Source organism: Phascolarctos cinereus, unplaced genomic scaffold, assembly GCF_003287225.1.
Source record: "Phascolarctos cinereus isolate Bilbo 61053 unplaced genomic scaffold, phaCin_HiC Scaffold_4;HRSCAF=312, whole genome shotgun sequence".
Lineage (NCBI taxonomy): Eukaryota > Metazoa > Chordata > Mammalia > Diprotodontia > Phascolarctidae > Phascolarctos > Phascolarctos cinereus.
This window is the reverse complement of record NW_027555847.1, coordinates 229,030,607-230,184,039: the sequence shown is the minus strand read 5'-3', so window position 1 is coordinate 230,184,039 and position 1,153,433 is coordinate 229,030,607. Positions and strand designations below refer to the sequence as shown.

The 1,153,433-nt window shown below is 39.9% G+C and overlaps 9 protein-coding genes, 2 long non-coding RNA genes and 4 pseudogenes across 19 annotated transcripts in view; 10 read left to right on the top strand and 5 right to left on the bottom strand.

The window, feature by feature from the left end:
• The window catches only part of PCSK5 (proprotein convertase subtilisin/kexin type 5), a 619,005-nt gene extending 607,146 nt beyond the window's left edge, over window positions 1-11,859 (top strand). The window contains 3 exon segments of the mRNA XM_021008523.2: window positions 2,210-2,310; window positions 3,917-4,103; window positions 8,561-11,859. Coding sequence (XP_020864182.1) covers window positions 2,210-2,310; window positions 3,917-4,103; window positions 8,561-8,970 — 698 coding nt within the window. The 3' untranslated portion in view covers window positions 8,971-11,859.
• Window positions 11,860-69,655: 57,796 nt separating this feature from the next.
• On the bottom strand, window positions 69,656-76,691 carry LOC110223166 (riboflavin kinase). Its single transcript, XM_021008524.2, is given in 5 exon segments — window positions 69,656-71,088; window positions 71,885-71,987; window positions 72,997-73,148; window positions 76,097-76,274; window positions 76,276-76,691. Coding segments are annotated over 5 exon segments (864 nt in total). The 5' UTR covers window positions 76,576-76,691; the 3' UTR covers window positions 69,656-70,957.
• A 429-nt stretch (window positions 76,692-77,120) lies between these two features.
• Window positions 77,121-88,972, top strand: LOC110223167 (uncharacterized). The gene is made up of 2 exons (XR_013486055.1): window positions 77,121-83,031; window positions 87,507-88,972. It is a non-coding gene; the product is annotated as an uncharacterized LOC110223167 (long non-coding RNA).
• A 20,056-nt stretch (window positions 88,973-109,028) lies between these two features.
• Window positions 109,029-109,993, top strand: LOC110223209 (replication factor C subunit 5 pseudogene; annotated as a pseudogene).
• Window positions 109,994-129,306: 19,313 nt separating this feature from the next.
• LOC144456658 (uncharacterized) lies at window positions 129,307-139,643 on the bottom strand. 3 transcript variants are annotated; one of them, XR_013485669.1, is made up of 6 exons: window positions 139,537-139,643; window positions 133,777-133,886; window positions 133,425-133,497; window positions 133,166-133,293; window positions 131,977-132,044; window positions 129,307-129,521 (listed from the first exon to the last, which is right to left on the bottom strand). It is a non-coding gene; the product is annotated as an uncharacterized LOC144456658 (long non-coding RNA). The 3 variants fall into 3 exon arrangements; XR_013485670.1 differs by lacking the exon at window positions 129,307-129,521 and adding an exon at window positions 131,131-131,287; XR_013485671.1 differs by lacking the exon at window positions 133,777-133,886.
• Window positions 130,661-130,753, top strand: LOC144457256 (U6 spliceosomal RNA; annotated as a pseudogene).
• A 55,472-nt stretch (window positions 139,644-195,115) lies between the features above and the next one.
• GABBR2 (gamma-aminobutyric acid type B receptor subunit 2) lies at window positions 195,116-1,017,880 on the top strand. Its single transcript, XM_021008593.2, has 19 exons — window positions 195,116-196,853; window positions 426,244-426,381; window positions 622,872-623,042; window positions 705,777-705,878; window positions 716,335-716,400; window positions 730,673-730,873; window positions 744,331-744,567; window positions 803,821-803,881; window positions 836,230-836,310; window positions 839,661-839,811; window positions 842,303-842,435; window positions 873,195-873,302; window positions 897,432-897,554; window positions 985,479-985,589; window positions 993,690-993,914; window positions 1,007,122-1,007,304; window positions 1,008,232-1,008,361; window positions 1,010,368-1,010,485; window positions 1,014,884-1,017,880. The coding sequence occupies exons 1-19, from the start codon at window positions 196,515-196,517 to the stop codon at window positions 1,015,047-1,015,049; spliced, it is 2,844 nt and encodes a 947-aa protein (XP_020864252.1). The 5' UTR covers window positions 195,116-196,514; the 3' UTR covers window positions 1,015,050-1,017,880.
• LOC110223213 (small nuclear ribonucleoprotein G pseudogene) lies at window positions 913,198-913,392 on the top strand (annotated as a pseudogene).
• A 44,696-nt stretch (window positions 1,017,881-1,062,576) lies between the features above and the next one.
• FUS (FUS RNA binding protein) lies at window positions 1,062,577-1,072,989 on the bottom strand. Its single transcript, XM_021008420.2, is given in 17 exon segments — window positions 1,062,577-1,062,779; window positions 1,063,103-1,063,250; window positions 1,063,360-1,063,374; window positions 1,063,377-1,063,459; window positions 1,063,761-1,063,884; window positions 1,064,251-1,064,352; window positions 1,064,640-1,064,769; window positions 1,064,898-1,065,001; window positions 1,065,483-1,065,515; window positions 1,066,972-1,067,006; window positions 1,068,727-1,068,964; window positions 1,069,237-1,069,381; window positions 1,069,384-1,069,420; window positions 1,069,547-1,069,691; window positions 1,070,483-1,070,637; window positions 1,070,724-1,070,748; window positions 1,072,882-1,072,989. Coding segments are annotated over 17 exon segments (1,572 nt in total). The 5' UTR covers window positions 1,072,895-1,072,989; the 3' UTR covers window positions 1,062,577-1,062,739.
• A 17,985-nt stretch (window positions 1,072,990-1,090,974) lies between these two features.
• On the top strand, window positions 1,090,975-1,092,692 carry LYRM7 (LYR motif containing 7). Of its 2 annotated transcripts, none has more exons than XM_021008588.2 (2): window positions 1,090,975-1,091,167; window positions 1,091,769-1,092,692. In XM_021008588.2, the coding sequence occupies exon 2, from the start codon at window positions 1,091,915-1,091,917 to the stop codon at window positions 1,092,227-1,092,229; it is 315 nt and encodes a 104-aa protein (XP_020864247.1). In that variant the 5' UTR covers window positions 1,090,975-1,091,167; window positions 1,091,769-1,091,914; the 3' UTR covers window positions 1,092,230-1,092,692. The 2 variants fall into 2 exon arrangements, with proteins under 2 accessions (XP_020864247.1, XP_020864248.1); XM_021008589.2 differs by lacking the exon at window positions 1,090,975-1,091,167 and adding an exon at window positions 1,091,224-1,091,578.
• A 10,557-nt stretch (window positions 1,092,693-1,103,249) lies between these two features.
• LOC110223159 (replication termination factor 2 pseudogene) lies at window positions 1,103,250-1,104,251 on the top strand (annotated as a pseudogene).
• Window positions 1,104,252-1,114,977: 10,726 nt separating this feature from the next.
• PRSS36 (serine protease 36) lies at window positions 1,114,978-1,124,512 on the top strand. The gene is made up of 14 exons (XM_078151741.1): window positions 1,114,978-1,114,987; window positions 1,116,550-1,116,712; window positions 1,117,346-1,117,626; window positions 1,118,777-1,118,943; window positions 1,120,102-1,120,339; window positions 1,120,443-1,120,572; window positions 1,120,798-1,121,036; window positions 1,121,152-1,121,312; window positions 1,121,483-1,121,711; window positions 1,122,439-1,122,580; window positions 1,122,734-1,122,809; window positions 1,122,972-1,123,233; window positions 1,123,539-1,123,663; window positions 1,123,945-1,124,512. The coding sequence occupies exons 1-14, from the start codon at window positions 1,114,978-1,114,980 to the stop codon at window positions 1,124,224-1,124,226; spliced, it is 2,505 nt and encodes an 834-aa protein (XP_078007867.1). The 3' UTR covers window positions 1,124,227-1,124,512.
• Window positions 1,124,513-1,126,137: 1,625 nt separating this feature from the next.
• Window positions 1,126,138-1,129,890, top strand: PRSS8 (serine protease 8). 2 transcript variants are annotated; one of them, XM_021008462.2, is made up of 6 exons: window positions 1,126,138-1,126,387; window positions 1,126,653-1,126,670; window positions 1,127,124-1,127,289; window positions 1,127,464-1,127,735; window positions 1,127,852-1,128,018; window positions 1,128,507-1,129,890. In XM_021008462.2, exons 1-6 carry the CDS (start codon window positions 1,126,300-1,126,302, stop codon window positions 1,128,816-1,128,818), a joined length of 1,023 nt encoding a protein of 340 aa, XP_020864121.1. In that variant the 5' UTR covers window positions 1,126,138-1,126,299; the 3' UTR covers window positions 1,128,819-1,129,890. The 2 variants fall into 2 exon arrangements, with proteins under 2 accessions (XP_020864121.1, XP_020864122.1); XM_021008463.2 differs by lacking the exon at window positions 1,126,653-1,126,670.
• Window positions 1,129,891-1,129,982: 92 nt separating this feature from the next.
• KAT8 (lysine acetyltransferase 8) lies at window positions 1,129,983-1,140,996 on the bottom strand. Its single transcript, XM_021008457.2, is given in 12 exon segments — window positions 1,129,983-1,130,208; window positions 1,130,928-1,131,082; window positions 1,131,340-1,131,490; window positions 1,131,588-1,131,681; window positions 1,131,773-1,131,913; window positions 1,132,440-1,132,529; window positions 1,133,274-1,133,438; window positions 1,133,617-1,133,670; window positions 1,134,878-1,135,041; window positions 1,135,044-1,135,052; window positions 1,135,195-1,135,269; window positions 1,138,366-1,140,996. Coding segments are annotated over 12 exon segments (1,365 nt in total). The 5' UTR covers window positions 1,138,568-1,140,996; the 3' UTR covers window positions 1,129,983-1,130,143.
• A 96-nt stretch (window positions 1,140,997-1,141,092) lies between these two features.
• BCKDK (branched chain keto acid dehydrogenase kinase) lies at window positions 1,141,093-1,145,735 on the bottom strand. Of its 5 annotated transcripts, none has more exons than XM_021008459.2 (13): window positions 1,145,581-1,145,735; window positions 1,145,017-1,145,246; window positions 1,144,588-1,144,928; window positions 1,144,416-1,144,484; window positions 1,144,179-1,144,289; window positions 1,143,560-1,143,607; window positions 1,143,282-1,143,401; window positions 1,143,063-1,143,161; window positions 1,142,787-1,142,860; window positions 1,142,564-1,142,692; window positions 1,142,389-1,142,478; window positions 1,141,906-1,142,064; window positions 1,141,093-1,141,800 (listed from the first exon to the last, which is right to left on the bottom strand). In XM_021008459.2, exons 3-13 carry the CDS (start codon window positions 1,144,774-1,144,776, stop codon window positions 1,141,656-1,141,658), a joined length of 1,233 nt encoding a protein of 410 aa, XP_020864118.1. In that variant the 5' UTR covers window positions 1,144,777-1,144,928; window positions 1,145,017-1,145,246; window positions 1,145,581-1,145,735; the 3' UTR covers window positions 1,141,093-1,141,655. The 5 variants fall into 5 exon arrangements, with proteins under 5 accessions (XP_020864118.1, XP_020864117.1, XP_078009083.1 ...); XM_021008458.2 differs by having other exon boundaries at window positions 1,145,060-1,145,246; XM_078152957.1 differs by having other exon boundaries at window positions 1,145,125-1,145,246.
• Window positions 1,145,736-1,153,433: the final 7,698 nt, after the last annotated feature.

Sequence of the window (1,153,433 nt, the reverse complement as noted above, 5' to 3'; positions counted from 1 at the left end):
TTGCTTTTTTTTTTTTTTTGGTTTTGTTTTTTGTTTTTAGGCAATTGGGGTTAAGTGACTTGCCCAGGGTCACACACAGCTAGTAAGTGTGTCAAGTGTTTGGTCTGAGGCCAGATTTGAACTCAGGTACTCCTGACTTCAGGGCCGGTACTCTACCCACTGCGCCACCTAGCTGCCCCTGAGGCTTTCCTTAAACACTTCCTATGAGAAGGAACCCACTTGTCCCATTTTTGAAAAGCTCTAATGGACAGGAAGGATTTCCTGACATCAAGTCTAGATTTTTCCTCTCACTGCTCCTAGTTTCACTTAATGGAGCCAAACAGAACAGACCTAATCCCTCTTCCATGTAATTACCCTTGAAATACTTTTCAAATAGCAGGTACCGCTCCTTAATTCTTCTCTTCTCCAGGCTGAGCATGAAGGGACTGTGCCCAAAAACCTTTTGGCAAGTCGGCCATTTGAAACACAGCACAGAAACAATGCTACGAGCTATGGTTAGGTTCCCAGGCGAGTCTACAAAAGTCTATTTAACACACAATAAATAAGACTAACAGTACTATTTTACCTGCATCAGACCATGCGTGATTGCACTGTGACTATGAGAAAAGGCATTTCGAGTTCTAAAGGCAAGAAGTCCAGAGCATACTCCCCCCAGCATTTCTGGCAGTGATTTCTCACATCAAAGGAAGAGGTGGGGTGTTCTGTTTCAGAAGGGCAGAGTAGACACACCCAGAGAACAATAACTCCATGTACTTGTTTCAGTCCTTTGATAGTTCAAAGATCCATGATTTGATCTATCTCTCCACTAGGTATTTGATCTACACTTCAGTGGGTAATCTCTCCACTGATTTAGATCTATGTCTCTCCATAACATCGTATGTACTTAAATGAATGAGTAGCCATGAATTCTGTAACCAAAAAAAGCTGCCTATTCAAAAAAAAAAAAGGCACCTTCATACATTATCACAGATTCACAGACATAGAGCAGGAAAGGACCTCAGAGATCATCTGATCAAAACCCTTTGTTTTACAGAGTAAGAAACTGAGGCCCAGAGATTAAGACCTGCCCAACATCACACAAGTAGTGGCAAAGGAAACCTCTGAACTCAGGTCTTCTGTGTCAATATCCAGGGCTCTTTTCAAAAATTGTAACAGTCTTAATAAAAGAGCCAAAGAATAAGAAATCCAAAAGGGGCCAGTGTCTTCATTTTCAGTAAGAGCAAACTAAGGCCCAGAGAAATGAAGTAATTTGTCCAAAGTGGAAGAAGGAATTAATGACAGAGCTAAGACTAGAACTCAGATGTACTGTCACCCAATATGATAATCTCCAGATGACAACTGTCTACATGTATGTTAAAGAAGGCACAGTTTGAAAAAAAAAAGAATTCTTTTTTTAAATTTTTATTTTAAATTCTTTTTGTGATTTGGACTGATCCACTTCTGGAGTTTATTGATTACTAACTAGGAATTCTTTAGGTAAATGACTCTCCATGTATTCTAAATTGGGGGGAGGGGAGGACACTGGTTTTCATTGTTGTGTTGGGGTAAGGACAGTACATGGGAACTCCAGATCCACAACCATTTGCAGGGAAATAAGAAGCCTGTTAGGTGAGTAAAGGCTACTTGCTTCTAATATTGCCATTTGGTTCATTATAACATCTCCTTTCCTAACATCAGGCTCAATATCAAATAGATGCCAGGGTTGGGGGAAGGAGAAGTGTCCTTATTTCCATTACGGATACGGATACACACACACACACACACACACACACACACACACTTATTTATTTAAAAAATTTCCCCTTTAACTATAATCTAATAATCTTGGGTCCCCAAAGCCTGAATTTCCCATTTTGGTGGTCTATATGGATTGCCTTTATTTCTACTTTATTTCTTTATTTTACTTTGGGTGATGTAGACACAGACTTTATGTTCTATGTCCTCATTCTGCTTCTCCATTATACTCAATTTAACTTGACCCAGTACCTCAAAGATTACTAGATTTGGAGTCAGAGAACCTGTGTAACCTTGAACACTTAACTTCTCTGGTTCTGTTTCTTCTACAAAATAAAGGAATTGGACAAGATGATCTCAGAGGTCCTATCCTGCTCTATATTCTATGATTTTCAAAGTCCGATGGATTTTTTTATAACCAAAGACACGAATGGATATATTGACAAGCAAGTCTTTTTTTTTTCTTTTCTTTTAGGAAAGGGACCCTTGAACTGCTTATCCTGCATGTGGAGCTACCATCTCTTAGGAGGAATCTGCAGCTCAGATTGTCTTACAGGAGAATACAGAGTAGGCGAGGTATTTCACATTCTGAGTTGTTTGGCTTTTTCCATACTTTTTGTAGTAAGATGCAAGAGACCCTGCAGGGGCAGCTAGGTGGCACAATGGATGGAGCACCAGCCCCAGAGTCAGGAGGACACGAGTTCAAATTTGGCCTCAGACACTTACTAGCTGTGTGACCCTGGGCAAGTCGTTTAATCCTGATTGCCTCCAAAAAGAGAGAGACCTTGCTAAGTCCTACGCCATAGTATTTTGAACTGTGCTATGATTTCATTACTTTGGGAAATTTTCAGAAAGGAAACTCCCTTTACCCATGCTGATCAGGACCTTGTCTGGGGCAATGAGAGTTTAAGTAACTTGCACAAGATCACGTAGACAGTGTGTGTCAGAGCAGGGCTGGGGAATCTGAGGCCTGGAGGCCACATGTGGCCTTCTAGGTCCTTGAGTGCAGCCTTTTGCCTGAGCCCAAGTTTTACAGAACAAATCTTTTTATTAAGGGAATTTGTTCTGCAAAGTTTGGATTCAGTCAAAGGGTTGCACTCAAGGACCTAGAAGGCCATATGTGTCCTCCAGGCCACAGGTTCTCCACCCCTGTGTCAGAGGAGGGACTTTAACCCACCCCTTCCCAACTCCAAGGCTATCTCTCTCTTCATTTCACTGCCCTATCTCAGAAGAAAGTTAAGGAAATGATTGCATTGGAACCAGAAGAGTGGGTTGTGATGGTAACACTGTCAGGGTCCCTTGTTCTCTGAATGAACGGGTCCCATAATCTCTGATCAAGACAATGCCTAACAGACAGGGAAAGGCTTGGGAAATATTGTCAAGGACAATACTGCAACCACTGTAGACCTTGTGACACAAATTTATAAGCACCCCAAACCTGCAATGTCTATCTCTGTGTGTAACACCTCGAACAGCTCTCAGCATGGCCTGACTTCTCCAGGAGCACACACGATAAAGAAAGACACAGAAATGCATGAAAAAGCCATCTAGGAATAACAGACAATTCCCCCCTGATCTGCCAGAGTTTGTTGGGTCTCCCTCTCTGTTTCCTTCCATGGAAGATTTTTCTGAAACATCAGATTAATGAAAACATAGCCAAAATTTCTGGTTCTCCTAGGTTTTATCTGCTGCTTGAAGAAAACAGAGACTAGTAAAATGGAAACAAACTTGAATTGGAAGCAACCATAGAGTGAGTGAGAGAGAAGTGATGATGTCATTTTCTGGGCTATTGTATACATGGCTACCTTCTTGTCCCTTGCCTTGCCAAGATGCTTTGACTTTGTAGTTGTGATAACAGAGCCCAGTACTGCTCCTTAAATTTTGTCATGAGCTGTGATAGAATTACTGAATTATCAGGGGACTCAGGCTCTACCATTCACCATCTGGCACCCTATGTGACCTCAGACAAGTCAGTTAACCTCTTTGGTTAACTTTGAACATGAAGAATTGTATTATTTGATCATCCAGGGCCCTTCCCAGCTCCAACCTTATATGATTTTACAAACTAACAAGTCCAAGTCCTCCATGAAGGGTCCTTCAGTGAATTCCTCCCCACTCCCCATCCCTGGCCTCATGCATTAAAAAAAAAAAAAAAAATGAATTTCTTGGTGGTTATTTTCAGGGAGAAGATTTTGAATGTGATAAATGCCATGAGAGCTGTACTGAGTGCAAGGGCCCAGGCCCTCAAAACTGCACCATGTGCCCAGCTAATATGATGCTGTATGAAGAGGATGGTCGCTGCATTCCCTGCTGCAGCAGCTCAAATTTTACAGATGTTCAGGATTGCTGTGACTGCCAAGAGACCACAGGTGAGTATAAGAAAGCACACAATATGAGTAGGTATAGAAAAGTCCGATGGTCAGGATGAGGAGGGATGGATAGGGAAGAGATAATAATGATTTTCTTGATTAAAGACTTCATTTTATGTTTCTTTTTTTCCTCCCTTTGTTCTCTTCAGGGGATGATGTCAACATAGTCTTAATGTTGGGGTGTTGTTGTTTAATCATTTTCACTCATGTCTGACTCGTCATGACTCTTTCTGGAGTTTTTTTTAGCAAAGATACTGGAGTGGTTTGCCATTTCCTTCTCCAGCTCATTTTGCAGAGGAGGAAACTGAGGCAAACAGGATTAAGTGACTTGCCTAGGGTCATACAGCTAGTAAGTGTCTGAGGCAGGATTTAAACTCAGGTCTTCCTGACTCCAGAGCCAGTGCTCTATCTACTGAGCCACCTAGCAGCCTTTGTTGACGTAGGGCTACATGATGAGAAACCCTGCTCCTCAGCACTTACCCCTTCCTCCCCACCCCACCCCCATTCCTCATATTTGGTATGGCCTACATTGCCCTGACCAATATTGTTTCTTAATAACACGTTTAATAGAAAAACCAAATTCATAATGTCACAAATCTACTGTGAAATCAATTTACTGATTGCCTAGGGTGTTGTTCCTATGTAATAAATTGAGTTGTTTTACCTGGTCATGTGTTTAATGGAACTAATTAATGATGTCAATGGATGATGTCAAGAGCAGCCCAGGGGGAAAAGGCTAACCTTGAAGTCAGAAAGACTTGTGTGGTTGACTGTGTGGCCCTGGGCAGGTCACCTAACTTCTCAGTACCTTCCAGCAACTCAGACCATAGATTAGGGGGAAACTGCAGATCTTTATCTGCACAGAAAATTTCAGCACTGTGAATTCCTTCCACTCTTGAAATCACAGATCCATTTGTGGTTTGTTTGTTATATATGCCTGTATATACTTTAAAAGCCTCCAAACCCACAACCAATCCACCAGGACCAGTCTTTAATCTTTGACAATGACCATATCAACTAAACATTCGGGAAGGCCTCAAGTGGCATTTCTCCTACCAATAGCAAAGGTATCCTTGCCAACCATCACCCTACTTGGGCTTCTGGTATACCCACGGTGAGTGGAATAGTCTTTGCAGATGTTTTTGTACACTTTTTTGTTTTGACCACGGGGTGCCATCCCACCTGCCTCCGTAATCAGGCCAGGGTTGGATAAGCAGACAATTTTTAAGGCACCTTTTCTAGCCCATTCCTCACACCAGGAGGCCATCGCACAACCAAATCCTTGTTAAATTTGTGCCATTGGAACATAAGGACAATTTAAGGCGAGGCTCATATTAATTTTCCTCTCATGTACAAAACAGTCTCTCTCTTATGCCCATATCTTTGCACAGACTGCCTCAGTGTCTGGAATGAATCCCCTCCCCGGGGTACCTTCATTCAGAGCATAGCTCATGTGTCACTTCTTATGGTGGGGGCAGTGAGGGGAGGAGAGGTTCCTGACTCCCTCAATTATCAGTGCTCTCTCTCACTCAAAATTGTATTTATACTTTCTTTTTTATTTGTGAAGTCTCTAATCCTTTCAGTGTTCCAGGCTGAGGAGGTGCTGACCTACGGTCAACAAAGGGAGTTTCCTCCTATGGCAGTGAAATCACAGTTTTGTCCCTTTTCCTATCTCTTCTCATCCCTATCCCTATCTCTTGCATTTGCTTCGGTCTTATCTTGAATTCTTGCCCCACCCCCACCCCAAAGAACAAGGTAATCCCTAAGAGGGTTTGGAATGCTTTTGTTTTGTGTTTGCTTGGAATGGTACTTTGTTTTTGTTTTGTATCTCCAGAACTTAATATAAAACCTTACTCACTGAGAGGGCTTAATAAAAATTTGTTGAATTGAATGGGATGCAAGAACTTCTACCAGTCTTGTCAACAATGCCCACAGGCAGTTGCAAACACTAATCATTTCTTCTCCTCTTTTCACTTCTCCAACTCCCTACCAAATACCCTACCTCCCACCCCTAACAACAGATGGTTTCCTCAGCTCCTCATGCACCTGGAGACCTGACTGCCCTTATATCTCTGGTGTGTCCATTAAGAATAATTGCCCTTATGATATCAATGCCCCTGAGGAACCAGGGACTATGGACTTTTATTGCCATATGTCAGTGAACACATGCCAGATAAGATCTCGGCTTTTATTACTAGCATCATGCAGAACTTCAGCAAGCTTTGTGGGACTACTCTATGGGATCCTAACGAATTTCTATTAACCACTAGTACCTACTTCACCAAGACTCTCAGCCCTGATACAGTGCACTTTGGGATAAATTTCAAGGAAATCTGTGGCAACCTCATCTTCATTTCTAAGGTTAGGGTAGTCCCCTAAGATAAATGGACTAACAAAGGATTTTAAAAAAATCATTAAAGCACGTGGGAAGCCCACATCTCTGAGGCTTTAAGAGTGATGAAAAATAATGACCAGATGCTCCTTGGCATCACAGAAACTAACAGTAGGTCATGACTGACACAGTCAATACAAAGCTACTGCTGCTGAAAAATATGATGATTATTATTGTAAGGAGACAATGGGAGGTAGCTGTATCGTAGCAGTTTTGTATTTTGAAGGCTGAGATTTAAGTCCTGGCCTGAAAGAGCTAGACCTCCAAAAACCAAATGAGTTAAATGTGTAACACACTTTGCAAACCTACAATCTTTTTAAAATAATCAGATCTTAGCAGCTGCACTAAGAGGAGAAGGGGCAGAGGAGGTTTGGCTAGAAAACAGTTGATGTGAAAAAATATTTTTAATTTAAATTTTCTTGGTTTTTTTTTTTTGCTAGGCAATGGGGTTAAGTGACTTGCCCAGAGTCACACAGCTCATAAGTGTTATGTGTCTTAGACCGGATTTGAACTCAGGTCCTCCTGAATCCAGGGCCGGTGCTCTATCCACTGCACCACCTAGCTGCCCCTTACATTTTCTTAAGTACCTACTAAGTGTTAGGCACCTCTAGTTGGGGCAGCTAGATGGCTCAGTGAATAGAGCACCAGGCATGGAGTTAGGAAGACCTGAGTTCAAATCCACTTATACAAGTCACTTAACCCTTATTTGCCTAGGAGGTAGCTAGATAGCTCAGAGAAAAGAACACTGGGCCTAGAGTAAAGAAGTCCTGAGTTCAAATCTAGTCTCAGACATACTAGCTGTGTGACCCTGGGCATGTTGCTTAACCTCGGTTTGCTTTAGTTCACTGCAGAAGGAAATGTAAAACCACTCCGGCATCTTTGACAAGAAACTCCCATGGACATTGAGGTCCATGGGGTCACAAAAAGTCACACACAACCGAACAACAAATGCATCAGGCGCTGTACCAAGTGCTTTACAAATATTATCTTATTTGATCCTTCCAATAACCCTGGGATGTAAATGCTATTAGTATCCCCATTTTACAGATGAGGAAACTGAGGCAGATTAGGGTTAAACTTGTCCAGGGGCACACCATTAAGTGGCTGAGGTCAAATTTGAACTCAGATCTTCCTGACTCCAAGTCCAGGGCTCTATATACTGTACCACATAGCTTCAGGTGTATTAGGTAACTTCAAGCTCACTATATCAGCTGAATGACCTAACAGCCAGAAACCACCTTAGATATTAAGCAGCATTATCAAAATTATAAATGAGTTTGTTTTTTTTAAAATCATCATAATTTCCCCAAATATCCCTCCCTCTCTCCTTCCCAGAGAATAATTCTTTTCTCTATCATATATCAATCCACTTCACTTAGGTGACTATCCCCATTTTAGGAATAAAGATGAGGTCCCCACAAATCACCTGACAAGGGACTCCAAATTACAACCTCCTAGTTTATAGAAAAACAAAGATTTTTCTTTTCTTATCTCCTATTCTTCCCTTAGTTAACGTGTGGGAGTTTTCATTCATCTAAGAATGAGGAATAAGGAAATAATCCTTTGTTGATTGACTAGCCCTTCATTTCTGAAAATTATGGAACAGATAGCAGAAACAAAATTTTTAAATATAACTCTTATCCCCACCCCGAGTCATGATTTGAGTCTTTCTTACTTGAGTAGAAAGTGAAAGAAGACTAGATTGTGGATGGCTTTTATAGGCCAAGAAAGCAAGGGTTGGGAACATGAATAGATTTTTCCAATATTTCCCATGGGGGAAGGAGAATTTGAGATGATACAGGGGACCATTTGTAAGTCATTTGGAGTTGACCCCAAATGATATAGGGTATCAGGAGGATCCTTGAGGCCCCCTTTTGTGGGAAACCCTTGTCCAGATATATAAAATTCAATTCTTTAGGCATCCAGAGGTGTTTCCTCCATGGGAACTAGAGTAACATTTAGTGCTTCTAGCATTTGGAATACAATTTCCAAACAGCTAACCTCCAAAGCTTATTCTCCCCCCTTTCTTCCTTTCTTGCTTTCTTTTGATTCTATCATCTTCTAGAGGAGTGCAGCTTTCGACATGGTGTGATTATGCCCAAGACTGAGAAGTCAAAGAGGACAGGTCTGCTCATCACTTCCTCCATCATGCTGATCCTCCTCTTTGGGGTCACAATCTATGTTTGGAAGAGGTCCCGGGCCAAATCCCAAAAGGCTCAAAAGGCTGGATATGAGAAACTGTCATACCAAAACAAGACTTCCTCTTCCTATAAAAGCAGCTATCGAGAGAGCACCAACTTCCAAGAGGACCAAGTTATTGAATACAGAGACCGGGACTATGATGAAGATGAAGATGATGACATTGTCTACATGAGTCAAGATGGCACAGTCTATCGGAAATTTAAGTATGGTCTGCTGAATGATGATGATGAAGATGAGTTGGAATATGATGATGAGAGCTACTCATTTAAGTAAATTCAAATATATTGATAGGATTACTTTTCTACTCCTAAGTATTAACTTTGGGGAGTATTTTATTGCTGGCAACCCCAGCTCAGGCTTTGTGGACATCCTTAAACATTTTTTCTATTCTTTTGGGTATTTAAGCTCAGGTATCACTCCAAATTCATTCAGAATCCAAGAGAAAGGCAAAGATGAATAGGTCTTTTCCCTAGGCATTATATCAAAGCACCACTACCCTCACTTCAGTTAACAGCCCAGAGTGAAAATACATGTTTTCCACTAGTTGCAAGAGATCAAACATTCCCTACAGGCCTCCCATTTCCACACTACACAAAGGAGTTGGGAGTGGCTCCTGGGACTTTCTAAAACTTCCTGGGGTACTCTTAATTTTTTTCATGACTTTTTTTAACTGTTTATTTTTAGTTTTGTCCATAAGTCAAACTGTGAGAATTAACAAGAAAGTCACCCCTTCTTCTTATCACAGACTTCTAAACTCTCTCTCTCTCTCTTTCACACACACACAGGCTGGCATTTGGCACATGCTACAATGGAGTAGATCTGCTACAGAAGTTGTCAGCTATTGCCTATATTCTTACAAGATTTAGAGAAAGTGTCAGGGGAGAAGAATGGACGGTTTCCTAGGCTTAATAGCTCTTTGAAATGCTATAGGCTGACAATATTGTTTAGGGACCAAAGGACTACAAATGGAAGTGTGGGGAGGCAGGCAGTAATAAGAACAGGCAGAAGAAAACTCTGAGATTGCCAAAGAGCACATCTGTCTCTTATTGGTGTGGTTGTTTTCTCCAAGAGCCCAAGACTATCCATTCTGCAGATTCAGTTAAAAACATCGAGAAATAAAGATAATTGGCAATGCCAACCCCCAAGCAGATGTGATTTAAAAAAAAAAAAGATATCCTCTCTCCTTAAAACAGCTTTAGCTACAAAATCAGGGAGGCTTTTCAAAACAGGTTTTAGATCTGCTGATTTGATAGAGCATTTGGGAAAAGAGTCTAAGGCTAAGGGAAAGAGCCAGCATTTTGGCTTCTTAGAGTACAAATTATCTCCTCTCTGTCTCTGTCTCTGTCTCTCTTTCTGTCTCTGTCTATCTGTCTGTCTGCCTCTCTCTCAACACTTTCTTGAAAGACTTTTGTTTCTATAGCATTCCACACTTATGTAAAATATATTTGAGCCCAAGCTTTAGAATTCTCTGAAAAAGGAGGGGGGGAGGCTTTCCTGAAATAAACAATGACATGAGAAGAACCCTTACTATACAAAATAATGAAAGCAAAGCCCTTTTTATTTGTTGGCTTGTTTTGGAAAGAGTCTCCTGCCAAACTAGAAGTCTACACAGAGAGCTTGAGTGGGAATAACTCTCAGCTTCAACAATGTCAATAGTGATCATATTAAGCCTTCCCATCAAATTGTTCCCCTAAGAAAAACTACATCTCAAACATGGTGGCCAGAACTAAATGGTGCTGAAGTTAAAAAAAAAATCCTAGAGGTAGAGGCAGGGATAAGAATATCAGGAAGTAGATGAACCAGTTTTGGGTAAACTGCAAGTCATGTACAGTGGGGTGGAGGTAGAGGAAGAAGGAAATAGTGTGTAGTAAAAACATGCCTCTGCATGGGTTTTTTCTTCACCCTTGTGACTTTTTTAAAAAAAAATCAGTATTTTTGTAATACTTGAATTATCTTCCTTTAAAGCAAGCATCTTTTTAATGAAAAGTGTAACCACCTACATTCATGCTAAAGAATTCTTTCTTGGAACTCCTGTGTCCCCTTAATAAAACCCTCTTTTAAAAAGCTAACTTTAAAGCCTGTATTAGAGGTTTTGCTCTTTTTTGGTGTTATAGATCCCTTTGGCAGCTCAGTGAAACCTATGAGCCCCTTTTCAGAATAATATTTTTAAGTGAATAAAATAAAATACATAGGATTACAAAGGAAGTCAATTATATTAAAATACAGTTATCAAAAATTTTTTACAAAACAAGTTTGTGGACCCTCAGCTAAAACCACCACACACACACACACACACACACACACACACACACACACACACATACACACTATGCAGTATGGAATCATGCATCAACTAAAATTGTCTCCACTATTGGGGGGAGGAGGGTCGAGCATCGCACTTGCAATTTCCTATGTATAAGGAATTCAAATGAGCAAATTCCCTCCAGGAGTGTAGATCAACACCTACTCCGCAGCTTTCATTCTTAGACAAGTTACCTGTGGCATTATGAGATTAAGCAACTTTCCCAGGGTCACACAGCCAGTATATGGCATAGGCAAGTCTTGAACAAAGGTTTTCCTGATGTCAAAGCAGCTCTCTATCTTTTGTGCCACATTGCCTCTTCAACTACAACAATCTTTTTTAAATTGCGTTGCTTCTTTTCCAATCCAATATTTAAATATAATTGTGTAAACAAATCAGTCACCTTGCCAGGGTGGACTACTCCCCATTTATTAAAGACTCCTCTCAGATTGTACAACATTGTTGATATCGCTGGTGTAATGTCTCTTGTTCTTACTGTTTTCAAAGCATTTTTAGGGACCCCAACACTCCTCTAGGGCACCTAGAAGTTGTTTCCCACTTGGAAAGGACTGGTGTTTATGATACATTGTGTAAAGTTAAGAAGGTCCTTGAATTCTGAGGGAGAACCCTCTGTTGCTGTAACTTATAATGAGAACTTGCATTTATTGTTAAAATTTAATGTCTCTCTTCCTTGTCAGAAATGTCACATTATGTTTCAGGTTGCTTTGCAACAATGTGCAAACAAGTGCTTAATAGATAAAAACATGTTGGGGGAAAATAAACTTTTTTGTTTTGTTTTGTTTTCTGTTTGCAAAAGCCTTGGTAATTTTCTGAAGAATCAGTGAGTGCTGGGAATACACCAAGAAACTGGATAATATGTTGAGATGTTCAAGATAATGAACATAAATGTGACGTTAGAAAGGAAATAAATGCTGAACGACAAAGGGACTTTGCTCTGCATTTGGAGATGCAATCGGTTGACCCAGAAGCATTTACTGAGTACCTACTATGTTCCTAGCTCTCTCTAAATTATGAATAAGGATAGGTTACATGAGAAATATAAGGCATGATGCCCATGATAGTGAATCTTTTGGTTTATTTGGACAGGCAAAACTTATAGGCACATGGTAATTACTGAATAACACAAGACAGCAGCATGATGTAATGACTAGAGGACTGGCCTTGGAATCAGGACATTCTGGGTTCAAGTTTTGCCTCTAACACATACTAGCTCTGTGACTAGGGACAAATTCTCCCAGTGCCACAGACAGCTTTCTAAGGCTATATACTAAAGATAAGGAGCCAATCTGCATCACTACCAAGAGTTTCCACACCAGGGAGGTACTTAATGGATGAAATCATAGATTAGGACCAAAAAAAGTTCAAATTAGACACTGTAGATTGAGTCATTAAATTGTATAGTTGTGACTAGGCATTTTAGGAAGGGAAAAAGCAAAAGTGACCAGGTTAGGGAAGGAAGGCTTGTAATAGAAACATAGATTTAGAGGTGGATGAACCTGGCAATCTTACAAATACAGAAATTGAGGCTGAAAGAGGTGAAATGCCTTGCCAAGGATTTTACAGATACTGTGCCAGTGGCAGAAGCAGGATATGAGCTCAATTCCTCATTGGATGTGCTACTAGAAAGAAGGCTGGCTTTGGAGTCAGAGGACCTGGGTTCAAATTCTACTTCTGCCACACACTTAACTATCTGACTTGGGATATGTCATTCCCCCCCCCCCATTTCCTGATCTATAAAATGAGGGTTTTTTCCAGACACAAATCTATAGTCACATCCCAGATCCATTATATCACAGTGCCTCTCAATGTTGCATCATGAAGACATGGGACCTGAGACAGGATTTAAAGGATGGGTATGATTTGGGAAGAAAAAGAAGGGTGGGCAAGCAGGTACTAGGTGATAACTAGAGAGAATCACGTTGATTGGGAAAATGCTGGCCCTGCCTATCTTGTGACAGAAGAATAAATTTCATCCCAAAGTGGATGGGAATAATTGCTGTAATCTTACAATATTCAATGATAACCTTCCTCCTTAACAGTAGGATGGGGGGAGGGGGTAGCTAGGTGGTGCAGTGAATAGAGCACCAGCCCCGGAGTCAGGAGGACCTGAGTTCAAATCTGGCCTCAGGCACTTGATACTTACTAGCTGTGTGACCCTAGGCAAGTCACTTAGCCACAGTTGCCTCACCAAAAAAAAAAAAGGTAGTCACACTGTTGGTGAAGCAGTGAGATTATCCAACCATGCCAGGATACAGTTATCCCTTCTATAGTGTGACTTTCCCCATCACAGTTTCGATATATTATGGGTTGGCATAAGAAATTAAATGGGAATTTGGGAGGAGTTTTGTGGAAGCCAAAGACAACATATGAAGGCTAGCAGACAACACAGAAAATGTTTAGAAATGCAAAAATGTATTTATATATATATATATATATATATGTATATATATAATATTGTATAATATCAACATATTTTATCTTTTAATGCCATAATAATTCAGAATTCTTCTCTGGTACTAAAAGAGGACCAAGAAATTTTATGTGCCTTTTCCGGATCACAGGGGTACCACACCCCTAACCCCCATGATGTGGAAGGGAAAGAGAATCAGATAAGGGGTAGACTATGAGGTGGCCTTAATTATCAATCTAAGAAGTTTGAACTTTGTCCTATAAGCATTAGGAAGCCATTGGAAGATTTAGAGTAGGGTAATGACATGTAAAAAGGTAGTATATGAAGATGAATCTGTCATGAATATGTTGAATGGATCAGAGGTCAAAGAAACCAGAAAGGAGAGTATTACAATATCGTGGCATGAAGTGGAAAGATCCTGGGTTAGGATGGGGACAAAAGGGATGGACAGAAAGAGACGGATATGAAAGACAGGCAAAAGAAGATTCAGAGGATCTGGTGAGTAGGAAAAAGTAATCGATCATGACTATAAAGTTTTGAGCTATGGTAACTATGGAAGAATGGAGAAACAGAGAAAGCTAGAGAAATGGCTGGTATGGGGAGAAAGATAACTAAACACGTTAAGTCTGCAATGACATTGGGCTATTGAGGTGGAGAAGACCAGTGGGAAGTTAGAGTCGTGGGACTGAAGCACGGTGTGCTAGTCAGGTTTGGGAATTTTAAGTAATGTAGACAAAACCTTACATTTAGTTTCTCTAACTATAGAGTATAGTTATAATGTAAGAATTGATTTTTAATTGTTTGTTGATATATTTTGTTTTCCTATCATGTTCATTTCTGTCTATATCCTTCTTCCTCTCCTATCCAGTGATCCATCCCTTATAACAAATATTTTTTTAAAGAGAAGAATAGTTTAGAAAAAACCAACACTTCAAACAAGTCTGAAAGTACATGCAATATTCCACACCCATAGTCCTCCACATTTGCAAAGAAGGGTGCTGAGTACATTTTCCCTATTCTCCTCATACACTGAGCTTCTTGGTCATTATAATCACACAGAATCCAGATTGTTTGTCACTGTTGTTGTTATTTCCATTTACATCATTACGCAAATTTATATATTCATGCAAAGAGGGAAAAAGGTTTTTGCTCTTCTCATCAATGATATCTCCATATACCTGCTTTGGCCTGATGCAGGGAAGCAAAGTCCCAGACATAAGTACTGTAGCTGAATCCCAGGAAACCAGCTTGGTGCAAGCAGCCAGATGGCTCAGCATGTTCCGTGGTAATTAGAGAGGGCTATTGCATTTTCTGCCAGGGCAGAGCTAGGATTCTCTCTCTCTCTCTCTCTCTCTCTCTCTCTCTCTCTCTCTCTCTCTCTCTCTGTGTGCGTGTGTGTGTGTGTGTGTGTGTGTGTGTGTGTGTGTGTGTGTTTTCAATGAATGCATCTGTTCTAGGGTAAACAGATACAGCTAAGGAGAATTCTCATGGAAATTCATCAGTATCTCTGTCTCCATAAGCATGGATCATCTCTGGCTAAAAAGGCCCTGCTCTAAGTGGCCCACCTCACACAAGTTACAGGTCCAGACTGAAAACAGATTTGGGAATAATTTAGAGACAAATCATCATTTTACAGTATGTGAACACAGTCCAATTCGATTAGGTTATAAGTTCCACGTGATGATAAAATATGAATGTGGGAGATTTGCTAAATTAAGAGAGAAAAAAAATTAACTCCAACCTAATCTTGGATCTAAGATTTCAAATGAAATGAGTATGATGGTGCTAGTGTTTAGAATACTTTCTGGTGGAAAATTAAGAAAGGCATCATCCATGGTGATTAATAAATGAAAAAATGGCAACCACAGATCAGCAAGCTTAGGAAAGAACTGGCAGAACACTTCCAAAGTTGACCTAAAAAAGGAAATAGTTAAGGCAATCATTAGCCAGGCTCAAGATTAAGAGGGTCAGAGTCTGGCTTACTGTCAACCATGTCTAATATTAATTGCCACCACATGTTCCCAAACATAACAGGAATGAGTTCAAGGAATGGGGCAGAAGACCTTCAGGCTTAGGAGAAAGGATTATGGTTTACCACTTTTTTCCTCCTCCCCTCTCTCCTCCCCCTCTCCTCTTCTCTTCCCTTCTTTCCTCTTTTTGTAAGATTGGAAATCCCTATCTTACCCCAGGCTGGAAATCCAGCACCTACTCACAGGTCAATTCCAAAGCCCAAAAACTTTAACACGCTTCATTTTTTTTTTCAATGTGGACTAATTTATCCCTCCTTGGGCAGCATAGTGGCTGCCCAAGTGGCTGCCCATTCCTGGGGGTTTACCTTGTTGGTATCAGACTTGGTGCAGACAACCAATCACCTCTAGCTCTACTATAATTAAGACCTCCCATACCCGTGATTCACCAGCAACAGGGAGTGCCTGTTTGACAAATGTGTGCCACTGCTTTACCATTTTTTAAGCTGGCTTCTCAGAAAATAATAGTTACTCCTTAATCACAAATTAGATGTTTTTAAAAGTGTAAGAGCAGGAGGACAAATATGGGATAGCCGATGATACTGGGCTTGGAGTAAGTAAAGACCTGAGTTTAAATCCCACCTTTGACACTTACTAGCTATTTAACTATAGTCTCCTCTTAACCTTTCTGAGACTCAATTTCTCTTCTTTAAATTGGGGATACTGTAGTACCTATTCCATAGAACTCTTTTAAGGATGGAATTAAATAATATTCATTAAGTACTTTGCAAAATTTTTATATATATATATATATAGATAGATAGATACATATATATGTATATATGGCAGTTATTATTATAACTGCTTAGACTATATGTGTGTGTGTGTATTCCACAAATGTGGGCAGCGTGATCCATAGCTCCCATACAAGCACTCAAGGTAACAAATGCATGTGAGATACAAGAGAGCCTTTATCTCACCCCATCAAAAATGCAGAATATACAGAAGACTCACAGGATCCCACAAACAACTAAAGGAAAGACATGACATGATGCCTAATAGCTCATAAAACACAATTCTTCCTCCTCAGTGAGCTCCACTTTCGCACAGAGCCTATGTAGGTTCCCCCTCCCATTCTAAGTTAGTATAATCCTATAGTTTGGAATTCTGCCAGAAACAAATACATTTTGCAGCTGCTAGACTGACAGTATACTCCAACACTCCAGTTAGTTCATTTTTCATCCTATAGATACACCCCACCCCCACCCTGAGGCCTTGGACCCCATCTAGAAGGGAAACATACTTGAAACTTCTAGATAGGCAAACTATTCTTCTAGGATCTGAATCCTCCAAATATGTAAGGGGGAAAGGGGTCTCAATCCCTTGCTCTTCTGGGTCCTTCCTCTAATCCCTTGATGTTTTCTCTTCTCTCTCTCTCTCTCTCTCTCTTCTCTCTCTCTCTCTCTCTCTCTCTCAGAAGCACACTGCTAAAGAAATGTCACCTCTCTAGAAAGAAAGACTGAGCTCCAAACTCTCAGACTTGGAGTAATTTGTGAGGCAATTAACAGGGCTGGTGATGCACACATCTTCTTCTCTGCTAGAACCCTAGATTTTGGGATCATACTGCCAAGGAAATTTCACTCTTCTAACTAGAAGGTAAGGGTTCAGGAACTCTTCCTCTTAAGCTACCTGGGAGGTCATTAGTAGTTCTTGGGGGAAGAAGGGTAAGTATTTAGAAGGGATAGTAGTTCTGTGAAACTCAAGGATTGGGGGTAAGCTCTTTTAGTTTGATTTCCTAAATATATGAGGTTTCCCAAATACTAAGGTGTGATTTGTTTTAACTTGAACACAGGGGTCAGTTTCAATCAAATTACCTGTTGGGTCATCTCATACTCCAATGAAATGTAAGATACCTGAATATATGAACTCTAAATGAATGTTAACGTTATTGTGGCAATAACCTGCTGGAGAATGGTTAAGAAGAGTTACAATTTTAATGAGAAATTCAAACAAATTTTGGCCCTTTTGTTCTTTGTGAGCTCATGACCAGTGGTGAAGAAGAATGAACCATTTGGCTGTGAGAATGTTTCCAGATTCCAGAAAGACCACAAAAAGTAGAGTCATATCTATGAGAAAGACCTAAAGTTAGCCATGAATGATCCAGACTCTTGTCCGTCCTTTACATTTCTCTCTACTTCGCCATATCAATTCATTATGATTCTCAAAGATCTCAAACTATAGATCTGAGAGCAAAAATAACATGCAACACCTTACTTCCTTCACCAATCACTGTTCTAGAACCTCTGGTAAGAAATATTCTAATACACATCAGAAATCAGGTATTTCCTGTACCAAAGGGGAAAGCTGGGAAGTCATTTTAAAGAGCAGTTACCCGTCCCTTATTCCCCCAACCACCTCCCTACACACACATATATCCATTGATCTGATGCGGATTTGGAAATTTGTAGCATCCTCCATCTCCAGCCCTTCTGAGGCCTTGATCAGCTCTAAAGAATATCTGTCAATAAATCTCCTTTAGATACATGGCTTATGAATGGTCTTTCTCCTTTTCCTTGTCTTAGAATCCATGCTGCTTTACCTTAAAATTACTCAGTTGGAGAGGCATTGTCACCAAATATAGGAATTAAAATGGGTAGGAGAACTTGATCAATTCTCTCCTTCATTTTAAGAGGAAACAACATTCTGTGGACCTTGAGAGACAGTATTAATTCACCTGCCCCCTCACATATCAGGTGACACATAAGGCCAAGAGATGGGAAGGCATTTTCCCAAGGACACACAGAAAATAAGTAGCAAAGTATGACAACTTGCATCCATAATAATAATAATAATAGCTAATATATATGTACATATATAAATCACATATGTATATGTATGTATATAATTTGATCCTTATAATAACCTTGTGAATTATATGATATTATGATCTCCAGTTTTGCCGATAAGAAAACTGAGACTGAGAGAGGCAGAATTCAAACTCAGGTCTTCCTGACTTCAAGTCCTGTACTCTATCCACTATAACACCTGTTTTTGTTGTTATTTTAGTCATTTTTCATACATGTCCAACTCTTCATGACCCCACTTGAGGTTTTCTTCGCAAAGATACAGGAGCAGTTTGTCATTTCCTTCTCCAGCTCATTTTAAAAGATGAAGAAACTAAGACAATCAGGGTTAAATGACTTGTCCAGGGTCACATAGCTTAGGAAGTGTCTGAGGATTTGAACTCAGGTCTTCCTGACTCTAGGCTCCCACACTCTATCCACTGTGCAATGACATGTTGCCATTCTACACCTAAAAGGCATAAAGACTAAAGCTCTGTCTGTAAAACTCCAAACAATTTTGGAGGAAATCTATCCAGTCTTTTTAGCTTCTGATCCAAACAGTATCAGTCAAGGTTGAGACGCTTTCTCCTTTGCCTTCCAAAGAACACACAAAATCTGGGTGAATATCTCTTCTGTATTTCCCAAATGCAAACCAAACAAACCAAGACTTACATCTGTAGGGCAAGGACCAACACTACAATTTCACCCTCTCTGAACGATGTAACTTCAACCAAATCCTTGTCATCCTGGGTTGGGATGGTCTCATCAAGTACAATACCAGAATCTGTACTTTTCAGTGAATCTTTGACCTTTAACAATGACTTTGAGCTCCTAGGGCTGAGTCAGGGCCTCATATAGCCCAATTGTTCTGGGTATGTGGGTGGAAACAGAAAAGAAAGGAACATGCATTTGTTAAGGACCTATACTATTTTCCAGAAACTATGCTAATCCCTTGACAAATGTTATCTCTTCTGATATTCACAACAACCCAAGGCTCTGGCAAGAAGGGTTAGGGTCAGATACCAATCTGGATAGTGTGTTTCTCTATACTTGGGAAACATCAGTCTTCAAGTCTTTGGGAATAGCCTGAAGAAGTGGGGAGCTGTCTTTAAATATTTAAAAGTCTATCTTTTGGAAGAGGAATTATACTAGGTTTGCCTGGCTCCTGAGACAGAACTAGAAACAGAGGCTAGAAGCTGCACAAAAGATAAATTTAGGCTTGTTATAAGGAAAAACTTCCCCAAAGTTAGAGTTGTCTAAAAATGAAATGAGCTGCCTTGGGAGGTTGTAAATTTTCCACCACTTGAGTCCACCTGGAGGAAATATTCCCTAAAGAAGGCTGAGGTCTTCCAATGACAGTATTTGTGTATAATTGTTCTGATTACATTGAGCTCTGGAGCAATGCAAAATCTCCTAAATGAGATCCATATTCATTCAAATGAATTCAACAAAATGACTATAAAACATCTATCATACAGGATATCCAACGAACAATCCATTGCATGGATCCAGCAATACATGGATCTAAGACCACAAGAGAGAGGAGAAAGCAGATTGGATTATCTTTTAAAAATTATCAGTCCTTCCAATGATCCAAAGCCACTCCTGAAAAAAAAAAAGCTTTACCTTTTCTAAGGTCAATATTCTTCTGATGATGCTATATGGTTGGAAAAGTGATTGAAAAGCGATGTGGTATGGTTGGAAACATAACAAATGGTCAGCCTGAATTCCACACCAGGTCCTAATATAATGTTTAAGAAAAAAAAAAACAACAGTAACAACTTCTAACCCACTGAGTACAGCATCAAAGAAGGATTTTCCTTTTTCTTTCTTGGAGGCAATTGGGGTTAAGTGACTTCGCCAGGGTCACACAGCTATTAAGTATCTGAGGTCACATTTGAACTCAGGTCCTCCTGACTCCAGGGCTGGTGCTTTATCCACTGTACCCTCTTGCTGCACCACTGAAGAAGGATTTATTGAAGAATATGGACAATAAACACATAGGGTGAAAAGTAATGCACAGTTTGCAATCTGTATCATTGGAGGGAGTAGTCATGTTATATAAGATACTGGAACCATTGAAGTATTGAAATATTTAAACAACAAAAATAGTAATCAGCTAGAAAATATCAAAGTATCAAAATTGAGGGGCATATAAGAGACAATTGGAAAATGCATGGGGGCATAAATAGGCTGCTACATGTTGTGAATGATTCACATATCAGAAATAGCAGAAAAGATTCCAACAAAATTGAGAATATAAAACAAATGGACAAATATCATGAAAAAAATGTAAAATATCCAGATTGGCAAAGCAGAAAATGGAACATTGAAATAAATCAGTCTCACAAGGAGAAATGAAACAGGCCATTACTGAGGTGACGCATAAAAATGCATTGAGATCAGACAACTTCGTAAGGGAATTCCAGCAACCATTAAAGAATAAATAATCCCCACTTTATATAAAATATATATTTTAAAATGTATTAGTATACTATCCTACCTAATTCTTTCTGTGAGGCAAATATCACTCTGATATCCAAACCTGGAATAATAAGCCTAAGAAAAAGTGATCCAATAGCCAATATGATTCGTGATCACCAAAATATAAAGCAAAATATTGGCAAATAGAATATGACAATATATACAAAGTTATTCATTGCAATCCAATAGGATTTATACCCATAATGAAAATTCACTATCAGGAAAACAATTGTATAAGAAATGATCAATAAGAGAAATTATACAAAGTATAGCTTTTTGTTAATAGGTATAGTAAAACTCTGGTAAAATACGTTTATCTGTGCTCAAAACAATAAACCTGTGATTTAACTTATATAAGGGACTTCTAGTATGGAAAACTCCCTCCACTGATGCAGATGGGCAATTCCTCTGTAATTAATAATTTTAAACATTTCTTGGGGGCACTGACAGGTTAAGGAATCTTAACGCAAGGTCACAGGGCTAATATGTGTCATAGTCAGAACTCAGACATAGGTTACTACTATACTGGCAATCTAGATATTACACCCTGATTTCATAGGTCTACAGACTAAATAAATAAACAATAGAGTAAAAACTATTGGAGTAGAACAAATTTTCCTCAACATATTAAGAAGTATTTATTTGAAAGCAAGAGCTAACATTATATGTAGTGGTGAAATATTTAAGTCTTTCTCACTAACAAGTATAAAGCACTTCCAAATTCACCATTGATATTTGACACAATTTTAGAAATGATAGTTATAACAATTCCAGAAAAAGAAATTAAAGGGCTAATCTAAGGCAAAGGAATTTAAAATATTTTTTTATTTGCAGATACTGTGATGATAATACTCAAGATCTTCAATAATGACAACAAAAATAAATAAAGATCAATAAACACTTCAGTACAATCGTAGGATAAGAAAGAAAAAAGCTCACCAAAATCCCCATCATGTCAATAATCCATTAACAAAAGGCAGAAGAAACTGATGGAGATAAATGCAATTTACAATAATGATGAAATGTATGAAGTACTTGGGCATTAGCATACAAAGACGTGTATTGAACATCTATGAATAGAACTAAAAGCTAAACAGAAATACAGGAGTGAAACAATGGCAAAGACAGCCAGTTTGTCAACCACCTTTTTATTAAGTATCTACTATGTGTTATGAACTGTGCTAAGCCCAGAGGATAGAAAAAAAGACAGGGGCAACCTTGGAGTCAGGAGGACCTGAGCTCAAATTTGGCCTCAGACACTTGACACTTACTAGCTGTGTGACCCTGGGCAAGTCACTTAACCCCGATTGCCTCACCAAAAAAAAGAAAAAGAAAAGAAAGAAAGGCAAAAGACAGAACCTGCTCTTGAAGAGCTCACAACTCAATGGAGGAGACAACAAACAAATATATTCAAAATAAGGCATAGAAAGGATAAATTGGAGATGCTCAGTGGAGGGAAGGCAATAGAATTAAGAGGGTTTGGGAAAGGCTTCCTATGGGAGGCAACTTTCTAGGCGTGGGGGACAGCCAGTGAAAAGGCCATGAGCTAGGGAGACGGAGTGCTTTGTCCAAGGAATGAGGCCAATGTCACTGGATCCAATAAGGATGGGGTGGAATAAAGTGTAAGAAGACTAGAAGGGTAAGAGGGGGGCAGGTGAAGGACTTTGACTGCTAAACAAAGGATTTTATACTTGATCCTGGAGGTGGTAGGGACTGATTGGAGTGTACTGAATGTGAATAGGGAACATGGTCAAACCTGCACTTTAGGAAAATGACTTGGACAGCTAAATGGAGGATGGGCTGGAGAGGAGGGAGACTTGTGGTAGGTCTATTGCAATATTCCAGGTATAAGGTGGTAAGAGCCTGCACCAGGGGGGTAGCAATGTCAGAAGAGAGCAATAGATTGGGGTAAGAGAGAATAAGGAAGTCATGGATGACATCTATGGCCTAGGCAACTAAGAGGATGGTGGTGCCTCTGACAGCAACGAAGACGTTCGTTCAAAGAACAAAGAGGGCTTGCAGGGGGGAAATATAATGAGTTCAGTTTTGGATATGCCAAATTTAAAATGCCTATGAAACATCTAGTTTGAGATGTCAAAGAGGCGCTCCAGGGGGCAGCTAGGTGGCACAGTGGATAGAGCACCGGCCCTGGAGTCAGGAGGACCTGACTTCAAATCTGGCCTCAGACACATAACACTTACTAGCTGTGTGACCCTGGGCAAGTCACTTAACCCCATTGCCTAACCAAAAAAAAAAAAAAACCAAAGGGGCACTCTGAGATGCATAACTGGCTCAGGAGAGAGATTAGGGCTGGATATATAGATCTGGGCCAGCAACATGGCTCAGTGGATTGAATGCCAGGCCTGAAATCAAGAAGACTCATTTTCCTGAGTTCAAATCTGGACTCAGACACTTACTAGCTTTGTGACCCTGGGCAAGTCACTTAACCCTGTTTGCCTCAGTTTCCTCGTCTGTCAAAGGAGCTGGAGAAGGAAATGGCAAACCGCTCCAATATCTTTGTCAAGAAAACACCAAATGGAGTCATGAAGAGTCGGACAGGGGTAAAACAACTAAAAAACAACAACATATAGATTTGAGAATTATTAACATAGATCATTGAAACCATGGGAGCTGATGGGATCACTTAGTGCAATAGAATAGGGAGAGAAGAAAAGAGGGCCCAGACAGAGCCCTGGGGCAATGAGAGGAGAGTAACCCATAGAGTAAAGATGGCAATATCTTCCAAGTTTCTAATGGATTTAATACTATTGCAATTATAATATTGATGTGCTATTTCATAGAATTCATGATGAAAAAAGAATAAACATACAACAATATGGGGGTTGATTTTTTTTAGTTTTGTTTTTTTTTTTTATTGATTTTCTTAAGGAAGAAAAAGGGGGACTTGTACTGCCAGATCTCATCTTATACTACAAAGTGGTTAAGTACTAAAACTCTCTGGTATTGGATTTAAAATATAAAAAAGATGAATGAAATAGAATCAATAATCTCAAATTAGAACCAAAGTTAAACATTGGACTATCTTTTGATGAATACAAGTTGATACAATAGTAGAGAAGTGAATCATTGTTTAATAAAAGCCATTAGAAATTGGAAAGCAGTGGTGTAGCCTAAAAATGGAATTAGAGCAATGCTTCATACCATACTATCATATATTCCAAATGAATGAATTAGTTAAATGTTAAAATTATGTCATAAAAATAAGAAAATGGAATTTGCTGTAAAGATTTTCCCAATTCTTTATTTCCTTTTTAATCTCAGCTTTATTAGATTTATTTTTGCAAAAACTTTTAAATTTCACATAATTAAAATTATCTAGTTATCTTCTCTGATCCTCTCTATCCCTTGTTGGGTCATGAACTTTTCTTCTATCCATAGATTTAATAGGTAATTTTTCCATGTTTCCCTGTTTGTTTATGACATTACTTTTTTCTATCTAATTTAAATACCCATCTGGAGCTTATTTTGGCATAAGGTAGAAGTTGCTGGTTTAAATCTAATTTCTTTCATACCGTTGTTCAATTTTCCCAGCAGTTTTTTTTTGTTTTGTTTTTGTTTTTTACCAAATAGCAAATTTTTAGTTCAACAGTGGCATTTCTATGTTGAAGGTCTCATATCCAAGATATATAAGGAACTGATTCAAATTTATAATAACAAGATACATTCTCCAATTGACAAATGGTCTAATGATGTGAACAGGAAGTTTAGAAAGAAAGAAACCTAGATTTATATATAGCCATATTGGGGGGGAGGGTGGATGCTTCAAATTACTACTAATTAAAGAAATGCAAATTAAAGCAAATCTCAGATTCTACTTCACACTCATCAGTTTGACAAAAATGAAAAAAAGGGACATTTCAAATGTTGTGAAAAATAGGCTTGTTGATGCACTGTTGGTGGCTATGTGAATGGATACAACCATTTTTGGAAAGCAATTTAGAGTTAAACACAAAAAAATTACTAAACAGAAGCATGCCCTTTTACCCAGTTATTCCACTGCTAGGTCTATACCTAAAAAAGATCAAAGAAACAAGAAAAGGTCTTAAGGGCTCTCTGTGTTATTTAAATGTGTGTGTGTGTGTGTGTGTGTGTGTGTGTGTGTGTGTGTGTTTATTTATTTATTTATTCATAGTAGCTCTTTATATGATAGTTTAAAAAAACCCACCTGAAAACCAATGGATGTCCATGAGGAATGGCTGAATATGTAATGGTACAGGAACATGACAGAATAACATTGTGCTGTAAGAACTGAGGAAGTAATGGCTCCACAGAAATAGAAAAACTTATTTGAACTGCTTCAGAGTGAAGTAAGCAGACCCAGAAAAAAATTTTACATTATAACATCAATATCACAATTTTAAAGACTTTTATAAAATTGATGAAGAACTAAATGAACAGAACCAGGAGAAAAACGTATATAATAACAACACTATGAAGACAAACAACTTTGAAGGCTGCAAGAACTATGATCAATTCTATTCATTATTTTAGAAGACTAATGATGAAACATAATACCTATCTCCTGACAGACAGATGATGGATTTAGGGTGCAGAATATGACATCTTTTCTTGAAGAAAGCCAAAGAGTAAACTTGCTTTGCTTCACTATGCATATTGTTACCAGGAATGTCTTTCTTTCCTTCCTTCCTTCCTTCCTTCCTTCCTTTTCTTTCTTTTTTTTTTAATAAGGTAGGAATAGGGAGGAGATAACAACAGATTTTTGTTAAGATAATAAAATACAATGCCTCTTTCATTAAATTATTGGAAAAAACATAGGTTTTTAGAACGTGTCTAGAAAACAAGTACAATGCCAGAATGTGGCATGGCAATAAAATACCATCTTGGATTAATGAAAGCAAGGTTAATATTCAATTTGTTATTTACATTTTCTTCCTTCTTGTTCCAAGAGAAATATAGGCACGACATGCTTGCTTGAAAATTGCTCTATTTTTTCAGTGCGCATAACCTGACCTCTCACCTTTTGTTTTCCTTACCTCGCACCACCTGTGTTGGACTTTGGAACCAAAGGCTCAGGAATTTCCAGTTTTCAGAGAAAACTAAAACTTTATTAAAGTCAAGATGAGGTTTTTAAACCTCTTGTTCTAACTAAACACAAAATCAAATAGTCATGCCTATTCTTTGCTTTCGCTTGAATATGATATGACCATCTTAAGGGGTCTGGTAGTATTGTTTCATGGTCATAAACTTGGCACCTCATTCCTTGCACTGGCTGACTCAGCTCCTTTTTATCGGTAGATGAGATCTTTGCTCTCTTCCCCATTTCTCTATTATGAGTCACCTAAGCAATCTTTTTTCATGAAAAGTGCTGTGACAATTTGAGGTATACTAGTATAGTTAGAGATAGAGAAATAGCAACAAGGAAACTGAAACACAAAAAATATATCCTGTTCTATACCCCACTATCAATGAAGACAACTAACTTGATTTACAATTATTTAGGTTTAAGTTGATGAATTTCAATGCACAAAATGCTATAACTCTTTAAGTCTCTATCAGAAATTATTATTTGCCTCTTAATTCCTATTCAATTTTCCTCTTTTGTGGACAGAGTTAACATGTATTCTTTTCTTCTGGTTCTGCTTTTTCATTTCAAATCATTTCATTTGCTTTATGTTTCTCATACTTGTCCATCCCGATGGTATTAAAATATTCATTAACATCTTGTATCCCCAGTATAGGAAACTCCTATTGTACAATCTCCTTCCACCAATGCAGATCAGTAGCTTAACTGTAAATAAGTAAAAAAAAAAAAACCTAGAATTTATATAGTACTTCAGGGTTTGCCAAGCATTTGACAAATATTACATCATTTTATCCTTATAACCCTGAGAATTAGATGTGATTTTTATTCCCATTTTACAGTTGAGGAAACTGAGGCAGATAGCAGTGAAGTGACTTGCCCAGGATCACATAGCACATATGTATCTGGAAGCCAGACTTAATGTCAGGTCTCACTAACTCTAGGTCAAGTGCTCTAACCACTGAGCCACTTAACTGGTGTCAAAGTAAATTGTACAGAGTTGAAAACTGAGAGGCCTAGTGATTTGCCAATGTTCCTAAGCTAGCATATATTATATGCAAACTTAAAGCCAGGTCTTCCCAATTCTAAGGCTAGTACTCTATCCACCACACCATGCTGCCTCTCATGTAAGACATTCACAAAATCATTCACCTATTTTTGGATACAAGTTACTTCAAATAGTTTGGGGTTTTTTTCCATTGTAAATAATGTTGCTATAAAAATCTTTGAACAGATAGCAATCTTTTTTGGTTGTTTTTGATAACACTTTCGAGGTATATCCCCAACAATAAAATTATTAGGTCAAAATGTGTGATTTTTGTGTAGTTTTTCCTGTGTATTTTAATATTGCATTCTAAAAAGAAAAAAGCAATTACACTAATTCGCGATTCCACACTCTCTTGAATCTCTCTGTCTCTGTTGCTCTCTGTGTCTCTGGTGATATTATCTTATTCTCATTCTTTTTTTCTGACTGTCTTCTCCATCATCTTCACTGACTTCTCCTTCTTCCACCAGATAGTTTCCTCTTTTTTATAGGCTACATTCATTCACAATTCAGGCTGTCTTACATCTATTGATTGCCAAATCCATGTCTCTTACCTTAAATTGTCACACACAAAAAAAAATTCACCATTACGAATTTTGTTGGATTAAGTCCCTCCCACATGAGCTTCCCTTCACAAATTTTCTTTTTGTTACTGACACTGTAGTCATTCCCCAAGGCTCTGAACCAGGGGTGGGGGAACCTGTAGCCTGTGGCCTCAAATCCAGATTCAAAGGGCTGCACTTATGGCCCTAGAGGGCCACATATGGCCTTGAGACTGAAGGTTTCCCACCCTGCAAACCATATAGTTGTAACTGGGGTGGTTAAGGAGGTTGGATAAATCCTTGAAGGTTCTGAGAACACATCCAAGTCTGGAATACTTTTATCATTTCTGGACTGGTGTTTTTATCTTGTTTAAATACTTTGTGATCATCAATATAAATGGGTAATTCTCAAAGGAAGAAATGCAAGCTATTGACAAATTTTTAAAATACTTCAAATTAGGGGCAGTGAGGTGGCACAGTGGATAGAGGACCGGCACTGGATTCAGGAGGACCGGAGTTCAAATCCAGCCTCAGACACATAACACTTACTAGCTGTGTGACCCTGGGCAAGTCACTTAACCCCATTGTCTAACCTAAATAAATAAATAAATAAATTTTAAAAGAATAAAATAAAGTACTTCAAATTATCAATAATAACAGAAATGAAAATCAAAACAACTCTGAGATTTTATTTCAAATCACAATGGCCAAGATAACAAAAAGGAAAAGGAAAACAGCCCCACTAATGAACTATTGATGGAGCAGTGAACAGTTTCAGCTATTCTAGAAAACAATTTGGAATAATGTCCCCAAAGTCAACAAACTATGCATATTGACCTAGCTAGCTTACTGATCTAGCTGATGACCAAAAGACATCAAAGAAAGAGGAAAAAGATCCAGATTTACACAAACATTTGTAGGGGGTTTTTTTGGTAGGGTCAAAAAAATAGAAACTAAAGGAGTACACATCAACTAGAGAATTGCTGAACTAATTATGATATAGTCATATTAATTACTATATTAATATCATGCAATATTGCAACTAAATACGATATAGTCATATTAATTACTATATTAATATAATGTAATATTGCAACTAATTATGATATCATCATATTGATTACTGTATTAATATAATACAATATTGCATCATAGAAAATGACAGAAAAATGGTTTCAGAGAAGGGAATACTAACATCAGTGAGATCACAGATCCATTTCTGCATATCATTCCTACCACTGATGGGGTGTGGCCCAAGCCGAGGTCTTCGCCCCTTGTCCCAAAGGGAACCTGAATCCCGTTTGTCTACAGGCCCTAGCCCCTCATCTCCCTTTGAAAGCCTTAGCTTACCTTTTAATCTTATTCAGATGCACCTTTGCCCCTCTCCCTAAAAGAATCTGGCTCCCTTTTGCCTATGGGCCCCAGAACCATTTTGTCAAATGGTTCCTTATGGACTCCCCTTATCTCCCTTTGGAAGCCTTAGCCTCCACCTTTTGGCCTTACTCTGAGGCCTTCTAGCTCCCTCCATTACAGGTCCCATAAAACACTTAAACTACTCCCCTTATCTCCCTTTGACTGAAGCCTTCCTGTTCCCTCCATTAGCTATTCCCATTGTCTATTCAATCTCTCAGACCTCCCCAATTAGAATTCTTACCTAGATCCACCCTGGCCCCCATTCAGATGCTGAGAACCTCATGCTCAAAAGGCTGAGACTTTCTCATACCCACTGGTCCCCATGGGTGTTACTAACCTTCAGCTAATACACTGAGAATCTCTCATGCCCCAAAGGCTGAGCTTTTCTCATGCCTGCTGGTCATTATGGGTGTCACCTGGCCTATGTGATTTGTCACTAATAAACTTTTACTCTGGCTGAAGAAGATTTGAGTTGAATTCATTCAGACAGGGCCCAGTATCGCAATTTTGGGGTGTCCTCCAGCAGCACCTCAAAAGTGCTAGGACCTCTTCATATGATTCCCTGACCAGGAAATAACTGCTAAATCTTAAACTCTTCTTTAGCCACAACTGGTAAGCCTCCCCCTCCCTAATTCCTCTGTTGTCTTGTGGCTGGGAGGGGGATTTCCAAGTACGGTAGCTAGGCTTGGCTTGGAAGGGTTTTCGGGCCTGATATCTCAGGTCCCTGTAGGTCAGACAGCTACGAGGCTGTCTCAAACTCCACCTGATACTCTCAGGCTATGGTTCAGTTCCTCTGCTTGAGCAGTTGGACCTGGGTATATCTTCCTTAGCATAGAGGACGGACTCCCTATCAGGAAGTATAGGTCCAAACCTCTCAGTTTTCTCCACACTAGGGAATTGGGAAACTGTTGGATATTTTTTCTTCTTTTTTTTTTTAATTTTTTCCTTTCCCCTAAGCCCACAATGGGTCAATCTTCAATTCCCAAGAATTCACCTTTGGGCTGTCTTTTATAAAATTGGAAAAATTTTTGCTTCTGTAAAGGACTTAAAAGGAAAAGGCTGGTGCATTCACAACACCATTTGGCCTCAGTATCACCTGGAAAATTGCGAGGCATGGCCCCTTTTTGGGACATTATATGTAAAGACCCTCGCAGAGTTAGAAAAATACTATCACAGAGAAAGAAAATGGGTGGAGATTTCTTACTTAATGGCTTTTGCTGAGCTTTCTAGAGATCCCATTCTCAGAAAGGATTATAAGATGCTCGTAGCTAGAGCCACCCCACTAGCAGAGAGTGGGGATCAAATGGACCTTTTGGATGATCCTCTTCTTATGCCTCCCAGAGTTATGACACCCTCCTCTTCCCAACCTCCATTGGCACCACCTCCCCAACACTTATCTCCACCCCATTCTCCTCCGGCCTCTCTGGCTGTTCCCTATTCCCCCCAGACCCCTCCTTCTGCTCCCCATCCTTCCCCAACCCTTCCTTCTTCTCCCCATTCTCCCCAGACCCCTCCTTCTGCTCCCTATTCTCCCTTGACCCCTCCTGCATTTCCCTATTCTCCCCCCCCTTTCCCATGCCACCACCTCCTTGCCCATCCTCTCTTTCCCTTGGTTTTCCTTCCCTTTTCCTCTGGCTCCTGCATTTCTCCCACAAGCTCCTGCTCTACAGGCTGCTCCTACTCAGGCCTTAAGCAAGGGTCTCACCCTAGCCTCCACTTCCGAAGAGACCCTACCTCAAGCTCCGGATGAGGTTCTCAACTCAGTGCCTCCTCCCCAGACCTCTACTTCCAACGGGACCCCTCCTCAGGCTCCAGACAAGGGTCTCACCTTGGTGTCTTCTCCCCTGATCCCTCCCCCTCCTCCGGTGCCAGGTAATCTTTCCCCTTGTCATTGGATTCCTCGGCCTTGCCAGTTCAGCTGGCACTTTCTAGCCCCTCACTCACAAGAAGTGGGACTTCCTACCTCCCTCCCCTGCAAGCCCCTGCTCCTGCAGGGCCTTCAGGGCTTTTTCCTTTAAGGGAAGTACCTTCCTCTCCTAATGGGATACTTAGGGGGCATGTTCCATTCTCCATTTCAGACCTCACCCAGATTAAGGAAAGACTGGGTCGATACTCTGAAGATCCCACTAAATTTACTGAGGGTGTCAGGGATGTGTCCCTACAATTCCAACTTTCTTGGGATGAATTGCATGTCCTCTTCTCCACTTGTTGTACCACTGAGGAGAGAAGAGAATCTGGGAACAAGCCCAAACCTTTGGGGATCGTTTTGCTAGCGATGACCCCACAAAATACCCCCCAGGAACAGCTGCTGTTCCTGCTAGTGATCCGGGGTGGGATAATCAGAAGAGTGAGGATAGGGGAAAGAGGCACTACATGATACTTTGCCTGCTAGAAGGCCTGAAAAAAGCATTTCAAAAGGAAGTAAACTTTGAAAAGATTAAGAGAATTACTCAGGGAGAAAAGGAAAACCTGCTCTTTTCCAAGATAGGCTAGTAGAAGCCATTAAGAAGTATACGAATTTGCACCCTGACTCTACAGGAGGGGCGGCAATCCTTAGCATGTATTTCATTAACCCGTCTGCCCCAGATATTACGAGGAAACTACAGAAACTGGCAATGGGACCCCAAACTCCTCAGGCCCAGTTATTAGAGATTGCCTTTGGAGTCTTTAACAACAGGGACCTAGTTGAAGCAGAGGAGAAAGAACTCAGGCAGAGGGCTAGAGACAAAGAACATGCTCGATTCCTGGCTGCTTCCATGGTCAGGAAAAGACCCAAGGGTGTTCCTGGCAACTTGGGCAGTGGGAAAACGTGCTTTTGATGCTACTGGGGGGTCACTGGTCCAAGGAGTGCCCCTCCGTGGCACCCCCGTGGAGGAAGCCCCCAAGATGGACACCTCTAGGACCTTGCCCAAGATGTGACCAGGAGGGACATTGGAAGAAGGATTGTCTCTGAGGTAGGAGAAGTGGTGGAGCAGCTCCCCAGTACCCTGTCCTCCAGTCTTCTCAAGACTGGGGAGGACAGGGGAGCCTGGGTGCAGGCAACACTCCCACTTTCTCCGTCTCTCTCGCCAAGCCCTGGGCAAAAATCGAAGCTGAAGGTAAGGTTACCCACTTTATCATGGCTATGTTCTTTGCTTTAACCAATTACTCTGGTCCTGTTCGCCCCCTGACTCATCTGGTCATGGGCATATGAAAGGTAACTGAGGGATGTCTCCAGACATACCCCTCCCCCTGCCTATTTGAGAATCTGTTGTTTAAACACTCCTTCCTTATGCTCTCCTCGTGCCCTGCCCCTCGTTGGGAAGGGACCTAATGGTGAAGTTTGGGAGCCAATTTTCTCTAGTTAAGCTTCCCATCTCCCTTTTCCCTCTGTGTGCCAGACCTCCCCATGTCTCCCCTGGAAGTGTGGGAGACAATTTGGGATACCTTTGCCGCCCCAGGCCTTGTTCACCTCTGAGACCCTAAAGTATTTTCCTATCACTGTACTTGTAGCCCCACCCAAGAGGCTTCTTTGTCCTCTGCCTCAGGAGTGCTTAATTTCTTGGGAACTCAAGGCTATAGGGTCTCTGAACAAAGTCCAGATAGCATCCCAGTCTGTAAAGTTTCTGGGCCAGGAACTCCCTGTACCAGCCACTAAGAAACAATTTTGAACTTTTACCTGCACTACCTATAAAATACCACTAGTGACAAGAATTTTGGGGAAAAGGTGAAACTAAGTGCCAACACATGGCAAGACTCCAGAACTTCTGACTTGGACACCCAATGTTTGGCACTCTACAAGGACTTTGGGGTGTGCACCCTTGGATTTTTAGCACCGCCCTTCTCCATTTTCAATGCCAAACAGCCCACAGTCTCTAACTTAAGGGCAAAACATGGATTTTGGGGAAATGTCCTCTGGTCTCTTGAAAAGGGAGCACACTATCTTATGCCCTGGTATAATTTACAACATGAACATATTCTCTCTAACCTTACAGAGACTATTCACCAGTTGGTGAAAGTGACAGTTTATGGTCTCTGGGAAATTCAGAAATCTCTGGATTCCTTAGCAAAAGCAATTCTAGACAACAGAACAGCCCTAAACTACTTGCTTGCCTCTAGTGGGGGTGTATGTGCTTTAGCAAACATATCTTGTTGCATGTACAACACCTTTGGGCAGGTAGAGCTCTGTACTGAACATATTTTAGAAAAGGTTAATTGGATACAAGAAATTCACAATAACCTCAGTACTTCAAAATCATATTTTTCATGGGAGTCCTGGCTTCTTTCTATACTGGCCCCTATTCTCATTCCACTGCTGATCATACTTCTCTTGTGTTTGTTTGGTCCACGTTTACTAAATATTCTTGCCAGATTCCTTTCTTCTAGGGTTGGAGCCATCAACTTCCAGATGACTGCTTAGGCTGTGTACCAACCCCAGGACTCTAGCTCGCTGAACCTGGCATCAACCCAGTTTTGAAGTTTGACCCCTCGATCGGGACCCAGAGAGGCAGGGGCAGCTCTACGCCCCTTGCCAGCAGGAAGCAGTTTCAGAAGCAGAGACCTTTGCCCCTTTCACCAAAAGAATTTGGTTCCAATTTGTTTAAGGGGGGAATGATGGGGTGTGGCCCAAGCTGAGGTCTTCGCCCCTTGCCCCAAAGGGAATCTGACTCCCATTTGTCTACAGGCCCCAGCCCCTCATCTCCCTTTGAAAGCCTTAGCTTACCTTTTAATCTTATTCAGATGCACCTTTGCCCCTCCCCCTAAAAGAATCTGGCTCCCTTTTGTCTATGGGCACCAGAAAGCCCTTACTCGTGTCTCAAATGGTTCCTTATGGACTCCCCTTATCTCCCTTTGGAAGCCTTAGCCTCCACCTTTTGGCCTTACTCAGATGCCTTCCAGCTCCCTCCATTACAGGTCCCATAAAACACTTACACTACTCCCCTTATCTCCCTTTGACTGATGCCTTCCCGTTCCCTACATTAGCTATTCCCATTGTCTATTCAATCTCTCAGACCTTCCCAATTAGAATTCTTACCTAGATCCACCCTGGCCCCATTCAGATGCTGAGAACCTCATGCCCCAAAGGCTGAGCTTTTCTCATGCCCACTGGTCCTTATGGGTGTCACCTGGCCTATCACTAATAAACTTTTCCTGTGGCTGAAAAAGATTTGAGTTGAATTCATTCAGGCAGGGCCCAGTATCACGATCTTGGGGTGTCCCCCAGCAGCACCCCAAAAGTCCTAGACCTCTTCACCACCACTACTAGAGGCCCTTCAGCTCAGCACAAAAAGCTACTACCCATAAGCACTGACAAGGCTTTCCTTTTCTCCCCTCACTGGTAGTAAATATTCTCTCTGCACCTGCGTGATCAACTGGATTGTCTCCTTTGATTGCTCAGCTGGGTGTATGCAATGAAACCAGATGCTGCTTTTTGAGAAAGTGTCATAATAATAATAATAATAATAATAATAATAATAATAATAATAGATTTCCCTGAAATAGTGAAGAGAAAATGACAGCTGATTTTACTTGAGTGAAGAAAAATCTCTAGTTTCAGGGAATGGGCTAGATGTTTAGTACCACATAAACTTATACAATATTAGCTCTCAAAAGTGAAATCTTGTTCTAAATCACTAATGACTAGAGAAATGCACATTAAAACAACTCTGAGGTATCACCTCCTATCAGATTGACTAACAGAACAGAAAAGGGAAATGACAAATATTGGAAGGTTTGTGGGAAAATTGGGACATTAATGCACTGTTGGTGGAATTGTGAATGGGTTCAACCATTCTGGAGAGCAATTTAGAACTATGCCCAAAGGGCTATACCCTTTGACCCACCAATACCACTACTAAGTCTGCATCCCAAAGAGATCATAAAAAAGAGAAAAGAACCCACATGTACAAATCCAGCCTCAGGCCAAACACTTGATACTTACTAGCTGTGTGACCATGGGTAAGTCCCTTAACCCCAATTGCCTAAAAATAAAAGAATAAAAATTAAAAGAGATGTAAAATAAGTACACACTAGTTTGGAGAGGCACTAGGGCCTCAAATAGGTGGTAGTGTTTAAAGCTAAAGGAAATCTGGCTTCAGACCTTATCATTCCACCAAAACTGCTTGCTCTGACTAAAGTTACTGGTGACCTCTTTGCCTTTTCTCAATGCTTCTTGATCTCTCTGCAGTCTTTGACACTATTTATCACCCCTTTTTATTTTAAACTCTCTTCTCTCTGGGCTTTAGGGACATCACTCTCTCCCCTCCTACCTATCTGACCACTCCTCCTCTGTCTTCTCTTCTAGGTCCTCCTCCAGATTATGTCCTCTAGCCATAGGTAGCCCTCAAGATTCTGTCCTGAGTTCTCTTCTCTTTTCCCTCTATACTACTTCATTTGGTGATTTTATCAACTTCCATGCATTTAGGAACAGCTAGGTGGTGCAGTGGATACAGCATCAGTCCTAGAGTCAGGAAGACCTGAGTTCAAAAGGGACTTCAGACACTTAGTAGCTGTGTGACCCTGAGCAAGTCACTTAACCCTGTTTGCCTCAGTTTCCTCATCTGTAAAATAAGCTGGGGAAGGACAGGGCAAACTATTCCCATATTCTTGCCAAGAAAACCCTAAATGGGGTCACAAAGCGTCAGACACAGCTGAAAAGGACTAAACAACAATGGATTTAATTACCCTCTCTATGCTGATGATTCTTAAATCTACCTTTCCTGCCCCAATCTCTCTGCTCACTTCTAATTACCTTTCAGACATCAAACTCAACATGTCCAAAACAGGACTCATTATCTCTCCCCCTAAGCCCTCCCCTACTCCTGCCTTCTGTACAGCATCCCTCAGCTTTGCAATATAGGGGTCATCTTGGACTCCTCACACTCTCCCAATCTTTTGCCAAGGAATGTCAATTTTACCTTTGCAACATCTCTCGAATACGCCCCCTTTTCTCCTCTGACACTGTCACCACTCTACTGTACATCCTCATCACCTCACACCTGGATTATTCCCATAGCCTTCTGGTGAGTCTGCCTGCCCCAAGTTTCTCTTCATTCTAATCCATCCTCTATTCAGCCACTAAAGTAATTTTTCTAAAGCACAGGCCTGATCATGTCTTCCCTTACTCAACAAATTCCAGGAGTTTCATATTGCCTCCAGGAACAATGCTCTGTTTGACATCCAAAGCCCTTCATAACCTACCTTTCCAGTCTTCTCGTACCTTATTCCTCACTGTGCACTCTTTGATCCAATGACATTGGTATCCTGGCTGTTCCATGAATAAGACAATCCATCTCTCACGTCTGGGCATTTTCTCTGGCTGTCCCTGACACCTGAAATACTATCTCTCCTCTACTCCAATGACTGATTTCTCCTTGGCTTCCTTTAAGTCTCAATTAAAATCCCACCTTCTACAGAAAACCTTACCCAATTTCTCTTAATTCTTGTGCTTCCCTATTTATCCTGTATATAGATGTCTTTGTATATATTTGTTTGAATGCTATTTATTGTAAGCTCCTTGAGAGAAAACTATCTTTTGTCTCTTTTTGTATCCCCAGTGTTTAATACAGTACATGTAGGCATTGAATAAATATTTATTAAATGAATGAACGGTTCTAAGAGGTGTGACCACATTTCAGATTTACCCCAATAGCTTGGGCCAGGAAATTGACATAGGAGCTAGAATGTTGTGTGTAAGGAAAAGCAAGAAGCCCATTTTGGTTGGATCATAGATTTAGAGTTGGAAGGGACCTTAGTCTCAAAGTCTAGACCAGCCATTAACTCTCATCTCCTCATTTTACAAGTGAGGAATTAAGGCTAAAAGAGAGTGGGTTGCCTAAAGCCACACAGCTAGTGTCCAAAGGAGCTGAACAAAGTCAGGTCTTCCTAAATTCAAGTAAAATACAGTTATGCCTTCCACATCTCAGGAGTTAGGGGCACTGGGCTCCATGATCTGGAAAATCTGTGTAAAATGTTTTGGCTCTGGCAGAGCCAAGATGATGGAGAGAAAGCAATGACTTGCTTGAGCTCTCCCCCAAACTCCTCCAAATACCTGCAAAAAAATGGCTCTGAACAAATTCTAAAACAGCAGAATCCACAAAAAAGACAGAGTGAAGCAAATTTCCAGCCCGAGACAACCTGAATTGTTGATCAGAAAGGTATATCGGACTGAGCTGGGAGAGGAGAGTAGTTTAGTGTGGGCGCGCAGGCTGCAGTGACCTGGAACAGGCCTCAGAGGACTGAATAGCGGGCAGCTCTGGTGGTTTCCAGACTTCGCAACCCGATGAACGCCAAATACAGCTTAGCAGATCAGTGGGAAACGTCTGTTTCCTCAGTGAGAGAGAGAAGCTAGATCCCAGCCGCAAGTCCTGAATGGGGCCCAAGATGGGCTGCCTTCTGAGCTTCTGGCCCATAGACTGAGGGGGAATCGAGTGACTGATCAGAGGGGAATTGCAGGAATCTCTTTGCCAGTGCTGAGGCAGGAATCTCTTGCTTTGCCTGTGCTTGGATCTGGGTCACAGTTCTGGGTGGCGGTCCTGGAGGGAGGAGGAGGAGAGCTGGCATGGTGGAGCTTGTAGTGGCTGTAGAGAGGCAATTCTCACAGTTACAAGACAGAAAAGACTGCTTGTGATCACTCATAGACCAGAGCACAGGCCAGGAAAGGAGTAAACACCTGGCCCCTTATCATACCACCTTGGAAGAACTGAAAATTTACAGGTCCCTACAAGTATCTCTGAAAACAGCTGCACAAACCCCTGAAGCTTGGGACAGTACATTCTCCACATTGGAAGCAGACTCTTACCTTAACAAAGAGTTTAAAATTCAAGTAATTGGCCAGGATCACGAGCAAACCTGCAAAAAGATTCAGACTGTATTATCTTACTTGGGTGACAAAGAAGATCAAAACATACAACCAGAAGAAGACAACAAAGTCAAAGTTCCTACATCCAAAGCCTCCAAGAAAAATATGAATCAGTCCCAGGCCTTGGAAGAGCTCAAAAGGGATTTTGAGAAGCAAGTAAGAGAAGTAGAGGAAAAACTGGGAAGAGAAATGAGAGTGATGCAAGAAAATCATGAAAAACAAGTCAACAGCTTGCTAAAGGAGACCCAAAAAAATACTGAAGAAAATAACACCTTAAAAAATAGCCTAACCCAAATGGCAAAAGAGGTCCAAAAAGCCAATGAGGAGAAGAATGCCCTAAAAAAAAATTGGCCAAATGGAAAAGGAAGTCCAAAAGATTACTGAAGAAAATACTTCCTTAAAAATTAGAATAGAGCAATTGGAAGCTAGTGACTTTATGAGAAATCAAGACACTGTAAAACAAATCCAAAAGAATGAAAAATTAGAAAACAATGTGAAATATCTCATTGGAAAAACAACTGACCTGGAAAATAGATCCAGGAGAGAGAATTTAAAAATTATTGGACTATCTGAAAGCCATGATCAAAAAAAGAGCCTAGACATCATCTTTCAAGAAATTATCAAGGAAAACTGCCCTGATATTAGAACCAGGGCAAAATAGAAATTGAAAGAATCCACAGATCTCTCCTGAAAGAGATCCCCAAAGGAAAACTCCTAGGAATACTGTAGCCAAATTCCAGAGTTCCCAGGTCAAGGAGAAAATATTACAAGCTGCCAGAAAGAAACAATTCAAGTACTGTGGAAACACAATCAGGATAACACAAGATTTAGCAGCTTCTACATTAAAGGACCACAGGGCATGGAATATAATATTCCAGAGGGCAAAGGAGATAGGATTACAACCAAGAATCACCTACCCAGCAAAACTGAGTATAATCCTTCAGGGGAAAAAATGGTCATTCAGTGAAATAGAGGACTTTCAAGCATTCTTGATGAAATGACCAGAGCTGAATAGAAAATTTGACTTTCAAATAAGACTCAAGTGGAACATGAAGAGGTAAACAGGAAAGAGAAATCAGAGACTTATTAAGGTTGAACTGTTTACATTCCTGCATGGAAAGATGATATTTATAACTCATGAGACCTTTGTCAGTATTAGGGTAGTTGGAGGAAAAAATTATATGTATGTATATAGATAGATAGATAGATAGATAGATAGATAGATAGATAGATAGATAGAGGGCACAGGGTGAGTTGAAGATTAAGGGGTCATATCTGGAGAATAAAATTAAGGGATGAGAGAGGATTATACTCAGAGAAGAAGAAAGGGAGAGGTAGAACGGGGTAAATTATCTCACAAAAAAAACAGGGAAAAAAAGGTTCTTACAGTGAAGGGGAAACGGGGGAAGGTGAGAGGGAATGAGTGAACCTTTTTCTCATAAGATTTGGCTTAAGGAGGGAATAACATACACACTCAATTGGGTATGGAAATCTGTCTTAACCTACAGGAAAATAGGGAGAGAAGGGGACGAGAGAGCAGAGGGATGATAGAGAGGAGGGCAGAATGGGAAAGGGGGTAATCAGAAGCAAATACTTCTGAGGAGGGACAGGGTCAAAAAAAGAATAGAATAAAGGGGGCAGGATAGGATTAAGGGAAATAGAGTTAGTTTTTCACAACATGTCTACTATGGAAGTGTTTTGCATAACTGCACATGTATGACCTATATTGAGTTGCTTGCCTTTTCAATGAGGGTGGGTGAGGAGGGAGGAAAGGAGAAAATTTGGAAGCCAAAGTTTTAAAAACACATGTTTAAAAAATAAAATAGTGAAACGTGTTGGCCCTCCCTTCATGCCAGAGAAAAAGTCTGAATTATTGTGATATTTAAAGATAAAGTATGTTGCTGTTGTCAACCTCCAGAGTTCTAAGAAAGACAAACAGAATTAGGCTATATGCATATTAATTTCTCTCAAAGCAGGTGGGCATGCATTTATGGGAGGTACAGTTGGAACTGAACTCATGTTGGGGTTAGACTGCACAGATTATAAAGCCGTGAAGCAAGAAAGACCTCCTGACTCAAGATGTCTGTCCAAGATTTCAGTTTCCAATAAACCATGAAGTACCCCTGACTCAGGATGTCTGTGCAATCTTAATCTGGGCTTGTAGTTATTGATGGAGCCCAAGGATTTTGGATTCACTTAGAGAGCATCGCAAAGGATTATTGACATGTCAGTCCAGAAGGGCTCAAATCATCCTTTCAATTAGCTGGTCCAGGTTTTTGGCCTTCTTCAGGTGATGAGGGGCTCAAGTAGGTCTCACAATATTAAATAATACTATACATATATTTTATGCATTTCTGAGTTTTCTAAACTTTTTCTCTGTCATCTGCTGGTCTTCACATGTCTTCTGAAGCTTCCACCAAACTCCCAAAAATTCCCATTTAATTTCTTAGGCCAACCCATGATATATCAAAACCATAATCAAAACTCCACAATGGGGAAAGTTAGCATGTGTAAGGGATAACTGTGCTCTAATCCACCACACCATGCAGTTTCTCAAAACAATTAGTGGAGGCAGATATTGATCCTTCAATTTGCCCATCTTTTCCAGCATTCTACCAACTTCATTAATCCCCCATGATGGCTTGTGGAGTGCTTACAGAGAAGTAATGTATAATAACCTTTGAAAGGTAGGATGGAGTCAGTTTGTAAATTGTTAAATGCCTAACACTCTTAGGCCCATTCCTCAGAGACAGAGTAGAAGAGGAAGCAGGGGAAGGAGGGTCCTTCCACACTTCTGGAAACAGCAATTAAGAGTTGCTGCAGAAAAAGGGCTGTGGAAAAGAGCATAGCCAAAAAGACTAATAGGCTGAGCCTCACCAATTTTAAAGATACAGATAGCCATTCAAAGGAGGTTGCCCCTACCCACATGGCAGAGAACTCAGGCCTGAACTGGGCATGCTCAGACCAACCCAGGTTACATATGCGTTTAAAAACATTATCCTGAGGAGGGGTCCACAGGCTTTACTAGACTTCCAAAGGGCTACATGACACACATACAAAAAGTTAAGACTCCTGGGCTAGAGCCTGTGCTCTCTCCTCTGTACCATTCCTCTCTTTGTATTTAATCCTAGAGGTAATAGGGAGCCACTAGGGTTTACTGAGCAGGGTAACCACAGGGTCTGACCCATAATTTAGGACTGTCAGTTTGACCGATGTAAGGAGGAGGGATTAAAGAGAAAAAAGACTTAACAACAGAAACTACAACAATCCAAACAAACAAAAAACCCACCAAAACAAAACTAAAACCCCGCATAAGTATAATGACCAGTCTTGACCCTAGAGAAGAGGAAAAGATATGGACTTGCTTTTGTTGAAGAGGTGGGGGACTATGGGTATAGAATGTTGTATATACTATCAGATGTTGTTATGATGGTGGTTGGTTTTGCTTATAACTGATTTTCTTTGTTACAGGGGAAGGCTCACTTGGTGGGAGAGAGTGGGAGAAGGGGAGGTAAAGGTGGAGCATAGCCAGAAATGACTGCATGTAAAATGAAAACAAAACAAAACAAAACTGACACTCAATAAAAGTTTTATCCAAAAGTTCATTAAAAGCACTATTAATTTCCTGGAAATGGAGACTGTCCTGGAAAATCTAGTCCATATGTTTGTCACACATACTCTATGGAAACTGGAAGGAGCCAGAAAAATTGCTCCAGCCAAATATCTGGGTTTAGTTTCCCTAAATACCAACTCATAACAATGTGGGGAATCTGTCAATGAATCAATGGTATCAGCAGATCCAGCACTCCTTTCCACCCCCCAAAACATAGCAATTCAAAGAAAAAACCTAGATTCCTAAAGATCTAATGGTGTGGAGCTGTTAATGTTAATACTCTGTCATGAAAGTCTAATTGAGCATAAAAGATGTGGTTTTTCCCAAGTACAAATAGGACGGTGGAAAGCAAATCGGCAGTTAACTTTTTTTTCTTTTCTTTTTTTCCTGGAGGTGTGATTTGCCCAGGGTCACACAGCTAGTAAGCATCTCAGACCAGATTTGAACTCAGGTCCTCCTGACTCCAGGGCCAGTGCTCTATCCACTGTGCCATCCTAGCTGCCTCACGATTTCACTGCAACTTTAACATAATCAGGCTTCATGTTTTTTCGAAGGATGTGGAGGAGATTTTTAAGTGTCCTCCCGTCAGTCTCAGTTTTCCAGATTCTAGTTCCTTTACATTAATGAACCATGTCCATTTCAGCACAGGAAGCACTGTGAGGTGATGAAAAGAACACTGGACTTAGAAGACCTGGGTTCAGACACTGACTTACTTATTCTGTGTGACCTTGGGTAAACCCCTTCCCCTCTTTGGGACTCAGTTTCCCCATCTGTAAAATGAAGGAATTGGACTAGGTGGCTTTGAAGGACCTTTCCAGGGCTAGATCTATGATCCTGGGAAACTGAGTAGCCCAGAAAGAAAGAGGAAAGGATTTGTCCAACTATCCAGTCAGAATATTACAGAGTAAGGATAACCCTAAACGCCCTCAGAGTGACTCCAAATCCATTTCAAATGTGCCAGCTTGTCCTCATGGCTTCCAATAACCTTTCAATGGTGCCAAGGCAACACGAAAAGGAAAAGCAGATAGAGTTTGTTGGACTGTGCCTTTGGGAGCCATTGGGTTCCTTGACTATGGTGGAAATGGCTGAAAATGTGACTACCAAATCCACCCAGCTAAAGAACTATTTACTAGTGAACTGAACTGTCACAGAATGAGCTTCCTTCAAATCCAAAGCTAGAGTAGCTTTGCTTGCTGCAGAAAAGCTGCAATATAGTCTCATAGCTCTAGAGATGGAAGAGACCTTCGAAGATATCTAATGTAGAGAGGTTAAACAATTTACACAAGGTCACACATATTGGAAGTATCAGAGGTGAGATTTGAACCCTAGTTTTCTGACTTTAGAGAAAGAGTTCTTAAATTGGAATTGCAAAGCAGTCCATGAATATGGATAGGTTAAGAAAAATACACACACACACACAACACACACACACACACACACACATATATATACATATATATACATATATATGTATATACATATATATGTCTATACATGTATATACATATATATGTATATATATGTGTATATATGTATATATATATATACACATATATATATATACACACACACATATACACATACACATATACACATACACATATACACACACACATATACACACACACATACTGTAGACCCCTCTCCAAACCATTTTGAACCTCAACACCTAACAAAGGCCTAAAGCCTGGATTGGCTAATCAGGAGAGACATTTCGGGCCACTCTGGGCTTAATTTACCATAATGATTTGTGTGCCCTGGACATGCATTGCGTTACTCTCTGAGTGAACCCAGAATGCCCCTTTCTGCGTCATTAGCTGCTGCTGACCAAAAGCGTTTTTCTGTTTATGCCCACTAAGACACCTTGACCCGGATGCTACCTTAAATAGTGGGACTTTTCTTATCTTAGTATTTTATGGACATATGCTATGTTATGTCATGTTAATGGTAAAAGAAACAGATATTCTGGATCTATAATTTCAGTCGACACTTAGACACTCTCCTGTCTTATTGTATTTACAATATATTCACTTAAGAAATTCCTTTCTCATATCATGGTTAAACATTTGGAGACCATAATTTTGGCTGAGATAGGCATCCTGAGCCAGGAAAGGAGGAAGGGATGAGAGGTAATTGCTCTGAACATATAAAAATACTCTTTGTCCATCTTTGAGTTCACTGTCTCATGATGAGCTCCCATACATGTCTCTATATGCATGTTTCACAAGCTTTGATAGAAATAAACACTCATATTCAAAATAATGTTATTTGTCCTTCTAAGAACAAACTTAGTAATGGTTGACAATACACGTATATATGCATATGTGTATATACACACATACATCTTTATTTCAACAGAGTGCTAGGCTTAGAGTCAGGATGATTTAAGTTCAAATCTGGCCTTACACACTTACTAGCTATGTGACCCTGGACAAATCTGTCTGCCTGCCTCAGTTTCCTCAACTGAAAAATGGGGATCTACCTCACAGGATTGTTGGCAGGATCAAATGAGATGATGTTTGTAAAGTGCTTAGCACAATACTCGGCATGCAGCATGTGCTTAATAAACGCTTCTTCTTGTTGTTGAGTCATATCCAACTCTTCATGACCACATTTGGGGTTTTCTTGGCAAAGATAATGGAGTGGTTTGCCATTTTTTTCTCCAGCTCATTTTACAGATGAGGAACTGAGGTTAAACAAGGTTAAGGGACTTGCCTGGGGTCACACAGCTAGTAAGTGTCAGAGGCCAAATTTGAACTCAGGAGGATGAGTCTTCCTGACTTCAAGCCCAGGACTCTATCCAGTGCACCATCTACCTGCCAAATGTTTATTCTATTCCCTTCAATACAATTGGTTTCCTTGGTAATCCCATGTATTATATTTTATGTGTAACCCACCATCCTCACTCCACTTCCTAAAGGCCTAGTAAATTAGATTTTACCCTTCCCCTAGGGTTCTCCAGTACCCTTAAAAAGATTGGGGTGGGGGGAGGGCAGTGTTCTCTTCTAGGCCCCACTAATGAAGTTCCTCCACTGCTCCCCCAGTTCCATTTAGCCCCTAACTGTCAAATTAGCTTTTATGCTAAAATATTTACTTCCAAAGGTATAATCGCAAATATACAAAATTACTCTCCTGATACCTGGCAGGCATAATCCTCTTCTCCCCCGTCACCACCTCAGTCTTGGGGAAGGGAAGAGGATTAGGTTTATGGGATAGCTCAGATCCAAGTCCAACCCCTGCTCAAATTCCAGGGGCTCAGATTCCAGGCGCTCCAGCTTCTCAGGCTTTAGCATCATCCCTCCTGCAACCTTGGTGCCAAGGCCATTGCAGCTTGAACTCTGTGAAGATCATCTCCAGTACCTGAAGCTGAGGACAAACTTTACAAAACAGAAATAAACACTCTTAGGCCCATTCCTCAGAGACAGAGTAGAAGAGGAAGCAGGGGAAGGAGGGTCCTTCCACACTTCTGGAAACAGCAATTAAGAGTTGCTGCAGAAAAAGGGCTGTGGAAAAGAGCATAGCCAAAAAGACTAATAGGCTGAGCCTCACCAATTTTAAAGATACAGATAGCCATTCAAAGGAGGTTGCCCCTACCCACATGGCAGAGAACTCAGGCCTGAACTGGGCATGCTCAGACCAACCCAGGTTACATATGCGTTTAAAAACATTATCCTGAGGAGGGGTCCACAGGCTTTACTAGACTTCCAAAGGGCTACATGACACACATACAAAAAGTTAAGACTCCTGGGCTAGAGCCTGTGCTCTCTCCTCTGTACCATTCCTCTCTTGAAGTTCCCTCTTACTGCTGAAGAGATAAGAGGAAAGCCAATTCATCATAATACAGTTCATTGAGTTTGGGTGTGGAAAAATATAGTTTATGATTCTTCCATAGAAACTGTTGAGCTTCTGCAGCAGTTCAATATTGACCTTGATGCTATGGGGATCTGTGTACAGAGTCGGTGCTAGAATTTTCCATGTTCTTATGGCTACAAATAAATCTCTTTCTATGAGAAAAAAAATAACATTCTCTCTATAGTTATTTGTCTGAAGGTTAGCTTTGAAAACTGATGTATAGAACTCTAGAGGAGTGAGTAAAAATGCAAAAACACTGGGTCTGCCTAACCAATCCAGACTGGTCTTGCCACTCAAGAGGCCAATCCCACTATAGATGGGCACAGGAGCTATGATCTGTTCCATGTCTCATCTGAGCTGGTTCACCCAGACAGCCCTCCTTAGGTCGCCTGGTAACCCCCTCCCAGCCCACATACCCTCGCAGGCTCACCATATTGCTGCCAAACTTAGTGGCATTGGCAGTACCCAATAGGACTTCCTTAACTAGAACAGCAGCTCAGGACTCCTGAGCTCAAGGGATCCACCAGCCTCAGTCAAGTATTACAGGTATGTGTCACCATGCCTGATTTATGCTTTTCAAATGAAAACTCATTCATTCATCCAATTTTAGTGCTTTAAGGACTGAATTACAGGATTGCTTTATGCTGAGTCCCAGAAACAAACAAACATGGAATCCTGAAGCTAGAAAGTTTTTCCGGTTCAACCTAGTAGATTGTAATCTCCTTAAGGACAAGGATTATTTTTGTCTTCCTTTTATATCTCCAATATCAATCAGTCAGTAAACATTTTTAAGTGCCTACTATATGGTGGAAACAGTTTCAAGTGCTAGGGATACAAATTTTTAAAAAAAAAGACAATCCCTGCCCTCAAGAAACTTACAATCCAGCAGGGGAATACAACACACAAAAGGAAGGTGAAAGGGGTGGGGAGGGATAGAGAAGGGAAGTATGATGTATATGTCTAGGAGTACAGGCAGTGAGAAATGAACAGGTGGTCAGTCTGGGCACCCTTATTAAATGGAGGTTCTGAGAGGAGCTCTCGACCTTCTAATGAAGAACACTGATGAGGTGTGAGTTCCAAGGCTGATGTGATTTTCTAGGATGAAGAGGTTCCTGTGCTTGATGATACTCCAGCGGAGTATAGCTGGTGGAACATTAGTGCTGTGCTTTAAATTCGGTAGGTGTTTAATAAATGTTTATTGAATTGCTTTGACCTGATTCTGTGTTTCAACATAACACCCTTCTACAATATTCCCAAAGCTCTACCTGTGTACCTTTGTGGCACTGTTGTCTATCTTTCCCATATCATGGTGATTTTTTTTTTAACTCTGAGTAAGCCATAGGAGAGCTAGGTGGTTCAGTGGATAGGACAACTGGGCCTGGAGTCAGGAAGATCTGAGTTCAAATTCAGCCTTAGCTGTGTGACCCTGGGCAAGTCACTTAACTCCTCTTTGCCTCAGTTCCTCATCATAAAAAGGGGATACATTAGAGAAAGAAATATCAAGCCACTCCTGTATCTCTGCCAAGAAAAAGACAAAGTCCATGGGATCACATCAGGTTGGACATGAATGAACAATGAAAACAACAAAGCAAGTCATACCATGTCTCCTTCCTTATCTAATTTTCTATTTACAGCCTTTGCTTCATCCTGATTCCCTTGAGCTTCCAAGGTAAAGACCTTGACTCTCAATCGTTTCCCCATTTGACGGCCTGGTTCAGGAAATGCTTGATACAGACATTGATAACTCAACTCTTCTTACAGCTATCTATTGCTATACGGGCGGCTTAGGGCGTGGGACAATTATTGCTATGTGGAATAATATCCAGTTCCTAGGACTCCAATGTGCTTGTAATTTAGTGGTGGGGAAAGGGAAAGAGGAATAGTTCACCTGGGGTGTGACCACTAGAAGAGAAAGTAGTCTACTACTATTATTATATTATATATTATAATAAGCTATTATTATATAGCTTATTATTTTAACAAATTCTTCTTGCTATCATGGTGTGAGCTCAGTTATTTCTATGCTGCCTTTGGGGGAGGGGGTTCAGGGCTCAGTGGCAATGCCCAAGTAATGACATCTTTGTTCCATCTGTTTGATGCTTGATGAAACTAGACTTGTAGTCAACTCAGCAAACTCTATAATTATGCAAAGTTTCAGGCTTTATAACTCTAACTGTTCTTATAGCTACTCATCTATCAAAAAAAATTTAAGATCCAACCTTTCAGGTTGAATCTATATACCCATCCATTCAGAAGTCAAATGAACCTAAGTGATTAATACACTCTTTTCATATATAATGCTTGAGGGAATCTGCTTTCCTTAATTAACTTAAGTGTCACTAATGAAGAAGATTCATCACTGCCTTGAAATCTAATAAGCATTTCCACTGGGCTCATGAAAATGTGTTCCCTCATTAAAAGCAAAGATGGAGATTAAAGAGAGGGGTAATTGTATTTAAACATTGGGTTTGGCAAAATAAAGCCTTCCTCTTTAGAAGCTGAGTCAAAATTTAAGAGGTTGAAATTGCTCCTCTTGGGTCAATAGCCAGGCTTAATTTGTCCCTTACAAACCAACCATTCTTCTAGTCACTTCACCACGCTGGAAATTCCCCTTTGGACTTGCTTTACCATATCATCTCCAGCAGTCTGGACTTTTGTCTTGCCACTGGACTCGACTCTGAAAGAGAGAGAGACTGACTTTAAGCAACTCCGCCTCACTTCAATCCAATTTATGTGCAAGTCAAAAGACATCACCCGTACCATTTTACTATTTTCACCTACCTCAAAGTCCTGTGGCAACAAGCAAGTGACCAGGAAGCAGGTACAGATATACTGGAAGCTGTAGTCACAACCCTTCACACAGGTGGCCCAGGCCACAGGGTCGTCTTCTCACTGGACTGAAGCAGCAGTGGGATTTGGCAGCCCCTTGCGTGTCTGAAAGGCCTCTTTTTTGGGAGGAGGGAGGCTAAGAATCACTTAATAGTAATCTTTGGAAATGTCCTTTTTTAAAATGAGACAAACATAGTCTTTTTAAAAAACATTTTTTAAAAGTTTTGAGTAACAAATTCGATCCTTCCTTCCTTCCTTCCTTCAATCCCCTCTCCCTCACTGAGATGGTAAGTAATCCCATATAGGTTAGATAGGTGCAATCATGTAAAACATTTCTATATTAGTGATTTTGTACAAGAAGACTTGAATAAGAAAAGAATGGAAAAAAAGTGAAAAATAGCATTTCAGTCTGTATTCAAACAATAATCAGTTCTTTCTCTGGAGGAGAATAGCATGCTTCATCATGAGTCCTTTATGTTTGTCTTGGATCATTATATTACTGAGAATAGCTAAGTCATTCACAATTCTTCATTGCACAGTATCACTGTTACCATGTACATTGTTCCCCTGGTTCTGCTCACTTCACTTTGCAACAGTTCATGTAAGTCTTTCTAGGTTTTTCTGAAATTTTCTTGCTTGTCACAATAATATTCCATCACAATCATATACCATGGCTTGTTTAGCCATTCCCCAGATGATGGGTATCTTTTTGATTTCCAATTCTTAGCCACCACAAAAAAAAAGCTGCCATAAATATTTTTGTACATATAGGTATTTTTCTCTTTTTTTGGATGTCTTTGGGATATAGACCCAGCAGTGGTATTGGTGGGTATGCACAGTTTTATAGCCCTTTGGATATAGTTTCAAATTTTGAGCAGACTTTTTAAAGGACCACACTGCTCACCTCCTGGTGTGAGGAAGGGGCTAGAAAAGGTGCCCTAAAAATTGCCTGCTTTGCCAGTTCTGGCCTGCTTACTGAGGCAAGCAGGGATCCCCACCCTGAGATCAAAACACAAAAAAGGTACAAATACTTTTGCAAAGATAATTCCACTCATCATCAATACATGGAATGTGCACAAGCTTATGTACAACATGAAATCCAGTAGACCTGAAAAGCAAACAGCTCTCATTGAGAGAGAACTCAGCAAGGTATTGCATCCAAATAGCAGCCCTGAGTGAAACACGGTTGACAAATGACAGCCAACTTGGCAAAGTTGGAGCTGGACACACATTCTTTCTGGAGTGGTTGGGGTGATGAAGAACACTGTGAAGCTGGCATAGGTTTTGCCATCAAAACTAATATTGTCAACTAGCTCATATGCCTCCCAAAAGGAGCGAACAGCAGGTTCACCACAATGTGACTGCCACTTGAAGGAAAGCACCATGCCACCATCACCAGTTCATCTGCTCCCACCATGAAGAGCCCTGATGAGGTCAAAGAAAAAAATTTATGAAAACCTGGACATCCTCATCATCAATGTGCCTAAAGAGGACAAGCTCCTAATTCTGGGCGACTTTAATACCACAGCAGGCACAGACTATCAGACATGGCAGGGAGTCCTTGGAAGGAATGGAGTCAGCAACTACTGTTACTTAATACCGAAGACTTGTGTGTCTTATGATTTTCTCATCACCCACACTGTTTTCTGTTTACCTAAATGCAATAAAACTTCATGGATTCAATCTCGCAGCAAACATAGGTATTTAATGGACTATGTCACCATAAGGAAAAGAGACAGACAGAATATGAGAGTGACAAAGATGATGTGTGGCACAGAGTGCTGGACTGACCACACACAGACTTAAACTCTCTAAGCTAAGCATTTGCATTCAACAGAAGCAGCAGCCCCAAGGCAAGATTACTACCAGGAGACTTGATGCCAACAGACAAGAATGCTTCTCTGTGTCTGAACAGTTTGTTGCCAACTTGGAAGAAAAGCTGAGCCAACACACAGTTGGCAACAGTGGAGCAGAAAAGGAGTTGGCCACTTTCAGAGATTTGGTGTACAGCATTGCATTTACTCACCTGGGCCAAAACACTTGCAAACATCAAGAATGGTTTGGCAAAAATTATGGGGAAATTCAGAAGCTGCTAAATGAAAAAAGAGAATTCCACAGGGTTTACCAGCAGGATAGTTCAGTGTTTATTCCCGCCAAAAGTAAAGTGCAAATGAAGCTTAGAGAGATGTAGGATTCTTGGCTCAGTAAGAAGGCAGACAAAAGTCAGTTTTATGCTGATGGTAACAATCCAAAATGCTTTTATGAAGCTATTTATGGGACAAAAACCTATGATGCATCTCAACTACTCAGTGCTGATGGAGCCACATTGATTAATGATAAGGACATGACCCTGGAGAGGTGGGCTGAATACTTCCATAGTGTTCTCAACAGACCATCATCAATTAATGCTAAAGCCACTAACCTATGTTGAAGTCAATCCCTCTCCAGCCAAACTTCCAACTGAAGAAGAGGTTTTGAATGCCATTAGGTGGCAAAGCACTTGGTGCTGATTCTATTCCAGCTGAGATTTACAGGGCAGAGGGTCCACTGCTCATACAAAAGCTTACAGAAATTTTGGGATTATATGGCAAAAGGAGGTCAAGGAGTTCAAGGATGCCTCCATTGTCCATCTCTACAAAGGAAAGGGAAATAAATTATCCTGTGACAATTACAGAAGGGGTCTCTCTCTTAGGCATTGCTGGCAAGATTCTTGCCACAGTTCTCCTTCATGGGCTGATTCTTCACCTGGAAGATGTTCATCTACCCAAGAACCAGTGTGGCTTCAGACAGGGCTGAGTAGTGGTTGATATGTTGTTTGCTGAGCAGAACAGAGGTCTGTAGACAACATTTGTTGATCTGACCAAGGCCTTTGATACTGTCGGTCATAAAGGCTTGTGGAAAATTATGGCAAAATTTGGTCGCCTGGAAAAGTTTATCAATATTGTATGTCAGTTTCTTGACAGCATGTTTGCATGGGTTCTGGATAATGGACAATGCTCTTACACTTTCCCAGTCATCAATGGAGTGAAGCAAAGGTGTGTGCTTACTCCCATGCTTTTCAGCATGATGTTTTCAGCAGTGTTGTCAGATGCCTTCAATTAGGACAAAAATGGCATCAACGTCAGCTACCCCACTGAAGGTAAGTTATTCAACTTGAAAAGGCTACCAGCCAAGGCCAGAGGGGAGGGAGAGTTGGTGTATGACTTTTTGTTTGCAGATGATTGTGCACTTTCAATGTAGGCCCTAAGGCTGAGATACGGCAAAGTATGGATTGATTTTCTGCTGCTGGTGCTAATTTTAGCCTAACAATTAATACCAAGAAAGCACAGGTTCTCTACCAGTCATCACCGCACCATCTACATGGAACCATCACTTACAACAAATGGAGAAATTTTGAATACTGTGGATAAGTTCACTTACCTTGGCATCTCCACTTCACATGTTCATACGGACTATTTGTGTCCAACCTGTGGTAGGGTCTTCCAAGCCCGTATTGATCTGATCAGCCAGTCAGACACATTATTCCTTGACCCCAACGTAGTGATGTCATTTTGGTCCTCCTTGAGCACAAAGGACAGCGATCGACCAAACAATCATATCAATATCCTTTTTGAAATACCTCCCTCCAAACTAAATACAGTCTGACCCAGGTGAAGTCTACTCGGGGCAGAGGAAAAAAGAGTGTGTCATCTCTATTGTATTGGACTTGTACTAATGGAAATTGATATCACATTTACGTTGTTGTTGTTGTTGTTATCGTATCACAGTATTGGCTGATATTGAGCCAACCTAAGGTCTATTTCAAATGACCTGGCCTGGTGGATAAACCACCAGCCTTGGAGTCAGGAAGACCTGAGTTCAACTCTGGCCTCAGACACTTGACACTCACTAGCTGTGTGACCCTGGGCAAGTCACTTAACCCAATTGCCTTGCCCCCCCCAAAAAAAAAGTATCGAATGATCTGCCATGATTCCATCAGAGTTCTAATGATAACAGATAGCACTTATACAACACTTCTACAGATGTTATCTTTCTTCCTCCTCCCCTCATTAGAATGTGAGCTTCTTTTGTTCTAGTTACTTTCCCCCCCACTTAATAGTATTTTATTTTTTCCAATTATATGTAAAGATTGTTTTCAACATTCACTTTTATAAGATTTTGAGTTCCAAATTTTTTTGTCCCTCCCTCCCTTCCTCCCCAAGACAGCAAATAATCAGATATAGGCTTTACATGTACAATCATATTAAACATATTTCCACATTAGTCATGTTGTGAAAGAAGAATCAGAACAGAAAGGGAAAACCACAAGAAAGAAAAAAAAAAGGGAGAGAAAATAATATGCTTTGATCTGCATTCAGACTCTGTAGTTCTTTCTCTGGATGTGGATAGCGTTTTCCATCATGAGTCTTTTGGAGTTGTCTTAGATCCATGCATTGCTGAGAAAAGCCAAGTCCATCAAAGTTGGTCATCACACAATGTTGCTATTACTGTGCACAACGCTTCTCCTGGCTCTGCTTACCTCACCCAGCATGGGTTCATGTAAGTTTTTCCAGGTTTTTCTGAAATTTGCCTACTCATCATTTCTTATGGAACAATAGTATTCCTTTGCATTGATCTACCACGACTGGTTCAGTCATTCTCTAATTGATGGGCATTTCTTCAGGTAGAATGTGAGTTTATTGAGAGCAAAGATTGTTTAACTTTTCTATTTGTATCCCCAGTGCTTAGCACATAGTAAGCACTTAATGTTTTATCCATTCATTCACTTTCAAGCTTGCAAAGCTCTTTATAAATACTCTCTCATGTTATTTTCGTAACAATACTGGTGCTATTATTATTATTCCCATTTTCCAGATGAGGAAACTGAGGCAGACAGCCATTTAGTGACTTTTCCAGGGTCACACAGCTAGTCAGGCTAGATTTGAACTCTGGTCTTCCTGACTCCACTCTTTTCACTTTACCACCTACTGCTTAGCTATAGCTAGTTATTTTTTCACCTAGGACAAGTGCCACAAATTTTGCCTGGGGCAAATACCATGAAAGATGCCCTCACTGGGGATAAGAGGCAGATATCAGCTCATGGTGAGACACAGACACTCTGGAATACCATAAGGCTGCTGGGGAGGCTGTCTCAGGAAAAGGAAATAGAATACTTGGTAAGTTTCCTACTTCACTTAGTTATTCTTGATAACTAGATGCTAAAGAGGCTGCCAGCATGGTGGATAGAGAGTTGACCTGTCAATCATGAAAATCGAAGTTCAAAACTCATCTCTGTCACACAATGACTGTGTGAGCCTGGACAACTCACTTAACTATTTATTGTCCCAGGCAACTTTTAAGCAAAGGCGTAGATCTTCATTGGCAGAGAAAGGCCCTTGCTGGGGTATTCTTACATCAAATAAATTATGGGTGATTGATATAGATGTAGAAATGTAATATACATACACACACATATCTACATCTATATCAACCACCTAAAGTTTATATATTAGATTTCTTGAGGCCAAGTATGAAGAAACAACTCACCTTAATGCATGTGCACATGCTCATACACACACATACACACAAATACATATAATATGATATATAGTATGAAGAAACAATTCATCTTAGTATACACGACATATAATACAATATGATATATGTTATGAAGAAACAACTCAGCATACATGCACATGTATAAATATAACATATATTATATATATCTATATATTACAATATATAGATATGTACATACATAATATGTATTGTGTGTGTGTGCATGTGTGTGTATATGTGGGTGTGTTTGCTAAGGTGAGTTGTTTCTTCATATTTGTAAGTCTAATTACTAGTACATGTGAGTATAAACAAATCGATAGCAAATAATAAATAAAGAAACATAATTTAATTTTAAAAGGTAGAAGTTTTTAGGAAAGAAGCTAAAAGAGGGCTTGAGTTAACCCACATCAAAATTCTCGTATTCTAAAGGTAGTTGTGCACAACTGGAAGGGACTTTCCCACTGTTAATTATTTCCTATTTATCTTGTATATGGGTTGTTTGCATATACTTATCTGCTTGTGATCTGCCCATTAGATTGTGAGCTCCTTGAGGGCAGACACGGTCCTAAACTCTCTAGAGTTTAGACACTACTACAGTATCTGGCACATAATAAGTGCTAAATAAATGTTTATTGATTGACTGACCTTAGAGCTAGTCAGCTAATTCCACCATGGAATTGGAAATTTTACAGATAAGACCCTAGAATGAGGAAACTACTTGCCCAGGGTCAAAGGGAGTGGCTCTTCATCAAACAGAAGAGGTAGTGTAAAATCTCTTAGCCTCACAGACTGTTAGAGCTGGAAGAGCCTTTAGAACTATTTCATCCAAATCTTCATTTTTCGTAAGTCCAGAACCTCTGTCTATCCCCTAGTCTCAGAAGGATAATGAGCAGATAAGCTGAAAGGGAGGATCCTCTGGGAAGATCCCTCCTCAAGTGCACTTTGTTCTCAAGTTCATGAACCACCCAGGGAGGGAAGGCTAACACCTTCCTTCTTGGGTGGGGTGGTACCTCCACTCATGCTTTCCTCTCGTGTAATTAAGTTCGGCTGCTGGGCACTAAGGCTCTAGCTTGGGAGGTTGGGGGTCGGGGGAGGTAGGCTGGGTCTAGAGCTGGGCCTCTCCCTATATTTGGTCATCCTTCAATTCTCCCCAGTATTCCTGTGGGGCAGATCCCTTACTGCTCCTGCACTTATCCCTTTCCTTATCAGCCTATGACCAAATTATGTCTAGAAACAGATCCACCCCAACATGGAGCTAGGTCTGGGTCTTATCCCTTACAGGAGTACAGATGCTATGGGTACCCTCTAAATTTCTTTCCGAGACAATTTCCTTGCACAGAGCAAAGCCTGGTCACTCTATCCAGCTCTATCTCCCAATCATACAGGGAGATTTTTTTTTTAATCCCAAAGTGTAGGACATGACATTTATGATTAAAGCATCATAAAGATCTGAGATGAGAGCTAGAAAGAACCTCAAAGGTAATCTAGTCCAACCCTTTCATCTTACAGATGAGAACACTGGACCCATTTGTTGTTTGGTCATATAGGTTCAGTTGTATTAGGCTCTTCATGATCCCATTTGGGGTTTTCTCGGCAAAGATACTGGAGTGGTTTGCCATTTCCTTCTCCACCTCATTTTATAGATGAGGAAACTGAGGCAAGCGAGGTTAAGTGACAAGTCGCCCAAGGTCACACAGCTAGTGTCTGAGGCAGAATTTGCTGTCAGATCTTCCTGAGTCCATGCCCAGCACTCTATCCACTGTACCACCTAGCTGCCTTCATTTATTCCTATTAAGTTTTGTCTTATTAGATTTAGTCCCATTGCCCTAGCCTAATGAGAGCCTTCCTATCATCCAAATTATTACTCCTAGCTCCCCAAGCCCTGGAGGGAAAGATTCTAGTTTCCCAGAAGATAAACCAAGTGGAAAAAGATTCAAGTTATTGCCTTGGGGTTAGGAGGAAGTTGGGTTAGGAGGAAGATCAATACATCATCTTGTCTCAACGCTCCTTATACCAATTTTATCCAGATAGCTTCACTCCTGGCCCCCATCTCTGTGGTGGCTGCCTCCCTCCAAGCTTCCTTCTCCCAATTCCACACATTTCTTCATGTTCTCTGCTTCTCCAGATCCATATTTCTCTTTTGTCTCAAAAGGAGCTGTTATTTTTCAAGTCCGACCTCTACCTGAACTGACTTTTAACAATGACCAGGATGGCATTATTTATCCTATCACTTGTTAGTATTATTCATTCAAAGAACCTGTTGGTACCTGTAACTCAGATCATCTGGTATGGCTACATCTTCACAACTGTTACACTTTTCATTATTTGACTCTTTGTTATTAAGTCATGGGCTTTCAAGGGGGATGGTTAAGTGACAGTGAATAGAGAGTGGGACTTGGAGTGAGGAAGACCTAGGTTCTAATTCTGATTCAGACATTTACTAACTGTGTAACATGGAATATCTCTCAACTGTAATTCCTTATCTGCAAAATGGGGATCATAGTAGCATCTACCTCACAGGATTTTTGTGAGGCTCAAATGAGATAATATATGTAAAAAGCTTTGTAAATCTTAAAGATCCAGATTAATGCTAACTATTAGGGACTATTGACTCAAAAGAATATAAGTGGGGAAACGAGCAGCTCCAGGATGACCAGGATCCTCTAAAAGTAAAGGATCAGAATTTTCCTCCCTACCAAAGAACTATTATCTGTCTTCATTTCCATAGACACTAGAAGGTATTTTGGGAGAAGACAATTCCCCAAATGTGTTTCTTAGTTTGAAATGGGAATGAAGATGAGTGACCTTGGAACAACATTCTATCTCTACATGGTATAGAGGAAAAATGGATGGATTTAGGGTGAGAAAACCTGGATTTTAATGCCAGTTCTGCTACTAATTACCATGTATAACTGTGGGCAACCTGTTTAGCTTCTCTGGGCATCCTATTTGTCATTTGTAAAATGATTTAGCTGGATTCAATGCTTTCTGAGGTTCTTACCAGCTCTAAACATACAATCCTAGAATCCCAAAAGAAAGAATAAAAATGAGAAGATATGGCCTAAAATTGAGGCATTTCCAATCTGGCCTACTTAAAAGAAACTATTGATACTTAAAATAAGCACTGGATAAAAGAACAGATATAGACAGAGACTGTCCCCAGTTTATGTATGTATGTATTGTGGCAAGTGAAAGATGAAATGACTGAGAAAATATTGCTTCCAAAAATATTGATTTATTAAAGAATGCATGCAAATTGCATAACAAATCAGGACCAGGCCTTCCTCAGTTTTGTCACTGCATCCTGATTACATTTTTTATTCATTAAAAACAATTAATCAAATAAAACTGATTAATCAAAAGAAAAACAATTAGCCAGAATACAAAATTGGGTAATCTGATTTCTAACCAGAGGAAAGATTAGGGACTTTCCAAGTTGGGAGGGGGAGAGCAAACAGGTGAAATTCCCTGAAGTCAGGAAAAGAGATGCCCCACCCTCTCCAAGTGTCTGTGTTCAATCAAAGGAACATAGAAACAATAACTGATTAACCATTATGGGTTAGTTTTCAGATAAGACATGCATTGCTTGAGATGTCTAATTGTGTGAAAATTTCTTGCATTAATCTTTGGATCTGACCAGGTTTCTAATCAGCATAACCTAGGTCCTTAGTTAAGGGACTCTAAGCAGCAGATAGAGGTGGCCCAGCCTCCCAGCCATGCAGGGCTAGGTTTAAACAATGCAATAAAGCTTTCTCACAATTCCCACAATTGAATAAAGTTTTTTTTTTCACAAGACAGAAATTGGATTGGAACCATAATTGAATAGAAATGGATCTGAGTTAGCTCCAGAATTGAGTCACAAGATGGAGTCAGCGTGGTTCACTGAATTCCCACTATACTTGCTGTTCTAATCCCCTTAGTATGCACACACACACACACACACACACACACACACACACACACACACACACACACACACACTAATAGCCATAACAAGGAGACCAGAGACCAAAGAAACAACCTCCTCAGTTTATACCATTTTTTTCTTTATCAGAGGTAATGTTATTGCCCACTTGAAAATGTAGCTCTGCCGTATTGGAGTTGAATGTGAGGCTGATTTCCAGAATGCCAAGTAGTTATTGCTAATAAATTAATAATGTTCACAAACTATTTCTTCTTTTCACTGATTTGATGTTTATAGCTGGGGCTAAAATAAGGGTAAGGGAGCTGCAGCTGTGCTTAAGTACTGAATCAGTCTGATGAACCAGCTAAACAAGGTTCTGGAAATCACCTCACAGGAAACACTTATAGTTACAAGGCTAGAGGTATTTAATGAAGAATATAGCAAATCAAGAGGAAATCAGAAACCTGGCATTCCAGTCCTACTGATCCTGAAGTAGCAAACTCATTAATCATAATCATCTTCAGATCTTAACTTACTGTACTCTGAAGTGTAGTTCAAAGTGCATTGACTTCAGATGTATGTCATATTGTACAAACACTATCCTATGTGGAGCTGACCTCCTTTTTATTGCTCTTATCCCTGGGGCAAGAAGTGTTCTCAAAGGCAGTATCATTATTCATGACAGTGGTGATTAGTCAGTCTCCAGAAAGCTCCTTTCCTGAGTTACATGTTCCTTTGGTGACTATAATAGGCTTGTGTCTGGCACTTGTAGGTGAGCAGAATGGGTTCCTTCCCCACTTTGTTCTGGTGGCTGTACAGGTGTGTAAACCATTTAATTAAACTTGCTGTCATGAATTAATAGGATATGAGCTCTGTCAATCAGGAAGAGTTTATTTTGTCATTGTTCAATTTTTTTTTCAGTCACATCTGAATTTGTGATCCCATTTGGGTTTTGTTTGGCAAAGATACTGGTTCACCATTTCCTTCTCCACCTCTTTTTATAGATGGGGAAACTGAGGCAAACAAGGTTAAGTGACTTGCGCAGGGTCACACTGCAAGTGTCTGAGGCCAGATTTGAACTCATGAAGATGAGTCTTCCTGACTCCAGGTCCAGCACTATATCCACTCCGCCCCCTAGCTGCCCCAAGTATTTATTAAGTGCCTACTATTTTCCTGGTACTCTGCTAAGGACTGAGGATACAAAGAAAGGCAAAAGACAGGCCCTGCCCTTAAGCAGCTTATAATCTTTTTTTTTCTTTTTGGCTAGGCAATGGGGGTAAGTGACTTGCCCAGGTTCACACAGCTAGTAAGTGTTATGTGTCTGAGGCCAGATTTGAACTCAGGTCCTCCTGAATCCAGGGCTAGTGCTCTATCCACTGCACCACCTAGGTGCCCCAGAGCTTATGATCTAATGGGGGAAACAACACGCACACAACTAAGTACAAACAAACTAAATATAACATAAATAGGAAATAATCAACAGAGAGAAGGCACTAGAATTAGGAAGAACTAGCAAAGGCTTCTTGTACAAGATGGAATTTTGGCTGGGACGTGAAGGAAGCCAGAGAAGTCAGGAGGGAGAAATGAGGGAGGGTGTTCCAGACATAGGAGACAGCCAGAGAAATTCCTGGAGTCAGGAGATATAGTGTCCTGTTCATGGAACAGCCAGAAAGTCAGTGTCAGGACCAAAGAGTTTGGGGGGAGGGGTGGTATGTGTGTGTGTGTGTGTGTGTGTGTGTGTGTGTGTGTGTGTGTGTGGTAAGGAGGTAGCTAGGTTATAAATGGCTTTGAACACCAACCAGAGAATTTTGTTGTTATTCCTGGAGGTGATGGGGAGCCACTGAAGGTTATTCAGTGAGGGTGGGAGGGGGAGTGACATGCTCTAAGAGAGAAGCAATGTCTATCATATGACCCGTCAACAAAAACAGGGCTTCACTGGCTACTTCATTACTGGGCGTGGGTGCTGATAAATCCGTGCCCAGCTTGTTACATGATTTATTTCTTCTAATATGACCCATCTTGAAAGGAGAGTAATGAGAACTGGGGCAGGGCCCACTGGGAGTAGTTCCTGTTTGCCTTCTCTAGGTAGATTGAGGGTAAATGCTAAGGAAGATTAATTCCTGAGACAGACAAACATAAACATAAAAACAAAGCTTAAGAAAAGCAGCCTATACCTACCACCTAGAAGACAGAGTCAGTCCAGGGTTTTAATTTTTCACAAGCCAACAGTACAATTACTGACCACTCTAGGGGCAAAACACCAGATAGTTCGGAAACACCAAATGCTTATTATGCAAGCAGAATTCTTTCAGTAAACCGGTGATGCCCGAATTGTCAAATGAATCATAGGATTCGTGAAGTTTCACAATTACCTCTATGGCCATGCAGCCAATAGGCTTTGGGACCCTCTGATTGCTTTGGGACCCTTTACTAAAGTGAATCCTGCACCATCTGTTATATCTCCATGAATGCAATGCTGGAGACTTTTGGTTCATGCTTATGGCTATAAGTCTGTTTCCAAGGCTAGATGAGCAATGTTTTGACTGCCAATAACTTGATCCATCTGCCACCATGCCTCGTTGTGTCATTTAAACAGTGTAATACCAGAAGGAGGACAGCTTAGCAAATATCACCTTGGATGGAGAATGTTCATTTTCAAAAGATTTCAAAATTTCAAAAAATAAAAAATAAAAAAACCATAGGTCTTTGGTTTATGTGAGAAAGCCAAATGATCATCATTTTATTATCTGCTGACCATAATTAATAAAACTGATTAGTAATTACCCAGAAAAAAAGATTATACACAACAGATAGATCATGAAAATATATAAAATTCATTGTGTGCCCCTGTCCTCCAGGAATAGAGATGTTGAGATTTCTACGGAATACTTTGGAAAAGTCTCATTTTCCTGAGTTTTTCATTCAAAATTCAAGAGAGCTTTCATAAGCCTTAGCAAGTGAAATCATTATCATAATAAGAGCTAGCATTTATATGACATTTTAAAGTTTGCAAAATACTTCGCACAGGTTGTATTATATGGGTTGTACAACAACCCTGTGAGGTAGGTGCTACTATTAGCCTATTCTGGATAAGGAAACTGAGACCCAGAGAAGTTAAGTGACTTGTCCAGGGTCACACCGCTAGTGCCTGAGGCAGGATTCGAACTCAAGTCTTCCTGGTCCAACACTTTATATACTTTGCTGCCTAGCTGCCTCTGAAAGTCATTTCTATTTTAGTTAGTTCTCATTAGCTCCATGGTATAGTCTGTTGTATCTGCGTGTACTTCATCTGAGAGGCCTTTCTGTCTTGGTTTCACATGTCTTCTTTGCTTCAGTATCCACTGGCTCTTGGATATATCTGTTTTCATGGAAGGTCCTCGCTTGGGCTATCATATCCAACAATTATTTAGTTTCCTTCAGCCATCTTCCATTACCTGTTCATGCATGCCCTCACCTGTTCTTGACCTCATTGGCCCACTCAGAGAAAGTTCTGAGTTAACAGCCAAGATCTAAGAGCTTTTATACCTTCTCAAGAGTAATCAAGGTATTTATTTCTGGTTAAGCATACACATGTAACATGTTGTATGTCAGAACAGAACTGCTTATCTTAAGAAAGCAAGCTCAAAGATCCTCCAGTAGTGTAAGCGAGAAAGGATGGAATACATAGTAATCTCGAAGATCCTCATATGAGAAATATTGACAAGTCAACCCCAAGCCTGTGAAGATTTCCCTGGTTGGAATGGGGGCTTGAGAACAATTTGTTCCAATGGCTATGATGGCAGCTGAAACAGGAGCTATGGAGTGCTTAGATCTTGGTCAGACATCGAAGGTGCCAAGGTCATCCTTCATCATAGCCAGTCTTCCTGACTGTTTTGTCACAGGACATCAATGACTATGGAAGAGAGTGAGGCTGGTGACTTTGTGAAACTCTGCCTCACTTAAATCCAATTCATGTGAAAGTTAAGACATGACATCGTTGGTCCTCTTCTAAAATGGACCAACAACAACAGACAAATGGCTTCAGTTTCTAGGTGTTATAGTCTTAGAACAAACTCTTTGGGGTTCTTATTTATCACTCTCTACTTCTCTACTAACAAATAACAACTGGAGGCCTTAGTTTTCTAAGCTTCCATGGTGCATTTTTTAAAAGCTTGACATGATCGTAGAACTTAGGGCTGGAAGGTAACTCAAGAGTTTATCCCGGATCACACAGTTAGTAAGAGTCTAAGGTGGGATTTGAACCCAAGGTTTCCTGACTCCAAGTCCACTGCCTTATTCACTACTTTCTGCTGCTTCTCACAACAGCCTTTTGGGAACTAAAGTATTAGAGTCCAAATATTATGATTCCATTGTCATTGGTGATAAAAATAGATTGCTATAGAAACATTGACAAATTTGTTTCACTTAACATCTAGTTGCTGTCTTTCTGCTGATTTCATCCATGAATATTCTTGGGATCATGTAGCTCAAGCTTTCTACAGACTTATTTTTGTTGATTTCTGCAGTTTTATCATGTGATTTTATTACTAAATCTTCAGTAATCCTTCCCTGTAGTTTTTTGTTTGTTTGTTTTAACAAATGAGTTTGCATTCTAGAGTAGTATTGCTCTTGCTTGCCAGGACTCTCAGTTGGCAGGGAGACCAATTATTTGTTTTTTTCCAGGCTCTTTTGGCCTTTTAATTTTAGTATCTACTTGCCATGGGTTAAGCTTTTCTAGGAAATCATGATAACTAAGATCAGTTTCATTTTCCATTTTTCAGCGTTGACAGCTCATTTGAATATATCAGGTTGAAAGTATTGACACTGTGGTACTTTCATTTGCTGTCCACTCTCCCACACAGAGGAACATTCCTTGCAACAAAGATTAAACAAGGGGAGGGGGGGGACTCCAAGTCTGACAGTGTGCATCGTGTTTCATCCAACTTGTTTCACATTTCTGCAAAAGGAAGGAAAAACATGTTCTCTCCTCTTTTAACACAGCGAAATCAACATGTATCAACCCAACATTCAGAGGGTTTTTTGGGGAAGGGTACTGATTTTTTGTTTGTTTCCATTTACATTGTTACAGTCAGCTTGCATGTAATTTTCCTCTTTCCTTTTACTTCAACTTTGTATCAGTTCATTAAAGTCTTTCCCTCGGTCAATAAACGTTTATTAAGGGCCGCTATACGCCCGGCACTGTGCTAAGCTTAGTTGTTCCATTCTTCTTGGTATTGTTCACATTCATCACATTTTAAGGCTCGGTAATATTCCATTCCATTCATTCATTACATAAATTCCACTATACATACCACAGTTTATTTAGCTAGCCCCCAGCCAGTGGGTGTGTACTTGTTTTTTAATTTCTTTGCTGCTACAAAAAATACTACTATAAATATTTGGCTGCATAAGGGTTCATCTTTCTTCAATCCTCCTGGAAGTGGGATCTGTGGAAGGAAGGATAGATATACGCACACTTTCTTTGCATAATTACAAATTGCTTTTCAGAATATTTTAATTCAATCACACCTCCATCAACTGTTCCCACCTTCTAATAACTTTCCCAGTCTGCTGGAGGTGACATGAAACCTCAAAGTTGGTTTGATATGCATTTGCTTCAAATTCTTTTCTTAAAATGTTTCCTGTAGGTTACTAGCCAAAGATTGCCAAAAAATGATGTGACAGAGGGTAGCACTACTCTCATATTGCAGCTGAGACCCAAAGGGTTAATAAGTTTCTCACCCAACATAACACATCGAGTGAGTAACAGAGGAAGAATTAAAACCCAGCTCTCTTTCGGCTTACTCCAATGTGCTCTCCACTTCTGATGTTATATGGTCTTATACTCTGCCTCAGGGAAAATTTCTTGATTATATGCCTGGAGTAAAACCCCCGTAAAGAATTCTACACTGATTCCATTCTACACTGATTTGTTGATCTAAACCATGAATTCAATATTGGATCATACATTTTTGTAGTTCAGTCCTGTCCAACTCTTCATGACCCTATTTGAGGTTTCCTTGGCAACGATAATACAATATTTTGCCATTTCTCTAGCTCATTTTACAAATGAGGAAACTGAGACAAATAGGGTTAAGTGATTTGCCTAGGGTCACACAGCTACTGAGTGTCTGAGGCCTCATTTGAACTCAGGTCCTCCCTGACGCCAGGCTTGGCACTCTATCCACTGTACCACCCAGTTCTTAACCTTCCCTGGGCTATTCCTTTACTATTACTGCAATCAGATCCATTTCTCACTCCAATCTCTCTGCTCCAGGCATTTTCACAGGCTATTCCCCAAGTCTGCAATGTTCTTCCTCCTCATTTCCACCTCCCGGATTCCTTCAAGTCTCAATTCCATTAAAATCTTACCTACTACAGAAAGTCTTTCCTAAACTTTCTTAATTCTGGTGTCTTCCATGTTGATTATTTCCTATTTATCCTGTATGTAGCTTGTTTATATATAGTTTACATATTGCCTCCCCCGTTAGACTATAAATTTTTCTGAGGCAGGCGTTGCCTTTTTTAAAAATTTCCTGTATTTATGCTGGCACATAATAGCTGCTAACTGTTTATTGACTGAGATTCCATCCATCTATGAGGTTGCTTTAAAATGGCTGGAAAAGTTGTTTTGTATTTGGAAGGTCTCTCTGTTAGTTTTTTTCCTATTTATCCTATACATAACTTCTTTGTATATATTTGTTTTCATGTTGTCTCCCTAATTAGATTGTGGGCTCCTCAGGGGCAGGGGCTGTCTTTTGCTTCTTTTTGTATCCCTAGCACTTGACACAGTGTCTGACACATAGTAGGCACTTAATAAATGTGTATTGATTGACTGACTGACTAAAAAAGAAAAGGCTGTAAAAATGACCGATTCTACTACACCAAATGAAGATTAGAAGCAGCCAGTTGACCAAGGTTAATGCCTTTTAAAGTGGCAGTTTCTTTAATTTTCAAAAAGAACGGTGCCAGAGCGTCAAACATTAGCCTCTTTTTTCCCCTTTTTCTTTTTGACCATTAAGATTAGTATGTTTGAATGTTGTGGTGAATTTTTCTTTTCCTTTTTTTAAAAATTAATTTATTTTGATTTATCAATAATCACTTCCATAAGCTTTTGAGTTTTAACTTTTTCTCCCCCTCCTTCCCCGCCTCCTTCCCCAAGATAGCGAGCAATCTGATATAGGCTATACATATACATTCTTATTAAACATATTTTCACACTAATGTTGTAAGGAAGAATTAGAACCACATAGGAGGAGCCACAAGAGAAAAGAAAACAAAACAAAACAGAAGGAAAAAAATAGCAAATGGTGTATTTTGATCTGCATTCAAACTCCATAGTTCTTTCTTTGGGTGTGGATAGCATTTTCCATCATGAAACTCATGATGTCTTAGACCCTTGCATTGCTGAGAAGGACTAAGTCTATCAATGTTAGTCATCACACAATGTGGCTGTTACAAGTGGCCTCAGACACTTGACATTTACTAGCTGTGGGACCTGGGCAAGTCACTTCACCCCACTGCCTGGAAAAAAAAATCATTACTAAATATATTCTCCAATGTTACATATGAGTATGTTCTTTGGCTTCAATTGACTTAAAAAAACATGGATTGTGCTTTGGTCCAAGGTTTCCTGGAATTGCAAATACAGAACAATGAATTTTTGCAGCAATTAGAATAAATAGGTCAGAAACTTTCCTCACATCTAAAATACTTTAGAGGTGGATAGGAGCGAGAGGTTAAGGAGATTCTTGCCAAGATTTGGGAGAAAAACTGACATGATATTCCCAGAGTAAAATTATGTATGTATACACACCTATGTGTGTGTGTGAGCCCCATTAATTGCTAAGTGTGGCTTATATAAATGTAGAGTGGTAAAGGGTTTCTTGTTGTTTGAGGATACATTGAGCTCAAAACTTCCCAAATACAAATTCATATCTAAACTTGCCCTTAATACAGTTACATTTAAATTCCAGGGCCCCCAGCATTATTTTCCAAAGTAGGGCCCTTTCAATCCATTACCCATCACCTGAGACCTGTCAACCTCCTGAATATTAGTCAATAAACTGTCCCTTCCCTTAACCATGACTGCATTATGAGATGCTTGAATTCTTAAGACCTTAACTGGTTGGTAGTTTCGATTTTCCATGGCAAGACTCACGAAGAGAGAAGTTGGACAGTAGAAGGTGTCTAAAGGGGTGAGGTTTTCAGATTTAATTCCCATATGGTACCAATAGCTTTCATTCAAAGGCAATGAGGTTACAACTATTGCATATCAGCCTCATTGCCTTGTCTCTCCCTAGTAATCTGAATTACTTGGTGTACACCAGTCCCCAAATCTCCCTGTCCTCAGATGTCTGAGTCTCTTTTTCTTAATGATGTACCAAGCAGTGCTATGGAAAGAGCTTCTGGGCTTAAACATTTGCAGTGATATGTACTTGTTGAGAAACCTTAAGCAAATTATTTAAATTTTTGATCATCTTCTATATAGAGGGAACATTTGTACTACTTGTCTCACAGGGTTGTTGGCAAGGTTCAGATGTTTGAATCCACAAAACACTGCAAGTGAACAATTATTTTTGTCTATAAAGTTTTAAGGAAGCTGGGTGGCACAGTAGTGGATAGAGCACCAGGACTAGAGTCAGAAAGACTTGAGCTCAAATTTAGCCTCAGATACACTTACTAGCTGTGCGACTCAGTGCAAGTCACGTCACCCTGTTTGCCTCAAATTCCTCATTTGTAAGATGAGCTACAGAAGAAAGTGGTAAACCACTCCAGCATTTTGTCAAGAAAACCCCAAACAGGGTCACAGAGAATCAGACACAACTGAAATGACCTAACAACAAAAAAGTTTTAATGACCTTTCTTTTATCTATGTCTGATCTAATTATTGTCCAACAAAGCATTTACAATTAACTTTTGATTCAACCTTTCAGATTATTACTGATAGTAAAGCTAAAACTTCTCCACCTTCCATCTGTCCTTGATAGGTTGATAAGTTTCTGGTGGTTGGCACAACGTGTAAGACATTGAACTGGAGAATCCTGAATATTCCTGCATTTATTTCATGGTAGTTTGTGTCATTTTGAGGTGCCCACCTCAATAGACACCCAAATCAATGAAACAAGTAGCATATGTTCTATTCCAGGCATTGTGGCAAGACTTGGGGATACATAGACTGAAAACAAAACAAAACAAAAACAAACAAAAAAATAAAACAACTCCATGGCCTTTCAAGAAGACAACATTCTATTGCTGAAACATCTTCAAATATTTATAATGAAAGAAAAGTCACTTCAGAATGGTTTAAGAACTTCAGTATGAAACTAAAAGTCATTTGAGTCACATGACAACACAAATGCTTTTGGGTAATTTGTGTCGGAGTCAAAACTTTTGTTCACAAAAATAGGTGTCATCTAGATAGTACCTAGAGACCCTTTTAGGTGGAGCATATAAAACAATCTCCTATCTGTTCTTTCCCAGTGCTCCAAATCACGCTTGCTAGCTCTATGCAAATGACTTAACTGTTCTTTACCTGTTTCCCTACCTATAAGAGGAGGAAGACAAGACTGGAATGGACTTTTAAGGTCCTTTCCAAGTCTAATTTTATGATCCTTTAAGCTTCTAGGCCTGGAAATTTCCCTTTTCACCCCCTTGCAGGTTGAAATCCTTTAATTTTCAAGACCCAATTAAGACACCACTGCCTTCCCTCGGATCAATCCTTTGCATTTATCTCCTTCATATTTGGCTATCTGTGTATACACTTTCTCTCCCAACTAAACTGTCAAACCCAAGAAATCAAAGGCTGTCATATGTATTCCATTCAATAAGAATTTAAGTGCCCACTGCATCCTAGGCCCTGGGTTATGTGCTAGATATAACAAAAAATTTTAACAACCCAATGCTCTGATAAAATTTAAAATTCTATAGGGGGAAATAGCCTCATCAGATAGATACAAAGTAACAAAATAAAAGATGAATACAAAGTAACATTCTAGTTGTACTCAGAGACTCAAAAAAGGCCTCTTGCAAGAGGTGGAACTTGAGATGACCCTTGGTGAAAGCCAAGGATTCTAAGATACAAAAGGGGGAGAATTTCAGGTACAGGGCAGTCTGAAAAGCCTGAAGATGGGAAATGAATCATGTAGAGAGCATTAAGTAGGCTGGAGCAGAATATTCAAGGGGCAATAAGTTATAATCAACCCAGATAGTCAGAAACTATAGTATGAAGAGCTTTAAAGGCCAAATAGGAGTTTGTGGTTTACCTTAAACATGGTAGCTGAAACTTCTTGAGCAGGAAAGCAATATGGCCAGAACTTTGAATGGAGCTCTATGGAGGATGGATTGGAGAATCTAGATGATGAATGGACCAGAGACTATTCCAATAGAAAGGTAAAAGGGTTTAAAATAAGGTGGTTTGGGCTTGAGTAGAAAAGAGCAAAAAATCTATACCACGTGCTCAGCTTACTCCCTGGCACACAATGAGCATTTAATAAATGCCCAAAGGGCTATAAAACCACACACCCTTTGACACAGCAGTATCACTTCTAAGGTCTATATCCCCAAAGACATCATAGAAAAAAAGGGAGAACCCACATGTACAAAAATACTTATAGCAGCTTTTTGTGGTGGCCTAAGAATTGGAAATTGAGGGGATGCCCATCAATTGGGGAATGGCTGAACAAGTTGTGGTATATAAATGTAATGGCATACTATTGTAGTATATGAAATGATGAGCAGGCAGACCAGAAAAACGTGGAAAGACTTGTATGGTCTGATACCGAGTGAAGTGAGCAGAACCAGTCCACAGTAACAGCCAACATTGTGCTAGGATCAACTTTGACAGACTTAGCTCCTCTCAGACAGGCAACTCCAAAAGACTTATGATGGAAAATACTATCCACATCCAGAGAAAGACCTTTGGAATCTGAATGTAGATGAAACCATACTTCTTGCTCTTTTCTTTTGTTGCTTTGTTTAGTTTCTTCCTTCTTGTGGTTCTTCCCATTAGTTCTAATTCTTATTTACATCATGACTAATGTGAAAACATTAAGAATGGATAAGTAAAGTCTATGTCAGATTGCATGTTGTCTTGCTTTAAAACTCTTAGGTTAGCAAATGTTGAAAACTAAGAATTATAAAAAGAAAGTTTCACCCTGAAACTTTCACAACCCTAAAACACAAGAGCACCCATCTGACAGGAAAGATTCTAGAACATATCAAAATTTTAAGAGGCAGTTCCAAGTTGATGAAGCTACATGTGAAAGTCCTTTTTTTCTGAAACTATGGTAAAGCCATACTCATTTCCTCTAACATCTGCTAGTGCCTCAATCCTAAACTAGCTGGCTGCCAAAGATACTTTGCAATGTCTTAAAATTAGGTAGGTTTCAATTGAAGGAAAAACCACAATGAATACAAATAGCAGAGGCTAAAAACTTCAAATTAAGTCAGCAGGGGAAAAAGGACAGCAACATTGAATCAAGATTCATTTTAATTTCTGAAGATACTGATATTAATAATCCATTTTAATTATACCATCCCGATACAAGTAACATTTCTTGTACCATATTAAATTGTCAATGTTTTATAACTAATCCCTAGTTAAGGTGAAACATCAAAAACAGTAAACATCCAATCATCAAAAACTAACGGCCGACACCTAACAAAATGCTAGTCACTAGTAAAATACAAAAAAGCTTTCAGAGTTCACAAATGTTATTTAACAGCAATATAAGTGATTCAAGTAGAATGCTGTTTTAAAGTTATTCCAACAACAAGCATGGGTGCATGTTGTACTTTGTAATTGTTTGCTTTGAATCTTTACTTTGTAAAATCACTAACATTTTATCACTAGACAATTATGGGGTTGCTGATTAAATTGGCATTTAAATATTAAAACAGGGAAAATAAAAGCAATAATCCCATATACTGCTTCGTCAAAATAAGTCCTTAATTTAAGTGAGTCATCCACTCATCCTCCACTAGTTTTTGCATTTTTAAAAGAGTAGTTTTCCTTAAGGGTTATCATTGTTTATAAGCCTGAACTTTTGTTTTCCTTAACATTCTTAGAATGTCTACTCCTGAACATTTTGATCTTTAAGGCACTACACAATGAAGTTCCCTTTAAAACAAATTAACAGAAGTGATTTAGGGATGGCTAAGATCTTTTAAATTCTCTTTTCTACTTTGGTTTATAAAGTAGTGGTAATTTGCTATTTAAGGGCCTAAAGCAAATTACATTCAAGTACATTTTCCTAAAAATCCAATGTTTGTAATAGTAATAGTAATTCTTTAAAAAAAAAAAAAGGAATCATGTCAAAAAATTCAGGTGTTTATTTAGAAAGTAGAAAAGTACATGGGATTCAAGGGGGAAGATTTAAAGAAAATTTTAACCTACAAACCTCCCAAATCCTTTTTCAAGTTACAAGTATTAGTAAGATGGGCATTAACATTGTAATTATACAATTACAGCAGAGCTTACACATGCTTAACATACATAATTACATTTAAAATAAGTTAAATAACTTTAAAAATATGTTCTATAATTTAATTGGCCTTTAAATGTTTTCCCTTTGGGAAACATCAGCTGAACTTAGGCTTTTTCTATCCAAGTGGTTAATTCTGAGTATTCCCCCCCCCTCCGCCCCCCCTTTAATGAGTTACTTTAAAAACTAGAGTTGTTGCAATGTTCAAAAGTTGTTTTTCTGAAGTGGAATCCAATAATCTTTGCATATCTATTATTGTTCAGAGTTAATGGTAGTGCAGGGAAAGGACTGGATACTTCACTATAAATATAAACTGGAAATATTATGAAGAGAAAGAAATCAAAGTTTAAGGAATAAAAGAAGGTTCAAATAATTTTGAATACAAACAATACCATCTATAATGAAACAGAAAAACATGGAAATTTGAGAGCTATAGTTCTGAACTATTTAAAATTCAAAAACCCTTAGAATTCAGGGCATGAAAATAAATATAAAATGGAAAACAGTGCAACAATGACCCTAATCAGAAACTTCCTTTTAATAAATAATCCCAAATAAAATGAAGTTTCACAAAATCTCATCTTTAACAAAATATATTACGCTACACATGTCAAAACACAAATTCTACCGTTTCTTCCTTTTAGGGCATTAGACTGCCAAAGCTTCACACAATGCACATTTTATTTCTCCATGGCATCCAGGTCTAACAGCAGTTAGTTGGAAGTGAGAAGTATTACAGAGAATCTGTAGCCACTAGAATGACCTCTAGTCTCATCTGCAGTAAATGACTTAGAGCTAAACCAGTCAGTTTTTACTTATAAACATATATTTCCATCATAAAAAAAACCTTAAGATCCTGTTATGCTCTCTGCTTTTACTGTAGTGTGTTTCATGAAGCTTTTGTATAGTTCAACATTAAAAAAATCTTGATTTTTAAAAGAATCTTTTTGGTACTGCTACATGATGGGTTTAATGTAACATTAAGCATAAAATGGCAACTACTTTGTATTGTATAAACTAATTCACAACTATCGGAAAAATTCTTAATCTAAGCAAATACAAGGCTGCAGCAATGATAAAGAGTACTGGAATACAAGGGAAAAAATAAACAAGTAAATAAAATGACTTTTGATCAGTGGCCATTCATTATTTTGCTTTCTGGCATATGGAAGAAATTATCTTCTTTGAGTTTCAAATGTTCTGGTAAATCCAGCTGTCGCTTAGCTTCTTCAATATCATCCTGAATTGCTGAAATAAGGGCATCTGTGAGGGCAGGAGATAAAAAGAATGTAAGCCATATACTTTGAAACAATCTGTATAAATTCACCACAGAATGAAAAATTTATGAAGAAACGATCATGATTTTGTTATAAATTTACATTCCTTGATTTGTCAGTAAGATTTAATTTACTTTAAAAACAAATTTGAGATGAGATTACCCTTGATCCTACTGCCACCACCAACACAAGCCCTAATCACATTATCCTTGTATTAATGAATATATCTTTCATATAGTGAAAAAAGATTCAGGAAGCATCTGGAATCAGGACCTGGGGCTTTAGTTCCAACTTTGCCACTTACTAGTAACATGAACTTGGGAAAATCATTTAACCTCTAAAAGGCTGTTTTCTCATCTATAAAATGGGGACAATACTTACAAATGTTAGTTTTGTGTACTACTATAGTTGTCTTCTAACTGTTCTCCTAAGTCTTGATTCATATTGTGTAGAATATATATATATATATATATATATATATATATATATATATAAAATGGCCATTTTTCTTCTTCAGAATCAACTGTGGCTCACGTGCAAATGCAAGTAGCCACTGGAGTAGGTCTTTTGTTGTGTAATTAAATGATGTAAAATAACCATGTTATATGGTTATTCTCTTGATGTACCAAATATTGTTAAAGTATTAACTAATAGGCATCAAATTGTCTCTAACTTGTTATTTTATAAAAAGAAATCTAAGAGTAAGATCTTATTACTTCATTCTTATGAAGGAATTCCTCTTAAGAGGAATAAAATGAAATTAATATTTAAGAAAAACTTACCAATTGAACTAAAGTTTCTCTCTGGTCTGATGTAGCCAGTGATGACTATACTAAGGATTTCCCCATAGAAGTCCTCTTTGAAGGTATGTATAATGTGAGTTTCCTATAAAGTAAAAATATTAGAGATCATTAATCCTAAAAGGGCAATAGAATCTGTACTTTGTGAACATAATTTAAATTGATTAAAATTTGAGTCTCTTCCTCCCACTCCATAACACTAAAAAAAAATAAAAGAAAACCCTAGAAATAAGTTATGTATAGTTAAAAAAAAAACCTGCTTTGGCAACGTCCAAAAATTGTCTCATTCTGTACCACAAGTTCCTAACTTCTTTGTTAGGAGATTGTAGGTATACTTTAACACTGGTCCCATGAAATGATGTTAGGCATTTGCACTGATCAGTTCTTAAGCCTTCCAAAGTTGTTTGGTTTTACATTCTTATGGTACAAAATATTATGGTATAAATATTCCACTGCATTCCCTTACTAAAATTTGTTCAACCATTTCCCTAACTTACAGGCACCCTCTTAAATTTCTAATTTTTTTTACTACTACAAAAAAGCAATCTTTGATTTCTTTGGGGTATCGATTTAGAAGCAGTATTACTGGGTCATACGCACAGAATTTAATTTAGGGGGCACAGTTCCAAACTGCTTTCCAGAAGGGCTGTACCAATTCACAGCTCTACCAAAATCAATGTGTCTTCCTGCAGCCCCTCCAGTACACCATTTTCCTCTTTTGTCAACTTTACCAATCTGATGAGTGCAAAGTAAAGCTCCAGTTACAATAATTTGAATCTAATTAATGGTGACTTGGAGTATTTTTTTGATGCAAGCTATCGATAGCTTGAATTTCATTCTTTAAAAACTGAAAAGTATCTCTGCCTATGAACCCTATAATAAATGTCTTCTGGGGGAAAATGAAAAATACTTAAATTTCCCTCCCAAGCCTTCTATATTATTCTCAGTAAAATACTTATTTCCTTAACAATATTAGAAACATGAAACCTTAGGAAAATATTAGATGAATAAGGAAACTGGCTTTCCTCCTTTTTTTTATGCAAACAAGATATTCAGAAATATACAGTGTAATAAAATGAAAATAAAATCCTTACCACAGATTTTTTAGTATTCTTGTAGTATGGGTTCCATCCTATGCTTAAAACCATCTTATGGACATCTCCATTTCCAACAGAGGCCCAACCATAGTAAATTCCGGTAGAGAAATCACATGGAAGATTATCTACTACTTGCTCTGGAAAGTTAGCTGAAAAATAAAACCATGATTTGAATGTTAATTTGGGAAGAGTTCTACATTAAATATTCATACCAGCCTTGCAAATACAAAGAAAAAGACAGACAACCAATATTGATGTGATTGCACAGTGCCTGGCACATAGTAGGCACTGTCAATGCTCATTCCCTCCCCTCTTCCTTCCTTTAGATTGTTAATTATCACAGATAGATGCCAAGTAATTCCTACAAACAGGTCAGAGGCAGACTGTTTCTGTTATTAGAGGGATCAACAGAACAGGTCCACTCTACTACCTGTTTTTGAAAAGCCCTTATGTCTTTCCACACACAAAAGCAGCAGTGCTCAGTACTTTTCCATTTCTCTTTGGCCCTGGCAAAGATGTGCTGGTCTTCCCCAGCCATGAATTTACTTCTTTTAGAAATACAACTTCCAAGTTATCTGACTTATCATTGCTAGTAGATCTTAAAGCAGGCATTAGGGAATTTCTAGAAAAGGAGTTAGATCCCCTTCCAAATCATTGCTAGCCCTCCCCCACTTCCAGATCTCAGGGCTCCTCCTAACTTGATGTGTCAGTTATCCAAACTTGAGTTGGTGGGTATTCAACCTCACCCCCCAGTTACATTAACAATCTAAAATAGGTCCTCTTAGCTCTATTCTACTACATTCTTTAGCATAATCTTTCAAAGAAGGCTAACTTTCATTTATAATATTATTGCTATGACACTAACTACAATGCTCTCTTTCATTAGAGCTGTGTTTTCAGGAACTAATCAATAAGAGAATTTGAGCTATCAGGATTTTAAGACTATTCCACCAATCAAGATTTCAAGCTGTCACAGAAAGTTTACATTCCACTATAACAATGTTGCTACAGACAAAACAGCTCTTCCTTCTTCCAATTATCCTTAGTTCCCCCCAAATTCTGTTCCAACTCAAGTCAATTTTCTATGGCCAACCTGGTGTTGAACTTCTGTCCAACCTTAGAGAAGCCAAGGGTCAATTTTACAACATGATGAATATAAGTTACTTGATAGCCAGGCCTTTTTATTTTTACTTTGTATACCCAGTATCTCAAACACCCTTAATAAATATTTAATAAGAAAGGACTTCAGTGGACTGCAAAGATTAGCATTAAAATTAAGTTAATCATGGGAGAGTCATGCATGAAAGATTTAGAAGCATTTTTGGTTGTTAAAGTCGTAGCTGAATGTACCACGTGTAATGAATTCCTCCAATAATAAATTATTGTCTAATTGTAGAAGTTTTGATATTTAAAAATGAGTTTCAGTTTGTTTTGACTATTCTCTATGACTTCTCCTTTGTATATCAAGCTAAAAACTACTAAAAATTCTATGAAGCTTACTGTGCTGAAGAAATTACTTTCACTAGTGTTTTTTCCTTGTTTCATAAATATTAATGAACAAGACATGTTCCTGTATTAACTGGATCTCTAGTTATTAATGTTTATATTCATAGTAAATGTGTTGTTTCATTTGATGTGAAAGAAGAAATAAATCTTACATTATAGATTTAGGTACTCTACTTCAAAAGTTACATTTACTAAGCCTACAGCTTCACAGCTAGCAGTAATGCAATCTAGTGATTTAAAGTTAGATGACTTTTAAATTACTCTATTAAGCAGGCCAAAGGTGATTTCTGGTAAACCATGGAAGTTCTGCGAGTTCTTATTAATCCTCAAGCTTAGTGTAACTAAATCAGCTCTTTTACAGACCTGAATTTCTTGCAGTTGTGGATGTAAAAGCTGTAGGGTAAACTGGCAGAGTAGGTGACCTACCAAGAGAGTAATCTTCCCATTTATTGCTCCTCTGGCTCACTTTCCTTGAGAAATAGAAAAATCTAAGGGTAGAACATTCCATGTTTCAAGTCTGAAGACTTGGGTTCACACAGTGCCACAACTTATTAACTGTGTAACCATGGCCAAATCACCTAACTTCTTAAGTTTCCTCATCAGTAAAATGGGAATAAATTTCCTTCCTCACTGGGTTGTTATGAGAATCTAAGGAAACAACATACTTGAAGTGCTCTGAAGATCTTCAAGTGCTCTATCAAGGCCAGGTATTATTCCTGCTCCTGTCTACTTAAAGTTGACCATAATATAAAATTTAAATATTTAAAATGGTAAGTTATAATTACTCAATATTTTTGAATGGTCTCAATGACATACTACTAAGTCAATGGTCCTTAACATAATGCGATTTTGAAAAACCAGACCCACAATCCAAGACAACAAGCAAAAACTGGCTAATTTTAAGATGACCTCGGGGCCAACGAGATTTTCCAACTACGGCTCACCAAGGTGAAGCTAATCTTCACCCTACAAGTGTGCAAGGTGTTTGTGAAGGTGTGTGGGTGTGGGAGGGTGGGGAAGTTACAAAGACCAAAGATTATCTCACTTGTAGAGATATTTGTTTAGAGGCCAGCCCAACCCGTTCATCAGATCCATTACCACCGAACGTAAAGGGTAACGGGGTAAAGACCCCCCAAAAGCCTGGCAGAAAGTAACAGCAGCGTGCTTGCCTCCCACAGGCAGGGCCGGGCTTTAACTTACCCGCCCTGGCAAGCACGGGCTAGTCTCGGTCAGTTTCTAACGCCCTTCCTCCGGGAAAGCGCCCGGTTTCCGTGACGCTCCGGTCAATGAGTCAGGTCAAGCCAGGGCCACGGCTGGGGGCGGGGGGGAGGCGGGTACAGCCCCCGGACCTTAAAACCCCCGACGGCTCGGAAAGACCTAGCTCCGACCGCCGATTCCTGATGCTCTAGGGCTCAGGTTCCCTGTTAGAGTGACAGGATGAGGCGGAGACGAGAGGAGGGTTCGGGCCAGTCAGTCCTTGATCCCACAAACCGGCCGGTCGGGGCCGTGAGGGATGCGCGCGCAGGGGGAGGCTCGCTCGGTGGCGGGGGGATTCCTAACCGTCTCGCCGCCCCCCATCCCAAGCGCTTACCTGTGGGGATGCCGAGCTGCTTGGAGCCGCGTCCGAAGCCCCTCACCACTTTACCCCGGCAGAAATAAGGCAGGTGTTTCATCCTGCCGCCGGCTCCGGGCTCGGGAGACGGCCCGGGCGAAGAGTCCGGAGGAGCCGCCGTGGAACTCAGGGCAACGGTCCCCCCGGGCCAGCCGGGAGCTGGGGGGAGGGGGGAAGGAGGAGGGGGAGGGCGGGAGAACCCTGAGGGCGCGAGGCGGGAGGGCGAGCAGGGGCGCGTGCGCGGCGCGAGCCCCGCCGCCAGCGGCCCCCACCCGAACGCCGCAGGACAAGGGCGCGCGACAGAACCTCCGCACGCCACTGACCCAACAGAAGCCGCAATAGCTCACCGAAGCCGGCTGAAGCGGAAATCTATGAGGGAGGAGGGCGGAGAAGAAACGGAGGGCGGGGAGGGGAGGGAGGAAGAGCGGGAAGGCGCGTTCCCATTGGGCAGCCCGCATGGCTGCCGGTTTCTCCAGGCGGGTCTCCGCTCGCTTTTTTTTCTTTACATAATGCTCTCCTCCGCCTCCCCTCCGCCTTCTTTTCTAATGGACTAGCCCAGCCGGGGCTCGGCGCATGCGCAAAGGCCCGTCCTCGCGCCCCTGCGGGTCAGAACCAGAACGAGAAGTAGCTGGTTCTAGAACCGTCGTCCTTGATTTCGTATATGTTCGCTGTTGATTATGAGGGCTGGATATTCAAATTCAGGCTTTGGAAAAACTGGTCCAAATGGTCAGTTCACCCAGCATGGCCTCCAGATGCGGCTGCTCTCCCTGCAGTGTTGGCCTAGCCTCACTTATTTCTGTGGCGATCGTGCCCATTGACCGGAGCTGATCCCACGTGCGAACACCAGGAAGTCCTTTCAGCACCCCCTCACCCTCCGCGGCTCTAGGGTCTGGCCGAAGGGTCACTAGAAGTCAGCCAGCCCATCGGTACAACTTCATATCACTCCAGGCAGAGCAGAGGCTGGCGCAGGTAGTGTCACGTGGGGGCAGAAAATTGTATTTGAACTGGAGCTGGTCCAATTTTTGGAAAATATGTGAGGTTTGAGTTAGAGCAGGCAGGCATTTGTAGGGCTCCCAAAATGGATCCAAAATAGAAAAGCAAACATTGGTAAAGAGCATTGTGGTAGATGTCAGAGTAGATTAAAAAGAAAAAGTTTAGCCAACAAGCAGTCACTAGCATGAACAAATTCACGGGCTAGTGGAGGGAAACATAATCCCAAATGAGAGATAGGTACCAGAATCTGAGATTAGTGCATTAGAGAACTACTCGCAGTACCCTATGAATCGACTCACCTCGTGCACTGAAAACAGCACAACAAAAGGGAACAACTAGAGAGAACAAAGGCAAAGATGCTTGAGCATGAATGAAGTGTGCCAGATATTAAGGGTATAGGATGCCTAGAGTAAAGTAATTTGAGATAAGACTGGAAAAGTAGGATCATGCCAGGTTATTGGGAGGGGGAGAGGGGAAGGGCTTAAATACCATGCAGAGGAGTTTAAATTATACACCAGAGCCACTAGAAATTATTTTGTTAGTAATTTGGTTGGCTGAAAAAGGTAAAGGTGCGAAAGAATTGAATTGTTAGGTTATTACCGTGTGGTCCAGGTGAGTGATACAATGAGAACAGTGTATTGGGGGAGTAGCAGTAGGAATAGAAAGAAGATCATGGATTTGAGAGATATTGTAGAGAGAAATTAAAAGGTAGAGAAATGTAGAAGTAAGGTAATTTATATAAAAATGTAGAGGTAATAGTCAGAGATAACCCAAGGCTAAAATTATGGGAGACCAGTAAACAGTGGTGCCCCAGATAGAAATTCTGAAGTCAAGAGCTGGAGAGAGGAAAACATGAACCCAGTTTTAACATTGAATTTCAGTTGCCAGTAGGGATACCCAGATAGAAGTGAGGTCAAGGCTGGAGAATAACAGATTTGGGAATCATCTGCATAGACAGTGGTTGAAGCTGTGTTTGCCAAGGGAAAAATGTTTTAAGAAAAGTGGGAGAGATTCAAGCCGATCTTTGAGGGAGCACCCTGATGCAAAATTTTTCGTGGTGCTTGCTGCTGTTTGTCCTTCGTTCTTGAAGAGCACCAGGACACCAGGAAGGTGATGCCATGACATGCAAGTGAATTGGATTTAAGTGAGGGAAGGCTGTGCAAAGTCACCAGCCTCAGTTTCTCCTCCAGAGCCATTTGGGTCCAGTGGCCAGATATCGATCAGGATAACTGGAGATGGCCCAAGATGCAGTGGAGAATGTTGGTCCTTTTGAGCTAATGTCTTTAACAGGTCTCAGTTTCTGGTCCTTACTAGCCACTGCATGAATAACTCAGCAAGGGCTACAAACAGGTAGGTACACTGCAGTTTATCTACTCAAAGACTATGACACTCTAGATGATGTTTATATGTGTCTTAAAATTCCACATCTATGTACTCTCTCATCCTGAGCTGTGTGACCCAGGGTTTGGGTAAGATAAGGTAAGGCCCATTTTTATTAAGTCATGTCCAACTGTTTTTGACCCCATGAACCATAGCATGCCATGCCCTTGTATTCCCCAAGGGCAGGCTAACAAAGCAGTTTTGGGAAAGATCTGATAAGTCAAGGGTGAATTTAAAAGATAGTTTCTTTTTCTTTCTTTTATTTTTGTTATTCTCAGAACATTTGCATTTTTAATTTTATTACATAGTTTCTTTTTAAAATTAATTTATTTTGATTTATCAACAATCAATTCCATAGGCTTTTGAGTTTTCTCCCTCTCCCCAAGACTGGCTCCCAATCTGATATAAGCTATACATATACATTCCTATTAAACATATTTTCACATTAGTGATATTGTAAGTAAGAATTAGAACCAATAGGAGTAACCACCAGAAAGAGGAAACAAAACACAAGAGAAGAAAAATAAATAGCAAGTAGTATGCTTCTATCTGCATTTAAACTCCATAGTTCTTTCTTTGGATGTGTATGGTATTTTCCATCGTGAGGCCTGTGGAGATGTCTTAAATCCTTGTATTGCTGAGAAGGGTTAAGTCTACCAATATTAGTACCTAACTGATTTTGTTATTTCCTTCTAGAGCCAAATCTGATAAGAGTAAGGTTCAAACAATGCTCATCTCCCTCTCTTCTTTCCCTCTGCTGTAATTGGTTTTTGTGCTTTTTACTATAATGTAATTTACTCTTGTCTGCCTCTTCCTTTCCTTTTCTTTCTGTACAATTTTCTTAATTGGATCAGATTAATCCACTTACTTGGATCCATTTAACCCACTTGATTAGATTTTTTTTTAATCATTACATCAAAGTCAACTTATACCTACCCCCTTTATATATACCCTTTAACATGGTATAATAACTATACCGTTCTCGAGGGTTAGAAGTGTCATCTTCCTTTGTAGGGATATAAACAGTTTACCCTTATTAATAACATGTTTTTTCTCTTTCTGTCCCATTAACATTATTATATCTCTCTTGAGTCTTGTATTTAAAGATCAAATTTTCTGTTGAGTTGTGGTCTTTTTATCAGGAAGGTTTGGAAGTCCCCAATTTTGTTGAATATCCATTTCCTCCCCTGAAAGATTGTCCTCATTTTAGCTGGGTTAAAAGATGCATTTTCAAAGAAGAAAAAGGGTGCTTAAACTATTACGATAGCCTATAGCATAGCTATTCACACCAGACCAAAGAAAACTGTCTCTCCTTTATCAGTCAATTAACATTTAGTTGGCTCCTACTTAGTACTTTGTTGGGAGAAAGAAAAGTAGGTGAGTTTCTAGAAATTCAATTTACATTTTTAATTGTATGTGTTTAGAATACAAAAGAAAAATAGAATTCAAACTGTTCAGTAGTTTGAATAGAATTGTTCAAAATCCTAGTGGGTTGTTTTTTGTTGTTGTTGTTGTTTTGGTAGATATAAAGTGATTGGGGGAATATCTGAGACATTCAGTATATTTATATAATAAGAGCAAATTTAGCATGGAATGGGGTTAGTTTCTCCCAAAAATCTACTTTTCAACAATTCTCCCTTTGGCCCTGGATTAAAATTTTTTAAATCACTGGGCCTTCTAAAGATTCACAGTACTAGAAGACAGTTATTTGTACAGACCATGATCAGTTTGACCAGGAATAGGAAAAAAATAAATGAAGAAGTCTGAATAAAACTTCTTAACACGATTGGGGGGGCCATAATCATTTCCAAAACTCATAGCCATCTTATACAACTTTCAGACCTATTGATTTAAACATTTGTAACTATTTGGCAAAATTATCCACATTCAGAGGAAGGGAACCCAGACCTCGAGAGTAGGCTCTTAAAGACACCTAAGGTGCACCCAGTCACAAGTTGAGATGTAATAGAACAATTTTACAAGGAATTAACACAGAGAACTTGAATTTAAACTTTGATTTGTGTTCCAAATCTGACACTGAGGTACTTTTCCATTAGAGTCAGGGTTCAGTAACAAATAATAGACAATAAACATAACTATATTTAGAAAGACCAAAAAAACCCCCCAAAAAACCAGGGAACAGGAATATATCTTAATGTCCATTAGGCTTCTTGATCCATTATCTTGGGATTTAGTTTTCTACTATGTGAAATGATCTGCTTCCTTGAAACATTTTCCCTTGGAATTTTTCTTTCAAAGGGATCTGTCCTAGACTGTGGTCTACAAGTTGTCTGGCTTGGTCTACTTATACTCAAAAGACATACATATCTGAATCAACATTTTGGGTCTGAAAGTATCAAGTGTCAGTTATCAACAGTACCTGAATTGAGCTTTCCAGATTTTGTAAAAGAACTACGCAGGAAAAATGAGCATGATTTTTCGGGGGAGGAGATGGATATTCAACAAAATAGGGGACTTCTAAACCTTCCTGAAAAAAAGACCAGAGCTCAATGGAAAATTTGATCTTCAAATACAATACTCAAGAGAGACATAAAAAAGGTAAATGGGACAGAAAGAAACAACAACATGTTATTAATAAGGGCAAACTGTTTACATCCCTACAAGGGAAGATGACACTTGTAACTCTTGAGAACTGTATTGTTATTACACCACGTTAAAGGGGTATACATAGAGGGGGGTGGGTATAAATTGACTTTGATAAAAAAAAATCTTATCAAGTGGGTTAAATGGATCCAAGTAAGTGGATTAATCTGATCTAACTAAGAAAATGTACTGAGAGAAAGGGAAAGGAGGAGATAGACAAAGGTAAATTACTGTATAGGAAAAGGCACAAACACCTATTACAGTAGAGGGAAAGAAGGGAGGGAGATGAGCATTGTTTGAACCTTACTCTCGGATTTGAAAGGGAATAACATAATCAGGTATAGAAATCTAACTTGCCATACACTCAGTAGGAGGGAAAAGGGAAAGAAAAGGGAGGGGGCCGATAGAAGGGAAGCGGGACTGAGGGAGGCAGTGGTCAAAAGCAAAACACTAGTGAGGAGGGAAAGGGAGAAAGGAGAAAGAAATGCATAAGGGGGGGGAATAAGATGGAGAAAAAGACAGTAATAACTGTGAATATGAATAACATGAACTCTCCCCTAAAACTGAAGCAGGTAGCAGAATGGATTAAAAACCATAATCCTGCAATGTGGTGTTTACAGGAAACACATTTGAAACAGACCTATAGATCTTATCAAAAGAGATAAGGAAGGAAAGTACATCCTGCTAAAAGACACCATAGGCAAGGATGTTACTACACATATATGCATCAAATGGTATAGCATCCAAATTCTTAAAGAAGAAGTTCAGGAAGTTACAGGAAGAAATAGCAAAACTATACTAGTGGAGGATCTCAACCTTCCCCTCTCTGAACTAGATAAATCTAACCACAAAATAAACAAGAAGTTAAGGAGGTGAATAGAATAGTAGAAAAGTTAGGTATGATAGACCTCTGGAGAAAATTGAATGGCAATAGAAAGGAATACGCTTTTTTCTTGGCAGTACATGGTACGTACACAAGAACTGACCATGTACTAGGGCATAAAAACCACACAATCCAGTGCAGAGAGGCAGAAATATCAAATGCATCCTTTTCAGATCATGATGCAATAAAAATTATATGTAATAAAGGGCCATGGAAAGATGGACTAAAAAATAATTGAAAACTGAATAATCCCTAAAAAATGAATAGGTCAAACAACAAATCATAGAAACAATAACTTCATTCAAGAGAATGACAGTAATGAGACAACATACCAAAACTTATGGGAAGCAGCAAAAGCAGTTCTTGGGAGAAGTTTTATATCTCTAAATGCTTACGTGAATAAAATAGAAAAAGAGGAGATCAATTGTTAGGGATCTGTAAGGATGTAGAGGGCCACAGACAGTTCACGAGATCTCACTGAAGGGCTGAGGCCCCTCTCGGGTGCTCTTCTGTGTGCAAATTGCCTGGTTCGGTGCTCCATCCTATGCATCTCTAACTTCCCTAGTTGCTCATTAGTCATTAACAGTGTATTTGTGATTGGTAGTAGGTAAGTGCACGGACTGTGCGCATACTGTCCTTGAGCACAGCACGTCATTGTAACTCATGAAAAAGTGCCTGTTATTTTACTATATAAGTAAGTGCTTTGCTAAAAATAAAGAGTTGCTGCCATCCTTTCTCCTGCCTCATCAATGTGTGCTCAGAGTGAAAGATCAAGCTGGTCTTGATTCTTCAGGTGATTGGGAAACCCTAGGTCCTAGGTAGGCTCTGTAGCCAAGTGAAAAGGTCGCGACAAACTGGCGCCCAACATGGGGCATGCACTGCTGCCATCAAGCTGCATTGAACATACGGAGAGTGAGACAGCTGCAGGAAATAGTCGGGATGCGTCTGGACCAAGAAGACGCGACACCCACATCAAGACACCGAGGTCTGTTGGAGCCAGGCAGCCTCTTAGAAAGAGGTCTCCGACTCGTATCCCATTGCAAGATATGGAGTGGTAAGAGAATTTCTTATCATGGGGCAAAATCTAGGTAAACTCTCAGATAAGGAACAGAATGTTCGGGTAATATATAAAGTGATTAAGGAACAGGGGCGCTTGGTAACTCCTAAGAAAATAAGAGAGTTTGTAGACATTATTGATATAACATCTCCATGGCTTCCAAGGGAAGGGAGTTTTGACTTAGAACAATGGAAGATAGTGGGGGAACAATGGACAGAATTTTGTAATAGCAAAGGCCCAAAATCAGTTCCTCTGGGTACTTTCACTATCTGTAATCTTATAAAAATGGGCTTGCAAGCAGATACACAGGGTGAGAAGAGAAAATTCCCTGCCTGTACTCAAACAACTTCCTTGTTGTGCTCACCTAACAATAGTAGAGCAGGCTCTCCTGAGGGAGAGAGCAGACCTAAGACTTATAGGTTATATCCTGACTTAGCTGAATTAAAAATGGAACAGGCAGAGGAATGGCCAGAACCCCTTCCCCCATGGGATGATATTAGCTGCACAAAAAATGAGGAAGTTTTGGGAGCCGTGGGAAAAGAGGAAGCTCCCCCAGTGAGGCATGAGGGAGTTGGTCAGCAGGATAGAAAAAAGGAAGAAAGAAATTCAAGTTTGGCTAGACAGTCATCTAGGGTCAAACATTGTCCTTACAATTAGAACTATCTCCTCTGCAAAAGGCAATTCAGACAAGTAAAGGAGAGGATTTAAAGGAGTTGGGATCCTTACAATTTTATCCAGTTATTGAGGAAAATGATCCAAACAACCCTGGTCAGGTGAGAAGGAGACATGAACCTTTGGATTTGAGTTTGATTAAGGATTTAAAAAAATCTTGCACTCTGGCTATACTTCAGCTTATACACTGTTAAACCTGGAGAGCATTTCATATAGTATATTGACACCTAATGATTGGAAAGCTATTGCAAGGGCTGTGTTAGCACCAGGAGAAGCAGTTTTTCGGCTGGCAGAATTCTCTGAACAATGTAGACAGATGGCACTCCGGATTGCTCCTGGTCAAGCACAGACTATGTCTAAAGTATGTTTTAATTGTGGGAAACAGGGACACTTTAAAAGGGTGTGTTGCTCAAGAGTACAAAAACCACGACAGGGATTTGACCATCCCAATACCCCTTGTCCGAGATGTGGTAAATCAGGTCATTGGGCTTCAGAATGCAGAAATCAGGGAAACAGGAGCAGGGGGCCTCCCTCACGGCCCCCCGAGACAGCAACAGTGGGGAATGATGAGTACGGAAAACAACCCAGAAGATCAGGGAACAAATCAGGGAACAGAATGAAGAAACAAGTATGCTGCCTTGTTAGCCATGAGACCCCCTCCTTCATAGATATAATTATCATCAGAAGTGCTGGCAATTATAAGTTGCCTGCTCATTCCTGTTGTGAAGTACCAATATTTCCTACACCTTTTATAAAACCAGGCCCATTTGCTTTAATCATTTCCCCACCAACTACAATGTATACACAATTCCACACACAGTGGTTTTCGATGACATATTAAAACATGTGCCTATTGTTAACACCAATGATGAGGACGCATTTATAGAAGAAGGCCAATGGGTTGCACAGGGTATAATTTTTCATAGTCACATTGGACAGTCCATGGCAACCCCCTACAACAGGTAATACTGAGGCATTATTTATAACCACTATTTCTCAGGAACGGCCTATGTGCACCATATTCCTTAATGGCTTACCTTTTACAGGGTTGTTAGATACAGGTGCAGATAAAACAGTTATCCCACAACGTTGTTGGCCACCCCATTGGCAGAAACAACTTGCCTATCAACAATTAACAAGTATAGGAGGAAGACAAGAAACAGAAATTTCTTCTCTACCCATCCACTGGGATAAAGAAGATAAGTCAGGGATTATATATCCTTATATAGTCAGTGGTTTGCCTGTTATTCATTGGGGAAGAGATGTATTAACTCAATTAGGTGTGACATTAGCAACAAATTTATAGCCAAGGCTACTGTTGAGGCAGAGTGCACCCCAATAGCACCAATAAAAATGAAATGGAAATCAAATGATCCTATATGGGTGGAACAGTGGCCTCTTAGTAAAGAAAAAATCTCTGCCTTACAAGAAATAGTACAACAACAGTTAAGTAAGGGACATATTGAAGAAAGTACAAGTCCTTGGAATTCTCCGGTTATTTGTTATTAACAAAAAATCAGGCAAATGGAGAATGTTAACAGATTTAAGAAAAGTAAATGACACTTTACAGCCTATAGGAGCTTTACAACCAGGTCTTCCATCACCTAATATGATTCCTAGAGGCTGGCCCTTATGGGTTATTGATATTGCAGATTGTTTTTATTCAATTCCATTACATGAACAAGACAAAGAGAGGTTTGCATTTTCTATTCCTAGTGTAAATGTGCAAGAACCTTATATGAGATATCAATGGAAAGTCCTCCCTCAGGGTATGAAAAATAGTCCCACTATGTGTCAATATTATGTAGCTAAAGTGTTACAGCCAATAAGACAGCAGTTTCCTCAAGCACTTTGCATATATTACATGGATGACATTTTATGTGCTCATCCTAATCCTGAAGTGTTAGAAAAAATTTTACAAAAGACACAAGATGTGTTGCAAAGTCATGGGCTTCTGATAGCTCCAGAAAAGGTTCAGAAATATCCTCCATATCAATATTTAGGTCACCAGATACTTCAAGAAGAAATAGTCCTACATCCTCCAGCAATAGACCTAAAAAAATTGAAAACACTTAATGATTTTCAGAAAATTATAGGAGATATACAGTGGCTTTGATCACAGATTGGCATTCCAAATTATAAATTGATACCCTTGTATGATTGCCTTAAAGGTGATCCTCAATTAGATTCACCCTGGATACTGACCCCTGAGGCGAAGCAAACGTTGTTGTATATTCAGGAACAAGTAGTTGGAGCACACACAAACAGAATTGATAGGCATGAAAGTATGGAGGCGTCTATATTTAATACCCCAAATTCTCCAACAGCAGTGATACATCAAAAAAACAGAAGCTTTTGGAATGGGTATATTTACCATCTCAGCCAAAAAACACTTTAAGTAATTATATGGCTTTGATAGGGGACTTAATACATAAAATTGACAACAGTTGTTTAACGTTATGTGGCACACATCCAGAAGTCGTGTACCTTCCATTTTCTCAACAAATAATTGAAATGGCAATACAAACAATGCCTAACTGGCAAATGAATATCAATTTGAAAACCCCTTAAATATCATGCAATCTTTGAGAACTGGCCTTGGATAAAACCCATGCATACATCAGGTGAACTTGTACCTGGGATCAATGTTTTTACTGATGCCATGAAAATGAGCAAGGCCTCCATCTGGTGCCCTAAAAGAAAGGAATTACATGTGATCAAAACACCTTTTATCTCCACACAACAGAATGAATTATATGCTGTCTATTGTGCATTTAAAAAATATGAGGAGCCAATGAATATCATCACAGATAGTAAATATGTACAAGGAATCCTAAAACACCTAGAGACTGCAATAATAAAAAATACTGGTAATAATATCTGTCAGTTGCTTCATGATATAGAACATTATATACAGAATAGAACAGAAAAATTTTATGTTTTGCATGTTCAGTCCCACACACTTGCTCCAGGACCAATTTTTGAAGGTAATGATTTTGTTGATAAATCTTAAACAATGAATGTGTAAATAGCAAGGAATTGTCATAATAAATTACATTTATCTGCTAGGTCTTTAAGAACTTTATATGGCATAATAAAATCCCAAGCACGTGAAATTGTTAAGCGATGTGCTACTCGTGTGCCTTTTCAGCCCCCTTTCCGTGTTGATGTACATAACCCCAAGGGACTTACACCTAATGCCTTATGGCAAATGGATGTTACTCATTATTCTCCCTTTGGAAGACAAAAGTATGTTCATGTTCCTATTGATACTTATTCAGGCTTTATTTTTGCTACTGCTCAAGCAGGTGAGGCTATTCGCAATGTTATTAATCATTTGCTTCATTGTTTTTCCTTCACTGGCCCACCTCAATGCTTAAAGACTGATAATGGTCCTGCATATATTTCACAGGGTTTTAAAAAGTTTTGTACTGAGTTCTCTTTTAGTCACACTCCTGGCCTTCCCTATAATCCTCGTGGTCAGGCCATAGTTGAGCGTGCCAATCATACCTTGAAAATGGTGCTCCAAAAACAAAAAGGGGGAGCTAATGGATCCCCGTGGCATCAATTAAACACTGCACTCTACATTATAAATTACTTAAAATTCGAGTGTTGCAACCTCTCTCCTGCAATGAAATATCTGGCAGGAAATGACAACAGTAATAGTGAAACCACTAAATCAAACAGATTCCTTTTTCCTGAACACAATATAAAAGTCATGTGGAGATACGTTGATGGTGCCTGGCAGGGCCCAGGGCAGGTACTAACCTGGGAACAAGGGTTTGTTCTTATTTCCACAGGTGATGGAGAACTTTGGGTTAGAATGAAGGATGTCCGCATTATCCATTCAGAAGGGACAAGGCAAGCAGAAGAGAAAACACAGGCCGACCAGGAATAAAAGGAGTTGAAAGAATAAGAAGAAGGCACTACAAGAACTTTTAACCAAACTCTGACTCTTGTTGTTGTCGTCAGCAGTGGTACAGAACACAGCAGCAGCAGAGACAGGAAATACAACAAGATGGGCTTTTGTGACAAAACTGCCATGGCCAAGACTAGTTACATGGGAAGAGACAATACCTGATGTTATTTTACAAGGGGAATGCATCTGCAGGATTGGGGAAGGAATTTAATTTTACACCTCAAAAGAATGGGTCAATTACAGTAAAGTTTAAGTTTCAAAGATTGGTATGAGTCACGTTCTGATCATATTTTTGGAATAATAGACCAAAGAAATCAATTAGCAATTGTTAGGAAGAGGAGATGTATTTCATGTGTAGCATTAGGAATTGTATCGCTTATAGCTATCATAACTGCTTCTGTATCTTTATCTCAATCTGTATCTATTGCAAGAAATGAAATGGTTCAAGCTGATTTTATGAATCAATTAAATTGCAATGTATCAAAGGGTTTTCAAGCACAAAATAGGATGGACAAAGAATTTTACCATATACTTGAGGGAATGAAGGAAACCATTATTGAAATAGGTACCGAATTGGATATTTTAGAATATAGAACACATTTGAAATGTGATTATAGGTATGAATTCATTTGTCTTACCAATGTTAAATACAATGACTCGCAATGGGACTGGCAGAGAATATGTAGACATCTGAATGGGCTATTTGGGAATTCTACTGTTGCGTTGAATATTGATGATTTATATAAAATTGCTGATGATATTGCGAGGGCAGCTGATGAAGATTTGATGCCAGATAAGACTGCCTAACATATACTTGATTGGATAGATAACATCCATGACCCTTTTAGTAACCTTGGACTTTGGCTTATATCTTTATTAAATAGTCTTCTTTGTTGCCATTATGTTTGATATTGCTGGCCATGCTGTGTTTTGAGCCGTGTTTGCTCAGGTGCATAGCTAATCAGATAAAGGACTTTGGGACTGAGCTTCATGTGCTCTGTCTCCGGCAAAAACAAAAAGGGGGAATTGTTAGGGATCTGTAAGGATGTAGAGGGCCACAGACAGTTCACGAGATCTCACTGAAGGGCTGAGGCCCCTCTCGTATGCTCTTCTGTGTGCAAATTGCCTGGTTCGGTGCTCCATCTTATGCATCTCTAACTTCCCTAGTTACTCATTAGTCATTAACAGTATATTTGTGATTGGTAGTAGGTAAGTGCACGGACTGTGCGCGTACTGTCCTTGAGCACAGCACGGGCTATACGTCATTGTAACTCATGAAAAAGTGCCTGTTATTTTACTATATAAGTAAGTGCTTTGCTAAAAATAAACAGAGTTGCTGCCATCCTTTCTCCTGCCTCATCAATGTGTGCTCGAAGTGAAAGATCAAGCTGGTCTTGATTCTTCAGGTGATTGGGAAACCCTAGGTCCTAGGTAGGCTCTGTAGCCAAGTGAAAAGGTCACGACAATGAATGAATTGGGCATACAACTGAAAAAAAAACTAGAAAAAGAACAAATTAAAAATCCTCAATTAAACACTGGTAGGAATACTGAAAACCAAAGGAGAAATTAAGAAGATTGAAATTAAGAAATCTATTAAACTAATAATACTAAGAGCTGGTTTTATGAAAAAAAACCAATAAAATAGATAAACTTTTGGTTAATTTTAAAAAAAAAAGAAGAAAACCAAATTACCAGTATCAAAAATGTAAAGGGTGAATCCACTACCAAGGAAGAGGAAATTAAAACAATAATTAGGGGCTATTTTGCCCAACTGTATGCCAATAAATTTGACAATCTTAGTAAAATGGATGAATATTTACAAAAATATAAATTGCCCAGATCAACAGGAGAGGAAGTAAAATACTTAAATAATTCCATCTCAGAAAAAGAAATTGAACAAGTTATTGATGAACTCTGTAGGAAAAAATCTCCAGAGCCAGATGGATTCACAAGTGAATAGTATCAAACATTTAAAAAACAATTAATTCCAGTACTATATAGACTAGTTGGGAAGGAGTCTTACCAAATACTTTTTATGATACAAATATGGTGCTGATACATACACAAACCGGGAAGAGTCAAAACAGAGAAAAATTACAACCAATTTCCCTAATGAATATAGGTGCAAAAATTTTAAATAAAATATTAGCAAATAGATTACAGCAACTTATCACAAGAATAGTGTACTATGACCAGGTAGGATTTATACCAGGAATGCAGGGCTGGTTCAATATTAGGAAAACTATCAGCATAATTGATCATAACAACAAAACTAACAGAATCCACATGATCATCTCAATAAATGCAGAAAAAGCTTTTGACAAAATATAACACCCATTCCTACTAAAACACTAGAGAGCATAGGAATAAACGGAGTCTTCCTTAAAATAATAAGTAGCATCTACCTAAAACTTTCAGCAAGCATCATATGTAATGGGACAAGCTAGAAGCATAGCTTTAGCAATAAGAGAAGAAAAATAAATTGAAGGTATTAGAATAGGCAAAGAAGAAACAAAGATTTTTCAGAAGTATTTGTTCCAGTAGATTGAATTTTCAAGTTCCAAGCCACTTGTGGAGGTTTCCTAGGTAATGTTTAAACTTGCTAGTAGAAAGACTTAGAAAATCTGTTCACGATGGCCTTCCAGTGAATAGTTCATGTAGTGAAAACCAGTAGAAATCTTAAAAACAACAGGGCTATAGAAAGAACATCAAATCAAACTACCTGTAATATATTTGGAGATTTGAAGAATTTCAGTTTTCACATAAGATTTGTCCTTTCTGCCTTACCTTGGGGTCGGTTGTTTGTCCTTCGTTCTTGAAGAGGATCATGATATCATGACTTTCAAGTGAATTGGATTTAAGTGAGGGAAGGTTGTGCAAGGTCACCAGCCTCAGTTTCTCCTCTAGAGCCGTCTGGGTCCAATGGCCAGATACAAATCAGGATGACTCGAGATGGCCCTGGTTGCAGTGGGAGACTTTGCCTTTTTTTCACTTTAGGACGTATACATTGCAAGGACAATAATGCCATCTCTAAGCTAGAGGAAGTGTCTTAAAAAGTTGTAATTCAAAAGTTTCTTTACAATTGATTAAAGCATTTCTATATATGGAGCCTCAATCCAACTTGAGATTTTCTAAACAACTTAAACCATATCCAAAAACTACATGAATTTAGGCATTTGTATTGCTAAATATCTGTGGGTATTCAAATGGGCCCAAAAGAGAATACTTTGCTCCACCTTTTTCAGTCATGTTCTTTATTCCTCCAGGATCAAATTTAAAATATCTCATTTAGGATCATCATTTTTACTTAGCTTTTTGTTTTCACTGACACAATTTTTAAGGCTACTAAAAGAATTACAGTTATCAGGAATCTATGAAGTGTGTTCATTTACTTAATGAAAAACATTTGTTAGTCAATCACATCTATAAGCAGTCAAATCTTACTGTTTTTCTCATTATTTAATTGTAATTTTAATTATATTTATTTAATTCATTTTTCTTGTTTTTATTACATCTTATCATTATTATGTCCCCCATTTTGAGGATGTCTTTTATCTTCATGCCATTCAGAAAGATATGATACTATATGGATGTAATCTTATACATGAATACATAACTAATTAAACCAGTAAACAAGGAGATGCCAAGTCTAATCTAATTTTCTGTTGTTGCCTAGATTAGGAAGTTGAAATAAATAATATAAATTCAGAACAATAAAAATCAAAGCAATAGGGTCTTATATACTTGATCTCATCATAGTAACTTGCTGGTTGTAGCAATAAGATTCACTTATAAAACCTTCAAAATTCTTCTGCCATGGTCAGAGAAATGTGCTATGAGAGGAAAATGAGAGACATGGTTGTAAAAATATTAAGACTATAGAGACTGACCTATAGTAGGTATACTAAGAGAAAACTCCATTAGCTCTGTTTGATTTCAGGTATAAAACACAGATACTTTGTCTGAGATGGCCACTGATACAAAAGAGTTCCACATTATTTACAAGGTGTCAGCCAGGCTCAGAATCAACCAGGTGGGAAACTTTCCTGTTCAGAAAGGAAATAATATAGTAGGGAAACTGAGCTAAAACTTCCATCATTTTACTCTTTAAAAAAAAAAAACAACATCCTGATATAAAAATCAATTAAGTAGCTGGGTAGTACAGTGGATAGAGTACCTGGCCTGGTGTCAAGAAAACTTTTCTTCCTGAGTTCAAATCTGGCCTCAAACACTAGTTGCATGACCCTAGGCAGGTCACTTAACCCTTTTTACCTCAGTTTTCTCATCTGTGATATGAGTTAGAGAAGGAAATGACAAACCACTCCAGAATCTTTGCCAAGAAAACCCAAAATGGGGTCACAAAGTTACATGTGACTTAAAGCTACTGAATAACAAAAACAATGAACAAAAAACAAATTCACATTCTGGTGTTTGAATTAATGTGTGAGAACAAAACAAAACAAAAATGGCTACTATTGTAAATTAACCCTTAAAACAGAAAATCTTTTAAACTAGATTCTATCAATACCAAGTTTGCCCAAAGATGTGACTCAATATATATTATTCCAGGTGCAATTTCATAATTTTCATGATCAGAACTCAGACAATTCATATAAATCACCTCTGTATTATAAGCAGACTTAAAATGATCTCCCATTGGCTCTGAGTATGTTGAGAGACTGGCTTAATACTTTTTTTTCCCTTTTTTAAGGCAATTGAGGTTAAGTGCCTTGCCCCGGGTCACACAGCTAGTAAGTGTCAAGTGTTTGGTCTGAGGCCAGACTTGAACTCAGGTCCTCCTGACTTCTGGGCTGATACTCTATCCACTGAGCCATCTAGCTGTCCCTGGCTTAGTACTTCTACAATTATCTCTAATCTAGTGGTAGAATTCACAAAATACTGTTTACTTAAACTTTCTAAATAGTTCTCTCCCACCCCACTCCCATCTGGCAGGGACTCAGACAATAAGACTTCCCAAGGTAACAAATTTACTTTGGCAAACCAAAGCATGCGCAATTAAATATAAAAGACAGATTTTAACCAGTAGAGCACTCTGCAAAAGTCTCCAAAGAGTAGTAGTTCAAAGTTATAAAATAATAGGGTATATTACACAATGGTCTTCTAAAATTATCATCCAAAGAATTAGCATAATGCTGATATAAAATGATATAGATTCAAAGCATAGATCCAAAATAAAATTTATTGCTAGTCAGATAACATCAATCCAGTTGAATGCATTTCATAATTTACATGGATAAAAATTTACCAATTTTGAATTCCTACTACTTGTATTCAGAGATAGTATAGAGAAATTAAAATCAAAACTAACCTTTGGAGGAGGGAAGAAGCATGTCAAAACTTGACAAACTTTTGGGAATGGAAATTTCACCCTCCTATTATCTAAATGAGATCTAAAATTACCTTAAACTTTTCTGTATTTCTACTAAAACCTAGGATTTATTTTGGCCTGTACTATATATTTTGATAGCAGACAAAAATGAGAACTTCCTGTTGTCTCAGTTTGGATGAAAATCACTATTCTGTATTCTTTCCTTGACCAAAATTGAAAATTTCAAGGCATACAGTCATTTTCTCATCTTAATTTCTTGCAAATTCATAGCCTGTTCTACTTCGTATCAGCTTTTGGTGCTTTTGTTTCCTTAGAGCCACATTTTTGCCTTCCTTCTGCCTCTCCATAACAACAAATATTTATTGAGCTGCTATTTGTAAAGTATTGTTCCAGTCACTTAAATGATATAAAGGTAGTGTAAAACAGTCTCAAGCCACAGAATTACATTCTAATTTGAGAGAGATGGTGTACCTAGATAATAAATATTTCATTGCACAGATAAGTAATATAAGGCATCATACAATTAAACGGTAAAATGAATGAAAAAGCATGAAATACTTACTATGTACAAAGCACAATAGTAATACTAATTATATACTGTCTTTTATAAGAGTTCAGTAAAGAAGGAAATCAATGTGAGCTAAGGAGGAAGGATAGGCTCCATGAAGGAAGTAGGACTTAAACCAGATATCAAAGGATACCTCTGTTTTTAGAAAAAGAATACTCCTTTTATGTTCAGGGGAGAATATTCATGGAAGAGAATAAAGTGTGATCAAAGGTAGCAGAGGTAGAAATGAGTACAACATGGAGTGAGATATTTTTCTAGCCCAGGAGAACTTAGGAGGTTGGAAGAAGTCTATAACACTTGGGGTAAAGACTAGGGCAGAGTGTGATGGCAAAATCAGCTATGAACCTTGAAGGCCGTGGTGGCTATAGCAGCAGCAGCAGTAATAGCCCCAGAAGCTCTCACTACGATAGTAAAGGGATTAGACAACTAGCCAGAAAGATATTACAGGAGACTCCTGTGTGGGCACTGGGTGCTGGATAGGGTGTTGTTTGACAACTCCATTACCCAGTGCCTAATTCTGGGTCTCAGGTCCAGGGTAGAGGGAATTACAGTCACAAGGGGGGAGGGCTGTGGTTGTAATTGCAGGGTAGAGAGAGAGGAGGGGTCCTAGTTATTGATAGCAATTCCATGGTGGAAAGTGAAGCACTAGTGCTTGTGGTGGCAAGGGAGCAGGAGACCTTCCTAGGTAAATATTTGAACACAGACCAGGAAAGCAGTGACCACACCTCACCCCACATCATATCGCCTTGCAAGGACTGAAAACTTACAGACCTCAAGAATTAGCTATGAAAACAACAGGGCAAACATAAGGGAAAATGAGGAGGATAGATCCTCCCCAGACCCCTGATGTAACCGCCTCATGACCTGACATAAAGATAAATTGGAGTTAATATGCTTGGCCAGAGGTACCATGGAGACGAAACAATAAGAAACAAACTATGTTACCCAGGAAAGCAATTCACCTCGAGGAATATTTTTGTTGAAAAAAGCATGTAACTGTCTAAGGAACTGATCACTCCTTGGAGACTTACACAACAAACCAGTATCTGGGGCTCTGATCAAGCTCCAACCTTTGTTAAAGATGTGTGCATGTCCTAGACCTGAGCGCTCACCAAGGATATGTACACAAAACAAAATATTAAGATTGTTTTTCCCTGGTTTACATGGATATAAAAGGGGTCATTTGGAAGGGAATTTTTGGAGTTCTTTGATTGATGTCAGAGAGAAGATGCCAAGTCTCTGTTGATCAGAGGTGGATCATGTGCACGGCTTCTGATGTGAGTCGGAGAGGGACGCTGCCCCGTTGCCTCCCTGACTAGACTTCTGACCGTTCTTCACTCTCCCCGGTCCAGTAGGTACGAGCTTGCCTGGTTAATGAGTGTGTGTCCTTTCTTTTCTTATTCCCCCCTTTCTTTATTTTGATGATTATTATATTGAATGTTATTCTCATCTTTATTTGTGTATGTGTTTTGCCTTAATCATTATTAATCATTGTAAAATAAACGTGATAATTTGTTAAGTTTACACTGAGTACATGTCATTATATCTTGAGATCCAAACCTAAAGTGAAATTACTGCAAAGTCTAATCCTTTTGTCCTTTCAATTACATCGAAAAAACCGGAAGCTTGGGACAGTGCCACCTCCACCCCCCCCAGGACTTGAGCAGAGTCCAACTCTAACATAAAATTCAAAGTCAAGAAATAGGCTGAAAAATGAGGAAACAACCAAAAAAGAACCTGATCATAAAAAGCTACTATGGTGACAGGGAAGCTCAAAAAATAAACGCAGAAGAAAACATCCACAAGAAAAACCTGAAAGAAAAATGCATATTGGACACAAGCCCAACAAGAATTCCTAGAAGAGCTATAGAAAGAGAGCAAAAATTATTTTAAAATTCAAATGAGTAGTAGAGGAAAAGATGGGGAAAGAAATGAGAGTAATGCAAGAAAACTGTGAAAAGAGAATTAATAGCCTGGTTAAAAAAAAGGCACAAAAATATTGAAGAAAATAACTCCTTAAAAAGCAAGATTGAACAAACAGGAAAATAGGTACTAACCTTCATTGAAGAAAATAGTTCCTTAAAATTAGAACTAGCCAAGTTCTGGAAGCTAATGATTTCATAAGACATCAAGAAACAATAAAATGTTTTTTTAAAAAAATAGAAAAAAAAATAGAAGAAAATATGAAATATCTCATTGGAAAATCAGTTGGTTTCCATTTGAAAATTAACTGGAAAATATATTGAGGAGAAATAACTTAATTATTGACAACCAGGGTAGCTAGGTGGCACAGTGGATAGAGCACTGGCCCTGGATTCAGAAGGACCTGAGTTCAAATTCGGCCTCAGACACATAACACTCACTAGCTGTGTGACTCTGGGCAAGTCACTTAATGCCAATTGCCTTGCCAAAGAAACAAAAACAAAAAACTATTGACCACCAAAATGATTTTTAAAAAAGAGCCTGGACATGATATTTCAAGAAATTATAAAGGAAAACTGTCTGGTTATTTTAGAACCAGAGGACAAAATAGAAATTGAAAGAATCTACTGATCACCTCCTGAAAGAGATCTCAAAAAGAAAACTCTCAGAAATATTCTAGCCATATTCCAAAGCTCCCAAGTCAAGGAGAAAATACTAGAAGTAGCCAGAAAGAAAATATTCAAATACCATGGGGCCACAGTTAGGATCACACATGATTTAGTGTCTACCATTATAAAGGAGAAGAGGGCTTAGAATAATATGATATTCAAGAAAGCAAAGAAGCTAGGATTACAACCAAGAATAACATACCCAGCAAAACTGAGTATATTCCTTCAGGGGAAAAAAATGGACATCCAGTGAAACAGGTTTTCAAGCATTCCTGAAGAAAAGGTAAGAACATAGTGGTAATATTTGGGAATGCTATTTTCTTGAATGGTCTGAGAAGGGGAGAAGGAGGGTGCGGTAATAACACATAATGGGAGCCAATAATAGTTTAAGACAAAAATACAGAAAACATATGAAAATGTCTACAAGCAAAGCCTTAAAGAGAAATGCACATTGGACACAAGTCCAACAAGAATTCCTAGAATTACTATAGAAAAAGGGTTGCTTTTTTTTTGAGAGCAAAAAAATGATTTTAAAAATAAAATGAGTAGTAGAGGAAACACTGGGAAGAGAAAGGGGAGTGTGTGGTAATAGCATATAATGAAAGTCAATGGGAACAAAAAACAGCAATGAGAAACAGTTTGAGATTTTTTTTCCACCAGTGTTTCCTTTCCTGTCCCCAACCAATTCATTTGAATAAGCCCCTTCCCTTTGATAATGATTCTCATTAAACTAAGCAAATCTCTCTCCCAAACAAAACAGAGTTGTCAGAAAGGTAATTTACACAGAGAGGCAGTTAGGGAGTGACCACAGCTTAAATTTTTATTTTACCTCTTTTTAAGTGATTTGTTTCTAACAAAAACTTTAATTGAGAAATAATCTTGAATATTAGAAATTACAAATCCAGGTTTAATTGAATTCCAAATTAATGTCAGTAGACTATGTTCAACTTATATCTGGGGAACTGTCTGGCTTCTCAGCCACCAAACAGACTTGTAAGTGCTAACTCATGGAAAAGAGAAAAGTTTGTGTGAATCAGGGACCAATCAATTAAAGGATTTTATTAGAAAATCTAATTGGATACGTGGGAGTTTTACAAATTAAAGTGACAGTAGAAATCAATTTAGAAATAACTTTTGAATTGGCATGTGTTTAAATTTAGAAATTTTGCTGTAATTTCTGTGTAATAATAGGTCATATATTTACATTTTTGAGAACTGCTTCGCTTCTTGCACATGCACAAAAGGGGCAGCTAGGCAGTGCAGTGGATAGAGCATTGGGCTTGGACTCAGGAAGACTCATCTTCATGAGTTCAAATCTGGCCTCACACTTACTAGCTGTGTGACCCTAGCCCAACTCATTTAACCCTGTTTGCCTCAGTTCCTCCTCCATAGAATGATCTAGAAAAGGAAATGGCAAACCTCTCCAGTATTTTTGCCAAGAAAACCCAAATGGAGTCACAAAGAGTTGGACACAATTGAAAAATGACTGAACAAAAAACACACTCAAAAAGGAAGAAACTTACTTAAGAAAGCAACTTGAAATGTGCATGATATATATATTTAGAAAAATGCTTTGTGATACTTCTGTGAGTGATATACTAGAACTTAATTAGAATAGGCCCAGTTTTTGTAAGCTGTTGCTAAGAACCTCTTAGTGGGATTTTGGTGCCACCATCTTTTAGGGCATAACAGAATTGCAACTAATTGGCCGTAAGTTGATAGTCAATTGCACCTTGAGAGTAAAAGTAAAAAATAAGTCTTTAGTTTTGTTTAAAAACAATATGTGCTAAAATTATAAAAGTGTTTATAGAATACTTAACATCAGGCCTTGCCCGTATTATCGTGTCAAGTACTACATAAATGTTGGCTATTGTGACATTCAGTACTCCATTCACTGTATTAACTCTTTGTGGAAACTCTCAGGGACTTAAGATGGGGCATGCTATGACAGCATCAGATCAACCTCAACAGAGTTTTTGCCTGGGCCAAAAATCAGCCCTCCACCTAGAATAATTCTAATAGTAATGACATATAATACTTGGCCCAGCATGCCTTGAGTTAACCTAATAATAACAGTTATGGAATTAAATTGGTAAATATGTATTTCTTAGTACTGTAAATGTAAAGATTAATTACATGCAAAAATCTCTTCATTGTTTTATCTAGTAAGATGTGTGAGTCTTGCTATTTGACATGGTTCTAAGTTTGTTTCAGTTGTGTTGGTGACATGTTATAAGTTCTGTAATGCTCAAACTTGAGGGCTGCAAGATATCTTTCAAGTTCACTCTTCCTATCATTGGGAAACAGAATTCGCCAAATATTGGATTGTTCACCCTCTAGTATTTGGGGTTTTAAGCACGAGGTATCAGAAAAGTTATCACAGGGGTAACTGGCTTGTGGTGGCCAAGGGTTCATAGTGTATAATTTTCTATGTAAGGTAATTTGGAAATTCATTCAACTGAATTGAGGTCACCTGACTGGTAATGGGTTTTGTTTAAAGTTTCAAATCTATCATGTATAAAAGCTGTGCAGCTCTGTGAAAGAATTTGTGCATTCCTCCACTTAGAAAACTGAATCCCCATTGTAAACATTCCTTATTGGGGGGAAGGGGGGGGATAAGCAGGAATTTGTTTACATCTCTAACCAACTTAGTCTTAACAGACTAGTCTTAGAAATATGTTTTTGCTTTAAAGGGTTAATAACTTTATTAAATTCTAATAGCTGCCCTTTCTTGTCAGATTGAATTTTAAGCTGTACTTGAGAAAGGGGAATATTAGAAGAAAAAGAATGTTATGCAAAAATCTTTCATGTAACTTTTTTGAAGACCTGATAGCTTTTTTATTTGCAACAACTTGACAGTGTTGATAACAATTGTATCCAATCCCACTGTGATTAGTGAGACTTTGCTATTTAAGGTAAACTTTTGGACCTGAATTTTCTTTTTGAGCTTCATTTTCAGGTTTGTTGTGTTCTTGAGCTAGTGTTTCACCACTTCATTAATATTATTTTGTTTCATTGCCCAGTTTACAAGCTTTGGTAACCTGTGTTCTGCTTTTAGCTTTTGTATATCTTTTTTTTTTTTTTTGGTGAGGCAATCAGGATTAAGTGACTTGCCCAGGGTCACACAGCTAGTAAGTATCAAATGTCTGAGGTCACATTTGAACTCAGGTCCTCCTGACTCCAAGGCTGGATCTCTATCCACAGCGCCACCTAGCTGTTTGTATGTCTACTTTTTAAATGTTACCTTACTTATGTCACTATTAATGATATTTTTAGGCAAACTGCATTTTCATGCCAAGTTTGACTTACATCAGATCCAACCTTAATGAGATACCTTCTATCTTTATTTTTTTCCTTTCTCTCCGAAAGATAATTAAATACCTCTAAGTGTTCCCCAATACTGAAATACTTGTTAGCAGTCCTGGTAGTATGCATACCTGCTCAAAAAAATTCTGAAGATTACTATTTCTAATGAAAATATAAGAAGATGCTGCTAAGAGTGTATTGCACATTTAATTAAATCAAGATGGCTAATGAGATTAACTTTCACCATTGCTGTATGCACCAATGCCAAATGATTTAAAAGTCATCAAGACATTTCCATCAGTCTAGCAATGCTGTGTGGCTATTTGGGGCCATTAAAATTGCCCAACCTACAAAAAAACCCACTGGAGCAGAGCTCTGAACCAATGGCACTTTATTAAAGGGTATCCATGGTCTCCTCTAATGAAGTGGACCTCAGATCTTCCTTACAATCTGAAATGTCCCCTTCTTCCAGGGCCTTATTTTTATAGGGTTTGATACCAGATTTGATACTTGGACATTCTGAAGAGGCTATACAAAGTACAGAATCCCATTGGTTGATAAATCTTGCTTTGTGGGCCAAAAAATGATGCATCAGCTAGAAATGGTATGTCAGCAGGAGGGTCTCAGGTTGGGTGAAGCATGGGGCATCTCCACTGACTAAGTGGTCATAAGATGGTCACTTGCTCATATTGGACAAGAGAGAATGATCTGGAGGTACAAGAATAAGTTAGGAGACTTTCCATGTCATTGAGTTATCTCTGCCATACTGGGCTTGGTCACCATGACAAGGAAAAATGGGTGGAGGGCCTCTAGCAAGTGAACTTACAATGTGCAGCTCGCAACTCTGGGGCCTAATATATATAAGTTGTTATAACCACCTCTATGGAATCATATCAAATGGATTAATAGTGATTGGAATAGAGTAGGGGTCCAAATGAATTATTTCTCACAATTGTTGCTGACAGTGTGGATCAGTAAGTTCTTTATTGAGTGCCTTGTAATAATTTAAAATCAGGCACAGGTAGGTCCTGTGTTAGACAGTAGGATTCAAAAAGTCATCTGTTCCTTTTGAGAATTTAGTTGTAGATTTACCACCCTGAGGATTTATATTCATATTCATATATGTGTGTGTGTATGTGTGTGTGTGTGTGTGTGTATAATGTATATATATAGAGAGAGAGAGCTACATATATATATATTAGTATATATATAGCCAGAGAAAGAGAGAGTGAAAGAGAGAGCAGGAGCATTGCTATCATTGTCACATAGATGTTTAACAATGTTGCCAAATCATTCAAACATTTTTATGGAAGAAGCTGCTCTGAGAACCTGGCTATTCCAGAAGGCCTAGGAGGGAAGATTTCCAGAAGACCAGATGACTGCAGTAGATATTCTCAGAAACCAGACAGCTGCATGAGACATGATGGATTGATGAAATGGACAGCAGGAGTGGGTTACCTTTTCCTTTCACTTCCCCATGTGCCCTTGTTCTTTGTAAGGCCTACTTGCCTTCTTGAAGGTGACTGCTCCCACTGGCTCCTGTCAATGCATTGGTCACCTCAGTGCATACCTTGGTCAGCACCAGAATTCATCTTGACCAAGAGAGGGGAATGTTGAATGCAGCTGACCTTGTCTGATCCCAGGGCTGCTAACTGCCTGAGGGCAATCAAAACCAGAACTCCCCATCCCTCTTCTCTGTGGATTTTCAGTTGTTATGCAAAACAACTTACCTAACAGCTTCTCCAGGCTGTACCTCCCGTGCCCTGTTGAAATGTATTTAACTTTGCCCATCTCTGCCCCTCTTGAGCACTCCTGCACCCTGATGCTGTATGGTGGCCCTGAATTGCAATTCCCTTGCCTAAATTAAAAGACCCTAATTTTTACTATTTAGGCAGTCTTCTGTATTTTAGGTCGACAGTTACGTCTGCCCCTTAGAGGATAGGGTGTGTCTCCTGCCCTGTGTTTAAGCCCCTACCCCTAATAACTCTGCTACCCACCCCTATACCGTTAGGTGTCAGTGATTAACTTCCTAGTTCCATTTAACCACAGCACCAATTAGCTGTTAGAAAAAGATAACTTACTTTGTAGAAATACCCAAAAAACAAAAGCACAAAGTTTACCCCCTATATTTTGGCACAGTTTCTTCTAAATAAACCCAATTTCCAGAACAGGGAAAGAACATATACCAACTTAAAGAACAGTGGTCCTGGAGAGGGGAAGAATAGGTAGAAATCTAAAATACCATGGTTGTGAATCATGTGCACGGGAAACATATGTGGCCGAGGCAATTAACTATTCCAGCAGATAAATGCTGGATGTAGTCAGTAAGTTAGGTGGAGGGGCTAGGTGGTGCAGTGGATAGAGTGCCAGGCCCAGAGTCAGGAAGACCTGAGTTCAAATTCAGCTTCAAATACTGTTTGAAAATGGGCAAGTCAGTTGACTGTAATCTGCCTCAGTTTCTTCATCTGTAAAATGGCAAGGGCTTCGAAGACTGTTGCTCCAGTATCTGCACCTTGATTTTCATAATACCAAGAAAATGTTATAAATCACAAGTCAGAAGCTCACAGAGCTGAAACCAAGAAAGAGAGTATTGCTTCCTTGTACATACTTTGCCCTGGTTTGGGAGAATAGGGAGAATATTAATTTGTTGCTCCATAGACTTTCATTTGGGCCATACATAATAATGCAGTATGAATGAAGAAAAAGGTCTCCATGTTCATCTTTGACAGGCAATCATGAATGGGTGTTCCCAATACAGTAGTAATGTTATTAATCTACTCTCAAATATTACAGATGAGGCACCTCAAATCAGTGTGTTAGACCCAAATAGTCTTGTTTAAGTGCTTTTCAGTGAGAAGTGATGGTTATTTAAGCATTTTTCTATAAAAAAAAGAAATTACCTTTGAAATTGTTGTTTCATTGTACAAGTTCCACTGCCATCCACAAGGTGGTGCAATACCACTTATTTCTAGAACACCAGACTTCACTTTCAGAAGGAAGAACAGATTTTGTAATTACAAAAATGGATAATCACTTACGCTGATGATGATCTCAAGTGTCTCTAGTTCTGGAAAAGATAATAGGAAGAAGTCACTGAAATAAAATGACTGGGGAGAAAATAAGGTTTCTCAGAATGGTGGACTTTACAGGGAACAGATATTTATTTCTCCATTTAAATTATACATCAAAATAAAACTCTCCAGAATAATAATGGACAACTTTGCATTCTCCACAACTTCCATAGCATTGTAAATAAAACTATTTTGCTAAATATATTAACCCAAGGGACCAACTTATCAGTCCTTGGGATGATTACAAAGGGCTGGAAGTAACTTATATGAGAGGCATAGAAAACTAGAGCTGTTTACAGAATATGGTAGAAATCAGCAGAATTACAGTTCATTGCCACTAGCTCTGAAATGACAGCCTACATTCAATGCAGGCAGCTGGAGACTCAACTTCCTGAACTACTGAAGTATTCCATGGACTTAACTAGGGAAAAAAAATGCATGGCAACAAGCAGGGCATTGACTCAGTTCTGAGCTAGCTTAAACCCCTCCTCCCCAACCCCCAATTAGGAGAAAAGCCACCAAAGGACAGCTAGAGGGAAAAATACTGGTAATGTCTTCCTGACATAATCTTGTTCAAGGAACCTCAAGGTGATCCATAGGATGGGGAAAAAACTTGTGACGTATGAGATATAACGTCTTTATCTTTGAGAGATTCTGCAGAATCTGAGGATGAATGGCAGTTCACATGATGGGATAAGGCTTTCTGAAGCAATCCATGGGCCAATAGTCTTCCTCAGACCTGTATGCAAAATTATTTCCTCTTTTTTCCATTTAACGACTAGGAACAATGTTAAATGTATGAATTCTTGTTCTTAGGATCTAAATACTATTAATTGCCTAATTAGGCATTATATAAGACTATGAATTTACCAGGGAGAAGTATTTGGGAGAAAAAGTATCCTTAAAACTTAGAAATTTTACATATATATATATTTGCATATATGTATGTTTGTAATTTCTTAATGAACTCCTTTAATGAATAAATTATGAATATAAATGACTCATTATAAATGTATGTGTGTGTATACACACACACACACACACACACACACACACATACAAGTATATGTGATTCTTTCATTGAAGGTGTCTTCTGATGCCTCAATGTAGTTGAAGTTACTTTAGGTTTTAAAAGATTATGCCAGTGAAATAAAAACCTGATGGGGTCTATCAAGCTGTAAAGACTTCTACTGCAGCACAGAACCAGACTGTATGTCTATCAACCAAAGAGTAGTCTAGGTAAGTTCAGGAAGGTTCATTACCATACAGTTGGCCACAGGCAACAAATTTTCTGGTCTGCAGCAACACAGGAAACCTTAAGGAATGGTGTACATTGGTCTGATGAAATCATAGATCTTTGAAGTCTGCAATTTGAATTCACTTAAGAAGATGTATTCACCACAAAATTAAACTTCTTTATTCATATTTAAGTTATTTTCATAAAGTTTAGATAGGACAATCAACTGGCTAATGGGGATAGAGGGTGATGTGTGTATGGTGTACAAGTAAAGAGATTCCTTCTCAGGGACTGCTTTTTGATATAAGTCCTGACTCCTTCCAGGACTGATTCTCAAGTCTGGGACCTCAGCCTTTTAAGGACAATCAAGGAAGGTGCCAGCTTTCCAAGTCAATCGAGGAAAATTCCTTAAGACTTTATAATAGGATAAGAGGGCATTTTCAATCAGCTGTTCTTCTATTCCTGTTATAGAGAACTCCTTCACTCTTTATAAAAATATACACTAAGTTTTAACACACCTCAAAATTTGTCCCTTTATTCCTGTGACATATTCTGGGTGTCCTGAGCTAAGGAGTTGTTTGGAGACCAACTCCCTTGAACTTATAATTTGCCTTCAAAATTTCTGACTGGGTATAGTTTCCCTATTTTATTTTATTTTTTTATTTTATTGCATTAAATCACTACTAAAGCATGATTTTATTACCTTCTTAATCTATTATTCAAAATAAGTCATACAACTTATAAAGTATTCTGATCAATTATCTTTGTTTTCAAAACATGTTTTTTTATGAATGAAACATTTATTAAGCACTTACTGCATGTACAGCACTGTGGTAAAATCTGGCGATATAAATAGGAAAGTAATACAGTCCCTGCTCTCATGGACCCCACATTCTAATTGAGGGAACTAACACATATGGCAGCTTTCAGCAGCAAGACAGAAGGAAAAGTCCATTGATTCTTATTAAAACAGATGTTCTTGCTTCTTCTTTAATGCCAGTTTGACTGGTAAATTCATGTCAGTTTTTTTTTATATTGAAACATTAATGTTGCCAAGAACTGAGGGCAAGAACTTTCAGGATCTTCACTAGCTCTGGATGTGGTACCTGCAGGAGCAGTTAGCAGGATGCAGCTCCACAAGAATTGCTTCCCAGGATGATAACTGAGGCCTAAACCAAGTAAATTTTTAAGGAAATAGGTTTGTGTGTGTGTGTGTGTGTGTGTGTGTGTGTGTGTGTGTGTGTGTATGTGTGTGTGAGAATAGTGAAGATGTTTTAGGATTATGGAAGTAGACATTCTCCAAGACATGACACACCACCCTGATCTGTGTTAGAATAAAAGTAAAACATAAAAATAACCCCATGCAAGGTCTTCTTCCCCTGTATCCCTCTCAAAAAAAGCACAAGATAATGACACATTTCTGTAAGGGCAGTGGAATAATTTCCTCATTGTTTCACCTGTGGATGTACTCCTCTAGAGCAGAAGATCAGGTTAGAACAGCTCCATTAGGTGGGTCAGGGTATCAGGGTTCCATACTCTGACTATAAGGAAACTCACTAAGAAAAGTTTGGGATCCTGAAGCTCTGGAAATGGAATCATAGTGGCTTAGCTTACATCTGGCTATATATACCTAAAGGAGTATAGTCTCTAGTCTAGGAAAAAGGGAGAAGTAGCCAGCTTCACAGAAAAGTGAAATACCACTCATGACACTCAGCTTAATAAAAGCCTGACCTAACATGATGAGTCAAAGATGAAAGGGAGGGATTCAAAGCCTAAAGCAGAGGTGGGGAACCTGTGGACTCAAGGTCACATGTGGCCTCATAAATCCTTAGGTGCAGCCTTTTGAATTAGTCCAAGTTTAACAGAACAAATACTTTTATTAAGAGGATTTGTTCTGTGAAGTTTGGATTCAGTCAAAGAATGGTCCTTGAGGATCTAGAGGGCCACATGTGGCCTCCGGCCCACCTCTGGGCTAGAGTAATTGAGACCTCCTCCTTGAAGGTCTTCTAGCAGAGGCTAAATGATTATACTTGGTGAATATATCATAATGGGGATGTCTTCTGTGTTTGGATGAGACTAGATGACCATGGAAGGCCTTTCATCTCAAATTCCATGATTTTAATTCTGCGAAGCCTCCAGGAGGGTGAAGTGATTAATGAACAGAAGTCATGCAGGAAGCCTTAAACTCATATTTCTTTGTTATTGGAGGCCACATAGGGAAAACTTTCGTATCTAGGAAACCAAGGAGCAAGGACAGGGTTACTGCAAAGTCATGGCTAGAATACAGGGTGAAGGAGGTGGCTTTAAGTTCATTGTAAGCTAGAAGCTTAGGAGAATGCATTTGGGGGGGCGGTGTGGAATGGAGCAAAGGAAAGGTGCCTGTCATAAGCCCAGTTTTTGATATCTTAAGGTTGGGAGGAAGCAACTTCCACAAAGATACCTTATGATTTTGCCAATCCAAATTCATCAGCTAGAAACCTAGAATTTAATCTATCTCAAATCTAGCCTGGTTAATATTGTATTGATTGACTTCACTGTATGACTGAGGGCAAGACCTAGGGGAAAAAAAAAGGATGGAGTCAATCAGATAGTGGAGTATTTAAGAAAGTGTAAGACTTATTTCCTAATAGAACATATGTGAAAAATTTAAGTCTTGGTTAACTTTGTAGCATCTTTGGTGTGACTGTAACCCCTGTGGGTCTTAGTAAGAAAATTCAATTCAATTCAATACAAGTAAGTGTCAAGCAACTGTTATGTGCCAGGTAATAAGGATACAAAGAAAAAAATGAAATTGTACCTGCCCTTCAAGAGAAAAGTGTGTTCAGAAAAGTGTGGGCAGGTTTATACACACACACACGTATATATGTGCCTACTACTCATGTGTATAATATACCTATGTGTATATACACATACTATATACATATGTGTGTACACATGTAACATAAAGAGTAAATATGAAGTAATTTGTATAAGGGAGCAATAATAACTTGAGGATGAAGAAAGATCTCCCATATGAAGTGGTAGTTGAGTTCTGCTTTGAAGGAATTTAGGGTTTCTAAGATGTAAAGGAGAGGGGATAGAGGAAAACCTATGCAAAGACAGAAATGGAATATGGAATTTTGTGTATGGGGAATGCCCAAGCAGACTTGGAATCACCAGGCTGCAATGTGGAGTGACTGAGGGGAATAAAGTTAGATCAGCCTGAAAGGAAATGTTGAAGCCAGATTGTAAAGGACCTTAAATGCTAGATGAGGAATTGTTATTTTATCCAAAGGAAATAGGGAGCCACTGAGCAAAGGAAATGACATCATAAAATCTGTATTTTTAGAATGTCAGTTTGGAAGCTGAGTGGAAGATGGATTGGTGAGGGGAAGGAAAGTAGTCCGGAAGACCAATTAGGAGGCTATAATGTAGACCAGGAAAGAGCTAATTAGTGTCCTTGAACTAGGGTAGTGGCTGTGTGAGTGGAAACAAGACAAATACCAAAGATATCATGAAATATCTTTGAACTGACAGGACTTAACAACTGATTGGATGTAGGGAAATCAGGAAAGTAAAAAAGGTTATAAGCCTGGGTATCTAGAAGGATGATGAAGGCCTACATAGAAAAAGGGAAGTTTAGAGGAAGGATAGGTTTTGAAAGAAAGATAATGAGTTCTGTTATGAACACTCTGAGTTTAAAGTGTTTATAATATATGCAGAGTGCCAGTAACACAGGCTTAGGGAGGAAAGATGACTGGATGTATCAGTTTAGGGATCATCTACCAAAAAGCAATATATGAATCCATGAGAGCTAAGATCACTTCAATCAGGGGTTCTTACTCTGGGGTCTATAGGCAAAGGATGGATTTCTGTCTATGGGCAGATTTCAAGTAATCAATAAATTCAGATAGGGAAAAAAGTTACAGCTTTATTTTTTATTAAATTCTAACTGAAATTTCTCATTTCCTTCAAGCATGATTTTTAAGAGAAAATTATTATGCTGAGGAGTCCTTTGGTTTTACTATACTGTTATAGAGGTCCATGACACACACAAAAAGGTAAAGTACCCATGGCAAGATAGAGAAAAGAAGGGACAGAACAGAAACCTATGTACACCTAAATATAATAGATGAGACATGATTGATGATCCAGCAAAGGAGACTGAGAAGGAATAGTTAGTGTCAGGAAAGCCCAGGCAAGAGAGAATGTCCAGGGAAGATAAAGTAGACAACAGTACTAAAAGATTCAGAGAAGTCAAGAAGAATAAAGACTCATAAAAATAGCATTGGATTTAGCAGGTTTGGTTATTGGTAACCTTGGAGACAATAGTTTCAGTTGAGTTGTGGGGTCAGAAGTAATATTTCAAGACTTCAAAAAATAAAGGAAAATATTTCAATGACTACAATAATACTCTCTGCCCCCACAATGATAGAGTGAATAAAATATTATTTATTAAGAGCCAATATATTCTGATACATCTTAGAAATTAAACTCTTATCAAAGAAACTTGCTACAAAGATTTTCCCCCATTCACCTGCTTCTCTAATAATTTTAGCTAAATTGCTTTGATTTGTACAAAAATTTAAAATTTTATCGAATCAAAATTCTCTGTTTTGCCCTCTCTGAGTCTCTCTGTCCCTTATGTCACAATTTCTTCCCTTTACCATAGACTCTGCCAGGATTATTTCAATCACTTCCAGAGAGATGGTTGGGAAAGGGGCAGCTTGCCCTACCCTCACCCTGGCCTCCATGCAAGTGTGAGTATATGGCATCTAAGGTGCATGTCCTGTCTAGGCAAGACTTAGCCTGAGTTTAAGATGCCTATTTGTGTGTATTTGTCTTTACTGATCTTAGACAAATTTGTATCTATCTCAAGATAGACATGTTCAGAAGTGACCTTTTACATTCACGAGATCCAAAAGTCCTTCACTGAACTGAGCTGAATGGTAGTATGGGAGGAGACCCAAGAATAGCCACCAGCAAGAGGACTGGCCCAGTTCTGGATATTTTGCCATCACTCACGTAGAGAGTTGTGTGGTCAATGCAGAATCCAGGTGAAGTGTAAAATGCCTTACGGGCATTTCTGCAGGCTGCTTTATGTTCAGCCTCTCAGTCACTTATAACTGTAGCTCTAAGTTAGCTTACTGAATTTTGTTTTAAATTTGTTTTCTGGATACAGCACGCGCAAGCAATGGCGGGAACCGAGAGGCAGCGTTTCAGTCCCTTCTGTGCTGCAGTCCTGTGTCCGTCCGCTCTGGGTCAGCACCACCGTGGAGGCCCTGACACCATCCAAAAATTTATCAGTGAAGATCAACTGCCACATCTGCTTCTTTATGGCCCTCCCAGGACAGGAAAGATGTCCACCATCCTGGCCTGTGCCAAACAATCCTACAAAGACAAAGAGTTCAACTCTATGGTCCTGGAGCTCAATGTTTCTGATGACCGAGGAATAGATACTATACAGGATCAATCCTGAACCTTGCCAGCACAAGGACAATATTTAAGAAAGGTTTTAAACTTGTGATATTGAATGAGGCAGATGCCATGACCCAGGATGCTCGGAATGATTGAGAAATTCACAGAGAATACCAGGTTTTGCCTCCTCTGTAATTATCTGTCAAAGATCATCCACGCCCTGCAGTCTTGACGTACAAGGTTCCAATTTGGCCCCTTGACTCCTAAGCTGATGGTTCCCCACCTAAAGCACGTCATACAAGAAAAGAATGTTGACATAAGGGAAGATGGAATGACAGCACTTGTCACCCTTCCCTGTGGTGATATGCGAAGGGCCCTGAACATTTTGCAGAGCACCAACATGGCCTTTGGGAAGGTAACCGAGGAGATAGTGTACACCTGCACAGGACACCCGCTGAAGTCTGACATCGCCAACATTCTTGACTGGATGCTGAACCAGGACTTCACCACCATGTACAGGAATATCATGGAACTGAATATCCTGAAGGGTTTGGCATTGCATGATATTCTGACAGAGATACACTTGTTTGTACATCGAGTTACTTTCCACCTCCAGTTTGAATACATTTGCTGATCAAAATGGCAGACGTTGAACACAGATTGCTGTTGGCACAAGTGAGAAGAAGTGAGAAGACTCAGCTAAGTTCCCTCATCTCTGCTTTTCAAGTCACCAGAGATTTAATGTAGCAGAAGCCTGAGCAAAACAATTTCCAAGCCCCCAGCAATGACTAGAAAACAAAAGACTTCTAAGTCTGGGCCTCTTGGAAGAAAGCAGTGGCCCCAGAGCTGGAAATGGACCAGAAGTCCTGGAAATGTTGACTTTTTCCATTTGAGTAATAAGGAACTCAAAGGACACTTGGGTGTTCTGTTTGCTGCACTGTTTGGGGTGCGAATGTAAAAGTCTATTTCATGACCTGACTATAGTATACCCAACTTAGTTAAGGTCTTTTTGCCCTCCAGGGCTCTGATTGATGGAGAGGAGTCCTTAAGTGTGCCCCATCTGGAGCTGTCCCAGAGAATAATGTTTCTATCTCAAGTGTAATCTGTGATAACATCTTTACTCATTGTTACTGGGTTTATGGTTGAAAATAAGTTTTGTGATTTTCTAAAAAAAATTGTTTTCTGTCAAACGTGAGCTTATGAATGTTCTGTGTTTAGCTTTCCTTTTGTGCATAGCAAGTAAATACTGTCTCATAACTGATTCATATTATATATTGAGTAACTTTCTATTCTTTCTTTTTGAGAAACTCTAGACATGAACCATCACCTAAGTGTTAAGTAAATTTCCCCCAATGTTGGGGTGGAAATTTAATTAGCCAAAGAGTATGAGAAAAGGGAACCTAAACCTTGCCTTTGGATGCCACTCTCCCCAGGACCGAACCTGTTCCAAATTACATGTGTGGGTGCATAGCAAAAGAGCCTTCTTAGTAAGGAGAGTAGCATAATAGCCCAGCCACTTTGGGCTTGCTATCACAATGTCAAAAGGGGGAAGAAGATGAATAAGCATAATATTCCCTGTGCCTCCAGCAAATATTAATATTATAAACCTTCAGCAAGATTAGAACTATTCATCCTAGCCTCAGGGGCACCCTCTTGCTGACCCTATCCTACCTCTATGAATATTTGTTTTAGAATATCCCATTTTTCCTACAGTGGTCATTTGTGCAACTTATTGCATCTAAATCTTTGGTAGTAATAAAAATTTACAAACTGAATTATGACATAGTAAGTATTGGTCCATTTGGTTACCTAGTGAGTGTCTTTTGATTGCTGTATGGATTGTTACATAGTCAATAACATTTCTGAAGTCTGAGTCCATCACCATACTCTCCACACTATTATGACCACTCTGCCTCCCACATGTTAACATTGGCTTAAAGCAAACTTTAATGAGTAACAGCATCTTCACTGTGAAAGAAATGACTGCTTATAACAAAAAGATTGCAGAATCTTATTTGACTTCATCCACATCTGCTCTATGAAAAAAGATATATTGATTTTCTTTTATGATTTGCCTTACTAATGCCTCTATGCCAAATAATTCTAAAGATGAAATAACTTGGAGCATACTTGACTAAAATTCAAAAAGATACTTCATGCTTTGAAAATGAAATCAAAGTTAGTTTGGCCAAAGAGACCTTACATTGCACCTCCCCCATCCCTTCTTTCTGCTTTGATGGAACCATAAGAACCTTCTGCAACTTCCCTCCGGGGAAACCCCCTTAGACTTGCCCATTATTAAAGGGACATGGACATAAATTTGTGTACCTGACAGCAAGATCAGCATTACCACCTGGAAGAGAAACCAATGCCTAATGCCACTCTGCTTACTCAATCTGTGCTACCTTCAGGAGAGATGCTTCCTTTCTCCCAATCAGGGTGCTCAATTTACTGCACTGCATTAATGTGACACTGATCCTATGGTTCTGAGAGAGGCATCAGGAATTTGTCAGATACCCTAGAGTGCCCTCTATTTATATGTTGTCTTCCCTGATTGAATGCAAACCCCTTGAAGCAGGGATTTTTCATTGTTGTCTTTGTATCCCTACCACCTAGCATAGTTGTTGGTACATAGGTGCCTAATAAATGCTTGTTGGTTGATTGACATTTTAGATAAAGTGTTACTATTTAATGAATTCCAATGAATGGTCTGTCTATAATTCTTTGAGCCTGAATTGAAACCATAAGACAATAGATTCAGAGCTGGAAGGACCTTAGAGAATAACTAGTCCAACTCCCTCATTTTAAAGTTGAGGAAAAAAGTTAAGCAATATACTGGGGTCGTATACTAATAAATATCACCTGCAGGGTTGGAATGCAAGTGTTTCTGATTGAAGACTGAACACTCTATTATGCCAGTCTGCTTCTCTGGTAGAGAAGACTCCTATAAAGGATGAAGGATACTATTGTGATGGTGATACATTTTTAAGAATAGCTAGCTAGTATTTATATAGTGCTTTAAGATTTACAAAGTATTTTACAAATATTAACTTATTCTTGAAACAATCCTGGGAAGTAGGTGCTATTATTATTCTTATTTTACAGGTGAGGAAACTGAGGCAGATAGTGGTTAAGTATACTGAGACACACAGCTAATAAGTATCTGAAGCTAGATTAGAACTCAGGTCTTCTTGATTCCAGGTTTATACTGCATCACTTAGCTGTCAGAGAGAACCTGGAAGGGAACTCAGAGATGATTCCTTTCCATGTTGTGCAACATACTCAGAAACTCGGGGTCAACATTTTTTAACTGAAGAAAAAGTTTGGTATTATGAAACTTCTCCAAAGCAAAGAATTTCATATACGTGGCATAAGGTAAAAATATGGAAAGATGTAAGGGGATGGAAGCAAGGTTGCAGCACGTTACTAACAATACCTCATTTTCCAGAAGTAGCATAAAAGGTGTCAAGCCTGAGGATGACTTCTGAAGGCCAATAATATAGCATAAGGGGTGTGTGAGTGTTTAGGGAGGACTAGTACCTCTGGTGTGCAGGCTTGCCGAGCCCTTTTCAGGTCTGCTCATCCACCCAACTCTCACCCGTGGCTCCAAGAAGCTGTAGCACATATGCAGCAGCCACATCCTGGTAAAACCGTCTTGGTAGATGATCTAAACCAGGTTGAGGGTAACCAACAGGCCTCAAACCTGGTGGTGAGTTAGGGGAATGTCTACCCCAAGGATCTCCCCGCGTTGAAAGGGCAGATAAGAACAATTTGTTCCAAAGCCCACCAAGGTGGCTGAAGCAGGTGCTGTGGAGCTTGGTTAGAACTTGGTCAGACATTGAAGAAGCCAAGGTCATCCACTGCATCCCAGGCCATCATCCATCATATTGTTTTACCACTAGACTTTACTCTGGAAGAGTGAGGCTAACAACTTCGTGCAATTCTGCCTCACTTAAATCCAATCCACTCACAAGTCAAGACATTACCCCATGATGTTATAGGTCTTCTCTGAAAGCAAAGGATGAACAACAACAGCATTGTGGCATAAACATCCTTTTCCCAACATTCTGTGACCACTGACCCCTGTAGTCAGTGTGGCACCCATGTAAACTGAGAAGAATAGGGAAGGTCTCCAAAGATTCTCTTCAGAGCAGTCACTGGTGACACTGATTTATCACCGCCTTAACCTTGTAATATATTTTGGACCTAAGGCTTCAAAAAAGCTACAAGTTCAGTAGCATATATGAGATTTCCCCCCCAGAGAGCCAGGATTTATGGTATCTGTTGGGGATAGTATTTCTGCAAGGAACAAAAGCCTGGAAATTTTCAGCTGATTTTGTTGCCAGCATAGCCCAGAATAGTTGGGTTGTGATGTGGTATCAGACACAGAGAAGTACATGGAGTTTTTGAGGGATAAATAGAGAGAGAAATGTCAATCAGGACTGCTACAGAAGGCAGGACTATCTGTGTACTATAAAACTGTAAGGGTTCTTTCTGCCTCTCTTCTGTGTCCTGGCCCTATGAGGCCAGAAGTTCAGTACACACCAGAGAAGAGAAATTGCTCAACTCCTGCCCTGCTGAACCAGAGCAATACATAGATGACCTGGGGAAACATACAGATGGCAGTTCTAGTTTTCTAGCACAGGGAGTCTTTATTTAAAAAAAAAAATTTGTTGGTATCTTTTGTCCTTATATCACCAAAATTTTCCCGTATATCCCTTCCTCCTCCAAGAGAGTCATTCCATGTAACAAAGTTTTTTTTTTTAGGAGGAAGAAGGAAAAATCAGTTCCACTGATTAAAACATTAAAAAAAAAACCTGAAAATAAAACCAATGTTCCATATTCATAAACTCCCCCTCCCCCCTGAAAAGGATTAGAGGAACATGACTTCTCATGGCTCTTCTTTGGGGCCATGTTTGTTTGTCATTTTAGCACATAAGATCAACTTTTTTGTATCACGGAACCTGTTGGCAGTCTGGTTAAGCCTAAGAACCCTTTTTTTCAGAATAATGATTTAAATGCATATGGTACAATTGTTGTGTTTTTGTTATTGAATCATTTTAGTGGTATCTGACTCTTCGTGACTCCATTTTGGGGAGTTTTCTTGTCAAAGATACTAGAATGGTTTGCCATTTTCTTCTCCAGCTCATTTTACAAATGAATAACTGGGGCAACCAGGGTGAAGTGACTTGCCCAGGGTCTCACAGCTAGTAAGTATCTGAGGCCAGATTAGAACTCCTGAAGATGAGCCTTCCTGATTCCAGGCCCAGTGCTCTATACACTGTGCTACCTAAATGCTCTGTATAGTAACATACATAGGATTAAAGGGGAAACCAATTATTCTGAAATGACATTACCAAAATATTAGAAAAAGAAGTTCAGATACCCTCGGTTAAGAACTCCTGTATCTAACATGTTCGAAAACAGCATTGGAGCATTGGAGCAGCTCAACTCCTAGTCCAGACCTTAACCACTGCTAGAGAGACTATGAAAATCCCTTGAGTGACCAGTTACCTGCTTCCCTAGCAAGCATCATGAATGACACATCAAACATATCCCATTTCATTTTGTCCATGATGGCAGGGAATGAGAGCTTTCAGTTTGGGGGGCTGAAAGGAGAAGACATGGACTCCAACCTGAGGGAAGAGGTTGGTTTGAGATTTAGACCTGGTATATGTGTGGAACATAGCATGTTGTGATTCAAGTGACTGTTCCTTTGATATTTACCATTATCCATTAATCTTATTAAACAATTAGTTTAATCATTAACATTGGGGTATGAGCTAATGAAATAACATTCTGGATGTGGAAGGAATGAGTGGCCTATAGTTGTTGAGGGATATCACTGACAGGCACTCCTAGAGCTGAGGATATGAACCAAGGGTTAAGGTACTAGATGATTGACCTCCACCTCTCCCGCAGTCCCTCCAAGCTCAACCTGATAAAGCATTAGACAGGGAAAGATGTAATAGATGTATAGGGAAAGCCTCCTAGGTAACCAGATTTCCTGGCACTGCATTGCTTTGCTCCATCAGATTCTCACTGGGTTCTCTTGCAGTTAATGTTAAGAACTCTAGCTTAGAGAAAATGCAATGTTCATAATCAGTCTGGAAGGTTAAATTTTTCCTCTGTGCTAAAAAATAAAAAGATATCTCTGTGCTAGTGATCATTGTCTGGCATGGTGTTGTGAAAGCCATCCTTCAAGTGTTTTTGTAATGAAATTGGGATAGGTTAACAAGTGAGTGAAGTAGAATGTGAATGTGAGAAAAGAGAAAGAGAATGGACCTTTAAATGCATATAGAGTTTGTGGATAAGCAGAGTAGAATATTATGCAAATGAATGCAAGGTGAGGCAGCTAGGTGGTACAGTGAATAGAGCACTGGCTCTGGAGTCAGGAGGACCTGAGTTCAAATTTGGCCTCAGACACATACCATTCACTAGCCGTGTGACTCTGGGAAGTTACTTAACCTCAATTGCCTTAACCATCCCCCCCCCAAAAAAAAATGAACGTAAGGAAGGGAGGGCATCTAAGTGCATCCTAGGAGCTGATTCTGTGTTCGGAATCAGTGAGTTGTGTTTGGGGACAGTAGGTTCTAGAGCAGGCAAAGACAGATGGCCCCTGCTGCTAAGCTTTCCCTGAGGCTCCAGGCATTAAGATTTGTTCTTCAGTTTCCTCTTTATCCATGGCCCTAAGGAAACACTCTCTTAAAATTAGGGGAAAGATGTATATTTTTTTCCTCTAGGCCTCCCTTCCCAGCCTCTAATTGGCCTTCACCCTTGTGGAAGTTTCTTCTTGAACTACCAGACCAGATAGATAGGTAGATAAAGCATTTTTCAAGAGCTTATTATGTGCCAAGTACTATGTTAAGTGCTGGGGACACAAATAAAAGCAAATAAAGACTTGCCCTCAAAAAGCTTACATTCTACTGGGGAAAAGTTAACACTTAAAGGAAAGCTGGGAAGTGAGGGGGCATACGTGAGTATCACCGATAGGAGAACCATTGTAGCTAAAGCACCTATCATAGCATTTCCACTATGGAAGCATGCTTTGGGAAACTGAGGCCTCTGACTTGCCTCTCCTTTTACATTTTTATGTCCCTGCTCTCTTCCTAAGATGCCCTTCTGCGTTCTCATCTGTGCCTCATTGACAATGATGAATAAGATGATCAAGGGTGCCATACTGGATTCACGGGCCAGAGTGATTCAATAGCAATCTGACATCTCTCACTGAATCTTAATTGGTTGTTCCAGTGGCTCTGTGTGGTCTTCACAGGCCCAAACTCACAACCTTTTTTTAGCCCCTGTGTGATTCAGCTGAATGGTCATGTCATCTAAAGCCACCCAATCCCCAGGTAGAGGATAATCTGCTAAGTGGTCATTTAAAGAAAGTTCATATTCATACACACACACACACACACACACACACACACACACACACACACACACATATATCTGTACACTTACTTCCAGTCCATGGAAGTTCTGACTGGGCAGAATGCATTTATGTTAGGCTATCAAAGTCTGTCCTCCATGTTAGAATCCAGCATGGTAGTTGCCACATCTTGCTTGCACCAATATTTTTTCCAGATGGTTAGAGACCATGCCTTAAATTTCTGAGAGCTCCACAGCAAAGGGATAGGTGGTAGAATGCCTGTATTAATGAGTAAGATAAAGGCCAAGATGGTACACATACCAGATTTGCAGATAACACATAGCTGAGAATGATGGCTATCTCCTTGGAGGAGTCTAGATCCAAATAGATCTTGACAGGTCAGAATGTTGGAGTGAATCAAATAATGTGAAATTTAATAGGGATAGATGTAATTATTCCTGGGATCAAAGAGTCAACCTCTCATGGAGGAGTTGTATCTAAATTGCAATACATGTGAAAGAAGAGAGCTGTAGTGGACTGAAAGCCCACTTTGAGTCAACAGTGTTATTTGGTAACCAAAAAACTAGCATTCTCTTAGGCTCCATTTAGGGAAGCAGTGTCCATAATGAGGGAAGTGATTGGTGCTATTTTTCTCTTTCCCAGACAGACTATATCTGTAGCATTATATTTAGTCCTGAGTGCTTCATTTTAAGGACATTAGTAAGATGGCAAGCATCCATAGGAAGGTGATCAGTACAGTGAAGGGCTTTGAGATTATGACATATGAGAATCAGTTAAAAGAATTGGGGATCTTTAGTCTGAAAATGAGAAGACTTAGGGAGGATATGAGAGCTGTCTTCAAATATTTCAAAGGCTGTCAAATGGGATTAAACTTGTTTTGCTTGGCTTTAGAGGGCAGAAATAAGGGTAAGGGTAGAAGGCACAGTGAGATTTTTGCTTGATACAAGAAAAAAATTTTCTAACAGCTATCTAAAAGCAGTACAGGCTGCCTCAAGATGTGATGAGTTTTCTCTCACTAGAGTGTTTAAGCAAAGGCCAACAGCCATTGGTTGCATATGTTATAAAGTGGACTTTTTTTTCCAGAACCAAGTTGGACCATATAACTTTTGAGTTCCCTTTCACTTCTGAGGTTCTGTAATTCTATGATTCCCTTAGAGAATTCTCTAATCTTCCTGCAATGGGAACTACTCGTGCTGGACCTGTTGAAAAAGATCATATCTGGGTCGTATGTGTTAGCTCTCAGCGGCCCCTGTGTAAGGCCCAGGTGGAGAAATAACAGCAAGCCTAGACAGCAACAACATCACCAGAGCTGAGGGTGCTGATGCGGTTGCCATGGTCACTTGTATGGGTTGCTTCTGCTATGTCAGAAACTGAGTGATCATCCCTGGCAGTTCCTGCAACTGTTCACTTAATCTATGGATGACCTCTATTAGACCTTCTAAGATTATGGAGGGAGGGGGGCAAATTCCATGTATTCTGTCATGAGAATCACACAAGGTGGGAAAGCAAAGAGGAGTTCTAATCTGCTCTTGTAAAGGAAGTATGCAGGGTAATTAGATAATAGATTCAGGTACATTTTTATATAAGCAAAAAACATATAATCTTTAAAATAAAGGGTTTGAATTTTGCAAAGCAAGAAATGGTGAATGGCTAATCCATAATAGGTTATCCAAAGTGAGCAATTACACTTTTCACTCATTAAATTGACAAAGGTGCTTAATAACAAATTTCAATATTGGCAAGATAATAAAGAAGCAGGCCCACTATCTTACTGCTGATGGAGCTATCGATTGGTGCAATCTTTTTGGAAACACAGAATGGCAGCGTATAATGGTAGCTACAAAACTATTCGTCTCTTTTCACTGAATGATCCTACTCCTAACTCTATATTTTAAATATGTCCCCAACAAAGAATGATAGCAGCAAAATCTAGAATATAGAAAAGAAAGCATTCAGAAGAGATAAGAAAGCAAATGGAAAGTTTTGTTACTTGCACTATGCTACTGAGGCAGCATGACCTAGTGAATTGAGAGTCAACCTTTTTTTTTTTTTTGGTGAGGCAATCAGGATTAAGTGACTTGTCCAGGGGTCACACAGCTAGTAAGTGAGGCTGGATCTGAACTCAGCTCCTCCTGACTCCAAGGCCAGAGCTGTACCCACTGTACCACCTGGCTGCCCTGAGAATCAACCTTAAAACCAGGAGGACCTTAGTTCATAAACTACCTCTGACATGCATTGGCTGTTTGATCCTGGACAAGTGACATGCTCTCACAGGTCTAGTCAAATTTCCATGACAATATGTTGAGGAGAAGGTAGAAGAAAGTTTTCTATTCCAATGAAAACAAAAGTCCAGACCCTATCCCTACTATGTTGCTAAAGTAAATATAAAGTCAAAAAATAAAGTGACTGAAATAAATGATTTCATGGTTAGTTTTCTTTTACTCTTGTTTGTGTATGTGAAGGTTCATTTTTATTGATAATACATGTAGAATAATTGTTTTTAATAAGTGAGTCAAAATGTGCTCATTCAGTTTGTGGTAAACATGACTCATTCAACCATCATAACAAATAGAGAAATACAAATAGTCTGCCCACAGCTTGAACGAATAAGGAAAAAATGGCACTTTTCCAGTTTTTTCACACCTGCTCCAAACCATTCATCCTAGTCTGCTTCTGGAAGACCACTGATCAAATTACCAAGACACTGAAAGGTATAGTCATCCATTATTCAAAATGTTTTCCAAATTTAGGAAAGACATAATTTGTTTTAAGTAGTAATTATTTTCTAGTCACAAAATATTTCCTGTGGCATATTGCACCAAATCATTTCCAGCCTCAACTAATATTTCAGAGGTTGTCTGACCAGTGCAAAGGGCAACGATACCATCATCTTCCTGGTGCTTTTCTTCATGTAGCCTAACATCCCATTAGCTTTGTTGACTTCCACGTCCCACCACTGACATGTACTGAGCTTGTATTCCACTAAACTGATACCTCCCAGGTCTTTGTCTCGTGAATTCTTGTCTAGTCACGTCTACCTTTGTCTTATACTTGTATAGTTGAGCACTTGAATCCAAATGCAGAATTTCACATTTACTCACAGTAAATTTTATCATATTGGAATTGAATTCTTCTCAGCTGTGGAGGTCTCCATAGCTTGATAGGAAAAGACTCTGAGCGTTTTCACTGGCTTTCTCTCTTTTTGGAACATTCTGCCACCTCATCTCTGCTTCCTGGCTAAAGTCCCACTTCCTGCAAAAAGCCTTTCCCCTTCCTCCTTAATCTTAGTGCCTTCACTCTGAGGCTATCCCAATTTATCCTATATATGTTTTGTATGTACATAATTGCTTGCGTGACCGTGAACTCCTTGACAGCAGGGATTGTTTTGGTTTCTGTTTATTTATTTTATCTTTCTTTGGACCTGTGGTGCTTCACACAGTGCATGGCACATAGTAGGCACTTAATGCTAGTTGACTGACCTTAGAAATTATCAATTCCAGACCCTTCATTTTACAAATGATCAACTGAGTCTCAGAGAAACTGAATGATTTGGCCAGGATCACACAGCTAATCTCTCCTAAGACAGGACTCAAACCAAAGTATACCTGACTCCAAATCCAGTGTACTATTCATTATACCACCCTACCATCTTCTGGGATCCTGATTTTGTCATTGAACATCAGCTATACCTCCCAGTTTTGTACCACTCACAAATTAAATAGGTGTTCCATCTCATCCTTCATCCAAGGAAATTATTGATTAAAATGTTGAATAAAAGCTGAAGGAATGGCACATTTCATGCCAACTCAGCCTAAGAGCAAGGGATTGGCACAAACGAAAAAGGTTGACTCCAAGATAAGATTTAAATGAGTTGCAAAGGAGCTCTCTAACAAAAAGTTTGTATATAAAATTAGGGTTAGAATAAAATGACAAGAAAAAAATTAGGGATTTATGCAAGATATTGATTTGTAATCTTTTTCCAAATTTATTTCCAAATTGCTCCATGAATATCATGCTGTATGTTACATAGCATTTAGGCATATCTGTTTAATAAAGAACTATTATTTTCTGAATAAGGACTGAAAGCACCTTGGGAATAGCTGAATAAATTGTGATACATGAACATAATGGAATATGGTTTCACCGTGGAGAATGATGAACGTGAGGAATTCAGGGAAATGTTGAAAAGATTTGTGTGAACTGATGAGAACAGAACCAAGAGAACAATAGAGACAACGTCTATAATATGTAATAGAATACAGTGTTAAAAGATGATAGAATTTAGATTATGTGTAATGATAGATATCGGTTAAGGTGACTAATGTTGGAACATACCTCCTTCATCTTCCTTAGAGATATGGTAGACCACAGGTATGCAATGTTACATGCTTTGTCAGCCATAGACACTGTATTAGATGATTTGCTTTGAGATGCTGTTGTTTCAGTTGTTGTTGTTATAAAGGTGGGTATTTTGGAGGGGATGGTTGAGAAGTAATTGAGGTGCAAAAACTATCAACTTGAATTAATACTTCAGTGGATCTGGGGCTCCTCTCTCCAGCAACACAGGTCACAATCCAGCCATGCTTGCTCATCCATTGTGATCCTTTGTGACTTTTGTCCATGTCCTCCCACAAACCCTTTTGGGGGTGGGGCGTGGTACTCAATGTGCTGAGAGCCTTTCTCTAGCTTCTTGGCATTGCATGGAAAGTGATGGAGCATGTGGACAGTCTACCATTCTTGATCTTGCTAAATTTATTTTTCTGGTCACACATCTCTAATGCATCAATAACATATTTTTAAAAAAACAAGTAGAGAAAGACTTTATCTCTATCAGGAAAAAAAAGAAACATATCTCTGGCATCAACCTTACTGTTAGGGCCAAGTGACAATAACCAAACTTACCACAACTAGATAAAAATGGATAATGATTGGACAAAAGAAAAAAGAACTGCCTCAGGATTGATGGTGCAAAACGTAAGTTTCACTGTGATAGCAAAAGTCATAGGGATTCTGCAGTTTTATCGTGAAGACAATATTCTCCAGGGCAGAAGCACCTTTGCCCTCAGAACCCTCATAGCACTTTGTTTAAATCTCTTTAATGCATTTATCATGTAACACTGTGCGTTCAAATTATCCATATCAATTCCACATCACTGGGGTTAGGGGTGTGGAGCCCCCATGATCTGGAAAATCCATATAAAAAGTTTTGGCCCTCCTATCATACCAGAGAAGAAGCCCAAATTATTATGGTATTAAAAGATAAAATGTGTCAATATTATACAAAACTATGCTTATGTTTTATGCATTTCTGAGTTTCTAAACTTTTTCTGTATTGTCTTATAGCCTTTGTGTGTTGTCTGCAGCTTCTGCAAAACCCTCCCAAAATTCCCATCTAACTTTCTTTTTTGGTGATGCAATTGGGCTTGAGTGACTTGCCCAGAGTCACACAGCTAGTGAGTGTTATGTATCTGAAACCGGATTTGAACTCAGGTCCTCCTGACTCCAGGGCCAGTGCTCTATCCACTGTGCCACCTAGCTGCTCTCCCATCTAACTTCTTATGCTAATCTGTGATATATCAAAACCTCAACGGGGAAAGTCTGGATGTAGAAGGGAAAACTGTATAAGACTTACCTACTTACAGAGTGTGAGTTCTATGAGGTCAGTGACTGTGTCTTATCTTAATTTTGCACTTCCCCCAGTACCCAGCATAGTATTCTGTACACACAACAGCAGACTCTTGATAAACATCTGTTGTTGTTACAGGAGGTTCTATAAATAAACACTAGCTGGGTGACCACAAGCAAGTACCTTAACTTACCTGAATTTCAGTTTCTTAATTATAAAATTAAGATAATAATATTCCCATTGCCTTGCAGGTTTGTTGTGAAAAAAGTGTTTTGCAAACCTTAAGCCATGTGCTATTTGGTCATTTCAGCCATGTCCAGCTCTTTGTGAACCCATTTGGAAGTTTCTTGGCAAAGATACTAGAGTAGTTTGTAATTTCCTTCTCCACCTCAGTTTCACAGATGAAGAAACTGAGGCAAACAGGATTGCCCAGGGTCATATAGCTAGTAAGTATCCGAGACCAAATCTGAACCCAGGTCTTCCTGACTCCAGGCCCAGTGCCATATCCATTGCAGAACCTAGTTGCCCATAAGCCCTGTAGAAATGTGTTATTATCAGTTGTTAATATTATTATTAGGCTGTTTCATGAACTGATGCCTCTGCAAACACTTCTATGAGGTAGTCTTCACCATCCTCACAGGATGCTGCTCTGTCTTCAACATCTTAACCTTGACTTCTCAGTCACGCTTTCCTACTCTTATCTCTTCTCCCACTTCCTAAGGACCTTGAACCTACTCTGTGGCTAATCTGAGATCTCCAGTCACTCAATCACTCCCATTTTATCTAGTCATTGTAAAATTGATGGCTGGTTACAATGAACTCTCTACTCAACCTGACCCTCTTTTTAGTCCCATTAATGCTGTTCTTAGATTCTTTGGTGACTTTGGCCATGCCTGTGGAGCTAATCCCCAACCCTGAGTCATACTCACATTTTGCTTTCTCCATGACCTATGCAGCTCAAGAGCAAAAGCCACATCTTATTTCATCTTTGTATCCCCAGCATCTACTAGAGCACCTTACATAAAATAAAGGTTTGTCAAATTGGATTTTTTGCTCTTAGATGACAAAGCACAGCTGGAAGACCATGTCAACTATTACAAATTCATTGTTTTCCAATAATTTTTTTAGTCACTTCTTCACTGATGACAAATGCCATCACTTTCTGCTTCAGTGAAAACATTTAGGACTTCCAGTGCTAGAATCTATTTTTAGTCTATTCCCTACCACATCATATTTGATTTATGAATATGCTTTATCCTTTCCTCCAGTGTCAAATTAATTCCAGCACGTGTGACTTTGATCTCATTCCTTTCCTGACTTTGAGGTACTCTGCTCCTATACTGTACATCTCTCTCAGTATCTTCATCCTTGTCCTCTCTACAATTATCTTCTGCTCTGAATTCTCGTGTACTTGGGTCTCTTCTTCCTCAGCTCCCAACACCCAGTTCTTCCTCACACCCAAAATTCAAACCACCGAAAAACTTTACTACACGTTGTTCTATTTCTTTACTTCCCTTCTTTGTACAAACCTCTTGAATTGTGGATGAGGGTGGATGATATGTATTTTCTATCTCAATTTCCTCTCTTCTGTAATTCATTTCTGCAATCCTGACAACACTTAGCTCTTGGAAGTCACCAATGACTATTGCCCTATCTAATAGGTTTTTTTTTCTCCCCCATTCTTGCATGTGACTTTTACGTGGTCTGAGCTTTATGCATCTCCTTTTTATCATGCTACCATTATAGCAGATGAAGACCACAAAGGACTGAAGCAGATGGGTTGTACAGTAGACTGCTGGTCTTAAGTCAAGAAGATCTGAGTTCAAGTCCTCTCTTCAACACTGATTAGTTGTGTAGTGCTGGGCAAATCACAATTTCTCAGTCTCTATTTCCTTATCTGTGAAATGGGAACAATAATAGCACCTACAACAGGGTTGTTGTGAGGATTTAATGAGATAATATTTGTAAAGTGCTTTGCAAACCTTAAAGTGCTATATGGATACTTGCTATTTTTATTTTGTGTTTTTCTTTGTTTAATGGATTACAGTTGCTTAAGAATTCATCATCAATTATCCATTCTATTGGTAAGACTCTCTACACTCACCTAGACTGGTCTTAGGCAGATATAGTTTATCAAAAGAAACTACTAGAGATTGTGTGCCTTTGAAAACACAGGGTCACATCTGCACCTCAGTGAAATATTGGAGTAGTACTTTTTAATCAGTATAGAATTACAAAATATAGCAATAGAAAAACATGTCTTTTAGCACCTATTCCTGAATGAATGAAACTTCATCCCTGATTCTCGTCAAAGTTGCCCCTTTGAGATTTATTCCCCTGAAATGTGGAGAGCATTGCAGAGTCCTGCTGTAGCTAGATCACAGATTAATCATTTTCTGTGCCACACCCAGATCTCTGCTTCTAATTAATAAGTCTCTGAAGCCCCTTTACAGCTTGGTAATAGGCTTTTCACCTCCATCCATGGAAACTCAAGAGCTCTCCAGGATGCTTGGGCTCCTGAATCTAACCATTAGAGCTATACACACCTTCCGCTCTGGATCCCCTCAAACATTTCCATATGGTCCCAGACCCTTATTGGGGGTCTTTTAAATCTCTGTCTAGATCCAAGACAAGTACAAAGGACTCATGAAGGAAAATGCTATCTATATCCGGATAGGGAACTGATGGACTCTGAGTGCAGATTGAAGCATTTTTTTTCACTTGATTTATTTTTTTCTCATGTTTTTTTTTAATCTGTTTCTTCTTTCACAAGTGTGACTAATATGGAAATATTTTTTGCGTGATAGTACATACGTAAACTATATCAAACTGCCTGCCATGTTCAGAAGAGGGGAGGGAAGGGAGAACAATTTGTAACTCAAAATTTTGTAAAAATGAGTGCTAAAATTTTTTTTCACATGTAACAACTGGGGAAAAATACTAATTAAAAATAAAATAAACCTTTATCTATCCAAGTTTCTATCTCTCTCATGACCCAATCACCCTGAGCCAGGCACACAATTCCATGGAAAGTGAAGTCCCATGAACTTAAATCAGGTCAATTATTGAAGCCAAGAGCCTCAGAGGAAATGTAATCTTCTTTCTATCACATATGACTCTGACATAAAAGTATATGAAGGATTCTCATGCAGAATTTGACTAGATTTATTCTTCTTCACTCCAGGAGACAGAACTAGGCCTGATGAGTAGAAGTTGAAGAGTAGTTTCTGTTGGGTAAGAGTCAAAATTTGATGCCTTCTTAAGACCCATCCAAATCTTAAATTCTGTAATTCTGTAAAAACAGGGATGTGAGCAGATATGCAACCATATTTGCTTAGTAATCTGACCAAGTTTTAGGGCAAAAAGTATTGTAGGATCCTACAGTTGGTTTTTGTTTGTTTGTTTGTTTTTGTGTGTGTACCACATCTCACAGGGAATTCTTTGCAACTAGAAAACATCATGATTGTAGTGACTGTGGAGATGTAGGAGTGTTGTGATAGCTATCTTTTAGGAATTTGGAGGAGTTATTTTATACTGCCCTAGAGTGTGGAGCCACCCATCGTGGCTGCTAACCTATCTTTGCCAAGTGCCAGAAAGTCAAGTGGAGCTGTTGCCTCAGACCTCCTCCAGTGTCTCATCAATTTCTTTTCCCTCGTGAGAGAGGAGGCAAGAACAACGTCCCCCTTTCCCTCCAATCTAATGCTTTTCTTATTCCACTATCCACCTCTTCATGAAAAAAAACTAGTTCTCAATTACACCCCAATCTGTAGGTCCAGTCCCTCTTTCCCAAATCACAATGACATTCCCTCCCTATTTACATTCTACAAGGGGCAGACATGACCACTTGTGTTACTTGAATGAGCAAGTCACCAACTTTCAGTAAGATGGAGGACCACTAGGCCTTACTATCTGGCCCCATGCTGTGCCCTCCAGATCCCCAGAAATTTCCATTTTCCTTGCCAATGTTAAGTCTGCTTCTCATGTGCTCTTCCTGGTCACCACAGGTAGAGGCCTAGACAGCATTTCCAGAAGACTAAGAAGTATGATCCCCAAAACTGACTGTTGTTTATGGTCAGCAGTGGGTATAGCGTGGGAAAACTCAGGAGTCCAACTAATCCTAGAGTCGATAGCCACTCTCTCGCATGGCAGGCAGAGAGCCTTAGTCCCCATTACAGTTCTCCAGCCTTTTGCTTTTCAGTCCTGACAGGAAATCTTCAAGGGTAAAGGAAAGGGAAATGGGGGAACTCTAAGAAACTTTATGCCTGAGTCCAGATTCTACAAATCCACCAGTGTCTCATCAATTTCTTTTCCCTTGTGAGAGAGGAGGGAAGAACAATCCAAATTACCCTTTCATTCTCTTTTAATAATCATTATCATCACCCCTCAGCCCAGGGGAAAAATAATAATTCAACTAGATAATATGACATTGTGTGTGCATTAGTTACATTTGGTTTCTAGGGCCCTTTACTGTCTTCATTACCTTCCTCTGCTCACAGACTAGTGTATCTGTCACCTAAAATATGTCCCTAAGAGTCTCTGCTTCCTCCTTTTCTATACTCCCTCTTCAAATGATTTAGTATCCATTTTCAGTGTGTTTTCTGAATCATTCTGTTATTCTTGGGCCTTTGAGAATTTTCCAATTTTTCATTAGCATAGATAGTACTGCTGTGAATGTTTTTTTTTTTAAATAAATTACTTTTCTTTTTCTTCTAGTGTATTTCCTTAAGACTTCAATCCCCAAAATACAATGTCTAGGTCAAAGGATATGGGTAATTTTATAGGAGGAAAGAAAGTGGAAGGGAATAAGTATTTACATATTGCCCACTGCTAGCCAGGAACCATTACAAATATTACCTCATCTAATCTTCACAACCCTGTGAGGTAGGGGCTGTTATTGTCCCCATTTTATACCGTGCCACCCAGCTGCCTCATATATAAAGGCCCTTATTACAAATTAAACTATGTTGAGCAAAAATACAATGCTACTAGGATTGTGCCATCAAATGTGCCTATTTTGACACAGCACCACCAACATTATGTCCTATCATTTATTTTAAAATAAGTGCAAGCTTTAATATGCATAAAATAATATTTTATCATATTAATCTGCATTGTAAAATTGTTAGTAAATTTGTATTTTTTCATGAAATACTTTATTATCTTTGTGTATAAAGTGGATGCTTACCTCTTTTGGCTACTTACTGAGTAGAAATCAGGCATTGACCTCATATGTTTAACATCAGTTCTTTATTTTAGATATTACACTTTTATCAGTTATGTTTGTTAAAGTTTTTTTCCTGTTCTATTGCTTCCCTTGTGATTTTTAAAATTATATTTTGAGGCATAAAAGTTTGTCTTTTATGTGTTTGAATACAATCAACTTGCTTTTGATGATATCCTCCATTTCTTCAATAGCCAAGAGTTTATCTCTGCTCCACAGCTAGGATGAAAATATTATTGAAGTGCAGGCATATACTGCAAACTTTGAAGCAAATTTAACTGAGGTGTTTTTGAATTTAGATTAGAAGTAGTTTTGTGTCAACTTAAACCAAAAGTGCCTAGACAGATTTAAAGCAAAAACCATAGTAGTTCGAACCATAATACATATTGAACAGTGTAAGACTAGATGAATTGTTTGCCTACTCCAAAATAAGTGATTTATATGATTTTACTTTGAGATTCATAAGATGTTATTTTGTACAACCAGGTGACATAAACATGACTTTTTCTTCTTTTGCGAGGAGAAGAAAAAGATTGAGATCAGGATTGTGGTCTACATACCTACTGCTATGTGGTGATTTCTAATGGTATAGCCTCCAGTGTCTTGGCTGTATCATGGCCTCTAGTTTGAATGTAATTGCTCAAATAAATGGAGCTAGCTTGAAGTTAGAAATCATACTTTCAGATGGACATGTGAACATCTTATTGGGAACTTTGGTACCTTAGCTACCAATGCATATACACGGATATACATACATACATGCATACATAGGTAGATCATCTGTCTGTCTGTCTCGGCATGATGCAGTGGAAAGAGGGCTGGATTTGGTGTTATAGAAGCCACGTTCAAATCCTGGCTCTGACTCTTCTTATTTGTGTGATCTTGGGCAAATCACTTTGTTGACCTATTTCGCCTTCTATGAAGTGAAAGGTTTGGTCCAAGGGTGGGGAACCTGCAGCCTCGAGGCCACATGTGGCCATCTAGGTCTTTGACTGAATCCAAGTTTTACAGAACAAATCCTTTTATTAAGGGGATTTGTTCTATGAAGTTTGGATTCAGTTAAGGGCCTAGAGGGCCACATGCAGCCTCAAGGCTGCAGGTTCCCCACCCCTGGTTTGGTCTCACAAGGTCTCTTGCAGTTCTAAATCAATGATGATGATGATGATGATGATGATGTATGGTTCCATTCAGGAAGATTCATCTTTGTGAGTTCAAATCTTGCCTCAGACACTTACTAGTTGTGTGAGCCTCGGCAAGTCATTTAACCCTGTTTGTCTTAGTTTCCTCATTTGTAAAATCAGCTGGAGGAAGAAATGGCAAAACACTCCAGTATCTTTGTCAAGAAAACCCCAAATGGGCTCATAAAGAGTAGGGCAGGATTGAAAAGACTGAACAGCAACAAAAGTGTGTATGTGTGTGTGTGAAAGCAAAAGAATTCTACCTCTAACATATATATATTCCATTTACCCTCAAAACTCCTGTTATGGTTTCCCCCTTTATGATCTCCACGTTTAAAATTCCCTTCATCTCTTAAATGTTCAACTCTGGTGCCACCTTTAAACCTTTCCTGAATCCCTTAGCTAAAAGTTCTCTTGCCTTCTTCACATTTCTTGTAGCACTTTGGATCTCTGAATTTGCCCGCGTCATTAACTTTTATTGTCGTCAGTCACATACACATCTTATGCCCCTTATTCGATTATAATCTCACCCCCATTCCCTACTCCTATTGTTTCTAGTTGCCTTCACCAAAAATTTCATCCCCACTTACCTCTAAGTAGAGTCATGGGGCTAAATGTTTAACATTTGTGTCCATAACACACTTTTAAGTTTAAGCTGCATTATTATTATTATTTTCTCCATCACTTTCTTAAGAATAAACAATCAACGAAACAATAAACCAAACCCCAATTTGTAGTGTTTGCTGATTTCCCATATATTAACATTGACACTGAACATATGACAATTGGCTTTCTTGAACTTGTCGAAGCTGGCTTCAGGGCACCTCTGCCTCTAGCCTTCTCCATCTTATTGCTCTTGTACCCCAGGCCTTCTATGGTGCCCTGGAGAAATTCTATTCAATTGTGCCCAAACTTCCAAATCCTATTCACCACAGGCTGGGCAATATCTTCCACCTTCCTAATATTAATAGGAGAAAAGATAGTTAATAATCATTAATCTTAAGTTTCATATCAGAATCATATCTTGGGGAAAGAGGAGTGTGGAAGGGGAGAAGGGAAGACCTGGAGAGGAGAAAGGGGAACCTTCCTGAAATCTACATTAGTATCTGTTCTTCCTCAGCACAGTGAAAGAATAGATTCACCCTCTATGGGAACTGAACAGTGAGGTGGTCACCGTTTTTGTGTTTGTCCTAATAGCTGGACCACTGCTTGAGAACACTGCTTGTAAATGTTCTACAAACACTGCCCTGATCACATCACATCACTCCTGTACTCAAAAACTGTCAGTGGCTCATGATGGCTGGCCAAATAAAATGTGAAGTCCCTAGCCTGAGGCTCAGAGTCCACCAGTCTGGCTCTGATCTATCTCCCAGTCATCAACATTCTAGTCAGATGGGACTATTGCTCGTGTCTTCATGTCCTGCCTTCTCCTATCTCTTTGTCTCTGTTCATACTGTCTTTCCACATGTGTCTTTCCACCTCCCCTCTCTCGCTGTTGTCCTCACATTAAAAAACCCCAATTTTATTAAATGTTCAACTCTGGTGCCACCCCCTCCATGAAGCCTCTGCTGATATCCTCTGCTGAAAGTTCTCTTGCCCTCTTTAAATTCCTCATAGCATTTCCTGTTTTTAGCCTATATCATCATCTGTTTTGAATTGTAGTTATGCTTATACATTTCTTATACCCTCAATATTTAATTGAAACTACTTTGGGAGCAGAGGCTGTCATATTTTATGCCTAGAAAACTGCTCTTCAGTTAAGTCAATAAACATTTATTAGACACCTGCTATGTGCTAAGCACTGTGCTAAGTGCTGAGGGTACTACTGTTGTTCAGTCGTTTTTTCAGTCATGCCCAATTCTTTGTGACCCCATTTGGGGTTTCCTTGGCAGAGGTTCTGGAGTGGTTAGTCATTTCTTTCTCCAGCTCATTTTACAGATGAGGAAACTGAGGCAAACAGGGTTAAGTGACTTATCCAGGGTCACACAAGCTAGTAAGTGCCTGAGGCTAGATTTGAACTCAGGAAGATGTTTTCTTGATGCCAGGCCTGGTACTGTGCCATCTAGCTGCTCCTGCTGGAAATGCAAACAGAGGCACTTGCTTCAGCAGCACATATACGAAAATTGGAACGATACAGAGAAGATTAGCACGGCCCCTGACACACAAATTTATGAAGCATTCCATCTTTTTCAATGAAGGTGGGTGGGGAGGGAGGAAGGGAGAGGATTTGGAGCCCAAAATTTTAAAAACAAATGTTAAAAATTGTTTTTACATGCAACTGTGACATAAGATACAGGCAGTGGGGTATAGAAATCTATCCTGCCCTCAGGAAAATAGAAAGGGATAAGAAAAGGGGGGGGTGATAGAAGGGAGGGAAGATTGGGGGAAGAGATGTTCAGAATGCATGCCGTATTGGGGCAGGGGGAAGGGAGAGATGGGGAGAAAATTTGGAATTCAAAATCTTGTGCAAGTGAATGTTGAAAACTAAAAATAAATAAATACATTTTAAAAAAAGAAATACAAACATAGGCAAAAGACAGTCTGTTCTCAAGAAGCTTGTAGTTTAATCCAGATTTGTTTAATTGAATCGAATGTTTGAATCTCACTGTGTTTTAGGTCTTCTGGTCCCAGTTTGTGATGCTACTTCAAATCCTGCCTCAAATGCATGCCAGTTATTTTACACTGGGCAAGTGACTTACTCTCTCTCAGCCTCAGTTTCCTAATCTGTAAAATGAGGATAAATAAGAGTGCCTTCCTCAGGGTTGTTGTGGAGATCAAATGAAATACTACATGCAAATGCTTTGTAAAACTCAAAATGATATAGTAATAATGATATTATTATTATTACATAATTGCTATAGAAATACAAATAAATATAAACACTTATATGTACAAACATATTATTAACAGAAGCAGTCGTACAGGATCCAGTCTGTGAGCTGAGTAATCCTTTGTTGTTCCTCCTTGTTATAAAAAGAACTCACTCTCTTCTCGTACTGGGCTGAGTCCCATACACCTGACCCTCCAGCCTTTCTGCAGAGTTGCTCTGGAGTCAGGCTATCCCACAGAGGTATTTGGCACACTGTTGTGTCCATCCCATGCTGTGTGACTTGCATGCTTTTTGTTCCATTGAGGACCAGCATTCTAATGTGTAGATCACTGCAGGCAACATTTTGGATTTTACCCGTATCAGTCAACATTGTACCTGTGTAGGTGAAACTAATTCAAACAGTTCTGCAACATCTGATCTATTCTAATTCCATGCTCTTTATTATCTTGTTGATGCCAGTGCCCAAGATACATATATTCCATCACCTCTGTGGTGCTCTCCCAAGCCATACATGTCTGCTGTACCTTTTGGGTACCATTCATTTTGCAACTTCTTTTCCTCCCCTTTTAAAATCAACAATTACCTTGAAATCAACCTGCTCAAGTACTTTCTATAGTTGCTACAGCTTTTCTTCAAGCCCTGGGACCATATCTGCAAACAGGTCACAAGCAACAGAGGAAAGTAAATTCAAGAGGGGTTCTAAAGAGAAATGGGATATTTAATTATGTCTGTACTATTTGAGTGAAACTATTCAATGACTAAAGAAATAGTCTATGAAAAAGGCAGTAGATCATGTACAAGGTCAGGGGAGAGGAGAGGGGGAATCAGATATGGACCTATCCTACAAGTCCTTGTAATCTGTATTCATTTTTGTTTTAAATAGAAACTCTGATATCTTCCATGGAGGGAACTCCCACTGAGGAGACTGCCTCCAAAGATGTAGATCAGCACCTGGTCTGCAAATTAGAGGTCATAGCCTACTAAATTATGAATAGCTATGGACAAGGACTATGTTATATGATTCAGAGATGAATCCCCCATGGTGCCTTTTACATAGCAGGCAACTGAATAAATATTTAGTGAATGAATAAATGATTCTTTGTTCACTGTGTGGGAGCCAAAGGCAGGGATAAGAAAACTGGCATGAGAAAGAGGAGAAAGAAATAACAACAAAAAAAATTTCTAAAAAGTTTGTGGGTTTGTGGTTTATGTATTATTCTTTAATTTAAAAGGGTCTTGCTATACATTCTCAATAAATATCAGACAGCTAGGTGGTATAGTCAGTGGATAGAGCATTGGGCCTTGAGTTAGGAAGACCTGAATTCAAATTCAGCCTCAGACACTTACTAACCACATGACCTTGAACAAGTCACTTAACCTCTTTTGCCTATTTTCCTTTTAATCAAAACTTTCCTTTTTTGACTCCCTTGGAGGACCATTTTGAAACTAAAAAAAAAAACCCAACAACACACAATTGCTAAAAATCAAGCGTTGGCACAGAAGCAAATATATCAAAACACATTGATTCACACAAATAAGATCCCTGATCTCATCTCCCTCATTCTTAAAAATACTTGTTTCTCCAATACTTTTCTGTCTATTCTCTAGATCTACTTGCTCTCTGTGGCCCCACCCAAATTCTTCTTTCCTTCTCTTCCCCAAGGACTATTTTTTTCTTTTTCTTTTTTTCCCTACAGTGATATCCTATGGGTATCTGGAGTAAAGCAAATAGTTTTATATATGTATTAGGATAAATGGTAGTTATCTCTTACCAAAGCAATGATATTCCCTGTTATACTTTAAATGGCACTTTCTGGATAAGACTCCTTGAACCTCTTGTTTCATTCATTCAAATGAACATTTATTAGCTTTTTATTCCATGCAAGATATTTTGCTAGTCCTGTGGGGAATAGAAAGATAAACAAATCATGCTCGTTGCCCTCATGGAACATAAGTCTAAAAAGGATGATAAAAATATAGCTAACTTTAAATGCAACATGATAAAATTCATGAAAGGTATAAACAACATACCATGTGATTCTAAGAGTGATCCATTCCAGCTGGGAGAATCAGGCAAGGCTTCCTAGAAAAGGTGGCATCTAAGCTGGGTAGGATAGTTGGAAAATGAATGAGTGGAGAGGTTCCAGGTAGAAGAGCAGAAAGAAGGCAGTAGGAAAACAATGATATCTCTTCATTTTGACTGAAGAAGCAGAGAATTTTAGAGGGCCCTACTTGGATTTCTAATGCCGTAAAACTCATCTGTCATGAAACCAGTAATAAAAACACCATTTACATTTGCAAAGAAACTCATAGATTGAACGTCATCACCTAGAAGAACAAAGCCGCATAGCCTGCCTGCTAGTAGAACAAATAAGATTCATACTCCTCCTGTTTGTGGATTCCTCATTTTATGCAGTCACAATTAAGTTAGACTCAAATAGATTCTTTCATTGTAGAGGTCACAGTCTTCCTTTCTGGTTCATTGTTTACACTCTGAAAGAAAGTGTAGGCAAAGAATGAAACAAACAAAAAAAAGAGTAATAAGGTTTGACCTCCTTCTTAGATGAACAAGTCTTAATCTTTTTTTTTGTTTTGTTTTGTCGGAAGTGGGGTAAATGTGCCTGGTGGAGAAAGACTAAGAATTGAGTTTATGCTTTCTGTAGTCACTAAAGTAAAAAATAATTTTGTTAGTTTAAGGGTATTACTTCAAACACAATACTGAAATATACACCACTAATGGCCCTGTTATATTTCACTCACTTCTTAATATCGGAGGGCTAACAGTTTGTATTTTTAGAGAGCTCTCTAATTTGCAAGGCACTTTCCTTACAAAAACCCTTGGAAGTAGGTTGAACAAATGTTATCTCCATTTTATTGATGGAGGAACTAAGATTCAGAGTTGAAACGACTTGCTCTATATCATATGGGTACTTAACAGCAGAGCCAGAGCTCAAATCTAGGTCCTAATTCCAAGGGTAATAGTAGTTCTAATTTCTATTAAGCATTACAAACTGCCTATCTCACAACAAGAAGTGGCCCTTCTCCTCCTCAATGTCAACCCCTCTATTTTTTGTTCTTCATCCCACACCTTTCTGCCTCCTTTTGTTCATCCCTTCTGTCTTATTTTCAGTCTCTCACTATCGACTGGCTTCCCCCTCTCCCCCCCCATGCCTATAAACATGCCCAGCTCTTCTTCATTTTATGAAACCAACTCTTCTTCATTTTGTGTTCACTTGACCTTATCATCCCTTCAACCTTCATCCTGTTGTCTTCTCTCTTTTCTTCCTTTCATAGCCAAATTGCTAGAAAAAAGCTGTCTCTCCTCTTTCTGTCCTGTTGTTCACTTCTTAATGCCTTTTCATCTGGTTTCCAATGTCATCAGTTGATTGAAACTGCTCTCTCCAAGGTCATCTCTTAATTGCCAAATCCGAAGGCCTTTTTTCAGTCTTCAACCTTCTTGACCTTCCTGAAGTATTTGACACTGTCGACCACCCCTCCTTTTGGATACTTTTTTTTCCCTCAGGGTTTTCATGACACTAATCTCTCCTGGTTCCCCTTCTCTTTATCTGAGTCTCCTTTGATGGAATATTATCGTTATCTTCCCCCTTGTGTTCAGGTATTCCTCAGTGCTCTGGCCTGGGCCTCATCTCCTCACACTTTCTCGGTGGTCTCATCAGCTCGCATAGGTTCAATGATCTTGTCTATGCAGATGACCCCCAGATCTTTAGCCATCGTTTCTCACTTGAGCCCTGCTTCTCCATCAACTACCAATTAGGCATTTCCAATTACATGTCTTAGAAACAACTAAAACCCAACACGTCCAAAGCACAATTCATTACCCCTAACTCCTCATTCTTGTTGAAGATACCACCATCTTTGCAATCACCCAGGGTCATTAGCATAATCCATGACACCTTGGCTGTCTCTCACTCCCCATATCCAATCCACAACCACTTCTACCTCACTACCCAAACCCACTAATTTGTCAGGGCTTGTTGGTTCTACCTCGACAAGATCTTTCACATTTATCTCCATTTCTACACCCACAGAGTCATCACTCTGATACAGGACCCTTTTCATCTCTCACTTAGATTGTTGCAGTCACCTCTTAAGTGGTCTCTCTGTCTCTAGTTTCTCCCCTTAGACGCCAAAAATGATACTTCTAAAGAACAGATCTCGACTATCTCACTCTCTTGCTCAAAAATCTCTAGTGGCTCCCTGTTGCCTTTAACATAAAACACAAACACTTCTGTTTGGCATTTAAAGCCCTTCACAATCTGCCTTAAGCCTACCTTTCTGGCTCTGCGTGAAATCTCTACAAAGAGGGAAGGACTTCCAGACCTGGGGATACAAGTTAAACCTCGTCACACATATTTCTTACACGTGTACCTCACTACCATTATGATCTAAGTTTACGCCTATGCCCCCCATGGATGTATTTGTGGGAAGGAGTCAACTAGGTTCTTAGGAGGTTTTGTATTGACTGTCTTCACCATGTTATCTGAAAGTAGTAGTAGTAGTTGTAATTGTAGTAGTAGAAGTAGCAGCAGCAGAAGTCATAATAGTAGTAGCAGCAGTAGCAGAAATAGTAGCAGTAGTAGTAGTAGTAGCAGTAGCAGAAATAGTAGCAGAAGTAGTAATAGTAGTAGCAGCAGTAGTAGCAGAAGTAGTAGTAGTAGTAGCAGAAGTAGTAGCAGCAGTAGCAGAAATAGTAGCAGAAGTAGTAGTAGTAGAAGCAGTAGCAGAAGTAGTAGTAGCAGTAGTAGCAGTAGTAGTAGAAGTAGTAGTAGTAGTAGTAGTAGTAGTAGTAGTAGTAGTAGTAGTAGCAGAAGTAGTAGTAGTAGTAGTAGTAGTAGTAGTGGTGGTGGTAGTAGTAGTAGTAGTAGTAGTAGCAGTAGCAGCAGTAGTAGTAGCAGTAGTAGCAGTAGTAGTAGTAGTAGTAGTAGTAGTAGCAGAAGTAGTAGTAGTAGTAGTAGCAGAAGTAGTAGTAGTAGTAGCAGAAGTAGTAGTAGTAGCATCAGCAGCAGTAGCAGTAGTAGCTGCCCTCTGGAAATCCAACAAGCAAGTCCAGACATCATGCTCGTGATGTCATTGGTCCTCTTCAAGAGCAAAGGACAAGCAACAGCCCTTCCAGGCTTAACCTTCCAGAAAACATGAGATATCTCTGAGGCTCAAATCAAATGCAGGCGCCTATCTTGATCTCTCCATTTGCTAATGCTTTACTCAAGAAATTACTTTGTATATAATCAGTCAATAATCAATCAACATTTATTAAGTGCCTACTATGTGCCAGGCCCTGTGCTAAGTGATGGGGATATAAAAGGAGGGAAAAGTTCTCAAGGAGCTTACAATCTAATGGGGGAGAAATCATGCCAACAGATATATACAAAGTGAGTGTTATATAGGATAAAAGGAAAGAGTTAAAAGAAGGAAGGCTTCTTATAGAAGGTGGGATTTTAGTAGGGACTTAAAAGAAGCCAAAGAGGTCAGTAGTCAGAGGGAGAGGGAGAGCATGCCAAGCATGAGGGGCAACCAGAGAAAATGCCAGGAGAGGGAGTGTCTTCTTTGAGGAACAGTCAGGAGGTCAGTGTCACAGGATCAAAGAGTATGTGTGGAAGTGTAAGTTGACAGAAGATTAAAAAGATAGGAAGGGACTAGGCTACAAAGAGCTTTGAAGGCCAAACTGAGCATTTTGTATTTGATCCTGGAAGCAAGAGGAAGCCACTAAGTAGGGGGTGACATGGTTGGGCCTGTGCTTTAGGAAAATCACTTTGGTGACTTAATGGAGAATGGATTGCAATGAGGAGAGAGTCAAGTCATGCAGACCCATCCGAAGGTTATTGCAATAACCCAGGCATGAGGTGTTGGGGACCTGCCCTAGACTGGTGATAGTGTCAGAGGAGAGAAGAAGACTTATTCGAGAGATGTTGAGAAGATGAAATGGACAGGCCTTGGCAACAGCTTGGATTTGACAAATATCCACTATGAAGATATCAGAGACAGTGAGGAATTCAGGATGACTCCTAGATTGGGAGCTGAGAGACTGGGAAGATGGTGTTGCCCTCTACAATAACCGGGAGATAGGAAGGGGGAGGATATAGGGGGAAAGATAATGAGTTCTGTTTTGGACATATTGAGTTTAAGATGTCTAGTTCAAGATGTCTGAAAGGCAGCTAGAGATGACAGATTGGAGATCAGCAGAGATATGGGGGCAGGAAAGGTAGATTTGAGTATCATTAGCATAGAAATTATAATCAAACCCATGGGAACTGATGAGATCACCAAGTGAAGTAGCATAGAGAAGAGAAGAGGCTTAGGACAGAGCCCTGAGGGACAAATACCTACAGTAAAAGTGCTGGATGAAGATCCAGCTAAGGAGACTGAGAAAGGGTGATGAGAAAAGTAGGAGGAGCACCAGGATAGAGTGGTGTCCCAAAAACCTAGAGAGAAGAGAGTATCGAGGAAGAGAGAGGGATAAACAGTGTCAAAGTTCTGCAGAGAGGTCCAGGAGATGGAGGATCCAGAAAAGGCCACTGGATTTGGCAACTAAGATCATTGATAATTTGGGAGAGAGCAATTTCCATGGAATGATAAGGTCGGAAGTCAGATTATAAGGAGTTGGGAAGAGAGTGAGAGGAGAGAGAATGGGGGCACTTATTGCCTTTTCTGATGGCCTTTTTTTTTTTTTGGTGAGGCACTGGGGGTTAAGTGACTTGCCCAGGGTCACACAGCTAGTAAGTATCGAAGGCCAGATTTGAACTCAGGTCCTCCTGACTCCAGGGCCGGTGCTCTCTCTGCTGTGCCACCTAGCTGTCCCCTCTGATGGCCTTTTTGAGGAGTTTAGCTACACAGGGCAGAAGATATATAGAGTGATAGCAAGGATGGAAGGATAAAGTGAGAGTTTTTTCAGGATAGGGGAGATGTGGGCATGTTTGTAGGCAGTAGGAAATGAGACAGTAGACAGGGAGAGATTGAAAATAAATGAAAGGATGGGAATGATAGGAGTGGGAAAATGGAGGGGGGAGGGGAATCTGTTGGAAGAGAAGGGATGGAATGGGACCCCTTGAGCAGGTACAGGGGTTAGCCTCAGTGAGGAGTAAGGCCCACTTCATCATGTGAAACAGGGCTTAAGGAGGAGATAGTGGCAGGTGGCACCTGAATGAGAGGAGGTGAGGAAGAGGGGAGAAGAGGGAGCTCTCAGTGAATGGCCTCAATTTTTTCCCTGTAAAACAGGAGACAAGTGTTTTCTATTGTTGTTTTCTATTAAGAGAATAAATAAAAACTCCTTTAGGGTACAGACTGCTTCCTACTTGGGTCTTTCTATCCCCAGTGCCTAGTGTAGTGTCTGGTACATTGTAGGCTCCTAATAAATGTTCATCAACTGAACAAACAACTCTTTGAGGCACCCAACATAAATAGCGTTTGCCTTTGCTTACAGATGTGAGGATCCAAATGCACTGACTTATCCAAGGTCAAACAACTCAGGGCAGAGCTGGGACTGCAACCTCAGAACCCCTGATACCAAATCCATCATTTCAACTACTATACCATACTCAGGGGCTAGTGCCTATTTCCCCTTACTGTAGTTGAAAGCCACAGAATCAGAACTATCCCATCATCAGTTTCTTCTCTGAGATTCTAAAACGATCTGATTTCTTCACTTCTCTGAACCTTTACTGAGTCTCTTCTATGAGATAATAATAATAATAATACTTATGTAGTATTATAAGTTTTGGAAAGTACTTTACAAAGTACTTTACAATTTTATCCTTACAAAAACTCTAGGAGGCAAGGGAAGGGATATTATTATTCCCATTTATAGATGGGTAAACTGAGCCTGGGAGAGGTTAAATGACTTGCCCAGGATCACAGAGCAATCTGAGGCAGGATTAGAATTCAGGCCTTTCTGACTCTGACAGTCTGTCCACTGGGCTACCTAGCTGCCTCTCTGCCTTTATAAATTAGTCTAGAGGTCAAAGCATGCCTCTACTGTTGATCGCCATGCTCCTAAAGGCAAATCTGATAAATGACTCTGAAGCTTTGTTTAAAAAAATCTACACATATTTTTATGTAGAAACTACATAAAACACAAAACAAACCATTTAACCATTATGAGCAAAACCAGTTTCTTCACAGGGCATACATCATCTATTCTCCACATTTTCTGAACTTTCAGAGTGGCATTAGGTCTTGGGGAGTGCAATGGAGGCTGGTCAGTTGTAGCAGGTGTGTATGCACTGTCTATGTGGAACAGCTAATTGGAGCCTCTCATTGTCCATCACCATGGAAACCAGTGCTAGGAGCAGAAACAGGCAGGAAACACCATCTGGTTTTAAAAACACACACACACACACACACACACCCCTTCCCATATTGAACTTACTTTTATAAGCGACAGAATTAACATCATCTATTCTCAGTGCACCAGCCCAAAATAATCTGTGGAGAATTTCTTTGATTTTTCTTAGTCACTTCAGGCACCATCCATCAGTTATCACTTCCAGTTTGCAAGGAAAAATATGTTTAATCTAAATTAATAAACTGAAGTCTTTTCATCATAAAAACAATTTTCAGACAAAAAGTACATTATATTTTACTCAGGCCGGACAGATACACACAGGGCTGTACTGGAGCCAGCTCAGACAGGCTCTCAAGAAATGATTGTTAAATTTTCAATGGAAGGATTTACACCTCAGAAATCAGCACATATTACAAATCAGTCCTTGATTTATGTTTTGTTGACTGTCTATTCTTAAGAAAATCACAGAGAAAATGTTAATAATGCAGATTAAACTTTTTTTGGGGGGGCAGCAGTCAGGGATTACACAGCTAATAAGTATCTAAGGCCAGATTTGAACTCAGGGCCTCCTGACTCCAGGGCTAGTGCTCTATTCACTGCACCTGCATCCAGCTGCCCCTAATGCAGATTAAACTTAAAAGTTTTCCCCAAAAGAGATGATTATAAACCTTTACTAGCACACCTTTGGGTACATTACATGTGGATGGAGGCAGGGGCCCTAGATACTGGTACAAAGAATGAAGATACCTTGTAGTACAACTCAGTCTTACCAGAAGTCATAGGACTGAACGTGATATTATCATGTGAATAAGGTCACTATAGTCATTCACTCATTGAGTCAACAAATATTTGAATGACTACCATAGGAGTGTGTAGTGCGTGGGCAGCATGCGCTGGCATATTCCTGGCCCCATCTCTATGTGAGCTGATAGTGCTTACTACATGTGGGATGATGGAGACCATAAAGTACCCCTCACATACACACACACACACACACACACACACACACACACACACACACATACATACCTATAGGAGGTAACAGATAATACCAATGTAATGTATGTTATCGCCATGTGAGAAGTAATATTCCTTATAATAATATATTATTATATATTTATTTTATGTATCATTATATATAACATACTATTATATAATATACTATTATATAATATATTATCATGTATTACATATTTATAAATAATAATAATAATCCCTTATCATAAAGAATAAAAAAGAGTTGAAAATGAATCAATGTCAACCTCAGGGGGGGTATTGTAGGTCTGACTCAGCCGCCTAGTGCTTCAGGTTCAGAATTAGAAGGAAATGAGACATCCATATCATCTAACAATTTCCATTTACATAGCCATGAGAAGGAAAGGATATTCAGCAAAGATACAGCACTGATTCAGTCTGGCCCAGCTTCTATGGCTCTTTGTTGCCCAGGCTGTTCTACCAGTTAGAAGATTAAAGAAGGAGCTCCTGATCCCCCATGCACCACTTTTGTATTTAGGCCATCAGGAAACTACACCAAGTATTCAAGCCTTAGTCCTCCTAGCAATTAATTGATCATCAAGGACAGCTTCAATATTTTTTTTGTTTGTTTTTAGCCTCAACATTTTAAAAGAAAAAACTAGTCTACACAGTACTCCTACACAAAAGATTTTTTTTTATGGAGTTCCATAAGACTTTGTTTTTGGCTCTCTTCTGTTAGACATTTTAATCAATAACCTGATGAAGGCAAGGATGCTATGTTTATCAAATTTGTGGAAAAAAATCTGGGAGGAATATCTAACACACTGAATGACAAAATCATGATTCAAAAAAACTCTCAGCAAGCTGAAATGATGGACTAAACCCAAGAAGATGAAATTTAATAGGGATAAACAGAAAACCCTACACTTACTTTTTTTTTAATCAGCTGCACAGATACATGATGGAAAAGAGGAGCCCTGACAACAGTTCCTCGAAAAAGATCTGAAAGTTTTAGTGAGCTGCAAGTTCAGTGAGAGTCAACACTGACATGGCAGGCAGAACAGCTAATGCAATCCTAAACCACATTAAGAAAAGCAAACGGTACCCAGGACGAGGTAGGTGATAGTCCCTCTGTGCTTTGTTCTGTCCAGACCAGATTTGAAATATCATGTTCACTTCCAGGACACTGATAAGCCAAGACACCTGGAGAGGAAAACCCAGTTGGTGACCAAAATAATACCATTCAAATGTCAGAGGAAAGAAAATCAGAATGCTTAGAAAAGAAAAGAGTTTAGGGCAGCGTGATGGACTTTTTTGAAGACCTGTCATATGGATAAAATATTAATCTTACTTGGTCTAAAAACACATTGGAGAAATGGCTAGTAGTTGAAGATAGGCTTCTTAGGAGGAAAAAAGAAAACTTCCCAACCATCAGAACTTTCTAAAAGTTAGAATAGGAACTAGTAACTTCCCTTATTGCTGGATGTCTTTGAGAAGAGGCTGGATAAGCACTTTTCAGAGAAGCTATGAAGGTTGGATTAGATGACCTGTGAGATCTCTTTCAATTCTGAAATTTTATAATTCTATGTGATATTTGTTGAATTGATTTTAAATTCTCATTCTTGTTCATCTCTTCAGTGCAGCCATCATGTCTCTGCTGATGACTCATCAATTTTTAATTCCATTATCAACTTTTCTTCTAAGGTCCAGCACAGCACTTCCAAGTCTCTCCTTGAAACCCCCAGTCAATGCCTCAAACTTGCATGTAAAAAACTGAACTCATCATCTTCCTTCCAAATCACCTCTTCTTCCTAATTTCCTTCTTAAATGTTGCCACCAATCTCCAGGTTACTAGGATTGAAACCTCAAAACAACCTTTGATTTTCCCTTTCTGTCTTGTTTTTCACTATTTGTTCCTAAATTGTGTCATTTCTATCTCTTCAGTCTTTTTTATAACCTCCCCCCTCTCACTACTTCTATTTTGATTTACGTCCTACTGTCTCTTAAAAAAAAGTTTTAGTGATGTATTTTGGTAAACATCATTCTCACTCCATGAGAGATTGTTTATAACAAAGTAAAACAATTAAGCAAATCTAACAACACAGTGGCCTCATATGATATCCCCCCCAACAATTGGTCTCCCTGAATCTATCCCCCTCTTCTCTTATACATTGATATATTGTTCTAAGATAATCAATATCAGAGACCCAGAGACATACGTATACATCCAAGTCAAGACAATAGCTATTATCCTACTAAGCTCCTACTATGTACCAGTCATTGTGATAAGCACTGGGGATACAAGGAAAGGCAAAACAACAGTCCCTGCTCTGAAGCTTCTCTTTCTTTTCCTAGGTTATAGACAGAATTGTACCAATCAGATATTCCTTTCTGCCATGGCTTTGTAATCCCAGTCCCCAGAATGCTGATATGTCTCTCTATGGATTGGTACAGGACTCAGTGCTCACAGCCTCACTAGAGCTAACTAGCTCCATAGGCAGAAGTCATCTGCCTTGAAAGGCCTGGCCAAGACCTCAGTACCCATAACCTAACACAGAACTGACTCTCAGGTCACCCATTTGGAGACTCTTTCTTTCTTATACTAACTCTCAAGTATTAATTGCCCACCTAGCATACACTGAATAAGTAATCCACATCCTCCATTACGTCTCTCACACGCCATTCTCCTTCAGTCAGTTAATAACTGCTCCTCACTCTATCACAAACGTAACAAAGGGGTAGTTTTCACTACCTACATGACTAATGATCAGGAGAATATCTTGGTGCTCTCTTACAGCGTGAGTGGGAATAAAATGACTCTGAACAGCTGGGTAAATGTTGAGTCTTGCCTACACAGCTGTTTTGTCTTCCCCTGGAATTCTCAACCACAAACCACATACAGCTCACAGACGCTTAGGATTTAGAGTTAGGAGGAATATTTGAGATTAACCAGTCTAATGATTATATTTTATAGATGAGTCAATGCCCAGCTCCACTCAGCCCCATATCCCCTCATCTTGTCCACAGCACTAGCATGAAAGACTTCATCAAATGCTTTGTTCAAATACAGGTTGTGTCAATGGCATTCCCCTGATCTACCTATCAAAAAATCAAATGAGGTTAGTATGTTATGACCTATTTTTGATAAAGCAATGCTATGTTTTAATGATCATGACTTCCCTTTCTAAATGATTACTAACTATTCTTCTAACAATACATTCTAGAATTTTACTATGAATAGAAATCACACTGACTCATCTAAATTTTTTAGGTCTCTACTCTTTCCCATTTTTTTTATTAATTTATTTTGATTTATCAACAATTACTTCCATAAGCTTTTGAGTTTTAAATTTTCTCCCCCTCCCTCCCCCCCTTCCTCCTCAAGATGGTGCACAATCTGATATAGGCTATACATATACATTCCTATTAAACATATTTTCACATTAGTGATGATGTGAGTAAGAATTAGAACCAATAGGAGGAACTACCTGAAAGAGGAAACAAAACACAACAGAAAAAAAAATAGCAAATAGTATGCTTCGATCTGCATTCAAACTCCAAAGTTCTTTCTTTGAATGTGGATAGCATTTTCCATCATGAGGCCTTTGAAGATGTCTCAGATCCTTGTATTGCTGAGAAGGGTTAAGTCTATCAATATTAGTCATCCTTCAATGTGGCTGTTACTGGTTCTGCTCACTTCACTCAGCCTCAGTCCATACAAGTCTTTCCAGGTTTTTCTGAAGTCTGCCTGCTCATCATTTCTTATAGCACAATAGTATTCCATTACATTCATATACCACAACTTGCTCAGGCATTCCTCAGTTGATGGGTATTCTCTCAATTTCCAGTTCTTTGCCACCACAAAAAGAGCTGCTATAAATATTTTTGTACACGTGGGTCCTTTTCTCATTTGTATGATCTCATTGGGATACAGCCCTAGAAGTGCTATTGCTGGATCAAAGGGTATGCACATTTTCTATAGCCCTTTGGGTATAGTTCCAAATTGCTCTCCAAAATGGTTGGATCATTTCACAACTCCACCAACAATGCAGTAGTGTTCCAATTTTCCCACATCTTCTCCAACATTTATCATTTTCCTGTTTTGTCATTTGGCCAATCTGATAGGTGTGATGTGGTACCTCAGAGTTGTTTTGATTTGTATTTCTCTAATCAAGAGTGATTTGGAGCATTTTTTCATATGACTAGAGATGGCTTTAATTTCTTCATCTGAGAACTGTCTGTTCATATCCTTTGACCATTTATCAATTGGGGAATGACTTGTATTCTTATAAATTTGACTTAATTCTCTATATATTTTAGAAATGAGGCCCTTATCAGAGAGACTGGTTGTAAAAATTCTTTCCCAATTTTCTACTTTCCTTCTAATCTTGGTTGCATTGGCTTTGTTGTGCAAAAACTTTTCAATTTAATGTAATCAAAGTTATCCATTTTGCATTTCGTAATGTTCTCTCCTATTTGGTCATGAATTCTTCTCTTCTCCATAAATCTGATAGGTAAACTTCCTTGCTCTCCCAGTTTGCTTACAGTATCAGCCTTTATATCTAAATCATGAACCCATTTTGACTTTATTTTGGTATATGGTGTGAGATTTTGGTCTATGCCTAGTTTCTGCCATACTCTTTTCCAGTTTTCCCAGCAGTTTTTTTCAAATAGTGAGTTCTTCTCCACTACTCTTTTCAATTTTTTTAAAAAAATAGAATAATCATCTTCAGTACTGTAGCATCTCCCCAGCCCACTGTGGTTTTTCTTTCTTTTTTTTTGTTGTTATTATTGTTGTTGTTTTTTGGTGAGACAGGGTTAAGTGACTTTCCCAGGGTCACACAGCTAGTAAGTGTCAAGTATCTGAGGCTAGATTTGAACTCAGGTCTTCCTGACTTCAAGGTTGGAGCTCTATCCACTGTGCCACCTTGCTGCCCCACCCCCTGTGGTTTTTCAAGGATTGTTCACAATAGTTAAGCAATCACATTTACTTATTCTTTCAGCCTTAGTGACTTGAATTCACTGAAGGCAGCTAGGTGCTCTCTCATCATCACTTTATCTACAACTCCTCGTTAGCCATTCTTGTAATAACCAGCCTGCCTTCCTTCCTTCCTGCCTTCCTTCTTTCCTTCCTTCCTTCCTTCCTTCCTTCCTTCCTTCCTTCCTTCCTTCCTTCCTTCCTGCCTTCCTTCCTTCCTTCCTTCCTTCCTTCCTTCCTTCCTTCCTTCCTTCCTTCCTGCCTTCCTGCCTTCCTTCCTTCCTTCCTTCCTTTCTTCCTTCCTTCCTTCCTTCCTGCCTTCCTTCCTTCCTTCCTTCCTTCCTTCCTTCCTTCCTTCCTTCCTTCCTTCCTTCCTTCCTTCCTTCCTTCCTCACCACCCAGTCTGGAAGTTCAGGGGCTACTTAGGGGCCCAATAATCCAACTACTTTCCAAGGCTTTACCATATTGATGCCAAACGTAGTGTGGATCCCCAATCAGCTTAGCCCACTGCAGCTCAGAAATCCTGCACTCAAGAGATCCACACCAGTCTCAGCAATCCTGGCAGCTGGATTACAGGCATGTGCTACTATTCCTGGATATCTCTCCCATTTTCCAAGAACATTCTCACCTCCTCCCCACTTCCCATGATCGTCACACAGTTGACCTAAAGCAGCAATCCTATCCCTTCTTTTTCCTTCCTTGTGTTTTCAAAATTTTATTCTTGAAAGCTTCCCATTCCTTTTACAATGAGTTAGTAACATGAGTCTTGGATCATAGGATACTTACCCACCTTTTCTCTGAGCTTTGGGAAAATAGCTGTACTAAAATCTGGAGTAGGAATAAAACCACGCCAGGGTTCCTCTCCATCTCTCACATGGGTTTGGAGGTGGAGGGATGAATGCCTTCTAGGGTTCCCATCATTTCTACTTCAGCAAAAAGTTAGGGCAGAATAAAGTCCAGAGAGCATTAACACCTCCATCTTTTGACAAAGGAAATCATAATTAAAGTAAGTGAGGAACTTCTCAGTGACTCTACTTTTACTAGAGAAAGAGCTCTATCAGAGGTCTGCATGCTGAGATCCCTGATCACCGGCCCCTCTGCTGGGTCTGCATCATTTCCCACACGCCTCGATTCTTGCCTCCTTCCAACTGTGTATTCTCTAGCCTGCTCCCATGACAGTATTGCTTATATTCTTCCTTCCATTGATTCTCACCCAAATATTCTCTAGTATAATTTCCCAAGCCAGGTCCTAGCCTTCTTCATATGAACCTTACATCTTAATTATGACTGAATTAATTACCGTGCAGCGTATTACTACACTGTTTATATCGTTATCGCCTATCATAAGTTTGATTCCACCAAGCACAAATAATAACAATGACTTTGAATAGTTACCTTCTTGTGTTAAGGTATCTAATTCACCTTCCCTATTACTCATTTTGTACATTTTTGTAAAGATATGCATAATAGTTTTACCACTGGATTTTGCCTGCTATGAATTACTGATCCTCCCTGCTGAATCTTATTCCTTTGTTGGACCTGTTTTTCTCAGTTACTTGGGAGATACATGTTTAGCACAGTGTCTGCCACATAGTAGGCACTTAAATGCTTGTTGACTGTCTGTTGGCAGTTTTTTTCCCCCATGCCTTCTACTTTCAGTTTAAAAGCCTTTAGATAAGATTTGCAAGATTCAAATTAAACTTTTTTTTTTAAAACCATCTTTCATTAGGTGACCTACATGTCTGGCCAAAAGCCCAGCACTCTTTTATCTTAAGCTATGACCCAGAAATCCATATTACATTCTCAGATACCATCTTTTTAACCAGCTGCTCATTTCCCCAAACTTCATTTCTTTTGTGGAGTACCTTTGGCATTAGTGATAAAAACACCACCCATGTGTCTAAGCTCTCCATTTTCTTAAGTAGGACATCATAATTCCCAGCAATGCTTTTTAGGTTTATTTTTGGCTATAAATATCATTTATCTCCACATGAACCACCAGAAGTGGATAGTAATTGTCAGGTTTGACCAGCCTTGGAAAAGTCTCTGTCATGTCCCAGATTCTCATCCTGAAAAGATAGAATACCTCCCCATTGACACTAGTCACATCGGGTTCACATGTGCTTACCTCAATCCTTCTCAGCAGCCAAATACTTCTGGTTAAATCCTCTTCCTCTGACAACTACTGAATAATCTCTCTCTTGGGGATACGTGTGAATCCATACCACTCTAAATCAGGGCTTCTTCAAACTGTTTCTACTCATGACCCCTTTTCAGATTCGGCAGTGTGACAGTGTTTGTTGGTGTTGTGTGTCCTGAGAGCATGCACAGTGTTAAGTGTGCATGTTTTGTGTTTAGAACCAAGGCTACAATGAAGTTACTTGATGGAACATGGGCCAGTGCTGCCAGAAAGACTTCAGATTCATTATGCATTTGATGTTTAATTAATTTTTGGTCATTGCACATTCATAAACCTTTTAATGTTGCCAAATTTTTCAAGACCCTGTATGGGGTGGCAACCCACAGTTTTAAACCCACTGCTCTTAATAAACCCATTTTCCATTCATTCTAAAATTCCTACAGTTTGGGTTCATTGCATGGGGTAATTTGTATGATAAGTGCACCTTAACCAACTAGAGTCCCTGTTCCAGACATACTAGGACTTCTAAAATCATATAAAGGACAAGGAACATACATTTTAAAAGCAAAGCATTTAATCAAGGAAAAATTGATTAGCAAACAAATAAACAATTTTAACACCTTTCTCAACAATTAAAATCTAATCACCCAACTCCCAATGAATAGGACCAAAATGAAAGTATCTGTGAATGATATCTTCCAAAGACTTCATCTATGTGAATAAATCTCTTTGGGTGGTCAGATTGGAGGAAGAAGAGTAAATCATTCTGCATCTCCTTTTGGTTTGGTCTTGGTACCTGGCCAGAAAGCTTGGTAATCGCTTGGTCCTCCCACATGGAGTCAAGCTTCTTGGTTCCCTTTCTCTTTCTACTCCGAAACCATAACATAGTGAGAGAAGGCTATAGGAGATTGTCCTCCTGGATGAGGAAAGGGAAGTGCTGCCTGAGGAGCTCAGCCAACCCTGCTAACCTGACATCTCATACTTGTCAAAGAAGGATGTAGAGATTTAGAGGAAAAACAATTTCCTCTTGCATTGTATGAACTGATTTTTATTCTTAAGTATTAAAAAAAACTGGACACCATTCAAATACACTTTTATAAAAAGAAGAAAACAGTGCTGAGTGTATTTGTTTGCTATTTTCCAGACCAAAGGTTAGAAGAATGAGATTTTTGTAAATACTCACTTTAAGAGTTATACATGAACAAACTACTTTACCTACAAGGAATTTGTGAGAATAAGTGATATAGAGGTATCCCTTCCACCTCATGGGGACAAAGGATGCAGCACCCTTGTCATCTGGAAAATCTATATAAAATTGTTTCTTTCTCCCTTCATACCAGAGAAGAAGTCTGAATTTTTTTTCTTTTTCATTTATGGGGTGTTTACAGTACCTTGCTGTAAAATTTGGGTTGATATTATATAATTTTATATATATATATATACACACACAATGCTATACATATATTTTATGCATTTCTGAGTTTCTCAACTTTTTCTGTGTTGTCTACTGGGCTTCATGTGTTATCTGCAGCTTCTGCAAAACTCCCCCAAAATTCCCATTTATTTTCTTTTTTTTTTTTTGGCTAGGCAATGGGGTTAAGTGACTTGCCCAGGGTCACACAGCTAGTGTTATGTGTCTGAGGTCCAATTTGAACTCAGGTCCTCCTGACTCCAGGGCCAGTGCTCTAGCCACTGCACCACCTAGCTGCCCCTCCCATTTAATTTCTTGTGCCAACCTGTGATATATCAAAACCACAATGGGGAGAACCTCAGTGTGAAAGGGTTAGCTGTAATGGGTGTGAAATGCTTTGGATTTCAGAAGTATAAGCCTGCTTATACTCATATACCTGCCTCTCCATTGTTCTATGAGTGAGACATTTTAAATTTTTACAGAAATTGTTTTAAAAAATCATTTGAAAGTTTAATGATTTAAATATATTTTACATTTATTTCAACAAGATGGGGCACCTTGTCATTATGCATTGCATGTACAACGGTTTCTGAATGATACTTTCTCATATCTACGGATTGGTAGATCCTTCTGTTTGGTCATCTCAGTTCACTAATCTATCTCCATTCGATTTTTTTTTTTTGGTGAGGTCACATTGAAATTGTCATGTATACATCAAAAACTTGTTCTTTGGTTGACCTTAAAGCTGGAATCACAAATGCAATCCTTTCAGTCGCTAGCAGCAGCTGATGAAAGTTTTTATAAAGGTCAAGAATCAGCTAGAGAAAAATAGAGCACAAGATGGCTTTATGTTAAATTTTAATTAGAAACATGCCAATATTTACAAATTTTAAACAATTTAACTTGTCAGATATTTTTGTGTACGTTTTTAGTATTCATGCTTCTAAAGTTATTTTTACAATTATTTTCTATTCAATTTTATTTCTTCAATTGCAAATTCTCTCCTCCCTGCTATCCCTTCCCTTACCCATTAAGAAAGCAAGAGAAACGTTACACAAGAGATATCCATTACACATATGAAGTTATACAAAACATATTTCCACAATAGCCATGTTCTGGGGGGGAAAAAAAGAAAAAGAGAGAGAAAATACTTGTTTCAACCTACACTTTAAGTTAATCAGTTCTATATCTGGAAGTGGATAGTATTTTTTATCGTGAATCCGTTGAAACTGAGGTAGATCATTTTGTTAATCAGAGCTGCTAAGTCTTTCAGGGTTATCTTTACAATATTGCTGTTGCTGTATAAATTGTTCTGATTCTGCTCACTTTATATTGCATCAGTTCATATAAGTCTTCCCAGGTTCTTCTGAAACCATCCCTTTCATCATTTCTTATAGCACAATTCACATTCATATGTCATCACTTGCTGATCTAAAATTATTAAAGCTTGAAACCAAACTAAGATTTTTGGGACATTGTGTCTATATAGATATACACATTGATATCTATATATAGATATGTATGTATATCTATATAGCTATACAGTGTATTGGTGGGTGAACATTTTATGTTGTCCATCTAACTGCATATTCTAATCTGGACAGTGGGCATTACTTTTCTTTTGCTTTTTCCTGTGGGGATGGTTTTTGAAGACTTCTAGGTTTCATCCAGGAAGTACTGCAGCATTCTGATATTTGATGTTATCCACCTAATGTCAGTTACAAACAGGAGCATTTGAAGGACGTCACCATCTCTAGGGAAGATCTCTTCGGTCTGAACTTGGACTCTGCACTGAGTACCTTTGGCAGACATATGTCTCCCTGTTTTATTCCTTACCTGGTATTGTTGATCAAAGGGCTGTTGAGCACAGTTATCTCTGTTGTTATCTTGTAAGAGATTTTGCCCTTGATTATCCCTATACAAATCAACTACTGGCTTTAATATGTGCATGTAAATTTTTGAAAAATTAAAAGAATAGGCTACAACACAACCCTCCCCTGCTCAGTAACCCATGATCAGTTACATCAGGTTGCTTTGTTTTAGCTCCCCACACCCAACAATTCTACTTGGTCTTTGTGGGAGGTGGGGGAGGGGGAGGAGGTGTTGGGAACTCATTAGAACTGCTGAGTTCTTAGACAGCACCATTAAAGCCTTGCTCCAGGAGGCTTTCTTAGCTTCCTCCTCTTTCTTCCCCATCACCTAACCTGATGACAAAATCCTCTGGGCCCAGGTGAGAGATCATGGGATTTCAGTTGCGGGAACCTCAAGCCAGCATCATGGAAAATGCAATTGGATGGAGAAAATGCGAAGTGGTATTGTCCTGTTAAAATGCAGGGTGGTGCAAGTGGAAAGAAGACTGTCTCAAACAAATCCTTCCTTTCAGGCTTTTCACTCATGTGACCTCACTTAACCTCTTTGATCATCTGTTTCTTCATCTGTAAAATGAAGGAGTTGGTCTCAGTGGCCTTTGAGGTCTAGGTCTGCAATCATACCAATAAATACTCACTATAGATCACTGTAAAATTGTCCTTGCCCTCCATACTTCCTAGAAGCGAGATCCTTCACTCCTCATTGTTCTTGTCACTGGCTTGTGGTCTTCCATGGCCAATTGATCATGCCTCTTCAATGGAGGTTCCCCGGAAAGGCCCTATATTAGTGGGCTTCCCTACCCTTTCTTGTTTGTGATAGGACTCTTACTTTGCTTCCATTGATTCATAATTAGTAGAGTCCTGACAAATCTTTAGGGCAATTAGAAGCTACCCTCAGTTATTGTCTCTGAGGACTGAAATAGAAATCCAGCTCTAGACAATTATCACTTCTTTCTTTCTCTCTCTCCTTTCCACTGCACTGCTGATCATGCTTCTCCTGCTTGATCTCATATCACCACTTCACTGTACTGATTTCTTCTAGGAGCATTTAATATACATAAGTTCTGGGCAGAACCCTAGTGGTATAGCCTTTAATAATGCTTTCCTGTCCTACTTCTGCGTGTGTGTGTGTGTGTGTGTGTGTGTGTGTGTGTGTGTGTGTGACTTCTCCTAGCCAGGATTTGGAACCCCTGTTCAGGAGAGTCCTCTTATGTCCTGTATCTCTGTAATAGTGGGATTCCTCTCTGGGATCTCATTGTTCCAGTATATTTAGGAAGCTGGAAAGAATCCAAGACTGATTTGAAGGTGGTCATGACACAGAAGGTTCTTGTCAGTGATGAAAATTAACCAAGGGTTTGTTTTCAATTCAATTTGTGCCTAGGAATTGTAATTCTGAGGTCCCAGTTCAATGGAGTCCCTCTTGCCAATCTGCATTTGGGCTATGAAGTACCCACTAGCACTTATCCATCTAACATAATTCTCCAGGATTCATTCTATATTCTCTGGACTTTACCATTCCATAGAGAATTCTTCATGAACTCGCTCAACCCATAGAGTCCATAAACTGAAAGTGTCCTCTCCTAGCCTCTCCCTCTGGCTGGTTCCTCCCAGAACCTCCATTTTAAGGAGGATGCCCAGGCCACCTACATCTTCATTCCTTTCCAATATGTACTCCTGACCTACTAGACTTTCTTTACCATGGTCCCAGACATGTCCTTTCATCTCTCTGCTTCCTCCCTAACCCCACCTCAGCTTCCATTTATGTGTTGTCTTCCCTATTTGAATGTAAGGTCCTTGATGTCTGGGACTGTCTTTCTGCTTGTATCTGTATTTCCACCACTTAGCACAGTGCCTGCCTGGTACACACTGAGCACTTATAAATGCTTGTAACAACATACCAAAGACTACAAAAGATGATCTAGAAAAAAGTGAAGAATTATTGCTAAATTGTGAGAGAAATGGGCCTTTGGAAGAAAGAAAATGGGAACTTTGTGGGTATAAATGGGAAATTTCTTTTAAAGAAGTTGGGCAAATACTGGGAGGGAGAAATCATTCTGATACCTGCTCTATGACACAGTTGAGAGGAGAAATGATAGAAAGATGACCATAGCTAGCTTCGTGTATGGGGAGGAAAACCTAGAGAAACTTACCTGGGCACATGGAAGGGTTTGGGTCAAGGAAGCTGTAGAAAGGGGTTGGTAGAGATTATGCATCCATCATTCGAAAGGGATAGTGTCCAGAAGAATTACAGGTTGTTTCTGTTTTTGTTTGGCGGCTGGGGCTGCATCTTCTGTTGCGGACTAGCTAGCAGAGGGTAGCCCAAGGGCCACTACGGCTGTTGTGTGTGTTCATGCGCACATGTGTGTGAATTTCCCAAGAGCCAAGTCTGTACTTTGTTTATACCTCAGTATTATAGTACAGAATGGGTTTGGTTGCAGTTGGGTCCTTCATCCACCACTAGAGGGAGTATGTGGTTTGTTGGAGCTTCTCTGTAGCTTAAATTGGGTGAAATGACTTCATGCCGTTCTTAATCATTTCTGTAAACTTGAGAGTTGCTTTCAAAAAGCAGTGCTTGTAACAGACATTGCAATACAATGAAGTTTTATATTAACAAACATGAATTGAAATGGTAAGCTCATGTTTTAAAATTTTAAAATATTATAAATTGGAGTTGAAGATTAGATCATATCAAATCTTTCCATAGCACTAAACTCTTTTATTACGCACTATGGGGACACAGACTTGAACTGTAGAGATTGCACAGGTCTTGATGGCCCTAATTCCTGGACAAAATGTCAAGCAGATTATGTAGTGGGTGTTTATAAAGCAATTTGATGGTTACAAAGTGCTCCACAAACACACGCTCGTTCCACTTCAAAAACAGCTGGCACTTGCAAAAGTGTTTTACAGAAATTATTTCATATTTCATTTTAACAACTCAGAGTAGAAGGTACTATTATTATTTCCATTTTGCAGATGAAGAAATCGAGGCAAGCAGAGGTCTTGCCCAGAGTCACACAGCTAGTATCTGAGGCAGAATTTGAATATAATCTTTCTGACATCAGGTCCACCATTCTAACCATTGCACCACCTGGCTTGCAATCCTCAAGACACTCTTGTGAGGTAGGTAATATAGGTGTTATCCCTATTTCACTGATGAGAAAACTGAGCCTGATAGAGATTAAGCAATTTACTAGCACATAGCTAATGTCAGAAGCTAGTTTCAAATCCAGATCTCTCCAGAATCCCTGTCCAGGGTTCCCTTCCTCCACTACAATAGGCTGCTAGGAATGGTACAGGAGACTAATTCCATAACAAAGCACCTGGTAACTAATATACATCTACAGGCTACCGGAGAGTTTCAAAGGGCTTGGATTCCTCTCTGCCTCCCTCCCCTGTCTCCAAACACACCTTTCAACCCTGCTCCTTGCTAAGTTCACTAGTGTTCTGTCTGTAACACACGGTTTCCTTACCTCCTTTCCCTTTCATTCTTTCCCACACAGAACAAAGTGAGAAAAGAAATTTCTGCGGCTACTCTTGAAAAGATAAAATAGGTTTTCTTGTTGTTGCCCCTGCCGCAAAGCGAGTCCTGCAGCTAGGTGCCAGCACAGTGAGGAGACAACTATCTCCTGCACAGACCAGAGAGTCCTCGTCCCTGGGGTCTTCCAGCTTTTCCCTTGGGCAGAAATTAAGTCTCAGAAGTAGATAGCCAGCTTTGCTTCAGACAAGAGATTTGGTTTCCTAGCACCCACTGGGGCTTGGCACTTTATGAACTGGGGAAAGGGAGCAACTGTTGCTAGAGCTACCAAATGACTTTGCAGAGGACATTCTGCAAATGCCTCCTCTTTCTCTGAAGCCATTAATATATTCTCTCATTAAATAGCTACATTATATGAAGAAGTGCATCTCTGCCTATCCTCAGTTCTTACTGTTAAACTGTTTAAATGTTGTTCTTCAGTCATTTCAATTGTGTCCTACTCTTCATGACCCCATTCAGGTTTTCTTGGCAAAGATGCTAGAGCTATGTGCCATTTCCTTCTCCAGCTCATTTTACAGATGAGGAAACTGAGGCAAACAGGGTGAAGTGAGTTTCCTCTTCCTTTGATCTCTCTGGGGTATAGGTATAGTTGTGGGATTGCTGCTTAAAGGATATGCACAGTTTGGTAACTTGGGAGTCATATTTCCAAATTTTTTCCAGAATGGTCATATCAATTCATAGTTCCAGTTCATAATATGTCAATATGCCTAGTTTCCCACAATCCTGCCAACATTTGTCATTTTGCTTTTTTTCTAACTTTTCCAGTCTGAGTATGAGGTGAACCTCAGAGTTGCTTTAATTTGCATTTCTTTCATTATTAGTGATTTAGAGCATTTTCCTTATGGCCATAGAGAGCATAGGTTTCTTCCCCTGGAAACTGCTTCTTTTTATCCTTGAGCCATTTGTCACTTGGGGAATGGTTCTTATTCTTATAAATTTAAATGAATTTCTTATATGTCATGGAAATGAGATCTTTATCAGAGAAACTGCAAAGAACTTTCTCTCAGTTAAGTATTTTCTAATTTTAGCTGCACTGGATTTGCTTATGCAAAAAAAGTCTAAATTTTATTTGTCCATCTTACCTTTTTGTGATCCCCCCTACCCTTTATTTGATTGTGAACTCTTCCTGTATCCATATATGTGAAAGGTAATTTCTTCCTTCCTTTTTAAATTTGTTTATGATATGAGCTTTCATATCTAGGTTATATCTCCATTTGGAGCTTAAATTGGTATATAGTTGTGAGATGTTATTCTAAATCTAATTTCTGCTGGATGAAACTTACTTCTGACACTTGCTGTGTAACTATGGGCAAGCACCTTTTGAGTTTTAGTTCTCATCTGTAAAATGGAGTAATAGCATTTAGATTGTTTGAGGGTAGAATGGGATAATGTCATTAAAGTATTTTGTAACCCTCAATTCAGAGGTGTCACATAAATACCCCATGGGCTACATGTGACTCACAGCACTCCTAAGTTCAACAAACCAGATTAAAATGTAATTGGGACATATATAACAGAATAAATAAAAATATAATAAAATATAGGTAATATATTTCAAAACTAAGTCAATATGTAGCCCACAGGACTTTCATGTAAGAATTATTGGTCCCATTTCTATTTGAATTTGAAACTAGTACTTTAAATTATTTATAAACACCAGCTATCTAATGTTTGACAGCACCTTGCCTAGAAAATCAGGGGTGTCAGGGGTCGTGGTGTTACTGTCATTCAGAAATGTGGCTCTTGTAGTTACAGGATGATAGATTTTAGAGTAGGAACTGTTCTTAGAAGTCATGTAGTCCCAGAGAGGCTAAATGACTTGCCTAAGGTCACAAAAGTCATGAGTGACAGAGTTCAAACCGAAGTCCTCTGCCACCATTGCCAGTGACCTTTCCATCGTACTAATAGATGGGTGCTTATGGAAAGATGCTGATTTAACAGCTTTCTACCTTATAGAGGGATTGAACCTATGGTCATTTTAAAAGCCTAAAATAAGATTCTATTGCTGAGCTCATTTTGGTGAAATAATTTTTTAAATGAAATTGCAATGTCTTTGTCTCCTCAGCACTAGCACAGTGCCTGTACATGGTAGGTGCTTAATAAATGCTTATTGATAGATGGATTGACTTCAGCAGCATCTAACCCATCCTGAAAAGGAATTCCTCTATGAAATCCTCAACATTTGCTCATCCAACTTCTGCTTGGAGACTTTCAATGGGGCAGGAGGGAGGGAAACCGCTAGCTGCTACAGCAGTCTGTATCTTTTTTGAACAGGTTTGTCATCCTCCAGTTGAAAAGAGCTCAGTTACTCTCCAGCTGTAGAGAGTATAGTACCACTCAGTCATGTACATAGCCTCCTTAAATGGAATCTAAATTTACCTCTCTGCAGCTCCCACCCATTATTTCTAGTTCTGCCCTTCAGAATAAAAAAAAAATGAATTAACCAACCGACTAACAAACATTTATTAAACATCCACTGTGTGCCAGGTACCATGCTAGGTACTGGGTATACAAAGACAAAAAATGGAAAAGTTCTTTGTATCAAGGAACTTAGATCCTGTTGTGGTAGACACATGATAGACCTGTAATTGCAAACAGCAATTATATTTCCTCTAAATCTCTTCTCCAGATTAAACATCCCCAGTTCCTTCTATCGTTCAGCAAATAGTATGTTCACTAGTCCCCTCACTATTCTGATTGTCTTCTTATGTAACCCAAGATGTCAAATTCTCTGCCAAAATATAGTTCCTAAAACCAAATACAAAGTATAGATACAATATGGGACTTGCCATGGAGGGCTTAATCCTGGCAGCACGTACATTGGAAAGTTTCTGATGATATTCTAGAGGAGAAGGAATACATCTTCCATCATCTGCCTAGAAATGACAACAGAAGAGTTCAGGCTCTGAAGAAGTCATAGGGAAGAGGCCTTTGCTGATCCTAAGCTAAGAATCATTGTCCTAGCTGAAAGAGCTTTGTAGTATTATGAGCTGAATTATAGCTCAGTAACACTCCAGCTGAAGAGAGTACAGCACCACCTAGCCAAACCAGGGGATAAAGGTGAGAAATACTACAGCTGGCCATTGAAGAGTGAGCCCAGGAAGACAGAGAATTGAGTTGTCCAGTAGAGAATCATCATCCTGAGAAGAGCCCAGAAGCCAAGCAATCTGCCCCAAAATGAGTGTGAGTAAAGTGAAGGGCATTGAAGCAATTAAAACACACACACACACACACACACACACACACACACACCAGAGCAACTGACAAATCTAAAACACCCAAAGCAACCAAGATAAAAGAAACAAAGTAAGATAACCTAAGAGGTATCCTCAAATGGATAAATAACACATTTAGATAATTCAAGCAAGAATGACTCCTGACCAGGGAATCCTGGGGAAATGGATGAGTTTGAATAACCTCTTCCCTTCCCATTCTTGACCCTTTAGTTCAATTTTACAGTATCCTCCACTTTTGAAGGAGGTAGCTAGGTGGCACAGTGGATAGAGTAATGGACTTGGAATCAGGAAGATGCATCTTCCTGAGTTCAAGTCCAGCCTCAGACATTTACTAGCTTGTGACCCTGGGCAAGTCACTTAACCTTGTTTGCCTCAGTTTCCTCATCTGTAAAATGAGCTGGAGAAGGAAATAGCAAACTACTCTAGTATCTCTGCCAAGAAAATCCCAAATTGAGTCAGACACAACTGAAATGTCCCAACAAGAGCTACTTTTGAAGCCTTTGCTTTCTCGTCCTATCTTCTATGCTTTGCCAAACCCCAACCTGGATTATTCCTACCATCTGTGTCTTCCATTCCTACTCATGTGTGGCTGAACAGTCCTGGAGGAAGTTATATAACTCTGTTGACTCAGTCCATTACAAATTTATTTTACATGATCTCAACTGGGCCCCTCACTGCAGCACTGAGATGCTTTTATTCCTCCCTAATTGATCTTCTTTCTAACCTACCACAGCAGCTGTGCCAAACCTCTTTTCTCCTCAAGCCTCATGCTGCACTTCCTACTCTCATCCTCTCAGTCGAAGACATTCCCTCATACTTTACTGAGAAAATCAGAGTCATTAACAACAATCTCTCTCTTCTCACCTTATCTTCCACACATAACCCCTTGACATCATCCCTCACTATCGCCTCCTTTACTCCAGTCTTTGCTAAAGTGGCGGCCTTTCTTGTCAAGGGCAACCTATATGTTCCCTTGATCCTGTCCCCTCTCATATTCTCCAGCAGATGGCCCCACTATCATTCCCTCTCAATATCTTCAATATCTCCCTATCAGTTCCTTTCCTGCTTCCTGAAAACATGCATGTGTCTCTCCTATCTTTAAGAAAACTCTCACTCAAACCTGCTTGCATCCCTACTGGCTATCATCCTGTATCTCTTTTCCCAGTCTCAGCTAAGCTCCTTGAGAAAGCTGTCTGGACTAGGTGTTCTTATTCTTCTCTTCCACTATTCTGGTATCTTATTCAATTGAAACTGCTCTCTCTAAAATCATCAATGATCTCATAATTGCTCAGTCTCATGGATTCTCCCCCCCCCCCCCCCCGTCATCATCTTTTTGACCTCTCTGAAGTAGGTGATATCATTGACCGCCTTCTCCTCCTGGATGGTTGCTCCTCTTTGGGTTTCATGATGCTGTCTTCTCCTGTTTTCTTACATGCCTGACTACTCCTTCTCAGTCTCCTTTACCTGATAATTATCTATACCCTTCCCCAAGGCTTTGTCTTGGACTCCTCTTTTCTTCCTAAACTCTCACTTGGTGACCTCATCAGCTTTAGTAAGTTCAACTACCATTTCTATGCAGATGAGTCCCAGATCTATATCTGGCTTTAGTCTCTCTCTCTCTCTCTCTCTCTCTCTCTCTCTCTCTCTCTCTCTCTCTCTCTTCTCTCTCTCTCTCTCTCTCTCCTCTCTCTCTCTCTTCTCTCCTCTCTCCCCTCCCTCCCTCCCTCCTCCCTCTCTCTCTCTCTCTCTCTCTCTCTCTCCTCTCTCTCTCTCTCCCTCCCTCCCTCTCTCTCTCTCTCTCTCTCTCTCTCTCTCTCTCTCTCTCTCTCTCTCTCATGCCAATCTATCCATGCTTATTAAATATTTTGAAATGTATACTCCATGAGCATATCAGATTCAGAAGACATAAAAACAAAACTCATTATTTTCTTTGCACACATACACCCCAAATCCATCCTTCTTCTGAATTTCCCTATTTCTTTGTAAGGTACCACCATCCTTCCTATCAGCCAGATGCACAACCTTAGCTTCATTTTTGACTTTTCATTCTACTCATCCTATATATCCAATTAATTATCAAACTTTATAATTTTTACCTCCACAAAATCTCACACATATTCTTGTCTTTACTCACACAGCCATCATCCTAATTTAGATCCTTATCAACTCTTGCCTGGACTTTTACAACAGCTCCTAATTGATCTCCTTGCCTCAAGTCTCTCGATATGTCAATCCATCCATCCTCCACACCACTGAGAAGTGACTTCTCAAAGTGTGAATTTGGTCATATTATTCCCCTGCACACGTCCCCTGTTAATAAACTTTCTATTACTTCTATGATCAAATATAAACTCTCTTTGGCAACTAAAGCTCTTTATAACCTGGCCACATTCTGCCTTTCCAGTCCTCTTATACATTACTTCCCTCCACACACACTATAATCCAGTGAACCTAGCCTTCTAGCTGTCCTATCATACACCTCATACTGTATCTTGCGTATGCACAGCAAATGTCCCCTATGCTTTGACTAGATTCCTTCATCATCCTTACATCTTAGGATTCCTAGTCTCCTTTAAGACTCATTTCAAGCATGAGACTTTTCCTGATCTTCCCCAATTATTTGTACCTTCTCCCATAAGGCTACTATGAATGTTTTACATATGTTCTGCATATACCTATATATTTGCATGTTGTTTTCCCCATTAAAATGTAAGTTCACTTTGTCCTTTTTTCCACTACCAAATATAGCTCCTGACATGCAGTAGATGCTTAATAAATGCTTGTTTATTAAGTGAAAGACAACCTAGGTCATACATCTTCCTTCATCACCCTCAAAATAATAAAAGCACTCCCAAAATGCAGCAAAATCATTAAGGACAAGCAGAGGAAAATCCAAGCAGTCTTATGTTGGAGAGAAAGGAAAGGAAAAGTTATTAAAGAATGTAGAGCCTAGGAGAGACGATTATGGAAGAGGGAATGTCTCATAAATGAAGGCAGTCTGATTTGAGTTTATTTTTGGAGGCTGGGGAGGTGATAAGTTGCTTTTTACTCCCCACCATTTAGTAACAAATGCTCTAGAAGTATATTGTTATGTGGCAGATCTGCCAACACATGAGAAAAATGAGAAAAAACAACACAACTCACATATGCTAGCAAAAGTATTGAAGCAAATACATACAGTTGACTGGGTCTTGGGTAATGATCAAGAAGCATAACACACTTGCTAAGACATTTTTGGCAGAGAGATGTAGCCTTGTTTAGGCATACAGATTAGTTCTAACACAAGGCATCTGAAACTGCAGAAATACCAGCATCTGAAGATTTGGCTTAGAATGTGGCAACAGTATTGGGGGGGAGAGGGGAATAAGTGTAATATTTACTTTCCCTTTATATAGGAAAAATGCCTCATTTCTGATATATGTTGATGATACCTCACTAGGTTCCCTACTTCTCAGGAGTTCTGGGGCAATGATCGTCTAAAATGGGGGTAGTCAGTTATAGAGTTGGAATACTTGATCTTTATTTTTACTCAAGCCCTTGGCTGGGGCTGTCCCAGACCCAAATCTTTTATATTCTCCAATCTGAGGTGCCTATAAAGGACTTTTTTTTATTTCCCAGGGTAGACATACATATTTTCTTTTGAAGGGAATGACTTCAAATAGCTTACAAACATAGAAGGCAGCTTTTGGTGTATTAGCAAAAAATTATCAATACCTATATGTGTGGGTAAGATATGTTTCATAAAGCATTTCTAACTTGACCTGAAATTCTCCTTTACAAAACGGGGCTCTTCGTGTAATTATAAGAGACAATAATTATGATTGATAGTCTTTTTTTTTATAAAGTAAAAATTTAAGCATAGCTGTTTAGGGTTTCTCTTTTTCTACCCTGACTTCTGAAATTGGAAAAGAAGATTAGCAGGTAAAAAGAATTATAAGTTCTTCTCTAGGTTTACTGGGGAGGGGAAGTGTAGACATAAAAGGGGACAGGTAGGTGGCACTGAGGATAGAGCACTAGCCCAGTAGTCAGGAGGACCTGCGTTCAAATGTGACCTCAGACATTTACTAGCTGTGTGACCTTGGTTAAGTAGCAACCCCAATTGGAAGAGGAAGAAGAAGAAGAAGAAGAAGAAGAAGAAGAAGAAGAAGAAGAAGAAGAAGAAGAAGAGAAGAAGAAGAAGAAGAAGTAGAAGAAGAAGAAGAAGAAGAAGAAGAAGAAGAAGAAGAAGAAGAAGAAGAGGAAGAAGAGGAAGAAGGAAAAAGAAGAAGATTGCAATCTAAGAAACAAAAAGGAAGATCCAAATACATGGAGGTAGAGATGTAATGTCATGTAGGGGAAGTACTTAATAGGTCAATTTGACAAGAATGGTAAGTATGCTAAGAGAAACAATATAAAAAAGTCTGGAATCCTTTAAGTGCTAAACTAAGGATTTTGTGTTTTAACCTAGAGGCAATAGACAAGAGATTTTTGACTATGCATGGGGAGGGGGTGGCAGGGATAATGCAGTTGGGTCTGGGCTTTAAGAATATCAATTGGGCACCATAGAGGATGGACTGGAATTGGGGAGAGACTGGAGGAAGGGTGATTAATCGGGAATCTGTTATAATAGTCCCGGTGAGAAATGATGTTACTTAGCCAAGGTTACTCAGCAAACCTGCTCTAGGCTGTGTGAGTAAAGAAGGGAAGGATATAATTGACTTGACTTGGTAATTGATTAGTTACAGGGAATGAAGGAAAGAGGAGTCAAAAATGGCTCTAAGGTTGCAAAGCTGAGTGGCAGGAAGGATGGTGGTGATTTCAACAGGAATAGTAAGGTTTGGGAGAGATGTGTGCTTGGGGGAAAATATAATGAGTTCTATTTTGGAAATAGGCACCTACTGATCTGGAAGGGACATTACAGAGGCCATTTAAGTCTAGAAGTATCACATTCTCCACAGGTAAGCAGCTTACAAAAGTCCTCAGAGGGGTCCAAAATGTAAATGGGAAATTAGTAACAAAATAAATAAAAACACAACATACATAATGTTAATTTTTGGCTTTCTGAGGTCAACATTGGGCTTGCAGAATCTGTTTCTATTTTGTTTGACACCACGGAAGCTAAGTGACTTGTTCAAGGTCACAGAGGCAGTCATTTTCAGAGGTGACATTTGAACTCAGGAGCCTTTGCTTTTTCCACCATACTGCATTGTTTCTGCTACATGATGGCATAATGACATTTGAAATGCCAGTGGGACCCCCAAATGGATATGTCCAGGAAGCAGCTGATGTTACGAGGCTGCAGTTAATGAGAGAGATTAGGGTGGTCTCCAGCTCTGGGATTTATCTATACAATGGTGATAATTGAGCCCAAAGATGATGGATGTTGAGATCACCAAGGAAGAAAGTGTAAAGGCAGTGAAAGCATCCCTGTCCTAGCCCTGGATTGGACCTTCCGCTCTTCCTGAAGTTATAATCAGATCCAGCAGATGGAAGCCCAGTACTGCTCATTGAGAATCTGCAGACAAGGTAAGTGCTTTGTAAACCATGAGGCATCATATACTGTAAATGTGAATGATCACTGTTAGCATCAGTATCATCATCATCCAGAGACCACCCAGAACATGAGGATCAACTGCCCCACTGCCTAAGCATGAGCCCTGGGCCTATGGAGCTGTTAGAAGACGAGAAGAAGCGGCAGCGGCCCTGCTTGTCCCAGAATGTGTAAACAGTGTCTCCAGGGGGAAAGCACCATTTTCATTATTCTTGAGAGATGACATGGTGACAGATGCCCCCTTTGGGGTCACTACATATTGATCAACCTGGTTTCAGAAGAGGCAACTGTATCCCACCCACCTTGACTGGTGGCTCAGTGAGAGGAAATTTGAATTCTAGCTAAAAGACTCTCAAGAGGTCACAGAAACAAAGAATTTAAGACCAAAAAAATAACCTTAGAGATCATTCACTCTGGCCCTTTCAAAATAATTTGCCTAAGGTCACATACACAGTAGCAAAGACAGCTGGAACTTAGGTTTCTATCCAGTACTCTTTTTAAATTTGTGGTATTATTTATCCCTCCTATTTTTTTTTTGAGACAGTCAAGGTTAAGTGACTTGCCCAGGGTCACACAACTAGTAAATTTCTGAGTCTGGATTTGAATTCAGGTCCTTCTGACTCCAAGGCCAGTGCTCTATCCACCATATCACCTAGCTGCCCCTTATTTATCCCTTCAAATGACAATCATGGTATTATGTGTATATACATATATATATATATACAATACACATATATACACACACACACACACAGATATATAGATACACAAACACACAGACATACACACACACTATATATGTGTGTGTGTGTATACATATACATGTATATATGTATATATATATATATATATGTGTGTGTGTATATATATATATATATGCACACACACACATACATATACATATATGCCCATGTGGCTGAGAGGGAAAGAAACATGAGAGAAACAAATACAACAGAGATGAAACACCATAAAAAGCTTATAGGGACTGAAGACCTGGGAGAGGTGGAAAACCAAATGAGCAATGCATTACATTTAATTCAATTCCGCATTTGTTGAGCAGTTACTATGTGAAAGGCACTGTGTTAGGTACCAAAGAATAGAAACAGCCCCTTCCCTCAAGGAGCTTATATTCTATAGGGAGGATGCAACATGTATACAGATACATAAATAAAAAATAATTTCAGGAAGAAGAGATCTCTAGTGCATGTGACCTACATATCAGAGGCCTATACTAGAGAGGTCGAGAATGGAAAAATGGAAAAAGAACCAATATGAAACATATAATAGATGTGTGCTATAGCCAACACTGCAGGAAAGCAAGAGAATCAGTATGTAGTGTACCTGACAGACAGAATCAGCAGAATATCACAGCTGGCAGGTACCTTAGAGACCATCTAGTACAAGTAAACATCCAGCTTTTGCTTAAAGACCTCCAGTGAAGAGGGAGCCCACTCCCACCCAAAGCAGTCCATTCCCCTTTTGGATAGTTTAGATCATTGGGAAGCTCTTTCTTTACCAAGAGGCTAAATCTTCCTTTTTCAGCTTGTACCTATTGCTCTCAGCTGTGCCTTTCGGGGACAAGCAAAACAAATCAAATCCCTCTTCCTCATCACAGCCATTGGAATACTTGAAGACAGCAGGAGACCCAACTCAGTCAGATCATACCTAAGGCATTTAAAAAGGAAATTGAAAGGAGGAAAACAAATAAAGGGAAAATGGAGAAGATATGTCAAGGTTTCTAAGACAAACTCTTTTCTCTACCAGTGACAAGTGGGGCCTATGCTTTTGTTCTTTGGTCTCATAAGCTCTGTCGTGGAAATAGAAATAGAACTAAAGAAACCAGAAAGCAGCAATAGCTGGATCATACCAGGTATACTTAGAGGTGGTTCACGCTGGAGGTGGCACAGTTATTTCAGATGCTCAAAGATAAATGCCCGTAAGGGATCTCGAATGCTCAAAGTACCTGAGAGAATGTGAAATGCCTGAGAACAATCATAAGCATTATAATTACTGAAAAAGGCAATCAAGAAAATATTAATAGCTATTGTCCCCATACTTACTTTCTTATCTCTAGAAAAAAATTTTTTTTTTTTTGCAATTGGGGTTAAGTGACTTGCCCAAGGTCACACAGTGACGGTCTGAGGCCGGATTTGAACTCAGGTCCTCCTGACTTCAGGGCCAGTGCTCTATCCACTGCACCACCTAGCTGCCCCCTAGAAAATTTTTGAGAAGAATAATCTCCACATGTATGTTGGACAGCCTTAATGAAGGCAAGAGAAGAGAACAGGCAGACTTCTGAAAAGAGCATTCTATAGCTGAGCAGTGGCATAATTGGCTGAAAAGTATAAAGAACACAAGATGCAGTTCTTTGCAGTCACTGAAGGCTGCTAATATTTTCTTCAATTAACGTCTGTGGCATATATCACGCCTTTATTTCTGTCCTTGACCTCCTTAGGGCATGTGCTTAGCAATAAGGCCTGTGGGTCAAAGAATACAAACCATTTAGTTTTTTTTGCCCCACATAATTTGCGGATGACATTTCAAGCTTGGGAACACTCCAGAGTCTCCTAAATGAGAGCCATAATCACTCAAGAGAGATTGGTCTAATTATCTACGCAGGGGGAAAGACAAACAAACAAACAAGAGGATAGAAAATATCTATTGCCTAGATTGTGATCCGCAGTCAGCAGGATATCATGCGGAAGTGGTTCATCAGGACGCACATTGTGGGCAGCCTCTGCAAATGGACAGATAGCAGAATCAGAGGAAGGGAGTGGGCTGCATTGCATTTTGTGATCCTACAGCTCTCCTTAAGCAGGGGAGTCTTCTGATGATGCTACGTGGTTGTAGATCATAGAATACCACGAAACACAAAGAGTCAGACTTGGAGGCGACCTAAAACTCCATGGAAAGGCACATGGAAGCTGTAAATGGGTTGTGGCATCCGATGAAGAACTTCGTGCCCAAAATGCCATAAAAAGATAACATCGGGGTTATGTTCAACTAGAAAAGGAGGTGGGTGATATAAGTGAGAATGTGGCACCTACGTGATATCAAGTGGTAACCTAGAAGCATGATCACGCTCAGAAGAAGGTTTTACTGAGATGCTGAAGAAAACAAAAATAATGAACTTCTCGTAGTTGGTCCCTCCATGGGTCTTTTCCATGTGTACTGCTATTTCCTAAATTACTGGATATGTATTTATGTATTTCGTGGTCATGAAGGTCTTCCTCACTATAGCAGGAGCACCATCACCACCACCATCGCCAACATCACCACCACCACCACCACCACTGCTACTACTACTATAACTACTACAACTACAATTACTATCACTACTGCTGCTACTGCTACTACTACTACTACAACTACAACAACTACTACTACTACTACTATTACTACTGCTGCTGCTACTACTACTAGTACAACTACAACAACAACTACTACTACTACTACTATTACTACTACCACCATCTACTAAGCCAAAGTAGGCTGGAGTAGTTTTTTTTTTCCTAAAGAAGCAATGAAACTGTATTTGAGACTTAATTGAGCCAAGAGAATAAGGCTTGAACCATTGACATAGTTTTCTAGTCACCCAAGAAAAGTCAGGGCTCCTCAGACTGGATGTCATTTCCTTTCAAGTCAATACACCCTTCTGATTCATTGTGGCAAATACAGTGATGAAAATAGCTGTGTTCACCTCGACCAATGTTGCATCCTTGATAAACATTCTTTCACTGATAGTTTTAAGTAAACTTATTTGTCTTAAACATTAGATGCTCTTTGAGTATCTTCTTTCATTTCAGTCCTGGGCCTGAACCTCCAGACTGGCCCAAGTCAGGCCTGGCTCAGAACACCTGTGTTCTTCTAGCCTTACGTGCTAGTCCATTACTCTTCACATGCTTCCATCCCATAGGTTTCTTTGAACATCTCAAACATCTCACTTACAAATTTGTTTAATTTTACATCAGTTATGGTTGAAAACTTTTGCTGTCAATAATGGTCACTTATTTTTACACTTATAAAAATAAACAGACACTTGTATTCAGCACAACTGCTAGCAATAGATGGGCAGTTAACCTTGGAAATAACTACTGCTGCAAATTGAAATGTGTTACATGTCCCAGCTACGAATTCTGCTCTCTCTCTCTCTCTCTCTCTCTCTCTCTCTCTCTCTCTCTCTCTCTTTTTAGGCACTTGGGGTTAAGTGACTTGCCCAAGGTCACACAGCTAGTAAGTGTCAAGTGTTTGATCTCAGGTGGGGTTTGAACACAGGTCCTCCTGACTCCAGGGCCAGTGCTCTATCCACTGCACCACCTAGCTGCCCCTTGCTCCTCTATTTCCACAAGAAAGTCAGTTTCACTCTTGGATGTTTATTGAGCTGATATGGTATATGAACTATACAAATATGCCAACAGAAAATACTACATAGTAATTGCACCTGCAAAGTGATGAGGCCATCGGTATGAATTGTGTTATTTCCCGAGTTTACTCAACAGTTTCTTAATGTAATGTGGCAGTAGGGTTGGGCAGTGCCTTATGATTTGATTAGTTACCCAATAGCAAGAATAAGATGAAGGTGGTGAAGTCTGGAGTACAGTAGGTGAAGGAACATGACTTCAAATGTGTGGCCAATAAATATTACTCTGCTCTCTAGGGATGATTTAAAAACACATTTACATGGCACTTGAAGGCTTGTTGTTCAGCTGTTGTCAGTTGTGTCCAACTCTTTGTGACTTCATTTGGAATTGTTTTTTGTTTTGGTTTTTGGTAGAGATGCAGGAGTGGTTCGCCATTTCCTTCTCCAGCTCATTTTACACATGAGGAAACTGAGGCAAGCAGAATTAAATAACTGGCTAGTAAGTGTCAGAGGCTGGATTCAAACTCAGGAAGATGAGTCTTCCTGACTGGCACTGGCACTCTATCCATTGTGCCACCTAATTGAAGGTAGATAGTTTTCTTTTTTTCGAAATCCTAAGAGACAGATGATTCAAGTATTATTCTCATTTTACACTTGAGAAAACTGAGGTCCAGCGATTTGCCTAAGAATATGCAGCTAGTAAATGATAGACCTGGAACTTTAACTCAGGCCATTTGACTACAAGTCAAAAGCACTGATTCCAGTAAAAGATACATTATTATTCACCAAACTCCACAAACTACTTGGCCTGAAGAAACATATACCCATCCTAGGAACCCAAGATTGTCCCAAAAGTATTTATGTGGCTGAGATAGGAGATGGTGAAGAAGTTGGAAGTCCCCAGTCTCATCCAGAATTGGGGTCTTTTGTCATTCAGTTACTGCCACCACATAGAAATCCCCAAGAGGGCACTATTCCCCCTTTTTCAAAGGTAGCTCTGAAACCCCCGCCCCGCCCCTCACCATCCTCCACCCTCTACTCCTGCTGAGTTTCCTTTCGTTATTCAAGACATATGCAATATCCTTTTATTCTGAGACCAGAAAAGTAGCCGATGAGAAGTAAAATATACATATATATGTATATGTGTATGTACAAAATATGCATTTATTATATACATTATACTGAGGATATGTATATATTATATGTATGTGTATGTGCATGTACATATTTTGAACTGAAATGATGAATTTCAATAAGATATCTGTGTTTACAAACTTGCAGTCCAGGGTAGGTAGTTAGCATAGTCCATGGAGGCTCATGGAACTGGCAGCTAGAAGTCATAGGGAATAGAGCTTTGTTTAGACTTGGAGTCATGAAGAACTGAGTTTGAATACAGCCTCATATACGTATTAGCTATGTACCTCTGGGCAAGACACTTAACTGCTCTATGTCTCAGTTTCCTCATCCATAAAATGGGGATAGTAATAGCCCCTAGCTCCCAGGGTTGTTGCGAGGATAAAATGAAATAATGTTTGTCAAGTGCTTTGCAAACCTTAAGTCAGCACATAAATGCTAGCTATTACTATTGTTAACTGACTGTTTCAGTTTTCTGACTCAGAATTGTACTTGTGCATCTATCTGTCCATGCACATGTAGTACATCCATCCATACACACAGGTAAATGTATAATTATGGGTATATGCATATGCACATATATAATGGAGGTTGGCCCATGAAAGCCTATGAGCATGAGCAGAGTTAATGAAAAGAGATTTCCCTGCCCCAACGTCTTTCAGTTCTCACTCCTACATCCACCTCTTACATGAGACTCCCTCCGTTCTCAGAGACACAGGATGGCTTAACTGCTTCCCCTCCTTCAGGACCAATCCAGACCCGAGTTTATGGAAATATGTGGCTATATGGACTTCAAAATGGATCATCAGCCTTACTGCTGAAGGATTTAATTCAATCCATGTGCTCATAGGCTCATCCAATTTAGAACTGGATTGAACACTGGATAGAACCTTAGAGATCATCTAATATGAGTCATCTAGTTGCAGATGAAGAAACTGAGGCCCCAAGAAGTCCAATGACTTCCTCAGGGTAATAATGGTGATAAGCAACAGAGTCAAAATTCAAAACCTAGGTCTTCTGATTTCAAATTCTGTGTTCATTCTACTCTGTATACATACCACCTCCTTTCAAGTCAATGAATATTTACTGAACACCAACTGTATGCAAAGCACTCCACTAGGCAGGGGAAGATATGAATTTGGCTAAAAGCTAGCAGCATTTTTTTAGTATCCTCTTGTGGACAAATATTATTAGCCTTTATACGTTCAAAATAACTTTTAAAGGCATTCTCTGACAGCACAGTATTTAAGATGTAGGGATTTTTAAAAATATAGAAATAAGAATATACCCCAAAGGAAAATTCACTGCACAGTCCCTCCTGTTTCCAAACAACTTCATTTTGTTTAATTTTTCATGAAACCTCAAATACTTCCAATTCACTTCTAATATAAACAACTCTTCTCATCTCTTTGTCTTAAGCACCACCTCTCACACAAAGCCTTTCTCTATCTCTCCAGTCTTCAATGTTCTCTCCCTCTTGAAACTTCTTGGAATTATGTAATCCAATCCAATCAACACTTATTAAATACTTACTAGGTGCCAGGCACTGTGCTAAGTGTTGGGGATACAATTAATAAAAAGAAAGACAGGTCCCTACCATCATGGTGCTTACAATCTAATGGGGGAGGGGGAAACCACACACAAAAAGAGGTGGGAAAGCAGTGTGTGTGTGGGGGGGGAGACCAAAGGGTACCTGGCACAGGGGCATCTTCCGTGGAGTTGAAAAACCCAGGCAAGGCAGCAGACACATAGTAGGCTAGGAACCAATGTCCAGTTTCTGCCCTCTCTAAAGGAAGGCATTGGGAGGAGTCTGGTACTCCGTCCTCCAGGCCTCCGATCAGAGGGAGACGAGGCTGAGGGAGGTGATGTGAGTTAAGGCTAGAGTCAGTAGATGATGAGGTTAGAAGTGATGAGCTGAACCTGGTAGGGACATCTTGTTCCATGGAGTTGAAAAAAAAAAAACTACCAGGAAGGGCAGGAGATGCATGATGGCATATTTTGCATAAACTTTACATTTACTTATCTGTGTCCATGCTGTGTTACCCCAATGCTCCTTGAGGGCAAAGGCCTATTTAATATTTGTATTTTAGCCCTATCACCTAGCACAAGACTAGGGTATCATTTTGTTGTGCAGTCATGTCAACTACATCCAGGTCTTTGTGACTCCATTTGGGGTTTTCTTGGTAAAGATTCTGGAGTGGTTTGCCATTTACTTCTCCAGCTCATTTTACGTATGAGGAAACTGAGGTAAACAGGGTTCAGTGACTTGCCTGGGGTCACACAGTTGGTAGTCTGAGGCCAGATTGGAACTCAAGAAGATGAATCTTCCTGAGTCCAGGCCCAGCATGCTATCCACTGCATCACCTAGCTGCCCCTGACACAGTTCCTTTTCTAATATCTCTGCCTCCATTTTTCTTGCCCTGACTCACAAAGGTTTGAGAACCATAACAGAGACCTTTCCCCTTTATCCCATTTCATGACACCTCTTTCCTTCAGAATGTGGGGGATGCAACAGATTTGTTCCTGAGACATTGTTGTATTCATTGGCCCTCAATTCCTCTCTTCAGGTGCATCCACCCACAAGTGAGTTGAGGTCAAAAGGTACAAGTTGCTTGTATGCCTTTTCTGTCCCCATAACAGGGGGTATCAGTGAATGACAATTTGACCTTCTGCTTCCTCATAACAGGGACATACATGTGTCCTTGGTTCTTATCTTTCTCTGCCTTCCCCAGGCTCCTGACTCTATATACATTCATCTCTGTTTTTGTCCTTGCCTGGCTGTATGAGACATTTCCATGTCCGTCACTCACAAAATCTACTACCCAGCTTTCTTGACTGTTAATTTGACCTTATGGTATCTGTGAGTTCTCAGTTTTGTTTCTTTCCCACAAAAACAAATAAGTTGTTTGCACAAAGGGGTCCTGCCCCTCCTGGACTGGGTCAGAGGCAGGAGGGTTTGGAGGAGAATCTAATTGACTTTTTATAGCATGGTTCAACCCCAGGAGGTATAAGGAAAGGCTAAGGGTGAGTTAGGGAAGGGGTGCGAATCTACTGACAATACCAGAGGGATGGAAATAAGAGGCCTTTCAGGACACAGAGCCAAGATCAGGAAATGACAGGGATAAACCAATGTCCTTAGGTGAGAACAAGACTTGTGCATGAGGCCATGAAGGCATCTGTTTACATAACCATAAACAACATAAAGAAGGGTTTAGGATAAATCCAGGTCCTGGTGTGAAGGAAGTTGGGCTGAATAAAATCAAAGAGATTTTAGGGACTATTGAATTCAGCAGCATTTATTAATATGCTTTCCTCAACTTTTGGTTCCCCAATATGCCCTTAAGAGCTGTCTAGTCTGAATATAGGCTCTGGAGGAAAAGATTATTATATAGCAGTCACTTATTTATTCGAGGACCATGAGAAATGATAACTCAGTGGAGTGCTTCTTGCTAGGTCTTGGGCTGTAATTCAATTCAATTTAATTTAGTTCAATTCAATTCAATGAGAGAATCAAAATTGAAATGATGTCCACAAGCTATACAGTTGGGCCAAAATCAACAAGTAGAAATTTAATGGCGATAGCTGTAAAAGCCTGCATTTAGACTCAAAAAGTCAATTGCACAAAAATAAAAAAAGATGGGAAAGACATGCCATCCTAACTTGTCATATGAAAATAACTGGGGACTTTAAGTGACCACAAACTTAAAAGGAACTCTCATAATTCTTGAAAAAAAAATAATGCTATCTTAGGCTATACTGATGAAAGTATGACAGCCAGATTCCAGAAAGTAATCTTAAGTGTACTCTAGTCTAGTCTGAACACAACTTACAGCACTGTGTATACTCTGACTGTAATTTAACTTTGTTACCATTTGCAGAGACCTAATATTGCCTTTCCACCAACAGTGTAGGTCACACCCATCCATGCCTGCCCCTCCTGTGACCATTTTCTGCACCCTCCCATCTCCACACGCTTGGAGTCTTCCTCATGCTCTTTTGGTAATGTCAGTATACGCCTGGAGCATGTAAGCTGAACACCTTCTTGACACATAGGTCCATCATCTTTTTTAATTATGAGTTTGGGGTGTTTTGTTTTTTTGGATGGCACCTTTACACCACTTTTCCTGGGTTATCCCTTTTTTGGAGTGCATTTCATCCTGCTCATGTGCATCTCTCCAGTTCCCTTTCAGTGATCCTCAATGTTCTGTTATTCCCAAGTGCTCAACTAAGCCCAATGGGTGAAAGTTAGATGGAGGCAGACAGTGAGGGCTGGAAAGAGCTTTGGGTTTAGAATCAGAAGATGAGAGTTTGAGTCTTAACCCTAACACTCACACCCGCTTGGCTTGGGGAATGTCACTGACCCTCTCCTAGTACCAATTTCTGCATATATAAAATGGAAAAAATAATACCTACATTAAACTACTTCAAATGGCAGTTGTGAGAAAAAGTGATTTCATCAATCATAAAGTGCTGTAGAAATGTGACCTCTTCATATATGGAAGAACCTGTCAGCTGAAGTAGAATGAACAGAATTACAAAGGAGTGATTTCCCTGGTCACTGCAAGTTCTTGAAGCGATGATGATCAATACTGAGCAAGTACTGTGGTATAATGAGACTCAAAGTCAGAAAGATTTGAGTTCAAATCCTGCCACTGTCACTGGCTGTATGACTTGGGCAAGTCATTTGACCTCCCTCTGCCTCAGTTTCCTCATTTGTAAAGAGGGGAATGATAGCACTTATTTTACAGGATTGTTGTAAATCAATGAGATATCATATGTAAAGTGCTTTGCAAACTTAAAGTGCTATGTAAACACTGACAATTATTGTTATGAGTATATACCCCAACAAAATCAGCAGCAAAAAGAAAGATATTTGTACCAAATGAAAAACTGGAAACAAAGTGTATAACTGATAATTGAGGAATGACTGTGAATGTAATGGAACATCATTGTACTATAAGAAAAAATAAATATGAAGTATTCAGACAAATAAGGAACTATTTATGAAATGAGGTTGCCTTTAGCAAGCAGAACCAGAAGAATGGCATATGCAATGACTACAGTACTAAGTAAAAAAAGCAGTAAAAGGCACCCAAACTCAGACTAATTGCAGTGACTGAACTTGACCCTTGAGAACAGATGATGAATCATACTTCCCTCCATTTAGTCAAGAGGTAGGGGACTACATTAGCAGAATTCTGTTCATACCGTCAAGCATGGTCATTTTGTCAGTCAATTTTGCTTAGCTGGTTTTCTTTGTTGCAAGGAAGGATAAATTGGAAGGTAAACTGGCATAAAATAACAAAAGACATCAATACAACTTTTTAAAAGGATGGTATGGATGACCATTTGTCAAAGGTATTACAAAAGGCATTCCTGTATTGGGTGGAAGATTAAACTAGGTCATGTCTAACGTCCTTTTCAGCTCTAAGATTCTAAGATCCTTTTTCTCTGCTAATTTCCTTCAGACTCTAGGCCTTAGGGCCTGAGCTTATTTCCACGACTGTTCTAACCAACTCAATTAACACATCTAGTTACCTATTTCTAATATTCAATAATCATTCATTCATTTCAAGGAAATGTTTTAGTCTTCCAAATGGTTACATGCAAGGCACTGGGCTAGGTGTAAGCTTTAGATAATTCCACTTCATGGATGATTCTTCAAACCTCCCCTGTAGCAGGGTCATTATCACACAACTAGAACTTGCCTTTTGTCATCTGCTTGGGGGTATTTTTAGGGCATGAATCATTATGGCTACTTAAGAACTATTGCCCATGGGTCTCGACACCTATTATTGGCCACATGTTGTCTAGCCATAGTAATGGCTCTCCAAATAGATGTCAAATACATTTAACCCAAATGGGAAACAAAATGCATTAAATAATCTTTGTTGTTCCAGAGAGGAGAATTAGGATCAATAGGTGAAAGTTCCAGTGAGGTAGAAGTCAGTTCAATAAAAAGAAGAATTTGTTGACAATTAAATCTATCTAGAAATGAAATCAGCTGCTTTGTAATATTGCAAATTATCCATCATTAACCAGAGGTGGAATGACTACTTATTGTGTATAGAAATAATATATCCATATGGCAGGTAGGTTAAATGAGATGAACTCTCAGGTTCATTCCAATCTTCAGACTATATTATTCTAAGATAGGTAGTATATGAGAAGACCCCAGGGAGAAGCCTAGTGGCATACCATGGACAGATGAAGATTTCTGAGGCATACATACATACACTTAAATATATATATATATATATATATATATATATATATGCATATGTATATATACATATATATATATGCATATGTATATATACATACACACACACATATATATATGCATATATCTCAAATGCAGCTTTAAATCATGTCAATTTCAATTATACATTGTGTCAAAAATGCCATTTTATGCCTGACTTTGAGTGGGTACACAGGAACCTTTGCTGAACCTGTGATCATGCCAGTTTGGAGAAGAAATGTGGCATATTAGAAAGAACACTGGACTTGGATCAAGAAAATATGACTTTTCCCAGCTCTGGGCAAGGACTTGGGATCTTACGTGAAATGAAATTCCTGAAGGCCAGTGTGTTTTTTTTCTTTTTGTTTTCTATGCTAATCCCTTGCTGTCTCCTCACCTTGACTTTACTCACCTTCCATTTCCACCAGAAACTTGGACATTACCCCTTAGTTTCCTGGTTCTGAGAGGTGAGATTTCCGTTTATTTAGCTAGAGTCCAGACCTCCATGCCACTTCTTGCACTCTGGTCCTCACCCATTCCTTTTCTAGCACGTCTTATACATCATCTTCCCCATCAGGATGCTTTGGTACAGGAACCTTCTTGTTTCCTGTGTTTGCATGCAAAAGCCCTTAGTATAGTTCCTGGCCCTATGGAAGTACTTAATAAATACTATCACTCTATCAATGCTCTGTCACTGGCAAGAACCTGAAACCAGTTCTCATCATGGTTAGCACTTTGTGGGCCAACCTTGGAAAGGAGCAGAAGCGCCATTCCACTTGTCTGCCTCCTCTTGGACCCTGATACCTTTAGCCCATGGTGCCTCAAAATCTGCTGCCCCCTCACATCATCTTCTGCAAGTAATTACACTCCCTTCCTTTAGTTAAATTCCATCCTTTCCTCATGGCATGGGAGGGGAGAGAGGTAGACAGAGCGAGCAGGGTGCCATGGGTAGAAGAGGATAATATTTTCACTAGTTCACTCACAGGGTCTTTACAAACCTCAAAATGCTACACAAATATGAGCTATTCTTATTATCCAAGATAGAGGCATTGGAGCCAGGAGCAGACACTGTTAAAGGACTTAAATTAGCACTTAAGTTACAGTTTCTAGTTTTTATGACCAATCAGGAGAAGATGGCTTTTATAATGGAAGGTCCTGCCCTGGAATGGGCAGCGATTTAAAGCAGGGCTCCTGGGCATTTGGGGCCCACATTGTTGGCAAGGTGCATCTAATGCCATCCTGAAGCCCCAACAAGATGTGTAAGTATTGTAGGCTTAAACTTATGAATTTTATTCTGGGTCTGGAGTAAGATGAAAATATCACACATATTTTTATGTGAGCATAGAAGCAGGGCATTCAATGCCTGGATATTTGGCCATTTCATCTGATATGACGATCCAGCCAATTATCTAGAGAGATGGACCGGAAATACCATGCTGACCCATTGTGGGAAAGCCCTGAGTTTGTATCAACCTGTGGAGAAAAGGCTGAAGGCTATAAAAGATAACCTTTAGGAAGGCAGTAGATGCCAGGCACTAGGCAAGAAGTATAAAGCTGGAGGCATCAGTCTCCAAGAATCTGGCCATCCTGGGCTAGCCAGGACAAATGCTGCTGATTCTGAGATCCCTGGCTTAGTGATATAGGAATCAAGAAACCAGAGGGCCTTCCAGTGGTAGACAGAGAAGTACCTATGGCTATGATAGAAACTGTTTCCCTGGTTCCACTTGAAGGAGTGTTTGCCTAGGGCCAGGACAAACCACATTAGCCAAAGGCCTGATTGAATGATAGGTATAGAAAATAGACTTCAAAGACTTGGGGAGAGAGCAGAAGGTAAGCAAGAAGATGCATGGGGTCTCTAGAGACATAGTGGACAAAATGCTGGTCTGCCTTTGAATCTTGACTCAGACACTGTGTGATCTTAAGCATAGCACTTAACCTCTGAGAGCATCGGTTTCCTCAAATCAAGTCAACGAGCATTTGTTAATCTGCTATGTGCCAGGCACTTGTGCTCAGTGCTGGGGAAACAAAGAAAGGCAAAATTTGTCATTGTCCTCTAAGGGGAGGGGAGAAAGGGAGAGAGAAAGAATAGCACCACCCTCATAGGATTGTTGTAGGGATTAAATGAGATAATTGACACATAGTGCTCTATGAATGTCAACTCTGATTATTATCTTCTTGGAGAAGCTTGGCTGTGAAAAGCAGTGGGATTAGCATTATTGAAGAGCTAGGAAATTTCATCTTCTGTGGCCAGAGGGAAGGAGGAGAGTGTGGGTGATAAAGCTGAGAATTTTGGAGGTTCGGAGGAAGGAGCTCCCTTTGGACAGCCTCAATCTTCTCGGGAAGTAGGAGGCTAAGCCATCTGCTCTATGTGTGGAGGAGTGGGGTGTGGCTGGGTGTTGAATGAGAGAGAAAAAGGTCCAGAACAGTTGCTGTGGGGACTGAGACAGGGAACTGATAAAAGTAGGAAGAGAATGATTGCTTAGCAGCAGAGAGGACAGAGCTGAGGTTGGGTACCATAAGTCTGTAGCAAGTAGAACAATTCATTTCCATGATTTTGCCCAGCGATAACAACAGCAAGATGCAAGAACCTTTCTTTGGGTTGGAATGTAAGGGTTATTCAAGGGTGCAATGAACAGTTCAGGAACAGTGAGAGGTCAGGGAAATGAGACTGTTCAACATCAAGTGTCAGATACTGGGGTCAGGGATGGGTTTTAATGGACACGAAGACAGGGAAAAGAAGATGGATTGGGGGAACGGGGGAGAACAAGGACCAGAAACTATATGAAAGTAAAGTGCAGCTTTTGTGTTAGGGATGGAAAAGAACAGATGAGAAAATAAATAGATGTGTTTATGGCCAGATGTGGATTTTGGAGAGTTAGGAACTTGGAAATGGTGAACCTCGTCTAAGGTGTGACTGTGTTGGAGGATGGATGCAACAGGGTGGAGAAGGAGGTCACTGGAGGCAAGACGAATGAGGAATAATGTACCCAGGAGGTTAAAAGGATCATCAACATGAGTAGTGAAATCTACGATGACATTAGAAGGATGTAGCAGCTAGGAGTCACAGTAGACAGAGTGCTAGACCTGGAGCCAAGAAGAGCTGAGTTCACTTATAGGAAGACCTCAAAGACTTACTGTTCGTGTGACCAAGTCACTTAATCTCTGACTGCCTCAGTTTTCTCACCTGTAAAATGGGGATAATAGCACCTAACTCCCATGTTTGATGTGAGAATAAAATGAGATAATATTTGTAAAGTTATTATGAATATCAAAGCACTAAATACTAGCTTTTTAAAATATAGGTGGAAAGAAAGTATAAGATGCTATGAAAGTGTAGGATGTTATGGGAAAGTAAGGTGCTGAAATCAGTCAGAAATTTGGGAGCATCTTGTTATTTGGTAGGTGGTACCAACAAGTGGGGGGAGAGTGCAGAAAATAGGCTTACATAGCCTTTTGGTATAGTGGTTAGAGAGCTACCCTTGGAGCCAGAAAGATTTAGGTTTAAGCCCTACCTCTACCACAAACTGGTTGTGTGACCCTAGGCAAGTCATTTAACTTCTTAATGCTCCAGGAAATGAAGACTGTAAAATGCACTGAAGCTGTGGATCTGCATTAGTAGAGGGAAATTTTGTCATCTAGGGAATTCTCTATGCCAGTGAAATCATAAGTCCAGGCTGTATCCCTATTCCTGTTTTATGGATTTCAAATACAGAAAGGTTGTGGAGGAAATGATGGAGGGAGGCTCCAGCAGTAAGAAGGAAACAAGGGGTATACCAGCTGCTCCTCTTGACCCTGTGGATTGGAGGGAGTGGTAGAAGAAGCAGCCTCCAATGGAGAGAGCTGCAATGGATAGATAGTGTCAAGAGATCCAGTTTTCGGTTAAAGCAATGAAATAGGAGAAGTTTTCATTGAAAAGATTGAGGACATAGGGGGAATTTTTTTCAAGGAAAGAGTAGATATTACGAAGATCTAGAACTTGAGAGATTAGAATAAATCTGGGGGGAAATAGAAATGTTCAGAATATGGATGAGTCTTCAAGACAAAGTGTTATGGGCATGCAGGTGGCCTCCAAGGTTATGAGATGGGATGGCCAGGATCAGGTAACCAGTAAGACAGGCAATAGATCACATTTATCTTTGGGCAATATAGGAAAAAGATCATTGAGTTGGCAGAACTTAAGTAATAGATGAACTTGAAGAGATAGCATGCCTCATAGCTTTAAATGAAAATGGAATAGTGGCATTTTGGAATGTGCTGGCATGTAATCTCACCCATGACTATATTTCTATATCTGCTGACGGTGACTGTGAGTCATATGATTTATCAATAGATGCAGGAAAGGTTTCTCCAAAAAATACAGGCTCTGTATGTATATATCAACACTCACATATTATTTGGGAGGCATGATTTCATTGGTATATGAGACACTTCTGCCAACAGAGTTCCACATCTGCTCTGTAGCTAAAGGGTCACCTGGGGCACTGAGAGGTTGTACCATTGGATCACAGTTCAGGAGCTAGAAGAGACCTTAATGGTCATACAGTCTAATCCCCCTCAGATGAAGAACTGAGGCCCAGAAAGGTTGGGCTACTTGTCCAAGGTTATACAGGTATTAAATGGCAGGGCTAGGATTCCCTTGGCATACAAATGAAGCCTTCCTGCTATAGCACTCTCGTGCAGCCAGTGTACTATGAGGGTCAGAGGCCTTCATTTATAGGTAGAGAGATAGACAGACAGAACATAAAACCCAGCTGCTGGGCCTAAGAAACTAAGATGCTATACACGTTCCATTAAGGGGCACATTTGCTCTGGACCCATGCATGGGCAACTAGGTGGCACAGTGGATAGAGGGCCAGGCCTGGAGTCAGAAAGACTCCTTTTCCTGAGTTCAAATCCAGTCTCAGATACTAACTGTGTGACTCAGGGCAAGTTACTTAACCCTGTTTGCCTCAGTTTTCTCATCTGTAAAAATGAGCTAGAGAAGGAAATGGCAGACCATTCTAGCACATTTGCCAAGAAAACCCCAAATGAGGTCACCAAGAGTCAGACGTGACTAAAAAATGACTAAATAGCAACATGTACATGGACTTAATATGGCCCAGTTCTGGAGGAGCATGTCCTTTAATGTAAGGGGTTTGACTCCCTTTTCTTACTGTGTGTGGTTTTTTGTCTCCCCTACTGAAGGACCATTGGGAAAAAAATTGCTTAAGGTTTAAGTTTTGATGCATATCTACAGCCCCAAAGAGGCAGAGGAGTAGATAGGTACTCAGTGTCCAGTATGAATCGGCACTATGTTTTTTCTACATACAAATGAAACATTCACAAGCACACAGTAACAGGATTCAGTAACTTGACTTAGAAACAATAGTTATATGTTCCCAGGAGGTTGATATTTAAACTTCATCAGAACATAAAGCAAATCTTCAGGACTACTGAATATTTGGTATTAAGTCAGTGGTTGTCTTCTCCAAGGCAGAAATTTCTCTTGCAACCAACCATTCTGCTCCACCTGATGGACCCAGGACTTCTTGAACTCTCAGGGTTTCCTCCAAGCTTGGACATGTCCATCTCAAGATTTATTCTTAAGTCTCCTATATTCAGGCAAAGAAACATGAAGGGAAGGGGGAGCCACCGCTCTGGGGTGCAGTATCAGGCTTTTTTCTAGGCCAGACATATGTTAGCTGCTGTGTCCTCACGGTTTGCTAGTTCTGTTAGGGTGGAGGGAATTGTTGCCCTTCCCAGCATCCATTCATGGGAAGTCTAGAAAGACTTAACAGCCACAAAGAAGTTAAAGGAAAAAGAGAACCAGGGGGAAAAGTAACTCCTTGTTTAAAAAAGTCTAATGAGTCCTTAACTCTTCCTGCTCAGTAATCAATAAAGGGATTGCTTCATCATTTCAAGGCACCAAATTCCCTCAATTCTAAGTCTTTACATGGCCTGCAACAAGGAGTTTCATTCTCCCCTAAATGCCCAAGCACTGAGCTGGAACATGCAGTTGGCTGGATCAGGAAGGCCAGTTTTGCACGTGCCTCTCATCAACCCTGCATTACATACGTTTCAAGGCTGATAAGGCCACATACTCTACCATCCCTTGCTCAAGTGAGTCTCAAAGAATTGCCCGCTCTTTGGGTTATAAAAGCAAGGAGAAATAGTTTCCAGGTTCTTTCAAGTGATTTCTTTAACGAGACACAGCCCACAGCAGTTCTCTCTTGGACTTCCAGTGAGGTAAGGGGAGCTTTCATTCCCTCCTCCTTTCTCTCCCCAGTAGAATGACAATTGTGCACATGTTGGCAAAAACATGGCTTGCCTAAGCTATAGCACCTGAAGGATTTTTCTTTCATATATTAAAATATGTATTTAAGATCAAGACATAATATTATATTGGATGGAGAAACTTTAGAAATATTTCCACTAAAAATAAGTATAAAGCAGAGTTATCTACTGTCAGCACTTCTAATCTACAGTTTTGGAAATATTAGCTATAAATTGGGAAAAATAAAATATTAAAAATAAAATAAAGAAGTTGGATTAAATGGGAAAAAAGAAATATCCATAGCAGTACTTGAATACTCAAAGGGTCTGTGGTTTCATTGAAGTGGGTGTAATCTACTCATGCAGATTGCAACTCCTTTGTAATTTTGCAAAGAGTCTTTGAATATTGCTGTGGCCTAAAATTTTATCACCTTGTGATAAAGTCTCTCCAACCTAGCTAGGCTTGCCCTTGGATGAGAGGCATACAGGCCATAACTGAGTCCACGCATGAACCTTTCCAACGTTGGGATCTACCAGGGCTTCTGCTCCACTGGCATAGTTTACAGGAATCCAGGGATCTCACTATACCAAAATGAGGTACTAGAATAGGATGTTATAGGAATAGAATTGAATAGAAGGAATTATAGCAATGTCACAAATACAAATTGAAGGCATAAACAGTGACAAATAAGTTAAAATACCTCTATTTGCAGATGAGATGATCACGTATTTAGGAAATTCGAGAGACTCAACAAAAATGGTAGTTAAGGTAATAAATGCCTTTAGCAAGGTTTATTTATATTTTTATCACCAACAGAAATCAAGAAAAATGGATAGAAAAATAACATTTATGTTAACAACAAAATGTATCATATATTTGGACCTATACCTACCAAAACACAAATGAGACCTAAATATAACCAACTTTCAAATGATTTCGATAGAATAAAGAAAAACTGAACAACTGGAAGAATAATTGACTGAACAATTATTAGAAAAATAATACCTACATACAACTAAGTCAAGGTAAAAATGTCAACACTTCCAAAATTAATTTATAGATTCAATATAATAGCAATGAACATACCAATGAGTTAATAAAATAAAGTAATGAATTTTATATGGAAAAAAACAAAAAGCAAGAATATCAAGGGGAACTATGAAAAAATAGTGATGACAGGAGACTTACTCTTCCAAATCTCAAAATACACGATAGATTGGCAATTATTGATATTCTGTATTGGATAAAAAAGGAAAAATAGAGCAATAGAACAGGATAGGACCTAGAAATAGAGCCAAATGTATATGAGAGATTAGTGTTTGATAAACTTCAGTTTACAGAACATTGGAGGAAGAAGTTAAGAAAAACTGGGAAAACTGGAAAGCAGTATGGCAAAAAGTATATAATTTCAGATTCCTTATGCCATATGCTTTAATAATTTCCAATTGGATCCATGATTAATTTTTTTTATTTAAAAATTTGGAGGAAACCATGTTATCTTTTTCTCGATGTGGAGAGGAGGAACACCTTTCTCACAAAATTTAGGTATAATTTTTGAATCTTAGACTTCATTGGGAACTACCACATGAGGAAACTCTTCTTATCTATAGAAGTCATCACTTTCTCTTTAATTAACAATCTTAGAGAATTACCTAGAAAGCCCTGAGAGGGTAAGTGCCCAAGGTCATTCATAGCCAGGGTATGACCAAGGTGGGACTGGAACCTAGGTCTTCCTAATTTCAAGGCTAGTTCTTTATCCATTATGCCATACTTCCTCTTAGTATACAAAAATAAAAGTAGCTTTCACACTAAACAACATTGTATCCAAACTAAAGGGAAAAGAAACAGATTGGAGGGGAAAAAAATTGTGGTAATTATAGTTGAGAAAAAACTGACATCCAGAATCCTTATTACCTACTCCTCAATGAATAAATGGTCAAAAGATATGAACAGACAATTCTCAAAGAAGAAAACTTGAATTGTTAGTAATCATTTGAAAAATGTTGCAGTTCTCTCATTATTTGAGAAATTAGAACAAAATAACTTTGAAGTACCATCTCACACCCATAAAATTGCCAAAAGTTGTTTAAAGTAATGGAATTCATTGTTGGTGAGTCTTAGAGAAAGGAGATATGTTGATACGTTGTTAGTGGAACTGTAAAATATTGGATTTAAAAAAACAATCTGGCAATAATTAATAAATGTTGTGAAAGTAATCATACTCTGGCACTGACCCCACTATTAGAACTATATCCTAAGGCTGTCATTAGAAATGGGGAAAAAGAACTATCTCCACAAAAATATTCACAGCTACTTCATTCCCAGCTCAATTCATTCTCCTGACTTCTTAACTTCTATGCCAGCAGCCTTTCCATCTAGAAGAAGTCTCCACCCTGGGCTCTGTTCTTTTTTATTGGTGTCTCCTTCTCCCAGAATTCCATTTCAGGAGAAGCACTAGAAATTCTCACTTCCTTCATCGTTCTACTGACTCTCCAAACTTCTTCTCTACCTCATCAACAGCCCCATGGGTATCTCCACAAAACATTTTTTAAGCTGTGTTTCATATATTATCTTCCCCCATTAGAATGTAAGCTCCTTGAGGACAGGGATTGTCTTGTTTGCTCTTGTTTGTATCTCTAGGCATAGCATAGTGCCTGGTGATTACACTGTTAACTCATTATAATTGTAAAGTTGTGAAACTCCACCATAAGATCATTTGGCCATTCATGTATTTATAACATTTTCAAAATTAGTTCTATACCTTATAGCTCCCTATAATGTCATTTCACCTAACATTGGATTTTCATGGAATCAATTAACAACTTTAGGCAGGGTACTCTGATAAATGATGAGAATATCATGGTGATAGGATGTCAAAATCTTTTTTTTTTTTGGTGAGGCACTTGGAGTTAAATGACAAAATCTTTTTTAAGGAGAAAAAAGACCTGCCACATTTCTTCCCCTCCTCCTTGCATGAGCTTGGGCCCTACCTCAGGTAAGATATGGTTTAAGAAGGGGCTACCAAAAGACATCCCTGACACACTCTCACTTTGAACTGCTAGTATGCCTGAAATTCTCATTGTTCAAGATGTTCCTTGGGAGGGTCAATTTGCACTCGTGTTATGGTGCCCACTGAGAGGATGGAATTCAGAACAGTAGATTTTAATTAGGGAAGTATGGAGGGATAAATATTTAACAAATGCTCCATCTATCTATCTATCTATCTATCTATCTATCTATCTATCTATCTATCTATCTATCTACCTATCTATCTATCTATGTGTTTGTCTTTCTGTGTCTGTCTCTCATCTCTCTGTTCATCCATCTGTCTTTACCTGCAATCGCAAATATTTAGGAATAATCAAAAAGTCCAATGATTGAAGAAAGGCTGTATAAATTGTGGTGTATCAATGTAATGGAACAATCCTCTTGCACTCAAAATGACAAATATGAAGAATAGAAAGAAATATGAGGGAACATGTAAAGCAAAGCAGGGCAAAGAAAGCAAGATTAGAATAATATACATGCTTACTAGGACCATAAAATTACAGCACTAAAGCCTGAGAGTACATAGATGGAAAAGGGATCAGAAAGGTACACAGAGCAAAGAAGATGTTATTGCTATTATTTTCAGTTTATGTGCATTTTTCTTTCATCAAAATGTTGATAGTTTGGGGTTTATACTTTTATTTATGATTTTATTTCCAAGTTTTTGATGAGGTTGTTATGAAGCTTATAATAAAAGCTATGTGGTGGAAGATATTTCTTCAAAGACAGAGATGGCAACCTGTGTATTACTTAGCAAATAAGTCCTAGAGAGTTTCCTGAGGGGATACAGGCTGCTGAACTATGTCTTTGTCCACTTTGCCCAACAGTTTTTATTGAATTCTTTTCCCCAATGTTTTGAAATTTGGGATTTATCAAACATGCATCGGGCATGATGGACATAGGATCATGGATTTAGAGCCAGGAGGCAACTGACTCAGATGAGAAAGCAGAGACAGAAAGGTTAGTGACTTGCCCAGGGTCACAATGCTTAATAAGTATCTGAGGCAAGATGTAAACTCAGATCTTCCTGCCTTTAAGCCCAGCATCCTATGCACTGTACTACTTGAGCAGAGTGGAGTATCTATGATGATCTTAGAAGAGACTGATCTCAGAACTGCTTCATAGTTACACCAAACTTTCACTGAGTGGTCCATGTTTCAGAAACACTTGGGGATCAGGGGAGCCCTGAGATAAAGGCTGCTCCATATGTTTTTTAGGTAGGTAATGGGAAGATCATAGTGAGGGAAAGGATTGTCTGTTTGCTTTTCCACCCTTGACATCAGAGGCAGAGAAACTTCAATCAGCTATGAAACAGAACATTTCTAGCTTTGAAGTTTCCAAGTATAGAAGTATTCCAGGCATGTGTACATGGGCAGTGGGGTGGTAGGATAGATGTTTTAAGGAAAGGGCAGGGCAAAAGAGAAAGGGTACCAGACAAGAGGAGGGGGAATGGCTAGGACTTAAAAGTTCATTGTCTGGAATGTAGTCATTGCTTAACAAATGCTTTTTTGATTGATTGTTTAATAAAGAAAGATAAGGATAGAAAAAAAACCCCTGTATATTCTACCAGACTAAAACACTGGATCTATGCATAAGAAACTTTATCTTGTCTGAAAAATTGATTAGAAAGGATAGAAAGTGGAGTCAGACATAGTCCATTACTCAGCCTATATTCAAAGCCTCTCTTGATTGGTTTGTTGTTCAGTTGTGTCCAACTCTTCGTGACCCTGTGGACCGTAGCATGACAGGCTCTTCTGTCATCCACTATCTTATGAAGCTTGTCCAAGGTCGTGTTCATTGCTTTTCTTGGCAAAGACACTAAAGTGGTTTGCATTTCCTTCTCCAGTGGATTACTAGAGTGGATCACTACTACCATCTTGGGCAACCCTGAACACCATAGCTTATAGTTTCACTGAGCTATGTAAGCTACTCTACCATGACAAGGCAATGATCCGGGAGGGGTCTCTAGACTGGTAGGACCTGTCTAAGCTTGTACTTTGCTGCCTTAGTCTTGAAGACCCCAGAATCATCTCCACACAAGAACAAGCATCAGAATAGCACTTTGTTTTAATCAGTCAGTCAACAGGGTTTCTTAAATACGCTATGCTAGGTGTTGGAGATAGAAATACAGAGAATGAAATAACTTCTACTCTCAGGGAGCTAACATTCTATTAGAAGAATGAATGAAAAAGGCGGTTATTAAATTCTTACCATATGTCATGCATTAAGATAAATTCTAGGGATGTAAATAAAAACAAATTAGCTATTGTCATTTAAAAAGTATATATCTGTAACATGTAGGTATATCTATGTAAAAAGAGAATAAACACAAACAGATATGAAGTAGTTAAATACATGGCAGTTTAAAAGACAGAATATTAGTAGATGTCTGGACTATGATTTCATTAGTATCAGCAATTAACCAATGAAGAAACTGCATCCACCAATGCAGATCTGTAGTTTATAGTCTTAGAGAGTTGAACTGAGCAAGGAAACTAAGCTAGTCTTTCTCAGAGGTGGGACTTGAAGCCAAATCTTCCTAACTTCAAAGCTGGCTCTTTGTGCAACATGCTAGACCCTCTCTCATGAGCTAAAGTGGAGAAAAAGGGTGGATGCAGACCTAACTTTCCCATTAAGTTGTGATCTGTCTACATTTATGCAGAAATATTGAAACATGCCAAATAACACCTATTTTGTAAGATCTCAGAGTTTTTACTCATATCTTTAGATTTAACAGCTCTAATCTAAGGTTCTCCATAATGCTAGTGCCTTCCCTGAGATTATCTCCAATTTATCATATATATATATATATATATGTATATATATATATATACACATATATATATATATACACACACGCACACACACATACACACATATGTATGTATGTGTATATCTCTGTCTATGTATATATCTATATATTTTGTTTGTATGTATTTACACATTGTCTCCCCTATTAGATTGTGAGCTCCTTGAAGGTAGGAATTGTTTTTGCCCTTCTTCTTATCCTGAGTGGTTAAAACAGGGCATGGTACATAGCAGGTACTTGAACGCTTGTCCACTTGACTAATCTTCAACTGTTTCGTATCATCAACAAAATAGTTAATATTTGTATTGTCCTCAGTCTCTCAAATGTAGGTGTTGAGCCTGAGGCAAGGGAGGTTAAATGCTCAGTTTTCCTACCTCTAGTTTCCTCCTACAGCTATATTGTCTTTTACTAGGGTCCCTTCAATGCAGAAGAATCACTGCAAGCTACATGATGTTCTGTTTCTATCCAACATCATGTGAGTAAAGATTATTTTTTTTTATTTTTAGGAACTGCAACTTAAGATATTGATGAAATTCAAATCATTATTTGGGAAAGACCATGAGGTTATTTGGGCATATTTATGTATATGATAAAGCTCATTGGATTAACGTGAGTCACATAAGTACCAAGGGCCACCCTTGAATAGATGGCTACGTGTGTGTATATATGTATATGTATGTATGTATACATGTATACACACATATGTGTAGATATGTGTATGTGTGTGTGTTTTTAGGGAAGCTTGAAAGGCTCCTTGTTCCCAAATAACTCTCCAATAGCTGTTGAAAGGCCTAAGATTCGTTTAGAGATTCATTACTTTTTTCTTAAAAGTTTAACATCTTTCAATAAAGCTAGGACAAGGTATCTGTGTGCCTCTAGACAAAATTTGAAGGAAAAAACCCCAACAAATTCAGTGCCTTCACTGTATTAAGATAAATACCTACACGCCATGAAGACTAGAATTTTTCACCAATATGGGATCCTGGGCATTTATAAGAAGCCTTTTTTTAAAGTGATCCCTGTTGTGCCTTCCTATGCTCTTCTGCCTAAGGCACTCTGTACAATTACCCACCTTGTCTACCACTAGTTCCAGATCTGTCTTTCAAAGTCAATACCCCTAGGAGTAAGGGATATTAATGAGGAAAAGGAAAAGTGATTGAAAAAGTAGGTGGGCTGATCAAATGGCAATATAAAAGGATGATGGGTTAATGGAGAACAAGTGTGCTCCACTGGTTCCTGTGAAAAATAAAAAGAGAGCTATAGAAGGACAATCTTGAATAGTCAGTAAAAAAAATCACATTTAATTTCTTATGCCAACTGGAGATATATCAAAACCACAATGGGGAAAGTCTAGTTGTGGAAGGGATGACTGTACCCACATTGATAAATCACAGATCCATTGAAGCACTCCCAGAATAATAACAACAATATTAATAGCCAGCATTTATAAAGCACTTCAGGATGTGCAGAGCACTTCATGTATTTTAACCTCATTTGACTCTCATGATAACCCTATGAAATAGGTGCTATTATTATCCCCATTTTGCAGATGAGCAAACTGAGACAATTTAAGTGACTTGACCAGGATCCCACATCTAGTAAGTATCTAAAGCAGAATTAGAAGCCATGTCTTTTTTTTTTAATTTTTAGACAATTGGGGTTAAGTGACTTGCCCAGGGTCACACAGCTAGTAAGTGTCAAGTATTTGGTCTGAGGCCAGATTTGAACTCAGGTCCTACCTAACTTCAGGCCCGGTGCTGTAACCACTGCACCACCTCGCTGCCCCCAATCCATGGATTCTTAATTCCTACTCCAGCACTATTAGTCTTGTTGGATTATAAACCTGAAAATGTTAAAAGTTTGAAGGAACTTTGAGATCATCTACCCCAAACTTTATTTTTAAATGTAAATGAGAACACTTAAGCCCAGAAAATGGAAATGTTTTACACAAAGTCACACAGCTGAGCATGGAACCTAGGTCTCTAGATCCAAGTGCTTTTTCCACTATACCAGAGAAGAGTTCTGCTGGAGGCAGCTTGAACTGGCTTCCAAGAGTTGATTGTTAAATTCTCAACATAAGCATTTACACCTCAAAAATTGGCAAAATGCTACAAGTTAGGGATTGATTTATTATTTTGTTGATTGTTTGGAGTTAAGAAAGTAATGGAGAAAATCTTAACAATGCAGATCAAAATAAATAAAAATAAAGAATAATAAAATAAAATATGCCCTGCATAATCCCCTACATGCTCCCCTCCCACAGCCAGTTGTTAACATTTAGCAATAAAGCACTGCCAGACTGCCTCCTAGTTGACAAGTGAAAATGAAAAGCTTTTGGTATGGGACAGGGACAGGATAGGCTGGGGACACAGATTCAGGGAAATATGCTGAAAGAACAGATGGGAGGGTGATAAAGACAAATTTCGTTTAGTTTACTATTTTACCTGAAGCTCTGTGTTTACAATTTCATTTTGCGTAAGGGTGTGATATTCAGACAATGAAATAATGGGATCCTGTGGGAGCTTTACTTAAAGTAAAGTGGTTTTCACAGAATGTTTTGATTGAGGTCCTGGGCCAGTTTGTTTATCTAACATCCCTCCTCCATCCCACTTTGGGTTCTCATTGATATGATGAACCCTTCTAAAATTCCCCTGTTACAAGTGACCATAATTCTAATGACACTATTTAGATAGCCAATTTCCCCCCACTCCGCTCCACAAGCAAAACATATACTTGCCATCAATTGGTGGGTTCAGCCTAGTATAATGTATAGGGCAAAGGATGTGGGGTCAGAAAGACCTGGGTTCAAATCTTTCCTCAGACATTTCCCAGCTATGTCATAAACAAGTCATTTAGCATTACTGTGCCTTCATTTTCTCCACTGTAAAATGAGGAAATTGGACTGAATGGCCTCAGAAGATCTTTACATGTCCAAATCTATGATCCTGTATGACCTTGCTACCTCCCCCTATCCTCCCTTTCCCAATAGTCCCTCCTTTTCTAGCCTTATCCCTCCCTACTTATCCAATTAAAATCTATTGTTCTACATCCCATCCTCTCAGTAAGCACTATAACATGAGTATGAATTGACCCTCCCAAGGAACATCTTTAACAATGAGAATTTAAGGTACACCAGCAACTCAAAGTGGGAGCTGTGTCAGAGATGCCTTTTGGTAGCTCCCTTCCTAAACCATATCCTGTCTGAGGCAGGGCCCAAGCTCACTCAAGGAGGAGGGGGGGAAATATAGCAGGGTTTTTTTTTTCTCCTTAGAAGGGATTTTGACAATCTATCACCATGATATTCTGATCATTTATCAGAGTACCTTACCTAAAATTGTTAATTGATTCCATGAAAATCCAATGTTAGGTGAAATGACATTATAGGGAACTATTAGGTATAGAACTAATTTTGAAAATGTTATAAACAGATGAATGGCCAAATGATCTTATGGTAGAGTTTCACAACTTTGCAGTTATAATGAGTAATTACCATGTCCCTTGGGCTCAAAACCTAGGAGTTATTCTGGATTCCTTACTATCTCTCACTTCAATATTCAATCTGTTGCCAGTCTGCTGATATTACCTTTGCAATATCTTCACAATATTCCCCTAATCTCATCTGACACGGCCACCACTCCTACCTTCCTTCCTTTTCCCTCCTTCCTTCTTTCCTTCCATCCATTCTTGCTCACAGTCTTCTTCTCTAACCCCATCAACTGTCAGGAAGGAAGGAAGAAGAAGGAAGGAAGGAGGAAGGGAGGAAGGGACGGAGAGAGAAAAGGAGAGAAGGGAGAGAGGGAGGAAGGTGTCAGACACTGTTCTAAGTGCTTGGGATATAAAACAAGGAAGATAGTCTTTACCCCCTAGGAGTTTAAATTATAATGGAGAAAGACAAGACTTGAAGGGGAGATAGAGGTGAAAAGTGATGTGGGGAGGGTATAAGTGGCTTGAACACGTCTGAGAATTGTGTAACCGGCCAAGGACTGGGCTAGCCAATGTGAAAGTTTGCCATTCAGAGCCCAGAATTTCAGGTTTGGGAGTACTTTGTCTTGAACTATGCATTAAATCCTATAGCATTAATTTACCATGAGTTGATGCCTTGCCTCCCTTAACTAGTCAATATATGACGTTTTGATATTATAACAATGTCCATATATTATTCATCTTTGTATCCTCCCCAGTCTTTAGTACAAGGCTTTGCACAGAGCAGGAACTTAATACATATTGGTTAATATACTGTACTAGGGAACCTATACTCATCATGATGTTCTTAGTATTTTTTTTCGGAGGCAATCAGGGTTAAATGACTTGCCAAGGGTCGCACAGCTAGTAAGTGCCTAAGGGTAGATTTGAACTCCAGGTCAATTCTCTATCCACTGCACCACTTACTTGCCCCTCTTGTATTTTTTTTTAATAATGGTTATAGATACCTCACTTCTATGTCAAACTCACTATACCCAAAATGCCTTCCCCTTAGAGTGGCTTCTACTTTTGAATTTTTTTTCCTTTCTGTTAATGGCACCATCCTTCCAGACACCAGGCTCAAAGCGCTGAAGTCAGAAAATCAAGGAGTATCAAGGTTGGATTCATCCTTGACTCTTCCCTCTCCCTAGTGTCTTACATTCATCCAGTCACCGAGTCTTATTGACTCCGTCTTCACAATGTTTCTTGCATTCATACAATTTTGTACACAAATAATTTGTGCACATGTGCATCCACCATCCTAAACAAGAGGTCCTTATTATCATCCTCTCACTTCCTTACCTTTCCCATACAGGGAACACCAACATTTTGTGAGATAGGACTAGTGAACAGAGTATAACAATGGGAGGTCATGCTTTCTTTAAAAAGAACAGATTTGACAGATAAGGAAGGACAGTAGCATTTTTTTTTGTCAAATAAATAAATACCATGAAAACTCTAAAAGCCTGAATAGGGAGCACGATGGGAAGAAAGCACATGGGTGAGGATAAAACAAAGAAGAAATAACTGACAATATGTTAGGAAAGTACCTCAAACCAGAGTGGTGGCATGTTGTAGAGAGCTAGACTCGAAGTCAGGAAGACCTGGATTTCTCCTGGGACTCATACTGTCAGTGTGACTTTGGGCAAGTCACTTAACCTCTTAGGGCTCTAGGCTAAGAAATAAGAATCTAAGCTACAGAAAAGTTGCCAGCCAGCCTGTGCTGATAGAGGAAGGAAGGAGTAAGGAAGGAAACAAGCATTTATTAAGTGCTCTCTATGTGTTAGGCACCGAAGATATAAATCCAAACAACAACAACAACAAAATAGCTCCTATCCACAGGTTTACATTATAATTGAGCAAGATGATATGGGGGCAGGGAATTAAGCATGATAGTTTTGAAATCCAGAGAAAATCAAGATCAATTCTACAAGAGAAATCAAGGCAGGCTTGGTGTCACTCCACAAAATGGAGGCTCAAGGAGAAGCCCACCACTAGGAAAGGTGAAGGGCCTTGTGGAAGAATATTCTATGCTGAGTAGGCCAAGGAGAAGGGAGGGGCTGCTATGTTGTCCCAGGGTGAAGAGGCCCCAGGGCCAGCAGTGGGGAACCTGAGGCCTGAAGGGAAGTTCAAGGATGGGCAGAGCAATACAGTGGGCATTGTTTTAAAGTGCAGAGAAAATCAGGAACGTACCAGGATGGGAAGCTGCTCACCTAGAAAGTACCTTATACCAATGAAATCACAGGTCCCTATCCCTATTCTACAAATCATCTGGTCAGATGGAGGGATATGTATGACAAGTTGCTTATATAGATCATAAAACTAGACAGCCAACAATTGTGAAGAGGTATTTAAGTTGTTCATCTATATAGTGTAAGTCTTCTTTCTTTCTTTCTTTTTTTTTGCTTTAGGTGAGGCAATTGGGGTTAAGTGACTTGCCCAGGGTCACACAGGTAGTAAGTGTTGAGTGTCTGAGGCTGGATTTGAACTCAGGTCCTCCTGACTCCAAGGCTGGAGCTCTATCTAACTGCCCCTCTTTTGCCTTTCTTTGTGGTCACATGACTTGGCACAGTTCCTGCACATAGTGGACACTTTAATGCTTATTGGCTTGACTTTTTGATAATATTCTCAACCCGCTCTCATTCCCTCGAAACCAAGGTTCTAGACTAATTTCCCTGGAGCACTTCTGGGTTAACAACACTTCTCAACTCAAAATCTTCTAATGATTCCCCACAATCTCCTAAATCAACTCCAAATTCCTCTGCCTGCCATTCAAGGCTACATATCAAAATCATGTCTTTCTAGGCTTGCACGTCACTACAATCCAGATGATTCCCAATTCTCCAAACATTTCCTGTGTTCCAGCCTCTCTACATTTGTTCATGCTGTTCCTTTAACCCAGAGTGCTGCATTTCCATCTCCACTTTCAAAACACTGCCTGTCTTTCAGGTTCTATTTTAAATATTACCCTATTTGATTGACCCCCTAGTTTCTACTCCCCACCAACAATCGGATGTAGAAGCATAGGATATAGAACAGGAAGGTACCTTAGAGAAAACCTTGTCCAACCTCCCCATATTTTAGATGAGGAAACTGAGGCTAGAAAACAGAATCCCATCCCTCAAATGTGAACCCACATCGTCTTGAAATTCTTTGCTCATTCCACCCTACAACCTCCCTGATAGCCCCTAGAAATGTGGTTATACATTTCTTATGCCGCTTAACCATATAATCTGTCTTGTATTTTATTTCTCTACTTGTCTGATCTCTTCTTGGAAGCAGATTTTGTGTTTTGTCTATCTTTGCTAAGGCCCTTTCCTAGGTCTTAGCACATTGCTGGGTACAGAGTAGGTGCTTAATAAATGTTTTAATTCATTGGTCAGTTTACACACTATATATTCATAAGGCTGTTCGCTTGTAATGTATGTGTACTTCAACGAATCTGTGACCTCAGTGATGTGATTCCAGTGATGCAGCTGGAGATGGATGCCTATCCTGTGAAATTCTTATCCATGAAAAAGCATAAAGGATGGTACCAGAAAGACACACACACAATTGGAAAAAACAGGCCAGTGGCATAGAGAGACCAAGGGATAACTGATGGAAAGCCCTTGCGTTTTGTTTGCAAACCAGACAATTTTAAGAGATCTAGAAGTAGGACCTCCAGCATATTGGGTGGGGCTTTTGTGAAGTATTTCCAGTAGGACCTGGAAGATAATCTCATAGAGTTATGTTTTCATAGTATGTATATATTCTATATAGGTATATATATAAAGAGAGCAAGCCTGGCGTTGTAGATAGAGTTTAGGATATGATTCATAAAGACCTGGGTTCAAATACTGCCTCTGACACTAACTGTATAAGCAAATCATTTAAGCTCTCTGAATCTCAGTTTTCACGTTTGTAAACTGTTGTGAGGATGAAATTAGATAATGTAGGTAAAGTGCTTTGCAAACCTGAAAGAACTATATAAATGGCATGTATTCTTATATGAAGGGGGAAATGAGTTCACATGAACGTATTTGGATGAGACAGTTTCACAAGCCAAATAGGGTGGGAGAGTTTTATATAAAGGGCTCTGGATGCCTGAATCAGAGAAGCCTTTGGGGGTACCGTCTGTTCATGTGGGAAGAACTGGGTGCATGCAATGTCTGGAGCGTGTGAATACAGGTACCAACCTTAAGCTTCCATAACTTAAACTGACCAGTTCATGGGGAAAAAATATTCTTCGTTAGATGGTGATGCCATAAGATTTTGTCTAGAGATGGGAAAAGAAGCTCTGAGGTACTCTAGTTTCTGGCTGGCCGAGAGGGAAACCTCTCCCTCTGCATAACATAGATTTCTTCCAGCAAATGCAGTAAGTGTTGAGAAGAATGAGAGGAGGCTTAGGTAGAATGTGGAACTCACACCTATTAGGGATTTTAAATGCTTGCCTGATAAAACCGACTTGTAATTCCGTATCTGAAGGAGACAGTGAATCCACAGACCCCCCGGAACAATGCAGATGCCACAGGAAACACTTTGGTATGGCATCTGCTGCTGCCATTTGAGTGTGCCAGGGCCGCTTCTCTTCCTTGCTAACACACACACACACACACACACACACACACACACACACACACACACACACACACACTCACACTCACACAGAGGCTCCCCCTTCCCCGTAGGTTGATGGATTTGCCCAAACCCCGGCTCCTGACACTTCTACCCGATAACCTGCTCAGCATCTGATAGCCCACAAGCGACGTGCAAGCGCCGGTTACTAGCAGTAACCGTCAGCCACGTCTCTAATGAAGAAGCCCCAGCCGCATCCTCCGTGGGGCTGAGCCGAGCGCGGGGAGCGGAGGAGGCGCTAGGGCTCAGCCACCTCCTCCACGCGGGGAGCCAGCCAGCCGAGCGCTCCCGAACCAGCCTTCTTGCGAGGCGGGCTCTCCCGCGGGGAGGCCTCGAGCTTCCTCCGGCTTCTTCGGCTTCGGGGGAATGCGGCACTCACTTCTCCCCCTAGGTTGGGAGGAGAAGCCTCCGAGGCAGCAGAAGCAGAGACAGAGGGAGCGCGGGAGCCTCCCCCACCCCCAGGACACACACCCTGTCTCTGGGGGCAGGATTTTCTGACCAGATTTTCCTGTACCTAAATTTCGGGGGTGATTTTAATTCTCTTCCTTCCCTCCCTCCCCCCACCCCGTGCCCGTAGCTCCTTCCTCGGGCCTGGGGCTCCATCATGCAGCCTTTCTGCTGCTGGAGCTGAAGGAAGAGAAGGTTGAATTCAGGGAAGAGGACTGACTGCTCGCGCCTGCAGCGGGTCCGGCTCGGGTGGCTGCGGCTGCCCGGTGAAGGTAGCAACAACTGCAGCAGCAGCAGCAGCAGCAGCAGCAGCAGCAGCAGCAGCAGCAGCAAACAGCAGCAGCAGCAGCAACCGCGCTAACACACCACAGCCTCAGCGCCTGAGAAAGGGCACCCGAAGGGGCCGGTCCTCCGTAGCTCTGTTCCGTCCCTTATTCCTGGGAATGATTGATCTGTTGCTGTTGCTGTTGTGAGTGGTGGCGGCGGCAGAGAGGGTGACAGCAGCTGGCACAGCTGGGAGGCGGCAGGCGCCATTGCCAGGACGACTGTCGGGGGTGCCACGGGCTGGCGGGAGGGGGAAGGAAGCCCTTTACGCGTCCGACGGAGAACTCGGTTGGAAGAGGAGGCGGAGGTTCAGCTAGCGCAGGTGCTGCCGCCTGCCCCACGCTGGGCCCCGGGCCATGCGGCCGGAGTGAGAAGGTGCTTGTGGCCCCAGCGCCCCCAGCAGCCTAGTAGCCTGGGCAGGTTGAACTGGAGTCTCTCCAGCGTCGGCGGCATGGCTTCTAGCGGGGGCTCGGGCCGGAGTAGGTTCAGCCCCGTAGCCACTGCGGCCAGCCAGGCTGCGCCGGGACTGCGACTCGCCCCTATGCTGCCCTTGCTGCTCCTGCTGTTGCCAGCTTCTGGAGGGTCGCGGGCCTTCCCCCGGGGGTCTGCGGGGCCGCCGCTCAACAGTCCACCCCTGTCCATCATGGGTTTGATGCCACTCACGGACAATGTGGCAAAGGGCAGCATCGGTCGAGGGGTACTGCCTGCCGTGGAGCTGGCGATCCAACAGATCCGCAACGAGTCCCTCTTGTACCCCTACTTCTTAGACCTTCGGCTCTACGACACTGAGGTGAGTGCGACGGCTCTTACCCCTCAACCCCCCACCAAGCCCAGCCTTCCCCTCCCTCTCAGTTCTGCAATCCTTCCTTTGGTCCCGCTGCCCCCACCCCCTCAACCCCCCGGGCCTTCGGGCTGGTTCCCCCATTTAGCCTGGCCGCGCCGTGTGCTTACTGTTCAGAAGGGAATTGTAGGGAGCCGGGTTTTCACTGTGGACAGGGGCTCAAGGGGCAGCAGTTCTCTTGAGGTGCCCCGTGGCGTCGGCCTTGCAGTAAGAACTGGGCCAGAGGGCTTAGGAATGGGTAGAAGTGGGGACTTGCGGGGGGAGGCTTGAAGCAGCACCTTACCGAGGCAAAGGGAAGTGAAAGGATGAGGAAGAAGGGAAAAAGGAAAAGTGGGGACAAAGAAGAGAGGAAAGGGGGGACAAAGAGGAGAAATAGATGTCTTAGGAGTCACTGGGCTATAAAGATGGAGAGGAAAGAGCCCGCTGTCCTGCCCTGTGTATGCACGGAAAGGTCAGGGACTTGGCTTCTAGGGAGGAATTTAGATCTGTGTGTCCAGAGACAGGTGTGTTCCTGACATCAATTTTCAGACGTTGATTTTAAATGGAAGTTTTTTCCCCCCTCTGTTTTTGGTGGGGGAGGTCTATGTATGTGTTTCTGGCTCATTCCTACGTTGCATTCAGCAGTCCCATCCCCAAGTGCAGTTCGTACGGATTTAGCAGTAGAGGGAGGTTGGAGTTTTGTTTCTCTCCAGGGAGCCTACAACGCCAAGGGGGAGAGTCCACATGCAGCCCTTGAGTAACTCAGTTGTAACTGTAGAAGGAAGTGAAAAGGCAGCGGATGCCATCCATTTCATCGATCGTTTTCCCTCCAGAGAGAAGGGAGGGAGGGGCAGGTGCCCTTGCTAAGGGGGAATGGTAAAGACTGGGGGGCGGGGAGGGGGGAGAATGAGGTTGGATCTATCCTTCTCATCCAGGGTTTTGTGGCAGGTTGTGGGTTTTCTTGCAGAGTACACAAACAGGTCGCCTTGTCCTTTTCCTTCTAGTGTGTACCATGTGCTGTTTCCAAATGCGGGCATTTGGACTGAGTGTGGAAGGCTCGTGGAGCCTAGAAAAATTCCTCTCTTCTTCCTCTTTCGGAAGACTCCCTCAGGGTTACTGACCATGTGGGCAGAATCGACAGAGCTCTGCCTGTCCCACCAAGCGACGTCAGGTCAGGTCACACAAAAATCCCGCCAGTTTCACATGCCTCGGGTGACGGTCGAGAGACAAAAATATGTTTTACCGCGCATAGTAGGCCTGGTCCAAGCCTACCTGTCACCAGACTCCTTTCTTAGAAGGCTGTTGTGGTTATAAAAGTGTCTTGTGGAATGATCTGAGTTTAGTGCGAATTTCAGTGTGTTTGCAAAAGAAAGCCCTGGCAAGGGCTGCAACCGCGACCTGAAGGTGGCAGTAATTTCTAGAGAAAGACAAGATTTTTCGATAAACATTTCCACAGCAACCTTGGTGAAACTATTGAAAACCGTCACTTATCATTTGTCGTTAAAGAATCCTTTACAATTCTTTTCATTTTCCTCTCTAGCCTGTTTCTATGTAACCTCCAATTTAGATAGAAACTGATAGAAGCAGGAAAAAAAAAGGAAGCACTGGACAGTCTCCAATTCCCAGCTGCCCCATTTTATTTACAGAAACACAGTGATTTATTTCTATATGGATGTTAATATTACTAAAAGATATATTTTCTATTATTTACTATACTGTGTTTATACTTCAACATTTCCTCCAAAGATGTATTAATTAATGACCAAGAAGAAGATTAAAATAAAATAATATAAAAATAGTAAGAAAACATCATTGGGGCAGTTCCCAATGGTGTAGGTTTGTGTGCTGCATATTGAAAGCCAATGCAGAAACTGTCTTCCTGGAAGAGACATCATCTGCCCAAAGAAGATTAATACCAGTAGTGTATGAAATGGCCATAAAGAGAGCTAGAAGTATTTTTTTCCCAAAAGGAGCACTCTTGAAAATATGTAATTTATATTATGACTTCCACCAATCTTTTTTTTCTAGTTTAAACTGATGTCACTAGTTTAAACTGAGAGCTAGTGATTGTCTACTGACAAAACTCTATATTGATAGCACATATGCTTAAACAGGGCTTACCTTACATACATCATAACCAAATATGAATTGAGCTATTCAGTTTTCCATATTATTTTTTAAAATCATAGGATTAGAAGACTCATACTTTAAGATATTTATTTAAGGTCCCTTCTCTGCAGTAGCAGAATGCAAACACTTAAGGTATTGGTACTTTAGTACTTAGCTATGGGGTGAACCATTTTTATTTCTAAAGTGTGTCTCAAAAACCCAAGAATCAAATATTACTTGCTTCTGGTGGGGGTGGGGTATAGAAATGCAAGATGGTGAATTTCTATTTGATGTAGTGGTCACAACCTAATTTTAAAAATTGGTTACTTACTTTTCTTCTTGATATGATTCAGTGAAGATTATGTGAGTTTTTTTGTGGGTTTTCTTTTTGTCCAGAAAATGAACTTTGGCTAATAAATGTGAACTCAATAGCAGTAGCAATAGGAGAGGATTGATGATATAATTTAATAAAAAATTTTTTAAATCTTGATTTCTTCAAAGCAAACAGACAAGCTCTTATTCACAAGCAAAGCAAAGTGAAGAGTTATTCAAATAATTCATTGCAAAAAATTGCTTTTGAGGAAAAAATCATGGAGATTTAGGCCTGTTTTATTCAGATCAGCTGTCTGCATTGATTAATGTTGCTGGATCCTTCTTTATGCATTGGATGGATTGAGTGTTCAGACTTTGGCAAATTGTACTGAGGGATTCTGCCCTGCCATGGTCCATTTAATTCTGGCATATAGACCTGCCCTCCATCTACACTGCCCCAAATGAAACCGTAAATGAAATGAATTTTCTTCTCATTCCATGAGCCTCTTGATTCTACATATCCGTTTACTGCACTCATTACCCCCACCCCATTTAGTGTAAGTTTACAGTGACTCAGGTGACATGGTACAGAGGCAAGAACACTAGATATGGACCTGGGTTCAAATTCTAGCTCTGTTATTTGCTGCTAGTGTGACTTTGGGCACCTCACTTAACCTCTCTTCAGTCTCAGTTTCCCCATCTATAAAATGAGTGATTTCTTAGTTCCCTTTTAGCTCTAAATCCATAATCCTCTAATTCTATGAGATTTAGCAATGGCTTAGTTAAGTTGACCAATGTAGACAACCAATCTCAAAAATACAGTAGAAAGAATTATTTTGGGGGCGGAAATTATGACAGTCTGAATAATGAGAGGTGGCTTGAATTAATGGAAAGAGCGCTCATGGATCTGGATTAGAATCTCCTTCCACCCTCCCTTTTTCTTTTACAAACTAGATGTATGATTTTGAGCAATTGGCTTCATGTCTCTTGCCCTCAGTTTCCTTGTCTATAAAATTGGTGGGGGTGGCTCACTAAGGGTGCTTTGAGCACTAACATTGTGAATCTGGATTATTGTCAAATCTCTACTTTGCTGAATCTGTGTATCCAAAGTGAAGTGAAGAGTCAAGGGAATTATCTGGATAATTAAAGAAAAAGTGGAACGACCCAGTTTTATTTCATCCCAAGTGTTTTTGGCCTGAATGAGCTGAATCATCATTATCTCTTTTCCAATGTACTTTGTGTTTTTAGGTCCGGACTGATAGATCATAGAAGCATTACTTCTTCTCTGTAAGCTCACCCTCTGTGAGCTTACATCATAAGCAACATCAAAATATAAGGGTGGAATTGGTGCGTGTGATATGAATGGGCTCCAAATGCTACATCCAATGCTGACCAGGCTGCAGGTCAGCAGCATAGTACAGGGCAAAGAGTGCTAGACTGTATGATTTAGATGCCGAGCAGGAAATAGAGAAATAGCCTGGAGTCAGGAAGCTGAGTTCAAATCCAGCCTCAGACACTTACTAGCTGTGTGACCCTGGGTAAATCACTTAACTGTTGTCTACCTCAGTTTCCTTAACTGTAATATGGTTATAGTAATAGGACCTACCTCCAAGAGTTGTGAGGATCAAATGACATGTTTGTAAAGTGCCTGGCATATAGTAAGCACTTAATAAATGCTTGTTTTCTTCTTCCCTTCCTTTCTTCCTAGGCTCTAGTGCTCATTCTGCCATTCACTATCAATGTGACCTTGGGCCAGTTACCTAAAAGCAGAAGTCTCAGTATGCTTCTCTGTAAAAGGGGGATAACATTTCTTGCTTTATTTCTATCATAAGGGCTGTTGGGAAGAGCTTGGTAGACTTCAACATATTGTATGTAGTAAAGGGACTTCCTAGTATTATTATTAGTAGGGAATACTTTTACAACAGAAGGCAGATCCCAACTGCACTACATTGCAAGATAGGTTGGAATGGCCACAAAACTGGACAAAGCAACACAAAAGATAAGAATGGCTCCAAAACACAAGCAGAAAGACTTTCAAGATAAGTGTATCACCAGGACTATGATATTTGAAGAAACAGCCTCATTATAATCAATAGGGGAGCTACATAGGAAACAACTTCAAGGCATTATCTCTCTGCAGTACTGGACTGGGGGAGGGTGTAATGAGACCTGGATGTTGACTACCAATGCGATGTATGAAGTGTGACAAAATCCTTCAAGTTTACACTTTGTTAACACAGGACCTTCTTCTCTAAGTTACATTGTAAATTCTCTTTTGCTAAGTTGTAAAAGGTATGAATCGTATGTTCCTGTCCGTATATGTGTATTCCTGTATTTTGCTTTTTTAGGCTATTGGTGTTGAGAACTGGAGTGAAAATTCCTTCTACTGATGTGAATTGACATCTCATCTTTAACTTACAGTCCAGGAAAGTTGCCTAGGGCATTGTGGGATTAAGTGATTCTTCTATGCTTATGGAGCTAGCCTGTGTCAAAAGCACCTGTCTGTCTTCCTGAGCACCTGGCATCCATCACACCCATTTGCTGCCCTTCCTCTATATGTTTTACATATCAACAAACAATGCATATTGGGGAACTACTCAAAAGCCAAACTTAGGCCACTGCATCACTTTTTTCAACTTTGAAGCCCAAATTGACCCCTAAATGAATAGATACCTCACCAAATGCAGACAGTCATTCACCTTCTTTTGACCTTGTCACTAGTGTGTACCTGTATCCTTTCTAGCAATGAACAAGTATATATCAATCATCAGTTCAAGTTCAGGGAGGTGATTTGATGATTTCTTAGGTATTTTTAATGTCTTTAAAGTTTGATATCCTACCATGTATTGCCTTTTTTTTCTTTAAAAAATTGTATTGATTTTACATCAATGATTGGTGTTTACATCACCAAAATAACTTTTCCACTCTCCTCCCATAGGAACATCCCTTGTAAGAATGAGAGAGACAGACAGATACACACACACACACACACACACACACACACACACACAGAGGGAGAGAGAGAGAGAGAGAGGAGAGAGAGAGAGAGAGAGAGGAGAGAGAGAGAGAGAGAGAGAGAGAGAAGAGAGAGGAGAAAGTTCAAATAAACTAATCTATCAACTAAATCTGCCATTCTATGTAATTTCAGTGCTTTCCTTCTGTTGATTATTACCTATTTATCCTACATGTAGCTTGCTATATATATATATATATATATATATATATATGTATATATATATGTATATGTATACATATACATATACATACACACATATTTTTTGCATTTGTCTCTCTCATTAGATTGTAAGCTCCTTGAGATAAGGGACCATCTTTTGCCTGTTTTTTGTTTCCCTGGTGCTTAGCACTGTGTCTGCCAAACAGTAGGTACTTAATAAATGTTTATTGAATGCATGAATGAATGTAGTGTTCTATAGCCATAGTCTACCTCTGCAAAGAAGGGAAGGAAATGTGTTCTAATATTTCTTCTTTGGAACCAAACTTGATCATTGTGATTTCACAGCATTCAGTATCTATTGTTCTGTTGTTTCCACTTACATTGGTATAGTCATTATAAATATTGCTTTCCTATTTCTGCTTATTTCACTTTGCATCAGTTCATAGAAGTCTTCCCTTTCTTCCCAGTATTCGTTATATTCATTGTTTTGTATAGTTCAGCAATGTTCCATTGTATTCTTGCATCACAGTTTGCTTAATCATTCCCCATTTCACCGGCATCTGTTGACTATGAAAAGTGCTGCTACAAATATTTTGGTGTATTTATTAGGCCTTCCTTCTTATCATTAACCTCCTTCAAAGAGTACAGCTATTTTATTCACCCTCTTAGCATAATTCTGAATTGATTCCCAGAACCTCTGGAGTAATTGACAGCTCTGTATTAATGTTCCTGTCTTTGCATAACCTCCTGAACACTATTTCCATCTTCTGTCATCTTTGCCAGTTTACCATTATGAGCCATAAAACTACACCTTATTTCTTATCTTCCTCAGCTCATGAGATAATTGAAAATAAATTCTTTCAAAATTCAAAACTGTTCATTTTGTCTCTTTTTCTTTTATAGTCAGCCTATTAGCAAACATATTTTAAGGGGGGGGAATGCTATAAATGTTTCTAGTATGTCCATTTACACACATATGCATATGTATTAAATGTTAATATCTATCAAGTAAAAATATTTCCAAGTTTTAAGAGAAATAGAGAGTCAGTACTAAAGAGGGGACCTGGCTTTGCAGGTCATGGAAGGCCAATGGTGTGGACCAGGCCCAGGGAGGAAGGGCACTGTTCTGACTCCATGAATTCCCACAGTGCCCTAGGCAACTTTCTCAGACTGTAAGCTAAAGATGAGGTGTCAATTCGCATCAGTAGAAGGAATTTTCACTCCAGGACTTCTCAACTCCAATTACCTAAAAAGACAAAATACAGAAATACACACATATGGCATATACAGGAATACACGATTTGATGTGGTCCAGTGTATTGAAAATGAACTTCGGAACTAGGGAGACCTGGCTAGGTCAAATATTAGCTGTTATGGCCTTAAGCAAATCACTTGACTTCTTGGTTCCTCTGGCATCTCTCTTAAGATTATAAGAAGCAGAGAAAGTGACAATCAGCATCGGTAGAGGAAATTTTCTCACTGAGAGCTTCCTATATCAATGAAATTACATGTATACATATATGTATACACATGTACATATGCATCCATATATATGTACACACATGTAAAACATAGAGATAGGGACTAGAATTGTGATTTCATTGGTTAGATAGAATTCGCAGACTGAGAAATTCCCTCTACCAATTGAGGTTGGCACCTTCTCTGCAATTTATGGTATTAGGGGACAGGCAGTATGGTATAATGGATAGAGAGCAGATTTTGAATACAAGACATTCTGAGTTCAAAACCTACCTTGAACAAATCCTGGCTGTGTGACCTTGGGCAAGTCACCACCTCTAACTAATCTAGGCAATGTTATGTATACATTTGAGTAATTCATACACATGTGAGCAATACAAACATATACACCCTATTGATCTGAATATCAGTCTCATCTCCCTCCCCCATCTTAATTGTATTAAACTCAAATATAGCCCATAATTAGGGATAGAGATTGGACTGGACCGTGATTTCATTGATATAGAGAATTCCCAGATGATGAAATTGCCTCTAACAATGTAGGTCAGCACCTTCTCTGTGGCACCTAGTTTTAAAGAGTAGCCTCCAGATTTAGAGGTTGAGTAGCTTCACCATGATCACACAGAATAGTATGGGTCAGAGACACAGCTTGAACTCAGATCTCCCTAATTTCAAGGCCAAATTTCTATCTATTATGCCTAAAATTTTTGTTTTTAGAGTGTGTGTCTATGTATATATATGTACATACATGCATATGTATGTATACACACATATATGATGTTTCCTTTCAAAGGAATCTCATTTTAGGAGTATGACATATTTAGGAGTGGCCCAAAGTCAAGCCAATATGGTACATGAATATAATCATCACGTCTGCTTCCTCCCTCCTATATTACCTTCTGGTAAAATACAGTGTGCCTATTTTACACTTTTACCTATGCACCAAAGTGCCAGTTTTGTGTAATACTCCCACCCTTGACCAGCTGCTTTGAGAGTGAGCAGGTTGCTCAGGCTTCCAATCCCAGTCCAATGTTGGCCTCTTTGCTGAAACCTTCAGCATGCTCACGTCAAGAGAACATTCTTTTGTCTGCAGCAGGAGGCTTTATTTCCCTAAAAAATGACCTGTGGAGCCACCGTCTCCTTCCCCAGAGGTCACTAAGCTGCTCAGAGAAGACCAGTGTTGAAGAGAACATGGGTGCCCATCACATCAAAGAAGGATGAACCTAGGCTGCTTTTCCTTGGTTTCTACTTCAGTGATGGATGATGTATAACATGGAGAGCAAAATGACTAAGCCCCATCTGTTTGGGCTGTTTATGAACATCTTATTCTTAGTGTGTGTTTTTCTGAAATCCCATTGATTTCCTCTTGGCATAAATCTAACTGGCATTATCTTTAAAGAGACAAGTAAAAATATTCCCAAGTTTTAAGAGAAAATGGAGAGTCAGTACTCGAGAGGGCACCTGGCTTAGCAGGTCATAGAAGGCCAGTGGTGTTGGCCAGGGCCAGGGCCAGGGCCAGGGAGGATGGGCACTGTTCAGAGAGGTGGGCTTCTGGATCCATGAGCCCTTTTGCCTCTATCCATCTGTTCAATTCATTTCCTCTTCTCCCACTTAAACAAAGATGCAGGATGCTAAGTGATGCAGGATGACCTGGTGCTAGGAAAGTAGGTGAGGCTTGGATCCTCATTTATGGAGTTTTTACAAATTTACAGGCTTTATTGGTCATTGAATGAAGAAAGGAACCTTACCTCTTTTTCCTCCATGAATAGAACAGGGACACTGCAGTGCTTTAATGAGCATGCTCCACATACAAGGGTAGACATTTCCAGGAAAGCCCTGTCTGCTAAAGGTCACATGATTCTATCAGGCTCAGCAAAAACCCATTTTTAAAAAAGAGGGCTCATTTTAAAGAAGTTATACCCTCTCTACAGGCATCCAGCCTACCATGATTACCAGATTCTTACACTTGGTTCAGGTGAATCCCAAGTTTGAGATGCCTAGAGCAGAATCTTAATTGCCTTTGAGTATGAACTTTTGATTCCATTGGTATAAGGAACCCCAAGTGAGTTAATTCCCTGAACCAATTCAGATTATCAGCTGCTCTATTGTACTCTTGGAGAGAAGCCTCAGACACTTAGAGTTTAAGTGACTTGCTCAGGGCCATAGATTCAGTATGGGTCAGAGATGGGACTTGAACTCATATGTTTTGGGTTAGCTCTCAAAATCCATTATGTCGTATTTCCTTTATCTGATTTAGAAACTTTGAGGAAGGTAATATTATCTGGAATAATTGAACAAACAATTCCACAGATATTCGTTAGGTAGTATAACTCCTTTAACTCTTTTTTTTTTTTTTTTGGTGATGGCAGGGTGGTGTTTGGAGTCTGAATGTGTGGGTTTCTGGGAGATGTAGTTCTGGACCAACAGCCATTTTCTTCTCTCCTTTGAGGTTCTGAGACCATTATGGGCTTTAGGCTGAGTGTGGCTGTGGGAGCATAAGCTATGAGATGAAATTCCACCACACTGGGAGTTTCAGACTGAGACAGTGGCAGTGGGAAAGGCAGTCAGCCATAGCAGCAGCAGCAGTTGTGGTGATAGCACATTTCAAGAGAGTATGGAAATTGAATGGTAGCTAGAGCAGGCACACAGAGACTAGGGAGCTGACTATGGGGCTACTGCCTGAGCCCTGGACACAGCAGCCTGTGGAGCCACTGCCAGAACCCTGGGTGCTGCAGCTGTCTTTGCTTTCAGTGTCCAGAATTGGATGGTGGTTACTGAAATTCCGTTTGGGAGAATAAGCACCACGCTGTGAAGGATAGTCTACCCCTTTCTTCCCCTTCTCTCTTCCCCAGGTAGGGCAGAAGCTAATTCTAAAGCTCATTCTACTTTCTAAAAGTTACTTTTTGAATTTCTGCTTAAGTAGTTTGAATTTCTTTTTCTGGCTAGACAGATCCTATCTATCTAACTGCAGTTGATGTGTGTTGCCTTATTTGCAAACGGGTGGACTGCAGTAAGGAGAAACTGTTTGATCATTGGTGTACAGAGGTAGAGAAAGGACTAGGATTTAAGCCATGGTCTGAAAGTGCCAGGCTTTCTTCCGGCTGGGGGCTGAGTCAAACTGAGAGAGAAAAAGTGATTCTTATATAAGGTTTCGATTTATTAGTAATTTTTAAAAATAAACTTCACAAAAGGCAGAAGTGAACTGGATCCTTGTTTTTCTTTCCTTTGCCTAGGCTAAAAATGAATCAAAGTGCCATTTTTCCTGTTGGGGTCAAGGCTAAGATACTGGAACGTGCACCTCATTTACTTCTTTCCTGATTCCTCCTGCCCAAGGATATGCACAGAAAACTTTTCATGGGCATGGAGTCAAGAGTGGTGACTAGGGAGTGGGTGGCAGGTGGGAGGAGAAAAGATATAGCTGGACATAGCTGGCAATGACCTCATTCCAAAGGTAGGGACCAGAGGAAGGAGTGAGTATTCTTTCCCTTTTGGTTCACCTCCTACCTCAAACCTATATCCACATAGATACAAAGAAGCTATAATGGGCATTTGGGATACAAAGACCAAGGCAAAACATTTTCTGTCCTCAATGAGCCCACATTCTACTAGAGGCCTGCAAGATAAGTATAACAAGCAGAGAGATAAGTATAACACAAAGTAGGGAGTGAAAGGGGCAGATGGAGAGATCAAATGAAGTACTTTAGGAATATTTGAAGGACAGAATCTTAATACCTGGTGGGGAAGGGAAACTTCAGAGTAAGGTGCATGAGTCTTGAAGAAAAGTAGGGAATCTGAAAAGCAGAGATGAAGGAGTGCTTTCCAGACATAGGAGAATATCATCTCAGCATTCAGCAAGTGTGTGGTTATTGTGCTCCAGTGTGTCCTCATTTCAGTGACTTAGAAGCTTGGAAGGGAATTTGGGTCATTTAGTTTGGCCTCCTACCTGAAGCATGAATCCTTTGCATCACATTTTGGACAAGTGGCCATCTATCCTCCACTTGGAAATTTTCAGGGAAGAAGAATTCATTTATGCCATCAGGCCATCCTTTCTGTTTTGTACGACAGTTTTAATTGTTAGAAATTTCCTCCTTGTATTGAGCCAAAATCTGCCTTCCTGGAACTTCTGCTTATTGGTTCTAGACCTGCTACTGAAGCCACACAGAACAATCTGAGCCTAAAATAGGATGCCTGCATTATCAATTTCTTTACTACACCTGCTTTATTACTAACCTCCTCATCACAGTACTTCTTCTCCCCACCCCCCTCCAAGTTCCAGCTGTGCTCCCTGACTCAGCTCCTCGTCCACCCCCAAACTCCAGCAATAGAAAAAACATTTTCAGAAAAATTTATCCCTGAATGTGTACTCCCTCCATTAAAGAAGAAGGAAGGAAGGAAGACTGGGCAAGGGGTGGGGTGGAGAGAAAAGGATTAAACCAATATCGTATAGACTTTCTTTTGGGGAAAAAATGGAAAGCAAAGAATGAATCCAAGATTTCAGATGCAATTCAAAGGAATAGGAAATGTTGGGAGTTAATAGTCTAAAAATGACCACAGTGATGCAGACAGAGACAGAAGTATTGAACAAATATATTAGTTGACTAAATCTATACATTTTGTGCTAGCCCGAGGGAAGCTGGATGGTAAGTTATGAAGGCTCATGAATCACAAATTACCTTGCAATTGTTTTGCTCTTCTCTAGGCACTTATTTTGTTCGTGTGTGTGAAATACAATTTCAGTAACTTCATGTGTTTTTATTAGGGTGATACTTACAGTCTTAGTATGATCCCATCCAAGTCTCTTTATAAGTCGCCCATAGAGGAGCTGTCCAAGGTTCTGGAGGCTTTCCTCTTGTTATTTTTTAATTTTAAGGACATAATTTAGGGAATTGTAAAGCCATCTAGTCCAATGCCTCTATTTTTACAAATTATCTATAATAATTCTTGGATTACTTCAAATTTTAAAAGTTGCAGTTTTTAAAAACCTGTTTGTGATATTGTACATACTAAAATGAATAGTGTTGGGAGATGTACCAGATAACATTTTTTTAACTTTCAAAGAAAAATTGTGAAACTTTGAGTTATACACACTTTTCACTCAAATGCAGGAGGCATCCAACAACACAGCTCATCTGTGTCAAAAGCCAACACCAACTGATTCTTCCAGAGGGCTGAATCAAATGTGGTGTCATTTGTACATATAATATTAAATAATTGCTGCACTGCATTCACTATCATTTGGAGAGAATTTATCATGCTACTCTTGCTTTTGTTTACTTTAATTTGAACTTTTTTCTTATTGAAAAAAACAAATATCTTTATGTAAGAGTTATACTAAAAAAAATCCAGTAATTTTGACCACTGCTTTATATCCCCCTCCTTTCCAAGACAGTTTCATGTGCTCTCTAGGTGCATGACACATTGTTTAGAAAACTCTTCTATAATGTATCACATGACTGCCTTTTGTAGACATGGGTTCTAGTTTCAGCTTCTTTACCTCTTAGCTGTGTGATAGTGTACAAATCACTTAAGTTCTCTGATGCAGAGTTCGCTTGTTTATAAAAATGGGTGCAATAATATTTGCATTGATTATCTCCTAAAATGTGGAAAGATTTTGATTTACAGTAAGGAAAGAATACCTTAACTAATATTTATGTAGCACCCTAAAGTTTGCAGAGCTCTTCACATATGTTAACTCCTCATCCTTACAACAGCCTTTTAAGGGTAGGAATTATTATTTTCCCCATTTTACAGATATGGGGACTCAGGATCAGAGAAGTGATTTGTACCTTGATACAGAGTTGAGAGGTATCTGAGGTAGGATTCAAATTCAGGGTTTCCTGATCCAAGTCCTACATCTTCTCTACTGTCTGAGGGCCATCTCCAGTTGTTCTGATCTATATCTTGCCACTGGATACAGATGGCTCTGGAGGAGACAGTGAGGCTGGTGACTTTTCACAGTGCTCCCTCACTTAAATCCAATTCACTTGCAAGTCATGATATAACCTTCCTGATGTCATGGTTCTCTTCAAGAATGAAAGACAAACAATGAATGACCTAGCTGCCTATATTCCAGAAATTCTGAAGTATTGAATACTTGTACTGTGAAGCTCAAACAATTATTGTGAATAAAATGCTTTATAAGCTGAATGGTGCTATAAACATGTGAGCTTATCCTTCTGGGTGCATTCCCTGTGCTGAATTAGATATTCTTTCCAACAGCCTATGCCCTCCTTTCTCTTAATCAACATTCTTTATCTTAAGTCCTTATGTTGTTCTGTTGGCCTTCTTGATGTTCTTCACATATAAGATTTCATTTCCTATTTCTGTACCTTTGCTCAGGCAATGTCCTATACCTGTGATGTCCTCCCTCCAAACCTCCACTTCTTAGAATCTCTAGTTTCCTTGAAGGCTTAAGCCAAGCATCAACCAAAAGAGCATTTTTCCTAACCCCTTTGACCCTGGCTGACTGTTAGACCTTGGTTGGCTCTACTCTGTTGATACTCACTTGGACATTATTGGTTTCTTGCACAAGCTTTTATAGTCTCAGTAATAATCCACATTTTTATAGTTCTTTAAGGTTTACAAAGCATGTTTCTCACAATAATTCTATTAAGTGGCTTAGCAGAAAGCACTGCATCTAGAATCAGAGGAACTGGATTCAAATTCCTGCCCTGCCACTTAGTAAGCATGTTCCTTTAGACAAGTCATTCACCTCTTTGTACCTCCCTTTATCATCTGTAAAATTAGAGGTTTTTCCTAGATTAATTCTAGAGTCCTTCCTAACTCTAACATTCTGTGATCTAGTCAGGAATACCAAAATGTTTTTACTCCAAGTCCAAGGACATTTTTGCTGCACAAGTTGAAGAAAACTGTATAAAAAGGGGGGGAGGGGTTTGAGTTGGTTCCCCTGGTGCTAAGCACACTGTGCTTAGAGATAGATTTGATGTTGAACCTTCTTTAAAACTGATACAGTCTGATGGGGGAAATGATGCATACACGGATAACCATGATTTTAGGGTGAATGTGATCAGTGCAGAAGAGAGATTCAGACAGGGTTATTGGTAATTTGAGGAGGGAGAAACCACTTTCAACCAGAAGTTAGGGGTGGACGTGAAAAGAGTATAGGAAGAGTTAGCATATGAGATGAACCTTGAAGAAAAAGAAAGTCTTCAAAGAGACAGAGATCAGGAGGAGTACATTCTACCCATGGAAGGCAGTGAAAAAAACCCACAGAAATGGAGAAGTGCAGGATGAGAATGGAGAATAGTCTAGTTTGACTTGAATCTTAAAACATGTAAAGGGAGTATCATTTAAGAGTAATAAAATTTATAAAACACTTACTATTTGCCAGGCACCATGCTAAGTGTTGGGGTTACAAAGAAAGGCAAACAGTCCCTGACCTCAAGCAACTAACATATTAATGAGGGAGATAATATGTAAATAACTAGATATATAAAAAATACATACAGGGAAGATTAGAGGTAATCTCAGATGGTTAGACACTAGCATTTGGGCGACTACCAAGGAACTCTTGTAGAAAAGCTAAAGATAGGTAGATTCTAGTCAGATTATAAAGGACATTAAAGTTCAGGACCAGAAATTCGTACTAGATTTAGTAGGTAGTGAGGAACTTTTGGAGGGTTTTTAGTATAGGACTGAAGTGATGAGTTTTATGTTCATAAGATTACTCAGGCAGCAGAGTGGAGGTTGGATTGGAAACGGAAAGAATAAAGTTAGAAAAGTCCATTAGGAGGCTATGGATGTAGTATAAGGTGAGAATAGATGAAGACTAACCTAAAGTAGTTGTTACTGGAAGGGAAAAAAAGGACAGATGCAAGAGATATTGCTGATGTAGATTTATAATGCTTGGTGACTAGTTGGATGTGTTTGGATGTGTTAGATGATAGGAAAGAAAAGTCAAAGATAATCTTAAAATTTCAAGGCTTAGTGATTTGGAGGGTGGTGATTCCATTAACAGAAATGGAGAAATATGCAGAAGGAATAGGCTTTGGGGGGAAGGTTAGTTCAATTTGGGACATAGTAAGCTTGAGGTGCTTCAGGAGGAGATATCCAGCAGGCAGTTGGAGATGTAGAACTATAGCTCTATATATGAGGTTGGATGTAAAAATAAAGATTTGAGAATCATAAGCATGGAAGTGATAATTAAAGCTATGATAAGAGAAGCAATCCCCCAAGGGAGAGAACACTGAGAGAGAAGAGAGGAAGTCCATGTCAATCAGTTAATCACAAAATCATGAGGGACACCCAGACTTAGGGTGAGGAGCAGTGCTGTGCAACAGAGGGAAACAACACTGGACTTAGGCTCAGAGGATCTGGGTTCAAATTCTGGTATTACTCCCTGACAACCCATATCACCCTGAGCAGGTAACTTAACCTCTCTGGCTCTTTGTTTCCTCAACTATAAAACTAAGGAATTGGACAATATCAAGGTTTCTTAGGGTTTTTTTTCAGACTCTTTTAGCAGCCTTGTGAAATATGGACCCAGGAAACACATTATTTAGAATTAGAAAGGAAACTACTTCTATTGAAATGGTGCTTAATTTGATTTGACTTGACTCAAAATATTAAGAAAACAGGTTGATAGGCCTGACTAGATGATGTCTAAGAAAACCCCTATCTCTAAATCCTAAAATCCTCCTGTAAGGGAGGGAAATGGGAAGAGGCTGAGGAAGCCACAAAGGAGCTATGAGACCCAAAAGACAGCAATGCTACAGAAGTCAAGAAAGGAAAAGGAATGTCATGAGTGTTTCATACTATGGAGACAAGCAGGATGAAGACAGAAGGGGAGAAAACCCTGTTATCTTTCAATGAAAAAAGAGATCTTCAGTAACCTTGTAAAGATCTGCTCATGTAGAGTGGAAGGTATGAAAGCCAGGTTGCAAGGGATGAGGAATGAGTAAGTGATGAGGTAGTAAAGGCAGTGATTATAGATAATTCATCCTAGAAGTCCTAGAAGAATAAAAAGGAGGAGAGAGTTAGGAGGTTAGTAGGGTTAAGGGATGTTTTATGTTTGTTTTGGGGATAGGAAGGCTTGATTGTAATCATAGACAGGGAGGGAGCCTGTAAAGAGGTAGAGAATAAAGATGAGAGAGAAGGAATGATCAGTGCAACAGGGTCCTGGAGGAGACAGGAGAGAATGGGGATAAAACAATAATGAGAAAATAAGAGGACACCTACCTGTCTTCAGGACTTCATGTTACTGGATCCAGATGAATTACATTCCAGGGTAGCAACTTACTGAAAGATATGACTGCTGATATGTCATTGGTGATATTTGAATTATCTTGGGAAACCAGAGAAGTACCACAGAGCTGATGTCTCCATTTTTATAAGAAAAAAAGATGGGAATTTTCATTCTATAGATCAGTGAATGACCTTAACTTCCTTTCCTGGCCAAAAAATATAGCATATATTTTTAAAGGGATGGTTTGTGAGCATTTAGAAAGGGAAGTGGTGATCATTTAGAGTCAGTATGGCTTCATCAAAAACAGATGATACCAGAGTTACCTTCCTTCTTTCTTAGGATAGATCATAGGAATACCATAGACAGACTATACTTAAATCTTAGTGATTTGACAGTCTTTATGGAACAGATACAGAAAGGGAAATTTTAGGGTTTAAGATAGAGATAGAGCAGTTTGGAAACGCTATCCTCATGGAAGCTGGGCAAAGGAACTATGAGAACAGAATGTTAGAAGGGCCATCGATGTCATAGAGATGCATAAAGCATAGGTTGGGTTTGCTGGACTTGGAGACAGGGGTCCTGGGTTCAGATCCTGCCTCAGTCACTAACCAAATGAGTTAACTTGAACAATCACCTAGTCTCTTTGGGACTCAGTTTCCTTAACTGTAAAATGAATGGCTTGGACTAGATGATCTCAAAATCTGCTTCCATCTTTAAAGCTCTCTTATGATCAGCCCTATGTTCTATGATTTCCTGTCATCATTGTAGACATCGAACAACAAAGGAAGGGCTGGAGAATTGTATATAAAATAAAAGTAAACAGGCTCTGAGTGAACCCAAGGGGTTCTTTTCAGAACAAACAGCTTGTGTTTTAGTGCGTGAGTTTTATGGACACCTATTATGGTTGCTCCAAGCGCTTTTGCATTCTTTCTGACTCTTGCAGCTGTGTTCTGAATGGCTTATATTGTCCAATAAGTATTTAAGTGATTTGTTTAGTACTTGAAATTATATACATACTTTTTAGTCTGGACTTATTATTTTCATTGTTGTAGGGAATTCTCAGTGTGGAAACTTCTGCCAACAAATGTAGATTAATGACTCTTCTGTAACCTCAAGTCTCAAGCAGTTGCCCTGAAAGGTTTAATGACTTGTCAACAGTCAGTCACATAGATGAGCAGTTAGGTGGCACAGTGGATAGAGTGCTGGGCCTGGAGTCAGGAAGATCTGAGTTCAAATCCAGCGTCAGACACTTGTGTAACTCTGTCTCAGTTTCCTCATCTTTAAATGAGCTGAAGAAAGAAATGGCAAACCTCCTCGATATCTTTGCCAAGAAAACCCCAAATAGGGTCACAAAGAGTCAGACACAACTGAAAATGACTGAATGACAAGAAAAATCACACAGCTAGTATGTGTCAGCAGAATCTGAAGCCAGGTCTTCTGGATTCTAAGACTGAGAGTCTATTCACTACACTACATTGCCTGTGGTGGATAAAAGGCATTAGGAAAAGGATTCAGCTGTCCTGATCAGTGGCCACCCTTAACAGTAGCTAGCTGGCTGGAAGATTTCTCTCTCTGCTGCTTGGCCTAGCTTTATTCAAACGTTTTCCAAACTCATTTGGCAACAAAACTCTTTGGGACCTGGCACGTGTTGCTGGAAAACATAAGTGCGGGTCTGGCAGGGTCTGGATGTATGGAATACTTCTGGGATAAAAGGGCAGTCAGGGGAATGTTGGAACAAAATAGAGGAAATTAAGCCTATTTCCATACTGAAAAAAATGCTGCCTATGTTGGTCTGAATATAGACTTCAATGTTTTCCCAATTCTGTCTTGCATGAGACACAAATGTGGCTTATAAACTGTTATTTTTCCAGGGTATATCTGTATACTCCAGATGTGGCCTGATCAGCACAAAATGAAGAGGGCCCAGAGTTAGGACAAAAACCTTCTGGCAGCTATTTTAATTTTCACTATCTCTCCCTCTTTCCTGATCAGCATTTAATCTAGATGGGAAAAAATATATGTGTACATATGGGCTATATCATATACATACACATTCTGTAGAGGAAAACAACAAAAACACATGTAAAATGTATACTACACATATGTCTATATGCATAACTACATATAGACTTACACATGTATACCTGTGTATACATGTGGATATACATTAGATATGTGTATATATACACTTATATGTATGTTTTTGTCTTCCTTTATATAATATACATATAATAAATACCATATATATATATATATATATATCCCATATAGATTATATGTGTTATATGTGTGTGGATGTAGTTGTTGTCTTCCTCTATAGAATGTAAGCTTCTTGAGGGCAAGGATTATGTCATTTCTGTTTGCGTTCCCAATTATTCTCAAGCCTATCACAATGCTTAGTGCATAGTAGATGTTTAACAAATGCTTGCTGATTGGCAGGATGGATTTTACTAAATTAAATATCTATTTACTATGTTGCATTTGTATCCTCAGTACCTATCCCAGAACCAGGCAAATAGAGGTAATTTAATTAATGTTTGACCATTGATTGGTTGTGATGTAATAGAGTGATCACTTGGACGCAGAAAACTGGGCACCATATGTAAATTTCAAGCCTAGAAGATAAGTAAAGGTACGACCAGGTCAAACTGTTGTTCCAGGTTAACTTTTTCCCTACAATATACAGTAACAAAAATAATTCCATGGCCCATAGTAACAAAAATGTAGGTGCTGAAGGGATAGAGTTGAACTCTATTTTCCCAACTCTTGGTTACTCTAATAGCAACTGCCATCTCTCTTCTCTCTTCTAGATCTGATAGGATCAGAACCCCCACTTTATTCCCACCTAAACCTAAGCAGGGGGCAGCTAGATGGTGCGGTGGATAGAGCGCCAGGCCCGAAGTCAGGAAGACTCATCTTCTTCAGTTCAAATCCAGACTCAGACATTTCCTAGCTGTGTGACCCGGGGCAAGTCACTTAACCCCATTTGCCTCAGTTTCCTCATCTGTAAAATGAGCTGGAGAAGGAAATGGCAAACCACTCCAGTATCTTTGCCAAGAAAATCCCAAATGGGGTTACGGAGAGTCAGACACGACTCAACAACAACAACAAACCTAAGCAGCAAACACATTTAATCTAGGATGATGAAAGGAGTAGGTGTGATCCTTCCTTCTTTCTCCTCTCCAGATAAAACCATTTCTTTTCACTTGCTGATTCATGCAGACACCAGCCATTAGTGCTGTCACTTCCTGAAAGTGTAATGTCTAGCAAAGTATTTCTAACAGAATGCTCCTTCGGCAAAGATGTGGGTGCCCTTTGGAGTGTTTGGATAGTGGCATTTGATTCTTTGATAAGGAGGAAGGAAACAAGTATTTATTAAGTACCTACTATGTGCCAGGGACTATACTTTGCAAATATTGCCTCATTTGGTCCTCACAATGTCCCTGGGAGATAGGTTGTATTATTATTATTATTGTTGTTGTTATTATTATTATTATTATTATCATTACACACATATTTATATGTGTATTTGTTGTTTTCCTCTTTAGAATGTATGTACATGTATATTATATTCCATAAATGCATATATAGATATTTTTCCATATAGATTAAATACTGATCAAGAAGAAGGGAAAGAAAGAGTGAAAGTTAGGAAAATTAACTGCCAGAAGGTTTTTTTCCCCCCTGACAGGGCACTCTTTGTTTTGCCCTGGTCAGACCACATCTGGAGTATTCGGAGATACAATGGAAAAATAACACAGTTTATAAGCCTCATTTGTGCTTGGATTCACCTGTGACACTTATTCCCTGTGTGATCTTGGGCAAATGACTTAACCTTTCTGAGTCTCAGGTTCCCCATCTGTATAATGAGGTAGGGTAGAGTAGATGTACCTCCTAAGTTCCTAGGTCTTAATTTATGATCCTGTGATCAAATGTTGGATTAATTGGATGAAACAATAGGGCTTCCTCACCTAACTTGTTAACATCTCATGCAGATAAATAGGAAGTGAAATAAGCAGCCTCCCATTTCCTGACTCCTCTTTCAGGGCAACTCTATTGTTTGGTCCTGAGCCAGACAGTCAGTAGCTGGTGACCATAAAGCATCTAACTCAGACCCCTCTTCCGTAACACTCAGAGGTATGGCCCACAAGGCAGACTGTCTCTTTTTCTTATACCTTTAATTTATGGCTCTCCCCATGCGATATAACTTCCTTTAAATTCCATTTATTTATCTGTGTGTGTGTGTGTGTGTGTGTGTGTGTGTGTGTGTGTGTGTCTGTGTGTGTGGTGTGTATGTGTGTTGTATCCTCCACTAGAGTGTAAGCTCTTTCAGGGAAGGGACTGTGACATTTTTGTCTTTTCACCCCTAACATTTGAGGCAATCAATGCCTTGCATATAGCGGGTGTCAAATAGGTGCTTGTTAAATTATATGGGAGTAACGTAATTGAGTTTGTTTTCTTACTTGTAAAATAAGAATAACAATGAACCACTTTTCTTACAGGGTTGTCATAGGGAAGGTGCTTTGTAAACTTTAAACGTACTATATAAATTAAAATTTTCCTTTATTCATCGATGTCCTGCTTACTTCCAAAAGGCTTTCCAATGGGATGAAAATTCAACACCATGCAAAACCAGATCATTAAGGGAAAAAAGCAAAGCAAAGTTCATCTTCAGGAGAACACAAGAAATAAAAGCTATCAGGTTCTTGAGATGAGTTAAATGTTAGAACTGGGCACCGAATTTGGCTCTAAGCTTCCTGGCAGCTAAGGCAAAAAGGAAAACGTGCTGGCTTACTCAGTTTTTACTTTCTAACAAAAGAAAGCAGAGAAATTTCTCTGAGACAGTCCTCCCCCCCCACCCCAGAATGAAACTTAGATAGAGATTTAGTAGTTGAGTCCTTTGGATAAAGGACATCCTGTGATGTTGGATTATTGCAAAAGATACAGATGCTATTCAGATATGATTCCTGAATATTCTCTCTGTTATGACTGAGGGCACAACTTAAGTCATAACTTTTTTTTTTTAGGCAGTTGGGGTTAAGTGACTTGTCCAGGGTCACACAGCTAGTAAGTGTCAAGTGTTTGGTCTGAGGCCAGATTTGAACTCAGGTCCTCCAAGGCAGGAGCTCCACTGTGCCACCTAGCTGCCCCTCAGACCATCTATTTTAAGGAAAACTGAAGGCCACCCATATTGTCTGTCATTCCATTTTCCTCCTGACTCTACATCATACTTCTTAAGGGTACCTGCTTCCAGTACATACTTTTTTCCCTTGCTTTTATGTGTTGTCTTCCTTCATTATAATTTAAGCACTGTGAGGGCAGGGATTATCTTTCTTCCTGTTTGTATTTGTATGCCCCGAGTTTAGCACAGTGTCTGGCACATAGTAAATGCTTAATAAATGCTTCTTGACTTGACTGAATTCTCTAGCAAGTAGCGTCCATCAGTCACAGTGAAGGCTGTGTGCTTTCCTTGACAGACTCTTAGTTTAAGAGCAGTACTTGTATGCTTGTCCAGAGTAAAAGTCCAAACCATTCCAGTCTAGGCACAGAGAGCAGGTGTGCCTGCAGGGAGAACCAATATTGTAACAACCAATCTCCTCATTAAGAGGTCTTGATTCTTTCCAAGGTTTTGAACGAGGATTTGCTTGATACCATATTGTTTTGTAACATGTTAGTAATAATTGACATCTATATAAGGTTATGTTCATTTTCTCACTCCTCCCAATAAGCCTGTAAGGGAAGTGTTCTAGGTAGCTTGGAGTAGGTGAAGAAAACATGGGGTTTGGAATCAGAGGACCTGGGTTTCAGTCCTTCCTCTGCTACTCACCACTTGTATGTCCTTGGGCAAGTCATTTAACTTTGCTAAGCCTGTTTCCTTATTTACAAAAGGGGAATTGGAATAGATGACCTTAAAGATTTGAGCTCCTAATTTATGGTGTCTATTTTATAAATAAGGAAACTGAGTCTCAGAGAGGTTAAATGATTCATATATGGACACATAACTAGTAAATGACAGGAGAATTGAGAGTTTCAGAGAATTTAGAGCTGGAAGTGACCTTAAGAGTCATCTACTCCTACCCTCAATAGGGCAATGAATATTTTGGGGGGGGAGTAGGGAGACAACCAGGGTTAAATGACTTGCCCAAGGTCAGATAGCTAGTAAATGTCTGAAGCTTGATTTGAATTCAGGTCCTTCTGATTCCAGGATTGTTGCCGTATTCACTGTGCCACCTAGCTGCCCCTAAGGCAATGAATTTTATTCAAACCCAGTACTTCCTTGTTTCCAAGTCTCCTCCCCTCCCATGCCATACTTTTTGTTTCTATCTCTGTCTCTGTGTCTGTGTGTTTGTATACATTGTACATCATACATGCATGCATCTATACTCATATATTTATACATGGGAGAGAGAGAGAGAGAGAGAGAGAGAGAGAGAGAGAGAGAGAGAGAGACAGAGAGAGACAGAGAGAGACAGAGAGAGACAGAGAGAGAGAGAGAAGGTTAAAGGGTAATAGAACCATTCTGGTTGTAGAGTTCCTTAGCAGTAGTAAGACAATGTTCTAGAGGGCTTAATTCCGGGTTAGGTTCTGCTTTGAGCAACTTCTTAAAATCTTAACTTTGATGAGTGTATCCTGGCTGAAGGCCCTCCAGGTGGGAACTCCCTCCACCAATACATATCACAATGTAGATCTCAAACTACTCTGTGATTTAGTAGATAAGTCCTAGGGGATTCTGAGGCTCAATCAATCAATAAACATTTATTAAGCAACTATTTTGTAGAAGGCACCCTGCTAAGTATTAAGAGGTACTTAGTACTAGAGAGAAAAGATAGTCCTTGCCCTCAAGGTGCTTACAGTCTAAAAGATAAATTTTCACATTTGCTCAGTCCCACAGCCAATAAGTAGCAGAGACAGGATTTGAATGCTGTTTGTTTTTGTTTTTGTTTTTGTTTTTAACTCTACACCCAGCACTCCATCCACCATAGTACGCTGCCTCTATTAGGGGGAAAATTCTACACTGAGAAATATTTCTCCCATGACACTTTGGCCCTTTGATTCTGGGCTAAGCCTGTGCATTCAGAAGGAATATTTGAATACAGAAGTCTCCTTACTCTATGACCAACATTGTTTTTACTACACCATGTGGAAAAGACAACCCAGGCTTCCAAAACAGGGTTAGTACAGGTATTACTAGCTGACTGCCTGTTTCATGCAAGAACCTAAGCATGGCCACTAGGAAAATGGCTTCTGGAAGGGCCCGCCAAGAGGAGTTAGTTGGAAAACATGGCCAAGAAGTTGAATGGGTTGACATGTTGAATGAGGCTTTTTAAGATGCATCTTTCACATGATGGGGAACATAATAATCTTTGCTAATTCATTAGACAGCTAGGTGGTGGTAGATAGAGTGCCGGGCCTGGAGTCAGGAAGACTCCTCTTCCTGAGTTCAAATCCAGTCTCAGACACTTCCTAGCTGTGTGACCCTGGGCGAGTCACTTCACCCTGTTTGCTGCAGTTTCCTCATCTGTAAAATGAGCTGGAGAAGGAAATGGCAAACCACTTCAGTATCATTGCCAAGAAAACTCCAAATGGGGCCACAAAGAGTCAGACACAATGGAACAACAACATGGCTTTAATATACTCCTTTACCTCTAAGATGCTTAACAAACCCTTGTTAATTGATTGATGATTGAGCTTCAGGAAACAATTGCCTCATCTTGAAAACTAAAAATAAATTTAAAAAAAGAAGAAAACAATTGCCTCACAAAGGATGCTGTATACAACTTTTTTCGTGTGTGCTCTCCTGTGACCTCACCACCGGTGCAAATAATGTGCACGTTAAACTGAACTTGGATGCAGTTGTAGCTTTCCCAGTGAATTGCACCTTTAAAAAAACACCCCTAGGGTGACAGAGGTCCCAAAGTTGCTTTCTCAGGAACAGAGTTCAGAAAATTTTCTGTTCCTCATTCAGTTTTCTCTGCAATAATCTGCTTACAAAAGACCATGTATTTAAATGTTCACTTCACTCTGGCTTTGAAATGGAGGATAATGGCAACCCAAGCAGATCATCCCCCCAGTCTGGTGCAGGCATTCACACTCATTACTCATAGTGCTTGCCTGCCATCCACATCCCTTCAGCTGGAGTTAATTACAAGACAGTCTACTCCTTGATCTCTTCCTTTATCCTTCAGTCTGATGGACAGGGAGCTTAGCTGCAGTTACATATTTCCCAGCCAGACTGCTTATTAACATTATGGCCCCAAGAAAGTTACTTAACTCCATCTGGGTCTCAGTTTCTTGATTTTTTTTTTCACTTCAGTAACTAGCTAACAGGTCTATTTTAAGACCATGCATAGATATTCTCAATCATATCATTAACACAGAGGAGGATAGTAGCCTTAAAACACAGGTCTGTGTCACTCTCCTGTTTTAAAGCCTTGAGTGGTCCCCCATTGTGTCTAGGATAAAATACAAATTCCTCAGCTAAGACCCTCCACAATATGGCACCATCATGCCTTCAGAACCTTATTTCATATGACTCCCCTGCACTTTGTGTTTGAGCTGAACTGAGCTGCTGCCTCTTTCCTGAACTTCTTCATCTGTCTCCCATCTCTGTCTATGCCCTTCTCCATGTGGAATGTACTTCTTCCTCCTCTCCAATTCTTAGTGCTGAACTTTTTTCAAGGTTTAGCTCAGAAGTCAATTTCTCCATGCAAGCTTCCCCGGTTATCCTCCCTCCTCCAGTTAGTGCTCTCCCCCTCCTCAAATTACATTTTATTTACTTATCTGTGTCTACAGAATTCTAGGATCAAAGGGAAAAGATCTTAGAAACCATTTAGGGACACTTCTCTTATTTTACAGATGAGGAAACTGAGGCCAAGAGAGGTGAAGTGGCATGCCCAAGATTAAACAGAGGGTAAATGACCAAGTCAAGATTTGAACCTGACTCTCAGACAACAAAGCTTTCTAATAGACCATGCCCATCCTCACCTTGACCCTCAGTAGGATGTAAACTCCTCAAGGAGTTTTGTTTCTATATTCCCAGTGCCTACCATAGTTTCTTGAACAATATAAGATCTTAGCAAATGTTCATTGAGTTGATTTGTTTGTAAGGAGACATGCATCTCATTTATCCATTTAGTAGAACAAAATTGTTTAAATATAAATGTTTGTATGCCAAGAGTATTAGAAAGAGTTAAAATACCTGAGTTGGAGTGCTGTGTTTTCCATTTCCTAGCTGTGTGGACATGGGCACATCATTTCCCCATTCCAAGCCTCAGTTTCCTCAATATAAAATGAGAGTGTTGGACTGCATGACCTATCAGATCACTTTTAAGTCTAGTTCTAAGCAGAGCTGAGACATGGCTTTGTTTGACAGTATTTACAATTGAGATTGAATCTGTCCCAGGACCAGTTGTGCCAACTCTGATTTCAGCAGCAGTATTATGATAGGGCATCCAAAGAGACATTAATGGCCTCGATCTATATTGATGCTGTTCAATTTGGCCACAGGCCGTTTCCCTCTATTGAGTTAAAGCTTGATTAGGTCAAAGACTCCTGCAAAAATCTTAAGTTATTAACTGATGAGATGGACAGACTTGCAGAAATCAGCAGCAGGATGCATCGTCATGCCCGAAACCTTCCTGTTCCTCATGAAAGATATTGGTTTGGAAAACCAAGGCCTGGATTTTGTAAGAGAACAGAGCTAGCATGGGTATTTGCTAATGGCTAGTCTTTTTAAAGAAAAGGTTTGCAAAGGGCTTTACGTATACTGTCCTATTTGATCTTGATAACAACCCTGGGAGGTGGGTGCAATTATTATCTTCATTTTGCAGATGAGAAGACAGACTGAGAAAAGTTATGTGACTTGCCCAGGGCCATATAGCTGCTAAATATCTGAGGCAGGATTTGAACTTGGGTCTTCCTGACTCCAATTCTCACACTTTATTCATTTTTTTCACTATCTAGCTGCCTATTGCAGGAATGTTTGGCAGGCTACAGGGAAAGTCCTGTAATTTATGGAGAAGGACAAGTTCCCCTTGTAAAGGTGGTGTAGGCCAATGCTATCAAACTCAAACAGAAATAGGAGCCACTCATCCATACTTAAGGATTCCTGAGAGCTGCATGTTGACTTAGTTTTAAAATATAGGTTTATGTATTTTTAATTCATTTCATTAAATATTTCCCTATTACATTCTAATCTGGCTCTGTCCCCTCTGTGATGTTATGGGTCAGGGACATGTTTGGCCCTCGTATAGGCAGGGGGTGTAGGCCACCCTTTTTATTCTGGTCTGGGTCATATTTTGTGTCCTTTCTGACGGAATTATAGCTGGAGATCTAATTAGGGTGGATGGTTTGGCAAGCTTTGGGGTCTATCAAGAAGAGCAGGTTCTAAATCATTCTTGCAGCAAGACATCTTCTCCTGGGACTTTTCAAATAAAAATCTAAATGATAATTGGCTCACTTTGAGTGGTCAGAGTTACTGGTTGGCTTTTCTAAGGTCCCCAAGCTTCAAGAAGCTTGAGAGGCAGGATGGCCAAGTATAAGGAACCCCAGGTTTTAATATAAGACACCTGGGTTGTAGTCTTCTATAACTAGATGAATGATGTTGGCTTAGTCACTTCACTGAGAGGTTAAGTTACAATAGTTACACAGCTAATAGTATCAGAAGCTGCACTGGAACCCAGATCTTCTGATTCCTAGTCTAGGGTTCTTTCTAGCACTCCATATTTCAGGTTCAATCAGTTGGTCAACAAACATTTATTAAGCACTTATTATGTGCTGGGCACTCTGTTAAACACTGGGGATATAAAGAAATGCCCAAACAGTCCTTGTGTTCAAGGACCTCACGTGCTCATAGGTGTGACAACATGTAAATAACCAGGTATACCCAAGACAGATATAGATTATAGATAGAAGGAAAGACTCAAGGTCAAAGATAAAGATGAATTTGTTGACTAGGCCTAAGGTATATCTGTTATTACGTTCTCCCAATGAACTGAGCATAGAGTAGGGTCTGGAGATTGGATCTTGCTTGTAGGAGGCCACCATTTTTCAAACAGGAATCAATCTGGAAGGATATCTGGTTTTGGAGTAGCATATAAGAGTGAGGTTGAGCAGAGGACAAGAGGAAGGGTCAGTGTAGCCTACTGGCAGGATACTGGACTTGAGGTTAGGAAGACCTGGTTTCAATTCCCACCTTTAATATTCACAAGTTTTGTGACCCTGGGTAAAGCCAACTAACAGACTCTCTATGCTTGTGTCCTTGGCTGAACAATGACATAGTTGGACATGATGAACTCTGAGGCCCATTCCAGCTCTAAATTTATGGTCCTTGAGGGAGCCAGAGAGTCTCCCAAGAGTAGGAGATTCTCAAGGACAGTTGAAGGCCACAGGATGGAGAAACCAAAGACCATCTAAAGACCAGTGTGAGCTAAAGTACCACATCAAAATAATTAGAACAGAGAGAATGGGTCAAGAGTAAGTGAGAAGTGTGCTATAAGAAATGATGAACTGGTTGATTTTAGAAAAACATGGAAAGACGCATGAAATAATGAAAAGTGAAATGAGCACTCCCAAGAGAACATTGTACATAGTAACAGAAATATTGTCCTATAATTCAACAATTCATCTGGAATATCACAAATCCACTTCTAGAGAAAGAACTAATAAACAGAAGTGTATTGTGTTGTTGTGTTTGTTGTGTGTGTGTGTATTTAATTGTAACCTTCTCTAGGGCAAGGAGGAAAGGGAGGGAGAAAAAAATAAAAAGTACACAGCAGAGAACAAAAGAAAACTTAGAAGCACAGAAAAAAGCAGGGTAGCTTTGAAAACAATGTGTAGTGTTTATTACATAGGTTTTTTTTAAGTAAACAGTCTCAAATGGAAATTTATAGTTTTATATTGAATCCTCTCTTTATATAATGCTATGTACAAAGCAATGTTCTTTTGTTTCTCTTTTTGTATTTAAGTTCAAAATGAATTTAAAAAAAAAAAAGAGTAAGTGAGAAAGAGCTTCCTAAAGGCAAAGGTCTTGAATTCTCTCAGAAAAGGTCTGAGATAGGAGCATCAGAAATTCAAGAGGAAATTATTACAGAAAAATCTTCTTTATCAATGAATTGTTTGAAATTTCACCGTTTTTTAAAAAATAAATAAATAAATTTACCCCTTCAGAAAACAAGGATTTATTATATAATAGTTCTGAGTTTTGTTTTATATTGTTTTTTCTCATTAGCTGTAAAGCCATTTAGTAACCTAGAAACAAGAAAATTTGTGCATGTCACAAAGGTAACTCTGGCTTTAAAATAAAATCCTCTGGCTCTATAAGTCCACCTCATAGCAAGGAACTGAGATCAGGGCCAGTAAGTTGAAGAGTGCTCATCGTAGGGAATTATAAGAAAGGGACATTTGTCACGATGGCTGGCATGTATCAGTCACTTAATAGGTACTTTTTTTTTTGATTGATTGATTGGCCATGTTAAGCTGTGAACCCAGAGATGACCCCCAGAATGCCACAGCTCAAAGATACCTTAAAGATCTTGTAGTCCAGCCTGTTCCATTTTACAGAGAAGGAAACTGGGACCAAGAAAGATGAAGCAACTTATCCAGGGTCATACCTTAAGTGCTAGAGGAAGGAACTGAGGAATAGGTATGTTTTAATAATATTTTATTTTTCCAATTACATCTAAAGACAAATTTTGATATTCATTTTAAAAAATGAGTTTCAAATTTTCTCCCTACCCTCCTTCCTCCCTGAGTTGGCAAGCAATTTGATATAGATTATATATGTGCAATCATGTAAAACATTCCCATATTAGTCATGTTGTGAAAGAAAAAACAGAACAAAAGGGAAAAACACACACACTACAAAAGAGTGAAAATAATATGCTTTAATCTACATTCAGACTTTATCAGTTCTTTCTCTGGATGGAGCACATATTTTTGTGGCTTTAAAACCAGTCCTCCAGAAAGTTCTAGAAGGGTTGAGGCATTTAAAGCGTTGCCAGACCAAAGGATTTGTGGTTGCTCTCAAGGCAGCACCATTTCACAAAAAGTAGTATATAACTATACCCTACATTTGGCAGACAGCCATGCTGTTGTGGGCCTTAGGACAGACTTCATCTATCTAGGTCCCATTAGACGTTGCACCTCTGCATTCTGAAACCCACCAGGCTCTTCTCTCATAGCCTGGTCAACTCCCACCTAGGCAAGGCTACCCCCTTGGCCTTCCATTTGCCATAACAAAATGTGGTATTTTTACTCTGATATGTACTACCCGTGTAATCTTGGGCTGGTTTGTTTCACTCTCTGGGTTTCAGATTCATCTTCAAAAGGAGAGGATTGTTATTTCTAAAGTTCCTTCCAGCTGCAAATTTTATGACACGATCTTTAAGTACTTTAGGGGGTTAGGGGAGGAGTATGGACCTGTGATTTCGTCCACATAGAGAACTACTGATATGGAAATTCCTACAAGTCACATAGAGTTGACAATGAAAGTCACCTCTCTAGAGAAGAAGAATATTAGAATTAATCTTTAAAAAAATGTTGCCAAAGAAAGACCCTTGGCAGGAGTAAGGAAGGAGACTTACTTAGGAAGAAAAGAAAGAAACAAACATTTATTAAGCAACTTATTGTGTGCTAAGCACTTTATAAATGTTACCTCATTTAATCCTCAAAACAACTCTGGGAGGTAGGTACTATTACTATCCTTATTTTACAGTTGAGGAAACTGAGGCAGACAGAGGTTAAATGACTTGCCCAGGATCACACAGCTAGTGAGTGTCTGAGGTTGGATTTGAGCTCAGGTCTTTCTGACTCCAGGCCTAGCACTCTGTCCATTGTACCGCCTAGCTTCCTCTAGATTAAAGGGTCATTTCTAAAAATACTTTGCCACAGAACACCTTGGTACTTGAAATATAATGATGGTGGTTTTACACTTTTTAAAAAATTTAAATATTTTTAAAAATTCTTCTTTGTATTGTCACTGTTGTCGTTTGTCTTTCATTTTCCAAGAAGACCAATGACATCATGAGGTTGATGTCTTGACTTAGGGGTGAGTTGGATTTAAGTGAGACAGAGTTGTGAAAAGTTTTCAGTTTTCTCATTCTCTCTTCCAGAGTTGTGGAAGCCCAGTGGCAAGACAAAAGTCAAGACTGACTGGCGATGGCCCCAGTGCAGTGGATGATAACCTAAATCAGAGTTGTTTCCTGGGCCTTGGTTTGTCTGAGGCAACATCCATTCAATGACTGAGGGCTAGGCAAGAATTGAGACAAAAGATGGTCTACTTGACCATCACAAAAATATCTATCTGGGATGGGGAAGGCCTTCAAAGTTTCTTGTCAGAACAGAAAATAGTTGCTATTTTCTCTTATTCTAACATAAACAGCATCGCTTCATCATCCTCCCAGTCATTCAGGTTCATACCCCAGAGACATCCTTGACTCTTCCCTCCCTCCTCCCCCCACATATCATCAGTTGCTAAATCTTCTGATTCTACCTCCCCAATATCTCCAAAATCCATTCTATTCTCCCACTCACTCAGCCAGTGACACATAACATAAATAATGAGCTTTGTATAGAAGGATGTTTTTGTTTTTATGATTGATGGCTACATAATAAAGAAGAACACATGGAAACCTAGGGAATCTGGGGATAGCCTAGGGGTCTCAGAATAAAATCAAGGGGGGAAATTTGGGGTTAAAATAGAGGAAATTAAGTCTATTTTGATGCTCTGTAAAATTATTACACATAAGAAGTGTTTTTGATAACTGAATAATTCATCTTTAATATTTTAAAGGAAAAAATATCACTAGTCAGAACCTCCTATTCACATCACAGGCAACACCAGGATTCTATGAAATACAATTTGGGAAATACTGGTCTAATTCAATTCAGTCCAATTAAATAGAAATTTATCAAACTCCTACTATGAGAGGAAGCCAAAAAAGCCCCTGCCCTCATGGAACATACAATTGACTGGGAATATAATATAAGCACTAGGAAAACTGAGGAGGGAAGGAGCTTTAACAACTAGAGGAGGGACCTATTGGAGGTGGCACCTGAACCTGAGTCTTGGAAGAAGACAAGAATTCTTAGAATCAGGGAATGCATTCCAGGCTTGGCAAGAACCCAGAGGCAGGAGATGGAATGAGTTCAGGGATCATTTAGTCATCTAGCCTGTCAGAGTGTAGGGTCCATAAAGGGCATGAGGCTAAAATGAGGCTGGAAAGGCATATGAAAGAAAAATGCCAGGTGAAGAACTTTTAATTTTGTTTTAAAGACGATGGGGAACCAAGCTTGGTTTCTGAGCAGAGGAGTGATATGGTCTCTATGGTGCCTTGCAAAGGTCATCTGGGCATCTGTGTGGAGGATAGATTGTGGAGAGGGGAGACTGGAAGCAAGGAGACCCACTATGACAAGTCTCTTGGGTAGGTAAAAGGTGATAAGGTTCCGAGCTAAGGTGCTGGCTGAATGAGTGGGAGAATAGAACGGATTTTGAAGATATTGGGGAGGTAGAATTAGAAGATTTAGCAACTGATGATGTGTGGGGGGAGGAGGGAGGGAAGAGTCAAGGATGTCTCTGGGGTATGAACCTGAATGACTGGGAGGATGATGAAGCGATGCTGTTCTCAAATGAAATAGGGAAGTTTGGAGGAGGGATAGATTTTTTGGGGAAAGATAATGAATTTTCCTTTGGATATATTGGTTTTGAGATGCCTAGAGGCCCCCCAGAAAGTGATATCCAGCAGGTTTAAGTGGAAGAGTAAAATGATTTGTAATTAGCATTTGAATCATTAGCATGTAAATGGTTTTTCTAAAGTGCTTGTTTCCATTTTTTGCAACATCTTTCATTCTTCTTGTAATTTTGTTTAGAATTTATGCTTTGTTTCAACATAAATAGACTACAATCCAGTACCTATCTGAATTATATCACATGTGGAGGACACTTAAATGCCTCAGAAGATAAATGTTATATAAATCAAATGTAGTTCAGCAGCATTACTTTTTTTTTTTAAAGCAGAGGGACAACTCTATCAAGCACATAAGGAAATCTATGATGGAAGAAATGTGCAAAAATGGACAAAAATCACCTTGGATGATTTGTCTTGGAAAGGTTGTGATCTCTTCTAGCTGGGAGAGTAGCCATCCAGAGGAGAGTGCAGGGCCATTGCATTTGATCAAGCTTGGCTAGAGAATGAGGTGTTGCATTTATTTGGATTGCATGATCGCCTGAGGGTTTAACCTGTGTGGGCGTAGCTCTGATTCTGTCACTGTTTGCTTTCTGTTGTCTGAAGTCCAAAGATTTTGTCCTGCTTCTTCTTGACTTGCCTCTAACCTACCTTTTCAACCTCATTTAAAACTTTTCTTCTCCACCTACTTTGTACTCCTGCCAAATTCAACTCTTTCCTATCCCCAACACAGTCTATACTTTTTGACCTCTGTACTTTGGTTACACATTCCCAAACCATCACCCCTGCCTATTGAAATCCTATCTAAGCTTAAAAATCCAGCTACATGAAGCCTTCCAGGATGCATATCAGATAGAAATAATCTCTCCCTAGATTTTGCAACTTACAAACATATTTGTATTAATCATATTCTGATTTGTTATTTAATATTTAAGCAGTAAAATTATTAATAATATAAATTATGCAAATAGAATCAATATATGATACATAATTTAACAAAACAAATAACATCAATAAAATATAATATTCAATATATAAAGATAATATTTATTATCTTCCCAACTATTCTTTGTATACAATTAGTGCTTCACAAATACATATTTATTGAGTTGAACTATGCTCCATGAAGACAGTGGCTACATCTTCTTAGTAAAGAACACTGGATCCTGCATATGGGTACATATGGAGGTAGATGGAGGTACAGTGGATACAGCTGGAGTCAGGAGGATCTGAGTTCAAAGTTAGCCTCAGGGGGCAGCTAGGTGGTACAGTGGATCGAGCACTGTCCTGGACTCAGAAGGACCTGAGTTCAAATCCAGAATCAGATCAGACACTTGGCACTTACTAGCTGTGTAACTCTGGACAAGTCACTTAACCCCAATTGCCTCGCTAAAAAAATAAAAATAAAAAAAATTAATAAAAAAAAATTTAGCCTCAGACACTTACTCTCTGCCTCAGTTTCCTCATCTGTAAAATGAGGATAATTAATAGTACTTTCCTCCTAGGGCTGCTGTTAAGATAGAATGAGATAATAATTGTAAGGCACTTGTCACATACAAAGTGTTTTATAAATGTTAATTATTATTATTATTGTGACTATTATTCCCTTTCCCCTCGTGAGGACTAAACAAGATAGTAAAGTAAAAAGTACAATGTACTTAGTACAAAAAGGGTACGTAGTACTTTGTAAAATATACTTAGTACAATGCCTGGCACATAGTAGGTGTTGTATAAATGCTTATTATTTTCCCTTAATAAGTATTTGAGGAATTGAATTGAATTATGCTACATGTGATTTTATAGTGAAAATGTCTCTCCATAGGATAGACAGATTTATCTCTGGAACTCTTTCATGGGTATTTGGCTTTATTGGTTTATCTCTCAAGTATCTAATTTTAGAAATGCATCATTTTACCAACCTTGAATCTTCAATCTAGTAACCATATCATTGACCACACTGTCAACACACTTTGAAAGACATCTTATTAAGATGCAAAATGAAAGCTGTCTCTGATTACTTTACTGAGATTGTCAGTCTTGAGATCTAAGTCAGACAGGAGAAAGACACAGAAAGAAATGTGAACAGAAAAACATAGGTTAGAGTTTGGGTTTTAGACACAGAGTGAAAAATATGGGGCATGAAGTTTGGTTTGGGAAACTGGGAAGGAAATTTCTAGGACCCCAAATGACTAGATGGATCCATATCACAGTACAATGAAGGTATGATTGTTGATCCCAGAGCAGGAACTCTCTTTGTTCTTTGCTTTAGTTTTAAGCAATCTCCTTGGAGTGGAAAGATAAAAGCCATGAGTGTTGTTCTCCGGAAAAGAAGCCAGGATTCTTCATTTTCTGGAGATTACGGGAGAAGCTTAGTTAGTTAGTCAGTTAGTCTGTCAGTAAGCAAACAAGCATTTACCAAAGTACTTACTATGTCCCAGGCACCATGCTAAGCATGAGGGATACAAAGACAAAGATACATAGTCCTTGACTCAAAAGAGCTCACATTTTAATGGGAGTGGGGACAGAAACATTTAAATAACTAGGTACATACAAGATTGTTGTTCATCCTTCATTTTCTAAGAGAGCCGATGACACCACTGGACAGTCTTGACTTGCTCCTGAATTGGATTTAAGTGAGGCAGAGTTGCACAAAGTCGTCAGCCTCACTCTCCCAGAGAGAGACTCGGGAAGGGCATACTTTGGACAGTGCGATTGAATTGGCAAGATGGCTTCCTGCGATTCAGAGATTCCATCTGAGTCCGGTGGCAAGACACAAGGGATGCAGTGGAGGTCCTTCTGGAGTACCTTCTATGTCTGACCAAACTCTAAACGCTCCACAGCTCCTGCTTTAGCTGCCTTCATGGCCATTGGAACAAATTGTTCTCATTTGTCCATTTCACCAGAGGACGTATTCACATGCTTGGGTGGACATCCCCCTTACTCACTCATTCATTTGAGGCCCGTCAGCTACCCTCAACCTGGTTTGGCCTATCTGCCCAGACGGTTTTACCAGAGTATGGCAGTCTCACATGCTACAGCTTCTCGAAGCCATAGGTAAGGAGAGTCAGGTGAAAGGTGGACACCAAAGGTGGGTGAGCAGCCATGAAAAGGGCCCAGCAATCCCTCACACCAGAGGTGCTGGTCCTCCCTGAACATCCCATACCCCACAGAGTAGATGGAAGATGATCTGAGACAGAAAACAATAGAAGTGAAAGGGACTGAGAAAGGTCCCCCCGCAAAAGGAGTTTAAAGGAAGCCAGGAGGCAGAGGTGAGGACAGAAAGCTTTCCAATCATGGAAGAAAGCCAGTAGAAAGGGACAGAGAAGGGATATGGAGTCTTATGAATGACCAACAATAGGTGGATCTGTACGTAACTGGATTATCAAAGTATGTAGAAGGTAGTAAAGGAAAAAGACTGGCAAGGTAGGAAGGGGTCAAGTTGGGATGGGTTTTAATTGTCAAGCAGAACATTTTATATTGAATCCTAGAAGGAGTAGGAAGCCACTGGAATTTACTGAGTTGAGCAGTGACAGGGTGACAACTGTGAGCACAATCCCTTTCTGGCAATTGTGTGGAAGATGATTGAAGTGGGGAGAGGTGAGGCAGGGGACTGCTAGAAGGTTACTGCAAAAGGCCAGCTGTAAGAAGATGAAGGCCTTCTACCTTCTACCACTAGGGTTGTGGTGATATGAATAGGGGGAAAGGGAGACAGAAAAGAGATAAGAAAAGGGGAGATAGAAAAGAGGAGTTTTTTTGTAGATTCTCTGGGGCATTTTCATAGTTTTAGCAGTAACCTCCTCTTAGGGTTTATATTACTGACAAGAGAGGCAGCCAGGTCATCTGGGGCTCAAGATAACAAAGGAAGTAGAATGCAAATAGATCAGAGCCTTCTATATCAATCAGCCATTGATAATGGAGACTGGCTGTCATGGCGGAGAGAGAAAGCAAGATGATAGGCATGTAGCTGGCTGAGAACAGTCATGCACGTAGCACAGTGATATCATAGGACCGTAGAGCTAGAAGATAACTAAGAGTTCATCTAACCCAACCCTTAGATGGAGCACTGAGGCCCTGACAGGTTAAGTAATTTGCCCACGTTACAAAGGTAGTAGAATAGCAGAGCCAGATTTGAGTCTCCAAATCCAGCACTATTCTGTTCTTCAGCCACTGGCCCAACTTGGAATAGCTAGCCTAGGTCTGTGTTTTCCAGCATCGGGGATATCTCCAGTGCTGACGCGTGGTGGTGGTTATGTGATTCTACAGCAAGGATTTTTATGTAGGACCTTGGGCCTTGAAAAATTAAATCACTATAATGTCTGGAACCATTTCCTCAATTGATCCTTTGTGTGAAGCAGTGTGTCTCACTCTTGATCAGAGCCTCAAGGACAATCAGAAGGGAGACATCATGCCCTTGTGTTGCTGGGGAGAGAAGAGACCCTAGGATAAAAGAGTCCCATGTTTACAGCTTGTCTGCTAAATATCTAGTATAGCTAATTGATACCTGGTCTCATTCCAGCTTCTTTATGGTGTTTCCATGGGAACAAACTAAACCAGTGTAAAGGCATCAGGGAGGGCATACTTTGGACAGTGCAATTTAATTGGCAAGATGGCTTCCTGTGATTCAAAAAGCAGAATCTCTCTAGTTACTGTTGACCTTGACCATGGAGGGGGCACAGCACCCCCACCCCCACCTAACAAATTATGATGTGTCATAAGCCTGGCAGAATAAACTGAAATTGCAAAGGAGAAAGAAGCATAAAGGATAATCTTTATCTAACACCTGCTTTTTCTGATCTTAAGAAGCCAGAGTGTACAGAAAGAACTGGATTGTAAAGGAACCAGTGAGAACATGACCTTTCACATAGATCATACATCTAGAACAGAAGGGACGTGTGGAGGCCAACAAGTCAAATCAACAGCCATTTATTAAGCACCTACTATGGGCGGGGCACAGTGCTAAGCATCAAATCTAATCCCCTTCATTTTACAGGTGAGTCTGAGAGGTCCAGAATGGGTAAGTAAATGACCTTTTATAAACATTTGTATATTTTGTATTTTAGTAAAAGCTTGAGGTATGTAAAATTTCTTTCCTCTGTGGCATTCTTTGTAAGTGGGTAGGTTTCCCTACCAGGAACAGCTCCCTCACCAGTAAGTCTGGATGCCTACTGTTTTTGAAAACTAATGTGGCCTGTGGCTGGCTAGAAGCACTTCTAGCTCTTTGGAAGGTGATTGCTTACAGGTTTCTTTCTCTTTCCAAACAGAGATCTCTATTTTCAGAGATGTGTGTGTGGGAGATCAGGAGGGGGAGAGGGGAGTGCCTAGAGGTGAGATGTATTGGGAATGTATTGAACTTGTAGCTCAGGGTCATAGATTCTAGGATTTTTTTTTTTTGTGAGGCAATTGGGGTTAAGTGACTTGCCTATGGTTATGCGGCTAGTAAGTATCATGTGTCAGAGGCCGAATTTGAACTCAGGTCCTCCCGACTCCAGGGCCAGCGCTCTATCCATTGCACCACCTAGCTGCCCTAATTCTAGGCTCTTGAGACTTATATTCATTCATCTAGAATGAGAAGTCCTTAGTCTGTGCCCCATCCTCTTGGGATGTATGCAGAATATAGATTTTGAAGATTTCTGTATTAGAATTATAGAATTGGAAAGAACTTCAGAAGACATCCCTTTTTTGTTTTTGCTTCTTTGGAGAGGCATTTGGGGTTAAGTGACTTGCTCAGGGTCACACAGCTAGTAAGTGTCAAGTATCTGGTCTGAGACGGATTTGAACTCAGGTCCCCCTGACTCCAGAGCCAGTACTCTATCCACTGTGCCACCTACCTGCCGCCTTCAGAAGACATTGCATGCAGGCTTTTACCTAACCAAGCATCCCTTCCTAAAATGAACCTGACAAGCGGTCCTCTAACTTTTGCTTGATCTATGCTCCAAAGAAATCAAAGAAAGAGAAAAATTATATAGATGCAAAAAATATATTTATAGCAATCCTTTTCAAGTAGCAAAAATTGGAAACTCGGGGGCTGTCCTCCTCTTGTGGAATGACTAAAAAATTGTGGCATATGGATATAATGGAATATTATTGTGCCATAAGAAATGGTAAAATGGACAATTTTAGAGGAAACTGGGAAGATCTTTATGAACTGATACAAAACAAAGTGAGCAGAACTAGGAGAACAATTTATACAATGATAATGTTGTAGAGAAAAAAGCCAAAAGCCAAAGGCATTCAGAACAATGCAATGATTACAAAATGAAGATTCAAACATGCCACTGGCAATTCTAATATAAAGGTGATAAATTTAAAATCCACAAAGAGGCATACATTTTCAGACATAGTTAACAGAGGAAAAAAAATTTTTTTGCCTATGTATGTGTATGTGTGTGTGTGTGTGTGTGTGTGTAAAAGGACTTGTTTTGGCGTTTTTGAAAATTGTTTAATGTAGGGGAATAATGGAAGAGAGATTAATTTAAAAAACTTGTTACTTGAAAATTAATAAAATTTGAAAGGGGAAAAAAAATCTAGCTTTTGCTTGAAGACTTCTGAGAACTCATTATTGTACCCAATTCTCCCACCAGGGAATCCATACCATTTTTATTCAATATAAAGGCACAAAAATTTTTCATACACATATTTTGGGTGTGTTTTTTTCCAACAATCACAGATTCATGCCTTTGGTTAGCAATCACTTATTAATTGCTTATTATGTGCCCGGCACCATGATAAGCATTGGAGATACAAAGAAAAAGTAAAAACAGTACCTGCCCTTAAGGAGGTTGCCTTCTAATTGGGGAAATAACATTTACATAAATCAGAGCATAAAAGCTACAGAGTGGATGGAAGGTAGCCTTACAGGGGGATGTACTAATTGTTGGTGAGACAAGGAGAGGCTTGCTATAGTAGATTAGGCTTGAATTAAGTCTTAAAGCAAGCCAGGACTTCTAAGAGGCAGAGGTGAGGATGGAGAATATTCCAGGAATGGGGAACTTCCAATGCAAAGGCACAGAGATGGGGGGCATCCTGTGTGAGGAACTGCAAATAATTCATCATGGCTGGACCATAGAGTTTATATAAGAGAGTAACACATAAGAAATCTGAAAAGATAAAATAGGGCAGATTGTGAAATGCACAAATGTATGTGGCACACAGTATTCACTCAACACATGCTTTTAAATTCATTTGTTCAAATGTTAAATAGAGGTCATATTATAGGGAGCCATTGGAATTCACTGAGTTGGGGTGGGGGAGAGGAGGCAATGGACCTAGCCTTTAGAAAACTGTATGGATGATAGATTGGAATGGGGAGAGAATTGAGGCAGGAGGTTCCATTAGGAGATCTTCTATAGTTGAGGTGAGAAGTGATGAGGACCTGAATGAGGGTGTTAGCAATGAGAATGGAATGAATGGAAACTATGCAAGAGAGGTAGTGGAGAAAGAAATGACAAGATCATGGCTGATTGGATATGTGTGGTGGTTAATATAAGATTATTAATTATATATGTATTTATTATTATATATGATATTGTCATATATTATATATACATATATACTTAATACATTATTAATTAAAATTATTAATACTGCAATCCTAATTTTGAAAGTTGGTTTCTTTTCCAAAAGAAAATCAAATAGAAAAGCCTTGATCTGCTCCTCAAGATTGATGATTGAAACTTGTGGAAGATGAGAATAAATAGAACAGATAAATCCAAGTGAGAGGCAGCATGGTACAGAGAATAGAGACCTGGCCTTGAAGTGAGAAAGCCTTGGATTCAAGCCCTGCCACTCACGTGGTCTGTGTGTGTAACCTTGGCTAGGCCTTTCCACTTCTCAGTACTCCAGGCAGCTCTCTAAAATCCTTAGGTCGAAGGAGTGCCACCTGGCACTGATAAAGGCAATGTCTCCACTTAGGAGTACCCTATACCAATGAAATCACAGGCCTAATGCCTACCCTCTAAATTCAAGTTACAGGATTACGGCATGAGTTTGAGAATACTCTAATTTAAAACACACTGATGATACATTTCTAGAAGTTATTTTTGGTAGACTGTCATATTTGCTTTTGAACTAAACATTTCCCAAAGTAAGGATTGTGTATCTCAACTCTGTGCATTTTTAGATAAACATGTCTTTTTTCCCACCTCTCTCCATTTTAAGGAGAAACTGTCATTTCTTGGGGTACAGTCTATCAAAACAGGCCACTATCTCTGTCAGCATCAAGGATTCCTGAGTTTGCCAAACCAGCACTGAAGAAAACCAGCAAAGAGTCTCATTTGGAGATGTCAAAGGTCCCTAGAAGACCGTGAGCAGTCTTCATCACTGTTGGTCAATATCTTGTCTCTGGGTGGCTGAGGAGTTCAGGGACTGGTCTGAGGGGTTAGATTGTAAAGGGTGGGGGTTAGCAAGACTAATTTGACTTTTTTCTGAATGTGGCTCTAAGGCTCCCCTTGCCTTTGTCATCAAGGAAATATGTCTCAGGAAGAAATAAAATTCTTTCATATTTTCTATATTCTAGTTAATCTTGAACCTGAAGGCAGGAGTGGCCTCTAGTTTTGTCTTTGTATCACAAACACTTAGCACAATGCCTTGCACATAACAGGAACTTTGTTGTTCAGTTAAATTCACTCAGATTTTACATGACACTTCAAGGCTTACAAAATACTTCCCTTGCAACAACCTCGTGAGGTAGCTAGTGCCAGTATTGTTGCCCCCATTTTACATATGAGGAGACTGAGGCTCAAAGACGTAAGTAAATAGACTCACCTTTGGGCACATAGCAATTAGGTGCTTAGAGTCAAGATCTGGCTCTCATCTCCCCTTACTCCAAGGCCAGTGCTTTTTTCCCCCCCTACCTCGCCTCTCCTAAATCACAGCGTATTCATGAGCTGGCAAGAGGTCTGTGACAAAATTTGGCAAGATTTGTTCCATAGCCCCTGGGGAGCTGGTAGCTGCTGTCGCAAGCTCCAAAGTCAGTGTGCTTCACAGAGAGCAGAGTTAGCAGTTCTGCATTGTTGGGGTCCAAAATTCTTCTGCTATAGGGGAGCTCCTCTATCAAAGCCCCAAGCTGGTGTGTTATTCCCCCTGTGACTAGACTGGAAGCTGGCGAGACAGATGGGCCATCCAACAATAGGGTGCTAATCTTAGTCTTCTCCATATATCCAAGTGTGACTACTCTCTGTCCCTAGGACATATCCAGAAATTTCTTTTCGAGTTTTGTTTTGTCTCATGCTGTTCTCTAACCTTAGAATGTCCTCTCTCCTCCCTCTGTTTATCTACTCATTTTTCTAAAGCCTAATTCAAAGTTCACCTCCTCTGTGGTGCCTCCCCCACTGCCTGTTGATAATGACCTGTGTCCTCCAACCTCACAAACATTTTTTTGGGGGAAGGACAGACCTCTGTTGTGCACTTATTTTGTATTACTGTATGCTGCACTTATCTCTGAATGTGTTATACTTGTAAGCTCTGAAAGGTCAGGGACCATATGTATCATCTACATTTTACATTTCTCCACAATGCTAAACATTTTCGCATGGTAAATGTTTGTTGAATTGATGTGTATTTGCTTGTTGAGGTCCTAGACTGAAAGCTGTAGAGAAACTACAATTACTTTGTGAATCACTATATTACCAACTCAGCTTAGACTGGAGATTAACAAGGCAATTTACAGAACTTCACAGTTTATCTGCCATCATAATTATTGTGGGGCTTCTTCAGTGCCCACTGAAGACATTTTCTGTTGCTTCATGGGTTTTTCTGCAGTCTGAAGGCTGAGAACCAACCACTAAGAAGGATCCTTTGCTCACTCCCCTCTCCAGAAAGAAGCACAGAACTCCTCTAGATCATCAGTGTCTTATAATGGATGGAGTGCTAGGCTTGGACTCAGAAAGACCTGAGTTGAAATGCAGCCTCAGACACTTCCTATCTGTGTGACTCTGGGCAAGTCACTTCATCTCTCTGAGCCTCACTTTCCTCATCTGTAAAATGGAGAAAGTAACAGCCCCTACCTCCTAGGGTTGTTGTGATCAGATAGCCTACGTAAAGCTCTTAGCAAGTGTTAAAGTGCTCTATGCTCTATAAGGGTTAGTTATGATTATTGTTCTTCATAAGACTCAAATGAACCAATAATACACATAAGGTATTAATAAAAATGTCAGTTTTATTATTCTTGCCATTCCTTACTGTGACAGGTGGTTCAGAAACCTGTTCAGATTCTCCTTTCTGGTGATTTCTCTCTTTCTTGCCTCCCACCAGATTACCCCCATCTCACAGGTGGTTAGGAACCCACCACTGTTTCCTTCTTACCAGGTGTTTGTTGCTTTCTTTCCCTCCCAACTGTAATAGACTTCTAAAAAGGAAGTCAGAATTAGCCTCAGGTGGAAATGATGAGTTGTGTTTTCTTAGGCTAAATCACCCATTTCTAGCTTTACAGAGAATTATTCTATATGGGAGTACTTTGGTCTCAATCCATAAATAAAAATGGCTTTTTTTGGATGTTTATCAAGCACCCAGTCTACATAGAGTATGGCACTAGATGCCAAAAGACTTAGCAAGAATGCAATAAATATGATTTCTGTTCTCAGAGCTTTATCTTCCTGACCATTGGCCCAGCTCCCTAGGACTTCATTTTCTTTCTTTTTTTATTTATTGTGTTATCACCCTTTATTAGAAAGTGAGTTCCTTGACAGCAGGGTCTATTACTTTTCCATTTGTATCATAGCTGTGTTTTCATAAAGGTAAGCACTCAAGTGCTTTGTTATTCATTCGTTCATTGTGAAACATTTGTTGTTGTTCAGTTGCGTCCAGCTCTTTGTGACACCATTTGGAGTTTTCTTGGAGTAGTTTTCCATTTCCTTCTCCAACTCATTTTACAGATGAGGAAACTGAGGCCAATAGGGTTGTGACTTGCCCACGCTCACGTGGCTAGCAAGTGTCTGAGGACAGATTTGAACTCAGGAAGATGAATCTCCTTGACTCCAGGGCCGGCACTCTATTCACTGTGCCACCTTGCTGCCCCTGTGAAGCATTACAAAATTACGAAAGCAGGGTCTTGGTAGCTTCTTGTGCTCTGACTTTTCTTATTACACTGTGTGAGTGGCATGAAGATAGCTGCATCAGTGCCAAGGTTTTTACTTGTCTAGAAGTATTGGGCTGGAATTATGTGCCCCATAGAAAAATGGTCACTAGGTAATACACAACTTAATTTTCTGGGAAGTTTCATAAATTCACAATCTCATTAATGAGTATATAACTGACAATTCGTTGTAGTCTTTAGAGTTGGCCTCAGAGCTGGGAAGATGTGGGTTCAAGTCCTCCCCATGATGCATATTATCAATATGATTGCAAATTGTTTCATTTCCTATTGCCCCATGAAACTCTAAAGCTGTAAGGTGTCGAGATGGTACTGATCTTCATTAGAATTGATAATTTCCTCGTATTAATGAAGAAGTCTGTTATTGGGAGTTCGCCCTACTAACCCAGCAAACCAAAACACTAGTCGTCTTGTTTAGTCATATCTGAGTCTCCATGACCCCATTTGGGGTTTTCTTGGCAAAGGTACTAGAGTGGTTTGCCATTTCCTTCTCCAGCTCATTTTACAGATAAGGAAACTGAGGCAAAAAGGGTGAAGTGACTTGCCCAGGGTCACACAGCTAAATGAGGTCACATTTGAACTTAGGTGTTCCTGACTCCGGGCCTGGCACTCTATTCACTGAGCCACCTAGCTGCCCAGTCTTATTGGTGAGCACCTGACATTTGTCAGTTGTCCACTTTGCAATTTAAAACCCCTTCCGAGAATTCTGTCTTAGCTGTCTTTCTTCTCAATCTTTGGCTAATTTATTCCCTTATCTTATTTGCTTTCTGGTTTATCTTGTCCTGTTCTATCTCTGCCATGGGCCCTCACTCCATTGCCTGGTTTGTGACTCCTGCTGTTTTGTTAGCAAGTGTTTTTTGTACTTATTTACCAGTGAAAGTGATGAGAGGCAGCATGGTATATTGAGGAGAGGGCTGGCTTGAGTTTTCTTGCCTCTGACCCATCCTGGCAGTGTGACTCTTGGTAAGTCTTAGTCCAGGGTGCAGCCTCGAAGCCACATGTGGCCCTCTAGGTCCTCAAGTGTGGCCCTAAAGGGCCACATGTGGCTTTGAGACCAGAGGTTCCCCAAATTACAGAGAAAGGTACAGGATTCCATTGGTAGCATGAAATGAGAGTTCCAGTGTCTATCTTTAAACATGATTTGGAGCAGTTAGCACAGTGGATGGAACACTGGGTCTGGAGTCAGAAAGACCTAAGATTAAATCCAGCTTCATATACTTACTAGCTGTGTACCCTGGACAAGTCACTTAACCTCTGTTTGCCTCCATTTTCTCAACTATAAAATGGGGATAATAATAGAATCTAACTCAGGGTTGTTGTGAGGGTCAAATGAGATAATATTTATAGAGCGTTTGGAACAGTACTTGGAATACAGGAGGGCTACATAAATGTTAATGATGATGGTGATAATGAAGATGATGATGATGATAATGAGAAGGATCCTCGTGCCTTGAGCTGTTGTCAGTCAACATTTATTAAGTGCTTAGTATGTACCAGACACTATAGTAAGTTGTCATTAAAAAAAAGGCAAAAATCATCCCTTCTCTAAAGTTTGAGCATTTATTCACAAGACTTTGATAATTATTTACTTTACTCTGACTAAGTTCTAACTCCATCACTCTGTGAATTTTTTTTCTCAGAAATCTGACCTTTGTCTTTGTAGATCAAAACCTTGGACTTTGAACTCTCTGAGTCTATATACAACTTCAGAATATTCTGGACCTATTGACTACGCTCATCGCCTGACCCTGGACCTAGTTCAGCACAACAGTCCACATACCCATCTTTTATTAAACTACTATCATGCCCAGTGCAGATACAACTAGAAATAAAAATGAAGAGATTAGGCAGTCTCTTTTGCTTAACTGGCAGCTAGATGTAGGATTGACTTTATGGAATAGCTATACTTCACAAAGTTGGCTATACAAAGAATTTCTTTAAATTGAATAACTTTTCCCCATGGACTTCCACTATAAAATTGGAAGTGCTTTCTTAAAATATAATCCTTAAATTATAAACTGTGTGTCATTTTCTATCTTTTTATCCTGAGTGCCAAACACAGTACTTTGCACATAAGAAGAGCTTAACCAATTTTTGTTGATGAATTGAATTGGAAAAGATGTTGGCTAACCAGCATAAGATGAATCACATCATAGGTTTGCAACAAAAAGTTTAAAATTGTATCTTTAAAGGGAAAAATGACTATTTTTCAGAGAAAATACTGATAATATTTTTAATCACAACTTGCAACTATAATACAACTATAGCCAGGAGAGACCTCCCCTTTCCCCATATCACACAGCCTTTAAGGGAAGTGGGGAGAGGGGGTACCTCTAAGGGAGCCATTAGAGAGGCATCGTGGCATAATGCATAATGTGTTGAACTTGGTTGGAGGCTAGAACACCTGGGTACCAATTCAATTTCTGACACCTAGATGAGGTCACCTAACCCCTCAAAGTCTTCATTTTCTTATCTCCAAAATGAGGCTAATAATATCTATAATAGCTGCATCACAGGGTTGTTACTAGAGGATGGGGGGGAGATTATTTTTTTCTGAACCTCAGTTTTATGGTTCATGAAGTGGGGTAATAAAAAGGGCCCTACATGGGACTCCTGTGAGAATCAAGTAAGGTAATGTATGTGGGATGCTTTGTAAACTTTGAAGCTCTATGTAAATGTCATGTATATTTATTATGTCGCTGTTTTAAGATGTCTGTCTGCTCCATTTTCTAATATTGAATACCTATCCTAAGACCTAAAACAGGGCTCTGCTCAGAATAGGTATTTAATAAATGATTGATGAATTGAATGGACTTAGTCGAGATCATATAGCAATAAGGAGGAGGTAGGACTCAAATTCAAGTCTTCTTGCTTTTCTAACGCTCTTCCATTTAACCCTACATTACCTCTGAAATTGATCTGCTCGTATTTCCCCCCAGTGCTTGGGCTTTGACATCCTTGTGCCTCTCTTTATGCTATATCTGCCCCCTGGAATGTCCCTTCTCTTCCTCCCTCCTTTCTCCCTTCCCATTCGAATCTCACACATCTTTTAAGGACAAACTCAATCCCTTCCTCCTCTATGAAGGTTCATCTGACTATTCCATCTCTCTCTCTCTGTCTCTCTACTTTTCTTTGTATCTTTGTCTCTCTGTCTCTGTCTCTCTTCTGAATCCATCACACTCACTGTCAACGGTCCTGGATAGTATACATACTACACTGTGACTTATCTTGTATGGTTATCTATTGTACTGCCATCTAATTCTTCTACTGTCACATAACTTTTCCAGTGTTTGTGCCTTGTCTTCCCATCTTGACTGTAAATTCCTTGAAAACAAAGATCATAGGATATATCTCTTTGTAGCCACAGTATCTATTACAGGTGATGTAGGACTTTGTACATTGACCATTAATAGTGGCTGATGGGTTGATTCTGACCTTGACTGCAATTCAAGTCGGGTTTTGCATCCCAAATATGGATATGGTTCCTTCTCTCATCCTGTTGCCTCATCATAACTATGCCCTAGTGGTGGTCTGCCAAGACTCCTTCCTGGGTTCCATCTGCTATTCATGGGATATAGCCTTGTGTCTTGATAAATGGATGTGGATCGAATAGATTTAAGTATTATGATTGAAAGCACTGGATTTGGAGTCAGGAAGGACCCAAGATCAATTCCTACCCTAGACATTTATAAGCCGAATGACCATGTGCAAATTCATTAACCTTTCAGCCTATTTCCTCCTCTATAAAATGGAGTAATACTGTCTTTAGTGTCTATCACACGGGACTACTGTGAGGATAAAATAAGATTGTATATGTAAGAAACAATGAAAACTTTAAAATGCTGTATATATGTAAGCTATGATGATGATGACGGTGGTAATATATGTGCCACAACCCTATGATGTGTGCTCTCATGGAGGAAGCTATCACATACAGTAATTAACAGCTAAATAAAAACCTCACATCTCAAAGTCTAATTACAGCCTCTTCCTTCTCCAATCCATTCTACATGCTGCTGACAATTTGTTCAAAACACAGATCTGGACTCACAGGCGTGCTGAAGCCAGCTCCCCCTGGCTCGTGAGAGTCATTTGATAAATTTTTGTTGTGAAATGGGCAAATACTGAAAATCTGGGTTAGATTTTTAAAATTTTGCTTATTGTTTAGACTTAAGTGATGAAGAAAATGTTAATAATACAGATTAAACATTAAAGTGTGTCCTATTATTTAGATAGAAAAATACAAATATATAGATATAGATATAGATATAGATATAGATATAGATATAGATATTTTGAAGAGCTGATTGTTAACATTTCCCTGCATACTGCTGGATCAGATCATGTAATTCTCTTACTCAAAAATCTTCATTGGCTACCTATTGCCTCTAGGATGTGAAATCCTCAGCCTGGCACTTCAGTGCTTCCATGATATGGCTGCCACCCTGATCTCCAGCCCTTTTTCTCATTATTTTCTTTTACCCATTCTCTATTACAATTAAACTGTCCTTTTTTTTTTTTTTTGCTATTCCCAGTACATGACAATGTATCTTCCACTTGGAAGTTGGCCAAGGTTATTTCCTTCTTATTGTCCTCCTCTTTCAAATCATAGCTCAGGCAGTACCTACTACATGAGGCCTTTTCTGATCTACATTGGTTCTTCTTTTCCACTGAAATTAGTTTGTTATTAACTTCTCTGTATATGTGTGATTTTCCTCCAATAGAATGGAAGTTCCTTGAGGGAAGGGACTGTATTGTTGTTTTTCGGGTCTTCATCCCTAGGACAGTACGTGAACACAGTAGGTGCCTAATTCATGTCTGTTGAATTTAATTGAATCATGGGCCACTTCCAGCAGTGTCTCTGGGTTTCTATCTCCCATGCAACATTATGTCTTGGCTATAGATGAGAAGATACCTTGCAAGGGAATGTGCAGATCTCTTGTTTCCTTGTCAATTTCCCTAGGAGGGTCAATCTCCCAATAATGCACACTCTTACCAAAACTTCTGGGCTGGTGTTGGAATCTGGCCCATTTTACTGCAGTTACAGAGTTGGGTATCTCAGGAAAAGATAGGATGAGAGATCCAGGTGGTATCTTTTCATAATAGAGCAGAATGATAATGCTGCAGGGTTCTAGAATTTCTGTTTCGAATATGCTCCCTTTCCACTCCTATGGTTCTGCTGCACTCATCTTCTTGTGCTTGCATTAGGAGTTTTGATTTGTCAAAGTTGACTAATAAGCATATCTTTACTTTGAAAAACATCTTCATAATAAGTTAAATCTCATTATGATATGAACTATATTATTTTTCCTTTAAGTCTTCTTCCTTATTTCACTTAACAAGGAACATACAGCAAACTTGAATGGCCTTCTTTCTCCTTTTGGAGGACAAATGTATAGTGATTTCAGATCATATTACTGAAATAAATGTGCATTCATTGTTTTTTGTTAATATCATTATTTCAGAAGTTCATCTATCTTTGGGCCTTATCTATAGTCAATACTACAGGAAGGTTACACTTAGAGGCTCATTGAATTATTTTGAAATACAATCTTTATGACAAATCTGGCCCTTGGCATTTGGAAAGCATGGCTCCAAGCGTTCTTTGAACTAGTGGGTATGAGATTATGGGCATGAGCCTTTATGGATTGTTAATGAGAAAGCTTTGTCAAAAGTTTGGGGGTGGGGAAACCCATGAAATCCAACTCCTCACTTAAGCTATTTGAGAGACCATAAATGTGGTAAGTCATTTCATTCAGCAGCCCAGATGAGTTTAGTATCATATTTGCATCTTAGGGAACTGAATGACAACGCCATCGACATTTAAATTGTGGGCACAAAATACTTGTCAAACACTAATTGCAGCCTTCTCCAACTCCTGTATTACTAACCTCATTATTAAAACAACTGTCTGAATGGCAACAGTAGAGAAACAGTCTATTCACTAAAGTACTTCATGAAAAGGTACAATTGTGATTATGAGACATTTGGATTTGTGAGCTGTTTGCAGCTTTTAAAGAAAAATGTTTGGCCTGATCTAAGAGACTCATTGGTGAGTGCTTGGCAACAGCATAGGATAGCCAGCTCCCATATTTTTATACTTGACACTTTTTTCTAGGCAACAAGAAAGCCACACTGAGGCACTGAAGGCAGTACTCCAAATGACGTTGGTTGAGGGGGAAGGGGGCACATCTTTGAATGTATATGATTTGGGGTTGATTGTTTGGTGCAGATAGCCATGGCAAGAGGAGAGTCAGGAAAGACAAAGAGCTGTAGGGTTGGCTTCCTTGGGGAAGGCCTTATGAGAAGGAGGGACTTGAGCAGAGCCTTGGAAGATGATTAAGGTGTGAAGAAACAGGGAAAGGGACATTGAAGGATTTGCTGGAGGCAGCTAGATGGTGTAGTGGATAGAATCCTAGATCTGGACTCAGGAAAACCTTTGTTGGAGTCCCATCTCAGATACTTAACAGCTGTGTGACCTTGGGCAAGTCATTTAACCACTCTCAACCTTAGTTTCCTGATCTGAGACAGCTAGGTGGAAGATGAGTAAGAGTATTGGGCTTGGAGTCAAGAAGACTTGAGTTCAAATCTTGCCTTAGGCATTTACCAGCTGGGTGGCCCTGTGTCCAGTAAGACATCTTAAACTCAGTATGTCCCAAACAGAACTCATTATCTTTCTCCCTAAACTCTTCCCACCTCTTACCTTCCCTGTTACTGTAGAGGGCAACACCATCCTCGAAGTCCCTCCGCTTACAAAATAGGAGTCATCCTGAACTCCCCAACATATCTCACTCTCCCTGTGCCCTGCTCCATAACAAATCTATTGTTATGCCTGCAGATTTCACCTCTGCAACATCCCTTGAATAGGTCCCCCTTCCCTCCTCTGATACTGCCACCACTCTAGTACAGGCCCTCATCATCTCATACTTGGATCATTTCGATAGCCTGATGTAGATCTGCTTGCCCCAAGTCTCTCTCCACTCTAATACATTCTCCATTCAACCACTAAACTGATTTTCCTAAAACTGGCCAGATCACATCTTTCCCTACCCAATCAACTCCATTTGGCTTCCTGTTGCCTCCAGGAACAAATACAAAATGCTCTGTTTGGCATTCAAAGCCTTTTATAACCTATCCCCTTTTCCTACCTTTCCAGTCCAATTCATGCCCAAATTAAGACATCGCCCTCATGATGTCATTGGTTCTCTTCAAGAACAAAGGATGAATAATAGTCTTCTTACACCTTCTCCCCAGCACATGTGTTTTTGATCCAGTGACTGGATCAACAGCCTCTTGACTGTTCCATGAACAAGAACCTGTCTCCATTCTGAGCATTCTCTCTGGTTGTCCCATATACCTGGAATGTTCTCCCTCTACTGCTCTGACTCCTGACCTCCCTGGCTTCCTTTAAGTCCCCACTAAAATCCCACCTTCTGCAGGAAGCCTCCAACCCCTCAATTCCAGTGCTTTCCTTCTTTTAATCACTTTCTGTTTATCCTGTTCATAGCTTGCTTTTGTTCATAGCTTGCTTTATATATCTATTTGTTTGCATGTTGTCTTCCCAATTAGATTGTAAGCTCTTTGAGGGCAGGAACTGTCTTTTGCCTCTTTTTATATCCTCAGTGCTTAGCACAGTACCTGGCACATAGTAGGTACTTAATGTTTATTGAATTGAATTTAAAAAAAAATGACAGCATTAGACAACATGGCCTCTAATGTTCCCTCAGCTCTAAATCTATAATGTATGAGATAGTCTTCTTTCAGAATTCCCCAATTTTCTTCAAAATGAACCTCAAACGCTTGCTGCCTCTTACCAGAGGCCAATCCTGATTTCTCCATTTTCTGGTGCCATCCACCTGGAAATTCCTTTGTATGTACATACTTTTTTATATTTTGCATTTACTTTTCAGTGTATATAGTATTTCTCTCTCCCCATCGCCAATAGAACAAAAGTTACTTAAGGCAAGAAATTGTTTCATTTTTGTCTTTGTTTTTCTAGTACCTTCTGGTTTTATTTAGAGCAAGAATGCCAACATTCACAAGATTCAGTTTTGTTGGTCATTGAAAAAAGATCTCACATGTAGGTACCAACAATCAAATGAAATTTATTGATGGTTTAAATGATGATTCTTAGCTCCCTCTACCTTATTCCCTGCCATCACTCTATATACATAAGGGGGACCGCACAGGCCTGAAGGGCAGGTTTTTTTCATTTTTCTTTGATTTATGTGTTGCCATGGCCAAACACACACACACACACACACACACACACACACACACATATATACATATATATATATCTATATATATATCTATATATATAAACATATATGTATGTATATATATCTCATAACCAGGTGGCCATGATCTTGATGATTACTCACTGATTAGACTATCCTCAGAAAATAGATTTGGTCTACTGCCAAGACCATACTCAGACAATTTCAAGACTAGTAGATCCTCCCAGAGGGCAATTAGGGTTAGTCTTCACACCACAGTGAAGTAGCAGAATAGGACTTGGTGAAGGACTTTGAATTATTTTGTTTTTGACATACTTGGTTTAAAAAAAAAACAGAAGAAAGAAAGAAAGTACAACTAATGGAAGGATGTCTTATAGGTGTTCTTTAGAGCCACAAAAAAAGAAATTGGCAGAGTGGACTTCATCCCATGTCTGAAGGTAGGAAGAAATGATATTTCATGGAATATTTGGTCATCATGTATTGCAATACCATTGACAAATAGTACTGATAAGTAATAGAAGTAGCTAGGTAGTATAGAGGATAGAGTACTGGACCTGGAGTCAGCAAGGCCAAAGTTCAAATCCTACCTCAGATATTTACTAACTGTATAACCATGGGCAAGTCATTTAACTGCTGTCTGCCTTAGTTTACTCATCTGTAAAGTGGGGATGATAATAACACCTCTTCCTAGAGTTGTGAGGACAAAATGTGATATTTGTAAAGCATTTTACAAACCTTGGAGCACTATATAAATGCTATTATTATTGTTATTAAGTATAGGGGAAAGGAAAAGGAAAGGAGTAAGCATTTATATAGCCCATACTATGTGCCAGGTATTGTGCTAAGTGTTATTGTTTGTTTTTAACAAATTTAAATCTCATTTCATTCTCTGAAAATCTCTGCAAGGTAAGTACTATTATCCTCATTTGAGGAAAATTATTATTATCTTCACTGAGGAAACTGACACAAACAGAAGTTGTGACTTGCCCCTGGTCACAGAATTAGTATCTGAGGCCAGAACTCAAGTCTTCCTGACCCAAGACCAGTACTCTATCAGCTGTTCCACCAGCTGCCTCTGTATATACAAAAAGATTACCATGAAAATAATCATAGCTTATGCACCAACATCAGTTGCTGAGGATGAAAAGATAGAGAAAGAAGAGCATCTAAATTAAATCAACATTCATTCTGATACCTGATGATTTCAATGCTAGGGGAGGAAAAAATAAGGGAAAAATATATGGGAATGCATGGTTCAGGAAGAAGGTATGAGAAAGGCCAAAGATTTGTAGATTAAACAGCAGCCTCATGTCTTTCATATCATGATCACTTTCTTTGAGAAAAGAATTGGCAGATACTGAACCTAGTGAACACCAAATAACACCATAAAGTGCAAAATAGATTATATTTTAACAGACAGGAAAAGACTTGTTATTGATGTGGGAGTTATCCCTGAGGCAGCTGTCTGTGTACAGTCAGACTATTGACTTGTCAGAGTTAAGATCAGAATTATTTTTTAAACCAAGAAGCAAGAATTATAATGAGAAAAAGATACGATGCACAATTGAAACAACTTAACTCTAAACTATTTAAACAAGTAATTGAGAATTAAAAATGGGAAATGGAAAATAGAAATGACATTGACTGTGACTATAACTTCATCCAGAAGTTTAGTCAGCGTACATTAATTGCCACAGCAATAAGACAAAAAGAGCCTAAAAATGGGTTAGCCAATAAACATCTGCCTTAAATGGTTGTAAAAATCTCATAAGTGGAGTATGATTATGAGCAGTATATTGTTTAATAAGATAGAGATAAGCAATGGAGGGTAAAACTAGTTTAAAGACAAGCTTGGTAAGATATCTAACTAATCAAAGTCATCTCAAGGGCATTGAAGGATAAAAAAATGTAAAGAGAACTATAAACAGAAGAAAAGGAAATGATTTGTGAAAAAAAAACACTCTAAAAATCTTTTTACTGTAAAAGGATGGTGACGCCATCACATTTGGACCTTTACATCATGGTCTTAGATGTACTTATAGAGGAGAGAAAAATGACACTAAAGAGAGCGAAAGATGGGAAAAACAGCTGGATTGATCCAAGTAAATATTCAGGAATTTTGTACTGATGGCACTACAACTGTACTTGTGTTGAAGGCTCAACACACAAGATAACTGAAGAAGGGGGAGATACCAAAGTCATGAAAAAAAATCTCGTACCTAACTAATATCACAAAATGATGACCAAAAGAATGTCAATAACTTTCAATCCATGTGCCTACTCTTCCTTCTATATAAAAATCCTGAAGGGAATCTTCTATACATGAATAGAGGGTATCAGTAATGAAGGAACTGGAAGGGAACAAGCAGGTTTTCACATGAATATATATTCAACAGTGGACCATATCATTATCATTTCATAGTTAACTGAAAGATATAAAGATTATGAAATCTCATTGGGCTTGTAGTGGTACAAACCTGTAGACTCTGCTAGTGGGGAGTTCTGAGCTAGAGTAGGGCTAAAACTGATCAGGTGTCCAAACTAAGAAGAAATAGTGGGATGGTTATGTGGCCAGGGTGAAGAATGATAGATGCATAGCCAGAGGGCTCCATTGGTCTTATCACAATGTTAGAAGAAAGCAAGTATGCTAGGTGGACCCTCTGTGATAAACTTATGGGAAGACGTGAATAGGAGTGTGTAAGATGGGCATGCATAGATAGGTTGCCATCTGCTATATTGGAAGGAACTTTTAAATAGATGAGATCACAGATCTATTTTTGTATTTGAGTATCCCCAGCGCCTGGCCTATAGTATACATGTTAAAATGCTTACTAAATGGCATGTCTCCATTCACCTGAGAAGACCTGTCTTCTCTGCAATATTTGGGAAATAGTGAGAGGTACGATTCGATAGAGAAGGGTCAGATTGTGGGGGCCGTGAAAGCCAACAGGTCTATAGATTTTGACTTTAGTCTATCCCCATCTCATAGCACAATAGATACCTGCCCAAATAAATACCTGCCCAAAGAGGCAGTCTCTGTTACTGATTGATATTGGGTAAGGATCATGGAGGTTTGAAGAATGACTGGTGAACTTTGAAGCAAAATAACTAATTTAAAAAACACATGCAGCTACCGTTTTCCTAATTGCAATTATCTCTTACACATCCTAGCAGAGTGTGGGGGCTATCATAAACAGCAGAATGTATATATGCAGAAGTCAGAAGACAAATAGTAGGTGAGTAGAGGTACAAAAGTCCCACTGTAAACTTCCTAAAAGATCTGAAATTTCAAGGAAACAGCAAATTCTGGAATGGTTTTGTTCTATTAAATGAGAATAATATCTATGACAAGATGTTTTTGACTCCTATGAGCCAGAATTTAAACCATGCTAGGCATCTGGAATCTTCCTTGCCGCAGAGAAGAATACACCTCCACTTAGCAAATAATTTTGCAAGGAAAAGACTGCCATTTTGCTGAGTCAACAACAGGATTCAATTTCAGTTTCAAAGCAGCTCCAAGTCCTCCCACATCCTCCCAAGCAGAATTAGAGCAAGGCATCTGTTGGTACTGATGAAGGTCTGACATTATTTTTGAAGAAGTCATAAAAATAGATGGTGCTTTGAACCTGTTGTACTCTTACCCATTTTGTTAGAAGCAGCAGTGAGGGCAATAACAAGTTGTCTTTTGCACTGGAACCAAGGTCTACCAATATGATAAAGTCAGAAGTAAAGTGTGAGACCCTTACCCAGACTCCTTGGTAAAAGCAGGATGGTGTTGTTAAGATCTAGCCTTAACAACGATTCCATACTGCCCACCTTTAATAGAATAATCATCTTATTGAAGAAAGGTGGATTCTCCAGACTATAGGCTAGTGGTCAATAGTAGACTAGTCAATAACTTTGATTCCTGGCAAAATTCTAGATCATATTATTAAGGGGATGGTTTGTGAGAACTTAGGAAGGGAAGTGGCTCTCTAAGAACCAATATGGCTTCATCAAGATCAAGTTATTCCAGTTTAATATCATTTTTTTTTACAGAATTGCTAAACCTGCAAATTGAAGAAATAGCCCCAGTATGTGGGGGAAACAATCACATAAATGCATTGCTGGTGGCACTTGGATTAGTTCTGCCATTTTGGGGAAAAAAAACACTTTGGGATTGTATAAGAAGAGCTACCAAATAGTTTGCATGCTCTGATACAACAAAGGGATTATCTACAGGAAGAAAAGTCCTATCAGATAGGTTCTATCTGTTTGAAAATATTCATAGCAGCATTATATGTAACAACAATCAACTAGAAAATACACTTTTAACCCAACAAATGAGAGATGGCTACACAAGTTTATGAATATTCTAGATTATTGTACTGTAAAGAATGATAAATATGAGGGATTCAAAGAAACCTGAGAAGATGTGTGAAGTCAGCAAAGTTGTTGAAGGTCCCTGAATCCAAGTCATATGAAAATTGGTTGAAGGAACTACGGATGTTTAATCTGGAGAAGGAAAAACTCAGGAAGTGGGGCATGATAGTTGTCTGCAAGCATTTGGAGACCTGTCATGTGGAAGAGGGATTAGATTTATTCTGTGTGGCTCCAGAGGGCTGTGGGTGGAAGTTGCAAAGAGACAAATTTAGGCTTGATGTCAGGAAAAACTTTCCAACAACGAAAGCTATCCAATATGTATTGGGCTGCTTCAGGATATGATGTGTCTGAGAAGAGCTTAGAAGAGCACTAGTCAGAAATGTTTTAGACAGGACTCCTTTTGGACATGGGTTAGAATAGATGGCTACCGAGATCCCTTCTACGTCTCAAATTCAGTGAATCAGTAAAGTGATATAAAATAAAGCAAGCTGAGGCAAAGAACAACTTACCCATTAACTACAACTGTTAATCAACCAGCATTTATCAAGTACCTACTGTGTGTACTACTATATAAATGAAGACAACATTAAAAAGCCATAGAGCATAGATCAAAAACAAGGGGCAACATTGGGACTAACTTGCTAAAATTCGAACACTTCCCTTTCCTTTATCTTTAGAAAGTGGTAAATTATAGAATGTAAGATTGCTTCCAATATTCTCTTATGCTGTTTCGTTTGATTGAATATTCTTTTTGTGGCAGCTTATATAATTAGGTTTAACTACAAAGTAAAAAAAAAAAGAATATAAATTATATATTTATATGTATAGTATAAACTTGTATAAGTTATAAAAGTATATCTACGTATATATGTGTGTATATAATATACATAAAATTACACACATGCACACATATATGTGTGCGCATGTGTGTATGTGTATGTGTGTGTGCGTGTGTGTGTGTGTGTATCAATGACCGTCCCAAAATTTTATACCTAGGAAATAACACAGTGTTCCAGAGGGAGTCAGACCAGGGTAAAATGTTATTGTTATTTAGTAATTTCAAGTCACATCCTACTCTTTGTGACCCCATTTGGGGTTTTCTTGACAAAGATATTTGAGTATTTGCCATTTCCTTCTCCAGCTCATTTTATAGATGAAGAAACTGAGGCAAACAGGATTAAGTGACTTGCCCAGGGTCACACAGCTAGAAAGTGTCTGAGGTCAGATTTGAACTCAGGAAGATGAGTCTTCCTGACTTCAAGTCTGGATTGTATTAATACAAAGGGGACCTTGTATTCTGTGAACTATTAAGGTATATCACTTTTCTGTGTTGATTACATATGAGAGATCAGCACATGTCTTACTCAACAAATTAATCATCCATGACAGTTATCTGTCCAACTCTATACATAAGTATCCTACAGTTGAACCTATGTACTCCAATGTCCTGTCATCAGCTAAAACTCAATTTACCCTCTTACCTCTACACTAGCTTCTCCTTTTGACTCTCTTATTTTAGTCATGCCATCATTCTCTTAAACTTCTCTGGGCTTCAGTTTTCTCATCTGTAAAATGAAGGACTGGGAGTAGATGACCTCTAAGGCCCCCTCCAGGCCTAAAATTCTATGACTCTCATCACCCAAAATGAAACCTCATAGGCATTTTTGTGTTCTTCCTTCTCCCCTTTCCTAATTCAGCCAGTCAACAAGTCCCTTCAACTTTTACTCTCCAAAGAGGTGTCGTGGATAGAAAACTGTCCTTGGAGCCAAGATGATCTGGGTTTATGACATCTCTGACCCACACTGGCTTTGTGACCCTGAGTCACAAAGAGTTACTTAACCTCTTAGTGCCCCAGGCAAAACCTTTAAGACTGTGAGTCACAGAGAGAGTGCATTGGTAGACTGAGTTTCCTCACTGAGTTCACAGTACCAGTGAAATCACAGATCTAGTCCCCAGAAAAGTATCTCCAACATCATTTCTTCTTTTTGCTTCCCACCAAACAGGTGGAAAGAATATTCATCTCCTCACATGGAAAAAAAAATATGAGACCAGGAGTTAAGAGGCATGAGTTCTAGTTCTATTTCTGCTACTAAATTGCTGTGACCTTAGGAAAGCCAACTTCTCTGTTCTCAGTTTTCTTATCTGTAAAATAGAGACATTGGGCTAGGTAATCACTAGGGCTTCTTGTAGCTCTGAAATGCTGATTTTACATCCGGAGTTTGGGAGTGGCCACTTAACTGTTCTCCCCCTCCTTCATCCCACACACTGTTGTCATAGTACCCATCCTAAATATAATTTTCTGAAGTTATTGTCCTACTTAGAACCCATCAACGTGTCCCCATTGACCAACAGAGAATCAACAGCTTAGCCTTACACTTACGTGCCCTCATAATTTACCCTCACTTATCTCTTCGGTTATATCTCCCTTCACTTGGACATACTGTTCATGTTTGTGTGTAAGCAGACCAGCCAGACTGATCTACATGTTGTTGTTGTTCAATTGTTCAGTTGAGTCTGACTCTATGTGACCCCGTGAACTTTGTTCATAGTGTTTTCTTGGCAAAGATGCTGGAGTGATTTGCCATTTCCTTCTCCAGTGTCCCCATTTTACAGATAAGGAACTGAGGCAAATAGGGACTTGTCCAGTTAGTGTCTCAAGCTGGCTTTGAACTCAGATCTTCCTGACTTCAGGCCTGGTGCTCCATCTACTGTATCACCTAGCTGCTTAAGACTGATCTACATGCTCTCTCCCAAATGCACAGTATTTTTTCTTTTTTTTTTTTTGGCACCTTTGCTCACATCATTCTTCTCTCCCAGAATGACCTCCTCTTTGCCTATCCAACTCTTTCAAATTCTTTTTCTACCCCTTTCCTCCAATACCATGTCTTCTCCATTTATGAAGTTTTTTGGGCAATAACATTCTCTTTCTCTCATGAACTCACAACAAAATGAAACTCATTATTTCCCTCCAAACCCAATTCTCCAAATATAGATATGTTTGTAACCTCCAAACGTAGCTATGGAGGGTACCACTATCCTTCTAGTCGTCCAAGTTTGCAACCTTGGTTTCATTGTTGATTTTTCCCTTTCCCTTATCCTATTATGTTCACCTGGTTGCCAAGTATTTGTGATTCTACCTCCACGTATCTCACATCTTTCTTTCCACTCACATGACCAGCACTTTGGTCCAAACTCTCATCGGCTCTCACACAGACTATTATAATAGCCTCTTAATCAGACTCCCAGATCCCAGTCTTCACCATTCGCAATCCATCTTCCACATGGCTGCCAAAGAAATCAAATGAATTAACAGATGTAAAGCACTTTGCAAATCTTAAATTGCTATATACATAAATGCTTAATATTGTTATTATTACTATTTATTATTATTACTAGAACATAAGTCTGAGCATGCCACTTCCTCTGCTCAAGACCCTTTAGTGGCTCCCAATTGCCTCTAGGATACATAGTACACTTCTCCATTTGGAATTTTATAGTCATCTTCAGACCATTTTTCCAGATTTGTTTTATGTTATTCTCCTTCATGCAGAGAATCTCAGAATTTTAAGGTTGGAAAAGACCTTAGCAACCATCTCGTCTACCCATACATAAAAAGGAATTTCCACTATACTGTACCTGACCAAGTAGTCATCTTCTCTCTTCTTGAAGGCTTTCCATTAGGAAGAACCACCATCTCCTGGGCTAGCCTATTCAGCTTTTGAATAACTCTTATTATTAGAAAGTTATTTTTGATATTGAGCCTAAAAGTTGCCTCTTGGTAAATTCTACCCTTTGTTCTTGTTTCTACCCTTTGGTTCCAGACAGAGCAAGTCCTATCCATCTTCCACATGACTGCCCTTAAAATGTTTGAGCATAGATATCATGTTCGCCCAAGTCTTCACTTCTGAAGGCTAAGCGTCTGCATTTCTGTCCAGTGCTCTTTATGTCGTGAGGGCTCGAGGCCCTCCACCCTCCTGAATGCTTTCATGTGGATGACCTTCAGCTTATCAATGTCCTTCTTAAGCTGTGGCACCTGGAATTGGACACAGCATTCCCAATGTAGTTTGACCAGGGAAGAGTACAGAGGATATCACCTTTTCCCTCCTGGAAGCTTTTCCTATTTCGGCAAAGTCCAAAGTTGAATCAGCTTTTTGGATGGCCACATCACACTGCTGACTGAGTCTACAGTGCAGCCCACCAAAACACCCAGATGGTTTTCAGGCAAAGTGTTGTTCATTATGATAGCACAATCTGATTTCTTACAAGATGAATATGTTTGTGTCATAGAATGTTGAATTTTCTGGTGTTAAAAATATATGCATTCACCAAAACAAACAAACAAACAAACAAACAAACCCAGTATTTAAAGTTGTTCACTAATACTGTCTTCTACCTCGTGTGGCCTAGGTAGTTACCTGCTTTGACTGTCTCTAATCCTGACTGTCTCTTGCTTCCTTTATCAAGAGAGAATAGGGAGGACCAGGAGAGGAAGAGAAAGAGACAGGGGGAGAGAGAAAGAGAAGGAAAGGAAAAATGAGTAGAGGAAGAGAGAGGGAGAGGAAAGGTGGATACAGGGAGAGGAGGAGAGGACAGAGAAAGAGGGGAAAAAAGAGGGAGAGAGATAATGGGAGGGGAGAAAATAAGAGGGCAGGTGGATAGAGAGAGAAGAGGGGAGAGGAAAAGGAAAAGGGAAGAGAGGGAGAGAGAAGGAAAAGAGAGAGGAAAAGGAAAGATAGAGGGAGGAGGGGAATAGAAGGAGAGGAGAGAAAGGAAAAAGAGGGGGGGAGGGAAGGGTATAGAGGAAGAAGAAGGGAGAGGGGAAGAAGAAGAGAAAGGAAGAATACAGGGAAAGAGAGGAGAGAAAGGGAAGGACATAGAAGGAGAGGGAGAGAGAGTAGGTAGAGGGAAAAGGAAAGAGAGGGAGAGGCAGAGAAGATAGAGGAAGAGTTAGTAGAGAAAGGAAGACAGAAGGAGAAGGAGGAGGGATAGAAAGAGAGGAGGAGAGAGGAGGGAGAGAAAAGAAGAGGAAGGGGGATAGGGAAGGAGAATAGAGAAAGAGGGAGAGAGGGGGAAGATAGAAGGAAGAGAAGAACAAAAGGGAGGGTGGATAGAAGGGAAAGAGGAAGACGAGAGAGGAAGAAAGAGGACAATAGAGAGAGGGAGGATAGAAGGAGAGAAAGAAAGGGGAGAGACAGGAAGGAAATGGGGACAGAGAGGAAAGGGAAAGTGAGAAGGAAAGGGGCTAGAGGAAAATGGAGGGAGAGAGAGGGAAGGGGGGAGAGGAGAAGAGAGAAAGGAGGGGACAGCTAGGTGGTGCAGTGGGTAGAGCACCGGCCCTGAAGTCAGGAGGACCTGAGTTCAAATCTGGCCTCAGACCAAACACTTGACACTTACTAGCTGTGTGACCCTGGGCAAGTCACTTAACCCCAATTGCCTTAAAAAAAAAAGGAAGAGAGAGGAGGGAAGAGAGGGGAAGGGAACAAGAGAAAAGGGGGGAAGAGAGAGGGAGGGAGGAGAATGACAGGAAAAGAGACATGATGTGGGGGTAGATCATCACATAGTATGAATTGGTTAGCCAGCAAATTCCTCTCTTTCAGTATCTAGGATCTTTCCCTCAACTGTTCTGATGTGGATGTGTCTTGTTCTGGACCAACCCATTCAGGATTAGAACAAGAGAGACGTGTCTTGCTTTCGAGTCTCTGGAGGAATGAGAACTTTGGTAGAGTTCCTGCTACTGTGTGTCTGTGGATAACAGGAAAGAACTGGGCAACTGGCTTGGGTTGGTCCAAGTTCTAGGGGTGACCACGGGCAAATAAGGATCTGCCCTCAAAATAGGTTTTGGTCTGAGAGGATGGCTCTGAAGTTCTCCTGCCTCATCTTCCAAGGGATGATGTATGTCTAGGAGAAAAAGCTCACATCTCTAAAGAAGGAGAGACCCTCAAGGGCTGGCCTCTGGACAGACCCTAAGAGCTTTTATACCTAACCTTGGGAGATCCTGGAGGTAGAGACTGTCTTATTTATCTTTGTAGTTTCTTCTCTACATTATTAAATATTTAAAATAAAATTGCAACAAAAATGCCATTATCAAAATTGTTTTTTAATTCCTTTGAATCAGTGTACCTTTCACATATTTTTGTAAACATCTCTTTGTTCAATCCATTTATTTTTAAATTAAACATAGATTTCAGGATGGAAGGTTTAGAGGTGGAAGGGACTTCAGAGGTCATCCAGTGTAACCTCAGCCTCCATTTTGTAGATGATTGAACTGAGGTCCTGAGAGGTTAGGTGCCCAAGGTCACATAGGGGACAAATGACAGTACTGGAATTCAAACCCAGCCATCCTTGAGATTCAGTCCTCTTTCCACTACACTGCAAGGTGAACTGAGCTAAGATATCATTGATAAATTGCACATAATTTCTTTGGCACTGGAAATGTCACTCTTGCCAAAAAGTCTTTCTTACCATTTTCCAAGAAAAGTGACGTGTGGAATAATTATTTTTAGATAAAAAATAATATTGGTGTCATAATTTCAATATATGTAAACCTGCTAAGATTGCGTGAGTTTTTTTAATCAGCTCTGAGACTGGTGACATATAAATTTAAATGTCGAAATATCTGCCCACTTCTTCCTCAGACTCCTATCTCTTTTTTTTTAACCTTTTCTTCATTTAGTAATAGAGTAAAATTGTGCTGCTCTTAGGCAACATGATAAAGCAGCCACAGTTTTTTGGATTTGGTACCTCTCCTGCCATATTGCCCCATTTCTGTTTTATACTCAACTTTGTCTTTCTCTTTCCCTCCCCATTCCCCCATATACATCCATTCTGTCAAACAGAGCCCATCAACCCTCAGCTACATTGTGCAGTAGGCAGAGGTTACCTTTGTCATCTCTCTCTTTTACAGACAATATTGTCATCCAAAGCAGCCATTACAAATGGTAAAAATTGGGGCAACAAGAGCCCCAAATGGGGCAGTGGGGTCTTTGGGGAAAGATACCACTTCAGACCATGGTGACAATTGCCTAGGCTTGCCTATCAAAAACACAACCCATTGGCTTTGTTTTTATGGGGGGAAGACCCAGTGTCAGTACCTAACACACAGTAGGGGCTTAATAAATGCTTCTGATGGGAAGCTTTATGTATGGGGGCCGGAAGGGATTGTAGTTAATGTAATTTGTTTGATATGATTTGGAGTTTATGGCGTAAAAGAAAAACATAATTCTGACTTTAAGAAGCAGACTGTTCATTCATTTTGAGGCAGACAGGAATACCTACAGCAAGGGAGAGAGATGAAAATGGATCAGCCTGAGATTGAATTTATCCAAACTGGGGAGTGGAAAGAGCTGGCGCAGGAGAAGGAGGTTTATCCAAGGTAAACAACGAATTTAGCGAGAAAAACACACATACCCAGAGCAGCCAAGATTAGACTAAAAGCAGAAAACTGACAGGATAATAATTATAACTCACATTTCTCTGGTACTTATTAGGTTTGCCAAATGCATTCCTCCAACAACTGTGAGGCAGGAAAATAATCCTTACCTCCATTCTACACATGAAAACTGAGGGTCCACAGTGTCAGAGTTGAGCTGAATGCCAAGATTCTAACTAATACCAGTGGTCTTGCTGAGGATATGTCTGGGACTTTTGAAGGACTAAAATGGACTAAAATCAACAGAGAAAATCAAGTCATCTAGTAAGCATCATATAGACCTATTTTTGCTGAATTGATGGGCAGAAGGCTCATGGTCTTTTCTAGCTTACAAAAGAAGATAGTCTGATGCTGGGTTGCCCAAAGGAGATAGTCTAGAAATAAAAAATTGGAGAGCTGAGAACTGAACCCTGGGTAATAACCTAATTAACTGAGCTGGAAGACAGGCTATCAGTGGATCATAGGATCATAGATTTAAAACTAGAAGGGATCTCAGAAGCCATTGAGTCCACCCTTTGCATTTTACATATCAGAAAACTAAGGCACAGAGAGGGTTGTGACTTGCTCAGAGTCACATGCTTGATAAATGTCTGAGGAAGAATTTGAACTCAGGTCTTACTGATACCGAATCCAACATTCTATGCACTATTCCACAATGCCCTTGCAATAGAGATAGAAGAGGAGACGTAGGGGAGGGAATAATGGAAACTGAGAAATGAGAGAATTTCAGGAAGGAAGAAGTAGTTTGCAATATCAAATGCTATAGAAAGAATTAAGCAAAAAATGTTCAATTTGGTAATTGATAAATTTTAGAGTTTTGTTTCATTATATTATTGGGATGGGAAGAAATCGTTTTGCTGGGAATGAGAGAGAGAGAGAGAGAGAGAGAGAGAGAGAGAGAGAGCAGAGAGAGACAGAGAGAGAGAGAGAGAGAGAGAGAGAGAGAGAGAGTGAAGCAGGCACAGGGGTTGTAGACTTATTAAAAAATTTATATGTTGAAGTGATTCAGGCTAGTTAGATTGGGCCCTTTCCCCTAGAAGGGGCAAAGAGCAGCAAAACGGCTAATGTGTCAATTTGTGTAGCCCCTTGCATCAAAGGAATTCTACCAATTCCCGTGTCTATCCTCATCTGGCCTATTCATGATTGGCATATTCCAAGGCAGCTGCTTATTCTAGACCAATGTATTTGTAAATGCCTTGGTTCCCTTTGTCAGAGAGAATTTTCTGAGCTGTGGTTACATGTGAAGATTCATTTCCTAGGACCAGAGCAAGACTGGGACTCAAGGGTGATGGCAAGGAGGAAGCACATCACCTTGTATCCTTTCTGAGTAAGAGTCCCACAGGTGATATATCTATTCTATATCTAGACATAGTAGTTAGATTAGAGGTGCATGTAATTCTTTCAGTTTCTGGAAGACCATAGCCAAAGTAATTCAATAAGAGAGGATAGAAATAAGATAATAAACAGATGGTGAAGCGGGGGTTATTATTATTATTATTATTATTATTATTATAAATAAAGAGGACCATTGTTGGGTATTGCCAGATTGTTCTACAGAAAGGTTGTACTAATTTGCAATGCCATCAATAATGTATGTGTGTACTTAATTTTTCATAGTCTTGTCAAGTTAAATCACTTTTTTTAAAAACCTAATTGATACATGTGAGCAGGTATCTGGTAATTGTTTTAATCTGTGACTTGCGAACATCAAAACTTTGGGAAGAAAAAATTACATCATGGTGTTTGGTGGTGAAGTGATTTTTGACTCTTGAATTCTCCTCATAACTAATGTCAAGGAGGTAATCACATATTTCACCAATGTCTAGGGGCTGGCTGTGTAATAAAGCCTCATTAACTGAACTGCACCAATTAGGAATCTGTGTTAATTCCAGGCTGGGCTGAAATTTCCTTTGTACTCTTTGAGGAGAGAAAATTAATAGAACAAACAAAATTGCAAGGGAAATGCTTAACTTTTGGATTTGGTACCTCTCCTGCCATATTGCAGGGGGAAGAAATTGTTTTCTAGCACTTCAGATGTAAATGATCAGCACAATAATTACTGGCCAATCGTTTGTGTACAATAGAACCTCACCCGCAGAGATCTTATTTGGCCACAGTGGGTTAATCTAGGTACAGCATGCTTCAGAATAACCAAACTGGATTTCTTTTCAAATGTTTCATAATTAACAGAGACCTCCACAATTAGTTCAACTTTGGTCTGGCTTTATTTTTTTTTTAAGTTCAACCTTCATGTTAAATAGTATTATTTTGGGTAGTTGGGTACAGTTGTAACTCGTTCTTAGTAAGTGGTAAATTAGATTCTGTTGAAAATCTTTGATTTGCCTCCTTTCTCTCACATCAGATATAAAACATTTGCATTGTGCAAAGCCTAGCTATGGCTGCTTCATTTGCTCTATTCATAGTTATCAGATCCCCCCCCAAGCCCCTTCAGATTTGTCAGCAGGGTGTTAATATCTGTGTTTAGCAGTGGTAATTGGGATTTTCATCATGAGGTCCACTTATACAGTTTGGCTGCTCAGCAACTCTGGCCAGTCTGAAACCTGCTAAATAGTTCATATAGTGCCTGGCACCAAGGTGTGGTTTTACTGAAGATACACCTGGGTTTTGTATATTGTCACTAATAGAAATAACCATTGCTACCCATGTTTTTTCAGTGGCATGTCTTTTATCAATGTGTCAGGACAAAGACTGAAAGACAGTTGCAAAAAAGAGTGAAGGAGACATCTAATACACAGCACTGACTTAGGTTTGCTGTGACTTTTTGTAACAGCTGGGATGTGCACAAAGGAGAGGTGCAAGGTTATCACCATTTCAAAATACATTTTATTTTATTTTTCATTTTTAGGCAATTGGGGTTAAGTGACTTGCTCAGGGTCACACAGCTAGTAAGTGTCAAGTGTTTGGTCTGAGGTCGGATTTGAACTCAGGTCCTCCTGACTTCAGGGTGGGTGCTCTATCCACTGCGCCACCTAGCTGACCCTCAAAATACATTTTAAAAGTGCATGTGTGGGACTGGAGTCAAAATGAAAATTCAACATTGTACATTCTAATTTATATAGCATCTTCTTCTGTAGAGTTCAAGGTGCTACTCAGAGAATCACTGTTACCTGGTGTTGGGTAACAATTTTCTAAAACATACTAATAGTCAATTGGTTGCTTAGGTGTAGGACTGGTTGGGACCCACAGATTTCAACAGATACAACTTGAGGTCTTAAAATTTGTTTTTGTTGTTGCTTTTTGGTGAGGCAGTTGGGGTTAAGTGACTTGCCCAGGGTCACACAGCTAGTAAATGTCAAGTGTCTGAGGCCGAATTTGAACTCTGGTCCTCCTGACTCCAAGGTCAGAGCTCTATCTATTGCACCACCTAACTGCCCCAAGGTCTTAAAATTTCTAAAAGTTACTGTAACAATGATAGGTAAGGGCACCATCGGACTGTGGGTTTCTCAAGGGTAGAGACTGTCTTTTGCCTTTCTTTGTATTCCCAGCACTTAGCACAGTGCCTGGCATATAGTAGGCACTTAATAAATGCTTTTTGATTAACTGGTCAAAGAGTCAGTCTGGGATACTTTAGTGGATAGAGAGCCTACCTCAGATTCAGGGAGTCCTGAGGTTTAAATTCACGCTTTGACATGTCCTGGCTATGACCCAATCACTCAGCCTGTCAGAACCCAAGGCAACTCAGTAAGACTTCTCCTGTACATGCAGCAGAACAGGGACTAGAAGAGGAAATTTCTTTATTAGAAATTACTTAACACCATTTATGTCATATTTCTGGACTGAAAAAAAAAGAGGACACTAGACTTGGAAGGGAGGAGGACTTGTCAGGATAAAAAGAAGGAAGGAAGGAAGGAAGGAAGGAAGGAAGGAAGGAAGGAAGGAAGGAAGGAAGGAAGGAAAGAAGGAAGAGAGGAAGGAAAGAAGGAAGAGAGGGAGAGAGGGAGGGAAGGAGGAAAGAAGAAAGGCAAGGAAGGAGGGAGAAAGGGAGGGAGGGAAGAAGGCAGGAAGGAAGGAAAGGAGGGAGGGAAGGAAGGAAGAAGAGAGGAAAGGAAGGAAAAGCCAATGATAAAGCACTTGCAATGTATATTATATGTATATAAGCATATACATATATATGCCATGTATATATACTTTTTAAAGCTTGCAAAGCATTTTACATGTGTCATCTTCTTTGACCTCACAACAACCTTGTAAGGGTGAATAGTATAGGTGTTATTATCATTGTTTACATTTACAGAGGAAGGCAGTGAAGTCTGGAGATGTTAAGTGACCTGTTCTGCTTTTACATGGCTAGTCTGGGTTTGAAGGCAGTGAAGTCTGGAGATGTTAAGTGACCTGTTCTGCTTTTACATGGCTAGTCTGGGTTTGAAATGGGATTTTAACACTAGGTCAATCAATCAATCAACACATATAAAGTGTTTGTTATATACCAAGGGGATCCAAAGGGGAAAAAAAAAAGAAACTCTTTTTTTAAAATGGAATAGCTCCTGCTTTTAAGGAGCTTAGTTAGTGTCTGTTAGTCTTTCTATTATACTATGGACCTAAATGGCACAGTGGATAGATCACTGAACCTGGAGTCAAGAAGACCTATGTTCAAGTCCAGCCTCAGTCACTTACTAGCTATGTGATCTTGGGTAAGTCACTTAACCTCTGTCTGCCACAGTTATCTCAAATGAAAAATGGGGATAGTGATAACACCTACATCCCAGGCTTGTTGAAGATAAAATAAGATATTTATAATGTGCAATAAATACTTGTTTCCTTCCATGCTGTCATTTGTAGAGTCACGTAATTATAGTGAGGGCAACAGGTAATACTACACTGTAGCCCTGGCCCAGATAAAGGAACAATAAGTCCTAATTGGGGGAATCTTACAAGAAAGATTTATGGAAGGATATGGACCCAAAAAATATAGGATGAGAAAAAATGGAGGAATGGTTTCCCATACCTGTGGAGGGAGTAACCATGCCAGTGAGATCATGGATCTGTCAAGGCAAAAGTGTTGATCTGTTTCACGTTGCTACCCATTTCCTCTACCTTTCAGCTCTCAGCTTGGCAGATTCAGAAACTCAATTCCATCTGTTCACCTAGGGGTGATGAGGCTCTGAGGGACTGATCCACATGACAGAAACACTAAAAATTATTTTGTTAATTAGAGTGCTGATTTATGCATAGACAATAGAAGATGCATCAAACCTGAGAATTGGGACCAGTCATCTACCCAACTCTGATCCCCAGTGGGAAGGACAAACGTAGGAGACCATATTAAAGACTGGAAGGTTGTTTGGTGAATTTGGAACCTGTAGACACACTAAGATATTTTCAGTGTTGAAGTAAGTAGGGATATTTAGTTGAGGGAAGAGAAGATTTAAAGGGGGCATCATTTCTGCCTCCAAATATTTGAAGGGCTGTCATATGGAAGAGGTATTAGAATGATTCTTATCAAATAATTTAACAAGGTTAAGTGGCTTGCCCACTACCTACTTATTATCTTTCCTCTCCCTCAATGATTTGTCCGCTTTTTCTTCCAGTTTTATATATATGTCCTTGACAATGCATTTAAAGTCACTTTTTAATGACAAGTTGATAATAATCCTGAAGCCTATTTTAGTCATGTGTTTTTTCATTGCCTTTTGGGTCATTCTGAGATTGGTTCTTCTGAGATTGTCAAATCCTACAATTCATAGGGTCACTAGGAGAATGTTGGACATCATAACAGTGTGGTAATCCTATCACCTGAAATAGCATCATTCCATATACTCTGTCCTTTTCAGACCGCACATAGAGTGTTCTCTTCAGTTCCTGATGCCACACTAGATAAGAATCAATGGTTTTAAAATGAGAAGAACATAAAATTCCAATCACATATGCACATTAAACAATTTGTGTTAGGAAAACATTAGGGGATAGTGTACAGGGAACTGGCCTTACAGCTAGGAAGACTGGTTATGTAGTCCAGGGCAAGTCACACCACACCTTCTTAATGCTCTAGACAACTAAGGTGCTGACTTGTATTGGTAGGGCTTTCTTCACCACTTACTTCCCTATTCCAATGAAATCATAGATTCAGTCACTATCTCTTTCCCCAGCCAGATGCCACACTGGATAAAAAGAAATGATTTAAAAGTGAAAAAAAACATTTTAAAAGTTCCAATCAGTTATACTCACTTTTTAAAATTAAAGAATCTGCAAAAATGCAATGCTTTCTGTTGTTAGCTTTCTGTTAATGTGGCAAGATATGGTGAAGCTTAAAGATGATATGTAATAGGGATTATAGTTTGGCTTACATCACATTTAAAGCAATATATTCTTCTAAACTCTTTGGGAAAGTTTTATCAATAGGTCACAACAGAACTCAGACAATATTCAGGACCCAGTTTTGGCAAAGACTCCTCTATGTATTATTTAGAAGGATTAGAGAGGACTGTTTCACCCAAAGGGAATCTGCATTTACAGATTCTAGAGTATTGCATTAGGCATCAAAGAAGTCCTTGGTTCCAATTTTCAAACTATGGATAACATGCTTATTAACAGCAGCATATAGCAAGGAGAGATAACCAGCCTGTTCAATTCTCATCCTAACTGGAACAGGCTATTTGATTTTATTTAAACATACTCCCACACATAGCATGTTTCACATCCATAATTAAAATAGTTGCAAATTCAGAATCTTAATTATATGTGGTTGTCTTATCCAAATTACTATGTATGTTTGTGGTAACTTTGTAACCTTTAAAATACGATATAAAAGTGAGTTATCATTATCATTATAGGAGAAAATCTAGATGAACTAATATTGTCAATTCAGCTCAATGAAACAGTATAAGTAAATTTCCATTGCTTTTGATGATGCTTGTTCTCCAAACATTCCCATACTACCTCTAATTGATTGGTTAAATTGGAGATATTTCATTTCCCTATAACTTTCCAGAATCTCAGAACTTGATAGGACTCTAGAGACTCTGTAGTCCCAAATATATTTAAATAGGATTTTCCTCCACAGGATTTCTCACAAGTAGCCATCCAGCCTTAGTTGAAGACCTGCAATATGCAGAAGTCTACTACTTCCACTTCTAATTTTATAAATTCTTAACCTTTAGAAAGATTTTTCCCACCTACTATTGAACAAAAATTATCTTCTCTATAATTTTCACCTGCTACTTCTAGGTCTGCCATCTAGTGTCAAGTAAACCAGATTTAGACCCTCTTCCTCATGACAGCCATCCACAAGCTTGAAGGACATCTCATGTCCACCCTGGGTCTTCTTTTCTCTAGGCTAAACACCTCTAGTTCCTTCAGTTATTGTTCATATAAAATGAACTCAAGGCCTTTCACCTTCCACTGGACACTGTCTCATCCAGCCAATGTCCTTCCTAAAACATGGCACCCAGAACTGAGCACTATTCTCTCTTTTTTTTTTTTTGGTGAGTCAATTGGGGTTAAGTGAGTTGCCCAGAGTCACACACAGCTAGTGAGTGTTATGTGTCTGAGGTCAAATTTGAACTCAGGTCCTCCTGACTCTAGGGCTGGTGCTCTATCCACTGTGCCACCTAGCTGCCCCCCCCTATTCTTCTTTAAAAGTAGAGTGGAGAGAGTTAAGCAAGGCAGAATAGAGGCAACATTCTAAAATAGCTATAAACTTAGCCTAGAAAATATCAAGATAATTGTTTTTATGCAAATATACACTGTTTATTTGCAAAGGGTGAAGAATATTTAAGGGTTGTGCTCACAATATGAGTATACTGTTGATACGAAAAAAATGATTAAATTGAGTCTTCCTGACTTATATTTTAAATCAATTTGACTTAAATGGAATCTACTTGTGACTGTCCTGCCCTCACTGACAGATAAATTAGGAGCAATGAAATTGATCTGACATCGTAGGCATACCACTTGTCATTTTATAATGAATGTATTGGAACATTAACTTCTTTGGGGGTGGCATGTTTGTTGTTGATAGCTATGAATAAAAATCATGTGACCCATTTAGAATAGTCTAATTTGAATCATTTGGGTCTTCTTTTAAAGGAACAAGCCCATAGTTTAGCTAAAACCTCAGAGACACTTACATGTTTAACAGAAAGGAGGGAATGTGCTCTTTAACTCTGACAATTTGGTACTAACATTGACAAATACAATTGTGTTTGTCCAGAGTTTTTGTCACTGAACACTGACCTTATTTACATTATAGTCACAGTATATATTGGGTTTTTTTTTTTACTTTCTTCACTCTGTATCACTTTATATGTATCTGCTGTATTTTACCATCTCCCCATGTTTTTATGGATTCCTCACATTTGTCATTCCTTATGATGCAGTAATATTCCATTACATTCTTATTTGTTTAGCCATTCCCCAATAATTGTACAGTCGGTTTCTAACCTTTTGTCATAAAAACACTACATTATGAATGTTTCTGTATATGTGGGTCTTTTCTTGCTGTTGATAATACTACTGTTGGTTATTAGTCCCCCGTAGAGGAATCTCTGGATCAAAAGACATGAATAATTTAGAACTTGTCTTCCATGATTCCAAATTATTTCTTCCTAAATGGTTACAAAAATTCACAACTCCACCAACAGTGTTAGCATGTCTGTCTTCCCACAGTCCCTCCAACAATGATTTTTCCTGTATTTTATGATCTTTGCTAAATCATTGGGTTGATTATTGTGATATCTCATGGTTGTTTTAATTTTAATTTCTCTGATCATTAGTGATTTTGAACATACAGTTTTGAACAGCTAGTTATTGATCATTTGTATTTCTTCTTTTGAAAACTAGTTGTTCTTCAACTATGCTATGGAATTATGCTCAATAGGCCATAAAACTGCACATACCCTTTGACTCAGCAATACCATTACTAGGTCCATATGCCAAAGACATCAAAGAAAAAGGAGAAAAGACAGATATGTACAAAAAACATTTTAGCAGCTTTTTTTGTGGTAGCAAAGAATTGGAAACTGAGGAGATGTTTATAAATTGGGGAATGGCTGTGGGGAATGGCTGTCAAAGTTGATGTATGAGGTTGTGATGTAATATTATTGTGTTATGAGAAATGACAAGCAAAAAAAAGTAAAGAAAACTTGGTAAGAACTGTGAACTGATGCAGAGTGAAGTGAGAAGAACCAGGAAATCATTGTACACAGTAACAGCAATACTGTAACAATGATTAACTGTGAAAGGCTTAGCTACTCTGATCGATACAATGATTTGAGACAATTCCAAAGGACTTAGGACAAAAAATGCTATCCCTCCAGAGAGAGAACTGATGAACTCTGAGTACAAATTGAGGTATACAATTTTTTCATTTTATTTTTCTTGCTTTTCTTTTTTTGGTTACATGGCTAATATGGAAATATGTTTTGCATGATTTCACATGCATAACTGATATATTTCTTGTCCTCTCAATGGAAAGGCTGAAGGTGGAAGGGAAAGAGATAATTTGGAACTCAAAATTTTTAAAAAATTTATAAATTAAATAATAATTTAAAAAACCCATTTGTTCTTGTCCTTTGACCACTGATTTGTTAGAAAATTACTCTTAATTTTATAAATAATTGCTCAAAGATCTTGGAATGAAGACTTTAATCAGAGATAGGCAATACAATTTTAAGAAATCTGATTCCATATTTAGATTCTAGCTGCATTTATTGTATTTGTGAAAAATATTGTTTTATATAATCAAGATTATTTATCTTGTCTTTTATGAGCTTTTTTATACTGTATCTAATTATGAATTTTCCCCTTCTCCATAGTTGTGAAAGATATAACTCCCTATTCTCTTAATTTTTTATAGTGTTTATATATATATATATATATGATATATATATATATATAATTTTTATGGGCATTTTATATTTTGATCAGAAGTTCTTAATCTTTTTGGGTGTCAAGGACCCCTTTGGCAGTTTGGTGAAGCTTATGGACCCCTTCTCAGAATAATGTTTATGAATACGTAAGATAAAGTACAAAGAAAACTAAACATTAGTGAAAATAAATATGTAATTTTCCCCATCCAAATTTATGGACCCCCTAAAATTTATCCGTGGTCCCCAGGTTATGAAACCTTTATTTCGATAATTTATCTATTTGGAATTTATTATGGTATAGGATGTAGGAAGCAGACTTCAAATTATTTTTCAAGAGATTGCTTTCTATTTCCCCTAACAACTCTTGTCAGGTAGTGAGGAAAAAAGATATTATAGACCATCTTGTCCTAGTTCTTCAGTTTATAGATTACAAAGCTGAGGTCCAGATTGGGGAAGACACTTGGCCAACCATTCACAACTAGCCAATGGCAGAGCTAGAATTAGATCCTAGGTTCCCCAGTTCCCAAGCCCTGGGCCCCTTCCACTGCACAACATGGCCCCCTCAGTGAAAAAAAAATGAGTTTCAATATTTTTGTCATTATTACAGGAACTTTAAAAATGTATTTAACTTAAAAGCAAAAGATCTGAATTGGGACCTCATTACCCTACTTTATTTCTGCTCAGAGCAATTAACCTAATGCTCTCATTTGTGTGTGGGAGGAGGATAAAAAGCAGGGTAACACGTGTGAAGAACTAGGTGGCACATGTACATCAATCCAAAAAGGATGTAAAGATTCTAGTAAGGTTGATGCTGAGCTGCCTAAAGCATCTCCTGGCTTGTTATGTATCAAAGAAGGGAGATGACAGAAAAAGGGGGCTGATTTGCCCCACTCCAAATAGTTCTTGACTGTGATTTGAGTACTCTCATTAAAAGGAAGTATAAGGAAAGACCATTTGCCAAGCACTTGAAATCGAGCTCCCATTGGTTAGGAAGAATATTCATTTCCTCTTTTTCCAGGACCTCTGATTAAATGGAGAAGGTGTCGGTAGAGAATCCAATTATTGACAAAATTTCATTTGAGGCAGCTAGCGGGTACATCAGATAGAGTGCTGGACTCACAGTTATGAAGACTTGAGGTCATATTCCATCTCACATTTTCTGGCTGTATGACTCTGAGCAAGTCACTTAACTGCTCTCTGCGCCTCAGCTGCTTCAGCTATAAAATAAGGATCATAATAACACCTACCTTACAGAGTTGTGTTTTGAAGATTGTGATAACATTCATAACTTTGCAAACCTTAAAACTCAAGGAATATGCTAGCCACATATGTGGTGTTTGGGGAGAGAATATAGCTAAGGTCATGAAAGACTAAAATATATAAAGGGAAGCAATGGACTCCTCTTTTCTGGGAGATTAGTAAAGCAAACAATGGTGGTTAGGGATAGGTATATGTTTGGGGGTGGTGTGTGGTAGGGGAGCATTGACAAGAGCAAATTTGATCCATTTCTGGAAGTAGGAAGTGTATTAGCTGACCTTTTGAGAGTTCTAGCCAAAATTATCAGAGAGAAAGAAACTAGAAATGACTGACAGTTAGCAAAAGTGGAAGAAAAGGTTTGGTCAAAGAGAAAAGTCAATATAAGTAATAAACCATAAGTGATATTTTAATTAGCTTGCTTTAGGTTCATGTGGCACTGCAATGAGCAGTTTAGTTTTAGTAAGCAGAACTGACTTTAATGTGTGGAATATTGTAATTAGAAACTTCTTATATTGTGTTCAAATCTTTTTTTTTTCCTTTCATCTTTTTAGTAAGTGTCCCTTCTGTGTGGGACAGAGACCACTTACTCAAAATTAAAAACAAAGACTTAGATACCTTGAAAGTAGAAAGGAGTTTATTGCTTTCTCATGAGAAAGGGTCCTGCTCCTAGTTGCCATTTCGGGCCAGGAGAGTACAGTTCCTTACAGAAGTAAAAGCTTATTTATACCCTAACTCAAGCTCCTCCTCCCTAACCCCCTTCCCCTTATCCCATTGGCTGGGCTTTGAGGGGGTACAGTCTATTCTTGGAGACACAAGTTTGCCCAGAGACAAGAAAAGGCAGGAAGCTTTTCAAGGGCAAGCAGTTCAGGTTGGGGGCAGGGCTATTCTTTCTGCTAAGTACTTAAAAACAGGGTCTGAGTGGGGGTGGGTTTTGAAAGCAACAATCAAGAACTATTAACAAAAACCATTGACCCTCTGAGGAGGCTTCACTTCTGAAAGAGTATCTCTCACAATTCCCCCTCTCATTTCTTACAATTTGAAACCTCCTCACACCCACTAAATCTTAATAACCATCAGGGTGGTCTCAGACTGGCACCCAACCTTGACTCTTCAGAACCATCAGCTTGATTTCTCCTTTCTCTTCTGTCTTAACGAAGGGGGACAAGGAGCCTTGCATACAGGGTACACACACTGGGAGTAGGATAATAACAATTTCCCTCAAATTTTACAATCTAAGAGTTTTAGAAATACAATACAATTTAGAAACAGTAATAACTTTTGTAATACGAACAATAAACTTTAAATAACATCAATTGCATTTCCATATTATCACATATAGAAATTATCACTCTTATGGTACCTTTAACACTTGGCAGTCTTGGTACCTTTAACAATTACATATTCCGCATTTTAACATATGCATCCTTCTCTATACTTAAGAAATCGAATCTTTTACATATGAAAGATTCAAACACTGATTTTACTCTTACTTAGGCCATGAGATGACTACAAATTCAGATCAAAACAGCAAGATCTCACATACTTCTTTTACTGACCACTTGCTCTAATCAGAGAAATCTACTATGAAAGAAAAAGGCAGGGACATGTGACATGCCAAATATGACAAGATAGAAAATCCTTAGCTCTGTTTGAATTCAGATAAGAGTCACAGTTCTCCAATCATGCAGTATCAATTCCATATCAGAGCCAGACTCAGGAATAGTCAGGTGGGAAGCATTCCTTCTCAAAGGAACACAATGGGGAAACTGAGCCAGGAGGATCCCATCCTAGATTGAGGCTAAGATTGGTCTCATGGCTTTTTCCCAGATGCACACCTCCACATACAGGATCACATTCCCTCTGGGCATTTCTTTCAGATATTGATTTAATGCATACAACTATACCCAAATTCAAACTCAAAACAAAATTAGTTATAGTCCCAAGAGCCTTTTACCTTAAACAGCAAATTTCACTAATAATTATGGCTTAAAGCCAGATACAGTTAATTTTACTCCCATGGAGTTGCAATAATCAATAAAAATTTACCAGGACTCCCATCTCAAATTTAAGCTTATCCTGGTGTAAAAGCCAATCATTAGAAACTTGCATTGTTTAGGAACTGCAAGTTCTTTCCTCAGGGCAGATGTACTCTGCTTTGTCTGTTCCTTCTTACTTTCCTCTACCCTGGCCACATACACTTTTTGGGCTGTTTCCAGCAACTCATCTAAAGGCCTGTTCTGCCAATTCTCCAACTTTTGCAACTTTTTATTAGTATCTGGTCAGGAGTTAGTTACAAAATATACTCTCAATAAACTTTATGCAGTGGAATCCTCAAGTTCTAACCCTGCAAACTTCTTCATGTTCTCCTTCAGCCTGTCTAAAAAGGCAGAGAGAGTTTCCTCTTTTTCCTGTTTGATCCCCATCACCTTATTCACATTCTGGCTTTTAGGGATGGCATTTCTAATGCCCTGTAATTTCCTCATGCCCTTTCTATGGGCCAGGTTGTTACGGTCCCAATTCAGGTCTACGAGGGGGAACTTCTCTTCTCCCCTCAGTTCTCCTTGTGCTATCGGGAGGCCAGCATCCCAGGCCTTCATCGCCACCCTTTGAATCTGATCTTATTCCTCCCCTGTGAATAAGATATCTAATATCGCTACCATTTTCTCCCCAAATATACAAATTAGGTCCTAAAAACTGATCAGTAACCCCCGAGGGGTCCTCAATTAGATTCTTCATATCCTTCTTAAAATTCCTAATCTCTGAACTTTTGAGGGGAGCATTCATATACCCAATTCCTCCTTGAGCTAAAGGAATCTCTTTTAATGGGAACTCCCTGTTGGTGCTAGAAATAGGTAGTGGAAAGTTCTCTTGGTCTTTGAGTAACTGCTTTCGTTCTCAAGGGAGAGGGGCTTGCAGTGCTTCAGCTTCCCTCAGATCAATCAGGTCCTCCCAGGGAGGAGCTAATCTTGGTGTCCTTGCCTGCCGACCCCCATATCCCAAGGAGGACTGTTTTGAATGGGCAGTTACTCCTTTTCACACAGAAATCAATTAACAATTCTGGGTTTTAACATTGAAACAGTAACTTCAAATAACTTAGCTAACAATTTTAGACTTCATAAGTGAAAGCCAGATAATCCCCACTAAAGCTTCCCTTTAAACATAGACAAAACTTGGAAGTTCTCATTTCTTAAATTAAAAGGAAATGTTACAAAACAGGACCATATAGAATGCCCCAACAGCCCTGATTCATTCCTTTTTCTCTTTTCTCTGAAGGCACAATTAATTTAACAACATTCTAGATTATAAGAGAGATTGCCCTTCCAGCAACATAATTAATACAATTGCTTACCAGATTACATCATATAATAAAATTCAGAAATATGTAAGCAGTATATTAAAAACTTAAAACAGCCAATAAAAATCTTTCTTTCTGAACTCTTTCACCAGGTCCAGTCTCCTGGGGCCACTCCCATCCCTATCTATGCTAGGGGAGATCTGGATGGGAGGGGAAAAGGCCAGGGGTCACAGGGAGGTAAGACAATGGAGGGGAGATTGGGTGTAGCCACAAGGAAAGGCCAATTGATGGATTATAGGCTCAGGTGAACGATTTGGCCATGTGGGAAAGTCCAGGGTTTTTCCTTTCTGGGGCCCAGATCCTAATCCTCTTCATTCCCCCCTCAAACAAATGGGACCCAAATTCTTTTGGAGTAAGGGGCTAAGGTCTCTGCAAACTGTTTTAGCTATAACCACTTCTTTAATTACAGGTAAAGGTCGAGATACCTGCTTTTCTAAATAGCAGTTATATGAAAAAAATTATAAGACAGGGTTAGCAGGGCTGACTGGTTTTACACAATTTTTCCACTGTCCTTCAGTTTCTTTCAGTTTAGTTTAATAACATAACAATACAAAAGTTTACTAATTTGAAACAATACTAGATATTTAAAACTTGAAACAGACACATTACTGATCAGGTAGCTCCAATTCTGTCAACTGTGTTTCCAATTGATCACATCTAATTAAGGAACTAATAATAATAGTTAACATTTTTAGTGTCTGCCCTCTGCTAGGCATTATATTAGGCACCTTCCAATCGTAACAAATTTCAGATCCATACATTTTCCCAATTTATCTTAGTGCCAAACAGTGTAACAGCGCATTTCATTTAAAATATTACCAGAATGAATTAAATTACCTTTTGGTTGTGTTCTGGTACACAAAAACTTTTCTCTTTCATGTGAGGCAGAAAAGATTAGGTGCTACTCAATCTGCCTTTCTTTTTCATCTGAGGGGAAAAAGGTCCCCCTTTTCTTTTTCTTTCTTTCCCTCCACATTCAAAACTTGGCCACAGTTAGAATGGAGAGAGAGAGAGAGAGAGAGAGAGAGAAGAGAGAGAGAGAGGGAGGGAGAGAGAGACAGACAGACAGACAGACAGACAGAGAGACAGAGAGACAGAGAGAGATTTTTTCCAAAAGTTTCCAAATCTTTTACTCTCATAAACTTTCCTGCCTTCCTTCTACCTACTTATCCCTCTGATGGACTTTGATTAAAATTACTTTCCAGTACACACACAGAAACAGACACAAATACAAAACAAACATACAACAAATTTCTGTAAACTTTCCTCAAATCATATTTAATCATTTCCTTTTTTTATCTTTCTCTGTATACTTTGGCAAAGTCCAGTTAGTTATCGTCCAGAACATCAGGAAAGGAACTATGTTGCTGACCACCCACTTTTGGACATCCCCATGGCTCACCAGTTTTTGCCCGTTAAGGCTCACGGTATCCTGCCATGAGGTGGAGGCTCACTAGTTCTTGTCTTCTTTCGAGAACTCACTGATCTTGCCCCTTTACGGGAGGGGAGGCTGGCTAGATCTTGCTGAGGGCTCACTAGTTCTTGCTTTCTGTAGAAAGCTCATCGATCTTGCCTTCTTGCCTCACTAAGCTCAGCCTTGTTTCCCTTCCCGGGTCACCCAGAGACTCACTAGTTCTTGTCCTCTTTACGGGGGCTCACCGATCTTGTCTTACCTGGGTCTGTGTGCACAAACTTACGTGACCGATTCAAATTCTTCAAATTCTTCAGCGGGTGGTGGTTGTTGTGTCCTTTCCTAGGTTTCTGCTTTCAGGTATCTGTCTTTCTTCGGGTCCATTCCTTAAAAGTGAAAGGAAACTAACTCCCAAACCATTCCTTGGACTGCCAGCAAGTGGCCCGCGGGTGCCTGTCCTAAGACTGTCTGGGAGGCCCTTCTCAGATAAGGAAGGAAATCCCGGAGAGCCCCCAACTGTGTGGGACAGAGACCACTTACTCAAAAATAAAAATAAAGACTTAGATACCTTGAAAGTAGAAAGGAGTTTATTGCTCTCATGAGAAAAGGTACCGCTCCTAGTCGCCGGGAGAGTACGAGTTCCTTGCAGACGTAAAGGCTTATTTATACCCTAACTTGAGCTCCTCCTCCCTAACCCCCTACCCCTTATCCCACTGGCTGGGCTTTGAGGGGGTACAGTCTATTCTTGGAGACACAAGTTTGCCCAGAGACAAGAAAAGGCAGGAAGCTTTTCAAGGGCAAGCAGGTCAGGGTGGGGGCAGGTCTATTCTTTCTGCTAAGTACTTAAAAACAGGGTCTGGGGGGGAGGGTTTTGAAAGCAACAATCAAGAACTATTAACAAGAACCATTGACCCCCTGAGGAGGCTTCATCTCTCACACTTCCAACTTCAAAGATTCTATGGTTCTGTTAATAGCGTCTATGAATCCATTGTTAACAGTCTGCCTTTCTTGTTGATTGGCCTAGGACCCATATCAGTTCATGATATCATTATCATTGTTGCTATTGTTGTATTAACATTTTATTTTTACCAGGCATCACCTTACATGTTTCTCCCCCCAATAATGACCACGGTTGTTTTGGAACTCGTAGTTTTGGCCATTTTCTTTGTTTGGCAATCTGGAAAAGATGTTAGGGTGGACTCCCCCCCCCCCACGCCCTAAGAAATCCTCTTTACACCCACCTTCATGGAGTAATGTACCAGCTCATAAAACTTTCATTAATATCTTCAGTCTGAGAATCTAAAAATGTTATAAACCACTTGTTGAGTGGATAGGGTAAGCAGCTTGCAGCAAATTCCCCTAGGAAGCAGACCTCTCCCTTCAGGAACCTGTAATTGCAGAAACACCCATTCTGTAAAGAAAATTGCTTTTTGTTAGGCTCTACTTCATTCTTAAAATTCTCTTTCAATGCCCTCTTCTCAGTGTTTGTGAAATAATCATGGATTCCTCCAAACCATTGACCTACTTACTCTAGAATTCATTTTGTGGCTATTTGCTTAGGGATTGGTTTGTTTTTCTATTCTTACCTTGCCCCTGTGTGCTACTGGCAGGTTTCAAGTGGCCCCCTAAGGCCTCCTCAGCACTAAGGACCTCCTCAGGGAAACCAGCTTCACAGTAAGCTCTAGAGCCTACAAAGTTATTAACCTTAAGAAAGCAAATTGTGGGGACTGAAGACCCATCTAATGACACCTGTGCTCTCTGAAGAGATATCGTATCATGAACTGTGAATATGCTATTCAGAGAGTAAAAGAATCCCACTCTTCCAATATTTTCTCATGAAGTAAACTATAAGATTAGTCTTTAGAATTGGAAGGGTCCATAGGGACCGGGTAATCTAACCACTTCATTTTACAAATGAGGAAACTGAGATCCAGAAAAGTTTAGTGACTTATCCAAAGTCACATAGGTATTAAGTGGCAGAGCCAAGATTTGAACTCATGTAAAACCTAATCCTAAATTCAACATTTCTTCTCCTACATCATTCTGACAATCACCATTTCCATTGGGCACTCTCTCCAGAGAGATTTCACTTGGGATTTAATATTTGGTATCCCCAGACTTGTTCAGCACATAGTTCTCAAGTCATAGGAGACTAATTACTAAGATCTTGTCATAGGCAGTCATGGACTTACAGGGTTTGGGGAGACCTTAGAGATGGCCTAATCCTACTGCCTCAATTTATAAAGGGAACTAAGGACCAGAGAGGAGGAGACATTTGCCCCAGGGTCACAGGGTGGGTTATCTCCTAAACATGAGCTTATAGGGAGGAAGGCAATGAAGAGAGAATTTTACTAAATAACAACAAAAAAGTGGTTCTTGAGCTCCTACTCCCATTATCAAATGAGCCAAATATTTTGTTTTCCTTCCCCGAAATAGATCCTAGATCTAGGACAATTAGATATACAGATAGGTTAGTTAGGAGACTATTGTAGCAGTTCAGTCCAGCAAGGGTTAAACCACCCAGACTTCAGAAAAGCAGGTGGGAAAATCTCAGAACATGCTTGTGGACAAGAAATGTGGACTTGATGAAAGTAAAATTAGGTGGATTTGGAAACGGATTAAACAGCCAGACCCAAAGACTGGTGATTGATGTTAACTTAGAAAGAAGTCTTTTAATGGAATGTCACAGGGCTCTGTCTTTGGCCACGTTCTATTCAATAATTTTATCATTGAATTGGATTAAGACACAGATGACATACTTATCAAATTTATGAATAATAAGAAGCTGAGAGGTATGAATTACATTCTAGATGATAGAATTTGCTACCAAAAAAAAGATCTCAATAGGCTAGAGCAATGGTTACTGAATAAAATATTCTTTAAACTAGATCTGTGATTTTATTAATGTAGGGTACTCCTAGTGAGGAAACTCCCTCTGCCAGTGCAGGTGTTGGCATCTTCTCTGCAATGCAGAGAGTCTTAGAGAGTTGCCAGAGGCACTAGAGTTAAGTGACTGATTTAGATCACCTAAGCAATTAAGTATCAGAGGCAAGACTTTAGTTCAAGTCTTCCTGATTCATAGAGTGGCTTTCTATCCTCTATGCCACATGACTCTCAGGATGACATTTCATAGAAATAAATGCAAACTACTTTTGGATTAGAAAAATCAACTTCCCAAGTGCACGATAAGGGAAACCTATTTAGATTGTGGTTCCTATTTGGGAATTACAGAGCACTTTAAGATCTATACAAATCCATGGTACAAATCCCTTGAAGCTCCGAAAGGGAATGCAATCTTAGGCCTCATTAATAAAAGGAAAGTATCCAAGGAAAGGAAAGTGGTAATTCCACCATTGTTTTGTGGTTTGTCCTTCATTCTTGAGAAGGACCATGACATTAGGAAGGTGATGACTTGCAAGTGAATTGGATTTAAGTGAGAGAAGGCTGTGCAAAGTCACCAGCCTCTCTTTCTTCTCCAGAGCCATCTGGGTCCAGTCACCAGATATAGATCAGGACAACTGATCATACTTTGCCTATGTTAGACCACATGTGGCATATTGTGTTCAGTTCTGGGGATTGCATTATAGGAAGGACATTGGCCTACTGGAGGATTAAAACAAATGCCCATAACTGCTTTGGACAATTCTTCCTTCAATTCTCTCTGCTTTAGTGTCCTTAATTATAAATGAAAGAGTTAAATTTGTTTGTCTTTAAGGTTGTTTTCATTGTTCGTGAATGTAAGAAATAAATATCAGAGGGTATAGGAAAGTGCTTGACTCTAGTAATTTTTTAGACTCATATCTCATTTTCTTAAGTTCCAAATTATATAGGATCATGTGAAAATATTCCTAAAACTAATTTCTATTACTTTCAATCTTGAAATTTATCCCCTTCCACAAAACCTAACCTATTTCTTTCTCTTTGTATTTAGGGGCAAGACATTTTTAAAAAGTGTTTTTCATTCTGTGAAATTCAATAGAGATAAATATAGAATCTAACTTCCCAAGTATAGGAGGTGGGAGGTGTGGCCCAATAGCACGTTGTCTGAAAAAAATTGGGTATTTATTTTTTTAATGGACTTCAAATTTAGTATGGATGAACCATGGGGTATTGCAGTCAAAAAAAACCAGATGTGATTTTGGGCTGCATTAAAAGAGACCTAATAGGTAATAAGAGGGTAGGTAGGTGGCACAATGAATACAGCACTGCACCTGAAATCAGGAAGACTCATCTTCCTGTGACCCTAGGAAAGTCACTTAACCCTGTTTGCCTCAGTTTCCTCATCTGTAAAATGAGCTGGAGAAGAAAATGGTGAAGCACTCCAGCACCTTTGCCAAAAATCCCACGTGGAGAAAATGGCAAACCACTGCAGTCAGTATCTTTGCCTTGGCAAAAAACCCTAAATTAGATCCTGAAGAGTCAGACATGACTGAAAAAAAATGACTGAACAACAGCCAAAAAAAGTAATAAGGAAGAGATGGTCCTGTTGTACTCTACCCTGGTCAGATCATTACTGGAGTATCACACTATAGGTGTTGCAAGTGCCATGTTTTAGAAAGGGCTTTGAGAAGCTAGAGGGCCATGGGATGTTGAAATCCATGTGGTTTCTAGCTCATGCCATAAGAGAATTAGTTGAAGGAACTTGGCATGTTTAACCTGGAGAGAGAAAGACTACGAAGAGATCTGATAGACATCTTCAAGTATTTGAAAGTCTGTCTGTGGAGGAGGGTTTAGACTTTTTCTTTATGACCCCTTGGAAGGTGGATCTAGGAGCAACACATAGAAGTTTCAGAGGCAAATTAGAGCTAGGTGTTAGGGAAAACTTGACAGTTAGAGCTGCTCATAGTTGGTTCTGTTTCTTTGGGAAGTCATGAGTTCTTTCTCACTGGAAGTTTTCAAGGGGAGACTAAATGACTACATCTCAGATGCAGTAAGACAATTCTTATTCATGTTCAATTTATTATTCAGTATAATAACAGCTAGAATTTATATAGTACTTTATGGTTTACAAATACTATATAATTTGATCCTCCCAACAACCCTCCAAGGTGGCTGCCATTATTATCTTCATTTTACAAATGAGGGAACTGAGGCAGACCGAGGTTAAGTGATTGCCTGGATGGCGCAGTGGATAGCATGCTGGGCCTGGAGTCAAAATCTAGCCTCAGACACTTTACTAGCTGTGTGACCCTGGGGAAATCACTTAACCCTTTTTAACTCAGTTTCCTCATTATAAAATGACCTGGGGATGGATATGGCAAACCACTCCAGTATCTTTGCCAAGAAAACCCCTAATGGGGTCACAAAGAGTCAGATGCAACTAAAATGACTGAGCAACAATAAAAGGTTGCATAGCTAGGAAGCATCTGAGACTAGATTTGAACTAAGGTTTTTCTGACTCCAAGTCCAGAGCTCCATATACCGTGTCCCTCAACTGCCAGCTATTTAGAAAAAATAATCTCTGAGGTCCTTTTCAGCTCTGGATTTAAGGATTCTCAGAATAGGGCTTTGACCCTCATGTTAAGGAAGGTATCACTAAACCGGAAATGTGACATCCTCTACTTATTCTACATATGTGTTATGTTTCTTCACTTAACTTGTGTCCCCATCTTTAGGATTATCTTCTACCTTCTATTTGGTAATGGTGGTCTTCATCTCTTTTCAGCTTGCCCTCCTAGCCTTGGTGGGGTTGTGGTAAAGGGGGAGTAGGAGAGTGTGGAAAGAGAATTTAACCTATGATTGTATTAGTTTAGGCCAGGGAATCTCTTTGTGGAAACTCTTACCAATACAGATCTGAAATTTGTCTGCAATTTATACTGTTATGGAGTTGCCCGGAGGCACTGAGATGTTAAATGATTTGCCTGTGATCTCAGAGCTAGTATGTATTCAAGACAGGACTTACATGCAGGTCTTCCTGACTCCAAGGGCAGCACTATATCCACTATGCCTTGCTACCTCTCAAAGATAAGCACTTATCTACTAATCAGCAAATCCATACCCTTGTTTCAGTCCTCGTGCTCCCTGACCCCTCTAAAGCATTTGCCATAATTGATTGCCCCTTATACTGCTACTTTTTTCCCTCCGTCAGGATCAGAGATACCACATTCTCCTGATTACCCTCCGACCCTTCTAACCACTCCATGTCTTTCTCCTTTGAGGCCACATAGGGTGAATATGTTTTCCCAAGGTACAGTCCTTGGTCCTTTATCTTTTCTTTATATACTCTCTCCCTTGGAAGTCATTTACTTCCAAGCTGTTAGCTATAACCTCTATGTGGACCTTTTTATTTTTTGCTTTATCTATCTATCTATCTATCTATCTATCTATCTATCTATCTATCTATTTGTTTATTTACTCATTCATTCATTCATTCATCTGTTTGTTTGTTTATTTATTTATTTTTAGGCAATTGGGGTTAAGTGACTTGCCCAGGGTCACACAGCTAATGTCAAGTGCTCGGTCTGAGATTTGAACTCAGGTCCTCCTGACTTCAGGGCTAGTGCTCTATCCACTGTGCCACATAGCTGCCCCTATAACCTCTATGTGGATAACTTCCAAATTTTATATCTTCAGCCTCATCTTCTCTCTTTAGTTCTAGATCCACAGGTCCAACTGCTTACCTCTCCATCTCAAACTCAAAATATCAAAAAGTTAACTCATTATCTTTCTTTCCAAAAGCAGCCCCTCTTTGGAGAAGCAGTGTCACATAGTAGACAGAACTGGCAGGATTCAGAAAGATTAGGGTTCCAGTCTTGCCTCTAATGCATACTAGCTATGTGACTCTGAACAAACCACTCAGTCTTGTTTTTTCCCCCCCGACTTAATAGTATTTTATTTTTTCCAATTACATGTAAAGATAGTTTTCAGCATTCACTTTTATAAGATATTGAGTTACAAATTTTTTCTCCCTCCCTCCCTTCCTTCCCCCTCCCTAAGACAGCAAGCAATGTGATATAGATTATACATGTACAATCATGTTAAACGTATTTCCACATTAGTCATGTTGTGAAAAAAGAATCAGAACAAAAGGTAAACACCACGCAAAAGAAAAAACAACAAAAAAAAAAGTGATCACATTCAGACCCCATAGTTCTTTCTCTGGATGTGGATAGCATTTTCCATCATGAGTCTTTTGGAATTGTCTTTGTATTGCTGAGAAGAGCTAAATCTGTCAAAGTTGGTCATCACACAGTGTTGCTGTTATGGTGTACAGTGTTTTCCTGGTTCTGCTCACTTCACTCAACATCAGTTCATGTAAGTCTTTCCAGATTTTTATGAAATCTGCCTGCTCATCATTTCTTATAGAACAATAGTATTCCATTACATTCATGTGCCACAATTTGTTCAGCCATTCCCCAATTGATAAGCATCCCCTCAATTTCCAATTCTTTGCCAACACAAAAAGAGCCACTATAAATATTTTTGTCCATGTGGGTCATTTTCCCTTTTTAATGATCTCTTTGGGAAACAGACCTAGCTGTAGTATTGCTGGATCAAAGGGTATGCACAGTTTTATAGCCCTTTGGGCATAGTTTCAAATTGCTCTCCAGAATAGTTGGATCAGTTCACAACTCCACCAACAATGCATTAGTGTTCCAATTTTCCCACATTCTCTCCAACATTTATCATTTTCCTTTTTTGTCATGTTAGCCAATCTGATAGGTGTGAGGAAACCATTTGATCTTGTAGCGAGGTAGGCAAGTCTCTAAGACTATAAACTACAAACAAGAGGCCAGTCTGCATTGGTAGAGGGAATTTCTTCACCTGGGAGTTTCTTGTACTAATGAGATTATTGGTCCAATCCTTAGCCCTACCCTATTTCTGTCAGTTGCGGTGCTATTCACTTGGTTTGCTGTGTTTAAAACCTTAAATGTTTAAAATTTGATGTTTAGAACATAATTGTATGACTCTTCTGTCACTACTGCTATCTAACCATTTGCTAAATTCTATAGATTACAATTTAAAAGTGTTTCTCACACCAATTTCCTTCTTTCCATTCCCACTGCCACTACTCTAATACAGCTAATAGTCTACCATTAGAAAATATTCCTAAGGTATTCCCAATTCAAATCTCTCCCCTCCCAATCCATCCTTCATTTTGTTGCAAGAGTAATTGTCCTTATGCAAAGATTTGGTCCTGGTGCTACTCTGCTCTGAACTCTTTGATGAGTCCCTCTTACTACTAGGGAAAGTTTTGGTTCTTTTCTCTGATGTCAAGGCCATCCATATCTAGAACCAACCTAATTTTCCATTCTGATCTCATACTATTCCACCCCAGCCAAACTGGGCTACCCTCTACTTCTGGAACATGTTTAGTACTTATTTGCCCTTTTGTCTATGTTGATGAAATTTTTCCTTATACTGAGCTTATCTTTTCTTTTTTGCAATTTCCATTTACTGCTCCTAGACCTAGCCTCTAGAGCCAAGTAGAATGATGTGACAGATGTTCAAATACTTGTAGAAAGCTATTATCCCCCTCCCATTATGCAAGTCATTCATTCATTCATTCATTCAGCCATTCATTCAAACAAGTAAACACAAGGCCTTTGGGTCAGGTATCCTGAGGGATGCTAAGAAGGCTAAGAAATAGCCCCATGCCCTTATGGTATTGACAGTCTAGAAGGTCAGATAAAACACATACATATATTATGCTAGTGCAAGGTTGAATGTGAGAAATACTACATGGGAGGTACAAAGTACTGGTTTTGAACACGCTTATATTGTGTCATTTGGCAAATGGCATGGAAAACTTAAAAAAAACACCAAAAAAGATGTACCTTTCATGCTTAATGAGTGACCGTCAAGCAATGTCAAGTATGTGCTCCAGAGTACGTGTGCCTTTTATGAGAGACTTCATCAATGTTCATCAATGTCAGGAGTCTGGAGCGCTGCTGGCGAGCACAAGGTGCTCCTGGGAACTGCAGAAATCACTCTCTAGTCAGTTGTACTGGTGTTGCTGTTGGGATGCTCGTTGTTTTTTAATTTTTAATTAATTTATTTTGAATTATTAACAATCACTTCCATAAGCTTTTGGGTTTTAAATTTTTCTCCCCCTCCTTCCTCACCTCCCTCTCTAAGATGGCGCACAATCTGATATAGGCTATACATATATATTCCTATTAAACGTATTTTCACATTAGTGATGTTGTAGGTAAGAATTAGAACCAATAGGAGGAACCACCAGAAAGAGGAAACAAAACTCAACAGAAGAAAAAAATAGCAAATGGTATGCTTCGATCTGCATTCAAACTCCATAGTTCTTTCTTTGGATGTGGATAGCATTTTTCATCATGAGGCCTTTGGAGATGTCTTAGATCCTTGTATTGCTGGGAAGGGTTAAGTTTATCAATATTAGTCATCACACAACATGGCTGTTACTGTGTTCAACGTTCTCCTGGTTCTGCTCATTTCACTCAACATCAGACCATGGGATGCTGGTTTGTGAGTGCTTTGGAAGAGGTGAAGACTGACTGTCCTCCAGTGGTACAGAGTGGGTACAGTAGAGTATGTTATTTTGGTCTGAGTAGATTTTGGCAGGTAGTGTTAGTGGAGTTCAGGTTAGAAAGAAATTAGTGGAGGCTATGTGATATGGGACTTGGTCTTCTTTTCCATTTCTGCTATCATTGTGATACACACACATGCATATGTGTGTGTTATATATAATAAACACATAGAAGTATGTCTGTGTATGCACATATACATACATACATTGTATATGCATGTTAGGGGATAGTGTTTACATAGGTTAAAGCATATGTGTAGTGTTGCTCTAGCATCAACACAGTGTGCATCAGAATTGAGGAAGCAAAGGAAATGGAAACTGTGGCCAGATCCAGTCTAATAATGCTCTTATTTGAATTGTACCACCTGAGCTTGCTTTTGGCTCCTGTCCCCAGAGAAGGATGCTACTGAGCTTACATGACAATTATTCTCTGGCTACCTTCTCATTAGTCACTTTGTTACCCACTCAGTCAGTCAATCAGCATTTATTAAGCCCATTCCATCTGTTAGCACTATGCTGACTGAGCCCAGACCATAGACCATCCTTTGGAGATTTTAATTCTATAAAATGAGGTTGGTAAGAGTACCTGTTTCACAGGGCTGTTGTGAGAATCAAAAGAGATAATAATAATTATAAACCTTAAATTACTATAGAAATGTTAGTTGTCATTTTGTAATCATCATTATTGTCTTACATCATTGCTGAGATCTCCAGAATTTCTGCCCTGGGTCCCCACTGTCCTTACTGGTGACTACCTTACCAGGCCTATTATTTCAGGTAGGCCATGCTTTACTTCACTCTCAACCCACAGTTATCTTTTCACCAACTGTCATGCTGTCAAATTCATACCGTTGTGCTCCCCTGACCCTGCCTGCCATTCACCCTTCCCCTCTCCTGTTCTGGAACCATGGTCAAATCAACTCTGCCACTACTTCAGGACTGGCATGTCAATCTGCTCTTTTATGGCCCCATTCACCATCTCTGTAACTTTGGGGACTAAGGAGCCCCTCCCTAGCCACCATTTGTCTTTATGCATCTTGTCTCCTCCTATTAAGATATAAGCCTCTTGAGGACAAGAGCTGTTTCTGCTTTTATATTTATATCCCCAATGTTTAGTATAGGGCTCAGCACAAGGTAGTAATACTTAATAAATGCTTTTTTGGCTTATTCATTCATTATTGTAAGTATATTGGACACCATATTTGGTTACTTGAGTAAGCCTGTAATTCAGGGGAACTATTGATCTGGATTCTGAATAACTAGTTTTCGTGCAACACTAGCAAGTACTGCCATTTTTACTTGTGTGACCTCAGAAGAGTTGCATAGCCTTTCTGTGGCTCAGTTTCTTCAGCTATTGGAGATAATGATACCTTTAATATTGTCATGTCACCAGCATTGTCCTGAAACTAAAGTGAAACACTATATGTAAATCACTTGACAAAATTTTAAAACTCTCTAAGTTGTGGTTTTTGTCATTGTTAGGATGAGATTGCTCAAAGCCAAGAAACTACTGGCAACAAAATAATTTTAAGAAAGCTTCTGAGAGTTTAATTAGAACATTTATTGAACATGAACAGTGATGAACTCATTCATCCCTACAGGATTTTTTTCATTGTGTTTTCTGGTTCCCTTTATATATAATTCCCACCCATTCTTAATGAGAACCCAGCCAAAAAACCCCCCAAACTGGATTTGGTTTGAACTAAAGACACGAAACAATGATAGACAATCTTGCTCTGAAAGGAACCCCAGGTTCTATGGAAGAAGGCAGCTCTGATGTCTCAGAGAACAAAGATAAGGTGGCCTGACAGCTTCTGAATAGCAGAGGGATATTCAGACAGAGCTAGTAAATTGACTCAAACGTTCCAAAAATTTTTCTAAAACATAAATAGTTCCTTCACATATGAACAAAATCTTTACAAACACATGGGAAAACAAATTTTGTTTAAACAAAAGCTTCTAACTTTCACTTCATTGGACATTTCCAATGGGGTAACTCATAGGCTTCTCAAATTCCACGCTGCCCAAAGAGAACTCATTCATTATCTCTCCTCCCTCTCAACCCACCTCATTTTCAGATTGGATGGGATCACATCAAGCATTTAAATGCATACTGAGTGCCAAGCAATGTGCTAAGTGTTGGAAATACAAATACAAGCAAAAAGAAAGATAGTCCTTGTCCTCAAAGGGCTCACATCCCAACAGAGTAAGATAACATATAAAAAGGAGCAGAAAAGCAAATAGGACGGAGAGTAGGGGAGAAGAAACTTGTGCTGTGGCAAAGTGGAAATGTCTAGAGAGTCTGATCTGGGGTAGAAAAGCCTTTCAAACTTCAGTGTTTCTGTGAAAGGTACTACTCCCATCCAAGGTCCTGCAGCACTGGGGTCATCTTCAACTTGTCACTCATTTTTATTCTACACATCCTATCAGTTGCCAGATTTTGTGATTGTTACCATCACGTCTCTCACGCTTGTCCTCTTCTGTCTATTCACAGGGCTATCACCCATATCATCTTTTACCTGGACTACTGCATGCCTTCCTAATTGGTCTCCCTGCCTCGTGTCTCCCCTCTTCAACACATCCTCTACATAGTTTCCTAAAGTAATCTTCTTAAAGTGCAGTGTTGACCATGTCATTTCTCTACTCAGTATACTTTAGGGGTTCCCTCATATCTGTTGCGTTAACGATAAACTCCTCTGGCATTCAGATCTCTTCAAAACTTGCCTCCAACCTACTTTTGTAGCGTAATTTTAATTGTTCCCCTGCACATATTTTCTATGTTCAGTCAAAATGATCTTCTTATTGTTCCTGCCATGCAGCATTCCATTCCCTTCCTGTGTATGGACCTTTGTACCAGCTGTTCCCCATGCATGGAATACATGCCCTCCTTACTGCCTCCTCTTAAAATTCCCAATTTCCTTCAAACTCAACTCACGTACTTCAACATGAAGCTTTTCCTGATCCCAATGTCCTCCTCCCACTTCACCCTCCAGTGGCCAGTGCTTTCCCCCACCAAAATTACCATGTCTTTACTTTTTATATCTTTTATATGTGTTTCTCTATGTACATGGTATTTTTCTTGGTAGAATACAAGCTCCTTGAAGGCAGAGATTATATCATTTTTGTTTTTGTATAATTAGCACCTCTCACAGGGTCTGGTACAGAGTAGGTACTTAAATGCTTTTGATTAATTTTTTTTTGCTTTTGAATGGTTATGATGGTCTTTTATTTGTTGTATTGATTGAAGAAATCTTGATGCTCCCTATTCTTAATTCAAAAAGTGGAAGAGCTAGATGTCTCTCTCTCTCTCTCTCTCTCTCTCTCTCTCTCTCTCTCTCTCTCTCTCTCTCTCTCTCTCTCTCTCTCTTTCTCTCTCCCCCTCTCTCCTTTCTCCTCTCTCTTTCGCTCTTTCTCTCTCCTCTTTGTCTTCCTGTCTCTGTCTCTCTGTCTCTCCTTTTCTTCCCTCCCTCCCTCCTCTCAAGAATCTAAATGGCGTCTCTTCTTTATTTTTGTGCATCCATCCATTGATCTTTTCTCCCTGTGGATCGGTGGCCATTCATGGGGAGAAAGGTTTTCTACTCTTTATATAAGTTTTATAAAAGGAAATCCCAGTTTAGCTTAGTTTTCAGAAAGAAATGAAAAATTGAACCAAGGATGTTAGGACATAATCCTTTTCTTTTGAGTAAAGTGCTAGTTGATCTTATTTGAGAAGATATTTTTGGATATGTGAAAAGTAGGACATGTCAAAATAGAGTATAGTAAAAAGAACTGAACTTGGGGTCAAATGACTTGGAAGACCTGGAGTTAAGTTCTGGCTTTGTCATTGACTGCTGTATGACCCTAGGCCTCAGATTCCCCCTCTGCACAATGAAAAGGTTGGACTGGTTGACCTCTATGGTCCTTTCCAGCTCTATCATTCTAGGATTTTTGTGTTCAATAGAATGAGGAGAAGTTGAAGAGGGAGACCAGAAATTCCTGTGTACTAACCATAACATTTAGTGGCCCAGGGGATTTGTTCACAGGTGATGAGCTTATGGACAATTCCTACAAGTCAATCCGGGTTGTTTTAAACTTAAATAGCAGTGTAATGGGCATTGTTGTGACAATTTCAGTGTCAGAATTTAAAGTCTGGATCCAGTCATGTGGCCTGCCTCAAATTAGCCAGAAGATTTCAGTCTGGTTGCTGAATTACAGAACCGATCATGTCTTTCCATTGCTAGTTGAATGCATACATAATTAATTTTTATAAAGTCTAGGAACTGGATAAGAAGTCGCTGAAATTTGATATGCTGTCTGAAATTAAGTAAGATTTTAATTTAGATGCTAATATCATAGGAAGTCTTGAGTTTTATGGCAGCAGCTCAGACCAGTACCTGGTTAAGGGACAAGGTGTTCCTAGTCTTATTTTGGGAGCAGTGAGTAAAGGAAAATTTATAGATTTGTTCTCCAGGAACTAAAAGGCAGTCAGGCACAATGGATAGGAGCAGCTAGGTGGCACAGTGGATAGAATGCCAGGCCTGGAGTCAAAAAGACTTCATGAGTTCATATCCGGCCTTAGACACTTACTGGCACTGTGATCCTGGGCAAGTCACTTAATTCTGATTGCCTCAGTTTCTTCATCTGTAAAATGAGCTGGAGAAGGAAATGGCAAGCCACTCCAATATCTTTGCCAAGAAAACCCCAAATGTGGTCATGAAGAGTCGGATATGTGTGCAATGACTGAACAAAATGGTGGTTAGGGAACAGACCTTACAGATAGTAAGGCTTTAGTTTAAATCCTTCCTCTGACACATACTGGCTATAAGACTGTGGATGGGCAATTGCTCAATTTCTTAGTGTCATAAGCAACTAAGACTATTGATTACAGAAAAGGTGGTGACCTGCATTGGTGGAGGAAGTTTCCTCATCTAGGATTTCCCTATACTAATAAAATCACAGGTCTAGTCCCAATCCTATTCCTCAGAAAACAAGAGTGACCAACTCTTATTAAATTCTATTATAGTTAAAAATAGATATATCTTATCCAAATCTCAGTTTGTGGAAAGAAATGTATCTTGCTCATTTTGTACTCTGCACACAGTAAGTGCTTAATAAATGCTGAATTTAATTAATTACAACTGAAATAACACAACTTCGGACAAATTAGGAGGAAGGGGAGGCAGCCTGAATGGATGTGTCCAATTTTAGTTTTTACGTTTTTCAAGCATTTTTGAAACCAAATGCTGGGAAAACACTATGTAAACTGTCAGGCGTGATGTAAATGTAAGCTATTATTGTTATTACTATTATAATTTCAGGCCTCATACTTGTCAAATTGAAATTTTTTAATGCACATATGAGTTTATATTTTTCTCTATTAAAAGTCATTTATTAGATTTGGCACAATGGTATAGCTTCTCAAGACCCTCATGGATCCCCAGTGTCATACAGGGTGTTGTCTGTCACTTCCAGAACTTTATGTCATCTTGCAAATTTTATCCCGGTTCCATCTACACCTTTATCCAAATCGCTGATGAAAATCTTGGGACAGATCCCTGAGATCCACCTCCAGTCTTTTCCATGTCAGTACTTCAAACATCTGTGATTTTTAGCAATGTGAGGGATGGTCCACATAGCAGCCTCTCCAGGCGCTGGTGGATTGTTTCATGGAGACAGCTAGGTAGTACTATGGATAAAGCCCTGGACCTTGACTTGGGAAAATCTGAGTTGAAATCTAGACTCAGACACTTACTTAGCCTTGTAAGCCTTGGCAAGTAACTTAACAACTCTGTCTGCCTCAGTTTACTTATCTGTGAAATGGGATAGTGATAACACTGGCCAGGGTTATTGTGAAGATAAAATGAGATATCTGTAAAAAATGCTTTCACACACTTTTAAATACTATATAAATGTTAGCTATTATTATTAATGAATCTCTGTGACCAAAGGAGGGGAAGGGAATAAGTATTTGTTCAGCTCCTACTAGTTTCGGGTACTGTGCTAAGCACTTTACAAGTATTATCTCATTTGATCTTCACAACAGCCCTGGAAGGTAGGTGCTATTATTATTCCCATTTTAGAGTTGAGAAAACTGAGGCAGACAGTGGTTAATTGACTCACCCAGGGTCACAAATCTATCTGAGGTCAGATTTAGACTCAGGTCTTCTTGATTCCAGGTCCAGTGCTCTATTGTTGACCAACTGAACTGCTTCTAGCTGCTTCCTGGTGGTGGAATCTGATGATGAATGAGCCTCTCTGAACTTGGACTCATCTTTGGAGGGATAAATGGCCTGGTATCAGGTCATAGGCTCTTTCCTATGAAAGGATAGACCCTGCCACAGCTTGAGCTTTTGCTGGCATAGCTTTTGATTACCCAAGGTCGATTCTCTACCAAAATGAAGCATCAGAGGAGAATTTTAGTGCAAAGCTATGGTTGGTAGTAGTAGGATTGGTACTGAAAGAAATACCCTTGGAGTTTCTATTTCAGGGACATTATCAAAGGATTTCCTATTGGAAGTTCTACATTGTCGTGGTTAAAGAAGAAGTCAATTGAAAATCACATATCATTAACAATACTATTTCCATGCGATCAGTGTGCTTAATTCTTTGAAAACCATTTGCGCTGGCTGTCTTCTCTGCCTGGACTGCTTTCCCTCCTAACCTCTACCTTGTAGCAATGCTGAAGCTTCCTTTAAACCTCAGCTCAAATGCCACTGCCTGCAGGAGACCTTTTCCGGTATCTTTAGCTGCTCATTCTTTCTCTTCCAATGCCACTTTCAACTGTTGATTGATTTATGTTTGTGTTGTCTACTCCATTAGAACATAAACTCTTTTTTTTTTACATACCCATTAAACATATTTTCACATTAGTGAGGTTGTAAGTAAAAATTAAAACCAATAGGAGGAACCATCAGAAAGATGAAACAAAACTCAACTGAAGGTAAAAATAAGTGAGAGCGATTCGACTTCCATAGTTCTTTCTTTGGATGTGGACAGCATTTTCCATCCCGAGGCCTCTGGAGATGTCTTAGATCCTCGTAATGCTGAGAAGGGCTCAGTTTAACATTCTTAGTAATTGCATAATGTGGCTGCTATTGTATACAAAATCCTCTTGGTTCTGCTCACTTCACTCAGCATCAGACCATATAAGTCTTCCCAGGCTTTTCTGAAGTCAGCCTGTTCATCATTTCTTATAGAACAATAGTATTCCATTACATTCATATACCACAACTTGCTCAGCCATTCCCCAATTGATGGGCATCCTCTCAATTTCCAATTCTTTGCCACCACAAAAAGAGCTGCTTTGAATATTTTTGTACATGTGGGTCCTTTTCCCATTTGTATGATCTCTTTGGGATATAGCCCTAGAAGTGCTATTGCTGGATCAAAGGGTATGCACATTTTTGTGGTCCTTTGGGCATAGTTCCAAATTGTTCTCCAAAATGGTTGGATCATTTCACAACTCCACCAACAATGTATTAGCGTTCCAATTTTCCCACATCCTCTCCAACATTTATCATTTTCCTGTTTTGTCATGTTGGCCAATCTGATAGGTGTGATGTGGTACCTCAGAGTTGTTTTGATTTTCATTTCTCTAATCAATAATGATTTAGAGCATTTTTTCATATGACTATAGATGGCTTTAATTTCTTCATCTGAGAACTGCCTGTTCATATCCTTTGACCATTTATCAATTGGGGAATTGCTTGTATAGAACATAAACTCTTGGAAGGTAGGAATGTTTGTTTGTTTGCTTTTTGCTTTTTCTTTGTGCTCCCAATAATTAGCACATTTTCTTGAATATTTTGTTACTGTTGTTATTCAGTTGTGAAGTCCTGTCCAACTCTTTGTGAGCCCATGGACCATAGCAAGCCAGGCCCTTCAATACTGTCCATGGGGTTTTCTTGGCAGAGACCTTGCATATAGTAAGTGCTTAATGAAAATTTTTTTGATTATTAGATTGAAGTATTCTTAACCTGTCCATCCCGTCGTATTTATGTGTTTTGGTTTTCTGAACCAAATCTTTTTTCTTTGTTTTATGCAAAAGTAAACCCTCCTTCTCCCACCTGAATTGTCTCAGATTCTGGATTAGTAGGAATCCAAATTACTGAGCTCAATCCAGTGCATTCCTGTCAAAGATACAATTCTTCCAAGTTAAAACTTGTTTTGTGACAGTTCAGACCAGACACTTTTTTTTTTGAGTTGCGTACTTAAATATATTTGCAGCAATTTTTGTTTTACATAATTATGAAACTGACTGATTCATTAGTCTTTAGGTTAAAAAGGCAAAATGGCAAAGTGTAGCCCTCTGTAGGTTTGTTCAAAAGTCAAGAATGGTAGAGCGCTAGGCTTTCTTGTTCTCCTCCAACTTTTCCACCAGAATGATAGTTTTCTATGAATTCTCTTGTGTATTTATCTTCTTGGGGGAAAGTATGTGCTTTTCTCAACACTGAAAGGGAGGAAAAAAGAGTTATCCCAAGTAATCATTCAATTTCTAAGAGAGAGCTCAATATTTCCATAATGCTGAGGACAGCAGTTATGCTGTGCTTCTACAACTGCAGTAGGTTTAGAAATTTGGTGTTGTACATGGTCAATGGCTAAGCAGGATAGCCTATTTTGAATATCTGGTGGTTGGGAATTCAGTTTGTAGATTTTACAGGGCCTTTTCTTCTCTTTTTCTTCTCCCTGAGTGCCAGCCTTTTGGTCATTTCACTGGCCATTAGGTCCTCAACCAAGAGAAGAAAAGGAAATTGAAGGAGATGGAGTGGAAACAAGGCAATTTTACTTTGATTAGTGTAGTCTCTGTGTAGCACACAGGCTCTAAGCTCACTCTCCCAACTCTAACTCACACTGGCAGGCTGGGTCATCAGAGGTGGACTGAATATTTCTCTCTTCAGGGTTCTAGAGGTAACCCTGGGGGGTTAAGGGCTTCTTTATGAAAAAAAATTATATTCTCAACTTAATATGATAATATAACATTTCCATACACACAGTGTAAAACAAAAAGAAGATTCTACATCAAAATATGATTCCCCATTTCATACCGCTTACTTTTAAAAATATGCAGGTTACTTTCAAAACTGTCCTTTTTATCTGTGCTTCCTTCTGAACTTCCTTGGTACCTTCAATGCATTTTAAAAATGTTTCAAAAATGACCCTCCTTTTAAAAATTTTTTTTAGCACTGCTATTGCTACTTTCTCCTCCTACCATTAGGACTGGAAGAAAGAAGGGGGATAAAACCTTGCAATAAATATGCATAGTCAAGTTAAATTTAATCCATATAGTGACCCATGTCCAAAATTGAATGTCTCTTTCTGTACCATGTGTCCATTACTTCTCTGTCAAGAGATAGATAGCATGCATCATCATAGGCTCTCTGGAGACATGGCTAGTTATTGAACTGCTTTGAGTTCTTAGAATTAGAAATAAAAACAAACTGTAAATAAACACTGTAAATAAAAACAGCAATAAAAATTGTTGTTTTTATTTACTGAGTTTTTGTCCTTATATAAATTATTCTCCTGATTCTGTTCATTTCACTCTATATCCATTCATACTACCCACCATGCTCTGAAATCATCTTTCATCATTTCTTGTGGTAAAATAATAATCCATTTCATTTATGTACCACCATTTTTGCCCACCCATTACCAAACTGTCTAAAAGAAAATCCGAGACACTGGGAATATTTCTCTAATTCAGTTGCTTGTGAGCTTCCACTGGTATGCTTTCCCAAATGACTGTCAATTGATATCAATTAGCTAGCAAGACTTAAATAGCTCTTAGGGGGTATTTATTAAGGTAGTATAATAAGAACAGTTGGTCCAAAGCATCCCCCTTCCAAATTGGGAGCACGATCTCCCACAAGTGCAGACAGAGTGAAGGAGAAAATGGGCTTAAAACTTTGTACACACGTGGCAAAGAGGTAACTCATTGTTCCTGGTTGCTGGAAGCCGTTTTCTGCTTTTGTGCCGTAGCCATGAAGTTCTGCTTAGGCACGGCACAGCTTTCTGCCTTGTTCCTTGGGGGACTCTGAAGCCATCTTTCTACGGTTTGTCTAGTTTGTGCTTAGCTTCTGATGCTGACAGTGCTTCATAAGCTATTGCTTCTTTCCCCCCCCTTTTTGCTAGGTAATTGGGGTTAAGTGACTTGCCCAGGGTCACACAGCTGGCAAGTGTCAAGTGTCTGAGGCCACATTTGAACTCAGGCCCTTCTGACTCCGGAGCTAGTGCTCTATCCACTGTACCACCTAGCTGCCCCAATAAGCTATTGTTCTAGGGACACTTCTAGGACACTGATGGGAAATCCAAATTTCCCAACCTTTTGAAGTTTACAAGATCATCCTGTGGTTAACGGGTGGAAGGACAAAGCCTTTTCTTCCCTCCTTCCCCTTACTCCCATTAAACTGCTGACTTTCTGTGGCTTGGGTGTGCAGCTCTCTCTTCTAGGCTGGCCAGCCATTTGAATGCACTAGCTCACTATTTTATACACACACCTCAGGGTGGGACTGAATCTCCTTAACCAGCCCCAGTGCATTTTTTTGTGCAGCATCATTTCATTTTATTTTATTCACTGGCTTTCACTCCTTCCAAATTGATCAAAGACTTTTCAACAAGTTTAACAAATTTGATTGATAGAATAATAATAATAGCTATCATAATAGATTACATTTATAGAAGGCTTTTTAGGTTTGCAAAATATTTTACAAATATCTCATTTTATTCTTTCAACAACCCTGAGAGGTTAACATTATTATCCCCATTTTGTTGCGTTCAGTTGTTTCAGTCATGTCCAACTCTTCATGTTCCCCTTTGGGGTTTTCTTGGCAAAGACACTGGAGTAGTCTGCCATTTCTTTCTCCTGCTCATTTTACGGATGAGAAAATTGAGGCAGACACTAGTTAAGTGACTTGCCCAGGATCACAGCTGGTAAATGCCTGAGATAGGCTTTGAACTCAGGTCTTCCTGACCTGGCATCCAGCACAGTGAATAGAGTGCCTTAGGAGTAACAGCATAGTCTTAGTTATCTTAAATAGTATGGGGAGATTGATCCTTGATGTCAGGTGGTTTTTTTTAAGTCTTTGTGCCTAGGACACTGAAGTGAGTATGAGGGTTGCCACCACAAAGATGCAGATTATTTTCTGAATCTACTTGGGCTTTGACAAAAATTCTCACACCTTTTCTGGAAAAGAATGAACTTTACCTCCATATGACTTCTCACCGCTCTAGTCCCCAACATAGCCTCTCTCTGGTGGCCAAAAGCAAAGAAAAAGAGGCGGGGGGGGGGGAGCCTTCCCTGCTTCAGAACTTGCATCAAATCTCATCATGGCAGGTATTCTTTACCAAGGGTCTATGAATGTGGCTTTCAAATATGTGTGTGGATAGATAGATAGATAGATAGATAGATAGATAGATAGATAGATAGATACAGATAGATAGATGTAATATATATAGATAGCTATTATTTAAATGTAATTATTTTCCTTTGCAAGCTTATATATTTTATTTTATGCATTTAAAAACATTTTGAGAAAGGTTCCATAGGCTTCATCAGACTGCCAAAGAGGTCTATGATACAAAAAAAAAAAAAGAATTAGGAACTCTTGTGTTATCAAATGAGATAATATTTGTAAAGTGCTTATCAGAATGCCTGGCATGTAGTAGGTACTTCATAAATGCTTATTCCATTTCCAATATGGTCTCCTTGCAATCAGGAAAAGGATTGTTATACTGCTATCCTATCTATTCCTATTAATGTCTAGTATACATTATATTACCTAAGCTTGTTTACTAAACTGCCATAGTAGGTCACATAGCAGTTTCAACCTAGGTTGTCCTTATTAATTGCGCAACATCCTATTTTTTTCTCTTGAGCATTTTAAAAACATAATTGAATGAAAGAGACATTTTTTTCGATAGTTATGTAGTGGTTTTCTCAAGTGAGATGTTGGGGGGTGGTTAATTTGTAGATTTTAATTATCCTTGACTTCCATTATCTATGCTAGATAATGAAAACTTAGGGGATAGCAATTAGAGCTTTGATTTCATTGGTATATGGAATTCTAGGGTGAGGAAACTGTCTACCAATGCAAGTTGGCAATGAAAAGTTACCGGATATGATATATATATTGTGTGCCTATAAAGTAATGAGAAAATTTCCGCAAGCTTCATAAATCAGTTTTACTGCAACCATCCATGACTCTACATGTGATTTTACTTTTTTCTTTCACTAGTAACACTTGACTCATTGGTACCCCTGCCAGCCTCAAACAATTGATAGAACAATTCATAGTAGTGGTGATACCTCCTCAGGGCAAAGAGCCAGGTTCTATAAACTGAGGAGGTGAGAGATTTGTCTCAAGTAGGCCAGGGGATCAGCCAGACGTTGGAGGAATAAATATTGCAAAGGCCAGAGCATCAAAATCTCATCTTGAGATGAGATTGCTCTGGGCAAGAGATAACAGACAAAAGAATAATTTTAAGCAAGCTTTGAAAAGTTTAATGAGGACGCGCACAAAACTAAAAATAGTGATGAAATCGTTCAACCTTATAGTAGTTTTTTAAATTAAGTTTTCTAGTTCCCTTTGTATATGATTTCCATTTATCTTCAACTAGATCCCAAAACAATTGGATTTATTTTGAGGGAGGCTCAAAGCCTGAAGCCTAAGAGGAAGATAGCCTCAGAGGCTAGATATGGAATTCTTTTTTTTTAAAAGTCATTTGGGGTTAAGTGACTTGCCCAGGGTCACACAGCTAGTAAGTGTCAAGTGTTTGGTCTGAGGCCAGATTTAAACTTGTCCTTCTGACTTCAGGGCTGCTGCTGTATCCACTGCACCACCTAGCTGCCCCTAGATATGGAATTTTTAACTGGAGCTAGAGTTGGGGACATCTCCTGATCTATGGCTAGAAAGTCTTAAGGGAGGCATGAGGAAAGATGAAACCGGGGGTATTGTCATGCACTAGACCCCAACCCTCAGGACTGATGCTGGTGAAGCAGGCTCTGAAAAACTGATGCAATAATAGCTTGGCCAGACCAAATCTATCTCATGGAGTGCTGGAGAAAAATTAACACCTGAAGAAGGTACTTGACAGAGGGGAATCAGTCAGTGGTAAGGGCGTAGCGGGGGGGGGGGGGGGGTTAAGAGGTATTGGGGGGGTGGGGAGAAGACCTAACTCCTTATAAGGAGGTTGGAATACAGGACCCAGTTTAAAGGACCAAACTGAAAAGCACTATCAGCCTACAGTCTTGTAAACTTGCAATTCAGTTTGTTAAAGTATTGTCCCTCACCTGTCACCACTGTGTTCTTTGTAATATCCTAGTAAATCCCTTAATACCTAATGGGCTGCTCTAATGTCCAAGGAATCGACAAATACAAAGGCTACAAAAATCTAAAGGAAGACTCAAGTGAAGTGATGTGTTACAAAGAAAGTAGAATCAGTACAATATCCAAATTGTAACACCAAGATGATGTACACACACATACAAAAGACTTACATTTATATAACTTTATATTAAGGTTTACAAAGTGCTTTACATACATGATCATGTTTGTTCTAGAGGTGAAACAGAAGAAAATCAGATGACTATTTTTATCTTGTTAAAATTTGAATACATATTTATTTTTAAAACAAGTTGAGAAGCAGCCTCATGGAGAGGTAGCCTCTGAGGCCTAGAAGAGTTCAAGTTCTCTTCTGACACGTATTGCTTGTGTGATCCTGGGCAAGTCACTTAACATCTCAGTGTTCTAGGCTACTCTCAAAGACTACTAATGGCTGAGAAGTTGCCAAACTGCATGGATAAAAGCTCTTTTTACCAGGAACCCCCAACACCAATAAAATTACAAGTCTGGTCCCTGCCTTTTTAATAGGCTGTAAATAATTGGGGGTTTATGACTTTATGCATGATCACCTTTTAAAAATTTTGCCTATTCATTCAGATGTTTATTTGTGCTGATGATTATTTAATCTGTTTTTTAAAAATTAAAAGAAAGATAGAGATTAGCTGACTTGCCCAGGCTACTATCACAACTAGTATCTGAAACTGGATTTGAATTTAGGTTTTCTTGATTCCTGGTTCAATGCTGTATTCACTGTCCCACATAGCTGCCCCTATGCAAAAGAGGGAGAGGATACTAATAAACATTAAACTGTTATTTCACACTTTTCTCATTGAGTAATGGTATAGATAGCATGTGCTTTAAATTTGCAGATCAAATTTGCATAGATGTCATGCTCATGAAATTTGAAGATGATAGTAAAGCTGGGAGGGATGGCTAACACACTAGATGGAAGGGTTAGGACTAGGGATAAATGGAAAATCTGACACGAGTTCAAAAAGTCAATTTCACAAGCACAGAATGGGGAAAAGCATGGTTAGGCAGCAGGTTATTTGAAAAGAATCTGAGGATTTTAATTGAATACAAGCTCGCTATGAGTCTACTGACTCATTTTATTATTTATGGGGCAGCCTCAGCTTCATTAAGAGAGGCATGCCTTCACTGTCGTTGCCGTTAGGGAGACAACATTGGCACACCATTGCTGTCCATTACCCCATGGTAGGCCATGGGCCTCAACAATATAGAAAAAGTGGTCTTGAATGTGATGAAGTTGTCATATTTCTATGACCATGGGCACTTGACTGAGAACACCAGATTTGTGGGAGATGTGATCTAGAGGGTTATGTGGGTTTGCCTCTTGTGAGAGGTCATGGAATTGCTAATTTCAGGATAATCAAACTCTAGAGATCATTTAAAAGGGGCTTGGGGAAGGGTGAGAACTCACAGCTGGGCTAAGGGGAAGAGAGAAGAGCTCAACAATTTTCTGGCTGTCATAAGGAAGGCTGCTACCAAGAAGGACTAACCCTCCATATCCCCTCCCAGCCTTATAAAGAACTGACAAATGGGGAAAAACTTAACAATTAGAGCTATCCAAAAGTAGAATGAGCTGCCCTGGGGAGCTGGTGGGACCTCCTTTATGGGAGGTCTTCAAGCAAAGGCTGGATAACTGCTTACCATACTACCTGGTACATAGTAGGCACTTTATAAATGTTTATTGAATTGAATTGACTTGCTTATCAGGAGTGTTAGTTAGAGTGGAGCTTCCTTTTTAGGAAAGGATTGGATTAGATGGCTATTTAGATCCCTTCCAACTCTAAAATCCTGTGGTTCTATGGGAGATCTGGCAAGACTTATTGTAGAAGGTGGTACTTGAGTTGCGCTTTAAGGTATGCTAGCAATTCTCTGAGGTGGAGGTGAAGACAGTACTCATTCCAAACATAAGGCACTATTTATATAAAGGCATGGAGGTCAGAGGTGAAATGTAGCAGGCCACTGCAACAGAGTATGTCAAAGGTAGTAATAGGAAATAATACTGGAAAGGTAGGTAGGAGCCATGTTGAGTGTGGCTTTTGATGGTATGGTAGAGTAGAGGCAATAGGGATCTACCGAAAATTTTTGGTCTGTGGAGTCGCGAAGAGTTGGATGTGACAATGAAGATTTTGGAGTAAGAGACTGACATGATCAACTCTTTGAAGATTTTTGAGTAGGGTGAGATATGTTTTAACAATATAAAATTGACAGATGTGTGGAGGTTGATTTGGAAAGGAGAGGTAAGCAGAGGGTCCATCCCAATTAGGTGGCTTTTGTAATACTCCAGGCAAAAGGTATTTGAGGGACTAAAATAGAGTAGAAACCATGCGAGTATATCAAAGGAACTATATATAAAAGATATTTTGGAAGTAGGATAGAAAAATTATACAATGGATTAGAATGAGGGTTGAAAAAGGATGGGTCAAAGGTGACTACAAGTATGTAAACTGAATGAGGTACCTCAATAGAAATGGGGAAGCTGAAAAGTGGGGACAAGAAGAGCAATCAGCATGGGGTGGGGTGGATAATATAGTGAGGTGGAAAATGATGAGATATCAGCCCTGGGCCCTCTCCTTAAATAGAGGCTGTGGGAGGAGCACTAGAGTGGACAATCCCCACCATCTCCAATCAGAGGGAGGAAAGAGAGTAGTGAAGACATGTGTTTCAGAACAGATGTCATTTTGCAGGTAGATGAGTTTCTGGAGATGATGAAATCTAAATGAGCAACCAGGTGAAAAATGAAGCCCAGAGAGATTGTGACTTGCCCAAGGAAACATATATAAAAAGTATCTGAGGTGGGATTTGAACCCTGATTCTAAGTCCAAAATTCTATCCACTATGAAGGTGAATCTGGGGGAAATATGAGTCCTGCTCAGAATTGAAATAGCATTTTTGTATACAGCATGCCCTTTCTTTCTTATTTATCCCTTATTTACAAACAGGTACTTTCTATCCTTTAGCCAAAGTTACCCCAGCCCCTCCCTAAAAATGACCTACCTAACAACAACTCTTAGATACAAAGATTTCTACAAACTGTGCCCCCCTCCCCGCCTTTTGAGACTACATCTCTTTGTCTCACCCAGGCTGGAAATGTAGGCACTACTCATGGTCCCAATCCTGCTATTGATTGGCAAAGAAACTTTGACTTGCTTCATTTCCTCTGTGGATTCATTTGCTCTTCCCTAGGCAGCCTGATTCTCCCCATATCCTGGGCCTCACCATTTTGGTACTGAACCTAGTATGAACACAGCTTAGCCCACTACAGCTCAGAACTCCTGAACTAAAGTAATCCACCTGCTTCAGCCTCCTAAGTATCAGGATTACAGGCATGTGCCACCATCCTCAGCTATAAACTATCTTCTAAATTATTTTAAAGTCTTCCATTGATGCTTCATTTCATGGAGATGACCCCAGATTGTCTAAGGCCAAAATAGGAGAGAATAGGTGCTAATAGGTCACACCAAGCTGAAAAAGGCTTCAAGTAAAGGCCTGGTGGTAAGTTGGATGGCTGCTCTTGGAAGACCAGCCAAGTCTAAATTTGGAAAGGCTCATCACTACATTGGCTGCAAAATGATGACATTTTCCAAGTTACAGCAACTCTCAAAGACCATGTATTAAGTCAGTGACCTTATGATTTGCACCAGTGAAGGAATGCCCACACACATAAAACTACAGATCCTTGAAATATAAAGTCATAGAGAAAAAATGGGCCTTAAAGACCACATCTTTTAGATAAGGACACTGAGCGAAGGTCTTAACAGGCTAGAATAAGTCACAGAATTTAATTGAATGAAGGAGGAGAGGGGAGGCAGATGTAAAATCCTATACTTGGGTTAAAAAAAATCAACTACACAATTATATGTGGAGGATACATGGTTAGACAACATTGCATGAAAATGAACTGAGGATCTTTCTAAGTCAATATGCATCAGCAGTGAGATTTAGCCAGAAAAGCCAATGTTATCTTAGGCTGAATTAAAAAATTAAGAGGCATAATATGAGAAAAATTATAAATCTTCTGAACTCTGCCTTAGGCAAAAAACATGTGATGTTGTTCTAGGTACATTTTAGGAAGGACATTGATCAGCTAAGTTCATAAGAGAGTAGCTAGGGTTATGAAGAGAATTAAAAACCATGCCCTGGGAAGATCAGCTGGAAAAAAAAAACTGGGCATCTGTAGTCTGACAGCATAATAATTGTCTTCAAGTTTTTGACAATCTGTTGTGAAGGAGGATTATATTTGTTCCATTTGGGCCTAGAGGTTAAGATCAGAAGTAGTAGGTAGAAGCTGTAGGGAGATATATTCTAGCTCAATATTTAATATTTAGAGCTGTGCAAAATTGTTAGTTTGTGCTCAGCATGGAATAGTGGGTAGGAAACTGGTCTTGGAGCCAAAATGACCTGGGTTCAAATATCGCCTCAGATACTTACTGTGATGTTGGGCAAGTTACTTGATTTCTTTGTGCCTCAGTTTTGTCACATAAAATAAGAGGGTTGGTTTCAATGAAGATCTCTTCTATGCTTAAATCTATGATTACTAGATCCTAAATCACTAACAGTCTTCAAATGGAGCCTGGATGACCAAGGACGTCATCCAGAGAGTTAGTCTTTACGGGGCAATGGTCTAGGAAATCTCTGAAGTCCCTCCTACTTCTGATATTGGGGTGAAGAAAGATAGAAACAGAGAAGAGAGAGACAGAGGCAGAGAGAAATAACAGACGGAGGAGGGAGACAGAGGGAGAGGAAGGAGAGAGAGTGGGGTGAAAAGAGGGACGAGAGAGAGAGACAGATGGAAGGAGAGGCGAGAGCCAGAGAGAGGGAGACAAAGAGGGGGAGAGAGACAGACAGAGGAAGGGGGAGAGACAGACAGGGAGACAGAAAGAGAGGGGAGAGAAACAGAGGAAGGGGGAGAGGCAGGGTGAAGACAAAGACAATGAGAGATGGGGACAGAAGAGAGAGAGACTGAAAAAAATACAGCAGTTAAGCTAATTGATAGATTTCTGTTTCCAGCCATTTTCCTGCTTACTTAGTGTTCCAAGCCCCTGAGCACCCAGGCCAGTGTGTAGTAACCTAGGTAATAAATAACTCCTGGAGTGTGCCAGAGAGAGAACAGCTTCCAAGACTGCAGACAGGAAGCCTTCCAATTGTAGCTTAAGACAGATAACAATGGATAAAAAGAAAGGGACAATTCAATGAGATTTATCAGTAAATTGCAACTTGTCTGATAACGAAATAACAGTCTAGGAAATAGTGTTAAAGCCCATAGGGTACTCTGTGTTCAGGTTTTTAGTTATTTTCAGTCCTGTCCAAAAGCATATTTCTGGTATCTTATTCTACCTGTAATAGAGACCCGATTTCTAATAAAATGTTCAGTTTTTGACAGGGTGAACCTCTGGAGTTTCTTCTGTTCCATCCTAAAAGTACTTGACTTGCATGTGTTTGCACCCCAGCAAGATAACAGCACCTCCTAAAGATAACTGGTCTAAATTGCAGGCAGAAAGAAAAATCCCTAAAGTCTTAACAAGGTTCCAAGGTTCAGGCCCTGAAGAGTCTTCACATTTAGAAAACAGCAAACACTATCCCCACCTTTTTTTTTTAAAATACTTTTGGTTCCTGAGCCTTCACTACTTTAAAATAGATGTGCAGTCAAAGTCCTGAAAGATGCCTCATTTCATAGGGGTCATAGACAAATGATTGAAACTTCATTTGTTAATTTTGGAAGAAAATTAAATGAGGTTTTAAAAGAAAAAAAAACTTGCATAGTTGCTTGAACTCTATGTATCTCTTAGATTGTGAGCTCCTCTGGGGCAGGTGTTGTCCTTTGTCTTTCTCTGTATCGCAGCACTGGGCACACAGTGCCTGGGACGTAGTAGTTGCTTAATAAATGTCATTGACTGATTGACTGAATATTTTAAATCAAATTTAGACAATGTTTTTGAATGGAGTTGCTTGGCAGGGCACAGGCAGGTTGTCACACATTATAAACCAGGAATTATCCATGGGAAGTATGGGCAGGAATGTTATTTTAAAAAGTATTATCAAAAAAGAAGATGGGCTGACCCTATGGTGAGAGTAGGTAATAGCTAGTGGGCAGCTCGTATGTTCCATGAGTATACTTGCGATGTCAAGAGAATGTGTACATTAAATAGTGAACTTATGGGGTATAACTGATGGGAGTCACCCAAGATGGGCAGGCATGGATGATGTGCGATTTGAATTATTGAAAGGATCACAGATCCATGGAATATTTGAGGGGTTTTTTTGTGATTTAATTGATTTAATGGCAAAGAGATTAGATTTTAATGATGATGAGATGAAAGTTAAATCATGTTGCAAGGCAGTGGTGGTTAAAAGCTAAAAATAAATACTCTAAGAGTTCAGAGTGGGGTAGAAGGAATGGGAAGAGGGTGGCCAAAGAGAGCAGACTTTATGGAAGATGTGGGCTGTGAGCTGGTTCATGAAGAATAGGTTGTGTAAGTGGGATAGGTAGAAAGAAGGAGGAAAAGCAGATTCCCAGAATGTGTGTGTGGTGGGGTTGGTAACAATAGAAGGAAAAGGTGGGAGTCAAGAATATTTGCTGTATAGCACTCTCAATGATGATCTCAGAGAAGAGGTGGGAGTGTTGGTCTTAGAGATTAGGTGACCTGGGTTCAAATTCTTCCTGAGACACTAATGAGGTATGTGGATATGTGCCTGAAGACTTGGATAAACCCAGTTCTCTCCTACTTTTCTCCGCTATCACCACCTTCCCTTCCCTCCCCTCAGCCTCCAACACACACATACACCTTAGGCAGGCCTGGCAAGGTGTAGACATTGCTGACAGCCTTGGGAAATTTGAATAATGCCACCTAGTTACTTGAGAGATTCAGCTATAATTAAGAGAGATAATTAGGAAGAAATTGGGGGTGCTTTGTCAGCTCCTGAGCAAATAGAACATTCTCTCAGGTGGAAATGCCTCTTCCCCTCCCCCACCCCATAGTATGTGGTAAGGATAAGTCTATCAAGATGTGTGGAAACCATATCTGAATCTGGGAATTGCTGACAAGGGCCCTTTTGAAGTTGGAATAAGAGGGATCTTGCTGTCTATGCAAGCTTTTAGGGTGAGTTGCCTGAGCTCAGCAGGAATGGTGGCAAATCTAATATTCTCATTGAAGTCAGGTGGTATTAGAAGCAGCAGGGTGACACAATAAATACAGTATTGGGTCTGGAGTCAGGAACATCTGGATTCAAATACTGCCTCAGGCACTTATTAGGTGCTGTGTGACCATAGATAAATCACGTAACCTCTGGCCTGCCTTAGTTTCCTCTTTTGTGAAGTGGGATAAAATAATTAAAATAATAGCATCTACCCCACAGTGTGGCTCAAATGAGATAACATATGTAAAGTGCTTTGTAAACCTTAAAGTGCTACATAAATGCTAGCTATTGCTATTGCTATTAATTATTATTGTCCTGGTACTGTATAACTAGAACAGAGATACAGAAAGAGCTAAGGTTCCTGGTAGACAAGAGAAACTCTGGCAGGGCTTCCCCAGGTAAGTGAAGACTGTGTCCGATGACAGAAAAAGTGTGGCAGAGTCTTAGCCGTATCTGGCTTAGATGACACAAGTAGGTAGTCTTCATATTTGTAACTAGATGACTTTTAAGGTCTTTTCTAGCTATAGACATTGGTGAGACTTTCCCCTCCTTCTCTCTCCCATAATTAAGGGTTTTTGTGCCTGAAGGCATAATTAACCCAGTCCTCTCCTCCTTTTCTCTGCTTTAGCCACCTTCCCCTCTTCCCAGCCCTCCAACACACACATACACCTTAAGCAGGCTTGGCAAGTTGTAGACATTACTGACAGCCTTGGGAAATTTGAATAATGCCACCGAATTACTTGAGAAATTCATCTATAATTAAAGAGGGATAATGAGGGAGAAATTGGGGGTGCTTTGTCAGCTCCTGAACAAATAGAATGTTCTCTCAGGTGGAAGTGCCTCTTCCCCTTCCCCACTTCCCACCCTACAATGTGTCATAAGGATAAGGCTATCAAGATGTCAAGATATCAAGAAAGGAAGATGATGGGAAGGCTAGGGGGGATTAGTGAAAGAGAGGGAACTGGAGACCCCTGATGGATGCTAGGAGAAATTGCAGGAAGAGCTTGGCTGAGATCTGTTCCTGTTTGCCTCACTTATGGGGGAGCAGTGAGGACCTGCAACATTTGGGACTGTGAGCCACTGCAAATTTCCAATATATTTTTGACAGTTGGTTGCTTATTCAATGACTTCTGTTTGGCTTCCAAGAATTCTACTTTGTGTCCTGTTTTGCCCCTTTAGTCTGCCAATGTAGTGTTCCATTTTCTTTAATACCATGAACTGTATGTTCATGAAGGGAGAATCAGTTTCAGTAGACTGAACGGATACCATAAATACATTCCCCCAGATTTTCTGGGTAAGGGCTAGATGCAGTGAGGAATTCCCCCAAGGTGAACTCAGACTCTTTGTTTTATGAGTTTTATGATTTGAGGGTTCCTGAGATTCTGACCTTCTACTCCAAAAAATTCTCTCCCTCCATTCTACCGTTACCTTCTAACACTCCATGCCCCTTCCCACAAATATACGCACGTACATGTATGTACACATTCATACACAAGATTCACAGGAAAAGGACAGGAATAGACTCAGCAGGTCCAGAGAAAACATAGGGGAGGCTTCTGGTATCAACAATAACTTTCCATACATTTTCTTCCCCTAGAACTAAGAAACCTGCTTGTCAAATTTGAATTAGTACAATGAAATGGATTGAGGGCCTGCTTTAATTGGGTTGCAGGTTCTGAGCTCACAGCAAATAACAAAACCTCTTAAGAGTGTTTAGCTCTCTAGGGAGGATCTGAAACAGACCTAGAAGAATTCTCTGATGTAGGGTAGTCCACTGCGGTAGAGCTGCGGGGCAAGAGAAGACCCTCACCAGGTTACTGACATGTGGCCGCAACTCTGCTTTTATTACTTCAGGTGCTCAGAATGGATGCCTTCATAGCACCTGGCCTGTTTCTTTTGAACACTACCTTGAGCTCTTTTTTTCTTTCATCTTCCTCCAGCCTTTCTTGACCTCCAGGCTTTTTGGAACTTGTCTTCAGAGTTGTTGACACTCTTGTATCCAGTATCCAAATGATACATGACAGGTGATTTCTTTTTAAAAACATAAATGGATGAGCACAGTCAAATAATTGTAGAGAGGGGAAAGGAGAGCAGAAGAGCAGAGGGGCAGGGAGGAGCAGCAGTGTTTCTATGAGATGTTCCTTTAGCATAATCCGGCTGACATCCATCCCTGGGCAGTCATAGCGCTTGTCAAATAAATTACAGGCAAAGCCCTGCCTCACAATTAATTCATTTTAAAAATAGTTTTTACTTGCTTTGCTTCAGAGAAAGTATACATCAAATGTCAAAAATATGAAACTTATCATCCATTTTAATACTTTCTGTAGTATGTTCATATAATCTTCCCTCGTCCCTCCAGGAAGAAATGATTCTTCCCTCTAGTGAATTATTCCAAAGCTGAGACAGCCATAATAGCAAAGTAGAAAAACTGCTGGACTTGGAGTCATGAAGAGCTGATCTAGAATTCATCTTCTGACACTTCCTAGTTGTGTGACTATGAGCAAATCACTTAAACTCTCTGAGCCTCCATTTCCCCAAATGTAGAATGGGATTGATAGTACCTGTGGTATCTACCTCTTGTGTTCCAAAAGAGAAATGGAATAAAGGATGCCATCAAAGAAGTATATGAGTGAAAAAGAGAAGATGGGCTGGTCATGAGGCAAGAACAAGGGAAAAATCACTGCATAGCTCATATGCTCCATTGGTTTCTTTGTGGTATCTAGAGAAAGTAAGAAAAACCTGAAGCATGTTGGGTGAGCATCCTGTAATAAACTCTGGGGTGGTCACAGGACTAACAGGCATGAATAGGTTATGCATGGTGATATACAAATCAACGAGATCACCATTCCATTTAAGTACTTGAGGGTGAAATGTGAGAAATATATGTGCTTTGCAAACTTTTAAGAGCAATAAAAATTTTGTCTGCTTTGTGCCTCTCATGAATACTCACATTCTCTCTTGCATTGCAGTTATTTGTATCCATCTTATCTCTCCTACTAGACTATAAGGCGCTTGAGAGCAGGGATCTTATCTTAATAATTTTTTATCTCCAGTACCTAACCTGGGTGGTTAGGAAATTGGATATTGAGGACCTATTTTTCTTGCTATTTTTCTTTCCTGGAACATGGCTAATGCAGAAATCATTCCTTGAATCACCAATTGTTCCTTGAATCAAATTGGATATTGAGGTTTACCAGTAGGAATTTGATAGGCCACATGAAGTAGTAAAAAGAGCCCTGCATTTGGATCTAGAATATAGAAACAGAAAGATGAAAGGGACCTTTGAGGCCGTGGATTCCAACCCCCTTCTTTACAGATCAGGAATCTGAGGCCTGAAGAGGTTAAGCGATTTGTCCACAGTAACACGACTGGTAAATGTCCGAAGTGAGATTTTAACTCACATCTTCCTGATTCCTAGTGGACTGTCCTATCCACCTGTGGGACCTTGGCCAGATCCCCATGTCACAGTTGGCTATACTTCTTCCTCCATATCTCAGCATCCTTCTAGGCTCAGATTGGGTTGTTCTTCTATGAAGTTTTCCTGATTTACCTTCAGCTGAGATTCTCTTCCTCCTCAAATTCTCCTGGACACTTTATCTGGATCTCTACTTTGCCTCCATGACTATTTACCTTATTTTTGCACACGTCATATACCCCTGGTCCCACCTTTCCTTATAATAGAATGCAAACAAGTCTTTTAGAGACTTGGACTGTCATTTTTTTTCCCCTTTATATTTCTAGCATCTAGAACTATAGCTTTCACATACTAGGTCCTTAAGAAATATTTATGAACTGCATTAAATATGCAGTGTGGGTTTGACCTTCCTAGATCTGCAAGCCTTTGGCTGAACACTATTTAGTCACCCATTCCCACTTATTCAAGGAGCCCATTCATTCTCTCTCTGCATGCCCAGCCACGTAAATGTACCTCCTCTTCCTCTTGGAAAAGACCGTCAACCCCTCTTCAGGATTCTAGGAACAGAACTGCTTAGGTGGCATATCTTGGATCAGGAATAAGTTTCTTTAGGCAAATATGAGGCTTTGGAGCAACATCAGAATGATCTCTGGAACCCAGATAGAAAAATACAGTGGTGTCTTGGAACATTAGAAGGGACTTACATCACTTTCCAAAATACATCTTACTGACTCTTTCTAGGTAATGTTCCATCTTTTGTTTTCAGCTGTGACATATGTGACAGTCATATAACAGAAAGTTTAATGTTTCCAATACTGTGGAACATTAATGTTGGAATGGAACATAAGATGACTATTTTCATTTTATAGATGAGGAAATCAAGGTAAAGAAAGATGAAATAATATGGCTAATCTCACCACTGATTAGTGATAAAGCCAAGACTTTCGCCCAATCCAGGTTGTTGATTTCCAGGCCACGGTTCTTTACAATCAATTATGCTGCATCTGGGAGCCATGAGAATTTTATGGGCACTGTAGAATCTACTTATAATAGTCTATGGCTATGTTAATGGCCTTCAGATGTCATAATTGTCTTTTTTTAAGTTTTTATCTTTGCCCACTCTACTAAATTCCTCCTGTGATTCCTCATTGAGGTATGGATATGGCCCTGGGTTCTTGAAGGAGATACCAGCGGAGTACAAGTACTTATAGGTCCCATCATGGTTAAAATAAAAGTAAAAGATCAAAATAAACACCAATTTTGAAGAAAAGATGAAGAAAAGTAAACCCAACAATAGTAGGAAGTACAAGTTCATTTGCAAAACTCTAAGGAAGAATATCCTTAGGCCCAAAGCAGTTAGGTGCAGGTTTTCTGGGTGGGGGATGGGGTGCCCAGGGCTAAGTGGTGGTAGAACTTTGTGTGTGTGTATGTGTGCGTGTATAATATATATACACACACATATATTTATGTATGTATGTATGTATGTATATACATATACCTATATATATATATATATATACATATACCTATATATATATATATATATATATATACACATATACATATATATATATATATATATATACAGACATTTATGAAATCTAGGCTGGCCAGTCAAAAATATTTACAGCTACTCTTTTTGTAGTGGCAAAGAATTAGAAACCGAAGGCATGCCCATTAATTAGGGAATGAATAAACAAATTATGGTATGGGAATCTGGTCAAATATTATTGTGCTATAGGAAATGATGAATGAGATAGTTTCAGAAAAACCTGGGAAGACTTATATGAACTGATGTAAAGTGAAGTGAGCAGAACCAAAAGTGTAATCTACATAGTAATATCATAAAGAAAATCAACTGTGAAAAACTTGTAAGTCTGATTAATGATCCACCATAGCTCCAAAAGACTCAAAATGAAAAATTTTATCTGCTTCCAGATAAAGAACTGATGGATTCTGGGTATAGAATGAAGCACATTTTTTACCTTTATTTTTCTTGCTATTTTTCTTTTCTGAAACATGGCTAATGCAGAAATGCATGACTTTGTATGTGTAATGGGTATCATATTTTTTGCCTTCTCAATCAGTGGAGGTGGAAGGAAAGAGAGAATTTGGAACCAATAACCAGTAAATAAATAGAAAAATACTTTTTAAAAAATAAAAGAAACCTAGGCTAAAGGAAATACCATATCTTAAAGTCACTGTAAAGTCATTTGTAAAGTCACTTGATTCTCAAGATAACTCAAAAATGGCAAGATTCAAAAGAATGGAAACATCCTGAGCTGTGCTTTTTACCAAAAAAAAACCACGTTGCTTGTGAAAGCATCAGCAAAAGTCCTTGCCTACTAACTTAAGCTTCCTTTGTCAACTCTACACAATCTTCATTAGAGTACTCTATGCATGTTCCATGAATATTACCAATGAAAAGTGATAAGAAAACAGGTTTTTATTGATGATTTTCTACAACAGACTATAACTTCATAGACAGTCAACTTTCCAAGATGTGTAATAAGTGTCAGATACCATTGTGTTTATTTTTTATTGATTTGGGGGGAACCCCAAAACTTTTGACTCTATAAAACAAAATGAAGGGTTAAAAGTTCTCCTCTGACGAGATAGCTTTCATGTGCATATCAAAAGCATGCAAGACTCCAAATGCAACTAAAGAGATGACTTTATTCAATGATCCAATGAATATAAACATTGAGGGAGATGTGAACTCACCTAAGTTATTCACCCACGTCATGGAAGATGTTCTGTGCAAAGTTCTCCAAATGCTCGTTCTCACAAGTGGCTTTGTACCATTCTTCCCTAAGCCTCCTCAGTGAAAGCAAAAGCAATGCAAAAACAGAGTAGCATAATCATCCACCTTGAATAAATGAAGTAAATGAAATGTGTGTGTTGCTCAGACCATGACATAAAGCTGGAAAGGAAGCAAAGAGTCTTAGTTTTCTGACAAGTCCATCAAGGAAAAGCACCATAGGTTTCTTAGACTGATACTGCCCATGGACAATAAGCTGGGCCCAGAAGAGAGAAAAAAGTAGAGAGCTGGCTGAGTCACATTTGGAAAACTTCACAGCTCTTTTAATGATCACAATCTGCTGGCTGTTGTAAGAGAATATCTTTTTAGCTTCCATATTCTCCTAGTGATGCTATATGACTGAAAATAATCAGAATAACAGCTAGCATGTACATAGCACTTTAAGGTTGGCAAAACACTTTACATATGGGATCTAATTTGATCCTCACAACAACTCTGTAGGTTGCTATTAGTATCCCCATTTTAGAGATGAGAAAACTGAAGCAGGCAGGAGTTAAGTGACTTGCCCCAGATCACACAGCTGGAAAGTGTCTGAGGCTAGATTTGAACTCTGGGTCCAGCAATCTATCCATTGCAACCCTAAATGCCTTGAAAATCATAGAATACCGTGCTTTTAGAAGAATATCAATAGCAAAAAAAACCCAACAACAACAACAACCAAAAATCAATGGAAGGATGGTTTGTGGGTTTAAGTAGGTTGTGGCACATTGCAAACAATTACTGGTATAGGAGATTTGGAGCAAAATATGTTATTGAGGACATGTGGAAGTAGAAAAGAAGATAGGCGGGTTAAGGACCAAGACTGAAATTAATGTCCAGTCTGTGTAGTGAACTGGTCCTCCTAACATACTGTGAGAAGGCCTTTGGTGTGCTCTATGGAGGATCTATGGAGAGTCACAGAAGAGTAGCACAGGATGAAGAGTCATTGCATGAGGGGAATGTGGTGATATTTGGCAGTGAAGAGAGTAACCACTTTGAATAGAATTGTGGGTTTACCAAAATTTTCCTCTAACCCTCCCTAGGGGTTATCATTTTACAGATACTTGAAAAGATCTGATTCCATCAGAATGGATCCTCCTTCTGCCGATACCAATCACAATCCTTCACACATTTGGTTTCATGAGTAACTATAGTTAGAAGCATTTATCACTGGGGGCCAGGTTTGTGATCATAGGTTTGTAGATTTAGAACTAGAAGGGAATTTGGAGTCTACCACCCTTATTTTACAGGTAAGATGACCAAAGCAAAGAGAGGTTAACGTTTTTTGCCTAGAGTCACACACATGTATCTGAGAAGGTATTTGAACCCAAGTCTTCCTAACTCCTAGTCCAGGGCCCCATCTACCATACCATGCTGCTCTCCAGCTAGATAGGTCCTTGGAAGCCAATTATACAATTTGTCTTCAGACTTCAATGAAATCTTCTTCAATGCAATAGGCTGGATCAGAACTTGTTCACCTGTGGCAGAATACAGGGTCACCTTAGTGCCATGGTAAGGAAAACTTTAGGGGAGACCAAAGAAATGGCAAAAAAAAGCAGTAAAAGCATTTATCTTGACAGATTGTAGGTGACGAAAGTAAACAGGTGGGAGAGACATAAGGAACTGTGCGGAATGATAAAAAAACCAAGTGTCAGCAGCTGGCACCATTCCATGATTCACACTTCTGAAAATGACCTGAATGGGTAAGAAGAGGCCTGGGAAGCTGAGAAAAGTCCTGGGATTAGAGTCTATTGCTCCTATTTGTGTTAAGCCGGTCCTCTGTGATTATTGTTACGCTAATTCCACCCAGATCTCACACTTCTTAGATCTTTCTCACACACATATATTTTGAATAATTATCTTTAGTGTACAGAAATAGCAGTAATCACATTTGGTAATGCTTATCTCTAAAGTGAGGGGTTAGACCACTGACCTTTAAGGAACTTCTTTTTGGCTCTCAATAATCTTCTAAGCTCTAGGTCCCTCTCAGCTTTAACAACATTCTACGATTCTTAACTTGCTCTTTGTTTATAGATTATAGAAAATGGTAGTACCCACTTATTCTAACCACTCTAAGCCCATGCCTTAGGAATCCATAGGGGTGAGCAGGTGCCTGGCTGCTGGGATTATTTCAATCATTGACTAATGCTTAGACTTTAACAGAGGAGGCAGTTGGTACCAAATGATGGTAGAGAGCTGCATGTTCAATTTGTGACTATTCAATTGACCCATAATTTTCTGTGACTTTGCTATTTGTAGCATTTTCTTTTTTTTCCTTTTTTTTTTTTGCATAAATTTTTGGTGTCTAATTTGTCCTTCCAGGAGTATGTTGGTAAATGTTTAACAGTCAGCTCTCTGAAAAAGAAAAGTACCCACAACACACTTTTAAATTTAATCGGCATTATTAACATTTTCTCCATCACTCTTCCTAAGTCTAGACAATCAACAAAATGATCAATGAAGCCTGAATTCGTAGCACTTACTGATTTCTGAGGTATAAATGCTCACACTGAAAATTTAACAATTGGCTGTCAAGAGCCGATTTGAGCTGGTTTCAGCACACTCCTGTGTCCATCCCATCATTAATGATTAAATTCTGGTGGTGGCCTCTGGCTTGATTTTTTTTGATCAATTTTTAATCAGTGTTCTCTAGCATCTTTGTTTCAACCCCACTATCCATCCCCCTACCCTCCTTTCCTTTCCACTCCTATTCAGAGAGAGGACTTCCCTTTCTAATCTGCCTCCCACACCAGTGTGCATTTTGTTACACCACCCACCCTTTGTTTAAGATCTCTATCTTGTTACAAAGGCAGTATTTGGAAGATGACGATAATTTAGGTTTTCTCTCCCACAATCTGACCAAAATATATCAATTTTCATTTGATATAGGATGTATTCTGTGGCATGGTGCTTTCACTGCAGGTAGTCAAAGCTCACGTCCTTTCTGCAAGATAGAGTGTGATAGTGAATATGGTGGAGTCAGGACAGGAACAGCACTCACTGGAGTGCCCTACGTGGGTAATAGGGCTTACTGAAATTACTGACTGGTTGCTTTAAACTCTGTTGTCTAGGGGTGCCTTGTGGTAGGGGCTTATGTTTTGTGGAGGTGTACTCTCTGCCTAAGAATGTTTCTGCTTACAAACTAGTACCTAAGAAACCATCGCTTTGAATAAAAGCAGGCCATGAATAATTTGTAGTAAGCTGGCTGTTCAAGACTCCCATCATTTGGAGGTACTTAGTTTTCCAGCCTTATCTCGTATTACTCACCTTATTGTACCCTTATCTTCAGTCAAACTAGAGATAGTATCTCTCTTGTACATTCCTTGTGCTTTCTCTCCTCTATGACTTTGCTTATATAAAGTGAACTGCTCTGGAAAGTCCCTGGTCAATTTGATGAGCTCCAGAATCAACCTAGAGCACATGGTATGTTCATCTGAGGGGCATCTGCCCACAGAAGCAGCCATGCCCACTAGCATACAGCTTAGAAAAGACATACCACACATGTGTATGTACACACAAATACTCCTTTGACGGGTGCTACTTCCAAAATGAATAGATAGACTTATATTAGAGGAGACGTCTTGTTCTGTGGCCTGTAAAAGTTTGCTAACCATTCTCCATCCCATCCCAGCAGCAGGTCATGATGACTTGCAATGTATATACATGGCAGAGTTGCATGTGCTTCCATTTTGGAGCTAGAGGGATGTCTTGGCATCAGGGGGGTCCTCTCATTTGTGGTAGCTGGTTCAGAAGACCAAGGGTTTTGGAGAATAAATCTTTTAGTAAGAGAAAATACTTCTGATATAGTAATCTCTCAGAGAAAGAAATGGCTAGTCAATGTAATTCTTGTGTAGCATTATCCTACTTGAAGAGCAAAGCCAGTGAGTCATAGTGCAGGTTAGGTGAGAAGGAGATCATTTGTTTTGCAGCCCCCAAAATATGTTTGCTTCCCCCATTAATTTCATCTTATACTTATAATAAGAGTAGGGGGGGAAACAGGTGATCTGGTTGCTTGCTGCCTCCTCACTTAAAACATTCCCTATGGCTAAAATATCCTCCTGTCACCTTCTCTGTCTTTTGATTTCCTACTCCTTCTGTAAAGCCTAGCTCATACACTAACTCCTCCAGGATGCCTTCCTAGATGCCTCTAGTCAATAATGACCTTTTTTCTTTCTATACCTCATATAATAGGTTTAGGGAGGGGAAGCACAGGATCTAATACTGATTATTTTAGTCTAGGGCAGTAAGTGGACATGTTAATGATGATGGTGATAGAGGAGGAGGAGAAAGAGGAGGAGGCAGGAAAAGAAGAGGTGGTCAGGTAACCATAAAGGCAAAGCCAATTACTATAATATGACTACGGGAGTTTGCTTCAGTTTGCTTGCTGTCAAATAAGCATAGAGAGGATGGATAGAGGTGAGAGAGAAAGAGACAGAGAGACATAGAGATAGAGACACAGATGTAGAGAAGAAACAAAGAAAGACAAAGACAGAGATATAAAAAGCAGGACAGAAAGAGCATCAAGATTGCTGGGATCAGAGAGTATGGACATGTCCTTAAGAAGGGAAGGGGAGACAGGAGCCTGATTTCAGGAGATAGCTCAAGAGAACAAATAGAGCAGTCTTCCTTGCTGGAAGTAAGCTGACCAAAGAGAAAACCTCTTTAAATCTATGGCTAGTAGATCTCACAACCCATGAGAAGATGCTTAACTGGGAGCATTACAAGACAGAAATATCTGCCTTAAGTCTTAGACACCTATACATAAATCAGAGAGTTGGGGAAGCAGATTTTAGAAAACAGAGAAACCACCGACCTTGTCACACCAAATTCATTGCAGAGAGATCTTGATCTCTTATCAAGGATAAACCTGGCAGGGAGTCAGAAAGGAAAAAGAAACAAAGAAGAGGGAAGCCTAATTTCAGTTGACAAAATTTACTCAAGACCACTGTAAACTAGTAATCACACTCCCCAAAACCCATATATTGTGTCTCCAAAGTCTTAGTGCAGTGCTAAATTTGGTTCCTTGTTATTCTCAAATAAACTCTAAAAACCTAAGATAGGCCTTGTGATATTTTTAGGGAGCAGAGTCAGGAAAAAGAAAATATGTTTATGTTCTCACTCACAACTTAACCTGGCTGGTGGGGCACCTAGGAAACAAAGAGAGGTGTTAACAATGAGAAAAATCAGTAATGACTTCACAGGAGCCAAACCCTAATTATCTGGGGTTTACTTGTAGGTGAAAAGAGGTGGACCTCCTTGGGATGTGCAAATTCTCAGGTCCCAAAGAACTGTAGAATTTCAGAGCTAGAAGGGACCTTGGGTACCATCCTATATGATGGGTGTGTGTGTGGGAAGCTTTGGAGTCTGAGGAGTTGAGTTCAACTGTGACTTGATACAGGTATGACTTTGGACAAGTCACTTAACCCCTTTGAGAGTCATTTTCACATGCCTCTAAAATGAATGGGTTGAATTAGATGATGCTTTTGGTACCTTGTTGCTCTAAATCTGTGTTACCAGTACAAAGCACCTTCATTTTTATAGAGAAAGAAAGTAAAACTCTGACAAGGAAATCATAGATAAGAGAACCACACAGACCAAAAGTTGGAAGGGACCTAAAAGGCCATAAATTAGATAGATTGAGTGACTTGCCCAAGGTCACACAGATAGTAAGTGATCTTTAATGCACATCTCATTTGAACCTTTCGGTAAGAGCTGGTGGTTATTATTAGAGGCAGGAGTTGTTTTGTTTTGTTCTGATTTCAGTTTAATTTCATTTTTGCTTACAAATTCTCTCCCTCCTCTTTTCCTATCCATTGACAAAGCAAGAAAAGTAAAGTCCATTACAAATCCATATAGTCAGGCAAAACATATTTCTGCCTTAGCCATGTTCCCCCCCAAAAAAAAGAAAGAAAGGAAATATGCTTCAATTTGCACTCTGAGTTTATTAGTTCTCTATCTGGAAGTGGATATCAAGTTTTATCATAAGTCCCTTTCCATTATAGTCGGTCGTTATGTTGATCAGAGTTACTAAGTCTTTCTATTATTATTATTATTATAAATATCAATTAACATAATAATAAATTTATATTAATATAATAATTATCTTTATAATAGTGATGCTACTGCAAAATTTTTTCCCTACTTCTTCTCACTTCACTTTACATCTGTTCGTACAAGTCTTCTCAAGTTTTTCTGAAACCATTCCCCCCATCATTTCAGATAGGAAAATAGAATTCTATTACATGTATTATAACTTGTTCAGCCATTCCCCAGTTGATGGGAATCTCCTTAGTTTCTAATTCTTTGCCACCACAAAAAGAGCTGCTATAAATATGTTTTTGTTTATATGCATCATTTTCTTCTTTTGATCTCTTTGAGATAGAGGCTTGAAAACAGCATCACTGACTGAAAGGGTATGTACAGTTTGATAGCTCTTTGGGCATAGTTCTAGATTGCTTTTCAGAATAGTTTGACTAATTCACAGCTCCAGCAACAGTGAATTAGTGTACCTATTTTCTCACATTCCCTCCAGAACTTGTCATTTTCCTCTCTTTTTGTCAATTTAGTCAATCTGATGGCTGTGAGGTGGTACCTCAGAGTTGTTTTAATGTGCATTTCTCTAATGATTCATGGTTTGGAGCATTTTTCTATATGGCTATTAATATGTTTACTTTCTTCCTCTGAAAACTGTCTATTCATGCCATTTGAACATTTATCAATTGGGGAATGGCTCTTATTCTTGTAAATTTGACTCAGTTCCTTACATATTTTAGAAATAAGATCTTTATTAAAGAAGAACGCATAAAAATTCCCCCCCTCAGTTTTCTGCATTTTTTCTAATTTTAGCTACATTGGTTTTGTTTGTGTAAAACCTTTTTAATGTTATATTATTATCCATTTTATTTTCTGCGAATTTCTCTATCTCTTGATGGTCGTGAACTCTTTCCCATTCATAAATCTAACAAATAATTTATTCTATGTTCCACTAATTTACAGATGACACCATCCTTTATGTGTAACTCATGTACCCATTTTGAGCTTGTCTTGGTATATGCTTGGTCTACACCTAGTTTCTGCCAGACTACCCTGCAGTTTTCCCAACAGTTTTTGTCAAATAGCAAGTTCTTGCCCCACAACATGGGATTTTGCGGTTTATTAGACACTAGGTTACTGTGCTCATTTACCTCTGTATATTGTGTACTTACTCTGTTCCATGGATCAATTTCTCTGTTTCTTACCCAGTACAATATTGTTTTGATACAGCTTTGTAGTATAATTTAAATCTGGTACTGCTAGTTCCCCTACTTTCCCTTTTTTCCCCATTGTTTCCTAGAGACAGGATTTGAATCCAGAGCCAATATTTGTTCCACTGTATCACATTGCCTGCTTGAAGTGATACAGGCTGCAGAGTTTGGATTCAGACTCACATACCCTGACTTTAAATCCAATTTTAGATACCCCATACCATGACTGTCACAGACTAAAATCTATTAAGATTTTCTAATTCCTTTACCAACCAAATTTTTATTTTTTCTTTTACCTTCTGAAAAAACATTCAATTGATTTAGCATCTATTTTCTTTCTCTTCCACCTCACCCAAGATTTAAAAGAAAACAGACAAAAACCCTTGTGAGAAATATGCACAGTAAAGCAGAACAAATTCACATATTGACTAAAAATGAATGTTTCCTTCTGCATCTTGAGTCCATCCCCTCTCTGGCAGGAAGTGGAGAGCATATTTCATCATCTATCCTCTGGAATCATTCTTGGTCATTACATTAGTTAGAGTTCTTAAGTCTGTTAGAGTGGAACTAGTTTTGACCTCTTTCAGGTACACAAAGAAGACAATTCTCATCATTGTACCTCCTCATAGACCACCAAGGTCCATGGTGCTATTCAAAGTGTGTTCTGAAGCTGATACAATCCTTTCCTTCAAGGAATTGCTTGCTGAGATGTCATAAAATGAGTATCTTCAGCCAACCTGAGGAAGAAACTAATCAATAAACCTCATGCTTGAAAATATCTGGGGATTAACATTTTCCTGAGGTCACAGAAGAGGACTAGCCTTGAGAACTAGGAAGACAGAGGCAAAAATGACGTAAAGCCTGCCTCTCAGTTACAGGTGCCATGTTGTCGGTCTGGCCATGCTGGAACAGAATGTGATAAGTCAAAGAGGACCTCCAAGATAGGTGACTTAGCTGCACAGGACAGCTAAGATCCCAAAGACTTCACCTCTCAGCAGTCAGTGGTTCAGAATTTGTCAGAGTATCAGGGAATAACTTAGGTCACATACTGGAAACCAGCCTAAGTAAGGTGATGAAGCAATGACCAGAGCCACCATGCTGGCATAATGGGAGGCAGAGAGCAAGTCAGAGAAACAAGCCCAGACGAGGGTGCCAGGGGAAGCAGGACCGCAGAACTAGAAAATGGGCCAGTGGTCAGAGCCAGATGGTTAAACATAGAAGAACATCCAGAGAGAGCCAAACTGACACACATCACAGAATGACAGTGATCTGTGTTGGTGAGCATCTTTGTTGGCCAGAATTAGCTGTCAGTACTGCCCAAACTTAGCCCTGTATTTTTTTTTGACTAATTTTTTTTTCAGTTAACATTCTCTCTTCACACCCCCTCCCATTGGGAAAAACAGAAAGAAAATCCTGTAGCAAATATGCAGAGTCAAGCAAAACAAATTCCAGCATTGGCCGTGTCCATAATATATGCACACATTATATAATGCATATATATATATATATATATATATACACACATTATATAATGCATATATATATATATATATACACACATACACACATACATATATACATATGCCATATATATATATACATAATATATACATATATATATATACATAATATATACATACACCTAGCAAGTCAAGACATCACCCTACTGATGTCATTGTTCCTGTCTGAGAATGAAGGACAAACACAATATGTGTGCATGTGTATATATATATATATATATATATATATATATATATATATATATATATATATATATACATATATATATATATATATATATGCACACATACATGCATATATACATATGTATGTGTACATTTATACACACACACACACACACACACACACATATATATATATATGTATATACAAGCTTTTGCTGCATCCTGAGTGCATCACTTCTGTGTCATAAGGTGCTTTCCCTTAACCTTTTAAGGGGCTGGATGATCCACTGTTCTTGAGACCCGGAACAAACTCATCCTGCCTCAAACACAAACATATCGAAAGTATGATCTGGTTGACCAAATTCCCTGGTTTGTGGTCTCTCTACCATGTTATTTCTCCTGAGCTGATCCTAACCTAAACACAGGCTAAAAAGAGACTTTATTTATGAAGTTCATTATGTGCGTGTTTTATCAGCGACCCTGTCAAGCTTGCATAGAACTTTAGAGAACATATGTGTTTTTTGGACCTATTTGGATCTGTTTTTGGATCTATTCGTAAGATGTCAGAGCAGGAAGGGACTTTGGAAATCATCTGATCTAGGAGCTCTTAATCTTTTTTTATGATATGTACTCTGCCATTAGGGTACATTAGCCTACAGATCCCTTCTCAGGATAATGTTTTTTAAATAATTGAAGGAAGTGCTGAATTTCTCTTAAAGTTAGCAAAAATAAAGACATGACTTTTTTCCCATTTGAGTTCACAGGCCCTCTGAAATCTTTCTACAGACCCTGATCCTAGATTGAGAACCTCTATTTTAGTCCAACTCCCTCGTTTTACAGATGAGAACCAGAGTCATGAAGTGTCTGACACAGAGTTGGTACTTAATAAATGCTTGTTGATTGACAGATTTTATAGAGCTAGCAGGAAGCCAATCCAGGATTTCAATTTGGTTCTTCTAACCCTCCAATTCTATATTTATCATTATTTTTTAAAAAAGCTTTATTGATACTTTTGGTGTCAGTATTTTTTCCACCTTACCATATAAAGATGTATGGTTCCGTGAAGTTACAAACTGGGCATCATAAAAGAGAAGAAGACTTTGAGTCAGAAGGTCTTGGTTCAAGTCTCAGCTCAGATCTTGGCCAACCATGTGCTGGAATGTGAGTAAATCCCTTAACCCTCCTCTGACCATGGTTTCTTCACCTGTAAAGTGAGACTAATAACCAACAAACATTCATTAATCACCTACAACGTCCTAGGCACTGTACTACATGCCGGTTATACAAAGGCACAAATGATACAGTCCCTGCCTTCAGGCAGCTTGCATTCTGTATGGGATAATACTAACATTACGTAGTGTCGTCATGAAAATGTTTTGCAAACTATAAAATGCTATAGAAATGGGAGCTATTATAATTGTGATTATTATAGCTTGCCATTTTCTCTGAGTGAGGACACACTCAGAAGCCATATACCAGCAGGTTATTTTATCCCCTTTAGCCTTTTTCTGAAATGAGGTCTTCCTGATAGGGAACCCAGTTGCCTTTCATGGTATGGTAGACCTCAGGGTGAAGAAGGGGAAGGGCAGGAACAAGAGGTTCATCAGTAGGTGAATCTAGAAGTCAAGTCAACAAGCATTTGTTAAGAATCTAGTATATAGCAGGCACTGTGTTAGATCAGAGAACTGCCAGAACTTAACTCATGTCCTTAGGCAAAAAAGAAACTAGTCCCTTGTGCCAGCAAAGAATCTGATCATAAGTCAACAAACAACGTGAGGAAGGTTTAAACTGAATACAGACCCAGGTATGAAGTTGTAGGTCATAGGGCTCATGCAATCCTAGAGTGAGAGCTGGGAGGTACCTTACAAGGCTTCTAGTCCAACCTCCTCCTTTAAAGAGTGGATAAGGAAACAGAGAGCCAAAGAGGTTGGGTGATGTGCCCCAGGTCCCACAGCTAGCAAATGGAAGATCTTGGATTAGAACCCAGGTTCTCTGACTCCAAACCCAGTACACATTCCAGTACAGCATCATATTAGAAGGAAGATGCAGAAAAGCAGGAACCGGTGTCTGCAGGACTGTCTGAGCTTGGCAGCTTTGGGCACTATGCTTTTCTGACCTCAGAGGATAGTAATGTCCTTCTATAGCTGCCCTCTATCCTCTTCCCCATATGCACCCCAACAAAGCAGCAACTGCTGTGCAGAAACCTTATCAAGAGTTACTGATGTGCCCTTTTTTGTATGATTCAACCTTGAGGCTTAAATCCGGAGGAAAGGATGCCCCACCAACTTCTAACAGCCTGCCTTGCCTCTTTTCTATTGACTTTGTTCCTAAGATCACAGACCTAAGTTTGGAAATGGTTCAGTAGATAGAGCACAGATTTGGAACCAGGAAGACTCATCTTCCTGAGTTCAAATCCAGCCTCAGACACTTACTAGCAGTGTGACCTTGGGCAAGTGACTTAATTCTGATTGCCTCAGTTTCCTCATCTGTAAAATGACTTGGAGAAGGCAATGGCAAACCGCTCTAGAGTCTTTGCAAAATGAGGTCATTAAGAGTTGGCAACTGAAAATGACTGAATAGTGAGTAATAGAGTCCAAGTTTCTAAGCCCTACATTTTGCAGATAAAGAAAGTGAATCCAGAGAGGGGCAAATACCTTTGAGCTCAGGTGCTCTGATTCCAAATCTGGTCTCCTTGCAACAATACAGGGTTGCAGAAGTCATCCCCTCAGTTGCTTTTGGCAGGAAGCAAGGACACATCAGTGGTCAGCCATGTGTTGTGTGTGCCACGTTTGGAGTTTTAAGTACAGTTCTATATTTCACCTCTCTGCAATGCAGTTAACCATTGTAAGCCCTAAAATTTCTTATTGTTTTCTTCAGTTTCTAAGGCAATTTAAAATAAATTACTTCAAATTTTTCAAAACTCTATTTTTATCCCTTCAAGTGTATCTCTTTTGGGGAAGAGAGAATGCATTGTTCATGAATGAGGGAGCTGAGCTAAATCAGAGGTTCTTCGTCTGGAGTCTGCAGAGTCATTAACTGACTTTACGCAGTCTGTAAACTTGAATGGCAAGAAATTATATTTTTATTTTCACTAACTTTAGGTTCTCTTTGCAATCCCATGTATATTTATTTTATGCATTTAAAACTAATATTCTCAGAAGGGGTCTAAAGGTTTCACCAAGGGGTCCATGACACAAAAAAAGGTTAATTCTCTGGTCTATGTGATGTTAAAGGTTTCTTCCAGATCTAAAAGCATATAGTGCTACGAATATGTGAGAGAAGGTGTCAGAGGGAGCTTAGGAACATTGCACTTGGATGTGCCAGGAGAAAATCGTTCCCATTTCTATAGCATCCTACAAAGCATTTTTCTCTTATGAACCTTAGGAGGGAGGTTATTATACCCAGGAAAAATCTTGGGAAAGTAAAATGATTTACTTGGTGTCACACAACTAGTCAACTATCACCAAGGTAGAGTATTTGGAAAAAAGATGTAGTTGCATTATTATCATTTGAAAGGTGGTGAAATACAGTTCTAATGCCATAGGATCATAGATTTCAAGCCAGGAGGATCCTTACAAGTGATTGAGTCCAGCCCCCTCAGGATGATATAGCTAATGAATATCTGAGATGAATTCAAAGGCAGGTCTTCTTGACTTCAAGTCCAGCATTCTATTGACCAGTATGACATATCCCAGACAATTGGGGTCTGAGACACACTCCCTCACTGTAGCTGACCTTTGTTTAACACTGCAGGTATAATCCTGTTAGGATGCCTAATGCCATTGTAAAGAATGTCAGTCGTATAGAACTAGACTTTAGTAGTACCAAATCCTCCAGGAGGGCCATAGAAATAAATGTTTTGTTAATCTGTCCGCCAGTGTCCAAATAACAAATGAGTTATTTGACAATCTGACCCCCGACCAGCATGACAGAAAGGTGGGCATCAAAAACTTGACTGGTTGCACATGAAGCATAATGAGTGGAAGGGAGCGGTTTACCATTCTTTTCTCTTGTCACCAAGTAACAATTCTCTCTCAACTAAGTCCTTTCTCTACTCAGAACTCTTAAGCGGGAGTGGGGAGGGAAGATAAGATGGGGAGCTCAAACAGCTCACAAAAAGTTCCAAAATGGAAGACCCGCAAGCATTATGTATGTATGTGTTTGTAGAGAGACAATGTAATACAATGGAAAGAGTCATTGATTTGGGCTTGAATCCTGTCTCACCATTCCATTTATGACTTTGGGTAAATGATTTAACTTTTCTATGTGTCAGTTTTCCCATATGAATATGAAAGGTTGGACTAGATTACCTCTAAGATCCCTCTTGGCTCTAAATCTATGACCCCATGCCAGTTTGTAATTGTATGAAAGACAACTCCCTCCTTTCCCCATTGGATTCAAGGCATTACTTTTCACTTGCCAATACACTACAGAAAAGCTAGGAATCAACTCTATTGTCTCCCTGGGTCCTATAGAATTATCATGTCCAGCAAAGTAGTCTTTTAAATAGTGTTTTACTGCAAGAAAGTGGTCATATTAGACATTTATATGGCACTTTAGAGTCTACAAAGTATATTATGAAAACAAAAAAGCATAATAAACCAAAGCCAAATACTGTGTAATTATAATGATCAATCTTAGCTCCAGAGAAGAGATGAGGAAATACACCTCCCTCTTTTCATTGTGTGTATATGGGGGTGGGAAGCAGAGCTATGCATGTGGAATGTTGCTGTGTTTATTGGTATTATTTAATGGCTCCTTGTCGTTGTTGTTAAAAGGGAAGGGGAGAATTAAGGAGAAAGGTGTTGAGAGTGGGAAGAGGGGGGTATTTCAGGAAATTATGGTAATATAAAAGTAAAAGTCATTGATGAAACTTTAAGAAAATACATCATATATATATATGCACACATATTTTACCTTATTTGATAGCAGCCAAGTATTATCAACCATATTTTACATATAAGGAAAATGAGGCTTATAGATTGATTACCTAATGTCATAGGGTTATGTAATAAATAGCAAAATTCTTTACAATAGCAAAGAAAGAAAGGAAGGAAGGAAGGAAGGAAACAGTGAAGGAAGAAAGAGAGAAAGAAAGAGAGAGAGAGAGAAAGGAAAGAAAGAAAGAAAGAAAAGAGAGAGAGAGAAGAGAGAGAGAGAGAGAGAAAGAGAGAAAGAAAGAAAGAAAGAAAGAAAGAAAGAAAGAAAGAAAGAAAGAAAGAAAGAAAGAAAGAAAGAAAGAAAGAAAGGAAGAAAGAAAGCTGGAAATAAGCTGAGTACCTGCCAACTGGGTAAATGGCTGAACCAATTGTGATGTTGTGGAATGTAGTGAAATGCTGTTTTGCATATGAGGAATTTAGAGAAACAAGGGAAGACTTCCAAGAACTGATATAGAGCAAGGAGAATAAAACCAAGAAAACAATATAAGAAGGGAGGAAACAAGCATTTATTAAGCACCCACTATATGTCAGGCACTGTGCTAAATGCATTACAAATATCTCATTTGAGTCTCAGAACATTTTACCCTGAGGAAATTGAGGCAGACAGAGATTTAGTGATTTGCCCAGGGTCACATAGGTGACTGAGTGGCTGAGGCAGAATTTGAACTTGGGTCTTCCTGACTCTAGGCCCAGCACTCTATCTGCTGCACCACCTAGCTGCCTCCATATGTACCACAATTATAGTGACACATGCTATAAAAATACAAACAATTCAGGTTAATTGAAATGATCGACATTGACTCTCAAGAAGAGAGAAGAAAATATATTTCCCTTCTGTTCTTGGTAGTGGATCTATTAGTACTGAATGATGCATGTAATATCAGGTGCTTTTTACTTTGGGTTTTGCTTGAATTTTTCTTTGTTATAAGGGAGGATTCTGGGGAATGAGGGGGTGCTATAGATTATGCAGCAATTCCCAGGGTACCTTCCACTTTTCATATCAGAAATGGAGAAAGTATGTCCACCCTTCAAAGCTTAAGCCCAAGAGTTGTATGGTACAGAAACTTCAGCCAGGGGTACAATGAGGTGTGGTTGGCAGGGAGATAAAATCATTCCTCAGGCCAGAAGCTTCCAAATGAACAGCTCCATTAGTCTGAAATGCAAGCTTTTGGCTTCACAGATTTTGGGGTATCCACAGATGGCTACTTGTTAACCTTGATCTATATTTCTATTTCCTGTCTACTGCCTAATGGCTAGGCAACCAGGAATGCCTATAATTCTGGTTTTCTTCCCCATCCTCCCCCCCAACTTTGTTTATAACCTATCTTATTTCCTTTGAGTGACCTTGATTCAGCCCTAACTTGGGGACTTTGAAGTCACATGCTTTAAAGGCTATGGGCGGCAGCAGGAGAAAATTAGCCCAAATGATTAATGAGTCCTTGTTTAATATGGCATAGAAGAGATTCTTTTTCAAGTAAAGGCACTAGACCAATACTAAGATGGACACGGAGGTCCCTTCCAATTCTAAAATATTTTGTTCATTTAGAAACATTTTCTAGGCTGCTATCTGTTTAGTATGTCTACAAAATTTTCTTAATTTTAATATTTTGTTGATTATGAGGAGCCAGAGTGGAAGCCACATTTTATAATCTTAAAATATTGTAGTTAGTTTTTTTTGGTATTTTATTTCTTTAAAAATTATTTATGAATTTTTGATAAAATATCCATAAGGCATTGATTTTAAGATGCCTAAGTGTAGTGTTGGTGATCTATATTCTAGATAAAGTTACCACATTTCCTTCGGAGGATCTCAACAGGGTAATAACCACTGCCATATTACTAGAGGAGCCAGAGATTTTTGCCAAGCACAATCCATCTCTTCTTTTAGAAGATGAAAATCATAACCAAAAAGATGGCTGCTTTTAGACTCTCTTTTTTTTTCTCCTCTAGCCATGATTTGGAAAAGCCTTCCAAAATGTACCTTTTTTATAGCACCATGTGGGGCAGCTCCTAAACAGAAGGTCCCCCAGTTGGGTTCCCACTGCCATTTTTCTTGGGCACATTTTTGCTGCTCAGGAAAGATTTTTCCTTTTGTCCCACATTGTTTTCAGGACCTTTCCCCCTTCTTTCTGTCTAGATATCCCTCACTTAAATTTTCATTTGCACCTCGGCAATCAGCAAGTGCTAGAAATCAGGGCTTGATTTATTGTTTTCTTGATTGACTAGACTTAAGAAAGTGATGGAGAAAATGTTAATGCAGGTTAAACTGAAAAATGTGTCATGCATTTACAGGGCTTGTTGTTAAATATTTGCCAGCATATCCCTGCCCTATACCGTTAGAAATCATAGAGCACAGCCTTTGGAAGAGGCCTTAGGAGTCATTAAGTTTAGCCCTCTGATTTTATAGGTGAGAAAAATCAAGACGCAGAGAGATTAAGTGACTTACCCAGACCAGTAGAGGGAGTGCCCACCTCTACGAAATCCCTGATCTGTTAACGTGCTAAAGAATAACGTTGAATGTTAAAGCTACTAGACAGCCACGTGCATATTACTTTGTACATATTCAGTAATTGCTTATCAATGTTTACATCGTCTTCTTCCAGTGTAGCTATAAACTCTCAGAGGGCAGGAACTACTTTCATTTTTGTCTTTATACTCCAAGCACTTGGCACACAGTAGGCATTTAATTAAAAAAAAACTTGTTGAATTGAAGATAAAAATCATTTATTCTGCGAACTCAGATTAGTTGTGAAATCATTTTTATATTTCAGTGATGAGGAATCTTTGGGTTCTCCTCCCTCTTAAACTGGGTACCACCAACCCATCAAAAGCATCAATTCAGAGCCATATACAAATAACAACCATATTTGGATCTGGTTATCTAAAGAGTCACAAACAGGAGGGATTAATATGTTGTAATAGGTATGACTATTAAGGACATGTTAAAAAAAACTAAATATATCCAATAATCCACAGGCAACGTATCTCTCTGTGTACTATCATATGTAGCTTTTCTCTTGGTTAGCAGATTTCAATTTGGGGGGGAAAAATTCACTGTCTCTGGTATATCCTTTTAAAAGATTCCCATACTGGTTGGGCATTCTCATCCACTCCCTTCTGTTTTCATCAGTGATGTCAGAGTGGAAAATAATGAGAGGACACTGTCTATAATGGACTCATTTGCCAGGCTGTGGCAGCTGTTTGGGGGCACATTTGAAATGATGTCAAGTTCAAATACATCTAAGAAACCAGGGAGCAAGGTAAGCCAAGTAGGTACACGTGAGCCCAGCCAGAAACAGCACTTTCTGTGGGTGGCAAAAATTCTATCTTCCATCACGCTCTTAGGATAAGACATTGAACAGAACACACCATTAAATTAGAGATGCTATTGTTTTGTTCAAACCACAGCTTATTGTCTACATAATTAAATACACAGACAATACACCAACCTCTGTTATTATCAAACAATACTCACAAAGCATAGATTTGAAGTACTCAAGACCAGCCATTATGAGGAGCTCCACCTTTCCTATTAGACCACTTAGAGTAGCTATTTAGAAGAGAGGTAAGGCTCTTTGTAAGGTAAAAGAGTCTAGTCCCTAAAGAAACACAGTGAATTACCTTCCAAGGGCTTACCACATTCTTCTAACGGATATTACTTCCTGGAATTGCTGGGCAGTGGTCCAACACCTGTCCACTATGTTCCAGAAGGCTTTAGAGACTCCAGAACTCCCATAGACAATAAGAACCAGGGTAGGCCTAAGAAACTTGTAGCCACATTAGAGAATTCTCTCAGAATCTTGTGCCACTTTTGAATAAAGGGAATTCCAGGGAAGCCAGAGGCAGTTTTAGACCTCCTTGAGGAAATTTTGAGGGATTATTAGAAGCAGAATGAGGAAGACTGGGCCTCTGTGCATGCGATCCAGGGCACATGGGATGCCCCTTTGGGCTTATTGTGTGTGTTTATAGGTGTGGAAAAAGCGGGTCTGGGATGCCCAAGAGTCTCGGTTAGTTTGGAGTAACTGCAATGGTTAGGACCCTTCTTCCAGTAGAGATCTCACTGATTGCTCTTACTCTGAATCTATAGCAGTTCCTATAGTCCCTGCCTGAATTCTTAGATTCTTCTTATAGCCTGCTTCTGTTAACTAGTCTACCTATATCCACTGATAGTTCCCCAAAATTGATTAATATGTCCAGTATATGCCCTAAAATTTCTCTTTGAAAATCTCATTTTTATTCCCACCTTTTCTGCCATCTTTATTTTCAAATATATCCTTTACTCCTCAGAAAGCTATCCTTATAACAAACATTTCCAGAAGAAAGAAAAAAAGAGTTGAGGACAAACAATCTATGTTAATGTTGCCAGACATTATAAGCAGTATTCCACATTCATAGTCTACAAAACCTCTGAAAAGAAGAGAGGAACATTTTCTCAGCTTTTCTATTGAATCAAGCCAGTCTATTCTGATTTATTTTGTTGTTCTTTTTATTTACATTGTTGTACTTGTACATTCAGTTTTCCAGGTTCTACTTACTTTACTCTGTTCAGATAAGTCTTCTCATGCTTCTTGGAATTCTTTATTCCTTTGCTAAAAACTTGGTTATGAAAATGCTTTTGGCTACAACTTTATCCATAGGAGACATGGAATGTGATAGATTTATTCAGCTTAGGGCAATGATGTGCCCTACTGTGCATATACTGGCAATAAAAGAATGGCTTATAGGTCAGAAATTTTACTTTGCGTTGTTATAGCATATTATTTATGGAGTTCCCACAAAGTGGAGTCTTAATTCCTAAAAAGTCTTCAGGATTCTACCACTGGTTTCAACTTGGGTTTAGAGTTACCAAATGCCCATCCATTACTGAAAACCCTTCTAAAATTTGGGGGAGGGGCTATATCAGGCTCAACACAAATAAAACAAAACTTCCCATGACTTCACACTTTCACTGCTCTTCAGGACACCCAACATCAACCTTTGTTCCAGGGAATTCCTCTCGAATGGTCTTATTTCTCTCCCTTTTTCTTAGTCCTGTATTTGATTTCTTTAGCACTCTACTACCATCTGCCTCTACTTTCTTGAAGTTTATAAACTGAAGAAAATGTTTTCTATTAACAACTTATGCTTAGTAATGGGCAACACTATATTACAGAGGTGACCCTATGGCTCCAAGTTTCTGCCAAGGTGACATGAGGTCCCACCAAACCGGAAAGGCTTTGAGTATTATTTTATAATAATAGATGGCATTTATTTAGTGGCTTAAGGTTCACAGATCACTTTAAACATGTTATCTCAGTTGAGTCTCATAATAGCCTGGGAGGTAGGTACTATTATTATTCCCGTTTTATAGATGAGGAAATGTAGGCTAAGAAGGGTAAAGTGATGTAACCATGAACACATAGCCAGCAAGTGTCTGAGGTGAGATTCAAACTCATGTCTTTCTTGACTCCAAGTCTAGCACTCTATCCACTATGCCATTTGTCCAAGTCTTTTGTCCAAGGATGAACCTAGATAAATTCAAAGATATTCATCACTAGAAGGCCGGCCTCCAAATAATGAATTTGGGTTCTATAACAACTGCTAAAAATATTTACTTGGACACAGAGGGGTCTTGTTTTTTGGTAGAACCATCCAGACTAAGGACATAAGATACATTTTGAAACCATAAAGCAAGGGGATGCAAGGATAGCAGTGATCATTGAAATTGACAGGTTATACAACTTTGCATAATTACCCATTAAATTCAGTTTGCAACCTTTCCCCTCCCCCCATCAAATATTTATCAGCATTCTGCTCACTACTCACAAGGTTGCATACTCTATTCATGCTTCAAACTTCCCTACGTCTGTTTTGATGGCACTAGCATTGTTCCAAGTTCAGAATCTGAGTGGAAGAAGTGCCAACACCCATCAAATCACAGTTGTTGACAAATGAAACCATACTCATGTCTCTCTGTGAGTTCCTTAAGGGAAGGGATCATACCTTATTTCTTTCTGTCTCCTCATGCCTGGCGCAGTATCCTAGGCACAGTAGATACTTAATACATATTCGATGAAAGAATGAATGAAAGGTATATGAGTAATAACAGAGTGTTCAAATACAAATGTTTTCAGTCATGCAATGATAGGAACATAAAGGTAAAAACACACAAATCAGCAGAAAGTTAAGATTCTTTGGGGCATATTCACACACCCACATTTCAAGTCATGTGTCTACAGGTAGTCATTTAACAGCACTTTATAAGCATGCATTAAAGAGAATGTTCATTGTGGGCGAGTTTTGAAGGTTGTTTAAATGCAAGTAACTCCACAACAACACACAGCTATAGTTTAGGCGTCATTTAAAACTTCAAAACTGTGAATATAAATTGACACTACTCTTCAAGGAAATTCTTTCAACACTACTGAAATACAGATATTTCAAAGGAATCAGCCCATTAAAGGAATTGCCAAGTAAAAATCTTGCATTTTGAGGGCAAGGAAGTCATAGTAGATTCATGGATGAGCTGGAAGGGGCCTCAAAGGCCATCTGGTTCAACTACCTACCTCATTTTACAGATGAGGAAGCTGAGGCCAAGGTCACCCAGTAACAGAAGCATAATTTTAACTCAGTTCCTTTGACTCCAGAACTTGTTCTCTTTCCACTGTACCAAGTTGCTTAAATCAAAAGTGCCTAGATCAGAAACCTTTATTTCATTAAAAGAGATTTTTCTGTAATTAACATAGATACAGCAGATACTGTTGAACTTCTACCTGCTTTGCCCACATCCCCTGCACAAACTGTCCTCCCTTTTGGAATAACTTACACTGTTGGGACTAATGACCTCCAATTAGGAGATTTTCCTCAGCCTATCACCCTATTCGAGAGCTTTTTTATCCAATTTATGCTCCCACGGGCTGCTAGTTGCTATGCAGTCTAATCCTTTCCTCTGGTGCACAAATCTTGGCGCCCTTTCATCATTGGTTCTTCCTGTGGGATGCCAAAAGTCCCTTTCATTGGCACATAGTCTCCACATCCTGATGACTGGTACAGCATTAGGGTAGAGCAATCCACGGTGCTCAGTGTTTTCCCTTGAGCTTACCTTGCTACTAATAGCACAACACAGTTATTATTTATTTCTTCCAATGCTTCAGGAATACTTCCAATCTACAGTTCATTATTAAATACCTACTGCTATTATATTAGTACTATGCCTAGTATTGTAGGGAATACAACAATGTGGTCCCTGCCCTGTAGGCCAGGAATCCCCACAGGCTTGAGATCATTGGCTTAGGGCAGAAAAGGACAGCTGGCAGTGGAGTCTGTAGTCAGAGCTATGGGGAAGATATCCGTCTATAATGCTGCAGGAAAGAAGCATGACCAGAAGCTAAATTTTGCTCTCTGGGGATGCATTTTCAGAAATAATCATTCAGCTGAATTGCAAAGATTTATGCTGATGTGTGCATGGGCAAGCTTGCTTGTGCTTGTGCATGCATGCACGCATGCGTATGTGTGTGTGTGTATGTGTATATAAAAAGTCACCAAAGCTATCTTCTAGTCTTTAGCTCTGGATGTATTTCTTTTTTATCTCTAATTTGCATTTATTTTATTTGCTTTGTTTTTTATATTTATTTTTAGTTTTCAACATTCACTTCCATAAGCTTTTGAGTTTTACATTGTCCCTCCCTCCCTTCCTCTGTAAGATTGCATGCAATATGATATAGGCTCTATGTATACATTCCTATTAAACATATTTTCACCTTAATCATGCTGTAAAGAAGAATTGGAACCTATAGGAGGAACCACAAGAAAAAAGAAACAAAAGAAAACAGAAGAAAAAAAAGAGCAAATAGTATGCTTTGATCTGCATTCAAACTCCATAGTTCTTTCTCTGGGTGTGGATAGATTTTTCATCATGAGATTTTTGGAGATGTCTTAGATCCTTGTATTGCTGAGAAGAGCTAAGTTTATCAGAGTTAGTCATTGCACAAACATGGCTGTTACTGTGTATAATGTTCTGGTTCTGCTCATTTCACTCAGCATCAGTCCATGCAAGTCTTTCTGGATATATTTCTTACTATTTCTTGAGATGTCTTTCTGATTGTAGTTATTCTAGGACCCTGACCAGAAACTAAAACTAGTCATGGCTACTTTGTATATGCTTTATATTTATTTAAATGTGTTCCTGCTGTTTCCCTTTAATAGATTATAAACTCCTTGAGAATAGGGATTATCTTTGTTTTGAGTTCACAGCAACTAGCACAGTTCTAAATACATAGCAGTCACTTAAATATTTGTTATGTGGAATTGAACTGAACTGTGACTGACTTAAGAATCACTTCTACAACATCCCACTAGGTATCTTTCTTCTTGGTTGATGCTAGAGCTAAAAATCATACTTTCCCCTGGCTAAATGTTATCATTTGATATGACCACAAGGGACAGCTAGGTGATAGAGTGGATAGAGTGCCAGGCTTGGAGTTAGGAAGACACATCTTTCTGAGTTCAAAACTGGCCTCCAACACTTACTAGCTTTGTGATCCTGGGCAAGTCCCTTAACTCTGTTTGCCTCATTCTCTCATTTGTAAAATGATCTGTAGAAGGAAATGGCAAACCGCTACATCATCTTGCCAAAAAAATAAACAAACAAACCCAAATGGGGTCACGAAGAGTTGGACACAACTGAACAGTAATGACAACATGGCCACAAGTGAATATTTATTAGTGTAACATCTCATTTCAGTAAAGAATAATGGATAGAAGGCCAGCTTTCCTTTCAGAAAGACTTAGTTTTAATTCTGTCTCTGAAGCATAGGAGCTGTGTGACTCTGGAAAAGTCATTTTACCATTTGGTGTCCCAGACAACTTTCTAATACTCTGAATTATAGATGAGTCGGATACTTTTAATATTTTTACTTTTCTACTTTTAACTATAAAATTTTTATGTACTAATATACAGTCAATCTTTGTAAAGATACCATGAACCACTCAGAAAAAAGGTGTATTCTTTTCTATTTCCATTCAATTCTCTCCAGATAGCTATCACATGTAGCTTATCTAAAATTCTATTTACTTTCTTAATTTTTTTCTTATTTATTTTTTTGGTTAGGTTTATCTGGTTCTGAAAGGGGAAGATCAAAGTCCCCTACTATTGTAGTACTATTATCTTTCTCCACCTGTAATTCATTTAGCTTTTCTTTTAAAAATTTAGATGCTATAGTATTTGGTGCATATCACTTCAGTATTGATATTGTTTCATTGTCTATGAGTTGGTCTGCAACAGATGGGGGTGAAAAGGGAGATTTTCTGCCCTAGGAATTCCTTATTTTAATAAATTCACAGGTCTAGATTAAAAAAAACCTACCTCACTTATCCAGAAATGGTTTAAGAATAATGTGTTAATGAAATTTAAATATTTAAAGGATCTATGATTTCATCAATGAGTAATGGGTTTTCCCTCCCACAACATAGATCAGATATTCTTCCTGCTCTATGGTTATTGAAGCCTTTCTGTGATTTGGTAGATGGTCTTTGAGAGTTGCTGTGACCAAAAATAACACCCCATCGCCCTGCAGTACTGCTGGTGATTGAACTTCTCCAAACTTAACTTGGCCAGTTGTGGACAACTATACACTGTGTCTTGGATCAGGTCTTCAGTCTTGGTTGGACCTGACAGAGTTTCAACTCCACTGGCACAGTCTTTGAGAATTCAAGGTCATCTTAATGCTATATTAATAACAATTTATTTCCATAGCATTTTATGGTTCACAAAGCTCTTTGCTCACAAAAACCCTGCAAGATAGGTCATATGAGTATTCATATGTCCATGTTACAGATGAGGAAACTGAAGCTAAGAGAAATTACTGATTTGTCCATGACCACATAGCTGATAAATTACAAGTCACAGGACCCAGGATTTCTATTCTAACACTATAATTCTGTGACTTGAACTATCTAAAACATAGTCTTCATCTCTCTAATCTACAGTTTCTAATCTGGACAATGAGATTTTATGGTAACAGTGGCCAACAGCCCATCTTGATAGTCTTCTGGAAAAGTGGTGAATGGCAGTGCAGAGGAAATGGGGATTGTAATGACCTATGTCACTTCCTGCACCCACTTCTCTCCTATATTCACAATTGGGGTTACTTACCCCCCACATTTGAAGATTCACCTTAATCCCAGGCTCTGACACCATTCTAGCACCTGGGAGGGGGAACATAAGGACCTTTGTGTCATTGCTCAGGACTGAACTTTAAGTCACCTTTACTTAGGATTCCTCCCTGACCTTTTGGGTTTTTCTCTTCTTTCTTCTAAACCTCCTTCTTTGGGATTCTACAAACTGTTATCATGAAGAGCCCCCAAAACTCTGGCACAGGCATTTAGGGGAGAATAGGAGAGGGCTCAACTGGTATTAACAAGGATGCATCCATCACTGACATTCACCATAGCATCATAACCTCCCAAGTAGTTTACAGCATAGCCCACTACCCAAGAAGCAGCATGAAGAAACAGGAAACAAATAGGCAAAGTATGTCAGATAGCTACACTTCCTTAGGCTACATTGCTTTGCCACCTAAATATCTCGCCTGGCTATCCTTTCTATATAGACAATTGTCAGCTCTACAGCATGAGAGTCAGCTTCAAAATACTAGCCCAGAAATTTGGGTATGCTTAGCTTTTAGAAGCTGGTTACAGGCAGTCTCAGAGGGAAAGAGAGACTGACTGGTACCTTCATCAGGGTTTTTGGCAGCAGCTCTAGCTTTCCTGATTTGGGGGATAGTATCCCGTTGGGATCCCCAGTGGAATCCCTTTCTTTTTAACAGTACCTAGCATTTACATGACTTTTTAAGGTTTACAAAGTGCTTTATATAATTTATTGCTTTTGATTCCCCACTCCCACCTCCAACCCCACAAAAAAAAACCCCTGTGAGGTAAGTTCTTTGTTTGTTTATTTGTTTTTGTTTGATTTATTTTGGGGGTGGGAAGCAACTGGGATTAAATGACTTGCCCAGGATCACACAGCTAATAAATATTTGAGGGAGAATTTGAACTTAGGTCCTCCTGACTCCAGGGAAATTGCTCTATCCACTACACCACCTAGCTGTCCCTGAGGTTATTATTATTATTATTATTATTGTTATTATTATTATTATTATCATCATCATTCACACTTAATAGATAAGAAAACTGAGACTAAGACCAATTAAATGACTTGCTCAGGGTCACATAGCTTGAAAATGTCTGAGGAAGCATTTGAACTAAAGTCTGTCTGACCCCATTCACTTTGTCATCTACCTGCCTCTTGTTCCTCTCAGTGTTTTTTCTTTTTTTTTTTTTTGGCAAGGCAATTGGGGTTAAGTGACTTCTCCAGGGTCACACAGCTAGTGAGTATCATGTGTCTGAGGCCACATTTGAACTCAGATCCTCCTGACTCCAGGGCTGGTGCTCTATCCACTGCGCCGCCTAGCTGTCTTCTCCCCCCCTCCCCAGTTTTTTACTTCCTACCTAGTACACTATTTTCTCTATAAATGAGATTCATTCTTGTCCTTTAGTCCTCCAGGGGAATACTGTAGTCTTGCCTCTGCTTCCCATTTCCCATGGCAAGGTTGTCCCAGTGCTATGTTCTGCTCCTCTGCTTAGGCGCCTCCTTTTGCCACTACGGTTCCTCCTTTGTTGTCCTCTGACTTTCTGGACTTCTTATTCTTATAAGCTTTAGGGGGCCTTCTTGGATCACATGCCTTGTCTTCATAGGTCTGCTTTAGGTTCTGTCTCCCAAGCATCTTTAGGCTGGCTTGGTCCCACTAGTGATGAATCCTTGGCTCAGAAAAAAGCAGCTTGGTACTAATTTCAATAGGACCTTCTACAGACGTCTTGCCTCTTGTTTAAAAGCAATGCTGGCCTTTACTGTCCACGAGGCATTTTGCTCCTTGAGTAGAGTAATTGCAGCAATGTCAGCCGAAATGAACTTGACTTTGAGTGGTAGCTCATGATTGGCTTAAAAGCAGGCTGAAATTAAACAAGATGTTTGAGCAGGGACTTTTAATAACATAGAATTGGAATGTAGGAGGACAAAATTGTTCAATGTCACTAGTAAAGTAAATAGTGATTTTGTATGAAGTGATTATGTATTATCTTCTGAGAATAATCTCTGATAAATTTTAGTGTGACATTTTTGTGTGTAAAAGCAGCAGGATAAACTGCAAAGTTTTTGATTAAGCACTTTGGGTTGTAGAGATTTACCCAAAAAATATGAGACTCCATTAGCTGTAACTCCCAAATACCAGAGGATTCTGCTTCTGCCTATAGAAAGATAAATAGCAACAAGCAAAGATCTACCTTACTTTTCTAATGCAGAGCTTTACTGGGGACACTCTGCATATGCTGGGTCTTTTATCTGGGGATCATATCTGCTCTATGTTCCTAATAGCGCCTTCTGGCCTGGCAGAAGCCAATAACTATTAATTAGCAATAGTAATTTTTTAATATCACACTCATGCACAATTATTGATTTCTTCTGCTTTGTTGAAGTTCTTATACGGAATCTTTTATCCTGATCCAGTAAGACAAGCAATGGAAAGAGCAAATCACTTTGGCACCTAATCATACTGGGATCATTGGATCGCAGATAGAGGGAAAAAATCACCTAGTCCAATTACCTCATTTTACAGATGAGAAAACTGAGACCCAAGTGACTTGCTCAAGGTTTCATAGGTAAATGGCAAAGCCCAGATTTGGACCCATGTCCTCTGATTAAAAATCTGGTACTGTTCTTCCTTGTTTTTGTTTGTTTGTTTGTTTTGTTTTTGTTCTTGTTTTGCTATTGTGTATCTCCATGGTCAGTAGCAAAAGATTATGAGGAAAGTCCCCAGAATATTAAGTGGATCCCCTATGACAGATGTGCAGGAAGATGGAGATAAAAGCTGTACATGATTAGTAGGCATGGATGGGTTGCAATTTGCATTTTTAAAGGAATACTCACATTTATGATATCACAGACCTGTTTCATTATTATAGTAGATTTTGTGTTCTTTGAAGGTAGGAGCATATATGCCTTATACTACTCTTTTTGTACTGTAGCACAGTGCTAGGCACAGAGTAGGTAATGAAAAAATACTTGAATGCTGAACTGAATGCCTTCTTCTACCCCATGCCTTTGAATGGGTGGTACCCATTGATAATTCCCTTTACATCAACGACAGTGTAAGTGTATATAAACCTATTAGCAACAATACTAGTACTTCATCAGGTTGTTGTGGAGGGAAAGCTTTGTAAACCTTAAAGTCTTAAAAAAAATTCAAACATTTATTATTATTTAATGAGCACCTATTGTGTGCTTAGTACTGTAATGGAGGACATGAGGGATAGGAGAGAAATAAAATATATGAACCTCGTCTTCAAGGGGATCACACTCCAGTTAGGTAAAGTGTCCACATAAAGGAGATTCCTCAGTTGTCTAAAAATCCACCCAGGCTGTTTTCTTGAAAAATGCAAAATGCCAAGGGGCATTGCATCAACCAAACAATAGGCAATAACTAAAATAGAATTAGGATGTTGTTTTTGAATGTTCTAGTAGGAAAACACATTAGAAGTAGGGAACTAGAGTTTTATTATATGTCTTCCTAAGTGCCAGTCTACTAATGATCCTTGGAGCTCTCAGTAAATGTCTATTATAATTAAAGATGAGTGTTTTAAGATTATTGTGTTGCCATCCCAGAAAGGCTGTGATTCAAGTAAAAGTAACCAGGTTCATACCTTGTACCTTTAAGGATCTTGTTCTACACTTTGAGAGAATGAGCACTGATCCCAAACTTAGAATAATTAATTAGAATTATTTCTTCTCCTTTCCAAGAGTTCATTAAAGACCTGAGATCACTAATACTAGCTAAGGAGAAAACCAATTGAAATATTAATTATGATACACCTAGCAGTAAACTACTCTCTAAAAAGTTGTTAGAAATATTAAGTTCCTCTCCTTCTCAAGTGAACTGGAAACATTTGAAGCAATAAGGACTAGGTAAGATCTACCAAATCTCATTATAGTGAACTTCATGGGACAGTCACCCAAATATTTTTTTATAATGGCTCCATTACTAGGAATAATATTTCCAGCCTACAGAGACTCTCTGTATCTCTGAAACTGGTTTAACATTTAACAAGTGAAGAGAAATACTTGGATATAGTAGGCAAGAGAGGAAGAGGACATTTATGCAGCCTAAAATCTGTCCTTTGCCTGGTCCAAACTCCTTGATACTTGGGTATGTTTCTTAATTTGTTTTAGAAAATGATTTGGGAGAGTTCTTTTGTTTGAGTTTGGGTTTTTTTGGCAGTTTCAAATGCATGAAGTGAGGAGGGATTCCGGGAGTTAAAGGGCAATTTGGCAAACAACAGCATTAAAAAAAAAAATACCTAAGAGCTTAGGTACTGCTCAGTGCCCTCTTCTCACAGTTTTAAATTTCACAGTGAATTAATTAGCTGGGGAATTATTTAGCAGCACACACTTAGGTTTTTGTTTTTTCCTCACTTCAGAGTTTGGGGGTGGCTAATAAAAGCAGCATTTGTTGCAAGCTGGTCATGTATTGAGAGCTAGGAGCTGCAGAAGGAATGAATGAATGACTGGAGGGGGAAGCATTTATTAAGCACTTACTGTGCACAAAATACTGTGCTAAGTGCTGGATAATAGAAAGACAATTTCTGCTCTCAAGGAGCCCACATTCTTTTTTTTTTTAGGCATTTGGGGTTAAGTGACTTGCCCAGGGTCACACAGCTAGTAAGTATGTCAAGTGTTTGGTCTGAGGCCGAATTTGAACTCAGGTACTCCTGACTTCAGGGCCAGTGCTCTATCCACTACACCACCTAGCTGCCCCTGAGCCTACATTCTAATAGGGGATGATAACACCTATGAGAGGTTTCAGCTACAAGTCAAATGGAAAGGCCCCATGGTCCTTAAGGTGCAAAGCAGGTGGATGATAATACATCTTTTTAAAAACTTTTTTTTTAAATTTGATTTTATTTTACTTGCAGTTCCAAATTCTCTCCCACCTCCTCTCTCTTTCCCCATCCACTGAGAAGGCAAAAAAAAAAATCCATTGCAAATGTGTATAGAAATGCAAAACAAATTTCCCATTAGCCATGTTCCAAGAAAGAAAAAGAAAGAGGGAAATTTGCTTCAGTCTGAACTCTGAGTCCATCAATTCTTTTCTGGAGGTAGATAGCGTGTTTCATTGTGAGTCCTCTGAAATTGTGGTGAGTCATAATACATCTTCTTTATGGTCATTTCTATGCATAAAATCAGTATGAACTGCCACATTGCTGTACTGGCCTCTGCCAGACATAAAAAGAGCCAGGAAAAGGACTTCAGCACATGGGATAGCTCCCCTGCAGAAGATTTATGGCAAGATACGGGCAAGAATAGCACAGAGTAGGATTTCATGGATGGGACAGGATTTGTACAAATAGCAATTACCACAACCAGTGAATCCCTCAGATGGATCTGTGATCTCATCTACATAGATTTTTCCTTCTAATGATGCAGGTTACAAACCCTATGGGACCCATCTATGTCCTCTCCTGAGTTTACCAAAGAGAGTCTGCCCAGTGTGCTAAGGACCTTTGTTGATTTCTTTTGAAATTATGAATCTAGCAGTGGAGCCCACAAGTAGTCCAGTGATTACCTTTCTTCCTCTTTTCACCTAACAACCAGTCCATTTTCTTCTTTAACATATATTTCAGAGGGTTTGGGGCTGGAAAGGGGCCTCTGAAACCATCTGGTCCAACGCCTTCATTTTATAGATAAGGAAATAGAGACCCAGGGATGTTAAGTCATTTAACCAAGGTCACACAGGTATGAGCCTCATAGACCCTACTTCTTTGTGGTTCTTTATATGTTATGTGTTATAACCTACCCCTCACTACTACATGACCAATACTATGCTTAAGTATTGAATTAAAATTTCAGACCAGATTTTAAAATTGTAGCAAATTTTTGCTAAAATGAATCCATTACCAGAAACCTCCTTTCTACTATGCATGAATTGGAGATGACATAGCTAGCACTAAATCCTTCTAGAATAACTACATATATAGATGTAAATATAAACATATAACTATATACACATATACACACATATATATTATATATGCACATACATACACACATATATTATCTATATATACATATATGTATATATGTGTGTGTGTTGTGTGAACATAATATGAAAAGAGGTACTTTGGAACCTAGTAGAAGAAAAGGGGGTGATTGTCCCAACCCAAATATCACCCTTTTCTTTATACTTTGTGTTTTATTTTGGAGACTCAAGGGGGATATTTTTGGTAGGCATGCTGTAGAATGCTTGAGGTAGAAGGGAGAGGTAACATCAGAATTTGACTGGTCTTTGAATAGAATTTCTCCTACAAATCTTAGGGTTAGCAGTAATACATCCTTAATCTGGCATCCTGCAACTTGTCTCAACCTGTCTTGCTGAGGCTATGTGGCTCAGTGGAGGGAATACTGGAACTTAGAATTAGGAAGCCTGGATTCAAGTCCCTGACCTGCAATTGGCTAGATGTATGACTTTGGGCAAGTTACTTCATTTCTGACTTTACCTGCCTGAGAGGGTTTCTGCAAGGAATGAAACATTATAGCATACTTCAAATATGAGCTATTAATAATGTCTTTGCAACTTTATCTTCTTTCTCCAAACACAAGCCTTCCACTTCAGTTAAACTCTTTTACTTACAATATACATTATACTTTCCCACCTCCATACTTTTTCTCATGGTGTCCTACCTTCATAGATATCTAATCCTTTCCTCTTTGGATCCCACACTTAACCATTCCTCCTGGTATCATCCTTATTCAGACCTTCATCTGCCTCATGGCAACAGCCTCCTAATTGGTCTTCTTGACTCCATTCTCCCTTCTATCTCTCTTGCATAACAACACCAGACCAAAATTCCTAAATCATTGATTTCATCCCATAATTTCTCTCTTCAGACCCCCCTATAACTTTCCTAGTAATAAAGTCCAAACATCTCATCATTTCATTCAAAGCCATTCAAGGCCCTCCCTCTCTAATCTCATGCATCTCTGTTCTCCAATATGAAAGCTATAGCCAAACCAGTTTCTTACTTTTCCTGAAATACACCATGCTTATTCCAGATTTTGCTCATGTTGGCACCAGTATCTGGAATGATTTTCCCTTTCTCTTCTGCCTATTTAAATCCTACTGATCCAGTGATACTGGTCTCCTTGCTGTTCCTCATACACAACATCTCCATCTCCCAACCCCTACTCCCAATGTTTTCATTGGCTGTCCTCTATGCCTAGAATATTCTCTCTTATCTTCTTCTCCTAGCTTCCCTGTCTTCCTTCAAGTTGCAGCTGCACACAGTCCCACCTTTCGGAAGAAGCCCTTCCAAGTCCTACTTAGTCTTTGTGTCTTCCTTTCTAAAAGAATACTTCTCCCAGTTGATTCTGTGTATAACTTATTTGTACATAGTTGTTTGCATGTTGTCTCCTCCTTTAGACTGTGAGTTCTTGAGAGAAAGGACTGTTTTTATTTCTTTCTCATTAATTCAGCACTTAGGATAGTGCCTGGCAAATAGCAGGCACTTAATAAATGCCATTTGGCTGACTGACTATCCTCAGGGTTCAACCAAAGTCTTCCCTCCTCCGTGAAGCCCTCTCTGAGAACTCTAGCTCATGTTGATCTATTTTTTCTCTGATGATGTAAAGTGATTAGGATTTTAAATTGGAAGGGACAGTTTAGACTTAAGGAAACAGAGGCCCAGGGAAGTTGAGTGATTTGCCCAAAATAACCTCAATAGTGTCAGAACTGGGATTTGAACTTAGCTCTTCTTACTCCAGATCGAGTATTCTTTTAATGATAACACACTGCCTATCGTGATGGTTTTCTCTTACAGTATTTGTTTATATAACTTACTTTTAAATTTAATCACTTTCTGCTGTAAGTGGAAGTCTTCCCAGTTAGATTGGAAGTTTTTGGTGAACAGCACAGGATATTAGCTTGTTTCGTGCCTTTCTCAGCACCCTGAATATATAGTAGCTGTTAACATTTTGGAATCAATGAATGAAAGGGGAACACACAGGCCGCCTGAGCCTGATGGGACCCTAGGGCCAGATTTTAGTAGGAGAGGATATGAAAGCTAATTGCTGCTGGATGACAAAACAATGGACGTGTAGGGATAGCTAACTTATTCCTCACTCTGGCTTCCTGTCTTTTACTCCCTGCAGAGCAGTCCTTAACTAGGTGCTTTTATTAACAGAGGATGAGTAGCCAACAGACAAAGGTTAGAGAGAGTTTTTGTTCTACTGCATACATCACTGCAAACAATTTATGATAATAGGATCAGAGCATAGTGAGAACTACAGAAGTCCTTAGAACATAGAAAAACGTCCATACCCTTTGACTCATGATCCCAGTGCTAGAAATATATGGCAGAAAGGTCAAAGAAAAAAAGGCCCCCTGTAAACCAAAATATTTCTGGTAGCACTTTTTGTAGTAGCAAAGAACTAGAAAATAAGTAGATTTCCAGTAACTGGGGAATGGCTAAAGAAATCATGGTACATGAATGTCACAAAATATTACTAAGCCATAAGAAATAATGAATGTGAAGAACACAGAGATGAGTGATACAGAATGAAGTAAGCAGAACCAGGAAAACAATATATACAATGACCAAATAATGTAAATGACAAAAAATGAAAATGAATTATGTAATTATAATTATCTTTTAGAAAGTGTTTATTAAGCACCTATTATGCCAATCATTGTGCTAAGCACTTAACAAATTTTGTCTCATTTGATGCTCACAACAACTCAGGGAGGTAGGTGCTATTGTGATACCCAATTTACAAATGAGGAAACTGAGGCAGAGAGAGGTTAGGGGATTTCCAAAAAGTCACATAGCTAGTAAGTGTTTGAGCCTGGATTTGAATTCAGGTCTTCCTGATACCAAACCCATCTCTGTATACAATGAACCACCTCACAGCTTTAATAATGATCAAGCCTGACCCCAAATAAGAGGAGAAAATGTATCTTTTCCCTTTTTTTGCAGAAGTGAAGGACTATGGGTGTGTAACAGACTCAGTTGATGACTTGATAAGGTTTGATTCTCTGGAACAGGAAGTAGGCAAGATGTAATGGGAAATGTAAGTGATGAAAAACAAAAGATAATATTTTTTAAAAGTGGCAGAGTATCTGTTCTAAAGGTGCTCACAGTATAAAAGAGGGGGTAATGCCATGTAGATATAGGTGTGACACAAGGTAAAATCTGATAGGGGCAAAGGAGAGTTATTAATAAAAATTTTAAATATAAATTTTGTATTTAAATATTATTTATATTTAATTTAATTTGTATTTAAATATAATTTATTTCTGTTTAATTTTAATTTAATTTATATTTGAATATAACTGACACTTAACAATATTGGAGGAGAAAAGTACATAGAACATATCATGTCAATGTAGACTGTCAGATCTGGAAGGGAGCTTAAAGACCTTTTAATCAGTTTTGCAAATGAGAAAACTGAGGACCAGAAAGGGTGAGTAACATGTAACTTTTTATTTTAATTGAGAACTTAATAAACATGAACATTTACAAACACAAAATTTTTTTTAAAAAAGGATTATATGTGAAACTATGAATCTCAATTATGTATAGCTTTCATAGAACCAGGTAACCATGAAGCTGGGACTACAGCTCCAGTCTTCTTATTTAGAGTCTAGATTTTTTTTCCATTAAATCATAACACCTTTATTGTGGGCCACTGCAGAGATAAAGAAATAATTTTGTTATGAAAAAACCTTCATTGTGACAGTATGTGATACAATAGGATGTTACCCGTTTGGGCATTCTTGCTTACCAAAAATTCACTTCAGTCATAAGCATTTATTAATCACCTAGTATGTGCCAGGCACTGTGCTAAATGCTAGAGACCCAAATAGATATCTCTAGTTTATATCTGGAGTGAAAGAGCCTAGGTTTGTATCCCAGCTCTACTACTTACTGTCTATGTAACCTTAGGTAGGTCACTTAACTTGTCTGGGCCTCAGTTTCCTCATATCAAATGGAGGAGTTTGATGAGATCATCTCTGAGGACTCTCATCTCTGAGGACTCTTTCAGCTTCAAATCCTGGGATCCTGTTTTTATATCATCTAGTGACTGGGAAAAGAGAGTCAACACAGGGATGTTCAGTCACATTTTGAGCTGGAACAACCAAGATTTATTCATTTTGGAGACAGATGGTTTCAGAAAAACCTCGGAACACTTAGATGAACTGATACAAAGTGACATGAACAGAACCAGGAGAACATTGTACACAGTTAACAACCATATCGTAAGGATGATCAACTATGAATGAATTAGCTCTTCTCAACAATACAATAACCCAAGATGATTCCAAATGATTTCTGATAAAAAATGCTATCCCTCTCCAGAAAAAGAACTGATATTGTCTGAGTGCAGATTGAAGCATACTTTTTTCACTTTCATTTTCTTGCCTTTTTTTTGCAACACGGCTAATATGGAAATATGTCATTCAAGCTTTCACATGCATAAATGATATCACATTTCTTGCTTTCTCAATGGGTGGGGAAGGGAGGAAGAGAGTTTAGATCCCCAATTTTTTTAAAGTTAATGTTAAAGAAATATTTTAAAAATGAAAAAAAATCCATTCAAAAGTTCAATTTTCATTAAACAAAAGTGCTGCACAGTTTAGTTTTTAGTGCAAAACAAACTTTTGGGCATAACTCCTCAATTAGATTTCCTGTCCATGGTGTCTGCTAAATGACAGAATATCCTGAAATAATTTAGTTAGAGTACTTTTAGCACGGGCCAGTGATAGGAGCACTGATTCTGGGGCTCAAAGATTGCAGGTTCCAATCCAGGTTCTGTCATTTACGCCTTGAGCATCCCTGGGTAAATCACTTAACCTTCCCATCATCAGAAAATAAACATTTAAGAGCCTACTAAATGCACCAGGCACTGTATGAAGTGCTGGGGATACAAAAAGAGGCAAAAGACAGTTGCTGCCCTCAAGGAGCTTACAATCTAATGGGGGGGCAATAAGGAGTTTCCTTCCCTAAAATGAAGAGGTTGAACTATATGGTCTCTGAGGTTCTTTCTAGTCCTAGCTTTGTGATCCTAGGGGATAGAGTGCTGGACTTGGAATCAGGAAGGACCTTAGTTCAGATCTGGCCTCCGATCCTGACTAGCTGTTTGACCCTGGGCCAGTTAATAAGTTCTCTCAGTTTCTTCATCTGTAAAATGGGGATAATAATTGCAGCTACTTCATGGGTTTCTTGTGAGGATCAAATGAGATTTTATGTGTATATATACATATATATATATACATATATATATATATAATATATAATATATAATATATAATATATACATAGATAGATAGGTAGATAGATATAACATTCTCCCAATCTCAAAACACTATATCAATGCTGCTGTTGTCATTATTAATATTATATAAAGACCCTTCTTGGCAAGCAACCCTTTCTGAGCTTCTCCATCAGGCCTCTTCAGCACTACAGGTACAGAGGATTTTGAAAGGCCAAGAAAAGCAGAGGCAGAGTGAGGGGAGTCCATGACATAAGAATAATTTCAGGCCCCAAAGTTCTGAGCACACAAATTCAGCTCCCTGTGATAGATGAATATTTCTCTCTTATATCTAATCTCTTATATCTAATAACTCATTATCAGGACCAAGGTTTTTCCTCTTTTCCACTTCTTCATCCAGAAACCTATCAGTGTGGGAGATTTCTCTTAGAGATTTACCCAGGGCAAGATCTAATCAGACAGTAAAAGAAATTCTGAGCTTGGGTTAATGAGTATATTTCTGCTCATTGTATTTGCTCAAACAGGTGCTGGGAAAATTTTGATTCTCCCTATTATCAAGACAGGTGATACAGAAATTGATGTCTCTTTGACCAAGATTTGAGTGACGTAAGTCACAAACCACAAGGTAACCCACTTCCCATTTGATTAACCAATGAGAGTTGAATAGGCACCCCTTGGGAACATCTCTTTGAAGGGCATATAAACTGTGACCTTGCCACCATTAGGGGTTTCTGTTCTAAGAGAGAGGGCCAAATGACCATCCTTTATTAATAACCTTCTGGCCCTATTAATAAGATTATTAAACTACCAAGAAATTATGTCTCTAGAATCTTTTTAAACATCACAACCCTTAGCAGCATGATGATTCCATGCTTGCTTCTCACATAGTTGAACTGTCCATGTCTTGCTCCACCTCTAGTTCCTTGATAACATTTCCTGAATTTTCCTTGTCAGATACCATTCACTCAAGCCCCTGATTTTCCCCCTGACAAATTTCCTTGGTATTCACTTGACCTCCGGTCAGAGCCCTACCTCATCACAAACTGCCAGTGCCCTATGAGCAGCCCCAGGGCCCTGCACTTGCTGGGCTGATTCAAGAACTGATTGAAAAAAAGCTTTTCATACTACCTTCAGGGTGTGAGGCTTTGGAAAAGTTGATAGAAGCATTGTACTATCAAAACCAATTTTTCCATATTCCAAATGTGTGCACTATAGAAAGTCACTGATTTTAGAGACAATTTCTCTAGTCCCTGATGCTTCACTAACCTATGCCACATGGTAGCTAGGGGTAGTGCACATTTTTCAAGGGAACAATTACAAAGGCTCATCAAATTCTTACTTGCATAGGGGCGTCCAGAGTTATCACACCAGCTGAGCCATTGTCCAAGAGACAAGATAACTAGGCAGCAGAACCAAATTGATAAGGAAGAAGGCAGGATTTCTGGTCAGACTGGAAAAGTGAAAATGAGTTATCAGTCAATACATTTCTCAATAAACTTTGTGCCAGGCACTGTTCCATGTCTTAGAGATACAAACAGAGGCAAAAGACAGCCCCTGCCTTCAAGGAGCTTTCAGTCTAATGGAGGTGACAAGGTGCAAACAAATACATACAAAGCAAGCTACATACAAGATAAATAGGAAATAATTACCAGACAGAAGACACTAGAATTAATTGGGGTTGGGCAAGGCTTTCAGTAAAAGATACAATTTTAGTTGAGACTTAAAAGAAGCCAGGGAGGTCAGTAGTCAGAGCAGAAGAGGGAGAGTGTTCCAGGCATGGGGAACAGCCACATAAAATGCCCAGAGTCTAGAGATGGAGTGTCTTGTCTGTGGAACAGCCAGGTCAGTGTCACTGGATCAAAGAGCACATGTTGGAGAGTAAGGTGTAAGAAAACTGGAAAGGCAGAAAGGGGCTACATTATGAAGGGCTTTGAATGCCAAATAGTATTTTGTATTTGTTACGGAGGAAATAGCGAGCCACTGGAGTTTATTGAATAAGGGTGATGTGGTTGGACTGCATTTTAGGGAAAATCACTTTACTGGATAAATAGAGAGCTGATAGAGTGGGGAAGAGACTTGAAGCAGATTGACCAGGTCGATTGTTGCAGTATGGTGCAATATAGCACCGAATCCTTAACTCTTCTTGCTCTGTCTAAGCCAGGCTAAGGCTCACACATGGCATCTGCACCCACATTGGTAGGTTATAGTGGTTTACCAGATGGAGTTGGTAACCTTGCCACAATTCATTATCAAGATCAGAGAGGTAATCCTGGTGTGGGGCATCTATACACAACTCATAACTGCAGCATCTGAGACCTTTCATGTGTACTTCCCACTTTAAATAAATAACCCAGGAGGACATCATCAACTCTTTAAACATGGAACGCATACTAACAGAAGGCAAAGTAATAGTAATCATAACATAAACCTGGGTCCTAGTATCCCGCAAATGTACAAAGTTTCCGTGGAAAAGGATTACAGGAACCTAGCAATGAGGCACATGAGTAGGAAAAACCATGTGCTTGGGCCAGCTCCGGACTGCAAGCTTTGATATCTTTGCTCTCTTTAGGGAACCGTCTACACCATCTGTCACTTGCTGGATGACACTACTCTTCTGGACTTCTCCACACTTTTGCTAGATGAAGCTGCTTTCCTGCTACTGTTGGACCACTGATGATGAATTAAGCTCTTTTAGCAAATAGCAGCTATAAGTTTGGGAACCACAGAGCTTCCCAGGTCTCTTCCTTTGGCAAGGCTCTGAGGCAGAATTACAGTCTTTCAGCAGAAGCCAGTACCCTTGCTTCTGGGATCTGCAAAGCCATTCAGGTCTCCTTGCTGGCCTGGAGAGCTTTTTCTCTGTCAAGTCACAGGGCAGTGAAGGGCAATATAGGCAGGCCTCCAAGAAGTTTCCCCTCTGTCAAGCTGTTGTTGACAGAGTTGTTGGAAAGCAAGATGGCTTTGTCCATGTCGACTTTCAAATAGCAGAGGATTCTGCTTTCTCTGCTCCCCTCCTAGCATCATTGTTTTCCTCCAATCAGATAAACTCCCCACATCAACTGCAGAGCCCATTATTTTATAGAGCGGATTCATGATCCAAACCTGAGTTAGACAAGTCCACCTCAGAGGACCATTCCAACTCTGATATTCCATGACTCTGTGAGGTAAATGAATACAAAGCACTAAACAAGTCATACATTTCCAAAAAGGAGAGAGGGAATTTTCTTATTTGATCATACTCATTGTATGTTATTATTTAAAGGTATCGAATAATTGCTCCTCTTTTTATGTAAGGCTGTGTAGTGAGGTGGAAAGAGAAACAAATGTGGAGTCACAGGACAGAATTTGAATCCTAGTTTTGCCCTTCACTGCCTATATGACCTAGATCAAGTCAATTAGCCTCTTTGGCCCTCAGTTTCTTCTTTTGTAAAATGAGGATGTTGGACTCAATGAATTCTAAGACCTAAATCCTGTGACCTCATTACTTGTAGGGCATGTTGTATGAGAGATTCTTGCTCATGTAAGGGTTAGACCGGATAAAATCTGAGTTCCTTCCAACTCTGATGTTCCATACCTCAGTGAGCAGGTCTGGGTTTCATTTGGTTCTTGCAATCTATTTGCCTCTGAAGGCTCTTCTTTACAGAGGGAGTACTGGTTTAAGAGGAGCTCAACTAGGTACCCCCCACCCTGGACTGTGCTTTCTGGGATGTGGTTCAATTGAGTTAACAGAAGGCTTCCTGCAGTGGTGGGAGGGCAGGAGAGATGGGCAAGACACAGAGATTTTTTGGTTATATGGAAAGGGTAGTGCAAAATCATCATATGAGCAAGCAGCAATTGGTGACCATGGATACAGACAATCCTTGGAACTGAAAGGGCCAGGCTGTAGCAGTGTTTGAAGTTAAAGCCAAGGTTAGTAGCCAGGATTGCCAGTTGCAGACCAGAATGGGTCCAAGGCAGTAGCGATGACTGAAGAGGAGCTTGGGTCAAAACCAAGACGGGAGTCAAGTCCAAGATGGCTAGTGAGAAGCAGAGTCTGCAGTCCAGGAATCAGATGCTCATTCCTGGGTAAGCGACAGGATACTGAACTAGATAAAGAAAATTCCAATTTGTCAAACTTCCCAGTCTCTGGGCATGTGAAAGTTCTTAAGCTCAGCTGTGCTTGGGTCCTGTCCTCCAACTTCTCCTGAATTCCCTTCACTTGGGCAGCTCCTATTGCTACTGCCCTCATTAATTTCCATAGCAACTGTAGAAATCTATGTTGCTCTGAACATCAACTATGCTATTGACACTATCACCAGATTAGTTAAGAATTCTGTTAATGAGAATGTTAATAAAGCTGGCACACTTTCAATTTAGAGAATAGAGACAGTGTGCAGGCAGGCATAATGAATGCTAGTACAAAAATATCCCGATACATAACAGAATCTGCAAAAAATGCCCAATATCGAAAATTGAAGTCAAGTAATGGAAAGGATATGTTTGAACATGCTTTTAGACTAAATCATATTTCTTTGAATGTTTGTATAGGATATTCACTATGCATGAAAAGATTGTGCGACATATTTGCATCATAACTAAAAATAGATGTCTACCAAGTTACGTGACATTGCTTATGAGTTTTGAATATGGTAACTATAAATATGGCAGATATGGTAAAAGCAGTTTTATATTTTTCACATACAAATTGCTGTGCCCATTTCAAAGAGGAGAATGTAAAGAAGCTGTTTTTTGATGTGAAAACTCTTCATGGTTGTCATGGAGATATGAAGGATTAGGAAAAAATGTGGAAAAATTCAACGGGACAATGTCCCTCATTAATGAACTGCCTGTGCCTTTTAATGTTGTTATTGTTGTGTTTTCATTATGTTCACTGGATTAGTGCTTTGTTTATATTTTTAAATTGAAAAATTCCCTCCACCATTTCCCTTCTCAAAAAATTTTCAATGGTTTCCTTTTGTCTATTGAGTAAAGTTCAATCTCCTTAGCCTTTCAATTGAGGACCTCCACTGTTGGACTTCTGTCTATATTCCTACTCTGACACCATCCCTCCCCAGCCCCATCTTGAGTTTTACACTATAGTTAAACCATATGAGACTACTTATTGTGACTTAAACAAGCCCTGTTCTTTTGTATCTCTATGCCTTTGCTGTGTCAACCATTTCTTAGTTCTGTAATGTACTACTTCCCCAAGTCTACCTTATGAAAGCCAGCCCATCCTTTGAGGAAAACTTAAAATTTGCCTTGTTCATGTAGAATTTCTGGATCCTCTGTTCTTTCCTCTCCACCTTTCCCCCAAAGCTTGAAATATCTCTCCTTTTGTTGTCATAACATTTATGTTTATATCACCTTTGTGCCCTTACTACATTCCATTTTGTATCATATTTGTTTGTGGAAGTGTCTTCTCTCCCCATCCATATTCTAAGTTCCTTAAGGTCAACAAGGGCTATGTCTTAACCATCTTAATATTCCTCTCAGCAGCTAGCACATTTCCTCATACCTGATAAAAGTCTAACCAAGCAATACAGACATTTTAAAAAATGAATGAGTGGTGAATACAATGTCCATGATAAATGTTAGTAAGAAACCAGCATCATGGCAATTGCCATTATGGTGATAGTGGTGGGCAAATCTTGGGTAGGTGTTCAGTTATCTCAGAATTGGTATATAATAATAGCTAGCATTTATAAAACACTTTCAGGTTTGCAAAGTGCTTTACAAGTATTATCTCATTTTTATATTATTTGGAATCACATTTCAAATACATTTTGCTTAGATTTGAATTATTCAGCATGGCACAATGGAAGGTTGGACTTTAAGTCAGAGTACCTGGGTTTACTGGGCAGTTAAGTGGTACAGTGGATGGAGTGCCAACCCTAGAGCCAGGAAGACTCATCTTCTGGATTCAAATCTGGCCTTAGACATTTATTAACTGTGACCCTGATCAAGTCATTTCACCCTGTTTGCTTGAGTTTCCTTAGCTGTAAAATGAGCTGGAGAAGGAAATGGCAAATCACTCCAGTATCTTTGCCAAGAAAACCCCAAATGGGGTCATGAAGAGTCAGACATGACTGAAACAACTAAACAATAACAACAATAACATCTGGGTTTAAATCCTGGCTCCTACTACTCTAGAAGGTCGGGGCACTCATATATCTCTCTGGCTGTCCAAAGTCTCCTGATATAATCTAGTATGTTTTCATAGAATCATGAAACCATTGATGTAGAACTAGAAGTGATCTTAGAGACTGTCAACTCTAACCCCATTATTCATAGATGAGGAAGCTTAGGTCTACACAGCCTGTAAGTGTCTGAGGTAGAATTTGAACCTAGGTCTCCTGACTTGAGGTCTAAAGTTCTATCTGTCTATTGTACTCCACGCTTCTTCCTTCCTTCCAGGTCAGATCCTCAGAGCAATAAGAAGCATTCAATAAAATATTGGCAGATGATTTGGTTAAAGTTAGGTAGTGTGGTATAGTTGAAAGGTTGTTGGATTTGGATCCAGAGGCCCTGAGTTTGAATCCTGACTCTGCTACATCTTTCTGCTGTGATTGTGGGCAAGTACTTGGATTTCTCTAGGATTCAGCTTCCTTATTGGTAAAAATGAAGTGCTTGGAATGAATAATCCTGAAAGTGCCTTTCAGCTGTGGGTATATGCTCTTGTAAACTTGAGACCCCTAATTTAGGGAGTCCCTACTGAAAGGCTTTTCACAACAGAAGATTTTTAATTTGGACCAATTTTTTCAGAAGACAATAAAATAAATAATCTATACTCTATTAGCATTAATATGGGATGTCAACGAACCATGTAAATCCACCCCCTACAGTTGCAGAATGAGTTTGTATATGTGTGTGTGTATATCTATATCTATCTATCTATCTATCTATCTATCTATCTATCTATCTATCTATATGTGTGTGTGTATTCATATTTCTATAAGTCTTAATATTGATTTGAGTAAAAGGAGAAGTGATTGGAATATCACCTTTTTTTAAAAAAAAGAGAGAGGGAGGTAGGAATCTATTCCCTCTTCTGTCCCTCTCTTGTATAAAGATGTGAGATTGAGGGTTGAGATATGGGTTTTTTTTGGGAGGGGAGGGGAGAGACAATATTTCTGATTCCTCTCAAATTGATAAGTTTAACTTATCTGTTCCATTCACTGGAAACAGCACAAGTGCCTTTCTTGAATGGCAGACACTGTTTTCCAAGTAATTCTGTTAACTTCAGAATCTTTGAGAGGGCTTACATATTTTATTCTATTGTTATACAAGCAATAGGATGAGGGCTGTACTGATAGCCATGAAATATTAAGAATCTGAGGAAGATCTCCAGTGTAGAAGGGAGATCCTAGGTGAAGAACTGATGGAGTGAACTGGAGAGTCTTCTCAATTCTACTTCCACAACATTTCTCAGAGCTGTGATTTCTCTCCACATGCCTGATTTGTTCTGATTCATGTCCTCATCACCTCTTGCCTTGGATCACTGTCATTGGCTCCTAATTGGTCTCTTTGCCTCAAGTTTCTCTCATCTCCTGTTCATCTTCAATACAGTTGGCAATGATTTTCCTAAAGCACAGATGTGACCATGGCATGCCTGTGCTCACAAATCTCTACTGAGGCCCTCTTTCCTCTAGGTTAAAATATAATTGCTTCTCTTTGTCATTTAAATCTCTTAACAGTCTGATTCCAATCTTCTTTTTGAGACTTATACATATAACTCCCTTTTACACAGTTTACATTTCAGACAAAATGACCAACCTGCTATTCCTCAGACATGATATTCAGTTTTCTCTCCCATGCCTTTGCATAGATTATGCCCATTCCTGGAATACATTCCTACTTTGCCTCTTCAAATGCACCCTTAGAATCCATAATTTCCTTAAAGGCACAGGTTAGACATCAGATCATGTTCTAATCATTTCAGCTTCTGTAACCTCCATGGCCTCCAAATTGCACTGTATTTATTTTCTATAGTTTTCATATTTACTTGTGTGTATTTTTGTGTTTCATCTGTATTTTATTTTGTGTTTCATCTGTATTTTATTTTGTGTAATTTTTGTTGTGTATTTATTTTGTGTTTTATTAAATTATTGAATCATTACATTTTTTGTACATCAGGAATGAGCAAGCTATAGTAATATGTCTCAAATGTAAGTTTATTTTATTTTATTATAATTCTTTTTTATGCAATTGTGGTTAAGTGACTTGCCCAAGGTCACACAGTTAGTAAGTGTCAAGTGTTTGGTCTGAGGCTGGACTTGAAATCAGGTCCCCCTGACTTCAGGGTCGGTGCTCTATCTACTGCGTCACCTAGCTGCCCCTATTTTATTATTATTTTTAAAGATTAGATCTCCCTATATCAGCCTAATTTACCCATGGGCCAAATCCTACTTCTGATTGGCGTGGAAGCTTTGACCTACTTACTCTGTTTCCAACCTGGACCAATTCACCCTTCCTTAGGCAAGTGGCAGCCTCCTACACCTAGGGGTTCATCATATTGTTGCTGAATTTCATGTGGACACCTTATCAATTTCACCCGCTGCAACTCAAACCTCCAAACTCAAGAGACCCACCAGCCTCAGTTTTCCCATTATCAAGAATTACAGGCATGTGCCACAGCTCCTAGCTCAAATGTAAGATTGACGTGGATTTCTGTCTTCTGGGGAACAGCTTATTTTTAGTGCCTTCTTTATTTGTAGCTTCCTCTTGTTGACTTTTAATCTAGGTATGTTCCTGCTCTGATCCATTTATTTGAGTAGAAGCTTAGAAACGAGAAGCATATTGATCTGCTTTCTCAAGGTTTTTGAGCTAGAAGTAGCTGAAAATATACTTCTTTATTAAAAGGTAGAAGTTCAAAAGTATTCAAAATGCTTTATCAGCATTATTGCATTTGCATAGCCTTTGTCAGCATGTCTGAATTTCTACTAATTTTAATTTTTTTTTTTTTGGTGAGGCAATTGAAGTTAAGCGACTTGCCCAGAGTCACACAGCTAGGGAATGTTAGGTGTCTGAGGCTGGATTTGAACTCAGGTCCTCCTGACTCCAGGGCCAATGCTCTATCCACTGTACCATCTAGCTACCCCTAATCTTAATGTGTTGTGGCAGAATTATCTGTCTGACCTTAGCAGTGAGGTGTGCTCTACTGAGTGGAAAGTGACTAAGAGTCCTCTCTGAGGCCACACCTTCTATAAATGTGGACATGCTGTAAGACGGTATTTGAATTTAAACAGCTAACCCACATTTTTCTCCTTTTTTCCCCTTAGCAAAATGGTAAAGCCATTTGCCTTCTACTGTCTGGAAGACTATCTGCTTTGCGAGTTTTTCTGAGGGAAGTTGGTGAAACAGTGTGTTCTTTTATGTGCTTGATAACTAAAGAACACAAGGCAGTGCAGTGACCAGCATACAAGAACCTACCATAAAGGGATACATTGGAAGAATAGGTGCTGAGCATGTCAAACTATCATTTACTTGTTAAAAAAGTATCTGGAATATCAGGGTAAAGGGGAACCTCAGAGGCTACCCAGTCCACCCCACATCTGAATGTGGACTTTGTCTGCAATATCTCTGCCTCCTTGTAAAGGTCTTGAATAATAAGGAAATTACTACTTCCCAAGGTAGTCCTTTTTACTTTGGGGCAACCCTAAATTTGCACTTAGTTTAAAACTGACTATCTGTAACTTCCACCCAGTGCTTCCATTCCAGCATCCAGGAGTCAAATAGAGCAAATCTAATCCTTCTTTTCATGTTATAGCCCTTCATATACTTGCAGACAGCAAGCAATCCACCCTAGATCTTTTCTCCAGGTGAAACATCCACAGTTGGTTCATTATATTTTCATGTGGCACAGTCTTCAATCTTCTCACCATCCTACTTACACTTCTTTGGATGGACCCCTGTGCAGCCAAGCTGTTCCTGTATCCTGACCATGGTCACACATGGAGCATGTACCAGCAAACAATGGGGGAATCTTCCCATTTGCCCTCCTTCTTCCCCCTAAGGATACAGAATACAGATACAGAAAAAGGAAAAGTGTTATGCTGTCCCTGGCACCACCACCTGAGGATAAGGGCCCATGGAAATGCTCCCCCAGTGCTCCCAGGCCACGTTCTTTCCATGGTTCTGATATGATATCTATGGATGGATGGAACAACCATGGTCCACTCATATGGTCTTCGTGTTAGAAAAGGACATAAACTTTGCAATAACAGAAGACAGACGTGTTGGAAAATGTAACCAATGTAAAAAAACTCGTATTCTGCAGAAGGGAAAGAAAAGTCACAGTATTTATAAATGCTGACTGATGGTTCAGGAATTATAAAGCATGGGAGATCATAATGGATAAAGAGCCACATCTTGCTAAAAGATATGTATCAGATGACCTAAACTTTGAGATGCTACTGAAAAAAAAACCAAAGATATTCTTCAATAGACAGTAATAGTTAAATATCTTCAAGTAACCAGAAGTATAAGAAATACTGAACATTCTAAGGATATCTTCTGCGTTCAACTGCAAAACTACTTGAAGATTCCAAAGGAATTTCTTCAGTAATCACTGTCTGAATCAGATAGTATCTCATATTTTAGTCAGACATTCCTTAAGAAATGGACCAGATAAAATCAACTGTTTTTGAAAATATGCACATATTTTTGCTTACAAGTACACAAAAAAAGTAAAACGAAAAACACTATCAAGAAACAGGAAGAATGGTGTCATCAGCCATTTCTCATGAACACAATTCTCTTGGATCCAAGATGCAAAGGGAAAGAAATAAGTAATAGACCTGGTGCTGCATTGAACCAGGTCATAGAGCTAAGAAGACTTGGCACTGGGTGTTGGAACAGTTCTTTTGATTATGCAGAACAAACACAAAGAAACTTTAGCAGTCTGGCCCAGAAAGGCAGTCTGGGAAGCAACCAGTCACATGCCTTCTGGAAATGATCACACAAAATCAAGAAATAAACTATGATGTGACAGTACAAAGAAATTTGTCTCAATCTAAGCAAATCTTCAGTTTTCAGACATTCATGCTAAGAATAAAAATAAAGCGTCATTAAAAGCAGAAATTGCTGATAGTGACAGCTGACAAAGTGAAACTGCTCAAAGTTCTATTGGCAAAAGTTGCATCCAACAATGGAGTTTAGGGTTTTCCCCTCCTTTTTATCTGTTCTTTCCCTATAAATGAACCCTTTTATGTATGTTTGATACTGGGGGGAGGGTAAAGGAGGACACTGAGTCCAGAAAATATAATAGCTTTGTTTTATTATCATATTGGAATTTTCTATTCAAGATTTTGCCTGCGTCTCATAGACTGGCACCAGCTGGTAGATGCTCAGTGCCTTAAAATTCAATGACTTGTAACAAAAAGTAAAAGCATTTAAAAGTGACTTCAGTTCCTGTTTTTGTTGTTATTGTCTGAGTGTTCTGACTGGCTGGTCACATATATGAAAAGCCAAACTTTTTGCCAAGAAAGCTAAAAAATGCAAAGGAAAAATGGAACTTTAGAACATTGCTACATGAAACATGCAGCTTCAGTTCAATTCAGCAAACGTATATTAAGCATCTACTATATTCAAGTCCTACTTTAAACAATTAAGACAGTAACTTCTCTTACCTTCATCTAACAACAACAACAAAACAGTTAAAACCTAAAAGTTTGGTGCGTTGAGCCATCAGCTGGCCAGGAAATTCTATCAAGATCAGCACATTGACTAATGGTTTTGGATTAATGGATTAACGTAATTTCTCTTTCATAATTGTCTTGTGTTTTTGCCTTTTTGTGATTACAAGTTTTCTCTTCTCAGTTTGATCAGGTCACTTGTGAGTGAGTAAATGAATGGTGAATGACAAGGCATTAAGTGCTTACTCTGTGCTAGGGATGCAAAGACAAGTCCTTCACCTCAAGGAGCTTATATTCTAATGGGACCAGACAACATATAAAAAGGAGCTTAAAGGAAAGGGGTCAGGCTAAGAGCTAGAGCTGGCAGTTGGGAAGTGATATGGCATCTGGTGCCAAGAAGATGAGATGAAGAATTATCTGGAGTCGGAGGCCAGGATAGTTTCTGAGGCAGAGTCCAAGGCTCCAGTGGGACAGGAATGAGGAGGAAGATGACAATGGGTAGGGTGTAATTGGCATGATTTGAAAAGGTGGCTGGGAAATATTCATGGAGAGTTCCCATAGCAACTAGCAAAGGCAGGCACAAGAAATATTTGTTTATTTGGCCCTTGGCAATGTGACTTAGTAGGAAGAGGACTGGATTTGGAATCAAAAGATCAGGGTTTGAGTATCAATTCTCTCACTAGCCATGTGACTGTAGGAAAGTGACCCTACTTCTCTGAGAAGTTAGTGAAGGTTATACAAGACCTACCTTACAGAGTTATTGTGAGGAAAGTGCCATGTAAATCTTAAAAATCAGGTTTGATTATGTTATTTTATTCCTTTGCTTAAAAAGCTCCAGTGGCTCTATTTCTTCATTAATAAAATTGGGATAATAATAGTACCTCCTTCCCAACGTTGTGAAGATAAAAATGAGACAATATTTTTAAGTGCTTTGCAAACCTTAAAGCATTTTATAAATGCTATTATATTTATATTATTATTATTAACTAACAATTATTATTAACTTTTATTATTATCATCATTCACTTACTCTATATTTTCCTTTCCTCTCCTTTCTTATCTTATCCCATCCTTTCTTATCCTCTGATCTTATCCTTTTTTATCCTATCCTATCATTCTGTCTTATCAGTCCACCCCCTCTAGTGATGTTGAGACCACCTAACAATCCTCCTGAACTGTGTAAAAAATTAACATCAGCTGGAAAGCAGGACAACAATTCACCAAATGTGAAGCTAACTTTAATGCACAGTTGCCAGTTGATCAGTGCAGCCGACAACATGGGCACTTTCTCAGCTGACATGCTCTAGACAATAGAGATAGCTCACTTTCCAAGTCAGTTGTGATTTTTAAAATGTAAACTATAAACATTAATTCAATTTTTGAAAGTAACCTATGCTACTATAATTATTAGATGTTATTATCACCATTTGTATGTTATTGAAAATCAATTTCATTATTTATAATTGTATTGTAAATATATATTATAGATATAATTATATTTGATTAAGAGCAACATTTAAGGAAATATTACATAAATGCCTTAGGTCTCTTCCCATTAATAGTCAGCTCAGTAATCTCTACCTAATGTAACTCTGGTTTTTCTTCTCAGGACTAAATGATGATGATGATGATGATGATGATGATAGCAGACATTTATATAACGCTCTAAAGTTTGCAAAGCACTTCATCTCACTTGACTTTCACAGCAGACTTTTAGAATTAGGTAGCATATTATCATCCTCATTTTACAGACATGGAAACTGAGCCAGTAACCTCCAGTAACCTCAAAGAGGTTAAGTGTCTTGACCATAGTCACAGATCTATGAAGTATAAGAAGAGGGATTTGAATTCAAGAATTTCTGAATTTACCTTGAACTTTAGGGACAAAAGCCAGTTTGGGCAGATACACAAGTTCCTACTTCAACTTTGGCATTTCAGAGCTTCAAGTTAGCTTGGTATCAAAAGCTATTATATGCAGGTCCCTCCCCCCCACCAAGATTTGCAGAAGTTTGATTATACCCCATTAAGAGAAAAGGTATTAAGTTGAAGTCTTAGCTCTTCTAATTAGCTTTTTTTGCTAACTACACAGTCACCTTCTTTTTGCCTGAAGGAGAAATGAAATCTCTTTTTAAAGAAGAAGAAGATTATTATACCATATTGTACACAACAATATCATGAATCCCCAGTGATGGATTTTTTTTTCCTGACTAGAAGCTTACTTTACTGACCTCCTCAAAGTTCCCTGCTCCCATCAGAAAGGAGGAAATTATCATCTGTTTCTTCACTAACCTCTGCAAACCCTACTTCTTTCTAAAAGGGTCATGTCATTTCCCAAAAATACTTTAAAACACGTTTATACAGAGTGCTCCAAAGGACTTAGCACAGTGTTAAGCTTTCATAGAACACGACAAGATTTGCTATTGTTTTTTAAATGGAAATGTGTGTACCCTGGCAAGATGTGTCCCTTAAGAAGACAAACGAGTAAGAATGAATAGACAAAAAATCCTGATGAAGAGTTAGAGGGAAGGTATTATGATCCTTTGAGATTAATTTAATCCTAATGTAAATAGACCCCAAAGCATAGTGGATAGAGTTCTTCTAAAAGTCAGCTAGGTGGCACAGTGGATAGAGCATGGGACCTGGAGTCAAGAAGACCTGAGTTCAAATCCAGCCTCAGACACTAACTGTGTGACTCTGGCCAAGTTAATTAACCTCTCAGCTCTCTTGGGTAACTCTCTGTAAGATTGTAAGTTGCAGAGAAGGTACTGACTTGAATTGGTAGGGGCAGTGTCCTCATCTGGGAGTTTCCCATATCAATGAAATTACAGGTCCAGTTGCTGCCCCTAAATGTAAATAGTAAGCTTAGTTGCTTGTAGAGGCAGAGTGCGATAGTGAATAAGGACTTTGCCTGAGAGCCAGAAAGACCTGGGTTAAAATACTGCCTCTGTCATTTTTTACTTGTTTTTTTCCCTCTAATTACATGTTAAAACAATTTTTGAACATTTTTTTAAGTTTTGAGTTCCAAATTCTATCCCTCCCTTTCTCCTTCCCTCTTCTCCTTCCCTGAGATGGTAAGCAATCAGATATAGTTATACGTGGGCAGACATGGAAAATCTTTCCATATTAGTCATTTTGTACAAGAAGGTCTGTATTCAAACAATATCAGTTCTTTCTGTGGAGGTTGATAGTATTGTCTTGGATTATTGTATTGCTGAGAATAGCTAAGTCATTCACAATTCTTCATCAAACAACACTGCTGACAACATTCTCTTGGTTCTGCACAGTTCCCTTTACATCAGTTCACATAAGTCTTTCCAGGTTTTTCTGAAATCATCCTGCTTATCATTTCTTATAGCACAATAATATTCCATTACAATTACATACCACAGCTTCTTTAGCCATTCCCCAATTGAAGGGCATCCCTTTGATTTCCAATTCTTAGCTATCACAAAAGAGCTGCTATAAATATTTTTGTACAAATAGGTTCTTTCCCTCCTTTTTTATGTCTTTGGGATACAGACCTAACAGTGGTATTGTTAGATCAAAGAGTAAGCACAATTTCATAGCCCTTTGCGGATAGTTACAAAATTGCTCTCCAGAATGGTTGGATCAGTTCACAGATCCACCAACAATGCATTAGCGTCCCAGTTTTTCAACATCTCCTCCAACATCCATCTGCCTCTGTCCTTTAATAGCTCAGTGTTCCCTGTCAAATCTCTAAGACTGTTAATTGTAGAGAAGGTGCTCCTATGCATTGATAGAGGCACCTCTTTATCAAGAACTTCCCATATCAATGAAACCGCAGATCTGGCCCCCCAAAATAAAAATAAAAAGTCATTGTGTTGTTTTTCAGGGGCCTGTTTCCTTCCTAGGTCCTGGGGCTTTGTGGAATCCTGGTAACTCTTGGTATCATCCCTTCTGTACCAACTGCTTCTTTCCTCCTGCTGTGCCCCAGCTTGGAGCTTGGCACTAGCTCCTTCCAGCTCCCTGGCTTGTCACCCAAGCTCCCTCCCTGGCCCTGGCCCTCTCTCTGCCTGCTGTGGCTTCAAACCAACCAAGCAGCCTATAATGACCCTAACACCTCCCTCCTTCCTCCACAGCTGGCATTAACTCCTGATGTGTAGAAGTAGGATGTGACAATATACAGGGTTGTTTTTCCCTCCTCCACACAGATAAGCATGCCCATATTGGTGATGGAGCTGTTGTCTAGCCTGACAACATAATTCCATGAAATATCTGTCTGAAACCATCTAGTCTGTTTGAGTGAGGGAAGGTTTCCAGCTGAAATTGTTTATGAGTGGCTAGCCACAGTGGTTTGTCCACCAGGTCTGGGTGCTTGCCTATGATAAATAAACAACATATGCTAATCTTTCTCAGGCTGTGGTTGATGATTGGTCACATGTACTAATAAATAAAGTGTTGGGGGGGGTTCCCTAAAGGAAGAACTGAGCAGGTATTAAAAAAAAGTATAGTTTTCAAAATCCAGTCTCAAAAAAAAAGATTTGATTAGCAGCACTTTTAGAACAGTTCTGAAGGTCCCTTGAAATTGTGGTAGTCTGTATTTTAAGTATTGTCTTTAAAAAAAAAATTGGTTCATAGGTAACCGATCTCTCTGTAAAGTCAGAGAGAAGGGTCCAGAGGTGTGAAGCTGGTGTAAGTAAGGGCAGACAGCCAAGCACACATGAGTTTTAGGGGTATTGGCCAGCCTGTTGAGAAAGGGATACGGCATGGACTTATGATTTTATAGGAAACTCTTAAATGAACAAACTACCTGTGGGGATAGGAATAAAGACTGTACCCATGGTTTCATTGACACAAGAAACTCCTGGATGAAGAAATTCCCTCTACTGTCCATTTAAAATTGAGACTGAACTCCTATTTCAATGTTCCATATTTTTTTGTAAACACTGAAGCTAGGAAACAGAAGAATGTGCTTGGAATTCATTAACACTTTTGGATTAGGCCTGTTTTCCTTGTGTAGACATGACTTTGGATTGCTTTGTTTTGCCAGGCCTTAAAATGGGCAGGATATGGTATCTCAGATCTAGTGCCTTTTAGGGGGAGGGGAGTGTTAAGAAGAGGGTACAGAGCAATGTGGCCATCTGGGATGGAAGCAAGAGGCATATGGCCATTTAAAAACGATTCAATTTCATACTTTTCTTATTCTTATTTGAAGAAGATAGATAGACTTGAACTTCTCTTTCTCTTCTGGAAAGTATGGCTCTATTCTATCAAAAGGTCACTTCAGTAGAATTCATTAGGTAGATCGTGTGTGTGTGTGTGTGTGTGTGTGTGTGTGTGTGTGTGTGTATGTGTGTTCTAGAGAATCCCCAGGGACTATCTAAGAAATAGGGTTCTGATCTAATCCAATAGGCATTTATCAGGTACCTACTAAATATAAGATGCTATATTTTGCCTATATTGCATAGGCAAAGGTGCTAGTATACAGAGGCAAAATAAAAAAATAGTCCTGGCCCTTGAGGAGCTTACATTTTACTGAGGAGATGAAAAAAGAAGATAACTTTATATGGGATAATTTAAGAAGAAATGAGGCTATCAAGAACTAGGAGAGCGGGCACTCAGGAAGTTTTTTTTTTTCTGTAGGAAGTGGCATATGAGCTAAGCTTGGAAGAAAGCCAGAGATCCAAAGAAATGAACAGGTCAGGAAGACTGTTCATTCTCAACAAGGAAGGATAGCTTGGGAAATGTCCCAGTGGTGGGAGATGGATGGCCAAATGTGGGGCAGGTTGGCATATTTGTCTGGAACAGAGTGAATCAAGAGAAATAATGTGAAATAAGCCTGGGAAGATAGATTGGAGTCAGACTGTGAAGGACTTGCAGTAGCAAGGTGAGGTATTCATATTTTATCCTAGAGGCATTAGGAAAATGAAGGTCCTTGGAGTTAGAAAGGTTATGATCAGACTTGTGGTTTTGGAAGATTGTTTTGGAATACGTTGGAAACTGGAAGTCAGGAATCCAATTAGGAAAGCTGTTGTAACAGTCCAGACAAGGGTCAATGGCAGCCTGAATTAGGGTGACAGCTGTGTTAGTGGAGAGGGGACAGATGTGAGATGTTATGGAAACAGAATTGACAGAGGAGAATTTGCAGCTGATTGGATAGGGGAAGGAAGGTATTAAGGAAGAGGGAAAAATGGAGGAATACTCTGTGGTTATGAACCTGGGTGACTAGACATATGGTAATGTCCTCAAAAGAAACAGGCAAACTTAGTGAAGGGTACATTTAGGAGAGAAGATAACAAGTTCTGTTTTGGACATTGCAAGTTTGAGAGCCCTATTTAGTTGGAGATGTCTAAGAGAGAAAAGAAGAGAAAAAAAGGAAAAGAGAGAAGGAAAAAAGAAGAGAGGGAAAAAGAGAAAAGAGGAGAGGACCCAGGATAGGACAACCATGGATGGAAGGCAGGATATAGATGAAGGTTCAGCAAAAATAGACTTAGAATGAGCAGTAATATACGTAGGAAAAGCAGGAGAGAAATACCTGGAATGGAAAGGGTATCCAAAACGAGGGGGTAGCCAACCATGCAGAAATTTTTAGAAAAATCAGAAAGATGAAAATTGATAAGGGGCCTGGATTCAGCAGGTAAGGGTTCAACGATAACCAGAGTCCTTTTTCAGATGAGTGGTATGGACAGAATCCAGATTGTAAGAGGATGAAGTGTAAGTGGGAGGACAGGAAGTGGAGAATACAAATATAAATTGTTGTTGGTTTTTTTTTTAAGAGCATGGCTCTGAAAAGGAGAAGAGATATAGACCAATAACTTAAAGTACGATGGAGTCAAATGAAAACTGAGTACCACTTTTTGCCAAACACTGACCTCGACGGTAGGAGTTTGCCACATAAGAAGGAGAACACAACCAAGTCATTTCCCTTATGACATGGTTAATGTATTCATGCTTGGATTTTTCCCGTGCCCAAACTTTCCATGTTCTTTCCATGTTCCTACATTACATTACAAGAAATGTAAAGTTAAAACCCTGAATGACTGACTTTGTTTACATTTTTTATTTGCTCGTCCTTTTATTCCCAATTCCTTGACATGGTGTGATATAAAGTAGGCATAAAATGTATTATAATTATTATTGATGACTCTGAAACTTCAACCCCAAATATCAGAGTTCACCTTCCTAATTTTAATTTTGAAAAAACAACCTTCCAATAAAGTGTTATCTTTCTCATTGTTATATGCTCTTCTTGCTATCCTATCCTATCCTATCCTCCCCTTCCCTATCATTCCACCCCATCCTATCCTATACGATCCCATCCTATCTGTGATCCAATCCAGGTAGCTGGTGCAATAGATAGAATGTTAAACTTGGAGTCGGGAAGCCGAGTTCATATCCAGCATCTGACCCCTCCTAGCTCTCTGTGCCTCAGTTTACTCCTCTGTAAGGATCAAATGAGATAATATTAGCATGCTGTATATAGTATAAATTAGTATATAGTATATACATAATTATTAGCTATTTTTGTTGTTCAGTCATGTTCAACTCTTCACAACCCCATGGACCATTGTTATATTGATACTGTCCATTAGGTTCTCTTGGCAAAGATGCTGGAGTGGTTTGCCATTTCCTTCTCCAGTGGATTGAGGAAAATAGAGGTTAAGGGTCACTTGCACAGGGTCACACAGCTAGTAAGCGTCTGAGGCTGGATTTGAATGCTGGCCTTCCTGACACCAGGCCCAGTGCTTTATCCACTGAGCCACCTAGCTCCCTTGTGCTATTATATAAAAAAGCACTTTGCAAAACTTAAAGTGATATCTAAATGTTAGCTGTTTATTATTAGTGGAGATATTAGCTGAGTGAAACACATTATAACCCTGGGCATATACTCTTGAGATTATTACTGGTTTACTAAAAGTGGCTACTTCAAAAAAAAAATTCAAACTGACCAGATAATCAAACTGATTATTATCTGTGAACAAATGTAGATTGTAGGCCATATGAAGGCAAGTTCTTATCTAAATTTTGCATTAGCACCTAGCAGGCAGTACAGTGTTCTGCATAGAGTGGTAGGTATCTGATAAATGCCCATCCGATTGTATGTGGAAGAACAAGCTTTAAATCCATCTAAGATATTTTTCCTACAATACAATGAGCTCCATACTTATTTTTCCATTCTCTGTCCCCTTTGCCAACACCAAGCCCAGTGGAAATGATAATGTCTACACCCTAATGACAATGAGGCCTCCCCATCTGGCTTGCAGCTAAAAACTCTCATCTGCATCATCTCTCCTTGTTGTCTCTCCTTGAGAGCAAGAACTGTCTTGCTTTTCTATTTATATCTCTATCACTTAGCATAGTGCTTCGCGCATAGCAAATACCTAATAATGCTTTTTCTCTCATTCATTCATTCATTCATTCATCTGGGTCTATGAAGGTAGTGTCAGTCACAGGTCAGGCTACCAAGAGGTGAAAGTTAAATTAAATCTCAAAGCCCCACCAATCTATCCGCAGCCAGTCTGCTTCTGCCTACACACAATTGCTCTGATGAGTATTGGAACAATTATCTTCCTTAAAAATGATCTGGCCTTCTGACTCAGACCAGAAATAACCTGGAAGATTGAAAGAAATGGAGGTTTATGATTTCTGATTCATGTCGGTGAGGCCCTTCACAGACAGGGCAAGCTGAAGGCACTTGAGTTCCAACTGAATTGGTTGATCCATGTAGCCACAGCCTGAGAGACCATCTGTTCCCAGAAGGCAGGGGCCGTTCCCGTCCACCTCACTCCACATAGTCCTTCACACAGGTTCCTATATAAATAGAGCTTTAAAAAAAATACTGAAGATGACAATAGCAAGTAAGCCAATTTTTAGTGGTCATTGCAGTTTACCTTAAAATTGTGTGTGTGTGTGTGTGGTGTGTGTGTGTATGTACTTATGTATTTGGGGCAGCCACAGTAGACAGAGTTCCATGACTGGAATCAGAAAGACTCATCTTCCTCGGTTCAAATCCAGTCTCAGACACTTACTAGTTGTGTGACTTCCTCCTGTTTGCCTCAGTTTCCTCATCTGTAAGATGAGCTAGAGAAGGAAAAGGTGAACCACTCCAGTATCTTTGCCAAGAAAACCCCAAATGGGGTCACAAAGAGATGGACAGGACTGAAAGGACAACAACATGCTTACATGTGTGTGTATATGTGTATTAACCTTAAAAGCCATTGACAAAAGAGTTAATTTTTTAAAAAGAGAATAAGAAGTAAAATGTTTTCCATTTCATAACTGAAGTAACTCCTGCAAAGCCTCTAGCGAGGCAGTATGAGGTCTGAAACCATAAAACATGCTGGTGTCTCAATGGAGGCCCACAGGGGAAGTTTATCGCTTTCCATTCTAACCTCTGTAAGACTCAATTCAGCAGCCATTTATCAAGCTTCCACTGTGTTCTGGGCACTGTGCTAGGCACTGGGGTAGAAAGTTCCTTACAATAACTTAGAATAGCAGTTATATAGCACTGAAAGTTCTGCATAAGCGCTTCATGTATGTTATCTCATCGGATCCTCACAACAACCCAGGGAGGCAGGTGCTATTATTACCTCCCTTTTACCAAGAAGGAAATGGAGGCCAAGAGGAATGAAATGGCCTGCCTAGAGTCACAGAGTTAAGTAAGCAACTGAATCAGGATTTGAACTCAGGTGTTCCTGATTCCAAGTCCAGCACTCTATCCACAAGGCCACCTGTCTTATAATCCAGTGGGGGAGGAGAGTACAAGCTCAGAAATATCTATTATAATCAGTTAGGGGACACTTTTTAGGTACCTACTATGTCCTAGGCATTGAAGATACAGGGACAAAAGAAGGGGCAACGTGCACACACACACACACACATGAAGGGGCAATGTGTACACACACACACATATGAAGGGGCAACGTGCGCACACACACACGCATATGAAGGGGCAATGTGTACACACACACATATATGAAGGGGCAACGTGCACACACACATATATGAAGGGGCAATGTGCACACACACACACATGAAGGGGCAACGTGCACACACACACACATATGAAGGGGCAATGTGTACACACACACACATATGAAGGGGCAATGTGTACACACACACACATATATGAAGGGGCAGCGTGCACACACACACATATGAAGGGGCAATGTGTACACACACACACACACATGAAGGGGCAATGTGTACACACACACACATGAAGGGGCAACATGCACACACACATATGAAGGGGCAACGTGCACACACACACATATGAAGGGGCAATGTGTACACACACACACACATGAAGGGGCAACGTGCGCACACACACACATATGAAGGGGCAATGTGTACACACACACACATGAAGGGGCAACTTGCACACACACACACATATATGAAGGGGTAATGTGCGCACACACACATGAAGGGGCAATGTGTACACACACACACATGAAGGGGCAACGTGCGCACACACACATATATGAAGAGGCAATGTGCACACACACACATATGAAGGGGCAATGTGTACACACACACACACACATATATGAAGGGGCAACGTGCACACACACACACATATATGAAGGGGCAATGTGTACACACACACACATGAAGGGGCAATGTGTACACACACACATATGAAGGGGCAATGTGTACACACACACACATATATGTGAAGGGGCAACATGTACACACACACACACACACACATATACATATACTAGATGATGGGCTAGGAGGAGTCACTAGTAGCTGGGAGGATCAGAAATAGTATCTTGGAAGAAGTGGTATTTGAACTGAACTTTAAAGGTAACCAGCGTTTCTAAAATTCTCCAGTTCTTCTGTTGCTCTTGTTCAGCCATTTCTGACCCTTCCTGACCCCATTTGGGGTTTTCTTGGCAAAGGTATTGGAGTGGTTTGCCATTTCCTCCTCCAGCTCATTTTGTAGATGAGGAAACTGAGGCAAACAGGGTGAAGTGACTTGCCCAGGGTCACACAGCTGGTAAGCATCTGAGGCCTGATTTGATCTCAGGTCTTCCTGACTCCAAGTCTGGTGCTTTATCCACTGTGCTACCTAGCTGCCCCTCTCCGGTCCTGGACAACAATTAATTTGCTCATTTTAAAGTTTTCTGCCCTAGAGCTCAGACCAGTTGATTGGTGACTGAATCTGTGCAAACTTAACCTTCTTTATTAGGCTGGCCTTCACCCCTAGACTATGCTTCAGTTTTATAATCCGTTCAGCCATCTACCAGGTCATCTCACTACCTGCCTCTCCCTCTCATCCACTACCCCAGAACAAAACACCCTCCCTGGTCACTATTTCTCTTCCCCTATTAGAATGTAAGTTCCTTGAGTGCAGGAAATGTCTCTTTTTAAATATTTGAATCCCTAGAACTTACCACAGAGCCTAGCACATAGTAAGCACTTAAGAAATGCTTTTTCAGAGACTGGAGGGGCGGAGACAAGATGGCAGAGTGAAAGCAGTGACTTGTCTCCCCCAAACCCCTCCAAATACTCATAAAAAATGGCTCTAAACAAATTCTGAAGCAGCAGAACCCACAAAGAGACAGAGTGAAACAAATTTCCAGCCCAAGACAATCTGGAAGATTGATCAGAAAGGTATATTGCGCTGGGCTGGGTGTGCAGCGCAGCGCGCAGGCTCGCAGTGAACCTGGAGCAGGCCTCAGAGGACTGAATCGCGGGCAGCTGTGGCGGTTTCCAGACTCCTCAATCCACAAATGCCAAAGACAACTTAGAAGGTCAGTGGGAAAAGTCTGTTTCTGTTGGTGCTGAGAGAGGAAGGTGGAGTTTCAGCTCCATTCCCCAAGAGTGTGGCCCTGGGGGGGAAGGGGCAGCTGCTTCCTGAGCTTCTGGCCCACAGACTGAGGGGGAATCCAGTGGCTGATCAGAGAGGGATTGCAGGGATCTCTTTGCCAGTGCTGAGGCAGGAATCTCTTGCTTTGCCCGTGTTTGGATCTGGGCCACAGTTCTGGGCAGCGGTGCTGGGGTGAGGGAGAGTGCTGGAATGGTGGAGCTTGTAGTGGCTGTGGAGAGGAACCCCTCCTCACAGTTACAGGACAGAAAGGAATACTTGTGGTCACAGGCCAGGAAAGGAGTAAACACCTCTCCCCTTATCATACCACCTTGGAAGAACTGAAAATTTACAGGTCCCTACAAGTATCTCTGAAAACAGCTATACAAACCCCTGAAGCTTGGGACAGTACATTCTCACATTGGAAGCAGACTCTTACCTTAACAAAGAGTTTAAAACTCAAGTAATTGGCTGGGATCATGAGCAAGCAGCGCAAAAAGAGTCAGACTATATTATCTTACTTTGGTGAAAAAGAAGATCAAAATATACAACCAGAAGAAGACAACAAAGTCAAAGCTCCTACATCCAAAGCCTCCAAGAAAAATATGAATCAGTCCCAGGCCTTGGAAGAGCTCAAAAGGGATTTTGAGAAGCAAGTAAGGGAAGTAGAGGAAAAACTGGGAAGAGAAATGAGAGTGATGCAAGAAAATCATGAAAAACAAGTCAACAGCTTGCTAAAGGAGACCCAAAAAAATACTGAAGAAAATAACACCTTAAAAAATAGCCTAACCCAAATGGCAAAAGAGGTCCAAAAAGCCAATGAGGAGAAAAATGCCCTAAAAAGAAAAATTGGCCAAATGGAAAAGGAAGTCCAAAAGATTACTGAAGAAAATACTTCCTTAAAAATTAGAATAGAGCAATTGGAAGACAGTGACTTTATGAGAAATCAAGACACTGTAAAACAAATCCAAAAGAATGAAAAATTAGAAAACAATGTGAAATATCTCATTGGAAAAACAACTGACCTGGAAAATAGATCCAGGAGAGAGAATTTAAAAATTATTGGACTATCTGAAAGCCATGATCAAAAAAAGAGCCTAGACATCATCTTTCAAGAAATTATCAAGGAAAACTGCCCTGATATATTAGAACCAGAGGGCAAAATAGAAATTGAAAGAATCCACAGATCTCCTCCTGAAAGAGATCCCCAAAGGAAAACTCCTAGGAATATTATAGCCAAATTCCAGAGTTCCCAGGTCAAGGAGAAAATATTACAAGCTGCCAGAAGGAAACAATTCAAGTACTGTGGAAACACAATCAGGATAACACAAGATTTAGCAGCTTCTACATTAAAGGACCACAGGGCATGGAATATAATATTCCGGAGGGCAAAGGAGATAGGATTACAACCAAGAATCACCTACCCAGCAAAACTGAGTATAATCCTTCAGGGGAAAAATGGTCATTCAGTGAAATAGAGGACTTTCAAGCATTCCTGATGAAAAGACCAGAGCTGAATAGAAAATTTGACTTTCAAATACAGGACTCAAGTGGAACATGAAGAGGTAAACAGGAAAGAGAAATCATAAGAGACTTATTAAGATTGAACTGTTTACATTCCTGCATGGAAAGATGATATTTATAACTCATGAGACCTTTGTCAGTATTAGGGTAGTTGGAGGAAAAAAATTATATGTATGTATATATATAGATAGATAGATAGAGGGCACAGGGTGAGTTGAAGATTAGGAGTCATATCTGGAGAATAAAATTAAGGGATGAGAGAGGATGATACTTGGAGAAGAAGAAAGGGAGAGGTAGAATGGGGTAAATTATCTCACAAAAGAAAAACAGAAAAGAAAAGCTCTTACAGTGGAGGGGAAAGGGGAAGGTGAGAGGGAATGAATGAATCTTATTCTCGTAGGATTTGGCTTAAGGAGGGAATAACATACACATTCACTTGGGTATGGAAATCTGTCTTACCCTATGGGAAAATAGGGGGAGAAGGGGAGAAGAGAGCAGGGGGATGACAGAGAAGAGAGCAGATTGGGAAAGGGGGCAATCAGAAGCAAGTACTTCTGAGGAGGGACAGGGTCAAAAGAAAGAATAGAATAAATGGGAGGGCAGGATAGGATTAAGGGAAATAGAGTTAGTTTTTCACAACTGGTCTACTATGGAAGTGTTTTGCATAACTGCACATGTATAACCTATATTGAGTTGTTTGCCTTTTCAATGAGGGTGGGTGGGGAGGGAGGAAGAGAAAAAAATTTGAAACCTAAAGTTTTAAAAACATATGTTTAAAAAAAAATGTTTTCACATGCTACTGGGAAATAAGAAATACAGGAGATGGGGTGTAGAAGTCTATCCTGCTCTACAGGAAAATAGAAGGGGAAGGGGATAAGAGAAGGGGGGAGAGATAGAAGAGAGGACAAACGAGGGGAAGCGGTATTCAGAATGCATGCCATCTTGGGGTGGGGGTAGGGGGGATATGGAGCAAAAATTTGGAACTCAAAAACTTGTGTAAGTGAATGTTGAAAACTAAAAATAAATAAATTTGTGTTTAAAAGAGGCTTTTTCATTCATCTTTTCTTTGCTTCATTCATTCTTTTAGTCATTCAAGAGTCAAGGATAAAGAGGCAGAACATTTCAGGCTGACCTTCAGCAGAGCCTGAGCAAAAGCACCAGTGAGGACATGGATGCATGTGTGCGAGGAACAGAAAAGAGGGCCAGTTTGGCTCTACCAACCAGTGTATGAAGGGGAGTAAAGAGGAGCAATTCTGCAAACATTTGTGGAGCACTTCCTATTGTTCCAAATACCATTGCAAGGGCCAGGGACACAAAGGCATAAATAAAGCAGAACTTACTCTGAGAACTTTCTATTTTACAGGGCAAAAAGGGATGAGAGAACAAGATGTTCTAAAAATGACTCTATGTGTGAGAGAGACAGAGAAGGAGAGACAGAGGAGAGAGAGAAGAAAGAGGAGAGGAAGGAGAGAGAAAGAGGAGAGAAGAGAGAGAGTGAGAGAGAAGAAGAAAGAATGAGAAAGAAGAGAGAAAAGAGAGTGAAAGAGAGAGAAAGAGAAGAGGAAAGGGAGAGAGAGAATGATAGAGAGACAGAAATAGGAGAGAGGAGAGAGAAAGAAAGAAGAGAGAATGAGAGAAAGAGAAGAGAGGGAATGAAAAAAAAGAAATGAGGAGAGAGAGAGAATTTATTAAGCACTTTCTATATTATTAGGCCTTGTGCTATTTGCTCCACAAATCCAAGCAAAACAGGTCTCTGCCCTGAAGAAGCTTCCATTGTAATAGATGGAAGACAACACGTGAAGGGATGCTAGGAAAGGGGAGTGGAGGGGGAAGTAGTTGGCATGGGTTAAAGATGGTTGGGGAGTGAGGTGGAGCATTAGATCCTCTTTAAAAAGCTCACTTGTGAGAGCCCAGGGTGGATTCAAGAGCAGAGTACAAGTTTCTAATGGTTAGTAAGAGGAAAGAAACCAAGGCATCAGATAAGTCTGTAAGTGCTTGAATGCTTATTGACCTGACTTAAATTGATAGGGACTGAACCTGTCATTTCATTGGCATAGGGACCTCGAAGGTGAGGAAACTACCTCTTACAGTGCATAGCAACATCATCTCTTCCCCTTATATAGAAAGCAGCCTGGAGCACAGAGAAGTTAAATGACTTGACCAGGATCACACAGCCAGCTTGTGTCAAAGGTGAAACTTGAACCCAGGTCTTCCCAGTATCAAAGTATCTATCCATTAGGCTATGCTCATCACTGCCATAAAAATAACCATCATTTTTATCATTATTCCTTCAAAGTATCTTGACAGATTTTTGTATTATATGAAATCAGTTTTCAAATAATTCTTCAAGATCTGTGAAGGATCTTGTTAAACTTAAAAAGCAAAACCAAGAATAAGTGTTCCATTTTCCAAGGAAAGTGCATGTAAATTTCCTAAAAACCAGATCTGGAATAAGCTATTCTTTCTATCATACTTGGAGTGTTTCTTAAGTGTTCAATTTGCAGTGAAAAGATAATCTGTCTGTATCTTCAGCTTTGTTGCAGATACAATATATAAATTGAGGGGAAGACACTTTGAGAACAGATATTTATAAAAATGGAAAGCTTTGATGGGTCCTTAGGAAAGTATAGGGCTCACTTGATCTACCCACACATACCTCATATTTACAACAAAGGAAACTGAGTCTTAGAGAGGGGAAGTAACTTATTCATGGTTATGTAACAAGTTAGTTGCAGAATTAAAACCCAGACCTCTAGATTTCTGGTGTGGCTTTTTACCACTCTAGTATGCCATGTTCTCTGCTCAACCTGCTGATTTAATATAGCGAATCATCATTGTGATTAAGGCCTTACTTACAATGAAAACACAGACCTACTCATGTACCATCCTTCTCCACCCCAAGCTTTGTGCTATTGTAGCTTACATGGACATCCTTCACAGGTCTTAATAATTATATCTTGTGTGGACATGATTTATTATATAGGGTCTACATAATGGACTTGATATAATATATGTGGTCTATGTTATATAGATCCTACATTTGGGGTCTATATAGTATTCTAGACCCTATATGTAGATTCTGTATAGTAGACTTTATATCATATTAAATAGGATTGATATAAATCTATGGATATTTATGGTCATCTAGTCTATTGCCTTTATTTTACAGTAAACCAGGACCACAGAAACAAACTAACTTGTCCGAAGTCACATGGGCAATAGTCCGCAGAACCTAGATTCAAATCTTCATCCTTTAGGTCTACTGCATTAATTATTCTCAGTCAATCTTTACATTTATTACATGTTGTTGTTCAGTCATTTCAGTTGTGTCCAACTCTTCGTAACCCCATTTGGGGTTTTCTTGTCAGAGATGCTGGAGTGGTTTGCCATTTCCTTCTCCAGCTCATTTTACAGGTGAGGAAACTGAGGTAAATATGGTTAAGTGACTTGCCCACAGTCATACAGCTAGTTAAGTGTCTGAGGCCAGATTTGAACTCTGAAAGATGAGTCTTCGTGACTCCAGGCCTGGCGCTTTATCCATTGCCAAAACCAAGCCAGTTATTTACCATGTATTATACCCTCCATTTACCCTCTGTCCATGATGAAGCAAACAGCTGTCTATAGATATGCGAATGACTTGGATGTTCTGATAGTCTGTGTAATCCATCTGTGCCCTCTACCAGAATCTAGATCTCTTTTCCTTCCTTTCCCAAGGCCAATTAATGACTGGGGAGGAATTAGATTAGATAGTAAAGTCTCACTGATTAAGAGAAATGGTATGTGAAGGCCAGGCTGATTTTTTGAAAAGTCCAAATTATGTAATATTTTGAAAACAGTGCATTTCATTACTTTGGAGTGTAGCAGATGACTTCACCTACTTTACTAAGAAGATATTAATATTAAATGCTTCCTAATCTAGACACTTCCTTCTCTCTATTCTTCAAAACCATTCTTATGCCTCATCATTAATCTTTGTCCTTTACACTGATCCAAAGTTGAGGTGACCTTACCAGCTACAAATGGTAGTTACTTATGAAGTTCCTCCACCTGTGCCTTTACAGTCTCTTCTGTGACCTTGCTCTGTCAATCATCCCCTCCCTTTTATACATCTTCAGTCATTCCCTTTTGCCTGCAAATATTTTCAAATCTCCCTTATTGCTTCTCTTCACCTTTGCAGTCTCTCAATGATATGAACATTCTAGCATTCTAGAGTTCTGGACTTGGAGCCAGGAACACTTGAGTTCAATCCTGCTTCAAAAACTTACTGGCTGTGTGACCATGGGCAATCTGTACCGGTCAGTCTTTTCCTGTATAAAATGAGGAGATTGGACTTGATTGCCTCTAAAATCCCTCCTAGGGCAGCTGGGTGACATGCTGGACAGAGTGCCAGGACTGCAGTCAGGAAAACTCATCTTCTTGAGTTCAAATCTGACCTCAGACACTTACTAGCTGTGTGACCCTGGGCGAGTCACTTAATCTGGTTTGCCTTAGGTTCCTCATCTGTAAAATGAGCTGGAGAAGGAAATGGCAAACCACTCCAGTATCTCTGCCAAGAAAACCCTAAATGGGATCACGGAGAGTCAGACATGACTCAATGACTGAAAAACAACAACAAAATATCTCCTGGCTCTAAATCTATGATATTATCATCCTCCCCTTTGGTGCTAAACTTCTAGGGGGAAAATACTGTTTTCTCTATTTTCTCACTCCCTAATACCTTGAAATTTGGCTTTTGCACTCACCACTTCAATGAAGTAGTTTTCTTCTTTCTTCAAAGTTGCTAATGACCTCATTATCACGAAATCCATAGAGTTTTTTTCAGTCTTTATCCTATTTTTCTAGTCTGTAACAGGTGATACTGTGAATTCTCCTTTCTCCTTGACAGTCTCTCCTCATGATGCTCTTCCATTAATCCCATGGGTCACTTCCACCTTTGACTGCTTACTCTCTCTCCTTTGCTGCCTTCTTGTCCACAGACTGCTCTTTCAATGTCAGTTTCCTACAAAGTTTTGTTCTCAGTTCTCTTTTCCCTCCAGTCTCTCCTTTGGTGAGCTCATCTGGTGTCACTGTATCAATGAACAATTCCATGCAGATGACTCTTTAACTCTAGATCTCCACCTTCAACCTTTCTCCAGAGTCTCAGGCCCTTATTTCCAGCATTTAAATTTTATTTAAATTTTCAGCTCCAAATTTTCTGTCTTCTTCCACCCATTCCCCAGACTACAGAGAAGGCAAGTAATAAGATACCCGTTATACAAATGGTTATGTAAAAAAATGGTTTGTATTAGCCATATTCCAGTGGGGGGGGGCCAAGAAAAATAAAGGAAAGTAAAAATATGCTTCAAAACCTGCATCACTTTTTTCCATCTATTGGATATCTCCATCTAGATGTTCCTCCAGCACTTCAAGCTAGACCTATCTAAAATAGACTTCATGATCTTTTCTCCCAAATCCGCCCACTTTCCTCATTTCCCTGTTTCTGTGGATAGCCCTATCATCATCTCAGTACAAATCACCTGGCCCTCAAACCTGAGAGACATATTTGATTCTTGCCACTCCCTCTTCCTTCCTAAATTAGATGAGTTCCTAACTCTTATTGATTCTACCACAATATTTTTTAACATGTGTCTCCTCCCACTGTTGTTATAACTTCTTTATTATTCCTGCCAGGGTGTATAGGGTGTTCAGGAGGACCTGCACCTCTGGTGTGTGGGCTTGCTGAGCCCTTTTCAGAGCCCCTATCCACCTTTGGTGCCCACCTGTCACCCAACTCTCACCTGTGGCTCCAAGAGACTGCAGCATGTGCAGGAGCTACACCCAGGTTAAACCATCTTGTCAGACGGGCTAAACCAGGTTGAGGGTAGCCAGTGGGCCTCAAACCCATGGGTGAGGTAGGGGGATGTCTACTCCAAGCATGTGAAGACTTCCCCTGGGGGAGTGGGTGGATGAGAAAGATTTGTTCCAATAGCCACAAAAGGAGCTGAAGCATCTGTTGTAGAGTGCTTAGAGCTTGGTCAGGCATTGAAGACACCAAAGTCATCCTGCCTTTTGCCTTGCCTCTGGGCTCCGATGACTCTGGAAGAGAGATTGAGACTGATGGCTTTGTGCAACTCTACTTCACTTACATCCAAATCTCTTGCAAGTCAAGACATCGCCCCATGATGTCATTGGTTCTCTTCAAAAACAAAGGAAAAACAACAACTATTCCTGCCTCCACTCCTTCCGTGTCCAAATCCATCCTTCAAATGACTGACCATGTAATGCATGGATCTTTCCTCAAAAACCTTCAGAAGTGGCTCTCCTTTACCTACTGAATATGATGTAAACTTACCATCTGAACATTCAAGGCTTCCACAACGTATCTTTCCAAGTTTATTATATATTCTTCCCTTTCATGTACTGTACTTTCAAGTCAAACTAAAATATCTGCCATTTTCAATTCTCATTTCTCATCATGTTTTTTTCTTGTTTCTATACCATTGGTATTTTTTTCATGTTGTCTTCCATACCTAGAACAAACTCTCCCATAGTTGCTTATTGAAATTCCTCCCTTCCATTAAAGCTCATCTCAGGCATGACATCCTGCACGAAACCCCCTGAGCTTTGAGAGACACAATATGGTAGAATAGAGAGTATTGAAATTAGAATCAGGGCAGATCAGTATACAAATCCTTCCTTTGACACTTACTAGTTCTGTGACATCGGGCAAATCTCATACCCTATTGGAGTCAGTTTTTTCTTCTGTAAAATAGAGCTAATAGCACCTATAGCATTTATCACGGAGCATTGTTGTAAGAATCAAATAAGGCAAGGGTGTGCTGGAGCCAGCTTTTATGGACCCCAAAGAGCCAACTGTTAAATTTGCAGTGTGAGCAATTACATCTCAGAAATCAGCAAATGCTACGAATCAGGGTTTGATTTATTTTTTCTTAATTGTCTAGACCTAAGAAAGTAGTGGACAAAATATTAATAATGCAGATTAAACTTAAAATGTACTTTGGGGTTTTTGGGGGGGAGGAGCTGATTGTTAAACATTTATCAGCACACCTCTGACATGAACTGATATGTGTATGTATGTGCATGTAACAAAAGTCTTAAAGCAGTTTTAAGCTATCAAAGCTTTAAACTGCACTAAAACTGAAGGGATGCTATGAGTGTGAGTGAATGTACACACAGCACTAAGTAAATGTAAACTATCATTATGATTATTATTATTATCATCCCTTCAACAGAAAGTGATTTGTCCCTCAAGTTTTCAGAGCACTTTGCAGAACTTAACATTTTGTACTTTTTATTTTGAGATTTGTCATGAAATCCACAGATCATCTTTCCATTAGATTATAAGATCATCGAGAACAGGGTCCTTGTCTTATTTAATTTTTGTATTCACAGTGCCTATCACAGGGCGTTTAGCAAATGTTTGTTGAAGTAAGTGGAATTGTACATAATGAAAAAATTAGAATTCATAATAGGTGTGTACATTATGACACAATGAAACATAAGATTTAATTGCTGGAACCAAATTTTGAAGGCATAACAGAATTGAATGGCCAAACACTCCTGCTATAGCAATAATGGCTTACATTAATAGTAACGGACAATAGCTACAGAATTAATCAGAACACTCCAGTAGTGGAAATGATTTGGTTGTTAACATGACCAGAGTAACTGGAGCATGGCACCATTGATCCAGTTATCTCAACCCTCTTAGTGTCTATTAGCTAATTTATGAGCTTGGAATTCTGTTTCAGATACCTTTACAGCATTTGAATGAGCTGAAATGATTTTTTGTATGGCAGCCAAACATACCCAAAAATGATATATGAAGGTTGCTGACCAGGCAACTTAAGCTTTCTAGAACATGACTAAGAACCTTGAAAGTAGTTAAAAAAATTAAAAATAAAAAGCTTCTGAGCCACCAGAAAAGCTGTCACAGTGACCATGGATGTACTAAAATGCATGAATTTTACTCATAGAAGAATTCCTTAGATTCTGATTCAGAGTATATTTACTCTTATTTTACGTCTTGTTCTAATTAGTATGGTTATTCAGCTTCCCAGCCCTAGCCTATTATCCATAAATTGGAAGACAGTCAGGAAGAAGGAAATGAAATAGGCTGAGAGGAAATGATAGTTAATAGTGAAGGAGGAAAGAAGAAAAACTATATAAAACAATACTTTTAATAATCCAATGCCACTATGGGTATTCCTTCCAGTGATACAGATAACAACCAATTTAAGCAGAGGAAAATTCTGGAAAAGTTTAGCAATCTGAAAGCATTCAGTGTAGGGATGAATATCCTTATTCACCTCCACAGACCATGGTGCTGCCCTTATATCATTACACAGAACAGCAATTGATGCTAATAACAATCAAGCTAATAGCAATCAATAAACAATTTTATTAAGAAAGAGTTATCGGGGCAACTAGGTGGCGCAGTGGATAGAGCACCAGCCCTGGATTCAGGAGGACCTGAGTTAAAAATCCAGCCTTCAGACATATAACACTTACTAGCTGTTTGACCCTGGGCAAGTCACTTAATCCCATTGCCCCCCCCCAAAAAAAAAGAAAAGAAAAAAAGAATGAGTTATCAAGAAAAGGTTAAGTGAGATTTTCTTTATGGTATTTACTAAGGCAACTCTATAAGACATTTTCAAAGGCATTTGAACAAAAAGTATGCAAGAAATTATTTTTTTTAACAGTTTGAGGCCTAAAGGAAAGTAAATTTCAGTTACTGGGGAAAATTCACTTATGAAGAACATCTACTTCCCAAGTGATTTTCAGATAAAAGACGTGTTGCTCTAAATGTTTCAATATCCCTAACTGGAAACTCAGCTTAGCAGTTAGCACACAAAATAAAAGTAAATCTTCCATTTCAAAAAATAAAACTGTTCTCACAGGAATTCTGTTACAAAGGAAATGTTGGATCTCAAGTCAGATGGCCTAGGTTCGAGTCCTGACTCTTTTTCTATTTTTGTCACCTCAGGGGAGTCACTTCATCTTTCTGGGCCTTGGTTTCCTCGGCTGCAAAGCGAGGGAGGTAGACTAGATGGCCTCTGAAATCTAGGTCTTCCAGGCCTAAATCTGTGATCCTATTGATTATTGCTGGATTCTTGTTTATTTTGGGCAGCGAGGGGATACAGGGGTTAGAGCAACAGGCCTGGAGTCAGGAAGATCGGCCTGAGTTCAAATCCTGCCTCAGATACCTCCTAGATGTGTGGGACCTTGAGCAAGCCTCAATATTCTCATCTGTGAAATGGGGATCACAATAGCGCCTTTCTCCCAGAGTCGTTCTGAGGATCGAATGAGATACTAATAGCACAGTGCCTGGCACATAGTAAGTACTAGATAAATGTTAGTTATCACCATCATCAATTATTATTACTTACATACGAAAAAAGGAAGAAAGTGGCTTTTTCATCTTGAAGAATGGGACTCACTTCTCTGTGCTCCTCTCTTTCATCTTCTAGCATCTGCTTTTCCTCACTCCTAAGTCACGTAGTACTCAGACTGCCCGTAGTAGTCGTTTTCTACCATAGTTTGCCATCCTTGGGATCCCTTCCTCTCCATATGATGTATGTAAAATTTTATAGTTAATGGTGCTTTTTTTTACTTATTTGAGCCTTACTATAACCTTGGGAATCAAAGAGAGTATCTTTACCCTTGTTTTACAGATGAGGAAACTGAGGCTCAAACCAGTTTTAAATGATTTGTCCAAGATCACTCAACTATTAAGTGAGAGAGCCAAGCCTTTTCATATCAAATTCAATGATGAAAAATTGCATCTTCTTAACATCCTCCACATTCCTATTCTTTCCCAGCTAAATCCAACCCCTCCTTTGCACGAAATGTTCCATTTAATTTAGCAAACATTTATTAGATGCCTATTGTGTACACGAGACTCTGTGTCAGGTCATGTAGATACAAGGTCAAAAATAAACAATGCCTGCCTTCAGGATGCTTACATTCTATTTGGGAAGTTATACACAAGTACACAAGTAAAAAAAAAACTAATAATTTCTTTTTTTAATTATATATTTTTTCAATCAACAAAAATCTGTCTTCTCTCCTTCCTCCCACCCTGACCCCCCCACTTGAGAATGAAAGAAAAACAAAACTCCTGTTACAAACACGTATAGGCAAGCAAAACAAATTTTTGCATTGGCACAAAGTAATTTCAAGAGGGATTCAGTGCTAGCAGTTGGGTCATCAGGAAAGCCTTGATGGAAGAAGGTGGTACCTAAGGTGCAATTTGAAGGAAGCTAGGGATTCTTTGAGGTAGAGCTGACAAAAGAGTTCATTCCAATATGGTCGGGAAGGAGGGATGGGGCTTATACAAAGGCATGCTGGGGAGAAATGGGCTATTGTATGTGAGGAACAGCTAGCAGGCCAATCTGACTGGAATGTGGAGTGTATAAAGGAGGGTAATATAAAGCATAATTGGAAAGGTAGGTAGATAGAAGCTAAAATGTGGGTATGCATTGGGAGATTTTAAATGCTAGGCTGAAGAATTTATTCTTATCCTATAGGAAGGCACTAGGCTATAGTCAGTACCATCCTATAGAGAGCATTTTTGAGTAAAGGGGTAATGTGGTCAATTTTGTGTTCCAGCAATATCAGTTTGGCAGCTTCACAGAAAAATGGATTGCAGATGGGAGAAACTGGAGAACTGATCTCAGCTAGGTGTTAGGAGGAAAGAGTCTAATTAAACTAATGTGTATTAAGTTTTGAATGACAGCCTGGATTACAGTTACTCTCTTGTGTTTTTGAAATTTTATAAAGGACATTTGTTAAACCAAAGTAATGAATCTTTAATGGTGAATTTTAAACAGTGTGGAATATTTGCTGTCACTTCATCACTTCAGTTTTATGGTTTTAATTTCCAAAACTGATCTGTTCATTTCTCAAAAACAAATTTTGAAAAATTCCAAAGATCCAACGTTCAAGTTGTTCCTGCAGAGATGAAAATGGTGAAGGACTCTTCAGTTCTGGGCTTCAGTTTGGGACGATGCAGCCAAATGAATGAAAATGAACAAACAATTAGGCTATGCTGCCATTACGTAATCATTATAACCAAATGGTCTAAAACAGTAACTTTAAAGCCACAGCAAATGTGAGATAAAAATGAAAATGCTTTCTGCCTTTCTCATGTTAAAGCAGCTAAACTTAAGAATAACCAATCAGGCAGATAATTCTTTTATAGAAATATGAGAAAGGGGGTCAGCTAGGTGGTGCAATGGATAGCACACTTGTCCTGAAGTCAGGAGGACCTGAGTTCAAATCTGGCCTCAGACCAAACACTTGACACTTACTAGCTGTGTGATCCTGGGCCGGTCACTTAACCCCAAATTGCCTTAAAAAAAAAAAGAAATATGAGAGAGGGTGAGCTGGATGTCTAAGGTACAGTTTAGTACCCTTCTCACTAACGTTTAACTTATCAACTCATCCTGAGTCTTCATTGAAAGTCAAAAGCTGTTGTTGGAGCTTTGTCCATACTTTCTAGTCTTGTTTTTATGTCAAAGACCCTAGATTTAGGGTGGGAAGAGACCTTGGAGGACATCTCGTACAGTCCCTTCCTGTCAGAGATAAGGAAACTGAGTCTCAGTGGAGTTAAGTGACCAGCTCAGGGTCACACATTTAATACAGGCATGATCTGAATTCAGATCTTCCTGGCTCAAGTATAGCCTTCTCTCTATTGTTACATGATGCTTCCTCTGTTTATTTCTCAGTAGTTATTTCTCCATCATTTAGAAGGCATTTATTCTGAACCTACTTATGAACCTAGGGGTAGCTAGGTGGTGCAGTGGATAAATCACCTGGCTTGGAATCAGGAAGACTCATCTTCCTGAATTCAAATCTGGCCTCAGATACTTACAAATTGTGTGACCCAGAGCAAGTCACTTCACCCTGTTTGACTCAGTTTCTTCATCTGTAAAATGAGCTGGAGAAGGAAATGGCAAACCACTCCAGTGTCTTTGCCCAGAAAACTCCAGATAGGGTCATGAAGAGTCAGATACAACTGAAACGTTTGAACAACACACAGCAACTTATGAACCCAACAGTGCGGGAGGCCTTGTCAGTCATTTTTCAGCAGTGAATATTCTTTGTGAGCCCATCTGGTGTTTTCTGGGCAAAGATACTGTAGTGGTTTGCCGTTTCCTTCTCCAACAATGAGTTGTAAAATGATTACAGATGAGGAAACTGAGGCAAACACTGTTACATGACTTACCCAGGGTCACATAGCTAGTGTCTGAGGCTGGATTTGAACTCATGAAGATGAGCCTTCCTGATTCCAAGCCCAGTGCTCTATCCATTAGCTGTCCCCAGGAGACCCTGTAGGGAATATTATGGTCCCCTCCCTCCAGAAGTTCACAATCTAATCATGAAACAAAGTTGGTACAAAATGAAACAAAAGTGATTAATGTAAGATAACATGTGATGAAGTGCTTTCTTGTATGTTTAACAGTAGTGGTTCTATGGAGCATGAGTGGGGATAGACCTGAGGTCTGTCCACTTCTGGGAACATATATTACAGGGCATAGGTTCAGAGGGTTGATCATGGCAGTGAAGAGAGAGATCCCTAACAAGGGAAACAGTCCCAAACAATCTCTTGGACAGCTTGGGGCTATCGATGACTGAGCCACATAAATTCCCCAGGTTGTTGGAGCCCACTAAAATGAAGTCTGGAGTTTGTACTTCCCCATTCCTAATCACCTAGAAAGATGCAGGCCACCCTCTTTGACTACTGTACCCTACTATTTCTCAGTTTTCCTTTCTTTCTAACAGAAGTGGAACCATGCACCATCAGCAGTATCTCCAGAGTTCTGTTCTCGTTATTCTATTGTGTTTGGATATCTGTCTGTTTGTTGAGCAGCACATATAGGCCATTTGACATCTTTTTCCTGAACTTGAGATAAAAAGACTACAGTTAACTAATGGAACCACGATGCCGATTTGCCCTGGCAACCCTGCTAAGCAACTGCCTTCAACTCATAAAATGCCTCAAATGCTGAGTTTGAAGTTACAAAACCCGAGCTCAGAACAAAACACAGAAAACGGTGAAGAGATTTAGATTTTCTTTAACAGAATTTTTTTTTAAAAAGGTTTGCAGTAGATTTCGTTACCCAGTGTGACAAAGGGAAATGAATAATTCCAGGCAGTATGGAGAATGGCAGTATGGAGGCAGGGCTTGCCGGCACCCCTCACGGTCACACAGCATTGGTCACCACCTGCTCCCTCCCATACATTAGGACAGCCCTGTTGGCAAGGATGCTTTCACACACTGCATGGAAACTTCCAGGCTCACCAGCCTGAACCAAACAAATGAGTCTGTCTTGGGGATAGCAAAGGCCTAAACGCTGAATCAGCCTCCTTGTTGATAGGAATGTAAAACATATGGATTAATTTTAACTTTTTTTTTTCATCATGTGTGAAAAGTTTTCAACTTTTTGTTGTTGTTGTCTTTACTCCAAAGCAGATTAGCAATAGTCAAACCAGGTTCAACGAATGAGACAGGTTTGCGAACTTGGCTAATTAGCTAGGGCCTATTAGCACTCTGAAGAAAAAATGATGGCCAGTCCCCCTGGCATAATAAAACTAGTCATATTCTGATCATTAGTCGCTGACTTGGTTGTTTAGAATAAGAACAGATTTTTCCAGGTAAGACAATGTTATGCATGGTGGTTAGGTTTACATGTGAGAAGAAGTAATGAGGGGCACTGTTTTAGAATCTTAGAATCCTGTTGAAAGGGAACTTAGACATCATGGAATCCTAGATCATACTATGCTTTAGAGAGCGTTGGGCACTGTCATTTCACAGATCAGGAAACTGAATCCCAGAAAGGGGATTGCTTGGAGCCATCCTACTAGTAAGTGATGAAGCTAAAATTGGAACTGAAGTCTTCTTGACTCCGTGTCCAGATCCAAGATAGAATCATCTGATAAAACCCTTACCTCGAGCGTGAATTTGAATTTGAAGTCAATTGACTTAGGTTCAAATTCAGGCTGCATATAATTCTCTGAAAAGAGTACTGAATTTGGAGGCAGGAAGACCTAGGTTCAAATCCCACCTTCTATACTCACTAACTGTGTGACCCGGGGCAAATCACTTAACCTCTCAGTGTCTTGGATAAATCTCTAAGAGTATAATTTACATATGAATTCCTGATATGTGTTGATGGAGTGAATTTCCAAACTAGAGCATCCCTACATGAACAAAATCACAGGTCTGGAAAATACCTATGGTACTTTTCTCATAGGGTAATTGTGAGGCTCAAACAAAATAATGTCAGTAAACCATTTTGTAATCCTTAATGTCAGTTTTTATTAGGCAAATCAATTAATTTCGTTAGGCCTCAATTCCCTCACCTTAAAAATGAAGGAAATGGATTAATTGATCATTTCTAGCCTTTAACAAGTAATCATGTAACTTTTGCTTGGAAATCTCTGGTGACAGGAAACTCACTACTTTCTTTGACACTTTTGAAAAGTTCTAAATGATAGGACGTTTTCCCTAATATTGGAGAGAATAAGATATAAACTTAATCCAAAATCTGCTTCCCTATGATTCCCATCCATCGCTCCTAGCTCCTAGTGCCTTTCACATCCGCAAAGGTAGTCATCATGCCTGCCCGTGACTTTTTCCTCCAGGTTGAATATCCGTATTCCCTTCAACTAATTCAGCAGCATGTTTTGAGGGATAATGCAACCAGAAGATCTGTTCACCCAGTAGATCACTCAAACAAAGCAATCCCCTTGTCCTCATGAGTCTCTTTTGCAATGACAGCAAAGCTAAATAACTTGGATTCCAGACGTTAGGTGGTAGAATTAAAAGGACCTTAGACACCATCTGGTCCAAATTTTTAAATCATATTTTCCCAATTAACAAGCATTAATTTTCTCTCCCACTTCTCCCTCCCCCTGGAAAAAAAATAAAAAACAAAGCCTTTATAACAAATACACATAGTCAGGCAAAACAAATTCCCACATTGGCTAGGTCCAAACATGTGTGACTCATAAGGCGTCTTTAGTATAGCAGCCTGGCATGAAAAGTATCAGGGGAAGGGGAAAGGACACAGTCCACATCTTACACTCTCTCCAATCAGAATCACAACAGTTCCCTTGCCCCCCTTTTTTAATTTTTTGGACCACACCCTGTTATTCCATTAGTATGGGGAATGCCTGGTGAGGAAATACTTCCTACCACAGCAGATAGGCATCTGGGTGCATTGAAAAATTAAATGATTAGCACAGGGTCATATAGCCAGTTGTGTCAGAGTGGAACTTGAAATCAAGTCTTCCTAACTCTGAAGTCAGTCTGTACTGCCCCTCTGAGAGCTTCATGAACACCCCCTCTACCTGAGGAAGTGAAGACATGATCTTCTGTAGTCTCCGGGTCACAGTTCACACTGAGAGACTAGGGAATTGTCAGGCGGTTGGGATGCTGTGAGATTGGCAGCTGGGGAGGGTGTGCAGGGATTGTGCTTCACAGCATCAAGGGAGAATTTCCTCCACAGTTCTCATCACTGTGGGAACAGCTAAAGAGGGCAACACTCAATTGTGTGGGCATTTCCATGAAGATATTTACAGTGTCAGGGAAGAATGAAGGCTAATGCTATATAAACAACTTGATCGATGCAGAAAGCATCAGAGTTATAGCGCTCACCAACTCATAAATTTAGAGCTAGAAGAAACCGTTGAGGCCAGCCCTTCATTTTACAGAAGGGGAAACTGAGGCCTAGAGAGGTGAAGTGAATTCTCCAAAGTTATTCTGACAGTAAATGGCAAAGTCCTCTGACTCCAATTCTTATGTCCTTTGTGCTATGCCATCTGCTTCTCAACGCCTAGTAAGAATCAGTGAATGTAAAGAGAGGAGTGTGTGAAAGTGTGTGTGATTGTGTGTGTGTGACATTGTATATAATTTTTTGTGTGTGATTGTATGTGAGATTGTGTGTGCATGTAAATCGTATGTGGTTTTGTGTATGTGTATGTAAGGGTGTGGGATTTTACGTATATGTGTGTGATTGTGTGTGTGGTTGTATGTTTGTGAGATTGTGTGTGGTTGTATGACATTTTGTATGATTGTGTGTATGTGAGATTGTGTGTGGTTGTGTGACTTTCTGTATGCATGTGATTGTGTATATATGTGAAATTGTGTGATTATGATTTTGAATGTATATAATTTTGCATATGTGAGATTGTGTGTGATTTTGTGCATATACGTGGGATTATATATGTGAAGTTGTATGATTTTTGTGTACATGTGTGATTGTGTGTGGTTGTGTGACTGTGTGTGATTATGTGTATGTGACATTGTGATTATGTGTATAAGATTGTATTTTGTGTATACGTGTGGTTGTGTATGTGATTGTGCATACATGAGATTGTGGTTATATGATATTATGTGTATGCAATTGTGCATATGCGAAATGGTGTATGGTTGTGTGATTGTATGATTTTTGTGTGTGGTTGTGTTTATGTGAGATTGTGTATGGTTGTGTGTGATTTTGCATGTGATCATGTGTATGTGAGATTGTGTGTATAACATTGTGTGTATATGAGATTGTGATTTTGTGTATAGTAGGTATGTGAGATTGTGTGTGGTTGTATAATAGCTTGTGTGTGAGATTCGGTGTGAGTGTATGTGTGTGTGTGTAGGGGAGGAAGGGTGTTGGTGTTGGTGTCATTTTCTCTTTCATGTTGCTCTGGCGCTCCCACTCTGTGTGTACTCATGGGAAAGAAAGAGATGATCAAGCTGTGAAATGAGATGCGAGTCTAATATCTCCTATCTGAGTTGAACCAACTGAAATCACTCTTGATTTACTTGTCCTCCCCAGTCCTGCCTGAATTACAATCCAGAGCACACAAAAAGCATTTCACTATGTCTGTCTTACTCCAATACCTTGTGGTGTCAGAGGTGACCCTGGATCCTCCAAGGTTATGCCAATAGAGCACAAGTCCTACAAAGCTGGAAAGACTTCTAGAAGGAGCCTAGTTCTTTGAGGGCCCAAATAAGAAGCTCATTCCCAAGATGCTGATCACCAGTAATGATGGTTTGGCCACAGTTATTCAAGACCATCCATTAAGGCATTTCTCTTGGAGCAGGGAGTCTCTGCTCCAGTGACATTTCTTTTGAAGGACTTAGGAGAAACATTTGAAAGCACATACACAAAACAACACTTATGTAACATTTTTAGGGTCCAGATTTGTGATTTCATTAGCACAGGGCAGAGGAGTTAGGCAGAGGTGTCAAACTCATGGCTCACATAATTACGAAAACTCCCAAATGCCTCCTGAGCCAGATTAAAATGCAATTGGAAAATGTTTAACAAAATAAATAAAAATACAGTACGACACAGATAATGTTAATTTGTGATTTTCTAAGTCAATAGGGATCCATTTTTATTTGAGTTGGGCACCACTGATGCTGGGAATTAAAAGGGAGGACTTGCCTACTAAGGCACATTGATAACTCATCCTGCAATCTGCAGTCTTAAAGATTTTCCTGGAACAATAAGAAGTTAAGTGATTTGGTCAGGCTGTCACAGCTAGTGTGCATCAGAAGGGTGTGAACCCAAGTCTTCTCAGCTTTAGAGGGCAGTTAGATGGCTTAGTGGATAGAGCACTGGGCCTAGAGTCACAAAGACCTGAGTTCAAATCCAACCTCAGACACTTGCTAGCTGTGTAACCCTGGGCAAATCACTTAACCCTGTTTGCCTCAGTTTCTTCACCTGTAAAATGAGCTGGAGAAGGAAATGGCAAACCGCCCAGGATCTTTGCTAAGAAAACCCCAAATGGGGCCATGAAGAATTGGACCTGACAGAACAACAACTTTTTCCTTAACTCTTGATCGACTCTTTACCCATGATATCCCATTGCCTTTCTCCATGATGTAAATATAAATAGAATAGGGCCAAATGAGGAAACTCCCTCCACCTGACAGATTACGACCTTCTCTGAAGTCTTAGATGGCTTCCATTCTGCTTCTATAAATATACACATATAAATAGGTAATCTCATTAATTGCTTTCCATGGTTTTGGGATTTCTGCAGCTTTTGTACATTGCAATATGCCCTAAAGAAGAGGTTAAGGATCCCTTACACAGAGTGGCTCTCCTTGTGTATCCCCTTTTGTATCTCCTCATCTACACAACTTTTTCCTGTGCTTATAGGCTTTAAGGACAGTGACTAGGCCTGTTATTTCATTAGTATAGGGAACTCCCAGGTGAGGGGACTCATATTATCTCTGTAATTTGCAGTTTTAGAGAGTTGCCTAGATCACTGAGGAGTAAAGTGACTTAGCTAGGGCCACACAGCCACTGTATGTCAGGGGTGGGACTTGAACCCGGGTCATCCTCCCTTTGAGTCTGGTTCTCTATCCATGATACCATGCCGACTCCTCTAGTCTACAGACTGCCTTTTAAGATTCTGATTTTAGGGGCAGATAGATAACACAGTGGGTAGAGCACCAGCCCTGGAGTCAGGAAGACCTGAGTTCAAAATCCAGCCTCAGACACTTGACCCTTACTAGCTGTGTGACCCTGGGAAAGTCACTTAACCCTGATTGCCTTGCAAAAAAAAAAAATTCTGATTTTGTGTTTTCCTTTGACAACAAAGTGTTAAAAGGATGGCGGATAGTCTAAGAAATTACTTTGAATGTAGAGATAGTTTACTCTGCGAAAACAACTTGCATTTGTGCAGGTGGCTTGGCCTAGGGAAGAGTCTTGCAGTGAGCGTCAGAAGATGTGGACTTCAACACTTACTAGATGTGAAACCTTGAGCAACTCATGTTAGTCCTATGAGCTTGTTTGCTTAGGTATCTAGTAGTGATGATAATGATCGTTGTACCTACCTTGCAGAATTGTCTCAAGAAAAATCAGTTGTGTTCTATAAAGCACTCTAGATATGTAACCTATTTTTATGATTGTAGCATAACCTTTCCTACCTGGAGGAAACAAGCATTGGTTGTGGACAGGTTCTGCTGATTCCAGCTGTTTAGTTGTGCAGAATTGTTACAGCCATTAGGAGCAAGGTAATAAATGACTTACTCCTTTAAAGCTGAGCCATACAGATCTTTCCTTTAACACAGCAGCCTTTGAATTGTGTCAGGAGAGATTGCTCTTACAGGGATTGATTTCACATACTAGAAGCCTCTGTCCACAAAATGAGTTCTTTGGGGACATATGTGACATAATGAACCATTTGTCCACAGCCTCTCCAGCAGGTTGCTGAAGTGCTGGGTTTCTATGAGATGGTATCCTATGCTGTGGGATGACTAACTCAAAGTCTAACATAAACATTCAGGGATACGCTGATGCAGTAGAAAGCCCACTGGCCTGGGAGTCTTGAGACTTGGGTTTATTGCATGAGGCATCAAGGCATAGTGATCTGATTTCTGTACTTGGAATCAGGAAAACAAGTTTAAATCCTGCCTTTGACACCAAATAGCTACATGACTATCGGCAAGTCATTTAATCTTTCTGTACTTCACTTTCCTCATCTGTAAAATGGGCATCAATAACATCAGTCAGCAAGCCTTTATTAATATGCCAGGTACTGTTCTAAGTGCTAGAGATATAAATTTAAAAGAGAGACAATTTTTCCTGAAAGATCTTAAATTTTGGTGGGGAAATAAATGGTTTGATTTTTGGTGGGGCTTTTTTGGTTACACTTGAGTTCCAAGCTGTTTCCCTCCCTCCCTCCCAACCCTGCACTAGAGAAGGCCAATTGTTGACTTAGATATGTGAAACTATACAATACATAGTTCCATATATCAGTTCTTTCTCTGGAGGTAGATAGCATCTTCTTTCAAAGGTCCTTTGTAGTTGATTTGAATCTTCATGTAACTCAGAATTGTTTTGTCATTCACATTTACTCTTTGAAAATGTTGCTGTTACTCTATACAATGTTCTCTTGGTTCTGCTGATTTCACTCTTCATTATTTCATGCAGTTTTCCCACATTTTCCTAAAATCAACCTGCTCATCATTTCTTACAGCACAGTAGTATTCCATCACAATCATATACCTACCACAACTTAGTCAGCCATTCCCCTATTGTTGGGTATCTCCTTGATTTCCAGTTCTTTGCCACCACAAAGAGAAGTACTATAAATATTTTAGAACATATAAGTTCTTTTCCTTTTCCCCTGATCATCTTGGGTAGTAGTGGTATTGCTGGTTCAAAGGGTATACACAGTTTTGTAACTATTTGGACGTAATTCCAAATTGCTCTCCAAAATGGTTGGATCAGTTTACAGTTCCACCAACAGTGTATTAGTGTCCCAATTTTTCCACATCCCCTGTATTAGTCATTTTTTCCTTCTGTCATTTTAAATAATCTGATAGGTATGAGATGGTATCTCAAAATTGTTTTAATTTGCATTTCTCTAATCAATAATGATTTAGAGCATTTTTTCATATGGCTATATATAGCTTTGATTTCTTCCTCCAAGAACTGCCTCTTTATGTCCTTTGACCATTTATCAATTGGACAATGACTCATATTCATATAAATTTGACAAAGTTCTCTATATATTTGAGATATGAGGCCTTTATCCAAGAAATTGTCTATAAGATTTTCCTCCCAGTTTTCTGCTTTCCTTCTAATATTGCCTACATTGTTTTTATTTGTCTAAAAGCTTTTTAGTTTAATGTAATCAAAATTATCCATTTTATGGCTCGTAGTACTCTCTATCTCTCATTCATAAATTCTTCTCCTATCCATGAATCTGATAGGTAATGTGTTCCATGGTCTTCTAATTTGCTTATGATATCCTTAATGTCTAGGTCATGCATCCATTTTGACCTTATCTTGATAAATGGTATAAGATATATTGGCCTATACCTAGTTTCTGCCAAAGTGCTTTCCAGTTTTCCCAATAATTTTTACCAAACAGTGAAATCTTATCTTGAAAGTTTAAATCTTTATATTTATCAAACATAAGGTTGCTATAATCATTTACTACTGTGTATTGCATATCTGGCAACTAGGTGATACAGTGGATAGAGCACTGGGCTTGAAATCAGAAAGACTCACCCTCATGAGTTCAAAATCTACCTCAGACATTTAGCTGTGTGACCCTGGGCAAGTCATTTAACCCTGTTTGTCTCTATTTCCTCATTGTAAAATGATCTGGAGAAGGAAATGGCAAACTACTCCAGTATTTTTGCTGAGAAAACCCCAGATGCAGTAATGAAAAGTAAAATACTACTGAAAAACAACTGAACAACAACTTTGCATATCTGCTCCATTCCACTGATCCCCCATTCTATTTCTTAGCCAGTACCACATAGTTTTAATAATTACCATCTTATAATACAGTTTAAGAGCTGGACTTCTAGACCTCCTTCCTTTACATTTCCTTCATCAGTTCCTTTGATATTCTTGACCTTTTGTTCTTCCAAGTGAATTTTGTTATTATTTTTTCTAGCTCAATAAAATAATTTTTTGGTAATTTAATTGGGATAGCACTGGATACATAGATTAATTTAGGTAGAATTGTCATTTTTATTATATTGGCTCAGCCCATCCATAAGCAATTTATATTTCTCCAATTATTTACATATGACTTGATTTATATAAAAAGTGTTTTATAATTATGTTCACATAGTTCCTGGGTTTGTCTTGGCAGGTGTATTCCCAGGTATTTTATATTGTTTGTGATTATTTCAAATGCACTATCTCTTACTATCTATTCTTGCAGGACTTTGTTGGTGATATATAGAAATGTAGACGATTTATGTGGGTTCATTTTTATATCCTGCTACTTTGCTAAAATTATTGTTTTAACTGGCTTTTTAGTTGAAGCTCTAGGATTTTCTAAGTATAACATCATATCATCTGCAAAAAGAAATAGTTTTATTACCTCATTGCCCATTGTGATTCCTTCAGTCTCTTTTTCTTCTCTTATTGCCATTGCTAAGCATTTCTAATACATTGGTGACAATGGCATCCTGGTTTCACTCCTGATCTTATTGGGAAGGCTTCCAGCTTATCCCTGTAACAGATAATCCTTGTGATGGTTTTAGGTTTATACATCTTATCATTTTAAGGAAAAATCAATTTATACCTGTGCTTCCAAGTGTTTTTTCATAGGAATGAGTACAGTATTTTGTCAAAAGCTTTTTCTGCATCTATTGATAAAATCGTGTGGGTTTTTGTTACTGTTGTTATTGATATAATCAGTTATGCTAACAGTGTTCCTCATATTGAACCAGCCCTGCATTCCTGGTAAAAATCCCACTTGGTCACAATGTATAAACTTTGTGATATATTGTTGTAGTCTCCTAGCTAGTATTTTATTTAGGATTTTTGCATCAATATTCACTAGTGAAAATGATCTATAGGTTTTTTTTCTCTGTTTTTGTACTTCCTGGTTAAGGTATCAGCACCATATGTGTTTTATAAAAGGAGTTTGGTAAGATTCCCTCACTGCCTATTATTCCTATTAGAATTAATTGATCTTTAAATGTTTGATAGAATTCACTTATAAATCCATCTGCTACTGATGCTTTTTTCTTGGGAAGCTCATTTATGGCCTGTTCAATTTCTTTTTCTAAAATAGGTTTATTTAGGTATTCTATTTCCTCTTCTGTTAATCTGGGCAGTTTGTGTTTTTATAAGTATTCTTCCATTTCACTTAAATTATTAATTTTGTTAGCATAAAATTGGGCAAAGTAACTCCTAGTAATTGCTTTAATTTCATCTTCATCAGTGATGTATTCACCCTTTTCATTTTTGATACTAGTGATTTGGTTTTCTTTTTTTTAATCATATTAACAAATGGTTTATCTATTTTATTACTTTTTTTCAAAAAGCCAACTCCTAGTTTTATTTATTAATTCAATAGTTTTCTTACATTCAGTTTTATTAATCTCACCTTTAATTTTCAGGATTTCCTATCCTGTGTTTAATTGGGGATTTTTAATTTGTTCTTTTTCTAGGTTTTTTTTTAATTGCATAACCCAATTCATTGATCTGCTCTTTCTCTATTTTACTGCTGTAAGCATTTAGAGATATAATTTTTCCTCTGAATACTGGTAGTAATGCAGTCAGATTTATGCTTTAGGGATATCAATTTGGCAGTTGTGTGAAGGGTGTATTGGACAGGGAATTGACTGGATGCAGCGAAACCAGTTAGGAGGCTAGAGATACAGGAGAGAAAGATGTGAGAGGCACTGGAATAGAAATTACAGTTGAAATCATAGTTCATCATCATAAATGTGGTTATACCAATGAAAGCTATACTAAAGAAGATGTATTACCCTTTGCTTTGTCTCTGCATTCTATGGACCACTGGGCCTTTCCATCTGACTTGCAGCTATATGTGCTGTCTCCACCTGTTAGAATGCAAGCTCCCTGAGAGCCAGAAATGCTTTGGTCTTCTTTTCCTATCCACAAGTACTTAGTATAGAGCTTTGCACATTTAATAAATTCATTCACTCATTCACTCATTCATTCGTTCATTCATGGGATCTGATTCGATCACTAGGAGAGTCATTGATAGAAAATGGGAGGGAGTATGGGACAGACCCTTGTGCCATATTGACATATAAGGAGCAGGACATGAACAATGATCTCAAGGAGACCAAGAGGGATCTGCCAAATAGGTGGTAGAAGAACCATGACAGAGTGGTAGGTGTCGCAAGATCTTGAGGAGGAAGCAGTGGTCAACTGCCACTGCAAAGGTTGTGAAAAATGAGGATTGAGAGAAGGCCATTGGATTTAGCAATATTATTAAAAATTCATTGGTGATCTTCGAGAGAGCAGTTTCAGTCATGTGGTAGGTACTGGGCCTTTCAAAAAGAAAGGCAAATAGCCCTGCAGCGGGACTTTATTGGTATTTTTCCAAAACGAGCTCCTTGAGAACAGAAACTGTTTCCATTCTCTATTTGTCTCTCCAGTCAGCATTTAGCACTGAATAAACATTAGTAATGATGATTTATAAATTGTTTTTCATTCATTCAATTAGGTGGCACAGCAGATAGAGTCAGAAAGACCTGAGTTCCAATCCAGCCTCAGACACTTAGAAGCTATGTGACCTTTGGCCAAAAAATCATTTAACCTCTCTTTGCCTTAGTTTCCTCAGCTGTAAAATGTTCCTCTTTCATATAATCATCATTCATTGATTCAAATCATGACACTGTGTTAGGGGCTGGAGATATAAAGCCAAAAATGAAAATAATTCTTGCCCTTGAGAAGCATATATTCTATTGGAGTGGGTGGATGAAGAGGGGATACAATATATACATAGAAAAATACAAAGTAATTTTAGGAAGACACATCAGAAGAAATCTGTGGTTAGCCCTCCACAAGTGCTCCTTGACCATATATGTTCCCTACAAATGTGTCCTTTCTACATGTGTTTTCTTGCCATATATTTTCCTACATTTGTGCTTCCCATGTGTAATCCCTGTGCCTTTTTACCACCCCCACCACCATCAGTCCCTAATGTCTTTGCTTTGAATTAATTGTGTCTTCTGGCTAACTAGTAAAAATAATCCTACTATTTGGATCTTGGGTGTGAGGCCACAAAGTTGAAGTTCAGGTAGTTTTGTAGGGGTCCTTTGTGTGAGAGGAAAGTAGTCTCAGTGCCATTATGTACAAGGAGAGTACCTTGTAGATTGCAATTCTCTATATAATTGTCAGCTATTATGATTATTATTACACAAGGTCATTCAGTAAGTTAGAGGCAGAAATGGGACTAGAACCAAGGACTCCCAATGCCCTTTACTGTTCCCCATCGTCCAATCAGGCTTCAAATGACAATGAAAGGAAATAAGGTCAAGTGAATATGAGTCAATGAAGAGGGAAAATCAATAAGGTGGAAACAACGTACGAGTGAATGAGAAGAAAAACGTACCCTGAATTAGGAAATTGTACTCATGAGCACTCTACAAATGTCCTTGGACACCCAAAGATAGCTCCCTCTCCCCTCATCCAACTGGACCCTCCTCTGATTGTAACCACCTTTATGAACTCTATAGCTATCCTTAGCCAGGATTCATTATCATTCCAAGCTCTAAGATCAAACCCACTCTCCATGTCTATGATAAATATATGGGACAGACAGAGATGCATATTAACATTTAAAAAATTGCTTGCTTTGACATTCTTGGGATAGAAATACTTCTATTCCAGGTAAAATCCGTGTATGTACAAAACCCCAAGAACTAATTTTCTACTCTATTATCCATGTCAAATCTCACAAAGCTCCCTAGAAACTCTGAGAGATACTCTAGACATTGAGTCTGAATATTTACAAACTTTGCTGTCTAGTGGAAAAAGCACTGAATTCTAAGTCAGAAGAACAGAATTTAAAGCTTGGACCTGGTGTCTGGCAGCAATGGGATTCTGGGCTCATCATAGTCTCTCTGACCCTCAGTCTCCTTCTCTGTAAAATGAAAATAATGATACCTACACAACCTAGCTCACAGAGTTATTTCAAGGGTCAAATGAATTAGTGTGTGTGTGGTAGGGGAGTTGCATTATCAAGTTTTATGTAATGTTATATAGAGTTATATAAAAATGAATTGGGGTTTTTTTCTAAGCTAACAAAAATCTCTTTTTGAATTTAATAAAATAATAGTTGATGGGTCTGAGTATCCCAAAGGTATTTATTATGACCCAGGTATACACTTATCTGTACGCAGAGACACTAGCTAAGATTTTACATCAGCATCTCATACGCTGGGAAGAAATGAAGGCTAGGAGCTAGATAAAAACTTTAGGCCCCATACTCAGTTTGCTGGACCACTGTCTCATAAAGTTATAGGTCATTACTGGCAGAAACCTAAGAGACCACCTAATCTAGCCCCTTCATTTTGTAGATAAGGACACTATAATCCAGCACTGAAGTATGATATCCAATGTAACAGTACAGCTATAAAAATAATAACTGCCATTTGTATAGTGCCTTAAGTTTTGCAAAACAGTGTGTATATGTTATGTCATTTAAACCTCATTGCAGACAATTAGACTTCTCCTTACCAGGAGCAGAGCTTCCAGAGTGGGGTATCTTGCCATCCATCTGCCACTGCTACTGCCCATCATTACAAGAATCAGAGACCTTGCCCCCATCCTCACCCCAAAGGAGTTAGCTTTAGAGTTGGCCCTGGAGCAGAGTTGCCCTGCCTGTGGATCTGAGGGAGGGGAAATCAACCATGCCTCAGAACTGTATAATTGACCAAGTCCCATACTGGATCCCTGTTTGGCCATGCAGCATTCAACCACTTCCCAGGACTTGGCCAGCATGCCATCTGTTCTGACACCCCCTTCACTGCTACCCTTTTCCAACCCCTTTTTAGGGGTGGAAGTCGCCCCACGAGGGAATAATGGTAGGAATTATTATTATACCCTAGTGGGAATAATGATCAAATTAATGTCGCCATTGCTACAGGGAAGGGTCTGATAAGATGCCCTAGGCATCTGCCTACAGTGCCTGTGATTCAGTCATAGGCTGCCTAGGCAGAGTTCTCTTCCCATTCCTATATACCCATCCATCTATGTAAGCCAATGTCTATTTCCCACTCTGCCCTCCTCTTCCACTGTGCCCTCTGAAGCCCCTGTCCTGTTGTTAATAAATTGCCCTTCAGATTCAACCGCTTCCTCTCATGTCATTCTGTCTGCTTAAAATTAGGAAACCAGGTTCCCTCCCAGAGGACACTTCATTAGTAGCCATCCTGTTCAGTACTGCGTGTGTTTTCTCACATTCCCACACATTGGATCAGGAGGAGGAAGAGTAGGCAAGGCAAGCCTTTTGCTCCTCACTGCCATTCCCAGGCCTTCCATGTGCCTCCATCACTCAAAAATTTCTCCTTTTTTAAATTCACCGTATCTAGCCACAAATAGCTAATCAAGATGCTGATGGTCCCCAGGTCATTGGCCCTCCTTCAGAGAGTTCAGCATAGCACTCAGCACAAACTTCCTCTCTACTCAAATCCCAGTTATTTCTCTTGGGATCTTCCACTTACGTGCTCATGTCCCTCCAAATACCCTTGTTTTTCAGGGCCTGACCCTCTTCAAATCTCTGCACTTGCTCTTGAATTCTGCTTCAGCTCCACACAGGTGCAGTTATATGCTTGAGATCATGACCACCCCAAAATGTTCCTTCTCCACAATCCAAAACTCTGACATATCTCTGACCATAACCGTTGCCCATCCTGCATCCCTCCCTGTACCTTATTCTTCCAAACCTATTCTCCCACCACACTGCCTTCTCTTGTCCTTCCAACCCCCTCCACGCTTTCCCAGGCCATCATTCTTGCTCTGGGTCTGACTTGCTTCCCTTTAAATCTCCACCCTTTGGTTAAAGAGTTTAAGACTCTATACTATCTTCTACCCTTGAATCCCTTGTCCTATCACCTCTCATCCCTATCTAAGCCAAAACTGTCAGATTATTTCTACCATCTATCTTCATAATCTCGCTAACTGGGTCCACTACAAACTTATCATTCAATTTTTTAAATTTAATTTTAATTTTTTTCTCAATTATATATAAGCAAAAATTTTTTACATTTATTTTTATGAGATTGAGTGCCATATTCTTTCTTTTTCTCCTTCCTGTCCCCCCTCCTTGAGAAGACGAGCAATTTGATATAGACTTTATATGTTCAGTCATGCAAAAGATTTCCATATTAACCATGTTGCAAGAGAAATTGCAAAGCAAAACAAGCCCCCAAATAATAAGAAAGCTAAAAGAAAGTTTCAATTTTCATCCAGATTCCATCAGTTCTTTCTTTGGAGGTGGATAGCATTTTTTCATTCCAAGTCCTTCAGAATAATATTCTATAATATATGATATATATTATATGTAATAATATATTATATATCTACTATGCAATATATGATATATAATATCTAATGTATAGATATTATAGATATATAATATCTATATCTCTTACTTCTCCTCTGCATTTGCTTCCTATCCTATCTGTCCTCTCATACTCCTCCTCTACCTTCCCAGGGCCTCCTACGTCTCCAGTCAAAGGCCAGCAAATAACACAGATGCAAAAACAGATGCAGACACAGGTGGAAACAGCAGTATGGAGTTTATTTGGTCCCCTCATCTGGAGGCCAAGCAGGGAGTTAAGCTGGGCTTTCAAGCTTCATTTGTTTCACAGCCAAAAATGCAAAGGAGTCTATAGGCTTCCAGCTTTGTTCTTCAAGGATAAATGGGCCCTTATCTCCTGGATCCCCTTCCATCACCACCTGTCCCTTCCTTCTGACACCATTACAGTCTCCGGTTGCTGGGTTGCTTTATCTCTTGTCCTCTTGGAGTTTGATAGTTGGGCTCTGGCCCTCCCCCATCTCCATTCATCTTTACCCAACTAGGCTCTGAATTATGGTTGAAACTAAATGTCCCTAAAAAAATAAGTATTACCCACATGTACAAAAATATTCATAGCAGCTCTTTTTATGGTGGCAAAGAACTGGAAATTGAGAGGATGCCCATCAATTGGGGAATGGCTGAGCAAGTTGTGGTATATGAATGTAATGGAATACTATTGTGCTATAAGAAATGATGAGCGGGGGGAGCAGCTAGGTGGCGCAGTGGATAGAGCACCGGCCCTGAAGTCAGCAGTACCTGAGTTCAAATCTGGTCTCAGACCAAGCCCTTGACACTTACTAGCTGTGTGACCTTGGGCAAGTCACTTAACCCCAAATGCCTCAAAAAAAAAAATGATGAGCAGGCTGACTTCAGAAAAACCTAAAAAGACTTGTATGGACTGAGGCTGAGTGAAGTGAGCAGAACCAAGAGAACATTGTACACAATCACAGCCCAATTGTGCCATGACTAATATGGATAAACTTAATCCTTCCCATCAATACAAGAATCTAAGACATCTCCAAAGGCCTCGTGATGAAAAATGCTATCCACATCCAAAGAAAGAACTATGGAATTTGAATGCAGATCAAAGTATATTATTTGCTATTTTTTTTCTCTTCTGTTGAGTTTTGTTTCCTCTTTCTGGTGGTTCCTCCTATTGGTTCTAATTCTTACTTACAACATCACTAATGTGAAAATATGTTTAATAGGAATGTATATGTATAGCCTATATCAGATTTTGTGCCATCTTGGGGAGGGAGGTGGGGAGGAAGGGGGAGAAAAATTTTAAACTCAAAAGCATGTGGAAGTGATTGTTGATAAATCAAAATAAATTAATAAAAAATAAGTATTACTGTATTTTTTACATCACTTTATTCCTGAATATATCCTTCCCTCCCTCCCCGGTGAGCCATGCCTCATAACAAAATTAAAAAGGAAAGAAGAAAAGCAGTTCACAAAACTAACCAACGTATTGGCCAAATGCAAGAGAATATACATGAGGCAGAAATTTCCTGTTTAATACAAGCTATGCTCACATCCAACACTAACACAAATGTGACCCACTGGAACTTCCCAAGGAGGAAGGTAGAGCTTTTCTCTGCTTCTTGCTGATGATTTGAAGAGATCCCTGGATTCTGTACTCATCAACTTTATACAAAAAAGGAAAGTATTTGGAAGTAAATGCTGATAACTTTCCTATGAAAGTAGAAAATGACTCTGGTGGAAGGAACATGGACTTTGGAGTCAGAGGACCCAGATTCAAATCCCACCACAGACCCTTAGTACCTATATATGACCATGTGCAAGTCACTTTACTTCCCTGGGCCTCAGTTTCTGAATTTGAAAAACAAGGGAGTTAGATAGATCATCTCTGAGGTTCCTTCCAAATCTAAATTTATCATCCAATGATTGCAGAGGTGCTTTAAAGTTTATAAATAACTTTCCTTAGCAATTGAGAGCTTTGCTAGGAAAGTAACTAAAATGTCTACCCTCGCTATCCATCTCCAGAGAAAGAACTGATGGGGTATGAATGAAGATTGAAGCATACTTTTACTTTATTTTATTTTTCTTGGGGTTTTTTTGTCTGTGTTTTCTTTCACAACATGACTACCATGGAAATAGGTTTTTCTTTTTTTAAAATTAATTAATTTATTTTTAGTTTTTAACATTCACTTTTATAAGATTTTGATTTCTAACTTTTCCCCCTCTCCCTCCCTTCTCCCCTCCCCAAGATGGCATGCAATCTGATATAGGCTCTACATGTACCATCATATTAAATATAGGGAATATATTTTTCATGACTGCACATGTATAACCTATGTCAAATTGCTTGCCTTCTCAATGAGGAGGGAGAGGAGAGAAGGAGGAAGAGGATTTGGAACTCCAAAAATTTTAAAAACAAATGTTAAAAATTGTTTTTACACATAACTGGGGGAAAATAAAATGTCAAATTTTAAAAAAGAATATAAAAATAAAATGCCCATCCTCTTTAACCCCAAAATCCCACTGCTAGGATACCCTAAGGAGGCCAGTGGTTTTTTGAAAAAAAGGTCCCACATACAATAAAATATTTATAGAAATCTTTTTTTTTTTGTAGTACCATACAACTTGAAGCTTTGTAGATGGCCATTGATTAGGGAATGTCTATACGAACTGGGGTACATAAAAGTAATGCCATATTAATTAGCACATTATTAAAAACAATGACTATTACAAACACAGACAAGCATGGAAAGACTTGTATAATCTGATGCAAAGTGAGCTGAAATAGGAAAACAGTATCCATAACCACTGCAACAATATAAATGCAAATAAGAACAAAACATAATTGAAATCCAGGAAATCTAGAGATGTTTCTATAGGAGATGGTACATGAATTGAGCCTGAGGGAAATTAGGAATGCTAGGAGGATAAAATGTTGAGGGGTGTTTATTTCAGATAACTAGATCTACATGGAGGGAGGGAGAGGGAAAGGGAGGAAGGGAGAGAGAAAGAGATAGATAGATAGATAGATAGATAGATAGATAGATAGATAGATAGATAGATAGATAGACAGACAGACAGACAGACAGACAGACAGACAGACAGACAGACAGATAGATAGATAGATAGATAGATAGATAGATAGATAGATAGATAGACAGATAGATGGATGGATGGATGGATGGATGGATGGATGGATAGATAGATAGATAGATAGATGATAAAGAATGTATTAAGTACTACATGCTAGACATTGTGCTAAGTGCTATAGAAGCAAACGATCTCTACCCTGAAGGAGCTTACATTCTAACGTGGGAAGAAAACCAATTAAATGAATTGGAAAGGGGGCAGAAAGGTACTGCCATTGAGGTAGTGTGGCAGATGAGAAGAAAGAGGAAAACTCCAGAGAGTCCAGGCATAAGTGAGGAGAAGCAAGGCTACAATCCTTTTTCAAAAGACCATCCTAGAGAGAGAATCACCAATTGGAAGTGGAGGGCCCAAGGTAGGGGAGGGGGGTGTTTCTCAGAGTGGCAATATGTCAAGCCAGGAGAAGGAAGATTTGAGAGAGAATCCAAGGATGCAGCCTGTATAAAATGATAGCCTGTATAAAGCCCCAGAGTGGTAAGTTAATTTGTCTCTCCTACCCTCCGCAAGGCATTGCCATTTCCTCTTCCTATTTCTGGTCCCCCTTTTCCTGTGTCTTGTCTTCTGTCCTTACTACAATTGTTGGCTTCCATTTTCTGTCAGTTCGCTTAGATGGGAGCAAGGCCAAGATTGAGGTCAAACACAGCCTTAGGATCAAACCTGAGACAAATACCAGTAATGAGGTCAAGAAGTTTAAATATGTATTTTATTTCATGCATTTAAAAACATTATTCTGAGAAGCGGTCTGTAGGGTTCACCAGACTGCCAGAGGGGTCTGTGACACCAAAAGGTTAACAAATCCTGCAATAGGCAGGCTGTCATGTTGCTATTGCTGTCCATGCTGCTCAGAATAGAGAGTCATACCTAAACGTGACCTCCCCAGGAAGGGGAAGTATATGGGTGAACAGCCACAATGTGCACAAGCCAGGAAGATAGAGACTGTTGGTACAAGCCCAATCCTGCTGGCTGTGTCATTGGACCATTGGTAGTAGACTGGTCAGAAGGTCTATCTAAGGGTGACATCTGTTTCTAGCTATTTAGAACATCTCCTAAGAGATGTCTGAACTGTGTGACTGGGCTAGTCAAAGTTCTTCCATCTCTACAATGAAGAGATTGCACCAAATGATTCTGGATGTCTCTTGTTCATTCGAAACCCATGAGTCCATGATCTCCAGAAGGCTTGGTTCTCAAAATCCAAATCACTGTGATTTGGACACATTTGCAAACCCTCCACCTCCTGCAACAACCACCACCAACACAGACACGTCAGAGGAAAATAGAGACGACTGGAAATGTCTCTATCCTGTAGACACAGCTTGAGTGAATTTCAGTTCAGTAGGAATCTCAAGTTAAAAAAAAAGAAATCCATGAGTAAGAACTGACAGCCTGTAATATTTTTACAGCAATAATGAAGAGAGCATCAACCCTGAAGAAAGCTATACCATGTCATATTTTAGTTTTGTGACACTGAATTTTTTTTTAATGTTGTACCTGCCCATTTACTGAGGAACACTGGCATGATTTGTCATTCTTGACAACTAATTAAGAAGCACAATTTGTGTCTACAAATCTTCCCAAAACATTGTGTAAATTGTATAATTGATTTTAACAGTGCAACCCAGAGATTTATACAGATCATTCCATCATTTTTGAATAATATAATCTGGGGTCATCTAAGAATATAGAATAATAAATAGCTAGGAGATGTAAGAAAGGCAATTTTTTTTTTTGCATTTTCAGGAAAGACTTTTTGAGACAGATCATCTCTTCAACACCCCAGGGGGCAGGATGTTAAAAGCAACACTATATGATAGGACAGAGCTGGAAATATAACGACATTTATTTCAGTTCAGATGAACTGACTTGTTCATTTAGTAATTCACCACTTTTTAAGGCCTACTAGGTGCAAAACACTCTGTGAGACACTGGGGAGAAAAATAAAGATGAGACATGGTCCCAGCCTTCGTGGAACTGAGAAGATAACTATTTGGGGGCCATCTCCAGTTGCTCTGATCTATATCTTGCCACTTGACCCAGATGACTCTGGAAGAGAAAGTGAGGCTGGTGACTTTGGACAGCTCTTCCTCACTTAAATCCAATTCACTTGCATACAGGACCTGGTGTCATGGTCCTCTTCAAGAACAAACAATCTTTGAGTAGTATGAGCTGCCCCACTGGGAACTCAACTGGTCAGTTCCTGTTGGGCAATTACAGGTCCTTCCATCCTTCTTTCCTCCTCCTCCTCTTCCTCTCCCTCCTTCTCTTCCTCTCTTTTCTTCTCTCCTCTCTTCCTTTTCTTCTCTCCAATAAGCTATAATACCCTGACCTGCAGGTGGTCTGCCCAAAGGAATGTAAATTTTGATCACTAAAAACTTGGAAGAATAAGGACTATGCCTTAAACCTTTATCACTCTAGCTCTTATTGATTGGCCCTGGTCCAAGCTTCATGGGGTCATTGTTTGGGAGTGAATGTAAATAGCAATTGTTTCTCTTTGGGCCAGAAACCCTGAGGTCTTCGCTTCCCAGATTGATATTTATTTATTTTTTTTTGACTAGGTAAAAGAGGCCATTCTTTGCCTCATTTCTTACCTAGCCTTAATCACTGAATGGGCATTGCCTCAGTCAAACTGAAACCTAGGAAAGACCTTAGCTTAAAAAGGCCAAGGTCTCCCACTACATCCTGGGCCATCTCCAGTTATCCTAATCCATATCTGGCCACTGGACCCAGATGGCTCTGGAGGAGAAAGTGAGGCTGGTGCCTTTGCACAGCCCTCCCTCACTTAAATCCAATTCACTTGTAAGTCATGGCATCACCTTCCTGTTGTCATGGTCCTCTTCGAGAATGGACAAACAACAATATAACTATCTAAATCTTTATACATACGTATAGACAGAGAATAAGAATTTTTCCCTCTTCCTCTATAACACAATACTTTGTCTCTTCAATTATTTTAGCTTAATCTACTTCCAGGCAACCCTGTTCCCACCAGCTGTCTTCCTCTCACCCTAACCTGCCTCCACCCCTCCCATTTATTATCTCTTTCCTTAGTCTTGGGGTTTAGCTTTACATATTTTTTCCTTTTCCTTTCTTTGTATTATCTAGTATTTTAATTCTTCCTCTTTTTTCCCCTCTCAATTAATTAGCCACGCAAAATCCTCTTTCCTTCCCTAACCTTGAAACTTGATGTTAGTTTTTAATATTTCATTTTCTGTGCCTTTTTCTTTAAAAAAAAAAGGATTTCTTTCCCTCATTCTCTTCATTATTCATCTTCTCTTTCTTTTAGAATTTCCCTTAAAATTTAATTCTTATTCTATGAATTCTGACCCTTCTACCTCTTTAGTCTTTCTTTAGTCTCTGAATTAAAGCTTCTAAGGTAGCTATTTGGGTTTCCCTCTTTTAAACAGTTTCTTTGTTATTGCCTTTTGTGGCTCCCCTTTTCTGTTGTTTCTGCCTATGATAAAAAGGATATTAGCCCCATGGCATGAATTTACCCTTGTCTCTGATTGCGCAGATAATTATTATAGTATTTATATTACATATTATATCATGCATAAATATTTTATATTTTGCCTTCCTCATCTGTGTTTTGTCCCCATTTAGCATGAAATCTCTTCCCTGGCTTTATGCCTTCCCACTCTTCATGGTATTATCAGTTGCCCCCAGGAGTTCTGATTCTCTAAGCACAAAAATCCTGAAGATTATACCCATTGTAAGGTTCCCCATATTCCATTATGGAACATCTCTCTTCCCCCACGGGAACCTGTATCTTCTTTGTATCTCCAGTGCTTAGTACAGTGTCCAGCACACAGTAAGTGCTTAACAAATGCTGGTTGGCTGATATACAATGCCAGACAACAACTAGAATGCAATACACACACATATATATATATATGTGCCTATAATAAAGGCATAGAGGAGGTACATATGGCTTGGAAGGGTCAGAGGAAGGAAAGACTATTTCCACCTGGTGGAAATAAGGGAATAAGGGATATTTTCATGGAAGAGATGGCATTTGAACTGGATCTTGAATGTTGGAGAGGATTTCAAAAGGCAAAGAGGGAGACAGGAGTGTGTGTGTTTTCAGGAATTCAAAGTACAATAAATTAAATCATGAAATTAGGAAACACAGTTCTGTTCAAGGGATGAAAAACTGCCTAAGCTTAGTATATACGGAAGGAAATACATGAGACAAGGTTGCAAAGGCAGGAAGGGCCTTGAACATCAGACTAAAGAGTTTAGATCAGATCTGTACATAAAGAATATAGATCTGGCAGAAGTGTGAAAAAAACGGTTAGAAAGGAGAGACAAGAAGCAGTGGAAAAAGCACTTGATTTGAAATCTCATCAGCCCCTCACAGTGACCCTGTGAAGCAGAAGTTATTATGATGTCCATTTTATCGATGAGGTTCATAAACTTTAAGATACTTACCCAGGGTCCCACAGTTAGCTTCTTGGGCAGAATTTGAACCCACATCATCCTAGATTCCATGTCCAGCATTTTATCCACTATGCTACATTGGCTCTTAACTTATTAAATGCCCTTCATAAAATGTGGCACTTGGAACTGAATCCAGTAGTGCTGATGGGTTCTACAACCGGACTATTCTCTCCCTAGTCCTGCACATATTTTTGGCAACCATGCCATACTGTTTACTCATATTGTATTTGTGTTCCACTAAAACTCCAAACGTGCTATTTTTTCAGCTGTGTTTCCATCATCTTGAACTTGTGGCATTGATTTTTTTTACGTGAAGTGAAAAACTTAGCATTTATCCATATTCATTTTCATCTTAGTTAGATTTTGCTCCATGTGCTAGCCTGTCAAGATCTTTTTTGGATCCTGACCATCATTCAATGTGTTAGCTATGCCTCCTAGCTTTGTATTATCTGCAGATTTAATAAGGAAACCATCTATGTCTTTATCCAATTCATTAATTAAAATGTAAAACAGCACAAGGCCAAGCAGAGCTCCCTGGGGTACTCAGCCAGAGAACTTACACATCCATACAGAGAGACCAGAATATTTGACAAGGAGGGATTAAATGTGTAACGGAGGACTTAAGAGAAGAGAAAAAGAAAATTTAAAAGTAGAAGAGGAAAGACACAGGCCAAATAAGAAAGGAGAGTGTCCCTGCTTTGACTGTTGCTATGATAAAAAAATTTCATTGCCCTAGTACCAATGTGGGAGTGAGCCTCTCTGACCTGGCCTACTTTGATTTTAGAAAGCCTTTCAGTTGAGTCATTGTTTTTCAGTCGTGTTTAACTCTTCATGACCCCATTTAAGGGTTTCTTGGCCAAAATACTGGAGGGATTTGCCATTTCCTTCTCCAGCTCATTTGACAGATGAGGAAACTGAGGCAAACAGTGAAGAAGCCCAGGGTCACACAGCTAGTAAGTGTCTGAGGCCAGATTTGGACTGAGAAAGATGAGTCTTCCTGATTCCAAGCCTGGCACACTATCCTCCATGCCATCTAGCTGCCCTTTCAGTTGAGTAGAACCTGCCAATGCTTGTGTTACAATAGCACAGCCTTTGAAAATTTAGGGTCATCTCCTTGCTCTATTGACTTATTCAACCTGGTCTGAAGTGCAATGAGCTCTCTCCATTTACCTCTGAACACCCTTTTGTCAAATAAGTAGCTCAGGTCTGTGATTCCTCAATTGTTTTTCTATTTCCCTGATCTGTTTTGATAATGGAGAATTAAGGTCTCCTACAATCAATTCATTTCTATCTTTTTTCTTTGTGTAGTGTTCATAGCTTTTCTTTTATGTATTTAATTGCTATGTTATTTGGGACTTGTCAATTTGATGCTGTTATGCTTGAACAGTTTATTGTGCCTTTTAGCATTATTTAATGTTCTTGCTTATTTATCTCAATGTCTTTTGGTTTAAGCTTTGCTTTATCTGATGCCGTAATTGAAACTTCTGTCTTTTTTTTTTATTAGCCCTTGTGTGATCAATCTTACGCTCTCAATAAATATTTACTAAGCAGGTACAGTGACAGAGCAAGGTACTGGTTCAGTCATTTTCAGTTGTATCTGACTCTGTGTTACCTTATTTGGGGTTTTCTTGGCAAAGATAATAAAGTAGTTTGTCATTTCCTTCTCCAGATCATTTTACAGATAAGGAAACTGAGGCAAACACGGTTAAGTGACTTGCCTAGGGTCACCCAGCTAGTAAATGTTTGAGGCCAGATTTGAACTCAGGAAAATGAGTCTTCCTGACTCCAGGCCCTACATATGTTCTATACACTAAATCACCTAGCTACTCACAGCAAGGTGCTGGTAAAAATACACATGTAATTAAGACTTTGCTCCCTACCTTCATGAAATCTACAGTCAAACATGGAAATAAGTCACATACATAGATTAATTATAGTCTTATAGGATAAGGGCAAAATTAGGAAAGTATAAAATAAAATGTTAACCAGAGATCTAAGAGGAGGTCAGGCTAGATTTCATGGAAAAGGTTGAATCTGAGTTGGGTATTAAAGGCAAGGTAGAAATTTTGCAGGCAAAGATCAAGGAGGAAGAAGGTTTTAAGTAGAGAACACTCTATGTGCAAAGGGAGGTGGGAGGAGAGAGCAAGGTAGGGAGGGGTAGGTAAAGGTTAAGTCCAATTAGCAAGAGCATTGAGTTGGTGGAAGCACTATATTAGTTTTAACTTATCAGCATTTTAGACTCTAAATGTCTTTTTAATAGCCTATATATGATTTGTGTTTGATTTTTTTATCTAATTCACTGCATTCTCCCTCCCCGTATTACATGGAATTTGGCTGGTTGACAATTAGTGTTATAATCGTTAGATGTCTCATCTCCCCTGTCACTCTTTATTATCATTTTTTCTCCTTGATAAGGTTTATTTTTATTCTTTTTGCTGAGGGGTTTGGGTATTGTTGGGCTTTGTTTGTCCTTTTTGAACAGAAGGGAATGTAACCTTTCTTCTATTTATTATATGACTATTCTTTTGATTGTCCTGATGGCTCCCTATTGCTGACTCTCTATTCCTGGTTTTAGTCTACCTAAACAAACTACATTTTTCTACTCTATTCTTGATAACTACATAAATTTGAATGAATTTAGAACCTTCTCCCCATTTACTGGGAATTGAAGCAGTGGTTGGAGGTTTAGCCACTTCTCCACTCCCATTTTATCTATGACTGTAGTCTTTTTTTGGGGGGAGGTGGCCATGATTTCATCAATGAAAGAAGATCCTTGTGAGAAAACACCCTCTACTTGCAGACTGGCAACTGTGCTGCACCTTCATGCTCTGAGAAAGTTGTCTGTGACAGATACTGAGAGGTTAACTGAATGGTTCAGAGTGAATATACATTACTATATGTCCCTTGTGGGACATGAGCCAATGTTGTCTTGACTCCCAGACCAACTCTTCAGAAACCAAACCTTGCTGCCTCTCTTTTTCTTTGTGACTATATGAATCATCCTTTTTATACTCTTTTCCTCTTTTTCCTGATTCCTTTTTATTTTTGACCTTTATGTCTTAACATTATACCACCCTGAACAGTGTATTGGATCATGCTTTAGTAAATTAGCAGCTTCTCTTTTAGTAACCTATCTTCAACATTTTTATCAGTGACTTAAATGAAAATATAGAATGCACACATTTAAAATTTGGAACAGATATATAACATGTTAGTCAATGGAAGGGGAGCCCTAAGGGATATTGATAGGCTGAGAAGAAGAGCCAAATTGAATAGTCCACTTTATTTTATTTTAAGATCTGAGTAGAGAGTTGGGGACAGAGTCAGGAACATTGCAGTTCAAATGTGGCTTCAGATGTTAGCTGTATGACTCTGGGCAAATCACGTAACCTCTCAGCCTCAGTTTCTTCATCTGTAAAATGGCGATAGTAATAGCACCTACTTCACAGGATTGTTGTGAGATATTCAAGTGTGATATTAATAATAATGATGATGATGATGATGATGATGATGATAGCTAGCATTTATATGATGTTTTATGGGTTGCAAAGAGCTTTATATATGTTAACTCATTTGATCACATATAGAAAATTATTTACAAGCCTTAAAATGCTATGTGAATAAATGCTATTATAAGAATTAAACAAACATATAAAGATTTTTTTCCCCTTAACCTCTTATTCCTTTAAAGAACACATGTTGCTCCAGTTCTTAATTGGAGTTAATTTTTCCAGTGTGGGCTTTTGATGACGAATGCCTTAAGGGGGTATTAATTGCTCTAGCTTGTTCTTTTGCCTCATAAAAGAATGATCCAGTCTGTGGGATAACTGGCTTTGGATCCAAAGCCTTTTATTTCAGTTTTATGTTCTCCTTTTAGCCATTATTTCTGATATGTTGATGAGATCTTACCCCAGCAGAACTTTTTTTTGACATAGCAGTTTTCCTTCCCTTTTTTGCTGCTTGATAGAACTTTATCTTTGAAGTTTAGGAACTTGACAGTTAAGAGCCTTGGGCATTTTTTGCTTTGGGGAGTTTTACTAGAGGGTACTCATTCAGTGAATTCTCTTCATTTGGCTGGCTCCTTTTCTGTTCCAAATCATGTTCTCAAATCATTCTCTGAATTCTATCCATAGGTGGCTTTCCTCTCACTTTCCTTTAGAATGTCCATTATTTCCAGGTTAAATCATCTTGTTCTCTTTCCTAAGTTATTCAGGCTGACTTACTTTGCTGCTTTCTATTTGTTTCAATTCCATGTAACCTCAAATTGTTATTTCAGTCTCTCTTCCTTGTTATCAACTGTACCATATATTAACAGTTTATACTTATCTTAATACCTCCAGTGATGCTTGTAGGTCTTCAGCACATATGTCAGATTATCAGTTTCTTCCTTTATCTCCTTTTTTTTTTTAAAAAAGAACATGTTTATTTTAAAGAAAGCATTAACCATTTTATCCTCTTGCTTGAAATTTCTCAAGTTCTTCTGCACTTTATCCATGGTCTTATTGCTTGATTATTCTCTAATATTCCAGAACTTTTTTATTGTGCCAGGATTACTTTTATTCAAATTGTTCATTGTTTTTCAGCTTCATTTCAATTTGCCTTGTCATTATTAGTGTTACTTTGCTGTAGTACCTATTGTACTTTCCAAGTTATCTATACTTATAGTTGATGGGTTGGTATTTAACACGTGGTCTTGCTCACTCTTCCACCATCCCAAAAGTCAATGAAAATCCTTTCACTCACTCACACACACACACACACACACACACACACACACACACACACACACACACACAGAGTTTCCTAAAATATTTTTGGCCATTTGTTCTACCTTTTAATCTATACCTTATTATAAAATTGAAGTAACCTTGAGCTTTCAACATCCATGCCAATAGATCACAAGTTCTTTCATCATCACTATCATCGTCATCATCACCACCATCATCATCATCGTCTTTCCAAGATGTCTGTTCTTGTATTTACAGGGTCAATATTCATGCAATGATCTTGCTCACTCTTCCATTGTCCCAAAAGTTAACCAAAATCCACTTATTTAACCTTATTATTGCTGTTTGCAGTGGAAACCTTTATAAAACCAAGAGGGTGGACCAAAGCCAGTAATTTATCAAACTTAGCTGATAAAATGATTAAGGAAAGTATGTTGTGTGATGGAAAGAACATCTGATTTGGTAGTCAGAAGACATTAATTCCAGTCAGTTATCTGCTATTTATTTTCATGCAATCTTGTATAAGATGCAATAAACTTTTATGGGCCTCATTTTTCTTAGCTGCTTAAAAAAAAGGGTTGCACTAGATCAAGGGTTCTTAATCTGATATTCATGTGCTTGGTTTTTTAATATTTTTTAATAGTTGAATTTCAACATAGTCATTTCCTTTGTAACCCTATGCATTTTATTTTATGTATTTAAAACCATTATTCTGAGAAGGTCACCAGATTTCCAGAGGGATCCATCACACACACACACACACACACACACACACACACACACACAAAAGAACCCTTATATTAGATGATCTTTAAAGTCCCTTCTTATTCTAATATTTCGTGATTCTATTATTCCATGACATCGTTTCACACATGAGTAATAATAGATAACATTGAGAGACAGGGTGGTAAGACTGAAAGAGTATTAGATTTGGAGTTCAGAGATGTGGCTTCATATCCCAGCTCCAACATATATATTGTGACATTGGGCAAATCACTTTTTCTCTCTGAGTCTCACTACCTAAAGGGAATCTACTTACATTGGGACTTTATGCAGAATATCCTTCAGGACATTAGTAAGCATCTTTCTGAGTAATCAGTTGCTGAATGGAGTTAAGTCTGTGAATGCAGTTATTAAATATTGTATGATCTTAAAATATGCCCAAGATTCCTTGCTGGTGGAAGCCTTTCAGGCTGGTCTACTGGGTCAAGTGCTTTTTGTTCTCAACCAACAATAATCACAGTGGGATCTTGTAATCACTCTACCTTCAGTCAATTGCCTGACCATAAAGGTGTGATCTTCCATAGAAAATCCTTTGTTAAAATCTGTTCCCTTCTCATATATCAAGATTTTATCCTTGATACATGAACAGAACATTCTCATATCAATGTTATAAAGCTGAAGAAGTAGGTATATGTGTCAATAAATATTGACATACTCTTGATTGCTTTTTTGGGTTAGTAAAGCCACCCATGACTCTTTCCATTCTTTGAATATCTTTCTTTCTTTGAGCTATATCAGAAAATGATTGTTCAGTTCTTTCAGAATTATGTCAACATTTTCTCACTGTGGATTTTGCTTGTGCTGATTGTACGCACTGAACAATAAAGTAGACAAATTCTTTTGTTTGCTTCTCCAAGAAGAACCTTTCATTTAGTTGTACCTTCCTCTTGCTGTGATAAATGTTTCATTACTTTATCATTGTATTCTCAGCAGTTAGCATAGGGCCTGGCACAAAATAAGAGCTAATAAATGTTTGCTGATTGATCAATCATTTTCTGGCTTTGTTTATTACAAGAAAATGAGATGCTAATGTGATTATATATATATGTATATATATATATATGTATATATATATACATATATATATATAAAATTTTATTTTTCCCCAATTACGTGTTAAAACAATTTTCAAAACATTTTTAAAGTTTTGAGTTTCAAATTCTATCCCTACCTTGTTCCCTCTCCCTCCTCCTTGAGACAGTAAGCAATTTGACATAGTTTATACATATGTGGTTATATAAAACATTTCCATATTAGTCATTTTGTACAAGACTCAAAGAAAGAAAGAAAGGAAAGGAAAGGAAGGAAGGAATGAAAGGAAGGAAGGAAGGAAGTGAAAAATAGCATGCTTTAGTCTATATTCAGATAGTATCACTTCTTTCTCTGGAGACAGAGAGCATGTTTCATCATTAATCCTTTGGGATCATTGTATTGCCAAGAATAGCTAAGTCATTCCTATGTGCTTTTACTGTGCACAATATTCCCCTGGTTCTGTTCACTTCACTTTGCATCATTTCATGTAAGTGTTTCCAAGTTTTTCTGAAATCATCCTTTTTGTCATTCCTTATAGCATAATAATATTCCATCACAATCACATACCTATCTGGTTCATTCTGACAAATGATGTTTCAATTCACTTTTGTACTTTTACAACACAGCCAGATCTCAGTGCAAGTAACGAATCCCCTGAAGTCATCTCATGTATTGGAATTTACACTATCTGAAGTTTAATTATATAAATATTAAATTAATTTAAATTAATTAGATAATAGTTAATAAATCAAATTAATTAAAATTAAATAAATACATAATGTAAGGATTCCAACCCAATGTAAATGTACAGTACAAATTTGAATAATGTGGCTGCTTCAAGGCATTTGCCAGTCTCACTAACTGGGACCTAGGTATACCAACCAGTATTAATCTTTGAGATGCTTTCGGTGATTCTTAGCAACCTCATTCTCTTTTTCCTGCCACTCTGTCATTGGTACTGCAGAAGCAAAAGGGAGTTCTCCAGGGCTAGTGGCCATAGAAACATTTTTTCTTTGTTTCCACTATTACTGTAACCAGAGAATTAATTTCTTAGTGGCCAACCCATGTATATTTTTGGACAGCAGATTCCAATTTGCTATAGGAGCCATCCTTAATACTTTATAGAATTAGGCAAAATGAGAACAAAAATCATGTGAAAGAATATGACTTCAGTACATTAGAGATCTTTGATTTCTTGTATGTATGTATATAGGCAGCTAGGGAGCACATTGGATTGAGTGCCCAGCTTCAGATCAGGAAGATTCATCTTCCTAAGTTCAAATCCGGCCCTAGACACTTACTAACTGCATGATCCTAGGTAAGTCACTTAACCCTGTTTGCCTCAGCTTCTTCATCTGTAAAATGAACTGGGGAAGGAAATGGCAAAGCACTTCAGTATCTTTGCCAAGAAAACCTTAAATGGTGTCATAAAGAGTTGAACATGACTGAAAAATGATTGAACAACAACAACAAATGTGTGTGTGTGTGTGTGTGTGTGTGTGTGTGTGTGTGTACACTTTGCATTACTGCAGATCACAATCTGTTTACAACATAGGAATTTTTAAGATTTCAAAAGCCAAAAAGTTTCATCATTCTTTGGCCTCTGTGGTGATGAGCTCCTTATGGTAGCCTGGTCCTTGGATGACAGCAGACAATTCGTATTTAAAGCCTTTCCAGGCTAATATGAGTTGAAAGAACTTGTGATCTACTGGCAAGGGCATTGAGAGCTCAATGTAACCCTCAGATTACAGTGAAGAATCAAACTAAGAGGTAGGAGAACAAATGGTCAAAAATATCATAGGAAGCTACTGGAGTGTTTATATAAAAAGAAGGAAGGAGATTTATACAGTCAGATCCTGTTATTCTAGAAATCAGTGATTATTAAAACTATCAGATATAGAATAAAAAAATTGATAAATAGTTCAGTAAAATATATTTTCTAATCGTTATTCAGAACCAAATGTATACAGTAGACTAGTATTTGTGAAACCCAAGGTCATAAAAATCTGGAGAAAGAATTCATTATTCAAGAAAAATCATTACAATAATTGGATAGCAGTTTGACTACGAATGGGAGTAGATGTCACCTCACTCCATGCAGCACAATAAACATCAAGGAGAACAATTATCTAACCACAAAAGACACATCATTTTTTTTAAACCTGATAATGAAGTATTGTATCTTTCACTTGGCTACTGTGGAAAGGGGAAATTTTCTGAACCATCCACAACTTAGAATGTATTATAAGAGACATAATAGAGGAATTTGATTATATGAAAATAAAAGTTTTTGTACAACAGAAATCAATATATATATAAAGTAAGAATAAAAGACAGACTAGGGGGAAGAACTTTGCAAAAATAATTTCTGACTTAAGTATGGTATCCCAAATCATAAAGAAATGATTCAAATTAGTAAGTGTAAGAGCTGTCTTCTAGTCCGTAAGTAATTAAAGTATGTGAACAGGGAGTTCTCAAAAGAAGAACCACAACTAAGAATGGTGAAATGAAAAAATTATAGAAATGCAAATTAAGTCAACTTCAAAAGAATATTTTATATGCATCAAATTTGGCAAAGATCAGAAAAATCAACACTAGTGTAACTACCAAAGCACAAGTATTCTAACAAATGAAGCTCTCGTAGGCTTACAGATCTAGAGCTTAAAGGCATGTCTAAGGCCACCTAGAACAACGTCATCATTTTACAGCTAAAGAAACTGAGACCCAGAGAAGGGAAGTGATTGGTCCAAGGTCACACTGATATTAAGCGGCAGAGATAAGTTTTGAACCCAGATCCTGACACCAAGTCTAACAAGCATTCTGTCTGTTGTACCACATTGTCTTTTCTGTAAGTTGGTTTGATCTTTTTGGAAAGGAATTTAGATTTAGACACATTACCAAAAAAAAAAAAGGTTCATATCCTTTGAGCTAGTTACTTGCTCCTAGAATTATACCCTAAGGTTGTTTTTAACAATCATTAAAAACAATCTGCATAAAGATACTCCTAGAAGCAACGGTTATAATAACAAAATACTAGATACAAGTTGTATGTACATTGATGGGAGGAGGGCTAAATGAATGACCATATGTAAATATATATTATATAACTTCCTTCAGCCTCAGTTCCTCAGTGGTAAAATGAGAAGGAGGTGAGAGAGTGGGATAGATAGCGACTGAGCATCTTCTAGCTCTAGATCTTATTACATACTACGAGCCTATGTACATAAAAACAAGAGTAACAATAATAAAGCCACATTACATATACAGATAAGAAGTTCATAAGGGGGTGATCAGACAAGATATTTTGTTGCCTATCATACTTCCTATCTTAAATTTAACAATTTGAATTTAACATTGGGGGGGGGGATTGTCCCAGGATTTGTTTTTTATGTTGTTTTCATTTTTACCTTATTTGTCTGATTAAATATTTATGCATGTTGATGGAAGCTGAAATAAATTTTATTTTGGAAAAAAAAGCAAAAGAAAAAAATAGAGTGAAAATACTAGTTTAATATTAAAATAATTTTTATTCCAGAATCCTTTTAATTTTTAACTTGTTCAGTTGTCTGACTCTTCATGTCTTCTTAGCAAAGATACACTGGAATAATTCGCCATTTCCTTCTCCAGGTCATTTTACAGGTGAGGAAACTGAAGCAAACAGGGTTGAATAACTTGCCCAAGGTCACATTGAACTCAGGAAGATAAGACTTTCTGACTTTATGCTTGACACTCTATTCACTGCATCATCTAGCTGATCTTACTTTTTATTAATTTTTATGTCGTCTGGTTCTGTTCCCTATCATATATAAAAGGGTTACATAGTATTTTTAAAAAATTTCTATTTAGGCCTGGTTTTCAAAATGTCATGGTCATCTCCTGATATGCTTCAGTATGAAACCTCCCTTTCTAGCAAAGGCAGTGGTGCAGTACGTAGAATGGCACACCTGAAGTCAGGAAGACTTGAGTTCAAATCCTACCTCTAACTGGGAAGACAACTTACCCAGAGAGTTTTCAGCTATAAGTCACATGTTCTGGCCTCTTTCAATGAGAAAATTGAGGCTATCCATTGCGACTTCCTTCCCTCCTTTTCCCTATTCCATATCTCAAAACTCTTCCCAACCTCTCCTCCCTTACTTCTGTCTCTGAGGAAGTGGTGAGCCTTCTTCCGGTCAATGTTAACTTGGCTCTCCTTGCTGTTTTCCTCCTGATTCCTCCAGCAACTTGCCCCCTCAATCATTCATTCCCAGTCTTTCTCACCTCTTTGCATCAAAATTTCCTTATCTATAAAATGAAGAGTTGGATGACCTAATCCTTAAATCACTTCTACTTCTAAAACTGAGCTATGCTCCAGCTAAGCTTCATGGGTACAGAGGTCATTTATTATCAAAACCTTATGCCCAACACAGGGCTGTGCGTAAAGTAGGGACCTAATTAATATACCTTCAACTGAAAACCAACTAGCAGATGGTAGCAGATATTTAGTTTTTAGTTGCTCTAGAGTTATTTTGATTAGTAGAGTCATTTGTTTAAAGATTTATTCAGTATATTCTTATGACTTTAACACAGTTGTTATGAGGATCAAACAAGATAAGGTATGCAAAGTAAGCCTTTAAAAAGTGTTATATAAATGTCAGCCATTATTATCAGCATGAATACTATTGAACTATAAGGGAGATTTTTAAAATAAACTAGGGAAAAATTCAAGTGGCATTTCTTATTTTTTTCTGCCAAAATAACGGTGAATCAAACACTTCCTGGTGCCTGACAATAAAAATGTAGCAGAACTTGATTCTCTGCCTAGAAAAAAGACAAGATTACGTTTTGTCTGGAGGTATAATGCTGATTATTTAAAAATCGGGATCATCATTTGGCCTCTACCAGAAGAGAGTTTGCCAAGACCATAGTGTGTCACTGTTAGAGCTGTTTTGTAGAACAAAAGCTTGAGGCTGTCTTGACATTTAAAGACAAAACATTCAGAATCTGAAATAAACCAATCAACTTATTCAAATGAATTATTCTCACATTGAAATGCCAAAAGAATTCTTTTTAAAATGTATTTATCAGTTGAAAATTCACTTGCGAAGGCTTCAAATTCAATTGCCTTTGAAACTGTAGCCAGCAAGAAGCCATTGTCCCTATCATATGAATCAAGGCAAAGTAACTGGTTGGTGTCTGGCCCTGCTCTAAGTTTGTCAGTTCCCTCCAAGAACAGAAGAATTAAAGTGAGAAAGAAAAATGGTCATACTGATTATCTTTATGTAATCTTTTGTCATACAAAATTTACATAACATGTCACTATAATGATTTCATGTAGGTAATACATATATAATATGTTATAGATCTGTAATTTTCTTTGGGGTTTATACCTGTGATTTTGTCAGTGTGGAAGCTCTGGAATGGGAATTCCTTCCAATGATGCTGATCACCTACTTTTCTCTAATTTGTAGTCTTGGAGAGGGGTCTGGGAGCCCTGAGAGGTTAAGAGTCACTCCCATAACTAGTATGTGTCAGAAGCAGGACATAAACCTAGCTCATCTTCTCCAAAGCCAAGCTATCCACTATGCTATGTGTCTATACATACATGTGTATATGTGTAATGTATGTATACACACATATGTATATATATATGTGTGTATATATGTATGTATGTATGTATATGTGTGTATATATATATATATATATATATATAAATTGTTGTCGTTGTTGTTGTGGAGTCATTCAGTACTGTCTGACTCTTCATGACCCATGGACCATAGCACATCAATACTGTCCAGGGGGTTTTCTTGGCAAGGATACTGCAGAGCTTTATTGTTTCCTTCTCCAATGGATTAAGGCAATCAGAGGTTAAATGACTTGCCTCAGTCCACATAGCGAGTAAGTGTCTGAAGCTGGATTTCAGTTCAGGTCTTCCTGACTCCGGGCCCAGTACTCTATCCACTAAGCCATCTAGCTGCCAAATATGTGTGTGTGCATACACATCTGTGTATATATATGTACATACATATGTACATACATGTATGCACAAACACATATACATACACACATATATACAAGAATTATGTATATTATGTATGTATGTATGTAATACTGTATATGTTATATATTTTTATATGTGTATATACACACATAAATGGATAGATAGATCATATATCAATATAAATCTAGAGCAATTAATATATCCACTTAGGCACTGGACAAAGATTTAGAGTATTGACAATCTATGTGCATATATGCGTAAAACAAAATAATTTCTTAATGTGTCTATATTACTTCAACTCAATTCAGTGAGAATGCTTGTTACGTCAGAAATTATTCAGGAAGGTAAAGGGAATAGAAGGACAAAAATAAAAATCTCTTGCCATCAAGAAGTTCTTATTCTAAGTGCTTCAGTATATAAAAGAATAAGTAAATACAAGGTAATTCCTAACATACAAATGATGTTTCACCTGTTTTTTGAAGATATATATCATATACCTAGAGAGGTAGGGTAGCATAGCGGATATAGTGGAAGGATCGGTGTCAAGAAGACTTGAGTTCAAGTCTTACCTTGGCATCTACTAACTTTGTGACTGTGGGCCAATCACGTAGCCTCTCAATGCCCCAAGTACCTCTCTGAGACTCTGAGTTAGAGAGGAGATGCTGATCTACATTAATCAAGTGAATTTCCATATCAAGGACTTAGATCCATTACGCTGTGAGATTCTTAAGGGCAGGAACTATCTTTTGCCTTTCTCTGTATTCTCCATGCTTAGCCCTATACCTGGCACATAGTAGCTACTTAATAAATGCTTTATTGACTGACCAGCTGACTCCCCCCACACTAATGAAATCACAGTTCCAGGTCAGGGATAAATAGACTTTATCTATATCCGTATCTTATGGATGTAGATACACATTTTATATGTATGTGTATATGTGTGTGTTTGTGTGTGTGTGCGATGTATTTCGCAGCAATTCTAACAGTCAGTAGGAAAGTTGTAAGCCCAGGGGAGGGGGTGGAGAGAAAAGGGGATTGGAAGAGAGAGAAGATTGCTATTTTGCAGCCAAGGAAGTTTGTCTTGCGATAGACTGCGTATGGAGAGATAATCATGTGGCCAAATAAAGATTTATTCATGTGGGTAGTTGACACAGGATGACAAGGCTGTAGCAGGGCTCTAGTCTGCCTGAGGGTCTCAGGGTTGTCTAAGGGGCACAAACTGAATTCTGCTTTGCCTTTGCTTGGCTTTCCAAACTGTGCAGGTTTAGGGGCAATGCTTAGCTTTTGGGGAGGGGGGAAGGGGGATGATTAGCATCAATATTAATGTGGCTGACTCTTATTAATATTGTACTATCTCAAGGCAATTTACGGGAATTGTCCTAAGCCACAGATTAGAAAACAAGCTGAAACCAATTCATGGAATTTTATTAAAGGTAATTCAATAAAATCCAATCCAATCTATTGGACTCAGGAACAGAGTTAAAGACTTAGCTTCTTCTGTCACATTTAGCTGTATGATAACAAGGATGGAGACTTTTTACTCTTAAGGGCCACGACCTACAAAGGAGAAAGAATAGGTAAAGCTCATTCCCCTTGTCCCACAATGGAATCTTACAGAAAGCAGTCAATAAGGGAAAAGTGATGGGCTTGACCTCATGAGAGACCTGAATTTGAATCCTGCCTCTGACACTTACTTACTCTGTAACCACAGATGAATTATTTAGCCTTAGTCCCTATTTTCTTATCTGCAAAATGGTTATGATCACAACCTGTCTTACAAGGTTCAAGAGATAGTGTGTGTTTGTGCTTTCTAATGGAGATGCATGTTAGCTGTTATTATGTAATCCATCCATCTTCTTACTCTGATTCATGAATTCCCCCTACAAGATCACTGACAATCAATCATCCAGCTTCTCTTGAATACTTGAGTGATAAGGAACTCATTACCTGAAAAGGCAGCCTCCAAAAGGCTTGAAAGAAATCGGGGAGGTTAAATTTATCCATTTTAAAAATTAAGAATAGAAAACACAAAACTTTATTCCATGATGTAATACTCTTATATTTATATATGTACTTCATTTATATGTGTGCTTCATCTATGCTCAGTTAAGGGAGGGGTAGGGGAAAGAAAGGCAGGGAAGGAAGAAAACAAGCATTAATTAAGCACCTGCTATGTGCCTGAGCACCGTCCTAAACACTTTGTAAATATTATCTCATTCGATGGTCACAGTAACCCTGGGAGGCAGATGCTATTATTATCCTCATTTTATAGCTGGGGAAACTGAGGCAGACAAAAGTTAAGTGACTTGTTTTAAATGCCAAACAGGAGAGAGTTTTAGTTGATCCTAAAGGTAAAGGGGAGCACTAGAGTTAATTGGATGGGAGGGACAGTGACGTGGTCAGACCTGCCCTTTAGGAAATCATTTTGGCAAGTGCAAGCTAGGGGTGGCGCAGTGGAGCACCAGCCCTGCCATCAGAAGGACCTGAGTTGAAATCTGGCCTCAGCCACTTACTAACTGTGGATCCTGGGCAAGCCATTTAACTCAGTTTCTTTGCCAAGAAAAATCCAGCAGCAAGAGATAGAGAAATTCCATTTAAAATAACTGTAGACAAGGTAAAATATTTGGGAGACTACCTGCCATTACAAACTCAGGAGCTATATGAACACAATTACAAAACAGTTATCACACAAAGAAAAGTCAGATCTAAACTCACCCTGTTTGCCTCAGTTTCCTCATCTGTAAAAGAGCTAGAGAAGGAAATGGCAAACAACTCTAGAATCTTTGCCAAGAAAACCACAAATAGGGTCAAGAAGAGTTGGACATGACTAATCGACTAAATGACAACAGTAACATTGGCAGCTGCAATCCACTAATGTGTTGGAGTGGGGAGAGATTTGAGACAGAAAAATTGGAAGGCTGATGCAATAGTCCAATATGAATGGCAGCTTATGCAAAAGCACAAGATATGGGAGAAGGAATGTTATGTAAAAGGTGCAGCAATTTGGCCAATTCAAATACATTATGGAATGCATAGATGGGATTAATGTGAAATATGCCCAGAAAAACAGGCCTCTTTCTTATTCTACAGGCAATCATAAGCCATAGGAACTTCTTGAGCAGTGGAGCAATATGGTCAGAGCCATGCACTAGGAACATCAAGGTAGCCTTTTGGAGGATGCATTGGAGAAGTGAGGAACTAGAGACGAGGAAAAAAATTAGGAGGCTTTTATAAGTCAGATGATGGGAACCTAGCTTGGGGGTGGTATTGACATGAGTAGAAAGAAGGGGATGGATGAGAGAGATAGAGTATCTATTGTCCGTATCAGAAAGCTCAACCAATCCTCTTCCTTGCCTTCCCTTCACATTCACATGCATTTTCCTCCACTGAGGCTAGGGTTTGCAAAGTCCAGATTTAAACAAATTGGACATAATATATCACAGTGTAAGAAGCAGCTCAGATTGTATCACATAGCACCAATCAGATCAATTAAGTACTGACCTCTTGGGGCACCCTACCTTTGAGCCACATCAGGCTGTCAGAAGACTCTATCCATCCCATCTTCTCCAGCAAATTGTCTCCTTTATCATTTCCATTCTCTCACTTCTCTTTAATCTCTTTCTGTCTACTGGCTGCTTCCATACTGCTTAGCAACATGGTTGTCTCCCCCAAAACCCCTCACTTGAACCATCCATCCCCATTAGCTATCATCCCATATCTGTCCTCCCTTTTGTGGTTAAACTCCTTGAAAAGGCTATGATAGATGTTTCACTTTCTTTCCTCTCGCTCCAAGTCTATGTTTCAACTTCATTAATCCACTGAAATGACTCTGTTCAAAATTGCCAATAATCTTTTAATTGCTAAATCTAGTGATCTTTTCTAATCCTCAATCCTACCTGTCTGCAGCCTTTGACACTGTTAATCACCCTCTTCTCCTTGATACTCTCTTCTCTTTAGGTTACAGTGATACTACTATATTCTGGTTCTGCTCTTATCTATTTGACGTTTTCTTCTCAGTCTCCTTTGCTAGATCTTTATCACATCTAATAATGTCAGGCATCCCCCCTTGGGCTCTGTCCTGGGGTCTTTTCTCTTCTCCCTTTATGTTGTTTCACTGAGTGATCTTGGATTCAATTATAAGCTCTATGCTGATGACCCAACTTCTCTCCTAACCTCTAGACTCACATCTTCAACTGTCTATTGGACATCTCAAATTGTTTCGTCCCAGAGATATCTTAAACTCAATATGTCCAAAACTTAACTATCTTTCCCCAAAATTCTTTTCTCTTGCTAAGTTTCCCATTACTGTCAGGGACACACCATCTTCCCAATCACTCAGTGTCAAAACCTTGGTGTCACCCTTGATTCTCTCCTACAGCCCCCCTCCGCCGCCATATACAATCTGCTGTCAAGTCCTGTCAATTTTACCTTCATAACATCTCTGGTGTATGCCCCCTTCTCTCCTCCGGTATTGAAATACATCACATGGTACAGGTTCTCATCTCCTCATGCCTGGACTACTATAATAGCCTTCTGGTTGGTCTCTCTCTCTCTCTCTCTCTCTCAAGGCTTTTCCCAGTCCAGTCTATTGATCTTCTGAATATACAAACCTGACTATATTACCCCCCTATTAAATAGTAGTTGTCTATTACTCCAAGGATCAAATATAAAACACTCTACCTTTCATCACCTAGCCCTCTCCTTCCTTTCTGGTCTTCATTCATTTCACTCCCTCTCATGGGCGCTACAGTCCAGTGACAATGGCTTTCTTGCTATTCTTTGAAAAGGATATTCCATCCCTGGACTATGAATTTTCACTGGCTGTCCCTTCATTACTGGAATACTCTCCCTCTTCCTGAATTCCCTGTCTTTCTTTAAGGCATAGCTAAAATCTCAACTTCTACAAGAAGCCTCCCTGATCCACCCAAACACTAATGCCTTCTCTCTGTTGATTATCTCCAATTGATATCATATATATCTTGTTTGAATGGATTTGCATGTTGTCTCCCCAATAGACCTTCTTTCTGTTCCTTGAGAGCTGAAACTGTCTTTTGCTGTCTTTGTATCCCCATAATTTAGCACAGTTTCTGGTACATAGTAGGCACTTAATAAATGCATATTGATTAACTGACCCCCAAATCACATACAACCCCTATGTCCATGTGAATATGTACTTGGAGTGATAAGTCTCTGTGAAGAGAAATAAAGATTTAGACAATGATAGTACAAAGGATTATTAACTGAAGAAAAATTAGCCATTTGAATTGGAGACAACTGGTAGGTCACTTAAATGTCATTAAGTATATCTAGTCTTTTTTATGATTTTATCTTTTTGTGTATATGGCTTGTCTCCCTAAAGAGATTTATGGGTAGAAACTTGCCCATTCCTCTTTGCATTCCTAGCAGTTAACATAGTGATAGTAATTTTAATACTTAACAAATATTGAAAGATGAAGGAGGAGGAAGAGTGACCCTCCACTGACCCATGCCTCTTGGTGGCATGGAGGTAACTCCAGATACCCAAAAGTTATGTTAACAAAGTCTAGGCTATGATAGTCTTACCAAATTGGAAAGGTTTCGAGCATGTGTTGTGTATCTGAAATGTAGCTAAGTGCACAAAGGCTTATATACCAGAGGGTTACCCACCAGGGGTATTTATTTAGTTACTCCAATTTATTAATATTGTCTACAAAGTCTTTCTAAGTCCTTGACATGTTGGAAAATATTCTCCTCTTCATTCTCTTCCTTGTCCTTTCCAAAAATGCTCTTTTTAAAATGCAGATAATTCCTGGGAGGGGCAAACTATTAATTCTCTAGTATCTTGATATGAGTGAGTTTGTCATATACCCTTATTCAGGGTATACGAGAGAAACAGAATGTTCTATGGAGCATTGAGGTTATGGGACAGAGAGAATGCTTAAATTGAGTGAGGTAGCCAGTGGCTAAAAGAGAACTAAGGAAATCAAAGACAAAACTTAACTAATTGACATTTTACATCAGTACTGCATACCTTCACCAAAACTGAAGGTTTGGTAAGCGGTTCTATTTTCATAAGCAAAATCCAGCCAAATGGAAAAAAATAATTTGTGTTTAAATGTATTCTTGGTAGTGGCCAGGAGAATTGCTTTTAATTCTAATTTCTATCTCTCTTTTTCTCTCTTTCTCCTGCCTTCTCCAGTGTGATAATGCAAAAGGGCTAAAAGCATTCTACGATGCAATAAAATACGGGCCTAATCACCTCATGGTATTTGGAGGAGTCTGCCCCTCAGTCACATCCATCATTGCTGAATCTCTCAAAGGATGGAATCTGGTACAGGTAAGAAAGGTATAAATACAGCACCTGTTACTGGTTGAATGAAAATTCTTTTTAAAAAATTCAAGCAAATGATAAATACATCTTTAAAAGTAAGTTTGGTTGGTTTAATTTTTTTTTAACTCAGTGGCATATTCTGATTCAAATATGAATGACTCAGATTTTCTCCCACAAATACACACTTTTGTTTTAAGTTATGGGCTTGGAGAGGAACACAAGCTCTTTTGGACCCCTGTGGTACCAGTGTTATTGTTGTTTGCAAGTTCAGTTCATGAAATGTGGTTGTTTGTTATCTGCTGTCTGGCAGGCAGGGAACAGACAGCATTAAGGTTATAACCTTTTGTCACATCATTGGGAAATTGGAGATTCAGGTGCCAGCGTTAGAAGTCAAGCAGGACCAAGAGGACCAGGAGGCAAAACTTTTGGAAATAAATGTTCTTCTAAAGCAGGGAGCAGGGAGAAAGAAAAAAAAGAGGAGTGCAGAGAGCTACAGAAAAAAAAAAGGGCAGAGCTGAAGGAAAGCTCTGACTAGGAGTTCTGGAATCTGGGGCAGGCACGCCTTGAGTGTGGGGACAGAGAGGTCCTGGGCGAAGGAGGACCTTATCTGGGATGTGGGAAAGCTCTAGGCTCTCATCTTTCATGTAGAAGCCTTCGTCTTCATTGCTGTCACAGGAGACTTTCATGCAAACCACTCACTTTTGGGGTGAAGTTGCAAGAAGGAAGGTGCAGCCCATCCACCACCTAAGTGGGCCTCTGTGCCTCACAGTGCAGCCAATGATTCCTAAATCCAAGATGAAATGGCAGGGACAGGGAGAGGGAAGTAGCAGAAAAAGCATCAGTGGTCTCCTTTGAGCTCAGAGGAGGGCAAAAACATGAAACGGATACACCAGCAGGCCACAGGATCTCCCAGACGTCATGTTATAGTTATAGGCTGGCCGTGGCTTGGGCCAAAGGAGATCTACCAGAGAAGGAAGACCAGGCCACTATAGCTCGACACCCTAGATCAAAGCCCCGAATTGCCTTCTTCTAATTATAGCTCTGATCTAAAAGCACATTGACGTGTTAGCACACTAATAGCAAGAAGATTCCGGTGTGCATGCATAAATCTAGAGTCAAGAAAAAGTGGCATCCTTTGAAAGATCTCATGCCACAATCAGCAAGGGAAGTTAGAGGGAAAAAAAAAAACACCTGGAGGAGAGGGAGAAGAGGGAGCTGTGCAAGGGAGTAGCATAAATGGTGGTTTGACTGAAGAAAAGAGCAGAATGCCAAAGACAGGGCCTTGTCTAATACCACAAAGAGGGAAAAGAGGGAAAAGAATTAAAGAAAGGGAAAGAAGTATCAGTCAGAAAAAAGAAAGAAAACCAGGAGAGTCCATGGGGTCCATGGGTAGATTTCAGGGGAAGGGGCTCCATGAACTTGGATGGTAAAAAATTACATCTTTGTTTTCACTAACTTCAAATTGGAATTTAAGATGTCTTTTAATTATTTAAAAACATTATTCTGAGAATGGGTTCATGACATAAAAGGGTTAAGAACCTCTGGTGTAGACCATGCATTTGAGAGGTTTCTCATATCACTGAATTATAGATTCTCCAAAGTGTAAGGTATCTCATGTATCTATCTCCTCTTGGCAACATCCCTGACAGGAAGTCATCCATCTTCCATCTGAAGATCTCCAGTGATGGTAAATCCACTCTCTCCTGAGGCAGCCTTTTCCATCTTGGACAACTGCACTTTTTTTTAAGAGTCTGTTCCTTTCATTGTACCTAAATCTGCTTCTTGTACCTTCCACTGTTATTCCTAATCCCATTCCATGGGAACCTCCAAAACAAATTTAATTCCTTTTCTATCTGATAGCCCTTGAGGCATTTAGCTTTTATGACCCCCTCCCTAATTCTTCTCTTCTTTAGGACAGACATACCCAGTACCTTCAATGGGTGTGTGGTCTTTAGTATCCATAGCTGTAGGATCCTCATTTGAATGCAAGAAAACCTGAGTTTAAATCTAACTTCAGATACTTCCTAGCTGTATCACCCTGGGAAGGTCCCTTTATTTCTTTCTGCCTCCATTTCCACAACTGTAAAATAGGGATAATAATAGCACCTATCTCCCAGGATTGTGGTGAGGATCAAATGAAGTAACATTTGTCAAATGATTAGCACAACGTTTGGCTCATAGTAGGCTCTTAATAAATGCTTGTTCCCTCCGCTTCCCCTCCACTCTCCCTCATATTCTGATAACTCTTCTGTGGAGGACTCCAAGTTGTCAGAGTCCTTACCAAAATGTGCCTAGAAATGAGTAATTTAGCTGTAGGCTGACCTGGGCAGAGGAGAGTACACCACATTTCCCCTAATATAGCCTGGGTTTGCATTTTTGCAATTTTTGCATTTTTGGTTACTATAGAATAGTATTCCCTCATACTAAGATTGCAGCCCAGTCCAAATCCCCAGTCTTTTCCACACTAATTACTTTCTAGTCATGCCTCACCTGTTCCATACTTAGAGGTTTAGAGACTCAACTGCAGCTGATTATCAAAGTCATTTGGTACTGGCTTTTATACTTAGTGACTTGGAGCATTTTTCATTTGGTTGGCGATAGTATGCATTTCTTCTTTTGAGAACTGACTTCATATCCTTTGACCACTACCTATCGAATAGCTCTAGTTCTTATATATTTTAATCAATTTTATCTATATCCCAGCTATCAGAACTTTATCAGAGAAGTTGGATACAAAGATGTTTTCCCAGTAAAACTGTTCCCTTTTCATTTGAACTTCATTTATTTTTTGTGCACAACCATTTCAATTTTATGTTATCAAAATTACCCATTTTACCTCCTGTGATCCTCTCCATCACTTACAAGGAATCTTATAGAGAAAGAATTCTTTCCGTAAAAAATGAAAGGCATCTTGTTCTCTCCTCCTGGAATTTATTTATGACGTGACCCTTTCTATCTACATTGTATATCCATTGGGAGCTTATTGTGGTATATTGTGTGAAATATTGGTTTAAATTTAATTTCTGCAAGACTGTTCCAATTTTTCCATACGTTTCTAATACCATGTAGCTAGGTGGTACAGTGGATAGAGTGCTGGGCCTGGAATCAAGAACACTCATCTTCCTGAATTCAAATATGGCCTCAGACACTTACTAGCTAGCTGTTGTGACCCTGAGCAAGTCACTTAAATCTGGGTTTGCCCAGTATCTTCTTTTGCACAATGAGCTGGAGAAGGAAATGGCAAACGACTTCAGTGTCTCTGCCAAGAAAACCACAAATGGGATCACAAAGAGTCAGACACAACTGAAAAGGTCAAACAACAAACAAAACAAAAATGCTACTATATTTATTTACTTCTAAATCACAGAATCACTGAGCTAGAGCTGGAAGGGATGTTAGAGGCCATCTAGCCCAATGCTCTAATTTTATATTGAAGAAACTGAGGCCCAGAGATGTGATGTGAATTACCCGAGGTCATACAGATAATAAGTAACAGAGATGAGATTTGAACTCAGATATTCCAGCTCCAAATCCAGAATTCTTTCTACTGTCCTACACTGCTTCTTTTTATACCTTATCTGTTTCATTGATTAACTTTTCTATTTTAAACTAGAACCAAATAATTTTCATGATTACTACTAGTAGTATAGTTTGAAATAGGTATCCTTCCTTCTCACTGTTTTTTTTCCATCATTTTCCTTGGCATAATTAACCTTTTTGTTCAAATAGCTGAATTTTTATTATTTTTTCCTAGTTCTATAAAACAATATTTTGGTTGTGTGGTATGACACTGAATTTGTAAATTAATTTAGGTAGTATTGCCATCGTTATTATATTGGAATGGCCCAATCATAAGCAATTAATATTTCTCCAAATATTCAAGTCTGTCTATGAGTCTGTGGGTGGTTAGGTGGCCCAGCTGATAGAGTGCCACGCCTAGAGTCAGGAAGATTCATCTTCCAGAGCTCAAAATCTGGCCCCAGACACTAGCTGTGACTCTGGGCAAGTCACTTAACCCTGGGTTTGCCTCAGTTTCTTCATCTGTAAAATGAACTGGAAAAGGAAATGGCAACCCACTCCAGTATCTTTGCCAAGAAAACCCCAAATGGAGCTATGAAGAGTCAGACATGACTGAAAATGACTGAACAATAACAACATTTCTATAAAAAAAAGTTTTGTAAAAGTATTCCTACAACTCCTGTGTATGTCTTAATAGGTACATTCCCAGAGATATCTAAGACATTTTATTATTTTGAAAGGAATATTTTCTCTCTCTTCCTTTTTTTTAATTTAAATTTTTTTATTTTTTCCATATGCTTTTGAGTTGAAAATTTTTCTACCTTTTCCTCCCCCCCACCCTCCCCAAGACGGCGCACAATCTGATATAGGCTTTACATTTACATACCCATTAAACATATTTTCACATTAGTGAAGTTGTAAGTAACAATTAAAACCAATACGAGGGACCATCAGAAAGATGAAACAAAACTCAACAGAAGGTAAAAATAAGTGAGAGCGATTCGACTTCACAGTTCTTTCTTCGAATGTGAACAGCATTATCCATCCCGAGGCCTCTGGAAATGTCTTAGATCCTCATAATGCTGAGAAAGGTTCAGTTTAACAATCTTAGTCATTGCATAACGTGGCTGCTATTGTGTACAAAGTCCTCTTGGTTCTGCTCACTTCACTCAGCATCAGACCATATAAGTCTTTCCATGTTTTTCTGAAGTCAGCCTGTTCATCATTTCTTACAGCACAATAGTATTCCATTACATTCATATACCACAACTTGCTCAGCCATTCCTCAATTCATGGGCATCCTCTCTATTTCCAATTCTTTGCCACCACAAAAAGAGCTGCTATGTATATTTTCGTACATGTGGGTCCTTTTCCCATTTGTTTGATCTCTTTGGGATATAGCCCTAGAAGTGCTATTGCTGGATCAAAGGGTATGCACATTTTTGTAGCCCTTTGGGCATAGTTCCAAATTGTTCTCCAAAATGGTTGGATCATTTCACAACTCCACCAACAATGTATTAGCGTTCCAATTTTCCCACATCCTCTCCAACATTTATCATTTTCCTGTTTTGTCATGTTGGCCAATCTGATAGGTGTGATGTGGTACCTCAGAGTTGTTTTGATTTGCATTTCTCTAATCAATAACGATTTAGAGCATTTTTTCATGTGACTATAGATGGCTTTAATTTCTTCATCTGAGAACTGTCTATTCATATCCTTTGACCATTTATCAATTGGGGAATGGCTTGTGTTCTTATAAATTTGTCTTAATTCTCTATATATTATAGAAATGAGGCCTTTATTCTTTCCCAATTTTCTACCTTCCTTCTACTCTTAGTTGCATTGGCTTTGTGCAAAAACTTTTCAATTTAATGTAATCAAAATTATCTCTCTCTTTCTTCTTAAAGATTTTTCTATCTCTTTACTGATAATGTACAGAAAAGCTGATGATTTTCTTAGCTTTATTTTACATTCTGCTATTTTGCTTACGTTACTAAAGATTTCAATTTTTAGTGGAATTTTTAGGGTTTTCTAAGTAAATCATTATAACTTCTGCAAAGAGCATAATTTTACTTTTTCTTTCCCTTGTTCTTCTTCTCTTGTACTATTACTATAGGTTTATTTTCTAGGATGATGTCAAATAGTAATTTCAGTGGATATCCTTGCTCTCTCTTTGTTCTCCTTGGAAAAGCTTCTAGCATTTCTCCATTTTGGATAATGCTGGCTCTTGGTTGAGAGATGATATTTACCATATGATAAATGATCTATTTGTTCCTATGCTTTTTTAATGTTTTTAACAAAAAAAAGTGTTTTAAAAGCTTTTGCTGCATCATTAATGTAATCATGTCATTATTATTATTTTTGTCATTAATGAGATGTATTATGCTTATAGTTTTTTTTAATATTGAACCAATTCCCTATTCCTTGTATAAATACAAACTGATACTAGCATATAATATTTTTAATATGTTGCTGTGAGTTCTTTACTATGGATAAATATTTTATTTAATATTTTGCATTAATATTCATTAAAGATATTGGTCTATAGTTTTCTTTCTCTGCTTTGTCTTTCTTTATTTTATGTATCAAGATCACACTTGTTTCTTAGAATTTGGCAAGGGCAGCTAGGTAGTGCAGTGGATAGAGCACCAGCCTTGAAGTCAGGAGGACCTGAGTTCAAATCTGACCTCAGACCAAACATTTGACATTTACTAGCTATGTGACCCTGGGCAAGTCACTTAACCCCAATTGCCTAAAAGCAAAAAAAAAAAAAAAGAATTTGGCTAGATACATTCTTTTTTCATTTTTATAAATATTTCTGTAATATTGAAATTAATTGTTCTTTGGATATTTGATCAAGTTCATTTAAAAAATCTATCTGGTATTGGGGTTTATTTTCAGTTTTACTTTTAGGAATTCATTTATTGCTTATTCAATTTTTTTCCCCTGAGATTGGGTTATTTACATTCTTTGTTTCCTGTTCAGTTAATCTAGATATTTTATAATTTTGCAAATATCCCAACATGTGATTTAAGTAATCAACTCTGGGCAGCTAGGTGGCACAGTGGATACAGTGTGAGGCCTGGAGTTAGAAAGCTGTTGTTCAGTTGTTTTGGTCCTGTCTGATTCTCTGTGATCTCTCTTTGGGGTTGTCTTGGCAAAAATACTAGAGTGGTTTGCCATTTCCTTCTCCAGCTCATTTTACAGATGAGGAAACTGAGGCAAATAGGGTTAAGTGATTTACCCAGGGTCACAAAACTAGTGTCTGAGGCCAGATTTTGACTCAGGAAGATAAATCTTCCTGGCGCCAGGCCTGACACTCTATGCAGCACTTAGCTGACCAAGAAGTTACAAAGATCAGAGTTCAAATCCAGCCTTAGAGACTTACTAGCTGGTTTACCATGGGCAAGTCAGTTAACCTCTATTTGCCTCACTTTCCTCAGCTGTAAAATTAGAACAATATTAGCCTCTACCTGTCAGGGTTGTTGTGAGGATCAAATTAAATAATAATTGTAAAGAATTTAGCACAGTGCCTAGTAAATAGTAAGTGCTATATAGATGTTACCTATTATTATTATTATTACTGTATAATCGGGGAAAACAGTTTGTAATAATTCCCTTTATCTACTCTTTATTTGTTGTGAATTTTCCTTTAAAAAATTTTTATTGACAATTTGGTTTTTCTACCTTTTTTGATGAGATTAGGTAATGATTTATTTTAATTTTGTCTTAAAGCTAACTATCAGTTCATTGGGGACTTTTTTCATTCTTTCAGACTTCCTCTTTAATTCTCAGAATTTCCCTTTTTGTATTGTTTTTATTTACTTTTTCTCATTTTTAGTTGCATGCACAATTCATTTATGTTATTTTGTTGTTGTTGTTGTTGAAAGTGTTTAGAGATATAAATTCTCTCCTAAAGACCCCTTCAGCTGTAGCCCAGAAGTTTTAGTATGTTATTTCATTGTTCAGTTCCTTGATAAAATCATCTATTATTTTCATGGCTTATTCTTTGACTCACCAATTCTTCAATTATTTAAGTTTAAGATTTAATTCTTTCTTTAAATGCCCTTGATCGATTAAAAATGTTATTGCACTGTTATTGAGAAAGGATGTGTTTAATATTTCTGCTTTTCTTGTGTGGAAACTCCCTTTCACCAACGCAGATCAGCCATCTGTTTGTCATTTAAAGAATTGTCTGTGTCTTTAAAAAATTGCCTGGGGCATTGAAAGATTGAGTGAGTTGTCTTTGGTCTCACAACACCTGAGAGAATGCCTGGAATACAGCAGGAACTTAATGCCTACTAAATTTCCAACATTTGAGGGTCACAGAATAGAATGTGTTCAACCAGAGCTGGAATACCATCAAGATAGGCAGACCTGAACTAAAGTATTTGTATTACAATTCCCAGGAACTGTGACTCAAATAGGTCAGCTCCTAAGAACAGTCTGTATACAGCTGAAAGTATCACCCTCCTTGCTCACCTTCTCCAGGAGAACAGGAGACATTCTCATGACAGTAAAGTCCTAGCCATGCATTGTTACCCTGCTAACCCCAGCTCTTAAAATAGCTAAAGCAAGTTCACTTTTAGGCCCCCTTTAATTATTTGTGTGGCACTAAGAGAGGCACTGGAGATACAAAGATAAAACCAAAACAGTTCCTGCCCTCAAGGAGCATACACTTTTTCTTTAGCCTCCTACCATTGCCTAATTCTGCAGTTTTCCCTGTATGTGAGGTCTCGAAATTGTCTGAAGCTTCCACAGCCTCTGCCCCTAGGTTGGTCTTATTTATACATAGTCAGAGGTCAGCCAGTCAACTAGCATTTTATTAAGCACCCAGTATGTACCAGCACTTTCCTTTCTATGATAAAGACTGACCTACATTTTGCATATGTGTTAACTATTACATGAAACACAAGGAAAGCACAAAATTAACTGAAATTTCCTCTTGCCTTCTCTACTTTCTGGAAGGGAGATTCTCAGACCTCTCGTTATTGTCAGACTTTGTGGGTTCTTGTTGGGGACTACTGTGGCAAACTGCACATTAGCCATACTGGCAGCTTAATTAGTTCGACCCTAGGGATGCTGAGCAAGGCTTAATTTATTTCTAGCAGGCTTCCTGCCTTTCCTCTTGATAAGAGGCTAACTTGTTCAGCTCACTTTGATCCTTAATTAACAGATTTCTACCAAAAAAAAAAAGACCTAAAAAAAACCCCCAGAAACTTCTCTCAACTCATCCAGGTCCCTAAACTATTCACAATAAAAGAGAGATTTGATACTTGGAATTCTGAACATATATTCTCAAGATTAAATAAAATTGCCTTCCTAGACCTATTAGACCCAGGTGTCAAGAAGAAAAAAGAAGAGGATTCTGCCCAACTTTCAATTAATACCTATCCAAGTAACTGTTCTCCCGTTCTGCTCAACCTCTTACATCCCAACCATCTGACTCAGATTACTATTTCCAAGGTCAATAATGATTTCTTTGTAGGGGAATCCAATGACCTTATGTCAATCCTCATCCTTCTTTACCTCTCTCCAGCATTTGACACTAATGACCACAGTCTCTTCCTAGATACTGTCTTTTCCTTCTTTTAATTGCCTCTAGAATGGACTACAGACTCTTCTCTTTGGCATTTGAAACCTTTTGGCCCCAGCAAACATTTCCAGACTTCTTATCTACAGCCTCCCCACCCTCTATGCACTGCTACCCAGCCAAATTGGCTTGGTTGCTATTCCTAACACATTACACTCCAGCCTTTGCACTGGTTGTCATACTGCTGTATGTCCTCCTCATCTCCACTTCTTAGAATCCATTACTTCCTTTAAGATTCAGCTCAGGCACTCTTTTCTGCATAAAACATTTCCTGATCCTTTAATCTAGATTCTAGTACCTTCTCTCTCCCAAACTACTTTATAGCTATTTTTGATATATTTCATATATCCTTATATGTGTATATGTTGTCTCTCCATGTCAAATGTAAGTTCCTTGAAGACAAGAACTATTTTCTGTCTTTGTATCCCCAGAATTTAGCATAGGGCCAAACACATAATAGGCACTTAATAAATGTTGGTGATCAATTGAGTCTCTGGGTTTTGTGACGCTTCACTCTCATGGTTCTCCTTCCACATATCTGACTTGGCTCAGTCTTCTTTGCAGAATCATCCTTCACGCTTTGCCTCCTGGGTGTGGGTTCTGTCCAGGACTTTCCACTTCCCTTCCCCATTTTGTCTCTTTTTAAAAAAATTTTTAATTATTCCATTTCATTTTATTATTCCATTTTATTTATTTTGTTTCATGATGATCTTATCAATTCCCAGGAATCCATTGCCATCTCTATGCTGAAGACTCCCAAATCTCCATGTTCCGTTCTTTTGTCTCCTAAATTCCAGTACCACACTCCAGCTGCCTGCTTCGTAGATAGACCTGGTTGTCCCATAGGCATCTCACAATCAACATGTCCCAAATGGAACTCATTTTTATTCTGTCCCTTAAATCTATTCCTCATGCTAACTTATCTACTTCTGATAAGGATGTTTTTCTAGTTACCTGTGTTTGCAAACAAGAAATCTTCGTTCTTACTTAACTCCCCCATCTACAGAAGTGACAAGTCTTGTTGATTCTACCTCTGAAACAATTTTCATCTCTCTCCATTCCTAGCACAGTCATCATAATTAAAGCCTTCATCACCTCGTATCTGTATTACTGCTTTTATGTCCCAATTAGTCTTCTTGTATCCCAACTCTCTCCTCTAAAATTCATCTTCCACACGGTGTCAAATTTTTATTCCTAAAGTTGACCATGTCACAATGATCAGAAAGCTTCAGTAGCTCACTATTACCTCTAGCACAGGGGTTCTCAAACTCTTTTTTTTTTTGTGACCCATTTGGTGGTCTGGCAAAACCTCTGGACCCCTTCTTAAAATAGTATGTTGTTGTCTACATTCACAATGGGAAAAATGCTAAATTTCAGTTAGAGATCAATAAAAATAAAGATGTAATTTTTTTTCCTGTCCAAGTTTATGGATTCATTGAAATCTATTCGTAGACCTTGGTTCCATGATCCTTGGTTAGGAGCCTCTGATCTAGGACAATGTATAAATTCCTCTCTTTGGCATTTAAAGCTCTTCAGTCTAAATCCAGTCTGTCTTTCTAGGCTGACTATCTATTGCTCTTTGTTGCCACTCCCTGTTCCAGAAAAATTATCCCATTAACTTGTGTACATTTCATTTCTGTGCCTTTATATAGGCCTTAGCCATACCTGGAATGTTCTTCCTCCTCACCCTCACCCCTTTGGAACTCCTATATCACCTCAAGTCTTGGCCTATGGACCACATCCACCATGAGGCTTTTCCTGATTCCCCCAGTTATCCATGTTCCCCTGCAATTACTGTGTATATATTTTTATATATACTTATCTGTTTATATCCCCCTAATAGAATGTAAACTCCTTGAGGGAAGAGACTGTTTCATTTTTGTCTTTGAATCTGCAGTACCTAACAGAGTGCTTGGCATGCAGTAGGAACTTAATGACCACTGAATTGAATTTCTGATTTCTGGGAGTCACAGGATAAGAGTGGGTTCAACCAGAGCTTGAGTCCCATCAAGACAGGTAGACCTGTGCTTAGGCATTTAGGTCCCCAGGAATATGATTCAATCAGGTCAGTGCTGCCTTCCCAGAGCTCCTAGGAACAGTCTGTGTGAAGCTAAAAGTGTGGTCCCTTCTTAGTCATCTTTTCCAGGAGAACAGGAAAAATTCTGGTGATGGCAAAGCCCTGAACTGGTCTTGTCACCGTACTAACCTAAGCACCCTAAGTTAGTTAAGTAAGTTTACTCTTTGGCCTCCTTTAATATTTCAAAGGTAATTGGAAAAAAAAAGGCAAAATAGACTGAATTTCATGTATTTCATAATATTGCTTAAATTCAGACCTTTATTCCCATTAGACTGTGAGCTCCTTGAGAACAGGCACTACTGGTTTTTTGCCTTTCTTTGTATCCCCAGTACTCAGCACAGTGCTGGTACACAGTAGGTGCTAAATAAATGCTGGTGACTGGCCAACCTTGGCTGTGTACAAACAAAACCAAGCTAGCGGCAGAGGGTATTGAATCCTCAGGCAATTTCAAGACCTCACAAATAGGGAACACTGAAGGGTCTAGATGCAGAAGATAGTAGGAGAAAGAAAGAAAAAGTCTATGCTCCTTGAAACAGAAACTGTTTTGGTTTTGTGATTGAAAAGCAGAACATCTGTTTTCAAAAGGTGTAGTAACATCAATTACAGAGGCAGTATGGTTCTTATAGTAAAAAATTATTAAGTCCAGTCAAAGAGCCCAGAACAATCAAATTTACCTAACCTTCAGTACTTTCTAGCACTCTGATGGCCTTTGGTAGCCTATTTAAGATGGCATGGTACAATTAGGTAATAGCCCCCCTCACTAGAGGACCACAATGGTGCGTGACACATGAGAATGTTTTACTTGGTGCCCCAAACACTACCAGATTCGGCCCAGAGTCAAATCTCCTGGCCTTATTCAACAGAACACAATCTAATTTAGCTCATCACTATAGAGAATTTCTGGTCTAGAAACTTCCCTCACTGAAACAAATCAGCACTCCCACTGTATATGGAGAGTATATATAGACTTATATAAAGACTTATTTTAAAGATACAGATCTTAAATGACTGGCCCATGGCCATGGAGCCAATTAAGTGTCAGAAGCAGGACTTGAACCCTGTTTTTTCTGACTCAGTGCACAATAGCTGCCCCTCTCCATAGCAGCATCAAAAACATACATAACCACATAACAGCACCAAAATTATTTTCAGAGGAAAGGAAGAAACTCCTTTAGATTAAATTCAATCTAATTCAATTCAATCAGTCAACTGTTTATTTTTTTTAAATATAAATTTATTTATTTTTAGTTTTCAACATTCACTTCCACAAGTTTTTGAGTTCCAAATTGCTCACCCCTCCCCTCACCCCAAGATGGCATGCATTCTGAATACCGCTTCCCCTAGTCTGCCTTCTCTTCTATCTCTCCCCCTCCCTTCTCTTATCCCCTTCCCCTTCTATTTTCCTGTAGAGCAGGATAGACTTCTACACCCATTTCCTGTATTTCTATTTCCCAGTTGCATGTGAAAACATTTTTTTAAAAACATGTGTTTTTAAAACTTTGAGTTCCAAATTTTCTCCCTTCCTCCCTCCCCACCCACCCTCATTGAAAAGGGTTGTACATGTCCAGTTATGCAAAACACTTCCATAGTAGACATGCTGTGAAAAACTAACTCTATTTCCCTTAATCCTATCCTGCCCTCCCATTTATTCTATTCTTTCTTTTGACCCTGTCCCTCCTCAGAAGTATTTGCTTCTGATTACCCTCTTTCCCAATCTGCCCTCCTCTCTATCATCCCCCTGCTCTCTTGTCCCCTTCTCCCCCTATTTTCCTGTAGGGTAAGACAGATTTCCATACCCAATTGAATGTGTATGTTATTCTCTCCTTAAGCCAAATCCTATGAGAATAAGATTTCCTCATTTCCTCTCACCTTCCCCTGTTTCCCTCCACTGTGAGAGACTTTTCTGTTTTTTTTGTGAGATAATTTACCCCATTCTACCTCTCCCTTTCTTCTCCAGTATCATCCTCTCTCATCCCTTAATTTTATTCTCCAGATATGACCCCTTAATCTTCAACTCACCCTGTGCCCTCTATCTATCTATCTATATCTATCTATATCATATACATACATATTTTTTTTCCTCAACTACCCTAATACTGACAAAGTTCTCATGAGTTACAAATATCATCTTTCCATGCAGGAATGTAAACAGTTCAATCTTAATAAGTCTCTTATGATTTCTCTTTCCTGTTTACCTCTTCATGTTCCACTTGAGTCCTGTATTTGAAAGTCAAATTTTCTATTTAGCTCTGGTCTTTTCATCAGGAATGCTTGAAAGTCCTCTATTTCACTGAATGACCATTTTTTCCCCTGAAGGATTATACTCAGTTTTGCTGGGTAGGTGATTCTTGGTTGTAATCCTATCTCCCTTGCCCTCCAGAATATTATATTCCATGCCCTGCGTCCTTTAATGTAGAAGCTGCTAAATCTTGTGTTATCCTGATTGTGTTTCCACAGTACTTGAATTGTTTCCTTCTGGCAGCTTGTAATATTTTCTCCTTGACCTGGGAACTCTGGAATTTGGCTACAATATTCCTAGGAGTTTTCCTTTGGGGATCTCTTTCAGGAGGAGATCTGTGGATTCTTTCAATTTCTATTTTGCCCTCTGGTTCTAATATCAGGGCAGTTTTCCTTGATAATTTCTTGAAAGATGATGTCTAGGCTCTTTTTTTGATCATGGCTTTCAGATAGTCCAATAATTTTTAAATTCTCTCTCCTGGATCTATTTTCCAGGTCAGTTGTTTTTCCAATGAGATATTTCACATTGTTTTCTAATTTTTCATTCTTTTGGATTTGTTTTACAGTGTCTTGATTTCTCATAAAGTCACTATCTTCCAATTGCTCTATTCTAATTTTTAAGGAAGTATTTTTTCAGTAATCTTTTGGACTTCCTTTTCCATTTGGCCAATTTTTCTTTTTAGGGCATTTTTCTCATTGGCTTTTTGGACCTCTTTTGCCATTTGGGTTAGGCTATTTTTTAAGGTGTTATTTTTTCAGTATTTTTTTGGGTCTCCTTTAGCAAGCTGTTGACTTGTTTTTCATGATTTTCTTGCATCACTCTCATTTCTCTTCCCAGTTTTTCCTCTACTTCCCTTACTTGCTTCTCAAAATCCCTTTTGAGCTCTTCCAAGGCCTGGACTGATTCATATTTTTCTTGGAGGCTTTGGATGTAGGAGCTTTGACTTTGTTGTCTTCTTCTGGTTGTATATTTTGATCTTCTTTTTCACCAAAGTAAGATAATATAGTCTGACTCTTTTTGTGCTGCTTGCTCATGATCCCAGACAATTACTTGAGTTTTAAACTCTTTGTACAATGCAGAGAATGTACTGTCCCAAGCTTCAGGAGTTTGTATAGCTGTTTTCAGAGATACTTGTAGGGACCTGTAAATTTTCAGTTCTCCCAAGGTGGTATGATAAGGGGCGAGGTGTTTACTCCTTTCCTGCCCTGTGACCACAAGTATTCCTTTCTGTCCTGTAACTGTGAGGAGGGGTTCCTCTCTGCGCAGCCACTACAAGCTCCACCATTCCAGCACTCTTCCTCACCCCAGCACCGCTGCCCAGAACTGTGACCCGGATCCACACACGGGCAAAGCAAGAGATTCCTGCCTCAGCACTGGCAAAGAGATCCCTGCAGTCCTTCTCTCATCATCCACTGGATTCCCCCTCCGTCTGTGGGCTGGAAGCTCAGGAAGCAGCTGCCCCCCTCCAGGGCCACGCTCTTGGGGAGTGAAGCTGAAACCCTGCCTTCCTCTCTGAGCACCGACAGAAACAGACTTTTCCCACTGACCTTCTAAGTTGTCTTTGGCATTTGTGGATTGAGGAGTCTGGAAACCGCCACAGCTGCCCGAGATTCAGTCCTCTGAGGCCTGCTCCAGGTTCACTGTGAGCCTGCGCGCTGCTCTGCACTCCCAGCACAGAGCGATACACCTTTCTGATCAATCATCCAGGTTGTCTTGGGCTGGAAATTTGTTTCACTCTGTCTCTTTGTGGGTTCTGCTGCTTCAGAATTTGTTTAGAGCCATTTTTTATGAGTATTTGGAGGGGTTTGGGGGAGACAAGTCACTGCTTTCACTCTGCCATCTTCCAGGCAACTGTTTATTGAGCAATGTATAGAGCCCTCACCTGGGCAAAGGGAGGAAAACCAACTTTGGATATGCCATAGTATCTACTCTCATGGAACTTGTGGTCTCGTTGGATTTTGGTACACATACAAAGAGAGCTATCATACATATGTCAGTGTGTTGGAATTACATGAAGCAAACTGTTTTATGAAGTCTGAGGGAGAAAAGGTCTTTACTAATGGTGGAGGGAGGATAGAATTAGGCATGGCTTCATGGAGGAAGATACTTTTAAGCTGTGCTTCAAAGATATGTAGGAACTAAATAGATAATGAGGAGAGGATGTCCCAGGCATAGGAAACAGGGTAACCCAAGGTGAAAAGTCAAAAAAGCACAGGGCTTATTTGGAGGACAGAAAATAGTCCAGTCTGGCTTTGTTGGGTATATAATCTTTTCTTTTATACTGTGATGACCTATGAATTCCTCAGTGAGGATACTCTTTCTGTTGACACAGTAGCATCTCTTTTATAACTTTATGTCCAGTGTATCCTTTATCTCTGTTTTCCTACAAATTCTGGGAAACTGCTCACCAGAGGCAATCCTCATCCCATTTGTACCTTGGAAATCATAAAATCATAGAATTAGAGCTGGAATGGATATTAAAGGTCATTAAGTCTAGCCCTCTTCCCTCATTTTTATAAGTGAGGAAACTGAGGCAGAAAAAGGTCAATTGACTTGCCCAGGGTCACACAGTTAGTAGGTGTCAAAGGATTTTTTCAACTCAGGTCTTCCTGACTGTTACGTCTAGTACTTTTTTTTCACCATATCTCCTAACTGCATCAGAAAGACTGAGAAAAAAGAGGGCTTCAAGAGATGAGCGATAAAAATCAGTGGCATTCAGACTCTCCAGCCTTGCCCAGAATTTAATGAGTTGAGCTGGAAAGAATCGATTCCGCAGGGGCAACAGATGAAAGGAAGGCTGTTGGCCCCTCCTACAAGCATCTCAAAGCAGAAGACTCATGCTGAAGTTCCTAGTTACACCCACCCACCTCTTCAGAGACTGAGGGAAGTTCCAACAAACAGTCTGCTCTCTACCCAACTTCTCTTCCCTGTGCCTATCCAGAAATAGTAATAAAAAAAATAACCAAACATTTTCCTAAATGTTCAGAATATTTTCCTAAATGGGGCTCTGAGCTACTTTATTTTGCTACCAATTTTCCATCAAACAAACTCCACAAAGCAACAGAGAAGGGGACCACATGGATTTCACTCTATTGTCTCATTGTATTGTCTCAGCCTAAAAAGGAGCTAATTATTACAATGGGGCAGGGCTGATTAAATGTCCAGAGACAAATGGGATAGAAAGGAGAGGGTAGTTACAAATATCAGACAGCTAACTGTAATCTCCACAGGGAACCCACCGTCACCAGAGTAATAAGAGCACAGGATAATAGATGGAGACCTGCAAGTGACATCGGAGGTCAACTAATCTAGTTTCATCCTTTTAAAGATAAAGAACCTGAAGCCAGAGAGATCAAATACCTTGCAAGCCTTAGGTTACGTAGGTGCTATTTGGCAGTCAGGATTCAAACTGAGATCTTTTGACTTTGTGGTCTTTCTACTGGACCATGGTTGTCCATTCATTTATTATTATTCTTGGCATTCGAGTGGTCTTCCCTCCTTAGAGACAACATGGTTGAGAAGAAAGGGTGCTACTCTTGGATTTAGACGTGGGTTTGAGCCTTGGCTTTGCCATTTATTACATTTAGTATTTACTTTACACTGACTTTGCCACTTGATGACATTGGATAAGTCGTTTGCCCTCTAGACCCCAGTTCTTTCATCTGTAAAATAAGCATTTAGACTAATTGACCTCTAAGATCCTTCCAGCTCTAAATCTATAATCTTATGTCTTTTACTCTGCTTGCATATAAATCATCCTTGGTAAAATGCTGCCGCCTACTTACACCCACCATGGGCCTTTCCATTTCCTTTCAAATTGTTTGTAATTGTAATTCTTCCAAGATCATAGTGTTCCATGATTCATAGCCATAAAGCATCACCAGGAAATCCTTCTACACACTGAAAATATTTAATGCAGTGACTCCTTCTTCCAAAGGCTCTGAGTAAGTTGTCAGAAGAATACTGGGGTGTTTCAACCTTACATTTTAAAAAAGCACTGTATTTATAAAGGATTACCTGTTGCTCCTTTCCAGCTATGAAACAATCAAGTAACAAAGTAAGGCAACCTGATTGGGGAGGATAGAGAGATAATTTGTTAGAACATGTTGGCTTGTCCAATGTGGCCAAATCCTATTGAATTAAAACACTAGGAGCATCTCCATGATCATATCACTGATTTAGGATTGTTTTTCCACCTTCTAAAATATCTTGAGGCTTAAAGTTCAAAACCATATCTGTGGCAAGGCCCCTAGCCCATGGGTCTGCTGCAACATGGACTGACAATAGGCATCATTCCAGGTTATAAGTAATATGACTTAATTTTATGTTTCTTCTACTCCAGGGTTCTTATCTATTTCCCATATAAGCCCATTTGCATCTTTTCCATTTTATGCCTTTTAATATGTGATCCTAAATCTCAAAGAGAGATAGTTCTTACCTTAAAGATGCTGGTTTTCTTCCAAAGGCATATAACATGGTGACAGATTTTAAAAATGCAGGGTATCTATAAAGTAAAAGCACAGTAATTTGTGGAGCAGGGTTCCTACCAACTGGGGAAATCAGTAAAAGAGGTAGTAGCATTTGAGCTGGGCCTGGAAGGGAAGAGCAGAGCAGACAAAGGCACAGAGGACAGTCTGTCAATAAACATTTATTAAGCACCTACTAAGATAAGACCAAGAAGACTGGGGATATACATGTTCAGTATCTTACCATGTCTGAAGGGCTCTCCTATGAAAAGGATTAGATTTGCTTGTCCCCAAAGGGAAGAACTGGGGAAAATGGTTTAAAGTAGTGGAGAGGCAGATTTCAGCTCAGTAAAAGGAAATATTTCCTATAATCACAGCTGCCCAAGAAAAGAGAATGGGCTGACTCTTAGATGTGCTAGGACCCTCTCACTGAAGGTGAGAGACTGAATAGAACAATAATAGAGACTGAACGAACCTTTCACACATGTTGTACAGTGGATTCCTCCCAGAATCTCTTTCTAAAGAAGGGCCCAGACCTTTGGACTTTGCCACCATGTTTTAGCTGTCCTCTCCCAGGGTCCCTGTGGCCCTCTACCCCCACTGGTAAGTTCCTCCCTGAATTTCATTTTAAGGAAGGGCCCAGACCAGCCATCCCTTACTCTCCAGACTTTACCACTATCCCCCACCCCATCTTCTACCCCCTATGCCCACCCCACCCATACTGCAGCTTTTCAGATCCCTTTCATGTATTACCTTCCCCCATTAGAATGTAAGCTATTTGGTAATAAGGACTGTCTTTATTTTTGCCTGCATTTGTATCCCCAGTGCATAGCATGATGTCTAGAACATAGTAAGCACTCAATAAGTCTTGTTGATTTGACTTGACATAGATTCCTGCTTTAGGGAGTGGTTGGACTAGATGACCTCTGACATTCGTACCAGCTCTGAAATTCTGCGATTCAGACTTGTTGCTGTGGCCGGTCTTATCATTGTTTCTTATCTTGTGTTTCCAAACCATGGGACCTGTGCAACAACCATCATTCTCAATTTCTCCATCCTTCTCCCACAGAGCCTTTGACTCTGCCCCTGTACCAACTCTGGGCTGATAGGTGAGCTTTTGACCTTATCTTCCCCAGAACTAGGGGAATGATTCTCTGAATCATTTCCCAGATGTTTCCAAACCATGTTCCTCCCCTTTCCCCCTTCTACCTACCACCTTCGTTTATCGTAAACTTCTTTAAGCAAGTTTACAAAATAGGAATCCTTTTTTTGTATTTGTATTCTCAGTAAGTAGCACTTACTACATGCCTGGTACATAGTAAGTGGTTAATAAATGCTTTATCATTCATTTGTTCATTCATTTCATTTGCCATGAATGAACCATGGGAGAATGGGACTAGATGGCTTTCAAAGTCACATTTAGATCTAAATCTATCATCACATGACTTTATATTTCGCAGAATCACAGAATTTTAGGGTAGGAAAGACTTCAGTAGCCATCTATTCTAATTCATACCAAAAAGTGAGTCTCCACTAAAAGATCCTTCTTGATCTCTCTGCAGCTTTTGATCTGGCCAACCACTCTCTCCTACTAGAAATTCTCTCCTCTCTAGGTTTTTGTGACATGGCTATCTCTTAGTTCTAAGTGCTTTATCTCAGGTTCCTTAACTATGAATGTAACCCAAAGCTCTACACCAGACCTTCTTCCCTCCTCTCCCTCTCCATCTCCCTCTCTTCTCTATCTGTCTCTCTCTTTCCGTCACTTTTAATAGGATAAGTTATCATCTCTACCATGTCTACCCTGAGTCTCTTTCCTACACTCCAGTCCCACATCATCAACTGCTTTTTCAACATATTTAACTTGATGCCACATTCAAACTCAACCTATCCAAAAAGTACTTACTATCTTTCCCCCTTCCTTAACCGATCTTCCAGACTTTCCTCTTTATGTCAAGGGTACCACCATTCTTATAGTAAGTCCCCTCTCGGCTTTTCTTTTTACTTTCTGGACTTTGCCACCATACCTTAGCTTCCATCTCACTTTGGAATTTCCCTCAGTGCTTGGGACCTCCTCACTCTGGAACATCTATTAATTCCTGCAACATTCTTACCCTGGATACATCCCTCTGCCATGCTGGTCCCCTTCTTCCATTACTAAGTTCTTCCTGATACTTCCATTTTGGGGAAAACTCATTCCCCTCCTGGTCTTGCTTCTTACTTTCTGGCTCTTGAATACACTTGTACCTCCCAATATCCCAACCCCCACCACACACACACACACACACACACATCACACACACTTTTGGCTCTATTTTGTCTCTTGGCTCCCATTATTATAAAGTAAGTTCCTTGAGGGCATGGGCTTTCTTTCTTTTTTTGCTTTAATTGTCCTTCCAGTATTTAGCACATTGTCTGGCAAGTAGCACTTAATAAATGCTTGTTGTCTTACCTAATCTTAGCTCACACATTCCAAATCATTAACTCTTCTGTCTTTCTCACCCACACATCTATGGGGCTGCCAAGTCTGGTCTGCTCTACCTTCTACAATACCTCTAGCTACAATAACTACAGTAACAATAACCTTCTCTCTGTCCACATGGCCACTACTCCTATTCAGGCCTTCCTTACCTCATACTTGAATTATTATAATGTCCTCCCAATTGGTCTTCCTTCCTGGGGTCTAACCCATCCTCTACACAGCTGTCAAAATAATGTCCCTAAACCACAGGATCATATGATCATAAATTTAGAGATGGAAGAGAGATTTGACACCCCTTGTTTACAGATGAGGAAACTAAGTTTGAGAGACCTGAAGTACCTGGTTATGACTTAACCCCAGATCTGACCATATCACTTCTTTACTAAGGAAACTCCAGGGGCTTTGTATTACCACTAGAATCAAATATAAATTCCTCTGTTTAACATTTGAAGCCCTTCACAATTTGGCTCTGACCTACGTTTCCAGACTTATTGTCCCTTTAATGCACTCTAGCCGTCTTGCTACTTACTGTAAATGACATTGTTTTTATTGCCTCTGAGCCCCAAGTCTTTGTGCAGACTCTCCACCATGTCTGGGATGCATTTCCTCCTCATCTCTGCCTCTTTGGAACTTTAATGTCATTCAAATCTCAGATCCAATGGCATCTCCCACAAGAGGCTTTTCTTGATCACACAGCTACTAGGACTCCCTTACATTATATGGTTTTTTCTGTATATATTTTATAGACCCTTATCTATGTACACGTTCTCTCCTCTGATAGAATAAAAGGTCACTGGGGACAAGAACAATTTCATTTTTAACTGTATTCCAATGGCTTGCACATAGTAGGTGCTTAAACTAACACTATAGTATATAGCACTAAACTATATAGCACACTGAACTAAACGTATAGCACACAAGATGATTGATTGATTGAGCATACCTCCAAAATGGTTATGAAGCCCCTGCTTGAAGACTCGGAATGAGAAGAAACTCACTCCTTGCCAATTTGGCCCATTCCAATTATGGAGAGCTCTAATTTTGAGGAAGTGTTTCCTGACTTGAAAACTAAATTTGCCTCTTTGCAACTTTCAACTGTCATTCCTGCTTCTCCCCTCTGGGACTATATAGAACAAATAGAATTTCTCTTCCACATGACAGCCTTTCACATACTTGCAGATAGCTATTATTTCCCCCCTGAGTCTTCTCTTCTGTAGGCCAAACACCCCCAGTTCCTTCAACCTGTTTTTATTTTTTTAATGTATTGCTATTAGATTTCATCTCATTAAATTCAGGTCATTGTTTTAGCCTGTCAAGATCTTTTTGGATCCCGACTCTGTCATTTAACATGTTAGATATACCTCCCAGCTTCCTGTCACTTCTAAATTTGATAAGCATTCCTTCTGTGCCTCCATCCAAATCGCTATTAAAACACTCAACAGCACAAGGCTGAGGATAGAGCCCAGCGAGGAACTAAAACATCTTGTATGCCTCAGGCTTCCGTCTGGATGCTACTCACGCAGTCCATTCCTCAGCCATCATGTGTCTTTATGAACATGGTGGCTTGGTGGATAGATTGCTGGGCTTGGAATCAGGAAGACTTATCTTCCTGAGTCCAAATCTGGCCTCAGACACTTACTAGTTGTGTGACCCTGGGCAAGTCATTTCTCCCTGTTTGCCTCAGTATTGTAAAATGAGCAGGAGAAGTAAATGGCAAACCACTCCAGTATCTTTGCCAAGAAAAACCCAGAATGGGGTCACAGAGAGTCAGTTATGAATGAAAAGGACTGAACAATAGTCCGTGTGTATCAATGAATTAATTTGCACGTTGGCATATAGGAGCTGTCCAATTGGGGCAGGAGGGAGAAAACAGAAGCCTTATTATCAAGTAAAAACAATCTTCACAAAATGAGTTACGTCCCTCCTTACCCATCTTAGGTGGATTAGGAGTTCTTCTGGTTGCCATCTCCAAAGATCAAAAGGGAGCTCTATTTAAATACAAGAACTCTAACATCCTTTTAGCTCCAAAATTCTATGCTTGTAAGAAAGACTGCTCCCTTTGTTGCTGGCCTTTCTTCACTGCCTTCTTCCTGACCATACTTCTCTCTCTCTAGGCAGCACAGAAGGTGGGTTCACAATGAGGCAGTGAGGGACCATGGGCACAATGCAGTATTGCTTTGACCTCCTTTCAGAAGACTCAGAGGTGTGTTCCTGCCCCAATTTCCCTCACAAACCTTGCCTGAAAGATATGCATTATCACCAATCAATCCAGAGTTCATTGAAACAGGTGTTGGGGGACTGAGATTCTCAGAGAGATACTGCTCTTTGACCCATCATCTGAACTAGACAAAGCTTCATTTTTGTGACATCCCAACTTTGTTTCAACCTGAATAGCGTCAGTAACTCAAAGGAGAGACTAACAATATGTTGGAGATATGCAAATGACACAGAGAGAGTTCTTGTGATGTGTTCACTTATTTTACTATAGACTTATTCATTTTTTCCTATTATGTTTTATATAATATAGGGATTTAACTATAAAATAAAATATAAAATAAAATGGAACAGGAAGGTGGCAGAGAGGATAGAACACTGGACCTGCAGTCAGGAAGAAAGGAGTTCAAATCTAGCCTCAGAGACTTACTAAGCTGTGTGAACCTGGGCAAGTCACTTAACCTTGTTTGCCTCAGCTTCCTCATGTGTAAAATGGGCTGGAGAATAAAATGGCAAACCACTCCATTACCTTTGCCAAGAAAACCCTAAATGGGGGCTCATAAAGAGTCAAACAGGACCAAAATCACTGAACAACACCAAATAACAAAATAAAATAAAATAAAATTTATAAGAGGGGAAAATGAGGCAGCATGGGACAGTAGAGAGAGTTCAAGATTTGGAATCAGAGATTTTGAGATAAAATCCTGACTCTACCATGTACTACCCATGTGACCAAAGAGAAATCAGTTCCCTTCCTCAGAGTCCAATTTCTTCAACTGTAACATAAGGGGCCAGGACTAGACAACTTTTGAAGTCTCCTCCTTCCTTAAATCTATGAGCCCAAGAAGGCAACTTAATGGCATGAGGGAATTTTATACAACCTACTTTTCTAGCCTTATTATTCATCTCTCCCGTTCATGCACTTTGACCTTCTTGTTTTTCCTTGCATGTAACATAGCGTCTTGCACTGTCCCCTATTCATGGGATGCATTCTGTCCTCACGTCTGCCTCTTTGTTGCCTAGTGTCCTTCAAAACTCAGTTCAAACAGATTAATAATAAAAACTAGGAAAGGGGACAATAGACAAAGAAAGGAGTGAAGAATTACTCTAAGGAGTAGAGCCTGGGAGAGTGAGGACATTGATGGTACAATTGAGAGAAGTAAGTCTAAACAGGGAACAGGTTTGGGGTGGTTGGGAGTGGGCTAGGTAGTGGATTTGATTTTAACCACGCCAAGACAAAGCAATGAGATATTCATCTATAGAGAGAGCTAGCAGGCAGTTTAGAGTTTCGGGAATGAAATTCTGAAGAGAGACATCTGGGCGAGAGAAGTAGATTTGGAAATCACCTTCATGGAGTGGATGAGATCTCAAGGGAAGAGAGACTAGAATGAGAAGAGATTTATCTTCCTGAGCCAGCATCCTCTACAAGGTTTTGCTGATTTCATGGCCAAGTATAGGTTTTTTTAAAGGATTAACTATTCCCCATTTAACACTGTCAGCTTGGAAACTTGTTGGTAATTTGGATGAACACATTCAGTGACCTTGCTTCCTCAATCCTTAATGCTGCATTTTTGACCTGTTTCATCTGTTTTGTTCTGACCTTGAAGGAGATGAAGAGCAGATGTTTAACATCCCTTTTAAATAACTTTTCATATTTTCAAATAGTTACTGTTGACCCTTTTAAGGAATAAGAATTGGACCTTTGATTTCTTTGATATAGGAAACTCCTACTAATTCAGCTTGGCACCTTCCCTGAAGCTTAGTAGTCTTAGAGTGTTGTGTAGAACATTGAGAGGTTAAGTGCTTTGTCTGTAGTCTCACGGTCAGTATGAGTCAAAGATGAAATTTGAACCCAGGTCTTCTTAGCTTCAAGGTAAGCTCTCTAAGCACCATGCCATGCTCTCTCTCCATCTATTCTTCTTTAGGCTATGTAATCCCAGTTCTATCACTCTTTCCCAAGATCACTGTGGTCTGCTTCCAAGCATTATGTCTTTTATTTTTGAGTTTCACTATTTATGGCTTTCCATGTAAAAAATCACCTGCCCACAAATCTCACCATCTGTCCATTGGACAGACAGAATGCAGTAACCAAAGTCTGGAACATTATCTCTAGTACTAACTGTAACAACAAAGCCAATGGAGTTACTTTATTGTCTACAGAACAATCTGCTATAACAATTCCATTCATCCCCCACCCAAAATATATACTTTTATGCAAACCATTGTGAGGTGTTTTTTTTAAATTTTAGTTCTTTCCTATACTTATCCCACACATAGTGATTATCTCAGTTCTTAGGCTACATATGTTCCGTAGGTAGCTGATGTTGCATGTAAATAGGAGACTGACCAACATCCTATAGGAGTTCTTCAGTTTAGGTCCTAAATTTTAGGCAATCAAGTTGGGTTGGCTGCTCCAAACCTGTGCACTGATGAACATCAGAAAATTGGAAGATGAAGTACTAAGTCCCCTTCCCAGCCATACAGGTCTTAAGTCCTGTAGTTTGAGGCAACATAGTGTAGTGGAAAGGGTATAGGATCTGGAGTCAGAGAACCTGGGTTTGATTCTTGGTGCTGTAACTTAACAAAAAGTTGGGGCATAATCAGGATCCAGAATGATCTTGATAGGCTAGAACTTTGGGCTAAAGCTAATAAGATGAAATTTAAAAGGAATAAATGAGAAGCTTACACTGCAGTTCAAACAATCAGTTTCAAAAATATGACAATAGAAAGATATAGTTAGATAATAGTTTATCAGAAAGAGATGGGGGAGGGGGCAGGTTGAGTGTACTTCAAGCTTAATATGCATCAACAGAATGACAGCCAAAACTGTTTTCTTGAGTTGCATTAAGAGAGGCAACGTAACCTGGATTATGGAGATGACAGTTCTGGAGTATTGTGTTTGATTCTGGGAACGAGAGTCTGGAATAAATATTGGTAAGTTGGAGAATGCCCAGAGGACAGTGATACCAAGATTGGGAAGGTCCAGAAAGGTGACTTCCACACTATATGAGAATCAGTGGGAAGAACTGGGGATGTTTAGTCTTGAGAAGAAACAACTCAAAGGTAATCTGATGGCTCTCTTCAAGTGTTTGAGGTTCTATATGGCCTCAGAGAACAGAACCAGGAGCAATTAAGTGGAAGTAGCAAAGAAGCAGGTTTAGACTAGATGTTAAGAAACACTTAAGAATACATCACTGGAAAGAGCTGCCTTGAAAAGTAGCCAATAAACATTTATTAAGCATCGTTATGTGCCAGGCAATGTGCTAAGTGCTGAGGATATAAAAAGAGGTAATAGTCCCTGCCCTCAAGTTGCTTACATTTTAATGGGGGAGACAACAAGCAAATAGATATGTACAAACTACATACAGGATAAAAAGGAAATAACTAAGAGAGAGGGAAGGCACTAGAATTAAGAGGGGGGGTGTGGGAAAAGCTTCCTGTAGAAAGTAGGATTTGAGTTGGATCTTAAAAGAAGCCATGGAATACAATAGACAGGGATGAGGAAGGAGAGCATTCCAGGCATGGGGACAACTATAGAAAATGCCCGGATCCAAGAGATGGAGTGTCATGTTGGTGGAACAGCATGGAGGCCAGTGTCATTGGATGGACATGGGCGGGAGTAAGGAGTAATAAGATCATAAAGGTAAGAGGAGACTAGGTTATGAGGGGCTTTGGATGCTAACAGAAGAATTTAATTTGATCCTGGAGCTAATAGGAAGTCAATAGAGTTTATTAAGTCAGGGGTGATATGGTTGGACATACACTTTAGGAAAATCACTTTCATGGTTAAGTGAAGGATAGATAGGAGTGGAGAGAGATTTGAAGCAAGAAGAACCATCATCAGGCTATTGCAGTCATCCAGGCATGAGGTGGTGAGGGCCTGCAATAGAGTGGTAGCAGTGTCAGAGGAGAGAAGGGGGGATATTTAAGAGTTGTTGTAAAGGTGAAATTAGTAGGTCTTGGCAACAGATTGGATATCAAAGGTAGGGAGGAGTCGAGAATGACACTTAGGTTGTAAGCCTGAGGGGTTGGGAGAATGGTGTAATACAGTAATAGGGAAGGTCAAAGAGGGGAAGGATTTAGGGGGGAAATAAATTACATTTTAGACAGGTTGACCTTAAAATGTCTACTGGACATCCAGTTCAAGGTGCCTGAAAGGCAGTTGGAGATGCAAGACTGGAGGTCAGCAGAGAGGTTGGATAGGTAGACAGGTAGGTATAGGATAGGTAGATATGAGAATTCTCATCATCGATGGTAATTAAATCCATGGGAATTGATGAGATCACCAAGTGAAGTAGTACACAGGGAGAAAACTCTGTGGAACACCTATAGTTAGACGTCATGATCCAGAGGGTATTTTCAATGTCAAAGGCTGCAGAGAGGTCAAAGAGAATGAGAACAGAGAAAAGGCCAATGGAATTGTCAACTAAGAGGTCATTCACAACTTTAAAGAGAGCAGTTTCAGTGAAATGATAAAATCAGGAACTGGATTGTAAGGGATTAATAAGAGAGTGAGAGGAGAGAAAGTAAAGGCTCTTATTATAGGCTGCCTTTTGAAGAAGTTTTGCCACAAAAGACAGGAGAGATATAGGATGACAATTAGTTAGTGTGGGTGGAGAACCAAGTGTGAGTTTTTTGGGAATGGGGAGACTTAGACCTGTTTGTAGGCAGTAGGGAATGAGCCAGTAGAGAGGGAGAAATTGAAAATAAGTTTAAGAGTGGGGTTGACAGAGGGTGCAGCCTGTTGAAGGAGATGGGATGGAATGAGATAGCTGAAACAAGAAGAGGTAAGGTAACTCCTTGGTAAGGAGTAATTCTACATCATTATGTGAGATGGGGTGAAGAAAGAGTTAGTGGCAGGAGGCATCTGAGTGATAGAAGATGAGGAAAAGGGAAGATGAGGGAGCTCATAGTGAATAGCTTCAATTTTTTTTTCTCTAAAATAGAAGGCAAAGTTCTCAGCTGAGAGGATGGGTGGAAGTGAAGTTATGGGGTGGTGTGTTTCAGGAGGGATGAAAAGGTTTGGAAAAGCTACTATGAAGAGTGGAAGAGTTGATAAGAGAGGTATAGTAAGATTGTCTAGCATCAGTGAGAGCCTGGTTGAGACTGTATAACTTAAATTTGTAATAAACCCAATCAGAGTGGTTGTATGATTTTCTTCACCTTTGTTCAGCAGCATATGTGTCAGAGGAAAGGTAGCATGAAATGAAAATGATCCAAAAATGAGGCCTTGCAGGGCACAATTGGTAAAATGATAAGGGGACTAAGGACTCAGGAGAAGAGGAGAGTGTAGAGTTGATTAGTTGACCAAAGAGTCAAGATGGGGAAAAGAAGAAAGAATGATTAGTTAGATGGCCTGGCAGAGATTTGAAGGGTCAAGGGAATAGGGAGTCATGGAGTGGACAAGGAAGAGGATTTATAAGGACAAACAGTAGTCTTTACAAAGGGTGAGGGAAGGGAAAAGGAGAGATGGAAAGCCAATAGATTATGGGTGGATAAGGGGATTTCTGAATTCTTGAACATGAAGGTGGCACATTTGCAGGTGATGGCAAGATCAAGGGTGTTTGTGTATTTATATATCCTTGTGTGTAGCTGAGGTGGTGTGGAGGAGTCAGTCAAGGGATGTGAGTTAGGTTGAGGAACTGAGTGGTTGCGATGCTTGAGGGAGAGTCCATATGTATATCAGTCTCCTAGTATGAGGACAGGCATTGGGGAGGAGAAAAATATGAGCCTTATACCTAACTCAGTGAGGAAGGAAGGGGAATGACCTGGAGATTTATAGACAACAGCTAGCAAGATTTTGATTGGGTGGTAGAGGTGAATTACATGAACATCCAAGGAGGAGAGTTTACTGAATGATGAAGGCAGGATGGCTGTCTCATCAGTCAGGGAGCCAGTTTTCAGTAAAATCTAGATTGAAGTAGTGGGAAAGGAAAAGATTTAGGATGAAAGGAAGCTTGTTGCCTATGAAACATGATTCCAAAGAGCACAATGGAAGGGTGGGTGTATTTGGTTGGAACTTGAGACTTGAGAAGGGAGGAGAATAAGTAATGAGATGGTAGGTGTTGGGAATGGGATTTGCATGACGACTCACGAAGGTTCAGAATCACTAGGATGCAGAGGGTACGACCAGGCATGAGAATATTCGTCATTGAGAAGGCGCTACTCCTCTTCCCAAAGGAGGCTAGGGATTTTCAAACGGTGGATGTCTTCAAGCAAAGGCTGGCTAACCACATATTGGGCATGAAGTCAGGTGTAGCTTCAGAGGTCTCTTGCAAGTATGAATCTGTGTGATTGGGTATAAATATCTGGTCTGAGAAATCCTGGATTCAAGGATACTGGCTGACTGCTTCTAGTACCTAGTAAAGAGAAAGAACATGCAACTCAAGGAACAATCTGAATGATATGGAATTGATGAAAGGTTTTTACTAATGCTGTCACACCGAGTTCTAGGGAGCATTCTGGGAGAATGGCTAGAGGCCGAGTCTCCAGCTGCATGGCCTCTTTCATATAGACAAAGAGCATGGTGCATGTACCATAGCCATACAAAGATGCTGTCTTGGACCGGTTACTTTTGTGAAACAAACTGTCGGTCACTGAATCACAAACTTCCTAGTGTTTTCATCAGTCCATGAAGACATATCTCTCCACAGCCCAGCTCATCCCCACTTACCCAGGCTTCACCACTTTTATTCATAGTCTCTCTCTTTCTTTCTTTTTTTCTCTTCCTTCCTTTCTTTTCTTCCTTTTTCCTTCCTTCTTTTCTTTGACTTTATCTTTCTTTCCCTCTTCTTTCCTTCCTTCCTCTCTTTGACCCTTTTTTTTGTCTAGTTCTTTGGGCCTGTTAACTCTGTGGACTTGTGGTTTGACTTACCTCACAGGTTACTTGGAGCTCCTCTTTCCCCAGGCTTTAGAAAAACAAACAAACAAAAAAACTGCTTCTGTATTTGTGAATCATCCCATCATATACCATTCCCACCCTACCCCCAAACCAGCCCTGGGAATAGGAACTGACATTTTATGCTAAGCACTCTGAGCCCGGATCCTATCCTTGCCCGATCATTTTAGATGGTGATTGTAAGCAAATGTGGCTGGAAGAGCCAATGTACAATTAGCAGTCACTCCTTCTCTCTTTGATTTGTGGCTTCAGATTGCTGTCTGTGACTTTGTTTTATAGCCTCTCATTCGGACCAAAGCTTTTACTAAAGGAGAGTCAGCATAGCCTTAATTGCTTCATGCCAGCCTGGGCTGCTGGCTGTTGTTCCCCAGCTGTCCACAGCTGTGACACATTACTTCAAGTTGTGCTTCAATAAACCCTTAAAGTGTTTCTTCTTTCTTCTCCCCTGGGAGTTGCCGCACTCCAGTGCTCCATCTTGCAGCTGCTGCTTCATCTGGATTTTCATTGGAAATTTAGGAAGGCCCTGCAAATGGAGCCTCTTCTATTGTGCCATCCCAGAGTATTCTGTTTTCCAGACTAGAGGAAAAAAGCATTAGCCATCAGTGTTTAATTGTGTCCTGACTGTGCTTAAGAATATATATTGACTGAATCAAGTATGCATGGAGTCATTTGTGTAAGACTATCTCTTGACTGAGTCAAGTGTACACTCTAATTTTGTCCCTAATTGTGTCTATTACCATCTTCTAAACGACGCCAACTTTGGTCTCTAGATATGCCTTGGTTTGCTTTAATTTGGTATATAATTTATTGCCTTTAACACATTACAAATCTTTGAGGGAGAACTTTTTTATAGATTTAGCTGAAGCAAGGCTCTCCACCTAGCTGTGCCTGTTGGCCAGAACAGAGATGAGCTTCTAATTGAATGATAAATCCCCCCCAGTGACAAAAATGATCTATTAACTGAAAATTTAGGTGGGGTTTGAACAAAGCATGATTCTCACATGGCCCTGGAGTCCCTTTGATCTGTCTCACAGGAAATTCCTCTTTCCCGAAACTTCCTTTTTTTCCTAAAGGATTTTAACCCCATGATCAATATGGTTGTTTCAAATAACCAGCTATGAAAATTAAGGCTTGCAAACCGCACTCTATTTCCAGACCACACAAGAGGCACATAAGTCTAATAGCAAAAACATTTAAGACATAAAAATTATAAATAATAAAAAAATAGAGTCAAGTTGTTTTCTGCAATGTATGGCAATGGAAACAATCTCCCACACCTCCCCATATGAAATAGAAAGCTTATAAGGGGGTAGAGAAATTGTCATTCAGTATCTAAGTAGACAGGGCAAAGAACGGTCAAGCAATGTTCCATCTCCATTTGACCCACTCTCGGTGGCTAGCACAGAGATTGGCTAATCACTCAGCAAGAAGGCTGATATCTCCTGAAGTACCTCACCTTGGCTTTTGGGTGGTCAGGATCCCACTGGACTCTTTTCTATTCTTGCCTTTAGCATCCCCAATTTTCCTACTTTTTCTTTAAGTTAATCCCTCTGATCACGTATCTTTGGTTTCTCCAAATGCTCAGCCCAGTCTCCTCTTCTCTAACCTTTTTAGCCCCTTTTTTGTCTCTTTTTTTTTCTTTTCTAAGTTCATGCTTCTGACACAAGCTCTTGTCACAGAACAGTTCTCTCTGGGTATCGTGATATTCTTGACACTCTCCATTGCATAGGAGCTCCCCATCTCCTACCTGTAGATAATGAAAATAGAGCTGGAGAGCTTCTATTAAGTGGAATCTTCTCCTAATACATGAAGAAAAGAGGATCGAAGAATTACCCATGCCCCTCTATTTATATGTTCTAGTGCAGATGATTCTACCAATGTTTTTCAATCATTCCTCCTTTTAATTCATTTAATTCAATAAACAGTTAAGTGATTACTGTGTACAAGGAACTTTATAACACTCTGGGAATACAAAGATGAAAAATAAAAGTTCCTGTCTTCAAAGATCTTACAGTCTAACAAGAAGGATACAACACATAAAGACATAAGTATGATACAAGGTAGCATATAATAAGGGCAAATGACAGATCGAAACAAAATGAAAAGGCAAAGTTCCCTTTCAGCTAAGGAGAGAAATAAGGGCTTCATTGAGGAGGTGACATCTTAAACTTGTCTTGAAGAGGGAGATTTCAATCAGAAGTATCAATGAAAGTATATCTTCTGGGATTTGAAGGATAACAGGAGGAGACAGAATAAGACCATGGAATACCTGTAATCCATTTTTGGTTAGAACATTGTTGCACATGGGCTCACCTTCCCAACCCAAATTCTCACTGGCATGTTGGCTCTCTAGAAGGACACCGGCTACATCTCCCCTCAGGCTCTAGAAGTCACCCTGAGAGGTTAAAGGAGTTGACTTAATACCATCACTTGCAAACTACCATCTCCCCAACATCCATCTACAGATATCTCCCTAATATCATTTAACCAATTAATATCCATAAACTCTTACAAAGTTGTTTATTGAGAAGATATAACAAGAACCAAAGTCATTTGACTTTTGCTATTAAAAGAAGTAGAACCTTAATGTCTTCAAAAGGTATTGAGGGAGTTAAATAAGACAAAGGACCTAGGAGTTAACTGGTAATGTTCTGAGAGTTTTAAGAGGGGCAAAGGGGAAAGGTAAAGGAAATACAGTAATGTAGACAGAAGGAAAAAAGAGGGTAGAACAAATGATTTTTCGTGTGTGTGCAAAGAAGAATGTATAAACAATAAGGAGGGGATTGTAGAAACAGGAATCAGATGAGCACTACTCTTACCTGAACCAAACAAATGAAGGTTGAAAACATACACACGCACACATGAGTTCTGTGTAGAAATACATCAAAATCAAGAGGGAAACAGGCAGGGATAGAAAGGTGAAGATAATACTGAGGCAGAAATGGTTGTAAGTCAATACACTTGAGTTTTGGAGAGTAGATCCTAAAAGGGAGATTGAAAGAAAAATAAAGAACTGGAAACTAAAGGGGTGCCCATCAGTTGTGGGATGGCTGAACAAATTGTGTATATGAAGATTATGAACTAATATTTTGCTATAAGAAATGACCAAATGATTTCAAAGACTCCTGGAAAGATTTTCATGAACTTGAAGCAGACTGAAATAAGAAGAACTAGGAGGTCAATTTATATAGAAACAACATTCTAAACAAATACAGCTTTGAAAAAACATTTTTTAATCTGATCAAAGCAATGGTCAACCACATCTCCAGAGGACCTAAGATGGAACATCTCAGTTCCTGACAGAGAAGTCAAAATGCAGAAACATACATTTCTATACATCATTGTGTGGATGATGATGATGATGATGATGATGATGATGATGATGATGATGATGATTTGCTTGACCATGCTTAAATGTCATTAGACCTTTTTTCTGCTTTTATTTGGAGAGGATTGCAGGGGGAGTTAGAGTGAGGCTAGCAATGGTAATCCTAAATCAAAAGAAGAAAAGTTAAAAAGAGAGCCATTTAATTTTTTTAATGCACAGAAGGGAAGAGAAGGAAATTCAGAAGGAAACACAAATAAGTAGAAGAGCTGAGAAAGAGAGTGAGAGGAGGAAGAGAAAGAAGAAAGGAGTGAAAGGAGGGGAGGAGATGGGAGAGGAGAGAGGAAGGAAGAAGGGAAGGAAAGAAGGGAGAGGAAGGAAGAGAAAGAAAAAAGAGAGAGAGAAATGAGTTCTATTTCTTATAAACCTTTCCCAAAAGATTATTTATTTTCAACCATTTATTATCTTTCCCTTCCCCTGCCTCCCCCATTGAATTTTTCAAAAGAAAAGGAAAACAAAACCTTTATTATGAATATACATAGTCCAGCAAAAGAGATTCCCATATTGACTATGTCCAAAGCTGTAAGTCTCATTCTGCATTTTAAGTTTACATCCTATCTGGCAGGAGATGGTTGACTTGTTTCATCTTCAGTCTTTTTGGACTCATGGTTTACTTTGCGTTGATCTGAGTTCTAAAGCAGATTGAAGTTGTTTTTCTCTATAATGTTGTCACTGTATAAATTGTGATCTCTGGGGTTGCTTCTAGCTTTGACTTTATGTAGTGTGTGATTCTATTAAAGAAGGAGCAGGAGGAGGAGGAGGAGGAGGAGGAGAAGAAGGAGGAGGAGAAGAAGAAGAAGAAGAAGAAGAAGAAGAAAAGAAGAAGAAGAAGAAGAAGTAGAAGAAGAAGAAGAAGAAGAGGAGGAGGAGGAGGAGGAAGAGGAGGAAGAGAGAAAGAAGGAAAAAGAAGAAATATTTATATATCAATCAATATTGAAAAAATATTTTTTACTTTTACATATTATCTCACTTGTTCTTCACAACAACTTTGTAAGGTATGTGCTGTTATCCCCATTTTGCAGATGAGGAAACTGTGGCTGAAAGAGGTTAAATGACACAACTTTTCTATGGTTCCACAGCTAGTAAGCTGTGTAAGAACTTCCTGACTCATCCAGCATTCTGCACTATATCAACTAGCCTTACACACAATGTAGGGAGAAAACTATGACTTGATGTAAGTTAACAATCTGCAGGCTGTGAATTCAATTGCTTCTATGGCCTTGGACTATCTTCTTCTATATCCCTAAAAATATATATATATATATTATATACATATATATATGAATATATATATGTATATATATATATATATGTGTGTGTGTGTGTGTATGTGTGTGTGTATGTAATTTACATATGTAAGTACACATATATATACATACATACGTGTGTGTGTATGTGTGTATATATTCCTAATAAAAGCTTCTTTCTTTACCACAAGTCCAATCTTATCTCAAATAAAGTAAAAAGGGAGGAAGGAATTTGTCTGTACTAGGACAGCTGAGGAGATCCAAAGAGCAGACTGATGGCTGGGTCCTCTCTCTTTGGAGAGGACTGTTAGATTTATATATCCAGCCCTAATGAATCTTACTCCCTACTTCCAACTCTGTGTCCTATTAGGCCTGTAGAGAATGCTCTTTCTACAAGCACCTCAAAATCAACATGTCCCAAACAAAATTCATGATCTTTCCCCCAATTCCCCACCCCACCCCCTTCTAAACTTAATTTTTTTTTTTTGGTCAAGGGCATCACCATCCTTACAATCACCTGGGTTCACAACTTTGGTTTCATCCTCCAATCTTCCCTTTTCCTTACTCCATACATCCAATCAGTTGTTAAATCTCATCACTTCTCTTTCTATAACATTGATCATATAAATTCCCATTTCTCTACTCATACAGCCCCACCCTAGTTCAGGCCCTCCTCACCCCTTGCTTGGACAATTATTATAGTAGTCTCCTTACTGATCTCCTTGGCAGCTAGGTGTTGAAGTGGTTAGAGTGCCTGGACCAGAGTCAGGAAGATGCATCTTTGTGAGTTCAAATCTGGCCTCCAACACTTACTAGCTGTGTGACCCTGAGTAAGTCACTTAAACTGTTTGCCTTAGTTTTCTCATCTGTAAAATGAGCTAGAGGAGGAAATGGAAAACCACTCCAGTATCTTTGCCAAGCAAACCCCAAATGGGGTCACAGACAATTGGACATGACTGAAAAATTATTCACCGACAACATAAACTGGTTTCCTTGCCGAGAGTTTTATCCACACAGTTACCAAAGTGATTATTCTGCAATGCAGATGTGACCATGATACCCCTGTACTCACTTAACTCCAGTGGCTCCCTATTTCCTCTAAGATTAAATATAAACTCTTTTTGGGGTATTTAAAGCTCTTCTTAAGCTGACCCCTTACCAACTTTCAACCTTATTACATGTTATTCTCCTCCACATACTCTACAGTTTAGCCACACTGGCCTTGCCAGATCTTCATGCCTTTGTATTGACTGCCTCCCATGCAAGAAATGCTCTCCCTCTTTACTCCACCTCTTCTAGTCTATCCTTCTTAATTCTAGTTCCTCCCCTCTGTTGATTATTTCCTACCCTGCCCAAGCACCACTTAATGGTTATTTTCTTGGGCCCTCCTTGCTCAGAGTGAGTGTAAATTGAAGCTGTCTTTTGGTGAGCAACCTTGAGGGTCTTCCCCTCCCAGTTTTTTTTCTTTTTTTCTTTTGTTTTTTTAAATTTTCTTATTAAAGGGGCCATCCCTTGACTCACTCCTTAAAGAGGCCTATTCATTGAATGGGCATTGCCTCACTCAAAATGAGAACTTGAGAAGACCTTGGCCTCCCACTGCATCCAGGGCCATCTCCAGTCCTCCTGATCTATATCTTGACACTGGACCAAGAGGGCTGTGGAGGAGAGAGTGAGGCTGGTGATTTTGCACAGCCCTCCCTCACTTAAATCAATGTCAATTGCAAGTAGTGTCATCATCTCCTTGATGTCATGGTCCTCTTTGAGAATGAAGGACAAACACAACAATTTATCCTGTATACAATTTGTTTATACACAGGAACACGCATATACACACACACACAGAATTGTTTGCACATTTCTCTTTCCGCATTAGACTATGAGCTCCTCAAGGGCAGGAATTATCTTTTTTTATTTCTTTGTATTCCAGTACTTACCACAGTACCTGGCACATACTAGGCATTTAATAAAATGTTTATTGACTGACTACTAGCCTTTACCCTCCAGGGAAATAGCTGCCACTAGAGATGTGCCTAAGGATTCTGGTAACCTACAGAGTACAGCTGCTTACTCTGTGCCAGGCACAGTGCTAAGTTCTGGGGTTATGAAAATAAACAAAAAGAAAGTCCCAGACCTCAGGGGACTTGCCTTCTAATTTGGAGGATGACTCTCTGGAGGAACTGACCAGTGAGAAAAGGGAGAAAAAAACAAAAACAGTCTCTGCCCTCAAGGAGCTTTCATTTTAATGGGAAAGACAACATGCAAACAACCGTGTACATACAAAATATATACCAGGGAAATGGGAAGTAATCTCAGAGGGAAGGTGCTGGGTGGGGAAAAAGTGGAGGGGGAGGAGACCTGGAAAAGGACCTGCACAAGATGGGATTTCAACTGATTCTTCTTTTTTTTAATCATGTAAAATATTTTCATATTAGTCATTTTATACAAGAAAAGTCAAATAAAAAGAATGAAAGAAAAAGAGTGAAAAATAGCATGCTTCAGTCTGTATTCAAATAATATCAGTTCTTTCTCTGGAGGCGGATAGTATGCTTCACCATTCGTCCTTTGGGGGCGTTGCTGAGAATAGCTAAGTCATTCACAATTCATCCTGCAATATTGCTGTTACTGTGTACAACATTCTCCTGATTCTATTCATTTCACTGTGCATCAGTTCAGGTAAGTCTTATTAGATTTTTCTGAAATCACCCTGCTTGTCATTTCTCATAGCACAATAATACTCCATTACAGTCATATACTGAAGCTTGTTTAGTCTTTTCTCACTTGGTGGGCATCTCTTTGATGCCCAATTCTTAACCACCACAAAAAGAGCTAGTGTAAATGTTTTAGTACAAGTAGGTCTTTCCCCCTCTTTTTTTTATGCCATTAGGATATAGAACGGCTCGTTCTTGAAGGAAGCCATTGGAGGAATGACCTGAAAGTGCAGGGAAGCAAGACTGTACTAGCTCATTATGCTAATCCATTCAAGACTGGACTATTCTTTCACTCTCCAAAGACTGTTGTTGTTGCTCAGTCATTTCAGTCCTATCTGGTTCATCACAACCCCATTTGGGGTTTCCTTGGCAAAGATACTAGAGTGTTATGCCATTTCCTTCTCCAGCTTATTTTACAGATGAGGAAACTGAGGCACACAGGGTTAAGTGACTTGCCCAGTGTCACATAGTATCTGAAGCTAGATTTGAACTCAGAAGATTGATTCCAAGCCCTGCACTTTATCCACTGCACCACCCAGCTGCCCTTTCCATAGATACAGCCTCCCTAAAGACAACTACCCCTGTGCAGACTATGACTAGAAGCAACATATTCTTCTCTACCTTAACATCTCCCCTTTCCTCCTCCCAATTCCTTGCTCTTTGCTATTTTAGATTAGAACCAGATTGGGCAAAACTTCTCCCGCCATAGACTGTGTAAAATCTTCAGGCCACTTGATAATTTATTTCCAATAAAGAAAAGATTCCCTTAGCAACTAAATCTGTAGTTCACTCAATTAACTCTCCAGTGCCTTACCCCTATACTCAATTAACATTGAATTACTTCTTTACTAAGCCTCCTAATTTAACTAGTTTATTCAGGTCTACCTACTCTGGCTGACCTCCTAGAGGTACTAAACTTTTTTTTTCCCCTGAACATTTTAAATGCATACAAATACAACAGAACAGTTTTAAAAATATGTTAGGGCATTATTTTCTTCTACCATGCTTTGATTGCTCCTTGACTTGGAATACATTATACCCTAGACCCAAATAGAAGTGAGGGGCCACTAAACCATACATAAGGATCCCTGTGAGCTACATATTGACATAGTTTTAAAATAATATCTATTATATTGTATTTTTTATTTATTTTGTTAAATATTTCCTGCTACGTTTTATTCTGGTTCTGGTGGCATTCAGGAGCTTTGCAGGCCTCACGTGGGTGGGAAGCCTTGCACTGAATATCTCTGCTCTGAACTACTGAGAGCATGATAGGGAACAGCACACTAGTTTTAGAGTCTGGGATCTGAGTTGGAATTCTGCTTGTCAAACCCTAACCTAGGAGACCTTGAATGCTATTTTGTCTCCTTGGGCCTCCCTTTCTACACAAGTAAAATGAGTCTGACTCAGTAATATCTAAAATTCCTTTCAATTCTAAATCTACAAGCCTCCTTCCTTTCCTTAACTGTGGCAGGAGTGTTCTAGTAGAATATAAACTCCCTGAGGGCAAGATTATTTAATTTTTCTTTTTCATCCTAGCAAATGATATGGTGCCTTGGCCTTAGGAGATTCTTAATGTGTGGGACAGAGACCACTACTCAAAATTAAAATGAAGACTTAGATACCTTGAAAGCAGAAAGGAGTTTATTGCTTTCTCATGAAAAGGGTACCAGGGGAGTACGAATTCATTACAGAAAGCAAGGCTTATTTGTACCCTAACGGGAACTCCTCCTCCCAAATCCCCTTCCCCTTATCCCATTGGCTGGGCTTCAGGGGGCACAATCTATTCACGGAAATCTTCCCCAGCAACAAAGAACAAAGGTAGTTACACAAGTTTGCCCAGAGACAAGAAAAGGTGGGAAGTTTTGCAAGGGCAAGCAGTTCAGGTTGGGGGTAGGGCTATTCTTTCTGCTAGGTGCTTAAAAACAGGGTCTGAGTAGGGAAAGGTTTTGAAAGCAAAAGAACTATTAATGAGAACTATTGACCCTTTGAGGAGGCTTCACTTCTGAGAGATCATCTTTCACATTAATAACTGTTGAATTATTTGTTGTTTTCCCCAGTTTTTAGTCTCCACCCCTTCCCCAAACAGAGTTGGGTTCAAGTCCTGACTCTGACACATACTGGTTGTGTGACCGTGGGCCAATCACTTAACTTCTCAGTTCTTTGGGCAACTCTGTAAGATTATAAATTACAGAGTGCCTGTCTACATTTAGTGAAGGGAATTTCCTCACCCAGGGGTTTCCAATATCAGTGAATTCATGAGTTGGTCCCTAACTCTATATGATATTTTTTATAAACTATCTCTGTATGCATTGTCTCCATCACTGAATTGTAAATTCCTTGAGGGGGGGTACTGGTCTCTGTCTCTGTATGTCCACCATCTAGCAAAAAGCAAGATGCTTAATAAATATTTGTTGAATTAAATTAAATAGAATTTGATTAGCTATCTATCCATGCCTTAGGCATACTACCATTGCCTTCCTGATCTCACCTCCTCTGGTAATGTGACCCTGTTCCACTTTAATTCTAGTTATGCACTGGATTAGGCCATGATCACATTTTGACTACACAGAATCTGAGTGACTTTCTAGTCCAATTCCTACAGGAAAGGAATCCCCAATCATAACATACCAGACAACTTCATCTAGACTTTACTGGAAGGCTTGCAAACCCAAGATTTCTTGAGGTAGCCCATTCTACTTTTGGGTAGCTCTAATCACTAAACATTTATTAAGCACCTACTCTGTGCCAGGCACTATTGTAAGCAATGTAGATATAAAAAGAGACATAAGACAGTCCCTGCCCTCAAAGAGCTTACCATCAGATGAACTGCTAGGAAGTTTATCCTGACATCAAGTCTAAATTTGCTTCCAAAGCTTAATCCTTACCCCCCCTCCTCCCCCCCCTCCCCCTGGCCCCACCACCACATAGGACACCCTTTCAAATAACTAGAAAACAGTTGTCAAGTTCTACCCCCCCACACCCTGTCACTCCTCTCTCCACCCTGCCCTTCTCCAGGATAAACAAAGGCTTGACTATTCAGTTTTTGCCTGACAATGTTCTCATTGTAACCTCATGCTCTGACCACTTTCTGGTTCTTTGCTTTATCTATTATTTGCCTACAATTGGATTATGCCTTTTTTATTTTTTTTACTATTTCCATGATTTACTGTTTTTATTTTTATTTTTTTTTACTCTTTGCATGATTGTGCCCCTAAACTCAAACTAACCTTTCTCTGATTGTGCTCTTTCCTGGATTTGATTGTACCTCAGCTCTTCTCCAGCTACACTCCTGAAAAGATCCTCCATTGCTCTGACTGGGCAGTAAGAGTACCCCAGGCTGTGCCCTAGGGGTGCTCTGAATGTCCTTCTGATGTTATTGGCATGGCTGAGTTCTGCATTTGTTGTATCTCTGACTGCCTTGTCTGTAGGCTGCCAGGCTCTCAGCTGTGCTTTTAGAAGACTTTGGCAAATAAACTCAGATCTAAATAATGAAGTAATATCTATTGTTCATGGGTAGGTAAAGACAATATAATTTTTAAAATAACAATTTTACCTAACTAATCTGTTTATTCAATACCATCTCAATTAAATTACTAAAAAAAAAATTACTGAGTTAGAAAAAATAAAAACAATGTTCATTTGGAAGCACAAAAGATCAGGAACTTCAAAGAAACCAAAGGGAAAAGATGTAAGGAAGTAGATTCAGCAGTGTCAGACCTTAAACTATGTTATAAAGCTAGAGAATTGTTGAAGTATAAAAAAGGATAATTTCAATTATTTTAAATTAGAATTTTCTTGTAAAAATAAAATCTATGTAGCCAAGAACAGAGGAATGCAGAAAATTGGGGGAAACTTTCATAGACAATGTCTCAGATAGTATTTGATTGGGTTGGAATATTGCTGTGATGTAGGAAATGATGAGCTGGTTGAGATATGTATATATATCCATGCTTAATTGTAGCCTTCTGTTTTTGGGGGGAGGGGTAAAAAGTAGACAGTAGAGAACAAAAGAAAACCAGCAAGGAAGCAAAGAAAAGCAGGGTAGCTTTGAAAGCAATGTGTAGTATTTATTATATAGGGTTTCTTGAAATGGAAATTTATTGTTTTATATTGAATCCTCTTTTACAGTCTCCTGTGTACATGATTTTTTTATTCTTTTATCCTTTTGTATTTAAGTTTAAAATAAAAGAATTTTTAAAAAAATACTTTGGTTATGCCCTTGATTGGGTTCTTAGCATGTCCTAATATATCAACCTGGAACTAGGCCTTGGCCCCTATCCTTGACTCTTGGGTAGCTATAGTCCTGGCCATCCTGTGATTTTGCTTCTGAAAGTATTTATGGAGCTTAGGCATAGAAAGAAGAATTTCCTGTCTAGGAATGGGAGTAGATAGAAGAAGGGGGAAATGGTAGAAAGAGAAAGAAGAGGACCAAGGAACAGGTCTAGAAGAGGAGCCATGTGACAGTAAGTAGAGAAAAGGATGAAGAGGAAGGTGGTGTGCCATAATAGAAGAACATAGGCTTTATTTGCCTATGTTTTATTTGTCTGGATTTGAATCCAAACTCTGCCATTGACTAGCCATGTAACCTTAGAACTGGGATCCTTGAACTTGTTTATTTTTAACAGTATTTTATTTTTTCCAATTACGTGTAAAGACAATTTTTAACATTCATTTTTTAAAAAATCTTGAGTTTCAAATTTTTCTCCCTCCTTCCCTCTCCTCTCCCTTCCTAAAATGGTAAGCAATTTGATATAGGTTATATGTGTGCAATCATGTAAAGCATATTTTGATATTGGTCATCATGTGAAAGAAAGAATAGACCAAAAAGAAAAAAAAAACAAAAGAAAACAAAAAGTAAAGTAAAACAAGCATGCTCTTGAATTTTTTTAAATTAATAGATGTCAAAATTGCTTCAATATGACTAGTTTTTTTCATGATCATGCTTTTTTATTTTATATATTTTAAAATGTTATTCTAAAAAAGAGTTGAAGGACAGCTAGGTGTCTCAGTGCATAGAGTTCCAGCCTTGGAGTCAGGAGGACCTGAGTTCAAATGTGGCCTCAGACACTTGACACTTAACTAGCTGTGTGACCCTGAGCAAGTAACTTAACCCCAATTGCCTCAAAAAAAAAAAAGCTGCTAAAAAGGAGTTGAAGGGCAGCTAGGTAGCACTGGCCCTAGAGTCAGGAGGACCTGAATTCAAATCCAGCCCCAGACACTCACTGTGTGACCCTAAGCAAGTCACTTAACCCCAATGCCTTTTAAAAAAAAAAAGGAGTTGTTAGGTTTCTACAGTCTGCCCAGTGGGTCCATGACATGAGAAGGTTAAGAACCTCTAGGTTGGAATCCTGCTTTAGAGTCAGAGAGCCTGGATTTAAATCCAGCCTCTTCTTAACTAGCTGCATAAACTCAAACTAATCACTTCACATCTATAAAATGAGGGGTTTGGGTGGGATGACCCCTAAGTCTTCTTCAAGTCTCTGAGGCTTTATATCTGTGCCAAGCTAATCAAGTTATGGTGGACTGGGACCTTGCCTTCCACCAGGGCTGCTGCCTCCATATCCCCTTATTAACCTGAACTTGTGATTTCCTTGCTTGGGACAGTGCTAACAAACTCAATTAGAAACAGGGTCCACTGAACCAGATAAAAGCATCCTTTCGGACTGCATATTTCCTTAGGAAACCACATGTTATCTATTTTTATTTATTTTGTTAAACATTTTCTAGTCTTATTTTAATCTGGTTGGGCAGCACCATAGAGTATTGGGGAAACAAAGGGAAAGGAAAAGAGGCCTTTTTTTTTTTAAGAGCCTACTGTGTGCCAGGCACTGTGCTATGTGCTTTACAAATATTATCTCATTCGATCCTCATAACAACCCTCTGAAGTAGTATCAAGGTTTAGAGTTGAGACAACTGGTTCAGGTGTGAAAGAATTCACTTAGACCTTCTCTGTAACCATCGGTAGCTTTATTGACACAAATGCAGCGGGCTAGCTCTGGAAGGAGGACTAGCAACTTACAGAGGGCAAGGGGCTCATTTTATAAGGACAGGATGAGGAAGATAGTTGCTTACAGGATAGTTTTATGAGGGTTAAAGATTAGAGACAGGGCAAGGAAGGATTTTATGACATAGGGTGAAGGAAACAAAGGGAATTCTTTATGGTTTAAGGATTTAAGGACAGGGCAGGAGGGCACAGGTTAAAAATTAAAGGATGGGGGAACATAGGGTAAGGGACATAAAAGCAGTTCTTTTGGCACAGATTCAAGATAAGGGGGAAAGGACTTTAGGATGCCTTTCAAGTTACAGAATAAGCTGGGGTTTCACAAAGTACTGCAAAAGCAACATTAATATTCTCTTAATCCTTAGGGCGCTATTTGTATTCACATTTGTAGGTGCTGTTACTATCCCCATTTTACAGTTGAGGAAACTGAGGCAAAGTGAGGTTAAGTGACTTGCCCAGGATCCCAGCTGTTATTAAATGTTTGAGGTTGGATTTGAATTCAGATCTTCTTGACTGCAGACATAGCCCTCTAGACACAGCACCACAGAGCTGAATTGCTGATATCTCTGCTGTAGGAAACTTTCTGTGAGGGAACTCTACCTATGCAGAGAAGCTAAGGTTCTAGGACTTTGCCTGGGGCATTTAGAGGTTACTCAGGGCTTCACAGCTTGTATGTGTCAAAGAAGGTGACCTTTCTGAGTCAAGGATTAGATCTCCATCCTCTGCCTTAGGAGGCCTCTTAACTTCCCTTTAATGTAGTAAAGACCATTTGTGCTTCTTAAAATAGCTGAATATGTGCCATGCTTCAGCGGATATTGTGGAGAGGGGGACCCACAGGAAAAGGGGGAAAAGCCTGAATTTGCAGGGGAAAGAAGTCTATCTCCCCTCTCTTACGTTTGCTATTGTTGTATATATTGTATATATTGTTGTTCAGTCATTTCAGTTGTGTCTGACTCTTTGTGACCGCATTTGGGGTTTTCTGGCAGAGATACTGGAGCAGTTTACCATTTCCTTCTCGAGCTCATTTTGCAGATAAGGAAACTGATGAAAACAGGGTTAAGTGACTTGCCCAGGGTCACACAGCTAGTAAGTGTCTGAGGCCAGATTTGAACAAGAAGGTTGAGTCTTCCTGATTCCAGGCACAATGCTCTATCCATTGCACTACCTGGATGCCACCCTTACATTCCTCTCCCCTCCTTCAAACCACACACACACACACACACACACACACACACACACACACATTGCTTATGCAAAAATAAACTGGAATGAGGAGCCTTTGATGTGGGGCTGTCTATGAACAACCTACATCTCACAATCCTAGCAGGACCATGCCTACCCTCTGTCTAGTGCTCTAGAAATCAACACTGCTACTTCTAATTTCAAGGAAAGTGTCTAGGTCAGTTTTGTTCACTCCTTCATCCCTCTGTAAGCCCAGCTCCTGACTGTCCAGACTTTTCCACTCTGCCTTTCTCCTAACTCTTCCCCTCCCCTGCCTTTCTGCTTCCTCTTACTTGTTGTCTTCCTCCATTAAAATGTAAGCTCCTTGAGGGTGGGGACTGTCTTTGTTTTTATTTGAATTTTGTATTCCCAGAGTTTAGCCCAGTGTCTGGCATATAGTAATTGCTTAATAAATGCTTGTTGTCTTGGCTTGACTTAGAGTTCAGAATGTTCATTCCAACGAGATGATTGCCAGTCCCACACACTGCTTGTTTCCACTTCAGTCTTCTCTTTTTCTCTGACTTAGAGTCTGATGAGGTGTTGTGACAAGGTGAAATATTATAGTGCCATTTGTCACAGAACGGGGTGAGTTTGGTGGGGAGCTCTCCATAGATCTCTTGTCAGGGATGTGTAACAAGTCTGCAGTCTGATAGGCTGACTTAGCTCTAATTCTCCACTTGTATAGCTGAGTGGTAGGTTCACATTTAGAGGATTAAAGCATATGGTTAGAAGATCAAAGACCAGGAAAGCCAAAGCAGTGTACAGGAATAAAGTCCAGGGTTGTCCCAAGCAAATATTGCAGCCCCAGGATGGATACAAAAGATGGTGGCAAAAAATAGAACATAAGATCAAAGGTAATCAAGGTATTATTTGCAGGGATCACACAGAATGCAGAGATAAACTAGTCAATGCTAAGGAATCAGTCAAGGGAATAGACACAATGTATACAGCCACAAGAGGATCTGGAAAGGGTTCCATTCTTCCTCAGGCAAACAGATTCTTTTTTTTTTTTTGCTTTTTGGTGAGGCAATGGAGGTTAAGTGACTTGCCCAGGGTCATACAGCTAGTTAAGTGTCAAGTGTCTGAGGCCAGATTTGAACTCAGGTCCTCCTGACTCCAAGGCTGGAGCTCTATGCACTGTGCCACCTAGCTGCCCCCAAACAGATTCTTACCTCCTCCTTTTACAGCAGGAACCAGTAAGTAGCTTTCCAGCACCTGGTATTCCCGAAATTGAAAGGGTAATTCTGTCAAGCAGAAGCATATGCTTCCAGAGTTAAAGGGACTTCAGAAACTGTCTAGTCTGGTCCACACCTAAGCAGAAATACTCTATAATAAATAATGAATCTGGTCAAGTGGTCACATGTACTCATATAGGCACTGTTTTGAAATTATAAATATATAAGATATGGTAACTAGCTCTAACCCTATCAAAATAATCAGTGCTTTGAATAATATGACCACTTTATGTGATTCACTGTTTGCATTCACTGGGGCCTCACCGGATCCCTGCATTGATTTGTCCTTCATTCTCAAAGAGGACCTTGATAGTAGGAAGGTGACGTCATGACTTGCAAGGGAATTGGATTTCAGTGAGGAAGGGCTGTGCAAAGTCACCAGCCTCACTTTCTCTTCTGGAGCCCTCTGGGTCCAGTGGCCAGATATGGATCAGGACAACTGGAAATGGCCCCAAATGAACCAGCTTCTATTAAAGATCTATGGTAACGAAGAACTCACTGCTTCCCAATGGAGCCCATTCTATTTTCAGATAGCGTTAGTTAAAGAAATAATAGCTAGGATTTTCAATAGTATTTTATGCTCTGTAATTTGCTTTATATGTGCTATCTCTTTTGATTTTTTAATTTAATTTTTATTTTTATGTTCAGCTTCAAATTCTCTCCCTTCCTCACCCATTAAGAAGGCAAACGATATAACCATTATACATTTGAAGTCATGCAAAGCATGTCATTTAATTTTATTAGTATTTCCATATATTGAGCTAAAATCTGCCTTCCTGTCATCTCCCTCCACCCTTCAGCTCTTTGCATTTAATAGAGCAGCAGTTTGCTTGATCTATAAGATCTTGGCCATGTTCTCCTTCCTCCCTGACCATGATTAAAGGAGCTTTTCTTTAACTACATGTGAACTTGGTCAGCCAGTTTCATGAACAATTATTAAAGAAAGAGCCTAAAGGCAAGCTCTGGAACTTTTCTTTATTTCATTCCTCCAGCCACAGAACCTTATCTGCCACAGCTTCTCCTTAAATATTTTTGCATGAGTGAATATATTTCATAAGCATTCAGAGGATGAAACCTACTCTGGATCTTCTGATAATCCAGGACACTCTTTTGTTAGGGTTCCTCATGTCATTGGGCAAGTACAAGTGAGGATAGGGAAACCATTATTACCAAGGGAAAGTATTCCCTTCCTTGAAGTTCTTAATATGAAGTTGATCTAGACCTCCATGTAGATGAATTACTGCTCATTGATTGGCTGAGAATACTTATAACAATCAGAGCAGCTGGATGCTTTCATAAATGGCACCCATAATTTGCCAAATGTGGATTCTGTCTAACATGGACAAATATGGGGTATTGTAAATAGATTCAGCAAAATAAGGAAGGCATGGGACATGAGATACATTTTTAGAATATGCGAAATCCAGATTATTGGAGTGATCTATGGTAGGATAGAATAAGTATTTCGATATCTGTGATATAGCTTGGCCAATAAGGCAAGGGGTGGGGCTCTATGGAGATCTGAATGTTGTTCCCTACAGATAAAATGAGTGCTTCCTACCACTGGTAATCTTCTAAGTTTTGTTTCTTTCTTAATATTTGTTCCATTTTAGTTTTGTTCAAGAGCTGAATGATTCTTGTTTAAGCAACGAATGAGATGGAGAGGAAGGCAGTGAAGTTTGGCAGAAAAATCCCTGAAATTGAGCTAAGACCTGGGTTTGATCCCCTGGTTTGCAGTTACTAGCTATGTGACCTCATGCAAGTCACTTAGCTTCTCTTAGACTCAGTTTCCTAATCTAAAAACTAGAAATGGTTGTATTTGCACTGCTTACCTCATAGGGTTGTCATAAGGATCAAATGAGATAATGGATATGGATTTGCTTTACTGACCTTAAAGTACTCTCTAAGTGAAAGTTATTATCATTAAATCCATCAGGACCTCTGTACCAATGGATGATACTAGCTACAAAATAGAGAACAGAGGGACAGCTAGGTGGAGGAGTGGATAGACCCCTGAAGTCAGGAGGACCTGAGTTCAAATCTGACCTCAGGCAAAACACTTGACACTTACTAGCTGTGTGACCCTGGTCAAGTCACTTAACCCCAATTGCCTAAAAAAAAAAATTAGAGAACAAGATGCATTCATAAATGATATCCATATGCAAATATGGACTCTAGGAAGTGGATGTATTTGGGTTATTATAAATGGATTCAGCAAAATAAATAGTGATTTGAGGAAGGAAGGAAGGGAGAGAGGGAGAAAAAGAAGGAGGTGAGGGAGAGAGGAAGAAGGGAAGAAAGGAAACATGCATTTATTAAAGAACAGTCTGTGCCAAGCACTGTGCTAAGCACTCTAAAAATATTATTTTATTTGATCTTCACAACAATCCTGGGCAGTAGGTACTATTATTATACCCATTTTACAGTTGAGGAAACTGAGGTAGACAGTACTTAAGTAACTTTCCCAGGGTCATGTAGCTATCCGTATCTAAAGCTGGATTTGAATTTGGGGCATCCTGGCTCTAGGCTCAGCACTGTATCCACTGTGCTATGTAGCTGCAGTGAAAATGTTGAATATGAAATGCCTTGTAAAAGTTAAAGTATTATATAAATCAAAGTTCTTACCATGAAGCTGATCTAGACCTCTGTGTAGATGGATTACTACTCATTGATTGGCTGAAAATGCTTGTAATAAGACATAGCAGTCGCATGCAAATAATAAATGGTACCCACAGTTTGCCAAATGTGTACTTTGGCCAACATGGACAAATATGGGGTATTGTAAATAGATTCAGTAGAATAAATAGTGCAATGAGTAGTAATGAAGGAGGCTTAGCACTGCCAGACCTCAAATCATATTTTAAAGCAAAAAACATCAAAGCTATCTGATAATTTTTTCAATGGGAAAGTAGATCAATGGAACAGCTTAGATAAGCAAGAATCAGAAATAATTGAAAAAGTAGCCTACTGTTTCATAAATGACTAAGAGAAAATCTCCTTATCTGACAAGAACTGATGAGAAAACTGGGGAGTTGTCTGGCAGAAATTAAGCTCACTTGACCATCTTATGCCAAATAGGTTTTATACCACATTGGTCAGTGTGAATCTTGTGTCAGGTGTTTCTTTGGTGAGAAGTTTTGGGATTCTAGAACATTAACCCATTCTTAAATCTCACCATCTTTGTGTTGTCATAACAGGCACCCTCATAGAGGCTGACATTAGGATTGCATTTGACATTCAGCCAAAAGCTGGAAGACAGCTCGGTGAAACTTTCTTGATTTTTGAGGGAGCTGGGAGATAGGAGTATTGGTGATCGGTATCTACAGTCATAGGATTACAGCTTTAAAGTTTTTTTTAATTTAGATAGTATTTTACTTTTTCTATTTACATGTAAAAAAAGTTTTCAACATTCATTTTTTTAAATAAGATTTTGGCTTCCAAATTTTTCTCCCTTCCTCCCCTCTCAGTCTTCCCAAGGCAGCAAGCAATCTGATACAGGCTACACATGTACAATCATATTAAACATATTTCCACATTAATCATTTGTGAAAGAAGAAACATAACAAAAGGAAATAACCGTAAAAAAAAGAACAAAGAAAGTGAAAATAGTGAGCTTTGATTGGCATTCAGATTTTCTAAGTTCTTCTTTTGGATGTGGATAGCATTTTCCATCATGAATCTTTTGGAATTGTCTTGGATCATTGTATTGCTGAGGAGATCTAAGTTATTCATAGCTGATCATCATACAATGTACGATATTCTTCTGGTTCTGCTCATTTCACTCAGCATCAGTTCATGTAAATCTCTCTAGGTTTTTCTGAAATCCACCTGCTCATCATTTCTTATAGCACAATAGTATTGTGTTACATTTGCATGTACCTTATATACATCATATATACATATATGTATATATATATATATATATATGTGTGTGTGTGTGTGTGTGTGTGTGTGTGTGTATGTGTGTGTGTGGGTGTGTATACCATAACTTATTCAATCATTCCCCAATTGTGATTAGCATTCCCTCAATTTCTAACTCTTTGCCACCATAAAAAGAGCTGCTATAAATATTTTTGCACATGTAGGTCCTTTTACTTTTTTTATGGTCTCTTTGGGATACAGACCTAATAGTGGTAATGCTAAATCAAAGAGTATGCACAGTTTGGTTCCAAATTGCTCTCCAGAATGGTTGGATCAGTTCACAGGTCCACCAACAAAGCATTAGTATCCTAATTTTCCCACATCTTCTCTAATATTTATCATTTTCCTTTTCTGTCATTATGGCTTTAAAGTTAAGCAAAACAGATTGTCTAGTCCTGAGGTTCTTAACTTTGGGTCCACAGACCCCAGTGGATCCATGGATTTGTTTCAGGGGATCTGTGAACCTGCATTAGAAAAATTATAGCTTTCTTTAAATATATTTGATTTCTTTTGTTATCCTATTCATTTTATTTTATGCATTTAAAATATTGCTCTTAAAAGGGATTCATAGACTTCACCAAACTGCCAAAGTGATCTATGATACAAAAAAGTTAAAAACTTTTGGATCTAGTCCAACCACATCAATCAATCAATAAACATTTATCAAGAATCTACTGTGCGCCAGACACTGTGCTAAGCTCTGGGGATAAAAAAAAAAGGCAAAAGACAGTCATTGCCCTCAAAGAGCTTACATTCTAAAGGAGGAGACAAATATATATAAATATATATACAAATATATACAAAAAAGGTATGTAGAGGGTAAATAGGAAATAATTTATGTAGGGAAGGCATTAGAATGTACAGGGGTAGGGGAAAGCATCCTGTAGAAGGTGGGATTTTAGATAGGAAGCCAGGGAGATAAGTAGTAGGAGAGGAAGAGGGAAAACATTCCAGGCATGGTGGACAGCCAATGAAAGCGCTCAGAGCCAAGAGATGGAACGTGTTGTTCTTGGAATAGCCAAATGAGGCCCAGAAAAGTTGCAACTTGTCCAAGGTCGTAAAGGTAGCAAATGACAGAGGTAAGATTTGAATGCAGATCCTCTGACTCTAAACCCAATGTTCTTTCACTATACCATGCCACCTGTCTCCTATGGATGAAATGAACAGGCATTAATATAGGTATCCTTGCCTCATTGTAGTTTTCATTGAGATGACTATGGAATCTTGAAAGCTATGATAATGAAGCATAAGCTCTAGCTGGTTCTTGTGTTGTTGTGTTTGTCCTTCTTTCTCGAAGAGGACTGTGACATCAGGGAGATGAGGACATGACTTGCAATAGACTTTGATTTGAGTGAGGGAGAGCTGTGCAAGGTCACCAGCCTCACTTTCTCCTTCATCTGGGTCCAGTGGCCAGATATTTATCAGGATGATTGGAGATGGCCCAGGATGCAATGGGGGACTCTGGCCCTTTTAAGCTAAGGTATTTTCAGGTTCTCACTTTGAGTGAGGTAATGCCTATTCAGTGAAAAGCTGGTCCTACCAATCTGGAAAGGCTTAAAGTTCAGGACCTGGTGACCAGCTGTGTATCTACCATCATTAGTCTTCTTCTTCTCCTTGTTTGTCCTTTGTTCTTGAAGAGGACCATGATATCAGGAAAGTGATGCCATGACTTGCAAGTGAATTGGATTTAAGTGAGAAAGGGCAGTGCAAAGTTACCGGCCTCACTCTGTTCTCTGGAGCTCTCTGGCTCCAGTGGCAAGATATAGATCATGATGACTAGAGATGGCCTCCCATCTAGCTAAGTATAGAAGATACTCATAACTAGGTGATTACAGTTTTTGACTCCAGAATAATAAACACTATCTACTAAGGCATGGAGAGGTTATCCTCATTGGTGGAGATGGAGAAAAAAACCCACACAGATGAAATAAAAAAGATCCTTAAAGAATACGGGGATAAGAATTACTTTCTCTGTACTAAGTGTACCATTCATGGTGCATTCTCTATATTGAGAGGCAGCTAGTGGCACAATGGATAGAATGCTGGTCCTGCAATGAGGAAGAACTAAATTCAAATCCAATTTCAGACATTTAGTAGCTGTGTGATCCTGGGCAAGTCACTTAACCTCTGTTTGCCTCAGTTTCCTCAACTATAAAATGGGGACAATAATAGCACCTACCTTTCAGGATTGCTGTGAGGATCAAATGAGATAATTGTTTATTTGTTTTTTTTTTTGTTGTTGTTTTTTTGGCTAGGCAATGGGGTTAAGTGACTTGCACAGGGTCACACACCTAGTAAGTGTTATGTGTCTGAGGCCTCATTTGAACTCAGGTCCTCCTGAGTCCAGGGCCGGTGCTCTATCCACTGCGCCACCTAGCCCACATGAGATAATTGTTTAAAAAAAAAAGTATTTAACATAGTACCTGGTACACAGTAGATCCTGTATAAGTGCATATTCCCGCCCTGTCCCTATTGTAGGAAGCTATCAGAAATTATATTTCTTCTTATGACTTCACAAAACGTCAAGCTGGTAAACAATGCAGTTACAAATTGCTACCTGCTAAAAATCAATGTAGGGGCAGCTAGGTGGTGTAATGGATAGAGTACCAACCCTGGAGTCACTTAAGTCACTTAACCCTCTTTGCCTCAGTTTCCTCATCTGTAAAATAAACTGGAGAAGGAAGTGGCAAACCACTCCAGCATCTTTGCCAAGAAAACCCCAAATAGGGTCACAGAGAGTTGGACATGACTGAAACGAGTGAACAACCACCAAAAAGAGAATCAACATGTTCCTTCTTTGTAGAAAATGATCTTAAGTGCCATTTAAACAGAAAATTTCATGGAAGTTAAGGGCAATGGAAGCCAAAGTGGGGCAGAAAGTATTGACAATGATGCGGTGGTCAACCATGTCAAATGCAGTAGTGAATTCAAGGAAAATACAGACTGGGAAACAGCTGTTAGATTTGGTGATTAAGAAGTCATTGGAGAGAGGTACCCTGGCATGGGGATCGGCTTTGGAGTCAAGAAGACTTAGGTTCAAGGCCTAAATTTGAGACAAATACTGACTGTATGAACCTGGGCAAATCACTTAACCTCTTGGTACTCTGGGCAACTCTCTGGGACCATAAATTACAGAGTAGGTAGTAGATGGGGCACTTGGATTGGTGGAGGGAGTTTCCTGGCTAGGGGTTCTCACACCAGTGAAATCACTGGCATGGTTCAAAAACAATCACAAGAAGAAACAGAAGACCATGGAGAAAGAAGTTTCTATAAAGTGGAAGGGATTGAAGCTGGATGGCAAGGGTTGGATACCAATTTACAGAAGAATTACAGTCAACCAAGGTTTTTTCTGTTCTAGAAAGTCATGAAATTTCATTTCCTTAAGACATATTCTATAATTCAGACTGAGTTTCTATTTTGGTGAGTTGGAATGAATTCAAAAGAAAATGGGAAATAAAGGAAGGGTAGGAGAATAGCTGAGTTCACCAGTTTATACCAGCAACAACCTGGAAATAAGATGTCCAGAAGTGAAAGGACCCTCAGTTGTCCATCTTCCTTGTAACTTGCCAGGACTTCTCAACTTGACTTATTCATGTCTGTGGGAGGAATGGTACCCATAACAGCTGCTTCTTGTACATGATTAACAGTAGCAAATAGTGGAATACGCAGATTCTGCCCCCCCCATCCACCCAAGAATGAGGTCAAGGCCAAGTATCACTCCATCCTCCTAATCCTCCATATTACCCTGAGACAAATTCTCATTAGTGCCAGGGATTTGATGTATTCCTACAATATATCTCTATGGGAGTCTTGCCTAGAGAATCTATGTACTAATGAGATATTACGCGGAAATAATTTATTGCAAAGTAAACAAATCCTTAAAGGATTTAGAGGGGATAATGTATAATGGGAAAAGTGTTGGGATGGGTGTTAGATGGACCATATCTGAGTCCTGGCTCTATTACTTCCTAGTTGAGTGACTTTAGGCAAGTAACTTAACCTGAGACTCAGTTTCCTTATTTGTAAAATGAGAATAATAACACTTGCACTACTTAGGTTGTTGTTATGAAATCATTTGGCAAATTGCAAATCACCATAGAATTGGTGGCTAGTATTAAGGTACTAACCTATTTTTACAGAAGAGAAATACTTAGAAAGATGTGATTTATCTCAAAATAATTAATATGCTGCTCTATCCCCAAGGTAAAAAAGTAGACTTTATGGCAGGGAAGGAACCCTTTCTCCAGATTTCCTTGAATATCTGGCTAATTACCCCTCTCCCCCCCAAAAAAAAGCCCTTCTTTCATAGAGGATTGGAGGAGATTACTCAGATCCTTCCTTCCACAGTCTTCTATGCCCTTGGGTAGCAGGAAACACTCCCAGGAATCACCTGGTTGTATCTAGCTTTGAGTACTATGAGATGAATTCACTGGAGCATAGTAACAATCCTTCAGAGCCCCTACTGGAATATTACTCTGCCCCCTCACTCAGTAGCCTAAGTCAAATCTTAAAGCTGGCACTTGTAAGGTTTAGGGAGAGGACACAGGAGGGAGGGGGAGGAAATATTTCTTTCTCTGAGCTCATGGAAGGTATGCTTCCCAGCATGGAGGAGTGAAGAACAGTTTTATGATTGGTGAAATATGATAGCAAAAGAATTTTATGTAGGAGATACATAGCAATGGGATGAGGCATTATGAGTATAAAAAATTAAGGTCAAACTGCATTGTAGAATCATAGAATCTTAGATGTCATTTAATCACTTCTACAACATGCTTGAGTAGTGTTATTGGTTGAATATTTCCATTGACAGGAGACTCACTACTTTGCAAAGTAGGTTAATTCATTTGGGGGCATCTTTAATATCCTCATAGCAGTGAATGATTCCAAAGATGTAGTCTTTTAGATTTCCTAAGAATTTGGTGGATTTTTTGAGTTATTCAAACCTAGACTAGAAAATTGAGTTATACAGAAGGGAAAATGCATATAATTTTTATAATTGAAAAATAAATAAGTTAATGTGCTTTGGGGAATAGCTATTCTTAGACATAGAGATGGACTAAAATATATAATTCGGAAGTAGCAGTAACTGATTACATACACAAGTATCAGAAATAGACATCAAAGTACCATAGAAATGGAAAAAAGGAACAATTGCCCTCAGGTTAAAAAAAAACTGCTTGAATTTACTTACCATTCTCTTTATCTTTTTTTTTTTAATATCCTACATGGAGTAACTACTTTATAAAGAACATGATAGTATAAAATGAGATTGAAAACAATGTGTGTAATAAGAGAAACAATTAACTTAAAGTTTGAATCTCAGTTCAGCCACTTAATAGCAATGCTGGGTAAGTCACTCACTTTGAGCCTCAGTTTCCTCATTTGAAAAATGGAATTTAAAATAACTATGTGGACCCCCAATGATATGGTTTTAAATCCCATTACTATCCTAGTCCCCTTCCCTTGGAAACATGTCAGCCTCTCAATGTCCTTCCTAATAGTTGGTAGCCAGAGCTGGATACAATTAAACAATAAATATTGTATCCTCAGCATTTACTATGTGCTAGGAACCAGGAATACAAACACAAAAGGAAGACAATCCCTGTCCCCAAGGAGCCTTCGTTTCTCTTTTTTAAAATAGATTTTTATTGAAATCATTTGTTTTGACTTCAGCTACAGTTCCCACTGTATCCCTCCCTTCAGTCTCAGAGAGCCGTCCCATATAATAAATAATAAAGGAAAGGAATAAAAAGAAGTCTGGCAAAACTAACCAAAGCATTGAAAAGCCTGATATTATATGTAGTATCCTACACCTATAGTTCCTTGCCTTTTCAGAGAAATAAGGTGAAAGTGTCTTCTCATATCTTTTCTTTGGGGCCAGGCTTAGATATCTAATTGTATAGCATTTAGTTACTACTGCTGTTAATGTTTCCCCATTAACATTGTAGTCAGTCCTACAGTCAAAACAGCATTTATTATGTACCTGCTATGTGCTAGGCACTGTGCTGACCACTGGAGATACAAATACAAATAATGCCAAAGACACTATGGTCCTTGTATATAGTGTTTTCCAGGGTCTGCTTACTTCACTTTGAATCAGCTCATATGTGTCTTCCTGTGCTTCTCTGTATTCAAAATATTCCTTTCTGACAGCATAGTAATGCTCCATTTTGTTCATGTACCACAATTTGTTTAGTCCTTCTCTAGCTGGTGGGCATTTATTTTGTTTCCAGTTCTTTGCTACAACAAAAAGAGCTGAAAGATAGATAGATAGATAGATAGATAGATAGATAGATAGATAGATAGATAGTTGTATATACTGGTTTTGTGGGACCTTTCTTTTAGTTATTGACCTCCTTGGGATATATGTTTAGCAGTGGATTCTTGAGGTCAAAGGGTAGGGATTTTTTAGTTGATCTCTAAAGATAATTCTGAATTGCTTTCCAGAATGGTTGAATGAATTCACAACTCCATCAACAATTCGTTAGAGTGACCACCTTTCTTGACCCTCTAGCACTGATTAATCTGTTATCATCTTTGCCAATTTATTGTATACAAGTTGAAACCTCAGGGTCATGCTTAATTTGCTCTTCTTTCATAATTAGTGATGTGGAGCGTTCTTTTACATGGTTGTCAATAGTTTGTTCTTCTTTTGAGACTATTTAATCACATTCATTGATCCACTTATCTATTGGACCATGGCTTTCAGGCCTATGTATTTCTTTTAGTTGTGTCTGCATATCTTGGATATCAGATCTTGATCCGAGAGATTTGATATGAAGATTTGTCACAGTTGTCCCACTCCTTCATGTCTTAGTTGCATTAATTTTGTTCATGCAAGGCTTTTCAATTTCATGCAATCAAATGTGTATTTCATCCTTTTAATTACCTCTATAATTTCTTTGGTCAAGAATTCACTCCTTAGCCATAAGTGTGAAAGGTATATGATCTGCTTCTCTTCTTATATTTTTGATGATATATTCTCTAATATGGAGCGTACATTTCTGCTAAGTGCTTCATGTACTATAACACTTTAGATGAGACCTAAAAGAGGATGTGATGGTAAATGTTTAACAAATAGCTTGGTGGAGAGGCAGAGGGGGAGGGTGTATATATGACACACATTTAAGTATGATCTGCATTATTAGCATTTTCTCTTATCATTTTAAGCCTAGGCAATCAACAAAACAATGAATCAAGCCCTAATTTATGGTGTTTGCCAATTTCTAAGATGTAAATACTCACATTGAAAATTTAATAATCAGCTTTCATGAGCTGGCTCCAGCAGGTTTCAGCACATCCCTGGGTCTGATACCCAACTCTAGGGGATAAGGCAAAGAATCAGTGTGGGACCTGGGCTGCTGTTGTGTGCATGTGTGGCCAGAGTCCTGGTTTCTATTTCTAACCCAACTAATACTAATCTGGGACAATTCACTCAGATATTTTTAACCCCAGTCTTGCCTTCTACAAAATTTTTTATGAAATTATATTGTGGTAGAGACGTCTATGTCAAAAGAAAAAGTTAAATTTATACAGCGTTTTTTAAATGAGTAATTATTTCTATCCCTAAGTATTAAGGGTGTTACACTTAATCTTTATTCAAACCTCTACCCAAAAATCTGGAAAATCTCTTGAATCCATAGCTCAAAAGATTCAATCCGACTTCGCATTGTTATATCCATTGCTTATCATCAATAGCCTTTCCCAGGGGTGAAGTAATGGCTTGGTTGTAGATCAGATTTGCAGCTTTAGACTAAACCTACAGGATTCCTCGCCATCAGTTAGATCCCCTTTTATTCATTCATATATTTATTTGTTTATAATTTGTTTTTCAAAGGCATGTAAAATTTAATATTCTTTTTTTTTAATTTTGAGTTCTAAATTCTTTCCTCTCTCTCCCCATCCCTTGAGAAGGTAAGCATTCTTATATAGATTATACATGTACAATTATACAAAATAGATTTCCATATTAGCCATGTTGTAAAATAAAACACAAACAAGAAAGAAAGAAAGAAAGAAAGAAAGAAAGAAAGAAAGAAAGAAAGAAAGAAAGAAAGAAAGAAAGGAAGGAAGGAAGGAAGGAAGGAAGGAAGGAAGGAAGGAAGGAAGGAAGGAAGGAAGGAAGGAAGGAAGGAAGAAGGAAGGAAGGAAGGAAGGAAGGAAGGAAGGAAGGAAGGAAGGAAGGAAGGAAGGAAGGAAGGAAGGAAGGAAGGAAGGAAGGAAGGGAATGAAAAATTTTTTAAAAATGCTTCAATCTGCATTCAGACTCCATCAGTTCTTTCTCTGGAGGTGGATAGCATTTGTCATCGTAAGTCCTTCAGAACTGTCTTGGATCATTGTCTTGCCAAGTCATTCACAGTTTAGGCCCCTTTCAATACTTTTTTTGTCCTGGCTCCAAACTTGCCAGACCTTTGTGAAACTCTATGACATTATCATGAACCGCATACCATACAACACCACTAAGGGAGCTAGTCAGTCAGTACATAAGCATTTATTAAGTGCTTTCTGTATGCCAGGCATTGTGCTAAGTGCTGGGTGATATGAAAAAAGGCAAAAGATAATCTCCCTCCTCAAGGAGTTCACAGTCTGATGGCAGAGGCAATGTGAAAACAACTACATTAAAACAAGCTATATACAAGATAAATTGGAGATAATTAATAGAGGTAAGACATTAGCAATAAGGGGGATCAAGAAAGGCTACTTGCAGAAAACAATATTTTAGCTGGCCTTGAAGGAAGCCAGGCTGTGGAGATGGGCAAGGGGGAGTATCCCGGGCAAGTGGGAAAGCCAGAACAGTGGAGATAGAGGATTGGGCCACTAGGGAAGACTTAGAAGGCCACCGCTGAACCATTGCAAGCTTTCTAAAGCTTTGCATGGCCTTTTATTTTTAGTTTTTATTTAATTATTTTTATTGATACCTTTTTGGTTTTATATGACATTTATTTCCAAATATGCCCCTCTTAGGTAAACTCTTCAAGTCCTCCCTTAATAGTCCAAAGTTAAAAAAGAATTTTTTAAAAAAAGACAGCAAAACCAATGAACTATTAACTGTATCTGATAGTATAGATAGTGCAGGGTCAGCTAAGTAGTACAGTGATTAACTCACCAGGACTTGAGTCAGGAGGATCTGAGTTCAAATCCAGCCTCAGACACTTACTAGTTACATGATCCTGGGCAAGTCATTTAACTTCCATTTGCCTCACTTTTCTCAACTGTAATATGGGGATAATAATAGCACTTCCCCCCCCCGGATTGTTGTGAGGCTCAGATGGGATGATAAATATGAAGTGCTTAGCATGCCTATCATGTAGCATATGCTATATAAATGTTAGCTATTGTTATTATTGTTAATATTTTATATATGGGTTTGACAAGATAGCTGCCAAGGTCTCTTCCAGTTCTGTGACTATTCACATCCTTTGACTGCTCATCCTTTGCAGAATAGGTCTTTATATTTGTATTAATTCCTCACATATCTGGCTCTTAGAAGAGGCTTGTTTGGTTTTTACTGTTATTGTTATTGTTGTTTTCCTTTAGCCTGGGTATGCAGCCCATGGCTGAACATACAACAGTGACTTACAGGCCATTCCAGTGCTGAGGGTCACTAAGAGCTTTAATGGGTCTCATTTTTGACCTGGGCCGAACTGGTCCAGTTCACCCCTCCTTAAGCAGCCTGGTAACCCTGAAATCTCAGGAACCCACCATATTGGTGCTGACCTTAGTGCAGTAACCTGAGTAACTTTAGTTGCACTGCTGATCAGAATTGCCCAGACTCAAGCTATCCATTAACCTCAGTTTCCCTAGTAATAGAGATTAAAGTCATGTGCCACCACTCCTGCCTCAGAAGAGGTTTCTGAAACTAACAAAAATTTCCCAATTTTTTTATTCCATTTTACCCTTCCTGTATTTATTTTATTCCTTGTAAAAACTTTTCAATCACCTATAATTGAAATTATCTACTTTATTTTTGTGAACTCCACTATTCTTCATTTCTTGAGAATTCTCCCCCTCACCATAGTTGTGAAAGATGTCTCTATCCATTCTCTTCCAACTTTTTTTTTTATATATTTAAGTCCAATGTCTTATAGAACTTGCTCTAGTATATAAGACACTAATCTAACCCTACATTTTGCCAAACTGCTTTCTGGTTTCACCACCAATTTCTACCAAACTGATAGCCCTTCTTCAAGTAGTTTATGTTCTTGGATTTGTTCAAAACTGAGTTAAAACTCAGAGTTTGGTTATTTCTGATTCTTCTATATCTAGCTGGTTCCGCTGATCTTTTCTATTTTTTAGCCCATACCATGGTTTCGATGAGTAGTGCTTAATAGTATAATTTGAGGCCTGTGCCATTCTGGCTTCATTTTCACTTTTTGTCATGTGCCTTGAGAGTCTAGATCTCGTGTTCTTCCAAATGCTTTCTTTCTTATGTTGCCCAGCTCTATCAAATATTTCCTTGGTAGTGTAGTTATTATGGCACTAAATCTATAAATAAATTAAAGCAGCATCTTCATTTTCGTTATATTTGCTGCAGGGCCCAACCATGAACAATGACTATACCTTTGATTATTTAATTTATTCTTTATTTCTTTAAAGAGTGCTTTATAGTTGTATCTATAAAAATCTTGAGTGAGCCTTGGTAGACTGACTGTTGGATTTATGAATAACTCTAGGGTCACATATAAACTCTTCTGCCTGGCACTGAAAGCTCTTCAGAATTTCCCCTTGTGACCTTCCAGTCATTTTACATATTACAGCCGTCTATATATTCTATAGTCCAGCCATAGTAACGTACTTACTATTCCTCATGTATGACGTTCCATGTCCCTACCCATGCCTTTACATGGCTGCTCCTTGTGCCTGAAATGTTCTCCTCTTTTACCTCCACCACTTAAAATCTCTGGTTTCCTTCAAAACTACATTCAAATGCCACCTTCCAAATGAAGCCTTTCATGATAGCCCTGGGTACAAGTGTGTTTCCTCCCAAAATTAGCTTGTATTTATTTTGTGTACATTCTGTTAATAATTATACAACTTGACCATTGTGTTGGGGGTGGGGATCTTCCTTTAGGCCTTTCTGCCCCATTACTCCACTTTCTTGGGGATTTTTAATCTGGGAATTTTTTCAGGTGTTCTTTATATCAGACTATTGGAGAGATTTGCCATCTGGGATTTATTTGATACCCTAATGTCACATCGATCCATTAGAGAGAATAATTTCCAGTGTATTTTAGCCAGATCACTTCTGTGATATTGTTTTGATTGTTTTAATATTTAATTAATGTTAATATTAACATTAATGTCTATTGACTTTATTGTACCTCTAATAGACATGAGAGTTAATATGGGTAATCTAGGTGCAACACACCTAGAGCACTAGGTGCTTAGAAGAGCTAATTAATTAAGGGAATATCTGATCTAAGTAATAAAGATATTACAGATATTTTACAAGTTACTATTTAGAATGTAGGGATATGTGAACTACTAACTGAGAGCTTTGAGAAGAGACATGAAACATTATGTGTTTTCTGTAAATTACCCGAGGATTTAGACCATTCTAAAAATTCCTAGGAGGATGGGGGTTTCTGAAAATGAGTGGAATTTAATTGCAATACCTCTCACAGAGGAGGAGAGGGTACTTAATAGAGTTAAGATAATGTTAATTAATGAAGGAGTATCTAGAGATAAATTATTAGAATCAACTTGGAATAAAAAGTTATATGAAACACAAGAAACACTAGAGATGTTAATAGAATTCCTGACACTATAGAGTATAACTTCTCAAGGGAACTATAGATCCCATTTAGGATTTTTCTCAAGGAGGAAACCATCTCCCTGTGGGGAACAAATGTTGGGCATTTGAGTTAGAAATGTAACTGAACCATCACAACAGTGGAAAGCATCTGAAGTGTAAAAAAGATATACTTTATTAGAAAGTCTTAAAAGTCCAGTATTTGGAATCATGCAAGATATAAAAACCACAATACTTGACATCCTTTGGCAGGAATATTTGCAGATATTAAAAAGACAATTTGGCAATAATGGGACACCTCAATAAGCATATGTAGATTTTATGTAAACATGCCATCCAGCAAAAAGTTGAAGGATCATTTGCGTTTGTAACTGGAGTGGATAGTTAACTTCAGAGATCAAGAAGAAGAGGAACAATAAAGCCTGAATGAGCAGAAGCATTAGAATGGATAAAATGTGTCAAGGTATGATATATCTCCAAGAGTTGAAGGAATATTTCATTGGGCTTGGTTATGAGAAAAAGCTGCCAAATTTTGATGAATTATTTCAAATAGTTAATCAATTTAAATGTGTTAAAAAACATAACTAAATGCCAGCTCCAGAACATTAATCCAGGTGTGTGCTACAGAATCAAGAATGAGGTCACCTTAGATGGCAGAGATTCAAGAGGAGAAATACATGAACACTTGGCAGGCTAGACCATTCCATTTGGCATAATCAAAAAGCAAGGTACCGAAGATCTAGACCCTCTGATGTAAGATTGTTACAAACAGCAGAATAACAAATGTTGCTTTTGTTTTAATTATGGTTTGGATGGACAGGAGTGATGCATTTTTCAACAAGAGAAATGAATTTGAGTTGCGTGTGATGAATTCCGGAAGGTCAACCTTGGGAAATGGAAATGGAAGCCAGGGGTGTAGGGTGTCCCGGACTCTAAACACAATAAAAATTACTTCATTCTCAACTAATTGGCTATTCTTTGGTGTAGGAACACTACTATCAGAAGAGAATAATTATTATTTATTATAACTGTGGATAACCTAGTCATAAGTATGTTATTTGTAACATAATTCCTAGGAAACTGCTACCCATGGAAACAGTGTAAAAAATTAAGAGATTACTTGAGGTCCAAATTTGTTTCCAATGAGTGAAAGAAACAAAATTTTAACATTTTGTGGGAAGGCATTGTTGTTCACAAAATATAAGAGAAATTTAAGAATAATCTGGAAATTCTTTACCTTGCAATATCTAAATTGAAGAATAAAACTAGGAAATTATATGCAAAAAAATATAACCAAGTGATAGATACATCAGAAGAAGTTGCTACATTAAAACAGAAACCAAAGACTATATTAAAAATTTATGTGTTTCAGAATCACTAAAGATCAAAGAATGGAAAGAAGGGAAGGAAAGCCTTATTAGAGTGTTTACTGTGTGCCGAGCACTGTTCTAAACACTAGGGATACAAATAAAAGCAAGAAGAAAGAAAGTGTCTGTCCTCAAAGAGCTGGCATTCTAATGGGAAAATACAAAACACAAAAGGGAGGTGAAAACAAGGTGATAAGGGAGAGAAATGAAGGTACCCTTCCAGGGGCATGGTTTTGAAATCCAGAGAGTCAAGAATATGCCATGGGATGATAATGAAGGCAGGCCATTCAGGGTCCCTTCACCAAATAGAGGATCCTGGAGGAATTCACCATTGGGAGGAGGAGAATGAGCCTTACAACAGGACAGTCCAGGGTGAGCAGACCAGAAATATGTTGCTATGAAAAAGCCAAAAATTGTTTCTAGAACTGGAGATGACTCCAATTTGGATGGTGATGTTTCATTTGCATGGTGATATCCACCAGATTAGGGTAGTTCCACTATATGTATCAAAGTCAAAGGTGCGACCAAAGAGGCATAATACCTCTAAGGATGAGGGAGGCTCAAACCCCAAAGCAATCTCATTTTAACCTGATATGCCAGTTATATCAAGAGAATAGATTACATTGAAATGGGAATATAATAAGCTAGCTGTGAATATAGAAACTGATAAGAGTGCAAGAAATATTAAGCTAGATTTATACATGATAAACCAGGTTAATCTAAATAATTATTCACAAATATAAACACATTGTTTTACTGTGTTTGTATGCAATTACCTTTTATATGCAATATATTGCCATTCATTAAGACACATTTTGTGGTTTATATAATATTACTACATACATATTATTGTTATATTTGCATATATAGAATATTATATGTGAATTACATATTTGATTGTCTATATGCTAATATAAGTGTGTATATACAGTGTATATATTACATATAGTATATAGTATGTATAGTACATAGGGTAATTGTGTATATACAATCCTCAACTTTCACAGGGGTAACATTCCTAGAAAATGGCACAAAAGTAAAAAGATGCAAATGTAGATACATTGAACCTCTGGGAAATAAAAGGTTAGGTTTCCACAACCACCAAAAGCTGTAATCTTTCACTAGAGATTACTGAAAATATACTTTTCTGCATATAATTCTTTATAACAAAACATTTAGTCTGATAATAGGCGTTTTTCCTAACACAGTAACAATGAAATAATTCATAAAAAAAATACGCAAAATAAAATTGGTAACATGCAAAACATTTTTCTCTCTAGTAATTACCTTGAATTCTGCAGCCTTTTGTACTAACATCTCAAAAAAATATACATTTCAGACATTATGCACTTTTCATACCACATGAAAACTTTAGTATCATAAATACTATATAGCAAATACAATTTTCAAAACTAAAGCATTTTTTTAACTCCAATCTTATCTTTCATTCTGTCAGATGGTAGTGTGATGATCTTGTACTGTATGCAATACTGCTATAAACTTCTCTACATTGGCTGCCTTCTAAAAACCAAGGGAGAGGTTTCTGGGATTTTAGTCACTGCTGTCAAAAATGCCAAGATCGGTGAGTCATCAAGGGCTCACCTTAGAGCCCAAAGGACGTGCACTACACTTTGGGCGCATGACCACAAAACCAAATTTGAATTTTAAAGGCAAACAATGAAAATATGCAGTGAGTGCATGGGAAGCACTTTACAACAGTAGAGTGACTAAGGCTAGCGAAGCAGCTGATGAGATACCAGCCACTTCACAAACATGCATGCCTCGCACCTCTAATTTTTTTCTCTACTGTGCATAGCCACAAAAGCGCACAGTTGCCAACATGAAAGTGAAAATGAGGCCACTAACAGAATCACATGAATGCTTGAAGTTGTGAAAGTTAAACACGTGAATGTTGAGGATTGACTGTATGATGAATATCATGAATGGAAAGGTTTATTTTTGCCTATTTGTTGATTGTATGGAAGAGAAAATTATATTGTGTTGATTTGATGTAAAATATGGTAGTTAGGTAAATTACTTTTGTTGGTTATATGAGGTTTGTACATCTCTCTTATTTTGACATTTTAATTTGCTGAGAACTGCAAGTGTTCACTGAGGAGATGATGTAAGAGTGTCCTTTTCAGATACTGCTTTGTTCGTTGTACTGAAAAGGTTAGAAAAAGTATTTTTACAAAAAGGGAAAGAATCATCTATACTCTCAAAGGATGTAAAATATTGCTGCTGTTACAAATTAACATTTTTATTACCAGAAGGAATAGGAAAAGAATTTCGTTTGAATAAAAGCTGCTAATGTATTTGTTTGAAAAAAAACACCACCTTCAAATGGGATTTCATCACTGTTGGATAGAAAATTAACTGTGATGTAAACATGGACTCAGACGTTGTGAATGATGTACAATTGTGCCTTGCTTGCGTGTGAACTATTTGGTGGTTTAGAGGAACAAAGAAATAACTTTTATTTATTAAAAATTAGGAAAATATGAACATAAGGAAGGAAAGGTCAAGTTGGATATTGAAGACTTTATAGCTGCAGGGCATTATGGTTTGCTCAGCTTACTTGCATATAACTATTTTAATTTTTTTAGTGAGCAATGGCATAAACATTTGGTGATAGAGGTATAATTTTGAAAGACTGTTTATAAAGATTTGGAGAGTGATTGCTTTTTAAACTAAGAACCAGGAGGTTTTAATTTAAGCCGTTAAAAGATAAAGAAACCTAGAACAGGAATCTGATACAGGAGGCTAGTAATAAGACTTTGTGGTGCAAATTGAAGACATAGTAGAAGTGTACTGCTGTGATGGAGGCACTAGGAGCAGTCAGCTGACAGAAGGTTTCATTTAAGTGAATCATTAAGTGATTCCTGATTGATGGGACAGAAAGTTTATTTCATTGGTCAAGAGTTTCAATGATACCTATTGCTGTTCATTGCCATTTAGAATAGAAACAGATTTTTGTGTCTGTTTCTCCTTTCTACTACCATTGGTTTCAGAAGGAAAAGTACAAGGCAAGACAGGTTTTGCAACTGCTTGGTATCCTGGTGAGCAAACTAGGTTTGCCTTGCCTAAAGAGTCAACCTGAGCTATATTGCTATGATTAGATAATTAAGTACACAGGAAAGTAAACAGCTGTCTGAAATTATCTGTATACCCCAGAGATAGCTAGTTTTATGAGCTTTGCAGATCTTTAACTTAAAGGGAACTGTTATTCATATTAAGAGGAGCTACTTTCTAAACCCCCTTTTAAGAGTTATTATAAGTTGGAAGAGTTTATAAATGCTTAGTTCAAATAAAGAAAAGAAGATTTGCCCATTTGGAGAGTAGCGAAGACTACCTTATCAATAAGTAGTAAGCAGAGAAGCCTTTTCATGTGGCTGAATATGTTAGTGACACCAAAGTCTGCAGTCCAAAGTAGTAAGTTTTCCTAAGCACAAGGTTTTTTTCCCCCCTTCGTGTGTTTTTCTACCAGGATCCTGTGTGCCTTCAAGCCTTCCTGACAGATACTAAATACATTGGTGGGAGATTGTGACCAGATTTCTTTGTAGATTATGATATTTTTATTTTTATGCACTTGTTTTCATATGAGTGAGTACCTATGATATTATTTCTTTTGTTTTTATTAAATGATTATGTGTCAGATCTAAAAGCTTCATTGCTGTGAATGGTTGGAGGTAGAAACAGAAATACATTACAGGGGGTGGGGGGCATATTTTCCCTCTAGGTCCCTCTAAGGCCCTGAGAAAATTTGAATGCAGCCTTGTTGTTGTGTCTATCTCTGAGAAACTAGACCTGCTGCTATGTGTGAACAGGTCAGATGGGTATTCCTATCCAGAGAAGCAGTAAGTGTCTACGTGCCCATGTGAATTGTGGGAGTGGGAGTGGGGGTGGGAGTGACTTCATCAAACACCCCACCCTAGACTGCATGTTATCTCCCAGTTAGGGTGTAAGTTCATTGTGGGCAGAGGGTGTTTCACATTCTGCTGTATCCCAAGTATTTAGCACAGTGTCTATACCTTTTAATGGCTTAAATCAAAACCTCCTGATGTATAGTGGTCATTTAATACATGTTTGTTGAATGCTTGTTATTCAATTCATCTTCTTATTTCTCTTCTATTCTTAATCCTATATACCAAGTCATAGTCATACTTTTACTTGTTCCTTTTTATATTTTTTGTCTCTCATGAGGGTAGAGCTCTTGGAATACTAAATTTGCATCCTCTCTTCTATAGAATTTGTGTGTTATATGTTTAAGTGCTAACTCCTCCTTCATTTTTTGCTGAGACACACTCTGAGAAGGTATCACATAATGGTCTTATGGAGAAAATGGAAAGATATGTTCTATATAACAATACGATTGAATGTTTTCAAAAACGGTTGAATGAAGAGACATAAAGAGTAGTGTCACAGAGATTTGTGCTTGGTCCTGTGCTGTTTAACATACCTATCAGTGACTTAGATAAAGGTATAGATGGCATTCTCATGAAATTTGCATATGACTAGAAGAGATAGCTAACACACTGGATGACTGTCAGGAACCAAAAAGACCATGACGGGGTAGAACAGTAGGTGGAATCTAATAATATGAAATTCAGTAGGGATAAATTAATGTCTTAGAATGGTTTCAAAAACCAGTTCACTAGTATAAGATGGTAGAGTTGTCATTTGATACCAGTTTTTCTGAAAAATAAAAATATATAGAGTTTTTAATGGACTGCAAATTCATTATGAGTCAACAGTGTGAAGTAGCAGTCTCCTCTACCCCCAAAAAAGATAATGTGATTTTGAGTTATGTTATTTCTCCAGGAATAAGGAGGTGACAGTTCCTTAATACTCTGCTCTGTTCAGTCCACATATAAAGTACTCTATTTGGTTCTAGGTACCACAGTTTAAGAAGAACATAATAAGCTGGAGAGCATCCAAAAGAGGGTAATCAGGATGATAACATGACTTAGTTCAAGTCATAGGAAGATTGGTGAAAAGACCTGGGAATACTTAGTCTGGAAAGGAGAAGACTAAGCTTTCTCCAAGTATTGAAGGGTTCTGTAATATGAAGTGAAGAATAGACTTGTTCTGTTTGTCCTCACAGGGAAGAACCAGGGAGAAGTTGCGAAGAGACAAATATAGTACTGGAGTCAGGAAAATGATCCTAATAATTATTGCTGTCCAAGAGTAGAACGGGATGTCATGGTAGGTGGCAGATTCCTCTTCATTGAAGGTCTTCAAAAAGAGGCTGAACATTTGCTAGATATATTATAGTAAGAATCCCTTTGGATTATGGATTGGACTACATGACCCCTGGAGGTATAACTCTCAAACTTTGGGTTTTTGTTTTTGGGGTGGGTGTGTGTGTGTGTGTGTGTGTGTGTGTGTGTGTGTGTGTGTGTGTGATTCTATGACTCTCAGAAATATCAGTTCACAAAGGAAACAGTGTGAAATGGAAGCAGAATCATGGGCTAGGAGTTGCTCATTGGCCAAAATTATGAGGACTGCTCTTATAACCTACTCTTATCATAACCACTAACTACTTTTGAATCCAGATTCTCCTGTTCCTTATTCTTGTAGAGCATTGGCTGTCTTTGAGGGCTCCTAGAGCTCCTCTCCTGAGATCTGCTGTCTGGACGTGTTTGTAACTATCACCAAGAGACGTTCAAGGAGCTAAGGGAATGTTTCACACTTTTCCTTATGTAAAGGTAGCAGTGCATCTAACATTGCTATATACCCATGACTTCTATTCACAGTGAGAAAATAACCTGCGCTCTCTGGGGAATTGCTTGACACAGTCCTGGCATCAGGGTTTAACCTGACCTCTGAAGCTACATAGCAGTGATCAAATGCAACATCTCCTATGGCTCTACGGTCAGTTCTACCCGGATGACCCAGTTTCACCAGAGCCAAACTCAACATCATATGACAGAGGAAGTAGGGCCCTCTTGCTAGGACAAGCTGGAAATGAAACATCAAAAGAAGTATTTCATCTACCTACCCTGAGGAATATTTTAAGACTAATGAAAAAGGGAGAGGGAGAACTTTTTTGTTTGTTTTTTTTGTTTTGTTTTGTTTTTGTTTTTTGGCTGTTGGCTTGTTTGTTTTCCTAGAGAAAAATAACCTGGATTACACTTGGCAAATTGTATGGTGCTTCAATAATCCCTAATTGTCACCAAGACCAGTATTTAACATCAGTATGTTCTTGGGGATGCTATGTGGCTGTAAATCATGAAATATCATGATCTCAGAAGAATCAAGGTTGCAGGTGACCCACAAGGGCAAATGTGGGCATAAGCAAAATGCAACCAATGTTACCAATGATGTTAGGAAATTAAAGCTGTCCAAAAGTAGAAAGGACTGCCTTGGGAGGTTATATGAGGCAGCTAGGTGGCAAAGTGGATTAGAGCTGTGAACCTGAGTTCAAATCCTGCCTCAGATTCTTAGCTTCTTATGATAACTGGGCAAGTCACTTAACCTCTTTCAGCCCAAGTTTCTTCATCTGTAAATTGAAAATAGTAATAACTCCTACTTTACAGAGTTATTGTAAGGCTCAAATGAAATGACATGTAAAAGCACTTTGCAAACCTGTGTAATATGTTACTCATGACTTGCATTTGAGAAATATCGTAGACATTATACAAGAGCAGAATAAGGGGAGGGTTTGTCATGTAGGGAGCCTGAGGGATAATAGATAGTTTGAGTGCTGAACTGGTATACAATAGATATTAAAAGAAACAGGGTTAGGCTTTGAGCCCATTGGTTACATTTATAGAAAGATATAGACAAATCTTGACATTGGGGACTAGGGGTGAAACAACCCTCCTCCCACAGAGGGGTGGATGAACTCTAAGTAAAGAATAAGGTATCTATATTTAAGCTTGGCTGAAATGTTGGTTTGTTTTCTTAACTTTTTTTTTTGCTCTAAGATAGAACTATGGCTCTAGGACAGGGATACCTAACCTGGGTCTATGAACTATTTTTAAAATATTTTGATAACTGTATCTCAGTGTAATTGGTTTCCTTTGTAATCCTATTTATCTTATTTTATGCATTTAAAAACATTATTCTGAGAAAGGGTCTATCAACTTCAAGGTGTCTGTAAAACTCGCTGTCCCCCAAGCCTGGAATACTCTCCTTCCTCCTCTCTGACTACTGACCTCCCTGGCTTCCTTTATGTCCTAACTAAAATCTCTTTCAATTATTTCATATTTATCCTGTGTATATTTGTTTGCATGTTTTCTCCCCCATTAGACTGTAAGCTCCTTGAGGGCGGGGTCAGTCTTTCACTTCATTTTGTATCCCTAGCACTTAGCACAGTGCCTGGCACATAGTGCTTAATAAATGTTTATTGATTGAAAGATCATTGTAAAGTAACAGAATTTTTTAAAAGCCTCAACTTTTTGTTTGTTTTTAAAAGAAAAACACAAAAAACAATCACATAGGATGTAAAGATGTGAAAAGCTTGCAATATGCATCTCTGAAGGTGGTAACTTCAAATATGAGCTCAGAAATCCATCAAATAATTAAATATTTGGATAGCTCTCTGTTTCATTTTCATCTTCAGTTGAATAATAGCAGAAGTGTCCATATGGCAGAGTATTTAAGATCATGGATTTCAGGCTTAGAGAGAAATTAGAGGCCATCTAGTCCGACAACGTCATTTAAGAGACAAGGAAAATGAGGGTCAGAGAGGTAACTCCTCTAGTATAAAATTAGTAGATATTAGCACCAGTTGAACCTAGGTCCTCTGATGTCAACTCTGTTCTTTCCACTACTTGACAGTATAAACAGTGAAGGTAATTTTGGTGGATGAACACTTCTGATGACTCCATGAATATGTATGTCATGCCAGATCAGACCTACCTATCCATGGGGAACACTTCCCCTCCCCATTCAGCCATGATGATTTCTGCATGGATTAGTGCAAGCTATAATTGTCTTCATAGGTCATTATATCATTGCTTGGCCATGGGATCTGAAGGAATAGAAAGGAATAGGAAGAAGTTCCAAGAGAAAGCAAGAGAATGTGGAATCAGGCACTTCAGCACCTACCCTGCTCTGCTACCACTAGGCAATTCCATTGGTGCTGCATCTGCCCAAGAAACTAGGCAGATCATTTGAGCAAGACAACATCTCACTTTTGCAGTCTAGCCTAGGGACACACTAAGGCATTTTGCCATGCCCATCATGAGGTTTAAATAGCTCTACCCCTGAGAACAGTTGAAAGCTTGAGAATTCAAAACAATGATGAGGCCCATCTGTAGCAGTATCATCAAATTTGAAACCATGAAATGGTCATTAACGTATCGTTGAATGCAAAGGGTGTTTAGCCTGAAAAACAGAAGGATTATGCAGGACATGATTACGACTTACAAGTATTTAGATCACTGTGACATAGAAGCTGCCTAGAACTTAGTCTCCTTGATTCCAGAAAGTAGACTAATCAAAATGCAGAAGTGATAGAGGTAGATCTGAGCCCAATACAAGAAAACCCCTACCAGTAGAGAAATACAGAAGTGGAAAGAGTTGCTTTAGGCAGTAATGAGTTCTCCAGAATTGGAGATCTTCAAGCTTATATTTGTAGGTACTGCCTTCAGAGATGCATATTTCTGAAGCTTAAACCCATAAAGAGGGGTTCATGTGTAGGTAAAAAGTCATCTCCTTGTTCTATCCATGTAAATGAGACAATATGGCACAGTGAATAAAAACTGGGCTTTGGAGTCAAGAAGTCCCAAGTCTTCTGCTCTGTAACATCCTGACTGTGTGTTCTTGAGCCAATCTCTTTCAGCCAGCCAGGTAATTCTCTGATGTAGGACTTTTGCAGACATGTTAAGTAGTGAAGTGGGAGTTCCTTAGCCATTGAAATTACAGGTCCAAAATAATTTTTTTTTAATCTCACATAAATAACATGAGTAGAAATATAGAAAGAATTGTATGAGGGATGCAGAATTAAATCAGCAGGGTAGCTAGGTGACACAATGGATCTGAGCACCATGGCTGGAGTCAGGAAGAATTAAGTTCAAATCCAGCCTCAGATACATATTTACTTTATGTCCTTAAGCAAGTCATTTAATTGTGCTTCAGTTTCCTTATCTGTAAAATGGGAATAATAATAGCACCTACCTCCCAAGGTGGTTGTGAGAATCAAATGAGATAAAATTTGTAAAGTGCTTAGCACAGTGCCTGGCACATAGTAAGTTCTATATCAATGTTGGTTATTATTATTTTCAAACCTAGGATAGTATCACACTGATTAAAGATATATAAAGAGAAAAGGAAAAGACAGACAGAGGACAATGACTCCTAAGGCAGCAAAACTTCAGCTAGACCTGAAAGGAGATAGAGGGAAAAAAGCATTTACTTTGCTTGTCTTTGTGGATTCCCTTGGTTTTGCCCAGTTAAGAACAGGATTGGTGTAACTTTTTTATTTTTTTAATTATGAACTTGACAAACTTCAAAAAACAAGAACATTTCAGTGTATAAACAACAGAAAAGAGGATTATTTATGAAACTGCAAAATTTTATTTAGTTTGTGTTTTTAAAAAATAATGTCCATTACACTTAGCATAGGAGTAACAAAACTGTTCTGCTTGCCTATGTCCTCTTTGGAAGGATCTTCTGCTTTCTGCTATCTTTTTTATAATGTTGCGTTGATGCTATTTTTTTCTCTGTTTGCATCTATCACTATCTACCAGCCCTACCCCCAGTCAAATTGAAGTCTTCCTTTATATCAAATTATTCCAGTTGAGTCATGTGGTGGGACACACCTATAATCCCTGCTGCTAAGGAAGCTGAGAATGGTGGATCACTTGAATTCTGCACCAAAGGCAATCAGATATCCGTATTAAGTCTGGCATCAATATGGTGTACCTCTGGGAGCACAGGACCACCAAGTTGCCCAAATAGGGTTGAGATGTTCCAGTTTGGAAATGGAACAGATCAAAGCTTTTGAGGGTAGTGGCCGCTATCCTTCAACCCTAGGCAAGATAGGGAGACCCTCAGGATAGGGAGACTATTGGTCTCAAAAAACCAACAACCAAGTTAATGTAGCTGAGGGGGAAAAAAAACACATTGGCTATATCTGAAAATGTATGTCACTTTCTATACCTCTCTAGTCCTTCTATTCAATGTCAAAAGGTAGGAGGTATGCTTCTTCATCAATCTTTTGAAGTCATGGCTAGTAATTGAATTGTTTCTGAAATCTTTTGAAATTTACCTTGTTGTGGTCATTGTGTAAATTATTGTCCGGTTCTGCTGGCTTCACTCTGTAGCAATCCATATAAGTCTTCCCAGGTTTCTCAGAATCTGTCATATTCCTCATTTCTTATGAACAATACTATTCCATTGAATTTATATGACATAATTTGGTGAGCCATTGCTCAGTTGATAGAAACTCATTTTGTCTAGTTTCACTATAAGAAAAAGTATTGCTATAAATATTTTTGTCTGTATAGATTAGTTGCTTCTGCCTTTAACCTCTTTGGTGCTTATGGCTAGTAACAGTATCAATGGGTCAAAGACAATGCAGAGTTTAATGATTTGGAGGTTGTAGTTCCAAATTATTTTCCTGTATAGATTGGTCCAATTCACAGACCAACTATACATTAGTGGACCTTTCTTCTGATAGCCTCTCTAACAATTGCCATTATCTTTTTTTTCCATCTTTGTCAATCTGATGGATATGATACTGAATTCTAAATTGTTTAATTTATATTTATATTTATTAGCAATTTGGAGCATTTTTAATATGGCTATCAATGACTTGTACCTGTTCATTAGAAAACTGCCTTGCAGGAGAAAATGTAAATGATGTAAAAAACAAAAGATAGCAATAAGAACATTTTTTAAAAAGGAAATTTCTTGATCATATCCTTCGAATGGTATTCATTTGGGAGTGGCTTTGTTTTCTATATAGTTTTTATAACATTTTGTCCTTTGTTTTTAATGTATATTTCATAGCTTATTTTTGTTGATGGCTATTAAGTTTACAATACTCTAATGGATCTGTGATCTCGCCTGAGTGACCTAACTTTATCAACTTGAAACTTAAACTTTTTAATAAGATTTGAAGGAAAAAAACAGAATTGGGTTAATAATCAGGGTAAATTAGAATTAGCAATATGTGAAGCAGATTGAGCCCCTCTCCTACTCTATAACTTCTACTCAATCACTAAGAAGAGTCCCTTTGGAATGGCTGATAATTTTTATACATTACACAATGCTTGGAGGCATATTCACTTGTCTGTGTATATATTGTATTCCTCCTAATATAATGTAAGCTCCTTAGGGGCAGGGGCTCTTATTTTTTTAATTTTTATTTTCTGTTGCTAGAACCTAGAAAAATGATTAAGGGGAGGAGGACAACGACGACGACAAAGAGGAGAGAGAGAGAGAGAGAGAGAGAGAGAGAGAGAGAGAGAGAGGAGGTAAATGTGAGAGATGTTATGAAGATGATAGTGACAAGCCTTGGGAACAGTTTGGATATAAGAAGTGAGAGAGGGGAGTGGAAGATGACCTCTAGATCTTAAGCCTAGGAGACTTGGATGATAGCGTAGCCTTTAATAGAAATAGAGAAGTTTGGAAGAGTAAAGGTATGAGAAAAATATGAGTTCAGTTTTGGACAAGTTGATTATAAGATGTCTATAAGACATCTAGTTCAAGGTGTCTACTAGATAGTTGAAGATATAAGACTGGTAGTCAACAGAGAGATTAGGGCTGGATAATCATGAAAATCATTAACATAGACATGATAATTACATCCATGGGATCTGATAAGATCGTCCAGTGAAACAATATAGAGGGAGAAGAGAAAAGGGCCTAGGACAGAGTATCCCTATGGGATACTCAAGGTTAGTGGGCTGACATGGATGAAGACAGAGCAAAGGAGACTGAGAAATACCTTGCATATTTAAGAGGATTGGTTGACACAGTGTCCTGACATCAAGGTTCAACTTGACCTCTGAAGCTACATAGCAGTGATCAAATCTACCATCTCCTGTATCTCTATGGTCAGTTCTACCCGGATGACCCAGTTTCACCTGAGCTAAAATCACATCACATAATAAGACAGTCCAAAAAGGGCTAGACACATGAGCCTTCTTGGTGGTTCAGGCAGAACATGAAGCATTTCAAAAATAATACATTGCATTTTCCTCTCTTGAAAAATTATTTAATACTGGAGGGGGGGAGAAGGAAGGATGATGAGGGAGAGACAGACAGACAGAAACAGACAGAGAGAGAATATATTTTTCTGAAGATTATCTCTGAGGAGAAGAAAAGAGGAGAATGGATTACATGTAGGAAATCGTACAGTGTGTTTAATATCCCTAGTTCTGCCTGACGTAAAGTCCTGTCTATTTAACATCAATATTTTCTCAGGGATGACCGGTGTGAATGGCCAGGAATCACAAAATACCACTGTCAAAGAAGAATCAAAGTTATGAGTGACCCAAAGGGCAGTAGTGGGTATGTGTAGACTAGACTGTATTACCCATGATGAATCACATTTGAGAAGTTACATAAAAGACATTCTCAAGGATAACCATGAGTAGAATGAGAGGCGAGCTAGTCGTGCAGAGAGAGTGAGGGATGACAGATGAGAAACCTGAATGTTGGTCTGGTAGTGATGAAATATTAAAAGAAATGGAATTAGGCTCTAGCACATTGGGTGGATTGTTTCTAGTGGATTTACAGGAAGGCACAGACAAATCTTAATCTTCACTTCAGGGGACTGGAAGTGAAGCATGCCTCCTCCCCTAAGTGCAGTGATTGATTATAGGTATAAAGTGAGGCACATGTTACCAAGCTTGGCCACCGTGTTGATTGTTTTGTGTAACTATTCTTCTTGTTACAAGAATTATTTAGGGGGAAGGGTCATTGGAATGTGACAGATTATGAAAGAAGCATCTCTCCTGCTCATTTATCTTCCCTCAGATCCCACTGCCAAAGCAGTATGGTTCACATTATCCATATGGAAACTAACATGGCTGAATGTGGAGAAGCCTTTTTCCCCATGTGAAGGCAGGGCTAATGAGACATATAATTCCCAGGCTCACCTGGGCATCAAAAATATTTTAAAATGAGAAATAAAGCCATAAATAAGAATCACACAGGATGAAAAACTATGGAAAGGCTGTTATCTCTCTCTGTGAAAGGAGTAGCTATATTTATGAAATCCCAGATCCAGTGTATCTATCTGTAGAAGTATCTTTTTGATTAATTTTTAATCATGATGTGAATGATAATAAAGTCTATATGGCAGGGTCATAGGATCATGGGTTTTGATCTGGAAGAGATCTTGACAGTCATAATAAAACTAGAGGTGAAAGGAACCTCAGAGGCCATGTCATCCAACCTTCTCATGTAACAAGTAAGGAAACCAAGGACCAGAAAGGTTAAATGCTTGACCCGGCTCACACAGATATTAAGTAGCAACTAATTTCAGGATTTAAATCCAGTTCCTCTAGTGCCAAAACAAGAATTCTTTCCGTTTCTACTTTAAAGTCTCAAGAGCCAAGGTGAGCCTGGGAATTCCCATGCCATATCAGCCATGCCTGAATATTAATTTCCACCTGGATAATGGGAACCATGATGTCTTCATGAGATTATCCCATTATTTCTTGGCAGTGGGATCTGAAGGAAGATAAATGAGTATGAAAGAGTTAAAGAAGGAACAAATGAAGAGCTGGGCACTTTCACATCTAACCTAGTCTGGTACAATGAGGCAGATCAATCAGTGGTGAAACTACCCCCAAATTTGAGCACATCATCTGGGCAAAACATTAGTTTTAGTGGTGGCCTAAAGGATTTTGCCATGCTGATTGTGAGATTTTATAGCTGCTTCCATGGCATCCCTGTTTATAGCTGAGAAGCTTGGGAATTCAAAACTACATAGAGGCTCATCTATAATAGTAGCCCCAAATTTGATCATATTATTATCATTTGAAGGACTAGGAATATTAGACCCAGAGAAGACTTATGGTGAACATGATCACCAAGTATTTGCCGAGCTATAAGGCAGAAGCAGGATTAGGTTTCTGTTGTTTTGCTCCAGAGGGAAGAACTCAGAGCACAGGTACAATTTGGAAAGAGGTAGAACTTAACCACAGACAGTACAGGGGAAAACTTCCTGTCATTAACACTAGCCAAGAATGGAATGGGCTGCCCTGAGATGTAATTAGTTCTCCTACTCTGGAAGTCTTGAAGCAGAAGTTGGAAAACCACTGGTTGAGAATAGCCTAAACGAGATTCCCACACAGGGAGTAGTTGCAACAGATGGTCTCTGGGATTCCTTCTAACTCTGAGATTCTTGGATTGTAACTCACTATACCTACTCAGCTGCTTACATGCCTGCAAACCCACCACTAAAACTATAACAAAAATTAGTATTTTTCCCTGTAGGTTATTCTTCTTTCTGCAAGATAAGAATCCATATGAGAAAAAAAAACACATTCTTGTACTGTTCCTATCAATGAATTAGTGTGAAAGAGTAGGTCGAGAGCTTGTAGGAAGATGACACTAGCTGGGTGACCCTGGGCAAGTCATGTAGGTCTTAGTTTCCCCTGTCTATTCTTTAAGTCTCCTGGTTGTAGAATAATTGCAGATTAATTGGGAGAGAGGAGATCCTCACTTAGCGTTTCCTATACTTATGAAATCACAGCTCCAGATATACGTAATACAAATTATATATGTTTTATATGCATATATACATATAAAATCTGGAATTCTGCCTGCCTTTCCCCTGCTTTTCTTCCTTCTTTTCATGGTTTTCTTTACATACTTACAGTCAGGGTGTCTTTTTTCTGATTCTACTGATTTCCTTTTATATAATCTCATGTAAATCTTACAATATATGTATTTATTATATTATGTAAATATGTATTATAGGTATACATGTATATGACTCGTTATATGTGTAGATATATTGTATATATGTATACATGTGTATATTTGCATACATAAATATAAACATATATGTTAATATGTACATTATAAAACACTTTTTGTTACTTAATATGAATAAATTACATATCTATATGGAATACAAGAGTATATGTACATATGTACATATAACATGCACAGATGTGAATATGTATATATATTATCTGTTATATGTATATAATATAAATATGCATAACAGAAATATACCACATTGTATAATGCATATAGAATATGATGTATATAACTATATTTGATGCTTACACATATAGAATACATTAACATATTACATATGCCTATGTTGTACATATACTGTATAATATATGCATAGTATATTGTGTGATGTATGTATTATAAACATCTAAAATATTCCATAAGCATGTGTGCATATTATGCACAAATAATGTATTAGATGCATGCATGCACACATAATACATATATACCCACATGATATATTGTGTTATATATTACATATAATATATTTATACACACATAATATATTCATATAAATATATTGCACATAATATATTTATATATACATAATATATTTATTTATACACAATATTTCTATACACATATATAACCAATCAAAAAGTTGTATGTCATGTGTGCATCTGTATTTATTATGTATAGACTATATATTCATAGAATGTATTATATTCAGTATATATTAATTTACATTACACACACTATTTATACACAAATTATATACAAAAGTCCATGTATGTATATATACATTATATTTACATATATGAGAAGTCATATACATGTACCTATTTATAAACATGTATAAGGTATGTTTATATGTATATAAATATTTATATCTGTGCATGAATTATATAACATATGTATCTGTGTAAGAAACACCCCATGCCTACTCAACCTCACCACCACCACCGATAAGGGGGGAAAGAATTTCAGGAAAGGACTAAAACCCAGCACAGATGAAAAGCATTTTTTGCTTGTTTGTTGATTGTTAATTCACTGACTTCTGCCATGTTGGAGAATAGGCAGTTTGTGTGCCATTTTGCCTCGTTTTCTATATCTATTTGCTATTTTGTTGCTGCTGCTGCTGATGGAGGTGGCAATGCTCCAGTAGCCCTGTGATTTTCTCTGTGTAGCCATTCCCTCCAGTGTTGGGGATTAGCCTCATTATTCTTGACCATATTGGAAAACATTTTTACATGTATTTCCTCTTCATAAGTTTAAGTTTGTAGCCTTAACTTATAGTAAAAAACAAATTAATAACTTAAAGTAGTGTCAGGTTGACAATCAGGGTAAATTAGAATTAGCTATTTTAATGGAAAGTGGACTCTGTACTATGCTGTAACCTATCCTTTTGTCTCTGAGAGCAGATGTGTAGTTGTTGATAATTTTAGTTAATAACACAATACTTAAAGGTATATTCACTTATTTGTGTACATGTTGCACATTCCCCCCTTCCCCCAAACAGGAGATTGTAAACTCCTGGAGCACAGAGATTGTTCTATTTTTTTTCATCTTTGTGTCCCCAGTAACCAGGACAATACCTTGAATTTAGTCACTGCTGAATAAATGTTTGTTGAATTAACGCAAGACATAGTTTATGTATTATAGATGGCCTATACTTACTAGATTCTTTTTGCCTCTCTGCATGTATGTGTATGTGTATGTGTGAGTGACAGAGACAGATAGACAGAGACAGAGAGAGATAGAGAGACAGAGACAGACAGGAGACACAGAGACAGAGAAGAGAGAGACAGATGCAAAAACAGAGAGACAGGAGACACAGACAGAGAGAGGAGAGAGAGAGAGACAGAGAGACAGAGACAGAGATAGAGACAGACCCAGAAACAGAGAGACAGGAGAGACAGAGAGAGACAGAGACAGAGATAGAGACAGAGACAGAGATAGAGACAGACCCAGAGACAGAGATAGAGACAGACCCAGAAACAAAGAAACAGGAGAGACAGAGAGACAGAGATAGAGACAGAGGCAAAGAGACAGACACAGAAACAGAGAGACAGGAGACAGAGAGAGAGAGAGAGAGAGAGAGAGACAGAGAGACAGAGAGACAGAACAGAGTGGCTGTGTCAGCAACCCAAACACTGTTTTAGTGCTAATATTTTATTAGGAGTATCATCAGGTTGGGCACTGAAAGAGTTCGTCTAGTACATCGCCTGCATTCCAAGTGCTTAAACCATCTGTTACAGACATGTGGTCATCCAAAGTACTATTTCATGCCTTCTTGTGTGTAAGTATAACAGTGCTTCTAACATTGCTGTGCACCAGAAACTACTATATACGGCCACACAATAAGTCGCCTCTTCTGGGAATTTGGTGGACATAAAGCTTTGACCTGGCATCAGGGTTCAACCTGACCTCTGAAGCTACATAGCAGTGATCAAATCTACCGTCTCCTATGGCTCTATGGTCAGTTCTACCCAGATGACCCAGTTTCACCAGAGCCAACTCAACATCACATGATGAAGCAGTCTGAACAGTGCTCTGCACAGCAAGCTCCCCCCACCCCCCCAATGGCTCAAGCAAAACGTGAAGCATGCCAAAATAATATTTCACCTCACTACCTTAAGGAATATTTCAAGACTAATGAGACAGAGAAAGAGAACTTAATTTTTTTTCCCTGAAAAGAATCTCTGAGAAGACAGACTGGATGGCATTTATGGTGCAGCCCTTTCAACAATCCCTTGTTCTGACTGTCACAATAGCCTATTTCACACCGTTATCCTCTCAGTTATCCATATGTGACTGTGATGAAATACCACCATCACTGAAGAATCAGAGTTGGAGGTGACCCAAAGTGCAGTTCTGGTCATTAGTGGGCTCTAACATGCTACCAGTGCTGATTCACATTTGAGAAGAGAGGAAAAAGCTGTTCTCAAAGATGGGTATAATTGGAAAAGGAGATGCGCTAGAGTGAGGGCAAGACAGCCTGTGTGCTGAGCTAGTATCCACCAAATAGGAAAAGGAGCAGAACTAGGCCTTCCTCCTCTCAATAGAGAGCAGACATCTGACCATCCAAGGTCATACATACTTCATGCTTTTCCTTGGGTAGGCACATAAAAGTGTCTACATTGTCAGACATGGCCAATGTGTTGGTTTGTTTTGCCTAACTGTGCTTTGTTACAAGGGAGAACTCTATAGAGATTGGGGGAAGGGTTGCAATATCATTAGAAAAATGGCAGACATATTTAAAAGCACCGATAAACAATTTTTAAAGAAAGAAATAAAGACGTGAACAAGAACTGCACCAGATGAGAAGGTGTAGAAGGGTTGCCATCTGCCTATGAGATCACAGATCCATCCATTAAAGTATCTATTTAATTTTTGTCTTTAACTGAATGTCAGCCAAGGCGGCCAGACAGCAGAATCATAGGATCATTGAATTAGAGGTGGAACAAACATTAGGGTTCATATTAGTTCAATCTCCTCTTTTGAGAGATGAGGAAAATGAAGACCACAGAGATTAAGTGACTTTCCCAAGGCCCCATATGAAGTGGCAGTACCAGTGGAACCTAAATTCTCTGATGCCAAATCTAGCACTCTTTCTACTATACCATAGTACAACAGCTAAGGTATTTTAGTGGTTTTACTCTACCAGTGAGTCTGGTCATACAAGTCATGCCCACTTATCCCTGCCTTCACAGGGAGAAACCACTCTTCTCTCCAGTCTGCCATGTCAGTTTCCATTTGGTTGGGACATGAGGTCCTTATATCATTACTTGGGAATGGAGTATGTGGGGAAAGCAATGAATAAAAAGAATCACAAAATCACAGAAAAACAGAATTGAACAGTTTGAAGGGACCTCAGTGGTCATCTCATCCAACCCACATTACCAAAGGAATCTCCACTCTACCAGACCCAACAAGTGGTCACCCAGGCTGTCCTTGAAAACCTCCAAGGAGTGGGTCTTTGTCACATCAGGAGGCACTTCATGCCATGTCTGTATAGCTCTAATTATCAGGAAGGCTTTTCTTCACATCAAGCCATAAATTGCCCTCTTTGAAACTTCTACTCACTGTTAAATGACAATTCTTCCCACTATTTTGTAGCCAAACAGAACAATACTTATCCCTCATAGGACAGCACCAAAAGAGTTTGTAGATCCCCATCACATCCCCCGAGTCTTCTTTTCTTCAGAATGACACACTCAGTTCTGTCAACTGATCCATCCATGGCATAATCTCAAGACCCTTCACCATGCTTACTGTCCTCCTCTGGACACTCTCCACCTTAATAATGCCTTTCTAAAACTGTGGCACCCAGAACTAAATACAGCACCCCAGATGAGGTCTGATGAGGGCAGTATACATGAGCCCATCACTTCCCTATTCCAGGGAGCTGTGCCTCCCTTAGGGCAGCCCAAGTTAACATTAGCTTCTTCAGATGTCATACCAAATGATTACTCATATTAAGCTTGGAGTTCTCTTGTTCCCCTTTCCATCCCAATCTTTTTCAGAACAATTCTCTATCTAATGTTAAAGGTGACAGTGTTAAAAGTCAGACACTTTAACACCCATCCTGGTCTGCCATTGCTAGAGAACTCCATCTGTGAAGAAATTAACCTTGAACATATCATCTGGGCAGAACAACATTTGCAGGCATCCTTGGGGACTCACTGGAGTGATCTTGCATAGTCGTTATTAGTTTTAATAGCTACTTTAGTGATAACCCCAAGAATAGCTAGGAAGCTTAGCAATTCAAAACAATACTGAGGTCCATCAGTAGCAGTAGCCCCAAATTCAAAATCATGCCATGTGACTATTATTAGTTCATAGGATCATAGATTGAGCAACCTTAGAGAGGCCATTAGCCCAACTCCCTCATTTTATATTTGAAGAACTTCAAGCTCAGAGTGAGTAGGTGACTTTCCCAGTGTAACAGTCAGTGGAGTCAGAAGGCAGACCTGAATCCAGATCTCACTGATTGAAAGTCCAACATTCTTTTCACTATGGCCCTCTGAAGTGTTTAACCTGGAGAAGAGATGACTTCTGGGGAACATCATTATTGCCTTTAAGTTTTTGTCAAGCTTGGCTCCAGATGTCAAATCATAGTGAAAATTATCTATATCTTGGGTCAGTTCAAGAAAAATCTTCCTCTCACTTGTTGCTTTCGAAAGGCTGCCTCTGGAGGTGTCTACTGTCCAAAACTGAAGGTCTTCAAGCAGAGACTGAATAAGTTTTTGTTGGGAAAGACATAAAAGGATGCCTGCCTGCTATGGTAGGGGTTAGACTAGATGACCTCTGGAAGCTGTATTTGCTTTTTTATTCGTATTCCAAGCCTTTTAGCAGTGTTCCTGGGATATAAAATGCTTAATGAATGCTTGTTGATTAAGTAATTCTTTCTAACTTTAGGATTCAAGGATTTGAATTCACTATACCTTCCCAGCTGCTTACATAATGGGAAATGTACCAAAATTACCAGTAAAAATTATTTTTTCCTTCTGAAGTTATTAAACTCACTAATAAAAAGTCATATGAGAAAAAAGTCACATTTTTCTGACCTCAATTTGGCAGCATAACATGATAAATAGAGCTGGCTTTTAATCTCTCAAAGCCCTGGCTTCCTCATCTATAAAATGCAGATAATTATGCGCCTATCTCATAGAGTTGCTATGTGGATCAAATAAGCTAAAATGTGTAAAGTGCTTTGCAAACATTAAAATGCTGTAAATGCTACTAATGGTGATGATGATGGTGGTGATGACTCTTCATACATGCTACCTGTGACCCTAAGCAAAATTACTCTATCTCCTAAATCTTTAATTTGCACATTTGCATTGGTAGTGGGAATTTTCTTGCCCTGAGTTCCCTGTACCCATGATTTACTCTATATTTAGACCCTCTTCCAAAAAAATTAACAAGTCAAAATATGAGAAGACATATATTAGATAAAGCAAAATGAAGTCAGCAGAACCAGATATGTGGGCATATTAACCATGAATATATAGAGAACAAAAATAAAGAAAAAATTAAAGAAACTAGTGCTACAAGGAGCAAAGTTTCAAACAGACCTAAAAGAGGATGTATAAAAAGAGCATTTTCTTTATTTGTTTGCAGATTGTTAATTCATTTGCTTCTGTCATGTTAGAGGGTGGGAGACGGGGGTGTGTGCCGTTTTGTCTTTTGCTTTCTAGGTTTATTTGATATTTTCTTGAGGTCAATTTTTTTTGTCACATTCAGTAAGTAACATATTACTTTGATTTCCTTGGAGCCAGTGATCTTTTGTTTTTGTTTTTGTTGTTTTGGGCAATTAGGGTTAAGTGACTTGCCCAGAGTCACACAGCTAGTGTCAAGTATATGGTCTGAAGCCGGATTTGAACTCAGGTCTTCCTGATTCCAGGGCTGGTACTCTATCCACTGCACCACCTACCCGCCCTATTTCATATTTTCTTTTTCGTCGAGAGCCATTGAAATGATAATATTCTTAATTGTTAATATTTTAGTGAATCTGTGATCTCATCTGTGGAAATGTTCTCTCCAGTGTTGCAGATTACAACCTATGCATGCCTTTCTATAGTGTGAAACTCCTGTATATGTCCTCCTATATGTTTCATTTAAACTTGGTTTTGAAAACTTGCAACTCAAATTTATAATATTTTCTTTAAGCAGAGAGATGAAATTTGCTAATTATTAGGGTAAATTACAATAAGCAACTTGTGAAGAAAATATAACCTTCTGCCATGATGTGATCTGCTGCATTGTCACTAAGGGCAGGAGTTGATCATTTTAGCTGATAACACAATGTTTGAAAATGTATTCATGTATTTGTGTGTGTTGCATTCCCCACCCCACCCCACCCCACCCCCAACCAAGATGTCAGCTCCTTGAAGGCAGGAATTGCTCCAGTATCCCCATTTCCTAGCACAATGCCTTACACATAAAAGCCCTTTAAAAATTACTGTTGAATGAATTGGTGCAAGACAGGTGTGTGAGGGCCTGTGGCTGTTGAATTCTTTCTTCCTATGAGAACAAAAGAATGTGTGTGAAATAGAGATAGAAAGACTGAGATAGAGAGAAAAGAACAGAGAGAGGAGGGGTGAGAGAAGAGGCAGAGAGAGGAAGAGAGGAAGGAAGGGAGAGAGCAAGGGGAGAGAGTAAGAAGAGACAGAAAGGAAGGGAGACAGAGGAGAAAGAGAAGAGAGAGATGAAGGGAGAGAGAAAAAGAAGAGTGAAGAGGGAAGGGAAGAGGAAAGAGAGAGAGAGAAGAGAAAGAGAGAGAGATGGAGAAAGGGAGAGAGAGAAAGGGAGAGAAAGAGAGAGGAAGGGGAGAGATCAAGAAAAGGCAAAGACAGAGAGAGAGATGGAGGGGAGAAAGAAAAAGAGAGTGACACAGAGACAGAGAGAAAGAAGAGATGGAGAGTCAGAGACAGAAACAGAGAGAGAGAAGAGAGAGAGCATTCTCTTTTTCAGAAATCTAAATAATACTGTGGCTGTAGGGGCTCATCAGGTTGTAAGGCGCTGAGTGAGGTTATCTAAAACATCATCTTCAGTGTGAGTGCTTAAACCATCTCCAAAAGACATCTGACTTGTAAAATTAGAAAACATCCAAATCAACTACTCTGTTTAAAAATAGGGCTCCTCAATTCAAAATAATTTTGATCCAATGACACTGAGAAGTTCAACTTCAATTACGTTGAAAATACTTTTAATGCCTTTTTTCTCACTTACATACAAATGCCAACTTCGGCAGCTTCAGATCTGTGCGGAGCCAGCATTTTTGTGCTTTTCATAAACTTTGCTGACTTGCTGCTGAAAACTCCCATATGTGTTGGCTTCCCCATTAGAGGGTAAGCTCCCTGAGAGCAGGGGCTGTCTTGCTTTTCTAATAAGTCTTACTTTTTCTCCATATTCTCAGCACTTTGCACATAGTAAGTGCTTAATAAATGTTTTATTCATTGATTCATTCATAAGCTGTTTCCTTGGCTTGTGTGCTTCCTGGATTATACTGATAGTATATTGCTAGGTAGGTATTGTTGAATTAGGTAGGTAGGTATTGTGCCAGCAGCACAACTCTACCTTGCCAGGTCCAAATTCAGAATACTTAAATTTCTACTTCTGATCTATTATCACATAGCATGTAGTACTTTAAGTATAAATGGGATACTTAACCATTCTTTGGGATTGTTAATAGAAATAAAGGTCTTATTGCTCCATTTAAAATAGACATCTAATGATTCAAGGTAATATACCATGCCTTTCTTTGTATAAGTACACAGTGTTCTAGCATTGCTGTACGATGTATAGTTGGAAAATATGCTGCATTTTCTGGGGTTGACACCGTATTTTGAGCAGTCATGTGGGTTCAGATTGACATCTGAAGGTATAAAGCAGGGATCTGACCCACTGTCTCCTATGACTTCTAGGTTAGAATCTACCCAAAGACTCAGTTTCACCAGCACTAAATTCTACATCACAAGCCAAAGTAGAGGCGCCACGAGCAAAATCCTGGAGCACAGCTGCCAGCTCATTTGAGTTAAGGCCCTGCCTGAGCGTGGGGGCTCTGTGCAAAGAGAGATCTGAAGACAGTGACAGGCTTTAGGAGAGTATGTCAACAGGCCTGTCCAAGTGTGAAAAGAATAGCATATTCCTTATCAGATTTGGATGCACCTCTTACCTGCTCACATTGACTTATGCTTCCTAATTGACTCTTCATGACCCCATTTAGGGTTTTCTTGGCAAAGGTACTAGAGGAGTTTGCCGCTTTGTTTTTTTTTTTAGGCAGTTGGGGTTAAGTGACTTTCCCAGGGTCACACAGCTAGTAAGTGTCAAGTGTTTGGTCTGAGGTCAGATTTGAACTCAGGTCCTCCTGACTCCAGGGCTGGTACTCTATCCGCTGTGCCACCTAGCTGCTCCTGGTATCAGGATTCTTAAGCAGCTGTTGGGTGGGCACCCAAGGATGGGTACTGACCACAGGGAGGAAAGGAGTACAGAAGAAATCCCGTGAAAACCCACAGTACAATGAGTCGTACAGCAAAGGCAATGACTGCTAATTTACTTCATTCACTGGACCTGCCTCTTCTAAGGTCCCTTGCAGCTCTAAATCTAAGAACATGTTTTCAGTTTCAGCTGAGATATAGAAATAGCCTGCATAACAGAGCAACAGCTGCAGCATTTCACGGTTATGTGCTGACATTTTTGTAGTGCTTTATGGTCACAAAGCACTTCCTTGCCCATTTCATCCTTACGACAACCCTACAAAGTAGGTAATTCATGTTATTCTAGCCATATTTTTTTAAAAATACCAGAAACCTAGAAAGATGAAATTATTTGTCCAGGATCACTTAGCTATTAAATATTGGACTTTGCACTCAAGTCCAAGTCTTCTGATTGAAAATTCAATTCTTTCAGTTATGGCTTTAGACCTGAGTCAGGAAGACCTGGGTTCAAATCCTGCCTCAGACACTTACTAGCTTTATGATCCTAGGCAAGTCATTTAAACTTTCCCTCTGCCTCAGTTTTCTCATCTGTAAAATAAGGATAAAAATAATACCCACCTCTAAAGGTTGAGAAGATCAAATAAGATAATATGGGCAAAGCATGTTGCAAACCTTTATAAATGCTAGCTATTATTATTATTGTTATTAAATAGCTTGCTTTGTTATAACAAACCCTTCAAAGGCACAAAACCCAGCTCCAGCGTGGTTTGCTTCATCATGTACCTTATGGGATTTATGTGGTTATGGTCTATGGCCAATCTAATTCTTTTTTTTTTTTCCTGGAAGAGAAAGGAAAGAAGGAGAAAATGAGGGGACAGATGAGGGGGAGAGGCAGAATCCTCAGTGGATTTCTCACTCATAAACCTGCTCTTATTAAGTTCAATGCTCCTTCTCTTCCAGTAACATTTACTTAACATTATGTTTTGCAGTTCATTAAGAGCATGAGGTGATTTAATAATAATAGCTAAGTACTTTACACATATTTCTCACTTGATCCTTGCAATAGCTTTGGGAGGGAGGTGCTGTTATAATCCTCATTTTACAGATAAGAAAACTGAAGCAGACAGAGGTTATTAGATTTGCTCAGGGTCACACAGCTAGTAAGTGTCTGAGGCCAGATTTGAACTCAGATCTTCCTGACTCTAGGTCCAGGAGTTTACTACACCATGCAGCCTACTCAAGCTGGTGAGAAAGGGATTTAAGTTCCACATCTTATACCATTTATCCCAGGGAATTCTAGATCAATGAGAGAATTAAACATTTTTCAAATTATTAAAAAGATGCAAGAAATGCAATTCTATAGTTATCTAAGTTGTAGAGGGAAGACGATTTTTCTTGATTCAACAAATAGTAAGATAAATACGTTTAACTACATGAGAATGTTATGGGAATAAAACTATACAACCAAATAGTAGAATTAAAATAAAAAGAATCAATTGAGAAAATATTTATAAAAGACATGACATTGACATGATATCTATATAGCATAACATGATATCTATAATATATATGGAAGTATCAAAAAGTTACAGTAGTAATTCCAAGTTCGAAATTGATAAATGTTCAAGGGATATGAAAAGTCTATTTTCAAAAGAGAAAGCAAATCGATAATCATTTGAAAATGTTCATCCACAGTAATAATCACAGACCTAAATTAAAACACTTGAAGAACCACCTTAGACACTCATCCATTTGTTGAAAATAATTAAAAGCAATTTTGTCATTACTCTTATTCTGGGAATTGAAGTTTGGGTTTTGGAGAAATAGGTGTACTCATTCATTGCTGGTAGAATTGCAAAGTTGTTAATTATTTTTTGTAGGGGAATCTAACAGTATATAGTAAAGGTTAGAAAAAAATCATATCCTTTGACCCCAAAATTATATTGTTAGGAACATATTTTGACAGTGCTATTTAAAAAAAAAGTAAAAATATACAACTTGAGTGTGTTCTTGCTTTCCTTTAAGATCAAAATTAATAACCACAACTTTCATGAAGCTTTTCCTACTATAAGTGATGTCTCCTTCTTAGAATTTTTCATCTCTGTTAGATCTTTTATATATTTATCATATTAGAATGTAATAGTCGCAGAATTTCAGAGTTCAAAAAGACTTCAGTGGCGACATAGCACAAAGACTATTCAAAGATTTTCATGATGATAATATATGTAAATGGCATTTAAAAAACCTTTAAACTTAAATTTGTAACAATAGGGGAATGATTAAATAAATTATGGTGCATTAATGTAGTGAAGCACTATAATGAAATTAAGAATGACAAGTAGGAAAAGTGAAAAGAAATCTGGAAATAACTCTATGAAATAATACCAAAAACAAAAAAAAAGCAAAACTGGAAGAATGAAGTGCATACTAGTCGACTTACATATGAAGGATGAATGAGAATATATGGACAATGAATCCTAATCAGGGCTTAGAGGGATTAACTAAATAATTGGTCTGATACTTTCTGTATTGAAATTAATGAATTTAAATGTAAATAGTTACTAAGCAAGTAAATTTAATAAAACATTCTTTTTTAATTTAGAAATATTTTAAAAAGAACATTATGTATGTGTTTACCAGAGCTGGTGGATTCAGAAGCAGCCATCATGGTGTGATGTATAAGGCCCCTCACCCTACAGAAAATGTGTTTCAGGGTACATAGGATAACCTAGCTTGGTTTTGGATGGCATTTTCATTCTGGGGCTTCAGTTTCTTCGTTTATAAAATTAAGGGTTTAGATTAGCTGATCTCTAAGGTTTGTCCCAGGCCTTATTCTATGGTTCTCCTTTCTAAGAGAAGAAAACCTGATTTGAGGCCTGGCATATAACACATGGATTGATTCATTAGCAGATTTGTAAATAGGACCGAGCTACCTAGGAGAAAGATTAAAAATAATGAAGTGAATTTTTAAAAAACACTCTGAATTGAAAATTGCATTTGAAAACTATTAAGTTAGTGGAAAATCACATTATTTTTAACCTCATTGACAGCACTTCTTCATTAACTACATTGTGTCTGAATCCACTGTTTTTCAACAAAATAAATGTTTTAAATTAACCTTATGATTTGTTAATCTCTGAATTAAACTTGCCTTTGACTTTCATTATACCTCACAGTTTGCAAATGGGCAAAAACTGCATTGGACATTCTAATATAAGGGGAGATTTGGTTTTTCCCTCAGTTGATGAAATCACAAGTAATAATGAGGTATCAATGTGTTAACAAGGTATTAACATCCTGTGCTTCCTCTTGAAATGTGAATATCTCTAATGGAGAAGAAAGCAACCTCATTGGATGACCAAAAATTGGTCTCACCTTTGGAGGGCTTAAAATAACTAATACCTGGCTTGAGGTGAGGTAATTAGAGTGAATGAGTATAGACTAGGAATTACCTATAGAAGAGACCCCAGGAAGGAATGAAGACAGCATGAGGTTTCAAAGGGTTAACAATTTGCCAACATTTTAACCCTTCATTATCTACAATTAAGTCCATTGAGCTGGGAGGGGGGCACCAAATCTCTCTCTATACTAGTAACTTAGAACATAAAACACAATATGTTTTATTGAGTCATTTCAATTGTTTCCAACTCTTTGTGACCCCATCTGTGGTTTTGTTGGCAAAGATGCTGGAATGGTTTGCCGTTTCCTTCTCCCATTCATTTTATAGATGAGGAAACTGAGGCAAACAAGGCCAGCGCTCTATCCACTGCACCACCTAACTGCCCAGATGCCCAATACATAGGAAACAACAAACAGTTCACAAGAAAGTTAGAGCTGAACAATGCTTTAGAGATAATAATGATGATAATAATGCATTTCTATAGTATTGTAAGGTTTTTGAAATGCTTTCCCCCAAACCCTGTGAATCAGATCATGTAAATATGCCATTCTTATTTTACAGATGGAGAAATAAATTCCTAAATGAATTGAATCACTTGCCCAAGGTCATATAATGAGTTAGGAACAGTGCCAGAAATTAGTACTAGGACTCTTGACCTATCCAGGGACAAAACAGCCAAAAAATACATTGATTTTGCAGAAATATAAGGGGTGCAAGAATTTTTACATATGCATAGCAAACAAAAAGCTTTTTAAAATGTTTTTGTTCACAAACATATAGATGTCTAAAAGAGGCAAGGGAGAACTATGGAATAAAGAGAACTGGGGAAAAGGAAGAAGAGAGAGATCTAGGTAAGTTAAGAAGCTATGAGGAAAGAAAAAAATAAAAGAGAAGAAAGAAAGAATCTATGAAAGGTAGAAAAGAGATGGGAAAATAATGGATAAGAGAGATTGGGGGTAAGTGAAGAATGCTGTCTGATAATATCAGCAGTTACCTCTCCATGAGTGATTTTTAAAAAGCAGAAGATTGGCAAGATTTCAGTTAGCTGGCCTTGCCCCAAGCAACTGGAATCTTAAAGTTTTGCCTCTTGAATCTCTCTCTTGCAGCTCTGCCTTAAGATATTTTTTTTAAAAATTTAATTATCAGAAATCTATTTTCTCTCCTTCCCACCATTAAAAAAAGAAGAAGAAAAAAATAAAACTCTTGTAACACGCACAGTCAAGCAAAACAAATTCTCACATTGGCCATGTCCAAAAAACACATCTCATTCTGCCCCTGAAGTCTATCACTTCTCTGTCAAGAGGTGGGCAGCCTGACTAGACTAGATCAGTCCTGTGGAATCATGGTTGGTCATTGTGTTGATGAGAGTTCTCAAGTCTTTCAAAGTTCTCTGTTTTCATAGTGTTGTATAAATTATTCTACTGGCTCTGCTCACTTCAATCTGTATCAGTTCATACAAGTCTTTCCAGGTTTCTCTGGAATCATCCCTTTCATAACTTCTTACAGCACAAGAGTATTCCTTTCATCTTCATAGAATTTGTTGAGCCATTTTCCAATAGTTGGGCCCCTCCCCCCATTAGTGTTCAGTGCTTTCCCACTTTAAAAAAAAAAAAGAGCTGCCTTGGGATTTGAAAGGTGTGCTGCATGCTGGGTTTTGTACGCCTTCCCTTGTTCTTCATACCATAATAGTAGCAAAAAGATACATTAAATGTTTTGAACAAGCGCTTTTCCTCTGGTGACTAAAAATGAATTAAAGTTCATTTTTACCATTTCCCCAGACTACGAATATAGATATATTGGTGATCAACAGAAGCATGGGGCTAGAAGTTAGACTGACCTGCATTATAGTGACATGCATTATAAGCTCTTGGAGGAGCATAAGATCTGAATGTGATCAATGCACTTGAGACAGAGCCTAGTACAGCACTGTATATAGATGACTACTTAAAAGATTTTTGAACCAGTCATCCAGTGTGTAATAACTGCTTACTATGGGCCAGGCATTGTGGTTTACAAAAGCCTTATTGACAAAGAGAACTGTGTATTTCTCAAATATTTATTCTTTTTTCGGAATCTATGACTTCATTGCTATAGAAAACACACAGTGGGGAAACTCCCTCAATCACTGTACATGTGCAACTATTCTCCAACTTAGAATCTTAGAGTTGCCTGTGGGCACGGAAAAGTTAAGTGATTTGCCAAGGGTCACACAGCCTGCACAGGTGAGAGGTAAGATGAACCCAGAATGACTTGTTCTCCATGTACTATATCATGTTCCTCAAATAGTAATAAAAAAAATCTAATGATTCAGCAGCCTTTTGGAGAAAGGATGCACACTTCAAAAACTGTCTTCCCTTCAGAATGTAAGTGACAGAGAGATGGTAGGAGTGATGGCAGTAGTAGGAGCAATAGTGGTAGAGAATTTTAAACACACTTTGAGTTGAAAATTACATTTAAAATCAGTTTAAGAAACACTGAATTTTAACTAACATAGTTCCTTAAACTCACTAAAAGCATTTTTATTAACTTAATTGTTTTTAAATTCATTGTTTTCCAACTCAAGAAAAGTGTCTTTTTACCTCACTTTTAAATAGGAATATCATTTACAAAGAGATTTCACAAAAATCACAGAATTTCTGAGTTGGAAGGGACTTTAGTGGCATCTGGTCCAACCAGTATCTAAAAAGGCATTCCCACCAGTAGCCATCATCCAAAGTTTGCTTGAAGATCTCTGTTGAGGACAACCCTACCACGTCCTTGGTCTCTATTTTTCCACTGTCTCTTTCCCATCTACCTAACAAACATGATCAGGTCTCTCCAATTCTAAAAGAAATATCTTTTACCCTGAAGCCTCCTCCTTCATCAACTTCCCTATTAAATGTCAAAGGCATCAGTCTCCTCCTTATCACCCAGGCTCAAAATCTAGGTGTCATCCTTAACCCTATTCTCTCTCTTATTCCCCATATCCAGTCTGTTGCCAATGCTTATCTATTCTATCTTCACAACATCTCTCAAATATGCTTCCATCTTTCTTTCTAACACTGAGGTCATCCTGTTGGAGGCCCTCATGACTTCATGCCTGAACTATTCTAATAGCCTGCTGTTTGATCTCCTTGACTCAAATCTTTCCCCCACTCCAATTCATCCTGCACTTAGTTACCAAATTAATGTTCTAAAAATGCAGGTTTGACCGTGTAACTTCCACCCATCCCATTCAATAACCTCTGGTCACTCCAGGGTTAGATATAAAATTTTCTTTTTGGCTTTTAAAGCCCTTTCTAACTTGACACCACCTTACCTTTACCTCAGCTTTATTCCCATCTATATACTCTACAATGTGGTGACTGGCCTCCTTGCTATTTCTCACACAATACTTCTATTCCATGTCCCAAGTCCAGGCATTTTCAATGGCTAGGCCTCATGCCTGGAATGTTCTCTCTCCTCATCTCCACGGACTGGCTTCTCTGGCTTCTTTGAAATCTCAGATAAAATCTCACCTTCTGCAAGAAGCCTTTCCCATTCACCCTTAATGCTAGTGCCTTCCCTCTGAGATTACCTTCAATTTATCAGATAGATAGATAGATAGATAGATAGATAGATAGATAGATAGATAGACGGATAGATAGATAGATCCTATATCTATTTATCTATCTATGATTTTTACACAGTTGTTTACATGTTTTCTCTCTTATTACATTGTGAGCTCCTCAAGGACAGACTATTTTTGCATTCCTTTATATCCTCATTACTTAACACAGTACCTGGTCCAGAGTAGATATTTTAAAAATGCTTGTTAACTTGACTTGTCCCAAGCAATTTCTACTTATATTTAATAATAATCCCAAAGTAAAAGATAAAATTCCACAGCAAAGTAAAACATGATGAATAGTTTAAGTGAGTTTTTTTTTATTTACTGAACAGAACTATGATAATGTTCATGCTGATGCACCTTTAGAGAAAATATTTACTTGAAACTAATCACTTCTTTAACTATTCTTCTTTCAGTCTGGCCAAAGGTAAAGAGAAACCCCACTTAATTGAATCAAACAAATACAGTTACACTCTTAATATAGTCATCATAAATCAAGTCCCATAGTTTCAGTAAATAAAGATCCCTCCATGAAATTGATTGTCTTTTATTCATAATACCCACTCTGGGACACTACCAAGCTTGGACTGGTACTTAAGGGTTAGGTCCCCAGGGGATGCCTGCTATTCTCAGGTCCTAGGGTTAACCCTGTGGATCTGCTCTCCTAACACTTACAGCTCGTGAGCTCCCATTCATGTACTTCTCATCAGCAATTAGTTGTTAACATTTACTCTAATTGAAAAGCAAGATCAATAGCTACAAAACATTCCTCCCGTAAACCTGGTGTACATACTCCCACAAATACACATGGAGTCCATTGGAAGAGTATTCTCAAACTAAGAATGCAATGGTAGCTAGACATGTATGTAGAATACGTGTCTGGGAAAGGCAACTCACAACTCCTCGTCCTGCAAGGCCTGGAAACTCTTTCTTCCTTCCTGGTTTGCAGGACCTGCTCCTCTCTATTGCAAAGGATCACAACCATTTAGACCTCCCAGAGGTATGGCTAACCTGCTTGGTCAACCAATCACCCTATTCCCTTCTTGACCTAATCAGAGAAACATGTGTAACTGCAATCAGTTTAATACCTCATTAATCCCCTGTGATTACATTCTAAGTCTTCTGTGACTTCAGTTTAGGTGAGATGGGGAAGGAAGGAGAACACCTTTACATATACAAGTCCAGGGGTGGTGAACCTGTGACCTTGAGGCCACATGTGGCCTTCTAGCTCCTTAAGTGTGGCCTTTTGACTGAATTCACATTTAAACAACATCTAAAATGTGGACTCAGTCAAAAGGCCACACTTAAGGATCTAGAAGGTCACATATGGCCTCTGGGCCACAGGTTCCCCACCCCTAGATTAGGCCTTTGATTCAAGTGAATCCAAGGACTTCAGACTAGGACACTGTCATGATATCATTTCTTGATGTTTTGTAACACAATTTCTGCCTCAGTGCATGTGCTTCCACACACCCTAGAACAGTACCTCTGCTTTTACACTTCCTACCATGATGATAATTGGACTATACTATGACCCTTTCCAGAGTTCTACTTAAATAATTCCATTTGTGCCTCCATCAGAAATAACCCCCTCATTGCTAACTATGAGTTCCATCCCCAGTTTTCTTGGCCTCTATCATTCAAACAAGAATACTAGCAGCAAATCTGGGGCAATATGAAATCATCCCAACCCTGAAAGACCACCTAAGAAGCCTTTGGGAGAGTAACTCCATCACCACCAAATCCTGAGAGACCCCCCGCCCCCCACCTTGCAGGTAGGGCTGAATTATGGTTCTCTACTAGAAACCTCATTCTACCCTACTAGGTAATCATATCTCCATCATATCCCTTTCTTCATCATATCCTATATGGTTGGGGTTTTTAAAAATTTTTTATTTATGGAATAAAACAAGCATTTTCATAACATAGCACAATAAAAAAAGATAAATTGCACGTGAAACTGCAAATCTACTTTGCACAACTTGCTGTTACTTTCAAATATACAACAAAATTACAATGTAAATTTCTTTTTTTCCCTTTTTTTCTTCCCTCTCTCCTCTCCTCCCTGAACTAGAAATGGCTACCATTAGACACAAATAGGTGTATATTTATATATGAATGTATGTATATATATGAAAAATTGTTCTATACATACTTCTATTTATCAGTTCTTTCTTCTGGATACAGATAGCATCTTTCTTCATATGTCTTTTATAATTAATTTGGGTATTCACAATAGTCAAAATAACCTATTCACTTAAAGTTGCTCTTAAAACAATATTGATGTTACTGTGTAACACTGTATATATGTATGTGTGTACATATATATATATATATATATATATATATATATATATATATATATATGTGTATATGTATAAATATATACATGGTCATTCTAACATCTGACTCTAGCTATTTGTTTCCCTATAAAACCATCTCATCTTTAATTTAATTTAATGGACATTAACTATACAACCTCCATTTTGCCCGAGTTTTGTCTGAATTTGCCTTACTTTTCTGAATTTTATCTACAAGTCTCAATCTCTTCCAGTGCTCATGGGAAGTCAGGAAAAGCTCGCAGTCCAAGGCTCTCCCCAATAGTAGAAAGGCTTCCAGAACCTGTGATAAATGAGCCAGAGGACAGGATCCCAAAATGGACCTAGATCCTCCACAAGGTACCACTGGTCACTGCATTCTCTCAGTAGCATCCTACAAGCTATCCCTAGCCTTATGATCCAAGGAGACCCTTTAGGAGAGGAGCACCATAGCAGGACATGTTGATGTGTACTCAAACCTGTGTGAAAGGAGGCAGAACTGGCTGGCCTACAAAGGAAACATACCATAAGCAAATGAACAGTTCAAAATATCTGTCTCACATGTAAGTCTTAGTCTGGTTAGGTTTTTAGAACCTCATCTCTCTGCATGCTGACTGTTCCATTCCTCAATGGCTTGATTTAGTGATATACACTCACAATAAGGGGAGGAGCTGGTATTCTAATCACAAGAAAAAATATGGCCCCTGGCAGAAAATTCACCTTTGAGGATGTTCTAAGGGATGTGATTGAAACTTGATAGGTCCAAGATGGAAGCCAACCTGAAGTTCTTGCTAAAGAGACACCTAAGAGATGTACTTCAATTATGACAGAAGGCAGCTGTCCAGCCAGGGTAACTGGGGGGATTGGTGGGGCAGATCTTCTCTGAGCCCAAGCAGAATACCAAGGAACTCAAAACACAGAGAAAGGAATGGATGGAGTATGGTTAATCCATTTTCCACAAACCAGCCTAAAGAGGCTTTGCTGTGGAACTGGAGACGGACCTTTAGATGTGTTCTTTTGGCGGGTAGATGGGGAGAGGAGAGAGGTTGGCTGGCTTTTGAGTATCAGCTAACTCTGCCCTCTTTTATGTAGGAGGGATTGTGCAGCAATGGGGGCCGCTGGGTGGGAAAAAGCAGGTCAGCTGATGGAAGAGCTAAAGCTTGGATAAGTGCCACTAGAGAGGGTGGGTAGTCAGGGAAGCAACTAAAGGATTCTTTTCAAGCTCCGAGATCCGGAAAGAACACCTTACTTCCCTAGAGTGTGAAACAGTAGCTACCACAGCAAGCAGAAATAGTCTAGCCAACTAAAATAAAAGCAGATTATTGAAGAAGAAATATCGACTGCTAGCAGGAGAAAGGAAACATCCTACAGCCAGAAAAGGCATTTAAGGATGTATGTCTTCAAAGAGAAGCTGCAGCTGTTGATTAAATATGTAGAAGCATTTCTTTCTGGAATGAGCCCAATTCTTGTATCTTACACTCTCTCCTCTTCTCTCTTCCCCACCCCCTAACCTCCTGCCTGGAGCACTTTTTCACTCCCCAGAGAGGAGATACTTTGGGAAGGGAAACCAACCTTAGTTTACATAACAGGGCTATATTCTTGGAGTAGCTCTTGGCGCTAGTAGAGGAGTGGAAAGGGAAGAGCATTAGGGAAATTGAATTGAGCTGTATAACCTTGCTAAGCCATTTTGGAGAATGAGTCAACTGAAATTTTGGACTTGGCTTATTGAAAATTCTCTAGTCTTTTCTCCTTTAAAAAAATTGCAGTTTCATATTTATTTGTTCCCAGTGTGGCTTATCAGACAAAGTGAGATTGTTGTTCACTATTTTCTTTCATGTGGAAAGAAATTTTAGATGATGCAGATTCTTTCAAGTAAATATCTTTTGTGGAGTAATTGTTAACCTGAGGAGTTAAGTAACTATTAGCAAACGTCATTTGTAGCAAATTGGGATATATAGATGAATACAAAGTACAAGGAAATGAGAAGATCACTTCCAGTTAGGGAATTGTTCATGCAAATGTGGATTCTAAACTGGGTCTTGAAAAATATCACTAGGTGGGAATGATTTTCAGGTGAAAGGAATAGAACAAACACAGAAGGGCATGAAGGTGGGAAGTGTAGGACAAGTGAAGAGGGGTGGAGAGTAGTTCTGTTAGATTTTACAGTAGAATATATGAAATGATCATATATGAGATGAGGCAGGAAAGAAGAGAATAACTAAGGTGGGGGGGGCAAGGCATTTGTACCAAGCTGGGTATTTGTACACAGAAGAGGGAAATTGTCTCAGGGCCAGCAGTTACGGGCTGCTAATAGCAAGTATACTCCTCTTAAGGAAGAAGGTAGGATGGCGCTTAGTTTCAGAGTCAGGGGAAAGGGGTACAGCCTGGTTATGGGGCAGGTGGTAAGAGTAGAAGTGGGAGCTCAGTAGTAACTAGAGGATCAGCATTTCTCTCATGGGGTTCCTTGGTGTCATTGTAGTTCTAAGTGAAATTCCGAGTTCTAAAATACAGAACAAGACAAGGAGCACAACAACCCTTAGATCAGGAAAAGACCATTGATTCCTGTGAATGGATTAGAAGCCATTTAAGAGGAAGTGAAATTTTAGGCTTAGTTGGAAACTTTTCGAGCTACTCTCTAAGAAAGGGAAGCATGCCAGCAAGAGTAGAGTCAAATGCATAACTGAGCCGTGGGGCCATTTCTGTTGGCTTGTCTGTCCAGAGGACATTTAATGCATTAATAATCTATGAGATGCTTCCATCTCCAATTACATTAAAAAAACATGGAAACCATTTAAACAGAAAGACCCATAAGCCATTAAAGGGGACATTAGGGAGTGGATGGGCAGAGGATGTATAACTCTATAGGGATGCTGGGCTGATAGAGGATGGCTCTGCTATCTTCTTTAAATATTGCTATAAGGATAGCAGGAAGGGATAGAAGAGTAGATCCCAACAATATAATTGGTGCCATCTTTCTACCCCACACATATTGGCCCAGGCCAGTACCTTAAATCCTAGTCTACAGTATCCCTCCCTGGCAAGTGGTCATACCAGTGACCTCAGTAATAAATATCCTATCACCTTTTGGGACAACCTGTTCCATTTTAGAACAGGTATAACTATTAGGAACTGTTACAGGCAGGTAGGTGGCATTGTGGAAAGAGTGCAAGGCCTGGAGTCAAGAAGACTCCTCTTTGTGAGTTTAAATCTGGCCTCAGACACTTACTGTCTGACCCTGGGCAAGTCACTTCATCTTCTTTGCCTCAGTTTCCTCATCTGTAAAGAGAACTGGAGAAGGAAATGGCAAACCACTCCAGTATCTTTGCCAAGAAAACCAAAAATGGGGTCATGAAGAGTTGGACATGACTCAAAAGTTGACTGAATAATACTAACTATTAGGAAATTCTTCCTTCTATTGCAGTGGCATTTGGTCCCTAAAATATCTACTGATTTGGCCATAGCTTTGCCTTCTGGGGCCAAGCAGAATAAACCCTGACTTTTTTTTTTAAATCCCCCTCTTCTTCTGATCAATTCAAATAATAATCCAGCTTGACCATCCCTCTTAAAATGAAGTCCCCCAGATATGTCATTCATTCAATCAACATGCATGTTATAAACCCTCACTTTGTCTCTTCCATTAGACTGTGAGCTCCTTGACAGGAGAGACTGTCTTTTGCCTTTCTTTGTATCCCTAAAGCTTAGAATAGTGCTTGGCACATAGCAGGCACTTATATGCTTGTTGACTAACTTGCTAAGAGTTAAAGATATAAAGAAAAGCAAAAATATTGGCCCTACCTTCAAGAAGCTTGCATTCTAATGGGGGAACAGCACGTAAAGAACAATGTACAAAGGAGAAAGAGAGAGAAATATAGTGTAAATGAGAAGAGGCATGAGTTGGGAGGGTAAGGGGGTTGGGATGAAGGACAGGGACCATAAAAGGGCTTTCTTCAAAAGGTGGAATTTAAACTGAGTCTTAAAGAAGGCCAGGGGATCCTGGAAGTAGGGGTGTAAGAGGGAGAGCATCGCAAGCATGGGGGACAATCAGAGACAGGGCAGATGGAGGAAGTGTCTCATAAGCAAGGAATAGCAAACAGGCCCTTATGGCTGAAATCTAGAGTTTGCAGAGAGGAGTAAAGTGTAAGAAGTTTGAAGAGTCTAGGTTATGAAAGGCTTTAAGCGCCAAACAGAGCATTTTATACTTGCTTCTGGAGATAATAGGGCATTTATTGAGGGTGTTACAAGTGGCAGGGAGTATGACAAGGTAAGACATATGCTTTAGGAAAATCACCTTGGCAGATGAACAGAGGTTGGGTTACAGAGGCTGGAGGCAGGGAGACTAACTAGAAATCTATTCCAGTAGGATAGATTATTTCAGATGTGATCTGACCAGGGTAGATGGAGCACTGCAGGTAGATGCTCCCATTCCTGCCCTCATCACCCCCACCCAGATCACAGTATTTCTATTAAGATAGCCTAAGAACATATTCTTTCCTTCTTTCTTTCTTTTTTCTTTCTTTCTTCCTTCCTTTTCTTTCTTTTCTTTTCTTTTCTTTTCTTTTTTTCTTTTTTTTTTAGCTGCCATGTTACTATGTTGACCCACATTTAAACTTTAGTTTACTAAAAACTCAAATTTTTTTTCAAAAGAACTGCCCTTGGGTCATGTCTTCACCACCTTGCTCTGGTGCAGTTAACTGAAAATCCAAATGAAGGACATTACATTTAATCTCTATTACATTTCATCTTACTTGGTCTGGCCCATCATTCTAGCTTGTTGAAATCTTTTTTGGATCCTTACTGTTATCCCACATGTTAACCATCCCTCCTAGCTTCCAATCATCTCACATTTGGTAAGCATACCATCCATATCACCAATAAAAATGCTTCACAGATTAGGGCTAAGGTCATTTACTCCATAGGGCTACCATTGCTGAAAGCATATTTTAAACTTCTCTTTTCAGATAGTAGCTAATTGAGAAAATCAGTATCGATTCTTCACAGGCAAAGCTCAATTTTCACTTACAAGCAGATTCTCCAGCTCTATTTCCCCCCACACACACACTCTCAATTTATTCAGAAGCTTTAGCCTGAGTTGACTTCAGCCATTGGAAAAATTCAAATTCAAAAGACAAACATTTGTCACCTTTACTAGTATTCAAAAATTTTTTTCAAAAATTTTTGAAATTTTTTTTTAAAAAAGAAAATACAATTTGCCCCCAAGCTGGGAAAGTAGTTTCAAATACAAATTTCCATTAGCTAAAAGTTCTTGGAACTAGCACTGTCCTCAAGTGTCCTGAGCAAGGGACTTGAGGTAGATGTAAACAAAGAAGATGTAGTAAGAATACAACTGAGCTAGCGTCTGAGACAGAATTGGCTGCCTTTAGCTGAGGAGGAAGGGTGAGGGAATTCCCAGTAATTAACACAGTCTCTGGCATATTCATTGTTGAGTCGTTTTAGTCATATCTGACTCTTTTGTGACCCTTTTTTGGGGGTTTTCTTGGCAAAGATACTGGATTGGCCTGCCATTTCCTTCTCTAGCTCATTTTGTAGATAAGGAAACTGAAGCTAGCAACGTTAAGTGACTTGCCTACAGTCACAGAAATAGTAAATGTCTGAGGCCAGATTTGAACTCAGGAAGATGAGTCTGCTTGATTCCAAGCCCAGTGCTATATCTACTGAGCCACCTAGCTGCCCTGCCTGGCATATAGTGTTTAATAAATGTTTGCTGGCTGACTAACTTAGGGGCACTGGTCACTCACCTGGACTGATATCTTTCCATCCACTTTGGAGACTAGAGCCACATTGACACCTTCTCTGACCTCCCAATCCCCACCACCACCACCACCCCCAAGGGTAGAAAATTAGATCCTCCCAGGTAGATCTTGATGCTGAGCTGCCCTTGCAGAAAGAAGGGTGCAGTGTGGGAAGAAATAATTAAGCCATGCCTCCTCCATTGTCCACAACCAACCCTAGAGAGCACAGACACCAGATCTCTAAATCCACCCAGCACAGAGTTTCTTCAGTACCCAGACTGGAAAGGGAAATGGAATCAAATCCATATCTAACCTGGAACCAGGGACAGAAATGCTTTGCTAAAGGGAGAGGGTATAATAACCAGCAACAGCACAACCCTTTGTTAAGGGCTTCTTACCACTGAGCTAATGTCTCTTAGTCTAGGACCAGAGCCTCAGCACCCACCCACAGAGGGACAAGAGCAGAGCAATATCCTAGTGGAGCCTAGCGGTTCAGATAAAAATTTCTTGTGACAGTTTACTGCCCTGGGATTAATAGTACCATCAATAACAATAACAACCATAATACCTGTTATTTATATGGCTTGATTTTATGATTTGCAAGTATTTTTTACATCTATTATTTCATTTGATTCTCACAATAACCCTGTGAGGTATATGCTACCATTATTATCCCTATTTTATAGCTGAAGAAACTGAGGCTAAGTGAAGTTAAATGACTTGCCCAGGGTCACACAACTAGAAAGCATCTGGTATCAGATACAAACTCAGGCCTTTCTAACTCCAGCTCCAGTTCTACCCACTCTTTCACCAAATTCACTCTCCTCCATTTTGTTCGTTGTGCCTCCTTTTCTTCCCTGTCATTCTTTTTTTTTTTTTAGGCAATTGGGGTTAAGTGACTTGCCCAGGGTCACACAGCTAGTAAGTGTCAAGTGTTTGGTGTGATACCGGATTTGAACTCAGGTCCTCCTGACTTCAGGGCTGGTGCTCTATCCACTGTGCCACCTAGCTGCCCCTCTTCCCTGTCATTCAAAGTAAACAAATGAAAACTCCTCCAGCATCTTCATCTCTACCTACTCCCTGCCTTTCCCAAAGCCCTGCACCACTTCTTCCCTTCCATCCTTTCTGTGTCCTCTGGGAACTTTATGTCATCCAGACTAGTTCATTTCCTTTTACATGCCTTTCATCTTCTTGTCTTCTTGTATTGATAGAATCTTGACTCCTTCCAGAAGTTGCTACATCCCCAACAATTATCTCTAACACTAGATACATCTTTTCTCATGCCTTCCACCACTCTGGGCTGGCAGAAGAAACAGACATGCTCTTGATTCTCACTATCACTCCCAGACTTCCCTGCACCTCTATCACTCAACATGTCATTGGTCCTCTTTGAGAATGAAGGATCAACAACAACAACAACAAACCACAACAACTCTTTGTAGCCATCTCACCCTATCCAGACTCTGGCGGCAGCTGCCTGCCAGCCTCTAAATCCATCTCTCCCTCTTCTTAAGCAGTTCAGCACCTGGCTCACAATCTTCCTGGCCACTCTTTCCTCTCCCACTGGGGAATTCCAGATTCGTGCCAATGTGCCCTCACATTCCTTGTCCTCTCAGTTCAACTTCCTCAAGTCCCATGATCTAGACTTTCCCAGAACCTGAGCCACAAACAAGGATGGAAATACCCTTGAGCTCAATATCTCTCATCATCTTCCATGATCAAGAACTATGAAATTCTTCTCTCAGACCGTAATCTCTTCTTGTTCCATCTCTTCCATGGTCTCATTCCTCCTAAACCTATTCTTCATTTTCATTAGGATTACCAGTCATTCTATCCCTCACTGCTCTCCCAGGCTATTACCTCTGCCCTGGTTCACTTTTCTCCCTTCTCCATCTTTAAAAGAGTTTTAAAAAATTTTTGACATTTATGTTTTCGTTTTTATTGGTGTCTTTTGTTTTTATTTCACTTTCCTTTCTAAATGTTTCTCCTTCCTTTCCCCTACATAATTAAGCATCCCTAAAATAAATGGATGAGTGAAAAAAATCAGTGAAAAAACATTTATGAATGAATAGGTAGATGGATGAACCAAAAATAATTTTATTAAATGCTTGTTACGTGCCAAGCCATGTATTAAGTTCTGGAGATACAAATAGAAAACATGAGACAGTCTGTGCTCTTAAGGAGCTCACATTCTAACTTGAGGAAGTAATGCATAAGAGACAGGTTGGCCGCAAGGCAGATAGTAAAGCCTGGAAGTCCTAAGAGTTCAGCAGCAAGATAGACTGTAAGGCCCAGGAGTCCTTAGGTTACATAAGTAGGGCAGTTCTAGGGGACTTCAGGGCATAGAAGCAGACCAGAAAATAAAGCATGATCTTCCTTCATCTCAACAGAAGGAATAGAACGAACTTCCATGTCATCTTTCTAAGGAATCAAGTAACTCAGTCAAAGAGGAAAGGCAAGGGTAGGCTACCTCCAGTAATGGCTGGTTTTCCATTTGCCCAGCCCTGGAAGGAAGGAAGTAGAAAGAAAGAAAGCAGGAAGGAAGGAAGGAAGGAAGGAAGGAAGGAAGGAAGGAAGGAAGGAAGGAAGGAAGGAAGGAAGGAAAGAAGGAAGGAAGGAGAAAGGTCTGACAGTATATGCAACATTCTGCCCTCATAGGCCTCTATCTTTGCAAGGAACTCCCTGTTCAATCTTGACTCTATCAAGCCAATCAGTCAACCGGCAATATTAAGTGTTTACTACTTGTTGGGCCCTATGCTGATCACTGGGAATGTGAAGGAAGCCAAAAACATAGTCCCTGCCTTCAGGGAGCTCATTTTTTTAATGATTTTTTTTTTTGCTTTTTTGGCTAGGCAATGGGGTTAAGTGACTTGCCCAGGTTCACACAACTAGTAAGTGTCAAGTGTCTGAGGCCGAATTTGAACTCAGGTCCTCCTGACTTTGGAGACTGGAGGCTCTATCCACTGTGCAACCTAGCTGCCCTAGGAGCTCACATTCTAACGTAGTTTTACTACATCATTGACCTTTGATCTCTTGCCCCACCTCATTCTATCACCACTCATTCCTTTCTAAACCCTCATGGTTGAGTTAACCCCTACTTTCTTTCTTCTCTATTCCTACTTTTTTGCTGTTACACTGTATGGACCCAGTAGAAATTGATGTTATTTTATCTCAACCAGATGCCATGACTCCACAAGGATTCTTCCTTTGTTGTGACTCTGTCACCCTCTCCAATGTCCACCCCAAACCTTCTTCCCCCAAGCCAACTACACTCTCCTTCCTCCTTCCCAACAGAGAACCTCACTTCGTTCTCTACTGAGAAAAGTGGTCACTTATCTTGAGCCTCCTAATTCTCCATCTCCAATCCTCTCAACATCATTCCCCACTTCCTTCTCCTTTGTTACAGTCTCTTACAAAGATGACATGTCCCTTCACAAACACAAAACCTTCTCATTTTAGCATTGACAAAAGTGAGACCCAAGTTGCCTAAGTGACTTGTTCAAAGTCACATACACAGGTTGCAATTGTCAAGTAACTTTGAATCCAGGTCTTCTATCTCAATGCTCTCTGTACTGTATCTCAACCCCAGCAGAACATCATCTGTGTCCACCCTTTGTACAGATCCCAGGCTGTTGTCCTGGGCATTTTTCTCTTCTTTCTATGTGTTTTCTCCTCTGGTGGACCCATCACCCACCATGATCATCAATAATCACCTCCACGCAGATGATTCTTAAATCTAAATATCCAGTCCTTACTTTTTTCCTTAAATCCATTTGAATTTCCTGTAGAAATCTCAAACTAAAGATGAACAAGATAAAATTCATCTTCCTTCCTAAATCCCGTATTTCAATTGATGATACCACCATTTTCCCATTCACCCAGGTTTACAACAAACCCCAGGAGTACCAACCTCATTTTTTTGCTCCCCCTCATCTCCCATATAGGGCAGCTAGATGGTGCAGTGGGTAGGAAGACTCATCTTCCTGAATTCAGATCTGACCTCAGACACTTACTAGCTTTGTGACCCTGGACAAGTCACTTCACCCTATTTGCCTCAGTTTCTTCATCTGTAAAATGAGCTAGAGAAGGAAATGGAAAACCACTTCAGTATCTTTGCCAAGAAAACCCCAAATGGGGTCACAAAGGGTCAGACATGACTGAAAATAACTGAAGAGTAACAACATCCTCCCTATCCAGTCAGTTCTTTATTTGATCAGTTCTCCACAGTATCCTTCACTTTTATCCCCTTACCTCCATTCACATCATAACCACCCTAATTCAGCTACTTATTACTCCTTTTTTGGATTATTGTGGTAGCATCCTAATTTGTCTCCCTCTTGCCTCTATGATAAAATACAAATTCCTTTTTTTTTTTTTTTGGCATTTAAAGCCCTTCTCAATCTGGCCCCATCCTATCTTTTCCCTTCAAATATTCTTTATTTCAGCCAAACTGGCCATTCCCTGTACATGATGTTCTATCTCTTGCCTCTCAGTCTTTGCATAGGCTGGGCCCCATGATGGGAATGTGCTCCTTCTTTATCCTAAGCTTCCTTCAAGGTTCAATTCAAGTGCTACCTCCTTCAAGACTCCAGTCTTGATTTCTGCAGTTGTGGGTGCCCCCACCCCAACAAATTGCTTTGTATTTATTTTGCATGTGTTTGCATGCATTTTGTATTGATTTAGGGTCATGGATCTAGACCCAAAAGGACCTTAGAGGTTATCAAGTCTAGCCCCTTCACTGTACAGATGAGGAAAGTGGGACCCAAAAACACTAAGTGACAGGCCTGTATGTTCATACGGATATTAAGAAGTAGCAGTCAGGATTTGAATTCAGATCCTATGATGCCAAGTTTTATATTTTTACTTATGTCTGTGCATGTTGTTTCTCCCAGTTGACTGTAATATCCTTGAAGGAAGGAACTGTTTTCTTTGTCTTTATAGGGGCAGCTGGGTGGTGAAATGGAGAGAGTGCTGGGCCTGGAGTTGGGAAGATTCATCTTCCTGAGTTCAAATCTGACCTCAGATACTTACAAGCTATGTGACTCTGAGCAAGTCACTTAACCCTGGGTTTGCCTCAATTTCCTCATTTGTAAAATGAGCTGGAGAAGGAAATGGCAAACCACTCCAATATCTTTGCTAAGAAAACCCCTGAAAGGGGTCACAAAAAGTCGGGCATGGCTCAAAAATGTCTAATCAACAATGACAAAATATTCCCAGAGCCTAGCCCAGTGTATGGCACCGAACAGGGATTTAATAAATAGTTGTTTTATTTTTACTTATGGCACAGTAATATTCTATTATATTCATGTGCCACAAGTTGTTTAGCCTGGAGTCAATCTGGACTCTACAGTAATATTCTATTATATTCATGTGCCACAAGTTGTTTAGCCTGGAGTCAATCTGGACTCAGACATTTAGTCTTTGTGTGACCCAGGGCAAGTCACTTAATGTCTGTCTGTCTCAGCTTCCTCAACTGTAAAATGAGTAATATCACCTACCTCTCAGGACTGTTGTGAGGACCAAATGAGATAATTATAAAAGTACTTAACACAGTGCCTGGCACATAGTAGGTGCTGTATAAATGTTTATTCCCTTCTCTTCCCTTCCCCTATTACCCAATCAATAAGCATCTACTTTATTTCCATTCTTTGCTATTATAAAAAGTGATGCTATAAATATTTTGGTATGTATGGGACCTTTTTATTTCTGTCTTTGACCTCCTTGGAATATATGCTTAGTAAATGGATCTCTGAGTCAATGGGTATGGGCATTTTAGTCACTTTCTAAACATAGTTCCTAATTGCTCTCCAAAAATAGTTGGACTAATTCACAACTCCACCTAGAATGTATCGTTATGCCCATTTTCTACAACCTTTCCATAATTAATAATTCTCATATTTTGTCATCTTTGCCAATTCTCTGAGTATGAGATAAGACCTTAGAATTGTTTTGATTTGCATTTCTTTTATTAGTAGTGATTTGGAGCAATCTTTCATTGTTAGTAGTTTGTCATTCTTCTTTTGAGAATTATTTGTTTATAGTCTCTGACCACTCACCCATTGGGAAATGGCACTTCATATTTCTATGTCAGTTTTCTATATATCTTGGATATTGGACCCCGACCAGAGACATTTTATGCAAAGTTATTTTTCCCCAATCAACTGCTTCCCTCTTTATTCCAATTACATTGGTTTTGATCATGCAAAAGTTTTTTTCTGTTTCATGCAATCAAAATGATCTTGTTTGTCTTTTGTCCTACATTCATGAGGCTGATTTTTTTATCATAAGAGAACTTTAAATTTAGCCCACCATTTTAGCCTATCAGTATCTCTTCTTTGAAATTTTATTATTTATTTTTAACATTTTTTGTTTTAAATTTTGAGTTCCAGTTTCTCTCCTTCCTTCCCTCCTACCCACCCACTGAGAAGGCAAACAATATGATATAAATTATACATGTGAAATCATGCAAAAGACATTTCCACATTAGCCATATAGCAAAAAAAGAAAAAGAAAATGAGAAAATCATAAATAAATTTGCACTCAGAATTCATTGGTTCTCTCTCTGGAGGCAGATAGCTTTTTTCATTATGAGTCCTTTGGAATTGTCTTAGATCATTGTATTGATCAGAGTACTTGATTCTTTCACAGTTGATCATTATAACATTGCTATTGCTGTGCATAATGATTTCCTGGTTCTTCTCACTTTACTTTGCATCATTTCATAAAGGTCTTGTCATGTTTTTCTGAAACCATCCTGCTTATCATTTCCCACAGTACAATAGTACTCCATCACGATCATATGCCACAACTTGTTCAGCCATTCTCCAGTTGATGAACATCCCTTCAATGTTCAATTCTTGGCCAACACGTAAAGAGCTGCTATAAATATTTTTGTACACATAAGTCCTTTTCCTTTTTCTTTGATCTCTTTGGGATACAAACCCAGTAGTGGTATTGCTGGATCAAAGGGTATGCACAGGTTTATATTTCTTTTGGCATAGTTCCATATTGTTCTCTAGTATGATTGAACCAGTTCACTACTCCACCAACAATTCATTAATGTACCTATTTTCCTTCAGCTTCTCCAACATTTGTCATTCCTGATAGTTGTGAGATGGTACCTCAGAGTTGTTTTAATTTGCCTGTCTCTAATCAATAGTGATTTAGAGAATTTTTTTCATCTGACTATAGATTGCACTTCTGAAAACTGCCTGTTCATGTCCTTTGACCATTTATCAGTGGGGAATGGCTCTTATTTTTGTAAATTTGAATCAGTTCCCTATGTATTTGAGAAATGAGGCATTTGTCAGAGAAACTTGCTATAAAATTTTTTGATATTACTTCATTGTCTTTTAGCAAAATGTAGTTTACCTGATTATCTCCTTTAATTAGGTCTATTTTTGCTTTTGCTTTGTCTGAGATCATGATTGCTGCCCTTGCCTTTTTTACTCCAAATGAATTGTAATAGATCCTGTTCCCATTCTTTATTTTAACTCTATGTGTGTCTTTCTGTTTTAAGTGTGTCTCTTGTACACAAGATAGTGTTGGATTCTAAAAGATTTCTAATCAATTCTGCTGTCCACTTCCATTTAATGTGTGAGCTCATCCCATTCACATTCATGATTATGATTACTGTGTATTTCTCTCCATCTTATTTTCTTTGGTTTATCCTTTTCTCTCTCTCTCTCTCTTTTTTTATCCTATCCCTCCTCAAAAGTCAGTTTTGCTTCTGATCCCTGCTTCCCTTATTCTGCACTACCTTTTATGATCCTCCCCCTGCCATATCTCTTATCCCCTTCCCCTCTACTTCCCTGTCAAGTAAGACAGATTTCTATACCCAACTGAGTATGAATACATATTCTTCCCTCTTTGAACCAATTCCAATGAGAGTGAAGTTTAAGCAATGCCCACCACTCCTTTCCATTTTCCCTTCCCTTATAAAAACTTTTTCCATGTGCAACTTTTATGTGAGAAAAATGTCCCCATTCTACCTCTCCCTTCTCCCTTCTCCCAGTACATCCCTCTTTCTCACTCCTACATTTTTGAGATCATCCCAATATAATCAACTCATACCCATGTTCTCTATTTATGTAGATGCCTTCTAACTGCCCTAATAATGGTAACATTCTGAAGAGTTATATGTATCATCTTCCCATAAAGAAATGTAAACAGTTTAACTTTATTGAGTCCAATTATTCTTTCATGTTGATCTTTTTGTGCTCCTCTTGAATCTTCTGTTTGAATGTCAAATTTTCTATTCATCTCTGGTGTTTTCAACAGGAATGCTTAGAAGTCCTCTATTTCATTAAATATCCATTTTTCCCCCTGAAGGATTATATTCAGTTTTGCTGGGTAGGTTATTCTTGGTTGTAATCCTACCTCCTTTGCCTTTCAGATTATCATGTTCCATGTCCTCTACTTCTTTAACATGGCAGCTGCTAAATCTTGCATGATTCTGATTGTGACTATATATTTGAATGATTTCCTTCTGGCTGTTTGCAATATTTTCTCCTTGACTTGAAAACTCTGGAATCTGGCTATAATATTCATGGAAGTTTTCATTTTGGTATGTCTTCAGGAGGTTATTACTGGATTCTTTCAATTTTTATTTTACCCTCTGGATCTAAGATATCAAAGCAGTTCCCTTGACAATTTCTTGAAATATGATGTGTAGTCTCTTTTTTGTTGACCATGGCATTCAAGTAGCCCAATAATTACTAAATTATCTCTCCTTGAGCTATTTGCCAGGTCAGTTATTTTTTAAATGAGATATTTCACATTTTCCTCTATTTTTTTCCATTCTTTTAACCTTGTTTTATTGTTTCCTAAAGTCTCATGGAGTCATTAGTGTCTATTTTTTAAGAAATTCTAATTTTTAAGAAATTATTTTCTTCAGTGAGCCTATGTACCCCTTTTTCCATTTGGCCTATTCTGTTTTTAAGGGGGTTCTTTTCTTTAATGAATTTCTGTTCTACTTTTATCATTAGGCCAATTCTATTTTTAAAAGTGTTATTTTCCTCAGGTTTTTTTTGTGCCTCTCTTACCAAGCTGTTAATTCTGTTTTCATAGTTTTTTTTTTTTTGCATCACTCCCATTTCTTTTCCCAATCTTTCTTCCACCACTCATCACTTTCTTTAACTCTTGCTGGCCTTGGGTACAATTAACCTCTTCTTCTTCTTTTTTTTTTTTTGAGGCTTTGCTTGTAGTGGTTTTCATATTGTTGTCTTCTTCTAAGTTTATGTCTTGGTCTTTCCCTGCTACTCTGATAGCTTTTTTATGTCAAGTTCTTTTGTTGTTGTTTGCTCATTTTCCCAATCTATTTTTTCACTATGAACTTAATGTTAAAGTTGGGCTCTGCTGACCTGAGAGTGGGAAGGCACTGTGCTTCATGCTTTTTTGTGCCTCTGTTTTCAGAGCTAGTTCTGGAGATCTGCAAGTTTGCAGTGCTTCCAAGGTGATGTTATCCTAGGAGAGCTGTGGTCACTGCTCTCCTGGTCTTTGCTCTGGCCTTTACCTAGGAAGGGTTCCTGCTCCCCTGTAGTTACAAGTACCAGCATTCTTCTTGGCCCTAGAATTGTGGCCAGAGCCTCTACTCCCTTGTGACTGACCACAAGTGCTCCTCTCCACCCTGGAACTGCAACCCCAGAACTGCTTATGGGCAATAGAGTTGTTGGTCTGTGTCCACCGCACCCAGTGCCAGCAAAGGGTCACCTGCAATCTCTGTCTGAGCAGTTGATTAACCCCCTTACCATCTCTGGGTTGAGAGGAAGCCACTGATGCTGGTGCTGCTCTCACCCTCCTGGCTTCCACCCATCCTGGTATTACAGACCTCTCCTGTGAACCTCCTAAGTTGTCTTAGGCTGGAAAAGTGGCTCCCTCTCACCTCTTGTTGGTTCTGACACTCCAAAATTTGAAGTGTTATTTTAAAGTTTTTAGGAGGGAATGTTGGAAGGTTTCTGCTGGGTCCTGGCCTGTACTCCACCATCTTGGCTGCCCTCAATATCTTCTAGATCTCATTTCAGTCATCCAGAATGTGAGCTACACCTCCATGCTTCATGCTATTTGAACAAGAGTCTCCCATGCAGCTTGCCTAACAAGCAGTTACCCAACTTTCACCTGAAGACCTCCCATGAGAGGTCAACCTCTACTTCCTGAGGCAGCACATTCCACTTTTGAATAGCTATAATTGGCAGGAATGTTTTTCTAGCATCAGGCCCAAATTTGTTTCTTTCTAACTTCTCCCCATTATAGTGTCAAGTCAATTAAAAAATTAAATTCTTTTTTATCAAGCACTTAACTCTGTATAAGGAAATGTGCTTGTGTAGTATGTGCTTGGCATTGAATCTGATTTCCAGATTCATAAGAATTAATATTGTTGTTGTTACTCTTTGTGACCCCATTTGGGTTTTTTTTTTGGGGGGGGCAAAGGTAAAGAAGTAGTTTGCCATTTCTTTCTGCAGCTCATTTTATAGGTGAGGAAACTGAAGCAAACAAGGTTAAATGACTTGCCCAAGGACACATAGCTAGTAAATGTCTGGAGCCAGATACAAATTCAGGAAGGTAAGTCTTCCAGACTTCTATCTGTTGCGCTACCCAGCTGCCCAAGAATTAAAATTACCAATAGCTTAAAGGGTAAGGAGTAAGCAAGCTGTAGCAAGTTACTAAGGATGATTTTCATGCAAGATGTAGAGTGAAAATGGGGTTTGTGAGTAGAAAAGTGGTCTTCTGAAGTAGTCTCCTAATTGGTCTCCCTGTCTCCAGTTCCTCCTTTCTCCAATCTGTCCTCCATATCGTTGCCAAATTGATATTCCTACATCACAATTCTGATCACGTTATTTCTCTGTTCAAGGATCTCCTGTAGCTCTCTATTGCTTCCAATATAAAGTACAGCCCTCTCTGTTTGACATTTCAGGCCCTTCACACGTGGGTTCCCATCCTGTCCTTCTAGAATGATTACACATTATAATTCTACGTATAATTCTCACACTTTCTACACTCTAATCAAACTAGCCTGCTTGCTGTAACCCAAATACGATGTTCCCTCTCCCACTTCTCAACCATTTTTTTAAACTCTGTTCTCCTATCCTTGGAATCCTCTCTCCTCACTTCCACCTCTTAGAATTCTTTTCTTTATGGTGCCAGTTCTAGCCATCCTCTCATCCCTCCCCCACCCCACCCCCACACAACACAAGCACTTCCTACCCCAGACCCCAAATTGTAATGTGCTTACTTTGCATATATTTTGTATTTATTTATCTGTACCTCTATTATTTCCCCTCAACAAGCATAGTATCACTGAGGGAAGGGATGTTTCTAGTGCCTAAGGCAGTACCTGACACATAGTGAGTACTTAGTAAATACTTTGAATTGAATTGAAACCCAGGGTTGACTTATCATAGGCACAGATATGTTTGTATTGTATATAACTCAGACTAATGAATGAATATTCCTTCTTTTCAAGCAGAAGGGTCTTAGCTCTTCCCAGTTAGGTAGTTCAATGGTTCCTGCTTGACCACACTGGCTTAATTTCTTCATGGAAAGCCAGAGTTAAGGAAGACAGGATAGCTCCTTCATAAATGCCCCTTACTATCCTTCATCACCAACACCCTCCCCACCCTCCCCCACCCCCAAAATTAACCTAATTAAACCTAATTCTTCCCATTGGGCTAGTCCTGAAAATGTCAACACTCCATTTTCCCTGGGCCCATCTTTTCTGTCTCCTGTTAGCTTCAGTGGGTAGAATCCAGTTCCTCCCTCCATCTTATTAAGCTGCTCCCTGAAATTCAAGGGGGCACTTAAGACAAGCAGAAAGATTTGGAGGTGGTTCTAAAGCAAAGATGAGACAGAGAAGATTCCCCCCCCCAAAAAAAAAAACCTCAGCAATCACTCAGAAGAATCGTCTTTTCACCTCATCAGAGAGGAAACAACAGTGTTTTCAGAGATAGAAGAAGCAAAGGCAGGGAGACCACAAATAAAGTAGGCAAAGAATATTCCATCTCTACAGGCTGTTTCATAACCTCAGGGATCTCTCAAGCTCCTGTGGCACATGGATAATTCTGAGATCCCTCCAGCTGCCTGAGTCTTCAGTGTATGTTCTTAATCGATCATTTATATGAGTTTCACCATGGTCGCTGTCTGCAGAGAAGGATAAACACTGATGAATAGTGCCTGCTGCTGAATTGTCTCCTCACCATAGTGAATCATTTATGGCCACCACACCAGTTTTAGCCTCATTACTCAGTCAGTAACTTGATGTGTATAAAAAATAAATGGACCTTTTGAATTCAGAGAATTGATGGACTTGTAGCTGGTGAAAATCAATAACTATGCTAAATACCTATGATTTTACATGGAGTGTTTTTTGTAATCCTTGATCCTGTGTGACATTCAGCACATACTTGCTTTAGTGTGGGATTACAAAGGATGTGCTTGTGTGGATCCTAAATCGAATGAAATAATGTATTATTAAAATGTTATGGGGATTGGGCTAGGTATAACCAGGGAGACTCAGCTTTATGACAAACGCCAGGGCAGGTGGCTATTTAGCTAACGTGGGTAAATGTTTGCACTGAGGTAATTTGCTTAATGGTCATTATACACTTTGCTGCCTCTGAGAGGAGTAGAATTTTTCTATACCAGGTGATGCTTTGTGGATAGGATGTGCTCACCACTCTTAGAAACCATCTAACCTTTGCAGCTCATTCATTCCTTTATTCATTCATTTACTCATCCACTCAACAAAAGTATTGAGTATCTACAAGATAGGATGGAAATGAAATCTAGATTTCATGGAGGGAAATATGTAGCAGAGGGCACAGAATACTACTGTTGAAATAAGGCAGACCTGAATTCAAATCCCACCTCAGTCACTTACTATGTGACCCTGATCAGTTGACTTAACCTCTTTGTGACTTGGTTTCCTCATCTATAAAATGACTCAGTGGCCTCAGTAGACAAGTTATGGAGTGAGGAAGTAGAGTGAATGGAATGAGGTTAGACTCAGTGGCCTTTAAGCACAATGCTGGGCACATGACTGACCCTAAAGTCTCTTCCAACACTAAACCTGCCATCCTATGAGCCTAGGAAATGTAGGAAATTAAAAATGGTCTCCTAAGTAGTGGAAGAGTTAGGGGTCAGAGTAGAAATAGCACTGGTCTTAGAATCAAGAGACCTTAGTTTAGGGTACTGGTTCTGACACTCTGTGACCCTGAGTAAATTGCCTAATCTCTCTGTGCCTCACATTACTGGTCTCTAAAATGAAATCATGTCAGGATGAAATACCTCAGAGGAATATTGTGAGAAAAGCCTGCAGGTAGTACCTGGGGTACCCTGGCTTGGCTTGAGCCATTTGAAACCTACTAGTTGGCCATCTACAGCTGAGAAGTGAGGAAGCCAGTTGTGGGCTCTTCATCTTAAAGGACTAGAGAAACATGAGTTATTGTTGTTATCATTATTGTTTAACCCATTGTGCTCTGGGAACAGAACTTTTTACCCAATCCCATCCCCTCCTAAACCTCCTTATTTCTGTCACAAGTCTCCTAGCTATTCAACCTCAGTGTCATCCTCAACTCATCTTTCTCCCTGACCCCATTTATCCAGTCAGTTGCCAAATCTTATCATTTCTATCTTCACAACATCTCTCATATCTGACCCCTTCTCTCTACTCACACAGCCACCACTTTAGTTCAGCCCCTCATCACCTCTTGACTAAATTATTGCAATAGCTTCTTAATTGGTCAGCCTTCTTAAGTCTCTCTTCACGCCAGTCTCTCCTCTACGTAAGCATGAGATTTTCCTTATGCACAGACCTGACCATGGCATTCCTCTACCCAAGAAATACCAGCACCTCTCTATTGCTTCTAGGATAAAAAATATAAACTCCTCTGTTATGCTTTTAAAGCCCTTCACAACTTGGGTGCAACTTATCTTTCCAGACTCATTGAATATTAGTCCCCTCCTCTACTCTGTGATCAATTCAAACTGGACTCATCTATATTCCTCACACACAGCATTTCCTATCTCTATACATTTGCATTGGCTGTCTCTCATTGCTTGGAATACACTCTCACTCCTCACGTCTGCCTCATAGAGTCCCTCTCTTCTTTTTTTTTCTTTCTTTTCAGGCAGTTGGGATTAAGTGACTTGCCCAGAGTCACACAGCTAGTAAGTGTCAAGTGTTTGGTCTGAGGCTAGATTTGAACTTAGGCCTTCCTGACTTGAGGGCCGGTGCTCTATTCACTGTGCCACCTAGCTGCCCCCATCTCTCTCTTCTTTCAAGACAAAATGGGCTCTCCTTTTGATATGAAACCTTTCCTGATCCCAACTGCTAGTGCCCTCCCTCCCAAACTACTTTGGATTTGCTCTATATAATTTGCATTAATTCTCATATTTATCCTATATATATACTTTTGTTTACTTATCTTCCCACTAGAATGTAAACTCCTTGACAGCAGGGACAATTTTGTTCTTTGTATTTTTGCATCTGTAGCACCTACAACAGTTCCTGGAGTGTTATAGGTGCTTAATAAATGCTTGTTAATTGATTACACTTTCAGTTTTGTCTCTTAGCTCCTGGGTTCTCTATCTAAAAAATATTTTATTGCTCTTATTTTTTTAGCCACTGTCACTTCAAAATTATTCCCAACTCCTACATGCCCCAAATAAACTTCTCTTGTGAAAAATAAAAAGACACATAGTTAGACAAAATAAATCAATACACTGACCATGTCTGACAGCATGTGCCTTCTTCCGCACCTGTTCCCCACTGCCTCTCTGATGAGAGCCCAAAAACATGCTTCACCATCAGTCCTCTGAAATCACAGTTGCTCACTGCATTGATTGGAGTTCTGATGTCTTTTGATACGATTTTCCTTTATGTTGTTATGGTTGCCGTGTAAATTGTTCTCATTCTGCGTCATTTCATACACATCCTTACATGTTCCCAGCACCAAAATGTCTACAAGGGTCATTGCAGTTCATGCTCTCGCTTTCATCCCTTTCCTTACACCCATTTTCTGAACAATCTTTAGCATATGGCACAGCTGGAATTGAGAGATCATTAGATTCACAGCTTCAGTGCTAGAAAAGGAGACCAAGAAGCGCTTCTCTGTTTTATAAGGTAGGGAAAACTAGGGGTAAGAACAAGAGCCAACGTGTCTATACATGGAGAGTTTTGCATTCACCTTATCGTTTGATCTTCATGACAACTCTGTGAGCTAAATGCTATTGCTGCCCCCATTTTATGGATTGGAAAATTGAGACTGAAAAAGATGAAGCACTTTGCCCAGAGTGACGAACACAGCTACAAAGTATCTGAGACAGGATTCAAATTCAGATTGTTCTGAACCCGTGTCCAGATCACTATGTTACACTGCCTTTACCTGTCCCCTGCTTCCTCTCAAATGGGGGAGATAGTGGGTACACATCCAGACAGAGGCCTCAATTGGTAGCATTTCCACTGGTGAGTAACGCTCTTAATGACTAGACCTTCTAGATCTCTGATTCATAGCTCAAAGAATTTAATGCTATAGAGATTATCTGAGGCTCAAAGAGAGTGAATGACTTGCCAAAGGTCACAAAGCTAGTTGGCAGAGATAGAGTCTTCTGACTCTAAATCCAGTGCTTTTTTTAGGGTGAACTATAAATTGGCATAGGCCAAATATAATTCACTAGATGGTTATAGGTGGCTAGGATGATTGTGAGTAGTGTATGGGCTAGAGAGCAATCTAGTTTGTCTATCAGTCTAACAGTAGTGGGCTACAGAGGGAGCTGTCTTCACCTGGAGAACAGAAAAGACATTCTTCAACAAATGAATCTATTCCTCATGGTCTGAACACGCTCTTTCATTAACCCATTAGGTTCATTAATGGAACCTAAAGTTTGTGTTAAGCTTTTGTTTAGTAAGCATCCACATTGCATGAGATTCTGGACAATTGTAAACCCTAGATCTTTGTATATAAACCATTTAGCTGAGTATCCTGTATTCAGTACTTATGGATTTTTAAAAAATAATGAAAGTATGACTTTCCACTTATCTCTGTTGAATTTTGCTGATTTGGACGCAATGTTTTAACCTGCCAATAAAATTCTGTATTGTAATTCTGCCATTACTTATATCAGTTATCCCTCTCAAGTTTTATATTCTCTAAAATTTTAATGAACTTGATTTTTTTCCCTTTTTAAGTCACTGATTTTAAAAAACAATGACTTTAATTAGTATAGGTTCAATGACAGCCTTGCATCATTCCACTAGAAATCTCCCTCCAGGTTGGTACCAGCCCACTAACTGAAACTCTTTCAATGTAGTTGTTGAACCAGCTACAAAAGGTCAGTAAGAGTATCATCATGCATGTCACCATATGTATGCACCAGTATGTCATGGAAGGCTTTATCAAATACTTGAGTTAAATTTAGCTACCCTGTGTCAATAACATTTTTCTAATTTACTAATCTAGTAACATTATCAACAAAAGAAATGATGCTAGTTTTTTGCATAATGTGTTCATAATGAATCCACATTGGCTTTTAGTAATCATTTTTCTTAATATCTGCAAATCATTCACTTCATAAACTCTTCAGAAATTTTGCTACCTCAATAGGCTTGTTTGAGGACATAATCACAACAAAGAAGGACAAAAGGTTAGACACTCACTACCTCGTTCACTAATATTGAAGAATTTATTTTTGTTATTGAGAATGACTGATTGTTTTCCTCCTAGTTGAGTAAAGTATACCTCCAGTCTTAAAATCTATCACATTTTTGCAAAAACAACAACAGTAGCAAATGTTCATATGTCTTCCTTGCAGTATTCTGTTGCACCACATTTTGTTGTAAGAGACTTGGGTGAACGGAGAGAAGGGGAAAGCTGCAGAGTCCCCCACTGGGGAAGAACACATTCTTCTGGACTTTTCCCCCAGTGACTTGTCCTCTCTCCCACCACCCTCATCTCTCTCATTCTGAACTTGACAATATCTCTTTGTGTGTCAGCTGGAGAAGAAAGAAAATGTTCCTAGGCCCTGCCAACTCTGAGAGCAGAAATCATTGCCAAAACTGAATGGTATTCTGAGTGTTGCTTGGCAGTGTTCTGCTGTCCCTGGACAACGAGGAGAATGCAAAACTTTGGCCTCCGACTGTCTTTCCTGGCTAAAGTGGTGTTGAAGTGATCACCTACGTACTATAAAGCAAAGCATTCTTCAGAAAGAGAAACATGAGCTACCTTTCCTTCAAAGTCTACTTATTCAAAATTATTCTGAATTCATAGCATGTTCCCCATTGTACTGTATAAGCACTGGGAATACAAAAATCAATAAATCAAAAGAGAATAACTAGATCAAAATTTTAGATTGGGAAGGAACCTTAAGGATTATCTAGAACTAGAACCTGGGTCTCCTCACTCCCAGTCTAGTGCTTTTTCTGTAACATTGCCTTATAATTCCAGTTGAGCACACATATCCCTTGCTCAGCATCTCTTCTCATGTGCTTTTCCGGCTTCATTCTATTTATTCCTGCTTACTCAAGCATCTTATTTCCCTGTTCCTATTCCTGCCATTTTCTTATTGTGTATTGGCAGGAATTTACTGTTACAGACATGTTTCTCATCCAAACTACTTAACCCCTTGCAAACAAGGAGTTTGCAGGATGAGGGGAAGAGGAGGGTTATCGCTATTTTTCACATGTAAATATGCAACTTCTGAGCCATGCTCAATTACACCATGAGTTTTGAGTGGTGTGTCCAATGAGATGATGGTTTTGTGTTGAGCCATTCACGTGCTGGGTAGAAGCCTATCTCACCATCCCTTTAACTTCTTTGAATCTCAGTTTCCTCATCTGTAAAATGGGAACCCTAAGGCTTGAATTACCCACTTTACCATTATTGTGAGGGTCAGCCCACATTAAAAGGGGGAAATGCAAAGTTTATATAAGACACCTGTTCTGCCCTCAACAACCTGACATGTACAGAATAATTGTAATGCAGAGTGACAGAATCTCTGAGATAGAAGTCCAGCCAGACTTATTTTTTGCCATTCTTCACACATACCACTCTCTCCTGCTGTCCACTTTCCCACCTACTATGCTTGAAATGCATTCCTTCTCACCTGCTACTCATGGGATCCCTTTTTTATTTCAAAGCTCAGTTCAGGGGCCATCTACATGAGGGCTTCCTAATCCTTCCTCCCCTCCCAATCCAGCTAGTAGAATCTGCACACACACACACACACACACACGCACGCACGCACACACACGCACGCACGCACACACACACACACACACACACCTCTCATAATTTATTTTGTTTAAACTTATATATGTATGTATTATCTCTCCTGAAAGAATGTAAGCTCTTTGAGGGCAAGGACTATTTCACGTCCATCTTTGTATCTTCAGTGCCTGGCAGAGATATAATATTGACAAAATACTTTGCAAACCTTAAAGGACTATGTAACTGTAAGTTATGATGATGATTGGTTTAATACATACTGATTTATTGATTGATTGATTGACCCATACCCAAACCAAAATGCCCTTTACAACTTATCTGACAAGGGGTCAGATGGCTTTTACCTGAAGATCTCCAAGGAGGGGTCACTCCACTGCTTTCTGTTCCTCTTTCAGCTAGCTTTAATGGTAAGGAAGTTTTTTCTAACACCAAGTGTGCCTTATTATAACTCTCTTTCAATACAGTCTGAGATTGTATTAGCTTCTTTTTTGGCAGCCATATCACACTCATATTGAGCTTGTTATCCCTTTTAAAAGCCCTAGACCTTTTCCAGATGAACTACTATCTAACTATAATCCATGATTGTGAGGTACAATACAAAGTATCTATGTGAGGAGGAATAGGAATAACCAGAGAAAACGTCATGGAGGAGATGGCTTTTGAGTTAAACTCTAAAGGATAAATAGGAATTCAGTAGACCAGGATGTGGATAGCAAACATTTCAAGGATACAGAAGATCATTAGCAAAGACAAAGAGGTGGACAACTACAGGATGTATTTGGGAGAAAAGAGGAAAGTCCAGTTGAACTAGAGCATAGGATATATGCAAGGAAGACAACATGGTATAATGGAAAGTACATTAAATATGGCACAAGAAGACTGTCACTTACTACTTGTATGACACTGGGCAAGTTACTCGGCCTTTCTGGGACCTCTGCTTATTCATCTATAAAATGAGGACTTTGGACTAGATGATCTCTGTGGTCCCTTCAAGCTCTATATCTGTGATCCTGAGCTCTGGGAAATGAGGACCACCCCTGCTTTACTGGAACCAGATATCACTTCCCATCCATTTCCAAACCATGGAATGGTTGGTCCACATGTAACACACTCCCTTACTAGCTCCTATTTATATGTTGTCTTTCTCTATTAGAGTGTAAGTTCCCTGATTGAAGGGATTGGTTTGCTTGCTTTTTTTTTTGCATCTCACTGCTTAACAGTGTCAGACACATAGTAAGCTCTTAATAAATGCTTTATCATTCATTCATTCATTCATTCATTCATGATCCTGTGAAAATATGAGAAGAAGCACCAAATTGTGGAGAACCTTGAATGCCCATCAAAGTTTATACTTTAGTTGGAAGACAAAGAGGAGCCACTGAATATTTTGGAATTGAAGAATGATAGAACCAGATCAAGGCATGAGAAAGTTAAGTCAAGCTGTAATTTGAAGGATGGCTTCATAGCTCAATCTGAAGGCAGAGCAGCTTGTTAGGAAATAATCTCCCTCATGTGGCCACCTAGAGTCCTCCCAGGCCCCAGCCTATAGATATTTCCTTTTTGCCTTTCTACCACAATCCTCTTCCCACTCTCACCCAAACAGAATTTACCTAACCTTTGCCAAATTCCTTCTAGGGGACCCTAATGGGCTGGTACTGGAAAAAAAAATACCTCCCCTTTTAAGATAACAATGAAATAGATTACCTCACTATTACCTTATCATTGAGAATTACATATTGTCAAGGCATTCTTATGCAACAAAAGAATTGTTAATAGTATAGGTGTAAATAGATATCATGGCAGATCAGCAAAAGACCCTCTCCTCAATATTCTTTAAAGCACATGATGAAAAGAAGTACTTTCTCTTGTTTCACATCCATGTTTCACCTCCACTTCCACTCTCTTTCTAATTCTCTCTCTAATTGGCCCAACCATTAGCTGGGCCTGGAGCTTTCAGAAAGGGTTCCAGGGGAGGGTTTGAAGGGGGGAAATTGGAATTGAACACTGTCTAGACTTGGAGAAGTAAGAACTCTACAATCAGTCAATCAATAAACATTTATTAAGCACCTACTATGTGTCTGGCACTGTGCCAAGATCTAGGAACACAAAAACCAATCAATCAATAAACATTTAGTGAGCATCTACTGGGTGCCAGGCGCTGTGCTAAGTGTTGGAGACACAAAAAGAGGCAAAAAACAGTCCCTGCCCTAAGGGAGCTTACAATCTAATGGGGTCCATTTGATACTAAATGGACCAAGTCTTAAGATTCCTCATCTAGTACTTTTCCCATGTCCTCTGCTGTCTCAAATGGGACATGTTTTCAAAAATCCTTTCTTCCACTAAACTGTTTAAACCTGTCCTACAACTTCAAAGGGCAGCACAATGCTGTTGAAATGCACAACTTTTTTTTTCTTCCAATAGACTTGCTCTCCACCTATTGGCTAATTAGAGGTGATAAATTGGCATGAGGAAGCATTTTTTACAGTGTTGTAATTAAAAGGCAGTTGGATTCACAGCTGCTTTCACACAGGGATGTCTCTTACCCCTAAAGATATCAGCTGGAAGAAATGTGTAAAGTAACTGAAAAAGTAAAAAATCTTTCTAATATAATTAGTTCATTTCCAGCATTTGTCACTTGCACAGCTGTGAGGGACAAACTGCATATTTTATCAGAAATTAAAGAAGGCTGTAAGGTAAAGTTTAATTTGATGTAATTAAAGCAGCCAGAGATTTTTCTTAAAAAGGAATACATTTTTAAGCCAGACCTATGTCCTTAGACACATGCAGTCAGGGGTGAGGATAGAGCTGATTGCCCTAGAACCAACACTTGGGGAGATAAAAAGTGGGAGCCTGCTTTGGGTTAGGAGTCCTTGGCAGTGGGGACTCTGAAGAGATAAGAGGAGAGAGTAAAATGTAGATGTTCAAGAAGGGAGGGGAAGAAAAATAAAACCCATATAGGGTATTTTTTTTCTAAAAATGTACAAATTAAGAAATACAATTTAATTTTTAAAAATCACTACAAAATAAAATTTATTCTAATTCTAGAAATTGTAGATATAATATCTATTTCCAGGATCTCAACTGGTCCAAAGACAAAGTTAGGGGTCATAGCAGACCAGGACAGTGCATTTGTACAACTTGAATATTGCCCAGCACACCTCCACATTTGAGTCCTAGGTGTTATTGTCCACTGGACCCTTTGACTCATCACTGTAATATAAATTATTTGACCTTATGTAAAAAAAAAAGACCTACCTGCCACAGACAGTAGAATTTAGGGGTATAAAAATATGCATATATGAAAATGGATTATTTTAAAAATCTTGTTGCACCTCTCTGTGTGTTACACCCTCAGTAGCTGCCTGCCTTACTATTCCTCATCCTGGCTCTGTAGTAGGCCTAAACAAATCATCATTATCATAGCATTTAGAGTAAGAAGGAACTATAGATATTTCCTTGTTCAGAGTTCTTAATCTTTTTTGGTATTGTAGACCCCTTGGAAATATAGTAAAGCCTATGGACCTGTTCCCTAAATAATGTTTTTAAATGTATAAAATAAAATACTTAGGATTACCAAAGAAAACAATTATATTGAAATACATTTATTGCACTAGTATTAACAATAAAATAATAGACTCCAGATTAAGAACCCTTAGTCAAGACCAACTTTTATATGAGAAAACTGAGATCCAGAGAAGGGAAATTATTTCTCCAAGATCACATGGATAGTTAAGTGGGAGATCAAGGTTTCCTATAAGATTGCTACCCATTTTATAGATAAGGAAACTGAGTTATGGAGACTGACTTGATCCCAAGTCACATAGCCCTAAGGAGTGGGGCCAAGATTTTGACTCAAGTCTTTACCACGGGAAAATTTCTCTTTGGATTGTTTCTATTGGTTGCTTTTGTTTCTTTCCATGTTTAATAGTTAGTATCAACATTTTCATTGTGCAGACTGGGCCTTGATTTCTGTAACCCAACTTATCTATTTCACTTCCCCTACTGATGAGCCATAACAGCGTTACCACTTGGGATTTCCCTCTCTTCCTCTTCCATTCCTCTTTATTCACCTTGATGCTGCAAACCCCAGCCTATGTCTATGACTCCTCTACTATCCCGGGTCCCCATGAGACCTCTCTTCTCACTAACTTAATTAGCCTTGTCAAGTTGGGTAAGTCATAACCTTTCCAAGCATCAATTTCTCCTTCTATAAAATGCAATCATTCATTCCTGCTCAACTCTTTCTCTTTTGTAATCTTTTATTAGTAATGTAGATAAGTATAATATAAAAAATTGCATGATAAATTCATCAAAGGGATACACAACAATGTGAGGTCCCTTATTTCACTACAATTGCTAGAATACCTGTCCCAGGATATGGGAAACACCTTCAGAAGCCTAGAACCCCAGGAGTCCCCACTAGCTAGGTGCTATAGATTTGGAGTCAGGAAGACTCAAGTTCAAATCTTCCCTGAGACACTAACATGCTGTGTGACTCTGGGCAAGTCAACTTAACATTTTATCCTCACTTTCATCATCTGTAAAATAGGGATAATAACAATACTAAGCTCACAGTGTCATTGTGTGAATAAAAAGAGATAACACATGTAGAATCAATCACAATAGCTACTACTACTTCTTTTTCTTCTTCATCTTCCTCCTTCTCCTCCTCCTTTTCTCTCTCTCTCTCTCTCTCTCTCTCTCTCTCTCTCTCTCTCTCTCTCTCACACACACACACACACACACACACACACACACACACACACACACATTCAGCAGGGAATGATGTGCTCCTAGAATTCCAGATTGGAGCTCTCACCCATACAAACATTCTAATACTCCTGGTTCCTTTCTTTAGCACGCTTAATATAGTCATGACCATACGTACACATATTAGCTAAATATTGGTAGGATAATAACTACCACATATAACATTGTTTCTGTAAAGATTAAATGGCATCCAAGTTGCAAGCTGTGCGACCATTTTAATGAACTTATGAAAAATCATCCAGTCAATGGGCTAGGATCTGATGGTCTAGAGCTAAGTAAGAACTAGATGGCAATGGATAGAATGAGCTCTTCTACTTTATTTTTTAGAAATGTGACTATTATAAAGAAAATTAACAGTCCCTTTGGAAATTATAGAGTTGTCATCAGCTATCTGAAGATGAACTTTGGACATAGCACTTGAGAAAAAAATGTCAGCAAAAGAGATTGGCTGGGGCATTGGTTTAGAATAAAGAAACAAAAATAAAAATGACATGAGAGTCTCTTGAGTGCTCAGCCATTTGTCACTTCTCATAATGTTTAACACGGGTTGATTAACATGACATAGTTCATGGTTACTCCATTGTTTGAACAAAGGCTACAATTTCCCCCCAAATCTGGCTTGCATAAGGCCTGAGAAAGGCTTATAATGAGAGCTATTTTTCAATGTATATCAATTTGTGTATATCTTCCCTTTGAAAAATATCTTTATATTTGAAAAATAGTTTATATTTGAGAATAAGCCATACCAGGACCAGTAAACACATCAAAAGGGATAGGTCAATGGCTTATAGTGCATGGGACTCATTATTTCACTTATGTTTATTCTAAAAAAGGAAAATAATTTTGAAAGAAACAATAAAACATTAACAAGGAGTTGAAATCCAAGATAAAGTAGCAGATAGTTTAATACTACCTTCCTGTCCCTAATTAACTCAGGGCATTGAGCTCAGAGGAATTACATCTCACCAGGTATCTGAAAAAAAAACTGGTTGATACAACTGGTAATGCTGTAGCTAGTTCTTTTTTTAAAATCATGGAGAATAGGAGACATGCCACAGAACTAGGGATGGGAAAATCTCGTTCTGGTGTTTTTTAGTGAGGCAAATGGGGTTAAGTGACTTGCCCAGAGTCACACAGCTAGTGAGTGTTGTGTATCTGAGGCCACATTTGAACTCAGTTCCTTCTGACTCCAGGGCAGGTGCTCTATCCACTGTGCCAGCTAGCTGCCCAAAAATTTTTTTTAAAGATACTTCAAAATGTAGGCTAGTGCTCTTGACTGCAATTTCTAGCAAAATTCTGTCTAGAACATATTACTAAAGGCTGGTCTGTGAATATTTAGAAAAGCAAGACAGTCACTAATAGCTAGCCTGGCTTTTATCAATAACAGTGAAAACACTTTTTTGACAGGGTTACTAGACTAACAGATCAGGGAAATGTTACGGTATTTCTGGTTTTCAGCTAGGCATTTAAAAATCCAATTATAGTAGCCATATGAACAATATGGAAAGATGTGAGCTAAGTGATAGCAGAGTTTGGGATTTGGGATTGGGTGAATAATTGGACCCAGTGATTGGTGATTAACAGGTAAGTGTCGAACCAAAAACAGTCTTCTAGTGAAGAACTTCAGGGCTCTCTCATTACTCCTGTGCTAGTTAACATTTTTACCAATGACTTGGATGAAAGCACAAATAGTATTCTTATCAAATCTTTTAATGACTCAAAACAAAGTATTGCTGAACTGTAGGATGACAGAATGAGCATTAAAAAATACCTTAAGAGGCCAGAATGGTAGGATGAATCTAATAAAATGAAATTTAATAGTGAAATATGTAAAGATCTACATTTGGGTTCACAATATCAATTGTACAAGTAAAGATGGGAGAGTCATAGATGGATACCAGTCTATGTGGGGGTAAAAAAATACATTTCTTGTAGACTAAAATCTCAATATGAGTCAGTAGTATAATATGGTAGCTGAAAAAAACTAATGTAATTTTAGGCTTAATAGATAGAAAACCAACATACAAAAGAAAAATAGCATTCTGCCTTGGTCAGAGCACATTTAAAATATCATATTCAGCTCTGGGTTTCACATTTTAGGGAAGACATTGACAAACTGAAGTGTGCTTAGAAGAAGGTAAGCAGGATAGTGAAAGAACTGAAGACTGTATCATAAGAAGATCAGATGAAGCCTTAAGTAAAGTACGATAATGTCCTTCAAGTATTGGAAGGGTTGTCCTGAGGAAGAAGGATTGGAACTGTTTAGTTTGTTGGGTAGAAGTTGCAGATAAGCAGATATAAGCTGAATATAAGGGAAAACTTCTTATCAATTACAACTATCTAGAAGTGAAATGATGCTGTCTTAGGACATGGTGGGTTCTTGAGGCAGAAGTTTTGTTTCTTAAAAAAATTAATAACTGTCACATCACAATCACTGTCTTCAAATATCTAAGAAAATGTCATGAGAAAGAAGAATTAGCCTTCATAGTTCCAGAGGACAAAAATAGGACAATAGGTAGAAGCTATAGTAAGGCATATTTCAGCTTAATGTAAGGATGTACTGTCTAATATTTACAGCTTTTCCAAAATGGAATGGACTGCCCTGGTAGGTAGTGAGCTCCCTGTGACTAGAAGACTTCAAGTAGAGATCGGATGACTCCTCTTAGAGAAGTGATTCCTTCATTAGGGTGGGATAAATTGGACTAGATAACCACTAAATTCCCTTGCAACTCTAAGACTCTATAATTCAGACTTATGGAAAAATTATGTCGAATAGACCTTCATTGATGTAACACAATTTCCAATATAAGCTCAGAAAAGAATCGCAAAGACTTTGAGCTGATTAGTCACCCATTACATAACTCAATTTCCTTATTTGTTTCTTCTCATTTTCTCAATATAATTGGTGTGGAGACTCAGCCCACGTTACTAGGCACCAAAGTGTCCATTTTAGGACTAGTAGGTTGCATGTCTCTTCTACCCTTGATTTTTAGTGAGGGTGATTTGCTGTGTTTGGGGAGCTTTATTGATTCCCACAGTTACTCACTATTAGCAAGCTGTGTCTTTGCAAATGTACAAATTTAGCCAGTCCCCCTTGCTACACCAGAGCAAAGTATTAGAGCAACCTCAGGTTAAACATTTTCTTCAGTTATTCTAAATATATGGATTGGTGTGTTAGCAATAAAATGGATATAACAATACTGCTGGATTAAAGAGGAAAATATACTGGACTAGGAGTCGGGATTCCAGGCTCTGCCTCTAACCAGCTATGTGAGTTTGCATAAAACCCACATCAGAGGTATAGCACATTAGGTTTAGCAAGACATGTGTATATGTGTATATGATTGGATTAAAATAATGATATTTAGGATAGAAGCAGCATGAAGTTGTAGATAGAGAGCTGGCCTAAGAGTCAAGATGACCCGAGTTCAAGTCCCACCTCTGACATATGCTGGCAAGGTGACCCTGGGCTAGTCACTTAACCTCTTAGTCCTTCCAAACAGTTCCCCAACATTGTATATAAGTTGGCATTGGTAGAGGGAGTCTCTTACCTTACGTTGATGAATCACAGGACTAGAACAAACCAAAAAAATTGCTATTTACACTATCCTACTGCCTCACGTGGTTGTTGTAAGTAAAGTGTTTTGTAAGCTTTATAAGTTTAAAGTGCAGTATAAATGTCAGCTATTATTTGTATCTTAAAACAGCCACATGAAGTGGGACAGTACTTTAAGGTTTACAAAATGCTTTCTTCATGCCATCTCATTTGATTCTCAGACAACACTATGTAGTTGGTACAAATACTATTATCCTAATTTACAGATGAGGAAATTAAGTCCAGTAAAAAATATTGTCACTTGCACAAGATAACCCAGCTAGAAAGTAACAGAGGTAATATTCAAACCTAGGTTGCCTGACTCCAGATCAAGGAGTCTATTATATTGCATTGCATCCCTAAATTCCTTTGGGTTTGGGTTTTCCCATATATCATGCATGGCAATTGAACTAGATGAACTTCAAAAGGTTCCCTTCTGCCTCCCAATTCTATAATTCAATTAGTCCCCTTATTTAGATTCCTTTGATAATAAGCACCCCTCAAATAAATCCCTGTTTTACTTCAAATAAGCAAATTGAAAATCAACACTTTTTAAAATTTTGATAGCTGGTAAAGATTACTTTTCTCTTTCTTCTTGTCTTCTCTCTACAGTCTTCAGTTTGTTAGCAGAGAAAGGATTATGTTCCCAGTAGCTGCTGGATCTTCTCAGACTAAGGGTTTTTCCATCCCAGTTTCTTCTATTAAGTGTTTGCATGCTACCCTGGGAGAGGTTTGCCAGAAGCTTTTGTTGTCTTTGGATTTCCAGATGAATCAAGCACCAAACATCCATTTGCCTTTCTTAAATAGAGCAATACTTCTCAGCTCATCAGCATCACATTAACCTCTCAGGCACCTATATTGGGACACTCTGTGTCAAAACAGTTTTCCACTCAGTGTCATAACAGCCCAGCTCAGACCTGAAAGCTGTTCTGAGCTCACAATGTACACGGTACTACTTCTTTGTACACATTCTGGCAATAGCTAAAAACAGTTTTGTCCAAACCAGCCTGAGAAAGTAGGCTACCATTCAGACCAAGTGAAAGAACCTTGATTCCAAATACTTTTCTTATAGAATTGTTCACATAACACCAAACCCTGTGTAAAAAAGATTTAATCTGGCCCAGAAAAGAGCAAATCCTGAAGTCCTCCTCACAGATCTGAGCTAGTAGCTTTTAACAAATGGAACCATCCTCATATCTACACAATGGTTGATCTCTATGCAGAAATAAAATTAAAATAGATAAAAAAAAAACAAATTGGCCACTGAATTTTTATCATCTATGCACAAGCATTCTACATTTTGAGACACCCATTACCCTGATGATTTCCAATTAAATTAACATTGAAATCTCAGAACTTATTTTTGGTACCACCTGTATTCCAGCAAGTCACTTAACCCTATTTGGCTCAGTTTCTTCCTCTGTAAAATGAGCTGGAGAAGGAAATGGCAAACCACTCCAGTATCTTTGCCAAGAAAACCCCAAATGGGGTCACAAACAGTGAGACATGGCTGAAAAACGACTGAACAACAACATTTCAGCACTCCATCATGTGCTAATAACTTCATCTACACTGTTGGGTCTCCTCAAGTTTGCACAATCCCCAACAGCATGCCATGTGTCTTTTGTAAAAAGTTGCTAGCACAGTTCTAGGCACACAGAGAGTGATGAGTTGTGGAGAGAGGCAGTCTAATCAAAAGAGCATTGGTCCTGAAATCTGGAGAGACCTAGGTACAAATTCCACCTCTGACAAATTACTAGTTGTGATGATGAGTGAGGTTCTTAACTTCTCAGTCTGTTTCCTGAACTGTAAATTGGGCATAGTAATCCCTTATGATCTATCTACCTCAAAGGGTTATTGTATCAACTGAGATGATGTATCGAAAAGTTTTATGTCAATCGCTGTTATAAAAGGTGCACAATAAATGTACATTGAATCAAAAAAGTAAAATTTACAGCCATACAAATGTCAAAAATGTTGCCAAATATTTCTTGTACTGAAAAAAGTGGGAAAAAATAGGTCAGGACTAAGGAGGATTTGCTCAGAAAAAAAAATGGTTTTGGCCCAGTTACCTTGAGGAAGGAAGCATAGTAGCAATTTATTTCACACTAGAACACTGAATTTGGGGTCAGAAGACCTGAATTTTAGTCCTAGTTCTTATTCTTACTACATGTATGGGCAAGTCACTTTACCACACAGGGCCTCAGTTTACTCCTCTGTAAAATGAGGGGGTTCAACTAGATATTTTCTTAGGTCTCTTCTTGTTTAATATCTTATGAGTGATTAATTCAACTACTTTTTTGGGGGGGAAGGGGTTAGGCAATGGGCTTAAGTGACTTGCCCAGGGTCACACAGCTAATCAGTGTTGTGTATCTGAGTCTGGATTTGACCCAGGTCCTCCTGAATCCAGGGCCAGTGTTCTATCCACTGTGCCACCCAGCTGCCCCCAATTCAACTACTTCTTGGCACAGCATTTTTACCTATTTGGGATTGTTTTCTTATCTGTCGGCAGCTAGGTGGTGCCATGAATAGTTCACCAGGCCTAGAGTCAAGAAGATTCATCTTTGTACGTTCAAATCCAGCTTCAGAGACTTACTAGATGTGTGACCCTGGGCAAGTCACTTAACCTTGTTTGCCTCAGTTTTTTCATCAGTAAAATGATATGGAGAAGGAAATGCAAATCACTCCAATATTTCTGCAAAGAAAAACCCAAATGGGGTCACAAAGAGTCAGGAACAATTTCCTTATCTGTACATGACAATAATAATATTTATACTACTTAACAGGGTGGTTATGAAGAAAGTGCTTTGCAAACTCTAATAAGTTTCTGAAATATGAATGATTATCTAGAGAAAAAGGAATTGAAGTAATTGACCCAGATCCTACTCCTGGAGTACACAGTAACTCAGGGAAGTAGGTGGCTCCAACAGCAGGTACTACAAAAGACTACTTATCTAGATCTTGGTGGCAATTATCTACCAGCCCCCAGATCATTCTCTCTCCTTTCTCAAAGTCAGTGCCTAGCTTTTATTTATCTCCCTTTCTACCCCATGACCTGTCCTTACACGTGGGGATTTTTTTGCATCAGTTCATATGTCTTTCCAGGCTCCTATGTATTCATCACACTCTCTATTCCTAATATTCATTTTATTAATGTACACCAATTTATTTAGTGATTCCCCAACAATAGGAGTCCACTTTGTTTCAAGTTCTTTGCTACCATAAAAGGTGTTGCTATGGACATGAAAACAAAATTTGGGGTTTATAGGGAGTTTTTTTCTTTTATAAGACAATCCTTTTATTCTTTTCTAATTGACTCAACCCCTCTTTCCCACATCAGTTCATCCAAATTTTCCCTTTACTCGTCACACCATATACATGACACCCTTCACTGATCTTCTCAACAGAACTTCTCAACCAATTTTGTTGAGAAAATAATTATTATCTGTCATGAGTTCCCTCTTATCCCCTATTCCAAACCTCAAAACCCATTGCTGTCATCCTGCAGTCTTGCCTCTTGTGCTCCATGCTCGTTGCTAATGTCAGCTGTATTATGTATGACTGTCCCCACCTCTTTCAGGAGCTCTAATCCTTCCAGCCATTTCAATCATTTCCCCTCTCTCCTCCTGGATTCCTCACAGTCTCTCATGCCTCCTATCCAAGCTATTGTCAAGACCTACCAAATTTCACCTCTGCAGCGTCTCTCAAAAATGCCCCCTTCTCTCCTCTGACACTGCCACCAGTCTAATGCGGCACCTTTTCCCCCTCCCACTTTAATTCCTGCAATAACTTAGTGGTATGTCTACCTGTCTTTAGTGTCTCCCCATTCCAATACAAGTTCCATTCAGCCGCTAAAGTGATTTTCCTAAAGTACAGGTTCAGGCAGGTCACCCCCTTACTCAATAAACTCCAGCGGCTGGCTCTCTTTTGCCTCCAGGATCAAATGCAAAAGGCTGTGTTTGGCATTCAAAGCCCTTCATAACTTAGCCCCCTCCTACATTTCCAGTCTTCTTATACCTTACTGCCAGACACATACTCTTCAATCTAATGACACTGGCCTCCCGTGAACAAAACACTCCCTCTCTTGGTTCTGAGCATTTTGTCTGGCCGTCTCCCAAGCCTGAAATGCTCTCCCTCCTCATCTCTTGCCTACCAGCTTCCCTGGCTTCCCTTAAGTCCCAATTAAAACCCTACCTTCTACAGGAAGCCTTCCCTAACTCCCCAATTCCAGTGCTTTTCCTCTTTTAATTATTTCCTGTTTATATTCTATGTAGCTTGCTTTGTATATATTTTTGTTTGCATGTTGTCTCCCCCATTAGACTGTAAACTCCTTGAGGACAGGCACTGCCTGTCTCTTTTTGTATTCCCAGTGCTTAACACAGTGCCTGACACACAGTATGGGATTAATAAATGTTTATAAATTGATGGATTTCCTTTTCAGTCTCTCCTTATCCACTAGCCCCTTCCCTGCTGCCTACAAGCACATCAAGGTTTCTCCCATCCTTATAAAACCTCTACTTGACTCGACTGGACACTGAAGCTGGTATACCATAGCTTTCCTCCCTTTCAAAGCCAGACTCCTAGAAAAAGCAATTTCTTCTGCTTGTATTGCTACTCACTTTTCAACTTGTTCTAATTTGCTTCATCACATAAATGATACTCCTCTCTCCAAAGTTACAAAGATTTCTTATTTGATAAATCCAACAGCCTTTCCTTAGTCATAATCTTTCTTGAACCATCTATGGCATTTGACACTGTCAACTAACCCTTCTAATTTTATCATATGCCCAACTAATTGACAAAAATGATGAAAGATGGGACTAGTTAACGTTAGAGGGGCTGTAGGAAGATTGGCACACTGAGGCACTTTTGGTGGAGCTGTGAAGTGGTCCAGCCATTCTGGCTACAAAAAGTATTAAGATGTCCATACTCTTTGACCCAGACATCCTATTGTTAATCATAAATCCCCAGGAAGGTAAAATACAGACACATAGGTCCCATATTCACCAAAATATTTATAGCAACACTTTTTGTAGTAGCAAAGAGTTGGAAAAAAGTAGAGCCCATTGATTGGAGAACGGCTAAACAAATTGTAGTACATGAAAGTAATAGATTATTTCCGTGCCATAATGAATGATGAATACAGAGAAGCATGGAAGACATAAATTGGGGCAAGATGAAGTAAGCAAAAGCAAGGGCCAAACAGAGTGAGTACAACAATATAAATGGAAAGAACAACAATAAAAACCCCAACTGAATATTGTGCAGTTACGACTAAGCTCGTCCTTGAAAAGATAAGGATCTCATCTCTTTGTCAAGGTGTGGGACTACAGCTATAGAACATTGAATATCCTGTCAAATTTCTTTGATGTCTTTTTTTGCAGAATTGCATTTTCTTTTCCCATCTCTCCTCTCTCTCTCTCTCTCTCTCTCTCTCTCTCTCTCTCTCTCTCTCTTTCTCTGAATCTCTTTCTGTATGTGTGTCTTATAGTGGATGGTAGTAAGGGAGGAGGAGAGACATATTTGGAAATGAATGTAAATTTAGAAATGATGTAAATGCAAAATATCAAGAATTTTTTTTTCATTTTAAATGAGGATAATTCCACTTGTACATCTCAGAGTTGCTGTGAGGACAGTTCTTTGTAAATCTTAAAGTGCTTTAGAAACATGATTTTGTTGTAAATATGAGTCCTTTTGCCTTTCTCCCTCCCATACTGTTCCCTCCAAAGTTCGATGATTTTCCTTCTGTGGTCTCTTTCCGTCCTTTAAGGTGGCCCTGATATTCATGGTTTCACGTATGGGAGAAAAGCAAACAAAGGTGACACAAAGTCTACCCTACAACACCCTAGAGTTGTACCTGACCTCTCAAATGCACTTCATCCAACTTTGCCAGAAGGATCCTGAAGGCGTTATCTTGCCAGAACCCTCCTAGGGAAAAAATGTTATTGTTCTGGGACTCTGAAGAGTCAAGTGGTAACAATATACATGGATATGTAGAGACAGTGATTTCATGGTGCTAGTAGCAACCTCACCATGTTCCATATTATACATGTTATGTGTACAGTAAGACTCTATAAAAATTAAGAGTTTCTGTTTCAGTTGGATTTTCTTATTTCTAGTTAGTAGATGCTAGTTGAGTAAGTGTGTACTGTGTATGTGGTCCTTGGTTGCAGAGAGAAGGTCTAAAGTGTGGCTGTGTAAGGAGCAGCTGAAGTGAAATATGGTAGAGACCACAGGGAATGAAGACGTCTCATAACTGTGAGGCCCTTCCCTCTCTAGTGCCTTTCTTCCAACTCTGCCTGTTGGACCCTAAAGAGGTCTTACAGCTTTGAGGCCTAGGGTGTTAGGACTGTCAACACAGATATTGATGTTTCCAAAGATGTTGATGGTTGACATAGTGAAGAATAAAACTGAGTCAGTTTCATCATTGATTAGAATTCTTCTATCATCTGGAAGTCCAAAATCCCCCTTCTCTGATCACTATCATTTATTCCTCCATATCTCCTATTCCCTCGCTGTTACTGAACATGCTCTTCGTTCTGATCCCCCTGGTTTTTGATTCATCACTCTTCTGACTTTAGTTTCCATCAAAACTCATCATGGACCCTCATGGTTAGCCATTTCAGCGATTTGCTCTACCACTTTAGAATTCTACATACACACACACACACACACACACACACACACACACACACACACACACCCTGAGTTTCTGCTGTGCCCACCTTGCCAGTTTCTAACCTTGACTAACCCACACTCTGTGCTCCTTCTGCTCTAGTCAGTTAATAAATATTCATTGTATCTACTATGTGCCAGGCATGCTGCTAAGTACTAGGGATACAAAGAAAGGTCAAAAAATTTTTCCTGTTCTCAAGTCTAATGAAGAAAACAACATGCTTAACAAACTCACATTCTAATGGGAGAGACAACATGCAAAGAACTACGTAGAAACAAATTATACAGTATAAATTGGAAATAATAAGCAGAGAGAAGGTGTTAGAATAAAGGGGGAATCAAGTTTCCTCTAGAAGGTGAGATTTTTAGTTAAGGCTTAAAGGAACCCAAGCAAGCCAGAAGGCAGAGATCAGGAGGAAGAACATTGCAGGCATGGGGGACAACCAGGGAAAGCACTCAGTCAGGAGATGGAGTATCATGTGCAAGGAACAGTAAAGAGGCCAGCAGCATCACTGGATTACAGAGTTTGTGGAGGGGAAGGTATCGTGTAAGATAAAGAGGGGCAGGTTACGAGGGGCTTCGAATGCCAAACAGAGGGTTTTATATTTGTTCCTAATGATGATAGAAAATTTATTGGTGAAAGAAGGGTGGGGATGAAAAGGTCAGATCAGCACTTTCAGAAGATCATGATGACAGCTGAGTGGAGGATGAACTAGGGTGGGGAGAGAGAGATACGTGGCAGGGAGCCCAACCAAGAGGCTATTATACTAGGCCAGGCATGAGGTGATGAGGGCTTCACCAGGGTTGTGACAATATTAGAGAGAAAAGGCTCTAGGCTACAGTGTTGCTAGAGGATGTGAGAAAATTGTGCTGATCACATCAACTATGCCATTTAAATATGGAATCAGAATCAATAAACATTTGTTAAGCACCTACTATGTGCCAGGCACTGTGCTAAATGCTAGGGATAAAATAAAAGGCATAAGATAATCTCCGCCCTCAAGGAGCTCCCATATATTTTTGAGTCCTCTTTTTGTGGGGTGAGGCAATTGGGGTTAAGTGACTTGCCCAGGATCCCACCGATACTAAGTGTCAAGTGTCTGAATTCACATTTGAACGTGGGTCCCCCTGACTCCAAGGCTGATGCTCTATCCACTGTGCCACCTACCTGCGCCTTACCACATAATTTTGATCACATCACTTTCTAGCCCTTCTTACTAAGGACATCCTACTTCCTACTAAGCCCTGGCTTACCTTGTTAATTATCATCTTTTCTCCTTGGATCTTCTTCCTGTCCACTGGCTTTTTTCCCTCTACATACAGTCATATTCAGAGCCGTCCTTTTCTTAATAAAAATAAAAACAAAAACTGTTTAACTCCCTTAAAACATTAATTACTCAAGTTAAAATCTTATCTCTTTCTTGTCAAATTCCTAGAAAGAGTAATCTATAACTTTGGTAGACTTAGCCCTTCTCAGCAATACAAGGGTCTAAGACATCTCCAAAATCTCGTGATGGAAAATGCTATCCACATCCAAAGAAAGAACTATGGAGTTTGAATGCAGATTGAAGCATACTATTTGCTCTTTTTTTCTCTTCTGTTTTGTTTTGTTTCTTCTTTCTTGTGGTTCCTCCTATTGGCTGTAATTCTTCTTTACAACATGACTAATGTGAAAATATGTTTAATAGGAATGTATATGTAGAGCCTATATCAGATTGAATGTCATCTTGGGAAGTGAGGCGGGGAGGGAGGGGAAGAAAATTTAAAACTCAAAACTTCTGGAAATGATTGTTCAAAACTAAAAAATAATTAAAAATAAAATAAAAAAGAAAGAAAGAGTCATCTACAGTCATCAGAGCCATAACTAGGTTAACTAGAGAAGGTTAGGGTTACAGGAATTTTTTTTCCCAGTGTGCCAAAATTTAGCTTATTCTAACAATACTTCAGCACCATAGAGATAACTAAAATTAGCCAGAATAATTAGCTAAAATTGGAAACATCAGGAAAGGAATCTCCTAGTGGCTGACCCTCAGGTAGAGTCTTTGACAGCCTAGCCAGACCCCCAAATTTTTGGAAGTTGCCTCCTCAGCAGCAGCCTCCCACATTCTTGAAACACAGTTCTCTCCTGGCAGCTGTAAGTACGCTAGTTGAGATCTTCCTTGGCGAACCCCTCCTCATCCTAGTGGTTTTTTGCTTCTTGCCCTGAGCACAAAATTTCTGTTTCCAGTTCTGATACTCAATATTCTTTTTCACCACACTCTAACTCCCAAACTCCCTGTAGTCAGGTTTCCATCACTACCACTGAGTTCTGACTGCTCTTTTCCAAGGTGATCAATTACCTCCTAGTCACCAAATCAATAGCCATTTCTCAGTCTTCATCTTCCTTGATCTGTCTAAAGCATTTAACAATGCTGAGCATCTATTCCTTCTTAAAACTGTTTATTTCTTCCTTTTGAGGGACTTTGCTCCCCTGGTTTTTCCTACTTTTCCAATAACACCTTATTTCCTCCTCTTATGCCTTCCCTTCCTTCTCTACTCTAAATATGTTGCCCAAAGTTTTATCTTTGTAGAGTAGGGGAGCTTCATATGTAGCAGTAATTAGGAGTTAGGTCTCCTCCATGTATAAAGGATTGGTGCTGTTGCTGAAGATAGCACAGGAAGTTTTCCCACGTACTAAAGTACCTGCCCCCTACCTTGGCCTCAGTTCTGCTCAGCTCAGTGTAGGGTTTAAAAGGTAACATCATTTGCATACATTGTTTTATAAATTTATCAAAAATTAGATCACATTTTGTCCTCAGACTATTAAGATTCTTATCACCATCCTAACTTCATGTGACCTAAAAAGAAAACACATTCATTCTCTATGTAGTTTGAATCCATTGACTATATGAAATCAGAATTTTAAAGATATAGTATTAAAATTCCAAGTGACTGAGCATCACTCAGAAGTTCTGCCACATCCATTCCCAATAGCAACCATTGTCTACATGAACAATTCAGTTTGCAACTTTAGTTTTGCCAAGAGAACTACCATGCCTAAAGAAATCTCCAGTGGCTAAGAACATGCTGTATTTAGCAAGGTCTAGATTCCTCTAGTTCTGCACTCCCAGTCTTTAGTTACTGTAATCAGGGGTGTCTGAATGCTTTATTGGAAAGCATTTCTTATTCTATAGTCAAAGTCACAAAGAGAAAGGGAAGGAATCATCTAATCAGCATCCTATCCTGCCCCCACAGCTTTGGGTCCTTTGAACTCATGTTCACTGTCCATGTTGCACATAGAGTTGATTTTCTTATCTAGGCAGCCACCAGTAAATTTTGGACTGCTAGCTTTCACCTACAGATGAGAGAGAGAGAGAGAGAGAGAGAGAGAGAGAGAGAGAGAGAGAGAGAAAGATTGATTCCTCTACCTAACAGTGCACATACATTAAGTCTCTCATTGCTATGTCTCTTGAGCCTAGCTGCCTGGCATGATGCCTGAGCATGCCTTTCTCTGGCATGGTGCCACCAAGCAGTCTAGACCCTTGGGATTTTAATTGCTTCACTGAGTGCAGCAATTTCGCAACAATCTTGTTGCTTTCCAACTTCTAAGCCCTTCTTCCAGCCTCCTTTTTCTGGTCCTCAGAGTATTATATATATGAGGGAAACAAGGAAATGTGAAGACCCGCATGTAAAAGCAGGTGCTATATTCCTCCTTAGTGAAAGATTTTGTGGTTCCTGCAAAGATACACAGAGTATACTTGAACACCTGCACAGATACATCATAAGCCTCATGATAAACATAAAATTTTAATACACATGGGGTAACGTATCACAACACCACAAATAATCATCCCATGATACTTCTTCCTATATCACATCCACATCTATATTACATGCAATAAACATACCACAATGCAAAGTATCCTTTGATAGAGCTACTTCAGTGACTAAATTGCTAAATAGCAGGCAGAATATATTTCAGGAACACATAACAGCACATATACATGCCCTTGGAGTATAAGCCAATGAACATAAAACAACCAAAAAAAGTATAGCTAACAAGCGTATATATCAACAGTACATGCATATCATTGGTGCCAGAATGAATAAACAAAAGTAGCAGAAAATGGAAAATAAAATGGAAAATAATAGTTGACACATAATAAACCAATATACACAGTTACAACCAAATCATACATCGCGTGATCATTAGTTTTGCCACTTGGTAACATGTATAACCATGTCTCCTATTTTTCCTGCAAATTCCTAAGTTAGTTTGGTCAGTGGTTGGGTGGTTTCAGACCTTCTGAGACCTGCTAAGTATCCTGCATCTGTACCAACACTGGTTATTGGTCTAGGCTGGTCGTCAGTATATTCAGGTCTACTAGCCCACATTCTCAAAACTGAACGGGTATTAATATTCTGAATCTCTATGGATCAATCAGTCAATAAACATCTATTAAATGTCTGCTATATGGCAGACACTGAGCTTAGGTCCTGGAGAGGCAAATGCCAAGAACGAAACAATCCCTACTCATAAGGAGCTTATATTCCAATAGGGAAAGCAACAAGTATGTGTGTATGCATACATACACATATACATAAGTCTGTATGTATATATATACATATATGCATGGGTATGTGTGTGTGTATGTGTGTGTGTGTGTATATATGTGTGTGTGTGTGTGATCTCATTTGGGATTTTCTTGGCAAAGATAATGGAGTGGTTTGCCATTTCCTTCTCCAGCTCATTTTACAGATGAGGAACTGAGGCAAACAAGGTGAAGTGACTTGCCTAGGGTCACATAGCTACTAAGTATCTAGATTTGAACTCACAAAGGTAAGTTTATGTGACTTCAGGCCCAGCACTCTACCCACTGCACCATCCAGCTGCCCATATGTTTATATACATATAGAAATATATAAGATATACGTGAAGAGAATATATTCACAGTAACTAAACACAAGGTTGTTTGGGAGGGAGGGCATTAACAAGAGGATCAGAAAAGGCTCGTCTTTATAACTTTGTGACAATCTCTACAGCTGATACACTAAGCCAAAAAGAACTTGGGCTCAACTCTCTCCCAGCCAGATCTGGACAGAAGTCTCCCTCAGTCTGTGGCATAGTTGGTGGATCCAAAGTTCCTTCATCTTAATCATCATCTTTTGGGCAATTATCTAGCTCACTTTCTCTAAAAGTGAACTGTATCTTCTCTTCACTCATACAGCTTAGCAGACTGTCTGTCACTCCAGAGAGTCTCACTAACGCCACAGTAGTCGATAGGAAGGTGTCATGAATTATTATAATAGGGCCCCTATCACTGTCCATGATTATTTTATGAGTAAAAAAGTGTCCCAATCTCTTAACTCCCTAGTATGGAGTCTCTTTCCATCAGTCCACTTTTTTGTATCTTCCCAGAACACCAAAAATTCTCAGTATTTCTCAAGGGTCTCCCTGCTTCTGACATCTAACAGACATCATACCATCATTTGTTTCTCTCAACATTCTTCTAGGCCAATCTTATGGCTAGATGCCTGGTATAGTTTCTTTTCTGGGCTCCTTTGTCTATAAACATGCCCAATGCAGATACTGCTGTCGGCTGAATCAAGATATGAGCAGAAAGATAAGAAATCCAGAATCCCTCAAACCCTTCAAAACACAGGATCCTCCTCCAGCCGAAAGTTATGATTGTTTGAGTGAGTGAGTAATTGGAGTGATTGTGATGTGTTTCCACCTAGTTAAGGTACCAAGGCTAAAGTGAGATGGGGTGATTTTGTTCCCCACCCTCAGAATGAAATAAACAATAAGTTTAAAATATTTTTATTAGTCACACACACACAAATTTTGCTCACACTAAAAAGACTAATAATAATAGTTTTCAGTTAGAATAAGCAATTGAATATGCTTCATTATTTTAAAAAATTCAAAGAGTAGACAAATAATAATTGTTAATATTCTGTTAATTTGACAGATATTGCTAGCCATACAAGTGAATTTTTAGATTACTTTTTATTGAAAAATAACACAATACAACTATGTGATATGTCATAATAATCAGTGAATATAGTAATTTACTGGCTGGAGTCATATTTCTTTGTGTGTAGATATACCATATACAACGTAAAAAAAAAAGCAAAATTGAATTGTCTTTGATTTTAACTCAGAAGAAAGTTCTATGTATAGATTCATTCCTCTTTCTCTACATGGTTCTAATTAATAGACGGTTTTATACCTTAATTTCATGTTCATGTTTGGATATTTTTGTTGTGTTTTTATGAAAGTGTGGGAAATAGCAAGAAGGCCAGTTTGATTGAAACATAGAGTACATGAGGTGAGTGATGTGTAATAAAGGTCTAAAGGTAGATTGGCCCCATATGGTGAATGACATTAAATGCCAAACTGAGAAGTATACATTTGATCCTAGGTTCAATAAGAAGCCATTGAAGTAAGACAAATGTGTGTGTGTGTGTGTGTGTGTGTGTGTGTGTGTGTGTGTGTGTGTGTGTGTTTGGGAGTGGGGAGTGATGTTAGAACCTGTGCTTTAGGAAAGTCACTTTGGTGGATGTGTGGAAGATGGCTTGGAACGGGAAGCAAGTTGGGTCAGGAAGACTAACGAGAAAATGAGAAAAACTGCAAATAGTCCAGGTGAGAGTAAGTAAGAGTCTGAACTAGTGTGATAGCCACGTGAGTGGAGAGAAGAGTGTGTGTGTGTGTGTGTGTGTGTGTGTGTGTGTGTGTGACAGAGAGAGAGATGTGGAGATAAAAGTAGTAATATTTGTGAATTGCTTGGATATGTGGTGTAAGAGAGAGAGTGATGAATCATATTAATGCCCAGGCTGAGGACAAAAGAGCCCTTACAGAAATTAAAAAGTTTAGAAGAGAAATATTTGAGAGGAAAGGTAATGTAATGAGATTTGTGATGCAAATGACATGGGACTCATTCTATCCCACTTAAAATGAAAAGGAGAAGGATGGGGCTCTTACCATTCATGATCCCAGAGTTCAGAGTCTAGCCTCTAAAGGGTGCCTACCACAGTCAGGAGATGATCTGTGGGATATGTAGAGGGTGGAATATTCCCAATGCCGCTGGCATGGATACCCAGATCTTTATTAGGTTATAACTGCTATGAGGGGCTGATGCCTAGCGCAGAAGTGGAAAGGTTGGGAGCTTACACTGTGGTGGGAGAAATCTGAAATAACTGAGGAAACAAAGGTTCCAGCTTCTGAAAATATTGATTTATTAAGCAATGCATGTCAATTGCATAACAAATCGGGACGAGGACTACTCAGCTTGACAATAGGCCCCTAATACAGGGAAAGGCAGATTGTTATGCATTAAAAGAAAACAATTAACAGTATATAAACCAGGACACAAGATTAGGTAATCTGATTTCTAATGAGAGGAAAGATTAGGGATTTTCCAAATTGGGAGGGGGAGAGCAATCAGGTACAATTTCCAGAAAATCTTCCCCAAGTGTCTGTATTCAATTAAAGGAACAAGGAAACAGTAACTGATTGATCAGTATGGGGCTACTTTTCAGATAAGACATATGAGTTGCTTGAGATGTATAATTCTGAGAGAACTTTGCATCAGTCTTTGTGTCTAACTGGGTTTCTGGTCAGTATAACTTAGGTCCTTAGCTAAGAGTAAGGTAGAGATGGTCCAGCTTCCCAACCATGCAGGGCTAGGTTCAAACAATGCAATAAAGTTTTCTCACAATTCCCATAAATGAACAAGGTTCTCTCACAAGACAGATACTGAACTATACTCATAACTGAATAGAAAGAGAACTGAGTTAGATCCAGAATTGAGTCACATGATGGAGTCAGTGGGGTTCACTCAATTCCCCCAACACAGAGATGGGAATGGGGCAGAATGGAAGAAGGGTGGGTAATAATGGGTGAAGTAGAGGTCTAATGGTACTGGAAATAAGCTCTGTAATTGGCTATCTCAGAGAGGAGGGGATACAACCCTTCCACATCCTCCCAATGGTTCATCACATGACCTTCTTGGGGTCATCCCTGTGGCACCTGCTTTGGATATCTCTGCTTGATGGAATGAAGCTTGAGTCGACTAGGTTCACTTCCTCACCTTTTGCTTTGTATTTCTTGTCATAGTCCATCAATATGTATCTGTTTTTGCTTCTAATCTTCCAAACACAACTGAGGAAAAAAAGAATGGATGAATGGTAATGTTGTATCATGCGGTAAAACTCCCAGACTTACAGCTACATTTCCACTTGTCTGTGGCCCAGCTCCCTGCCTATTACAGACAGCCTAATTTTCTTCTGTGGATGCCCTCACAGCTTTGATGTCATATAGCCTTTGGGACAAGACATTTACATTCACTTTTGGCTTCCTAGGTCTATAACAATGTGTGCTGACCAAACTTATAGTTGGCAAAGACCACTGACTACCTATTGAATTCTGTCAGGCAGCATACAACTTGGCACTGATTGACATCAGCAAATTATTATCCATCCATATTAGAAGTTATCTCTAGAAATAGACTTTGAAATTCTCAGCAACAGCCCATTTCAAAGACTAATTCTGGTTTATGTATGGGATAACAAAGCTCACCATCAGCAAGAGCTATGTTGGCAAAAGCAACTGGTTTCTGATGACTGTCACTCTCTTGGTATAGAATTGCCCCCCAAGCCTTCTAGGCTAGCCTACATATGAAGTACAAAGGGCTTGCTCGCATCTGTTTTGGCCAACATTTGTCCATGTGTGAGGTAATTAATCAAGTCTTTAAAAACTTATTTGTGTTGGTCAGTCTAACAAACTCCAAAGAATTTCCAGGAGCTCAGGCCAAAGTGACATCTCTTGTCCTTCTGTTTCCAGTTTCCCAATCCTATATCCATGGCAAAATCATTCAGTAGTTTAGCAGGAACAGCACAGTTTGTGTGTGTGTGTGTGTGTGTGTGTGTGTGTGTGTGTGTGTTACAAATTTGCCATTGTATCTTAGAAAAGTCCTTAAGGCTTAAAGGGTCTTTGGACCTTACCAATTGAGGAGCTCACTCTTTGCTGAGATACATGTGATCCATATTCTTGATGAAGGACTTGTTAACTTGTAATTTCAACCTAGAGTCCTCTAGCCCCTTCAAATTTAAATCCTCTTTTACATGTTGTCTTCATTCACATAGCTTCCACCCTGATTCAGGCCCTCTTTGCCTCTTATTCTTCCAGTGCCTTTCCAAAGATAATGGAGTTATTGATACCCCAAACTTTCATGTCGTTCATGTCTTCAACCACCTTCTCTATAAACAAATTAAAAGTAGTAGGTGTTCCAAGGACATTTTAGGGGACATACTTGAGTTAACAAAATCCAAATGGGGGATGAAAACTGTCTTGACTTTGTCCTTTTCTGCTGGGCTTCAGGAAGACCTGAGTTTAAATCTGGCCTCAGACACTTACTAGCTGCATGACCCTGGGCAAGTCATTTAACCTATTCACCTTCATTTTCTTAACTGTAAAATGGGGATAACCTTCCTCACAAAGTTGTTGTGAGGACCAAGTGAGAAAATATTTGTAAAGGGCTTAACATAATGCCTGTCACATTGTAGATTCTATATAAATGCTTATTCCCTATTCCTTATAATGACTCTTTTCTCAAATGTGTACCTGGAATAAAATGTTCACTGTCCAACACAAAAAGACACTCCACATCTTCCATCCTTATAATCATTCCAATTGATGAAGTATTTATTAGGTGACTGCTATGTGCCAGGAACAGTGATAGGAATGCAAGGAAAAATGCAAAACAGTCTCTTGGTCTCAAAGTGTTTACATTCTAATTGGAGAGATAATATGTACATATAAAGGTATACACAAAACACATACAAAGCCCATAAGGTAGCTCTGGGAGAGAAGGAAGGCACAAAAAAAGGCCTCATACAGAAAGTGTTGTTTGAACTAAATATTGAAGGAAGTCGGGGATTCTGAGAAGCAGAGATGAGGAGGGCAAAATATTGTAGGGAAACATCAAGAATTCAAAAGATGGCAGATGGATTATCATGTGTGTGGGAGGAATGGCAACCAGGCTAGTGGAACTAAAGAGAAGAATTTGTGGAAAGCGCGACATAAGCCTGGGAAGGTAGGGTGAGACCAGGGTGTAAAGTAAAGTGCTTTAAATACCAAACAGAAGAGTCGATATTTTATCCTAGAGGCAATAATGGGCAGCTGGGTGGTGCAGTGGACAGAGAGTCGTGGACAAAGGGCCAGGCCTGGAGTCAGGAAGACTCATCTTCTTGAGTTCAAATCTGGCCTCAGACACGTACTAGCTATATGACCCCTGGGTAAGTCACTTAACCTTGCTTGCTTCCGTTTCCTCGTCTGTAAAATGAGCTAGAGAAAGAAATGGTATTTTTGCCAAGAAAACCCCAAAAGGAGTCATGAAGAGTCAGACATAAGTGGAAAACAACTTAACACAACAGAGGCAATAGGGAGGTACTGAACTTTACAGAGTATGAGGTAGACATAGTCAGACCTGTGTTTGAGGAAAATCACTTTGGCAACTGAGGATAGATTGGATTTAGGGGAGATTTAAGTCAGGGCTCGTGAGAAAAGCAATGAGGGTTTAGGGGTTGTGGGTGTGAAAAAATGTGAGAGATGTTGTGGAAGTAAAAATGACAAGAAATAGCAACTAATTGGGTGAGTGGAGTGAGGAATTTGAGGATGACACCAAGATTTTGAACTTGGGTCAGTCACTATAAAGATGGAGATGTCCTTGATAGTAATAAGGAAGTTTGAGAAAGGAATTTGTTTGAAGGGAAAGATAATGAGCTCTGTTTTGAACATGTTGATTTTAGATGCCTGCAGGATCTGGATTAGATATTAAATTTTAATAAAGTGAGACTCAAATGCAGGGAGGTTGCTGAGTCATGGAATCAGAGGGTCAGGAAGTAGCAATGGGAAATAAAAAGCATACTGACTCCCACTCCAGGATCAGTGAGTCAGAGGTAGAAGAGAAGACATAAACAGTGTTAGAAAAGTTGGCCAGGGGTTCAGTGTCATCAGAGAGGAGCCAGAGAGGTCCGTGTGAATGTGAAAGAAGATGACATTTATGATGAAGGCAAGTTGTTAATTATAGGTTGGGAATTCCAGAGGGCACAGTGAAAGGAACAGACAACTATGAAGTGGATAGAGGGGTAGGGTTGAAATTATGAGAGTGTGGGCATTAGGAGTTACAGAGAATGGTTTACTCTTAGGCAGTTGGGAATTCAGTATCATTGATATTTGAGGAGTAATCGTGGATGGTACTGGATAATGAGTCCAGGCAAAGTCTCAGTGAATGGAAGAAGCTCTGATGATGAAGGCAAGTGAGTAGAACACCTAAGATCCTGGTGCAGTTCAGGTCAAAGTAAAGATCTATCTTTTAATCCTCTGCCTGGTTTGGGAGTCCTGTGTTTCAGTCTTCAGCTCACATCACAGCAGAATGGTGTTCCTAAGAGTCTAGGTAGAATGGACCCATAAACAGCTGGTGATGAGGTTAGGCTTAATGTTTCCTGGGTCTAAGGTAACCTCTGTCTCAAAGGCAGTTCAGTGGACAGTAGTTTGAGACAGACTAAATCAGCATACAACTCAAACGCATACATGCTGTAAGAGACCGTTCTAAACCACAGCTGTAGAAGAAAGTTCTGCCATTTTGCCTCCTTTCTGCTGTGACCTATGCCCCTCAATCCTTTATTTCTCCAGTGGAACAATTCTGTCCACGCTCTTGTTTCTTAGCAGGTTTTATGTAAGTCAGGCTGGTCAGTGATGATATATTGCCTTGCTTCTATATCCCACCCATGAAGTTCTTCTGAAACTAGACAAAGTTAGATTTTCTTAAGCAATATCATTCTGGGAAGCTCTGGAATTGTTCTCTAACCAATACTCTTTGTAGCGACTTGTCATAATCCAGCTTTTTATGAACTAATATAATTCTAGTTAGGTACACTCTGAGCTCTTGGTGAGATACCATATCTTTACATACTTGCTTCAGTATGACTTTATCCAGTGCTTTGGGTTTTACTGATCCATGTTGTTGTTCAGGCACATCTGACTTTATGTGACCTCATGGACAAGTCCATGGAGTTTTCTTAGCAAAGATACCAGAGTGCTTTGCCATTTCCTTCTCCAGTGTATCCCCATTTTACAGATGAGGAACTGAGGCAAATAGGGGTCAAGTGACTTGCCCAAGGTCACACAGCTAGCAAGTGTTTGAGGCTATATTTGAACTTAGATCTTCCTGACCCAGTGATCTATCCAGCACACCACCTATCTGCCTTATGCCTATCCCAAAGTCAGAGGGCCTTTTCTCTTTCCAGTGAGTGACGTATTGGATGACATTTAGCATATAATTATTGTAGTGTCCAGTTACTGCTAATTTGCCCCTTTAATCTTTGCAGACATTTTGTCATGTGATTTTTGGCTTCTCAACCTTCAGAATCTTCACAAGTACAAAAACAGATCCCTCAATGCTTACCCCTTTTTTTTTTCCTAACTCAAGTGTGCGGCAATGCTATAGTGATTCAGGTGCATGATTGCAGACCTCCGGTGGTTGTTTTCCAGGAAAGATGTGCATCCTTACCTAAGAAGCTTCTTAATGCAGGCCTGAAATTCCACTGAAGTACAGAAGATAACAATAGCTAATACTAACAGTTATATAGCACTCACCATGTGTCAGGGAACTGTGCTAAGTGTTTTACAAATATTATCTTGTTTGATCCTCGCAACAATCCTGAGAGGTAAGTGACATTATTGTGACCATTTTACAAATGAGGAAACTGAAGCAGAGATTAAATGACTTGCCCAAGGTTACACAGCTAGTAAGTATCTGAGGGAAGATTTGAACTTGGGTCTTCCTGACTCCAGGTCAGCTGCTGTAACCACAGCACCACCTAACTACCCCATGATCCAGACTTTCAGCCACTGAGAAGCTTTCTCAGGGAATTACATTTTCCAACTGCCTATGCAAGACATCCTCTTTAGAAAGAATATTAATGGCCAGTTCTAAGAATTATCTTCTGCTATTAGCACAGAATTGAGAGATTACCTCTTTCCTACATTTTACAGGAAACATGAGTACAGTGGAAAGAGCACTGGATTTAGGGTCAGAGGACCTTGACTCAAATCCCAGCTCTGCCATTTACAAGCTTTGTCACTGTGGGCAAGTCACAGCTTTCCCAGGCCTTGTGTGTAAAAGGAGGGGATTAACTGGATGAATTCTAAGGTCCTTTCCAATTCTAAGTCATTGATCTTATAATTTAATGGAATCTTCCCTATTCTACATGTGAATTATTTTTTCATTTTTCCTCAAATTTCACATAGTTCCCTTCAAAAATTTTGTAAAGGGATATAGACGTTGATGAGGCAACTAGGTGGCACAGTGGATAGACTGCCAGGCCTGGAGTCAGGAAGACTGATCTTCCTGAGATCAAATCTGGCCTGACACACCTACTAGCTGTGTGACCCTGGGCAAGTCATTTAACCCTATTTGCCTCAATTTCCGCTCCTGTAAAATGAGCTAAAGAAGGAAGTGGCAAACTGCTCCAGTATCTTTGCCAAGAAAACCCCAAATGAGGTCATGAAGAGTCAGACATGGTAAAACAACTGAACAACCACAACAAATAGATATTGACTGATGTGCTCACCCCACATAGAATGATAGGGATGGACTTTCATGACCTGTCAGTGATCATTTCATATTTCCCCAGATTGCATAATTCCCATCAAAACTTTTGGAAAGGGGTATAGGCATTTATAGCTGTGCTCACCCCACATAGAGTGATGAATGTAGAACCTCATGAAATGAGGGGTTTTATCCCATGACTAAAGGTAGGGAGAGGAAATAGATAGTTCCCACACACACCTGATTAGTAAAATAGTTAGGAAATCGTCCTACCTGCAGCAAACACCAACTCCCTACCCCTTTACCCTGGCTCAGCTTCTCTAGACTTGATCTAGAGAAATATAAATTTAAAACATAAAAAATTAGTATTTAATACTGAAGAAATCTATCAAATTCAGCTTGTTTCACCCTTCCCCCATGTCAGATTTAAACTCTGAGGAAATCTCTAAATTTAGTTTGTGTCTCATTTCCTCATTAAGATTCTTATCTACCTCCTAGCATCATGTGATCTAAAAGGAAAACACACGCTCACATCATAGTTTAAGTCTATTTAATACAAGAATTGGAAAGTTCATAAAACTTAGCACTAAGACTCCCAAGTGCCACCCACTGCTCAGGTAGACAAAAACAAACCAGCCATCTGTAAATTTAACAGCATCTGCCAAGTTCAATGACCAAATGTACACATTTATTTCTCCCAGGAGAACCATTTGAGTTTGGATTCATCCCAAAGGCACCTGTGCTCCTGGAGTCATTGGCAAAGTAGGCTATTCCTTCTTTCCCTTCAGTATCACAGTCATTAAGGATATCAACAGGATAGGGATATGCACTGGATATATCAGTTCATTAATACAGGGAACCCCTAGATGAGGCAACTGCCTCTACCGATGCAGATCAGTACCTTCTCTGTAACTTAAAGTTGCAGAAAGTTGCCTGAAATTCTGAGAAGTCACACATTTAGTATGTAACCAGATGCAAAGACTTAAACGACATCTCCCTAGCTTGGAGGCCAGCACTCTATCCACCACACTCCAGCTGCTTTTCATGGCAGTCTTAGAGTCTCATTGCTTGATTGTCAACCTCAATTACTCCATCTCTGGCCATTCATCAAGTAAGTGACTATGGAGCTCTCCAAGGTGCTGCTAACTCCTGTTGGGAAAATGCTGGTCCTCCAACTTTGTCTGGGCCCAGGGATGTCTAGCTTGTCATCCCAGTATTTGCTGCTCCTCCATTGCCAAAGAAGGGGATAATGTCAATGCTCCTATTCAAGATGACCCCTCTTTCATAATATGCCTGTGGTTAATAGTGAGGTTTGAGTGTCGTCTTGATGTCTTTTGTGGCTGTCTTCTTCCCTAAATCTATGGTAGCAGGAGCAACAGCAGCAGTCATAATAGCCCCATAATCATACAGTCCAATATGTCTCTTAAATAGCCTTGTTCAACTTGACATTTTATCAGATCCACCCACTCTCTTAGTTCTGGTTTAGTTCCTTGAAGATCTCTATCATTTCTCCCAGGGGTACAAAGAGAGAAATGTAAAGGAAAGACCCACTCCACAATAAGAGAGGGGTCCTTTTCTTTTATAATATCCTTTTTTCTAAATTTAAACTCTACCTCAAGAGTTACAAGTCCCCTTTGTGTTTCCATAGATGCTACTACACATTTCTGAAAGCTTTAAATATCATTTTGTTCCAATTCTAGTTAAAATTGGCCTCAATGTGCCATGTGCAAAGCTAACAAATAATATATAGTACCAGTAAAAACCAGCACATACTATATCATGGCCTCTGTTGTTGTTCAGTCATGTCTAACTCTTTTTCACCCCATTTGGGTTTTTCTTGGCAGAGATACTACAGTAGTTTGCCATTTCCTTCTCTGGCTCATTTTATAGATAAGGGTTAGGTGACTTGCCCAATGTCACATAGCCAGTAAGTGTCTGTGGCCAGCTTTGAACTCAGAATCTTCCTGACTCCAAACCTGGCATTCTATCCACTGCACCACCTAACTGCCCATATCATGTCTAGGAAGACCTCTAAAATATATACCAGCAATTAGCATAAGAAAAGATAGGCAATATTAAGGGATTCAACACAATATGCAATTAAGCAGCAATGTGGTCAAAAACATCTCGTATTAATCAGTGTTAATCAACAGCAGTAAATAATGCTTTGAGCAAGGACACACTGGCATCATAATGCATTGTGCCTTTTTAACCTTATGGAAAATACTGGGTTAGTCAGAAAAAGAAATCATAATGGGTTTTTAAAAAATCAACTCGTAGACTACAATAGCAGAAAATTTTCACATTTTTAATGATGAAATTATCTCTCAAAATATGAAGGGTGATAATTTTAGTGGGAAAATACACCATCTTAACTGAAAAGAAATAATTCCAGGGAAAGAAAAAATATCAAATTTCAAACAAAAATTCAAATGTAGAAATTCAAAAAAATATTTTTCAGTGAAATAAAAAATTACATTTGAAAAAATCTAGATACCAAGTATCCATGGGCCACTTGAGAAACTTAAGCTCAAGATAGATTCTAAGATTTGAGGTACATAACCAGCAGATATTGTGGAATTGGCTAGGTATCCTTAATTTCTATATGGTTGGTGCTCTGGTTGCAGAATATTCAGGTAGTTTTCCTTTTTTCTTTTTTTTTTAAATATAAATTTATTTATTTTTAGTTTTCAATATTTGCTTCCACAAGATTTTGAGTTCCAAATTTTCACCTCATCTCACTCCTCCCTCCACCCCAAGATGGCATGCTTTCTGAATATCCCTTCCCCTAGTCTGTCCTCTCTTCTATTTCTCCCCCACCCCTTCTCTTATCCCCTTCCCCTTCTATTTTCCTGTAGGGCAGGATAGATTTCTATACCTCATTTCCTGTATTTCTTATTTCCCAGTAGCATGTGAAAACATTTTTTAAACATATTTTTAAAACTTTAGGTTTCAAATTTTCTCCCTTCCTCCCTCCCCACCCACCTACATTGAAAAGGCAAGCAACTCAATATAGGTTATACACTTCCATAGTAGACATGTTGTGAAAAACTAACTCTATTTCCCTTAATCCTATCCTGCCCTCCCATTTATTCTATTCTTTGTTTTGACCCTGTCCCTCCTCAGAAGTATTTGCTTCTGATTACCCGCTTTCCCAATCTGCCCTCCTCTCTATCATCCCCCTGCTCTCTTGTCCCCTTCTCCCCCTGTAGGGTAAGACAGATTTCCATACCCAATTGAATGTGTATGTTATTCTCCTTAAGCCAAATCCTATGAGAATAAGATTCACTCATTCCCTCTCACCTTCCCCATTTCCCCTCCACTGTAAGAGCCTTTTCTTTTTCTTTTTGTGAGATAATTTACCCCATTCTACCTCTCCCTTTCTTCTTTCTGAGTATAATCCTCTCTCATCCCTTAATTCCTTAATCTTCAACTCACCTATGCCCTCTATCTAATCTATCTATCTATCTATCTATCTATCTATCTATCTATCTATCTATCATATATATAATTTTTTTCCTACAACTACCCTAATACTGACAAAGGTCTCATGAGTTATAAATATCATCTTTCCATGCAGGAATGTAAACAGTTCAACCTTAATAAGTCTCTTATGATTTCTCTTTCCTGTTTACCTCTTCATGTTCCACTTGAGTCTGTATTTGAAAGTCAAATTTTCTATTCAGCTCTGGTCTTTTCATCAAGAATGCTTGAAAGTCCTCTATTTCACTGAATAACCATTTTTTCCCCTGAAGGATTATACTCAGTTTTGCTGGGTAGGTGATTCTTGCTTGTAATCCTATCTCCTTTGCCCTCCGGAATATTATATTCCATGCCCTGCGGTCCTTTAATGTAGAAGCTGCTAAATCTTGTGTTATCCTGATTGTGTTTCCACAGTACTTGAATTGTTTCCTTCTGGCAGCTTGTAATATTTTCTCCTTGACCTGGGAACTCTGGAATTTGGCTACATATTCCTAGGAGTTTTCCTTTGGGGATCTCTTTCAGGAGGAGATCGTGGATTCTTTCAATTTCTATTTTGCCCTCTGGTTCTAATATCAGGGCAGTTTTCCTTGATAATTTCTTGAAAGATGATGTCTAGGCTCTTTTTTTGATCATGGCTTTCAGATAGTCCAATAATTTTTAAATTCTCTCTCCTGGATCTATTTTCCAGGTCAGTTGTTTTTCCAATGAGATATTTCACATTTTTCTAATTTTTCATTCTTTTGGATTTGTTTTTGTCTTGAGTCACTCATCTTCCAATTGCTCTATTCTAATTTTTAAGGAAGTATTTTCTTCAGTAATCTTTTGGACTTCCTTTTCCATTTGGCCAATTTTTTTTAGGGCATTTTCTCCTCATTGGCTTTTTGGACCTCTTTTGCCATTTGGGTTAGGCTATTTTTTAAGGTGTTATTTTCTTCAGTATTTTTTTGGGTCTCCTTTAGCAAGCTGTTGACTTGTTTTTCATGATTTTCTTGCATCACTCTCATTTCTCTTCCCAGTTTTTCCTCTACTTCCTTTACTTGCTTCTCAAAATCCCTTTTGAGCTCTTCCAAGGCCTGGGACTGATTCATATTTTTCTTGGAGGCTTTGGATGTAGGAACTTTGACTTTATTGTCTTCTTCTGGTTGTATATTTTGATCTTCTTCTCCACCAAAGTAAGATAACATAGTCTGACTTTTTGCACTCCTTGCTCATGATCACCGGCCAATTACTTGAGTTTTAAACTCTTTGTTAAGGCAAGAGTCTGCTTCCAATGTGGAGAATGTACTGTCCCAAGCTTCAGGGGTTTGTACAGGTGTTTTCAGAGATACTTGTAGGGAACTGTAAATTTTCAATTCTTCCAAGGTGGTATGATAAAGTTTTCCTTTTTTCAAAAGCACCTGCCCCATACTTTGGCCCAGGTTCCTCTCAATTTAGGATTTAAAGTGAAAAATCTCTTGAATGTAAGAATTCATAAATCCATCTCAAATTTATGCATACTCTGCCCCCTCCCCATCACATTAGATTTGCTTTCCAACTTAGTGTGGCCCAAAAGGAAAATACTCACACTGCAATTTAAAGACATTTACTGCAAAAAAGAAATCAGAATTTAAAAGATACAATATTAAAACTCTGAGCTGCTGAGTAGTGGTCAGATAAAAGGTCTGTCATTTCCACTGCCAGATGGCTGCTGCTGCTCTCATTAAGAGCTGAGTTCACAACTGCAATTTCACCAAGGAAACTACTTCCCTCAAGCAATGCCAGACCAGTTCGAACTCCTCCCCTTCCCAGCTGCCAGTCTTTCAGCATCTTCAATCAGGTGTCTGAGCACTTTTATTAAGAGAGCACTGCCTATGTCCCATAGCCAAAGCCTCCAGGATAGAGGGAAGTAATCTCACCAACATCCTCTCTCATTCAAAACCTCATAAAGAAAGCTCCTTGCCCATGATGCATCTTGGGCAGACTCCCACCCTGGTGACTGTGGGAAAGGAAGAAAAGAGAGAAGGGAGAGAACTAGCATTTATCAATTTATATTATTTACATGCCAGGTACTTTACTCAGTGCTTTATAAATCGTGTTTCATTTAATCTTTACAACAACCCTGAGAGCTGTGTGCTATTATTATCTTATTTTGCAGTTGAGGAAACTGAGGCAGACAGAGCATAAGTGACTTGCCCAAGGATCATACAGTAAAGTCTAAGGTCATATTTGAACTCAGGTCTTCCTGATTGCAGGCCCAGCATTCAACCCACTGTGCTTCCTAGCTCTTCTGAAAAGATGGAAAGAGAAAGAAGGGGTGAGGGGGAACATTAGAGGGGGGAAAGGGGGAGAAAAAGGAGGGGGAATAAGGGAATAAGAGAGAAGGATAAGAGGGGAGAATGGGGAGAGGAGAGATGGAAGAGAGGGAAGAAGGAAAGAAGAGAGTAGAGGGGAAAGGGAGGGAAAAGAGAAGGGAAGGGAGAGAAACAGAGACAGAGAAGAGATGGAGAGGGACAGGGAGAGAGAATAGACTTGAAATAGACTTTATAGATTATTGAATCTAAAAGTCCTCATTTTGAAGATGAGGAAACTGGGGCCTCGAAGAAGTTAAGTGACTTGCCTAAAGTCACACAATCAAATTCAGTATTTGATTCCAGAATCAGTGCCTCTGATTCTAAATCCTACCTGCTTTCCCCTCTGCCATGATGGTGTGTCTCTCTGACCTGCTCGCCTGCTATCATAGAAGATTAACATCATGTTAATTGTGAGTTCCTTCATATAAGGACTCTTTTGCCTTTTTGTATCCCTAGTGCTTAGCGCAGACCCTAGCACATAGTAGGTGTTTAATAAATGTTTATTGACTGAATGAATGATGCTTGGACAAACTTCCACCAAGCAGTCCACTCTGTCTGGTTTTTAACTGCTCCACTCAGTTTGACAGTCTCCCAAGTCCCATTTCTTTTACAGTTCTGAGGACTTCCTTAACCTCCTTTTCTGGTTCCTAAAGTCTGATGTCCATTTATTATTTGTGTGGCTTTGGGCATATCACTTCTCTCTGGGCTTCAGTTTCTTCATCCATAAAATGAGGTGCTGGACTAGATCTCTCATATCATTTCTACCTGTAAATCAATGATCCTGTAATCTCCCCACACCCTGAAGGAGGAAAAAGGAAGATATTTTGCTCCTACTGTGCTTCCTGCTGAGTCCATCCCCCCTTGCCAAAAAGGCCTAGAACTCCTGACTGAGTCAACTTTGCTCCCCTGGCAGGGCACAGAGGAACTAAGGCTTGAGGATTTTTGAGGAATGTATATCGAAATTCCCTAGTATAAGAACAGGAGTTTGGGTGGAGAGAAAGACTGTGAGGCCCTTGCCCTGGCAACTACCATTCCCAAGGGCTCTACTCTTACCACCACCTCACCATGAGAATGAAGTCTCTTGTCAAGACAAATGAATCAGAGTCAAGGTCATAAGCTTTCTATTTCTCTGCCATCTTTGTCAGCACCTGCTAATCTCTCCAGTTTCACTCCAGTGGCTGGCAAACTCCCACCACTTATTTATTGCCCCCTCAGTCTGCATGAATCACCTGCTGCCTAAGAATAAACCAACACCCTCCCTAACTACACCTCCTGTTCTCTCAACCCTGGCCCTTCTATATTCCACTCCAGCCTGCTCGTATCCTCAATTTCCATTCTGCAATTAACAGACTTCCCTTCATTTGGACATCTCATGCTTCTTCTATCTTCTGACACTCACAGAGACTTGGCTGGTCTGAGATGATTCTACATCCCTTCCCACTCTCCTCAAAATGGGCTTTACTCTGTCATACACCCTGTGATATGCTGGTCTTGGAAAGGGAGTTGAAGATTCCTCATTCCCCGCTGCCACTTCTTGTAGCCACATAACTATTAGTCATCAATCCCTCTCCCTTTGAGAGTCACTCTGTATCACCCAAATGATATTCTAGTGGCGGTTATCTAACAATCTACTGGTCATTCTCCTTACATGCTTAAGGAATTTAGCACCTTGCTCATAGTCTTCTTCTCTAACCCCATCAACTGGGAAGGAAGGAAGGAAGGAAGGAAGGAAGGAAGGAAGGAAGGAAGGAAGGAAGGAAGGAAGGAAGGAAGGAAGGAAGGAAGGAAGGAAGGAAGGAAGGAAGGAAGGAAGGAAGGATTTATTAAGTGCCTACTATATACCAGGAACTGTGCCAAGTGCTTTATGAATATTATCTTATTTGATCCTCACAACCCTAGGAAGTAGGGGCTATTATTATTGTCCCAGTTTTACAGTTGAGGAAACTGAAGCGAAGAGGATTTAAGTTACTGACCCAGAATTACTAGAGTCAGGTTTTCCTGACTCTAGACCCAGCGCTCTCTCCACTGCACCAGCTAGCCACTGAACACCCCTAACTTCCTAGTTTCTCAATCTTCTCAGTTCTTGTGACGCTCTTCTCCATTCCGCCTCTTCTACACAAAGATATGGTCATGTTCTTGATCCTGCTATGACTCACAAGTGTTCCACTCCTCCATGTCTCCTTATGCCTCACTGGGCCCTCTAGTTCCTAAACTGCTTAGTACTTTCTGAGACCATCTCTTCTAGTCTTATTTCACTTTTCTCCTTTCCCAGTATTGACCCTACAGTTAACTAGCTCAACTTTACACTGTCTTCTACTCTCAAAACTGTTCTGCTCACTTCACTCTGCATTAGTTCGTACAGTTTTCCCAGGCTTCTCTGAAATCATCCCATTCATCATTTCTTTTTTTAAATTAATTTATTTTGAATTATCAACTATCACTTCCATATGCTTTTGAGTTTAAAATTTTTCTCCCCCTCCCTCCCCACCTGCCTCCCCAAGACGGCACATAATCTGATATAGGCTATATATACACATTCCTATTAAACACATTTTCACATTAGTGATGTTGTAAGTAAGAATTAGAATCAATAGGAGGAACCACCAGAAAGAAGAAACAAAACACAACAGAAGAAAAAAAATAACAAATAGTATGCTTTGACCATTCATTATTTCTTACAGCAAAATAGTACTCTGTTACATTCACATACTATAACTTGTTTAGCCATTCCCCAAATTATGAGCATCCTTCCCCAGTTTCTAGCTTTTTACTAATATGAAAAGAATTTCTACGAATATTTTTGTTCGTATGAATCCTTTTCCTCTTCCTTCCATCTCTTTGAGTTATAGTAATGGTAGTGTAGGAGGCAGCTAGGTGGTTCAGTAGATAGAGACCTGGAAGACCTGAGTTCAAATCCAGCCTTAGACACTTACTGGCCGTGTGACCCTGGGCAAGTCACTTAACCTCTTCCTTAAATCACTGGAGAATGAAATAGCAAATTAGTACAGTATCTGATAAGCATGGTAGATATGGCTTGTACTGTTTCTGTTCTGGGCTCATTCTACCCTGTTTAGGCAGCCTAGTGGCTCCTCATTTTGGTGCCAGACTTAGAAGGGACGCCAAATTAACCTTATCCCTTCTTTAGCACAGAACTTTTGAGCTTAACTAATCCACTAACCTCAGCTTCCCTAATAGCAGGGATTACAGGCATGCACCATCAGGCCTGACCCTCCAATTACTTCTTTAAATGAATTTTCCTAATACACAGCTCTAATTATATGACTCCTTTGCCAGCTTCAATGGCTCTTCATTGCCTAATGTATCATAAACTCCTTAACTTTTCATTCCAGGCACTTCAGGTTCTAGTCCAGGGGTGGAGAACCTGCAGCCTTGAGCTCACTAGTGGCCTTCCAGATCCTTAGGTGTGGCCTTTTGCCTATTTGGATTCAGTCAAAAGGCCACACTTAAGGATCTAGAAGGCCACATGTAACCTGAAGGCCACAGATTCTCCACCCCTGCTCTAGTCTCCACCTCCTCTGTTTGCCTTATTTTCTACTATTTCCTTCTATGCACACCATATTCAAATCAAATCATACCACTCTGTTTTCATAATGTATCCTACACCTACCTCCCTTGTGCTTTTGGTCACTTGGTTCTCGCTCCCCTTGGAATGCACTCCCCCTCCCTGTGAACAGTGACCAAGTGACTGTGGAGAAGCAATGGTCATCCCCCTGTGTGGTACAAAGACTATTAGGGCCAAGAATAATTACTATTGCATGAGCAATGCACATGCCGGACTGGAGGTACCTCTGAATGATCACACTTCTCAGTGAAAAATGATACCCAATAAACAAAATACAATTGCTAACAATCTGCTAGTGCTGGTCATTTTAAATGGTTCCTGGCATATGGCCAAGGCAAAACAGAGAACATTGTTGTGATGCTTTTTGGTAGCAAATAATTAAGAACTTGACCAAACCTTACTACTACCACAAAATCATAGAATTTTAGGGTTAGAAGGGGGCCTGAGCATCCATCTCTTAAAAAGCCTTCCTTAGGGGCAGCTAAGTGGCGCAGTGGATAGAGTACCAGCCATGGAGTCAGAAGCACCTGAGTTCTAATCCAGCTTCAGACACTTGCTAGCTGTAACCCTGGGCAAGTTGCTTAACCCCAATTGCCTAAATGAATGAATGAATCTAGAAATAAATAAATAAATAAATAAATAAATAAATAAGCCTTCCATCTACAGCATACCTGGTGAGTGACCATCTAGGCCCCTGTCTAAAGATCTTCTAATGGCCTCCCAGACCAAGATCAAAAACTACCTTCTCCATGAAGCTATCTCTGATTCCTCCTCCTCCCACCAGTTGTAAATCTCTATCCTATTTTCTATAATTCTTTTAGAGAATTTGTCATCTTCTCCTTTATATTATAATGTATATTCTTATCTTATCCCTCTCCCCTAAACAATAAGTTCTTTGAAGGCAAAGATTGTGTCTTATCTAACACTGTATCTTCTCCACCCAAGCAAAATGCTCTACATGCAAAGATAATTAATAAATGTTTATTGTATTTCTTCTTTGTTTTAACTTTGTATTACCTGCAGTACCTAACATGATAGCTTAGCAAGTGCTCAAAAAATGTTTGTTGCCTAATGTGTCTATGAGACAATGACCTCCATTCATCCAACATTAGCAAGATATCTACTTTGACTTGGTTTTCCAGAGCTTGGGATTTATGCTGAGTCATCCACATCCATTTGTCTAATCTTCCTTGGCCATGTCTTGACCATAGGTGACTTAACATTGTAGAGACTGGTGGGACAACCAGGACTGGGAGAGTTACAGAAAAGTAGGTGGAACAGAAGCAGTATCAGGAAAGTTCTATTTAAGGGTTCAGAAGTGAGACAAATTCCAAGTATCCAAGAGATGCTTGGGCACTGAAGGTTAAGGGAAAACAGGGGGTCAGAAACCAGATGAGTCGCCAGGATTATAGAGTGACTCTGTAGTGATCAGCCCTTAAAACTGCTACAACTTCTACCTCGTACCTGAAGGTCAGAGTGGGGGAAGGAGGATGGGGATGAAAGGGGAGGGTTGGACTGAATCTCCAAGGGCTGTTTTAACTCTGCGATTCTACAAAGCACTTTTCATGCTTCCAACTGGAAGAAAAGTCATTCCCAGAGATGTGGCCAGCCCAGGTCTACATTCAAATCAGAAAGGCATGTCAGAGCTGGTAAATAGTCTAAGCTAATAGGAATGAAGAACATAGGGTTGGAGCAGATCCTGATACCCTAGTGACCATCAGCACACCTCTATAAGACATCGATTCAAAGTTCGCCATACTTCCTTGGGGCGGTTATGAAATAAAGTCACAAGATTATAAAAAACAGACAGCATAATGTAGAGGAATCTAAGCAAAGTGTACATTATCTCAAATGGTGTAGAAAATGTCGGTGGAAGTTAATATCTTGCGCCCAACATGAGTTAGACCAGGGGCATATATTGTCCTCAAAAGCCATTGTGGAAGCAAGGGATCATTTGTTCACTGAACAGTAACCACTGTAATTACCTGCAGGGCAAACATATGAGAAGGCTGTTTAGACAACAGTTAATTGGGATCCTGTAGCGGATGAGACAATAAAAGAAAAAGAACCATAACAGAAAAGTAGTATTTTCTAGGTGACACTCACATCAATATTTTTCCATGAGATCACATTCATCATAACCTAGGAAAGCTTGGCCATCATATTTTCCTAACTGATGATGACTGTTAGTGGGCTTGTAAGAGACCAGCAGTATTGTTTTTAGCTAGAGCAGTGATTATCAAAGTGTAATCTGGAGACCCCCTGGGAGTCCCTGAGACCCTTTCAGGGGGTATCTGAGGTCAAAATCTCTTTTCATAATAATACAAAACTGTTTTCATTTCTTTTTAAATTTTTTTTTATTTTTCTTTTTCATAGTATTTTATTTTTCCCCAATTACATGTCAAGACAATTTTTAGCATTCATTTTTCAAGATTTTGAGTTCCAAATTTTTCTCCCTCCCCACCCCTCTTCCTAAAATGATAGACAATTCGATATAGGTTATACATGTGCTATCACGTAAAAATATATTTCCATATTAGTCACAGTTGTGGAAGAAGAAACAGATCAAAAGGAAAAAAGACCACAAAAAAAGAATAAAGTTAAGTGGAAAAAGTATGCTTCGATCTGCATTCAGAGTCCAACAGTTCTTTATCTGGATATAAATAGCATTTTCCTTTGTGAGTCTTTTGTACTTGTCTTGAATCATTGTGTTGCTGAGTCATTCATAGTTGATCTTCACACAATGTTGCTTCATACGATGGTTTCCTGGTTCTGCCACTTTTCACTTTGCGTCAGTTCATACAAGTCATTCCAGATTTTTCTGAAATCTGCCTGCTCATCATTTCTTACAGCACAACAGTATTCCATTATATTCATATGCCACAACTTATTGAGGCATCCCCTCAATTTCCAATATTTTGCCATCACGAAAAGAGCTCCTATGAATATTTTTGCATATACAGGTCCTTTTCATTTTTTATGATCTCTTTGGGATACAGACTTAGTAGTGGTATTGCTGGATCAAAGGGTATGTGCAGTTTGGTTGCCCTTTAGATATAGTTCTAAATTGTTCTCCAGAATCGTTGAATCAGTTCACAACTCTACCAACAGTGCATTAGTGTCACAATCTTCTCACATCGTCTCCAACGTCTGTCATTTTCCTTTTTTATCATATTAGCAATCTGAGATTAGAAATGGAAACACACACCTCTCAATAGATAGAACCCATATAAATGAAAGCTCTTTGAGGAGTCCTCAATAATTTTTAAGAGTGTAAAGAGATCCTGAAAGCAAAAAAAAGAAAAATGAGAATAACTGAGCTAGAGCATGGGGTTCTTAACCTGGGGCCCGTGAACTTTTTAAAAAACAATATTTTGATAATTGTATTTCAATATGATTGTTTTCTTTTGTAATCTTATATATTTTATTTTATGCATTTAAATCATTATTTTGAGAAGGGGTTCATAAGCTTCGCCAGACTGTCAGAGGGGTCCATGACACACAAAACAAGATTAAAAGTCCCCCTCTAGAAGGAGACTGGTAGTCTCAGGAGCTGTACCACAGCCCATATTTTGAGTTGGCTTTTAGGATATAGTCCTGCTTTGGCTCTTGTCAGCCCTTTCTTCTCTGCCTCAGGAGGAAGTCAGAAACACCTTCTAGACCATTCTTCTAGAGTTTCACACAAAGAATACCAAGGCATTCCATACATTTTTGGGTAGTTCTGTTAGGATTTTCCTTTTGTTAAACTTCCATCTATTGCTTCTAGTTGTGAAGAGAAAATTTCTTGGCAAGATCACTACAGCTGCTTTCAAATCAACTAATATTTATTAATCATTTATTAAATGCCTATTGTATGCCAGACATTGGGGGATACAAGGACAAAAATGAAAGTCCCTGTCCTCTGGAAGCTTACATTCTATCAGAGGAAGCAACAAATACACAGATAAGTGTACCCATAAGGCTGTTCAAAATTATCTAGAATGGTCTAGAACATGATCTAGAACAAGATTCCACATTTAGGCCGTGAAACCCAAAGACATCATTGTGGATTAAGCTTTGGGAGTTGAGTGAGCAAAACTCAATCATCATCACTCAATGATCATCATTTCCTGTTAACTAAGCCATAGGTTCCTCTTCTTTCCTTCTTCTCTCTATTAGGAAGACAAACATGTCCACCTCCCCACCCACTTTCCCCTTTGCTTCTGGATTTCTCAGGCCAACATGGCCTTGTATGCTTGAGGGCTTTAGTGAAAAGCCCCTAAAAGCCATGAATTCTCTCCTCTCTAGCAATAAATGTCACTAATTGGTCATATAGGATCAAAAATTTAGAGATATAAGGGACATATAATATATATATATATAAAATCAAAAATGAGACCTTGAACAGTTAAGTGATTTGCCCAAGGTCATACTTATAGTAAGCATCAGAGGTGGGAACTCAGGTCCTCTGACTCCAAATCTAATGCAGCTCCATGGCACAATTTTGAATCTAGAGAGAAAACAACCCCGGGCTCAATTATTTACCTAAGTTTCTGGACTCAGCCCACAACATTATCTATTTCCCCAGCCAAACTCCCCTTTTTCTGGCTTAGCCAAAGCAAGGATTCAGGACCAGTGTTGCCAAAATACCAAGACAAGGAGGAATAAGCATTAGAACTTTGTAGAGGAGCTTTCTTGAGTGAAGCCTACACTAAAGAGAGGGTGTAGTTTCTATCCTTAGACACCCTCACTGTCTTAGTACAGGCAAGACCTGAACCAAAGTATTGGATCTCACGTCTGCCCATATCACCAAAATGCCCCTCTAGATGGAGATATAGATAGCAAGTGGGTTAGCTGGGGAAGGCTCTAAAGAAACAGGATTTGTGGGATATGCCTTAATGTGAGCCTCGTACAAAGGAAAGAGCCTTGGAGCCAGAGTCAAGAGATCTCAGTGTGTATCCCAGCTTTACCCCTTGGACTAGCTGTGACGTTGGTCAGGTTTCCTGAATTTGACATTCCATCCCTTCCTTTGCACAGGGAATACTCAATGCCTGAAATGCACTCTTCTTTTTACCTCAACCTTGCATCCTGTACATAGTAGGTGCTTAATAAATGTCTATTGACTCTTAACCTATGTAGAATCTGTCCTTCAAGATACAGTTAACATGCCACCTCCTACACAAAGCATTTCATAATCCCCCAGACTGCTAGTGCCTTCTCCCCAATCCCCAGAAGTTGTATTTACTTTATATATATATATATTTGTATTTTGTTGTTGTTCAGTCATTTTTCAGTTGTGTCTGACTTTGTGACCTCATGTGGGGTTTTCTTGGCAAAGATACTGGAGTGGTTTGCCATTTCCTTCTCCAGTTCATTTTTTACAGATAAGGAAACCGAGGTAAATAGGATTAAGTGACTTGCCCAGGATCACACAACTAGTAAGTATCTGAGGCTAGATTTGAACTCAGACAGAAGAGTCTTCCTGACTCCAGGCCAGGTGCCACCTAGCTGCCATTTTTTGTATTTATATATCTATATTTGCATTGCTCCCTGCTCCCTACCCGCAAATAAAATGTGAGCTCCATGAGACCAATTTTGTCTTCATAACCTCAGCATCTAGTATATTGGTACTTAACAAATACTTGACAACGAATATGTGAATGAATATGACTTTGTCTCTCTGAGCCTATTTTCTCATGTGTAAAATAGACCTACAAAGGGTTAAATAAAAGTAAATTGTTGTCATTAAATGGTGTTAGTGAGATTTTATTTCCTAATTCCTTTGTAAACAATAACATGAGTAATTGATTTCAAAAGATAATCTTTGGGGAGTGTTAAACAGACATGAAAAGGAATGAAAATAAACCTTTATTTCGGTAAGAGATTTTCTTTTAACCCTAAGAAGCCTATGGGATTTATTGCCCTCCTTTCTCAGTCAGCCTTTGACAAATTATTTCCCATCATTCCACATGGCCTTCTCTTCTAAAATTCAGTTCAAGGCCTTTCTCCTTGAAACTGAATTTACCCCACCCCCAGACACTTAGTAATAATTCATTACCTTCTCACAACTGCACTTCAGTAATTATAGAATAAAAGCAGAATTCTGTTGAATTCATGTTTGTCTGTCTCACTTCCCTTTTCTGACTGAAAGTCCCTTGATGGCAGGGACCATGTTGGTTATTTCATATGAATCCAGGACACTTAGTATGTTGCTCTCTCGATAGAAGTTTATTTCCAGAGGAAGGAAATTTACCTTGTCTGGATAGAATATCTGGCAAGTGTCAGACATCAGATAAACTGAGGGCATAGATTTTTTAACTAGAGCTTTCCTTTGTGGATTTCTTAGGAAGTCCTAATAGAAAATAGCAATGCAGGGCTCTAGCAACAAGCTGCACAGATGGTTGTATACTATTATATTTATTAGACTACAACTTCTTTGTACTCAAATCCCTAGCACTGTGCCTAGAGCCATAGTAAGTGCTTGATAAATACTTGTTAATTGCATGATTGATCGATTGGGGATAATTTGAGTTTTTCAGTGAATATTCAACTTGAATCTAGATGGAAAAGTATCCTAGTGAATGAAATCTCAAAAAGAGGACAGGGCAGGATAAATTCCATACTTTCCAGGGTTAAATCAGTTGATAGCAACACTCCACTACTGAAACAGAAAATGAACAAATAAAAACCCTTTAACCCTTTAATTGCCTATAGAATGGAGCACCAGCCTCCTGAGACCTGAATTGGACCACAATAGGACCCAGCCTAACTCTGCAGCCTGTTCTCACGCTGCTTTCTGCTTCAATATCTTATGTGTCAGCCAAGTTAGACTACATCATATCTCCTGAACACATCCTGTGTTTTCCTGCTGTTATATTTATACCAATCCCTACACCTAGAATGTTCTCCCTTCATCTCCCCTTTCGACATTTTGCCCATCCTTCAAGGACTAGCCAAAATGACACTTCCCTTATGAAACCATACTTCATACTGCTCTCATTTATGCAAGATGAATCTTTGTAGCCCCAATGTCATCCAGACCTCTCCTACTGCCATGCAATAATCATGATATTAAGTGACATACATACATATATATGTATGTATGTGTATATATGTATATATACACATACACACACACATATATCCATACATATATAAAATCTCATTTGACCTTCACAACAAACCTACACTTAATACAGTGCTTGCTACATAATAGGCTCTTAATAATAAATGATCGACTGATTGAAGTTATTGTTGTTCAGTCACTTCAGTCATGTGTGACCCTTTCTCTGTGACCCCATCTGGGTTCATTTAGTTGGTTTTCTGTTGTTGTTGTTGTTGTTTTTGCAAAGATATTGGAGCGATTTACCATTTCCTTCTCCAGCAACTGAAGTAGGCACTATTATTAGCCTCACAATACAGATGAAGAAACTGAGACTCAGAGATTCAGTGACTTGCCCAAGGTCACACAGTTAGTGTCGGAGCAGGGATTCAAACTCAGGTCTTCCTGATTCCAAACCCAGAACTCAACCTTGTAACTCATAAAAATCATCCCTGTTGCCTAGAATAGAATTTCTCCAGCTTTTTGGTATTGGGACCCCTTTATTGAAGAAATTATTGAAGAAATCCCCCCCAAAAAAAGCTTTTGTTCATGTGGCTCGTATCTACCAGTATTTACCTTGTTAAAAATTAAATCATCTTAGCATTGTTATTAAAATCATTTCTCCCTTGTGGGCTGCCTGAAAGGGTCTTGGGGACCCCTAGGAGTTCCTGGGCCACACTTTGAGAACCACTGCCCTAGGGCATTTTTTTACTCCATATCTCCATCTGTTAAAATGTTTCTCTTACAATCCAACTCAGGGACTCCCTCATTTGAGAGGCAGCATAGATTGGGCACTGGACTTGGGATCAGTAAGGCCCAGTTTCAGATCCTTCCTCAGACACTTATTAGCTCTAAGATACTGGAGAAGTCATTTAATTTTTCTGTGCCTCAGTTTCCTTGTTTGTGAAATTAAAAAAAAATAGGAGGAGGAGGGGGTTTGACCCAGTGGCCACTAGAGTCCCTTACACTCTAAATCTGTGATCCATGAAGCATTCCCTAATCCCCCCAAGCCGAAGGTAATCTCTTCTTCTTCAAATTTTCTTTTAAAATTTTGATTGTATCCCTCCTATCATGTTTTGCCTTAATCAGCCTTTATTGAATACAACTTAGATTTCCACTAGATCGTAAGTCCCTTGAGGATAGGAACTGTATTGGTTTTCATATCTGTATCCCTATTTCTTAGCACAGTGAGTGTAACTAGGTGGCACTTTAGATAGAATACTGCCCTTGGAGTCAGGAGAACCTGAATTCCAATCTGGCCTCGGACACTTACAAGCCATGTGACCCTAGGCGAGTTACTTCACCCTGTTTGCCTCAGTTTCCTCATCGGTAAAATGAGCTGGAGAAGGAAATGGCAAACCACTCCAGTATCTTTGCCAAGAAAACTCTAAATGGGGACATGAAGAGTCACGACTGAATCCTAGCACAGTCCGTCACATGTAGTAGATTTAAATACTTAAATATATCTGACAGTTCTCTAAAAGTTTGTGCTTCCTTCAGGCACGTGCAATGAATGCATCCCCGCCTTCTCATTCCATGTGGCTTGTCCGCTTGTCTGTTCTTCACTTAATATGCCAGAGGTCTGCCTCTGTGTGTCTTAACATTATGTGAGGGCCAAAGTCCTACAGAGCCTTTTGTTTTATACACATTGTACACTTAATGAATCTTTGTTTCTATCTTCACAACACCTCTTGCATCTGGCTCCCCTCCATTCACATTATATCCATTATAGTTCAGACCCTCACACCTAGATTATTACCACAGCCTCCTAACTGGTCACTCTGCTTCAGGTCTCTTTCCCACTCCAGTCCATTCTCAGCACTGCTGCTAAAGAGATTTTCCTTAAACACAAATCTGACCTTAGGATACCCCCAAGAACCAATTCCCTTTTGCTGCTAAAATAAAATAAAATTTCTCTGTCTGGCTCTTAAAGTCCTGCATAATTGGGTCCCAACCTATGTTTCCAGCCTCAATGGACATTACTCTGTCTCTTGAATTCTCTAATCCAGGCAAACTGACATTCTCCTCTGTTCCTCACTTAAGACATTCCATCATCTATCTAGGAGCCTTTGAATTACCATCTGCCATATTTGGAATGTACTCTTCCCTCCCCACCCATCCCACCCCACAGTTTCCTCCTTCCTTTAAGATATAGCTCAGGCACCATCTTATACATAAAGCCTTTCCTGGTTTTCCCCTCCTCCCAAATGGTAGTCTTCCCTCCCAAACAACCTTGTATTTACATTTTTACACTGTATATATATTTCATGTATACTTATTATCTCCCCCATTAGAATATGTTTCTTTCTAATAGGTATCACTTCATTCTTTGTATCCAGAGACTGACACAGTCCCTGGCACATGGTAGGTACTTACTCAACACTTGTTCATTGATTTGCTGAAATGGAATCAATTTGACCAATCCTGAGTGTGGTCATTGTATGTGCTTTCAGTGCTTATCACATGCTAATTTCTATCATCTCTATCTGAGGAAAGCTATTGATCTTTCTGGGTCCTATCATCATACTTCTCCAAGTGACTAGCACAACATATCACATACAACATGCCCTTAATAAATGGCTGTTGAAGGAATGAGTGACTGAGAGTCTCCAACACTGATCAGGGATTTGGTCCTAAGCAAATCACTTCAGTACTCAGTACTTCTGTTTCTCCATTTGTAAAATGGGTAAAATAATATTTACACTCTCTTCCTCACAGTATTATGAGGAAATTGCTTGAGAATCTTAAGTGTTATTAGTACAACGTTGTCCTCTGAATTTCCGTCGTGGAAAGAACAAGATGCAAAGAAGCGTGAAAGAGGTGTGAGGAAACCCTGTGTTAAAATATCAGTTTGAAAATAGTTCTGTTCCAATGCAACTATACCATTTCAAGGGGGGGGAAATTTCTATTCCTATGAGACACAAGTTTTTGGGTCAAAGCAGGTTACAAAATGCTGAAGCAGTAGAACTGAGTAAATAAACCTATTTAATGCTAATGTGACACGAATTGTGGTGCTTCACCCATGGGCACTGAATCCTCTAGGGGCTAGTGAGTGACAGCAGAAAGTGACTAACTGCCACAGAAGTTTTGAATGGAAAATGGCATTTGTGAGGAAGTGGGGGGTAGAGAAACAATGGTCTTTATGGTCTTTCCCTTCTCTCCAAGAACACAGGGGCTTGTTGCTTACCCCACAGAGAAGGGGTTCTTAAGAGGAATCCATGGTTAGATTTCAGGGGATCCCTGAACTTGGATGGGAAGAAAATACATCTTTATTTTCACTAACCTCTAATTGAAATTCTAGTATTTCTTTCAGTTGTTTAAAAACATTATTATAAGGAGGGCTCCATAGACTTCACCAGACTGCCAAAAGGGGATACGTGATACACACAAAAAGATTAAGAACCCCTGCTTAAACAGGGACACATGTGGCTCTTCTGTGGAGGACAAAAGAGCTGTCCCTTCTGCGATCCAAAAAAAAAAAAAGCACAAGGGAAGGCAATTAAAACAAGGATAATGTCAAAACTAATCAGGAGTGTTAAGGAGGTAAATTAAACAAAGCATCATAGAATTAAAACAGGAAGTGACTTCAGAGGTCAAGTCCAGACCTTCCTTATTTTATTGTTCAGTTGTGTCCAACTCTTCATGACCCCTTTTGGGGGGTTTTCTTGGCAAAGACACTGGAGTGGTTTACCATATTCCTTTTCCAGTTCATTTTATAGATGAGGAAACTGAGGCAAACAGGGTAAAGTGACTTGCCCAGAGTCCTACAGCTAGTAAGTGTCTGAGGCCAGATTTGAAGTTAGGAAGGTGAGTCTTCCTGACTCCAGGCCTGGAGCTCTGTGCACTATGGTGCTACTTAGATGCATACCCTCCATTATGAAGCTTGGGAAACCTGGTTGGAATCCTGGCTCTGCTACTTCCTTCCTATACAGCTTTGGGCAAATGTCTTTCCTGTGGGCAGAGAGGAGACACTTGCCCAGAGTCACACAGGTAGCAGAGCCAGAATTCTAACTCAGGCCCTCTGACATTAAATTGCTATTATAAATTTCAGAAGTATATAGCAAGGTGAGGAGGGTGGTATAGTGTAAAGAATGAGAAAGAGGGGCAGCTAGGTGGCACAGTAGATAGAGTGCTGGCCCTGAAGTCAGGAGGACCTGAGTTCAAATCCAGACTCAGACCAAACACTTGGCACTTACTATCTGTGTGACCCTGGGCAAGTCACTTAACCCCAATTGCCTAAAAAAAAATGAGAAAGAGCTGGGTTCAAATCTAGCCTGTGACACTTGTTGTGTGACTGTGAGCAACCTCTCTGAGCACCATCTGCTCACATTGTCTGGTGCATAGAGCAACTTGTTTTTTTTTAATTGATGCCTTTTGTTGTTACATCATAATCATTTCCCGATATACTCCTTCCTGTCTTAACTGTCCTCATCACTGCCCACTACCCCAGTGAGCCCTTCTTTTTAACAAAGAAAATAAAAAGCTAAACAAAGCCACCTGACACATTGACTATGTATATCGATGTGCTATCACCTGGAGTCCCCCACCTTCCAATGAAAGGACAGTCGTGCACTTCCTCATGTCCTCAGGGGCCAAGAGTGGTTATTAGAATTGCACAGGTTATCTATATCAAATTGCTTGCCTTTTCAATGACGGGATAGGAGAGGGAGGAAGAGAGAGAATTAAGAACTCAAAATTTTTTAAAATGTTAAAATTGTTTTTATAAGTAATTGGGAAAAAAATAAAATATTAAACAGAATTACACAGGTTACGTTTTATTTTACTGATGTTTTAATTTACATTTTTGTAGTCACTATCTATTATTTTCATCATTCTGTTCACTCGGCATCAATTCATATAAATCCTCCAATACTTCTCCAAATTCTCCATGGTAAATGTTCTTATGATGCAATAATATTCTATATGTCAATAAACTACAATTTGTTTAGCCATTCTCCACTTCAAGTATATTTAAAGATAGAGTTGGAAAAGTAGTTTGGAACCGTATTGTGGAAGCCCTTAAATGCCAGGCTGAGGAGTTTGGCATTGAGTCACATAGCAATGGAAAGTCATGGAAGGTTTCTGAGCAGAGGGAGTTATATCATCAAAGCACTTATCTACAGAGAAGTAGTCATGTATACTATGGATTGGAGAAGGGAAGAGACAGTTGTGATAGGGACTAGTTAGGGGGGTTGCAAGATGACCTCTGACAAGCCCTAAATCTGTGAGCCCAAGGAACAATGGAAGAAAAATTGGTCACCATTTCACCCTCTACTGCCTCGGCATCCCATGGCTACATTATGGAAAAGGACCCATGCACTGTTGAAACTTTTAATTGCTACACACAGCTCTCCTTGTTCTCTAGCACATCAATATAATCTGACTTCAAGAAACTGGTCAAAATCAAGGCCAGCTTGATAATGCAATCTTTAGGAAATACTGCTAGGAATATGCCCCAGCAGGTAGAGTAGGCTTCATTTCCCAAAATGCCACTTGCCTCAGTGAAAATTGCCATTTCTTCTTACCTCAGATTGCAGTACTGATGCTAGAACTATGTCAAGCCAAGACACTGAGAGCTGTTCAAGTATAAGTGCTAGCAAAGTATCCAACCTAGAGAGAAAGCAGTTGGAAAAGTACCAAGGCTTTGAAAGGTCAATATCCACCATCATGCAGAGATTGTGGTACCATCACTGGACAGAGAATCGATGGGAACAAGATAAGACAAGACCAGATAAGGAGGGAAAGGCCAAGGTCTGTCATCCCCCTCAGAATTTAGATCAGATTTCAAAGAGTTCAGAAATTTAATAGCTAAAATCCAATGACGTGGGACTCTTGAAGGGAATTTAGTTTATATGGGTTGAGAAGGCTATCAAGAATGAAATTCCAGTGATTCCAATTCTTTTTTTTTTCTGTTTTTTTATTAATTTATTTTGAATTATCAACAATCACTTCCATAAGCTTTTGAGTTTTAAATTTTTCTCCCCCTCTCCCACCTCCCTCCCCAAGATGGCACACAATCTGATATAGGCTGTACATATACACAGTGATTCCAATTCCAGTGAGAAAGAAAAGAAATGAAGATATCAATCTGTTTGAACCGAGCTCATCAATGAACAGATTCTAAAAGTCCACACATAGAAGAGAGGGTAGCAAAGGCAAGTAACTAGAGATGAATACAATAATAATAGCTTAAAATAGTTAGCATTTATATAGCGTTTCATGGTTTTTAAAGCACATTACAACAATTATGTCAATTGATTCTCCCAACAACCCTATGAGGTAGGTGATATTACTTCCCCATTTTACAGTTGCAGAAACTATAGGTTAAGCCATAGAAGTCAAGTGACTTTTTTATACACCTATTAAATGTCTGATATAGGACTTGAACTTGGGCTTTGTTGACTCATAAGTATCAGGAATGACACATCTAGTATGAAATGTAGCTTTCAATGAATACTAAATACAAGAAAAACACCTTTTAAAAATAGGTGTTGTTAGGGTCAAAAGAATAATCAAAAAAGGGGTAAGAAATCTTGTCCCTAATTGCCATTCCCCACAGTGGCTCTTCCAAATTTCCTCTCTTCTCAAAACTCTAATCTCTTCTCTCTCAGCAAATGGTCTGAGAAAACTGTGGTCATCTATGAGAAGTTTCCCCCATCTGTCCTCCATAAATTTAAAAAAAAAAACTTGTCAGCACCTTCACCCATTCTCTCCTCATTTGCTCCATTCTCAAGTTCTCCTCCTTGCCAAGTCTGATCCCTCAGCTTCTGCTCTTGACACTCTCTTGTGTATCCTTCTGATCGCACCATCCATTATCCTTTCTCTGCCATCATCAGTCATTCCTTATCTCTTTCTCTGCTGCCTACTTGCATGCCCAGATCTCTCCCAACCACTTAAAATCCTTTCACTTCACTCTGCCATCTCATCAAGGTATAATCCTGCATGATGACTCCTTTGCCACATTCCTAGAAAGAACTTTCCACACTCATCACTTCCAATTCATCACCTACTCATTCTTCAGTCCCTTGCTATTTGACTTTGGAGCCCACAAATCTAGTGAAACCCCATTCTTAAAAGTTGTCAATCATAGGATTATAGATTTGGAATTGGAAGGGCCCTAAAAGTGATTTAATAATAGTCAAATCTACTGACCTTCTCAATACTCATCCTCCTTGACTTTCCTGCAGCTTTCAACATTGTCAACCATCTTTTCTTTCTGGATGAGTTCACTTAAATCACTCTTTTCTGTATCTCTTCCTACCTGTGTGGGAATTACTCTAAAATTCCTATAATGGAGAATCACCCATCCTCCACCCCTTATATGTGGGTGTCCCACAAGACTCTATCCTTGACCTTTTTCTCTTTCTCAACACTCTCTCTTATTGATTTCAGTAGCTACCATTGGTTCAAGTCATCATTACACAGACAACTACCATATCTATATATCAAGCCCTAATTTAACTCCTGAACTCTGGTCTCATATTTCCAGCTGCATGCAGGACATCTCCAACTGGATGTCTGTCTCATCAGCACCTCAAACAATATTTCCAAAATGGAACTCCAGTCCCCTTCCCAAAATCCTCATCTCTTTGAAACTTCCCCATCTCTGTCAAGTATACCACCTTACTTCAATGAATCTGTGATTTCATCAATGTGCACACTACCTCCAATGATTCAAATCACAAATAATCCATGCGCTCTCCTTATGTGGGACCTTGGCTCATGTTTTCCCCTAAATCCTCCATAGCAGATTCATACAACATGATAGAGGCTTTTCCCTACATCTCTTGAGATTGCTTGAATATCACTGTAACACACATATCAGTTATCATTCACTCTTGCCACAAGATCAGCCTGTCTTCTTTCCTAGGTTTGCATTTCTTCAACATCCTTTTCACCACTTCTCATGAGTAATTCAGGGATGGTAATATGTTGTAGAGGTGGTACAGTGGATAGAGCGCCAGGCCTAGAGTCAGGAAAACTCATCTTTCTGAGTTCAAATCCTGCCTCAGACAATTACTGTTAGACCCTGGTCAAGTCACTTAACCCTGTTTGCCTCTGTTTCTCATCAGTAAAATGAGCTGGAGGGAAAAAATGGCAAACCATTGCAGTACCTTTGCTAAGAAAATCCCAAATGTGGTCATGAAGGGTCAGACGCAACTGAAATGACCAAACAACAAAAATATGCCCAACCTTCTCATGGCCGTCATGCTCCCCAAAAGGCAATAGGAAATTGCTATGAACTGTATTTGTATTGCTATAAGTTGTATCACCACTCTCAAGCCTAGAGTCAGAAAGATGAGTTCAAATCCACCCTCATAAACTTACTAGCTATGTGACCTTGGGTTAAATCACTTAACCTCTGTTGCCTAGTTTTCTCAACTGCATAATGGCAATAATAATACCATGTACCTCTCAGAGTTGTTGTGAGAATGAAAAGAGGTAATATTTTTTAAGTCCTTGGCGTGTAGTGGGCAGTATATAAATGTTAGCTATTATTATTGCTGTTGTTGCCATTATTTTATAAACATGCAAATTTCCTAGTCTCTCAGCTACTTGGTATAGAGTGGCTTTCCATCAATCCACCTTGAGGATCAGTAGCACTTTGAGGAATGAAGCTTTTGGTGACAAACAGGAAACAAACAAATATCATAAGCCTATTTGTTTCTGTCAGAGATCTTCTAAGCTGGTCACGGCAAGTTGCTAGGCCTTCTTCAGTCAGTCTCTCAGCCAAGGGACATACGGTATGTAGATCCCTACATCATTCTCTCAAAAAATAAATCATTAGGCAAGGGTAGCTTTCACCCACACTTCAGGAGGTATGCAGTCAGCCCTGTGGCATCATTCCTGGTGGCATAATACTCATGCACTTGAGATGCCACATATTCACTCCACTGGTCCTTCTGCCCAGGCCTTAGGACTTCAATCATGTTCATCAATATGCAATTAAAAAGCTCATCCCATGTGTGTTCTAAAGCTTAGACTTGATTCCTACCCAAACCAACATTTTCTTGAATAGTTTGCTCTCAAAGTCTGTCCCCTGGTCTGAATCCACACTCAGAGAAATAGTTCTCCCAGAATACTTTTATCCACTGTAGAAACATTCTGGTTCCTGATTGGATATTGTCTGCACTTACTAGGTGAAACAGTCAATTATCCTTAAGACACATCCTATGTTCTTATTGGAAAAAATGAGTGTACACAAACTCCAAATGCTGGCTGGTATTTATAAACATGCAGCATGAGGAGGCAGCACTTTCCTTTGAACACATTAAATGCAAGCCTTGTGCTCCTTGCAGACATCTATTGACATCTGAGACTATTGCAATCTAGTTTTGCTGGCTCAGGGTGTAGCATAGTGGAAGGAGTTCTGAATTTAAATTCAGAGGAACTAGGTTCATATCTCAGCTTTATGACTTACTATATGTGTGATCTTTGGCAAATTATTCAGTCTCTCCTGGCTCCTGCTTCCTTATCTGTAAAATGAAGAAGTTGAATGAGATGACCTTTGAGGTCCCATCCAGCCTCCAATTTATTATCCTATGATCTGATTTCTTTTGGCTCAAATGTTTTCATGTCACTGTATAGAGTTGTCATGGTATTAGAATAAAATACCTTGGGTAGTACACCAGTTGTTTCTTGGTACCATGTGAAAGATCAATCATTGCATCGCACAGTTCAAACTTTTGTCATTGTCTGGACAACAAGGTGCTCTCAAGGTAATTAAGCCTGAGTCCTCTGCTCCTGGGCTTGTACCACTTCCTTCGGTCCTTCATTAGCCATGTGCTCCCACTGTCAGTCATTGAAAAACAACTGAACCAAGGAGGACTCGGTCATCAAAACCAAGTTTACAAACACCAATGACACATTCCCTGATAGAAATCCCAAAATCTCAGCTTGACTGTGGCCCAGCTCCCTGGATTTCACAGATAGTTTATGTCTCTGCAAGGAGTAACTCCATAGCTTGATCTCACAAGGTCTATGGAACAGAACATCTGCATAATTCTCCCCTGGCCAGTAGTATATACTGAATCATAGTTGACTGGTGCTGCTACCTGATTCTGGTGATATTGAAATACAGGTTAGTGTGCAGAGCTTCATGGCACAGACCCATGATCCCTACTATTAGGGTGGCTGAAGCTGGTGGCTCACTTAAGCTCAGGAGTTCTAAGCTACAATGAGCTAAGCTAATCAGGTATCGATACTAAGTTCAACACAAATATAGTGAGTCCCCAGGAGCACTTGAGCCACCAAGTCACCTCAGGAATGAACTGGCCCAGATCAGAAATGGAGCAGATCAATCTTCTCCTTACTGAGTGGCTACTGCACTTGTAGACTAGAAGAGAAGAAGGAAGGAGAAAGGAAGTGGGGAAAGAAAGGGAGAAGAGAGGAAGAGAAGAAGGGAGAAAGAGAGGGAGAAAGAAAAAAGAGAGGAAGGAAAGAGGGGAGGAAGGAAGGAAAGAAGGAAGGAAGAAAGGAAGGAAAGAAAGAAAAAAAAATTGCTTTCTACTCATACCTGAACTTAAATTCCCTAAACATAATCTTTGAACTTCTCAGTGACCACTTACTTCAAAGCCAAGAACTCTAGCCTGGTATATCCATCACATCTATGGTATATCATCTGGGAAAATCAGTGGGTTCTTGTATCTACCATCCTCTTGGAAAAACTGTTATGCCTTCTAGTTAGCATTCAGGACAAAGACATTTCTCAAGCACATAGATCAACACTGATGGAAACATCAGGAAGTTAACTGAGCCTCTGGCCCAGGAGTTCTTAACCTTTTCTGTGTCATGGACCCCTTGGGCAGTCTGATGAAGCCTATGGCCCCATTCTCAGACGAATGTTTTTAAATGCATAAAATAAAATGCATAGGATTACAAAGGAAACCAAATATATTGAAATAGTTGTCAACATTTTTTTTTTTGGTGAGGCAATGGGGTGAAATGACTTACTCAAGGTCACACAGCTAGTAAATGTCAAGCGTCTGAGGTCAGATTTGAAGTCAGGTCTTCCTGAATCCAGGACCAGTGCTCTATCTACTATGCTATTTTTTTAAAAGTTCACAGACCTCAGGTTAAGAGCTACTGCTCTAAAGGCTTGCTCACATTTCTCATTCCAACAGTCTCCAAATTGTTTCACAGAGTTCAGGCCAAAGTGACTTTTCTTGCCTTTTTTTGTGGTTCATCTCAATATTTCTGTAAGTGAGAACATTGAGCTGTTTAGCAATAGCAACAAAATGCTCTAAAAATTTGTGATAACAGCTACCAAATCCAAAAAGCTTTAATTCTCAAAGGTTCTTTGTATATGGCCAGTTAAGGAGTATATCTAGCCTCTCTGGGTCAGTGTTCACTCCTTGTGACCTATGTACTTGACAGAGGCTCTGCAACATTGGCATTTGTCAATTCACAGCTTCAGTTGATCTAACACTTTCATCAATCTTTCCTCATGTTCTTCCAATGTATTTTTTTAAATCTTGGAAAGATAATGTCATGCTTTGCTTTGTTTTAATTGGTTTGATCAATATAAAAGCACACAACATTTGGTTAACTTCTCTTTTTCCTGTTTTAATTAATTAATGCTTAAAGCACAAAATATATTGTCATTTTTCTAAGGATGTTAAGTACCTCCTCTTTGTCCTTCCAACCCCATACAATACATGAGTCTCCAGGGTTTCTGTTTCTCTTCAGCTCAAGATTCCAAAAGAAGTGAGAGGATGGGGGGGGGGGGAGAGGGCAAAGGTAAAGAGCCCTAAAGTGACCTTGTGACTTCCTCTATCTCTTGGCCCATCAATCTTCCCCTCCTTCCCAATTACAAGGCCAGGGTGCTCCAGAGCAGCTGATGCTGTTGGTATAAGCCCAATGTCTTTGCCAAGACAATGAGATATATTGCCCAATTATGTGCTATTAAAACTAACAATCTAAATGAAATGGGTGAATATTTACCAAAATAAATAAATAAATAAAATGCTTAGATTAACTGAATAAGAAATAGAAAGCTTAACCAAATCTCAGAAAAAGAAATTGAATGAGCCATAAATAAGCATTCCAAAAAAAAAAAACCTAGGACCAGATGGATTTACAAATGAATTCTATCAAACATTTAAAGAACAATTAATTCCAATTCTACAAAAGCTCTTTGGAAAAAATAGAGAAAGAAAGGGTCCTGCTAAATTCCTTCTATGATAGAAATGTAGTCTTGATACCTAAACCAGATAAGTTTAAATAGGGAAAAAAGACTATAGACCAATCCCTAATGAATATTTTTGAAAAAATTTAAATGAAATACAAGTAAGGAGACTCCAGTAACACATCACAAAGATTATTCATACACTGTGCTCAGATTTGATTTATTGTAGGAAGGTAGGACTGGTTCAATATTAGGAAAATTAAAGAAACAATTGACCACTTTACTAACAAAAACAACAAACATGATGTCATATCAATAGATAAAAAACTTTTGACAAGAATAACACCCATCTCTGCTTTTAAAACATACCACTCAAAAGCATAGAAATAGATTTTTTTTCTTAATTTGATTAGTAATATTTATCTAAAATCAAGATCTAGTATTATCTGTAATGGGGACAGACTAGAGGCTTTTCCAGTAATATCAAAGGTAAAACAAGGATGGCCATTATCACCATCATTATTTGATATAGTACCAGAAATGCTAGCTATAGCAATCACACACACACACACACACACACACACACACAATAGAATGAATAAGAATAGGCAAAGAAGAAACAAAATTATTGCTTTTTGCGGGTGACATGGTGATTTACTCAGAGAACCCTAGAAAGTCAACTAAAAAAAATATGTAGCTGAAACATTTGGCAACTTCACTAAAGTTGCAGGTTGTAAAATACATCCACATAAATAATTGGCATTTCTGTTTATTAACAACAAATCCAGTAAGAAGAGACAGTAGAGAAATTCCATTTCAGATAGCAACAAGAGTATAAAATACTTGAAATGTTTCCCAAGACTCACAAGGAAATATACAAGTACAACTACAGAATGCTCTTTACATGAATGAAGACAGATTTAAATAAATGGAGAAATATTATTCATGGGTAAGCAGAGCCAATAAATAAAATGATAATGATACCTAAATTAATTCACTTATTCAGTGCCATACCAGTCAAACTACCGCATGATTACTTACAGAGCTAGAAAAATAGTAACAAAATTCATTTGGTGAAGCAAAAGGTCAAGAATCTCAAAGAAAATGCTGGGGGGGGGGAGGTCTCACAGTACCAGATCTCACTATACTACAAAGAAATAATCATTCAAACAATTTGGTACTGGTAAAGAAACAGAGAGGTTGATCAATGGGAAATATTAGGTGTACAATATACAAAGCAAACAAGCACAGTAACCTAGTGTTTAATAAACTCAAAGATACAGCTACTGGAGTAAAAACTCACTATTCAACAAAAACTGCTAGAAAAACAGAAAAGCATTCTAGCAGAAACTAGGCATAGACCAACATCTCACACCATATACAAAGATAAGCTCCAGATGGGCATATAACTTAGATATGAAAGATGACATCACTAACAAATTAGAAGGTAAAGGAAGAAATTACCTAACAAATCTATGGATAGGGGAAACAGAAGATCACAGATGGTGAAATGTATAATTTTGATTACATAAAAATAAAGTTTGTTCAAACAAAACCAATGTAGTTAACATTGGAAGAGAAATGGGTAAATGGAAGGGGGGAGGAATGGGGAAACCCCTGCAGTAAGTTTCTCTGGAAATAGTCTCATTTCAAAGATATAAAAGGGACTGATTCAAATTTATGAGAATAAGAGCCATTCCCCAATTGATAAAAACAAATGTCAAAATACATGAATAATCATTTTTCAAAGAAAGAAATCCAAGCTATAAATGGCTGATATGGGGGAGGGGAATGCTCTCAATTGTCAATTATTAGAAAAATTAAAATTAAAACAATTCTGCAATTCCACCTCAAACCAATCAGATTGCCAAATCTGACAAAAAAGAAAAAGGAAAATGGGAAATGTTGGGAAATGTGGGAAAACATTGCTAGTGGAACTGTGAACTGGTCCAGCCATTCTGGAAAGAAATTTGAAGCTATACCCCACCAGCTATTAAACTGTGAATACCTTTTGATTCAGCAATACCACTGCTTGGTCTGTAACCCCCCCAAAAAGAGAAAAAAGATGCAGACATGGTATCCAAAATTATTTATAGCTACTTTTTATGGTGGCAAAGAATTAGAAAATGAGAGGATGCCAATCAGTGAGGGAATAGATGAAGTCATGGTATTATGAATGTGACAGAGTACTATTATGCTGTAAGAAATTATGAAGGAGATAGTTTCAGAGAAACCTGGGAAGACTTGCATGAACTGGGGCAGAATGAAGTGAGTAGAACCAGAAGAAATTTATACAATAGCAAAAATATCATAAAAATAAACAACTTTGGAAGACTTAACTCCAATTAACACAATAACTAATCTGAGGACTCATGATAAAACATGCTACCCACCTCCTGACAGAGAGGTGATGGACTCAGAGTACAGACTGAGATATTTATTTTGGAACACAACCAATGAAGGAATCTGTTTTGCTTGACTATACATGTTTACAACAGGAATTATGTTTTTCTTTCAGGGTGGGTGGAGATAGTGAGAAAAGGAGAATTTTTGTTGATTGATAAAAATTTTAATATAAAAAAAGCATCAGAGAGGTTTTTTAAGATCTGGAGAAAATTTTATATCTTTGGATTTCTCTAAGCAGAAAGTTTTAGAATTTAGTTAATAAACTTATTTCTGACAGTCATGTGCCCACTCAGAGTTAAGACAATGAGGTCATCCAGATGCACCAACATTTCCACGTAGTTTGTATCTGCAAACCACAGTCTCCATAATCCTTTTTTAAAAATGGCAAGTACCCCCTGAGATACCCGAGAACATATGTTCAAACTGGCAGAATCCAGTTGGGCAGAAGCTGTTTCCTTGTCTTCCTCTGCCATAGGAATCTGATGGTAATTTGATTCATAAATACAAAACTAAAAACCATTGACCACCAAAGATACCTTGAACTCTTGTCATGATGTAATGACCACCTCTCATTGTTTAATTAAAAATTCAATAACCTATAAACATTGCATTTTTCCCATTCTTTTCCATCATCAATGTAGATAATTCATGGGGACTAATGATTCAACGATACTATTACTTCCCAATAATTCATCTTTTCAGATGATTGTTGATATTTTCAATCACAGAATAATCCTGTGAAATTTGATCTAGAGAAACTCAAGGGTCAGTGAGGTGGTTTTTGCGGGTTGCTGTCTAGTCATATTCCCCAAATTCAATGAGTCTATTTGCTGAGCCTTTCTTCAATAAATCTTTCCATTCTTCAGGAAGTGGAGATTCAATAAAGTCAGACTTAGTTGTGTTCACTCCTCAGTTGGAGTAATTAATGCTCTTGTGATGTTTTCTGCCACCACCTGTGTCTATCTTCTGGTGAGCTGCATAAGTACAAGGATGGTCAAGGAGCTCTGGTTGTGTGTGTCCCACCCTGCTTCCAGTACCATGCTAACAATTTGAATAGGCTACAGTTGGTCCCATTCAACATTCATATTCCAGAGAGATTTGCTTCATCTATACAAACAAAAGCCAAAGTGTCTAACTTCTTGTTGATACCAATGACTTCCACTGCAAATTTTAGACATCACTCTGATGTCGCTCGTGAATATCCTTGTCTATCCACAGAATTCTAGCTCTTTCATAATCTATACAGACATTTTCTCACATGCCCCTGATAAAATGATTTGAACACAATCACTCAGGATCCATTGTCCAGAACAACATGGACACTAATTTTCAATCTTAACAATCAACTCTCCCTGAGGTCTTCTGCATCCAGGTGGAATAGACCCATAAACACTTGGTGATGAAATCAGGATAAATTTGGGGGGCTCCATGGTAGTTCCTATTCCTGGCACTATCTTCACTTCCCAAAAGCAGTTCCTTAGAATTTAGCTTCTGAAATACTAACACCAGACTCTCCCCTCAAATGTACCCAGGTCTTGAATAGTCATCTAGACCACAAACCTATTTGAAGATGTTTCTTTTTGGCTCTTCAGATGTCCTTACCCAGAAGTGTTTGCATCAGATGGTTGTGACCTTTGGTCTCTTGATCTTTTGTTTCTCTAAGTGAAAAAGTTCTCTCCACTATTCTATCTCTCACTAGATTTTCTACAGGCTCCTGACGTTTATACCAGGTGGCCATACATAGTCTCTTGCCTTGACTCTGTGGCTCATACCTGAGAATACATTCTGGGGCCGGTTGAAGTCAGGTTTTCCTGTTAGGTCCCTGTTTGAAGACCCAGCCCTGTCCTCAGCCTTGTTTTTTCTAGCAACTGCTCACAGTCTACCATGGGTGGGGAATCTGCAGCCTCAAGGCCACATGTGGCCCTCTAGGCCACAAGGTTCTCCACCCTTGGCCTAGCCATTTCATTTCTCCCATAATGCCAGCTAGTTGTGCCCTCAATTCCCTATGGCTTAGCAGACCTCTGACCACTTACACCAGTTTAACCTTGTCCACATCTTCAGATTCTACTTCTCCTTTCACTATGGTAGATTGTCAACCTACAATATGAATTCATAGGGCTTCTTGCCTTTGTGTTCAAGAGTGGTAATGAGTAACTTAGCATATGCCTACTACACCTCATTACTGCTTCCAAATTGTCTCTCTAGCTTTGGCATAGATTCCTGCCATATACTTTATGATTTGCAGCCTTCAAATTCTTCACAAATATAAAAGCTGTCCCTTTAATGAATTCTAGTAGCTTATTCCTTTTTTTCTATATAGTTTCTTTCCAGTACTATATTGCTTTGGGTCATAGATAAACCAAACTTCTAATGCTTCTTTGCTAGGGGAACATGGGTCCTTTCCTGAGAAGGTTCTTAACCTGGAAACTTGTTATGGAGAAGACACAGACTCATCATCCTCTGCCTCCTCATATAGGTAAATAATAATTTCACATTTCCCCACATTTTTTACATTACACTTAAATACATATACAATATCCTTATTTTTACTCTTAAGGAATAGTCCTAGAATTTAAAGTCCCCTCTGTGCTTCTATGTCCACTACTTTATACCACATTTATAAAATTCTGACCTTCATTTTGTTTATATTCCAATTTAAATTGTATTCAGTACAGCAATAATGAAGCTCACATCCAAAAACAACACACAATATCATGTAGTAAGGATAAGTTGTAAAACATTCAAGAAATTGCTCATAAGCAATAAGCTATGATAAGGCATGCAGTAGGCAATGCCAAATGCAATTAAGCAGCATCGATGACACCCAGCTTCGAGCAGTGAAGATTAACAGCCATCAATACCACTGTAGGCAACAGCACATTGACAGTCACCATGTATCATGTGTGATGGATTTGGGTTCCTTTGGGTCATTCTGGATTAGTCAGAAGAGGGCATTCCAGTGGGGGAATATATCAAATCCTAAACTATAAAGTGCTTCTAGTGGTGAAAGATGTTTAAAAGATTCAAAAATTAAAATAAAAAAGTATTTTAGTGAAATGAAAAAAAAAACTTCTAGCTGAAAGAAAATAGCCATGAGCTCTGAACTCCCAGAATTCCAAAAATTTGCATTGCAGTGGGTGAGCTCCCATATGTAAAAGGGGGTATTATTCCTATCTATTGGCGTGATTGCTTTACATTGGCAACAAAGAGGTTGAGGCAAGACTGAAATAGCTACTCAAATGGTATTCTGAGAAGGTAACTTCCTCAGCTTCTTTCCTCTGTACATGTGAGAGTAAGACTCAGACTCTTCAGGTCTAGAGTCCCCTGCTGGTCCCCTCCTAAGATGCACAGATGAGACTTGGGGGGCAGGGAGGGCAGCGGTCGACCCATGACTCCCAGCCTTCCTGTTAGTGGCCCAGCCTGGATTCAGTCTATTCTAAGAGTATGAGTACACACCAAACAATCCTTCATAACCTATTTAGGTCATGTCCGCTCCCATGCCATTGAGCTTGTAATCTTCTTGCCAATGTCATGGGACCTAAAGGATTACTCACTCAGATATTTGCTGAGCAAAGTAGAAAGTTTAAGATACAACATTAAAACTGTAGAGCTGAGCTCAGCCACTCTTAGTAGGGTCTGTACTTTTGATTCTCCCCTCCCCCATAACCCTGAATTTTGCATCTGATTCTCACATATACACCTGAATAACTCTTCAGGAAAGCACTCTTCAGTGTCCTACTTTCAAAGTGCCACGCGGAAAGGAGAAAATTATTTCACTATCATCCTGCTTCTTACTCTGAGCTGGGAGAAAGCTCTCTTCTTCTGGACTCTGTAATGACTGCTCTAAAATCCTATCTGCCAGCTAAACAAGGCTGCCACCAGAGAGCTCAGCCAGCTGCCCCCAAGAAATGTGATCATTGAGTGTTATCTCACATCTCTTCCTATGTGTCTCTGGCATATTTCTTTAGAATTCCTGCCAGCCAGGCTGCCAGAGCTACTGGGGCAACTTGTATGCATCTCTCACCCACAGATGCCCAGTCATCAGATAGTTCCCATAGGTTGGTGGTTGACCTTCATGCTCAAAGACGACCAAGATGATATCATTATGTTGGGTTCAAAGTACAGTGTGTCCAACTGTAGCTAACCAGACCAGTATGAGCTCAGAAGGCTCTACAGCAGGTTGGGTACAAATAGTCCATATGAACATTTGAAGTAGAGATGTCTCTAAATTTGTGCATGTCTCTAAATTTGCCCCCCAGATAGACCAACAGGGAAAGAACCACAAAACACTGTTGTCCTTTTTATAAACCCATCTGGAGCTCAAAATTTGTCATGATCCTGACAGTTGCCCTTTATTAAATCCCAATATTTCTATGAACCTCTATTTCCTTCTCTTCCATGCCTATATGAAAATGCCAGGCACCTGTAGCTTGAGAAGAGCTACCCCTACCAGTTGTTTCATTTGCATTATCTCCTTTGATGCCAGTAATAATCCTATGACATGATATTAGGAGCATTCTCTTTCTATAGGCAAGCTTATATGACTTGCCCAGTGTGACATAGCTAGTTATTAGCTGAGATGGGAATTGAACCCATATCTTCCTGATACGGGTTGAACCCTCTATCCTTGGTGCTGTGCTTCTTTTAATCCTCCTAGCCACAAGTGTTTACAATGTTGAGTCATCTCTGGTACTTCCCACTTCTTTCACTCACCACATCCATTTAGTTGCAAGTCCTGTTGATTGTCTTTCCACAGTATTTCTCCCAACTACTCACTTACTTCCCCACCCCACTTGTCTATTACCCTAACTTAGGCTGCCACCACCTCTTGCCCAAACTATTTTGATAACCTCCCTGCCTCCAGCCTTCCTCTTATAAAACCCATTCTCCACACAGCCTCCAAAAAGTTCTTTATAATCTTCATCTCAACAAGACAGACCAAGTCACTGCATTGAGTAAAAATGTTCAATGGATCCCTACTTTCCCTAGAATAACATGCACACCATTCTGTGTGGCATTTAAGGACCTCCACATTCTGGTCCCCAACCTACCTTTCCAAAGTTATTCCCCTCCTTTTCATGCATTGTACATTTCAACCCAACTAGATCACCAGCTATTTTCATGCCTTAATATTCCATCTTCCACCCTCATGGATGTCTCAAGCCATCCTCCCTTTCCCCCTATACCTGGAATACATCCCATTTTTTTGTGATCTTCATTTTTTTCTGAGCTTACTTCTGTGTTACCTCACCACAGAGAATGGGAGAGGTATTGCACGTGAGGAAATTCCGAAAATGAGAGAGTAGTCATAATTGAAAGTATTTGGGTGAAGATCAATGGAGAAAGAAAAAGAATGAGGGAATCACAGAAGTGTACTATAGACCACGAGGATAAAATTCAGAAATAAATGAAGCATTCAGGATGAAGATCATAGACTTGACACAGACCTATGATGTAGGAGTGATGGAGTATTTAAATTATCTAAGCATCTCCTGGAGTCCTCTCTCTGCCAAAAGCAGTGTGACTAATAAATTCCTGATTTGCCTTAATGATAATTTTTTTTAAATTGTATTGATGGATTTTCTTTTTACACCACATTGTCCTTAACCTCATCCCCACTAAACTCTCCCTTGTAACAAAGAAAAGTATGTCAAACCCAGACACGGCAGCTGCATGTGACAACACGTACCACACTCCACACCCACACTGCCCTACCTCTCAGCTGAGAAGAGGTAGGTATATTTCATCATCAGTCCACTGCGGCTGAAATTGGTCACTATAATCCCTTAAAATTTGACTGACTTTTAGCATTGTTTTCATTTACATTATTATAGTTATTATGTACATTGTTCATCTGATTTTGCCCACTTCACTCTGCATCAGTTCATAGAAGTCTTCCTATTTCTTCTGAATTCTTATTGTTTAGCACTTCTTATGGCACTATAATAGACATTACATTTATGTATAATACTTTGTTTACTTTAGCCTTTGCCCCCAAATGATGGGAACTCACTTTGTTTTCAGCTTATTTGCCACCACAAAAGTGCTGCTATTAATATTTTAGTACTTATAGGGCCTTTCTTTCCATCTTTGACCTCGTTGGGTATATGCCCAGTAATGTGTTGGAGGATATGAACAGGTTAGTGATCTTTATCACATACTGTCAAATTGTTTTCAAAGCAGTTGGACTAAATGGGTCATTACAGCTCAACATTGTTTTAGTATCCTCATCTCCTTTCAGCCCTGCAAACATTGACTATTTGTACCTTGTATCATCTTTTTGACTTTGAGGGAAATAACATAAAGCATTGGAGTTGTTTCAATTTTCATTTCTGTTATTATTAGTGATTTGGAGAAATCTTAACAATTTCACCCTTCAAAAAGTGAAGGGAGTGATGAGGGGAACTGCTATCTTGGACCTGATTTTGACTAACTGTGAATTTCTTGTGTGAGCATTGGTTAAAAGGAACTGGAGGCATCTAGCCTGGAAAAAAAAGAAGCCTGGGAGAGAACATGATAGCTACCTTCAAGTATTTGAAGGGCTGTTATGTGGAAAAGGGATTAGACTTCTTCTATTTGGCATTAAAGGGTAGAACTGTAACCAAGCAGTGAAAGTTCTAAGGAGACAGATATCAGTTCACCATAAGGGAAAATTTCTTTCACATTTTTTTATGTTTTATACGTATATATTTCAAGCTAAACAATATCAGAGCTGGAGATTGGATCCCAACTATTCTAGAACCCTTAAGGGATACCACACGGTATTGCTATGGAGATCAAAGAAGATAACATACAGGAAATACTTTGTAAACCTTAAAGTCTATTTTGTTACTAGCTATTATTATTAAAGAAGCTAGGTGGGGCAGGTAGGTGGAGCAGTGGATAGAGCTCTAGCCTTGGAGTCAGGAGGACCTGAGTTCAAATCCAGTGTTGGACACTTGACATTTCAGGAAATGTGTGCCCCTGGTCAAGTCACTTAACCCTGATTGCCTCACCAAAAAGCAGGAAGAAGGAGAAGGAGAAGGAGAAGGAGAAGGAGAAGGAGAAGGAGAAGGAGAAGGAGAAGGAGAAGAAGACAGCTAGATGGCTTAGTGGATAGAGTGAAAGACTAGAAGTCAGGAAGACCTGAGTTCAAATCCTGCCTTAGACACTAACTAGCTATATGACCCAGGCCAAACCATTTAAACTTGCTCAGCCTCAGTTTCTTCATTTGTAAAATAGGGATAATAACACCTGTTCTAAATGGACACTATGAGAAGCAAATAAGAAAAAATGTAAAGTATTTTCAAATCTTAAAGCAGCACTATGTATGTGTAAACTATTGTTATTATCATTGTCACTATAGCTAGCTGTAGGTAAAGAATGGGGACTTCCCCTAAAGAGGTTTAAGTCAGAAAAGCAGAAGATAGTCGATATACACCACACTAGGAACATCTTCCCATACCCACTTATGCACTTGTTCATTAATTTCTCTTGGCCAAAGGAGCAGAGCTGGGGAACACATAAAATATTGAACCTGGAAGATCAGAGAGCTAAGCCATTCTTACCAAGACCCTGCTAACAACTATCAGGACCTACTGACGATCCCTCTCTGCAATTTCCAATCTATTTTGGTTCCAGTCCTGAATAAATAGACTTCTTAAAGGGAGAAAAATGTCCACAAATAGAATGGGCTGCCTCAGGAGGTAGTCAGTTTTCTTCCACTAGAGAGTTTTCAAGGAGAAGTTTGATAATCACTGTTGAAGATACTGTAGATGGAATTCATGATTTGAGTTGTCTGTGGGCATAAATGACTTCCAATGTCTTCCTATGAATCCTAAAATTCCAAGAACTATCTCAACAGATTTACAAGAGGGGTGTAAAGGAGTGTAGTGAATGAGGACCATGCTTAATTAATCTCTCAACAAGTATTTCTTAAGTATTTACTGTATAATTCAGACATACATACACACACACACACACACACACACACACACACACACACACAAATTTAACCACTCTTGTCACTACTAATTTCATCCATAGCAGAAATACACAGTTCTACAAGATGGTTAGACACATGTAGACAGTAAAAGTCCTAATAAGTAGGCATGGAACAGAATTGATTTCACCCTCAGCTTTTACAGATAGATATGGTGAAGCAGGTGTTCTCACTGTCATCTCACTGTGAGTATAATTGGGTCTCCTGGCAAGATTTAGGGAAGTTTCTGAATTGCCCTCTTGTGTAGGTGATGTCATCAGTCTTGGTCATCTCCTGACTCAACCTCCTCCATACACCTCCTGGAGATAAATAAACACTTGTAAAATTGAGTTGGACTAAGGGTTAACTGTCATTGTATTAATTTGCTACACTGTAATGTAACTTCTTTCCAAATGTATGTGTCAGCCATGATTTTGTTTTGGAAGTTTTTTTTTTAATGGTTCTCCGTCCTCCTTGCCTATCCCTACCCTCATTTTCCTTTCAAATCTCTGAATGATGTTTAGTAGCTTTTTTACATAGTCTAGTAGGTGCATAGCCTCAATATGTAGCAAAAAGCAAACTATGCTAGAATTGTTATATTAAAATTTTGAAATTCTTTTAAAAACAATTGGATTTGGTTTCTATTCTTAAAGGATACTGAGGCGATTTTTTAAAGTGGTTATCCTCTGACACAGCTGCCATCAGAGAAAGGAACACTTTCCATGGATCAAATTATTGACTTCTTAGCAGGATACTAGCCCTAGAAATTGACAAAGAAGAAAACAGAATAAAAGAACTCAGTCAAGTGGAGTGAGAAGATCCTTAATTCAAAGATGAGAAAGAAGGAACCAAGACTACGAGAACATTGAAAAACTAATGAGCTATAAAAAAAAAATGACTGAAATAATTCTTCCAATTTGGATTAGGATCAATGAGGCTATAAAACAGAAGATGGAACAAAAATTGTGGATGAAAGTTGAAGGAAACTGGCCTGGCAGCTGTTCCCCATGAACGATGGTACATCTCCTACCTTTGTACTTTTGCACAAATGGTGCCCCATGTCTCAAAAACATCATCCTCACTATCACCTCATAGCATCCCTAGCTTCCTTCAAGGCACGGTTCAGATGCCCCCTCCTACAGAAGGCCTTTCCTGCTATCCCTCTCCTTTTTCCTGCCCCTAGTGATTACAGTCTCTGTATCTCTCTCTCTCTCTCTCTCTCTCTCTCTCTCTCTCTCTCTCTCTCTCTCTCTCTCTCTCTCTCTCTCTCTCTGTGTGTGTCTTCCTGTTTTTGTCTCTGTCTCTGACTCTCAAGATTTATTACTTTGTGTTTACTGACTTTATTATACGGCATTCCCTGGTAGAATCAATCAATCAATAAACTTTTATTAAGCATCTACAAATGTGTCAGGCACTGCACTAAGTGTTGTAGATACAGAAAGCGGCAAAAGACGGTCTTTGACCTCAAGAAGTTTACAGTCGAATGGAAGAGACAACCTGCAAACAAATACATACAAAGCAGGTTATAGAGAGGAGAAATAGGAAATAATTAACAGAGGTAAGGCACTGGAATTAAGAAGACTTGGGAACTCCTTGAAGCCAGGGACTGTTTTGTTTTTGTCTTTGGGTCCCACATGCCTTGCACAGTCCCTTGAGCATAGTAAGTATTTAATAATTGTTTATTGCATTAAATTAAATGAAGATCGCAAAAGAAAATTCGAGGAAATCAGGACAGTCTAGAGTAAGGACTGTCCTTCCTAGGATCAAATACAAATGCCTCCATTTGTCACTTAAAGACATTTATGACCTGACTACAATTGCCCTTTCCAAGTCTATTATATACTACTCCCTTTCTCAGTTTCGGTGGTCCAGCCAGATTATGCACCTTGCTGGTTTTTGTGCATGACATTCCTTCTCCTTGCCTTTGCATAGGCTGCCCCCATGCCTCGGGGATACTCCTTCCTCACCTCTAGCTCTTAGAATCTCTATTTTCCTTCAAACTTCAGCTCAGAAACCAGTGAGGTCCTTCCTGATCTCCCCATAGCTGCTAGTGTGCCCCACACCCAGAAATTACCTATATTTATTCTGTATTTATACTATATACATTTATTTATGTGTATGTCTCCCTCAATAGGGTGTCAGCTACTTGAGGACAAGGACTGTTTCATTTTTGTCTCTACATCACCAATGCCTGACATGTAGCAATTATTCACCAAATGCTTTCAGAAGCAGCCAGATGGTACAGTGGATAGGGGGCTGATACTGGAGTAAGGAAGTCCTGAGTTCAAATCCATCCTTAGACACTTACTGGCAAGTCACTTTTTTAAAAATTTCTATTTTCCTCAATTTCCTGAACTGTAAAATGGGGATAATAATAACACCTACCACCTAAGGTTGTTGTGAGGATCAAATGAGATAAAATTTGTAAAGTGCTTAGCACAATGCCTGACACACAGTAGGCACTTAATAAATGTTTATTCCTTTCCCTTTCCCACCGATCAATTGATAAAGAATTTAGAAAATTGGAAACACTAAAAAGTGTTGTACCTTGAAGGAAGCTAGCCTTTCCCCTGTTAATTATTTCCTGTTTCTCCTATATGTAGCTTGCTTTGTATATATTTGTTTGCATGTGGTCTCCCCTATTAGATTGTAAGCTCCTTGAGGGCACGGGCTGTCTTTTGACTCTTTTTGTACCCCTTAGCATAGTACCTGGCACATAGCAAGTGCTTAATAAAATAGTATTGATTGAAGCCTAGCCTAGAGATGGCAGAAATATAAGATACTAGATGATTTCAAAGATAAAATAGCCATAGCACAGACTGCTAGTGGATGAAAGTCATGACAAACAAGTTCATATCAGTTTCTGCCTCTTTCATCTATATAAGATGTTAAGTTTCCCAGGCCAACCATGAAGATATTCCACACTTCATGTGACATGATGTGGTGACAGCAGTTAAATGGATGCCAAGTAGAGAGTGCCCAGGAAATGGTAGAATCTGTCCTGAGTGCCTTAAGGTGGGTGGAGATACGGTATGAGGAACTCACAGAAAGGTTCATACACTGCTGTCTTAACAGCCAGATCCCCCAGGAACAAAATGTTTCAGAAATAAGATGACCCAGAAAATCTCAATAATTATCACCCCAACAGTTTCCTTTTGTAAAACCACCAGCTCTGTCACGTTGAGACAGACTCTACAACCTTCCCTAGTCATGAGCAAACCAACTTTTCAATGACTGGCCACATACAATGTAGTCCTAAAGCCTCTAGAAAAATGCAGATAATATCAAGTCCCCAAATGTGATGAGTTTATGGATTATAGAAAAGCATTCTACTCACCTGTAACCATAGTAGTAATGATACCATGATGTGAGGATGGAATAAATGTTTCATGTGTCAACATCCTTAAAGAGATTAACATCAAATGGAGAACTGGAAACACTCTTCCTGGAGCAATGCCAGGCCAACATTTACATAGAGGGAGACAGTCTTCCCAGAACTGTTGGCAACTACCTTGGAGATATGTATGTTCCAGCATTTGATTTGAAAAAATAGAATCCAGATAGATGTCAACTACCTTATTACACAGTTGATTTTTGTAATAATAATAGCATTTGTGTAGCACTTTAAGGTTTGCAAAGCAGTTTACAAATGTTATCTCATTACAAATATCATCACATTATAACTATTACAAATGTTATCAAGTTGGAAATATTATCACTATTACAATTCTCACTAAAATACTATCTCAGATATTATTTTTTCTCATAAACAACCCTAGGACTTAGTTGCTATTATCATCTATTTTACAGAGGAAGAAACTGAGAAAAATGGAACTTAAGTGACTTGCCTAGGGTCACATAACTAGTAAGTGTCTGAGACTGGATTTAAAATCAGGTCTTCTTTGTGTAGACATTTGCATTTTGTTTGCAAATGTTGTTCTAGAGCTTTAAGAAAAGTCACAGCAGTGAAAGAAGGCATACAGGCTGATTGACATGGGAGTAAGCATTGGTAAAACAAAATGGATGTGCTAAGAACACTACTTTCATGATGCCATGTGTGGAAGTCACCTAGAACTAAGTTTCTCTCAATCTTTGATAGGACAACAGATAGAAAATGGATACAGAAGACATAAAGTATCATGAATCACTTACACAAATCAGTCCAAATTACTTTTACCCAATGGCCACTGATGAGGCACCCTAAATGGGAAAGAGCAGAAATTTTCAACACCACCATGCTGCCTAGGCTACTGTGTGTGCTGCAGTGCTGGTCCTCAGTGGAAAGTGAAGGGCAGAAGCTTACAGTCGTCCAGTGGGAAGTGAGAAAGTCAACGTGTACTATGTCCTTAACTGATCATCAGACAAATGGAAAGTTCTACGATAGGTCAAAGGTAGCAGAATATACTGGAGATACTACCAATAGATACTGGATAACTGATAACAATAGATACAGATAACTGATCACAGACAAATGAAAAGTACTACAATAGGTCGAAGGTAGCAGAATATACTGGAGATACTACCAAGTCATCTATCAAGAACAATGAAAGACCATGGTAGAAAGAACACTGGATTTGGAATCAGAAGGCCTGGATCCAAATCCCATCTTTGTGTATTACTATGTTACTGAACTTGCCAAGTCCCATAAACTTTCTGTGATGCACTTTCCAGGGGCAGCTAAGCGACACAATGGATAGAGTGCTGGGCCTGGAGTTAGGAATACTTGTCTTTCTGAGTTCAAATCCAGCCTCAGAGGCTTACTAGCTTTGTGACCCTGGGCAAGTCACTTCACCCCATTTGCCTCAGTTTCCTCATCTGCAAAATGAGCTGGAGAAGGAAATGGCAAACCTCTCCGGTACCTCTGCCAAGAAAACCCAAAATGGGGTCATGAAGAATCAGATATGACTGAAACAGCTTAACAACAATAATAATACATACTTACCACGCCTATAAAATGATGGTAGTGGGAAGAGGTGAGAACCTCTAAAGTTTCTTCTAGTTCTCCATCTATAATCCCATGTAGAATAGATTTCATAGGACCATAAACAGTTCATTAGTAGGTCAAAAGTTCATAAGATGAACCAGTGATATGATTTGTTCTACTAGAGATTAAAACAAACAAACAAAAAAGGAACCATCCAGCCTAGCCATACCAGATCTTAAATTGTATTATACAGCAGCAATCATCAAAACTACTTGGTACTGGCTAAGAAATAGAGTGGTGGGTCAGTGGAATCGGTTAGGTACAGAAGACAAAATAGCTAATGACTATAGTAATCTGCTGTTTGATAAACCCAAAGACTCCGGCATCTGGGATAAGAACTCACTTTTTAACAAAAACTGCTGGGGAAACTGGAAAACAGTATGGCAGAAACTAGGCACAGACCAACATCTTGCACTGTATACCAAAATAAAGTCAAAATGGGTACATGATTTAGATATAAAGGCTGATAGTATAAGCAAACTAGGAAAGCAAGGAATTATTTACCTGTCAGATTTATTGAGAACAGAAGACTTTATGACCAAACAAGAGAACATTATGAAATACAAAATGGATGATTTTGATTACATTAAATTGAAAAGTTTTTTCATAAACAAAGCCAATGCCACCAAAATAAGCAGGGAAGCAGAAAGCTGGTAAACAATTGTTACAGCCAGTGTCTCTGATGAAGGCCTCATTTCTAAAATATATAGAGAAGTGAGTAAAATTTACAAGAATACAAGTCATTCCCCAATTGATAAATGGTCAAAGGATATGAATAGACAATTTTCAGAGGAAGAAATTGAAGCTATCTATAGTCATGTGAAAAAATGCTCTAAATCACTAATAATTAGAGAAATGCAAATCAAAACAACTCTGAGGTACCATGTTATACTTATCAGATTGGCTAACATGACAAAACAGAAAAATTATAAATGTTGGAGAAGATGTGGGAAAATTGGAAGACTAATGCATTGTGGGTGGAGTAATGAACTGATGCAACCATTCTGGAGAACAATTTGGAACTATGCCCAAAGGGCTACAAAACTGTGCATATCCTTTGACCCAGCAATACCACTTCTAGGTCTATATCCCAAAGACATCATAGGAATGGGAAAGGGATCCACTTGTACAAAAATATCTATAGCCACTCTTTTTGTGGTGGCAAGGAATTGGAAATTGAAGGGATGCCCATCAATTGTGGAATGGCTGAATAAGTTGTGGTATATGAATGTAATGGAATATTATTGTGCTATAAGAAATGATGAGCAGGCAGATTTCAGAAGAACCTGGAAAGACTTACATGAACTGATGCTGAATAAAGTGAACAGAACTAGGAGAACATTGTACACAGTAACAGCCACATTGTGCAATGACTAACAATGATATATTTAGCTCTTCTCAGCAATGCAAGAATCTACGACCTCCAAAAGACTCATGATGGCAAATGCTATCCACATCCAGAGAAAGAACTTTAGAGCTTGAATATAGATGGAAGCATATTATTTGCTCTCTTTTTTTGTTGTTTTTTTTTTGTTTCTTCTTTCTCATAGTTCCTCCCATTGGTTCTAATTCTTCTTTACAACATGACTAATGTGAACGTATGTTTAATATGAATGTATATGTAGAAACTCTATCAAATTGCATGCTGTCTTGGGGAGGGGGAGGAAGAGGATGGGGAGAAAATTTAAAACCCAAAATCTTATGGAAGTGAATGTTGAAAACTAAAAATAAATAAATTAATTTAATTTTTAAAAAAAGAAAGAAAAAATAAATGGTGGAGAGGAGGTATCGCAATGGATTACACTTACTCATTTGTTACTTTACTCTGACCAATAGCATAAGTGAATAAAATACTACAGAATTTTAAAAAAAGGAACAATACATGAACCTCTCTTACTCTAAGTGGGTTGACTGAAAGTACATATGAATAAATGAGTGAATGATGATGATGATGATCACAATAATAGCAAGCATTTATATAATACTTTAAGGTTTGCAAAGTGCTTTATTTGTAATCTTCTGTGATCCTCATAACTATGGGAAGTAGGTGCTATTATTATCTACATTTCACAAATGAGAGAACTAAGGCAAACAGAGTTTAAGTGACTTTCCAAGGGTTATACAACTAAGAAGTGTCTGAAGCAGGTTTTAAATTCAGGACTTTCTGACTCGCTAAGACTAGCAATCTGTGTACTCTTCCACCTAGCTTCTGGATAATGAATGAAAGAAAGAGATAATAAGGGCTTGAACCAAAGGACTGGCAGTGATAATAGAAAGGAAGAGACAGATGGGAAAGGCATTAAAAGCACAGAATTGACAAGATTTAAGTTACTGGTTAGATGTGGGATAAGGGAAAGTCAAGAGTCAAAGACGACTACAATTTTTAATCTAGGGAAATAACTGTGTCATTGGCAGAAAAAGGCAAGTCAGTAAAAGCAGGTTTTGAGAGGAGGGGAAGATGAGTTCAGTTTTGGACATATTCAATTTAAGGTGCTTGTGAGGCCTTGGAGTGGAGGTATCTTCAGAAATTTCAATCAAATTCAAAAGAAGAGGTGTGGATTTGGTAATTATCAGCATAAAGGTAATATCTAAAGCCATAAGAGTGAATAAAGATGACAATAGAGTGTCAAGAGAAAAGAGGCCCAAGGATAGAACTGTAAAGAACATCCTTTGCAGGGGGGGGGGGTGCTGTGGACCAACAAAGGAAATGGGGAAAAATAATGATGAAATAGGTAAAAGGAAAACCAGGCAAATAAATTTTCAAAGAACCAAGAATGCCAGGAAAGTCAAAGAAAGAGGAAGGTGGTCAACAGTATCAGATGCTGCAGAGAACACAAGATGGATAAGAACTAAGAAAATGTCATTGAATTTTGTGATAAGGATACCTTTGGTGACCTTGGAGGAAATAGTTTGAATGGAATCATAGGGATGGGAGCCCAACTGCAAAGGGATAAGGTACAAGAAGATGGAGAAGTGGAAGCCATAACTAGATTTTTCTTCCTTGAAGTCTGGCATTGAATTGTGGAATGAGAAGTAAGATTCTAGCTTGAAGAGATAGCATGGCTGAGGGCAGAGTTGTTTGTTTTTAGAAACAGCAAGACCTGAATATATTTATAGATAAGAAAAAGAACTGAGGGAAAGGTAGAGATCGAAGATTCAAGAAAAAGAGTGAATGACTGATGGAAAAGGGTTCAGGAGAAGTTTACCTGAAAGAGCTCATATTACAAAGAAGGCTGGATCCGCTTGCAGTAAGATGAATTCCAATAGAGTTAGAAAGGACCTTAGCAAGCAAGTAACAAATCAACAAGTATTTATTATCTACCATGCACTGGGCACTGTACTAACTAAGCACAGAGGATACAATGACAGAGATGAAACAATTCCAGCCCTCAGGGAGCTTACATTCTATTACCTAGTCCAACCTCCTCATTTTTTGCAGGTGAGAAAACTGGACCAGAATGGGGAGAAATGATTCACCTAAGTTCAGACAGGTAGTAAATAGCAGAGCTAAGAGTCAACCTCAGGTTCTCTGACTCCCAATGAAGCACTCTGCTGCACCAGGGGAAGGAGAAGTTGCAGTCGAATTTTGAAGTGTAGAAGAGGGAATTTCAGGGAGTTCATCAAATGCACCCTAGTCTTCTCAGCCAACTAGGAAGCCAGGTTGTCCCTTGAAAATCATCCAACATTTGGAGGTTTGGAGAAAGTAGAAAACATTTGATACAGTCACTGTAGAGAATGAGAGAAGAAGTCACCTGGAGATGAATAAAAGGATTGTTGAAGTGGTGAAGACCATGCTGAGCTTCTATCTCATGTTGGGATTTGAAGCAGCCCCAGCCAGCACAGTTTTGTGACTTTCTTCAACAGTTCTTCATACACTGGAAAGAAGAAGAGAGAAATGCCTAAGGATGGAAATAAGCCAGGCGGTGATGAGTTCTGTAAAGTTAAAAACAACTCTCCAGAGCAGTGGATAGAGCACCGGCCCTGAAGTCAGGAGGACCTGAGTTCAAACCTGGCCTTAGACCAAACACTTGACACTTAACTAGCTGTGTGACCCTGGGCAAGTCACTTAACCCCAATTGCCTAAAAAAAGACAAAAAAAACCTCACCAAATGTTTTTCCTTCTTTGTGTCTGATTAAAGTCCTTATATGCCTTTTGTCCTCAAGGGACTAAGGCCCTTAGTCTATTGTGAAGTACCTTCATGGGATCAGGCTAAACAGAATTATACTTGGATCAGAAAAAGCACTGTTCTTCAAGTCAGAAAACCAGATCTAGCTCTTACTCTTGATTTTTAATAGCTGTGTGACCATCTCCGAAGTCACTTCTCTGAGCCTCACTTTCCTCATCATGAGGGAACTATCATGAGGGAAACATTGTTGTCTGAAAATCTTACAGTACAAAAGAATAATATTAGTGTTATTCTAGCTCTTAAGTTGAATATAGCTGCTTTGAGCACATCCTAAGAGAAATATTTTCTGATTTTTTTTCAGCTTTCATTCGCAGCCACCACACCAGTCCTAGCTGATAAGAAAAAATATCCTTATTTCTTCCGAACGGTACCATCAGATAATGCTGTCAATCCTGCAATTTTGAAGTTGCTAAAATATTACCAGTGGAAACGGGTGGGAACTCTAACCCAGGACATCCAAAGATTTTCTGAGGTAAGCTCCTTTTAGTGGGCCTGATGGATTCTTGTCTCAAAAAAATTTTATTGATAATTCTGAGCAATTTTATACCCTATTGGATTGCTTAGAGGACAATAGTATGGCTTAATTTAGATGAACTTCTAATACAAGGTGTGCATGCATGTGTTGTCTTAGAATATCTTCTAGATTAAGTTAAACTATTGGATTATTTTGTCTACAAAAAGGAAAGAGTTGAGGAATTAACTGGTGAATGTATCAGTGAAAACTGTACAATTATGATAATTCAAATTGAAAAAAAATCTTCTTGTCTTCAATTGCACTTTTTATGATTCTAAATTACCTAGATAATTACTATAACACTCCAATTCACTTTACCTTTGCTACCCACACCATTGCAATTATTTAGAATCACTAGCTTCCTCTTTGTAGAAGTGGGGACCATGGGTGTGGAATGTCAAATTTTTTCAATATGCTGGTTAGTTTTGATGACTTTTTTCTTCCTCTTTTTTATTCTTTATCATAAGGCATGGATCTCTGGGAGGGAGTTGGGGTTATAATACAGTGGGAAATATAAGTGACAAAAAACAAATCAATAAAAACTCATATAAAAGACAAAAATATTACTAGCTTTCATTAGGAGATGCTAAGTGAATGCTTCCTCTAACGAGAAAATATCAGGAAGACTTGGAATCAGGAGGCCATCATGTGTTTCTATTTCTAGCAACTCATAAAGCATAAACGTCCCCTTCTCACTGTGTTTTCCCACATGTCATAAGAGTACTTAGGGGAGCTAAAGAAAGACTGCCCTATCTATGTGGAATAGTCCCAGAGAAGATAAAAACTCAAGCTTAGAAAAATTTGAGAATGGTGGCTATAATTTTTAAAAAATGAAGTGGAAGAAAAGGCAAAGAAAAGTTTGTACTTCTACTGTCTAAAAAGAGAGTAGACTTTTTAAAAATCTAAATATGTGATTCATACAGTATGGGGAACTCTTAGTGCGTAAATCCTTTACCAGTGTAGAAGGGCAACTCATCAGCAACTTATAGTCTTAGAGAATCATCTGACTTTTCTATGGTCAAGGAGCTAGTATGTGTGAAAGGCAAGACTTGAACCCAGATCTTCAAGATTACAAGGCCAACTCTCTATCCACTATGCCTTACATTGTCTCTAAGAATAGACTAATAGGCCATTTTATTTTTAATATATAAGGAAGGGCAGTTATGATAAGATGGGGAAAGTACTGAATGGGGAGATAAGAGATCTAAAATCTAAAGTCCCAATTTTTCTACTAATTAGTTTTGTGACCATGGGGCAACTGAGTTACCACTACACAATTTCTTGATCATATATGTAGAGCTTGAAAAGACCTTAGAAGGCAGCTAAACAGCACTGTGGGTAGAACACTGGACTCGAAATCAGGGAGACAAATGCAAATCCAATCTCAGACACTAGCTGTGTGACTCTGGGCAAGTCACTAACCTCTCTTGGCCTCAGTTTCCTCATCTGTAAAATGAGGTAACTAAGAGCACCTACCTCCCAGGGTTGTTATCAGGATAAAAGTAAGATTATCTTTGTAAAGTGCTTTGTAAACCTTAAAGCACTATGTAGATGCTAGTTATTATTATTATTATTATTATTATTATTATTATTATTATTACAACCCAACCCCCTCATTTTACAGCTGAGTCCCTGAGAGCTTAAGGTTTTGTCCAAGGTCACAAAGTTTATATAAGCAGCAGAGCCACAATTCAAATTCAAATTGTCTGCCTTATCTAGTACTCTTCGCTATACCACCCTCTAACATCTCCTCTAGATCTAACATTCTATAATCTTAAATATATCAAAAGGATGAGAGATGCCCTGTGTGACATCCTGGTAAAAAACAGGCCCTAGGAGTCAGAAGATATGGCTTCTACTCTCAACTTTGCCACCTACCAATTGTAAGTAGGTGATTTAACTCCTCTCAACCAATTTTCTCTTCTGTAAAATGGATTATAACATCTGCCCTGCCTGCATTGCTAGAATGTTGTATGAGAATCAAATGAGACAATAAATGTCAAATGTTTTGGGAACTACAGAGCATTCCATCTTAGTCTGGATCAGTGCAAATAATGAATCTCTTGAAGGGGTCACATATTCGAACTGGCGCAACATATTTCCATTGGGCTGGAATTAGCATATCTTACATAAGTGTAATTTCAGATAGTACAAATTCATGCAATCACTTCAGGGGATTCATTTATTATTTGCACTAATTGAGACCTAGCTGGAATATATTTGTAAGGTAGTATCAACTGGAGTAAAATATTTATCATCATCACTACCATTGTTATTAGCATGCCTTTGTGTTTCTTTTTCTTTTTTTTTTTGGAGGCAATGGGGGTTAAATGACTTGCCCAGGGTCACATAACTAGTAAGTATCTGAGGCCAGATTTGAGCTCAGGTTCTCCTAACTCCAGGGCTGGTGCTCCATTCACTGCACCACCTCGCTGTCCCGTGCCTTTATGTTTCTGAACTTCCTGGAAGGCAGGAAGAGGTCAGACAATATGAACTTGCTCCCAAAGTAGGACTGACTCATCATCCGCTGAAAAGGAGGCTTCTGTCAGGAAAGCCACTATTCTATAGGGGTGAAAAAATAAAAGTTTGGGTTTTTTTTCAAATGCAAAACAAGAGTAGAATAATTTCCTACATTACCAACTTGTTACCCAATAATGTTGTAGGCGCTTCTTCACTTCCAGCCAAAGCATTTCCCCATGTTCACATAGACACAAACTAAATAGAGGCTGGGTGACTCCTGGAAGATCAAAGAACTTTCTACTTTCTGTGCTGGTGCAAAGATAATCAATAATAATCATAATTTACCCATATATCGCTGTTTCAGGGACATAGTCTTACTTGATTCCAGTAACCTGTGAGGCAAACATGGTCAATGTAGAAAATGAAATCTCAAAGAAGTAAAGCAATATACCCAAAGTCATGCAGTGAAGATGTGTGTGCACGCGCGCGTGTGTGTGTGTGGTGTGTGTGTGTGTGTGTGTGTGAGAGAGAGAGAGAGAGAGAGAGAGAGAGAGAGAGAGAGAGAGAGGAAAGGAAGAAAGGAAGGAAGGGAAGGAAGGAAGGAAGGAAGGAAGGAAGGAAGGAAGGAAGGAAGGAAGGAAGGAAGGAAGGAAGGAAGGAAGGGAGGGAGGGAGGGAGGGAGGAAAAAAGGAGAGAGACAGAGAATTTATTAAAACTTACTTATTGCAGGCACTCTGCTAAGCACAATAGCTCTAAATAGAGACAATCCCTGCTCTCAAGGATCTTCCATTCTAATGAGAGAAGATAACACAAGAAGGGGAGCTAGAAAGCACAGAGGTGATAGTGTCTGTAACCTGGCATAGAGACAGCCAAAAAACGGAGACTGGATCTGGCCAACATCAGACTGGACCTCACCAGTCAGAACTCAGAATAGGTCCAGACCTTATGACTCCTCACCCAGTACACTTCACTGACATTGCATCTACTACACAGTGCAAAATAGCATTGTGGATAGGAGTCAGGAAGAGCTGGATTCAAATGCCGCCTTAGATACTTACTACGATGTGACCCTGGGAAAGTTATTCTATGACTCAGTTTCTTCATCTATAAAATATAGTGGTTGGCCTCAATGACCTCTAAGATCCTTCCCACTTTAAATCTATGCTCCTATAATACTATACCTGAGTAAATTATGAAAAACTCTGTAAATGTGCATCTGTCTACCCAGCTTCCTCCGAGGGCTTGGTTAGCATTTCTTACTTAGCAGGACTAGGGCTTTTTTTTTTTTGGTGGGAAGCCTCTTCTCCTTGGGACAGGATGTGTTCTAGTGCTATTGCTGGCAAATATTCTGCTTTTAAATCTCAGTCCAGCTGACTCCTCTTAATTCTCTCAGTTCTTGGCAGAATTCCTCCTGATGACTGGGCTTGATCATTCAAAAGCAGATGCTGGAAGCCTTCCAGAAAATAACAGCTTTTCTTGACTGGAAATGAAATTGGATTCTTTTATGAAATTGGTCAGTCGACAAAGTCAAGCTGTTCTACTCCAGGGCACTTAAACAGAAAGAAATGTGAAGTTTGGAGGGGGGAGGAGGAAGAAATGCCCTTCAACATAGGTTTGATGTCTGAGGGCTGATGTTTTATTTTAGCCCCAGGTGGGGGGACCTCACAGCTTATTCTGTGTCTGCATAGCATTGACTGGCCAAGTTGGAATGGTGGTGAGTTTTCAACCTGGTCTGTGCCCTGGCATTAAATGCCATTCAGAAGGCTTCCCTTAACTTTCCTTCTTGAAAGCCCCTGAGATTCCTCTGGGAATATCCACAACGGAAAAGGCTAATTTCCTTAGTGGTCCGTTTTTCAGTCCCTAGAAAGGGTACACCCACATAATCCTACACCTGGAGTGTGGGGAAAGGAAGGTCAAAGAAACCTGAGTCATGCCAGAGCTGGGATCTACACTGACTAAGTCAGAACTCATGGGAAACTCCCAAAATATTTGCATTTCTTGGGTATTGTCCATAGGGAGAATTTATATCTATCTATCCAGGTCCTTTAGGGTATCATTCAACCAACAGCCCTCTACCGAAAATGACTCACTAAGGAAGTTAACCTTTTCCTTTGTAAGCATTCTCAGAGGAGTATCAGGGGCAGCCAGTGTCTGAAGCTGGATTTGAACTCAGGTCCTCCTGACTTCAGGGCTGGTGCTCTACCCACTATACGACCTAGCTGCCCAATTACTTGTCTAGTCTTAGCTCATACTGCTCCTTATACTCCAAATAAAATGGACTATTCACTTTCCTTAAACATGTTTCACACTTTTCTGCTGTCATGCCTTTAATTACATCAGGGCCAAGAACTATTGTGACAGCTAACTCCTACCAGCCTGAGGGTTTCTCTTCCTGGGGACTCCCATGATGTCACTTTTTGTTTTCTCTTATCATCCTCATCCAAATACCTTCCACTGTGTTTCTACTCTCACGTTCATGGATTTCTTCACTGGTGTGCCCATAAGGTGTGAGAATTTTTAAAATAGTGATCCTCTTTTGCATGTGGCTTGTAAAATATCATTAATTTATAGCCACACTTCTTACTTCTTTATGTTCAAAGCACTCCCCTCCCCTCCCTTTCTCTTAGAACTGATCCTTTTGAACAAAGCATAACCATCAATACCAGCCGTGAGCCCTGTCCCTCCTGGTTTTAGCATGCTTGTAAGACCATCCCGTCCTCTTTGTTTTAGATGTTTAAATTCACTATGTTTGTTATCCACATTCTACACACGGGTAGGATTGTTTCCAACCTATTTCTGTGTAGCTTTCACTGAAGAACTGTGAAACATCACATTATATGTCATCTTGCCTTTTATAGATCACATCTGCTGGCCTTCGTAGGATGTAGATTCATAGCCTTATCTAGGCATTTTTCTCCCTCTCCCTCAGATTTCAGTCTAAAGGCTTCAAGATCAGGCTGGTAAGTCTCTTGCCAAAAAGGTTTCTCCCATTCTTGTTGAAATAGCCCTCTTTTCCAAACCCTGCCATGACAAAGTACAGTCCACAAAATTAAATTCTGCTATTCAACATCATCTATAGAGTTAGCTGTTCACTTTCTGGGTCTTTCTTTCTCTTCCAAATTCATGGCTTCAGCTGGCTCTTTATGAATGTGTCCATGCCTGGCTTTGGTATGGAGCTGAGCCTCTATAGGTAGAAGTTAAGTAGGTATACTTGCGAGAATTACAGGTTTAGCATAGCACACAGAAAAGAAGGTAATACAGCTGAACTAAGGAAGTACGCAGATAGCTGCTGCAGCCACTTCTGAGGAAAGCACCAATCTCTCTATTTTTTAATTTTTTTAAATTTTATTCTTTATTTTTTCAATTAACAAACATTTGTTTTCTTTCTCACCTACCTTATCTCCCCACCATTAAAAAAAAAAAGAAAAACCTTTGTAACAAATGCAAATAGTGAAATTCTAACATTGGTCATGTCTAAATATATATCTGTGTCTATGTTTAAATATATATGTATGTGTATATATAATTTTATATATTATATATAATTTTATATATTATATATAATTTATAGATATAATTTGCCATATATGCTTTCATGTGTACTTATACTTTTACATGTATACATAATTATATATATAATTATTATATGTATATATTTTATATGTATACATAATTTTATATGTGTATATAATACATACACATACACGTGCACATACACATACACATACACATACACATACACATACACATACACATACACATACATATACATATACATATACATACATGATTTTGTATCTTAAGTTTACCACTTTTCTGTCAAGTGGTAATATACTTCTGAGGCTGCTAGGTGGTGCAGAGGATGGGGCACTGGCCTGGAGTCAGGAGGACCTGAGTTCAAATTTGACCTCTGACACTTACTAGCTATGTGATCCTGGGAAAGTCACTTAATCCCAATTGCCAAAAAAAAAAAAAGAGGTAATACACTTCTTTATTGATTATCTATAAACATGGTTGGTCATTGTGTTGATTAGAGTTCTTAAGTCTTTCTAAGTTGTTGGTCTTTGCAAATGTTGTTGTTATTGTATAAAAATTGTCCTAGTTTTGTTCACTTTGCTATGAATCAATTTCGTACAGTCTTCCTGTTTCCCTGAAACTGTCACCTCTATCGTTTCTTATTTGTTCAGCCATTCCCCAATTAATGGATACCCCTTAGTTTCTAGTTCTTTGCCATCACATATGGTTGCTATAAGTAGTTCTCCTCTTTCTTTGAACTCTTTGTGATATAGTCCTAATAGTGGTTTTGCTGTCTCTAAAGATATGCACAGTTTAGTGATTTTAAAGGATAATTCCAAACTGCTGAGAATCCAGAATGGACTAGCCTGTCTGTCACAGTGGGTTGGCCTGCAGCCAGCACACAGAGCAGAGAAAAGCAGAATTTTCACCGTTGTTGTTTGAGAGCTGGTGTTAATCATGTTGCCTACTTGGGATATGATAGTGTTTAGGAGAGAGAGAGAGAGAGAGAGAGAGAGAGAGAGAGAGAGAGAGAGAGAGAGAGAGAGAGAGAGAGAAGAGAGAGAGAGAGAGAGAGAGATAAATAGGACCTCATTTTGGTAGATCAGTCTGGCTGCTATGGTTTAATGCTCTAGGGTTGGAGAGATGTGTTCCTTTTTTTGTCTGTGACTGTATTTCTCTCATTCTGTAGTCTTCTATGCAGGGCCATGTTGCTGGGCTAAACCAGGTCTTCAGTGCAGACAACACCAAAGGTATCAATAGCTCTGAATCACAAGATCGGCCAAGGCTACATCACTGAAAGCAGTCAATAGTCCCTACCCTAGCTCTGGGAGTTTATGTCTGGTCTAAGGTTATGGAATCTTGACATATCTGAAGTGAGAGGAGAGAGGCAGATCACTACAGGTGGCCTTATGAATTTCTCTTCTCTATTTGATGAGTATTTCTGTAGACTATCCATCTGCAGGAATACCATTCTCCCATCCCGCCCCACCCTAAAAGGTAGGGATAGTGTCAGAGTTAGTGACAGAGCACTCACTCTAGACTAAGACCTGGGGTCATGTCTTATCTCCATGTGATCATTAAACCTCCCTAGGTCTGCGTCTTCACCTGTCAGACTGGACAGGCTCTGTGATCCTACGTCTCACTCTAAGTTCTGACAAACCTGTTCTCTCTCGAGTTCTTTGTATGGCTCCATGTAGCTGCCCTTCTCCTTTCCAATACATTTTTATGACCTGTTACAACAATACAGCACATATCGATTACCTTCTAGTCTGGCTGCTTCCTGAGGATGGATAACCTGTCTTCCAGCCGCAGTGTAGAGTGGGTAACTCTGGAGGCTTCCTGGAGCCAGCTAATCCCATGCATGGTATAGGCATTCTTGTTCATTTCTTTGACAGAATGAGACACTTCCTCACCTGAGTGTCTTGTCATTAGATTTAATGCCTGCCTGAACTTTGAACCTGTAGTCTTCTTTATCACTTATATCCCCTCAAACTCATACAGAACTGTTCCCAATCACATACAATAATGATAAAAAATAACTGACATTTATAAAGCATTTTAAGGTTACAGAATCCTTTATATATGTCATTTCAGCCTCATAACAACCCTGTGATGTTGATGCTATTATAATTATTATTGTCATTTTACAAACAGAGAAACTGAGATTTGGGAAGGTTAACTGATTATCCTAGGATTATATGGTTAATAAGGGTCTAAGGCAGGTTTTAAATACAGGTCTCTCCTAGTTATAAAGCCAGGATTCTATCCATTGTATTATACTGTTCAGAACTGAAGAGGAAGTGAACTTCAGGATATAGGATTGCTCAGAAGAGATCTTAGTTCTAGCACCTTTTTACCCTCAAAAGTGTTATTGTTCCTCATCCTTAGCTCTTGAAGATGACCAATGACATCAGTAGGGCTGTATCTTGACTTGAGCATGAATTGGATTTAAGTGAGGCAGAGCTGCACAAAGCTATCAGCCACACTCTCTCTTCCAGAATCATCAAAGTCCAATAGCAAGACAAAAGTCAAGGTGACTGTTGATGGCCCAGGATGCAGTGGAAGACCTTGACCTTTCTAAATTAAGGTCTTTGGTTTGGGGAAGAGGTCCGAAGAGCTAGCCATCCTGGTCTTGTATAGAGAAGCCAATGGAAGGTAGAGGTAGCCTGATTATACTATAGTTCACATTTCCCGAGCACTTTATGAAATATGGTGTTTTTACAAAATCAAGCGAGGAAGGTAGTGCAATATAATTATCTTCATTTTACAGAAGACAGAATTGAGACTCTGCCTAAGGTCACAAAAACAGTATGCATCAAGGCCAGAATTCAAACTCAGGTCTTCTGATGACCTAGTCCAAGACTCTTGACCATTAGGAAACTTTTCATTTTTCTTGGTTTATATGTCCAACTCAAGAAACCTAGGAAAATCTCTGCCTGGCACCTCCAAATTATTGAGGCTGTCTCCATTTGCCAACCTGTGGCCCTCGATATTCTGGAAGAGCTATATAGAAAGAAAGAAACCATCTCATGGTAGTTGACCCACTTTTTTTCTTTTTCCTTTCTTTATAGCAAAATAAACCTCCACTGCTGGCAAAATGGACTCAGCTTAATGGGGATAGAAGAATCTTTCCTGATAATTGCTGTTATTATTTTAAATAATTTATGGTATGTTTTAAATAATAAATAAAATAATATTTTTAGATCATAAGTTTAATTTGAATATGCTGGGAGAATCCTATCCTCAAAAGAATCCCATTCTGAGGTGCCTGCTCCTGGCTTCCTTCAAATCTCAGCTAAAATACCCCTTTCTACAGCAAGCCTTCCCAATCTCCCTTAATTCTAATGTCTTGTTTATTGCCTCCAATTTATCCTATAAATGATTTGTTTGCACATAGTTGCTTGCATGTCATTTCTGCCATTAGACTGTGAGATCATTGAGAGGAGAGACTATCTTTGCCTTTCTTCATGTCCTCAGTGCATAGAACAGTGCCAAGTATACAGCAGGAGCATAATACATGCTTGTTGCTTTGACTGTTGACTTTAGCTTCCACAGCTGCAAATTGGGTATAACACACGCACTGCCTATCCCAAAGAATTGTTGTGTGTAATTTATAAAATAATAATAATTGACATAGCTCTTTTTTTGTTGTTCATTTTGCTTTTTGATGAGGCAATTGGGATTAAGTGACTTACCCAGGCTCACACAGCTAGTGAGTGTTATGTGTCTGAAGCCAGATTTGAACTCAGGTCCTCCTGACTCCAGGGCCAGTGCTCTATCCACTGCGCCACTTAGCTGTCCCTGTATTTACATAGCCCTTAAAGACTTCCCAAAGCATTTTGTAGACATTAAGTATTTTGATCCTCACAATGACCCGGCAAGGAAGGTATAGATTGTTATCCACGTTACGCACATGAAGAAATGAAGCACAGAAAGGTTCAATGACTTGGCCAGCTCATGAGAGTCTGTTAGGTTTCAATTTGATTCAATAAATTTAACACAATAAACATTTATTAAGTTCCTACTGTGTACCAAGCACTGTACTAAACAATTAAGTAAAAGGAAGGCAGTTCCTGTTCTCAAGAAGCTTACAATCAGATGGGGGAAGACATCACAAAAAAGGAAGCTGAAAAGGGAGTGAGGAGGACCGGGGATATCATATACCCTGGAGTCAAAGCCAAGCAGAGCTGCTGAGGAGAAACAGATCTGAGCCCTCTATAAAGGAAGGCTTTGGCAGGAAGTTATTGCTGTGCCCTCCAGCCCTTGAATCAGAGGGTAGGGGCAACTGAGAGAGCTGAGGTTTTAAGCCCAGATCTTCCAGACTGTAGGACTGACGTGCTATTCACCATGACGCTTTTGCCACTAAATCTTAAAGCCTATAGAAATGTGAACTGTAATGGAAGAGAAAGGGCTAGAGGGGAGCAGGAAGAGAAGAAGAAGGAAGAGGAGGAGGAGGAGGAAAAGGCTGCCTTTAGTGACAGTCATTGTCTTTCAGCTAGTGGCCATGCAATCACTTGGTTCAGCCATACAGCAAAGCAAATCAGATTTTAATAACAGTATCTAGCATTTATCTGCCTCTTTAAAGTTTGCAAGGCACTTTACAAATAGTAACTCATTTTATCCTCATAACAACCCTAGAAGGTAGATGCCATTATTATCTCCCACTTTCTAGATAAGGAGACAGGCTAGAAAGGCAAGTGCCTTGCCCAAGGTCACACAGCTAAGCATCTTAGGCTAGATTTGAACTCAGATTTTCCTGACTGTAGATCCAGTGGTCTATCTGCTGCATACCACTTTGACCATTTCCTGACATGTAGGTTTTCTTCATTTTCTTTTACTGTGTAAACAGGATTTTGGTGTGTAGTGCTTGCTGAGATAGATAGATAGATAGATAGATAGATAGATAGATAGATAGATAGATAGATAGATAGATAGATAGATAGATAGGTAGATAGATAGATAGATAGATAGATAGATAGATAGATAGATAGATAGATAGATAGATAGATGGATAGATGGATAGATGGATGGATGGATGGATGGATAGATAGATAGATAGATAGGTAGATAGATATAGATAGATTTGATATATAAATAATATAGATATAAATTTATATAGATAGTGGGTTTTTTGGTGTGGTTTTTTTTTTTTTACTATTTTCCATGAGCTGACTTAGGGGTAACTTCAACTCAGTTTCCTCATTAGTGAAATGGGTGTGATAATAATACTCATATGCCTTGGGAATTGCCCAAGACTCCTGGGAGGCCAAGTTAGTGGCAAGGAGAGATAGCAAGTCTTGGCAAAAGGGAAAATGCTGCCAGAAGGAGAAATCACTGGTGGCAGAATGGCAATCTGCTACAAGGGTTTTGCTATCTCCTGCCAGCTTGCTAGAGAAAATGTAACCCAAGGTGTTTTTTTTTTCCATAAGGTCATAGATTTGGAGCAAGAAGGTACCTTATAGGGGCAGCTAGGTGGCGCAGGGGATAGAGTACCGGCCCTGAAGTCAGGAGGACCTGAGTTCAAATCTGAACTCAGACTAAACACTTGATACTTACTAGCTGTGTGACCATGGGCAAGTCACTTAACCCCAACTGCCTAAAAAAAAAAAAGATTTAAAAAAGGGTACCTTATGGTTCCTCTAGTCCAACCTTCTTGTTTTGTAGCTGAGAAAACTGAGGCTGAATTACCCAACATCACACAAAAAGGAAGAGGCAGACTTGGGACTCAAACCCAGGTCCCCTAACTCCAAAATCAGCGCTCTTCTCACTGACAGAGAATCTAAAGGCTTTTTGTTGGTTTTCCTGGGGAAATTGTCCTCCCCACTCCCAACCTCCAGAAGGGGAAAAACAGCCTTACTACAAAGCTACAGATGGTTATGCTAAGGAGAAAGAGAAGGGACAAGAGAGGGAGCTATCTCCTCTTCCCTGAAGTGACGGAGTAAAGGCAAAAACTTATGAATGTCCACAGCCCGAGGAACTCTCAAGGTGATGCAGTTTAGAATATTGGACTTAAAATGAGAAAGACCTGAGTTCAAATCCTGCCTCAGATACTTCCTAGCTGGGTGACACCAGGAAGTCACATAACTGCTTTTGGTCTCAGTTTCCTCTTCTGTAAAACAGGGAAAAGAAGAACACCCATTTCACAGGGTTATTGTGAGGCTCATGGAAAATGCTTTAGAAACTTTACCAGGCTTTATAAATGCTAGCTATCCTTGTTATTCAAACAACTGACTGAGAATAATCATAGTGAGACTCTTGGAAGTCAGGGTTGACTTACTGGAAGGTTTCTGTGTTGGTTTCCTCTTTTCTATAAAGCTCCTCTGGAATATTGAGGGTGGCAAGGAGCAAACAGAGGTATCGACCTCAGAGTATAGGGAGTTCCAGACAGATGTCTCAGGATTTCTTGAGCTGGCCGCATAAACCAAGAAAAGTTCCCCAACTTGAACCTTTGAGTCATTGGAAGTTCTGGCACCAAGGTTAAGAGGCCATTCACAGATGCATGGAGCAGGGAATCTCATCAGCCCCAGCAGAGTCACCACACCTCCCTTGGTAGGGGATGAGGGGGAAAGCGTAGATTTTCTCCAAGTGGCCACTGAGCTTGGCAGCAACACCCTATCCTCATACTGACTGTGAAACAGTATCCCTGACCCTTCTTGTGTCCTTAGACATCTGGATGCAGAGGCGCCAGCCATGTCAGGGTCTGCAAGACTGGGTATAATCTCTGATGCTGAACTCTTTAGAACTATTTATTTTTGAAAGGTTTAAAAAAAAAATTCACATGAGCTATAGCCATTCTAACTGTTTTAAAGTTTTCTCCGCAGGGAAATCTGCAGATTCTAATGCTATCAGGATTCATGTTTGGAGAACCTGCCTGCTAAGAGCTGACTTTTATGGCCTAAAAACGTTCAGGAAGAGATGTAGCCTAAAATTCTATTTTGCTGAGGGCTTCTATACCTGTCTGATATTCCAGATGTCCTTTTAAGTCACAGAGAATTCAGAATATAATGTGAATTAATTGAACCCTAACTCCTGTTAGATTTCAGCACTGAGCTCTTTCATGAGGTGTGGTGAGAGGAGGCAATAATTATTTTTTAAATGGAAATCATGGATTAATTTTCTAGCAGGTTTTGAATTTTGTATGGTAGTACTTGTGATATTTTGTTAATAACAATGAAAGCTCATACTACTCTAGTGCTTTATATTTTGCAAGGCACTTTCCTCACAACAACCCTGAGAGACTGTTAGTGTAAGTATTATTAACATGCCCATTTCACTGATGAGGAAACTGATGCTCAGAGAGCTGATGTGACTTATTTGAACAACTGAGTGAAGTAGTAGGGTCTGCAGTGCAACTCAGGTCTGCTGATTCCCAAGTCCAGGGTTCTTTTCACTGTACCAAGCTCTCTGTGCAATGAGCATTGGGGAGATTTGTGAATCTTTTAATAGGTTCACTCTGAAATGGGCCCATGAGGAGAAAATCTTATATTTGTATAGCACTTTAAAATTTACAAAGAGAAGCAGCATGGTCTAATGCAAAGAGAGTCAGTAAGACTTAGATTCGGGGCAGCTAGGTGGTGCAGTGGATAGAGCACTGGCCCTGGACTCAGGAGGACCTGAGTTCAAATCCAATACATAACACTTACTAGCTGTATGACCCTGGGCAAGTCATTTAACCCCATTGCCTAGCCAAAAACAAACAAACAAAAATAGACTTGAGTTCATACCCTATATAAGACATTAGCCCAGGTGACTATGGACAAGTCATTTCACTTCTTTGAGAAGACTTATCTACCACTTAGATGTAATACGTAAATGTGTCTATGCCTATGTGGATAAATGTAGATATTTTAGCTATGGCCATTCTAACTGGCTTTAAGTTTTTTTTATAAGGAAATCTCCAGATTCTAATGCTATTGGTATTTAGAGAACCTGCCTGCAAAGAGTGATAATTAAGAATTTAAAACATTCAGGAAGCTATGTAGCCTAAAATTGTTTTGCTGAGGGCCTATATGTACATATACATATGTATATACAGATGTATTTGTATATATATTATATATATATATATATTTGTTGTTGTTCAGTCATTTCAGTTGTGCCCAACCTTTCATGACCCCATTTAGGTCTTTTTTTTGGCCAAGATCCTGGGAGGGTTATGTCACTTGCCCAGGGTCACATAGCTAATAAGTGCCTGAGGCCAGATTTGAACTCAGGAAGATGAGTCTTTCTGACTTTAGGCCCAGCATGCTAACCACCGTGCCACCTAGCTGCCTACATACATACATACATACGTACATACATACATATACATACATTGTAGTCATATATGTATATATCTATGTATACAGACAGACACACACATATCCACATTTATGTATTTGTTTATTTATGGGTCTGCTTTCTGCATTGGAAATGGGGGCTCCCATGAAATCATAGATAGTTAGATTATTATTTTTGTTGTTCAGTTATATCTGACTCTTCATGAATCCATTTCCTTGCCCAGGGTCACCCAGCTAGAAAGTGTCTGATGTGAAACTTGATCAATAACCTTCTATTGATAGTATATGGCTGCAAAGCAATCTCTTAAGAAACAAAATTGTGCATGTGATAAAGCACAATAGAGAGGTGTAGAGTGGGCACAAATAGGCTTCAGCATATTACCAACAGGTAATTGCATGAAAGAAACAGTATACAAGTTTTCATCAAAGAGATGTATAACTGGAAAGCAATACAGGCTAGTGCTGCAGGAAGAGTAAATTGTGGTAGATGGACAATTCCTGTGCTATGCCGGTAGCCTGTGATGATAAAAGATCTACAGGAAATCCCCAAGTACATCGAATAGACTCCCATATGAAGGATTTTGACAAGAGTTGCAAAGAATACAAAAGACATGGATGAGCTGTTAAGATTGTAAATCCTCAGGTGGCTTGGAATAAATCTGGAAGTTTTGATAAATTGAAAAGCAGCAGCTATGTGTACAATGGGGGTGGGATCCAATTCCTACTTCTCTACTGTGTGTCCCTCCTTCTCCCAGCAATGGTGACACAGTTGGGGAAGAATCCTGCTCTTTGTTTTCAAAAATAGGAATTATTTTGAAGTATTCTGGAGGTTTCACAAATATGGCTGAATTTGCCCCATATTTCTCTGAAAGATTAAAAGGCTTGGGCAGAATATTCCTGCTCGAGTATACATATATATACACATACACATATACATATATATAATGTATACATATATACATATATATACATATATATGTACACTGAGGATATATATGTATGTACTTAGGATACACCACACACACACACACACACACACACACACACACACACACACACACACACATATATATATATATATACTGAGGATGTAGATATGTATATCTATATAGCTATGCATATCTACATATATATATATTTATAGATATAGATACCAGAGGAAAACTCCACAGATGGCAGCTACACCGAACGCAGTATGAAGAGGTCATCATAGGGTTTAGAGGTAGAAAGGACCTTTCCAGGATCATCTAGGTCCACCTCCACTTTGATGAATGAAAAAGTAACTTTCCTAAGGATTTATAAGAAGTGGCAGGATCAGGATTTGAATCTGCCCTTCCTATTTCAATTCTTTTTTTCCCCTACATTATACCTTCCCCTGGGGCATTTAGTAAGGGAGACAGACAATAGTAGAAAGACTGTCCAGTTTGCAGACTGGATTCCACAGGACTACAAATAACCAGGTAGGAAGCCACAAATTGTGGGATTAAAGCAGTCTAGACAGTAGACAAAGAAATAGGAACAGCAAGGACAGGACCCTCAATTTTTGTGTTTGTTGGCATTGGCACCATCTACGATCCCATGTTGAGACACCATAGGCCCAAAAAACTGAACAAAAATTTTTTTAATTTTATATGTAAAATAAAAGTAACATAGCCTAAAGTAACAGAAATGTACATGGCATTGTTCTTTGTGGAAAAGGGGGAACATGACATGTGGTATTCCCAGCTACCACGTGCAGCTCAGTAAATGCTCTGAAATTTAGAGATTCAGAGACTTTACTGAGACACTGAAAAGTTAAGTGATTTGCCCTGTCACACAAGCAATACATATATATATATATATATATATATATATATATATATGTGTGTGTGTGTGTGTGTATACATATACATATATATGTATATATGTATATACATATATATGTATATATATACACACATATATATATACACACACACATATGTATATATGTATGTATGTAGACATATATATGCATGGCTTCTGAGATGCCTTTTCCAATTCTCTGCTTATGATTCTATGATACATATACATACATATATGCATATGTCTGTATATACATATAGAGAGAGAGACATATGTATGACTGGTATATACAAATGTGACTAAATTTGTTCTATGTTTCTATTGAGAGAGAGACAGAAACAGAGATAGAGAGACAGAGAGACTTGATCCCTGTCTTCCTGACCCCAAGCTACGTCTCTGTCCACTAGATCAGGCAGCTCCTCTTCATGGCATAAAAAAATAATAATCATATTTGAATTTTATTTCAAATAAATATTTCAAGTGAGTTTTGTTTTTAAGGTCAACAAAGTAGCTACAAAGTACATTGCCTGAGAGGCAGCTAGCTGGTGTAGTGCATAGGGTGCAAGGCCTGGAGTCAGGAAGACCTGAGTTCAAATTTTACCTCAGACACTTAACTAGCTGTATGACTGTGGGCAAGTCACTTAACCCTGTTTGCCTCAGTTTCCTCATCTGTAAAATGAGCTGGAGAAGTAAATGGCAAACCATTCCAGCTTCTCTGCCAAGAAAACCCCAACTGGGGTCAGAAAGATTCAGCCAGGGCCAACAAGAACATGTTGCCTGGGCATCTTTGAAGGCAAAGATGGTGTCCTATCTAATCTCTAATTTCCCCTGGGTGCCATAGGTACTTAATTAATTAGGAAAATGGCAGAGAAAGCCTAGGAGGAACAGACCATTTCCTTGTGTCATGTAAGATACTTCTGGTCATCAAGATCATACTTCTCTATAAAGTAAAATTTCTCCAGTGTGGTCAATACATATTGTTCTTCTGTGTGCTTACTAAATTTACATTCTTGTTTAAAGAAATAATATGGGTGGGGGCAGCTAGGTGGCACACTGGATAGAGCACCGGCCCTGAACTTGGGAGGACCTGAGTTCAAATCCGGCCTCAGACACAAAATACTCACTAGCTGTGTGACCCTGTGTAAGTCACTTAACCCCATTGCCTAGCCTCCCCCCCCAAAAAAAAAGAGTCCATCTACTTCAATCCATAGCTGAACAGGAATCTCTGCTATAATATCCCTAGTACAGTCACTTAACCTTTTTATGAAAAGCTTCCAGTAATAAGGAATCCACTATTTCTCCCAAAAAAGCCCATTCTTTTTTAAAAATGTATTTAGTTTTAGTTTTCAACACACTTCTATAAAATTTTGAGTTCTAAATTTTCTCCCTCTCCCCTCCTCACTCCCCAAGATGACATTCAATCTGATATAGGCTATACATTTACATTCATATTAAGCATATTTTCACATTAATCATATCGTAAAGAAGAATTAGAACCAATGAGGGAAGCCATGAGAAAGGAGAAACAGAGAGAGAGAGAGAGAGAGAGAGAGAGAGAGAGAGAGAGAGAGAGAGAGAGAGAGAGCGCACAAAAATAGCATGTTCAATCTGCATTCAGACTCCATAGTTCTTTCTCTGGATGAGGATAGGATTTTCCATCATGAATCCTTTGGAAATGTCTTAGATCCTTGCATTGTTGAGAAGAACTAAGTCCATCAAAGTTAGTCCTCACACAGTGCTGCTGCTACTACGTACAATGTTCTCCTGGTAAAGAAGCCCATTCTTGCCCAGGCAATTCTAATTGTTAGGAGATTTTTTCCCTTAGAAATATAGGCTCTAGAAGAAACTTGCCTCTGTACAACTTCCAAACATTGTTCCTTATTTTGCCTCATAGCATAGCAAGTCTCAATCTTCTTCAATACTAAAAAATAATTTCTCATCCCTCTTAAATCTCTTCTCCAGGCTAACCATCTCGATTTCCTTAAACAGTGCATGCTTTCAAATGGCCTTGTTTCCAGGCCCTTTACTATGCTAGTCAACAGTCTCAGGATGCATTCCAGTTTATCAATGTCAATCCATCAATGAGCAAGTAAGTCAAAAGGCATGTATTAATTGCCTACTATATGCCAGGTGCTTTGCTAAGTGCTAGAGATACAGAGAAAGGCAAAAAAAAAAAACAGTCCCTATCCTCAGAATGCTCACAATCTAATGGGGAAGACAACAGGCAAACAATATATACAAACAAGATATAGACAAGATAGCTTGGGAGGTAATTTCAGAGGGAAGGTATTAACATTAAGGGGGGCCAGGGAAAGATGACCTGCAGAAGCTGGGATTTTAGCTGAGATGTGAAGGAACCAAAGGAAACTAGGAGCCTGAGGTAAGGAGGAAAAGAATTCCAAGCATAGGGGATGGCCAGAGACAAGGCACAAAGTCAAGAAATAAGAATATTGTGTGAGTGACAGCAAGAAGGTCAGTATTGCTTGGTCGTAGAGTAGACAGGGGAGGGGACTGTAAGATATAAAAAAAAGACTGGAAATGTATGTAGGAGCTAGGTTATGAACATAAGAACCTACTATCTGCCATCCTCTATGCTAGGCAAAGGAGACACAGAGACAAAAGTGGAATAGTCCCTATTCTCAAGAGGCTTATATTTATTGGAGAAGATAATACATACACATATCAATGTAGAAACAGCACAGATGAAATAAGCATGAAGCAAAAGGGAAGGGTATCAGTATCTGGGGGTAACAACAGAGACTTCCAGCACAAAGTGGTGTTTGAGCTGAATACTGAAGGAAGCTTGGCACAAGAGGCAGAGATGAGGAGAAAGAGCATTGAAGACATGGGGGACCATTACTAAAAAAAAAAAAAGTGCAGACAGGAGATGAAAAGTCCTATGTGGCAGTGGAATCCTGGAACTAGCTCATGGCAGTTCATGAGAGTTAATTGTTAAATTTTCAGTGTAAGCATTTATACTTCAGAAATCAGCAAACATTACAAATCAGGGCTTGATTTATTGTTGTTGTCAAGAAAGTCAAGAAGAAAATGTTAATAATTGAGATTAAACTTTAAAATGTGTCATGTGTAGATATTTTTATATGTGTCTGTTCCCCCCCTCCCAGAAAGCTAGTTATTAAACATTTACCAGCACGCCTCTATGTGGGAAGAACAATAAGTAAGCTAATCCAGCTAGATCACACAGATCTCCCCTGGAGGGGAGAAATGCTTGAGGAGACTGGAAATGTTAGACAAGCTAGGTTGTAAAGCACTTTACATGACAAACAGGAGAGTTTATATTTGATCCCAGAGGCAATAATAGCGAACTGCTGGAATTAACTGAGTAGGAGAGTGATGTGGTTAGATCTGCTCTTAAGAGGCTCACATTCTATCAGGGAGCCACCTATACAATGCTAAGTGTAGAGGTAGGCACACATACAAGCAGATAGAATGCAACATTGGATCAGAAAGCTGCAGAGGCCAGGAGAATGGACACACCAAGAAAGGCTTCCAGTTTACTGTATTATATAATCTAATGTAATATATATCTTTTCATTTTCTTCACAAGGATAACTTGAGAAACTTTATCAAATTCCTCACTGAAATATAGCTATATTGTATCTACCACATTCTTGTGATGAAAGAAAGGAAAGAAGGAAGGAAGGAGGGAGGGAAGGAGGAACAAAGAAAGAGAGAAAGAGGAAGGAAGGGAGAGGGAGGGGAAAAGAGAAAGAGAAAGAAAGAGAGAGAGAAGGAGAAAGAAGGAAGGGAGGGAGAGAGGGAGGAGGGAGAGAAAGAGAGAGAAAGAGGAAAGAAGGAAGGAAGGAAGGAAGGAAGGAAGGAAGGAAGGAAGGAAGGAAGGAAGGAAGGAAGGAAGGCAGGCAGAGAGGGAGGGGGAAAGAGAAAAAAAGAGAAAGAGGAAGGAAGGAACAGAGGGAGAGATGGAGAAAAATAGAGAAAGGAAGGGAGAGAGGAAGAAAGAAAGAAGGAAAGAAAGAAAAAGAAAATGAGATTAGTGTGGCAGGACTTCTTAATGAACCCCTATTAACCTCAGTGATCACTGCATCATAGGATCATGTGATTTAAAATTGAAAGGAGTCTTAGAGAACATCTAATTCAATCCTCTCATTTAACAGATGAGAATATTGAGGTCTAGAGAGGGGAAGTACCTTCCTGAAGGTCACTTAGGGCTTCCCTTTATAACTGCTCATAAATCATCTCTTAAAGAATAAGTTTAAAAAATTTTGCAAGGAATCAAAATCAGGCTCACTGGTCATTGGCTTAAAGACATCTCCCCTTTTTTTAAAGTTGGCATACCATTCACCTGACTCTAGTCCTGTGGTTCCTCTCCTATTCGCCACTATTTTTCAAAATTAATGAAAGAGGGCTCAGCGATCACAAATGACAGCCTATTTCAATCCTCTCAGGTATATTTTGCCTTGGTCTGGTGATTTCCATCTATTTCCCTCAGTTATGTACTCTATAACCAGGTCCTCATTTATCTTGGGTTTCAGCTCCCTGTTAACTCTTCTCGCTTTATCCCTCCCAGGCTGAAGATTGTTCTGCCTTACCAAGGAAATTGGAAGACAGAAAAAAGGGTGGAATTTTATTTTCTTTCTATCCCATAAGTTTCTGATATTATTTTTAGAGGTCTACATCATTTTTTAAAAATTTCAACCTCACCCATCCTTGCTTTTGTTTTCTGTCTGTGTCTTTTTTAAAATCTAAGTCAAATAATGGGTTCCTTGTTCATTCACATGAATCTTTTTTCTGACAGTTCCCTTTCTCTTGTTCATTGAAATTATTTATATTTGTTGTCAGAATTTCTTTTTTGAAAGCATCCCTTCTTGTTTAACTTTTCACAGTAAAACTTAAAGCATAATACCTTACCTTTGCTTCCTCTAAACTCTGAGATCTGATCTCCACAAACCTGCAGGGAACATAAGACTATTCCTAACTTTTCACCCTTTACCTATCACTAACTCTTTAGATGAAGCTGCCACTTTCTCCCAACATTTCTGTCACTTCTACCTGAATGCGTAGTTCTTCCTTTTTGTTCCAAATCCATTCCAGAATAGCAGTGCCTTTTGTAATTCCCTCCTTCTTTTGAAAAACAAAATAATAAATGCAGGTCAAGAGCCTATCGGGTACTCCGTTTTGGGCAGAGGAAAACTCCATCAATTGCACAAGTAGTTGAAGTCCCCTCCTCCCATCCCCCCTTGCTGCTATATCATGCCGCTGAGCCACATTTATGATTTATTTCCTGAACACGTCAGCTATTTTCTCCTTATGGCTATATGGACCATAGTGTGCTCTCATCACAGTATCATCACCTACTATCATTTTCTTTTTCTCCCTCCATCAACCCAAATGCCCTGCATGCTTCCCTGATAGGGTTCCCCATGTGAGGAAGTCCATGCTTGTCTACTTGATATACAATGCTACTCCAACACCCCTTTTATTTGAACTCTTTCCTTTGAATAAGGTATACTTTATACATCCTCCTCATGGTGGAGAGGAGGTGACGGAGTCGTCCTAGGATAGACTGTTTTGTACATTTTCAGATGTGGTTTCTGAATTAGCTATTTTTGCTTACTTGCTTTTGTTTGTTACAAAGAAGGGTTTAATTTGGCAGCAGAAGAATATTTCTGGAAATGACTGATAGCACAAAGTGAACTTTTAAAAGAGAAAAAATTAGACCTTTCTGGAGATCTAATTGTGTCATGTCTCATCTTTAGAGAGGTCAAATTTACCTTCCTACAGTGAAATCTCTTGTTGACCTTGGTTCTTGATTATACTTTGCACATTTGTGTATAGTTATCTGAGTCCAGGGATTTTATTACAGACATTCTTCTTGACTATCATCTTTCATGAAATTATTGGTGGTTCTCTCATTGCTGTTCTTCCTATGTCACATTTATTACTTTCTGTGTGATGTGGTTTAGTGATTACATGTGCAAAGTTTTTTTCCTACTCCTTCCATTTTCATTTTAAACCCCTTTTGATTCAATTTCTAAGTCTTTAGGAAAATATTTTTAAAGAACCTATCATCACTACATCTTGAGCCATAATCACAAAGTCTAGATTCTGTTCTCATATACCATCTTCCTAACTAGACTTTCACTTTCTGAATCAGCCTTTCTTTTCTCGAGCCATACCTTCATCCTGTGGCTGTGTTAAAATGCCATCTGTGTCCCCTAAGGTCTTCAGTTTCTTGACTTCACAGTCCTTAGCAAATGCTTTATAGATACGCTTTGGTGGTTATCATCATTCCTTGGCATGCAAGAAGCTGCTCCCTCCTGATACATTATACCACCACTCCCCATTGGGAAGAGCCTTGTGTCTTAGTTTCAGATCTTCAGGGCTGCTACTGCTGTTTCCTTTCATTCTCTGTTGAACACTCTTCTTCCTTCCAACCTCATGACACTGGTTAGGATTCTCCATTGCCTCTTCAGGTCTTTTTCCCTCTTTAACTTTCCTTTGAAGAACTTCTTTTCTTTTTTTTTCCAATAAAGATTTCATTTTTCCTGGAAAACCTTGAGAAGTGAAGAGGCATTCCTCAAGTTCTGTCACTTTTTCTTCTTGTAGGGACATGCATCTGTTGTTTATTAAAATGGAATGTCGCTACTAGCAAAAACCCAAATGGAGCACAGTCTTTGCTGGTCCCTGCAGAATTTCCGTCTCCTTCAGGTCTCTGATCCTCTTGTTGCCAGCTTTTGTGACTATGTCTCCAGACAATCTGCTCTCTATATCCGGGGCTCTGGATGGCTAGGTGGACCATAGTATGCTCTCATCACAGTATCATCATCTGTGGGGAAAACTGGAAATGTTAGATAAGCCAGGTTGAGGGAAGGAAGGGGGGGGGAAGAGAAAGAAAGAGAGAGAGAGAAAGAGAAGAAAGGAAGGGAGGAAGAAAGAGAGAGGGAGGAAGGGAGAGAAAGAGAGAAAGAAAAAGAGAACAAAGAAGGAAGGAAGGTACAGAGGGAAAGACAGAGAAAAATAGAGAAAGGAAGGGAGGAAGAGAGAAAGAAGGAAAGAAAGAAAGAAAAAGAAAATGAGATAAGTGGGGCTTCACATAAAAGGAGCTTTCTGGGCATCTCCTGAGGCTTTACCTACCTTTTTTTTTTCCTTAAACGGGCTTGTTCAGGTGTGTTTGGTACACATTTAACAGATTCCTGCCAAGACTGTAATGCAAACTGCCCTCAGCTATTGTCTAGGAGAAAGTTTTAGTTAGAAATCTTACTTCCAGTCACTTCATTCCTTTCCCTTTCTCTTGTCACCTCTCAAATCATCAAACTTCGGACATCTTACTGTGGCTTACTTTTCAGCTGTTAAGCAAGCATCTCCTTTTCTACCCTGCCCTTCCCCCTCTTTTTTATTCCCTGCATGGTGTCAGTGGCATATACAGAACTAGGTTCACAGGAGGAGAGAGAGGTTGCTGAGCCCCATTCCCTCATGTCCCACACCGTACAATATACGTGAAAAGAGCTAGGGCACAGATTTGAAGAAGTGTGAGTCTATTTTGAAGTCTGTTTTCATTTTAGTGTTCTCAGGTGTGTTTTCTCCAATCTGCCCACTTCATCTTTATGTCATATAAGCAGTTCACAGATGTTTGATTTCCTATAGAGATTTATATTCATCATCTTAACTGGATAATATGACAATTTCCATAATATCTAGTAGAGCTTTTCATAAATATATCAGCACAATCTCATGAGCCTAATGCAATTAAACGATTGGACATTTTATGCAAAAGGATGCAATGAAGTATTAATAGCTAATTGAATTCTTCCTTAGTTCAGCGCCACAACGTGTTTTACCCAACAGTGTGATAGTGACGCCTGGGAGGCAGGAGAAAATCAGACACCTGGTGTAACCAGCAGGTGTGGGTGGGAATGCCTCCTAGGGAGGAGGGGAAAGAGGAATCCCTCAGAGTCACTGTAGTATGTCTTTGAGTCCCCATGACTCTTGTTCTATTAAAGATTACAAGAGGCAATGTAATACAGTGGAAAGATTCTGCGTTTTGAGGACTTTAAGGCATCGGGTTCACATCCTGATTCTGCTCTGTGCTGTCCATGCAGTCATGAGCACATTATTCAACCTCTCTGGCACTCAGTTTACTCCTTCGTAAAATGTCAAAGAGGTTTGGAATGAGATCATCCTAAATAAATTCTTCTTTTTATGTCCTGGACCCCTTTGTCAGTCTAATGAAAGTCTATGCATCCATTCTTAGAATAATCTTTTAAACACATAAAATCTATAGGATTACAAAAGAAACCAATTATGTTGAAATCTAATTATCCAAATATTTTTAAGTTCATTTAGTGCAGGTTAAGAACTCCTACTCTAAGTAGTCACCAGCTCATAGAGACAACACCAGACAGCAAAGGGTAAGCCCCTTCAACACACCCCTCTGCATGTAGGGACAGCCCTGGGCAAAATTGTGAACAGAATAAAATTTGTCTCAATTACCCTTACTTCTTCCCTTTCCAGTAATTGCTCACATTTAGAGTCATCAGAGCTGAAAGATACTTTGAAAATCATCTGGTCCAATCTCCTCATTTTATACATGAAGAAACTGAGGCTTAATGAGGTTAATGACTTGCCCACAGTAGTACATCTGGTTTCACTCTTTGGCTGACCCAGACTACCACCGCACTGCAGCACCCCACATAAGCCTTCCCTCTTTGATCAGTGACTCAAGTCTTTCTTCTTACATCCTTCAATTCAATTCTTGTCTCTCTCAGTGCTCTGCTCCCAGTTAATTCTCATAAAGAAAGTTACAAGATAAGCTAATTCATACTGTCAGTAATTCAATTCAGGAAATATTTATTCAGGGCCTTTTTTTGTGGAAGGCACTATTCTGGGTGCTGAAAATACAGAGAAGATGTCAGAGCTGGTCCTCAGCCTCAGGGATTTTATCCAATAGGAAGGATGCATCATAGAAACCGATAAATATTATGCAAGTATAAGATGTGTGTGCTGCCCACCCATGGAGATTATGCATGTCCTCATGGGTTGTCTAAATGGTGCTCATGGGAATGTATGTGTAGATGTGCTCTGAAGTCTGGACTACTTCTGGGGAAAACCCAAACCACCTTGAGCATGCTAGATGATAGTAGGGAAAAAGAAGCAAGCAGCCCTAGGAGCATTTTTAGGCTGAGTGCTCCTTTCTCCAGTTTCTGAGAGGGATAGTGCATGAGAATTATATCTGTCTTCTGCCCTAAATAGTGTTGGTCTAGGGGCACAGTTTTTAGGTTCAAAATAAAAGCCATTGGCTCCCTGAGTTGCTATCATATGTATTTTATTTCATGAATTTAAAAAACATCATGAGATGTCTATGTGCTTCACCAGAATGCCAACACACACACACACACACACACACACACACACACACACACACACAGAGGTTAAGAACCCCTGATCAAGAGGAAGGTGTTTAGAGGAGTTCAATTGGGATCTTTTCTCAGCCCTATGCTAGAAAACATTTTTGTCAATGATTTAGATGCAGATATAGATGGCAGATTTAAAATCTGTACATGACAAGTTTCCAGGTAGGGTAGAAAGCATTTAACATAGTGAATGATGGTGAAGATCTGAAAAGAGCTTGAGATAAAATAATGAACCTATTCTAATAAGATGAAGTTAAACAAGAATAAATATAAAACCCTAAATTTGGGTTCAAAAATTAATTACACAAGTTCAAGGTGACAGAAATATGGCAAGACAATAACTGATATATAAAAGACCTAGGGGTATAGATGGCTATAAGTTCAATGACTCTATAATTTAACACAGTAGCCAAGAAATATTGTTGCATAGGTGAATAAAATAACTGATTTTGGTAATTGCATAAAATTATTAAGGTGTAAGTTCATCTTCTGTAGACTTATTGAAAGCCTTTCTGGGATAACTCCAGAAGTAGACCCAGGGTGGTGGGGGTGATATGTACCTCGTCCTGATCCCACATGGCTTTAAATTCTTCTGTTATCTCTATATTTTGAAAGCTTTTAATTCCATGTGTCTTCGAGATTGTCTGGTGTGATGACATGTTACAAATGTTTTCTCTTAAGATTAATGTGATGTCCAGACAATTTTAGGCAACATTGTTGTTTGCAATAATTCTCTAGTTCCAAGACAGCTTATTTTTTGAATTCTCAAGGATATTTTGAAGACCGTATTTGTAAGTATGGGGTGGCGGAGGGGAAATTTGTCATCTCTTAACTTTTAGAAGATAGTGAGCTTTTGATTTAATGCTAGTTAAATGCAGTCACAGAGTGTAGTCTTGGGGTCAAAATAGATCTGAGTTCAAATCCTCCTTTATTCCTGGGCAAGTCATCTAACTTCTATGTGTCTCAATTTCCTCATCTATAAAATGAAGTAATAATAGCACTAACCTCACAGGGTTATTGTAAGTATCAAATGAGATAACACATGTAACGTGCTTTACAAACCTCAAAGTGCTATATTAACGTAATGTATTATTATTCATCACGATGTATCTTGCTAGGTATTCAGATGGTACAAAATTTGTGCAGCTTGAAGTAATATATTTCTCTGTTTCTGCCATTTTCATCCATAATTTGCAAACCTATGTTTCTTAACTCTTCTGAAGTTTGAAAGGGAGTGTCCCTTTTCAAGCAGAGCAATGTTGGTATTATTGTTAGGTCATTTTTCAGTCGTGTCCAACTCTCCATGACCTTATTTGAGGTTTTCTTAGTAAAGATACTGGAGTGGTTTGCCATTTCCTTCTCCAGCTCATTTTACAGATGAGAAAACTGAGGCAAACAGGGTGAAGTGACTTACCCAGGCTCACACAGCTAGTAAGTTTCTGAGACCAGATTTGAACTCAGGAAGATGAGTCTTCCTGACTCCAGGCCTGGCGCTCTGTGCACTATGGTGCCACTTAGCTGCCCCCTACAATGTTGGTACTACTATTTTAATTTTTTAAAGGCAGTATGTAATAGAGAATCACTGTTCCATGCATAAGCCTCTTTTTCTATGGAAATGGTTATGTTTATTGATATTTGTAAAGTTCATAATTTAAAAAAATTAAAATATAATTTTTATGTATTCTAAAAGGTTAACCTTTCTGTAATATCCAGTGGCAATGACCTGGTCCTAAATTGCCATATCATCATCCTCATCATCATCATTTCATGACTATATTTACTTCTTGGCTTCAGCTGCCACAGTCTTTTTGAACCTTGAGTCCATTATCAATCAATCAACAAGCATTTAAGTATCTACAAAAGTGAAGCAGTCCCTGTCTTTAAGGAGCTTATATCTGCCATATCTGCTATATAAATTCTAATTCCCTTCCCCCACTCATTTCTCCCAGTTTTGTGTCATCTTCGTATAAATGAACATGACTCTCAAGGTTGATAAATATATGGATTTTATACAGAGAAGAGAAAAAGAGAGAGAGAATAAAACAGACTCAAAAAGCTTTGTGACATTCCCCTATTAAACTGCCTCTTTGGGGAGACAAGTATTCAACTAATTGTGAACCCACTTAACTATTATGCTCTAATGCACATTATGCCATACATCCACAAAGAAATCATAAGAGATTTTGTCAAACGATTTGTTGAAATACATTATGTTTATAATAGTATTTGGATATAATATGTTACTAACCCTATCAAAAAAGACAGTGAAATGAATTTGACTTAACTTGTTATCAGTGAACCTGTGTTGGCTTCTGGTGATCACCATATTCTTTTCCAAAGGTCACACATTCTCTGTTTAATAACATTATAGAATTTTGCCAGTAGTCAATGTCATGTTTACCCGTCCTTATCTTCTACATTGAGACATTTCCCACTTCTAAAAATCGGGGAAATAATTCCTCATCTCCAGTCTCCTTGTACCCATTCCACTTTCCATTACTTCTCAGATTATTGATGTTAAATCTGGAACACTATCTGCAAGTTTTTTCATCATCCTAGAACGTAATAAATCTGGGCTTTGAGAGTTGACCTCACTTAAAGCGACCAAGTGCTCTCTGATTATCTCCTCACCTATTCTAGGATTCCACTTAATCTGTGTGAAACTTTCTATCACCCTTTCCAGTTTGAAGCCCATTCTTCTTGCTAGAGAAGATGGAAGCGATTCAGACTCTGAAGAATTCTACTTTTTCTGTTACGTTAACAGCATCCAATTTGCCTTTCACCGCCATTGCTCCCTCATTCATCTTCTTGCTCCAAATTTAGCTTTAAGAGCTGGGTTTCATCACTTTACCATATTTTGTAAATCTCAACTCGTTCTGAGCCTCAGCCTTCCAGACACCATTCTTACAGATTCACGTCACTGTTATGTTTGTCCTTGATCATATGCCCCTGTCTCTGTCTTTCACACATGTCCCTTTTAAATGTGAATTCATCAAACAGCTCGCTGTGCAGCCATATAGGATTTTTTTAGATACCTAATCCTTTCCCTCCTTGCTAGTCTCATTTTCTTTTATATAATCAGAATGCCAATTTTTTTTTTTAGAATTTCCCATCTCTTGTGAACTGCATTCCCTTTTTAGAGGCTCTGGACATGGTCTCAGAGGTATCTTTTCTCTGAACATTTTGAAATAGAAAGTTTAAAGTACCTAGGTAACTATACATAGTATACCCTTTTTCTTGCTTTGATAAAATGACACATTCACTTTCCCCCCAAGATTCCTACCACTTATCTGTTGCTTCTTATAGATCAGATCGAAGCTAAAAAACATGCATTCCCATTGTTATCCCTTCTGTGTTATAGAACAGAACTGCACATCTTGGCAGTAGGTGGGGGCCAAAATTAAAACATGTTAAACTTCTTCGGGCTGCAAATAGGTTTTTAGCAGCTCACTTTCCAAGTAAAGGTATAATTAATGATTAAACTATTTTGCAAATAAGCCATTTTTTTTAAAAAAAGGAAATTTCAATTAATATCAATTAATTATACTTATTACTTAAGACTTTTATTTATCATGAAATCACATTAATGTAAGCATTAAAATAATGTTTTATTTATTATAATATTTTTATTTATTATATATTTTAATTTATATTATTATATTATTATATATTATTTATTATATACAAACATTATAAAACAATGTTAAAAATTATTTTGCTAAGCAGTACAAGTTTTAATGCCTTTTTCAGGTTTTCTTTCTGTTTACATTTAGTAACTAATTACCAAAAACAGCAAAAAGATACAAATTTCACTCCTCTCAGATTACAGACAGACTGGCAATGGTTGGTTGCTACATGTCACATGACAAACAGGACAGTGTGTGCAGTGGTAACGCACCCGCTAAGTTACATGATGGACACAACAGTGACAACTGGAAGGCGGGTTAAGCGGGGCGCTGACAAAGCACTCATTACATCTTTACTTTCATTTATATCCTCTACATTTTTCACAGGCTGCCCAAAATTCTTTGGCAGGCTCTATGTTGTGCAGGCCTGTTATAGAAAATGAAATTGTCTGCAAGGCAAGAATTTGTTGGTTACTTCCAATGACTGAGTAGCAATGGGACAATAAGAAAGGTTTGGACTAGGATCTTTAAGTGTGGAAGATAGTGGACCATCCAGGGAAGAGTTTGCAGTGGGGGCATTGATTAGTACAGGTAGAGGGAGTTTATTTGTACCATGAATACAAAGGACAAAGTTAAAGCCAGATTCTAAACTAGGAGGAAATAGTCAAGGTAGAGAATTCAGATAGATAAACTAGGATCAAGGTTTAAGACAAGTCAGGTCAACAAGCATTTCGTTTCTTTCTTTTTTTTTTTTAGGCAATTGGGGTTAAGTGACTTGCCCAGGGTCACACAGCTAGTAAGTGTCAAGTGTTTGGTCTGAGGTCGGATTTGAGCTCAGGTCCTCCTGATTTCAGGGTCGGTGCTCTATCCACTGCGCCACCTAGCTGCCCCTCAACAAGCATTTCTTAAGCACTTCCTGTGTGCCAGGGAGTATACTAAGTGATAGAGAGGCAAAGAAAGGCAAAAGTCCAATCCCTACTCTCCTAAGGGAGGAGAGTTCAGAGATCAAACCCAAGTAAGGGCCAGGGTCCAAGTATACAGGCGGATCTAGGTTCAGGATGAAAAAACAGGCATAAAGGATCAGATGAGTAACAGAGCTCAAACAAGGAAGTTACGGATTATTTCTAAAGGTCTGGTACAGGCACTTGAGTCCACACAACATTTCAACTACTGATGACTGTTGATCCTGGGATGGGGATTGTCAACCTTCTTTCATTGTTTTAAGCACCTGTAGGTTCTAGTGGTTGGTAATTATACAACTGGTTAGGCCTCAGAGGGAATTCCCTCTAGTTTTAGCAGAGCCTTCTGTCCTGCTAGGGTATATAGCCTTACTTCTTTGGTGTTCTGGTTTATCAGCATTGTTCTCAAAACAGAGCTCACACATCTGCCAGTGTATGGACATGCATCACAAGCTTCCAGGAGCTACTAACTGCTCTATTAATAGCCAGTGCACAAGATGATAGACATCTCCCTCAATGCTCTTCAAGTTAAGTATATATTTAATCTAATACATTTCTTACCCTGGGAAGAAGGGAGTGGGACAGTAGAAGGAGGGACTACACTCTGAGGCAGCTAGGTCATGCAATGGATAGAGAGCCAGGCCTGGAGTCAAAAAGACCTGAATTCAAATCCAGCCGCAGACACTTACTAGCTGTGTGACCCTGGGAGAATCACTTAACCTTGTTTGCCTTGGTTTCCTCATCTGTAAAATGAGCTAGAAAAGGAAATGGCAAACCACTCCAGTATCTTTGCCAAGAAAACCTCAGAAAGGGATCATGAAGAGTCAGACGTGACTGAAATGACTGAACAGCAACAGCACTCTCCTTAGAAATAATGTGCCCCAGCACAGCTGGGTGAAGGATGGAGTGAATGGGTTTATTGCAATGCCATTGATTCATTCAGCAATCATTTGTCAAGGCCCTGCTATGTTAGAAACATTGTGTTAGGCCCTGGAGGAATATAGTATTACAAATATAATTAAGATGTGGTCACTGCTTTCAAGATATAGTATAGCAGAAGAAAATTAACACATTTAGAAATATGGAATACTATTACACAATAGCTATGCAGAATAGACAATTACATAAGGGATTTATTGTTACTGTTACTTTTACCTATTTCGATTGTATCCAACTGTTTATGACCTCATTTTGGGTCTTCTCAGCAGAGGTACTAGAGGGGTTTACCATTTCCTTCTCCAACTCATTTTACAGATGAGGAAACTGAGGCAAACAAGGTTAAGTGATTTGCCCAGGGTCAAACAGCTATTAAGTGTCTTGAATTCAGGAAGATGAGTCTTCCTGACTGCAGGCCCCACATTCTGTCCACTGTACCACCTAACTCCCCTAACATAAGGGGTCAGATTTCAAGAGGTTCAAGCAGGAATAAGGGAGAGTAAAGGATATTCTAGGTATAGGTAGATCAGTCAGTCAGCAGGTATTTATTAAATACCTACCATGTGCTAAGTGCAGGGATACAAAGAAAGAAAGACAAAAAATAATCCTTTCCTTCAAGAAGCTTATATTCTAATGGTGAAGTTTGTCCAGTCATTTCAGTAGTGTCTGACTCATGACCCCATTTGGGATTTTCTTGGCAAAGATATTGGAGTAGTTTGCCATTTCCTTCTCCAGTTCATTTTCCATATAAGGAAACTGAGGCAAAGGTAAGTGACTTGCCAGGGTCACACAGCTAGTGTGTGTCTGAGTCCAGATTTGAATTCAGGAAGATGAGTCTTCCCAGTTCCAAACCCAATCCTCTATCCACTGCGCCACCTAGCTGCCCTAATGAAGAAGACAACGTGCCAATAACTATATACAAGAGATACAAAATGTAAATGGGAGATAATCTCAGAGGAAAGGTACCAGGAAACAGCTCTTCTAGAAGGTGAGATTTGGGCTGAGTCTGCAAGTAATGAAGGAAGGGCACAGATGAAGGTGTTTCCTGGATATCTATACAAGAGAGCTCAAACATCTCTTCTCTTCTCTTCTCTTCTCTGCTCTGCTCTGCTCTTCTCTTTCACCTCCAATCATTTATCAAGTCTTATCAATTCGACCTTCACAACATCTCTTGTATAAAATTCTCTCTACTCACCCAGCTACCACACTAGTTCAGGCATTCGACACCTCTTGCCTGGATTATGCCAACATCCTCCTAAGAGGTTTCTCTGCTGTGAGTCTGTCCCTTTGCCAATCAATCCTCCTTCATTCCTTGAATGCATTTCTTCTTCTCCTCAACCTCAGAGAATCCTGGCTTCCTTCAAAGGTCAAGTTCCTCTTTCCATAAGCCTATTCTGATTCTCCTAGTTGCTAATATCCCCCTCCCCCCCACTGGCCCCAAGGAAATTATTTTGTATATGTCTTATGTTTACTTTTCTGTGAACATGTCATTCCCCACCCCACACCTCCCCAAAGAATGTAAATTCTTTAAGAGTAAGAACTGTTTTATTTTTGTTTTTGAATCTCCTATCTCTATAACCTGGGTCTGCTTCTTAATAAATGCTTCCTAGGAGATAAGATTGGAAAGGTAAGATGGCACCAAATCATGGAGGACCTTAGATACCAAGCTAAAGATTTTGCTCTATAGCAAATACAAGGAGTCGTTGAAAGGTTAGACAGGATAGAATAAGGTCATTGATAGTGTCAAATACTGCAGAGAGGTCAAGGACAATCAGGATTGAGAAAAGGCCATTGGATTTGTCAATTAAGAGATCATTGTAACTTTTGAGAGAGCAGTTACAGTTGAGTAATGGTATCAGAAATCAGGTATTAGATGCTAGAGAATTGAGTGAGAGGAAAGAAAGTGGAGGCACAAAGTGTAGATAGCCTCTTCAAGGACTTTAGTCACAAAGGAGAGGGGAAATAAAGGATAATTAATAGCTAAGAGGGATGGTCAGATTAAGTGAAGTTTTTAAGGATGCGGAAGACATGGGCATGTTTGAAGGCTACAGAGAAGGAGCTAATAGAAGGAGAGAGAATGGGGATGATAGTGGGGACAATTTGCTTGTGACATAAGGAGAGGATGGGATTAAGGTAAGGGTACACAGAAGGACAGGTAGAAGAGGTGATACAATGGATAGAGTGACAGATTTAGAGTCAGGAAGAGCTGAGTTCATATCCTGCTTCAGACACTAACTGTATGACCACAGATATGTCATGTAACTCTTTAAGACTCAGTTTCCTCATCTGGGATAATAGAGATAATAATAACACCTACCTCACAGGCTTGTTGTGAAGATAAAATGAAATAAGATATGTGAAGTGCTTTGAAAACCTTGAAAGTGCTATTATTATTATTTTATCATTATTATTTAGAAGAATTTCCTTTGGCAAAAAGAAGAGTCATCTCTTTATATGAGACTGGAGTGGAAGAGGACATGGTGGAAAGAAATGTCTGAGTGATATGAGATTGGGTGGGGAGGGAGGAGTGGAAACTCTCAGCATGTGGCCTCAATTGACTTTTAGTCAAGTATAATTGAGGTCCTTGGATAAAAGGGTAGGAGAGGGGTTCTGGTGGGTGGCTTGAGGCTCTCCTTAAGAGGGTTTGGAACAGCTACAGTGGAGAATACCATAGTGAATCAATTTGGGAGGAATGTATTATTTGCCTAGCTACCATGAAGGCCCAATTGAGGGTAGGAAACAAAAATTTGCAGTGGGCCCAGCCAGCATGGTTTAATGATTTCTTCTATCTCTGTTCAATAGCACACAAAAAGGAGCAAAGGAGATGGGAATAACATAAGGTAGGGACTTGACAAGGCATGATAGCAATAGGACAGGGGTCTTCAGGGCAGACAATGGTACCAAGTTGAGTTAGTTCACCTAGGGTTGATTCCATGGATAGGGAAGGGAGAATAATGGAGCCAGTGCAGGGTTGATGACCAGGGAAAGAGCTGATGTTTAGAAGGAAAGGAAATCACAATGAGGTTGAAGAGCAAGGTTAGGGGTTGCAAGGCATAGGGAAAAAATGGAATGATAAAATATTATAATTGAATAAAGAAATTGTGGAGTTCATAGACATGGGAGTGGAATACTTGCGGTGATGGCAAGGTGAGCAGATGATATGGAAGGCTTGAGGAAAGAAGGTCTGGAAAAACTGCTGAAATGTGGAATAAGCAAGTAGAATGCCACAAAACCAGGGTAGGAGAGGGTTATAAAGAATGGGTCGAGGGGCAGCTAGGTGGTACAATGGATAGAGCACTGGACCTGGAATCAGGAGGACTTAAGTTCAAATCAAGGCTCAGATACCTACTAGTTGTGTGACCCAGGACAAGTCACTAAACCCCAATTGCCTCCAAAAAATGGGTTAGTGCTCAAAAACGTCAAATCAAGGAGCACTGAGAAAATATTGCTAAATCTGGCAATCAAAAAAGTCATTGGTGACCTCTGAGGTAGTAGTTTTACTCAAGTGATTTCAGACTATGGGCAGCTAAAGACTGGGGGAATGATAAGGAAGTAAGAATGGTAGTTACAGACTATACTTTCTTCAGTTTGGGTACTCAAAGCAGGGGGTCATCTCCAGTTGCTCTGATATCTGGCTCTGGAGGAGAAAGTGAGGCTGGTGACTTTGCACAACCCTGCCTCACTTAAATCCAGTTCACTTCCATATCATGGCATCACCTTCCTGGTGTCATGGTCCTCTTCTAGAATGAAGGACAAACAACAAAAACAACTCAAAGCAAGAAGAGATGGGAGACAGAAATTTCCAAGGGTAACAGGTTCAAAAAGCAGCTTTTTTTGTTGGTTTTAGTTTGCTTGATTTGGGGGAGGGGAGTGTTTTACATAAAGGAAGACCCAAGTGTATTTGTGGACAGAAGGGAAGGAGCCTATAGAGATAGAGAGGTGGAAAATAAAAGAGAGAAGATAATTGTTGAATCAAGGTCTTAGAGAAGGAGGGCAAGGAAAGGATGGAGGGTCCACGACAGGTGCAGAGATTATCTGCAACATAATAAGGCCTCCATAAAAGCTGTTGACTGGCCAGCCAATTTCTTCTCTAAGATAGGAGGGGAAGGAGGAGAGGGTGGGTACAGAGATTTTTGAGGTGTGGCCCTACTGGAGTTCAAGTCAGACAGTATCAAATTTATAAGTAAAGTAGACTGTCTTAAGGGGAGGGGTTGAGGGTTTGAAGAGAATGGGAAAACATTCGAACAATAGCGAAGGAAAAAGTGAGCGGAAATGGCTAAGAAACGAATGAGAATATTCGCAGGCATTACTGAGGAATCAGCTAAGGTTAAATAACATGAATTTGTAGTACACGGAGTCACTGCTATGCATCTTAAACAGGCAAATTAAAGAAATAGGTCTTCTGTTCCTTTGGGAGGAGAGTGGAACACTGATTTCAATCTTAGCTAGCGTAACAGTTGGATCATGACAAAGTTTTGCTCCTGAACATTACAAGGAAATATGGAAGAGTTATAGTACAATAATAGCTAACTAGTAATAGCTAGCATTTGTAAAAATGCTTTATATTATCTCATTTGCTCCTCACAACATCCCTGGAAGGTAGATGCTATTATTATTCTCCTTTTACAGGTGAGGAGTCTGAGGCAGAAAGTGGGTGAGTGATTTGCCTAGGGTCACACACTTAGTAAGTCTCTAGGGCTGGATTTGAATTCAGATCTTCCTGACTCCAGCTCTAGCTATTGTCTGAGGCCACATAGCTAGTAAGTGTCTGAAGTTGTCTTTGAATTGAAACATTTCAAGTGCAGTTCTCTATACACTATGCATCCCCCGACCCTTTCTGAACAAGGACAAGTCAAGTGGGAAAGTTACAAAGGTTACAAGAGGACTTTTCAGTTCACCCTGGTCCTCCATTCACACTTACATTGAACCAGGCTTTGGTCTTTATTTTTTGCTGCCTGCCTGATCCCCTCTCCTGTCTTCTCAATTTTGTTATTTGGGGCCAACATATCCATGATCTTGATATTAGATCCCTTCCAGTTTTTAGCACGTGAATTCAGTCTGGCAAAAAAATACCAAGGCAAAGCCTTTATTAAGCACTTACTAAGTGCTAAGCCCTGGGTATACAAATACAAAAGAAAGTCAGCCCCTGCTCTAAAAGAATTTATAATCTGAAAAGAAGACATAACAACACATAGAGGTGGGTGGTGGCCAGGAAAGGGTGTTTAGTCTGGGAAAACACAATGATGGTGGATGAAGCTATAGGACAATCTGTTGACGTGCCTTCTTCAGAGGCAATAGTACATTTATTTGAGTCTAGTTTTTGTTTGTTTTAAGAGATTTTGAGCAAGAACTGTCATGGAAAAGGTAGGGGGAGTGGGGAGGTGGAGGTACTGCAGGGTTGAAAATGACTGAAGTGAACATGAGGATTCATGGCCCGAGGAGTTCTGAGATGAACATCTTAATTCCTTCTTGGATGTGATTTCTGGAAATCCAGTTTGGAAGATAGAGCAGCAGGAGCAGAGCAAAAAAAAAATTCAAAGAGTTAAAAAGATTTGGAATGGTAGCTAAGGGGAATGTGATCAGAAGCTGCTAAGAAATATAAATATGTATTGGGGAGGAATTAACTTAGGTTAAATAGCATGAATTTGTAATATACCCTATTGCTGTTATGCATCTTATACATGCAAATTAAGAAATAAATTTTCTTTTCAGAGGTATAGGTATCTTAGTTCTTTTACAATCCCATTTACCAACTATAGCTCTGAATTTAGGAGACCAGAGATGGTGAAAAACAACCCAAATTCCATGTCCTTCTCTCAAAAATCCTTCTCCTAGATTTGGAGCCTTTAGAGAACTCATGGTCACCTCCTTTACCCTAGAATCTCTTGCCATGGATTGGAAAGGAAGGAGAAGTATTGTCCATTTTGGATGTATGTACAAAAATTTATGCAGCTGATAAAAGATGGAAATAATCCGTTCTGAAATGGCTTCTCTATATTAGGCATGTTAATGTGTGACTGAAGGAGCTAGGCATTGATTCAACTATTCTGAAAAACAAGTTGGAATTACCAACCAACTAATCATCAATAAACATTTATTACACACTTACTATGTGCTAAGTGCTAGAGATACAAAGAAAAAAAAATGACACCACTCTTTGCTCCCAAGAAGCATACATTCCAATGGGGAAGACACATAGTATGTATGCAGGCAAATACATACAAAATAAAGATGAGGCAGGTAGAAGACAGATGAGACTAGGAAAGAACTCTCGCAGAATGTGGTGCTTCAGCTGAGCCTTGCTATGAAATCTTCATAACCTGACTTCCTCCTACTCTTCTTACACTTTTTGTTATTCAATCATAGATCATATCCAACTCTTCTTAACTTCACAGACCATACTATCTATGGGGTTTTCTTAGCAAAGACAATGGAGTGGTTTGCAATTTCCTTCTCCAGTGGATTAAGAGAAAGAGAGGTTAAGTGACTTGCCCAGGGTCACATAGCTATTAAGTGTCTGGGGGAAGATTTGAACTCAAGTTTTCCTGATTCAAGGCCCAGCACTCTATCCACTGAGTCATCTAGCTGCCTCTTCTTTTACCTTGTTCACATTGAAATATTCTATAATCCAGTAACACTGGCTTCCTTACTGTTTCTTGTCTTTTCTTTTGGAGGCAATGGGGTTAAATGACTTGCCCAAGGTCACACAGCCAGTAAGTGTCTAAGGCTAGATTTGAACTCAGCTTCTTCTGACTCCAGGGCCATTGCACCTCCTTGTTACTTCCTTTTTTTTTCCTTTTGCTTTTTTTGGTGAGGCAATCGGGGTTAAGTGACTTGCTCATGGTCACAAAGGTAGTAAGTGTCAAGTGGCTGAGGTCAGATTTGAACTCAGATCCTCCTGTCTCCAAGGCTGGAGCTCTATCCACTGCGCCACCTAGCTGCCCTTCTCCATCTCTTGGCTTCATCTCTCTCATTGGTGTCCCCCATGCCTGAAATGTTCTCCCTCCCTCTTCATCTCTACTTCCAGGCTTTCCTGGCTTCCCCTGAGTCACAGCTAAAATCCTACCTACTATGAAAAGCCTTTCTTGGTCCTCCTTAATGCCAATGCCTTTAGTTTGGAATTATCTCCAATTCATTGTCTCTTTTTGTTTGTGCACAGTCGTTTGCTTCTTGTCTCCCCCTCCCCATTAAAAATTGTGAGTTCATTGAAAGCAAGGACTACATTTTTTTTCTTTGTGTCCCCAATGCTTAATGCAATACCTAGTGTACAGTCGGTGTTTAATAACACTATTGACTTGACATAACTTGAAGGAAGCTGAAGCATCTTGTTTAGGAGCAAATAGGTCAGTATGACTGGACCGCAGAGTATATGGAAAGGATTTATGTACAAAAACACTGGAAAGACAGGAAGAGTCAGATTGTGACTGATGCAGGAAAAGGTGCTAAATCCTAACTACCCTCAACCATAGCAATCCCACTACTGGTTAGGAAAGAGGAAATCAAAGACAAAAAATCATCTTATATATAACCAAATATTTACAATAGCACCTTTTGTGGAAGCAAAAACCAGAAACAAAGTATGTACACATCGGTTGAAAAATGATTAATTGTGGGATATAAATGGAACTGTACATTATTGTGCTGTAAGAAAAAAAACCATATGAAAGGCAAGTTGAGCAGTTGAAAGGCAATGTAGTACAATGGAAATAGCACTTGGCCTGGAGTCAGAGGCCCTGGGTGCAAATTCTACCTCTGATACTTACTATCTATATGATTTTGAGCAAATCACAGCCTCTCTGAGCCCCAGCTTCCTAATATATGAAATAAGGAGTCTGGACTAGATGGTCCCTGGGGTATATTCCAGCTTTCAATCTATGATCCTATGAGGAATTCAGAGAATTATAGGAAGATCTGTATGAACTGAGGCAGAGTGAAGTAAACAGAACCAGGAAGGCAATATATATAATTACTATAGTAAGGTGAATAAAAGGAAAAAGTCAATTGAACTCTGATTAATTGCGATGACCAATACTGAATCCAGAGGTCAGAAGACTATGATAGATGTAGATAGATTACAGTTGATTGATTTTACTCTACTGTTTTTCTTTGTTTACAAAATAGAGCTGGGGCAGTGGGGGAGGAGGAAATATAGGAAAATGATTAGGATATAGAAACATAAAGGTATTAATAAAAATTTAAATTATTTAATGCTGACTTCCCAAAGTTTTCTCCTCCTAGCTCTTTGCTTTCAAGATCTTAATAGCTGCATCCTACAACCTTCTAGAAATTATAATGGTTCTAACCTTTGTATCTAGCTATCTTACCTTTGATATTTGATATCTCACCCTTTTATCTCGGCTGTGGCTGCTTTGCCTAAATCAAGTTAATGGACTGCTTATAACAGCTCTGTCCTGACTCTAAGATCAGTCTTCTTTCCCTTATACAATACTGCCTCATCTGGGCCTACTCCTCTCTAGAGGCCACATAGCCCTGGGATTACATGCTATGGGCCATCATGATTCCTTTTCATTGACAAATGCAACCAATGTCTCTTAAACACCTATTCTGAGTAAGGTACCTTCTTCATACTAATTTCAGATGGATCTCCTTTTCTAGACTTATCTTTTTTTCCTCTTCAGATTCACACTTTTTGGTGGCCCATCCAATAAAGTCTTATTTTCATGACTCTTTGGTTCCCAGTTCATTGGTAAGGCAGAGAAAACAGGCACACCCTAGAACAAATGAACAGGGAAGGGAATACCTGTCTACCCTTTTATCTACCTACGTCCTTATGTACAAGTTCATGGTGTCTGGCTCATGCTCTACTTCCCCTGGGGTAACTTGGGATGGCTGTGGGGAAGGAGGTACTTTCTAGATCTATTTGCAATTTTAAAATATATATATTTAAAATACTTGTAAAACCTGCCTCCCACCCACATGGAATGAAGAAAGAGACAACCCTGTGCTGTGTATTACACATGGAGGGAGAGATGATTTCTGATTGATGGAGAGAATAGCTTTCTGTATTTGTCCACAACTTCTCCCTCCACACGTATTTCTCCCCAGGAGTGTCCAGAGCTGTTCAGTCAGTCTCAGCTTACTATTCTTTTTGCCCAACAAGAGTCACATCTCCCTCCATATGCATCATGAAGCATGGGATTCCTTCTCCCCTACCCCACAGGAGTCGGATCCAAGTTATTCTTGATAAAGTTAAAAACTAGTAAACAATTCCTCCTACTAACAAGAGTGGAATCATGGTAGCAACAACAATAATAACAATATTTATATAGCACTTTAAGATTTGTATTTTACAGATGAGGAAACTGAGGCCCAGAGAAAAGAAAGGGCTTTCCTAAGGCCACCCATCTAGATAGTACCACTTAAAGCAAAGTAATTTTTACAAGGTAATCAAATCGCTAGTAACTTCTATATATGATAAGGATTCTCCAGGAAAGGAGAATCTTTGTTAATTCATTTACATCTAGGCTGAGGCAGAAAATATCAACTTCATCCGAACTGGGAGTTTCATATAGCACTTTAAGATTTGCAAAGTGCTTTACATGTATTATTTCATTTGACCCTTACAACAACCTTGTGAAGTAAGAGCTATTATAATTATTCCCATTTTACAAATGAGAACACTGAGGCTCAGAGAAGAATTTGCCTAGGGTCACATAGCTAGTAAATATCTGAGACAGGAATTGAACCCAGGTCTTGTGGACTCCAAGTCCAGCACTCTGCTATACCTCCTAGCAGTAATATCACAGAAGACAGCATAGAATCATGGGATTTATGGTTGAAAGGGCTAGAAATGTTAAGCAGTTTGCATAGTCTCACACAAGTGGAACTGGAAAAGGACCTTCAAAATCATCCAGTCCATTCTAACATATAAACACAACATTCCCAAGAGAGGAGACATGACATTGTGAAGAGAGAGAGTCGTCCTCAAAGCCAAGAAGACCTGCAGTCAGGTCCTACCTCTGACCCATGCTGGATATGTGATCTGGGACAAGTTATTTAACCTTTCAACGCCCCAGCTAAGTCCCTAAGCCTGAGTTGCATTGACTCTTCATTAGTAGAGGGAATTTCCTCATCAGTAATTCACTGTACCAATAAAAGCACAAGTCTCATCCAAGAAAGAAAAAGAGAGAGAGAGAGAGAGAGAGAGGGAGAGAGAGAGAAGAGAGAGAAGGAGAGAGAGAGAGAGAGAGAGAGAGAGAGAGAGGGGAGGGAGAGAGAGAGAGAGAGAGAGGGAGGAGAGAGAGAGAGAGAGAGAGAGAGAGAGAGAGAGGGAGAGAGGAGAGAGAGAGAGAGGGAGGGAGGGGGAGGGAGGGAGGGAGGAGGGAGAGGGGAGGGAGGGAGGGAGGAGGAGGGAGGGAGGGAGGGAGAGAGAGAGAGGGAGGAGGAGAGAGGGAGGGAGGGAGGGAGGGAGGGAGGGAGGGAGAGAGAGAGAGAGAGAGAGAGAGAGAGAGAGGGAGGGAGGGAGGAGGGAGGGAGGAGGGAGGGAGAGAGAGAGAGAGAGAGAGAGAGAGAGAGGGAGGGAGGGAGGAGGGAGGGAGGGAGGAGGGGAGAGAGAGAGAGAGAGAGAGAGAGAGAGAGAGAGAGAGAGAGGGAGGAAGGAAGGGAGGAAGGAAGGAAGGAAGAAGAAAGAGATAAAAGAAAAGAAAATTAAACATTCCCATATACAGGGAGCTCACTCCTTCACGAGACAGGCAGTATTTTCCATTTTTGGACACCTGGCACTTCTTCTTTATATTGATCCTCATTCTGCCCTCCAGAGCCACACTGAACGAATCTGATCTCTCTTCCGTGTTACAGCCTTTCAAACATTTGAAGGCAGCCATCATGGTCTTCTGTCTAGGATAATTCTCAATTAGCTTAAATTAATAAAGTGTCCTAGGGAGCTCCCACCAGAGCAAAACTGACCTGAATTATTCACAGTTTAGCATTTCCTTTGCCTGTTTATCCTCATTAGTGCCTCTCCTATAGCAGCACCTTACTCATCTCAGAAGCCATGTTTTTTTCAATTACAATATTTAAATGGATTTCACTTGAATGAACTATTTCATCAAGTGAAGACACATTTCATGAATGACTAGAAGTAAGTCTATAATTATGTAGTTTTAGTCAGGTAACAGCAATGAATTTTCCAGGCAAATCAGAGGCTATATATAGCAGCTACATTTGAATGACAAAGTAGGCTATTGCTCCTTCCACAGAAGAAACAATACAGTAAATTTTTTTCACTATGATTAGCATTTTAAAGTAACTATAAATTAAAGCATGTATGGCAACTGAAAGGCAGTGTGGTGTAGTAGAAAGAGACTTGACCTTGAAGCCAGGAAGACCTGGGTTCAAATCCTATTTCAGGCACATCAGTTGTGTGATCCTGGACAAGTCATTTGATCCCATAGTGTTCTGGATATCTTTATAACGTTATAAAATGCAGAGAACATGCCAACCTGTATTGGCAGAGGGAGTTTTCTCACCCAGGGGTTTCCTCTACCAATGAAATCATAGGTTCAGTCCCTATCCCAGACCATGTTTGCTTTATCTCAGCACGGAATTTTACTCTATCTCTATTAATCACCTAATTGTCAAGGAATCTCAGAATTGGGAGAGACAGTAGGGGACATCTAATCCAATCCCTACCTGAGCAGAGATCCTTTCTCGCTAATACCCTGGACAAGTGGTCATCTTGCCTTTGTTGGAAGACCTCTAGCAAAGGGAAATGCTTTCTCCATTGTCAGTCAGTCCATTCCACCTTGGGATACATCAAGGAAGGTTACTTTTTTTTCCTGTTATATTAAGTTGAAATCAGTTTCTCTACATTCCCCCCCACTCCCCGGTCCCAAACAGACTAATCTGTTTTCCCTATAGCAGTGCAGATATTTGAAGATAGCTATCTCATCCCCCCATAACTCTTCTCTTCTCCAGGCTAAATCTCTGTAGTTCCTTCAAGTGATCCATTATGGCTTGGTTTTGAATTCCCTCTCTATCTTCCCTGTCCTTATTCTGGACACACATTATGTGTCAATGTTCTTCCTAAAATGAGCTGAATTCTATCCTTCAAATGTATTCCAACCAGGGATGTTATAATAATCTCAGAAAGATTATGTACATAAAACTTTGCTAATCTTAAAGTGCTATGTAAATGTTATTTATTATTATTACTTTAGCAGTTACAAAAACACTGTAAGACAATTAGTACAACTATTATTGTTTCCATTTTACAGATGAGGAAATTGAGCCTCAGGTAGGTTAAATGACTTGCCTATAATCATGCACCTGAGATTTGAATTGCGATTCATAGTTCTTTGCTCCTTCCGTTATACTGAAGCTGCTTCTATGCATACAACCTCCCTTGTTCTGGCTACCATGCATCTATTAATTAATATAGCTGAAAATGACATTAGCTTTTTTGGCTTCTAAGTTACAGTATTTACTCTTATTGAACTTGCAATTCACTAAAAATTCCAAGTCTTTTTTACATCAACTGCTTCCTGGTCAGCACTTCCACATAATGTACTTGTGTAGCTGATTTTTAGAGCCCAAATGGAGAACTTTACATTTATCCCTATTACATTTCATCATATTAGATTTAGTCTAGTATCCTACCCTCCTGAGAATGTTGGGAATCTTCATTGTATCATCTGATATGTAGGCTATCCCTCACAAATTTGTGTCATCTGAAAATTTTATAAAAGCATGCTACCTGTGCCTTCTTCATTCAAGTTACTGATATCAAATTAGCTTTTGTGGACTGATAATATGAGGGAAATCAGTTATGGAAATATTGATAGATGATGTAGAGACCAACACTACAATTTTTCACAAGAATATTTTTCCCAACCTACTCTGTTTCCCCTTTTTCTTTCTTTTCTTCTTTCTTTTTTACTTTATTAATTTCTTCCTTTCCTTCCTTATTTCCTTCCTTCCATCATTTTTCTTTCTACCCACATTTGTTGCTTTCTTTTTTATTCCTTTCCACCACTCTTTTTCTTTATTTTCTTTTTTCCCATTTTTTTTCTTTCACCCTTCCAGGAAAAAAAAGAAAACTTATTGTTACTAATAAGTAAGATCTGCAAAGTATTAAATGCATTCAATTTGAAACTGAATCTATCTCATTTATTAATACCTGAGTGGCCATTAAAGTTGGCATCTTCATGAAGAGTGTGGTTTGTGAAGGAAGTCATTGTCATATTCAAAAAATGTCAGAAGCATTCATAAGACATGTGGCTCCAATTCCTTTCAAACTCCTACTGAGTTTAAAGTCTCCATTTTCTTCCTCAACCTAGATGTCAATGAATTAACAAAGGCTACATTCTCTCCTCCCTTCCTGGAGAATTCTCATCATATGAAAAAGCTGCTAGTGGTTGCCAGTGGTTGGATGACCTTAGAAAAATCACTTTACCTTAGGTGGTACTAACTAGATGAGGGACCCTGGAAAAGGCTTTTCCTTTCTCTGGGCCTCAAGTCCGTCATCTGTAAAATAAGGATGAGCTCTGATGTTCCTTCAGCCCTAGATGGCAGTTCTATGGTCTGAGGTCTGCTCTAGTTCTCATGAAGTAAAATGTCATTACTCTCTTCTTCCTTTGGCATAATCTTCTCTGCCTCCTCCCTCATCTTCTCTTCTCCCCGTCCTCTTTTTTTCTCTTTTTCTCTTCCTTTCCTCCCTTACTCCTTTCCTTCCTTCCTCCATTGTTTATGACTCTAAAATTTAAAATGTCATCTAAAATTTAAGTCTTCTTTTCAGATGTTTGAAAAGAAGAGTCATCATTCTATCTCTTCAGGAGCTTACAGCATAGGTGAAGAGATAAAGACTTATATATGGGGAACAAAGTAGCTGTATTATTACGAGAGCAATATTGTCAGTTTAATTAAGTCCTACACTGTGGAAAGCACCGCAGGAATCTGAGAAGGGAAGGATAAGCACAGACTGGAGCACTCACTCACTCACAGAGGAGGTAGGATATGAGGCAAGAAAACAGCTTTATAAGCAAATTCTTATGCATACAACACTTTTGCTGGGATAAAACACGTGTCCACCTGTCCCAACTCACTTTACCACTCTTTTAAAGATATCCTGCAGTCCTGAATAAATGAAAGAAGAAAGGAAGGAAATAGAGGGAGTGTGGGTTTAAAAAGAAATATTCTTATTTTGGATTGGGTCCAATTCAATTCATTATTTATTATGTTCCTACTGAATGTGAAATTCTGTTCTTGACACTCAAGGAGATACAGTGATGAACCATTTGATTCAATAAACATCAATTACATGCAGGATTCTGTGCTGCACGTTGGAGATACAAACATGCATAAAGACAGAGTCCAAGTGTACCTCCATTCTCTCAACAGGGAAGCAGACAGTAGATAGGGAATGGGGCATTTGTTGTCAGAGATGGCCAATGCATCGGTTTGGTTTACTTTACTTAAAAATGCTGGGGTGGGGTCGCTGAGCATGCTGCAGCTCCTTGGAGCCACAAGTGAAAGCTAGGGGACAGATGGACACCAAAGGTGGATTAGCAGCCCTGAAAAGGGCTTGGCAAACCCTCAGACCACAGGTGCTAGTCTTCCCTGAACACCCCATACACCCTGGTAAAACCGTCTCAGCAGATGGGCTAAACCAGGTTGAGGGGCTTCAAACCCATCAGTAAATTGGGGGATGTCTACCCCAAGTACGTGAAGACTTCCCCTGGCAAAAATGGGCAGATGAGAACAATTGGTCCACCAGCCATGAAAGCAGCTGAAGCAGGCACTGTGGAGTGCCTGGAACTCAGTCAGACATCAAAGATGCCAGGGTCATCCACTGCATCTGGGTCACCACCAGTCATCTTGACTCTTGTCCTGCCACTAGTCTTGGATGACTCTGGAAGAGAGAGGGAGTCTGACCCTTTGCCAAACTCTGTCTCACTTAAATCCCATTCACAGCAAGTTAAGACATCACCCTGCAATGTCACTGGTCCTCATTGAAAACAAATGACAAATACCACCAATGACAACAAAACACTTATTTTTCTAAATGATGGTCCTTGACCAAAGGATACCTAATTTCCTTCTAGTAGGTTGTTTTCTACCATTAAAATGAAGGCATTTCTCACAAGTTCACCTTCTGCAAATTCAATTTTTCCCATCTCTCTATCTGATCTCTCCCCCTCTATCCTTATTTTCTCCTGTGTCTCTAAGAGTTTGATAAGAGCCTATACTGTTTCTCCATGATGTCTATCTGACAGAGACTGCAAAGCTCCATCAATTTGGATCAAGGAGGATATCTTGACAACAACCTTTAAATGACCACCCAGTGTCACCTCTTCCAGCAGGTGCCGATTAAATCAAAATGAGTGAACTTTCCCCGTAGATCAGCTCATTTCTGGCCTGTGAAAACAGATGAGCTGATCTTACTGAATTGAATTGTCCCTCTCCCTGGCTCTCCCATTGATCTGTCTGATTGACTTGAGTCTCCTAGCCATGTGAGAGGCACTGTATGCTATCAGGCTTGTGAAATTGTCTTCTCTATTCTTTCTGCATCTCACCATTCAGATGAAGATATTATTTTCCCCTTAAAATTCTTGGATTGAACCCTTTGATGTAAACATGTGAGAAAGCGTATGGGGCAAGCCTGAGGCCTATACCCAACAGCTTTTATAGAGGCACATTCAGTGACCAGGGACAAAGCATTGCTTCCAAGTCCAAGAAACATAGGCCATGGTCATGCATGGGCCCCCAAGGGACCTCTGATGAGACTTTTTCTCAGTTAGAAAAGTGTTCTTGAGGAAACATAGAAGGTCTAAGTTCTCTAGGGTCCTTTTCATGTTTCCAAAATGAATCCTGTGTTGATTTCCCCTTGAATATAGTTAGCTTTCCTGTTCAACTAGAAAATGTAGTTGTGCAGCTCAGCAAACAATAGGTGGTCAGGCCAATCTTGTAATAAATCTGACCTCTGTCTATATATTTGTTATGTTTCTCCATTTTGAGGATAAAGCACAGAAGGAAAAGAGGACAGATGTACTCCTCAACAAATTCAGACCATCATTCTCCATCCCTTGAACTCATTACAAAAATCTCCCTCTCACACTCCCCTCACCCCCAATTATTTTCAGCAATCGATATGTATAGACTGGTTGTCAGTTTAGGCTCATGTTGTATGTGATAAGTTAGATCAGGTTGGCCTTTATGTGGTATTATGTAGGTCACTATTATAGGGACCATGTAAAGAAACATTTTTTTGTCTTCATTTTCCTTGACTTCAAGATAGGCTATTTAGAAAGTTTCTACTAGGGTTTTTTTCCCCATTTTTTCCTTTTGTATTAAAGTGACAGCAACGTTTTTGCTTTATCTTTTTGTTGGTGGTGGTGCTGCTGCTGCTGTTGCTGTTTTAAGCACCATGGACTTAAAGGAATTTCATTTGGGAGGAGTTGGGAAGGGAAGAGGAGAGAGTGAGAGTAGAGCACAGCATGAAATGAAGTGGGGAGGGAAAAATTGAACCAGCTTCCTAATGGACCTGGAGTCATAAGACCTGGGTTTGAGCGCCAACTAAGCCACTCAACTCAACAACTTGAGGGTGTCAAATACATTCTACCTCTGTGGGTCTTGGTTTACTCCTACGTAAAATCATAGGTTTATAGATTTAGGTCTTGAAACTCTTCTAGTCCACCCCTATCTTTCTAAAGAGAAGGAAACTAAGGCCTGAGACACTGGGGTCCCACTGAAAATATACATTATTTCATTTGATGCAGATAATAATATTGGTACTGTCTTCTTTACAGGGCTGTCAGGAGAAAAGCTCTTTGTAAACTCTTAAGTGCTATCTATTTTCTCACTGGAACCCCAAAACTATGCATTTGTCCTGAAGTTTCAGTGTGTTATAGTACGGCATTCCTAGTTTATGATGAGTCAAGCCTCAGGGTCGATCTAAGTCTTGCTGGCAGTCATAGCCCAGATCCTGCAGAGGAGGCCACTGCTGTAGAAGGGACCTCTCTGCTTTGTTGGGAAGTCCAATTCCTAAGCCAGCCACTTGGTGTCACACCAGGAACTTCCTGAGCTGCTCTCTGCTCTCTCCACTAAGTCGTCCTCTGCTGGTGTGACCTCTTGAAGTCCTCCTCTCTCATCTGGTCTTCAAAGGAATCCCAGCTGTTTTGTAGCTCTTTCCCACCGGTATAAGAGCTCAGCTCTTTTGGCTCTAGCCCCAGGAACTCTTGCTGAGGCAATGAGCCAGTGAAAAGGCAACCCATGAAAGCCAGAGGAAGCCTTCAGGCTTAGTCACATTTGGGTTTGGGGATTGTTGTTTTGTTTTGTTTTTTTAACTCTTTTCCTTCTGATGCTTCCAGGGAGAATCTCTTAGTCTAAACTCTTATCAGAATTATGGTCCAGAATCCTTTTCAGCTGCTATTGTAATCTCTCTTTGGCTTTTAAAGTTCTTCACAACCTGGCCCATTCCTTCCCTGTAAGTCTTTTTCATCACATACTCTCCCATCTAGGAACACTGGTCTTCTTGTCACTACACTGACTCTATGCCTTCTCACTGTTCTGTCCCTCATGCCTAGAATGCCCTCTTGCCTCCAGTCTGCCTCCTGGCTTCCTGGGCTTTTTTCAACACTCAGCTCAAATCCCATCTTCTGTAAAAAGCATTTCCCAAATCCCCCTACTGTTGGTGCCTTCCTTCAGAGATTATCTCCTATTTACATGTTATGTATTTTTAATGTACATAGTTATATGCATGTTGTCTTCCCTATGAGAAAATGACCTCTTCAAGGGTAGGGACAGGGTTTTTATCTTTGTATACTTAGCACTTAGGTGGCACACTGCCTGGCACATCGTGAGCATTTAATAAATGCTTCTTGCTATTTTCATTACTAGCCTGGAAGAAAATGGGATAAGGGGATTCTTTTTTAAAACCCATGATGCCATGGGCTGCCATACAAATCAAGTTAAGAGCAAGGCTGGAAAAGGCTAGACAAGTCTGGTGGAGCCGCTAACCCCCAAAAATTGTGAATTCCCTACATTGGGTACATTAGTGTTTTTGTAATATGACTACTTGACTTCACCATCCTGGCTCTCTCCTGCCTCTTTGTATTTCTTCTTTTTCTTTTTCTTTTCTTTTTTTTTTTGTGAGGCAGTTGGGGTTAAGTGGCTTGCCCAGGGTCACTCAGCTAGTAAGTGTCAAGTATCTGAGGCTGGATTTGAACTCAGGTCATCCTGACTCCAGGGCCAGTGCTCTATCCCCCCATCTGTATTTCTTAAAAATCTCATGTATTTATTATTCCTTTCCCACCCCCTTTAGCCCCTGTACCTTTTCTTCTTGCAACAATCAGCTGAATTTTCTGTGCTGTTTGCTACCTTTCATTAACAATTTCATTTATTTCACAGCCATGTGTGGCTTTATAAGGTTAAGTAAGCAATCTTTGAAGTTCAGTAACCATGGACTTTAGCAGCTCAACTGGGTACAGCACATAACTCTGTATGTAGGTTGCCTTCCCAGTGAGAACAATAGTTCATGTGAAAAAAAAAATCTAAATGTGTTTGTGGCCTGCTAGCTCATTAGGAGTCAATAGTGTGACATGGAAGCCAAAAAAAAGAATACTATTCTAAGCTGAATTAATAGAAACTAGTGTCTAAAATAAGGTAGATGATGGTCTGACTATGCCCTGAGTTGTTCAAGCCTCATCTGGATTATGGTGTCAATAATGAACATCACATTTTACAAAAGACATAGGCAAACTGGAGCATCTCAAGAAAATAGCAACCAATAGACATGGCCAGTGCAGGAATTTGTTTTGCTGGATTATATATGTTTGCAACAGGGATTTTGCTGAGAGAGAGAGAGAGAGAGAGAGAGAGAGAGAGAGAGAGAGAGATTTTTGTTGATAGAAAAAACAAAATTTAATTAAGAAAAAAAAGATAGCAACCAAGATGGTAAGAGAACTTGAGGATGAGTTGAAGGACCCAACTTTTGCCTAGAGAAGAGCAAATTTAGCGCAGACCCAATAGCTTTCTTCTACTATTTAGACTAGTTCTGCTTGATCTTGAGAAGAAGAACTAGGAGATCTGAGTAGATGTTGCAGAGAGACAAACTGAGGCTTGAAATGTAAGAGAGAGCATCCCAATTATCATATCTGTCCTAATGTGTAATTGGTTGCTTCGTGAGTTAGTGAGCTCCCCATCACTGCATGTTTTCAAGCAAAGACTGGATAACTATTGTCAGGGATATTGTAGAGGTGATTTACAGAATTATAGGACCTTAGTTGACAGGGACCTCAAAGACCATTTGACACAACTCATATATGAGCAAGAGTCTTGTTTGGGACAGCTCTAACAAGTGGTCACCTAGACTTTGCCCGAAGACTTCTAGTGAGAGGAACTTACTCATTCCCGAGACAACCAGTTATCTCTTTCACATGGTGGAGGTTTAGGGTCATGGAGCCTCCACCATCTGGAAAATCTGCATAAAATTTTTTGGTCTTCCCTTCACACCAAAGAAGAAGTCTAAATTATTATGGTATTAGAAGATAAAATATGTTGATATCATACAATACTATACATTTATTTTGTGCATTTCTGAGTTTCTAAACTTTTTCTGTGTCATCTGCTGGCCTTTGCATGTTTTCTGAGGCTTCTGCAAAACTCCCAAAAGATTCCCATTTAATTTCTTTTGCCAACTCATGATACATCAAAACCATGATGGGGAAAGTCACAGTATGGAAAGGATAACTGTGTGTTCCACTTTGGGATAGCGTTAATGGTTAAGCAGTATTTGTTTCCTTCTATAAAACCTCTGTAACATTCATCCATTGATTCTAGTCTATGGACCAATCGGAAAAAAAATTAATCCCTTGTCCATATGACAGACAGCCTTTAAAATCTGGAACATTACCACATCTCCTTCAAGGAGATTATCATGCTCCTCTCTGAGGAAAATATCCCTGGTTCCTTCAATCAGTTTTCATGTGACATGATCTCAAAGCCCTTTGTTATCCTAGTCTCCTGCTCTGGATGCTCTGTGGCTTATCATTGGGAGAGCTAGGTGGTCCAGTGGATGGGGGGCTGGGCCTGGAGTCAGAAACACCTACTTACTAGCTCTGTTTCCTTGGACAAGTCGATTAGCCTCAGTTTCCTCAACTGTAAAATTGGGACAACAATAGCACCTACCTCCCAGGGTTGTTGTGAGGATCGAATGAGATATTTGTAGAGTACTTTGCAAACCTCAAAGTGCTATAGAAATGCTAACTATTATTATCTAATTATTATTAGATGACCTCCGAAGCCCCTTCCAAGTTTGAGATTGTCAGGGTCTCTAAATTTCCTTTCAATGAGCCATCCTTTCCTTGACTGAATTTCTTAACTGGAAAATCATTTCACTGGTTGGCCACACAGGCAGCTGCCCCACTGATAAATTTCGCCTTCTTAATTCCAGTGGCTCCCTCTGTCAATGATTTCCCATTTGTCCTGAATAGAGCTTGCTTTCTATATATTTGTTTGCCTGTTGTCTCCCCCATTAGACTGTGAGCTCCTTGAGAGCAGAGACTGTCTTTTGCCTCTTTTTGTATGCCCAGAGCTTAGCACAGTGCCTGGCACATGGTAGGCACTTAATAAATGTTTATTGATTGATTGCCCCAGCTTGGCCCCCTGTAAGCATGTTGGCCCTAAGATAACCAAGGAAGATTCATTGTATAGGTTAGAAAACAAAAGCAACAGTTGTATATTACTAGTAAGGAAATCACCAGAGTCTAAAAATGTATCACTATAAGCATTCTCCAGTGACAAAAACAACTCCCTACAGCAGGGGTTCTTAACCCTTTTTGTGTGTCATGGACCTCTGTGGCAGAGGGCAGCTAGGTGGTGCAGTAGATAGAAGTCAGATCTTCCTCAGTTCAAATGTGGCCTCAGATACTTACTAGCTATGTGACCTTGGGCAAGTCACTTCACCCTGTTTGCTTCAGTTTCCTCATCTGTAAAATGAGCTGGAGAAAGAAATGCAAACCATTCCAGGATCTTTACCAAATGGGGTCACGAAGAGTCAAACACAACTGAAAAATGACTTAGCAACAACAAAAACCCCTCTGACAGTCTGGTAAAGCCTATGGGCCCTTTCTCAGAATAATGTTTTTAAATGCATAAGATAAATGCATAGATTTGTTAAAGAAAACCAACTATATCAAAATACTGTTATCAGGTTTTTTTTAAAATTCACACATGCTCATCAAGAACCCTCACCCTCCAGGCCAGTCCAAAGCTTAACCTGGGAGTCAACTGTCTTCAGTCCTGCCTCTCTCCTCGGAGGCCTGGGGAGAGCTGCTCCCTGCCCTTCGCTAGTCCAGTTGGCCATATTGGTCCAAATACAAGCTGCATGTATATAGTTTGTTTGTTTGTTTTAATTTATTTATTTCTATTCTGAATTTAACCAACACCAAATAAGATGGCCATTTCCATCTGCATAGTAGAACAGAAAGAGGATTGTACATGAAATTGCAGATCTCTATTATGTACAGACAAGCTGTAAATTGTACCCAGATTTGATTTCTATAAAACCAAAATGCAACCTATAATCACACTCTTAGTAACACTTTAAACTTATGCATTTTTCTGTTTTCTTGTACAGGCTCCTTTTTCTAAGCCACACGCGGCTTGTTTTCTTTAGGCAGGTATCCTAGCCTTAGGGAGTGGGGCTAGAGTCTTGCAAATAAAAAGATTGCCCTGGGAAATGGGCAAGTTCTGGGAGCTTTTGCTAGCAAGTTGGGGCACGATCCTTTAAACTTCTGGCTCTCTTATGGAGTACTACATCTGTCCGGGGTTGCTGCAGATTCACTGTCCCTAATACAGTCTTTACTCAGATAGAATGTGAGGCCTCACTCCAATTCAATTCAACAGTCATGCATCGTGTATCTACTATGTGCCAGGCACTATATTGGTCGGTGGGAAGACAAAGACAAAAAAGAAACAGTTTTTTTCCTCAAGGATCTTATAGACTACTAGAGGGAAATAACAGAGCAAAAAGATAAGTATATACAAATTTTATAGAAAATAATTGCAAAGTCATTTCAATGGGGAAAACTGTCAACTAGAAAAATCAGAAAAGTCCTTTTGTAGAAAGTGGCATCTGAGCTGAGCCTAGAAGGGTAGCGGGGTGCAAGAGACTGAGGCAAATAGGGAAAGCATCCAGGGGTGTTGTGAGGCGAAAATAAAATAATCGATGTAAAGCATTTTGCAGACCCTAAAGTGCCATATAAATGCCAGCTGTTACACATATATATCATTATTATAACCCTGTAGTCACCAGGCCTCCAGTCTGGTGGTGACTTCATTCCCTGAGCCTTCTACTTGACTACCACCAGGCTCAAGGAATATTTATAGAGCAATACAAGGATGTGCTGATAAATGTAATTTTTTTAAAGAATGCACACACTTTTAAATTTATTCTTCATTATTAACACTATCTTAAGTCTAGACAATCAATAAAATGACTTGATTTGTTTCTAAGGTGTAAATAATGCTCACACTGAAAATTTTACAATACGATTTACAATTATAAGTTACAATTTAACTGGCTCTCCTCACAAGCTGGCTAGAGATGGCTCCAGCACACCCCTGAAAGCATTCCAAGCATGGAAGATAGCCCATACAAAGTTACAGACACAAGGAAAAGACTATTGTGTAAGAGAAACAGTAAGTAAACCAGCCAGCTGTACTAGAACACAGGGAAGGTAGTGTATAATCACCTTGGAAAGACAGTCCGGGTCCAGATCATGAAGGGTTTTCAGTGCCAAGCAAAAGAGTTAGTTTGTGTTTATCCTGGAGTCTGTATGTAGCACCTTGATCAGAGGAATCACACAGTCAGACCTGTACTTTGGGAGTTTGGGTATTGATGTAGATACAAACAGTGCCCTAAGGGTTAAGAGAATATTAACATTGCTTTTCCAGTACTTTATGAAACCACAGCTATTCTGTAACTTGAAAGGCGTCCTAAAGTCCTTTCCCCCTTATCTTGAACCTGTACCAAAAGAATTGCTTTTATGTCCCTTACCCTTTGTTCCCCCGTCCTTTAATTTTTAACCTGTGTCCTCATGCCCTGTCCTTAAATCCTTAAACCATAAAAAATTCCTTGTCTCTTTCATCCTACGTCATAAAATCTTTCCTTGACCTGTCTCTAATCTTTAACCCCCATAAAACCTAAAACTATCTTGTAAGCAACCATCTTCCTCATGCTGCCCTTATGAAAGCAAGCCCCTGTCCCTCTGTAAATTGCTAGTCCTCCTTCCAGGGCTAGCCTGCTGCCTTTGCATCAATAAAACTCCCAATGGTTACAGAGAAGGTCTAAGTGAATTCTCTCACACCTGAACCAGCTCTCTCAGCTCTAAACCTCAACAGTAGCCTTCCCATTATCCTAGAGTAGAGCTAGGTCTTAGGTATCCAAGGGTTGACAAGACAACTTGTTACTAGGGTGATTTAGAGTATTAGGCACTGTGCAGAATGGGGCAAGCAGCCTGCCATCCCCTTGCGTTTGTAAATCCAGATCCTGCACCCCCCCGATCTAGAATTCAAATCCTACTCTTAATTGCTGCTTTTCATTTAATGCTAGATCACCAGTCCTTATGGGCATTTCTTCATTACTTTGACAAATAGGATAAATAGAAAATAAGGAGTAATCACAAAAATAATTTGTTTTTGGCTTGAAGATGTGCTAAGGCGCACAAATATATTCATTTCCCAGCTTCCATCCTCACTCTTCCCAGCCCTATCTCCACCCCTTCTATATGATCAGAGGAGCATAGATTTAGAACTAGAAGAAACCTTCCAGGTCATGTAGTCTAGCTTCCTTTTCATTGTCTGCAGAATACTATGCATGTTTCTTAGTCCATCATTCAAGGCCATGCATGATTTGAGCCCAACCTATATCTCCCACTACAACATTGCTGCCTTTCCCTCTGATTTTGCTCTCCCCATGGTAGCCAGGTGTTCTCAATTACCTGTTGGTCCAAATGCAGTTACAGAAATCTGGATCATCTAAAAGCCTGAGCATGGTCTGTGATTGCACATATTGTGGAAAGATGAGGAAGAAGGGAACAACAATGCAAGTGCAATCAGAAAATAGCAGTGATGGTACAAAATGAATGTAACATTTTATTTGAGTTGAAATAAATTTTAAAACTACTTTCCCAGCAGATATATGTATGTGAATGTATATGCGTGTGTGTGTATATATATATATATGTATGCATATTATATATACATATATATATATATATACATACACATACATACATACATATTTTAGGAGAGCAGTTTTGCATGATTACTTTTCAGTGTAGACCTATAAGTTTTTCTCCCTTTCCAAAGAATCTCCTTTCAGGAAGACATTGATTTTAAAGATTTTGAATAATTGGTTTAGCTTTAGGTTTCAATATTACAAATGGCAAATTCTCCTAGTTTGTATACCTAAACTAGGACAGTACCTCTGAGAACATATCCCACCACTAACTGAAAAGGAAACTCCTTCACAACTTTGTCTACACAGTGAAAAGTGTGCTAGAACTGGGGACAGAGGACCTGTGTTCAAATCCTGCCTCTATTCCTTACCTGTATGGCCTCAGGTAAGTTATTCGACCTCTTTTAAGTGCCATGAGCCTCATCTGGAAATTGAAAATGTTGGACAAGATGACCTCTGGGGTCTGTCTCAGCTTCTAAACTGTGATCCTATGATCCTCAACAAGAAGTCTTCCAGCCTTCCCTGGAAAACTTCCGGTGATGGGGAAATCACTACCTCCCAAGGCAATCCACTCCACTTTTGGACAGCTCCAATTGTTAAGTGAGGACAGCTAGGTGATACAGTGGGCAGACCTTCCTCTTCCTGAGTTCAAATCCGGCATCAGATACTTACTAGCTCTATGACCCTGGGAAAGTCACTTACCCCTGTTTGCCTCAGTTTCCTCATCTGTAAAAGTGAGCTGGAGAAGGAATAGGCAAATCACTCCAGTATCTTTGCCAAGAGAACCCCAAATGGGGTCACAAAAGTGTCAGAAATGACTGAAACGACTAAACAGTTATTAAGCTGTCCCTTACATTAAGCCAAAACCCACTTCCTCACAATTTCCTGTAAGAACAGAGACAACTTAGAGGTTTGATACAGCAGTCATTTGGAGTATACATTCTTGTGTCATCTTGCTTTCTTCACTACTGCTTGGCTAACTTGAATTCTAGCATAAGATAGTGGAAAGAGTCAGAAGGTCTGGAGCTGAATCCTAGCTCTGCCACTTGCAGTCTGTATGAACTTGAGCAAGTCATTGTACCTCTATGGGCCTCACTTTCCTCATCTATAAAATGTGAGGGTTGGACTCAGTAACTTCTAAGATCCCTTTGAGATCTAAGCCTACAAATATCCTTAACATAGCCATAGCCTAACATGATATTTCTAACATAGCCTATAAATTCTCTTGCTTCTAGCAATAGAAGTCCTTCACATACATATGTCTATATATTTGCAAGTTGTTCCCCAAATTATTTTCAAAAGTAGGTGACCTGGGTTCAAGAGTTGAGAGTTCAATAAAAACAGGGAAGACTTAATTTGGTAGCAAAAATCCAAGGAAGCAAGCTATTTCCAGAGTTCATAATATGCAAAAGAACTAGACAGCCATGGTGCAGCTAAATGGCAGGATGGATAAAGCACCAGGTCTAGAATCAAGAGGACCTAAGTTCAAATCCAGCCTCAAGACACTTTCTGGCTGTGTAATCCTAGACAAGTCACTTAACCTCTCAGTCTAGGCTTCCTTTTTTGGAATGGGAATGATAATAATAGCACCTGAGGCTGTGGTTAGAGCACCAGGCCTGGAGTAAGGAAGACTCATGTTCTTGAGTTCAAATCTGGCCTCAGACACTTACTAGCTGTGTGATCCTAGGCAAATCACTTAATCCGGTTTACCTCAGTTTTCTCACCTGTAAAATGAGCTGGAGAAGGAAATAACAAACCACTTCAGCATCTTTGCCAAGAAAACTGCAAATGGGGTCACAGTCAGACTCAACTTAAAATAAAATGACTGAACAACAGAAATATCACCCACTTCCCAGGATTATTATGAGGATCAAATAAGATAATAATGGTAAAACACTTAGCACAGTATCTGGCATATAGTAAATGCTATCTAAATGTTAGTTGTTATTATTATTACTGTTAATGAGTGATGCTGATCCCAAGGCAGATGCTAACTCCCTCCTTGCTCATTGTATGTTCCCTGTTACATATGAGTGGACACTGGCTAGACATTTAAGTAGATACCCCTAGAGTCAAGAGGAAGGAGGGGAGAGTGGTAGCTAGGTGGCACAATGGCTAGAGCACCAGCCTTGGAGTCAGGAGGACCTGAGTTCGAATCCGGTCTCAGACCAGACACTTGACACTTACTAGCTGTGTGACCCTGGGCAAGTCACTTAACCCCAACTGCCTCACAAAAAAAAAAGAGGAAGGAAGAAGAGTGCATGTGCTCTGTGGGAGTCAGCCAAGACCAGATCCCTCTTACCTGCATCAACTGGGCAGAAGGATACAGGGCACCTTGCTGGTAACTAGGTCTAACTTGGATCTGAATCATAAAAGTAGCCCCCACTGCTTTACCCTTGTTGAATGAATAAGGTAGGTTGTGGAAGCCTCAACCCAAGTGAGTTTACCACAGATAAAGCCCACTAGCCCCACTCTGAAAGTTGTTCCAGCAGTGTGGTTTTATTTGAAACCAAATTCTGATTCAGGGCCCAGAAGGCACTGATGTAATCCAAGCCCAACCTCTGCTCTGCTTAAACCACCGACGCTAGCTTTCACTGGCAAGTTTGGTTCAGAGAGTATTTTTGAACAATCCTAATGTGTCCCAGAAGAAGTCCCCCAATTTCTCCAGAAGAAGAAGAATATTGTTCATCATTTAAGTCATGGACCATCAAACATTTGTCTAGAGAAGGGGACCTATGGTTTATGGACCCCATTCATAGATCTCAGGATGTATCTGGATGAGAAAAAAATTACATTGTAATTTATATTATATATTTATATATGTGTAATGTATATATTATAAGATTTAGCATTTCTTTCTATTGTGAATGAAAGCAATAAATATTATTCTGCAAAGGGGTTAATAGGTTTCACCAGATTGCCAAAGGATCTATGATTTTTTTAAAAACTACCTCTTGTCTAAACATATGCGAAAAATGAAAGACAGTATAGCTCGATTTGGTGTGAAAATCCCAGACTCAGAGTTCCATAGATAATCAACGCAGTCTAGGAAGGCCAGGACCGGGAAGGACCTATACATTTCTCTAAGGGACTTGACTCTAATTATCCTTGAAGCCAGCTGCTTTTTCTTCAGGGTTACTAAGTGGTCCCACAGGGTCCCTTTCTCCACCATGTCTTTAGGGTAGACTCCTTGCAATTGTTCTCACTGCAGCCAAAGATGCTGCTGAATCCTCCATGACATTGGAGAAATAGAGCAATGTCAAGAATCCTGTCCCAGGCAGTGCTGATGATGCCTTAACGATCTGATGGTCAGTAGCATCTTTATCTAGGGCTAAGTCTGCTGAGAGATAGAGGGGTGGAGCCTGAAAGGGCTGCCAATAACTGCAGCAGCCAGAGGTTCAATACAGAAGGAGGGCTGCCAAGTGAGGTCATGGCCTCTTCTGGGATCTCATGGAAATGCTCCCCCCGCCCCGTCCATCCCCATCTCCCATCATCCCACTCCTACAACCCCAGCTGAACTATGCGTAATCCAGAGTCATTCATACATCCATCTGGTTGAATTTGGATTCTTTGTGGGACCTTTGCTCACTTATTTTTTCTGCCTATCTACTTGTATTTGTGAGTCATTGACATAGATTTAATTTTTAATATTCAGCATCTCAAATTTCTGTTAGTTTATAGGCATAAAACTTCCTATGTGCACTTGTCGACCTCCAACAATAACAACATCAACAGAAGTTTGCTTAATACCAGAAAATTCTGTGTTGCATATAAACCATTTGTAGCCATAAAGTACGATCTAACTTTTTAAAGCTGTTTGGATGAAAATCATATTTTTTAAGCTGGTTTGCTGTTGTTGTTCAGGCATATCCAACTCTTCATGACCTCATTTGAGGCTTTCTTGGCAAAGATACTACAGTGGTTTGCCATTTCCTTCTCCAGCTCATTTAACAGATGAGGAACTGAGGCAAACAGGGTTAAGTGACTTGTCCAGGGTCATACAGCTAGTGTCTGAGGTCAGATTTGAACTCGGGAAGAATGGTCTTCCTGATTCCAAGCCCACTGCTCTATCCATTGTGCCACCTAGCTACCCCTTTTTAAACTGGAAGGGTCATGAAAGCTCATCCAGTCTAACCCACTCAATTTATAGGTGAGAAAACTGAGTTCCAAAAATGTTAAGTGACTTGCCCAAGGTCACACAACTACTAGAGGTGATGTCAAAACAAGAGCACTGCTCTTCTGACACTCAGGCCAATGGTATATCAAGAAGCATTATCCTAACTGTACCTGATTCTATGGAAGTAAACCTAACAATAAGTAATGGTTGGGGGTCGAGATGGGCTGAAGTATTGCACTTTCTTCTTCTCTTCTCTACTAAGGGGTCCCAAGTACATGATCTGTACTGAGTTCAGTATTCAGAGACCTGGCCTCTACCAAAAGAGACTTTGCTCCCTTTTTTCCACACTCTTTGGCTTTTTATATCTCCCATTTGGACTCCCTAGAGAAATACTGCTTAAGGCTTAGGTTTGGGTTAATGTCTAGCTAGAGTGGAGAAGCAGATAGAGCACTGGGTCTGCAGTCAGGAAGATGTGAGTTCAAATCCAGTCCCAAATACTTACTAGCTGTGTAACCCTGGGCAGGTCATTCAATCCTCTTTGCCTCAGTTCCTTCATCTGTAAAATGAGCTGGAGAAGTAAATGGAAACCACTCCAGTATCTTTACCAAGAAAACCTCAAATGGAGTCATGAAGAGTCAGACATGGTGGAACTACAGCAACAATGTCTAGGGTCTCTCTAAAGGGCAGAATAAAAAAGTGCTGCATAAAATATGAATCATGTCTATGACAGATATTTATTTCCTACACACAAAAGAAATGCTAAACACAAATAATCACATGCATACATTGCCTTAAAGCAGTATACAGTAATTTAACTTAAAACTACAATTATGCTATTCCAAGAGATTGATTTTTAAGCCTTATCAACATAAAGCAATTTGCAGTACTGCTGAAGAGGCATTGTTATGTATTATCTTAGCTCTGTACTGACTCTTCCAAGTCTAGGTCTGCAGGTCAGCAAGGCTAGGGACTTCTCATGTTACTGGTTATCTGCTCTGATGCTGCTAATCAACCCCATCTAATGGACTCAAGAATTCTGACCCTCTTCACTTGAAATCTCAAAGTCACCTCCAATCTTGGACATGTCCATCACAAGTGACTGATGTTCAATCACTTTGGATCGGGCAAAGGAACACAACCACAGAAGAAGTAGCCCCAAAATCCAGGTACAGGCTGCCCTGGTCAGGATATGTACTTTAATTGCTATGCATCCAGCAGTTTTCCATTTCTGCTATGATAGTAAGAAAGTCAGCCCCTCCCCAACATACATTATATTGGTGAGCTACTTGTCACATGGAGACCACAAGGAAAATGGTGGCAGAGTCACTCCTTTTTTAAAAGTTCACAGAGTCACTGGCTTTTCTTTCTCAGTGACCCGTAAGGAGATTTCCATATCACCTCTACCTCCTGCTTCCTAATTTCCATCCTTCTCAGATGAGTAGGGGAGCCAAACCTTCCTCTGACCATGTACCTTGCTTCTTACATCTCTCATCAGATCATCTCACCAGGTACCTCCCATCTCATACTGCCCTTTCCTCCTGTCCCATCTCCAACCTCCTTTGAGAAGCAGAAATGATACTCTCCATTCAATGATGAACATTCTCACACTGATCATGCCCTTCACATCCCAGTGATTCTAAACCTGTGTAGGTCATCATCCAGACCCCATTCCCCACCCCTTCCCTCTCAAGTCCTTATTCCCACCCTCACTCAACCTTCCCACTCTAAAGTTTGAAGCACACACAATCCACCCCTTCCATTGGGCCCTGTGGAATGCCTGTGCCATAGGCAACAAACTTCTCTTCATCCTAAATCTTTACCTCTCCTACTCCTTCCATCTACTGGGTATTAATGAAACCTGGGTCCCCCATGATGACACAGCCTCCCTGGTCACCCTTTTTCAGTACAGGCTGCAACCCCTTTGGCTCATTGGTCAAGGTGGGGGAGTTAGAATACTCTTTGCTCCCCATTGCCACTTCCAGGTTCTCCCCTTACCTCCATAACTCAGTGATCTCTTTTCCTTTGATGTTCATGCAATTCGTCTCTATCACTCAATCAAAATCCTGCCAGTTGTTGTCAAAAACTTCCAGGAAGGTCACTCCCCTTCCTTCCTCAGTGAGTTCACTACATGGCTCATAAATTTTCTCTCACTCCCAACTCCTGCCCTCATACTAGGAGACTTCAACATACATATCGACTCTCCCTCAAATATACCAACCACTCAGTTCCTCAACAGATTCACTTTCAATGACCTACTCCTCCACCCCAACTTAGCTATATACAAAAATAATCATACCCTTGATCTTGTATCACCCACGAATGTACCACTTCCATATTCAAGAATTCTGAAATCTCTTTATCCAACCATAATCAAGGTTTTTCACCTCTATCTCTGCCTTCTCTTATAAAACCCTACTCTTCATCCACACCATGACCTCCAACGTCTTGATCCCTCAATTCTCTCCCAGGCCATCTCATTTGCACTAGCAACGCTCTTCTCTTTCCCTCATCTTGATCCCTTGATGAACCAATTCAACTCTACACTGCCTTTTTCTCTTGAGTCCCTAGCCCCCTTGTCATTTGGCTTATTATTCTCTGCCAAGCCGTGGTTTTTGATTACTCCATTCACTGCCTTCATGTCTACACACACACTGATGAACAAAAGTAGGAAAAAAATCACTGTTCTGACTAGGTCCACTACAAATTTGTGTTACACAACTTCAAGTGGGCCCTCACTGCTGGTAGGCAGTCCTACTATACCTGCCTTATCAACTCACTATCCCACTCTTCCAAACCTTTTTATCACTCCTCAAACTTCATATGGCTCCTCCTCACCCTACTCTCTCAGATGAGAACTTCACCTCATATTTTACAGGAAAAAAAACTTTGAAGCTGTTAGCTTTGAACTTCCTTTTCTTTCTTCCTCATTGCCTATCAAATCTCTTCAGCCACTTTCTCCTCCTTTACCCTGTCTCACATGATGAAGTTGTCTTACTTCTTATCAAAGTTAACTCCTCTACCTGCTCGAACAATCTCATTCCTTCCTGTTACCTCCAACAGATTGCCCCCTCTGTCATCCCCACTCTACCACTTATTTTTGATCTCTCCCTGTCTGGTTCATTCTCTATTGTTTCCACACAAGCCTATGTCTATCCCGTCCTGAAAAAAAATCATGTGATCCTTCCATTCCCTCTGTCATCCTCTATCTTTCTGCCCTTTGTGGCTAAACTGCTCAAAAAGGCTATCTAAAATAAATGCCTCCACTTTCTTTCCTCTCACTCTCTTCTTAAACCTTTATAAACTGACTTTGGACCTTATCATTCCACCAAAACTGCTCTCTCCAAAGTGACCAATGACCTCTTAGTTGTCAAATCCAATGGCCTTTTCTCAATCCTCATTCTTCTTAACCTTTCTAGAAACTTTGACACTGTTGATCACCTTCTCATCTTTGATACTTTTTTCTCTCCTGGTTTTTGAGACACTCCTCTCTCCTGGTTTCTCCTCCTAGCTATCTGACCATTCCTTCTCAGTCTCCTTTGCTGGATCTCCCTACAGATCATGCCTTCTAAGTGTAGGTATCCCTCAGATGTCCTGGGTCCTCTTCTTTTCTCCCTCTATATTTCGCTTGCTGATCTCATCAGCTCCCATGGGTTTAATTACCATCTCTTATGCTGGTGATATTCAAATCTACTTTTCCTGCCCAGACTCTCTGCTAACCTCCAATTTCACATCTCCAACTGCCTTTCAGACATCTCAAACTAGATATCTGGTACACATCCTAAATTCAATATGTCCAAAACAGAATTCATTATCTTTTTTTCCTAAACCCTACCCTCTCTGTTGCTATAGAGGGCAACACCATCCTCCCATTCCCTCAGACTCATAACAGAAGAGTCATCCTGAATTCTTCATTATATCTCTCCCCCCAGCCCATAGCCAAGCTGTTGCCAAGGCCTGTTGGTTTCTCCTTTGCAACATCTCTCAAATACTCCCCCTTCTCTCTTTTGACACGCCACCACTTTAGTGCAGACCTTCATCACTTCATACCTTGATTACTGCAACACCATGCTGATGGATTGGCCTACTTAAAAGCCCTTCCCCTCTCCAATCAGCCACTAAAGTAATTTTCCTAAAGCACATGTCCAACCATATCACTCCCCTACTCAATAAATTCCATGGCTCCTTATCGCCTGCAGGATCAAATACAAAATCCTCTCCCTGGCATTCAGTTTTTCATAACCTAGCCTCCTCCTACTTTTCCAGTCTTCTTATCCCTTACTCCCCAGCATGTACTCTTCAATATAGTAACACTGGCCTCCTGGCTGTTCCACAAACAAGACACTCCATCTCTCAACTCTGGGCATTTTATCTGGTTGTGCCCCATGCCTGAAATGCTCTACCTCCTCATCTTCACCTACTAGCTTCCCCAGATTCCTTAAATCCCAACTAAAATCCCATCTTCTGCCTTCCTCATAGACTGTGAGCTTCTCCATTACATTGGGAGCTTTTGGGGGCCAGGAACTGTATTTTGCCTCTTATTTTTATTCCCAGAGCTTAGCACAGTGCTTGGCATATTGGAAGGGTTTAATAAATGTTTATTGATTGGTCTCAAAGTACCCAGGCATTGAGTTAGCACACATAATCAGCCAGATGTACTCTCTGTGAAAACCAGAGAGGTTTGGTTAATGGAATGACATAAATGTGGAGAGAGGTCTCTAGAGTTACTGCAGGCTCTATCTTTAAACCCTGTCCTGTTCTACATGTTTGTCAATGACTTTTGAAAAATATATGATGAAAGTGTAGATGGAATATTTATCAAATATGCAGATGATCAGAAATTGAGAGGGATAGCTAATGGGCTTGATGATGGAATTAAGGTCTAAAAAGATATTGGCAGATGAAAACAATGGGTCAAAAATAATAACATATGGTGGAGTTGTGAACTGATCCAACCATTCTGGAGAACAATTTGAAACTATGCCCAAAGGGCTATAAAATTGTGCATACCCTTTGACCCAGCAATACCACCTCTAGATCTCTATCCCAAAGAGATCATAAAAAAGGGAAAAAGACCTACATGTACAAAAGTATTTATAGCAGTTCTTTCTGTGGTGGCAAAGAATTGGAAATTGAGGGGATACCCATCAATTGTGGAATAGCCGAACAAGTTGTGGTATATGAATATATTGGAATACTATTGTGCTATAAGAAATGATGAGCAGGCAGACTTCAGAAGAAAACTGGAAAGACTTATATGAAGTGATGCTGAGTGAAATGAGCAGAACCAGGAAAACACTATACACAGTAACAGCCACATTCTGCAATGACTGACTGACTTTGATTGACTTAGCTCTTCTCAGTAATGCAAGGATCTAAGACAACTCCAAAAGACTCACAATGGAAAATGCTATCCACACCCAGAGAAAGAACTATGTAGTCTGAATGCAGATGGAAGCACACTATTTGCTCTGCTTTTCTTTTGTTGTTTTGTTTTGTTTCTTCTTTCTTGTGGTTCCTCCAATTAGTTCTAATTCTTCTTTACAGCATGACTAATGTGAAAATATGCTTAATATGAATTTATAAATAGAGCCTATATCAGACTGCATGCCATCTTAAGGGGAAAGGACAGGGAGGGGGAGAAAATTTTAAACTCAAAACCTTATGGAAGTGAATGTTGAAAACTAAAAAAATTAATTATTTTAAAAATCAAAATAATAAGTACATCAAACTTACTAAGGATAAATGTAAAGTCTAGAGTTGGAGTTCCAAAAATGAAATGTACAAGTACTGAATAAGAGAGATGTAGCTTGTTTTTTAATGTGAAAAAGAACTGGGTTTTGTAGCACACAAAGTTAATATGATTGATCAATGTGGCAAGGCAGCCAAAAGATCTAATGCAATCTGCAAATTAAAGTAACTCTCAGGTTCCACCTCACATCCATCAAATTGACAAAGATGACAAAAAAGAAAATGACAAATGTTGAAGGGGCTGCAGGAAAACATTCATGCACTCTAGATAGAGCTATGAATCAATCCAACCATTCTGAAAAACAATATGGAACTGTGCCCAAAAGATCACTTAATTTTTTTCTTTTTTTAATTGAATTTTATTTTATTTTCAGTTCTGGATTTTCTCCCTTCCTCTTCCCCCTCCCCTATACATTTAGAAGGCAAGAAATACAAAACCCATTACAAATATGAAGTCATGCAAAACAAATTTCCAAATTAGCCAAGGAGCAGTAGTATTAACATTCCCTCTCCCCCCTAGCACTTTGGGGGAGTACTTTTCTTTACATCTAGACCTCTGGGGAGAATGAGCTGAGATTTAATGTTGTTCTATAAAGCATTGACCCTTCTGAGTTCATGTCCAAATGCACCATAGTTTTGGGATGAGTCCTCATCTCAGCACCTTCTTGGTTGGATCCAGAAGGTCACTTCTCAGGGCATTGATGCTGGACTGGCTCACTACAAAATCCACCATGCACTTGACTCCCAGAACTCAAGTGTTTTGCTCTCCTAACCTTTAGAAACTCCCATTGCTCCAACTTAATCTCCTCTACCTCAAATGAAAGAACAAATGCTGGGGCAAGAAACTGAGGCCTAAGTTCATATGGCCACATGTCAGCATTGGGGGAAAATGGCCTGAGACCTCTCCCCTTGGGGTGCTGTCTCTCAGTAGATGCTGTCAGGTAGGAAGAAATCACACCAAGAGAAGAGGCCAAATCAAGAAAAGAAGGCAAGCCAAGAGAAGAGGTCCAATCAAGAGAGTAAGGTAGAGGCCAGATAATGCCCTTTTTAATTCCTCCACAGCCAACTAAAAAGTTTCTGAATGAACCGATTACACTACTTCTATACATACAAATGTCTCTCCCACGCACTTCTATAACACACCATCACAATTCTCCTGAAGGTAGGCTCTCCAGCTTCTTCCACGTGGGAAATTACATCAGCCGAGCTTGCTAATGCACTCTACCTAGGCTCATAAGGACTGCACTTATTGGCCAGTCTCCCTTTAAATAAGGAAGAAGTGATCAGAACTGTCTAACATATGAAGTAGTAAGCTACTTGTCACTGAGGCTAAATACTTGGGAATGTTGTAGAAGGGATACCTGCTTCAATTGTGGGGTCAGACTTCATGACCTCCAAAGTGTCTTCCAACTTTTGAGTCTATAATTCTAAGTCTTTATTCCCCACTCTCAGCTTCAGATCACACAGGAAATTCCATATCAGATTTCCAACAAAGTTGTTTTTATTCTCTTTAGAGAAACTAAATCACATTGAAAATCTAATTTTCTCTCCACTATCAATTTCAACTTCTTGGCAGCTTTGAACATAACTTGAAGGTTTGTTCTATTCACTAAATATAGATTCCTGGTAATTTTCCTAAAGCTATGTATTTGGTTGTCCAAAAAAATCTTAAGTATCATAGAGTTTAGAGCTGGAAGAGACCTCAGCAATCATCTGAATCTTCAAACTATTTCAGTATTTCATTATTAGTAGTAGATATTGAATAATATAGTGAATTGTAGTCACTAGAGGGAATGGCCCAAACCCAAAGCACAACTTAGACTGAACCATTGCATGGCTCTGCTTTCTGCTATCTTAAACCTGGAGCTGGGAGGGAGGGATATTAAGGGCAGATGTTTGAACTGACCAGTCAGTCTGTGGATGCACTAAGTACAATATGTTGGCAATGCAAGATCTACCTGACCTCAGGTCAAGTAAATTAATAACATGAAATCTTTGCCTCTTTTATTGTTCATTTAGTGAACCACGTTTCTTCTATTGTGACTGTCCATACACACAGATTTTTTAATTAAAAACAAACAAACAAACAAACAAATGAATAGACCAAATGCTATATTCCTGCTTCTCAGCCGCAAATAGTTTAACTGAACGGACTAGACTCCCCTATCTCTGCCACCACCTGGTGGCAGGTATCAGAAATACATGTACAGGGTCTTGAAATTCAACCTCAAATCTTTTTAACGGCAGGGAATGTTTCCATGTTTTATTTATTTTACAATTGACTATGGTTTTCCTGGGGAAACAAAATGCTGCTAGCTTTTCTTCATCTTTATGAAGTCAATACTTATTGAAATCATCTGTAAATATTTCTCTCTGTGAATTTTAAATATCCTACACAATTTTTAAAAAACCAGCCCATTTCCAGGCTTAGCCTCTCTATGCCTCAGTTATTTTATTGGTAAAATTGGGATGCTGATAATCCTTGCATTCCCTACTTTGAAGGTTTAGTGTAAGGAAAATACTTTGTTAACCTCAAAGCCCTATGGAAAGGTGACCCGCTATTGTCTCTGTTGTCTCTGAAATACAGCTGCTGGTTCGCCCTATGGTTTCTGCTGTGATGAAACTCCAGCATCTTTCTAGTAAGGTCCACCAAAACCCCAAAGTTTTTCTAATTCAACAAAGCTACTTGAGCCCACTAGCATCCCCTAATGAGTATAACTGCCATCTAGCAAATAGGCAAACCTTTAGGTTTGATCATTCTTGAACATAATGATCAACAAATATAATGACTGATTTTTGTGGGACACTGGTTTTAAATATTCGTTTCTATAATACTGGGTGAGTTTTGATTGCTAAGCAAGGTTTTAGCATTTCTGCTTTTGAGCACTGCTGTGTCCTCCCATCTAAGGATAGTACAACATGTTTGGGAAAGATGTCTTAGAAGACCAATAATTTCAAGTGATGGGAAAAGTGCAAAGAGTAAAAGACTCACCCTGGATGTGATGTTAGAAGTGTGAAGTCAGACTGAGACAGTGAAAAATGTAGGCAAATTTAGAGGCTACTTGTTCTGTAGTGGGAACAAGATATGAGGACAAGTGGTGCCTGTGATGTTCTGTAGAAGTTTCTGAAATGGTACTATGTAAGCACAACTAAGATTTTTATTTTGTGACACTTTGAGAGTCTGCAGAGCAGAGTGGGTAGAGTGCTATGACCTCAGGCAAATCACCTAACCTGTTAGGGCTATAATTGTGCTCTGCCCCTCAACCTAGTGTCTCCTACTGGATGGCTCTGCATCCATTGCTGATGGGTGAAGGGGGCAGAAGACAGAGAGATCTTCTCGCCCCTGAGCATATTCTGAAAGAAGCATGAAGGAAAAAGCTAAAAGCAACTCCCTTTTAGAAGCTGGGTTCTTCCTCTGTAGCTGGCTTTTTTCCTGACTGCCAGGAATCACATTATAACCAAACCCCATTGTAACATCAGAAACTGCTCCATAAAGTTGTTAGTCCAAACCCTTGGGACAAAAATCTTCTCGCTCTCTAATTGGTGGAGAGCTGGGAAGCAGTCATTGTGAGTCTTTAGTAATGAACCAATTAGAAATTAATTGCTGAGCATGCCCAGGATAACATCAATGAATCATAACATCTACCTACCCATTTTCTGTCTTCTCTTTACCTTCCCTTCTGCCCTGAAAGTCCTTTGCACCATAGGCTGGGGAGCAGGCAGGATAGCAAATCCTGAGAATCATTGCCTTCTATCCCCAGGAGCTGAGTGATGGGAGCTCTAGTGTAGGGAGAGAGTGGTAAAGAGAGGGTTGGCCATAAAGTTATAAAAATAAGATCAGGCTGTGAGAGATCTACAGAAGAGAAAGGCAGGGTCCTATTTCACGTGTGAAAAATGCCTTTCCCTCACCTCCCTCCCCAGCCCAGCAACTGAGAAACTGTCTCCCTAACAGGCACAGGAAGAAAGGATCCTGGATTGCCACTGTAAAAAATGTTAATAGTCTCAGGTCTCTATAACTTTTTTTTTACTCTTTCTACTCTGAATTTGGGCACTCTGAAACATGTCTGGGATTTATAACATTGTTTCTATAGAACTAAATACCTTGCTCTCAATCTTTGTTTCACAGTGTTCTCCAGTTAGCCACATTAGGTGAGATGTGCCTACACAGCAAATTACTATATTATTGTTAATATATTGACTCTCCTTGTCAATGTTTCATCTCAAGGTTTCCATGCTTCCCTTAAATCTATGATTTATAAAGCTTCACAATTTTCTTAAGGGTGATTTCACATTATCCAGAAGCCAACTTGTTTTCCCTGAAGTAAACATCTCTGATCGTATAATGATAATGGCAGTCAATGAAAAAAAAATAGCATTCACTTAACAGATGTTTCCTTTACAGCAAATTGTTGGAATACATATGTTCTCTTGAGCAAAGGGATTCCTCTAATCTCATAAGCCATGATCCATCCCCTAGGTCCATAAATGAGGAGGCATATATTTCTTTATAATTTGAGGAAGACCGGTTATGGTGTTTCTTATTTGTGATTTTATTATCTTTCCCCTAGCAATCCAATAGAACACAAATCCTAATAGAGTGTTTGAAACATTGGAGTTGATAATTATAGGAAAGTCACTTTCTACAAATCAGACCAACATCTGATAAAGTGAGACTGTCCATATAGACAGAGGTTACATCTTGCCACCCCTCGATAAAGGAGGAGGGGAGGTGTTTGACCATGGCTTTTGCTTTAAAAAAAAAAAAAGCATTGGTTAACTTGGCCTCTTCCTTGCTCTTAAAGATTTCTAAGGCCAAGTACCCACATGTGCTTCTATACTCACTGTTGTATAGTGGAAAGAACACTGGCTTTGGAGTTAGGAGACCCTGAGTCAAAGACTGCACTCGAAATTTCTACTGCTTACAGTTTATTGTATTTTCTGTCAGTGGATTGTAGGTAGAGTTGTGTGCTTTTGGGCCTGCAATCATTACCAGATGCCCCTCTGCATGTCAAATTTAAACTCTTCTTTGGCTCCTCAGTCAAACATTGTGGGCAGAGGTGTACCTAGGTGTACTTCAATAATCAAAGATATGCTTCCCTAAACTTACAAGCAAACCTGAACAAGGGTAGGGTAAAGAATATGAGACTGGAAATCAGGAGACTTGGGCTCTGGTTCTCATTGACCACTAACTTGCCACATAAACAAAGGTAAGGGTAAGTTACTTCTTTTTTAGTTTCTCTCCCTTCATACATGTACACACATATGTGTGTATATGTATGTACATACACACATATACATACATTACACTCACACATATATGGCAAAGTCTTTCTGATTTTTAAGTCCGGCATTTTCTCTAGTATGCCATGCTACTGCCGCATACCATTATTATTTTGAATTAAATACAATAATTGTAACCCATTTCAAGAAAGTGGAGATGATACACACACACACACACACACACACACACACACACACACACACACACACTCAGAACATTAGATTAGATTCCCAAGGTCTTTTATTGTGCTGGCATTTTTTTGTCTCAAAACATTTTTGTAGATCATGTTGTGCCTATACTTGGACTTTTGGTGACCTGGTGATGCCTATGAGAAATGCCTTTCCCACTGCAGTATTGGCCCTCAGAACCACTCTCAGCTGTGTTAGCTGGATAGTTAAGAAAGCTCAATCACTGCTTATCTAGGTGTTTATACCTTGAATAAAGCTGGGGATTGCACATCCAGCTTTCTGTGTTTCCCTATCACCCGTCTCTGTGTCAGCCTGGAATATTAGAAAGAGTACTAGATTGAGAGTCAAAAGACCCTCTTGCTCTCTTTGTGACCTTGGGAAAGCAAATGACTTACCCTTTCTGAGGCTCAGTTTCCTTCTTTAGGGAGTTCCCACCGGGGACCATAATTTATAGTCTTAGAGAACTGGTGCAGATTCAGAGAATTTGGGTGACTTGCCCATGATTGTACTTCTAGTAAGTATCAAACTAAGTTTTTCTGATTTTAAGCCCACCATTCTCCCCACTATGCCATATGACTGCCATGCTAAGCCATACAGCACCATGCATACCATTATTATTATTTTGAAATAAATCCAGCTATCATAAATCTATTTGGAGAAAGTTGAAATGATGAGATTGTGTCTTTTATTTGGAAACTCCCCTTCGATATAATTAGCACTTCTCAACCAGCTTTCAATTAGAGATATTGTCAGGTAGGGTTTAACTTATAATTGGGGATGAAGGGGTTGGGGGAGGTGGAGCAGAGAGGCAACAGGTTTGATGTGTCCCTTTGAGCTAAGGGGCCAGTTGTCTGCCATATTTCTTCTCTTCTTTGTTGATGATGGTTTTTGGTTTTTGGTTTTTGGTTTTTAACATTAGCTGTTTCTTGCTGCATGGAAAGTTTGAGAGGCATACCTCAGGGTTTGAGAGAAACTCAACAAATACCACTAGCACTGTGGAGAGATGCCAAATAGGCCGCTTTGGGCTATGATTTTATGAGCTCTTCTGGCAACATATTCAGAAAACAGTAAAAGCAAAAACAACAAAATATTAACTTTTGCGATTACTTCATAAACCAATAAACTGTGCAAACATTTTACTAGAAAGATTTGTATTCATAATTACCTGTTCTTTGGCTGGAAATGCAGTTGTTTTTGAACACATGTTTTTAGCTTAGAATGACAAAAGTAAAATTGATTCTACTTAATCATAGAATATAAGTTCCAGGAGGGCAAGAGCTAGTTTTGTGTATGTCTTTATATCAACAGGGCCCAGGTTAGTGGCCTGTGTATACTTCAATACCTAATTGGATATGCGATCTACTGGGGTCGATGACCGTTTTGATCCTTTAAAGAAAGTGGTGTTCCAAAGTTCATAACCTAGAGCAGGGGTGAGGAAACTGCAGCCTCAAGGTCACATGTGGCCCTCTAGGTCCTCAAGTGCAGCCCTTTGACTGAATCCAAACTTCACAGAACTTCACAGAATCCTTAATAAAAGGATTTGTTCTGTAAAACTTGGGTTCAGTCAAAAGGCTGCACCCGAGGACCTAGAAGGCCACATGTGGCCCCAAGGCCACAGGTTTCCCACCCCTGACCTGGAGTATTGATGGGAGAACATTTTGATTGATATTTGTGTAAGGGAGAAGTTTAGCATCATTGAAAGAACTCTGAAGCTGCCCAAATACAATCCAGCTATGTGTATTCCTCTTGATCAATAATAGGCCCAACTCATTGTCCATCTATAGTACCTGTCCTAGATGTATGTGATACAGTGCACAGAATATTGGTTTTGCAGTCAAGAAGACCTGAGTTTGAATCCTACCTCAGACACTTGACTAACTGTGTGACCCTAGGCAACTTTCTTAACCTTTTATTGCCTGAGTTTGCTCATCTACAAAATGCCTTCTTCTCAGTATTGTTGCTGAGAATCAAATAATATAACATATGTAAAGTCAAACCATTTACTACAAACCATTTACTGCTATGTAAATACTAGCTATTATTAAAAAGAAAGGACTCTTACTATCAGAACTACAGCTATACACCCTAATGAAATCCATCCTAGAAACAATATAATCTTGAAAGTTTCAAGGGACTCCTTTACAAGGGGAGGTCTTAATCTGGGGGTCCATGAAAGCATGTTTTTAGCTTAGAACAACAAAAGTTAAATTGATTCTACCTAATCATTTTGTAAAATTTTTTAAAATATCTTAGTAACTGTATTTCAATATAATTGGTTTCCTTTGTCATATGGTGTATTTTATTTTATGCATTAAAATGCATTATTCTGAGAAGGGGTCCCTAGGCTTCACCAAACTTCCAAAAGGGGGATCCATTAAACACACACACACACACACACACACACACACACACACACACGAAGAACCCCTGGCTTACCAGTAACTTAGAAAGGAGATGAAAAATAGAATCATAGAAAATGATGGAGGGTGAGGGGAGAAAGGACCACTGTTAGTCACCTCTGAATTTATTTTGCATATACCCTGAATTTACTCAGCTGAACTATCTTTTATGTGTTGGTTCCTCCAATTAGAGTGTGACTTTTTGAGAGCAGGTACTATCTTGATTTTTCTATTTGTATACCCAGCTTTCATTCATTCATATATAACAGTGAGAAGAAACCCCTAGACCAAAGGGGCAGAGCTTCCCAGATCAGTTTGGAGGAGTTGTTCATCTGGAAAGCTGGTGTTGGAGAACCTATAGCTTAAGGCATATATATATATAATTACAGGTGCATATTATTCACAATTCGTTAGTATAGTCACCAACTGCATCCATTTGTACAAACATACGTAGGGCATGGCCTGGATATTATAATGTATCATGGAGGAACATTCCCACAGGGCTTTCTCCTTGGGAGAACTACATAAGCCATCACTGGAAATTTGCTATGGGATACTTGTGCCTATCATACACTTATGTAGTTCTAAACTTCCAAGCAAATCTAAATGGGTTCTGCCCGCAAATCACTGTATTTATTTTGCATAGATGCAATAGTTAATCATCTGTGGACATATTGCCTCATTAAAATGTAAACTTCTTCAAGGCAGTGCAAGGGCTGTTGGGAATTTGCCTCCCTGTGGAGGAATAAGTATACCAGTACACCAGCCCCATGCTCAATGTGTGCCTATACTTTCATAATATGTTTGCACATACTCAGTATCTTGCACACACTCATTCTCATACATAATAATAATTCATTTACATTTAAAGTTTACAAAAAGTTTTCTCCATGACCACTGTATGAAATAGGTAGCACAAGTTACAAAACTTTTTGTTTTCATTTTATACATGAGAAAACTCAGGCTCTGAGAGGTTGTGACTTGCCTATGGTCACATAAGTATAATGTGAGGTCAAATGCTACCCAAGGTCTCCTGATTTTCAAGTTTAATATGTTTTCCATTGTGTCCTACTACTTCTTTCTAATTGATGCTTTTTTTACATTCCATTCGTTTCAGAATATATTCTTCCCTCCTTTTCTATCCAGGGAGCCATCCATTATAATGGATTTTAAAAGAAATAGAAAAATAGCTGTTCAGCAAACCCAGCTACGACATCAGCTGTGCCTGATATGCAATGCTTATATGCTTTAGTCATTGAATATATTGTTTTCCTGATTGCTCTTGCTGTAGTCTACCTCATTTATATGATGGATTTTTCATATTCACCATTTCTTATTGTGCAGTAATATTCCATTAATTACATTCATGTACCACAATTCATTTATCCATTCCCTAAACAACAGGAACCTACTTTGTTTCCAGTTCTTTCCTACCACCAAAAGGAATGTTGCTACTAATATTTAGACATAATATGGACATATGCCCTTTATTCCTATATACCTAGCAGTGGTCAAGGGGCATGGACATTTTAGTCAATTTTTTAGTAAAATTCAAAATCACTTTCCAGAAAGGTTGAACCAATTCACAGCTCCACCAACAGTGAATTAGTTACATTACAAACTCTCCAACATCAACTATTTTTTATTTCTGTCATCCTTGACAATTTGCTGGATGTAAGGCAAAGACTCAGAGTTGTATTGACATGTATTTCTCTGATTATTAGTGATTTAGTGTTGCTTCCCAATAGTTTACAATTATTTTAAAACTGCTTCTTCCTATTATTAACCACCTAACACAGAGGTAGGGAACTTACAGCCTTGATGCTGCATGTGGCCATCTAAGTCCTCATGTGTGGCCCTTTGACTGAATTCAAATCCTCTTAATAAAAGGATTTGTTCTATAAAACTTGGACTCAGTCAAAAGGTTGCAACCAAGGACCTAGAAGGCTACATGTGGCCTCGAATCTGAGGGTTCCCTACCTCTGACCTAACCAATGGGAAATAGGTTTGGATCATATATTTATGTTAATTCCCTATGTACCTTATAAATCTTATAAGTGATATCAAAACCTTATAAGTGATATTTAATTCAAAGATTTTTTCTCAGTTGATAGTTTCCCCTCTTAGCAATACATGATTTTGTTCATGAAAAAGCTTTTCAATTTCATATAATCAAAGTTATCTATTTTATCTTTCATCACATTCTCAGTTCCTTATTTGGTTGAGAATTCTTCTGCTAATACCACTACTAGGTCTGTATCCCAAAGAGATTAAAAAAAAAAAGGAAAAGGACCTGTAAGTATACAAATATTTATAGCAGCTCTTTTAGTGGTGGCAAAGCACTGGAAATTTCAAGGATACCCATCAGTTGGGGAATGCCTGAGCAAGTTGCAGCATATGATGATGATGAAATATTAAGGTGCTATAAGAAATAACAAGCAGGATGCTCTCAGAAAAACCTGGAAAGACTTATATGAACTGATGCAAAGAGAAATGAGCAGAACCAAGAAACATTGTACACAGTAACATCAATATTGTACAGTGATCAACTGTAAATGACTTAGCTATTCTCAGCAATACAATGATCCAAGACAATTCCAAAGGACCCATGATAAAAAAAAAAATGCTATCTACCTCCAGAGAGAAAACTGATGGAGTCTGGATGCAGACCAAGACAAATTTTTTAAACTTTCATTATGTTTGTTGTTCTTTTGGTCTGTGTTTTCTTGCACAACATGACTAACATGAAAATATGTTTTGAATGTTATACACGTGTATAACCTATACTGAGTTGCTTGTCTTCTCAATGAGGGGGTAAAGAGAGCAAAGGAGGCAGAGAATTTGGAACTCAAAATTTTTAAAAAATAAATGTTCAAAAAAAATTTAAAAACTAGCAATTGCAGCACAATTGCCAATATGCACTAGTAGAAGGAATTTCCTCCCTGGGAGTTCCCAATACCAATGAAATTCTAGATCAAGTTTTTTTAAAATTAAAAAAAAGAATTCTCCTGCTAGTCATAGTTGTGAAATACGCCATTTTCCTTTTGTGTTTTTCCCCTTATACCTTCTTGAATGTGTATGTATGCATATATACATATGTCGGTATAGATAAACAGAGATAGATATCTATGTGTGTGTATATATGCCCACACGTTTGCAAACATCCACACATATGTACACTGTATTTAAGACAATGAAAATGTTCTCTGCCATTTTTTTGACCCAGAATTTTACTCTATATAGAAATGCTTTCCCCTTCTCCATCTCAAATTGTTTCGTAAGTGATTGTATCTATTAGGGTCATAGATTTCAAGTTGGAAGGAGATTTGGAGGCCATCTAATCTAACTTTCTCATTTTACAGAGGACAAAACTGAGGTTAAGTGATTTGCCCAAAATCAAACAGGTAGTATTCAAACCCAGGTCCTCTGAACCCAAATCTAATATTCTTTCTATTATACCACATCCAGTGGCCTAACAAAATTATTTATGCCCTTATTTGAGAACCCAAATTTCTACTTGAATATCTGCATACACACTCATTAAAATGCTTACATGCATATATATATATACACAAACACACACACACACACACACACACACACACACACTGATAAATGTGCCCTCATAAAAACACATTAACAATACATGTATGTTAGACATTATGTTTGATGGTGGATCTTTCCCTTCAAGATCAGGATTTTGGATTTGAAGCTCAATAAATCTAGACTCTTCCTTCTAGAGAATACCCAGAGAAATGTTAGTGGAACCACGTATATCACTTTCAATAAAGAGACAGATGGCTTTGCCTCCTACTTTACTGAGAAGATAGAGGCCATCTGGCAAGAGATTCCTGATCTACCCTCTTCACTTCAGTGTTTTTATCCTTTCCCCCAGTCAGCAGAGGAAAATTTCCACTTTGTGAGATATTAATTCCTGAAGCTGATTCCTATCTCCATGTGAAAAAGACCTTGCCTTCTTACCATTCCCTATTTCTACAGCGTAGTGTAAGCTCTTTCTTTTTTGACTGGGTTCTCCCTCTCCTTCAAGCACACTACATCCCCGCCTTTGGAAATACTCTTGATTCTTTATTTACCTATTCCCCTATTTCCTTTCCTTCCACAGCCAAACTTCTCAAACAAATGACATCTATCTACCTCCATCTTCATTTACTCATCAGCCATTTCTTCTTTACTGCCATATATTATAGCTTCCATCTCAATCCCTTTACTAAAACTTCTCTCTTGAGTTATAATGAATCCCATTTAGGAGACTCAGTAGTGTTCCAAGCCTTAATACAATCAGTAAAATGTCATGCACAAACAGGAACATCTGGCAGACCTCACCACCTGTAGAGAATCTCTCTTCCATTTGAACTCTGTACTAAACATCCTCCATGACAGTGGAAAACACCTTTGCATATATGCATCTTTATTTTATGCTTCAATTAATATTAATCATCATAGGGTCTTCAAACAAAATTTTCTTTGTTAAATCTTCCAGGAAATCCTTTGAGCTATTGATATCAGCATGGGCAACACCTTGATGGAGGCAACATTTTGTTTTGCTGAATCAAATGCTCTTTTATGGTCAACCAAAATTAAGCATAGTGTATTCCTGTGCTCTCTGCACCTTTCAACTGTGTGGTGAAAAGCATGTCATTTGCAAAAGCCTATTCCCTTCTCGTATCTTTATCATGTGTGCCCTTAGTGCATATATAAGTTATTCCTGTAAAATATTTATGAATTGTAGATGGGAAAATAAGCAAATGAGTCTGTAGTTCCTGATATTTTCTTACAGTTTGGGGAATGAACAGTAAAGTCTGGAAGTTTTTCCACACTTTTGGTGATCTTTCTTTCAAATACCATAAAAATAAATTCTTTAGTGACTTCAAAATTGTTTCACTACCAATTTCTGTGACTATAGTCAACCTAATCCAGCTGCTCTTCCTATTTTTATTTTCTTCAATACCAGTTGCATTTCCTCATGCAGCACATTTTTAACTGTGATGTTAGAGTACAAATATGGTGGCACTACTGTTCTTGGTGAAAAGAATTTATTATCAAAATCTTAACAGGTCTTTTCCATTTTTTTACCTGCTCGTTTTTCCCTTTCCAACTTCTTTTTTTTGTTTGGCGAGGCAAGGTGACTTGCCCAGGGTCACACAGCTAGTGTCAAGTGTCTGAGACCAGATTTGAACTGAGGTCCTCCTGACTCCAGAGCCTGTGCTCTATCCACTGTGCCATCTAGCTGTCCCTTCCCTTTCCAGTTTCACCCTTAAATGTACTCTCACGTCACTGAGTTATTTTCTACTTGTTAAAATATAACTATGGCCCCTATAAGCTAGTCTAGGGGATCATTGTTCCAGCTCTTATTTTCTCTGGTGATTAGAGTTCCTGAGTAAGGTAGAGTTGGGGTGAATGGCACAAAACAACACTAGGATAGGTTTGAATGTTTTATTGATACTCATGGTCAAATACAGCTTAAGAGAGGATGGATAGATGTCATCAGGGATGAAGTTATATATGGCATCTCTTGCCCCTACCATCCCAACATGCTGGGTGGCAGCCTGGATAAATAATGGTATATACTCTACAGCTGAAGGCAAAGAGCCACTTGGGGGGCGGGGAGGGTCTCAGTTTACATAGAATTTTTAGTCTGCCACGGGTGGCATTCTTCACCTCACCAGTGGGACCATGGGGTCAGAGACTGTGGACTAGTGGTAATAAGAGGATTCCTAAAAATCTACCAGGAGGATCTCCACAGGAAGAGGGAGGTAGAATGAAAACTATATTGTATCAGCAAGTTGGCTGAAGAGCAATTTAAACTTCATTTTCAGAGTCGTGTAATGAGAGATAATCCTAGGAGAATGGGCCAATAGAATCCTCTGGTTACTCACCTGCCGATTCTAAATTCTGTAATTTTATGTTCTGAGGTCCTGTCTAAGCTTAGACACTCTGTTTTTGTTTTAGTTGTTCTGAGTTCTTCTCCAGCTCTTGCATTCTATTCTAACAGGAGCTGAGCTTGTTTACAAATTCAGTGCAACAAACACTTATTAAGAGCACCCTGGCTAAAAGGGGAGTTAATTGTTTCCATGTGGTGTGACTGATTAGATCTCAAGAGAATAGGGTGATAGGGAGGGGACAACAAGATCACTCCCTAAACCAACCCCCAAGAGAGGAGATAGATAGGAGTAGGAAGGATTCAGTTCTGCCCCCACCCGGCAGAGAAGAAGGAGGAGAAAAGAATTCAGTACCGCCCTACACTTCAGAGAGAGACACCCAGAGGTGTTAGAAATGGTTTGCAAGACACAGCATATTGCTGGCCTTCTCAAGGGGTAGAAGAAGAACAGGAGGGAGAAAATTTACAACTCAAAATTTTAAAAAGTGAATGTTTAAAAATTTTTACACCTAATTGGAAAATAGTTAACAAAATAAATAAAAATATATTTTTTTAAAAATTCAGAAAAGCACCAGAAAACTTCTATGAACTGATACAAGTAAAGTAATCAGAACCAGGAAAACAATATACACAATGACTATGACAATGTAAATGGAAGAATAAAAAGAGAGAAAAGAAAAGAAAAAAGTTAAATGCTGAGTAATCATAGGGACAAAACTTGTCCCCACAAAAGAGATGAGAAATGTACCTTGTTCCCTTTTTTTTTTCAGAAGTGGGGGGCTATGTGTATGGAGCATCAGATATGCCATCAGATTCTATCAATATACTGGTTAGTTTTTTCTAAACTGTTTCTTTTTTTCTCTATTTTATTGTTTGTTACCAAAAAAAATTGCTTGCTAAGTAAAAGAGAGAGAAAGATGAATTTAAAAATGAAAGTGAAGTAAAAATAAAAGATATAAAGAAATTTTTAGAAAAGAAAGTATGATTTCTAGGGAAAGACTTTAAGAGAGTGAGGATTTCAATAGGTATTTGTGTATTTGTGAGAAAGAAACAAAGGAGAATCAGTCATTCAGTCAACAAACATTTATTAAGTGTTTACTAATGGAAGGCACTGTGCTAAGCACTTTGGTTACAAATAGAAGCAGAGGACAGTCCCTGTGCTCTAGGATCTTATGATTCTTTTTTTTTTATTTTGTTTGGTTTTTTTGTTTTGTTTTGTTTTGTTTGCTAGGCAGTGGGGTTAAGTGACTCGCCCAGGGTCGCACAGCTAGTAAGTGCTACATGTCTGAGGCCAGATTTGAATACAGGGCTGGTGCTCTATCCACTGAGCCACCTAGCTGCCCCAGGATCTTATAATTCTTAATGGGGGAAGGTGAAGTTGAATTGTGTCAGGGTCAGCAAAGAGGGACTATGAGAAGGATGCAGAAGTAAGGGGGCTTTAGGATACTGTAGCACATGGCTGAAAGCAGCTTCCAAGGTGAGAAATACATTTGGTCCAAGAAAAAAAAAAACAGGCTGGGACTTCTGGGTTGGAAATATACTAGGGGTTCTGGGGAAAGAAGACAAAGCCTACTCTCTCTCCCTTCCTTGTACCTCAGACATTCATTTATCCATTCAACAAACATATGTTGAGCCCCTGTTGTTATTGATAACTATACTAGTGACTGGGGAAAATATTCAGAGTCTTCAATGAAGGAAAATAATAAATCTACTTTTACATAGCGCCTTAATATTTACAAAGTACTTTGTCCTTATTCCTCCTGTGAAGACTTCTATTTGGGAAAAAAAAGTGAATTTTCTTCAAGTTATAGTAATATGATAATAATAAATAACAAAAAGAAGGAAAAGGGGGTAAAAAATAATTAAGTTCTGGGCAACAAGAAAGAAATTGGAGGCTGAATCCTCAGACTTACTCTCTACAGGGTCATCTCTTCTTTCAGAAGACCTTCAGCCCTCCCTTTCTCATCCTCCCCCTCATTCCTGATCTGGATATGAAAGTTAACTCTAGCTCCCTCCTGAGATCCTGGAGTTCTGCAGTCTCTGAGCTCCCTTTCCTCCACCTTTGATCTAATCACTGGGTTAGCATTAGAAATGAGTTAAAGTTAAAGGCAAGTAATCACTAAACAAAGGGTAAGGAGAACCCAACAAAACCAGGGAAAGACTCAAAGAAAACAGCTGTGCAGAGCTAGGTTATACAGTTAGTGTTCCAAAGGCTAACCATAAGATTTCCCTTAATTAGCCTTAGTCATTCTCCCTCTCCCTTGAGTATATGTCTTCTTCCCCTGGCATTTAAAAACTTGGCAAAGCAGGTTTTAAACTCCCCTCTTCCCTCTTTTAATCCCCATCAAACTCTTTACCACTAGAAAAGCTGTGTGTGAAATGATTTTACATACATTATTCTGTTTTATCCCCAGGGGATACTATGAGGTAAGCAAGGCATATACTATTATCCTCATTTTGCCTATGAAAAAAACAGGGCCCAGAGAGGTCCACTGACTTGTCTAAGGTCACATAGCTAGTAGAGACTAGTATCAAGGACTTTGGGAATTTACATAGCACTTTAAGTTTACAAAATATTATATGTGTATGTGTTAATTTATTTAATCCCAACAACATTCTATGAAATAGAAACTATTGTTATCTCTATTTTACATATGGGAAGGTGAGTTTAAATGATTTACCCAGGGTCTCATAACTATTAAGTATCTGAGGCAGGATTTGAACTCAGGCCTTTGTGACTCTCGGTCCAGTGCTGTCAGGCAGCTAAGTGGCACAGTGGACAGAGCACTGGGCTTGGAGTCAGAAAGATTTAAATTCAAATCTGACCTCAACTATATCATCCTGGGCAAGTCTGCTTCAGTTTGCCCATCTGTAAAATGGGGGTAATAATAGCACCTCCCTCCCAAGATGGTTCTAAAGATAAAATGAGATATTTCTAAACCTTAAAGCACTATATACATGCTAGCTAGCTGGTAGTAGTACCTTTGTTGGATGGGACCCACCACGACTGTCAGTCCCAAGAATGCAATGCTCTATTAGTTGTTAAATCCCCTAATCTTCACTATTGAGCTACTTTTAGGTCAAAGAACTTTCCTATAGACTCCAATTCTATAGGCAGAGAACTAAATCTAGTCCCAATTTAGAACCAAATCCCTATAGGAAAGCTATTTACTCAGATGTGGAATTATGAAGTAAAATAGAAATAAACTCCTAACTCACATGGGGAATTTATGTAGTAGAATGTCAATAGACTGTAAGCTCCTGGAGGGCAAGGCCTGTCCTGCTTTTGTATTTATGTTTCCAGTGCCCTAGTATATGGCAGGCACTTAATACTTATTGATTTGTTGGTGCAAGAAATGTTTTTCTTAAATTTTTCTCAAAATCTACGGAGAAAAACACAGAAGTAAATGCAGTACTTTCTCTGTAAATACTTTTAGTTTTTTATTTTTGAAAAATCTATGCTTTATAAAGACATACATTTTTCTGGGTTATCAAAAAAATCTATTCCTTATAAAAACTTACGCACGTTCTGGGTTGTCACTTTCTTCTCTGTGAAGGACATCCTCTGATAACTCACATAAATGAATGCCATCACTACTTCTCTACAAAGGGAATAAATTGTCGTAGACAATAATTAAGCAATTATGCAAAACAAGGCCCACTCACTATTCCAAAGGAAGAGAGTAATATATTGTGCTACTCTATGTCAACTATAATGAAGAAAAACACTTTTTTCAAGTTGTACATGGAAATTGACACATTAATCATCTTGTATATTCGAGTAGTTTCCCAGGGAGATGGTGCGCTCCATCAGCTTTCCTCTCATTGGTTACCAATCTCTATTTCCCAACTCTCTCTTTCGCTGACAGGTAAGAAATGATCTCACTGGTGTCCTGTACGGTGAAGGTATTGAAATTTCAGACACAGCAAGCTTCTCGAATGATCCCTGCAATAGTGTGAAAAAACTTAAGGTACGTGAAGCTGCTTTACCTCTGACTAAACAGATAATCATGATTTCTATGAGTCACAGTCATAATCAGCCAGGTGATTGTGATCAAAATTACATTTTCTTTAATTTCACCACAGAATAAATTATAGATTTATTTATCTAGATCATGATGGTGATGATGATGATATTTACATTTGAATAATGCTTTGTGGTATATAAAGTTCTTTTACATGTATCATTCTATTTGACCTTTACAAGGACACCATGGGGTAGGCAGGGCAAGTTTTATCATCCTTATTTTACAGATGGAGCAAGCTTGGAAAAGAAAAGTAATTTATCCAAGGTCACATAGTTAGCAGACAGTAGTTCTCAGGTCTTCTGATTCCTAATAATAGTAGGACATATTTCTATAACACTTTAAGCTTCACAAAGTACTTTCTAAAACACATTCCTGCAAAGCTGGTAATGTAAGTAGTGTGTGGGATAGCAACCCCAACCCAAATTAAACTCAGAGACTTTCTCGCGAGATGTCTGTCTGCTCCTTCGATACACGTGGAGAGAGAGAGAGAGAGAGAGAGAGAGAGAGAGAGAGAGAGAGAGAGAGAGAGAGAGAGAGAGAGAGAGAGAGAGAGAGAGAGAGAGAGAGAGAGAGAGAGAGAGAGAGAGAGAGAGTAACAGGAGTAACAGTAACAGGGGCCGCCTTATGAAAGCAAATCTCTGCCCACCACGCAAACAAGTTTCCACCCACCACTATCCCTTACCCCCTTAACTGGGGGTGGGCTTACATTCTAAGCTCGAAAGTTTCTTCCTATCCTTTTAACTGGGAGGTGAGGCTTACATTCCAGGCCTGAAATTCAAAGACAAGGAAAGAGGCCGGAGGCTCAGGTTGGGGGTAGGGCAGGGCTTATTCTTTCTGTTAAGTGCTTAAAAACAGGGTCTAAGTCGGGGAGGATTTTGAAAGTAATAATCAAGAATTATTTGACCCTTTGAGGAGCCTTCACTTCTGAGAGTTCATTTCTCACACTACCTTCTGAACTCATTACCTTAATTACACTGAGAAGTCTTCACTGGGACATCCCATTCAGTAGTGTTATCCCCACTGTATAGATAAGGAACCTTAGTCTCAAAGAAAAGAGACTTGCCCACCCCCTCCTTGCTCCATGGGTAGAAAGTATTAGAGTTGGGATTCAAACCCAGATCTCCTAAATTTAAGTCCAACACCAGTGTTGTCAAATAGAAACAGATTCCTATTAACTATGTTGTATTTTCATTTTCCTATTGTATTTCTGTTTTTTATTGTGTTAAACATTGTTAAACATTTGTTATACATTTCCCAATTACATTTTAATCTGGTTCTGGCCTCAATGGGGAGTTTTGCTGGCTGTGAGTTTGACACTCCATCACACTTTCTGTATTCTGAGTGGCCATTCCATTCTATCAATCAATCTATCTATCAATAAACATTTATTAAGGACCTATTATGTGCCAGGCACTGTGATAAGCGCTGAGGATACAAAAAAGAGGCAAAAGACAGTCCCTGCCCTCAAAGGAGCTTACAATCTAATATGGAAAACAACATGCAAACAAATACATACAAAGCAAACAGGCAGGTTTCCTGTAAAAGGTGAGATTTTAACTGGAAGCCAGGGAGGTCAGTAGTTGAAGCAGGGAGGGAGAGCCTCCCAGGCATGGGGGACAATGTTCTGAGAAGAGACAGAGTCTTGTTGGTAGAACAGCCAGTGTCACTGGATAGAAGAGTACATGTTGGGGAGTAAGGTGTAAGAGGACTGGAAAGGTAGGAGGGGGCTGGGTTATTAAGGGCTTTTAATGGCAAGCAGAAAATTTTGTATTTGATCCTGGAAGCAATTAGATGCCTAGAGTTTACTGAATGTGGGTAGGTTGGAGGGTACAACACAATACCTACATTTTAGGAAAATCATTTTAGTGGCTGAATGGAGGATAGATTGGAGTGGGGAGAGACTTGAGGTAGGCAGATCCACCAGCAGGTGGATACAATAAGGAAGACATGGGGTGAGGAGGTCCTGCACTAGAGTGGTGGCAGTATCAGAGGAGAGAAGGGGATGTACTGGAGAGATGTTGCAAAGGTGAAATCAACAGACATTGGCAACAGCTTGGAAATGGAGGGTGAGTGATAGTGAGAAGTCCAGGATGGCTCTAGGTTGTCAGCCTGAGGGACTGGGGGGATGATGCTGCCCTCCACAGTAATAGGGAAGGTTGGGGGGTGAAGGGAGTAGGGGGCAATGTTAGGGAGAAAAACAATGAGTTTCATTTTAGACATGTTGAGTTTAAGATTAAGTGCTTTACGAATATTATTTCAAGTGATTCTCGTAACAACCTTGGGATGTAGGTCACACAGCTAGTCAGCACCTGAGGTTGGATTTGAACTCAGGTCTTCCTAACACCAGGCCAGTGCCCCATCCACTAGTTAGTAAAATGAAGCAGTTTGATAGGGTCTTAGATTCAGAGCAGGAAAGGACTTCAGAGGCCTTACATGTTGGGTTTAAGATGCCAGTGGGATGTTACTATGGAGAGGTCTGACAAGCAGTTGGAATATCAGCATTGGACTTCAAAAGAGTGTCCAGAGCTGGAGATGGATATTAGAGAATCACCCACACAGACATGAAAAACTCAAGCTATGGAACAAGATGAAAAGTTGCTACTTGTAATAATAATTTATGGGGTTTTTCTTTTGTTTCATGGTCAACAAACTGTTGGCTCTAACATGAGCATTTCTGGTCCAGTAACTCAGACTGGATTTTTTACATCTCTCACCACCCACCTATTCCTCTGCACTTAGAAATTATAAAATTTCTCTCTGGGTTTCACTCTCTCCCTCCCGACCACACATGGATGTCCCATATCATTTCTTCCTCTGTCCTGGCAGTAATGTAATCACACACACACACACACACGCACATGTTCTTCCACCTTTTCAGCCCCCAGCACTATCCCCAATGTCTGTCCATTCGGTTGACTCAGAGACTGGTGGTTTGAGTTCCATAATGAGTTCTGCTGAATGAGGGCCTTCAGTCCTGGAGAAGGGCATCTCCGGCTCTGCAAAGAACATACTGGGAAGTGGGGGTGTGGGAGAGCAGCAGAGAGAGGAAGGCAGGGACGGTGCTGCTAATACCACCTCCCTACAGCATGCTGAAGCTTGCTCCAGGATTGGTTCTTTAAAGAGTTTCCTGCACCACTGGGGCCTGAGCAGACATCTGGGAGATTTAATTTTTAAAGAGTCTCAGTGTGCAATAGAGCCAAGACCCTTTAAACTCCCCTCCATTTCACACTGAGGCTTGTAAAACTTTAAATGTCTCAGCGCCAGATCCAAGGTTTCCTGCTTCCTCCTATGAACCTGCTTAAAGGATTCACTCCCAAGCAGGTAGAGGCTGTTTATGTTCCTTTCAGACCTTGGGCCTGGCACTGAGGAAGATTCAAAGATATAAAAAACTCAGCCCCCATCCGCAAGTACTACCCACAGTCTAGTATGAAGAACATGAGTGAGAATTCAGAGGACCTGCCAATAACTCCCAATGAGACCTTAAAACGAATACTCTCTGGGTCTCAGTTTCCTCATCTGTAAAATGAGTGGGTTAGACATGATAACTTTGGAGATTCTTTCTAGCTCCAAAAGCTGGCATTTATATAGCACTTTAGCATTTGCAAAGCATTTTACAAGTGTTATTTTACCCTCATGACAATCTTGAGAGATGGGTCCTATTGTTATCCCCATTTTACAGATGAGAAAAACTGAGGCAGAAAGAGCTTAAGTGATTTGCCCAGAGTCACAGAACTAGTAACTATATGAGGCAGGATTTGAACTCAGGTCTTAGATTCAAAGTCCAGCGTTCTATGCTCCACATACCTTGAAATAGATTGCCAAAGTAGATTTGACAGGCCTTGGCCTTGGTTGGATATTAAGGTTGAAAGAGGGGGGGAAAGTGACTCTGAGGTTACCAGCAAGCGAGATTAGTGGTTTAGTTTCAGACTGTAGAGCTTGAAGTGCTAATGGGACACCTAGGTGAAGATATCTACTATGAAGTTAAAAATATAAGACCTGAGGTTAGTATCATTATCATTCCCATTTTACTGATTAGAAAACTGAAGCACAGAGAAATTATAAATTCATTACCTTGAGAGATAGAATGCTCTATAAATGTAGGATTTTTTTTAAAAGGACAATTCCTGGACAGCAGGGCCAAAATGGGTTTTCAAGGGAAACAAGGACTGTAGTAAATCTCTAAACTCAAAAGCTAATATTTAAGGGACATAAGCATGGCCTTCCACAATATGTCACTGAGTGCTACTGTCAGAGGGAGAATGAATGCCAGGGTGGACAGACTATGGTTATTTTTCCTTATAAACATTTTATAAGCATTTTAAGGTTTACAAAGCACCTACCTCACTAAAGCCCTGCAAGGTAGGTAGTATTATCTCCAATTTGTAGGTGAGAAAATGGAAGTCCAGAAAAATGAAGTAATTTGTCTACAGTCACATACCAAGACAGTGGAAGAGCTAGGACTAAAATTCAGATCTTCAATATTATTCGATAAACATTTATTCAAAGCAATCTATACTCCTAGGTGCTGAAGATACCGATTAAAAGCTGACTTCTATCAATGGACTTATCTTCTAGTGGAGGAAGCCACATACATGTGCACCAATAAGTAAATAAAGAAGTAATTTCCAGGGAAATGGGGAGATAAGGAAAGGCAGAGGAGAAGAAAGAGAGAGAGAGCATTCCAGGTATAAGGGACAGACTGGGCAAAGGCACTAAAATGGGAAGGAATAGGAACAAGCATTTATTAAACACCTACTCTGTCCCAGGCACTGTGCTAAGGACATTACAAATATTATCTCATTTGATCTTCCCAACAACCCTGAGAGGTAGGTGCTATTATTATCCCCAGTTTATAGTAAAGGTTAAGGGACTTGCCCAGGCTCACATAGCTAGGAAGTATCTGAATCCAGATTTGAACTCGGGCCCAGAACTCTACCCATTGTGCCACCTGGATGGAAGTATAGAAGAGAGAGGAGAGAACTAGGGATTGGGCCTCTGATTTCAATAGTTTTGAGAATTCCTGAGTGAGGAAACACCTGCTACCAGTGCAGGTCAGCGCCTTCTCTCCAACTAACAGGCCTATGGCGTGGCCTAGAGCAGAGATGCCAAACCAGGGCCCCACTTACAGCCCACAGCACTCCATTCCCAAGTGCTGCTGAACCAGATTAAAATGCAATTAGGAAATGCTGAAAAAAATAAATACAAATACAGTAAAGCATGGATAATATCACATTTTAAAGCTAAGTCAACATGCAGCTGGCTAGGGTCCTTATGCTCGTGGCCCCATTTCTATTTGATATTGGCGCCACTGGCGTGGAGCGTGGAGAGGCTGTGACTTGCCAGGCTCCCATAGCCAGTATATCTCAGAGGCAGAGCTTGAACCCAGGTTTTCCGGGCTTCAAGATCGGCTCTCTACCCACTACGCCCCACTGAGGTGAGTATTGTGAAATCATTCTAGAAAGATAGAGTCGAGCCGTGTTTGGAGGGCTTTAAATATCGGCAAGGTGTTTGTATTTTATACTAGAGGTAAGAGACAGCCAGTGCAGCTTCCTGAGCAAGGGGATACCTGCCTGACTAACTACTTGACTAACCAACTGACTATATGACCGACTACTTATCTGACGGACTGACTGACTGACTGACTGAATACCTAACTGACCAGGGGACTACATGACTGACTGACTGATTGTCTGACTAGCTGACTGATTGACTGCCTGTCTGACTGCCTGTCTAACTGACTGACTGACTACTACCTGACTGCCTGCCTGACCACCTGACTGCCTGCCTGCCTATTTAAGTGGCTACCTGACTGACTGGCTGACTGACTGACTGGCTGACTGACTGCCTGGCTGCCTAACTGACCATCTGACTGGACAGCTGACTGACTATCTGCCTGCTTGCCAGCCTGTCTGCCTGATGGACTCTGCTTTGGAAATCTTTTGGCAGCCAGATGAAGGGGTAAAGCTGGAAATGACTCCTAAATGCAGTCTTTGCTCCACTATGGCATGCTGCTTTCCCCTGACTGTGTTCTTATTTTAGTCACAGTAGGCATTTTGGGTGCCATTGTATGGCATTTTGCATTTGCAAGATCCCCTGCTTTGGCCCTCTAGCCATGTGGCCTTCATTCTGAACTCTCACCTGCACATGCCGAATGTCACATCTGGCCTGTGTACTTGTTCTTTGGAAATGTAAATAGAACTTAAATCCCTTGCCAGGCTATAAGGTTACCCATGATTTACTGACTCCATTCTTCCTTAATCCTCATTGGGTTTTTTTTTTTAACTTAACTTTCCCAAGAGTCACATGGAAGAAGAGACACATGCTTTGGATGACAGCTCACCCAGAAAGTCAAAACTGAAGCAATTTAGAGTCTTTAACCAGTCTTTTATTTTTACTATTTTGGGATTTCAGTCTGCAGATTCATTAGTTGATGTGCAATTGTGTATTGTGTGCACATCTGTAGGTGAAATTTATATATGTACACATGTATACAAATATGTTTACTAGAGGCAGCCGAGGTGCCTCAGTGGATGGAGCACTGAGCCTGGGGTCAGAAAGACCTGAGTTCAAATCTGGCCTCTGTGTGACCCTGGGCAAGTCACTTACCCCCATTTGCCTCAGTGTCCTCATCTGTAAAATGGAGATAATAACAGCCCCTACCTCCCAGGGTTGTTGTGAGGATCAAATGAGATAGTATCTGCAAAGCACTTGGCACGGTGCCTGGCTAAGTCTTCCAAGAGGCAAAAGGAAGAGCATTTCAAGCAAGGGAAGGCCAGCCTGTGCAAAAGCACCTATTATAGTTTAGTCAATATTATGGTGGTTTGTGAAGATGTCTTACCCAGTTCAACAAATATTGATTTGAACTCAGGTCCTCCTGACTCCAGGGCCAGTGCTCTATCCACTGTGCTGCCTATCTGCCCAATAAATGTTAAGTGACTACAATGTATAAAAATATGTAGTAGGAATACAGAAATAAAAACAAAATATTACTTGCCCTCAGGAAGCTTACGTTCTAGTGGTGACATGAAACATCTACACAGGCAAGAAAATGCAAGGTGATTTTCAGAGGACAGAGCACTAACACCTGGAGTGGGGTTTGTTGTTATTGTTGTTGTTGTTTAGCTGTGTCCAACTCTTCATGACCCCATTTGAGGTTTTCTTGGCAAAGATACTGGAGTGGTTTGCCATTTTCTTCTCCAACTCATTTTACAGATGAGGAAACTGAAGCAAGCAAGATTAAGTGACTTGCCCAGGGTCACACAGCTAGTAAGTGTCTGAGGCCAGGTTTGAACTCAGGAAGATGAGTTTTCCTGTCTCTAGGTATGGCACTCTATCCACTTTGAGACCTAGCTGCCCCAAGAGAGAGGTTTACTACATTATAAACTACTTAAGGTCAAAGTCTTGCTTCATTTTTTTGTCTTTTCCAGCTGCCTAACAGCTTTCTGAATATCATAGATAGTTTTTTTAATTAAACTAAATTTCTCAACCACAAAAAATAGTGAATCACTAATAATCAAAGGATCATAGATTTAAAGCTGAAAGAGACCTTAGAGGCCATCTCCCATTTTATAGATGAGGAAACTGAGACCCAGAGAGATCAAGTGACCTGCCTAGGGTCACATAGCTACTAAGTGTCTGAGGTTTTCCTATCCCCACACCTACCACTCCATCCACAGCTCCATCTAAATGGAAATGAAACCAAATGCTCTATGTAACTTGGCTGTCAGGATAACTGAAGTAATGACCAAAACAAAAATGGCCACTCTTATTCACTGACTCAATTCAGTGTTTTTAGTTATCAGCCAATCTGTAAATACTATGTTAGAACAGCATTTCTCAAAATGTGTTCTATAGATCCTCAGTGTTCTACATAATATCTTGTGAGAATATTTTAGCACTACTAATATTTTTTCTTCTAAAATATTCAGATTAAACTATGTGTGCTTAAGTAATTAAGGATTTCCTCCCCATCATTATAGATACCCCTTCTACTAATGTGGATCACAGCCTCTCCATACCTTAGTAGACAGTCTCTATAAGATTCTGATGAGAAAGGCTGTCACCAAGCCCATATTCAAAGCCTTTCCAGCTCGGTAGGATCTGTGAGACTTCTGACTGCATTAAAATAGCCTGTCAGAACCCAATGTCACTTCCACAAGGCATCAAAGCAATGCTTTTGAGGAGGGTAAAATTATATATGAAGTGTCATAACTTGGACTGGACAACCAGATCTTTGCCCTGAAATTTAGAGCATTTATAACCTTTCAGCAGATAGAAATAACTAAGCTTAGCACCTAATAAACAACAAGAATAATCAGTTCAAACAGGAAGCAGCCTTTCCTGGCTGCACCCCAGGTTGATTTCTCCTGGGCCTAGCCTCATAATATCCCCCTCCCATCGCAGAAGCAACCATGTGGAGATCCATGGACTTCCCCTCCCAAACACATTTCCTACCACTTGCTGTGGGTATAAAAATTGCCAGCTCTGCTCAGTGTATGTGTCAAAAAGTATTTATGAAATGTCACCTTGGGAAGGGGCATGAAAACAAGCTGAAGTTTCTTCTATTTTACTACAAAATATTGGTGCCCCACTTTTATCTCAGAGCAATTCCATGGTCCCCAGGTACCTGAACTAGAATTAATGAATTCTGTCAAGAGATCCTGAGCCCCAAAAGATTGCATGGCCAAACCAGTTTGAGAATTGCTGTACTCTAAGTTTTCTAAGCTAATAGGGCTGTTTACAATAGTTCAGTAAGAACTATTATTGACAGCAAAGAAGATCTAAAAGGAGCAAAAAACTTAATGGGGCATTACTGAAATCACGATGATGCAGTGCTGTATAAGATATGATATATAGTAATGAGAAATGGAAATGGCTTGAAATATGTTATAGCATTACAGTCTTGGAGATAACAAAGAAACGCCTCTCTGGGTTCTCCATTAAGATTTTTAAAAAATCGTTTTAGAATCATTTTCTCTACAGTTTGCACTACCCAAAGATGATTTTGGAAATTTATTCCCTTTTTATGTTATTAAATTATTTGAACATGTAAAATGACTTCCCACTTAGCACTCTCCAACAATGAAAGGATCTAAAATATGACTTTTATAAGAGGGTTTTTGTTTAAACTACCCCCTTCCTAATGCATGAGATAACTTTGGTTCCTATTCAGAAGTTCCAACAAGAGACTTTTTGGAATAATGGATTCCAGTGCTGGCCTGGGAGGGTGGTATAGTAGACAGAATATTGGACTGGGAGTTAGAAGGCCTCAGACACTAACTAGCTGTATGTCCTTAGGCAAGATACTTCAGTTCTCTGATTCTCAGCTTCTGTAGTTATAAAATGGGGATATTAACTGTCTAACCTGACTATCCCGTAGGATTATTGTGAGGATAAAGTATGGTAGTATACATGAAAATGTACAATCCTCTTTTTCTGTACCAATTATGAACATAGAAATGCCCATTTTATTTAAGGTTTGTGAAATTCAGAATAAAAATAAATAAAATCTTAAATAATAATGTACATGGAAATAATTTAAAATAAAGTACTATATAAATACAAGTTATTATTAAGGAATTAGGAATTGACTAAGAGGCCCTAAACTAGTAAAAGGAGAGTAGTGCACAAACAAATACAGAGAGAGAAAGAGAAAAAGAGAGAGATAGAGATTGGTAAAGGAACACATCCAATTCAGTAAGGGTAAAGGAAGAAACAGGAAGAGGAAGCGCTTAAAGAACACTCACTTTGTACTGACTCTGCCTCAGTTGGGAAGATGATACAAGAGAAAAAGTTGGAAGGAGTCAGAAACAGAAGTTCATAGAAATAGAAAGAAATTTAACAGGGAGAAAGAGAACATAAATGAAATGTGATAAATCCAGGAATAGGAGTAGAAAAGAGAGAAGGGAAGGAAGATACAGGAAAGGGAGAAAGGGAAAACATAAGCCTGAGTTGGCTATTTACCACTTGCCACTGATTAAATACAAAGGTTGATGATGGTACTATTTACATATTCATCTTTAAAATAAAGACAGTAAGAGAGAAGAGGAAACGAATGGAAGGATATCCTCAGAAAGTGGAGGCAAGAAAGATGCCTAAGAAAAATTATGCCCATGAAAAAAGATATCAAAAAAAAAAGACTACCTCACCTAGGAATAGAAGACAGAACAACTATTATCATGAAACAAGGTGTAGCATTCAAACCAGTCAGCCAAGAAAAGGGCCAAGAGAATCTGGGCTGAGCCAGCACAGATGTTCTGTGGTCCCCTGAACTTTTACAATTGGGAAGGCTATTTGCGTGGTCCCTGGTTTTGTGCATGTTCAATATAAAGATTTGATCTTTATATGTTTATAGTAACAGTCCCCAACAGCTTTTACATATGTGTCCTTTTGTCCACAGAGTAATGATGTTCGGATAATTCTTGGCCAGTTTGATCAGAATATGGCAGCAAAAGTATTCTGTTGTGTAAGTAAATTCTCATTTAATTTGCATGTTTGGGGAAATTAACAAAACTTTTATCTACAAATTGAAGAGCGTGAGCCCTACTGTGGCTCTGTATGACAATCAAATTGAGAGAAACCTTGGATTATTCAAGAAGCAAAAGCATTCCCAGGGTATTTTATTAGATAGCTCAATCTCCCAAAGGTAATAGAACCAAGTGTCAGATTATTGTAATCATGGATACCCTTTCTGGATTAATCAGCCCCAACTGTTAGAAGATTCTTCCTTAGCATGAATTTGCATCCCACCCCCTAATACTAAGCTTGAGTCATCATGATTTTCCTCAGTCAAGATTTTTGATCAGTCAAGGCATTCATCACCATCTTCTTTAATAATGTTATCATTAAGCCACCCCCTCCCCCACTTCCTGTTATCCATGATTTAAAAAGCCAGACTTCTTTAATTTGCTTTTCTCCTACCTTGTACATCATTAGGTACACAATAGGTATTAAAGCTACTTTTTTTGACTCATGAATTCATTTTTTAATTCTTTAAGCATTTTTGCTACTCTCTTCTGGACTCTCCCTATTCTCCATATCTACATTAACCTAGAGGCCAGAGGTAGGCACCAAACTCTCACAAGAGCCTGAAAAAGGCAGAGCAGGGCATCAGAAGGCCAGAGTCCCTTGAGGAACTGACAGTGAAATGGCATTCAGGGAGATGGGGCAGGGAGAGGAGGGATATGGAAGAGAATGTTTCATCATCATAGTGACATACCATCTATTCAAAAATAAAGTTATCTATCGCCTTGTTGCATAAAACAAAAGTGAATCCTTCTGAACAGTAGCTTCATGCCGAGTAAGAGACTTTCTACAGTTCCCTCTGAATGAAAGGGGGAAGAGTCCCCAGCCATCTCCAATGAAGAGTGTTGACTCTGGTGTAAGTTTTCCTTCTTAAGGCTGGTATGTGTGAGCTCAGTCTTCCTCAGAATTTTTATCAGAAAAGAACTTCCACAGCATAGTCAAAGCTATAGCATATCTCGTAAGGAAAAGAAAGGACATTTTTGGCAGAAAAATTGCTAATTTGAGCAAGAGAACTTCATACCATCATGGGGAATAGGGAAGGGTAACCAGAGACCAAAGGACAATAGGTTTGATAAAGAGAGGAGAATCATAAGGGGAAAGGAATCCAGTATAATAGAGAATAATAGGTAATGGAATTGGAGGAAGGAAGAATTAGGAGCTTAGATTATATATCAATGTTCAGAATAGAATAATCATACAAAGGTACACATTTTCAAAGGAAATTGGTCTAATAGAACATAAGGGAGAGCGATAGTATACTCTGAAAAGGAATATATGTAAATCTATAAACTCGAAGGTCGATACACAGTGGAAAACATTTGGGCAGGGAGAAAAGAAGAAAGAAATAGAAATGATGTTACTTTAGGTATATACAACTGACCACCCAACAAGATGGAGGATATGACCAATACTTTTCTAAAATCTACAGTAATGAACAGGTACAGAAACATATTTGCTGACCCTGATAAAGGCTTGCTTGTTAAATGTGCATTTAACACAAAGCTGGGAAAGATAGCTTTTTCTGTTGTATAACAGGATTGATTTTTTTTTATCTTGAAACTAGAATGATGAATCAAAACTATAAGATGAAACTTAACAAGGATAAAATGCAGAGTTATTTTTTTTTACTCAAAAATTAACTGTATATACACAGAATGGGAAGAATTCATTAAACAGTAAGTCATTTAAAAAGACCAGGGTGTTTTAACTGACCACAAACACAATAAAAATGGGAGCTGGGGTATGAATACTGAAAAAGCTAATGAAATATTAAGCTGCACTGTTAGAAGTTTAGCATCCAGTAGAAGAGAGATAAGACTCTCAATACTTTTATTGATCAAACTATATTTTGAAAATTGTGTTCTGTCCTGAGCACCACATTTCAAGAGCAACATTAACTTACTCCTTGTCTGAGAGTTCTCTATATCAGAGAAGTCAAGTGGCCCACAGGCCACAACATTCCTGAATTGGTTCCAAACCAGATTAAAATATAATTGGAAAAAAGGTAACAAAATAAACGAAAATACAATAGCACATAAATAATGTTCATATGTGGTTTTCTAAGCCAAAATGTAGCCCACAGGTTTGCCCTACAGCAATGAAATCACAAGTCTGGTCCCAGTCTCTATTCCTATTCCTCCCAAAGCTCTGCTATCTCCCTGTGAAATGTAATATAGGTCAAGTCAAGAAAGTAAATCTCATCCCCTCAAACCCTGACATCTCAAGATCACCAGAGCTCTCAGGTAGTGTTAAGAAAAGTGATTCCAAAGCCCCAAGACTGGTCTGATCAAGAACAGTGGGTACAGGAAGCAAGAAGAAGAGGCCAGGAAAGCCCTGACATGAATCCGATAAGTCTATGAACACATGGTATCTTCTAACTAAGGACTTAAAGAAAAAGTGGCATTTGTTAAGTTAGCTGATAATATACCAATTTATTTTCCTGTTGGAAATATTGTCATTTAGGAAGGATTTTCATCCTAGTTCCCTATAAGACATGGGACTAGATGACTATTCAGATCTCTTTTCAGAGTCCATGATTCTAATATCTCATCCTGAACAAAAATATCCCTATGCTACGTACCACAGAATGCTTGCTTTTCCACAATGGTGGCAGGGTTCTTTCAACAACTTAAGGGTTAAATGTTACCTTTTAATAAATTGTCCTTGACATCTACATAAATCTAAGCTACTGGCATGTTGACCTGAGAATGGACATTATGACCACAGATTTTCAAGACTTTTAAAAAGAAAAAACCAATTGATTTAATTAAACCAACTGAACTTGATTAATTATCTAATAAATTCTAGCAGTAAAAAAAGAAACACTTTACAACTCCATTTTAAAACTTGTTTTAAGTTTTGTAAAAAATATGGTTTTTCAATGGTACTTTCTGGATCCCTAAAATTTGTATAACTTAGCTGTACTGCAAGTACATTTCCAATAATCCTATATGTTTCTTTATGGCCAAGGGAGGGTTTAATACAAATCCTGAGAACACAGGCCTTGCCTTCACAGGGCAAAGAACTAAAGTTGAAAGGGAAAGAGCTTTCTTTCTTCTTGAAGAAAATGGAAAGAAAAAAAGAGTCCTCCTTTCTGATCGTTGAAAAAAAAAACTTTCACAAGGAAGCCATAGTGCTGGCACAGGGATCTAATCATAGCACACGGTTTGGGCAGCTTTTATATTTTAAAGAGCACTTTCACTATCTCATTTGAGTCTCACAATAGCTTTGTGAAGTGAGACAGGACAAATTTTACTATCCCCATTTTATAAATAAGGAAAATCTGGTTCGGAGAAGATCAATGATTTACCCTAGCTGACAGAGCTGAACAGGGGACAGGATTGGAAAGAGTCAAGGTCTCCTTAATCTTGAACGAGCGTTGTTTGTTCTACTTTTCTGGGTTCTACAAGAAAGAAAATCTTTGAGAAGAAAACTGTGAAACTGAGTAAGAAATTAATTCCAAGTCAAGCTATTGAAAAGGGCCCTCACAGAAATGGCTCCCTAAATGGAAGTACTTTACAAGCCACTTATGGTTGTGAGGTTGTGACACAGGGAAGCTGTCGGCAAATGAGAAAATCTACCACTAAGTGTTTCTGTCACTAGGCTTGTCCAAAGCCCAAAAGACCAATGTACACACTGTGGAAAGATTCATACTAAGATAAAAGAGTCAAGATCAGTTTATGGAAAACTTCAACTCAAGCTGGAACAGAAAACCCAGATTAGATAGGTAGGTAATTGATGTTACTAAAGAATTTAGTGGAAAAGGTATTAAATCGTACCTATACTTATTTCTTTAGCTTTTGCTTTCATTGTATATTGTTTTATATATAATGGTTAATAATATTAACCATCATAATATAATGGTTAATAACCATTATATATAATGGTTGATGTTTATGTCTAGGAAGGCTTAATGTCTAGGAATTGCTTAATTGAGTAAAACAAATGCTAATTTCTCTTTCAATTGACCTTGACTATATAATCGAAATTATCCATTTTATACTTCACACAGCTCTCTGTCTCATTTATTCATAAATTGTTCACCTATCCATAAGTCTGACAGGTAATATATTCCATGTTCTTCTAATTTTCTTATAATATCTCTCTTTATATCTAGGCCATGTATCCATTTTGATCTTATCTTGGTGAATAGTGTAAGATATTGGCCTATGCCCAACGTTTGCCAGACTGCTCTCTAGCTTTCCCAACGATTTTTACCAAATAATAATGAATTCTTATCCCAAAAATTTAAGGCCTTACACTTGTCAAACACAAAGTTACTATAGTCATTTGCTGCTGTAAATTGCATGTCTGCTCTATAGAAAGACTGCTGTCGCAATCAAAGTAATAATATGTGATAATTACATAATGCTCTGAGGTTTGCAAAGTGCTTTACCTAAATGATATTAATCAATATTCATAATAGCAGGTCATTGGGCCACCTATGGGAATGTACAGCCTCAAGATATAGTGAGTTTCACTGAGAGTAGTCAGGCACAGCCTGGAAGACAGTTGATCAGAAATGTAACAGGGGAGATTGGACAAGAGATTGGACCGGTTAAGTCCCAAGGTTCTTCTAATTCTGAGACTTTATTGCTTCTTTTCTTTAAAATCACCAAGCCTCAACTTCTCAAGCCTTTTTGCTCTAATATCTAGTCACCTTATGCTACCTCCTTATTCAGTTTTCTTTCCCAGCCAGAGATATCCTATCCTTTCCACTCCACGATGATAATCATTTAATATCAATTGAGCCCCAATAAGGGCCAAAAACCTGAATTAATCTTTTCTTCCTGAGTGAACTGAGAATGCCCCTTCCAGTATCAACAGCTAAAGCTGACCAAGAGCTTTCTTCTGTTTATGACCACTAAGGTGCCTTTAACCCAGACACTGCCTTGAATAAAGGGACTTTTCTTATCTTGATCTTCTGTGGTGGTAAAGGAAACACAGATATCCCGGATCTGACATTTGCCTATCAATTAACACACATCCTGAGGCAGGGTTTAAATGTCCTGCTAAAATTGCTTGATGCAGTCAGAGTTAAAGCTCTACCTCCATGCAACATGTTACATGCTGCTAACTTAAGGGAGTAAAACAATATAGACTTACTTATCACCTAGCTTGTTGTCTCTTTAACCAACTTTCAGGTCGACACCAACAATGTCTTTCTAGGTCTTCTGAGACCACAAGAATGTGGTCCTATCCATTCTAATTTCTCAAGTACAGTGCTAGGGAGTTCTCCTCTTTCTCTCCCAGAATTAAATGGAACAACAGGACCCCAGGCATCTAAGTGATACAGTGACTAGAGCATCGGGCCTGGAATCAAGAAAGTCTGAGTTCATATCTGACCTCAGGAAACTTACTAGCTGCATAACCCAGCACAAGTGACTTAACATCTGCCTGGCTCAGTTTTCTCCACTATAAAATGGGAATAATAATCTACATCCTGGGGTTATTGTGAGGATAAAATGAGATAATATTTGTAAAGTTTCTGGTATACAATAGGCACTTAATAAATGTTTGTGTCCTTCTTTCCCTATCTAATAGCCTATTTTGCTCACAGCATTCAATGGATTTACAAATGAGTCACCCCATCTAGCAGATATCTTTAGAATTATCAAGGTACAAGTAGGACTTTTAAAGTTATGAGAACAACTTATAACAAAATAGAAAAGTGAAGAGGACTCAGTTCATCACCCTATGATTATTTTCCAGGTAACTTTTGAAGCCAGTGTTCTTGTCCTTAGATCAGAGGGCACTGAGACTATTCTTTTGATCTAAACCTTCCAATGATGCTGCTCTCCTTTTCTTCATGCTTGCTAACTGCATGCATCAGCGGTGGCCTTGATATTTTGTTTTTATCCAGGGTGCTCATCATGAAAAACAGAGCTAGAATCTCATTGCTACTTTTCCCTTCTGGTTTTCGAGGCTTGGGATTTTCAGATTTGCTTTTCATCCTGGCCTTTGCTTGAGATAGACTTTGCCGTCAAAATCACATAATCAAAAGCCGTGCTCCTGAACAATAGGTATCCAAATGGCAACATGGAGAGATGGTCCAACTTCAGCAAATCTGAGACAAATGGCTCTTTGTAGCTCACCAGTTAAAATTGCCCATGATGCCGAGCAAACAAATTCTCGTTTTTCATCTTCCGTCTGTAGTCAGTGATCAGTCATATACTCTGTAGGTATTAAGGGTCATATTTAAAAATGTCTACTTTTATTCCTCAAATTTTCCATCTCCTTCACAAAAGTAAGTGATTTGCCTGATGGTGCCAGAAGGAAAATGAAGGAGTGCCTAAATCCCTGCAACCAGCAAGCTCCCACTGTTTCACAAAATTTAAAAATTTTGTCTTCTACAAAACATGTTTTTCAAATAATAAATATGAAGACTGTAAATATATTCCTAGCTTACAGATAGAAAACATGAGACTCATTTTCATTAATCAGGCATGAGAGTTAGTTAGAGGTCACTCATCCAGCAGTACCACCAGGCAGCTAAGGATTGGGAAAGAAAGACAAAAGCTAACCAAGCAGCCCAAATAGCTGTCACAAAGCCCATGCATTTTACAGATAAAAGAGTCCTGGACTCCTTGACTCAAAACCTGTTTACATTTATTTTGTAATCAACTCTAACAGACTTGATAGTGGAGTTTTCCAGCTTATATAACAAACTAAACTAACAAACTAAAAGCAATTCACTAGTTTTGAGGAGAGAAAGGCTACTATAAACAATTATAATGGTAGCAGTAAGAAGTGACCTCCTCCAATATAATAGAAAGGGAAGAGAAAGAAAAATCATAAAAAGCAGATTGAGAATTTTAAAATGCCCCAAGTCTAGGTGCATCTTTCCTGACAAAAAGTCCTATGAACTCAACAGTCTTCCAGGGCAGCACTTTCCAGTATGAGAACTGACATTTTTATAATGACCCCAAATCATCAAAAAAATGCTTATATTCAGCATGCCCTGTTTGAAAAAAATTTAGGGGTATGTGTAATACTTTTTAGGAAAATCTCCAAAATTGTAGAGATAAGAGACTTTTTGTTTAAAAAGTAGTTTTTTAACAAAAAAAAATGGCATTTGTAGAAAAAACACTCAGCCATGAGGAAGATTCAGCTAAAAGGGCATCTGTGCCCAAGAATTCTGGGTAGCAAAGGTAATTAAAGTTTAACTTCAACCCAGGAAGGAGGGAAGAGAAGAACCCCCTGACCTGGAAAAGACCATTGCAGGAGAAAAATGCTTTGATATGTGCACCGTGCTCTCTCCTTGTTTTTCTCAGTTATGCTAAGGAAAGGAGCACTCAAATGCTGGGAAGCAGAAGGCCAAAAAACGGTCTTTCAGAGGTGCTGAAAGCAAATTGAACCCTGGTGCAAAAGAAAACGTCAGAGAGGCCCGTTAGAGTATGGACCCTACAGAATCAGAAGTGCTAAGAAAGCACTTAACACTTTCTCTCTGATAAGGGAGTTAAATTAATAGCTAAAACAATGTGGAGGAAGCAGACAGAGGCAGAAACCAGATGCAGACTTACGGCCTGCTGTATTTCAAACTCTCCAAACTCTCCAAATGAAACTTCAATATTTCTTTTTTTACCAGAATGAAAAGCCAGAGTTAGGTTAAACCATTAAGTTTAGTTTGAGAGAGGGCCTAAAGGAAGAAACATAAAGTATCTGGAATGAAATCTTGCTTCTTCAACTTACTACTTCAATGGCCGAGCCCTTTCATCCTTCTTAGCCTCAGTTTCCAAATCTGTGGGATGAAGATGTGGAGCAGGACTGATCTCTTAGATTCCCTTCTAGTTCTAAATCCAATGATCTTATAATGAGATGCTTATGTTTCTTCAAGTCTTGTTACAGATTGTATCTGTCCTTTGATTTATTATGCAAACTTTGGGAGTTAGACTTTCTTAAATATTCATACTTTTACTGTAATTTCTTCCACTGTAAAATGAGTAAGTTGGATGAGATGATGGCTGAGGTCTTTACCAGTTCTAAAAGTCTGTGATTCTCTTATTTTAGTAAGCATGGTTTATATAAATATAACTATAGCTGGAATTTGTTACATTTTCAGTCATGTCCAGCTCTTCATGACCCCATTTAGGGTTTTCTTGGCAGAGATACTAGAGTGGTTTTCCATTTCCTTCTCCAACACAGTTTACAGATGAGGAAACTGAGGCAAAGAGAGTTAAGTGACTTGCCCAGGGTCACATAGCTAGTAAATGCCTAAGGCCAGATTTGAATTTAGGTCTTCGCTGCTCCTGGCCCAGTGCTTTATCCTATGTGCCACCTAGCTGCCCCGCCCCTGATCTCCCAGAGCTAGAAATCAAAGAAATCTACTAAAGTATAGTTCAAAAGAACTATACTTGTGAAATGAATTGTTTGAACGCAAGTATAGAACTTTATGTTTGACCCCATTATTTAATTCAACTCATTCTACACTGTTGCTATCTTTTTGAATTATACTCCTTCATCTAACATGTTGGCTATCCTTCCGATCTTCATTTCATCTACAGATTTAACAAGCATGCCTTCCTCTAAGTCATAGATAAAAATGTTGAACAGCACAAGAGAAATCTCTGGGCCATTCCGCTAGAGACACTTTTCCAATTTTATGTGGAAATCATGAAGGTCTATTCTCCGGGGCTGGTCATTCAATCAGTTTTAAATCTACCTAACCATACTATTAACTAGCCTATATCTTTCCACCATATCCCACTACTTATCTCTACTCCCTAGAGTTGGTCATTCAATCAGTTTCAAATCTACCTAATCTTACTGTTATCTAGCCTGTATCTCTCTATCTTATCCCACTATTCTTTACATCTGATCATTCAATCAGTTTCAAATTGACCTAACCATACTATTATCTAGCCTATAACCCTGCTACTTACTTACTATCTGGATCTGGTCATTCAATCAGTTGCAAGTCCACCTGACTCTGCTCTTATTTAGACTATATCTCTCCACCTTTTTCCCAAGTATAACGTGAAAGACTTTGTCACATACATTACTGAAAGCTAAGCATTCGCTTGATTTACCAGGCTAGTTACCATGTCAAAAGAAAAAAAAGAAAAAGACAGTGAGGTTAGTCTGGCATGACCTGCTCTTGATAAAGTCATGCTGGCCTTAGTAATCACTACTTTCCCTCCTAAGCACTCACAAAATATTTCCTGAATAATGTGTTCAGGAATTTGCCAGGAATAAAAATACAACTTGCTGGTCAATAGTTTTCAGGCTTCTCATTTTTTAAAAGAGACAACACATGTTCTTCTCTAGTCCCTTTCTGTAAGATCATCCAAAGATTACCAAATGTAGCAGAGAATCACATCTACCAGTTCTTTCAGGATTCTGGAATGTGATTAGTCCAGTCCTGGTGACTTGAACTTGTTGCGAGTACCTAGATTTTTGACCAATAATCTCCTTGTTTATTTTGGAGTTTTAACAACTGCTCACCATTTTTGTTCTCCCCTTCCCAGTCCAAAGGTAATTCTCCTTAGAAGAGAAATCAGACATAAAAGTGACAGTTGAATAGGTCACCCTTCTCATTTTTATCTGTTATCAGCATCCATCCACACCAAGTAATGGTTCTATTCTTTTTTCTTGCCCTCATTATAGTCTAAATAGAATCATGCTTCCATACCAGATTTGTGGTCTATTTCTCAAATTCATGATCTGTTTTCTTCTTGTGAGCAGTGGTGAATACCTACAACACAATTATTTCTGTTTCTGTCTCTATTAATCCTCACTCAGATGCTGTCCCCTAAGGGGCCTGCATTTTCTCACGTGAGCATATATATATATATATTTTTTATATATACACACACATATATACACATATATGTATGTATGTATGTATGTATAATATACAATTCCTCTTCACCTCCCTTTCTTTTTGTCTTTTCCATTCACTTGAAATAAGTTGTACCTTCCAGAGCCATAGACCAGTGACGGTTTTTATCCCTCCAAATGTCATTGATAATATTAAATGAAATTTTCTTTCTTGAATCAGCATTTTTAGTTCACCCTGTTTATCACCAGTATATTGTACATTTCTTATAGATATTTAAGGTCTTGGGTTTTATTGATGATTTAATCTTGAATTTTGTCACTTGTAAAATGTTCATCTGCTGCCCTTTGTTCTGTATTGTATTTGCTGCTCTCTGGGATTCCAGGCTTGTCAGATCTATGTAGGCAGTTTTCTCCCTCTCCAATCCCTTTTCTGTTTACAGTACTCTTGATCATCTTCTAAATACTCCAAACAAATATGTTTTTCCTGGCTCTTCTTAGGTATGCTCCATCCCTTCCCAGGAGCAATAAGTCCTACATTTAAACTGTGGTACAGAAAGAATATTTTCAAACTCAATGTTCTTAGCCAGCCACTTCCCAAATCTGCCTTTCTCTTCCTGAATTTCCTACTCCAAGAAGCTGTAGCATACATAGCAACCACACCCCAATAAAACTATGTTGGCAGATGGACACTGAGGGTAATCAAAAGAACTCAAACCCATCGGTGAATTAGGGGGATGTCTACACGAAGCATGTGAAGGCTTTCCCCTGGTGCAGTGGGCAGATGAGAACTATTTGTTCCAATGGTCATGAAGGTAGCTGAAATAGGCTCTGTGGCACACTTAGAGCTTGGTTAGATAACATAGATGCCACGGTGCCCCAGGCCATGACCAGTCATCCTTACTGAAGTGCGAGAGTGAAGCTGATGATCTTGCGCAACTCTACCTCACTTAAATCCAATTCACAGACAAGTAAAACATCACCCCATAATGTTATTGGTCCTCTTCAAAAACGAAGGACCAATGAAAATAAGGGACCAAAAATTAACAGTAGAGGTGAAAATAACCCTTTTTCCCACCCCTCACCAGGGTCTTCAGGTTTTGTTTTGGTTTGGCTTGGTTTTTTACCAGAACTTGACAATCCTTGACAATGATTCTCAGGTTCCTTCTCATGACATTATTTGTTCCAACTGGAAGGATCACAAATGAAGACTTTGACAGTTTTGACAGAGTTTGACAGTTCATAGAAGCATTGTTTTAGTGCCGAAAGGGATCTTAGAAGTCATTGAGTCCAACCCTCTAGTCTTACACATGAAAGAATGGAAGTGTAAAGAAGTTAAATGATTTGTGTAGGATTACAGAGCTAGTAAATATTTGAGTCAGGTGTCACGATCTATATTAGAGTACAGAGAGAGTGATTGTCCTAATGAGATCCCAGATCCACTTAGGTCAGGAGTATTATGGTGAAGCGGACAGGTAGGACTGCTGGCATTTCACTGTGCTGTTCCTCTTGGCACATTTGTGCCAAGCCTCGGTTTCAGCTCTCATTTTAGTGGTGGCACTCATTTCATCTGGTCAATCCTTCCATGCACTTCATGCCAGAATCTCAGCTTCAGGTTGGTGTAATGGAAAGAGCAAGACTTGGAGTCAAAAGACCCAGGTTTGAGTCATGGCTCTGACATTTATTAACTGTGTGTCTATAAGATAGTCACTTCATCTAACTGATCTTCAATTTCCTCTTTTTCTAAAATGGGACGGATAATACCAGACCCACTCTTCCCTATTGTGAAGAAAACATTTTGTGAACCTTAAAGTGCAATATGAATGTGAGCTGCTATCATCTTCATCATCCTCATTCCACTGCATTTATGTGTCAGGGAAAACTGGGATTCCTCTAACCCCAAATTATATTCAGTGCAATGACCAACCACAAGTCCAGAGGACTCATGATGAGCCATGCTGCTCACCTCCAGATAGAGAAGTGATGGACTCAGAGTATGGACTGAGGAACTTTTGGTGAGCTAGTGGGGAGACAGGAGATAACATAGCCAATGGGGCAATTTATTTTGCTTGACTATATGTGTTGTAATGGGTTTTGTTTTTCTTACTTTCTTAGGGGGAGGGGGAGAGGTAAGAGGGAGTGAAAATCTAAAAAAAAATTTTTAACAAAAATGAGTTATATGTGATGGCTCCATGGCCCAGGACTTTGGAGTAAGGGGACAAGAGTTAAGGAGGCTGTCATGGATAAGGGGTTGTAGGGAATTGGGAGAGAAGGCACAGGTCCTCCAGGGGAATTCCTCAGCTTAGTTGATTCCTGGCCACTGATTTTGTTTGGTTGGGTTTGTTTTCTTTCCTTGGCCCCAGAGACTGTGGCCTGGGATTGGACTATCAGCTTTCTTTTCCACTGCCTTCACCCATCACTTCTGACCAAGATTTCCCTCCCCCAGACCATTCAGACCAGAACACAGCAGGCTCTCAGCTTCTCTCCTTCCCTTCTTTCCTGAAGCAAGCACATGCAGTCCCTAAGAATTGTTTGCTGATGCTAACAATAGGAAAACTGATAGGAAATAAAAAGATTCTCCCTTCTAATTTTCTAGGCAAAGAAAAAAAGGCACACATAATTCATGAATAATGGATCTTTGGCCATACAAAAGACTGGAGAAAGATTCACTAAAATATATATTTCAGAGGAAAACCAGATCCAGGGTATTCTAGATATTAAGTCACAGAAGGTGAGACTCTGGAGCAAAGTTCAGGGAAGGATTGATGAGATGGGCTGAATGCTGCCTTCAGAAAGAAAGCTTGGACTGAGGGATGAAGCATTTACCCTCTACCCTGTCATTAACCACCAAACCCTACCCTTATAGCTGCAGTGGGAACTGAGGAGCAGAGGCTTTAAGTCATCCCAGAAAGCCAGGAAGGAAGGAAAGGGAAGAAGAAAAGCCCAAGGGAAAAAAAAAGACAAGAGGGTAGGAAGGACAAAAGGAGGTTGTGATCTTATGCCATTGCCCTGGGATAGCTAGCAAGTTCTCAGTTGCCTTTCATGTGTCAGTGATATATGTAAATTGGGGATTACTTGTATCCATACAGAGTTTTTTATGAGATGGAGTATTAGCTGAGATGTATTGGAGCTAGCCCTTACCAGCTCTTGTTAAACTAATAAAAAACTTGTTAAACTCACTTTTCAGTGTGAGCTTTTACACCTCAGAAACCCACAAACACCACAAATCCAGACTCGATTAATTGTGCTGTTGATTTCTAGACTTAAGAAAATGTTGGAAAGAATATTAGTAATACAAGTTAAACTTAAAAGTGTGCCATTCTTACTTTTTCTTTTTTGGCTAACTGCTTGTTAAACACTGACCAGCACACCCTTAGTTATACATACATAGAGTAGAAGTGTATATATTCGTGTGTGTGTGTGTGTGTGTGTGTGTGTGTGTGTGTGTGTGTGTGTAGAGGCAACAAGGCATAATCAGTTCCCAAGTGAGTGATTAATTCTTCAGCTGTTAGAAACTAGATTTAAAATTGGATATTCTGTTCTAGATCCAATATGGATCTGGTAAGGTAAGAAGATTTTGTTTCCGTCACTAAGAGAAAGATTGAATATCTACATCTGAAATATATTTTATATTTATTTTATTTTTAAGTTATGGAATAAAACAAGCATTTCTATAACATAATATGATTAAAAAGATGATTGTACATGAAACTACAAATCTATGTGTAATTTGTTATTCCTTTTAAATATACAACAAAGTTATCATGTCAATTTCTTTTTTTTCTTCCCTCTCCCACCCCTCCCAGAGATAGCCAGCATTAGACACAAATAGGTACATATATGTGTGTGTATATGAATATATATATATATACATATATAATCTATACATAATCCTATTTGTCAGTTTTTTCTCTGGATGCATTTAGCATCTTTCTTCGGATGTTCTTCATAGTTAATCTGGCTATTTATAGTAGTCAAAAATAATTTATTCATTCAAAGTCATTCTTAAAACAATATTGCTATTATTGTATATAGTGTTCTCCTGGTTCTGCTCATTTCACTCTTCATTATTTCATGCAAATCTTTCTATGTTTTTCTAAGATCGCTGAGTTCATCACTTCTTATAGCACAGTAGTATTCCATGGCAATCATATACCACAACTTGTTCAGCCATTCCCCAACTGATGGATGTATCTGCAATTTTCTTCAATATTTTTAAAGTATAATTTTTCTTCCTGTGTGATAAAAAAATTTCAAAACAATAAAGTGGCTAAAGTTAAAAGGAAATAGAGAATTACATTAGCAAGACATCTGGGTGGTTTTCCCCTAAATAGTGGGATGCTAATATGAGCTATGTAGAGAATAAAACAAAATGTTTATTTTGACCAGTGGAATGTCCAACCATCTTTTGACTTTTAAAACTATTTGGTTTGTAGGCATATCATGAAAACATGTTCGGCAGCAAGTATCAGTGGATCATTCCTGGCTGGTATGAGCCCTCCTGGTGGGAACTGGCACATTCTGAAGGCAATCCATCCCCCTGCCTCAGCAAAAATCTTCTGGCGGCCATGGAGGGTTATATTGGAGTGGATTTTGAACCCCTCAGTTCAAAAGAGATCAAGACCATTTCAGGAAGGGTTGGTATCTTTGTCATTCTAAATTTCAGCTGCTGGACATCTTTTTTTTCTTGTTTTTAAATATTGTCGCACATATTGATCTGAGGACACAAACTGTTGAAGTGGAGTTACTGATTCCATTGTTGCTCAGAAGTATGTTTGGTGTTCATCTACTTAGCATTCGTGAAATACTTTGGAGACCAGCTAAAAGTTTTTTAACCTTATTTGTAACCCTGAAAGTTTTTAATTCAATGGACCTTCGTCCACTAGGCTCTGTGGAACCTAGGAAAACAATGCAGGGGTGTAGGCATAGCTCATATAATGTCAATAGTCAACAAACATTTATTAAGTACCAACTCTGTGCCAGGCACTATACTAATAATGCCCTTATTTGGTTTCACTGCTTTTTGCAACATCACAGTTTTAGAGGAAACAACATCACCAGGGATCATATTAGGTCCATAGGAAAATTGCAGGGCAGGGGCAGCTAGGTGACACAGTGGATAGAGCTCCCGTCTTGGAGTCAGGAGGACCTCAGTTCAAATCTGACACTTACTAGCTGTGTGACCCTGGGCAAGTCACTTAACCCCTATTGCCTCACCAAAAAGGAAAAAAAAAAAGAAAAGAAAATTGCAGGGCAGAGTTGAGACAGAGACACTTTTGGGACATATGAAAGCTACCTTAATGTGGAGAAACCCCAAAGGGAATTGAGCAGATACCAGGCAGGGAACTGAGCTCAGCTACTCTCAAGAAACTGACCTAATATTATTTCACTGAGAAAGGGGGTGAGGGGTAGAGGGAAGGGTTGGAGGGAATCACTGTAGTGGAAAATGGTCATAACATCTTAATGATATTATTGCAAAATGACTAGAAGCTGTTGGTATTACATAGATGAAGTTAAACTGTTATGTCCCTTAAGCACCTAAAACTCAACATGTCCAACTCAAAACATCCCCCAGAACCCACCCATCCTTCAGACTTCCCTTTTACTGTCAAGGGCATCACCACCCATCCAGACATCCAGGTTGTCATCTTCAATTTCTCTCACCCCACATATCCAATCAGTGACCAAATTTTGGCCTTTCTTTCCCCATATCTCTCTCTTTCGAGCCTTTCTATCCACCACCCTTCTCTAGAGCCTTCAGTAGCTTCCAAAGTGATGTCCCTATCCCATTTCTCCCCACTCCAATCTACCGTCTACACAGCTACCAGTGATTTTCCTAAAGAGTGGGTCTGATCAGGTCACTCAACTACTCAATAACCTCCAATGATTCTTTATTACTTCTAGGATCAATTACAAGCTAAACCTTTCACAACCAATCTTTCCATTTTTTCATACATAACTTCCCTCTACAATCTCACCAATCCATCAATACAGGCTTACTGGCTGGTCTCCGTATACAATGCCTCTTCTCCCATTTCCTTTGCAATGGATGTCCCCCGTCCTAGAATGTTCTCCTTTCTTACCTCTACACCTTTGGAGTCCCTAGTTTCCTTTAAGACTCAGTTCAAACACCATCTTCTGCACTTCCTTCCCCACCTTTCCAGCTACTAGTACCTCTCCCTCTGAGGTTACTTCCCATGTACTCTCTATGTATTCTGTATATATCTATTTGTGTACATGTTGTCTCCCACATCAAATACAAGCTCCTGGAGGGCAGGGACTGTTTTTACTTTTTCTTTGTATCCCCAGTCCTTGCCAAGGCACCTGGCACAAGGTATACTCCTAACAAAGGCTCACTGATTGATTGCCAGTTTACACAGTCATTAATCCCTGAGGCAATGTGGTATAATACCTTTGCATAATCCATTTGATTATGACCTAGAGGACTTGAGCTCTAGTCCTGCCCCTTTCATGAACAGGTTTCTGATTTCAGGGCATCACTTAATCTCATCTCTCAGTGATCTCATGGATTTGTTGTGATGATCAGATGGTTTAATGTGTGTATGGGAAAGTATCTGGCCCATAGCAGATGTTCAATAAATGTTTGTGGAGTGGAAAGTGATTTGAAAAGTATCTAGGACTTTATATATATTCAAGGCAAAGCCAGCCTGATGTAAGGGGGAAAGGTCTGCCTTTGGAGTCAGAGTCATTTATTACCCATGTGACCTTGGTTGAACCTCTTTAACCCTTATTTGTAAAAGGAAGAGATTGAACTAAATAGCCCCTAAATTCCCTTTTGGCTCTAAATAGGTGATTCTGTGAGTGAGATGAAGATTATCCAGAAGACATTATTCCTTCAAAAAAATGTTGAATTCTCATTTTAGTGTAAACCTTTGAGGCTTCCTAACTACCACGAGAGATTTATTCATAGTAGAGTGCTGACTTTGGAGGAAGACCTGGGTTCAAGTCCCGGCTCTGACACATACTGGCTGTATGACCCTGGATGAGTCACTTAACTTGTCTCTGGACCAGTGGTGGTAAACTCAAATAGAAATGGGGGCCACTAAACTATATAAGCTTCCCTGCTGGCATCATATTGACTTAGAAAACCACATCTTGACATTATCTGTGTTCTATTGTATTTTTATTTTGTAAATATTTCCCAGTTACATTTTAATCTGGAGGTTTGGGAGGGTTGTGGCAGCATGCAGCCTGTTGGCCACATGTTTGACATTTCTGGTCTAGACAACTCTCTAAGATTATAAATGACAGAGAAGAGTCACTAAACATTTATTAAGCACTGTGCTAATGTCCTTCATTGTAAAGTGAGGGGGTTGGACTTGGTGGTCTCAGAGGTCCCTTCCCTCTCTAAATCCATGTTCTTATGCCCTAGGTTCAAAATCCCACCTCTGCCACTGTGCCTCAGTTTCTTTATTTGTAAAATGAGGGAGTTCCCTATACAAATTAAATCACAGGTCCAAGCTCTATCCTTGTTGTTGTTGTCCAGTTTTGCAGTCATGTCCAACTCTTCATGACCCCATTTCGGGTTTTCTTGGCAAAGCTATTGGAGTGGTTTGCCATTTCCTTCCGCAGCTCATTTTACAGATGGGGAAACTGAGGCAAACAGGGTTAAGTGACTTGCCCAGGGTCACACAGCTAGTAAGTGTCTGAGGCTGGATTTGAACTCAGGAAGATGAGTCTTCCTGACTCTAGGCCCAGCACTCAACCTATCCTAACTATCATCAAATGATTTACCATACGCTTAGTTACCACTTTCAGTACAGATACAGAGACGTAATATTTGCACGACCACAGTTCTTCTGCCCTGACCTTAATGGGCTGTGCTCACAATTAGGACCTTTTCATAAATGGGGAAACTCCAGGTCTCCATTCTCCTTCCCTGAAGCTATGGGGATCCCTGGCTATGGCCTACTGCCCACAGCCCTCGAGGATATCCCAGAATTGCAGAAGTGTAGTGAGAATTCAGCTAAACTTAGCCCTTCAAAAATCCTTCTGATATGAGATCACCGCACTCTGTGTCCAGGCCCCATGAGGGAGGGAGGCAGAGCTCAAGGAACCTCATCGGAGATTTCCTCAGAGCATCTGCCGTCTCTTTCACCAGCCATTCAGTAAGCATTGAGTATGCACTTAATATGTGCCAGGTGTAGCTGGGATGGAGGGAGGTATTCCCAGAGTATCTGTAGCTGTTTGCACTGAGCCCCATATTTTCTTTTTTTTTTTTTTTTGGCTAGGCAATGGGGTTAAGTGACTTGCCCAGGGTCACACAGCTAGTTAAGTATTATGTGTCTGAGGTCGGATTTGAACTCAGGTCCTCCTGAATTCAGGGCCAGTGCTCTATCCACTGCGCCACCTAGCTGCCCCCTCGAGCCCCATATTTTCACACTTCTTTCTTGCCCTTTTGTTGAAATACAAAAGTAATTTGGGATGGGAAGGGTGTGTATGTGTGCATGGAGGTAAGTAGCCTAAAGTGCTTCTGGCTAACGTACCATTGCTTAGGCATAATAGCTAGCATTTATATGGTGTTTTAAGTTTATAAAGAGCTTTAAGAAATATCTCATTTTATGCCCACAACAACCCTGGGAGATTATCCTGCTGTGGTTATCCCCATTTTACAGATGAGGAAACTGAGGCTGAGGGTGATCAAGTGACTTGCCCAGGGTCACACAGCTAGTGTCTAAGGTTGGATTTGAACTCAAGGCCATCCTGAATCCAAGTGCAGCACTTTATCCACTGCCCAACCTCAGCTGCATCTCTCATACAATAGCAGCTGGTAATTGCCCTACAGACCAGGGGATTGTATTCACTGTTTTATCATCATGTGGCATATCATTGCCACCCTAAAATACCACCCAGTGAAGACAGTTACAGAAAGATTCCACTGACAAAACAATTCACTTTTAATTAATTAATTAATTTTAGTTAATTAATTAATTTATTAATGGCTACCTCCCAGGTGGTCTCCTTCTAGGCCTCAGTTTCTTTTTCTATGAAAAGAAGGTTTAGACTAGAAAATATCTAGGGCTCCTCTAATACATTAAATTTTATGAATTCATTTCCATTTTGTAGAAATTTCGGTTTAAATTCTGTTTTTGTTTTATTTTCCATTTTGAGCATTTAATGTAATGGCCAGAATTCTCCCATAGAGTTATATAGAGGTGTAGAATAAATTCCAGTCTTAATAGTCTATTGATAGTATCATGGAACTATGACAAAAGCACAGTATTCAATGAAATTATTGCTTTTGAATAATTTTGTAATGTTCCATGGCGAGAAACTACTAAAACACTGCATTGTGGTGGATTCAGCATCACTGAACTTAATGATGGAAAATAAATGTGGGCCATGCAAACTTATAAATGACCTACCTATAGAGAGAAATAGTCACAGTCACCCAGTTCCCACTTACTGCCAAGACCCAACACCAAAACTTCTTCTGTCATTAGAGCAAACCTTCAAGTACTATATAACTGCTAGCTATCATTATCTCTGGGGCAGGTGGGTGGCTTAGTGAATAGAGTGCTGGGCCTAGAGTCAGGATGACCTGAGTTCAAATCTGGCCTCAGTACTTCCTACCTGTGTGACCCTGGGCAAGTCACTTCACCCTGTTTGCCTCACTTTTCTCATCTGTAAAATGAGCTGGAGAAGGAAGTGGCAAACCATTCCAATATCTTTGCCAAGAAAACCCCATGGATGATGTCCACGGAATCACAAAGAGTTGGGCACAACTGAGCAGTAGCAGCAATCATTTTTGCCATTGATTGATTGACTGTCAAAGCCATTGTAAGCTCTTAGGGAATCTATGGATCCATGAATGGATGATACATAAAAGCAGAAAGAGTTCATGGAACCTGACCTCAGGGGTAGACTGCCAGGTTAAATTAACAGGTCTCCATCTCCCACCAATCCACCCACCAAAAGAAAAAAAAAGATGGGAGGAGGCATTATTTCCCCATACTTTCTGAATATTTTCAGACATACAAATATCTCTGGGAATGATCATTCATTTGCAACTTAGTATAAATTAACAGAATTTGCTTTATTCCAGTCTAATAACTTACCTGAAATCAGTTTTATTGACAGCATGAGAATTTTGCTTGGGGTTGGGAGAGTGGAGGAGAGCAGATAGGTAGGTATATCTGGAACATGGAGCACTTTTGTGGTTAGGGCAGGCCCAAGTAGAATATCGAAATGGAGGATTTAGGAGTATTTGGGACCATTACAGGCCTGGTGGTTGTCGTTGTTTGTCCTTCATTCTCAAAGAGGACCGACATCAGGGAGGTGACACCGTGACATGCAAGTGAATTGGATTTAAAGGAGAGAGGGTTATGCAAAGTCACCAGCCTCACTTTCTCATCTGGAGCCATCTGGGTCCAGTGGCAAGACATAGATTAGGATGACTAGAGATGGCCCTCAGGGGCCTGGTAAAAAGGCATACCAAATATTGAGGAAAGGGAAGTAGGTGTAGTACAAATGTTAAATTTTAGGGTTTTTTTCCCCAAAACTCTGCCAAGAAGAGGAAGAAATTTATTTTTCTGCTCTTCCTTTCTTATCTTCACCTCTGATCAGGTTCTAACTCAGAACTCGAAACTCAGCTAAGAACTATTATGTCTGGACCTTAGATTTTGTAGTGAGGCTTGGGAATCTTGTTCAGTTGTTTCAGTCATGTCCAAATCATTGTGACCCCATATGGAGTTTTCTTGGCAAAGATACTGAAGTGGTTTGCCATTTCCTTCTCCAGCTCATGTTACGGATGAGGAAACTGAGGCAAACAGGGTTAAGTGACTTGCCCAGGGTCACACAGCTGGTAAGGGTCCAAGGCCAGATTTGACCTCAGGAAGATGAGTCTTCCTGACTGCAGACCTGGTGCTCTGTGGCTTTGCCTAGCTGCCTGAGAACCTAATCACCATTTTATACCATTGTTTCCTATATTCTATTCAGTGTGTTTTGTGTTCTAAACATAACAACAACCATTGAAACTTGGGAATATGGTCCATTTTTACATAGGAATTGCCTATCCAATCTCTATCTCAGAAACCTTAAACATCTTGTAAGAAAGTAGACTTTTTTTAAACAGTAAGTAATATATTAGTTGTACCTTAGTGACTATCTTAGGATCATAGAGCTAAGAGCCAGAAAAGCTATAAAGCTAGAGCTAGAAGGGTCAGAGGTCATCTAGTTCAACCCCCACCCCACCCCCACTTTACAAATTAAGAAGCTGAGGCCCAAGGAAGTCTCTTGCCCAAGGTCACATGGGCAGTAAGCGTCAAAGGTGGGATTCGAACCTCTGACTCTAGAGTCGGTATTTTTCTCACTGTACTTCACTGCATCCCTGCTTCACTTCAACAAAATGGCTGAAGATGCTGTGTCGTTATGGCTTCTTTGCCAGAAAGAACCTTGAAGACACAATGAAGATAATATCATATGGAGTAGATGGAATAAGGCATGGGGTCACAGCCATGGTGGAAGTGTTCTTCTCCTCCCAGAGAGGGCCTGCAAGGACAGAGAGAGAGAGAGATGCAGAGAGATGCTATCTGGTCCATCGTGCAACCTCATTTTTTTTTTCCTCAGCTTGACAATCTACCACCAGACCCCTTCATAACTCTTCGTCTACACTGACATGAGAATTCATATCACTGTATAGTTGATCGAATCAATAGCCCATTTAAAGAAAACTTACAATTGGTAAACTGTGTGGATAAAAATCGCAAAGAAACATTTTGTAAGGAAAAATGTCCTGACCATTAAAGTTTTCTTAAAGAGGAATGAGCTACTTTAGAAGATGGACCACAGCTCGGTCAGTCAACGAGCATTTATTAAGCACCTACTGTGTGCCAGCCACTGTGCTTCTCTGAGCATGCCTGGTTCTAACATGGAGGTGCCCTTGAGGAGCTTTTGGAGCATATCCAGATCATCAGTCAAAAGAGGCCACCCACATTCATGTGGTAGTGGCCCCCATGTTAGACAAACTGGGCATGCTCAAAGATTCCCTCAAGGCCAGCTACATGTTAGAACTGGGCATGCCTAGAGATGCCAGAGTTATACTATGTGCTGGATATACAAATAAAAAGTAAAAAGCAGCCTCTGCTATCAAAGTCCTTAGATTCTAATGGGGGAGACAGCACGCAACTAACTAACTAGGAACATAAGACTTATGCAGTGGACATGAAAGGCAATCTCAAAATGAAGGAAGGCACTTGGGTGAAGGGGGAGGCGGGGGGAGGGAGGAGGGAAGGTGGGAAGGACAGGAATCAAGAAAGGTCTCCTGAAAAAGGTAGAATTTGAACTGAATCTTGAAGAAAGCCAGGACAGGAGTGGAGGTAAGGAAGAATTCCAGCTATGGGAGACAGCACATGAGAAGGCAAGGAGTCAGGAGAGGGAGCATCATGTGTAAGGAACAGCAAGAGTGCTCGTCTTAGCTAGTAGGGTTATATTGTGATTATGATTATTATGCTTTTATTATTTTTATCATTATCATTATTATTATTTCTGCTATACCAAAGGTAAATGCTTAAAATCCTGTAGGGTGCTGAAGGAGGATCCTTTCTTTTCTAATATGTTCGCCCTCAGGAGAGATATTAAGGTAGCTTCATTCTGCCTAAATGTTTGTCTAGAAGTGGCCTCTGCAGATTTTTTTTTCTTTTGTGCAGAATCACAGAATTTTTAGAGTGGAAAGAGACCTCAAGGGTCATCTAGTCCAATGCACAACTGAAAAAGAATCCCTTATAATAGTAATAATAGCAACAACAATAATAATAGAAATTGCTGTAGCACCATAAGGTTTGCAAAGGGCGGTTTCTATACGTTTTCTCACTAATCCTCAAAACAACGCTCTGAGGTAAAAGTTATTATTTATCTCCACATTACAAATTAGGAAATTGAGGTTAATAGAGTTTAAGTGACCTGCTCGGTGTCACACAACTAGCAGGAATTTTTTTTTCCTTTCTGGAGGCAATTGAGGTTAAGTGACTTGCCCAGGGTCACACAGCTATTAAGTGTCTGAGGCTGGATTTGAAGTCAGGTCCTCCTGACTCCAGGGCTTCACCTAGCAACCCCACAACTAGCAGGATTTAAACCTAGCTCTTCATGATACCATACCCAGCCATCTACTGACCGTGCTGTCTCCCATGACTAGAATTCCTCTTCACCTGGAGCCCTTGGCTTCCTTCAGGATCAAACTCAAATCTCACCTTCTGTAGGAGGCCCTTCCTCATCTCCCCCACTCCCCTGATTTATCCAGGGTCACACTGCTAGGTGGTACAATGGATGGATCTGGAGTCAGGTAGACTCATCTTCCTGAGTTCAAATTCAGCCTCAGACAGTTACTGTGTGACCCTGGGGCAAGTCACTTCACCCTGTTTGCCTCAGTTTCCTCATCTGTAAAATGAGCTGGAGAAGGAAATGGCAAACCGCTCTAGTATCTCTGCCAATAAAACCCCAAATGGGGTCACGGAGAGTTGCTGGTAGGACTCCGAGGCAGGATTTAAACTGGTGTTTTCCTTGACTCTAAGTTCAATGCTCTATCCCCTACACCACCAAAAAGTGTTAGATTGAGAGTTAAAGGTTAAAATTCTGGCCTTACACACATGATCTTGGGCAAGTCACTTCTGTCTGGGCCTCAGTTTCCTTCCCTTTAAAGTGAGGTTGGACTAAATTATCTATAAGGTATAAAGTGAGGTTGGACTAAATTATCTATAAGGTCCCTTCCAGCCCTAAATCTATTGTCCTATGACCATCTCAGCTCTCCTCGTTGTGGCCTAATATAACAAGACACTGATCTTGCTATGGAGGAGAGGGCAGAGCTTCACCGCAGGGTCGTTTGCATCCATTCACCCAGCAGCTATGGCCCCTGCAGAATCAACCAGAAAGCTTACCAGCAGCCATGGGGAAAAGAAGTGTTTGTTGTTTTATTTCGGGAGAAATGTAAGTGACCATGATCTAAGCAAAGACAACCTCAGACTGTGTTTGGAGACCTAAACAAATCTAAAACCAAGACAGTTAACATGCTGAAAGAAGCTCATGTAGTGAAACAGATGAAAAACCCTGAGAGACAGAGTTTCTGGGTTATTAATAATCGTTTTATTAATTAGGCAAGCCGGCAATCAATAAATTGATGGTCAGTGGTTTCTCTTGGTAACCAAAGAACCCAAGGGGGACTCTGAAACACCTTAAATGGGGTGTGTAGCTTCTAACAGGGAACTCCCCTGACAAGTGAATGTTAACCCTGATTGGTGGACATTTATTGAGGGGTGGGCTAGAAGTCTTCAGCTCCTCCTGCTGAGAACTTGGCTTGATCTTGAGACTCAGCAGCCTCCAGCGATCTGGACAGGGAATCCATCCCCACCAAGACCTCTCTTGTTGGTTTTCTCCTTCGTGAGCTGGGTCACCCTAAACTCTAATGGAGGGGGCATGAGGACTCGGGCTTCTTTTCCCGGGGTAAGAATTCACCCACTCTGGATTCTGTTTATATTCTAAACACACGTTAAATCTCTTAGTTGGGTAGATTCCCACCCTAGATTTAAGAGCTTGTTTCTTGAGAACTAGGGGTAATCTCCTCGATCAGTCATGTCCTTCAGAGACCCAATTTTAGCAAGAGCTGGGCCTTAATAAGGAAATTAAGGAAAAAGGCCTGGATCCCAATTTAATAAGTAGTTATTAATATAATAGTAAAATAATAAATTCTTTCAGTACATCAAGTCAAAAGTGCAAGTTTTTCACTGACACATTGGAAAATGGAAAGAGCCCTGGATTTGAAATCATACATCCTCCAAGGTTCAAATCCTGGCTCTGCTACTTGTGTGAGTCTATTAAACTCTGGCATCTTTCTCCATCTATAAAATGAAAGCCTTGAATTCCGCAGCCTCTAAAGTCTCTTCCAACTCAAAAATCTATGAAATCCCATGAAAATTCCCCCTTTGAAGTCCAATCTTCCACAGGATCCTTTTCCTAGTTCTCCTTAATCTTAGTGTCTTCCCTCTGAGACTACCCCCCAATTTATCCTGTATACACCTTGTCTATACATAGGTGTTTTCATGTTGTCTCTCCCATCAGATAGTGAATTCCTTGAGAGCAGGTACTAAGGGCTTTTTTTTCCCCCTTTTCTTTATATTCCTGGCACTTAGCACAGTTACTAGCACATAGTAGGTGCTTCGTAAAGGCTAGTTGATTGATTGATTGATTGATTGATTGAAGGGTGTGTCACACATGAGCTCCTTAAGAATGCTAGAAAAGGCAGAGCTTTTCTTGTTCTACTAAACAATTAATTGAGAGAATTATGGCCATGGAGTTGTAAATAAAGAGACATCTCACTCTGCAAAGGAAACTTAAATGTGAAGAATGTTTTTGTGAAGACTGTGTCACACATGTGAAGAAGTGACACTTGTTCTGAATTTTGCGAGGAAGCTGGACTAAATAGTATGTCTTTGAGGTAAATAGTAAATGATGGTTGATGTGCCATGATGTTTTGCAGCATGTCCTAAAGGCAAAAAGCCAAAGTTGACAATAGGAAATTCCAATATTCCTGACATCCAAGAAAGCATTTGTGTCAAGATCACAAGGGAAAATAATGTTGATTTGTTTTTCTGACATCTGTGGCATTGTCCGTGCAGAATTCACCCCTTGGCCTCAATGCTATCAATGGGGTACATTATGTAGAAATTCTGAAACATTTTAGAGATTCCATGGGTTACACAAAGAGCAGAACATGGCCCAGTGACTGGCTCTTCACCATGACAATGCTCATGGACTCCAGGGGCTTTCTCTCAAAACAGTTTTATGCTCATAATGCTATTATTGCACAGGGTGAACACCTACCTTATTTATCATATTCAGTTTCAAGACATTTTTTTACTACTTGCAAAAATGAAATCAGCCTCCAGAGTAAACAAAACAAAATAAAAAATTAGAATATGGTGGTGAGAGAACCATGCTGGGAGTAAAGCCTGGATTCTAGTCCTAACTCTGTCAAGAAGTAACTTAATGACTTTGTGGTTACTTATAGGCTGTGGGCCTCAATTTCTATAAAATGAGGGGATTCTTTCATTCCAAAAATTCTGTGATAACTGTGATTTCTGTCTATAATTTGCCACCATTATGGAAATTCAACAGGTGCAATGCCCTGGTCTAGTAGATAAAATGTGGGACCTGCAGTTAGGAAGACCTCAGTTCAAATCCAAGACTCAGATATTTACTGGCTATGGAACTCCAGGTCAATCACTTAACCTCTGCTTGCCTCAGTTTCTTCAACTATCAGATGGGAGTAATAGCACTTACCTCACAGGGTTTTTATGAAGATCAAATAAATTAATATTTGTAAAGCTCTTAGCACAGTGCTTGGCACATCCTAGGTTCTCCATAAATGCATGTTTCCTTCCTTTCTTCTTTCCTCCTCCCTTCCTTTCTAAAATATTGCCATACTCAGAAAGCAGTTGATCTACAGGGCAGAAAGGTAGCAGCTTTTGCCAAGACCCTAAGTGAGAACACCTGGGTCTCTCCCCTCCTCTCTGAGGCTGCTTGGAGGCAGCATATAAAACCAGAAAGAGTCTGAGCCCCTGGGATTATGTTTAGACTAGAATTGTATATTCTAGAAAGGCAGCCAGGTGAGACTCCTTTGTTGTATTTCTGTCTGTGTTCCACTATGTTGCTCTTTTCCCCGGGGGAAGTCTGGTGCATTGGACTGTGACATAAAATGCCTGAGGTCTTAGACCCAGGATGTACCAAAAGGTTTAGTAATAATACTTCTGTGTCACAAGAGGTCAGCAGCAGTTGGGCCTTTGACAATTTTTTCAGCCCTCCCTTCTCCCTTCTCTTATATGTCTATGAGAGAGGCCCCTGACTCAAAGGTTTTGAAGGTACTTCTCAAAAAAGAGTTTCCCAAATGTTTCAAACAAAATTTTGAGCACAGTAGTAGTGAATATATAGTCTCTCAAGGTCAAATGCTCTGAAGATACAACATTCATTTGGCTGTAATAGTTCTGATATATTCTCCAAACAATGAGTCTCTACATCTCAATTACACCTTGAACGGTGATATCACAAATGGAGTTATTTAGGCAACTCACCCTGCACAAGAGATTTTAAAACACATACTCTGCCTAGGGAGATTGCTATATTAAAAAGTAATACTTCAAAACAGCTGTGTTTTCAAGAGTGTGGGTACTGTCTTGAACACACAAATCACAACCCTTTCGTGATAAGGGTTCATGAGTAGCTTTAGCCAAAAATATCATCATTCATTGGCCAAACTCTGATAATACACCTTTCTGAACTCAGCTAGGCTGGTCTGCCGATAACCAGTCTAGCTAGGTTGCAGTATGATGTAGCAGTTAGGGTTCTGGACCTCAAGTCAGAACAAACTGGGTTCAATTCTCAACCCTGAGACTTAACAAGCTGTGTATTTACAGGCAATTCACTTCACTCCACATTAGCTAGCATATATATAACACATGACTTAAGAATTAGCTCATTTGATTTCCCATAAAAACAAGTTAGTGATGTAGTCCATACAGGAAGTCTTTCCATCTTGGTAAGATGGACTAGCACTTACGCTTTCCTGGCAAATATCTTTGAAGGTCTGGGGCCACCTCTGCATCAGGATGAGATTTGAGAGGAGGGCTTTCATGGAGATGTTCCATTAGATGTTCTTCTATAAGAAGAAGGTTTGAGGATATGAGGTGCTAGCACTGAACATTCATTCTTAGAATGTAAGCTCCTTGAGGGCAGGGACAATTTTACTTGATTATATTTATATTTTGCATCTTCCTCCACCCCACCCCCATCCCCATCCCCCCCTACCCCTACCTTCATTTATACAATGCGTGGTACATGTCACTTAATACCTCATTTTTCTTTCATTCATTCATTCTTTCTTTCTTAAATATGCCATCTGATCTAGCCAAGGGCTCAGAGTCTTAAGATCTGGCCTGCTTGCATTATCCATACAAATGCTTAGATTCCTTTAGAGTCTGGCCAATATGGCGGATTTTGAATAAACCTTGTCTTTGACTGAAAAAAAATATGCCATCTGATTTCTTTCACTTTCTTGCCTTTCTTATTTTTTCTTACTTTTCTTTTTCAGACTCCCCAACAGTATGAAAAAGAATATAATGATAAAAGATCAGATGTGGGACCCAGTAAATTCCATGGCTATGCCTACGATGGAATATGGGTAATTGCAAAGACCCTGCAGAGGGCCATGGAACATCTCCGCTCCAGCAACCGGCACCAGAGGATTCAAGATTTCAACTATACAGACCATAAACTTGGCAAAATCTTCCTGGATGCAATGAATGAAACCAACTTCTTCGGTGTAACGGTCAGTTCCAAACCTCTTTGAGTCCGTTGCCTTTTTTCTGTTAATTATTTCCTATCTCTAGGAAAATTTATAACTGGAAGGGGGTTTATAACTTGTGAAAAATAAGAAACCAACATGGTCATCTTTTTCCAACCCTTTAAGCAAATATCATCATAACTTTTATACATGAGGGGGCAGCATTATATATTTTTAAAGTGTGCTTACCTTGGCATTATATTGGGCCATTGAGGCTGGAAAAAATAGATCAGGACCAAATAAGTAGTACAGAAGATAGCACACTGGGCCAGCCTAGAGTCAGAAAATCTTGAGCTCAAATCTAGCATCAGACTCTAACTGTGTGAGTCAGTTAACCACTGTTTGCCTCAGTTTCTTCATCTGTAAAATGTGGATAATAATAGCACCTATCTCCCAGGGTTATTGTGAGGATCCAATGAGATAACAGTTGTAAGCACTTAGCAGAGTACCCGGCACATAGTAACCCATCTATAAATGTTAGCTATTATTACCATTGAGGCGATTAGGTGGCACAGTGGATGGAGCACTGGTCTTAGAATCAGGAAAACTCATCTTCCTGAGTTCAAATCCAGCCTCAGACACTCACTAGTTGCGTAAGCCTGGGCAAGTCACTTAACCCTGTTTGCCTCCATTTCTTCATCTGTAAAAATGAGCTGGAGAAGGAAATGGTAAACTACTCCAGTACCTTTACAAAAAAAAAAAAAACTCCCGAAGGGAGTCATGGAGTCAGACACACCTGATGAACAACAGCAAAATTATTACTACTAGTAGTAAGGCCTTATATGTGTATGCAAGAGCACCTTGGCTCAAAATGTTTTTGCCATTTACTTTCTTCATGGTCTTGGACAAACCATTTCACCTTTGTAGATTTCTACTGGAAATAGACAGCATGGTAGAGTGGAAGGAGTGCTGGTTCTGAAGAGGGCCTGGGTTCAAATCCTGATTCTGCCCCTTCCTACCTGTGTAACCTTGGAGAAGTCATATAAACTCTCTAGGCTCTAATTTACCCATGCAAAATAAAGAGGTTCACCTAGTTGACTCTTTTTTGGCAAGGCGATCAGGGTTAAGTGACTTGCCCAGGGTGACCCAGGTAGTAAGTGTCAAGTGTGTGAGGCTGGATTTGAACTCAGCTCCTCGTGACTCCGAGCCAGTGTTCTGTGCTGCCTACATGACTTCTGATGTCCTTTCTAGCTCTAGATCTAAAAGATGGTTATTTTACAGTCAGATCTTTTCATTCTCTATAGGATAATAGATTCAACTCCAATTCTACTTGTAGGAAATATAAGTTGTAGGTCATTTAAATGTCATTTATATTATTATATTGTATCATTATTATATTTTAATATATTATTATGTTGTAGATTTTTATATGTAAATTTAATATATAATTATATGTTATATATAAAAATAAATTTAATACAAGTTTTAGGTCATTTAAAATGAGGACTCAGCTGTTTGGCAGAAAGCGTATTATTCTCTTCTTGACCATAGTGGTGATGGTCTAAAGCAGGGGTGGAGAACTGCAGCCTCAAGTTCCCCACCCCTGGTCTAAAGCGCGGCCACTTAGCAGATGAATTGCCAATATCACAACATCCACTGCCCTTGGAATGTGTGGATCATTAACTTTCACAAAGTCACAGAATTTCTCATTTGTGGGACTAACGAACAAAATATTCAATGCTTACCTTAAAAAAAAAGTGAATGAATGAAAAGGCATTTACTAAGTAAGTGCCTATATAATCTGGTTCCACTCTATCTTTCCAGCCTCAATGGACATTATTCCCCTCTCACACTGTGTGATTTAACCAAACTAGCCCTTTCTCTGTTCCACACGCTTGACCCTCCACCTCCTGTCTCCATTGGCCTGGAATCCCACATGCCTGGAATCCACTCCCTCCTTACCTCTACCTTGTAGAGTCCCCTCTCTTCCTTTAAGACAAAGCCTAAACACCATCTTCTGCATAAAGTCTTTCCTAACCCCATTCTCTTTTCCAGAATAACTTGTTTATAACTACTTTGTGTATATTTCTGTTTTTTTCACTCTATCCTGTATATATTTTTGTACATACTTGCTATCTTCCTCAATGTAGATCCCTTGTAGAAAAGAATTGCTTCCGTTTTTGAATCCCTAGCATTTAGGATGTAGTGGGCCCTTGATAAGTACTTATTGGTTAATTAATTGATTCATTGATTGAAAGACAATATGGTAGAAAAAATGTTCAACTTGGAGTCAGAAGATTTGGGTTCAAATCCCATTCTGATGTGTGACTACAAGCAAATTCCTTATCCTTTCTGAGATTTGGCTTTACTTTCATCATCTGGATAATATTTGCCCTACTTTATGGGGCTCTGAGAAAAATACCTTGTAAATCTCAAAACACTACAATTAATCAACAGGCATTTATTAAACAACTACTGTTGGCCAGTCTCTGCACTAGGATCTAAGAATACAAAGAAAACATCAGGACGGTCCCTGCCCTCAAGGAGCTCACATTCTGTGGAGAAGATGATATGTTCACAAATAAGTAAATATAGGATATATACAAAACAAAGAAAAAGTAATAGAAAAAGAATCACAACTGAGGGAATCAAGAAAGGCCACTTGAAGGAGGTGACACCTGACTGAGCCTCGAAGGGAACTAGGCTCTAAGGCATGGAGGTGACAACTTGTGCAAAGGCACAAAGATATATGTCCCATCCAGGAAACAACACATGGGCCAATTTGTCCTGGAACGTACAGGGTGTCCCAAAAGTTTTAGTGCAGTCATAGCGGCTGGCAGCTCACTAAGACTTTTGGGACACTGCAAAGCATGTACAAGGAGAAAGAATGAGGAATCAGCCTGATAGGATAGACGGGGACCAGACTTGTCAAGGGTTTTGACTGCCAAAGAGAAAGGCTTGTGTTTTATCCTAGAGGCCATAGGGAGCCACAGAAGCTTCTTGAGTAGGGAAGTGACATGGTCAGCCTGGTGCTTTAGGAATATCAGGTAGAGCTTTTGTTATTTTCAATATCTTATGTTTGTTCATTCAACAAATATTTATTGGGCTCCTTCTACCTTTAAGACAGAAATGTCAAACTGAGGCCCCCAGGCAGCATGCAGCCCTGCAAAACTCCGGAGTAAAAGGAATCAGATTAAAATGTAATTGGCAAATGTTTAAGAAACTAAAAATACAATACAGCATAGATAATGTTAACCTGAGGTCTTCTAAGTCAACATTCGAGCTGTTTCTATTTGAATTGGACACCACTGCTTGAATAGTTGATGTGCTTATTGCATATTCATGAGGCATGCCCTCAAAGAAGGCTAGCAATAGAGGGTAGGGAGGCATTTGTGTGCTGGCAAATGTTTAACAACTGGCTCTTGGCTTTTTAAAATATATGCATGGCAAACTTTTCAGTTTAATGTGTATCATTGCCTCCATTAAACAATCAACAAAATAATAAATCAAGCCATAATTTACAATGTTTGCTGATTTCCAAGGCATAAATGTTCACAGTGAAAATTTAACAGCCAGCTCTAGCCAGTATGAGCTGCCTCCAGCACACACCACCTTGGAACCTTCCCTCTAAATCATTTGCATGAATTTAATCACAAGATAAGCAAACATCCATGTGTCACAGAAAGCAGAATTTTCTATGGTGAAAAATACGTTCCCTTATGTTCAATATGGTGTGCTTTGTAGAAACCCTCTCCCTCATCTGTTCATTGTACCCTCAGAGCCTGCCTTACCTACTTCACGTGGACTGCCCTCAGAGGACTGTTAGCACCATTTGTAGCCAATATAGAACATATGATTAGAGCAGTTCTATCCTCAAAAGCCTTTAGCAGTTACTTTCATGCTTCATTGGCAAAGACTACAGTTACGTGCAAAATTAGCATTCATAGAGCTGTGCAGAATACGAGGGCCGTAGAGTTCAAAAGGAACAGAGTTAATAATGATAGCTCCATTTATACAGCACTTTAAAAGCTTACCAAGTGCCTTAGCTACATTATCTCATTTAAAATTCAAAATGACCTTATAAAGTGGGGACTCTGGGTAATATTATTTGTATTTTATGAATGAGGAAACTGAGGCCCAGAGAGCAAAAGGTCAGTCAGTCAATAAACCTTTACTAAGCACCCACCATGTGCGAGGCACTGTGTTAAGTACTAAGATCATATTGATAATTAGTAGCAAAGTAGGCTAAAAACATAGGCCTCCTGGCACTTATCTAAAAGCTTTAGAAAATTTAATTGATTTCGTTTGACTGGTTCATTTCACCAGTATCATTCTTCCAGAATAGCCTTGCCTGCCCTAAATAATTGGATAGATAGGCTCTTTGTGAAGTACACAACATACGTAATAACCTCATTGTCTGAAATCTATTTTGCCTCCTGTGTTTTTCCTTTTTTCCTTTTTAGTTGAAAAGTACAAAAAAAAATAAGATACAAAACTCTGTAGTTGGACATTTTCGTGATGGTTTTGTATTTTCTTTTCCCCTAGCTGCTTCATCACCTTCAAATGAATGGGTGCATGTCATGAGAAAGTGAACAGATTTAAATTAAACCTGTCTTCTGTTCACAAAAAGGTTCATGTGATAAAATAAAAAGTATATTTTTCAAGCTCCAGGAGACTTCAGCAGGTCAATTTCAACAACAAACTAATAGTATGAAGGGCAGGGATAAGGACAGGATAGAAATAAAAGATGAATAAAGAAAAAGAGTGGGCATTTTTCATTTTGTAAGTGATTTTTAGATCGGAGGGCTATAAGCCAGTACTTCTCTCTGACATGCAGTAATATACACCAAGAAATAAAGTTCTGCTGGTCAGTGTGGAATTATTCGGCTTGTCAGGACTGACAAGGAACTGGGTGAGTTTTAAAGGAACAGTGCTCTTTTTTTCCCTTTTTTCTAAAGAAACATGACACAAGGACATAATTTGCATTTGATATTGAGAAGTGATTTGAAGAGAAAGGGATACAGGTGGTATCTGGCATGGCTGGCCTTTGAACCACAGATGGGCCCCCACTGGAGCAATCCATGCTCCTTCCCCATGAAACATCCCAAGGCGTGTGGGGAGCAGAATGGTTGTTGGGGTTCCTTCTATAAGGGAAAAACCAAAGGCGGGTCATCCTGCTCATTTCTCATTCTCCTTACTTTCTGCTGGGAAATGGGGGCATGATGGGAGAACAGATGTTAAATCCAAAGTCACGATGTTCTTTCTTCAAAGTTGTCTATGTTTCCTGCTTAATTATAAGATTGACTGTATTGGCCATTGACAAAATTAGAAATCTGACCATTTCCATAAAGTTTTGATCTATCATAAGTACCTCTTGTTTTCATGTTTCATTATTTGTGAGTAGGGAGTTCCAAAACTAAATAGAGACACTGAGGCATCTATCTAATGCAGAGACAAGAGACAGAGGCAGTGAATTGCCAAGGGAGAAGTTCTCCCCAGCTTGGGACTCTTGGGGTATAGAAAAAAAATCGTGTTGCTTGTTGAATTTTACAAATTTCCTGGGAATCCAGACCTTGGGATTCCCTTTGGGCACAATTGTGTTAAACTAGTGGCATTATGGGAAAAGAGGTTTGGTAAGAAAAGGGCTGCTTCCCTCAGAAGCAGCTGGTTTTAAGCAGTTTTACTCCCATAACCCTAAGTATGGGGTAGAGTTGAGGTGTTGACTAAGGGAAAGTCATCCCTACAGGGATAGCTAAAGGGAGGAGTTGGGAAGAAATTACTCTGTTTACAATATGGGCCAGCTAAGAGGGAGTACCTAACTTGTTTGCTAAGCTAAATCTCTCTGCTCCCACAAAATGCTCCACATGGAGGCTCATCCGGAATGGCAGGTACATACATCACTGTCTTCTATCACGTCTCTCAAAAGGAAAAGTCCTCAACAGCTACCCTACTACTGACATGGCCTCAGGCCATTCCATGGGTAGGGAAACAATGACCACCTGGTGGAGCACTCTCTTTGGCACAAAGACAACCCATTGCATGCATGATGTCATCTGTCCTCTTCAAAAATGAAGGATAAGGGGCAGCTAGGATACAGCATCAGCCCTGGAGTCAAGAGGACCTCAGTTCAAATCTGGCTTCAGACATGTAACACTTACTAGTTGTGTGACCCTGGGCAAATCACTTAACCCCATTGCTTAGCCAAAAACAAACAAAACAACACACACACACAAAACGAAGGACAAACAACAGTAACAGATATGCTGAGATTCTCATTCCCCCAATGTCCTGCTTGACATGTTACTCCTCCAGGGAAAAGGGAGAAAAAAAATCATCTCATTGGACCCTTCCACTTGACAGAGAAGGAAGTTGAGGCTAAGAGATGTGCAGACTTGGCATAATGTCGCAAAGCTAATAATGGGAAAATTTGTATTAGAACTCAAGTCTCTTAAATCTTAGTCCCCTGTCACTATACCACAATGCAATATGCTATACAATTAAATCATACTCTATTTTTCTCTCCAAAGTAGAAAAGGTAATACAAGCTAACTCCATTTAACATAATTTATTATTTTCAGTTCAGGTGTTTTTCAGTCATCATGACCCCATTTGGGTTTTTCCTGGCAAAGATACTGGAGTGATTTGCCATTTCCTTCTCCAGATCATTTTGCAGATGAGAAAACTGAGGCAAACAGGGTGAAGTGACTTGCCCAGGGTCACACAGCTAGTAAGTATATAAGGCCAGATTTGAACTCAAGTCTTCCTGACTCCAGACCCAGGGGTCTATCCATTGAGCCACCTAGCTGCCTCCACATTTTTATTGCATAAACTAATTTAAGTACATTAAATTAATCATGTCCATGACTTATTTTAAGATGATCTTTTAAACACGCTTGAAAAAAATCCTGCCTGATCCTCATAGTGCCTTTTCCCATTTGTCATCTTTCTAATACAGATGTTCTTCCATATATGTAGTTTTGTCCGCTTTGCCTAGTGGTTATAGATTGGTGTCTTCTTTGTGCTTAAGAATTTCCATGCTGCATTTCTTACACATTTTCAATTCAATTCAATAAATATTTATTAAGCCCCTACTGTCTGCAAAACACTGTGTTGGGCTCTGAATTAGGTACAAAGTTTAGATAAGACATGGCCCCTGTCTTTAGAGAGGTTATAGTTTCTAATGAGAAAAAGACACCAACAGAGACAACTATAATACACAAAGTTAGATGATAAGCTTATTAGAGAAGTGCCTGCCAAAAGTGCCATGTGAAGTCTGGGGAAAAAGATCAGAAAAGGAAGCTTCTTGAAGGAGTCAGCATTTAAGATGGGCTTTAAACTACAATAGGAAATTCAACAAAGCAGGAGGCAGCTAGGAGGAAGCTAAAAGAGGGCCAGTTGCTTCCTTGTGTGCATGTCCACATACACAATGTCGTATTGTTTCTTTGTTTCAAATACCCCTTATTGGATTGTAAGCCCTCTGAGGGCAGGAGAATTGTCTTAATTAATTTTTATATCCCACCCACCACTGAGTGCAGGGCTTTGCCCAGAATAGGAATTTAATAACTGTTTATTAATTATTATTTAATCATTAATTAATATTCAGTGAAGTCAAGTCAATTCTGCCCGAGAACAAGCTTAAGCTCACTAGCACATATGGCCTATAATTCATTTGTTTCTCCTTTAAAAAAAAATGAGAACATTATATATAGATTAATTTATTCATTATATAGCTAATCATATTTCTTTTCCAAGCAACAACTTTCTATGTTTCTGTTGCACATCCCCTGATAATCCAAGACAGGATCTTTGTGAAACATGGCACCACTGTATACAGACTGTCCCAAACTACAATAAGACTTTTGTGGGGGGCAGCTAGGTGGTGCAGTGGATAGAGCACCAGCCCTGAAGTCAGGAGGACCTGAGTTCAAATCCGGCCTCAGACCAAACACTTGACATGTACTAGCTGTGTGACCCTGGGCAAGTCACTTAACCCCAATTGCCTAAAAGGAAAAAAAAAAGACCTTTGGGACACCCTGCAAGATAAGCAGGGGTAAAGCCTAGTGGATGTGCTAATATAATTCTTGCCTTACTATTAAAGATTATCTCTATTTCCCTTCCATATTTTGAAGGTCTAGTTCAAATTTAACAAGTTCACATTTATATGGCATGTCAAGCTTGACAAGATGATTTCCTTACAACAACCCTATGAGGGAAATAGTACAAGTATTAACATCCCCACTTTACAGATAAATAAACTGAGAAATGTTTCTATTCAGTGTCAGTGCTGAAGTCAAACCTGAAGTTCGGTTCTTATGACTCCAAGACCCATCTTTTTCTCCTACTTCATTATTAGGAGGCTCTTCCATGAATTACCTCTATTGACAAAATGGCCCCTATTCCTACAGTAACAGATTTTTATGCTGTCTGTAACAAAGTTTCTTGACAATCTGTTTTTAAGGTTTAGGACACTGAGTTGTGAGGCCCTAAGATATGCTCTGGTTTAGAGGATTTGTGCAGAAAAGAGAAGCTGAGACACCAAGAAGTATAAAGTTCCTTGTAGGTCTTATTCAGAAATGGAAAAGTATCTACTTTAGGGGCAGCCAGGTGGCACAGTGGATTGAGCACCAGCCCTGAAGTCATGAGGATGTGAGTTCAAATCCCGCCTCAGACCAAACACTTGACACTAATTAGCTGTGTGACCCTAGGCAAGTCACTTAACCCCAATTGCCTAAAAAAAAAGAAAAGAAAAGTATCTACTTAAAAAAAAACTATTTCTGAATTAAATAGAACACGATTATTATGAGGTGGGTGATTATGTATGTTCAGTTGCAAACCTAAACTGGGAATAGCTGTAAGTGAACTCATTGATGGGAATGAATAAAATTAATCCAATAGAAGGTGACTAGGATGTTGAGAGGACTGGAATCAGAAGAACCTGGGAATTTTTATCCTGAAAAAAAAGAAAATTTAGGGATGATGTGGGAACATTCTTCAAGTATTTGGAGGGCTATCTGTGGGAGAGTGATTAGCCTTATAGATGTCATAATGGGTAGACAGCGGAGGCCTAGATTTCAGGATTGTATTAGAAAAACGTTCCTAAAAATTAGTTCTGTCCAAAGTGAATGGACCTTGGGAGGTGGTGAGTCTCTCATCCCTGGAAATTTTCAAGTAGGTTCTGGACAGCCACTTGCTGGAGAGTGATAGAGGAAGGTTGTACATTAGCAATGGATTGGACTAAATGACCTTGGAATTTCCTTCCAGCTCTGAGTCTGGGATCCATTAACTGAGGATCTATATGTAGAGATCCTCTTAGCATAAAAAAAGATGTTATACCATGCTGAAAATTATTCTCCTTTGAACATTCTGAATGAGGTTATGTCAAAATTCTTCAAATAACTCATCCTCTTTTACTAATTGCCCTCCTAAACCAGGTGCCACGTTGTCTTTGTTGTTGAGTCATTTTTTTTTTCAATCATGCCTGACTCTTCTTGACCAGATTTGGGTTTTCTTGGCAGAGATATTTCCTTTTCCAGTTCATTTTACAGATGAGGAACTAAGGCAAACAGGGTTAAATGACTTGCCCAGGGTCACACTAGCTAGGAAGGGTGTAAGGCCAGATTTGAACCCAGGAAGATGAATCTTCCTGACTCCAGGCCCAGTGCACCATCCACTGTACTACCTAGCTGCCCTCTCCAGAATCAAGGCCCCCATTGGCTTAAGGGAAGCTGAAAGCAAGATAGTATGTGAGTTCGATAGCCATTTTCTAGGTTATCCCAGGGTGCCAGCCTTATGTTTATTTCTTCTGCTACTGACTTCAGTCCTGTAGCTTGACCCCTGAATATCCAGAAGAACTCTGACTTCTTGCTTGGGCCCATTGGCCACAATTCATTTAGTCACTTGCTAAAACCTCATTTGGCCTCTTAATAGACCACATCCTTCTTAGCCTTAGCTCACTGGCCTCTGCCTACCTGCAACCTTCTATGGTTCTGTTCAGAGAAGCTGGGCCTTTGTGTTCACTTGTCTAAACAAACTAAGCTACGATTTGGAAAACACAGTGAATATAGTTCTTACGGTTGAGTAGGATGGCCTGGATTTTTCCAAGATTTTATGTAATAACTTGTTTTTTCCTCATTCTCCCAGCAGTGGTTATAATGCAGTTACACAAAATGTGGCAAAGCAGCTCCACTGTTGAAAGTGGGTCTCATGCAATCTAAGATTCCTGTTGTGAATCAACATTTTCACACATGACTCGCATCAAAATATGCCTGAGAGCACAGTTGACAGACGCTTACTGGGAAGACCAATTAAAGCTGAAGATAGCAGTGCTAGGACCAAATATCTAGTCCTTAGGTGACAACAAGTAGATGAGGAGAGGGGAAAAAAAGTCATTATATTATGGTTATTTCTAAGTAGGTTTTTCATTGATGGCTTTTTCTTTTTTACATTTGGTAAACATAAAGGGCAGCTAGGTGGCATAGTGGATACAGCAGTGGACTTGGAATCAGGAAGGCTCGTGTCCCTAAGTTCAAATCCATCCTCAGACATTTGTTAGCTGTATGAGACTGGGCAAGTCACTTACCCCTGTTTGCCTCACTTTCCTTATCCATAAAATGGGCTGGAGAAGGAAATGACAAACCACTCCAGTATCTTTGCCAAGAAAACCCCAAATGGGGTCATGAAGAGTCAGACTGAAACAACTCAGCAACAACAAATGTGAAGGAGTCCAGCATTTCCTTTTTCACTCCTGGGTCTGGTATAGAATGAATTTAGAAACAGTCAGACCTAGGATCCAATACTAGTTTAACCCGCTAGTTTTATAGACAAAGAAACAGATCTAGAGAGAGATGAAATAGCACAAAGCCATCCAGGTAATAAGAAGCCTGAACCTAAATTTGAGCCAAGGTCTTTTTTTAGCTGACATGATATAGTTCTTACAGTTTTGAAATGTGTTTTCATGAATTATCTCTTTAAACTTCACAATAACCCTATGGAGTGGGCAATAGAGGTATGGTATCATGTCCACATTTCACAAACGAGGAAACCAAGGCTCAGAAAGATTAGTTGGCATGCCCATGGTGACCAGGCTAGAGATAGGTTTAAAAGCCAAGTCTTCCTGACTAAAGTCCATCACTCTACATCTTTGTTCAAGTATTCAAGATACATGCGTATTAAAAATAAGAAGGTATAGGAAGACATACATATGTACACATGCACATATTTTTATAATTTGGATAATCACTGTGTAGGTAGACAATTAAGCAGACCCAGAACTGAACAGGATAAAAAGAACAGGCTGGATCACCTTTGGGAAATTGTGCAGGTCTTTCAATGATCCCAAACTACTCACTATCACATGTTTATAAACACCAATATTCTTCCAGTGGTATCACATTTCTACAAACCATGGGACATCATTATCTGGGAAGAATCAAACTTTTGGAAAGAAATATCCTGAGCATAGGTAGACTACTGCATGTTAGTCTTATGCATGTGAAAATGGAGAAGTGTGTTTTACATATACTTATGTAGTATACATGTTATATATGTAGGTATATATTTGTCATGTGTAATCGAGGTTATGGAGGGATAATATACATGTCATAAATATGTATTACACACATAGTATATTGTGGAAATTGAATGATGTATTATTTATACGTACATATCATACACACACGCATACGTCAGTGTCTGTGCTATATACCCACTGGTTAGAACAATCTCTTTCACATTGTCGTGGATTTCATTGAGGAGGAGAACATCACCCTAGTCCTTCTTTTGTTTGGATCCTATGCAGAACATCTTCCATAGCATCGACAAACACAGAAATGACAGCTGACAATTCCGTGACATTGACGTGCTGCTTAAGACTTTTGGGGATAGCCTGTATATTAGGAAACTATATGATATTGAACAGAAAAGGAAATGAATGGTTCCATTGCCAAACTAATTTGGAAGCTCAAAATAGTATTATGTGTTTAGCAAACTGCTTGCACTGGTTTTAAAAAAAATTTTAAGATAGTCTTTAGCCAGTCAGAAAATGAGTGGTTGTTGAGGTGTGTCTCTGTGTGTGTGTGTGTGTGTGTGTGTGTGTGTGTATGTGTGTGTGTGTGTGTGTGTGTGTGTGAAATGTATCATGGAGGAGAATGGATCCTCTACATGTGAGTTTCTACTCCTGGGCACTCAGTATGTACAAAACTCTGTTGTGAGCGCTGTGGGTACAAGGGTATTGAAGGCACGGTCTTTGTCAGGAAACAAACAATGTATCATGAAGACAAACACTGGAGAAGTAGATGGATTATGCTTTCCATCCACTTTGACATTTGGCTTTTGAAGCCCTTCACAGACTGCCTTCAGTTTACTTTTCCAAATTTCTTTCATTTTTCCTCTTCATATATTACATGTTCCATACAAATAAGCCTATTGTGGTTTTCACAAACTAGGCATTCAGTCCTGTTCCCCTAGCTCTCTGCACAAGCTGTCTTGAATTTCTGGAATGCTCTTTGACCTTCACCTCTTAGGATACTTAACTTCTTTCAAGGTTCAAATCAAGTGCTTCCTCAAAGGCAGCTTTTCCTCATTCTTCCCACCTTATTATTCTCTCCCCTCAAGTTATATTGTCTCTCTCTGTTCACATGTGCTGTCCCAGTAGAATGTAAGACCCTTATGGGCCCAGGGACAGTGTTATATTTTGTCTTTCAGTCTCTAGCAGCTAGCATCATTCTTTACACACAGCAGACATTCAATAAATATTTGATAAATAAGTGAATGAACTAAAGATGTGCCATCCTCTTGGCTATACAGGATCCCAGGAGTACCTTGAACCAACTACCAGTGAGCCTACATCCCCTTTGATTGTGGGCAGAAAAGGAAAGAAGCGCATTCCAGAGACAAGCCTCTCTGAGTCTCAGTTTATCTCATCAGTGAAATGGAAATAATAATGCTTGTACTGTCTATCTCATAGGGTTGTTTGCCAGGACACTCATGGTACCAAAGGCATCCTCGTGTGCTTTTATGTCATACATAAAAAAGCATACAGGAAAATAAATAGTACTGTCTCTGGAGTCAGAAGACCTATATTCAAACCCTTCATCTGAGATTTATTACTTTGTGACCTTGGACAAATTACTTAACCTCTCTGTGCCTCAATTCCATTACTTGTAAAACACGGGAGAGAGGGGAGCTGTTGGACTAGGTGACATATGTGAGATCCTTTTCAACTCAAGCTCTGTGAGCCATCGTCTAACAATAATGTTAGTTTACACTGGCATAGAGCTTTACCTACATTTTGTAAGTGTCATGGTATGAAGGGAAAAGGGGAGGCTTAAAGATTGAAGACCAGGGCTTAAATCTAGGCTCTGCCCCCCACTAGGTAGATGATCTTAGCTGGCCAAGTCATACGACCCCTCTGATTCTTGGATTATTCCACAGAGAAATGGAGATAACTCTCTCTTGTGGCACCTGCCCCCACAGGTTAGGAAATTTTTTTAAAATGAAAATGAAAAAAGAGGAGCAGTAGATATTCTTCCAAGGTGACACCTAGTAAGTGATGGAGTCAGCCAAGGCTATGAAGTCATCTATACCTTAGATGCAGGGAATTATTCTCCTTCGGCATCGAGGAGGGACGTAGGAAGTTGGGGGGAGCATGAGATCTGCTATGTAAAAGGTGCTATGCAAGGCAATAGGGATACAATGAAACACACCATTTTTTTTCCCTCGGCTAATGGAAGGAGACAGAGTTGCTGCAATAAATCTAGGATGTATTCTGTTGAACAGACACAGCTAGATAGGTTCTTAGGTGAACCATTCATTTGCTTTTTCTATGGTTGGAAAGCTGAACCACTTCGCTGTTATTCTCCCTTCCAACTAGGTGTGCTAATGACTGGTAGGGGAGGTGACAGAGGGGGCTTGAGGTCCTCTTGGCATTTTGGGAGAAATAAATAACAGGTCGTCATCTGCCTGTGTAAGGGAGAAGAGAGCTGGGGGAAGGGGTGGGAGAGAAGGGAGAGTCAGCCTTAAATGGATCTGTAGAAGATCAAGGAAATCAATTTCTAGATTTGGAGTGCTTGAACACTGAAAAATACCTTTGAGATCATGTGATCCAAGCTTCTCATTTTACAGATGAGGAGACTGGGGGCCAGAGAGATTAAGTCACTTGTCCAAAGTCATACAGCTAGTCAGTGACAGGGAAACAAGCAAATAAAGTATGTTCCTAGGGACTTGGGCTTCTTTTGCTAAGTATAATATGACCTGACCGAACCGAAACATTTTAGAAACAAGCATCATCCAGATAAGTGAAGTTTAAAACCATGCAGAAAAGTGTTTGGGGCCCTTTCCCTACTACCAGCTCCCTGCAGATGACACCATTCTGTAGCTCCAGGCTGGACCTCTCTTCTGACATTCAGACTTTTGTCTATAGCTTCATCCAAGATGTGTCTACCCCTGGTAACCCAGCAGCACCTCAAACTCTAAGAGAATCCATTATCTCTCCTTCCCAAAGCTTCTCTTCCTTCTGATGTCACTAATCTTTCTGTATCATCACCATTCATCCTTATCTCTGGTTTGTAGCCTAGGGGTTATATCTGATGTTTCCTTCTCCCTTACCTCTCATGTCCAGCTAGAGCACCTTAGGTGGCATTGTGGATAGAACACCGGGCCTGCAGTCAGGAAGACCCAAGTTCAAATCTGTCTTCTGACACTTACTAGCTGTGTGACCCTGGGCAAGTCACAATATCTGTTTGCCTCAGTTTCCTCACCTGTAAAATAGGCATAATAATAGCAACTCCCTCCTGGGATTATTATGAAGAGCAAATGAAAAAATAATTGCAAAATTCTTAGCACAGCATCTGGTATACAGTACTATATTAATGTTAGTTATTGTTGTTGTTATTATTATTATTACATCCAATGAGTCACCAAGACCTGTTGATGCCACCTCAAATCAATTCAGTTCAGTTCAATTCAATGAACATTTATTTAGTGGGTTACCATGTGTTCTCAGTACTGGGAATACAGATATAGCAACAAAAGCAGTCCCTTCCCTCAAGGAGCTTACGTTCTACCACAATGAAATGGCATATATTCCAATAAGTAGATATGAAATGCATATCTCCTCCCTTTTATTCCCATTGCCACCAAGCCAGTGTGGGCCCTCATTACTGTGTGCCTAACCTTTATCTTTGTTCTCCCCCTCCTCCACTTCAGCCTTCATTCTGGGGCCAGAAGAGCCTTTCTTACTCATAGATTCTCTGCTGATCCAAACTCTTCAGTGGTTCTCTGAGGCCTACCAAATGAGACTGAAACTCTCTTGCCTGGAATATAAGGTCTTCCTATCCAACCTTTCCAGCTTCATTCCATGTTAATCCTCGCTACACTTTCAAAGCTTCAACCAGACTAAAGTGGTCCCTAAACTTTCCCACTTTTCTGCCTTTGCTCACCCTAGTTCCTCTCCCTCTTCTTCTTCTTCCCATGATGAATTCTTATCTATCCTTTAAAGCATAATTGAAATGACTGTTCCCCCCTAAAACTCTCTGATCAACCCAGTGTGTGATGCCCTATTACTTTTTAGAATGCGCATCTGAAGGGCAGCTAGATGGCACAGTGGATAGAGCACCAGCCCTGGAGTCAGGAGGACCTGAGTTCAAATCTGACCTCAGACGCATAACACTTAACTAGCTGTGTGACCCTATGCAAGTCACTTTAACCCCGTTGCCCAGCCAAAAATAAATAAATAAATAGAATGTACATCTGTAGGGATGGGGACTTGGCCTGTGATTTGATTTGTATAGGGAACTCTTGGTTGAGCAAAACCTTCTTTGTAGAAGAATCTCCCAAGTTTTTCCTCACTGTGGTTAGAACATTCAGCATTTGAGAAAAAAAACACTACCTGAAACACCTAAGTTATTACAAATTGTTGGTCATAAACTTAGGGAGGTGAAGCTCAAAACCAGACATATTAAGTTGTCTCCTCCCTCAAATAGATAATTAGAAAAAGAGATGATTTGTCTATCAGGGCAGTTAGAGAAGTCCTATTCCTTCAATGCTCCTAAGTAGTCCCTTTCCTAAATGCCAACCATACTAGTTGGCTATTGACAGAGATTGCAACAGATCTCACAAAGATTTAAGTCCCAAACAGTGCCATCCCTGAGACAGCCAGCAGAGCAACAAGGGAGTTCAATGACCCAAGTGAAATGCTGGTAAAGGCACAAGGTGAGGAATTATGGGTGACTACAAGTCAACACTTTCTCACCACAGCTTGGGCGTTGCCTAAAGCAAAGGCATCAAATTCAAATAGAAAGGGGGCCATCAATCCATCTCAACTGTACATAATGATCAGACAGGCCACCCATTGACTTAGCTTTAAAATGTAATGTTATTTGGGCAGCTAGGTGAAGCAGTAGATAGAGTACCGGTCCTGGAGTCAGGAGGACCTGAGTTCAAATGCGGCCTCAGACACATTAAAAAAAAAAACCTCACTAGCTGTGTGACTCTGGGCAAGTCACTTAACCCCATAATGCTTCATTTAAAAAAAAACTTAATAAATAAAATATAGTGTTATCTATGTTTTGTTGTATTTTTATTTAGTTAGTTAAATATATCTTAATTACATGGTTGGGGAGGGGGGCAACCAGGGTTAAATGACTTGCCCAGGGTCACACAGCAAGTAAATAGCTGAGGCTGGATTTGAACTCAGGTCCTTCTGTCTCCAAGGCTGGTTCTCTATCCACTGCACCACCTAGCTACCCTTCAGATGTGCATTCTAAAAGCAGCAGGGTGTCACACACTGGGCTGATCAGAGAGTTTTAGGGGGGAACAGGCATTTCAACAGGCATAGGTGACCTAGCTGCCCCTTTCCCAATTACATTTTCATCTTAAGGGCCTCCTGTTTGACATTTCTGGCCTAGAATACCCTAGAATATCCAGCACCACATAGCCAATATATGTCAGAGGCAGGACTTGAACCCAAGTCTTCTTGAATTTGAGACCAACTCTCTAACCACCTTCCTATGTCATTCCTATGAATATAGTAATTTACTTTCTAGTTATCTGTGTTTTTATCATATTCCTCTACTCAACTATAACCTCCATAAGGACAGAAACTACCTAAACTCTATATCTCCACTAGTGCTCTACTTACAGTAAGTGCCTAATAAATGTCAGTTGAATCGTTGGCAGCTCTTGAAGCAACATCTTATGCCAAAATGTTATTTTCCATAGGAAAAAAAAACAGTTTGGAAGATGCCTCCAGTAAAACAAACAGACAAACTGGCATCCCAGATGGGTCGAACCAAATTGAAAAGGATGGACTACAGTTTTCTTATGTGGTCTGTGGGTCTTTGACAAAGCTATAAGCATAATCAAAGAATAATCTTTGATTCTGGAACAAATAAGATACCGTCATTATTTCTTGGGACAGCTCTCATCTGCCTGACATAAGACAAGACTGTCCATTCATCAGACGAGACCTAGATGAATGACAGCCCATGCTCAGAGATGCCCCGGCTTCCTAGAATGACCATAGGGGTCATTCAGTACTTCAGGTCCGGTGACATTGCCCTTACCCGGCAGCCTTCCCTATCCTAAGCGCAGCTGAGAACTCATAAGCAATTAGAAATGTTCCAGAGCAGCCAAAATAGCTGTCACAAAAGCTATGCACTTAATTTACATGAAAGTCCCCAGGCCTTCATTCAGAGCCTATATACCCTTACACAATACACAATTTCAGTAAGTTTATTTATTTGCTTTCCTAGCCCACAGTAGATCAAAAGCAGCAAATGAGAAGTGGGGGATGGTAAGTTTAATAGTAGCAAGAACACTAGTGATCATTGAGAGCCTGACAGTGAGGGAAGAGGCAGAAAAATATAGACAAAGAGATTGGGGAGGGGTGGGATAGCAATAAAGAGCCATTCTGTACAAGAACAAACAATTCTACATCATTCAATATATCCTGAGGGCATTACTTTATTAAAGCACAAAGCTGAATTTCAATTCAACATTTATTTAGTGGCTATTTTTGTGCAGATTTCTCTGTTACATGCAAGGGAAAATCCAAAGTTTAGCCAAGACAAGGCCTCTGCCCTCATAGAATATAGAGTCCAGTAGGGGTTTGTGACGCATGTATGGATATCCACAATGCATAGTAATACATGATAAGTATGTTAGACATATAAGAAAAATGCTATGCAAGATCTGATGGGAGACACATTATTATCAACTAGGGGAATCAAGGAAGGCTTCCTTAAGGAGGTAGCATTGGAGCTCAATATTAAAGTAGGAGCAGGATTTCAAAAAATGAGGGGAGGGGAGGGGAATCATTCCAGGGATAAAGAATTGCACAAGCAAAAGAGTAGAAGTAAGGAAACACAGAAGTTCAGTTTAACCAAAATATAGATTCATGAAGGGAGTAATATAAGGCCACAAAATTAAGATGGTGCCAGATTATAGAGGCTCTTGAATACCAGACAAGGTAATTTGTCCTTGACTTCATAGGCAATAGAGAGTCCTGCTGCCTAACTATGCTAACAATAATAGTAACTCCCATCTTCCTGGCATGGCAAAGTTTGTAATGTGCTTTCCTCACAACCACCCTGTGATGTAGGTTGTATAAATATTATCATCCCCATTTTATGGATGAGGAGACCTAAGCCCAGAGAGACCAAGTGATTTGCCCATAGTTATAAAACTAAGTAATTGTTGGAGATTCAAAATCAGGTTCCTTGACTTCAAATCCAAGGGACTACTCTGAGTTTGCCCCATCCTACCAAAACATCAAATCCTTTCAGCTACGGGCTACCACAACACCATGGGCAATCCCCAAAGCTCCTATGTGATTGCATCAAAATGGCAACTCTGAGAATGCTCCATGGGATGGCCCCTGTAGACCGATTCAACTTCACACTACATCTTGGGATGATCTTCATAGCGAATGATTCAGATTAAAAAAAAAAAAAGCTTAAGGTCATAAAAGGGTAAGCTTCAATACTCTGAAAAATTCACTCAACCAGCACTTTCCACAACCAGTCTGGGAAAGTGTGGTATTAGACTTCTGGCTGGGAACAGGAAAAACTATTTCAATCCCCCACCTCCATAGACATCCAACCTCTGAAAGAGCCCTTCGAGGGGCTGGGGGTAGGAAGGAAAACACATGTTACTTCCCAAGGCAGCCCATTCTGCTTCAGGATAGCTCTAATTGCTAAAAGGTATTTCCTCACATTAAGCTGAAATCTTCCTAGATGAAATTCCCACCCATTCTTCCTGGTTTTGCCCTCTGGCACCAAGCAGAACAGGACTAATCCTTCTTCCCACAAGATGGTCCCTCCAATACTTCAGACAGCCTTCCTTTCCAATTCCGGCAACCAAGCTTTGGATGGTCTTTCAAGTTGCCCTCATCTAGATGCATTCCAAAGAGTGCTTCCTTAAAAAATGTGTCTATATTAGCAAAACTTCCAGTGAATTGGGAAATCTACGAATAAGTTCCAGGATGTGGTTTAAGGCCACACTTAAAGAAAAATAGGAACTCAGAGAGTGTTTGTTGAAATTCCCTCACCAATTATTTTATCCAAGAGCAAAAACTATTTCCATTGAAATTCACAGACATGCTCTGCATTCCAATTCAATCATATTTCTTCTTAGTAGAACTTTCACGTAAGATAGTTTTGACTTATAGAATCTATCACAGAATCATTCAGAACCGGAAAAGGGATGTTAAGAGATTACCTCATTCATGGGTTCTTAACCAAGGGTCCATGAACTTGTTTTTTAAAAATATTTTGAAAACTGCATTTCAATAATATTTTCCCTTGGTAATTCTATGCATTTATTTTTCTGCATTTAAAAACATTGTTCCAAGAAGTCCCACCAGATTTCCAAAGGGGTCCACGACAAAAGAAAGGTTAAGAACCCCTGCTCTAGCCTGGAATGGTGGTAGGTAGATCTCTTGAGCTCAGGAATTCTGAGCTGCAGTGGGCAAATTGATTAGGTGTGTCCAATATCAATATGGCGAGTCCCTGGAAGCAAGGGACCACCAGGCTGTCTAAGGAGGGGTGAACTGACCCACGTCAGAAAAGTGGGACTGGGCCCTGAGTGGCCCCTGTACTTCTAGTGTTGGTTAAATAGGGAGATTCAATCTTAAAAACAAAAAAATAAAATAAAAGAACCCCTGATTTCCTCTAACCTCATTTTTACAGAAGTACAACAAAGACAAGACGAAGAAAGGGTTCTTGTCAAATTTGCAGTTTGTTAGTGGGAGAATCAGAACTGTCAGGGTTCCTGACCCCCTAATCCAACACTGACATGTGTGCGCACATGCACACACACACACACACTAAACTCTGCTTCCTTTTTGTGGCTCTTTATTCAGTGTAAGCACCAGCCCACCAGTAAAACCTCTCATTACCACAAGATGTAAGAATGCATCTTGTCATTTGGCCAATGGAATCACTCAATTAATTGTATTTCCTGCTTCTCTGCTCAAGCCCAATTTTTTTTCCTGGAGATTTGAGCCTCATTAGACTCCATTCCCTATACTAGTCTTCTTTGAAGATCTTTATTACAGTAAAGTAGCCCAGGAGGTCGGGTAGCAGAGAGGGCTGACTGCAAACCTGTTTCTTGTGATGAACATCCCAGTCAGGCTTCAAAGTTGTGAGTGCTGCAGATGCTGCCTATTGGATTGTATTTTCATACATCATTACCCATCCTTTCTGGAAGACTTGATTACTGTGATGAACTAGTTTTCTTCCTTTGAGAGATGTTCCAGTTGCTAATAGTTGCAAAAAGACATCAAAGAGAAACTCTCTTTGTGGCCTTGGGATGAGAAGTGACCAAGGGGCAATATAAAAGACTTCACTGATGGAGTCCAAAGACATGGAGTTTAATATCAGCTAACCACTTACTAGCTATGTGCCCCCAAGTTAGTCCCTCAGCTCCTCTGAACCTTGTTTTATTCCTCTATAAAATGGGAACAATGATAGGAATCTACATTGTGAGTATAGATTTCAGCACACTACCAACAATAATGTATATATGCATGCGAGAAGTGGTTATAAAATGTCATCTGAGGTTTTAATAAATGTTTGTTGATAGAATGAATTATAGCATCTATCTCATAGAGTTGGTATTGTGAAGATTGAATGGGATTATCTTCGGAAAATTTTGTGCAGACTGTAAAGTGTTACATAAATGTGAGCTGTTATTATTGTTGCTAGCTGAGGGAGCTTGGTCAAGTTTGAGTTTCAGTGTCCCCATGTGTAGATGGGGACAAGAGGTCTTACTGTACTTGCCTTGAAGAATTGTTGGGAGAATCAAATAAGATAATGTGTATAAAGTTCATTGTGACTTTAAAATTCCCTATATGGATCATGGACTCATCAATTAAGGCTGGAAAGGACTTCAGAAGCACATCTAGTCCAACTTTCTCATCCTACAGATGAGGAAACTGAGGACCAAAGGTTTAGTGACTTGCCCAAGGTCATATAGTTAATAGAGTCAGGATTTGAACCCAGCTCCCCTTACTTCAAAGCCTGTTCTTTCCATTGTACTATGATGCTATAAACTGTTATATTCTTGAGTGGTACCACACTAACATTTGCATTTCTTTTTGACAATATCTACAGAAACGACATAAGAGGCAGCTAGATTACGGAGTGGATAGATTGCTGCACCTGGAGTCAGGAAGACCTGACTTCAAATCTGGCCTCAGGAACTTACTAGCTATGTAACCCAAGGCAAGTCACTTAACCTCTGACTGCCTCAGTTTCTTCATCTATATAATGGATAATAATAATAGCACCTATTTCCCAGGGTAGTTGCAAGAATCAAAAGAAATGATAGTTGTAAAATGCTTTGCAAACCTTAAAGCACTTTGTAAATGCTAGCTATTCTTATTATAAGCATATTTTTCTGCTTAATTTTACTGCTGATGAAAGTCCTGCTTACATGTGGAGTTTGTAGTAAAAAGAAAAAGAAAGCATAAAGCAAAGTAAATCCAAAGCAGCAGAAAATCCTTTAGACTGAGTAGTCTCCTATTGAGTAATAATGACATTCAATGACAATAACATGTTCCAAAGGGTGTCCTTTGCAATGTAAGTGGAAGAGGGGATTCCCTACAGATAGTGATTCCCTCCAGATGGTCCTATTTGTGGGTTATGTTGTACTTACTGGTTACAAGACGTAAGTTCGAATCTGGCCCTACCACTTGTATAATCTTGGGCAAATCACTTGACATCTCTGGGCCTCAGTGTCTTAATCTATAAAAATCTATAAAATGAGGGGGTTGGACAAGATGACTTCATATATCTTATCCAGCTCTAGATCTATAAACCTATATGATACAATATAGCCTCCATAGTGAGACCCAGGACAAAGAAATCAATCTAACCATCCACAGAGGAAAGCTAAATGGATGAAAAATGCCTGTTGTCCAGACTAAGCATGCATGAGAAGGCCTGGATGGATTGTGATCTGTGGTGATGGAGGGAATACTCATCAGTGAACTCACTGATCCAGTAGTCAGTCAATAAGTGCATATTAAGAGCCCACAATGTTCCAGCCACTATGTTAACGTGTAATTGTGTCAGTAGTAGTACTGGTAGTAGTATTAGTAATGGTGGTGGTGGTGGTGTTGGTGGTGGTGGTGGTAGTAGTAGTAGTAGTAGTAGTAGTAGTAGTAGTAGTAGTAGTAGCAGTAGTAGCAGTAGTGGCAGCTAGGTGGCACAGTGGAAAGAGTGTCAGGCCTGGCATCAGGAATATTTATCTACCTGAGTTCAAATCCAGTCTCAGACACTTACTAGTTGTGTGACCTTGGGCAAGTCACTTAACCCTGTTTGCCTCAGTTTCCTCTTCTGTAAAATGGAGAAAGAAATGGCAAATCATTGCAGTATCTTTGCCAAGAAAACCCCAAGTGGGGTCGCAAAGAGTTGGACGCAACTGAAAAATGACTGAACGACAACAGTAGTAGTAGTAGTAGTAGTAATAGTAGTAGACCACTTATATAGTGTTCTAAGGTTTGCAAATAGAGTACTTTACAAAGGTCTTTCCTCACAACAGCTCTGGAAGGTATGTAGCGTTAGACTCTTGGGTTCTAGTTCTATCTCTATCACTTATAAGCCATGTGATTAATGATACAGTGGAAAGTATGCCAGATTTTAAGTCAGAGGACCTAGGTTCAAATCCCAAGTCTGCCACCTGTATAACCTTGGACAGGTCCCATAACCTCTTTGGGCTTCAGTTTCTTCATCTTTAAAATAAGGGGATTGAACCAAAATGACCAATAAGGTCCCTTTCAGATCTAAATCTATAATCTGATCTCTTTGGAATCTTGAAAGGATTCCTGGGATTCCTTTTCTATGATATGAAGGGGTTGGACTAGACGAAGCCTAGGGGACCTTTGTAGTTCTAAAAAACAAAGTCTGCAGCTCTACATCATCAACAAGATATTTTAGAAAAATCTGCTCTTCTACTACTTTACCTGATGATTTCTTCAGCTCTCTTGGATTTAATTACCATCTCCGTGCTGATGACTCTCAAATCTGCCTACCCTTCCCGAAACTCAGGGCTGACCTCGAACCTCACGTCTCCAACTGCCTATTAGATGTCTCAAAATGGATGTCTAGGAGATATCTTAAACTCAGCGTATCCTAAACCAACTTCATTATCTTTCCTCCTGAATACTCCCTACCTCCTACCTTCTCTATTACTGTAGAGAGCAGCACTATCCTCCTAGTCCATCAGACCCACAAGCTAAGGGCCATCCTGGACTCCTCACTGTCTCTCATCCCCCCATATACACCCTGTTGCCAAGGTCTGTTGATTTCACCTTTGTAACATCTGTCAAATACGTCTACTTCTCTCCTCTGCCACCACTCCAGGGGGGGCCACCATCATCTCACACCTGGATTATTGCACTAGCCGGATGGTGGATCTGCCTGCCTCAAGGCTCTCCTCACTCCAGTCCATCCTCCTTTCAGTCACCAAAGTGACTTTCCTCAAGTACAGGTGAAACCATGTCCAGTGAAAAACTCCAGTGTCTCCCTATTGCCACCAGGATCAAATAGAAAATCCTCTATTTGATGTTCAAAGTTCTTCATCCCCTTGCCCCCTCCTACCTTTCCAGTCTTCTTACACCTGAGTACAAGACACATGCTCTTCAATCCAGTGACACTGGCCTTCTTGTTCCATAAACAAGTCACCCCATCTCTTGACTCCAGGCATTTTCTCTGGCTGTCCGCTATGCCTGAAATGTTCTTCCTCCTCATATCCATCTACTGGCTTCCTTCAAGTCCCAACTAAAATTCACCTTCTGCAGGAAGCTTTCCCTAACCCCTCTTGATTCTGGTGCCTTCTCTCTCTTAATTATTTCCTATTTATCCCGTATATAGCTTGTTTGTACATATTTGCTTGCTTGTCATTTTCCCCCCATTAGATTGTGAGTTCCTTGAGGACAGAGACTGTCTTTTGGCTCTTTTTGTCTCCCAGTGCTTAGCACCATGCCTAGCACATAGCAGGGGCTTAATAAATGCTTATTTACTAAAAAAAAAAAATTGGCTAATGTCTCAGAGCTAGCAGCAATATGGTATATTAGGAAGAACAATAGATTTAGTACTAAAGCTCAAATTCCAACTTTGCTCAGTTATCAACCTTATGACCTTAAGCATCTCACTTCACTCCCTCTGGGCCTCAGTTTCCTCACTTGTAAAATGAGGAGGTTGAATTAGATGAGCTTCAATGTCCCTTAAAGCACTGAACCTATGTCTATGAGGTCTGGCACCTAGAAAAAGTGGCGTAGAGGGGGTTTGAAGGATGTGTTCTATTAAAGTCTAAGGTAAAAACTAGGTTACATTAAAATTTGATTCATTCATTCATTTGACACACAATGAGTGAATGAACTGTATACAGCTCTGCCCATGCGCAGAACATTGTGCTAGACCCTGAAGGAGATAAAAAGATGAATAAGAAATGTCTCTGCCTGAAAGGTACTTACATCGGATAGGGAAAATAAGAGATGGTCTCCAATAACCATAAAAAATAGAATGTGGTTACAAAATTCTATGAGATTCAGAGGAGAGAAAGTGCTTTCTTCCTGAGAGGATGAGAGAGGGTTTCTTGCAGGATCTTGAAGAATGGATGAGACGGCAGAGGAGAGTGTTTGTAACAGTTTGAGCAAAGATGCAGAGGTGGAAAGCATAGGCCATGTTTGTGGCAGTAACTTCTAAATGTATAATCCTAGAAGTACAATAAAATATGACAGCAAAGGTAAGATGGAGCCAGATTCTGAAAAACCTTGAATGCCAAGATGAGTTTAGAAGTACAGTGATTAACCTGTAGGACAATGGGGAGTCATTGAAGGGTTTTGAGCAGGGGAATCATATAATCAGGTCTACAGAGTAAAAAGTTTAATTTGCCAGGGTGTCAAAGATGAATTAGAAAGGAAACTTGTTTAGAGCTAGAACAGATAAGGGCCAAAATTCAAGAATGTAGGAAAATTTTTTCTTGACTCTATATGTTTGTAACTCAATGTTTGTGACTCTATTATGTTTTGGTTTTTCTTGCTTTTTCAAAGGGGAAAGGAAGTGGCAGGAGGGAGGGAATGTGGAGCTCTAAATAAAATAAAACTGAAGTTAGAATAGGCAATGGCTAAGGTCTTGGAATAGGAGAGTGGCAGTAAGAATGGAAAAGAAAGAGATATATGTGAAGAATATTCTAGTAATATTAATAAGAATAAGAATATCCTGTAAACTATTACAAGACTCTGTCAGAACTCCAGTCTGACTGGATATGAGGGAGAAGAAAGAGTCAGAGATTAGTAAAGTTTTGAGCATAGGTAACAATATTGAGAAATAAAAAGAGGCAAAGGTTTTCAGGAAGAGAGGATAAATTTTCTTTTGGACATGTTGAATCTGAGGTCCCACTAGCACATGCAACTGCATGTATGCAGCAGACAGTTGGGAAAAAATGAACTTGACATTCAGGAGAAATATCATGACTGGAGGTCCACATTTAGGAGCTAGTTGCATAAAGATTATCGATAGGAGTGAGAGAAGCCAGGGGAATGAATCAGTCCCTGAGAGGAAAAGTATACAAACAGAAGAGAAGCTGGAGTTTAGAGCCTTGGGTAACAACTTCAGATGGATGGGAGTATGGGAAGAGGGTTAGGTAAAGAAGCCCAGTGACCGAGACAGAGGAAGACTGGCCAAAGAGGTAGAAGTGGAATTAGAAAAGATCAGTGTCCCAGAAAATAGGGAAAGAGAGAACCACAAAGGCTTTAGCGGGTGCTCAACAATTTCAAAGAAGGCAATGACTTGAAAGAGAATGAAGACTGAGAAAAGGCCATTGGATTCAGCAATCAGAAGGTCCTTCTTGGCACTGGGACCCAATGTTTCTCTTCCCCACCACCCACCCTCACTTATCCAAGTGTGTTTGGGGAAGGTAAGAGAATTTCTTACACCTTCCCTAACAAATGAGAAGAATAGTTGCTACTTTCCCCTATTCTGTCTTTTCTAACCCTTTACCCTCCAAGACTATTCTCCACTTGCCTGACCCCACTAACAGCCTTTCTTGTAGCACCCAACATAAATAACTTCTTTGTTGTATGTATATGCCTCACTTAAATCCAATTCACAAGCAAGTCAAGATATCACCCTGCGATATCACTGGTCCTTTTCCAAAAGAAGGACAAACAACAATGCATGTATGTACCGTATGAGGGCAGAGGTGGCACAATGGATAGAGAGGCACCCTCACAGTTAAGAAGACTAGGCTCAGATCTTACTTCTCATGAGTGGCCTTGAGCAAGTCGCTTAGAGAAGGTGCTCTTAATTTCCTACCCAGCTGCACTCCTCTGGATTTCTCCATCATGCCCCAGGGACCTCCTTCATCCTGTAACAACAAGCAATGGAACTCATTGGTCATTGGTTCCCTCTGCCCCTGGGACCCTTGCTTTCTTTGGAATGAAGAGAGCTCCTCCTAGAATCTCCATTTAAGGAAGCTCCCAGACCAGCCATCTCTTCATTTCCTATCTGGCTATAGCCCTCTGGACTTCTCTATTATCCCTCCTCCCCTTTGCCCCCACCCCCACCCCCACTGGGTATCTTCTCTTCTACTCTTCCATATATTGTCGTCCACCATTGGAAAGCTAGTTCCTCAAGGGTAAAGCCTGTCTTTCTTCTTGTATTTGTATTTCCAACATGTAGCACAGGGCCTGGCACATAGTAAGCACTTAATACATGTTTGTTGGCTTGACTTGACTTAATCTCTCATGATCCAGGCAACACCCTAAGACTATACATTACAGAGCAACTGTGCATCTACATTGTCAGAAGGGGTTTCATCAAGTTAATTCAATAGGCATTTATTAATCTTCTGCTATGTGCCAGGCACTGTGCCAAGCAATGGGGATACAAAAAGAGACAAATATAGTCCCTGCCCTCAAGGAGCTTACAATCTAATGCGGAAAACAACATGCAAACAACTATGTACAAACAAGATATATACAGGATTAACTGGAGAAGGAAGGAAGGAAGAAAAGAAGGAAGGAAGGAAGGAAGGAAGGAAGGAAGGAAGAAGGAAGGAAGGAAGGAAGGAAGGAAGGAAGGAAGGAAGGAAGGAAGGAAAGAAGGAAGGAAGGAAGGAAGGAAGGAAGGAAGGAAGGAAGGAAGGAAGGAAGGAAGAAAAGAAGGAAGGAAGGAAGGAAGGAAGGAAGGAAGGAAGGAAGGAAGGAAGGAAGGAAGGAAGGAAGGAAGGAAGGAAGGAAGGAAGGAAGGAAGGAAGGAAGGAAGGAAGGAAGAAAAGAAGGAAGGAAGGAAGGAAGGAAGGAAGGAAGGAAGGAAGGAAGGAAGGAAGGAAGGAAGGAAGGAAGGAAGGAAGGAACCATTTATTAAGTGCCAGGCACTGTGCTAAGTGTTTTACAAATATTATCTCATTTTTTTCCTTACAACAACTCTGGGAGGTAGGTGCTATTATTATTCCCATTGTATAGTTGAGAAAACCAAGGCAGATAGTGGTGAAGTGACTTGGTCAGGGTCATACAACTTGTCTTCCTGACTCCATGCCCAACTCTCTATCCCCTGGGTCATCTATCAGGCTCTAGAGGAAATGCCTTAATTTTAAGAGAGACACTGTCTATCTACCAGGTGTGAGGAGATAAGGGTTGTACCAGGATGGTAAAAGTTCTTTATACCAATGAAATCCCAAGCTGGGGTGAACATACATTTGTTACACAAGGGAATTCATTCAAAAAGCAATAATAGCAGACACGTATGAATTTCTCGGACCTAGCGTTGTCTGAGATAGCAAATAGATCTGAAAAGAAAGGGACAGTGCTTAGTGGAAAGAGTACTGTATTGAGAGAAAAGAGCTTTATTGACCTTAAAGAGATATAGGGGAAAAAAAGTTATTCTTTTTGACTCATTTTGTACAGAGGTTAGCTGGAGGTTACAGAAGTTAGATTAAATTGCTGGTTCTTTTACTGTTACTAATTAAAAAAAAAAAAAGCAATGCTGGGAAGAGTTGAGCAAGAAAGCGGACCCTGTATTTCAGTGGATATTTACCCTAGATAACTAACGTTATAGGGGATTGAAATGGTTCCAACCATGAGAAAGAGTTTAAAATGTTAGGACACTGTGCTTAAGAGCAACTTTAATTCCCAAGACATCTGTCCAGTGATAAATACTCTTAAATATGGATTATCAAGGCCATCCCTACATGTGCTTTTGGATGGAATGAGATTGTGGGATGAAAATGAAGGGCATTTTTGTAAATTTAAAAAGCATTGCTCATCCGTTATACGTTCTCTTCCTTGCCAGATTATTAAAGATGATTTCATGAGAATGGTTATATGGATTAAAATCTACTAAAACAAAAGGAAACTAGAAGATGGCATCCTCTCTGGCTTACGCTCCTTAGAGAGAATGTAGGTCACTGTATGTAATTATATAGCATGGGCCTACATTCCTCCTGATTTTATAATGAATATATTGAGATTGTGTCCAAATGGGTATATCTTTTTCTAAATCAACAAATTTTGTGGAATTTCAAACTCACAGGATGAATAAAAATCAGATACCAATTCATTCCACAGGCCTTAAAGCCTCAGATTTAAGAAATTTTCAGGCTTAAGGATACAATGTGTTAGACCCCAATACTTACTGGCTATGGGTGATAATTTTCTCTATTCCCTGACCTAAACTCTATATCAACCAATCAGTCAACAAATATTTATTAGTGGCTTACTAAATGCCAAGAACTGGCCTAGGTGTTGTGGATACAGAAACAAAGGTGAAAATAATCCCTTTCATCTAGAACCTTCCATCCTAGGCAGATATAGATGTAGATCCAAGAAACAGACATAGAATAGATCCAAGGTGATAAGGAGGTGGGGAGAGATAGCTAGAGCCATGGGGAAAGTTCCTAACCCTCCGACTCTAATCCTAAATGCCTCTGATTCCATCTAAGTATCATTTGGGCTGAGCTTTGGAGGAAACTAGAGACTGAGAAATGGAAGCCAAAAAGGAGTGCCTTCCAGGTGTGGAGGGCAGTCAGCACAAAGGCACAGAGATGGTAAATGGAGCTCTGAGTATGAACAACAGAAGACCAATTTGGCCGGACCACAGTATACAAGGAAAGGATCAATATATAACAAGGCTGAAAATGTAGGTTGGGACCAAGTTGTGAAGAAATTTAAATGACGGTGGAGAAGTTTATATCTGACCCTAGGGAAAATAGAGAACCATTGGACTTTTGAGTGTGTAGGTGTATGACATGGTCAAATTTGAGCTTTAAGAACTGAGTTTATGAGCTGTGTGAAGAATGAATTGCAGGAAGGACAAACTTTAGGCAAGGATACCAAATAGAAGGCTACTTAAATATTGCAGGAGGGAGGTGATGAGGGCCTGAGCTAGGGCAGTGGCTGTGTGAGTGAAAAGAAGAGGATGCAAGAGAGATGCTGTTGATGAAGAAATTCAACTTGGCAACCGAGTGGATATTGGGATGAATGAGAGAGAAGAGTGGAAGGAAGACACTGAGGATTTATACCTGGGTACACAATTAAAAATAGAACAAGGAACAGTTTTAAAGGATTAGGGAAAGAGATGTAGCAGAATGGCTTAGTTATTAAAACAGAGCATCAAATTTAGCTCAGTGGCTTCCTGGAAGCTAAAGCAAAAGGGATCTAGGTGGGGTTCTGTGGTCTGCCTCAGTAGACCAAAGAAAGCTCGAGTACAAGGTTATCTTTAGAGAGCAATGTTTTTTTCCTGTCACTGAATTCCAGGAGGAATTTATCTCCTGTGTCTTTTTATAAGGAACAGTGAGTAATATCATGGGCCATATCTTCAACTACAGTTTTGTAAAAGGTACAGCAACCTTGATGAAATGTAAGTTTGGTATATACGCCATTCATAATAGATACAAGCGTACCACTAAATCAGCTCCCTAAAGAATTCTATGGGAGCTGAGATAACGGAGGACAGAAATGTTACTGATGATCTAGGTAGGAGCACTGGATTGCGGTTCAGGAAAACTGATTTGATTCCTGGTTCTGCCCCAATCACAGGTGAGCATATTAACCTTTATGAGCCTCAGTTTCATCTGAACAATGGAGATAATTTTCATACTGTCTCTGTCACAGAAAGTGAAGACAATACTTTATAAACTTTAAAGCACTATTTTAAAATGTGAGCTGCAAGAATAATAGTAACAATTATTGTTATTTTATGCAACTTTGTTGCAGAAGTTTCCAACTGAGTCCTAGCTTTTTTTTAAGTCCTGCTTTTCCCTTCCATTTTCTGTTAGGTGACAAAGAAAGACAGAAGGAGGGAAGGTGGGAAACATTTAGGACTGATATAAAGAATAAAGATTAAAGGTGCTGATGTCAGGAGACCTGAAAAGATTTTTTGAAAAAGGATAATAGAGTAAAAGAGCACGTTATAACCCCATGTCTCTAGCTCTTCCAGGCTCTGAGCTTGCAATGTGTGCTCTTTAAGAGATTATCCTTTGTATTTATTTGACTGGGAACCTCAGGAATGCAAGCTGTGTTACTGGACATTACCTGAGCAGCTCGGGGGGAGTTTCCCCTCTGGTAATGGGGGAGGGAGCCACTAATGTTATTATTTCTGAGGAAAAGAATTCATGCTGCTCAATTAAATCTGAATAAGAGAGGCACGAAGTAGCCCGTTCTGATCTGCACCTGTACAGTAAGTAGCTCATGTCAGTAGGTCAGTCACCTGAGACATTCTACGCATGTGTAGTAAGGTGAGTTAGTATAGCAAGTGTAGCACGCCATCTGGTGGCTTCTTCAGCTGTAGCATGCTTAGTAGCAATCCCAGCCACACTGCCACATTTGACTCTGCCCCTTTGTGAGGGGATGTGTACTTTATATATATATATAAGGATGGCACTTAACAGTTTCTAGAGAGCAATCAGTCTCCATTGAGTTTTTGTCAAGACTATGAGCTTTTTGAGTGTAGAGACTGCCTTTCTGTATACCCCCTGGCACATAGTAGGAACTCAACAAATACTTGTTAACTTCTTGACTGGGCAGCTAAGTGACGCAGTGGATAGAGTGCATGACCTGAAGTCAAGAAGACTCATCTTCCTGAGTTCAAATCTGGCCTCAGACACTAGCTGTGTGACCTTGGGCGACCTGTCACTTAACCTCGCTTGCCTCAGTTTCCTCATCTGCAAAATGAGCTGGAGAAGGAAATGGCAAACCACTCCAGTATCTTTGCTGAGAAAACCCTAAATGGAGTCACAAAGAGTTGAAAACAAGTGAATAACAATAACAAACAAACTTGTTGACTTGCACAAGCAGGTTGAATCATGGTTGAATTTCCCATCAGTACCTCACTATCAATAATCCGTGAAATTGATTAAAGAAAGGACCATGCACATGTGTTAAATTAGTGTTTCCTTGAATCATGTCCTTCATACAGTATAAAAAGTTCTATGAAATGCTAAATATATAATTACATATTTATTTTTTGTATTTATTGCTTTTGACAATTTTCTGTATTTTTTGTTGTTGCTCAGTTGTGTCCAACTCTTTGTGACTCCATTTGGGGTTTTCTCAGCAAAAATACTGGAGTAGTTTGCCACTACCTTCTCTAGCTCACTTTACAGATGAGGAAACTGAGGCAAACAAGGTTGAGTGACTTACCCAGGGTCACACAGGTAGTAAGTGTCTGAGGCCAGGTTTGAACTCACAGAGATGAGTCTTCCTGACTCCAGGCCCAGCATTCTTTCCACTATGCCATCTAGCTGCCCAATTTTATGTATTAAAAGAAGGCATTTTCCCCTCTTTTTCTCTAAAATGTCTCTGACCCTTTTATTCCAAGGTTATTCCATGCTCCTAGATTGGTCCCCAGACCACCATCTATGGAGTATGCCAATGTATTTCAAGCCTCAAAGGGGTTCTATGACCACAATGAGTTTGGGAAATGTGGCTTAGTATACCAGATGTGGGGAAGGCGGTAATGACATTCTGCCATGATAGCTGACTTCGTGTTATTGCACAGACATAAGGCCATTTCTCTGCTGCACAAAAGTTGGCCACAGGGTAGGACTATAATTTTTTTCTATTAAGAAAGGAGCTTTGAACCTGCTTAAGCATTTGAACAAGTGCTCAGTTGAGAGCCCAGAACATGGGGAAAGAATTATTTGGGCTTCAAAAAAATACGTAAGGGGAAGTATTCAATAAACTACATCTGCCATGATAGAATTTCATTATAAGTCCCATGGAACCTCTATTTTGAGTGCGCCTGAATGTTGATAGGCCTCCTAGGATGAGTTAGCTACAAAATACACCTCCGAGTAGGTGAATGAATTGACCCATTGGCTGGGGTTATTGAATGCCATCCATTTAAATGTTGGAGACTATCTGCTAAATGCAGCCATTTTGGTCCATGTATAGTTAATGCTAAGCTGCGGTTTCTGCTAATAATTAACCAATACCTCCAACTGTTTCTTAAGGCTACTCCTTATTACTTCAATATTTCAAGCATCCATAATTTCATCAGTGTGGGCCCTCCCTTCTATTAACTACAGCCTGCAAATGCCCAGTGATTTAATAGATGATCTCTGAGAATTGTTATGGCTGAAAGATGAATCATCAACATGTCGATAAACTCTCTCCACTTAGCTAGGCGAGAAAAGTCCTCCAGTGACATGTGTTTATTGCCAAGTCCACAGTCAAAGCCTTTCTAATTTGGTAGGCTCTACCAGATTTTGTTCTTGACTAGAACAATCTCAGGGAACCAAAGAATCATCTCCATGCAATGATGGGGCATTAAAGGAGGGCTTTAATGGTGTTCACTGGGAGGTCAAGATGATAAACTCTGAGTGATCTTCCTACTGGGCCATTTTGATCATGTCACACCTCTTTGCAAAATATTTAGTGGCTCCCTATTGCCAAATAGGGAGCATAATAAAGTATAAAGTATAAGTTAATGATTCAAATGAGGTATAAATTACTGATCCTGGCATTCAAAGCCCTTTATAATCCAGCTTTAATTTACCTTTATAGCCTAGAGTTTTCTCTGAAATCCAGTAGGATTCCACCTTCTTTGAACTTGACACGTAATGTGTAATATGGGCAAAGTTCATTTGGTCATTTGATGTACCAACTATATAGACATTGATAAAATGTCCAAGTGCTTTTACTCAGATCTCCATTAGCTTTCTGAAGTTGTTTCTGCCATGGTACTATTTGATAATTTTCCTTAGGGGTATTACATGATGGCTCTACCTTTCCTACTGTGGTTCTTACCATGGCAATGGTTGCCATATCTATTGTTCTGTACAGGTACAGAAATACCTTATACTTTCTATCAAGTACTATAGGAGAATGAGTTCATTCATTGTGGTTACAGAAGATGTCAGCTTTTCAAAATTATTCTGTTTTGATATTATTGGTCTGAAGGTTTCCAGAATTCGAGTCAAAATTGTCCATCTCCTTTTCAAAACCATTTGAGATTACAATACTATTTTCCTCCTTTATTTTGTTATTGGGTATAATCTCTGAAGAGTGCATTAAGTAAAGATTTTCAATGGACTTGGGGTCTTTAACTCTTCTTCAGATTTTGGTAGCTCTGATTTCATCAAATCTAATGAAATCTCTAATTTCATCCATTCTAATCTTAGGGATAAAATAATTTTTATGATTACCTTGCACTGGTTGGAAACACATCACTACGTAACTTGAGACTAAGGGAACAGTTGCCAAAAAGTGCTAAGAAGGCCCTGCCTAAAATATAGCTGGTGAGACCTACTTCCAACTTTGTTACATAATAATAATACTGGTACATAGTGAACATATGCACATCTTCAGTCCATTTCAAATACATGAGTGGTTTTACCATTTAAGTGGTCAATAGCATTTGCACCAAAGCATTTCTAGCAGGTGGGGAAATTGGTATTCTAATTTGTTCTGATAGATCTTCCTTCATGTCATGCCAGAATATGAATGAGTACAACTTATTCCATGTCGTCTGTGTCAAGTAATAAATAGGTAGCTAAGTGGAGCAGTCGATAGAGTGCTAAACTCTATAGTCAGGAAAATCTGAGTTCAAATCTAGCCTCGGACACTAACTAGCTATGTCAATCTAGACGCTTAACCTCTATATGCCTTAGTTTCCTCATCTGTAAAATGAGCACAATAATAGCACCTACCAAGGTTGTTGTGAGGATGAGATAATATAGGGTGTCTTAAGTTATTAAAGCTTAAAATGGTACTAAAACTTTTAGAATGCCCTGTATTTGCAAAGCATTTTGTAAACCTTAAAAGACTATATATATAAAATGTGTGTATGTATATATGTATGTGTGTATATATATGTGTGTGTATATGTATGCATGTATATATATATATATACACACACACACATGTATGTATGTTATTATTATTATTATCATTATTATTATCATTGCCATTGTGGTCATTAAATGCCATCACCCTGGCTGGCATACCTTTATTTTGCCAGTCATCTCCTGCCTCCCCATGACATAGATGATTAGAGAAGCAGGTAATTGTTTCTGTTATTTTAAACAATGTAAATTAATTGTCACAACAAAGAGATCAATAGAAGCCCCAAAGTGCTTAGTCCAAAAACACCTGAGTTTACTTGACAGACAGAGATGACTGCCAAAGCCAATGTAGGGCTAGTATATGAACTCTTTTATAAATCTTCTAAAGAATGATGATGGACAAGAGAACAGTGTAGGGTAAAAATAGTTTAAAGAAAGCTTGGAAAGATAGCCAGCTAATCAAAGTCATCCCAAGGACATCTATCAATTACTCAACAAGAATTTTTAAGTGCTACCACATGCCAAGCTCCATACTAAGTGTTTACATTCTAAAAGGGGAGACAACATGTAAATTAATAGGTATATATAGTTACCTTACAGGGGAAAGAAATACCTGGTGAGGGGACTGAGAGGGAGAGACCTCTTCCAGAAGGTAATGTTTGATCTGAGGCTTGAAGGAAGTCAGGGATTCTAAGACTCATGGGTAAGGCATGGAGGATAGCCAGTATGAAGGATCAGAGATATGACCTGGGATGCCAGGGGCAGGTGGTGACATAGTAGATAGAACTCTAGCCTTGAAGCCAGGAGGACCTGAGTTCAAATCTGGCCTCAGACACTTGACACTTACTAGCTGTGTGACCCTGGCAAGTAATTTAACCCCGATTGCCTCACCAAAAAGCAAAAAAAAAAAAAGAAAGCTGGGATGCCATGTGTGAGGAACAAGTAGACAAGTATATCAGGACTAGAAAGTAGTAGAGGGAAGTACAACGTGAGAAGGATGGAAAGATAGGAAGGAATGAAGTTGTGAAGGGGTTTAAATGTAAACAGGAGAGTTTATATTTGATCCTAGAAGCAATAAGGAGTTTCCTGAGTTGGGGGGGGGAGAGGAAAGAAACAAGCATTTATAAAGCACCTGCTGTATGCCAGGAAACCATGCTATGTATCTTTCAAATATCTCACTTGATCCTCACAACAATTCTATGAAGTAGGTTCTATTATTATCTTATTTTATAGTTGAAGAAACTAAGGTATGCAGACTTTATATGACTTGTCAAGTCTTCCTGATTCTAGGCCCACTGCTCTGTCCACCATACCATCTAACAGCAAGGTCATATAATCGGACCTTTAATTTAGGAAAATCACTTTGGAGGCTATATGGAAGATGAAAGATGGATGCAAAGAAACTGGAGTCAGGGTGCCTATTGCAATATTCCAGTCAGGAAGTGATGAGGACTTGGATTAAAGTGGTGAGTATGAGTGTGGAGAAGTAGGTACATAGGAGAATGTTGTGGAAGTAGAAATGACAAGATTCAGCAATTGATTCAATATGTGGGTTGAGCGCACGTGAGGAATCAAGGATGACACCAAAGTTATAATCCTGGTGACTAGAAAGATGGCGGTGCCTTTGACAGTAATTGGGAAGTTTAGAAGAGGAATGGGTTTAGTGAAGAAGGTAATGTTTTTTGTCTCTGTTTTACACATATTGAATCTGAAATGTCCATTAGTTGATGAAGTGGCATTCAGGATAGAGGCTAAAGCTGGATATGTAGATCTGGGAATCATCAGCAAAGGGACAAGCCAACCAGTGGGAGCAGATGAAGTCATCAAGTGAGAAAGGGTAGAGAAAAGAGAAGAGAGCCCAAGACAGGGCCTTAGAGACACCTACATTCAGTGGACCCAACGTAGAGGAAAAGCCAGCAAAGGAGACTGAGAAGCAGTCAAAGAGACATAAGAGAGCAGTGTCACAAAAACCCAGAAGGAGAGAAGGTAGAACTGAACTTGTCCACCCAGGGTAGAGATTGGGAAAGGAGGAAAATGGTATCAGAGCAGGACTGTGAGGGCCTGGGAAAATATGGAGGTCATGATGAGGACAAGGAAGGGGTGGTAATCGAATTATTTCTAAATAATAGCAGTTGGAAGTGACTATTAGTATCTAAATGCAATGATTATTTAGAAACAATTTGATGAGATAATGGTGGCAAGAAGGCAGCTAGGTGACTCAGTGGATAGAGTGTCAGGACTGGTTGGGAAGACTCATCCTCCTGAGTTCAAATCCAGCCTTAGACACTCACTGGCCTTGTGACCCTGGGCAAGTCATTTAACCCTGTTTGCCTCAGTTTGCTCACTTGTAAAATGAACTGGAGAAGGAAATGGCAAACCACTCCAGTATCTTTCCCAAGAAAATCCCAAAATGGGATATGATATGACTGAAATGACTGAACAACAACAGTGTGCCAAGCCGTAAGTCAGGCCCTAGAGATACAAAAATAAAACAGTCCCTGCCCTCAAGTAGCTTACATTCTGGAGAGGAGGGAGCAATAGATAATATAAAATCAGGACAAAGTAATTTGGGGGCCTGAGTGGAGCCCAAAACTGGGAGAAGGAGGAAAAGACTTTTCAGAAATGGCACTTGACCTGATCTTTAAAGGGTGGAAGAGGCTTCAGCATGGCGCCAGGGACAGGAAGCAGGTGTCATGTACAGGTAATAGCAAATAGGCCAGTTTGGGTGAAACACAGAATATGTACATGGGGGAGTAACATGCAATAGGCCTGGAAAGGAATCTGGGGGCCAGTGGTGAATGGCATTAAGTACCAAACAGAGTAGTTTGGGTTTTATCCTAGAAGCAAAGGGGAACCACTGAAACTTCTGGAGCAGAATATCAAAATCATCAGACTCTAGGAATATACATTTGGCTGCTACATGGAGGATGGGTCTGTGAAAGAAGAGGTTAGATGCAGAATGAGTAATTAAGAAGATATCTTAATAGTCCAGGTGAGAGATGACCAAGGCCTAAATGGTTATGTGAGTAGAAAAGAGGACAGATACAAGAGATATCAGAGACAAGACTTAGAGGCAGAATCAACAAGGAAAGTGATTTGCAAACTATTAAGCATGAGAAAAAGGTGAGGCATGTGAGCTCTTAAGAAGAAAAATTAGCAGCTTTCACATAGGAAAAAAAAATTAGCTTCTTATCCAATCCACCCAAATGTAATTGTAGATTGCATTTAGATACTAATAGTCAATTCCAGCTGCTATTATTTAGAAACAATTTGATTATGCGCCCTGCGGTAATAAAAGACAAAGTCTTCTCTAAAGTGCTTGACACAATCACTGAATGAATTCTTTCAGTCTCTCAATTCACTTCTTTACCAAAATAACATAATACACAATTATTGATACAATCTTAGTAATTATAGGCCTGGGAGATTCTCTTGAGTTTTGCAGATTGAGGATACGAACTGTGAAATAGCTTCACTGTCTTATTCCTTAAGATGTCGCATTGCTGTAGTCTAATTCCGAGCCAGGGAAATAATCGAGTTAGTTTTCTTCTCATTCATTCATTCATTCATCATTTATGAAGTGCCTACTATGTACAGAGCACTCTGCTAGAAGCTGGGGGAGATAAAAATATCTCACAGAGCTTAAAATGTAATAAAGGGAACAGCCTCAAGATAATAGTTCACATTCGTATCAGGAGTCAGCTGGAGCTAGCTTGAACTGGCTCCCAAAAGGGATTGTTAAGTTTTCAGTGTGAACTAACAATTATGGCTTGATTTATTGTACTTGTTGATTTTCTAGACTTGAGAAAGTGATGGAGAAAATATTAATAATACTTAAAATTGTGTCCTACATATATATTTCCCCCCAGATAGCCACTTGTTAAACATTCACCAGCACATTCCTATTTGTATGGACCTAAGTTTTGCAAAGCATTTTCCTCGTAACAACCCTATGAATTAAGTAATATTGGCATTATTCTCGCTATTGACACTAGAGGAAACTGAGGCTCAAAAAAAGACTAAGTGAGGGGCAGCTAGGTGGTGCAGTGGATAGAGCACTGGCCCTGGATTCAGGAGGACATGAGTTCAAATCCAACCTCAGACACATAACACTTATTAGCTGTGTGACCCTGGGCAAGTCACTTAACCTCATTGCCTAGCCAAAAAAAAAAAAAAAGACGACTAAGTGACTTGTCCAAAATTGCATAATTAATAAAGCCAGGATTCAAGCCCAGGTCTACTGATACCAAGGCTAGCATTCATCCTTCCTATATGCTTTCCAGAAAAATATAATACCAACTAAGATATGATAAGGACATAAGAAGGATATGAAGTGGTTTGATATCGTTAAGACAGGGGAAAATTAAGACAATATAGAAGAGCTGATAATAGTGTGACTTCCCAGATTATCTGTGTGTGATGCTAACTCTAATAGAAAAGCACTCATTAAAACTGGGAAGATAAAGAAGAGGAATATGTTTCAAATGGCCTGGAAATGGACTGTTCTAACCGTTTTCCCCCACTCCCAACCTGTGATTTTATGGGTATGGCCAACATCCACAGAGGAAATTCCCACAACCAGTACAGATCAACTACTGTTCTGTAATTAATAGTCTTTAAAAATTACCTGAAGAATTAAGAGGTTAAGGTCACCCAGAGTCACCCAGCCAGTTATTGTCAAAAGTTAGAGATGAAGCCAGGTTTTCCTGACTCTGGGGGCAGCTCTCCTTTCACTATGTTGTTGTTCAGTCATTTCAGTCCTGTCTGACTCTCTGTGACTCTATTTGGGGTTTTCTTGGCAAAGATACTCAAGCGGTTTGACATTTCCTTCTCCAGCTCATTTTATAGTTGAGGAAACTGAGACAGACAGGGTTAAGTGACTTGCCCAAGGGTCACAGAGTAGCTGTCTGAGGCCAAATTTGAACTCTGGTCTTCCTGACTCCAGGCCCAGCGCTCTATCCACTGTGCCACCTAGCTGCCATCTCCTTTCACTATGCCATGTGTCATTTTATGGCAAGACAAAGAATTTCTTAATCTATTTTTGTGACATGGATCCTTTTGGCAGTCTGGTGAAAATTATGGACCCCCTTTCAGAACAATTTAATTAAATGCACAGAATAAAACACTTCGGAGTGCAAAGGATGCCAAGTATATTGAAATACAGTTACCAAATATTTTTTTAAAACAAGTTCATAAAATGCCGTCCACATCCAGAGAAAGAACTATGGAGTTTGAATGCAGATCAAAGCATACTATTTGCTCTTTTTTGTTCTGTTTTGTTTTGTTTCCTCTTTCTTGCAATTCCTCCTATTGGTTCTAATTCTTCCTTGCAACATGACTAATGTGAAAATATGTTTAATAAGAACGTATATGTACAGCCTATATCAGATTGCACACCATCTTGGGAAGAGAGGTGGGAAGAAAGGGGAAGAAAAATTTAAAACTTAAAAACGTATGAAAATGATTGTTGAAAACTAAAAATAAATCAATTAAAAAAAAACAAGTTCATAGGACCCCCCCACCCCATCCCCCCAGGTTAAGAATCCCTAATCTAAGTGATAGGCAGCTTAGTGGTGCAGTGGATAGAGTACTGGGCCTAGAGTCAGGAAGACGCATCTTCCTGAGTTCAAGTCTGGCCTCAGATATTTACTAGCTGTGTGACCCTGAGCTAGTCACTTAACTCTGATTACCTCAGTTTCCGCATCTGTAAAATGAGCTACAGAATGAAATGGCAAACTTCTCCAGTATCTTTGCCAAGAAAGCCCCAAAATGGGTCACAAAGATTCAGACGTGACTGAAAAATGACTAAACAACAACAATTCTAAGTAATAAATTTTAAATAAACAGAAGTAGTCTATGATGCAGGACCACATAACATTTTCTTCATGAAAGATTATGTGTTAGGTCTTTTTTTTCCCCTAAGACCATCACCTCTTCCTCTGTTCTTGATGGCATTCAGTCTAAGAAAAATGAAAATAAAATCTGAAAAGTCTCAAGTGTTTGATTTTTTTGTGATACTGTAATCGGGAAAGCAGAGTAGTAGAGCCCTGAGAGAAATAAGGCATCAGCTGCTGTCAAGTGCCTGACTGAGAACACCCAGCAGTCTCTCTCCCACTCTAAGGCTGCTAGCAGGCAACATGGAAAAACAGAGATAGCCTAGCCTAGCACTCTGGACTAGGCTGAAACTAGCCCTTGTATTATCTATTTATTGTATCGGGGTGAATGAGGTGTTCAGGGAGGTACTAGTGTACCTCTGGTCTGAGGGCTTGCCAAGCACTTTTCAGGGCTTCTCATCCCCCTTTGGTGTCCACCTGGCACCCAACTCTCCCCTATGGCTCCAAGAAGCTGTAGCAGGTACAGCCACCCCATTGCAGTAACCATCTCTTCAGATGAGCTAAACCAGGTTGCATGACCCAAGGGTGAGCAAGATATCCAGGATAGTGAGGCCTCTTTGTGGCAGGGCAGTATAGACCTAAGGAACCTGTTTAACTGAGTGGCTTTAACTTGGTTCAATTTAATTCAATTCATTAAATATTTATTGAGTGCCTACTGTGTGCAGGCACTGTGCTAAGTGCTAAATAGCAAAGAGGAAGATAGTCCCTGCCCTCAAGGAGCTTACAGTCTAATGGGGAAAGACAACAGACAAAAGGAACTAATAAGTGGGGGAGGGACAGAAACCAGAGGATGCCCAACACGAGGGCATGTTCTGTGGAATTTGAACCAAGCAGAGCTGCAGATAGAAAGTGGAGAGGGTACGTCCAAATCCCTGCTCTCTATAAAGCAAAGCTTTGGGAGGAATTGAGTGTTGCACCCCTCCAGCCTTCCAGTCAGAGGGAAGAGGAGGCTGAGAGAGGTAGGAAAGTGGTAAGTATCTAAAAGAGTTAATGGCATGATGATGAGATTTCAGGTGATCAGCTTATCCTGAGAGGGGCATTGTGTTCCATGGGGTGCAAACCAGGCAGAGTTGCAGATGGAAAGTGTATATCTTTATATGTTAATGTCCTGGTGCATGTTGCCTTGTTCTATATGAATCCCTGGGGGAAGTCTTGTGTATTGGGCTATGTTATAAGTTGCAGGAACTTTTCAGGACAAGATATAAAAAAGAACTGATTAATAATGAATTCAGGTCACAAGGTCCAGGTCCTTGATGTCTTCTGACCTCTTCCCTATTCTCCCAGGCATGCCTGTGTCAGAGGCCGCAGAACCCATCCAAATATCAGATTAAAGTCTAAAATTGAAAAAGCTTAAATAGAAGAGAGATCTTGCCAAGATCCTAACATCAAAAAAGGTATCTAATAATAAATGAAAAGCCCATTACCTCATTCCTGTAAATCCTTGAAGCTCTCAAAAAAATGATGCTTCTTAGTGTCAAGACTTCAGTACTATAAAACTCAAGATCTCACTGGTGTGGGCACTTCTTAACTAATACAGATTACCACCCCTCCATGCCTTAATAGATGATGCAGTGAATTGCTCGTTGTATCAGGTTGACATCCATCTATTAACTGCTACTCTCCAGGTCCATTCAACCCATCTCAACTCTGTCTAATAGGCCTGTCTTCCAGTCATGATCTCTCTATCTTGTCCTCAATAGCTTGAGAGACTTCATCATGTATTTTGCAGAAATCCAGATATATTTTGTCCATTAAACACCACTGTCCAGGCCCCAATCTGCCAGGTTATTGACCCTGGGGTCTCAAGATATAAAATGGCAGCTTCCTCATGTGTCCAAAGAGTAGAAACATAGAACTATAATATTGGCAAGGACTCTGTTATCTTGCCTATGTGCATGACTTTCGACAGGGCCATATTTAAGTCATTAAAGCAGGACAGACCATCTGTACTGTTTTTAATTAGTATGTAGCATTTCAACATTTTCACACTGGTGACTGAAACTAGAAATATCCATCCACTTGTAAGGAATGAGTCAGATTTGAGGACTGGTGAAAGTAATCTTTTTCTTTCCATTTTCCCCCCTATAACTTGACTTTTCACTGAACTGGTAGTTATAAATGTATTTTTAAAGCTTTATTCATGATATACCTGTCATCGGTTTCCAGAAGTCACATTTTTATGCTTTTTAGTAAGATTTATGGCTCACCTTGGCAAGTATTGCTATTTATAATTTATATTGGGACTAAGCCTCCACTGAGGTGATCTCAGATGCCTGATTGTGTGCAGAACTGACCCTGGCTTCCTGAATGCTATGCTAGCTGAACCCAAGCCATGGCTGGTCCTACCAAGCTAGAGAGGTTTTAAGAGTAGCCAGAAGATAATGTAGACCATGTGTGTCTTAGCTCATCACCAGAGGGTTGTCTTAGAAGTGATGTATCTTTTTGGACATTGGCAGTTCATTAAACGATCTAGTAAGTCAGGAACGGGCTGTAATCTGCATGAGATAAAGAAGTGCCCGCATCAAAGAGATCATGAAGCCTTAACACATTCAAATACTAGCTCTAAAATGGTTTTTCCGTCTTTAATTAGGTCTCTATCATACAGGTTGGCTAAAAGTAATGAATTGTATTGTTGAATGGTTGGTCCAGTTTGTCCATCATCAGAAGATGGAGGGAGGGGAGTGCATGAAAGACACTGTGGGAAAGGAAAAGCATGCAGGCTGGGCTAATAGAATTTAATATGCAAGCCAAAGTCAAATGAAGGAAGAAGACATACCACCACATATAACCAGTGAGTAGAGGTTGTCAAAGATTCTCATCGTTACAGGTGATTGCTTCTTCAGGACCAGAGTGCCTTCCCCACCCGTTCTTCTTCTGATTTCAGTATCCTTGATCTTAACTTAGTAATCAGATTCAATTTTCTTATGTTCTTGATTTGTTTTCTATTTGTGCATCTGCTTAAGGCTAGATTTTGGTCTATAGGCTTCCAATCCTAAATTGACACTACCTACTATACCTTGCTAAGTGGTGTCATAGATAAAGCAGTGGACTTGGGAGTTAAGAAGACCTGAGTTCAAATCTTGCCTCAGAAACTTTCCAGCTATGAACCCTGAGCATGTCACTTGACCTCTACCTGCCTCAGTTTCCTCATCTATGAAATGGGGATAATAATGGTATCTACCCCCAGAGTTGTCATGGGGATCAAGTGGGATAACATTTGTAAAGTGTATGTAAATGCTAGCTGTTATTATGTGAATTATTAACTCTTGTTATGGAAGCCCAGCAGGAAAGCTCTAAACCTCCCTGGAAGCATCACTATCCACCCACTGGGCTCTTCCTAAACAATGAAGAACACTTTAGACTGGAATTTTTTTCATACAGACAACTTCATCCCTGTCAAGACTTCAGGGATCAAGAAGGGGTTGCTGCCCTATCCCTTACCTTTCTCCCCCTGTACCTATAGCCTTGCCTAGAGGGTCCAATTTCTACCCCCCTCTCCCCTGAAAATCCATACAAACTGACATGAACAGAGGTTCATGGTATTAGGTAATCTGATCTTCCAAAGCCATGATCTACCTGAGTTCTAAACATAAACAGAGGTTCATGGTATTATGTGTATACCCAGCCCCAATGTATCATTTTGGGAGATCTATGAATAGCCAAAAACATAAACCACATCACAGTGATGGGCTTAGAATGGATACTTCCCTGTTGGTGTCAGAAGTCCTACTTGAGGAGACTACTGAATTCTACATGGATATGGGATAGTATTTAATTACCCCTATCTGGCATTGAAGGCAAATAGGATCATTTCACCCATGGTCAGAGTTTTTGAATCAGTGTATGGTCCTCTGTCTGTCACCAAAGTCCAGTACCTGATGGTGTCTCTCAGGTGTCATTACCACGTACGCCAAGCATTGTCTTGTCAAAGCGTCAGTAGTGAGGTTGCATCACTAGTAGTTGCTGTCAGTCATTGTAATATCCAGGCACTGTCTTCCCAGCTGTCAATCTGCTCCTTTGGCCCTCTCCTGTTCCAGTTTAAGCCTGCATCATGTCAACTAAACAACTCAGCCTGAACCACAATGAAAAACTTCCTAGCTTAGAGAGAATAACAGAAGACTTTTCCTAATTTCCCCCTGATGGCAATACCTTTCTCTGCAGATTACTTTCCTTTTATTCTATATGTGTCTTATATGTAACTAGTTACTTACATTGTTCTTTCCCTCATTAGAATATAAGCTCCTTGAGGTCAGGGATGGTGTTTTTGTCTTTATTTTGTCTCCACTGGGCTTAACACAGTGATTGGCACATAGTAAGTGTACAATAAATGCTTTTTGATTCACCATTGAAATAAATTAAATGTAATTAGTTACAAAGCAATTTTAGTTTTGTTGATATTCAATATCAAATTTATAATCATTTTAGATTTAACTTTTTTTAAACCAGTAAAACAACGGATCTTTTTGAAAAAAGGAAGAAAAAATAAAATTTTCCTAATGGTTAGAAGTGACCAGAAGTGGAATTGACTGCCTACAAAGGTATTGAAGTTCTCTTACATGGAAGGATTCCAGGCAGAAACTAGACAATTGCTTGCCTAAGAAAAAAGAGTACTGACCTTGAAGTCAGAGGGGTTCAAATCCTTCTTCTAACACTTACTATCTTGTCAAATGACCTTGGGCAAGTCACTTCACTTTTCTGGGCCTCAATTTCCTTACCTGTAAAATGAGGGGGAGGTCCCTTCTAGCTCTAGATCTGTACTCTTATGAGATGCTTTTCAGATGAAGAGTGGTCCATAGATAAGCTTCAAAGTCCCTTCTTTTAACCTTGAGATTCTGTGACAGGTCTCCATTCTTCACAATCTTGGATTAGTTAAAGACCTGTCTTCATTCCCCTGTGGTCTTGTTCTTTGGCTGACTTCCTGATTCTGACCTATGTTCCTGTCTTCATTTTCTGTTTGCTTCAACTATTTTCCCTTAGATTCCATTTTTCTTATGCTAGCCAAGTTCTAGGGCCCTGATGAACCCATCCATGACAGCTCAACAGGAAAAGCTCAACCCTTTCCCCTGACACATTTTAGATTTCATTCACTCTGCCCTACTGTACCATGGTTTCTTTATTTCCTCCATTGCACTCAAGATTCCACTGACATTTGAAATACCCTTTGTATCTGGCCTATTTTCCACCAATGTCACCTGTCTTTCTTCTGTTCTTACTCCCTGGCTCAACATAAGAGGAAAATTAACCTCCTCGACCTTCGGGACACTGGGTTGGATGTAATATTTTCCACATCCAAGGCTGTCAAGGATTGATCTGGAGTTAGTGATGATGTATTCCTTTGCATCATCAACACAACAGGACTCACAGTTATATGAATTATATTTGGGGAAAGCAAAAGCCCCACTCTCTGAAAACTCTCCCTCATTCTATTTCTAATTAAAAAGACTGGATAAAAGAGGCAATTGTGTCTAAATCCAGAATATCAAGTATACCTGCATTTCATACCAGGTAACCATTGCCACAGATGCTTCCATAAGGAATTACAGCAAAGCTAGAAGGTACCTCAGTGCAACAATGAACAGAAAATCTTCACAATAATTTTATCTCTCTAGTTACTGAGCATTGTGTAATAGAAAGAGCTCTGAATTTTACGAACTGAGTTCCAGTCTGAGTTCTCTCCCTAACTGATTGTGGCTCTGGGTCTCAGTTTCCTAATCTGTAAATTAGGGAGTTGCACTGAGGCACCTTCTAGCTTTGCTGTAATTCCTTATGGAAGCATCTGTGGACCTGGTGGAGGGCGTCAGAAGACTTTCTCTTAAACTCTTAAAAAAATTGGAAACATATCTAAAAGCTAGTGAAGTAGAGATTGCTGTCTTTCACACTTGCATCTTTTTCTCCATTTCCTGCCTTTGATTTTTTTTTTGTAACACTGTTGTTAGTTGTGGTCATTAATTGTCAGGGACCCTGCCCAGCACTCTGAGGATAACAATGAAGAAGAGGCCAGCCAGCCATCGATCTGTGAGAGCCTTTATGTTCAGAAGAACTGACCAGGCAGCACAAGGCTGAGCAAATAGGTTTGAGAAGCTCTTGCTTCAAAAGCAGCAAAAGTCTGAGGCAGCTGCCAGGCAATCTGATGCCACAGAAAGCATTAGGATTGTAGACCCTTAATTTAGAGCTAGAGTAGAACTCAAAGGCCATCTACTCCAACCTTCTCATTTTATAGCTGAGGAAACAGAGGCCCAGAGGTGTTAAGGGACCTTCCCATACTCAGCATGTAGTAAGTTGTGAAGCAGAATTCTGTCTTAACATAGACTTAGGATCGTTTGGAGCACCCAGAGCCCAGTATAAGCTCACAAAAAAGATAGAAAAGCAAGCCAGCTTTATTGAGAGGAGATACAAATCAAAAGACAATCAGGGAGAATGAGGGAAACAGGTCAGATTGGCTGGCTATAGCATGAGTAGAATTGGGTTCCCCAGTAGAGCCCTAGAGAAAATGGGGTAAGGTTTCCCAAACCAATAAAGTCTAATGTGTTTTTGTCTGGGTCTAGCAGGACTAAGCTTTGGGGGAGGGAGTGAGGAGCCTGGCCCTAGGAGCTCTTGCTGATGTGGAGGGAGAGAAGAACGTTGGGGAATTAGAAGCTAGTTGATATTCAGACTCCTTATCTATGGGAAAGGGGGCTTTGGGCCATCACTGCTAGTCTTCTTCTGACAGGTGATTCAGTTTTCCTGAAGAAGTTTTTGAGCTTTCCTATGGGCTTCTTCATTTAGTTGGATCAAGAAGGCTACGGAATGCCTTGCAGATTCAAAGCCAGGTCCTCTGACTCCAAATCTAGTGTCCTTTCCATTATACCACACTGCAAACAGTGAATCATATTTCTAGAGAAAGGTTGCAATGGTGCCTGGCTTTTCATGATATTGCACATGCATATGCGCACGCGTGCACACACACACACACACACACTACAAATATGAAAAGAAACAAAATTGTTAGAAATTCTTAAAAGAAAATTAAGAATCATTGGAAATACAACAAGCAAATGGAAAAAGAGCTGTCCCATGAAATGAATAAATATTATGGAATAAAGAAGAAAGAAACCTACTGAACTAATATCAGAAGTATCATCAGGAAAGAGGCGCGAAAGTCCAAAAGACACACTTAGATGGATTGTAAGGCACACATAGCAACAAAGCACACATAGAAGAAGAATTAAAATCCTGATATCAGCTCCTCTCCACCTCCAAAAAAAAATTGAAATGAATTAAAAGAACTCAACACCGCTTTTTAAAAAAATCTAGGGCAAGGTGGAGATGGATTGATGACAAAGCTCAACAGACTAGAAAACACATAGAGAATTCAAAATTGCAATAAAAACAACTAAAATGGGATTAATCGAGTAGAAAACAGGATGGCAGACCATGTAGTAAAAATGTAAAAACAAGCTCAGAAAAGAATTCATCTGGAAAAAAGATTAGGAAGCAGTGCAGAATAAAATGATAGGTTTAGAAAACTGATCAAGAAGGCGAAGCCTTGGAATTATTGGAAGCCCAGAAAATAAAGCCAAAAGAGAGTGAAGATACCACACTTCAGAAAACTACACTAGAAATATCACCAGAACTATGAAACCCAGGCAACACACATCAAAAATAAAGAATTCATAGAACTCCAATAAAAAGGTAATCAAAAATCAACTCATACAGGTACCTCATCCTCAAACTTCAGAACAAAGAAAAAAAAATGTGATCTCATCAGCAAGATATTGGCAAAACCACAGTTGTGCTTTACCAAAACTCAAAGAAACACTTTAATCCAGCACTTAGCACAGTGCCTAGCACACGCTAGGTGCTAAATAGAGGTTTATTGACTGATTCAAAAAGCATTCCTTAAATGTCTGCAATTTCTAAGGTACTGTCCTAGGTACTAACAAAACAAAGCTCATTTTTTTTTTTTACATTCCTGCCCTCAGAGAATTTCTATTCCACTACGAGGACACATTTAAACAGACAAATTAAAATATGATTTCAAATAGGAGAGAACACTGAGGGCCAGCAAAGCTTTCCTGTAAGAGGTGGCACCTAAGTTGTGCATTAAAGGAAGTTAAGGATTCTAAGAGGGAGAAGCAAGAAGGAAGTATATTCTAAGCATGTCACAACAGCTTGTGCAAAGAGTTGTAGAAGAAAGATGGAATCCTAGGTTCAGAGAACAAAAAAGTAGGTTAGTGGACTGGAATAGAAAGTAAGCACAATGAAGTACTGTGAAATAAATGTGGAAAGGTATCAATCACTCAATCAGCAAATATTTATAAGCACTTACCATATACAAGGCACTGTGCTAAGCACTGGAAATTTTTTTAAAAGTAAAAACAATCCATGTCCTCAAGGAATTTATATTCTAATGGGGGAAAACAGTATGGATATATACACATATGTACGGGTGTGCGGAACCAGCTCAAATCAGATTGAGAAAGCTGATTGTAAATCTTCAGTGTGAACATAAACACTTCATAAACTGATAAGCACCACAAATCAGTGTTTGATCTATTGTATTGCTGATTTCTAAACTTAAGAAAGTGATGGATAAAATACTAATAATGCATATTAAACTTCAAACTAGGCTGTACATACATTTTATTTATTGAGCTGCTTGTTAAATGTTCACCAGCACACCTATCTGCCTCAGTTTCTCACGTGTAAAATGAACTGGAGAAGGAAATGGCAAGCCGCTCCAGCATCTTTGCCAAGAAAACCCCAAAATGGGGTCACAAAGAGTCAAACATGACTGAAAATGCCTCAACAACAAGAACAAAGTATGTTATGTGTGTGTGTGTGTGTGTGTGCGCGCGCATGCACGCACGTGCGCATACAAGATAACCTTAGAAGGGAAAACACTGGCAATTGAAGGGACCAGGAAAGGCCTCCTGCAGACAATGCTCTTTGAGCTGAGTTTTTAAGAAAGCCAGGTATTCTAGCAGCAGGGATGAAGAAGGAGCACATTCCAGGCATGAAGAACAGCCAGCCCAAAAGAAGCATAGATGAAAAATAGAGCATTGGGTGTAAAGAACAGAAAGTAGGCTGGTATGGCTGGACCACAGAATATACATAAGGAATAATGTGTAAGAAGAATAAAAAAGATGTGAAGGGGCCAGGTTATGAGTATCTTTTAATGCTTGAAGAGTATGAGATTTTACTCTAAAGGTAGTAGGGCACCATTGTAATTTATTGAGTTAGGGGAAAGAAAAGGGTACCATGGTCAGATCTGTGCTTTAGGAAAATCTCTGGCAGTTCCGTGGCAGACAGGTTGGAATGGAACAAGACTTGAAGCAGGGAGACCAATTAGACTTCTGTTGCAAATAAAGTGACTAAAACATCCATGCCCTTTGACACAAAGATTCCATTGCTGGGCATATACGACAAGGAGGTCAATGACAAGAAAGACTTTACATACACTAAGATATTTATAAGGGCAGCTAGGTGGTGCAGGGGATGGAGGTCTAGCCTTGGAGTCAGGAGCACTGAGTTCAAATCCAGCCTTAGACACTCAACGCTTACTAGCTGTGTGACCCTGGGCAAGTCACTTAACCCCGATTACCTCACCGAAAAGCAAAAAAAGATATTTATTAGTGGCACTTCTGTGGTAGCAAAGAGCTGGAAACAATAGATGTCCATCAATTGGGAATGACTAAGCAAATGAGTACAATGGAATAACACTTCACAGAAAAAAAATGATGACCATAATGAATACAAAGACACACAGGAAGGCATGTGGACTGATTCAACATGAAGTAAGTAGAACTCAGAAAAATAATTAACAATGACTACAGAGATTCAAGTAGAAAGAAGAAGAACAACAAAATAATCAAAAGTGAGTGTTGCAAAATTATAATGATCAAGCTAAGCCCAAAGGAGAAATAAGAGGTGACATCTCCCCCCATCATTTTGCAGAGGTCGGGGTTCATGGGCATGGATCGATGCATATGACATCAGACTCTTTTTGATGTGTAGATTGGTTTTGCAGAACTTTTTTTCTTCCTTATTTTTTACTCAGGGGTGTGATAGAAGAGGAAATATAGTTGATATAAATAATAATAGTAATAATAGCTAGGATTTATATATCACTTTAAGGTTTAGAAAATGATTATTTCATTTGATCATCAGAACAACTCTGAGAGATAGATGCTATTATTATCTTCACAACAACTCTGGGAGATAAATGAGGAAACTGAGGCAGAAAGAGATTAAGAGATTTGCCCAGAATCACATAGATATTAAGCATCTGGGGCCAGATTTGGACTCAGATCTTTCTGCCTCCAAGTCCAGTACTCTACGCAATGTGACTCCTAGCTACCCCCCCAAAGAAAAGATATAAAAATCTGTTTTTCAAAAGGTTCATTGGAAAAAAAATTTGTTTTTCAAAAAGTCCATTCAGGCAAAAGGAGATGAGAGACTGAGCTAGGGTGGTGGTTATGTGAGTGGAGAGAAGATACTTGTGGGAGGTGTTGTGGAAACAAAATTTGACAACTGACTGGATATGTGAGATGAGTAAGAGTCAAGCAGAGTCGTATTAAGGTTATGAACCTGAGTGGTTAAAGGATGTTGATGCCCTCCACATTAATAGGTAAATTCAGAATAGGAGAGGATTTGGGGGGGAAAGTAACTAATTCTATTTTGGATATACTGAGTTTGTGGTCTTTTGGGGGTAGCCAGTTCTAAATGTACTATATGAAGTTGGTGATTTGAGACTGGATCACAGAAGAGAGACTAAGATGGCCATATACATATATGTGTATGTATCTGAGAATCATCTGCCTAGAAACGATCATTGAACCTACGGGAGCTAATGAAATCACTAAGTGAGACAGTGTAGAGAAAGAAAAGAAGAGAGCCCATGACAGAGCCATGGGGTATCCCTGTGGTTAGTGGTCTTGATGTGGGTGAGGATCAAGCAAAGGGAACTGAGAAAGAGTGGTCAGACTCATGCTTTACAAAGATAATTTGGGCAGTTGTGAGAAGGATGGATTGGAGAAAAGATAGAATGGAGGCTGGAAAACCAATCCAGAGATTCTTACAATGGAGATAATCATAATTAAACTACCTATCTCAGAGGATTATTTTGTGAAAAGTGCTTTATAAATGGTAAGGTGCTGCCTAAAGATAAGTTCCTATAATTCTAAGTGCCCGTTGAGGACGAAAACATTTAGGAGATATTTTTCTAAACAAGGTCTTTTGTGTTCTTCGAAAGGTTTCATGATTTAAAGATTTGGTAATTTTCTTAAAATTTATTTTTTCCCCTACAGGCAGCGCCTAGGGGAGGGGATAGGCAGCAATGGAAAAGAAGAAGGAAGATAAAACATAACAGGAGGTATAAAAATGAGTAGATAAGTGAGACAGGAGTGAGACAGAATCAATACAGAAAAAAAAACCCAGCATGGTGGGAAGAATCAATCAATCAATCAATAATCATTTATTTAAGTGCCTGCTTTGTGCCTGAGATTGTACTAGGCACTGAAGCCCAAGGAGCTGGAGTCAAGCAGCTTGAAGCTGACAACCAGAGTTTAAATTGTGGGAGCATAAGAAGACACAGAAACTAGCTGCATAAAGTCTTCAGCATATCCAGTCCAGTTAATTGTTCTGTGTGTGCGAAGTAGGTGAGCTCCCTGGCTTTTAGTCGTGCTGAGTAAGGAGGGGAAAGATCATCGAGTTGCTGAGTATGAGATGAACTTTATTTTACTCCACAGAAAATCCATGAGATAAAAAGGATTCATAGAATTCCATGAACAATAAAGCATTCACATCATAAAGAATCACAAGACATTAAAATATCCTGTTAGTCTCCATCCTCCAAGAAGGAAACTGAACTTGGGGTTGTTATCAGTATGACCCTTTGTCATTACTGCGAGTCCCTCTTTCCCACTGAGTGCTACACAGCCTTTCTACCACTTAATATAGGCCCAGATTTCCATAATTCAATGGGCCTGGAGCTTGTACTCTCAAAGATGGTGCTGCACAGGAAATATCACTTCTCTACTTGAAGAATGGATTCCAGAATCACACTGTCCAGAGAATCTAAAAGCTCTTCTTCCTCTACATAGGAGATAGAGATTTAAAAATAGGGTCTTGGATCTCCTTGATCAGGGAGTATATGCAAATATATCTCCCACTACCACGTGCTTCTGATGTAAGCTGTTCCTGTCAAAAGGACATCTTTGACACTTGGTGTTGCAGAGGGCTGCTTGACACTAGGGATTTTCCCATGGCAGATATGACCCAGGGCTGAGCTTGTGAATAACTGAACTCAGGAGGCTTTTCCAGAATAGACGATGAGGTGGTTTGAGGCAGCTGAGTGGTTCAGTAGATAATGTCGAACTTGGAATAACTAAGTTTGGAATGTTTCAGACCCTACGTAACCCTGGGCGCTTGCCCAGTTTGCCTCTCAACCAGTAAAATGGGTAAAATGTCATAAAATGGCAGCTCATCTCTTCTTATGGGGGAAAGAGCTTCGTTGTTGTAAAGGTCTTTCCAGTGCAGTTCTTTCCTCTCTATCACACTCTTAGAGTGAACATCAAGACCCATGTGTTAGTACTGGCTTTGCTACTCATTGACAAGAAAGTTCCTTTGGAATATCTCTAACATCCTTTGAAGGCAGGAAATCCTATAGTTCTTTGGAAACAGTGGATCAAATGAAAGGTTTGACTCAATCCTCATACAAGCCAGGTGTTGGGCCATCTCCAGTTGTCCTGATCTATATCTTGTCACTGGACACTGATGGCTCCAAAGGAGAAAGTGAGGCTGGTGACTTTGCCAGCCCTCCTTCACTTAAATCCAATTCACTTGCATGTCACGGCATCACCTCCCTGATGTCATGGCCCTCTTCAAGAACGAAGGATAAACAACAAGAACAACAAGAAGCCAGACCTTTGAGCTTAGAGTCAAGAAGACCTGAGTTCAAATCCAGCCTCGTACACTTACTAGCTATGTAACCCTGGGCAAGTAACTTAATCTCTGTTTACCTCAGTTTCCGCATCTCTAAAATGAACATAAAGTAGCACCTCCAGGATTGTTGTGAGGATCAAATGAGATAATAATTGTAAGGTGCTTAGCACAATGCAGCACAATAGTAGCACTGTGTAAATATTTTTTTAAAAAATTAATTAAAAATGAATGAATCTTAGTCTCATCAGATTTAGCTTATGGAGGGAATAACATACACACCCAATTGGGTATGGAAATCTATCTTACCCTAAACAAAAATAGGGGGGAAGGGGATAAGACAGCAGGAGGATAACAGAGGGGAGGGCAGACTGGGGGAGGTGGTAATCAGAAGCAAAAACTTCTGAGGAGAGACAGGGTCAAAAGAGAATAGAATAAATGGAGGGGGCGGGATAGGATGAAGGGAAATATAGTTAGTTTTCCACAACATGACTACTATGGAAGTGTTTTACGTGGCTACATAGGTATAACCTGTATCGAGTTGCTTGCCTTCTCAATGAGGGTGGGTGGGGAGAAAGGAAGGGAGAGAATTTGGAACCCAAAGTTTTAAAAACAAATGTTAAAAATTGTTTTCACACACAACTGGGAAATAAGATATACAGGCAATAGGGTATCTATCCTTCCCTACAGGAAAATAGAAGGGGAAGAGGATAAGAGAAGGAGGGGGAGGAGATAGAAGGGAGGGCAGATTAGGGGAAGAGGTATTCAGAATGCACATCATCTTGGAGTGGGGGAGGGACAGGATGGGAAGAAAATTTGGAACTCAAAATCTTGAAGAAGTCAGTGTTGAAAACTAAAATAAATTAATTAAAAACTATTTTAATTAAGAATCCTGCCTCAGACTCTTACTATCTGTGTGATGATGGACAAGTCACTTAACCTTTGTTCAGTCTGAGTTTCCTCACCCCTAAAATGAGGGAGGTAAACTCAATGACCTCTAAGGTCCCTTCCAGCTCTAAATCTGTGATGCTATGATCCCCCAAGGTTGATCCTGAGGACTGCAGCATACCCTTATTGTGATGGGAATATGGCTTCATCCATCTGTCAGTAACCAGTCATGATCATATTTTCTCCAAAAGTCAGACACATATTGCAAATTTTGATTAAATAAGAAAACTCATTATATTATAGTCATACCTCATGCATGCACCTAAAACATTTGGAGGCCCATGTGATAATCATATGGGCAGCATGGCCAAAATATTTTCTGCCTACATTTTCTCCAGTCCATCCTAAATATCATATTCACAGAGCAGTGTGGCTCATAAGATTTAGAGCTATAAGAGACTTTAAAAATCATAGATTTGGGGCTCATAAGGAATATATAGGCCCTAGACTACCACCCTTCATTTTACAAATAAAGTAACTCAGAGCCATTTCACAGAGTGGTAAAATAACTTGACCAAGGTTAAACAGCAAAGTCAGAATTTGAAACCAGGTCTTTGGATTTCAAAACCAGTGCTTTTCCTACTATGGCAAAATAACATCTAGTCCAAGCTTCTTTATTTTACAGATGAGAAAACAGAAATCCAGGAATACTGACTTTATCAATGTCATGCAGGATAGTAAGTAGCAGTCAGGATTCAAACCCAGGTCTTCAAACTCCAAATCCAATGTTGTTGTTCTTGTTACCCATGATGGTGCTTCTCCAAATGGCATGCCTCTCAAACTCTCTCACTCCTGAAATTCTTCTTCATCCTCCTCCTCATTCTCCCAGTTTATCATCCCTTCTCTGACTCTTCTTTGTAACTTGGAACTTTAGGTCAGTCATTTTCAAGGATGTTCTTACCCTTCTGAGAAACCCACTAACTATCTACATTTTCTACATCTGTTAGTGTTGGCTTCACCTCTTAGAATGTAAGCGCCTGGAGGGCAAGGATTGTTTTTGCTTTGGCACATAGTAAGCACTTAATAAATGTTTGTTGATTGATTGATTAGTGAATCCTTCACCCTGGTAATGTCTATACCTGCCACCCCATTTGTTTGGAAAGGAGGGAGGGTTGATTGTTACTTGAAGAAACAAAATACTGTTCATGGCCTGAAAGAGGCAAGGGGGTGATGCTGGGTGATAACATGTTATAAAGTATTTCTGCTGTCTAATATTTTTCTGAACCTCTGTTCATTCTTTAGTCTTTAGGCTTTAGTCTTCCTGAGTCTACTTTTAAAGACCTGCGCCATGCTTTTGTATGTCTCCTTGGCTCTGTGTCTCTGCTTCTGTCTTTTGTAGTTGTTCCTTTGTAGAGAGCTTCCTGTGGTTTCTTTTAAGGTCTTCTCCTTTTTTCTTTATAATTGGGATCATTTGTGATTGTGTTGTTAGAATTTCAGTTTTTAGACCCTCCATCCCTTTTGAGCTGTGTTCTCTTTTAGAATATATCGTCATGGAATGACGCCTATCTTCTCTCTGAACTTTGGAAATAATCGTTTCCTAAAGTCTAGGGTATATGTTTAGCTATGCCTAAGATTTATGTGCCTTCTCCATTCCAAATTCCAAGGTGATATGGTCATCTTCTTCTAAGATTCCAATCAATTCTGTATCATCAAATAGTTATTCATTGATTAAAATTATTCCAGAGGAATAATTCCCCTTACTACCTCCTCAAGCTTCTGAGGATAATGTGCACTTGGTTGAAATCCACTATGTTGGAGGAGGTACTCACATTGATGAGATCACATATCCATTTAAGTCCTTCTTTATTTCTGGAAATCTAGGGACCCAAAGAGAGAAATGATAGTAGAGATCATTTGGGTAAGAATCAACAGAGAATCAATCAGAAGCAATATTTTTATGGCAAACCAGACCCTGTTTTGTTGGGTTGTTGTTTTTTTAAAGGACAGCAAGTCAAGAATTTGTATTATTCCAACAGATGTTCACAAGGTTAGAACTACTAGATCTTGATTTTGTTTCATTTTGTAATCTATATTCAGAAATCATCATCTATATCCTCTGGCTGGCCGGACTATAAATAGTATACTCCCAACTCCCCAGGGTTGTTGTGAAGAAAAAATGAGAAGATAGTTATAAAGCACTTAATACAGTACCTAGCACATTGTAGATGTTTATTAAATTCTTCTTATTGTTGTTTTTTTTAAAAAAAAGCAGTAATTCTTCTGTCTCCTTTTCACCCACATTCTGTACTGCATTTACATACTCAGGTTCTTGAATTTTCTATAAAGGTTCTATAGATTTCTATAAAGAATTTTCTATAAGCAGGGATGTGATGATCTCCCTCTCCTTCTTTTAGACCTATCATGAGTCTCATTTTTACCAAGTCTTGATGTTAACTGTGAAATTGTATTTATCTCCTCATGTTAAATTGTAGCCAGTTTCAAAACTTGAGGGATCACTAAATTAAGAAGTTACAAATGAAAAGTATAGTTTATCTTTCGACTATTACTTACTGATATAAAATAAAGCGCTTCCACAGAGTTTTCTCTTTAAAAGTTATAATTTTTATTCTGAGACTCTCAGAAGTAATGGGGGACCAAGGCCACTCCCCCATTTGGAGGCCCCTAGCCATAATTAATAATAATAAAGAAGGCATTTTTGAGGATACCTCAAAATGTTGCTTTCTTCAAAACTTAAGTTGTTTTCTTTAGAATTCTTATAAAAATGAATGAAAATGTTGTTTTCTGGCAGTTTTCATAGTAAAATCCAGTATATTATTGGTTGTCCCTGCTTTTGTTCCTTGCACTCTCAATATAACCTGTTACCCAGTGATGTCATATGACTTTCCAAACTCACTATTTCAGTTAATTCAGATGCAAAAATTTTATCTTTCACAGGCATGTAGTACGGCCAATTTAATTGCCAGGGTTTTTTTCAGGTGGAATTTAAGCAATATGGAACTGATAGTCTCTACAGAAAAGCCACCCAAGATGAAGGCCTACCATTCTGGCTCTTTGCTTGGCAGATTATGTGAAAATTGAACATGGATTTTCATTGGAGTAATCCAACTTTGATTCAGTTAGCCATTTGTGTCAGTAATTGAAATAATGCAACACAATGCTGTCTTTTACAACTTTTTGAAAGTAGTTTCCTAAAGTTACATAAGTAGGAATATAATTACTTAGACAATAGCCTTTTGTTCTATAAAATAAGATATGACACTTCATTTTCCAGTAAGAACAAAGCGGTTTTTCACCTTTGACAAGTGAGGTAGAGAGAAGGCCCTGAAAATGTCAGCTCTTTCAAACTCAATATTTAAAAAAAAATTTTAATATAAACACTGGCAATGTCTACAAATGTTTCTGATATAGAAGACTGGCATATTTTCAAGAAGGGTGATATTATTAAATTAGTTAGGTCTCTGCCTCTCAAGGTTTTTGCAAGCTCTCCGCTCTGTTCTGGAGCCATATTTTTATGCCTCAAAGTGGTCCATTTGCATAAAATTAAATAGCACTTTTAAAGAGGTTGTGTACTTCCATAGTCCCTTGAGGACATTGTAGCAAGGAATAAAAAACAAGATTGTTTCTCTGCCTCTCCACATTACACATTATTTCAGTTTACCTTCATACTCTTATGGTGTTTTCATCTCATTTCTTTCACAGAGAATTGAGGTATGAATTCTAAGCTGATAAACATCCTCAGTTGTCATTTCCATGTTAAAAAGATGTCAAAGTATCTCTAGAGAGTTTTGTTTTGTTTCATTTTGGTTTTTTTGCTTTGCCTGAATACTGTCCAGGTGCCCTCTAATATTCCAGATAATTCATGAAATCAAGTTTTAGATGCTACTTGGGGCTTAGGGAGGAAAGCTATTTCCTCGTTCCCTCCAGAAAGAAATAGTACCATTAATTGGTTTTTATATAGAGAGAGTGACATAGATTTCTTTTTGGTTCGAGTTTCACATCTGACACACACTAGCAATGTGACCTGATCTTTGTTGGTAGAGGGAGTTTACTCACCAGGAGTTCTCTATACCAATGAAATCAATGTTTAGAACCAAAAGAATACAAAAACTCAGTCAAGAGGCATATGAGTCAGTTAATAAGTGTTTATGAAACTCCTACTATGTGCCAGACACTATGCTAAGCACCAAGGAGATGAAGAAAAGTAAAAGGCAGTCCCTACTCTGAAGGCTCTTGATCTAATGTGAAAAGATAACATTCCAACAATTAGGTACAAACAGTTATTAAGTACAAAAAGTTACATACAAGATAAATTGGAGATAATAAAGTCTTCCTATACAGAGTGGGGTTTTAGCTAGGACTTGAAGGAAGTCAGGAAAGCCAGGAGGCAGAGATATGTGGTAGGTATACTAAAATTCATGGCATCCCAAAAGTCTTAGTGAATTTCTAAGTTATTACAACTTTTGGAATAACCCAGACATACTTTCTGGTTTTGAGAGATGACTGTGAAGTCCGGCGAGGCCACAAAATTTATGTAGGGGCATAGGTTGCATAGGTTATTAAGCATATATTTAAATTTGTTACCAAAGTATCAGAGTATTGATTGCATGCTACAAAACCTACCTGTAAGAGCCACAACCATGTTATAATTTGTTCATTTTTAAAAACTAATAAAGCCATGACCTAAAGAGTATATTTTCCTTAATTAATGATCATAAATGAACTTCAGCTCAACTTACTAGTACCTGATCTTATAAGGAACTGCTTTTTTGTGTGTTTGTTTTTTTAGGGTCAAGTCGTGTTCAGAAATGGGGAAAGAATGGGAACCATCAAATTTACCCAGTTTCAAGGTAGGATTTGCATATCTACTCTTTCTAGCCTGTAATCTTTGTGCTCATCCTTTTTTATGAAAGAAAACTGCATTTCTGTGTAGGCTTCAGATACAAAAAGATGTATGAATGAAATGAGCCACATGCAAATACAGAGAAAATCTGATGGGGGATTTTATCTTTGAAAATGTCATTTTGGTTTATTCAGAATACTATTCCCTAGAATAATACTTCATCAGGTTAGAGATTTCTTGCTACCTCATTCCAACTATATAACTCTGTGGCAAACCTCCAGTACTCTCAAGACTGCCCAAAATCAATTGGCAAATTTATTACCTAGAAATATTCTTCTCAATAAGTTTGAACTGAATATCTTCTGTTCGTCAATAATTAAACCATTTATGTATTGCCAAATGCAGGGTGGCCCAAAAGTCTTAATGCTGTTTTAGTCCTTCCCCCACCCCTTTTTTTAACAACAGGAAAGAAATACTCCAAGACTTTTGGGACACCCAAAGAAGATAAAACACTGAACTTAGAGCAATAACACTTGAATTTGAATCCCAGCTGTACTAGTTACCTAGTTGTATAACCTTGGGTAAGTCATTTCACTTTTGAAAGGTAGAAGTTTCTCATATGTCTTATTTTTTTCCAGACATGATTTCATTGGTATGAGGCACTTCTAGTGAGGAAACAAAGCCCTCTACCAATTTAGATAAGCAACTGTTCTACAATATAGTCTTAGAGAGGTACCTGGCTTACTAAGATGGTGTGACTTGCCCAGGGTCACACAGCTAGTATATGTCAGAAGCGGACTTGAACCCAGGTCTTCCAGGCATCAAGGCCAACTTTCTATCCACTACACTATACTGCCCCTCTTCTTCATCTATAACAGAGATAATAATACTTGTACTATACTACTTACTCCTAAGGGATATTGTGAAGAAAGAGTGAGTTAAACTTATTAGGATTATACTGTTTTTACTCACCTTACCACCCACTTTCTTTCTTTATGATTTGGGGGGAGGAAATTTTGGGGGAAATATTTTCCTAGGATACCTGTTCCCACTTTTTCATTTAAGTTTGGAAACGGCAACCACAGCTGCTAGTACAACCTCCCCAGAGGCTTTAAAATATCAATCAGTCTCACAGTTAGAAACAGAACGTTTTCCTTAGAGACAATGTTTGACACAAAGTAGAATGCAGCTTGTCCTTAAGAATGACGACCAAAGGTTAAGAAGGAGAAAACAACCCCTGAATGTTAGATACTGGCTAAGGAAGGGAGTAAGTGGAAGTGTGGTACCATATTCCTGTCTCCCACCTTCCCTACTTCTTACTGGTCTCCCACCTCCCCAGAGCTGTCACTTCAGCACTTAGAGGGAGTAAATTGTGGCAAGTACAGCTGAATAGACTTGACTGAAGGGCAGAATAAACCTCAGACCTTCCAGTGGGAGGATCAATCAACCGATTGACAAGCATTTATTAGTACCTACTAAGTGTCAGGCATCATGGTAGGGCTGAGCTGGGGATAAAGCATAAAGAATGAAATAATCCCTACCCCCGAGGGGCTTATATCCCAGTAGGGGGAATAAAAGTTCATAAAGCATAAATATAAAATTAATAAGCAGTGTCTTCAGATCTAGCTCTTCCTTCTTTGCACCAAAAAAGTATTTATGCCTTTAAATCTGAAACTTGAAAAGAAAGGAAATATGTATAAATACAATCTTTCGATCAATTATAAATTCTTTTGTACTCTCTCCTACTCGTCCTCTATCTCAAACACACTGATATGGACAGCTTTTCTACTCAGCATTACAACTTTAGTAGTAAGCCAGGACTCAACTCTTCCTCTTTTCCTTTCCCCCAGGATTTTAGAAAATATAGAGAAAAAGGAAGAAAAATATGCTAGCAAATCCTTCAGTAATTCTTTTTTTTTTTATTATTTTGGTGAGGCAATCAGGGCTAAGTGACTTGCCCAGGGTCACACAGCTAGGTAGTGTCATCAAGTGTCTGAGACCAGATTTGAACTCAGCTCCTCCTGACTCCAAGGCCAGTGCTCTATCCAGTGCCACCTAGCCACCCCTCCTTTAGTAATTCTAATAGCAGCTTATAAGCTCTTTGACATCAGAATAGGTCTGTACATCCCCAGTGCCTTGCATAACACCTTGCAATTTAGCAATTCAATTCAACAAGCATTTATTAATTACCCATTAATTACCCAGGCACTCCTGATACAAAGGAAATAACAAAGTATTTATATTGCACATAGTATATACTCATTATCAGGAGAGGTTTATGTTTATATGGTACTTTACAGTTTATAAGCCCTTTCATAAGAATACCATAAGATAAATGATGAAAGTATTATTGTGTTGTTTTTACACATAAGGAAACTGAGGCTCAGATAAGTGAAGTCAGTTGCACAAGGTCACATGGCTATTAAACATTGAAGATTGGATTTCAGTCAAGTCTCTTGACTGAGCTCTGTATAAATGAATTGAATTAAGAGTTGGGTCTTCAAAAGTCAATCATTTCCTTCTATCTAACCTAAACATTTTACCCTTCTTTGATATTGTCTACTGGGAGCTAGAAGAGGAGCTAAAGATAAAGGTCATATGGAAACCTAACTGAAGGGCAGCCTAGAAAACTCTCCCTAAAGACACCTCAAACATATGCTAGGCTGTGGATTGTCAGGGTGGGGAGGGGGGAACAGAGAAAGAAACAGCCAGCGGGTGGAGGCTTATTCCTGAGTGATCAATTGCTTTGCCAGGTGGTCAATTTAATTCTTTTGTTAAATCCACCCAAGTAGCCAAGTGGTGACATATCAGGTCTACTTTTTCCCCCACTGCATTAAGTACAAGATTGCATCAAATGCTTAGTAATTTAGTCTGTTGACCAGCTGCACTCAATCATTGTAACAGAAAAGGAAATTAAATCAACCAAAGGATTTGACAGAATCATTGTTTAATCATTTATGTTTGGACCAGACCTTAGTGTTCATTTAGTTCAGCCCCCCTACTTCCTAGGCCTCAGTTTACTCAACTGTAAGATGAAGAAGTTGGATTAGATGGCCACAGGGGTCCCTTCTACTTCTAGATGCATAGTCTTTTGTTGTTGTTAAGTCATTTTTTCAGGCATGTCCAACTCTTCATGACCTCATTTGGGTTTTTCTTAACAAAGATACTACAGTGGTTTGCCATTTCCTCCTCCAGCTCATTTTACACATGAGGAAACTGAGGCAAGCAGGGTGAAGTGACTTACGCAGGGTCACATCACTAGTAGTGTCTGAGCCCAGATTTGAACTCCAAAAGATGAGTCTTTCAGACTCCAGGCCCTGCACTCTATCCACTGAGCCACCTAGCTGACTTGTATGTATGGTCTATGATCCATCATTTTACAGCTAAAGAAACTGAGGCTCAGAGAAATTATATCATATCTTACCACTGGTTAGTAGGGAGCCAACCTTGGAATCAGGAATACCTGGTTTCAAGTTTTGCCTTTCATATACACTGTATGACGATGGCCAAGTCCCTTAACTTCTCAGTATTCCAGCCAAAGCCCTAAGATCACAAGCTTTGGAAGAGTTGCTGATTTGCATTGGTGGAGAGAGTTGTCCACATTGGGAGTTCCACATACCAGTGAACACAGGTCTGGACTCTCCTCCCCTCTCCAATTAAAACAACCAAAACCACTGACCAATTATTGATATGGTACTATTAAAGAGATAGACATTATGGGAAAATCTAGATAGATTTGGTCACTTCTAGATATGCCTGTTCATGTTAAGTGGATACCAGTACTGTTATAAGGAAACCATAAAATTAAAATAAATTACATTAAATTGCCAGAGTGACTTTTGAACTGGACTGTGGTAAATCTAGAGTTGCTCCCTTGCCCAAATCTTCTTAGCCTAATAGAGGTTTGCTTGTGCATCCTTCTTTGGCAGGTAACTGACAATAATGTCAACTGTGATGCTTTTACAGAGATGTCATTTTAGGCAAACCCTCATTTATTTCCACAGTTGCTGATTTTTCCTTTTTCTTATTCCTTGAAAAGAGTAAGCGGATTGGCAAAGATTTAGACTTTTTAAAAACTGATTGCCACTGGAGTAATTTGTCACATTTCCAGTTCTCGAAATAGAGAAATTCTTGGAGAATGTTTCATACATTTTTTAAAAATCATTTCTCTATTGCATCTAGATTTTCATGCCAATTTGAATGCTTTTTGGTTTAACTGAGATTTTGCCTAAATCTAGATGGTCAGTTTTACATGTGCCTGAGCAAATTTTAGCACTTTTCTGAGACATTTGTGGATTTGTCTAGGTACATTTTAAAGTATGCTTGCAAAATAATTATGATTACTGCTATTCACTGCTTCATCATACTTTTCCCTTATAAAACCTAATTGTGTCAACATGAAGACAATAATACCTCAATATAGTATTGTTATCAAAATCAGTGAGGCAAGGTAGTCAGACTATTGAGGGCAGGGAGACAGCAGCTGCTGCCAATAGTCCTAATGAGGGCACCAGCCTATCTTCCACTCTGAGGGTATATCTGCAGACAGAATATAAAGACAAAGAAAGCCCAGGACTCTTGGCCAGTGTTCTTAAACTAGCCCTTATACTGATGCTAAAAATTGATTTTGCTAGAAGGAGAGAGAATGAGATAGTGAAGTAAGATCTCCCTGTGTCATGGTGGAGCAAGACAGCCTGGTTACCTACATAGCTTTCCCTGTGTATCTGTGTTTATCTTCCCTGTGTTGAGTGTATCCCTGGGAGAGTCTTGTGCATTGGGTTGTACTGTAAGCTGCCTGAGGTCTTTGGCATAACATAGAACAAAGAGCTGGATCACATGATCAGCCTGTGTATACCTTGACATGTATGGTTGTGTTATTAGGAAACTATTGGGAGGGAGGGAGGGTCTAGATTTGTGATTTCATTGGTAAAGGAACTCCATTCACCAATACAGGTCACCACCTACTCTACAAGAGAGAGTTTTAGAGAGTTGCTTAGAGCACGGAGAGATCAAATCACATGCCCAGGTCACACCCAACATGTGTTAGAAATAAGATCTGAGGAGCAGCTAGGTGGCACAGCAGATAGAGCACTGGCCCTGGAGTCAGGAGGACATGAATTCAAATCTGGCCTCAGACATTTGATGCTTACTAGCTATGTGACCCTGGGCAAGCTACTTAATCCCATTGCCTAGCAAAAGACAAAAAAAAAAAAAAAGAAAGAAATAAGACTTGAATCCAAGTCTTTTCTGACTCTGAGGCCTACCTTCTGTCCAGTGAACACTATTGCTTTTCCGTCAACTAAAAATGTATCTTCAAACACTCTTGTGATACAGAAATGGAATGAAGGTTATTATTCATAGCAATTTCTGACTTTGATCACATATTATTCAATTAAGTACCATTTTTTCAAGTACTTGCTATGATTAAGGCACAATAACAAAAATAATAAATACCGTTGGGGTAGCTAAGTGGTGCAGTGTATAGAACTCCAGCCTTGGAGTCAGGAGGACCTGAGTTCAAATCTGGCCTCAGACATATGACACTTACTAGCTGTGTGACCCCGGGCAAGTCACTTAACCTCAATTGCCTCATCAAAAAGCAAAAAATAATAATAATAAGCATTCATATAATCCTTTAAGATTTACAATGTACTTTTACTTATTTTATCTCATCTGATCCTCACAACCACCCTGTAAAGTAAATGCTATTATTATCCTCTTTTTACAGATATGGAAACTGAGGCCAAGAGAGGTTAAGTCACTTACCCAAGGTCATACAATCAGTAAGGATTTGAGGCAGGATTCAAACATAGGTCTTCTTGGATCCAAACCAGGCCTCCACTAGGCCACCTCATTGCCTCTACCAGATGCCACACAATAATAGTCATTTACACTTCACAACACTTTTCATGGCAGACCCAGTGAAGTAGTTAGGTTAAGTTTTATTATGTCCATTTTACAAATGATGAACTGAGTCTTAGGGGAATCATCTAACTTTCCCATTATTGTAGAGCTAAGACTTGGGCCCAGGTTCCTCTGATTACAAGCCCCGTGTGCCCTTTCCACTACATGAAAAAGGCCTCATATACTTCAGCCATGGAAGAGAAACAAAGGAAGACAGTATCATACTTCATAATAGTTAGTTTGTATTCAAACTAGTAGAAATACAAAGGTATTTCTCATACCACACTTAGAGTCTACAGTCTCCTTCCTACACACTACTTAAGCTGAAACTCTGTATTTGTAAATAGATCTGAATTAATACACCTTCCCACATTAATGAATAAGGAATTTTTTCATTCCTCAAAAACAACTGGATCTTTTAAAATCCGTTTCTCTAGAAGAATCCATATGCTAAATAACCCAGGTATGGAGACTTATGAATACACTGCCTCAGACAGTTTTCATGCAGATCTACATTTTGTAGATGTTCCCAATGTCAGTTTGCAGTGGATTTTACTTACCCTTATACTATAAATCTCTTATAATTATATATAATGTATAATTACCCTTATACTATAACCTCTTATAACTATATATATACACATACATATGTGTATATATATATAATTATCCTTATACTATAAATCTCTTATAATTATATATAATGTATAATTTCCCTTATGCCATAACCTCTTATAACTATATATATATATATATATATATATATATATATATATATATACACATGTATAATTATCCTTATACTATAAACCTCTTATAAATTCCTAACTACTGTTTTTCTGTCCTTCCCAACTGTCTCCCTCTTTCCTGCCTATTCTTACATCTGTTCTCCTTTCTCTCTCTTCTATCCAGGGAGATTCTGGTAAATGTTTTACAACCAGTTCTCAAAAACATATATATGTACAACAGACTTTTAAGTTTAATCTGAATTATTAGCATATTCTCCATCATATTCTTAAGTCTAGACAATCAACAAAACAGTAAGTCCGGCCTTGATTTGCAGCATGTATATAGTTTATGACCATCAAGATATCTCTCCTTCTGCATGCCACCGCAGTTGCCCTTCCCAAACTACAATAGTCCTCACCCTTCATAAACCCACTACAGTGGTACCACTCATCTTTAAAGGGCAACAGGGACAAACATTGACCTTTCTTGGCATGAGTGGCCTTTTTTGACTGGGAGATTAGGATGGGCTCTCCTGGAATGAACAGTTCATTTGATGAAAAAAGGAGTCCCTGGTTGGGGACCTGCCCATTCAAGAATCATGGTTTCAAGACCTAGAAGGATTTTTGGAAATCATTCAGCCCAATTGACTCATTTTTACAGATGAAGAAGCTGAGGGCCAGATAGACAAAGGAACTGTACTCAAGTTCACACAAGTAGTAAACAGCAGAGTCAGGATTTGAACCCATATTCTTTGACTCTAAATCCAGAGTTCTTACCACTACCTTTAGACTAGAGTTCTTGGTCACTTGGGAGTATGTCTATTACAAGTAGGCTGCATCTGCAGCCCTACAGGGAAAAGAATATACTATAGGGAAGATACTTCTTGTTAACTGATATTAATGATTTACACTAACTGACGGTCACCTTGAGATTGGAAGAGCAGATAGTTCTCTTCCTGAAGGACCTAGTTACGAATTTAAAAAATAGATTAGCAGGGCAACCTGTGCTTAAAGATTTGGCAGCCTGTAACTAATAGCGGATGTGACTACAACTGAATGACTGTATAGAGGACAGGATAAAGGGGTGGAAGGTAGGAAGAAAGAATATGTTGAGCCATTAGGGCAGGAGAATACAAAGCTGGAGAAGTTGCTTGTTGGCCAAAAACTGTAGTCATGTAAGGGGTGACAGCATCAGGAGGAGAGGGCATTACCAGAACGTCCAATGTCATGGTCAACACCAGATAAGAAGGAAAGTAGCCAAAACAGGTTTGATAGCTTTAAACGGGGAGAAAATGAGGGGTATGATGAGTGTGTAAAACAGGTTTGGAAGAACATATTGTGCCATGAATGATGAATATGAAGAATTTAAATAGAGATGGAAAGACTTGTAAGATCTGATAGAATAAAATAAGCAGGACCAGAACAATTACACGATGAGAACAAAAATGTGAAGGAAAACGACAGTGAACGTCTTCAGAACTTCAATCAACGTAATGTGTAATAGTGACTTCAAAGGACTCTTGGTGAAGCATGCCTCCTGAGTCTTGACAGAGGTAGTAGACCATAAGTACAGAATGAAGCACACATTTTCAGATATGTCCAAAGTACTGATTTTTTTTTCAGCTAGCCTTATTTGTTACAAGTCAGGGCTCTATGATGGGGTGAGTCATTGAGAAAGGACAGTGGTGGGGGAAAAAAAGAAAAAAGCATCAACCAAACATTTTAAAGGAGTGGAGTGGGGAGGAAGTAAAGGGATGAGAGAGGTGAAAGGACAAGAGATGGGTGAGAGAAAGAAAGTTCAGAGTTCAGGATTTGGGAGGTAGAACTAATTGTAGTGATTGATGGTAAGGTCTACTGTTGTTATCCCCCACACCGATAGGTGGCTGAAAGAGAGTGGATGGGAGGGAAAATGTTCAAAAAACTGTAAAGGCAGAAGATTAGAAGATTAATGAGCAAAGATGTTGAAGTCTCTGAGGATAATGTCAGGAGAGGTAGTGGAACTAGGTACTAGAGACAAATATCCAGGGTGTTACTAAGTGCTAGCAACAAAGACTGGGAAAGGAGGTTTGATTACATGGGGCAGTTTGGTGGCACAATGGATAGAATACTGGACCTGGAGTTAGGAAAACCAGAATTCAAATCTGGCCTCAGACACTAGCTGTGTGACCCTGGGCAAGTCACTTACCCTGTTTGCCTCAGTTTCCTCATCTGTAAAATGAACTGGAGATGGAAATGGCAAATCGCTCCAGTATCTCTGCCAAGAAAACCCCAAATGGAGTCACAAAGATTCAGACACGACTGAAAAGTGACTGAACAACAACAAAAAGGTTATATGAACTTCCATTCCATAAGATGATAATAATAACTCACATTTCTAGAGTGCTTTAAGGTTTACCAGAAGACCTGCATTCAAGTCTCATCTCTGACACTAGCTGTGTCAGCAAATCACTTAATTTCTCTGAACCTCAGTTCTTCATCTGCAAAATGGAGATAATAATACCTTTAGTGCCTACCTCAAAGGCTCAATCAGTCAACAGGAATTAAGCATTTATTGTGTGCCAAGTACTATGCTAGGCATCGAAAATACTAGTAGAAAAGTGAGACAGTCCCTACCCTGAAGAAGCTTAGACTCAACTGGGAAATCAGATGAGATCATTTATGTCAAGTGCTTCGCAAACCTGAAAGTGCTGTACAGCTATGCCTTCCTAATTGGCCTCCCTGACTCAAGTCTCTCCTTACTCCAGTCCATCCTCCACACAGCTACCAAAATGATATTCTTTAAGTGTAGGTTTGACCATGTCACTCACCAATTCAATAAACTCCATTGACTCCCTATTGCCCCTAGAATAAAATATGAATTTCTGCTAAGTTTTTAAAGCCCTTTACAATCTAGCCCCAACTTATCTTTCCAGCCTTATTATGCATTACTTCCCTTCACGTACTCTATGGTCCAGCTAAATTGACTACCATAATGCTCCTAATACATAATCCATCTCTGATCTCCATAACTTCACACTGGCTGTCCCCCATGATGGAATGCATTCCCTCCCCCTGTCTACCTCATATAATCCCATACTTCCTTCAAGACACAGCTCAAACCCCACCTTCTACCTGAAGTCTTTTCTGATCCACCCCCTCCCAAGTGCCAATGTTCTCCCTCTTGAAACTACCTTATACTATGAATTTTGTATTTATCTTGTATATATGTATATAACATAAGCTTGTTGAGGGCAGGAACTGTTCCATTTTGTCTTTACATCCCCAACACTTAACATAGTGCCTGGTATGTGGTGGGTGCTTAATAAAAGTTTGTCAATTGATTAGTAGCAGACACTACTTTGAAACTTCTCAATTCCTAAGTTTCCAGCAGGAGTTTGGGTTACTTGAAGAGGAAATGCATCGCCACATTAGCTGTGAAGGAACTTCTGTATTCTCCTATGAAGATCTTAAAGGATGGAAAGTTTGTCCTACTACCATGGTGGGGAAGGGAAGTTATAACTTTGGGAGGTCTCATTGATTAAGGACTCTCAAAAAGAGAAACAACAGAGATCACTGAATCAGGAGCCATGAAGCATCAGTTCAAATCCTACACTGCCACTAACTATCTGGTTAACCTTGGACAAGTCATTGGATCTCTTGAGGCCTCAGATCTCTCATCTGTAAATATATATCGCCTGGCCTCACTGATCTCTAAGGTTCTAGCTCGGACATTTTATGAATACCAGTCCTAATACCACTCCAATATTTCATCTCAGACACTGTCTTACATCCAGTTGCTCTCTATCTCTATTCCCAAAACAAGACATGGCAGGCAATGTTCCTTTTTCAAGTCTTCACAGCTAATAGATTCTAGTATAATAATTCAGCCAAACACAGCTGTGCGTGGTCATTAAACAAATGTTTCCAGCATACCTGCATATAAATTATTTCCTTTTACTCCATTGTGATTCTCAAGTATAAATGTAGACTGTTTTGAGAAAGAGAGAAGGGAAAAAAAGGAAAGAATAAATGAGATGCAAATATTATAAATGCCATATATTTGCATGTAGTTCACAGTGGCCTCTATCCTTTCATCAATGATTTAAGAAACTGGTCATAGGAATGAGTGTAAACAACGTTTTTTAGAGAATTTAAATCAAATGAAATTGTATGTCTTTGGGCTGAAAACAGCACATCCAGATATAAATGGACAAACTGAATTCCTCTTATATCCTGTTTAATGAAAGAAGGCACTAAAACCTCATGCACATTGAAAGAATTGGCATTCCAAATAAAATACTAGGTTGATCACGTTGGTAACCTTACAATATAGAGTAAAGGAAATCTGCACAAGGATAAACTCACAAATTTTCAGTCATGGATTTTTGTTTTCATCTGTAGTTTGCAATAATACTTATGGTGAAGTTCAAACTCGAGCAATATTTGTTTAGTGCCTACCATATACAGTAAACTAGACTCAGCACAGGTAGAATTACAAAGTTTAGATACGTTCTTACCCTCAAAGAGCTCACATTCAGGGAGTGAATGAAATGTATTTCATCTTTAGTTATTAAGTATATACTGTATTTAAAGAGCCAGCACAAACTAACAGTTGAAGTAAAGAAAAAAATTAGCAAATTAAACTATGTGTGAATATAAATATGTGTGTATATGTGTGTGTATATATATATATATATGACATATATGTTTCATCAACATAGAGATAAATTATTGAACTCATGGGTACAGATGAGATCACCAAAGGAGAAAGCATAGAATAAGGGGAGGGTGTGAGAGAGGGGGGGGGGGAGAGAGAGAGAGACAGAGAGAGAGAGAGAGAGAGACAGACAGACAGACAGACAGACAGAGACAGAGAGAGAGAGAGAGAGAGAGAGAGAGAGAGAGAGAGAGAGAGAGAGTGAGAGAGACAGAGAGAGAGAGACAGAGAGAGACAGAGAGAGACAGAGACAGAGACAGAGACAGAGAGAGTAAAACCAGAGAAACCTAAGCTTAGGGGACAAGAGATGGATGATGGGACAGCTACCAAAAAAGAGCCAAACAGGTAGAAGGACCAGGAAAGAATAGTGCCACAGAAAAGTATACAGGAGGAAGGAGTGATCAAATGGTTGAGAAATGAGTAGGTGGTGAAGAATCAGTGACATCAAGTATAGAAAATGCTTTCTAGGAGTTTGGTGGTGAAACAGAGCTAAGATTTATGATGATAGCTTGAGGGATGGCATAGTCAAGCAAAATTATTTAGTCAGAATAGGGCAGACTTGAGCATGTTCATAGGCAGCAGGGAAAGAACCAGTTTTGCTAGTCCTAGGCCCCTGTATGAAATGTAACATTTCTGGAACTTAAAACATTTCAGCTACTCAAAACTAGTTGACTACCTGGGTTAAACCCATGGCCCATCAGTCCCAGTCTTTGCACTCCCACAGCCTGGTCCAGTTTGGAGGATACCCTAAAAGGTCAGTTTTTCTTTGTTTCGTTATGCCTCCACCCACAGTTTACCTGGGGGAAAACAATTTTTATTTAATAAAGCTCATGTCTCCATAAATGTGGATAACAGAGTCTTTATCTCCCATATAAGAGCTCAAGGTAATAATGATATCAGGTACAACACAATCTATTTCATCCCACATAAAATGTAAAAGAATCTCTCTCTCCTCTCCTCTTTCTCCTCTCCTCTCCCCCACCTTTCATACTCCAAAGAGACCTTCTGAGGGCTTGAGCTTCCCTAGAAGTAAAATACATTTGAGGGCTGTTGCAGCAATCCCGCTTCCCATTACACCTGCACTGTCCAAATAATTTACGGTAATAGACAGCAAAATGGAGTGTTTTGTGTCTCCATGTTGTGTCTTTTGTCCATTACTACTTTTCCAGCTTCAGGAACCACGTGAACAATCTTCCCTAACCAGTACACTGCTCAGGAAATTCCCTTTTTTTTTGTCTCAAATTGGAGACAAACTTTAAAGCTAGTGCTGGCCAGGCTTAGAAGGGTAGAGCCTGGAATCATGAAGCCCAGGAAATCCCACTCCTCTAATGAGTAGGCAGGGATTCAGAAATGGCATTGTCCATGACCTCTCTTCTCCAGTCACATGGATAAATACACAAGGTTTCTATGTCCTTCTCCAAGATACTCCATCACTGCCCTGGCTCCTACCATATCTTGGTCCAGGAAAACACCCTTTCAGATCTCTGGTCTCTGACCTATGTTCAGAAAGGGAAAAAGAATATTCAAAAGGCAACCAATACCCCTATCAGCTTAGATGAGCATAAGTTGCTCCCATGCGCTTCTGCCTCATGGAAAGATAAAAATCCCACCACTACCTGCTGTGCTCTTGAAACCTCTCTCGAAGAAAGATGGAAGGGAAAAGGCAAAAAGAAGCCCAGAGTCCTCCAAGAGTGAACACTCCTCTAAAAAGGAAAGGCTCCTCCCACAAAATCATGTTCTCCCAAGAGTTCCAAGACAATCAATTCATCTCATGAAGCCACACTAAGACTTAATCAGAAAATGTTTTTGTTCCTCTTGCCAAAGCTGCCCCAAGAATTATTTCCTCATCCAGTTCAATGGACCACTTGAAACCATAAAGTTCAGGAGAAACAATTACTTTAATATAAATGCACTCACAAAGATAAAAAAAAAAAGCCACTATAAGGAAGTTGGAGGTGGGAGTGGTCTCAAAAGTTCTCTGATGGAATTATAGAATGGTCATTATATGCCTCTTGTCTAGCTAGATTTCAAGTCTATCCACTTGAGTGAAGAGTTAACTCAAACTTCTCATAGTCTATTCCATAGTGTCCTACCTTTCAACAGCCCTTATTGAACAAAAACTGCCCCAAGTCTACTAAAATCCTGACCCACAACTGAAGCACCAATGAGGTATCTGCACACTCTACAGGAACCTGCAGCCTTGAGGCCATTCTAGGTCCTTGGGTGCTGTCTTTTGACTTAGTCCAAGTTTTACAGAACAAATCCTTTTATTAAAGGGATTTGTTCTGTAAAATTTGGATTCAGTCAAAGGGCTGAACTTGACCTAGAGGGCCACATGTGGCCTTGAGGTTGCAGGTTCCCCACCCCTGCAGGAGGAGAGATACACGTAATCAAAGGTCTCAAATAAAGACCTCCATTGAGGTAAACTCTTCAAATCAATTAGGAAACTCTCCAAATCAGATCTTTACCCAACCTTATTCTTACATCAAGACAGACTATCTTACATAAAGCTGTTAGCTTTGTTGATAAAAATATTAAATAAAATCTAATTCATTAATTTGTTATTTGGTCTTTTCTGCTGCAGCCACTAGTATTTACTCAATTTTTAGTTGTTTTACTGTTCTCCTCAGATATTGGGTCGAGATCAGTGTTGATTAAGGACTGCAACTGAGATGGAGCCAAAGCACTGATTGAACTTTCCCTACTTGGGGACAGGAGAGAGGTCTGAGGAGATTGTGTACAGGTAGGGCTCAGAATCATGGCACAAACAACAGGCAATCTAGAACCAGGCAGGTGAAATGTCATGGAGTTGAGGGAGCCAGAGATAGCAGGTGAAGTCTGAAATAAGAGAATCAAGTTCAGGAACTATAACCAGGTCTGAGAAGGAGTTAGTTAGAGGCTAGATCAGAGATGCAAATTCTAAGAGTTTGGTCCCAAGCAAGTAATGGTGTGTTAAAGAGGGACAGCCCCGCTCCTGGGCTACTGAGCATTGCCGGAGCTGTTGAGATGGAACTGATTCCATTCACTCCAAATGTATGTTACATAGCCTCAAATGAACCCTCAAGCTGCCAAACCTTTTATTCTCTTCCATATCTTTTCCTCCTCTACTCCCCCACTCTCCACACTCATAGCAGATGACTTATACTCCTACTTTACTGAGAAGATCAAGGCCATCCATCATGAGCTGCTCTAGCTTCCTGCCTCCACATTTCAAAACTCCTCAGCATCTTTCTTCAGTTTGATTCAAATCAACCAGATTTTTTAACATGCCTACTATGTGCCAGATACCATGCTAGGCTCTGAAGATACAAAGACCAAAAAACAAGTCAACAGATCCTGCCCTCAAAGAGATTACTTTCCACATCCTTCACTCATTCTCTCTTCCTTCACTCCTGTCAGGAAAAGAGGTAGCCTCACTCCTTGAGAAAATTAACCCCTAATCCAGTGCCCTAGATCACATCTTCTGCCTCCTAGAGGACATCACTCTAGTAAACATCCTCACTCTCATTCATCTTGAGTCTCTCCCTCTCCACCTGCTAACTGCCTACAGGTGTTCTCCAGTCTCCCAGCTGCTCTCTAAAACCTTTCTTTGGTTCTTCTTCACCGAAGAACTATCATCTCATCTCTCTCCCCCCCTTTCACTATCAAACTTTTTTCTAAAATAGCTAACATCTCCATTTCTATACCATCTGTTCCTTTAACCCCAAGTCATCTGGGCTCCATGCCATAATTAGGCATAAGTGTAGGTTTTGGGGGAGGGATTTCCCAGTATCTGATGAACTAATTGGACCCTAATTTTTATTCATTTCCTACAAACATTCTTTTCCCCTAAAAACTCCTTGTAAGGCAGGGACTATTTCATTTTGGTCTTTGTATTCTTCATACGTAACACAATGCCTATTCTTCATGACCCCATGGATCATAGCATCCTTCATGAGTCTGTCCAGGCTCATGTTCATTGATTCCATGACACTATCTATCCATCTCCTCCTTTGTTGTCTGCTTTTCCTTCTGCCTTCAATCTTTCCAGTATCAGAGTCTTTGCCAATGAACTCTGTCATCTTATTATGTGGCCAAAGTTTTTAAGTTTCAGCTTCAGCATTTGACCTTCCAGTGAACAGTCTGAACTAATTTCTTTAAGTAGTGACTGATTTGATCCTCTTGGTGTCTAAGGAACTCTCAAAAGTCTTTTCCAGCACCACAGTTCAAGAGTCTATTCTGCAGCACTCAGTTTCTCTTGTAGTCCAACTCTCACGGCCATATATTGCTACTAGAAAAACCATAGCTTTGACTATACAAACCCTTGTTGCCAAAGTGATGTCTCTGCTTTTTAGTATGCTGTCCAGCACATAGTAAAACCCTTGAAGAATTGAATTCATCTGATACTTAGCAATTTTCAAAAATCCTTTTTTATTATGCCGAGTCAAGAATTCTTTTTCACCTTGATTGGACAAGATTAAGATATAAAGAATAATTTTGGTGAAACATAGTACCTCCTAGCAATTTCATCTGTGAATACTTTTGAGGTGATATGGCTGTCTATGGTTAGGGATTGTTCATTCATTATATTTGTATTCCTCAGCACCTGAATAGGCTCTGACACATAGTAGGAACTTAAGAAATGCTAATTGATTGATTGACTCAGCTGAGACCAACACTAAGCTTTCCATAGACTTCTTTTTATTTTCACTGCTTTTTTGCTATTTTCCAATGTGATACCATTTGTAATCCTCAACCATCCTCCTCCATAGTATTTTACAAATGAATTTGTATTCTAAACTGGTCTCTTGGCTTGGCAAAAAGATCAGGTGTTTGTTGACTTAGGCAGCTTTGAGGTTCTTTTGGCTTCCTCACTATGGAAACTGCTTTATATCAGTTAAGGTTTGTTTTTTTTTTAGGAAATAGTGATACTAAAGGTGAATAAACATATCTATCTTTTTCCATCTCCCACTTTTCATCTTTAACAGATCATTTGGATAGCTCACGATGAAGACACTGTAATTTTTTATAGTGTCATTTTCTTATCCTTAGCCTTCTGATTTGATGTGATTTTGAACTTTCTAATCAATGGTCTTTGACAGACCACTGATTTTTATATGATTCTCAGATCACTAACTAGTCATTTTTTGTCTGCAAGATATGGTCAGTGCCATTGTATATGATCTTTAACATTTCTAATACCTCCCAACTGTCTTCTAGAAGATGATGTTCATGATATATAGGAATAAGTCTTCTAAATAGTCTGCAAAACTTTGGCCTCCCTCTCATTTCTCAGATCTGACACATATTTTCCAACATAATTTTTACCATCTTCCCTTTTTTTTAAATATAAGTTTATTTATTTTTAGTTTCCAATATTTACTTCCACAAGATTTTGAGTTCCAAATTTTCACCCCATCTCTTGTATACACCTTTCCACTGAAGACACCAAGGATCAAAGTATATGTTGATTTAGTTCGGTGGGTGTGGTTGAGCTTTTGTAGAATTTCTCTCCTTCTGCAACATATGTGGCAAATACCTTTCTGCTCATCTTTTTGCTAATCCTCACCTTGTGCACTTCAAAGTGAATGACCTAATGCTCCATGAAGTTATTTTCCTTTTTGCCTTTGGGTACATGCTGAAATCAATTTTCCAATCCCCGTTTGCCTCTTCAAGAAGAACCTAAGAACCAATTTTCCATTCATCTGCAACCTCCTTTTGTCCTCTAGCTCCAATTGAAAACATCAATATTGGCGTAGTACAGCTCTTCCCATACTATGTCAATTTATTGGTCCTTGGCCAAAGATCGCACATCTAAAGTATCTATAGTTAGGCTACCATTTACAGACCATTTAAGAACTGCAGGATTCTTAGCATCATCCACCCTTTTGATGCACTACTCCACCACCATTACATGGACACAGAAAGGGGCTACATGAGATGTAAGAACTGATTTGTATTTTAATTTGTTTTATTGCATGGACAAACAGTTTATCACCTAGTGGCCGACCCACTGGGGATGAGCCTTTAGGTAATTTGGACCTTGGACACCAAACTCAATCTGACACTGATACCGTACTCAGAGTCTTTCTATAGTGGCAGAACCTGGGGTAGCTAGATGGCACAGTGCATAGAGCACTAGCCCTGAAGTCAGGAGGACCTGAGCTCAAATCTAGCCTCAGACACTTTCTAGCTGTGTGACCCTGGACAAGTCACTTAACCCCATTGCCTAGCAAAAAAAAAAAAGCCCCCCCAAATGGCAGAACCTGCTGGAAGTTACTTTCTATTGGTTTAACCCTTGGTAATGCAGCTTGTCTTCCGCTCCAGGATGAAGTCTCAGAATAAGACATTGCTGAGGGAAAGATGTACACAAACAACTTGGATACAGGAGAGATTATGATACATACAAAGCAGAAGTCTAGGCAAACTGCAATAAGACATTTGAGGACAGAATGATCACTTTCACTGGGAGTAGAAGGAAAGAGAGGGACAAGTAAGGCTTCATAAGAAAGGTGGGTTTTGAATGGGCTTTGAAGTGAGAGGACATCAATAGGCAGAGGTGAAGGAGAGGAGTCCATTTTAGATGTGAGTAAACAACACGAGACTAGAAAACAGAAAGTAATGTGATTTGGCAGAAATGAAGAGTGTGAAAGGGAGTCATATGAGGTAAGGCTGGAAAGAGCATAGACCTAGACTGTGAATAGTCTTTAATACTGGGATCAGTATTGCTGATACTTTTATACCAAAGGCAGTACAGAGCTGATGATAAGTGTAATACGTTAAGATTATTTGGGCAGCTGAATGAAGGATAGATTGGAGAGAGATAGACCAGAGACAGAAAGAAAAGTTAGGAGGCTCTTACAATAGTACAGGCAAGAAAAGGATGAGGGCTTGAACTAGAATGTTTATAATGTGATTGGAAAGATGGGAATAACTGCTAAACATAGTGTTTCCATTTTCTGCACAATTTTTGTTGCTGGTTTAAGTAGGTCAGTAAGTACAATGTAACTACTTTGGTCTTTTCAAACAACTTTTTTCTCCCATGTTAGAAAGTATATGAGAGGCAGCATGGCATAATGGATAGAAGCCCAGCCTCAGAGTCAGAAAGTCCTGGGATAAAGTTTCTGATACCTATTGGCTGTGGGACTATGGGAAAATTATCCTCTCAATGTCTCCAAGCAACTCTTAAAATACTAAGCTGCAAATAAATTATCCATCTGCATTGCTAGAGGGAATTCCCCTCACTTAGGAGTTTCCTACACTAATAAAGTTATAGATCTCGACCAAAACCAAAAAAAAAAAATTTGTATTTATTTATATGTGTACATCTTTGTTAACCCTAACAGAATGGAAGCTTCTTGAGGGCAGGAACTAATTTTTTTTCTTTGTATCCCTAGCACCCAGCACAGTGCACACAAATGCTTAATAAATGTTTGTTGATTGAATTATTGGTGGGTCAGCAGGGCCAGATATTTCAGAAAAAGATAGAAATTGAGGAGAGTCCATTGGATCTGACAATTCAGAGGTTATTGCTGAGCTTGGAGAAATCAGTTTCAGTAGCATGAGGGGGAAAGGAGCCACGTTGCACAGGTTTAAAGAACGAGTGGTTGGTAAAGCTAGGGAGGCAATGAGTATAGACCAGGGGTGGGGAGCCTGTGGCCTTGAGGCCACATGTAGCCTTCTAGGTCCTTGAGTGCAGCCTTTTGACTGAGTCCAAGTTTTATAGAACAAATCCTTTTATTAAGGGGATTTGTTCTGTGAAGTTTGGATTCAGTCAAAGGGCCGCACTTGAGGACCTAGAGGGTCACATGTGGCCTCCAGGCTGCAGGTTCCCCACCCCTGGTATAGACTGTGTTTTCTGAAAGCTTGGCAGTTAAGGTGTGGAGAAAGAGAGGACAATAGCTTGAGGAGTTACAGGGTCAAATGAAGGCAGCTTTAGGGCAGGAGAGAGATCTGAGCAAGGCTTTTTTATAGGCAGGGCGAAGGATTCAGTATGGAAGGGAAGATGGAAAAGGCAAGAGGGAGGATGATTAATGAAACAAGACTCAAATGAGATGAGAGAAGACGGAGTCAAGGGCACAAGAAGAGGTTAGCTTTGGCAAGAAGGAGTGCCCCCTCATCTTCAAGGATGCTACTGCCACTTCCCCTTGCAGATTCCATGTGTCATGTGGACACCCAGCCGTGAGAGCCCAGCAGCTCATTGGCACAGAAAGTACCCAGAGCCAGAACCATGCTAAGACATCAGAGTAGGTTTTGGTGAGATCGACTCTACTGTCATGAAATGTCAAAGCTCAGATGGGGTCATTTTGCCAGATGCTCACAATCGTTTTCTCCCTGCTCCTGTGAAGAGTTTCCTGGCTTGAAATAGCCTCCCTCACTCCTGGTTTCCCATTTCTGTGTCTGCCACTTGGGTTTTAATTTCCCAACACACCCTAGCTCCCAGCCTGTCCTGGCTAGGTCTCACGCGCCCTCAAATGCTGATTTGGACTCTGTTCCTTTTCCCAGATAAGTAGTGTTCCTTAGACTTGATGACTTCCCTGATCTTTGGGTGGTGTCTATTACCGGTCAGTCAATAAGCATTTATTAAGCACCTAGGATGTGCCAGGAAGTATGCTGTCAAGAATTTCTAATCACCCTTCATCCTACCACCCCCTCCCTTCTTTTCCTTTCCTAGAACACTTAGCACTGTGCCAGGTATATAGTAAGCACTTAATAAATGCTCATTGACTGACAAGAAAGCAGCTGGAAAATAAAAAGAGAGAAAATGAGAATATTAGAGAGGCTGGGATTCCATATTACTACCATGGCAGGGATGTGGGGCATGTTAAGGTTTACAATATGTTTTTCTTTCAACAACCCTGTGAGGTAGGTAGCTTAAATATCATTATATTCTTTTACAGATGAGGAAAATTAAAACTGCAAGGTCACATAAGGGCCTACTATCACATAGGTAACAAAGGTCAGAGCCAGTATCTGAGCCTATGCCTCCTAATTCCAAGTCCAGCCCTTTGGGGCATAATGGAGCATAGATTATTAATAGGGCCTAGAAAGCAGAAGTGACAGTGGAGCCCAGGCTGAGGCACCACTGTCCATAACAGATACTACATAAACATATGGACCCTGAAATAGCCTTCAATGTGGTATAGTAGAAAAAGTACCACACTTGGAATCACCAGAGCCGAGTTCAAATCTTGGCTCTGCCTCTTACTGCCTATATGATCTTGCATATCATATAACCTCCCTGGTCTCAGTTTCTTCATCTGTAAAATAAGGGAACTGGAGTAGATGACTTCTAAGGCCTCTTTTGACCTCAGATCTATGATCCTACACTGAGAATGTAGAAGAATAGAGAGCAAGTCTTCCCTAAGGCCCTCTTTTTTTTTTTTGCTTTTTGGTGAAGCAATTAGGGTTAAGTGACTTGCCCAGGGTCACACAGCTAGTAAGTGTCAAGTGTCTAAGGCCAGATTTGAACTCAGGTTCTCCTGACTCCAAGGCCAGAGCTCTATGCACCGCACCGCCTAGCCGCCCCAGTCCTCTCTCTTTTTTCAAAGCAAAGATGGGGTAACAAGGGAGAGGAGGGGATAAAACAATAATAAGTACCCACTTTCATTTAGGGGCTTTAAGTTACAAGGTACACTCTTGCACAACATCTCATTTGCTCTTCACAACAGCCCTGTGACATAGCAGTCTATCACCATTCCCGTTGGAGAGCTCATTCACCTCACAGTGGCACAGTGGATAGAGCGCCACGCCTGAAGTCAGGAAGACTCATCTTCATCCATTCAACTCTGACCTCAGACACTTACCAGCTGTGTGACCCTGGGCAAGTTGCTTAATCCTGTTTGCCTCAGTTTCCTCATCTGTAAAATGAGCTGGAGAAGGAAATGGCAAACCATTGCAATATCTTTGCCCAGAAAACCCCAAATGGGGTCAGGAAGAGTTGGACATGACTGAAAAGACTAAACAAAATCAACCCAAGTAGCAAAGCAATTGTCAAATCTTGTCATTTTTACCCGACATTATCTGTCGCATATGACCACTTCTCTCCATTCACACGGCCACAACCTAGTTTAAGCTCTCATCACTTTTTGCCTCAATTATTCTAACAGCCACCCAATTATTCTCCCTACCTTAAGTAGCTCCCCTTTCCAGTCCACTCTTCATACAGCCACCAAACTGATTTTCCTAAAACACATTATTCCTCTACCCAATAAACTCCTCTAGAATCTAGAATCATGTATAAATGCCACTGTTTGTCATTTTTAAAGTCCTTGGCAACTTGGTCCCAACCCACCTTTCCTACCTACCTACATTTCTTCCTTCTGCATAGACTGAGGTCCAGCCTGATTGGCCTTCTTGCTATTACTCATACACAGTATTCAGTCTCCTGCCTCAGTATCTTTGCACTGAGTCCCTCATGCCTGGAATACACTCTATCCTCCCCTCTGTATCATCTCAACATCCCTTGTTTCCTTCAAGGCTCAGCTCAAGCACCATCTTCTGCATGACATCTTGCCTGATTCTCTCCAGCTGCTAATTCTTTCTCCCCAAAAACACCTTTAATCTCTTTTGTATGCGCCCAGTATGTCTATCTTCTAGTTACATTATAAGCTCCTTGAAGGCAGAGACTATTGTCACTTCTAAATTGAGATACCCAGAGCATAGCACAGTGCCTAGACCAGAGCTGATAATTAATAAGTGGTTTTGATTGGCTAACTGAATGATTAACATGAGGAAACAGAGACCCAGAGAAGTGATCTGACCTGCCTAAGGTTATCCAGGTAATAAGTACTGGTACCCAACCAATATTCTCCTGCAGAAAGTGAGGTTTGAGCTGACTCTTGAAGAGAGCCAGGGAAGCTGGAAGACTGAGGTGAGTAAGGAGAGAATTCCAAGAATGTGATATGGCCATGAAAAATTGGGTGAGTAGGGAAATGGAGTGTCATATTCGAAGATACAACCAGGACACTGATGTCATTGGATTATAGAATATGTGGCAGCGAGTAAGGTGTAAGAAGAATGGAAAGATTGGAAAGGGTAAGATTATGAAAAGCTTTAAACACCAACCAGAGGATTTTACATTTGATCCTGGAGTCAATATGGAGCCACTACAGTTTATTAAGTGGTTGGAGGGGAGGTACTGACATGGCCAGATCTGTGCTTTAGGAAAATTACTCTGATAGATAAATGAAGAATGGGCTGGAGTGGGGAGAGAACTGAGGCAGGGAAACCAACCAGATGTGTGCTCTGGACAAGTATTCATCACTGTTGTGGAGGAGAAACAGCACAGAGTCCAAGTCAAGGAGAAATTCTCCATTGATAATGAGGTCATCTAGCTACATCTATTTGTAGATGTTTGTTGATTGCATCAAGTCTAGGGCCTATTAAATAAGATCCATAATGACTCCAGGGAGGTTAGCCTAATTATCCACACAGGAAAACCCAAGCAGATTTCACAAAATGTCCATGGTACAGGCAGTTGAATGGACACCTTCTAATGTTCATCCATAAGTATATGTCTAGCAGCGTGCCTGGCAAATATTAGGTGCTTAATAAATATTCATTGATTGGTTTATTGGCCAAATCCTATAAATGGAGATTGACCCACTATTGAACAAAAGAGTGGGCTGGGTTGCCTTTGGGAAACCTTCTAGAGCTTTTACCAGCTCTAAATATCTCCTTGAAAGAAAGACCTATCTTTTTAATACAATATTTTTCCACAGGTAGTATAAGGCTGCAGGTCATCTAACACTGCAGTCTCTGAAAATCAAAATTACTAAAAGGCAACGGAGAGGAGCATGGTGGATGTAATCCTTACCTTCGGGTCTTCGTAGATTGTGGCATTTATTCAATGAGTCACAACCATACACCATCACCAGAAGAATATTGATGTTAGAAAAGTTGGGCCCTTGTTTCAGCGAGACACTAAGGGTTGCTAAAAGCTCTCAGTAATTTCCCAAAGGCGATTCAGCCTACTTTCTTCTCATTCCTTTGTGGGCCTGGCTCACTGTCCATTTGTAGTGGCCTTCCCAGCTACGTGTACTTGCTGCCTCAGAGGAACAAAATGTTGTATCCTTAAAGTGATTGAAAATACATCAATTTCCCAATCCAGTGAAGTGCTTCAGCCCCACAGTTAAAGGCTATTTAGGGATTGGATTTTTTCAACTCCCTAAATTTAACCACCTGAAATTCTTTTCTAATTAGTGTCCTATTCAACTCCTAGAAATAAAGCATTTGCCAATTGGTCAGAATTCTACACTTTGAGGAAAAGAGTGAATTCACTATTCTCGAGCTTAGTTATTTTGCCGAAAAAACATAAAGAGCCAGCATGGTTTAGGGGAAAGAGTGAGGGACTTATAGCCAAAAAAGCCCTGGGTTCATGTCCTAGGTCTCTTACTTACTAGCTGTATGACCTTAGGTAAGTCACAGACCCCTCAGTTTCCTAGTCTGAAAAATGAAAGATTTGGATGGTTGACCTCTAAGCACTAACATGCAGTCATTCTATGGCGTCTGCTACTGTATGATATTTATCTGCAGAATATTTCATGCAGAAGTATTTTAGCAAATGTGTTATAGACATGAACCCTAAGGCTTGGATGTTTGTCGATCAAGAGGAATGGATTCTGAAGCCTCCTCATAAGATGACTGCTCTCACAAATTATTTTACTCATCTATATTCTCCCGTACAGAAGTCAGTGAGATCAGTTTTAGAACAAGTAGCTGAAGTAAATTGGCAGAGAGAAAGGGTCAGTTATCAAGGAGCAAATTTAAACAATAAAATGGATTCTTGTTAACTGCCTGTTAAGAACTCACTTGCCCAGAGAAAGCAAGGTTTATGATTCAAAGAATATAATTAGTCCAATTTCCTGACTTGTGAAGAGAAGAGGGAGAGAAAGAAGGGAGAAGAAAGAAAAGGAGAAGAGAAAGGGAGAGGGAGAGGGAAGGAGAGGGAAAAAATGAGAGAGAGGAAGGACAATGAGGGGGAGGAAAGGGAGGAGAGAGAAGGAAGAAAAGGAGGAAAGAGAGTAGATAGAAAAAAAGGAATAGAGGTGAGAGAGAGGATGGCCAATACCAAAGAAACAAAAACATGGCTTCCAATCCCATCCTCTTTTCATCTCTGTGCATCATCAGCCATTTCACAGTCCTTCCCCATGGACAGTCTCCCATTGGTTCCCAGTCATCTCTATTCCTGAATATTCTGTTGCTACTTTGCCTCCCTGACAAAAACACTGAGTAAGGGGAGGAGAGGAGAGCCAGCTAAATTCTCCCTTCCCCAACACCATTGCCTTTGGCTTGAGGCAGTGGACAGATCATTAGACGGGGACTGAAAGACTCGGGTTTGAGTACCAGCTCTGAGATTTAATAGCTGTAGGACCACAGGCAAACCTCTCAGAGCTTTATAATTTATAGAATTTCTATTTATAGAATACTGATAATAATGCTCCCACTACTTCACAGGGTTGTTATGAAAAAAGAGCCTTATGAAACATAAAATATTACATAAAGGTGAGTTGTTTTTATTATTGCTCCCACTACTTTCACCAATAAGCCCAAATACTCCTATGGGAATATCATGGTTTTCTCCCGCTTTAACAAGTCCAAATGGGCCCAACTACCCTACAATTCAGTAGACAGTGGGAAGAAAAGAGATCTGAATGGGAACAGGGCATGGTCAAAAGCACTTTATGAAAGTTATTTATGTTTCAACCCCCACGTCCGATACTTGCCCCTATACTATGCTATTGATGGTTCTGTGTCATGAGGTCAGTGACAACTATGCACTTGAGCCTTCTCTTCTCTCTGCTGTGGCTGAGGTAGTGATCATGAACCCCTGCCGTTTAGGAGTAATCGACCATTTGAAGTGTTTGCACATGAATGATTAGAGGAATGAACAGGAGGATGATTAAGAGAATTAGCACCATCAGTCTAAGTAGGTAAGTTAGAAGAGAGAGCCGCTCCAGAGAGGAAGATGATATAAGTTCAGTTTTGGACGTGCCGAGTTTGAGGTGCTGGTGAGAAATTAGGCAGTTGGGAATGCAGGACTGGAGCTCCATACTGAGGACAGACTTTAGAGCCGTCCGGAGTGTCAGTTCAGTAGAGATCCATGCTGGAGCTGGCTCAGTTAGCTATGCCTGCCTAAGTCAATCAATCAAAAAGCATTCATTAAACGCCACTGTGTATTTATTAGGCACTACTATATTCCAGGCACTGTTTTAGGCATTTGAAGTACAAAGAACAAGTGAGACAGTACCTACCCTCAAGGAGCTTGCTTTCTAATAGGGACAACAAGGAGTGCTTATAGAAGTACATACAAGTTATGTGCAAAATAGATACAAGGAGATTTGGCCGAGGAAGGCATTAGCATCTGGATGATCAGAAAAGACTTGAACAGATGACTGAAAAAGCATTTTTAAGCATTTGCTATATGGCAAGAATTATGCTAATTGCTGGGAATACAAATAGAAAATTCAGATAGTCCCAGCATCCTAACAGTTTACATTCTGATTGGAAGAAATAATACATGTAGGGGGCAGCTAGGTGGCACAGTGGATAGAGCATCGGCCCTGAAGTCAGGAGGACCTGAGTTCAAATCCGGCCTCAGACCAAACACTTGACACTTACTAGCTGTGTGACCCTGGGCAAGTCACTTAACCCCAATTGCCTAAAAATAAAAAAAAAAATTTTTAAAAAAAAGAAATAATACATGTAGAAGGATTTGGCTGCAGGCCATTTGGAAAAACCAGTGGTCTTCACCTGCAGGGCAAATGGCAAGAGTCTTTAGGTTGAATCGCTAAGCAGATGCCGGTGCCTAGGGTTTGGGAGAGCATCATAGTAACATTACAGATGGTAAAGCCCTTTGGTCCAGGACTGTAGTTCAACACCTTGTTCATTAATGGCCATGCCTTCCAGGCAAGCATATGCTGGAGGCAGGCCCCCCTACCATTTTGAAGAGAACAGTAAGTCCAAGGGTTAGAGTAGATCAGGAACTATTCGTTCTGTCCCAAAGGGGTGGGGATGGAGCAAGGGGGGAAGAGAGCATTGACAGAAAGTTTGGAAGGAAAGGCTCCCTTCAATGCCTGCTCGTACTGGGCCAATGGGCCAGTACCTGGGCTAGGGTGGAGGAAGTGGGAGGTCCTGTTTCACAGAGAAGACGATGCTTGAGCTGAGTCTCAGAGGGAAGTAGGAAGTCTAGGAGGTAGAGCTAAGGAAGTAGTGAATTCTAGGATGTCCATTCCTTAGGAATTGTGTCAGGAGAGTCATTACAGCAAATTACATGGGAACAACTTCATCCCAAGTGTTGCAGGTCAAAATGCCTCTCGCCTTTTCTTTATTGTTTTATCCTTAAGTTTGGTTTATAAGAAAATTGTTACATGCAGCCTTGTTATTTGTTGTTCAGTTGTGACCCCATTTGGGGTTTTCTTGGCAAAGATACTGGCTCATTTTACAGATGAGGAAACTGAGCCAGGGTTAAGTGACTTGCCTAGGATCATACAGCTAGTAAGTGTCTGAGGTCACATTTGAACTCAGGTCTTCCTGACTCCAGGTCCAGTGCTCTATCCACTGCTCTACCTAGCTGCCCCTTACTCACCATTTATTCAATATTACTGTGGTTTGACAATCCAGGAACTATGGGGATGAGTGAGTCACCATGCCATGATCAGAGAAGCACAATAGAAACCTGGGATAGGATGTGTCACCCAGTGAATTGGTAGGATACTAGCAAGCAGCACCCCACTTCTGACTTCTGTTTATTCTGGGCTATTCTGCATATTTCATATGATTTTGCCCTACCACCAAAATAAATAAATAAAGGCTTCCTACATAGAGCAGTAGGAGTTCAACCTTTCCTTTCACATTAGCCCTTTAAAAGTCCAATGTGAGAATTCTATAGCACAGTGATTACCACTGGGTTTTGCTAATGTGACATTTCGAGAAATGGGCTTGACAGTGTAGCATAACAGCAGGCCAGCGTCCTATAGCGTTAACCAAAAGGCATGGAATCTCTCTGTGAGGAGGAAGTTGTTGATGGATGTTTCACTCTCCTCCTAAAAGTCAAAGGAACAAAGAGTCAAGAGCATGAATTACTAGAGTTTTTCTATCATGGAGTTTTCTGAATTTTCCTAAGAGAACTCAGGAGATCTTCTGAATTTCAGGAAAAGTCAATGAATTTAAATCACCCTGAAAGATTCTTTGTAATATAACTTTAAACCATCTCATACCACTCTCCGCATACTGTATGCTCCAGACCAAACTGGATCAGTCATTGGCCCCAGACTCTTTCCAAGAATCTTATCATTTGCTCAGGCCTTTCTCCATGCTTAGAATGTTCTCCCTTCCTCATGCTGCTACTCCTATTCCTCACCTCCTCATCTTCCTCTCTGCCAGCTAAAATCCAACCCATCAGAACTCCCTTCTGATTGGAAAAAGGCAATCAGTCGCTGGCTTCACACTAGTACTTCATACATAGACAAGCCTATATGATACCATAACCTGCCACTTCTGGCCCCCACTTGTGGAGGAAGAAGCAAGCAGAACTGAAAACAGGGAATTTGGAAAAGTAAACTAAGTTCTCCATCTGATTATCTGGGGAGGAGAAAGGGGAAAAACCTCTATCTTGCTAAAGGTGTTAAAACTGTTGTCTGCAGAAAAATAGCCACTGTGCTCTGACATACCAAGAGAAGTCCCCAAATTATGCATAAATTCCAGGAAGGCTTGGATTCTAAATTAAGATAAGTAGAATGAGTTTAACTCAGTTCAGCCGACATTTATTAAATGCTTACTATGTAGAGAGCTCTGTGGTAGTTGCTAAGGGAGACACAGAATTTAAATAAGACATAGTCTCTGACCTCATGGACCTTTACAATCTAAAAGGGGAATAAGACACATAAATAACAGTCATTATGGCTTTCTCAGGGAAGAGAGGAGAGGGAGGGAGGGAGAGAATTTGGAATTAAAAACTTTAAAAAATGAATGTTAAAAATTTTTGTTTACATGTAATTGAGAAAAAAATAAAAATTCAAAACCAAAAAAAAATAGTCATTATGTACATCAGTATTTCAATGGATTCATAATGTCCTTAATGTGGTTATACCCTCTGATGGCTCAAATCATATCTTTCCCACTCCACATTCTGTGGGATTGTTTTTTAGTGAATCAGTGATAATTTATTAATCATCTACCTTTGACCTACCCCAAGCAGCTAGGTAGTAGCTAGGTAGTGCACAGAGTACTGAGCCTTGAGTCAGGAAGACTCATCTTTCTGAGTTCAAATCCAGCCTCAGACACTTACTAGCTGGGTGACCCTGGGCAAATCACTTAACACTATTTACCTCAGTTTCCTCATCTGTAAAATGAGCTGGAGAAGGAAATGCCAAAGCACTCTAGCATTTTTGCCAAGAAAACCCCAAAATAGGATAACAAAGAGTTGGACACAACTGAAAATGACCCAATAACAATTGACCTACCATGCCGAAGCGTGTTATTCACCTTCCGACAAAGGTGTGATAGACTCAAGGTGCGGAAAGACACCCTCATTTTTGGACATAGATACCGTATGCATCTGTTTGACTCTGCTTATCTGTTGCAAGGGAGGTTTTTTCTCTATTTTTAGTTAGAGGATGCAAAAGGGGAGAAAAGAGAATAACAATAGTAATAGCTCCCCAAAATAGAAGGACATTTGGACATTTTTTTAATGTACAGAAGAGAAGGAAGAACAAAAGAAAACAGACAAGCAGGGAAGTTTTAAAAGTAATAAGTTGAATTTATTATATATCTTTTTTAAAGCAACCAGCATGAAATATTCATAATTTCCTATACAGTCCTCCTTTTTGTTCTGCTGTATATGTGGAAATGTTCTTTTTTATGTTTAAGTTCAGAATTTAAAAGCTAAAAATATTTTAAAGCACCTACTATATACTCGGTATTGTGCTAGGTGGGAGCTCCAAAGAATAACATAATCTCTACTCACAAGAAATGTACATTCAAATGAGGAAGACAAAACATGCATAATAAGGATGTAGATAATAAATATCATGAGAATAAATACAAAATAGTTAAATATAAGGCAATTTGAGAGAGAAGGTAGTAGAAAGGGAGGGATTGGGAAAGGATTCATGTAGAAGATTGTGCTGATGAAGGAAGAGTATTCTATGAAGTCAAATGGAAAAAGCAACAAATTCCAGGCATGGGGGATGACCAGCACAAAGACATGGAGATAGGAGAGGTAATGTCATCTGTGAAGAAGAGAGAGACAGCTTGGCTGCATTACAGTATGTGGGAAAGAGAGTAATGTCCAATGAAGCTGGAACGATGGGCTGGGGTCGGGTTGTGAGGGGTTTTAAAAATTAAACAGGAAGTTTACATTTTATCCTAGAGACAATAGGGACCCAGTGGAGTTGTTTAAGAGTCAGATCTTACACTTAAGGAAAATCACTTTGGCAGGAATGGGCAGGATAGACCCAAGTCTCCTACTTCATAGAGGGTCCAGGGGAGCAGAGGCTTTCCTCAAGTACTTTTACCAGAGTAGCACTGAGGTCATCCATCTGTTACCATCTCACACTCACTACACAACAAACCCATTTCCTTTTCTGATCATGTATATCCTGGATGAAATTTTTTCTTCTACTTGTTGAATGCAAATCATCATGGGTAATGCACTGCAGTCTTCCACCCATACTACAGATCTCTCTGTCATTCATAGGAAAGTTAGACTCTTCAGAGATTGCAGCAAGAATATTGACTCTAAGAGCTAGAACGTATATTAGAGAGCATTTAAGGCCCAGAGATTACAAACAATATTGTAAAATTGTGCACAGTAACAGTAACATTGTGCGATGGTCAACTCTGATTGACTTAGCTCTTCTCAGTAATATAATGATCTGAGACAATTCAAAAAGACTCATGATGGAAAATGTTATCCATGTCCAGAAAAAGAACTGATGGAGTCTGAATACAGACTGAAGCACACTATTTTCACTGTGGGGGGGAGGAGGAGTTAGTGGCTTTTTTTCCTTTTGGTCTATTTCTTCTTTTACAACATGACTAATGTGAAAATATGTTTTACATGATTGCACGTGTAAAACCTATATCAGATTGCCTGCCATCTCAGAAAAGGGGAAGGGGAGGGAGGGAGGGAGAAAAAATTGGAACTCAAAGTCTTTCAAAAAATGAAGGTCGAGAATTGTCTTTATATGTAATTGGAAAAAATAAAATACTATTAATTTTTTTAAAATAAAGCAATATTATAATGACAGAAAACTTTGAAAGACCTAGTAAGTAATCAATGCAATGAACAGTCATGATTTCAGAGGATTCATGATGAAACACGCTACCCACCTCCTGACAGAGAGATGATGGACTCAGAGTTCAGGGTGAAACATATTTTTTTGACCTGGCTAATGTGGGAATTTGTTTTACTTGATTAAACATGTTTGTGGGGGCAGCTAGGTAGTGCAGTAGATAGAGCACCGGCCCTGGAGTCAGGAGGACCTGAGTTCAAATCTGGCCTCAGACACATAATACTTCCTAGCTGTGTGACTCTGGGCAAGTCACTTAACCCCAACTGCCTCACTAAAAAAAAAAATTTAAATTAAAAAAAAAACATGTTTGTGACAAGAGTTTTGTTTTTCATGCTTTCCTGGTAGAAAAAAATGGAGGAAGGCAGGGAGGGAGAGAAAAGGAGGACTTTTATTGATAGAAAAAAAATTTAATTAATTTTTTAAAGTAGATTAAAGTATTGCATACTTCATATCCATAAAATATCACTGGAAAAATACCAATGTTAAAAAGATGAGGTTTTTTCTTTTATTTCAGCAGGTTGCGTAGGATAGCTGCAAACACTATACGAATTGCCAAATGCAGTCTCCAATAATTCTGGAACTAGCTTACTGTCCATATGCAATGTCCTTCTAAGTTCTACTGATGGACCAATTTGATGGGCTGCCCATACAACTGAATATCAAAATTAGCATTTTAATAATAATAATAGACAGTAATAATAATAACTCACATTTCTGTAGTGCTTCAGGGTTTTATAAAGCACTTTCCCCATGAAGTGGGTAATGCAAGTTTTATTTATTATCACAAAGTTACAAATGTGAAAAATTGAGGATCAGAGAGGTTATGATTTGCCTATGGCCACACAGCAAATAAGTGTGAGAATTGGGTCTCAAACCCAGGTCTCCAGACTGCAAGTCTAAAATATACAATATGTGAATTAAATAGTGCAAAATGCTATGTGAAATCCCAAGGGAAAAGTAGTCACTGACAGAGGAAATCAAGGACAACTTGCTGAAGGAGATAGCCTTTGAGGTGAGCCTTAAATGAAGGGCAGGAATTCAGCCAGTGAAGAGGGAGGACATTCCAAGCATGAGGAGTGAGATGAACAGAGGCACCTTCTCCCCTTCAAAAGCAAGATGTTGGAGTAGAAAGAGCATGGGGTTTGGAGCCAAAGACATAGGTTTGATTCCCACTCTGCTGTTAATAGCTATATTATTTGGTGCACATAATTTCTTTTCTGAGCCTCAGTTTCTTTGCCTGTAAAATGAGGAGGAGAGGCTAGATGAGTCCATTCTAGCTCTAAATCTTATGAACCTGTGAAAGATGCAGAGGCAAGAAAGCACAAAGAATATGGGTGTGGGTGTGTGTGTGGGTGTGTGTTCAGGATGCAAAGTTACCAAGGACCAGCCAGTTCACTCTGTGTATAAGGATGTGGTCTGCCTATCACAAAGAGAGGATGGAGATGGGCTTCACATTTGAGGAAGGGCTTTAAAGCCAGAGATGAAGATCTTAGATGGTTGAGAAAGCACCATAGGTCTCTGAGAAGTAATGTGGCTTGGTCAGCATGACAAATTAAGCAAATGACAGTGGCAGTGTACATAGATGTTGGGGATCGAGTGGAAGGGGTTATGTTCAAGGTAGAGGGATAGAACAGGGGTCTGGCCTCCATCTGTGGCAATGGGGGAGAAGAGTAAATGGAAAAAGACATCTTAGCAAGCAAATAAAAAAAGGAGAACATGGTCTAATCTACCCTTATTGTTTTTTCTACAGATAGTAGTGAAGTGAAGGTGGGTGAATACAATGCTGTGGCTGACACATTGGAAATCATCAATGACACCATCAGATTTCAAGGTAGGATGGGTTGCTTGAAATTCAGTCAAAGAGTGGTATGATATTGTGTAAACATCCCCAGTAACCCAGAAGCAGGTTTTACAGAACAATAACAATAATAATAATAGCTAACGTTTCTATAGCACCTACTATGTGCCAGTCACCGCACTAAGCGCTTTCTAATTATTATTTCATTGTGAGGCAGCAGGCCAGATAAAAGTCTGGCTATGAAATCAAGAAGTCCTGGCTTCAAGTCCTACCTCTGACACAATACTGGGTATTTGACTATGGTCAACTTACCTAACCCCTCTGGTCCCAGGCAACTCTCTAAAACTATGAGTTACAGGTGAAGGTACCCATCTGCATCCATGGAGGGAGTTTCTATGCCATGAGTTCCTTACACTGATGAAATCACAAATTCAGACCAAAAAAACGAAATGTCATTATATATAAGCCTTCACTGACCCTCAAGCCAGAAATCAGATTTGGGGAAGACACTATCAGGTCCAAGATAGGACAGGTGGCTTTAAAATCAAGTGAAGAAGAATAGTGTGACATTTTGTAATTATCTCTAATAACCCAAGGTCACTTGGGAAAGGAAGGGGGAAGAGATTAAGCATTTATATAGTGCCTATAAGGTGCCACACACAATGTTAAGTGCTTTGCAAATATCATTTCATTTGATCCTCACAACAACCCTGAGGGATAGGTACTGTGAGGATCCCCATTTTACAGCTGAGGAAACTGAGGCAAATAGAGGTTTAGTGACTTACCCAGCGTCGCACAACTAGTAAGTATCTGAAGCTGGATTTGAATTCAGGTCTTCCTGACTCCAGGCCTAGCACCCTGTTCACTGTACCACTGGCTGCCATAGTATGCCACTTTCCTCAAGCTAAGCTAAGGCCTGGCTGGAGGTGACTCATTTGAGGACCACAGAGAAGGGAAAAATGAATCGCAATTGTTCATGCTCTAAAGAAGGCTTACAGGACAGAAAGGTAAAGTTCCGATTTCAACAAACAACCTCCAAAATGCCCTATTTCCCCAAATAGCATTTGGGGGCCATTTCCCCAAACTATTCTTGCATGCACAAATTATTATGGTTACTCTACCTACGGCCACCTGAGTTACTTAACTTATTTTCTGTAGTATTTATCCTATTAACTTCTTATTTAATCTAAGTTATTCTGTCATATTGCTTAGTTTCATTCACAGGATTTAACCTTTGGATATACTAAGAGAAACATGCAAAGGAAAGCCCCCTCTATCACAGCCAGGGCCACACATTTGTATACCTTTGATAAGGTATGAAGATTGTGTTCCTACCATGTGAAAAGTACATCTCTTGTGTGTTACAGTACACCATAGAATTTTAGCTTTCACCCTAACACACATAGCTTGGAGAAGGGGCTTTTTCTAGTATGAAAAAATGTCCATTTTATTAAAAAGCCATATTTCAAAGCAACCCACCCAACGCAGTACCCTAGGAAGCTGCCTCTGTTGCCCACCAAGCATACAGAAAGCATTGTCCTCCTCCAATTGCCATCGATACAAACATATCCTTGTGGCATTTTGACCATATGTCATTTATACCTACACTGTCTTCATCAAGGTCTTTTTCCAACCTTAACACCACTGGCCAGCCTTTAAACAACATTAAAATTTCAGAACAAGTCAATGACCAGGCTAGGAACTCAGCCTTAATTCCCCATTCTGGACCTGAAATATGAAATTTGCTCTTCAGCTATTGAGAACTCTAGGGATATATTTACGTATGGAAAAAGCCCAGAGTATAGAACACACACAACCCCAGGGATTGTTCACAATCTGCATTTATTGAATTTCAATTTAAAATTGTTCCACATTTTATAAAGGCAAAGCAGAACCCTCTGGAGAGTGATCACTTTGATTTTTTTTTAATATAGAAGTGGCTGAGCTTGAGGGAAGGAAGTCCTAAAAAGAGCTCATTCTGGAGAATGTTTCTCTTTTTTTTTAAACTTATAAGACTACCAGCAGTTTCTTTTTATAGCCCTTCATTAAAGCAATTACTTCAGGAGGTAAAGGGATATAACTATATAACTATATAACTATATATATATATATATAATGTACACATATATGTATATATATGTATATATATATATATACATGTATATATATGTATATATATACATGTATATATATGTATATACATGTATATAAGACATCTTCCTAGAGATCTTATTTTCATTGAGGAACAGCACATCCCATTCAGCCTGGCCCTATACTTTCAAGACAATCTCCTATGATCTAATTGGGAACTCAGTTCATACCTGTGCTGCCTCCCTCTTAATTCCCCAGCCTGAAAAGCAACCCTCTCCCAAATCATTGACCAGAGCCTTACCTCCACCCAACTTCGAATGGGTAGGTTTTACAATCATTCACACCCAACCAGCCAATCTAAAATGGCCAATGACTGCTGGCCTAGTCTTATGCCCACCCTATAACTAGCAATGGCCTGGGATGCAGCGGGTAAACTTAGACTTTCTAAGGACAGTCATAGGATAATGTTCAAGAGAGGAAAAGGCTAGTCTGGCTGGAAGTGATCAGGAAAGACTCTATTCACATGTAAATGAGTTTCACTGGACTTCAATGACTGGAGGAGAGAGTGAGGCTGATGGCTGCAGCTCTGCCTCGCTTAAATCCAATCTGCACTCAAGTCAAGACATCATCGGGTGATGTCACTGGTCCTCTTCCTGAACAAAGGACAAACAACAGCCCACCCTATAAGTTCTGGCCCTTTAGTTTTGGTTTGTTCATTAGTGTAGGGAACTGCAAGTAAGGAAACCCTCTCCACCAATGCAGAGTAGCATTTTCTCTGCATTTTATAGCTCAGAGTTGCCTGGGGCACTGGGCCACTGATTCAGGCACTGTATCCTAGTATGTGTCAGAGGTAGGATTTGAAACCTGGTTTTCCTAACTCTAGGGCCTCCTAATCCACTAAGCCACATAATTTAATGACTTAATTTTGAATTTGCATACAATTATCATACCAAACATAAGGGAGTGGGAGTGTGGAAGGAGAAACAGAAAGAGAGAGAGGAAGGAAGGAAGGAAGGAAAGAAGGAAGGAAGGAAGGAAGGAAAGAAGGAAGGAAGGAAGGAAGGAAGGAAGGAAGGAAGGAAGGAAGGAAGGAAGGAAGGAAGGAAGGAAGGAAGGAAGGAAGGAAGGAAGGAAGGAAAGCAGGCTTAGGTGTGGTCAGGCTGGGATAGAATTCTCAGTATTCAAAGCCACAGTTGTTTTGCCTGTGTTCAACACGATGACAATAATAAATAACTCTCAGAGGAAATCAATGTGTGTTTTGCTTACGCTGACTTTTCTCATTGACCTTTCAGGTTCAGAGCCTCCAAAAGACAAAACAATCATCCAAGAACAGCTGCGGGAGATCTCGCTTCCTCTTTACAGCATCCTCTCTGCCCTCACAATCCTCGGAATGATCATGGCCAGCGCCTTCCTCTTCTTTAACATCAAAAACAGAAACCAGAAGTAAGCCATTCATTTCCATCCTGCTCCTAATGTTCCCTAAGCTGATGTGCTGTTTTTTATACAGCCTAGAATTGACCACAATGAACCATTAGGCTCCCCATCTGTAAAATGGGCATAATAACATTTGTGCAACCTACCTTCAAGGGTAGTTGTGAGCAGAGTGCTATAGAAATAGAAATGTAAAAGAGTATGTTCGTAATCAGTATTATTGAACTCTTTCTCTGCATGTTGTACCCTGAGAATTCAATAGGCATTCCTTCAGGAGAGTAGAGGACCAGGGGATGTATGCATTAGGAGAAAGGACGCAGACACTTCTCACTGTGAGAACTAGAAAAGGCCATAAGGGTCAGCTACCCCAATCCTCCTCATTTGACAGATGAAGAAACTGAATCTCAGGGAGAAATGACTTGCCCAAGGTCACACAGCAATTCGATGAAGACTAAGACTAGAATACAGGATACCTAGCTTCAAGCCCAGGGTTCCCTCCACTCTACCACATTGCCTTTCCAAATTACAGAGAACAGTCAGCCACAGAGAAACTCACCCACTAAGGAAATCTGGCTAGTGCTAGATGACAAACAAGGCCACATTTTAGGCTACAGTTTTTTTTTTAAATATAGTTCTTCAGTTTCCATGGAGAGTCTCTAAATCCAGTTTCCCTTCATGTTGGGGTTGGGGGGTGGGTTGAGAGAGAAGAATGGACATGGGCAGGAGGAAGCTCAGTCTCTCTGCTATTCAAGGCCAGCTTCAGATTATGCAGGTGTCACAATCATTCCCCATCCTTTAAATACATGTTGGAGCCCTGAATGGCACTGGCCTAGAACCCAATGTGAAGGCAGGCCTCACAGATACACCATACGATCAAGAATCAAGCAGGGGCAACCGCTGTGTCCCCCACAGTGAAGCGTCATCTCTGAGGCTACCAAAGCTGTTGGAACCTAGGAGATGAATCACTGCTTGATCCAGGAATAAACCTAACTCCACGAGAGAATCTAGGACGATGGCAGTGAATTTTCCCTTCTTCTTATATGAGAAATGGAAAATTGTCTTGATATTTTAGCAATTTGTAAAGTCTTTGGTCCTAGATGAGAGACAAAAAGAGGTTCTCTTGAAAGTCAACTTTGGAAGGGTGCTCAGAGGTCACAGTCCAATGAAGTGGGACCCTCCCCTCTGTCACCTCAACCCTAAGCCAACAGTCAGTCAGACTTTGCCTGAGTACCTCCAGTGACAGACATCTCACAAGCTACTAAGGCATACTTTTCCATTTTTGAAAAGCCCTCTCAGTTAGGAAGTTTGGACAAGTTGTTTTTCTTGCTATGTTCAATAGAAAACACACCAGACTAGAAGTTGATCGAATTAGGTTTGAGTTTCAGGCCTGCAAAAGTCACTCAGCTTCATTAATTGTCAGTTTAAAAAAAAAAAACACAGGGGAAGCTACATGGAACAGAGGATAGAGCATGGGCCCTGGAGTCAGGGGGACCTGAGTTCAAATCTGGCCTCAGACACATAACACTTACTAGCTGTGTGACCCTGGGCAAGTCACTTAACACCATTGCCTAACCAAAAAAAAAAAAGTCTATGAAGAAACAGAAAACAATAATCACTGTGGTTCTAAATTCCCCTTTCCTAAGTAAATCTTTCCAAACCTTCCTTTAAGGACCAGAATAAGTCCCACCAGACCTCAAAGGCCTTCACTGATTACTGGATCTCCCCTTCTATTTGCTCCTGTCATCTATACCCTCTATTGAAGTTTTTCATTATTACTAAACTATTTTCATCTATATGTTTTATCTTCCCATGAGAAACGGGGTTCAGTCACTCCTTGGGAGAGTTAGGGATTTAGCCCAAGCATGCAGCCACAACTCACTGCTCCCCTAGAAACATGCCACGTGCAGTTCTGTCCTCCCTTAAGAAATGAAACTTAAACTGAAGTGAACGAAGAAGACGTTTATTTACGGTTCTTGCAAGAAGCGGGTGTGTGTGTGTGGTACCCCCAAAAACAGACACAGTGCCTTTTATGCAGTTAGTTCCTTCAGAGCTGGGATTGCTCCCTGCTCTTCTGGGTTGCAATCTTCCCAGTACTCCCACTTTATAATGTGTCCCTCCTCCCGATAACATATGAAATGTGCCCAGTTCTGTGTTATTGCTCCCCTCTGGGCAGAGAAGTTAATATTAATGAGCCCATTATGCATGTGTACTCTAAGTAAAGCTTAACCTTTGTCCTATTTCCAGCCTCTTTAACCAAACCACCAATTTCATCCACTTTTAGCCGGCTCTACAACTTCTGACCTTTTCTCTCAATTTTCTTGTATGGAAACATAATCATTTCTTACGTTTCATATTCCCAACTAAGAGTACACATCTTACCTTTTTTTTCCCCTCGGAACCTAATGCAGTATTGTGCAGGGAAGGCATTCAGCAAATGTGTATTGAGTGAGTAAGTGAATGAATGAACTGTCTTATTAAAGGTACTACCTCTTTCTGTTGGTAGGCTGATAAAGATGTCCAGCCCATACATGAACAACCTCATTATTCTCGGGGGAATGCTGTCCTATGCATCTATTTTCCTTTTTGGCCTTGATGGATCATTTGTCTCTGAAAAAACATTTGAGACACTTTGCACAGTAAGTAACTTAAAATATTCTACCTGAGTATGAATTATGCAGTATAAAATTTTTCATGGTGAAAATAGAAAATACAGTATAATGTGGCACTTACCTAGCAGTCAGTTTTTGGAAATCTAAGCCATTCAGAACATAGTCATAGGGGGCAGCCAGGTGGTCCAGTGGACAGAACACCGGCCCTAAAGTCAGGAGGACCTGAATTAAAATCCAGCCTCAGACCAAACACCTGACACTTACTACCCGTATGACCCTGGGCAAGTCACTTAACCCCAATTACCTAACAAAAAAAAAAAAGAACATAGTCATAAACCCAGAAGTGAAAAAGCCTCTGGGCAAAGAGAAAAAGAGTTGTTACAAAGCCCACGCACTTCTGTAAAGAGGGGTATGGATGGAGTCATCACTAGACTCCAGCCTATTGACCTCCTGTGTATAAAATTAAGTTTACTGATTTAAACAAGCTTCAGCTAGTAGCCAGCCCACTGAAAAGTGGCAGCAGATATTGAAGATACAGGCAGAAGATTCACCATGTGTTAGCCTAGCAGAAATAGTGCTGGGGCAAACAGAGCCATGCACTTCAGCATCCTGTGAGGCCATCCCAGGACATAATATAAAACAGTATTTTGTATTCAATAATGGTGACTCTGAGTAGTCTTAAAGCAGAGATTTGTTTGGAATGATGGATAAGTAACTGTTGACAGTCTGGTCAAGCCTGTGGACCTCTTCTCTGAATAATATTTTTAAATGCACAAAATAAAATGCATAGGATTACAAAGGAAATCAATTATACTGAATACAGGTATCAGAAATTTAAAAAAAAAGCTTAAAATTAAGTTTCAAAAAAAAAATTGAAAATTCAAGTATCAGCACTTAAGGGTTAGTTATGGGCAAATTATAGTCTCTTATTCAAGGGACAGCTAAGGGGTGTGCTGAATAGAGTGCTGGGCCTCGAGTTAGAAAAACTCATCTTTGTGAGTTCAAATCTGGCCTCAGACACTTACTAGCTTGTGACCCTGGGCAAGTCACTTACCCCTGTTTGCCTCGGTTTACTCATCTATAAAATGAGCTAGAGAAGGAAATGGCAAACCACTCTAATATCTTTGCAAAGAAAACCCCAAATGAGGTCCCAAAGTGAGAGATAACCGAAAAACGTCTGAACAACCACAAATGTGCCAGGCACCATCCTGAGCAAAGAGGGGTGCAAAGAAAGGCAAAAATATCATCCCTTACCTTCAGGGAGCTCATATTGTAAAAGAAGAGACACTATGCAACTATGTATTTACAAGATACAGACAATGTAAATGGAAGGTAATCCTAGCTGTTAGAGTAACTGGTAAAGACCTACGAAAGATGAGATTCTAGTCTTAAAGGAAAACAGGGACATTCAAAAGGTAGAGGTGAGGAAGGAAACTACTACAATCATGTCGCGGGGTGGGGGTGGGCAGGGAATGAAAAGGCTGATGGAAAATGGAATTATCTGAGCCTCAGTTTCCTTATTGACAAATAGTCATAGAAGTAGAGATCCATTAGGATTTAGAACTGGGAAGGAAATTAGAAATCATTTAGTCCAATCTCCTGACTTTGTAGATGAGGAAACTGAGGCTCAGAGAAGTTAACTGATCTTCTTAAGGTCACAGGTAGTATAGAGAGATGAGGATCATGTGTGAGGAACAGCCAGTAAGCCAGAGGGGTAAATTAAAGTGTAAGAAGACCAGAAAAGTAGGAAGGGGCCAGATCATGAAAGCATGTAAATGCCCAACAGAGCGTTTTACAATTGATCCTGCCCATCATAGAGATCCACTGGAGTTTCTGGAGTAGAGGATTTACATGGTCAGACCCATTCTTTAGGAGGATCCCTTTGGCAGCTAAGTGAGTGGACGATGGATCTGAGCATCCTTGGTGGTTGGGGAGAGGACATAAAGAAGATAGAGCTTGAGGGAAGAAGGATGAGATCACGGAAGAGGTAGCAAGCAAGACAGAGTATATCCATAAGGTGGCCCAGTAGGGTGACAGAGATTAGGGGAATAGGAGGTTGTAGTTAATGGGGAGGGGGAGGGAAGTGTTAGTATTTCATTAGCTTTTTTGATTGTCCCATGCTGGTGACATCTCTTTCAGGCAAAGTGCTGTCTAACAATGCCATCCCTGTTTAATACTTGTAAAACTGATTTTTTTTGTACCTAAATGTAAGACTTTGCATTTATCTGTATTAGGTTTTATCTTATTAGATTTGTCACGTGAGCCATCAAGGAAAGGAGATAACAAGCTGGCAGAGATGATCAGTGGAGAAATATGTCCCCAGAGCTTAGCATGGTGCTTTGCATATAGAAAACACTTAATTAACACTTCATTCATTCATTCATTCATATAGCTCCATTTAGAATGTTGTGATGAAGAAATTTCCACAGTCTGTGCTCCTCCAGGCTCAAGGCACCCATTGATTCCCGGGTGGCCTCGTTGCTTCATTGCTTTGAGAGGATGGGTTGAAATGGGAAGGAATCTTGCACTCCAGGAGGGGTCAATGGAGCCTACTAGGAGCCAGATTGCCAGGGAGATGAGACTTTTGTAGGGGTTCAGTGTGTAGGAGTCATATAATGATGCCAAAGGGTGGGATAAAAAAAAATGATGGTCAAAAAAAAAAGCCAGGCTGGGTTTTAGGTGGGATATGCAAAGGTTGGGAGCACAAAACAGGAGCAGGGCAGATCAAGTAATGGTGCTTACTTTGTAGATATGCTGTCCATCCTCCTCTTTGATATACATGGTCCCATTCTCTCATGTGTCTCTTAACTTTGAGTATGAACCATTGTGAAACTGACAAACGAGTTGTAAAAACTGAGACAAATATCCTTGTTCAATCCAATAGGATAAACATTTATTAAATGCTTGCTGAGTGCTAAGCACTGGCGATACAAATAAGAAAAAGACAGTTCCTGCCCTCAGGGAGCTTACAATCCAATGGGGGGGCTGAAAGTGGGGAGGGGCACTGGGAACATGAAATTCCATGGAATAATAACCAAGCAGAATTGCTAATGGAAAATGGAGGGTCTCCCTGGAAAGTTCAGCGCCCTCTATAAAGGAACTTTGAGAGGAGCTTACTGCTCCATTCTAGCCTTCCAATCAAAGGGGAGAGGCGACTGACAAAGTTGACGTGTTGGGCATCCAAAACCGAGTCAATTTGTATGGTAATGAGATTTCAAGTGATCCACTTATCCTGAGAGAGATGTGATGTTCCAAGGAGTCAAAACCAAACCGAGCTGCTGATGGAAAATGGAATTATCTGAGCCTCAGTTTCCTTATTGACAAATAGTCATAGAAGTAGAGATCCATTAGGATTTAGAACTGGGAAGGAATTTAGAAATCATTTAGTCCAATCTCCTGACTTTGTAGATGAGGAAACTGAGGCTCAGAGAAGTTAACTGATCTTCTTAAGGTCACAGGTAGTGATTAGGAGAGCCAGGATTTGGAACCAGGTTCTTAACCCCAGATCCAATGCTCTTTCCACAATACGATGGTGCCTCTCCTGCAAGGTTGTTGTGAGGCTCCCCACCAGGTTATATACAAATCCTTTAGCATGAGGAGGTAAGCAAATGGAATGCACCATTAGCAAAGCTGTTCTCAATTGTTTTTTCAGAGCTTATAATGTTCAGTCTCATTAAAGTTCCCACAGGCTTTGAAGCCAAGGAGACATTTTCTAAAGCCACATGAATGAACAGTATGGTGCAGGTGCTTCTGAGAGATTTCCACTGAGCTATTCTGTATAGGAAATTCCCAAAGGGTTTGAACTGAATAGAAACCAGAAAGTTTTTCAGTGTCCTTTGAGGGTCAGCACTATGTTGGATAATTGCTTTACACCCCCATTCAGTAGAGTGCCATGTTCATGAAGATGCTTAACAGGTGACACTGAATGGCGAGGACAATGTCTATATTTGACATTTTTGTGAAAAATTTGTAGAGCCAGAAATCTGCTTCCTATGCCCTTACTACTGGGGGGGGGAAGTAAACACCTACTACGTGCCAAGAACTGTGCTAAACACTCTTTACAAATATTATCTCATTTGATCCTCACCGCAACCCTAGGAGGGAGGTGCTTTTATTGTCCCCAATTTACAGCTGAGGAAACTGAGGCAAGCAGAGGTTAAGTGACTTACCCAGAGTCATATAGCTAATAAGTATCTGATGCTGGATTTAAACTTAAGTCTTCCTAGCTCCTGGTCTGGTAATCTATCCACTGACCTTTAAAAAATACTGCTAAGAGACACAACCTGTATTACGGTGGAGCGAGAAGTGAGGATCAGAGGACCTGAGTTCCAATCCTTGCTCCATATTTCCTATCTGTGTCACCTTGGGGAAGGTTCACTTCACATCTGCTGCCTTGCCTGATTTCAACTCCAAAGAACAAGATGCCCCTCCCAGGTGAAGCTCATCTCATCACCAGGCTGTTCATTCTAGCCCTGATACCACCTCCCTCAGCCTCCTCTCCCCTCTGATTGGAGGGCTTGAGAGTGGAGTACCAGACTCCTCCCAATGCCTTCCTTCACAGAGGGCAGAACTGGACTCCCAGCTCGCCCCACACTGTACCTGCTACTCTACCTATGAAACAAGATGCCCTCATGCCACGTATCCACTTGTCTCCCCCCCTTTTCCTGCCCCCCTTTAGATTGTAATCCCCTTGAGGGAAGGGACTGTCTTTCTTTTTTATTGATTGTATCCCCAACACTTATCACCGTCTTTGGACAGCTCTAAATCTTGGGAATTTTTTTCCCCTAAATGAGCCTAAATTTGTCACTTTGCCATTGCCATCTATTCCTCCTGGTTCTGCCCTCTAGGGCAAAAGTGGACAGACTTTGGCCCAAGAGTCAAATCCAGCCTTATGACTGCTGCAAGCTAATAGTAGTTGGCACACTTTTAAATACAACAAAACCTTATTTTAAAATGTAACAATAATTCTTAGCTCATACAAAACAGGCAGCAGTCCAGATTTGGCCCACTGGACATAGGACCAGACAGAGCAAGAATATTCCTCCTTCGCTTGAAGGTTCTTTAGATAATTGAACACATGGGGCAGCTAGGTGGTACAGTGGATAGAGCACCGGCCCTGGAGTCAGGAGGACCTGAATTCAAATCTGGCCTCAGACCAACCACTTGACACCTATTAGCTGTATGACCCTGGGCAAGTCATTTAACCCCAATTGCATAAAAAAAAAAAGATAATTGAACACAACTATCATTTTCCCTTTGAGTTTTCTCTTCTCCAGGCTAAACATCCCTAGTTCTTTCAACCAACCTTGATTTGATAAGAAGTCAAGGCCCTTCCCATCCTGGTTGTTCTTGCCCACTCAGACACTCTCCAGGTTATCCATACCCTTCATAAATTGTAACACCCATAAGGAAACACAGTACTCCATAGGAGATCTGGTAAGGGCAGGCTACCTTGGGACTCTTGCTTCCTGATTACCAGAAGATAAGCTTCCCAATGTTGCCAAAGGTTGCACTACCTTATTTGACTTACTCACATTGAGCTTTCAGATGACTAAAATCCTTAGATCTTTTTCAGACAAACTGCTTTAACGGAGCCTTCCCTATGTTATACTTGAGAAGTTTGGTAGTGGTTGCTGTTTGCTCACTTGAAAGACTTGCATGTACCTATATTGAATTTCATCTTCTTGGGTTCATCTATTTCCTTTTCAGTCAAATTCTTTTAGGATCCTGACTCTGTCATTCATTGAGTCAACTATTTCTCCCTGATTAGTGTCATCTGCAAATCGGATAAACAATCATATCTGTCTTTATCCAAGTTATTGATCAAAAAATGTGAAACAGCACAGGGCCAAGCACAGATCCCTGGGATCTGTGGAGGCCTGGCCACGTTGAAATTGAGCCATTAACAACCCTTCAAGTCCAGCCATCCAACCAGGTCCAAAACCATCCAGCTGTATTATCATCTAGTCAACATCTTTCCATCTTCTCCACAAAAATAGTATGAATACTTTATGGAAAAGCTTTACTAAAATCTAGGTAAACTATGCCTATAGCATTCTACTCTTATACCAGCTGAAGAACACTGTCAAAAAAAGAAAATAAGGTTAGTTTGTTATGACCTATTCTTGATTAAGCCATGCTGGTTCTCTTATCATTACTCCATCATCTCTTTAATTCTTTGTTCTAAAATGTTCCCAGGAATGAAAATCAACCCCCACCCCCACCCCCAACTGACGATGTTTTGACTCTGGTCTCTTCCTTTTTAAAAAAATTGAGACATTTGCCCTTCTCTAATCTCGTGATATCTCTTATACTCTTCATGATTTTCCAAATGCTTTTTCAAGTGGCTCATCAATCAATCTGCCAGTTCTTTCATGACCCAAGGGTATACTTACTTTGTCTGGGCCGGGTGACTTGAATTCATCAAGAGCAACCAGGCACTCTTTTACTATCTCCTTTCTTATCTTAGATATTAACTCCTTGTTAACACTTTTAGTTCTGTTATTTCCAACCTGTTATTTTTGAGGCTCATAGCCTCAAAAGCAAATAAAAGTTGAACTCTGCCTTCTCTCTTTTGTCATGTGTCACTACTTCCATTCTATTAAATTCCATTTATTTAAGTAATAATTCTTTCCTTATCTCACAGAGTTGGAGGGGAACCTAGCTCTTTGCACTGTTGTTCAGTCATTTCAGCCATGTCCAATTCTTTGTGAGCCCATTTGGGGTTTTCTTGGCAGAGTTACTGGAGTGGTTTGCCATTTCTTTCTAAAGCTCATTTTACAGACAAGGAACTGAGGCAAACGGGGTGACGTGATTTGCCCAAGATCACACAGCTAGTAAGTATCTGAGGCGGTGACTCTTCTGACTCCAGACCTGGTGCTCTACCCACTGCACCACCTAATTGCCCAGCACTTTTTGCTGTAATGATCCTAAGATTCCCTTAAAACTTCCCAGGCCCCAACTTTCTATGCCTTAAGCTCATCAGAATGGAGAAAGGACATCAGAGGTCACATCTGGGCCAACATCTTCATTTTACAGATGGGAAGCTGAGGCTCAGAGATGTTAAGGGACTTGCCCATGGTCACACAGGCAGTATTGGAGGTAGGATTTAGACCCAGATCCTTTGACTCCAGAAACAGTAATCTTCCATGGTACCACCTGCTTCTCCTAACCTGCCATATGTCTTGAGCAACAGAGAGTTGAAGAGAAGCATGGAAAGCATTTGTGATAGGACAGAGTTGAGGAGTGAAGGTTTAGGCAGCTCATTATAATTATGGAAGAAAACTATCAGCATTTCCAGGATAAGGCCATATCCAATTGAGTAGATATGTGGAGTAAGGAAGAGTGAGGAGTCAAGGATCACACTGGGGTTTTGAACCTGGATAATGGGAAAGTTCAGAAGAGAGAAGGAAAAGATAATGAATTCTGTTTTGAACAAGTTGACTTTGAGATACTTACTAGGACATCAGGTTTGAAATGCATAATAGAAAATTGATGGTATAAGCCTGGAGCTGAGGACAGAGAGTAAGCCTGTATATCTGCAGAAATAGTCATTAAATCCATGCAAGTTAGTGAAGTCACTGTGAGAGTATATAAAAAGAGGGAAAAGAAAAGTGGACCCAGGACAGAACCTTGGGATAATAGAAGGAGCAGAAGATGCATGTGATTGTTGGTTCTAGAGCATATGGGAATTTCACTTCAAGGAAGTCAGAAAGTCAAATGAGATAGTCTACTGTAAGGAAAATATAGTCCAGAATAGAAGAAAGACTCCTGAAGTGGGGTCTAGTCTTAGAAGCATAGAGTTGGGAGTGGTCGAACTAGTGGAATCCAGGGTGGTGTTTGGGCTGGAGTGGTCACAACCTAATTTAGAACTAGATTACATCTTCCTGGCAGTCATGTAGATGGGATGGTCTTGATAACAACCACTTCCATGACAAGGGAAGTATGCCTGCAGGACAACCCTTCAAAAATGCCTCAGATCATGTGACATAACTCAGGGGAGCTCTATAATGAGGGAACAATCACCTTCTAACCCAGTACCCATGTAACTGCCCAGTTGATTTGCAACTTGAGTTGACTCCCTTACATGGTCAGATTTATGCCCTAAAGGAGAGTGGAAGAGCTTGGGGGGAGAGGGGGAGAAGAGGACTTCCCTTGATTTCCTACAGAGCTCCACCCTTTTTTGCGTTGCAAAGCAATTGTGGCCTTGTATCAATTATAGGTGCTTAAATAACTGGAATCATCACCTCCTGGAAAAGACTCAGGGGACTCTGATGTACATCAAATTCAATCCCCAGGGTGCACCCGGTTTAATTTAGATCTGTCCCAGAGCTAAGTGGAACACAGTGTTTTTATCTACCACAGGTATTATAAATATCATATGCTGTTAGCTTAACCAGTATCCCTGCCCCTTCTCAGTATTTTATTATGGAGGAGTTAGCAGACATGTTGGACCACTAATCAGTCAGTCAACAACACTTACTAAGTCCCTACTTTGTTCCAGACACTGTACCAAGCACTGGGAATACAAGGAAAGGCAAAAGACCCTCCTTACATGGTCACCTATTTGGATAACACTGTAACTTTCTTTTTTTAAAGTTTTATTGATGTGTTTACTTTTTATATAACAAACATTTCAAATTACTCCCACTCTGTGAGAGGTCTCTTGTAACAAAGTAAAATAATTAAGTAAAACTAGTCATACAGTGAGCTCATCTGAAAGTTCATGCAGCATTCCACATCTATAGTATCCCCCCACCTCTCTATTTAAAAAGAAATTAACAGAAACCTATTTTCTCTCCCTCTCTTCCATCCCCAACCCACTGAAAAGAAAAACAAATTTATTTATATAATATGCATAGTGAAGCAAAACGAATCCCATCAGTGATCATATACAAAAATATGTGTCTTATTCTATTCCCTAAATCCACCACCTTTCTGTAATTCTTCATTCATCCTCAGTCCTCTAGAATCATGAATTTGTTGTTTTTGTTTGGTCATTTCAGTCGTGTCCAATTCTCCATGACCCCATTTGGGGGTTTTTCGGTAAAGATACTGGAGTGATTTGCCATTTCCTTCTCCAGCTCATTTTATAGATGAGGAAACTGAGTTAAAGAAGGTTAAGTAACTTGTCCAGGGTCATTCAGCTAGTAAGTGTCTGAGGCCAAATTTAAACTCAGGAAGGTGACTCTTTCTGACTCCAGGCCTGGCACTCTATCCACTGTGACACCTACCTGCCCAAAGTCGTGAATGGTCATGTATTAATCACACTAACCTCAGGAATTTGTTCATCAGTTAGAGAAGATGCACTAGTGTCTATTGGTGAATAATTCATACTGTAAGCCAAAGTTCTACCAGATGGGGATGATCATCTTACGCTTTGCAATAGGCCCAGTTGAGCCTCAAAAGGATCCAAGTTTATATCAACATCATTCAGAGCTAGCTAGCTAGCAAAGGCTCTGAAAAGATTTCTAAGGATTGTGTTTTCTTAATAGTAATTCATACTTGAATATTGCCAAGCAACCAAACCATTGACTTATTAGCCTAGGAGAAAGGAGCTATATAGCACTGGGTACCCAGAGCCATGAACAGACATCCTTGGCACTAACGCAGGATTTCATCTCATTAACACCACTCCTGCACCCCATGTAATGGTTTTCTGTACAGGTGAGATGCTTCAGGGGCTGCATTGGGGGATGAAGTAACCTGTGGAAAGATATAACCAGCAACCCTGAGTTACAGAGGCCATGATTGTCCCTGGCATTTAACTCAGAGAAATTAATACCAGTTGTAATAAGAACACTATCTACCAGGGTCTCCTTCTTCCTCGCCCTCCTCCTAACCACATGGCATAGGCCAATTTTTCCCAAAAAGCTCAAATTGCACTTTCCTTGATACAATTTGCTCATAACCTTTGCCCTTATTGAAATGGCTTCCTGATCACCTAAGGAAATAAAAAAAAGACCACTTATAAAGAAGTACATTTTACTCAACAGGAAAATGGGAGTGAAAGGGGAAAAGGCAGGGAAGAAAATTAGAAGGATGGTAGCTTAAAGGAAGGATAAACAAAACAAACTCTAAGGATGTACAAAAATATTTATAGCTCTTTTTGAGGCGACAAAGAGAGAATCTGAGGGGGTGCCCATCAATTGGGGAATGAATGAACAAGTCATGATATATAAATGTAATGGAATACTATCATGCTGTAAGAAATAATGAAGGACAAGACTTGTATGAACTGATGCAAAGTGAAATGAAGAGAACCAGGAAGATAATTTATGTAATGACAGCAATATGATAAAGACAAACAACTTTGAAAGAATTAAGAACTCAGTGTAATGACTAACCATAATTCCAGAAGACTAATGAGGAAACATGGTACCTGTCTCTTGACAGAGGGGTGAAGGACTCAGAACGAAGAATGAGACAGTTGTTTTTGGTTTTCTTTTTGTTTTGTTTTGACTCAGATAATGAAAAATTTTGTTGTGCTTGACTAAACATATTTGTAACAGGTTTTGGTTTTCTTTTGTTCTCAGTGGTGGAGGGTGGGGAAGGAGAAGGCAAAATTTTGCTGATTGAAAAAAAAAATACAATTTTTAAAAAAGATTCCACCCATGTGGGAGTTGGGACCCTTCAGGCTTGGTAGATGTCCCAAGACCATTATGCAAGTCCCCACCCTCGGCCCTGCTGACCAAACATATTTCCATATGGAGATAAGAGGTACCATATCTACCCAAACTAAGCACTGATGTGTCCTTGTTGAATATCCTTTCTATTTTATGACTGAGTAAACCTTTTTTTGTTAATTTTTGGATAATCTAGCAACACCTCATTTTGTTCCAACATGAAGCCTGAACTAACAGAGTACCAGACTGAGTCAGGCCCACCCCTACCACCAGTGAAGTGGAATTTTACAGGAATAGACCTCAAGATGCTGGCTCTAAAAGCAGCTCAGAAAACATGGTATGGGTTTACTGAGATTTCCATCCGATGACAATCCTAAAAAGGAACCTCATCAACTTTCTGGAGGCCCAGATCATATCTGGACTGGACAGTATACACACCAGGCCTTGTTCTCACAATTTCATTTTTTCTTCATTTATTTAGTTTTAGTTTTCAACATTCACTTCCACAAGATTTTGAGTTCCAAATTTTCTCCCCATCTCTCCCCTTCCCCCATCCCTCATAATATCATTTTTAAATTATCATCTCATAGGGAACAACCCTAGTGGATACACTGCCATGCAGCCTAAACCCCAAGAAGCCAATGAATGAGACTAAAGCAGAGCATCCAGGCTTGTAATGGCTCCAAAGGACTGTGAACCGAGGTGTCAGACACTCCCGGGAGCCAAAGGGCTGCAACATTCCCAAGCCAGGAATTGATTAAAACGTAATTGGAAAATGTTTAACAAAATACATAAAAATACAAGAAAACATGGACAATATTCCATTTTAAAACTAAGTTAAAATTCAGCCCCACAAGGAACCTTCATGGATGGATTAGCGACCCCCATTTCCATTCGAGTTTGACACCACAGCTGTAGAAGATGAGTGACTCTTCCTTCCCTCATACAAACTGTGGTATTGGGTCAAAATCAATTTCATTAGAGATACAGAGTTATAACTGTGATTTCATTGGTATAGAGAACTTCCTGGTGGAAACCCTCTCCCTTCCTTTGAAACCCAAATTCTATTCTGTAAGTCCCAGCATTTGAGAGTGGTCTGGGGCCCTGAGAGTTTAACTTGCTGCCGAAGTGATTTTTTTCTAATGTGTAGGTCTAACTATACCTCACTCCCAGCTCCCCAACTCAGTAAACGTCCATAGCTGCCTGTTACCTCCGGGATCAAATGTAAAATCCTCTCTTTGCTTCTGAAAGGCCTTCATTACGACCCCTTCCTATCTTTCTAATATTCTTACAGTCTGCCCCTCTTCATATTCTCTACAATCCCGTGACAGCGGCATTTTTGCTATTCCTTTTACACAAGAGGGGAAGGGAAACAGCATTTATATAGCTAACATCTGCTATGCGCCAGGCTCTGTACTAAGCACTTTCACAAATGTTATCTCATTTGATCCACCCAACAATCCATTAAACCGCTCTATGTTTCCCCCACCACCACCACTGGCTGTCCACTAGGCCTGGAATATTCTCCTTATTCAGCACTCCCCTTAGCTTCCTTGGCTTCCTTCAACATTCGGCTCAAATCTTACTTCCTGCAAGAGACCTTTCCTGGTCTCTTTCCCGTCCCGGCTGGTAGCACTTTCCCTCTGAGATTTTGTTGTTATCGCTGAATTGTTTCAATCATGTCCAACTCTTCACAATCGCGTTTTGGGTTTTCTTGGCAGAGGTACTGGAGTGGTTTGCCATTTCCTTCTCCAGCTGATTTTAAAAATAAGGAAACTGAGGCAAACTAAGGTCAAGGGGCTTGCCTAAGGTCACACAGCTAGTAAGTGTCTAAGGCCAGATTTGAACTCAAGAAGATGAATCTTCTTGACACTAGGCCTGGTATTCTAGCCACTGTGCCACCTAGCTTCCCCCCCACCCCCACATTACCATCTATGTAATACACACACAGAGCTCATATACAATATCTTTACATGTGTACAATTGTGTGTGTGTATAATTATATTGTATATGTAGTATATATACAATTGTATAGAGAGAAGACATTATATATATATATATATATACATATATATATATATATACATAATGTATGAATATACATACACACACACACATACATAGCTGTTTGCATATTAGGCCCCCTATTAGAATGTGAACTCTTTGGGGGCTGGGACAATGTTTTTGCCTTTCTTTCTTTGTCTGCTCAATGTTTAGCACAGTGTCTAACACAGTAAGCACTTAATAAATGCTTATTGACTGACTGGCTTGCCCAGGGTCACAAGCCTCTTTTTTCAGAGGCAGGAGTTGAACTGGGACCCTGAGGCCAGATCTCTATCCTGTGTACCATGATGCCTAGGTCCCAAGGATGCAGTATCATTTTCTGGTAATAGCTCACTTATTTAGCTATAATCTACCTATAAAAACCAAATGGCACATTAAACAGAAAGACATATGCTTGCCTAAAGTGTTTGTCTCTGCTGTGGGGGATATCCTACAAAGAGCTAAAATGAACAAGGGAATTCATAGCCTTTGAGAATGCTCTGGGGCCCTATACATGGTAAGGTTCTCCAAATAGGTCTGTTTGTGAATGAAGTTGTGTGATCAAGCCTTGTAATGGTATGAGGTTTTGTCAATAAGATCCATGACCAGTCATAACTAGGAATTTTTGCACCTAGGTGAAGAGACAAGAAAGTCTATGGGGTTTTTTTTGTTGTTTGTTTGTTTGTTTTGGGGGGCAGGGGTCCTATCAGTGAAATCAATGATTTCATTGATATAGCTATGTGCCATTGGGCAAACCACTTATATGGACACACTATATATATATATATATATATATATATATACACATATATATGTGTGTGTGTGTGTGTGTGTGTGTGTGTATGTGTGTGTGTGTGTAAAGAGAGAGAGAGAGAGAGAGAGATGCAAAAACCATGGTTTTTGCAACCTCTGGAAAGTAACAGAATTTAAAAATAAAGTCTCTAGATAAAGTGTACTGGCCTTTAGGAGATAACAAGTGAGATAACTCAGATGAAGTGCTTTGTAAACCTTAAGATGCTACATAAATGCTAGCTGTTAATGTTTTCTTTTTTAATTGCACGCACACATTTGTCCATCCAACATAAACATGTCAGGGATTCCAGCAGGGATTCCTTTATATGAAGAGCTCTCTGAAAGCAGAAGGTTGGGACAGAGAAGGGGCAGCATGCACATTCATTTTGGTGGTCACCATTTAATTAAGACACTGGACACTGATGAAGAATGCCTTATGAGTTTCTAAAGAAGGAAAGAGGTGGATCTGATGTGTCCCTGCAGTTGACAAGTGATAAAGCAGTAATGGTGATTAGGAAAGACAGACTGGAAGCAGTGGGCAGAATAACATGACACAAAGTATTCGGGGCTTAGGGTTTCTTTACACCATGTGACAGGTTAAGAACCGAAGTTAACACAGCAGACAAGCCAGGACTGGCTTTGACAGCAGCAGTTCTGAAAGTACCAGAGATGTGGAAAGGATGAAATGAGGGGAGAGGGAGGGGATGCAGAGGGGCAGTGCTATGGAAGCAGGAGCATTCCATTCCATGTTTGAGTCATGTCTCTGGACTTTTGGGAGACTCATTCCCCAAATTCTTTTATGACAGGGCTATGTGACCTCTGTTGTACAATAGAGATTCTTAATGTGGGATTCATGGGTAGATTTCAGAGGATCCATGAACTTGTAAAAAACAATCATCTTCATTTCAATAAGCTGATATCCTTCATAGTCCTATGTTTTTTATTTTATGAGTTTAAAAACATTCTGAGAAGGGGTCCATTGGCTTCACTCAGCCTGTCATGACACAAGAAAAGTGAAGAAGCCCTGATATTGTTAACTGTAAATCCTCCAACGGGGGAGGGGAGTTGTTGCTCAAAGAATCCTTAGGTACAGTCACAACATCACAGAGCCCAGTCACAGAGGTGAAAATGACTCTTCCCCCATGCGGTATTTACAGTGATTTAAAGATAACTTGGGATTGATAACTTCCACAGTTTTGCACACAGAGTCCTGTCAGACATGGGGTAGTGGCCAGAGAACTCACCTTGCAGGAAGGACCTCCTTGCTTAGAATCCTACCTCTGACACTTGCTAGCTTTGGGAACCTAGGCAAGTTACTTGACTTTTCTAAGCCTCAGTTTTCACATCTTGAAAATGGGAGAAATGAAAATAATTGGCTCCATAGGATTGCTGTGAGGATCAAACAAGAAAATGTACATAGAGCACTTGTGAAAACCTGAAATAGCTGTTTAAATGTGAGATATTATTGTGTCCCCTCAAGAAATTATCTGTGACAAGAGTTACTGGATTGTTGTCACCTTAGAGCAGGCAGAAAGCAAAATGGACATAGAGTTCTGGTTAGCTAGATTACCTTCCATTAATCAATCAATTGACGAGCATATATTAAGTACTTGCTGTATGTACATACTTACACTATGCTAATCAGTGAGCATACCAAGTCAAAAAAAAGACTTTGCCCATTAGGAGGTTACATTCTAATACAGAAGAGAACATATATCCACAAGCCTGCATATGCATGATACCAGTTGAGTAAATAAATGGTAACTCAGAAGGGAAGGCACAACCTGAAATAATAGAATGTGACCAGCATTTGAAGCTAATCTTTGATTTAATCTTCCCTCTCTTGAGTTTCAAATAATGAAACTACTTCTACTCAGGGCATCCTTGGCTCAAAAGAAAGCTAGCCACCCGCACCTCACTTCAATTTTCATCCCAAGGTGGTTTACGGCTCACTATTTAGGCAGATTGCATTTGCCTACCCAGCAATTCCATTACTGCCAGGTGGTATGAGATAAGAAATTGGAAGGGGGATTTTTAGAATACAGACACAGAAAAGAAAAGTGCCTGAATCCACCAATGCCAGCTCGAAAAAGAGTCCCTACCAGGCTCCCAGTCTCTGAGACAGAAATGCTGCCTTAGGGACAGAGAAGACCCCTGGGCATCTTATCCATATCATCTACAAAACAGCTCATTTTCCTTTAGTATGTTTGTCAATGTAGATTACCCAGCTCTGACTATTTCCCTACAAACCCTAAAAACTGAATTGCAATGCTTTATTTTGTCAAGAACTCCTTTAGAAAATAAATCTGATGTTACATAATGCTAAAGTGTAGTCACTGAGCATGATTGTTTCCATTTTCAGTGATGTTTTTAACTTCAAGGTTTTCTTTCATTTTTCTACAGCCCTAAGTGAGGTTATTATGGTAGTCTGCTCATTTTTTTTCCTGGATGTTTATGCTCAAGTAAATAAAACCAAGGATGGTTATGTATAGCCCATAAAAGAAAGGACATTAAAATCATAATATTGATTTGAGTTTTGAAACTTGAGAAGATAAGGAAAGCAGTGTTTTTCCCATACTGTTTCTGCAAATCAATATATGAACTACTCAGATACTCAAATGCATCTGGGATCTCATTGATTTGGCTATTCCCTCCAATGATACAGATTGCAACCCATCTGTGCCTGCCCATCCTGTAAAACTCTGGCCGATCTCTTCCCATAAGGTGGCCACAGGAAGTCCGCATGCAGCCCTTATAAACAACATTAAAAGGGAAAGGAAAGGAGAACAATGAAATCATTCATCACTATCACATTCTACTCTCTTGATTTTAATGATAGAATCTGTCAGATTCCCATGACCTCTGGCTGCAAGGGTCCTTCTTGCTGCAGCTCAGACATTCCCACAAGAATGCAAAGAGGCTTCAAGGATGCTGCTGTCACTGACCTTGTGACTGAAGGTCATCTCTACCCAAGTCCTTTGTTTTATGCTGCATCTTAAGATATGCAGAAGTTTGCCGCACAGCCCCATCCAAAGGAGAAACACAATCACTTAAGGAAAGGGAACTAGACCCTCCAGAGCTGTACTGCAGCGCCCCCTAGAGGTCTCACCTATCCCCATTGTTTACCTGCCTAACTACTGTTATTTCTTCCACACTGGGACTTTCCTCCATGTCGGTTTTTATATATGCAGATCAGCATAAGAAATTAAATAGGAGGGACAGCTAGGTGATGCAGTGGATAGAGCACCGACCCTGGAGTCAGGAGGATCTGAGTTCAAATGCAGTCTCAAACCAGACACTTAGGACTTACTAGCTGTGTGACCCTGGGCAAGTCACTTTACCCCATTGCCTTGCCAAAAAAAAAAATTAAATAGGAATTTTTGGAGAGTTTTGTGGAAGTTGCAGATGATACGTGAAGGCCAGAAGACAACACGAAAAAGTTTAGAAAAATATGTATAGTATTGTATAATATCAACCCAGATTTTACAATGAAGTGCTATAAACACTCCACAAAAGAAAAGGAAAAAATTCAAACTTCTCTGGTAGGAAAGAAGGATCAAAAAATTTTACACGGATTTCCAGATCACGGGGGCACTGTGCCCCTGTATACATACAGAAATAGCTGTATGTATAGGCAGCTCTACAGCACCTAGGAGGTTCAGTGGATAGAGTGCTGGACCTGCAATCAGGAAGACCTGAGAACGAATCCAGTCTCAGACACGTAGTAGCTGTGTGACCTTGGGCACTTCTTTTTGCCTAATTTTCCTCAACTGTAAAATGGAGATCAGAATAGCCCCTGACTCCCCTGACCCTGGGAAGATCAAATGAGATAATACTTTTAAAGCATTTAGTATAGTATCTGACACGTGGTAGGCTCATAATGAATGCTTGTTTTTTTCCTTCCTTCCTCTCTTTCTTTCTCTGAAATTTGAGGGCTGGTTTTCAAAATACTAGCCCTTAAGCCTAGGCTAGGTCTGTCTTTTTGAGCAGTCTTTGAGAGGGAAAGAATCTGATGTCCTCCTGCAGGTCGCTGGCCATAGCTTCTGCCTTCCTGCTTTATAGACCAATTGTTCAACTTTGATGGTTGTGTTAACAGTCCAAGTTGGAAGAGGCCTTAGAGACCCCTAGTCTAACTTCATGCCTTTCTACAAGATCCCTGACAGATGGTCATCCAGCTTGACTTTTACGGGTTTGTAGATGACACTCGAGTGAAAAGAAAAGCTCATACAGTGAATGAGACCTTTCCTGATTCTCTCCACCCCTAGCTGTTAGAACATTGTCCTCTAAGGATACTTTCCATCTGCTATGTATATATCTTGTATGGGTTATTTATTTACGTTTTATCTACCTCATTGGAATGTAAGCTCCTTGAGCACGGGGGCTGTTTTTGCCTTTCTTGTATCCCAACATTCAGGATGGTGCATGGTACATAGTAAGCACTTTAATAAGCTGCCTATTTAGCTGATTGGTGGCAAAGGTGGGATTCAGAAGGATGTCAAACAGCCTAGAACAATGAACTACATCTACTAAGATGAAATTGACATTCATAGTTCAATGATCTCTGATGATTTGGGGCATGAGTACTCCCTCTACTAATTCAGACCATAATGCCTATAACCTAGAGACTCGACAGTAGTCATACAGTTGGTATCAAAGGCAGGACTCAAACCCAGGTCTTCTTGACCTCAAATCCAGCATTCTATCCACAATGCCAGGCTGCCACTCAAATTTAATCAGGATAAGTGTAGAGTAGATAAGTGTAGAGATCCCTTGCGATCAAACACTCTTCTACACAAAGAGAGGATAAGAGAGGAAATGACTAGAGGACAGTCGCCGTAAAAAGGATCTAGGAAACTATTAGCTCACTGTGATTCAAGAGTGTGACCTGGCAACCGCAAAGGTTAATCTAAGGTTTCATTAATAGAAGGAAGAGGACATACTGGGAGTCCAGATGTCTAGAAGAGGGAAGGTGATAGTTCCACTGTACTCTGCCCTTTGCTGACCACATCTGGAAGATTATGTTCAGTTCTGAACACTGCATTTTAGGAAGGACACTGAAAGCCTAGGCAGGGGTGTTGAACCCGCAGCCTCGAGGCCACATGTGGTCCTCTAGGTCCTCAAGGGTGGCCCTTTGACTGAATCCCAACCTTTTCCTAGAGCACATCAGAGGAGGAGAGTGAGGTTGGGAAAGATTAGTTAACAGGCCACAGCAGGGTTAGTTAAAGGAACTAGAGATGTTTGACTTGGAGAAGAAAACAATCACAGGGGGGATGTGATAGCTGTTTTCAAATACCCAGAGGCCTATAATGTGGAAGAATGATTATACTTACTTTGCATGGCACCAAAGGACAGGCCTGGGATTGGTGGGTGGAAGGTAAAGACAGACAGATTTGAGCTTGGCATAAGGAAAATCTTCCTAACGGTTAGAGCGTCCAAAGGAGGAATGAGCTACCTCATCATTTGTCATCTTCAGGAGGACTGAAGAACAATGGAGGACCGTGAGTGAGGATACAGCTCCATGTACACGTCAAAGACTATGTGATTCTGCATTTGAACACCTCCAGGGAAAGGGAGCTCACTCTTTTGTGAAGCAGCCCACCGCAGTGTTGAAAAGTTTTATTTTTAGGAAGGGAACAAGCATTTATTAAGCGCTTGCTATATGCCAGGCACTGGGCCACGTGCTTAATGAACATTATTGCATTTGATCCAAAGTTCATCTTTATAATCAGTTCAGTTCAATTAAACAAATGTTTATTAAATGCTGCTGTGTCTAAGGCACTACCATGTTAGACATGGGATATTCACATATTTTTCAGAGTCTTTGCTCTCAAGGAGTTTTGGAGATGAAGGTGGATGAGTGCAAAGAGAAAATCCAGGCAGAATGCAAAAGGAAATTTGAGGAGGGAGATATCACTTCAGGTTAGAAAAAGAGGGTCAATTCAAGTCAACAAGCATTTATTAAGCCCCTACTATGTGCCAGGTGTTGTGCTAAGAAGTAGAGAAACAAAAGGTAAAAATCAGTCCCTGCCCTCAAGGAGCTTATAGTCTAATGGGGGAGACAGCTGGTAAACAAGACATATACAGAATAAATTGGAGATAATCTCAGAGGGAGATCAGGGAAGGGTTTATGGAAGAGTTCATATAAGTTGGGCCTTAGAAGAAGGGAGGAACATAAAGAGAAAGAGATAGGGAACAGAGCACCCATTCTAAGGATGGGAATACCATGAGCACAGATGCATTTGATTCAATTCAACAAGCATTTATTAAGTGCCTACTAGGTGTGAGACATTGGCTATACAAAACACAAAACAGCCCCTGCCCCTTAAGGAGCTAGCATCCCATTGGAGGAAACATATCCCCAGATAAGTTGATAGAAAAATATATGCAAAAACATATAAAGTCATTTGAAGAGGATAGAGGTGCTAACAACTGGAGCATCATGGAAGATCTCTTGTAGGAGGTGCCCATTGACCTGAGCCTTGAAGGGAGCTAGGAGTTCTAAGAGGTGGAGATGAGAAGGGAAAGCATTTCCAGGCAGGGGATGTTCCTTTGTGCTGCCTCAGTGCCACGTTTTAATTGTCTGTGCATTGAGATGGGAGAGGAAAAGACAAAAATAAAAGATGGAGGATAGTCCAGTGGAGCCAGAACACAGAAAATCTGAAGGTGAGTTGGATGTTATTAAGCTGGTGGGTTGGAGCCATATTGTGGGGACCTTGAGTACCAGAGTTGGCAGTATACATTTAATTTGGTAGGACACGGGAAACCACCAAAGGTTTTTGGGTGGGGAAGTGACAATCATATTGGTACTTTAGGAAGATGACTTGGATAGAATGAGGGAAATGGTTTGGGGAGCATGGAGGAAGAAATTTCATCCAGGAGTCTATTATAGTCTAGGGTGAAAGAGGTGAAAGCCTGAAGTAGGGTTACCGCAGGGACAGAGCGGAAGGTCTGAATGCAAGAAATATTGTGAAAGTAGAATTGACAGGATGTGGCAACTGAATGTGTAGATGAGGGAAAAGGAAGAGTCAAAGACAACTTTGAGGTTATGAGTTTGGGGAAATCCGGGTAGCTGGAGAAAGATTATGCCATCACCAACAATAAAGAAATTAGAGGTAAGCACAGGCTGGACTGAGGGGACATGTTTTGAACATATGGAATCTGAGTTGCCAGGATGATATCAAGATGAAAAATTCTAACAGGAATTTGGAAATAATGAGACTAGAGTTCTGGGGGAAATGGGGTACAGATTTTCACTTGGGAATCATCTTTATGCCTTAGAAGTGGATGAGACTACCAAGGGAAATTTGATAGAGAAGAGAAGAAAGCCAGAGATAAGAATTTGGAGGACACCTATTTTTAAATGGTACATGGAGGTCTCAACATCCAGGAAAAGAAACTGAGAAGGAACAACCCAATTGGTAGGAGCAAAACCATGAATGTGTAATGTCGTAAAAGCCTAAGAAAAGAACAATACCAAGAAAGTGAGGCTAGAGAATAAAGCAAGGACAAGAACACAGATACGATGATATCTTGGAGGGGAGAGGGGAGCAAGATGGAAGAAAGGTTCTTCTGAGAACAGAGCTAATCTAAGTGTATTTATAGGATAAAAGTAGTGAGCTGGTAGAGAGAGAGATGAAAGATGCACGAGAGAAAGAGGATGATTGATGGAGCAAGGTCACAAAGGATATGAGGGGGGATAAGCTTGAGGGTCCAGGGAGAAGAGTTAGCCTTAACAATGAGTCCTGCCTCATCCTCTAAGCCTGGAAGGAAGAACAAGAGGATAGCGAAGGACACTGAAAGGCTTCCAGAATAAAGGAGGGATGTTGATGGAGTTCCAAGAGACTCAATAAAATACGAAATAAGAATCAGATGCCGAGCAGCTAGGTGGAACAGTGGATAGAGTGCCAGGCCTGGAGTCAGGAAGAGGCATCTTCATGAGTTCAAATCTGCCCTCAGACACTTACTAGCTGTGTGAACCTAGGCAAGTCACCTAACCCTGTTTGTCTCAGGTCCCTCATCTGTAAAATAAGCTGGAGAAGGAAACAGCAAACCACTCCAGAATATCTGCCAAGAAAACTCAAAAAAGTGGGCACAAAGAGTCAGACATGACTGAAACCACTAAATAATAAATAACAACCAAGAGCATTTAACACCTCAGCTCAGCCAGTTTAGGGAATACCAGCCCAGTGACTTGGAATATCTCTGCTTTCTTGATGGCCTATAGACAGCCTAAGATTGGGGAAGAGACTAATGCCCTTGTTAGGGCTGTCGTCAGCAGCTGCTTCTTCCTCCCACAGCACAGCTGCCCAACTCTCCAACTAGGCTAATAATGATCACATTCTGTCATGACCGACCCATCTCTGCAAATTCTAGGTTTCAGAAAGCACAGGCATGGAAACCCACAAAGGACCTCTGGGATATAGACACCACAACCCCCTGGGCACTACTTCCCAAAAGGAGAGCAAATGAAATGCTCCCCATTAGGGGCTATTCCCAGGGGCCCCGATGGCTGGGTTCATAATGCTCAGCTGTGCCCACAACCTCAGCAGATTCCTCCCTTCCCTCATCTCCTCATCTCTGAAACCTACAAAAATCACAGCCGCTTTCCCAAAACACAGACTGGCAGTTTTCTCTGAGGCTGCCAGGCCTAGTACCTTGGCAACAGCAGTCCTGGGAGGAAGTGCTATGTCCATCAGCCATCCTCTTAGCAGCTCTTCTCAGCAGTTACACTCTGACTAGCACCATCCAGAGAGGTTTCCCCAATATCTGTGCGTGCCTCCCATGTGTTTTCTTTTGCCTCCTGGTCCTTACACACTTCTCTTTCCTCCATTATAGTGACAACAGGAAAACTAAGGAAAGGGACAGATTCATGGGGAAAGATGATGAGTTCAAGGTTAGGCATGTTGAGTTTGAGATACCAGTGGGACATCCAGAGGTGGAGAATTCTGTCCAAGAGGCGAACAATAATGTGGAACTAGAGCTCAGGAGAGGGGATGGGGTGGATGTGTGGATCTGTGTAAGCATGACCAGCTGGAGTGCATCCAGAAGAGGGCAACCAGGATGAAGAGGGTTTGTGTCATCTGAGGATTACTGGAAGATGCCTGGTGAAGAGAAGACTTGGGGTGAACGTGATAGCAATTAGGAAATGCTATATGTGCTGCCATAGGGAAGAGCAATTCGACTTGTTTGACTTGGCCCTGAAGAAAGGAGCAAAAGAGAAATGGGTCACAGAGAGGCAGATGTAGGCTTTACATGACAGGAGGTTGGGGAGTATGGAGAAAATCCTAATAATTAGAGCTCTCTTAAAGCAATAATAACAAAAATAACAATAATAATAGCATTTATATATTTTAAGATTTTTTCCCATTTCATTCTCACAACAACCCTGGAGGGTAGGTGTTATTATTATCCAAATTTTACAGATGAGGAAACCAAGACTGAGAGAGGTTAAGGGACTTGCCCAGGGGTCACACAGCTGGTATCTGAGGCTGGATTTGAATTCAGGTCTTCTTGACTCAAGGTCAAGCACTGGTTTCTCTGTGCCACAGTGGTGCAATGGTCTAGAATGGATAGTAAGTTCACTGTCACTGAAAGTCTCCAAGCAAAGACTGAGTGACCATTTGTTGGGGATGTAGTTGAGAGGAATGTCACTTAGAAAGAAATGGATTAGGTGACCTTTGATGTGTGGTGGGTAAAAGATGAAATGACTAAGGAAACACAGGTTTGAACTTCCAAGTATACTGATTTATTAAGCAATGCATGCCAATTGTCTAACAAATCAAGACCAGTAGCCTTCCTCAGCTTTGACACTGGTCCCAGATACAGGGGGGAGACAGACTTTTAAGCATTAAAAACAATTACTCAAATAAGACCAGTTAATTAAAGGGAACAATTAACCTGGATACAACATCAGGTAATCTGATTTCTAATTGGAGAAAAAATTAGGGACTTTCCAATTTGGGAGGGAGAGAGTGAACAAGTGCAATTCCCTGAAAGAAGAAAAAGAGGTGTCCTGCTCCCCCCACCAAGTGTCTGTATACAATCAAAGGAAAATGGAAACAGTAACGGATTGATCAGAATGGGGCCAGTTTTCAGATAAGATGTATGGGTTGCTTGAGGTGCATAATCCTGAGAAAACTCCTTGCATTAATCTTCAGATCTGATCAGGTTTCTGATCAGAATAACCTAAGTGCTTAGTTAAGGGTCTCTAAGCAATAGGTAGAAGTGGTCCAGCTTCCCAGCCACATAGGGCAAGGTTCAAACAAATATAACAAAGTCCTCTCCCAATTCCCACAATTAAATAAAGTTTTCTCACAAGACAAAAATTGGACTAGACCCATAATTGAATAGAAAGGGAACTAAGCTAGCTCCAGAATTGAGTCAAAAGATGGAGTCAGTATGGTTCATTCAATTACCACCACCACTTGCTGCTCCAATCCCAATTCCCTGAATTTCCCGCTTTTGATTCATTGGGGAGTGGCAGTCTACCCTCTCCCCCACCATGGATCACTTGTCTATAAGCCAAATCTATAAGGTTTTTTTCCACATATTCATAATTAAAATTGTATGTCAGGCTGCAGATCAAACTACTTAGAGGTCTCACAATGGACTGACTAATTTTAAGAAAGGAAATTTACATGTCACCAAGGTAACCAGGAAAAGTTAAACATAAACACCATGAAACAAAACGGCAAAGAAATACAATAGTAATCATCAATATTAACTAACATCAAGTCTCCTTGTATCCTAATAACCCACTTCCAGTGTCCATTTATCAGCATATTTTGAGTCCTACATGTCCCATGTAGCTGTCTGGTCCCTGGAAACATTTTTTCTTGGACATTCTGGAATAGGCTTCATCCTCAGGGCAGCTATGAAGGGGGCTCTGCTTCTGGAGCTTCAAATCACTTCTAGCGGTTCCTGGATAATTCTGATAAAATATACTAGTAACAAGACCTAATGCAATTGAGTACAATCTCTTAAATGTGGTTGCTTAATAATTAGTTCGTGCGGAAACCAGTTCAAGCCTTATGGAGCTACTCCTATATGAGAATAACATCAAATCAGGAACCCATAATTCATCAGAGACTTTAGAAAATTTCGGTTTTCATATACCACTTACTGCTTTTCTTTACCTAAAGTCTGATATAAAAATCATAAAAAAAATTCGTGAGGGTTTAACTTGTAAAATGAACTCCTCTGTCTTTAAAATTATCAGACAGATACTTTAAAAATGAGGAAATGATTTCATTTTCTTTACAATTATTTAAAAACAATATCCTAACAAGTTGCTGGAGAATCTAGAGCCAAAAGACTTATGGCTTCTTCTAACTGGCACTGCTAAAGAATATATATTCATCAGCATTACACGGAACCTTTACAAAAACTGACCATGTATTACAGCGCAGAGATATTGCAAACACATGTTAGGAGGAAATAATAAACATATCCTTTAGAGATTATAACATGATAAAAATAGCAATCACTTCAGGAAGCACAAACAAAAAACATACTCAGATAGAGACTTAACAATGAAATCCTAAATAATGAGTGGGTCAAAGAATAAATCATAGAAACGATTGATAATTACGTGAAAGAAAATGGTAAGGATGAAACAATATACCCAAATTCCTGGGATGCAGCTAAGGCCCTCCTCAGGGGAAATTGTAAAAACATTATTCTAAGAAGGAGTCCATAGGCTTCATCATTCTGTCAAAGGGGTGTATGACACACAAAAAAGTGATGCACTCCTGAGCTAGAGTTTAGAAGACAAGTCATTGAATTTTTCCATTAAAAGTGGTTAGAAACTCAGATTGGGCTACACTACACACACACACACACACACACACACACACACAAACCCTAAACCTATTCAACCCATAATACTACTAAAATATTGTATATTGACAATGAAACGTTAGAAAATAACTCTGTTGCAACATTAGTATTAAAACAATATAACTAAACAAGAAAGGTATTATTTATCTCTAATGTTGGTGATTGAGAAAAGGCAGACATAACCAGAGAAGGATAAAAAAAGTAGATGAAGACTTTTGCAAAAATCATGAAAGGGTCTTCTCGGAGTTTAATGTATTTTAAAAATTGCTGTTCATTGCATTTTTTTCACTTCAAAATTTATGACTTCTTATGTGAGGAGGAAAAAAATAGTGGGAGGGAAAGAAGTATTAATTCAGATGCCCCTCACACCGGGTGTCAGATAGTACCATGAGCCCATTACAGCCTTGTCACTTGCCCTCAGGATGACTCGTGAGAGGGAAAGACAGTGAGTAACCAGCATTTTTATGAGGAAAATTTGTGAAAATTCATGAGATCATAGGCATAGAACTGGAAAGGATCTTAGAAGGCCATTGAGTACAACTCCCACATTGTACAGAGGAGAAAACTGTGGCACATAGAGACTGAGTAATTGTCCAGGGTCACACAGGGGGTAAGTACATGATGCGGGATTTGAACCCAAGTCTTCCTGATTCTAAGTCCAGTGCTCTATCCAGCTCAAGAAAGGCCTGTGTACTCATCTTTGCAGCTTCAAAAAAGACCTGCATGTGTCATTAGTTCACAGTTCAAATTGTCTTAGTTCACAGTTCAAATCTTTACTAATCTAACTTTTCTTACAACCTGGTGGTCTAGTAGATGGAGTGGAGGAAGTAAGAAGTATGACTCCAGAAAGCCAGGAAGTCGGAAGTGCCAGCAGTGTGGAGACAAAATCTAGGTTCAAATCCCACCTCAGAGACTTACTAGCTATGTTATCCTGGGCAAGTCCCTTAACCTCTCTCAGCCTCAGTTTCCTCATCTGTAAAATAGGGATAATAATGGCACCTACCTTGCAGGGTATTTGTGAGGTTCAAATGAGATAACATTTATAAAGTACTTTACAAAACTTAAAGTCTCGTATCAACTTACTATTTGTTATTACGTTATTATTATTTGTTATTATATAGACTGAGGGCTTTTCAAGCCCCAACAATTCTTTATTCCTACGCTTCCAACACATCCCCCTCGTATTCTGTCATTTCTTGTGGTAGAGTTGTTTTTCAGCTGTCTCCGACTCCTCGTGACCCCGTTTGAGGTTTTCTTGGCCAAGACACTGGAGTGGTTTGCCGTTTCCTTCGCTAACTCATTTTACAGATGAGGAAACTGAGGCAAACAGGACTAAATGACTTGCCGAGGGTCACACAGCTAGTAAGTGGCTGAGGGCAGATTTGAGCTCAGGAAGATGACTCTTCTTGACTACAGGCCTGGCGCTCTGTGCACTGTGGCGCCACCTAGCGGCCCCATGTTCTGTCATAATTGGATGCAAATAAGAGTAGATCAGGGCTGGCCAGACTGGGCCATGGCTGTGGGTACAGCTGAAGAAGGAGGGATATGTCAGGTCAGGCAGGTAAATGGGTTGAGTATAGAAAGGCATAAGGATAGAAGGGCTGAAAGGACTAAGCAAAAAGTTACAAATCAGGCAAAAATTGTCCGTAACTCCTGTGCCGTAGAATGTGAATTCAGAAGCCAGAGGAGGAGTGAACACAGCCACATAGGACAGCTAGGTGGGGCAGTGGACAGAGTACTGGGCCTGGAGGCAGGAAGATCTGAGTTCAAATCCTGACTCAGATACGTAATAGCAGTGTGACCCTGGGCAAGTCATTTACTTCTGTCTGCCTCAGTTTCCTCATCTGGAAAATGGGGATAATGACAGCACTTACCTCCCAGGGTTGTTGTGAGGATCCGGTGAGATAATAATTATAGGGGCAGCTAGGTGGCACAGTGGATAGAGCTCTGGCCTTAGAGTCAGGAGGACCTGAGTTCAAATCCAACCTCAGACACTTGACACTAACTAGCTGTGTGACCCTGGGCAGATCACTTAAGCCCAATCGCCTCACCAAAAAAAAAGAAGAAAGAAGAGATAATAAGTATAAAGTGCCTAGCACAATGGCTGGCATATAGTAAGCACTAAATAAATGTCAGCTATTGTTATTAGGTAGTCAGGGAAGGCCACGCTCGGCACAAAATCACAGGCAGTGAGGGGAACTCTCAGCAAAGAGTTAAGAGCGTGGATATCCAAGCACAGCCAGAATCACTCAGGAACACTGAAGCTGCTGTCCACAACCTTGTTGTTCAGTTGTTTTTCTGTCATGACTGACTCCTCCTGACCCCATTTGGAATTTTCGTGGCAAAGATACTGGAGTGGTTTGCCATTTCCTTCTCCAGCTCATTTTTACAGAGGAGGAACCTGATGCAAATAGGGTTAAGTGACTTGCCCAGGGTCACACAGCGAATAAGTGTCTCAGGTTAGATTGGAACCCACAGCCTACCTCCATTTAAAGAAATTAACAAGTACTACATAAAAGCCAGCAGCCAGAGTGTTGCTAGAGGACTTTGCTTTGGCGACACACTGGAGTCAGTTCCTATAGCAGGACTGCTAAGCAGATTAATTACAGTCCCAAGGCTTGAACAAGATTGACGAATTTGGGGCATTCCTTTGTCCACAGTGATCTCAGGATTCTATTCCTTCTTACCCATCTGGGTGAATTTATGCGTCTTCCTGGTATCACATATCCCACTGGCTTTGGGACTGAAAAAGGTTACTCTGCCTCTGTATTTCTGGAAGAGCAGAGACCTCTGCTCTCCACCAAAAGCTTCTCTTCTGTGTTTGTCTGAGCCAAAGGAAGAACCTGGGGAATTGGTTTGTGCTGACCAGATCGCTAAAGGAGGTAGCCCTTAATGAAATCCAGCCCCAGAGTCAACAGACAGACTGTGTCTGCAGTACCCATCTACAGGCTCAAAAACAATTGAAGGAGGAAGTCGTTTTTCCCCCTTAAATAATAAGTTCAATCCATCAGTAAGCTTTCATTAAGCACTTACTGTGTGTCAGGCACTGAGCTAGCTAGGTGTTGGAGTTACAAAATACAATAAAGGGAATTATCTCCTTACTGGCAAGCAGCTTACATTATAAAGGAGAGTTTATATTCTGAAAGGGAATTAAATCCCAGAAATCAACTAAAAGCTATAAGAAGAAAGCCGGTTTCAAAAGTCTAAGCAGGGGTGGGGAACCTTCAGGCCTCGAGGCCAGACTTAGATGGATTCAGTCAAAGGGCCATGCTTGAGGACCTAGAGGGCCACACGTGGCCTCGAAGCTGCAGGTTCCCCATCCCTGGTAAGGCATGGGGGGTCCAGAAGTCAGCAAATTAAAGACAGTGACACTGGAGACAAGCTTTGGGGGTGGAGCAGAATGCTATTCTTTCTCTGCCAGGTATAGCCTGACAGCCATAGGGGAAGGCAAGCTGAGGCCCTGCAGACACAGGAACAGGTAGCTCATTTTTGGGGAAGGTACAGAGCTGTTTAAACCTCCTAAGGCTTCTTCCTTATGTATTTGTCTAGGCCTAGGTGAGAGACAGCTAAGTGACACAGTCAGAGCACTGGCCTTGGAGTCAGGAGGACCTGAGTTCAAATGCAGCCTCACACTTACTAGCTGTGTGACCCTGGGCAAATCACTTATAACCCTGTTTGCTTCAGTTCCCTCATCTGTAAAACGAGCTGGAGAAGGACATGGAAAACCACTTCAGTGTCTTTGCCAAGGAAACCCCAGATGGAGTCACAGAGATTCATATATGACTGAAACAACAACATCAGGCCTAGATGAACTTGTCTGCAAGATCTCTAGACTATGCTCTCTAGATTAACCGTGCTTTGGGGGCCACCCTTCAGACCTTACAGGACAGTGTGTTTCTCCCTAGCTGGAGGGCATACGTCTCCTTACCCTGGCCATTACTATGACCAGCTAGCTCCAAGCTCCTCTGCTTCCTGTTCCAAATTTTCAAATACAGAACCAGCCCTGGAGTCAGGAGGACCTGAGTTCAAATCCTGTCTCAGACCAGACACTTGACACATACTAGCTGTGTGACTCTGGGCAACTCACTTAACTCCAAGTGCCTTGCCAAAAAAAAAATCCAAATTTTCGAGCTTTGCCTATCTGACTTCTATGCTTTCTAACTCTGCTCTCGGTCCCTTTCCCCTTGGCTCTCCCAAGCTCCCTGCTCCACTTCTCTGGAGCCCCAGGAACAGTTCTGCACTCCACCCACTTCAAGGTTTCCCGTCTCTGCCCACATCCAGTCCCTTCTAGAACATCTGTTAAGTTTTATACCAATACTTAAGACATACATTTTTGTACTGAAACACAAATAACTCCAAGCTAGGGAGGAGCGGGTGTTTTGTTACATGCTACAAGAGAAAAAAACCATGAGAAAGGACAGAAGGGAGAATTTTCTCCTTTTTGGGCAAGGCAGAATACAATTAATCATAATATCACTGTAATTGTAAAAAAACTAATAAATATTGTAAATTAGTCCTACTAAATCAGATGTGACTAAATTCAAAGGTTCTCTGAGCTGGAAAAGATCTTAGAGATAATCAAGGCCGAATGTTTCATTTTCAGGCAACAAAAGTGACAGTGCCACACAGGGCTAGACCCCAGGTCTCCTGACTCCTGACTTGGTCCTCTTTCCACTACATGGCGCTCATCTTTTTATAGTGTAGAGTCCATGAATTGGAAGAGCATTGGATTTGGTGTTGGAGGTCTTGGGGCTTCAAATCTGCAAACCTCCAGAGGTCTTCAAACCCCAACACTTTCACTTTCTACTTCTGGTACCTCATAGAAGTCTTTTAATCTTTCCTAGCCTCAGTTTCCTCATCTGTAAAAAAAATAAATAAATCAGAGGGTTGTACCTCCAAGACCCATTCCAGATTTAGATCTAAATCTAAATCTTTGGTCTATTGAAGCACAGGGTATCTCCAACCACGAAAAGTAGCAGGTGGGAATTGGATCAAGGAAAAGGCAGAGCCTAGGAGGCACAGGTGAGAAGGGGAAGAGGAGGGGTTCCTATGGCATTCAGGCCTGTAGTTACTTTGGAATTGTCTGAAAAGTTCCTTCTCATGCTGTGAAGAGATAACTGCCTCTAAGGCAGTGAAAGTTCTGACATATACAGATTTGGGGGGCTCACTGTTTTGGTCTTCTCCAAATATGTTTAGAATTAAATGTTTTTCATGCTTGTAGTTTTAAAACATATATCTAAAGGGGAAATTTAAAATGGTTTCAAAAGCCAGAAAATTGAATTTGGTCACAAGATGTCAACAAGCATTTATTAAATATTTGTTATGTGCCAAGCAGTGGGTTCAAAGCAGTGGGGATTCAAAAGAAAGGCAAAAACATCCCCTTCCTTCAAGGAGCTCACATTCTAATGGGGGAGACAAGATGCAAATAACTCTATGCTTATATGCAGTACAGAGAAGAGATGTAAAGTTCTGGCTTCTGGATTTTCAGGTCCGAACCTGGATTCTCACAGTGGGCTACACAACGGCGTTTGGAGCAATGTTTGCCAAAACGTGGAGGGTCCATGCCATCTTCAAAAACGTGAAAATGAAAAAGAAGGTAATTCTCACCTAGTTCTCTGAAACATCAATGACATATTCCACATCCATGTGAACCTAGATTGGGCATTTACCATGGACTGTCCTTTATGACCTTTTAAATTCTCCAAGGAACTGAAGCAAATTACCCAGGTGATGTTAACACCACCTTTATAACTGGGAAATGTAAAAGGCTAGCATCGATGGGCACTGTCTCCCACCGGTATGCATTCAGTGGCCAATACTCATTTTGGGGTGAAAAGGGGTGGGTTTGTGGCTGTGGTACTCATGCCATTTAGTCCTGAGTCAGTCAATCAACAAGCATTTATTAAGTGCTTACTGCATGCATGTCAGGCTCTGTACTAAGTGCCAGGGATATAATGAAAAGCAAAAAATCAGTCCCTACCTTCAAGGAGATCACATTCAAATGGAGGGGCTCACATTCCAAAACAGAGAAGCTCACAGTCCGCACTGCCCAGCCTAGGTACCCTCAATGGTGGATTGATGCCCTTTGATGCCCTTATACACCTGTATTAGATGATCTGACACCCTCCCTTTCTTGTCCCTCTGGTTCCCAACCTATAAAAAAGAGAACACATCTCCAGCCAGGTGGGCAGAGATCCAGGCCAACTGTTTCACTCTCTGCTGACTCTTTGGGATGCCTAGACATGTCGGGGCTCTAAATCCATGCCTGGTGGCCCTATCAGATAAAGTGGCAGCAACTTCTCCCTGAATAGTTAGGGTTGTCTGACGGAGGTCTAAGGGAAGTCTCTTGGCCTGAAAGACTTCAGCGCTAGTCATGAGCTGGCTTTGGAGGGTCTGAAGTTGAAAAAATATTAAAAATACAACAAGTCAGGGACAAGGTTAGGGCTAGAATTGTGGAATTTTCAATGAGTCAGCTGAATATGTGAGTACTTCCTTATGGACCCCATTGGGTAGTGAGGCTTGATAGTTTTCCATAACAAAGGGCATTTGTGGATTAATGGAAGCCCAAGAAGCCAAGGAATGCCCATCCCACTGCACTGAGTACAATGTCCCATCAGCTTCCACTTGTAAATTTGGTTAGTTTACTGTACCTTGTCTAGATGTGCCTCTCACTATCATTTCAATACCAAGAAGGGAGTTGGGGCCAGGAAGGGAAAGAAGGGAAAGCAGAGAATAGATGTATACCTTGAAAGAGACCTGGGGCCTGGCACTTGCTGGCTGTGTGATTTTAGACAAGCCACTTAAGTTCTCTGTTCCCTCATCTGTGAAATGGGGATGATAATACCTCTGGTCCCTACCTCACAAGGTTATTGTGAAGATCAAATTAAATAATCTATGCAGAGCGCTTTGTAAACCTTAAAATGCTATAGAAATGTAGTTATCATTGTTAATACTTATTGTTACCTAGAATGGCCAAGAGCCTTGGGTCAGTCCTGGCCAGTCCAGACCCCAGACCACTTCATAGATGGTAGTATTTCCTGCAAGATGACCTTCAGGACCCACAGGGGTCTTCCTGATCCCTTCTCCCAGTCCCTTTATTTTGTTCTTTATGTTCTTGTCAGTATCATCTTGGTACTATTGTACAATTAAAAGTGCTGCTGAGTCCAAGGAACAGTGTTGCTTTGCCCTCTCCCTCTCCACTAAGAGTCCCCTTTGCTCTGGACCCACATGTCCTTGGGCATGTCTAACACCTGGAAGAAGGACCAGGCTCTCTTTCTCAAACTCTTTGGGTTTTTTATGGCTCCATCCCAGGGCCCTGGAGAAAAATTAATTAAAGCTTAGGTTTGGCTCATGTCTAGAGCTCCTCAAAGGGAATAATAGAAAGGTACTCAGTGTACAATGTAAATCAGGTATGGGACAGGTATTTATTTCCTACTCTCAAAAGAAATGGTTAACATAAAAGTCTTCCAAAAGTGCACATCAACAAGACTTAAGCAATCAATAACAAATAAGTTAAAATACTATTATACTCTCCCAGGAGACTGAGACTTAAACATCAAAACATGAAGCAGTTTCTGGGACTACTTAATAGGCAGTTACATTTCAGCTCAGTTTGCCACTGTCCAAACAAAAGAATTGGACACAACTGAAAAACAACTGAACCACAAAAATAGTTTAGTTTTATAAAATATACCCATTTGCATATGTCCTATTGAAGCCTTTATTTGATGTTAGAGCTAGAAGCAGCCATAGAGATAATCTCATGCAATCCACCCAAAGCATAGATATGACCGCATCACTGCCCTACTCAAGAAATCCCAGTGGCTCTATCTTTTCTCTAAGATCAAACACAAACTTTTCTGTTCGGTTTTTGAAACTCTTCACAGTCCGAATCCATCCTCTCTTTCCAATCTTATTGCATATTGCTTTCCTTCTTGCACATGCCTGAATTAGCATCCCTCATACACAACTCTGTCTCCCTTCTTCTTCATGCCTTTGCACTGGCCCGGAATGAACGTCCTTCTTCTCCCCATAGCTTGATTCAAAGCTCAGATCAATTGCCACTCCCTACACATAGTCTCTCCTGATCCACAATCCAAGCTGCTAGTATTGTCCCCTAGAAATTACTTTCTTTATCTTTTATATTTAATTTTCTATGTATATGTTCCTGACAATAGAAGGGAAGCTACTTCAGGATGAGAACAATTTCATTTTTCTCTGTAGCCTCAATCCCTGGCACAGTACCTGGTACATTAATTAGTATGCACTTAATAAATGAATTAATGAATTTTACAGAGAAGGAAACTGAGTCTAAGAGGATAACCACTTGCCCAAGATAAGAACAAGAGCTAGCATTTATATAGCTCTTTTAGGTTTGCAAAGCACTTTACAAATATTCTATCATTTTATCCCAACAGCTTTGGGAGGTGGATACTAATATTATTCCCATTTTACAAATAAGGAAAATGAGGTTGAGAGAGGCTAAGCGGCTTGCCCAGTATCACACAGCCAGTAAGCATCTGAGACAGGATTCAAATTCAAGTCATCCACTGAGGCCAATACTCTGCCCACTGTGCCAATTAGCTGCCCCCAAGATCATACAGCTTCTAAGCGGTAGAACCAGAACTTTCACCTCCAAACCCAGTGCCCTCTGCTCTGCATCAAGCTTTACCCTCATTTTTAGTTGCCCAGAACAATCTGGAGGAATTCTAAAGGAATAAATTGCTTTCCGAGAGTCTAAACAGCCACTGAACAGCACCTTTGAAATGTTGCCCTCAGGACAGCTAGGTGGCGCAGTAGATAGAGCACCAGCTCTGAATTCAGGAGGACCTGAGTTCAAATCCGACCTCAGACCAAAATACTCACTAGCTGTGTCACCCTGAACAAGTCACTTAACCCCAATTGCCTAAAAAGAAAAATGTTGGCCTCACAGTTCCCCCTCTTGGCTGAGGTGCTACTGGTGTTCGTGGGCACCCATTATTTTGAGTAACGAATAGAAAACTGATCCTTTTCCTTTGGCTCTAAGGGCAGTATGTGAGTGTGCTCCTCCCTTCTTCCCTATCATTATGACACTGTCCATCAGCTGCCTACAAACCCAATAGATTGTCCCTTGGACTCCCCCTTTTTTTACTACAGGTACTGATGCCACCCCTGCTGCTGCCCACTGGCGTCTGTTTTAGCTTCACTTATTCTTCAGGCATTTCTTGAGCGCTGTCTGTGAGCATAACCTTGTACCAGACAATGTCAGGTCCAATAGGGTGGTCATGGAGGGCATCAAGTCACCCCAAATCTCCATACCAATGACAACACAACCCTGATTTTAAAATTCTCATGGGAAATTTCTTCTTGGCTGGTCAAAATTTCCTTACCAGCTTTATCTTTATGGTTATTAGCAATGATATCACTCCTGAACATTACTGATTTTCAGTCTTTCTGGTGTATTATGAAAGAAGTTATTTGGCTAGCCTAGAAAGAAATAATCCTTGACGGAAGAATTTTTTCATATATACTACAACTCTGCCAGCCTTTCCCAAGGGAGCCCTAAATACTTCTAGAAAATGGAACACTCCCCTTCCTGTCAAGCTTGGCCATTCCCATCAAAATCAGTGGAAGCTCTAAGCATGTGCTTGGTCTGGGTCTTCTGTGGCATGGGAGCCACATGGCATTACCTTTCATGAGCATTCTATAAAGACTTTGAGCTCAGCTTACTTTCATAATCCTGAATCTATCATTTCATAAGTGTAAGGAAGTGCTAGTGTGGAAACTCCTTCTACCAGTGTAATTTAGGCAAATCAATTCTAATTTGTAGTCTTAGAAAACTTCCCTGACACTAAGAGATTAAGCCATTTTCCCATGCTCACCAGCTAGTATGTGTCAGAGGCAGGATTTGAACCAAGGTCTTCCTGTATCTGGTAGCCCATGCTGCCTCTCTTGAACTTTTGTATAAAGGAAAGAATTCATCGGTGCTGCATGTTGTATGAAATGACGAAGGCGGGGGGAAAACACCTCATCATAATCCAGTTCAGGACCTTGTTTTCATTATTTTAGTTATACATAGCTGGGTGAGTGGGTTTCTTATGCCACTTAATATACAAATGAAGAAATACTTTTATAACCTTAGTCAAATGATCTATTTTGAATCTTAGCCACAGAGTTTGAAAGATAGTAAATACTCATTAATAGGTAGTTTTTCATTCATTCATTCAAGATACAATTCAAACCAAAGCCCTTAACTAGGAGCCCAGTTCTAATATGGACAAATTTTAAATTTTTCTCTTTTTAAAAAATCCAATTGAGGCTGTGTGATGGTGGTCCTCTGTAATCCCTTCTTTTAGGGAGGCTGAGACTTGTGGACTACTTTAGTTTGGGAGTTCTGAGCTGTAATACATTAAGCCAGTTGAGTGTGTGAACTAAATCTGGCACCAATATAATGAGCCCCTCAGCATGGGAAGCCAGCAAGTTTCCCAAGAAGGTGCAAACTAGCCCAGGTTGGAAAGAAGCAGTTCAAAGCTCCCGTGCCAATCAAATAGTTGGATTTGGCCCATGAATGGGTACTGCACTTTGGGCCTAGATAAGATAGGGAGAACTCAGTCAATAAAATAAAATGAGATAAAATAAAATATTAAAAATCTGATCAAAGGACACAATATGGTGAGGATGGGAGAGGGAAGAAATTAGGATCTTGTCACCCCCAGCTATTACCAGCATCATTTGGACAGTGCATGTCCTAAGCGAAAAAGATTGCTTGTCTAATAGCTCCAAAGTGTTTGCCTTCTGAGAAGAGGTTAAACCACAAGGTAGCACCATGATTCTGGGAGAGACTATAGAGGACCCTATTGGAGAACCGGAGATTCAACTAGAATGTCAAAGTATAGCCCTGATGGCACCCCTGAATCCAATTCCCTTCTAAGGAAAACATTAGCTATTGTGACCACTTCAAGTGTTTTCATCTGTTGCTGTTTGGGTCTTCTGAGTTTTCTGCAAGGTAAAACAAAAAGCATTTATTGGAGAAGGAAGGGAATCACCCACATGGTATCAGCAGCAGGAGCAGTCAAATACTTACCTTTCAAGTAGGAATCAGTTAACCCTTTGTACTTAACCTTGTGCCTGGAAGTAGACACTGAGCACTCTTTCATAATAGGTACTTAATAAATGCTTATTGCTAGATTGATTGAGATTCTTGGGGGCAGCTAGGTGGTACAGTGAATAGAGCTCTGGCCTTGGAGTCAGGGGAAGCTGAGTTCAAATCCAGCCTCAGACACTTAACATTTACTAGCTGTGTGACCCTGGGCAAGTCGCTTAACCCCAATTGCCTCACCAAAAAAGAAAAAAAAAAAAGAGAGAGAGAGATTCTTGCCAGCAATCTCAGGTCCTACAGAAAAACACAGGACATGGATATGAATTCTCTGTACTCCAAAGGTATGGATATTTCTTTTAGATAAGTGTGTTAGGAAATAGGGTATGAAGTGGAAAAAATTAAGGGAATCAATAAATGGTTGTAATTTAGATACAAAGTATTAAAAACTAAGAGAAATGTATTGATGCTATGGGAATTATTTTAAAAGAGAGTTCATACATCACTTGACAGATCGCAAAGCAGACCTGCCCACAACTGAAGCCTGTTATGAGAACAGTGTCAGTCTCATGGTGGGGCCAGAAGCCAGATTTCAAGGGACTAAGACATGAGCAGAAGGCCTGAATTGCTCATAAGCATAACAGGCATAGACAAACCATTAAATCATTAGACACAGATCCTTGATAGATTGATTGGCGTGAAAAAGGAGAGATTATCCTTTGAAACTGGAAAGAAGGAGAGAATGGTGGGATGGTGTTGAGAGGATCTGAAGTATAGGATTGGGGATGAGAGAGAGAGCTTGGGACAGATTGCTCAAATTTTTCATTGGAGTTCCTTCTGCTGAGAGGATATGCTCACATGGCAGCAGAGGATGGCTTGAACAACTTCAGTGATTTATGAAACTCTAGCAACAGGAATATCTGTCCAACAGGGAAAATATATGGTTCCTGTTGGACTATCTTTCTGGACAGGCTGTGAAGTGGGCAACACCATATATTACCAAAGACAGCCCCTGCTGGAACAGTATGACAACTTTCTGAAATCCTAGCAGGTCTTCCTAGTCCTCTCCAGCAAGAGCAAATCTACCAAAAAGTCTGGAGCCTCCAAAAGAGACCGGGGGCAGAGGAGAGGGGGAGGAAGAGAGGAATGTCTTGAAATATAGAAATGGATTCTAGGCACTAGGCCAAAATTTGCTTTGGAATGAGCCAGCGTTGATGGACCAACTCCAGGAGGGACTGACTGGCTGATGCCCTTCAGGATGAACCTGACTGTGCAAAGGTTGCTATGTCCTTGTCAGAGCTGATTCAATAATGATTATGGATCAAGGGCTCACTGCAGCCTCACTTGGCCTAGGTCCAGCCTCCCCTCCTTCTTAATCTATACTCAGAAAACTGGCCACCTCTACCCTATTCTACTAGACCAACCCATGCTGCACTGGAAGGAACCTGACCTCTGATGACCTTCAGGGGACATGAAATAAAAAATAGTAATAATAGACCTTTATATAGCACTTTAAAGCTTGAAAAACACTTTACATACCTTATCTGACTTGATCCCCCCAACAACCCTATGAAGTAGGTACATATTAGAGGAATTACTTTGTTCATTTCACAGATGAGGAAACTGAGTCTCAGAGAGGTTAGAGAATTTTCCCAGGGTTATATAGCTAGTAAGTGTCAAAGGCAAGATTCTACTTCATCCTATCCTCCTCACTAGCTATTGTCCTATGTATTGTCCCTTTAAACTCATCAATCAATTAAGCGATAAGGATTTATTAAGCACAGTACCACATACCTACACTAGTCTAGTCACTGGGGGATACAAGTGAAAAAACATGAAACAATCTTCTAATGAAGCAACCCTTTTGCAATGAGCTTCCATTCTAGTGGGGGAGAGAAGTATTTATGAGGAGTTTCCATTTGATTGGGAAGAGATCATATTATAGGATGTTTCTACTGGCAGAAGGTGAAAAGGGAACCATAGAAAATCAGTGTCATTCTCTAATATAGCAGTTCTCAAACTTTTTGGTGTCAGAACCCCCTTATACTCTTAAATATTGAAGACTCCTCAAAAAAAGGTTTTGTTTGTGTGGGTTATATCTATCAATAGTCGTTACTGTTTGGTCGTTTCAGTCATGTGTGACTCTTCATGATCCCATTTGGGATTTTCTTGGCAAAGATGTTGGAGTGGTTTGCCATTTTCTTCTCCAGCTTATTTCATAAATGAGGAACTGAGCCAAACAGGGTTAAGTGACTTGCCCAGGATCACACAGCTGGTAACTGTATGAGGCTGGATTTGAACTCATAAAGATGTGTCTTCCTAACTCCAAGTCCAGTACTCTATCCTTTGTGCCACCTAACTACCTCAATATTTACTATATTAGAAATTAAAATGTCTTAGAATTATTATGAAGTAGTTTTGACCACATGGTCCCTAAGCCACACTTTGAGAACCACTACTGTAGTAAAAGGTTCCAGAAAACCCAAAGGATTTCTGATATTTAAAGGCAATTATAGCCCACCCTAATTTTTAGATGGACCTATTAAAGAATGAATGAGTTGGACTCATAGGGTTGGAAGTTACTTCCAATATCAGCTAGTCTAATCCCTACCTGAAATGTAAAGCCCTTCTAGAACACCAGACATATGGCCATCTGATTTCGACTTGATTTTTTTTAATGGCAAAAGCCTCCCTACTTTATGAAGCAATCCATTCCATTCTGGGACAATTCTGATTGTTAAGATTTTGCTTTCATTGAACTTAATTTCTTTCTGCAGCTTCTACCCACTACTAGTAGTCTTGCCCACTGTGGACTAAGAGAGCAGGTCGAATCCTTCTCCCACATGACATATCTGCATCTTCCTTCCCCATGCCCCCAACTCCCTCACCTTGCCTGATTTTATCTTCACAAGCCCCAACTCCTCTTACTTTGTGTCCATTGAATTTCTCTTCTTATTTCTTTTCATTTTACTGCTATAGCCAATGGGAAAATGTGTATGGAAAGGCACTAGACAGCATGATGTGGCCAATGGTGCAAGTTGTAGTATACAGTTCACATTCACAACATTGGTCAAGTAACATCTGAAAAAAAAACAAGCACAAGAATTTGATCAGGGTATAGAATGATAGACTTGAAGTCAGAAAGACTTGAGTTCAAATCCTGCCTCAGACACACTAGCAGTGTGTCCCTGAACAAGTCATTTGACCTCTGTCTGCCTCAGTTTCTTCATCTATATAGCAGGGATAATAGTACCTACCTCACATGGTTGTTGTGAGGTTCAAATGAGAGAAAGCATTTAAAGTGCTTCACAAATTTTTAAAGCACTATAAAAGTCAATTATTATTATTGTTATTAATATTATCACTATAATACCTTTCTCAACTATTTTGAGGAAGTCCACATAGAAATACTTGAGAATAGTCCTATCTTGTTATTATTCTTTCATATGTAATGTTCTGCAGACTTTTGCACAGGTGGCTAACCTGCTTTTTGTAATTGAGTAAGAGTATTGGAAAAGAAACAAACATTTGTGAAGTGTTTACTCTGTCCCAGGCACTGTGCTAAGTAGTGTGGATACAAATGCATGAAAAAAGAGTACTTAAGTTCTTATAAAGTTATTGAGTACTTTAGTTCTAATAAAGGAAGACAAAGCACAAAAAGGAAAAGAAGGTGGGAAGATGGAATATCAAGGTAATATATGGTTTTGAAATCCAGAAGCCTGGAACAGAGCCAGAAGAGTAGAATAAAAGTTGGCCTATGCCCCTTCACAAAATGGAGCAGCTCAAATTTGCTCCAGGAGCAACTCAGTGGGAGAAGGAGGTGCACCTAAAGTGGGATGTTCCATGTTGAGAAGGCCACATATGTTTTTGAATGTTCCAGTACAAAGAGGATCAAGGAAACAAGGGAAGTTTCAGGATGAGACAATATGGTTTGTAAGTCTAAGAGCCAGGAGGTTCTGGGAGGAGAATGAATTTTACATTAGGATATAAGCTCATCTTCTGTAGACTCATTAAAAGCATCTTAAAGAGGAGCAGCTAGGTGGCACAGTGGATAGAGCACAGATAAATAAATAAACAAGTAAATGAATGAATAGATGAATAAATAAGAATGCATCTTAGAGATAATGCCAGTAGAAGACAGGCTGACAAGGAAAACATGTACCTCATCCTGTTCCTCCAGTGTTTTAATTTCTTCTGATAGGTCTCTATATTTTGAAAGTTTTTTCTCTTTGCATGAATGAGAATCGAAATCTAAAATAGCCCTAGGAAATTATGACTATTAAGTACAGCAATGTCTATGAAAAATGTTGTTCATAAATTTTTTGTGGATCAATGTTAGGTCTGGATGGTGGTAGGGAACAGTTTTGTCTGTTGGTGCCTGACTGCTGTAGAATTTATATTCTGAATTCTCAAGGATATTATGGGGTTTGTAATGTAATGTGGAGATTTCTTCTCTAGTTAATTTGCAAAGATAGAGAGCTTCTGCTATATAATTCTAGCCACTCAATATTATCTTTCTAGTTATCCAGTAGATGCTAAATTTTTCTCACCTACAGTAATATGTTTCATACTTTCTACCACATAATGCATCATCTGTATCATCAATATCTGTGGTCTCTAAAAATATGCTGTCATTGAGGTTGGCAATGACCTACCTGATCCTAAATCACTATCTATCATAAACCCTTTTTTTTTTTACTTTTGTAAACAGATCCCCATAACCCAGTCATTTGTTTGATGCTCCTTGGTCATCATCTTGTTGGCTGAGTTCATGGGGACATCTCCCTTTGATTCCACCATTCTTATGTTATTTATTACTATTGTGGTTATTGTTAGCCTTATTATAAAATGAAGGGGTTAGACTAGATTATCTCTAAGGTCCTCTCCAGCTCTAACACTCTACAATTCAACATCTACATGACAAAGCAGGACACGCACCAAGGAGGAATAAGAATTAAGAAAAAGCCCCTACACAGATGGCCACCTTACTACTCCTTCTCCACCATCACCCCTACCCACTCACTACATATTGAACATATGCTTTGAGAGCTATTGGTCTTCCCATTAGTCAGGATGAATCTCACTGAGCCTAAAATGCTTTCCCACCTCTTTCCCCTTGTGAACATTTACAAGAGAGCTAGCTGGGGATGTTATCAGTTTCGGTAGCATCTGTACAATGTGAATCAATGAAGAAGTGACTATAAAGATCAGGGAAGAAATGTGTTACCCCACAGAGCGGCCCATAACAACCTATACATCAGGACACAGGCCCACAACAACAACAACAAACAAAAAAGGAGCAGAAAAAGTTCACAATCACTCAGCTTGTTGTGAAAGGAGCAATGTCCCAAACCTCTCTGTGAAGAAAGTGACCTGGGAAGAGCTTCAAAGATCAGGGGAGTCAAATGTAGTGGAGGCAGCCTGCCGTGGGAAAAGATGCTGAGTGGGTTAGGTAGCAAAGATGATAGACAAAAGAAGGACCTCCTGACTACTAAACCAGATCGTGGGCCACAAGCGGCTGACCAGGAGGCCAAGCCTCCACGAGTGGAGCCAGTCATCCAGCTGTTTGGAGAAAATTGGAAACAATGAGCTGGGATTAATTCTGATATTAGGTAGATCTGTGTTCACACAGTTATGACAATTTATCAACTCAGATTATGAATGCTACATAAATGAACCCAGGTAGGAGAGATGACAACCACTCCAGTATCTCCATCACCATCATTGGTTTTGTGTTTCCCAGTTCCACTTCCATCTTTCTGTTCTATGGGCCCAGCACAAATCATGAGTTAGGTGATAATATAGCTAAGATACCTGAATCCACCTAAGTCCTACATTTAGAATTTTTAGCCCTAAATGCATATAGAGGATGAAGGTGATAATACTAGACTGCAGCTCAGTTGAGAAAGACCTGGTGGACGTTCAAGCTTAATAAGCCATTTCATATGGTGGCCAAAAAAGGTGATGAAATTTCAGGCAGCATTAGTATCCAAAACAAGGGTACTGCTTGTCCTGTTGTGCTTTGCTGTAGTAGACCACATGTTGTATGCAGTATTCAGTTCTGAGTTTTGTACTTAAAAAGGACTATTGGTACACTAGAACACAACCAGAGGTAGGATAATGAGATACACACTATGCCATATGGGATTCAATTCAAGGAACCAAGGGTGCCCAGAGAAGAGAAGACTTCGGAAAGTCATAATAGCTATCTTCAAATATTTGAAGGACTGATATAGGAAAGGCATTGAGTTATTCTTCTTATCCCCAGAGGGGCAAATTAAAACCCATGAATAGAATTCCTAAGCGACAGATTTCAACTCAATCTCAAAAAGCATTAAGCTGTACAAAACAGAATGGGTTGCCTTTTGAGATCATTAGTTCCCCATCACTGACCTCTTGGCGGGGAAGTTGTAGAGGGGAGTAATCCATCAGGCAGATGTCATAGAATCCTCAGATTCTATGATTCAGAAGCATTGTAATTTTTCACCATAGACAAAGAATTCCACTTAGGTCAGGAGTAATAATTCAGAAATGTGAATTTCTTTTTTGTGTGCTATGTTTTATGAGGTCAAGGTAATGACCTGCATGATCCATAGCGTAATTCACTACACAGATGAAGGATAGTTATTGGTGCCTCTCTCCAAAGGGACCACCGGAGGCTATAATAGCTTAATTAAGAGAATATTGAGTACAGAATACACTAACTCTACACACCAGTATGTCTTAGAGCAGAAGGAGAGAGAGGATTCTAGCAAATACATAAAGCAGAAGTTGAGGGGAAAGAAAAGTCAGAATGAGTTAGTAAAAATTCTTAATTGTAGATGCATTTTAAAGTAAACTTCATTACTTTTAAGTCTGTATTGTACATGTAGTCTGATCAAGGCAAAGTAAAATGAAAGAATCTCCTCCCTCATTTGGGACACTATACTTCTGGTAATACCACCTGAAGTTATATTTGGACTGCCATATCACAACGGCAACTTGTACTCAACAGTGCCTTGCACACTGTAGGGCCCTTTATAAATGGTGGCTGAGTTGAGTTGAAAACCATCCATTCATTCTGTTGCCTAGGAGGAGTTCTGAGAGTACCTGTTTTAATGTTAGATAAGATTGATTGAGAGGCACTATAGCATAATAAGTAGAGGCTGCTGGCCTTAATGTGAGGAAGACTTAGGTTGGAATCCCAGCTCTAAAATATACTAGCTGTGTGACCATGGGCATGTTTCTTTTAACATCTCAGAGCCCCAGGAAACTAAAACTATGAGCCACTGATAAAATCAGACAGTTAAATAGCACAACAAATATTACCAATATAATTACTGAGGTTTTCTGTAACTCAGAATTTTGGAGATCATTTCATTTGATCCTCTCTTTTAACAAATGAGGAAAGTGAGGCCCAGAGAGTATATATGATATGCCCAACATCATCTGGCTAGTTAGTAGCAGAACTGAGAATGCCTTCGTCCTGTCCATAGTTCACAGTATTTCCTCAGAGTGGGATTATAGGGTTGAGGATTTTAAAGTTGGAAGCAGGGCACTCAGGTGGCACAGTGGATAGAGTACCGGCCCTGGAGTCAGGAGGACTTGAGTTCAAATCTGCTCTCAGTCGCTTACTGGTTGTGTGATCTTGGGCAAGTCATTTAACCCTCGTGGCCTCCAAAAAAAAAGACCACTGAGTCCAACCTCCTCATTTTTGAATTGAGGCATAGAAAAATGTAATGACTTTTCCAGCTAGTGAGGTCTGAATTGGGGTTTGAAGCCAGTTCTTCCTGACCACAAGTCCTATGTCCTATCCACCACATCCTGTTCCCCCTCATTAGTTACTGCCCCTACTTATTGGAAGAACCTGAAGGCAGACCTGACATATCCTCTCTCCAAATCGAAAGCTTTTTCCACTGCAAAACTTTTCATTTCAGAGGCTGGTATACCACAAGCTGTTTATTTTCTCCTCATTACTGTGCCTGTAATTAGATTAAATTGTCACAATGTAGGCAGTTACATGGCCTCCAAATTCCATTCAGGCAACTTTCTACCTGTGATCATCTTAATAGCAGGTTATACTTTTAACTGCCTATTTACAATTCTCCCAACGAAGGTTCCTACTTACCCTTCTAAGTTACCAGATCACATCCCTGTGTCCTCTTTTCCTTATGGCAAGCAGAGAATGGGGGGGGGGGGGGGCAGGGGCGGGGAAGGAAGAGCACAAGGACAGGACAAGGTTTTCCTCTATTTCACTCACTCCTGCCCAGCTTTCAATCTCTTGAAAGCAACTAGGCTGTGCAGTGGGCAGGTGTGCCGGACCTGGATTCAGAAAAGATCCAAGTTCAAATCCCGCTCAGGCATTTATTGGCTATGTGACCCTAAGCAAGTTACTTAACCTCTCTTAGTCTCAATTTTTTCATCTGTAAAACTGAGATAATAGTAGGTCCTACCTCACAAGGTTGTCTTAAGGATTGATGAGATAGCATATATATGTTTTTGTTGAGTCATCCAGTCATATCTGACTCTTCGTGACCCATGGACATAGCACATCAATACTATCCATGGGGTTTTCTTGGCAAAGATACTGAAACAGATTGCCATTTCCTTCTCCACCATTTCAATAGTAATAACTAGATTGCCTCCAAGGTCCCTTCCAAATCTATACTTGGATCTTTGCGTCATAGATCTAGAGTTGGTCCTTTGATTGTGATATGAATGAGCTCATTGAAGTGTGCCTAAGAGATTTTAGGAGGAAAGGGTCACTTCTAGGAGAGAGGCTCAGGAAAGACTTCATGATGGAGGCTAACCTTCGAAGGAAGAGAAGGATTTCAGTAGGCAAAGGTGTTCCAAGCATGAGCAGGGCAAAAATTGGAAAGTAGTGAGGATGCCGAATGAGGGAAGGAGAGTAATGTGAGATAAGACCAGACAGGAAGGATGGGACTAGATTGTGGAGAGACTCATATGTCATGCTAAGGAATTTTGTATTTGGTAGGCAATAGTCACTGAAGATTTGTGTATTTCTACCTGGTAATTAGAAAAATTACTCTGTAAGCACTGTGAAAGGTGAATTAGGGAGAGGACAAACTAGAAGAAAGATTCATTTAAGAGGCTGTAATAATAGGCCAGTTGAGAAATTGGTAGACAACGTTCTATGCAAGTAAGCATCCTTAAATGACTAAATATGTCCTCATCTATGAAGTCTTTGGTATGAGAAAAGCCTCTTTAATGAGACATGAATCTACTTTAGATTCATCTTCTGAGGTATGCAGGATGCCACCTATAGCTTCTATTCAATGCACATTAATTGTGTTTCACCCACTTTCCCCTATACGACATCCTATCTGGGCAGAAAATATAAAATAAAACAGATGAAAAAAGTGTATTACCTAAGGATTAGGTTCACTAAGGTATGTTCTCCTCTATCTCTCTCCTTTTTAAATGACCTGGACTAATCTTCCTCCCCTGATTCCCTCTTCCTGCTGTCCTGATCTACTGGCTCCCAGACTACACTTTCCTCTGAATCATGGCTGCAACCCCTCAGTCTCTGGGTGCTTAAACCTTCTGCTTGCACAGACCCCTTAACCCATGCCTTAATCTCCTATTCCCCAGGTCTTCACTTGTATAAGACCCTGGTAGCTCTCCTAATCCAAATGGGCACTTGCCAATCACAGTTCTACTGCTTTACCCACCATGGCCTGGCAATAAACATGTCAGTGGGAAGTTGAGGGACTTAATTTCTTCAGGAAAGATGCTCTGAAGTCCTAAGTTTTTGAGTTCATTCAGAAAGAGTGTCTCCACCTACTGAGTGCAGCATCTGGACTCTCAACACATATCCTTAGGGCATTAGGGCAGTCTCAGAACTGAGCTTTATTATCAATATGCTTGGAAGGCTTTCTCATTACAAACTTCTCTATCAGAATACTGATTCTTGTCATGTAGAGAATGTCTTCAATTCTTCTATGAGACAGGAAGAAGGAATGTGTGATCACACACACACACACACACACACACACACTACCCTATTGCTTAGCATAGTGATGTCAGACTCAAACAAAAAGGAAGGGTGCTGCTAAAGTATACATAAGGATCCTTGGTGGATATTGTTCAGTCATTTCAGTCGTGTCCAACTCTTCATAACCCCTTTGGGATTTTTTTAGCAAAGATACCAGAGTGGTTTGCTATTTCCTTCTCCCACTCATTTTACAGATGAGGGAACTGTGGTAAACAGGGGTAAATGACTTGCCCAGGGTCACACAGCTAGTAAGAATCTGAGGTCACATTTGAACTCAGGAAGATCAAATTTCCTGCCTAAAGACCCAGGAGTCTATCTACTGTACCACCTAGCTGCCCTATAAGAATCCTTACAGCTCATATCTTAACTTAGAAAACCACAAATTAACATTAGGTTTTATTGGGGGGGGGGGTGTTGTTAAATATTTCCCAGTTACATTTTAATCTGATTCTAGGACACTCAGGAGTGATGCAGTCTGCAAGCTGCCAATAGGTCCCATACTTGATACCTCTGGTTTAGCACACCAAAGAAGAGATAAAAAAAAAAAAAAGACATGCCCATAGAAGGGAAGCTTCTCCTCAGAAAACCCAATGTATCAAAACTCTTCCTATAACTCAGAGTTTCATCTGGGTTTTGGTGTCATTCTGTGAATCCAGACTACTGAAAAGCAGCAAAGTGGGGCAGCCTAATTAAATCTTCTGGGCTCAGCACCAGTCTTTCTTCCTCCTTAAGTATTCTTGATACTGACTCCTGCATACTTTTGGGCACAGTGCAGCCCAGCTGTGGAAATTCTACTGCTATTTATGACTATCAGGGCCAACCCTCCTGTGCTGTGTCAACCTCTGACCATGGTCCTGACAATGCCCTTGATAGATGTGTGACATAGCCTTCTTAAAAATTTATGGTGATGAGAATATAAGCATACAGGTTGGTGATTAGCGTTGTCTGTGACCTGTTGTTGTTGTTCCATTGTTTTAAAAATCATCTGTTATTTTCTTTCCCCATTGTTTGGTATCTTTCCAATTTTGTGAAAGCAATACCTCAGTGTTTTCAAAACCATGTTACTTGGGCAGCTAGGTGGCGCAGTGGATAGAGCACCGGCCCTGGATTCAGGAGGAGCTGAGTTCAAATCTGGCCTGAGACATATAACACACTAGCTGTGTGACCCTGGGCAAGTCACTAAACCCCATTGCCTATCCCCAAAAACAAACAAACAAAACCATGTTACTTCCAGCACAAATTTCTACTGAATAGTGTTTGTATGGTCCAGCCATACTTCCTGAATTCAACCTAAGTGTTTTTTCTGCCTTCTCATATAACATATTGGGCACTAGGGTGTTAAGAGTCCAAATGCAGTGGCTCCACTATCATGATAGCAAATATGTTCAAAAATATATTATTTTCTGTTCAATTCTTGTCCCTCTTTCCAATTTTATACATAAAAGCCTTTGCAGTGATAGGGTTTACTTGTGTCTGTTTTTCCTAGCCTGACATTTTTCTCTTCAACAGGCTGTCTATTTTCTAGCCATGCCCTTTCCTCTGACCTGATATCCTCTCCTTTCTGCCCTGCCATTTCTCTGGAAGACTGTCCCCCACACCCCATACCCTGTTCCTGTAATCCTCTTGTAAGAAAGAAATTGCATAAAGGATTTTTTTGGTCTAGACGTAGGAAACTCTCCATGTGGTAAGTCCCTCTACTGATGTAGATCACCAATTTGTCTATAACTAACAATCTTAGAAAATTTCTTAGAAAGCTGAGAGGATAAGTGATTTGCCTATGTAAATCATAGTCTTCCTGACTCTAAGACAGGGCCTCTGTCCTCTACAACACATTTCCTCTGAGACATAAGAAATTATCATCTAAGAAATAGGAAAGCGTGTGAGCCAGTGATAAAGTAGGAGTCAGATATAATAGAACGTCAGCCCATGTGCTGCACTGGTACCAACAAGATGCTAGAAGGCCCAAGCGGTGGCCTCTAGAATACTGGGTAGATCCTCTATTAGAATTTTTTTTTATAATGGCATGACCAAGAATCACACAAGATGAGAAGGTATGGATGGGTTGCAGTGTACCTCCTTACCTACTATTTGAGGGAACACTCAAATCAATGAAGTAATGCTTCAATTCAAGTAGCCAAGTGTATGGACAAGGTGGAACATGTCCTGAGAAAAGTAATTAGGATGGGAAGATGACTGGAAATTGTGCCATACAGAGGTCAGCTTGAAGCAACTAGAGATGTTTAGCTGGAAGAAGAGAAGATGTCCTTATAGCTTCTTAATTTTTGTATGTTTCATCAGTCACCTTGGCCAATAAATTCATCATAGTATCGAGTCTCTCTATACTTAGCTAGATTGTGCCTCAAGAAGCAAATGTAGAATGTCTCTGGAACTATGCTCAAAATCTATCTCCTTGGTAGAACTTACCTGAACTTTGGCCTGCAGCCAGAGCCCTTGAGAATCCAGTATCAACTGCATGCCCTAAAAAGACATCAGCATAGGGCTTTTTGGAAGCTTTCTTTAAATATTTAGAGTTATCATGAGGAAGATGGGTCAGATATCTTCTGCTTTGTCTTGGAGTACAGCTAGGTGGTGCAGTGAGTAGAGCTCTGGGCCTGGAGTCAGAAAGGCCTGAGTTAAAATTCAACCTTAGATACTTACTAGCTATTTGACCCTAGGCAAGTCACTTAACCCTGTTTGCCCCAGTTACCTTGTCTGTAAAATAAGCCAGAAGGGGCATCTAGGTGGCACAGTGGATAGAGCACCGGCCCTGGATTCAGGAGGACCTGAGTTCAAATCCAACCTCAGACACATAACACTTACTAGCTGTGTGACCCTGGGCAAGTCACTTAACCCCATTGCCTAGACCAAAAAAATAAAATAAAATAAAATGAGCCAGAGAAGGAAATAGCAAACGACTCCAGTGCTCTGCCAAGAAAGTTCCAAATGGGGTCATGAAGAGTTAGACACAACTAAACAACACAGAACTAGTACAACAGGGAGGAAAGTTATTGTTTGATATAACAAATAACTTCCTAATAATTAGAACTGACCAAAAATGGAATGGAATATGAATTGCTAATTAATTTATGAAATTATGAAATGGGGCAGGCACACCTGGTTCTTTAAGTACTCACTGGGAAAGACCATGATGGCAGCAGGAAGTGGGGTTTCAATCACACTTTAATAAGGCACAGAGGGTACAGGGGCGGACAGGCACAGAAAGTACAGGGATAAGTGATGAAAGATGGCTGAGGGAGTACAGAGGCAGATGGCATGGGGATGGGGATACAGTGGCAGAGGAAGGCAAGCAGTGTAGGGAAGAGGATGGTAAGGGGGAGAAGCACAGAGAATCACTCACGTAGGCATGAATTAGCGTTGGAAGCACCTGGCAGCATGGACCCAGATGGAAGTAAAAGAATGCTTGAGGGAAACAAGTTTAATGTCTCATTTGGTAAGTTTTTTGGGAGGACAGACTAAATTTTATCCATGCCACCTTGGGGTCAGTTCATTAACATAGCCAAATCATCTCAAAGTTATTGGTAAAACTTGAAAATTAACATAGCCACTTCATCTCACAGTTGTCAGTAACATCGGGTGTTCTGTTGGTCTTACTGGGGACGTCAGGAACTTATCTGAGATTTATATATAATAGAACCAAAAGGCCCCTGGCAGCAAAGCCTAGACGGCTTTCCTTGATTTAGCACATATTACTAGGGTGTGATTTTTGGTTAATAGATGATACAATTCGCAAATCACACTTCTTTGATCTTTGGGGTGGTTCGTACATGACTTCTGGGTTCCCCTTTGCAGTCTCACTTCCTATGATTGTTACTTTATGCTGGCTACGTATAGACTTACTTACTATAATGACCAGAGAGGAAGAGAATGGTCAGAGGTAGTAGAATAAGATACAATTTTAACACAGGATGCCGCAATATGTAGTGAGTTACCTGTTGTAAGAAGTATTCAAACAAAGACTGGATCAACCAACAAGCATTTATTAAATGTTTACTCTTGGGGCAGCTAGGTGGCACAGTGGATAGAGCACCAGCCCTGAAGAAAGGAGGACCTGAGTTCAAATCCGGCCTCACTTGACACTTACTAGCTGTGTGGCCCTGGGCGAGTCACTTAATCCCAATTGCCCCCCCCAAAAAAAGAGTTAAAAAAAAAAGAAAAAAAATGTTGACTCTTTTCCAGACATTGTACTCATGTCTGGGGATAAAACACAAAAATTAAGTTGTTCTCAACCCCAAGGAGCTTACCTTCTCTACAAGGAGACCACATGTTCACATAATTGCGCATAGAAAATAAATATGAGGTTGTCTGGAGGTAAAAGCACTGGCAAGTGAGGCGATAAGGAAAAGTCTCATGTAGATGGTAACATGTGAGCTGAGTTTTGAAAGAAACTAGAGATTCTAAGAAGTGAAGATAAAGGCCTGGAGAGGGGGGAAATGGAGTGAGGTCTTAAGGAATAGCAAAAAGGCTAGTTTTGCTAGTCCATAGGCTCTATGAAGCAGAATAATCTAATAAGACTGGAAATGGAGGTTAGAGTCAGCTTGTGAACCAGCTTTAAATGCCAAAGGACTTTGTATTTTATTCCAGAGGTAATAGCAAAGCACTGGAATTCATTAAGTAGTAGACTGACATGGTCAGACCTGTGCATTAGGAATATCACTTGGTATCTGAGTGGAGAAGAAATTGGCCATAGGGACTTGAAGCAGGCAGACCATTCAGAAAACGATTCAAACCTAAGGGGTGATGAGGGCATGAGCACGTGAGAGATGTTAGGGAAGTAGAATCTTAATTCTATCTTGATCCAGCAACTGATTAGATATGTAGTGTTTAGAGTCAGTTGGGAATTGAGGTTGTGAACCTGAGTTGTAAAGATGGTAGAACCTTGAAAAGAAATAGGGAAGTTCAGAAGTGGGCTTGTGGGGTAAAGATAGAGTTCTATTTGGGGCACATCGAGTTTGGGATGACTATAGGATATTTAGTTTGAAATGTCCAATTGGCAGTTGGTGATGCAAGATTAGAATGCAGGTGAGAGTGGAGGACTAGCTAAATAGATCTATGAGTCATCTGCATAGAGATGAGCTGATGAAGTCATCAAGAGAGAATAGAGAGAGAAAAGAAAAAAGGGCCCAAGACAGAGTCTGGAGGTACACCCAGTTAGGGAATATCAGGGTATGGAAAGATGCATGCTCAAAGGATCTAACTAACCCGAGTAGCCTCCACAGTCCTTTCCAACCCTGAAACTCCATTATTCTATGATTTGGGAAGCTAGATGGCTCAGTGGATAGAATGCCAGGCCTGGAGTCAGGAAGACCTAAGTTCAAATCTGGCCTCAGACATTTACTAGCTGTTTGACCGTGGGCAAGTCACTTAATCCTGTTTTGCCTCAGTTTTCTCATCTGTAAAATGAGCTGGAGAAGGAAATGGTAAACTGCTCTAGAATATTTGCCAAGAAAACCCCAAAAGGGGTCATGAAGAGTTGGATATGACTGAAAAAAAAAATGACTAAACAACAACATGATTCTAGGTGAAGAGGAATAGAATGATGGAGTACACTAAACTGAACACATATATACTATAAGTGATCTAACCAGCAGTGAAGGGCTCTGGAGAAAAGGCTACTGTCCCCAATCCTTTTCCAGGGTTATCCAATCCTTCTGCCAGAAAGTCTGGGATATTAAAATGTCATACTACTCTCCTTAGATCTGTCCTTTGCACTTATCATATTATACTTTATATTATAATTTTCTTTCTATTTATTTTATCTCTCCAACAAGATTGTAGGTCTAATCATTATCATCTAATACATATTTGTCGGACTAAATTTAACTAAAATCTTCCTCATTACCATTTCAGCCTTCCTTATCCAGTCAGTGGGGAATTTTTCCTGGTACATTCTGACTCATTCCAATTGAACCCTCTAGTTAGCATCCACTGTTCTTATCTTGGGATGACAATGTCCTTCCCAAAACCAAATCATTCACACCTGTGCATGCACTGTCATGTCTTGGAAAGTCCCGTTTCTAGTGGGACTGGTTTCTGCCAGGATGGTCGGCAATCTACAAACTCTGGTTTATGATCTCTTATTCACCAGGCTCTCAAACTATGGTGTCGCACTCCAAATGAATGTCATATTCATAGATTTAGAGCTGGAAGGGAATCTTAGAGATCACTGAGTCAAAGATCCTCATTTTTATAGATGAGGAAACAGGTTAAGTGACTTGCCTAGGATCATACAGCTAGTAAGCATCTGAAGGGAAATCTGACCCTGGTCTTCCTCCCTCCAAGTCCATCACTCTGTCCACTATACCACACTGCCACCTACCAATAACATGGCTTCTATATCCTAGAGGAAGTTGTGCTTCCATGCTTTCGTCCCAATGAAGGCCCAGCAAAGACAGTACTTTTGTCACAAATTAGGACTGCAATCTGTACCTGTCTATAGAGAACAAAAGGCCTCAGGATTGGCAACCAGCTCTTGTTTTCCCTCACAGAATGTAAGACCTTCTTGATCGTCCTGTTCAAACTTCTCATTTTACAGGAGACAAAACTGAGGCCAAAGAAGAGAACGGACATTCCCATGGTTACATAATTATAAAGTGGCAGAGTCAAGATTTGAACCCTGGTCTTTTGAGTCTTTGGACAAGGGATTCTTATCCCCCCTGGGATCCATAGGGGTTAATGAACTTGGACAAGAAAAAAAATTACATCTTTATTTTAACTAACTTATAACCAAAATCTAGCATTTCCTTCAATTATTAATTTTTTTTGAAACATTATTCTGAGAAGGAGTCCATAGGCTTAATTAGGCTGCCCAAGAGATCCATGGCACATACCCAAAAAATGGTCAAGAATAGGGATGTGCTGATAAATGTTTAACTGGGTCTCTGGAGAAATAATATGCAACACACTTTTAAAGTATATTCTGCCTTCTTGACATTTTCTCCATCACTTTCTTAAGTCTACACGATCATCAAAATAACAAGTCAAGCCCTGATTTGTAGCCTTTACTTATTTCTAAAGTGTAAATGCTCACACTGAAAATTTAACAATAGGCTCTCACTAGCTGGTCCAAGCTGGCTCCAGCACAGCCCTGGTTAAGAACCCTTTTGCTTCAGACTCTTTTGATTCAAAGTCTCTTTCCACTACACCATTATGCCCCTCTGCATGATGGAACAATCTGCTTCTAAAAAGATTCTGGATGGGGACCTAGTAGAAATAGAATTGGATAGAGAATCATGAAGTTGGCATTTGAATTCTGCTTCTGAAACTTACCATCTGTGTGACCATAGCGAGGTCCCTCAACCTCTCTAAGCCTTAGTTTTCCCCATCAATAAAATAGAGTTAATGATACTTAACTCATCTCACACAAGGTTGTCATAAAAAAAAGGCTTTGATAAATTTTAAGGCTCTGTTTAATATGTTTTCATCATTGTTGTCGTCAAGTCTTCTAGGAAACCTGAGCTTCGGCCTCAATTCTGCAACAAATTAGCAATGCCATCTAGGGCAAGTCACTTAACTTTCCTAGAACTTTTTCTTACCTATAAAATGGGGTTTGGGTCACTATGTGTCAAGTACCATGCTAAGCTTTGGGGATACAAAGAAAGTCAAAAGATAGTCCCAGCCCTCAAGGAGCTCATAATCTAATGAAGTGACAACCTACATGCAACTATGTATAAACAAGCTCTAAACAGAATACATGGAAGATAAGCAACAGAGGGAAGGCGCTAGAATTAAGAGGCATTGGGAAAGACTTCCTGTAAGTGGGATTTTAGCTGGGACTTGAAGGAAGACAGGGAAATCAGGAGGCAAAGATGAGGAGGGAGCAGATTCTAGGCATGGAGGACAGTCAGTGAAGATGCCCAGAATTAAGAGATGGAGTGTCTTGTGCAAGGAACTGCAAGGAGACTAGTTTCTGTGTCCTAAAGAATGTGTTGGGGGTACAGAGCAGGGGGGCAAGGTGTAAGAAGATTGGAAAGCTGGAAGGGTGGGCGCCTAGGTTGTGAAGGGCTTTGAACATCAAACAGAAGAATTTCTATTTTATTCTAGAGGTGATAGAGAATCACTAGAATTTATCAAGTTGAGGTGGGGTAATGATATGGTTGGACCCAAGCTTTAAATAGGTGCTATTATTATCCCCATTTTACAGTTGAGGAAATTGAAGCAAACAGAGGTTAAGTGATTTGCCTAGGGTCACACAGCTAGTAAGTGGTCTAGAGCCAGATTTGAATTCAGGTCTTTCTGACTCCAGGACTCTATTCTCTGTGCCACCTAACTGCCTCTCGGGAGATGGAGTACGTGACTCCTAAGGCCCCTTTTAATGAATCTATGATATATGCATGCCCTGTATATACTATTCCTAATCCATGAATCTATAAGTTACCCTTCCAAATAGGGGTGAAAATCTCAAAGAGAAGAATACCAAAGATCATAGGAGACCAGGATACAAGTGCTCAAGTATGTGTACGCTGTTTCTTCTCCATGTCCCAGTCTACTTCAAAGTGAAAATGTCAGAGGAAAAGACCAAAGTTGGGTTCATAGAGATGATATTTAAACACCCCATGGTAGATCACACTTCTTCAGCTACTATAGGGAAACTTCTAACTCACCTCTGCCTTCTGTTCTACTCTTATTTGTCCCTGCAGATCATTAAAGACCAGAAGCTGCTGGTAATTGTTGGAGGGATGCTACTGATTGATCTCTGCATCTTGATTTGCTGGCAGGCTGTAGATCCTTTAAGAAGGACGGTGGAAAAGTACAACATGGAGGTAAGTTGCCAAACTCATTGCCCTTCACTCTCCTTCACCCGAAGGTCCTTCGGAGTATGGTTGTACCCTACCAAGTGGCATTAAATGATTTCCTAGAAGCACGTCTTTAGGCTAGCTAGTTCCTAAGGCTGGTGCCACCTTGGCAGAGATCTGAAGGGTATAACAACCACATAGGACATCATGGTGGGATTTTGCTACAACATCTTACTTGCGTTATTGCAAAGCAACACTAAGTAGAGTGCTGTGCAGCGTGAAAATCTGTTCTATATGAAGGAGAATGCTTCTTAAATTACCCTATGTGAATTTTCCAGAAAGCAAGTAAAAATATAAACAAATTTTATCAGTATTCTGAATAAATTTCTGTTTCTTAGTCGCTTGAAGACTGGATAAACCTGGCAGCAGAAAGGAATTCTGGGCTCTGGGCAAGTGTTTGTAATAGATGCTATTGTTATAAATAATAGATTTCAGGATGCATTAGCAGATTTCACAATAAACTCTGTTCCATGCTCTCCAGCCTATAAAATAAAGATTGAAGGCAACTACAGGAAAGGTCAGAATTGGGTCATTAATTCAGTATTTAGCACTTTGGGTAGATGCTGTAAAACTTCATTTATTTAGATTCCACTAATTTGAAATTTAGTATAATTCAGATGAGGCTGGGATGAATTTAGTTATATATGGTCCATTAAAAAAGAGTGTTCTAGATCAATTAATAGTATAAACAAAAGATCTGGATGATGTTTGCATTTCTTAAGAGAATAAAGACTTTTCAAGCATTTTAGAATCATTCGTTTACACATATATCAATTGGCATGTGACTTGTACATTAAAGTAAGTCTCCTAAGAAACTCTCTTAAGGCATGGTTCATGAGACCACAGGTTTTGAGTTGGAAAGGATCTTAGAGGTCATCTATTCCTACTCTCCCATTTTACAGATGAAGAAACTGAGTTTCAGAGCACTTAACTGACTTCATGTAATACAGACAATGCATGTTAGATACAGATGTGAACCTAGGTCTTTGGATTCCAAATCCAGCTGTTGATCTATTTCCAGTTGTTGTACAGATTTGAAAATGGGGGGGGATATGTTTCTTTTTTGTATGTTTCTAAGTATTGTATATAACATATAAAATTTAAATAATGTTAAACCAATAAGACAAATTATCTTATCCTGTCCATTCAGATTTTTCATTCATTCAGCCTGGTCTCATCCCCTTTTTGTTCACTCAAATCCCAATCAAATCAGTCCATATTAGTGAAGTTTTACTCTTATGAAACTGTATTTTCTCATGCATGTGAGAATATACATTTCATTGTGTTGTGTTGAATAGTATATACAGGGCAGTATTCTGAATCTTGTTTATAAAACAAATTGTGTGTGAAAACTGGAATGCTTTCACCTTTCATCTTACTGAGGCAATCAGGTGGCACAGTGAATAAAAAACTGGGCCACTCAGGAAGACCCAAGTTCAAATCTGGCCTTAGACACTAGGCTGCATGACCCTGAGCAAGTCACTTAACTTCTGTTTGTGTCTATTTCCTCAGCATGAAGATAATATCAGCCTCTACCTTGCAGGGTTGTTGTGAGGATCAAATAAGATAATATTTATTGGTTGTATCATACCAAGTATTGTATATTTGTATATCACATATAATGTGTATACACATATATATGTGATATTTTAAATTAGAATCTCCCCCCAAAAAATGCACAGTTCATAGGTCATTTGGGGCAGAAGGGAAGGAGTTTTGTGTATTTATCCTGAAAAGAGGTGATTATGGAGAATATGATTTCATATAGCAAATCTGCTTCCTTCAAATCTAGGTTTGTGAAATCTGATTTGAAGTTACAAAGTTAGAACAATGACAGCCAATACCATTTTTAGATTATGTGGACAAAGGTGTGGACTTATTCATTTATGCAACAAAAATGTATTAGGCACCTTACGTATGCAGAGCGCTGTGCTAATTATAGGAGAAAAAAGTTTAGCTAAGACATATCCGTTCCCCCAAGGAACCTATAGTCAGGTAGAAGATAAGAAATCGATATTGATAACTGTAATATACATTATGTCAAAAGTATGTAATCTAGATCAGATATAGAGGACTTCATCCGGAGTGATGCTATAAGGGAGGATAGACTAGGTCCCTAAGAAAGACAAAGACCAACAAAAAATGAAAGAAGAGGGGCAGCTAGGTGGTGCAATGGATAGAGCACCAGCCCTGGAGTCAGGAGGACCTGAGTTCAAATCCGGTCTCAGATACTTGTCACTTACTAGCTGTGCGACCCTGGGCAAGTCACTTAACCCCAATTACCTCAACAGAAAAATAAAAAGTAAAATAAAAGAAGAAGGGTTGCTTGATTCTTTAGGAACCATGAGTTCTTTTTCTTTTGGGAGGGGAGGAGAAGCGGGGGCGGGGGGGGGAGAGAGACAGTGTTGAGGATAGAGGAAAGGACTGGACTGGTTATGTCCCCAAGGAGTTGCTTTGACTATTTATGGTCTCATCAGTGGGGAAGTCGAGAATTTACACCTTGTCTAAAGATTTCACACTTTGTAGGGGAGACAGATGAGAGACCCCTCCTGTGGCATATCTGGATGTACCATCTGGGCATTAAGAGAATTGCTATGTGAGTTCCAGAAGGGAAAATTTTTAAAAGTTCCTAAAGGATTAGGAAATAAAGGGAGAGACATTTGGGTTATCCTAGAGTGCTGGGCCTGATGTCAGGAAGACTCATCTTCCTGAGTTCAAATCTGGCCTCAGACACTTACTAACTGTGTGACCCTCGGCAAGTCACTTAACCCTGTTTGCCTCAGTTTCCTCATCTGTAAAATGAGCTGGAGAAGGAAATGGCAAACCACTCCAATGTCTTTACCAAGAAAACCCCAAATGGGGGTATGAAGAATCAGAAGCAATTGAAAAACAACTCAGCAACAAGGAATTCAGTAGGCAAAGAGAATTCCATTAGAAGATTCCAGGCATGGAGGAAAGCCCATGTAATGGCCTAAGGAATGTTTGAGAGATAGAGAGTATCCTAGTTTGGCTGAAACATATTTAACAATAATGAACTACTGCCAAGCCTGAGATTCTGAGGCACTGAGACCTCTCCTTCTCCTCCTCTAAGGGGCCTCTCTACATAACTGCATAACCGGGTTCATCCTGTGGGAGCCTGGCCTCTATTGAAATGGATTAGGTTCTTTTTCTAACACTCTTTGGCACCATCACCTCAGAGCCCGTGGAAAATTACTTAAATCTTATGTTTGGGTAATGTCTAGAGTCTCTCCAAAAAGCAATGAATAGGAAAGTACATATTACACAATACAGATCAGGTATAGAAGAGCTATTTATTTCCTCAGCACAAAGGAAATGCTTCAGATAACCAAGACCTATAAGCATGCATTGACAGAGACTTAACAAGCAATAGCAATAACGCAATCCTGTTATCCTTTCCTGGGAGGATGATATTTTAAAACATCCAAGACGTGATGCAGTTCAGAGGGCTGTTAAATATTTTACATTTCATGTTAGTTCTACACCGTCCACACAGTCCCTTACTGGTTCACATCTTCTAATATGGCAGCCCAGGGATCCGGAGCCAGAGTGGCTATCTTCTCCTCTCTTGAGGCCTTTAGGAATACGAGGGACACCCCCAGCCCTGACCAAGCACCCAAGATCCCCAGACCTCTCAAACTCACAAGGTGAGGCCATGTCAGGATCATGGCTCGTCACCTACGATCAGGCAAAGAAACACAAAGCAGAAGAGGTAGCCTGAGGTCCAGCCTCAAGCTCCTCTAGGTGAGCGTTTTCTCTAGCTACCATATGGGAGCCGTCACCATACTGTGGAGCTGAGAGAAAGGAGAAGCCTAGCAATGGAGAGGATGGGCCAGAAGCTGCCTCTCCTTTTTAAACTGGTGAACTCAGGGCAGCTGGCCCTGGAGCCAGGAGGACCTGAGTTCAAATTTGGCCTCAGACATGCAACACTTAACAGCTGGGTGACCCTGGGCAGGTCACTTAACCCCATTGCCTAGCTTAATAAAAAATAAATAAATAAATAAATTGGTGAGCTCCATTCTTAGGGCTAAAGGACCAATGACAGGCATGCTTCATTATCCTGATTTGCCTGCATCCCTCAGCAGCAAGAAGACATGGGGTCTGGGGCAGCTAGGTGGCACAGTGGATAGAGCACAGGCCCTGAAGTCAGGAGGACCTGAGTTCAAATCCGGCCTCAGACCAAACACTTGACACTTAACTAACTGTATGACCCTAGACAAGTCACTTAACCCCAATTGCCAAAAAAAAAAAAAAAGACATGGGGTCAGCCAGATGCAGGCAGGGCAGCTCTGTGCATAACTGAGGTTTACATTACACATAGAATATGTGGTTTACATTACACATAGAGTATATGGAGGGGCATAATATCCATCAGCCTTTGACCACCAAGCACTACACTGGACCCTGAGGATTCAGAAACAAAAGTGAGACAGTTCCTGCCTTCAGGACCTTAATATCTAGTTAGGGAAGACAACCTGAATGTATATACAAATAGATAAAAGGTGATGGGGGCAGGAGAAACAGACAGTAGCAGTTGGGGGATTGAGAAAGACTTCATGTACTATATAAGATGGCCCTTGAACTGAGTCTTTTTTGGGGGGGCAGGTGAGGCAATTGGGGTTAAGTGACTTGCCCAGGGTCACACAGCTAGTAAGTGTCAAGTGTGTGAGGTCAAATTTGAACCCAGGGCCTCCTGACTCCAAGGCTGGAGCTCTATCCACTGTACCACCTAGCTGCCCCTTGAGCTGAGTCTTGAAACAAAGGCATGCATTCCAGAGATAGGCATAGAGATGGAAGCTGGAATGTCATGTATGAGGAATAGAAAGGAGAGTTTGGCTAGATGAGAGGGAAGGTATGTAATAAGGCTCGGCAAGTAGGTTGGAGACAAAGTTGTAAAGGCTTTGAATGCCAAATAGAGGAATTTACATTTGATCCTGGAAGTAACAGGGAGCCCATGAGGTTTATTGAATAGAGGAGTGACATCATCAGACCTGTGCTGTAGAAAGATCACTTTGAAAGCTGAGCAGAGAATGAACTGGAGTGGGGAGAAGTAAGGAGAGAAAAGTAGGGTGGTGGCAGATTGGGGGGGGAGGGAACTTGAATACTCAGCAAGGATTTTGAAGATACTAACAGTATTTCCTTTTTGGAAATTTCTCTGTGCGTTCTTTGGTCAGGTCCACATTTTCTTCTCTCACTTTAGTTTTGCCCTTTCTGCAGGTTGGCATGGTTACAAATTATTTTTGATCTGACAGCTTTGTTCATTTACTATAGTTTCCACAATACACTTGGTAACTTCAAACTGTTGTTTTCTCACACATGCCAACTGTCAGGGGTAGGTCTGATGTTGGTACCCTGTTAGTTCAGGAATAGGAAGTTAAAAGGCATTTGCCAGTCAACAAAAGGAAATTTGTTCAGCCCTATGGATATACAACAAGGGTATGAAAACACTTAGCTTCTATAGATTTGCTGCTCCTCCTTATCTCCATATGAAGGCACAGATGGTCAAGGCAGATGTGGGGTGATCGTTAGATACCCACCAAGTTGGAGGCCCCAATTCCAAATAGATGAGATTTTTTATGATCCTAGGTGACCAGGAAGCTATGTTTTGTTTTGTTTTGGGTTTGGGTTTTCTTGGTTGGGCAATGGGGGTGAAGTGACTTGCCTAGTCGCACAGCTAGTAAGTATTATGTGTCTGAGGCTGGATTTGAACTCAAGTCCTCCTGAATCTAGGGCCACCATGCCACCTAGCTGCCCCCGACCAGGGAGCTATGTCAAGAGAAGCAGAGGTCCATCAGGTCCTGGTGACAGTTTTGTCCCCTTTTAGGGAAAATTAATCCTTGTTGCAAGAGGGGAGGACCCTGGTGGGTATTGGTCCTTTCATACCATATTAGAACACAAAAGTTGTTTTCTCAATTCATGTATAATAAGAAGAATTAAAATAATAACTTATGCTTACACAGTAGAGTAGATCAGATAAAGCATTAAGTACTTCCTATGTGCCAGACACTGTGCTAAGTGTTAGGAATACAAAACACAAGCAGAAAGGACAGGCTTTGTGATCAAGAAGCTCCCATTCTGGGAGGGAGGGAGACAACACCTAAAAGGTAGCTGAAGAAGGGGGTCAGGGGTGGTGGGGAAGGTACCCACAAAGGGGCAAAGGAGAACAGTTTGGAAAGTCAGGAGCTGAACTGGATTAGGAGTGAGTATAACTGATATGGGTAATTCCTCAAAAGGAAATTCTGGGGAGGAACTCAGGGAATGAAGGAAGAGGCTTCAGGAATGGAGGCATTTCCAGCTTGAGAAGGCAGCTGGAGTGGAGGTGGGAAAACTCCATGTAGTAGAGAGAACATTGGACTTGGATTCAAGAGACCTGAGTTAGCATCCCAACTCTGCCATGTTATAGCTATGGGACCTTGGGATGTCATTGTATCCCTCTTAGTGAGACTTTATTTCCTCATCTGCAAAATGATGATCTCTAAGGTTCCTTCCATCCATGTAATTCTGTGACTCTGTAATCTCTTTGTCTCTTTGTCTCTGTCTTTCTCTCTCTCTCTCTCTCTCTCTCTCTCTCTCTCTCTCTCTCTCTCTCTCTCTCACACACACACACACACACACACACACACACACACATTTGTTTGTTTATACACAGTCCATATTTACTATAGGTTAATGAATTGGGGGGAAGACACAGGCAGGGGATGGGAGGAGGGGGTGCCCAGGTGACATCACAAAGAAGTAAGGGTTTCTAGGGAATGTCTCCTGAAACACAGATTTTCCCTTGGTCTTTTACAGAGTAGAAAGAGGCTTGCATAGCCTCTTTTCTTTGTTGTCCCCGGGTCTTCTAATTGGTGGGATGCCTTCTGTGCCCCACCTCGACTTAACTCTCCACATGTCTTTGCTCATTAGCTCAGTACCCAGTGATTGTTTTCAGCACTGGGTCGCCTGCGAAGCTATCCAGATGTGTGTGGGCTGTGGGAATTTTTCATTGTTAACAATGCTGAAGATTTATCTATTAGTAATTCAAAAGATAGGAATGTTTTATCAGCAATGAAAATGCAGTCCAAAAAAAACCCCAATTTAATCGATTTTATTTGACCAAAAGTGCACAGTTAGAAGCTTTGAGCTAGTCACTGATCAATTCTGATCAAATCCATTAGCATATTATTATTGAACAGACTAAATTATTCTTGAGAACTGCAGGGTATATTTAGTAAGGAATATCTTGGTCCTACCTTCAGATTTACATCAGTGATAATGGTTTTCAGTTACCATTGTAGCAGTTTTATAAAATGGTACCAATATTCACCATGCCCCCAGGAACCAAACATTGCCCAGAATTTTGCCACTTAAGCTAGAAATTCAGGTGGTTGGACCTTGTTGGCCCACCTTGTCCTATGTTGTTAGCTGTGCTAACCTAATATTTTAACTAACCAGTTCAGGTAAAAATATTTTAAATAGAAATCTCTTGACCTTCACCCAGGTGTCTCCATTTGATCCATGCGCCACATGGTCCAGTTCAGAGGTCAGCAAACTGAGGCCCATGAGTCAAATCTATCTTTCCACTTGTTTTTGTTTTACATTTTAAAATGTAAAAACCATTCATCATACCAAAACAGTCAGTAGGCTGGATTTGGCCCATGGGCCATGGTTTGCTGGTTGGGCCCTGGTCTAGACGGTTGATTGAGACCTCCATAGCAGTGCTGTTTTTCTTTAATCACTTCCATATATTAATACTTATACTTCTTAATACTAACATTATGCTAATAACTTAGTAACATCCACACAACTTGTTGATCTTACTTCCCTGACATCTCTTGAATCCATCCCATCTCTGTCCATTCGTACAGTCTCTCCCCACATCCAGGCCAGAGTCATCTCTTACCTATGTTAATATAATGTCCTTCTGATTTTTCCTCCCAGCCTCCAGTCTCTCCCTTTGCCCACACAGCCTCCATAGAACTACCAGACTGATACTCCTAAAATGTGGGTCTGATCATGTCATCCCACCACACACGCACACACATTCAAAATTCATCAGTGGCTTCCTATTGTCCTTAGTACACAATACCAAAAAACATGCCCTGTATATTTATCCTGTATATATCCTATTTGTATCCAGTTCCTTGCATGTAATTTCCCACATTAGAGACTCTGAGGTCCTTGAGAGCAGATACTGATTTTTGCCTTTCTTTACATCCCCAGCATTTAGCATATTGCCTGGTACATAGTAAGCCCTTAATAAATGCTTCTTGACTTGATTTGACCCTCTTATTTAAAGCTCTCCACAGTCTGACTCCCATCTACATGTCCAGGATTTTTCCATAGTATTCTTTCATGCTTTTTCCATCTTAGTTAAACTGAACAGCTAGCTGTTTGTTCCCTATACTTAACATTTCATTTTTTGCCATAGAGCAAGCAGTCCCCCATGTTTGAAATATATTTTGTCCTCTTCTTTGCTTCACGGAACTCCCAGAATCCTTTAAAGCACAGCTCAGGAGTACTACCTTCTACAGGTGGCCTTTCCTGATTCCTTCCCTAGACCTTAAGTTATTAGCATTCTCTCCCTCTTAAAATTATTTTACCTTACTTTGTGTATGTTTTGTATTTGTTTACATGCTATATTGCCTGTAATAATATATAATAATCCTTGAGTACAGGGACTGGTTGGTTTGTTTGCTTCTTTGTTTGTTTTTGGAGTTGTTGGGGTTTTTTCCCTATCCCTAGGACCTACCAGCTCAAGGTATGTAGTAGGTGCTTAATAAATGTTTGTTGAATTGAAATTAATTGAATTTGATTTCACATAGACTGCCAACAACAAACAATATAGGCATGGAGTCTTTACTAACATTTTACATTCCTGCTTGATTCAGGGACAAAAAGTCGGCCTTACAATTACGAATTGATCCATTAATGTAAAATCAATTTGGTTCACCCTTACAATTACTGTCAGCCTGTGGGCATCATTATTGATTCATCAGTTACCAGCCAGCTCATTCTACTCCTGTCCTAATGGAGTACATGGAGAGAACTGGAGTTGTATTTCTGAGATTACAGCTCCTCTGGACCTTGTGGTTCACCCAATCTGATCAAATATTCTGTTGTTTTCCTCTGTCAAATAGTTGAAATAAATAACATGTGTTAAAATATCTTTTGGCTTCAGTGAAAAGCATTTTAACTGTTATTCTCCTTGACCTATATTCACATTTTTTAATTCCCTTTAAGGGAAGTATTTGAGATTCAACAATCCAATGTAATAAACATATATTAGCAAAACATTGGATAGGTTCTAAGGTGAAATACAAAGTTCAAATAAGACGTGGCCCTGTACTCATGAAGTTTACAGTCTTATAGGGACACATGCTCTGATATCTAGGGCAAAACATATTATGTCACATCCCAGGAAGGGAAAGATATTACTGATAACAACATTCAAGGAAGATTACCTAGAAGAGATGGCACTTGACTTGGGAATTCAATAGACCTAATTCACAGTGTAGATGAAGGCACAGAAGGCAAACACGGGGCTTGTTCAAGGAACAGGAAAAAAAAAGTCCAAATAATGTATCCTTTACATCCTCAATTACTAAATACATTACTGTTAGCAGCCTTTAATTTCTTACAATGCCATTGGGTTCCAAGTACTTAGGGGAAGAGAAGACTATTTGAGACAGTAAGATTCTTGAGCTCAGGAACTATATGCTTTCTAAACTCTCCCAAAATCTAGCATAGTGCTCTGTACACAGTAGATGCTTAATAAATGTTTGTTGAATGAGATCAAAACAGACAGATTCCTGTTGGGAGTCAGATTGTGGGAAGCATTAAATAAGAGAGTCAAGTCAAGTCAAATCCATAAGCATTTACAAGTGCTTACTATGTGCCAGGTTATTTTAAAGGGGGTGTGTGTGTGTGTGTGTGTGTGTGTGTGTGTGTGTGTGTTTCTACATACAGAGACTGAGAGAGAGAGAGAGAGAAAATAGAGGTTCTAGACCCCTTTGGCAAACTGATAAAGCCTATGGATCCCTTATCTAAATAATGTTTTTATGCTTAAAATAAAATACATAGGAACTCAGTGTGGATACTTGATCACTTTAGCCCCCTGCAGCCCAGAACTCCTGAGCTCAAGAGATCCACCAGCCTCAGCCTTAGGAAAGAGGAAACTATTTCAATTATATTGAAATGTAGTTATTGAATTTTTTTAAAGACAAGTCATGAGTGTCAGGTTAAGAACCCTTGGTATTGAGAGTATGGCCAGAGAATCAGCCTTGGGATCAGGATGACTTAATTCACATCCTATCTCTAACACATTTTGTCTATGTGACCCTAGACAAATTACTTAACCTCTCGGTGTCCCCAGGCAATCTTTGAGATTTTAAACTGCAGAAATTGTTGAAGTGAACCAGTAAAGGAAGTTTCCTTATTGAAGCTTGTCATACCAATGTAATCACAGGTCCAAAGTAAAGAATAAAATAAAATAAAAAATTTTAATGAGTATCTAGACTGACTTTTCAAGGACTTGTGATTTCTTCAGGATGGAAATTCCCTAAAGATTATAACCTAACTATAACTTGAAGTGTTAGATAATTACCTAAGTATTAGAATGTGTGACTTGGGGCAGCTAGGTGGCACAGTGGATAGAGCTCTGGCCCTGGAGTCAGGAGTATCTGAGTGCAAACTCGGCCTCAGACACTTGACTCTTAGTAGCTGTGTGACCCTGGCAAATCACTTAACCTTGATTGCCTCACCAAAAAGAAAAAAAAAAAGAATTTATGACTTGCCTAGGATCACATGGCTAGTTAGTGTCAAAGGTGGGATCTTGGCCAAACCTTCCAGGTCTATCACTCTAGCTTCTATACATAATAGATCTATTTTCATAGATGTATTTTAGTGGATGTGGTAGTGCACTAATCCCTGCTGCTGAGAAGGCTGAGGCTGGTGCTGAATCTCTTGAGCTAAGGAGTTCTGGACTGCATTGGGCTAAGCTAGCCATACTGGCAGAGTCCAGAATCAGTATAATGTGACCCACGGATCAGGAAGCTACTAGACTGCCCAAGTTATGACACACTGGCCCACGTGGGAAAGAGCGCAAGACAAAACTCCCAGGCTAATTAATAATAGGATCAGCCAGCGCCATGTATATGCACACACATCTAGACAAATGTATGTATTTGTGTGCATACACATACATATATAATATGTGTTTTATAAATGTGTGTTATACAAACAAATGTAATATATCAGGAAGGGAAGATGGTATAGTTTGGTGGTCCTCTGTCTCTCTGGAAAGAGCAGATTTGGTGACTATAATTTCATCAATGTTGGCACAGATCATAACCCACCTAAAACTGCCCATCCTGGGTGATTCTTTTCCATGTCCTTCCAGAGTCTTCTAATAGAGGGCATATCCAGCCTCCCAGAGTACTTCCTCTGAATCAAAGGATCTTCAACTTTCATGTGTCATGTACCCATTAGGCCATCTAGTAAAGTCCATGTGTCCCTTCTCTCAATAACTTTTTAAAAATTCATAATTAAAGGAAATGCTAAATTTTAGAGGTTAGTGAAAATAAAGATGCAAAATTTTCCCATTCAAGTTCACAGAATTCCCCACCCTGAAATCTATCAATGGGCAAGTCAAGACCCGCTTAGTCCAGGGGATACCAGAGTAACATTTGGCTTCTTCATATATCATCCCTAACTCTCCCTACATAGCTTGTTCCACCTAACCATACATTCCCTAGATGTCTTTTATGCCACGGTGCATATACATAATCATTATTAATGTGTGGAAGCCTATTTATACCTACCATGTGTGTCTGTAACCCTTTGTGCTATCTGTAACTCTGATTCTTCTGATACTGTGATGTTCCATGATTCACAGTCACATCTCATCATGAGGAAAGTATATGCATATGTACATAGGTATGTATATGTGTATACATGTGTATGCATGTTTGTATACATGTGTGTAATGTGCTCTAGCATGTGGCATATGCATGCATATGTTCATGAATGAGTTCATACATGCATGTGTACTTGTAAACAGGAGGCAGTGTGGCACAGTGAAAAGAGTCTAGCTTTGGAGTCTAGGGACCTGGGTCAAAATTCCAGCTCTGACATTTACTTATCTGTGTGTAACTTAGCCCAAGTCACTTAACTGGGCCTCATCTTCCTTATCTATAAAATGAAAGGACTGAACTCCTAAATCCCTAAGGTCTCTTCAAGCTCTAAATCTATGAGAGGTTAGGTGACTTTCAAAATCACGAAGACCTGGGTTCAAATCATACCACTGACCCATACTGTCTGTGGGATCTTGGACAAGCAAGTTACAGCCCCTCTCAGTACCTGAGGCAATTCGATAAGACTCTTGAGTTAACAGAATATTTGCTGATCTGTAATGTAAAGGGAATTTACCACTCATCATTAGGAGTTATCTACACTGATGAAATCACAAGTCTGGATCCTTAGATTTATAAAAGTAGATACAAGGGCAGCTAGGTGGTGCAGTGGATAGAGCACCAGCCCTGAAGTCAGGAGGACCTGAGTTCAAATGTGGCCTCAGACCAAACACTTGACATGTACTGGCTGTGTGACCTTGGGCAAGTCACTTATCCCCAATTGCCTCACTAAAAAAAATAACCACACAAAATAAAAGTAGATACAGACAAATATATGGCCATCATTTTCCCTTCATGGGGCACCAGGAAAGGATTTTCTTAGTAGAATGCTAGAATCAAGCAGCACTGGAAACATAAAAGTTGTCATAATAAAGAAAAACTAAAGATAAAACTCCTTTTTAAAAATCTTTGGGGGCAGCTAGGTGGCGCAGTGGATAAAGCACCTCCTGAAGTCAGGAGGAAGGACCTGAGTTCAAATCCGGCCTCAGGCCAAACACTTGACAGTTACTAGCTGTGTGACCCTGGGCAAGTCACTTCACCCCAATTGCCTAAAAGCAAAAAAAAAAAAAGGTAAAAATCTTTGAAAAAAACTCTGCTTCCTCTGTGATCCCCTACCTTCAAAAAAAGGTGGGCCTGAAAAAGTACGGATCAAAAGGTTTATTTTCAAAGCAAAGAAACAAGACAGCAAATGAGCTCCATGAGGAGAAACCATCATTCCAAATAATTCCGCGCCTCTAGTTTTACATAAAGCATTATTTCAATCCAAAAAACTGATGCTAATCTATGTTGATTGGGTTACTAAGTCAGTTATTTGTTCTGAAATAATTGAATTTCAATCTAACAAATGTTTATTAGGTTCTATGGTTTAGGGCACTGTGCTTGGGTCTGGAAGGGCTACAAAGATGAAGAAGGCACAGTCCCTTCCCTCCAGAATGAATATATGAATACATGAATGAATAAAAAAGCTTGGTTTGGGAATGAAAAAAATCCAAGAAACCTGACTGCTCACATGTCTTAAATGAGATGGGAATCACACCTGTTCTTTCCAGGGAGATGGAGCATCAGCAAATCTTATTAGCATCTTCCCTACCCCCTTGACACTGACACCTGGCTTACTGATGTAACCTAAGGACCACAAGGACCTTGCTATGTGCACCAGCACTGCACCCTTAACATCTCCACACCTGGCCATATGCCTTGCAGCTAAACTTTATTTTTATATGTTGTCTCCCCCAATTAGAGAGTGAACTCCTTGAAATCAGGTTTGACTATCTTGTTTCTTATGTTTCTGTCCCCAGCACTTAGCATAACTTCTTGGCACATAGTAAATGCTTAAAAATGCTTTTTCATTTATTCATTTAAAAAGCATTTACTAAGCATTTACTCTGTGCAAAGCTCAAGTTTACATTCTAATTATGCTATACTATACGGCTCCAGATTGTAGATCCTTGCCATCTCTGCAGAATCAAAATTGAAGGTGACCCAAAGGACAATGCAGAGAGACTGGTGGTGGGCAAAAGTAGATGCAGCATATTAACAATAACTTGTATGGCAAAAGTTTTGTGAGAGACAATGAATGATTGGGTGGGCAAAAAATGAAGATAGCACATATTCACAGATAGATGCAATACAAATTAGACATTAAGTGCAAAGAAGAGGGCCATTTAAATCACCTAGAGAAATTCAAGAGAGGAGAGGTAAAAAACTAAAAGTAAATAAATAAACATTTTTAAAAGAAAAAAAAAAGGAAAGGCAAGGTAACTTCCAGCTATGGAGTCAGGGAAGGCATCATAGGAAGGCAGCCCCTGAATTGGGTCTTAAAGAAACAGATTGATTTCCATAGGAGATATTTCATGCCATGAAGATGACATGAGCAAAGGCAGGAAATGGAAAAAGGAGGGATGACGCATAATCCAGTTTGGCTGAAATACAAAGTGTTATATGGAGAGAAGTGTTATATGGGAGTGGAATGAAAATGGCATGCAGAATAGGAGGCAATTGATTGTAGGAATGCTGAGGCAGCAGCTCTCCCAACACATGAGCCATCCATTTTCCAACCCAGTCAAAAACAAAGACCTCCAAGCACTTCTAATTCACTTCAGAAAACAATAGCATGTCGAGTCTCGGCAGGCAGCCCGGTAAGTGACAGTGAGACTCTCACAGCTTCCTGGCCTTTCTGCTTCCTGGCTACCAAGGTGAAAACAACTTAAGGAAAGTTTGGAATGGGGTAGAATTTGAAAACCTTTATCTTATTGCCGTGGATTTGACATTCCTCTCTATGGAAACAACAGATGTGAGGTCTAAAAGTCTTTAGCTAAAATTGACTCACCAACTGGTGGCCTGTGCTGATCATGTTTCTATGGAAACAATGAATAGACCAAAAAAGATTTTTTAATATTTAATTTTAAGTCTTTGCCTTATTCTTCTTCCTATAATCTGTCAGAAAAGAAATACTAACACTTGTACAAATGATCTTCAAAAACTTCTGGTCGATATACATATCTGTTCAAGGTATGTGTGTGTATGTATACACATACATATTGTACAAGCAGATCTATGTATACATATGTGCACGTATGTTTATGCGTATATACTATGTACATTTATATGTTTTTGAATTTAAAGCAGATTAAAGTTCAGAACATGTTCTCTAAAGGATATTTAATAGAGATGTATCCCAATTTAATGCTTTGATATTAATATATGTATGCATATGTGTATAGCTGCATATATCCGTATATTAAGGGCATGTAGGAATATGTGTATATATAGTGATATCCCAACTTAATATATTGATTTCTTATGTGTATTATGTACATATGCACATATATGATAGCCATATCTTACATATGGGTATCAAAGCATTAAATTGGGATTTATCTCTCCATATACAACCCTTGAATTAACCTGTAAATATATATACACATCTATATGCACATGTATACATATAATATATAAATATCAGAACATTCAGGCGTTAGAGGTGACAAATCACAGACTAGATTTGAGGTACCTGATCCAACTTCTTCCTGAAGCATGAGTTGTCTCCACAGCATCCCCAAGCAGTCACCCAATCTCTGCTTAGAAAACCACCAGTATTGGAGCCTGAGCAAAGCCAAGTATTGCACAGGGAGGAGGCAAAGGGCTGCAACTGAAACAAAATGAACAAAGTGTAACCTCTCAAGATTAAAAAAAAATGTATGGACAAGAAGCTGTCATTGAAATTAAATGGTGGGAGGACCATCCAAGGAATATTACAGGGATGTAATCCATTTATGAATCTTGTGATTGATGAATGTGTAGAAATGGCACCAGGTGGGCAACAGAACAATATTGGAATAATGGTAATCTAAGGAAACAGTATCATTATGTTAGAAGCCTTAGAACGAGTATAAGAAATGAAGAACTGTCGGTGCCCTAGATCTCCGTTTATCGTTTACATTCCCAAGAGCCTCTTTTTCTTTGATACATAAAATTAGTCATTATCTATTCTTTGTTTAACTTTTTGAAAATAAACTTTTTAGTAAATGTTTAAAAAAGTAAAGAAAACCACCAGTATGAACATCAATTACCATCTTAACCCAGATGAGTCAAAGTGCTAGTTAATAGAGTGCTAGAGAAAAGAAGGAAGGAAGGAAGGGAGGAAGGGAGGGAGGAAGGAAGGAAGGAAGGAAGGAAGGAAGGAAGGAAGGAAGGAAGGAAGGAAGGAAGGAAGGAAGGAAGGAAGGGAGGAGGAGGGAGGGAGGGAGGGAGGGAGAGAGGGAGGGAGGAACATTTTTAAGTGCTTGCTATATACAAAGACAGCACCAGGGATATAAATAGAAAAGTAAGACAAGTTCCTGTCCTCAAGGAGCTCACATTCTAATGGAGAAGACAACACATAAAAGGAAACTAGAAGAGGAAGGAGTGTTTGTACGGAGGAGAAGCCTGCCACAGCTAGGATGCTGAGAAGTCCAGAGAGTGACTACCTCTGAGAGTCAACTGAGTACGGCCCCAGGAAATAGTGGTCCAGGCAAGGGACTTGTCAATCAGGAGTTGAATTACACTCCCCTTTTTCATCATATCACTCCACTGTTGGAAAACTTTTAGCCACTACAAATCATCATTCTAGTAAATCATATCCCGAGCTCTCTACTTGACTTTCAAAGCCCTTCATCATCACCATCATCATCACTCAACTTTATCTAGTATTTTGAAGTATAACGGGAGTTAAGTGACACTACCAACTTCACACAGTTATTAAATGCTAGAGCCAAGATTTGATCTTTTGATCCCAAGTCCAATGCTCTATCTTGCTCTAATTGACCAATTAATCATCTTTCTCCAGCTGCTTCCCAACATGTATCTTCCAATAGAGTCCAGCTTGTTTCTTCACTGTCCATTAATATACCCAGGCTTATTCCTGCCTCTAATTCTTTGCTCATACTGTTTTCCTTGCCTTTTTGACTCTCTTTTGCCTGTCCAAAGTCTTCTACGCCCTGTTCTAGTCCTTCTTCCTCCATGAAACCTTCCCTAACCACTCTTAACTCTCACTGATTTCCCTTTAATAAAACTGGGGAGTAACCTGCAAACAAAAGTTTCTCTTTCTGGGTTCCTGCCGTCACTCCCTTTGAGTCATTTTCTATTGCTATAATCTAAGAGTATTAGAAAAGGGTTGGATTTCTGCACTAAAGACCATACCCTTGGGTTCACAACCCATTCCCAGGGGAGCCCTATCCTGACCATGTCTGCAGAAGCCCAGAACACTCAGAATCCATCCAAATGCATGATTACCCTTTACTCCAAAGTAAGAAAAGCTCGGGTGAGATACCCCCATTGAGATCAGTTACTAAACATCAGTCTCATGTTGCTTGATTACCTTGGCACAGGTTTAAAACATTAAACGTTCTCCTTAAGTTTCTCTCAAGACTCTCTTTGCCTTCATTCTCCTTGTGTTTGGTAGCATGTGTGTTAAAAACAAACAAACAAATACTAGTTTGACCTACTTACTCTGAAAACCCGAAGTTGGACTCTTTTTCTAACCTCCTGGATCTCAGGATAATCCAAGTCTTTCTTGCTTGCTCTTGGGTCTACTTTCTTTGACCTTCGGTCAAAACTTTTCTCTTTACCACCTAGTGCAATCAATCATTGGCATTTGTTGAGTGACTGCTATGTGCCAGCCGCAGTGCTAGGCACTTGGGATACAAAGACAGAAGTGAAACAGTGACTCCCCTTGAGAAGCTTACACTCTTGCTGGGAAGACAACACTTACCTAAATAGGTATATTCAAAAAGATGATTTGGGGTGTGAAGGAGGCACTACAGCCGGGGCACCATCACCTGATGTTACCGGAGCTTTATCCATGAGAATCTTCTGATTAGCCTCCCCCCTGGTTTGAAGCTCTCTCATTCTGTCTCTTGTTCTCTGTGTCTCACTCTCTCACCCCTCTTTCTGTCTCTGTCTCTGTGTCTGTGTTTCTGTTTGTCTCTTTGCCTCCATCTGTCTCTCTGGCTCTCTGACTGTCTCTGGCTCTCTGTCTCCTCCTTCTGGCTCTCTCTGTCTCTCTCTAACACACACACACACACACACACACACACAGTGTGTATTTGTCTCTCTCTGTCTCCATCTGTCTCTCTGTCTCTCTGTGTCTCCTCCCTCTGGCTCTCTCTGTCCCTCTCTAGCCCTCTCTCACTCTCTCTTGCTTTCTCACTCTCTGTCCCTCTCTTCTTCCCTCTCTTTCCCTCTGTCTCACTCACTCTCTAGTTTGCTGTCTTGCTCTCTCAATCTCTCCTTCACTCTCCCTCATTCTCTCTCTCTTCCTCCCTCTCTCTCTTTCCCTCTCTCCCCCTCCCTTCCACCCTTTTCTCCCCCCCCTCCTCCCTCTCTCTCTCCTCCTCCCTCTCTCTCTTTGTGTCTTTTTCTCTCTCAAACAGGGAAAAGACCTCAGAGGTCATCTAATTCTAAACAGGAATCCTTCTTACAATATGCCCAACAAGAGTCGTCTATCTCCATTTGAAGACCCCCAGGGATGAGAAGCTCACTACCTCATGAGGCATTTCATTTCACATTCAAAAAGCTCTCATCACTGGAAAGATTTCCTCCTATGGAGCCATAAGCCACTTCTCTGAAACTTCTATTACTCCTGACTCCAAAGTCAGATTTAATGACTTTAATCCTTTTTCCATGTGATGATCCTTCAAATACTTAAAGATATCTATCACATAACCCTCAAAGTTTCTCTTCCCCAGACTAAACCATTTTTGAGGTTCCTACTAATGTTAAAATTCTAGGATTTTAGTATTCTGGGATTCTAGTATTATAATTGTTTATACATGTTTGTACATGCATCATACCCCTAAATAGATTTTTAACCTCATAAAGACAAAGACCATGTCTTGCCATTGTATATCTACTAGTACTTAGCATAGTATTTTGTATACAGTATTTAATAAGTGTTTGTAAACTTGAAGCTCTTGTGTGAGGCTACTTAAAACTGTAGTTAAAAACCACACTTGACTAACTCTCTCATATAGTTGTTGTTTTTTTTAATTCAGCATATAGTAAATCAGACTCCAACACATTAAAACGTAGTGAGGAAAAAAAAACTTTTACTGTTGAATTTCACACTTTGCATCCATTTCCAAAATGTATTATATAGTAAGTGTAGTCTGTACTAGATACTTTGGAGTATCAGGCACAGAAAACCAGGCCTTTTTCACATTAGGTTCATAACCCAGTGTCTGGGTGATAAAATTAGCTAAAGAATGATTTAAAATGTTATGTGAGAATCAAACCAAAATTGGATGAAGGCAATGTAGGCAGCTGCTTAAGGTACCACAAGGCAAAATGCAAGGTGAAACACTTTGCAATATGACTTTTTATAAGGGCTTATATTTTGAATGCCAGAAAATTCCACTCTGCAACAAGTAGGTACCTATTTTGTGTTAAGTTTAGTGGAACTAGGGCAAATGAATTCCTTTCAATGCCTTCCATGCCCCCTGGCCAGCTATTTTCTGGACCTTGCAAAATGACCTTGAAGCAGCACTTGGAAGGAAGAGGAAGAATTGTCGATGTTTACTTAGGATTTGTGCCATATCAAAAGGCCCCATCCCTTTCCCAATATACCAACAACCCAATGTGGAAATTATATACCCCATATTTCCTAGAATGGTCTTGATTTAAAATATTTTATCTTAATGTCCTCATAAGCCATTGAAATGTCCTAGAAATGCCAATAGTTTAGCAAATGGTAATTGAATTTGTCAAGTAAATAGGAATTAGAAAAAAACACAGGATTTCCAGTTAAGATAATGGTGTAAAAAATCCTAAAGAAGTCTAGTTCTCCCATAGACACTCAAGCAAAAATCTAAAAGGGCACGAGATGAAACTATAGTCAAGAAATTGAAAAGAAATACCAGGGGGAAGCTAAGTGGTGCAGTGGATTCAGGAGGACCTGAGTTCAAATCCCATCTCAGACCAGACACTTGACACTTACTAGCTGTGACCCTGGGCTTAACCCCAACTGCCTTGCGCGCACACACACACACACACACACACAAAAATACCAGTAAGTGGTTCCATTCAGTTCATTCTGACACAAGGCACTTGAAAAAGGGTCATGCCAGATAGGCAGAAGTCAGCATGAGCTTTAGCAAAAGGGGCCTAAAACTTGTGGATGCTCTGAGCAGGGACAAACCAGGATGATGATGAATTAATGAGAACCCCTCTCAATGGCTCCTGAAGCCAACAGGATGAGCAGCAGTGTGACACTAGAGACAATCCCAATATGTCACTGAGAAGAGAGACAGGACCAGACAGTGGTATAGGATTAGGAGCCACAGCACAAGTAGGGGCCAGCAATAAACAGGCAACTAGGGCCCCTCAGGGCCTCAGAAGAGGATGGAACCTAGTCCCAGTTCCTGATTGGGGATTGTGCAAGGAGGAGTCAAAGACAGGCTGAAGGCAGCACACAAATTCTCAAAAGAAATAATTTTTAAAATTGAGAAGGAACAGGGTTTGTCAGCATCCAGTCTCAAACTATACTACAAAATAATAATCATCATTAAAATTTAGTTTGGTTAAAATATAGACATTTTGATCAATGGAAAGGCCATGAAACCCAGAAGCGATCAAATGTGACAGCATTGTATGCCCAAAGAGGCCAACCACTGAGCTAAGTATTTAGTATTTGAACAAAACTGTTAGAAAAAATGGAAATAGTCTTGAAAAAAAATTAGGCTCAAATCAACATCTCACCACAATAAACTAAAAATAGATTCAAGACCTAAATATAAAAGATCATATCATAAGCAGACCCTCTAAGCCTTCAGGAGACAGAAGTAGAAGCCAAAGGTTATCATCAAGGGCAAGGACCTAGTACCAGCACTGATCCACAACTGCAGTAGTATCCGACTACAAAGGGGACGAAACCAAAAGGTGCCTGTCCATCCTACCTAAAAGTGCAGAAGCGCGGGAAGGTCAGCCCCAGCACAAAGTACCAGTCTAAGGACTAGGCTGAAGACAGGAATAAACAAAAGAAAACTCCAAACACAGTGAAGAAATACTATGGGTCAAAAGAATTCCAAGAAGCAAATCCAGAAGACAAAAGTACCTCTGAAACAAGTAAAAAGTAGACCCTCTGGGAAAAGAAGGGCTTGGCCATAAGGATTCAAAGAGTGGCTGGAAAAAATGAAGAGATGAAAAAGGAAATCGGAGCCCTTAAAGAAAAAATTAGAACAGGTGGAAAGCCTTCTCCAAGTACTATACTCACTGAAAAATAGAATGGAGCAAACAAAACTCAATGATTCCATGAGACAGCAAAAAAAAATATTAGAAAAAAAATCAAAAGACTGAAAATTAGGACGTATAATGTATCTACTATCAAAAACAACTGACCTGGAAAACAGGTCGAGGAGAAACAATTTAAGAATAATTTAAGGATTCCCTAGCCAAACAAAATGCCTGAATATCATATTTCAAGGAATCATAAAAAGAAGCTGCCCAAATGCACTAGAACCAGAGGGCAAAGTAAAAATAGAAAGAATGTACTGCTCAAATCCAGAAAGAAACTTCACATTGAAAACACTAAGGAATGCCATAACCAAAATCCAGGTCAAGAAAAAAATAATGCATGCAATAAGAAAGAGGGAATGGGAGCTAAAGAAAAAGGAAAGGTACAAGAGGACATGGTGGTGGGAAATACACAACTGATCATCATAACTCTGAATGTGAATGGGATGATTATCAATCCAAAAATACTGAATAAAATATTAACAAAGAAGCTACAGTAGAATATCCGGAAGACTACACACTATGCAGGTAGCTAGGTGGCACAGTAGATAGAGCACCAGCTCTGGAGTCAGGAGCACCTGAGTTCAAATGTGACCTCAGACACTTGATACTTACTAGCTGTGTGACCCTAGGCAAGTCACTTAACCCCAATTACCTAAAACTTAAAAAAAAAAAAAACTGGGTTCTATTAATACCAGGAAAGGGTTGGTTCAATATTAGGAGACTATAACACAATAGACCATATTTTAATACCAAAGCTATTCAATGATATTAGGATAGAGATAGGGACTGGATCTCAGATTTCAGTGGTATAGGGAACTCTTAGATAATCCCCTTACCAATGCAGGTCGGCACGTTTCTGCAATTTATAATCATAAGAAATTTGCCTAAAATACCAAGATGTTGAATGGTTGCCCAGCCAGATGTGTCAGGAGCAGAGCATGACCCTATATTTTCCAAAATCTAAGGCCAACTGTCTTTTGACTACACAATTCTGCCTTATATAAATAGATGCACAAAAGCTTTCAACAAAATACAACTTTTTATGCTAAAAAAAAAACAAAACCTCATTCGGGGTTGAGAATCTCAGGCCCACAAGGCTGAAAACGTCTCATGCCCGCTTGTCCTTACAGACTTCACCTGGCCCTAAGTGTTTTATCACTAATAAACTTTTCCTCTGGCTGAAAAAAAAAAGTTAAAGCATAAAGCTTTTCCTTAAATGGGAAACCATATCTATCCAAAAACCAAGTGCTAACATTATGTATAATGGAGAAACTATAGAGGCTTTTCCATTAATACCAAGATAAAGCAAAGATGTCCATTGTCACCACCATTATTTAATATGGTTTTAGAAATGCTAGCCACAACAAGAAAAAGAAATTGAGGGAATAAACAAAGCTGAAGAAACAAAATTATCACTTCTTATGTATGATTATGATTATGGTTTAGTTAGAGAACCCTAGATATTAAACTAAAAAGCAATTGAAACAATAATGTCAGTAAAATAGCAGAATATAAAATAAGACCACAAAAATCATCAGTCTTTCTATGTGTTATCAACTAAACCAAGCATAAAGGTAGAAAAATAAATTTTACAACTACAGGCTGTAGTTAATTAAAACTAATTTTGAATGTAGTTAACTTGAAAATTTTGAATCATCTGGAGTCCAATATACCCACAGGAATTATATGAATGCAACTAAAAACACTCTGCATAAATAAAGACCTCAAAAGTTGGAGAGGTATCAGTTTCTCATAACAATACTACCTAAATTGATTTACAGATTCAGTGCCACACTAAGCAAACTACCAAATGATTTCTTTATAGAACTAGACAAAATAAGAACAAAATTGATCCAGAGGAACAAAAGGTTAAAATTCTCAAGAGAAATAATTTTTAAAATTGGGAAGGAACAGGGCTTATCAGTATCCAGTCTCAAGCTACACTACAAAGCAATAATCATAAAATTTTGGTCTGGTTAGAATATAGAAATTTTGATCAATGGAACAGATTAGGAACATAAGACCCAGAAGTAATCAAATGTGATAGCACTGTGTACCAGAAGATGCCAACTACTCGGCTGAGAACTCAGCTTTTAACAAAAACTACCAGGAAAATTGGAAAGTAGTCTTGAAAAAAATTCATCTTAGACCAACATCTTATACAATATGCCACAATAAACTCCAAATAGATGAATGACCCAAACATGAAAGGTTATATCATATCATAAGAAGGGAAAGAGCTACCTTTCATGATTCTTGGGAGATAGCAAATTTCTTTGATAAATGTCTGATATCCAATTATATATGGAATTATAGAAATGTGAAAATATCAAAGAGCCATAAATAAATGATCAAAAGATATGAAGAGTCAGTTCTCAAAATAAAGAAATGTAGCTTATCAAATTCAGTTGGATTTTACCTTTTACTCAGTGTTACATAGTTAACCATATGAGCTATAAAATAACATGTTTTCTTCTCTTCCTCAATTCTTTAGTGAATTTAAAATAATTTATTTCAAAAATTTCAATGCCAACTACAAACTAAGATTTCCTCTGCCCCTTTCCCCTGTTTTTCATTCACATCCCAATAAACCTGTTTTTAGGAGGAAAGTCCTAGTTACCTACATTTGGAAGCACACCTTAGTCCACATTGCTTTTTGGCAATTTAGATAAACCCCAGAGATGCCATTAGGGAAGCATTTCAAGTGAAACCCCAGCCTTACTTTCTGAGAAGCAAGTTGAAAAAAAGCTTTGGTGGGAAGCCCAGGTCCTGTGTGTCATAGCTGTATTGGAAAGGACTGTGAGAGCTAGATTAACATCCACAGGTCATTTTTTCAGTGCACCACCAAATTTGTTTTCTTACATCAGACACCAGCTATGTGGATGAATTAAATCGAAGAAGTGAGAAGACTTAAGTCCTGGCTGGAATTATTTCACCAACATTGTTAAATACGTTTCCATACCACTATGTGTTCTTTCCTTCTCATATGCATTTTACAGCAGACATGGCAGCGGGTAATGACAGATTGCGTGTTCATACTAGTTATGTCAAATCTCTAGCATTCTTCTTTAAATGCTTTCAAGAAAGCACCATCTATGAGCAGGTGGAAAAGTGCTGAAGACAGCAACGTCCTGAGTTTACCATGTTTTAACCTATATTACCCATTTTACCGAGTTCATTTACACAGAGAATATGTCCATGTTGACATTTAACATGTCTAATACAAATAGGCTTTTCATCCACCTTGCAAAAATAGTTCATTTGGACAATTTATATTAATATATGTAATATATCTATATAGATATATACGTATATGTATATATAATGTAGACACAGACATATAATGTATATTGTTTAGCAACACAAAATATATCTACATTATATCATAGCGTCATCACAGCTTAGAACATTATTTATATGTTTATTTATAAGCTATTTGATAAATACCTACACCTGCTTAAGTTTGGCATATGATAAAAAAAAATTGGAAGTTTTTGTATCTAAAGTTGGTTAATAAGATCTGTTAAAGGTGATAGTATACTGCTCCAAATACAGGCCACACCCCTAAAATGAGATTTCTTTGAAAAAAGGAAAAAATGATATATGTTTGTACAAAAAAGGACATAATTACTGTATTAAAATCAGCACTTCACGTAAAAAAAAATTCAGTCAAATCTAACAAGCTTTTATTAAAAGCCTACCGTATAGAAAGCCTTGTTCCGGGTGATTTTTTGACAGGGAGCAAAAACTAACCAGAAATAAGGGCAGAAATCCTGCCCTTAAGGAGCTGATATTTGGGTTGAAGAGAGAGGCAGGTTATTTTTTCAAAAGCTGTGATTTCACCTCCATTCAATGCTCCATATGAAAAGGTTCCTCTACCAATGCAGACTGTCAAGTGTTCTGCAGCTTGGTGTGGTGGGCAGATAGCCTGCCTATATACTAGGAAGACCTGGGTTCAAGACTTGCCTATGATATACACTGCCTTTTGATCCTGGGTAAGTCATTTAACTACTTAGTGCTTTAGTCAATTCTCTAGGACCATAATTTGCAGAGGTCCAGAGACTAGACCTGTGATTTCATTGGTATGAAATCCAGGTGAAGAAGCTCGCTACTAATGCAGGTCAGCACTTCACCTGAAATTTAGTCTCAAAGAGTTGGTGACTCACTGAAAGGTTGTGATTTGCCCAGAATCACACAGTCAGGATGTGTCAGAAAACGGACTGGGGGGAGGAGAGGAGTACAGAGTGAGAGGGGAAAAATAGCAAATAAACAGATCTATATGTGTGTGATAAACCAAACAGGGAAAGAACATTAATAACTAAAGGGATCCAGAAAGACCTTTGGTCTGAGAAAGCATATGAGCTGAGCCTTGAAGGAAGCTAAGGATTTTACAAGGAGCAGAGGCAGAGAGAGAAGGTGATGAAGTGCATTCCAGGCATTGAAAATATTTTTCTCCAGTCAAAGGCATTTTAGGATTTTTTTCAATTATTTCCATCACATTCATTGTTGCTCAATTACCAAGAGCTTGATTATAGGATGGAAACACTTGGGTTTTGTGAGAATTATATTTAATAAGAAGGTACTATCCATATCCAGATCAATATGCTATTGAGTAAAAAAACATCTAGTAGTAGACCACCAGCTGTCAATCAGTCAATAAATATTTATTAAATACCTATTATGTGCAAGGCACTGTATTAAGCACTTAGCATACAAAATGAGACAAAAGACAGTACCAGTCTCAAGAAGTTCACAATCTAATGAAGGAGACAACAAGCAAATGAGTATGTACCCAAAAAACTATATATAGTATAAGTAGAAAATAATTAAATGGGGTCAGACCCTAGAATTAAGAGGGGTTGGGAAACTCCCTGCAGAAAATGGAATTTTAGCTGAGACCTTAGCTTAAAAAGGCCAAGGTCTCCCACTGCATCCTGGGCCATCTCCAGTTGTCCTGATCTATATCTGGCCACTGGACCCAGATGGCTCTGGAAGAGAGAGTGAGGCTGGTGACTTTGTACAGCCCTCCCTCACTTAAATCCAATTCACTTGCAAGTCATGGCATCAACTCCCTGATGTCATGGTCCTCTTCAAGAACGAAGGACAAATAACAACAACAAAGGAAACCACAGAAGCCAGTAGGTGGTTTCTCTGGTGATGAAGAGTAAGAGAATTCCTGGCATGGAAGACAGCCAGAGAAAATGCCCATGTTTGAGAGATGGAAGGTGAAAGAGAGTTTAGGGGGAAAGATAATGCATTCAGTTTGGGATGTGTTAAGGTTAAGATATCAACTAGACATCTAGTTTGAGATATCTGAAAGGCAGTTGGAGATGGGAGATTGGAGGTCAGCAGAGAGGTTAGGGAAGAATAGGTAGCCTTGAGAATCATCAGCATAAAGATGGTAATTAAATCCATAGGAGTTAATGAGACCACTAAGTGAAGTAGTATGGAAGGAGAAGAGAAGAGGACCCAGGAGTTAGAAAGCATGATCTCGATGAAGATCCAACAAGAGAGACTAGGAAGGAGTGATCTGATGGTAGGAAAAGAACCAGGAGAATGTGGGTCCCCAAAAACCTAGAGAGAAGAAAATAGAAAAGATGGTGATCAACAATGCCAAAGGCTGTAGAGAGATTACAGAGAATGAGGACTAAGAAAAAGTCATTGGATTTGGCCATCAAGAGATGATGGGTAACTTTGGAGGGAGGAATTTCAGTAGAATGATGGGGTTAGAAGCCAGATTGCAAGAAATTAAGAAGAGAGTGAGAGAAAAAAAAGTAGAGGTGGCCTTTTCAAGGAGTTTAGCCATGAAGGACAGAGGAGATATAGGATGATAATTAGAAGGGTTTGGAATGATCAAGTGAGGGTTTTTGGGGGATGGGGTAGACATGAACACGTTTGTAGGCAATAGGAAAGGAGCCTGTAGAAAGAGAAAGGTTGAAAATAAGTGAAAGAGCGAGGATGACAGAGGGGGCAATCCATTGGTAGAGACAGGATGGAATGGCATTTCTTGTACAGGTCAAGGGGTTAGCCTTGGTAGGGAGTAAGGCCACATCTTCACATGAGACAAGGGTGAAGGAAGAGAGAGTATCAGAAGGCTTATGAGTGCTATGAGATGAGGAAGAGGGGAGAAGAGGGAGCTCATAGAAAATGGTTGCTCAGTAAAATAGGAGTCAAAGTTCTCATTGGAGAGGGTTGGGGAGAAAGAACCATGAGAGGTTTAAGGAAGGATAAAAAGTTTGGACAAGCTGCTGTGGAGATTGGGATAGTGAGTCGATAAGAGAGGTGTAGTAGGATTACTCAGCAGCAGTGAGGGCCCAGTTGAAGTTGTATGACATAAATTTTTGGTGGACCCAATAAAAACAGTGGTGTGATTTTGTGGTTTTCTCCATCTTTGTTCAGCAGCATGTGCAGAGGCTTGAAGGTGGCAGATGGTGGGAGTGATCCAAGACTGAGGCTTGGCAGGGTGCAATCAGTGATATGATAAGGGAGCTAGATACTCAAGGTAAGAGGACGATATCAAGTTGAACTAGTTCACCAAGGTCAAGATGGGGAAAAGAGGATAGAATGGCTAGTGCAAGGGTGATGGCCTGGAAGAGAACTGAGGAATCGAGGAATTGAAGGTCACAGCATGGATGAAGATTATGTAAGGGAAGGCAAAGGGGGTAGTAAGCCACTAGATTATGGTCAGGTGAGAGGACTTTAGAATTCTTGAACACAGGGGTGTTGCATTTGTGAGTGATGGTAAGATCAAGGGTATTACCATCTTTATGTGAGGCTGAGGTGGAGTAGAGGAGTTGATCATGGGAAATGAGTAGGTTGAGGACTGAGTGGTTAAGGTGTTTGAAGGAGAGTCAATATATAGCAATCTTTATGGCTTAATAAAGCTGATAAATACTCCAAATTGAATTGCTCCTCCTCTTTTTTCCTTTCCTCTCTTTTTTTCCCAAAGACTTAGAAATGTAGTTCCTGAGCCCATTTCCTGTCCCTGTGCCCCTTCCACTCACCTCTGCCTTTGTTCTTTTTCCATCTCTTTTTTCTTCCTCTTTTTTTCGTACCTCTGCAGGGTATGATGACACTGTCAGCTCTCTGTCCCTCCTGGGCAAATAATCCACAGTTCATAAGTAAGAATTGAAGTTGTCTTGAGCTTTCCAACACCCAGGACATCTGAAGAAAGGGAGAGTGAGCATGGAATGAAATCTGCTGCTCAAAGATGGTAGAAAAGTGGGGAGAAGACATAGGAAAGGATTGTGGAATGGAGGCCCATTTATGGAAAACAGGAGCCTTAGCCTTAGGTCTTTGATAAGAGGAGCCGGTGAGGAAATGCCAGTGTTAATGTAAAGTAATGCTGTGTACTGGAGAAAGTCCAGGGGTCCTTCCACCCATGATGAGACTATGAAAGGAAGAGCATTCCATCAATCTGGATACCACTAGAGTCAATGCAGTTATAATCTTTAAACTAGATAATTAATATATGGTGACTTTCAGAAAGGTCTATATGGGGGAAAGCACAGTATAGGCAAGAGTCATGGGAAGTACTTGGTCCTGGTTATCTGGGGCTCCTGGGAATTTTCCCATTTATCTCTGCCTTTGTATGTGCAGCCAGCTACCAGTCATGTGGGAGAGGCTGCCCAGACAATGAGTGGCACATACAGCAGTGTGCTGGAACTGACTCGCTCAGGATTCCAAGAACTGATTCTTAACTTTTTACTTCGAGCATTTACACCTCAGAAAACAGCATGTGCTATAAATCAAGGCTTGATTTATTTTTGGTTGATCGTCAAGACTTAAGAAAGTGATGGAGAAAATGTTAATAATGTATATTAAACTTTAAAGACTGTCATGCATGCTTTTTTTTTTTCTGGAGGGCCAGTTGTTAAGCATTTACCGGCATGCTGCTGGATATTTGTCTTTCCCTCCCCAACCCCCACCCCAGGCTGTCTATACTGGTCCAAAATTGTGTTGATGGGCTCCTGCTAAGAGTTCAGAAACAGATTCCACCAAAAAGATAGAGCTGCAATGATGAGCTGGGTTCCAGATTCAACCCAGAGCTTTTTATCTGGTTATGCTAACCTGATGCTTCTGCCCTCAAGAAAGGCATGCAACAAGACACAGGATACAGCTGCTGGAGACTTAGATCCAGACCTTTCGTCTCGTCAGAGGTGTGTGTATTGACGTGGGGCAGCTAGGTAGTGCGGTGGATAGAGAGCCTTGAGTCAGGAATACTCATCTTCATGAGTTCAAATTCAGCCTCAGACACTAACTAGTTGTGTGACCCTGGGCAAGTCACTTAATCCTGTTTGTCTCAGTTCCTCATCTGTAAAATGGGCTGGAGAAGGACATGGCAAACCACTCCTGTTTCTTTGCCAGAAAATGCCAAATGGAGTCACAAAGAGTCAGTCATGACTGAAAAACAACTGACTGAATAATGCATTCATGTATGTAAACATTGATGCATGTAAGTATAAATATTTTTGCAGAAAGGGAAACCCGCTGATATTGATAGTAATGACGGATTCTGGCAAATTTACAAAGATGTAAATAATACAGCCTGGCAATTTAAAAGTAATACTGATGGTTTATTATTTGTGTAGGATGCTTACCAACTTCTACCTGATGACCATATTCAGTTTAATTCAATTCATCTTAGCAAATTATTAAGTGCCTACTATGTCCTAGACTCAAGACCCCATGGCCAAAAAACAATAATAATAATGAAGCAGTTTCTGACCTCAAGGAACAACTTATATCCTTCTGGACAACAAACACTACAAAACCCTGTTTGGTACAATAATGATGAGGGATATCATGAAATAGGAATTGAGTGAGCTTTGTTATTGATGTATATAATCACAGCAGTGGAAGAGGGCTTGCCTGCACATGCCCAGATCTCCTAAAGAGAGGGTCCCTGCATCTCTGAGTCCTCTATTGAAAGTGAGTGAGGGCAGCCTCCTTTAATAGGCTTTGTAAATGCCAAAATGTGTTCAACTTGTGAGCCTGATTGTGAGAAACACGCACACAAAATGGCTCTTTTTCTGGGTGGACTGTTTGAAATGTTTATCCTCTCTGGCCAAATCCTTTTGTAAGCACACGAATTCTATCCCCATAATGAATATGAAGTTTCCTTGAAGCAGCCAGGTGGTAGAACAGTCAGAGCACCGGACCTAGAGCCAGGAAGACTTGAGTTCAAATTCAGACTCCAGCTCTTATTAGCTGTATGACACTAGGCAAGTCACTTAACCTTTGTCTGACTCAGTTTCCTCAACACCAAATGGCAATAATAGTACCTACCTCCCAGGGTTGTTGTGAGGATCAAATGAAATAATATTTGTAAACCATTTAGCACAGTACCTGGCACATAGCAGGTGCCATATATACGTATTCCCTTCCCTTCCAGCCCTGAGAACAGCCAGCATTCCAACTTCAGCCTCTCATCTGTTCCTTCTGGTGAAGAAAGCTAAATCTTCTTGCATATGTCAGAGATCTGCTTTTTACCGAAACAGTTCCATACTAGTTGAGTATATTGTACCAGTGATCAAGGGCTTTTTATCCATCATTCAACATTCAAGCATTTATTAAGCATCTACTCTATTCCAGACACTATTCTAGAAGCAGGAGAAACCAAGACAACACCAAAAAAGTTCCTGCCTTCGAGGAGCTTATAGTCTATGGGGGAAACAATCTATACAGATAAGTAAATTGAAAATGTATAGAAAATAATTTCCCTGGGAGAAGGGGGAGAGCACTAACAGCTAGGGGAACCAGCACAAAGCAGTACCAGAGAGGAGGCTTGAAAGAAGCTTGGGATGCTAGAAGGCAGAGGTGAAAAGGAAGGGCATTCCTGGCACAAGGCAAAGGCAGGGAGGTCAGACTCATTTTCACCTCCCCTCCATCACATGGGCCTATTCATTCAATTCCAATTTACTCATTTCAAGGAAGAATCTCTTATCAAGAAAACATGCTTTTAGAATAAACACACACACACGCACACACGCCCACACGCCCACACGCGCACTTCATCTCAAAATGTACTCAGGATGAGTTGCTTACAGGGATAAGCCATGAAGTGATTCATTCTTCCTCCTCGACCTTGCGCAGTCTTCATTTGGCTATACTGTACTATGAGGCCAAGGGTGGAAATAAATGGAGAGACACATCTTACAGCTTTGTGCAGTTACATTAAGTACAAATCAAAATTTTTGGATTCAGAAGATGAATTGCCATTTCAAAATCCTCTGAAGGGGAGCATTAATATGGTCACTGGCTTGCTACTCTGCAATTTTGCTGCTACCCCCTGAGGACTTTGGGCCATTCTCCGATGGCTGCTGCCTCAGGACACAGACCCCTCCTCATCTCCAGCATCCTTCCAAGTGTTTGTTCATGTGATTGAAAATTGATTCTTTATTATTCCTCTGGATAGCTTCCCAGACAACCCTATGTTAACCTGACCAAGCTGCTTCTTTTTTTTTCTTTTGTAAACATGGACACAGGGCAGCTAGGTGATGCAGTGGATAGAGCTCCAGGTCTGGAGTCAGGAAGACTCATCTTCTTGAGTTCAAATCTGGCCTCAGACACTTACTAGTTTTGTGGCCCTGGGTGAATTACTTAACCCTATTTGCCTCAGTTTCCTCATCTGTAAAATGAGCTGGAGAAGAAAATGACAAACCACTCCAGTATCTTTGCTAAGAAAACCCCAAGAGGGGTCAGGGAGGATCAGGCACCATTGGAAAAATGTCTCAACAAATAGAGACACTGTATTTGCTTCATCCTAGTCCTTAGGAATTTCTCTTGTATCTCTCCCTGATAGACTGTATTCATATGCATATAAGGAAGGTCTCTTCCTTATACATATATTCCTCTTTGTCACTCTTCTGCTTAAAATCCTTCAACGACTCCCCCAAATAACCTCCAACCCCTTACCTTGGTGCTCAAGGCCCTTCATTAACTGACACTAAACTACCTGATCTATCTCTGGCCACCGGACCCAGATGGCTCCAGAGGAGAGAGTGAGGCTGGTGACCTTGCACAGCCGTCCCTCACTTAAATTCATGACATCACCTTCCTGATGTCATGGTCCTCTTCCAGAACTAAGGAAAAACCACAACAAACAACACCTATTCCTGTCCAAATATTCTCTATTCCGAAGATACTGGACTGTTCTTCATTCCCCAGATCCATCCTGCCTCCACACCTTTGCTCACACCATTCCTTCCAGATGACGTGTTCTCTCCCTTCTCTGCCTATTGAAACGCTGCTCATCCTTTAAGTCCCACCTGAAATATCATCTCCTGATTTCCCTAATCAGTTATGGTCTTTCTTCCCAGTCAACAGTCAGCAAACATTTTATTAAGCACTGCACTAAATGCTAGGAATATAAAGAAAGACCAAAATTAGTCCTTACCCTCAAGGAGCTTACTTTCTAAAAGGGGGTATAATGTGTAAATAGGTGAATACAAGATATATACAGATGAGGTGAAAGGTGATTTCTGAGGGGGAGGTACCGGAGGGACCAAGAAAGGCTTCCTGCAGAAGATGGCATTTGATCTAGAACTACATTTGATTTGCTTCTCTCTTATGTACTTATTTACAATATTCTGCGTCATAATTGTTTGTGGAAGTTGTCTGTGGCTCAGGGGCACCACAAGGGACTCTGGTTCATACAGATTGGGTTCACTCCTAGCAGCCTCAATCTAAGTCCCCATCCCAGTGTAAAACTGCAGAGAAATCTCAGAAACAAAATTTAGTGTGGTCTGTGTTCAAGCCTCCCCAAATGTGGGTAACAAAGTCTCCTCCCACAAAGATTCTCAGTGAATGATATGAGTAGCAGGCATGGGATAACTTTGAACTTCTATCCCCACAAGAAATACAAAGATACAAAGGGCTCACGGGCATGCATTAACAAAAACAGCTTTCAGACTTCCCCAGAAGGTAAATAAAATTTGTGGAATTGCTGAACAAGTATTCTCCATTCATCTCAGATTCACGTCATGTAAGCAATTCACAGCCATATTACAGAAGGCTGGCAAGGTCCAATGTGCTAACCCCCCACATGACGCGGCCATAGACCTCTAGCTGTAGGATGCTCCTATTGGCAGTTCACTTCTCTAAGAAGTATGTTTTAAGGAAATCTTCCCCCTCTGTGCATATGGCCCCTGATTCAGGAAGTCAGCTTTAGAATTACCTGTGAGTTAATAATCCCCAAAGGCCAGAAACATCTATTTGCAAGATTGCTGGTCTCTGATCTGTGTTCATAAATTTTTCTTTTAAACAGGGAATGTATATAATCTGCAGCAATTTGTGCCTTTGTATGCATGTTTCAGTGATGCATGTGTTGAGAGAAGGGGTCAAAGAAAGAGAAAATGAGCCATGATAATAAATTAAGTTATGGCAATGTATAGGCAGAGGGGAGAGGGTAGTGTCCACAATTAGCCAGGAATCGGTGTCGCTTACAGATTGACTTAGGGTATAATGCTTATTTTTAACCTGAGTTATGATAGGCCACGCAAACCAGAAGCTGGGTGGGCAGAACCAAGGACCTGATGTTCACAGGCACATAATACTATCCCAGGATTAGGATACACTGAAGAAACATTCAGCTGGGGCAGATTCCAGACAACATATTCCAGACAACATATTGGTGGGTGATATATATTGGTGCTATGGAAAGAAAGACTGGAAGTGAAATAGAAGGAAGGCAGGGACTGGGATGATGAGAACAGATAGGTGGCACTACAATGCACAGAGCACCAGGTCTGGAGTCAGCAGGACTCCTCTTCCTGAGTTCAAGTCTGGCCTCACATACCTACTAGCCATGTGACTCTGGGCAAGTCACTTAACTCTGTTTGCCTCATTTTCTTCATCTGTAAAATAAACTGGCGAAGGAAATGGCAAACCACTGCAGTATCTCTGCCAAGAAAACCCCAAATGGGGTCATGAAGAGTCAGACATGGCAGAAAAATGACTCAGTGGGATGATGAGAGGTCTCAAAACCATGGAATTTGAGGGTTGAATAAAGGAACAGGGGATGTAAATTCCTTGAGGGGCAGAGACTGTTTTTGACATTCTTTTTATCCCTAGTGCTTAGCACAATGCCTGGCACATAGTAAGTGCTTAATAAATGTTTTATCTATCCATCTACCTGAGCCTAAGTTGAGAATGCATGTGTTATAAACTGAGATCACTATCACACCCACTTCACTGGATTGTTGAACAGCTCAAATGAGATAATAATGTGTAAAGTGCTTGAATGAGCATAATATAGACAAAGTGTTTAGCAAACTTTGAAGTGCTATATAAATATGAACTGTTATGATAAGATCGTAGATTTGGAGTTAAAAGGAAGCTGAGGCATCATCTCAGTCCCTCGTTTTACAGGTGAGGAAAGTGAGGCCCATAGAGGTTAACTGATTTGTCCAGTGTCACATAGGAAGTGTCACATAGGCAGAACTGGGATTTGAACTCAGGGCCTCTGCACCCAACATTCTTTCTCCTATACCATTGCTTCTTTCAGGTATATTGTGATTAAATAACAGCATATTTACTTCATTCTTATCCAAACTTTCTTCTAAGGATTCAGAGAAGTAGGCAGGCTTCCCATCTTCCTTTTCTTCACAATGATCCCATTGAGGTAATTTTAGCTGAAGAGAAAACAGTGAGTGAACCTGCATTGCTGGGCAGAGAGACTGGAATCCAGATGTTCCTGCTGCTACTCCAATATTCTTGCTGGGATCTGTAGCTCATAATAGTTCTTCCCCAAATCTGGAATCAGGAAAAAAAAACAGGCGCATGCATTTATTTTTCACTAAAATGAGCTTTCTATATATGCTCATGGGCTAGTACTAAGCCATATTTTCACTCCTCTTTTTTTGAAAATGGTAGCTTCTCACACTATTTTCACTTTATTTTTGTGTGGTTTTTTTTCCTTTTGGTTTGTTTCTTCTTTCACAAAATGACTAATATGGAAATGTGTTTTACATGCTTGTACATATATAACCTATATCAAATTGCTTAGCATTTTAGGGAAGGGGGAGGGAAAGGAAGTAGGGGAAAAAATTTAAAACTCAATTTTTTTAAATGAATGTTAAAAAATGTCTTTACATATAATTGGAAAAAAATAAAATGCTATTTAAAAGAAAATAGAAAAAAAGAAAATTGTGGCATCTGAGCTAAGAACAACACATTCACCCAAGCTAAGCACGTATATACATGGGACTGAGACACCTACAAATTTCCAGACTCTTGATACATCTATTTTGGGTGACCTCGATCCCCACCACCTCCAAATCTACTGGCTGATTATGACCTTACCCAGCATGCTCCTAGCTTACAAGTTTCTTCTCTGAAATAAGGATAAGCTTGCAAATGAGAAATTCAGGGCTTTTGTTCACCTATAAATTCAGTGTGTTTTGGACTCTGATCAAAAGAAATGCAAATGCTAAATTTATTTCCCTGCTACTTCTACATGCTTTTTAATAACCTCTTCTCAGGCCATTGACAGCTTTCTTGTTTCTTATGCATATTAGCTATCTTATTAATTAGATAGCTTTGGTTTTCCACTATAACTCTTTGTTGTTGTTTTTTTTCTAATCTGTACCTATTTTTCCTTGCTCACTGGGTTATTTAGGCATGTTGCCCATTTCCTTATAGGGACTTGTAGCCTCAGAAAATACACACCTTTTAATTAGCCATATACTCACATTTCAATTTCAGCTTTAGCATCTGTCACTAATAGGGAATGTTTAGCCTCCTAGGATCCTAGCTGTAGAGCTGAAAGGGATTTCTTCTTCCAAAGGGAATCTCATTCGTTGAGTTTCTTTACTTAGCTTGTCATTCAGATGTTATCTCTGTACAGGTCATTTTGTTGTTTTCGTATTTAGTAGTGTCTGTCTCTCCTGTGACCTCATTTGGGGTTTTCTTGGTAGAGATACTGGAGTGATTTGCCATTTCTTTCAGATTTCTTGCTCATTTTACAGATGAGGAAACAGAGGCAAACAAAATTAGGTGATTTGCCCAGGGTCACACAGCTAGTACATGTCTGAGACCAGATTTGAACTCAAGAAAATGAGTCTTCCTGACTCCAGGCACAGCGTTCTGTGCACTGTGGCGCCACCTAGCTGCCTTTTGCAGGTTATACTAGAATGCTGTATATCTCCAATGTGAGCTCCTAGAGAACAAGGATTGTTTTCTGCCATTTGTTTCTCTAGGACCTGGCACAGTGACTTGTATATATAGCAGGAACTTAATTCACACTTGTAAAATTGAATTGAATTGAATACCACAGCCCATCAATAATTTTGTGTATTGATGAGGAAGAGAAGATAAAGGAAGGTTATGATAACTATTACACATCATAGACATGATCATTATAATGTCTCGTTGTCACTAACTACATCAGCCCTTGAGAGTCTGCTTTAATGGGTGAAAAATAAATCAAAATAAAGATGGCTTACCTCACAGGGCTCTTATGAAGAAAGCACATTATAAAGCTTGGCCTCATCGATATAGATATGTGATATACATGTAGATATGTGTGGGAGTGTGCGTGTATTGTTATTTTTTATTATAGCTCATAGACTTGAGTCATTGTTCTTTTTTATTATGTTTTTGTTATCTCTAAAATACTATTTTTCCAGGTAAGAATAGTATGTTATTTGCCCTTCTTTGCTTCTCTGATTTTCCAGACTTTATGTTTAAAAAACATTAAATTATGGCCAGCTTTCCTTTATTTTTTAAATCATTAGTTATTTAAGGTAAGAAATAAGAGTCAGTGTGATATAGTGGGTAGAGAACTAGCCTCAAAGTCAGGAGGATCTGGGTTCTGCCATAGACCGGCTGTGTGATCTTGGTCAAATACCTTAACCTTTCTGTTCTGGGCAGCTCTTGAAAACTATAGGTATCTATCCACAATGGAACAGAGAGTTCCTTGTGAGCTCCCTACATGGAAGAAATCGCAGCTACAATCCAAAAAAAAAAAGGTTAGGATTACTAAAGTTAGTAACAGCCTTTCATTAGAGAGACATCACAGTACAGTAGAAAGAGCTCTGGCCACAGTTCAAGCTCATATCTGCCACTTTAAAAATCTGTAAGACCTTGGGCAAGTCATTTGATCATTCTAATCCATAAAATGGGAATAAAAATACTTACACTACCTACCCAGCAGGATGGTAGAGAGGTTTAAATGTGACAATACATGTAAAGTGAGTTAGTCAGTAAGCATTTGTTAAATACCCACTGTGTGCTGGGTGCTGCTCTAAGGCGAAACATAATCCCTGCCCTGTAGGAGCTCACAATATAATGGAGGGTTTTGCTGCCATGAAAGCACTATGGGAACATAAAGTATTATTATTGCTTATTATCTGTGAAAATGAATGGACTGATCACTGATTTTTATTAGTAAGTAGAAGGAATTAATAGCAGGAAGCAGCAGCTATATGTAGCCCTGGAAAGGGTCCCTGCCTCAGGCAGGTGTTTTTGAGTTGGATTGTGTCATGGACCCTTTGGCAGTCTGGTGATGCTCATAGATCTCTTCTCAGGGCAAAAAAAAAAAAAAAGAATGTTTTTAACTGCATAAAACAAAATGCATAGGATTGCAAAGGAAACCAATTATATTGAAAATAGAATTGTCAAAATATTTTTTGAAAACAAGCTCATACTCCCATGGGCCCTGGGTTACTAAAACGAAACAGCAATCCCTGGCCTGTGCAGAAGCCAAGGGGTTCATTCAACCCAGGAAATCAAATGGAGAGAAAGCACTCTGCCATGGGAGATCAAAAGTCAACTTGGGGTCAGATACAGGCCCAAACACAGGGACTGATTAAATCTAAAGTAGGGTCCAATGGTGAGCCCAAAATCAACTGAAGGAATCTGAAACCAGGCTTAACAAGAAACCCTGAATGAAAAGACTGAGTGATAAGTATATTCACTCAATGTGTTAGCTGATGCTTCTTTTATAGGAGAATTATATATCTTAATGCTACTCTCTTAAATGTGTGATGTTGTTAACTGGCTGGGCCCATACAGTTTCTCCTTCTTTCTTCCTGGTCATGCCAATGAGTCATGGTAAGAGTTTGCCATTATCTTATAGGCTCAGATTTGCAGATTCCACTTTCAAGAGGTTCATGCACCATTTCCAAGAAGCAAATATGCTGTTTGATTATTTTGCCACCATTTTGGAGTAGGCATCTTGGTTTCACAATCTGGAGATAGTATATGTGAAGCACTCTGGAAACTTTAAATTACTATACAATGTCATGAGTATTTTAATACCAGAGTTAAAAAGCATCCAAGAATATAGTAATAGCTGATATTTACTATGTGCCAGGCCCTGTGCTAAGATCTCGTTTGAGCTTCACAACAGCCCCAGTAGGTAGGTGCTGTTATTATTCCCATTTTATAGATGAGGAAACTGAGGCAGGCAGAGATGAAGTGACTTATTCAGGATCAAATAGCTCCTGAGCGTCTGATGTCATATTTGAACTCAGGTCTTCTGGCCTCAAGGCCTGGTGCCCTACCCACTGCATCACCTAGCTGCTACCTTGTGGCTAAAAAAAGATACCAAGATTCTTTGTAACATAGTTTCTTTGATGGGGACATTTTATCATCCTGAGGCATAGTTACTTAGAATCTTAGAGTTGGAAGATACCTCTGAGGTTGTCTCCTACAACCTACCACTCAGTCTTCTCCATAGCACACCTGACAGGTGATCCTCCAGCTTCTTCTTAAACACTTTGGCTCACAGAGGGCTCATTACCTTCTGGAGCAGCCCATTTCCTTGTAGTTCTAAATCTTAGGGAGTTCTTCCTTATGTTGAGTTTAAATCTCTCTCCCTGTAATTTCCAGCCATTTGGTCCTGGCCCCTCTAGAGCCACAGAAACTGCATCATAGCATGGTAGCAGACTCATACTTAAAACTTGACAACAGTAAGTCAATGTGACTAACACAACAGCGCCTTCATTGGATTGCCTGCAAATGGATTAAGAGAATGATATGATCACTGCTAAAATAAGGTCCAAGTCATGCTGAGTATAGACCCTTCCTGATTTGACTGGATGCATTACTTCCAAAGGTAAGGGTAAGAAAAGATTGGCCAGTTTATTTTGAAAGCTGCCCAACCATGATCTAATGTACTGAGATGTGGAAGGATGCCAAGAGAAAACAAATGGTTTAATAGAAAGTTGTGTCTGGTAGACTTAGATGTCAGGGGTTAATGAGGCCAAGACAATGAGTCTGATCCCAGAGTAGGCTAAGAGATTTACTCTCTCCTCCTGTATAACCTGTAGTCCCTATCTCTAGCTAACCATCTTATAAATATAGGCCATAAATCCTCAGAGGCTTAAGACTGAAAAAAGACCATTGGGTTTGACAATTCAGAAGTCTCTAGCGATAATTCCTCTAGAGAGGACCCTGATGTTGGGAAAGATCGAAGGCAAAAGGAGAAGGAAACAGCAGAGGATGAGATGAATACATAGTATTGTGGAAGCAACGAATAGAAGCTTGGACAGACTTCAAGAGACATTGGAGGATAGAAGGGCCTGGCATGCTATGGTCTATGGAGTCATGAAGAGTCAGATACGATTGATCAACCCAACAAAAAGAGATGTTTGAAAGCAGAATTTCAGTAGAGTAGTAGGGATGGAAGCCATCTTGTGGTACCCAGTTGATACAGTGGTCAGTGCATTGGACCTGGAGTCAAGAAGACTTGAGCTCAAATATGACTTTACTGTGTATCCTTGGGCAAATCATCTAACCTAAGCTTCAGTTTCCTCATCTGTAAAATGGGGATAATAATAATAACACCTGCCTCTCAGGGCAGGTTTGTTGTGAGGATAAAATGAAATAATATTTGTAAAGTACTTTATTTGCAAAAAAAAATCCTATTGTTATTGTTGTTGCAAAGGGTTAAGACTAGATGACAGAAAGAAGACAGACCAGTACAAATTCATCTTCTCTACTGAATAAGCAACCCAGGCACAGATCCTCCTTAAATTAGAGCAGCTATATAATACCTTGTCCCTGAAGGACAGCACATGTTATAATACTCCAAATATAAGCAGCCCTCTTTTTTCTGAATCTGGCTCATATAAAACCTGAGTGCAACCTATAATCACTCTCTGAGTCTTACTCATTTTTATCATCATGGCTCTTTTTGTGATGAAAAAATGAATAAAACATCTTTATGTGAACGCAGAAAAAATGTAGAAAGAAACCTAGGCAGGAAGACTTTTTTAATATAGTAACTTTGTGTCATTCATTTTCAGTGTATACCTATGTACTTTTTTTTATATTTCAAAGAAATCTCATTTTTAGCCCATTTTTGACAGACTATGTTTGGAGTAATATAATATAAAATGCACTTGAGGTAGGCCAGGCATGGTGTCCCATAGGCTTTGGAGGATGTAATAGAAGAATTCAGCTCTAGCTTCTCCAAGTAGGGAGATGGTGGCCAAGCGAGAGATGGTTGGTATTGTTCAGTCATGTCAGGCCCAGAGGGTCCATTCTGTCGGGCAGTCCGAGGTTAAGTGACTTTTCCAGGGTCACACAGCTAGGAAGTGTCTGAGGCTGGATTTGAACTCAGGTCTTCCTGCCTCCAGGCCCAGCACTCTATCCACTGAGCCAAGAGTTGGTATCTCGTCTCATCGATTGGTTTGATTTCAAATTCCATCTTTACTGCCACCATCAGGAGACAAAAAGGAGAGACCGACAATCTTTCCTCTTTCCCTCTGATCTCTCTAGAAGCACCCTATCCCTGACAGTCTAGCAGACAACACAGTTCAAGGACACAACCACTTTTCACCATGGTGTGTCAGTGCCTTGGGCGTTGACACTGATAGGTAGTGTTACTAAGCACAAACCCAGCTTGATGAGTTCATTCTGATTAAACAGATCCAACCAAGCTGACCAGGCCAAAATTGAGCATAAGAAGCACTTATGTATTAGCATGAAAAGCATACTAAGCCATATTTATATTGCATTTTAAGGTTTGCAAAGCACCTTCTCACAACACCATGAATTGGGTAGTATAATTGTTATCATCCCCATATTATAGATGAGGAAACGGACTTCAAAAGGTGAAGTGACTGACCCATTCAGAGGGTCTTGGTAATAATTATGACTCATTCCTAAAAAGCCTTAAGATTTACAAAGCACTTATCCAACAACAACCCTGTTACGTAAGTGGCACAAGTATTTTTATCTCCATTTTACAGGTGGGGAAACTGAGGTCAAGAGAAGTTAAATGACTTGACCACCATCACACAGCTAGCAAGTGTCTGAGATGGGATTCAAACCTCAGGTTCCTGGCTCCCAGTCCTGCTTTCTGTCCACTCCCTCATGCCATCTCAGACACAACCCCAATCATGAACCAGAAATGGCCTTAGAAATCGCCTTTATTTTACAGATAAAGCCATTGAGGAAAGTGAAATGATCTGCCTTATCAGACAAGTATATGTGAACTGAGATCATCCAAGGCTCTTTCTAATCCACCCTAGGATCACTTCTCACTTTTTGGGGGAGAGAGGGGAAGGCAATGGGGTCAAGTGACTTAGTCAGGGTCACACAGCTAGTAAGATCAGATTTAAACTTAGGTCCTCCTGACTCCAGAGCCAGTGCTCTATCCACTGTGTCACCTAGCTGCCCCTAGGATCTCTGTTCAAGAGGTGGGAAAATACACCCACACTGAAAAATAATTACTTTCCACCACTATCTCGTTTTGGAGACAGAGAGTACCTGATGCAGGGAGTTAGGATAAGGGAGTATGAGTTAATATCTTAGACCTGATATTTACTAATTGCATAATCATGGCCCCTTGGCATCTTCCACATCTCTAATCTCCCACGGGTACCTAGAGGTCCTCCCCTGCCTCAGGAACATTGAGGAAGGGAGTAGAGAAGAAAGAAGAATTACCCTTGAACTTAATAGAAGGCATCCTTGGCTCCCTGCTGAAGACAGGCTAAGAACAGTTAAGTTTATGTGGCTCAGGATGGTAGAAAATATCAGGGATTGGGAGTGGAGGTGGAGATGGGGGCAATTAACCAACCTATCTTCCCTTTCTCTTCCATGTTTTCTGTCGTAGGCTTCTCTTCCCAATGTTGGCATTCCGTACAACAATCCTGTTGTGATCTGATATTGCCTTCAAATCTTGCTATAATCTATTTGTTGTCATTGGTCTCGATATGAAACCCCACTGTGGTTAAAAGTTATACATTAGCAGTCTCTTAGCCTTCTTTCCAAATAAGTGAGTCCTGCTTTTTCTTTCCTTACTGAAAGCAATTTCTTCTACATGCTGTGTGCAAATTGAACACTGTTGTTACATCACACTCTTGTTCTTTGTCTGCTTTCCATTTCTGAGTTTGGGTTTTTTTAAATATTTTGTTATGTCCAATCAGGGTCTATATTGGAGGGGAAGGCGAGAGAAGGGAATAAACATTTATGTGATGCTAACTACGCGCCAGGTAATTTGCTAAGCATTGTACAACTATCATTTTACCACAACCCTGGGAGGTAGGTGCTATTATTATCCCCATTTTACATTTGAAGAAACTGAGGCAGACAGAAGTTCAGTGACTTGCCCAGGGTCACACAGCTAGGAACTGTCTGAGGCTGGATTTGATCTCAGATCTTCCTGACTCCAGGCCCATGACTCTGTCCACTGTGCCTCCAGCTGCCTCTACGGTCCTTCCCTGTAAGAACTAGAAGCATCATGCCTTGGAAAGAACACCAACTTTGAAAGCCTGGTCCTAAGTTTCCTCAGTTGCAAAAGGTATATAATAATCCTACTGACCACACAGGGATAATATTAGGAAAGTGCTTCGTGGTGTGGTAGATAGAATGCTGAACTTGGAGTCAGCAAGGACCTGGGTTTGAATCCTGCTTCAGCTGCTTATTAGCTGGATGGGACCTTTAACCTCTCTGAGACTCAGTTTCCCTCATCTGTAAAATGGAGATAACAATTGCATCCACCTTTCAGGGTAGTTGTGAGGATCAAAGTGTTTTGCAAACTTAAAAGCATTCTACCAATATGAGTTATCATTAATCTTAAGGTACTATAGAAAGATCAACTACTATAGTTCTCCTTCTTGCTTTTTTTTTTCCTTCTTGCTGCCCTTTATGTCTTCATCTGCTTCCCCATCCATCCGTTTATTTCAAAGACCCCTATGGTCTCAGTATTTAAAGGCTCAGAACCAATCTGTGCCAGATTGATCATGTCCCCTAAGGCAGGGGTTCACTTAGTAGCTGGTCAGGGATTCCAGAACATTATCTAAGCCTTCCACAGCCTGCAGGCTTCCGCCTCTATTCATCCCTCTTTCTGCAAGCTGTTCAGTAGCTGATAGGTGTGTCACTCAGGGAGAACTCTTCCTTGCGGGAGGGCCCCACAAGAGAGGGAACCAAGCAGAAATGAAGTATTAGGGGCTCAAAGAGGTGTGAAGAATTGCCTTGGGGTATTTCAGACAGAAGCCTTGTCTACCCAGTTATGGCCACATTGAAATAGGACCCAGATATCTCCACACCACCACAATGGGAGTCCTAGAGTGTCCTAGTGGAAAGAACTGTGAGTTGGGAATAAGAATGCTTGGATTTAAATCACATTTCTTCCTCTGTGACCTGGGGCAAATCAGCTCACCTCTACACCTCAGTTTTTTTATCTCTAAAATGCAAGGAGATGACCCCTGAGGTGTGTCCTATGAGCTTATGAAATCCAGGCCAGCTGATTTCTGCCAAATCTCAGTGAGGCAAAAAAAAATGTTTCCTGGTCATTAATCACCCACCATGACCCCAAGACAAGCTTTAGTAAATGGGACGGGAGCGGAGGTTTTGGTTCTCTCCTACTTGGCCCTGCTTCTGATTTTTGCCACCACTTAATAGGTTTAGGACTCAGGTTGGGGAACCTGCAATCTTGGGACCTCATGTGGCCTTCAAGGTCCTTGTGTGCAGCCTTTTTACTGAGTCCAAGTTTTACAGAATAAATCCTTTGATTAAGGGCATTTGTTCTGTGAAGTTTGGATCCAATCAAAGCACAGCACTAGAGGACTTAGAGGACCACATGTGGCCTCAGGGCCACAGGTTCCCCACCCCTGGTTTGGGTTTTCAAGAGTAGTCTCCCAAATACAGTTTCTTCCTCTCAGATATTATTCCTGTAGAGGGACTGTATCTCATAGCAGATAGAGAGCCAGATTGGGAGTCAAGAAGACCTGGGTTCAGGTCCTATCTCTGACACACGCTGCCTGCCTCTCCCTGGGTAAGTCACTTAACCCCTCCTAGAGCGGTACCCCAAGCAGCTTTGTGGGATTGTAAGTTAGATAAGTGTCAGCCCACTGGAAGTAAGTATCCTTGAACCAATGAAGTCACAAGTCTAGAAACAGATAGATTGATAGCCTTTTAGCATCCACAATGAGGGAGTTTATAGGCTCAGATTCCTCTAGAACATTTTATTAAATGCCAGGTGCCATATTTTTGCAGAAATATTTATAAAAATGGATTGCGTCAAGAAAACAGCAATCAGATTCGTCATGGAGACTGGGAACTATAATATATAAGGATCCACTGAAAAAAACTGGGGAATATTTAGCATGCAGAAGAGAAGATATAACAGCCAATTTTAAGTATTTAAAGGACTATCATACAGAAGAGGGATTTTTCTCTGGTCCAACAGGTCAGAACTAGGTATGATGTTTAGAAGGGTCAAGGAAGCTAATTTTAGCTCAATTCAAGGGAAAACTTAGCAAGTAGGGCTGCCCAAAGTGGGATGGGGTGCTCTGGGAGGTGGTGAGTCCCCCCCATCACAGGAATTCTTCAAGCAGAGTCTGAATGACCATTTTTCTTGAATATTAGGTTGGGAAGAAACAGGAATTCCTCTTTAGATACAGTTGAACTCTGTAGCCTCTGATGTCCATTCCAATTCCAAAATTCTGTGGTTTTGGGGCAGCTAGGTGGCACAGTGGTTAGAGTACCAGCCCTGAAGTCAGGAGGACCTGAGTTCAAATCTGGATTCAGACTAAACACTTGACACTTACTAGCTGTGTGACCCTGGGCAAGTCACTTAACCCCAATTGCCTAAAAAAAGGGAAAAAAACACAAAATTCTGTGCTTTTGTGATTTTTTTTTTTAATTAGGGGAAAAATGCATGAGAAAGAAAGTTTTCCATTCAAAAGCATGTGTTAGAGCAGGGGTAGAGAACCTGCAGCCTCAAGGCCACATGTGGCCTTCTAGGTCCTCAAGTGCGGCCCATTGCCTGAATCCAAACTTCACAGAGACCTAGAGGGGATTCAGTCATAGGGCCACACTTGAGGACCTAGAGGCCCACACGTGGCCTCTAGGCCACAGGTTCCCCACCCCTGTGTTAGGGCCTACGATATGCAAAAGCACTGTTCTAGATATTGGAGATACAAAGAAAAAAAAATTAAAGTGGTTCCTGACCTCAAGAAGATTACATTCTTCTGGGGCATACAACATGTCCACAAGTAAGAAAATACCAAGATAATTTGAAACAGGGGAGAGCACTAGCTCTCAGAAAAAGCTTCACATAAGAGACTTGAAGGAAGCTTAGGATTCTAAGACACAAAAGTAAGGATGAAGCGCATTCTGAGGATTTACAAAGACTTGGAGGCAGGAGATCAAATGTTGAGTTCAGGAAATAGAGAGCAGGCCATTTTGGCTGGGCCATTGAATGCATGAAGACTGAGTAGTATAAAACAAGTCTGGAACCATAAGCTGCAGTCAGATTGTGAAGATATCAGAGTAAGGGGTTTGTAATTTGTCCTAAAGATAGTAGTGAGCCATTGAAGATTCTAAAGCAGAATAGTGACATGGTCAGACCTATACTTTAGGAAGATTATTTTGGCAGCACTATGTAAGGTAGATGGGAAAGGGGAGAGACTGGAGGCAGGAAAGCCAATTAAAAGACTATTTCATTAGTCTTCCAAGGGCCAGATACTAGGGTACCAACTGTCTGAGCAAAGAGAATAGGATGAATGTGAGAGGTGGTGTGGAGATGGAATCAGCAGGTTAGCAGCTCTTTGGATATAGAAGGGTAAGGCTAAGGGAAGAGTTGAGAATGACTTTGAGCTTGTGAACGTGGAAGGATAGTACTGCCTACAACAAATAAAAACAAGAAAGTGTGGAGGGGTGGGGAGGAAGGACCTGTGGAGGAGCAGGAAGGGGAGAGAAGGAAACAATGAGGCTGGATTTCAGATGCCAAGGATATACAGGTGATTTGTTCCTCCTCGATTAAAGATATTCCACGTTGCTTGTTGAGAAGAATGTCCATTTCTGCTGAAAAGGGAACAACATTATTTTCAGATATTCAGATCAGCACAAAGTGTGACTTCATTCTAGCATCTCTGGCCTTGCCCCAATCAGGCACTAGATCAGCCTGGGTAATCCTTCCACAGTTGCAGATGGTAGCTCCTCCATAATTTAACACTTGGTTTCATGGGCCACTGTAGCCAAAAATCACAACAAACAAAGCAACCAAAAAAAACCACCTAGTGGCCAACCTTTTGATGATGATGATGATGATGATGATGATGATGATGATGATAGCATTTATATAGTGCTTTCAGAGTACTTTACAAATATTATCTCATTTGATCCTCACAACAACTCTGGGAGGTGGGTGCTATTATTATCCCCATTTTACAGATGAGGAAACTGAGGCAGACATAGTTAAATGGCTTGCCCAAGTTTACACAGCCAGTAAGTATCTGAGACAGAATTTGACCTTATGCCATTCTGACCAGCTAGGTCCAGTGCTGAACACAGTACACCATCCAGCTGCCATAGCTAGTGAATATCTCTGAGTTTGAGCAAGTCTGATTCTCAACGACAAATTACTGAAACCATTTCTGGAAACTGCCAGAGGATACGCCTAGCTGGCATCACCTTCAAGGACCCTGGGTCACACCCATGCTATGGTAAGGCACTGGAAGTAGAGGAATGGACACATATCTTTGCAAATTTGTATTGTATATACTTCTGGGTAGAGGAATGTGTCTACAAACATACTGTAACTCATGGGTCATATTCTAGATTAAAAGGTGCAAGGATGACATAAGGAATTTTCTCCGTACTCATGTGAAAATTATAAGTACTTAGTTATTCTCCAGTTCTATCTCCCCCTGCTTGAATGTGATCTGTCTATAATTTCTTGCTGCCAGAGACGGATTAGAACCCCAGGAGTCCATTGACCAGCAGAGCCATTCTCCAGCCCCTAAATCCCCAATTAATTGAACTAGCATTGTCAGAAATTGTCCCAGACATCTATGGAATTAACAGAAGTGTTTCATGGGGAACCTGTTTGCCTGTCTTTTCCACTTCCCTCCTACTTCTGGTTCCTGTGAGTCTTAGGAACAGTCTGTGCCTCCCTCCTCTTTTTACTTTAAAAAAAAAATGTATAGTGCTATTTTTTGTTTTTACCTCACCTGAATTTCCCCTTTTGTGTCTTCTCCTCCTCCTCCCAAAGAACCAACCCTTATAACAAAGAAATTGTCATAAAGAAAGAAAATGAGGAAGAAAGACAAAAAAATCCACACAACAGATCAATACAGTACATTCCCCCTGCCCAAATCCATCATTTTATGCAACGTTCCACACTCATTCCCCTTCCGTTTCTGCAAAGGATTGGAAGGAATACCTTCTATCTCTTCTTTGGGACCAAGTCTGTTCTTGGTAGTTTTGCAGTATATTTCCTACTGTTTTGATTCGTTGTTCTTTCCATTTATGTCGTTGTAATCATTGAGGTAGCTAGGTGGCACAGTATGTAGAGTGCTGGGCCTGGAGTCCAGGAAGACCTGAGTTTTTTTTAACCTAGCTTCAGATACTAGTTGTGTGATGCTGGGCAAGTCATGTAACCTCTGTTTGCCTTGGTTTCCTTGACTGTAAAATAGGATTAACACCTACCACGTAGGCTTGCTGTGAGGATCAAAGACACAATATTTGTAAAGTGCTTGGCATAGTACCTAGCACAAAGTAAGTGCTATATAAATGGTAGCTATTATTATTATGTATGTTGGGGGGGGTTTTTTGCTCTGCTCACTTCACTTTGTATCAGTTCATGTAAATCTTCCCACATTTCTCTATATCCGTCATAAGAGCTATTTCATATAATGTAGTCATATTTCATTACATTTGTGTACCATAATTATTTCCATCCATTCCCCAGTCAATGTGCTCCCTGCCCCCGCCTAATCCCACTCACAGCAGTTATCCATCTACCCTTCCCTCGGCTGAAGGCAGTGGAGTCTGATTTCAGAACACAGGCAAAAGAGGGCAAGCAGGGATGATTTCCCTAAGAAACACTTCTAATAACTCCATAGATATATAGTAGAATTTCTGATAATGCTGAATTTAATTACGTGGGGATTTGGGGGTGCCTCTGCACATCCCTCTGCCGGGATTCTAATCAGTCATTGGTGTCAAGAAAATGCTCTGGTTTTTATACTCAAGCTCCCTCTGGCATGCCATAAAAGGGAAAAATTCTCCAGTTCCCCTAGGGAAAGGGACATAGTCAGGCTAACTGACTCCTTTCTTTCCTTTAACCTTCGGTCTTGGGTTGTAATGCACATGTCAAGTAAACCCACTGAATAATCTGGCACTGATTGCCACACATTATCAAATTTTCAAGCAAATGAAAAAGGTCACTGAAACTCTGATCATCACAAATATTGCATATTAAAGTACCACAATGAAGCAAAGTAAAACCACTGCTCGGGTCTGCAGATGTCCTGCTGTGTCCTTCATTTTTCATTTTGTTGATTTGCTGAGACTCCCTCCTGCCGCAGCATAATATTTAGCTGGTGATGCCTGCAGGCCCCCTTCCTACTCTCAGGAGGCGGGATGTTTTCACTGCTGTGTGAGGGTGATGATTCCAATGTGCATATTTTATAAATTAGTAAAGCATTCAATGAGATAAACATATGATATTTAAACAAAGGAGGTATCATTACCGGGTTTGCAGGTTATTCAGGTCTAGACAGAACACGGATTTTTTGGCAACAAAGGGTATTGTCTGTACCTATCTACTCATATGATAACAGTTATAGTTAATATATGTTTAAAGATTCACAAAGCCCTTTCTTCACAATAACCTCCTGAGATAAGTAGGGCAAGTATTATTATCCCCATTTTATTAGTGAGGAAACTGAATCTCACAGGGAGAAAGTAATTATTCCAAGGTCATCCAGTTAAGAAATGGCATAAGATCCTATATTGGATGAGACCTCCAGTATTAGAACCAGTATTGTCTCTCTCATTAGATTATAAGCTCCCTGAGAACAGAAACTGTCTTTTGCCTTTTTCTGTATCCCCAGAGCTCAGCATAGTGTCTGGCACATGCTGGCACTTAATAAATTTTTATTGATTGATTGGAATAAGGAAATCTGGCAAGGCCTCTAAGCTTCCAACATGTTTCCAGCAACTTCTCAAAATACCTTGTCAAATAAAGAAAAGTAGATTTGTTTGGTGTGACCTGTTCTTTATAAGCCCAAGTTGGTTCTACAGAGACCAGCACTTGCCTTTCTGAATGCTCACATGCCTTCGCTTAAATAATGCATCCTAGAATTTTTGCTTAGGAATAGAATCCAAGTTCACTAGCCTGTCATTGGAAGGATCTGCTGCGTTCTCCTTCTTGAAAATCAGGGCCACATTAGTCCATGTATGGTCTTTCAGCACCCCTCTGACTCTCAGTGATTTTTAAGGCTCGCCCACAGTGGCTTTGCAATCACATCCACCAGTCTGTTCAAGACTGAAATTTAGCTCATCAGGGCCTGGCAATTTGAACTCCCTGAGTGTAGCCCTCTCCTCTCTTAACTTGGATTTCAATTTCCTGTGAACCATTTTATCTACACTTCCTAGTGTGAAGATTATGCCCCTTGATAGAGACAGGATTCTATTCCATCTCTGATACTTCTTATATGATCCTGGGCAAGCCCTTTAACCTCTGAGAGCCTCAGTTTCTCCATCTATAACAGGCAGTTGGACTAGATTAGAGGTTTTTAACCTTTTTTGTGCCATGGACCTCTTTGGCACTCTGGTGAAGCCTATGGATCCCTCCTGATAATAATGTTTTTAAATGCATAGAACAAAAATATTAAGAATTACAAAGGAAACCAATTATATTGAAATACAATTATCAAAATATTTTTTAGAACAAATTCATGGACACCAGGCAGCTAGGTAATGCAGTGGATAAAGCACTGGGCCCAGAGTACAGAAAGACCTGAATTCAAATCCATTCTCAAACACTCACTAACTGGGTGGCCCTGGGCAAGTCACTTAATCGCTGCCTGCCTCAGTTTCCTCAACTGTAAAATGGGGATAATAATAGCACCTACCTCCCAGGGGTGTTGTGAGAATCAAAAGAGATAATATTCATTAAGTACTTAGCACAGTGCGTGGCACATACTAAATGCTTAATAAATGCTTGTTTCCTAGAAAGACTTGTATGGACTGATGCTGAGTGAAGTGAGCAGAACCAGGAGAACTTTGTACACAGTAACAGCCATGTTGTTCGATGACTAAGTTTGATAGACTTAGCTCTTCTCAGCAATGCAAGTATCTAAGACATCTCCAAAAGTCTCACGATGGAAAATGCTATACACATCCAGAGAAAGAATTATGGAGTTTGAATACAGATCAAAGCATACTATTTGCTCTTTTTTTTTTCTTCTGTTTTGTTTTGTTTCCTCTTTCTTGTGGTTCCTTCTATTGGTTCTAATTCTTCCTTACAACATGACTAATGTGAAAAAATATTTAATAGGAATGTATATGTATAGCCTATATCAGATTGCTCGCTCTCTTGGAGAGGGAGGTGAGGAGGGAGGGGGAGAAAAATTTAAAACTCAAAACACTTACTAGCTGTGTGACCCTGGACAAGTCACTTAACCCCATTGCATAGCCAAAAAAAAAAAACCCCTGGACTAGATGCTCTCTGATGCCCCTTCCATTTCTAAATACTATGATTCTCTGAAGTATTGAACCCATCCACTTTGAAAGCACTGGCAATTTCCCATCTTTGATCTTTGTCATATCCTCAACATCATTTTTTTTTTGGCTAGGCAATGGGGTTAAGTGACTTGCCCAGGGTCACACAGCTAGTAAGTGTTATGTGTCTGAGGCCAGGTTTGAACTCAGGTCCTCCTGAATCCAGGACCGGTGCTCTATCCACTGCGCCACCCAGCTGCCCGCTTCAACATAACTTTTTAAAGTCAGTCAATAAGCATTGTCCCAATAAGCACCTTTTTGTTCACTCATGTCTGACTCTTCATGACCCCATTTGTGGTTTTCTTGGCAAAGATACTGGAGTGGTTTGCCATTTCCTTCACCAGCTCATTTTACAGATGAGGAAACTGAGGCAAACAGCATTAAATGATTTTCCGAGGGTCACACAGCTAGTAAGTGTCTAAGCTCAGATTTGAACTCAAGTCTTCCTGACTCCAGGCTCAGTTCTCTAATCATGGCAACCCCTACTATGTGCCCGATTCTGTGCTAAGCTCTAGGGATACAAAGAAAGGCAAAAGACAATCCCTATCCTCCAGGATCTCCCATTCTAATGGGGGAAACAATATGAAAACAGCTATGTACACAGAAGATATATACAGCATATTGTACATCATCAATAAAAGAAGGTGTGAAAATGAAGGAGAATCAGGAGAGGCTTCTCTTAGAAGGTAGGATTTTAGCTGAGACTTGGAGGAAGCCCAGGAAGCCAGGAGGAAGAGATAAAGAGCCAGAGCATTCTACACATGGGGGATCACTGGTGGAAATGCCTTAGGTATGGCTATGTGTGAGGAGGCAGTGCCATCACAGAAGGCATGGAACAAACAAGGAAGACCGGAAAGGTAGGCAGGGACCAGGCTGTTGTTCTCAGCATTCAGCACAACCTCAGCTGATTTTCAAGCATATAGTTCGTCCCCCTCTTCCAGTCCTTGTAGACAGCATGAAAAGGGGCATGCTAAGACCTTCCCCAAATCAAGCAAATACAGTAAAGGTTCTTACCACAATTTTCTTACAACAGGAATTAAACAAGCAAATTTACAAGACATCGAATAGGGGATGGATGTTTTGTCTTTGCCCTCCTCCTTGGGGTATATCAGAGAATCAACTGCCCTTTTTCACCAGAGTTGGGAAGGGAGGATTCCTTTCTAAGGTGAAGAAGCTTTAATAGCCTGACTCTCATCACATCAGCCACTTATGTCTCATACACCCTCTCCATTTTAGCCCTGCGGTTGTCTGAGCCTTTTCTTACATCAGCTGATCTTCATTCATGAACTATCTCCAGTCCCCTCCCTTCTGCCCTAAATTACCACATCCTCCCTCCCATCAGGCTCTGATGGCCCACAGTTTTGGAGAAGTGCTGATTAATCCCATCATCAACTATTGTTTCAACACGTCTCCTCTTAAAGGCATGCTGGTCTAATCTGTTTGAGTGGAATGATAGTGGAAACATAAGAAAGGTAGGTTAGTTAATTCAGGCAATGGGCTAAATTGTGGCTGAGTGCTTATGCTTCCAGCTGAAATGTGGCCTCTAAATTCTGGAGGGTCAGTAGAAGCTCAGAGACTAAGTACATCAGCAGAGCTGAATGGGGAGGAGAAGCTGACTTGAATGGAAAGTTGGAAAGCACGGCCAGGCCCAGGCAAAATAGGGTAACATGGCAGGTAATAGAGAGAACCTTGGATCCAGTGCTAGAGGTTGTGGGCCCAATCTAATGTAACAAGGATTGCACCAAGGGCAAGAAAGAAACCAGGGTGTACCGGATAATGAGCCAACCATGGAGTCAGGAAGACTTGGGCTCCAGTCCTCCTCCTGATACCTTATGGGTGACCATTAGACAGCCACTTAACCCCTCAGACAACTCTTTAAGATTAAGCTAGGTGGCGCAGTGGATAGAGCACTGGCCCTGGAGTCAGGAAGACCTGAGTTCAAATATGGCCTCAGACACTTAATACCTATATGACCCTGGGCAAGTCACTTAACCCTGTTTACCTCCCCTCCAGAAAAATTAGTAATAACTTTAAGACAATAAATTACAGACAAATTTGCCATCCATCTACATGAGTGGCAAAAGCTTCTGATGAAATCACAGATCTAGGGGCAGCTAAGTGGCGCAGTAGATAGAGCACCAGCTGTGAAGGCAGGAGGGACCTGAGTTCAAATTTGGCCTCAGACCAAATACTTGACACTTACTAGCTGTGTGACCGTGGGCAAATCGCTTGACCCTAATTGCCTAAAAAAAATAGAAAGAAAGAAAGAAAAATCACAGGTCTAGAGTCCCACCCCACAAAAACAAGACAAAAAATACTAGACAAGGCACATCCTTACTGGGCTCTGAGGACACAAAAGTAAATGGAAAATTGTCCAATCAGCACATATCTTCCATACTCTGCCCCCAGCCCTCTTATCTGGAGCTAGCATGAAACAAAATTAAAAGCAGTTCCTGCCCCGAAGGCCCTTACATTCTAATGTAATTCTGGCTCTGCCACCAACCTGACATGTATCCTGGGACTAGTCACTTCACTTTTCTGGGCCTCAGTTTCTACCTCCTAAGGCAGCTCGATCCGCTTTGGGATAGCTCCAATTACTAGGATCAAGCTGAATTGTCCTTGTTGCCCCTTCCACCCAGAACTCCTTGTCCTTCTCACTAGAGGCAAACAGAATAATATCTATCCCTCTTCTATATGACAGCCTTTCAAATAATCGAAGACAACAGTATCAGACTACTAGCATCGTCTACCCATGAAAAGTGAATCTCTCTCCAATTGTTAGTCTTTCATTATCCCTGTGAAGAGTGTTATATAGTTGTATTTATATAAATCTTACCTGTGTCTTGGTAGGTTAACTCCCAGACATGTTATACGTGTTATGGTTCTCTTTAATAGACTCTCACTCGTTCTTGTTTCTTCCTGGTTTTTGTTAGTACTATGTAGAGCTGGGTTGTGTTTTCAATCAACAGATATTTATCAAGCACCAGCTATGGGCCAGGTGTATGTTGCATTTTAAGGTCACTTATCCTCTAAATCATCTTCTCAAGGACCAACCAGTTATGAATAAACTAAAGGAAGGGACTAGAGGGAGATCCCAGCTAACTTTTACTCTTGGTAGTAGAACTAAGCTGGTAGACCAGGGCCATAGCCACAGTATAACTGTATTTCAATCAATCAGTCAACCGACAAGCATTTATTAAGAGCCTACAATGTTCCAGGCACCATGCTAAGCACAGAGACAATAGTGAAACAATGTCTGCTCTAACGGAGAGTACGTTCTAATGGGAGAGATAACATGTACATGTATGGTATGGATATAATGTATACCAAGAGACTACGAGGCATTTGGGGGAGGAGATGCACCAGCAGCTGGGGAGATCAGGAAAGACTTCATTTCAGCAAGTTATTTGAAATGATCTCTCCCGGTATTCTTAGAGACAAGATAGAAGTTTGTAGACTGACTGACGTTATAGTCAAATAAATTTAAACAGGTTGAAGACTGTACCTAAAGATGTTAGCCTGTAGGTGTGTTGGAGAGTGCAGGAGCTTCTGCTTTTGTGGTTCAGGCCTTTCAGTCATATCCAACCCTTTGTGATCCCATTTGGAGTTTTCATAGCAAGGATACTGGAGTGGCTTGCCATTTCCTTCTTCAGCTCATTTTATGGATGAGGAACTGAGCCAAACAGCTCAGGGAAGAAGTGACTTGCTCAGGGTCACACAGCTAGTAAGTGTCTAAGGCCAGATTTGAGCTCAGGTGTTCCTGACGCCAAGCTGGGGGGCTCTCTCCACTGCACCACCCAGCTTCTGCCCTTGGCCCTGTTCTATTCAACTTTTTTATAAATGAAGAGGATAAAGGCAGAGATGGCAAACTTATCAAAATTGCTGATGAAATGAAGCTGAAAGAGAAAACCAACATGTTGGATGAAAGATCCAAGTTCCAAAAACATCTAGAATGATGCACCTAATTTGATAGGGGTAAATGTAAAGTAATAGACTTGAGTTTTTAAAAATCAACTGTATGGACAAGACGAATAAAAAGTAATTCATCTGAAAAAGATCGGGGGTCTTAGTGGACTATAAGCTCAATATAAGTCAACAGAGTAATCTGGTACTCTGTACCCCCCTCAAAAAAAAAAACTAAGATAATCTTAGACTGCATTAATAGAAGCCTAGGGTCAAGAATGAATGAGTTTATAGTCCTCCTGTAGGCTGATCAAATCAAACCCTATTGGGAGTATTGTTTTCAGTTCTAGGCTCCATATTTTAGAAACAAGATTGATAAGGCTGAGCATGTCCTTACAGGGGTGACCAGGATATTGAGGGATATTGTGATAAGTGATGAGGATATTAAGGAAACATGAAATCCTACTACAGAAAGATCCACCAAAGGAACTAAGGAAATTTAGCCAGGGAAAGAGAAAACTTGGCAGAGAGTAGCAGAGGGAAATGACTGGTATCTTTACATTTGAAGAACTGTCATGTGGAAAAGGGACATGACATTCTTTTCTGGGCTCTCAAGAATAAAACTCGGACCAAGAGATGGAACTACAAATTTTGACCTAATACAAGGAAGAATTCCTAGCAATAAGAGTAGAATATGCTGCATTATATAATATATAACTTATTATACATATTATATTATGTTATATCATATATAATATATTACACAATATATACATTATTGTAAATTATTTTACAATGTTATATATTATAATACATTATTGTACATATTAAAATGTTGTGTATTATTGTATTCAATACTGCGATATACTACATTGGAAGGTAGTGGGTTTCCCATCACTGGAGGTCTTCAGGAAGAGGATTCAATGGCCACTTGCAAGAGATATTAGAGAAAGGAATGAAGCTCAATTTCAATTTGAAGGCCGCAGGGGTTCTTTCCAGAACCAAAATTCTATGACCCTACAAGTATGTGTATCTAAACCATGTAACCAGGGCCTTCTTAAAATAATGTCTTTAGTTTTATGTTCTAATGCAGAAGATATGGCATGAATTTCTTGTTTGGTAGGAGAGAAGGTAGGGTCTTTCACAACCCTTCAATTCATATCATAAAAGCACCAACCTAAATTAATCAACTCTGGGATTGCTCTGCTGTCAAGACATGATAGAGCCAGCTTCAGTGTGAGCATTCACACCTTAGAAATTGGCAAACACTACAGATCAGGGCTTGATTTATTGTTTTGTGGATGGTCTAGACTTAAGAAAGTGATGGGCAAAAAATGTTAATAATACAGATTAAACTTTTAAAGTGTGTCATGCATAACTTTTTTTCGAAGAGCCAGTTGTTAAACATTTACCAGCATACTCCTACAGAAAACCCACAGCATAATTAATTTAAACTCAGATGAGCCTAGACAACCAGAAATAAGTTCTGTGAAAACTACATCAAGACACTATGCATATCTGCTAAGATTTTTTTAATGCTTCATTGCTCACCCACTTGAGAATGCGTTTATTTCTCATCTCATTTTATATAAATGTGTGTGTATATATATATATATATGTATATGTATACATGAGTATTATTTCTCAGAGTAGTCTCCCCAGATCATCCTATCTCTTTCTAATTCACTCTCCAGGTATTCACCAACATTCTTCAATATCTAACTTACTTCGACAACCCTTTAAAAATAAATTCTTCTAAGAGGTATGGAACAGCTCCCGGCCTACATACAGAGGAAAGCACTTTTCCCTTTCCCTAGGGAAGGAGATGTTCCTTGGTGTGACGGAAAGATTACAGTTCAATCAGTCATCCCCTTAAGAAGATTAATTTAAGGCTCTATTGTAATATTTTTAAATTATCAGCAACCAGAATCTAACAGGAGTGGGGAATCTGCGGCCTAGAGGCTTATGTGGCCCTCTAGGTCCTCAAGTGCAGTCCTTTGGCTCAGTCACACATGTGGCCTCGAGGCCGCAGATTCCCCACCCCGGCATTCTAGAATGTTAAAGCTAAAAGAGATCTCTGAAGTCTTCGCCACCTCATTTTACAGATGGGGAAATGGAAGCCCATAAAGGGGGCATGACATGTAATTGAATTAGTGTGAGTCAGGAGTAGAATAATAATAGGACTAATGGTTAAAATATCTATAGTACTCTACACTTTCCAAAGCACTGCCTTCATAACAACTCAATGAAGTAGGTAGTGCAAGTAAAAGTTTTAAGTCCAGTTTTAGAGCAGTTTTCAGCTATTAAATTGTAATATTAAATTAATTTACCATTAATTGAATCCATTATAGGCTGAAGATTAGACCTATATGTGTTAGCCTGTAGGGAGGTGTGTTGGGGAGTATTAATAGGCTTCCATCTTTGGCTCTATTCTAGTGAACATTTGTATCAGTGACATGGATGAAGGCAATTAAATTAGTTTAAGTTATTAAAGTTTAAAAACCACAATAAGACACCATATGTTATTCCTATTTTCTAAATGAGGAAATTGAGCCTCAGAGTAGTTAATTAATTTGCTCAAAGTCATACAGAAAATAAATGATAGGTCCAGGACTGGAATCTGGGGTTCCCGACTTCTGTTGTTGTTATTCAGTCAAGTCAGTCACATCCAAGTCTTTGTGACCTCATGGACCATACTATCCACGGGGTTTTCTTGGAAAAGATACTGGAGTGGTTTGCCTTTTCCTTTTCCAGTGGATTAAGGCAAATGAAAGTTAAGTGATTTACCCAGGGTAACACAGCTAGTAAGTTTCTGAGGCCAGATCTAAACCCGGGTCTTCCTGACTCCAGGCCCAGCACTCTAACCACTGAGCCACCTACGTGGCTCCTTCCTGACTTCTAGTCTAATGCTATGATTAACTAGGCATTTCCAGCAGCCACCCAGCTTATATTCTGAATAGTTAAAATATTAAAACATATCAACTGAAGGAGCTGCTTCCTTTTTCATTTGAAACACTTTTCTAAAAGATGTTTGCCTACATTAGACTGCCAAGATGCACATTGCAGGCATACGATTTAAACATCTTTGTTTGCCAGATACCTTACGCGTAAGTGTGTTTTTCCACACATACAGGGATACATCAGGCAAGCAATATGTACAGATGTCATTATATCAGAGGTCATTGGACATGGTATCAAAATGCCTATTAATAAGGCGACAGCTATGTGGTGCAGTATATAGAGCACTGGCCTTGGAGTCAGGAGGACCTGAGCTCAAATGTGGTCTCAGACCAGACACTTGACGCTTACTAGCTGTATGACCCTGACCAAGACACTTAATCCCGATGGCCTCACAAAACAAAAAATGCCTATTAATAAAGAATCCTTAAAGCATCCTCATATATACAAACATGAAATATCTGTAGTATGTATGTATGTATGCATGTGTGCATGTCTCAAGGATGTGCAAGGGCATACTCAAGTTAGCTCTAGCATTTCCAGTATGAAATCAGCAAACTCTACAAATCAGAGCCTACTTGATTATTTTGTGAATCATTGTCTAGACTTAAGAAAGTGATGGAGAAAATGTTAATGGCGGGGGGGGGGGGGGCGAGCCAAGATGGCGGAGTAAAAGCAGTGACTTGCTTGAGCTCTCCCTCGAACCTCTCCAAATGCCTGTAAAAATTGGCTCTAAACAAATTCTAAAGCAAAGTGTATCTTGCATGTATTTTTTTCAGAGAGCCAGCTGTTAACATTTACCAGCATACCCTTGTGAGTATATATACAGATACCCACACCCACACATATCTGTGTATTATAGATTTTTTTTTCCTACCAGAGCTGCAATTTTGTCAGTGTAGAGGACTGCCTAGTAAGGAATTCCCTCACCCGGTGCAGAGTAGCTTCTCTGAAACAAATTGCCCTAGAGAGCTGCCTAGATGTATTATAGATGTATAGGTATGTTTTTACATAAGCATTTTCTTAGGTTATGTAGTGCCATAGTGTCCAGGACTGGTAAGGCAGTAGCCCAGCTGTCCCCTACTCAGACCACGCCTCTCTGTGACAGTTACAGAGAGGAAGAATGGTTTCTTTTTTGTCTTTTGTATCCCCAGCACCAAACACAGTGCCTGGCACATACGAGGCTCTTAATAAGTGCTTATTGATTGACATTTTCCTTCAAAACTCAGATCAGGCTCCACCTTCTACACGAAGTCTTTTATCTTCTCCCTAGCTGATAGTTCTCCCCTCCAAGCTCCCCCAAAAATTACCCTGTATTTATTTTATGAGTACTTATACATAAGTACATATCGTCTCCCCTGATGAGATTAGATCTCCTTGAGAGAAGGAATTATTTCATTATGATGCCTACACAATGCGTGGCACATAACAGGTGCGAAATAAATGCTTGTTGAATGGTTGAGAATAAATCTCAAAGATAAAGATCATCTGTGGAATTTAGGCTTTTTTACCCATAGTAGGAACTTCATAAATATTTCTTGAATGAACAATTTTATTTCAAAAATAGTTCAGGAATCTCTCCGTAATCGTCTTTATTTTGTCCAGATTTGTGATTTTTATCAGTGTAGGGAATGCAGGTGAAAAAAATGGAAAAAATCCCCTTTACTAATGCAAATAGACAACTAACTATTCTACAACTTACAGTCTTGGAAAGTTGCCAAGGGCAATATGAGGTTAAATGACTTGACCAAGGTCAAACAGTCAGTAGGCATAGGAGGCAAAACTTGAATCGTTATATCACTTAATTAATTATACATGTAAAAAACATTTACAGAAGAAAAAAAGGCAAGAAATGTTATATATACATGTGTTTGTAGGTCAGTCATTCAAAGCGAGAGAAATATTCACACAGAAGTAAAATTATTTAATTATACAGGGATATGGGGGATGGGGTGGTCAAAAAGATGATGTGTAGTAATAAAACTGTCAAACCTGTCATCTCTCTTAACAACATAAGTGCAGATCCACTGAGCAGCAGACTCAATTATTTCACCTTCACCACTTCCATTCTAACTGAAACCCAATTTTCCCTAAAAGTATTACATCTCTGTCACCATTTTCTTTTGTGCTAGAGAATTCTGCCTTGACTCCCTGCCTTCAAATACACACATGCACACACATGCACATGCACACACACACACACACACACATACACACACACACACACATACACACGGACATGCACCTTGCTATATGTTACCATACTCCTTTCTCCACATTGCCTCCCTTGCTCTGCCACCATCACTCAGCAACCCCTCCTCAGTCAACCAGTCAGTCATCAAGAATTTATTAAGCCCTTGCTATGTGCCAAACACTGTGCTAAGGGGTAAGATTACATGGTCCCTGCCCTGGAGGAGCTCATATTCTAGTGAAGGAGACAACATGCAAATAACTATGTACATATAAAAACATACACAGGGGGGCAGCTAGGTGGTGCAGTGGATAGAGCACTGGCCCTGGATTCAGGAGGACCTGAATTCAAATCCGGCCTCAGACACATAACACTTACTAGTTGTGTGACCCTGGGCAAGTCACTTAACCCCATTGCCTAAAACAAAAAACCAAAACAAATAAAAACATATACAGGGTAAGTGAAAGGAAATCTCAGAAGGAAGGCACTAACTTTCTTGCAGAAGGTGGGATTTGAGCCACATCTAGAGTTTGTGCCATGCTATTACGTATTACCATCCCAATCCTTGTCGTGGGCTAATGCCAGCTGCCATGACAGGCACCGTCTCATCTGCTTCTGGGACATCAGCACCTGGCTTACAGTCCTCTCTTCACCCCAATCCTTGTGTTTTCAATATTCCCACCAATGACCCTTCTAACACAATGACCTCTCACTTTATCAGCCTCTTTGATTCTCAATACCTCCATCTCCACTGACTTCAGCCACCTGCAGAACTATCCCTTGCAGCCATCCCCTCAGAAATTCTCCTCTCTGATCCTAATCTCTTCTCCTCCCACCTTTCCCACTGCCTTACTCTCCCTACATCTGCTCTTCACCCTCACTACACTTATAATCCCTTCATTCTTTCCCATTTACCCAGTCCATCAGCCCGGTCCTAGCTTCACTTTCCTCTCTTCACAGTCTTACTATTTTGGCAAAGAACTATGCATACAGCACATCTTTGAACATCCAATGTTTCTGCTTTAGGTGGTGCAGTGGGGAAGAGTACAGGGCTTGGAGTCAGGAAGTTATTGTCATTGGTCAATCATCAGTCATGTCCAACTCTTCCTGGACCCATTTGTGGTTTTCTTTGCAGAGACACTCGAGTGGTTTGCCATTTCCTTCTTCAGCTCATTTTACAGATGAGGAAACTGAGGTAAACAGGGTTAAGTGACTTGCCCAGAGTCACACAGCTAATAAGTGTCTGAGGCCAGATTTGAACTCAGGAAGGTAAGTCTTCCAGATTCTAGTCCCAACACTCTATCCACTGTACCACCTAGCTGCCCAGAGTCAGGAAGACCTGAGTTCAAATCCCTGCCTCAAACACTACCTACATGATCCTGAGCAAGTCACTTAACTTTTCTCAGCCTCAGTTTCTTCATCTGTAAAATGAGAATAATTGTAACACCTACCTCTATGAGTTTTTGTGAGGAACAAATTAAATAGCATATGTAAAGTGCTTTGCAAACTTTAAAGGCTATGTTAAGTGTTAGGTATTGTTATTATTTCTAATCCTTAGCCAATCTTCATTGCCACTATCCCTTTCTCTGTTCCTAATCCTAAGCCCCCACGCATTGCAAGAGGAAATCAGTAAAGTGTTATAACAGAAACTACTTCAGATTTGGCTAGCTAGTTGGGTTCTTACCACTGTAAGGCAGTCCTTCTGTTCATCTCTGATTGACTCCCTAGCACAACCCCTAGAGTAGCTGTGTGAAGCTTTCTTTTCTCTCCTCAAACCCACAATTGCACTTCTCTCCCACTTTCTCAAAACAGAAGGTGTCACTTCCTACTTTACTGAGATGAAGCCATCCATTGTGCACTCCTTTATCTCCTCTCTTCCACACCTCTAAAACTCTCAGTTTTCTCACCCGTCTTCTTCCCTCTAATCTCAGAAAGCAATTAGCCCTCTCTTTGCCATAACTAACCCCTCTACATGTGCCCTTTATACTTTCTTCCGTCCCTTCTAAGAACTGGTTCCATCACTCTTTCTTGTCACTCATCTTCAGTCCTTTCTCTATTGTCTCTTCCCACCCAGTCCTTCACCTCCCAATAAGCTATTTATGCTCCCATTCACTCCTCTGTGGGTTAAATGGTCCATTTACTTATTGTCCATCATCCATGCCATGTGACCATCACATACAGAATCTTTCCCTCTGATAGGCTGCCTCCAATATATTTGCTCCTGCTGCCATTTTTTGAAGCATGCATTCCCACGGAGAGTTTGCATTCTTTCCAAAGAGCTTGGGCTCTCTCTATATTGTTGTAGGCCAGTATCCTGATGAATAGAGCATCACAGGCAGTTCTTTGGGGTTGAGTGTTCTCACCTTGACTTTGGCAGGCACCTTCTCCCCTCTGTTCTCTACTAATTCTTTCCACTACCCTTTTTTTGGAAATATTTTAATTGCCAATCCAAAATGCTAGCAGAGGTCCTTTGAAATCTTACTTCATCCCTATACCAAGATAATGTCAAAATGGGTATATGATTTAGACATAAAGGGTGATACCCTTTAGGAGAGCAAGGAATAGTTTACCTGTCAGATCTATGGAGAAGGGAAGAATTTGTGACCAAACAAGAGATAGAGAACATCATGAAATGCAAAATGGATAATTTTGATTACATTAAATTAAAGAGTTTTTGCACAAACAAAACCAATGCAACCAAGATTAGAAGGAAAGCAGAAAGCTGGGAAACAATATTTACAGTCAGCGTTTCTGATAAAGGCCACATTTCTCACATATATAGAGAGAACAGAGTCAAATTTATAAGAATACAAGTCATTCCCCATTGATAAATTGTCAGAGGATACAAATAGCCAGTTTTCAGATGAAGAAATTAAAGCTATCTATAATCATATGAAAAAATGCTCTAAATCACTATTGATTAGAGAAATGCAAATTAACTCACATCTATCATATTGGCTAATATGACAGAAAAGGAAAATGATAAATGTTGGAGAAGATGTGGAGAAATTGGAACACTAATGCATCGTTGGTGAAGTTGTGAACTGATCCAGCCATTCTGGAGAACTATTTGAAACTATGCCCAAAGAGCTCTAAAACTTTGTGTACCCCTTAATCCAGCAATACCACTGTTAGGTCTGTATCCCAAAGAGATCATCAAAAAAAGAAAAGGAGCCACATGTACAAAAATATTTGTAGCAGTTCTTTACGTGGTGGCAAAGAATTGGAAATTGAGGAGATGCCCATCAATTGGAGAATGGCTGAACAAGTTGTGGTATATGAATGTAATGCTATTATGCTATAAGAAATGCTGAGCAGTCAGATTTCAGAAAAACCTGGAAAGACTTATATGAACTGATGCTGAGTGAAGTGAGCAGAACCAGGAGGACATTGTACACAGTAATAGTAACATTGTGCCACGATCAGCTATGATAGACTTAGCTAGACCAGCAATATAATAATCCAAAACACTTGTGATGGAAAACGCTATCCACATCCAGAGAAAGAACTATGGAGTCTGAATGCAGATGGAAGCACACTACTTTCACTTTTTTGTTGTTTTTTGTTTTTTCTTTCTCAGTGGTTTTCCCTTTTGTTCTGATTCTTCTTTCACAACATGACTAATATGGAAATATGTTTCACATGATTGTACATGTATAACCTGTATCAGATTGCTTGCTGTCTTGGGGAGGGAGGAGGGAAGAGAGGGAAGGAGGGAGAAAAATTTGAAACTTAAAATCTTACAAAAATGAATGTTGAAACTATCTTTACACGTGACTGGGGGGGGAAATAAAGTACTATTAAGTGCAAAAAAAAGAAGGAAAAAATCTTACTCCATTTAAACCCAGTAGTATCCTGAAGCCCTCTAGAAGCAATAGAAAAGCTATAGGTTGCTTCTATGCCTTATTTAGCAAAATCGGTAGCTTTCTATATACGTATCAAACAGTCATAAATTACTGGCTAAGAGAAGAAAAACATTTCTAGTTCTTTGGCGCCCTCTACCTGTGCCAAATAGATGACATAGAGAAACCCCAAATAAATACATGGCATGATTATTGTGATGTTGGTGATCATTGTAATTATTACATAATCATTTGGTTATTATTATTACTACTAATTATGATAGGTCACATTTAGATGATGCGCTTTCCTCACAACAACCCAGTGAGGTGGATGTGGCAAATATTATTCACAAGGTACTGTAAGAGTGGTTGATGTGAAATATTTATTGAGCATCCACAGTGCCCTAGATTCTGTATAAAACGTGCAAAATGATGATTGACTTCTTGATCTAAGACAGTAAGTTACATAGAGAAGCAGTGTGGAATAATAGAAGGACAAAACTGGGAGTCACAATGCCTGCCACTCACTTGGTTGGCTAAATCATTTCTCCTCACTGAGCCTGTTTCCTCCTCTGTACAATGAAGGGATTAGACTAGATAATCTCTGAGGTTCCTCCCAGTTCTAACAGTCTACAATTCTGTATTTATTGAGCACCTACTATGGGAATAGTGCTGTGGGGGAAACCATTATAGAAAATAGAAAAGGGATCGGACATCATCATCATGATCACAATAATAAAAATAGCTAGCATTTATATAGTCCTTTAAAGTTTGTTTAAAAAAAAATCACATTTTATCCTCACAACAGCCCTAGGAGGGTAGGTGCTAGAATTATCTCCATTTTACAGATGAGGAAACTGAGGCAGATATAAGTTAAGTTACTTGCCCAGGGTCTTGCAGCTGATATCTGAGACTGAATTTGAACTCAGGTCTCCCCAATTCTAGGTCCACAACTGTGCCAGCTAGAGAACTTTATGGGGCATTAAAGGGGGGAGGGTATCCAAGACCAATGTGGGTAAGTGATGAGAGGCAGATTTGAAGAATGTTCTAATGCTAAGGTCTGGCCAGCAAATAAAATGGGCTACTAAATGAAGTTGTGAGTTCTTAATCCCTGGTCATGTCCAAAGATTGGGTGGCTACTGGTTAGGAATGACTACAGAACATCCTCTGTGCCAAACTGATACAATATGCTCTGGATGACCTCTGATGTCCCTCCTAGCTCTAAAATTCCATAATTCTGTGGGGCCACATCTTCAGTGAGATGAGTCTGCCATGCAGCCTGCATATGGTCGCCCTGCTGTTCCAGAAGAAGACCGATGCAGCAAAATGTTTAGCATGGGCTTTTCTTTGTAAGTTTCCACTTGTCCAGGAAAGTTTGAAAGAGGTAGATGGGCTCTTTAGGAGAGCTCATCAGAGCCCAGTGAATCTTTGGGGGCTTGGTCCGAGTCCCAAAAACCTGTGCCACTGAGCCAGCCTAGAAATGAATCATGAAATGGGCAAGTTCCCAGACCACTCCCCAGCCCCTGTGCTTACTATCTCCTCCCCTACTCCTTTTTTTTTTAACTCTTGCTTGGTTTATTGTAATAGTTCCTGACTGGATTTGCTAATTCTTTTTTAGTAGTATTTTTTTTCCAATTACATGTAAAGATAGTTTTCAACATTCATTTTTTATAAAATTTCAAGTTCCAAATTTTTTCTTCCTCTCTCCCATCCCCCTCCCCAAGATGGCACACAATCTAATATAGGTCATACATGTGCAATCATGTAAATGTATTTCCACATTAGTCATGCTGTGAAAGAAGAATCAGAGCAAAAGGGAAAAACCACCAAAAAAAAAAGTGAAAGTAACATGCTTCAATCTGCTTTTAGACTCCATAGTTCTTTCTCTGGATGTGGATAGCATTTTCCATCACAAGTCTTTGGGAATTGTCATGGATCATTGTATTGCTGAGAAAAGTTAAGTCTATCATAGTTGATCATCACACAATGTTACTGTTACTATGTACAATGGTCTCCTGGTTCTGCTCACTTCACTCAGCATCAGTTCATGTAAGTCTTTACAGATTTTTCTGAAATCTGACTGCTCAGCATTTCTTATAGCATAATAGCATTACATTCATATACCACAACTTGTTCAGCCATTCTCCAATTGATGGGCATCTCCTCAATTTCCAATTCTTTGCCACCACTTAAAGAACTGCTATAAATATTTTTGAATGTGTGGGTCCTTTTCTTTTTTCAATGATCTGTTTGGATATAGACCTAGAAGTGGTATTGCTAGATCAAGGGATATGCACAGTTTTAGGGCCCTTTGGGAATAGTTTGAAATTGCTCAACAGAATGGTTGGATCAGTTCACAACTCCACCAACAACTCCACCAAGTGTTGCAATTTCCCCACATCTTCTCCAACATTTATCATTTTCCTTTTCTGTCATATTAGCCAATCTGATAGATGTGAGGTGATACCTCAAAGTTGTTTTAATTTGCATTTCTCTAATCAATAGTGATTTAGAGCATTTTTTATATGATCATAGATAGCTTTAATTTCTTCATCTGAAAACTACCTGTTCGTATCCTCTGACAATTTATCAATTGGGGAATGACTTGTCTTCTTGTAAATTTGACTCAGTTCTCTAATCAGTTGAGAAATGTGGCCTTTATCAGAAACGCTGGCTGTAAATATTGTTTCCCAGCTTTCTGCTTTCCTTCTAATCTTGGTTGCATTGGTTTTGTTTGTGCAAAATCTCTTTAATGTAATGTAATCAAAATTATCCATTTTGCATTTCATGATGTTCTCTATCTCTTATTTGGTCATAAATTCTTCCTTTCTCCATAGATCTGACAGGTAAACTATTCCTTGCTCTCCTAAAGGGTATCACCCTTTATGTCTAAATCATGTATCCATTTGATCTTATCTTGGTATATGGTATGAGATGTCAGTCTATGCCTAGTTTCTGCCATACTATTTCACAGTTCTGCCAGAATTTTTTGCCAAATAATGAATTCTCCCAGAAGCTGGAGTCTTTGGGTTTATCAAACACTAGATTACTACAGTCATTTACTACTGTGTCTTGTGTACCTAATCTGTTCCACTGATCCACCATTCTATTTCTTAGCCAGTCCCAAATAGTTTTGATGATTGCTGCTTTGTAATATAGTTTTACATCTGATATGGCCAGGCCACCTTTCTTTGTATTTTTTTTTCATTAATTTACTTAATATTCTTGACTTTCTGCTCTTCCAAATGAATTTTGTTATTATTATTTCTAACTCTACAAAACAATTTTTGGTAGTTTGATTGGTATGGCACTGAATTAGGTAGAATTGTCATTTTTATTATATTAGCTCAGCCTACTCATGAGCAATTGATATCTTTCCAATTTTTCCAATTCTGACTTTATTTGTGTGAAGTGTTTTGCAATTGTGTTTACATAGTTTCTGGGTTTGCCTTGGCAAGTAGATGCCCAAATGTTTTATATTGTCTACAGTTATTTTAAATGGAATTTCTCTTTCTATCTCTTGCTACTGGGATTTGTTGGTAATATATAGAAATACTGATGATTTATGTGGATTTATTTTGTATCCTGCAACTTTGCTGAAGTTAATCATTTCAAGCAGTTTTTTTAGCTGATTCTCTAAGATTCTCTAGGTATACCATCATATCATCTGGAAAGAGTGATAGTTCCGTTTCCTCATTTCTTCTTCTAATTTCTTTTTCTTCTATTATTGCTAAAGCTAATATTTCTAGTACAATATTGAACAATAGTGTGATAACGGGCATCCTTATTTCACCCCTGATCTCATTGGGAAGGCTTCTAGTTTATCCCGATTACAGATATTGCTTGCTGATAGCTTTAGATACATACTACTTAACATTTTTAAGGAAAGCTCCACTTATTCTTGTACTCTCTAATGTTTTTAATGAGAATGGGTGCTGTTTTTTGTCAAAAACTTTTTCCATATCTATTGAGATAATAATATAATTTCTGTTGATTTTGTTATTGATATGGTCAATTATGCTAATAGTTTTCCTAATATTGAACCAGCCCTGCATTCCTGATATAAATCCTACCTGGTCATAGAGTATTATCCTAATGATAAATTGCTGCAATCTCTTTGCTAATATTTTATTTCAAATTTTTGAATCAATATTCATTAGGGAAATTGGTCTGTAATTTTCTTTCTCTGTTTTGACTCTTCCTGATTTAGGTATCAGCTCAATATTTGTGTCATAAAATGAATTTGGTAGGACACCTTCTTTGCCTACTTTTCTAAATAGTTTATGTAGTATCGGAAATAATTGTTATTTAAATGTTTGGCAGAATTCATTTGTAAATCCATCTTGCCCTGGAAGTTTTTTTTTCTTAGGGAGTTCATTGATGGCTTGTTCAATTTCTTTTTCTAAAATGGAATTATTTATGTATGTTATTTCTTCTTCTGTTAATCTGGGCAATTTATATTTTTGTAAATATTCATCCATTTCACTTAGATTTATTGGCATACAATTAGGCAAAATAGCTCCTAATTATTGCTTTAATTTCCTCTTCATTGGTGGTGAATTCACCCTTTTCATTTTTGATGCTAGTAATTTGGTTTTCTTCTTTTTTTTTAATCAACTTAACCAAATTTTTATCTATTTTATTGGGTTTTTTTCATGAAACTGGTTCTTAGTTTTACTTATTAGTTCAATATTTTTCTTATGTTCAATTTTATTAATCTCTCCTGTGATTTTCAGAATTTCTAATTTGGTGCTTAATTGGGGATTTTTAATTTGTTCTTTTTCTAGCTTTTTAATTCAATGCCTAATTCATTGATCTACTTTTTCACTATTTTGTTCATGTAAGTATTTAGAGGTATGAAATTTCCTCTAAGTACTGCTTTGGCTGAATCCCATAAATTTTGGTATGTTATCTCGTTATTATCATTCTCTTTGATGAAATTATTGATTGTTTCTATGATTTGATGTTTGACCCACTCATTCTTTAGGATTAGATTGTTTAGTTTCCAATTAATTTTTATTCTATCTTTCCATGGCTCTTTTTTACGTGTAATTTTTATTGCATCATGATCTGAAAAGGATGCATTTAATATTTATGCCTTTCTGCATCTGAATGTGAGGTTTTTCATGCCCTAATACATGGCATCTACACAAAAACTGACCATAAATTTTTTGGTATTTGAATTGTTTTTTTTTTTCCCAGCTGCTTGCAGTATTTTCTCCTTGACCTGATAGTTCTGGCTACAATATTCCCTGGAATTTTCATCTTGGGTTCTCTTTCAGGATGTGATTGGTGGATTCTTTCAATGACTATTTTACCCTTTGGTTCTAGGATATCAGGGCAGTTTTCCTTGATAATTTCTCAAAAGATGCTGTCCAGGCTCTTTTTTAATCCTGGCTTTCAGGAAGTCCCATAATTCTTAAATTATCTCTCCTAAATGTGTTGCAACAGGTCAGTTGCTTTTTCAGCAAGGTATTTTACATTTTCTTCTATTTTTTTCATTCTTTTGTTTTTGTTTGACTGATTCTGGATGTCTTGTAGAGTCATTGGCTTCTACTTGCCCATTCTAATTTTTAAGGAATTATTTTCTTCAGTTACCTTTTGTACCTCCTTTTCCATTTGGCCAGTTCTGCTTTTTTGTTTTGCTTTGTTTTGTTGGCGAGGAAATTGGGGTTAAGTGACTTGCCTAGGGTCACATGGCCAGTAAGTGTCAAGTGTCTGAGGCTGGATTTGAACTCAGGTCCTTCTGACTCCAGGGCTAGTGCTCTATCCCACTGTACCACCTAGCTGCCCCCCAATTGTACTTTTAAAAGAGTTGTTTTCTTCAGTCAGTTTTTGTGCTTTCTTTTCCAAGCTGTTGACTCTTTTTTTCATAATTCTCTTGCATAACTCTCATTTCTTTTCCCAACTTTTCTTCCACCTCTCTTACTTGATTTTTAAAATCCTTTTTGAACTCTTCCAAAAAGACTTTTTGAAGTTGAAACCAATTCATATTCCCCTCTGAGGCTTTTCATGTAGCCATTTTGACATTGTTGTCCTCTTCTGAGTTTGTGTTTGGCTCTTCTCTGTCACCATAGTAGCCTTCTATGGTCAGCCTTGTTACTTTGGCAATAAGAACAACAAAGCAGGGCAGCTAGGTGGCGCAGTGGATACAGCACTGGCTGAAGTCAGGAGGACCTAAGTTCAAATCCGGCCTTAGACAAAACACTTGACACATACTAGCTATGTAACCCTAGGCAAGTCACTTAACCCCAATTGCCTAAAAAAAAAAAAAAAGAACAACAAAGCAATGACTTTTGTTTTTAATGATATGCAGGATCTCATGGGGCGCTGTCATTAATTATTAGCAAGATTTCATTATTTACACATCACTCGGTGTGGATGTCATTTTCCTTTAAATGTATGACTATTCTGCCTTGTTGAAAATTACATAAAATAGTGATAAGAACATATGCCACTTGGGATATTTTTTAAGCACAAATACTATGGTGAAGTTTAACAAATATAAGGAAAAGGAGGAAAATATAAAAAGCCAACATAGCTATCATTAAACTATCATTCTTACCATTAGAGCAGCTAACATTACCATAACACTGACTGTTACCATAATAGTAGAGTTTGCAATGCCAGTTCAGTAAGTATTAATAAAGTAACAGTTGTGTTAAATACCATCCTCAGTGCTTCAAAGCCACCTGATTTATCAAACTGACTTTTTAGAAGATTTAATCCCAACCCTAAAGAAAGATATAATGCGTCTTGGGGAGGGTGGTGGGGAGGAAGGGGGAGAAAAATTTTCAACTCAAAAGCATATGGAAGTGATTGTTGATAAATCAAAATATTAATAAACTAAAAAAAAAAGACCTGATCTCCAAGATATATAGAGAAATGGTTCAGATATATAGAAACAACAGTCATTTCCCAATAGATAAATGGTCAAAGGATATGAACATGTAGCTCTTTAAGGAGAACTCTAAGCTATCAATCATGTGAAAAAAATGTCTCAAATCGCTAATAATGAGACAAATGCAAATAAAAACAATTCTGAGGTTCTTTTTCTTTCATACCCACCAGAAAGACAAAGATGGAGAAAAAAAAGGAAAATAACAATTGTTGGAGGGACAGTAAAAGACCAGGCATTGTCAGTAGACATGTGAATTGGTCCAGCCATTCTGGAAAATAATTTGGAACTATACCCAAAAAGTCACTAAGTTGCATATACCTTCTGACCTAGTGATAGCACTACTGGGCCTTTGCCCCAAAGAGATCAAAGATAAAGAGGAAAGAAGCATATGTACAAAAATAATGAGATGCAATTTTTGTTGCAGCAAAGAACTAGAAATAAATAGGTAATCATTAATTGGAAAATGACAGAACAAATTATCAATATGAATGGAATGGAATATTATTGTGTCATTAGAAATTATGAAAGGGATTCAGAGAAACCTAAAAAGACTTATATAAATGAGGAAGACTAAAATAAGCAAAGTCAATAGATATAGTGACTACAACATTGTGCAAAAAAAAAAAAAAACCAACAACTTTGAAAGACATAAAAATCTATTGCAATGACCAATCCCAAATCCAGAAGATTGATGATGAAGCAAGCGTCTCACCTTTTGGTGGAAAGATGATGGGCTGCTGGTGCCAAATAAGACATACATTTTTCAGAAATAGTGAATAAATGCAAAATAAATTTGTTTTGCTTTAAAAAAAAATGAAAAGTATCCTCCAGGCAATCAAAGGAGGAAACTTTGCCATGAACCACAAGTTCTCTTAACCCTCAGGTTAATGCCTCCTCATTTCCCTTTTTGACCAAACTCCAGTGTAATTACCTAGCAAATTATTCCTAAACCTCTCAATCTCAAGTCCTCACTTCCTGCTTAATCCTTTCTGCCCCCCCCAAAAAAAATTGTCTGTATGTATCAAACCACTTAACACTAACAGAATCCTTACCCACCAATCATAGCTACAGTGTTGACCTGGAGCAGAACCCCTGATCTTGACAATGGGGCTAGATAAGCAGTATGCTAACGGATGGAGCTAGAATCAGAAAAATAAGTTTCACTGCTGCATGTGTCAAAACTCTGATTCTAATTTCCTTAATTTTAACTGTGACTTACTTATTTAAAAAAATCTAAGACCCCTTCCATCTCCTGTTTGAGACAAAATCCTTTGACCATTTATACTGGGAAATGGCTCTTATTCTTATATATTTGAATCATTTCCCTACATATCTTGAAAATTAGATCTTTATAAAAGAAATTTATTGCACAGATTTTTTGATGGTGATTTTTTTAAACTAACCCCAAAACCCAAGACTAAGCTCCTTAAAGTGCACCAGAGCTCTGGCAGTTCATAGACACCCATAAATAACTTCTTGAACTGTCTAGGACATTGCAAAATTCCTTCCACTGAGCTATGAAGAAAAGAGAGAGAATCTAAGAGTAGATAGCTAGTGGTGTAACTAAATTAGATTACATCCTTCTTTAGGGTAAGGATTAAATCTTCTAAAAGAGTCTGTTTGATAACTGACCTGGAGTTAGAAAGACTGGAGTTCAAATTTGTCCTTACACACTTACTAGCTCTTTGACCCTAGACAAGTCACTTAACCTCTCTCAGCCTCAATTTCCTCATCTGTAGAATGGGGATAATAATAGCATCTACTTCCCAAAGTTGTTGTAAGGATAAAGTAAGATAATACTTGTAAAATGTTTTGCAAACCTTAAAGTGTTCTATAAATGTTAGCTATTATGATTATTTGACTTATTTTGTAAACAATGGCCAGATTTTATTTTCTGATTTAAAGTATCTTCAGATTCTGAAGCAACATGGTAAAATGGACAGGGCACTTTTAAACTTAAAAAGAAAAGAAACCTGGATTCAAACCCCACACATACACTTAAGGACTCTGTGACTCCAGAAACATTGTTTAACCTCTCTGTGCCTCAGTTTCTTCATTTGTAAAATGAACAGGCTGGACTCAGTGCCTCTGAGATCTCTTCTAACTCTAATTCTATGATCCTCTATTTACTTAGCAATCGTTTTCAGAAGGAAGAGAGATGGAGTTTGGGAGATTACAGGATTCTGGAAAACTGAGTAGAATTTTGTAATTTTACTCATCTCATCTGGCTACCCCTCCCATTGAATACACTTAAGCATTTAAAATTGCCTATCTATTGAAGATCCCTAAAGGGTAATGCTATGTTTTTGAACAAGCATGTCTTCTTTTCTCATCCATCAGATCACACTGTACAGGCAGACCTGGAGTTGTTTTATATTCTTCTCTGCAGAAGAATGCAGCACAAAGGCTCTAAGCCTTTGGCCCACACACCCCTAAGGGGCCCCTGGAGTTTTTGCAAGGGATCCATCTCATTAAATGACTCATAATCATAAACAAACATCTTCTGTGGGCTGAATGAATTATATGTCTTACACATACATGTATTATTATTTTTCAAAAGTATATGGATTCTGCAGTGAATCCATTCATTTTAAGGTTTTACTGAATTCATAGTAGCTTTTTGTCATCATGTATTATCTCAACCCCTGGGGGGGCAGTGAAATTTGTTGACAATAGAAAGAGTTCCTCAAACGCAGAAAGATTTTAGGAGCCACTGGTCTTGAGCACAACAAAAGAAGTTGGCGGTGAACCATGTATTTATTGTAGGTGGTGGTTAAATCCAGAGCTGTCCCAGTGTGTAAGGAGAAAATAGAGCTAGTCCAGAGAGAGAGGCAAGCAGGACCATGAGGGAACATGAAACTGCTTAAAACAGAGATCAGCTAAGAGACTTAGGGCGAGCAAGAGAAGTCACCCAATCATGGAACTGGACCTGGACCCTCTCGTTCATAAACTTGGATGGGGAAAAAAATGCATCTTTATTTCAGTGGCATTGATTTCCTTTGTAATCCTATATATTTTATTTTTAAACAATTATTTAGGGGCAGCTAAGTGGCACAGTGGTCAGGGCACTGGCCCTGTAGTCAGGAGGACCTGAGTTCAAATCCGGTCTCAGACCAGACGCTTGACACAGACACTTACTAGCTGTGTGACCCTGGGCAAGTCACTTAACCTCAATTGCCTTGCCTTAAAAAAATAAAAAAATATATTATTTAAAAGCATTATTCTGAGGAAAACTTCCACAGTCTTTACCAGACTGCCCAAGGGATCGATGACACAAAAAAGGAAAGGGAGTGGAAGGGAATAAGTATTTATATAGCACCTACTATATGTATATCAAGAATTTTTTTTAAACAGCTATTGTTCCATTTGAGCCTCACAACAATGCTACAGGGTAGGTGGTGGTATTATCTCCATTTTACAGTTGAAGAAACAGGCAGAGGTTAAGTGACTTGCCCAGGATCACACGGCTAGTTCTGAGGCAGGATTTGAACTCAGCTCTTCCTGAATCCAGGTTCAGTGCTCTATGAATTACAGGTCTTAGCTGGCTGCTAAAGGTTAAGAACTCCAGATCTAATCCAACCACTTTATCTGAAACTGAGAAGTCAGGTGTTTCCCTAAGGTCACACAGATAGTATGTGTCAGAGCCAGGCCAGGAATCCAGTTCATCTGGCTCCAGACCTAGGTATTCTCTCCGCTGTATCAAGCTGCCTCCACGTCTCCAAGTATTTGAAGGACTGTAATACAAAAGCGAAATTAAGGGGCAGCTCAGTGTCCCAGTGGACACAGGGCCAGCCCTGGAGTCAGGAGGACTGGAGTTCAAATCTCTCCTCACACACTTACTAGCTGTGTGACCCTGGGCAAGTCACTTAACTCCAATTGCCCAAAAAAAAAAAAAAGAAGAAGAAGAGGAAGAAGAAGCAATTAAACAGATTGTGTTTGATCCCAGAGGAACAGAACTGGAACCAGTGGGTGGAAGTTAGTGACATGATTTAACAGAAAGAGTAGTACACTTGGAATTGGAAGACCTGGATTTGAATCTCGGTTCTTCTACATGACTGTGGTCAACTCCTCTTTCTCTAGGGCTCAGTTTCCTCATCCATCAAATGGATCATCCCAACCTGGATCATCCCAAAGGGCCCCACCTCTAAATCTGTGATCCTAAGTGACAGAGAGGGCAGCACAGTGCCTGGAGTTAGGAAGACTGATTTTCCTGAGGTCAAATCTGACCTCAGACACTGACTAGCTGTGTGACCTTGGACAAGTCACTTAACCTTGTTAGCTTTGGTTTCCTCATTTGTAAAATTAGCTGGAGAAGGAAATGGCAAACCACTCCGGTATCTTTGCCAAGAAAGCCCAAAATGAAGTCATATACAATCAAAACAATTGAACAAAATTATAGAGAGGCCAATTTCAGGTCGGTGTTAGAAAGACCTTCCTAACAATTACGGCTATCCAACAATGGAATAGGCTGCCTTTGGAAAAAGGTGAGTTCCCCATCACTATAGGTTTTCAAGCAGAGGTTTGTTAGGGAAATGCCTCTACTGTTGTAGACAAACTTCATTCATCAGGCAGGCGAGGAAGGGAGGATGCTGAACTAGGCAAGTTCTAATCATAGTGTTCTATAATTCAATTAAATTAATATAATCATAATTGACCCTTTGGGAATTCACTACCAGCAACCAGTGCAGTGTAAATCAGAGTTCAGTGAATAAGCTTTTCTTCCTGTTTATTGCTGCCTTGAACTAGATAACACAGCCTTACGATGCCCCTCATTTGTTTCCAAAACTCTCCAGACTTAAAAATCTCAAGGTCTGGGTGTGTAACAGATTCAAACAAAATAAAGAGAAAGAACCAGCTCGCTGTGATTTTGATTTCACATTTCCCTGTCCTTTGCCAAGGATGCTCAGATTCATGGAATGCCTAGCTCTCTTCAAGTGCTTCTTCTGCAAGAAGCCTTCCCTGATTCTTCCAGTCATTCCCTCCCCAAACTCTGATGAAATTACTTCATATAGGGGCAGCCAGGTGGCACAGTGGATACAGCTCCAGCCCTAGAGTCAGGAGGACCTGAGTTCAAATGTGACCTCAAACTCTTGACACCTACTAGCTGTGTGACCCTGGGCAAGTTTTTTGCCTAGCCAAAAAAAAAATTACTTTATATTTATTTTACATATGAAGTATATTTTGCATTTACTTATTTGTGATATGTTGTTTCACTCCCATTAGAATATAAGTTCCTTGAGAGCAGGAACTGTTTTCTTCTTCCTTTCTTTTTCTTTTTTTCTTTCTTCTTTCTGTTCTCAGTACCTTGTACAGTGCCTTGCCCGCACTACAGGCTAACTAAATGTTTGTTGAATTAAATTAAATTGAATGCTACCATTGTTCTCTAAGAACCAAATTTGCATTCTAGAAGTGAGAGATAGATACCTTCATGTTCTTTTCTCTGCCAGGACCAAGGGTGGGTGTCCAGGTAGGTGGTGGGTACAGCCCTGAGGACTTTCGAGTCCTCCAGTGGCTGCTGATACACAGAAGTCCCTAGGGGTATAGTCGGGTGTTGTCTTCTTCAGTGCAAGGTCCATCCCTCTTCCTTGGTTTCTCTTTCACCTTATTTGAGATCTCACCTTAGGTAAATTTCCTCACTCTGCCACTCTAACCCTAAATGCAAGAGATAAAATTCATTGACATTGTTTTGGTATTGTCCTTACATCAGTTAGCTGAAGACATTCTGCTGAGCAACCGCAAGTACCTTTGTCTTGATTTTCAGAGCTCACAATTTAGTGGGAACCAGAACCAGGATGTGAGCTTGGGCTTTGGAGTCAACAGGAGTAGGTAGGATCTAAATTAGGGCCATCCACTACAGCAATCGTATTGAGGGCCCTGTGAATTACAAGAACTTAAAAATAAAAAGGAGACCTGATTGATTTCTCCTAACCATTTTAACTCCTTCATCTGATGGCAAAACCCTCTCCAAATGAATGATTATGGTGTAATTCTGGATTCACATTCAAGAGCAGGAAAGGAAGTCCACATGTAAGGCTCTTTTGTCCCAAGGAGACTTATTTTTTAATAGTATTTTATTTTTTCCCAATTCCATGTAAAAATAATTTTTAAAATTCATTTTTTTAATTTTTGAGTTCCAAATTCTCTCCCTCTCTCCCTTCCCCCCACCTTGAGATAGTGAACACTTTGATATGTTATATATGTGCAATCATTCAAAACATATTTCCATATTAGTCATGTTGTGAAAGAAAACACAGACCAAAATAAATAAATAAATAAAGTGAAAAATAGTATGCTTCAATCTTCATTCAGATTCCATCAGTTCTTTGTCTGGAAGTAGATAGCATTTTTTCATCATTAGTCCTCTGGAATTGTCTTAGAGCATTATATTGCTAAAAATAGCTAAGTCATTGACAATTCTTCATCACACAAGATTGCTGTTACTATGTACAATGTTCTCCTGGTTCTGCTCACTTCACTTTGCATCAGTTCGTGTAAGTCTTTCCAGGTTTTTCTGAAATCATCCTGCTTATTTCTTACAGCACAATAATATCCATTATAATCACACAACTTGTTCAGTCATTCCCCAATTGATGGACATCCCCTCATTTTCTACTTCTTTGCCACCATAAAAAAAAAAGCTACTATAAATATTTGTGTGCAAATAGGTCCTTTTCCCTCTTTTTTTTTATCTCTTTGGGCTACAGACCTAGCAGTGGTATTGTTGGGTCAAAGTATGCACAGTTTTATCACCTCTTGGGCATAGTTCCAAATTGCTCTCCAGAATGGTTGGATCAGTTCACCACTCTACTAACAGTATATTAGTTTCCCAATTTTCCCACATCCCCTCCAAAATTTTTTGTTTTCCTTTTCTGTCATATTAGCCAATCTGATAGGTGTGAAGTGGTATCTCAGAGTTGTTTTCATTTGCATTTCTCTAATCAATAATGATTTAGAGAATTTTTTCCACATGACTATAGATAGCTTTGATTTCTTCATCTGAAAACTGCCTGTTCATATCCTTTGACCATTTATCATTTGGGGAATGATTTGTATTCTTATAAATTTGACTCAGTTCTCTGCATATTTGGGATATGAGGCCTTTATCACAGCCAATTGCTGTAAGAAAAATTTCCCAGTTTTCTGCTTTCCTTCTAATCTTGGTTGCATTGGTTTTGTTTGTATAAAAACTTTTTAATTTAATACAATCAAAATTATCATTTTATATCTCATAATGCCTTCTATCTCTTGTTTGGTTATAAATTCTTCCTTTATTGTAGATCTGACAGGTAAACTATCCCATGTTCCCCTTTATTACCCTTTATGTCTAAATCCTGTACCCATTTTGACCTTATCTTGGTATACAGTGTGAGAAGTTGGTCTATACCTAGCCTCTGTCCAAAGAGATTTATTACTCTCTTCAGCCAGTTAGAGAAAAGATGGGGAAAGGAGGCTACAGGTCTTCAATCTGCAGCTAGATTAGGGTAATGGGAGAATGTGGAGTAACCTTCAAAGCTAGCTTCCCATTTCCCTTTCATACAGGATAAGTCTGACCTTTGATTCATCTTTGAGATCTTCCCTCTTTTTGAGGGGTTTCAAGATGATAATTTGTGGGGAGCAAGATGTTATATTCCATCTCTGCTTCTATAAGTAGACTTTGAAATCTTGAGCACAGTGACTGCTTGAAGTAAGTGAAGGAAATAAGCATTTGTGTAGTATCTACTATGTGCCAGGCCCTGTGCTAAGCACTTCACAAATATTATCTCATTTGATCCTCTCTAAGGTAGGTGCTATTATGATACCTATTTTATAGTTGAGGAAACTGAAGCAGACAGAGGTTAAGTGATATCAAGGGCTACGCAGCTAGTAAGTGTCTGAGACTGGATTAGAACTCAGGTCTTCCTGACTCTGGGCCGGACACTTTATCCACTATTGGTGTGTTACCTGATTTATTCAAGATTCACTGACAAGGAGGCTATGAAGGGTCTTCTCTATGATAACAGTGCTATGAGGCCATTTGAGGCCCAAGTAGATGCTTATCTATGAAGTTATTATTGGGAAAAGATGGGGAAACCTTCCTGGCTCACTTTGAGGGTAAAAGCAAAAGAAAATAAGATGCTATTAACACTTACAGGGCACTAGGCAATTGATAGGACCATGATTCTTCCCAAGAAGCTCAGGAGGAATGCCAGGAGATGACCTTGGGATGGTGTCTCAGTAAGTTCAAAGGCCTTCCTGCCTTGGCATTCCTCATACGATACTAACTCAGATTCAACCAGAAGAATAAGAAATTTCCAATACGCGAAGACAAAATCCTAACAAAAGGAGAAAAACCTTAATTATAGTTAGGTATAAATATGTATATGCATGTATATATTCTATAGCAAGCAATATAGATTCACTTACATTCTCCAATGGGAAGATGACTCTTGCAATTACAAAATTATCATAATAATAGCTAACATTTATGTAGCACTTATGTGGAGGCACTTTACAATTATTATCTCATTTGATCCTTACAACAACCCTGAGAGGTAGGTGCTATTGTTATCCCCATTTTACAAATAAGGAAACTGAGATTAAATGAGTCGCCCAGAGTCACACAACTAGCAATCATCTGAGGTCGGATTTGAACTCAGGTCTTCCTGTCTACAGGCCAAGCTCTCTAACTACTACACTACCTAGCTGCCCATATCCTCATACATATAAGAGAAAGGGTCATAGATACCACAAACCAGTTGCTTAACAGAACCTATAACATATCTGGATCTTCCTTGCTACCAACATGACCTCGAGTCAGTCTCTTCCTCTCTTTTTCTTTTAAAGTTTCTTTCTCTCTAAGATGAGGGGGTTGAAGCAGATGAACCTTGGGGTCCCTTCCAGCTGTACAGCCTGTGACAAATAATAACTCACATTTACATAGCTCTTTAAGATTTACAAAAGAAGCTTTCGTCACCATAACCCTGTAAAGGCAAGTAGTAATATTATTCTCATTTTATAGACAAACAAATCGAAACACAAAGCTGGTAAGCATTGGGGCTATGACTGAAACTCGGTTCTGACTCCAAAACCAGTGTTCTCTCATTATACAGTGCTACCTCACCCATGACTATACTCATGGGCCTCCTTCCCTCATGTCCCATGGACTGGAAGAATAGCTGTCTTTTCCTGACCTTCCCACCATCCTCTTTGTTAGTTTATTCTCACCAGACCTATCGACAACAAGAAACACTGATTGACCAGTGGACAGCACAGCTAGGTGATGCAGTGGATAGAGCACCAGCCCTGGAGTCAGGAGGACCTGAGTTCAAATCTGGCCTCAGCCACATAACACTCACTAGCTGTGTGACTCTGGGCAAATCACTTAACCCCACCAAAAAAAGAAACACTGATTAATCATTTAACTATGCTGGGGATGAGGATATAAGACCGAGTCCCTCCCCTTACATATATAGGATGTCCCTGAATGCTTTAATAGCTTAAAACTGCCCTAAGATTTTGGGGATACCCTATAGAGAGAGAAAGAGCTTATGATCTAGTTGGGGGAAAAAGTTTAGGTCAATCATTTGACAGATTTTCAAGTGATATGTAAATATCAGCTATCATCATTATTATCATTATTCATTCATCTTTATGTTCAATGGAGTCGAGATAGAAATAGTCTTGGGACAAGTGACCATCATAATGATTTGGCTTGCTTTGTTTTTCGTCTAATTTTCAGCAGCCTGTTTATTGCACAAGTAAATAAAATCATTGTGTTTTTGTAATTGAATGAAAGTGTTGAAATGCAAGCTCATCTTCTACAGGTGCCCTTCTTGTTGTCGTCCTCATTCAGCCGCTTTTAGTCCCATCTGACTCTTCCTGACCCCATTTGGGCTTTTCTTGGCAAAGATACCGGAGTGGTTTGTCATTTCCTCCTCAAGCTCATTTTACACATAAGGAAACTGAGGCAATCAGGGTTAAATGATTTGCCCAAGGTCACAGAGATAGTAAGTGTCTGAGGCCAGATTTGAACTCAGGAAGATGAATCATCCCACTGTACCACCTACCTGTCTGAAAAGCACGTTATTATTGTTGCTGCTGCTACTATTATTAATATTTGTCCAGACTTGATTTCATTGATATAGAGCTTCTATATCAATCTACCTCAAATAGAAACAGGAGCCACTAACAGATACATAAGGATCCCTTAGAAAACCACATATTAACATTACCTATGTTTTGCCATATTTTTGTTTATTTTGTTCAATATTTCCCAGGTACATTCTAGTCTGGTTCCAGAGGCACTAGGGAGTGTTGTGGGCCATACCTGACCTGCTGATCCTGTGTCTGACTCCTCTGGTGTGGAGCATTCCCAATGAGGAAACTCCCTCTCCCAATGCAGATTGTCAGTGACAGCATTCCCTACCTAAACTAGTCAATGAGGCTTTGGGTCTCAGTTTCCTCATCTTCAAAATGGGGGATTTGGTCTAACTAACCTCAGTACAGCTCTAGAGCTGTAATCTTTTGAACTGTCCAAGAGCACCGAGCAGTTAAATGTCTTGCCCAGGGTCACACAGGCAGTATGTGTCAGAGGCAACTGGAACCCAGATATCACAGTAACACAGACTTCGTCAATCAGTCAACAAACATTTATCAAACACTTGCTATGTGCCAAGTGCTATGCTAAGTACTCAAGATGCCAATAAGAAACAAAAACAGTCCCTGACCTCAAGGAGCTCACATTCTAACTGAGGAGGAAAAGGGAAGAGGGAGAAAATGCAAACTAAAACCATATATACAGACATATAGGGTGTCCCAAAAGTCCTCGTGCAGTTTAAAACTTAAAGTTTTGAACTGTTCAAAGACTTTTGGGACACCTTATGTACAGGATAAATGGAAAGCAGTCTCTGAGGGAATGCACTAACAGCGGAAGGAGGTGGGGGCAAAAAAGGCCTCTTAGGATTTCAGAAAAACCTGGAAAGACTTACATGAATTGATGCTGCATGAAGTGAGCAGAATCAGGAGAACATTGTACACAGTAACAGTCACGTTATACGATGACTAACATTGATAGACTTAACCCTTCTCAGCAATGCAAGGATCTAAGACATCTCCAAAGGCCTCATGATGGAAAATGCTACCCATATCCAAAGAAAGAACTATGGAGTCTGAATGCAGATCAAAGTATAACTGTTTTTCTCTCTTTTTTTCTTTCTCATGATTTTCCCCTTTTGTTCTGATTCTTCTTTCACAACATGACTAGTGTGGAAATGTTTCATGTGATTGTATGTGTATAACCTATATCAGATTACATGCTGTCTTGGGGAGGGAGGAGAGAGGGAGAAAAGTTTGGAACTCTAAACTTTGCAAAAATGAATGTTGAAAACTATATTTACATGTAATTGGGAAAAAATAAAATATTATTAAGTAGAGGGGGAAAGGCCTCTTGCAGAAGGTAAAATTTGAACTGAGTCTTGATGGAAAATCCAGAGAAGCCAGGAGGGAGAGGTGAGGAGGGGGAGAGAGAGCATTCCAGGCATGGGTTTCAGTGAGCAATAAGGCAGAGTCAGAGGGTGGAGGCTCGGGGAAGCAGATAGAGCACAGGCCCTGGCGTCAGGAGGACATGAGTTCAAATCCAGCCTCAGACATTTGACACTACCTATGTGGCCCTAGGCTAGTCACTTAACCCCAATTCCCTCACAAAAAAAAAGGTGGAGGGTCAAAATAGACAAAAGTAAAAAGGTCACTCTTGTTGAAATGTATGTAGAAGGGAGCCAACTGTAAGAAGACTGGAAAGGTAGAAAGGAGCCAAGTTGTGAAGGGCTTTAAATGCCAAACAGGGGATTTTCTATTTGATCCAAGAGACAATAGGGAGCCACTAGGGTCTATAGAGGTGGAAGGCCCCTTAGTCTTCTAGTCCAACTCCATGTTGTTGTTGTTGTTCAGTCATGTCTGACTCTTCATCATCCCATAGACACCAGTAGTGTCCGTGGGGTTTTCTTGGCAAAGGTACTGGAATGGTTTGACATTTCCTTCTCTAGTGGATTAAGGCAAATAGAGATTAAGTGACTTGCTCAGGGTCACACAGATAGTAAATGTCTGAGGTCACATTTGAACTCAGGTCTTTGTGACTCTAGGCCCTGTAACTCTGTATCCACTGAGCCACTTAGCCACCCTTCATTTTATAGTTGAGGAAAATGAAGCCCAGAAAAGTTAAGTGACTTGCCCAGGGTCACACAGTCATCCTAAGTCTGAGGCAACTTGGACCCAGGTCTTCCTAACCCTAAGGCTCTCAATCACCTACTTTACTGTGACTCTCATTTTGTCATTTTTGGAATCAATTATTTTCCTTGTCATGAAGATGGTTACAAAGATAAGATATGCAAAGTGCTGAATGGGTTATCCCCAGCATAAGTGCTTGAGTAGTTCAGAGACATGATTCATCTTTAATTCTTCAGGATGAAGCAGGTCTTTCTCCCCACGTCACACACCTGTTAATCACACTGGGGTCCTTGACTGAAGTTGACTCTACAAAGCCCTGGCTTCATCGGGCTGTACCAGAAAATGCTGGTGAAGCTTACTGAGGCTCACCTACCCACCAGGGCTTGTGGCGGAAGAGCTGGTCTCACAGTAGGGCCACAGTCAAGCACTCACTAGACAAGAATTCTGACAGAATTGTTCTGCCCGTTGGCCTAGATGCTGATGGAATTAGTTCTCTTCCTCCTTAGGTCAACCTTGCACAAGAAAAAGATAAAAATTTTAAACAAAAAATTCACCCTTTTTTCCCACGAATGAATGAATGAACTCTTCCTGGACAAAGATTGCCTCTTTTTCTGTGTTACATCCTCAGTACTAGGCACATAATAGATGCTCAGAGGAATGAATGATTAATCAATCAATTGTGCTTACAAGATGTTTGTCTAGGTGTCAAAGCAAGAGGAGATTCCCCATCATGTTCAAGCCGTGTCTTAAGAAGGCAAATATTCTCCAAGTGGCAAATATTCAGGCTTAAACATGATCTTCCTACTCTTGAGAACTCCTCTATTCAGTATTAGGAATGAAAGGGGGTCTGGGGGAATGATAGAGCTCACTGGGATGGGGGAAGGGAGCAGGCACTATGAAGAAAAGGACAAGGACCCTGTCTGGACATTCCGGACCTCCCCCCAAGTAAGCTTGGTATCCCCAGTGCCTACCAGTACAGTACCCTGCACATAGGAGACACTTAATAAAGCTTACCAAATTGAACTGGGATGAAATGAGAAATACTGGGAACTAAATAATTCAGTGGTATCCTTTGGTGTCCTCTGAGTCTGTGAGCGTGGCAGGAACACCTAAATGATCCTAGAGAACTTCCCTGTCTTCTCCACCCACCCTCCCCATCCCCCCATCCCTCCTATTTCCTATTCATCCCACCCCACTTAGTTCCTATTCTGGATGAGGCCTGCTTCTCCACACCACCTGTATCGCCTCGCTTTCCCAGGGCCCAGGATACCTGGCTGAGAGATGAAGAAATCGAAGGGGTACAAGGTTCCGGGTTCCCTTACCTTAACCGCAGGAACCCTGAGTCATCCCAAGAAACTCCCAGGGAACATAACACTTAAGCCAAATAAGGAAATGTCCTGCAGCTAGGTGACGCAGTGGATAGAACAATGGCCCTAGAGTCAGGAGGACCTGAGTTCAAATCTGGCCTCAGACATTTATAAGCTACCTGTGTGACCCTGGGCAAGTCACTTAATCCCCATTGCCTCCAAAGTAAAACAAATCCATAATCATGTATATTAGAGCTCCAGCCTTGGAGTCAGGAGGACCTGAGTTCAAATCCAGCCCTCAGACCCTTGACATTTACAAGCTGTGTGACCCTGGGCAAGTCACTTAATCCCAATTGCTTGACCAAAAAAAAAAAAAGAAGAAAAAAAGAAAAGAAAACGTCTTTTGTTTTCCATGTTTACATTTACTTCCCTCCCACCACCACTTTAAACTGTGGTATAGGGGAAAGAACACTGGACTGGGGGGAGTCAAGAGACCTGGCTTCTAATCCTGGTTCTACCACAAGCCCTTTGTATAAAACCGGGTCTCTGGGCCTGAATATTCCTCATTTATAAAATGGGCTGATTGAAAAAGAGACCAACATGGCTCAATTTCCAAAGATCATCATCAAGTTGATGAATATTTTGGCCATGGCAGTTGCCAGAGAGTTAGTTACAGATAAGTTGTAATCTCCATTGCTGGGAGGAAGGGAATTGGGGGGGGGGGGGTAGCTAGGTGGCACAGTGGGTAGAGCACCAGACCTGGAGTCAGAAAGACTCATCTTCCTGAGCTCAAACCTGGCCTCAGACACTTACTAGCTGTTTGACCCTGGGCAAGTCACTTTACTCTCTCACTTCCTCGTCTGTAAAATGATCTGGAGAAGGAAATGCCAAACTGCTCCAGTATCTCTGCCAAGAAAACCAAGAAAATTACAAAACCTTGAAATCCCAAGTTCTGGGTGTGGCTCTGTGCCATTAGCTAACTGTGTGACCTTGAGTAAATGATTTCTCCTTGCTGGGCCTCGTGTCCTCCTCTTTAAGACAGAGTCAGACGAGATGATCTCTAAAGATCTTTTCCAACTCCGATAGGCTTTGAATCAATCATTCTATGAATAAACACTTTTGTGTTGGCTCTGCAATTTTTGTTTGCCCTGTCAATAAGCAAGTGTGCAAGAATTTTATAAGTCTGTGAATTGCCGCCTTGCCCGGTATTTTTTACAGGATGACGGTTCTGAGCAAGGCACAGGATCTCGGTTAAGCAAATAAACTCGAGACGTGCTTATCAAACCTTCAGGATGACACAGAGCTGGAAAGGAAAACTAATAAAGTGGGTGACAGACGCAGCATCTGAAAAATTTTTTGACAGGGAGACAATGAGCCAAAACTAACAAGCTGAAATTTAATAGGGATAAATGGAAATTTCTGCACATAAAGTTCAAAAAATTAACTGGGTAAACACAAGATAAGGAAGATATGGCTTGAAACAGCCATTCGTGTGAAAGAACCTGTGGATTTCAGTGGACAGGAAGGACAACAGTGTAACGTGGTGACTAAAATTGCTCTTGTAATTTTGGGCTGTGTTAAGAGAGGTACGATGTCCAGAAATAAGGACGCAATAGTCCCACTGTACAATGCCCTGGTCAAACCACATGTTAAATTCTAGGTACAACATCTTATAGCTCAGTCATTTCAATCTTGGCTGTCTTCATGAGCCCACTTGGGGTTTTCTTGGCAAAGGTACCCGAGGGGTTTGCCATTTCCTTCTCCAGCTCTTTTTATAGATGAGGAAAGTGAGGCAGAGTGAAATGACTTGCCCAGGGTCACACAGCCAGTATCTGAGGCCAAATTGGATCTCAAGAAGATGAGTCTTTCTGATTCCCAACCCAATGCTCTGTCCACTGCACCACCTAGCTGTCACATCTTAGTAAAACACTAACAAGTTGGCAAAGTATCTAGAGAAAGATAAACAAGGTGGCGAGGGGACTAGAGAGGCTGCCATCAGGGGATCATCTCGAGGAACTGGAAATGCTTACCCAGAAGAGAAGACTTAGGGGGGAAACAATGACTGTCTTCAAGTATTTGAAAACGCGGAAGAGGAATTTTATTTGTTCTCCTTTCCCCCAGAGGCTAGAACTAGGAGGAAGCTAGATAGAATCAGATTTAGGCTTAATATAAGGGATTCACAATAGTTAGCAAAGCTAGGTAGTTCAGTGATGGTGTGCCAGACTTGGAGTCAGGAAGACCTGAGTTCAGATCTTGCCTCAGACATTTGCTAGCTGTGTAATCCTGGGCAAGTCAACTAAACCTTTTTCAATGCCAATTCTGGTCTGTAAAATAGGAGTAGTGATAAAACCTACTTCACACAGTTGTTTGTGAAGATCAAGTGAGATAATGTATATAAAAGTAAATCTTAAAGCATCATATGTTGTTGTGTCTGACTCTTCGTGACCCCATTTGGGGTTTTCTTGACAAAGATACTGGAGTGGTTTGCCATTTCCTTCTCCAGCTCATTTTACAGATGAGGAAACCAAGGCAAACAGGGTTAAATTACTTATCCAAGGTCACACAGCTAGTGTCTGAAGCCAGATTTGAACTTAGGTCCTCCTGACTCCCCTGTATGATGCTTTTTGGAGCAGCTAGGTGGTACAGGGGATAGAGCAGCAGCCCTGGATTCAGGAGGACCTGAGTTGAAATCTGGCCTCAGACCAAACACTTGACACTTACTAGCTGTGTGACCCTGGGCAAGTCACTTAACCCCAATTGCCAAAAAAAAAAATGGAAAAAAAAAGAATCATATAAATGCTAGCTGTTATTATTATTAAATCAAATGGGCTGCCTCAGGAGGTATTAAGCTCCCTGTTACTGAAGGTGTTCAAACAGGAACAGGATGACTGCCCATTGAGGAAGGTTTAGAAAGGTTCTGTACAATATGTGAAAATCCAAGCCAATTTTAGCTGTGTGAAATATTAGATGTAGTCAGGAAGACCTGGGTTCAGTTGAGGTTTCTCACACATGCCAACCATGTGACCACCTCTCAGTACCCCCAGGAGAACTGCACTTTTTTTGTACATTTTTTCTACATTGTACATTTTTTTCTTTTGTCTAAACCTGAGATTTTATGAATATAAAGAGCTGCCAGAAAAAATTCTCTCTACCAGGTGAGATTGGCTGCCCAGTCATAATTTATGGTCTTAGTAAGGTGCCTACAGAATCAAGGGGTTAAGTGACTTGCTCAGGGTCACACTCTCAGTGTTTGTCAAGGGCAAGACTTGATTCCAAGGCTAGCTCTCTCTCTCTCTGTCACTCCATGGTGCCCTTCATCTTGTGCATAATAGGCACTTAATAAATGCTCATTAATTCTTGTTCACTGAATTATTGAATACAGAGGACAATAAGGGTATTCAGTTATCATTATTGTTTGTGTTTTTTTTCTCGGTAGCCGGATCCTGCTGGCAGAGATATTTCCATCCGTCCAATTCTGGAGCACTGTGAAAACAGCCACATGACTATTTGGCTCGGCATTGTCTATGCCTACAAAGGTCTCCTCATGGTAGGTTTTTCTTGTATTGTTCAGTGTTGCTATCAATTACATATATACCCTTATGTTAGCTAAATGCATGTTCCTTGCTATAAAGCAGGAGTGGGGAGTTGAAGACTGAAGAGCAAATATACAATATGACTTAATTTAGATAATTAGTCAAATAAAATAGCTGATCTTCTTTTAAAATTAGGACTATCAAAGTATTTTTAGATTAACATGAAACATTTTTTTAAAAGTTCACTTCAGTTCAATACTATACACAGGTAAGAGGAGCGGGGAAGGTATGAAAGGAGAGAGAGAGAGAGAGAGAGAGAGAGAGAGAGAGAGAGAGAGAGAGAGAGGAGGGAGAGAGAGAGAGAGAGAGAGGCAGAGAAGAAAGGAACTAGAAATGAAGGAGACAAGCAAAGAGAAAGTTATCCATATAGACAAAGAAAGAGAGAAAAAGGAGATAGAGAGAGAGACCAACAGAGAGAGAGAGAAGAAAAAGAGAGAGGAGACAGAAAGGAGAGAGAGAGGAGGCAGACGAAGAAAGGGAGATGAGAGAGAGGGGAGAGGGAAAGAAGAAAGAGAGAAGAGAAAGCAAGAAAGAGACAGAGGAGAAAAAAATAGAGAGGTGAAAGAAAAAAGAGGAGAATGAGAAAGAGAGAAAGGAGAGAGAAGAGAGGTAGAGAAGAAAGGAACTAGAAATGAAGGAGACAAGCAAAGAGAAAGTTATCCATATAGACAAAGAAAGAGAGAAAAAGGAGATAGAGGGAGAGACCAACAGAGAGAGAGAGAGAGAAGAAAAAGAGAGAGGAGAGGGAAAGGAGAGAGAGAGGAGGCAGATGAAGAAAGGGAGATGAGAGAGAGGGAAGAGGGAAAGAAGAAAGAGAGAAGAGAAAGCAAGAAAGAGACAGAGGAGAGAAAAATAGAGAGGTGAAAGAAAGAGAAGAATGAGAAAGAGAGAAAGGAGAGAGAAGAGAGGGAGAGGAAGAAAGAGAGGAGACAGAGAGGGGAGAGGGAAATGAGAGAGGAGAGAAAAAGGAAAGAGAAAGAGGTGAAAGAAAAAGAGAAGAGAAGGAGAGAGAGACAGACAGAGATAGAGGCAGAGACAGAGAGACAGAGACAGAAACAGAGAGAAGAGAGAGAGGCTCAGTAGGTTTTAGAGTCAACGTCAGCCACATTCTATGTCAGAAGTGTCACCAATTACTGTGTAGCCCGTTGAAACGTCAGCTAGCTAATTAACCGCTGTTAACAGCTCATTAGCTGCATTGATCCTTAAACTATTGAGGTCCAACAGCCAGTGGCACCTCCAGAGCAGCTCATCAGAGCATAGAGACTATATTGGCATCGGTGGCCATTAACAGCACTCAAGAGCCACCTAACATCAAGCCAAGGACTTTGGTTTGTTGGGGTTTTTTTGGTTAGGCAATGGGGTTAAGTGACTTGCCCAGGGTCACACACTTAGTAAGTGTTATGTGTCTGAGGCCAGATTTGAACTCAGGTCCTCCTGACTTCAGGGCCAGTGCTCTATCCACTGTGCCACCTAGCTGCCCCTGGCCATGCCCATGCCCCCAAGTTCACATGGAGGAGATGCAAGCACTCCCTAATAACTGCCATAATAACAGAGCTTATTTTTCGATGAAGAAGCAAATTTTGTGGTTTTCATGGTCCAAGTTCCCCATGGTCTATGTTCCTCATTCCCCTTATTCCCTGTTTCCCAAGCTCCTAGTCCTGTAGAAAGACCCCCCAAATATCAGCCCCTGGATGGCCTATGGATGGACTTCATCCCCCTTCCACGGCTTGTTGGTAAGGCCCCCCGACTGATCCTACTTTTGTTTCTGGAAGAAAGGAACAGTTAGTCGTTCTTTAAATTAACCTACATAGGGGGCAGCTAGGTGGTGCAGTGGATAGAGCACCAGCCCTGAAGTTAGGAGGACCTGAGTTCAAATCCAGCCTCAGACCAAATACTTGACACTTACTAGCTGTGTGACCCTGGGCAAGTGACTTAACCCCAATTGCCTAAAAACAAATAAAATAAATTAACCTACATTTTTACAAGGCTTCATATTTGGCAAAGTTTACAACCTTAAAACCCTTTGAAGCTAAAGAACTCTAAAGGTTTTTAAAGCTTACAAGCACCCTGTGAGGCAGGTAGACTCAGCTAATATTGATCACCCTTTGACCAAAGTTTTGGCTTAATCCCTGTGGCCTGTTGTAATTGCTCAGAGTGCTGCAGATTCTGATGCCTTAGAATGCCATAAATACCATCACCCGTTCACTCCTACAGAGACAGAAGAGGTCGGGAGGAGGGAGCTTCCACTGCTGTCCTGAGCAGTAGCTTCTCCGGCTGCCAATGAATAGGATGCCCATCCAGTCAGAGGCTCCAAGCCTGGAAGGAAGCAATAACTGGAGGACAAGAATCAGTGGGTTAAACAATAGCTGAGCCAGAGGCTTCTACCTTCATACTAGCCATTGAGACACTCTCTTGCCCACCCCTCCCCCCAAAAAAAACCTTTTTTTACAGGTAACTGGTGAGTTGAATAGCTTTCTGGCCTTTCGGGACTTTCCCTCCTACCAGGCCAGTAGGCTTCCTAAAATCCAAAGCTAGGGTTAGACCACCTCCTGGACCATGCCCCTCCTGACTGCAGGCAACATCTTGCTGGCCAGCTTGAAAAATTCACCAGGAAATTACCAAACCATTCATGGACCTGGGGAGACAGATGATACTTACCTCTCCTGCCACTCTGGGAGGAGCTACTAGCAATAAAGGTGACATTCTAAGCCTGGCACCACTGCCCAGAAGGAACATCTTTTTCTCAGACCAAAAGTTGTCACCAACAGATTCAGAGAGAGCTAGTCTATGTCCGATTCAATTTCTGTGTCCTATATACCTGGGTTAAAAGAACAGCAAGGCAAACATTATCATTTAAAACCCTAAATTTGGAGCCCCGGAGGAGGAGACCCTCTCTACTGCTATTTCTGAGACAAAAAATCTTGGCAGCCACACTGCTTCAACTGAGATCATAACAATGTTACAGTGAAACAAGGAGCTAGATGGTGCGGGGGTTAGAGCACTAGATAGGGAGTCAGGAAGACCTGAGTTTGAATCCTACCTCAAATATTTACTAGCTAGCTAACCAGGAACAAATAACTAAGTTTTTCTGAGCCTCAGTTTCCTCATATGCAAAACGAGGGGGTTGGACTTCATAGCAATTTAAATGACCAATGACAAGGTTTGCTACCCACTTCCTTACAGAAAAGTGATGGACTCAAGATGCAAAATAAGACATATAAACATTTTCAGATATGGCCACCATGGGAATTTGTTTTCTTGACTATGCATATTTATTTGTTTTTTTTAATTGGGTGTGAGTGGGAAGGAGAAAGAGGATAAGGATAAAGTAATCAAAAAGATACCTGCTGAGCCTTGGCAGGTAGGAGATAAGGCACAGACAGCCACAAAACCTGTAAAATCTGACCATACCACCAAGAAACAAGAGGGAAACTCCATCAGGCCCTTCTGGATTCCAAAAGAAATAAGCCTGTTGCTATTCTGAATGGCGAACAGCTTTGAGTTCAAGTCATAGCAATTGGGGAAATCCACATGTGGGGAAGAAGATAGAGACAGATGTATTCGCAGAACTAAGCTGAGCCTATTACCAGGGTAAAGTGGGGAAAGAAGGGTTGAGGAGAGAGGGAAGAATGAGTTGGGGATTTATACACAAGGGTTGAGATAGGCAGGTAAATAGGTATTGTTCAGAATCCAAAGCTGGGAGATTCTACCAAAGTTTAAGAAAACAAAATGTGGCATAGAGTTGATATTTTGTCTGAACTCAAAAGCTTAGATCTTTCTGTTCTGGTAGCTTAAATGCCCCCACCCAAACTTTGAGGACCCTTCATCCCCAAGGGTCCAGTGACAAACCCCCACCACCATGACCACATTCTGCAGACTCAGACCTATGTCCCCATATTTCCATTTTTCTCATTTCCAATTCCCTATGTTCCAATTTTCCTTCAGTCTTGGCCCTAACCTCATTGAAACGATCCCTAAATATGAGCCCTGGACTGAATTATTGACTTAGAATCTACATACCCATTTCACAGCATTTTTACTAATGATCCTGGACTGATCCTCTCTTTATCTCTGTCACACCCTATAGACCACTATTTACACTAAGCTGATCTTCTTAGCATCCCTCTGGGAGTGACTATGGTTCCCTTTAGCCAAGATTCACTTTTAGTCCTTGTGAAGCTTGGTAATGATTCAGGAATGTCTGTGTACTCTGATGTACTCTGCTACTCCATCTCTGTTGTAAAATCTGATGAAATGCAGGAAACTGGCCTCATGATGGATAAATCCACCCTAATTGTGCTGTTTCCTTCAAACAGCACTTTCTAAGCTGCTTACAACTACAAGCTAAAAGAGGCTTATGATTTTACCAAAGCATTTCAGGAGTAACTTTATACATAAAGGAGATTTTTTTTAAAGTTTCTTAAACAACCAGTCACTAAATTGTAATGAAGCTATCTAGACAAATTATAAAGGTGAACCTCATCATAGGTGGCTGGCCATTTGAGGAAAGCAACTGAAAAAACAGGGAATTTCTAATAATTGGGTGCTGAAGGATCAACCACCCACCCCCACCCCACCCCCTGCCCTGGAGGCGTTTGCTAAGCAAGGGTCGGCTTTGAGAAAAGCTTCACTCTTCACTTTTTCCTTTGTATTTCTTAGAGAATGAAGCAAATAGGGGAGGAGATTTAGCTCTCCTCTCCTTCCCTATAAGGAATGGTGTCTTATAGTAGAAGCAATAGCAGTGTCCAGTGAAGCTGGGGGCCAGCTTCACCAGGGAATTGAATGATGACATTAAGAAGAGTTGAGAATACAAGTCCTGAAGCCACATCCTTCTTGGGAGATGGCAGGCCCCAGAGCCAAGAGTCCTACTGGACCCCCTCTCGGGTTACATTTCTTTCCAAATGAGCATAGCAGCAGTTAGGCCCAGATTTCAGCTGAGCCCAAAAATAAGCATCAGAGCCATAAACCCCCCCCAAGAGAGGCCAGCAAAGTGACTCCTTCAGCAGAGAGGCCGCATCTAGGGATGTCAGAGGTATAAGCTGCCTTGACCATATGTATTCTCTGCAGGTGTTCCTTTCCACTTGGGAACTCTGTGAGCTTCTGATCTTTCTCTCACTGATGCGTACATTTGTGGAAGAGTGCACCCCATGTTTCATGGGGTGATGTTTTGTTACTATTTTTCTTACCATACCATTTCAGTAAATGGTTCTACTTTGAGCTAATTGTGTCTTCTGGCTAACTGTCAAAAGGTAAACACATCAGTCAGGGATTTGAACTAGAACTTTAAGAGTATAGATCTACAAATTACCTTGAATCTAGAATAGTCTCACAGGGAACCCGGCCTGTGAGTGCATGGTGGGGGAGGGGAGTAACCCAAAGAAGCACTATAAATATGTGTATGTATAATATATATAATGCATATGTATGCAACAGAAATTAGCTTTATTTATTAATAATTCAAGGTGAACATTGACTAATGTTGATAAACTTACCCTTCCCAGCAATACAAGGATCTAAGACATCTCCAAAGGCCTCATGATGGAAAATGCTATCCACATCCAAAGAAAGAACTATGTAATTTGAATGCAGATCGAAGCATACTATTTGCTATTTTTTCTATTCTGTTGAGTTTTGTTTCCTCTTTCTGATGATTCCTCCTATTGGTTTTAATTTTTACTTACAACATCACTAATGTGAAAATATGTTTAATAGGAATGTAAATATAAAGCCTATATCAGATTGTGCACCATAGTGGGGAGGGTGGTGGGGAAGAAGGGGTAGGAAAAAATTTTAAACTCAAAAGCATATAGAAGTGATTGTTGATAAATCAAAATAAATTAATAAAAAAGTAATAAGGGGCAGCTAGGTGGCGCAGTGGATACAGCACCGGCCCTGAAGTCAGGAGGACCTGAGTTCAAATCCAGCCTCAGATCCAACACTTGAAACTTACTAGCTGTGTGACCTTGGGCAGGTCACTTAACCCCAATTGCCTAAAAGCCAAAAAATTAAAAATTAAAAAAAAAATAAAAAAGTAATAATAATTCAAGGTGAATGAATGTAACCAGTCCACACACATTAAGACCCATGAGATACAAGGACATCTGCATGTGTTGTAACTGACAGAGCATTAACATTTTAAAACATTTTCATGAAAATATTTGATTATATGCCAAGGCTTTAAACTCCACTAAAAGTTCTAAAATTCTAAATTCCACTAAAAATACATTTTAAAGATGTAAACATAATTGACTATGATTTAATTTGCACTCTGGAAAACCTGTTCAGATTCCCAAATGAAAAAAACTTTATGAAAGAATTTGAAATCAAAACCATTATCAAACCTTTTCCAAAGCAAGTCAGCACCTCATCTGCAACTTCTAGGAATAGAGAATTGCCTAGACCACCAAGAGGTTAAGGGACTTTCCCAGGGCCCCACAGCCAGCCTATGTCAAAACTGGCTCTATATCCATTTCATCACACTTTTTTTAAAAAAACCCTAACTAAATTGTTTCCATTTCATTTCATTTCTTAGGTAACATAATAGGCTATATTTGAGGTTTTTCTTTGAAAATTGACCTTTAACAACATCTCTAAGCAATTAATACCATAAAGCCTGGACTTCTTACAGCCCCCATCCCTCATCTATACCCAAGATATTGATATTAGAGGCAGGGAGTATAGTGGGATCAGCAGTGTTCTGGGAATCAAAAGACCTGAGTTGACATCTCCACTTACCCATTTAACTAGCTGTGTAGGTGACTCATTGAGTGCCAGGCCTGGAATGAGGAAGACCCGAATTCAAATCTGGTCCCAGACACTTACTAGCTATGTGGCCCTGGGCAAGTCTCTTAACCCTGTTTGCCTCAGTTTCCTTATGTGTAAAATGAACTGGAGAAGAAAATGGCAAATCATCCTAGTATCTTTGCCAAGAAAACCCAAAAAGAGATCACAAAGAGTTGAACACAACTGAAAATAACTGGACAATCATAGCTGTGTGATCTTGGTAAAGTAATGTCACTTCTCTAGCTCTCAACTTCCTAATCTGTAAAATAGGAGTAACGCATGATTTACCTCAGAGAGGTGTTGTAACATACTACTTTATAAACCTTTATTTATTTATTTAATAATAGAATAGAATATGTAATAATATAATATAATAATAATATAAATTAAACATTTATTTAAATGAGTGACTCATGTAAAACTGATCTCCTGCTTCCCTTCCTCCCTCCATCCATTTTGTTCAAGAATATTGTTTAAGGGCTGTAGTGGGTAAGAGGGATTAAATTTGTTCTGTTTGGCCCCAGAAGACAGAGCTAGAGGCAGTGGGTTGAAGTCACCCAACAAATAAATAAATAAATGCATGAATGAATGAATGAATGCATAAATAGATAAATGAATAAATGAATAAGCAAACAAATTAATAGTTAAATAGCTAAATAAATAAATGGATGCATTAGTTCATGAATAGATAAATGGACAAATAAATAAATAAAATGGATGAATAAATAAGTAAATAAATGAATAAATAAATATATAATTGAAGATTAGGCTTAATGTCAGGAACAACTTCCAATAATTTGAGCTGTCCAAAAATGGAATGGGCTGCCTCCAGAAATAATAGATCCTCCTTCATTGTTGGTCTTCAAGTAGAGCCTGGAAGTCACATGTTGTAACTGGGATTCTTTTTCATGTATGGATTAGACTAGATAGCCATTGAGGTCCCTTCCAACTCTGAAATTCTGTGATTCTGTGCTCCAACAGGAATCATTTATACTCCATTCTCAGGTTTAAACTCATCAGAAAGAACACCAGGACATAGTGCAGGATAGACTTGCCAAACTGGATTTATCTCAAAGGTCATTCGATGTGTTAACATTCACAAGACTGTATCGGGGTATAACTTCCAGAACATCCTCAGTTTTCCTCCCCTTCCATCCCTCAGTTGTACACAGTAGATAGGAAAGCTACTGAGCAAACACACACACACACACACGCACACTAGCTCAGCAATAATAGCAATAATAATCTTCCCTTTCTATTTCCTGTTTCAGCTGTTTGGTTGCTTCCTAGCTTGGGAGACTCGCAATGTGAGCATTCCAGCGTTGAACGACAGCAAATACATTGGAATGAGTGTGTACAATGTGGGGATCATGTGTATCATTGGGGCAGCAGTCTCATTCCTCACCAGAGACCAGCCCAATGTGCAATTCTGTATTGTAGCATTGGTGATAATATTCTGCAGCACCATCACACTCTGCCTCGTGTTTGTGCCAAAGGTAGGTTGTTTCTTTTGGCCGGAACTTTGCTCCCTTGTCTTTGACTGAAGTGTATGTCAACAACTTATATCCCTGTTGCAGCTTGGTTTTCCAGAATTGTAAGTCACCTTCCTGAATTGAATAGATGTCTGTATTTAAGGGGGCTTTAAAAAATAACAGAAAATAAAATATACTAAAATGAAAGAAAATTTCAATGAAATATATAAGCAAATGGATGCCTCCATTTCTGGGAGGTGATGTGAGAGGGATCTTTTTCTAACTCAATAAATTTGTTTGTGAGGAGAAAGAAGAGGACAAAAAAAAAGGTTTCTGGGTGGTTTTTGAAAGAGCTATCCTCTTGTTAGCAGAACAAATATGTTCCAGAGTACTGTAAATTTAATTTAAGTAAATTTTATTTGCTCATTGACTTCCATTATAAAAAATTACAGTTATATTCTACTAGGGGGACAAAAGATTTCTCTGTAAATGCAGTGACATCACACTTACAGATGTAGAAAGTTTTTACAAACCACAGATTTAATGGGAAATGCTAACTTTCTGGTAAAAATGAACTGAGGGCTAGAAACCAATATGCTGGCTCAAAAGCCTATTTATTATTTGCTGAATTTTCAGTGTGAGCATTTACACCTCAGACTTAGTTTTTGTTGTTGTTAATTGTCTAGACTTAAGAAAGTGATAGAGAAAATAGTAATAACACAAATCAAATTTTAAGTGTGCCTAGCTTTTCAGAGAGTTAGTTGCTAAACATTTACCAGCACATCCCTAGCTGGAAAAGACCTTAAGACTTTCTAACCTAATCCCTTTGTTTTATAGATAAGAAAACTGAGGTCCATACAAACAGAGTGCTCAAGGTCATATAAATAAATATCTTCTGTCCCATGTAGTTTCATTTATGATTTCTTGAAATGGAGCTTTGGAAAAGCAGGCTTTGGTAAGGTCCATTGGAATTCAAATGGTGCTACTTGACTATGCCAAAGCACTCGGTCTCTCACTGATTGGCCAATAATAGGTCCCAGACCATGCCTTACTTGGTCATTGTTTGGGTTTTGAGGGCTCAGGGTGAATGTAAACAGCAATTGTTTCTGTTTTGTCCAGAAACTCTAAAGGTCTTTCCCTCCCTGATTGATTTTTTTTTTTTGCCTCATTTCTTGCCTAGCCTTAAATGACTGAATGGGTGTTGCCTCAGACAAAATGAGACCTGGAAAAGACCTTAACTTAAAAAGACCAAGGTTTCCCATTGCATCAGGGGCCATCTCCAGTCATCTTGATTTTTCATTCTGCCACTGGATTCCAATGACTTTGAGGAGACAGTAGGGCTGATGACTCTGCACAGCCCTGCCTCCCTTGCAAGTCAAGACATCACCCTCCTGATGTCATTGGTCCTCTTGGAGAATGAAGGATGAACAACAATCAAGGTCACATAGGTTGTGATGGTGGTTATTGTTGAGTAGTTTCATGTCCTACTCAAAACTGACAGTCAAACCCAAGCCCATTCAGAACCCAAACCCCAACCATCTGATTGCCTCCCCCTGTCTACCTCAGATAGTGCTCCTACTGTAGGGCTAGCCCTAAAACAGAAGTTATCTAACTGCTTCAACTCGTCTCTTCTAAATTTACATCTACACTTCTAAATATATATATCTATGATAATTCTTTTTTTCGCCAATCTTCTAAGCAACTTAAAATGTTAGATTTAAAGATTATTAGCGGGGCGGCTAGGTGGCGCAGTGGATAGAGCACTGGCCCTGGAGTCAGGAGGACCTGAATTCAAATCCAGCCTCAGACACATAACACTTACTAGCTGTGTGACTCTGGGCAAGTCACTTAACCCCAATTGCCTTGCAAAAATATATATAAATGTATTATGTTATGTATTATGTTATATTTTATGTTATGTTATATAATATAATATAATTGATATGATATAATATAATTGATATAATACATATAATATAATAGATATAATATAATATAATATAACAGCCCAGAAGGTCCTTAGAACATAGAATGTCAAAGCTAAAAGACATCTTAGAAATCATTTATTTCACAAAGAGGGAGACTGAGACCCAGGGAAAAGTGACTTTGCCTAACATCACTCAGAAAGTTAGTGACAGAGCCAGAACTAAAACCTAGGTCGGTTGGGGCATCAAGGTGGTACAGTGGATACAGCACTGGATCTGGTTTAATCCATCCTCAGACATTTAATAGATGTGTGACCCTGGGCAAGTCACTTAATCTTTGCCTGCCTCAGTATCCTTGACTGTAAAATGGGAATAATAATAATTGCCTGCTTCCTAGGGTTGTTATTTTCATTACCTCAAATGGCTTAATATTTGTAAAATGCTTAGCACAGTGCCCAATATATAGTAGATACTCTACAAATGCTTGCTTTATTCTTTCCTGATCTACGTTCCAGCCTTAATTCCACTCTACCATGCTGGCCTCTCCATCTCGTAAGGCCATATAAACACTATTCAAGATGCATCATCTTCAGACCAAAACTTACATTAAATAACATAATCCCCGATTTTTTTTCAGTTAGGAGCTTAAAGAAAGCAGACATTTAGAGTTATTTCTCCACTACTGAATTACTAAGCTATCTACACTCTCTTGCCTTTCTCAGTTCTTTCCAAATATACCTACCTTGCATCGCTTATCTAGTTTACTATTGTTTAGCTGGCTGGTTGAAAAGAGGCAACAACATGTAAGCCAAGGGCAGCCTAACCAAATCCAATTTAGCAATTTAAGCTCAACCCAATGTTGGGGTGTGTAATCACACCCAACTAATGTTCGGCAATATTCAGCAAATTGGTAGATTATGTCTTTGTTACATTATATTTCCAACTGAAGGCTTTGTTGATTTAAGTGATGGCTGCTGTCCTCATTAGAATATCAAAATGGTGTTTCTTATGCTGGGCAAAACACTAATTATTATCAGACATTAGCCAGTTGCTAAAGTTTAGCCATAATACATACAGTGGGTGTGCCAGGCACTCCAGCTGGCAGCAGCAGCTGGGACAAGACAAGTAAATGAAATCTGGTGACCATTCATTCTTTCAAGAGAAAAGCATTTTCTTGGGCCATGCGTGGGACAGAAAGTTGTATAAATTGGAAGAAATTTCAAGAAGCCTGGCATGAGGAAACAATCACAGCAAACGGTGTCGAGGAATCAAGAAAGATGAGAGCTAAGAGAACGACACTGGATTGGTGATTAGGAAGGCAGTGGTGACCTTCAAAAGAACGGTTCCAGTCTAGTGGTAGCCAAGAAGGTAGCTTACAAGGGTTGAGTCATGAGTGGGCAGGGAGGCAGAACAGAGGCAGAAAATGTAGACTATGTTTGCTAGATCTTTGCCAGTAAGAGGAAGATAAGGCAGTAACTTCGGGGCATTATAGGGTCAAAGAAAGGTTTTTATTTTGTATATTTTGCACATAGTAGCTGTATCCGAGCTATTTTTCAAACAGCATGATTTTTTTTTTGGCTAGGCAATGGGGTTAAATGACTTGCCCAGGGTCACACAGCTAGTAAGTGGTTTGGGTTTTTTTTAGTGTTCTCCTGGATCCAGGGCCAGTGGTCTACCCACTGCACCACCTAGCTGCCCCATCGAACAGCATGATATTAATTAGGGGAAACTTGACCATATTTGTAGACAAAGGAAAGTGGGGGGGGGGGAATACTAACTGAGAATTCTAGAAAAGAAGGTGATAATAGAACAAAGGCATAGAGAAGGTAGGATTGGATGAAATGTGAGAATTTCTTCCAGATATTTATTCTTTTATTATTTTTATTATTATTATTAATTTATTAAAATTCTGTTAAGCTCATTTCTGTCAATTGAGTGATTTGTTGTTGTTCAGTTGTTTTTAGTTGTATCCAATTCTTTGTGACTCTATTTGAGGTTTTCTTGGCAAAGATACTGGAGTGATTTGCCATTTCCTTCTCCAGCTCATTTTACAGATGAGGAAACTGAGGCAAACAGAGTGAAGTGACTTGCCCAGGGTCACACAGCTAGGAAATGTCTGAGCCTAAATTAGAACTCAGGAAGATGAGTGTCCCTGACTCCAGGTCCAGCATTCTACCCACTGGGCCACCTAGCTGCCCTCTGAATATAATGGTCCACTTTCATTTTACAGATGGGAAAACAGGTATCATGGAGAGAAGCAATTTGCCCACAGTCACACTGATAGAATGTTATCAGGCCAGCAACTTCACTCCTTTGAAGTCCAGCACTGATTCTGTTACATCCAATTGCCTGTAGCTAGCCTAGCACATGCATTGATGTTTATGTCAGTTCTGTTTCTCCACGTTTGTCCCGTCTCCCACCTGAGGCAGAGAACTTCTCAAGGGCAGCGACTGCCTTCTTTATCTAACAGGATCTCATTCTGTGTGATGTAGGGAGGGAACTCGGCCTTTCTTTTCTGCGGGGTCCGGCTGCCACGGTGTTCTTCATGCAAGGGGCCATCAATCAATGTTATTGACTGAGAGCTTCATTCTTATGAATGATGGTTAAAGTCACAGCATTTCATCTAACCTCAAAAATCCCTTGACGGGAGTTCTGTTTTCCCATTTGGTCTCAGATAGGTCACTCTGATAAAGGCCACTACAGTTTGGGCTGTGGGAGCATGAGAACACCTTCTCAGGTTGCAGAGAAAAAACTGATCATCCCTCTATTCCCGCCCCTCCCTCACAATGTATACCCCCAGCCTCAGACACCTACTAGATGTGTAAACTACTGTAAAATGGGGATAATAATAGTACCTACCTCCCAGGGTTGTTGTAAGGATCCAATGAAATGATAATTATAAAGTGCTTAGTATAGTGCCTGGCACACAGTAGGCACTTAATAAATGCTTGTTTCCTTTCCCTCATTGCTCCCTTCAGAACTCCAGAAAGCTATTTCCATTCTCGACCTTTGAATCCCACCTCTGGCCCTGTGTGATGATACGTTAGGCATTTTACTTATCTGGCTTTGGTTTCCTCAACTGTAAAATGTTTTGCCTTTGTTCAGTCATTTTCAGTCGTGTCCAACTCTTCATGACCCCATTTGGGATTTTCTTGGCAAAGATACTGGAATGGTTTGCCATTTCCTTCTCCAGCCCATTTGATAGATAAGGAACTGAAGCAAACCGGGTAAAGTGACTTGCCCAGGGTCACACATCTAATAAATGCCTAAGGCCAGATTTGAACTCCGGAAGATGAGTCTTCCTGACTCCAGGTCCAGCACTATCCACTGCACCACCTAGCTGCCCTCCTTAAAATAATGGAGTTCATAAAATTATAGACCTAGAACTGGAAGGAATCTTGAAGCCCATCTAGTCTAGCCCTTAGCGCAATACCTGGCACATAGTAGATGCTTAATAAATATTGATTGATTGATTGATTATAAATGAAGAAACAGAAACCCAAAAAGATTGGACAAGGTGGTCTCCAGCTGTTGTTTTTAGGGAGACCTAAAGCCCCTTCAGACTCTAAATAAATTATCCTGTGATCTTCACCACTGTGGACACCAAGTATTTATTTAAAATAATATAATACAATTAACACAATACAATATAACCTAATAGTAACAACTCATGCTTCTATAGTGTTCTTGAGATTTATTAAAAAAAAAAATTTTGTTCATAGAAACCCTTCCCCACCCCCGTGGTCAGTAGTACAAATATTATCCCCACCTATATCAGCAAGAAAACTGCAGCTGAAAGAGATGAGGTCATTTGTCCATAGTCACACAATTCATAACTACCAGAGCTAGGATTGAAACTCAGATCATCTTATTCTATTTTGCCTCTCAAAACATAGATAAAGTCAGTTCAACAATTCAATATGCATTTATTTGCAATAGATTTTTAATAATGTCTTTTGTTTTTACATTGCCCAGATTTCCCCTCATATCCCTTACAAAACCCCTCCTTGAGAACCAGCTTTTATAACAAAATGTTTTTTTAAAAAGAAAAAGGAAGTAGAGGGAGAAAAAAAATCAGCAAACTTGATCAACACATGGAAAAAATATGTTGTCATACACAGTGGTCCATGCTTATGGACCCCATCATCTGCAAAGGAGTGGGGAGGGAAATCTTCTTATCACTGTCCTTTGGGGCCAAGCTTGTTCTTGATACTTTCTGCTTCAATTGTTTTGTCATCTTTCTTCTCCCTGTGTCTATTTTTGTAGTCATTGTGTAAATTGTTCTCCTGGTTCTGCTCACTTCCCTTTGCATCAGTTCATATAAGTCTTCCCGTGCCTCTCTCCATTCATCATCAGCATGCATTTATTAAGCATGTTGTGAGAGGTTCCCAGCTTGGGTTCCCTGAGAGTACAGGGAGAATCTTACCTACCATCATGTCATTAAGACTGGGAGTCAAAAACTGAGTAGCCAGACTGAAAAGAAATTTTATGAGTGTGCTAAGGAAGACCAGCTGGGCTAGTTGTAAGGTCAGGTTCTTAAGGCATAGATTGGGTTTTTGTAGCTTTTTTAGGCTTACTTAGAGGGTACAGGATTCTTCTGGCAGCATAGAAGTGAGGGAAATGTTGAAGCCAACAGGAGCTGGCTAAAGGTCAGGTTTGTTCCCATGGGAAAACATATTTCTCAGTGGTTAGTCTTATCAGAATATCCTATGTTGGGTGTTAATCTCTAAGATGATGGAGGCCACCATCAGGTTCAATCCGTTGTTGCTAGTAAGGAGAAAAATAATATATAGCCTGAAGGTCTTCATTTACGGAACCCATCACTCTGTTTCTTTGGCCTCTGAGGTTACCTTTTCTGGGGATCAGATTTTTCCCCAAAACTCACAGCCCTTGTGTTCTTCCACCTCCTCCACAAATGCCTACTATGTTCAATGGACTATGCTAGGTTATTGAGGATAATAGATGCTAGTCAACAGTCAGGCACACACCAGGAGAGAGGATTATCTACAGCTAATCATATTAGTGCAGATAGGTAGTGCAGTGAATAGAGCACTGGGCCTGGAGTCAGAAAGATCTGAGTTCAAATACAGCCTCAGAAACTTACTAGCTGTGTGACCCTGGGTAGATCATTTAACTCCTATTTGCCTAAGTTCCTCATCTGTAAAATGAGCTGGAGAAGGAAATGGCAAGCCATTCCAGTATTATCGCCAAGAAAAACCCATGGACAAAGTACACAGGGTCACAAAGAGTTGGACATGGCTCAATGACTAAATGACAATCATATTAGTAAAGCTTTAGGTGTCCCTAAAAAAAAGAATCTGCTATTTATCATTATCATATATTGATTCCAAAACTGCAGGGCAGACGTCCTGACTAGAATATTTTGTTTTCTGAGACCAAAACTTGGTCTCCTTAGTGATCCCAGTTTCATACCAAAAAAAATATCCACATACATCCTGAAAAACATAAGTTCATCCTTTCTGAACTGACACAAATCTACTCACCTTTCTCTAAATGCTAGTAAGCCATTTTATTGGGGATCCCTGTTACACCCCCCACCCCCTCAGCTTCTCAGCATTAGCAGGAGGCAACTGTGAGGTCCTAGAATGAGAAGACCTAGGTAGGAGACGAGTGACTAAGATTCTTAGTCTGAATGCAGAGCAAAGCATTCTGTTTTCACTTTATTTTTCTTTGGGGTTTTTTTTTTGGTCTGTTTTCTTTTGCAACATGGCTAATATGAAAATATATTTTGCATGACTTCACATGTGTAATCCATGTCAAATTGTTTACCTTGTCAAGGAAGGGAAGGGGAAGGAGAGAACTTGTAACTCAAATTTTTTAAAAATGCATGTTAAAATTTTTATATTAAAAAAAGTGAACTGATCATCAGTAAACATATAAGTATGTTAAAAAAAATACATTAGCTCTTAGATCTGTCAGTCAGTCAACAAGCATTTATTAAGCCTATCCAAGGCCATCTGCAGTCGTCCTGATCTGTATCTGGCCACTGGACCCAGATGGTTCTGGAGGAGTGAGGCTGGTGACTTTGCACAGCCCTCCCTCACTTAAATCCAATTCACTGGCAAGTCATGGCGTCACCTTCCTGAGGTCATGGTCTTCTTTGAGAAGGAAGGACAAACAACAACAACAATCTCTTAAGCCCATGCACTTGGTACATTGCTAAGTTCTGAGGTTGCTATGACAGAACAAAAAACCAGTCCCTGCCTTCAAGTAACTAGGTAGTTACAGCATAGATAGAAGGTAGCATGAAAGGAGAGACATTAGCAGATAAGAGGACCAGGAAAAGTCTCTTGCAGAAGGTGGGATTTGAGCCAATCCTGAAGAAAGCCAGGGAAACTAAGGCAGAAGGTGACCAGACCAGCGTACACAGCCAGTGTAAAAGCTCAGACAAAGAAGATGAGCATTGTGTTCTAGAAACTGCAAGAGGGCCCTGTACAGCAGCAGAGGGCGTGGAAGGGAATATGATATAAGAAGGGTGGAATGAAAAGAGCTTGAAATGCCAACCAGAGGACTTTATATCTGATCCTGGAGACAGAACAGGGTGCCACTGGAGCTCGTTGAGCAGCGCATGACATGGTCAAACGAAAGCTTTGAAAAAATGGCTCTGTACTTGAATCAAATCATTTAGCCTCAGTTTCTTCAGCTGTATAATGGTCAAGTAAAGTGCTATAGAAATGTCAGCTCTTTTTATTTCCAACATACAGAAACCTATATGCCCTCTCATGTAAATAGCAGCCCCCAATTGGCCCATCTACTTGTCTCTGTCTATCACAAATAAAAATGTTTGCACAATTGTGGGAGTAAAGCAAAATGCACGTCATGTGTCCTAAATGTGGGTTTGGGCAACGTGGTCACTGTAAACATGGTTTTTTTGGTGTGTGTCTCATCCCCCGCAACACTTAGCCCTAGACAGGGCTGTGTGTCCAGTATGCTCTCACTAAACGATAGCTGACGTTTCTATAGCCCTGTAAGGTTTACCAAGCATTTTACATATGTTATTTCATTGGATGTTCACGACAACCCTGGGTGGGAGGTGCTTTCATTACCCCCACTTAACAGATGAGGAAACTGAGACTGAGAGAGATTGAGTGACTAGCCCAAGGTAACACAGCTAATAACTCTTTGGGCAGGATTTTAACTCAGATCCTCCTGACTCCAAATGCAGTGCTTTTACCACCTAATTCCTTCATGCTTAGAGATCTGTGAAGTGAATAAATTAGTTAGTTTACTAATCTGTAGGCCTGTGGAATCTTCACAGTAGAATATAATCTCCTTGAGGGCAAAGACTATCTCATCTTTGTCCATAGCCTCATTTAGTGTCTGGTACTTAATAAACAATTAATAAACGCTTATTAAATTGAATGAACAAATGAGCCATTTCTTCAACTGCATTTTTGTTGGGAGGCAGAGTTGAGGAAAGGTAGATAAAGATGTCAGGAAGAATAAAATGACTGACTGGGGTTTTTTTTCATTATCTCATCAGAGACAACATTCAGTGGCTGTTTAAGTGACAGCCAGGCTGTTTGAAACTTCCATGCCTGAAATGTTGCTTTTTCCCCCTTTCCTCATCATTATTTTTATTCTTACCATGGTCATTCATTTCAAAGTAATTGTGCATAATGATGACAAAAGATTTGGTGTGAGGTTTTATTTAAAATGGGAGAAAAATGAGAATTCATCTCAAAATAATTGGTCAGAGTTTAAACAAATTAAAATTGATCCCATGACATGATCTTGAAATTGGGTGTCTAACTATGAAATATGTATGCCCAACATCTACAGTGACAGGATTCTTAATAACTTTATTAAAGAGCTTTTCTCTCTGACTGCCTTGTTTATCATCATCTGGCATTCCCCTGGTACAGTCCTGTGCAAAAGCAGTTAGGAACCATAACACTGAAGGCAGCAGGATGTACTAGAAAGAGCCATAAGCCTAGAGAAATAAGAGACCTGAGTTTGAGTCAGACATGAGCTCTGTGACCATACATACATTGCTCAGTGTTTCTGAGCCCCAGTTTCCTCATCTGTAAAATAGAGAAAATAATAGTACCTAATTCCCAGGGTTGTTGTGAGGATAAAATGAGATAATATTCAAAAAGCACTTTGCAAACATTAAAGCACTATGTAAATGCTAGTAGTAGTAGTAGTAGTAGTAGTAGTAGTAGTAGTAGTAGTAGTAGTAGTAATTTACCTCTGCTGACTCCCATCTTTGGAGCTACTAAGCCACTTTTTTGTCTTTCTCTGCCTGTCTCTTGATTCAATTCCACAAGCATACATATAAAAACAATTAATATTTTTTTTTAATTTTAAGTTCCAAATTCTCTCCCTCCCCTCATTAAGAAGGCAAGCAATTTGATATAGGTTATCCATTCCACAAGCATTTATTAAGTACCTTGTAGAAGACCAACACTATGCAAAAATGAAACAGTCTTTGCCCTCAGTGAGCTTATGTTCTACTAGAGGGAAGAAACACCTCCACATAGCTGCCAAAGTGATTTTTTCTAAAGCCTAAGTCTGACCATGTCACTTCTACCCAATAAATCCCAGTGATTCCCTATCCCCTTTTGGATCAAATTTTTTCAAACTTATTTTTAATTGAACATCCATCTGTATCGTTACTGAGTCATTTCAGTCATGCCTAACTCTTCGTGACCCCATTGGAGGTTTTCTTGGCAAAGATACTGCAGTGGTTTTTCATTTCCTTCTCCAGCTCATTTTACAGATGGAGGAAACTGAAGCAAGCAAAGTTAAGTGACTTGCCCAAGATCACACAGCTAATAAGTTCCTAAGGCCAGATTTAAACTCAGGAAGATAAGTCTTCCTGACTCCAAGCCCAGCACTCTGTCCCCAGTGCCACCTAGCTGCCCTCTAAGCATAGAGGACTGTTTTTAAAGACTCACATCAATAAAGACTTTCTTTTACATACTGTGAATGTAAGGCAAGATTTACGTGATAGTTGCCTGTGTGAGCATCATGTGGCTAAATTAGCTAACATCAGTAGGGATAAGCCAAGAGGATTGATTCCCCAGACTTGGGAGAGTAAGAAGAGCTGAGGATGATCTAATAAAGAGGACACCAGAATGGCAGAATAGGGTTATGTGGGGGGAGGGGAAAGAACTGTTTTGGAGAGGGGAAGTTGTCCAGAAAGTGGTGACAGATGATTTAGATATCTGTGCCTTATTAGAAGGCTAAGGATCATTCCTAGGCTACGTAGAAGGATTAGGAGGGCTGACGTAAATATGAAATGTTTGTATTCTGCAAATTAGGAACCAATTCTTTACTGTATAAAAATTTTTAAAAATTAAATTATTTATCATTAGAATTCTTTTTAATAATGCATTCCATAGTCCACTTAAAATGTGAAAGTTTATTGAAAACTTTTGAAATGTTCATCTGCTTATATAAATCATGATATATCATTTAAAGTTGCTATCCTTATTTTCCAAATATTAAACAAAAGACTAGCCTTTTTAATAACCTGTTTTCAAACATTGTTGACTCTTTTTTTAGTGTATTCCTTACTACATATGATAGTTCTGTATTTGATTGAATAGCATTTTATTTGGCAGTGTTTATTCACTAAATATAAATTCGCTATTCATCCACTAAATTTATTTTAGATTTTACTGTAAAAAAAAAAGTAGAGAGAAGAAACATAAATGTAGATGAGTAAATACAAAATAAACGCACATTTGGAGAGAGCTATAACATCTGAGGGAATACCCAGACTACAAGTGTCCTCTAAGCATCTGTCCTAGACCCTCTTCTCTTTCTTGGGGGTCTCATCAACTCCCACAGGTTCTATTATCATCTCTCCACTCAACTCCTTCCTGAGCTCTATACCTGGATGAACCGAAGGCTTCTCAAACTCCCCCAAACTGTTTGGCTTCCTTTAAGGCTCATCTTAAATGCCCCTCCACGTGAAGCCTTTCTTATCCCCCTCCTCAGTTGTTAATGCTCTCTCCCTCCTCAAAACATCTGGTACTTTTCAATCAACAAGCATTTATAAATGTGCCAGAACATTAGACTGTGAACTCCTTGAAGGCAAGGACTGTATTTTGCCTTTCTTTGTATCCCCCCCAACACTTAGCACAGTCCCTGGCACAAAATAGGCACTTAATAAATGCTAGTTGACTTGACACCCTGCTGGGCTGTGGGGATTAAAAGATAGAAACAAAATAGTCCCTGCCCTCAAGGGGCTTACATTCTATTAGAATTTATTTAGTTCTCTGTGTACATGCCATATCTCTAAGAAGAATGTGAGTTCCTTGAGATAGTGAACTGTTATTCTTTTTCATATTCCCAGATTTTAGCACAGCACCCTGTACATAGTAGGCGCTTAATAACTGCTCATTGAGTTGTTGGAATGAAAATGTTGCTAGCTTTATGGAAAGAGGATGTTTTAAGAAGGATATATAAGAGCTAATGTATGGGAAATGTCTATGTATGGCCCTTGAGGAAATGTAAGGAAATACATAGGCTCAGCCCGTACAATGGAATCCTCCTGGACAAACTCCACTCTACTGACCTCCAGCCTGGTCACTTTCTACCTCCCAGGGCACTTGACACTCAGTACCTCCCTAAACAGCCATCATTGGGTATTGTTTATGTCCCTTCCATGAGGATACATAAACTCCTGTATTTTCTCCTCCACCTATTAGACAGTGAACTTCTCGGACAGGGATGTCTTCTCCTTCCACTCTTACTCTCTACCAAGCACAGTGATTCAACGACAAATTGTTACTGGCTAATTAATAAATGGATCTTTCAGAATTGAGAAGGATTTGCTATGTTTAACTGAAAACTGCTGAAAGCTTTCTGAAAAATGCAGCGAACAAAGTTCAGAGGGTTTAAAGTAGTATATTTGTTAAAAATGGCAATCTTCTCTACTTGGATAGTTAATAACGACAATAACAACAAAAATGATATCATTGTTAAACACATTACACTTTGGAGGTCACCAGATACTTCATGTTGGATGCATGGGATGGATAGGATTGCCCCCATTTTAGAGATGAGATAACTGAGGCCCAAAAAAATTTAAGTTGTGCAGTTTCAGGGTCACCCAACTACATGACAGAGTCAGAACTCAAACCCAGATTTTCTGATTCTAAATCTAGCACTCTTTCCATTATGCTAAGACTGTCCAAGTGATCCCCAACTTCTTAGTTACCTTTACTAATGAAACTTCCGTGGAAATGATCGTGAAAGATTGAGGAGTAAAGTGGGGAGCAGCCAAACAACGTTCCTGAGGTCTCTTTTCAGCTCTGTTACCCACCTTTCAGCTCATCACACTGAGGACCAACCCAGATGCAGCAACACAGAACAGACGGTTCCAGTTCACTCAAAATCAAAAGAAAGAAGATTCTAAAACATCCACTTCGGTCACCAGCGTGAACCAGGCCAGCACATCTCGACTAGAAGGGCTACAATCTGAAAATCATCGCCTGAGAATGAAAATCACAGAGGTATCACTTCTAGCATCTAACAGTGCAGTAGGGGCAGGGGGAGCTTTAGACCTAACCCTAACCCTTCTGGAGTCTAGCATTGCAGAGGGGACCTGCAAAATGCGTATCAGGCCCAATTTACCCTTTTGGGTTCTAGAATCTTAAAACTGGAAGGGAGGTCATCCATCCAATCTCCGTCTAGTAAAATACTCCCCTCTCCAGTATCCTTGACAAGAGGGGAGAAATGTGTCACCAAGCCTCTGCTAGAACACTCCCAGTGTCTCACTTCTTTTCCTCCGTAAGGCCACCATTGCATTTCAGGATATCTCATAGTACCAGGGAAAGTCTGGCTCTCTATCAGGACAGGGAATCACTACTCCATCGTCATCATGCCATGAGTAAGATCAGGAATGCCTTCCATTTCCTTCTTCCCAAAGACCATAGATAGTAGGTTTTCCTCCTGGGTGTTTAAGCTTTAGGGCATCTTTAGATTTAAGCTTTAGAAAGTATCTTAGAGAACATCCATCTAGTCCAATGGTGTCAAACCCAAATAGAAACAGGGGGCACTAATTTGTACATAAGGATCCCTGTGGACCACCTATTGGCTTAGTTTTAAAATGTAATAAATAAATTTATCATGTTTTTATTTGTTAAACATTTCCCAATTACATTTAATCTGGGCCGCCTGTTTGATAGCTCTTATCTAATCCAACCCTTTCATTTTATAGAGGAGGATTTGTCCGATGTCACATAACTGATGAATGGGATTCAAACCCAGGTCTCCCAACTGTAGATCAAGGCCTTCTTGAAGGCAAACAACCCTATAGAGACCCATGTTACTTCTAGACAAGTACCTGAGTAGTTTACTTGACCATATACAGTAGAGGATCTTGTTCAACCATGAGTCGCCCTGTCTGTTGACTTGGATATGATACTCTTATTTTCCAGCTGGACAAAGATTTAGAAGAAGTCACTATGCAGCTACAAGACACACCAGAGAAGACAACATACATTAAGCAAAACCACTATCAGGAGCTCAATGACATCCTCAATATAAGGAACTTCACAGAGAGCACTGGTAAGGCGGGAGCTGTCCATTCAGCACATGGTAGAATAAGCATGTTGCCATTCTTTCCCAGGCCCATCTCTGACCTTCCAAGCTCTACCTAGACAAAACTGCACCTTGGGACAAGACAGGATAAGAAACTCTGTGGAAATGTAAAGGACAATCCAGTGGGGAGGTGGACAAAATGGAGTAGAGGATAGTCCTACTGTAGGTGCCCTTCTGCAGGGAGTGGGTGACCTGCCCAAAGCCACTGAAAGGCTGTGAGCCCAGGCTTGAGGAACAATAGTGGTCATCACGGGCAGTAAGCCTGGAAGTATATCTTTCCTCTCCCTTGGAAGCTCATGTCCCATATCAGTACCTAGGACAAAGCCCCATGGACACCATGCTAGTTTAGTTCTGAGCTCTCTCTTTCAGGGCCATTTACTCATCAACAAAGGCTATAGCTTTAGACAGGTAAGATGTAGGCAAAACCCTTAAGACTTATGGTTGTACTTTCTAAAGATACATTTCATTTTCATCTCTGTCTAAGCTAAACACTTTATTTTTTTCTCTCTGGAGTAGCAAGATTAACAGTTCATAATAGATCTTTTTTTTAATTATCTCTATATATTTTTTAAATCTTGACATTAATATGGACTATATTATTTCTAGCTTATAATTCTTAAATTCACTAGACTCCATTTTCCCTTGAATCTTGGAGGTCAGGAAAGAAAGAGGAGACAGTGGTATTTGGTTCCATGCCCCAAGGTATAGTATTTGGAGACCCCCACTTCTTCACCCCAAACCTGGGGTGAAACATTAAGCATGAGTGTTCAATGGGCAAGGCCACTGAGAAAGCAGAGGCAGGAGGCAGATCTGTGTGTGTGTGTCTGTCTGTCTGTCTGTCTGTCTCTCTTTCACACACACACACACACACACACACACACATACACTGAGAATTTGCCGCTGACAAAAAAGTATTTGCAAAACCAGGAAGAATGCTATATTGGTCAGAGTAAAAGGTAAGCCTAAATACAGGCTGAACTTTTACAATGAGAGCTTTCTGACAGGAAGACATGATTTATATGTACACTAAAAACAACTCTCGTTATCAACTGTACAGGTTTTATAGAGGATAGGACCTGAATTTGTGATTTTATTGGTCTAGGGAACTCCCAGGTAAGGAAGTTCATTCTAACAATGCAGTTTGGCACCTTCTCTGGGCAAGTCACTTAATCTTTGTGTGCCTCAGTTTCCTCATCTGTAAAATGGGGATAATAAGAGCACCTACCTCCCAAGATTGTAGTGAGGATCAAATGAGATAATGTATGTGAAGTGCTTGGGGCAGCTAGGTGGTGTAATGGATGGAGCACTGGTCCTGGAGTCAGGAAGGCCTGAGTTCAGATCTGGACTCAGACATTTATTAGCTGTGTGACCTTAGACAAGTCACTTAATCCCGTTTTCCTCAATTTCTTCAGCTGTAAAATGAGCTGGAGAAAGAAATGGCAAACCACTCCAGTATCTTTGCCAAGAAAACCCCAAATGGGATCACAACATGTCAGACACAACTAACAATAATAAATGTAAAGCATTTTGCAAACCTTAAACGGCTATATAAATGCTAGTGATTGATGATGATGATGATGATGATGATGATGATGATGATGATGATGCTCTATAACTTATAGTCTTAAAAGCTTGCCTATTGACACTTCCTAGCTGTGTGACCCTGGACAAGTCACTTAACCTCATTGCCTAGCCAAAAGAAAAAAAAAGCTTGCCTAGATTCCCAAAAGGTTAAGTGACTTGCCCAGGGTCACATAGCCATCTTGTGTTAGAGGCTAGACCAGAACCCAGGTCTTTCTAATACCAAGGCTGACCAGCCGTAAGGCAGACTGGGGAAAATAAGCCTATCTTTCAACTAACATGGCACACTGGTGACTATTTCATTGTAAAGATGCATGCACCTGGTTTTAAAGATTGCATTTTGAGTACAAAAAAAAAGTTGAACAACATGTCGTTTGGTTTTTTTTACTCAGATGGTGAAAAAGCTATTTTAAAAAATCACCTCGATCAAAATACCCAGTTACAGTGGAACACAACGGAGCCCTCACGATCAAGCCAAGATCCTAGAGAAGATATCAACTCCCCAGAACAGTGAGTAACATTCAGTTAAAACCTAGAGATTCCAAAGGCACAGCCAGGTCTCTGTACTGGAAGACTTCCAGGCATGATGGGAATGAGTGGCAGCCCCTGATTACAAAGGGACTGTCAGGACAGGACTAACATACATTCTGTTCCCAGTTTATTTTCCATTTGTCATATCCTTTGAGATACATGCACAGAATCTAACACATAGTAGATCCTTAATGAATGCTTATTTACTGACTGACTCCAAACCTGATTCTCCATTTTTCCTCTCTGTGTTCTCTTCCTCATGGTGAAAGAGTTGGAATGAATTTTGTTTGTTTGTTTTAGGCAGTTGGGGTTAAGTGACTTGCCCAGGGTCACACAGCTAGTAAGTGTCAAGTGTTTGATCTGAGCCAGATTTGAACCCAGGTCCTCTTGACTTCTGGGCCAGTGCTCTATCCACTGTGCTACCTAGCTGCCCCGAAGAGAGGTTCTTTGATCTGGGCTTGTGATCTCATTGGTATAGGGAGCTCCCTCTGTAGTTGCAGATTTACAGCTATTCTGCCATTTACAATCTCAGAAAGTTGACTAGGGCACTAAGAGGTTAAGGGATTTGCCCCACTATGTGTCAAAGGCAAAATCTGAACTTAAGTCTTCCTAACACTGCCTCTTTTAGAATAATTATATGTAAATGCATATCTTGGAATATAATGAGAGAGAGTGAATGACATAGTGCATAGAACCAGTTGGAAACCCTGGGGTCAAGTCCAGCCCTTTACACATACTAGCTGTGTGACCCTGGGCAAGTCACTGAAACTCTCAGTGTGTCCAAGCAACTTTCTAAAAGTACAAGGTGAAGAGTAATCTGCACTGATAGAAAGAGTTTACTGACTGAGAGATCCCTGTTGTTGTTTCATTGTTTCAGTCATGTCTCACTCTTTGTGACCCTTTTATGGGGTTTTCTTGGCAAAGATACTGGAGGGGTTTGCCATTTCCTCCTCCAGCTCATTTTACAGATAAGGAAACTGAGGCAAACAGGGTGAAGTGACCTGCCCGGGGTCACACAGCTAGTAAGTGTCTGAGGCTAGATTTGAACTCAGGAAGAGGAATCTTCCTGACTTCAGGCCCAGCATTCTCTACACTATGGCACCACCTAGCGGCCTGAGAGATCCATACACCGGTGAAATTACAATGTTAAATAAATGATAGATACATAGACAGACAGACAGACAGACAGACAGACAGACAGACAGACAGACAGACAGACAGACAGACAGATAGATAGATAGATAGATAGATAGATAGATAGATAGATAGATAGATAGATAGATAAGTAGAAGCAGGCAGCATGGTGTGGTACAAAGAGAGCCACCCTAGGGGCAGCTAGGTGGCTCAGTGGATAGATCACTGGCCCTGGATTCAGGAGGACCTGAGTTCAAGTCTGGCCTCAGACACTTGACACTAGCTGTGTGACCCTGGGCAAGTCACTTAACCCCATTGCATAGCCAAAAAAAAAAAGAGCCACTCTGAGACTCAGGTATAAGCTAGGTTCAAGTTCTGCCTCTGACACATACTGACTTGTGTCCTCTCGAGTAAATCATTTCCTTTCTCAGTGCCCCAGGCAACTTATGACTTGAAGTTTTGGAGCAGACCCCAATTAGCATTGATACAGGGCATTTCCTTCCAGGAATGTATATGTACCAATGAAATCATAAGTTAAATAAATAAATAGAACTTTGAGACCTAAAAGCAAGAGGGAATCTCTGATGATGTTTCATCATCATCAACTACAGTAAACATCAATTAGAACCTTGATACACCCTGAGGCTAAAAGTCTAAGACTAGGGCCCTGCCCTCCCAGAGCTCAAGGTAAGACAGCCAGTACTGAGGACAGATGACAACATCAGCCCTGAGAGCTCCAAGGAGGGAGGGAGAACCAGGACCAGAGAAAGTCAAGGACAGTTCCAGTGGCCCTGAGTCTGAAAGGATAGAGAGAGGGATGAGGAGTGTGTTCCAGGCAGAGGGAAAATATGAGCAGAGACACGGAGGTCTCCTTGTGCTCACTGTGTTATGATCTATCTGGAACTGATAGCTGATCTTTCTGTAGCAATTTAAGGTTACATAGTATTTTGATCACAATCACCTCAATTGAATGGCATTAACTTCATTTTTTAATTAGGAAACTGAGGCACAGATAGGTAATGTAACTTGTTCAAGTCACACAGCTAATTAATGTTGAAGCCTGACTCAGACCATACCTCTTTGCTGCTACACCATAAGGTCCTATTAAATACCAGGAATGTGAGGCAGCAAGGTGGCACATTACAGAGTAAGGAAGAATTCAAATCCAGCCTCAGACATTTACTAGCTGTGTGACCCTGGACAAGTCATTTAACCTCTGATTGCCTAAAAAAAAAAAAGAAATGCCAGGAATGTGGGTTCCAGGAATCCTTAAGCTGTAGGTAACCTTAGACAGATATCTGGGACTGAGCGTGATGATGCAAGCTAGGGATCCCTGCTACTGGGGGAAGCTGAGGCTGGGGGATCCTTTGAGTTTGGGAGTTCTGAGCTGAAGTAAGGCTAAAGCAGGTGTCCACACTAAGTGCAGCAAGCACCCTGGAGCACAAGACCACCAGGGTGCCTGAGAAGGGGTGAACCAGCCCAAAGCAGAAAAACAGCAAATTAAAGTTTCCATACTGACCACAGGCTGATACATTTCCAACCGAAGTGACTTAGGGAGACTTACTCATATATATATGTATGTGGGTGGGTGTGTATACATATATGTGTGTATGTATGTATGTACATATGTGTGTATTTGTGTGTGTTTTATAGTTATATGTGTATATGCATATATCTATGTGTGTATATATATATACACATATACATGCCTGTATACACCTATATATATTATATGTATGTATGTATATGCTTAGATGGATGTGTGTATATTGTGATGTGTAAGTATATATATGTGCATGTACATATATATACTTTTGTGTGTTTGTGTGTTGTGCGTGCGTGTACGTCATGTGTATGTAGTGTGTCACAGCTAAGTCACAGGCAGCCATAAATCAGAGTCACCCAGGACTACAAAGTAAGCTTAGCCCAGCAGAAGATCTCTGGGTACAATTATGGCAAAGGATTGTTGTGAAGCTCAGTAATCTCAGGGCGGGCATGTATGGACTATGCAGGAAGCAAGCTGTCAGTGAGCAAGTCAGAATGGGTATGAAAAGACTGAGGAAAAAGGAATGAGAACACAGAAGGGTACATGGAAAGGTAGCATAGGTGGTCCAGTGGATAGAGTGCTGGAGTCAGGCCTGGAATCAGGAAAATTCATCTTCCTGAGTTCAAATCTGACCTCAGACACTTACTAGCCATGTTACCCTGGGCAAGTCACTTCACCTTGTTTGCCTCAGTCTCCTCTTCTGTAAAACGAACTGGAGAAGGAAATGGCAAACCACCCTAGTATCTTTGCCAAGAAAACCCCAGAAGGGGTCACAAAGAGTTGGACATAACCAAACAACAACAAAGCGTGGTATAGCCGAAAGAACATTGGACCTGGCATGAGAACATTTGGGTTCCAATCCCTGCTCTGACCTTCAGTGGCTGTGTAACCATAGGTGTGGCAATCCAACTCCCTGAGCCTCTGTTTTCTCATCTGTAAAAGGGGAAAATAATATTTGTACTATCTTCCTCAGAGGTGCATATGTGTGAGTCGTTATTAATAAGGAAACATAAGATCATAGAACACAGCATAGCTAGAAGGGTCCTTAGAGGTAGGGATGGAGCTCAGGTGAGCTAATTGTTAAATTTTCAGCGTGAGCATTTATACCTAGAAAATCAACAAAAGCCAGAAATCAGGGCTTGATTTATTGTTCTGTTGATTATTGAGATTTATAAGTGAAGGAGAAAACATTCATACTACAAACTAAATAGTGTGTTCTGTGTATATTTTTTCTTCAAATAGCATATTTACTAGCATACTCTGCTTAAAGATCATCTATTCCAACGTGCTCATTTTACAGATGAGAAAACTGAGGCCCAGAAGTTCTGACTTGCCCAACACATCCAGTTGGGAGAAAATGGTCTAGGACTTGTATGTAAAGGCTTAAGCAGAGCACTGCTAAATGCTTCTAAGATGCACATTAAGAGCATCTACTCTTAGGGGCAGGTAACAATACACCACTCAGATGAGGACCATACCCATGGTGCAATAGACCTAGAACCATTGATCCCAGATGAGAGGCCTGCTGTCTAAACCCCCTGATTTTAGCAATCCCGGTGGATGGCAGCAGACAAGGGTTAGCAGATGTGAGCCAGGAGCCAGAGCCAGGCAGCATCCCAGGTGGTCACAGCAATAGGTGAAGGCAAGGCTAGCCTCCTCTTTCAGCGGATCTGACTTCTTTTTCCCCTTCTCTGCAGCATACAGCGCCGGCTGTCCTTACAACTCCCCATTCTCCACCATGCCTACTTACCATCAATAGGAGGCGTGGATGCCAGCTGTGCCAGCCCATGTGTGAGCCCCACTGCCAGTCCTCGGCACAGACACGTGCAACCACCTTTCCGAGTCATGGTTTCGGGCCTGTAAGTGTGGAAAATCAGTGCTTCCTAAACTGTGGATTAATGACTCAAGGACCAGATGACACATGGAACATAGACATCCGCTCAAAGGAGACTATTGGCTCTTACCCCGGAGAAGCGGGATGCTGAGGCTGCCTTCATGCATAACTCAGGTGGAGGGGAGAGTAAGTTGCCTTGAGTCTGCCCTGTAGCCTTAGGCATGGAATTTTTATTTCTTCACAACGAAGATCAATGGAAATTATCTCTTCCCAAATTTCCACCAACAAGGAGCTGGGAAATTTGAATCTTGCAAAAAAATTTAAAAAAAACAAAAACAAAAAATGAAATATATCTGCTAGAATAGGGACAATAGAAAAACTCCTTTAAAGTCACTGAGCATTTCAAGGCTGCTAAACAGGTGGAAGCGTCTACCCAACCCCATGATAAGGAAAAGAAGATGAAAAATCTACCCAGTATTTACTGAACCACAGACACTGCCTTTGATGAGAGCAGTATCAAACTGTTGAAACTATTCTGCTTCTGGTCAGTTGAGGCTGGTTTCAGTTGACAGAGAAATCCCAGGCTCTGGGGGAAACAGTCTCTTAAGATTCACCATTGTTCATTGTTCAGGGTACCTTGTCACTGAAACCTGATCTTCCAGGGAGAAGCAGAGATGCCCTCAGCCCTGAGTGGCCAATCCATCACCAGCTCCCCTTTCAGCCTAGGCTCTTTGCTGGTTGGACCTCAGAGGGGGGACATGTAGCAATGGCCAGGTCCCATTGCTACCTATTTGGGACTTCATTTTGACAAAGGGCCTGCATCTATTCATGGGAAAAAAATGTTTAAATGTTTAAAAAAATTAAGCAAAAATCCACCTGGGTATACAAAAGTAGCCAAAGGGTACTGAGGGTTCATCAGTCAAAAAGCTGGGGGACCTTGGGTGATAAAGACAATGCCACTTGATGACACATTTGTTACTGTTTGATAGATGCCACATCTTAGCACAATAACACCTAATTTCACATCACTCTGGGGATCTGGGGCACACAATCACCTTGCAGGTAAATTCTGCTACTTTCACCGAGAGTCTGTCATTCACTGCATTGGCCGTGCACTTATGTTCCTATCAGGATAACTTGGTAACCCTGGGCTAGATGCCAAGCTTACCCTTACAATGTCTGTTCTGATCAGAAAAATAAAAAAAGAAGGAAGACAGGAAAGAAGGAAGGAAGAGAAGGAGGAAGGGAGGGCAGAAGGAAGAGAGAAAGGGAGAAAGGAGAGAGATAGTGATAGAGAGATAAAGAAAGATAGAGGGAAGGAAGAAAGAAAGAAGGAAGGGAAGGGAAAGAAAGAGAAGGAAAGGAAGGAAAGAAGGAAGGAAGGAAGGAAGGAAGGAAGGAAGGAAGGAAGGAAGGAAGGAAGGAAGGAAGGAAGGAAGGAAGGAAGGAAGGAAGGAAGGAAGGAGGGAAAGAAGGAAGAAAAACTGAGCACTTTAACCTCTCTCAAGGCACAGGGTCCAAGGGCTGGCTTGAATTTTTTTTTCACTGACTTTTTAACCTGACCAAAGTGAATTGGAGGCATTCAGCTAAAAAGTGCCACTCTAATTACACAGCAGTAAGAGGGGGAGCCCAAGTAGGAAAGGATTTCTCCACCCTCCCCAGCTTGCAGGGGACTCACACCCACCCTGGTACAATTCTAAAGGATGCCAATATCTAGCATCCCTGGAGTGGTCAAGAGCTGATTTTTCATATGCAAAAGCAAATTCGGTTCCATTTCCGTTCCCCCACAAGGCTCCAATTACTTCCATTCTTTCTAACATCGGGACTATTGTACAACAGAAGCAAACCAAGGATTAGCCAGTGCCAGTCCCTGGCAATCCTCCAAAGCCAATCCTCTATTAACATTCCTTAGACAGGTGACTTCTTTGCTAGAGAAGTCACCGAGCAGTGACTTGCACGGCGTGTGCACCATACACTGGTTTGCTCTCTAATGAAGGAATTTGACTGGCTGCTTCAGCGGGCAGGCAATAATCCCTCCCCCTTTGTTCCCGAAGTCAGGAATGCTGCTGTAACAGCAGCTTTTCCAAAAGACGCCATCCGAATATCACAGCCATAAGCAACAGGAGACAAACATAATTCACTTAGAGAGAGGTGCCAGAGGTCCCTAGCTTTTAGGAGAGGAAAAAAACCAATAAACCAACTGTGTAAAGTACATCACAGGTTAGAGTGGAGACCATTACTCTGTTTTCAGCACTCAAGACATGTCATCACTCACTGTGTGTTTCCAGTATTGAATTGCTTTCTTGATCCCACCAAGACCAGATTTAATTTAAAGGACCATGTTAATTTTTTCAAAGGGAACAGGACAATTGTACATAATGTATACACACATGCAAAAAAAAAATCTCTGTAGACATATTATTCCAGCATAGCAGGACAAAACCAATCCAAAGTGTTGGACTGTCGGAGGTGAGTGTGTCTGTCTGTACTTCTTTGTGAATACTGACTGTGTGCAGTCTATTAGGTTTAAACCATGCAGTACATTCTCTGTCCTAACAATAGTAGTTCCTCCCATTTAAAAAAAAATCCTGCAAATAACAAGACCCACAGAAGTGATTCTAGCTATCTAATTGTTCTGTTCTTTTATACAGCAGCAAAAACGAAACTGTCCATTTATCACGTGGCTGTGCTCCAATGGCATTTCCCAATGATGTTAGTGCACAAATGCTTTCAATTAGAATGGAACTGCCAGGATCCAATGTAAATGAAGAATTTCTTGTATCCTTACTGCATGAGGTCGATTTTTAATAAATTGTTGCAAAATTTGTTTTTACGAATAAAATATCAAAATCGAACTCTCTTTCTTAGCGTCTGGCTCTCCTCCCTTTTCTCTCTGCACTCACACAGACTCATTAGATAACAGTGTGGTCTAATGTAAGGAGCCCAGGCCAAAGAATCAGAAGGCCTAGGTTAGAGGCCCTGCTTTGTCATTTTCTAGTTGTCTGATAACGGGCACACCACTTAGTAATAATGATTGTTGTTGTTCAGTCCTGTCTGATTCTTCCTGACCCCATTTGGGGTTTTCTTGCAAAGATACTAGAGTGGTTTGCCATTTCATTCTCCAGCTAATGTTTACAGATGAGGAAAATGAGGCAAACAGGCTTAAGTGACTTGCCCTGGGTCACACAGCTAGGAAGCGTCTGAGCCCAGATTTGATCTCAGGAAATCGAGTCTTCCTGACTCTAGGTTCAGCATTCTATCCACTTAAGCCACCTAGCTGCTCCCATAGGCATGGTATTAGTGTCCTGATTTGTGTACTATTTTGGGTCCTGACTTGTGATTTCATTAGCATAAGAAATTCCCAAGGAGGAAATTCTCCCAGCTACTGAAGATTGGCAACTGTTGTGTGACTTTGAGAGTATGGATTTTTTTTTTTGAGGCAGTTGAGGTTAAGTGACTTGCCCAGGGTCACACAGCTAGTAAGTGTCAAGTGTTTGGTCTGAGGCAGGATTTGAACTCAGATCTTCCTGACTTCAGGGCCGGTGTTCTATCCACTTCACCACCTAGCTGCCCCAAGAGTAGGGATCCTTTTGTTGTGTCCTCAGTACCATGGACAATGCCTGGAAAATAGAAGCCTAAACTTCTTGCTGGTTAATTGACTAAAGTTGCCTGGGTCATAAAGAGGTTAAGTAACTTACCCAAAGTAGCCATCCAATATGTGTCAGAAACAGAGCTCACACCCAGGCCTTTTGAACTCCAAGAGTCTCTATTAATGTTGCCTCTGATTTGTCATTCATTTATTCAATAAGCATCTATTAAGTGCCTACTATAAGCAGAGCAGGCAGCTAGGTGACAAAGTACATAGAGGACTGGGCCTGGAGTCGGGAAGACTGATCTTCTTGTGTTCAAATCCGGCCTCAGACACTTCCTAGCTGTGTGACGCTGTGTAAGTCACTTCACCCTGTTTGCCTCAGTTTCCTCATCTGTAAAATAAGTTGGAGAAAGAAATGGCAAACCACTTCAGTATCTTTGCCAAGAAAACCCCAAATGGGGTCACAAAGAGTTGGACACAACTGAAAACAACTGAAAATATGGAGAGCATTGTGCCAGGTGCTGAGGGAACTATAAAACTTAGATACGGCATGATCCCTGCTCTGATACAGCTCATACTCTGGTAGGAGAGTTGAGGATTAAATATATATTGAGGAAGTTTCAGCGTTTACATTTTAAACATACAAATTCAATTTGAAATGAATTGGCTGATTCTGATGGGGTATAAGCCCACAGCTGTAGTCCTCAATAAATGGTTTGGGCTTTTTTTTCACCCCAAAGGAAAAAAACACTCAAAGTATGAAGATTCACTGAAACCTCAATACCATGCATGGATGGCACTGATGCCTTCGGCAAAAAAGTTACAGCTTTGTTGCTAGATTCCAAATTCAGCATGGTGATTCCCACGTGAATCAGTATCAATCCTGTGGAATGTGTCTCAAGAAGCTACTTTTCTATTGTTTGGGTTAAATCAAATACTTACTGTTCCACTATTGTATTCAATATGATAATAGGTCACATTTATGTAGCTCTTTTTTGTGTGTGAGGGCATTTTCCTCACAACAGCTCTATGAGATAAGGAAGACTGTAACATAATCATTATCTATGAGATAAGCAGGGAGTATCATTACCCCCATTTAACAATAGAGGAAACCAAGGCCCAGAGGGGTTAAATGACTTGCTTGTGACCACATAACTCACTACTGTTAGAATAAGAACTCAAATGGAGGTCCTTTTAGGGTTCTTCATATCTTGTGTTCTTTCCACTAAGGGATGGCCACTAGGTGGTCCACTGGCTGGTTAGAGCATGGGGTCTGGAGTTCAAATTTGACCTCAGATATTTACGAAGCTGTGTGACTCTGAGCAAGTCACTTAACCTCTTTTTGCCTCAGTTTTCTCATCTGTCAAATGGGGATAATAAAAGCACCTACCTCCCAGAGTTGTTGTGAGGATCAAATGAGATAATGATAGTAAAATGCTTCACACAGTGGAGTGCCTGGCACATAGTGGATGTCTATAAATGCTGGCTATCATCATTATTATTATTCACTACACCATTCAGGCAATGAAACCAAAAATCAATCAATCAGATAAATGACACCAATGCCCTATGTGTATGTGGCACTGTATAGCTTTCAAATTAGTTTCATATGTGTTATTCCATTTGATCCTCATAACAACTCTGTAAAGTGGGCAAGGCCAGTATTATCCCCATTTCACAGATAAGAAAGTTGATATTTGTGGAGGTGAACATGGTTTGCCTAAGGTCACACAGCAGGCACCAGATTCCAACCTTTGTTTTTAAACTTCTAATCCAGTGCTCTTTTCATTAAAACATTGGCTGGAAATACCTCATAGGCATGGCTTAAGGGCCATTTGGTTTTCTACACACTCATATATCAACTTACCTTACAGATGGAGGACCCGGGGCTTATGGTCTCATCTCACGTCTCTGGTCTCTCTAGATAGCTCAGAATATGTGGAGTAGGAAGAGGCGAATGAAGGATCAACCCTTCCAGTAAGACTCCAACCCAAAGCAGTCAAACAAAATCGTCTTCAGTCCTGATGACCCATCCATTCAAAATGAGGCTCTAAGGACATATCCCAGTGGATGTCCATCAATCCTCTCAATGAGTCAGTCAATAGGCAGTCAATATGTATGTCAATGGATGGTCTAACATTCCCCTCCCCCACCCCAGTAAGACATATTCAAAGTCCTAAACAAAAGTTCCCCCCACCCCCATATGCTCACAAACTGATGGGAGGAAAGGGAACAGGAGACACCCCGAACATACATATACCTGTTGCGGTCTGAGAGGTTGTGACCCCTCAAAGACTGAACTACACAACAGGGTCATCTGGAATGAATTCACAGACTCAAGCATTCTTTAAGTCAAGTTGGCAAAAAGTTTATTGTTACGCTTTTCAGGGGCAAGGATTCTTAAGCATCCTGCAATCTTAGAGTGGTACAGTTAAAGTTTATATAGGATAAAATGCAATAAAACATGTGCCAAATATGCTAACTAGGTGATTCAGGGTGGGATTAGGGAGTGGTTAAGGAGTGGTCAGTTCTTAAAAGAACATACACTTCTTGTACCTACTGCGCAGGCGTTTTACCCAGAGTTCACTAAGAAAAGCCCACAAGGGGGGCCACGTGGAGGTGTGGTTTTAGACCTGCTACATCACTAAGTTAACTAGAGTTCAGGGGTAACTGAGAGTTGTCCAGTCTGCCACCAGTCAATGTCTTGTTTGACAAGATAGATGTAGGGAGTATACATATGTCTTAAGTCTAGAATACAGTTAATGAGGAGCCCAGGATGTAGATAATGAGGTAGGGCGGTAGTATAGATAGTCCAGTGGGTAAGAATGTCTTTATGACCCACTGCAAAGCCAGTTCGAACTAATAATTCCTTCAGGTGCTGTTTGTAACTGCACCAAGGAAAGAGATAAAGGTCTTGCTGGGGCCCACTCATGAGTAATTGCTAGGCACAGGGTCCTTGGGCTGGGGAGAAACTGTCAGGGATAGTGTTTCTGAGGCTAGGGAGAAATTGGGGTCCAAGCACAAGCACCCAAACATAAGCACCCAAGCACCGCATCACAACTAATAAAGTCTTAAGATCTTAACCTTTTTTGTGTGATGGACCCCTTAAGCAATTTGGTAAAGCCTTTGAACCCCTTTTCAGAATAACGTTTTATAATGTATAGAATAAACTATATAGGATTACAAAAGAAACCAATCCTGTTGAAATATAGTTATCAAAATATTTTTTAAAAACAAATTCAGGCCCCAGGTCAGGAACCTCTAATCTAAAGCAACCTGTGGTGTGCTTGCCTTCCCAGTCTCTCTTCACATCCCTTACCTCCTGTCATTCTCCTTCATGGAATCTACTTTCTGGGCAAACTGAATTATTCAAACCCAACAAGCCCTCTCCTACTCCCATGCATTCTCACAGACTACCTGCCATGCCTTGACTATTCTACCTTCTCCTTTTTAATAAATACTTGTTTCCTTCCTTTCTTCCCTTATCCTGTGAATGGAAAGTGATCTTTCCCCCCTCCAACATTCTTAGGGTACTCTTTCCGATCTCTCCTTTTGCCTTCAGAACTACCCAATTTGTATTATACTTATCTACGTATATACATCTCTTCAGAACCTTAAAGGGGCAGGGATTGTGTCCTGTAGTCTTTGTATTATAAAATAGTAGCTCTAAAGTTTGAATGGACCTCAGAAGCCATCTAGCCCACCCCTTCATTTTACAGATGAGGAAACTGAGACCCAGAGAGGCTTAGTGACTTGCCTAGGGCTATATATAAGCAAATAAGTAGTAAATATTGGGTGGGGTTTGAGCCCAGGTTCTTTCTAAAGAGGAATCACTGTATTAAGATGCCTGCTGTATCACCAACATCTGGCAAATTACCTTTCTTGAACATTTTTATTGTTATTCAGTTGTTTTCAGCCGTGTCCAACTCATAGCCCCATTTGGTAATTTCTTGGCAAAGACACCAGAGTGGTTTACCATTTCCTTCTCCAGTTCATAGCCTTTGACAGAATCCCTTATACTTGAGGTGGAGGATGACAGGGTAGAGAGGCATAGGGGGATCAGAAAATAATGAGGAGTCCAATTATGTTGATACTTACTTCCGACCAACAAGAAAAATTAAAATAAGAAACTATTTCTAGCCACCTAATCTAACTCCTTCATTTGGTAGAGGAAAATGAAACTCAAAGACCCAATAGAATGTAATCTCCTTGGAGGCAGAAGCCGTTTTAATTTAGTCTTTTTATACCTAGCATCTAATGCAGCTCATGGCACATTGTGGTCCTGTAATAAATGCTTGGTTGGGGGGCAGCTAGGTGGCACAGGGGATAGAGCATTGGCCCTGAAGTCAGCAGGACCTGAGTTCAAATCCAACCTCAGACACATAACACGAGCTGTGATTCTGGGCAAGTCACTTAACCCCAATTGCCTCGCAAAAAAAATAAATTAAAATGCTTGATTGATTCATTAATTCATTAATTGATTAGCTTACCCAAAGTTATTCAAAGAGTTAGCATCAGAGCCAGGACTAGAACCCAAATCTTCTGACTCCCAGGCCAGTGTTCTTTCTACACCACCTAGTTACGTTTTATTCTCAGTCAACCAGAAAATTCAATTAACTAAAACACTGCTATACCCCCCAAGCATTCAAATTATATCTATATTCGGTAAATCAAAATCTGTGAAAGGCTGAGATCCAGGATGAGCCCATCCCAGGCCTGAGGGACAGCTTGGGTATATGTGAACGCCAAAAAGGCAAGAAATGGAATGTCAAGTTCAAGGAACAGCTAGTCCTCCCTTCTGGCTGGAACACAAAGTTCTTGAAGGCTAGAAAGGTCTATTGGAGTCCAGTTAAGAAGGATTTCAGGTTGACAAGAATTGGCCAATTCAAAGTCTCAAGTCAAACTTGCCCAGACAATGGGCAGCAAAAGTCTGCTGCACACATCTTAAATTTATTCTATTCTGCTACAAAAAGTTTGATAAGCAGCTCTGAAGAGCCCTGTGAAACATGTTGTTTCTTCCAAATACCAGAAAGCTGATAAGGTATAGCAGGATTTCCTCTGTATTCTGATAGTATGTATTACACTTCTTAGAAAATTGAATTTTTCATTTTTAATAGTTTCTTTTACAGTGCCTGGCACATAGTAGATCCTAAATAAGGAGACTGTGTTCCATTTAAGTGAAACAATTTATCTGTAAAATTAACAAACTACAGCTAGGTCACAGTACCCATTAAGGGGACCCTCTGCTCTGAAGTAAGTCATGAGTGTATACTGGGTTCAATCCTAGGGAAGCCAAGCCTCCAGTTAGAGGGGGGCGGGGGATTAGGTTTCCTTTTCTCACATTCTTTGACTTGTTATATCCCTGCGTGTATGCACATGCATGCGCACGCGCACATACACACACACACACACACACACACACACACCCCAAGTGAAATTGCTTAAATTTCAGATTTTTGGCTCATATCTAGGGTCTCTCCAAAAAAAGAAGAGAGTAGAAAGAGAGTGTACAATGTAAATCAGGCATGGGACGTGATGCTTTTACATCGTGTATTTATTTCCTGCACACAAAAGAAATACCAAAAGACACTAGAGATTCATAGCACCTATTAATGGAAAGATATAAAACAGAATTAAATAACAAATTAAAACTACTATTCTATTGCAATCTTCTGGGACACTAATAATAATAAGTTTGCATTTTACATCTCACCTCAGTTCTGCATTGTGTCTCTCAAACAAAGTCCCAGTCTTCTGACCAGCCAGGCAAGGACCTTGGACTCTTTCTCTTGGTGTTTGGCTCCTCCAATGCAGAAGCTTCCTTTGTAGAGATCTACTTATTGGATCCAGGACCCCCTGACCTTTTGAACTCCCAAGGTCACCTCCAAGCTTAGACATGCCCACCTTAAGAACACTATTCAGTAATCTATTGTGGAAAGGAACCTCAAAGCAGAAAAGATGGCCAAGGGCTCAGCAGCAAGCTTACCTAAGTTTATCCTTAAGTCCATCCTAGCTAAGTCTCATCTGCACGGGAGTAACGTCAAGGGAGGCGGAAAGAACACCGTCCGTCCCACCATCCTCTTATAGGAAGACTAGAAACAGAGAGCATTCCTTGCCACACAAGAGACTTGAAGGAAGTTGTCTCTTCTTTCTAACTGATATGGCAATTCTCCTTCTGTCCCTGTCACAGGGCAGAGAGATGAACATGGGGCCACCCAGGGTTTTCCATATTACACCAAATCACCAAGGTCTTGTAGCACTGGAGGTCTAGAAGCAGCCTGGGAGTTCTTCTCCAATGTACCCAAACAATGAGTCATGCATGTTATTGGCCAAAAGCAGAAAATGCTCTCATTACATATTAAAAAAATGGAACTATTCTCGCTGCTCATGCTGGCCCTGGAAGGTGATGAATTCACTGTACTCATCACTGTCAAAACTCCATCTGTCCTATTGTGTCGAGTTCTGGGCATTGCGTTTTAGGAAAGACATGGACAAGCTACAAAGAAAAGTTGCCAGAATGGCAAAGGGACTGGAGAATGTGCCAGAGGGACTCTACAAAATGAGCACATGGACTCCAAGTATTTTAAGGGTGAAAGAGGGATTATACTTGTTTTCCTTGGATTCAGAGGGTAGGACTAGGAAAGATGAGCAGAAGTTGCAGAGAGGCTGATTTAGACTGGACCAAAGGAAAAGATTCCTAACATTTGGAGCTGTACCAAAGTGAACTACCTGGGAATTGGGTTGGAAGGGGAGAAGATGGAGGGAGAAAAAAAATTTGGAGCTCAAAATCTTATAGAAGTGAATGTTGAAAAATAAAGAAAAAGAAAAGAAAAAAAACTGATGTCCTCAGTTACCTGTAGCAGCTGAGCTTCAGCATTAAGAAACTACTGAACGTGTGAGGAAATAGTTCTCAAAAGATGGTTATCACTGGGGGCAGCTAGGTGGTGCAATGGATAGAGCACCCACCCTGGAGTCAGGAGGACCTGAGTTCAAATCTGGCCTCAGACCAAACACCTGATACTCACTAGCTGTGTGACCCTGGACAAGTCACTTAACCCCAAGTACCTAAAAATTAAAAAAAAATAAAATAAAAATTTAAAAAGATGGTTATCAAAAAATTTAGTTTTGGGGGCAGCTAGGTGGTCCAGTGAATACAGCACCGGCTCTGGAGTCAGGAGGACCTGAGTTCAAATACGGCCTCAGACACATGACACTTACTAGCTGTATAACCCTGGTCAAGTCACTTAACCTCGATCGCCTCACCAAAAAAAAAAATAGTTTTCAAACTGTCTATGACCATCTTTCTTAAAAGTGCACCAAATCGCTATTAATCAGAGAAATGCAAATTAAAACCACTCTGAAGTATCCCTCCCAACTCATCAAACTGGCAAATACGGAAAGAATTAGCATTGGTAGAGATGCAGGAAAACAGGCACACTAACTGATTGCTGGTAGAGCTGTGAATCAGTCCACCTGTCTTGGAAAACAATTCAGAATTATGCAAGAAAAACTACAATATTATTTATACCCTCTGGCCCCAAATCCTGCTATTGCTTTTATATTTCCCAAGGAGATTACAAGGAGATCAACAAGAAAAATAGTCTGTCTGTGAAAAAATTTGGGGATCTTTTTTTTGGGGGGGGAAGCAATTGGGGTTAAGTGGCTTGCCGGGATTCACACAGCTAATAAGTGTCTGAGGCCAATTGGAACTCAGATGTTCTTGACTCCAGGGCCTGCGGTCTATCCATTGCACCACCTCGCTGCCTCCATGAAAATATTCATTATCTATCATAGAGGCCAGGTGGTGGCAGTGGACAGAAAACTGATTTCTGAGCCAGGAAGACATGAGTATCTATCCACTGGGCCACCTAACTGCCTATCACATGGTGCTTAGGTATCTCATCTCAGCTTTATTCTTCTTAGGATAGCGGTCTGGCTATTCTTTCCACATTTCTACTGTGTTGCTGACTATCAGATCACCAGTAGGGTAAAGGTATAAGACCACATCTCCCAACTCTATTGGTGTCCACCAAGTAGGTCATGCCTGGTGGCAAATGCTTTCCCAGTTTCAGACTTTCAGAGTCAGTTAATAAACACATATTAAGCGCCTACCCTGTGCCAGGCACTGTGCTAAGCATACAGTCCTCTGCTGTCAAAGAACTCACAGTCCAATGGGGGTTCAGGCCTTGACCTTGAGAAAGCTTGCACATGTTTCAAGGACGCTTGCTATGGCAAGGCAAAGCAAGGATATTTCATCTACCTGTCAGTGCTGGGTTTCTAAATTATTTTAAGGAATATTTGTGTTAGCATTCAATTGGGTATGGAAATCTGTCTTACCCTACAGGAAAATAGGGGGAGAAGGGGACAAGAGAACAGTGGGATGATAGAGAGGAGGAAAGGGGGTAATCAGAAGGAAATACTTCTGAGGAGGGACAGGGTCAAAAGAAAGAATAGAATAAATGGGAGGGCAGGATAGGATGAAGGGAAATAGAGTTAGTTTTTCACAACATGTCTACTATGGAAGTGGTTTGCATAACTGCACATGTACAACCTATATTGAGTTGCTTGCCTTTTCAGTGAGGGTGGGTGGGGAGGGAGGAAGACAGAAAATTTGAAACCTAAAGTTTTTAAAACATATGTTTTTTAAAAAAAGTTTTCACATGCTACTGGGAAATAAGAAATATAGGAAATGGGGTACAGAAGTCTGTCCTGCCCTACAGGAAAATAGAAGGGGAAGGGGATAAGAGAAGGGAGGGGGAGAGATAGAAGAGAAGGCAGACTAGGGGAAGCGGTATTCAGAATGCATGCCATCTTGGGGTGGGAGGAGGGGGGAGATGGGGTGAAAATTTGGAACTCAAAAACTTGTGGAAGTGAATGTTGAAAACTAAAAGTAAACAAATTTATATTTTTAAAAAAGGAATATTTGTGTTAGAAGCCAAGTTCAAGGTTACTATCCCTGTTGTCATTAATGTATTGGTATCATGGGCCCCAAATTAGATATAATCAAAGTCAAAAAGGAACTTATATTCCTGATGTGAATGAAGTCACAGGACAATGCCAATTGTTCAACATCTCTAGGGCACCACAGAATTTTAGACTACAGGGGAAAGTGGTAAAGGAGACTTTTGATAGGAAATGTCAGATTGGCTAGAGGCAGGAACGGGTAAAAAATATAATTCTGCTAATAATTCACATTTATATTGCAGTGGATAGAGTGCTGGGTCTGGACTCAAGAAGACAACTTCAAATCCAGCCTCAGACACTTACAAGCTGTGTGACCCTGGGCAAGTCACTTCATCCTGCTTGCCTCAGTTTCCTAATCTGTAAAATGAGCTGTAGAAGGAAATGACAAACCACTCCAGTATCTTTGCCAAGAAAACCCCAGATGGAGTCACAAAGAGTCAGACAAGACTGGAAAAAAATGACTACAACGTACCATATGAACACAAAAACACTAAGAGAATTCAAAAGAGTTGTACCTTGCACCGCCACACAGGGAAGACACGGGAACACACAATGAGAATTGGTGTCTTTCTCCCCAAACCCATTTTCCTCTGAAGGGCACCACCACTCTTACAATGACCCAGATTTACAACCTAGGAGTCCTCCTTAATTCTTGTTCAAGGGCCTGTTAAACTGTTCCTGCCAGAATTAATTTCATAGCACCTACTTTGTGTTTTCTATAACCTTTCTTATGATGTATATAAGGATATGTTTAATTCTTAGAACGTTGTTACCGCAAGCGTCATCCTTCCACGGAGAGATGGGAATGGACTAATAGTGTGGCTAGAGTTAAACACTTGGATCCATTGAAGCTATGTTGACTCAGTGACCCGCTGTTCTGAGTCCCCCATCATTAATCAGTATCAGGGGAGGCATCTTCCAGTTCCCTGATATTCATCACCCAGCCAAATCACTCCCCCCTCTGTGACCTTTGTACCCCTACCTGCAAATAGTCACTTTCTTGCTACTTTGGGGAGGAGCTGAGATGCAAGGGCCCAACCTCTTTTTCTGAGGTGGACCTACCCAAATTGTTTTAAAATTACCTATAAAAGCTAGTCCCACTTTGAAGCTATTGCCGATCTCCAGTGATCAGCCCATCTAGGGGTTATTCTCTTGATGCACTTTTTTTTTTTTGGCTTTTTGATGAGGTAATTGGGTTAAGTGACTTGCCCAGGATCACACAGCTAATAAGTGTCAAGTGTCTAAGGCTGGATTTGAACTCAGGTCCTCCTGATCTTGATGTACTTATAATAAACTCCTTTTACTTCTCTTTGTCCTGAGTTTTACCTCGTTAATCAGGGTGAAAGCCCAAATGAAGACTTTTCCTTTCAATAGGTAACACCCCAAATCAGCCAGGACTGGAGACCTCATGGGGAGAGATGTTTTGAATGACAGGCAAGCATCTTGGGAATTATAGCTCCTGTCTTCTCCCCACCCCCACCCTGCAAACCCTAAAAGAAGACAAAAGAAAACCAGAATTCCAGAAGACAAAAGATAAAGCATTCCACACATCTCCTAACAAAGAGATGATGTGCAGAATGAGACATCTATTTTGAGAGGACATGACCAGTATGGGGATTTATTTTGCTTAACTATGCATATTTGTAACAAGGGTTTTGTTTTTGCTTTCTTTTCTTTTTCCACTGGGGAAGAAGAGAGGTTATAGATAGGGTTCCTCTCCATAAAAAAGAACAAAGAACAGAAGGAAGGCCAGAAGGGATGACAGACAAACTGGACATCTTTGAAAAGTTACGTGTCAAAAGTTATTCTATATGCCAAATCAATAAAGCAAGCTGTACATAATAGAGATTTGCAGTTTCACATGCAACCCTCTTGTTCTGATCTACAGATCAGAAACAGATGGATATGTTGGTTTTATTTGGTATTTATTAACATCAGAATAAAAACTAAAATGAAATGAGAAGGGGGAAAAGGCAGAGGAAACATTGTAGGAGATTGGGGATTGGTGAGAAGGAATATAATGCTAGTAGCCTGTGGGGAGCCTGGATGCTTTCCAACCCACTGAAGAGTCTCTCCCCCTGCTTCCCAGGTTCCTGGGACATCTTCTCCTCCCCTGACACAGCCCTCTCCAAGCTTCCCTGCTCAAGCTCCTTCACAGATCTCATGTCCCTAATCCCAAATCCTAGCAATGTTTCTCTGTTTTCTCCTGGGCCAAGAAGGGGGGAAAAAAAGGGAGAGAGTAGGGGACAATCCCCAAGATGTCCCTCTGTCATTCCAAAATGTTTGTCCTAGTGAGAGCATTATACATGCATACACACATTTATACATTATTAAGAACTGAGACCATTTCCCCCGTGTTAAGTCTTTGTGCATCTGGAAGTTTATTCCCCTCCTTTCCCTACAGAATCTGAGATAACATTCGTTGCATTTAACATTAATAACCATGGGACTCCAGGGCTTGGGTCACTGAACCCACTCCCCTCTCCACTGAGGAGCCTTTCTGCTTTGGACCTGGGCATGTAGTCTAGACTGGGTTCAGATCTGAGTGATCCTGGCCTCTTATGAGAGGGGTGCCAGGTTCCCTTTTCTCTAACTCTTTGACCCCTTGAACCCCACACTTCTCTACTCTGGGGGGAAATTGTGTAAGGCTTAGATTGTTAGTTTGTGTCTAGGACTCCCCAAAGTGGGAAATAAAAAGATATTTAATGTAAAATGTCAATCAGGTATGGGACAGGTATTTTATTTCTTGTTGTTGTCATTGTTAAGTGGCGTCCAACTCATCATGACCCTGTGGACCATACTGTCCATGGGGTTTTCTTGGCAAAGAGTCCAGAGTGGTTTGTCTTTTCCTTTTCTAGTGAATTAAGGCAGAGGTTAAGTGACTTGCCTAGGGTCACACAGCTGTTAAGTATCTCAGATCAGATTTAAACTCAAGTCTTCCTGACTCCGGGCCCTGCACTTTATCCACTCAGCCACCTAGCTGTCTCATTTTATTTCTGCACACACACACACACACACACACACACACACACACTCCAAGTCCAGACATGTCTGCCCCAAGGCTGATGCTCAGTTTTCTATTCGAGAAAGAAAACCCAAAACAGAAAAGCCAAGAAACAAAGACACAACCACTTCTGGGGGGGTTCCTTTGCTCTAGCTGCCATGTGGAGGAACTGCCATGGTGTCTGACTGGAGAAAAGCCCACTGATCCTTCACCCCTCTCTGAACGTCTCAGGGTGAGGTGATGCCATCTGCAAGCTTAAAGGAAAACAGGTATCCAGAAGCTGTTTTTTCTTTTAATTGATGCAGCCTCTGCTACCGCTGCGTGGTGAGACCTCTCTGGGACTGCTGTGTCACACTGAAGCAACCAGTCCTTTTGGCATTGAGAAATCACATGGTTAGAAAGAGGCAAGAAAGTGGAAGTCTCCAAAAGGCTCAAGTATAGAGCTCCAATGTCCCTGAAATCTCCAGAAATTTTCAGGGAAACTCTGGACAACCACTCCCTGGGATGACCCCTATAAGTCAATTCAACCACTAATGCATGTACAGCTCCAAGAGGAAAAGTCAGTCAATAAATATTTATTTAAGTACCCACAATGTGCCAGGCCCTGTGCTAAGTGCTGAGGATACAAAAGAAGAAGAAAAAAGTCAAAATGCAGTCTTTGTTCTCCAGGGGCTAACATTCTAATGAGGGAAATCAAATGAAAACACCTATATAACTGTACAAACAAGCTATATACAGGGCCTCCATCAGAGGGCCTTCAATCCTGCCTTGAAAGAACTCAACATCCAGCTTGTGGGAAAAGAACTCACTATTTGACAAAAACTTCTGGGAAAATTGGAAAAGAGTATGGCAGAAACTTGGCATAAACCAACATCTGATACGGTATAGCAAGATAAGATCAAAATGAATACATGATTTAGACATGAAGGGAGAAACTATAAGCAAATTAGGAGAGCAAAGAATAGTTTTACCTGTCAGATGTATGAAGAAGGGAAGAATTTATGACCAAACAAGAGATAGAGAACATTATGCAATGCAAAATGGATGATTTTGATTACATTAAATTAAAAGGGTTTTACACAAACAAAGCCAATGCAACCGAGATTAGAAAGGAAACAGAAAGCTGGGAAACAATTTTTACAGCCAGCATCTCTGATAAAGGCCTCATTTCTAAAACATAGAGAGAATTGAGTCAAATTTATTTATTTCTTTTACATATATTTTGTGTATTCTTGTATGTGTACATGTCGTTTCTCCTCATAGAATGTGAGTCTCTTGAGGGCAAGGATTGCTTCATTTTTTTATCTTTCTATCCCCAGTTCCCAGCACAGTGACTGACACATAGTAGGTTCTTAAAAAATACCTGATTGATTGATTAGCATAAAAAATTGCCCCTAGAGATTTTTGTTTACTGCTAAGACCCCATTGCCATGCTTGCTCAAATACCCTCAAATGACAAAAATCTTTGGTGTCTCTCTCTTGTTTAATGAGTAAAGTTCAAACCCTTTTGCCTGCCATTCAAGACCCCCCACAACCTGGCACCACCCTAACTTTTCAGATTTCACTTGTACCACTCTCTTCCACATATCCTTCGCTCCAGCCAAATTGAATTATTCTGCCCCTTACTGGGCCTTGGGATCTCCTGCCTCAGTGCCATTGTTTTATCTACCTTAACTAGATTGTCTATCACTTATACAGTGCTTTTAGATTTGCAAAGAGCTTTACAAATTCTATCTCATTTTATTCTTACAACAACAATTTGGTAGGTGCTATTACTATCTCATTTTATAAAGTGCTATATATCTCATTTTATAAAGGAGGAAACTGAGGCAGACAGAAGTTAAGTGCTTACCCAGGGTCACACAGCCAATAATTAAGTGTTTCAGACCAGATTTGAACTCAAATCTTCCTGACTCCAGCCTGCTTTCCCCTCTTCCACTGCTGAATTTCTACTCATCCTTTAAAAGCTAACCCAAATAGGAAATTGAGAGGCTGCCCATCAATTGGGGAATGGCTGAGCAAGCTGTGGTACATGAATATAATGGAATACTATTGTGCTATAAGAAATTATGAACAAGCTGATTTCAGAAAAACCTGAAAAGACTTGTACGGCCTGATGCTGAGTGAATTGAGAAGAACCAGGAGAAAGTTGCACACAATAACAGCCACGCTGTGCGATGACCAATATTGATAAACTTAACCCTTCCCAGCAATACAAGGATCTAAGACATCTCCAGAGGCCTCGTGATGGAAAATGCTGTCCACATCCAAAGAAAGAACTATGGAAGTTGAATTGCTGTTTTTTTCTCTTCTGTTGAGTTTTGTTTCCTCTTTCTGATGGTTCCTCCTATTGGTTTTAATTTTTACTTACAACACCACTAATGTGAAAATATGTTTAATAGGAATGTATATGTATAGCCTATATCAGATTGTGCACCGTCTTGGGGAGGGTGGTGGGGAGGAAGGGGGAGAAAAATTTTAAACTCAAAAGTATATGGAAGTGATTGCTGATAAATCAAAATAAATTAATAAAAATTTTTTTTAAAAAAAGCTAACCCAAATACTAACAAATACAAGGAAGCAATCCCTGATATCCCCAAACAGTAATGACTTTTTCCTCTTTGCACTCAGCAAAGAGCTTTGCTCTGTGGAAGTACCCCTGAGATTAGTGTGTTTGTTTTCAATGAGTTACCTTACCACACAGGTACACTGGACACAGATAAACCTGTTTGCTGAAAGGAGCCAGTCAGGAGCCTGCAGGGAGCCAAAGTCTTGCTCACTCCCAGATGCCTTTCCCGGTGTTTGCTGGCTGACCTTGCTGGGCTGTGCCCCTGACTCCCGCCCCCAAACTGGCCCAAACAAGCCTTGCAATCAACTATTCCAGCAAAATATCCTGCTTCTGTGTCCACCTGTTCCTGGGAAAGATTTCCCATTCTTTTTCCCAACCTTTCTCTGAACTTGCCCTTTGTGGCTTTCAAGCATAAATCTCCCCTGCCTCTCTCTACTGGGCTGTGGACTCCTTGGAACCTTGTACTGGGGGCTTTGGCACTAGTGTCTGATTTTCCTCCTAAAAAAAAACTCCTGCTTTCAACTCAGCTTGGACTCCTCTGAATTTTGAGGGGTGGGCTTCACCTGGTTGACAGCTCTCACTTCTCTGACTTATTTCTTCAACATTTCAATGGATTATTAATGATCTGATAAATGCTAGTCCTCTCTCCAGTGGATCACAACCCACCCACACCTTCTCTTCCTAGCTGATCTTTGCCCGTGTTCTCCTTTAAATCCTCCACAGGGAAACTACCACCATGCTGGGGGCCTTGTCCGAGATAATGTACTTAATCATGGGCCCTACCTCCGTGGTGAGCCAGTATCCATTCAGAAATATAGCTCGTAAGTCCCATCCCAAAGTGGCCCATGGCTCAGAACTCTAGGCTCTGGGCTTACATGTGGAGCAGTCCCTGATGCTGGCATAGAAAGGAACGCATTAAACCTCCCCTATAGGAGGAGTTGCCTGAACTTGCATAGAATTTTGGGAACTTTAAGTTTTTGCTCATCTTTTGGGCAAAGGATATAATAGTACAGTTTTGTGACATAGGGAAGGGACTTAGAAAGACAGAAGACTGATTCAAATCCTTATTCTGCTGTCTATCACCTTGTGGCCTTAAATAAGTTGCTTAAACTCTATGGACCTCAGTTTCCTCCTCTGTAAAATAAGGAAGTTGGACTAGAAAGTCAGTAGCACTAAATTCAAATAGAAACAGATCCCTGTGAGAGAGATTATACTCGGAGAAGAAGAAAGGGAGAGGTGGAATGGGGTAAATTATCTCACAAAAAAAAAAACAGAAAAGAAAAGGTTCTTACCGTGGAGGGGAAGCAGGGGAAGGTGAGAGGGAATGAGTGAATCTTATTCTCATAGGATTTGGCTTAAGGAGGGAATAACATACACATTCAATTGGGTATGGAAATCTGTCTTGCCCTACAGGAAAATAGGGGGAGAAGGGGACAAGAGAGCAAGGGAATGATAGAGAGGAGGGCAGATTGGGAAAGGGGGTAATCAGAAGGAAATACTTCTGAGGAGGGACAGGGTCAAAAGAAAGAATAGAATAAATGGGAGGGCAGGATAGGATTAAGGGAAATAGAGTTAGTTTTTCACATGTCTACTATGGAAGTGGTTTGCATAACTGCATATGTATAACCTATATTGAGTTGCTTGCCTTTTCAATGAGGGTGGGAGGGGAGGGAGGAAGGGAGAAAATTTGCAACCCAAAGTTTTAAAAACATGTGTTTAAAAAAAATGTTTTCACATGCAACTGGGAAATAAGAAATACAGGAAATGGGGTACAGAAGTCTATCCTGCCCTAGAGGAAAATAGAAGGGAAAGGGGATAAGAGAAGAGGGGGGAGAGATAGAAGAGAGGACAGACTAGTGAAAGGGTTATTCAGAATGCATGCCATCTTGGGGTTGGGGGGAGGGGCAAGATGGGGTGAAAATTTGGAACTCAAAATCTTGTGGAAGTAAATGTTGAAAACTAAAAATAAATAAATTTATATTTAAAAAAAGACATTAAAAAAAACAGATCCCTGCAGGCCACATATTGACTTACAAAACCACAAATTAACATCATCTGTGTCATATTTTTATTTGTTTTGTTAAACATCTTCCAATTACATTTTAATCTGCTTAGGGCTGCACTCCAGAGTTTTGGGACTGCTTATGGCTATGAGTTCGACACCTCTATACTGGAAGACCGCCAAGGTACTTTTCCTGCTTTAATTCTATGGAGAGGTAATGAGCAGAGGTTTAGGGGGAAAGATGCTGTTTAGTTTTGGATATGTTGGCACTAGAGGGCGCTGACAAGCTAAATTCAAAATACCTGGATAAACTGCCAAAAATCCAAAATCAATGTCTAAAACCCAATTTATTCACAGTAAACCATTTCTCTCTCTGACTGCCCAAGTTGTTGTTGTTTTTTTGCTTGTTTTCTGAGGCAATCAGGGTTAAGTGACTTACCCAGGGTCACACAGCTAGTAAACGTTAAGTGTCTGAGGCCAGATTTGAACTAAGGTATTCCTGGGGGCAGGAAGATGGCGCAGTGGATAGAACACCAGCTCTGGAGTCAGGAATACATGAATTCAAATCTGGCCTTAGACACTTACTAGCTGTGTGACCCTGGGCAAGTCACTTAACCCCAAATGCCTAAAAAAAAATTAACTAAGGTACTCCTGACTCCAGGGCAGGTGCTGTATCCACTGCACCACCTAGCTGCCCCGTGGTCAAGTTTTAATGGACCACCTATTCTCCCAGTTACCAAGGCTTTGGCTTCATCTTTGGCCACCACCACTGCCTTCCCTCCCCCACTCCCAAAAAAAAAAAAGAGAGAGAAAATATCCAATTATTCAAATCTGGGTCCTTCCTTCCCAATGACTTTCAGATTTATCCATCCCCTTTTCTCCAATCCATCCTAATCCAGACACTCATTACCACCCATCTCAACTATTATAGCAGCCTTCTAATTTATCTCCCTGACCTGAGTCTCTCTCCATCTGATTACTGCTGCCAGATTGTTTTCCTAAAATTCCCCATTTTTATTGTTTCCTATAAAACGTGTCAGTGATGTCTTCTATCTTTTTTATCACAGTCTCCTCCCCAATAAATCCTTTTTTTAGAACAAAAACAAACAAGCAGAAATATCAGATATGATGGCTGTCTAGCAATGTATACAACATTCTACCCCTGTAGTTTCTCTGTCTCTGCTGTTGGAGAGAGATACAGTTCATTAACTGTTCTCTAGTTCCCTTCATGTCCCCAGCTAAGTCCACCCTCATCTTCCCCACTGCCATATCTATATGTCCACTCTCATAAATGATCCATTCTCCCTTCAATAATTTGAGATGGGAAGGAGAAACCTGTTGATCAAAGGCTGGGCTACATCAGTCACAGAGTCAAGGCAGGCTCCCTAGAGAGGAATGCTTGGGGATTTCCACTCCTCTGTGGCCCATCATCTCCAGCACCCTGTTATCATATTTGACCTTCATTTCTAGCTCTGACTTCCTTAGGCTATATGCTCAGTGGATCAATGAGTCAAAGAATATGTAAGCTTTTGTCACTTTTTTGCATAATTCTAAATACCAAATGAATATCCAGACCAATTTCCAGCTCTACCAATGGTATTTTCACATACTCATCATTCCACAGACTCTCCATCATTTACTATTGCCATTTTTTGTCACCTTTGATAGTTCATAGATATAAAGTGAAACTTCAGATTTGTTTTCATTTGCATTTTTCTAACTATCAGTGAGTTGAAGTGTGTTTTCATGTGGTCATTTACAATGTGCAATTCTTTTGAAGACTGCTAATATCCTTTGGCTGCTTATCTGCTAGGGAGTATGGTATCACTTTTGTGTCATTTCCCTATATATCTTGAGTAGCAGATTTTTACTAGTAATATTTGATACAAATATTTTCCCACTCTGTTTTTTCTCTTTTTATTCTAGCTTCATTTATTTCATCCATGCAAAAGCTTTCTAAATTTTTATAATGAAAACTAGCTGTAGACCAATAGTCTGTGATTTCTTTACATCAGGTTATTTATCACACGTGTGTTTATACTTTCATTCCTAACAATTTTTTTGGGGGGGTGAGGAAATAGGGTTAAGTGACTTGTCCAGAGTCACACAGCTAGTGAGTGTTATGTGTCTGAAGTCGGATTTGAACTCAGGTCCTCCTGAATCCAGGGCAGATCCTCTATCCACTGTGCCACCTACCTGCCCCCTTCCTAACTAGATTTTGAGCTTCTTGGGGATAAATAGCATATCTTATTTATCTCCATATCCTCTATTGCACCTAGAACAGCTCTAAGCATATAGTAAGCAATTAAATGTTTGTTGATGAGACCTTTCATATTTTTTTTCACTAAAATTTTTGTCTTAGGAAAATCACTCATCCCATAGGTTCAATCATTCTCCAACCTGATATCACCCAAACTCCAGTCCAAAAAATTGCTGGGGATGAATGAAATGGGTGCTTATAACAGATATAAAAAAGGTGAAATTGTTCAGCTTCTATGTATTTCTGTTTGCTTATCCAAGGAGAATGATTTTCAGACAGGAAAACATAGGGGAAAACATAGGCATCAGGAAATTGAAATCCAAAATAAGTGAGAAGATAGTATTTATTATCACAGATTTGTTCTATATGGTCTCAGATGAGCGATCTAGGAGGAATGGGGAGAAACTTCAGAGAGGCAATTTTCTTAACAATTAGAGCTACCAAATATACAATGGATTTTTCCAAAAAGGTAATGAGTATCCCATCACCAAAGGTATTCAAGAAGAAACCAAATGATCACTTATTAGAGTTACAGTTATAGAAGGCACTCCAGGGTTCGACCTCTGAGATCCTTTCCAACTCTGAAATTCTTTGAAATGCTCATCGGACATGTTAAAGTAGGGAGAATACCTTTGTCTGTCAACCTCAAAACCAACTAGGTAGGATTTTGTAAGTTTAGGGAATCCTGTAAGAACAGATCACTAGGAAATGTTTTGGTTTTCTTTCCACAGAGGAAAAGCAGTCAGTAAAAAAAAGCAACTTAATTGAGATGTCATTTTTTTTGGTCTTTCTTTTTCTTTTTTATTTATTTTTAAATTACTTATTTATTAGCTTTCAACATTCACTTCCATAAGATTTTGAGTTTTAAATTTTCTTTTTTTCTTTTTTTTTCTTTTTTTAGGCAATTGGGATTAAGTGACTTGCCCAGGGTCACACAGCCAGTAAGTGTCAAGTGTTTGGTCTGAGGCCGGATTTGAACTCAGGTCCTCCTGACTTCAGGGCCAGTGCTCTGTCCACCTTGCCACCTCGCTGCCCCTTTAAATTTTTTTTCCCTCCCTCTCCTGCCACTCCACAATCTGATATAAGCTCTACTTATACATTCATATTAAGCATATTTTCACATTAGTCATGATGTAAAGAAGAGTTAGAATTAATGGGAGGAACCACAAGAAAGAAGAAACAAAACAAAACAAAACAACAAAAGAAAAGGAGAGCAAAGAGTATGCTTCCATCTGCATTCAGACTCCATAGTTCTTTCTCTAGATGTGGATAGTATTTTCCATCATGAGTCTTTTGGAGTTGTCTTAGACCCTTGCATTGTTGAGAAGAGCTAAATCTCTCAAAGTCAGTCATCTCACAAGGTGACTGTTACTGTATACAGTGTTCTCCTGGTTCTGCTCATTTCACTCAGCATCAGTTCAAATAAGTCTTTCCAGGTTTTTCTGAAGTCCACCTGCTCATCATTTCTAATAGCATAATAGTATTCCATTACATTCATATACCACAACTTGTTCAGTTATTCCCCAATGGATGGGCATCCTCTCAATTTCCAATTCTTGGCCACCACAAAAAGAGCTGCTATATTTTTGTACATGTGGGTCCTTTCCCCATTTGTATGATCTCTTTGGGATACAGCCCTAGAAGTGCTATTGCTGGGTCAAAGGGCATGCACATTTTTATAGCCCTTTGGGCATAGTTCCAAATTGCTCTCCAGAATGGTTGGATCAGTTCACAACTCCACCAACTGGAATAATTTTCCTACATCTTCTCCAACAGTTGAGATGGCATTTTTTTCTTTCCTCACAGACAGAATTTTTTTTTTATTTCAGTGAAGACCATGTTCTTCATAGATGAGCAAAATCACTACCTCCTAAAGCAGCCTGCTCCATTATTAGAAAGCTCTAATTGTTAGAAAGTTTTCCCTTACACCAAACCTAAATCTGCTCTTTGCTATTTCTATCCATTGATCCCAGTTCTTTAGTCTGGAACCAAATAGGACAAAGCTAATACCTTGCACAGGGCTTCTTTAGTTCAAATCTGGCCTCAGACACTGTGTGTGACCCTGTGTGTGACTAGCTGTGTGACCCTGGGCAAGTCACTTCACCCTGTTTGTCTCAGTTTCCTCATTTGTAAAATGAGCTGAAGAAGGACATGGCAAACCACTCCGGTATCTTTGCCAAAAACCCCAAAATGGAGTCACAGATAGTTGGATATGACTGGAATGACTCAAAAACAATGAAAATACCTTTTACACATAACAATCCTTCAGGTACTTGAAGACTGTTTTCATAACCCACCATGCCTTCTCTTCTCCTAACTGAACCTCTCCAGTTCCTTCTCTAATCTTTTCACCATCCTGGTTGCTAGAAGTATAAATATCTTTGCCATATCCTTATCTGTGTAGTAAAACTCTACTACAATATCACTTGAGTTTCTAAATTTCTTGATCTTAAATATATCTTTACAGTTAGCTGGTAAAGTGGTTGGAGCATAGGTCTTGGAGTCAGGAAGCCCTGAGTTCAAATCCAATCTCAGACACTTACTAGCTTAGTGACCCTGGTCAAGTCAATTGACTTCTATCTGCCTCAGTTTCCCCAACTGAAAACAGGGATAATACTATCACCTCCCAGGATTGCTGTGAGGATCCAATGATATAATAATTGTAAAGTGATTAGCACAGTACCTGGCACGTTGTAAGACATAATATAAATATTTATTCTTTTGCCCTCTTTAACCAAACTCTCTCGGTTACACTACCCACTTTTGTTATCTGACTTTTTTCGCATGAGTAAAACAGTGGTACTCCAACACTTCCTCTTTTTTATCTATTCTATTTCTTTAAAAAAAGCTGTATTTCACAGCCATATTGCAGTCATGAATACTCCCCCATCAAGTCTCAGTGAAGAAAATCAGTGAACCACACAGAAAGTAAATAGAAGAGTAGAGAAAGATGGGGATAGGAAAGAAGAGTAAATGAACTAGAGAGAGAGAAAATCATAGATTTAGAGCTGCAAGGAACCTTAGATTAGAACAAGGATTCTTAACCTGCCATGCATGAATTTGTTTATTTTTTTTATATTTTGACAATAGTATTTCAACATAATAGGTTTCTCTGGAATCCTATGTATGTTCTTTTATGCATTAAAAAACATTATTTAAGTATTGTGCTATAAGAAATGATGAGCAGGCAGACTTCAGAAAAACCTGGAAAGATTTACATGAACTGATGCTGAGTGAAGTGAGCAGAACCAGGAGAACATTGTACACAGTAACAGCCACATTATGCTCTGATCAACTATAATTGACTTATCTCTTCTCGGCGAATAAAATGATCCAAGACAATTTGAAAGGACTCATGATGGAAAATGCTATCCACTTCCAGAGAAAGAGCTAATGGAGTCTGAATGTAAATCAAAGCACAGTGTTTTCACTTTATTTTTGTCAGGTTTTTTTTTCCCCTTTTGGTCTGCTTCTTCTTTCACAACATGACTAATATGGAAATATGTTTTACATGATTGCACATATATAACCTATATCAAATTGCTTATCATCTTAGGGAGAGGGAAGGGAGGGACAGAGAAAAATTTGGAATCCAAAAAAATTTTAAATGAAAATTTTAAAAACTGTCTTTATGTGTAATTGGGAAAAAATAAAATATTTTCAAAAAATTTTTAATTAAAAATAACTAAAAATATTATTCAGATCACCAAACTACCACAGTGGTCCATGAAACAAAAAGGGTTAAGAATCTTTGCCTTAGACTTATTTAATCCAGCCCCCTCACTTTACAGAAAAGGAACCTGAGACCCAAAGAGGTTAAATGACATATCCAGATTTCACTCCAGTATTGAGTGCAGAGGTGGGATTTGAACCCAGGTCCCCTGAACCAACCTCCGCATGATTCCCACTATACCTGGCTAGGAACAGACCATTTGAATGAGAAACAAGGGAATGATTTAAAAAAAAAAAACCTGAGAGAGACAGCAAGTGAAAAGAAACTAGACAGGCTAGAATGGGAGAAGAGGGCAGGAACCAGCAGGAAGAAAAGGGGGCACACAGAAGAAAAGATAAAGACAAAGGTGAAATGATGCCAAGCAGGCTCTGAGTTCAGTGAGCTCCTAATGCACTACTCTGGTTGGTTCATTCCTGGGCTGTGGGGATGTCAGAGTAAATGATTACCTGTTGTCATTGCCCTCTGAACTTTTGTATTTTTCTAAGCTGGGAAGTAGTTTATCTTGTCTTTTGAAACTTCAAAATGTAATTTTGAATAAAAATTTGCCTTCCTCCCTGGAATTTTAAGCCTGAATGAATATAGGGTCATTATGTCCTTTATGTTGAGCAAAAGTAATAAATCAGCAACATATGCTAATTAACTCATTCTTCAATGTTGAGGAGGCCTTGATTTGAAAACTATCTTCCCAAAGGAAAAGCTTGGAGACTTCCACAGGCTTGGCTTGTGAGCACAAAAAGTGCAGGGCAATGAGTGACTGAGAGAGGGGGGTATTGTATCCTTGGTTCCATTCCTGACATGAGGGGTGCCATTTTAGAATGTTTCGACTTAACATGTAAACGGGCAGTCACGTCTTACCTCTATCTATGTTTGTTTTTGTTTTTGTTTTTGTTTTAATTTTTGGGCAATTGGGGTTAAGTGACTTGCCCTGGGTCACACAGCTAACAAGTATCAAGTGTCTGGTCTGAGGCTGGACTTGAACTCAGGTCCTCCTAACTTCAGGGCCGGTGCTCTGTCCACTGCACCACCTATCTGCTGCCTTCCCTCTCTGTCTGGCCTCCTTTTATCCAAGACCAACCAAAATACGAACTAGTAAACTAATAACAGACTAACAGATTCGAAAGTTGCTATATCCTCTACCCCAAAACACAACAAACCAATATCTGACCAGATGTGAACCCAACATGATTGGGTGTTTTCTGAATACTCTACCTTCAGAAGTCCAATTGTCCCAAACACATTTTCTTAAGTGCTCATTGATGTTTCTCTTTGCCTTTGGCTTATAAATTATGCACAAAATAAAGCCCTTTCCTCACTAGTATCCTAAACAGTAAATAGGAGGTTTTCTTGCCACAAGAGAGGAGTTCCAGGTTTGGTATCTCAGAGAGAAGCAGAGTAGAGCAAACAAACAAAAAACTTCGGAACCAGGATCTGTGAGCACTTTTACAGACATCGAAGTGCTATCAATGTCTGGCTTCTGACCTCATCATTCTACTAAATGCCCCTCTCCAAAGGGACCAGTAATCTCTTCATTGTCAAATCTAATGGCTTTTTTTCGGTCCTCATCCTTCTTAACCTCTCTATAGCCTTGGTCACTGTCAATCATCTTCTTAATACTCTCTTCTGGCTCTCCTCCTAATCCAATCCAATCCTATCAACATTATACTAGTCGGTTATTGTCTTTTGTTCTCCAAGAGGACCAAAATGATATCACTACGTTGGGCCCAAGGTACAACGTGTTCGCTTATAGCTAATCAGATCAGTACAAGCTCAGAAGACTCTACCACAGGTCAGGCACAAATTGTTCATATGAACATTTGGAATGGAAATGTCTCTAAATTTGTGCCTCTTACGTTACTTTTGAGCTACTGCAGTTCTGCTTTGCTCAAAGAACACAACACCTTCTTTGATGCAGCCATGCCACACTAGGCAATCCTGTCCCATGTCTCACAATTGATTCCAAAGTTCTTCAGAGAGACCTCGAGAGTGTCCTAGTCTCACTTCTTCTGACCTCCATGTGAGCCCTTGCCTTGTGTGAGTTCTCCATAACAGTCTTTTAGGCAAACATATATTTGGCATTAGAACAACATAGCCAGCCCATTGGAGTTGTGGTCTCTGCAACAGAGTTTGAATGCTTGGCAGTTCAGCTGAGAAAGGACCTCAGTGTCTGGTATCTTACCAGGCCAGCTGATCTTCAGAATCTTCCTAAGACAATTCAAATGGAATTGATTCCATTTCCTAGCATGGTGCTGGTAGACAGTCCAGGTTTCACAGGCATACAACACTGAGGGCAGCACAACAGTTCTGTAGACCATCAGTTTGGTAGGTAGCCTAATACCTCTTCTCTCTCACACTTTCCTTCAGAGCCTCCCAAACAATGAGCTAGCTCTGGCAATTCGAATGTCAACCTCATCATCTGTGTATACAGAGTGGAAAATATACCACCAAGGTAATCAAACTTAATCATAGGATTCAAAATTTTTCCACTTACTGTAACTGATGGTTCCGTGTATGGATGGTACTATGCTGGCTGTTTTCTTGGTGTTAATTTCAGGCCAAAATTAACACAAGAGACAAAGAATTGATCCATACTCTATTGTATCTCAGCCTCAGAGGCTACGTTGAGTGCACAATCACCTACAGACAAAAAGTCTCGCACCACCTCTCCCTCCACTTTACTTTTGGCTTGTAACCTTCTCAAGTTAAATAACTTATTATCAGTGCAGTAGCTGACCTTGGTGCTATTCTCATCCTTGTTGAAAGTGTCTGATAATATTAATGAAAACACATGGTAAAAAGCATGGGACTGGGGCAGCTAGGTGGTGCAATTGATAGAGCACAGGCCCTGGAGTGAGGAGAACCTGAGTTCAAATTCGGCCTCAGACACTTGACACTGACTAGCTGTGTGACCCTGGACAAGTCACTTAACCCCATCGCCTAGCTAAAAAAAAAATAAAATAAAATAACAACAAGGGAGCAAGCACACAGCCTGTTTCATTTTATTGATGACTGGGAAAGTTCAAGAGGATCATCCATTTTCCAGAACTTGTGCATGCATGCCATCATGAAATTGTTGTACAATACTACTTCTCTGAGCAATCAAATTTCACTGTGATCTTCCACAAGCCCTTATGACTTACAGTATCAAAGGCCTTGGTCAAATTGATGAATGTTATATATACAAGACCTCTGTTCTGCTCCTGGCATTTCTCCTGGAGTCGTCAAGCAGCAAACATCATCTCACCTGTTCTTTCTGAAGCCACAGTGGCTCTTGGGTAGATGACCATCTCCCAGAGGAAGGATCAATCTATGAAGGAGGACTCTGGCAAGAATCTTGCCAGTAATGACTAAGAGAGAGACCCACTCACCCTACCCCATATCAACCCATCTCATGACTGTCACAGGAGAACCTATTTCCTTTCCTTTATTGAGATGGACAACGGAGGCATCCTTGAATTCCTGGAGGAGATCATCCCTGAACTCCTCTTGCCATATAACCCAGAAGATTTCAGCAGTTTTTGTATGAGCAGTGAACTCCCTGCCTTGTAAATCTCAATTTAAATGAAATCAGCACCAGATGCTTTGCCACACAAAAGGAGCCTAACTGTATTTTTACAAACCTCTTCTTCAGTTGGAAGTTTGGCTACAGAAGGATTGACTTCAACCTAAGCTATGTGGTCATTGACTTCAGCATTGATTATTGATGGTCTGTTAAGAGTGCTATGGAAGAGTTCAGCCTATCTCTCCAGGATCATGTCTTTATCACTAACCAATGTGGCTCCATCAGCACTGAGTAGTCGAGATGCATCATAGGTCTCTGACCTATAAACAGCCTTCAGGGAATCACAAAAGTGCTTTGGATGGTTACTATCAGCATAAAACTGCCTTACTTTGTAGAGGGCAGAAATTGGGCTTTCAGCTCACTTGCTCCATTCTGCACCTGCTGCTCTGCCTGGGGTTTCAAGTCCATGAAGTCTCTGAGCTAGAGTCTTCTGAGCTTACATTGGTCTGATAAGCCATAGGTAGACACACTGTACCTTGACCCCAACATAGTGAGGTCGTTTTGGTCCTCTTCCAGAACAAAAGACAGATAACCAAACAACATATCGAAAACAAAACTCATTATCTTTCCCCCCATACTCCAAATTCTCTCTTCCTAGCTTCCCCATATAAGTGTTGAGGGTACCACCATCCTCCCAGTCATCCAGGCTCAAAACCTAAGTGTCACCTTTCATTCCACAATCTCCCTTACCCCCACATGACAAATCTGTTTCCAAGTCTTGCAATTTTTACCCTAGCAACATCTCTCATATATGTCCCCTTGTCTCTGACATTGCTACCACCCTAGTCCAGGCCCTCTTCACTTCAGGCCTGCACCGCTGCAATAGCTTCTGTTTGGGCTCACTGCCTCAGGGCCCTTCTCACTCCAGTCCATCCTCCATGCAGCTACCAAAGATCTTCCTAAAATGCAGATCTGATCACATCACTGCTCCTACTCAGTAAAAACTCTGGTGGCTCTGTATTATCTCCAGTATCAAATATAAAATCCTCTTTATAACCTGATCCTTCCTATCTTTCTAGTTTCTCACACTTCACTTTCTTCAACTTAAGTCTGTGATCCAGTGATATGCTCCTTACACAAGATACTTCATGCCTTTTCACTGGCTATCCCCTTGACTATAATGTTCTCCCTCTTTACCTCCTCCTAGCTCCAGGTCTCAACTCAAATGCTAGCTTTTCCCTGAGGGCTTTCCTTGTACCCTTAAATTCTAATGCTTTCCCTTTAAGATTACCTCTAATCATATATACATATATATATATATATATATATATATATATATATATTATATATATATATATATATATATATATAAAATCTTCAATGTATTTTGGGGTTTAGATGTTGTTTCTCCAATTAGAATATTAGTCCCTTCAGGGCAGGGTTATATTTTTGCCTTTCTTTGGATTCCCAACATTTAGCACAGTGCCTGGGAAATACTAGGCGCTTAATAAACGCTTGACTTGATCATAGAAATATGAGCTATTATTAGCTTTACTATTTACATAACCTTGGTTTCAGCCAATTATGTCCCATCAATCCCTTTCAACTGTCACATCTGAGATAAAATTAAAACCCTACAATAAGGTTAGGGTTATAGGGGATAGGAGAAGGTGAATTCCAGAATGACTGCACATTTGTAAATGCTCATTCTTCCATTCTTCTGATCTACCGAGTTCCAGAGGCTTCATACAAGTCAGGCTGGGCCTGTTGGGAGATCATTTGCTGCGAAATATTCCCTCTAGTACCACATGGTGTCGCTCTTTGCCATGTCCCATTCACTAGACTAGGCCAACCATTCTCAAACTTTTTGGTTTCAGGACCCCTTTACAACTCTTAAAAATTATAAGGACCCCAAAGAGCTTTTGCCTGTATGGGTTATATCTAGTAATATTTAGCATGTTAAAAATCAAAACAGGCAGGTTTTTTAAAAATATTCATTCACATAAAATAATAAATCCATTATGTTAACATAAATAACATTTTTAAAACTGTATTTTCCAAAGCAAAAAAAAAAAGTGAAAAGAATGGCATTGTTTTACATATTTTTGCAAATCTCTTCCATGTCTAACAATAGAAGACAGCTGGATTCTCATATCTATTGCACTTCATATCTGTTCTGCATTCAGTTGCAACATGTTTTGGTTCAAGCACATGAAGAAAATGCAATCTCACACAACTATGTAGTTGGAAAAGAGAAGTATTTTCATAGGCAAATAATGTCTTAGTATTGTTACAAAAATAATTATGACTTCAAACACCCTCATTAAGAAGTCTCGAATATCCCTAAGGGTCGTTGAACCACTACATTACACTAGTAATAGTAGACAAGTAGACATTTCAATCAATCACTAAGCATTTATTAAGCTCCTACTAAGACCCAAGAAATATGTTAGGCTCTGGGGATAGAAGGGAAGGAAGAAAGAAGAAAGGAAAGAAAGAAAGAAAAAAAAAGGAAAGGAAAGGAGGAACCAATTCTTACTCTTAAGGAACTTCCACTCTACCCTCCTCCCTGGGGACACCTAAACTTCATAATATAAGCTCATTGGCATCTATCTGAGAACCCTGAGCCAGAATGGTGCCTGACAGAAAGAAATATTATTGGTTACATTTAATGCCTCTTTCCACATTCCTAGTACTCAAAAGGACCATGCATTTCCAGGACCATTCTAATCATATAGCAATTAGGAAAACAAGGAGTAGTAATTAATAATATTGTTTATAATTATCATTTGTTATTTTTATAATTTATAACTACCATTTGTTAAAGGTCCCACTTATATAGCAAGGTTTTTCAGGGTGCCATGACCCCTAATATAGTGCTTAATAGAAAACTGAGCAAGGTCCAGAAAATATCAAGGTTACACAGCTGTTGCTGATCTTGTAAAACAGTGGCTTCATTGCACAAACCTTAGGTGTTTTCCATGCCTAAGACCTTGGGCAGTTTATTGTATAGCTCAGTACAGGAGACTAGCCTAAAGGCATACACAACACCAGAAAGTGAAAACAAGGAAAGCCACTTAAAGCCTTAACCCACCCATTTCAAGTTATACTGCTCTGCCAAGAAGAGACCTCACTGGACAGACTTGCTCTCCCTCCTTCCATTGCAATCTGCAGTGCAGACACAGTATAAAGGCAAATTTTAGCAGCAATAGCTCAAAACAGGTCTCCACACTTTTTTTATGTATCTTTTATATCTTTTACCTTTCTGTCACCTAAATATCCCCCTGCATCCCTCTTCATATCCCCTCAGACAGCCATCCCTTATAACCAAAAAAAAAACCCACCCTTTTTTTAAAAGAAGAGAAAAAAAAACAACCCTGCCATTATATACACTGATCTGCACCCATAAACCCCAACCCCTCCAAAGAAATGGAAGAGCTGTCTTCTTATATCTCTTCTTTGAGACTGTTAACCTTCAAGTTTGGTTAAAAGAGGTAAACAAGGGGGCAGGGAGGTGGTGCAATGCTTAGAGCACTGGCCTTGGATGCAGGAGGACCCGAGTTCAAATCTGACCTCAGACACATAACACTTACTAGCTGTGTGACCCTGGGAAAGTCACTTAACCCTATTGCCTAAAACAACAAAAACCATTTTTAAAAAAGAGGCAAACAAGCTAGGTGATATATATTTCTCTTGTTTATTTGCTTATTCTGACTCAAAGATAAGCAAGTTGAGGAAGACCTTTTTTACCATTAGATCAATCCTGACTTAGGATGTCTGTGTCACTCAAAATTATAGTCTCCATATGTGTTTAACCAATTTTCTTAATTGGATAGATTGAATACAATAAGTGCCAAAGTGTCAATTGAAATTACAGACCCAGGATATCTGTATTTCCTCTACTATCAAAAGGAGATAACATAGCATACGTCCATAAAATACCAAGATAAGAAAAGTGCCACTATTCAAGTCAGTGTTCCGTCCCAGGCACCCTGTCCTTAGTGGTCATAAACAGAAGAATGCTCCTAGTCAGCCTCATCCAGCCCTGTAGTTGTTGACACAGGAAGGGTCATTTTGAGTTCACTCTGAGAGTAAAGCAAAGCATGTCTGTTATGTCAGAGCATCCAAAGCATTATGGTAGGTTAAGCTCAGAGTGGGCCAAAATGTCTCTCCTGATTGGTCAACCCAGGTTTAGGCCTTTCTCAGGTCTTGGGGGTTCAAAAATGGTTTGGGGTGGGGTCTACAAGACCAAGCTTGTTCTTTATAATTTTGTTTGTTTTGGATTTTGGGTTTGTTTTTTTTAGGCAATTGGGGTTAAGTGACTTGCCCAGGGTCACACAGCTAGTAATTGTCAAATGTTTGGTCTGAAGTCACATTTGAACTCAGGTCCTTGCCCATGTTCTTTATAATTTTGCAACATTCAGTTTCAACTATTTTGGAATTGTTGTTTTTGCCATTTATGTTATATTTCTTTTGTATATTATTTTCCTGACTCTGCTTCACTTTGTATGAGTTCATGTATATCTTCCCATGCTTCTCTGTATACATCATGCTCATCCTTTCTTACAGGTTGGTAGTAGTATTCCATTCCATTCCAGTTTTTTTAACCATTCCCCGATTGATGAGCATCTTGTTTCTAGTTCTTTGCTACTGCAAAAAGTGCTACCATAAATATTTTTATATTACGGGGCCTTTCTTCTTATCAAAAACTTCTCTGGAGTAAACGCCTCTACAGTAATCTCTGATTTCCTTGCTCTTAACTAATGCCAGCAGAAAGCCTTAGAGTGGGAGCGAGGTTGGCACCGCACTTAGGGCTTTTGACTGCCTTGCTCCTTCAACTTGTCTACCTCTAAAATTTACTAATAAAAAAAACTACAAAATTGTACTAATAAGCCTAGTGGCTTGTGGTCCTTTACTCACAGCAACAAGCAGCATATATCTTTATTACCATTTTATCAGTTGGGAAAATGGAGATTAGAGAAGTTAAGCAACTTGGCCAGTAGTGTACAGGCAGTGTCAGAAGTCTGCCATGTTGCAGGTCCACATTGTGGTGGTGAGTTATTGTGGTGAGTAAAATGCAAACACCGTGAAACAAAGGCACTTTTTTTTGGGGGGGAACAAGTTTATTTTAAACAGTGACACTTATAGCTATTAATAAAGTGGATCAGACTGACCTCCTCAATTAGGTCAGTGACCCAAATGGTACAGAAAAAAAAATTATATTGAGACAGAGGAAAGGAAGGGGTGGGGTGGTTGGGAAGCCTTACAGTTAGCTCCTGCTGGGGAAAGTGGGTTGGTCTTCAGGTGTGGCTGGTGGCTCCTCTCCCATAATTAAGGAACATTAATTGCTTTATGGGCCTCAACTAACTCTAGTAATCTTGGCTAGAGAATCAAAACAGCCATTTTAGGATCAACCAACTAGCCTTCCTTTTGGGGAGACCAAACACCCGTTTTTTTACGAGAGACAGACAAAGGCAGAGAGTTGTCTTTTGGGGAGGTGTTAGCCTAAATTGGTTTCTGTTTACAGGTAAATAAAACAAGGGTCCCAGGTAAAACTGGTTAGTAAGCAAACTGGGGGAAAGGGGTAAGGTTGGAATGATCATATAATTCAATCATGCCTTTAGTTCTAACTGGGAGAAGCCACACTTTTGAGCTTAACTGAGAAATGGGGCTTGACAAAATTGGGGACAGGGTCCATTACAGAGTAGAATCAATTATTAAATGATACAGCATCACTTTAGTTTTTCTCACTATTCATTACATCACGCTATCATTCCCATTCTTCTCCCATAATCTTAATTCTACCCTTAATTTCTATCCCTTACCAGCCAACAAGATACCTTTACCCTTTGCTTAAATATGAACTATGGTTCAATACTTATGCAGGAGTTTCTATATCCCTTCTATCAGTTCACATAACATCATCTATGTTTCTAAGCTTCTAAAGGGAAGGAAGGAAGGAAGGAAGGAAGGAAGGAAGGAAGGAAGGAAGGAAGGAAGGAAGGAAGGAAGGAAGGAAGGAAGGAAGGAAGGAAGGAAGGAAGGAAGGAAGGAAGGAAGGAAGGAAGGAAGGAAGGAAGGAAGGAAGGAAGGAAGGAAGGAAGGGAGACTAAAGCTGAGAAGGGTAGACCCTGGAAACCCAGCTGAGCAAAATATCCAGCAGGGATACTATTGGTACCTAAAAGGAAATGGGTAAGGATTCCTCAAAGAAAGGACTTCCAAAGTCTGTAGTACTGTAACCCATACTCTTCCTATGGATACTGTATAATCGTGGGAGAATGTGCACCAAGTATATGGAGGAAATCTTTATAACCAATGTTCTTATTGCACCATTTTAGTAAATGCCTAACAATAGTAATAATTATCAAAATAAAATTAACTACAATTAATTTGTGAAGAGTCAAGTCTACTAGCTGTTTTTAATGCAATAACAAGCACACTGGTAAGCGATCATGAACTATATAGTATTAGGAGTACAGATACACAAAGACTATTGTATTGGCACTCTTTCTCCTATCTTAGGACGTGAGATTGGCCCTTACTACCGTTAATGCTTACACAGGTTATGCTATCACAGTACCAGTCAAGTCCCCCCACCTTGGCAGCCACTATCAGGACTTGCAAAGTATATCCTTCTTATTGCTTCCTCACAACCTGAGGAGTGTCCATTTTGCTGTGGAAGTCCAGGATTGGACCATCATCAATCAACTTCTCTCACATTATCCAAGGTAACTGAAATTGTTTAACACTAGAAGGGACTCTTGAAAAAACAGCTTTGATATTATAGTCCTGATTATCAGGGTTAGGTACCCCACTTCTCAGAAGCTGTCGATGATTCATCAGCTCTAGCCTTTGAGAGGGCTCTCTAGTTTCACCTTTAAGACTAACCTGATAAAGAAGCACTATTTTTGAAACATAGTCCTAATCAACTATACACCCCCCTCCAGCCCTTCCTTATCCCATCCCATCGATGAAATTGTCAGGGCCTTTTTTATCACTACTTCAGAAGGTATGTACCCAGAGACCACTTCAGGATTCCCTTAATTGACTAGTCACCTTTTCTAGGGAATGGTTTTGTCAGCTCCTTCCTTAAAAGGGGATGCAGCACCACAGGTAGAAATGCATTGCTTTCAATTCCAGATCTTAAATTGTATTATAAATCAGCAATCATCAAAACAGCTTGGTACTGGCTAAGAAATAGGGAGGTGGATCAGTGGAATAGGTTAAATATGCAAGACACAGTAGTCAATGACTATAGTAATCTATTATTTGATAAAACCAAAGACCCCAGCTTCTGGGATAAGAACCCACTCTTTGAAAAAAACTGCTGGGAAAACTGGAAAAGAGTATGGCAGAAACTAGGCATAGACCCAAATCTCACACCATATACCAAAATAAAGTCAAAATGGGTTCAGGACTTAGATATAAAGGCTGATACCATAAGTAAACTGGGAGAACAAGGAATAGTTTACCTGTCAGACCTATGGAGAACAGAAGAATCCAAACATTATGAAAAGCAAAATGGACAATTTTGATTACATTAAATTGAAAAGTTTTTGCACAAACAAAGCCAATGCAACTAAGATTAGAAGGAAGGTAGAAAATTGGGAAAATTTTTACAACCAGTCTTTCTGATAAAAGCCTCATTTCTAAAATATATAGAGAATTAAGACAAATTTATAAGAACACAAGCCATTCCCCAATTGATAAATGGTCAAAGGATATGAACAGACAGTTCTCAGATGAAGAAATTAAAGCCATCTGTAGTCATATGAAAAAATGCTCTAAATCGTTATTGATTAGAGAAATACAAATCAAAACAACTCTGAGGTACCACATTACACCTATCAGATTGGCCGACAAAACAGGAAAATGATAAATGTTGGAGATGTGGGAAAATTGGAACACTAATACATTGTTGGTGGAGTTGTGAAATGATCCAACCATTTTGGAGAACAATTTGGAACTATGCCCAAAGGGCCACAAAAATGTGCATACCCTTTGATACAGCAATAGCACTTCTAGGGCTATATCCCAAAGAGATCAAATGGTAAAAGGACCCACATGTACAAAAATATTCATAGCAGCTCTTTTTGTGGTGGCAAAGAATTGGAAACTGAGAGGATGCCCATCAATTGGGGAATGGCTGAGCAAGTTGTGGTATATGAATGTAATGGGATACTAGTGTGCTATAAGAAATGATGAACAGGCTGACTTCAGAAAAACCTGGAAAGACCTATATGGTCTGATGATGAGTGAAGTGAGCAGAACCAAGAGGACTTTGTACACAATAACAGCCACATTATGCAATGACTAAGATTGTTAAACTGAACCCTTCTCAGCATTGTGAGGATCTAAGACATCTCCAGAGGCCTGGGGATGGAAAATGCTGTCCACATCCAAAGAACTATGGAAGTCAAATCGCTATCACTTATTTTTACCTTCTGTTGAGTTTTGTTTCATCTTTCTTATGGTTCCTCCTATTGGTTTTTTTACTTACAACTTCACTAATGTGAAAATATGTTTAATGGGTATGTTAATGTAAAGCCTATGTCAGATTGTGCGCCATCTTGGGAAGGGTAGGGGGGAGGAAGGGGGAGAAAAATTTTCAAGTGATTGTTGATAAATCTAAATTTTAGAAATGCATTGCTTTCTAATAACATGGGGGAGGCAAAACTGTGTGAATTCCAACTAAAAGGGAATCTCCTAGGTGATTTGGTAACAATATTGAGTCCCTGGATAAAAGTGAGGGGGATTTTTCCTTCAGCTCCTGAAGAAATGGGTACTCCTCAATAAGCTCTAAAGGCGAAAGAATTTGGAATGATCTACCTAATGGGGATCCCAAGGAGGGGTAGGTTTTGGCTAATGGACCAGCAAATACTAAGCAGTCATGATACAAGGTGACTGTCAGTAACAATTCAATTTAAAAAAAATTTTTTTTTTTAGGCAGTTGGGGTTAAGTGACTTCCCCAGGGTCACACAGCTAAGTGTCTGAGGCTGGATTTGAACTCTGGTCCTACTGAGTTTAGGGCCGGTACTCTATTCACTGCACCGTCTAGCTGCCCCTATCAGTAACAATTCAAGCTCCAGAGCAGGTTGCATGCAAGAGGATTGAATATGAGCTCTTAACTATTTTGCAGCACATGTCCATGACCTGTGTTGGTGGTGGTATGAGGTCTTGAAGTTCCTGTTGCTATTTGGTGCCAAGTGGCACCAAAAGATCCAGTGAAATGTCCCTGATATTACCTCCCCCCCCCCAATGCACGAAGTGTATACTCTTTTAGAGACTTTTATGTATTGCTTACTTGCATTAGGATCTCTGGTTAGTTCACCCTGGTTGTTACCCATTTGTGTATTTGAGAGCAAACCTCCGAGGTCAGAGGATTTATTCTTTCTTTTATTTTGCCTCCTGTGAGCTTCTGGGTATCTCACTTGCTATTCCATACTATAACCCCTCCAGCTTGATGCATATGCAGTTTTCTGCATTTCCTTTTTCAGTTTCAAACCCCTTTGATTACGTTTATAAATCTCTGCAAAGATTTTTGCCCCATACCTCATAAATGGAGTCAATTCCTGGCCAACAGCCTGTATTTAACTCCTATACCATCAAGCCACAATCTTTCCAAAACAACCAAATCCCATTCTGATACTTTCTTAACCAGCTATTCCCTTCCTAAATCTGCCTTCCCTAGGACATTTTTTTTCTTTCTTTTTTTTTAGGCAACTGGGGTTAAGTGACTTGCCCACGGTCACACAGCTGTGTCAAGTGTTTGGTCTGAGGCCAGATTTGAACTCAGGTCCTCCTGACTTCAGGGACGTGCACTATCCACTGTGCCTAGCTGCCCCAAAATTTTTTTGGTTTTTTTTTGTTTGCTTGTTTTAGGCCAATTGGGGTTAAGTGACTTGCCCAGGGTCACACAGCTAGTAATTGCCAAGTGTTTGGTCTGAGGCTGGTTTTGAACTCAGATCCTCCTGACTTCAGGGCCGGTGCTCTATCCACTCCGCCACCTAGTTGCCCTCCCTAGGACATTTCTAGTGGTAACAATTCTTACTTCTCAAAGAATCACCAGAAACGGGTAGTATTTATCAGTTCTGACAAATCTTACTAAGTTCTCCATCCATCCCGAACACATGAATGGGGAAGAAAACAGTTAATTCTTATTGCCCAGTTGACCACTCAACAAGTCACCAATGACAAGACAAAGTCTTCCACTTATCCCTTAGATGATCTTTCACCTGGCAACAACTGTGTATTCACCTCACCATTCCTCGGACAACAAACTATTCCTTCATTGGATCCAGTTTCTTCCTCTTCATGAAGTCTCATTCGTGACAATTCCCATTTGTGATTCCTCTTCCCTTTCTCTTTTGTATCACGTTCTTCAATCCTTCAGCCTGCTGCTACAGTTCACAATACCCTAGTGACTCTTTAGACCTCCGTCTAGTCATTGAAGCCCTTCTTCCATCGTCTTAAAAGAATTCCTTATTAACCTTGATACTCTTAGAGCCTGGAGGAGTATTCCTTCAGTCCCTCTCCCCTCCCCTCCGGGAAAATACACTTTTGAGCTATATAGCTAAGTTTTGCATGTCACTTCAAAATTTCCCTTGCTAGAACCTTAGGTGTTTTTTTAGGGGTTGGTTTTTTTTTTTGGTGTATCATTCTTGCTAAAATAGCCATAGATACACAGAGCATGCACTAGACGCTCAGGCCACACTCTTAACTGTATACAAATAACTTTTATGGCCAAATCCCCTGAAGAACAGGATGTGGAAAAGTATTCAGTAACTATTGGTTAATCTATTTCCCAACCTAAGGAACCATATTCTAAAGTGACCCCCAGCAAGTACCTTAATTTCCAAGGCATGCATTTCAAACTACTTGGGTTAAATAGGGAGATACATGTTCCTTCAAGTAGAAGCTGCTATGTATCTTCATATCAAGTTAAGCCCCTTGATACTTAAACTGGGTTTTTCTTTCATATTTGATAGATGTTTGAAATATTCTTTTGATATGGCAGCTCTGGATTTCAACTGTTAACATTCCCAACATTTTCCCTTGGGGGGAATCTTTTCAAGAGGACCAGTGTCTTCACGTTGTCCTCTAGCTCAAATGAGTTCCCATTTATGACTTCTTCAGTGTCCAGACAAAGAACTAGTATTACAAGGCTCCAAAGATTCTATTGGATTTTGTTCTAACATTTCTTGCTCTTTCATAAAATCACTGGCTTCTGTTCTAGTTTTCAGAGTCCATTATTTGGGAAACATTTACCATTCTCTTCTGTGTTAGTCCCCATGCAATTACATTAGCTTTCTTTGATTCATTTCTCTCCATGTTTAATTTCCAAATTTAGGTTTTGGGCAAGCATCACTTCCCCACCCCACCCCACCCACCCTTTTTCTTGTGTCCAGTGGTATGTCTGCTTGTTCTCACTTTGGGTCTCTGGTTCCTGTGTTGAACACCTCCCAGAGTAGGGCCCCCATGGATCTTCAAGGTTGAAGGTGCTGAATTTTCAAGGCCTTCTATCATTACTAGACAGAGAACAGGGAGCTATAGGGTGCCTCAGCTACAAATCTTAACACAAGAGGTACTATGATGGTCACAGAAAAGTCCCCACCCTGGGGATTTCTAACCACCCAGATTTCTCAGAAAAACCAACCACTCTTACTACCTCCAGATATAGAATCTTGCAAGCTGTTAGCATCTCTGGCCTGTCTCTAGTTGAGCTGGGAGGCTACTCTATTCTTCACCCCTTTCTTATTACCTTTGGGTTTCTGCCTCTTATGCAGTTCTGGCATGGAAAATCACTGTAGTTTCTCATTGGGTTTCTTATGATCATTCAGTCTGGTGTTAACTTCTTAGGTTTTGCTCAAGTAGGTATGTAGCAGCTGGGCAGTCTTCAGGTAGCCATTTTGGCCATAAGTCCCACTCTCCACCTTTCTATGGAGCAAAATCTACCATCATGTCACCCAACCTCCATACCCTGAACTTATCTTTTTGTATCCCCCAGCCTCCCATCTCACTCCAGATGTTTTATCCCTTCAAAGAAAACCAGCAATTCTTAAACATCCCAGGCTCAGAACACCTAAAGATGATTCCATAATGGTCGGTACTCCAACCCCCTTATTTCACAGGAAAGAAAACAAAAGTCCTAAGTTAGAGACACAAGGAGTGCTTCAGCATTCCTAACGAACTAAAAGGGGGGAGGGGGAAGAAAAGAGCTAGGCTAGGCCTAGGCTGATCTTTTACCACTGCTGTGAATTCAAAGTACTCTAGAAAACACGACAAGGAACCTGAATAGCTGGCTGAAAGTTGCCAAGAACAGATGATTCACACAAATGAGAAGAATCTAGTGAGTACCATGAAAACTAACTTGCTCTAGACGCTGAATGATCTAATCAAGGAGACATAAGACTGAAAAATCAAAAGGGAAAAAGGCACCCACACTAAAACCAGTGAGGCAAATACCAGACACTATAGGAAGTAGTTCCCAGTAATTCAAGAGAAAATAACAAAGGCAAAAAACAATGCTAATCTTTACTTGTCAACAAAATCAAGGCAGAGTACAATAAAATGAACCAGGAATCTTAACACAAAATAGTGCATCTAAGCTCACAGGCACCATTTTTTTTCCACAAATGCCCTGCCAAATCTTTCTTCAGGCAACTACCCTCATTTAAGTCTCTCTTCTCTTTAAATCAACTTTTAAGGGTTCAGAACATACTTTTAAAGTATTTCAACTCATGTTACAGATGAGGAAATTGCCTAGACTAGTTGTGACTAGTTACTGCCTTACAGCTCCTAACTAGCCTCTTCTTACCTCAATTTTTCAAACTAGTTATGTACCACTCATTACATCATTTCTCTATTTTTAAAACTTTCAGCAGCTCATTTTGTAATCACAACCCTATTAAGGCCTTCCTCAATCTGGTTCAATTAACCTTTCAAGCTTTATCACTGGATAATCCCATTCACATATTCAACATTCCAACAAAATTTGAGTACTCCAACCCCCCTTATTCTGCCTTATTTAGTCCTTTGCTCAGTTCCCATAGCTCAATTTAATATCACTTTTCCCTACTTCCATCTGTTTAAATTCCCCTTTCCCTTCCTTCAGTTTTCATTATGCTTTGCCTAGACTGACCCTCTGCAGTCCCCACTCATCTTTACATAATAGGTATGTGCACATCTATTTAAGTTATGAGCTCACATATCCTTCATCACCTACTGTAGTACCTTGCATTTAACTATGTTTAACATAAATGTAGTACCTTAACATTTAAGTTAGATGTAAAGGCATATATTGTTATGCAGCAGGTGGCCAAGTCACAATCTATGTTAAGAGACATAGCAAATCTACCTCCAAGCTCACTTTCACCACCACTCCCCTCCCCATTCAGATGATATTCCAGGTTATATGGCCAGAAAGACTCATTACTAAGTATTATTAGCACACTAGTCATTTTATGGATAAGGAAACTAAGGCCAAGAAGACCCAAGGTTACAAAAGCATGAAAATAGAACACTCGCATCGAAGTTCTCTAAAGGATGAGATAACTACTAGAAGGAGAGTAGGTAACCAATTATCTGCAAAACTCTTGATAAAACTAGCAAAATAAAAATAAAACTAGCAAAATTATTTGATTTACCAAGTCAGTAATTCCACTTTTCAGAAAGTAGAAGCAACCAGACACTATTCTGAACCTGATTCTCAGCAATAAGAAATAAAGGGAAAGGATGAGATCTTCAGGGGAAAAAAACTTTTGTCACTTTACACCTTGAAACTGTAAAAGAGCAGATTTCAGAGTTGAGAAAAGCTTATTCGGGCTGCTTATACATTCCTAAAGTAAGGCGATTTATACAATAGGCATGAGATGATCTTAAAATCAAAACTCTCCCGAAGTCATAAAATGATTGAGAGGTACCTAAAAGAAAATTTCATCTCCGTAAGACGCTCTCTAATGAACTTAAAATTTTAAAAAGCAGAGAATTAGAGATATCTAGCAACAAAAAATATAAACAGTACTAGTGCCTGTAAAGTTAAAAAGCCTACAATAAGCAATTGGGGGGGGGATCGGGAAGGAGACCTTTTCAGCTTAAATTAGTACAATGAAGAGAATGTCGAGCACTAATCCATTCCTATTTTGCTTCTACTCAACAAGGAAAATAGGTTTAGATTGAAGTTATTTTGATGGATCTGATTTTATTAGTGTGAAAATTCCCTTCAAACCAATCTTGTGGTTGTTGCCATTTTCATATATTCCATAAGGAACCTACCAAACATGCTTAAGAAAAAATGGTTGAACAATGGCTTAAAGATTAATAAGATAAAAATAACCTAGTTATCTAATACAAATCACCAAGCCTGAATTACACTGATGGGTTATGTACGGGCAATGGTGACTGAACTCCTATAATTTGAAAAAAAAATTCTTAAGCAAGTAAATAAATGCTACAGAAATGGAGGCCAGAAAACATTATGATTTTCAAAAAAACAGTTGAAAAGTTCTGAACCATAGCTGTCAACAATATTTAGTATACATGGGATGTTCTGAGTACAGTAAGAGAAACTAGTTATCAAAACTGTCAGACTATAATCTATTATTGGTAAATTTTCCTATTTTATTATAAGGGATGGCTTGCAAAGTAGGTGAAGAAAAAAGGATATATACTGAAACAATGCTAACAGTAAACATCAATATTTTTTTAATAACAAAAATAAAGAGCAATGACCCCCATGAACCAGCATGGGTTCACTATGCTAACTCATGAAGTTCCACAACAAGGAAGAGACCATGGAACTGAAAATCTTATTTTCCAGAAGCAAGTTTCACATATGCTACAATTATCATTGCAGTACTTCATGATGACAGAAGCACAACGTGTCCCCATCAAATGGGAATGCCTGAAAAATCTACTCTCTGAATGTATTAAAATGTCATTGACAAAAGAATTCAGAGAAACATGGTAACATGTCTAAGAAATGATGCAGAATCAAAAAAAGATTATTTAGCAATATAAACTTAAAAGATCCCTAAAAGTAAATATAGACTGAACTTTTAATAGAAAACTAATGAAGATCCTATAAATAAATAACTCCTTTGTAGCAGAGTCATGGAACACCCCATGACAGAATACCACATTGTCAAATAGATTTGTATACAAGTTGCTTGCCAAAGGAATTCAATCTGGAAGGTGGCAGGATGGAGAACTGATAAATTGAAACATTTCAAAATCATGCCAGATTTAACATCCTTTTTGACAGGCTTATTACTAGCCTACTAAACATGGGAATGTCTTAAGACTATCTAAATTCCAATATGGCAGTTTAAGAACCTTAGAATACCCAAATAATTGCAATTGGGTAGATTTACAATCAACTGAACTCAAAAAGTAGTTATCAATGAGTTCTTCAGAGCCTACAGAAAGATCTCTAATGGGCTGAATTCTAAGCAAATAAAATTAAGTCCTTTACTTGGATCCAAAAATAAATCAATTGCAAGATACACTGTTCTCATAAAAATGACCTGGGGTTATTTGGTGGACTTCAAATCCAACAGTTGAGGTGATACAGTGTACAAAAAAGCTTATTTCTTTGCATCCCAGCCCACTGACTAGGGGATTCACTCTCAAATCTCCTACCTCTCTCAATTTAATCTTAAAACTCAAGATACAGCAACGACTGATTCCAAAGGACCAGGATGATGTGACAGATTTTTGGGGGGATATTAAGTTTTGTTCAACTAAACCTATTTGTTAGTTTTTCCCCCAAGAAGGGGGAGAAAGAACAGAAATTTTCAATTGAAAAAAGAGGAAAAAAAAGTTAAATCAAATTGACATTGAAGCAGATAGAGATAATCAATCTTCCTTCTGACCCCATCTGGAGCATTATCTACAGTTTCAGGCATTTTAGGAAGGCCCCTGAGATGCTGAGGCATAGTACAAGACAGGCTGAGACTTGAAACTACACCAGGATTACCTTAAGGACTGGTTAATGTTTAGCCTGCAGTTAAAAAAAAGTAACCTTAACACTACCATATATTTTTGCTTGATCCCAGGGAATAAAAATTAGAACTGTAGTTTTCACATTGCAAAGAGTAATGGATTAGCAGAAGTCTTTGGTTTGAGGTAGGATCTGATAGCCTCCCAGTGATTTATTTCTTTGTATGGGCTAGTGATACTTTTCCTGCCTCCTAGGATGAGAAAAAAAACATTAACAACACTACTGCTTCATTGTGACCGAGTTAGAAAAAGATATTTCAGGCTAAACAGAACTTCCTCTTACAGCTGTGCATTAATAAAAGGTATTGTGTTCCCTTTTGATGAAGTCTTCCAAAAAGGCAAGATTACTGTTAGGATGCCACAGAGCAGCAAACTGATAGTTGTAATCTATTAATAGTCTCAAAGCAAAACTGATAGAAACCAAGAGCCTGGCTTCAAGTCCCACACTACCAACTAAACCCTATACCACCCTTACCCGGTTCCAATAGACTAGGCTCCCTCATATAAGTCTTTGTTAATTGTTAATTTGTTAATTGATTTTTGTTTAATAGTTTCATTTTAATTAAGTAGCTTCAAAGTTCTCCTAAGTCTCTGGTTCCTTTTTAGTCACAATAATTTACAACAGATGAAACTAGGAAATACCTAAATAAATTTGATAAAATCTAGGAGGGAAAGCTTCCAATACAGTCAGATAACCAGTCATTCTCTTCCTTCCCTTTCCTCTCCAGTACAGATTTTAAAACCTTTGCATTAACATTACAGAATTTTGTTCAATGCATATTTACTCCTTCCCTTACTCTATAGCCAGAACTCCCTAAACATTCACTTGTCACTCAAAAGTTAGAATGACCCACCCAACAGCTGTCCAATTACGAAAGCCTTTCTTCATTCCATTAGGGTCCAGTTATTGCTTACTAAAGGGGAACATCTCTCTACATATTGTATAACCATGACAACAAAAGGCCAGCAATATTTTTCATTGATCAGCAAGTCTCTACCATAAAAAGCACTAAGATTAACACTCAGATTTAAAGCTGCCACTGAGAAATGGCTCAAAGTCAGGTAAAACTGTGCAAAGAGTAAATAACCACCCTATCTGTTCCTAGTCCTCAGTTGTGCCTCTTTCCAAGCTCTGCTGAAACAGGATGCTCTGACAGTTAAGAGTCAGGAAGTACAAGACAGACTCTGCCTCCCATGCTCTCATATGGACAACCTTTTCAGTCCAAAGGACTGACAGATAGATGATGGATGGATACATAGAGACAGAGGAAGACACACACACAGCCCTCCAGGAGTTCAAAGAGGGGAAAAAACAATTCTTCATACCCATCCCAGATACCACAGCCTCCCTCTGCCCTGGGACATGAAGAGACAACGGACCTTATTGCTTTCTTCCTGCCTTTTCTAATGCTAAAAAAAAAAATCCTGACAAAAATGGAAAAGACAAAGGAGAAACAACATACAAATTCTTCAAATCCAATTAAGCAGCCTCAGTCTCTCCCTCAACTCCTCCCCACACACCCCCACCACCACCAACATACAATATAGGCCAGGCCACAACTCAAGTCACAAAAAACCCTGGTCATGACCAGATGGCCTAAAAATCATTCATTGTGTCTCTGTTTGAGAACTTATGTTATTAACCTGATATGCACACAAAACCCTTTAATTTAGAACCTCATAAAAAACCTTTAGAGGTCTCAAACTGGAGATAAAAAGATGACAGGGTCTAAGCAAATGCTTCTGAGATAAGGAATTACAGTTGTTACTAATCAAATCCCTATTTTTCTTTTAAAGGTCAGTCTAGAACCTATGGTCAAGTATCTATGATTTTCTACCTCAGATATACCAACTCAGGTGGGTAGCTAAGAGATAGGGAAGAAATGGATAGGGAGTTGTCCCTACTCCTCTCTTCCAGGAGAGGAACAATGACTTGATAACTAAAACAATGGCATTTAATGGGAGCTGGGGGGCATGGTTACAATTACAAAGTCCGACACAAAACAAGGAGAGGGAACTGGGTGGGAAGGTTACAAAATAAAGGGATCAACAGTAGGATCTGGAAGGAAAGATGGTCCAGAGATGCCTGAGCCAGGCTAATACGGCCTCTCCCGTCTGTCTTGTCTGTGTTCGCCCCTGCAAGAATCAGAATCAAAAATGACCATCACTAAAAGGGCAGGGGTCATTATCGCCTTCATTCCCATGTTTCCCACAGTACTAACAGGACTATGTGCTTACTGTTGAGTGAAGCTTCCCTCCACCCACCTTTATCCTCCCCACTCCAGGATATGGATCCATATGGGATATGAGGAATGGGATTTGTCTGGCTTGCCTTATCTGTGAACAATTCTTTAGCCTTGTCTTACATTAAGGACACCACTGATGTCTACTATTTCTTTCAATCACACTCCAATAATCAGAACTCCCTTTACAACTCAACAAGTAGTTAAGCCACTCACCTTGAGTCCATCTTGCCAGGTCCAAAGCCACCTCTGTCCCCTCCACCCCGGCCCCCTCGGAATCCCCCACGGTCCCCGCCTCTGCCTCGGTACCCTCCACGGTCATAGCCACCTCTGCCACCTCTCCGATCATCTCCAAAATTACCCCCTGGAAATAAAAAGTGAATGAGGGGGTGGGTTTAGAATATTCCTCCATTCTCCCATCTTTCCCCTTCCTCCAAACTAATTCATCTTCTTTTCCCTACTACAACGCTTACCCATGTGAGAGCCCCAGGGCCACCTCCAGGTCCATCAGGTTTAGGTGCCTTACACTGGTTACACTCATTCCTCCAAGAAAAGTTCATATTCTCACATATGCTAAGGACAAAAGTGACAGACTGTATCATGGGTTGAACCAGTATAAGGGAGTTTGAGAATATGGTGGTTAAAATTTAATGAATGAAAAACCATTTCACTATCATGTGCCAATACTTGTGCTAAATGACGAGGACACAAATTTTAAAAGAGAAGTGGATTCAGAGTTCCCTCCAGCAAGACAGTGAAAAGAACAACAAAGGTAAAATAAAAGACTATTTTTAAAAACTAGAATAGGAATGAGACTCTTAGCCATTATTCAGAGTGAGAGAGAATCCTTAAATAAGAATTGAGCTTTACTCACGGATTAGGACACTTCCAATCTCCAGCTCTCTGCTGCCCTCCACCACCACCCCCTCCACTAGGGAATCCTCCTCGGCTGCCACCACCACTGCCACCACCTCCAAAGCCTCCACGGCCCATGGGTCCTACAAATAATTTAGGAGAGGACAGTGAGTTTTGCACTGTTCCAATTTATGAACAACTTATACCACCAATGATCTATTATTTTTTAAGAGCTTCCCCATTTTAATTCTTGTTTGTAGCATTTATGAAAAATAATCCTTGTCCCCTTCCCCTTGTTAGCACTTAAGCATAAGCACAGTGCCTGGCACATAGAACATTTGACTTTATACTATGTGTTGCACCCACACCCATCAAGAATCAACCAAAAAAAAAAATGAATCTCTCTACCAAGAGACAAGAGCCACTTTAGAATCAAAACTGCCTTGACCCATGTTCCATGCCAAACCTCCCATATGAACTATCCACCCTGTATTAAGTATCAGCTTCACCTCCACGCCCACGGCCACCACGGCCATTGCCACCTCCTCGGTTAAAGTCTGCTCTTCTAGTAGCAAAGGAGACTTTAATGGGGTTTCCAGAAAATTCTTTGCCTAAGGGAAGAGAAAAAGGAAAATTTAAGAATCTCAAGTATAGGTCACATTTTCAAGACACTCATTAAAGTAAGGATTTCTATGTACCCAGAAGTGAAACTATAGGGGAGATAAAAGTCATGATTTTTACCCTCGAAGATAATAGTCAAGCCAAGAAGACAATAAAATAGGAAAAGCACCTATAGTCTACTGGATTTGATAATAATGAACTTTTTAACAATTAAACATAATATTTAGATAGGATATATGAGTCAATCTTTTTCTTATTATATCCTTTTCCCACTTACCATCAAACCAATCAATGGCTGCCTTGGCAGAGGGCGGATCATCAAATGATACTGTAGCCTCTCCTTTCAGCTTTCCTGTCTCTCTGTCTGTATACAAGTTGATCATAGGCTGCCCTGTCTTCTTATTAGTCTAAGACAGTAAACAGAGAAGTTAAAATTCTCCCAGGATCCACAAACTGATGATGCTTTACCTTCCCCAAAACTCAGCTTTCTCCCTCATACCCAGGTGTCTTCCTCCATTGTGCTCCCTTCTACTACCTTAATAATGCCAATTTGCTTGAAGTAATCTGCCACAGACTCAATCGTAACATTCTCCCCCAAGCCTTGGACGAAGATGGTATTATTATCAGAATTATCCTGTTCTGCTAGGGAAATACACAAAAAGAATTGCAGGAAAGAAATAGGAGACAAAAGGAAAGAAACAAAGAAAAATTAAACATTTAATATTCAATTTAATCCAACATGTATAAGAGGTTCCTACCCTCAGGCAACTTGTGATATATTCAAGTACACAAGGAAAAGGCTTAACTTAAAATAAACTGATTTCATTTAAAGTAGTTTAAAATTAACTCTGCTAGAACCATCTTGCTCTAATATCCAAATACTATAAACTCTTCCTCCTCTACTCAAACTCTACTTCTTATCCTATGATGGAGCTACCAACAGTTTCCTTCACTGGCCCTTTTACCCTCCCAAACTCATGTCCTTGGGCTTAACCCCACCATTCTAGTTACCAACTTTGTTCCTAGAAATACTTTCCAATATGGAAAACCCAAACCACTGAAGACCTCTGCTCTATTTTGTTAACCTCCACCCCCTCTCCTCTTGTGGATTGTGGCTCACCAGAGTCATGGCGTGATCCTTGGTCCCTGGGCCCTTGAATGACATGGAAAAAAAAAGGAAAACAAGATACCCATTAGTCAGGAGAGAGGAGCGGAAATATAGTCAGACAAAAACACCAAATCCAAACACACTCTTGCAAACTGTAACCAGGTTATGTGCTCACAGCCTCACCCCAAACCCTGTCCTGGGTTTGGTGCCCAGAGGAGAAAACCCTGAGCAGGGCTGGGGAGGAGACAAGCCCCTCCCTGTCTTTTAAGATCTGTAACCTGAGCCACACAGGGGTAACTCCACACTCTAGAAAACAATGCCCCCCAGCACAGGCTGGGAAATCTCAGCACAGGCTGGTTGGGGGGAGGAGGGGAGGGAACCCCACTGTATTTACCAGACCAAATACTATAATAAGCTTAGCCCCATTCTCTCAACCCAGAGAGATGAGGGCATTCACCACCGGCGCACGATGCGCATCCAACTTCTCCAAAACTTTTAAACCAAGATTATTTGCCCTCTTGAAACCATTTTCTATTGCTTCAGCTTTCAGAAACCATTTTCTTAAACCATGTAAGTTTTCCCAAGCCACATACATTCATATAATATCTGTGTGTATTTTTAAAATAGCATGTCCCAAGGAACAGACCAGAAAAATCTTGGATTTCCATGTTTACAGCCTCTTATTTCTTTCCAGAGACCATTGTGACCAGTATTTATCTGAATTCACCATGTACAAAAAAATCATATACACACACTGAATGCACACCTAATTCATAAACACATGAGCCTTTGGTTTTAAATGTTGAATGACAGTTCAAGAAACCATGTGTCAACCAGACCAGAAAGTTTCCAGCTTAATGGGAGACTTTTAAAATTTCCACTTTTTCCATGAAGTCACATTATTGTTTCTTTTTAAAGACCTGGTTATTTCCCATGAACCACACATACACTGTTTTCCTGAAGTAGTCCACACCTTCCTTCCCAAACTAGCTGCTAGTCCCATCTGGGGAAAGCTAGAGTACATCTTACAATTGGGTAATACCATACAGTACCTACTAAAATATACACAGCTATGTTCCACCCAGGCCAGGCAGTGTTTCATAGCCCTCCCCAAGAAGTTAACACATTTAGGTTGTTATTCTCCTAACCTCAGAAACACAGGTCAAAAGATCCTAAAGCCAGTTTGGCACCATGTTATCACATTCTCTCCAGAGGATCTCATAAGTTGTCCCTAAATGGGTGTTCTTATAACCCACCCTCCTTCCATGTCTAGTAGACATCAGCCAGTCAGACCAATTTGGTACCAGGCAACTGTTTCACCCTCTCCAGAGGTTATAACACAATCTGGCAGTAGGTGGCACTCTATATCCCAACCCTGCTGGAGGTGATTCTGGACACTTCAAACCTTTTGACACTTAAATAAACACGAAGACATCTGCAAATGAACAATCAGACAAAGCATTGCCGGGGGTTGGGAATTTTGGAAACTCTGTTCACTTACCACCAAATTTATTGAAGCCACCACGGTCACTTCCGCTGGAGAAGACAAGTTAGAAGAAAGGACATGAAGCTTCCAACGGCTACAACAGGGTGTTTGGACTTTTTTTGGTTTTTGTTTTTTGTACACTCTCCCCAACGTGGATATTTGTTTTGGGAGAAGAAACAAGTGGCTACTAAGATACATTTCTTCCTGACCACCCCTCAATCTGACCTTTGAGCATATCACACACTTGTGTGCAGTTTCTCAGACACAGTTTAAGGTTTTGGTTTTTTTTTTAATGTTTTATATATAAATATATATATATATATATATATCATCTCCATTTCCTCTGGAAAAAAATGACCCGTTTCCTTTGTCGTTCTTCTGATGTGGCAGTTGTTTTTTTTTTCCTCTTGTAGTAAGTGGTTTCAACAAACCGAGAAGTTGGTTTAAAAACCCTGTCCCCAATTTACCCAGAAGACACTTCACACCGGGCTGGGGTAGCCCTGAACACAAGTGATTTTTGTGGTTTTGCTTTGAAAGCAGCAAGCAAACCCAACCCCCATCCATGAAGTCAAAACCAAAGGCGATTTCCCCTTAAAGCGAGACAAACTCTTAGCTAAGCCCTGTCCTAACTACTGAGCTGTTTTTGGTCTTTGCCCCCCAGGGGTCACCCCTTCTACACTGTGAGAAGAGCGGAGTATTTGCAATGTCACCTTTCATACCTGTGGCACATAAAATGCAGAGCAAGTTAACAGTCACATTAACAGTTGCTTTTTTTTTAAAGTTTTGCATCAAACACACAGATTTCCTGATTTTTTTGGACGGGTTTTTTTTTTAATTGCCCCCACCCACCCACGAAAAATACTTACCTGGTATATATAAGTATAACTCATAAAAAGTTTTGGGTTTTTTTTGTTTTTGTTTGTTTTTAAAGACAAAAACACACTGACAATCCTTTCCCCATTTCAAAGGATAGACATTGAGACAGTGGGGTCACTCGGACCATGTTATCACCAGGTTTGACAGATGTTTTTTAATGTCAAGTCTGAGGTTTTGCTTTAAAGAAACTATGTGGGAAAGGGCAGAAAGGAAATCCAGCCTGACACACTGATCATATTCAAGAAAAGAAAGCAGCCAAGGGAGAAGGGGCAAAGTGGTGAATAGGACGGGAGACCACTGTGTCAAGAGCATTTGCTCTAAGGCCTGGCAACTCAGTGAACAAAGCTAATTCCAGTTACAAGGTCATACACATAGTGATCAGGAAGGGATCAGTCAGTTGTGGGGACAGCTAAATTCTTATCAACCAACTCTCAGAAAAGAAAGGCCATATGGGATGATGGGGTATAACAGAGTCCCCACCCGCCTCATTTCCTGGCAGAGGAAGAAAATACCATCCCTCTCTAAAGTTTCTGCCAAGGGCTGGGCAAGTCCTTTACAATGAGAGCATACACAGTAACTAAAATCCAGACCATTTAAACCCATTTTCCCCCCTGGAGATTAAACTGTAAGTTTCTTCTTGCCCTTTGTTCAGTAGGGTTATGGGAAGATAAGAAAGGCATAAGTGCCCACTCCTAAGTCCCCTACAAAAATCAAACTAGCACAGTAGGGTAGATGAGAAGACAATTACTCCCCCCAAAACCAAACAACCCCCCCAAATCCCTGAAAACTAACCCATGCATCCCTGGGGACTAGGTTTGAGAAAAGGGAGATAGATCCATGCAACCCTTACCACCCATTTAGAGATAGTCCCTAAGCTCCCCACAAGACACCTACCCCATGCCACCTCTGCCTCCACGGCCACCTCCACGACCTCTGGGCTCATAGCCACCGCTGCTACGGTTATAGCCGCCGCCACCACCACTGCTGCTGCTGCTGCCTCCGCCACCCCGTCCTCTTCCCCCTCGGTCCTGCTGGCTACCCCCATAGCTGCTGCTACCACTTCCACTTTGATCCTGGTTGCCATAGCCACCACTTCCACCACTCATAGATGACTGATCTTGGCCATAGCTACCTGTTATGGAATAAAAAGATATCCAGATTCTAGGCATAGGAGAAGATTCAAAAGCCTTAGGTTAAAGACAAACTTAGGAAAAAAAATACAAAAAATAAATTTAAAGAAAACGTGAACTTAGCTTAATGAACTGACAAAAACTAGAAGACTACTCTCTAAGTAAGTTTTAGAACCAATAACAGAACTATGAGGTAGATAATACAGATCCTTAGAAAAGGGTGTTGGCAAGGACTACAGGCAAGAGAGATTAAGATAAAGAGAGAGGGTCTTACCTCCACCACCTCCACCACTCCCACTGCTGCTGTTATACTGGTTCTGCTGGCCATATCCCTGAGGGGGATTGTAGCTTTGTTGCTGTCCATAGGAGCTTTGCTGTCCACCATAGCCAGACTGCTGACCATAGCCCCCACTCTGGGGGGCTGCCCGTAGCTACTGCTCTGGGAGCTGCTACCATAGCTAAGGAAGAGAAGAGAAAATAAATTAAACCTTAGATCACCTCTTCCTTATCTCCATTTTTCTATCTTCTACCTCTATTATCTTTAATAATGTATCCTCCATCTTTTCTACTTTCTCCAAACTCACCTCCCTGAAGTGCTGCTAGGGGCTGGCTGCTGGCTATAGCCAGGATAGGATGATTGCTGACCATAAGAAGGTTGGGAACTCTGGCCGCTGCCATAGCCACTGGTTGAACCATATCCTTGGGGAGCTGACTGAGTACCATAGCCTGCTGAAAGAAAGAAAAAAAAAAAGGATCAAAAAATTCAAGGATCAAAAGCTATGCTGAGCCTAAGAAAAAAATAAGTGGGTCAAGTAAAACATAAGAAATGTTTACTAAAGGTTTCCTCTAAAATTTTTTGGCAGCCAAGATTTTATAATCCCCTTTCAACATAAATGATTACTCCAAAGCTATAATATAGCCATACTCATATTCTGCCTTTACATAAATAACCCTAGTCCTTATTTTTTACCATTCCCTTCAGTTCCTTCTTATTTCAATATAGTTCCTGCTCCTCACCCACTAGAAGCATCTCCTACCAAAATGTCAGTTATTTTGTATCTCATTTAAGTACTGCCTAAGTTAAAAGTTCCGTGAAAATGGAACCACTTCCTCTCGAGCAGTATCAAAGCAAAATTAAAGGAAGTTAATCACTACCCACTTGGGTAGATGGGGACCTAAAAAAATCTCTTATTTATGTTTTCAATTTTTTTTTTTAATAATGGGGAAGAGACAGAGGTATAAAAAAAACCAAAGGGTAGTACATTTGAAAAGTAAAGGGGAAGTCCTGGCATTAAATTTTGGGGCTGAAGGAGGGATTGAGATAAAATTTTTAAAAACTTTATAACATGACTATAAAAAAAACACTTTATATGACTTTATTAAAAAAAGAAAATAGGCAACAAAAAGACTGCGATTTCAGAAGTGTTAATTGTTAAATTGAATTCCTTTGAAATCTAAAACCTTAATTCTAAATCTAGTTTTCAGAAAGGTGGCCTGAATAAGATGATAAAAATACTTACTGCTCTGAGTTTGTCCATAGGAGGAGCCATAGCTGCTCTGACCATAGCCTGAGGTATCAGCTGATTGGCCATAACTACTGTAGCTCTGTTGACCATAGGGCTGACTGCTCTGTTGGGAATAGCCTTGTCCAGGCTGGGTAGGGTAAGCCCCATAGCTAGAAAAAGAACGTGATTATCAAAAAAATGAAAATTGGACACGCATATCCTGCTACCAGTGTATTCCCCTTGATGTCATACTCACCTTTGTGTGGCTTGCTGAGTGTACTCTGTAAGGGGGAAAAAAGGCAAATTATTACTATACATATCCACCCCACACAGAAATTTATGTACTTCAAAAAGTTTAATCTCAAAAAAGGAAAATTTAAAAGGGGGGGGGAAGAGGAAGCAGTGTCACAAAAGACTAAAGCTAAATCTTCTAGTTCACAGAAATGAGGATTTTTTTTGGGGGGGGTCATTTCATTGTAAGACTAGAAAAAGAAAAAAACAACAAAATCTGAGGGATAAATGATAAACACAGCCCAAGGAAGTTAACGAGAAACACCATATACACCAATGTCTATAAATTCACATACATACATAAAAACATCCCAAAGTTTGTGTGTATGAAAATACATAAAAATGGACCACAAACATAAGGAATTTAGAGAAGAGGATTCATATGAATTGATGCAGAATGAGGTTATCAGATAAGGAAACAATACCAAGTTATGCTTCCCAACATAGATTAGTATGTAGCAGATTTTCTTTGTAGGTTTATGTGGATATGGATATCCTTGGTGGGATAATTACTATGGGGGGGGAGGCAAGCTGGGTTCCTTGACTGATTTTGCCAACTTGCCTTTTGCCCAGTTTTTATACATTGTTACATGGAATGATTTGGGATAGAGAAATACAGCAGGATGGATTTGGAAATGAAAGCGACGTGAAAACAAAAGTCAATGAAAAATTTCTTAAGATGAATTTCCAATGTTTCTTGACTAAAACCAAAAGTAAAATAGGAAACATTACCAAAACACAAAGAAAAAGGAAAACAGCTTTTTAGGCTTCTTTCCTCCAGAACTGGGCAGGAAATGGAGCCGAGAAATATTCTATTAGTCTCATTATACTGAACTCCTCAGATAAACATTCTCCCTGCAATCTCACCTTTTAAGTTCAAGGGATTGAGGTGCTTTTAGAAAATGATATTAAAACCAGACAACCAAAGGAGTAGATAGATGTCTTCCTCCACTCTCAGTAAGTAATGCTGGCAACTCGGGCTTTCTTCTAAAAGTAGAAATCGAGCAGCCTTTGTTTTTTGGTTTTTTGATCCTGGTTCTGCCACTTTCTCAGATCTTGGGGTAGGTAATTTTATTTGCCTGAATGTCTTAATCATTTGTAAAACGATTATCTGCCCTACTTTCCACAGGGCTGCAGTGAGGCTCAAATTACAACGTCCAGGGAAGCTAAAGGCCCATACACTTCTGAAGCAGCATTATCACCCTGGTTACCAAGGACAGCTGAAGCAGAGAACAAGAATTCCGTTCTTTCAGAACAAAAAAGAACTCTTTTATTAAGGAGATAAAACTAATCACAACCCTTCCTTCATAGTGCTAAAAAAGAGAGAATACTGTGCGAGAACCTCAGGAAAGGAGTTCGAGCGGAAAAAAAGGTTGGTGGGAAGCCCAACGCAACAAGTTCTTTCCTGGGGCCGTTAGTTAACGGGATACGAAGGCGGTGTGCTTTGCAAACCTCTCCCCCGCCGACTGCGTGGCTACATACCCTTGGGAGTAAAACCTCGGCCATAAGGTGGGGAAAGAATGAGAAAAAACGGACGAGAGGGCAGGGAGAAGTCTGGCGCGAGGGTCCCATAGAAAAGTCAAGAAGAACCTGGGATGCTGAGAAGCTGCCGGGAGGGAGGGACGCGCGCACCCCGAGAAGGCCTCTGCTCCCGGGCAGGGCGTGGATCCAACGCGCGTGCGCACCAAAGCAGCCCGGATGCGGCACTGCGACAAAGCGGGAAGGAGCGACAAGCTAATAGCGGGAGAAGGCCACGAACGCTATTTCCCTCTGCTACCTTATGTTCCCAACACCTCGGCCGGCAAGGACTTCGCTCCCAAAAAACGTGAGACCACAACAAAAAAAAAACCTCTTCTGCCAGTCAGCTCTGCACACTAAAGCGCCAGGACCACGGGACAAAATGGCGGCAGCGGCCTCCCTTCTCCCCGCCTATCGCCCTCCGCTTACTTCCCGCCTAGACCGCGCGAGGACAGGACCCTTCCCCTCAGACACAGCCACCACCCACCCAACCATACTACCTTCTCCCCCGACTCCAGGGCCCAAAAAAAGGGCTCCAGGCCGCTCCGAATGCTAACCCGACCTTCGCGCGAGGCGATCAGCTCACCTCCCCCACGAGCTCTTACCGTTGGAGGCCATGTCCGCGCACGCGCACACCGGCTGCCGAGCAACAGAAAATAGAAGGCAGCCGTCCACCGACGCCTCGAGGACTGAGAAGCTCCACCCCCTGCGCTGAAACTTATGTACTCCTCCCCTCCTCCTACGCACTGCAGCGGGCTGTACCAAGTCTAGAACCTAGGGGCGGGCAGTGATGTAACGGGACGAACGCAAACTTCCGGAATTTTGCGAGAACATCTACACAAAGAGATGAAGAATATAGACTATAGGAAATTTTTTGTTTTCACATTTTGTCTATACTGGGCATAAAGAGGTAATATTGTTTCATTCTAATTAGAAAACCTATAGGCTCCCCCTATGGATAGAAAAGTGGTACGCTCAGAAGCAAAGGCAGGCAAAGAAAGGAAGGGGAGGTGAAGGGGGAGGGGTGACGGCCGTTCGAGAACGAACCATTGGTGGGGATTGAGGGGGAGGAAGGCAGGCCCAGTTCCGGAGCTGGGCGGGCAGGGGAGGAGGAGGTGGCCAATCACTCCCCCACCCCCCACCCCCATCATGGGGCGGGAGGGGAGAAACCGCAGAGCTTATGCTTGAGGAGAGGGCTGCTGGTTACAATGGACACAGGGAGCTGCGCATCGCGGACCTGTCGGGCCTGGCCTGCCTCTGGCTTCTAATCACACACACACACACACACACACTTCCCCCCGTAATACAGCCTTCTAACCCCTACATACAGCTACCCCCACTACGCTACCTCACCACACCACTGACATTTCCTCACTCACCCCCTTGGGGAGTCCTGGAGCCAGCTCCAACTAGCTCCAGTTGTTCAATTTTCAGTGTGAGCATTTAGACCTCAGCATTTGGCAAACGCTACAAACGGGCTTGATTTATTGTTTTGTTCATTGTTTAGACTTAAGAAAATAATGGGAAAAAATGTTAATGCAGATTAATTTAGAGAGCCCGTTGTTAGCTTTTACCAGCAGACAACTCCGCCCCCCCCACAATACCCTGGAACTCCAACACATAATTTTCCCCCATACACACCTGTGAGTGGAAGGCAAATTTTCTTTGAGTATAATGAGCTAGTTGAGATATTTTTTGTTTTCTGTATCTATCCATAGGTGCCTTTTCATCCTTTTGTGTCTTAAGGATTTTCTATGGTGGAAGAAATAAATGGTGGTCCTTTAATCTCTGGAGATTGATTACCTTTTCTAGAAGAAAGCTTGCTATCTATGTTTGAGGAAAATCCTAAATATGAACCTTACCTAAGCCTTGTTTTAGAGATTTTCCTTGAGATTTACTCTGAAGTGGAGGCAGAACTAATCTCCCATAAGTCATGCTCTCTAAAATGAATCTGAGTTCGTGTTACCTGTCTTGTGGGAGAGGGCTGTGAGCCATGGGTTGTACATTAATTTTAAGGAACTGATTTTTTTTTCTTTTAGTCATTGCAAGGTATTTTTCTCTAGGGAGGAGAAAGTGAAAGAATATATTTGGGGGGGGGAATTATGGTGCAAAACAAAAGATTTTTTAAATCTATCATTTGCAGACCCCTGCACTAGATAATCTCTGAGGCCTCTTCAGCTCCAACATCACAAGACCCAAGGACTGATTCTATGAATTATATGCTTGCCTAACTTGCTTCTTCACTTTGCTTGAATGCATAACACCCACAGAGAGGGTAACCTGTAAGTGGAGACAGGAAATAAAAGTCTACTTCACAGAATAGTATGAGAAACTGTTAAACACTTTGCCAAAATCTGGTAGGTAGGCCAGCCTTCACAAATCAAAGATAGCCTTAATTTTATTCACAATAGACACAGTCCTCAAAAAAAAATCAATGGAAATAAGAGGAACATAAGTTAAAATAACTGCAAGATTTCATATCATAGTTGTCAGATTAGCAAAGATGATAAAAAAGAAAAATAGTAAATGGTGAAGGGGCTATGAAAAGGTAAACATGATATTGTACTATGTATCCATGAATTGGTCCAATTACTTAGCAAAACAATTTGGGATTACACCCCAAAAGGCACTAAACAATATATACCCTTTCACACAGTAATACTACTACTGGAATATACCCCCAAGGAGATAAAAACTAGAGGGAAAGGTCCCGTTATTTATATGACAGAGAAAGGGAGAATGTTTTATTAGAGTACTTGCCAAAAACAAAGTGAGTGCCTACCAATTCTGAAAGTGGCCAAATAAACTGTGGTATTTAGATGTAATGAAATTATTGTACCATCAAAAATGATGAATATGAACAATTCAAAAATATTTGAGAATATTTGTTTGAACTTGTGCAGAGAAAAGTAGGAATTCTGCAAAGTAGAATCAGGAGAACAATTTATACAATGACCAAAATAACATAAAGTAAAACTTAAAACGCTTAAAGACTTCAGAACTCCCTCATCAACAGAACAATCCTGACTTCAGAAGGCTAACGGTGAATAGATAAATAGATAGAAGATAGATAAAGTTAAACACTTACCACATACCAGGCACTGTGCGAAGCATTGGGAATAAAAGTATAAGCCCCAAAACAGCAGTCCCTACCCTGAAAAAGCTTACCTTCTAAAAGGGGACAATAACACATACAAGGGAGATGGAAATAGGGGAAGGGGGCACCAAGGAGATACATACATACATGTTGGCAAGTTAGAAAAGTCTGGAGGGTCAAGAGGTGAGCCAGGATAGAATTGATGTGATTGTGGATGGCCTGGAATATTCCTGGTGTTGAAAAGGGAATCATGAATAGAAGAGGAGCTGCAGAGGAAGAGGCATCCTCAGAGTGAGAAGGTTGCCAATTCCAGAGGTGTAAGGGACCAGAGAGTCAGGAACAGAGCTGAGTAAATAGTGATCATGAATGGCCTGGGCTCCAAATGAAACAGTGGTTCTGAGAAAGAATTCATCAATCAGATAAAGGGTCAGAGGGACAGAGGTATTTTCAGGGTAAGAAGGCTGCTGACCAGGATGTGGAAGAGGCCAGAGTTGAGCAGAGCTTGGAAAGAAAAGAGAGAGGTGGTGGATTATAGGTGTAGAATGAGGCATACATTTTTAGACAAAATCAATGTGTTGATTTAGAGGGCTGTCTATTGGAGCTGGGAAAATCAGTAAAAAAGTAATCATGATAGGGGAAAAAGCATCAAAAATATTTAAAAAGAAAGAAAATCAGTGGAACGTGATATTGTTCTTGCCTTGGAGGAACTTGAAAATCTGGTGGGGAGATAAAAAAAGCACAGATTCCAGGTCAATCTATGTTATGCACATAATTATATGCCAGCAAAGGTACCTGACCAAAGACTAGAGTTGTAAAGATTATGTAAGGATGAGAGGCAGCATATGATTGTATAAAGAGCACTCAAGGTGGTATAATGGATAAAGCACCGGCCCTGAAGTCAGGAGGACCTGAGTTCAAATTCAGCCTCAAACCAAACATTTGACACTTACTACCTGTGTGACTCCGGGCAAGTCGCTTAACCCCAATTGCCTAACATAAAAAAAAAAAAACACTCAAGAGTCAGTTGAAGTTCAAGGCCCATCTTGGACACTTTACTCTCAGTGAGACCATGAAACCATGTCTATTTCTTCAGCTATGCAATACAGCTAATATACTACCTAACTCATAATATTTTATAAAGAAAATGCTTTGTAAAACCTTTAAGTACTGAATAATTGTTTATTTTCATTATAATTTAATCAGGTGTAACAAGGATTTTGAGCATTCCCAATTTAACCAGGGAGTCCTTGGCTATCTGAATCTTTTAAAACTGGTGACACTAAGCTAGTCACTCTCTTTTCTTCCACCTCTAGCCCCATGGGACTAGTAGTTCCATCCATGGAGAAGACCATGGAGTGAGGATTACAAGTGGGGTAGTGCAGCCAGCCAGGCTAGTGTAGAAGCTGTGAGAAACCAGGATGCCTGGGACTCCAGCCTGAGAGGAGTTGTAGACTTGAAACAGAAAATGTGTTCTGTGGGAACCCATGAACCTAAACCTCTTCCCCTCCCTAGAGATGGAGGTAGTGCAAAGAGGGGAAAAGGATTATGTCTCCATATGATGGGGGAGCATTTTTGTATGTTTGTGATTATACCTTCTGAAGTAAATATTTCTTTGTGGAAGATCCTGTATCACAAATGGAAATCCTCTTTTAAGAGATGAGTATTGGGGCAGCTAGGTGGTGCAGTGAATAGAGCTCTGGCCTTGGAGTCAGGAGGACCTGAGTTCAAATTCAGCCTCAGACACTTGACATTTACTAGCTGTGTGACCGTGGGCAAGTCACTTAACTCTGATTGCCTCACCAAAAAAAAAAAAGAGAGAGAGAGAGATGAGTATTGATTGATCTGTACCCTAAAGAATGGGAAATACACAATTTGGCCAAATGTGATACACACTGTGAATAGTGTAAGGATAGTCCATGGAACATATAGGAATTATAGGGAGATGGGAGAGTAGGAAGGGCCAATCATGGACAAAGGCTGTGGAAGTATGATTTGAAAGGCATAAACAAAGGCCCATCTATTCCCAAATATCTCTTCCTATTGGGAAATTCTTAGGATTATTGTTAATCCTTTAGGCTAAAATATTATATCTCTATGAGGTGTTTGGCCTAAAATAAATATTCCCATATCAGCTTAGCCAGACCCAGAGAAGGTTCCCAAGCGGCAAGAATCCAGATTTCATCAATTCTTATGAAGTATAAGATGTGAATATGGAACAGGCTCAGGTGAGGCTCAACCATAGGAGAGTGAGAGCCCGGACAGTATGGAAGTATATGGAACAAGGAAAGTCTAAAAGTAATAAGTCCTGGAAGAGAGAAGCATTTGACAAAATCTATAATGACAAAATCTATAATGATGTAGACAAGACTGAGAGATGTGAACAGGATGATGGTACAGTCTGTTGAATTCAGAACTGGAAGTGACTAGTGGAATGCCACAGAACTCTGCCCTGGGGCCTGTTCTGTTCAACGTTTTTTATCCATGACTTGGAAAGTAACAAAGTAGCATGTTCATTATAGATACAAAAAAGGTAGAATTAGGATCCAAAAAAGATTTCAACAGTCTAGAATGACAAATTGAATCTAATAAGCTCAAACTGGATTACTTAGATTTGTGACTGATCAGCATAAGGTCTTCTTTCACTGCTGCTGACCAAGCTGAGACAGCAAGATGGCAACACAGTGCCCAGAATGCTGGGCCAGGAGTCTGGAAGACCTGAGTTCAAAGCCTGCCTCAGGCACACGTCTGTGTGACCCTGGTCAAGCCATTCAACTCTTTTCAATCTGTTTCCTCCTCTATAAAATAAGGATGATAGGCCCCCTACCTCACAGGGGTTATTGTGAGAATCAAATGAAATAATATATGTACAGCACTTTGCAAGTTTTAAAAGTGTTATATAAATGCTAGCTACCATTATCAGAACCCCTTCATACATGGATAGAGTTCCGACCTTCGAGTCAGGAGGACCTGAGTTCAAATCCAGCCTCAGACACTTGACATTTACTAGCTGTGTGACCCTGGGCAAGTCACTTAACCCCAATGACTTCACCAAAAAGAAAAACAACTACAACAACAAAAAGAAAAACAAAAAAAACCCTCTTTATACCATCCCAGCTTGTGCCTGTTTCTATAAAGTACAATATAAAAGACCTCATCCAATATACTGGTTACCTTCCTCTAGTGATTGTGTTATTTCTCAAAGATCAATATACGGTAGCACTCTGGCTTCTTTTCTAGCATTCACAAGTTCACCTAATTAATACTTACATGAATGAATGAAAAGCATTTATTAAGTGCTTACTATGTGTCAAGCATAATGCTAAGATCTCAGGACACAAAAACAAAGCCAAGACAGCCCTCTCCAGGAACTTGCATTCTAACTGGAAGAAACAATATTCACAGGTAATGGAACTAGAGGGTTTTCAGGCATTCCCAAATGAGGCGGCCAGAACTGAGTAGATACTATGAAATGGAAATGCAGGAGAAGAGAAAATAGAGAAAAGTACACACATTTGATCAATTGGAAGAGACTATGTGAAGAAGAATTGTTTACAAGTAAAAAGAGGGGGGGCAGCTAGGTGGCACAGTGGATAGAGCACCGGCCCTGAAGTCAGGAGGACCTGAGTTCAAATCCAGCCTCAGACCAAACACTTGACACTTACTAGCTGTGTGACCCTGGGCAAGTCACTTAACCCCAATTGCCTAAAAATAAAAAATAAATAAGTAAAATTAAATTTAAAAAAAAAAGTGAAAAGAAGTAACTAGTGTTCTCTTACAGCCCTGATATCTTCAAAGGTCAAAGGTAAAATTAAATAAGATAGGGGGCCTGGGTATGGTTTTGTCCTATTTTGGTGGTCTTAGGAAGAAGAAAAAGGAAAAAAGGGACGGAACTCATTATCCCACATAGTAAAGCTACAAATCATAGAAATAATAGAAAATGTCATCAAAGGAATACCACAGTTTATGGGATGGGGCTAAACCAGTCCTCAGGGAAAAATTGATAGTTATAAATGATTTCATCAACAAAAGAAACAAAGAATTGGACATGCAACTAAAGAAACTAGAAAGGCAACAAAAGCCTTCAACTTAAAACTAAAATAGAAATTCTGAAAATCAAAGAAGAAATTTAAAAAAATTGAAAGGAAAACAACCCCACCAAATTGGTGAATAAAAGTTTAAAAAAACACAACTAATAAAGTTAGCTAGTCTGATTTAAAAAGAGAGGAAACCAAATTGCTAGTATTAAAAATCAAAAAGGAGGGGCAGCTAGGTGGTACAGTGGATAGAGCACTAGCCCTGAAGTCAGGAGGACCTGAATTCAAATCCAGCCTCAGACTGAACACATGACACTTACTAGCTGTGTGATCCTGGGCAAGTCACTTAACCCCAATTGCCTAAAAGGGAAAAAAAACTGCAAAAATCAAAAAGGAGAATTCACAATAAATGAAGAAGAAAGGAATTATTTTGCTTAATTATATTTCAACAAAACTGATAACTTTGCATGAAAAAATATAAAATTCCCAGAAGAAAAAGAGAAATTGATAATTAACCCAGTATCAGAGAAAATGAATGAGCCTCAAATGAATTCTCAAGGGAAAAATCTCTAGGATTAGATATATTTACAAATGAATTCTATTAAATATTAAAAGAACAATTAATTCCAATATTACATAAAGTGTTTACAAAAATAAGAAAAGAAAGGACCCTTCCAAGCCTTTTCTGTGATATAAGTAATTTTTTTGATACCTAAACCAAGGAGAGACAAAGTAAACTACAAACGAATGTCCCTAATGAACAACAAGGAAATAGGAGTTAAAGTGAAGGGTTGCAGTAGAATCTATTAGACTTCAAGTGAACTCAAAAAAAGCAAAAATATTAAATGTTAGCAAATAGGCTAAAACAATATATTAAAAATATTATACATTATGACCAGGTTGAATTCATATTAGTTGGTTCAATATTAGGACAACTATTAACAAAATCGAACATGTCAATAATAAAAATCATATTATAGCAGTAGGTAATAAGAGGGATTTTAACAAAAGCCAATACTTGTTTCTATTTAAAAAGAAAACACTTGAAAACACAGCGATAAATGGACTTTTCCTTAAAATGGCAAATAGTACCTAAAACTATCTAAAACCAAGAGCCAACATTCTATGTAATAGAGAGCAGTTGGAGAACTTTCCACTAAGATCAGGGTAAAGCAAGGATACCCATTATTACCACTGCTATTTAATATTGTAGTAGAAATGCTACCATAGAAATTAAAAAAAAAGAAATCAAGGGAGATAACATAGGCAAAGAAGAAACAAAACTATTGATTTTTGCAGCTGATGTGATAGTCTATATAGAAAACCCTAGAGTCAACTAAAACTTTAAACGAACCAACAAATTCAGCAAACTTACAGAATATAAATATAAATCCACATGAATCTTCAGAATTTCTGTATATTACCAGTAAAACCCAGCAGGAAGAGACAGAAAGAGAAATTACATTTAAAAATAACTACCGAATATATAAAATATATCAGTATTTGTTTCTAGACACACACAGAAAGTATGTGAAAACAACTACAAAACTTTATTGAAATAGAGACATAGTTATGGGGAAGACAGGACTAGAACCCAGGGCTCCTGCTTCGTAATTCTGAGCTCTCTCTACCAACTTCAGGATGCCTTCTCATGAAATAAGAGAAACATCAAATCCAGGAAACCTCTCCAAATCTAACCCCTACTGCTCTCCTACACAAATACTACATCCCAGCCTGGATTGTAAATGCCAAAGCAGCTAAGGGGACTAGTGGATCAATGAGGGATTCATAGATGTGATGGAATCTCATCTGGGCTTTGACAAACAGAATTTGGTTAAGCAGAGTAGAACAGAGGACCTTCCAGGCAGAAGAACTGATTGGGCACAGGCCAAGGGGACATTTTTAGGAGACAAGAACATAAAGAATAAATCAATTTAGTGCAAGAGTGTGGGGGATTATAACACAAGATGGAAATAGGGAGCCTATACCTTCACTATGGTTGAACATTTCTGCCTTTGTTCATGCTATTCCTGGGTATGAAATTTTGTTGTTCAGTAATTTCAGTGTCTTACTCTTTAAGACCCCATTTGGGGTAGTCAACTTAAAGAGAAGGCAGCCAATATAGAAAATATTGTCATCTAATTTAGTCAGGGTAAAGAGGTTTCAACTGGAGTATCACAACAAGAGCTGGGGAACCCAAAGAGGGTTCTTTGGACTTGGGGTTTTTATCAGGTAGTGGGGCAGAGGGAAAAGGGCTGCAGATCTGAGGGTGTTGGGACATTCTGGTCTCACAATATAAGTTGTTTTGCATAAAGACCAAAAGAGGGGCAGCTAGGTGGCGCAGTGGATAGAGCACCAGCCCTGAAGTCAGGAGGACCTGAGTTCAAATTCAGCCTCAGACCAAACACTTGCCACTTACTAGCTGTGTGACCCTGGGCAAGTCACTTAACCCCAATTGCCTAAAAAACAAAACAAACCATAAAGACCAGAAGAACATAAAGTAAGCTTGGGAATCTGGGAGAGTATATGACATTTACAAAATAGTCCAAGGCTGGGAGTGATTATGTCTGGTCAGCCTCAGAGAACCTGGGACAAAGTTAGCTTCAGTCAGCTTGTAGTCAGCCTGATTTGACAGAGTTTTCTTCAGAGATACTAGAGTAGTTTGCAATTTCCTTCTCCAACTCATTTTACAGATGAAGAAACTGAGGCAAACAGAATTAAGTGTCTTGCCCATGGTCACAGATATTAAATGTCTAAAGCCAGATTTGAACTCAGGAAGATGAGTCTTCTAGACTCCAGGCCAACACTCTAGTTGCCCTGGGTATGAAATACCTTCCCCCTAAGCATCCTTCTTCCCTAAATTCTGCCTATCAAAACCTAGACATCCTTTAAGGCCCACTATCAATCCCTCTCTCTCCGTGAATAACCTACACAGCTAAATGTCTGAGGCTAGATTTGAACTCAGGTCTTCCTGACTCCAAGGCCAATGTTCTATATCCAAAGCACAACATAACCGCCTTCTTCTGGGGACTTGCGCTCACCTCTGATATGAAAGATGCAAGAAGGAATAAATAGGTCTCCTGCCCTCTGGGAGCTTATCACCTCATCCAGTTTCCCCATAGGAAAAGATTACTCTTCATTACTTTTGCCAAATTGGATTTAATCACTCCCCTAGGATCAAAGCAACATTGATGGAAAAGGGACAACTTGAGTTGGAACTAGAGCTTGGATGGGGAGTCACAAGTTAGGGGTTCAAGTCCTGCAGCCAACAGTTCCTAGCTGCACAGAGTGGAATAGCCATCTTCATAAGCTGAACTTCTGTTTCCAGTTGTAGAATAATAACTGCACTGGCTACTTCACAAAGTTGTGAATATCAGTGACACAATGTATATAAAATACTTTGTAATAGTAAAGGACTATAGAAATATAAATTATTATTACTCAGACCACAACTCCCATGTTCTTTCCATCCCAGCTATGACTTACTAGGAGTTCACTAAGTGCTGATTGATTACGTCATTTAATCAAACCCTTTATTTTTCAGCTAAGGAAACTGAAGGACAAAGAAGTAAAGTGCGTTGCCCATTATGACCTTGTAAGCTTTGAAAGGTTGGAAGAGTAAGCTGACAGAAGTCCAGAAACTAGAATTCATATCAGGATTTGCACCAAGGAGTGACTTGCTTGATTCAGTGGCCAAAAAGCTTGCGTCCAAACTGTGAAGGGCTTTAAAAGCCAAACAGAGGAATTTATATTTTATTGCCGAGGCAATTAGGAAACCATTGCAACCGTCTCAAATCCATCTATTTTCTGACACATATGCTTTCTTTTAAAGAGTCCCAGTCCCTTTCTAGCACTTAGCACAGTGTCTGGTACGTAGTAGTTATTTAACAAATACGCTGTTAAGGTAATCATTACATCCACTATTGTGGGCAAGAATCTCTTGGAAGAAATGGAGAAGCCCTCGTAGTCAATAAAAGGGTAAGAAAGGCAGAACTGGGAGGGGATGCTCATCAGTTGGGGAAATGCTGAACAACTTGTGGTATGTGATTGTAATGGAATATTATTATACTATAAGAAATGACAAGCAGGATGATTTCAGAAAAAACTAGGAAGACTTACATGAATTGATGCAGAGGGAAGTGAGCAGAACCAAGAGGCCATTGTACACAGTAACAACAATATTGTACCATAAACAATCTAAACAAGCTAATCTCAGCAACACAATGATCTAAGACAATCCCAAGGGACTCATGATGAAAAATGCTATCCAACTCCAGAAAAAGAACTGATAGTGTCTGAAATCAGAACAAAGCCTGCCATTTTTCACTTTCTTTCTTTCCTTGTTTTTGGTTCTGAGTTTTCTTCCCAAAATGACTAATATGGAAATACGTTTTAAATGATTGCACATGTGTAACCTATATCAGATTTCTTGCCATTTGGGGAGTAGGGAAAAGGGAGGGAAGGATGGAATTTGGAACTCAAAACTTATTTAAAAAAAGAATGTTAAAACAGGTTTTTACATGTAATTGGAAAAAATATTATTTTAAAAAAGAAGCAGTACTGGATATAATCTAAAAAATGAAAATGATTTCTGTTTGAATCTAAGGCAAACTGTTTAACATCACAGTAATACAAGTCTATGCTCCAAGCAAATGATGCCAAAGAGGCCAAAGCTGATCAGTTCTATGAAGACCTACAGCATCTTTGTGGAAATCACACACACACACACACACACACACACAAAAGATAATTTGAATAACAAGCAAGATTGGCCTTGGACTTGAGGCAAATTATTTTTCTGTTAGTAACCAATTATTAAAGTAGGACTAAAGCTTTTTCTCTCCATTTCCTCATTCAGGGACCAGGCCCTTGCACCCCTCCATTGGAATCTAGGGTAACTCAGCTTATTGGAAGGAGAAAACTGACTAGAGTGATCTGGGTAGAGATGGATTCCTCCATCCAGATTGCTGGAGACAGTTGAGTCTCAAGATCAAGCCACATTCTCAGCAGGAGGAGTTGAAGTCCATCGCCTCATTAATTCACCAATAAAGGGTTAATTTTCACCTGTCAGGGGAACCCCCTTTTCTTTTTTTTTTTCTTTTTCCTCTCTTTTATTTGTATGGGGAAAAAAATAAAGCATCATGGTGCAGTAGAAAGAATATTATCCTAGGAACTGAGAGATAATACATTTTTTTAATATAAATTTATTTATTTTTAGTTTTCAAAATTCACTCCCACAAGTTTTTGAATTCCAAATTTTGACCCCATCTCCCCCCTCAACCCACCCCAAGATGGCATGCATTCTGAATATCCCTTCCCCTAGTCTGTCCTCTCTTCTATCTCTCTCCCCTTCTCTTATCCCCTGCCCCTTCTATTTTCCTGTAGGGCAGGATAGACTTCTGTACCCCATTTCCTGTATTTCTTATTTTCCAGTAGCATGTGAAAACATTTTTTTAAAACATTTGTTTTTAAAACTTTGAGTTCCAAATTTTCTCCCTTCCTCCCTCCCCACCCACCCTCATTGAAAAGGCAAGCAACTCAATATAAGTTGTACATGTGCAGTTATGCAAAACACATCCATAGTAGACATGTTGTGGAAAAACTAACTCTGTTTTCCTTAATCCTATCCTGCCCTCCCATTTATTCTATTCTTTCTTTTGACCCTGTCCCTCCTCAGAAGTATTTCCTTCTGATTACCCCCTTTCCCAATCTGCCCTCCTCTCTATCATCCCCCTGCTCTCTTGTCCCCTTCTCCCCCTATTTTCCTGTAGGGTAAGACAGATTTCCATACCCAATTGAATGTGTATGTTATTCCCTCCTTAAGCCAAATCCTATGAGAATAAGATTCACTCATTCCTTCTCACCTTCCCCCGTTTCCCCTCCACTGTAAGAGACTTTTCTGGGGGTTTTTTGTGAGACAATTTGCCCCATTCTACCTCTCCCTTTCTTCTTCTCTGAGCATAATCCTCTCTCATCCCTTAATTTTATTCTCCAGATATGACCCCTTAATCTTCAACTCACCCTGTGCCCTCTATCTATCTATCTACATATACATACATATAATTTTTTTCCTCCCACTACCCTGATACTGACAGAGGTCTCATGAGTTATAAATATCATCTTTCCATGCAGCAATGTAAACAGTTCAATCTTAATAAGTCTCTTATGATTTCTCTTTCCTAGGGGAACCCCTTTTTCCAAAGGTATTTAAGCATTCAGTGATCTCCATGGTTTTGTCTTTGGTTATAGAGGGAAACCACTGACCATCAATTTATTAATTATCAACTAGCCTAATTAATAAATTGATTATCAGTTATCCAGAAACTCTGTCTTTTAATTTGTCTCAGAGTACAAAATGAAGCAGGTCATAGACTAATATAGTTTTGTCAAGATAACTGACTGGTCATAGCAAGCATTCTTTTTCAACCCAAAAGGCGACTCTACACATGCAAATCAGCAAATGGTCAATATAGAAATCAGACTGCTTTGCAGCCAAAGGTGGAGAAGATCTACATGGTCAGTTAAAACAAGATCTGGAGCTGATTGTGGCTCACACCATGGGCTTCTCATTTAAAATTCAGACTTAAATTTAAGAAAGTAGGGAAAACAATCAGACCATGTAGGTGTGACCTAAATAACATCCCTTATGAATATGAAGTGGAGTTGATGAATAGATTTAAGGGATTAGATTTGTTAAGAGTGCCTGAAAATCTATGGGCAGAGATTTACAATATTGTACAGCAAGCAGCAACAAAAAAAAAATCTCAAAGAAAAAGAAGAGCAAGAAAGCAAAATGGTTGTCTGATGAGGCTGTACCAATAGCTGAAGAAAGAAGGAAAGAGAAAGATAAATAAGAGAGGGAAAGATATACCCAATTGAACACAGAATTCCAGAGAATAGCAAGGAGAGATAAGAAAGTTTTCCTAAATGAGCAATACAAAAAAAAAATAGAAGAAAAGAATAGAATGCAAAAGACCAGAGATCTCTTCAAGAAAGTTAGAGATATCAAAGGAACATTTCATGCAAAAATGGATAAGATAAAATACAAAAATAGTAGGGAGAAGAAATTAAGAACAGGTGGCAAGAACACACACACACACACACACTATACAAGAAAGATCTTAACATTACCGATAACTAAGATGGCATGGTTACTGATCTGAAGCCAGACATCCTGGAGAAGGAAGTCAAGTGAGCCTTAGGAAGCATTGCTAACAGTAAGGCTAGTGGAAGTATGGAATTCCAAGCCGAGCTATTTAAAAGCCTAAAAGATGATGCTGTTAAAATATTGCATTCAATATGCTAGCAAGTTTGGAGAACTCAACGGTGGCCACTATATTGGAAAAGATCAGTTTATGTCCTAATCCTAAAGAAGGACAATGCCAAGGAATGTTCAGATTACTGAACAATTTTGCTAATTTCAAAAGCCAGCAAGGTTACGCTTAAGATTCTGTAAGCTAGGCTTCATGTGAACCAAGAATTACCAGAAAAGCAGGCTGGTTTTCAAAGAGGCAGAGGAACTAGACACCACATTACTGACATTCTCTGGATTATGGAGAAGGCAAGGGAGTTCCAGAAAAACATCTGCTTCTGCTTCATTGACTACACTAAAGCTTTCGGCTATGTGGATCATGGCAAAATGTGGCAAGTCCTCAAAAAGATGAGAGTACCAGATCATCTTATTTGTCTCCTGAGGAACCTATATGAGGGCCAAGAAGCAACAGTTAGATCCAAACATGGAACAACGGGTTGGTTTAAGATTGGGAAAGGAATTTGACAAGGCTGTATGTTGTCACCTTATTTATTTAACTTATATGCAGAGTATATCATGTGAAATGCCAGACTGGATAAATGAAAAGCTGGAGTTAAGGTTGCCAAGAGAATAACAACAATCTTGGATATGCAGATGATACTGCTCTGATTGCAGAAAGTGAAGAGGCATAAAGAAGTAAAGAAGCCTCTTGATGAGGGTGGGAAAAAAAAAGAGTGTAAAAGCTGGCTTGAAGCTTATCATTAAAAAAAAAACACCCCTAAGATCTTGGCAACTACTCCCATCACATCCTGGCAAATAGAGGGAGAAGGAATGGAAGCAGTGTCAGATTTTATATTCTCGGGCTCAAAGATCACTGCAGATGGAAACTGCAGCCATGAAATTAAAAGACTCTTGCCCCTTGGAAGGAAAACTATGGCAAATCTGGATAGCATACTAAAAACAGCGAAGACATCACTTTGCCAAAAAAGGTCCACATGGTCAAAGCTATGGTTTTTCCAGTGGCAATGTATGGCTGTGAGAGTTGGACTACAAAGAATAGTGAGTGCCACAGAACTGACACTTTCTTATTGTGGTGTTGGAGAAAACTTTTGAGAGTCCCTTGGACAGTAAGGAGATCAATCAGTCAATACTTAAAGAAATTAATTCAGGTCATTCTTTGGAAGGTCAGATACTGAAGCTGAAACTTAAATACTTTGGCCACACAGTGAGAAGATGGGAGTCATTGGAAAAGATCCAGATGATGGGAAAGTTTGAAGGCAAAAGGAAAAGGAGATGGCAAAGAATAAGATGGATAGATAGTGTCATGGAAACAATGGACATGAACTTGGACAGACCAGGAGATAGTATAGGATATAAGGGCCTACTGTGCTATGATTCATGGAGTCACAAAGAGTTGGACACAAGTGAATGACTAAATAACAACACATGAAAAGCACTATGCCAAGCATTGTAAATACAATAGAAAAGTCAGATAAGCCCTGTCCTAAAGGAGCTCACATTCTAGTAAGAGAGACAACACATATGGAAGGGTTCAATGGCAAATTAGATGGAAAAGTCATGTGGTCCTTAGGATTTAAAGATAGTGTACTGTTTTTGGTGGCTAATTTAAGGGATTTTCAAAGCTAATTTTGAATCTATGGATCTTCCCTTTACCCAGCCTACCTAACACTTTGGGGGTTTTTTGGGTTTTTTTTTTTTTGCTTTTTGGTAAGGCAATAGGGGTTAAGTGACTTGCCCAGGGTCACACAGCTAGTAAGTGTCAAGTGTTTGGTCTGAGGCCAAATTTGAACTCAGGTCCTCCTGCCTCCAGGGCCAGTGCTCTATCCACTTCGCCACCTAGCTGCCCCCTACCTAACACTTTGTAAAGGAGATTTCTACTATTTGACATATAGAAAGTGCACACTGGCTTTACTCTCCTGGAGTGAGACTGACTATATTTCCTCTCAGGAATCCCCTGTAGGATCAGTTTTGCAAAGTAAGTCATACTAGCTGTGAGCCTCTATCATTTGCCTTCTGAAATACCATAGTCAAGGGGCAGCTAGGTGGTGCAGTGGATAGAGCACTGGTCCTGAAGTCAGGAGGACCTGAGTTCAAATCCAGCCTCAGACCTAGACACTTACTAGCTGTGTGACCCTAGGCAAATCACTTAACCCCAATTGCTTAAATTTTTTTTTAAAAACATGAAATATCATAGTCAAGCTCTCTGATCCTTTAGAGTGGCAGTGAGGTAATTGATGACACAGTAGATAGAGCTCTGGGCCTGGAGTCTGGAAGACTTGAGCTTTAATCAGGCCTCAGACACTTACTAGTTGTGTGACTCTGGGAAATTCACTCAACTTCTGTTTGTCCCAGTTTCCTCAACTGTAAAATGGAAATACTAATAAAACCTACTTCTGTAAAATGGAGATAATAATAGCACCTACTTCACAGAGATGTTGGTGAGGTTCAAATGAGATACTTTAAAAGGCCTTAGTGCAGTCTCTGGTACAGAGAAAGCACTATGTAAATAATTTTCCTTCCCCCTTTACTGTCGTGCCTGCTAAATTGTGTGTAATCTTGACTGTGGCTCCTGGAAACTTGAATTCTTTCTTTCTAGTTGCTTGTAGTATTTTTTCTTCGACCTGGAAGCTATGGATTTTCGCTGTAATGCTCCTGGAAGTTTTAATCTGGGGGTTTCTTTCAAGAGGTGACCAGCAGAGGGGTAGCTAGGTGGTGCAGTGGATAGAGCACCAACCCTGAAATCAGAAGGACCTGAGTTCAAATATGGCCTCAGACCAAACATTTGACATTTATTAGCTGTGTGACCCTGGGCAAGTCACTTAACCCCAACTGCCTAAAAAAACAAAACAAAAAGAGAGGTGACCAGTAGAATCTTTCTATTTCCACTTTTCCTTCTCGTCCTAAGAGATCTGGGCAGTTTTCTTTTAAGATTTCTTGCAATAAGATGTCTAGGTTCTTGTTTTGGTCATGAATTTCATATAGTCCAATGATTCTAAAATTTTTTCTCTCCTTTCTTTGTTTTCCACATCAGTTGTTTTTGCTATGAGATATCTTTCATTTTCATCTATTTTTTTTAGGTCTTTTGACTGATGGCTGACAAAACCCAAGATACAGAACAAGTCCCACATTTTTTAACATTACCAGTGCAGGAATATGTTTTGCTTGACTCTGCGTAGTTGGTACAAGGATTTTGTTTTTCTGTTATTTTTTAATAAGGAGAAGGAAAGGAGAGAAAATAAATTTCGGTAATTGAACTTTTTAAAAAGAAGATATAGGGAAGATTAATGTGGATTCTAGGAACAGCTAGGTGGTACGGTAGATAGAGTGCCAGCCCTGGAGTCAGGAGGATCTGAATTCAAATCTGGCCTCAGACGCTTACTGTGTGACCCTGGGCTTAACACTTTGCCTCAGTTCCTCATGTGTAAAATGAGCTGGACAAGGACATGGCAAACCACTGCCATTCTTTGCCAGGAAAACCCTATATGTCACAAAGAGGTAGATGTGACTGAAACGACTGAACAACAACTCGGGTTATAATTCATAGAGCTAGAAAGGACCTCAGAGAACGTCTAGCTAGTTTAACTCCTAATGAGGTTAAGAGGCTTACTTCAGGTCACATTCAGTAAGCAGCACAAGTAAGAGTTGAACGCACATCCTCTGGCTCCAGAAACAATGATGCTTCCAATATACCACAGTGCGTACACCATGGAGATAAAATTTCAGCTGAGCCTTGAAGAAGGGGTAGAGAGATAAGCATATTATATACCTTAGGGCAGGATGGGTCAGTTGGGAGATCAGACAGAATGGAGGAGATGATGAAAAATGAAGGTCATAGGGAGCCCCCACTTTACAGACATATTGTATACCAAGTTATTTTGTAATTCAGACGTTTGAAACAACAAATTTTCTTATAGAAACCATGTTAGAATCACTGGTTGAGTGACAGCTAGTTAGTGTCCCAGGCCAGATTTGAACTCAGTAAGTAAGTCTTCCTTTCTCCAATGCTCTGTCCGCTGCGCCACCTAGCTGCCTTCACATAGTAGGCGCTTTATAAATGCTTGTAGATTGGCGGCATCTGTAATTAAATATGGTAATATTGATAAAGCAATAGATAAATGCTAGCTATTTTTGTTATCATCGTCCAAGAAAACCACGGAGGAAATTCATGCTAGCGATTTAAAAAGGTGGGGAGACGCGAACGTAGTCGTAGACCCCGCCCACGACGACCCAAGCAGGGCAGAGAGGGCGGAAGCTGGCACAAGGCTAGTACCCAGAATTCCCTTGGCTTCCGGGGAGGGGCTTTTAACCTTGAAGGGCCTTCCTCCTGGGCAGAAACTTGGCCGAGGCTGGGCGGGAGGACGTGTGGCCTGCCCAGTGTCTTCTCTCCTGCCCAGCCAAGCTAAGCCACGAGCTCGGACGGGGCTCGCAGGCCTCTGCTGCTGCCCAGAGCGGGAATGGTTGAAGCCAGACTGGGGAGCAGAAGGGAGGTGGGGACCAGGCCAGGCGCTGCGGGGGGTGAGGGGCTGGGGGGGGGAGAACCCCCAGGCGAGGGGACAGTTGCTGCTGGGAGGGAGCCAAGCGCGGCTCATTTCTCCCCCTCCTCCCCTAAGGTTTGTCCCTTGAGCTCCAGTCCACCCAGTGGTGGTTATCTAGGGGGGGACGGGGGAAAAGTCACCCCGTCCTGCGCCCCTGTGTCAGCTCGCTCTACGATATTTAACACCTAACTGTGTATTTTTTATGATTTGGGTAATGCTGGTAAAATACAGCAGCTGATTTGAGCCAAGCATGTAAATGCACAGTTGGGCTCTGAGACAAGTGAAGCTAACACAAAAGTAAGATCGGGGTAGGGGTGAGCTGATCAACGAGAGATTCCTGTCTTTTGGGAATACTGTACTTGAGTATGTTAAGTTTGTACTATATTGTATCTTCGTGAAATGTAGTATAAGTTAATACTATATATATAACTAGATAATGTCAATTTCATCTCCCATCTTCCCTCACCTTACTCTCCCTCCTTTCTCCCCTCCCTCTTCCTCTCTTTCTCCCTCTCCCTTCCCTTTCTTCCCCTTTTTCCTTTTCTCTTCTAAGGAATGTGACCGGGCTAAGAAAACGGACATAAACTGATTAACAGTGGGGTCTGGGGAAAGCTCCTCCACGAAGACTCGGAGCAGGCTGAAGTGAGGAGGTGATTGGCTCTGGGAGTCCGGCTGAAGCCAAAGGACTAAACTGCAGAGATGGCTGACTCCGCCAAGGTGTTACGGCTTTTTAAAACCTTGCACAGGACTAGACAGCAAGTTTTTAAAAACGATAGCAGAGCCTTAGAAGCAGCAAGAAAAAAGATAAATGAAGAATTCAAAAAGAATATAAGTGTGACTTCACCAGAGGAAATAGAAAAGTTGATCAAGATAGGTTCTGACGTTGAATTAATACTCAGAAAATCTGTTATACAGGGCATTCACACAGATCACAACACTTTGAAGTTAGTTCCTAGGAAAGACCTTCTTACAGAGAATAATCCTTACTGTGATGCACCTGCCCAGAAGCCATGAGTGGACAATTTGTTGCATATTAACTTTTAAATTATTTTAGGTAAAGTTACTGAAAAAATGACACCCTTTATGCCTACAGACAGAAAAACAACAACTAGAATGTGCATCTTGAATGCATTTTACACTGGAAGGGCATCATTAGGAAAAGCTAATTGTACAACAGAATTAGAATGCTTGACTACCTTTTACATTGGAAAGACATCATTTGGGAAAGCTCATTGTGGTTGAATGTTTCTGAAGAATATTTGATAAGATGGTTCATTTTCATAGGAAATCAGTCCATATATTTTCTGTAAGTTGTACTCAGATATATCATACTGTGAATTTGTTTTGTATTTCTGTGATTTTACTATGTATTGAGAAAATGAAGTGTTTTAACAAATTGACATTTTCTGTTAAATCTGGCTTGAATTGTATACTCCTCAAAGTGTTAAATATAATCAGAAATTTTAGTGTTTAGAAATGTTTACTGTTTTAGTTATTGAAATCAAAAGGGAAAGAGGGGAGGGGGCAGCTAGGTGGTGAAGTGGATAGAGCATTGGTGGGGCAGCTGGGAGGACCTGAGTTCAAATGTTATCTCAGACACTTATTAGCTCTGTAACCCTGGGCAAGTCACTTAACCCTGATTGCCTCCAGAAAAAAAAAAAGGGGAAGTTCCTTTGTACACACACTCAACAAACTATAGTCTTTGCCTTTTGTATTTAATTACCAGAGCTATTTCTTCACCTAGGAGTAATTTTATATTTTGTTAGAGGCAAAATGGATCTCCTTTTATGAATATTAAAGCCTTCCAGGTGAAAGAATAGATGACTTCATCCGGGATCACAGTGGAACAAGCAAAACCTAATAATTTAGGAAGTGGTATTTTATCAATCCATATTCCCATTATCCTAGAAAGTTTTTACCGAGGAACTTTTTGATCAAGGGGTGGTGGGAGAGTGTCATTTGGAAAAAAGAATATATGCATATTTCTTAAGTAAAACTCAATTGGCTTTAGTAGGAAGCAAGATAACATTTCTGATATTTAGTGGAGGATAGGCCTCTGCTTCCCATCACCACCACCACCCAACTTCTTGCCAGAAAATAGGGTCACGATACATTTTGACATTGCTACCATCTCCAACATGGTTTGTTATGTATTTGCTTTAAAATGTAAAAAGTGAAAGGACCTTTTAGTGTAGTTTTCCTGTTTGCTTCTCTCCATCTTCCAATTCACAATAATCCTTTTTTTTTTGCCATCACCCTCCCAAGCCCTTTTATTTTTGTCAAGTTTTATTGATGCTTTTTGCTTTTATGTGACATTCGTTTCCAAACTTTGCTGTTTTCTCTAATCCAGCAAAGCAGTTCAGAAATATTAATCCAAAATATCAGCTATGCCCAACAGCATGCCACATTCCATACCCAGAGTCCCTCTATTCAACAAAATGGGGATTTTGCATTTTCTTGTCCCTTCTCCAGGGCCAAGCTTACTTATGATCACATAATGTCCAGCTTCATGTTACTGTTCTTTACATTTGGATTGTTGTGCTAACTGTGTATATCGTCGTCTGCTTTCTAGTTAACTGCATCAGTCCATATAAATCTCCCCAAGTTTCTCAAATTTAATTCCTCACATTCATCATGGTTTACAGCACAGTGGTGTTCAATGTATCCACATACCAGTTTGTTTAGCCGTTCCCCAGTCACCATTTTTTTTCTCCTAGTTTTTTGCTCCCACAAAAAAACCCACTACTCATAAATGAAAGTAAATTTTGACAAGTTGCTTCTCCATTTATCTTGTAGCCCCTCTGTTTTATGGATAACCTGCCCTTTCTCATTTATTCACCAGTAAGAACACAAGACTAGATTATACATTCTAACTTGATTGTATGGTAAGTCTTGATGCAAAAATTGATCAATGATAATATAATTTTACCACTGTGTTGAAAATAAATGTATTTGAAGTAAAAGGAAGTAAAAGCTTTTTATTGTTACACAGACAGCATCACACCATAGTCCATCAGTACAATTCCATGTCCTTTTTATTTTTTGTTAAAAATTAAATGTAAGATAAGAAATATCTACTTTTTAAAAATTAAATACGACCAAAATAGATTTGTGTCCAATCAAGAGCAGGAAAAGTGTGACAGTATCCCGATCTGATTTCACCGACCTCCTGAAGTTTGGATAGCTATGCTTTTAGATTATGAGGAAAGTTGGCTGATAAATTGGAGTCCTGAAGTTATAAATTCTATATTGTAAAATCAGTAAAAATTTGTGGCAGGGTATAAATTTTTCATTCTAAAAAAATTAAGCTTAAACATATTCAGACCAACAAGAATATTTATGAACCCAGAAAAACTTGAGGAAACAAGCTTCTAGGCAAAGTAGTCTTTGGGATAGTTGTGTACAAGTTCCCAATTTTGGCAACTAAACTTGCCTGGCATTAGATGACCCCCTGCACACACATACCCCACGCACAAACACCACATTCAAGGTTCCTGTTCTAGGTAAAGATCCCTTCATAGTTTAAGGGGGGAAAATCCTTTGCCCAATCACAGAACTCTGACTCAAATGAACCCTTCTAGTCCTGGAGCTGACCTGGTTGTATGAGTTGAGAGATATGTCATACCCTTTCCCTAAATAATATATATAGACATGTACATATATGTGTTTTGTATTGGACCTGTGATTTCACTGATAGACAAGGACTCCTTTTGAGTAAATTAGAGACTTAGCAATTGCCCCAAAACTTTCAGTTTTTAAGAGAGTTGTGGGGGACAAGGAGGTTAAGTGACATAGTACCTGACAAAGGTAGGACTAGGATCCAGGTATTCCTGCCTCCCATGTCTGTACTTGATCCTCTATACCAGGTAACCTCTGTTGTGTGCTATACAAAAGTGTAGCACTCGTTCCAGGGCTATTCCCCAACTTGCACTTTCTTTTAAGGGTCAGGTCCCTAGAGGGGTTGCAACTACACTAAGGGTTCTAGGAGTAACCCTTGATATGGGGCTTCTAATACTGTAGCTCCTGAATCCCGACCAGTACACTTCCTATTAACAATCTCAGCCAATAGACTCAATTAACTTTTATTAGTAAAGGCGTTTACTAAGATGGTATAATCAAAATAGTTGGTACAATGCATTCCCCCTATAAAATGAGCTCATTCAAATATAAGCAGCGATGTGAGGGAAATGAGCTTAAATTTAGGCATACAAATAAGGCAAAGGAGTAATTCAAAACCCGAGTAGCCAGAAGTCCTTTCTCCCTTCGTAGCCATGGTGTAGCTTCCCTTGGGTGAGCTGTTCAGCTTAGCTCCTAGCAACGGTCTTTCTTCGGTCTATTGTTGATAACTTCTCTGAAATAAGGGGTCATACTCTCTAAAGCAACCTTCACTAGAGTGACTAGCTCTCTGCTCTCCCCTTCTGATGTAGATGCTTCCGTTTCTATCAGACACTGCCAGTCCAGGAACACTGAAACTACCATCTTTCATGCCTCCCAGGATCTTTTGTCTTTTCAGAAGTCAAGGTCACCTCGACACTTCAAATTGGACACCTGTGATCAGGAAAAAAGAAACACAAAAGAGGGAGAGAGCCATATACACAATGCCACCGTGGCTGGGTAGGGGAATGAGGCCAACTGTCCCTCCCTTACCTTCCTTGCAGGAGGCAATTCAAACCAGTCTTGTTTCACTTGCTGCCAGGAAAGAAAAAGAGCAGCAGAGGGTTATGTTACCCCTTTTGTTTATCTCCTGAGTTCCAGGCCAGCGGCCTGTTAGGGAACTCTTCATTTCCCATTGCTGTGCCCTGAGTCATCAGTTCTTCTGGCTCAACGATTGATCTGAGCACTCTTCATCATCACTGAATGTGAGCCCTTTGGTCATTGTTAGCTTAAAGTAGGATCCCCCAAGTTTCCATATGAAGATAAGAACCAGGCAGGGAATATCTGTGCATGCTTGAAGAAAGGCCCTTCTAGACCAGTTCATCCACATTACATATCACTTAGGAGGATGAAGTCAGGAAAAGCCTCTCCAAATACATTTAGAGAAGATCCAGATGGAAGCCAACACGAGTTTAAAGGCTCTTGGGGATCCGTTTTTAAAATATTTCCATAAGGGAAAAATTCTAAAAGGGGGAAGAAAAGAAAGTAACTAACAATACACTTGCCTATTTTTAAAAATATATGCGTAAGACTGCTTTGTAGATGTATTGAGGGTGAACATGAAATGGAAACAGGCAAGTTTTCACAGAACTTTGTCTACTGAAGACCATATCTTGACAGTCACAGGATTAACTAAAAGCATTTGACTCAGACTCTCCTCCAATTAGGTATCTCCATGCATATTTTAAGATCATAAAAATTTCCTTGGCAGTGACAATTGCCACTACTATTGGGCTGTAGGGGAAATTGAGGAGATCCTCCCCAGCCCCCTGTGTAACCACCTCATGACCTGACATAAAGATAAATTGTAGTTACCATGCATGACCGTGTACCAAGGAGACTGGAACATTAAGTAACAAACAAACTATGTTACCTGGGAAAGCAATTCATCTCAAGGAACATTTTTCTTGAGAAAGGTGTGTAACTGTCCAAGGAATTGATCACTCCTTGGAGACTTACACAACAAACAGGTATTTGGGGCTCTGATCAAGCCCCAACCTTTGTTAAAGATGTGTGCATGTCCTGGACAAGAGCTCACCAAGGATACATACATAAAACAAAATATCAAGATTGTTTTTCCCTGGTTTACATAGACATAAAAGGGGTCATTTGGAAGGGGATTTTTTGAGTACTTTGATGTCAGAGATAGGGACATCGAATTTCTGTTAGTCAGAAGTGGAGCGTGTGCACAGCTTCTGTTGGGTTGGAGCAGGATGCTGCTCCACTGCCTCCCTGACCAGGCCTCAGCCATTCTTCAGTCTCCCCGGTCTAGTAGGTATGAGCTCGCCTGGTCAGTGAGTGTGTATCCTTTCTTTTCTTATTCCCCCTTTTCTTTATTTTGATTATTACTTATTATATTGAATGTAATTCTCATTTTTATGTGTATGTTTTGCCTTAGTCATTATTAATCATTGTAAAATAAATGTGATAATTTGTTAAGTTTACACTGAGTATGTGTCATATTTTGAGATCTGAACCTAAATTGAAATTACTGCTCAGTCCATAATCCTTTCAGTTACATGGGCCCAGGAGGCTGAGGTCCTAAAGCTCTCTAATTAGGGGACCCTCTCAGCTATGAACCAGTAGATGAAGACCACGTTCACTCCTGAGAGAATAATGCCACCCAAAAGAAAGGTCAGGCTCTTTTTTCTCACACTCTCTGGAGCTTTATATCCCTACCCCAGAATCCTGGGGAAAAGTACAAGGCAAGTAGAAATGAAGTCAATGTACAACGCAGATCAAGTATAAGGTAGCTATTTGTTTGCTTGAAATAAAAGGCATGTTTAACACACCCAAGACCTGCAAGTGTGCATTGATAGAAAACCTCAAGTGGTAGTAATTTAAAAGTACTATACTCTCCAGGGAGGTTAAAACTTAAAACTGTCAAAACCTAAAGCAATTTGCAAAGCTGATGAATGGGTATTTATTTTTATACTTCATCTGGATGCTACCCTGTACAAATAATTCCCCCATGGTCCCTATTTCCTTGGATGTCAGGCTTAGGTCCCTCCTCCTGTTGGTGGTCAGCTTCATAACTGCTGTTATAGATGCAGTACAAACACCTCCCCACAGCACAGCTAGCATCAACTGATCAGCTAGCATCTCCTAACCTCTCAAACTCATGAGGCTGCCCCTAAAACCTTCACACTTCCATCTTGCTGAAAACTGTGTAATCATCTACAGCTGAGCAAAGAAACATAAATCAGAAAAGACAGCCAGAAACCCAGGCTCAAGCTTGCCTCATTAAGTCCCTGCTCCAATTGCCATACAAGAGCAATGTTCATGCCTTCATGCCTCATGGAAGTCCCAGAATGATTTGATGCCATAGACAGTCAAAGGAAGAGAGCTAGAGGAAAGGGTCAATCTTTTTTAAAGTCCGACGAGTAAATCACAACTCTCCTGCTTTAGTGACCAAGCCTCTTAGAAGAGACCAAGAGACCACTGAAGCTTACCATTATCAGGGGCAGCTAGGTGGCGCAGTGGATAGAGCACCAGCCCTGAAGTCAGGAGGACCTGAGTTCAAATGTGGCCTCAGACCAAACACTTGACACTTACTAGCTGTGTGACCCTGGGCAAGTTACTTTATCCCAATTGCCTAAAAAAAAAATATTTAATAGAAGTGTATATGTATAGCCTAAATCAGATTGCATGCAGTCTTGGAGAGGGAGAAAAATTTTAAATTCAGAAGTTTATGAAAATGATTGCTGATGAATCAAAATAAATTAATAAAAAAACTATTATTAAAAAAAAAAGACTGTGTCTAGCAGCAGCAAGAGCAGAGAATCCCTTGAGAAAGCCTCACAGAATTTTGAAAGGCCTTGGCTGGGAACCTTGAAAGCTTCGGGGGCAGCCAACTGACAATGATCAGTGTGGTAACAGCAGCAAAACACTCAGTCTGGGACAGCCTAGGTCCAAGGAATCTAAGGTCCCTAATAATATTCTGTCAGAACCTCAAAGATCAGGGTAGGAGGGGGGTAGCCTTTGGGAGTGGAAGTCAAGCCAGGATCCCATTTTTTAAAGTGCACAGCAGAAATCAAAAGGAAGCACAGACAACAGTGTCTTTGAAAGTAATCCGTGGAAATGTTATGATATGATGCTACATTATATCATAACAAACATTAAAGTCATATGAAATAGAGATTTATGGTTTCTTATACTATTTTTTTGTTATGCTGTACATACAGGGTTTTGGGAGATGTTAAGACTGAAATTTTTCAAAATTATTTTGGAAAGACCATGCATAAGGGGAGGAAGAAAGGACTTCCAGCAATCAGGAGCTATGAATTAACTCTTTGCAACATGTGCTCTCTCTATATTTGAGCCCACTTTCCTCTGGACTCAGTATGTAGCTGTGAGAGTGTGTGACAGACTTTTGGGGGTATGTTTTTCATCAGCTTTTCTTACTACACCATCTTAAATCTAGCTGACTAATTGATATCAACAAGAATCACAGGAACAATCACCCCAGTGGGGATACATGAATTATCACATTAGAAAACCACCTCTACTGTCCTTAGGGTTAATTCTAGAATCCTGAAAGGCTGTACATAATAGCTACCCTCTGGGGACCCAGCATGCCAGACAGGACAATTAGAGATTGAGAGGATAGTGCCAGAGCATATGTTACGCAATTATCTTCTGATAATCTGTTTCATGAAAGGAGGCTCTAACTAATGCCTGAAGAGCAGTTGTTCAAACCTAGACCTGAGGCCCAGGCCCCCAGTGCCACCATTGTTGCAGTCACTCCCCACTACTTTCTTTTTTTTGGGGGGGGCTAGGCAATCAGGGTTAAGTGACTTGCCCAGGGTTACACAGCTAGTAAGTATTATGTGTCTGAGGCCATATTTGAACTCAGGTCCTCCCGACTTTGGGGCCGGTGCTCTACCCACTGTGCCACCTAGCTGCCCCACCCCACTACTTTCTTATAGAATGATGGGAAAATCAGAATTTTCTTTCAACAACTCTGCTCTGTCCTGTTTCTGAGATGTTGGATGCCCAGTTTCCCTGATCAAATTTCCACAGCCATGAAAAACCAAATGGATGAGGAATGACTTTTGTTTAGCTTATAACATGTAGCTATATAGGTGGCTCATTAAGTTAGCCCATAATTTTATAAAGAGGCATGTTGTTCAGTCGTTTTTCAGTCATGTCCAATTCTTCATGACTCCACTTGGGGTTTTCTTGGCAAAGACACTGCAGTGGTTTGCCATTTTCTTCTCGAGCTCATTTTACAGATGAAGAAAATAAGGGGTAAATGACTTGCCCAGGGTCACACAGCTGGTAAGTGTCTGAGGCCAGATTTGAACTCAGGAAGAGGAGTCAGGAGTCAGGTCCAGCATTCTATCCACTGTGCCCATAGATCGGGACACATTTGGAAAATTGTACCATACTTTCAAAGATTCCACAGCACTCTATGATGCAAAAGCCCATTTTAAAAAAATGCCAATATCCTCACAGTTTTGCTATATGACTATGAATCACAGAATACTATGATCAAAATTACCAGTGACCCAAATACCAATCAAAAGATGTATGAAAGTTGTAAATAGAAAGTGGCATATCATCATTAATGATTTGTGCTCAGAATACTTAACAAATTGGAAATAACTAAAGAAATTATGGCATAAAGGTAATACAAATCCCTCAAAGAATTATAAATGCTAAGAACTCAAAGAAATATAAGACTTGTATGACATGAGAAAGCGAGCAGAAATGATACACACAGTGACAACAACCGATGTAAATAAAGTTGCCACTGACATTACTAAAGTGTGCCTGCCATTTTCACCAGTGATACCATTAGTAGGCCTATACCCAAAGATATCAAAGAAAGAGGAAAGGAATCTATAAGTTTAAAGAATATTTGTAGGAGCTCTTTTTGTAGTGACACAGAACTGGAAGCTAAGGGAGTGTCTGCCAGTTGGGACATGGCTGAATAAATTAAGGTATAGGAATATTATTGGGCTCCAATAAAGGAAGAAAGATAGTTTGAGAAAAACCTGGGAAGGCTTGTATGAAGTAATATAGAATTCATGCAGTAAGATCCACAAGAATCTATACTAATCTATATTTTAAAAACAAACAATTTTGAAAAACTAAATAACTTTGATCAATGCAATGCTCAACCATGATTCCAGAGGACTGATGGTGAAGAATGCTGCCTACCTCCTGATGGAGAGATTCTGGGCTCAAGATGCAGAATGAGACACATTATTGGACAAAGTCAATTTGGAGTTAACAGTTGAAGTATAAAGAAACCAGTCAGGATCACAGAAGAACAGCCTCTGTGATAAATGAGAGAAGTAAAATATTCCAACTTGCTTATAACCAAGCATAACTTACCCTTCCTAAAAGGAAGAAAATGGATCTTTAATTGCCCAAGGTAGCTAGGTCATGAAATGGATAGAGCCCCAGGTCTGGGTTTTGGAAGACTCCTCTTTCTGAGTTCAAATTCAGCCTCAGATGCTTACTAGTTGTGTGAGCCTGGACTAGTCACTTAACTCTGTTTGCCTCAGTTTCCTCATGTGTAAAATGAGAAGGAAATGGCTATAGAGGTGGGGAACTATCAGCCTCGAGGTGCGGCTTTTTAACTGAGTCCAAGTTTTACAGAACAAATCCTTTTATTAAGGGGATTTGTCTGTGAAGTTTGGATCCTGTCAAAGGGCTGCACTTGAGGGCCTAGGGGGCCACATGTGGCCTGGAGGCCACAGGTTCCCCACCCTTGGAACCATTCCAGTGTCCTTGCCAAATGGGGTTGGGAAAAATCAGACAGGACTGAACAAATGACTTCATTTAAGCATTTCTGATGAAAAGATCAGAGCTGAGTAGAAACTTTGAAGTACAAACACCAGTCCAAAGAAGTCTAAAAAGGTAAATTTATTGGAACAATGGGAAGAAGCTGTAGGATGTTGTGTTAACATTCTAATTCGGGGAGGAGATACTAGTGTCCCTTCAGAATCTTATCTTTGAAAGGCACTAAGGAGTTAAAAACAAAGGAAAATTCACTCTCTTCAGAGAAAGAGACCAAGAGAGGGAAAGATAAAAGGAAGAATATACTAATGTTGAAAGGGAAGAAAGGGGTGGAACTTGCTATTTCTCAAAATTGGGATGCATGAGAAGAAATGATGATGGGTGAGACATCAGATAAACCTCTTCACTCTTATCTTCACGGGGCAAAGGAGTATTGAAGATTTTTTTTTTCAGAGTCAAGTCTCATGTCTGACATAATCAGTTGGAGGGAGAGGGGTCGCCATGAAGTAGGGTCCAGGGGAAGGTTCTTCAGGGTCTTGGCAAAAACTGAGCGGGGCAGGAGGGGCACTGGCTGCCCGCAGGAAGGATTACTGTGGCACTTGGACCTCCAACTTGCATTCGGCCAGTGCCTCGCCCAGCTCGTTGACCGCTCAGCAGGAGTAGGTGCCCTCATCGAAGGGACTTGGACAGCGAATGCTGAGGGTTGGGATCCTTCAGCTGGTTGGTCATTACGAACTTGAGGTCTTCATGAATCTCCATTTTGGTCTTCATCCAGACCACCTTCGGCTTGGGATACCGCCGAACAGCACAGAAGAGGGCGGCTGAGTATCCTGCCACCACAACCCGGTCCAGCAGTAGGGTCAAGAACTTGGGGGCCGAGCGGAAGTCATGTACCTGAAACTCCAGAGGTTTGAAGGTGATGCCTGTTTTGAGGATTTTGGCTGTGTTCTTGGACACACCAGGGGAGTCACTCAGCCCACAGATGTTTTCACTAAACACTCGTAAATAGTATTCATTGCCGATGATGAGGTCAGACCCCATGCACCGGGTGGGCGGATTGTGTTCATAAACAGTGAATCGCTCCATAGTCTTCTTGTCAGCCTCCTGGACAAAGTAGCCAGTGACCTCACTGTTACCATTGTCCTTGGGGGGTTGTCCCTCCACCAGGGCATTGGAGCCCCATACCTCCTTCATCATCACGTTCACGGGAGACCCTGCCTTCTCTGGGGAGGAGGAGGAGGAGCGGCTCCTTAATTCTCCTCAAGAGGCCTCCATCGCATCTCCTCTGCCCACTCCTCTATCCCCTTAGGCCCCCTCCCCAGCCCTGAGCCGTCCTCCCCATTCCCATCTCCTCCCCATCCCCACCTCTTCCAGTACTGGAGATTTTGAAACACCCTATTAACAATGATTAGCTCACCCCTAGCCACCCAGCGGTGGAAGGCGTGGCTTCCTAGCAACGGTCTCCATAGGAACCACAGACTCAAGTCTCTCACCATCCAATTGCGCTCTAGCCTCCAACCTATGTTGTCATAGCAACGGGAGTCCTTAGCCTCATCTCGGGGCACCAGACGTTTTGAGTGTTGATTCTAGAGACAACAGGTCGGTTGGAATGAGGTGAGGAAAGATAGGTTGAGATGGGGCCACGATTCCCAAGAAGCAGGAGCTGGTGAAGAAGGCGAGGAAGATGGAGAAAGTTGACTGAAGTGCTGAACTAATGGCCTGATGCAACTACTGTACTTTAAGCCAAGAAATATACTAAGAAGGCCAACAGTAGCTTTGTGAACTTAGGAGACTCTATAACAAATATTCAGTCACTGGACAAATCCAACGACAAAGCCCTTGGGCAGGCAGCAGCTCACATTAAGATCATCAAGAATGACAGAGCTAAAGTTCTCAGATAATCCAGCCTGGAGTGGTGATAAAGGAAATACAAAAAGTGATAAATATGATGACCTCCAGCATGCCCAATTTATGTGTCCTATTGTAGGCTTGGAGATGAATGGTCGGTACAGGTTTTGTTTCTTTGGCCGCTACGGTTGTGTATTTTCTGAACAAGCCATGAAAAAAAATTAAAGCTGAAGTTTGTAATAAGTGCGCTGTCCTTTTCCAAGATGATGTCATTGTGCTTAATGGTAATAAAGAGAATGTGAGGGGCAGGTAGGTGGCTCAGTACATAGAGCTCTGGCCTTGGAGTCACAAGGACCTGAGTTCAAATTCTGCCTCAGACACTTGAAACTTAGTAGCTGTGTGACCCTGAGCAAGTCACTTAACCTCAATTGCCTAAAAAAAAAAAGTACAGGAACAAATGGAAGTTCTTCAGGAAAAGTCAGTAAAACTTCTTCTGGAACCACCAAAAGGTCCATAGCAGACAATGAAGAATCAGCGTTCTACAAACCTCGCAAAGAGTCAGACTATATTTGGTAACAAAGAAGATGAAAACACACAACCAGAAGAAGACAATAAAGTCAAAGCTCCCACATCCAAAGCCTCCAAGAAAAATACGAATCTGTCCCAGGCCTTGGAAGAGCTCAAAAGGGATTTTGAGAAGCAAATAAGAGAAGTAGAGGAAAAATTGGGAAGAGAAATGAAAGTGATGCAATAAAATCATGAAAAACAAGTCAACAGCTTGCTAAAGGAGACCCAAAAAATACTGAAGAAAATAACACCTTAAAAAATAGCCTAACCCAAATGGCAAAAGAGGTCCAAAAAGCCAATGAGGAAGAATGCCCTAAAAAGCAAAATTGGCCAAATGGAAAGGAAGTCCAAAAGCTTACTGAAGAAAATACTTCCTTAAAAATTAGAATAGAGCAATTGGAAGATAGTGACTTTATGAGAAATCATGACACAGTAGAACAAATCCAAAAGAATGAAAAATTAGAAAACAATGTGAAATATCTCATTGGAAAAACAACTGACCTGGAAAATAGATCAGGAGAGAGAATTTAAAAATTATTGGACTATCTGAAAGCCATGATAAAAAAAAGAGCCTAGACATCATCTTTCAAGAAATTATCAAGGAAAACTGCCCTGATATTTTAGAACCAGAGGGCAAAATAGAAATTGAAAGAATCCACCGATCCCCCTGAAAGAGATCCCCAAAGGAAAACTCCTAGGAATATTGTAGCCAAATTCCAGAGTTCCCAGGTCAAGGAGAAAATATTGCAAGCAGCCAGAAAGAAACAATTCAAGTATGTGGAACACAATCAGGATAACACAAGATTTAGCAGCTTCTACATTAAGGGACCAGGGCATGGAATATAATATTCTGGAGGGCAAAGGAGATAGGATTACAACCAAGAATCACCTACCCAGCAAAACTGAGTATAATCCTTCAGGGGAAAAAATGGTCATTCAGTGAAATAGAGGACTTTCAAGCATTCTTGATGAAAAGACCAGAGCTGAATAGAAAATTTGACTTTCAAATAAGACTCAAGTGGAACATGAAGAGGTAAACAGGAAAGAGAAATCATAAGAGACTTATTAAGGCTGAACTGTTTACATTCCTGCATGGAAAGATGATATTTATAACTCATGAGACCTTTGTCAGTATTAGGGTAGGAGGGGAAAAATTATATGTATGTATAGATAGATAGATAGATAGATAGAGGCACAGGGTGAGATTGAAGGTGAAGGGAATGGAGAAATAAATAAGGGTGAGAGAGGATTATACTAGGAGAAAGGGAGAGGTAGAATGGGGTACATTATCTTGCACAAAACAGACAAGAAAAGGTTCTTACAGTGGAGGGGAAACAGGGAAGGTGAGAGGAAATGAGGGAATCTTATTCTCATAGGATTTGGCTTAAGGAGGGAATAACATACACACTCAATTGGTATGGAAATCTGTCTTACCTACAGGAAAATAGGGGAGGAAGGGGACAAGAGAGCAGGGGATGATAGAGAGAAGGGCAGATTGGGAAAGGGGTAATCAGAAGGAAGTACTTCTGAGGAGGGACAGGGTCAAAAGAAAGAATAGAATAAATGGGGCGGGGCAGGATAGAATTAAGGGAAATAGAGTTAGTTTTTCACAACATGTCTACTATGGAAGTGTTTTGCATAACTGCACATGTATGGCCTGTATTGACTTGCTTGCTTTTTCAACGAGGGTGGGTGGGGTGGGAGGAAGGGAGAAAATTTGAAACCCAAAGTTTTAAAAACACATGTTTTAAAAAAAATATTTCTACATGCAACTGGGAAATAAGAAATACAGGAAATGAGGTACAGAAATCTATCCTGCCCTATAGGAAAATAGAAGGGGAAGGGGATGAGAGAAGAGGGGAGGAGACATAGAAGGGAAGGCAGACTAGGGGAAGGGGTATTCAGAATGCATGCCATCTTGGGGTGGGGGGAGGGGCAAGATGGGGTGAAAATATGGAATTCAAAATATTGTGGAAATAAATGTTGAAAACTAAAAATAAATAAATTTATATTAAAAAAAAAAGAATCAGTGCTCTACTAATATATTTTTACAACATGACTCAGCCAGATGCTCAGCCAGTCCCCGAGTTGGGTTACTCACATATATTGTTACTAAAGTACTATTCTGCATGATTGCAGCTTCTCTTCCCCACAGAAAAATAGTTTTCATGTAAGCTCCTCATTGCAATCTGATATTGATGCTCAGATAATTGAGAAATTCAGTATTTCTAAGAACCAATCTTTGGAGAGTATTAAACTGTTAAGGTATCACATGCTTAAAGTAAACTTGCATTTTATCTTGACTTTAGAAATTTTTATTACTTTAACCATAGAACAATTAAAATATAACAGCCTTTTTCATCTCAAATTTCAGATAAAGTATAATAAACATTATATTTTTTAAAATAAAATAAATAAGTAAAGCATATTCTAGTAACAACCCCCCCATAAATAGTTCATTTTAAACGTAAGAGATAAGCAGTATAATGCCCTCTTAGATTCCATCGGTTTCCTTTTCTTCAACATTTGGGAGTTTATTTTAGATGAAAAGTCTCAGATGAGACATATGTTCTAATAATTCCCAAAATTCCTAACACCTAGGCAAAGGTTGAGCTCTTTGCCAAACTTTATATTTTTATCTATCTCTAGTTAAACATTGGGCTCTGCAGTTCAAACAAAATTCATTATACTGAGGCAGCTAGGTGGCACAGTGGATAGAGCACTGACCCTGAATTTAGGAGGACCTGAGTTCAAATCCAGCCTCAGACACATAACACTTACTAGCTGTGTGATCCTGGGCAAGTCACTTAACCCCATTGCCTAGTCAAAAAAAAAATTATTTTACTGGAAACATTTGGGTAACAAAACAGCAGATTACATTATAGTGTCAATGTATAACCAAGCATCAAGAGGATTGGGAAATAGTTAACTTTTTCTTGGGACTTCCCTCATCCTACTTGCTCCTCTCCTCCATGCTCATAGACCCAAGGACTTTCTTCCATATTTCCCTTCTCTATAGACCTTTTGTACCATACTTGCCCTGATGCAGGTTAGAGGCTTTGGGGTGCTGGGACCCCAAAATCACAACACAAAGGTCCTGCCCAAAAGAATTTGACCCAAGCCTTCTTTCAGCCAAAGACAAGGTTTATTAGAACATCCGTCATATTGGGCAGACTCTTAAAGAGTCTGAACATTAGTAAGCTATTAGCTAGATTATAAGAATTCCAGCATCTTAATGGAGACAAGGTGGACCTTATATACAGAAGGACTGTGGGAGAGACCTAGGAGTGGCCAGTAAGCTGGGGTGAACAGAACCCCTGGGACCTGGACCTCATGGCCAAGGGAGATATTGGGTGTAGCCACAATGAAAGGCCAGTTGATAGGATTATAGCCTCAGGAGAATGCCAGAGATTTGGCCAAGTGGGAAAGTCCAGGGTTTTTCCTTTCTGGGGCCTAGATCCCTACCCCATCAGCTCCAGCCTCCCAAATCCAGAAGTTCAGAATCTCTTCTCCCAATTCTGAAGTAGCTTCTTCCTTTTATATAAGATACTAGGCTGTGACCCCCCTACATGTAAACAATTTGTTGTAGAAAGACTTCAAACTCAACATGGATAAAAGCAGGGATAGGGAAAATAAAAGAAAGGATAATATTGGGGAGAGGATAGTCACAAGCAAAACAAATGTCATCAGCTTAAAAGGAGAATTAAAAGGGGAGAAGAAAAGAAAAGAACTGTAATAAATTTAATAATTTATGCAAATCAAAACAACTCTGAGGTACTACATCACACCTATCAGATTGGCCAACATGACAAAACAGGAAAATGATAGATGTTGGAGATGTGGGAAAATTGGAACACTAATGCATTGTTGGTGGAGTTGTGAAATGATCCAACCATTTTGGAGAACATTTGGAACTATGCCCAAAGGGCTATAAAAATGTGCATACCCTTGACCCAGCAGTAGCACTTCTAGGGCTGCATCCCAAAGAGATCAAACAAATGGGGAAAGGACCTACATGTAGAAAAATATTTATAGCAGTTCTTTCTGTAGTGGCAAAGAATCAGAAATTGAGAGGATGCCCATCAATTGAAGGATGGCTGAACAAGCTGTGGTATATGAATGTAATGGAATACCATTGTGCTATAAGAAATGAGGATCAACACTTGACACTTACTAGCTGTGTGACCCTGGGCAAGTCACTTAACCCTAATTGCCTAACAAAAAAAAATGAAGGGCAAGAGGACTTTAGAAAAACCTAGAAAGACTTATCTGAACTGTTGCTGAGTAAAATGAGTAGAACCAGGAGAATGTCGTGCACGGCAACAGCTACATCATACAGTGACTAACTTTGACAGACTTGGCTTTTCTCAGCAATGCAAGGATAAGACAACTCCAAAAGACTCATGATGGGAAATGCTATCCATATTCAGAGAAAGAACTATGGAGTCTGAATGCAGATGGAAGCACACTATTTTCTGTCCTTTTCTTTTATTGTTTTGTTTTGTTTCTTCTTTCTCCTGGTTTCTCCCATTAATTCTAATTCTTCTTTGCATCATGACTAATTTGAAAATAGCCTTAATATGAATGTATAAGTAGAGCCTATATCAGATTGGGTGCCATCTTGGGGAGGGAGGGAGGGAGAGAGAGAAAATTTAAAAGTCAAAAGCTTAGGGAAGGGAATGTGGAAAACTAAAAACAAATTAATATAAAAAAAGAAAAGTAAATACAATTGGTGCTGAGCAAAGGTCACAAAGAGGTTAGTATTGATGAGGACTGAGGATGAAATTAGGTAGATAATAAGAGGACAGATCCAAGCTTAAGTATTTGTCTATCATTCTAGGTAAATTGGAAAATTATGCTCACTTGCATTTGAAGATTGTGCCCTCCTATCAAAAACATTGTCTTTTAATGTAATATATGCCACTGTCTTATAAAATAAGTACAGTTGGCCATGAAGAACAGAAAGAAAAAGAAAATCTTTGTTTCTTGACTCTCACATTTTATCAGCTTTTTAAACACAACACTTCTACCCTTTTCTGCAACTAAACTGTTCATATATTGTGCTATCAGTCCCAGACAGATATTGATGGAGAAGCTCTTTATGTTGTTCATGTAATATGGACAATAGACACCCTACATGGATTAAACTCCATAAAAATCTTATGTCGACATAGCTTACCTTTGGGATTTGTTTGGCCTGACTACACACATTTTTACAAAGATTTTGTTTCAACTTAGAGGAAAAGTGTGGAAGGAAGGAGGATAGGGTAGCCAAAAGGAAGAAAGGAAAAGAAGAAAATAAAAGTCATTGAAGAATTTTGCATGAATGTATAGAAGGGAACAGATGACCAGAAAGAATCACAACAGGATAACTTGTAAATATTTTAGATAGAATGTAAATATTTTATATTATCTTTTAAAAGAAAAACTGTACATAATAGAGATTTGCAGTTGTGTGTACAATACTCTTTTTCTGTTCTACCTTGTACATAGGGGTGCCCATTTGTTACATTCAGAATAATTTTTTAAAATTTATTTTATTAATTTATTTTGATTTATCAACAATCCAGAATAAATTTTTTTAAAATATAGCTTACATTGCCTCAAGTATAGTTTTTTTTTCCAAAGTTGAGTAACAGAGTGTAGGTTCTCACTCAGACACTTATGGTAAGCAATGCATAAGAGTAGGAAGGACACCCTTTATTTGCCCCACAAAATTAGCAAAAAGATGCTAAAGAGTCCCTACGAGGAACAAAAAACACAAAAGTCACACCCAGAAGCACCTAAAAAGAATACTCAGATAGTCAGAGCTGAGCATTGGGTCACATTTAGGTTTAGATTCTCCCCAGAAGGCAAATACTTTACTCCAGACAAAATCCCACTCCCAGCAGACCAGCATTATCTGAATAATTCAATGGGTTTTCCCTCCAAGTAGTAAGCAGTTCTGGAAATAAGTGAGCGATTCAGCCTTTTATCTAAAGAACAAATGGCATTAGACTTCAGTAATTTCATCTAGCTGATTGAAGAAAAAACTGAGGAACTACTTCCTCCCCACCCACCATTATCCCTTACAAAAATAAGCAAACTTCTTAATTAAGATCCTGCTTACATTTATTTTCAAGGTTATTCTGGAAAACAGTGTGGGAGAAGGAGCTCTGGACTAGGATTTGGGATGGGCCTCAGAAACCTTAAAGAAATTGTTCAAGCTCTCAGATTCAGTTTCCACTTCTGCCAAATGACAATAATACCAGGCAACTTCTTAATCAAATGCTAAGTTGTTTTGGGGCTTTTTTTGCCTATAGTTTATATCTCATGCCTCTAAGCACAAGATGTGACACAAAATAGGTTTTTTTATAAAAAAAGTTTTAATAAAGGTAGAATTTTAAAAACATCTTTAAAGTTATATATAAAAATATATATTGTTATGTAGTTATTGAACATAATTTTATGCTTTTAAAGGAGAAAGAGAAGTTTTACAATAAAAGGATTTGAAAGATACGATTAAAGGAGGCAAGAAAAAAGTATATCTAGTGCTGAGTAGTAACTAGAACCCGCCCCTCAAAAATGGGTAATGTCTCCCACATCTATCTAGGGCACTGGTAGGCTGAGGCCACAGGGCTGTTAACCCTCACCTATTCCTGTCCTTTATCCTTGAGGTTTGCTCTGGGCTTGTCTGTCTTCTAGGCAGGAAAACTAGCATCCCCCAGTACTCTAATTCTAACCGTACCTCAGACTCCAGAGGAACAATTCTGTCTTTTGACTCTAGTCTAGGGAGAAGTAACAAGGTGCCCAGAATACAATTATGTGTCAGGTATGAAAGTTTTCTTTCCACACAGGAAGGGAAATGCTAAGCAATAACAGTGGAATAATTGCAACCAGTTGAGAGACTAGCTAGCATCTCAGCCTCATAGAGACCCTTGCAGCATTGGTCAGTTTACTTTTCACCTCAGCTGATGACGACTCACGGCCAAATAGGCTTTTTCTCCCCATCACCCCCTTCTCTGGGCGACTCTCTCCCTTTCTGACAGTCTGCTCTGCCAGTGTTTCCACTGAAACTGCTTCAGTAGCTGATACCCCACCACTCAGGTGCCCAGAAAGGAGAGAAGATGCCCGTTGCTTTTGAGATCTCACAAGGGCTTGCATCAAAAGTAAACATAAACTGTAGGTGACCCCATCCCAGGCGCAGGCTTGCCTAGAAGGCTATGTGCTTAAGGGGCTGGGGCTGTTAGTGGAGAAATGCTTCCCCCCACTGACCTTACTGAGCTCAGAGAGTCTTCATGGCTAGGAGAAAGAAGGGCTGAGGGTCAGGGATTGTCCTTTTACTGTAGCCTTGGAGTTCTGGCTCTGTAGCTAATTAAAAGTGTCATCATGACAAAAAGGAAGCAAATAGAGGATCTCGGTACCTACTCTTATATTTATTCATCAAGCATGCCCTGAATATAAAGGATAATGGATAAAAGTGTAAAGGAAAGGAAAAGGGAGAAAAAGGCCTGAATTATAGGAAGAGAAAGAGGGGGGAAAGTGTGCATTAGAGAGAAGAGAGAAAGGGGTGAGTTTTTTTTTAAAGGGGGAATTTTTTCAAAGGGTATGAATGGTGAGAAAAAGGGACTGGATAAGGGAGAGAGGCCACCAACCAAATGAACCCAACAACCCCTCCCTTACTCCTTTCCTAGGCAGAGTACCCAAACCTCTTGACCTATTGTTCAACCTTCATGCCTTTGATATTCTATTCCAGCTATCTTTATCATTTGCCCACAACACTGTAGGCTTTCAAGGGCTTTAGCTCCCTGGTATGAGGGTGTGGTGGCTCTTTAGTATGTTATGAGGTAATTATGAGAAGGCTGCAGTTTGGGGAAAAAGAAGGATGGATAAGGTCCGGGAATTCTGTTAGTAAGGGCTGTCATTAAGGAAGAGAGACCCAACAACCAACAAACCTTTATTAATCAGTCAGCCAGTCAGGCAATAAGCATTTATTAAGCACCTACTATGTGGCAAATACTGTACTAAGTGATGGGGATACAAAGAAAAGTAAAAAACATGGTCCCTGCCCTTAAGGAGCTCACTTTCTAATGGGGTGAGAAACATGCAAATAACTGCAGGATATGTACAGGTTAATTTTGCATCTACTATATGGTGCATACAACGGATTTAATAGCTTAAAAGTGCACTAAGACTTTTGGTATACCTTGCACTATATGAAATAATACCAAAATATAAAATAGGAGTTAGCTTGATGGAGTAGAGAGGTGAGGAAGAAAAGATAAGGCAGGAGAAGGGAGGAGAATGGGGGTGGGGAAAGAAAGTGAAAAAAGGGAAAGAATAAGTGTTCAGGGAAGACAGAAGGCAGTGATGGGGCAGTGAGAGGAAGCTTCCTAGAAACAGTAGTAAAAGACATCTTTAGAAATTTGCCGGCCTTGGAGTCAGAAAAACCTGAGTTCAAATGTGGTCTCCGACCAGACACTTGACACTCATTAGCTGTGTGACCCTGGGCAAGTTACTTAACCCCAATTGCCTTGCCAAAAAAAAAAAAAGGAAGAGAAAATAAATTTGAGTGTAAGTGAATTTTAATTTATTTAATACAAGGTGATCTTCCTATTTAAAGGAAACTTGGAGGGTATCAAATTGTTCTGGAAAATGAAGGGGTCTCTTCTTCCCCTACTTTGCACTAATTTTTTAAAGGCTGTTATATAGCTAATCTAAAGCTGAGGGTGAGAGGGAGGGAGGTATTGGAAGGGAAGGGACCTATGAGAAACAGGTGCCCAAAGCAGGTGTGCCTGTGCTCCAACAGTTGTGAATGCGAAGGGACCTTAAGGCCAAAAAAAAGTTCAAGAAGTTACAGCAGCCTCCATGTTTTAGTGCTCACACTGAAAATTGTTAGGTGCCTCCAGGAGACTCTTTGAGGCTTTTCTTTATACATCTCTCTGTCCCTCCAAGTTCAAAAACAAATGATGAAGCATAGGATCTGATGATAATACACACACACACTCTGGAAAATCATAATTATAAATATATAATATAAATACATAAATATAATACATAAAATGTAAAAATTATAATAATTAAAGGCGTTGTGAGAATTTTTAGGGTCCTTGATAGGCACTGGACAAATAAACCAGCACGGGATACAGACAGGTGTGTCTCATAATTCCATTTGACATTTATAGATATAGATTTATATAGAGGGGGGAGAAGTGTCTATCTATAGCTATACCTATATCTATATATCTATATTTTTTGTCTCTCCTCCAGAATGAGTTTGGGTAAGATTAGTTAAGGCATGTAGGCAGGCTTACAAAAAGCATTTTAGGGTGAAAGCACAGGGGTCACATGTTTTTTAGGAACATTTGTTATAATAATCAGTTAGTTAATTAGCATTTGTTAAACTCCTCCAACATGCCTTTTTAAACTGGATAAAGAGATGGGAATGAGTTTGTAGGAACTATTCAAAGTCCTCTGGATGGTTTCTGGGGTTTTTTTTGTTTGTTTTGTTTTGTTTTGTTTTTTTGTAACTGCAAAGTGGCTAGGGGAAGGGAGATATTGAAGGAGACAATCAGTACATTCTGTTTCATAGAAAAAGAAATATAACAACCCCAAATATAGCACAACAGCAAATGTTTTCTTTCCCACCACCTGTTGGGGAAAAAAATCTCTCCCCATTGATTAGGCTTCCCTCTTTCCTAACATTCACAGACAAATTCAGGTTAGGTGGCTGCCTAGTTGTTGTAGTTTTCAATGCCATAAAAATGAGAATAAGTTAAAGGGATAAAGCTTTTAAATGCCAGCTGCTTTGGTTACCAAGAAGAAGGGACAAAATAATTCTTTTCTCTTCCACTCTTCCAACTGAGATGGAAAAGAGACAGTACGTGAGGGTTCCCCACTTTAGGAAGGAAGAAAGGCACTATGGACTAGGTTTATGCATCTCATTGAACCCGGAGTCCGCTGGTTCCTTGCTTCTATGTCCATAACTGGTCAGCACACCTCACACTGCTCCCAGTCTCTGAACCTCTGCTTCTCCTTGGCTCATAGCTCTATTAAGGCTCTAGTCCTAGGTTTCTCATCAAAATGATCCTCTGCTTCTACCCACCCATGCGGCCCAACAAGCAAGAAGAGGGTCCCAGCCAACATGGATGCTAGCCAATATGAAGTCTCAAAGTAACATTCCTTCTCCCTTCTCAGTGTGTCCTTCTGGCTGGCCAGACTTCTCTGTGAAAGTCCCTCTAAGGTAAAAAACCACAGAAACTTGGGGAACTGCCAGCAGGAAAACAGTTGTGGCCCACCAAAATTTCATGGTAATGACTCTAGGGGTGGGTCAATCAGCATCGAGATAAGGGCTACCCAGGTTTGCCTATAGTGGGATATGCCTGCACTAGGCAGAAGGCGTTGGGAAGTTTGGAACCAAGCTGAGAGATAAGAGATGACCTTGTTGGGGAGCTTGCAGTGTCTTGACTCTATTGGGGTAATCCATTGGTAATGATCAGTGGAGTGATTGGACATAGGTGACTTAATGGGGAACCTCTCTGAGAGAAGAGACATCTGTGGGCACTAAACAGAGAGATGATGTAGAGAGGCAGTTTCCGCTCCCCACTCGCATAACACATTGTGTTTTCTATTTCTGCACCCACCCTATCTCACAGGAACTCTCCTGCCCCAGCTTGATCTCTCTTCCTTCAATGTTTGTGTTAGAGAGGCTGACACTAAGAACAAAACTATGTCTTGCTTGAGGCAGCTGAAAATGAGAGTGGTTAGCCTTTGACCTGGAGCAAGTCACAGGAGGCCCTTAGAGGGCCTCCATTTCCTTCCACACAAAATGAGGGGGGGTTGAACTAGACAATCTTCAAGGCCCCTTCCAGCTCTGACATTCTAGGATTCCAAGCCAACACTTGATAAGGAAAGTGAGTTCAGGGGCATGAGGCACAGAGAGGAGAATGAGATGCTGGCTGTCCATGTTGCCTGGTGAGTCTGGGTAGAAGCTAGGCCTTGGGCTCCAGCCCAGCCCTCTCCCCTCCCATAGTGCAAGCGTCCTGCCCGGCTGCTCTGGGACATGGGATCTGTGATCACATTGTTCAGGACTGGATCAGATTCCCTAGGCTCCTCTCTCTGGGGCTGGCAGGCAGCATAGGTAACTGGAGCAGTGTGAGAAAAAAAAAAAAGCCCAATCCATTAGGCCACCCAACCCCACCCAAAGCAGAGGTGAGTCACATCAGTGAAGATCCCCCTCCCTCTCTCACCCCAAATCCCAGGGGTGCCAAGCAGGGAGTAATCTTCCCCCCTTCAAACTCACAAAGAATCTAGGATTCTCATCTCCCAATTCCCAAGAGTGTCCCCCCAAGCTCCATTTTCTTCTTGGAACTCTGTGTGTGGTCCTGACCCACCAGTTCTCATCTCCTAGATTCTGTCCTGCCTGCTTCATTGTACCCACCCCCTTCAGAAAGCAGATGTCCTGCCTTCTACCTCTAGTAACCAGGTTAGCTTGGCCCTATTCTCTCTCCCCCCACCCCCACACCCCGCTTCTTTGAGATGCATCCGGCCTTGGGGTGGGGCACCCAAACTCCCCACTGTCTTCCAGCCCCAGTACCTCTCCAATTCCCCGGGATGGGCTAAAGCCAGGGAGGGTGGGGCTATTCCTCAGGCCAGTAGGAGCTGCCCCAGGCAGTGGCTCTTCAGATGCTAGAAGGGGAGAGGTCTGCTTTTCCCCCCAGAGCTCTGGTGTCCCCAGACCCAGCAACGTGATGTTCTCAATCCAGCTCCTTCTCCTGCTACTGGGTAACTATTGGTATTGGTGGACAGTGGGGAGCAGTCGGTCACCAGAACTGGAGAGGATAGTCATGGGCAAATGACCTAAGATCCCAGGAAGTAATAGTTCTCTTGGGTTAAGAAATTTACTAGAGTTCTAGGAGGGAAATTGGATGCTTAAGGGCCAGGATGCCTGTGGAAAGGGAAATTGGGGAATTAGGAATACCTAGTAATACTCTTGACGTCCTGGGAGAGCATTTAAATTTTAGCATGAAGATGAAAATGATGTGGAAGAGAGGTGCGGGAGGAGGGCTATAGTATGAAAGATTTAACTTAGCGAGATTTTTCTTTGCTATGTCTTCCAGCCCTCTACCCCACCCCAGGAAAAACACAAGATCTAGGTAAGAGAGAGGGGCTAAAGTCTGAAGAGCATGAGGAGGACAGAGTGTAGAGTTGGGAGGCTGGTGGTCTTGGGTGGGCAAAAACCCTCTGTCCTTGGAAAGAGCAGAAGCAGGATAACAGGGTCACTGTGAACTGCAGTAGGAGTTGGAATGTCTTTCACTGTTATCTCCCTAGCCTTAGCCCTCTCTTATATGTAAAGGAGACCCAATAGCCAGTGGCCTGAGAATGCAGGGGAGTGGGCTTCTTTGCAGATCATTGGCTGGGGCATGGGGGGGGGCATGTGAAGTGGGTTGCTGTTGGCCCAAAGGGCTACATGAGGTTTACAGAGGGGCTGGACAGGACAGGGGATTGGGAGACTTTATCTTGAGTTCCTCTTCCAGAGTGTGGTCGAAGCCGCCCCCAGCCCCGTGTTGTGGGTGGCTCTGATGCCATGCTGGGAGACTGGCCATGGCAGGTGAGTCTGCACAAATACGGCATGCAAATCTGCGGTGGCTCTCTCATTACTGAATCCTGGGTCATTTCTGCTGCCCACTGTGTGGTAGAGTAAGTATATAATCTGCACTATTTCCCCTAGGCTCATGACTGACTGTGCTGACCCTTTGCTCCCTTCTCTTAAAAGGTCCCAGTCCTTACTATGCCAGAAATAGCTTGACTCTTATAGGCAATACAAAGCATGAGTACCATGCTTCTCTCTTTCCCCAAGGTCCATGCTTCCACATGAACTCTGGTCCCTAGAGTTCTTTACAGCTAAGACTGGGTCATATATATCTTGGCCAGATTTAAACCTGCCTCTCTAAATAGCCCATATTCCTCCTCCCCTTAATGTTTTTTTTTCAAATTTATCAGTCAGTCAAACATCTATATAGCACAAAGTTTCCTCCTGAGTAATCAGTTCTATAGAGGGTTCTTGATTGTACTAAACCAACTGCAAGTAGCAGGATTACTCTATGACAGCCTCTCTGGGTAAAAATCATTTGCACTGCCTATCAGACTTAGAAATCTTAATTAACTGTGGATTATATAGTCACTCAGGTTGTGAGTGGTAGATCATTACTCACAAACCCTGTTTCTTTGACTCCAAATCCATTACTTTTTACCATTTACAGTGTGTAGAAGAGTGGACCTGCTCTCCTAGGTGGATCCAACCTTCTTAATCATTCACCTTCCTTTTTCCAGGAATGGCACTGTGAGTCCACCAGAGGAATTTTTAGTGGTCTTGGGCTTGTACTCTCTGGACCTGATACAGTACCAGGGACAGTACCGGAACATAACAGAAATTCTGATTCCCAGTAATTACACCATGCCACACCTAGGGAGTGACATTGCCCTGTTGCGTCTGGCTGAACCTGCCAACCTCACAGAATCTGTACAGACCATCTGCCTTCCCCAGGCCAATCACCACTTCCCCCAAGGAGCCTCCTGCTGGGCAACAGGCTGGGGAGACATACAGGAAAAGGGTGAGTCTTTAAAAAGGGTGGTAAATCCAACTCTTCAGGACTGCCTAAAAATTGCCTGCTTCCTTTCATTCCTTCTCATTTCCCCCCTTCTCTCCCCTGGCCCCATCCTTCATAAACCCCTTCCCCTTCGCTCTATTCCCATTTTTTGCAACTAAATTAGGCATCTCCCTTCTGTCTACCCTGACTTTCTATCTCCAGTATAGCAATTAAGAGCAAAAGATCGGGCTTAAGTCTTGGCTCTGATACTGGCTGTCTGTGGGCTACTTCATTACTCTAGCCTTCAGTTTCCTCATTGTTAAATGAGGTAAAAAATATCCCTTAGGGTTATTGGGAAGAAAATAGTTTGCAAATTACTGCTATTGTCTATGAATCCCATTTGTTTACATTACTGTGAATGCCATTATGCTTCCCTCCCATTTCCCTTGCTAGCCCCCTTTCCAAGGCTCACTGGGATTCTCACTGGGGAGATAGTCAACAATCAGATGACATATCAGGAAAAAATGGTGACCTTACTCTAGACAATTAAGGTTCCTGTTGATTTTTTTTGTTGTTGTTAGGGATTGTTAGGGGAAACACTGGAATTCAGGAAGGACAAGAGCATGGATTTAGGGTATTGTTGGAAGTGGTAGTGAATGAATACATTGTCAGAATAAAACTTGCAGGTGTCTGATCCTGTGACTGAAAGAATATTATGCAGAGACAGAAAGGCTGAAAGGCATGGATCGAGTTACTGAAATAGCATTTTAAGGTTTACTAAGTGCTTTAAGATGGTACAAGTATTGTCATTCTAAGATGAGCAAATAGAAGATGTGAAGTGGTTAGCTTTTTACCACAGGTAGCTAGTGAATGTCCAAACTGGTCTAATCTAATTATACTGCGATGTACTTGGGCAGGTCTGAGTTTAAAATAGAGGTAGGACATATCGACAGAAATTAAGAGATTTGAGTCTGGAGCTTATAGAGGGGTTGGGGATGGGTTATATAGATTTTAAGAATGACTTACCTAGAAGGGCATAATTTTAAAGCTATGAATGTAGGGAGAGAAGAGAGCAGGAGATGAGCATCTTTTTCCCTCCTTTCTACCTCTTAATCCATCCCCCAAATTCCCTCACCTTCTAGTCCTCATCTTGGGAATTGCCCTTCCCCCACAGAATGGCTGCCCTCACCACAGCTGCTGCAGGAAGTGGAACTAAGGATTGTTGGAGAGTCAACCTGTCAGTGTCTCTTAAACTCCAATGGCCCCTTCAATGAAACAGTGCAGCTACTCCCAGGGATGCTATGTGCTGGCTTTAAGGAAGGCAAAAAGGACACCTGCCAGGTAAGAGGGGGACATCTCCCTTGCTGTGCCACAATTCATTATCAAATGCCATGTAGAATTTTTTTTCAAGGCAATTGGGGTTAAGTGACTTGTCCAGGGTCACACAGCTAGTAAGTGTCAAGTGTTTGGTGTGAGGTCAAATTTGAACTCAGGTCCTCCTGACTTCAGGGCTGGTGCTCTGTCTATCCACTGTGCCATCTAGCTGCCCTTCATAGGATATTCCAATCCATGCACTTGGGGATATTTTCTGATTGTCCAGTCAGGGTTAAGTGACTTATCCAGGGTCACACAGCTAGTGTCTTTGAGGCCTCCTTTGAGCTCAGTTCCTCCTGACTCTAGGGCTGGCACTGCATCCTCTGCCCTGCCTAGCTGTCTCCATGCCTTGAGTTTTCCAGGTAAACTGAAGCTACACTTATATCTCGGGCTCAGTGCTCAAGTTTCCTCATCAGCAAAATGCGAATAATACTTGGGCTGCCTATCTCACCAAGTTGTTGGCAAATCTTAAGCAGTATGGAATGTGAAGGAGTCTCTTATCTGACTTACTCTTATCAAAAATAATGAAGAACAGTAATGAAACCTTAAGGGTTCTCTTTGCATGCTTTAGTTAAATATATCATTAAACATCTGACCCTAGGGCGCTCATAGATTTACTACAATTTAGGATAGTATTTTATTTTCCTATGGATTTATCAGCACCTTGAACCTGCATTCTAAAATCTCCAGGGCTTTCAGCAAAAGCATACTTTTTCTTTTCTCCCCACCCCCCCCAAGAGAACCTTCTTGCAAACATAGCCAAGCAAAACAAAATTTCCAAATTAGCACTCTGTGCTGAGCCTTCCATTTCTATTAGGAGGTAGGGAACATTTTCATCATTAGTTCCCTGTCATCTGTTGATCATAGACTGGTAGCTGGAAGGGATCTTGGAAGTTATCAAGGGTAATCATAATCCTCTCATTTTACAGATGAGCAAACTTGCTTGGCCCTGGTGTCAACAAAGTATCCCTCTCAGCTTTGTGTTGGATATCTGCAAAATTGACATAAGCAGCTTAATACATACAAGTTGTTGACTAAAATAACAAGACAAATGAGACAAACTAAGTCAAATCAGTGCCCTTTCTAAGATAAGGTCCCCTCTAACCCTAAAGTCAATATCCACAGGGAGACTCAGGAGGTCCACTGGTCTGTGAGGAGGCAGGCCAATGGTTCCTGGCTGGAATCACCAGCTTTGGCCATGGCTGTGCGAGGAGGAACCGGCCAGGCATCTTCACAGCTGTGGCAGCTTATGAAGACTGGATCCGAGAGCGAGTGTCTGGCGCTTCCTTCCCTGAACAACCCGAGCCTGTCACACCAGATATGCCAGAGGAGCCCCCTAACAACTGCACCCTTGCCTTGCCACGTAAGCAATGAAATCGGGGTGAGGAGAGGGTGACCTGAATTCTGAGCTGGGGGAATAGGAAAGTTTGAGACTAATAGTCTCCTACACCTTCTTCTGACCATAGAATGTGGGAGTGCCCCCCGACCTGGTTATTGGCCCTGGAAGGCTATTATAGTTGCCCCAAGATCCAATCCCTGCCATGGGGTGATGGTATCAGAGAACTGGGTCCTAGCACCAGCCAGCTGCCTTCTGGGGTGAGTAATGTTACAGGTATCCTCTTAAGGGGTTGTCAACAAGTCCTTTCAGAGAATCCTGAAAGACAGAATGAATCTATAACAAGAAATCCTTGAGTTGAGGGTACAGGTCATAGAAAATGGAATTGATGGGCATCACCTTGGGTAGCACAATGGGACAATGTCTGAATTGACAGAGATGGGATGCCTTGGTTTGAACAAATGTCTTTTTTGTCCCTTGGACAGCCTCCAGGACCTAAACATTAGCAACTGGGAAGTGATCCTCCCCAATGCAAAAAGTGTACCTGTTATCCAAGTCACGTTAAATAATAACCACACACTGCATTATGGCTATGACCTGGCCCTTGTGAAGCTTGAAGTGTCTGTAAACTTGACAGAAGAGACAAGACCTGTGTGCTTGCCCCAGTCATATCACTACTTTGTGCCTGGAGGCCATTGCCATCTGGCCCAATGGGGTCCTGGAGGTGAGTCCTGAGCAATACAATTCCCTTCCCTCTCCAGACCCAGTTGAGGGAAGGGAGCATGGCAAATTGTCCCCATCATCAGCCTCAGCTCTACTTTCTCCTTTGCTCTTCCTAGTGCCACTCTCGGTCAATAATTCCTTGTTGGAGGCTGAAATGATGACAGCGTGGTGGTGTTATTGCCTCCATGGTGAGGAGTTGGAGGAAGTGCCTATTCCTGGGATGAACCCTAGAATCCTGTGTGCTGACTACCAGGAGGAGGAGAAGAGCAGCTGTTGGGTGAGGGAGGGTTCTGCTTAGGGCAGCCAATCAACTGGGATCTGGGGATCCTGGGAGATGAAAATATTTGAAGAAACTGAAGGGTGAAGAGATGTTTGTGGTCCCAGAGATACACCCTTGCACTTTGAACTTGGAACTCCATCTCCTAATAACCTCTACTCATTTCCCAGTTTGGGAGCTGCTGGAGTCTCCTATGCCAGGAATCTGGGACCTGGTTTCTGGCAGGTGTTTCTGCGCCCACAGACAGTTGTCTTCGGCCTCGGGTCTTCTCCCCAGTGCAACTTCACGATCACTGGATGAGACATGTCACCCTTACTGCCTACCTAGAGGATCAACTGGCCTGGAACTGGGGAACCGTAGTGGATGAAAGGCTCTGTCCCCCCAAAGCCGATTATGGAGGTCAGACCCAGACTCCACCTTCAAACACTCCAGGGCCATAGGAAGCCCTCCAGCCCTTCAGTGATGGGATGGGGTGGGGTGTGGTTATTACCTAGTGGTGCAGTGAGGGAATTCACTGGTTCCATGGGATTCTTGTGAGTGGGGAGGGCTCAGTCAAGTGGTGAGGGGGATATTCAGCTATTTCATAGTGAAGAACTAAGTATTTCCTTATGGATTCATTGGTTTCATGGGTGGGGAGTATTTTAAGGGGTGGGACTCAGTAATTTCATGAGAGGGTTAGGAGACGACTTAACTGGTGAAAGACACTAATTGGAAGATAAGCAATTCCATAGGTTGGAAGAATTAGTGGTTCTATAGGGGAGGGTGAGCTGTGTGGACTTAGGGATTCTATTGGAAGGAGAAAGTCAACTGTTCAACAGTAGACTCAGCTTCATGGGGAACTGATAATAAAGGTTTCATTGGTTACATGGAGGGAGGTTCCATGGTTGGCAAGTTGGAGAAAGATAGGGGTTCCATAAATGGAGTGGGATTCAGGGTTTCTACAGGGGAGGGAAGAAGGGACCTATGGTTTTAAGAGGAAGGAAATTTGAGTGCTATATCTGCAGAGCTTATTAATGATTCCATAAGGAGATGGGAATTAAATGGTTTCAGTGGTTCTAGGAAGAGAAATCAATCTTCCAGCTTTGAGGACTAAATGGCTGCCTATGGAATGTGCTTTTTTTCTTAGCTTGTGGCCTTCGACCAGAGGTGTGGGAAAAGAGTAATCCATGGCCCTGGATGTCAGAGGTGCATGGGACCAGAGGTGGAGCTTGCATAGGCAGCCTGGTGAGCCCTGGTTGGGTCTTGGCAGCTACTCACTGTGTCAGCAGGTAGGTCACTACGAGGAATTCTTGGAGTTCCAGTTCTCACTGGAGAGGGGTACAAAACTGAAGAGTTCTATTAGAAATGCAATGTTCAGTGATTCTATCAGAGATGCAGTGATTTCATAGGGAAGGGAAATTCAGACAGCCCTGGACAAACAGGATGGATAGAAAGCAGAAATCTCAAGAGCAGTTGAGACTTTTATACCCCAAGATTGAAAGAAGGGAAGATCCTTTTGTAAAATACTTTGAAGCTGGAGGGGAGATGCCCAGAAAGAATATTGCAGGGGCTAGCAAATTGACCCTGACTGGATAGTAGAAATAGACTGTGCCCAGTTCCATAAGGGGTGGGGAAGGATTTTAGCAATAGGTAACAACCAAACTCTGGACTCTGCAACAGGCAGGCCTCCACAGCAGCCGGTCTTCAGGTTTACCTGGGTGCAACAGGGTCCGGACCCATTGCCAGGTTTCAAGGTCAGTCATCAGCATTCGCTCGCCCAACAGTATGGGATCCAACCATTCCAACACATCCTTAGTCCTCCTGAAGCTAGAGACCAAGGTGGAGTCCTCCCCCTCCGCCCTGCCTGTCTGCCTGCATTCTGGACCTGCCCCAACAGAGACAAGCTGCTGGGTGCTGGGCTGGAAAGACATCTCAAACAGAGGTGAGCAAAGCCAAAGTAGTACTTTTAGGGCCTAGGGCCATATATCCTTTTATCTTTGGAGGGGAAATGCCTCTCAATACATAGCTAAGTGCTGGTGGGGTTGAAGAAATACTCAGGACATTTGTTTGGGGAAGGAGGATGATGGGGTTGGGTGACTGAGGGGCTGGAATACTCAACACCTTCAGTAAGGGAGTAAGGATTTATGGGAGAGATTATTCCCTTGTCTCAAATCCCGCTGTTGGAGAGATGACCTTGAGTTGAGTCCCTTGCCAGTTCTGATGCTCTTATGGTTTTCTCACCCCAAGTGCCCTTGGCTGTTCCAGTCAGCATCTTGTCCCCTGAACGATGCCACTGCTTTTGTAAAAAGAATGCACTGCCCTCTGGAACCATCTGTGTCCAATATTCCAAGGAAATAGAGGACAGACCTGAGGTATGATTGAAAGGTCAAGAGATGGGAGTGAATCCTAGAGAAATTAGTATTGGGGAGGTATATATAGCACCAGAATGCTTTGGGTTCAAAAGAGGACAGATCCAGGGGACAGAACCTGGGGGCTGGAGGAACAGGACTTGTAGAGTACTATGTCAGAAAACCTAGGGTCAAAAGTCTACACTTATGTGCCTTGGATGACTTCACCTCAGTTCTTGTAAGGAAAAATGCTCTTAAGTCTTAAAATTGCTTTATTAATACAAGTTATCCAAATTCTCTCCTAGATGGATTCAGGATCATCTCTCCTATGCCAAGAAGAAACTGGCGTCTGGGTCCTGGTTGGCCTATCCCTGAAGGGAAGCCAGCAGCTTTTTGCGCCAGTGGGAACCCAGTACTCCTGGATCTCCCAGATTGTGGAGGAGGCATCCTTTATGACACAGTTTAGGTTCAGTCCAGTCTTGGAGGAGACCAGTGGCCTTTGCCCTCCAGACCTGAGCAGCTCTGCAATACTTCCAAAAGCTGCCCTTCTACTGTTCTTACCTCTGTTTCTACTACTCCGACTTTGAGGGCAAGGGGAGAAGATGCAAATGTCCCTGTTTCTCTTCCCCTCCCCATCTGCCTTTGCTGGAATGTGCCCAGACAGGTTCCTGGGAACCTCGAAAGCTTCCACACGTACACACACACCTCCAAGGAGGGTGACTTGATTGACTGAGATGATGACGGAACTGCTCAACCCTGGGTGTCTAATTGGACTTGCGTTCCAACCACTGCTAATTTGAGCCAAAGAATCCTGGGGGTGGAATGAATACCTGGGTAATAAACACAATGCCAACATTGCCAGGGGCTGCTTCATACCTGATGCCTGTGGGAGAGTGGGGGAAGCACCCAAGGGCTAAGAACATTACATTCGAGGGAGAGGGGTGAACCTTAGTGGTGCTTGAAGTACTTCAAGATGGGAAGAAGTAAGCTTGCAGGGGACTTAGGGACATGCTAAGGAGGGGATTCTTAAGCATTATCCCTAGGAAGTCAGAGCTTAGAGCAATGGAAGAAACACACAATCTGGCATCTTGAGTGGGCCATAAGGAGAGAAGCCTGGATAGAGAGTCTAGTGATCATTTTAAGAGTGGAGCCCAGGACTGGTTATTTCTGAGGCCCTGGGGATGTTTGGGTCCAGAGCAGGCCACACACACAGGTGCCAGAGGTTTGAGTCAGGAGCAGGGCTGGAAGAGAAATTTGTAGCTGATAACGTGGCAGCTGCCACTCATTCCTGCCTGCCTGGGCAGGGTGTGCCCAAGGTCAGCTGGGTGTTTGTCACCAGCAGCAATGGAGCACTAGTTTCCCTGTCCCCTCCTAGGTGTAGATGTTCTGATCTCCCTCCATCAACTCCTCAGATTTGATCTAAATGTCCCTGTGTCCTTGCAAAAAAAAAAAAACAGCCCTGAAACCTCTACATTGGGAGTAGGAACCAGAGAGAACACACTTGGACCACTTCCTAGTTCAGAACTGCTTAGAACTATATTTTCCCAAATGTGTCTCATATCCTGAGATAAATTGCAGAATTATCAACTGTCAGCACAGCAACATTACTTACTAACACTGCTTCCCAGTCACCTTCATGGGTCAGGACTTCCCAGGAATGCCCCTCCTGACTCTGGGAACTGAGTTGGGTGGCAGCTGTACTTAAAAGCCCAAATCCTGGCTCTCCTGGGGAACTCCTTAGAAGTAGCTGGACACTGATTGGTTGGGTAGGACTCACTCTATGAAATCTTTCACAGAAAGGAAGAAATTTAGATAGGTATAGAACGTGGTGCGATCACACAAAAGACAGACCCTCATGCCCCAATCAACCTTTTCAGACACAGCTGGTCAGGGTCAGGTTTTTATTGTTTTCAGGCCATGGTCTTGGTCACAGGTAACTGGGCAGATCAGATCTCTCAACCTACTCCACCATGAAATCTGTTCCCCAATGTTCTCCCTGACCATTGGACCTTCTGTCCACGTTTATTCCTGGGGTTTCTGCGCAAAGGAGATCTTGCAAAGGCAGTGGTGAGGTTACAGAAGCCCAGGTGTTCAACAGTTTGGTTTTGAACTACGTAGGAATGTAGGGAAAGAGGCTTAAGTAGTTTACACCAACTACCCTACCATAAATGTTTCCTTGGGCACCAAGTGTAGGGAGAAGTAAAAGAAAAAGCACTTCACAGGTCCTTTTCTCTTGATGCTTGAGAGAAGGAAGGTTTAGATTTGATAATGTGCCAGTTAAAAGATTCAAATGTAAAACAAGGCCTGATTCTGAGAAACAGCTGCTTAGGTACAGAAGGCACTGACCCTAGCCCAACCTCCACCCCTGTCATGCAGAAGAAAGGAGGCGGACCTTGCTCAGGGAGAGGAAGTCCCCATTGGGCTAACCTGGCCAGTGAACAAGAGGTTGGCAGGTAGGGGCGGGGTTGGGCGGGAACAGGTGACACCGGTTACCAGCTCAGCCATTCCAGACCCCTCCCTGAGATACTCCCCAGCGGCTCAACCCCATTCCTTCTCCTCGGGTTGCCAACTGGAAGTTCTCTTACAACGGACAGTCTTACCTGTCCCCTAGGACGGACCTGTTGGGTCAGGGGAAGGCAGGTGCGTCCCAGACTGGGGCCATGAGCTGGAGGATGGGCCTGGGGCCTCAGTGGCCCCTAGCGTTGGTGACAATGCTAAGCTTATTGAATCTGCTACCGCTGGGAAGGGGTGAGTGAAGGCAGCAAGGCTGACAACAGGGAAGTAGGTGACCAGTTTTTCCCCTTCCCCAATCCCTTTCTGTTTCCTAGTCCCTTGGTTTGCCTATTCTCTAGTCTCCCCTTCCCCCTCCCCCCCATCATGGCTGACCTACCCCTTCTTCCAGGTCCTCAGTCTTCCAAATTTTCTACCTTCATCCCATCCAAATATCCCAGACCCCAGCCCTGGCCACCTCCCCTTTCCCGCCCTGCTCATTTTCTCCTTTCTTTGCTTTCAGGGGCTGATGGGAAAGAAGGTGAGAACTTGGGGGAAGGGAAGGGAGGAAAAGGATGGGACAAGAAGGGGAAGGGGAGGAGAAAAAATAAATAGGGGAAAGAAGGACTTTTCTGTTGGAAATGAAGGGGGAAAAGAGAAAAGGAAGAGGGAAATAGAAAAGGTGACAGGAGAGATGGGGGAAGGGAAGAAGAGGGAGTTGGAGGAACCATAGGGAGAACATATGAAGGAAAAAAGGGAAGGGGATCAGGAAGGCAGAAAAAAAAGGGGAAGGGGAAAGGAGAATGGGGAAGGAGGAAAGGAAGTATACAGAGTTGGGAGAGGAAGGGGAGTTTAATTAAGAGTGATAAGGGAAGGGCATACTGAGCAGAGTTGAAGAAAAGAGAAGATAAATGATTGCCCAGATGGTTAGGAAAAGAGTCCCCCCTGGCCATAGCGTCCCTAAACAGCTCCCCCCCCTTTTGCCCTCTTTCAGAAGTTCCCTGTGGCACGGCCTCCCAGGCACGAATTGTGGGAGGTACCAATGCCTCCCCAGGCCAGTGGCCATGGCAGGGCAGCATCATCTACAATGGCATCCATGTGTGCGGTGGCTCTCTTATATCCAAACAGTGGGTGCTAACTGCTGCCCACTGCTTCCCAAGGTTAGACAAGAGTTGGGAGGGATAAGTATGGGGAGGCATGGAGCTGGGAACTCTCGGGGAGGATTTTTGGGAGAGAAATGGAAGGGAGAAAAGATGCTGATTGGATTCAGAAATGGAGGGAAGCAGTGCATCTGGCTTGATTCCAGCTCTCTTCTTCACTTCCCCTCTTCTCAGGGAGCACAGGCTGGAGGACTATGAGGTGAAGCTGGGAGCCCATCAACTCAGCATCCATAGCCCTGATGTAGTGATTAGGACTGTAGCCAAGGTCTTCACCCATCCTAACTATGTAGAAGAGGGCTCCCAGGGTGACATTGCTCTCCTCCAACTGCAGTCTCCTGTGAACTTCTCGAGGTACATCCGTCCTGTTTGCCTACCAGCAGCCAATGCCTCCTTCCCTAATGGACTTCATTGCACTGTCACAGGCTGGGGTAATACACATAGCTCAGGTAAGTTTGCTGTGGGTGTGTGGGTTGCCAAAGCCAGTGATATTCATCAAAGAGATGGGAGAGTTTGGGAGGATGGAGGATTTGATATGTGCCCTTATTATCTCCTTTCGCTGCAGTGAGTCTTCCTAACCCCAAGGTCTTGCAGCAGCTGGAGGTGCCTCTGATTAGCAGAGAGACATGCAACTGTCTTTACAACATAAACCCCGATCCTGAGGAGCCACACATCATCCAGCCGGACATGGTGTGTGCTGGCTTTGTACAAGGTGGCAAAGATGCCTGCCAGGTAAGGGCCTGGTCTTGGGCAGGGAGATACGAGGTTCATGACAAAGAAAGGGAAGAGGACACCTGAGTCCTAAGAAGAAGCAGGGGCTGAAATACTGGATTCTACCTGGCCCCTGATGGGGTGAGCTGCCTGAGACTTTTAGGGGCTTGATGGCCTTCAAAGGAACTGAAAACTGCTGTCCAGGCTTCTCAAATCTACTAGTCGTAGACCGTAGTGGTCACTTCCTTTCTCCTTGCCTCACTTCCTTCATCTATAAAATGATGGAGTAGGACTAGATCTCCAAGGTCCTTCCTGTTCTAACCTTTTTTTTTGGCAAGGCAATTGGGGCTAAGTGACTTGCCCAGGATCACACAGCTAGTACGTTGTCAAGTATCTGGTTTGAGACTGGATTTGAACTCAGGTCCTCCTGACTCCAGGGCTGGTGTTCTATCCACTGCGCTGCCTAGCTGCCCCCCTGTTCTAACCTTTTACGGTTTCTCTATCTCCAGGGAGATTCTGGAGGGCCCCTCTCTTGCCCTGTGGAAGGTCGCTGGTTCCTAGCTGGTGTTGTGAGCTGGGGAGATGCCTGTGGGGCTCCCAACAGGCCTGGAGTCTATACTCTTACCTCCAGCTATGCTTCATGGATTCACCAGAAGGTCTCAGAGATCCAGTCCCACTATGTGCCCCTGACCAAAGAATCCCATTTGGATATGGACCTGTGCAAAAAGGATCTCAGCAAGCTCATCTCAGCCTCAGCCCTCCTGGCCCCAAGCCTGCTGCTGTCCCTCAGTGTGTCAGTCTTTTGTCACCTCCTGCTCTAGAACAGAGCACGATTTCTAGACTTTGCCTGGTTTGGCTGGAGGGCTTAGTCCCTTATCCACTCACTGCCTCCTGGACAACTGACACTTTACTGAGCCCCCCTACCCCAACCCTAGAGGACTGAGACATTCCCTTCTCACTGGGACCTGAAGCTTCAGACTGTGAATTGTGGTCCACCTTTAAAACCAACTGTCGATGGCCTCAAACACTTATTACCTGTGTAACTTGGGGATCAATAACCTCAGCCTCAGTTTCCTCATCTGTAAAATGAGAGGACTGGATTAGATGGCCTCCGAGGTCCCTTCCAGGAGCACTGCCGAGGGACTGACTGGACTTCCTGACCTTTGAGCCAGCTTCTTCCACACCAGGACAGCCATGGTTCTTGGTGTGTGGTTTGGGGCCTTCTTTGAGTTGTTTGTGGCCTGAGCCTTTCCTTACTCTCAGGATTTATGGCTGTTTGTTGTCAAGAGGGCTCTCAGTAGCAACCCTAGTGAACGATCTGGGACTCTTCTGTCTGATGGGCTGGGCCAGGTACTTCTCTGGCTACCACTGGGAAATTCTGCCGCTGTTCTGGAGGACTTGGCCCCTTCATCTGAACCCGTGTCAGGCCCCAGGGTTAGTGGAGACTGGGCATCTCCACAAAAGCCAACCTCAAAGTACTGGTTCTTGTGTTCTGAAGACAAGTACCTTCCCCAGCAAAGAGCAGCTGCATACCCATAACATGGCTCTTCATGAAGGATCAACCTCCTCCACAACTAGCTGACCCTACCCCCACCCCCATCCCAGTTCCTACTGGCGATAACAACTGGTCCTTCCTACACAGGACCCTACCCTGCAGCCACCTGTTATTGGACTCACTCCCTCCTGCTCCACTGCACCCTGGAGGACTGAGCCACCCCTGGGAAGGGGCTGAGGGGTGAGGGTGCGTGTATGTATGTACGTGTGTGTGTGTGTGTGTGTGCGCGCGTGTGTGTGTATATATACGTGTGTGTACGCGCGCACAGGTGCACGCACAGCAAGGGAAGGCAGCACATCAGTCCTATTGAGCAGAATAAACCATTTGTATAAGCAATAGGTGGCCTGTGAAGTCTCAATTAGCTTGTTGATCCCACAGCCCCAGGTACCATTCCTCCCCTTTCTCCCTCCCCAAACAGCCAATTTGGCAATTGTACAGTGACAAGCTTTATTTAAAAAATATTTTAGGGCTTAAAGGTGGGCAGACAAGTCTATACATATTTACAAACTGGGAAAAATGCACCCCTCACAGGTCTAAGGCTGCCAGTGGGGAGGGATGCAGGAAGGTGCAGGGGCATGGTTTGAGCACCATTCACTTCTTGGACAACTTTACTTGCTTGTGCTTGGGTGGTGCCCACTTGAGACAAACTGAGTCCACTGTAGGGGGAAAAAGAGAAAAAAATCAAAGATGGGGTCAGCTGGAACATGGGGTGAGGGGCTGGGAAAGCAAGCAACAACATCCACCCCTTGACAGAGAAGTGATGGACTAGGTACAGAATGAGATGTATGTGTATATATTTTTAACATGGCCAATGGGAGTTTGTTTTGCTTGACTACGCGTATCCATTACAAGGAATTTTTTCCCCCAATGGGGTAGAGGGATAGGAGGAAGAGAAAACAGATTTCTGGTCACTGAAAAAGTAAAACATTTTTTAAAAGGAAAGAAAGCCATCTGGATGTACAGAAGGAAGAACCCTGGACTGAGAGTCAAGAGACTGGGGTTCTAGTTTGAGGAGCCTGCCAGTTCTGATATTCTAAGTTTCCATGAGAGGGAGCCCACGTTTGTACTAGGCCCTGGGCCAAGTTTCAGTGAGCTTAAGTGAGAACAAAAGGGCATATTGAGCGAGGCCTTGAGGGGGAGGGAGAACCAGCCTCCTCCAGAGAGCCGGGTGCTGCTTGCCACTGGTAGACAGGAGCAGGTAGGACCGGTTTTGTGATCATAAGACAGGGGCCAGCTCAGCTGCTGGGGACATAGGAAGCCTTCTGTGGCCAGCAGATGGGAGCCTGGAATCCCCCAGTAAACATGGGCATGTCCAGCTCCACACTCTCTTTCTGACCCCCACTCCCACCCCATGGTTTGGGTACCTCCCCACTACCTGTGATGGGCGGCTTCTTGTACTGGGCACTCTTAAGGTGCTCTTCCACTAGCTTGGGGGTGACACAGATGACATGCTGCCCCTTCCAGTACTTGACCATGTTGAGTGACTGCAGAGTGCTGATGATGTCATTTTGTGTGATGCTGGTCATCTGGCTGTGGTAGTGAGGGTGAAGAGAAGCAATGAGAGCTTAGGGGCTTTCTCTGCACCAGCCCCAGGCACTTTCCCGTGTCCTTGAAAGGGCAGTGGGGGATAGGGGGTGGGGATGGGGAGGAAAGAACGTGGCCGTGTTCCAGTCCATTTGGGGAGCTAGAGAGACAGCATGACACCCTACCTGTCTCCCTCACCCTCTCCTCTGCCCCTCTGGTGATGCTGGGGTGGTAGGAAAGAAAAAGAACATGGCCATCCTCACCTGAGGTCTTTGATGGACAGTGTGCCCCGGAAGTCCCTCAAGATCTCCAGCAGGACCCAGGACCAGTAACTACGATAGCTCAGTTTGCCCAGGTCTGACAGTGGCTTCTCTGGAGAACCCACTGTACTCTCCAACTTCGACAATTCGTAACCTTAGAGATGGGTGGGGTTGAGGATCCTGGTACTCCCACCCCACCCCAGATACACACCCCCTTCCCTCCCTTTCCTATCAAAAGAGGCTCAACTTACTGAAAGCAATGAGGAACTTGCCATAACCTCTGCGCTGATATGGGGGGAGGGTCAGGATACAGGCCACATTATTCCCATCTGGGGACTCCTTCTCCTTCAGGGGCAGGCAGGTAGAGAACTAGTCAGGAAATAGATACTGGACCATCTCAACCTAACACCCAACCCTCCTGTGCCCCATCTGGCACCTTAGAGAAGTAGCCCACGATGTGGGCCCCCTGTCTGTCCACTTCGGTCAAGATGTAGAAGACAAATGGTTCCACATCAAAGTACAAGGTCTTGTGGTCCAGGAAGAGCTTGGCCAATAGACACAGGTTCTGGCAATAAATCTTAAGGGTGGGAGGAAAGAAAGGAATGGGATTAAGGGTCTCCCCCAAGAAACCTCCCTTTTTATAGAGTAATTTAAATCTTTCTAGAATTACAATGAGAGTGGGAAATGCCTTCTGAACCCCCAACCCCCCCTCCCCACTCCAAACAAAAGCCTGCAGAGAAAGGAAACCAGTCTCATTAGTGGATGGTCTCCTAGATGATGCTAATAAAAATAACAGCCACTTAGAGTTGGAGCCCCAGCAGAATTTAAGCAAGCATCCCAAAGGTGAAGTGTTTAATTTTTTTCTGATCTTTGCACAGTACTTTGAACAAAGTAAGTCTTAAATGTCTGTTAAATTGAATCTGCCTAATTTTGAGGGAAAACCTCCCATGGGGCCTTCCCCACCAAAAACAATTTCTTGAGTACCATGAGATGTCATCAAGGATAACACCGGGGGGGGGGGGGGGGGGGGTGGACATGGATGGACACTGCCTCCCATTATAAGGTCAAGTACTCCTAATCCATCCCAAGGCCCGGGGGCACACCTTATGGTCTTTGCCATCCACCTCATACACCGATATGTTGTTCTTTCGGTAGATTTCCTTGCCAGGTGGCTGTCTCCACTGGCACTGCCCCTGGGGTGGAAGAACAGATGAGTTTGAGTCTTATCATGGGATTAGCTCTGAAGGCAGAGAGGCAGTCCAGCACGCAAGTGGGAGAGCTTGACAACCAACACTCCCATAGCAGTTACATGAATCCTGGAACAGGAGTCAGAAGAACCAGAGTAACTTAGCTTGGGCTTTGCTACTACTTCAATGTGTGACTTTAGGCAAGCTGTCTCTTTCTCTGGGACTCAGGCTGTCCATCTATCAAATGAGGAACATAGTCTGGACCAGAGGTTCTTTACCTGAGGTCCACAGAAAGGGGAGGGGAAGGGAGTGGGGGGAACAAGATTTTATTTTTATTTTCACTAACTCAAATTTAGCATTTCCTTCACTATTTAAAAACACTATTCTGAGAAGGGGTCCATGAGCTTCACCAGGTAATACTGCCCAATGAGTCCATGACTCCCAAAACAGTGAAGAACCTTTGATCGAGAGGCTCTCCAGGCTGCATTCCAACTAGTCTAGGGTTCTCTTTCTATCAACTACTTAGGCTCTGACCTTCACTAGCCCTGATGCTTCATCTGCCATGTTATAGGGAGAAATTCTGTCAAAAGATGTGGGTTCTGGTCCCTGCTACCACTAAGGGGACTGGAATAAACTGAATATATTATCTCTATCTTACCCACTTCCCCAATAGTTCTCCTGTCTATCCCAATCCCAAAGGTATTGCATGTGCCCCAAAACATGGTTAAGTGGGCCTCAGTGAGGTCTCACCAAATGGAAACGATAGCTCTTCTCAAATTTCATGTACTTCAGGCAGTATTCGCAGAGCCAAAGTTTGGGCTGTTTCCCATAATCTTCTGGGAATGGGGAGAAGTACCAGGCATCAATCTCATAGTTCCCGATATGAATCTTGTCCACATACTTCACCTTGGTAATCTGTGGGCAGAGACAGTAAAAGGCTAAAGGGAGACAAGTGAGTGGTGGCTTTTCATGATAACCCTAGGAGAGGGGATACATTCAAATGGTAGGGCAGTGAGAAGAGACCAGATCGACTGCAAGGGGACCCAGGGGCAGGGGTAGTGAAAGACCTGGTCTCCCCCCTCTGCCTGCTTACCGCCTCATGTTCCTTTTCTAGTGCTGCTGTTGTGGGATCCATTTCTGCATAGGTCTGGTTGGGAGAGGAAGAGGAGACAGGGAATAAAAAAAATTTTCACCTATCATACCCCCATCAAGTCACAGCTTCCCTTTAAAACTCACCACAATTTGGACATAATTTCCAAACTGTCTTCTACTACTACTGATCTCCATAATCCAACATGGGCCATTCCTATCTCTCTCTGCCCAAGATGTGCCTCTCTCCCTCCTCTTTGTCCTTCTATCCTAATCCTGACTGAGCTTCAAGACTAAGACCCTCTCCTACTTTGCCTTTTCTGACATTCTCTTGCAGAACCAGTCTGGCACCTGTTTAATGATGCATTCTCTCTCACCAACATTATCTGTGCCTGATTATCACTGACCATTTGCCGTTTACCGTACAGTACCGTTAATTTTTTCTTGTGTCTCACCTTGTTCTCCCCAACTAGACTGAGTTCTTCCAAGGCAGAAGGCCTACTTCAAGCATCTTTGTCTCCCATACAGAGAGAGTTTACATATAGCAGACAATTGAGACAAATTTGATCATGGACTAAGAATTAAGGATTGGAGCAGAACAGGAAGGGATAAAACTGGGCTTTGCTCTCCAGCAGGCTCTGGGAAATGTGAGTCCCTAGAAAGGATGCCTCATGAGGAGCATTGGTACAGGACATCGTTCACCCACTACACCCCTTCCAAACTAGACTACTCATAATTCCATGATCTCATCCTACCCTCTATGAAATTGGCAAATGCTATTTCCTTAGCCCTAAAACAATCTACTACTTCCTCCTCCCACTCCTTTATCTCTTGTCTGTTGAAATCTGTCTGTTCCTTCAAACGCAAACACAGGTCAGGTGCTACCTCCTCAATGAAACTTCCTGATTCCTTCTAGCTGGAAGTGGTCCCACCTGCCTTAAATCTCTCATGTATCCCACTTTTCTCATTCTCTTATTCAATTGATGTAAACTGTGCAGAGGTCTTATTGACCTACACGTAAACACTTGGTGGGAACTCACATACAGAGCCAAGTGCTAACAAACAACGGTTGAAGTTAAGTTAAACTTTAGAACAAAAAGGGGCTTGAGAAGGCTAACTTGGTCACCTTCTTCATGTTACAGAAGCAGATGCAGAAAGTTTAAGTGGTTTTTCAAGAGTGACCCAGTTAATCAATCAGTGGCAAAGCCTATCAAAGAGCTCCTATGTCCTGGCTCCCCCTCAGGCCTCCAAAGGTGGCTGCAGACCTTCTGCACATGGTTAATCTCATCATGTTTGCGCTTCTGGTTGCGGGTAATCTTGCGCTCAGGCTGCTCTGCCAGCTCACTTAGGTACTTCTCAGAGTTTTTCTGAACAGCTTCTTTCACTGTCTTGGTCAAGGCCAGGCGATTCTTGTCCACCCATTCATCCAGCGACGGTTAACTGAGAGAGGTGAGAAGTTAAGAGGAGAAAACGCACGTGTCCCACCCACCTCCCCATTCCAGGGCCTGTTCTCCAAGGTGCCCAGTTGGTTCTTCCTGGCCAGGAAAACAGTGTCTGGTCTACAGAAAATACAGGTACTCACAGCCCACATAATGGACATAGAATTCCTCTCGTCCTTCTTGGTCATTTACACGGGACTGAATCACCTCCGCTGAGTCTATAGAACAAGAAACCTTGAAGGATGAGGCAGGGATAAGGGGCAGGGATGGGGGCGGGGATGGCCCTTGGAGAGTAAGCACCCTCCCTTCCAGTGAGGACAGTTTCTAACTTCTCTGGCCCACTTGTGATAATCACCAGACCACTCCTCCCACCTTTCCCTGAGGCATACTCTTCTATTTTTTAACAGCTCTGTTAGGAAGCTATGGGTGCATAAAACTGAAATTTTCTTCCTAACCTGACCAATGCTCCAAATTCTGGCCCCTTAGACTAGACAGAATAAGTTTAATCCTTCTTCCAGATAATTGCCCTTCAAATACTGGGAGAGAACCATCATTCAGTCTTCTCTCCTCCAAGCTTGATACCACCAGCTCCTCAACCCATCTTCTTATGGCCCAGTCTCCACTCCTCACTTTCTTGATCATCTTACTCTGAACAAATTCTATTTTGCCAATGTCCTTCATAAAACAAGGGCTCTAAAACTGAATATTGTACTATAAATGTGGACTAAGACAAGTATAGCAGAATTATCAATTCCCTCACTGTTTACTAAGTACCAAAAAGTATGCAAGGCATTGTGTTAGTAAGGGGAAGGAATACTTGTATACAAAAAAAGTATGATATGAGGTAAAGTATTGAAAATCAACACAGGAGAGATCCAGACAAAGTGCTTTAGAAAAATGTGAAGGAGAAAACACTTTCAGTTGAAGGTGAGAAAGAGGGGAGATAAGGTTAAGGAAGGCTTAATGAAGGCAATGGAACTTGAACTGAGCTTTGATGTTAACAGCAAAAGAATATATTTCAGAATGAGATGAATAGTGAAAATGAACAAGCACAATTTACAAGGAGAACCCAGAAAGGTTACATGTGTTAAGGAATGTTTGGTTAACACATGACTTGTCCAAAGTCATACATGTAGTAAGTAGCAAGTCCCAGAATCAAACCTAGGTCTTCCGACTCCAAACCTCAATGGAAAGGAGCTACGTTGCCACTTGTGTTAGGAAAAAGCTCAGTTGGTTCAGTCTGGATGGAACATAAAAGTGTGTGAAAAGTAACACGGTAAAATAAGGTTGAAAAGGTAGATGGGAATAAAATTACAGAAGTCTTTGAATGAAAAAAGTCTGTATTCAGATAGGGACCATAGGTCACCACTAGAAAGGTTTTTGTTGTTCTTTTTAAAGCAGGGGAATGACATATACCTGTGGATTAGTAAGCTTATTTTGGCAGTTCTGTGAAAGATAAAAGGAGAGGCAGCATGGCATAACAGAGAGCTGACTGGCCTTGGAGCTTGGAACAAGTCGCTTAAGTCTCAGTACTTGAGGGCTATTTTCAAGAATAAAAATGAAAATGTGTGGAAATTCTCAGGGTAGCATAGATTAAATGACAGATCTAGAAAAACCTCTCTTCCTCCCCAACCCCCTCCCCCAAAAAATTTCGAAAGAGAAAGGCAAAGACTGCAGACAAATGAGATGAGTTAGGAGACAACTGCAATAATTGCTGGACCTGAAGTCAGGAAGATCTGAGCTCAACTCTGGCCTCAGACCTTGTATGACCCTAGGCAAGCTGCTTAACCCCTGCCTCAGCTTCTTCATACGCAACGGGGATAATAATAGCATTTATCTCCCAGGGTTATTGCGAGGACCAAATAAAATCATATCTGCACTATGTACATAGCAGCTATTATCATCCAGCTAGTTGGTCTTCCTGACCGAAGGGTCTTCCCACTCCAGTTCACCCTTCACTTGGCTGCCAAGGTGATCTTCCTCATCAAGTGCAGGTCTGACCATATTAGACACACACACTTTAACTCCAGCAGCAAATATATAAAATCTCGTTTGGCTTTTAAAGCACTTCACAACTAGGCCCCTTTCTAACTTTCCAGTTGTCTCATACTTAATGCTCCTCCATATACTCTACAATTCAGAAACATCAGGGTTCTTGCTGCTCTTCCCACAGGACAGCCCATCCTTGACTACATCCCTTTTCACTGATTGTCTCTTATGGCCAGAATGTTCTCCCTCTTTCTTTCTGCCTCCTGGCTATAAGACGAAACTCATAAACCACTTTCTGCAAAAGGCCTTTTTTGGTAACTCTTCTCCCTACCACTGCCTTCCCATTGAGACTGCCTCCCTTTTATATTGTACATCTCTTGTACATACACATGTACACAGTAGTTTGCATGCTGTCTCTCCAACAGAATGGGAATTCCATAAGAACAGGGAAATCCTCTGCATTAACACAGTGCCTGGTACAGACGAAGCACCTAATAAATGGTTCTTTACAATAAGGAGGCTAGTACAACGGTCCCTGGGAGATGTGACAGACCTGAGATAAAATGTCTGCAAATGAATGGAAAGGAGAAGAGATGATGATGGAAGGAGAAAGAAGTCAAAGATAAGTCTGAGGCTTAGATCTTGAAAAAGCAGTAGTACGTCTTCACATGCAGTTTTAGATTGCTTTAATGCTTTCAATGATGAGGAAACTGAAGGCCCAAGGAAATGTAGTGATTCATCCAAGGACATACAGGTAGCCAGGTCTTCTGACTCCAAATTCAACACTTTTTCCACTGCATTAGCAATGCCTCCAGCATTCATTCATTTCTCAATAAAATCAGCTTGACATAATGGAAAGACTGCTGGACACAGAATCAGGAAAGAACTGGGTTCAAATGCTGCCTAAAACACTAATTACTTGACCCTGGGTCACTTAAACTGAGCCTCTGTCTCTTCACCTGGAAAACGGGATTAACACCTCGGACTTTTGAGGATAAATTAGGTGACACGAATAAAAGTGCTTTTGCAAACCTTAAAGCCATATGGAAACGTCAGCTGCTTCTCCCTTTCTCTGGAAGGTTTTGGCTCCAGGTACCTTCCACCTCTCCTACCTTTTCAAGCTCAAGCCAGGCCATCAAACCCCAGCCCCTTCCCCCCGAACCCGGTGCTTTCATCTCTCAGGATGCCCCAGACAGGGGTTCCTCTGGGTCAGGTTTACTTCCGAAATCCAGGCCCTCCAGGAGCCAAGGTCCCAGCGGGAGGGCAACCCTGCCCAAACTCCCCCCCACACACACTCCGCGCTACTCCACACCCCCCGCCCTTACGCCAGGTACTATCCGGACGTCTGCAGAGGTAGGTTTCACCGATCTCCACCGTGACCTCGGGCTCGCCGCGGGCCGGGGCCGGAGGGGAGGCGCGGCCTGGGGGCGGGGAGGTGCCTTCAGCCACTGCTCTCTCCCCGCCCCCGGCCTCGCCGTCCCCCGGTGCTCCGACCGCGGCCGTTGTCGCGGAGCTTGAAGTCGCCATCGAACCGGTCGGAAGTGACGCAAGAATCAGGCGCCTCTACCCCGAAACTTCCGGGTCCCGTACGGCAGAATGGGGCCGAGGCGTGGGGGGAGGAGTCACGTGACGTAGCGCGCCGCTATTGACCCGCGGAGGACACGCACCGCCCACAAAAGGGCACAGTCCCTCACTGATTGGTAGCCACGGCCCGGGAGGCCTCGTTTCTCTCCCCCGCCCCCCTTCTTCCGTACGACATAGAAGTGCCCGGCATTAGCAAGCACGGACGCCCCCTTTGCTACGTCATGAAGACGTCTCAGTTTCGTCTAAGCTCCGCCTGTGGGTGCGCCTGGAGTTCGGAGCATTAGGGTGGAGAGGGGATTACATCTTCCTTTCTAACCGGAAACGCTGGAAATGAAGAATGGGTGGGTCGAATTGCATTCCCCGTTGCCCAGCAACGGCAGATGATGGCGGTAGCAATAACTTCTTGTTGGCACTGGCCTTTTTCCGCTTCAAGAATGGAACCCACCCCCAGGCCCTGACCTTCGCTATTTTCATGGTTTACAAAATGCGTTGCTGTCTACCACCCTGGGAGATAGGTCGTGCAAGAACGATTGTCCCCATTTTACAGATGCAGAGGCCGAGGCTCTAGAGAGGTGAAGCAACTGATCCAAGGTCCCACAGCTAAACAAGAGACAGAGCTGGTATTACTCTAAATCCAAGCCCAGACCTCTTGCCAGGACACCACGCTGCCTCTAGGGTGGTGCCAGTTCAGCTCCCAAAGATCTTAAGAGGTTGTGAAAATTAGAGTTCAGACATTGCTGTGGACAGCTGAAAAGAAAGGGAGGCTTGAATGAGGAGGCCTTAGAACCTAGGGACCTCTCCTCAGAATTTTCTTACACGTTTAAAACAAATTACATAGCGCTAAAGAAGAAATTAAAGTCGTAGTTTTTTTCCTGCCCAAGTTCACAGCCACATTCCTGGCCCACAAATTCATCTGTGAACTCCAGTTTAAGAACCCCTGGTCTATAACCCTCCACCCCTGAACTGCCAACAAGCCCCCTCAACTTGACAGTATTTCAAGTATCTGAACAAGCCTGAGGAGGGTTAATCTCAAGGACTAGGTGTGTGTGTGGTCCTGGGTAACTCTCTTGTGGCTGGTCTTCTAAGAACAAGGGAGTTAGACCATATAGCTCAAATACATACTATGTATTTGGACAGTTCAAAGCAAGGCACTTTGGTCTTTTCTTCCCCACTCCCTAAAGTTCTCAAGGCCTCCTCTTTTGGGAAGCCTTAGTAATGAGCTGAATTCATAGAATTTGGAGGAGGGGAAGGGAGAAGTTCATAGAAGGATAGATAGAAGGTAGTGAATGACTTTCTGGAGTTCTGGTCACCTGAACTATGGGTCAGGATTCCCTCTGAACATCCTCCTGAGAGAAAGAAAGACACGTCAAAGTTATGAGAGGGTGGGGCTGTGTGGCTGTGTGTTTACACTCAGGGTGACTAGGGACTGAATTAGCTGTCATTAATGAGCCAATAAAACCTAGAGATAGGAAGCAGGGAATTCCACCTGTCTAGACTTGACACATCAAGGGATTTTTCAAGGGGGAGAATAACATTACATCTGCCACATTTCCTCCTTACTTATGAGTGTCTCATTTAAAATCCAGCCTCCTTGCCACTTCTATCCTAGTTTTCCCTGCTGTCCCTTACATCTTCCTTCTTCCTATCTTCTGGCCCAAATTCCCAAGTACCCTGCAGCCAGAAGCCTGCTGGCCAGGACTCATAAGGACAGGCAGGAGGCCAACCAGGGTGTCACAACCCAGCCGAGGACAAGTATTTTTAACAGCCACCTGGGATCAGAATGTCAGGTGGCCCCCTGTGACCTCATTAATTTTGAACAGTGGAAAGGAAATAGAATAAAGAGCCTTGCGGAGAATAAGAGGAACCTGAGGATATCATAATTGACAATTATTCCCATTTTAGAAGAGATAAACTGAAGATCTCACCAGACATTCCTTCTCACTTCTAACAGGCCTCTGGCCCCACAAGGGAACTAGCAAAAAGACAGAAGACCCCCAGAATTAGGGTTAGAACTCCCGGGGAGGATTTCTTAGTTATGACAGGAGAAAAGCCCAGGAGAGAGGATGTTGTTGAAAGAACAAGATTTCAAATCAGAGAAGAGTACAAATCTCTCTGCTACTTGTTACCCCAAGTGGCCTTAGACAAGTCACTATTTCCTGAGCTTCAATCCTGTCATTTGTAAAATGAAGGGGTTTGGTCTAGGTGATCTCTAAGGTTTTTACCAGCTCTAAATCCTATGAAATGGATGGTTGCTATCCCCATAGATCTCCTCAAAAAGGAAAGTGTGCCCCACCCCCAGCCAGGCGTACCTGTCTGTGGACAAGGGGGAAGAGCCAAGGTGACCCTCACAGCTTTGTCCTGGGAAAAGGCAGGCAGGAAAGTCTGGCTGTCCCCCAGCCAGCCAGGACACACACACCGTGCCCTGGCTGTCCCCCAGCCAGCCAGGACACACACACCGTGCCCTGGGGGAGGGGCTTTCAAAATGTACACTTTAATATTACAAACACAGCAGTAGAGGGGGGAGGGAAAGAGGGTTCACGGACCCCCAAACCCACTTTCCCAGCAACATGTATGATGAAGGAGACCTCTGAGGCCCCCAGATGCACCTCCCCCCCCATCATCCCCAGCTCTGGGCCAAAAAGCCACAGGCAAAGAAGATAGGAAAAAGGAGGAAGGATATGAAAGGAAGGACTGCAGTAATTGGTGGGTGGAAATTGAGTTACCAACCCTGGTCTAGTGGGCTTGGGGGAGCTAGGAGTCTAAGTCCTGACTGCCCAGAAACCAAGGTGCAACAGCAAGAGAAAAAAGGTCCAGAGATCTGAAGCGAGCCATTAGCAAAGGTCGTGAGGGGAGCTTCTGACTCACAATACTTCAGACCAAGTTTCAAGACCTGGAAGGAAGGAGCAGGGTTGGGGTGGGGGTGGGGGTGGGGGATGGAGAAGGACAGTATTATGTTGAGAGAGGGAAAGAGGCAGGGGATTTCCCCTGGCAAGTCCCAGGGGGAGGGCCCAGACAAGGCCAGGCTAATGGGTCAGATCCGGAAGCTCTCTTCTTTGCCATCAATGTGCCGAAGTCGTAGGTAGACGTCTGTGCCAATCCCTTGCAAGGACTGGAGCCGAAGGGAGCCACCTAAGTATTCTGCATAGGCCCGGGATGTAGGCAGACCAAAACCAAACCTGGAGGGATGGAAACAATGAGTGTGACGTCCTAAACATCCTAGCCCTTTGTCTCCCCCTTCCCTCCATGAAGACCTCCAAAATTTGGGAAGGGGGAAGCCTCACCCATGCATAGGTCCTGACTGGCCATTGCTGTTTGTATCCAGGTGACCAAAAAGTGGACTGATTCGGGGGTCCTGAGTGCTGGCCTCGGCCGTGGTGAAATGGTAGTCCATCACTTTGTCCAGGTGGTGGTGAGCGATGCCCCCACCCCGATCTGAAATTCTAACAGAAGCCAGCCACACCAGGCTAAGGCTATTTGCAGGGATCACTTCTACCAGAAGACCTTCCCTTAGTAAACCACCCACCTCAAACTTCTCCTGTGCTCTGGATTTCCTGGGCTTGCAGCCATGTTTCCTTGGCATACAAATCAGACTTATCTCTTCTAGGACAGCCCATCTGATCTTATCTTCCCTATAACCTCCCCTTCCCTAGACTCCAGGGCTTGGGATCCTGACCTTTCCCACTTCTGGCGTTAGCCTCCCACCACCCATACCCCAGTCTCCTTGCACTACTCAGTGGGCCCCTAAAGCCCATCCCCATCCAAACCTGATTATGAGGTCAATATCATTATTGGCAATAGTGATGACAATATCTGGGACATTGTACGGAGTGTCTAGATGGCTTTCCATTGTGGCCCTGGGATAGGAGGAGCAAACCCAGGTGGGATTATGGTTAGCAATCCTCCCTTCCCACAACCCTTTCCTCAGGACCCTGGCCCCACCTCATGGCATTCTTCAGAAGCTCGGGAAGAATGTAGTCCAGGGGCATTGGGATGAAGGGGAACCGGGCAGCCACATGGCCATTGATTCGAACTCGAGGGGCATTCCCATACTTGTGTTCACACAGCCTCCTGGGGAACAGGACAAGGGGATGGGGGACCTCAGCCTGCTCGGTCTCCTCAGGTGGTCCTCCTTCCAGTTTCCCTTCCCTTGTCCTCCCCTCACCTGGCAAAATCCACCCACTTTTCAATGATCTTCTTTGGGGAGAGTCGAGTACAGATGATCCCTACAAAGTCAGGCTGGAAGCAGGAGGAGGTACATGGAGGTTGAGGGGTTAGACATAGGCAGCTCCCTCCTAGCCAAGAAACCCTCCCCCAGCAGACTCAGCTGTCTCCAGCTCAATCTCAAGCCTGAAGCTCTGACCTAAGAGATTGTTACCTGATCCCTATTTCCCTCCTAGAACATCATGAGCTACCCTGTCCACCCCTCCAGGCATGGCACCTTGTCCTCATGCAGGGCCAAGTGATGGGTGGCCAACATACGGATCCCCAGCCGTGATGTCAATGTCTTATCCAAGAAATATCGGACCAACTTCTCATCCTGAGAGGGAAGGAGAAGACACCCAGGGATGTGGACCTCTTTCCTTCTTTCTCTTCAACCCAGTCCTGGGCTCTCTGGATGCAGCCCTTCATCCCTCTTAAGATGGCTACGGGGCCTTACCTGGATATGCTTCCGGCACTCCCGAAGTCCCTCAGCTAGAAGAGTTACCACATCTTTGTGATCATCCAGGAGCTGACGGACCAACTGGCAATACTGGGCCTCAGATGCCTGGTCCTTTATCTGGGGGTCACCAAGGTTATCACACAGTCCTGAGTATACAAGGTGCCTCTCATCTACGAGCTCCCTTCTCTGAAGTCCTTACCCTTCTAATACGCCCTCCAAACCCCAGACTGTTCCCTTCCAGAAATCCCCACCTCCCCAGGATTCCCCCAGCTCACCGGAGCAAAATCGCTCAGCTTCTGGAAGGCTCGGATATAGAGTTCATGCTGAAAGGAAGGCAGATGGTAAAGGAAGAAGAGAGGAGGATTACAGGGGGAACTAATGATTCCTTGGCCCCCTCCTCCAGCTGCCTTCTAGCCTCTCAGAGCCACTCAGTGCCCCACAGGCACACATCATCTCCTACCCCAGATCTCTAGCAGTTAAAGAGGCAGTGTGCTATAACTCTATACTTTTAGTGGGAAAAGGCCTAAGACAGGAATTAGAACCTAGTCCTGGCTGTCCCTCTAACTGGCCACATGCCCTTTGGCCAGTCCCAAACTCTTTGGACCTTGGTGTTCTGGAAAACAAGGCGCTGGCGACTAGACATTGCCAAAGTACCTTCTCTGGCCAGTTCCATGTGATGGGTGTCAGTGGCCGAAGTAGACCAGAATCAGAGTGCCAGGGATGCGATTTGATATTTTTATGGCACTATGTCTACTTCTTCACCTCTTCTCCCAACCCTCCCAGCTAAGTCAGTCTCTCCCTGCCGCCCTTTCCCCATGGCTGCTTATGTTTAGTTTCTACTTCTCCAGAAGCTAGAGTGTCCTTTTCCCCTGGGCAGGATAAGCCTGTTTTTACCACATGGAGGATGGTAGGATTGCAGCCAATGATGAAAGGTAGACTTCGGAAGCCCTTGATCCGGTGAGCTATACGAACAGGCAGCTCGTGATGTAGGTAACGGGCACTTTTCTGGAAGGCAAGGATGTACATGTGTGATATGTTGAAAGCTCAGATTCCTGCAGGATATAAAATAGGAATAGCAGTGGAGTGGTGAATGATTGAGGGCCTCAAGGGGAGGAACCACAGGACCCTTACCAGCAGATGGCTGCCATCCTGGGAACGGCCTGAGTACAACATCATGGTTGGAGTGAGACGGACAGAAGGCTGAAAATATGGACAGATGGCTGATAGCTCCCCAACATATACCTTGCTACTTCCTCCAAACTCTCCCTACCCTGGCATACCCTCTTCCTCTACCATGGCCCACCTTCTCGGCTGCCGCATCAATGGCTGACTGGTTGTAGAAAGAGGTGACGGTCTTGGATCGCTCTCTGGCCAGTTCCATGTGATGGGTGTCAGTGGCCGAAGTAGACCAGAATCGGAGTGCCGGGGATGCGAGTGGCCAGAGTGGGGAGCCCCCACGGTGGCCACTCCCCAGCACTGATGCTAAGAGCATCGTCCTGTCCCCACCTGTTTATTCTTCCTGTTGGGCCTCCAAGTGAACCCAGGAAGTGGGACAGAACAGGCTGGGTAGGGGGGAGTGGGCTTACCTCAGACTTAGGGGGGAGGACAGGAAACAGAGGGCAGGCTTGGTAGACGCACTCCCATCTGATGGAAGAAGATTGAGAAAAGTGTGACCATGAGGACAGAACCACCTCCAGGGATTTTCCTGAAATTGTTCTGGGAGCATCCTTACCCTGGGACCCCAAATTAGAGACAGAGTTCCCTGCTAGAGGTACCTCTTGGCTCCAGCCCCAAGGAGAAGAGCAACCAAGGAGGTGGGGGGAGGAGGGCAGAGGCTGACCCCTTTTTCCCCTTCTGCAGGCAACAAACTTCAGCAGCCTGGGAACAGGCAGCCTCCTGAGGACAGCTAGGTTGGACCCTGGTAGAAAAGCACCAAGCACGCTGACAGCCCTCAAAGATGATCTATGCACAAAAGAGCAGGCACAAAGATGACCCACCGGAGGTGGTGGTGGGGGGGCCTGGTCATCCATGAACAACCAAACCTGGGAGATGGGGGGAGGGGGCTCCCCGAGTTCCTCCACCCTGAGGACACCTACGCTCCTCTCCCCCTTCCCTTCTCCTCCACGCTACCCCCAAACATATGGTAGCGCCCTGGTAACCTCCAATGCCCTCCTTTCCTCCACCCCCCACCCCCCCAAGTCGGCGCAGTGGTAGATCCCTCCTCAGGGTCTGCAATGTAAGACCCCATAATGGTAGGGTCCGCGTGGGGGGTGTGCCATGTGAGGTCCGCACTTACCACCCGGGCCAGGAAGGGAGGGGGGCGAGGAGCAGAGCGGATCGGACCCGGTTGCCAGAGAGAGACGACAAAGCCGAACCAAGCAGCCTGCGCCCTCTGCTGCTGCCTCCCCCAGTTCTCCCTCCGACCCTCCTCCTCCTCCCAAGTCCTCCTCCCTCCTCCCGTCTCCGGTTCCTGCGTGATGACGTAGGCGAAAAGAAGCCTACTCTGAGGGACTAGGACCTCCTGGGAATTGTAGTTTCTTTGGCACGACCTCTCTGAGGACTCCGCAGCCAAGGAACGAGGTTTTGGAGGCGGTGGCGGCGTCGGGGGGGGGGGGGGGGCAGAACGACGGAATTGACCTCTGGACTTCTGCTCATGATGTCCCCTCAGGCTCCGAGTGTTCTCCTTGCCAGCGGAGTGACTGCCCACCCTTCAAAACCCGATTCAACTCTGTGTACTTGTAATGACCTCCGTTAGCCTCGGTTAAGAGAATGCACCTCCTTCCCTTCTTTGCGGAGGTGGGGGACTATGGTAGCTCGTGGAGCATTGCATTTACAGTCGGGTTCGGTGATGTGTGGCTTAATTGTGCTGAATTGCTTTTTTCCACTTTTTTATTCTCTGCTGGAAAGGATAACTCATTAGGTGCTGGAGAGACGTATTTGGAAATTAATTTGATGGGGGGGGAGGCGGAGGAGAAATCTGCCATTTAGACTTTGCTCAACCAATCGGTGCCTTGTTAGAGGGAGAAGAGCATTGTCGCTGGCCCCAGAGGACCTGGGTTCAAAAGCTAGCTCTGCTGCTTGCTATCTGGGTTATCTTGGCAAGTCTCTTAACCTCTCTGGACCTCAGTTCCTCATTTGTAAAATGAAGTTGGATTAGATGTTTGGACTAAGGCCCCTTCCAGCTCTACATTAATGATACTATAAAGAAGCATTTATTAGACACCTGTTATATGTTCTAGGCATGGAAGATACAAAAACAAAGCGGTCCTTTGCTGCTCTTCCAATAAAACACTTCATTTCTGACAGGCATTTTCACTGTCCTCTATCCCTGGAATTCCCTTCCTCCTCACCTTCACCTCCTGGCTGTCTATGCTTCCTTCAGATCTCAGCTAAAATCCCACCTTTGGCAAGAAGCATTTCCCAGTCCTATTTGATGTTCTGCCTTCCCTCTGATATTATCTCCAATTTATCATATCTGTCTTCTTGTTTGTACATAGTGATTTGCATGTTATCTCCCCAAAGAGAATGTGATCTTAAAATCAGGGACTGTTCTTGCCTTTCTTTGTATCCCAAACACTTAGCACAGTGCCTGGCACGTAGTAGGCAATTAATAAATGTCCAATGACACGACTTGAGTTAGTAAGAATCAATTAGGAGGATGCCAGGCTCAGAGCAGCTTTTTGGAATATGGCCCTCTGGGCTATACCAGGAGGGCAGCAGGAAGAGGGGTTTCTTTCCTCTCTCTACTATCAGCCATGGCATCCATCAGCAGAACTACACCGCATCCAGCAGTTAGAGAGTCCATTAGTTGGAGAGAATTCTAGACAAAGGGAAACAGCCAGCAAGGAGCAGAGGAGACACACTCTCCAGACCAACTAAAACAGAGAGGGAGTCAGTCACAGTTTAGCAGCTTCAAGAAGTGTGACCCCTGGCAGCAGAGAAGAGAACTGACAGTGAAGGCAAGAGAATTCACTGGCAAATGAGAGTTGAGCTGCAGAGATCAGACTCTGGGAACACAGCCGAGCCCTTATTAGATATACAAGAATATCAAGGTCCTAAAGTACCAAAGGCAGGAGTTGCCTTAGCAAAATGTGTGCTTTGTTACCTTTGTGCTTTGTTGTGCCTACTCTTCTCACATATTTTTCAGGTTGCATACCCTAGGTAGAAGAGGTGCTGTAGCTACTCTTCCTACTATGCAATCTCAGTATCTTTGCTATGAGCTAATAGTCCCCACTGGCTAATTGCTAAGGGGAATTTCACTAGGGCTGGGGGATGCTAAGGATGGAGGTGATGGTATTAAACTATAATGGTAGTGATGGGGTGCTTGGGTGGTTGTATTGGGACCCCAATTCCATGACCATGTTTCTCCCTACTTCCTATTACCTCTCCCTTTGATTGCCTGGTTTCTTCCAGAACTTCTATTTTAAGGTAGACACCCAAGCCAACTATGTCTTCATCCTTCTCCAGGCTATACTTAAGACTCTTAAACTTTCTCTACTTCATTTCCTCCCACCCACCATCTGCTGTCTTCCCCAATTAGAATGTAAGTTCCTTGAAGGCAGAGCCTGTCTTTCCACTTGTATTTATATTCCCAGCACTTAGCACAGTGCCTAGCACATTATAGTACTTAATAAATGTTTTCTGACTTGACTTTTTGACTTGACAGATGCAAGAGATGTCATGGAGGTAGAGTTGGTAATCGTAGGCAACTAATTGGATTGGGAAAAAAATAAAATAATAATAGCTAACATTCATATAGTGCTTACTATGTTCCTAACACAATTATTAGTATACTTTACATACATTTTACCAATGAGTGGGTGGAGAGAGGGAGAGAATTTGGAACTGAAAATAAAGAGTACACAAAAAGTGGAGAAAGGCGTTGGGAAAGCAGGCATCAAATAAACCTCACTGACAAAGGAGCACCAAACACAGCTTGTTGTGGAAATGTTCAAACTCAAGGGGGATAGGGAGAGAGGGGAGGTTAAAAGAAAGGGTCATGTGAGGAGAGGGGACCTTGAAAGGATGGATTCAAAAGGAAGAGAAAAAGAAAAGAACTGGAATCTAAGGAGAGGGGAGTCCATCAGTTGGGGAATGGCCAATCAGGTTATGGTATCTAAATGTAATGGGATATTGTTGTACTGTAAGAAATTACAAAAGAGAATTTCAGAGAATCCTGGGAAGTATGAACTGATGAGTGGAGGGAGCAGAACCAGGAATACAATTTATACAAGGACAACATTGTAAAGAAAAACACTTTTAAAGACCAAGAACTGCTCTATCAAAGCTATGATCAACCATGTCTCCAGAGGTCCTATAGCGAAGCATGTTACAGCCATCTTCTAATAGGTGAACTCAAGGTGTTGTTGTTCAGTCATTTCAGTTTTGTTGTTGAAGTTTAGGGATTCTGGGACCCTGAAAAAGCTACACTCAGGTCCTACTGGAATTCAACCCAAGCCTTCTTTCAGCCAAAGATAAGATTTATTAAAACACAGGTCAAGATGGGCATGATTTGAAAAATATACCATATTGGACAGACTCTTAAGGAATCTAAACATTTGTATTGCTAATGCAAGTGGGCAAGATTTTAAGAATCTGAGCACCTTAATGGTGGCCAAGATGGATTTTATATACAGAAAGACTGTGGGAGAGATCTAGGAATGGCCAAGTAGTCTGGGGTGAACAAGAGAAGTGGTCTAGGGAGGATCTTGATGGGAGTGTCCAGTCGGCTGGGGTGACTGACTGGGAGATAGAATGGGGTCTAGATAGGATCAAGGGTGGGAAGTAGCTGAAGGCCATCTGGAGGTACAGTGGAGGGCTGCGCAACAGAGAATTGAGAGATTGGTGGAAGGCCACAATGAAAGGTCAGTTGAGAGGGTTATATCCTCAGGTGAACATCAGAGACTTGACCAAGTGGGAAAATTCTAGGAGAGTTCAGGGAAAAGCTGAGGGTGAGTGAGGTTTCCAAGGCCTATGCCCTGTCAGTGTCTGATTCTTCATGACCACATTTTAGGTTTTCTTGGCAAAGATACTTAAGTGCTTTGCCATTTCCTTCTCCAGCTCATTTTACAGATGAGGAAACTGAGGCAAACAGGGTTAAGTGACTTGCCCAGGATCACACATCTAGTTACTGTCTCAGACCATATTCAGACTCATGTCCTCCTGACTCCAGGGCCAGCACTATATCTATTGTGCCATCTACTGCAGCCAGAGACATATTTTGGACATGGCCGCAGTAGGGATTTGCTTTGCTTTACTTTGCTTATACAAGTATTTCTTTTTCCTCTGTTTTTAATCAGTGGTGGAGGAATATAGTTAGCAATAATTATATGTGTTTACTGTCAACCTGAAAGTTTGGTTAAAGAAGGCAAACAAGTTAGGTGATACATGATTATATAGTTTATTCCCTTTTAGCTAGAGAATCACATATACATGGAAGCCAGAATGTGATTCTGACTCCGAGATTAAGCAAAATGAGAGAGGTTTTATACAGTTTAGAGAGATCAGACTCAGGATGTCTGTGTTAAAAAAATACAGCCTCCATATGTTTTTTTTAACATATAGCATGGGAAAGGAATTTTCTTAATTGAATAGGTTGTAAATACAATAAAATAGGAGAATGTCAAAGTGTCAATTGAAATTATAGACCAAGATAAGAAAAATCCCATTATTCAAGAGAGTATCTGTTCCCAGACATCCTGGGCTTAGTGATAACGAACAGGAAGAATGCTGGTCAGTTCCATCTGGTCCTGGAATTTGCTGACACAGGAAGGGGTGTTTTTAGTTCACTCAGAGAGAAAAAGATTAATTCAGGTTTTTGGTCCTTATTGGGACTCAATTGATCTTAAATGATTATCAATATATATTTATTTTTTAAAAGGGCCATTGATACTTTTTTTTAATGCACATAACAAAAGAATGCACATACAAGTAAAGCAGTTTTGAAAATAATACACGGAATTTATTATATATTTGTTAAAAAGGTGAGGTGCTATAAAATTCATGTAAAACCTTTTTGTGTCCTGCTCGGTATTTGGAAATGCTGTTGGGATTTTTTTGGGTGCTTAAATTCAGAATTTTTTTTTTAATTAACCCTTATTGATCCTACCATCCCTCCTAGCTATTTTTATCCTATCTCTTCTGCCCTTCAGAACCAGGGAAAGCCATCTATATTCAGTACCTTTCCCCATTTTCTCTCCTCTTAAGCTCTTCTTGAAGCTCTTCAATCTGTTCAAAGTTCCCAGTGATCTCTTAATTACCAAAATGGATGGAGTTTCATTATCCTTGTTGATATTTCTACATCACTTAATACAGGAGATCACCATATCCTATATACTCTTTTCTCTTCTGGATTTTCATGACACACCATTCTCTTTTGGTCATACTATCTCTGACAAATAGGAGAACCAGCTAGCTCCTCAGTCTCTTTTGCTGGTTCTTCATCCATATCATGCCCGTTTACTGAGGGAGTACCCCAAAACTCTGTCCTTGTCTTGTTGCTTTGTACAATCTCACCTGGTGATTTTATCAGCTTCCATTGGGTCAGTTATCATCTTTATGCAGGTGAGTCCCAGATACATCAAGCCCCAGTCTCTTGAGTTCCTGTACTGCATCACCAACAGCTTTTTCATGATCTCAAACTGGATGTCCTTATAGGCAGCTGTCCAATAAAATAATAATACTGTACTTTGGGTTTAAGAATCAGTCTACCAGAGATAATTTTATTTAATTTAACATTAATCTGATTCTTGGTTATTTCTGGCTTAGAGAGAGCTGTTCAAAATGACATCATTTTCCAAAGACCTCAGATATGTCTCTGCCCCACCACAATTTTAGGTAAGATGGGAATCATTCCCACCCACATGCTTTCCTAAACTTCATGATTTGCAGAAACTCATTCTTTGAGATGAAATCAACTCTGAAACTCACTCATTAGATAATCTTTCTCCAGATCTGGCAGGACTTCTTCATGCCCCTGCACACAGAGTAACCTCCCTACTGACCCTTTGATATTTATCTATGTTCTACCCCCATTGTGTGCTTCTTGAGGAAAGGGATTGTATTATGCCTTTCCTTGCATCCTTAGTGTTTAACACAGTGACTGGTACATAGTAGGCACTTAACAAATGTTTATTGACTCTGAAGAAAAAAAATGACAATTTATAAAAATTCAGTTCTAGCATAACATTCAGAAATAGTTGAGTAACCAAATCACCTTCTAATTTCTCCCTAACTCCTCCGGAGGAATTAATGGTGCTTTTCCTAGAGATCTACATTTAGAATCTTTAGTGAATGGGGGGTGGGCTGAGAATCTCCCTTTCAATGGAAAAGACTTAATTGGACCTTTTCCTAGAGTGGATATTAATCTAATCCCTTCAGGGAATAAAGAAGAGACTACTTTTACAAGGGTAAATATCTTGATCATTTCTGAGGACCGACTACAATGAATTTATCTAGATAGGAGGTACTCTTCGTTAAATTTTTGATTACCATGCTTACAACTTTTTTTTTTTGGTACTGCCCTATCCCATCTTCAACCAGAAAAGTAAAGAAAGGGTACTTTATGAAATCAGAAATATGATTTCTTTATATTTTCAGTTTTACAAAGTGTTTTTAAAATATGCTTTCACACATCTCATACTCAATATGCCCAAAAAAGAACTCATTATATTTTTTCCCAAACTTTACTCTTCCATTTACTATTGAAGATACCACCATTATCCTATCCAGCAAAACTCAGTATATTCCTTCAGGGTAAAAAATAGTCATTCAATGAAATATGGGACTTTCAAGCATTCCAGAGGAAAAGACCAGAGCTGAATATAAAATTTGACTTTCAAATACAAGACTCAACTGAAACCTGGAAGAGGTAAACAGGAAAGAGAAATCACAAGAGACTTATTAAGGCTGAACTGTTTACATTCCTGCATAGAATGATATTTGCATCTCATGAGTCCTTTGTCCCTATTAGGGTAGTGGGAGGGGAAAAAAAATTATATGTACTTATAGATAGATAGAGGGCACAGGGTGAGTTGAAGATGAAAGGGTAATATTTGGAAAATAAAATTAAGGGGTGAGAGAGGATTATACTGGGAGGAGGAGAAAGGGAGAAGTAGAATAGGGTAAATTATCTCACATGAAACAGACAAGAAAGGGCTTTTACAATGGAGGGGAACTGGGGGATAGTGAGAGGGAATAAGTGAATTTTATTCTCATAGTGATGGGGGTGGGGCCCAAGCCAAGATCTTCACCCTTTGCCCCAAAGGGAATCTGATTTACAGGCCCCAGACCCTCATCTGCCTTTGAAAGCCTTTGCCTTACCTTTTAATCTTATTCAGATGCGCCCTAAAAGAATCTGGCTCCCTTTTGTCTACAGGCCCCAGAAAGGCCTTCCTTTATCTCCTTTTGAAAGTCCTAGCCCCACCTTGATTTTGTGCAGATGCTTTTCAAACTTCTGCCTTCCTGTTCCCTCCATTAGCAATTCTCATTGTCTATTCAATCTCTCAGACCTCCCCAATTAGAATTTTTACCTAGACCCTTTTCCCAACCCCCTTCTCTGGCCACCCAAAGTTACTTTAGTATTTAAGATCCACCTTGGCCCTCATTCAGATGCTGAGAATCTCAGGCCCAAGAGGCTGAGAACCTCTCATGCCAGCTTGTCCTTATGGGCCTCACCTGGCCCAAAGGGTTTTACCACTAATAAACTTTTCCTCTGGCTGAAGAAGATTTGAGTTGAATTCTTTCAGACAGGACCTGGTACTGTGATCTTGGGGTCCCAGCACCCCAAACCCCCTAGACCTCTTCAATAGGATTTGGCTTAAGGAGGGAATAACATATACAATGGGGTATGGAAATTTATCTTGCCCTACAGGAAAATAAGAGGGGAAGGGGACAAGAGAGCAGGGAGTTGATAGAGGGGAGGGCAGACTGGGAGAGGGGATAATCAGAAGCAAACACTTCTGAGGAGAGACAGGGTCAAAAGAGAGAATAGAATAAATGGGGGGTAGGGTAGGATGAAGGGAAATATACTTAGTTTTTCACAACATGATTACTGTGGAAGTGTTTTGCATGACTACACATCTATAACCTATATTGAGGTAGTTGCCTTTTCAATGAGGATGAGTGGGGAGGGAGGAAGGGAGAAAATTT

Bases quoted from the DNA above. Each gene is read 5' to 3' on its own strand.
- GABBR2 (XM_021008593.2), top strand. From the start codon at position 196,515: ATGGCTTCTAGCGGGGGCTCGGGCCGGAGTAGGTTCAGCCCCGTAGCC. The intron at 196,854-426,243 runs GTGAGTGCGACG...TGCCTTCTCCAG, and splicing joins TTCGGCTCTACGACACTGAG to TGTGATAATGCAAAAGGGCT. The intron at 836,311-839,660 runs GTAGGATGGGTT...TTGACCTTTCAG, and splicing joins TGACACCATCAGATTTCAAG to GTTCAGAGCCTCCAAAAGAC.
- LYRM7 (XM_021008588.2), top strand. From the start codon at position 1,091,915: ATGGCTGACTCCGCCAAGGTGTTACGGCTTTTTAAAACCTTGCACAGG.
- PRSS36 (XM_078151741.1), top strand. The intron at 1,120,340-1,120,442 runs GTAAGCAATGAA...TTCTGACCATAG, and splicing joins CTGCACCCTTGCCTTGCCAC to AATGTGGGAGTGCCCCCCGA. The intron at 1,123,234-1,123,538 runs GTGAGCAAAGCC...TCTCACCCCAAG, and splicing joins GAAAGACATCTCAAACAGAG to TGCCCTTGGCTGTTCCAGTC.
- PRSS8 (XM_021008462.2), top strand. From the start codon at position 1,126,300: ATGAGCTGGAGGATGGGCCTGGGGCCTCAGTGGCCCCTAGCGTTGGTG. The intron at 1,127,290-1,127,463 runs GTTAGACAAGAG...CCCTCTTCTCAG, and splicing joins GCTGCCCACTGCTTCCCAAG to GGAGCACAGGCTGGAGGACT. The intron at 1,127,736-1,127,851 runs GTAAGTTTGCTG...CTTTCGCTGCAG, and splicing joins GGGTAATACACATAGCTCAG to TGAGTCTTCCTAACCCCAAG.
- BCKDK (XM_021008459.2), bottom strand. From the start codon at position 1,144,776: ATGCTCTTAGCATCAGTGCTGGGGAGTGGCCACCGTGGGGGCTCCCCA. The intron at 1,143,608-1,144,178 runs GTAAAAACAGGC...CCTTCCTTTCAG, and splicing joins ATCCTACCATCCTCCATGTG to CATGAACTCTATATCCGAGC. The intron at 1,142,861-1,143,062 runs GTGCCATGCCTG...TCCTGCTTCCAG, and splicing joins TGGCCCTGCATGAGGACAAG to CCTGACTTTGTAGGGATCAT.